The 1,072,374-nt window shown below is 41.5% G+C and overlaps 16 protein-coding genes, 2 long non-coding RNA genes, 6 other non-coding genes and 6 pseudogenes across 56 annotated transcripts; 12 read left to right on the plus strand and 18 right to left on the minus strand.

Moving 5' to 3' along the window:
* Positions 1-5,495: 5,495 nt before the first annotated feature.
* On the minus strand, positions 5,496-101,720 carry MYO18A (myosin XVIIIA). Of its 11 annotated transcripts, none has more exons than XM_068531802.1 (43): positions 101,619-101,720; positions 89,364-90,442; positions 56,745-57,422; positions 53,530-53,565; positions 51,330-51,417; positions 51,022-51,128; positions 50,731-50,907; positions 50,157-50,370; positions 49,744-49,886; positions 49,044-49,144; positions 48,121-48,184; positions 47,763-47,907; positions 45,326-45,502; positions 45,017-45,107; positions 44,566-44,758; positions 43,636-43,722; positions 41,081-41,222; positions 40,760-40,919; positions 40,361-40,547; positions 39,795-40,038; positions 37,022-37,131; positions 33,784-33,849; positions 30,593-30,721; positions 29,725-29,868; positions 29,246-29,335; positions 28,994-29,113; positions 28,684-28,795; positions 28,123-28,250; positions 27,643-27,797; positions 25,721-25,844; positions 25,432-25,632; positions 24,764-24,874; positions 24,187-24,291; positions 23,773-23,919; positions 23,296-23,409; positions 21,805-21,921; positions 21,533-21,616; positions 20,916-21,053; positions 18,644-18,829; positions 18,118-18,257; positions 17,296-17,340; positions 14,048-14,170; positions 5,496-6,911 (listed from the first exon to the last, which is right to left on the minus strand). In XM_068531802.1, exons 2-43 carry the CDS (start codon positions 90,360-90,362, stop codon positions 6,767-6,769), a joined length of 6,867 nt encoding a protein of 2,288 aa, XP_068387903.1. In that variant the 5' UTR covers positions 90,363-90,442; positions 101,619-101,720; the 3' UTR covers positions 5,496-6,766. The 11 variants fall into 11 exon arrangements, with proteins under 11 accessions (XP_068387903.1, XP_068387904.1, XP_068387909.1 ...); XM_068531803.1 differs by lacking the exon at positions 101,619-101,720 and adding an exon at positions 100,800-101,213; XM_068531806.1 differs by lacking the exon at positions 5,496-6,911 and adding an exon at positions 8,472-9,640.
* LOC137754964 (uncharacterized) lies at positions 9,818-13,902 on the minus strand. Its single transcript, XM_068530907.1, has 4 exons — positions 13,856-13,902; positions 13,255-13,308; positions 11,478-12,751; positions 9,818-9,886 (listed from the first exon to the last, which is right to left on the minus strand). The coding sequence occupies exons 1-3, from the start codon at positions 13,900-13,902 to the stop codon at positions 11,482-11,484; spliced, it is 1,371 nt and encodes a 456-aa protein (XP_068387008.1). The 3' UTR covers positions 9,818-9,886; positions 11,478-11,481.
* A 6,279-nt stretch (positions 101,721-107,999) lies between the features above and the next one.
* Positions 108,000-108,131, minus strand: LOC137755730 (small nucleolar RNA SNORA72). Its single transcript, XR_011072112.1, has one exon. It is a non-coding gene; the product is annotated as a small nucleolar RNA SNORA72 (small nucleolar RNA).
* Positions 108,132-139,492: 31,361 nt separating this feature from the next.
* CRYBA1 (crystallin beta A1) lies at positions 139,493-146,328 on the plus strand. The gene is made up of 6 exons (XM_068530896.1): positions 139,493-139,523; positions 141,288-141,352; positions 142,365-142,483; positions 143,747-143,888; positions 145,767-145,909; positions 146,181-146,328. Exons 1-6 carry the CDS (start codon positions 139,493-139,495, stop codon positions 146,326-146,328), a joined length of 648 nt encoding a protein of 215 aa, XP_068386997.1.
* An 8,629-nt stretch (positions 146,329-154,957) lies between these two features.
* NUFIP2 (nuclear FMR1 interacting protein 2) lies at positions 154,958-176,209 on the minus strand. The gene is made up of 4 exons (XM_068529471.1): positions 175,861-176,209; positions 169,195-170,919; positions 157,360-157,392; positions 154,958-155,586 (listed from the first exon to the last, which is right to left on the minus strand). The coding sequence occupies exons 1-4, from the start codon at positions 176,138-176,140 to the stop codon at positions 155,534-155,536; spliced, it is 2,091 nt and encodes a 696-aa protein (XP_068385572.1). The 5' UTR covers positions 176,141-176,209; the 3' UTR covers positions 154,958-155,533.
* LOC137754087 (uncharacterized) lies at positions 175,049-194,723 on the plus strand. 2 transcript variants are annotated; one of them, XR_011071723.1, is made up of 4 exons: positions 175,049-175,247; positions 176,977-177,058; positions 179,203-179,248; positions 194,456-194,723. It is a non-coding gene; the product is annotated as an uncharacterized lncRNA (long non-coding RNA). The 2 variants fall into 2 exon arrangements; XR_011071724.1 differs by lacking the exon at positions 179,203-179,248 and having other exon boundaries at positions 194,401-194,723.
* On the plus strand, positions 181,552-182,309 carry LOC137755307 (small ribosomal subunit protein eS1-like; annotated as a pseudogene).
* A 46,818-nt stretch (positions 194,724-241,541) lies between the features above and the next one.
* On the plus strand, positions 241,542-407,700 carry TAOK1 (TAO kinase 1). 4 transcript variants are annotated; one of them, XM_068531223.1, is made up of 21 exons: positions 241,542-242,187; positions 281,131-281,242; positions 301,452-301,673; positions 332,243-332,314; positions 334,814-334,915; positions 336,582-336,627; positions 337,174-337,270; positions 339,295-339,408; positions 342,054-342,145; positions 352,796-352,889; positions 354,445-354,526; positions 357,001-357,168; positions 358,974-359,177; positions 367,213-367,347; positions 371,798-372,034; positions 374,491-374,619; positions 378,415-378,618; positions 380,458-380,697; positions 383,564-383,776; positions 384,671-384,853; positions 393,854-403,213. In XM_068531223.1, exons 3-21 carry the CDS (start codon positions 301,542-301,544, stop codon positions 394,313-394,315), a joined length of 3,006 nt encoding a protein of 1,001 aa, XP_068387324.1. In that variant the 5' UTR covers positions 241,542-242,187; positions 281,131-281,242; positions 301,452-301,541; the 3' UTR covers positions 394,316-403,213. The 4 variants fall into 4 exon arrangements, with proteins under 4 accessions (XP_068387324.1, XP_068387326.1, XP_068387323.1 ...); XM_068531225.1 differs by lacking the exons at positions 281,131-281,242; positions 393,854-403,213 and adding an exon at positions 406,862-407,700; XM_068531222.1 differs by lacking the exon at positions 281,131-281,242.
* On the plus strand, positions 344,816-345,843 carry LOC137755280 (lysine-rich coiled-coil protein 1-like; annotated as a pseudogene).
* On the minus strand, positions 391,676-392,051 carry LOC137755125 (dynein light chain Tctex-type 1 pseudogene; annotated as a pseudogene).
* An 85-nt stretch (positions 407,701-407,785) lies between the features above and the next one.
* Positions 407,786-413,302, minus strand: ABHD15 (abhydrolase domain containing 15). The gene is made up of 2 exons (XM_068531227.1): positions 412,422-413,302; positions 407,786-410,380 (listed from the first exon to the last, which is right to left on the minus strand). Exons 1-2 carry the CDS (start codon positions 413,300-413,302, stop codon positions 409,855-409,857), a joined length of 1,407 nt encoding a protein of 468 aa, XP_068387328.1. The 3' UTR covers positions 407,786-409,854.
* A 2,014-nt stretch (positions 413,303-415,316) lies between these two features.
* Positions 415,317-419,248, plus strand: TP53I13 (tumor protein p53 inducible protein 13). Of its 2 annotated transcripts, XM_068530525.1 has the most exons (7): positions 415,317-415,478; positions 415,671-415,739; positions 415,974-416,015; positions 417,660-417,788; positions 417,925-418,125; positions 418,236-418,791; positions 418,878-419,248. In XM_068530525.1, exons 1-7 carry the CDS (start codon positions 415,407-415,409, stop codon positions 418,988-418,990), a joined length of 1,182 nt encoding a protein of 393 aa, XP_068386626.1. In that variant the 5' UTR covers positions 415,317-415,406; the 3' UTR covers positions 418,991-419,248. The 2 variants fall into 2 exon arrangements, with proteins under 2 accessions (XP_068386626.1, XP_068386627.1); XM_068530526.1 differs by lacking the exon at positions 417,925-418,125.
* A 410-nt stretch (positions 419,249-419,658) lies between these two features.
* GIT1 (GIT ArfGAP 1) lies at positions 419,659-435,069 on the minus strand. 5 transcript variants are annotated; one of them, XM_068529868.1, is made up of 23 exons: positions 434,886-434,906; positions 433,958-434,002; positions 432,756-432,903; positions 429,237-429,370; positions 428,665-428,777; positions 428,438-428,543; positions 427,689-427,906; positions 427,509-427,603; positions 427,130-427,172; positions 425,202-425,228; positions 424,963-425,011; positions 424,432-424,504; positions 423,755-423,852; positions 423,246-423,357; positions 422,984-423,117; positions 422,723-422,875; positions 422,381-422,611; positions 422,237-422,290; positions 421,961-422,047; positions 421,741-421,814; positions 421,452-421,634; positions 421,255-421,318; positions 419,659-421,065 (listed from the first exon to the last, which is right to left on the minus strand). In XM_068529868.1, the coding sequence occupies exons 3-23, from the start codon at positions 432,793-432,795 to the stop codon at positions 420,853-420,855; spliced, it is 2,301 nt and encodes a 766-aa protein (XP_068385969.1). In that variant the 5' UTR covers positions 432,796-432,903; positions 433,958-434,002; positions 434,886-434,906; the 3' UTR covers positions 419,659-420,852. The 5 variants fall into 5 exon arrangements, with proteins under 5 accessions (XP_068385969.1, XP_068385968.1, XP_068385972.1 ...); XM_068529867.1 differs by lacking the exon at positions 434,886-434,906 and having other exon boundaries at positions 433,958-434,277; XM_068529871.1 differs by lacking the exons at positions 432,756-432,903; positions 433,958-434,002 and having other exon boundaries at positions 434,886-435,069.
* A 3,920-nt stretch (positions 435,070-438,989) lies between these two features.
* On the plus strand, positions 438,990-455,865 carry ANKRD13B (ankyrin repeat domain 13B). 5 transcript variants are annotated; one of them, XM_068529493.1, is made up of 15 exons: positions 438,990-439,238; positions 449,077-449,212; positions 449,347-449,471; positions 449,559-449,604; positions 450,206-450,349; positions 450,439-450,628; positions 450,705-450,771; positions 451,849-451,930; positions 452,639-452,703; positions 452,922-453,052; positions 453,146-453,303; positions 453,428-453,580; positions 453,698-453,861; positions 453,940-454,016; positions 454,504-455,865. In XM_068529493.1, the coding sequence occupies exons 1-15, from the start codon at positions 439,125-439,127 to the stop codon at positions 454,739-454,741; spliced, it is 1,890 nt and encodes a 629-aa protein (XP_068385594.1). In that variant the 5' UTR covers positions 438,990-439,124; the 3' UTR covers positions 454,742-455,865. The 5 variants fall into 5 exon arrangements, with proteins under 5 accessions (XP_068385594.1, XP_068385593.1, XP_068385597.1 ...); XM_068529496.1 differs by lacking the exon at positions 438,990-439,238 and adding exons at positions 439,397-439,472; positions 441,191-441,251 and having other exon boundaries at positions 453,428-453,861; XM_068529494.1 differs by lacking the exon at positions 438,990-439,238 and adding exons at positions 439,400-439,597; positions 441,013-441,142 and having other exon boundaries at positions 453,428-453,861.
* On the minus strand, positions 439,182-445,178 carry LOC137754098 (uncharacterized). The gene is made up of 3 exons (XR_011071728.1): positions 445,047-445,178; positions 442,346-442,459; positions 439,182-440,628 (listed from the first exon to the last, which is right to left on the minus strand). It is a non-coding gene; the product is annotated as an uncharacterized lncRNA (long non-coding RNA).
* A 215-nt stretch (positions 455,866-456,080) lies between the features above and the next one.
* Positions 456,081-463,932, minus strand: CORO6 (coronin 6). 5 transcript variants are annotated; one of them, XM_068529500.1, is made up of 11 exons: positions 463,708-463,932; positions 462,283-462,537; positions 460,707-460,829; positions 460,140-460,269; positions 459,862-460,043; positions 458,611-458,730; positions 458,069-458,173; positions 457,835-457,980; positions 457,436-457,493; positions 457,107-457,337; positions 456,081-457,012 (listed from the first exon to the last, which is right to left on the minus strand). In XM_068529500.1, the coding sequence occupies exons 2-11, from the start codon at positions 462,478-462,480 to the stop codon at positions 456,890-456,892; spliced, it is 1,416 nt and encodes a 471-aa protein (XP_068385601.1). In that variant the 5' UTR covers positions 462,481-462,537; positions 463,708-463,932; the 3' UTR covers positions 456,081-456,889. The 5 variants fall into 5 exon arrangements, with proteins under 5 accessions (XP_068385601.1, XP_068385599.1, XP_068385600.1 ...); XM_068529498.1 differs by having other exon boundaries at positions 458,069-458,451; positions 458,589-458,730; XM_068529499.1 differs by lacking the exon at positions 463,708-463,932 and having other exon boundaries at positions 458,069-458,451; positions 459,862-459,955; positions 462,283-462,529.
* A 7,767-nt stretch (positions 463,933-471,699) lies between these two features.
* Positions 471,700-712,980, minus strand: SSH2 (slingshot protein phosphatase 2). 2 transcript variants are annotated; one of them, XM_068530612.1, is made up of 17 exons: positions 712,944-712,978; positions 712,714-712,816; positions 647,139-647,219; positions 610,746-610,789; positions 535,209-535,312; positions 529,689-529,753; positions 516,806-516,927; positions 512,276-512,344; positions 511,419-511,484; positions 507,905-508,099; positions 504,193-504,286; positions 503,930-504,058; positions 494,908-494,954; positions 490,070-490,216; positions 486,507-486,707; positions 476,944-477,778; positions 471,700-474,791 (listed from the first exon to the last, which is right to left on the minus strand). In XM_068530612.1, exons 2-17 carry the CDS (start codon positions 712,774-712,776, stop codon positions 472,704-472,706), a joined length of 4,350 nt encoding a protein of 1,449 aa, XP_068386713.1. In that variant the 5' UTR covers positions 712,777-712,816; positions 712,944-712,978; the 3' UTR covers positions 471,700-472,703. The 2 variants fall into 2 exon arrangements, with proteins under 2 accessions (XP_068386713.1, XP_068386714.1); XM_068530613.1 differs by lacking the exon at positions 647,139-647,219 and having other exon boundaries at positions 712,714-712,980.
* Positions 522,626-522,695, minus strand: LOC137755663 (small nucleolar RNA U2-30). The gene has a single exon (XR_011072056.1). It is a non-coding gene; the product is annotated as a small nucleolar RNA U2-30 (small nucleolar RNA).
* Positions 522,834-522,913, minus strand: LOC137755665 (small nucleolar RNA U2-19). Its single transcript, XR_011072058.1, has one exon. It is a non-coding gene; the product is annotated as a small nucleolar RNA U2-19 (small nucleolar RNA).
* On the plus strand, positions 563,467-564,109 carry LOC137754542 (large ribosomal subunit protein uL13 pseudogene; annotated as a pseudogene).
* On the minus strand, positions 577,937-597,997 carry LOC137754966 (RNA 3'-terminal phosphate cyclase-like protein pseudogene; annotated as a pseudogene).
* EFCAB5 (EF-hand calcium binding domain 5) lies at positions 712,028-837,905 on the plus strand. The gene is given in 25 exon segments (XM_068530614.1): positions 712,028-712,114; positions 727,614-727,707; positions 728,099-728,161; positions 729,140-729,224; positions 746,545-747,115; positions 757,492-757,648; positions 760,064-760,112; positions 764,453-764,520; positions 782,257-782,412; positions 800,942-801,041; positions 804,582-805,622; positions 807,017-807,094; positions 807,194-807,286; positions 809,148-809,362; positions 810,623-810,779; positions 813,410-813,699; positions 816,947-817,116; positions 817,873-818,101; positions 819,673-819,825; positions 821,855-821,958; positions 824,382-824,635; positions 825,917-826,200; positions 826,576-826,672; positions 837,723-837,880; positions 837,882-837,905. Coding segments are annotated over 25 exon segments (4,743 nt in total). The 5' UTR covers positions 712,028-712,061.
* LOC137754968 (elongation factor 1-alpha 1 pseudogene) lies at positions 720,442-725,397 on the plus strand (annotated as a pseudogene).
* Positions 837,906-844,709: 6,804 nt separating the features above from the next.
* NSRP1 (nuclear speckle splicing regulatory protein 1) lies at positions 844,710-904,764 on the plus strand. Of its 4 annotated transcripts, none has more exons than XM_068531281.1 (7): positions 844,710-844,753; positions 845,957-846,050; positions 888,404-888,460; positions 899,073-899,201; positions 900,115-900,322; positions 901,185-901,293; positions 903,248-904,764. In XM_068531281.1, the coding sequence occupies exons 1-7, from the start codon at positions 844,734-844,736 to the stop codon at positions 904,284-904,286; spliced, it is 1,656 nt and encodes a 551-aa protein (XP_068387382.1). In that variant the 5' UTR covers positions 844,710-844,733; the 3' UTR covers positions 904,287-904,764. The 4 variants fall into 4 exon arrangements, with proteins under 4 accessions (XP_068387382.1, XP_068387385.1, XP_068387384.1 ...); XM_068531283.1 differs by lacking the exon at positions 844,710-844,753 and adding an exon at positions 845,105-845,218; XM_068531282.1 differs by lacking the exon at positions 844,710-844,753 and adding an exon at positions 845,235-845,355.
* Positions 894,820-894,958, plus strand: LOC137755701 (U4 spliceosomal RNA). Its single transcript, XR_011072086.1, has one exon. It is a non-coding gene; the product is annotated as a U4 spliceosomal RNA (small nuclear RNA).
* A 14,320-nt stretch (positions 904,765-919,084) lies between the features above and the next one.
* SLC6A4 (solute carrier family 6 member 4) lies at positions 919,085-938,875 on the minus strand. Its single transcript, XM_068530573.1, has 13 exons — positions 938,536-938,875; positions 935,941-936,075; positions 935,284-935,503; positions 934,321-934,459; positions 933,643-933,777; positions 933,176-933,279; positions 931,941-932,068; positions 930,695-930,807; positions 929,909-930,040; positions 928,771-928,870; positions 927,212-927,312; positions 923,273-923,440; positions 919,085-919,175 (listed from the first exon to the last, which is right to left on the minus strand). The coding sequence occupies exons 1-13, from the start codon at positions 938,873-938,875 to the stop codon at positions 919,101-919,103; spliced, it is 1,890 nt and encodes a 629-aa protein (XP_068386674.1). The 3' UTR covers positions 919,085-919,100.
* A 25,758-nt stretch (positions 938,876-964,633) lies between these two features.
* On the minus strand, positions 964,634-1,006,774 carry BLMH (bleomycin hydrolase). 2 transcript variants are annotated; one of them, XM_068531123.1, is made up of 12 exons: positions 1,006,579-1,006,774; positions 1,006,085-1,006,282; positions 1,002,764-1,002,873; positions 1,001,786-1,001,927; positions 1,001,103-1,001,191; positions 999,708-999,800; positions 986,539-986,694; positions 985,493-985,651; positions 985,310-985,377; positions 983,392-983,509; positions 980,671-980,740; positions 964,634-965,601 (listed from the first exon to the last, which is right to left on the minus strand). In XM_068531123.1, the coding sequence occupies exons 1-12, from the start codon at positions 1,006,616-1,006,618 to the stop codon at positions 965,450-965,452; spliced, it is 1,395 nt and encodes a 464-aa protein (XP_068387224.1). In that variant the 5' UTR covers positions 1,006,619-1,006,774; the 3' UTR covers positions 964,634-965,449. The 2 variants fall into 2 exon arrangements, with proteins under 2 accessions (XP_068387224.1, XP_068387223.1); XM_068531122.1 differs by having other exon boundaries at positions 1,006,085-1,006,285; positions 1,006,579-1,006,757.
* Positions 1,006,775-1,025,334: 18,560 nt separating this feature from the next.
* Positions 1,025,335-1,037,382, minus strand: TMIGD1 (transmembrane and immunoglobulin domain containing 1). The gene is made up of 6 exons (XM_068531692.1): positions 1,037,285-1,037,382; positions 1,035,361-1,035,639; positions 1,031,556-1,031,834; positions 1,026,775-1,026,878; positions 1,025,915-1,025,955; positions 1,025,335-1,025,363 (listed from the first exon to the last, which is right to left on the minus strand). The coding sequence occupies exons 1-6, from the start codon at positions 1,037,364-1,037,366 to the stop codon at positions 1,025,360-1,025,362; spliced, it is 789 nt and encodes a 262-aa protein (XP_068387793.1). The 5' UTR covers positions 1,037,367-1,037,382; the 3' UTR covers positions 1,025,335-1,025,359.
* Positions 1,028,722-1,028,794, minus strand: TRNAG-GCC (transfer RNA glycine (anticodon GCC)). The gene has a single exon. It is a non-coding gene; the product is annotated as a tRNA-Gly (tRNA).
* Positions 1,037,383-1,056,047: 18,665 nt separating the features above from the next.
* LOC137755644 (small nucleolar RNA SNORA57) lies at positions 1,056,048-1,056,201 on the minus strand. The gene has a single exon (XR_011072039.1). It is a non-coding gene; the product is annotated as a small nucleolar RNA SNORA57 (small nucleolar RNA).
* Between the last annotated feature and the right edge of the window lie 16,173 nt (positions 1,056,202-1,072,374).

The following is a 1,072,374-nucleotide window of genomic DNA, read 5'->3' on the forward strand; positions in this document are numbered from 1 at the left end:
TTTCCCTGAGCAAGGGATCTAAGCAGTTTCTAAGCAGCTTTGCCACATGGTTTACCCCCCGCCCAGGGCTACTATTTCTATATATGCAATGCCGGGAAAGACGCTACTCTTATAGTCACACTAATATGACAATTTGGGGCCTTCTTTGGTGTTTGACACAGATACACATCTGTACTGACTTAAAAGAAAAATTGTATGAAAACTTTATTACAAGCACAGATACTTCATCTATAATCCCACATCCCCAAACAAAGCTATTTCTATTTTTCAGAAGTCTCATCTAACGTTTATCTATTTATCTGTTTTCACATGTACTTTTGTCATGTGTACATGTTCCCTTAAGAACCTATTCAAAGAGCTTAAGACTGCCTCACTTTCGAGCTGGTTCTCTAGGCTTATTTTGCCAGTGCCTGGGAGCGGAAGCTCCTTTTCTACTTTTAAATCCTGTCCAGTGGCTCAGTATGTGGTTCACTGGAAAGACCAGCCCCCACAGATGAGCTCCTGGACCCTCAAAAGCAGGCCATGGACCTGTGCTTCTAGTGCAGAACCTTCCAGGGCAGTGCCACTCACTAGGGTCAATCTCCCTTGCTCTCCAGAGGACACTATTCCCGTGGGGGCCAGAAGCAACCCTTAAGCAAGGGTGCCAACCTGTAACTGATGCCAGTCCCCAGGATTAAATATGAGCCATGAGGCCTATTTCATCACGTACAGTTTTATATTTGCCTCGTCATCAGTTGTTGACCTGTCTTTCAAAGAGGTAAAATTTCTGAATCTATTGGCTGTATTCCCGTACCAGGATTTTTTTTTTTTTTTTTAATTCTCCACTTTCAAATTCCCTAGTGTCCTCTCTTCCGCAAATCCATTTGCTTCTTTTTCTAATCTAGTCAGATCGTAGATGTGGCACAAAACATATAAAAATTTATTAAAATGTGGAAACTCTTTGACTCTTAAACCACCTCAAATATAATTTGCCTGGATGGTGTCAAAACTTAATAGCCTTTTTGAGGTTTTTTTTTTTTTTGCCAAACTGTCATAGCTGACTTTTGATATCTAAAGCAAATTCTATCCACGCATTTAAGTATTCCGCTGGGAGATTTATGTCACTGACTTCAGTTGCAAAGCACACATCCTTTTTGGAATCTCCCTCATGTGTATGACCCATCACTGGGGCTGACACTACAGAAGACTCAAGTTCTCTGTAAAATTCCTTCTAAATAAATCTAGCATCCTTGTTAACTCCAAAATGGCTATTGCTCTGGAAATCACTCCTCCCAGATCAAATCCCAGAGAATGGTCTGGATTGTTCCATTGTACTGTAATGAAATTAGATTGAGGTGAATAGAGCTTAAAATATGCATTTCAGGCCATGTGGAACTGTTATTCATATTGTTGGCACCGTGTTGTTGAAACACAAATGTGATCATGTATGGGAGATGGTCTGAGAATTGTTAAGGAGCAACAGAAGTATGAGGTTGACATTTCCCCCCCAAATTGTCAAGAAGTGCTTCCTTCCTAAGGGCAGGCCTTGGTGAATACCAGGCACACAGTGATTTGAGATGAGGATCATGACAGCAATTCTTGGCTTTCTCGCCTCCCCCTTCACCCTCTGACAAGGCCAGAGTAGCTCGGAGACGCCTGGCCAGTTGCTGGAACCAAGCTGAGGACCCTGCTAGGCCGGATGTCACCTCTCTGAGCCTGTTTCCTCACGGGGACAATGCCCCTTCACAGAGTCGTGATAAAGGTTAAATGAGATGTAGGCAAAGTGTATAAGCACTGGGGACATAGTAGGTGCTCACCATGGTTATATTGATTTTGTCCTCCTCATCCTCTGGGTCACTACTGACAGGCCAGGCAGGCCCCTCAGCCCCAGTCGCTACACAGCTTCAGCTCCTGCTGAGGACTTCCAGCAGCCCTTAAAAGGGCGGGGAACAGTATCGTCGGGTTGCTGCGCGAGGAGACCTGTCCTTATGCTTCTGGAATCCTTTAAGGGCAACGCCGACGGCCTCGGTCCTGTCACAGGCTCAAGGACCTTTTAAGGGGCATGGCTTCCGGGAAGCGCGCGGGGGCGGGTGGGGGACGGGGCGGGGAACCTCCAGACGGAGGCGGAGCCAGAGGTTCCATGCTCCGGAGGCCGAGGTCACGCAAATGAGATATGAATATGCTAATATGCCCGGGTTCCCAGTGAACCGGAGGGCGCTTGCCTGGACAGGCAGAACCAGCCAGGAAAAAGGAAAGGAAATGAAGAGGACGCGGAGGCGCACGGGGCTGCTGGACGGAACCAAGCCCAGACAGCCCTCGCGCTGGGAGAAGACGTCTGTCTTCTCCCGGCCCCACTTGCGCCACCCATCGGTCCCTCCGGCTCCTCACCAAGGGTGATGAAAAGGTGGGGGTGAGAGGTTCTGTTGGCAGCATTGAGGGGCTCTGTCCGAACCTAGGATCCAAAAGATTCTTGCCAGCAATTCCACCTTGTTTTACAGATGGGGAAACTGAGGCCCAAGAGGTCAAGGCTCTTCTCCAAGGTCTCAGTGCTAGCGGCAGAAGCGCTCAGTTTAGCAGGTTTTTATTCGTCTGGTTTTGTTTTGCTTCCACTAGGGTCGGGGGACACCACTCCGTAGGTGAAAGAAGCAGCAGCCCCAAACATGGGAGAACTTGGTACATTACCAAGCATGTCCTGGACTGCCCACCAGGCTGGAGGATTTAGAAAAGAAGACTTCCTGGGGAAAGATGAAAGGCGTTGGGGGTGGCAGCCAGTAGCAGTAGCAGGCAAGGACAAATGATCATAGACTGGTCTGGAATACGTTGCTATGTAAAAAGTGTCGCAGCTTCCCTGAGAACCAGCTCAGAGGAAATGAAAGGGGAACAGAAAGGATTAGGGTTAGATTTAAGGCAGCACTTTCTCCCAGGGGTGATAATGGGGCCCTTTCTTCAATGACCAAGGAAGGCTGTGGACTCATCCTGTCCCTCCCACTTCTGAGGCTTTGGGAATCCATCTCCCTCCAGCCCCACACGGGCCTGCTTGGAGGACAGGAGTGAATGATTGACTTTGAAAAGTCCCCATCACTCAGGTAGGAGATCCTTCGCCTGGATGGGTCTCCTGGGCTCTTTGCTGAGGGTGAGGACAGCAGACACGCTGGCTCCAGGGCCCTGGGTGGGGAGAAGCAGCAGTCATGGCATCTCTTGCAACACACTCCCTGCCAAATGGATTCAAATTGGCTTGGATATGAACATATGATTAAAGGAGAGGCGCGATTCATTTATCAGGAGAGATTAAAGAGCGGCATCTGCGCAGCCTAGCTAGGGGACGATTAAGGAGCAAATCACTAAGTGTCTGTGCCACCAGGCATGGGGGTGGGGCATGGGGGAAGGACAACTGGGATCATCTGCCAAGAGGACACAGGACAAAAGGAGGTAGTTCGGGAGTCACCATGTGCTGCTGTCGTCTCTGGGCACAGACTGGGCACCATGGGGAGCCTCACAGGGTCCCCCCCTCCCAATGCCTCTTATCCAGGATTCAGAGCAATCCTGAGGGTCTGAGATTAGAGAGGAAAATCTAGCGAGGCGGCTTTGAGCCTGGCACAGGGACAGATTTGCTGCCTGTTTTGTGGGAATCACTTACATTTTAGGTACCAGAGCGACCATGAGTGCACAGGTGAGGGCAGGAGCTTACAGGGCTCTGAAGGCATACCCCAAACGAAGATGGGCTCTGATGGCCTTGCAGGTCCCTGGACTTCCCTGAGGAGTTTGTGCAGAGGGAATTGCCTTCCTCCCAGCCTGGAGCCCAGAATGCTGGCCGAAGGCCTTTGCTGAAGCTTGGAGAAGTGTTGGTCATGTGAGGTGATGTCCAGCTTCCCCAGACAGCCTGTGGAGTTCCCTGCCACCACCTCTATTTCCCAGCCTCAGGGCCTTTGCTCAAGTTCTTCTTTCTTCCCAGCACACCTATCCCAGCAATATCTACCTGTGGAAGTGCTATCCTTTCTTCAAGCCCCAGCTCAAAATACCAGCTCCTTTTAGAAGCCTTCCCAGTCCCTCCCCACCCTCTCTCAGTGAGAGTGTCTCCCCTCATAACTTGCCCAAAGCAACTTCTTTGTCCTTTTATGTCTCATGTAATTATTTCCAAAGGGATCTGCCCTAGCCCTAACACATGACTCCCTGGAGGACAAACACTATGATGTACTCCTTTCTACTCGCCCAAAGCTTGCACATATTAGGAGGTTAGACACACATATTTTTTGTGTTTAACTCCTCCACTAGAATATCCGCTTCTTGAAGGAAGGGACCCCACCCATCCCCAGCACTTAGAACAGTGCCTAGACCATAGCGGGCAGTTATGAAATATTTGACTGTTGAGTGAATGAGCAGATGAATAATACATATTTTCTGACTTGAACAAAGCCCTCCGCCCCAGGGCAGGCTATTAGAGGTTGATGCTGGGACTTTCTATCAATAATTAACCAAAGGCCTGAGTCAGTGTGGGTGAGCAGAGTTGGGATCTTGTCTGTAGGTAGCAGGGACTTTTGTCACACCAGTTCCTGGGAGGAAAAAAGTGCACCGAGCTGTCTGAAAGCAGGAGAAAAAGATGTGAGTGACAGAACTGAACATGAGGAGCCAGCAGTTTTAAAAAAAAATGACTTCACTTTTACTACCTTCTCTATTCCACCTTGGGGGCAGTTTCTTTTGTTCAAGATGCAGCCACTTCACACTTCTCTCCCATTCATTTTGGGGATGACATTTCCCCCTCTTTCCCTTTCTTGCCCCTTTCTGGGTGGGTGACATCACCAGAGCGTCAGCATCAGGCCTGTCTGATACCCTTTCTTGCCTACCTGTCCAAACCAGAGGAGCCTGATCGACCAGCTGTAAATACTTCATGCACGCAGGGATTATAACTGGTCACATTACAGAAGGTAGAGGAGGAGGAGGGAGTCATTTGTTTCTTGCCCACTGCCTCTCAGCTGTCAGTGAGGGAACCACGTGTGGACTGGGGCATGAAGGCAGAGACTGAGCAGGGTGGAGAAGCCAGCACGCCCAGCCTATTCAAGTTGCCCTGTGGCCAATGGGGTTGGAGGCCAGAGAGAGTTCTGCCAAGTGTTGATCAGAAAGTCATCTTTGGGATGACTAAACTTAAAAAAAAAAAGAGAGAGAGAGAAGATAGGATCTCTGTAATTGGCAAGATTTAACAATCAGAGGGACCTCAACATTCCCAAGTGGAGGCCAGGGTAGGCCAAGGCCTGGACGGCTCTGCCAACCTGAATTACAATCCACGGGCTCTTAAAATAAAAGGTGGGGTTTGTGTCTTCCTTGACCAATCCTCTCATCCACTGCCTCCGCCTGCTCCAGATGACCTGCCAAGCTCTCTGAGCAGCACTGGTCTGATGCGGGAGCAGGTCAGGGATGAGGGTGATTCCCCCAGGTCCCCACCAGAGTCCTCACTCTGCTCCCCTGTGACCACCCTGGACTTTACCTGAGCCTGAAGGAACAGGCAGGAAAATTGGCAGAGCCAGGAGAAAAAGGACATTTATTTCCATACATCAAGTAAACAGGGGAAGAGAGCACAGCCCAATGAGTACAAACCAATTGCAGGAGAGAAGGGGAGACAGCAGATGGGAGCGGCACCAGGCACTGCCCTTGGGCCCCCGTCTGGTGGTGTTGGTGGGATGATCTTTAGGGTGGGAGCTGGGACTGTCAGTCTGCATGTTGTCATGTCTGGGATAAGTGCGTGTGGGCAGGGCGACTGGAAGAAGAAAAATGACTCAGGCTCAGGACACAGGGTGAGGATTCATTCGCATCTAATACACATCAGTACCGACCAAAGCTTCCATCTTCAGTTTTTCTGATCACAAGCCCTCAACCCAAGGCCTTCCCTCTCAAGCTGAGCTTGTGATCCAGGCAACTTGGACAGAGGGGGAGGGAGGCAGTGCTTGGATAAGCCCTGAACTGGCATTAGGTGGAATGGGTTTACTCTTCAATGGGTCATTGCACTTAACACACTGATGAGACAAAGAAGGGTAGGGGCTGGAAGTTCTGGCTGGTACAGATGCACCCCCGTCTGTGTAGGCCTGCTCAGCTCGAACCCAGAAGCACCTGAGAGCCCCTCCCCACACGGACTCTTAAGAACCTGGGCCCAGCTCTGCTCACGGGTCTCTCCAGCTGCACAGAGAAAGGACTGCTCTCGGAAGAGTAAAGATGAAGCTGAGGTTCCCCTAGTCATTCCCGGTGCGGGGAGGCGGCCGGCTGCCACCACAGCCCCCTCCCCCTCTCAGGGATGCAGCTGTGATGGAGAGGTTGGGTATTTAAATTAAAAAGTAATAAGACAGCAGGCACTGAGAAGAGAAAGCCCTCCCCCAAGTCATGGGGAAGGAATTGCTGTTCCCACCCCAAACCCCTCCCCATGGACCCAGCAACCCGAGAATGTCTCAGTAGGCAATCTGTCCACCGTCCCTGAGCAGGGGTGGGGGGGTGGGGGGCGGGGGGGGTAGGCTGAGATGGAGGTCAACTTGCTGGCTCTATGCAGTGCCAAGCCACCTGCCATCCACGGTGGCCCAAGGCAGGAGCAGAAAGTTCTCTTTTCAGAACTGCTCTTCCCTCCACCTCTTCCACGTGGAAACATCAGATACCCACTGCCTGGGAAGCCCCCTGACCGAAGAGGGTCGGGTGTTTCCCATGCAGATCAGCAGTCAGGTGGGGGAGACCCGTGCCCCGCCATTTCCTGGGAGAGGCGCCGTGGCAGCAGTAGGCTGTGGGTGGGAGGGGTGCACACCACTCCCCTGGGCTATGCGTTGGTCTCTGTCTGCTTGGCCTCTGTGTCGCTGTCACTCAGATAGTTGTGGGAGTATCGGGGCCTGGAGGTGCTGTCGAGAGGGTCGTGCTCATCATCTGACCGGTCAGGGGCAAGGGACTTCCAGTAGCTGGTGGGGCTGCAGGGAGAGAGGAATGAGGTCACAGAGGAAGGATGCTCTTTACGTCCAGCACCAAAGCCTTTGGTCCTGAGGAGGCCCCCCAAACCCTGCCACAGCATTCCCCCAAAGTCACAAATTGAGAAGTAGAAGACTTCCCTGGCTTCCCCAGAAGATACTCAGAGTAGTAAGAGAAAGGAGCACATCGTTTTGACTCTGAAACCTTTTACAACGCCAAGGAAAGCAATGCTGAAGAGCAGTGGGTCTCGAACTTGAATGTGCGTAAGAATTGGCTGCAAGATCCTGGGTTCTTCTCCTGAGAAGTTTTGATTTGCTAGCTCTTGGGTGGAACCCAGGAATTCTGCATTCTCAACTCCCTCCCCAGAAGATTCTGATACAGGCAGTCCATGGACTGCATTGACTTGGAGACTGCAGGTCTGGTGGTTACATGACTACAACCTGTCTTAGTAAAGTTCCTCCCAAAAAGATTCCTTCTAAGAAGGAGGGGCTTTCCCCATTGAATACTCCCAGATCATAACCCTTCTTCCTAATCAGGTTTTCCTAAGGCCGGTGAGAGTTTCTGCCCTTGACCATGATATCATCTACTCACAAGGAATAGAGACTCAGGATGTAGGAGCTGGTAAGACCTCTGTTTCAGGGTGGCATAGTCATCCCTTTCTTGGTACCATAATCCGACCCCAAGGCTTTCATCAGGCCATTGGGAGCCTCGCGCTCTCCCCTAACCAAGATATGAAGAAGCATTACTCTCTGGATGAAGCAGACTCATGGCGTTGAGCATGGCTGGGATCTCATTTCCACCTCTAGTCACCTTCTCTTTTCTTTCTTTTCCAAAGCCTTAGAGCAGCCTTCCCCTGCCCCTCCCACCTCCACTGCCTCTGCCAGTACAAGTGCACTGTAATTTCAGCAATGCTGGAGAAAATGCAGCCCAGGGTGGCTCCACCCCTACCAGTGCCCTGCACTCAATGGGCCCCTCCCTGCCCAGTGCTCTCAGGGACACAGCCCTGCTTCCAGATCCTAGAGAGCTTCCGCTAGGATAAACAGGAATCCTGTGATCCCACTGTCTACAATTCTGATTTAAGAATCTGAGGAAGGCCCTTGTTTACTAGCGCTTTCCAAGTTCTTCTATCTCCAAACCAAAAGAGGAGGACACAGCGTTCTGCAAGAAAGAACCACATGCTCAGCTTTTCCAACTGTGTTGAAGAAAGGATTTCATCACTGAATATTTCCTGTAATGTGAGACACTGTCTTAGGCACTCTGGATGTGCTATCTTATTCTTCACCACATGAAATGGCATGAGGAAGCTGGTTCAAAGAGACGAAGCACCTTGCCCAAGGTCACACAGCCAGTATGTAAATCTGAACCTGGGACCTTAGACCTCAAAGCCCTTTGATGACTCCACCTTGCTGCCAGACCCGGTGACCTGAGGAGAAAACCAGATGACACCTGCATTCTCCCCACTGGCCTGGGCGAGAGCCCAGGGGGTGTGTAAAGACAGGTCTTTTTTTCTCTCTCCCTGGGGAGATGGAAGAGCCTGACGGAAGAGCCTGTTCAATTATGCAAAACGGTTTAGGAATGGGGCAGTCTGGTTAATAGTTATCGTATTTCTCATGAACGAATTACCATTTTTAAAGGAATCAGAATAGCACAAAACACATTTAATACAAACTAGTCTGAACATAAATGAGTTTTACTTTGATGGGCCAAAGGCACTTAAGGACTCTGGGACGTCTCAGTGACAAAATTATAAAGCTCAACAATGACTGTGCAACATAGAAAAAACTGGGGTTATTTTAGCTTTTGGGTTCTTTGAATTCTGAATTAGCGGGAGCCTGATTTTATTTTCATTTTTTAGACAGAACTTCTGGGCACCCAACGCTAAGGTCTGCTGTTGGGCAAAGGAAGGAATGGCTTTGTGGAAAGACAGTGGGGTTATTTTGTGGGCAGAGGGGGGTGAGGTAGATGCCAGGGCTGGGACCCAGATGCAAATGGGGTGTTCCTTTCCATCCTCACACCTCTCCTCAGAGTGGAGCTGCAGACCCCACTTCCATATTTCTGTGCCTGCCAGGCAGACACCTGGATAAACGACAGCTGGGTTTCAACACTGTTCCATCCAGATGCTGGGTGCAGTGGTAGAGGCAGCCGGGAGGGCTAAATGCCAGGCCTCTCTCCCCTGCTCTGTGCAGCCACAAGACACCCCTGCTCCCACCCTGGGTGCTCTTTAGCCAGTTTCCTTTGTGGCTTCTACAGCCACAGCTGTCGGAGAGTCAGCAGCAGGCAGCTGGCTCCCTTCCCTGGGGCAAGAGTCAGGGCTGTAATTTGAACATTTTAACCACATTGTTTCAAAAGCTTTCCTCCTCACAAGCCAGTGTCTCCTGCTCAACGCTGTCACAAGCGATTTGGTGCATAAGCTAATTCCCACTGGGCGAGCAGCCCCCTGCCCTTGCCTTTGCTATGGATGCTTTCGTGTTCTGCATTCTTGCAGGTCCCCGTCACCAGGTGGGAAGCTAAACTGCCCCCAGTCTTGGCAGTTTATTCACCCAAAGCCAGTTCATGCTGAGTCCAACTAGGTCCTCCCTCCCCTGGACCTTCTCTGCCAGCTCTGTACTGGTTGGCTAGCTTCTGGCTTGGTGCCCACTCTGGCCGCGGTGAATCCAATCCTTGTTGGAGGTGGCGGTGTGCAGGGTTTCAGGACTACTGTTTTCCTGGTGGACAGGAACTGTGCTGGTGGCTGAGGGAAGAAACAGGCTTTATGTGTTTTTGCTCTTGCTGGGTCAAGGGTGATGATGGGCTGAGTCACTGGGGTCTGAAATCCACCAGTTGCTGGTCGGCGTGGGATGGCCTGCCTAGGCCCACGTCTCCCTCTTCAGATATTGGTACCGTGCTCAGAAGGGCCTGGCCCTCTCTGCTTTCCAAACCGCCTCCCATGGCCCATCAGCTGACTTCCCGTGCTAGGGGAGCAGGGCACTCAGCAGGGCTGCGGAAGGAAGGGCCGAGATGGTAGACACAATATTATGACCCCTGCCTTTTCTCACTGTGGTGCTGACAACAGCTCCCTAGTGCAATTGAGTGCTTCCTACTCTTCCCAGAGCATCCTGCAACCATCTGTCACATGGGGGGAATGACAGAGCAGGGGTAAGCCCAAGGGCTTGGTTTTGGAGCAGCTCAGGGCCCACAGAATCTGAGTTGGCCATGAGCCTGGTCTGGGTTCAAGTTCCACCTCCCCCATACCATCCCCCCAATCCCATCCCATCACCATCTCCAAATAGCTGCAGGTAACATTCACTTCCACGGGCTCCATTCCTTAAAACTGGTCCCTTTCGGTAGAACCCAGCCCAAGTCAGTGTGCTTGGGCAGCTGCTCCACTGCACAAGAGGCCCACTAGCATGCGACAGGTGTGTGTTAGTTCATGCATCTAGGAAACACTGCCCGTGCCCCAGGGGGCTGCGCTCTGGGGTCATACCTCCTGGGAAGCAGCAAGCTTGCCCTGGGAGGGTACCACGCCAAAAACAGCTTCACATAACCAGGGTGATCCAAATGTCACCGCCCACCAGGGAAACTGGCAACAATAGTATTCCAGTGAGTCAGTCTTCGCTTTTCTTCCGAGTGGGGGTGTGGGCATAAAGGGCCTAACAGCTAGATCTCCCTCCCACAGGGAGAAGGCTGGGGGAGGCAGGAGAGCCAGGAGGGGGCTGTCACTCAGCAGTTGCTAATTTCTATTCATTAAAACTTTACAAGATGAGCTAAGATGAGGTGACGCTCATGTGTGGGCTTCGGGTAGGAGGGGTGGGGAGAGAGTCAGGCATCTCCAGGTCTGCTGCAGGGTGCGGTGATGTGGGCGCTGCAGCCCTGTAAGCCTTGCAGTCTTAGGCTTGAGACGCATGCCAGAGAGGAGGGTGACACTGCAGGCGGGGGAGAGTTGAGCAAAAGGCCCCTTAATAGCTGACAGCCAGTGATGTACCAACCCATGCCTGGGGGTCAGCTAGAGCCCTTTCCTGGACCCAGCGTGTCAGGGTCATGGACAGAAGTTCCGTATGGGTGCTGCCAGATACATACAGGAAACATTTTGCCCATGTGCTCTGCCTTGGGTCGTATGGAGGAGTAGTTAAGGGCAAGCTGAATAGACTCCATTCAGATCCTGGCAACATCACGTACCAGCTATGTAACCTTGGCAAATAACTTAACCTCCCTGAACCTCAGCTTCTTGTTCTATAAAATGGGGCTAATCAGACATTTGTTATGGGGTTAGTGTGAGGATTAAGTGAATAAAATATGGCAAGGATCTGGCGGGGGGGTAGGGGGTGGTCCCTGGCCCAGGGTTAGGACTTGATAAGTGGGAGCTGTGACGGACATCACCAGTGAGTTCAGCTGATTGGGCTCAGGGCTCAGAATGACTAATCAGCTCAGCTGGCCCCCGCTCTCTGAGGTAGCCAGGAGGCTCTCCGAGGCCAGGCCTGCCCGCGAGGAATGCAGGAAGGGCCTGGGTGGTGGTGGGTGGGATGGGAGCACGTTAGTTCACACCAAGCGGCACACACCATGCTCTGCACTCCACGCCAAGTGTCACCTACTGCACTAGTCGCTCTCGGGGCGGTACAGGTACCGCATCATCAGGCTGTCCACCTCTTTCTTGCGCTTCCTCTCCTCCTTCCGAGACTGTCGGCGCGCCTGCCCAGCCTCCTTGTCCTCCGCAGCCGGGCCCTTCTTCACGCTCGAGCGGCTGTGGCTTGAGACGGTGGAGCCACTGGATGTCGACGAGGAGGACTCAGACTCCGTCTCTGTTCTCTTCCTTCTCGATCTGGACTTCTTCTTGCTTTTTCGAGAGCTCCCCTTCTTCCGCCGCCTGTGCTCCGAGGAATCTTCGGAGCTGGAGCTGGAGCTGCTCCTTCTCTTGCTCCGGCTCTTCCGGCTGCTGCGGGACCGAGAGACGTCCGCAGCAGAGGCTGAGCGGCGGATACTGGTGGCTCGCTCTGGGGGGTCCAGTTGGGCGCTCCGGGTACTTTGGATGCTCTTCCGGTCATCCTCCTCAGAGTCAGGCTCCAGGCTGCTCCGGTGGAACGGGACGGGTTTGTAGCTCAAGACCTCATTGATGGCAGCCTCCAGGTCTGGGTCTAGGTAGGAGTGACGGCTGATGGGGCGGATACTGGAGCCGAGAGACTCATCTGTGGCGGAGGCGGAGATGCGGGGCTGGGGTGGCACCGACAGACTGCGGGCCAGAGACGGGTAGCTATACTGTGAGTGGGCCTCACTCAAGGCCACACTGGCTCCATCGTCCCAATCATCCAGGCAGCTCCGGCCCAGGGACAGGCGGGAATCGGGGCTCTCCCGGCTGAGGGCTGAGGCCCGGCCCAAGGAAGGGCTGAGGGTCCTTGACAGGCTGTCGAGCCTCGAGGTGCTGCGGCGGGAACTGGGGGAGCCCGACAGCGAGAAGCTCATGGAGGAGCAGGCCCCATCCTCGCCGGAGCCACGCTGTGTGGCCGAGGAGGCCCGGCTGACGGGCGCAGAGACGGCCGAGGCCCGGTCAAAGTCTGAGCCCCACGGCTTCTCCAGCCCCCGGCTAGAGCAGCCCCCGACCCCGGAGAAGACGGAGCCACATTCCTCAGGCTCCTCGGACTTCCTGCCCAGGCCCAGCTCCTCCCTGGGGCCCCCGCGGGCCTTCCGGGGGGGCCTCTCAGGGGAGGCTGGCCGCTCGCTCAGGGTGGTGAAGAGCGAATCCTCATCCCCAGTGCCCCCGATGGAGTCCTTCAGGGTGAGCCGCTTCCGATAGCTCAGGGAGCTCAGCACGGAGGCCGGCCTCTCCTCCACCCCCTTGCCCTCCTTCCCCAGGGTGTTGAGGGCCGCTCTGCTGTGCGGGGGTGAGGCCGGGGAGGAGAGAGCCGGGAGTGGATTAGCAGCAGCAGAGAGAGAATGAGAGAGAGAAACAAGCATTAAACGTAGAGAATAAAGACACCGGGGGAGGGAGAAAGGAGGAGAACTCGGCAGCGGCCCTGGCAAAGTGGCAGTGAGAGCGTCGGAGGAAATGAAGCAAAATAATTTGCGTCAGTGAAAATAGCTTCATGGAGAATGTCATGTAAATTAGACTATTGTTCTATTTCATCACTTTTTCCCCTCGAAAACGTCTAGTTCAATTTATTTCATTGTCAACTACCTGGAGCCTGGTGCTGTGCCGTGGTGAATGACAGTGGGGCGGGGAAGGTGGCATTATCTGCAATAACAAAATGTTGTTTGGCCGAGTAAATTAAACCAATTAGAGGGGGCCGCTGGGTGCTTGCGGTGAGGGGCTGGACTTGGGAAGGGGCCTCAGGGGAGCTGGAGAAGGAGAGGGATGACTTTTTCTACCCAGCTCACCCAGCGCTCTCTGGGAGGAGGTGGACCGGCGTGCCCTGGGGGATCAGGATGGCTCTGAGTTGGGAGGGGGGAGTCAGCAGGGAAGTGGCCACAGGAGGGGTGGGAGCAGAGGACCCCGGCTGGCCCGTAGGTGAGGGATGGGAATTGGAGACCTGGATTTCAGGGGTAGCTGCCTGTGTGATCAGAAGACTGTGACTGGGCTGGAAAATAGGGGAGCAAGTTCCCCCAGTGGATGGGTGTTAGCAGAAAGCATGGTGGAGGGCGAGTGAAGAGACTAGAAGAAGAAGAGAATGGGCAGAGAAAGACAGAAATGTGTCTGTAGCTGTGACAGGCAAGTCAGGGGAATTGGGGCCTTTTCTGCTGCTATCCCTGCTAAGACCTCAGAGGTCCACAGCCGGCCCGGACTGGCCTTGTCCAGGGTGTGGGATCCAGAGTCCCCCTGTGTCCCATTTCAGTCTTGATTCCAAGGGCCCAAACCATCAGGTAGTTCGTTCAACATTTGTTGAATGAATAAGTGGGGATGAAGTTAAACCTACACCAAACCAAAGCCCTGAAGCCTGGTAGGAAAACATTACCTTGGAAAATTAAGGGTGCCGCAGACCTTGACAAAGAAGAAACCAGGCCTCCTGTGCTCATCCCATGTGCCATGGGCGGGCCTGGGCCCCTCACGCACATACCAGGCAAGAGAGAGACGCAGGTGGCGTGAGGCCCACCCTCTTTGGGATCAAGTGGCTGCTCATCCATTCCTGGGGCACGAGGTGACCTTTCCTCCCACCTAAGGCCACATGCTCACCTAGAACTCTTCAAGCTGCCATCATCGGAAGCCGCCTTGGAAGGCCCCTTGTTTTTGGACAACCATGACTTGACCCCGTCGACCCGGTCCTCCAGCTCTGAGTCCACATCTGAGTCCCCCTCACTGTGGGATGAGGAGCAGAAACGTAGGCAAGGCTGGGAAGAGGTGATCACCTGGTAGCCCAGGAGGCGGCACCAAAGTGGCAAAGCAGGTTTGTCTTGGGTGGGGGTGGGACGCAGGGCAGCATGCGCATCAGTGAGTCAGAGAGAACAAGAGAAGTTAGACAGATGAGCACACCATTCACAAGGACCCTGCCCCGCTCAGCAGGCCACATTGTGTGACAGCCATGAGAAGACCCTGAGGAGCACGGAGGCACCTCCACCCCACTTTCTGTGACAGGCTGCTGTTCAGCCAACCAATCCAGTGAGAACAGGGAGACTGTCCATTCATCAATTACAGCTAAATGGCTTTTGGTTAAAAAGAGGCGTCCTGGGCCCTTCAGCTCCTCCCTGAGGCCTATTCTGCTGTTCTTGTCTGCCTGCTCCCAAAAATGTGGCTACAGCTGCTGCCACTTTCCATGCCTTCACTGCAAGAGCTGGGCTGCTGGTGATGGAACAGAGAAGAGAAGGGCTTCGTTATGACTTCAAGTGAGCTTGAACCTGGAGTCTCCTGAGCTGACGCAGTGCCAACTTGGGCACTATAGGCCGTATCGCAGACCCATCCTGCGACTCCCCTTGGCCCTTAAGAAACAGAAAGGACAAGGAGGGGACCGCAGCATTTCCCGAGGGGTTCGTAACAGCTTCAAGATTCAAGCTGCACCTGGAGATCCAGTGGGGCCCAGAAATCCCAGGCAGGGGCTCTGTCTCTCCCAGTCTCCTCTTCCACCTTCAGGAAGCCTCCAGCTCTTGCTCCCCCAGGGCTTTTTTCTGGCCAAGCTGGCCTGAGCCCTCTCGACTTGCAAGAAAGCCCAAAGGAGTCAAATTCTGATGCTGGAATCACGGTGACCTCCTCACACAGCAGCAGGGGCTTGGAGATAGCTTCTGAGTGAGACTGCTTCTAGAATTCTGCAAAATGTCTGCTCACCACGTTCCCTGCCATGGATATGCTAGGATTTCTCCTTGATATAAATTTCCTTTCATCTGTGTCAACAGGAGCAGCCCCGTTCCTGAATTATGTTCTTGAATAAATAGCCACACAGGTGCGCACACGTGCGTGCGTGTGTGTATGCACACACACACACACAGAGAAGAAGCCACCAGACTCTGTTCTGGGGATTGTGAGACAGCATGACTCGTGGGGAGGGGAATAAAGAAGCATATTTTATGGGCTTCCGTCAAATACAGAATTATAACAAAGACCAGGCTGGCTGATGCCCCGGGTAAACAGGAGTTTAGCAGACAGCTCCGAAACCGCTAATGCAAGCCCTGTGCCCGTTCGAGCCTGGCAGATTTACTATGGTGCACGGGCCCTGTGGAACGCCAATACCACCTGACTTATACACCCGTGCAAAAAACCTCCTTCTCTAGCTTCTGAGCCTGTAATTTATCACCGCTGTTCATAACCATATTGATTACCATTAGAAAGGAGGTGCTGTATGCATCGCAAAATCTATGTCTACATGTTAAAAGCGTTTCTGTATAAATCTCCCTTAATACTGTGCTGTTTACTGCTTTCATTAGGGTTATGGCAACAACAACTGTATCTCTAAGTAAATCGAAACATTATTTTTCTGGCTGCCTTAGCACACTCGCTCAATAACTCGGAGCTGGGGCCCAGAGCTGCTGAGGAAAAGACCCCCTCTGCCGTCAGCAGGAACCTGGCTAGGACTGCAGGCCGTGTGCCTGCATGAGTGCACGCTGGTGTGTGTGTGCGCGTGTGCAGTAGTTTAGAATATGATCTGAAATGCGCATTTTATCAGTCCTCGAAGCTCCTCCAGCCCAAGGATGGCAGGGCTGGAACACACAGGGGACAGACAGTCATGGGCCCAGAATATGAATTTGCCTCCTGACATTCAGAGCAGCGAATGGGTTGAGAAGCTGGCCTGCCCGCCCTTGCCTTCCCTTTAGTTTCAAGCCTATAGAGGATGTTTGGATTCTTTTCCTTAAATAATCAGGCCTGTAAACAAACTCCAGGGGCAGGCAGGCTCGGGGGGCAGTTGAAATTTTAAATGGTCGGAATTAAACCTCGCGTCAAATACAATTTATGTCCAGGCTCATGTGCTATTAGTTAACTGGGAGCTGAATCGCGGGGGAACAAACAAACGGAGACAGAACGGCAGGGGATATTAATTGCGTGTGACAACCGGGCTCCAGCGGCCCTCTGTCACTGTTACACACTATTACATTTATCATTAGCTCTCACGGAGTCCTTTGCGCTGCCGCCAGCCCATCCTGGCCAGGGGAGGAGGCCTGCCAGGCAAGAGAGAGTGGGGGAGGAAACCCAAAGCGGCGCTAGAACAACAACCTCCAAAGACCAGCCCTGTCGGACCTGAAGGAGGATTGCCCCGATCTGCCTGAGGGCCCGCACATCTGCCCCAGCTGCCCAGCTCCCACCCAGAAAGAAGGAAACGGACAGGGGGTGGATTTACTGGGCTTCCCGCCACCTGACTGACGGCAGCACAAATGCCTGGGGCCTCCTTCTGCCCAAGGTGCCTGCGGAGAGTAAAGTAAACACATCTGGCTGTGTTCCCCTCCCCTGCCTGGATGCTTTCTCCCAACAAGTAACTGTTAGATGCCCCTCACCTTCTACCCTTGTCTGCCAAAAGAAGGTGGTGGACCTTTCAGAATGAAACATACCCACTTCTTTCAGGCAGCTCAGGCTCCAAAGGAGCCCAAGGACGGGGAGAAATCCAGCCCAAACAGACTTTTCCCTAGAGAAAGAGGCCGGGAAGCGGCTACACTTGGTTTCTGATGGGACAGAGGCTGAAGCTCAGGAAGGCAGGCTGTGGGTACCACCCAATGAGGTTGAGCTCTCCTTTCTGACGGAGCCCCCATCCTGCCGACCAAGGATGTGGGGGCCAGTGAACCTTCCAGGTGGAGCGCCCTTGTTGCCTGCGCTCTACAGGGCGCGGCCTGCCCCCTTGCCTCCCTTGGGACAGAGTGAGCTGTGTTAGCATGAGGGACTAGCTCAGAGGAGGAGAGGAGGCTGTGTGTCCACATGCGACATGCAGCAGGGCGGGAGCCCAGGGTTAGGGGGCGGTTAGACACCACGCGAGGAGAGGCAGAGAGCGCGTGCGCTCCAGTCCTCACGGTTTATTCTTTCTTTTCTGATACTTTGTCACCATGTCCTGCAAACTGGAAACAGAAAGAAAATGGTGGGCAAGGGGGCCGGAAGAACACAGAAAAGTCAACCAAGGTGGACCCCTCAGCCGAGGACCCCTCCTTCCTCAGCAAGACAAGGCTCTGGCTGGCTGAGACCAGGAGGTGGGACAGTGCTGTCCTCAGACGGAGGTCCAGGCCGCCTGGGGCACCATTCCCCTGCCCTAAAGGAGCAGGCTCCCCGGGCATCCCAGGAGCAGGATGCGGCCTCGGCCTTCAGGTGGGATGGGGGCAAGTCTGGGAGGGTCTGCTCAGGGCAGCCTTGGGAGCTTCTCCAGGGCCTGACCCCACCCCCACTGCCAGTCTGCCTGCCTCGTGACTTCCTCCTCAGCCTAAGACTACAAATCTCTCTCCTAAACCATTCCCTGGGTGGGTCTTATGTGAGAAAAACTCTGGCACGGTAACAAGGCACCAGGGCCCTTAAATCTCTGCTCTCCCCAGAGTGGGGCAGGCACCATCAGAAATGCAGCTAAACGGGGGAATAACTCATCTTGAATGGGCAGAGCTGGAGAGCCAGGTCCCTGGGAGGCCTGGGGAGAAGGACAGGGAGGAAGTGGGGAGGGTGTCTCACCCGGGCAGCAGCTGTCCGGCCCTCAGCTGCTGCAGGATGGGGTCCATGCTGGGGTCTGGCAATGAGGGGAGGGGGGCTGGAGGCTCAGTGGTGGGGAGACCCAGATTGCAGCTGTTCTACCTGGTCTGGAGGCAGTCAAGAGGGCCTCCGAGCCGGCCACGGTTGCCATAGAGGCCCCTCACCTGTTGATGAGGTCCTCGTTCTCATCACTCTCCATCTCGTCCTCAATGGCGGCCTGCAGGTCCCCGATGCGCTTGAACGCCAATTTCAGATCAGCCTGCAGGCTCTGGTTAGCAGCTTCCAGACTCTCCAGATCCATCTCCTAGGAGGGAGAGAGGGCAGTCCAGTCCACAGGAGGGCTAGTCTCTCACCCAGCTGCCCCAGAAAAGGCCGGCTTCCAGTCTCTCTGGGCCAGGCAGCAGCTACATGGGTGCTGCTGAGAACCTGCAGAGCTTTCTCTGCTCTGCTGTTGCTGGGCTGTTGAGGCCTGGCCTTGCCTGATGGAGACTCCGGTACCACCCTTGGCCCCTGGCCTGCCCTTAGGCTTTGTGGACTGTGTTCTTGACATGTTCTCTTCCCTCTAATTCTGGTTTAGAATTAAACCATGGTTTCTTTGCAGCCCACCTCCAGAAGCCCACGGGGGAGGTGTGTGCTTAGCAGCTTCTCAGAGGGCTGCCAGCCTCAGGCCTCGTGGGTAGGGGGCATTACCAGTTCATGCTTCTTGCGGCTCGCCTCGGCCTCCTTCCTGGCAAGCTCGCCCATCTCCTCCTTGGTGTCCCGGAGCTGCCGCTGCAGCCGCTTGTTCTGCTCCTTCTCCCGGTTCTCAGCCGCCGTGCGCTGATCCCGTTCCTCAGTCAGCTTCTCCATGTTCTCCTTGAGCCGGCCGGCCAGGCTCTGGACAGGGAGGTGGGAAGAGAGACCATCAGCCAGGCAGGGAGCGGGGTGTGGCAGAGCTCCAGAGTCAGGAGGCCTGGGTCCAGCTCCGGCTGCCCCGCTCACTGGCTAGGTGGGCAAGCAACGAAAGCCCTCGGAGGCGGCTTCCTTTGTCCTTCTGTAAAAAAGGGAGAATAACACCTATTCCCCAGGGGTCTTTTAAGGCCCGAATAAAGTAATGTATGTGAAGGGACTCTGGAAGATGAAAGGTGCTATCATCATCATTATCACCACCTAGGTCGGAGGAGAGCTCTGGCTAGAGTCTGGGCCTGTCCACACTGATGCCACGTGTGGGGCCTCCACGGGCAGCAGGGTTTCCCTCAGAGACCCTAAACCCAGAAGCTCCAAAAGCTAGGGCCTGTGCTCAGCAGTAAATGGCTTTACTGAGAATTCTGGATTAGGAGGAGACTAAACAGTCATCACATGCCAAACACAAAGCCATTCCTCTAAGCCTGATGAATCTCTCTTTCCCCAGAAACGCGAACACATTTTTCCCTTCTGCGCCATAGGACGCTGAGCAAAAAATGCCCTGGAGATTGGGGCAGAGTGTGAGGGAAGAACGCTGCTTCTGGTCCTAATCCTGGTTCTACCACTGACTGGCCGTGGGGTCGCCACTCTCAGCCCCCAGCCTCTATGTCTCTAAAATAAGGCTACATCTCTAAGGGCTGTATGTGTTTAACATTCTGTGCATCTAAACCACAGTACTGCCTTTCTGAGCAGAAGGGAAAATGAGAGAGTTGAGGAAAGGGACTGGGGCCCATGAGAAAAGGAGGCAAGTGCAGCAGGTCTGTCCTATTTTACATCCACCAGACCAATGGCCTCCTCTGTCCCTTGATAGCTTTGGGGCCTTAGGCAACCTACTTAACCCTTCCTGTGTGTAAAATGTGGATCAAAATATTGCCAAGGCAGAACACAGACTATTACTAAGTCTCCTTCACTCTCTCTAGCTCTCCGGAGGACTGTGACCCTGTCCTGGGAGGTCCAGCCATATTTTCTTTGAAGGTCTAGGGTACTAATGCCCTCCGATGCCCACTGCCAGCTCCATAGTCACCTACTTCCATCCCCACCCTCTTTCCTGCTCCACCGACTCAGGGGTTAATGCGGAGGTGGCAGAGGTGCTCCTCAGCGCCCACGCCATGAACATACTTCTCACGAAGGCCTGTCAGTGCTCAGACAGATGTCTACATGCTTGGGATGGAGGAGGAGGACTTAAAATACGGTGAGAGGGGTGTAAACCCGGAGAGATCATTCTGCTGGCCTCCTTCTTCCTACCTGCTCTGCTGGAGAGGGAGGGGCTGGAGCACGCTGGCTTCAGGAGAGTGGAACCGAAAGGATTAAATGTGGAGGTTGGAGATTACAGTTGGGAGGAAGGAGGGGTGGAAAGAGAAGATGGAGGTGAACAGAAAAAGGAGAAGGGTCGAAGGGAAGAGGGTGAAAAGTAGAGGGAGAGGACAAATGGGATGGGGAGAAAGGAAGAAATAGGTCAGGGTAAGAAAGGGAATGAGATTGGGGAGAAAATAAACAGAGGGAGAAGAAAAAATGGGGCAAAAATGGAGGAAAATGAAGAGGGAAAGAGAAAAAGCAGAGAATGCAAGCATGGGAAGAACTGAGGAAAAAAGGGAATAAAAAACGGGAAGGAGAGAAAGAGCGAGCGGTGAGATGAGAGGACGGACTCCAGCCCTTGCAGAAGTGGCGCCATCCGCTGCATATTTATGACCCTGCTGGAGAGCGAGTGAGGGGACCGGCGGGGGGAGTGCACGGTGGAGGAAAATATGAAGACGAAAAGCTAAGCTGCTCTGGTCCCTTGGCAGAAAGCAAGCACAGAGTCGGAATGTAAAGCAGGCAGGCTCCGCGGTGCGCAGAGAGCAGGCCTGGCGAGCGGGGGAGAAGGCACCCGCCCCGTCAGCTGGCCTGGCAGCTTGGCAGAGGCCTCCGTGGAGCAGGAGCGGCTGCGGGCCGGCCGGGCCCTGCTGAGCATGCGTGGCTCCAGCCGCTGGGGCCGCTCAGCCCTGCCTGCTGAGGACTGGACGGGGAAGTGTGCACCCACCTCCAGCCGCTTCACTTGGGTCCTTTCGAACTCCAGGCGTGTCTCCAGCTCCCGGATCTTAGCTTCCTGCCTGCTCACCAGGGACCTGTCCACCATGGACTGCTCCAGGAACTCCACTTGGCTCTGGAGGGCTTGTAGCTGGGGGGGGGGGGGGGGGGGGTTGGGGGGGGCAGGAAGGGAAGAAAGAACTGAGCCTGGAAAGGGAAGGGGCAGGTTCTCTCTCCCCCCCCACACCCCACACCCCACACCCCACCCCCACCCCCCAGCAAGATCACCATGGTGACTAGAAGGCTGAGGGAGGGAGGGATGCACAGGGAGGTGGAAGGATGGGGCCCTGAGCCAGGGGCATTCCCCACCTGGCACTGCGCGGGCACACATTTTGCCCTTTGGAGAGAAAAGAGAAAGCTAAGGACCAGAGAGGGCATAGAAATGCGAAATGAGGCAGCTGAAGCCAAAACGGCTGCTATGGTGACATGGCTCCAAGCCTAGGCCTCTGCACTTCCTGACGCTGACTGATGGCAGAGAGAAGCACGTGCTTGCCTGTGAGCTTGGGAGTTGGTCCCCACACACAGTGACCCTGGCACCCTCTTTCTACCAAGGGAGACCCTGGTCCCCACCTTCTCCTGTAGCTCTTGCTTCTCTTTGTTGGCTTCTTCTAGCTGAGCCTGGAGATCATTCATCTGAGCCAGATCCCGGGAGGCCTGGGAAAGGAGAGGGTGCTGAAGCAGGATCCCCCATGGGCACCAAATCCATCCCACCCCACCCCACACTGAGGCCAGAGCACACAGGCACCATGACCCCCCAAAGAAGCGGCTGTGCCAGGGACCTAGAGGAGGACCAGAGGACAGTGCTTCTGCAGGGTGTGGTGGGGCACTCCTGGGCAGGGTACCTGAGCCACGGCTGCCTTGTGCTTCTTCATCAGCTCATTCATGTCCTCCTGGTCCTCCTCCAGCCGGCTCTGGATCTCATTCTTCTCACGCTGAAGGCGGCTCAGCTGCTCCTCCAGCTGGACAGAGGCAAAGACAGATCAGAGAGCATCAGGCCTGGCCTGCCTGATGGCTCTCGGTGGAAAGACTGAACCTCCCTATGCCACCTCCAATGGGACGGGGTGATGATAGGGCCAGGCCCACCCGCTGGAGGAGGTTCCAGGACCAGTGATGCTCAGGGAACTGCCTGTCCTGCTGTGGGCCAGGGAGCTGAGGGAAAAGGGCTGTCTTTGCAGCTGAGGCAGACCCTGGGCTAAATGACAGCTGCTTTCTGACAGCTCTTTGGAGGCTAATGAGAAGGCAGAAAAGGTCTGTCCAGAACCAACGACCCATCATCCTAGCACTAGCGTTCAGGCCCTAACCTGTGCACACTCTGCCCCCTTCAGGCCCCAAGGAAGGACCCCTCAAATCTGTGAAACTCTCCTGGCATGTTTCTCCTGGGACTGCCTGCTCCCTGGCCATCCAGCGCCCACAGCCAAGTCCACTCCTTGGGGGGGAGGAGAAGAGACAGCCAACAGCAGCTTCAGGAAATGAATGAATCTATTAGCCTGTAATTCCAAACCAAAATGACTGCGTTGGCTCCTTCTCTGCCCCATCCATCTTGTTACCGGGACATGGGGAGCTGCGGAAGACTCCGCCAAGAAATTTATTAACTCGGATTTAAATAAAATGGTAATTTTATAACAGCCTTTTTTAACACAATTAAGGAATTTGAATTACTCACCTGAAAACCGCTGAGGAGCATAAATGTCACGGGGATAAATCAAGCCCAGGAGATTGGCATCTCTCAGCAGTCAGGTGACTAGCTGGGGGGCCAAGGGAGCCCAGAGCCAAGCCCAGCCTCCTCCCCTGCCCCATTCCCTGCCTGAGGAGGTACCGATGGCCGATGGCCGTATCCCAGTAATGAGTTTTCGGCCGATGGATGGGCCATGGGAGAGGTGGGGAATTAAAAGGGAGGCATTAAATAAGCGCTCTAATTAGCTGCCGCTTGGGCTTGGGCTCGTCAGTGGGCTGGCCAGGGGCAGGGGAGGGAAACGGAGCCATCCCATCTTCTTATCGGCGCTTCTGCTAATCTCTAGGTACCTGTTTACATCCCTCAGCCACATTAGCTGCCTATATTTATGGTGTTGGGGCCGGTGGCCAAGCTCCCACAGGCAGGTGGTTAAACAGGGAGATGGGCCCTTGCTGGCTCCCTCCTCCACCTCACCCCCTCCCAGGCCTCTGCTCTGAGTGGGGAGAGGCAGAGGAGGGGAGGCCTGCTCTCGCCGCAGAAAGCCCTGGCGTGAAGGGACCGGGCTGGGGAATGAGCCCTGTTTGGGGTAAAAGCAGCCACTGTCACAGCTCCATTCTCCCTCAGACCCCCGAGTCTGGCCCGGCACACCCCGCATCCTCACCGCCGTCTTGGCTTTGGCGATGTCGTCAATCTGCAGGTGCAGGTCTTCGATCTCCACCTCCATTGCTTTGCGCGCTTTCACGGCTGCTGCACAGGTGAACTCTGACTCCTCCAGCTGGACAGAGAGCCACCCCCGCCCCAGGGAGAGATGTCAGCCATTCCCTGGGGGCAGGAGGGCTGTGCAGGAGGCTCACAGGGGAGAGGGAACCCAGGAGCTCTCCTTCTCCTCTGTTTACTTCAGACCCCAGGGCTGTGATGTGTTGTGTGTGTACCGGCATCTCCTCCCGTGACAGGGGTGGTGGATGCTAAGCCAGTCCATACCATCCTGGGCTTGACAGTCATGCATATAGCATGCGCAGACCCTGGGGAGTCTGGCTTCTCCCCACTTCCCTGTCACCTCCCTTCCTGAGGATTCAAGAACCACTGACAGGGGCAGGAGGGAGAGAGAGAAAGCTGATGGCTTCCTGTCTGCAGATACCTGGTTCTTCAGCTGGGCGATCTCCCTCTTGCTGGGTGCGTTGTTCTTCAGGTGGTCCAGCATGATCTGAGCATCTGCCAGCAGGGCCTTGGTGCGCTTCAGGTCTTTCCGGAGCCGCTTCTCTGACTCAAAGTCTCGCTGGTTCACCTGGGTGGACACCAGAAGCTGGAGCTCTGGGCTCTGCCTCGGGGCCTCCTCCTGTCTTCCCCAAGCCCACTCCTCACCCTACCCTCACTCTCAGAGATGTCTAATGAGCAATGACAGAGGAAGTGCCAGGATTATGCCAGCTGGTGAGAAACCCCAGTGTGCAGTGGATGTGATCACCCATCCCACAGGTGATGACAGCGGGCCCTACGGAACCAGCACCCCTCCTGTTCCCAGCTCTCCCCGCGGCAGCCAGCAGTCTCCACTCACCTGGTCACTGAGCGTGGCCACCTTGTTCTCCAGCTCCCGCTTTTCCCGCAGCACCTTCTGCTTGTCCTCATACTCCTCCTCGAGCTGTATTTCCATTTGCTTTAACTGGGAACAGGGGCCCATTCGTCCCTTCAGTGTCTGGTGCCAGCCAGCCCCTTCCCTGCTGGATCCTCCCACCCCGGGAAAAGAGTGGGGCAGCGCTGAACATGGATGACCCCAGAGGGGCAGACCCTGAATTCAAAGTTCCTAGGGCTTCAAAGTAGCCTGGGAGGGAGAGGAGGGACGGCAGGCCATGCACAGGGGCCCAGGCCCGTGTGGGAGCCCTTGCTCCAGAGCCCTTGTGCCTGCTGCTTGGCACAGAAAGCAGGGGGCAGTAACTCCTCAAGGGCCTGAGCTTCTCTACAGACCCTGAGAACACACATCCCAGCCAATGCCAGGATTCTGAGCGGAGATTCCTGGTCCTGAATAGCAATGGAAAATAGTGTGGCTAAGGTAAAGAAACAGAAAAGCCCTTACTTCAAAGCAGTGATGGGGGAACCGGCATTTATATTGGACAGGTAAGTGCCCATTGCTTTACCTTTTTCTGACATGACTGCCGGGCCTCCTCCACCTCCTCATCCCGACTCTCCATCTCCTTGGAATGGGTCTGCCTCATCCGCTCCATCTCCATCTCGAGCCGCAGCTTGGCCTGGAGGTGGGTGGGAGTAGGGACTGGGTTTCTTTCCCAGCAGCACCCTGACCCCTCCCCACTGCACCCTGATGGGCTGCTCTCCCCAGGCTTGGGAGCAGGGAACGTCTCCCTTTGCTCCCACCTTGTTTCTATGGCAAGTGGCTTCTCCAGGGAAGCTGAACTCCTTTACTAGATGTCTGGCACAGGCCCAGAGAAGGCTGCTGAGGGTGGGGGCAGTCCTGTAGCTTTTCCACTTGGCCTCCAGGCTCTATCTAGCTCCCTGAATTGACATGGTAGCTCAGTGGCAGGCTGGATGGGCTCATGGCCTTCCTGCTGCCATGCACTCTGAGCCCCTCACCAGTGGATTTCAATTAAGATCTGTTCTTGTGGAAAGTACCATGAAAGCTTAATTATCTTAACACTGTGGTTGGCACAGAGCAGGTGCTCCCTCAATATTTTGTGAATAAGAGAAGGAATGATCGATTGAATTTGGGATCTTGTCCTCCTCTGGCCCACACCCAGAGGAGGTGTAGCTGTGGGGACGGCAGTGCCTTCCTCAGCCAAGCCCTCAGCACCTGCTCCAGCATCTGGATGGTCCCCGCCTGCTCATCCAGCTCCTCCTCCTGATCCTTGACCTTGGCCTCCAGGTCTCGGAGCTGTTTCTTGACCTTGGCCAAAGAGGCCTCATCCTTGGACTCTTGGGAAGAAATGTCCTGGAGCTCAGCCTCCAATGACACAACCTTCTGGGTGAATCCCGCAATGTCCATGTCTTTTTCCTGGAGCAAAAGAGAAGATGAGGCTGGCCCTGGGCTGGCCCGAGCCCGTGATGGGGTTGGGGTATGGATGATGGGAAGCCCCACGCACCTCCATTTGCTGCTTCAGGCTGAAAGCCTCGGCGAGGAGCATGTCCTTCTCCCGCTGCAGCTTCTCCCGCTGCAGCTTCTCCCGCTGGGCCTCCTCATGTGCCTGCGAGAGCTCACTGTCAAACCTGCGAGGGAGCGTGGCCATGGCGGCTCCATCAGATAAGGGAAGAGTCCAGGTCTCCAGCGCCCAGAGGCCGCCAGGAAGTGGTGCCACAGATATGGACAGGACCCAAGTCAGGGGGAATCATGCAGCCTGAACTTGGGGCCAGTAGTCAGGTGACATTCAGGGGTTACAGGTCAGGCCACCTAGGCCCTGCTGAGCAACCTGGTCTGGGATGGGGTGGGTAGGGAGTTCATCAAACAGGTCCAAAGAGCCTTTTCACCAGATGGGCCTCAGAGGGAACCACAGACTGCTTCCAGGGAAGAGGTGGACAGACTCTCCTCTGGCATTAAGTCTCGACCTTTTCCCTTTCAACAGATCAAAGAATGGAAAGAGGGACCAGGGCGAGGGCAGAGCGGGCATCAGAATGGGTAGAAATGGACGTCCTGCCTTGTCTAACTCACTTTCTACAGTTCAGTTTGGCAACTTTAGATGGAGCAGCTGGCTGCTGCCCCACCTCTGAGCACCAGGCCCTGGCCAGGCCCACCTGACCCAGCAGCACCCCTGTCACCCCCAGGACACCCCACACCAGGCTGGAGGTCCCAGTCCCACTGTGCCCAGCTGGCAGCGTGCTTCAACGGGCACACGGTCCACGGTCGGGGGCCTCTTTCTTCACTTCTCCACTTCCCAGCCTTCCATTTCCTGCCCAGTGACGCTACAGAAGGAGCAAATTGCTGAAACTCCTCTTACCACCTTCGCTGAAGAGCTAATTGGCTTCCTGTCGAAAATTGAACAGCTCATCCCCATCCCAGCTCCACATCAAAAAAAAAGTAAGAAAACTCCGGGCAGCTGAAACCTAATAAGGTGCCCAGCGGGGAGTGCAGCGAGACGGTAACTAGGCCGAGCTGGCACTGTCATGGGGGTGCTCTGAGCTGGGGCGGGGTGTCCCGCTAAGGGTGTCTGCCACTAGGTAAAAGGGAAGGTGGGGGTAAAGATGAGAACTAGGGAAGCAGAGAGTCACAGAGCTGGGAGGGAGAAATATAAGGCCTTCCTACCTCCCCTCACTCTCTGCAAAGCAGCAGCCCGGCAGGCCCGAGTGAGCCCAGGAGACCAAGGGTAACCCTGGGTCACTGAAAGGACTCAGCCCTGCCGTCCTCACCCCCAGGGGCGTGGATGTGGGGCTGCCCCTTCACAAAGGCGACTGGTGCCTCTGCTGAGAACCCGTCCCCTGCGGCGGGGAACTGGGTGCCGTTCCCACCCCCTGGGGTACCCTGCTGTTCCCAGGGTGTGTGGGTTCCTCCCTGTTACTAATAAAGGCATCCCATTCCCATCCCCAGCCAGGGAAATTAATTTAGATTGGATTTTCTCCTGTGAGGGCTACACCTCCCCCACTTTGTGGCATTACCATAACGAGATGGAAGTGGCACGATAGTTTAACGACATTAGTCGGGAGAGTGTGTTTGTGTAGCTGAGGCAAGGGAGAGATGGGGAGCCGGGCGAGGGCAAGAGGCAGGGCCGCCGTGGAGTGGTTCCTGCACGGGCCCTGGCTGACACCCATCCTTCCTGGCCCCAGGCAGGGTGACAGCACATACTGAGGGGAGCATGTCCGAGAGCGAAGGCCTGAGCAGGCCGTCGGTGGGGCTGTGGTCTGTGTGCTCCTTAGGAGTGAGACCCTGACTCACATTCCAGGATGAGTGACCATGCAGGCAAAGCCCCTGGCCAAATTCAGGCCCCCTCTTCTCTCCTCCCTGGAGGGAGGCAGGGAGCCCTGTCTCGGGCTGCTCTAGGAATTCCTCTGCGTCCAGGGCAGGGGACCCACCCACCTCCTCTGTTTCTTCTCCAGCTCGTGGTTGCGGACCTGCTGGCCCTCCAGGTGCAGCTTGGTGTCCTGCAGCTCAGCCGTCAGCCGCTGGCACTTCTTCTTGAGCTGCTGCAGGGCCCGCTGGCTCTCATCACTATCTGCCTGCAGGTCTCCAAGCTAGGGGGCGAGATGGGGTGCAGGGTCAGCAGCCATTGAGAGGCCCAGAAGTATTGGTCGAAGAGGTGAGGAGAAGGAAGTGGGTGAATGAGGGGGAGATGTGGGGATGAGGGATGAAGTCAGGGTCGTCCAGGGAACCACTCTTAACAATAGTTTGCCTTTGGTTGTCCCCTGAACCGAGAGGCGAACATGTCAACCCTTCCCTATTGCTCCCAGGGCCTGCCTGGCTCCGGCCATTCCCTGGGCCAACATGTGGCACCGAGCCCCTCGCAGCTTCTCCCCGCTCCTCCCAGGCACAGCCCGCCACTCCCTCCTCCAGACTCACCCGCCTCTCCAGCTGCCTCCTGTTCTGCTGCTCCACCTCCAGCTTGTCCTCAAACTCCTGCTGGAGCCGCTTCTTGGTGAAGTCCACCTCCCGCACCGCTCGCTCATACTTCAGGCGCCACTCGCCACCTGTGGGGTGGGGGCAGACGAGGGAGGACTGAGCTGCTGAGAGTCCCCAAGAAGGGGCCGAGGGGACGAAGGATGGGGCAGCAGGTGGAGTCAGCTGGAGCGACTCAGAAAGGTCCCTGGAACGGTGGCTTCCTCCCAAGGCAGAAGGAGCCACTAGCTGGGAGAAGCCTAGAGAGGGTGATGTGGCCATGTGCGCTGTCTTCTCCCCAGGGACCGCCAGACCGTGGTCCTCAGACATCATCATTATCATGGCTGTTAGACCGCCCTCCACGATAATCGCCTGCACTTACTGGCACCTCTACTTTCTCATCAATTTATTTCACGTAGCCTTAAAACAGCCCTACAGACAGGAGACAAGGGGTGTGGTTTCCTAGGGGTGGGCATCAGAGCTTGCCACTCAGGCCACTTCCAAGTCCTCCAGCCTCCGACCCACCTGTGTCATCATCATCCACTTCCCCGTTGATCTCAGCTGCCCGGATGAGACGGGCCTCCATCACCTCCATTTCCATCACCTCCATTTTCTTCTTCAGTGCATCATACTGGGTCTGCAGAAGAGGAGGTTATGAGGTATGCCGTACCACCCCCTCACTCAGTACCACCCACGCCCCTGAACCACCGAGACCACAGTCATAAGCTTACCCGGGGCAGACAGGGGTGCTGGGCTGGTGGCAGAGGTGCCGCCTATCATTGGGGGAGCAGTGGGCACTAGAGTGCGGCAGCCGCTAGCACGGTCCTGCCCTCACCTGCAGCTCCTTCATCTCCTTCTCAGCCCGGAGCCTCTCGGCGGTCTCCGCGTCCAGCAGCTGGGAGGCGGACTCTCCCGTGTTACGTTCATCCGTCAGCTCCGATGTCAGCTCCGAGATCTGGGGTTGGGGGAGGGAGTCGCCACCAGTTGAACTGCCTGCCTCACTCAGCTGGAACAGCAGTGGGGGGGGCGCCTGGGCTGGGCACCCTGCGGAGGTGGGCCGGTCTGTCTGGTGCTGGGAGGCACTCACCCGGGTCTCCAGCCGGTCACTGCTGAGCCGCAGCTCGTTCCGCTCCTTCTCCACCTTCTCAAGCTTGCTCCTCAGCTGCTGGATCTCTTCCTAGGGTGCAGTAAGGCGGGCAAAGTGAGCCAGAGGCACTGGGAGAGGTTGGGGCCCAGGAGCTGCACCCTTGGGGTGAATGAAGCTGGTGAAGCTCGGGCCGGGACACAAGGGAACTGGAAGCCACTGCCTCGCTGGGGCTCCATCCCTAGACCCTTCCCCATATGCTGAGGATGCTTGAGGTCTTATCCTAAGAGGATACCCAGGGGCTCAGCTAGCACCCCAGAGGGACACCTTCTGTTTGCTGGGCATAGTTCAAGGATACCAGCTCTCTGGACTAAACAAAGGAGCGCCTGGGAGCCCAAGACAAGCTGGCAAAACTCTTGCCCACGTGGATGAACTACAGCCCTTCCCTCCTGGCAGCGTGGCCTTCCCAGGCTGTTACGTACATCTTTGTTCCGGATCTGCTCCTCTGACAGCTGTACCTCAATGAGGGGTCGCACCGTGGTGAAGAGCTTCCACCAGGGCCAGTCCTTCACCCCTTTGTTCTTCTTGATGTTCTTCTGCACACAGCGAATGGCCAGGTCTTGGATCTAAGTTGGGGTGGGGCGTGGCACATAGCAGGCTCTCAGTCCTGAGCCCACCAGGACCCTCCCCACCACCAGCTCAGCTGCTGGGCTGCTCCTCTGGCCACCTGACCCCGAGTCAAACACTCCCTAAGCCACCCCTTGCCCCCAGCCTCCCTCCGTCCCTTAGAGAGTGGGCAGCAGACAGCCCGGCCCTGGGAGCACCGCACTGGGTGCTAACTGCTCCGCCATCATTAGGAATAATTTCGTCTGCTTTATTTGCTGCCTGATTATTTCCAGCACCCCGGCCTAGATGTGCTATAAAACCTAATCTTGCTGAAACGCAAGAGTCGGCGGTACTGGCTGTTTTATGGACTTGCTAATAAGAAAAGGAGTCGCTGACGCAGCTCCTTAATCTTCATGGAGCAGCCTATGATCCAGAGCCCACCTTTGCCCGGGCCCTGCTCCCCACCACCCTAGCCCTCGGACCAGGCCCCACAGCCCCATCGCTGGGTACACGAGCACTCTCGCTGGCACCGGGGAGCTGCCCATCCCCTGCCCTGGCCCAGGGCATGCTGCCCCTGGGACGTCCAGCCTCTTCTCCCCCAGATAATGATAACTCATAGCCCCGCAACCAGCCTTCTGGCCCGCATGTTCCCTCGAGTGTCCCTCCCCCCCCCGCCCCCCACCAGGAGTTCCGCTCCGCCCATCTAGGCTGAGGAGTGGGACGGGGATGTCCCTCGAGCAGCACCTTTTTCTTCTTGAAGTGCTGACGGGCCAGGTAGCCCCTGCAGGCTGCCTGGAACAGGGTCAGGTTCCTGCTGGTTTGTTCATCCCGCTGCTCCTCCAGCCGCGCCAGTGTGCCTGCCCGGAAGAACACCTGTGGAGAAGCGGGCCAGGTGAAGGTGGGAGCCTGGGCTGGGGGCAACCCGGCGGAGGAACAAGCAGCTGGCACAGAAAGCCAGCAGGCCCAGAGCGTGGCCCTTGGCCTGGGAAGAGCCTGAAAACCCCGGGGTCTACGAGGAGGGAGGAAGCAAGAGGCTGAGGGAGGAGGGCCAGGCTGGGGGCTGGGGAGGCTTTGGAAGGGGAGGAGCAAGGTGGGAAAGAGACGAAAGGAGAGGGAGGCCGGAGGGAAGGTATCTGGGACAAGAAGGACGTGAAGCGGCGGCCGGTCATATGGGGAGACGCCCCTCAGCAACACCTGTGGTGGCTTCTTCCCCCAGGGCTGCCAGCAGCACTGCCCACGCCCCTGTACCCACGGCCACTGCAGGCCCAACCACAGGCTCCAGCCGCCCTGGCCTCCAGCTGCCTGCGATCAGGCGGATGGTGGTGTATGTGTTTAAGAAGGAAAAGGCCCAGGATGCAGTGTGCAGAGAAGGGGGAGGCCGGGGAGCGGGCCCCTCCTCTGCATCCTCCCGGCTCCGTTTCATGTCGGACTGTCTCCTCTTTCATGTGCCAACACCCTGCCCCCACACGCAGGTTTCATCTCGTGAAAGAGCCAGTGGGGTGGGTGAGGGTTGGCCCAGGCGAGGGACCTGTCACATGGGTTTGGGGGCTGGGGGGCAGGCGTGAGAGGAACCAGCTGGATGTCCCCACATCCAGCCTTTCCTCTCACTCTTCGGTGCCCTGAGCTGGGACTGGGTAAAATGTTCTGTGCTAAGAGAAGAAGAGGGGGGAAACCGTCAGGTGAAAAAAAGACTCTAGTATCCTTGGAGAGGGCAAAGGCCAGCTAGGTATACATCACCTCCACCTTGCCCAGAAGACAGAAAATTCCCTTTTGTGGGGCAAAGAGAAGATGTGAACTCCATGGGAAACATTCAGAACCAATAGGCACGGTGTCCCCAGGCCTCCCTCCAGGGAAGAAGTGGGGAGAGAGCCCGCACTTTCTGCTGAGAAAGCTTTGCCTCTGGCAGGAACCTAGTCCCCCGAGGCTGGCCTGGGAGAAAGCCAGCTCAGTCCTCTGCAACACGCGGGGCTGAGCGCCTGGGATCTCACGTGGGTCTCGAGCCCTACCTGAGCCTCCGTTTCCCACGATGCGTGAGCCTGAGATTCCACAGGGGGTGTGAGAGACCCAAGTCCCCCGAGAGGGTGGGCCAACATGCTAGTGGTCAGTCTGACTAGGCAGAAGTGAGGTGTCAGGGAGGGGGATGGAAAAAGGCCTAGAAACACACTGAGAAGCGAAAGGATGGTCTAGAGTCTAGAGCAGTGAGCCTCAAACCTCTCTTAACCGCTGTACATTTGTGGGGTTGAGTCTTTTTGAGTATTAGGTGACATCTCAGGGCCATCTCTCCCCGTGAAACACACCTATCCATACACGTTTTACAAACAACATCAGGAGGCTCTCAGACACCCAAACTTCCTTGCCTGAACCCTCAGGGTCCTGTGGGCTCAGGTTGAGACCCCCTTTCCTCTGAAGCAATGGGACAAACACACAGGGAATCCTCACTCACCAGCCAGTACTAACCACAGCCCAGAAGCCCTGAAACTTCTCTCCCAAACCAGATGTCAGCAAACATCTGACTTTGCCCCTAATTCTGCTCTGAGCATGAGTGGGCCCTGGGGTTCTCCTGTTTCAGCCAGGCACCTGGGATGATGCAGAGAGTCGGAGATGGCAGCTGGGAAGAGGACCAGTCTGTACAGGCCTTCTTCTATCCAAGACATACCTTGGAGGAGGTGGCAGCCCCAAGGCCAGCCAGCAGCGGCACAGCCTGCCAGAGATCACAGGAGCCCACCCAGGGAGAGAGCAAGAAGAGGCTGCAGTGAAAAATCTGACTGCAGGCTTCCCAGGGAGGAAGCTCAGCTGGCTGCTCCTGAGCTTAGAGGCAGGTGGGGAGGAGGAGAGCAAGAAGATGAGCCAGACAACGGCAGAGACCAAAACCAGAAAGGTGACACGGAAAGAGGGTGGGACCACAGAAGGCACAGAGAACAAGGAAAGAAGCAGAAAATAACAGGATCTGAAAGCAAGGAATAGAGACCAGCAGGGACAGCCACGGCCAAAAGGAAAAGGAGAAACCAGGGGCAGCACAGACAAAGATAGAGGCAGGGGACAGGAAACGGATCCCCAGTGAGGGAGGGGGCAGAGGAACCAAAACCGTGACTCAGAACGCAAAGCAGGGAGAACAGAGCTGACAAGCAATACGCAAGACTTTTTTGCGAGCATCCCCTTCCACCTCATACTCCCACGAGTTCCTTCCCTCTCTGCTGACAGATAGACAGTCCAGAACCCTCCCGGCGGCTCCCAACTGCTCTCCGTCCCACCTTGGCCCTTGAAGCACAAACGTGGATGCCACCTGTCAAGCCTCCCAGTCTCGGGAGAGAGAGGTGCCCAGGCTCCCTGCCCCGTGGGAGGGACGCTCGGCTGGCCCTTTGGTGTGGAGCGATGCTGCAGACTGGCACCTGGGGCCGGGTGTGCCTGCCTTTTATGCACGACGTTCCATTCAGGTGAGGAATTCGGCCTGTGGACAGGTGGTGACGGCACAGCCTCACCAAGCCCTGCTTGCTCTCTGGGACCCTGGCAGCCCCAGATGACTCACCAAAGGAGGCTCTGCCTTCCTGCCTCTCCCGGCTCTCCCTTCTGTCTTCCCCATTCCCCACACCAGGACTCAGGCCAATTCAGGGCCACCTTCTGACCCACTCCCTCCTGACATCACAGAGGTGTTCCTCGCACTGAACAAGCCAGTTATTCAGAGGGAGGGAGAGTCAAGTTTGCTGCAGCTGGAGTATTTTACTTCCTGGCCCCCAGCCCTGAAGGGGGCAGCTTGAGAGGAACGGCAGCCCCAGAGTGGCTTGAGGGGAAGGGGGCTGGCGGGGGCAAGACCCAGCAGGGGCCCCAGGAGACTCCTGAAGTTGGACTGAGCAGGGAGCACAGGAGGGGAGGGGCAGCCATCTGGACAAGTGTGACCAGAGAGTGAGGGCGGCTGCCTTCCTGTAGGGACAACTCACCCGGCTCAGGCCCATGCAGCAGCTGCTCTGCTCCAGGTCCAATGACTCCAGCAGCTCCTCCACCGCCTACGGAGAGATGCCTCTGTCAGGGAGCCCACCCGGGGACTCCCCACCTCCACGCAGGGCTTCGCCCAGTCACTCAGCCCTTCCCGTCCTCCGTTCAGTCCGCTATTTATTCAGCAAGCACTTTCGGTGGCTTCCGCAGCGTCAGGCCCTGTGCTGGATTCCGGGAATATAAAGATGACTGCAAGAGGAACACGCTTTCTTGTTGGGGAGCGAGACAAGAAAATTGGTGAAGTACACAGAGGAGGAGGCATCTAAGCCAGACAAGGGAGCTGTGGAAGGCACCCGGAGGAGGTGTTGCTTGTGCCGTCTTTAGATACAAGTAAGAATTAGCCAAAGTAGGGGTGAGGGCATTTCAGGCAGAGGGACTAGCATGCGTAAAGGCCTGAAAGCATAAGACAGCAGGGAGCACCGAGGAAACTCCAAGTAGTTCAGTATAACTGGAGAGTGCGGCGGGCAGCAGTTAAGGGGCAAGTAGATAGGTGGGCAGGGGCCAAAGGACGTGAGCCTGTGTGCTCTGAGAGCCCCTGGAGGGTTCTCTCGGGGAGGGGCATGGTCAGATTTGCTCTTGATAGAAATCCCACCGGCACATGAAGGGAGGATGCATGGACCCCTTAGGCAGGAATCCGTAGGAGAGAAGGCTAGAGCCTGACCCAAAGGGAGGAGAGGAGGGGCAGATGCGAGAGACCTTAAGGAGATGAAGCCTTGCCCGATGTGGGCGAGGGTTAGATGAGAGGGAGGAAGCTAGGGACACATGGAGGTTTCTGACTTGTGTAGTAATTAGTTACTGGTGCCATTCTCCAAGGTAGGCAATACAAGAGAAAGAATAGGTTTGGGAGGAGATATAATCAGTTTGGTGTGAGCGTGCTGAGTTTGAGGTACTATAAAGGCGTACAGGTAGAGCAGCCCAGAAAGCAGCTAGATAGAAATGCACATCTGGAGTGGGAGAGAGGCCTGGGCTAGAGGCATTGATCTGGGAGTCATCAATATATATGCAGTAATTGAAGTGATGGGTGTGAATGAGGCTGCCCAGGAAGAGGGTGTAGAATAGAAAACAGATAACGGCCAAGGAGGGAGTCTTAAAGAAGAGAGAGACCTTTACTTCAGGGGCACGTGAAAGAAGGGAAGCTTAGAGGGACTGAGAAAGAGAGAGCAGAGAGACAAGGGGAAAACCAGGAGCGGCAGCAAAGAAGCTGAGCAGAGAATGTTTCAAAAAGAACAGAGCTGGCAACAGTCACATGTTGGCAAGAAGCACAGAAAAGTGCCCATTAGCTCTGGCAACATGGAGGGCGTGGGAGGACAAGACCAGTCCCAGGTGTAGGGGTGGCAAGCAGGCAGCTACTGGGGGAGGAATGAATGGCGGTGGAGCAGGCGCAGCAAGAGGAAACTAAGTGTCGACGGTGCAGGGCACGAGGGAGGGTTGATGGAAGGCTCCTTTCTGAACGTAACGTCTGTGGAACGTTTCTCCACTGAGAGAAGAGCCGGCGGCAGAGAAGGAGAGGCCGGAGGAACAGGAGAGAGAGAAGACGTATCGCTGATGGAGCAGGTCTCCAGAGAGGCCAAAGGGAATGGGTTCCGAAGCACAGGAAGAAGGGACTGGACGAGGGGAGGGAGGACACCTCTCCCACCCAGACAGGAGGGCTGGGGAAGAAGGAGGCACCTGGAGAGGAGTGTACAAAGGCAGGAGGAAGTTGGAGCCTCGATTTTATTAGCGTTTGGAGGCAAGGTCGACTGTTGGGAAGGTGCAGTAGGGGAGGATTTGAGGAGAAAGATGGAGAATGGAATAGCAGAGGAGGAGCTCGGAACAGGGGCCAGGTAAGGATGGAGCACATGGAAAATGGGGCCCAAGGGTCCAGTGAGCCTGGAGACCAGGAACCTATAGGAATTCAAGTCCCCGCAGTTGTATAAATTTCTCCCACAGCCCTTTGGGAGCCCCAAGCCGAGGAGAGCAGAGGCCCAAAGGCGGCCCTTCAGGGCTGGGATTGAGCAGGGAATGTGCTATGGGAGGCTCAGGAGAGCTGAGGGTGATGAAGGCCGAGTGACTGGAGGGCTGGACCACAGCGTCGAGACTGAGAGGAAAAGGAAGTGAAGTCAGAAGGGAATGGACAGAGCAGAGAAAATGGAGTGGGGTCCAGAAATGAGCGGTGTTGATGGAGTCATAGAGCGGGTGTCCTGAGAGGAAGAAAGGGGTCAGATACACAGGTAGGAGGCTGTGGTGAGAGATTTCAGGAGCAGAGAATTTCCAGGGATGATGAGGTGCTGGGTGTAGCCATGAGGGGGAGGCGGGAATGGAGGTCAAGGGTGAGAGAGAAGGGGGTGTGGGTGGGTCATCTATAGCCACACGAAGGTCACCCTGGACACTGGCAGGTCCCGGATGGAGAGGGTAGGGAGAAGGTCTTTGAGGCCTCCATCAGTGTGGGTCTGTGACTCGGGGGGCAGCAGGAGGCAGGCGGCTTCCTGCCCTGGTCTGCACAGCATTCTCTCTTTGAGGAGAGCCGTCCTAAGGCCTGAGATGCCTTCCGAGTCAGGCTGAGTGCCTGAGGCCAGAGCACGGTGCAGGAGGGTTCCTCGGCTCAAGGAGCCCTTTGGCTCTCTGAGGAGTTGCCTCTGGGGGTCAAGGTGACAGCCGAGAATGGCAGGGAGACATCCCTTCACACAGCCAGGAATTCACCAACCTGGCTGACAAGGGGCCTGCCCTGGGAGCCTTAGGCTCACCCTGGCACCAGGAAGGTGTTGCCACATCAATCTTCCTCCAAGGAGGGATGCCTGTCCCTCCCCTAGACAGCTTCCTGCTGAAGGAACTAGGCCCTGGTGTGGAGGTCAAGGCTGAGGGGCCCGGGTGCTACCAATGGGGCACCCAAAACACTAGTTCTAATCTGCCACCTGGGAGGCTCTTGGGTGATTGTCTGGCTCACCAGAGAGCAGACACCCTCAGCTCGGGCCTTTAAAGGGGGTGGCTCTTCTGTGATTCCTACAGTCCGTCTGTGCCCCGGGCTGCCTTCCCCCCACCGCCATAGCCTGGCTGCCATGTGTCCCTGGCCTGGCCCTGGTTGGCCCAAACCAGGCACCTGAGCCAGGGCCAGCCTGGCTCTCTCTAGGGGAGGAAGGGCGGCTGCCTGGAGGGGTCTGAGCAGAGGGAGGAGGGTCTGGCGGGGCCGTGGGGACCCAGACCTACCCGCTTTTCATCCACCACAATGTAGTTGCGCCCGTGTTTCTTGGTCAGGTGCGGGGCCAGGACGTCGAAGCGGCGGCGGAACTCAGAAAACACCATGTGGTCAGGGTAACCTAGGGAGAGGGCGGCCCAGAGCCAGGCCCGTCAGCCTCGCCTGCTCCCAGAGCCCCCAACAGCCACTGGTGCCCAGGCAGAGTCACCTGAAAGGGAAGAGACTGCGGGGGGAGGAGAGCCCGCGGTCGAGGTCACCCCGGGAAAGGAGAGTGGAGAGGAAGGAGGCAGGGGCGACGGATAGGAGGCGGGAGGACAACCGGGTTGCCCCATGCTGGGACGGCAGGGATTAAACAGGGAACAGGTTCTTTTAGAAGGAAGCAACTTCCTTGTCAGTGAGGATGCAAACGGGGGACGGCTGACCACCTGGAAGGAATGCTATGGAGATAAGAGCCTGGATGACCCCTAAGATGCTTTCTAGCCTCCAGGTCTATGACTCCGTGATAACCCAGAGAACGATGTCTTGAGGACTTAGTAAGAAAAAAAAAAAAAAAGAAAATAGGGCATCGGAGAATAGCAGAGAGGAGAAGTGCAAGGGCTTAGGGTTGGAATCCTGCCCTGGCTCTTGCTATCATGTGACCTTGGACCAGTCACTCAACCTCTCTGAGTCTCGGTTTCCTCATCTTTAAATGGGGGCCCTACCACTTACCCCGCATGGTAGTCATGGTGCTTAAATGAGAAAATGTGTAGAAAGCACAGCTTGGCTCACTTGGTGGGTGTTCAGAAAGGGCTCCCCTCCTGTCCCTTTCCTGACCTTGGGCCCTAGGCCAGGCGACCAAAAAGGCTTGTAGATTCCATTTCCCTAAAGAGTGTTACCTCTAACAGAGATTCCCTACTGTCTGGGCTTGAGGCTGGGGCAAGGTCAGAATTGTGGCCAGCGAGAGGTTACCCTGAGGCACCCCAAGGACACCAGAGCCCACGGCAGTGGACCAAGAGACCCACTCCTATAGAATCACAGAATTTCAAACCAAAAAGAGGTCTTAGACCGGATATAACTCAGCCTCCAGACGTGGAAACTGAGGCCTGAGAGGGGGAGTGACTGGCTTGCTCAGGGTCACAAAGGCTGCAGCTGGAGGCAGAGCTGGACTCCAAACCCAGGCTCCTGACAACCCGTCGGGGGCTCGCTCCACCTCAGCGGCCTAGCTGGCTCTGGGAAGCCTTCCAACTGCGAGATGGGGCTGATGCATGTGCCTGATGATTGAAACAGGAGGCAGGGGCCACTGAGGGGCCAAGACAAAGTGAGCTATTGATTGTATCTGAATTGCAATTAAATTGATGGGTCAGGATAGCAGGTCCAGATGCCTGGCATCTTAATTAATCATCAGCGCTATCGATGGTGGCTGGGGGCTGGGGGAGGAGAGGGGGTCTGCTGCTGGCCTCATCGATCTGCTTGTCTGAGTAAGCACATTGATTTTGGTTCGGAGCGGTAACAATCTGGTTTTGAAATAATAAACAGCAACTCCTTATCAAGACGTGGGGACAGATCGATGATTTATTTAGAGCAGGGCTGGGAGCCCGCTTCCTGGCTTTGGCTGCTAAGGAAAAGTGACGGTGCCCCTGTGGAATGCCTCAAGGGGACCTGGCTGTGGGTCGGTGGGAGCCTGCATGCTCTTCTAGCTAAGGGAGAAAAGGGCGGAAACCTGGCAATTCATAACTTTTCAGGCAAACGAAACCCTACTCAGAAACTGGTCTGGGGACTTCCCTGGTGGCGCAGTGGTTAAGAATCCGCCTGCCTGTGCAGGGGACATGGGTTTGAGCCCTGGTCTGGGAAAATCCCACATGCCGTGAAGCAACTAAGCCCGTGTGCCACAACTACTGAGCCCGCATTCCACAACTACTGAAGCCCACGTGCCTAGAGCCCGTGCTCCGCAACCAGAGAAACCACCGCAATGAGTAGCCCCCACTTGCTGCACTAGAGAAAGCCAGCACAGTAACAGAGACCCAACGCAACCAAATATAAATAAATAAATCTTAACAAAAAAAAGAAAGAAAGAAACTAGTCTGTTTAGGTCAAATCCTGCTCTGCCACTCATGCGCTTTGTGACCTTGGGCAAGCTACTTAACCTCTCTGAGCCTCAGTCACCTCATCTAGGGATGATACTAGTACCTACATCTCATGAAGTTGTTGGGAGGATTAAATGAGTTACTGTGTGGGACGAGTTTAGAATAGTGTCTGGTATACCGTAAATGCTCTAAGGATGTTAACTACTATTGTTATCGTCCTGTCTGGCCCCTCGTCCAGGTGGGTCCATAAAAAGGGTCTGTCTGAACTTTCTTGGGAATTTTAAGTTCTTCAGAAAGATTTAGTACTTCATTTCTCATTGGGGGGCTGGCCCACGCTTAGAGGCAGTTGCTCCACGAGGACACTGAGTCTGCTGCTGTGGGCAGAGCTGACCCGTCCAAACCAGGGAAGGCGGAAGGAGGGAGCTGTGGGAACAGGGCATGTGGGCTGGGGAGGGGAGGGGAGGGGATGAGGAGGGCTGGAATGTGGAAGGGAGAGGATGGTCAGCAGGCTGGCAAGAAAAAGAGAAAGGAACAGACTGGGCTGGAGAGATGCAAGGAGAGACCCCCAGAGGAGGCAGCAGCAGAGAAGAGAGATCTAGGGCCAGTCGGAGATGGGGGGGAGCAGCACCCCTCTAGCCCCACAGGCCCTGTTAGGGAGGTGGGGAGGGGCAGGGGCAGCTCTAGGAGGGAGAGGTAGGAGTTGAGAGGGAAGGGGCCCCACCTTGGCGGTACATGCGCATGGCATCAAGCAGGCGGGAGCCTCGAAGCTGGGCGCGGAGCAGGGGCGCATCCAGCTGCAGGAGCCCGGCCTCGCAGTGGTCTCCGGGGGGCAGGTCCAGCTCACTGCTGCAGCTGACTCTGCGGGAGTGGGCGGAACGGGGCTCCCCGGCCCAGCCCTCTGCCGCAGGCAGGAAGCAATGCACGAAATGCAGCTTTGACTTCTTGATGGTGTCAATGAGGGCGTCCTGCCAAAGGGGAAGGGACAGCCTTCAGTGGGCTCTGACAGCCCGAGCCAAGAGACCAGGGACTGGCGCCAGCATCTCCACTCTGTGCAGGATGGCAGGTGTCCCACCCCTGGCTGGGCAGGACGTGCTAAGCCTGGACAACCCTTCCCGTACTAGGCCTGGGTGGCCACTCACAGGGGGTAGCACTGCATGAGGACCCCACCAGCAGCAATCAAGGTGAGTGGGATGCTGAGTGGGCACTGGTGACCTGAGTGTGCCCAGAAGGCCCCGGCCACCTGCCAGCGGTCGGGAAGTGCCCCAGGGCCTGCACTGGCACACTCACCACCTGCAGCTTAATCTGGATGCACAGGGACTTCTTCTTGACAGCCGCCATCCCTGTGGTGAAGGTCTTCCGCATGCTGGTGGCCCGGCGCAGCGCCAACTGCGAGCCGCCCTCCAGGCCCGCAATGGAGCCTGACAGCACCGTGGCGCTGCCCGCCCGGCCCAGAAACAGGTTGCTGATGATTTTTCTGCCAGAGGAGGGGAGGAAAAGGAGGGAAAGAAGTCACATTCAGGCAGCAGTAGAGGCCGTTCCTTTTCCCAGCTCCTAGGTCACTGTGGTCAGGGGCCTGGGTTATCTGGGCTGGGGCTGCACGTCCCACACCCGACAGAGACACTACAGAGAAACCCTCAAACAGCAAGAAGAGAAAACCGGGATGGGTGGACGGAGTGGTGTTCTTACTTCTGGGAGTCCTGCAGGAGCCGGGGGGCGTTCTGGGTGGCCGGGTTCTGCTTGGTGTAGCTCAGCCAGCCGGCCGTGTTGTACTCCACCCAGTTGGTGCCATGGCTGTGGCCCAGGAGAAAATGGTGCGGTTTGCTGCTGCGCAGGAGGGGGCTTTGGCCTGAGGGCGGGGCAAGCAAGGTTCAGGTCATCAGGGCACAGGTCCCCCAAAAGCCCATGGACTCAGTGAGCCCCCCAGGCAGTGCCAACTGGACCCATATATACATAAATGGGTTCTCAGGAGAGGAAGCAGAGGAGCTGCCCTCCAGGGGTGCCACCTACCTTTTCGGTCACCTTCCTGGGGGCCATAGTAGGAGAAAAGGCGCTCCAGGAGGGCGTCCTCAGTGGCCCCTGGCACCAGCACCTCCTCTTCCAACAACCATAGCAGGCCCTTCGCCTCATCGGTGCGGGCCAGCGAGCGGACCTATGCAGAAGGAAAGAAATCCCGCAGTGTCACGTGGAGCTGTGTGAAGGGGGCTAGGACCTGTGGTCCCAACCGCACACTATAAACATGCTACACAGATACACACATTACAGCTCCTGCCACTCATGGCTGACATTCTGTGGAGCAGGTGGCCAGCAAGGAGAAAGAGGGGCCAAAAAGAGATCAGAGAGAGAAGCCCACGGCACAATATGATTCCTAGGACCTGTGTCCTAAGTCCCCAAAGACTGAAGGCTTCTTATTAATGCAAGCTCACATCCAGAGCCTCTCCTCCATCCTCAACCCCTTGGAGATCAGGGGGGCTTGGGTGAGCCCCACGTTGCCCTCACTCTCTGGGCATCACCTCCCACGCAGATTAAAGGAGATAAGGTCTTTAAGGCCCTGAGCACAGGGCATGGCCCAAAGGAAGCTGTCAATAAGAGACAGCTGTGATTAACCCCGGTTCCCCGCCCCGAGAGGGGAGAACCCAGAGAGGGGAGAACCCAGAGAGGGCTCAGAGCACTGCAGGTGGGGTCACTACAGGGTCATAAACTCAAGTGCCAAAAGCCTAAGACAGTTGACTTAACGGCTGTGGCAGCCAAAATGGGCAGAGCTGGGGTGACCCCAGCTAAAGGGAACAGCCACCACTCAGCAGCAGCCTACTGCCGTCCTGGAAGAACGTTGGCCTAGTGTTGGTAAATCCTCCAGTTTTTCAAGAGAAGGTGGAAATACTGAATTCTGATTTCTAATTCCCCATGCAAGCCAAACAACTAGGTGTGAAGGTGCCTTTTCTATGGAATTCCCAGGTCTTCCTTGGGCAAGGAGGACTCTGGCCTGGCCTCTAGGGACTGGGACAAATGAAGTAAGAGAAGTGCCCTTTTCCCTCTTTGACCCAAGCTGCCCAAGGGAGTCTGTGTGCTGACCAGGAGGACACAGAAGGTGGCCAAGGACCGATGGGCAACTAAGGCCCCCGAGCAGCTGGAGCTGTATGGCAGGAATGAGCAAGAAGCCACTGGAGGACTTCCCTGGTGGCGCAGTGGTTAAGAATCCGCCTGCCAATGCAGGGGACACCGGTTCGAGCCCTGGTCTGGGAAGATCCCACATGCTGTGGAGCATCTAAGCCCGTATGCCACAACTACTGAGCCTGCGCTCTAGAGCCCACAAGGCATAGCTACTGAAGCCCGCGTGCCTAGAACCTGAGCTCCGCAACAAGAGAAGCCACCACACGGAGAAGCCCGTGCTCCTCAACAAAGAGTAGCCCCCGCTCGCCACAACTAGAGAAAGTCCACGCGCAGCAGTGAAGACCCAACACGGCCAAAAATAAATAAATAAAATAAATTAAAAAGAAAAAAAAAGAAGAAGCCACTGGATGGTGAGTGGCAGGCTGGGCACTGAGGGGCCCCCATGCCCAGAGGTGCAGCTGCCCGATGCTGAGGCCCCTCAGAAAGGGGAGAGCAAAGGAGGGAAGGGATGGCCAAGCCCCATCCAAACACACTATCTGACCCACCGCTGTTCCTAAGCCAGCCGGGTCAACTTTCCCACACCTCCTGGGAATGGCAAAGGCTCTCGAGGGAGGCCTTGGCAGGGGCCTAGGTGTCAGGAAGAAAAGCCAGTTTCCCTGGGGAGATGTGGGACTTGGGCACTTTAAGCACTTGTCCCAGGGGGACACTCGCTCTCCCGGGGCCCCACCCCCTGGGCCAGGGCCTTCCCGCAGGGAGGAGGGAGAGAGAGAGGTGGGACTCAAAGCAGAGGAGGGAGATCAGCAACCTGGCAAAAATGCCAATTCTCCAATAAAGCGCCTTATGCAACTTCCCTAATTGAAGACAATCACCAAATGCCAAGTGCTCATCAGGCAGTCAGTCCCCCAGGCAGCAAGGTGCCCAAGACGCTTGCCCAAAGGGTGACAAAGCCCATCCCCAGGTTGAGGGGTGAGGACTCACACCCACACAGCCCCTCAGTGGGCATTTTATATCTGGGTACTGTTTCTGTGTTTGGGTGAATGCCACCTCCTCGCCCTGCTCTGCTAGGCTGCACCGGTCCTCTACTTGGGGACAATGGGAGGGGATGACTATGTCCTCTGGGTCCAGCCAGGCCCTCACCACTGAGGAGGTGGTAACAGGGCTCCTGGCAGACACACTTGAGGCACGGCTGGGACAGGGCCTGAGCTCAGACACCCATGGGTGGTGCTCCCCACTGCACCAGGGCAGAAGGAAGTGCCACCTTCCTGGCCAGACTGGCTGACAGCTGAGGGAAAGGGCGCACAGCTCGAAAGCGCTTGGTGTCTGGGCCTGACTGCTGGGCCCCCCAGCCCACAGTGCCCCCACCCAGCAGCAGCTCATATGGGGAGGGCTCTACCAAGGGAGAGGAATGGGAAGGGCAAGAAAAGGCCAGCCCAGGCCCTCCCTGGAATTCCTACCAGGGACTGATGGGAGGCCTGGTCCACGGCGGCCACAGAGTCATCCGTGGCTGGCTCCAAGTCGTCAAACGCCAGCTCGATGTTCTCCTAGGAGGGAAGGTGGGGAGGTAGTGAGCACAGGGCCGTGTGTGGGGTGCAGCCCTATGAGCAGGCCAGGTGGGGACGGTGGGGTCAGCAAGTCCAATGTCCCATCCGAGCAGGAGCTCCCCTCCAACAGCCCGACTGACAGATGCTCACCACCTCTCAAGGCACCACATTGTGTCTTTGGACAGCTAACCTTCTCCTAACCTCCTTTTACAGTGAGCTAAAGTCACGTACACACTCCTGTTACTCCCACCTGCTGTTTAGGCTACGTGGAGTAAGCCCACTCTCAATTTCACACACTCATCCTTGAAATACTTGAAGACAACTGTCATTTTCCTCCTGAATCTTCTCTCACCCAAGATAAATATTCTCCCCAGCTCGTTCAACTCACCTCCACATGAGGTAGGATTTCCAGATCCATCTGGGACATCCTTATATGGGGGCAGGGGGGTTAAATAATCAGTCACCATCCCAACAGCTCAGGAGACAGGGAAGGCCAGGTCCGACACACGTGAAGGCAGGAACTGCAAGGTGGCAGTTCACAGGGCCTAGGTGGGTGCCTTGAAGGCGGGCAAAGAGGGGCTCCCAGGGACCCTGAATGCATCTTCGGCTTCTTGGAGAGCAAACTCTCCATAAAGAAAGAATGTAGCCTGGGCAGGAAAAGCGTCCTGCTCCAGAGACCACAGGGGGACATAAATGTCACAGGGTAAAGGGCTGGGAAGGGAGCAGCCAGCAGGGAAGGGGGTACCTTGCTGCATCCACAGATGCCTCCCCCGCCACTGAGGGTGCCAAGGCCAGAAGGTGAGCCTCAGGGTGTTAGGCGGCAGGGGCAAGGTCAAGTGCTACCTCCTTGTATCTTTCCAACTCCTGCACAAAGGTGCGCTCATGGAACAGCCTCTGCAGCCGGTCCTGGGCGTAGTTGTGGCACAGCTCCTCAAAGGAGGCCCCGCGGGCCGACCCACCCTGCTCAGGGTTCTGGAAGCCGGGAGTGTCCACAATCATCATAGAGCAGAGCGAGTGCTGGCTGGACTTGAGAGCCCTTCACAGGGAGAGCCTGGGTCAGAGCTGCCCAGGGCAGTGCCCCCGGTGCCCAGGTAGCTCACCCCGCCCCCATCCCCATCCCCACCCAGGTGCCCAGGACCCGTGGGGAGGACTTGCCTCTCCTGCCTGCAGGGACAGTGAGCCCTCTGCTGGTGGAGGATGGCTCTGCCTCAGCAATCACACAAGCACAAAGGCATCAACCCCACCTTTGTCAAGGCAGCAAGATGAGAGCTCCTAGGCCCTGCCTGGCACTCACCTGTTCACCAGGGAGATGAGAAGCGTGAAGAGCTCGCTGTAGAGGCCGGACGCCATGCCCTCCAAGCACTCCAGTGCACTCAGTTTGGGGCCTGTGGGCAGGAGGGTCAGTTCTATCTCCAGGTCCCTGGGACTCCCCACCTGGGTGTGCTCCCTACCCACCCAGGCCAAGGCAGCATAGAGCCCTGGGGCTGGGCCTCTCCCCCTAATGGGAGCATCTATTCACCCCAGGAGTTTGCCCACCCCAGAGATGGCAACGAGCCCAGGAAGAGGCCTCCGATCACATCCAGCAGCCAAGGGGCTCAGGTACCTGTGCCGTCCCCCAGGCTGCTCTCCTCGGGGCCCTGGCGGAAGGAGGTGGAGCGCTGCAGGGTGCCGCCCTGGTGCTGGTGCTTGAAGATGGCCGAGGACAGCTCTTCCAGGTTGCAGCCCAGCAGGTACGCAGCCTTCTGGGCCCACTCGTGGCGGGCAAACTGCCTGCGCCCAGCTATGGAGTAGAAAAAAGGATCTGACATCGTGGGTCTTCCTCCCTAGACTGTTTGCTAACCACTGTGCCCTTCAGCTCCCTTGCTCCCATAGCACTAGGGAGCAGGCATCTTCCAGAGGGAAAAAAACGAGCCCTGATGACACCAGCAGGGCTTCAGGCAAAACAGGGAGAGCCAGCAGCTGCCAGTGCTTCCTGTGTCCCTTGGGGTTGGAGAGAATGAGCAGGTCCTAAAAGAGGAGGTAACTCCACACTGCGGCCACCAGAGGGCTCCCAATCAGCTGCAAAAACCCCTTTAGAGGGCTTGGCTCCAGGTGCCAACGTGGGGAAGGACAGAGCATGAGCCAGCCCACCTAGGATGAACACAAGTACTGCCTGTGCCTGGTGGGGAGTGTCAGGAGAGCACTGGTGTCTCCCCCTTCCTTGGACGCATTAGGACCCTCCCTAATGCGTCCGCCAGGGGAGACCGCAAACATCCACTGTGGCCCAACAGTGGAGAGGCGAGAAAAAACTGCTGGGGAGAGGGAACAGCCCACGCGGGCAGACGCGCCTCAGCCGACACGTGTCTAATCGCGGCAATTAGGGAAAGCTAACAAGAAACAAGGTTTTACCTTCGGCAGCTTCTGTAAGGCAAAGGACCAGCATGCAGCATGCAAAGAAAAACAGCATGTTAGCAAACAGTCATCAGCTGAGCCTGCCAGGCCCAGTGGAAGGGCCCCGGGGGGGGGGGGGGGGGGGCGGGGCTTTGGGAAGATGAGCAGGAGAGAAAACACAACCCCATTCAGACTCAGAAACACAAAAACACACACACACGCACGCGCACTCACAGCCTCAAAGGAGTATGTTTATGGATGTGATCACACTGACACACAAGGAAAGAGACCTGCAAAGACTTTCTATCACACACACATGTGCACACACCACCCCCCCCCAGAAAATACTGGAAGCTCTGAGGAGGTAACAGACACTGCTCAACAAGGTCCATGTACTGACGCACTCAGAGCTCTGCACCTGCAGTCAGCGCTGAGTAGGGTTACAGGAAACCTGCACTGTTACCTCCTTGGAGTGAAAGAACTTCCTCAAGACACAGCCACACAGCCACCCACCTGCCCACCTACAAGTGTGGAGACAACTTCTTTAACTCAGAGCCTGCTTCCTCTTTGGCAGGGATGTAACCTGCTGGGATCATAAGGAACCTAACACTCAGACGCATGTTCCTCCATGCACCCACCGACCCTCCCACCCACCAGCGCTTCCTCACTCCTGCTGACAGCCTGGGGCCCTTCACATCCCAGAGGAAGATGAAGCCAATGCCCAAGGTGCTGTTCAGAAGCAGCATCCTTTTCCCTAAACCGGAGGAGAAAAGGGTGAACAGGAGCTCAGAGCACCTGACCATCAATGTAATCCCAGAGGAAGGCAAAGGAGCTCTTCCAAGCCAGACCAAGCTCCAGCCCTTCACAAGACCCCAAGCACTGATGCTGAAGCTGCAGCTCATTCAATACCACGGTGCCTGCTGCCCCCTAGTGGCCTCTACCCTGACATGCAAGAGGAAGAGGCACCTACTACCAAACCAGTGGAGAGAAGGGAAGATTGAGGGGAAACTGGCCTTGGGAAGCCCCAGGAAGCAACACACCCTTCCCCACATAAGCCCCACGGAGGGCATCCTGAGAGATTCCAGGATCTGAATACAAAACAGGTAGAAGCAGCTATTCCTGGGACTCTGAGAAGCCCCACTGCCAGTAAGCACCCTCTCCACCCTCCACCCTGGGGCTTCTCCCAGGCCAGTGTCCTCTGCTATGATAGAACAAGCCCAGCCCCCAGAGAGAGCCCAGGGCAAGCACCAAGATGGGGCAAGGTGGCCCCTACACCCCAGGACGGGGTCAAGGTCAGTTACCCGCTTGCTCCTCGGGGGCCTCTGTCAGGAAGGGAACAAGAAGGAGAGTTATTCCAGGGGGACTGCTCTGAGTTAGAGCCCTTCTCTCTCCCCTCAGCCTCCAAACCCCCAAGCCCCCGGCCCTTCACAGTGCTCCCGGTCACTGCCACCTCAGTCCAGGCCTCTGGCCATCCTTGGCAGAGACGCTTCTCCGGGTGTTTGGAGACTTCTGCTCTGATGAAGGGGACGGGGAAGAGGCACAAGCCAAAGAGGGGTGTCTGATAACGGGTGAGTCTGTGCTGGGCCAGGACAAACTGGGAGTGGACAAACTGGGCCCCCACAAGCTCTCCCAGGTGACCAGCTAGGCTGTTGGGATCCACTGCAGGTTACCTTTGGTGGCGCCTGCAGCCCCCAGGTGGTAGATGGCAGCCAGGATGAGCCAGCAGGCTTTCTGTTCGTTGGGGGAGATGCCCAGCACCTTCATGGCCGTCTGGAGCTTGCTGAACTGCTGAGCCGCCTTCTGCTTCTCCTCAGGCTGCAGTGACAGATGGGCACACTGGCACCGGATCTCAGAGGGGCTGTCCCTCTGGTATCCCCCATGCTGCTGGACCATCAGGGCGGCCAAGCTAGAGTAGAGCCGTCCAGCCTGGGCTGGGCTCCTGCTATTCCCATGAGGCACTCCAGGCCATTCCAAGCTTCTCCGACCCCAAGGCCCAGGGCTGCCAACCCGTCCCCATAGGCCCCTCACCTTGGCCAGTGGTACAATCCCAAACACATTGTTCTCTGCCAAGTGGTTCAAGTGGAGCTCTGTCCTAGGGGTACAAACGAGGCATCAGCACAGTGCTTGGTCCCCACGCCAAGTCCATCTCCCTGCCAGGCTGGAGACAGAGACTCCGCTTCCAGACTCAGTTCTGTCTGCCCATCATGCCCTCCTGTCAGGCCAGCTGCTGTGGCCTTTCCTAATTGGCCTGGACACCAGGCCAGAGCACTGGCCTCCCTAGGACAGGTCACAGACAGGCCCTGGTGAGAGTGTCCAGACAGACCCCTGGAAGGGAGCAGGGAACCTGCCTGAAGGGTGAGTCCAGCCAGGACTGAGACCGTGCCCTCAGTGACAAGGAGAGCTCAAGACAATAGTGCCCTGGGCTGCTTGCTCAGCCTTATCATTTATCCTCTTCTCAGTGGACACAGACAGCAAGCCCGAAGGTCTAAAGGGAAGAGCCTGGCGGAGGAGCCAATGTGGATGCAGGGAGGCCAGCATGGAGGGCACTGGAAAAGGCTTGGGCTTTTGGCCCCTGTGTGGACTCAAACACCTGCTCAGCCCCATACTAGCTGTGTAACTGTGGGCAAGCCCCTGACCACCTGCATCTCTGTGTGCTTTCCTCTTCAGATCTGGCTTCCCAGGAGCACAGATCCTAGCTAGGCCCTGGGAACGCTGAAGGGTCAATGGTGCCCCTCACATATAGCCAGGTCCCCCATGCCCGGGGCCAGGGAGCTCCCGCCGGGCAGGGCCTATGGCTCATTCATCTCGCCATCCCCAGGGCCTAGCTCAGAGCCTAACACATGGCAGGCATGAAATAAACCGGCACGGGATGCAGTCAAGTGGCAAAGCCCAGGAGCTGTCAGTGGGTGGGAGCCCAGAGCACCCTCCTTGTTCCCTCTGTCCCATCTCACCTGAGGGTGCCATCCCCACAGGCCAGCAGGTAGTAGAAGATATTGAATGTGGCCTCACCGGCTGGGCGTCGTGCCACACGCAGCTTCTCCAGAAGCATCGTCTGTGGCACAGCATAGAGGGTATGTAGGCAAGGAGGCAGTGCCAGGTCAAGCTTCTCCCACCCACACCAGAAAGAACCAGGCCAGTGGGAGCGAGTGGCTGCATGTGATTTTCCAGGTGCTCAACCAGCGGCCAGATCACCTCATAGTCAAACCTGGGGCAGACACCAGAGACAGGGAAGAACACAGGCCCTGCCACCCTGCCCAGCCTCCAGGCACAGTCTTCTTGGGGAGCTGGACACTTTGTGGTGAGATACTTCATTAGAATGGAAGGGAATCAGCCTCGGCTGGGCCTTACTTTACTGACAGGCCAGCCCTGCCTGGGTGAATCAGCCTGAGAGAAACCCCTGAGCAGGGGCCAGGGCCCCAACTAGGGTGTGGGCAAACCCAAGATGGGCAGGAAGCTGAACCGTGCCCCATCCCGGGCAGGAGGCACGGGGGGCAGAATGTGGAGGCTCAGGGCAAAGTAGGCCAGCCCTGCCGGGCCCAGGGTCCATTTCGTTAGGGAAGAATCCCAGGAAAATCAGGTGCAGGAGAGAGTCTGATTTCTAGGGCATGAAATCAGGCAGCCAGTCTCTTACTACTCTGAGTGTCCCCTCACCTGAACGGAGGCTGAGGCCACCTGGCCGGCTTGGTCAAAGTCCAGGGAGAGGATCTGGGAGAAGCGGGTGGCGTTGCCGTTCATCGTGGTGGGGCTGTTCCCAAAGGCTTCCAGGAGGGTGTACAGAGCCTGCCACTTGTCCACTGCAGAAGACAGGCCCAGGACCCATCAGGAAAGCCACGGGCAGCTTGCCCCCAGCCACAGGCTCCAGAGGCCCAGGGAGAACGGGAGGCCCAGCCCATGGCTGCTCCTCCAGCACCCGAAGGCTCAGTTACTTAGACCAGACTGCTGAGGATCGAGGGGTTTTGTGGACACGGAGGGGCCAGGGAGAAGAAGAGCTGGCACCTCGGCGGGGCCTCCATCCCCACAACCCTCTCCAGCCCATTCTGTTTCCCCAGTTGCCCCTGCCTCACCAGAAAACACCTTATTCCCGCTGGTGCCTGCGATGGTGGCCAAATATTGCACCAGATGCTGGCAGCTGGTGGTCTTGCCACTGCCACTACTGCCCAGGAGGATGATGGACTGGTCCTGACGGCTCATCAGCATCGCCCTGTATGCGGTCTGGGCCACGGCATAGATGTGGGGGGCCATGTCCTCCCGCCGACACCCCTTGAACATGTGCATCACCTTGGGCGCAAGAGGGACGGAAGGAAGGGATAGGCGTTCTTAGCTGGCTCCACACAGACAGCCCTCACCCCCAAGGCCCATCTTTCTGGGTTTTTCACTCCAGGGGAGCCAGAAGGTTCTGAGGCTAAGGTCATGCATGGAAATGCAGATGCGAGCCAAGTCCTGGGCTCTGTGAGAGGTCGGGGGAGGGCCTTCTGTCCCCACCCCTTGAAATGACTCCTCTTCCCAAGGCCACTGTGAGAGTGGACAGGAGCCCCGTGGGATGCCAAGGGGAAGGGGTAGAGTCGGGGAAGGTGGGCAGGGGGTAGGGGATAGAGGGGGCGGTCTGTGGGGCCACATGGTAGCTGAGGGGGGCTGCACCTTCTCCGAGTACACAGCGGGGGCCCCCCGGGGGCTGAGGACCAGCAGGCTGGGGCCGGCGTACGTGTGCAGCAGGCTGGCACCATAGCGCTGGCGCAGCGTGTGCAGGACGCTGGACTCATTGAGGTACACCAGCGAGGCCAGATCCTCCAGACGGTCGCAGGAGGGAGCATTAGCCTGTGTGACAGGACAGGCAGGCGGGCACTGAGGAACAGATCCAGTCTGCTCTGCCAGCGGACAGCCTGCCCAGCCTGGCCCACCTCCTGTGCCCTCCACCAGCCTCCTGCAAACCTTCTCCACATCATCCTCGTCCACATCCAGGATGGCTCCATCATGGTCTAGCTTCACGCGCACCTTCCCCTCGGGCAAGCTGAGCTCCTCGGATTTGAGCTGAGTGGCTGCAGAGCAGGGACAGACAGACAGACATGGGCCCGGGAAGCCGTGGCAGCCCTCTTTGGGCCCTTCATGGTCCTGCCTTCTCCCCACTGTATCACCAGCCTCTCCTTGCTCACCACTCAGGCCTCTCCAGACCCAAAGGCCCACCCACCACCCAGCCGTGAAACCAGAGAGGCCCAGGCTCTGGGTCTCCCCAGACTCACCCAGTGAGAAGCCATCCTTATGGACCAGCCACACCTTCTCTGTCTCATACCAGGCTTCCTCAGCTGCGATCTGCTCTTCTGTCTTCACCTATCAGAGGGAGGGGAAGAATAAAGAGTCAGACCCTGTTCTGGAAAGCAGACAAGGACAGCACGAGAGAGGAGACATGTGAGGGGAAGGGCTTCCGGATGAGCCACTGGGCGAGGGGGACAGGTGGGCGGCAGACACAGAACGGGAGACATCAGAGATATCAAAGGAAGAAGGTGGGGAAGCCAGGAGCTGGTGGCGGTGGTCCTGAGGAGCCCTGAGGACAAGGACACAGAGCTAGGGACCCTGAGAGCCCTGAGGGTCTGGAAAGACGGACACATGGAGTATGTGCCTAGGAGACAGCAGATCCCAGGAGAGCAAATCACCAGCCACCCTCTTGCTCCCTCCCTGCGAAGACTGTAAGATCAGTATCCTGAGCCTCCAGCCCTCACCCTGGGCCACAGCTGCTGTGACCTTACAGGCCTGGCTTCTCCATTCATCCACCTAATAGGCCCTCCTTCACCAAGCTGGGAAAGGGCATTTCCTCAAGATCTGAGAATGTCTTCCAAGGACTTCAGTGCAAAATGATGGGTGAGTCCTAGCCTTGACCCTGGTCTTCCCTCCAGAGGATGCTCTCCTGGGCAGGGGCAGTGCCCAGATGCACGTGCTAGCCTCCCTGCTCCCCCTCCATGCCTCCTCAGAAGGAGCACAGACCCATGGGGACGTGCTAAGGCCATACAGGGGCATGAAGCAGCATGGCCAGGGATATGAGGCAGGGGCAGGGGTAGCAGTGCTCTGTCAAATACAGGAAGAGACTTGCATGCCACATGGATGGGCATGGGAATGGGTATAAAGGGGCTGGGAGCCCCCGGAAGCCCAGGTGGTCACCGATCAGGAAGGAGCATTCACGGGCAATGTCAGGGTGTAGGGCTGCCAAACTTGGCACCCCTAAGAGACCTGAGCTGGTCAGCAATGGTGCCTGGGGGAGCTGGGCAAACAGGAGCGGGGCCTGGCCCCCATGGCCCATCAGGCTCCTTTTGTCATGTGGGCAGCGGGGCAGCAGGGTGATCCAGTGACCTTTGGTGGGTGGATGGTCACTCCCCACATGAGCAGCCCCCAAGCTAGCCCTATCCCCCAACTCTCTGGGGATCCCCAGCTGCGAGGTACAGTTAGTCTCCTAGGGTCCCCCACCCTCATGAAACCGACCTGGGGCCAAGGCGTAGACACTGCTCTGTGATACTGACCCCGTGTGAGGGATTGGAAAGGACAAGAAACAATAATAACAAATACGTTATTTGTTACATTTCTTGGAGCTGAAAGAAAAAGATCTGGGTTCTACTCCCAGCTTGGATTCTGGCTTCAGATAACTCCCTCTCCCTCGCTGACAGCCCTTCTGGGCTATAGAGTCAGAAGGCTGGTTTATACAGCAGCCTCCAGACTTTGCATATCATGGGCCAGTGAAATTACCCCTCAAATAGGAGGATCACTATGGGGCTGTCAACGTTTTAAGTGAAGACATCCAAAAAAGGCTAGTTCTTTATATTTGAAAAAATTAACTTTATAATACAAAATTACTTTTTTTTTTTTTTTCAAATCATGAGACAGGTGAAACCTTTGTCTTGAATGGGCATGTTGTATGGGTCCAGGGTTTGGAGACTGATGAATAGGTGACATCAAAGGACCATGGCCTCCAGCTAGCTCCTTTAGAGCTAATCTGAAGACAGGTTCCCACATTGGCCAGCAGGGGGAGACAGAGGATGCGCATCTTCAGGCTTCAGAGTGGGGAGGGGCTGGGGTGGCGTTGGTGGGGTTCAGCCTTTCCAGCTTTCTCTACCCAGCGAGAGCAGAATTGAAACACCTAGAAACCAAAACTCTGGCCAGGCCCTTGGGCTTCCATGGCTAAGAACCATGCGCCACAGAGGCCAAACTGAGTGGCGACCCTCAGTCTAGACACTCCTCCAGGGCCTGACACAGAGCTGCTCCATGTCCAGCTCCCGGCACTGCCTCCCCCGGGGGTCCCCCCAGATACCACGTGAGGTGGGAGCCAGAAGGGGAAAGAGGCCTTACACTCCAGCACAAGGCCTGGGCACAGACGCCAGCCCACGTACAGGCCGGGGGTGGCGGGCGGTCACCAGAGGAGGCGGAGGGCTCCTGAGGTGGGCAGGAGTACCCTACCTGGCTGTGGGCAGGAGAGGCGGCCTCAGGGTCCAGCTACCAGCAGCAAGCAAAGGAGAGAGAGAAGAAGAGGGGTGAAGACAAGCAGACCGTTGGCATGTCCCCTTCAGCAAGCACCCCACGCCAAGTGGAGGGGAGAGGGGCTTAGCACCAGGAGGTGGACGGTGGGAGGGCTGGCCTGGCAGGTACATTGTACCTAGTCAAGGAGAGGCCAGGCCAGGAAGGAGAGGCCCTGCTTGGTGAAGAAACACTTGGTACCATCAGACTCCTCAGAGGAGATGCTCTGATAAGTCATTCCCTGCGGCAGGAGAGAGCCTCTCTGCCTCAGGCTACAGTCCCTCCTGGGCTGGCCATCCAGTCTATTCTGAATTAGCCTCCTCTTCTGTGTTGCCAGGCCAGACCACCTCACCGCACCCAGGGCCTGGGACCCCTGGGAGCCTCTGGCCTTATCTCCAGGGCATTTCCCAGCCTAGCTCCCCTGTAGCCATCAGACCCCAGTATAGGCTGCCCCTGGCCTCCAGACACACACCCAAGGGTGCCACTCCCCAGGCCAAGGGCGGCCCTTCAGAGCTGTCACCCCTGCCTAGCTCATCAAACAGGACCACCAGCAGCCCCAAGTCTAGGACCCCTTCCTCAGACTCCCACTGCACCCCTGTACCACTCCCACCCCATGGCAAGCAGAGGTAGCACCCATCCAGGTCCACCTGCCAACTGCCCAAGAACCAGGGGACTGTGGACAGAGCCGGTGGCCAGCCTCGACCTCCCCATCTCTGTCTGATTACTTAAAGGCCTTTCTGGAGAGGAAGGGGAGTCAGCCAGGCCTTGGACCTTGCCTGTTAGAAATGGGCAAGGAGTTAACAGGCTCCACCTGGGTCTGGAGAGCCAGGGCATCAAAAAAGGGGAGTGTCTGCTCCCTGCCTCGTACCCACCAGGCCCTGGCACCAAGACATGCCCGCCGGGGCAAGAGACTGGGGCCAGAGAAGGGGCTGGATCTCCAGCCAGAGGGGTCCCTCCCGCAGGTTCCCTGGAGGAACAGGCCTCACTGTACTCAGACCCTCCACAGTGCCCTTCTCTCATTTCTTCAAGTGGGAAGCCCATGTGAGGGCCCCCAGGCCTCCAGGGAGCCACACTTCCATTGTCAGGTGGGCCTACACACACAGACACACACAGTCTGGCCAGCAGCCCCAGCAAAGGGGAGACCAGGGACTGGGAACCACACGTGAGAGGCGGCATTACAGGAGCTGTGAAGATCCTCTCAAGCCGCTGGTGGGCCTCCTCTGCGGAGGTCAGCTGGACCTCGGGGGCAGCTCCTGCCTAAAGGTCAAACCACTATTAGTCCTGGCCTGGGGAATTGGGGGCACAGCACACCAAGCTTCTAGCTCAGGAAGCCACTGGGACCCCCGTTGGTAAGTGGAATAGGGTCAGGGAGGCAAGCCAGGCACCAATTTGAGTTTCTAAGCTCTCAGATGAGAATAAAAACAGGTTCCCGGGAGTTCTAGGGTTAATTCTTCCCACCACTTTAACCATTCCAGCACCAGGACGGCCCGCTCTCACACCTCACATGCATCCTCTGGCCCCTGCCCTGGGCCCAGGCGACAGGTGGCTGAACTCCAGGTTGGGGCCCATCTCAGCCCCAACTCCACCTGAGTGAGAGGCGGAGGGACAGGGAGCCAGAGGGAAGGCAGCCGGCCCAGGAACGGGCGCATGACGCTCTCTGGCTCCTTGGAGGTTCTTCTTAGGGGCTAGTGGTTCGCCTCACACCAAAACGCCCCTGCCAACTCCTGTGTGCCAGGAGGTCACTCCCCTGATGCAGAGTGGGCCAGGAGGGGTGAGGGAAGCTGCCGCCTGCTCTTTTCTGAGTTCTGCAAAGCCCGGGAAGAATGGAATGGGGAGCAAGGCAAGTCTGAGACCTCAGGAATCCTAGCAGGTAGCAGTCAGAGAGGAGGGCCTCTAGGGCCTGGGAGACAAGACAGGTCTTTAGGTGGTACCCTGCCCCACTTCCCCCTGACTGTCCCGTTTCAGCCAGAAGGAGCACACAAGAGCACAGAGAAGCAGTAGTGAAACTTGACGCATCGCTCCACCCACTCACCCACCCACCCAACTCCTGAGGCCCCAGAAGGGTCCACAAAATGGGAAAGCTTGAAGAGAAATGCCCCCCAACCCAAGGACCAGCCAAGCAGGCATCACCTTCCAAGGGAAAGGGCTGGACAGATCGTCCTTGGCCCTCCCCTGTGCCTCTCAGCCTCCTGTCCCACCCAGAGGGCACTTTGTGGACAGACAGGACCGCAGATACAAAGGGGACCCACTGTTCTCCTTTGCCACCCAGGCCCAGAGCTCCTCAAGAGTCCTGCTGCCAGAGGGACAGCTGGCCAGGCCTGAAGAAGTAGTGATGGCGATGATGGTATCAATAAGCGCTGTTATCAGCATCACTATGGATGCTACCATTTACGGAGCACCCATCACGCCAGCGATTAGGCTCAGGGCATTCATTCCCTGTATCCTTTCTAATCTTCACAGCAACCCTTCAGAGTAGGTATTATCCCTTATTTGCAATTCTAAAATCCAAAAAGCCCTCCAAAACAAAAGATTCTTCTTAACTGTTTTGGTGGCAAAACCTGACTGTTTAATCCCCCGCTGCAGCATGAACATTCATAATTTTCCTGTGGAAATATTAATGTGTTTGGTCACGAGTTGCTGCTCATTATGTACATTGTATGACAGTCTCAAATACAAAAATCACTAATTTCCAAAATACTTCTGGCCCAGGGGCTTCAGAGGAGGGATGGTAGACCTATGTGATCCCCACTCGACAGATGAAGGCTCAGAGATGCTGAGGCCCCACGGGAGTGAGTGGCTGGGGATGGGATGTGAGCACAGGCCACCTGACCCCAGAAATTCTGTCTTTCTACCCTCTCACTGATCTGCTAAGGCTCTGATCCTCGGCTTGGGATCTGGGGCCTCAAGCTGATACCATGTAGCTGGGGGCCAGGCCCCAACTCCCTCACAGGTGTGGAAGAGCAGCAGCATGCAGTTAACAGGTCCCCTGGGTTCTGGCATTCGGTGAAGGAAAGCCATGCAGCCCTGCCATCGGCACGTGGCCCGGGCCCAGCTTCGCAGTCATGCAGGGCTTGTGGAAGAGGCTTGGGAAAGCTGGCTGCCAGTCCTCAGGTGAGGGTGGTAAGGGAGGGTAAGAGGTTAGTGACACACTCAGGTACCTCCTGCTGCACGTCAGGGGCTGGTGACTTGTTCTGTCGCAATCCAGTGAGGTTCGACTTGAGGTTCGGGTCAGCGGAGCCCGGGTCCGCCAGCTCTTCCGGTTGGGCTGGGGAGCCTAGCTTCTCTGAGGAGTCCACTGTCTCCGGGGAGACTGGTTTCCCCAAGGAGCCTGGCTCCTGGCTGGAGGGCTTCTCCCCCTTCCCGGGAGGCTGCCTGCCACGCAGCCTGTGGTCCTTGCCCCTGCCCCGAGACATCAGGCTCTGCAGGCCCACGGAGAGCTCATCCTTGGCGGCCTCCTTCTCTGCTTCGGACTTAGGCCGAGCAGGGGGAGCAGGAGGGGGTGGCAGCTTGGGACCAGGGGCTGTCTTTTCTCCCTTCCTGCCTCGAGCTGGGTGCTCAGGAGATCTGACCGCTCTGCCCAGAGGCTCCTTGGCGCTCCCAGGCTCCTCAACAGGCAGCACCTTGCTCACCACCTTCCTCACTGCATTCGCCACCCTCTTCCGGGACAGGCCCTGGGCCTCCTCGCTGGGGCCTTCCACTGAGGCAGTCCTCGGGCCGTTCATGGTGAGTGTGGATGCAGGGCTCTTGGCTCTCTGGGGGGCCTCTGAGGGTACAGGGCTGGTGGAAGGCTGAGGACTCTTAGATGGGCCACTGCTGCCCTTTGAGCTGCCCTCTAGCTACAGTCACACAAATACAGGGAGACATTAGCATCAGCCCGTGTCCCTGCCCGCCCCACAAAGAGGAAGTAAGAGGTGTGACCTCACATCTAGTCGTGGAACAGACCTTCCATTCATCCAACAAACAACACAAGCTCCAGGAGGCCACCCCAGGAAGCCCTCTTTCCATCTTCCAGATAGAACAACTGCATCGAAGAGTTTGGCTTCTCTCTCCCATAAAGCACAGCAGGTCACCTGCCGTCTATCTCCAGGCTTAGCAAGGAGCTGTGAGAGGCCAGCACAGGGTGCCCAGAGGCCCATGAGTTACCCCAGAGTTACTGGCTTATGTCAGGACAGCAACTAAGCCTGGATCCCAGGAAGCCCGCTCCCTCACAGCCCAAACATGGCAGAGACGGAGCATGGCGAGGTCAAACACCAATTCCCACCATCAATCCTGGGCCTAACTCTGAGGCTTCCTGCCTTTGTGGTCCCTGGTCCTTCTATCACCCAACTTCCTCTGTAGTCAGACCCAGAGCCTGCCCATCCCAATGAAAACCGTAGTTAGGAAGTAATTCTTGGCCTGCAGACATGCCAAGCCTCCTCCCTCCCCACTCCTCTGGGTTGAGGCCACTGTCTACCCCTCACCCACACTCTCCAGAGCTGCAGAAACCCAGTGCTGGCCCAGGAAGCTTCACCTCAGCCTGCTTTCTGCCAGTCTCCCTGCAGTTTGCCTTGTGCAAACCTCTCAAGGGCTGGAGGCCTCCTAGCTCCCAGAGTGTGCACGTGGAATGACAGGAGGAAGAGGTGGCAGCTGCAGCACTCAAAGGGTTAAGCACTCAAGCGACCACAGCTCCACTCTGTCTAGGCTCAGCCAGCCTCTAGGCACCCAGGAGTCCACTGAAGATGCTGGCACACTCTGCCTGGTGGGGACTGTCTGCGGTCCCGAGGGACCGCCACTGGGCAGGCCAGGCTGGCTAATGGCAGGGCAGTTTCCTGCAAAGCCAAGCCACATCGCCTGGGAGAGCCAGGTCAACTTAGGGGCTCCTTGCTGGTCAGGCAGTGCCCTGCCACTAATGAGCTGTGCTTGAGTCCTCGTTCCCCAAACAGTGACCTTGGTTCTAGGGTGTACCTGGCTGCCATCTCTATTGAAATGCAGGAGGGCGCTCACAGAGTGGACAGACCTCTGGCTGCCGTGTGGACAGAGACCCACGTCCTGAGCAGAGCTGAGCCAAACGACCTCAGCCCAGGCCTCAGGTACAGGGTGGCCCTGCTGCAGGGGTGGGAAAGGGAGGCCTTGAAGGGGCCTCTTCCTCAACCTCTTGGGCCAAGAGTGTTCAGTGGCATGTCAGGGCCCTGCAGAGCTGCCGTGGCTCCAGCTGCTGGGCCTCACTCCCTGCCCCCCACTTCTGGCTTTCCTCCCATGCCTTCTAACTGAAGCTCATGATGACGATGACAATGACAATGATGATGATGATAGCAACTGTTAATACTTAAACGGAGCTTATTATGTGCCAGGCAGTCTTCTAAGCACTTTACACATAATTTCCCCCCCAAATCTGGCATTCTCCAAGGCCCCTCCCTCGCAAATCTCAAACATATGCCCTTGAAATCACCCTGACCTTACAGCACTGCTTACAGATCAGGTGGAAGCCATAACACCTGGCTAATCAAATCTCTACTCAAGAAAGGGGTGTGTGTGGGGGGCAGGGGGCAGGCACCATGTGGGGTAATGAAGTACAGATCTGTTTTGTGATCCAGCTCTGTTCCCGAGCCCTGGGCACTCCTGCCCCCTAGATCAACAGCAGCCCTCTCCTAACTACACGTCTCTGGACCTGGCTATTCTAGAACCATGTCCCCTCTCTTGCCTTAAAAGTGTCCAACTTTATTCAGGGTCTCTATCCCAAGGCAGAATGACTTGGTGGGGGGTAGTGGCACTGCACGGCTGGAGCCTGCCTCTAGGTCACCCGCACTGAGCAGCTGACAGGGTCTTGGGAAGAGACAGCAGCAGCTGCGGTGAAATCCCTCCCCGCCCTTGGCTTGTGCCACCCAGAGCAGGACGAAGAGGCCCAACAGCTGAGCTCTCATTTGCCTGCCTAAGCCTCTCCAGCCCCAAAGAGTTCAGGAAACCAGAACTATAGGTAGGAACTAAAGAGGGGGCTTAGGGAGAGGTCCCCAACATGCCTTGGCATTGTCGTCTCCTTCACACACACCAGGTTGGCATCACACATGCTGCACTTCCTGTCACTTTACTGGAATTCCCTCTAGCCACCCCACACGGGAAGGGGCACCCTGCCGTGCCTGCCTGCTACGTGGAACTGCCTCCCAGACTAGGCCTGGGCTTGTGGACACAACCCACCTGGACACACAACTCTCTCTCTCTCTCTCTCTCTCTCTCTCTCTCTCACACACACACACACACACACACACACACACACACACACACACACACACACACACGGGTCTAGGAGAAGCACTTACAGCCCCTCCCTCCTTGGCAGGAGGACCAGGCTTCAGCAGAGTTTTGTCCTCCTCTTTAACCTGAGGGAGCAGACAAAGAAGTCACTTTGCAGGTCAGAGGTCAGGGTGGGGAGACCCAGCACTAAAAGCACAGAAGGAAAACATCCAAGCAGTCGCTCTCTCTGAGAGGCAGAGCTCCTGAGTGCTTAGGAGTCCTGGGGCTATGGACTTGGGCAACAGATATCCTATCCTGGCGTCAAAATTGTCCAGTGACAACTTCAAGAATGAAGTCTCTGGGGGTGGTTAAAGCCAAGTACCCTTTGCCCTCAGTGACCAGCCACGTGACCCACCTAGGCTGCCTAAAGAGGTCCACCCATGAGAGCGACATCATGGCCTTGGTTACAGGGTGGAGAGAAAGATCCAGCTAATTCAACTCGGGCTAAACTACAAGAGCCATTCGCAGCTCAGACAGGAAGTGGTCTGAACAAGAGCCTCCCTGACCTAGGGACTGAGGAGGAGGGAATGACCCCAGCGTGGGGGGCCGGCTGGGCCAGCAGAGCTCAGTGTGGGGTAATAGGTGGCCCCTATCAGGATGGCTCAGGCTTGCTTCTAGGTCCGTATGATTTCCCCCAGCACAGAGCCTGCGTGCCTTCCCAACCAGACCGCTGAGCTCTGGCTGGAGGCAGGAAGTCGGGCAGAGGCGGGGATTCAGGAGGCCAGATATCTTCCCAACCTCAGACCCACAAAACTCTGCCAACCATGCAGCTGAGGGAGGCAACCCCAAGGTTCGGGGTGGGGCGTGGAGGAAGGAAAGATGCCTGGGCTCTGGGGTGTGTGCCCAGCCCAGGAGCTGGTTGGCCCAAGTCAGAAGGTAGGAGTAGAGTCAGGGGCAAAGGGCAGAGACCGTAATATATCTGGAAAAAGGACAGACAATATGGCCACTCTGATGGTTCTTTCAGCTCAGAGCCTGGCTCAGAACAGACCCAGAGGACCAGGCCTCAAGTCTGGGAGAGCCTTCTCCCCTCCCTCTCACCAGCATCTCTTCCTCCAAAAGCTCAGGCAGTCCTCATGGATTTCATTTCTCTTCTTTCCCCAGTCACTTAGGACTGTAGGAAAAAGACAGGTCTGCCACCAGCCCTACCCCATCCTCAGCATGACTCTTTCCCAGCACATGGGGCAGGAGCATGGGAAGGCGTCCTTGATTCCTAATGGAAAAGATCCTTAGAAACTCATCCAAAATCATTTTAATTATCCACCTGGGGGGACTCTCCATTTGCAACCAGGGTCCATGGCGGATTTTGAGCTCTAATTAGCAGTGCCTGGGGCACTGACCAGCATGATGGCTGCTGCAGTTTTAAAGCTAATAGCCCATAGAGCTTTTTACAATGGGCTCAAGCTTCAATGTTAGTACACAGTGCCACGGACAGAGGGAAAATGGTGATTATTCATCAGAGTGGACTCCATGACTTTAGAAATTAGTATTGGAGCAGAGAAAAGGAAGGGAGGGGCTGATGGAGAGGTAAGGAAGAGGAGTGGGAGAGTCTAGGTCTGCATCTGCTGCCCCTACAAATGCCCATCACTGCCCACTCCCCCTGCCCCATCACACCGTGCATTAGCTCCCAGACATACAGGTTAGAGGGACAGCAAGTGTTCACACCCAGACACGCTCATTACTGCACGCAGTGCTGTTAGCTCGGGCTCAGGGATGGCCCAGATTCCAAGTCCACTCCGTGTCCTTCAGCAGCTCCAAATCTGTCCTCCTTCCAGTGGCTCAAGCTTGGGACCTCAAGGGTCTTTCCCCAGTAGTGAGGCATTGAGGGAAACAGCGGCTGCCCCCTAAAATGTCTGGGACACTAGACCTAGCTCTGAGCTCAGCTCTGGATTTAGCCTGAGGCTGACTCACTGCCCCTCCCCCACCGAAGGCTTCTGTCTGTTGTAGGTCATTGCCCAGCTGGGGACTGTACACAGCACAAAGGCACGCCCAGGTCTGCAGCCTGAATCACCCTCTGGCCCCAGGTGGCCAACTGGCCTGGTTCCCCTCTCTTGGCTCCTCTCCCCCTACCCATCACAGCCCCCAGACTCGGGGAGACCCAGTTCTGAGGCCTCAGAGCCAAAGCCATTCCCAGCAGCCCCTGCATAGCAGCTCACATTCCCAGGGGTGAGTCAGAGCAGCAGCAGTGGGAAGGGTGTGAAGGGTTAACTTGGAGGGGCACCAGTGGGACAAAAGGCAGCTCAGCTCACCAGAGGTGGAGCTCAGGGGAGGAATGTGACTCAGCACAGGAGCCCATCCAGACAGAAGAGTGAGTTCATGGACCCCCCTGGTCATTCTCCTCGGCCCCCAAGTACACACACATGCCCCAACCCGTCTCTAGCTTCCAAAGCTCCCGTTCCCACAAGCCAGTCTCCTGCCTGCACACACCATGCCAAGCACATAAGAAAAGCATAAAGAGTTTTGAAATACAACTTTCCTTTTGCTCCCAGAAGGCGAACCTTGATGAAAAGGCCATGGTGCCGAAAGTAGCCTGCACTCTGGGCCAGAGAAGAAATGGGGGGCAGGGTCTCTCAGGGACTTGGAGTCTTCCTAAAGGCCAGGACCTGCCGGGACAAAGACTGTGGGCCACAGGGGAAAGGAGGGATGAAGTGGAGGGGGAAGGATTTCCAAAGCTCAAAAGGTCAGAGAAGCAGTAAGGAATAAAATACTAGAGAAAAGAGAAGGCAAGGTAGGGTACAGAACATCGACACAGCCCTTGGAAGCTGTGTGCCCTTGAATAAGCCACTTCACCTCTCTGGGCCTCTCTGTGGAATTAGGGGATGGACTAGTCCAGGAAATGGCTAAAGTCCTTTCCAGGTCTGGCACCCTAGGAGGCTGGGTGGGGAGAGGCATGCAAGCCCTTAATTCAGTGAACCAAAGCTGTGGGCCTGGGAGCCAGGAGGGGATTAAGGAAGCTGCTCTAGGACTCCTGTGGCTTTGCCTTTTACCTGCAACTCACCAGCACCTGCCAGGGGCAAGAGGCCTGGAGAACTGCACAGCTGCCCCGTCTGGCGGTTAGAAACTAGAGCGGGTCCTCTTGAAATTCAACAGGCAGAATTGGCCTCAGCTCAGGGAAAGGTTTCATCTCAAGAATCCGTTCAAGTCAGTGGAGTTAAAAAACTGGTTCATTCTTATTCTTACTTATCCTGAATTAATAGCGAAAAAACAGAGAATGTTTGTTTTCAGTGAATTACTTTAAATTTGCTTTGTTGATGTTTCTATCCTATTATCCAGTTCATGCTAGACTTTAAGTTTGTTTGTTTGTTTAATTAACTCATTCTTTCTTTGATGTCCTGCTCCAGTTCTCCTGTGTGTACAGAGAGGAGCCCATCAGCCTCAGGCTATAAGGACACCAGGTCATTTACACCTGGGCCTGTTCCTCTGCATCAGCTGTTCCTGATGAGCATTTCTCTGAACGCAAATGTGGGTTTTTCCCTGGAGGAAATTCTCTCTGTGGCTTCTGTGCAAAATTGCCTGGATCTTTCTCCTCTCTTCCTTATCACTAGATTTTAACTAAGATTTGCTTAGGATCAGGAATAACCTATCTTTATCCAATACAGAACAGGTAAGGAACACAGTCCCAAAGATGGTGGCCATATCTCTGGTACAGTCACCTCCAGAGCTGAGAACTTATGGTTCTGTGGAGCAAGGGTGCTTGGGAGCCAAAGCCTCTCTTCCCTGACCTGTTCCATCTCTGGAGAGTTCAGACATTTCCAGCAACATTAATTACTGAGTATGGAACACCTACAATGAGATGGGCCCCATAAAAATATTTAACACATATTTTCATATGAAAATCTTATGACAGCCTCATGACATGAGAATTATTATTATTTCCACTTTACTGATGAGGAGAAAGACTCAGAAAGAGATTAAGTCACAAAGCTGGTAAGTGATGGAGCTGGGATTTGAACCCAAGTGGCTCTGACTGCAAGCCTGTGCTGCTCCCTCGGAGGCCCACCTTTTCTGCTATGTTAGGCAGGGTCAGAGGGGCTGAGTCATCCTTAGTAGCCAACTCTGGTTAAGATCTGCGTCAGCGTTGAGGTTCAGGAGGTCTGGGTCCAACCACAGCATGGATTGATAGTGTGGAGCTTACTAGCATTCAACGTGCCCAAACTGAGTTTCTGGACTTGCAAAGGGACCACGACCCTGCCATTCTCTGAGGCTCTGACCACCTCCTCCCTCTCTGGCACTTGTGGCCTCTTCTCTTCGGGGAAGGGAAGAGAAACCAATGCTCACCAAACACTGTGGTATCTGGCACAGTGGTAGGCGCTTTACGCTGTCTCCTCCTCCAATCCTCACAAAAACCCACTTTCTAGGTAAGAAAACCGAGAAGGCGAGTACCTTGCTGAGGGCCCCCCAGCTGGTAAGTGGCAGCAGTGGGATTCACACCCAGGATGGATCTTGGGGGGCTGTTTGTGTGTCTACAACACTCCCCGGACTGTGATTTCCTCACAGGCAGGACTCTGTTTTACTCATCATACTGTGGGCACTAAATAAATGTTTGCTGCCTCACGGTCCTGCAATGGGGGTTCTCTGTACAAACCTCTTATTCCCATCTGGTCTCTTCTGTCAGCTGTAAACTATGGAGAATAAGACTTGTCGATCCTGATTCCCAGGGACATGGGGAAAACAAGGGAGGTATAATCTCTAAATTTAGCAACAATAAGTAGATAGTAAACCCAATTGCCATGGGGATGAAGGGAGGGCAGGACACTCTGAAATTGCTTAGTAGCTCTTCCTGGAGCCAACAATAGCCATGAAATGCATCATCCTCTGGCCTGGCTGTCCCATCTTCAGGAATGTATAAGCAACGAGCTGACTTAAAGAAAGGAAGAGAAAGAAAACCTCCACAGATCAATACAAAAATGCACTGTCTATAATAGCCCTAAATTGGAAATAATTAACTCCCTAGAGTTAGGGAGGGGTTAGGTAAACTATGTTACTTCAGTACAATACACTGTTGTGTTGCCATTTAAACTAACAAATATGTGGACAATGTAACCATATGGAAAACTCCTCCTAAAAGAACATCATTCAAAAAAAACTAGCACCTAAATAGAAAGCAAACAGTGATCGTAACAATGTTGTAAATTGTGCAAACTAGACACAATAGAGACATTTGGTATTGATTTTGTTATGTATTTGTTACTTAGTATTTATTTCTATTATAAAGATGGCTAAACAGTCAATAGAAAAGAAAAAGCAGAGGAGATAATAGCTAAAAGCATTTGTTCTCAAAGAGGAGAAATCCAAGAAATGTGCTGAGGGACCCATCTACCCTCAGCCCCAAAGGCTTCCAAGGCTCAGGGGGCTGGGTCAGGCTGGGTTTTACCCTCTGCATCATGAGCAGGGACCATCCACCCTTCACTTATCATCCTCTGTGCCCCTCACAGGAGGGTACAGGTGCACAAATGCCCCCAGGGGGATCGTTCCACCCACCAGGCACCCCTCAGGCATGGAGTGCTCAGCCTGGACAAATGTGTCGCGGACATCCATGCCAGATGTCCACCCACTGCAAGCCCCCGAGGGCAGTGGACACCCTGAGAAAGACTGCCTAGGGGAAGAGAAGATCCTGCTGCCTGTGGCCAAGGGAACGTGGCAGCTCTTCTCTCTACCAACTCGCACACACGCTCCGGGCTTCTCATGGCATCCTCCTCTCTCTCCTTTCCCATTCGAACACAGAGGGGAGCTCCCACTTGACCCTCTCCCTGCCAGTCCTAGCCTAGTACCGACTAATCTAAGGATATGGAGGAGGATGAAGGTGCAGGGAAGAAATAACAGTAAGAACAGTTAGCCTTTCTTGAGCATGTACTAAGTGCCAGGTACCGTGCTGAACGCTTTACATGCATTATCTCCTTTAATCCTCACAACATCCCTCTGAAGTAGATACTAGTATGATTCCTACTTTACAAATAAGCAAAAGGAGGCTTAGAAATGACCTGCCCAAGGTCTCATAGTAGCGAGTGGCTGATTGGGACTTATGCCCAGGTCTGTCCTCCAGCAAGAACCTCAGAGGCTCATGTTAGGGGATGGAAGGAAGCCCTGCCCCCACCTCCCTTGGTTCACCTGTGCCATTGTCCTTCCATGACATCACCTGCCAGAGCAACAGTTTGGGTAGAAAGCTGGGGTTTCCAGAGATGGCCTACCCCTCCACCCACCCATGACTGGAATAAGCTTTATACAGAGACGCTTGGGAGGAATGGGGGGCTCTGCAGGGACTGGCCTAAAGGCCATGCTGCCAGAGGAGAAAGGGGAGAAGAGCTTGGCAGGGACACCCTGGCCTCTTTGGTCCAGCCTCCAGCGAGAGCCCTCCCCCCACCCAGGGCGGAACAGAAAGTAGCCAAGCGCGCGGCCACTGTCGGCCAGGCCAGCCTGGAGGAAGCAGGTGCGCTGGGATGGCTTCCGGCTGCCACTGCAGTTGCAGAGGCCCGGGCTTCCTCCTCCAACGGCCAGACCTGCTGGAGGCCCCCCCTTCTCTGGGGATACTCACTGCCCCTCTGCAGGGCACTTTGCCAACTGCCTGGCCATCGGCGTGCATGGCCCCAAGTCTGTGACCTGATGCCGGGACCTGGAGGCCCAAGGTGGGGTGAGTTATAAGCTCTACCAGGAAGCACCCACTCTCAGGGTGAGAAGTCTCTCGAGCCCCACCCCCAGTCTGCCCACACATGTCGGCGCTGGTGCCAGTTTTGTGGCTGGAGCGGGGCAGTCCTTGGGCACAGGGAGATACAAATGCTCCTAGGCACATCTCAGGCTCCTGATACACCTCCGCACCAGGCCAGCCCATACTCTCTGCCAACTGCTGACACAACTGAAAACCTTACCCTTGGTGGCCGGGAGGGGCGGCGTGGGGGAACGGAACAGACTGGGAGGCCGCTGTGTCTCTCCTCACTTGCTTTTTTAAGGAACTTACTCCCCAAGATGCCATCTGTGGCCCTTCCGAGTGTCCGATCCACAGAAATGGAGGAGCCCACGCTGAGTCCACTCTCGGGGACAATGAAAGGCGGATCCCTGACAACTCCAAAAGCCACCCCTCTTAAGCCCCTCTCTCTTGTCCACCAGGGGGAAGAGGGGGTGGAGGGCCATGCTGGCAACGCAAAGAAGGGACAAGACCTCCAAAGTCATGAGTCAGGCCCAGGAAGCCCTGCCCCTCGCCTCTGAGAGGTAGAGGCTGCGGGGATGGATAATTCTCTCCCCACCAAGGCAGCCTCACGCCTCCCTCCCCACCTACTTCAGCCACCTCGAGGGAAATAACAAAAAGTCCCCTCCTTTCCTAAATGAGGAAACAGCATGAGGAGCCTGGGACATTTCCGGGGTGGGGGGTCAGAGGGACACTCACCCGCATAGCCTGGCCTGCAGCAGGCCAGAGCAAGGAGTCTCCTCTCCGATGCTGCTCTGTTAGCAGCTCAAAATAGCACTGGCAGCAGCCCCGCCCCTGTTCCCCTCCCTCTCTCCAGGCCCCTCCCGTCCAGAGCTGCCCAACCCTGGCCAGAGCCAGTGGGAGAGAGTGAGAGAGTGAGTGGCCTGGAGGACTGCGGGTACCAGGTATGCCGGGAGGAGAGGGTGATACAGCACGCGTGGAAGAGGAGAAGGAGGCTCCTGGAGTGAGGACGTGGGGTGGGGGGCAGGCAGTGTTGGAGGGTTAGGGGCAAGGGACGGGGAGGGTGAGACTTTCCGACTGACACACACCCAGGCTCCCGACAGCTGAGCTGATATGGCCCCTAAAAATAGCAGAGGAATTTGAGACCTGCAGCCCCCCAGCCCCACAGGCCAGGGTCAAGACAGGCACATGCGCGTTCACGTGTACACACACACACACACCAGCACGCATGAACACTCGATCACAGCACAGTGTTCCTGAGAACACACAAATCATAGGCTCACCCCAGCCATCTAATTACTGCGGCAGAGGCCAAGACAACCACTAACGTCACATCCAATACAACACACAGGGCCCACTGCCCACTGTGCGCAAACACAGCCATCCTGTAAAGTCCAGCAGGAGCAGAGACCCACACGATCAGTCTGAGGCCCACTGTGGCCGCCTCCCTGTAATAAATACACCGGGGACGTGCATAGGATCAATTCACGCTCTGCGTAGACATCCCTCTCCCACACACAGCCAGTGACTGCGAAGGCACAGAGGAGGGTGGGGTAGGTGGGGTAGGTGGGGCGTGGTGGGTGGGCCTCGGCCCTGCAGAGAGGAAATCTTGGGTGTCTGGCGGATGAGCGAGGGCTGCCAGTGAGAGGCCAGAGTTCCTCACGAAGAGAAACCTGGCCTGGCTCTTCAGTTAGCACCACAGGGTGCCCAGACCAGGGCTGGGGACACCATTGAGGCTGAAATGGGAGCTGGGCGCAGGTGGGAAGGAGCCAAAAGACAGGTCTTTTGAAGCTGTCTCAGAAGCTGTCAGCTCTGCAGCAAAAAAGGAAACAGTCGTTGCCTCCCTCTTCCTCTCCAGAAAGAAAAAGGGCGGGGGAGGGGGAGGGGGAGGGGAGGGTGGGGGTGCTGAGAAGCCAGAGCAGAGCTGTCTCCTAACCAGTGCCCAACAGGGTGTCTGGAGACCCCAGGCCTGTCACCCTGGCCGGTCCTGTGAGCCCAGTGGGTCCTGTAAACAGTATTACTTTCTCTGAGAAGAGGTTGCTAAGCACTGCCCAAGAGGACCAAAGCCCAGCTCCGGCTCCTACCTGCCACTCGCTGTACAAGCCGTTAGGACGCTGGGCTCGTGATTCTGCTTTCTAGGGAGTGGTGTGTCTTCCCGGGGAGATGGTCTGGCCCTTCGGGGGCACGTGCCATGTCACAGGTCTTCGTACCTCCAGTGCTTTCTTGACACAGTGGTGCCACTTGCCTCAGTGGCACACTGAAATCCCCAGTGGGACTTTAAAAATACTGATGCCTGGATCCCACCTCTTCCCCCTAGTTTCTGATTTAATTGGTCTGGGAGGGCGGCTCGGGCACTGGGAATTTTAAAAGCTCCCCCCGTGATTCTTACATACAGCCACAGCCGAGAGCTGCTGGACTGGAAGGTCAACATAAGGCCTAGTGCAGAGGTGCCCATTTGTTATATCAATGAGAGAGTCAGTGAATGAAGGAATGAATGACTTAGCTGTGTGACCATGGGCAGGTGACTTAGATTGCCCTCATCTGCAAAATGAGGATTATGCTGCACTGACTCTCTTAGCATGAAATTGGTGAAGTCTCAGTCAGTGAAAGGGCTTTGGTTTTCAAAATGTGGGCTCCAGACCAGCAGGACCAGCATCACCTAGGAACTTGTTAGAAATATAAATTCTAGGGCCCCACCCCAGACCTACTGAATCAGAAACCCAGCATTTATGTTTTTACCAGCCCTCTCTGGGTGATTCTGAGAACCACTGCTTTAAAGGAATTATTCACACTGTACTGTGGTTAAGTTAGTGAGGCCTCCAGAGCCAGACTGCCTGTTTCAATAGTGGCTCTTCCATGCAGTAAACTACACGACTTAACTCTGTGCTTCCATTTCTTCACCTATAAAATGGGGGAAATAATAGTGCCTACTACATAGGGTTATTGCAGGGATTAAATGAATTAGTACTTGCAAAGCCCTAAGAACAGGGTCCAGCCCATATGTTTTCAATAAGTTTTAACAATTATTATCTATCTGTGATCATTGGGGTGGGGGAGAGGCACCACAAGCAAAATTTTCAGGTGACTGAAGCCTACCCCCTTTAAGGGACAAAATACTTTCTATTTTAAGTAGGTTTCTGAATTCTATTACTATTTCCAATCATAAAAATAACAAACATTTTATAGACTCTCTAACTTTCTTTGGTAAAATACTCTGAACTCATCTCTAACATCTTAAACTCTGAGCTCCTGACTTACAGCCTGGCTTCTGCCCCACCAACACCCCAAACCACTCTCCAAGGGCACCAGCCCCGTCTCGGCACCGCAGTCAACCTGAAGCCTCGGGCTACCCCCATGTTAGGAAGGCCAGACGCCCTTTGTGTCTGTGTATCTGCGGTTTAGTTCTTTTGTCCCCTACCCCTGCCAGACCATCGGCTGTCACTCTGCCTGTCAGCATGCTTGTCTTGAGCAGTCTCACCTCCTTCTAATATGCTGTTTCTGCCAAAGGCTGTAAAGCCAGATAACCAAGCCTGATAGAAGAGTCCAGAGCAGAACAAATGGGATGTCAGCGAACACACAGCCTCCCCTGTGAGTGAAAGGCCTGGGTTTTCACACGCAGACTCAGTGTTCTCTACGTTGGCTGCTTGAGGGCCTTTGAGGCTCACCTGCCATTCGGCAGTGCCCTGGAAGATGACTTCTGGGTGACCGAGTGTCACTTCATCTGCACAGTCTTGTCTGACTTACTAGTAGTAACCGTGGGCCCGTCTGTTCCGAGTTTCTACTCAGACGACTAGATCCTGTCCATTCTGTCTCTGAGATGCTTGGTGTTACTGACGGAGACCATCTCAGGGCAGTTTCACTTCCCTTAGTGAAAAGGGAAACCTCTTCATTCAGAGGGGGAAACTGGGGCCCTGGCAACCCACTCAGCTTCACACATAATCACCATTAGTCCCTCTGCTGCTCAAAGCTCAGTGCTGTCTCAGGACCTGGTCCTTAAGCCTGCCCTATGGCTCTGGGGGCCACGCGGTCACTCCCACCGCCAGCTGGACCACCTCCAGGCACCTCAGCCTCCCTCTAAGGACAGCCACAATCTGGGCCCTCCTCAGCGCTTCACCCTCAACTTCCTCTCACCCTCGCCCTCTCCCCAGCACTCCAGGCTCTCACTCTCTCAGGTAGATCTTCCCACGGCTCCCTGCCCTCATCTCCCACAGAGCCTTTACTTATGAAAGCCTCTCCACCAGCCCCTCCACCTTCCCCATTTCTCAAAGTCCATCTTGAGTTCCACCTCCTTCATGAAGCCTTTCCCAAAACCCAAGACCTGCGCGGTAACAGAGTGCAAAGTCTGAATCCCAGCTCGGCCTCTTTCTTGCAGTCTGACCTAAGGGAAAGTTACTCGATTTTTTAGACTTTCCACTTTTTGCCTTATAATAGTACACTTACCTTATGGGGTTGTTGTGAGAATTAAAAAAAAAAAAAATAGTGGGACTTCCCTGGTGGCACAGTGGTTAAGAATCCACCTGCCAATGCAGGGGACACGGGTTTGAGCCCTGGTCCAGGAAGATCCCACATGCCACGGAGCAACTAAGCCCGTGTGCCACAACTACTGAGCCTGCACTCTAGAGCCTGAGAGCCACAACTACTGAGCCTGGGTGCCTAAAGCCTGTGCTCGGCGGCAAGAGAAGACACTGCAAAGAGAAGCCCGCGCACCGCCACGAAGAGTAGCCCCCACTCGCCGCAACTAGAGAAAGCCCAAGTGCAGCAACGAAGACCCAACACAACCAAAAATAAATAAATAAATAAATAAAATTTATTAAAAAAAAAAAAAGAAGTACATGGAAAGCACCTAGCATTAGGCCTAGCAAATTGTCGGTAGTGATTAAATTATTATTAAAAACCACAGTGTTCACTGTCTATACCTAAACATCAGCACATATACATGGTGGTTCTTGAGTATACTCAACACGGTGCTCTATTACATACCGGGGAGTCACATACCATGTGGGATTAGATTCTAAAGTCAGCAGGTAAGGCAAAAATAGAATATAGTCAAAATTACTCTTAAAAATCCCTAAACTTGCTCACAAAGTATAGTACACATGGGTTTGTATATACCATTCTATATATCTGAAAGCATAATGTATACAGTCATGTACAGCATTGAATAAAAGTATACAAAATACAATGGTTACAATTTCAGACTACAGTAATATATAGTTTCCTACACAACCACATACAGGTATCCTCCATTTTTTGAAGGTTTGTTTTATGCCACTTGGCTTTTACGAAAGGCATACATTAGTACCTGTTTCCGATAAGCAAAAGAAATCTGAAGAGGATTTTCGCTTTTACAAAAAAATGCTAAGAACAAAAATAGTGTCCAGTGTTTGTTTTGCAGCAAGCGTTATAGAGGCAGAACACAGGCCGGGTAGCACTGCCAAGCTCCTTCCCCAGGAACTACACTCAGCATCTCAGCATCAAACCGTCATAGCTTTGAAGTGAATCTGTATGTGTGCTTTATCTCGATTTTTAAAAATGCATCCATTAGCAAAATGTGCCTTAAGGTCATTGCTTCTTTACTTTACACCATTTCAGCTTCCAAAAGGTTTCATAGGAACGCTCTACTTTCGGATTGCGGGGGAGGGGAACTGTAATTGAATTTATTGAAGTTTAATGAGTATATGCCATGACTAAACTGATGTTTTGATGGTAACCTATTTGTGTCATGTGCTTAAGCCTTCTCCCCCTGGAGAACAGGGACGATTTCCTACTTCCTTTAGATACCATCCTACTCCCCAGAACCAGGCACATAGTAGGTGTTCAATAAATATCCATTGGATTTAACTAACTGATCTGAAAGGTACATGTGCAATTAGCCAGGCAGAAAAGAATGGGGAACAAAGGGATATCCAGATTGAGTAACAACTTCAACTACTCTGCTCTCCCACGTTGGTAGTGTTGGGTGAGTGAAAGGGCCTTGGCTCTGTTTCCGGCACTGGGTCAGGCAAAGTGGTTAAGCAGAGCTGGGAGCAGGCTAGACAGGAGGCTCTGAGGAGTAAGTCGTTTACTCTTGCAACTAATGATGATGTGTAATACCTCACGGTGAACACTGTGGGGAAGCACAATGCCTGTTTTGGGGTTTTTTGTTTTTTGTTTGTTTCATCCCCTTACCACTAGACTGTGAACTTCTTGAGGCTGGTTTAGAGGGAGGTAGTTTGTAAAACATTGAGACTGAGGTTCTAATTAGCATTTTAATGAAAGAATACTCCTCTGACCCCATTTGTCTTTCTAGTTCCCCTTTAAATCAAAACTCTTAAGGGGGGGGGGGGGCTATAAACACTGTCTCCATAAATGGATACTAATTATGTAGGGCTTGTGTTATGACTAATTTGCAATGTATAAAGTGTTACTAATAGAACTCTTTATTTAAGGAAGTTGGGGGAAGTCTTGTTTCCAGCACTATGCTCTCAGGGCTGGGGAGAGCCTGGAGCATTTATGCTTCCTGGAGACTCCCCACCACCAGACAGATGCATTCTTCGGGATGGTCAGTTCAAAGGTTTCTCAGCACCTGTGCCTTCCCTCTGTTGGCAATGATTATCCTTTATTACTTTTTTTTTTTTTTTGGTGTGTAAGAAATATCTTCTCTCCTATAAAATAACAGTGTGTGTCAGTAGACAGTGAATGGTACCCTTTGAGATACCAAGGGTTTTTTCTGAAATTTTACTGGGCATCAATAACCAGTGGATCCCAAAGGAAGGGGACAGACCCTCTTGAAGCCTAGGGGTGGCCGCAGGGAGGGGAAGGAGGTCTGAGAGGAAACCCTCCGAGACCAAAGGTGTACGCGCAGGGATGGACCCAGATGTCCCTGCCCAGGAGCTGCCTCGCTGGGTTGCGGCCGAGTCAGCCCCCGGCCCCGCCCCCAACCCCTGAGGCCTACGCTTCCTGGCCCCAACGGCCCCGCCGCCAGCGCAGGGGCGGAGTCGGGGGCGGGGCCCGGCTGGCACATGCGCCTGGAGGCCCGGTGTGCACCCGCCCTGTAGTGCCACTGGAGCCCGGCAGAGGGCGGCCGCCCCCTTCTCAAGGGCCAGCCGGCGCCCAGGCCGCGGGATCGCACCTCCTTGGGGTCGCCCTCCCGGCCCCGCCCCCAAGAGGCGCCCCCTGGGAGCTGGAGGCTGAGGGGGCAGAAGCGGCAAGATGGCCTCTCCCTTTACTCTGGAGGGATACGTCCAGAAGAGGCAAAGATGAGCTCGGCGCAGACTTTGCTTTCATCACTGCTCCATCCCCACAGCCCAAAACAGTCCCTATGTATAGCAGGCACTCAGTAAATGCTTATCGATGGAATAAAATGGATGAATGGATGACTGCATGAGTAAACAGAAGACTCCAGGGATGCCGTGAGCCTGTGTGGTGGGGAGAGGTCTGGGACAAGCAATCCAGGAGGGTCAGTGGGCTCGGAGTGGCCAGCCCCAGATCACTGCCCGAGAGGTGGTCACTGAGGCTTTGGGCTCCCCCAGCCCCTGCCTTGGCACACCCAAAGGTTTGCTCAGAGCCTGCTGACACCACACCATCTCGTGGGCACAGAGCCCAAGCAGGGAAGTCTGGGCTTGTCCTCTCTGAGAAGACCAGGAGACCATCCCCTCGAAGTCAGGTCCCGGCTGCCTGCGGGGACGGACCACCTGACTGGTGGCTCCAGTAGGCCTGCTGCTCCCTGAGGACTCTCAGCTGCTGGGGATTTCCTCATGGCCCCTGGGGACTTCCAAACTGCCTCTGCTTGCCAAGCTCCCACAAGGCCCAAAGCCAAGGGCCAACCTTGAGGATGGCTTTCCAACATCCTCCACCCTCCTGCCCCAAATCCCACCAAGACTTGGGGCACTTCTGAGTCTACTAAATGCACCACGCGTGATATTCCCATCCCCACCCCCTCTGGCAGACAGGAGAGAATAAGCATGATGAAGAATTGTTCTTCTCTTTTTCACATAAACGACAACTCTTCTCTGTTTCCAGAGGATAAAAAAAGGAAACCCAGTTTAAGGGTCAGCCACACCAATTTAAATAAAATATCAGTATGGCCTCCCGGGGTGTGAGTTCGAGGCTGTGCTATTTATTCTCAAAGTCAGAGACACTCCTTTAGATAAGCTTCAGTGTCCTCCAAACACTGGATATTCAATAAATGTTTGAGGATCTGTGTGTTCACCTCTGGAGGCCCCTGTTGGGCTTGTTTCTAGCACTCTTTGAAGTCAAAATAAAGCACAGACCCAATCTCCATAGAAGCAGGAAGGAAGAAGCAAAAGCTTCCACTTTTCCTACCAACCCCCCACCTCTGCATTAACAGCCCTGGCCAAATCCAATGGGGCATGTGAGCACCTGTGCATTACCAGGCTGGGCAGAAAACATGCCTGGCGAGGTGGGGAAGCACTGCCCCAGTAGTGGTGGCACACGGCCAGGGACCCGTTGGCCCTGGGGCATCAGGATTCCTGAGTTGGTGAAGTGTAGAAATTGCCCGAGAGGACAAGCCTTCCTTCCTGAGAGGAAGAGAAAACACCACCCTCCCAGCCTCACCAGGGGGACGGCAAGACGAGACAAGGTTCAAGAGCACCCCACCATTTCTTTCTCAATGAGCTGTCTAGAGCTGCACTGTTCAATACAGTAGCCACTAGCTAAGTGTGGCTATTTAAATTGAAACAAGGGAATGCTTCTGATTAAATTAAAAATGAAATAAAATTTAAAATTCAGTTCCTCAGTCACACTGGCCACATTTCAAGTACTTAATAGCCACGTATGGCTAATGGCTACCAAGTTGGAAAGCACAGACTATCGAACATGTATCACTTTGCAGAACTTTCTACTGGACAGGTCTGGTCCAGAGGATCCCACTTTCAGCTTGTCCTTGTCATCCTTGCCAAAGACTCCTTCGGGTGTTGTCCCTGACCACCTGCTGTTCTTTCCCACCCCTGCCCCAGAGTCTGCTTAGACTCCTGTCCCCATGTGCCATGCCTTGACCCCCAGGCCTCAGAAAGAAGTGGGGGAGGGGACGGTAGCCACAATGTAACCCCCAGCCTGGGAGCAGAAGCCAGATGCAGAAGGGCTGAAAAGGCAAGGCTGAATGGAAGCCAGCCCCCACCCCAAGGCATCCCAGGCCTGGGAGAAAGCCCCTCAGTGCACACAATCATTCCTTGTTTCTGCAGAGTCTCTGGACCATGCATGGGTAAGACATCTGGAATGTAGTGGCCTGAGGGCTTCCCCACATCACCCGCTGCTGGACTCATCTGATGTTAGTGCTCCCAGAAAGAGAAGTGCCAGCAGAACCCTGAACTTTGAAGAGCAAATAAGGCAATGAAGCCTTGTACTGAACAGAATGTTAGGAGTTCTGCCATAGGGTAGTGGGGACCATAACCGGACACCTCCCTGTGATGCCAGATGGATAAAGCAAATGAGGAAGAGGGGAAGGAGGACGTGGTGGAGAAAGGACTCCGGGGCATGCTCACCTTGCTAGAGAGGCTCAATCAAGCTCCTCCGGGAGGAAGGAGGGACCAGGGCACGGATCCAACTGCCATCACATTCTACCACCGGCACTTAATCTGACAGGTTTTGATACAGTAGCTAGAAAATCCAAGGTGGGAGCGTCTGGGCAAGCTCATATGTGTGAGGGAGGGAGCAGAGAACAGACCCGGGAACTGGCAGGTCAGGGCTGCCTCTCTGTTCTGTGCCTCGATTCTTGCTTAGCCCTAATCCACATGGGCTGTCAGAGGCAACACAGGTGCGAGGAAACACAGTAAGTTGTAAAGAGACCACAAAAAAGAGTTCGTTTGCTCAACTGGAAAACAAATAGGAAAGAAGTCTGGTTTTCAAAAGGTATTGGTATCAGCCAAGAATTTGACTGAAGGAAATCACAGGCAAAGTAGCACAGTTTTGAAAACTGGCATCAAACAGATTCGACTGGATGTCCAGGGCAAAGCAATCCCACTCTGAGGCTACCATGTGGCCCTGAGTAAGCTCGGGGACCAGTCTGGGCCTTATTTCCCTATCTCCACCTGGAAGGCGCTTTGGGCAAAAGCACCATCCTAAGGAGAAGAGTAAAGCCCACCCCACCCTCCATGAGCTGAGCTGAGTCGTTAACAGGCTGTGGCATTCCTGTGGGCAGATGACCCATCAAGCTCCCAGGCACCAAGTGCTTCTCAGCCATCAGAGACAGATCAGTGATGATGACAGTAACACTATTCTAAGTGATTTACATGTGTTGATTCATTAATCCTCAAAACAGCCTCACAAGGAAAGTACTAGTATTCTTATTTTACAGATGAGGAAAATGAGGCACAGAGAAATCAACCTGCCCACGGTCACCCAGCAAGGCAGCAGCAGAGCCAGGATTCAAACCCAGGCAGTCCGGCTCCAGAGTCTGTGCCATGCCCAGTACATACCAGTGGATCAACAACACATACACAATCATACACAGCTCCCGATTTGTGGGCCCTTCTGCCTATGCTGGCTTCCTCTTCCTTCTCCTCCCCCAAATGAGCTGAAAGTAGTTCGTACAGCCAAAACCAGCCTTCCCATCCAACTTCATATTTGCCAAGCATCTGGTTCTACAGCAACAATAAGAGCTGCAGTTTGGGGATTTTGAAGAGAATGGGTGGGGAGGGAAGATGGGGGACTCTTTATAGCAGGGGCTCCTCTTTCAGAGGCACAGAGAGAGACCTCAGAACCAGCGGTCTGGACTTCCCTGGTGGTCCCGTGGTCAAGACTCCGCGCTTCCAATGCAGGGGGCACGGATTTGATCCCTGGTCGGGGAAGTTCCACATGCTGCATGGCACGGCCCCCAAAAAAACCCACAAAAAAACCAGTGATCTAAGGAAGACACAGGGGCTGGGTGGGGAACCCAGGGTCCCGATAAAAAACAGGAAAGCTGTGCCTTCTTCTGCCCCAGAAACCAAGTCCTCTGGTTTGTGGCCAGCCTTCCTCTGCACAGAGAAGGTGAGGGCTGGTTAGAAGGGCTGGAAGCTAATGGCAGAAATGCTTTGGAAGGGTCTGGGTGAAAAGGACAACGCAGACTAAATTCTGCTGTGTGTGTGTGTGTGTACGTGTGCCAAGCCATTTCCAAGCTGGGTGTCCCGTCACAGAGCCTGGTTCTTCTCCCCAGGTCAGGGCCAAGAAATGATGGGTGGGGGCAGGAAACAATAAAGAAGCCCTGGGAGAGGAATGCAGACAGGCATCCGTGTGACTAGGCAGGGTGGTTCACCTCCCACGACGGAGGGTGAGGGCCTTTTACCAAGCAAGGTGTTCAGGCTGGTACCCCTCACCTTCTCCAAGCCTAGGCCTCATTCCCACCTGCCACCCCCAACCTCATCTAAACAAAAGACTCCTGTCATTGTCCAGAAATCCTGAAGCCAGAATCAGGATCACTGCAGGCTGCCAGAGAAATGGGGGCTCCTCCAGGCAAAGCCAAGTCCTAAGGGGAATAAGGATTTTGCTGGCCACTTGATTCCAGGCAGACAGCCCACAGCCGTACCCCCAGGTTTCTCAGGCGGTGCGCCCAGTTTCCTTCTCGCCTCTATTGATCTTGATGCATGGCCAAGTGAGTGGGGCCTCAGACTTACCCTGTGCCTGTGTCCTTTAGGTAACCTAGGCCGCCTGCAGAGGAGGATGCAAGGCTGTGCCAGGCCCAGCACAGGCTGGGTCCCCTGTGCCTGAAGTGCCAGGCACACAGGCTCTCACAGCCTGGACCGCTCCAGGTGAGACAGAAGATGCCAGCCCACCCAGGGAGGAAACCTTTCACTGCTCTGAAGCCGGTGCTTCTGCAGGTGGCTCCACAACCAAACCAGCCCACGGATGAGGGACCTGGGGGTGGGCAGGGACAGGATGCAGGCCGCCAGTGGGAACAAGGACATTGTATCAGACCCCTCCCCTCGCCTTGTCCCCGGAAGGCTCCACCGGACTCTCCAGACACTTTCCCCTTGATGGGATGGCACTGGGCATGAAACTGGGTGTCACAGAGTCATGACCGTCTCATGCTGCCTGACAGTGCCGTCACCGCTTGGCCTCCAGCCCACGCCACTCCGGGCTGAGATCTATCTTTTCGCAGATGTCTTCTGTTCTAGAGAAAGCACAGGCTCCCAGATCACAGTGATGACATCTTCAGCCTTTCTCTTCCACAGAACCAAGCCCTCAGGGTGACAGGGAGCAGGTGCTCCTCAAGGTTTCCTGACATCCTGCCTCGAGTGTGCCAAGGCTTGGGGGACACTGGCACCTGGTCCCTGCAGCCCAGAGCCACGCCCCTCCCCAGCCCACCCCACCTGCAGCCCTCTTCTGCCCAGAGCCGGGGCAGCCTCACAGTCCTGCTGCCAGAGAAGGGAGCCCAGAAAGTGCCCTGTGAGAACCCTCCCTCCCTGTGGGTACCCGCTTGTCCTAGGGCCCGGCAGTGAGAGAAGTTGGGCAGGGAGGGAGGAAGTGAGTCAGCTCCTTGCAGAAATGGGAATTGGAGGGAGGAGCCAGCAGAATGGAGCTCAGAGGGCAGAGGGCACAGGGGCTGGAAAGGTCACTAAGAGAGGGAACCAGGCCCTGGAGGTGCTGTGTGGCCCACAGAGTGGAGGACGGATACAGGTGACAAACTCAGCGATGCTACCTCCTGCCAAGGCTGGGTGGCCCCTACAGGCCCGAGAACCTGGGTCTGGCAGGCACAGCCCCACCTGAGGATGGAATCCGAGGCAGCACCCCTTCCTGACGCACTTACCGTCTGGAGGAAGTGAGGCCCTGTGGGATACGGCCAGCCACGTTCTCGCCTCACTGAGGTTGAGTCTCTGGTCCCCAAGGCCTCCCACTGCCTCTCCTGAGCCCCGCAGCTCCAGAAGCCCAGGCTCCCCCTGGCCTGGCCCAATGGGGAGACAGATGTTTGCATTTCCCAGAGAGGATGGGAACCGAGTCCAGGCCCCAAGAGCAGAGCAGCTGGGGCTGCCCCACATCTGCCCCCGCCCTCTCCGGCAGCCCCTGCCCCTGCGGGAGCTGTCCCCAGGCTCCAGCTGGAATCTGTCGCTCTGACTGGGAAAAATCCTTGCTGTGAAAATTCCCAGCCTGCCGACATTCCAGCACACAGGCAGCCCAGGGAAAGCAGAAGGAAAGAAGGCGCCCTGAGCCCTGTCAGGCCACATTCCACCCCCTCAGAGACCTGCAGCCAGTAAGACAGGCACGTTCCTCCAAGGTCCCCTGGGCCGGACACTGTGTGACCCCATGTGACCCTGAATCTGCTTCTCACCCATGCCTGGTGCCTTCTTTGGCAGGCTGTCCCAGGGACCCTCCTCCCCAGGCCCCTGCTCCTGGCTGTCTAGAGCCCATCTCCCCTCCACTCGTGTGAGGGATGCCGAGGGTCCAGGCACACAAGAAACAAAGTCCTAACACACTGCAGACAAGTCACCAAGGACAGTCAGTGGGGAGGGTTCTAGGAACCCAAACTGAGCTAAACAAGGGAACCCGGACACAGAGAATGGGAAACCAGTTCCTGACTAGAGAACCATCTTCTTTCCTTCAACAAATATCCACTGCTCTCAGGTGCTCCAGTACGGCAGAAATAAGAAGATAATGAATTAATTACAGTCTTGATGAAAGCTATAAAGGAGAAGGAGGAGGTGCAGACCTGACATGGTCTGAGAGGACCAGGGAAGGCTTCCCTCAGGAAACGATATTCAAACTGGGGCCCGTATGTATGAGGACATGAGAGTGGGCAGGGAAAAGCATGACAGACAAAAGGAACAGCAGAGACTTGATGGTAGAAGCCAGTGACAACTCTGCATTGCACACCCACCACCTGCCAGGCACTCTGCCAGGCCGGGCTCCTCACCCTCGTCCCACAGTGCCCACTAGGAGAGAACACATTCCCCCCTGTGCAACAGAAGAGGACATGTTCTTGGTCAGAGGGGACATTCCGGGGATCTTGCTACCCCAAATGCTACAGAGGTCAGTACCAGCATGTCAGTAAGGGCCAAAAAGGTGAGCGGGCAACGTGCCTGGCCTCCAGGATCTAGCAGGGGAGATGGACGAGGGGCAAAAGCACAACCCTCCCCCACCTCGGGGGACCACACCCGAAGGCTGACAAGACAGATTCCACTTGTCTTCCTGCGGCTTCCCTCAGCCGCCTTTCCAGTACCTCTCCCAGCTCCCACAAGATTACATCCCGCCTGCTGCCACTTGGGCTCACTTCCTCTGGCTAATCCTCTGGAGAGACTGAGAGCAACAGTCACACCCTTCTGCAGCATGCCATCCACAGAGTGCGAGTGGCCAGTCACTCCTGCTTCCCCTTTCCTTCTGGAGAAGAGGCTTCTAGTGACAGGGCAGCGGGAATCAGAAGGCCCAGGCCTGGGCTGGGCAGTGGACGTATAAGGATATCCAGAGACTGCCTTCCTCTGCCCTATATAGCTATCTATATGGATATATAGATATCTATCTCTCCTATCCATAGTGAAGGGCAGGAAGCTGATACCTTGAATTCAAATCCTGACCAGTCACTTAATAAACGTGAAACCGTAGGCAACTTAACCTTAACCTTAACCTCTCTGTAAACCAGTTTCCTCATCTGCCAAACAGAGATTATTATAATACCTACTTCAAAGGGTTGCTGGGAAAATTTAATGAGTTAATATGTGTGAAACATCTAGAACAGTGTCTAATGAAAGCAGAGTGAACGCTAGCCATGATCTTTGTTCTTGCTCCTATTTTTCATGCCCTTCCCTCAAGGCATTTCTGTTCGGCTGAATCTTTACCAGATCAATTAAATACCACTTAGGGAACACGTACACGCTATGCACTGTACTGGGTGCCATACAGAACACTGGGCAAACACCCCACGTTCTTCCCTGCCCCAGAGTTTGTGCAAAGTGGCCGGGCTGAGCCAGGCTGGGGCAGAAAGCCATGCCCTGATTCTGAGGAACATATGGCGGGAGATTAAGGGAGCCAGAGTGGTGACCCAGGCCTAAGGAAATAGTTTCCCAACCAAACTAGAGCCAACAACTGAAAAAATAAGCTTTGCTGACACTGTCCCCTGTATTTCACAGAACGGAAGCTGCTGCCAAGCACCACGCGGGACTCTAGGGTTGGCTGGGCCCCCCCCAAACTGCACAGCAAGAGGTGGGGGGCCATGAAGACTCCGTTCCTTGGCAGTGCCTGTCTGGCACGGTGGGCACCCACAGTGCTGCAGATGCCTGGGGCACATCCGTACCCGCTGCCCGGACGGACAAAGGAGGCGCCAGGCAGCCTGCCCAGGCAGCAGGGGAGCCCTCACCCCAACTGGTCACCGGTCCCCGCCCCACGATGCTGCTCTCCACCCCAGGCTCCAGTGAGGAGAATCCAGCAGCTTAGTGTAGCGGGGTGGCGGGAGCCCTGCTGGCAGGCAGAACGCGTGCTTGTGGTTTCTGGGAAATGCTGTAGAGATTTGCAGCATTTTTAAAATACTTGTGTTCCCACCCGCCACACACGCCCCCCTTCACCCCACTCCTCACCCACCCCCAGTCTGGGTGTTTGCATATCTGGTATTTTCCAGAACCACTTCAATGTAAATAAGAGAGATTAGAAGGGAGAGGAGGACAAGGTGGCCAGGGAGAGTCAGGATGGGCCAGAGGAGTTCTGGCCAGGGCTGGAAGGGGCCGGAGCAGGCTACCTCAATCAAGGCTCTGCCCTGCACCAGGACTCCAAGCTGTGCCTGCACAAACAACCGATGACCATGACATGTACCCACACCCAGTCCAGTGTGGCCTGGGCACTGTGCCCACCACCCACGGGCTGGGTGGCCAGGGCACTCTGGGACTGTAGTTCATCTAGCATCTCACTGGGAAAAAAGCAGAATGGTCCTCTGAAGACAAAAGGGAGACCTAGCAGAATAGAAGTGACCTAGTCTACCACACTATTCTGCTGGTCCCATGTACCCCACTAATCCAGGACAGACAACCCCCCAAAATGCTCCCAAAGACCTTTCACCCACCAGTTCTCACACCCTTGACACCTACCCACCCGCCTCTCATTACCAAAAGGACATAGTTTGGGTTCCACTCTGAGCCCCCAAACCAGGGCTCTCACATGGTGAGACTCTGATGCCAGAGGTGCCAGAAGCTTTGGCGCAAAATGAAGTAAAAAATTCCCGGAGTAACATTAGGAACAGAGAATTCTAGGACCCTGAACTCAGGCAGTACCCAACTTCTCCACCACCAGAAGCCGGTGGGAAGCCCACTGCCCAGAAGCTGGCCTGGCAAGGCCTGGAAGCAGCACAATTTCAAGTCTCCCCTTGGAATCTTGCAGGCCCCACTCCTGACAGCACCCAGGGACCCTGGGGACAAGGTAGGTGAGGCTCATACCGTTTCCGCCCAGGGGACTAGGGCCTTCCACTGCAGCAAGGGGGCCCCTGCCTTCTCCCAGATGCAGGCAACCCTGACCAGCCAGTCCCCTGCAAGGCCACCGATGACCATGCCTGCAGCCCTGAGAAGCCAGGCTCTAAAAAGCTGGAAAAAGAAAGAGAGCATCCAGCGTCCCATCTTTCCCGCCAGCTGGCTGTTTTTGACAGAGCTACAGAGAAAGAGTTTGGACAAAAGCGTTAGGCGTCCCGTTGGAAAGAAAACCTCACCAGGGGCAAGAATGGGAGAGCACTAGGACGGATTAATTAAAGAGGCTGCAAAATTACCTTTCTTGGATGGCATTAGAGACTGGGCAGAGGGAAGGGTACTAATCTTCCTAAGCACTTACTACCGGCTAAAGTCTATATAAGTGACATCATCTAATACACAAACATGTTTATCTTAAATAAAGGCCCACAAAGCATGGTATACAGAATAAAAAACAAGTCTCCCTTGAGCTCCAATCTTATTCTCTTTCTGAGAGAAAACTGTAGTTAGTTGGGTGTGCATCCTTCTCTGATTTAGTCCTCTCAATTCTGGGAGGATAGAATAGAGCCGGTTTATAGAGGTCACGGGTCACTTTGCCTCAGAGGCCTCTCCTAATGGCCACCCCTTTTCTCCCTAGCACAACTGGCCACTTCCTCCTTCTCACCCCATTGCATAGCTGTGCAGACCTCTGTGATAGCAGTTATGGTGCTTGGTTGCATTTCTTCACTTAGGTCTATGCTTCCTCAAAGAAAGATTATATTTTATTTATTTAATCCCCCTGTGCCTGGTACAGTGCCGGTTCTTAAGCACACTTCATTCAGTATTTAAGGGAGTGAGTAAACTGAGGCTCACAAAGTTTGGTAACTTTAGTAAAACTCAAACACAGGTCTTTCTGACTCCAAAGTCTACGCTCTTTACACTATAACATGCTCTCTTCCCAATTCTGGAGTGTGGATGTGGTTTAGATGGACACGACGACCTCTTAAGGAACCTGACAGCTCTATAGCCTTTGTTTGTTTGTTTGTTTATCTATCTATTTATTTATTTACGGCTGAGTTGGGTCTTTGTTGCTAGGCGCAGCCTTTCTCTAGTTGCGTCCAGTGGGGGCTTCTCTTGTTGCGGAGCACAGGCTCTAGGTGTGCGGGCTTCAGTAGTTGTGGCTCGCGGGCTCTAGAGCGCAGGCTCAGTAGTCGTGGCGCACGGGCTTAGTTGCTCCGCGGCATGTGGGATCTTCCCGGACCAGGGCTCGAAACCATGTCCCCTGAATTGGCAGGTGGATTCTTAACCACTGCGCCACCAGGGAAGCCCCCTATAGCCTTTGAGTACAAACCCCAAGGTCCAACAGAAGAAAGTGTACCACGGATCTCGGGCAAATGCCTGACAGCTCAGGAAACTAGCCTTGACTGGGAGGGAGTGGTAGGCCTTCCTTTAAACCCCCATCTCTCCCCTCCCACCACATCCTCAGAAGCTCAGGGGAGCAGTGCTTTCTAGGTACAGCTCCCATGCAGGCCAGCTCCTCTGGCTCTTGGTGGCAGAGGGACAACCACATCGGCCAGGGTTTAGCCAGCTGGGCTTTTCTGAGCTCAGCAGAAACATCTTACATTCCCAGACAACACATTTGTCCCCCGTGAAGGGCCCACTGAGGATACAAACAGAAGGGACCTCTCTCCCCTCTCCCAGGTCCTAGTCCCGGCCAGGCTTCTACCCCTTCTTAATGGTTATTGACTTTCCCACTCAGACTCATGGACCTGGAGGAAGGAATTCTGAACCAACTGGGGTTTTAAGATCCTCATCGTTACCAACACCTGCCTCAATCTCGCCAACTCAAGGAACTCTTTGCCTTTAGAAAACTTAAGGGTAATTGATCCCAAAACAGATGTCCCTAGAACATTTTCCCTGAGGAGCCAAGGAAAGAACGTAGCATCTTCTCCTAAACCTGGCAGTCACGCTTGACCCCTCTTCTCTTCCTTCTCCCACACCAACCAATCAACAAGACTACAATGCACCCCAATGTTCATAGCAGCACTATTTGCAATAGCCAAGACCTGGACAGATGAATGGATAAAGAAGATGTGGTATATATACACAATGGAATATTACTCAGCCATAAAAAAGAATGAAATAATGCCATTTGCAGCAACATGGATGGACCCAGAGATTATCATACTAAGTGAAGTAAGTCAGAGAAAGACAAATATCCTATGCTATCACTTATATGTGGAATATAAAAAAATGATACAAATGAACTTATTTACAGAACAGAAACTGGGACTTCCCTGGTGGCACAGTGGTTAAGAATCTGCCAATGCAGGGGACACGGGTTCGAGCCCTGGTCCGGGAAGATCCCACATGCCGCGGAGCAACTAAGCCGTGTACCACAACTACTGAGCCTGTGCTGTAGAGCCCGTGAGCCACAACTACAGAGCCCATGTGCCACAACTACTGAAGCCCGTGCGCCTAGAGCCCATGCTCCACAAGAGAAGCCACCTCAATGAGAAGCCGGCACACTGCAACGAAGAGTAGCCCCTGCTCGCCACAACTAGAGAAAGCCCGTGCGCAGCAACAAAGACCCAACACAGCCAAAAAGAAAAAATAATAATAATAATAAATAAATTAATTAATTTTTAAAAAAGAACAGAAATAGATTCACAGACATAGAAAACAAACTTATGGTTACCAAAGGAGAAAGGGAGGGAGAAGGATAAATTAGGAGTTTGGGATTAGCAGATACAAACTACTATATATAAAACAGATAAACAACAAGGTCCTACTATATAGCACAAGGAACTATATTCAATATCTTGTAATGAACTATAATGGAAAAGAATCTGAAAAAAAAATATATTTTATATACATATATAAATCTGAATCACTTTGCTGTACACCAGAAAGTAACACAACATTGTAAATCAACTATATTTTAATTAAAAAAAAACTGAAATAAAAAAGACAACAGTCGGGGCTTCCCTGGTGGCGCAGTGGTTGAGAATCTGCCTGCCAATGCAGGGGACACGGGTTCGAGCCCTGGTCTGGGAAGATCCCACATGCTGCGGAGCAACTGGGCCCGTGAGCCACAACTACTGAGCCTGCGCGTCTGGAGCTTGTGCTCCGCAACAAGAGAGGCCGCGACAGTGAGAGGCCCGCGCACCGCGATGAAGAGTGGCCCCCACTCGCCGCAACTAGAAAAAGCCCTCGCACAGAAACGAAGACCCAACACAGCCAAAAATAATAAATAAATAAATAAAAATTAAAAAAAAAAAAAAAAAGAAGACAACAGAGCCTACCTCAGTTGATCCCGTCTGATACATCTCTCCACCTCCACTGCTTCTACCCAAGTTCAGGCTTCCATCCATCCTACTGAGATTACAACAGCTCCCTCACTATTCTCCCCACAGCTATCCTTGCTACACCTGAAAGCATTCTCCATAAGCAGTCAGAGAGATTTTCGAAAACCTGTTCCCATCACTCCCTAATTAAATTGCTTCATTGCCCTTGGGTTAAAGTTCACATTCCCTAGCGTGACTCACAAGGGCCTTCATGACCTGCCCCTGCTTGCTTGCGTCTCCTGCTGCTTCTCTCAATAATGTCCCCACACTATCCCCCAGTCTTATTCCCCAGATGTGTCATTCTCTCCAACCTCTAGACCTTGACATGTGTCTTACAGGCTTCCTCTTCCTCCTCTTGCCTCCCTGACACTCATCTCCTACCCAGATGTCAGTCCTCCCTGACTCATTCCCAAGGCTGTACCAAAAGTCCCTCTTCTGTGCTCCCTAGGGCCGTGTCCTGGCCCCTGTCACTGAGCTTCTCAAATGGCATTGTCCTTGTCTGCCACTTGACCATCCCTCCCACCACACTATGAGTTCCTTGGGGCTGGGGTTATGTGCTGCTCACTGCTGGACCCCAGGACCTAGCACACAGAAAGTGCTCAACAAATGTTTGTTTAATAGATAGGTGAGCGGAAGAAAAGACGCAGAAGAGTTGCTTCTCTCAGGCCAGCTGAGTGGTTCCTATCAGGCCCCAAGTCTATCTTACTACCGTAGCTCACCCCTGCTCCCAGTGGAACCCTGTCTAGCAGCTACAGGGATACATGAAGAAGGTGTGAGCCAAGCATTCTGGACACACACCATATGAGAAGGAAACCCAAGGGGCTGTCTCTCCCTGGGGCCTTCTGAAAAGGCCATGGAAAAAGCCATGGGGCCTGGCCCCCATCTGTGTGCGGAAAGAGAACAGATGGCTAGCCAGCTCCCTCAGAGCTCCCTGGGGACAGGCAACGTGTGGACACAGTTGATGGATGGCCTGATGGGCAGGGTGGCCGCCAGGAGCTGTACCCGTGGGGCTGGAGTTGTCAGGGTACCCCACCCAGCAGCCTGGAGGAGGCGGGAAGACTCTTTTCTTGGCATGGAACTGGGATTAGAACTGCTGCCAAGAAAAGGAGCAGGAGTAGGAGTGGGAGGAAGAGGAGGAGATAGAGGATGAGAGCCGCAGAAGAGGCTGCAGCACTCCCACACCAGCTCCGGGGTCTGTCCCAAGAAGCTGGAATGCTGGGCTCACTCCACTCCCCTCTGCTGTAGCCTGAGTCCCCACCACCTACGCAGGTGGGAAAAGATACAGGGCTTCTCTTAACCTGTCGGAGGGCTCTAGGAGACTCATGAGGACGGGGCTTTCTACTACGTCCCCTGCCCGATCCCTCAGGTGGACGAAGACGTCCTCTGGGCACCAGCTGGGTTTGCCCCACAGGGACGAGAACAAGCCAGCATTTCAGGGATACCTGCTGTAATGTGGAATCCACCAGGGCCTCCAAAGCTAAGCCATCCACTTCCCCAGGGATGAGGTAGCAGCAGCTAGCTGGGAAGGGAGAGTGGCTGGGAAATATGAGATACCAGGCTGATCCCTGTGCTATAAAGACAAAACTAAACAGCATCTGAGATGCCAGGCCCAGGGCCCCACAGAGGCCTGTGCTGTGGTTCAACAGGGACCTGGCAACAATCCCCCAGGGGAGATTCATTCTTTAAGAAGAAGACAGTTCCATCTGTTAAAAGCAATGTTAGCCTGGTAGAAAGCAGACAGACATGGCAACATGGTATGATTTTTGGTTCTGAAATAAAGAATACTCCCTCTAAGTTGCAGTTCCCTGAGTTCAGTCTAGCCTGATGGCTAACACATAGTAGGTGCCTGATGTGTGTTTCCGGAATAAATGAGTCCAGGTCCTCCCCCGGATTCCACGACAGGCCCTCTTCCACTCACTACCCTTTCCTGACTAGCAAAGCTGCCTGACTCCACCAGCCCCAGGGTAAAGGAAGGTCGGGAACCCGACTCCAGTGCTTCCTGCCAGAGCCTAACCCTGCCGCTCCCAGGCCCCCCTGGCCCGAGATGCTGCCAGGCTGAACAGCCATCTGAGCTTCCACTTCCCCTCCCCAGGAGAAAGCTAGGACCAGGACTCTGTTTGCTTCCTTAGCATTTCCTCCCACTTCTGACTTTGACACATCTGGCCGGTCACTTAGTGCTGAAAGGTCCTGGCCAGGCTATGCAGTGGTCAGGCTGCAGGGACCAGATCCGAACGATCCTAAAACCCACAGCCAGGAGAAAGGGATGGCTAGAGGCCAACTCGTCCCTCCTGGACTGTCTCTAGGCAGAACATTCCAAACTGATATGTAGCCACCCTATCAAAAGTCCCCTGGGGTTAGAGATCTCCATCCCCTTAGAGACCTGCTCATACATCTAATCTCAATCTCTTCTGCTCCTATGTCACCCCTTTCCACTGCTGTTTTGTGTGGGCAGGATAAGAGCTGGGATCTCAGGGATAGTCAGGTCATACTATCTCTGTAGGCTTGATCCCTTTTGCCTTTCCAGGGCCGTGCTTTTTCTTCTTCCAAGAGATAATAAAGACTCTTGGAGCCCGAGTGATCTTTATAAATCAGATCCAGTCACTCCCCTGCTGAACACCCTACAATGGTCACTGGGATAAAATCTGAACTCCTACCATTATTTACAAGGTCTTCCATGATCTGGCCACTGATTATCTCTGCAACCTTACCTGGTATTCAGTTCCTCAGTCACTCAGGGGTAAAAGGAGGACTGAGGTCATCTCCCCAGGAGCTACCAAATGTGAGCCCCGATTTAAAATAATTTATCTTTTTTCACCTCCAATATCTAAATAATGGAAATCCTATATTTTAGTCCAGATACCAGTCTGGACTAGTAGTAGCCCAGAGTGTCTCTCATATCTGGAAGTGGCACATGTTAGCCCCCATGCCCCAATTGAGGGCTCAGGACATATTAGCCCACCAGGGTATCATAAAGCTTGTATCGCTGTGTATCACACCTTCTGAGGTCACTCCTCCCCACAGGCCAGGTAAGTTGTCCCGGAGCCCAAGGAGTGGCACAGCTTCACCAGTCACACACTCGCTAGGCTCTGACGGTAGCTCTTGGGTACCCCCATCATCCACCCAGGTATAGTCGCAGGAGATGCCAACATCCCCAGCTCCTGCTTACCCCCGCCGGCTGCCCAGGCAGACACTCACATGGGCTGGCTCCCTGCGGGGTCCCTCGCCGCTCCGCAGCCAGCTCCGACTCAGCTCGCTGAGCTCCGGGATGGGCTGCACCTTGAGCCGTACGCTGTCCCCAGACTGCCGGATCATCTCCACAATCTCATCCCTGGACTTGCTCTCCACGTTGTGCCCGTTAATCTCCACCAGACGATCACCTGGCACCAGCCCCAGGGCCAGGTCCTTGGTGCCTGCGCCGGGCTCAGCGAAGTGAACCACCCTCCGATAGACCTGACCCTCTGGGCCCCGATCCAGCATGGTTGTGCGTCGCAGGGAGAAGCCAAAGTCCCCCGTGGGCCGTCGCTGCAGTTCCAGTTCCCGGAGGGCAGGGGGTAGTGGGGGCACCACGGGGGGCAAGCGCAGGTCAGCCGGGAACCTTTTAGTCACCAGCTCAGGGGCTCGGGACCGAGGTCCTGGTCGAGGGATGCCTGGGCCGGGATGCTGCATCAGCTGTCCCTCTAGGGTCCTCACCTCCACCTGTGGAGACGGGGCGGCAGAGTGCTCTGAGGGGGTGGAGGTTTCTGAGGCGCTCTCATCCCGGCTGCGCTGGGAGAAGGAGAAGCGCTTGACAATCATCTGCGAGTTCTGCTTGGCCAGGGAGCCGAACTTGGCTGCCCGCTGCAGCACCGAGCCCCGTAAGCTGCCTTCCTCACCCTTGAGGTCATCGCTGGAGCTGGCTGTGCTCAGGTGGCCCGAGTCCAGGATGACACTGCCCCTGTTGCTGTCGGAGTCGATGTCAGTCAGGTGCAGGTCGGAGCCGCTGGCCACCTTGATGGGGATGGGGTTGGAGATTTCCAAGCGTGTCTTCGAGTCACGCTTGGAGGAGCGGTTCAGGTTGAAGAAGCCACGCCTCAGGCTCATCTCTTCCAGGCTCCGCAGCTCCGCTGCTGACATCCGCTCCTTCTTCTCCTTTTTCTCCTTCTTCTCCTTCCGCGTGCCATCCTTGTCCTTGTCTTTCTTCATTAGGTTAAACATGGTGGGGTGCTGTTTTTAGGGGTGGCACCCCCAGAGGATTACGGGTGCTCAGCACAGGGCCTTTGTGCCCCACCTTGCTGCTGCAAACAGAAACAGAGAGAAAGGTTATTTGAGCAGAGCCTCTTTCTGTGTCTCCAATCCCGACACGGCCAACTAATGACCACAGCTTTCCCTCACTGAGTGCCAGTTATGTGCCAGGTGTTCTGTTTTAAACAGTACTGTCTCAATTAAGGTAATCCTCACAACACTGCTACGGGTAGGTCTGTCATTATCCCCATTTTACAAATACGGAAACGAGGTTTAGATCAGTTTATAAAAGCCCAGACTCCAAAGTCTGTCGTTTCCTGTAATCCCTGAAAGACCCAGGCTTAGGTGTGCATGGTGGTGGCATCTGGGAGATCTAACCTCCTGGTTAGAGGATGCCATCAAGCCAATTTGGGACCTGACTTAAGATTCAAACGCAAGGGACTTCCCTGGTGGTCCAGTGGTTAAGAATCCACCTGCCAATGCAGGGGACACGGGTTCGAGCCCTGGTCTGGGAAGATCTCACATGCCGCGGAGCAACTAAGCCCGTGCGCCACAACGACTGAGCCTGCGCTCTAGAGCCCGCGAGCCACAACTACTGAAGCCCGCACGCCTAGAGCCCGTGCTCCACAAGAGAAGCCACCGCGCGAGCCGCAACAAAGGAGCCTGCCTGCCACAACTAAGACCAGGCGCAACCAAATAAGTAAATAAAAATATTAAAAAAAAAAAAAGAGAAGCCACCGCAATGAGAAGCCCACGCACCACAACGAAGAGTAGCCCGCGCTCACCGCAACTAGAGAAGAAAAGCCCGCGCACAGCAACGAAGACCCAACACAGCCAAAATTAAATAAATAAAATTTTTTTAAAAATTAAAAAAAATAGAATCCACCTTCTAATGCAGGGGACACGGGTTCTGTCGGTGAACTAAGATCACACGTGCTGCAGGGCAACTAAGCCCGTGTGCCGCAACTACTGAGCCCACATGACACAACTAAGACCCAACACAGCCAAAAATAAAATAGATAGATAAATAAATATTAAAAAAAAAAGATTCAAACACAAAGGAAAAAGGAAATGGACTCTGTGCACCATCACCTCCCCATAGCCAATGTCCATTAAGGCAATAGGCATCACATGCTACTGGGCTCTTTCCTAAACCTGCTATCCCTAGAGCAGCAGCCTTAGCCACTGCCTGACAGAAGATCTCAAAGAACCAACACTTATTTAATGACTGCCACTCGCCAGGCATAATGCCAGGCACTTTACACACACTATCTCATTTGAACCTCACAGCATCCCTGCAAGGTAGGTATCATTATCTCTACTTTACAAATGAGAAAACAGGGCTCAGAAAATTAAGTGTATGTTAGTTGTCACACAGCTAGTAGGCGGTGACCGCAGGATTCAACGGCAAATGTTGTTTTCTTTCTAGGGCCTGGGTGCCCAAAGTGAAGCAGGGAGGGAGGTAAGGGGAAGTTCCAGACTGAATAGAGGACAGACAGCTGCAAGGTGGGGGTGGGCGTGGGGTCTGCTGGATAAACAGGATCCTGAAAAACTCACATCCTTTTCCCCAGACCAACACCTAAATATAGCCTCAGGAAGAAAGTCGTGGCAGCCTGAGAGAAAACCCCAGCTCCAGGGCTTATGGCCTAGGGCGCCAACCTACTCCCACCCCTAGGCACACCCATCTGGGGACAGGATGGAGAAAAACCTGGTGGGGTGGAGTTGAGAGAGCCTTCCTTGTTCTAACCAGCAGGGAACAAGAAGGAGGCTGTACCACCTAATTAGAAATTAAATGTACTTTTTTCTTTCTCCATGAAGGCCTCCCGCTCTGAGTTCTAGACACAAGACCTACAAGCTTACCCCTTGCAGCAGCGAGCTCTTGCCAAGCCCTGGAGAGGCCTTTCCTCTCTGTGTACCCCACTGCCACAACCAAGCAGGGCCTTCCAGGCCCCCCAATTCTACTGAGAAGGACCCCCAACCCAGGTACAATGCCTAGGAAGGCATCAAGGCCAGAAGCGCCCAAGGGCCCCGGGGTACTGGCTAACTGCTTTCCCCCTGCCCAGCACCCTGACCCATGTGGCCCCTGAGAGATCAGAGTATCCTTTCTAGAGCAGCGCTGTCCACAAGAAATATAATTCAAGTCATATATGGAATTGTAAATTTTCTAGCAGCCATATTAAAAAAGGTAAAAAGAAACGGTTAAAATTAACTTTAACACTATATTTTACTGGGCTTCCCTGGTGGCGCAGTGGTTAAGAATCCGCCTGCCAATGCAGGGGACACGGGTTCAAGCCCTGGTCCGGGAAGATCCCACATGCCGCGGAGCAACTAAGCCCGTGCGCCGCAACTCCTGAGACTGTGCTCTAGAGCCCACGAGCCACAACTACTGAGCCCGCGTGCCACAACTACTGAAGCTCGTGTGCCTAGAGCCCGTGCTCCACAACGAGAGAAGCCACCGCAATGAGAAGCCCGTGCACCGCAACGAAGAGTAGCCCCCTCTCGCCACAACTAGAAAAAGCCCGCGCGCAGCAACGGAGACCCAATACAGCCAAAAATATATAAATAAAATAAATAAATTTATAAAAAAAGCAAAAACAAAAAGACAATATACTTTATTTAATGTAGATATCTAAAATATTGTCATCTCAACATGTAACCTATGTAAAAAATATTGAGATATTTTACATTCTCTTTTCCGTATTAAGTCTTCGAAATCCAGTGCACATTTAACACTTAGAGCACATCTCAATTCAGACAAAACACATTTCAAGTATTCAACAGCCTTGTGCTTGAGGCTATTGGATTGGGCGGTGCAGTTCTAGAGAACTCTTGAGTTATAGAGCATATCCAAAGAGGTGGGAGATCTGGCCCAGTCACTGGCTCCCTGTGGACCTAGCAGGCACCCCTCTCCCCCTCTGACCTCCGTTCCTACCTGGTAAAACAAAGTTCCCTCTGAACTCTTTAGTTCTTAATGTTCCAAGCACAGTACCTGGGAGCAGGAAGACAGGAAATCTAGGGCCCAAGAAGTGCAAAGCCAGGGACAGCCTCGGCTAGCTGAGCCTGGACTGATTCAGGATGAAGGAGTGCCCGGCAACAGGCATCCTCTCTTCAGGGCTCTACTTTAATATAGGGGGTCTCTCCCTCTCCTCCTGAACGCTGATGGGGGTATGGACAGACCTACCATATGCTAGGATGCAGGATCTTTGGTTGGTCACTGCTCACCTTACCTCTCACCCATCACTACCTGCACTCTCTTAAAAGGCTAGTTTAGAAGTTGGCTCCAGGGGGACATGTGAGGGAAATGAAGAAAGAAACCCACCTTGGGGACTTGGAGGGAACTAACCAATATCTCAGCCTCAGCCCAACCACAGAGAACCAGACCGCCTACAATGCTATCCCACCAAGACACCTTTTATGGTCTCCAATTCTCACTCTGCAATCCTTACCCAGTGCTGGCTCTTTGCTGGGGACTAGACATCTGAGCAGTATCAACGGAAAACAGCCCCCAGAATTCTAGAATCTTTGGGCTGTCTTGGCAAAAGCTTGTCCCTCACTGTCATTGCATCAGGCAGAAACAACAGACAGTCACAGCAGCAGCACAGGGGGATAGTGCTGGCAGGAAATGTTAGAAGATCTGGTATCTAGGCCTGGATCTGCCAACAAATCGCTAGGGGACCTTGAGCCTGTCACTTTGCTCAAGGTTGGACTCAATGATCTAGGTCTCTTCTAGCTATAAAATTCCAAATATTTCTCTTGTGGACATAGGTTATTTATTAACTTTCTGCCAAAGTCACCCCTCTCATCCAAACCCTGAGGCCTTTGGAGACTAGGTCCATTTCAGCCCTTCCCTCATCAGCCCTGTCCTGCCACTGTTATCTACACAGCTCACAAGGTACCCCTTCCCCACTGTTGTCCCTACAATTGCCAGGCCTGGCTGTGGCCTGGGTTCTCTCCTGTGCCACATGTCTAGAGCTACCTGCAAACTCCCCCTCTAGGGTCAGACCTGCAGTATAGCTGCAGCTGCTCCTATGCATCTCAGAGCCCAATTCGCCAGAGACCTGGGCTCTGTCAACTTCCTGTGGACCTTGGACTTTCCCGCATCTCCTGTCCTTAGGTCCAAAGTCTCCAGCAGCAATCACTACCTCCCCACTCCCATTCCAGGCTGCAGTTTCTACCTGCCTCTCCTTCGTCTCTTACCCCTCCACTGAAGGTAACCTTACAGTTTTTCTGACCTCCTTCTCTGCCTTTCACCCCTCACCCTACTCCAGGAGGCCTTTCCTAACTTTAAGTGGAGGGAAGGTCTGTGTGTAAATTAGGGTATGTACCTAAATCATCTTGACCCTACTATCCCCCAAATCAAAGCAAAGTACCACTGAATCAGTCAACTCAGCTGCTTTATTACTTTAAGACAGAAAGCATTTTGAGGGCAAGGACCTTTCAATTCAAGTATGCAACTATCAATTCATCAACAGGAGAAACAATTTACATATTCATATCATGGAATACTACTCAGCAATAAAAAGGAAACTACTACTGATACACACAATAGGGATGAATCTCAAAAACATCTGTTAAGTGACTGTAAAAGAAGACTTTGACATACTGGTATGGTACTTTTTATATGAATTTCTAGTATAGGCAAAAGTAACCCATGGTGAAAAAAAATCAACAGTGGTTACCTCTGGGAAGTGGGAGTGGGGATTACCTGAGAAAGGGCATGAGGGAACTTTCCGGGGTAATGTTCATGTTACATATCTTGATAAGGGTTTGGGTTGACAGATGTATACATTTTGTCAATTGTCATCAAATAGTGCACATAAGATTAGTGCATTTCATTGTATGAAATATTCACTCAAAAGAAGAAAAGAACAGTAAACAAATATCGAACTCTAGTTAATGATATGTATGCTAACGTATTGGGGGCAACGTATATTGGTGTCTGCAATTTACTCTGAGATGCATCAAAAATATAAGATGCCTTGAGGGTTGGATCAAGGGATAACGATGTGATAAACAAGGATAGTAAAGTGTTCACTGTACAGTCTAGGAGATGGGGTGTTCACTGTAAAACTCTAACTTTTCTAAATGTTTGCAGAGCCTTGTGATAAAATGTTGGGAAAAGTACGTATTTATCAAGCACCTACTAAATGCAGGGGATATAAAGATAAATAAAACCCATGAAAGAGTTTAGGCTTCAGATGTCAGGTAACAAAGCTGAAAACAAATTCGGGTTAAACAGCGATGCAATCTTGGGCAAGTCACTTAAGGCCTCTGTGCCTCTATTTTCCCATTTTTTTTAATGGAAATAATAGTACCTACCACATAAGGCATGGGAATTAAATGAGATATGTATATATGCCCTTCATATAATGCCTAGACCAGACTAAGTCCTCAAGAATGGAACCCAGTGGTAGCAAGGCACATTCATGCCATCTTAATGGGATGGTAGAGAGGATAATAAAGTACACAAATGACTATCAGCACACATATGACTAAAATAAGTCTAGACATACAATCTTAATGCTGGACAGAACCTTTGTATATGGAAAGTAAAGCCCAAAGAAGTGAAGGCAATCCAGTTAGCACACAGCCAAGCTGGATCACACTGGCTCGAGTCCAGAGGCCCCATATAACTACTGCCAAGATAAGGACAGGCAATTCATAGATGCAGAAATACAAATGGCCAACAAACATGAACAGGTATTCAGCCTGAGTAACAGTCACAGCTGTGTGAAATAAAACAGAGGTATACTGCGTTCACTTAGCAGTTTAGTAAAAACTACCACGCTAACATCAATCAATTAGAGGATGAGAAGCAGGGTGTCCCAAATGTGTTGCTGGGAATATAAGTTGATAAAAGGAGGGCAAGTGTGTGGTATCTATGAAAATATTTAAAGGTACATATTCTTTGACGGGGCCATTCCATTTATAGGACATCTATAGATATATTCACACAATAAACATAGCTAATCTTTGCAGCACAATAAACATGGCTAATCTTTGCTATTTCATAATAGCAAAATTCTGTCTCTATAAATGTTCATCACTAGGGGAGTGGCTAAATTATAGAACTTAGCAGTTATTTAAAAAAATGAGGTAGGGCTTCCCTGGTGGTGCAGTGGTTGAGAATCTGCCTGCTAATGCAGGGGACACGGGTTCGAGCCCTGGTCTGGGAAGATCCCACATGCCGCGGAGCAACTGGGCCCGTGAACCACAACTGCTGAGCCTGCGCGTCTGGAGCCTGTGCTCCGCAACAGGAGAGGCCACGATAGTGAGAGGCCCGCGCACCGCGATGAAGAGTGGCCCCCACTTGCCGCAGCTAGAGAAAGCCCTAGCACAGAAACGAAGACCCAACATAGCAATCAATCAATCAATCAATCAATAAATCTTTAAAAAAAAAAAAGAAAGAATGAGGTAGATTTGTGTATACTGACCTGGAAAGATTCTATACTATATTGTTAAGTGAAAAAAGAAAGTTGCCAGATAGTATACAATTTTTACTAAAATTTTTTAAACTACATATATGTGTACATATATATACATGCACATTATGTATAATATTTGCATATGCATAGAAAAATGTATGCTCTGGGGAAGAGACAAGGATTTTGGAAGGGTCAAAGCAGACTTGTGTTTTGTCTACATTTTAAAATTTATTGACAGTGAGAATATTTAGCTGGTAGGGGTGTGTGTGTGTGTACACTTAAGCCTGGGGGCTTTAGATAGTGGGATTATGTATAATTTTTCTTCTACTTTTCTTCATGCCCTTTATTTCCCACAGAAAGAAAATTTATATAAAATTCTATTTATATAACATATAAGTATTAAACTATAAATACATAATATATAAAATATTCATAACAAGCTTTTAAAAAATAGTCTGGAAAGATCCATTACACAAATATATCAGTGATTTTTCTCTGTGGAATAGTGGCAAAGAGGGGTAACACTTCAGCTTTCTACTTCGTAGACTTGCTACAGATAAAACCTTTTTTTAGCATGTTACTTTTGTGATTTTAAAGATCAAAGAAGAAAAAAGGAAGGTGTGACAAAGTAATAAGCAATCCCTTTGGCATTAAAGCTGTAAACGGGTTTGCAACGGCAAGTTCAAAGCTGGCCACCTCATGCTTTGAAAATGTTTCAGTGACTTGGGGGACTTGGTTAAAATAGATCTCACTAGTGTCTTGTGGCTTTAAGTGGGGACAGATTAAAATGGGTCACCCTGCAGCTGGCAAAGTAGAAACCCCAGGAAGTGGAAACTATAACGTTAGACTCCCAAGACAAGGGCGCCCAGACTTGGCTGCTGTGGGTGTATACTTAAAACGGCCAGTCCTCCCACCCTCGACCACACTCATAAATAAATACAAAGGAAATACTTTCCCAAGAGAGCCGGCCTCTCTCCCTTGGCCTCTGACCTCCCTGAGAGGCCGTTTCCTACCGCCCCGAGGCCTTGATGGGGCGCCCGCCCGGACCGAGGAATTGCACGAGTGGCCCAGGGGGGCTCGCCCGACCCGGGCAGCGCAGGGTGACGCCTGTCGCCGCCGCCGTGGAGCTTCTTGCCGGCGGTCCTGCTGAGCCCCGCCGCGGCCCATGACTCACTGCCAGGTCACATGGAGCTTCTCTGGCTCCAGGTGTGCTCACTCACTCCGTCTGCACGCTTCTCACATGACATCAGCCGGCCCGGCCGCCCGGCCGCCGGCTCCCTGCCCTGCCCGCCGCAGCGCCGGGAACCCTCGGCCCTCGGCACCTCCAGGCAGCCGGGCCGGCGCAGACACAGCCCCGCGGCGCCTCCGCTGCGATACCGTCTCCCCTGGAACGCAACAATCCCGCAGGCCCCGGGAGAAACGAGAGCGGGAGACGTGCCAGCAGCCCGGCCAGGTCCCCGGCGGCTCTTCCAGATGCACCTCCTTGGCCCCCCGCGGGGCCTGCCACAGCCCGCTGGGCGCTTAGCTCAGCTAACCCCAACACCCCACCTCCTGTGTGACCTTGAGCAAGTCCCGTCCTCTCTCTAGACCTCAGCTATTTCAACTCTAAAATCTCCATGGTCCTGAGACTTCAGACTTGGCCTTCGCTGAAGAGGTATTCTGCTCAACCACAAACTTGAGGTTCTAATCCCGCTCTCCCTCTGATTTGCTGTGTGACCTACAGCCCATTATCCAACATCTCTGAATACTAGAGAATAACAAAAATAATTCCTTGTAAGTGACTATAAAGTACCTGGCTGCGAGAAAGGGCCATGGGCCCTGTGAAATCATCAGTCCACAATTTAAACTGCTGCCTGACTGTAAACTATTTGAAATGTCAAGGGAATGTGGATAATTTACAAGTCACACAATTCCTACCTCAAGAGAAAGGGCAGGAAAGTGAGGGGCGGAGGGTGCGGGGGTTTCCAAGTCTGCTCCCCACCCTTGCCAATCCAGTTCCCACTACTGCACCACCCCACCCTCTAATTCAGGCTGCCTCAGAAAATTGTAATGGGGGGTGAGGTGCAGTGAGAAGATCTTAAAGAACCCCGGGGCCTGACCCAAAGCAGAACTTAAAAGCTCCATCAAGCCCCCAACCCAAGTCCTGGGGAAACCTGTTAATCATAGCACAGGGTGGGCTGGGCCCTCCCAACCCCTCAAACCTTTAAACTATATCAGGCCAGAGCCCCTCAGCTTCACCCACCACACCCAGGAGAGGCCTAGGACAAGGCCTGGGGCTCAGGGCCACCAACAGGACCCTGCTCACGTGGATGCTCTGGCTCCAGTCTGTGGTATCCACTCCAGGTGAGGGAGGTCTGGCTGGGGACAGACCTCTGGTTGAGAAGGAGTAAGAACAGCCCTGCTGCCCTGGAGACCTGTGACACAGCAAGTCTGGATCAAGCCTTCCTGAGTTCCAACAACTCCCTGCTCCACCCAAGAGGGTGGATTCTCCCTTTCACACAAGCCCCACTTCTGCCCCTCCCAGTCCACCTTCAGGTACCTGCCACTGGGGGACCCTGGAGTTTTCAGGCCCAGCTTCTGAAGACACATGCACCCCTCAATGAGCAGCCTCAAGCTAGGCCAGTGAAGCGGGCTCCAGGCAACAGGCTGGCTGTCCAGACTGCCAGGCAGTGAGGTTGAGGGACCAGGCAGGAGTCAGGAAGGGCACAATCCACCTGAAGGTTTCTGAGGAGAGCCTGGATCATGAGAGGAAGCCCTCGGGCACACACCCTGGCACCTGAGCCAGGCCAGGAGACAGGAGTAAACAAACTAGATATTCAGAGCTGCCAGGTGCCAGGTCATCAACTGTTCAAAGCTCAAAGCTCCCACAGGAAGTGACCATCAGCATTCTACCCCTTCCTCACCCACCCTCGACTCCCACCTGTGACACTTCTCATTCCCCTAACCCCCCAACACAATAGATTCCCCCATCATCTTCCTGGAATTGAGGCCCCATCTCCAATGTTCCCAACCCCAAATGTACAAGCACACCTCCACCCGAAGTTATATATAACCAGTCATGTCCAGCAACCAGGAGGATGTTTCCTGGAAAGTCCTCATCACAAAAGGACAGAGAGGAAGCTGGGGAGGTGGCAGGCCACTGACAAAGAGCCAGTGAGGTTTGTCCGGAAACCAGAGACCTCAAGAGAGCAACTTTCAATATCTCCAACTAGAAAGTAGCCCCTGAGTTAATAGGGTGGGGAACACGAGGCAAGGCCAACTCCATTGCCATGACAACAGGATACCAACCTGCCCAAGAAAAGGGCTCCAGACCTGGTAAGCACATGGAAAGGCAGCTTGAACCTCTAGGTTCAATGTCTTGCTAAGGTGTTCTTGCTCTTAATCACCTGGACAACCTTCCGTCCCTTCCAGCATGGCCGCAGTGCATACACACTCAGCACCGTTCGCTCTTCATAGGGGAATTTACTAGGCCTCCTCAGCCACAGACATGCTAGGCACTCCAAAAGACAAAACGAACCTACATAAATCATTGGCAAGGTGAAGAGGGGAGGGAATCCAATTCCATAATTTGGGGGGACCATCTGAGGGCAGGAAGGCCCTAGGCAGGAAAGCTCTTCCCAGGAAGCACCATCGCAGGCCTCCCTACACAAACACAAACCATAAGGACACTGCCAAACACATGCCCCATTGGCCAAGGGACCAGGCAAAAGGAGTACCACTTAAAAAACGAACTGGCAGCCTCCCCCATCCTCACCCTCCCCATCAGCTCATTCTGGCCGGCAGCCTTTCCAACTAATCAGCAGGACACACGTGCCTTGCAACAGGGTGACACCCCCATCCCCCACTGCACCCCTACCCCCAAACAAAGCTCCAGTGTGCGGTGTGTCCCTGCAGGCCTTATCTCAGCCAGGAACAGGACCCAGTCCTCACCAGGCTTGGTACCAGCGGCACCCCCAACAAGGGAGTGGGGGGCAGCGAACCTTACCATCTCCCCTTCCCATTGGCGAAGCAACTGGCATGACAGGTTCGCAGGGCGGGGCATGAGGGCAGTCTCTCCCAGAGGCCTGGGGCAGGCAGTCCAACCTTCCCACACGCACCCCACCCCTTGGCAGGGAGAGGTGAGGTGAGCAGCCATTCGCAGGGGACAGCTGGCACGCCCTAATCCCCAAAGCCTATCGTTCACCCACCCGCCCCCCGTCTTCTGTCCCAAGGGTAGGGGGCCCAGGGAAGCAGGGTCTCCATTGTTTTGCCAGCTGTCTGGCAGCTGCTCCTTTGAGAGGAGTCCGGTGTCGGCCTGGCAGTGAAAGGGTGAAGGCCGCTGGGAGGGATAAAGGGCTCGGTGGAGGTGCTCGCCTTCCCCGCTGCCTTCCTCAGAGCCTCGGTCCGTCAGTCTGTCTGGGGGGCCTGGGCCTGGCCTCGAGAAGCCCCCTAACCCCCGGGCTGCAGCCTCCACTCCGCAGCTCGGGGCCACCTGGGCTCCCCCGAGCCCCGAACCGCCCCCCGCCCCAAACTGGCCACCCTGTCCGGCCTCCCCGCGCCCCTCGAGATGGCAAAAGGGGCCGGAGCTCGCCCTCCCGCCCCCCTCCCGGTCGGCCCCGCGTCCCCGGCGCCGAGCTGCGCGGCACGGCTAGGGACCGGAGCCGGGAGTCCGGGCCGCCGCTTCCAGGGGACAGGGGAGGAGGAGGAGCCGGCGGGCCCCGCCGCCCGCCCGCCTTCCCGGCCCGAGCCCGCCCCGCCGCCCCCCCAACCCCCACCCCGGGCCCGGCCCGCTAACGAGCGGCCACCCCCGCCGCCCCGCACTCACCGGCCGCCGGAGCCCGCCCGGCAGGCAGCAGGATAGGAGACGCGGCATCCAGCGGCCCCGGCCCGGTCCGGGCAGGAGCGCAGCACGGCGCAGCGCAGCGCCGCCCCCCGCGGCCGCACGAGCCGAGCCGAAAGGGAGCCCCCTGCTGGCGGCTCCGGGGATAAACGGCCGGCCTTCCTGGCAGCGCCTGGGCGCTCCTCCAGAGCGGGCCAGGCGGGCACCGGGAGCTGCCCTGGAGGCCTCGGTCCGGGTCCGAGAGGCCCTGCCTGGAGGTCCTGTCCGCACTGGGCATTGGGGGCTGCTGAGCGTGCCCAGGGCAGGCCCCGGGGTCATGCTGAATGTATAGAACAGGCTCTGTCCGCGGCAGGCACTGGTGGACTCTGCTGGCTGTGTCCAAGAGGGTGCTGCCCAGGGCAGTGCTGTCCAGAGAGGACAACTGAGCCTCGCGGGCCACATCGTCCCAGGGTGGCTCTGCAGAGACAGACATAGGGTGCTGCTGGAGGATGCCAGATGGCCTAGTCCAAAGCAGGCACTGCCAGCCATGCCCAAGGTGGCACTGGAAGAATGTACTCCCCAAGGTGGACACAGCCTCCTGGTGGCTTGGCCTGAGAGAGCCCTGCATCAGGTGGAGCTGCCTAAGGGATGAGCCAAGGCCCAGGAGTCATACCCATAAGTGGCACTCACTCCCCAAAGGAGTCCAGCAATGCCAAGAATAAGAGCTTTCAGAAGCTCTTTGGAATGAGGTCTGCCCCTGGGTCCTCATGTCCTATCAATATCGGGTGAGCTGCTCTACCCATTGAGAAGGAATTTTAGACTTTCTGGAAGAGGCCAGAGACATTTAGAGACCAGACCTCCAAGATAGGTGCTATGCCTTGAGCTGAGAGAGAGAGGTGGGCATTTCTACGGGCAGTGTCCATACTGAAGGGAGGTACCCCAGAACGTGGAAGAAACTGAGTGGGGTGGTGCAGGAAAAAGGGTGTAGCAGACAAGGGCAGCTGCCTCCATAAACAGCCCAACCAGGAACTTCTGGTAGGGGTGGCCCAACCTGACAGACCAGGGAAGGTTCAAGCAAGGGGGCTCAGGAGCTAAGAGCTGAGTAAGAACTGAGAGATCCTGAGGAATAGACCAAACCCAGAATGTGCATTTTGGATAAAGGAATAGCATGTAACCCAAACTCAATGCAACACACTTTTACTGAGATCCTGCTAAGTGCCAAGTGCAGCACACTCTGAGGGACATAGAGCTATCAGACCTGGAGCCTCTCTCCAGGGAACTCACATGGTGAGGGTGGTGTCTGGTAGTGAACTTTGACTGCAGTGGGATTCACCACGCTGTCATCCCTTGGATGATGAGATGACGCTATAGTGGATGGCTTATTTGGCTGGAGGAATGAAAGAAAGCTGCTCTGAGGACATGACATTTGAGCGGAACCTTGGAAGCTAAGTAGGACAATGATGATCACTATTGCTTTCTGAGCAGCTACTGTGTGCTAGACACTGTCTCTATTCCTCACAACAAACGTATGAGGGAGACATTTTTTTTAAAGATTTTTTTGATGTGGACCATTTTTAAAGCCTTTATTGAATTTGTTACAATATTGCTTCTGTTTTATATTTTTTGGTTTTTTGGCCACGAGGCATGTAGGATCTTAGCCCCCCGACCATGGATCAAACCCACACCCCTGCATTGGAGGTGAAGTCTTAACCATTGGACCACCACTGAAGTCCCCGAGGGAGACATAATTTTTATAGATAGGGATTGAGTGCATGGACTCGGGAGCCAGGTTGCCTGGGTTCAAATTCCAGCTCGGTCAAGTCTAGCTGTGTTACTCTGGGTGACTTACAAAACCTCTCTGTGCCTCAGTTTCTTTATCTGAAAAAGTGGGCTAATAATGCCTGCCTCAAAGTTTATTTTGAAAATCAAATGAGTTTAGTGTTTTCAACAAATGTTGCTGGAACGGCTGGACATCCACAGGCAAAAAGAGAGAGTCTAAACACAGACCTTACACCCTTCACAAAAATTAAAATGACTCATAGACCTAAATGTAAAAGACAAATACACAAAACTGCTAGACGATACCATAGGAGGAAACCTAGATGACCTTGGCTACAGCAATGATTTTTTGCATACAACACCAAGGACGTTTATGAAAGAAAGAACTGGTAAGCTGGACTTCATTAAAATTAAAAACTTCTGCTCCATAAAAGACAATGTCAAGAGAACGAGACGACAGGCCACAGACTGGGAGAAAATATTTGCAAAAGACACGTCTAATAAAGAACTGTTATCCAAAATAAACAAAGAACTCTTAAAACGCATCAATAAGAAAACAAACAATCTGATTTAAAAATGGGCCAAAGACCTGAACAGTCACTTCACCAAAGAAGATATACAGATGGCAAATAAGCATTTGAAAAAATGCTCTACATCACGTGTCATAGAGAATTGCAAATTAAAACAACGAGGTAGTATTACACACCTAATAGAAAGGCCAAACTCCAGAACACTGACAACACCAAATGCTGGTGGGAATGTGGGGCAACAGGAACGCTCATTCGTTGCTGGTGGGAACGCACAATGGCACAGCCACTGTGGAAGACAGTTTGGCAGTTTTGGGTTTTTCTTTTAACTTGATTTATTTGTTTTTTATACAGCAGGTTCTTATTAGTTATCTGTGTTATACATATTAGTGTGTACATGTCAATCCCAATCTCCCAGTTCATCCCACCGCCACCCCACCCCCACCCCCGCTTTCCCCCCTTGGTGTCCATACGTTTGTTCTCTACATCTGTGTCTCACTCTCTGCCCTGCAAACCGGTTCATCTGTACCATTTTTCTAGATTCCACATACATGTGTTAATATACGATATTTGTTTTTCTCTTTCTGACTTACTTCACTCTGTATGACAGTCTCTAGGTCCATCCACATCTCTACAAATGACCCAATTTCGTTCCTTTTTAAGGCTGAGTAATATTCCATTGTATATATGTACCACAACTTCTTTATCCAGTCGTCTGCCGATGGGCATTTAGGTTGCTTCCATGTCCTGGCTATTGTAAATAGTGCTGCAATGAACATTGGGGTGCATGTGTCTTTTTGAATTATGGTTTTCTCTGGGTATATGCCCAGTAGTGGGATTGCTGGGTCATATGGTAGTTCTATTTCTAGTTTTTTAAGGAACCTCCATACTGTTTTCCATAGTGGCTGTATCAATTTACATTCCCACCAACAGTGCAAGAAGGGTTCCCTTTTCTCCACACCCTCTCCAGCATTTGTTGTTTGTGGATTTTCTGATGATGCAGTTTGGCAGTTTCTTATACAACTAAACACACTCTTCCCATATGACCCAGAAATTGTTCTCCTTGTTCTTTACCCAATGGAGTTGAAAACTTATATCCATACAAAAACCTGCACATGGTTATAATAGCTTTATTTATAATTGCTAAAACTTATAAGCAACCAAGATGTCCTTCAGTAGCTGAATGGTTAAACTGTGGTACATCCAGACAATGGATTATTATTCAGAAACCAGCTATCAAGCCATGAAAAGACATGGAGGAAACAAATGCTTATTACTAAGTGGAAGAAATCAATCTGACAAGGCTATATGATTCCAACTCTGTGACATCCTGGAAAAGGTAAAACTATGGAGACAATAAAAAGATCAGCTGTTGTCAGGATTGGGCTAAGGGAAGGATGAATAGGCAGAGCACAGAGGATTTTTAGGGCAGTGAAACTACTCTGTATGATACTACAATGATGGATGCATGTCGTTATACATTTATCCAAAACCACAGAACGTACAACACCAAGAGTGAACCCTAATGTAAACTGCAGACTTTGGGTGATGATGATATGTCAATGTAGGTTCATCAGGTGTAACAAATACACCACTTTGGTGTGGGATGTTCATAGTGGGGAAGGCTGGTGGTGGGGAGGGTGAAGAGGGTATGTGGAAACTCTGTACTTTTAGCTCAGTTTTGCTATGAACCTAATATTGCTTTAAAAAATAAAGTTTATTAACTTTTTAACAATTCAATGAGTTAATATGTAAAAAGAACAGTTCCCAGCATACAGTAAGCATTCTATAACTGTTAGCTTTGTTTTCATAACTTTCCCAACTCACAGCTATGGAAACACAGCCTGCAAGGGGCAGAGTGAGGATTCAAACTGAGGTCCCCAAGACTCAAAGCCCATGTTCTTTCCCCTGTACCATGGCAATGAATGAATAGACATATTAACATCTGTGTTATTTATGTGCGTCCACATCAGGGCACTCGGGGTAGCACACGGTGTTCCTAAGAGCTCCTCTAGCCTGAACCAGGAACCAATTTCAGAAACCCGGCAAGAATGAAACACCAGAGCAACGTCCACAGTGACTCTGGCTCATGGTCACTTGTTTTTTAATCTTTTCCTTCTCAAAGGTCAGAATAATCCCTGCCCTGGCTCTAAGTAAAAGTAAAAGTAAAGCCCCATCCACCCCTCAAAGAAAAACGTCACAGCAGTGTCCACATAAAATAGCCCAGATGACCACGGAAACGCCAGTTTTTCCAGAAAATTCCTAAGCTCCTAAAGCAATCTGACTCGAGTCAAGAAGCCCCTAAGGGAGAAACCTGGTAATAATAAATATCCCTTACAGCAATTGAGCCTTCACTATGGGTCAGCGTTAAGCTAACCCCTTGGCCGGCATTGTCCCATTTAGTCCTCATCCTCACCCTATTAGGGAGGTGATGTTCTTTTTTTTTTTAAATAAATTTATTTATTTATTTATTTATTTTTGGCTGTGTTGGGCCTTCGTTTCTGTGCGAGGGCTTTCTCCAGTTGCGGCGAGTGGGGGCCACTCTTCATCGCGGTGCACGGGCCACTCACTGTCGCGGCCTCTCCCGTTGCGGAGCACAGGCTCCAGACGCGCAGGCTCAGTAGTTGTGGCTCACGGGCTTAGTTGCTCCCTGGCATGTGGGATCTTCCCAGACCAGGGCTCGAACCCGTGTCCCCTGCATTGGCAGGCAGATTCTCAACCACTGCACCACCAGGGAAGCCCAGGAGGTGATGTTCTTATCCCCATTTTGCAGATTAGAAACCAGGCTGAGGAAGATGAAATAATTTGCCCAAGGCCACACGGCTAACAAATAGCAGAGCCCGGAATGCTTGCTCTGAGTCACTCTGCTGGGCTGTGTCCTGGGCAGAGTGGAAAGAGCATGGGCTTTGGGGCCACACGACTTGAGAGGACACGTGGTCTAGCAGCTGCTGGCAAGTTCCTTAGCCTCTCTAAGCCTCAATTGCCCCATCTATAAATTGGGGATAATAATGGTGCCTACCTCATAAGAGTGTGAGAGGATAAAACAAGCAAATTCATTTAAAGCAATTAGCCTAGTACTTGACAGGTAGTAAGTGGTTAATAAATGTTAGCCCTTATTAATCTCTCTGACTCTCCTTATCTGTAAAATGGAGGCTGATAATAATGTGTAAGTCATAGAGTTATTGTGAGGCTTAGAAGTAATGGCACAGGTAAAGCTTGATGATACTCGTCACACAGTAAGCTACCACAATATGACACTCCAGAAAGGATCTCAAATAAGCAAGCCAGTTTTTTGTAAAGCCCACGGAATTGCATATCTGTGTGATAGCAAGTGATGTTCAGGTGACAAGAGCACATGTTGAATATTGTTCCTCAAAATGCATTAGCCGAAGATCCTTTATTTCTTTACATAGACACTTGCAGTGTGGGTGCAGTGTGGGTGCAAGTTTCCCTCTCTAGGAAACCTGAAGCTAAATTCTTCGAAGAGAGTACCTGCCGAGTATCAGCCCAAAAAAAGGAGCATGTCTCTGAAATGACATAAAAAAGTTTAACTTGGGAAAGTTCAAACAGAGACAAAATAAATGAAATAATATAACAAACCCCTGAGTACGCATCACACAGCTTCAATCAACTCCTGGAAAACTTGTTTCAACTATACTCCCTCCTATAACTGTAACTTTAAAACAAATCCCAGATATCATATCACTTCATCTGAAAACATTTTGGTGTGTATGTCTAAAAGATAAGGATTATTTTTTAAACAACACCACATACCATTGTCACACCTGAAGTTTTTTAATAATAATTCCCTAATATCATCAAATCATAAATGTTCAAATTTCCAATTATCTCCATAAAGTTTTTTTTTTAATTGTTTGTTTGTTTGAATCAAGATTCACATGTTGCAGTTAGTTGACTTTTTTTTTTTACAATTCATTTAATGGCAACTGGTAATCATCAAATTAGCAAGGGTTATCTTCAAAAGTTATTACAATAGTTGTGCTATAATTTCTCGAGGTTGATCAGATACCTAGAGTCACAGACATTTCCCACATAAGATGCATTATATAAATCAGGCTTGATTTATCACCAGCATTTATAAAACCAGACCTAGGGAAAGAACTAGGTCTGGGGACACATGCATGGTCTTAGTGTAGCAAATTCTTAGCCTGCTCTGATTATTATAAAATCAAAATAGCAAGAATATTTGCAGGATGTGACTTTTAAGTATCTTTTAACCTACAGGTTTCTCTTCTATCTCTTCCTTTTTTCCCTCACAACTCATTTGTGGGAGAAACTAGGTCATTTATCCTACAGATTTTCCACAATCTGGACTTTGTTGATTGCATCCCCATGGGGTAGTTTAATATGATACTCTGGCCTCTGTATTTTCTATAAATTGGTAAATAGATCTAGAGGCTTGAGCAAATTTGAGTTTTATTTTGGGGGGAAGGATACTTCATAGGTGGCATGGTCTTCTTTCTTCAGGAGGCATCTAGTATCTTGTTGTCTCTAAAATGACACTTAAAAACATCAGAAATATATGATTATCTTTATTAGAAGTATAAGAATATGAAAAGAGCCCATCCAGCAACAGATGAATGAAAAAACAAAATGTAGCATTTATACAAAAGAATATTATTCAGCCATAAAAAGGAAGGAAACTCTGACACATGCTACAATGTGATTGAACCTTGAGGACATTACGCTAAGTGAAAGAAGCCGGTTACAGAAGGACAAATGCTGTATGATTCCAGTTACATGAGGTACCTAGAATATGCAAACTCATAGAGGCAGAAAGTAGAATAGAGATTACCAGCATCTAGGGGGAGGAGGAAATGGGGAGTTATTCTTTAATGGGTACAGAGTTTCTGTTGGGGATGATGAAAAAGTAATGGAAATGGATAGCAGTGATGGTTGTACAACATTGTGAATGTACTTAATGCCACTGAATTGTACACTTAATGGTTAAAATGGTAAAAATGGTAAATGTTATGTTATGCATATTTTACCACAATAAAAAAATATCTTTAAGAGCCTAGCTATTGGGAATTCCCTGGCAGTCCAGGGGTTAGGACTTGGTGCTTTCACTACTGGGGCCCAGGTTCAATCCCTGGTCAGGAAACTAAGATCCTGCAAGTCACACAGTGCAGCCAAAAAATAAAAAGTGCCCAGCTATTGCATAGAATATGGCCCCTCTTACAAAATTTTGATGGCTTCAGTTTATGTCGGTCTTTGTCTGAACCTGCAGCCTTACTCCTTCTGTACTGACCTGCACATAGTTGTGGGACTCCTTCCATGCTCCCAAGAATCTCACGGGCTCTGCCTGACTCTACAATGAGCCACAGTCGCAACAGCCTCAAGCCCAGCATCCTAGACTATAGACATACACAAGCAGAGCTGTGGAGGCAGCTGGAGCATGTGCTTCTGGAGATATAAGGCTTGAAGTTGAGCCTCTCTTTGCTACTTACTTGTCATGAGAGCTTAGTCAAATCACTTAACCTCTCAGTTTCCACTCTTATAAAATTAGGGCTATGAACTCCTACCTCACAGGGTTGTGTAAGGATGGAATGAGGTTACATAATGGTCAAGGGCTATACAAAGAGAGGGCTTCATGTTGCTATTATGCTTGGAGTGATTCAAAGAGGATCCAGCTAGGACATAGGTTTAACAGCTCATTGGGAAAATAATGTCTCCGGAAGTTAGTCACTTTGCAAGCTAAACTTTTCTTGACATCATTCTTGGTGAGGACAGCAGTAGAGTCACCACCTGTCAGTGCCAACACTGAGGGCATTCCCAGGATGTGGGATTTTCAGTGCTAAAACAGAAAGTTCCAAGCAAAATAGGACAAGTTGGTCACCCAAGCCATGACCTACCAATTGCTAATGCTAGGGACTGCCTCTCAGGCTTGCTGACTACTGCCTATTTGACCTGCCTTTTCTTCTCAGCTTGGCCCCTGGAACCTCTTCTTCTAAATCTCTTTGCTGGACCTATTTCCTCTGTTTGCCCTTCAGTGTTGGTGCTTCCTAGGATTTCTTCCTCCACCTTCTGCTCTTAGGATCCCACACCCCCTCCTTGGGAGATCTTGTAAAGCATCTGATAGTAAATATTTTAGGCTTTGCATGTGTCTCAACTGCTCATTTCTACGACTGTAGCACAAAAGCAGCCATAGATAATACACAAACGAATAAGCATGGCTGTGTTCCAATAAAAATTTATTTATAAAAACTGATGGTGGGGGCTTCCCTGGTGGCGCAGTAGTTAAGAATCCACCTGACAATGCAGGAGACACGGGTTCGAGCCCTGGTCTGGGAAGATCCCACATGCCGTGGAGCAACTAAGCCCATGCGCTACAACTACTGAGCCTGTGCTCTAGAGCCCACGAGCCACAACTACTGAGCCCATGCGCCGCAACTACTGAAGCCCATGCACCTAGAGCCCGTGCTCTGCAACAAGAGAAGCCACCGCAATGAGAAGCCCACGCACCGCAACGAAGAGTAACCCCAGCTCGCTGCAACTAGAGAAAGCCCGCGAGCAGCAACGAAGACCCAACACAGCCAAAAACAAATAAATAAAATAAATAAATTTATTAAAGAAAAAAAAAATATGGTGGGCCAGATTTGGCCCAGAGACTACAGTTTGCTGAACTCTGGCCTAAGGAATAGAATCCAAGCTTATTAGCATAACCCAAAATGCAATTGGTTCCCTGCTACTCAGGACCTAGACACCAATAGTCTGAGGCCCAAGGAGAATAGCTTCCACTGCAGCAAGCAGGACTCCAATTAGAAGTTGGAAAGAACTTTCTTAGCTGTTAAAGGATTGTTAAAATTGCCCCAAGTTGTAGAAGGAGACGGGAATGTCCATCTCCTCTGGTTTGCTGACATGCCTCAGGCGAAGCCCTTTCTGGCCACTCCTAATTCTGGTCTGAAGATATCAACACTAAATGAAATCAGCATAGATGAGTCGAGCCCCTATTCCATGCAAAGCACTAAGTTAAGAGTAGGACTGTGTGTCCTCTTCCTGCAAAGCTCAGCATCTCTGCCCCGCCTGCCTGCGACTGAGGTGCAAAGACCAGTCAGAGACACGTGCAAAGTTACACAGCAGGATGGATGTAAATAACTGCTGAAGGTCACAGTCAAGGGGAGTCACAACATGCATGATTAATTATCGAGTGGAATCGTCCTGGAGGTTCAGAGGAGGAACAGATCAGAGGAGGGGTCAAGGAAGGCTTCACAGAAAGAGGCTAGGATTTGAGCCTATAATAGTAGAATTTAGACGGTAACAGCACTGCTGAGGAACATTGTGCACCTGGCACTTCACAACAACCCCGTGAAGTGGGTATTATTAGTCTCTTTTTATACATAAGGAAACTGAGCCTCAAACCCCCAAGCAGTTTGGCCAAGGTCACACAGCCAGTGAGTGGCAGATCAGGATTTAAATCCAGTTAGTTTGGCCCTGAAGCCAACCAAGGCAGACCTCCCCAGGAGGGACTGTAGCAAAGGGTGGGAAGAAGCTGGTGAAGGTCCTACTGTGGCTGGAATGGGAAAGAGTGGTTAGCGAGGTCTGGAATGGCTCGTGGAAGATGCTGGATGCCAGGCTGAGGAGCTTCAAGTGGTTAATTCAAGTGGAGAGCTGAGCGAGAGGCAGGTGCAGGTTAGAAGGGAGGGAGGGGACAGCGCAGGCAGGAAGGTGCTGGCAGGTTCGGCAGTAGCAGTGCAGGCAAGTCCGAGCCAGGGAGGTGATATGGAGACTGGAAGGAGGGGACTGGGCAGGAGAGACTAGGACGGAGGATTTGTGTGGGGACTCTGCTACCAGCAGCCATAGGAGCAAGTGAGGGAGGAGCTGGCGATTGATTCCACAACTCTCCATGGGCCAGGCAGCAAGGCAAAAGCAGCCCTCCAGATAGCTAAAGTTCATACAATGGCTATGGGATAGGGAGGGTGGGAGGGAGACACAAGAGGGAGGGGATATGGGGATATATGTATACGTATAGCTGATTCACTTTGTTATACAGCAGAAACTAACACACCGTTGTAAAACGATTATACTCCAATAAAGATATTAAAAAAAGAAAAAAAGAAAAAGAAATACACACACACACAAAAATACAATGGCTTATGTTTATTGTGACCAGCTACTATTGGTGAGTACTTTACATATATAAACTCATCTTATCCTCACAACATTCTTAGGAGGTAGGGTTTATTATTATTCCCATTTTTTTCAGGTAAAGGAACTGAGGCACAGACAGGTTAAGCAACTTGTCCAAGGCTGTGCAGCTGCTAAATGGCAGAGCTGGGATTTGTTTTTAGTTTAGTTTGTTTTTTTTTTTTAATATTTATTTATTTATTTACTTAGGCTGCGCCAGGTCTTAGTTGTGGCATGTGGGATCTGGTTCCCCGACCAGGGATCGAACCCGGGCCCCCTGCATTGGGAGTGCAGAGTCTTACCCACTGAACCACCAGGGAAGTCCAGAGCTGGGATTTGAACCCAGACAGTCTGGTTCCAGAAGCCTTGCTCTTAATCACTTTGCTATCCTACATCTGTTGAGGTAATGCTTTCAAGAGGAAGCAGGATTCCCCAACCTCAAGGATAAAGCAGGAGAGTGATGGCGATGGCAGGGTTTTTTGCCGGGTGGCGTTGCCCAGTCAGACCTCAGGTCTCTGCTGCTACCTTGAGCCGGTTGCCTCTCACCATCAGGCAGGGAGCCTGAGGCGTGCTGCGCTGGGGCCTGCACTGACCCAGCCTACACCTCCAGGCAGAAGGGCACCTGGAGCCCAGGGCTGTCTCATCAGAATGGAGCAGGGGAGGATGGGCAGGCCACCCCATAAGTGGCAGCAGCTGGCACAGGCCACAGAGAGGGGCTGGCAGGCGAAGACCCTGCCCCAGTACTACAGCTCCACCAGGTTCAGCAGAAAGAATCCCACTCCCACCCCAAATATGAAATTCAGAAAGATCACCTTCTCTGTGGCCCTGGACACAAAGCAGTCAGTATTAGGGGGACAAGGATAAGAGTGGTAATGAAACAAGCATGGAACATCAAACTCAAACAGAGAGTATTGCCCCAGCAGGAAGGCCAACCCCATAAAGGCCCACAGTGCCACGTGGGCAAGGTTGATGGCCAAGACTCTGTGTGACCTCAGGCTGGGGTGCTGGGCTGCAGCCTCAAGGCATTTGAGGAGAATCCTCTCTTCCGCCAGGAGCTGTCCCTCTAGGAAGTGAGAAGACCCCAGGAACCCCAGTCTGGGTACCTGTGGACACAGAAATCACAAGCTTTAAGGAAGGAGTTGAGGTGGGGGAAGGAATAGAGAGGGAAGGGTAGGGGTGAATAAATATAAAGCCCCAGCAGCCAGATATTTGCATAACTATTTCTGGCCCACAGCAAGAACTCCAGTTCCATCTGTGCCTGATAATGCCACTTGCTGCCTGACAAGGACAAGGAGAACAAACTGGCAGAGAAAAGGACATTGAGGAAGAAAGGATGGAAGCAGCAACTCTCCAAGTTTCTCCCCAGCACAACCCCAAATTAACCAAGACAGTCTGCACACTTACACTGCAATTAGGCTTCCGCAGAAATGTCCCTCACTAATGGGCTTTTGAACCTTCCAACCGTCCTGGGCATTTTTTTTTTCAGACTTACATGGCACCAGGCATGTTTTTCTCAACATGCCACAGCAGACTATTCATAACTTAGATTGTTTCTCCTCCAGGTTCCGGGGTCACGTATAACTTTTTGTCACCATGCCAGGATTTGGAAGAGACAGGTCTTACAGCCCCCATTCTTGCCAGGTGGATCCTCTTTAAGGCCTCACATTGCAAAAATCTTATCTAACTTTACATGTCTGTAGCTTCTAATCCTAGGAATTACTGAAAACACTGCCAAGGCATAGTTTGGTGGGGGGGGGTATTGACACCCCTTATCACCATCAGCCCTCTCTTTCAGCCTCCCAAACGCGAGTACAATCTAAATAGAGCAGCAGCAGCATGCTTACTGTGCAAACTCAGGGGCAAGACAGGACCCCAGCCTTCACAGCTGACTTGATTGTCTTCCCTAGTCCCCTCCTAAACAGAATCCTGGAGCTGCCCCTGGAACCCCTCTCTATTCCCCTTAACTTTCAAAAAGACAAGTTGTCAACATGAGTGAATGAGGGTTGAAGTTTCTGGTTGCCAGGGCCTTAATACAATGGATGAGAACACAGTCTCTCAGGAGAACTTTGAAAATAGGGCAGAGATCTATCTGTGCAGGCCCAGGTTTCTCAATCTCAGCTTCAACCTTAGCACATTGACATTTTGGACCTGATAATTCTCCATTATAGAGGACTGTCGTGTGCATTGAGGGAGGTTTAGCAACATCTCTGGCCTCTATTCACTAGATGCCAGTAGCAACCCCCCTTCCACATCCAGTCATGACAATCAAAAATGTCTTCATTGCCAATGTCCCATGGGGAACAAAATTGAGAACCACTGGTCTAGGCTAAGCAAAGTGTTTTCCTGCTTGGAGGCAGAGGATGAAAAAGTTGACTTTTAGATTCTAAGATCCAAAAGGAAAAACTCCAAGAGGGGTAAACAAGATGCTGTGACAGGCTAGAAGTCAGGGAGTAGAGCAAAGGCCCCATATCATAGGAAATTGTGATGCCCCAGCCAGCCAGCCAAGGTCACGTAACAAGGACCCTGCAGAGTCAAGAGTAGTGAATCCCCAGGTTTTCAGCAGCTACAGGCCTTATCATGCAAATCAGTTCCACCTCCAGTGTGTCCAGCTCCTCCTCTGAACTCAGATCTTCGGGGGGTTGGGGGACACCGCTGGGTAGACTTCTCTGGGTCTTCCTTGGAGCCACACAGATCATAGAGGCCTGCAAGAAGAACCAAGGCCTGGAAGGATTTCCAGGTCCATATCTTAGAGTATCTCTGCCAGCCCCAAAGCCCTAGAACACAGGGCCAGAGAGGGGCACTGCTGGCAGGGTTCTTAAGCTCCTCTAGTTCCAAATCAGTAGTACAGATTCTTTCTTTTGCCTCAGGCCCCCATGTGGCCTGGCACAATACCGTTACTGATCTTTTCTGTATAGAAAACATTATTTTGTTCAACATGGATTTTTTTTTTTTTGCATCAATTTAAGTTTTTGAAAATATTCCAGTAAAATATTCTTTATCTTGATTAGTGAGGTTTTTAGCATTCCTTAAATTTTGTGCCTGAGGCTACTGCCTCCCTCACCTCATTCTCACCCCAGCCCTGCTCACTGGGTCCCCAACAGGACAGCCCATGAGGCTCATGTGAAGGCAGAGGTCACAAATGGAAGCCCACAGGCTGAATTCTGCACATAAATGTGTTTTGATTGGCTAGCACTGTGTTTTCAAAAATGTCTTGATTTGTAGCCAATTTTTTTTAAGTCAAGAGATTCACATAAAAATCCACATTTCTGGCTTCTTTTGAAACATTGGGTGATCTAGCAATACTACATACCATGGTCAATAGCTGGCGGGACCTGCTTAGTGGTTTTCTGTTTAGGGTAGGGGGTGCTGTCCAATTTCCCTCAGCCACACTCACCCAGCTTCTCCTACTTACAGGACCCATCTGATCTCCTGTGCAGTGGTATGCTGGAGCTGGCTGGTACCCGCTCACAAGAGTTGATCGTCAAATTTCTAGAGTCAGTTGTTGAGCCATTATAAAAAAATTAAATTATATAAACTTACAATTAAGTATATTAAATTGAAAACAAAACTCAACTTCCTAATTACTATTTTTACTATTATGTTTACTATTTTACTAATACATTTTACTATTATCTATGCTCTTGAGGTTATTTACATCTGTTGTGCCTATATGGTGGAAATATTATATACTGGTGTGTTACTGCATCTCTTCCCAACACTGTGTTCAGTTTTGTCACATTGGAAGCATGAAACTGGCCACAATAGGAGTATTTCCACCATGGAAATCGGCAAACACCACAAAACAGGGCTTGATTCATTGTGTTGCTGATTGTCTAAACTTAAGTTTTTTGGGTTTTCTTTTGGCCATGCCGCAAGGTATTGTGGGATCTTAGTTCCCCAACCAGGGATCGAACCCAGGCCCCCGGCAGTGAAAGCTCTGAGTCCTAACCACTGGACCGCCAGGAAATTCCCTAGACTTAAGATATTGATGGAGAAAATATTAATAACATCAATAAACTTAGTGTGTCACATCTGTAGCTGTTACATTATGATTAGCACAAAAATTTGAGGAACTAGTCTTTCAGTATTTGAAAACTACCATGCAATTCAGCAAGGAAGTTGCTCAGTCATTGACTAACAAGTGAAGTTCAGACAAAAAAAAACTTTATTGTTTCACTTTCATCTGATGCCTTAACTTCAACAAAAATATCAACTAACATTCACGTCAAAAGTACACCTGTTTATCAGTTGTAACCTAAGGCTGATTACTGATACAAGCGGCCCTCAAAAATCAATGAAAGCTAGGGAGGGTGGGAGGGAGGGAGATGCAAGAGGGAAGAGATATGGGAACATATGTATATGTATAACTGATTCACTTTGTTATAAAGCAGAAACTAACACACCATTGTAAAGCAATTATACTCCAATAAAGATGTTAAAAAAAAAATCAATGAAAGCATTTTGTGGGAAAGAATTGGCTAAATGGAATTGACCATAAAGAGTATTGTATATTTTGTTATTATTTCTAAATTGTGTGCTACACATTCTTTATACAAATAAAACATTTTAATAACCTTATGTGTTTGTACACATCTTTCCAGGGAGCCAGTTTTTAAATGTTTACCAGCATACCCCTGTTGGCATCTGTTTGCCACTCTTACTGTAAAGTTTCTGGGCTAAGAAGGCAGTTACTTTCTCTTCTGTTTCTCCCCAATTCTTTGTGCCACATGGTCCCAGGGTGGGCACCCAGGAGTTCCCCAACAGAAAATCTCTCAGAATCCACCTTCCTTCCAGGAACCACCTGCTTCATGCCAGCCTCCTCACATGTGCTCGTATCAAAGTCCTCCAACAGCTCATTGAGATGAACGCGATTATCCCTATTTCGCAGATGAGAAAACTGAATGGCAGAGCCAGGATTTCAATCTAGGTCTGCTGCCTCCAAAGCCTGTGCTCTTTGTACCATGCAGCCTCCCAAAGGAGAGAGAAACATGAGTTAGAGCAAGTAGGGCACAGGAGAAATACCTGTGTATCTCTCTGATCCCAGATTTTAAAAAATGCCATTGAACCTGTGCCATAGACAAGGGCTGCCCTGGAGACTTCTCCTCCTTCTATCAGCAAGATATTCGTTTAGTCAATTCTAAATCCTTATTATGGCTCTGGCTTCTGGAGACCCTTAGAGCCAGGCCCACAACTCTCTTACCTGGAAGGGAGTAGTTGTTGCTGAAAGGTGGAGGCTGAAAGAAATCTTCTGCCTGCTCCGGGATGCTGCAGACCAGGAAACATGCAGAACATGGGCTGTTTGTCCCCAAGCTGTGGGGGGCTTGCAGGAGGAAAACTCAGAAAAGGGTGCCACCAAAGCTGAGACCCACAGTGGGTGTTCTTCGTGTTCAGAATCCTACACACTCGGCACAACTGAAGCCACGAGTATCCCCCCACCCTCCAGCGTTCAGGACCAAGCTGTGGCCATGGCCTGCCGGGTTCAGGAAATTCCCTCCACAGGTATGGACACCCTGACGTAGTCACCCATGCAGAGGTGCAGGTGAGGCCCGGCTTGGAAACCACCTGGCTCCCAGGAGTGCTTGGCTGGCACTGACAGGAACGAATCAGGAGCTAGGGCTGTTCTGTTCCCAAGGTGGAAGTTCCTACCAGTGAAGCTCTTTTCTCCCAGCTTGGTGGAGGGGCCTGGGGAAGCTTGGGGATGATGTTTAGGAGTGCCTCCCCAGGAGAGAGCCCTCTTCCCCAGAAAGACTTCCCAGTTTGTCTGGCCTTCCTGATGTCTCTCGGCATCTGAGTCTGAAATCAGGGGCCCCAGGCTCTATCACTTCCTGTGTGACTTGGGGCAACTCACTCCACCTCTCTGGTCCTCATTTGTATAACAGAACCAACAAATATTGGATGGCCAGGGCCAGACTCAGGAACATCACATTCCTTACCTCATTCATATCTTTTCTCCGACCCTGTGAGGTTAAGATTAGGATCCCTACGTTGTAGCAGAGGAAACAGAAGACCAGAGACGTTAGGTAATTTAGCTGGGATCACTCAGCTAGAATTCAAACCCAGGTCTATGTGACTCCAACGCCACAGATTCCTGTCATAAACTATAAAGTACTTGACACAGCATAGCAGGAATGACTCTGTTCTCTACTGCAGGGTATAAGAAATAGATGTGAACTTTATATCTGTATTAAACCATAGAGTTTAGTTTAATCCCAGGCCATTTTAGGTTCCCCTCCCTCTGCACCAGGATTTTGTCAAGGTGTCCCAAGGCAAGTGTGCAAGCACTCAGCCCTCTATGTCATCTGCCTCTATGTCAACTGATCGGTAGAACCGGGCCATTGGCTGTCGCACACTGGGTTACTGCTGAGATGCCCTTTATTTCTTGTCTGCTGGCTTTCTTTGTTATGTCCATGCCAGGCTTGAGGGTCCAAGGTTCTTGGCAGCCAAGTTCCCATCTGCCCCACCTCCCCAGACCGCCATTTCCTTTTTGCCGCCCCCGGCTCCAGCCCCAGTACACCACAGGATCCCTCTTGCTAGGACTCATGGCCACCTACAGAGACAACCTTTCCCCTCTGTCTCTTCCCCCCTTAGCCTGGAGGAAGCTTCTCCAGTTTCTGAAAGGAGCCCCACTCCTCTCAAACACCCCATCCGGCTTTCACATATGATATTTTCCTCAAATATTCAGTCTCTACTCAGAGGTCTCTCTATTCCCCTGACGACTAGATTTCTGGAGAGGGAGGCCGGAAAGCAACTTTATTTCTGAGGCGTCATCCTCTGAGGCGATGAGCACAGAACGACCCAGCTCCTTGAAAAGCAGGAAGTGGTGGGGATGAGGTGTTAAAAATCCCAACAGGAAGGAGAAAAAATGGGTAAGATCTCAAAAAATTTTACATCCATAATTTTGTACAAACTTACTATTCTTTCTCCCAATTCCCCTTTCCTTGGGGGCAGAGATATAGCCTTTCAGGGCTTAGTACTAGTAGTAGCAGTAATAATAATAATAATAATAATAATAATAATAATAATAACTAATATATGTTGAGGCTTTTTTATGGGCCAGGCACTATGATAACTGCTATATCTATATTACACCATTTAATTCTCATAAAAATTCTGTGAGGCAGTTCTTATTATCCCCATTTTACACATGAGGAAACTGACCCTCTGAGAGCTCTGCCTCAAGATCTTACAACCTGTACGTGTGGAGCCCGGTTCTCACCCAGTTTTCCGACTCCAGAGACTGTGCAGCAACCACTGGGCCACACTGTCTAGATGCATCGTAAAGACTCAGTAGTTGGCTGACCAATATCACTCAGACTGCCCACTCACCAGCATCGAGAAATATTGTATACAAGCAAGTCAGGCACCTCCTCAGGTGAGGATGTAATGGAACTTTGGCGTGAACTGGTTTCACCTGCAGAAGCAGGAAGTTGGCTGGGAAGGAGGTTACTCCCAAGGACCAAAAGACCAGACTGTAAGTCCTCGGCTCACCTGGCAATGGGCTCCCCAGGCCAGACTCAGAAGCATTGCCTGGGGTTCCAGGCTGGACCCACCTCCAGCCTGTCTTCCCTCTTGTCTGGAGGATGCTGAGAAATCACTGCACTAATCCAGGGTCCCCTCATCCACCCAGAATGTGGGTACCAGAAGTGGTGTCAGATGAAGCAGGTGCCAGCAGTCTGGCCCTGGGAGGTGAGGGGTCAGGCTGGGACCAGAGCTGCATGTTCCAGGTCCAGCTGCTCCCTGGATACACACACACATACACACACACACACACACACACAGAGTGACAGACTGTTAATCTTACCCTAATATGAGATTCCTTTTCTTCTATAGTGATAGAACTTTTTATTCATAGCTAGGCAATATCTACCCAGAATAAAGACCTCATTTCCCAGCCTTCTTTTCAGGAAGGGTGGCCATATGACTATATTCTGGTCAATGGATGTCCATGGAAGTGTAAGTGCAACTTCCAGGCAGGGCTCAGCTGGGTGATTTTCTTGCCCCTTGTGCCACTGACTGAGGTCACCTGGTGGTATTCAGCCGGTGCATGGGTTGGCTTGGAATGTCCAAGTCAGCTTCACTCACATGTCTAGCATCTTGGCAGGGGCAGCTTTTGGTGAAAGGCTCAGCTGGGACAGTCAACTGGAGCACCCACGTGTGGTCTCTCGAGCATGATGGCCTCGCGAGAGTTGGACTTCTTACGTGGCAGCTCAGGGCTCCAAGAGAAAGCGTTCCAATGATCAAGACAGACACTCCATGGCCTTTCACTACCAAGCCTTGGAAGTCACTTGACATCACCTCTGCCTATGCTATTGGTCAAAGAAGTCACAAGCCCACCCAGAGTTGAGGAGGAGGGTCATAGACCTGCACTTCTCAATGGGAGGAGAGTCAAAGAATTTGCAACCTTGTTTTAAAAACACACCACCAGCCCTGGACCCTAGGTCTGGACTTGAAGTCAGAGAAAATAGAAACTTCTATCTTGTTTAAACCACTGTTATTTTGGCTCTCTCTCACTCACAGCTGAATCCAACCCCAACAGACACACATATATACACAGACATATTCACAATATGCACAAGACACGGAGGGTGGGGGTGTGGGCAGATACTGAAATCTCACAGGATTAGGAGTATTCATTTACTCACATTTAGTCATTCAACAAACCAAGCTCAGCAGCTGTCTTTCCCCAAAGCTCTTATCTCACTCCATACTTCCCCCGTCATAACACTTTCCATAACCCATTGTAATTACCCATTTATTTGTCCATATCATCCTTGCTCTGCTCATCTCTTGGACCATCTCTGTCTTGTTCATCATCATTCACTTTTCACCAAGCACAGAACCTCAGTAAATATTTTCACAGGTTCATATTTTACAAACAGACAGCAGGTGATGCTTTAGACTGCTGGGGTCTGGAGATCAAGTGGAGAGAAGTGACACTGGTTAGGAGTCTGCATGGTGCCTGGAAATGATGAGTTCCCGGACTGAAGCGTCAGCAGCTTCAGGGGGATGAAATGAAGAGAGAGCAGGAGGTGGGACTGCCAGACCTTGGTGATGATGGGTGAGGGAGAAGCAGGAGTCAAGAGTGGCACCCATGGGAGTTCCCTGGTGGCCTAGTGGTTAGAATTCCAGGCTTTCACTGCTGAGGGCCCGGGTTCAATCCCTGGTGGGGGAACTGAGATCCTGTAAGCCGTGGGGTGCAGCCAAAAAAAAAAAAAAAAAAAGAGTGGCATCCAGGTTTCTAATCTGAGTAATAGAATAATAAACAGTGGCATTGTTTGCTGAAAGAGAAAACAGGAAAGGGAGGTAGAAGACTCGGGGAAGGTAATGAACTCAGTTTGGGCTATCTGCATTTCAAATGCCTGGAGGCCATCCAGGCGGAGTCATGCAGGAGGCAGCTGGACACACAGAGTTGGACGAACCCGAAGACCAGTAAAGACATGAGCACACATTCAGAAACATTCCCACCTGTGTGCGTTCATTGTTCGTTTAGAAGTGTTGGAGGAAGCAGGGTCCAGAGCAAGGCCCTGGCATGGAAGTTGGTAGACTCACACGCCCGTCTCCAGTACGACCTGATGTGTCATCTTGAGAAGGGGCTCTGCCTTCCTGGCTCATAGTTTTCTGCTTTGTTGTAAAAATGAGAGGATTGTTTCTGACTTCTCTTTCCTTCTAGCTCTCCTGGGCCATGATTCTTAGTGAAATATTTGAAATATTTCAAGGTCTACGACTTGCAGGCTATCACGCTAGACACTGACCCCAGTCCTGCTTCTCACAAAAAAAAACAAATCGACAGCAACAACGAAAAGAAGGTCACCTTCAGGAGGAGGGTGCTAGGTGAATTGCATTGTAAGCTCCCCGACTCCTGCTGTTCTTCCTTCTAACCAATCCCTGCACCCAGTTCTCTGTCCACTCAGTACTCACACCTGAATCCCACCTTGGCCTTCAGGCTCCTCCAGCCATTCTTGGCCTAATCCTACCCCAACAGCTGTTTTCTTAAAGACCAACTAGGATTAAAAATTATCCTAATTCCTCACATTTGTGTCACACTTTATATTCCTACTTTCTCAGTATAACTGATATATTGCACAGGAGCTATGTGGTAGGCCATGTGCCAGGCTCTGAGGCTCCAGGATGAAGAAGACATGGGCTCTGCCCTCCTCACAAAAAGCAGGGAAGAGAATGAGCAATGTAATCTGATGTGATACAAACACACAGAGGCTGTAGGAACCACACAGGGGCGGTATAGGTGGTGTGTGTGTGTGTGTGTTTACGAGGATCCTCAAACTCTGAAATTTTCACAAAACATCAGCACTGGAAGGGATCTCACAGACCAGTTAGTACCACTTTCTAATTTTATTTGTGCAGAAACTGAGGCCCAGGGAAGTTAAGTGACTTGCCCAAGGACACACAGCTGGTGAGAGCAGCAAAGCCTACACTGGAAGCAGATATCCCAGACTTCTTCCAGGTCTCATCCACTGTGCTCTTGCCCCCTCACCGCACTCCCTCCTAATATCATTCAATAATAATGATATATTTTTTAATTAATTAATTAATTAATTAATTTTTCGCTTCATTGGGTCTTTGTCGCTGCACGCGGGCTTTCTTTTTTTTTTTTTAATTTATTTTATTTATTTTTGGCTGCATTGGGTCTTCGCTGCTGCGCGGGCTTTCTCTACTTGCAGCGAGCGGGGGCTACTCTTCGTTACTGTGCTCAGGCTTCTCACTGCGGTGGCTTCTCTGGTTGCGGAGCACGGGCTCTAGGCGCGCGGGCTTCAGTAGTTGTGGCACGTGGGCTCGGTAGTTGTGGCTCGCAGGTTCTAGAGCACAGGCTCAGTAGTTGTGGCACACGGGCTTAGTTGCTCCGCGGCATGTGGGATCTTCCCGGACCAGGGCTCGAACCCGTGTCCTCTGCATTGGCAGGCGGATTCTTAACCACTGAGCCACCAGGGAAGCCCCAGTAATGATATTTTAAGCTTTATAAGTGCTAAGACACTGCCGGGCACCATGCTAAGCTCTCTACATGAATTGTCTCATTTATTACTCACAGCAACTCTAAGAGTTAAGTCTGTTTTTATGATCCCCTTTTATGATAATATTGAGTCTCAGGTTAATTGACTTGCTCAAAGTCACCCAGTTAACACGTGAAAAAGTCAATATTTGAACACGGGTAGTCTGAACACAGAGCTATGTGCGTGAAAAAAAAAAAATCACCTGGTGACCTTGCTTAAGGTACAATTCCTAAGTTCTACCCCTGGAAAGTCTAATTCTATGGGTCTAGGGTGAATAAGCTGGAGCCTGCATTTTAGCCATGCACTCTAGGTGATTATGATTTGGTGGTCCTTGGACCACACCCGGAAAAACCCAATTCTCTTGTATCCGTTTTCTAAATTCAGAGTTTTCTGACACACCCCTCTCTTCCCCAGGGAACTGGCTTTGGGAGAATGAGGGTGCTCTAGGGACAGAAGTGTGCCCCCTGGTGGTCAAAGATTAGAGGCCAGGAGCCGTAGCCAAGGGGGGGCCCCGGTCAGCATCACAAATGTGGATTTTTCTACAGTTCTGTTCAGCCAGTGTTCCTGAGGTGCCACTATGTGCCAGCACTGAGCCAGTGTAACTCATGGTACACTTGACAGAAGTAAGATTTCTGGGAGCAGAATTCTTCATGGTGCGCTCACTTGTTTTCACCTGCCGATACAAAGGCATGGATTTCTAGCTGCAGCTGGGCAAATTTCATCTGCTCCAGGTAGTCCTATCTGACAGTATATGGCTCTGTATTTTAGGTCTTCAGGGAGGTGCAAAAGAGGTTTTTGAAAAAAGCTGAGCCCACACTCTGGTAGGAGGATGCAGGAGCATACTCGCCGTTCAGAGTGAAGAGGCCAGGCTTCGGAGTTAGGCTGCTGCAGCTCTGCTGCTTCAGGCTCTGGGGTCCTGGGACAGTTCTTTCATCTTCCTGAGTTGCAGCTGCCTCACCTAAAACATGAAGCAATAATAATGCCTACCTCACAGGGCTTCCTGGAACAGTGTCTGGCACATGGTAGAAGCTTGACAAACTCTAGTGTTTTTGATATACTTTGTAGTTATATATCATAAAGTATAAAAGAGATAAACCAGGGCTTCTGATATCAATCTTGATTTATTCTCCTTGAAAAGGAGCGGTAGCAATTCTCAATTCCATGTAATTGAGGGAAAAGATCTACTCTAGTGCCGAATCCTCTAATATGTGCCCACAGATGTGAAAACTGCTCCACACTGTTGGTGGGAGTGTAAATTAGTACAACAACGTTGGAAAATTGTTTGATGATGTCTGCTAAAACTGAGCGTGTGTATGACCCAGCAATTCCACACCTAGGTATCTTCCCAAAAGCAATGCTTACAGATCTTAACCAAAAACATATATAAGTATGTTCACAGCAATACTATTTATAATAGTCCCAAAGTGGGAACTACCCAAGTCTCCATCCATAGTACAAAGGATTTAAAAACTGGTATTTTCATAGAATAGAATACCATACAGCAATGAGAATGAACAAACTAGGCATAAACACAATGACATGGGAGAGTCTCACAGACATGATGTTGAAAAAAAGAAGCCAGACACTGAAGAAGAGGTACCGTACGGTTCCACGTATATAAAGTACAAAATGGGGAATTCCCTGGCGGTCCAGTGGTTAGGATTCAGCGCTTCCATAGCAGGGGGCACAGGTTTGATCCCTGGTCGGGGAACTAAGATCCCACAAGCCACACAGAGCAGCAAAAACAAACAAACAAACAAATAAATAATGTACAAAATGGTCAAAATGAATCTAATGCTGTTGGGAATTGGAATAGTAGTTACCTTTCAGAGCAGAGTGCTGTTGTGCCCGGATGGGGTGTGAGGAGGCTTCCGCAAGGCTGCCACTAGTTGATCTGTGTGGATGTTATACAAGTGTGTGCACTTTATAAAAACTCATCAGACTGTTCACTCATGATTTGTGCATTTTTCTATAAGTATGCTAGATTTCAATAAAAAGTTTATCTAATAAACTCTTGATAGGTCCCTCATGACCAGTCACAGAATATACTCAGACCTCACTTATCACAAGCAGAAGCCTAGAGTCCTAGAGGGTATCAGAATCAAGAATTTAATGCCCCTTTAAGAATGGGAGATGAGGCCTCAGGCCCCATGAGCTGGAACCAGGTTTCCTGCTCAGAGCCAAGAAAAAATAGGCTTTCTTATAGATAAAACAGGTTCTAGAAAAACTGCACCACTGGGCCATGGAACACAGCAAGAGAGCTTGGTAACTGCCTGGAGTCTGTAAGTGGAAAAATCAGACTCTGACACGGTACCAACCACAAAACTAGCACCTGGGCATATGCTAGATTTGCTGTTTGAGAGCCCCGGTTCCAAGAAATTAGCAAACATTGGTCTGGAAATAGTGAAACTCATAGAGTACTAGCATAGAGAAAGACAAACTAACTCCTACAGGAATCCTCCAAAACCTAGAGAATGAGAAAAGCGCTGATCCCTGAAGAAACAAATAAATACAGAAGAAAATATCATGTTAGAGAGATGGCAGATGTGATGATCGAGAAAATTTATACCCCTGGATTTACAGGTAAAAGAACAATCTGAAAAATGTTTCCATTCATGAAACATGAAAGCTAATTTAAAATAAATATCTCTAAAATGTCCAAATACATAAAGGGAGAAGTAAAATCCATATAAGTGAGATATTGTGGGGCAAAAGGTGGGTTTGAAAAAGACCAAATAGAAATTCTAGAAATAAGGGCTTCCCTGGTGGCTCAGTGGTTAAGAATCTGTCTGCCAATGCAGGGGACACGGGTTCGAGCCCTGGTCCGGGAAGATCCCACATGCCATGGAGCAACTAAGCCCGTGCACCACAACTACTGAGCCTGCGCTCCAGAGCCCACAAGCCACAACTACTGAGCCTGCGTGCCACAACTACTGAAGCCCGCGCGCCTAGAGCCTGTGCTCCACAACAAGAGAAGCCACCGCAATGAGAAGCCCGCGCACCACAACAAAGAGTAGCCCCCCCTCACCGCAACCAGAGAAAAGCCTGCATGCAGCAACGAAGACCCAACGCAGCCAAAAATAAAATAAATAAAATAAAATAAAATAAATTAATTAAAAAAAAGAAATTCTAGAAATAAAAAAACATGAGGACGTTTTGGTTTATTAAACAGAATTTAATAGAGAGATTAAACAGTTAACTAGATCCTGCTATAGAGTGAATTAGTGAATGGAAGACAAATATGGGGAAATCACTCAGGATGTGGTACAGAAAGATAAAGACATAGAAAATAAGAAAGAGGGGACTTCCCTGGTGATACAGTGGTTAAGAATCCATCTTGCAACACAGGGGACACCAGTTCCATCCCTGGTCGGGGAACTAAGATCCCACATGCCGCGGGGCAACTAAGCCCACGCACCACAACTAGAGAGCCTGCATGCCGCAACTACGGAGCCCACGTGCTCTGGAGCCTGTGCGCCGCAACTAGACAGAAGCCCGTGAGCCGCAACAAAAGATCCCTTGTGCTGCAACTAAGACCGGCCGCAGCCAAAAAATAAATAAATAAATATTTAAAAAAGAAAAGAAAGTAGGAAGGGAAGAAGGTAGTATACAGCCCTTCTTCAAAAAAAAAAAAAAAAGCAAAGAAGAAAGAATACAAGACATGGTGTATAGGACGAGAAGCTCCAAATAGGAGTTCAGAGGGGGCAAAATAACAATAGTGGAAAAGAGAGGAAGTATACAAACAGGTAAGAGTGGAGACATTTCCTGAACTGAAGATGTGAGTTTGCCAACTGAAGAAGCACAAAATATAATTTTTTTAAAAGTCCATATCTAACACCTCCTATGAAATTGCAGAGCATCAAAGATAAACAGAAAAATCTTAAATGCTACTAAAGAGAACAGATTACCTACATCAGAACAATAATCAAATGGATAGTGGATTTCCCATCATTGCTGAAGTTTCCAGAAGACAATGACATAATATTATTAAAGTGCTCGGGGGAAATAACTGTCAGTCAAGCATTTTATTCCCAGCTGTACTTACATATAAAGTAAGGGTGAAATAAGTTGTTTTCAGACATACAAAAATTAAGAAAGTTTATTACTTATAGAAATTTGCTGAAAGAACTATTAAATAATTACTTTAGTAACAAGGAAGAAAATGCAGAAGGAGTGAAACACCAGAAGGAATGATAAAGAGTTAATTGGTAAATCTAAATAAGCGTTTATCACTAAAAAAAAGTGAAATAAAGAACTAAATAGTAATATACAAGATGGGAATAGAAAGTTCAGAGTTAAGATTTTTATCTTATTCAGAAGGATAGAGAAACGACATAGTTAAGATTGTGTAATTATTAAAATAAAAGAAACAGAATGTACACTTTTCAAACCAGTGGAGGAAAAACAGATAATTTAAAAACTCAGTCAGAAGGCAGGAGTGAAGGGGGAAATGCACAGAAATCATGATAAAAAAAGACACAAATTAAGATTGTAAGTTGCAGTATATTCATAGTATGGAATATTATATAGTCCATAAAATGAGTGAACATGATCTACATGTATCAATATGGACAGATTTCAAAAATATAATGTTGAAGGAAGAAAGGGATTTTCAGAATTTATATGTGTTATGTACATTTATGTGTATACATTTTACATGTACATTATGTACTTTTTTTTACAAAACAAAAAATTACACATATATTTTTATAAACATGTACTAAGTTCAGAATAGTGGTTGCTTCTGAGGTGGGATTGAGGGGAATAAGACTGAGGGAAGTACAAAGGAATCTTCAATTTTATCTGTAACATTTATTTTTTTAAAAAGACCTGAAGTAGATATGACAAAATGTTCACTCTTGTTAATTCTAGCCAGTAAGGCACAAGTTTTGGATATTGAAGTCTACTGGGAAAGTTCTTCCTTACTCTTTAGGATGTCACAGGAAGCCACTCTCTCCTGATGGATGGGAAAAATGAAACACATGACCCCAATTGCTACTGGGAAACATCCAACAATCATGAAAGCAACCAGGCTTACGATGAAGCCAACACTGAAGTCAGTAGAATAAAGATGGAAAAAAAAACCCAGGTCATGGGCTTCCCTGGTGGTGCAGTGGTTAAGAATCCACCTGCCAATGCAGGAGACATGGGTTTGAGCCCTGGTCTGGGAAGATCCCACGTGCCGCGGAGCAACTAAGCCCAGGCACCACAACTACTGAGCCTGCGAGCCACAATCACTGAGCCTGCGTGCCACAGCTACTGAAGCCCGTGCGCCTAGAGCCCGTGCTCCGCAACAAGAGAAGCCACCGCAATGAAAAGCCCAAGCACCGCAACAAAGAGTAGCCCCCGCTTGCCACAACTAGAGAAAGCCTGCGCACAGCAACGAAGACCCAATGCAGCCAAAAATAAATAAATAAATACATTTTTTAAAAAAACAACCCAGGTCATTGAAACATCACTGGATCAACCAAACCTGCAGCTTACCTTATTGCATTATTATTATTTTTAAAAAATTTTATTTATTTATTTATTTATATTTATATTTTTGGCTGTGTTGGGTCTTCGCTGCTGTGAGCGGGCTTTCTCTAGTTGCGGTGAGCCGGGGCTACTCTTTGTTGTGGTGTGTGGGCTTCTCATTGCGGTGGCTTCTCTTGTTGAGGAGCACAGGCTTCAGTAGTTGTGGCACGCAGGCTCAGTAGTTGTGGCGCATGAGCTTAGTTGCTCCGCGGCATGTGGGATCTTCCCAGACCAGGGCTCGAACCCGTGTCCCCTACACTGGCTGGCAGATTTTTAACCACTGAGCCACTAGGGAAGTCCCCTTACTGCATTACTGTCTGTTAAATGAACTAAATAATTTTCTTAGTGTCTAAGCCAGTTTGCATTAGGTTTTCTGTTACTTGCAGCCAAGCTTATAATAACTGATAAATGGGGTTGCAGAACTGGGGACATATAGAACTATTAAGGAGGTAGAATTAGCAAGATTCAGCCAAAGGTTGGATAGGATGGTGAGAAAGAGAGAGGAGTCAAGATTGATCTCAGTTTCTGGCTTGGATAACTAGGCGGATGGTGACACCATCTCTGAGACAGCGAAAATCAGAGGAAGATCAGGTTGAGGGGTGGGAGTGACAGTGGAGATCATCTGAGCAGCTTGGCTCTGTTGGGTTTGAGGAGTCTGTTGGAAGCCATCTAACTGCAGATGTCCAGGAGGAAGCTGAATACTCAACACTGGAGTTGAAGAGTGAACAGTGTCTCCCCAAAATTCATGTCCACCTAGAACCTCAGAATGTGACCTTATTTGGGAATACAGTCATTGCAGATGAAATTAGGTGAACTTAGATGTGGTCATACTGGATTAGCGTGGACCCCAAATCCAATGATTGGTGTCATCGGAAATCCATGTGAAGACACAGAGAGACACATGGGGAGAACAGCATGTGAAGATGAAGGCAGAGACTGGAGTGATGCATCTACAAGCCAAGGAAGGCTGAGAATTGCCGGCAACTACTGGAAGTTACGAGAGGCGTGGGACAGTTTCTGTCGCAGAGCCGCCAGAAGGAACCAACTCTGCTGACACCATGATTAAAACTTCTGGCCTCTGGAACTGTGAGACAATAAATTTCTGTTGTTTTAAGCCAAGTTTGTGGTTATTTGTACAGTAGCCCTAGGAAACGAATACACAGAGAGATATCTGAATTTGAAATATAGCTCTGAGGGTTATCAGCATAAAGTGGTTGTTGAAGTCTTGGGAGTAGATGAGATTATCTAAGGAGAGTCTAGAATGAGAAGAAAAGGAGGCCAAGAACAGACTCAGGAAGACTGACCTAGAAGGAGCAGGAAGAGGAAAAGGAAGAGAGTGAGAAGACTGAGAAGCAGCAGAGAGCGATCGCTCAGATGGAGGTCAAGGGAAAAGAGTGTTTCTAAAGAAGGACATGTTCAATGAGTCAAATATTGCAGAGAGAGAGAAAAAAGGGTCCGTCGGATGTGGCAATATGGAAATCACTGGTCTCCCTTGCCAAAGCAGTTTTGGAAGAAAGGCAAGGACAGAAATAAGATTGCTGTTTTTGAAGACAGAGAGGGAGGTGAGGAGGTTGAAATAGTTACTTTTTTTTTAAGGCCTGTGGTTATGAAGGCAGAGAGAGAGTAGGTGACGTCCAGAAGGGGAAGCAGAGTGTTGGAGGGGGTAGGTTGGGGTTTTGTTTTCAGACGAGGGAGGCTTAAGCATGTTTATAGGCTGAGGAAAAAGAGTCAGTAGGAGGGAGGGTTAAAAATTACAGGAACATGACATGGAGACCAAAAAACAGAAACAAACTCCATCACTGATGAAACCAGCACACATATGTAACTTCCAATCAGATCTTTAAAACAAAAAGTGAACAGGAGCCTTGAAGGAGGTGGAGCGTAATTTGCCAGTCCCTGTGTTTGGGCTGTGCACAACGACACAAAGAGTGCAGTATGACTTCCAGGAGGGCAAATGGAACCAACCCAAGCAAAACACCTACAGTGACTGATTCTTAATAATTCCCAACCAAAAAAGCTGGCTGACCACCTTTTGTCATATAATGAAATCTACAGTTGACAGTGTTCACCCAGCCATCCAGACTTTCCAATCAGTTTTTCCCAGTGCACTTTTTCTTCAATAAGACAGGACATCCACAGATCATGACACATGTAGGAAAAGTCTCCAACATAAGATAATAGTAGTAATAAACAAACAGAAGTAAAGGAACCTGAAGAGAATAGAGATAATGTAGGGAGATGAAGAAACTTCAAAGAAGCAAAAATATCCACAGGGAGATAAAAGAAAATGCTGCATCTATGAAACAAGAATGGGATGCTTTAAAAATGAAACAATCAGAAAACAAAACTGGACTCTTGGACATTAACAATGTGATAGTTAAAATAACAAGTTTGGTAAAAAGTTTGTGGTAGACAGAATAATGGTCCTCCAAAGATACGTCCACATCCTAATCTCCACAGCTTGTGAAAATGATCTTACATGGCAAAGGGACTTTGCAGATATGATTAAGGAACTTGAGATGGGGGAGATTATGCTGGATTATCTGGGTATATAATCACAAGGGTCCTTTTGAGGGAGGCAGGCAGGAAGACCAGTGTCACACAGAGAGAGATTCGAAGATGCCATGCTGTTGGCTTGAAGGAAGGGGCCATCAGCCAAGAAATGCAGGCAACCAGCCTCTAGACGCTGGAAAAGGCAAAGAAAGAGATTCTCCCTGCGAGCCTCCAGAAGGAGTGCAGTTCTGCCTCCAGAACTGTAGGATCATACGTTTGTGTTGTTTAAGTCACTATGTTTGGGCTAGTAATTTGCTATAGCAGCAGTAGGACACTAATATAAGATTAAAAGCTAAGATCAAGGAAATCTCTTAGATGTCAGAACAAAAAGACAAAGAGACATAAAAATAGAATAGGAATATATAAAAAACTAGAGTATCAGTTCATGAGGTCCAACGTCCAACGAATAATAGCTGCAGAAAAAGAAATACATTAAACAGAGGTGAGAAAATGATCAAAGAAGTAATACAGGAACATTTCAGAGAATTGAAGGACCTATCTTTTCTGAAAGTTGAAAGAGTCTACTAAATGCCCACAGAAATAAAGGGAAAAAAAGATTTTACCAAGGCACAGCCTCAGGAAATTCAGATCACTGGGAATTAAAAAAAAAAAAAAACTTCTAGAAAGAATGAAAAAATGTCTCATACAAAGGATGAGGAATCAAAATGGCATTATACGTCTCAATAGCAACATTGCACGTAGAAGACAAAGGGGAACCACCCTTCCCAATTTGTAGGGTACTAGCGCTCTACACCCAGCCAAACCTTCAATCAAATGTGACCATACAAAAATACATTTTTAGATATTTTGACCTTAAAAATTTTATGTTCATGTGCCATTTCTCAGGACACGGTTAGAGAATGTGTTTTACTAACACAAGAGGGTAAACTATGAAAGAGGACACGGATTCAACCCTGGAGCACTGACTAGGGAGCTCCCAGGATGTCAGCCAAGAGAGGTCTCTGGGCAATACCTATGCAGTAGCATAGACAGAAACTTCTTCAGTCTGGAGCAGGAGAACAGAGGCTTCTAGATGGAAGTCTCCAAGGGGAAAAGATGCAGCCAATAGGAGGTTCTGATAGGTTGAGCATGTAGGACATTGTATTAAGAGGCATTTCATGAAGATGCAAGAAAACTGAACCTATGACAAAACTAGGGAATGTTTAACTCCAGGGAAAACAAAACACGGTTCAAGAAAAGAAATGTTATCATGCATTACTTGGTCCAGTAGTAAATGATATTTCCAAAGTCATAGAAACTAATTCACTGAATACGGATTTAAGCAAAATTTGTAATGGATCTATAGGACGGTGGGGAGGGGAAGAGAGCTAAAATCCTGTCTGCCAAGATAAGAAATCAGTATATAATGTCTAAAAATCAATGAATACCAAAGGAAAAGCTAAAAGAGTTGAAATGGTAACCTTTGAAAAGCAGGGCTCCTGGGTTTGTAAAAAATATTTATTGTACAGTTAATATATGACTTCTTCAGTTACATATACTTTTGTAATAAAATATAGACATTATTTTTTAAAATACTAGACAAGAGAGGGCTAATCGATTAAATAAAATTCCTAAGAAGACAGAATGGTATGTTATCCAGGACAAGAAGTGGTGAACATCTGGGACTGGAGGTGAAGAGGTCAGGGTGGGTGTGCAAATAGATAGTGCTGCAGGTACTGTAGGTTCCAGGGGCAGGAAGTTGGGGGAATCCATGCCTGATGAAACAGGATGTAAGTTCTCCTGCTGGGGGTAAAGGGAGCACAGGTGGGTGAGCAGTATGAAGAGAGCAGTGAAGTAACACACCCATGTTACAGGATGTGAACATGGACGTTTTGGCTGAGACATTAGATGTTAGAAACCAAAGTGAGGGGACTTCCCTGGCAGTCTAGTGGTTAGGACTTCACCTTCCAATGCAGGGGGTGCGGGTTCGATCCCTGGTTGGGGGGAGATAAGATCCCATATGCCTCACAGCCAAAAAACCAAAACATAAAACAGAAGCAATATTGTAACAAAATTCAATAAAGACTTTAAAAATGGTCCACCTTAAAAAAAAAAAATCTTAAAAAAAAAAAAGAAACCAAAGTGAGTTATGTGACAGAACACTATGCAGAAATTTCAAAGGAGGTGTTTGAGAACTGATTTGATGGCTCTTAACACTTCCTTCTGACACCGAGGTTGTACAGTTGGAGAGACTAGAGACAGACTATGGAGAGAGTTTTTTGAGAAGCTGTGCTGTGAACCCCATCATCCTTCAGGGAAGGAGTGAAAGAGCTTCACCTTAAGTGAAGGCTCCAGGGTCTCCACTTAGAAAGCCTGTTATGTGTCCCTGCAGTTAGAAATCTAAAGGTCAGAAGTTGAGCTGGGCAGTTGCTGAGGGATGAGGCAAAGCAGAGGAGGCTAAGTAAGAATCAGCCTACATTCTAGAATTTGCTGTGGTAAAGTACATGTAGTGTTTCCTGAGGCATGGCGTGGGTCATGCCTCAGAAGGAACTGGGATGGGGCTGGAGCAGATTTAGTCCAGCAGAACTCCTGGAGGATTGATGGGTCCTCAGCAGAGTAAAGCTAGACGTAGACCACCAGGGGCCTAGGGGCTGTAGAAGGAACAATAGCCAGAGTGGAGATGCACAGACCTGGGTCAAGGTTACTGCAGGTGGTGGTGGCGGCAGGGAGGAGGTGGGCGTCTCCCAAGAACCAGTAAGTGCCCACAAGACGGGCAGTTTTGAAGATTTGCTGGGCACAGAGTGTGAAGCCATCTTATCACAGGACCATCAAGTAAGGAATGTTCTGCTCTCCTTCTTCTCCTATTCCCTCCAATCCTAGAAGGATCAGAAACCAGTGAGTAAGCAGGAGAAAGAAAAAAGAGTGCCCTTAACCTGGGCTCAGGCTTTCTGCCTAACGCAGGTCCTATCTGGGGTAGCAAGGAGAAGACACCTTTGAATGGAGATTGACGTTTTGGTTACTATAGTGGATTGAACATTCTCACTTTAAATTGAGACTGTCTTTTATGATTTAAAGTACATCCAACTTTTTATTACCTAAAAATGGCCACAAAAAGTCTTGGGACTGCCCAAGTTTACATCCAGGTCAAGGGAAAGAAATTAGCCCCAATGGAAAAACATAATGAGGTAGAGGAGATGAAAATAAATGTGCTTTTATGGCTACTCTCTATGAGTCATGCTGTTCAAACAAATGAAGGGTAAGGGATTCCTATAAACAACATGGTAAAGAATATAGATTTTGGAACCAAAGAGAATCGAGTTTGAAATCTGATTCTGCCACTTCCCAGCATTGTGACCTTGGGCAAGTAACATAAGCTCTCTGAGTCTGATTTTTCTACTGTAAAATGGGGTTAACTAAGCATATCTTTCAGGGTTACTTGGGAGGATTAAATAAGATTAACATTTGGGAAAACACTTAAAAACATATAGATTCTCTCCCGTTCTCCACTCTATCAAAGGATGTTGTAGGGTGGCTGGTGGGACGGGGTATGCCAGGGAAGTGATCATGAGGATGGTGACTTTTTTACACTGTCTTCTCCAAAGGACAACAGAGAAGCAGATTGGCAGAGGGGTATCACCTCTGGATCCAGACAAAGGTGGACGGAGACCGGTGTCGGTAGATCAAAAGCAGGACACCCCGTTCAGTTTGAATTTCAGATAAACAACAAATAATTTTTTAGGATAAAAAATGTTTAGGACCTATTTATACTTCAAAATATTAATTGGTTATCTGGAATTCGAATTGACCTGGGTGTCCTATATTTTTATCTGCTAAATCTGGCCGCCCTAAATGAGACACAGAGTTGAACTACTTGGCTGTAGTTGAGAGAATGGGCTGAATGCCACCCAATAGGAAAGTCCCATCTTCGTTCCTATTTTTCTAATAGTTTCATGCGGTTCCAGTTGAGAGGAAATGACAACCTGCAGTATTGAGAAATTCAGTAAGACTGAATGGAATTGAGATGCCCTCCAGCTAGTTACACACAGAAGAAGCAGGCTAGGAGCCTGGGCCCTTAGGACAACAGCACTCCCCAGCAGGCAAGCGGGCATCCGTTTATGCCTGGAAGCAAAGGGATAGATGAACACAGAAAGAGCTCAGAAAGAACCAGAGGCTTGAGATGCCTCCCAAGTTCTCTCCTAGTGCTTGCGCCTTCTCAGGCCCAGCCAGGCCCTGGCTCTCCTACTTGTTTAAAGGTGTAGCAAGGACTAGGGCAAAAAAGGTTCCCCCGAAGCAGCCCCTCATGGGGGAGGTAAGTGCTGGCTGAACGCTGACTGGGCCCTTTGCTTTGTACTCATCCTGCTTATTCCCAAACAACAGAAGTGCTGCTCAGCCGCCTGGTCAGCCTCATTATGCTCTTGCCAAAAAGTGCTGAGTCCAGGGGCTGCCCTGGCCCCATGACCTCACCCCTCTCACCCTGGGCCTCATCCTGTGAGGCTCCCTGAGCCCAGAGACAAGGCCAGGGTGTCCAAGCCATCCATAAAGTTCTTCTGAGCATCTACCATGATCGGCATGTAGCCTTAGTGCTGGGGAACCCAAGGTTCAAATCGACCACATTACATTTGGGGATTGTCTCATTCTCCTCAACGTCTGTCATCACCTCCACATCTAAAAGCCCATCCCACTGGGTAGACAGTTGCCCCACCTGTTCATGTGATGAGTGTGTGGACTGAGAACAGACTTCGCAATCCCTGTCCCCCATAGATCAATGCCCTGCAGAAGATCAGACTGACAGAATGCGCTGTTAAAATGGAATAGAGAAAACTATTGGAAAAAAAAAAAAACAACGGAATGAATGTGGTCTTTTTGAAATTCAAAGACAATATTTCTTATCTGATAAATGTTTCTAAAACTTTGTTGCTTGTTCCCACTCATCTCTATGAGAATCTGGCACAAGATAGTATCTGACTTGGAACAAGCTATAATATAGTTACCATTTATTGATGGTACTGGGTCCCAAAGGCTGCCCTAAACACCTTCATTTCCCTTCATCTGAGAGCCGTGGGTCAGGTAGGTATTATCATCCGACTTTACGCCAGAGAGGCAGGGTTGCCAGGAGGAAAAACTCTGTGCTTTCGAATTAGAGAGACGTGCATTCAAGTCCCTGTTGGGTTCCCTGGCCCAGAACTTGGCCCCTCAGATGTTCAGTTAAGTCATTGGTAAAATGGGTATCATAATGATCTACTTCATGGGGTTGTTTTGAGAATAAAGGAGGTAGTGTCTGGTTCACAGTAAATGCTGTGTACACTGTAGTTATTGTTATTAAGGATGAAGAGGAGAGACCCAAACCCAGCTTGGGAGAAGGGAATACAAGCTGGTTGCTCTCTTGGTTCCCACTCCTGGAGTGGCTCTGCCCTGACTTTCCTGGAAAGGGACAGCAGAGGGAGTTGGAGCTCTGAGGCCATAACCATCATGGGGCAGGTGAAGCAGTAGTTCCAAACAATGTTAGGGGGGGAATCCTGTAGAACTTGGTTAAAAACCATATTGAGGGGACTTCCCTGGTGGTCCAGTGGCTAAGACACCACGCTCCCAATGCAAGGGGCCCGGGTTCGATCCCTGGTCGGGGAACTAGATCCCACATGCATGCCGCAACTAAGATGATCCCAGGGCTTCCCTGGTGGCGCAGTGGTTAAGAATCCGCCTGCCAATGCAGGGGACGCAGGTTGGAGCCCTGGTCCGGGAAGATCCCACATGCCACGGAGCAACTAAACCCGTGCGCCACAACTACTGAGCCTGTGCTCTAGAGCCCGAGAGCCACAACTACTAAGCCCGCGTGCCACAACTACTGAAGCCCAGGAGCCTAGAGCCCCTGCTCCGCAACAAGAGAAGCCACTGCAAGGAGAAGCCCGAGCACCACAACGAAGAGTAGCCCCCGCTCGCCACAACTAGAGAAAGCCCGCGTGTAGCAACGCAGACCCAAGGCAGCCAAAAATAAATAAATAAAAATAAATAAATTTATTTAAAAAAAAAGATCCCGCATGCCGCAACTAAAGGAGCCCACACGCGGCAACGATCCCATGTGCCGCAACTAAGACCCAGCACAGCCAAATAAATAAATAAATATTTTTAAAAAAACATATTGAGGTGCTATTTGGAAAGCATGATGGTAGCACTGGAGATTTGGTACTCCTTCTCTGGCTTCCTCGGACTTACGGTAATTGAGGAAAGAGGATAGAGGACAGGCTGGGGATGTTTATGAGCCCAGGAAAATTGGATGGATATTTGTAAATTGTTTGCACAGTGACCTTGATCTTCCCCCTTACAGTGGTTTTGTTCATGGGTTTGGGCTTTTCAATCAAACGTAAAAGCCCCACTTTTCTGCAAAAATTAAAAATTGGCTCAATCAGCCAGCATGGTTCTAACACTTCAGTAGTGTGAAAAGCTCCCAAATTGAGATGTTGAGCGTGTATGAAGCACAAACACAACACAAGCAGGTCGGTTGTGGCTAGGGTGGTGAGGACTACGTCAGTTTCACCTCTGCCCCCAGAGTCACAAAACCCCATCATTGGATGTCGTTCATTCATTCAAAACATATTTACTGAGCTAAGAGTTTTGCCCAGAGCCAAAGATATAACAATGAACAAAACTGAGCCCCGGCCATCATAGAGGATGGCATCTAGCAGAAGAAGCAGATAATTAAGCAATCAGTTTCTTTATCTTCAAAAATAACTTTGTTTTGATAGAAATATGTCCACATTGTTCAAAACTCAAAAAGTACAGAAAAATATACTACGAAAAGTTTTGTCCTATACCCGAACCCCAAGTGCTCAGTTTCCCTCCTTGGAGCCCAATATTTCTAGTTTCTAAAGTAATTTCTAAGTGTGATCCACGCAATCATCAGTAAGTACAGGGTGCCATGAGAGCACTTGGTGGGGGTACCTAAGCCAGTCCAGGGGTTAAGGAATGAATGAATGAACAAATGAACAAATAAGTGTTTTCCCAAGACCCCAGTTCTGAGGAGAAAGAAAAGGAAAGTTGAGGAAGAATCACCAGCATGGACAACTGGTGCCTTAAGCCCTTGCACAGCCACCAGCCGGCCACGATCCCCAAGGCAACTCTGTTCTCGCCAGCCATCGATCCAGACGCCATCAGTTAATCAAGCAGCAGAAACGTCCTAGGGTGGCACATCATGCTTATCATCAGACCAGTAGATTTGGAATGTTCTGCCTGACCTGCAAATACTTTTGTGTATACCAGAACTAGCCCCTGGATTTTTGGTTCTGAGAAAAGGGGGCTCAGACAAACCTGAGTTACAGGCCAGAGAGATTGGCAGAGGGATTGGGAGAACTTTACTAGGAAAAGTTTCTTCCTCTCTCCAAGCTGCTACGAGATTTTCTACAGGATCTGTCAACAGAAAGAGAGTAGGATAATATGTAATAATAAACCTACGATATGTCAGGCAGATAGTACCTCCTTTTTTGGGGTTGAGAGAAGCTGAATAACTTGCCCAGTCACCCACCCAGGGGGAGCTGGGATCTGAACTCACATCCGCCAGGCTCAGAGCCTCCCCACCCATGGCACCCTCCTCCTTCTCACAGTAGCTATGATGCTTGAACAACACATCCTCCCTTTCAGGGCTCCTGGGGAGGCCCCCAATTACCACACACTATTCTCACCAAGAGCCCTGAAATTCCAGGGAGAAATCATTTTACCTGTTAGGGTACCTTGGGCCTGTGAGACTGCTAAGGGCCTAAAACAATATATTTTTTAAAAACCTCAAAAGATTTATTGGCTCCAAATTTGAAAAAGAAAGCTGCAAAATTAAAATGAATATTTAATAACATAGCTACAGAGAGAGTCATGTCTACTAGCTGACCATAACTGAATTCAACTCTAACATAGTTATACATATAAATATGGTATAATAAAGATTTCCAAGCACACACTGAACCATTTTTTTAAAAACAGAGTTCAGAATTGTAATAATCCTTTGCATTTTTAAACAACAACAACCAAAATGTATATCCTGTATGAGAAGGGAGGTGCATTTTGATGTGTTTGTGACGACGTGGGGTCTTAGAAGGTCCTGGGGTGGCGAGAGGAAAGGAATCTGGAGAAGAGCAGGGGACAAGGACGCACGCAGAGACCTGTCCTCACCTCCCAGCTGCTCTGAGAGCAAGTCCACAGCAGCCAAGGCCTGCACAGCCAGCCTCGCCCACGGCAGCAGGGCCTCTCTGGATTTCTGTATCCCAGGTTTAAACAAAGCCCTGAGGGATGCCTGCCCAGCAGGCTGAGCCACCAAAGCTCTGGGATCACGGGGAACAAAAGCAGAGGGAAAGCAGAGTGCTGACAGGGCCGGAGGGCATCAGCCGCAGGGCTATAAAGAGCAGGGCCATAGAGGAAGTGGCACCAGATGGAGACCCAGACTGTGCAGCAGGAGCTGGGTGAGTAAGGCCCTGAGGGGCGCTCTGGTCCTTCCTTTCCTTCCCCTGCAGAGACATGCCCAGAAGGAGGACCCCATCTTCCTGCCTTGTGGTCAGAGCCTCTGAAGATGGCTGGAGAAGATTAGGGAACTCTGGGGGAGGTAGTCTTCTCTTGCCACCCCAAGAGGAGTCATTTACATGACAATAACCACTACCCTAGCAACCATGGCTGGGAGGGGGCATGGGGCCCCAAGAAATGACAGGCTCCTGGGGCATAGGGAGAAGGTAGGGGGGCAAGAGCTAGGAAATGCTTGTTCAGAGGTTCAGAATGGAAAGTTACGCCACAGAGTTTATATGCATCAGTCCCTGGGCCAATACCAGCCAGAGGGAAAAGCCATGAATGGCTGTTCTGAGTTAAGAAAACTGAAGTACACCTGCCTGTCTTCTTTCTTCCCTCCCTCCTTGCCCTCTCCCCGGTCCTTTCCTCCTTTACTCTTCCTATCATCTTTTCTATCTACCTCACCTCTATGAGCCTCCTCATCTGTAAAATGGGGATAATGATAGTGCTTCCCTCATAGGCTCATTGTGAAGATTAAATGCATTAATGCATGTAAAGCATATAGGACAGGGCCTGGCATAGGGTGGGCCATTGTTAAGTGTTAGCTTTTTTTTTTTAAAATAAATTTATTTATTTTATTTATTTATTTCTGGCTGTGTTGGGTCCTCGTTGCTGCACGTGGGCCCCCTCTAGTCGTGATGAGCGGGGGCCACTCTCCGCCGCAGTGCGCGGGCCTCTCACTGCAGCGGCCCCCCCCTGCTGCACAGCACGGGCTTCAGGCGCATGGGCTTCAGCAGTTGCAGCACGCGGGCTCAGTAGTTGTGACTCACGGGCTCCAGAGCACAGGCCCAGCAGCCGTGGTGCAACGGGCCCAGCCGCTCCGCGGCACGTGGGATCCTCCCGGACCAGGGCTCAAACCTGTGTCCCCTGCATTGGCAGGCAGACTCTCAACCACTGCGCCACCAGGGAAGCCCAAGTGTTAGCTATTATTATCATCCTCTTTTCTTCCTCACTTCCCTTCGATAAGTCTTTCAATGCCGCCTGTCCCCCTCCTCAAACACTCACCACCCCAACATGGGCTCAGCATGGTGCTACATCAGTCACTCTGGAGACCCAGGCCCTGCCATGGAGATGTTCACCCAGGACATATTCAATAGGAACACAGATCAGTACTGTGATGAGTGCTGGAAATGAGGAAAGAAAGCAAGTCACCATAGGCTGGGGAAAGCAGCAAAGTCTCAGGAGGCAAGACCAAGGCTGGGTAGGTCTAGAAGGCAGAGAAGTAGGGAGGGAACGGTGCATGGCTGTGCACAGCTGGTCAGTTTGAAGGCTGTGAGGAGCCAGGTGACAGTGAGACCACGCACTGGTAATATGAAGGGTCTGGACTCGATGGTTGCCAAGGGGTTTATATTGGGGTATGTAAGACTGAGGCGATGCTGCCACCGGCAACGGGTGCCTGGAGGCAGGCAAGAGGACGAGAGGCACGTTTATCAAGTGGTCATGGCATCTGTTCAGTGCTCCACCTGCGTTGTTGCTTCTAATCCTTACAATAACTCTGCGCATAGAAGTTTTACCGATGGAAAACAACTGAGGCTCAGCCAGTGAGAGGCAGAGCCAGCATCCCAACCAAAGTCTGTTTACTGGACTTCAAGCCTCTTTTACTTTCGCTTGTGCTCCTCTTCCCTCACCCCAGAGGCCATGTCATTGGTGTGTGTTCTGTCTTCCAGAATCCCTTCCAACCACCAAGATGGCTCAAACTAACCCCATGCCGGGGTCTGTGGGGCCATGGAAGGTAAGCCCATCCCCATCACATGGAAAATTGAGGACTCCATCAGGGCAGGGGGTATAATACCACCTCAGAGCAGGCCCCAGAGCTGTGCTTTTTCATGGGACAGTGACCGACCAATAAAACACCAGTTTGTAGGGGAAGGATTCACCCAAAATCCAGATGCTGTCTCAGGAAGGTTCTCTCAGGGTGCCCCATTTGGACAGAAGAAGGATGACCCCGGAAGCCCATGATGGGTGGGAAATGATACCTAGTTTTCTAGGTCAATTTTTCTCCACACTGCTAAAATCTTCTTAAAATAGAGCAGCCCTAGTGGATTATGACATGGAAAAACTGAGGGCCCAGAAATGAGGACAGATTTGCCACCAGATCCCAAATAAATGATTGGACTATGGTCTCCTGACTCCCAACGTGAGGTTGGTTGTAACCACTGCCTGAAGTGGCTGATCCTCAGCCAGTTTCCCTCAACACCCTTACCTTCCTCACTGGGTCAACTCTTGAGTCCTGTTCACAGCTTTGGGAGTTGTCCTCTAGCCAGGTTCAAGAGCCAAGTTCTAGTTCAAGGTATGAAAGGGGTTTATCACAACTCTCCCTTTACTCTTTAGGTTTCTATAGCAGGTGTGTCTGGAGAAGCTAAGAAATAATTCACAGGGAGCCCCTGGGTCTCCCAGATTCCTGGCTTCTGGGCCACACTTATGCAGGAAGCATGGTGGAGTAAGAGTCCACAAATCATTGGTATGTCCACTAGGCCAGCTATCATCCCTGGAGGACAATTCCTATCAGAAACCAATCCCCACGCCTCATCCCGACTGGGCATGTGAACACCGCCAACCAGTGCTATTAGCTCAAACCCCTTCTTAACCCAGTCTACACTAGAAGAGACCTCATCAGGCCTCCTGGGCTGCAGCTAGTGATGGAAAACATAGGGCCAGACACAGGTTAAGATGTTGGCCTGGGCCTCTCTTCTTCCTGATGTACCACTTTCTCGCTCTGTTTTCCCATTTTAATCCCATTTCAGATAACCATCTATGACCAGGAGAACTTCCAGGGCAAGAGAATGGAGTTCACCAGCTCCTGCCCAAATGTCTCTGAGCGCAGTTTTGACAATGTCCGGTCTCTCAAGGTGGAATGTGGCGCGTGAGTATAGACCTCCGCAGAACATCAGGCCCCTTATTTCTGGTCCCTTCAGACATGTGACTATAAAGCTGGAGACCAGGGAAGAAAGATGTTCCCCCAAACTCTAATCATTTCTGGGAGAGAAACCTCCATACTTAAGTAATCGCAAAAAAAAAAAAAAAGTCACTACATGTGTAATTTAGTAACTCAAAGCTGGAAGGAACATGAGGTTCTTAGTGGCTTGGTATTAGATCTGGGGGGGATTAAAGAAATATATACCATGGGGTGGGGCAGTGATGGTAATCAGTTCTGTGCTTCTGGAGCCCATAGGCTTCTGCCTGGGATTCCCTCAGAATAGCCACAAGCCCCTTGAGTTCTTCTTTCCTACAGAAAACAAGAGAGGAAACTATCAAGCTACAGCTTCACAGCTAACTCCCCTCCTTCATGTCCCAGAGCAGACAGTTAGCTAATTTCTCTATGTAAAAAGGAACTCAACTCCAGAGAGTCATATTAGTTCTTAGGTAGTCTTCCAGGAGTTTCTTGGTGGTGGTTAATCTCCTTGGCAAGGAAGACCCTCTCCTGTTTTGTCTTCTTACTCTTGGCAGGTTAGTTGAGGCCTTGATCATCAGCCTGAAAACACAAAGGCAAGGACTCTACTTTGGCCTAAGCAGAACTGGCCGTGCATGTAGATAGGCTTCCACAAGTTGCTCACCCCCAAAATTGAGCTCTTCAACCCTTAAAGTAAAATTCTTTAAGGCGTCATCAGTAACCGAGACCTGGTTGTGAAAAATCAATCTGAGGTGTTTTAATAAATAAGGTATAGGTATATATAGGTATGCAGAAGAACCCACAAAGTGACAAGGAAACAAGAGACTAGTCATTCATCAGCTGCCTGTTCATCCCTTTGCTTCCTTAGAAAGAAGTCAATAGGTTTGGCTGGAGCCAAAGCAATAGTCAGTCACTAGATCCTGAACCTGGAGCTCCAAGTAGAGAATAAGGTAACTTCGAAAGGAAATATAATTTTAGACTGACTTTGCCAATACTCATTACTCAGGCCAGTGAAGTACACCTCTTCAGTGGATAATCCCAAAACAAATATATTTACAAACCCACATAGTGAGGCTGCCAGCTCATTCTCCACCTCTCATGATAAAAGTATTACTTTGTATGGCTTTAATTGGATATTTTACCCCACTGTTAACATCTAAAACAAAAGATGCCTTCTCCATGAGGCCATGTAAGCCCTGAACACCATGAACAAACACCATTACTTATCTTCGGCAGCTGGATTGGTTATGAGCATACCAGCTTCTGCGGGCAACAGTTTGTCCTGGAGAGAGGAGAGTACCCTCGCTGGGATGCCTGGAGCGGGAGTAATGCCTACCACATTGAGCGCCTCATGTCCTTCCGCCCCATCTGTTCAGCTGTGAGTCCCTGAAATTTTCATTTCTGTGCATGTGGGGGATGGATAAGAGAGGGTGCATATGGACTGACATTTAGGTTATTTCCCATCAGTTATGCTGAAATGTGGCAGGAAGGATAAAAGTATAAAGAGAAAAGAAAAACACTGCTCCCTTAGTTTCTAAGTTTACCATTTGCTTTTTTTCTCTCCTAGATGGTATTTTTATTAAACTAAAAGTAAGGGCTGCTTATAGGTGGCAGGAAGCGGATACTCAGGAGCCCAGATCTTCAAAAGTGCAATAGGATAATTAGTGAGAGCACTTACCATGTAATAGAAGTAAACCCTGGGCCAGTTAAATTTCAATCTGTGTAGCATTTTACCTAGAAACAGGGAAATGCTGAAGTAACCCTTTAGTACAGTGGGATGACTGAAGAAGTAGGCAAGAGCTCCAGCACCTCTTATCTTTGATTCCTAACTTTCTTGTTCCTAACACTAAGCATTATTCAATCATGCATCAGAATGGGATGCTTTTAGTCTTTTGGAGAATTCAAGCAGAAGCAGGATGACCTTGAGGGGTGTGTTGAAAAATGATCCCTACACTGGGAGTAAGGCTAGGCTAAAACCTTTTCAAATGTTCATCTATATCATGTGATTTTCTCATGATTTTAGCTGTTAATGATCTCATCTTAGTTTAAAGTCCTACCAAAATTCAAGTAGTGGAAATGGTAAACTAAACAGCTCTAGAACTAAAAGGTATTTCCCTATCTGGATGTTTTCATCTCACTTTAACTCTGATTTTTTCCCTCTAATGTATTGATATAATTTACACATAGTAAAATGCACAAATCCTAAGTGTATATTCTTATGAGTTTTGAAAAACATGTATACCCCACATAACCAACACCCTAATCAGATAGAGAACAATTCCATTGCCCCATAAAATTACCTTGTGTCCCTTTCCAATCAATTGCTCCTTTCCACTTGCTATCACTAAGGCTAGTTTTGCCTGCTTCTGAACTTCATAAAGGTTAGTCTCTGCCTTCGTAACGCTTGTGTAGTCTTCATATCCCCTACTGGACTTTTACATTGTTTCCAATGCCATGCACACACACAAACACTTAGGCACACATGGACTTACTTTTCCTATCAATTTGTGGGATCTTTTCCACATTACAATTAATCCTTTGGTTGCCTATGTGTTTCAAATATTTTTCCTGCTGTCATAATTTTCTTTCATTGGTCTTTCGTTGTTCCAAAGTATATCAGTTATTTGTACATTTTAAATGTTATGGTATTGGGACTTCCCTGGTGGCGCAGTGGTTAAGAATCCGCCTGCCAATGCAGGGGACATGGGTTCGAGCCCTGGTCCGGGAAGACACCACATGCCGCGGAGCAACTAAGCCCGTGCGCCACTACTACTGAGCCTGCGCTCTACAGCCCGCAAGCCACAACTACTGAGCCCACGTGCCACAACTACTGAGCCCACGTGCCACACTACTGAAGCCCGCGTGCCTAGAGCCTGTGCTCCGCAACAAGAGAAGCCACTGCGATGAGAAGCCCGCGCACCGCAACGAAGGGTAGCCCCCACTCGCCGCAACTAGAGAAAGCCAGCGCGCCGCAACTAGAGAAAGCCAGCGCGCAGCAACGAAGAACCAACGCAGCCAAAAATAAATAAAGACCTTTAAAAAAAAAAAAACTTAAATGTTATTGTATTAAATTGGATTAAACAGGATTACCCAATTTTTAAAATCTCTGTATTGCCTGAAATATTTTTACAATTAACGATCATGTACTTCCTCCTGTAAACCAGGAGTTTTGAGTTTGATAAATGTGGTAAAGAATTACAATGACAGCCTTAACACTGGTACTAAACTTAAAAAAATTTTTTTTTCTGCATTACAGAATCATAAGGAGTCTAAGATTACCATCTTTGAGAAAGAAAACTTTATTGGACGCCAATGGGAAATCTGTGATGACTACCCCTCCTTGCAAGCCATGGGTTGGCCCAACAAGGAAGTTGGTTCCATGAAGATACAATGTGGAGCGTGAGTGCATCTCAGTTTTTCCTCCCCCAGACATTCCTCTATGGAAGAATTTAGGTTGACTACTCTCATACCTTTTTTCATAATCAAGGTTAATTTTCAGCTGGCTGTAGGTATCTGCTCACAAATGGTGCCTGGCGTATTTAGGATGGCTCTTGTTTTCTAAGCCTAAAAGCCTTCCATATCATTGTGTCGAGGAAAGAGGCTCAGGTTTGGGGGTCTTGACCAGGTTCCTAACTAGTTTTAATAATCCAATCTGCTTTGGCTTTTCTAGCTGGGTTTGCTACCAGTATCCTGGATACCGTGGTTATCAGTATATCTTGGAATGTGACCACCATGGAGGAGACTATAAACACTGGAGAGAGTGGGGTTCTCATGCCCAGACTTCCCAGATTCAATCAATTCGCCGTATCCAACAGTAGTGGATTAAAAGCTCCAAGTAACAATTTCCCAAGCATGAGACCTTGCTAAGCAATCTAGAATGAATTTTATGTTCTGCTCAGATATTGCTTCCAAATGTTAGCTGCTGAAATCCACAATAAATGTCATTAAAAAAACCCAACAACTTTGTAGACTGAATTAACTACCATGCTTTATAGAAATCACATTTACATGGCTGAGAATCTTAAAAGACAAGCTTCAATTAAACCCCAAGTTCCCTTTTGTGTCCTTGTAAGTCACTTACCTGGCCAAGGACAATGATTCCCTATTTCAAAGAACATGAAAGCATATAACCCAAATGTATCAGTGCATATAGTGACAGACACACTTTTGGTAAATGTTTTTTCATCTTTTCTAACCCTGACTCTAATGTTGATGTTAGCACTGCTTTTTTTCACTTGTGACAAATCAATGCTAAACAAACTTAGGAAGCTTCTCAAATATGCATTGCCATATTGCTTAATTGCTTAGCTCAATTTCGGTTTCTTATTTCAACTGGAAGAACATAAGGCTCAATGTCATGACAAAAGGCAGGATAGCTGCTCTCACAACCGATTTTTCCATACACATGCCAATTCTTAAGTACCTTAATAACCCGTATGATTAGGAAAAAAACCATGACCTATGACCATGCTATATTTAAGACTTAAATTATTTGTACATTTGACACTTTGAAAAAAATATTATCAATGTCACGATCTTAACTTAGTTCTCAGTAGTTTTTTTGAATTAAAGCACACAAAAGATGATAACACAAACACCTCAGAAACTTTAAAATTTTTTATTCAACAATGTACACTTATTGTCTCTTAATTTGATCTACAAATTTCTCAAGTTTTTTTTCTGATAAAATAAGTAAATCTGGGTATGGATGTAGAGTGTTTGTAATTTGTATTTTTAAAACACTGAACATGAAGTAAGACACCAATAAAGGAAGATCATCACGTAACTGACGCTTCCTCAGAATCCATGACATCAGAAAGAGCTATGGCAAATACCTAAGCATTTAGCAAAAGGGTAAATTTCTGGCCACTGTTCTTGTATCTAGAAAAGGCCTATCAATCTGACTGGGCAAAACAAACACTGAAAAAACATTTTTTAAATTGGGAGATGGAAGGGAAAAAATCCTCTAACCTAATTGTAGCCCATTAATTGTCCTTTCCCCCAGATTAAGAGGTAACTCAGCTCCTAAGTGCTGATGCACACAAGACACAGAAATTACTTTGCTCCTCCAATAACGTTCTAAGACTGAACATGTGAACTACTGACAGATGCTGAGGAGTAGCCATAGCCATCAAAGATGATGCTATACTCCTGCATTCATGCCTTTTAAGGCCATGCATTATGGGCCACCTTTCACATCTTGACTAGTAGACTTAGATTTTAACTGTCACTTTCAGTGAAGGTACAGAAGGGTTTTGCTGTGTTTTCAAAGACAACAACATACATTAAGAGCACACTTGATGATAGAGAAGTAATATTCTTCTATACATAGGAAAAAGCTATAAAACAGAAATATTTCTTTTATATCTAGGAGCAAGGGGAAAATACCATTAGTATTATCTCTACTGAAACATATTAGCCTCTTCTACAAAGGTCCGGAAGAGAATATAAAACAATCTTTTAGAAGATGATTTGACAAAACCTGGCCAGTAAATCTACACAACCTTTAAGTACACATACATGTGAAGTAAAGCTATTTAGTACATGCAGACTGCAGCAATTAAACCAAATCAGCTCAGTTTCTAACTTGTTCTAATCAGCTTGGGCAGTTTTAAAAAGATACACATCATCTTTAACCTGTGCTTTGATCTTTAAACAACTGAATGATTCTTATCTCAAGTCAGTCATTCATTCAGTAAACCAAATTATGTTAAAGCAAAGGTAAAAAGGCTATCCTACCTTTAAACCAGGTTTAGAGGTTTAACATAGAATTGTCACAGAACTCCATGTGGCAAAGGTCCTTCCTTCACTTCAGTTTCAATTACTTCCCATTTCTATTTGATCAAATAAATGAAAATTTCATTGAAGAGTATCCAAGTCTGTAAAGCTGATAAAACTGCCGTTTCAAAAAAAAGCCCTTTAGTAGACGTGAGTCAAGCTCTCATTTTAAACCTATGTTATTAAAATAGGTGCCAAGTTTCCTCTCTTCTAGTTCCACTGATGAGCTAGCCCAGAACTCTAACTTTGAGCCATGTTTCTAAACATGGTAAAGCTAAGAGCAGCAAAGTAATAAGGATAGGTCACTTTTGGTAATGACACACAAACTAAACTTTCAAAACATGTGCATAGCTTTATTCATCTACTTAGATCTAACCTTTTCATGGAGCTTCGGCAAAATTCGAGTGTGCAAAATGCATTTCTAAAACGTAATGCAAGCAAAGCTTTTCACATTTACACTGGCAGGAAATACAGAGAAACTAACAAGTCACAGTAGGGAGAGTTCAGATCTTTCTTTTTTTTTTTTTTTTTTTTTTTAATGACAGAATTGCACAGTTCATTATTTTGAGACAATTGTTGCAGACATAAATATTTAAAATTTTCTAAGCAAGGTGCTTTAACAATAAAAAATTTTAAAGTTGGAAAGAGCCAATAACTTGGATCATAGCTCACATAGAATTCCAAATGAAAGTGGACTCCATTATCTCCCTAGATTTTGCAAACAATGCTTTTTCTAACACTAAAGGAAACAGCAAGCTGAAACTTTTTTCAAAGCACACAAGAAATGGTGTCATCACATTACTTGAAGAAGGTGCTGAGCGGGGAGGGAAAGGAAGTGAAGAATCCTTTTACTATTTCCCACTACAGAACAGCCACTAACAGACTAAGGAAAAAAAAAAAAAAAGAAACAACCAAAAAAGTAAATCAAATCACTTCCCAGTTTATAAAATAGTTCCAGTTTGTGACGAGATCTGTAACTTTAAACAGAGAGCACCAGTTGGGCGATAGAATGAGCATTTCATACTGCATAAAAATTAGTGAGGTGGTAAGAACCATCAACTATCTCAGGCATTGTAACATGGCCTTTCCAATTTTTTTTTTTTAATATACATGCAAGGCACATTGATATAAAAATAGATCTCTGGCCAACAAATATATTAAATAAGCAAATTAAAATTTTGGCTTTGCAATATTGGCAACATCAAAATATAATCAGATAGCTTTGGACCACATCTCTCTCTCACATTCTTCCACCCCATTTGGTGTTTTTCCTCCATCATATTGGGTTCAATCTCCTTCAAGTTTGAGTATGTGCTTGAGAAATGACTTTTCCTCTTGTCAAGTAGCAAAAGTTTATCTTTCCTAAGTAAAAATACGCTAGAGAAGCAGAATAGTTGGTTTTGATTGATTTGATTAAACTAAATCGGACTGGCTTGGGGCAACATTATTTCTCCTCTGTATACAAACAAAAATAAGCTCCCAGTATATATAGTAGACAATTGTTTTCTTTCTAAAAGATCAGCAACAAACCAATGATACTACTTCCTTTAAGCCATTCTTCCCAACTCCTCTTTTTGAGGCAGAGGGAATAACAGAAGCAAAATTAAGATTTAAAAGATTTTCAGTAGTAGAAGACATTTTAAGGCCAAAATGTGTAATACTAACAGAATTTGTATTTTCCTAAGTTAACGTCCTTCATAGGCCAATACCATAAATAATTTGTACTGATCCCCTCCCAAAGAGAATTTTTAAATTCATTCACTTTTGTTAGTGGCTGTGCTACAGGAAATGTATCAAAGCAACCTATAAAGGTATGGTATATAGTAATGTAAAAAGTGCATCACATTCTTGATTTTTCAGTTTCTCATAGCAGCAGCAGGATTAATCCAAGACAGAAAATAGTTGTATTCTCATCCTAAAAATGCAACAATACCTAATGAAATGTATTCAATATCATGAAAGGATCCTCCTCCACGGAGGATAAAGGAAACAGACAAACAGGGGCAAACTAAAGGCATTCATTCATATTTACATATTAAACCACTTTTGTTAACACCAAATCTTTACACCTAGCAAAAGAAATATTTAAGAATAAAGCAGACATTACTAAAGCAGTATCCATTTTTGGAGCCTTTGTTTAGCACCTGAGGAGAAAAGGATTTATGGAAAGCTCTGCCAATTTACCTCAAGTTGGTTTTATTGGTCTACAGAGTAAAATTTTGATATGCAATCAAAGTGAAACTGAACCAGAAAATAAATGTCTGTAGCTATTTTAATAAGGCTGTAGAAAAGGGATACTGCAGTACTATAAAATGGCTTTAGAACTCTGGACATAAACAAAATCTTATGGATAAATAGGGAAGTCTGAATCAGCAGACCCACATGTGAGGATGGCTGTTCCATAGGTTTCTAGCCCATAACTGCTATTTGACACTCCCAGTAATGCAAAAGCAACATACCATTCATGCTTCACTGGGTGTTTTTACTGTGTAGACAACTATTTATTCGTAAGACCCTTCTTGAGTAGCTAAATGGTGTGAAATTTAATTTAAAACTCGGTAAATTTTGAGGGAAGTGAAATTTTGCTTTTGAGCGAAGCCAATGATTCATCATTCTTTAAACCAACCCAGGGTGGTCCTGGTTCTCACACATCTGAACAGATTGATGTATATGTAAAAAGAAACATTTTAAGATACTTAAAGCAGAAGCCCATCTTTCTCACTATAAAAGAATCCTGGTGCTCTGTCAATTAATTACAGTAATGAAAATAACATCAATATTAAGAACTAATGATAACCTAATGCATCTCTGCAAACATAAAGCAGCTATTATTCTTCTAGTCTTATCCTCTGCCCCTCCCCTTTAAACAAATATCACCATTTTTTGGGGAAAAAAGCTGAGCAAATTCTACCCTTTCTTTTAAAAATTCAACAGTAAAATTATGGGTAGGACCATTAAAAGACACTGCCTGATCAGAATCTACAACTGGTGCAGCATTAACAGACCTGATCGTAATATGTATTTGTCCCACTACAGTGTCTGTTTTACACAGTTAGCACAGGTATACAAGAGGGATCATGTGTTATTTGAGGATATGGCTCAGTGGCATAACTATTCTCATAATCCTTGGAAAGTGTGGACTTTTAATCTGTTTCTAGAACTTGAGGAAGAAAGCCTTGAAAGAATGACTTCGTCCTTATTTAGAGGAATTTAAAATCAAAGTCCTTTTCTAAATTTCCTTGACTGTGGCCATTTGGTACATGACATACAATTTCACTAAAAAAGTTTACAGCAAAAAATAAACTATTAGATGCCTCCAACTGGGTTAGCAACAAGCCAAACAACCAAGCACGCAACTACCACTGCTATGTAATGTTTTGTGAAAGAAACACATTTTGTACTGTGGACAACACTCATTGAGGTTTGTCATATTTTCCCTAGAAACTGTTATTTGAAAAAACAATGCAGCACTTTTTTCCCTTTATAAAGTTTTTGCAGATTCTGTGATGATTAGGGTAAGCAGATGATTAAGGAAAACAGCAAAATTCTAAACCTCTCCAGCCATTTACTTCAAGGAAAAACAAACTGCCATTAACAAATTCCTAGTTATTGTCTATCCCCTCCTAGAAAGTAGAGGAGGAGGAAGGGCTAACTACAGATGCTGTAAATACACTGTATGTGAAAGCTCATTATTACTGAAGTCAGAGGAAAGGCTATGGAATTAACTTCAGTTCAGCAAAGTGGGGTGAATGAAGAGAAAGATAAATACACCCTGTCTTTTGTGGGGAAGGGGAATTATTCAAGACATCTACAAGAGAGTGGTATGTGACACAGACACCTACAATCAAGACAGATTTAAAAAAGAAATCTTCACCCTTAATTAGTATCTTCATAGCTATTAAAAAAATAGGTCATGATTTCATTCTTGGTGCCATTTTGCAAATACTACCCTTTTAAGGATTAAAACCACCTGACTTTATTATTCTGTGTAATGAAAACAAATGGCACAAAATAAATACAAGTTCATTCTCTGAATGCTAATATAATGTCTTACACACATTCATTTACTAATTTTTAATATCTCCTTCTCTCTCACACACACAAGCACTCAACAAACACACACACAGACACACACCTTTTCAGTCTTTATAATGGAGGGATGTTAAAAACCCCCTCTAGACTGTATTTGGTTTATGCTACAGTACTAATACTCTGAGTTGAAGAAAAATTCTTTATACCGAACAATAACACATCACTGTTATTTAAATGTGCTAAATTAATCACAGCTGAAGCTTACACAAAATAATCAGAAAACATCAACTCTTAAGATTTTTTTTTTTTAATAAGTGCTCTGTAAGGAATTGTGTGAGGACCTAAGAAAGATTGCGACAAGTAGAGTTAAGTGTTACCAAACAGCACAAAGGAGACATGTCTCAAAGTCCTGCTTGTACCTAGGCAAGTAAGTCCATTAACCCAATGCCCCCAAAATACTGACAGTTAATATGATGGGGCACTAGGGTTCCAGAAGGTTAAGAGACATCCCTAACTCTATACCTCTAACCATATAATCAAGGAAATTTCAGTGGGGAAATCAAAGTGAAATGTTGCATTGTTTCATTTAGAAGTGAGACTCAAAAACCTTTGGACGAACACAGAGATGGGGTACATTCTCTTTTTGGCTTCTCTAAACATGGAGGCCTGAGGGATATGGAAGGGAAGTAGGAAAGCAATGACAACTTTCAAAAGATATTTTCAAGTAAGTGTTGCTTCTAAATTAAAAATTCAGATGCGGGCTGTTTTTTTGTTTCCTTTTAAAATATGTATTCATTCAACCTCTGTATATCACAAACCCAGAAAGTTTCTTGTGAGTTGTGACACAGAAGAGCTTTCAAATTCCAGGTAAGCAAAATGGATGTTTAAAAAAAGGAGGGTGACAAGGGGAGAGGGAGAGAATCTGGCCCTAAGGCGACAAGTGGTTACACAAGGCAATTGAACACACAGCAGAACTTTAAAACCTGTAAAACAAACTGGAGCCTTTTTTTTTTCCTTTAATCAACCTTGTATCTTTTTTTTTTTTAACCTTTTGAAAATTTTTATTAAAAAAAAAAAAACACAAAAACACAGACTTCTTTCACTTCAGTATGTGGTATGATGCATTTTCCAGTTTGTTCAATGCTTTAAAGCTCAAGGATGCCTCTACTTTCAATTGTACATGGGCCTGAAGCATCCTAGCTTTTGGCAAGCAGGCAGGAGACTCAACAAAAATCAAAATAGAACAAGGCAGACTAAATGCAGGGCACATCTGTAAACATATTATACATTTGAAAATTACAATATCTGTAAAAGTGATACAGTTTACAGGTGAAATGAAACTATCTGGAACTGGCCTACCACAAGTTTCTGAACCTGGACTGATACAATAAGTTATTATATATATATATTATGTATAAAAGTTTTGTTTACATCAAGTGGAATTGGCAATCCATGCTTATACTTTTAAAATCTAAGCAGGGCAGAAATCCAGACTATAAAGATATTTTCTCTACTCTATGCTGAGTCCAACAGCTTCTTTCACAAACTACTTGTTAAAAGCCTCAAATAATCAACAAAACAAGAAAACTCATCCATACTACGGTCGCTCAAAACTGGACATTTCTTAAGCAAAAGGGTTGAGCAAAAGTAGTTACTTTCTCCCCAAATACCCCTGGGGATCCAGTCTACTTTTATTAGAAGACTACATCTCTCTATATAAATGCCCTGCTATTTTAACCTGTATTTGACATACATGGATATACTAATTTCTGTGTGTGTGTGACGCAATGCTATGTCAGGCCAGAGAACTTGTTTTTATGCCACTAACACCACCCAATCTTAAATTGGACCCTTAGTTTCTGCACACACAAAAAAATTTATTTTAGCATGCTATATACAAGCTGCAGTGCAACAGGATGGTAATGTGATGATAAGACAGGGCTAATGCTCTTCTCTGCCCAAAAGAAAATTTCCAGAATTTCACATTATTTTCTTTAAAAAACCCATTTGCTCTAGTATTAAAATATATTTATTAAGATATAATTAGAAGCTAATAAGCTCAGAAGTATAGTCTGAATGGAAACACACCTTCTATAGGCAGGGTTTATTACCTCCTCACTGGCTAAAAACATGAAGTTTCATAGTTTTCATGGACTTTTTTCTTCCCCCTTGAGAAATTAAAATAGAATATACAGAAAGGTACAGAAGTTTCTCTTCAGATGTTTGATGAAAAACAAGAAAAACAGCACATTTAGTGTTAGTGACAGAGAGCAAGTCTGGAGCACCTACAGTTGAAAAGCAGAATATATTTTTGCTCCCACTTACACAATTACATTAAAATATGGGCACAGGAGTATTTTTCCATATTAAATATCTAAAGCCAATTGTTTGTTCTGTAACTTTTCTTTAAATGACACTCATGGATTCTTTACTTATTAAAGTCCAATATGTAACCAAAGCCAAGTGAACTATGTACCACCAACTATTCCAGAACTGTAGAACTTCAATGCCCTCCCCTATCCCCACCCCACAAAGAAATAAAAGGAAAGAAAGAAAATATTTCCCCAACAACCCACAGAGGCTGCTTAACTCCTGGCAAGACATGCAAATCATATTCGCTAAAAAAATACACCCCTGCAAACTTCAAGGCATTTTATCCAGCATTCTCGCAGGGCTCATAGTATAACCAAAAGATCAAGGGAGGAGTGGGGGAAAATGTTGAATCATTCTGGGTTCCCCGTGATTAGTGTATCACTTTAGTCACAGAACAAGATACAGAGATCTTTTAAGTGGATTTGCCTTTCCAGTGGGTCATTTGTTGCCCAAGTTGATGACAGCAGGAACTTTAGAACCACGCTTGTTAATAAGTCCATATTCATTAATCACTTGCATTCACACTTAAAAACGAAAACTAACAAAAGAAAAAAGAAAAAAAACTATTCAGTACCAGAGATTAAATAACCATGTGTAGTCTCTTGAAATAAATTTGATTCCTTAAGAAGTCTAATTACTTTCAGGTGCCTTTTTTTAAATAACTATATATATATATGTATGTATATATATATATATATATATATATTTGTATATATTATCCTGTGATTCTACTTATGGTTCCTCTGCTGCGTTGAAGATCTAGGAGCATAAAAGCCTTGTGTCCCCCATGAACGGTGGCTCTAATGCTGCAGAAAGGTTACAAGTAGGCAGTCTGGTCCTTCATTGATCTGGACTATCCATGGCTTCATTGTAAGTGATTATCCTTTTGGGATCTGGAGGGAAGTTTAAAAAATAAACACATAAATAAAAACAAGGTCTGAAATCCCCAAATGCCCATGTTCAAAAAACAAATCCCAAATAACCATCATCATGTAAACTCCTTTTATGAAAACACAATTTAAAGACCATTTCCTCTTTGTATCAACACATGTGTGATCCACTTTTTTTCACCCAAATAAATCCACCTCAATGGATTCCCAGCATAAAGGTCCTCGAGCCAGTGAGGGCCTCAACGCCTACAGGTTAAGAGGGTTGAGTTCAGTTAACCAGGACAATGTGCTTCTCCTGATTATAAAAGTAGCACATTTGAAAAAAGCAGACAAAGGTTAAGTCATCAATAATCCAATACTAAAGTAAACACTTATATTTATTTTCTTTTGTTCTTCTCAGCAAAATGAAGTCAAAATTTATTTAAGCAATGTGGATTGTCTATTAAGGAACTGTTCAAGAAACACCTAACACCAAAAACTTCAGGTTAAATTAAAGCAAAACTACAAGTTCAGTCCTAATTATGACTTATTTCTTCCCTCTAATTTCCCATAGCACCACCAGACTTTATTCTCAGCAACAGCAAAAACCTGTGGATATCCTAGGTTCAAGTATAAAACAGTCAGAATGTGCCTGGGCAAAGACTCCAGTGTTATTTTAAATTCCCATTATTTATCTGTATGCCCCCCTCTTCTGGAGAGCAATGTTTTTATTACATACTACGTCTATCTACCCTAAGAACTTTTTGAAGTACACATGCTTTAATAAAAATAAAACTTGTCAACCTAATAGAAAAGTATAAAGGCCTGAAAATAATATCGAAGAATTCAAGCTCACCTGAGGCTAAGAATCAATCTTAGTTCCGAAACAATATCCTTTCCAGAACTCCAAGGGACATCCATTAGCAGCTTGCCAGGAAGGCAATGCTCAATTCTTAATAGTTAATAACCATTTTAGAGTAAAAAACAGGTAGGTCTACTTCTGCAGGGTATATTTTCTAGTCCATGTTTTAAATTTGTGTTTGAATAGGAAGGTACACAGAAAGCAATTCAAAATAATTTAAGAGCTTGCTAGTTATTTTCAGGTCATGGCTGTGTTAGACAAAAAAGACCTGGCCTAAGAATAAGAGAGAGGATGGAAGAAGAAGCAATGCTGGAAAATCAGGGAATCTTACTTTCTAGTCCGGACACTTTCTAGTTTATATAGTAACCTCTCTGTGCCTCAGTTTCCTAATTTGTAGCAAGAAAACAGAATTTCTCATGCCTTCAAGTTCTGAAATTCTAGGACTTTCACATTCTTCTGAAATTCACTTATTTTAACTAGCAAGGTGGATGGCAAGTGGGATCCAGCCCTGTAAGTGGGCTTTACAGGGCTCTGAAAGCCAAAATCTATTAGTGACTGACTCTCCAAACCAATACTCACTTATTTCAGGTATCCCACAACTAACATATTTTATTGTATTTGGAAAGAAAGCACCCAATAATTAAGATAAGCAATTTTCAGTTTTTTGAAAATTCCAAATTATCCAGATGTGGATTATCCAGTCCCTCTGCCCTCCTGCTACTCACATCTTGTTTACGGTAGTGAAGGAAGCTAATCTGCTATTCTGTAGATTTCTAACCTTCTTTTCAGAGAATATACAGCCCAAATAAGGTTTTTAAAACAGCTAATATTTTTCTGAACTATGAATTTCAGTTCTTAGGCTACCCTTTGTCTATCACACAAATACAGATAAAGACTGGCCATAAGGACATTTTAGGTAACCTAACCATTCTTACCTTGTTTCTGCAAATTCCAAACAGATTCCATTTCTGCAAAGAAGAAAAAAAAGGATTACTTTTATACACCAAGTTTTGTAGAGCAAAGTTTAAAGCTATGCTTTTCACTTTAAACCTAAAAAACCTAGACGGACTATTGCTGGGCTGGAGGTAGGGCTGGGTTCTATGAAACCCAGACAAAATACTCATATTTTCCTTTAATTCTTCAGAGTGTCATTGAGATGGCCTTAAATGTTGATTACAGAAAATCAATTATTACCTGAAATCAAACTGCTAAGAGAACAATTCTGTCTGCACAAATAGTAAAGATATGCACATGCATGCTATAGAAAAGATGATTTTTTTTGTAATAGCTCATTGTTATTAAAAAACACCAAGTAGGGCTTCCCTGGTGGCGCAGTGGTTGAGAATCTGCCTGCCAACGCAGGGGACACAGGTTCGAGCCCTGGTCTGGGAAGATCCCACATGCCGCGGAGCAACTAGGCCCGTGAGCCACAACTACTGAGCCTGCGCATCTGGAGCCCGTGCTCCGCAACAAGAGAGGCCGCGATAGTGAGAGGCCCGCGCACCGCGATGAAGAGTGGCCCCCGCTCGCCACAACTAGAGAAAGCCCTCGTACAGAAACGAAGACCCAACACAGCCAAAAATAAATAAATAAATTAATTAAAAAAAAAAAAAAAAACCAAGTATTTTTTGTCAACCCATCATCCTTCAACAAGGTGCCGACGTCTTTTGAACGAAGCATTCATCAAATTTAATTAAGCTTGACACTTAAAATGCCTTATTAAAATTTTACTTAACTCTGTTATAGGTAAGTAGTTCCCTCCTACAAACCCAACCTACCCTTCTTAACCCATAAGGTCAAAATGTCAATCCATACCTATTTATTAATAACACACAACCCTTATCTGTTCCAATTCCATTCAAATGTGATTATTTACAATGTGCCTATTTTAGTATCTTAGAATAAGGGAAGTATGTACATGAACAAACTGTAGTGACATACAGAGAGAGGGCAAGAAAAACTCTACCTGGAAGCATAAGAAAAAGCTTCACAGAAGGGATATTTGAAGTCTTGAGGAATAAGACAGTAGACGACTATTACACCACAAGAACCTAAGAATTGTTCCTTGAAAGGAGATTAATGTAAACAAAAACTACTTAGTAATAGGAATGACCTATAACTAACACTGAGAATAAGTGCTCTTCCACGGCCCTATAACCACCATTTTGAAAAGACAAAAAGGCGATTTTTATTCTGTATAACTGGACTGTCTGTAATTGTATTCTGTAATTTATCAGCAACCAATTATAGTTAAGGAAAAATAAAACTGGAGCTCATTAAGATCAGATACATCTGAACATGGGTTATCGTTAAGCTACAACATAATAGCTCCCCAGGGCTAAAAGAAAGTTAAGTGTCTAGATCTAAAATTATTACTTTTTGTTTTATGTGAATGGATGGGGTCAGGGAATGGTAGAATCACATTCTCCCTGCCCCCACCCCATCAAACTCACCTCTAAAAAACCTGCTAAGATTTTTTGAAAATTTGTCAGAATTCGATGTTTGGAGTAATGGGTTAATTATTCAAAATGATCAAAGAATTATCCAGATAAAATCCCATTCAAGGTAACACAGCAATTCCCTGATTAAACAAAGACTGGGAATAATGCACTGGTTGCCACTTGGTCCAGGAGCTTAGATGGATGCTATGGCCTTTAAATTGCTGAGCAGATGCCCATCTAAAGATTGGCAGGAAAATTCCCGTCTCCTAGGAGGTCTAAGGAGAGAGAATTGCAACCAGTCTAATCTGGGAAAAAAAAGAAGATATATCAGGAAAGGAATTCTAGTCATGGCACTCATGTATCTATCACTTCAATACAATTTCTAATCCCATTAGTTTCAAACAATTAGGAGTAGCTGCAATAGTCATTAGAGCTGTTATCTACAAACTTCTGGATCTCAGAATGGCTTACTTGAAGAAGTCTAAAGATAAGCCTTTCCTTGGTTGATCTCACTACAGAAAAAATTAATCCGACCACCTTTCCCCCTTTTAAAGTACAGAAATCTCACATTTTGCAACAGATAAATTCCTGAGTTCTGTATACACAGATTACTTGATGCTCATTATTTAAAGTTTGCTTAATGCAAAGATAAATCTATATTTAGTTTTATGTTGAGAAAAGAAAAGAACAATAGAACTTTTCCTTGTTATAGCCCGCCTACGCTATAACATTTTCCTTTTTCTTCCTGGCCAAAACCTCAACCTGTCGCTGCCCCACCCTTTTTTTGGCAGGGGGAGGGCACTACATTCAAGAGTCACAGTAGCAGCACACTATTGTACTTTTAAAGCAGAGTAAACACACACATTTAGAATAAAGACAAAAATAACTATTTGCAAACATCCCATTTCTTCAGTGGACTGAAGACATTTCCTTAGCTTCAACTAGGACATTCAGCTTTACATTCTACTCTAATGATTTTAAATTATTTCTGGCAAGAAAATTTTATTACCCTCAAATACGGGCTCTGGAGTAGTGAATTTGACTATGACTTCTGAGGAGGGAAAAGGGATGCTGACCTAGCTAAAAAATTAGTCATGGGCCAGCCTAGCTTCCAGCCAGGAAATCAGCATTATCTGCAGTGTTGTACTGAGAAATGAACACAATTCCCCTTCCTGCTATTTAATATCAATTACTTCTATAACTAGCAGCAACTTGATTTCCTTGATTAGAATTTAATGTTTCCATGAAACTCCAAGTTAAGATGAAAAAGAAGGGGAAATAAATCAAATATTGTTTGCAGGATTATATGCCATGCTTCAACCACTCTAAAAAGACTAACAAGAAGCTAGTGACAGAGAATACATGGGAAAGAAGTGAATGACATTTTGCCCTCTTTTAGGTTACAAACGTTTGGATTCAGACGTTAAATATGAACTGAGTTTCTGTTTAACTTTATCACAAGAGAAGCTGAACAAGTATAAAGAAGCCTACAGAAGGCACCTTCAACTATACAGAATCATAACATAGCATAACATTAATCTTTTTACTTTTAACACTGCCCTCTTCTACACGCATGCACTCACACACACACACACGTCTAACTTCCCAGTTCTTTTAAAACAGGAATCACATCATCCAATTATGCAAACAGTTACTGAGAAACGGCCACAGGGCCAAACTTGGTAGGCAATTTTGTCACGATTCTATCATTTAGACCACCACCACCCAAATTTGAAATTTTACTGTATCAAAATTTTAAAAATTCAAATATTTAGTAATGCCACTCAAATGAAGAAAATGTAACATTCAATTTTCTAAAGCAGACTACCTTCTATGTAGTTCCCTATCTCAAGGCTTCCTGTAGTAAATGTCCAATTACCTACAAGTTCCAAGTGGATTAAAAAGCACTGCTTAGGGGATAGGGATATAGATGCAATAACAGAAAGAAATGCTCTGCCTCTGTGAGCTTAGTAGAGTAGGTAGTAGCTTTTCTAGGTAGAAGAAGCATCAGCACAAACAAAGCTTGATGGTTTTAAACAAGGTGTACTAATTTAAAGCAGTCAGCCAACTGGGTTCTACATACCACTTGTTTTTGCAAATAAAGTTTTACTGGAACAGAGCCACACCCACTGCTTTTGTGTACAAGGCTGAACCAAATAGCAGAGACTCTGGCTCACAAAGCCTAAAATATTTACTATCTGGTCCTTTATAAAACAAGTTTCCTGACCCAGGCTTTAGCAGTCACAGGTAATTTAGTAAGTCACTAAGAGGAAAAGATTTAGACAAAGAACAACACTATTCAGGGAACAAAGCTGAAAGTCACCAAGAAGGAAAGATTTAGACAAAGAAAAATGCCTTTTTGCTATTTTGGGGAAAGAGCACAAAGCATTCATAAAGAAAAGTTTATTATTTAATTACATCGGTGAAGGGAAGCTACTGAAGAAATATGAGGTTATTAACTAAATATTAGGAATGATTCCTCAAGGCAGCTGAAGAGAATGGATGAAATGACAATACAGAAAAAGAGCCCAGTAAATGTTACTGCAGAAGTAGAGAATTTAGGACAGTTGTATTAGAGATAGAAAAGAATGGAGATGTTAGAGAGGATCCATATAAACCTAACAACAAGGGTTGTATTGTATGTTAATCCACTGAGAGGTAAGGCAAGAAAGAAAGAGTAGGTTTTGGGAAAAAAATGAATTCAGTTTTACAAACACAGAATTGGAGTAATGTTGAATTGAATATACGTGGTCTGAACTCAGCATAAAAGCAGCTGAAGAAATCTTAAGCTTAATTCACAGCAATAGAATTAGATGAGATTACCCAAGAGTTCAAAAGCATGAAAAGGGGACTTCAGAAGGAGCACCAACATTTGAGAAAAAGAGAATGATACCAGGAAGGTTATATCAAACATACAGGAAGTAGGAAGAGTGGGTAGAGTTAAGGAAATGGAAACTAGAGAATGCAGGGAGGGAGTGTTCAACTACTGCAACTCTTACCCAAAATTAAGACATTTGTAACTTTCTAGTTACCTAGCCCCTTTTCTCTAGCCCAGTGCCACTGCCCTGGTTCAAGCAGTGGTATCCTATGCACATTTCTGAAGTTGTCTTTTAACTGCTCTCTTATGCAGTTAACTGAGCCTCACTTTCTATTTTCTACACCATGGTTATTATAATTCTCTTCCTTTAAAAATACAAATCTGAAAGTGACCACACTGCTCAAAACATTTCAATGGATTCCCACTTGCCTACATGGAGATTGGTTCTGTGTATGTTTCATATAAAATTTATTTCTAGGGCTTCATTGGTGACACAGTGGTTAAGAATCTGCCTGCCAATGCAGGGGACGCAGGTTCAAGCCCTGGTCCGGGAAGATCCCACATGCCACGGAGCAACTAAGCCCATGTGCCACAACTACTGACCCTGCGCTGTAGAGCCCGCGAGCCACAACTACTGAAGCCCGCGCGCCTAGAGCCCGTGCTCCGCAACAAGAGAAGCCACCGCAATGAGAAGCCCGCGCACCGTGACAAAGAGAAGCCCCTGCCTGCTCTCTGCAACTAGAGAAAGCCCGCGCACAGCAACAAAGACCCAACACAGCCAAAAATAAAAAATAAATGAAAAATAAATTTATTTCTAGCATTTGACACAGTGGCTGATACATTAATAAATAAATTCAATGACTAAGTTAAAGATTTAACTTGCATCATTCACCTTCCTTGAAACAAACTGAATAACTGGCAATCTTCAAACACTATTTCTCTTCCACCTAAAATATTCTGACTCTCCTTCTACAATAAATAAGCCAACGTTCACTTCTTTTTTGAATCCTAACTACCCTCATCCCCTAACCCCACCCACCCACCTTAGCGGTTTCTCTATATTCTAAATGCATTTTTCTATAGAGTAATCACACTAGTAATAAATTTCTTTCCATATGTTTCCCCATCAGACTGAGTTCCTTAATAACATGAACACTCTCTTTTCATCTGCTTATCACCACACACGGTGCTTGACATAATAAATAAATAACTACTGATTTGAACAGAATACTACTCATAGATCAGTCAAGGAAGTAATAATATAGAAAAGTAGTTTTAGGTAGACCCATTTGAAACTGCTATTATTCAACCTGTTTTGACCTACAAAAACAGCAATTTCATATGGTTCAACCAAATAGATTAATCTTCTAATTCTAAAATCCTTCAAAGAAAAAGACTGAAGAGGGTTAAAGCTAAGTAAAAGCTTAACTGCCTTTAAAATTGAAAGATACTACTGTCCCAGTTTAACAGAACATTTAAAAAAAAATCATTTAAAAACATTTAAACATTTTAAGAAGCACGTAATGGCTCCCCCCAAAAAGAAAATAAATCATATATAAGGCAAAGCAAGCTGATTCCCACAAATGAGAACCCCCAGATCAATTTATCAGTAATCATGCCTTCCAACCCCTTATTAAGACATTTTAGATCAAATTCTGTAAAATTCTGCAAGGGTGGTGGCATAAATTTAAATTCTGTTTTTTCTCTACTTCAGATTTACCTGTCTTTTGATGATTTCTGGCTATCCCAACACTGTGTTTTGCTATCCTGACTTCCTCCTTCTCAACCAGTCACTGTACCTACCTGCCTGTTATTCGTTTGCCTGTCAGAAATTTCTCCCCACCCTTTTCTTTTTCTTTTCATTTTGACTATACCCATAAAGAAATACTGTACATTTTCAAGTATAGTTGATTAAGGTAGTTGTTAAGCCACCACCTTTTCAGTAGATGCTTAATGAACTCTTCAGTGTATCAATCTCAATCCTACATTCCCAATTTGGAGCGACACCAACAGACAACAGAATTGTCTGGACAACCTCTAAATACACACAATAGAAACTTGGAGCACTTATTCTATTCCGGATTACTTTTAAAGGTAAAATATCAAATTCAAGTTGCTTAGAATGAAACTGCTACTACTATGACAGTAATAGACAATTTCTGCTTTTATAGCATGGGTGATTACTTCCCTCTCCCTCAGGACTTCAGCTAATGAAATCTAGGGGTTAAATTTTAGCTTCTATTAAATTCCTTACAAGTTACCTTCCAGATTAGTAGCAAAGTAATTACTGTACTCATAAAGCAGAATTAATGAGAAATCAAGTACCCGGTATGGCTGTTAAAATGGAAAGTCACTGGGAAAAAAGGATCTTACACAATTATTAAGAATTACTTGTCACATACATTCCTATATGTCCCATATTACAGAGAGGGGAAAAAAGGACTCTTCGCAAATATAGGATATTCAGCTAGGACTGAAACCAAACTCAAATCTGCAGGTACCTGTTAATAAGATTATTAAAAAGATAGCTTTGATGGCACAATTATGGAGCAAATGCAATACAGTGAAAAGGCTTATTAAGCACTGTGTTAACAGGAGAAAATTTAATATTCAGATCTTTTTGTGAACAAATGTATAAACTGTATGTATAGTTCCCATCAGTTTTATGGATCAATTTAATTAACCATAACTTGCCTCCTCAATATCCTGTTTCCCTTGGGAGATTGGGATTGACACATATACACTAATATGTATAAAATAATAAGAACCTGCTGTATAAAAAAATACATAAAATTAAAAAAAAAATCCTGTTTCCCATATCCTGCAGATGTAGAAATATTTATCAGTTCCCTCTTGCCCATACCCAATCTAAAAACTTTTAAAAAGTAAGTGTTTGTTCATTTTTGGTTAAATAATACATTCACATGACTGCAAATACAAAGGGGAAATCTTTGTTATTTCTCTGCCGGGACTATTCCAAGAGTCTGCCTGATCTTTTACTTCTAGTCACCAGAAAAATGGCTTCTAATCTACCCTACAAATTGGTGCCACATTAATCTACCTGAACACAGATCTACAAGTCAATTGTTTAATACCAACCCAGTTTTTACAGCAGTTGAGTACAATCTGGTAACACAAAACAAAGGCTGATATACTTATTTTATAAAATTAGAAAACCCAGGCTTAAAAATGATAAATGATTTGCCCAAGTACACAGGAATTAGGAATAGCATTAAAACCCCTGTCTTTTGTCAGTTTAAATTACTTCCATTCTACCAGCCTATCTCCCTGATATTCAGTGGCTCCCCCTGCCTCCAGATGGAAATTAAAAACCTCCATGATCTGGCAGCAATTTACCTTCCTTCTCTTTTATATCCCCTCACCACATCCAAAGTGGATATTTTCCTACTTTACTTGCTTTCCAACTTTTCTGTTCTTTATCTTTCTGTTCTCTGTATTTCCATTAAGTCAAAAATCTTACCCCCATCCATCAAAATCCAGTTTAAATGCCACTGCCTCCAGGAAAACATACCCTGCATTTACTCTTCCTACATTTACTCCATTAAGAAACTCTCTCTCTCCCAACTAAAATCTCTTATTTTTATCCTTCTTATGACATTTAAAATCCTTGCCTTAAAACTTGTGTATTGTTTTCCCCTCTACTGAAGTTCTTTAAAGGAAAAGACTCACCCTGTGAAAGCAAGTCTTCCACAACTAGGCCTATGGTAGGTACAACATTAAGAGGAAAACAAACGAATTATTGCACAACTCCTTAGTAGTACAGAAAACTGTGACAGAAAAGAAAAAAAAGAATTAAGCTGAGGAAAGTTCTCTATAGACCTAGAGTCCCAATCCTAGTCGGCAATTAGAACCACCCAGTGAGTTAAAATTTTTTTTCAATCCAGGACCCAACTTGAGTGGATCAAACCACTTATGCCAATAACCTGCCACCTGTGGAGGTAATACAGAAACAAATTTTTTAAATTTCATGCAATAGCCTAGAGCTGCCTCAGGAATATTTTATTATACTAGACAGCTTTCATTTTGACTCACCCCAACCATCAAAAATTAAATCTTACACTATTTATCTCCCCTGCATCTCTATGTGCTGGGTAAATTTTATCAAATCAAATTATTTAATGAATACTCCAAAACGTCAGCATTTTGAATGCTTAATATCCTTTAGTGCAGTATTAGCCAGGCAAGATAAATTAACTGGTTTAAATTAACACATTAACCACACAACTCACGCCAATCAATGTTACTTCTAGGCTTCAAATGACTTTAGACCATTTCAAAACTAAAGATATCACCTCAGAAAGTTAGGATCCAGTATTCTAAGCCTTTGACAACAAATCAAAGAGTTCCACTAACTAAGCATTCTGAGTAATTACTTTGAAGGTGGCAATGGTTATGTCTTGGGTGTGTGCATTAAAAGCCATCACTCTAACATACTCAAAGTATCAACGAGTAAAACGCTGATACTTGGAATTTGCTTTTAAAAACTCCTAAGAGTGTGAAGGTGGGTAGATGAAATAAGAATGACGATGTTTTCTAAATGTTCAAGCTGGATGATGGGCACATTGGGGTTCACTGTATTATTTGGCTCCATTTTAAAATATACATAAATATATTTATATACTTACATATACTTAAATTTTTCATAATCAATTAAAAAATTATCACTTTAAAGTTTTAATTCAAGTGTCACTTGAGATAAATAGGAAAAGAGGACCTACCTCTTAACTTAAACACTCGTACTGCTATGTCATGGTACAATATTCCCCCCAAAACCACAAAGATTAACAGTCTTATTTCTTAAGAAAAGTTAGTAGCATATTTATATCAAAAGCTATAAGAAAAATCCCAAGAACAAGAATTCCCATCAATTCCTTTTTTATGCCTCACTGTATCTTCATTTCACACCCCTCAACTAAACATTCAGATTTTTAAAATCTGCAGTAACTAATGTTTAAGACCACAGGTAATTAATATTTAATCTAAAAAATGTGCCATTCCTGTTGAACTGACATAACGCACCCTCCTACCTACTATTTCCAAATAAAGTTGCTGAAGGGCTTATTTTTGAAGTTAGGAAGTATGCACAGAACTTCCAATTCTAAGTCTAACTTCATTCAACTTACTTAGTAATAGGTTACTTTTGAACATTTAAAGATCATACTAAAGGATCAAGAAAATAATACAAGTGCTCTTTTAAAGGATAGTCCAATAAGCCCCACTGATTATTGCCTCTTTTAGAATTTTAGAAAACTTGAAAAAAGGGCAAGTCTTCGTTTAAGAAAAAGATCTTCATATCTTCAAAAGGTTGTGACCAAAACAAATTCAAATAAAAGAAAAATTAGTGACCTAATGGATTTGGTAGGAATTCAAAGAACCTGCCACTTTGGGACCTAACTGAACTGAATATTACCTGTTTGTTCTAGGGAGAAAAAAAAAAAAAATCAATACCAATTTCATCTCAATAATGTCCAATTACAAAACTCAAACTGATGCACTTTACTAAAGCAAATCTTTCAGTTACATCAGCAAAAGTAAGTACAACTGCATCCATGTAGGGGTATTTAGCTTATCTAAATACCATGGATTTCATATTTAGTTAGCCTATCTATAGGACAAGTGCATACACAGAATATCTAAGAATAAACAGGAGTTAATACTCCCATTTAAAAAGGCCTGCATTTCTCCATAGTAAACATCATACATAATACCAACAACCAAGCTCCCAATGGAACAACTTGTCCCAGAATTTTTCCAGGTTGTGGGAGAACATAACACAACCAGATTATCTTCTCAAGCTCACACAACCACCACCAGTATAAAATACTTTGGTAAAGATTTTCCAAGTACAGTGGTCTCTGGAGGGCAGATGGCACAGAAAATATCAAAAACACCCAACTCCCCTGGCAGAATTTAACTTATAATTAACCAATGTCTTAAGAAACTAAGTATTTCTTTTTTACCCTAACTTTCCTAAAAACATCCAGCTCTTGGTTAACGCATATTTACTTCTGAAGAGCAGTGCTGGAGAAAAGTGAAAACAGGTAATTTTATCTGCCAGGATTTCTACTCCTAAACTCCCAGAAGGCAACTCTACTATTTACTCCTATTTTTTAAAGGAAGAAAAATTTAAAAGGATATCTGTTTATTTTACTAAATGTCTTACAATCTGCAGCTAAAGAAAAGTATGGAGACTAGGTAATTTGCTTAGAAGTCACATAAATAGCTTTACTATTCATCTATGAGGCAGTGATTCTTCCAGGGAGAATATGGTAATTACTTTATCCCTATTATCTGATATGCTGTCTCTTCCCTGCAGTTGCAAATCATTGCCTAAATGAGCTACTGTTAAAAATGGGACTGTGCAGTATATATTAGGTGTGTGCATGCATGCATGGGGTATGGATTTCTGTTAGGGGAGGTGGGGGAGGTAGAGAAGGAAAACTGAAAACCGCTGTTCTCCAAAGCACAGAGGTACTTGTAACATCATTTGTAAACATCATTCATGAAACAAAAAACATTGTTTTAAGTGGGAGTTTGGGATTAGCATATGCAAACTGGTATAAATAGAATGGATAAACAACAAGGTCCTACTGTACAGCACAGGGAACTATACTCAATATCCTGTGATAAGCCACAATGGAAAAGAATATGAAAAAGAATGTATATATGTATAACTGAGTCACTTTGCTGTACAGCAGTAATTAACACAACACTGTAATTCAACTATACTTCAATAAAAAATAAATTTAAAAAAAAGGCTACAAAAATACCGCAGAAACAAACAAACCAAAAAAACATTGTTTTAAGGATTTAAATTAGTTATGCCAAATAGCAAATTTTTCCTTAAGACACAAATAAGCCATATCCTAAGAAAGTTATTAACATGGAGCTTGAAAGATATCTGGTTCTTTTTTAACATGGGCTTTGGGGCTGTGACAGGTGCAGACTCCCAAGAGCCTGGTCCCTACAATGATGATTGTACCTGCCATTGTAGTTTGATTATTTTCTAGTTACCTTTTAGCACCCGTTATTCCTTCTTATAAGAGAAAAAATTAGTTGACACTCCACCTTTGTGGACTCCTCCTCCAAAACACTGCTCCTACTCATTTTAAGCAAATTAGAACAAACAAGTGAGCTCACTAATAAAGAAGCATATGATATAAAAAGCAAAGGAGAGGCAACACCTGTTCAAAGAAAACATTTAATATTCCTTGAACAAAAGGCAGGAGGTCAACTATCCTTGTCTATATAAAAAGAAACGTTTTTAAGTTGGAAAAGTGAACATTCCTTCTAAACTTTAACCATACTGTTTTCAAAGACCCTGAATTAGAGTTTGATATCAGCTGCTTATCAACATTGTTATTCTCAACTAAGCTCTGGAATTCTTAAAGAATCTCATAGTAGCTTCCAAATTTCACTTAATACAACAGCCAATAAATGTATATTAAAATGACCAGTAAGAACCTTCATATAGGAAACAAATAAGTTACCTTTAGTGTGATATACAATAGCAGCCCTCAGGTCAAAAGAACCCCAGCTATCATTCCTTTCTAGGCCTCTCTGGTATCTCTGTTCTTTGGCGGAGCCTAACAAAGTGTTCGTAGGAGACGCCAGAGGATTTTGATTTTCTATCTCATAGTCCTTTGAGAGAAACACTAAAGCACCTTGACTACTGGTGTCTGCTTTTTGCAGGTCACCTATATGACTGGGTTCCAAGGATAAGGCTCCACTCTCACTAGTAGTCCCAGATTTTAGAATGCTACCCAGAACTTGAGGACTAGTCCGTTTTTCCAGCTCATAAGCCTTGGGAAACACAGGATGCTCAGTTCCCGAGGGGATTATTTCAGCACCCTGTGAAACCAAAGTGGCAGGATATTCCCCTTGAAATGTCACCTCCATCACTTTATGATCTGATGATTTCCCAATAACAGTCTCAGGGCCAGCACTGGGCTCATTGATAAATGATAAACCCCACTGATTCTGGAAGATATCCCCCAGGTTTTGCTGATCTGTCTGAGAGGGTAGATCCACTTGTGCTGTGCTCAACAGCACAGTTTGCATATTTGAAGGGTAGATAAAAAGGCTGGACTTAATTTGTTCAACAGCTGCTGAAGTCAGACTCATGTCTTGGAGAACTGAATCAGTCCCAGAAGAGATGGGTGTTAGAGTATTAGCAGCAGTAGTTAGCAGTGGCTGACCCCCAGGAGAATACACACTTGCATCAGTCCCTGCTAAAACTGGCCCATTAGAGAAGCTGGCCGAAGTAACAGATTTCAGCGCTGACATAGGGACCTGGGATAATCGACTTGAAGATTGGGTCTGAGTTTCCCCAGTAGATGACGAAGAGGATGAAGATGAAGATGGTGACACAGAAGAGTTCTGTACAGTTTTGTTGAGGTTTTCCTTAACTTTGCTTGCATAACTTATTTTAGGAACTATTTTAGCACTGCTATTGTCCACTGGAAAAACTGGGGGTGGTTTAAATAGGGTCCACGAGTCCTCTTTGGAGGCAACAGCAGAAGTATGCTTTCCTTTGGGCCGATCATCAAACTTTTTGCTGCTCACACCAGGCTTAATATCAGAGCTTTTCCTCAGCATATCACCCACAGCAGGTTTTCCTCGACTTGTTCCTCCAGGCCCAGTTTCATACTTCCAAATGGGCTTTGAACCATCTACTCGATTTCCCTTTTGTTCACTGTAGTCAGGCTTGAAAGTTTCAAGTCCCTGTTTTAAGGTTGGGACATTGGTCTCTTGTTGCATTATTTTGTCCTGCACTAAATTAAGGTTTTCACAACCCTTGGCACTATTGCGTCTAGCTTTCCTTTTTTTAGGAGTGGTATATCCGCTCTCAGATCCACTACCATCATTATCTGCTCCTTTGCCCATATAACCATTAGCAATATAGCCAGAATTATTTGTTACAACACCATTTGGAATTGCTACAGTATCAGTCTTGTCTACAGATTGGTTCTCTCCAGATTTATTTTCATAAGACTTCCCATTCTTTTTGTCCATACTGTTTTTCTGAATGAAATTCCTGGTTTTAATTCCTGCTTTCCCAAAGGTGATGGACTTTACAGTCTGCTTCAGATTAGTGTCTACAACTTGTTGGTTGCCATTGAGGACCCTGGAAATAGGGTTGGTGGCTTCATCAGAACCCAGGTTCTTTAAAGATATTTCTCTTTCTCCAGCATTACCATTTAGTTCACCATAGCCTAGGAAAAAAAAGGTTAAAAAATTACAATATGTACATAACACTTAACAACTATTCATTTACAACATACTAGACACTATACTATGACTTCAGCTTTATGTTATTATTTCATAACTCTATGAGAAAACACTTGTTAGTCCCATTTCACAGATTAGGAAGTTTACTAAGCAAGGGACAGAACTGACCTGGTATCAAACCAGAGTCCAAGGTCAGAAAGAAGATGACTTCTTAAGCATAATATCTCTCACCTAACAGGATCAACCTTCCCATCATTCTCACAAGGCTGTTATAAAATTTCCTTTATAGGGACTTCCCTGGTGGTCCAGGGGTTAAGACTCCATGCTCCCAATGCAAGGGGCCCAGTTCAATCCCTGGTGGGGGACCTAAGATCCCACATACCATAACTAAACCCTGCACGCTGCAATGAAGACCCAGCGCAGCCTAAATAAATAAATAAATAATTTAAATATACACAAATTAGTAAATAAAATTTTTTTACAGTTAAGAACAGAGCTACCTTCTGGGCAAAATCAAGTTATACTGACACAGTAAATCTAAGTATTACAACAAAATTAAAGATTCCACTTCCATGAAACCATAAATGGCTGGTGGTCACCACAAGCAGTTCCTATTGCATTGTCAAACAAAAATCTAACACTTGTGAACTTTTTCAAAAGTGGTCTTAAATTCATTGACACTTCCCAGACATTAAATCATACTGCTATTGTATGAAACCCAAACACCTATGTACTAACTCTTATAAGATATATTTTCTTCATTTTATATTTGGGTAAACAGACTCTCAGAGAAATTAAGTGACTTGCCCAAGTCACAAAGTGGAAGAACTGGAAAGCTGAACTCCAGTCTGTCTGGAACATGGTTTCCTATCACTATGTCATACTGCCTAACCAAACGATTCAGTAAGAAGATACTACAAAACTACAATGAAAGGTATCTAATTTAAAAAGTGTTATGGTATTCAAGTTTAATTTAAGAACTTCAGTCACCATAATCAGTTTATTACTATAGGTGATTCAGCCGGTCAACAACTTTTCTCACTTCCTTACTAGTAAAATAGCGGTACTAGTTATCTACCTTACTGTGAAATGTTCCCTAAAGCATCTTGAGGTCAAGTCATTTGAAACAGATACATGATAAAAGAGAAGGATGGGTACACACACACACTCACACTCATTTAAGGCAGCTTTTCAGGGGGTGGGGGGGAAATCCAATAGTATTTAGTATTCCAACAGGAATAAATAATAAATAATTTGTCACTCTCATTCATTCTCTTGGGCCTTTAGCCTGTCAAGGCTAAAAGGCACATGAGCTTGTATATTCTTGCTTTGAATTTTGTTTTAATTTCCAATATGGTAAATATCAATAGACATAATCCACATCAAAAGCTCTTTGTATACTTTAAGAGTATAAGGGACACTGAAATTTTTTCTAAGGCCTGAGAACCACTGTTTTAAAAGAACTTGATGTGGAACAGAACACACTGAGAAGATTAACAACACGGTTTACTATAATTTTAAGTCACTCCACATCAGAGAAATGAGCAAATTATATTAACTTTCAGGAAATAACTTAAGAAAACATACTTAAGGCATAATCATTCTTGAGATACAGTGGCACAGAACTTCTTCCATGAGAGAATATATTTTGTAAAAGTTCTTAACTTCTGTAGAGGTACATTTTATTTTTTGGTTGGCTAAAAAAGCTATGATAGCCAATCAAATCAAACTTTTGGTGGAAAAATTCTATGAAACAGCAGAGATCACTGCTTAGGATGTTTTCTAAAAGGTTCTTATTTTTCTCCAGAAAAGCAGAAATTTCGACAGAGACTCTCAACATTTTTAACAGATACAAGTTTACCGGTGCACAACTCTAGACCAATGAGAACTATATATACCATTTAACATACTAACAGGCTAAAACAAAGGCTTGTACCCTTGGGCCAATTAGTCATAACCTTTCAGATCTCAAACATAAGCAGTCTTAAACACAAAAATAAATAAATAATCCAAAGTCCAAACTAAGTTGGACCAAAGCCAAGACTTTAAAATTAACTAGAATAATTTTTCCTATTTAGTGGCTCTGATATCAGAAACCACCAATTTAAAAACCACCCAGAAGCCACTATACTTCCGCCCCCCAAGTTTTAACAACAAAAAATATTTCTCATTTAACCATATAAAAATTTTCCCATAGCAACTTTGTTGGTTGCAAAAAGTCTGCCGGAGAGACATTTTCTTTTAAAAATTTAGGTATTGAAAGAAAACGTAAACACTATAGAATTACTGAGAGAAATCAAAAGTCTCCAAGTGCTTTTATTATTTAGGGTTGCCATGCTAAAGCATCTAACCCTACTTCAAAAGAACTCAGCAGAACTGGAGTCCTGATAAATCCAGCTTTTGGATTAGTATCTGAAATTACCGAATGAATTTGCATTTGTCCCTCTCTTGCGCCCTCTTCTGGATAAAGAAAAACTGTTACTCTTTACAGGTTTATGGGTAATGGGCCATAAAAGCCCACCTCGACACGTTACAGACACATTGCAAAAATCCTCACAAGTTTTCTTAATAAATTAGCACTATGCATGCTGAAGCAACAGTGGCGTGACCGGGCCACACAAGAAAAGCTGCTCACCCCAAACTGTTTACATTCTCTCAGAACTGCTAAACTCGGTTTCCCCTATTTATTCCCTTTCAGGATAAGACAAACTATTATAATTTGAAGGATGCCACCTTGAATGGTTCAGGGGCTGCCCCCATAAGTAGAGAGGAGTCCTGCAGGAGTATATTAATACCTGACAGACAAAACCGAATTTTCCACTCTGAACTGTAATACTGCCTTATAGTCCAAGTAACCATAGTAGGATTTTTTCACCTGAAGTTGAAAAAAACCTAACGTTAAAAAGATCTAGTGTTACATAGTTTCTAACAGTTTTTAAACTGTTCCAAATCCTTAGGATTAAACACTCAACAAATTTAATGTTCATTTCTACTGCACACCATCAGTCCTTACCACCCCCCAAAATGGAACATCTGACATTCCAATTTCAGTCTTCAAGTACTATTAAATCTGCAATTGAAAAGCAGTTTTTCTCCAGCTCTCAGTAACTGCTTATATCAAATGTGACACGCAGGATTTAACATTCATTCTCCTACCGTTTCAATTTATAAAGAACCATTATTTTTTTTAATCTGCGTGGTTATAAACTTTTAACTTCATTTCTTTTCAAATGTTTTCTAAAATGATTTTTGCTCTCAATTTAACATTTGTTAAAAAGAAGAGTTTGGGGGTCCATATCGGTTTTAAAATCGGAAAACACCTTTCCTTTTTAACATGGAAAAAAAGTCTCGTCCTAGGCAAGATGGTAGTGCACCAACCTCATGGATGAGCCACCTCGGTTCACCCTTAAGGGCAAGAAAAAGGGGTCAAAAAAACGTCGCCCTCTCCACCATTCAATCAAACATTTTTCTAATCTCTCTCCTCAAAACCACTGCCCAAGCCTAGAAAATAAATGTTGGGGTGGTTGGAAAGAGATAGAACAAGCTTTTTTTTTTTTTTTTTTGTAAAAATGAGCTGCTAGAAGGAAAGGGCCCAAGTGAAAGCCTGAGAGGCGGAGTCGTGAGCGAACCTGGCAGGAGACGAGGTTCCTGTGGCAGAAAAACTCGTGACCGGGGAGCCTGGTTCCCGCTGGGTACCCCACCCGGTCTTCAGGCACCGCCTCTACCCAAAATGTATCCCTCCCGCCCCCCCCCCACAAGTCCTCCTGCCCCAGGAGCGCTCGCGGCCGCCGCCCGCGGCCTCCTTCTCCCTCGGCTCCGCTTCGAGGCCGGCTCCCCACCCCGACCGCCCGCGCCTCCCGCCGCACCCGGGAGCGGGAAACGCGGCCGCCAGCACGCGGGGCCCGGCGCAGGCCGCTCCCCTCGTGGCCGCTTCCCTCCCCCACCCCAACCGCCCCCGCCCCTCACCCCAGGGACCCGCCCGGGGCCGCGCGGCCGCCACCGGGTTACACAACCCGGCCGGCGACGGGGGGAGGGGCGGCCGCGGGCCGGGGGCGGCGGCGCCCCCGCAGTGCGGGAAACGAGGTGACGCCGGGGGTATCCCCAGCCACCCGGCTCGGCAGCGCCGTGCGCCCCTCGATACTCTTCCCCCTCCGCTCTTCAGTGGGCCGGAGTCGGTGACAGGAATCGGCTTCCAACATGGCGGACAGGAAGCGGCCCCGCGAGGAGGAGAGAACATTCCAGCCGCGCCGGCTCTGGGGGGAGCGGGCCCGGGGCGCCGGCCTCGGGAGGAGCCGCGGGGACAGACTGCGAGGTGCGGTGCCCGGAAGGGGCGTCTAGGGGTGGAAATGACCCGAGAGACGAGGGGTCCCAACCGCCCCCCCCCAGACGGGGAACCCCAAGGCCACAGGTGGGCTTGGGGTGGCGGGTGAGGGAGGACACTTCCTCAACTCTGCCCCCCTACCCTCTCATCGCCGTATGCAAAAGGGTCTCGCGACGCCACCCGAGTCGGAATTCGCTAGGCCTTCCTGAGTTTCACCCGAAGGACTTTCCTGGGGGGGCGAGGTTCACCCCCAACTCAGGGTCCCCAAATTAGGGTCCCTCCGGGGCCGCAAGAAGGTAAACGAGAAAGGAATATAAGGCTAGACTTCCAAGGCCGACCCTCCGGGTCTCCCTCCAGTCCGGGCCGGGAAGGTCACACTGGCCTGGTTGGGCCTCTCCCATGCTGAGGAGAAGAGGGCGCTGCAAACCCCGGGGCCCAGCCCGAGCTTTCGGAGAATGAAAGGGGTCTTCCCCAGACCCGCAGGACAGGGACACACACGCACACACATCCTGACCCCGTCCGCGCTTCCCCGATCCAGCCCCACCCCCATCTCCCCTACCCCCCACCTCCATCCCCCTTCCCCCACTCGTCCTCCCTCCCGGACCTGTTTTCTTCTTCGGCGTTTCCTGGTGCTGCTGGAGGGCGTGTTTCTGCTCATGTTTCAACGGCTTTGGCTGGGCCTTGGGGCTGCCCTCGGCTCCATGCTGCAGGTATTGGTGAGGCTGCTGGTGATGGTGGTGGTGATGGTGGTTGTGGCTGTGGTTGTAGAAATAATAATGGTGGTGGTGGTGCGACTGCTGCTGCTGTTGCTGCTGGGGGTGATGGTGCGGATGGTGGTGGTTGTGATGGTGCTGAGACTGTGGCTGGCTGGGCTTCTCCTCCATTGAAAGCGGCTGAGACTCCCTAGCTGAGGCTGCGGGCTGCTGCACCGTCAGGATCTGAGACTGCTTCTCAGGGCTCACTCAGTATATCTGAGCGCGTCTCGCAAGCGCACTGGTTAACCGAGCGATTCTGCGAGATTGGCAGCCGCACCCCAGCAATCAGCAGCCACGCTGCGCCTCTGGCCCCGCCCCTAGCCCAAATCCTCTTTCCTTCCCCTTAGCCACTGCCTGCTGGCCAACGCCACTTACCCTATGCAACCTCACAGGGCTGGGCCTTCAACGTCAGCACTATGGCTCTCTCTTCTGTCGCTTTCTCTCCTTCACCGTGCAGTCTGCGAACAGCACTTTCTACACTTCTCGCCCGCAAGCTAGCTCATGTTGAGGGCAGCAGATTCCACTGGCGGTTTCACTGGCTCTGGGAGCCATCTGTTGGTTTTGCATCTCCTAGAATCTATTGGCTTTTTTTTTTTTTTTTTTTCTAAATCCTTTTCCGGGTAACCAGAGGGGAAGCTCAATTCCCTTAACCCTGAGACCACTAAAGGGGCAATACAAAAAGAGGAAATAAATATTTTTAAAAATACAAGAGCTTCGCAATCCAGTAGATCATTTTGTATTCTGGATTCATTTTGCTTTGTATTCATATGCTAATCTCTTCCTTTCCACGAAGGGATTATAGGATTCCACAATGGGGTATCTGTGTAATTTTCTAAAAGGGCACAAAGGGTTTAAATCATTGTTTCTTTGTAGTTGGAGGCAAGGGAGAGTGGGAGGAATGAAAATCTAAAATCTACACTGAAGTAGGTTTTTTTGTTTTGTTTTGTTTTGTTTTAACTCTGCAGGTGAAGTCAACTGTGGAACTAAGAAGGGTTTTAGAATGTGAAGAGTTTCAAGAGAGAAAGAGGGTGAAAGAGCACTTTAAAAGTTAAGTTTAAAAAATTTTTTTGCATATATGGAAAATATTGGAATTTAAAGAAATACTCTGTTGCATTTTGTAACATTGATTTAACTTATCCTGCACTATCACATCACAGCCTGATTTTTAAATGTTTAGTCAGGACAGTGGTTACTCAGGAAGGAAGAAAACGGTTGTGACGGGGGCACAGGGGTGCACTCTGATAATATTTTATTTCTTGACCTAGTTGGTGATTACACATATGTTTGCTGTATAATTATTTCTTAAACTGAATATGTATGTATGTATAATACATTTTTCTCAATGTATGTTATACACTGGATTTTTGAAATTTTACCATAAAATACATAAGATTTACTATTTTACTCCTTTTTAAGTATGCAGTCCAGTGTCAGTAAGCATACTCACACTGTTATGCAACCATCACCACTGTCCATCTCCAGAACTTTCATCATCAGAAACTGAAACTCTGCACCCATTAAACAATAGCTCCCTGTTCCTTCCTCCCCCCATGCCCTGGTAACCGTTATTTTATTTCCTATCTCTATGATACCTCATATATATAAGTGGAATCATACAATATTTGTCCTTTTGTGTGTGGCTTATTTCACTTAGCGTAATATCTTCAAGGTTCATCCATGCTGTGGTATGTATCAATATCAGAATTTCCTTCCTTTTTAAGGCTGAATAATATTCCATTGTATGCATATGCCACATTTTGTTTTTCCATTCATTGAGCAATGGACATGTGGATTACTTCCTCAGTGTATATTTTACAATTTTTAAATGTGGCTTGAATTCCTATAGCAGGACAATGTTAAAGGAACAAGAAGCTTAAAAGAAAAAGTTTGTACTTTGAAATCAATGAATATCAGCACAAAAGCGTAATTAAAAGATAAAAGTCTTTTTCCAAGAGCAAATGTCACTGAATTCAGACAACCATGTCCAGACTTGACTTGTTCTTTATAGTGAGGATTTGCGTTGCCTTGCGGAATTTTAAAGAAAGACCCCTTTGGGTGGTGGGGGAGTAAATTTACCCCATTTTGAGAGCTAAAACCCTAATAATAACATGTTGTGACAAATAAGTCCTTGCTGTTGAATAGTATTGCACCACTTTCCCATCTATTAAAGAAATAAAAGTGTTTATGGAATTTAGGATTATGTTGATAGGGCTTTATATTCTTTTGCTGACTTGGATGTTTGGTTGAAAATCAAGAATCCCTGAGTCATAACTTCTCTTTCTACATTTTCCACATTATAGTTGCAGGCAAACCAAAAGCACTCACTCTGAGTTTCTGACTTTTCACACCTTGGCCTGCCTTAGTTACTTCACACACAGTCATATGAAGTTTAGGAAACTAAGCCTTGCTCTCAGATGCTCTAGTTACTATGAATGTCGCTGTAGTAGTATGTAGTAGTATGGAGAAAGACGTGATATAATGTAGGAAGAAAATGCAGACTATCAAATTCTATGTACAGTAGGATCATAACCTTATAAAAACATGAATCTTTATTTACTTATATATTTATTTTGGCCGCGCCGCGCGGCTTGTGGGAATAGCTATGGAAAGACAACAGTAGAATGTGTACCTTTTCTTCCTCCTGATTTTTCTCAAATAGTTTTATGTAAAACATATTTTGAGATTTGCCATGTATTTGAAAATAATAATGCCGTAATACCAACCCCCCTTGAAAAGAGAATAATTGGGGGACTTCCCTGGTGGTCCAGTGGCTAAGACTCTGTGCTCTCAATGCAGGGGCCCTGGGGTCGATCCCCGGTCAGGGAACTAGATTCCACATGCCACAACTAAGAGTTTGCGTGCCACAACTGAAGATCCCACGTGCCGCAGCTAAGACCCAGCGCAGCCAAATAAATAATTAAATTTAAAAAAAAGAGAATAATTGGGTCTACGTATTTCAAGCGTTTTTATATTTTAAATGAAGCCTGCATTAAGGAAAAAAACACAACAAGAAAATATAGCATAAGTCTGGAGAAATTATGGGTGCTATTTTTTTTCTTTTCTCTATTTTCCAAATGTTCTGTTATGTAGTTACTACTTTTCATAATAACATTATTTTTAAAAATTAAAATAATAAAAAATTGAATCTGCACAATCCTTAAAACTCATTTTACACCATATTTTACCTACAGTCAATGTACGAAGTTGTAATGGAGAGACAGGAGGTTCCCATATAAGGTAGGCTAATGTTTTAACTATCACTGTAATCCTAATACCTAATCTTTATGGAGCATTTATGATGTGTCAGGAACTGTACCAACTATTTTTTTTTAAATAAATTTATTTATTTATTTATATTTATTTTTGGCTGTGTTGGGTCTTCGTTTCTGTGCGAGGGCTTTCTCCAGTTGCGGTGAGCGGGGGCCACTCTTCATCGCGGTGCGCGGGCCTCTCACTGTCGTGGCCTCTCTTGTTGTGGAGCACAGGCTCCAGACGCGCAGGCTCAGTAGTTGTGGCTCACGGGCTTAGTTGCTCCGCGGCATGTGGGATCTTCCCAGACCAGGGCTCGAACCCGTGTCCCCTGCATTGGCAGGCAGATTCTTAACCACTGCACCACCAGGGAAGCCCTGTACTATTTTATCTTTGTTTTCATTTGCAATTCTTTGAGATAGATATTAAGCCCATTCTACAGATGAGGAATTTGAGACCTGAAGAAGTTAAGAAACTTGCTTATAATTTAAAAGCCACCAAGTTTATGGTGGGGCCTGAAGTAGATTCCAGGTCAGCTGGATAGAAAGAATTTCTAACACTGTCAAAGTATGATGTACATTTCTAAAATTTTAGTAAACCTCGAAAAAACATTCAAGCTGTATCATAACCACCATGAAGGTGGTATCTGGTTACCAACAGAGGCATACGTACTATGAAGCTAATGAAGATTCAGGGCCACTCAATGCACAGGCCCCTCCAAGCCCTGGAGGCCCTAGAAATGGTCTCTTGAAAGAGATAGATATTTTTTCATTGTTTTGTAAAAATTTTTTTAAAGTAACATATTTTTGTACTTTTTCCTTAATGAGGGCCTCCCTGCAAAACCTGGATTCACCCCTGTTAATAGTCATTTTTAAGTTATTTGGGAATCTGACTCAGAAGTGTTGTAACTTCAATAGGTACTTTAAAAGGTTCTGGTCATTTTATAACACGGAAAAATGTTATGCTATAACTCAAGGGCAAAAAGCAAAATAATAAACTATATGTATACATTATGATTGCATATTAAATATGAATTCAGGGATTGTGAGGGAACTTGAAAATGAAAGCAATAAAATCTTTTTATTCATTTGTTCATTCGCAAATATTTATTAGGTACTTTTTATGTACCAGGTCTTATGCTTTTTGTTATTTGGGGTTTTTTAAAAATCTGTTTCTCTTATTGATAGAGTTTTAGAACTTGGGTGGATACATTTGCAACACTGTCTTAATTATCAGATGAAAGTCACTTTTCACACACCTGTACTCTTACACTTTGTCTACTATGACAGCTTAAGAGATACAGAGATATTTAATTCTCTGGACCTCAGTTTTCTCCTCTCTAAAATATGGAGAATGGGCAAAGTAGCCTCCAAATTTCTTCCTACTCTGACATTCCTTAATCACTATCACTGCTCTTTCTTTCCATATTACTTCTTTATTTCATTATAATAGACTCTACAGCAGCAAAAGTGTAGCTGATAAAAATCTAGCTTTTCAACTGTAACAGTTGACTATAACTTTACAGATATTATAATCAGAAACAGAATTATGTAGTTTTATATAAATGGAAATTGGCTCTCTGATGATAGTTCCAGTTTCAAACGAGGCAAATCACTGGTAACATCCACTGTTTTATTTTGGCAGGGAAAGAATTTTATTCATGTATATTTCCTTTAGATCTTAATATTTTTGTCTTGAGACACTATCTTCAAAAAACTTTCAAAGGAATTGAACGGAGGTATGGGTAAATTAGGTTAGTCTTTTAATAATGAATATGACGTCTTTTCTAAATATGAAAGTTTTTTAAATGACATTTTTCTTTTATGAAAAGTATTATGGGAACAAGTTTGAGGGAGAAACTATAGCAGAGTGGTATGAGTATAAATTTTGTAGTCAGACAGAACTGGGATGGAATCTCTATTCTGAAACTGCTTAGCTTTGTGACCCTGTGTGAGCAAATTATTTAACCTCTCTAAGCCTTAGTTTACTTATCTGAAAAGTAGAAGTAATATTAGTGCCTAACTCACAAGGTATAGTGAAAGTCAAATTAGATAATGTAAATAAAGTTGTTGGGTATAGTGTTTATAACATTAGTAAGTGGCACTAGATATTAAATATTAGTGATACTAAATTATTAAATATTAATATATAAAGTTAAAATTTCAGATATGATATTTCATTAAGGAAACTGAGTTTCAGAAAAATCAATTAGCAAGTTAACCAAGAATTGAATATTTTCCCAATTTTTAAAAAAATAAGCAAATAGCCCTTTTGGCCCTCTGAGCAGCACCATGGCAGTGGGCAAGAACAAGTGCTTACGAAAAGTGGCAAAAAGGTTGCCAAGAAGAAAGCGGTTAATCCATTCTCTATGAAAGATTGGTATGATGTGAAAGTACCAGCTATGTTCAGTATATGGAACATTGGAAAAACACTAGTCAGGAAAACTCAAGGAATCAAAATTGCATCTGATGGCCTCAAGGGTCGTGTTTTTAAAGTGAGCCTTGCTGATCTGCAGAATAATGAAGTTGCATTTAGAAAATCCAAGCTAATTACTGAGGATGTTCAGGGCAAAAACTGCCTGACCAACTTCCATGGCATGGATCGCACCTGTGATAAACTGTGCTCCAGAATGGTCAAAAAATGGCAGGCCATGATCCAATCTCATGCTGATGTCAAGACTACCAATGGTTATTTGCTTCGTCTAATTCTGTGTTGATTTTACTAAAAAACACAATAGTCAGAAATCCAGAAGAAGATGATAGGAATCATGACCTGAGAGGTGCAGACAAATAACTTGAAAAAAATGGTCAATAAATTGATTCCAGACAGCACTGGGAAAGACATAGAAAAGGCTCTGCCAATCTTTTTATCCTCTCTCTGATGTCTTTGTTAGAAGAGTAAAAATCCTAAGAAGCAAAAATTTGAATTGGGTAAACTAATGGAGCTTCATTGTGAAGGTAGTAGTTTTGGAAAAGCTGCTGGGGATGAGTTGAATGCTAAAGTTGAATGAGCTTATGGATATGAGTCACCAGTCCAAGAATCTGTTTAAAATTCAGACATTTAATGGTGACAATAAAAAGTCTTATTTGTGATGTTTAAAAAAAATAGAATAGGCAACTGCTGTCAACTAAAATCAATAGTGCATTCAGTAGCAGTCCTCTCTGAGTTGCAGGTTCAAAGTTGACTTTCACTTTCTTCTTTTTTGCTTCTCTATTTTTTCGTTGTTGTACATTTAACATTTATTCCTTTTGTTTAAAAAAAGTATTTTTAAAAAATGAATGAATTCAACATCTAACTCTCCTGTGAACATTAGTCCAAAAAAAAAAAAAATGACCAACAGAATCAGTATGCCATTTTGGATTCCTTTCTGAGTCTCCAGTAGACAAAATGAATTTATGTATGAATGAATCAATAAATATTTAGTTGTCAGTGTGTATAATACTCAGTTTGTTGGAGTCCATAGTTAGATGCATCTAGATGTTAGATAAAATGTCACTCCCTGGGAATAAAACTAGTAAGACTCAACATAAACTGGATGAAATTAACCACTACTAGGGAATCTAGTCAGTGTGATTAGAATGCCTAAGAAGCTATTAAAATAAATAGTGTAACCATGGAAACTACTGTTGTAGTTTTTATTCAATTTTATTTCCCTCCTTATTGTCTTTTAGTGTTTTTAAATTAGTATTTCAAAAGTTATATGATTGCTGCTGTGTTAGTTATTATTGCTGTGTAACAATTTACCCCAAACCTTACTGCTTAAAACAACAAACATTTACTATCTCACAGCCTCTGAGGGTTAGGGATCCAGGTGCTGCATACCTGGGTGCCTCTGGCGAGCATCTGCTTCCAAGATCACTCATGTGGTTGATGGTGGGACTCAGTTGCTGGTGAGATGTTGGAGTGAAGACCTCAGTTCCTCATTGGTCATTAGCCAGAGGCCTCTCTATAGGGCAGCCCACAACATAGCAATTGTCTTTCCTCAGAGTGAGCAATAGAACAAGAGGGAGCTCTCAAGATGAAGCCACATCTTTTTGTAACCTGATCTCAGAAGTGAAATCCCATCGTTTCTGCTACATTCTATTTGTTAAAAGTGAATACACACCTACACACAAGGGGAGGAGATCACAGGAGGGTATGAATACTATACTTTCATTAAAGGGATCATTGAAGGTTATCTTAGAGCCTGCCTACTGCAGGTATAAAACCATTTATTAAACTTCTTCTACTTGCTCATATGCCATCACCTAGCTACATTCTGAATATAATCTCACATCATATATGACTTGTTTATAAGGAGAGTACACTAATCAACACACATAAGTTCCTCATCATTTATTAAATTAATAAGTATCTTTAAACACTTGAATTTTGTCACTTGCCAGCCTTGTGAGTTTGGCTAGTGTGATTCAGTCTTCCTAATGCTGATAAGTATATGAACCTAAGCTTGTGACCAGGCCCAGGATTGTAGTCCTGCCTTGAGAGGGCCCACCTGAACTACCACAAGGCCTCCTTATGCAATAGGAATGGCAATATAAAACACCTACGTGGCTAGTCAGGTTAACTTAACTTGTGTTAAGTTACTTGGCTGTAAGCAAACTTGGATGTAAGAAACATTTCTCCCAACACAGCATCAAATTCTACCGTGATAGCTCTATTAAAGCATATACCTATTTACCTCAAGAACTGGGTAACTTAACGTCTCAGTCTAATATCTACTTACAGCTTACAGAAAGATAATCTGATACACACTCTCAAAATCCTTAGTTACATCTTTTCACATAAGTTAATATTTACTCTTTTACTGTATAAGGTAATAGTCACAGGTTCCAGTGATTGGGATATGGACATATCTTTTTGAGGGCCATCATTCAGCCCACGACAGGGCCGTTGTCTGCAAAGAATTTTTAAATAATAGTAAAATTGGCTAAATGTCAGTCCACTTTTTATTATCACCCTATGCAGGCAATTTTAAACAAAGGCAATGATAAAATACTCCCCATGGGGGCAGACCACTTCCAACACCTTCCCCCGCTCTCAGTGTGCCCATACTGAATATTCCAATATGAGCTATTCAGCCTGGCTTAACTTTTCACAGTCAGATTCTGCAAAAAACAATTTGGTGTTTCATCAATAGCCAGCCACATCCCCTAATCTTGGTATGACTGACCCCTCATCCTTCAGGAATCAACTTAAATAAATGTCACTTACCCAAGGAAAATTTCCCTAAAGACCCTTTCTAGACCCAAAGTGCCATACCACCCCTCCCACTTATTTCCTGTATCTGTTTGTTTCTTTCATAGCACTTGCCACACTTTGCAGTTATTTTATTTGTAGGTTAATTTTTTCCCATCTCCTTTTCTTGTTTGTAAGGTGCAAGTCTTGTCTATCTTGTTCTCCGAGTTATCCCCAGAACCTAGCACAGGGCCTGGCACATGGTAGATGTTCAAAATACGTGTATTTTCATTGCATTCTCAGCTTGTGTGCTACCAGTAAAGCACATTGGCTCAACATTGAACAAACTTGTCTTTCTTCATCTTATGTCCATTACCCAAAAAGAAATAGCCACTTGTTGTTTAGGACTGGTGACATAGAGAACCATTTATCTCCATAATTCAGAAACAGCTGCAGTGTCATGGATCTTAGTAGAATTGTTTCTCCTGATCCAAACTCCAACTCGGACATGACCATGAATGTTTTATCCTGAAAATTCACAGAGATATCGTAAGACCTCATCACAAAATAAAATATAAGTATGGCATTAACATTGTGAAGGGGGACCTATACATTTTGCCAGGCATCACACTAGAAATGACACGAGTCTAGTCTGTACCTTAAACTTAGCAAGTTCCAAAGATAAATCATCAATTTCCTCTCCTAACCATATGCTCCTCTTAATTTCCTTCAGCATTTCTTTTAGTGGTACAACTATTCACCTGGCTAGTTCTCCATGCTCAGTCTTCAGCTCTCCTTTCTTCTCCCTTTACTCTGTCTTCCTAGGAGATCTCACCCATCTCCAAGTCTAAAATATTATCCCAGGACTTCCCTGGTGGCGCAGTGGTTGAGAATCCGCCTGCCAATGCAGGGGACATGGGTTCGATCCTTGGTCCGGGGAGATCCCACATGCCGCGGAGCAACTAAGCCCATGTGCCACAACTGCTGAGCCTGCACGCCTAGAGCCCATGCTCCGCAACGGGAGAGGCCCCTGCTCACTGCATCTGGAGAAGGCCGGCACACAGCAACAAAGACCCAACACAGCCAAAAATAAATAATTAGTAAATAAATAAATTTATAAAATAATAAATTAAATAAAATATTATCCCTACAGTGTTATTTCTAATATATGTCCCCAGTCCTCTCCTCTGAGCTCCAGACTCTCAGTTGCCTACTTGTTCTATCTTAGATACATCACAGGCATTTCAGATTTATCATACCCAAAAGCAAAACTGGTTTTTCTTCTAACCTCTTACTCTCTGATCTTCTCAGTCTGCAATGACACTACTATTCACCAGTGGCTTAATCCAGAAACCTGGGAGTCTTCTTGGACCCCTCGCTTTCTCTCATCCCCCACAATTATTTCATTCACAAGTCCTATCAGCTGTACCCACAAATATATGCAAATTGTGATGACTTCTTTACATCTCCACTACCTCCTAGTCTAAGCTATTGGTCTCTCTACTTTCATGGCATTCCTCTCCAAACTCATTTCATGTCACCCTCTCAACCATTGTGTTACAATCATTCACAGTATCTTTCAGTTCTCTGTACAAGTCGAGCCTTAGCACATTCTGTTTCTTCTGCTGTAATGCTTCTCCCCGGCTCTTTCCAAAGCAGGGTGCTTCTCATTTTAAAACTTAATGTGTCACTTCAAAGACTCTTTTCCTCCCTGCCCTATGTAGTAAGTAGATCTCTCCACTTCTACTCTTTTTTTTAAAGATCGAAGTATAGTTAATTTACAATGTTAGTTTCTGGTGTACAGAAAAAGTGATTCTTTTTCATATTCTTTTCCATTATGGTTTATTACAAGATATTGAATATAGTTCCCTGTGCTATACAATAGGGCCTTGTTGTTTATTTTGTATATAGTAGTTTGTATCTGCTAATCCTGAAGTCCTAATTTATCCCTTCCCCCCCTTTCCTCTTTGGTAACCATAAGTTTGTTTTCTAAGTCTGTAAGTCTGTTTCTGTTTTGTAAATAAGTTCATCTGTGTCATATTTTAGATTCCACATATAAGTGATGTCATAGGATATTTGTCTTTGTCTGACTCACTTCACTTAGTATGATAATCTCTAGGTCCATCCATGTTGCTGCAAATGACATTATTTCATTCTTTTTTATGACTAATATTCCATTGTATATATATGCCACTTCTTTATCCATTCATCTGTCGATGGACATTTAGGTTGCTTCTGTGTCTTGGCTATTGCAAATAGTGCTGCTATGAACACTGGGGTGCATGTATCTTGTTGAATTAGAGTTTTCTCCAGATATATGCCTACGAGTAGGATTGCAGGATCATATGGCAACTCTATTTTTAGTTTTTTAAGGAAACTCCATACTGTTTTCCGTAGTGGCTGCACCAATTTACATTCCATTTAGCAGTGTAGGAGGGTTCCCTTTTCTCCACACCCTCTCCAGCATTTATTTGTAGACTTCTTAATGATGGCCATTATGACTGGTACAAAGTGGTACCTCATTGTAGGTTTGATTTGCATTTCTCTAATAATTAGTGATGTTGAGCATCTTTCCATGTGACTATTGCCCATCTGTATGTCTTCTTTGGAGAAATGTCTATTTAAGTCTTCTGCCCATTTTTTGATTGGGTTGTTTGTTTGTTTTTGTTTTTTTATTGAGTCGCATGAGCTGTTTATATATTTTGGAAGTTATGCCCTTGTCGGTCACATCACTTGCAAATATTTTCTTCCAGTCCATAGGTTGTCTTTTCATTTTGTTTATGGTTTCCTTTGCTGTGCAAAAGCTTATAAGTTTGATTAGGTCCCATTTGTTTATTTTAACTTTTATTTCTATTGCCTTGGTAGACTGACCTAAGAAAACATTGGTACAATTAATGTCAGAGAATGGTTTGCCTATGTTCTCTTCTAGGAGTTTTTTGTTTGTTTGTTTGTTTGTGTTTTTTTAAAATAAATTTATTTATTTTTTATTTATTTATTTTTGGCTGCATTGGGTCTTCATTGCTGCGCGCGGGCTTTCTCTAGTTGCAGCGAGTGTGGGCTACTCTTCGTTGAGGTGTGGGGGGGTTCTCATTGCGGTGGCTTCTCTTGTTGCGGAGCTCAGGCTCTAGGCGCACAGGCTTCAGTAGTTGTAGCACGTGGGCTCAGTAGTTGTGACTCGTGGGCTCTGGAGCGCAGGCTCAGTAGTTGTGGCACATGGGCTTAGTTGCTCCGCAACATGTGGGATCTTCCTGGACCAGGGCTTGAACCCGTGTCCCCTGCATTGTCAGGCGGATTCTTAACCACTGCACCACCAGGGAAGCCCTCTTCTAGGAGTTTTATGGTGTCCTGTCCTATATTTAAGTCTTTAAGCCATTTTGAATTTATCTCTGTGTGTCATGTGAGGATGTGTTCCAATTTCATTGTTTTACATGCAGCTGTCCAGTTTTCCCAACACCACTTGCTGAAGAGACTGTCTTTTCTCCATTGTATATTCTTGTCTCCTTTGTCGAAGATTAATTGACTGTAGGTGTGTGGGTTTATTTCTGGGCTCTCTATTCTGTTCCATTGATCCATATGTCTGTTTTGTGCCAATACCACACTGCTTTGATTACTGTAGCTTTGTAGTATTGTCTGAAGTCTGGGAGAGTTATGCCTCCAGCTTTGTTCTTTTTCCTCAGGATTGCTTTGGCAATTGTGGGCCTTTTATGGTTCCATATAAATTTTAGGATTATTTATTCTAGTTCTGTAAAAAATGTCATGGGTAGTTTGATAGGGATGCATTAAATTTATAGATTGCTTTGGGTAGTATGGCCATTTAAACATATTAATTCTTCCAATCCAAGAGCATAAAATGTCTTTCCATTTCTCTGAATCATCTTCAGTCTTCTTTATCAATGTTTTATAGTTCTCAGCATATAAGCCTTTCACCTCTTTGGTCAGGTTTATTCCTAAGTTTTTTTTGTGTGTTTTTTTTTAATGCGATTTTAAAAGAGATTTTTTTTTTCTGATATTTCCTTCTTAGTATAAAGAAATGCAGCCAATTTCTGTATGTTAATCTTGTATCTTCCTACCTTGATGTATTTGTTTACCAGTTCTAGGAGTTTTTGTGTGGAGTCTTCAGGGTTTTCTATATATAGTATCATGTCATCTGCATATAATGACAATTTTACCTCTTCTCTTTCAATTTGGATACCTTTTATTTCTTTTTCTTGTCTGATTGCTGTGGCTAGGACTTCTAATACTATGTTGAATAGAAAAGGTGAGAGTGGGCATCCCTGTTCCAGATGTTAGTGGGAAAGCTTTCACCTTTCCGCTGTTGAGTATTATGTTGGCTGCAGGTTTGTCACAACATAGCTTTTATTATGTTGAGATATGTGCCCTCTATACCCACTTTGGTAAGAGTTTTTATCATGAATGGATGTTGAATTTTATCAAATGCTTTTTCTGCATCTGTTGAGATGATCATGTGGTTTTTGTCTTTTCTTTTGTTGATGTGGTGTATCACATTGATTGATTTGAGTATGTTGAACCATCCTTGTGATCCTGGGATGAATCCAACTTGATCGTGGTGTATGATCTTTTTTATGTGTTGTTGGATTCGGTTTGCTAATATTTTTTAAACTTATTTTTTATTGAAGTATAGTTGATTTACGTTATGTTAATTTCTGCTGTACAGCAAACTGACTCAGTTATACACATATATACATTCTTTTCCATTGTGATTTATCCCAGGATATTGAATATAGTTTCCTGTGCTATACAGTAGGACCTTGTTGTTTTTCCATTCTATATGTAATAGTTTGCATCTACTAACTCCTAACTTCCAGTCCATCCCTCCCCAAAACCCCCTTTACCTTGGTGGTTTGCTAATATTTTGTTGAGAATTTTTGCATCTATATTCATCAAAGATATTGGCCTGTAATTTTCTTTTTTGATAATTTCTTTGTCTGATTTTGGTATGAGGGTGATGGTGGCTTCATAGAATGACTTTGGGAGGGTACTCTCCTCTTCAATCTTTTGGAAGAGTTTAATAAGGACTGGTATAAGTTCTTCGTATGTTTGGCAGAATTCCCCAGTGAAGCCATCTGGTCTTGGACTTTTGTTTGCAGGGAGTTTTAAAATTACAGATTCTATTTCACTTCTAGTGACTGGTCTGTTCAAATTATCTATTTCTTCTTGATTCAGAAGAAATCTTGGTGGGCTGCAAGTTTCTAGAAACTTGTCCATTTCTTCTAGGTTGTCCAATTTGTTTTCATATAATTGATCATCTCCTCTCCTACTCTTATTTGCATTTATTGTATCCTACACATTTCCTTCATAGCACCTTATCCCAATTAATATATTTGATTAGTCTTCTCCACTAGATTTGAGGCTACATGAGGGCAGGAACTGTGTCTTGTTCACTAACGTATATCTAGCCCCTAGTGCAGTGTGTTGCCCATAAACACAGCAGGTGATTAATCAGTTGTTGACTAAATTAAGGTACCCTAATCTGTTTTGGTCTATGTGTTATAAGTATGATGCGTTAGTACTACGTTGCTCAAAAGGGAAAAATTCTTATTCCTCCATTTCATGTCCATTACTGAAAAAAAAGTCACTTGTCTGAGACCAGTGATATAGAGAGCTATTTATCTCCACAGTGCTGAAACAGCTGCAGTGTCATGGATCTTAATATAGACAATATTTTTTCCCACGATTAAGGAAATTTAATATTGAATCTTTTAGGAATTTCAAAAAGAAATTGAATCATAAAATACAGGAAAGATTAATAGTAGGAAGGGATAGAACCTGGAAAATTTGGCCCTGAGGCAGTAAGATATTTTCTTTAAGCTTCCGAAATAACCATACAGATGTTTCTTTTTTGCACACTTCCAAGTCATCTCACAAAGATAGACAACATCTGCTGCCTATGCTGGCCAGAAGTACAAAAGTTGTTTATTAAGGCATGATTCACCCACCCAGAGGCCTTCATTTCCATGAAGAGGAGAAGCAAACTAATTTCAGATAAGCCGGGCATAGTAATTTGACCTAACAGGAAAATGGGTCCACAGTTAACACACTCTTGCATCTTACACCACACGACATGTCCAAAGCAGTGTCGCTTCTTGGCTACACTTCAGAACTGCATTGCATACCTGGGCTTCCCAACAACCAGACCTCATTTGTTATGCCTCAAGCAGACACTCTTTAGGCTAGCTTGAAAGTGCTCAAAGCTATAATAGCATTCAAACAACAACAAAAAGTCCTCAGATTTCCTTAGTTTCTATCTTTGAACAGTTCAAAGAGGTTCCACATTTATTTTTTTCTGGTTCTTTCCCTGTCATGGTATGACGTAAGAAGATCTGAGATTAGAGAACCTGAAGTTCAAATAGTTTGTTCAAAGCCACAATGAAATTACATATCACAGTCAGACTCCATTCTCGCAACTCTCTCTAGACCATGTAGTTTCCCAAGGGGTTTGAGACCCTTTATGAAAAATTTCAAAACTACATATAATTATGAGTCTTGAGCATTTTTTCTAACCTTCTTAGATAGAGAAAAAAATATTACTTTGCCATTTTTAAATAAAAATGGCTTTGTGAGGACAGGCTTCTAAATTGCCTCATTCTAAATTCACATAGAAAAGATCAAAGGAATAAAAATAGAGGAAAAACCTTCCATATGCCAGAAACTTGGAGGGATGTCTTCTAGTTAAAATGTAAAAGGGCTCAGTTAGGAGGAAGGGTCAGTTCAATATTCCGCTTCTGTAAAATATATTATCACCCCAATAGAATTCCATGAGCATCCCCTTACTCAAGGTCGAAGGCTAGATGAAGGCAGACGGGGAGCTAGTCAGGGCACACACTCAGACCCACTTCAATCTCTGACAGAACCCTCTGCCATTCCTACTTAAATATTAACCAAAGCTGGACACATATAGACCTCTCTATGTGAAGATGAGCAAACGGAAAAAACCCATAGGACTATGAAAATATGCTGCAGCTCAAAGGATGAGGTTTCCTTTAAAAATCAGAACAAATGTGGGTGGTATAGAGAGCAGAGTCAGAAGATCCAATCAACAAAAATGTAAGCATTTATGTTCCCTAATGATGTATCCCCAGTACCTAAATTAGTGCCTAGCATAGAATAGTTGTTGAATAAATTGACTGAATACATTAGGGATCTCAGAAGGCGGAAACAGAATAGGAATAGAAACAATAATTAAATAATTTTCCTAATACTTAAGCCTGCTGGCAAAATGAATGAAAAGAAATCAACACCTAGACTAGCCAGGTGACATTTTTTAATATTTCTGGGATAAAGCAAAAAGCCTTCAAGAATCCAGGCAGGGGAGTGGGAGGGAACAGATTATCTCCAAAGGAACTAAACTCAAACTGGCCTCAGAATTCAGCACTCTACGACACAAGTCAGTAAGGTATATCCTGCAGAATTCTGAGAGTAAATGTTTATAATTTAAGAATTCTACACTCAGCAAAGTTGTCATGAAGTTGTGAAGGCCTCATAAATAAGTACTGAGATACAAAGGGCTCAAAAATGACACTACCCAGGTTATCTGCCCTGAAAGAAAAAACTTCTCAAACATGTACTGCTGAATGAGAAGTCAAGAATAGGGAAGAAGGGACTTCCCTGGCGGTCCAGTGGTTGAGACTCCATGCTTCCACTGTAGGGGGAGAGGGTTCGATTCCCTGGTCGGAGAACTAGGATCTTATATGCCGTGTGGCGCAGCCAAAAAAAAAGAGTGAGGAAGAAGAAAGTCAGATCATAAAAAATTTATGCATAAAAGAACTTAACTGTCTAAAATAACTCTCATAAGAGAAAATACATAATGTAGAAAAAGAAATTTATCTTTCCAAGAGGGATAATCAAGGTAGAAAAGGCCAAATTGCATGAACAAAAACCAAGCTGAGAGGATGTGGGGAGTGGGAGGTAAAGAATGAGGAGAAATAGTGTGCTACAGCAAAGGAAACCATAAACAAGACGAAGACAACCCTCAAAATGGGACAAAATATTTGCAAACGAATCAACGGACAGAGGATTAATCTCCAAAATATTCAAACAGCTCATGCAGCTCAACATCAAAAAAACAAACAACCCAGTCAGAAAATGGGTGGAAGACCTAAATAGACATTTCTCCAAAGAAGACATTCAGATGGCCAAGAGGCACATGAAAAGATGCTCAACATCACAATTATTAGAGAAATGCAAATCAAAACTACAGTGAGGTATCACCTCACACCAGTTAGAATGGGCATCATCAAAAAAATCTACAAACAATAAAGGCTGGAGAGGGTGTGGAGAGAAGGGAACCCTCTTACACTGTTGGTGGGAATGTAAATTGATACAGCCACTATGGAGAACAGTATGGAGGTTCCTTAAAAAACTAAAAATAGAATTACCATATGACCCAGCAATCCCACTACTGGGCATATACCCAGAGAAAACCATAATTCAAAAAGACACATGCACCCCAATATTCATTGCAGCACTATTTACAATAGCCAGGTCATGGAAGCAACCTAAATGCCCATCGACAGATGACTGGATAAAGAAGATGTGGTACATATATACAATGGAATATTACTCAGCCATAAAAAGGAACGAAATTGGGTCATTTACAGAGATGTGGATGGACCTAGAGACTGTCATACAGAATGAAGTAAGCCACAAAGAGAGAAAAACAAATATGGTATATTAACACATATATGTGGAATCTAGAAAAATGGTACAGATGAACCGGTTTGCAAGGCAGAAACAGAGACACAGATGTAGAGAACAAACAAATGGATACCAAGGGGGGAAGGGGAGGTGGGATGAATTGGGAGATTGGGATTGACATAATATGTATAAAATAGATAACTAATGAGAACCTGCTGTGTAGCACAGGGAACTCTACTTCACTTCGCTGTACAGTAGAAACTAACACAACATTATAAAACAGCTATACCCCAATTAAAAAAAAAAAAAGAAATAGTGTGCTAAACACACCATCTTGCACAAGAGAAATGAAGAGATATTATTTCATTGTGATATTGAAAATAAGGTGTTTTTCTTTAATCTAAAGGTGAACATTTTTAGAATAAAAACAGGATGTATACCTTCCAAAGCATGACACAGGATTTGAAAAGCAAAGAATACATAGTTCATATAGTAAGAGACAAGAAAAAGAGAACATCATTTCAGAATGTGAAAAGAATTAAGAAAATAAGATGACAGAAAGAGTCTGAAACATCAGAGCATCTAAGCAATCCATTCTTTACCAAAGCAGTGTGTGAGAAACAATATTTCATTCATTCATTGATTATTTCAATAATCTTATGGAATATCATAGAGCCATTAAAATTACATTAGTAGAGGATAGTGAAATATTATATAGACAATATAATAAAAAGTAAAAAAGCAGAATCAAAATTATCTTTATAGTAATTCCAATTTGATTTAAGACATGGAAATGTACTGGCAGTCATAATGGTTGAGATGATAGACTTTAGAATTGGATCTAGATTTGTGTCTCAGATCTACCATTTACTAATGACCTCAGGCAAACAAATGAATAATCTCAGCCTCAATTTGCTCATCTGTAAAGTGAGAATGATAGTATCTTCTTATAGAACTATTGAAAGGATTATAAGAGAAAAACTATATAAACAGGTAATCAACATATCTGGCATACCCAGTAAATGATAACTATTATATATGTGTGTATATTATTTATATATAATATATATGTGTATATACACATAGAATATATATTATACATACATATTACATATACATATTATATACACAAATATACATATGTAACATGTGTATATATGCATTGTGTATAATATATACAATATAGATGTGTGCCTACGCACACATGCACATAGAAATAGGGCCAAGAAAAACTATATGGAAGTTTTAACAACGGTTATCTCTAAAACTAACACAACTTTGTAAATCAACTGTACTTCAATTAAAAACAGCTATGGTGGGACTTCCCTGGTGGCGCAGTGGTTGAGAATCCGCTTGCCAATGCAGGGGACACAGGTTCGAGCTCCGGTCCGGGAAGATCCCACATGCCTCGGAGCAACTAAGCCCTTGCGCCACATCTACTGAGCCTGCGCTATGGAGCACGCGAGCCACAACTACTGAGCCCATGTGCCACAACTACTGAAGTCCGTGCACCTAGAGCCCATGCCCTGCAACAAGAGAAGCCACTGCAATGAGAAGCCCACGCATCGCAACGAAGAGTAGACCCCACTCACCGCAACTAGAGAAAGCCCGCGTGCAGCAATGAAGACCCAATGCAGCCAAAAATAAATAAATAAATAAATAAATTAATTAAAAAAAAAAACAACTATGGTTATCTCTAGGTGGTGGAATTTTGAGTGATTTTTTTTGTTTGTTTCTGTATACTTTTTGTTTCTCCCTCATGCTTTTCTGCATTTTCCAAAATTTCTACAAAGAATATGCTTGCTTTTACAATTATTAAAAAGATTAATTAAAATTAAAATACATAGTAAAATTTTGTAGGATAGCAATACAGATAGAAAAATATATTATAACTGTCCAAAAGCAATATCCATTCTTAGATACCTAAAAGGCACAAAATTATCTATAAATACAGCAGTGTCTTTCATATAGCTTGGGTTCAGTTTTAGCAAAACAAAACAAATGTCTTTTCCTCTGAGTGGTGAATGCCTTGGAGTTACTCCAGAATAATATTGAATTATTCACATTGAATGGTGAATGCCTGGAGTTACTCCAAAATAATATGAAATCAAACCTTATTTCAGTAATAACTTTTAAGCCTAAAATCCTACAAATTGAATCAGTCCTAGTACATGTATCTGTTCCAGAAACCAGTCTCCAAATTTAGAGTGTCTAGGTCTGGCACTAGGAGACTGGATGTTTTAGACAAATGCTCCTTGATGCTGAGGGTAGAGGTTGTGGGGAGTACAGGATGATGAAACCAAACACCAATCTTTTAAGTATTGTTAGTAACATCCATTTCCACCTCAGCTATCTTTTACCAGAGTAGTATGTGATAAACAACACTTCATTCATTCATTTATTCTTTCAGTTAATATTTATTTAGGAGTCTATTATGCATGCAGCACTGTGCTAGGCACTGGGTTTACAGTGGAGAACAAAACAGGTAAGGTTTCTGCTTGCATAGGGCTGAGAGCCGAGTGGACAAGATAGACAAATACATACACTAATAGATATGCAGTTGCAAATTGTGATGAGCGCTATGGAGGAAAGTTCAGAATGTTTTGAAAGAGAATTGGGGGAAGGGATATTTTAGGGTAGGAGAAGGGAGTGGTCAGACATGACCTCTCTGAGTAAGTGACATTTCAGTCAAAATATGAGTAAGAGTTAGGGGAAGAATGGTGAAGAGTATTCTAGGAAGGAAAAGTGGCATATGCAAATGCCATGAGGCAGAAAAAAGCTTGAAGCCTTAGGAGTAATTGCAAGACCAGTGCAATCTCCTATGGAAAGACATGTCTAGCTTCCACTTTTCCTCATCCCTGTGAGAACAGAGCACAATGCAATGAGACAATGCACAGGTGGCAGCAGCACAGGTCATAATCACATCTGTCACTTAGCTGTTTAACCTGATGTCTGGGCCTTTTTTCAGCATCTTTGAAATGAGAATTACGGAGTTCCTTCTTGAACCTCTTGTGAAATTTCATTATATTTCATCTGTAAAATACTTGCCCTTTTTATGATGTTACATAATCATATGTGTAATGTAATAATTGACAAAATGTGGCCTTTTTACTATTAAAATGCACATTCTGAGGAAAAAGAGTAGGAGCTACCCGCCGGTTTAGGAAAGTGAAAAGAGAGAACTATATTCACTCATTTGCAATTGTCATTTAATTCCAGAAGGCTAATTATGATCATGAGGTAGGTCATATATTTTTGTGAAAGTAAACTGTTATTTGCAAGAAAAATGGTCTATTTGAAGCTTTCTCGAGGGGAATCCAGTGACTTAGCCTCAGAGCTTCATTGTGAAGTCTCTAAATCTACATGTGTTTCACTCAAATATACTCCTGCTTTGAACCATGTGGTACTTAGATAAGTGTCAGAGTCAAACTGACAATAATACATCCAGAGTCTCACCCCCACCCCAACCCTGCACTGGTCCTAAGTCCCTTGTGCTGGGCACAATGCTGAACACTTGCATGCAATAGTTTTCAGTTAAGCCCTGCTATAACAACCCTATGAGACACAGTCAATTCTCATTATTTTTGGTAGTTACATTCTATAAAGTGGCCACAAGCACTGAATTAATGACTATCAAACCATTGCTCCTAAGGGAAACACAAGGTTAAGTTCCTACAAACCTCTGGTTATAATATTTTCATCAACTGATCAATACATAACCTTGTTTTATGTGTGTTTCTGTTTAAAGACACCATATTTATTATATATTGTCGATTCCTTAACGTTGAACTCATGGCCAACAGCCTTATAACTCATGCCTGAATGAAGCTTATCTAATGTTTATTTTCTCCATCTCTTCTTCATGGCAGCCTTCTTGCACCTAGGAACAATAGACAACACTTTAGCAGTAAGCTTGGGGGCCATATTAAGTAGTAAAATCACCAACAGAAAGTGCCAAAATGCACAAAACGTGGCATTAAATAGACCACTTTATATGGTTATGTCTACATGTGGTCCCCTGGAACTGCGGCAGCCATCTTGCAGCCATGAGGAGATAAGCCCGAGGACAAAAGCCAACACACTGAAGAGCAGAAAGTTAGGGAAAAAAACCCAAAACCCTACATCCTTGATAACGTTATTTGCTGCTAAATTAACCATCCTAGTAACTACTCTATCTCTTTCCTATTAGGTGAGATAATACATTTTCCTTATTTAAATAATTTGAGCTGGAGTTTTCTGTTACCTGTAATCAAAAGCAGCCTAATTGAGAAAGTCTGCCAAGAGAAATTTTTAGCTCACTGATTTTCTAAGACAGATCTAGTTCTCCTAAGAGAAATTGCCCTCTGCCTAGACAAACTAACATGTACCCTATTTCCACAAATTCGGATGGAATTTGAGCTCATGGAAGAAGATAGTGAACTGATCACTTATTTAGCTCACACATGAAGCTTAACATGATGTTTCTAGAAATTTAATGGTTTTTCTTTTTAATAATAAGACACTCACGTGAAAAATATTCCTCCAAAGGTCCCCCCTCACCCAGAAGACCTGCTTTCATATATCATTAATTAGAATTACATTACACGCTCATGCCTAAGCCATAATTGGCTTAGATCAATAAAAATTCACATCCTGGAGATAGGAAGGACCCAGATATCCATATCTTAATAAAACTGGGGTTCTGTTAGAAAGCAAGAATGGGAAAAGGGGACAACAGTTGGGTAGGCAACGAACAGGGTCTACCACACTGCTAAATAGCTATTATTTGATGTTATCATACCAATTGGCTAATACTAATATCCTATACCCATGATAGATGCCGTTGATAATGGAGCTCTGTAATGAGTCACTTCTTCAACATTATAGGTTTACTTTGCGGGGGGGGGGCAAGAATAATACAAATAACTCCTCCCCAACCCCAATCCATTTGGGTAAAATTGCCAACATGATGACCCATTATCCAGAAATACTTCAGAGTGTAGTTCCTACAAACATGGATATTTTCCTATGTGACCGCAATACAACCATCAAAACTGATATGTGGGGCTTCCCTGGTGGTGCAGTGGTTAAGAATCCACCTGCCAATGCAGGGGACATGGGTTCGAGCCCTGATCTGGGAAGATCCCACATGCTGCAGAGCAACTAAGCCCATGCAACACAACTACTGAGCCTGTGCTCTAGAACCCGTGAGCCACAATTACTGAAGTCTGTGTGCCTAGAGCCCGTGCTCCGCAACAAGAGAAGCCACCGCGATGAGAAGCCCACACGCCACAACTAGAGAAAGCCTGCGCACAGCAACGAAGACCCAAGGCAGTCAAAAAATAAATAAACTTATAAAAAAACTGATATGTGACCACCACCTAATACTCAGAATCTGTTCCATTTTCAGCCATTGTCCCAATAATGTCCTTTGTAGGTATACAATTCAATCCAAGATCTTATGTTGTGTAGTTGTGACCTTCAATCTGGAATAGTAGTTCCTCAATCTTTCCCTGACTTTCAATACCTTACACTTCTGAAGACTACAGACCAATTCTTTTGTAGAATATCCCTCAATTTGGGTTACTCTTATGTTTCCTAATGATTAGATTCAGGTAATGCATTTTTGGCAGAATTATCACAAAAGTGATACTGTGTTTTTCTCATTGCATCCTATCAGGTGGTACACAATTTCAGTTTGTCCCATTGCTGTTGCTGATAACTTTGATCACTTGGTTAATGTGATATTTGCCAGGTTTCTCCATTCCAAAGTTACTCTTTTTCACCGTGTAACTAAGTATTTTGTAAGGAGGTATTTTGAGACTATGTAAATATCCTGTTCCTCATCAAATTTTCACCCACTAACTTTAGTATCCACGATGTTTCTTGGTTTAATTAACTATTACTACAGGTTGCCAAATGGTGATTTTCTAATTCCAGTATTCTTTCTACATGTATTAGTGTTCAAGTGTAAAGAAGATCTTTCTAGTCTTCCCATTGGTTTTCATTTGTTTATTTATATCAATGTAGACTTATGCATTGCTGTTTATATAATCCATTACTATCATCATTTATTTTGATACCCAAATTGTCCCAGATTTAGCCCCCTTGAGGGTTCTGTATCCTTTTGATGTACCCTCATCATTCTTTGAACACTACCTTATTTTTTGTGTACAAAAAGATGTTCCAAGCTTATCTTGTGCTTTCCATATTCCAAATAGCTTGGAATAAGCTATTTCTCCCAGCATCCCTGATATCGTTTAACAGAGAGTACTATTTAGCAACCAAGATATGGGCACTTGTGTACTCATTGCTATTGGATTGTTGCTGCTCTAAGGCCCTCTAAGCTAATGGATATCTATATCTATATCTATATGTAAATATAAATATAAATTATGTACACATATGTTGTATACAATGTATAATATTGTGTACCTATATATGTATTATATGTATATGCATGTGTACATTTATATCTATATTTGTTTTTATGTCTCTCTCTGTATTTTAAACCATGAGTTCACACCGATAAGTTCAATTCTTTTTTTTTTTTTTTTTTTTTTAATCTATTTATGGCTGTGTTGGGTCTTCGTTTCGTGCGAGGGCTTTCTCTAGTTGCGGCAAGTGGGGGCCACTCTTCATCGCGGTGCGCGGGCCTTTCACTATCGCGGCCCCTCCCGTTGCAGGGCACAGGCTCCAGACGCGCAGGGTCAGCAGTTGTGGCTCACGGGCCCAGTTGCTCCGCGGCATGTGGGATCCTCCCAGACCAGGGCTCGAACCCGTGTCCCCTGCACTGGCAGGCAGACTCTCAACCACTGCGCCACCAGGGAAGCCCGGTAAGTTCAATTCTAATATAACATTAGAGGGCCTTTCTAGTTTTCTCCCCTTCCATATTTGTAATTCCCATAGTAAAATATCCTCAATATTTACTCATTGAGTCAATTCCCCCCATATTCTCCAAAGTGACTAATTGCCCAAATCCATGATGCCCCCTCCTCAGGCAAACATTCTCTTCTTCCCACTCATACATCAACAACCTGCACCCATTTGCCACTGCTCTTCATCCCCCTTCCTTGTGGACACCTATCTTGCTTGCCCCCCCCCCCATAATGGCTTTTGGATTGAATATTCAGAAGGAGAGGCTGTCAGAAGGGCAGGAAGGCAGGCAAGAAGGCAGTTGGGAAAGCAGGCAAGCCATATATCTACCTTTTAAGAGACAGTACTCTAACCCAAAGGAGAACTATAAGAGTGAGAAATGTTGGATGTTGGGTCAGGCCAGTGGAGATTATATTTTGGAGGAAGCAGACCTTCACTACGATCTTTAAATAATAGGGTAAATATCAATACTTAGAGTCTAATGTGAATTAGGATTTTTCCTTCTAAATATTTATGTTCATAATTTTTAAGTTAAAATAAATCACATCTCTTAAGTTAGAGCCTTGATACTCAAAGTATGATCCACAACCAGCTGCATCAGCATCTTCTGGGATCCTGTCAGAAATACAGAATCTCAGTCCCCACCCTAGATGTTCTGAATCAGAATCTGCATTTAACAAGATCCCCCAGGTGATTCATCTGTTCACTAAAGTTTAAAAAGCACCGAGTTTGAACATTCACCATTTGTTGGCAAAATCCATCCTGGTCTCACCTACAAAATATAAGTAGTAAAAATCCTTCTTAACTAACTCCAGAAGTTAAAGATAAATAAATATTTCATCTATCTATCTCACCTCACATGCTATTATTTATTATTTTTAATCCCTCACTTCCTTCTTCCCTTCCTATCTGCCTGTCTGCCTCCCTCCTCTTCTCCCTTCCTTCTCCTCTTTTTAAATGTCTAGTTCCCTTAAATAGGGTGTAAACACCTTTAGAATAGAAAACATTTGCCCTATAAGTCTACAGTTTAGTAGTCAAATACCGAAAAGTCTGGCTATCGATTTACAAACTAACTTCTAACGGAAATATATTCAAAGAGTACAATGAAATAAAACCCAGTTAGATTGCTCTGCTTTCAGAATTAGCTTCAAATCAGAGAACTAAATTATTTTTCCATTATTTTTCTTACTGCAAAAGTCAACATTTTAATTCTGGAATCAGGCAAACCTGGATTCAGATATCAGTCTGTGATTTGCTGGCTGCGTAACATTGAGCAAGTCTCTTAAACTCTCTGAACTTTTATTTCTATTTTTGGAGTGCGCAAACTCATGAGCTTTGGAATAAGAAAACCAAGCTTTGAATCTTGCTTCTTTCTCTTCTTTGATATGTATACTTAGGCAAGCTATTTAACATTCTTTATCCTCAGTAAAATAGAGACCCACTTCAGAGTTTTGTCCTGGGAAAATGCATTTCAAGGACTTAGCACAGTGCCTTGGCACATAGTAAGATGACCACTGAACAACATGGGGATTACGGGGACTGACCCTTCATGTAGTGGAAAATCCATGTATAATCTACAGTTGGTGCTCCCTATCCACAGTTCTGCATCCGGGGATTCAGTCAACTGCAGATCATATTGTGTAGTACGGTATTATTTACTATTGAAAAAAATCCATGTATGCGTGGACCTACACAGTTCAAACATGTGTTGTTCAAGGGTCAACTGTATGTTCAGTAATTGTTAAATCTGTGTTCTTTTCTCAATTTTGAAATAAGGATAATTATCTGCAACAAAGGTTGTAGTGAGAGCTTAGATGTGAAGAGTCTGTGGTACAAAGTAAGCACTCAGTAAATATTAGCTATGATTGGCTCATAGTGTTGCTGTGAGGATCCAGTGGGATAAGATAGTGTGATACTCATAATCATTATTGTTCCCTCCCAATAGGGAGTAATTCTGACTTTGAGTTTTAGGGAATTTTGACTATGTTGTCTGTAACCTGCAAGCTGTTTTAGGGTTTTTTTGTTTTTGTTTTTTTTTTTATTTATTTTTGGCTCCGTTGGGTCTTCGTTGCTGTGCACGGGCTTTCTCTAGTTGCGGCGAGTGGGGGCTTCTCATTGCGGTGACCTCTCTGGTTCCGGAGCACGGGCTCTAGGTGCCCCGGCTTCAGTAGTTGTGGCACTCGGGCTCAGCAGTTGTGGCACACGGGCTTAGTTGCTCCATGGCATGTGGGATCTTCCCGGACCAGGGCTCGAACCCGTGTCCCCTGCCTTGGCAGGTGGGTTCCCAACAACTGTGCCGCCAGGGAAGCCCCAGGGTTGTTTTTTTTAAGCCATTTTACTTAATCCCTATACTTATCACTTATGTATATGCTGAAATGCTACAGAAAGAAACAGCTGGGCATTTCCACTAGGATCTGGCTTGGTTATGCTCCTCTGATCCTAAGATCCTGCTCCTGAAATGGCCAGCACCATCCGGTTCTTCCCAGATGAGTGGCTGGATTTTGACTGCAAAAAAAAAAAGGAAAAGGAAAAGCAGGTGGAAAGAAATGTTCCAAAATCTTCTTTAAGATAAACGGCAAGGACTACATCTGCCTAGGAAATGACTTCTTTAAAGGCCATGCAAAGGATAAAAGGAGGAACAGAGGAAAGAGCAGCATCCAATTGCTATGGCAACTGGAATTTTGCAAATAAATACTTCAGCATAGCTTGTTTCTCAAACAAACTGACCTATTCTTTCCGTTATTTGGTTCCCCTCCTGTTTCCTTATTCTCCCTTCATTAGTGTACACTCGTTCCTATCATACCTTGGAATGAAAAGGTTAAGTATTCCTTTTTGAGACTTTTTACTCCCCCCCACCAAATAAAATCTGGTAACACCTTGTTTGTTCATACACTGAGATGGGAAGTGTCCATATTATACAGAAACTCTGTCCCTCCATGAGTGTCATCATGGAGGTATGGTAAGCCAGAAACTTCCCCCAAATCCTGACAGTCGAAACAATGAAGGTCTACTAATGACTTGTGAGTCACCAGATTTCTCTAAGCTTCCCTTTCCCAGTGTGCATGGGGGAAATGCTGCCCCAAATTATAGGAAATGTGGGCAAGATTTGGGTCATTTGTATTCATATTCAACTGACCCAGTTTGGACCCAGTCTCCCTTTCCAGCTTAAGCTGTCACTGGTCTCCCGTGCTTTAGCCAAACACATCTACGTGTTCCTGGCACACACACTTCTGTGCCTTGGCTCTTCCCATCTCTCTGCCTGGAATGCCCTTTCCCCTTCTCTCAATTTCCTCCTTCTATTTTATCAAACTCACGTCTCTCTTCCTATATGTCTCAAATCAAATAACACCTCTTCCACAAAGCCTTCTCTGATTTCCATAGCTAGTACATTTCTTGCTTTTCTTATTTGTGTTCCTTTCTGGTATTTGTAGTTGTTTGTGTACATCTTTCATCCACCTCACCTTCCCCCCAGAAGAGATTAAGCCCCTGAGAGCAGAGAACATATATTCTCTTTGATTCCCTATAGCATCCCAAACTATAAATGGCCTTTTTACTTACATGTATCCCTCCCAAAAAAACCCTTGACTTATAAGCTTTTTAAGACCAAGGGCCATGTCTCGTTCCCTATTACTTACCCAGTACCTAGCTCATTGCTTGGCACATAGCTGGTGCTCAAAAAAATAATGGTTGAAGTAATGAATAAAAGTAGACGCTTTTGGAAATGAATTAGATTAATTTGTAAAATAAAACTTTAAATAGTGGGGAAAGTATATTGAGTAGTTACATGTGCATGAAATTCATTCATTCAGTCAGCAGTGAATAAGGCAAATGAGGATCTTGACTTAATGAAGCTTATGTTTTAATGGGACATGCAGAGAATTAACACACAAGCAAACAAAAAGATAAATTCAGGGACTTCCCTGGCGGTCCAGTGGTTAGACTCCGCACTTCCACTGCAGGGGGCACGGGTTCGATCCCTGGTTGAGGACCTAAGATCCTGCATGCCGCATGGCACAGCCAAAAAAAAAGGTAAATTCAGGTTATGATAAGTGCTGTGAAGGAAATAAACAGGGCAATGAAATAGAGTCACTTTAAATAGGGTGTTATTTAAAGTGCTGTTTGTAGGGTTTCTCAACCTCTGCACTATTGTCATTTTGGAATGGATAATTCTTTCTTGCAGGGGGCTGTCCTGTGTATACTAGGTTGTTTAGTAGCATTTCTGGCCTCTATCCACTAGATGCCAGTAACAAACCCCTCCAGTTGTGATAATCAAAAATGTCTCTAAACATTGCCAGATCTCTGGGGGGCAAAATCACCCCCAGTTGACAACCACTGTATTAAAGTACTACCTCTTTGAACTTGTGACATGAGCTGAAACCTGAAAGACAAGACATAAATAAACCTTCAAAACTAGTGAAGTGTATTCCAGGTAGGAAAGTAGATTACAGAACACACACGCACACACACACACACACACACACACACACACACACACACACAAATAGACTATAGATATGAAGATTATTCATGTGGAGGGGAGTGATATATGATGTGATTGGAGAGGGAGGCAAGGGCCCAATCATATAGTTGCTTGAAGTCATATAAGGAAGCTCAGTTTTCATTTTAAAGCAATAGAGGCCATTAAGGATTTTAAGCTGAGATGTAGCATGATCTAATTTGTTTCTAAAGCTTGCTGTAAAGTGGCAAATGGATTGGGCAAGAGTTGAAGCAAGGAGACTAATGAGCAGACTATTGGAACAATCCAGGTGAAAGATGATGAGGCTTTAGTCTGGGGTAATAACGGTAATGAAGATACTGAACAGATTTATGATATCAAAGAAGTATAAGACAAATGCTATCACTTAAAACTAAATACTACCAGCTAGAGCAAGACAACCTATGGAGTGGTAATCTGGGCTCCTTGCTCCACCTCTCATAGTAATGGTTGGTCTATTGTCTCCATTTTCTCTGCAGATGAGTTTCTATACATCCACCAAACTTTAGCCCTCACATGGTTTTGATCTGCTGTGGCCTAGCCTCTACAGTACCTTTTCATTCAAGCACCTACCACCTGCTAATTGCCTTGGTCTCTCAGCTTCTCAATTCCAAATTCCTGAGAGAGGGAATCTGATTGGTCTAGTTTGCTTCAGGTTACCCTCTCTTCTAGGGGACATGGGAAGAACAAGTTCACTAAAGATGGGATTCAAGTGAGAAGACAATGATTGACACATCTACTGAAGATGGCAGGTTTGTTTTTTTTAACTCTGTGCTAATTTAAAAAAATTTTGTGTGTGTGCAGGTAAAATATACACAACACAAAATCTGCCATTTTAAGCATTTTATGTACAAAATTCAGTGGAATTAAGCACACTCACAATGTTGTAGAACCATCACCAATATCCATTTCCAGAACTTTTTCATCATCCCAAACTGAAACTCTGTACACCTTAAACAATAACTCCTTTCTCTGCTCCCCCTAGCATCTAAGAACCTCTGTTATATTTTCTGTCTCTGTGAATTTGCCTACCTTCGTTACCTCATGTAAGTGGAATCATACAGATTTGTCCTTTTGTGACTGGCTTATTTCATTTAGCATAAGGTCTTCAAGTTCATCTATGTTGCAGCATGTATCAGAATTTCATCCTTTTTTAAGGCTGAATAATATTCCACAGTATGTATATACCACATTTTGTTTATCCATTCATCTGTTAATGGAAATTTGGGTTGTTTCCACTATTTGGCTATTGTGAATAATGCTGCTATGAACATGGGTGTACAAATATCTGTTAGAGTCTTTGCTTTCAATACTTTTGGGTATACACCTAAAAGAGGAATTTTTTTCTTCTTGCTGGATCATATGATAATTAAGCTTAACTTTTTGAGGAACTGCCAAACTGTTTTCCACAGTGGCTACACCATTTTTAGTTCTCACCATCATTCAGCACTTCAGACCACTACAAATTCCAGGAGTCAACTCAGTCTATCAGATCACCAATGCAACAACCCAAAATAAATAAATATTTTTAAAAGTAAATAAATAAGTAAAATAAAAAGTGAGATACAGATAAGTCTTAAATAAGCATCGTTCAGCTGGGTAGTATAACATAATATGTCATTAAAGAGGTATATGCAGGGACTTCCCTGGGGGTTAAGACTTTGCCTTCCAATGCAGGGGGTGCAGGTTTGATCCCTGGTCAGGGAGCTAAGATCCCACATGCCTTGTGGCCAAAAAACCAAAACATAAAACAGAAACAATATTGTAACAAATTCAATAAAAACTTTAAAAATGGTCCACACCAAAAAAAAAAAGAAAGAAAATCTTAAAAAAAAAAAAGGTATATGCAAAGTGCTTTTGGAAGCACAGAGGATAGAGTAATGCTGGCAGAGCCAGAGAGGAAGTGACATTTGAGCTGTGTTAAAAGATGAAATGGAATTTTCCAGGCAAAGAAGAAAAAAACCAGTTATACCATGCATAAGTAAAGACATGGCATTTTCAGAATCTGTTATACAGTTAAACTTTCTCCTGTAGGTCTTAGAAGCAAACAGCAGAAAATTACTTTTTATTATTTGGGTCCATGGTTGATACCTGTGATGGTAACGTGGAAGATGGTTTGGAAGAGGGAGATTCTTAAATCCTGGAGATCTGCAATGATATTGTGGTTGCCTAGGCAAGAGGCACAAAGAATCTGTTGAGGTATGGAAGAAAACAAAGAGCTATGGGAGAAGTTGCCTATCGACTGAAGCAGTGAAAGAGGGGGAGTACTTGAAGATAACTTTCAAGTTTCTGGCTTCGGCAGCTGGGTGGATGGTACTGCCATTCTCCAAGCTAAAGAATGTAAGAGAAGCAAGTCTGTGAGCATGAAGAGAATACACCCATTTCTTTTTTTGTTAATAACCATTTATTTTATTTTTCTGCCTACATCTCTGGAAAAGAGGATTTCCCTGCAAGTATTACAGATAGTTTAAAAAACTGACTTTTATCTGTAACATAAAATTTTAATTTTGCTCCTCTTTTAAAAAATTTTAAACTGTTGCATGATATTCCACTGTATGGATGTAATAATTTCATGACTTATTTCAAGTTTGTTATTTATGGTTATCATACTATTGTTTATAGATAATTTTGAATTTTAAAAATTTATTGCTTTCCACATTTTCAGGAATAGGCAGGTACCATTAATACAGTTTTTAAAAAGTTAAAGAAAAAGCAATGATATTGGAGTTTTGAGTAAGGGTACTAGAATCATGTTGTCATTGAACGGAAAAAGGGAAGTCAGAAGGATGAACTTTTTCTTGGGACAGACTTGGGGGTGCTAAATGAGGAGCCAGTGTTTCTAGTCTGGAACAGGTTAAGACATAAGACTAGAATTAAGGAGAGAAATGAAATATGAAGATTTGGGGTCATTCACAGAGGGAGGGTTGAAATTGCACAAAGAAGAGAGGGTAGAGGGAAAGAAGAGAGGGTGAAGGAAAAGGAACTGAAAACACACACACACACACACACACACACACACACACACACACACACACACACACACACACACACACACCCCACACAGAAAACATGAGGGTTTGTTGCTAGATTGAGTTCATATTCTAGTTCCATAAATTACTATCTGTTCCAAAAATTACTAGCTAAGAGTCTTCTGGACAAATCACTTAATGTTTTTGAACCTCGATTCTCTCTTTAGTAAAATGGGTGTAAATAATACCACTTACCTAGAGTGCTGTAAAAATAGAGAAAAAATGTAGGAAAAGTATTTTATTAATTATTTTTGTTGTACAACAAACTATCCCAAAATTTAATTGTTGAAAACAACAGTAATTTGTTATTTCACAGTTTCTAGGGGTCAGAAATATGGAAGTGAGTTGCTTAGCTGGCTCAGGGTCTCTTATAAAGTTGAGATCATGATGTCAGTGAGGGCTGTGGTCCTCTGAAGGCTGTAGGATCTGCTTCCAAGAGGGCTCATTCGTATGGCTGATAGCAGAGGCCCTCAGTTCCCAGACACGTGAACTTCTCCACGGGGCTGTTGTGAGTGTGTGCCACTTCACAACGTGGCAGCTGCTTCTCCAGAATGAGTGATCAGAGAAAGCTGTGATGCCTTTTATGACCTATCTCCAAAGTCAAACACCATCACTTCTGTTGTAGTCCATTCATTAGAAGTGAGTCACTAAGTCCAGTCCACACTCAAGGAGAATGGGATTAAGCTCAATCTCTTGAAGAGAGGAGCGTCAAAGATTTTGTGGATATATTTTAAAACCACAACAAATACCTAGCACACTGTTACTTCTTTTTTTAAAAATAAATTTTATTTATTTATTTATTTTTGGCTGTGTTGGGTCTTCGTTGCTTTGAGCGGGCTTTCTCTAGTTGCGGCGAGTGGGGGCTACTCTTCCTTGTGGTGCGCGGGTTTCTCATTGTCGTGGCTTCTCTTGTTGTAGAGCACAGGCTCTAGGCACACGGGATTCAGTAGCTGTGGTGTGCGGGCTTCAGTACTTGTGGCTCACGGGCTCTAGAGCGCAGGCTTAGTAGTTGCGGTGCATGGGCTTAGTTGCTCCGCTGCATGTGGGATCTTCCTGGGCCAGGGATCGAATCCGTGTCCCCTGCATTGGCAGGCAGATTCTTAACCACTGCGCCACCAGGGAAGCCCGCTGTTACTTCTTGAGATTTGTTCCTGAACCCTCTTTTCCTCTCTATCAGTCTTGATTTTCTTACAAAACCCATCTTCCCTTAGCTTTCCCCTTCTTCATAAGTGACACTACCATTCACTCAGTTACGAGAAGCCTGAGTCATTCTTTTTTTTTTCTTTATTATTATTTTTATTAATTTTTGGCTGCGTCGGGTCTTAGTTGCAGCACTCGGGGTCTTCGTTGTGGTGCGCGGGCTTCTCTCTAGTTGTGGCGTGCGGGTTTTCTCTCTCTGGTTGTGGCACACGGGCTCCAGGGCGCTCAAGCCCAGTAGTTGGGGCATGCAGGCTTAGTTGCCCCACTGCATGTGGGATCTTAGTTCGCTGACCAGAGCTCGAACCCACGTCCCCTGCATTGGAAGGCAGATTCTTTACCACTGGAGCACCAGTGAAGTCCCCTGAGTCATTCTTTTTTTTTTTTTTTTTTTTTTGGCTGTGTTGGGTCTTCGTTTCTGTGCGAGGGCTTTCTCTAGTTGCGGCGAGCGGGGGCCACTCTTCATCGCAGTGCACGTGCCTCTCACTGTCGTGGCCTCTCTTGTTGCGGAGCACAGGCTCCAGACGCGCAGGCTCAGTAGTTGTGGCTCATGGCCCTAGTTGCTCCACGGCATGTAGGATCTTCCCAGACCACGGCTCGAACCCGTGTCTCCTGCATTGGCAGGCAGATTCTCAACCACTGTGCCACCAGGGAAGCCCCCCCTGAGTCATTCTTGACTCTTTTCTTTCTCTGACCTTGTATCTCCCAAGAAATCTATCTGCAGGTATTGTTGGTTCTACCTCTAAGATAATGAATATATGAAAGTTGGGGAATTGAGGTGGTAGGGACCCACTGGAGAGATGGGGAAGCAGAGGTTTGGTATGGTTCTCCTGCCTTCCTAAGGCAGCTTTTCAAGTGTACAGGTCTAAGTGTAAGTATGGAGGGTTGGTGAGATTGCTTCCTAGCATTCATAGCAGCCACCCCTTTTTTCCAGGTTTATTGAGATGTAACTGACATATAACATTGTGTAAGTTGATACATTGTGATGATTTGATACGGGTATGTTTTGCAAGATGTTTACCACAATAGGGTTAGTTAACACATCCTTCACTTCACATAATTACCATTTTGTTGTTGTTGTTACAGTGAGAACATGTAAGATTTACTCTCTCAGCCACATTCAAGTATACAATACAGTATTGTTAGACAGTACATGCTGTACGTTAGATCCCCAGAAATTATTCCTCTTATAACTGGAAGTTTGTACCCTTTGACCACCTTCACTCATTTCCCCCACCACCCAGCCCCTGGCAGCCACCAATCTACTCTCTATTTCTATGAGCTCAGCTTTTTTAGATTTCACATGTAAGTGAGATCATACAGTATTTGTCTCTCTGTCTGAACTTTTCACTTAGCATAATGCCCTCAAGGTCCATCTATGTTGTTGCAAATTGCAGCATTTTCTTCTCTTTCTATAGCTGAATAATATTCCATTTTGTGTGTCTGTGTGTATATATATATAAATATAATATATATTTATATATATATATATATAATATATATCACATTTTCTTTATCCATTCTTCCATCAGTGGATATTTAGGTTGTTTCCATGTCTTGGCTGTTGTGAATAATGCTGCAATGAACATGCGAGTGCAGATACAAGATAGTGATTTCGTTTCCTTTGGATGAATACCCAGAAGTGGGATTGCTGGATCATATGGTAGTTCTATTTTTAATTTTTTGAAGAACCTCCACACTATTTTATAGTGGCTGTACCAATTTACATTTCCACCAGTACTGCACTTGGGTTCCCTTTTCACCATATCTTTGCCAATACTTGTTATTTCTTTTCTTTTTGATAATAGTCATTGTAAGAGGTGTGAGGCGACATCTCATTGTGGTTTTGATTTGCATTTTTCTGATATTAGTGATGGTGAGCATTTTTTCCTGTATTTGTTAGCCATTTGTATGTCTTCTTTGGTAAAATATCTATTCATGTTCTCTGCCCATTTTTAAATTGGATCTTTTGGGTCTTTGCTACTGAGTTTTACATGTTCCTTATGTATTTTAAGTATTCAGTATTAACCCCTTATTTGATATATGGTTTGCAAATATTTTCTCCCGTTCTGTAAGTTGCCTCTTCATTTTGTTGATTGTTTCTTTGGCTGTGCAGAAGCTTTTTGTTTGATGTGGTCCCTCTACAAATATAGTGTCACTTGTTTATTTTTGCTTTTGTTGCTTGTGCTTTTGATGTCATATCCAAAAAATTATTACCAAGACCACCGTCAAGGACATTTTTCCCCATGTTTTCTTCTAGGAGTTTTAAGGTTTCAGGTCTTACATTTTAGTCTTTATTCTATGTCGAGTTAATTTTTGTGACTGGTGTGAGATAGGAGTCCAAATTCATTCTTTTGCATGTGAATATCCAGTTTTCTCAACACCATTTACTGAAGTGACTATCCTTTCCTCATTGAGTGTTTTTGGGTCCTTGTCAAATATTAGTTGACTGTACATGACAGCCACCTTTTATTAAACATTTACTTTGTACCTTGCACTACACTAAGTAATTTTCATGCATTATCTCATTTAATCATCACACCTCTCTAAGGAGTAGCTGTTACTATTGCTCACCTAACACGCTTACTTAAAAACTTACTTTTACTATTATCAAGATAATGCATGTTCACACATATATTTTTTTATTCTTCTGTTAAATTATCTTCTTAGGATAATTTTCAGAAGTGGAATTACTGGGTCAAAGAATATAAAACTTTTAAAGCCATCAATAACTTTTTTCTAGGCTCACTTGGAGGACTTGTTTGCTCCCTTTCTTCATAGTCAACTTTTCTATTAAAAAATAAAAGTGGGCTCCTTCCCTTCCTGATGACCTGCCCAGCCTAGAGCCTGACAGACAGTAGATCCTTAATAAATATTTACTTTATGACTACCAAATATATTTAGAGTATCTTATCTAAAAGCCCATCTAAGAAAAATGAGTAGGGACTTCCCTGATGGTCCAGTGGCTAAGACTCCGCACTCCCAATGCAGGGGGCCAGGGGTCGATCCCTGGTCAGGGAGCTAGATCCCACAAGCTGCAACTAAAGATCCCGCATGCCACAACTAAAGATCCTGCATGCCACAACAAAGATCCCGTAGGCGGCAACGAAGATCCCGCATGCCACAGCTAAGACCCAACACAGCCAAACAAATAAATAAATATTTTTTAAAAAAAGAAAGAAAGAAAAATGACTAGGTCTGTCTTTAATGAAAGTTCAAGGATGGGGCTTCAAGAAATTGCCTGATTTTAATTGAACTCATTTGTTCATTCATTCATTCATCTATAGTTTTTCTTCTTGCAAACAAGACCTTGGACTTCCCTGGTGGTCCAGTGGTTAGGACTCGGTACTTTCACTGCCATGACCCCAGGTTCAATCCCTGGTCGGGGAACTAAGATCCCGCAAGTTGCACAATACGGCAAAACAACAACAACAACAAAACCTTAAGGTGGCTTAGTAAGTTGCAAAAACAAATAGCAAGACAAAATTATTCCATATAAGAAAGGTAAAGCAAAGGGACTATAAGGGTAGGAAAATGGAGCCAAGAGTGAGGAAATCTCACAAAGTGCATACCATGAAGTTTTATATACACTTGCTAATAAGGGCAAAAAACAATTTTGATTTTAAGCTCCCTGGCAACCTGAAAAAAAGATGAGAATGTGATCAGTTGCAACAATATTTGCAGTGTTCATAGGCAAAAACAGTCTGGTTACTTAGGGAAATCACCACCTTTCCTGGAGATAAAACTTGACATAGCCCATTGACAGACGAATGGATAAAGAAGTTGTGGTACATATATAAAATGGAATATTACTCAACCATAAAAAGGAACGAAATTGGGTCATTTGTTGAGACATGGATGGATCTAGAGACTGTCATACAGAGTGAAGTAAGTCAGAAAGAGAAAAACAAATATCGTATATTAATGCATGTATGTGGAACCTAGAAAAATGGTACAGATGAACCAGTTTGCAGGGCAGAAGTTGAGACACAGATGTAGAGAACAAACATATGGACACCAAGGGGGGAAAGCCGCACGGGAGTGGGGATGGTGGTGTGCTGAATTGGGCGATTGGGATTGACATGTATACACTGATGTGTATAAAATTGATGACTAATAAGAACCTGCTGTATAAAAAAATAAATAAAATAAAATTCAAAAATTAAGAAAAAAAACTTGACATAAATTTCTGCTGTGCTTTCTCTGACTGCAAATCTTGTGAACAATGTCACCTCCAACAGCATCCTCCTTATAGTAAGCATGGAGATAAATTTTGAAGGGCTGTTTCTTATAGTGCCTATAATAAAGGCTGAGAACATTACAGCCATGTACAGTTCAGTAAAGGCAAAGGATGATGATGATGATGATGATGCCCAGAAGATAAGCAACTCTCCTGGTTTTATTGAATCTATGCTTCTTTTATTTAAGGGATCTCGTGTGAAAGTTCTTAATCTAAGGTTCATGGACAACATTTAGAGTATTTAAATTCTCTGAAATTGTATGCAAAACTATTGTGTCACTTTGAGGGATTATGACATGTCAAGGTAGATTTGGCAGTTGCAATAAATGTACCACTATGATGGGGAATGTTGACAATGGGGGAGGCTATGCATGTGTGGGGCATGGAGTATATGGGAAATCTCTGTATCTTACTCTCAATTTTGCTGTGAACCTAAAACTGCTCTTAAAAGGTAAAGTCTTAAGAAAAAAAATTATGTCCAGGAGTAAATGCATTTTCCTGGGAAAAAGTTTAGAGCAGTAGTTCTTAAGCTTAACTGCACATTAGAGTCACCTAGGGAGCTTTAAAACTAATGGCGGGAACTTTGGATATCCTGATTTGATTGATCTTGAGGAGCCTGCACATGGCTATGTTTTAAAAGCTCACCAGGTGATTCTAATGTGCAAGGTTGCTGTGAATACAGAACACCTAACGATTTTGTGAAAATGCAGATACTGATTCAGTATATCCGGGGTTAGGCCTGAACTTCTGCATTTCTTTTTTTTTGTTTTTAACTCATTTTATTGAAGTATAGTTGATTTACAATGATTCTGCATTTCTAAAAACTTCTACTGCTGCTGATCTTCAGAACATACTTTCGGTAGTAAGGCTCTAGAGCAGTAATATTCAAAGTGTGATCTGGGGATGCTTAAGGTGGAGAGAATGGCTTATTTGCATAACAAAACCAAGATATTATTTGCCTTTCTCACTACGTTGGCATTTGCACTAACGGTGCCAAAACAGTGGTGAGTAAAGCTGCTGGTGCCTTAGCACAGATCAAGGTGGGTAGCACCAACCGTACTAGTATTCATTGTATTCTTTACTTCCATCTGCTTGCAATTTTTTTAAAAAGTGCAGTTTTACTTAAGAATAAATGACGAAGCAGTAAAAATTATGAATTTTATTAAATCTTGACCCCTCGGTACATGTGTCTTTATTTTGTATGACAAAATGGGAAGTGTGCATGAAGCACTTTTGTGCTGCATGTGTAAGAAGGATCGATGGCTGTCTTGAGGAAAAACATTTATGTGATTCATTGAGTTGTGATCTGAGCTGGCTGCTTTTCTCATTGACTACCATTTTTCCTTGGAAGAATGACTAACAGACAAACTCTGGCTATTCAGACTTGTGAATTTGGCTGAAATTTTCTGAAAAATGAACAAAGTGAGCCTGCGTGTCAAGGAAAATAACTGACGGGATTCCTTGCCATTGATAAAATTTGAGTTTTCAAACAAAAATTAGGATTTTGGGAAACTTGTTTTTACCACCATGAGCTCAACAGCTTCCCAGTACTTTAAAGACTTTTCTGATGATGATAAATGTGTTTTTTAAAATATTGTACAATAAAATGTGTCAACAGTTGGAAGATCTGCATAGCTCAGTGAACCAATATTTTCAAATGACCAGTGCATATTAAGTCATACATGGTTAAAAGATCCAGTCAATGAGCAAGAAAGACCAATGGATTTTAATGAAACAGAGAACAAAAAGTTCATTGATATGGTTTCAGATTCTACACTGCAAGTAACCTTTAAGAAATGACTACTTGGGCTTCCCTGGTGGCGCAGTGGTTGAGAATCTGCCTGCCAATGCAGGGGACACGGGTTCGAGCCCTGGTCTGGGAGGATCCCACATGCCACGGAGCAGCTGGGCCCGTAAGCCACAATTACTGAGCCTGCGCGTCTGGAGCCTGTGCTCCGCAACAAGAGAGGCCGCGATAGTCAGAGGCCCGCGCACCACGATGAAGAGTGGCCCCCGCTTGCCACAACTAGAGAAAGCCCTTGCACAGAAACGAAGACCCAACACAGCCATTAAAAAAAAAGAAAAGAAAAGAAATGACTACTTGTTGAATTTCCATACAATATCAAAAAATAACCACAATTATCTGAAAAGGCTATTAAAGTAAGTCTCCTTTTTCCAGCTACATAGCTGTGTGAGGTCCAATATTCTTCATATACTTCACCTAAAACAATATATTGTAACAGACAATGTGCATGTATATATGGGAATCTAGCTAGAGAAGACATTAATGAAATTTGTAAAAATGTAAAACATTGACAGTCTTCTTATTACATTTTTTGGAAAATATAGGTACTTGTCATAAAAATATATTATTTATGTTAACATTTACTAATAAGTTTACATCTATTTTAAAATGAAATAATTATTTCTTTAATTTCTAATACAGTAATTATTGATAGATATAACCAACATAAACAAAAGCTCATTAATTTTTAGGACTTTTTGGTCTGAGAACTGCTGCTCTAGAACTTTCATTAAACTACAAAGAGGTCCAAGACCTCAAAATGGTTAAGAACTTCAGACTTTTAGAAAGGAATGGATGAACTGATTGCATATTCTCCACAAAGATTATTTTTCTCAGTTAAGATTTTTTTAAATAAATTTATTTATTATTGTATATTTTTGGTTGCATTGGATCTTCATTGCTGCGCACGGGCTTTCTCTAGTTGCAGTGAGTGGGGGCTACTCTTCGTTGCGGTGCGCGTGCTTCTCATTGCGGTGGCTTCTCTTGTTGCGGAGCACGGGCTCTAGGCACGCGGTCTTCAGTAGTTGTGGCACACAGGCTCAGTAGTTGTGGCGCACTAGCTTAGTTGCTCCGCGGCATGTGGGATCTTCCCAGACCAGGGCTCGAACCTGTGTCTCCTGCATTGGCAGGCGGATTCTTAACCACTGCACCACCAGGGAAGTCCCTCAGTTAAGCTATTGAAAAGTATGGAATGGCAGTGAGTTCTAGAATATTTTTCTGATAAGAAATTGGAGTACAACAGTTCTGAGCTGCCAGTTATCTACAGTCTTAATATTAACAGTTTGAAAACAACTCTTGAAGCTCAAATCCAATTCCATTTCCTAATATGATATACAAAAATCTTTATGAACCATGCTTTACAAGAATTAACCAATTTAATTCATGACAACCCTGGTAGGTACTCTTCTTTTTTTTTTTTTTTCCAATAAATTTATTTATTTATTTCTGGCTGCATTGGGTCTTCGTTGCTGGGTGCGGGTTTCTCATTGTGGTGGCCTCTCTTGTTGCGGAGCATGGGCTCTAGGGACGTGGGCTTCAGTAGTTGTGGGTCTCTGGCTTCAGTAGTTGTGCCTCACGGACTCTAGAGCACAGGCTCAGTAGTTGTGGCGCATGGGCTTAGTTGCTCTGCGGCATGTGGGATCTTCCCGGACCAGGGCTTGAACCCGTGTCCCCTGCATTGGCAGGCGGATTCTTAACCACTGCACCACCAGGGAAGCCTGGGAGGTACTCTTATTATGTCTGATTTGTACATTTTGTTGAATGAATGAATGAGTGACTACATGAGTAAATAAACTTAAATTTTTTACCTGTAAGCAAGTCTAATTTATTATAGTAAAGGGTTCTCAATAATGCTCTACTTATCCAATTAGTGATCACTTCTTATCTTTTTTTCCCTCTTTATTTGCCTATCTTCAGTTTTCATCTGTGTTTTTATTACCATCTGCTTCTTTGTTTTATCTCCTGAAAAGCCCCAGAGTTAATCCTTTTCCTTCTTGGGACTTGAGATCTCTTCCCGCTAAATCTCCATGCACCTTTTGAAAATAAATACAAATAACTCAGTCTCCATCATCTAGTCCCACCTGACTTACTGCACCGCAGTGCTCATGCTCCCTATATGGGCCATGTGCTCATCCTATCAGGCAGATCTCCTCACCATCTTCTGATAATGCTAATAATAACAAGAACTAACATTCACTGGGTAATTACTATGTGCTATGTGCTTTACTGAATGACCTTACTTAGTCTTCATTGGGTAGCTACAGTACTATTTTTATCATCCCTATTTTACAGATGAAAAAAATAGAAGTTTGCGGAGCTAAAATAACTTGTCCAAGTCTCATAGCTAGATAGTAATAGAGCCAGGATTTGATTTAAACCTTCCACCACCCCCCCACACAGGTCTACTGAGGTATAATTTACATATCATGAAATTAACCTATTGTAAATACACAATTCTATGATTTTTAGTAAATTTATAGAGTTGTATGACCACTGCCACAATCTGGTTTTGGAATATCTCCCTAACCCCAGGAAGCTCCCTTGCGGTCATTTGCAGTCAATTCCTGCTCCTACTCCTAGCTCCAGACAACTACTCATCAGCTGTCTCTATAGAGTTGCCCTTTGTGGAACACATGTAAATGGAATCCTACATTGCATTTAAGTGGAACATTTTGTGTCTGGCTTTTTTCACTTAGCATGATGTTTTTGAAGTTCATCCATGTTGCATAGTGTGTCAGTAGTTCATTCCTTCTTATTGCTGAACAATATCTGTTGGATGGATGGTTTATGATGGCTATCATAAACCATCACCGGCTGATGTACATTTAGGTGATTTCCACCTTGGGGCTATTATGAATAATGCCGTTATGACATTTACGTACAAATTTCTGAGTGGACACGTATATGGTCATTTCTTTTGGGTAGTTCTTCAGAATGAAATTTCTGACTCAGAGTAAGTTTATGTTGAACATTTTAAGAAACTCTCAAAATCTTCCAAAGTGGCTGTGTCATTTTATATTCCCACCAATGATGTATGAAGGTTCCAATTTCTCCATATCCTCATCAACACTTGGCATTGTCAGTCTTTTGGATTATAACCATCCTGGTGGATGTGAAGTGGCATCTCATTGTGGTTTTAATTGGCATTTCCTTAATGACTAATAATGTTGAGTATCTTTTCCTGCATTTGTTAGCCATTCATATATCTTCTTTGGTGAGAACCCATGACTACAAAGTTAATGCCTCCCAAATATGCCATACTCATTCTTGCCTCTCTGCTTTTGATAGTCTTCCTATAACCTAAAGCGCCCTGTTATTTTATGATCCCAAATTTACAATTTTTAAAAATCTAGTTCTAGATTTGCATCCCCTATAGGACTAATCCTGGCCCAACCTTTTATACATCCTATCTTCCATCCATTTTTTTTTTTTTTTTTTTTTAATTTAGGCTGTGCTGGGTCTTAGTTGCAGCACTCAGGATCTTCGTTGCAGCATGCAAGATCTTTAGTTGCAGCATGCGACCTCTTAGTTGTGGCAGGAGAACTCAGTTGTGGCATGTATGCGGGATCTAGTTCCCTGACCAGGGATCGAACCCAGGCTCCCTGCTTTGGGAGCGTGGAGTCTTACCCACTGGACCACCAGGGAAGTCCCTCCCATCATATTTTGCATACAGCGAAAATCCAAAAAATGTTTATTAAGTTTATGCATGGACTTTGCCCCAGTTAAAACATGTGAATTCTACTCAATTTCTGAGCAGAACAGATCCTCAACATATATTTCTTGAAAACTGATATGGAAGATACCAAGTCGAATAGAGCAAAATAAAGTTCATCATCTAGTTAATCATCTGGTACAAGGCCCAAATAATGCAAAAGTACATCTTCTGCAGTTGTGTCATCACTTCAGGCTTAAATGACACCCAAAAGCCTACTATCTATTTATGCATCAGTTTGTTTAACTATCATATATTGAGCACCTCCAATGTATCAGCAACTGTGTAATTGCCATTGTTAGACAGATACTAGAGATAAGTAAGATCCTTCTATTTGTTCATAGCAAGATGAAGGGAAGTGATAGGTAATCAAATAATTCTAATACAATGTTAAGTGTTATAATAAAGGTAGTTCCAATGTGGGACCACAGAGGAAAATGTGTCACAAAAGAGATGACTTTGATTTGGTTCTTTAAGAAAGAATATTAGCCAAGTGAAATGTGGGGCTTCCTGGTAGGAATCTGGCCCATCTCTGGGTTTTTCTCTCACCTCAAGGAAGTCAGACTGTCAAAAAACCATATCCAATTTTGGACTCAGTTAAATAATCAGGGCACAAAATTGTCCTGGATTGACCTGAGTTCCTAGGGATATTGGAATAATGTTAACAACAGCAATTCTCTTCACCTTTTCCCTCTCTGGACTCATTTCCGGGCATTATCCTCTGAGTTTTTAGGAAATGAACAGTCGTAGAAATTAACAAGGGTACAAGGGCATGAGTACTAGATAACAAATGAACCTCTAGAAGAAGGCCATCTTTAGCAATCTGATCTCTTCAGTCCTGGAGGATAGCCTAAGAGCTGGAGGCTCTGAATTGTAAATAAAGTTAATTGTTCCAAAGTGAAACCATTAGGTTTTTAGGTCCAAAAATTCTGCCCACTTGTGTTTGGTTTTAGCCCATACTGACTGTTATTTAAGCCTTTCTTGGAGGACTTAATCTGGAAAACAGAAGTGGATGATGGGACTTCCCTGGTGGCGCAGTGGTTAAGAATCCACCTGCCAATGCAGGGGACGCGGCTTCTAGCTCTGGTCTGGGAAGATCCCACAGGCCGCGGAGCAACTAAGCCCATGTGCCGCAACTACTGAGCCTGCACTCTAGAGCCCCAAAGCCACAACTACTGAAGTCCGCATGCCTAGCCTGTGCTCCGCAACAAAAGAAACCAGTGTTATGAGAAGCCCACGCACTGCAATGAAGAGTAGCCCCTGCTCTCTGCAACTAGAGAAAGCCTGCGCGCAACGAAGACCCAAAGGAGCCAAAAATAAATAATAAATAGATAAATTTATTTTTAAAAAAGTGGATGATGGCTAAGGAAACAAAGTAAACATAAATACTGAATAGTAATATTCGTCTTGGGAATTGTTATTCTGAGTAACTCTAAACAGGAAGCTGTTTCTCCAGCCATTAACCTGGTGTAAAGACATAATTTCAGTCCTGACTCTGAAACCTTGGTCAAACCACTTAAATCTCCTAAATCTTAATCTCTTTATCAGAAAAATAATCTGCCTTTCATTCTTTATTGAAAGTTAAAGGAAGTAAAGTATGTAACAACCCCTGGTTATCTGCTTGATGATGGTGATGATGTTGCTAATACTAATAGCAAACATTTATTGAGCATTTTCTATGTGCCAGGCAGCGTTCCAAAGTGCTTTTTATGATAATGATTGTGATTATTTTTTTTAAATTTTATTTATTTTTGGCTGTGTTGGGTGTTGGTTGCTGCATGCGGGCTTTCTCTAGTTGCAGCGAGAGGGGGCTATTCTTTGTGTGGTGCACGGGTTTCTCATTGTGGTGGCTTCTCTTGTTGCGGAGCATGAGCTCTAGGTGCCCAGGCTTCAGTAGTTGCAGCACGTGGGCCCTAGAGTGCACCAGCTTCAGTAGTTGAGGCGCATGGCCTCAGTAGTTGCCGTGCGTAGGCTCAGTAGATGTGGCACAAGGGCTTAGTTGCTCCACGGCATGTGGGGTCTTCCCAGACCAGGGATCTAACCCGTGTGCCCTGCATTGGCAGGAGGATTCTTAACCACTGCACCACCAGGGAAGTCCTGTGATTATTTGTTGAATCACTGCTCAGCAGTACATCTATATGAAAGACCAGTGGATTATCAATTTTCTTAGCCAGCTTGGACTGTTATAACAAGGTATGTATACTGGGTGGCTTAAACAACAGACATTGATTTCTCATAGTACTGGAGGCTGGGAAGTCCAAGATCAGGCTGTCAGCACGGTCACATTTGCAGTGAGGACTCTCTTCCTGGCTTGCAGATTACCGCCTTCTTGCTGTATTCTTACAGGGAGGTTAAGGGAAAAACTCTGGTCTCTTCTTCTTCTTATAAAGACACTAATCCCACCATGGGGGCCCCACCCGCACAACTTTCTCTAAACCTAATTACCTCCTAAAGGTCCCACTTCCAAATATCATCACATTGGAAGTTAGGGCTTCAACATATGAATTTTGAGGGGGATACAAACATTCAGTCCATAACACCATTCTAGGAGTTGGTTCTCCATCTTGACTGCACATTAATCATCTAGGGAGCTTTTAAAAAATATCATTGCCTATATGCTAGACCAATTAAGTCAGAATATCTGGAGGTAGGCCCAGTTCTTCATTATAGAATAAAGGAGAGTTAGAAAGAGGTAGCATTCACATTTTTCCTAAGTAATGAGTACCCAAATTCATAAAGCCCAAGGAGCCCTGATTCACCCAATTTTCACGTCATTCCTGGATTTCTTTGTTTTTCCATATAGGAAGAAAATCCAAAGAGATACTTCTTTGATTATTTCTGTGGCTTCTGAAGAAAACATGTATCTGAAGCATGGTTAACACAGCACTTACTTTTTCACAGAGTCCTATCAGGTCTCTTATTACTAGTTTCTGGGGCAAGCTTTGAATTTCTTGTAGAGATGTTCTGTTCCAGATTGATTGATTGATTGATTTACCGTGCGGCACACAGGCTTAGTTCCCCGACCAGAGATCAAACCCACACCTCCTGCAGTGGAAGCACAGAATCTTAACCACTGGACAGCCAGGGAAGTCCCTGGATTTATTAATTTGATTACTATATATTGACTGTATACCCAGAGCTGTGCTGGGTGGTGGGGATTTAAAGAAGAAAACAAATACTTTATTCCTAAAGAATTCACCCTCCAGGGTAAGAGACCCACACAAATAACACAGATAAAAAGTGGAAACTTTTATGTAAAAATATTGTGAAAGGTTTGAGAATGCTCATAAGGGAGCAGTTAATTATAGGCTATTAGGGAAAACTGGAGAGGGAGTATGCCATTAGCACTGGGCTTTAAGGACAAATGATAACAAAGGACGGGAGTGGGTAGAGAGGGTATTTCTGGCAGATAAATAATGTGAACAATGGGCTGAAATGTGATGGAATGTTGAGTGGTCCAGTGTCACTCAAATGTAGGGCATTTAAGGAAATTATAGAAAATGAGAATAGGATGGTAATTTCTGGTTAGATTTTAGAGGAGATAGAGATTAGAAGATGTAGTTTAAAGAGAATAGTAAAGCTTTGAAACAGCCATTTTACAGAATGAGAAAGGGAGTTCACTAGGAATGAAGGTAGCAGTTACCATTTCTGAGCACTTACTATGTGCCGGCAATCTGCTAAATGCAGGATATGCATTGATGAACTAGGTGGACATGGTCCCTGCCCTCATGGAGCCTCCAATCTAGGAGGGGGGGCAGAGAACCAATAGGTGTATTCTAAAAATATATAACATTATTGTTGAGATAAACCTTATGAAGAAACAAATGGTATCATGTAAAGGAATGGTTAGGGATGAAGGCCAGGTTGGAGAAGGGGAATAGCCTCGAACCAAGACTCAAAGGATAAGAAATAGAACATGACAAGAGCAGAAGGAAGAGAGCTTTTGCCAAAGCTTGTGTCAAGAGAGAGTTTTGCCTGTTCTAGGAATTGAAAGAAGGCCAGTGTGGCTGGAGCACAGCAGGAGAGAGTGGCATGAAGTTAGAATAGATAGCTGGGTAGAGGCCAAATCATTCAGGGTTTCTTCTAGGCCCTGGTAAGGAATTTGAATTATATTCTTAGAGCAATAGGAATTTGTAGACTAGTTTTAAGCAGGGGAATAACATGACTGGATTTGTGTTTCAACATTAGTTACTAAAAGGGGAGTGGATTGTGTCAGAGCAATCAGGAGGCCTCGAGAAATTTTTGGAGGACTAATGCTTCTGTCAAATGAAATCCTGAAGGAAATTAAGAGCACAGAGTGATTTGGTGAAGAAGTTGATGATGTAGGTTTAGGTTTTGTTGACTTTGGGGCGATATATATTAGTTATTTCTAGCATAGCTCCAAGTGGAACTGCGATAAGGAGATTTGTAGAGTCAGTATAGAGAATTCCACAGACTGTGGACAGCTAATGTAAGGATAAGAAGGGTCAGAGAGGTAATGCCTAGACTGCAGTACAGAGAAGCCAAGGTATTTTTTTGCCCAGAGCTACTTTTACAGGGCTGTCAAATACCTCACATTATCCTGTTGAAGATGTTCCACAAACTGGACTAGACCAGTAAGATCCAGGTTGTAGCACATCATGTAACCGAGCAGGACCCTACGGGACAGGGTCCTTCCCGGGACGGGCCTCTCCCCCATATCCTCTGCTTTAGCTCCTCTCTGAAGTACCTAGATAATAGTATCTGAGGTACATTTCCTGAGTTGTTTTACAGGTGTGAAAAACCCCCACCAAATGGAAGATGTTAACTATTTGATGACCATGAGCACATAGGCCCAGGCCTCCTGGAGCCTAAGGACTGATAATGTTAACACCTGTGACACCGCCCTGTTACCTCACCATCAACCAATCAGAGAATTGTGCATGAGCTGATCACATACCCCGTGACCTCCCTCCCTCACCTGTTTTTTAAAATTGCTTTGCCGAGGGACTTCCCTGGTGGTCCAGTGGCTGGGACTCCACACGCCCAGTGCAGGGGGCCTGGGTTCGATCCCTGATCAGGGAACTAGATCCCACATGGTGCAGCTAAAAGCCCCCCGTGCTGCAACTAACACACGGCGCAGCTAAATAAATAAATTAATATTTTTTTAAAAAATGCTTTGCCGAAACCCTTCTGGCAGCTCAGGGCTTTTTAGGGCATGAGCCACCCGTCTCCTTGCATGGCCCTGCAATAAACCTTTCTCTGCTTCAAACTCCGACGTTTCAGTTTGTTTGGCCTCACTGTGTGTCAGGCGCACAAACTTACGCTAACAATAGCAAGCAGTTAATTAATATTTATTGAATGAATAGGATTGATGTGGTAATTCTCTATCTAGCAAGGGTAGTTGAAGGTATAGGAGCGGATGAAACCACTGAGGGAGAAAAGAGAGAGAAGGAAAAGGGAACAGCCAAGAACAACTAAGTTCTGATTGGAATTGATCTGACATAAACTGAATGGTGTGACCACAAGAGAAATTTGAGTTAGACTCTGGAAGATCTTAAAGTTGATAATTTTAGTAAGAATGGGAGAATATCTGTTAAAGAAAGATGTTTAATTTCTATCTCTTACGCCCAAAGAGATTTTTAAGAATAGACAGCCTACTAGATAAGCAGGATCTCAAGCATTTGGGGACACGATTTCAATTAGGTTGGTGTTTTTTACATAGGTCTTGCCAGGACCAACTAGAAGTTTTTAAAACAATAGAATATTGAATAAAATGGCATTCAGTCATTGGGAAATTGTCTCTTGTACAAAATGGCTAAGTAGGGTCTCTATAAAGAACTGTAATTAAAGGGGAGTGAAAGCAAGTTCTTTGCTTACAGTTTCAGTGGGTTTAATTAAAATATATTTATGTGGATGAGCCAGCCCATTCCACATGTAATATGTATCTAAAGTATCTGGATTTAGAGTTCTAGGAAACAAACCCAAAGACACTAGAATAGACCAGTTGATTTTCTACTTTTCTATAGGAGAGTTACTATAACCTAATTATTAAAATTGAGGGCGTTAACATTAGACAGACCTGGTTTTGATTCTTACTCGGCCACTTCCTAGCCCTGTGACTTTATGCAAGTTACTCAGCCTCTCTAGGCCTAGTTTTCTCATCAGTGCTATATAGAAAATGAAAGAACCTACTTCAAAGCGTTATTGTGAAAATTAAATGAAAAAATTAAAGCATTTAACCCAGTGCCTTAAAGGCAATCCCTGACGTGTTCCATTACAGAAAAACATAATAGAAACAACATAATATCCAACACTTAATATATGCCAGCTACTGTGCTTAGGTACTTTAAATACCTTATCTCGTTTAATCCTTTGAGATAGGTACTATTTCTTATCTGCATTTCACTCATGAAGAAACTGAGGTTTGAGGAATTACAGGAATCATAGAGCTATACGAATACCTAGTTAGCTCAGTCACCCACAGGTGTGCACATGTAATTTAATGCAAACATATGCAAGGATATTTACATCCTCATTGTTGCCAGTCCCACATTTCCTGGCACTTCTGTCTGAAACTGGTGGTGCTGGAACAGCACAGTGGCATTAGTGGAAATGAGTGGAGGAGCACCTACTCAACCAGCATGAGTGTTTTCAGGAAAAAGGTGATGTAATATTGCAAAGAGCACAACTCTGTCTCTAACTTGCCTTAGGACCCTAAATAAGTCATTGAACTGACTCTATGGGCCTCAATTTCCTCATCTGTAAAATAAGGGACCTGGCTCAGTTCTAGAATCCTCCGAAGCTAAGCAACCCTCAAGCCTACCACCTTGTATAGGCAGTTCTATACAAACACTCTCGCCCCCATGGCAACGGCCACTCAGCTCTCAGCAGCACTGGTATGCGACTCTACTCTAGCCAGCAGTACTATTTCCATCTCAAATTCCTGGGTGAATAGAGGGCCTGAATGGGGGAGGGATCTGTTGGTCAGAAATCTTAAAGCCTCTGGCTTTAAAAGAAATTCTGGAATAAATTGCCTGTGGGTGGTGTGTATGTGCTAAATCAGAAAAACAGCATCAGTGTTTAATTCACAAAATCACCCTTTTAGCAGGTAGAGGAGCTGTCTTAGCTGAGATGAGACTTAAAGGGTCACATTGCCACTAAGTGCTGAGTCAATGAGTGGAGGAGACTGTGGCCCAAGTTCATTAGCGTTGGTGAGGATGCCAAAGGAACGTTGCCAGAGGGCATAAATCAATCCGGAGTTTTGAGAAGCGATTCCAGTATTTATTTCCAAGATGCATACACTTGGATGTGACTCTTTCATTATGATGGGCATTATCAGAATTCCATTTTAGAAGTGTGGGGACTCTGGGACAAAAGGACAAGGATTAAGGTTTGAGAGAAAGACAACAACTCTTTTCAAGGAAAGCAGGAGATATCTTTGACGAGGCTACCCTATATCTGCCCTACTCTCTGTTTTCAAGCCTTTGATAAGTTGTTTTCCAAGTCTGTTACTGGTAATGGTGATGATGGCGATGCTGAATTCATGGAAGGGTGGAGCTCCTGCTTTTTCCTCCTCCACATTGCTTCCTTAAGTTTGAGTCCTAGAGTAGAAGGGGGCACTGTTTTTTTATAACTCGGATGCAAATGAAACGGAGGCTCAATAAGATACCAAGTTTAAAGAATTGACTTTCTGAGAGGGAGTGGTTCCAGGAAAAATGCAATGCGCACTTCCCTAGGTCTCCACTTGAGGGCAGCAGTGCTAGCTTTTGCAGCCTCCTTAGGGCTGCCCACTGCCAGATCTGCATTGCAAGGGCACTGAAGAGAGGAAGAGTGTGGAGGTGGGGATGGGAGGTTGGGAACCAGGCTGGTGAGAGTTCTCAGAAGAGGGCTTTCTAAAACGGGAGACAGAGCTGTGTCCATGGAACTGGGGGAATCCTGGAATAAATGGATGGTCTTTGCTGAAGACGGAGCAACAGAACTTGCTCAGAGATACAGGAGCTGTGACATTCAGGGCAAATCAAAGCTGGCTGCTCCTTATAAACCTGTGGAGCTAGAACTTGCTAATTTTCCTCTTGCCACTAGAGGACAGAATATGAAAAGAAGATTTGAGCTTCATCACCCTTTCAAACTGGGTATACAGCCCTGGAGGAATTCTAAGTTTCAGAAAGGATAAATCTTGGTCTTGCTAACATGTATATCTGGTCAAACCATTTCCCTGATGACACGTTTTCAATGGCTCCCTAAAGTCTCCAGAGTAAAGTCTGAGCTGATGAGAATGGCATACAAAACTCTTTCCTAATTATCCTTGGTCTTCCTTCCTAACTTTATCGGTTAACTCGCTGTTCCCCACCTGAACATACACAACCTTAGAGGGAGTAGTGAGGTGGAAAGGGTGAGGGTGCTGGAGCCAATCACAAGCCAGTAAATCATCCCAGACCCTCTCTTTTCCATCACTCTCACATCCAACTCCACTAATTCCTGTCTATTCTATCCCAGATAAACTCTGTGAGGCAGGACCCCATCTGCCTTGTTCATCTTTATATCCTTGGTGCCTAGCACTCATAGTAGGAGCTTATTAAATATGTATTGATCAGAGTAATAAATGAATGAATACATCCATGTCACTGTTACCGTCTTGTCCAACTTACTACTATCTCTCACCTGGTCTGCAATAGGAACTCAAAGGGTCTCCCTGTGTCCCCCCTTTATTCCCTGTAACCCGTTTTATACTCTGCAACCAGAGCAATCTTTCTGAAATGCAAATTTACTTAAAATCCCTCCATGGCTTCCCCACTGCTCTTAAAATAAAGACAATAATCCTTAATATGGCCCATAAGGTAAGTATAATTTAGCAGTTTGGGCACTTGCTAGTTAAGTGATCATAAGAAAATTATTAAATCTCACTGAATCCTGGTTTCCTCATCTAAAAAATGTGAACAATAATTATTCTTACCTCATAGGGTTATTGGGAGGATTAAATAAGCCAATTCATATATATAAAATGCTTAGCATAGTGTTCAGTTCTGTGTTCAATAAATGGTAATTACAATTATTAGGTCCTGAGTGATGTAGTCCCTGCCTGTCTCTTATTATTCCCTCTCATTTCTGGCAGCCTCATTAAGCTACTTTCAGATCCTGGAATGTGCTATGCTCCTTTTTATTCCTATTCCTCTTTCTTCTTTTTTATTATTTTTAAAATATTTATTTATTTATTTATTTTGGCTGCGCTGGGTCTTAGTTGCCACACGCATGCGGGATCTAGTTCCCTGACCAGGGATCAAACCTGGGCCCCCTGCATTGGGAGCGTGGAGTCTTAACCACTGGACCACCAGGGAAGTGCCCCTATTCCTCTTTCTGGTCCCCGTGTAGAGTTTACTTCCTCTAAGAAGGCTTTCTTGACACTCCCTGTCTGGTTCAGGTGACCCTGCAATGGGTTCCCATAGCGCCCTATATACCATTTATCACGGCATTTGTTATCCACTCCTGGCACAGTGACTGACGTTTAGCAATGCCTCAGTAAATAAATGTCTTGAACCAACTCTACACCCACTGCACTTCTCTTTCCCATGCTCTTTGTTATGTTATTTCTTCTTTCTGTTCTAAACAGAACTTCATGACCGCTACATCCATATTTCCTTTCCAAGGGAAAATTCCCCACCTACAGCCACTGTTGAAGAGGCAGCCCTAGGTAGCCACAGTTCATGTAGAGTTCATGGAGGTACTTTTGCCTTAGCTGACTAGACCAGAATTGGCACCTGATGCAATGGTGGACAATCCAGAACCTGGCCAGCAACTTACAACATACCTGGCACCAAAAAAGGACTAGGTCAATCAGATTCTCCCTTACTCTCTAAAAATGAGTTAGAGAAAGGAGAGAATGTGGTTATTTTTTAAAGTAAATAAATAAATAAATAAATATATTTATTTATTTATTTTTGGCTGTGTGCGGGCTTTCTCTAGTTGCAGTGAGCGGGGGCTACTCTTTGTTTCAGTGTGCGGGCTTCTCATTACGGTGGCTTCTCTTGTTGAGGAGCACGGGCTCTAGGCGCGTGGGCTTCAGTAGTTGTGGCACCCGGGCTTCAGGAGTTGTGGCTCGTGGGCTCTGGAGCGCAGGCTCGGTAGTTGCGGCGCACGGGCTTAGTTGCTCCGTGGCATGTGGGATCTTCCCGGACCAGGGCTCGAACCCACGTCCCCTGCGTTGGCAGGCAGATTCTTAACCACTGCGCCACCAGGGAAGCCCAAGAATGTGGCTATTAATGACAGGAACAAGAGCTAAAATGACATATAAAGAAAAGTCATGAGGGCTTCCCTGGTGGCGCAGTGGTTAAGATCTGCCTGCCAACGCAGAGGACGTGGGTTCGAGCCCTGGTCCGGGAAGATCCCACATGCCGCGGAGCAACTAAGCCCGGGCGCCGCAACTACCGAGCCTGCGCTCCAGAGCCCGCGAGCCACAACTCCTGAAGCCCAACGCCTAGAGCCCATGCTCTGCAACAAGAGAAGCCGTGGCAATGAGAAGCCCTCGCACCACAACAAAGAGTAGCCACCGCTCACTGCAACTAGAGAAAGCCCGCGCACAGCAACAAATACCCAACACAGCCAAAAATAAATAAAATAAATAATAATAAAAATTTTTAAAAATTTATATTAAAAAAAGAAAAGCCATGAGATAAACTCAGAGTCATGAGGGTTCAAGGCAAGCTAGAGCTGTGAGGATATAGAAACTATAAATTAGAGAACATAAATACAAAGCGAAGAATAAGGAACCAGTTGGAAAAGAGGTCCTGCCTGGAGGATAGCTAAGTCGTGCTAATAGTCATTAGCATCCTTAGCATCAGGATGAAAATTCCTAAGATGCTGTCTCTTGCTCTTCTGGGCTGTTAGTTTTCCTGGGTTTCTTGTGACATATATCTTTAAAATAACATTATTGAGCTAAATGGGGTGAGTTGTCCTTTGCAACCCAGAGTGCCTAACTAATAAGCCATTTCTGTTTTAGGAAAACCCAGACAACCTTCAAGGCTGAATTTCTGGCCCTCTTGTCTCTTCTGTCTCTCCATTCAGAGAAGTACTTGTCACATTACCTGTAATTATTGGTTTTTCTATCTGTATCATATGGATATCAGCCTTTGAACTCTTTGAGGTCAGGGTAATTTGTCTGTGTTTCTCAGCAACATACTCTGTCCAGAGGCATACTTGATATATAAAACCAGGTACTGATCAAAGTACTTTACATATTTTAATTTATTTAATCCTCATGGAAGCCCTCTGAACAGGGTACTATTTTTTCTATAAATAATATTGAGGATTTATTTTTTATTTATTTATTTTTGGCTATGGTGTGTGGCATGCGGGATCTTAGCTCCTGACCAGGGATCAAACCCGTGCCCCCTGCAGTGGAAGCGTGGAGTCCTAACCACTGGACCACCAGGGAATTCCCAAGGATTTATTTTTTAAAACCACACTCTCAATCCTTTGCTTTAGCAAACCGTAGCCAGAACTTTAGCATATATTGGTAACTTTAGTTTCTCCTACTTTTTCTGACTGTCATTTGATAGAAGTTCTTTTTTAAAATAATCTTTATTGGAGTATAGTTGATTTACAATGTTGTGTTAGTTTCAGGTGTACAGCAAAGTGAATCAGTTATACATATACATATATCCACTCTTTTTTAGATTCTTTTCCCATATAGGCCATTACAGAGTATTGAGTAGAGTTCCCCGTGCTATACAGTAGGTCCTTATCGTTATCTATTTTATATATAGTAGTGTGTATATTGAACAGGGTACTATTATCTTCCCCATTTCACAGATGGGGAAAGTGAAGCACAGAGAAAGCCTTGCCAAAAGTGCAAAGTAAACAGTAGAGAAGGAATTCATACCAGGAATTTTGGCACCAGAGTCCTATGCAATATAGCTTTGAACTAAAGGGGAATGTGGGCATGGAAGAGTAGTTAAAAATGAATATCTGAACACTCTTCTACAGGGTACAAAGAACTTTCACATGTATTATATGAGGACATCAGAAGTCCCCTACCCTTTGTGGGAAACTAGCCAGCAGTCCTAGCCCTGAAATACCAAATGCCCAGATTCTTCCTACAGGCACAGAAAAAAAATGAAGTATAAGTAAAGGGCACATATGGATGTATTTTGTAAACTCCATGGACCTTTAGAGATGTTAATACTTGGTAGGTTGGTCAGATTTCTAGGCTAGTGTCTAAAGAAAGAATTGTACTAGAATATGGAAACCTTTCATTTGGGGCAAAACAGCCATTTTCTCAGCTATTCCAAGAACTGAGTCTGTCTATAAAACCTACAATTGAGAGTGTGTATTTGGTGTTGTGAGGAGGGTGGATAGAGTGGTGATTCCACATTAGGCTATTGTTTTTAAAGGAGTCTGAGTTTAGGGACTCTCTTGCATATTGGCAGCTTCAACCATTTCTTTTGAGTTACCATGACAACAGGAAGCCGAACTTCGGGGGCTATATATTGATGAGTGGTAAGGAGCCAATTGAAAGGAAAACTCTTTGAGGAGGCCTGGTGTTGTTTGGGGTGGTAGTGGAGTAGGGTGTGTATGTATTGGTATAGGGTAAATCCAGATGCCTCCTGGCGAGATACACAAGTAACTTCCTCCTAAATGCCTATATCTCAGAGATCTGAGTGAGTTACCAGGGGAGAGGTCTGACAGTAGCAACTGTTCAGCATGAGCATGTTCTTAAATAGTAATAGTGCTGTGTAAGAACAGGAAGAGTCTTTAGGTTCCCCAGAAAGTGAGGGAACGGCAGGAGATGCCTATACCTGAGTAAAATTTCCCCAGGAAGTGAGTGCGATTTGTGTTTGGGCTGAATTCCTGGTGACACAGCCATATGGCTTTTGCCGACTGCCATCCTCCAGAGAGTATATTCCTTTTGCAGAGCAGCTAAAATGTATAGAGAACTGTGCTTCCCTCACCGTCACCTTTACTCCCTCCCCCATCATCAGCAGGTACTCTTAAATGAAGATGCCCCTACCTATCCTTCCAGCCTGAATTCCTACTCAAGATGCAGGATCTGGATCTTTTCCCCAAGCCACTTTCCCACATCTCTGATTTTCTCCCAAGAGTAGGAGGCTCCAGGGGACCACAGCTGACTCTGCCAGGCACAGAGGGTTGAGTCATTCTGCAGGCGTCAGAGCTGTTAGCAACAGCTCTGCTGATCTGTATGCAGCTCCAACACCCTCTCCAGTTCAGAGTTTTGGAGCTGTCTTGTTCAAAAGTAAAGAACAGAACACAGATGGCTGGTAACAGGATCCCACAGGGGCCTCCTTTCCCACTGAGCCCATCCTGCTAATCCTTTTATAGGAGAAGAGGAAATAAATGGTGAATGAAGCAAAAAAGGAGTATCAGCTTTTGCTTGCTTCCTTGGGTCTTAGGATCTTGGATCTGAGAACAACCTTAACCTCCTGCTACCCATTACATTTCCCAGGCATTTTCCCTTCCTTGTCCTTCTTTCTTCTCATCTACTTCTTTTCCCTCCCAGTTCTCTATTCTCTGTAGCATCTTTGAATCTGATGGAGTATTTTGTTGAATGTCTTCTATTTAATCAGGCAATTGTAATCCATACATGTATAAGAAAATTAAATGCACTAGAAATGCATTTATCAGTTTTATCTCTTGGGAATCCCTTTAGTTTCTTCTACTGAGGCAGCATAATGCATTACAAAGAGAACAGGCTTTGGAGCCAGAAAGTGGGTTCTAAGCACTGTCCTAGGAAATAAATAAATACATTAAAAAAGTCTGCTCTGTCATTTACTAGCTGCGTCATCTTGGGCAATTTACCTAACCTCTCTGAGCTGCAGATATGGCATCTGAAGATGTGTATAATAGTATCTACTTTGCCAGTTGATTTATAGATTAAATTAGACAGAGGTAAAACATAGTATCTGGGACATAATAGATGTGCCCAGTAAATGTTAACTCTTTCCTCCGGTCTCCTGTTGCAATAAATACGAGGTCCCTGATTTTCAAGAATCTGAAGAAAATTTTTCCCATTGAGAAAGTTAGCATCCATGCTCAGGTGCTGCAACTGAAGAAAGAAAGGCGAATGGGAAGTGTGTGTGAGTGTTTTTGCGAGACTAGAGGACCAAGACTTTGTAAAAACTAGCATGTGAATACGCTAATGTTGCTTTCCCCCAATTTAAAGATTCTTGGTAAAGATTGCTGGTTTCCTCATGTTGCTGCTGCAGTGTGGTTGATATTAATTTATTTTCCTTGGAAGATAAGATGCTGGGTTGCTGATTAGGTAAGTTTTTATCCCTCTCTAAGCTTCACCAGAACAAAGGATCACTGCTCCTCTTCAGTTCAGGAAAGGAGGAGGATTGGTTGAAGTTTGTGTAAATTCCAGGGGAAAAGTTAAGTATGGTTTGGTATTATCCTTGGCACTGAGAATACCAGAAGTGTTTGTACAATCAGGTCAAATGCCACTGTTCAATTTATGTGATTACCAAAGACTCAGCTGATACAGGGCTGTGGTTTGACATGGTCCCTTTGTTCCCGATAATAAACATGTGTAATGTCAATTATACTAATGTGCTTTGCTCTATTTGAAACAAGAAGGCTGATGACGAGGCCAGGACACCGTACCTCATTCTCTCTGACGAGGCGCTCTCTGACAACACGTTTTTCCTGTCTCTCTTTGTAACTGGTAATTAGGTTCTCAGATGAGCTGTCAGGAATCTTGACAGGTTTCACAGGCAGTCACCATCTGACAGTTTACACCTGTGGGCTTTTTGCAGCTGGCATGTTCCCTCCCTGGAAAGCAAAGTTTCTCAAATCCTAAGCTCCTCCTATCATTCAAAGAGTCTGATGTGAGTGGAAGGCTAGCTCTCTCAGTGCATTATCCAATTCCAAAGCAGACTCTTGGGTCCCATGGTGGTGATGGGGGAAACCTCTGTATTCATGTATATCCTCAGCAGTAAGGGCATATGATTGGGCAAGAGAGTGGGAGTGGTCCAAGTCAGAGGCGGCATGGGAGTTTGGGAATTTGACATAGTCTATCAAAAAGAGAGGAAAAAAATCAGTTAATAAAGTTGCTTTTTCTTTTGTTCTTAAAAAGCTCAACCCCCCCCACCAAAAAAAAAAAAAAAAAAAAAAAAAGCTCAACCCCTGTACACCCAAACAATTGAAAGCAGGGACTCAGATATTTGTACACCATGTTCACAGCAGCATTATTCCCAATAGCCAAAAGGTGGAAACAACCCAAATGTCCATTGACAGATGAATGCCTAAACAAAATGTGATACATACATACATGGAATATTATTCAGCCTTAAAAAGGAATGAAATTCTGACACATGCTACAACATGAATGAAACTTGAAGACATTATGCTAAGTAAAATAAGACAGTCACAAAAAGACAAACACTATGTGATTCCACTTATATGAGGTACCTGGGGTCATCAGATTCAGTGGTAGAAAGTAGACTAGAGATTACCGGTGGTAGGAGCGGGGAGCAGGACGGTGGAGGTTGTTGTTTGATAGGTATAGAATACAGAATTTCAGTTTTTAAAAAAATTTTTTTCACTCTTTATTTTATATTGGAGTATAGCTGATCAGAGTTTCAGTTTTGGAAGACGAAAAAAATCCTGGAGATGGATAGTGGCGATGGTTGTACAACAACGTGAATGTACTTAGTGCCACTGAACTGTATATTTTCAAATGGTTAAAGTGGTAAATTTTGTTATGTATGTTTTACCACAGTCCCTTTTGGATTAGGGGACCTAGGTAGTCGATTAAAAGAAATCAGTTCTTCCCAGAAGCTCCTCAGATGGGCTCGCATTATTTACCTTGATCACAGCACTGGCCAGACTGTACCATCAAGCCTATTGTGCTGCTCATCTCTTGTTTTTGCTGCCTAGCATCCACCTCAATTGCTGGGAACAAGCCTGTCCTCTATTCATAGTCTATGTGGTTCTTGTGACGTTGCATTCCAGAGATGGAGCACGTTTATCAGGCCTAAGCCCCCATTGTGTGCAGTGTATGACATTCCCCAGTGTCTGGCTCAGGGATGGGCACATGATCCAGATAGAGCCAATGAGAGGCAACAAAACTTTCTCTGGCAATTTGGGGAAAGAAATTCTCTTATTTTTTTCCTGAAATTTGATGACAATAATGATAACAAAAATAATGAAATAGTTAACACTTATTAAGTGCTTATCCCGTGCCAGGGAGAGTTCTGAACACAATTTATTTTCTTTAGCCCTCACAATAACTATATGGGGTAAGTACAGTTATTATTCCACTTTTTCAAATGGTGGAACTGAGGCACAGAGTGTTTCGATTAACTTGTTGAAGTTCTCATAGCCGGTATGTGGTGAGGCCAGGTGTCAAACCAGCTCTCACTCTGAACCACTACAGTCTGTTACCTTGAAAGGATGTAAGGACTGGAATTGCTGATGTTTCTTGCTGGGAAGCCCCCAGACCAAAGATAACATGGTGGAAGTCCTAGAGATGAAACCAGAGCATTTAAGCCCTAAACTAACTCTGCCTGAAGCCAGCCCGAACTGTGGACTTTTTAGCTTGTATGAGCCAAAATATTCCCATTTTTTTCTTAAACTACTTTGGGTCTATGTCACTTACAGCCAAAGAGTCCTTAATGACTTAGGACTGTTTATTTGTTGGCCTTTTCCATCAGGCTGTGATCTCAAGAATAGGAATTGTATATTATTCATCTCTATATCCATAGAGCCTAGCATAATGCACATAACTGACATTCAATAATGCTTGCTATCTTTCAATTCATTATTCCATAAACACGTATTGTGGGTTGTCTATGTGTCAGAAATTGGGTTAGATGTGGGAGATGGAAGTAAAATGAGTGAATGAAGGCTGTTATCCTGGAGTATGTGGAAGGATAGCAACTATAAATGTTAATGTGATAGAGAAATCTAAGAAAAGATGCATATGTGTGCTAGAGTTCCCAGGAAGTTGCAGTCACCTTGGCACTATGTACCTGGATGCTGGGCATTTTCTGGGTTCCTGCACATGCCAGATACTTTCAGAATTGTCTAACGTTCTAAGAATGTCTGGGAAGGCACCTGCCTCCCAAACTGACGTACATACCAGATACATACATACCAGATACCTGGCCTTGTCATGTGAACCATGTGTTTTCCACTGTGCTTCTGTGTTGCTTGACTCTCAAAAGTGCATTCTGTAAAATAAGTGTGCCCTGCCCATTTCTCAGAGTTATGGTGAAGATCAAAAGAGGTCATAGATATGAAAGTTCTATTGTGTCCAGGCGATGGTTGCTTTCTTTTACCTGGCCACAGCAAGTGCCAATATACTGTACTCTAGCTAGCATCCCCACAAAACCATATCATTTGGCCTCGCCAGCAGTTCTATTCTTCTTGTAGTGAACATCTGTTGTTTTTGTCTGTCCAGAATTTCTCCCTCATCTTCTGGCAGAAAGTACCCTACATTCCTTTAAGGAATTTCCTCTCCATCACTCTGTGTAGTTTTGTGGAGCTGTTACTCTGAGCCTCTTGCCACAGAGTGGACACACAGTCCTAGCTAGGGCAATCAAAATGTCTCACCCCTTGGTGAAATGACTAGCCCAGAGAAGGGGATATAACACAGGGTCCAATTTGGGCCGCTCAAAGATGTTCCTTTGGATATTATATACTGTTAGGTGAGAGTGAGAAGCTTTCCTTTGCCTTTAGGGTCACTAAACTGGGATGAACTGTAAATCTGGACTTCTGTGGCCATTCCTCCCATTCCACTCTGCCCCCTGCCTCAGTCCAGCATCCATGCCTCTGCTACATGAATAAACTAGTAAGATGGAAGTTCATCTAATATGATCTATGTGAAGCCTGTTTGCACCTCTCATGGAAACACTGTCTCTGGTCCATATGCCCCAAATTCTGATCTGCTCGTCCTCACAAAGTCCCAAATGACTTCAATGTCTGCATTTACAATATTGTTATATTTTCGTGTTGAGAACATTTGTGAAGAGGAGAAATAAAGGATGAGTTTCATGATAACCATTTATATGGTACCATTTGATCACTAGACTAGACCTCTGTCCCCTGTTCGGGGGTTTTGGGCAACAGGTGAGAGAGAGCAGGTTATGCAGGAAAGGCCACATAGCAGGCGAGATTAAGTGGTTGTATAAACCTAAATTTTGGGACAGGGCTCCTGTCACTAGTGATCATAATACAGTGTCATATCAGCAAAGGAAGCATCTGGTTAAAACCAATATTAGAAATGCCCTTGATTTGTTTCCTGTGTATGGACAGTATTAGTGGCAGCATTCAGTGTTGGGGTATATTAAACTAGATGACAGCAGTGGGAAGCACCCGGACCCTCAGTTGCATTCCCCCCTCCAATAAAAACACAGTCAACCTTATAACAAAATCCAATCTATGGAGAAAAATAGCCAAGCAACTGGGAGCTGGGTATGGTGTGTGGAGAGACTGAAAACGGGAAACAAAATGAGGCAAACACCTGACAAAATTCTTTTAATTCCTGAAGCACTGGACTTTTCAGTTACAGGGTTTAATAAACTTCCTTTTTTTTTCCCCTGTAAGGTGATTTCAGTTGTCACTTTCAACCAAAGACTTCTTACCAGTATCATATTACTACCTAGCAAAGAGAAGGCTAAAGAGGAGGCCCAAAGACAATTCTAGGCCAATAAAATAACAACTTATTTTAAGTTTTGATTGCCAGCTGTTTGTTTCATATCCTACGTATCAGAACTCTGGTAGGAATTTGTGTTTTCAATTGTGGCAGATGTCAGCCAAAGACAAGGGCATGACAAAATCACCAATTGGTCCAGAAGATACATTCCAAAAACCTCTCAGTCCACAGACATGCTGCCCAACCCTTGCCACATTCACAGATGTCCCAGACAGTCGTGATGCACTGATCATGGGTGCCTGCCAGAGGGTAGTGTCAGAGCAGTGCGATGAATATTTACCTCCTGACACATGCACAATATCAGCTAACACTTTAAAACATTTCCCATGGGTTAGGCACTTTACATGGTATCTTATTTAAATCCTCACACAACCCTGTAAGGAAGGTAATGTTAACCCCATTTTACAGATAAGGAAAGCAACACCCAGCCTGGTTATGAAACTGGCACAAAGTAACATACTCACTGACAGGAGTAAGAGATGGAGGTGGGACTCCACAGTCAATGTTTTTAACTACGGCTCTACTACCTTCACATCCAACTGCCTGATATCTTCAGGGCTGGCTTTCTTTTAGACTCTGGTGCAGCTGCTTTAATTTATTCATGGCTTGCTGCAGATGCTTATCTGATAGATACCTGAGACCGAAAGGTTTCTAGGACAGGACTTTCTTGAACTGAATTGTATTCTACCATCCTTAGGGGACCTTGGCCCAGCATTTGTCTATTTCTGTGCGTTAAAACAGAATAATCTGCTGCCTCCACATGCAGGGCATTTTTAAATGTGGCATTTGTAAAAGGTTCACAAAATGAACCCGATTAATACGGGAATGAAGAGCTCAAGAACCAACTCTGTATATGATGAGTGTTACTTTGCAGCCTGTGAAACCATGCTTCTATCAGGCAGCCTTTTGTAGCCACGTCTGAATGAGGTATGACCACCAGACTTCAAGCTGTCAACAAATTCAACAAGTATTTGTTAAACTGAGTTGAACATGACTTGGTCTTTTAATGAGTGACAATACTGAACAGATAGTTTCATTAGCTAGATATCATATCAGTCAGTGTACCCACCACACATTGACAAGCTATCTTTTCTCACACAGATACATGTGCAACAACAAATACACTGACATTACATGGTCAGGCATCTCTTACACACTAGAAATGTGTACATGGCATCAAGCTGTCCTCGGTTGGTGGTACCAAGAGTATAATATGGTGGAAAGAGAGTATGCTTTGGATTCATTCACAACTGGGTTCAAATTCTAGCTCACCACTTACTTATTATTTTGATTTTGGGCAAGTAACATAAGCTCTCTAAACCCTGGTGTCCTTACCTATAAAATGGAGGTAATAATAATAGTACATCACAAGTTTGTTGTGAGGATTAAATGAGACAATGTTTGGAAAGAGCTTATTCTTGGTTTTGTCACTGCTTGGGTAACTTTTCTGTCAAGGTCAAATCATGGTTGGTACCCATTCATCTCCCACAGCTTTTTGACCCCAATTTATAGGCTCAAAAGAATACCTAGTTGAGATATGAGACGGCCTCTCAGGGAGGTGACACTTGAAGCATATTAGCAGTTAGCAGAAGAGTGAATAATATCAGGATGGTAGGAATATCCTAAGGCTAGAGAGGTATGCAGGGGTTTTGTTTGGATTTAACTTGGAAGCCTTTGGGGAGTCATGCAAGAGTTTTAAGCAGAGAAATGAGACATTCAGCTTTTAGAAATTGCATTTTAGGAAGAATAAAACCATTTAGCTCAGGACAGAGAATGGGGCATCCTGAGGGGTGGCAAGGAGAGTAGTTGGAAGGCAATTACAGTACCTCAGGTGAGAAACTGAGGTATGAACCACCACAGCAGAGGCAATGGGGATGAAGAACGAGACCAATCCAAGAAGTGTTCAGGAGTTAAATCCACAGAAAGCGCAATATCTGCAACCATTCTAAGCATTGACTTATTTCCCTACCATCGATGAGTGTAAATTTCTTTTTTTTGATAAATTCTAAAAATTAAATAACTGATATGTTTTGCAGTATCTACTAACAGTACTTTCCTGTTGAACAAATTTGACATTAGGATAAGCCCATGTGTAGGTGTGTGTGTGTGAAATTTGAAGAATTTGAGGAGGGAGGCCTATTTGCATCAGATCATAGGCACAGATCTGGAATAATAATAATAATAATGAGACAGCCAGAATCTCTTAAGATGCCCCATGTGCTGAGGAAACGGGGCGGGGGGAACTACAATTTGTGGTAGAGGTGGAGGTAAGTGTCAGAACGAGGTAGTGGCAGATACAAAATACTATAAAAACACCACACATACAACATCAAATCTTTAGATTTAACTACCAGTTTATAAGAAATATAATAATTGAAGCAAATGTGAAATGACATCATGAGGAGGCAACTGGCCAAGTCCAGAATATGGAAAATTCTTAGGATATATAATCTGATTTCTTCAACAAACTACATACAAAAAAGAAAGGAAAAAAGCAAGGAAGGAAGAAAAAAGGAAGGGGAACATGAAAAGGGACTTAAGAGACATATCTATCAATCAAATGCAAAGTGGAGAATTTGTTCAGACCCTGATTCAGATAAATGTGCTATGAAAAGATATTTTGGAAACTATTGGGAAAAACTGAACATGGATTGGGTATTAAATAATATTAAGGAAGTATTGTAAAGGTGTGATAATGAAATCACGGTTATGTTACAACAAAAGTATTTGTTAGAGATACGTATTAAAGTGCATATTTACAGGCGAAATGTTATGATGGTTTATTAGAGATTTACTTAAAAGTACATGGGGTGAGGGGAAAGGTTGTGGGAGAATAGGTGAAACAAGATTGATAAAGTGTGATAACAGCTGAAGCTGGATGATAGACACATGGTTTACTATTCTATCTGACTCCTTTTTTTGTATGTGTGAAATTTTCTATAAAAAAATTAAGAACAAATACTATGGTAAAGCATGAATCTCTTTCCATTCCCAAATATATGAAGTAACCAGAACATTCTTGCTGTAACACTTTCAGAAGATGGGATCAGGACTGGAGGGGCATCATTTAAGGAGTGGGTGGAGGAAGAGGGGCTTCAGGGACAGTAAGGTACAAGATAAACTGGTTTTGAGTGGTGCTGAAAAGCCAAAGAGGAACACAAGTTTCAAGATGGAAGGAGTATCAACTGTGTCAAGTATTGTAGATGTCAAGAAGGAAGGGATTAAAATGAATACTCCACTAGACATAACTAGGAGGACACTCTTGACCTTGGCGAGATCAAATTCTTAATTTTCTGTGGAGGTGGGATGATAGACAACTTTTCCAACACTTTGTCTGTGAAGGACAGGAGAGGTGAAGATCATAATTTTTCTTTTCCCCTCAGAGAAGGAGAAACTAGGGCTTGTTTTTTTAATTTTGTTTTTTTTGTTGTTGTTGTTTTTAATGCTGAGGGGAAGTTGCCATTTGAGAATGGTTGACGATATAGGTGAAAAGAGTAATGACTGACTGACTTGCAAAGCAAGGACCCTTACTAGGAGAGGGAACATTTAGAACAAATTACATGTACATCCGGCTGAAGCAGAGAACTTGTTTTTTCTGATAACAGCCAATGTACTCTCCTAGTTTACTGTAACTTCCAACAACTGTTCTGGTGTACATTTTCACTCACAAGTCCCACACAACAGATCTATTCATCTCAGTTTTATTGACTGAAGAACCAAGACTTTTTATGACTGCACCTTAGGCATACCTTTTGGTTCTTGAATAAAATTTCTCTCTTTGTGGCCCACTGAAGGGGTTTTCCCCTAAAAAAAAATGTTTTTCATTAAAAAAAATGAGAAGCACTACCTCTTCCTTTAGAACTCTTTAGTTTGTTTACTGCTCTTGTTACTCAACCTACTCAGTCCACAAAAACTTTTCAAGAATTTGTCCCTTTCCTACCATCGCTAACTATAGGCTGGTTTAGCTCGGTATTTCCAACTCTTGTTACCGTTCCAAAAATTATTATAAACGTTTAGAATCTGAAAAACTCAATTATATACTGATTACGCTGACCAGCTTACCTCTGAGTTCCACGGAGGGGTTGAAGTAAGGTGTGTAAGAAGGGGGCTATTCAACATGTCAGGGCAAGCTTCTCATTCGCAGGGTTATGGGGGGGGGGTACGGATATTTTGAGAGTGGGAAAAGCAAAGGAGGAGGAGAGCAGATAAGCTCTTCTTTCTTAGATTTCAGGGTGAAATGAATGCACCTGACGCCCACGTAGCAGAAGGGCTCCGCCAGGTGAGCGAGCCCGGGCGGGACAGAAAGAATGGAACTCTGGGCCACTAAGGAGACTCCGCCCAGTGTAAGCGCTCGCGCGCTCCCGTGAGGGCGTGCACGCGTACGCAGTCTTGTCTCGCGCAGGGTCGAGCCTGTCAGGCGGGAAATCTCGCGAGATTGGAGACGGGGATGACTGTCGGGAGGAGGGGAGTGGTGTCTGGGAAGGGGGGGGATCTGGGCAGCGGCCGGGCTCTGTGGCTTCAGGGCTCGGAGAGAGAGAGGGAGGGTGGCAAAGAGAGTGAGTCGGTGCCGCCGCCTGCCTAAGGAGAGAGGAGGGGTCCTGCTTGCCTGCGCCCTTCGCGGGCCGAGAGCGCGAGGCACCCGCGAACCTCTGAGGCTTCCAGCCCCTGGGGACCCCGCCCCGCCGGCCGGCCGGCCCGGGGCCTCTCTTCCCTTTGTGAGCGCCCCCTTCCCAGGGGTGGTGGTGGCTGAGGGCTGTGCGTGGGCCCGCCCGCCGAGGGGCGGCGGCGGGGGACCGAGAGGGCCTCGGCTGTGTGAGGACGGGAGGCGGCCGAGGCCCGGGCCGGTTCCCCGAGGCGGCGGCGGCGGCTCCCGGCACTTCCCCGCGCCATCTTAGCTGAGTCCAAGCGCTGAGGGCGCCTCCTCGACCCCGGTCGTCCCTTCGCCCCCCCCCCCCAACCCGCCGCCCCTTGTCGCAGAGCTTGGGCTGGGCGGCTTGCTGGGGCTCCGGGGGGGGGGGCGGCGGTCTGTCGCCTGGCCCCCTCCTCCTCCTCACTCCTCGCCCTCCAGTGTAGCGGCTACTCAAGCGCTGCAGGGGGCTGCAGCTGCCTACTCCGCCCCAGACCTGTCGGCGAAAGGGTAAGGGCACCTCTGCCTTGGGAAAGGGAGACATGGAGGGGGCGGGGAAATTCGGCCCACTTTGGCCGCTGCGCGGAAGAAGGGATGTGGGGGTGGGGTGGGGGAGGGAGACAAGGAGGGTCTGTGATTCTGTGGGTGGGGTGAAGAAGGTGGTGAGCTGGGCGCCCTCCCGTTTTGAGGGGCAAGAGCAATTACATTCCTCTTTCCTGAGGGTTACCGGAAGGGGTGGTAGAAGAGGATGTCTCGAGGAAGGTGTGGCCCTCCTAGGGAGACTGGGTTGATGTGCACCTCGATTTAAAGGCGCGAGGTCCCTTTCCTTTCTGATTCCTCTGCTCCTCCCTCTCCTTTGTAGTGTCTGTGAATTCTTGGGAAGGGAGACTGCTCTGGGTAGTCTACCGGGTGGATTCCCACCCTCCCTCCCCGCTCGGGAAATCTATACCCCTCTTCTCTAGGGGTGATGGAAGCGTTTCTCTCCCCCTACCCTTCCCCATCCTTTAGTCTACTGCAGTGCTGCAGAAGTCCAAGGCAGTTTCTTCATACACAGGCCTGTGTAGACACTGAAGGGAGGGGGAGCAAGAGAGGGAAGTAATGGCGCTTTCCTTAGAAAGGTTACCCCTTTTCCTTTGGTTTTAAATCGATAACTGTACTGGTTTAACACTCTTCCCCTGAGATCTGTCCCTGGGAAGTATGTCTGTTACTGTTGGTGGGATACGGCCTCTCAAGAGAGACCCTGCCATGTTAGAACAGTTTTGATGTCTCTTTTAAAAACAGTGGGTTGACTTTTTTTGTGTGTGAGCATATTGGGTTTTCATTAGGATTAAAATAAAATAATTTTGTACTCCCTCATTTCCCTCTTTTTTTTTCTTCCTATGACTTTTGTAGTTCTTGAAGAATTATTAAAGATTATTGTATACAGACAGGCTGTCTGATGGACATTCCTTCTCCCTGAGCTGTGAATTTTTAGGGTTAATATATTTTGTATACATTGAAATTGGAATTTTCCAAAAATGATTAGGTTACAAATCTTTCTGTTGCAAATGCCTTGTTTCTTAATGTAATAAAAATTAATAAAGGTTAATTTGCCTAATGATATTGTGATAGGATCTATATTCTGTAGTCAGTAAGTCGTGTTTCCACTTCTTTTGCTTCATGTCATATTTATTTAAAACAAATTATCTTATCTGGTTTACAGTAGTACTTGTTGGTTTTGTTTAGTAGAGTAGAAATAAATTTTAAAAAAATTAACATTCTGGAAGTGTGTTGCCAAGTTCTTGTGACCAAAGAGTAGTCTTGAAATCTACAGTTGATACTTTTTTCTTTTAAGTATTTAGAGTTACTGATGAAGTGATTTCAAAATGTTCCGTACATGAATATTCATATAATTAAATAACTTTTATACACAGTGATGAAGATGACTACAGAGATCATGTCTTGACATTTTACTAGCAAGTTGTATTTGGTGTTTAAGCTTTACTTAGTGGGTGACTTGTTTTTAAATACTTCCAAATGCCATCTGCATATTACATTGTCCATCAGAGCTTTTTTGGTGTGTTTGTTGCATTTTGAAACCTGTTTTTAAGACAGGTATTTAAAGATGTTAGTAGTAGTAGTGTTAAGCATTAATTTAGTTTCTGTCATGTTATTTCATGATTTTGATAGAGGGAGACACATTAATGGTATGTTAAATCAGTTTTTATTATTTTTCCTCAGCAAATGGAATTCTCCTTATTTTCTTTATTCTCTTTTGATTTTTATCTGAACTCATTTTAACTTAAACAGCACTTCTCATTTGAATCTTTATTTCATGGCACAAAGCTGCATGTTGTGGTGTGTGGTTTTCCCCTCTTTGGCAAATTGTGAGGTAAAATCTAATTCCTGTGTTATGGCTTGTTGATAATTAATTCATATATACTAGCATGTATAAACCCAAGCATACTGCTCAGTAAAAAGTGACTGTTTTTGTCTTGGAAAGGTGCAGGCAGAGGGGATTTATCAATAAGGGCTACAAAAATTAAGGATGTACACTGGATATAGGTAAACTACTTGCTATATATCAGCATGCTAGAACTAAGAGGTACTCTTTAGAACAACTATGAAGAAACCCTTTTCAATAGCTGGTGGGAATTCTGTTAAAGGTGGTAAAACTATGTTCATGACCAATTAGATAAATTCATTATTAAGGAAAAACTGTCTGCAGGTTATTGCAGGTGAGTTCTGATGCCACTGTCAGAAAGAGAAGCTAAGAGCTGTTAGTCTGAGTTAATTGATTCCAGATTATCTGGTACCTCTTGGGTTTCTAAATAGTTATCTACAAAATGGCAGTGTACATCACTTCCTGTTCTTTCACAACTGATTCTCTGAATTCCCTCTTAGTGACTTAATTTTTGGCATTCTGATATCTGATTTGTTAATTTGGTTATAATTCTCATGTTTTATAGATGGAAGAATTTCTAAGAATCAATTGGGTTTAAAGGCTTTGTATAGTCTGGGATTATCTTGACAGTAACTAAATTTCCTTCCAAATTAAAGGATAGTTTCTCAAACAGATTTAAACTGAGAGGTTTTAAAGAAATACAGCAATATACAGGACCAAAAGTATGAGTGAACTGAATAGAAAATAATTATTGTATTTTCTGTAATATATATTTTGGGAGAACTGTAGATGTGGCAGTTAACTGACCATGTTAATATAAAACACGTTTTCTTTATATCAAGGTATATACATGATATTTGGTCCCATGCTATGATGCCATCCCACTAGTAAGAAAGAAACTGATTACCTACAGAATACTAGGACTGAATACTCTTTAACTAACCATAAAAAGTGTAATTTATTTTAAGAATTTGCTGGTACTTAGTAGATAAGAATACTTAGTAAATCCAGAAGTTATCTAGGGGGCCAACTGTTGGCATTGAGATTAGATTTGAGATTAATCTGTTATTCGAATTACCTGGAAGTAAATTCTGTGTTTTTCATTTGACCGCTCTGTATATTAAAATCATTTTATTTCTCCTCTGTGTATCTTTTTGGTTATCAGTAGTCTGTTGTAATAATTGTACTCATACTGATTTAACCTTTTAGAAATTAGGAGCTTTTTTGTATGTATAAGTTAAGGGCTGCTGTTCAGTTCAGGATCATATATGAATGCATCTCTTCTAAAAAGTGTCAATTCTGTAGTTAAGTCTTGCATAGAATTGAGATTGTTCCATTAAACAGAGTGCCAGGGTATGTTCGTCTGCCTTTAGGTTTCTGTACTTGTTCATGGCTGGATTATTTTTTTATATTCTTCAAGATTTCAGATTCTAAAAATGTAAGTGTAAAAGATACAAACCTCTATTCATTCCATTATATTGGATTAAAATATTTTAATTTTAATGATAAAAATTGATATTTAATATCATTGAAGTGTTTCATACCTTCTTAAAAATGCACATGAATTTAAATGTTGTGTGGAGGGGCTAGAAACAGTTACTTTCAATTGGGATGTTCTTTCAACATTTGGTAACAATTATTTCTATATCAGTCTCTTCTGTTTGTGCTAGAAGCAGACTTTTGTTCGGAAATACAGTTTAAGGCTGCATTTTCCTACCTAGTGACAAAATTAAGCGGCCCATAAAAGGTGGAAAGGTTTTTCAATATAAAAAATTTACATGGCATGTAAATAAAGTTAATAAAAGTACAGGTTACTAGGTACTTTGCATAATTAATATATAGCCTGTTAAAAATGCCAGTAGCAGTGACCTTGTTATATAAGCATAACTACATTTAATTGGCCTCTAACTTATCTTTAAAGCTGAGAAGGGGCTGATTTTTCTTTTTGATAAAATTATTCAATATGATAGTGTTGTGCAGATTCAGAAGTAGATGAATTACTTCATTTAGAAAGACATGCAAAGTTTAGTTTCTGAGAAAAACATCAACAAATACTGGAATGGAACAAAATATTCGGATCTGCAGCCACCAGTAATACAACTGTCACTTAATATATCTTAATTTTACCATTTATTAGCTGTGTAACTTCTTTATGTAACATTTTTAAGCCTCACTTTCCCTGTCTATAAAATGAAAATAATGCCTACTTTATAAGGTTGCTAGGTTTAAATGGGATAATCCTTGTTAAGTACTTAACGTATTGCTTGATACATAGTAAGCACCCAGTAAGTTATTGGCTGTCACATATTATTAGCCACTTAATAAATGTTTACAAATGAAGATAATGAGTCTAATATTTAAGAATGAATTACATTCCATAATTTAGATTTGAAGTTGGATTTATACATTTGGAGCTCAACGTATATTTTTTAAAGAAATGGTTCGAATTTCTAACCAAGGGTAGCTTACAAACTTTTTTGTACCCGCAATGGACTACTATGTAGTTCTATGAGAGATTTTCTTTTTCCTTTGCTGGATGTAAAACCTGTCCTAAAGAACAAAATTTCCTTCCCCTTTGGTACTTCGTTTGTTTATTTAAGTCTTTTGGTATCATACTTCTACTTCCTGGAACTCTTTTCACGATCCCTGGCTTTGAGGGAATCCAAAGTACTCATGTTCTCCTAAGCCTTTTTTTTAGGTATGTTTTGTAGATATGTCTCATCTTGAAAGTGCTTTATATTCCACAATATATTAATTCAGCAAACGTTGTGATGATTATGTGCCAATAGGGTTTGGTCCCTGCCCTGGAGGAATTCTGTCTTCTCACTTTTTCCACTTCCTAAATAGTTTTCTCAAACTAGATATTCAGAGGAAAGCAAGGATCTTCCTGTGGTTGTCAGTTCCTCTAAGCCAGTGCTTTTCAAACTTTAGGTTGTGACCCATTAGTGACCTGTCAATTCAATTTACTGGGTCACAACACCAATTTTTTTAAATAAAAAATAATGGGGAATACTAGAGTGTGTTGTGTAAGTAAGGGTGAGCATTGTAATGGGAAACTTTCTTGGGCTTTATTTATATGTGTTCTGGGTACACAGATAAATTTTTTTGAAGTTTCTTTTTGAACTCATGCTTTTTACTTCTAACCGCATATTTCTGAAGTATGAATATGCTTGTTTTTTCTTTTTCTTTCAACAATTCTCCTTTCAGTCTCTCCTGATTCTAGTCTCTAGTCTATTTGTTAGTTATGTTGCACATATTTACCTTTCCTAGGTCTCAAAGCTTGTGGGGTACTGATAGGTCCTGGGCAGGATACCAGCAGTTTTGGGTATGATGATAACTTCTGAGGTTTTTATATTGGGGAGCATGTTATCACATGCTCTAATGCCACGTCTTATGTATGTGAGGGCAATTTCTCTTGAATTGCAGAATTTATTTTAAAATAAGAAAACTTTATTTGGAACATAATAAGAAAATATCTTTTATTTTTATTTGAGTCATATGTAGATTTAATTTTAAACTATTAATTGCAATATATATTTTAATAAGGTTTATTATGTGGCTTTTTAAATGTATTAAATAAGTATATTAAGTATATTTTAAAAATTTCAGTGTGCTTCAGTGCATTACATCTAATGATATCCTTATATTTTGGTTGATTTTTTTTTTTTTTTTTTTTTAAGAACAGAGTGAGGGAATGAGTCTCAGATGGTCTCTCTCAACTTATCAGGACCCATGCAGGCTTTTTTTTTTTTTTTTTTTTAGTGAGGGAGTATTATTATTATCATTATTATTTTAAATTTATTTATTTATTTATTTTTGGCTGTGTTGGGTCTTCGTTTCTGTGCGAGGGCTTTCTCTAGTTGTGGCAAGCGGGGGCCACTCTTCATCGAGGTGCGCTGGCCTCTCACTATCGCGGCCTCTCTTGTTGCGGAGCACAGGCTCCAGACGCACAGGCTCAGTAGTTGTGGCACACGGGCTTAGTTGCTCCGCAGCATGTGGGATCTTCCCAGACCAGGGCTCGAACCCGTGTCCCCTGCATTGGCAGGCAGATTCTCAACCACTGCGCCACCAGGGAAGCCCCATTGGTTGATGTTTTTAGTTCACTTATGGTGGTAGTTACGAGTCTCTAGTTTGTATTTTGGATTGATTTTTTCCAGTTTATTTCCACTGAAGCTGAGAAAGGTTTTAAAAAAAGTTGATGAACAGCATTACTAAACAAGGTCAAGGTTTTTCCTTTTTTACACTTGGGAATTTAGTGTCACTCAGAATTGGAAAAGCTTGTCTCTTTGCCAAAAGCATCCATATCTTTGATTGTAAAGACTAAAATTACTTATTAACCTATAATGGTACTTGCTAAGGAAACTTTACTCTTCACTGTTGCACTCTGTATAGTATGTGTTACAGTATTTAATATACTGCATTTAAGTAAGCTCATGCTGTGTAAATGGTAGGTGATGATTGTGATGTTTTTTATAGGGAACATCACATTATAGGAGTACAGTATTTCACTTGGTTTTGTTTCTTACAATTCAAGGGTTCTTGAGTCCTGGGGGCACAGTATGATGTGCTCACTTTCAGATCCTTTACTTTGACATATGTGCTTGTTAGTGATGATAATTTTTCCATTACCCAGAAAAGCACAAGTAATTTGAAAATACCGTAATGAAAAGATCCTTTTATCTTTAGATACAAAATATTTTTGTGTATTATGTGTGAAAGTTCAGTTCTATGAAATAATGCCATAAAACTTAAATCAAGAGTAAAAAGATTTTAAGGAAAAGATGTGAAAATTTTCTATTTAGGAAAGAAATGTTCTGTAGTAGAGAAACTTGAATGCTAGCAACAGAAAGTATAGAATTTGGATATTTCTTTCTTTCTTTTATGTGACATTTTGATTGAACTGATTATGCATATGCATACAAATGTATGGTAAATTGGTTGGAGAGGTCCACTACTCAAGAATAGCATGGTTTTAGGGGAAAACAAAAATATTGATACACGAATTTTGTTTTTGTAATATGTATTAGATAATTTGATAAATTAGAAGAATAAGTTTCACAAGAGAGTTTATTCCTGTAGTAAATGATGTTATACCAAAATCCTAAATAATGCAGTTACCAAATGAATTTTTTTCTTTCTCTGGTTGAATACATATGAAATAGGTGTTGTTTATTATTTAATAATCAAATAAATGATAAGGGTGGTGGGCTTTTTAAATTTTGTTTTTTGTTTTCTTTTTGCATTTAGTAGTTTCAGTATCAGAAGTGAATTAGATTTTGTGTCTTTAAGGAAGACCAAATGTGATTTTTTTGCAATTTTTTTTTCAGTCAACAAGAATGAACCTATGTCGGAAGTTAAATGTTTTGAGAACCTTAGATAGGAATCAAATAAAGAACTTTCATTTTTATTTATCAGATTTGAAATGTAGATGTATTAATAATATATCATTCTCTCAAAAATTTAAGTTGGAGACTTAGTCTCCTAACATTTACAGTCTGTCTACTCTAAACAACTAAGTTTAACAAGGCATCTGGTTAATTTAAGAGCCTTGTAAATACACATTTTCTTTCAACCTTCCTGGAGATGGCATGAAATATATTAGGGGAGGAATGGTGAAATAGATACAGTAAGCAAACATCGAAAATGCGTTTTATGATTATCTTTGAGGTGGTAAATCCAGTCATTAACAATATAATGGTTCTGCTTTTGAGGTACGAAATGTTTATTAAATAATATAAAAACTGTCTTAATTGTTTTTGACAATTAATATATTAAGATACACCACCATTCTGTTTTTTTCACATGAATTATATTGGATTAATATTAGGTGAAATGGTATCCCAAATTTTAGTATCTATTATTCTACTTTATCTCATTCAGGTGGCATTGTGATATGAGATTAAAACATTTTTTTTTTTTGAAAAAGTGTTCTTTGTTAAATCCTTTTGAAGCATAGTCATTAAGCTATTTGGTTTACTCATATTTGGTTTAAGCTTAATATAGAAATCAATTTCAGTTTAACACTTTGAGATACATAGGTTATAATTTATGACCTGTTGGTATGTACTATGAAAACACCAAATCAAAATAGTGATTGATGGAATCTGAATTTAAAGACTACCAGTTTAACCAGTATGCTACATAGCTTTAGTATCAAAATAAGATTCAGTAATAACACATGTACTTATCATGTATCTTTTGAGTGCTGCATTCTAGGCACTGTGCTTATCAAAATAGGTTCAGTGATGACACATCTATTTATTATACATTTTTGACTGCTATTTCCTAGATACTGTGCTGGGATACAGAAATGAGTACGATTTAATCTCCTGTTTTTTCAGTTTAGCAGGGATATGGACTTGCAAATAAATACATCATACAATAATGCAAAGCAAAATTTCTCAAACATGGCAGTACTGACATTTTAGGTAGGATAATTCATTGTTGTGCGGATTTGTGCTGTGTATTATAAGGTATTTTGAAGCATCCCTGGCCTTTACCCATTAGATGCCGGAAGCACTCCCTCTCCCCAGTTGTGACAATTAAAAATGTCTCCAGACATTGCCAAAAGTCCCCTGGGGAGTAAAATCACCTCTTATTGAGACTCACTGGTGTAGTGAATACTAAGGTACAAAGAGCTGTCATCAGACAAGTGAAGTAAAGTCAAGGGATGTTTAGGTGGAATGACCCCTAAGGGAGTGCAGTTTTATATGGGCCTTGAAGAAAAGTAGGAATGGAAAGGGAATTATATACCTGAGAGCATGAAAGATCAATGTCTAAGAATGTAATAAGTAATAGTTTGTGGCTATAGGCTATTTACGTGGTTTGGGATGGAAATTCAGTAAAATGAAGCTGAAAAACTACTTTGGGGCCATATCTTTTTTTTTTTAATTTAATTTTATTTATTTTTTTATACAGCAGATCCTTATTAGTCATCAGTTTTATACACATCAGTGTGTACATGTCAATCCCAATCGCCCAGTTCATCACCCCCCCACCGCTTTCCCCCCTTGGTGTCCATACGTACGTTCTCTACATCTGTGTCTCAATTTCTGCCCTGCAAACCGGTTCATCTGTACCATTTTCCTAGGTTCCACATATATGTGTTAATATACGATATTTTTCTCTTTCTGACTTATTTCACTCTGTATGACAGTCTCTAGATCCATCCACGTCTCTACAAATGACTCAATTTGGTTCTTCTTTATGGGTGAGTGATATTCCATTGTATATATGTACCACATCTTCTTTATCCATTCATCTGTCGATGGGCATTTAGGTTGCTTCCATGACCTGGCAGTTGTAAATAGTGCTGCAATGAACATTGGGGTGCATGTGTCTTTTTGAATTATAGTTTTCTCTGGCTATGTGCCCAAGAGTGGGATTGCTGGATCATATGGTAATTCAATTTTTAGTATTTTAAGGAACCTCCATACTGTTCTCCATAGTGACTGTATCAATTTACATTCCCACCAAAAGTGCGAGCGGTTTCCCTTTTCTCCACACCCTCTCCAGCATTTGTTGTTTGTAGATTTTCTGATGATGCCCATTCTAACTGGTGTGAGGTGATACCTCATTGTAGTTTTGATTTGCATTTCTCTAATAATTAGTGATGTTGAGCAGCTTTTCATGTGCTTCTTGGCCATCCGTATGTCGTCTTTGGAGAAATGTCTATTTAGGTCTTCTGCCCATTTTTGGATTGGGTTGTTTGTCTCTTTAATATTGAGCTGCATGAGCCGTTTATATATTTTGGAGATTAATCCTTTGTCCGTTGATTCGTTTGTAAACATTTTCTCCCATTCTGAGGGTTGTCTTTTCATCTTGTTTATGGTTTCCTTTGCTGTGCAAAAGCTTTTAAGTTTCATTAGGTCCCATTTGTTTACTTTTGTTTTTATTTCCATTACTCTAGGAGGTGGATCAAAAAAGATCTTGCTGTGATTTATGTCAAAGAGTGTTCTTCCTATGTTTTCCTCTAAGAGTTTTATAGTGTCCGGTCTTACATTTAGGTCTCTAATCCACTTTGAGTTTATTTTTGTGTATGGTGTTAGGGAGTGTTCTAATTTCATTCTTTTACATGTAGCTGTCCAGTTTTCCCAGCACCACTTATTGAAGAGGCTGTCTTTTCTCCATTGTATATCCTTGCCTCCTTTGTTATAGATTAGTTGACCATAGATGTGTGGGTTTATCTCTGGGCTTTGTGTCTTGTTCCATTGATCTATATTTCTGTTTTTGTGCCAGTACCGTATTGTCTTGATTACTGTAGCTTTGTAGTATAGTCTGAAGTTAAGGAGTCTGATTCCTCCAGCTCCGTTTTTTTCCCTCAAGACTGCTTTGGCTATTTGGTGTTTTTGTGTCTCCATACAAATTTTAAGATTTTTTGTTCTATTTCTGTAAAAAATGCCATTGGTAATTTGATAGGGATTGCATTGAATCTATAGGTTGCTTTGGGTAGTATAGTCATTTTCACAGTATTGATTCTTCCAATCCAAGGACATGGTATATCTCTCCATCTGTTGGTATCATCTTTAATTATTTTCATCAGTGTCTTATAGTTTTCTGCATACAGGTCTTTTGTCTCCCTAGGTAGGTTTGTTCCTAGGTATTTTATTCTTTTTGTTGAACTGGTAAATGGGAGTGTTTCCTTAATTTCTGTTTCAAATTTTTCATCATTAGTGTATAGGAATGCAGGAGATTTCTGTGCATTAGTTTTGTATCCTGCAACTTTACCAAATTCATTGATTAGCTCTAGTAGTTTTCTGGTAGCATCTTTAGGATTCTCTATGTATAGTATCATGTCATCTGCAAACAGTGAAAGTTTTACTTCTTCTTTTCCAATTTGTATTCCTTTTATTTCTTTTTCTTCTCTGATTGCCGTGGCTAGGACTTCCAAAACTATGTTGAATAATAGTGGTGAGAGTGGACATCCTTGTCTTGTTCCTGATCTTAGAGGAAATGCTTTCAGTTTTTCACCATTGAGAATGATGTTTGCTGTGGGTTTGTCGTATATGGCCTTTATTATGTTGAGGTAGGTTCCCTCTATGCCCACTTTCTGGAGAGTTTTTATCATAAATGGGTGTTGAATTTTGTCAAAAGCTTTTTCTGCATCTATTGAGATGATCATATGGTTTTTCTTCTTCAATTTGTTAATGTGGTGTATCACATTGATTGATTTGCATATATTGAAGAATCCTTGCATCCCTGGGGTAAATCCCACTTGATCATGGTGTATGATCCTTTTAATGTGTTGTTGGATTCTGTTTGCTAGTATTTTGTTGAGGATTTTTGCATCTATATTCATCAGTGTTATTGGTCTGTAATTTTCTTTTTTGGAGTATCTTTGTCTGGTTTTGGTATCAGGGTGATGTGGCCTCATAGAATGAGTTTGGTAGTGTTCCTCCCTCTGCAGTTTTTTGGAAGAGTTTGAGAAGGATGTGTTAGCTCTTCTCTAAATGTTTGATAGAATTCACCTGTGAAACCATCTGGTCCTGGACTTTGGTTTGTTGGAAGATTTTTTTTTAAATTAATTAATTATTTATTTATTTATTTTTGGCTGTGTTGTGTCCTCGTTTCTGTGCGAGGGCTTTCTCCAGTTGTGGCAAGCGGGGGCCACTCCTCATCGCAGTGCGCAGGCCTCTCACTATCGTGGCCTCCCCTGTTGCGGAGCACAGGCTCCAGACGCGCAGGCTCAGCAGTTGTGGCTCACAGGTGCAGCCACTCCGCGGCATGTGGGATCTTCCCGGACCAGGGCTCGAACCCGTGTCCCCTGAATCGGCAGGCAGACTCTCAACCACTGCGCCACCAGGGAAGCCCCTGTTGGAAGATTTTTAATCACAGTTTCAATTTCATTACTTGTGATTTGTCCATATTTTCTTTTTTTTTTAAATTTATTTTATTTATTTATTTATTTTTAAAACATCTTTATTGAAGTATAATTGCTTTACAATGGTGTGTTAGTTTCTGCTTTAAAACAAAGTGTATCAGTTATACATATACATATGTTCCCATATCTCTTCCCTCTTGCATCTCCCTCCCTGCCACCCTCCCTATCCCACCCCTCTAGGTGGTCACAAAGCACCGAGCTGATCTCCCTGTGCTATGCGGCTGCTTCCCACTAGCTATCTATTTTACATTTGGTAGTGTATATATGTCCATGACACTCTCTCACCCTGTCACATCTCACCCCTCCCCCTCCCCATATCCTCAAGTCCATTCTTTAGTAGGTCTGTGTCTTTATTCCCATCTTGCCACTAGGTTCTTCATGACCTTTTTTTTTTTCCTTAGATTCCATATGTATGTGTTAGCATACTGTATTTGTTTTTCTCTTTCTGACTTACTTCACTCTGTATGACAGACTCTAACTCCATCCACCTCATTACAAATACCTCCATTTCATTTCTTTTTATGGCTGAGTAATATTCCATTGTATATATGTGCCACATCTTCTTTATCCATTCATCCGATGATGGACACTTTGGTTGCTTCCATGTCCTGGCTATTGTAAATAGAGCTGCAATGAACATTTTGGTACATGACTCTTTTTGAATTATGGTTTTCTCAGGGTATATGCCCAGTAGTGGGATTGCTGGGTCGTATGGTAGTTCTATTTTTAGTTTTTTAAGGAACCTCCATACTGTTCTCCATAGTGGCTGTATCAATTTACATTCCCACCAACAGTGCAGGAGTGTTCCCTTTTCTCCACACCCTCTCCAGCATTTATTGTTTCTAGATTTTTTGATGATGGCCATTCTGACCGGTGTGAGATGATACCTCATTGTAGTTTTGATTTGCATTTCTCTAATGATTAAGGATGTTGAGCATTCTTTCATGTGTCTGTTGGCCATCTGATATCTTCTTTGGAGAAATGTCTATTTAGGTCTTCTGTCCATTTTTGGATTGGGTTGTTTGTTTTTTTTGTTATTGAGCTGCATGAGCTGCTGGTAAATCTTGGAGATTAATCCTTTGTCAGTTGCTTCATTTGCAAATATTTTCTCCCATTCTGAGGGTTGTCTTTTGGTCTTGTTTATGGTTTCCTTTGCTGTGCAAAAGCTTTTAAATTTCATTAGGTCCCATTTGTTTATTTGTGTTTTTATTTCCATTTCTCTAGGAGCTGGGTCAAATAATCCTTTTAATGTGCTGTTGGATTCTGTTTGCTGGTATTTTGTTGAGGATTTTTGCATCTATGTTCATCAGTGATATTGGCCTGTAGTTTTCTTTCTTTGTGACATCTTTGTCTGGTTTTGGTATCAGGGTGATGGTGGCCTTGTAGAATGAGTTGGGGAGTGCTCCTTCCTCTGCAATATTTTGGAAGAGTTTGAGAAGGATAGGTGTTAGCTCTTCTCTAAATGTTTGATAGAATTCGCCAGTGAAGCCATCTGGTCCTGGGCTTTTGTTTGTTGGAAGATTTTTAATCACAGTTTCAATTTCAGTGCTTGTGATTGGTCTGTTCATATTTTCTATTTCTTCCTGGTTCAGTCTTGGTAGGTTGTGCATTTCTAAGAATCTGTCCAATTCTTCCAAGTTGTCCATTTTATTGGCATAGAGTTGCTTGTAGTAATCTCTCATGATCGTTTGTATTTCTGCAGTGTCAGTGGTTACTTCTCCTTTTTCATTTCTAATTCTATTGATTTGAGTCTTCTCCCTTTTCCTCTTGATGAGTCTGGCTAATGGTTTATCAATTTTGTTTATCTTCTCGAAGAACCAGCTTTTAGTTTCATTGATTTTTGCTATTGTTTCCTTCATTTCTTTTTCATTTATTTCTGATCTGATCTTTATGATTTCTTTCCTTCTGCTAGCTTTGGGGTTATTTTGCTCTTCTTTCTCTAATTGCTTTAGGTGCAAGGTTAGGTTGTTTATTGGAGATGTTTCCTGTTTCTTGATGTAGGCTTGTATTGCTATAAACTTCCCTCTTAGAACTGCTTTTGCTGCATCCCATAGGTTTTGGGTCGTCGTGTCTCCATTGTCATTTGTTTCTAGGTATTTTTTGATTTCCCCTTTGATTTCTTCAGTGATCACTTCGTTATTCAGTAGTGTATTGTGTAGCCTCCATGTGTTTGCATTTTTTACAGATCTTTTCCTGTAATTGATATCTAGTCTCATAGCGTTGTGGTCAGAAAAGATACTTGATACGATTTCAATTTTCTTAAATTTACCAAGGCTTGATTTGTGACCCAAGATATGATCTATCCTGGAGAATGTTCCATGAGCACTTGAGAAAAATGTGTATTTTGTTGTTTTTGGGTGGAATGTCCTATAAATATCAATTAAGTCCATCTTGTTTAATGTATCATTTAAAGCTTGTGTTTCCTTATTTATTTTCATTTTGGATGATCTGTCCATTGGTGAAAGTGGGGTGTTAAAGTCCCCTACTATTATTGTGTTACTGTCGATTTCCCCTTTTATGGCTGTTAGTATTTGCCTTATGTATTGAGGTCCTCCTATGTTGGGTGCATAAATATTTACAATTGTTATACCTTCCTCTTGGATCGATGCCTTGATCGTTATATAGTGTCCTTCTTTGTCTCTTGTAATAGTCTTTATTTTAAAGTCTATTTTGTCTGATATGAGAATTGCTACTCCAGCTCTCTTTTGATTTCCATTTGCATGGAATATCTTTTTCCATCCCCTCACTTTCAGTTTGTATGTGTCTCTAGGTCTGAAGTGGGTCTCTTGTAGACAGCATTTATATGGGTCTTGTTTTTGTATCCATTCAGCCAGTCTATGTCTTTTGGTGGGAGCATTTAATCCATTTACATTTAAGGTAATTATCGATATGTATGTTCCTATTCCCATTTTCTTAAATGTTTTGGGTTTGTTATTGTAGGTGTTTTCCTTCTCTTGTGTTTCTTGCCTAGAGAAGTTCCTTTAGCATTTGTTATAAAGCTGGTTTGGTGGTGCTGAACTCTCTCAGCTTTTGCTTGTCTGTTAAGGTTTTAATTTCTCCATCAAATCTGAATGAGATCCTTGCTGGGTAGAGTAACCTTGGTTGTAGGTTTTTCTCCTTCATCACTTTAAGTATATCCTGCCACTCCCTTCTGGCTTGCAGAGTTTCTGCTGAAAGATCAGCTGTTAACCTTACGGGGATTCCCTTGTGTGTTATTTGTTGTTTTTCCCTTGCTGCTTTTAATATGTTTTCTTTATATTTAATTTTTGATAGTTTGATTAATATGTGTCTTGGCGTGTTTCTCCTTGGATTTATCCTGTATGGGACTCTCTGTGCTTCCAGGACTTGATTAACTATTTCCTTTCCCATATTAGGGAAGTTTTCAACTATAATCTCTTCAAATATTTTCTCAATCCCTTTCTTTTTCTCTTCTTCTTCTGGGACCCCTATAACTCGAATGTTGGTGCGTTTAATGTTGTCCCAGAGGTCTCTGAGACTGTCCTCAGTTCTTTTCATTCTTTTTTCTTTATTCTGCTCTGCAGTAGTTATTTCCACTATTTTATCTTCCAGGTCACTTATCCATTCTTCTGTCTCAGTTATTCTGCTATTGATCCCGTCTAGAGTATTTTTAATTTCATTTATTGTGTTTTTCATCGTTGCTTGGTTCCTCTTTAGTTCTTCTACGTCCTTGTTAAATGTTTCTTGCATTTTGTCTATTCTATTTCCAAGATTTTGGATCATCTTTACTATCATTATTCTGAATTCTTTTTCAGGTAGATTGCCTATTTCCTCTTCATTTGTTAGGTCTGGTGTGTTTTGACCCTGCTCCTTCACCTGCTGTGTGTTTTTTTGTCTTCTCATTTTGCTTATCTTACTGTGTTTGGGGTCTCCTTTTCACAGGCTGCAGGTTCGTAGTTCCCGTTGTTTTTGGTATCTGTCCCCAGTGGCTAAGGTTGGTTCAGTGGGTTGTGTAGGCTTCCTGGTTGAGGGGACTAGTGCCTGTGTTCTGGTGGGTGAGGTTGGATCTTGTCTTTCTGGTGGGCATGTCCACGTCTGGTGGTGTGTTCTGGGGTGTCTGTGGCCTTATTATGATTTTAGGCAGCCTCTCTGCTAATGGATGGGGCTGTGTTCCTGTCTTGCTAGTTGTTTGGCATAGGGTGTCCAGCACTGTAGCTTGCTGGTCGTTGAGTGAAGCTGGGTCTTGATGTTGAGATGGAGATCTCTGAGAGATTTTCACTGTTTGGTATTACGTGGAGCTGGGAGGTCTCTTGTGGACCAGTGTCCTGAAGTTGGCTCTCCCACCTCAGAGGCACAGCCCTGATGCCTGGCTGGAGCACCAAGAGCCTTTCATCCACACAGCTTTTGGGAGGTCTGATGTCTTCTGCCAGCGTTCAGTGGGTGTTCTGTAGGAGCAGTTCCATGTGTAGATGTATTTCTATTGTATCTGTGGGAAGGAAGGTGATCTCCGCGCCTTACTCTTCCGCCATCTTGCTCCTACTCTGTCCATATTTTCTATTTCTTCCTGGTTCAGTCTTGGAAGGTTATACCTTTCTAAGAATTCGTCCATTTCTTCCAGGTTGTCCATTTTATTGGCATAGAGTTGCTTGTTGTAGTGTCCTAGGATGCTTTGTATTTCTGTGGTGCCTGTTGTAACTTCTCCTTTTTCATTTCTAATTTTATTGATTTGAGTGTTCTCCCTCTTTTTCTTGATGAGTCTTGCTAATGGTTTATCAATTTTGTTTATCTTCTCAGAGAACCAGCTTTTAGTGTTATTGATCATTGCTATTGTTTTCTTTGTTTCTATTTCATTTATTTCTGCTCTGATCTTTATAATTTCTTTCCTTCTGCTAACTTTGGGTTTTGTTTGTTCTTCTTTCTCTAGTTCCTTTAGGTGTAAGGTTAGATTGTTTGAGATTTTTCTTGTTTCTTTAGGTAGGCTTGTATAGCTATAAACTTCCCTCTTAGAACTGCTTTTGCTGCATCCCTTAGGTTTTGGGTCATCGTGTTTTCATTGTCATTTGTCTCTAGGTATTTTTTGATTTCCTCTTTGATTTCTTCAGTGATCTCTTGGTTATTTAGTAATGTATTGTTTAGCGTCCATGTGTTTGTGTTTTTTACGTTTTTTTCCCTGTAATTCATTTCTAATCTCATAGCGTTGTGGTCAGAAAAGATGCTTGATATGATTTCAATTTTCTTAAATTTATTGTGGCTTGATTTGTGACCCAAGATGTGATCTATCCTGGAGAATGTTCCATGCGCACTTGAGAAGAATGTGTAATCTGCTGTTTCTGGATGGAATGTCCTATAAATATCAATTAAATCTATCTGGTCTATTGTGTCATTTAAAGCTTCTGTTTCCTTATTTATTTTCATTTTGGATGATCTGTCCATTGGTGTGAATGAGGTGTTAAAGTCCCCCACTATTGTTGTGTTACTGTCGATTTCCTCTTTTATAGCTGTTAGCAGTTGCCTTATGTATTGAGGTACTCCTATGTTGGGTGCATATATATTTATAATTGTTATATCTTCTTCTTGGATTGATCCCTTGATCATTATGTAGTGTCCTTCCTTTGTCTCTTGTAACATTCTTTATTTTAAAGTCTATTTTATCTGATATGAGTATTGCTAGTCCAGGTTTCTTTTGATTTCCATTTGCATGGAATATCTTTTTCCATCCCCTCCCTTTCAGTCTGTATGTGTCCCTAGGTCTGAAGTGGGTCTCTTGTAGACAGCATATAGATTGGTCTTGTTTTTGTATCCATTCAGCAAGCCTGTGTCTTTTGGTTGGAGCCTTTAATCCATTCACGTTTAAGGTAATTATCGATATGTATGTTCCTATGACCATTTTCTTAATTGTTTTAGGTTTGTTTTTGTAGGTCCTTTTCTTCTCTTGTGTTCCCCCTTAGAGAAGTTCCTTTAGCATTTGTTGTAGAGCTGGTTTGGTGGTGCTGAATTCCCTTAGCTTTTGCTTGTCTGTAAAGCTTTTGATTTCTCCATCGAATCTGAATGAGATCCTTGCCGGGTAGAGTAATCTTGGTTGTAGGTTCTTTCCTTTCATCACTTTAAGTATATCATGCCACTCCCTTCTGGCTTGTAGAGTTTCTGCTGAGAAATCAGCTGTTAACCTTATGGGAGTTCCCTTGTATGTTATTTGTCGTTTTTCCCTTGCTGCTTTCAATAATTTTTCTTTGTCTTTAATTTTTGCCAGTTTGATTACTGTGTGTCTCGGCGTGTTTCTCCTTGGGTTTATCTTGTATGGGACTCTCTGCGTTTCCTGGACTTGGGTGGCTATTTCCTTTCCCATGTTAGGGAAGTTTTCGACTATAATGTCTTCAAATATTTTCTCGGGTCCTTTCTCTCTCTCTTCTCCTTCTGGGACCCCTATAATGCAAATGTTGTTGCGTTTAATGTTGTTCCAGAGGTCTCTTAGGCTGTCTTCATTTCTTTTCATTCTTTTTTCTTTATTCTGTTCCGCAGCAGTGAATTCCACCGTTCTGTCTTCCAGGTCACTTATCTGTTCCTCTACCTCAGTTATTCTGCTATTGATTCCTTCTAGTGTAGTTTTCATTTCAGTTATTGTATTGTTCATCTCTGTTTGTTTGTTCTTTAATTCTTCTAGGTCTTTGTTAAACATACCTTGCATCTTCTCAATCTTTGTCTCCATTCTTTTTCCGAGGTCCTGGATCATCTTCACTATCATTATTCTGAATTCTTTTTCTGGAAGGTTGCCTATCTCCACTTCATTTAGTTGTTTTTCTGGGGTTTTATCTTGTTCCTTCATCTGGTACATAGCCCTCTGCCTTTTCATCTTGTCTGTCTTTCTGTGAATGTGGTTTTTGTTCCACAGGCTGCAGGATTGTAGTTCTTCTTGCTTCTGCTGTCTGCCCTCTAGGGGCCATGTCTTTTTAACTGTTTAATTGAGGCATAATTAATGCAGCAAAATGTATAAATATTAAGTGTAAGCTTGTTGAATTTTTGCAGCTGTATATACTCATGTAGCCACTGTGCACAACAACATATGGAACATTTCTAGCATCTCTTACATTTCTTGAAGGGCCATTTTTGCTGTGCTCCTATTTGATGTGAAAATCATATAAAAGCAGGGGTGTGGTATGATCAGATTTGTGTTTTAAAAAGATTACTCTGGAGTTGTGGAGAATAGATGGGCAAAAATTACACGTAGGGAGTTTGGTTATAAGGTTACTAGAGAAGTCTAAATAAGGAGTAGAGCTGACATGATGGATTTTAGAGAGACTAAGGTGGAAATATTGATGGAGTCAGGGGTTTACTAGAGGTAGGGGCCAGGATATGTTGAGAATGACTATTTTTCAAGAGAACAAGGAAAAGAATGATTTTGGCTTTGGTTGTGTTATCAGTCAGGAGAGACCAGGTTATCTAGTGGTAACAAGCAGTTCAAAGATTTCAGTGGCTTTTAACAGGACAGACATTTTTTGCTTGAATGATGGATGTATAGTGTGGGTTTGTGGGGGATTCTGTGTGTTCTCACTACGTAAGGTCTCAGACTGATGGAGGCTCCATCACATGGTTCCATGATCTCCGTGGCATTGGGAAGGAGATGGTTGCTAATAACTCATTGGCTCTTAAAGTGTCTACCTGGAAGAGGGTCATGTCGTTTTGGCTTATTGTTCATTGGCCAAAGCAAGTCATATGGTCTTAAGAGATTTCACAGAGAGGGTAAGAAAGTGCAGTATGTCCTGAAGGGGAGAACTGAAATACTTCAGCTATGGTAAATATATGTCGTTTTGATTTACAGCTTATTTAGTCATTTAAAAAGTGAATAATGTTGAAATTTATGGTAAGAATTTTAGTAGTAACAAGAACCACCATTTATCGAGCATTTACTGTGTGCCAGGTACTATTCAAGATATGTATTTTAAGATATATTTTTTATTTCAATTTTTTACAACATCCCTGGAAGGTAGATGGCAGTTGCATTTTATAGAGGGGAAACTGATGCTCATGAGGTTAAATAACTTAAGATCACATAGCCAGTAAGTGGTGGGACCGGGAGTGTATGTAAAGCCTGAGCTAGTTGTACTCTATTTGGTTGAGTAGAACCTTCTTGGCAGTAGGGTAGAGGGAGGGAAAAAAACCCAAAATCTCTTTGATTGAATAATCAATCAAATATTGTTAATTCAACTTATTGTTAATTAGGCTTAAATGAATTAACAGTGGTATTGTTCTTGTAAATAACATTTTTTCCTCCAAGATTTTTCTGAAATTTCACAAGTGTAGACTATTTAATTGCATTTTAAAGTTTCACAGATTAGAAGCTGCTGTTTGTTGTTCATTTATGCTGTTTATTTATTTATTTATTTATTTATTATTTTTATTTTTTATTTTTTTTATATTCTGTTTTTTACCGCCTTCTGTCTGATTTCTGCCTCTATCGCTCTATTTAACCTGTTCTCTAATTTTCTGAGTGTGAGAAACTTTCGTCAGTTCTTTGTACATGAAATTCTAGTGTATGTGATTTATCTCTCTATTACTCCCCTTTCTTAGTGAGAATTTCCTTTCATGTATGTGAATTGCTAGTCATGGGGATGTTGGTAATTAGAATAAGAGGGAGTCTGGCTGTTGGGAATAGAAAAGTCAAGTAGAAGGCTGAGTCAGGAGTAGGGATTTTTGTAAGAAAACCTTAGGAAAGATTAAAGGAAACAAGTAAATCTCATCTGTAAAACTCTCTTCTTACCTCCGTCGGAAGGAAAGGGCTTGTTTTTGAGAGGCTGACAGTACTTCGACGTGAAGTTAATGGGCAGAGCTAAAGCTCTCTGTAGTGGGCAAGGTCTGTGAAAAATAAGTTAGTCAAAACATTTCCATCATCCAGGCTGTCCTTGCATCCTGGGACCATGGTTGGCCTTTGGAAAATCAACTTTTGCCTTAAAAATCAAAAAGTCCTCAAATAATGGAAGAAAGTTAAATTATTTAGAATAAGTTATAAGAATACATGATGTAAAATTCAGAAGGTACAAAAAGATGGGACTTTCCTTGCTGTCCAGTGGTTAAGATTCTGAGGTTCCACTGCAGGGGGCGTGGGTTCCATCCCTGCTTGGGGAACTAAGATCCCACGTGCCACGAGTCGCGGCCAAAAAAAAAAAAGAGAAGAAAGAAAAATACATAGTTAGCAAATTAACTGTATGGTGTGCATAGCTAATATAGGATATATAAATGTTATTAGTATTCTCTTAGTCATTTAGTGTGTCCAAAAACATATGAAAAAAAGTTTCTAAGAGCATAAATCTACTTGTGACGTCAGTCCTCCTGACCCTGTTTTCTTTTTTAATATCTCAAGTGCCTAAAACATCAATTTGTTTATTAGGTAGATTTTCAGGGAGCAGGACTTTGACTCTCAGAGAGGGAGACTCTCTCTCTGTTTGCAAAACACTGTGTTAAGTGTTAGAAAAAAAAATGTTCATAAAAGACAGGTTTAGAATTCGCAAGAATAAATTCATGTGTGGTCCTTTATGCCCTCTGCTTCTTTGTAATACTTAACACTATTTATCATCTCCTTCCTTCTTAAAAATTTTATTTTACTCTTTCTTCTTTCTGACTGCCCCTAACTGTAGATGTCTCAGCACTTGATACTTTTGTTTATCTCTCTGGTCCTCTTTCTCTCTCTCCTCTTTCCAGTGCCTCTCCCATCCCCATCCTATATACCGAACTGCCTATCTGAGATGTCTTGTACTTCTTGGGTATCTATAGGCACATCAGATCCAACACATCTAAAATGAACTCATCTTTTTCATCCCCTTTCGCAAAAGGTTCCCCTTGTTTACCCACCTGTTTCAATGCTAATAACACTTTTTTTTAAAGTCAGCTTACTTTACCAAGGTATAATTTACTTGCAGTAAAATTCACACATTTTTAGCGTAGAGATCAGTGACTGTAACCATCAACCTAGTGAAGACGTAGAACATTATTATTTCATCTGAAAATTCCCTAGCAATCAGTCTCACTCCACTCTTATTCTTAGGCAGCCAGTGATGTGATTTCTGTTACTATGAATTAGATTTGTCTTTCCTAGAGTTTCGTAGAAATGGAATCACACAATATGTGTTTTTGTGCTTGGCTTCTTTCTCTTGGCGTAATGTCTGTGATATTTATCCATTTTGTTGCATGTATCAGCAGTTCATTTCTTCTGTTCCTTAGTAATATTCCTGAGTTTGGATATACCATAATTTATTAATTCACTTGTTGATTGATATTTGAATCTTTTCCAGTTTTTGACTTTTATGAGTAAAACTGCTATGAATATTTGTGTACAAGTCTTTTATGGACATTTATTTTTATTTCTGTTAATAACCTTTCTAAAGTCTTGCAGCTAGAAACTGGGATTGTTTTGATTCTTTTAATCTCTTTCCTCACCTATATTCATCCAACAGATTGTGAAGTCATGGGGTTTCTTCCTTTGAAATATGTTTAACCCTTTGTTCTCTTTTCCAGGGATCTTTAACAGTGTTGTGAGAAGCTTCTTTTTTTTTTTTTGAAGCCTTATTTTAGGAGTAAGGGATAGAAGGGTGATTATGCAGATGGAGTCCTTGCTGAGTGAGGTTTATAGTCAGGTGGAAATGCTGACTGAAATTGGTGAGAGGATGGTACTGACACTGAAGTTACAGGATGGGGAAAAGGGATGTGGCTGCTGAATGCTCTCCATCCCTGGTAAAGCACTGTTTTAGTCCCTGTTTTTGTTGGTAGGTTGAGATTGCCATTTTTTAGTTTGTTTCGATTTTTGTTTTGTTGTATATTCATGGGTATATATGTAGTGTGAGTGGTGAAAAAGAAAGGGTTTTTTCACGGATATTCTCATTATGTGACTACTTAACCCGGGCCTTGGCTTCATCATCGGTAAAATGGGGATAATAATAATACCTTTCACATAGCGTTGTTAAGAAGATTAGATGCATTATTATATGTAAAGCTCTTAGAACAGTACCTGGCATGTTGTATCCTATAAGTGTTAGCTAGTATGATTATCTTAATTCTAAGTTACTTAAAAGGCTGTCTTTTTCTCTCCCATTTCAGTTCCTCTTACATATTACTGTAAGATTTATCTCCTAACACACCACTCTTTGCCTACCTGTTCAAAGCTATAAAGCTGCTGTATTATTTGGCAACTATTTGTGTGTCCTTTTTTTCAATTGTGGTAAAATATACAAACAGTAAAGTGCACAAATTAAATTTTACAAATGTATCTACCACTCAGACTAAGCTATAAAATTTCTAACATTACAGAAGCTTCCCTCTTGTCTCTTTCCCTTCAGTAATCACTCCTCCCACATCTGTTTTGACTTCTTTATTGTAGATTATTTTTGCAAATATGTCCTTTTTAATTTTTCATTTATTTTTAAAAATGTTTATTTATTTGGCTGTGTCGGGTCTTAGTTGTGGCAGGTGGGATCTTTTGTCGTGGCGAGCAGGCTCTCTAGTTGTGGTGCGCGGACTCAGTAGTTGTGGTACGTGGGCTTAGTTGCCCCGTAGCATGTGGGATCTTAGTTCCCTGACCAGGGATCGAACTCGCATCCCCTGCATTGGAAGGCAGATTCTTAACCACTGGACCACCAGGGAAGTCTCTGTCCTTTTTTAAATTGAGGTATAATTGACGTACTAGTATCAGGTGTACAACATGATTTGATAGCTGTATGTATTGTGAAATCATCACTGCAATAACTCTAGTTAACAGTTGTCACCATACATAGTTACAGATCGTTTTTCTTGTAATGAAAACTTTTAACATCCACTCTCTTAGCAACTTTCAAGTATGCAGTACAGTATTATTAACTACAGTCACCCTGCTGTACATTACATACCTATGACATTTGTTTTATAACTGGAAGTTTGTACCTTTTGATCCACTTCACCCATTTTATCCACCTGCAGCCCCTGCCTCTCGCAACTGCCAATCTGTTAGAGCTCCCCGCTCCCACCCCGATTCCACATATAAGTGAGATCACATGGTATTTGTCTTTCTCTGTCTGACTTATTTCACTTAGGGTCCATCCCTGTTGTTGCAAATGGCAGGATTTTCTTCTCTTTTTATGGCTGAATAATACTCCATTTTATATATGTGTGTATGTGTGTATTGCACATTTTCTTCATCCATTCATTCATTGATGGACACTTAGGTTGTTTCCGTTATCTTGGCTATTGTAAATAATGTTGCAGTGAACATGGAGATGCATATATCTTTTAGTATTTTCATTTTCTTCAGATAAATACCCAGAAGTGGAATTGCTGGATCATATGGTAGTTCTATTTTTAATTTTTTAGAACCTCTGTACTGTTTTCCATAGGCTGCCTCAATTTACATTCCTACTAACAGTGTGCAAGGGTTCCCTTTTCTCCACATCCTTGCCAACACGTTTCATTTGGGTAATAGCCATTTTAACAGATGTGAGGTGATATTTCATTGTGGTTTTGATTTCCATTTCCCTGATGATTAGTGATGTTGAGCAGCTTTTAACCTGTTGGTTAAAGCAATTAACCAACAGGTTAAAAGCTGCTGCAACAGGTTAATTGAGCAATTAACCTGTTGGCCATCTGTATGTCTTCTTTGGAAATATGTCTATTCATATCCTCTGCCCATGTTTAAATTGGATTGTATGTTTTGTTTTTTTTTTCAGTTCACTCAGTCCCATGTAATTAATTTTTTTTCATCTTGATCTTTTGTTAGCACTTTTATGAGTTCATCAGTTTTTCATTAGAGTTCTGAAAATGCTTATTCATTCAGTTCAGCAGTACAGTTACCAGAAACCTGTACTTGTCAGAGTCTTTTCTATGAATTCCTTGAAGATGAACCCCTTTTGCTCTTGAGTTATATGAGTTTTTAAAAATATATTTTGGATATTAACCCCTTATCAGATATATGATTTGCAAAATTTTTTAATATAAATTTATTTATTTTATTTATTTATTTTTGGCTACTTTGGTTCTTTGTTGCTGTACACGGCTTTCTCTAGTTGCGGCGAGCCGGGGCTACTCTTCGTTGCGGTACGTGGGTTCTCATTGCGGTGGCTTCTCTTGTCGCGGAGCACGGGCTCCAGGTGCACGGGCTCAGTAGTTGTGGCTCGCGGGCTCTAGAGCACAGGCTCAGTAGTTGTGACGCACAGGCCCAGTTGCCCTCCGACATGTGGGATCCTCCCGGACCAGGGTTCGAACCCGTGTCCCCTGCACTGGCAGGCGGATTCTTAACCACTGCGCCACCAGGGAAGCCTGCAAATATTTTTGTCCTGTTCTGTAGGTTGTCTTTATTTTCTTGTTGGTGCAAATAATTGTTTAATTTTAAGCTTATCTGTGATTGGCCCATCCATATCTTTGCAGTCTTATTTCCCATTACTGCTCAGCACACAGATTTTATTACACCTGCTCTGCCTGTGTTCATGATGTCCCTTGAGTGCCCTTCTGATCACATCTGCCCTTTTCTCCCTGTCCATTCAAGTGTTCTTCCATGAAATTGTCCCCAGCTGTTCCAGCTTATACTGTCCTTGTTCTTTTTTTTTGTCCCCACCACACAGCATGTGGTATCTTAGTTTCTGGGTCAGGGATCAAACCTGTGCCCCCTGTGGTGGAAGTGCAGAATCCTAACCACTGGACTGCCAGGGAATTTTCCCTGTCCTTGTTTTTTGTTTTTTTTTAAGTTTTGCTGATTATATCTTTTTAAAAAAAAATATTTATTTATTGGCTGTGTTGGGTCTTTGTTTCTGTGCGAGGGCTTTCTCTAGTTGTGGCGAGTGGCAGCCACTCTTCATCGTAGTGCGCGGGCCTCTCACTGTCGCGGCCTCTCTTGTTGTGGAGCACAAGCTCCAGACGTGCAGGCTCAGTAGTTGTGGCTCACGGGCCCAGTTGCTCCGCGGCATGTGGGATCCTCCCAGACCAGGGCTCGAACCCGTGTCCCCTGCATTGGCAGGCAGATTCTCAACCACTGCGCCACCAGGGAAGCCCTGTCCTTGTTCTTATCTAAGTACCTTTTGGCTCATTATCAGTATCCCAGTTTAGTACTTAATGAGATATTCTCCTTTTTTGTAATTACTTAATTGTCTTAACTTTAGTGAGACAGTGGTTATTTTCTATTCCTCCCTTATGATGCCTAACATAGTATACATAGGACTAATTGTTGATGAGAATCTAATTGAATTTTTAAAGTTTAAGTTCTCCTAAGTGTTGGATAGCAACTAGCAGTCGTAGTAGACAGCTTGACAGTGAACTAGGACAACTATTTATAAAACTACGCAAAGTAAAAAGCACATCTTCATGAACCTATGTAGATCTTGAGGCTATTCCAGTGTATTAGACTGCAGTAGAATGTGAAATTTAGAACTGAAAGGATCATAGAAATAATCTAATTAGGTTATCCTTACCCCCTCCTTAATGCTGAACCCATGGAAATTGCCTTTGTGAGTTCAGTAGGTCTGTGAACTTCCTGAGATTGTATGTAATTTGCCATGTATATATGTGCACACGTGCATTTTTTTATGGTGATAATCTGTAGCTTAATTGGATTTTCACAGGTATCTGTGGCTCTAAAACTGTTAAATATCCTGTGATCTAGTCAAACTGTGACATTTCACAGATGAGACAACTGAGGCTCAGAGATAATTAAGACGTAAGAGGGGTGACGCTTACTCATATAGTCATTGTTATTCACAGTGATGATCCTGAGTCAACAGGAAAATATTAATTATGTTCAGTGTGCTTTTCTTTAAAAGAAGGGAAACAAGACTGTATGGAAGATTCTAATACAGTTAGGAAATATTTCTGCCCCAGATGGTTAAAACAGACTTTTAAAAAATTGAGATGAAATTCACATAACATTAAATTAATAATTTTCGAGCGAGCAATTAAGTGGCATTTAGTACACTCACAGTATTGTGCAGCTACCACCTCTTTCTGAGTTCCAGAGTATTTTACTTACCCCAGAAGCAAACCATTTACACATTAAGTAGTTGCTCCCTCTTCTCCCCTTTTCCTGCTCCTGATAACCACCAGTCTGTGTTCTGTCTCTGTAGATTTACCTATTCTCGGTATTTCATATAAATTGAATCATAGAACGTATGTATCTGACTTCTTTCACTAACATAATGTTTTGGAGGTTCATCCACATTTAGTACTTCATTCCTTTTTATGGGTGAGTAATATTCTGTTGTATACAGAATTGTATACACAATTTATCCTTTCATCTGTTAATGGACATTTGGGCTGTTTTTACGTTTTGGCTGTTGTGAATAGTGCTGCTGTGAACATGTGTATACGTGTACTTCTTTAAGTACCTGTTTTCAGTTCTCATGGGTATATACCTAGGAGTGAAATTGCTGGGTCATACAGTAATTCTCTGTTTAACTTTGAGGAACTGCAAACTGTTTTCCACAGTGGCTGAATGCACAGGGGTTCCACTTTCTCCACATCCATTCCAATAGTTGTTATTTTTCGTTAAAGTTTTTTTAATGATAAGCCATCCTCATGGGTATGAAATGCTACCTCTTTTGCTTTTGATTTCCATTTCCTTAGTGGCTAATGATGTTGAACATCTTTTCATTTGCTTATTGGCCTTTTGCATATCTTCTTTGGACAAATATAAAATAAACTTTTGATTCTCAAAGAAGAATATTTTAGTTACCAAGAAAAATTTTTGAAGATGTAAAATATTTGGTGTTACTGTATAATTAAGTGCCAAACTGGTACAAATACAACATACTATGGGTAATTAAAAGGAGATGTGGTGAGACTAGTTTAAACTTTGAGTTTAAAACCCCTTCTAACATTATGTACAATTATAAATTTTAATGCAGATAAAGTAATTTGGGGGCTTTTCTCACTTCAAATATTTGAATATTGTCCTCTGACTTGGCATTGAAAGATGTTCGCTTGATTTTGTGCATGAAAAAAAGCACAACATTTGAAGTTATGCATATCAAATTACTTGATTTCAGGTGACTAACATAAAAACATAATACATTGAATAGACAATAAAAATAAGCAGGTGAAAATAAAGGTAGGATACTAAGATAAGTGCTGTAGTAAAATACACTGAAAGTATCCATGATATTCACTATTTTTTTAGCTTTATTGAGGTGTAATTGATATATAAATAATTTCACATATTTAGTGTATACATTTTGATGAATTTGGACAAGCATACACCTGTGATACCGTCACCACAATCATAGTATCCATCACCTCCAAAAATTTCCTTATGTTCTTTTGTCGTGTTTTTTGTATGTTTAGTCAACTAAACTTCAGTTTAAAAAAAAAGCTGAAAAAAAACTATGTTGAGTAAAATGTTAAAAAATGATTCGAGATTTTAGTCTCCCTCTTTGGAATTAAATTCAGTACCTTGTTTGGTACTTTAGAGAGGCAGATTTGAACTCATTGATTTTCTAAAAGGGGCACGCTTCTTCAAAGTAGGGTGATCTTTTACTTGTCTTCTATTATTTAATAAATATTTGTTAAGTGAAATTTCAGTTGTTCGTATATTTGCCTTCCCACTTAATCATTTCTGAATTCCCACATCTAGGACAGGGCCTGGGACTTGGTAGCGGCCTAGTAAATATTGAATGAATTTGGTTTACTGGTTGGTTTTTTTTTAATTAAGTTATTTATTTATTTATTTTTGGCTGTGTTGGCTCTTTGTTGCTGCGTGTGGGGTTTCTCTAGTTGCAGCGAGTGGGAGCTGCTCTTCGTTGGGGTATGCGGGCTTCTCATTGTGGTGGCTTCTCTTGTTGTGGAGCGCAGGCTCTAGGTGTGCGGGCTTCAGTAGTTGTGGCAGGCGGGCTCAGTAGTTGTGGCTCGGCTCTAGAGCTCAGGCTTCAGTAGTTGTGGCTTGCGGGCTCAGTAGTTGTGGCACACGGGCTTAGTTGCTCCGTGGCATGTGGGATCTTCCCAGACCAGGGCTTGAACCCGTGTCCCCTGCATTGGCAGGAGGATGCTTAAGCACTGCACCACCAGGGAAGCCCTACTGGTTGGTTTTGATATTGTCTAGTTATGTCAAATGAAAGCAAGTTGGTTCAAGCTTGATAAATAAGAATGCTTTATCTACGTCAAGTTCCTCTTCCCACATGAATTATTGTATATATTTGGATATTGGTACTTGGAGGATTATTATACCTTACTGTTAATGATTTGCTAAGATAATTATATCTTTTAATGTATGGTCAAAACTGGCATTTCTCCCCCTAAAGTTTTACATATTTTAAAGGATATTTTGCCCCTCTTTTTTGGTAATCGTCCTTTTACTTAAAGAAGTATTAGAATAATTGCTTAGAATAAAATGCATCTCTCAATTTGCTAATATTCTGGCATACCATAAAAATTCATTAACTGCAAAGGAATAAGTATTGTGAAAATTTAATATTCCTTCCATAGGATTAATTATAAAAATCAAAGTAAATGCTGGAATATCATTTTGATACATAGCTATTGGGTAAGGGCTTGTAAGTTTGGTGATTTTACTAAAGAGTCAGGAATTCTTTTTTTTTTTTAATTTTTATTGGAATATAGTTGATTTACAATGTTGTGTTAGTTTCAGGTGTACAGCAGAGTGAATCAGTTATGCATATACATATATCCACTCTTCTTTAGATTCTTTTCCCATATAGGCCATTACAGAGTATTGAGTAGAGTTACCTTTGCTATAATAGGTCCTTATTAGTTATCTATTTTATATGTAGTAGTGTGTATATGTCAATCCCAATCTCCCAATTTATTCCCCCCCCCTCTTCCCCCCTGGTAACCATAAGTTTGTTTTCTACATCTGTGACTCTGTTTCTGTTTTGTAAATAAGTTCATTTGTACCATTTTTAGATTCCACATATAAGCGATATCATATGATATTTGTCTTTCTCTATCTGACTTATACTTCACTCAGTATGACAGTCTCTGGGTCCACCCATGTTGCTGCAAATGGCATTATTTTGTTCTTTGTTATGGCTGCGTAATATTCTGTTGTATATATGTACCACATCTTCTTTATCCACTGCTCTGTCGATGGACATTTAGGTTGCTTCCATGTCTTGGCTATTGTAAATAGTGCTGCAGTGAACATTGGAGTGCATGTATCTTTTCGAATTATGGTTTTCTCTGGATATATGCCCAGGAGTGGGATTGCTGGATCATATGGTAGTTTTGTATTTAGTTTTTTAAGGACCCTCCATACCGTTCTCCCTAATGGTTGTACCAATTTACATTCCCACCAACGGTGTAGGAGGGTTCCCTTTTCTCCACACCCTCTCCAGCATTTATTGTTTGTAGATATTTTGATGATGGCCAGGAATTTTTTATAATTTTTTTCTCAGTTTTATTGAGATATAATTGACATGTAATGTACTTTTAAAATTTTTATAATAATTTTTGGCTTACAGAAAAGTTACAAAGTTAGTAGAGTGTTCAGGTATGCCCTTCATCTAGCTTCCCCTAATCTTTCATAACTATAAAATAATTACCAAGACAAGGAAATCAACATTGTTATAATCCTGTGATCTTAACCTCAGCCCTCCTTTGAATTTTACATTTTTTCGCTAATAACCCTTTTCTGTTTCAGGACTTCACTCTACAGTTTGTTGTAAGTCCTTGTTCTCCTCCAGTCTGTTGGTGGAACCTGTCTTTCCTTGTCATTCATGACCTTGACACTTTTTTTTTAACCTTGCCATGTTTAATGAGTACTGGTCAGTTACTTTTAAAATGCCTCTCAATTTGGGCTTCTTTGGGGACTTCTCTGGTGGTCCTGTGGTTAAGACTCCATGCTTCCATTGCAGGGGGCACAGGTTTGATCCCTGGTCAGGGAACTAAGATCCCACATGCTGCGTGGCACGGCCAAAAAATTAAAAAAATAAAATAAAATACACACATTGAATTAAAATACGTTACAACACTAACAAAAATTTGGGGCTTCTTTGGTGTTTTCTCATGATTAGACTGAGGATATGTTTTTGCTAAGAATATTGCAGAGTGTACTGTGGCCTTCTCAGTGCATCATATCAGGGATATGATACATGATGTTGGTATGTTCTACTGTTGATGTTAACGTGGTTTTTTTGCTTAAGGTGGTATCTGTTGCATTTCTCTACTGTGATTTTCCCCTTTATAATTAATAAATATCCTGAGACTGTGTGTTTAATAGTACTTTTGTCAAAACTAAGAAAACTGACATGAAACAACAAGGTCTTACTGTATAGCGCAGGGAACTATATTCAATATCCTGTAATAAAACATAATGGGAAAGAATATGTATATATATGTATAACTGAATCACTTTGGTGTACACCGTGAAGTAACACAACATTGTAAATCAACTATACCTCAATTAAAAAAAAGAAAGAAAGAAAGAAACTGACATGAGTATATTACTTACTAACTCACAGACTTTATTTGGATTTCACCAGTTTTTCCATTAATGTTCTCTTTCTGTCAGTCTCCTCTGGAATATGATAGTTTCTCAGTCCTTTATGTCCTTCTTGTTTGGAAGAATGTCCGCCAGTCTAGGTTTGTCTGATGTTTTTCTCATGATTAGCCTGAAGTTATGGTTTTGGGGAAGAATACTGTAGAGGTGTAGCGCTTTTTTTTTTGGCCTTGCGTGGCATGTGGGATCTTATCGAACCGCACCCCGTGCAGTAGAGGCACGGAGTCTTAACCACTAGACCGCCAGGGATGTCCCTGTAGTGCCTTTCTTATCACGTCATATCACGAGGTACAAGGTAGCCACATGACAACACTGATGATGTTAGCCTTCCTCCCTTGGGTAATGTAGTGTTTGCCAGGTTTCACCACTGTAAAGTTACTAATTTTCCCTTTCCCTACTCTATTTTTGGGAAGTGAGTCACTAAGTCTAGCCCATCCCTTAAATGGGGAGGAGATTCATGTGATTTTGGTTTGCATTTCCTTGATGTCTCTTCATGTGCTTACGTGCCATCTATACTTTTCTTCAGCTAAGTGTCTGTTCAAATTATTTGCCCATCTCCATTTTAAAATTGGGCTGTTTGTTATTATTTAGTTATGATTGTTTGTTATTATTTAGTTATGAATTCTTTATTTATTTGTATATAAGCCTTTTATTAGGTAGATACATGTTTTGCCAGTATTATCTCTCAGTCTGTGGCTTGGTTTTTTGTTTTCTTAACAGTATCTTTTAAAGAGAAGAAGTTTTCAATTTTGATGAAGTCTACTTTATCAATTTCTTTTATGGGTTGTGCTTTTGATTTTATATCTAAGAAATTTTTCCATAAACTAAGGTCACAAAAATTTTTTTTTTCATGTATTTATTTTTGGCTGAGTTGGGTCTTTGTTGCTGCTCACAGGCTTTCTCTAGTTGCAGAGAGTAGGGGCTACTCTTCTCTTCGTTGCAGTGCGCGGGCTTCTCATTGTGTTGGCTTCTCTGTTCTCTTCTTGAGCACGGGCTTTAGGCGCGCGGGCTTCAGTAGTTGTGGCGCACGGGCTTCAGTAGTTGTGGGCGCACAGGCTTAGTTGCTCCGCGGCATGTGGGATCTTCCCAGACCAGGGCTTGAACCCGTATCTCCTGCATTGGCAGGTGGATTCTTAACCACTGCGCCACCAGGGAAACCCCTGTTATTACCTTCTTTATGCTTGTGTTTAATTTGCTCTTTTCTTGTTTGTTTCTTAAGTTGGAAGCTTACGTTACTGATTTCAAATCTTTCTTTTTTCCTCTTTTTTTTCTTTTATATTTTGGCTGTACTGCACAGCACGTGGGATCTTAGTTCCCTGACCAGGGATCAAACCCACATCCTCTGCATTGGCAGTGAGGGATCTTAACCACTGGACTGCCAGGGAAGTCCCCTCTTGTTTTCTAATGTAAGGATTTAATGTTATAAAATTTCCCTTTAAGTACTTCTTTGGCTGTGAACCACAGAGTTTGATATATCATGTTTTCACTTTTATTCAGTTCAGAATATTTTCTAATTTCCCTTGTGTCCTGCTCTTTGATCAATCGTGTCATTTAGAAATATGTTGTTTAATACACAAATATGCAGCAATGTTCCTAATTTAATTTTTAATTTAATTCTGTGTGGTCAGAGAACACACTTTGTATGAATTTAATTCTTTTATATTTACTGAAACTTGTTTTATGGCCCAGTGTATAGTCTAGATTGGTTAATGGTCCATAAAGCTTAAGAAGAATATGTATTCTGCATTTATTGATCGTGTGGTTTTTAAATGTGAATTAGGTCAAATTATTTTGAGTGTTAAGTTTCTGTACACCTGTTGCTTTTCTGTACTTGTTCTCTCAATTATAGAGAGGAATGTTGAAATGTCAACTATAATTATTCATTTCTCTATTTTTCTTTTCAGTTTTGCTTCATGTATTTTGAACCTCTGTTATTAGGTGCATACCCATTTAGGATTGTTGTATATCCTTGATGAATTGTCCTTTTCTCATTGTGAAATATCCCTTTTTTTCTTTGGTAACTTTCCTTTTCTGGAAGGTCCTTTGGTAATATGGCTACTCCAGCAGTCTTTAAACATTTTTTGAAAATTGTGTTAACATATGCATAACACAAAATGTACCATTTTAACCATTTTTAAGTGTACAATTCAGTAGCATTAAGTACACTCACAATGTTGTGCAACCATAGCCACTATTCGTATCCAGAACTTTATCATCCCAAACAGAAGCTATGTATCTATTAAAAAATAACTCCCATTCCCCCTCCCCCAGCCTCTGATAATCTCTATTCTACTTTTTGTCTCTATGAATTTGCGTATTCTAGGTACCTCATATAAATTGAATCACACAGTATTTGTCCTTTTGTGTTTGGCTTATTTCACTTAGCATAATGTTTTCATGGCTGATTCATGTTGTTGTATGTCTCAGAATTTCATTCCTTTTTAAAAGCCTGAATTATATTTCATTGTATGTATATATCACATGTTTATCTGTTCATCTGTTGATAGACATTTGGGTTGTTTCCACCTTTTGGCTATTGTGAATAATGCTGTTTTGAACATTGGTATGTGTATCTTTGAGTCCCTGCTTTCAGTTCTTTTGGGTGTATACCTAAGGCTACCCTGGTACTCTTAACAGTGTTTGCATAGTATGTCTTTTATTTTTTTTTAAAATAAATTTATTTATTTTTGGTTGCATGTGGGCTTTGTTGCTGTGCGCAGGCTTTCTCTAGTTGCGGCAAGCAGGGGCTCCTCTTCGTTGTGGTGCACGGGCTTCTCATTGTTGTGACTTCTCTTGTTGCGGAGCACGGGCTCTAGGTGCACAGGCTTCAGTAGTTGTGGCACGTGGGCTCTAGAGCTCAGGCCCAGTAGTTGTGGCACACGGGCTTAGTTGCTCTGCGGCATGTGGGGTCTTCCCGGACCAGGGCTCGAACCTGTGTCCCCTGCCTTGGCAGGCGGATTCTTAACCACTGCACCACCAGGGAAGCCCTGTGAGAGACACTTGTAGGTATGTAAGATTCAAAGATAAATAAGGTAGCTTCTTCCTTTAAGGAACTCACCTAGTGGTTAGGTGAGATAGATATGTAAACAAATAATTCAGTACAGTGAGATGATGTAAGTGCTAATTGAGTATAAGCAAATTTAATGAAAGTATCACACACAGAGAAAATCAATTAATTTTGCCTGGAAGAAGAACTGGGTTGGGAAAAGTTTCCCAGTGGAGATGACAACCAGAAATTGAAATGGAGAGGAGTTTGGCATGAAGTGTACTTAATAATTTTGAGCACTGTGTTTTCTGCACATATTTCATTTAACCCTCACAAAACCCCCATGACATAGGTATTATCATTTCCCCTATTTTAGAGATGGGAAAGCTGAGGTCAGAGAGATTAAGTTACTTGCCCAACAAGTTAACTGCTGACAGTAAGTATGTTGGCAGATCCAGTTTTAGGACTTAAATAATATGATTTCAGAACCTGTGTTTTTAGTCACTGTGTGTTCAGAGCTCTGTAGAAAGAGGAGCATAGTGATAAACTGAGAGGCTCATGTCGTCAGAGCACAGGAAGGAGATGAGGCTAAAGAGGTAGGTAGTGTCAGACCATTCAGTTTCTTGAATGTCATGGTAAGGATTTTTATTTGAACCAAAGTTAAGTGTAAAGGCATCGAGCACTTAAAGAGAGGGAATGGCATAATCAGATTTGCGTTCTGAAAGGTCATTCTGGTTGTAATAGACGAAATGAATTGGAGGGGGGCCGAGAGTGGATGCAGTGGCACTCTTTAGGAGTTTGTTATAAGTAGCCGGGTAAGGTAAAGTAATAGCCTGGAGAGAATAAGTAGGTGATTGTGGAGATGGAGGAAAGTGGACCGATTTAAGAAAGATATAAAAGGACAAAACTACAAGACATGGTGATGGATTGGGTTATGAGTGAAGGAAAGGGAAGTGTCAAAAAATAACTCTTAGGTTTCTGAATTGCCCAATTGGGTACATTAGATTGGTTCATTTTATTTTATATATGACACACAGAAAGAAGATTGGTTTGAGAGATTAGATTATGTTGAGTTAGAAGTGCCTTTGAGATATTCAAGTGGAGATGTCAAACACATGGTGTTAATAGTACCTTTGAACTTTCTATGTAGTAAATAAATAAGCTTGCCCATTCTTTTGTTCCTAATAACATAACTTTTTCAGGGCTTCATCACAGTTGTAATCTCTTGAGTTACTGGTAATAAAAAAGAAAGTAAATAGAGTTTGACTCTTAATCATTAGAGCTAATAAAAGAATGTGAAAAGATTCTGCAGTCTAGAAGGCCACAAGGCAAGTATATTAGGACAGTTCTCCTTTGGAGGATGACAGAACCAAGAATAAATCCTGGAGAAAGACTAGTGAAAAGAAGGCACAAAGGGCTAATCTCAGTCTAAAATAACAATTTAAAAGTAATCTGTTTTGAATATTGAAGTTAAATATTTCCTTCCTTTTGGTAACAAAGGAACTATTCCTGGCTTATCTAAACTACAATTACCCAAATTACTGTAGATCTGCAATGGGAATAGCTATGCTGGAAGGGAAGTGTTTTTTCTTTATTTCCCCATCACATTTGATGATGAGCTGATAAATCACCAGAGTTTTGCTTTATACATTTGGGCATATTGGGTATTTTAATTATTTTAAAATTTTCTTGAAAAACAGAAGAGGTCTGATTAATAGTTCTTAAATAAGTTAAAAACTATTCTCAAAAAAAAAACAAAACTATTCTCAAGTTATTAGATTTTTATTATTGAGCTTAGATCAGTGGTTCCTCTTTATCAGAAAATATATTGCCACTTTTGAAAGTGTTGTGATACTGAACTAACAAGACTAAGCTTTTGTTGCAGATTTTTAAACTTCTAGGTGTTGTAATACTGGCATTTGTGTTACTGATATTTTAAAGTTCTCTGGAAAAAAAGTAGTTTTAAAAGTAATTCATGTATAGGGACTTCCCTGGTGGCGCAGTGGTTAAGAATCCGCCTGCCAATGCAGGGGACATGGGTTTGAGCCCTGGTCTGGGAAGATCCCACATGCCGTGGAGCAACTAAGCCCGTGTGGCACAACTACTGAGCCTGCGCTCTAGAGCCCGCGAGCCACAACTACGGAAGCCCACGCGCCTAGAGCCCATGCTCCTCAACAAGAGAAGCCACTGCAATGAGAAGCCGGCACATCGCAATGAAGAGTGGCCCCCGCTCGCCACAGCTAGAGAAAGCCTGTGCACAGTAACAAAGACCCAACGCAGCCAAAAATAAATAAATAAATATATTTTTTTAAAAAGTAATTCATGTATAGATGTAGACCATTTGGAAGATAAAAACCTGATTTTTTACCACCTAGAAATATCACTGTGTATTTTTCCTTTACTATTGCTTCTCTGTATCTTTAATGTGTAGGCAGTATATAGAGTAGTAGTTAAGAATGGGGATTCTAGAATTAAACCTCCTGAGTTCAGATTTCTGTTCTACCACTTATTAGCTGTGTGATTTTAGCAAATCACTTAATTTCTCTGAATCTTGAGTTTCACATCTTTAATGTGGGAATAATAAAAGTAAACATTATTCTTTGCTTTGTGCCAGGTACTTTGCTAAGTATATTATATGTAAAATCTTAATTTTCATAACATCTCTACCTAGGAGCTACTTAGTGCCTTTAAGAGGATAAATTAAATAATGGATGTAATATACTTAGTATAGTGCTTAAGGCACAATAATAAACATTACTTATTTTTTTTCAAAATTGCATTTATACAATATAGTCAGCCTGTTATTAAAGCTTTTATTGTGGCAACATCTCCATGCCATTAATATTCTTGGAAAATGAAAAATTTTAAATGGCTTTAAAGAAGTTCATCAAATGGATTCATTTAGTCACCTCTCTAGTGATAGACCTTTAGATCATTAAATGGTGTTATGAACATATTTGTTATGATTATTTCTTTAATTCCCAGAGGTAGAATTGAGTCAAAGGGCAGGAATATTTTTAAGGTTCTTTTTGTGCGTGTGTGTGCTGTGTTGGGTCTTCGTTGCAGGTTCTTGATACCTTTTCCTGCATTGCTTTCCAGAAATGTGAATCAGTGTACGTTCTTATTTCTCATACATTCTTTTTTAAAATATTTATTTATTTATTTGGCTGTGCCAGGTCTTAGTTGTGGCACACGGGATCTTTATTGCAGCATGCAGGCTCTTTAGTTGTGGCATGCGGGATCTGGTTCCCTGACAAGGGATCAAACCTGGGCCCCCTGTATCGGGAGCGCAGAGTCTTAACCACTGGAGCACCAGGGAAGTCCCTATTATTATTGTCTGAGTAATTTTACTTCTTGTCTTTGTTTCCTCAGCTAAAAGTATAGGCTTTACTTCCATGTTTTCTTTCAGTTCCAAATTCTATTTCTGTAACCTTGGAGTAGGGTTAAGTTTTAAATTATTGTAGGTTGATTAATTTTTGTATCTTTGATGACATTTTAGCAGTCTTTGACATCTAATTAATTTCAGTAGTTTATCAGATTAATTATATGGAAAAGTAAAGAATGTTTATTTAGTTCATCTTAAAATGAAAAGAGACTGACCAACAAACTCCAAGTGTTGGTGAGGATGTTAACAACATATATTGCTGGTGGGAAATCAAAATGTTGTGGCCAGTTTGTACTCAGAAAGTTAAATGTGTGTTTACCAGCAATCCCTATCCTAGGAATTTACCTAAGATAAATGCAAACACATGTGCTAACAAAAGACACGTACAAATAATATTCACAACTGCTTTATTCATATTAGCCAAAAAATGGAAAAACTCAAGTGAACATCAACTGATGAATGGATAAACAAATTGTATTATATCCATACACTTGAATGCTACTCAGCAATAACGTCAATGAATCTGAAAGGCATTATACTAAATGAAAAAAGCCAGCCACCAAAGGCTGTATGATTCCATTTATAAGAAGTTCTAGAAAAGACAAAACTGTAGTGACAAAAATTGGATCAAGGGTATTGGGAACTTTTTGGGGGTGATGGAAATATTCTTGATTGTGGTGGTGATATCAAGACTGTATATACATGTATCAGAACTGTACCTTTAAAATGGGTGGATCTTACTGAACATAAATTATATGTCAGTGAACCCTATTAGAAGGTATTTAGAACAGTTATTTGGGTTAAGTAGCAAATTAATATTTATTGATATATCCCAGAGAACTATATAATTGGTATCTTATGATTAAGGAATTTGCAATATTATTAGAAAGAAAATACAGTTTACAGAGTCATTATATCTTAGAAAATAATACTGAACCTCAGATACAAATATGGTCAGTTCTGCTATAACACAACATGTGTGTTCCTAAAAAATCACCATGTTATGCTAAATTATGTAGTGAAAACTACGGGGCTTATGGGAAAAATGGGGCTAGGAGCACAACACTCAAAAACTTTAGTGTCACATAAAAAAAGATAGGAACCTAATAAAAACAGCATAGTTTTACACATATTAAATGATTAATAAATACATAAATATTACAATAAATACAGAACTTACTGAAAGAGACCTTAAGTTTGTTGTGGAAGTTGATTTAGTGGGAGTTATTGTGAAGTGACCAAAGACGGGTTATCTAAAATCGGATAGAAAATTTTAACACCAGATGTGGTTGGGTATGCATAATACATGCAGGGAACTGAGGTAGCTAATATATGTTTAAGGTGTGTGTGTATGTTTTGTGTATTCTTATATGGCTTGGTGTTTTAAAATGTAGGTTTTACTGTTTTTCAGGTATGATGAGACCAACAGTTCAGAAGATGACTGCATTGAAAAGATAGTTTGTTTCAGTTCCCGAGAGGAGGTGGGACACCAAGCCATCTAGGGCCACACAGGGAAGCACCAGGTTGGTCAGGAGGCAGAGGGAGCAGGAGGAAAATATGGCAAGAACCTTTATTGTGGTTTCTGTGGGAGGAAATGGGCGAGGCAGGTTAAGCAGTTTTAGGATTGGCTACTTTTAATAATTCAGTGGTCTCTGAGCTATAGGGGCTGTCCTAAGGGTCTGGTACCTGGCTCTGGAGTGATTAGGGCAGGGGAATATTGGCCTGGAGTGTAAGAGCTAGGTAAAGGAGGTAGTTGGAAGTATGGATTTTGGATTGATTGGTTTACATATGAAAGATATGATCTCAGGTTAGTTGTTTGCTGTCTCTAAGAATTGATTGGCCCTGAGAGGACCAGAACATTGAAAATACAGAAAATAAGAAAACACAGTTAATAGACTTGGTTCAGCTGGGTGCAGTTTGCTGCACTCATCTCGTGTTTCTCAGGGATGAAATTGCACATAAGTGAATGCATAATTCACATTGTACTACAGTTGTTTTCAAAATAAATGTTATAGCAGAACTGACTGTACAAAGTAGGATACAGTATTTGAGTCACTATTCCCTCCTTTGCAAAATTAATTATGCAAATTCTATTATATAGATTTTACATTAGTGTAATTCCTTGAGACATGACTGTATTTGTAAGCAAAACAATTTAATGGTAGATTTGATCTTGGGAAAGTAATCACGGATTTAAATTTAAATTTTAACTTAGAGAAAAATTTTGTCTTAGAGTACATGCTTAGTGTAATTCAAGCAATTAAGCTGGGTAATATGTAGGGGTGAGAGACAAGATGGTGGAGTAGAAGGACCTTGAGCTCACCTCCTCTCACGAGCACACCAAAATCACAACTAACTGCTGAACAAACCATCAATAAAAAAGACCGGAACCTACCAAAAAGGTATTCTACATCCAAAGACATTAAGAAGAAACCACAATGAGACAGCTGGTAGGAGGGGTGCACTTGCGATATAATCAAATCCCATACCACCTGATTGCGCGACCCACAAAATGGAGAATAATTATATTGCAGAAGTTCTCCCATAGGAGCGAGAGCTCTAAGCCTCACATCAGGCTCCCAATCCTAGGCGTCCAGCATCGGGAGGAGGAGCCCCCAGAGCGTTTGGCTTTGAAGGCCAGCAGGGCTTGATTACAGGAGCTCAGTAGGACTGGAGGAAACACAGACTCCACTCTTGGAGGGTGCACACCAGGACCCAGGGCAAAAGTAGTGACTTCCTAGGAGCCAGACCTACCAGCTGGTCTTGGAGGGTCTCCTGGGGAGGTAGGGGGTGGCTGTGTCTCTCCCTGGGACATGGACGCTGGTGGCAGAGATATCAGGTAGTGTTCATCTGTGAACTCTTGCTTGAGGCAGACATCTTGCTTGGGTCATTAGCACCAAGACCTGGCCCCATCCAGCAGCATGTAGGGTCCAGTGCCAGGATGCCTCAGGCCAAACAACCAACAGGGTGGGAACACAACCCCACCCTTCAGCAGACAGGCTGCCTGAAGACTTCCTGAGCCCACAGCCACCTCTAGACACGGGCCTTGACATGGCCCTGCCCACCAGAGGGCCTAGACCCAGCTCCACCCACCAATAGGCAGACACTGGCCCCTCCCACCAAGAAGTCTGCACAAGCTTCTAGACCAGCCTCACCCAATAGGGGGCAGACACCAGAAGTAAGATGGGTAATATGTAGGAAGCAGATAGATTTGAAGTTATTTTGAAATGTACATGGAAATAACTGTATATGCTTAATAAAATTATTTTTATTTGTAAAAAAAATGAATTATCTGCTTTTATAATTGGAATGAGTTTAAAAATAATCTACCCTTACCTAAACTTGCATAGAGTCTTAGAAATAAATGAAATGATAGGGTATTTAAATAGTCATTCAACAAACTGGTTTTTTTTTTTGATTGGCTGTGTGAAACTGTTAGGCTCTACGTATGCAGGAGCTCCAGAAACTTATGATACCGCCTCGGAATATAAGGCATGTAAACAACGACATTAAAAATATGTTTTAAAATAGAGATACAAAATGAAAATTTATATAGTAAAGAGAAAGGAATCACTGATTTCAAATTGAAGTTCTGAAGCTGTATTTGAAGTAGTAGGATAGGTTGGTTAAGAATGTAGACAGTATTTCAGGTGTCATGGAGGCTTTTGCTGGACATTGCTATGATTAAGGGATAGATACACTAAGAGAAAAGACTGGAAAGAAGGATTCGGCCAGATTGTGGAGTTCTTGAATGCTTTATATACTGTTTGAACTTTATTCTGTAAGTGTTATGGTATTATTTGAATTTAATAAAAAAGTGAGCAATAATTTTGTGACTTTTCTTAAGAATTTCCTGGGAATCCCCTGGTGGTCCAGTGGTTAGGAATCTGCACTTCCACTGCAAGGGGGCATGGGTTTGATCCCTGGTCAGGCAGCTAAGATCCCACATGCTGCCCAGCATGGCCAAAAAAAAGAATTTCCTGCCTTAGTTTGTGCTTATATATATTAATGAAAAAATTAGAGAAACAATAAGAAAGATGAATTGGAGAGAATGAAACTACAAACAGTCCAGATAGGAGGTATTGCATTAGTCTAGGTGAGATATGATTAAGGCCTGAACTAGGCCACCCACAGTGAATAGAGGAGATTCAAGTCTGTTGGGTTTACCAGTTTATTAGCTTGATGTTAGAGGAGAAAAAGAGGAAGGGAAAAAAATTAAAAGGTCACATCTAGTTTTTTGGGGTTTTTTTAAAACATCTTTATTGGAGTGTAATTGCTTTACAACGGTGCGCCAGTTTCTGCCTTACAACAAAGTGAATCAGCTGTACACATACACACATCCCCATATCTCCTCCCTCCTGCGTCTCCCTCCCACCCTCCCCATCCCACCCCTCTAGGTGGTCACAAAGCACCAAGCTGATCTCCCTGTGCCATGCGGCTGCCTCCCAGCAGCCATCCATTCTACATCTGGCAGTATACACAAGTCCACGCCACTCCTTCACTTCGTCTCAGCCCACCCCTCCCCCTCCCCATGTCCTCAAGTCCACTCACCACATCTGCATCTCTATTCCTGTCCTGCCCCTAGGTTCTTCATAACCATTTTTTTTTTTAGATTTCATATATATGTGTCAGCATATGGTACCTGTTCTTCTCCCTCTGACCCACTTCACTCCGTATGACAGACTCTAGGTCCATCCACCTCACTACAAACAACTCAATTTCATTTCTTTTTAGGTCACATCTAGTTTTCTGACCTCGGAGACACAAGGAATAGCCATGCCATTATCCTGGGTGGGAAATGCAGGATGGATTTGCTGAGTGGAATTGTGGGGTCATATGGTAATTCTGTTTGGCTTTTTGAACTGCCAAACTTTTCCACAGTGGCTGTACCATTTAGCATTCCTACCAGCAATGTGTGAAGGTTGCAATTTCTTCACATCCTCCACAACACCTGTTATTTTCTGCCTCTTTGATTATAGCCATTCTAGTGGGCGTGGTATGGTATCTCATTGTAGTTTTGATTTGTAATTAATAATGGTGTTGAGAAATTTTTTTTTAATTAATTAATTAATTTATTTATTATTTTTAGCTGTGTTGGGTCTTCGTTTCTGTGCAAGGGCTTTCTCTAGTTGCGGCGAGCAGGGGCCACTCTTCATTGCGGTGCACGGGCCTCTCACTATCGCGGCCTCTCTTGTTGCGGAGCACAGGCTCCAGACGCGCAGGCTCAGTAGTTGTGGCTCACGGGCCCAGTTGCTCTGTGGCATGTGGGATCTTCCCAGACCAGGGGTCGAACCTGTGTCCCCTGCATTGGCAGGCAGATTCTCAACCACTGTGCCACCAGGGAAGCCCCGAGAATTTTTTCATATGCTTATTGACCATTTGTGTATCTTCTTTGGAGAAATGTCTGTTCAAATTCTTTGCCCATTTTTAATTGGGTTATTTAATTGGATTAACCCAGTTAACAGTTCTTTTTAAAAATATTTATTTATTTATTTGGTTTCGCTGGGTCTTAGTTGTGGCATGCGGGTTCCTTAGTTGAGGCACACAGCCTCCTTAGTTGTGGCATGCAAACTCTTAGTTGCGACATGCACGTGGGATCTAGTTCCCTGACCAGGGATTGAACCCGGGCCCCTTGCATTGGGAGTGCGGAATCTTAACCACTGCACCACCAGCGAAGTCCCAGGAGTCCTTTATATGTTCTGGATACTAGACCCTTATCAAATATGTTGCTTGCAAATATTTTCCCCCATTCTGTGGGTTGTCTTTTTACCTTCTTGATAGGTGTCCATTGATGCACAAAAGTTTTTAAATTTTGATGAAGTCCATTTTATCTATTTTTTCTTTGTGTGTGCTTTTGGAATCATATCTGAAAAACTGTTGCCTAATCCAGGGTGTTTCAGGTTGTCACCCATGTTTCCTTCTAAGGGTTTTATCGTTTTAGCTTTTGCCTTTTTGGTCCATTTGGATTTAAATTTTATATATGGTGTGAAGAAGAGGTCCAAATTCATACTTTTTTGCATGTGGATATCCAGTTGTCTCACCAACTTTTGTTGAAAAGACTTCTTTTCCCACTGAATGGTCTTGACACCTTTGCTGAAAATCATTTGACCATATATGTATGGGTTTATTGTCCCATACATTTGACTGTAAATATGGATTCTCAGTTCTTTTCTGTTGGTATATATGCCTATCCTTATGCCAGTTCCACACTGTCTTGATTACTGTAGCTTTGTCGTGTGCTTTGAAATTGGGCAGGGCGAGTCTTCCAGTTTTGTTCTAAATTTTTAAAGATTGTTTTGGTTGCTCTGTGTTACTTGCAGTTACACATGAATATTAGAAAGAACTTGTTCATTTCTGCAAAATGACAGCTTGGAAACTGTTAGGGATTACTTTGAAGCTATATATTATTTTAGGTGGTATTACCATTTTATGTGTTCCAATCCATGAACACATGATGTTGTTCCATTTATTTAGGTCTTTAATTTCTTTTAACAATGTTTTGTCATTTTCTAAGTCTTGCACTTTGGTTAAATTTATTCCTAAGTACTTTTAAAATATATTATTATTAATATTTGTTTTATTTTAGTGACATTATAAATGGAATTGTTAAGTTCATTTTCAGAATATTCATTGCTAGTGTATAGAAGTACAACTGATATTTGTGTATTGATATATCCTGAAACTTTGCTGAACTCATTTATTCTGATAGTTTTTTGTGGATTCTTTAGGATTTTCTATGTATAAGATTATGTCATTTGTGAAAAGAGATAATTTTACTTCTTTTTCAGTCTAGATGCCATTTATTTCTTTTTCTTGTCAAGCCCTGACTTGAACTTCCCGTACAATGTTGAATAGAAGTATTGAGAGCCACATCCTTGTCTTGTTCCTGATTTTAGGGGGAAAGTTTTCAGTCTTTTACCATTAAGTATCATGATACCTGTGGGTTGAGGAAATTCCATTCTTTTCCTAGTTTGTTGAGTGTTTTTATCATGAAAGGGTGTTGGATTTTGTCAAATGCTTTTTCTGCTTCTGTTCAGATGATTGTTTTTTCTTTCATCTTATTAATATGGTATGTGACACTGATTTATTTTCATATGTTATACTACCCTGGCATTCCTAGAATAAATCTCATTTGCTCATGGTATATCTTGTTGAAAATTTTTGTATCTGTACTTATAAGGGATATTGGTCTGTAATTTTCTTTTATTGTGATGTCTTTTTAAAAAAAAAAAATTTATTTATTTATTTGGCTCTGCCAGGTCTTAGTTGCGAGTGGGATCTTTAGTTGCAGCATGTGGGATCTTTAGTTGAGGCATGTGGGATCTAGTTCCCTGACCAGGGATCAAACCTGGGTCCCCTGCATTGGGAGCACAGAGTCTTAGCTACTGGACCACCAGGGAAGTCCCTCCCTAATCCTAATTATAAAGATTTTAAGTGCTTATTACATGTAAGATATGAAAGGTGCACAAAAGTTTCACATGGTTAGGCTGATTGGAGTAACTAATAAGGTTGTGTAAGTAAGGACTTTTTTTTTTTAATAAATTTTTAAAATTTGTTTATTTTATTTATTTTTGGCTGCATCGGGTCTTAGTTGCCGCACGTGGGTTTTTTGTTTTTTTATTTTTTTTTGAGGCATTTGGGATATTTTGTTGCGGCACGCAGGCTCCTCTCTAGTTGTGGCATGGGGTTTTTTTCCTCTTCTCTAGTTGTTTTTTCTCTTCTCTTCTCTGTCGCAGGCTCCAGGGCGTGTGGGCTCTGTAGTTGGGGCGTGTGGGCTCCGGAGCACGTGGGCTCTGTAGTTTGCAGCATACGGGCTCTGGTTGAGGTGCGCAAGCTCAGTAGGTGTGGCGCTCAGGCTTAGTTGCCCGTGGCATGTGGAATCTTAGTTCCCTGACCAGGGATCGAACCCGCGTCCCCTGCATTGCAAGGCGGATTCTTTACCACTGGACCACCAGGGAAGTCCCCGTTAAGGGCTTTCTTGAAAAGAATATTACCTGTATCTCTCTTTAAAATTAAAAGAAAAATAATACATGCATTTGGGGAATAAAAACCTGAAAGGTAGAAAGGATTCATAGGAAAAAAAAGTCTCCTAAACACCCCTATTTCTGATGAATCCCTCCATAGATTACCTGTGTGTATACAGATATATTTTCTTATTTTTATATAAATGGTCACATATTACTTACACACCTATATCTTGTTTTGTAAAAAAAAATTGTATCTTCATATCTTTATCAATGCTTAAAATTAAACAATATTCATAATACTGCCCCATGCATTCTCTCCTACCCAACAACCAAGTAACTTCTTTAACAATATTGTTTTTGCTTTTCACCTTTCTCTTCATTTCAGTTTGAAGTAGTAACAGTGGTTCAGGTAATTGATTCTGTATTTCCCACCACTAATTTGCCCTGTGATTTTGAGAAAAGGCATGTGACCTTTTGAAACCAAATACTCTCTTAATTTCTTCCAACCCTAAACTTTTGTAATTATAATGTATAATATTTATAAGTAGGTTGAAGCACCAGGCAACAAATCAGTTCTGTGTCGATTAAGGCTGACGTGAGTTCCTGTAATGTCAAAGTTATCTTACTGATGACATTTTTCAGTTATTGGTAAAGTGATTTGTGTATATGTGTGTTTCTTTTGAGGGAAGACATAGTAGACAGTGTAATCTGTCTCTGCCGATTCTGTGTAAAGAGACAATTTTTCTTTCTCTAAAGTAATCGAACGTTTGACTAAGTTGGCTGGTTTCTAAGCCTGAACCCTCTGAGTAACATGTAGGGAAAAGGGCGTTATGGTATTGAATGAAGCAGTTGCTTAAGACCAACAATGTCCTTTTTGTGAAAATCTGAAGATTCTTAAAAGATGGAATACTATGACATCATCACCATTCCTCCAAGGAGCATTCCTCAAGTAATACTGAATATGCTGTGATTATCAGCACCCTTCCCCCATCTTCTTTCTGTGGCTTGACTGATGTTATTGTCAATTATTTGACTGTGGTTTGCAAATGTGGAGCTGTTACTTAATTCTGAAAATCCTATTTGGGTCTGAGATTTTAAAGTATATTGGGTTTTTATTCTAGTTTCATCAGCTTTCTTAGCAATCTTTGTTTTAGGATTGAATAAAATGGTATCACCTACAAAAATTGTGTATCTTTTACATTCAGCCCTCAGTAGCCTAATAAATGATATGCTTCTCTGGTCTGTTTTTGTGGAACCAGAAACAAATTAGATCGCATTTGCTGTTTATAGGATTGTTAATGTCTTTTACTGTTCTCTTTTAGTAGGAAGGATATGGTGAGTTACAATAATGATATTTTCCTCGAAGGACAGATTAGGTATCTTTAAAATGTAACCTAATAGCCTGTTTCTTGGGTTTTTTTTGAAGAAGATTGTATATGCAGTCTCATAGTACCTTTAAGAACTTTTTACAAATATTTATATCTTTTAAGCCTGATCTGTAGTTTATCAAGCTGTATTAGTCCTGTACTTTGGGTATTCATGTACCTAATATTCACCTTCAGCAGAAATTATGGAGTTTATGATTAGGGTTGCTGTGAAAGTTCCTCTGTGCTGTTTTCTTTTCCTAGTTTTTCATGACAGCTTTTAAAAATGGACAAGATTCAAATCAAGTACCTTTGTCAGTTTTACATTGATGACTCTATTGTAGCGATGTTCTGCATGGGTACAGGGCAACCAGGATGGTGCTGATTTTTATAGTAAAGTACTTTACTTTTGGAAATTTGAGGATGTATAGAAAAGAAGCAGTTATGCAATGGATACTATTAACTCTAGCTTAACAGTGTAATGATATATTTCAGGGATTTCTAACTTTATTGGCGTTCTCACTTTTTATACATTTTATGTTCATCTCTTCTGTCTTCTAACAATCCAAAGAACATGCACAAATGTTGTTGGATTTTTTAATCTTTTTTCCTGGTTGTAGAAATCAAACATATGATTATTGTTCAAAATTTGGAACGTAAGAAAGCTATAGACTTGTGAATGTTTTTCAAAATACCAGCCATAATTACGTAAAAATAATCCATATGATTTTGTTGTATCGCCCTCTTTGCAAAAACTACAGTTGAGTCTCAAACAACATGGACTTGAACTGCACGGGTCCACTTCTATGCAGATTTTTTTCAGTAAATACATGTATGTACTGTCAATGTATTTTCTCTTCCTCATGATTTTCTTAATAACATTTCCTTTTCTCTAGCTTACTTCATTGTAAGAATATAGTGTATAATATATACAACATACAAAGTATGTGTTAATTGACTTTATGTTATCAGTAAGGCTTCTGTTCAACAGTAGGCTATCAGTAGCTAAATTTTGGGGGAGTAAAATCAAACACAGATATAGAAAATTCACAAAACAAATGAATTTGTTTAATGAACTATTGTAAATGAAATCCCGTATCTAAGGCAAGAAATAGAACTTTGCCAGCCTTTCCAGAAGTTCCTCCATGTGTCTCTTCCCAATCACAACTCCCCCTTTCCCCTAAAGTAACCACTATCATGACTTTTATAGTGACAACATCTGGGAGTTTCTTTATAGTTTTATCATTCAAGTATGCATCTCTGTACTCCATTATTGAGTTTTGAGAGTTCTTTATATATTTATATATTTTATCTATTTTGAGATATGTGACTTGAAATAATGTTTCCCAGTCTTTGGCTTGACTTCATTCTTTTCTTTTAAAAGTGTCCTTTGCGAGAGTAAAAGTTTTTGATTTTGATGAAGTCCAAATGATCAGTTTTGACTTTTATAGATTATACTTTTGGTGTCAAATCTAAGAACTCTTTAACTAACCTAAGGTTACAAAGATTTTCTCCTGTGATTTCTTCTAAACGTTTTGTAGCGTTAACTTTTTGACATTGAGATAAATGAACCATGTTTGGACTTAATTTTTCTGTAAGGTGTGAGGTATGAGTCAGAGTTCATTTTTATACATAAGGATGTCCAGTTGCTATGACACCGTTTTTCAAAAAAGGTAATCTTTTTTCTCTGTTGTACCTTTGTCAAAAATCAGTTGACCAGGGACTTTCCTGGTGACGCAGTGGTTAAGCATCCGCCTGCCAGTGCAGGGGACGCGGGTTTGATCCCTGGTCTGGGAAGATCCCACATGCCACGGAGCAACTAAGCCCGTGTGCCACAACTATTGAGCCTGCGCGCTAGAGCCCGAGAGCCACAACTACTGAGCCCACACGCCGCAACTACTGAAGTCCGCACACCTAGAGCCCATGCTCCGCAACGAGAAGCCACCGCAGTGAGAAGCCCGTGCACCGCAAAAAAGAGTAGCCCCCGCTCGCCACAACTAGAGAGAAGCCCACATGCAGCAACGAAGACCCAACCCAGCCAAAAATAAATGAATAAATACATTAAAAAAAAATTGTCTTGACTGATTTGGATTCTTTGCCTTTTTTTTTTTTTTTGGCTCTGTTGTGTTTTAAATTTTATTTATTTATTTACGGCTGTGTTGGGTCTTCGTTTCTGTGCGAGGGCTTTCTCTAGTTGTGGCAAGCGGGGGCCTCTCACCATCGTGGCCTTTCCTGTTGCGGAGCACAGGCTCCAGACCTGCAGGCTCAGCAATTGTGACTCACGGGCCCAGTTGCTCCGCGGCATGTGGGATCTTCCTAGACCAGGGCTCAAACCTGTGTCCCCTGCATTAGCAGGCAGATTCTCAACCACTGTGCCACCAGGGAAGCCCGATTCTTTGCCTTTTTATGAACATTTTACAATCAGTTTTTTGATATGTACAAAAAAATTCTGTTGGATTTTGATTGAGATTGTTTTGAATCTATGAATCGTCGAATTTTTAAATCAGTTTGGGGAGGATTGACCTTATAACAATTTTGAATCATTCAGTTCATGAACGTGGTACATCTGTTTAGTCAACTTTGACTTATTTCATCAGGGTTTTATTGTTCTTACTATATAAATTCTACTCAAATATTTTAGACTTATATCTAAATATTCCATTTTCTTCCCTTGCTGTTTTGTATGTTCCTTGGGGTTTTTTTGTGTATACAATAATGTCTGCAACTAGAGATGGTTTTTTCCTTCCTTTCTGTTATGTATTCCTTTTCTTTCTTTTTCTTTACTTATAAAACTTCTAGTGTGATGTTGAATAGGAGTGATAATAGTGGAGATTCTTACCTTGCTTTCCCTATATCTTTAGGGGAAAACTTTCCATCTTTAATCATTAAGTATGGTGTTAGTTGCAGGTTTTTTGTAGATAGCATTAACCAGGTTAATGCTGTTCCCTTCTATCCCTAGTTTTTTGAGAGTATTTGCCATGAATGGATGTTGAATTTGTGAAATCCTTTTTCTGCCTCTGTTGATATGATCCTGTGTTTTTTCTTCTTTAGTCTGTTTAGAATGGGAGAATTATGTTAATTTTTGACTGCTGAATCAGCCTTGCATTTCTGGGATAAATGCTACTTAGTTGTGATGTAGTATCATTTTTATATATTTCTGGATTTGATTTGCTAATTTAAAAACATTTTTTATTGAAGTATAGTTGAATTAACAATGTTGTGTTAATTACTGCTGTACAGCAAAGTGACTCAGTTATACATATATATACATTCTTTTTCATATTCTTTTCCATTATGGTTTATCACAGGATATTGAATATAGTTCCCTGTGCTATACAGTAGGACCTTGTTGTTTATCCATTCTATATATATCAGTTTGCATATGCTAATCCCAAACTCCCAATGCAACCCTCTCCCACCCCCCTCCCCCTTGGCAACCACCAGTCTATTTTCTCTGTCCCTGATTCTGTTCCTTTTTCATAGATAGGTTCATTTGTGTCATCTTTTATTTTTTAGTTATTTTTTAAAAAAATATTTATTTATTTGGCTGCACCGGGTCTTAGTTGCAGTATGCAGAATCTTTGTTGTGGCATGCGGGATCTAGTTCCCTGACCAGGGATCAAACCCAGACCCCCTGTATTGGGAGCGCAGAGTCTAATAAACCACTGGACCACCAGGGAAGTCCCTGTGTCATCTTTTACTTTATTTTATTTATTTATTTATTTATTTATTTATTTATGTGTGTGTGTGTGTGTGTCGTCTTTTAGATTCCACATATAAATGATACCATATGGTATTTGTCTTTCTCTTTCTGACTTAACTTCGCTTAGTATGATAATCTCGAGTTGCATCCATGTTGCTGTGATTTGCTAATCTTTTGTTGAGGATTTTAGCTATTATCTTCATGAAGGATATTAGTCAGAAATTTTCCCTTTTTTTTTTTTCTAATGTTCTTGTCTGGTTTTGATAGGGTAATTGTGGCCTCATAAGATTAATTGGGAATGTTCTCTCTTATAATTTGAAGAGGTTATGTAGAATTGGTATTATTCTTTTAATGTTTGATAGAATTTGACAATGAAACTGTCTAGTTTCAATGGACTGGAGTTTTCTATGTGAAAATATTTGAATTTAACTTCTTTATATACATATGTCTCTTCTTACCTATTCTTGATTATTTCTTCTTGATTGAGTTTTGGTAGTTTATATCTGTCAAGTACTTAACTTCATCTATGTTATCAAATTTATCAGCTTAGAGCTGTTCATTGTATTTCCTTATCCCTTTTAATGTCATAGGGTCTGTGGTAATATTCCCCCCTTTGATTTCTGTTTTTGATAATTTGATTCTGTTCTTGTTTTCCTCGGTTAGTTGGGCAGAGGTTTCAGTGTTATTGATCCTGCTGTCCTGTCCCCCCGACCCACACACCAAAAACCAGCTTTTGGTTTTATAAATTTATTTATTTATTTTTGGCTGTGTTGGGTCTTCGTTTCTGTGCGAGGGCTTGCTTTAGTTGCGGCGAGCGGGGGCCACTCTTCATTGCGGTGCGTGGGCCTCTGACTATTGCGGCCTCTCTTGTTGCGGAGCACAGGCTCCAGATGTGCAGGCTCAGTAGTTGTGGCTCACGGGCCCAGTTGCTCCGCGGCATGTGGGATCTTCCGAGACCAGGGCTCGAACCTGTGTCCCCTGCATTGGCAGGCAGATTCTCAACCACTGCGCCACCAGGGAAGCCGCAGCTTTTGGTTTTATTGATTTTTCTCTATTGGCTTTTTGTTTTCTAATTTCATTGATTTCTACTCTCTTCTTTAGTGTTACTTCCTTTCATTTATTTTTGGTTTTATTTACTTTTCTCTTTCTAGATCCTTAAGATGGAGGCTTAGATTATTGGTTTGAGATCTGTCTTGTTTTTCCAATACAGAATCAGTGTTTCTATGTAAACACTGCATTAGCTGTATCCTACAAGTTTTATGTTGTATTTTTATTTTCACTCAACTCAATCTTTTCTAATTTTCCTTGAAACTTCTTTATTGAACCATGGGTTACTTGGAAAAAAAAAAAGTCTTTATGTGATAATTCCAACATGAGACATCTCAAAATAAATTTTTTTTTTAAGTTATCTTTCTGTTACTGATTTTAAGCTTAATTACACTATGGTCAGATTACTTATTTTATATGAATTGAAAATTTTCACACTTAAGATATGTTTTATGGCTCAGAATATGATCTCTCTGTGGGATTATCATATATGCACTTGAAAAGAATGTATATTCTGTCAGGTGTAGTATTCTGGAAATGTCATTAGGTCAGGTTGATTGATAGTGGTGTTCTACAGTGTTGTTCTGTGTGTTTTCAGACTACTTTTTCTTTAAATTTCTGAGAGGAGTGTTGGAGTCTCCCAGTATAATTATAGACTTGTCTTATTTCTCTTTTCAATTGTTTCAATTTTGCTTCATTTTATTTGAAGCTCTTTTGTCAGTCAGGTGAATACAAATTTAGGATTTGATAGTGGAATCCTATCATTATGTAATGTCCTTCCTTATCCCTTGGGATTTTCCTAGTTCTGAAGTCTGTTTTGTCTGATATTAATATAGCCACTCTAGATTTCTTTTATTTAATATTTTGCATTTCTTTTAGAGCAGATCTGCTGGGAACAGATTCTCTTAGTTTTCCCTTAGGTAAGAATCTCAATCTCTCTCTCTCTCTTTTTTGGCTTTCATTCCTAAAGAAGGTAGATAAAGGATTCTGTTCTGGGTTGGCAGTTCTTTCCTTTTATCACCTTTAAAAGCTATTATTCTACTTTCTGTGGACTTCATTGTTTTTTATGAAAATCTGTGGTCATTCAAATTTTTGTTTGTTTTTTAACATTTTGATTATGATGTGTCTAGGCCTGATTTTCTTTGAATTTTTCCTGTTTGGGGTTTACTGAGCTTCTTGAATCTCTAAATTTATATCTTTTGTCAAATCTGGGAAGTTTTCTGCCATTACCAAGAAAGTTTTTTTTCTCTGCCAGTTTATTTTTCCTCTCCTTATATGAATGCCAGTGATGTGAAACTTAGACAATTTGATATAGTCCTGTGAGCCACTAAGGCTCCATTCTGAATTTCATTCAGTCATTTTTTCTTTTCCTCAATTTAGATAATATCATTTGCTCTCTCTCCAAGTTTACTGACTCTTTCCTCTATCATCTATGTTCTGTGGTTGACCCCATGCAATGATTTTTTTTTAAAATTTCTGATACTGTATTTTTCAGTTCTGAATTTTCCATGAGGTTCTTTTTTTTATAGTTTCTCTTTCTCTGCTGAGAATTTGTCTTTTCAGTTGTTTCAAGAGTGTTAACCATCACCTCATTTATTATGATTATAATAGCCGCTTTAACGTCTTTATGTGGGGATTTCCCTGGTGGCGCAGTGGTTAAGAATCCGCCTGCCAATGCAGGGGATGTGGGTTCGAGCCCATGTCCGGGAAGATCCCACATGCTGCAGAGCAGCTAAGCCTATGCGCCACAACTACTGAGGCTGCGCTCTAGAGCCTGCCAGCCACAACTACTGAGCCTGCACACAACTACTGAAGCCCACGTGCCCTAAAGGCCATGCACCACAACTACTGAGCCCACATGCTACAACTACTGAAGCCCACATAGCCAGAGCCTGGGCTCCACAACAAGAGAAGCCACCAGAATGAGAAGCCCACGCACCGCAACAAAGAGTAACCCCCACTCGCTGCAACTAGAGAAAGCGCGAGCACAGCAACGAAGACCCAACGCAGCCAAAAAAAAAGTCTTTATGTGATAATTCCAACATGCGTCATCTCAGAATAAGCATCTGTTGCTCCTCTTTTCCCTTGATAATTTGTCACATTTTCCAGTTGTGTGTGTGTGTGTGTGTTTTGTGTGTTTGTTTTTGCATGTAGAGTAATTTTGGATTTTATCTTGGACATTTTGAGTATTGTCATTTCTGATCCTGTTACTATCCTCTGGAGAGTGTTGATTTGTTTGTTTGTTTTAGCAGACACCTACCAGTTTAGATGGCAAGTTGTCTCACTTTCTGTGGGTGGTGGCTCTAATATCAGTTCTGTTTACAAAGCCTTTGTTGTGCTCTTTGGATTTGCCCTGCATTGTGCCTCTCAGTGATAGTCTGGGACTTGGGCAGTGGTTTATATCATAGATTAGTTCTCTTTAGCGTAGCCTTTGCTGCACCTCTTTGAGTCTGTTTTACACAAACGTAAATCATTATTTGTATTGGTTTATACACAGAATTAGGGGATCTCTTTTCCAGCTCTCTCCTCTCCATGATTTCCCCCATACTCTTCAGTTTCCAGTGGCCTTTTTCCCAGTTCCAGAAAGACAGGTTTCTCTCAGAGCTTTTAGACCTCTGCATTGTACAGTTCCCCATAACTGGGGCTGCCCTTAAGTGAAGTGGGGAAAGAAGAGAGAGGAGGAAAAAAAATAATGGGAATTCTCCTAATACTTTTTGGATGACAGAGAGCCTGTTTTCCCAGTTTTTCTGGCCAGAGAGATTGGTTTTCTCATTGGGTTTTTCTATTGCTGGGGCAGTGCAATTCTATGGCTGAGGAGAGAAAAAAGAAAAGACCAAAAGAAGGCATTTCCCCCCACAATCTCCAGATCACAGGGTTCCCTTTTCCTGGTCCTTTGGACAGGGGGAGAATTTCTTTGTTTTCTTGTCAGCACACTGAACATAGTTTTGTAACTGAGGCCACACTCTTCTGTCAGAGACAGGAGATAAAGGAGGAAAATGGAATCAGAAAACTCATGGCCATACCCATTATTCTTCAAGTTTTGACTTCTCTCCCCAGTCATTTGTATTGCCTGTTTATGGCATGTTGATATATATCCTTTGGCCATTTATATTTTGGTGGATTAGGTATTTGCTCAGTGATTTGGATGATATCTCTATCTTTAAGGAATAATAATAACGCTTAATTTTGTGTGCTCCGGATGTTTCAGTTTTTGCGTTCAACTCAATTTTTTGATATACAGATTTTTTTAATGCATTAGTCTTTTGTAAGTTAAAGTACTAATAGCCTTTTGGATGTTCTCTCTAGTTGGAGTATGTATTCTTCTAGTCTAAAAAATATTCTATTTTATTTTTCTCAAATTTAAAATTTTTTTAAATTTTGAAAGTGGTTGCTATAAAAATTCAGGTAATATAGATGTCTAGGTTAACAAGTAATGCTCTTCACAGCCCTACTTTATCAGAGAAAATAATAACATTTTAATACACATCCTTCCATACCTTGTTTATAAATTTGCTATATATATATATATATATATCTTTTATATATATATAAATATGTATATATACACATATATTTATATATTTTTTATATACACATATATATACACATATATATATATATCTTTAAAATTAGTTAATTAATTTTTGGCTGTGCTGGGTCTTCGTTGCGGCACGCGGGCTTTTCTACTTGCGGTATGTGGGATTTTAGTTCCTGACCAAGGATCGCACCCGGGCCCTCGGCCTTGCGAGTGTGGAGTGTTAACCACTGGACCACCAGGGAAGTCCCTACATATATTTATCTTAGATTTTAAGACATTTATTTAATTTTTTAAAGTTATTACTTTAATTGAGGTATAATATACATAAAGGCATCTATTTTAATATAGTTGGAGTTTTGACAAGAGTAATTCACTGCTGCAGTCTAATAGAAGATTCTATTACCCCAGAAAGTCCTTGTGAGCCCTTTTGTGGTCAGTTCCCCTTTTCTTCCCCCAACTGGCCCCAAACAACCGTGACTCTGTTGCAATACTAGTTTTGCCTATTTGAGAATTTTTCAGGGGAATCATACAGTTTTTACTGTTTGGTTTCTGGCTTTTTTTGCTGGAGCATAATGCTTTTGAAATTCACCTGGGTTGCTGCATGGATCAGTAGTTTTATTCCTTTTTATTGCTGTGAAAAGAATTTCATTGTGTGAATATATCACAATTTTATTATACATATATTTGTTGATAGACGTTTGTATTATATGCAGTTTTGGGCTATTATGAATAAAGCTGCTGTGTATAAGTCTTTTTGTGTGCCTTTGTTTTCATTACTTTTGAGTAAGTGATAACTAGTTAAGGAACTGTTCCATCACATAATAAGTGTTTATTTAACTTGATAAGCATCTGTTAAACAGTTTTCCAGAATGGTTGTATCATTTCAAATTCCCATCCACAATGTAATGAGTTCCAGTTCTTCACTTTGTTTTTTTTGATCTTTTTATTTTTTTGGACATCTGCATGGCTTATGGGGTCTTAGTTCCCTGACCAGAGATTAAACCTGGGCCCCCTGCAGTTGGAAGCGAGGAGTCCTAAGCACTGGACTGCCAGGGGGTTCCCCTAGTTCCTCACTGTGTACATTTATCATTTCTTATATTTTGTATAAGTATTTTTGATATGGATTCTTTAAGTGGGATTTTTGTGTGAAATGGTAAGTGCATATTTGATTTTGCTAGATTTTTCTCCACAGGTTTTGTACTGTTTTTGCATTACCACTGCTACTATATGAGGGTGCATATTTCTCTTCCACCCCACCACCAGTGTGTGGTGAATTTTTGCCATTCTCATAGGTACAAAATGAAATCTTAGGATAGTTTTAATTTGTATTTCTTATACTTTGAGTGATGTTGAACGTATTTTCATAGATTTCATGGTTGTTTCTTTTGTTTCTTTCTTTTTTTTTTTTTTTTTCTTTTCTGTGAACTACCCATATCTCCTCCGGGTTGGTGGTGGTGATGGTGGTGTTTTCTTGGGGGGGTGTGTGTGTGTGCTGTTTTTAGAAACTACATATTAAGAATGTAAGAATGTCAGGTTATTGTCTTGTTTTTTTGAAATTCTTTACATATTAGGAATACTAACCCTTTGTAAACGTAAGTTTCAAACATTTTTTTTCCAAGTTTATCATTTGTCCTTTTTGTCTGGAGTGTCTTTTTCCATGGCCCCTCCTCCCAATTTTTTTTTTTTTTATCCTGTTAAATATATCAGTCTTTTTCCTTATTGTTTTGGATTTGGATCATAGTTAGGAAAGTTTCTTCATTCCCTGATTACAGAGGAACTTACATTTCCTACTAGTACTTATATAGTTTCATTTTTCTAATTTTTGCATTTCTGACCCATATGTAATTCTGATATTTAGTTTGAGGAACAGGTGTTATTTTATTTTTTTCCAAATAGCTATTGGGGTCTCCCAACAACACTTACTTTTATCAAATACTTTTTTTTCCTCATTGACTTGAGAGGTTTGTTTAAGCCATTTAGCAGTAATGGTTATATAAGGTATGTGATAGGGATATCATTATATAATTTTTATAATTTTTTTCCGAATGGGTTCTTAGTTTTCTTAACAAAATTTATTTCTTCTCCTTTAATTGTATGCTAAATTCCGAGATACACATACATGGGTTTGTTTCTGGACTCTTTTAGATTAATGATTTACTTGTCTTATTTTAACATTCTACTGATAGCAATAGATTTGTATTATCTTTTGGTATTTGGTACAGCAGATTTTCCAGTTCCTTCATTTCTTTTTTCTCTGATTTTCTGGAGGGTGCTGTCCTTATGAATTTACTCTGTTTCTCTACTATTAACTTTAATATTTCGTATATCATACTCTCATGTATACTATTTGGTAAATATTTGCGGAAGCAAAATCATTTTAAGGGGTGTTAAAGAAGAATTAAGTGTATTCTTTTAGTTCAACAAATATTTATGTAATATTAACTGTCGGAGGTATGGTGTAGGATGTAGACAGGTAATATAAAGATGAATGAGACACATTGTGCCTACCTGTCTAGTTAAAATTTTAAACATTACATTTAATCTAAATCTTGAAAGATTTTGAGTGGGAATTCGTTAGGCAGATAGGAATATGCAAATCCTGGAACTGGTTAGAGAATTTTAATGTAAAATAATTCTTGTAATAAAGGTACTATAACTTGATCATTCAGAGTTCTTAAATAAGTCTTAAGTAACACTGCAGGTTTTTAAAAAACAGGTGGGTTAATTGAATAATAATACTTTTTATGGAATTTAGTTCAATCTTCTATGATCACATATTCTTAGAACTATAATTGAAACAGTTTGCAGGGAACTTGGAGAGCAGGAAAATTGGTAAATGTATATGGGGCAGCCTAGAAAGTGTGTTAGAAATGAAATACAAATTAATAATTTAAATGTTTTTATTGCAGTGGAGTGTTAATTTAAGGAGGTACAAAAGACATGTAAATATGTTTTATGTAGTTACAAAGAAGTTTTCTACCAAGAATTAAAATTGGTTCAGCTGACTTCACTAAAAATGAGACCAGTAGTTACCTGCTTAAAAGTTGTGTGAAGTGGGGGAGAATTGACTAGAGTCTAGTGAAATCAATTAGGAGGCAAATGAAATACATTTTGGAGGGTTTTCTTTTTTTTTGATTGGTGAATTTATTTAGGTTAAAATAGCTGACATTTAATATAGTGCTTACTATGCCTGAGTACTAGTCTATGCTTGTATTTATTAACTCATTTAACCTTCAGAACCACTGTATTAGGTAGGATATTATTTTCGCTTTACAGATTAGGAAAATAAGGCTACTCAAGTTCACAGCTTATAAATAGTGTTGCCAGGATTCATATCCAGGTAGTAACATTCCAGAACCTAGGTTCTGAAGTTTCTCAGTAATGACAGCCATTTTTTAAATTGGGTATCTGATATAGAGGAACTGATAGCAGAACCACCAGGGAATTTATTGGTTATCTGTAATGTCTACTTATCTAATGAAGCAGATTTGATAAAGGCCATATTTTAATGTGAGTCAGGTTTACAGGGAAAGCAGTTGTCTTCATTAAATTCATTACTTTCTCCCACTGCATTTTTCTTTGGAATGTTTGTGTTAGAGTTGATTGAACACTGGCGTACGGTATCTGAAAGGAAAAGAAAGACAGCTAACTGAGTTAAATCCTTTGTGTATTTTCTTATATTTGAAAATCATTAATAGATGGAAATCTTCCTGTTGTTAGAAACCTATTACGGGTACATCTTAAATTGTCATGCATGTTTTTTTAATGGTCTGTGTGTTCTATTATCTTGTCTGCCAGTGGGCTCACTACCTCAGAATTAGATAAGGATTAGATAAGCCTTCCAAGATATAAAGATTTATTTAATATTTAAAAGTATATGTACGGTAAAACTTACCCTGTGTATAGTAGGACTCATTTTTTTAAGCACCACAGGTGATTGTGATGATGAGCCAGATTTAGGAACTACTGCACTAGTAGATCACACTTCCTTCTCAGTGAAATTCTAGGCCTGAGAGAATTTTATATATGCTATCAGAAAATGATCTTATACTAATTATTCTTAGCACCTTTTGGTTTTCCTGACTTTTTTCTTTTCTTATTTCTCTACAATAGTTTATGCCAGCGTGGCTTCATTCATACAGATGAACCAAGGATTGGGATAGCAATATAAAATTAGAATCAGACAGCTGATTGCCCAGCAGGATGCCATCAACTAACCGTGCGGGCAGCCTGAAGGACCCTGAAATTGCAGAGCTCTTCTTCAAAGAAGATCCAGAGAAGCTCTTCACAGATCTCAGAGAAATTGGCCATGGAAGCTTTGGAGCAGTGTATTTTGTAAGTGTTAAAGGCTTAATGTCAGTGACCAGGATTTACTCAAAATCCAGTCCTGGCAAAATGAAAAACAATAACATAAAGAGACAGACAGAGGCCATAGTCCATTTTATAGTCACTTGCATATGTGTGTGTGTGTGTGTATAATATGAAAATAGCTTTATTTATTGAGTTTCTTGGATTATTGAAAAAATGGAAACGAATATTATTTTGCTTTGACTTAGTGTTTAGAATTTTTAGCACACTGTTTTTAGGAGTCACATGACTTGCATTGCTATAGAATTAAATATTGCAGAACACTGACTTCTGTAAAGTTCCATACGGAGTGAGTTTTAGTTTTGTGGAAATCTAGGATTATTATTTGGCAGAAGGCTATGTACCAAAGTTTTTTTTTCTTGTGTGCGTATGTGTGTTTTTTTGGTTTGTTTTTTGTTTTTTTTAATTAATTAATTTATTTTTGGCTGTGTTGGGTCTTCGTTTCTGTGCGAGGGCTTTCTCTAGTTGCGGCAAGCGGGGGCCGCTCTTCATCGCAGTGCGCGGGCCTCTCACTATCGCGGCCTCTCTTGTTGCGGAGCACAGGCTCCAGACGCGCAGGCTCAGTAATTGTGGCTCATGGGCCTAGTTGCTCCGCGGCATGTGGGATCTTCCCAGACCAGGGCCCGAACCCGTGTCCCCTGCATTGGCAGGCAGATTCTCAACCGCTGTGCCACCAAGGAAGCCCCGTATGTGTGTATTTTGTACTTAAAAAAACCCAGAAAACACCAGATTTGCCATTTTAACCATTTTTAAGTGTACAATTTGTGGCATTAATTATACTCACAATGTTTACAACCATTATTACCACTATCTATTTTCAAAACTTTTTCATCACCCCAAACAGAAGCTCTGTATCTATTAGCAATAACTCCTCATTTCCCCCTCTACCCAGCCGGTGGTAACCTCTAATCTACCTTTTGTCTCTATGAATTTGCCTAGTCTAGATATTTCATATAAGTGGAATCATACAATATTTGTACTTTCATGTATAGCGAATTTCACTTAGCATAATGTGTAGCATAATCACTTGGTGGGTCTTTGATGTTGTAGCATGTATCAGTACTTCATTCCTTTTTATAGCTGAATAATATTCCATTGTTTGTATATACCATGGTTTGTTTATCCATTCATCTGTTGATGGGCACTCGATTGTGTCTACCTTTTGCCTATTGTGAATAAATGCTACAGTGAACATTGGTGTACAAGTATCTGTTTGAGTCCCTGTTTTCAAATTTTGGTATGTACCTAGAAGTGAAAATACTGAATTACATAGTAATTCTATGTTTAACTTTTTGAGGAACTGCCAAACTGCACCAGAGTGGCTGCTTCATTTCCATTCCCATCAGCAGTGTACCAGTGTTCCAATTACTCCATGTCCTTGCAAATGCCTATTATTGTCTGTTATTTTGATTTTAGCCATCCTACTAGGTCTGCAGTAGTATCTTGTAGTTTTGATTTGCATTTCCCTAATGACATATGTCGAGCATTTTTTCATGTGCCTATTGGCCATTTGTGTATCTTCTTTGGAGAAATGTCTGTTCAAGTCTTTTGCCCGTTTTAAAAGTTGGGTTTTTTGTCTCTTTGTTGTTGAGTCGTAAGGGTTCTTCATGTATTTTGAATATTAAATTATTGGATACATGATTTGAAAATATTTTCTCGCATTCCGTAGTTTATTTTTTCTCTTTCTTGATAATGTCATTTGATATACAAAAGTTTAAACTTTGAATGAAATCCAGTTTATCTATTTTTTCTTTCGTTGCTCATGCTTTTGCTATCATGTCTAAGAATTCATAGCCAAATCCAAGGTCATAAAGATTTACCCCTGTGTTTTCTTCTAAGAGTTTTATGGTCTTAACTCTTCTATTTAGGTAATTGATCCATTTTGAGTTAGTTTTTGTATATGTTGTGAGGTGGAGGTCCAACTTCATTTTTTGCATATGGAAATCCAGTTGTCCCAGTACTATCTGTTGAAGAGACTGTTGTTCCCCACTGAATTGTCTTGACATCCTTGTCAAATCACTTGGCCATATTGTATACATTTATTTCTGAACTCTCTGTTCTATTCCATTTGTCTTTATGCTAGTACCACACTAGCATACTAGCATTTTTTTTTTTTTTTTACTAGCATGTTTTGATTACTGTAGCTTTGTAGTGAGTTTGAGATCAGGAATAACTTTATTATTCTCTTTAAGGACAGTTTTGGCTATTTGGGACCCCTCCCAATTCCATATGAATTTAAAGACTAGCTTTTCCATTTCTGTGAAAAAGCCTGTTGGAATTTTGATAGGGATTGTTTAAATCTGTAGATCATGTTTGGTAGTATTGGCATCTTAACAATATTAAGTCTTACAATCCATGAACGCAGCATGTCTTTCTAAACATTTATTTAGGTCTTATTTAATTTTGTTTAGCAATGTTTTGTACTGTTCAATGAACCATGTTCTGATGAACCTACATTGACGTAGCATACTCATCATAGTTTATATCAGGGTTCATTCTTAGTCTTGTACATTCTTTGGGTTTGGACAAATGTATAATGACAAGTATCATTATAGTATCATATAGAGTATTTTCACTGCCCTGAAAAAAGCTCTGTGTGCAGGTTTTTGTGTAGACGTAAGTTTTCAATTCCTTTAAGCAAATACCAAGTGCTATTGCTGGATAAGTAAGAGTATGTTTAATTTTGTAAGAAACTGCCAAACTATGTTCTGAAGTGGCTGTTCCATTTTGCATTCCTACCAGCAGTGAATGAGAGTTCCTGTTGTTCCACATCCTCACCAACCTTTGGTGCTATCAGTGTTCCAGATTTTGGCCGTTCTAATTAGTGTGTAGCGTTATCTCATTGTTATTTCCATTTCCCTGATAATATATGATGTGGACCATCTTTACAAATGCTTATTTGCCACCTGTATATATTCTTTGATATATACAGATATATACCTGATATATAGACCTCTGTTAAGGTCTTCGGCTCAATTTTTTAATCAGGTTGTTTTCTCATTTAAGGGCTTTTCTTTTTTGGGAAATTTTTGATGACTTATTCAATCTCTTTACTAGTTATAGTAAGTAATAATAATAATAAATAATACTATTCAGGTTTTCTATTTTTTCATCCTTTAGTCTTGGTAGGTTTTGTTTTTAGGAATTTGCCCATTTTGTCTAATTTGTTTGCATAGTACTCTTATAATCCTTTTTATTTCTGTAGAATCAGTAGTAATGTTCCCACTTCCATTTCTAATTGTAGTAATTTGGGTCTTCTCTTTTTTCTTAATCTGTGTGGGTAAAGGTTTATCAATTTTGTTGATCTTTTTGAAGAACCAACTTTTGATTTCAATGATTGTCTCTGTTTTTTGATTCTTTCACTTATCTCTGCTTTAATCTTTATTATTTCCTTCCTTCTGCTAGCTTTGAGTTCAGTTTGTTTTTCTTTTTCTGGCTTTTAAGTTGTAAAGTTAGGTTGTTAATTTGAGATCTTTCTTGTTTTTTAATGTGTTTATATCTATAAATTTCCTCCTGAGCACTTCTTTCACTTGGTTCCATAAGTTTTGGTATGTTGTATTTTTGTATTAATTCAGCTCTCAGTATTTCTAATATGCCTTGTGACTTCTTCTTTGATACATTGGTTGTTTAAAAGTGTGCTGTTTAATTTTTACAATTTTGTGAATTTTCCGTTTTTCCATTTTCGTTATTGATTTCTGACTTTATCCCATTGAGGTCAGAGAAGATACTTTGTATGATATCTATCTTTTAAAATCTACTGAGACTTGATTTTTGGCATAACATATGGTCTGTCCTGAAAAATGTCCCATGTGCACTTGAGAAGACTGTGTATTCTATTGTTGTGTATAGAATGCATATTCTGTTAGATCTAGTTGGTTTATTGTGTTAAGTCCTCTATTTCCCTGCTTATCTTCTGTCTGGTTGTCCTCTCCTTTATTATGAGTGGGTTATTGAAGTCTCCAACTATTATTGTAGAACTGTATATACTTACTTATCTGTCCATAGGTGTGTAAATGTTTATAATTGTTATACCTTCTTGCTGTATTGAACCTTTATTAATAAATAATGTCCTTCTTTGTTTTTTATAACCTTTTTTGATTTAAAGTCTTTTGACTTACAAGTCTTTTTGTGGACCCAATCTTTCATTTCTTTTAAGTAAATACCTAAGATTTGTTGGAGTTGTTGGATCATAGGGCAGGTGTATGTTTAGTTCTATGCCAATTGCCAGACTTTTTCACTAAGTAGAAAGTTTACATTCCCATCTACAGTGTATGAGAATTCTTTTTGCTCCATATCCTTGCCAGCATTAGATATTGACAGTCATTTTAATTTGAGTTATTCTGGTGGGTGTGTAATTGTATTTCAGTTAGGTTTTAATGTACGTTTCCCTGCTGATTGATGATGTTGAACTCTTTTTCATAGACTTAATGATCATTCACGTATCTTTGGAAGTATCTGTTCAAATATTTTGCCCATTTTTTGAAAATTGGGCTTTCTTTTTAAATTGAGTTTGTAGAATTTCCAGGATACTTGGTCAATCAATATATGTTTTGTGAATATTTTCTTCTAGTATGTGCACTGGAAAATTATATATATTCTGCAGTTTATTGGGTGTGATTATCTATGTATGTCAAGTAGGTAACATTTGTTGGTTATATTCTTCAGATCTTTTGGGTCCTTTCTGATTTTACTAGTTTGTTTTTGGTCTGTGTGTTCTATCAGTATTTAAAAATCTCCACTGATAGTGGATTTATCTATTTTGCTTTTTAGCTGTATCTTGTTTTACTTTATACATTTCTGACCTATGTTACTGGGAATGTACAAATTTAGGATTATTGTATCTTGTTGAATTGTCCCATTATCATTAAAATTCCACTCTTTACCTTTCTTAGTATTTCTTGCTTTAAAATCTACTTTGATATTAATGATAGCTTTCTTTGGCTAATGCTTATGTAGTGTATTTCTTTTTCCTTTTCATTTATTATTTCTGGAACTTTATTCTAAAGTATTTCTCATCTTTGTTGTTTTTTCCTCCACGATTTTTTTTCCACTTTTATTGTGATATAATTGACATATAACATTGTGTAAGTTTAAGGTGTACAGCGTGTTGATTTGATACATTTATATATTGCAAAATGATTACTACTATATCATTAGCTAACACCTCCATCCCGTCACATAATTACCATTTCCTTTTTGTAGTGAGAACATTTATGATCTACTCTTTTAGCAGCTTTCATGTATATAATAAAGTATTATTAGTTGTAATCCCCATGTTGTACATTAGATTCCCAGAATTTGTTAATCTTATAACTTGTACCCTTTGATCATTATCGTCCCTACCCCCAACCCCTGGTAACCATCACTCTATTCTCTGTTTCTCTGAGTTCAGCTTTTTTAGATTCCACATATAAGTGATAATAAACAGTATTTGTCTTTCTCTGTCTTACTTATTTCACATAGCATGACGCCCTCACGTTTCATCCAGGTTGTTGCGAACAGCAGAATTTTCTTCTTTTTCATGGCTGAATAATATTCTGTTGTTTGTATGGGCACACACTGCATCTTCTTAATCCATTCCTCCTTTGATGGACACTTCAAGATATGGTTGTTTCCATGTCTTGACTATTGTGAATAATGCTGTAATGAACATGGAGGTGCAGATATCTCTTCAAATTGCAATTCCCATTCATTTGGGTATATATCCAGAAGTAGGATTGCTGGATCATATGGTAGTTCTATTTTTAATTTTTTGAGGAGCCTCCATACTGTTTTCCATAGTGGCCATACCAGTTTATGGCCACTGCACACTCTTGCCAACACTTGTTATCACTTGTCTTTTTCATAATAGCCATTCTGACAGGTGTAAGGTGACATATCATTGTGGTTTTGATTTGCATTTCCCTAATGATTAGTGATATTTTCATGTACCTGTTGACATACGTCTTCTTTGAAAAAATGTCTATTCAGGTCCTCTGCCTATATTTTAATTAGGTTCGTTTTTTGTTTTTGTTTGTTTTTTGCTATTGAGTTTTATGATTTCTGTATATATTTTGGATATTAACCCCTTATCAGATACATGATTTGCAGATATTTTCTCCCATTCCATAGATTACCCTTCCATTTTGTTGATTGTTTCTTTTGCTGTGCAGAAGCTTTTTAATTTGATGCAGTCCCACTTACTTAATTTTGCTTTTGTTGTTTTTGCTTTGGGTGTCATATCCAGAAAATTGCTGCCAAGACCAATGTCAAGGAGCTTTTTCTCTATCTCATCTTTGTTTTAATTGGAGTGTTTTGCCCATCTATATTTGATGCTATTACTAACATAGTTGGGCATAAGTCTTTTTTCCTATTTGATTTTTGTTTGTCCTATCTGTTCTTTCTTTATTCCTCATTCTTGCTATCTTTTGAATTAATCAAGTGTTTATTGTTCTTTTGTTTTAAAATATAGGTTTTAATTCAGGTATGGAAAGACCAAAGATCAGTTAACAACTGCCATTGAAAAGATAGTTTAGGGATTTCCCTGATGGTCCAGTGGTAAAGAATCCCCCTTTCAATGCAGGGGACAGGGGTTCGATCCCTAGTCAGGGAACTAAGATCCCACACGCCATGGGGCAACTAAGCCTGCGCACCACAACTAGAGGGAAGCCTGAGTGGTGCACAACTAAGACCCGATGTAGCCAAAAATAAATAAAATAATAAGTCTTTAAAAAAAAAAGAAAAGATAGTTTATTATACTCACAGATTCCAAGAGAAGAGGGCATGCCATGCCAGAGAGGGCCACTTGGGGAAACACTGGTATAAGTGAGAAAGCAAGGGAAAAAGCATGGGCAAGAGCCTTTATTGTGGTTTCTGTGGGAATAAACAAGTGAAGCAGGGTAAGCAAGTTTTGGATTAACTACTTTAATTTCAGCAGGCTGTGGGTAGAGGGGATGTCCCTAGTTGTCTGGTTCTCGGCCCTGTGGTGATTAGAATATGGTGTAGGGGCCCATAGTGTGAAGTCATTGGAGATACAGGCTTTGGATTTGTGGTTTGTATATGAAAGAAGTGCTTGTTTTTTCTCTCTAGGAATTAGCTAGCTCTGGGAGTGTAGTCTCTTCCTGTTAGCAAGGCCCTAGCTGTCAAAGCATCAGATTACAGCAATTTAGAAGATATGATTAATATATTTTTTTCTCACATTAATCTTTTGGTTATACAGTCCTTTATTATTAATTGTTACCCTAGAGATTGTACTATATATTCTTGACTTACTATAGTTAACTTAAATGAGCACTTTTACCACTTCTCAAACAATGTAAAAACTGTACAGTATTTCAGCTCTTTCTCCTGTGTTTTGTGAAGTTTTTCTCATATATTTTACTTCTAAAATGTCCATTTTGATTCCCTTTTTTTTTTTTTAATATTTTATTTATTTATTTGGCTGCTCTGGGTCTTAGTTGCAGTGTGTGGGATCTTCATTGAGGCATGAGGGATCTTTATTTATTTATTTTTTTAGTTGCAGCATGCGAGATCTTTTAGTTGTGGTGTGCAGGATCTTTTAGTTGTGGCATGCGGAATCTTTAGTCGCGGCATGTGGGATCTTTAGTTGTGGCATGCAAATTCTTAGTTGCAGCCTGTGGGATCTAGTTCCATGACCAGGGATCAAACCTAGGCCCCCTGCATTGGGAGCTTGGAGCCTTAGCCACTGGACCAACAGGGAAGTACCCCCCCTTTTTTTTTTAAGACTGTCAGTAACTCCAGTATTTGAGTCCCCATTGGGCCTATTTATATTTCCAGTTTTTTCCTTTTCAGTATTTGGTCTACTTTTTAGCATGCCTTACAATTTGTGATTGGTTACTCTTCTTTGTAGAGGAGAATTTGTAGATGTTTTGGATGGTTCTACTTTTCTTCAAAGACAGTTGTGGTTTCTTTTGGTAAGCTGATAGTATAGTGTTGAATCACCCTGAGGCTTGGTTTTAGGCTTTATTAGGGCTAGTTGATGTCAGTTTTGCCCTTATTACTAGGCCTTTGCCCTTACTCTTAAACCATGGCTCTTCTAGAATCCCAACTGACTGTCTAGGGTGTTTATCAAAGCTCAAGCAGGGCTTCCCTGGTGGCGCAGTGGTTAAGAATCCGCCTGCCACTGCAGGGGACATGGGTTTGAGCCCTGGGCTGGGAAGATCCCACATGCTGCAGAGCAACTAAGCCGGTGCACCACAACTACTGAGCCTGTGCTCTAGAGCCCGCGAGCCACAATTACTGAAGCCCACACGCCTAGAGCCCGTGCTCCACAAGAGAAGCCACTGCAATGAGAAGCCTGCACACTGCAACGAAGAGTAGCCCCCACTCGCTGCAACTAGAGAAAGCCCGTGCGCAGCAACGAAGACCCAACGCAGCCAAAATAAATTAAATAAATAAATAAATAAATTTATTAAAAAAAAAAAAAGCTCAAGCAGTTTGGTGGAGTTTGAATTCCAACCTCCTTCTCTCCAGCACTTTTTGTCTTCTGAAAGCTCTGCTTATCTCTTTAGTCTTCCAGCTGCTGTTTTCTTTTGGGTTTCTGGGAGTCTTAGGCAGTATATACTCAGTAGTTGACTGTTTACTTGAGGAGAATTCGCAGATTTTCGAGCTGCTTCTTTTCAGCTTCCTCTTCTGTGATTATGCCTTTTTTTCCAATATGTTAACCTTTAAAAACATTGAAATATTGTTGATTTACAATATTATGTTAGTTTCAGGTGTATAGCAGAGTGATTCAGTTATATATATTTCAGATTATTTTTCATTACAAGTTATTGTAAGATATTGAATATAGTTACTGTGCTATACAGTAAATCCTTGTTGCTTATCTATTTTAGGTATAGTAGTTGGTATGTATTAATCCCACACTCCTAATTTATCCCTTCCCCCCTCGCTTTCCCTTTTGGTAACCAAAAGTTTGTTTTCTATGTGAGTTTGTTTCTGTTTTGTATGTAGATTTATTTGTATTATTTTTTAGATTTCACGTATAAGTGATATCATATAATATTTATCTTTCTCTGTCTGACTTGACTTTGTATGCTATTTTCTACATCATTCATGCTGTTGCAAATGGCAATATTTCACTCTTTTTTGTGGCTGAGTAGTATTCCATCATGTATATACCACATCTTAAACCACGATTGTGCTTTTTAAGTTCCAGGTACTTTGGAAGCTCCTATCTCTGGCCTCTCTCCTCAGCCTAGCTTCCTCCTTGGACTCTTGTTTTCCTGTTATACCACAAGTTCAGGGATGAAGCTGGAGTAAATTTATTGCTCACATTGGATACTGTTCTTCTCTCAAGGCTTCTAGTCTTGAAAGCTTTGCCTACGTTTGTTGCTCTCCAGTAGTTTCATACAATTGTTTTACATACACTGACTGCTTTGATTCTTGTTTGGGCTTTTGGGACAGTCTAACAGAAACATGGCAAAAATTAGTGGTGAAATTTCCCTTGATTTATGTTTGATATTATTTGTACTTGCGTAGACTTTTCATATATCCTACTCTAAAGATATGTGTTTTTAGTTTTTTATTTTTATTTATTTATTTATTTATTTACTTATTTATTTATTTTTGGCTGCATTGGGTCTTCGTTGCTACGCACGGGCTTTCTCTAGTTGCGGTGAGCGGGAGCTACTCTTCGTTGCGATGCGTGGGCTTCTCATTGCAGTGGCTTCTCTTGTTGTGGAGCACAGGCTCTAGGTGCGCGGGCTTCCGTAGTTGTGACGTGTGGGCTCAGTAGTTGTGGCTTGTGGTCTCTAGAGTGCAGGCTCAGTAGTTGTGGTGCATGGGCTTAGTTGCTCCACGGCATGTGGGATCTTCCCAGACCAGGGCTCAAACCTGTGTCCCCTGCATTGGCAGGAGGATTCTTAACCACTGTGCCACCAGGGAAGCCCAAGATATGTGTTTTTGGAGCAATTGGTCTTTCATTGATATTGAAAAGTAGAGAATTTCAGTAGGTTTTCTGTCTTCTTCAGACCTGCCCATATGATCTATCCAGTGAGGAATGTTATTGTCCTTTTCCTTTCGTTAAAGGGACTGAATTAAATCACATATTAGCAAATTATCAATGATTTTAAAATTTTAAATAAAACTATAAAATTGCATTATCCAAAATCCAGAACTGAAGTGGGTGTGTTTTGAATTAAGGTTGTAATGAGAACTAAGGATGGGATCAGAGAAAGGTAAAAAGGAAAGACAAGCAAGGGCTCCTGAAGGGAGCCTCCTCCACTAAATACTAAAAAATGTAGGCTTTATTCTGAAGTCTTGAGGGAACACTGAAGTGCAACAGAAATATTATATTTCCATTTATGACATAGAAAGTTTATTTTTGTAGCAGTGTAGAAGAGAGATTGGCAAGTGTCAAAGATCAAAGAAGGGAGGCTGATTATGAAGATTTTATAATTGGAAAGAAATGCTGAGAGCTCAAACTAGATAGTGGCAGTGAATTTAAAGCTTAAATTGATAGAATCAAAAGAACTTGTTTTCTGACAAGATAAGAGGGTGGACACTGTGGTGCCTCACTCACGGAAGAGAATTATTTACTGGGGATGGGGTAGTGGTGGGCAGGGAGAGATTCTCTAGTGCTTGGACCTCCTTGTGCGGTATTTCTGGGTTTGTCCTACCCAGGCTGGATTATTTCAGAGAGCTTTGGTTGGGAGAGAAAGTCTCATAGTCCCAGAGTTAAGTATAGGAGGGGCAACAAAAGCTAATTGGTCTAAGCTAGATATCAGGAGCTGGCTTAGGAGAGACCTGGTGGTTAAACACAATGGGTGATCCTGGATTGGGAAAAAATTCCTATAAAGGACATTGAGATAATTGGTGAAATTTGAATATGGACTATATATGCACTGTATAATAGTATTATATCAATGCTAAATTTCCTATATTTGATCTATTGTTTTTCAAGAGAATGTTCTTGTTCTCAGGAAATATATGAAGTTCTTTGGAACCAACGGTAGGAATTTATCTCAAGTCCTATTCAATAATAAAAGAATGATAACGTAATGATAACAGTATATATTTTTAGATAAAGAGTTTCAAAGCAAATGTGGCAAAATGTTAACCAAGGATTTATCTATAGTAGGTGCCATGCTATATAGCTCATGGTCCAGCCTGTGAACTATTTTCATTTAACTTTCAAACTAAGAATGATTTTTACATTTGGAAAAACAAAAGGAAGAGTATGCAACAGAAAAAGAAGAAATGTATTTGGCCCACAAGGCCTAAAATGTTTAATATCTTGATCTCCACGCTCCCAACGCAGGGGGCCCGGGTTTGATCCCTGGTCAGGGAACTAGATCCCACATGCGTGCTGCAGCTAGGAAGTGTGCATGCCACAACTAAAAGATCCCACATGCTGCAACTAAGACATGGCGCAGCCCCCCCAAAAAATGTATATCTATATGTATATAAAGAAAAGAAACCTAGGTTCTGGTTAGGACCACTTGAGGAACCATTGCATGGAAGCTTAGAGGAGTCAGGGGCAACTGCTCAGAGCAGGTGTTTTCTGTTAATTGTCTTGATGTCTGGGAAACATGTACCATATAGATGAGCATAGTTTGACTGTAGCTCACAATTGACTAATTTTGCTGTCATTCTATTTCTAGGTCACTAACCTTCATATTTTGTAGTATTAGATAAACCCATGTGGCAGTGTGTGTATGTGTGTGTTGCATATGTGAGTGTGTACACTTAAAAGTGTGCTTCTGATTTTATGTGCTCTCTCGCCCCAGCCTCATGACAGGGCTAAATGTGCAGTGTCTTTCTATAGAGTATATACAGGAAGGACCTTCTCATCAAATTTTTTTAGGTGACTAAAAATAGTTCTTAAAATATAGGTCTGAATTTTCATCAATTGACAGTAGGGGTCACCTTAAATTTAAGAATACTTCAATTGAGCCAGGTATTCTGGCTGTCTTCAGACAAGCTAATCAAGGACTGGCATCATAATAAGTGTTTGAAACCAAACCAAAGAGTCAGATATCCATAAGGACCACTATCTCTAGATTGCCAGGAAGATAAACGTTCTCTTTTAGTTTCCAGTACCTTACATAGAACCAACATGATGTCTGTAGATGGGCCATAGAACACTGGCTTTGGAACCAAGCTTCCTAACAAATGTGGCAGACCATGTATGATCCCAGTGAAGTCATTTATTTACTTTGTAAAAGTTTTTTTCTTTATTTTAAAAACTGAGATGTAATATTTACCTCTTATTTCCTAGTGTAAGATTTTATTAATCTGTATTCTTTTAGGGGCTTGGCAAGCTTTATATTTTCAGTGGTACAGCAAATTGTTTAATGTTTTAAGAAAAAAGATATAAATATAAAAAAGAAGGGCTTCCTTGGTGGTGCAGTGGTTAAGAATCCGCCTGCCAATGCAGGAGACAGGGGTTCGAGACCTGGTCCAGGACGATCCCACATGCCGTGGAGCAACTAAGCCCGTGCGCCACAACTACGGAGCCTGTGCTCTAGAACCCATGAGCCACAACTACTGAAGCCCGTGCACCTAGAGCCTGTGCTCCACAACAAGGGAAGCCACAGCAATAAGCCTGTGCACCACAACGAAGAGTAACCCCTGCTTGCCACAACTAGAGAAAAGCCCGCGTGCAGCAACGAAGACCCAGTGCAGCCAAAAATAAATAAATAAATTTATTTTTAAGAAAAGAATTATAGAAAGACAGTTTACATATAATTAATTGATATGATGATTTCAGAACATTCTTATTAATTCATTAAAATAGCTCCCAAATGGATATTCACAGTTTCCTGGTCTGTAACAAAATGATTGGTTGTATATATTGTCTTTTTTTGCTCTTTACAGCATGAAGTTTGTCCTTAGGCCTGTAGCCAATTTTACCTTTATTCTTTTACTTTCAGATGGTGAGAAGAGATAACATGTAGTATTGTGCCCTTATTTAATTACTCATAGCTCATTTAATTCTGTTCTAAATAGTATTTTAATTTTTTTATTTTTTGAATTATAATGGACCTGCAATACTATGTTAGTTCCAAGTGCACAACATAGTGATTTGATATTTCTATATGTTACAAAATGGTTACCATGATATATCTAGTTACCATCTGTCACCATAGAAAGTTATTACAGTATCATTGCCTGTATTCTTCATGCTGTACATTTCATCCCTATGACTCACTTAGTTTCTAACTGAAAGTTTGTACCTCTTAATCTCCCTCACCTGTTTCACTCATTCCCTCACCCCCATCCCCTCTGGCAAACCACCTGTACCTTCCCTGTATCTATGAGTCTGTTTCCATTTTGTTTGTTTGTTTTGTTTTTTAGATTCCACATGCAAGTGAAATCATATATTTGTCTTTCTCTGTCTGACTTATTTTACTTAGCATAATATCCCCTGGGTCCATCCATGGTTTCACAAATGGCAAGATTTCACTCCTTTTTAATGGCTTAGTAATACTCCATTTTATTTATATACACACACACACACAGACACACACCATTATATATATGTGTGTATGTATATATGCAGCATGTCTTCTTTATCCATTGGACACTTAGGTTGCTTCCATATCTTGGCTATTGTAAATAAAACTGCAGTGAACATGGGGGTGCGTATAATCTTTTCAAATTAGTGTTTTTGTTTTCTGCGGAAAAATACACAGAAGTGGAATTGCCGTATTGTCTAGTAGTTCTATTTTTAATTTTTGAGGAAGCTCCATACTGTTTTCCATAGTGGCTGCACCAGTGTACATCCCCAGCAGTAGTGCACGAGGGTTCCCTTTTCTCTACATCCTCATCAACACTTGTTATTTGTTGTCTGTTTAATAGCCATTCTGACAGGTGTGAGGTGATATCTTACTGTGCTTTTGATTTGCATTTCCCTGATGTATCTGTTGGCCACCTTTATGACTTCTTTGGGAAAATTTCTATTCAGGCCCTCTACCCATTTTTTAATTGGGTTATTTGTTTTGATGTTGAGTTGTATGATTTCTTTGTATAATTTGAATATTAACCCCTTATCACATATATCATCTGCAAATATCTTCTCCCATTCAGTAGGCTGCCTTTTCATTTTGTTGACAGTTTCCTTCCCTGTGCAAAGCTTTTTAGTTTCATGTAGTCTCATTTGTTTATTTTTTGCTTTGTTTCCCTTGCCTGGGAAGACATATCTGAAAAAATATTCCTAAGACTGATTTCAAAGTGTGTACTACCTATGTTTTCTTCTAGGAGTTTTAATCCATTTTGAGTTTATTTTTGTATATGGTGTGAGAGAGTAGTCCAATTTGATTCTTCTGCATGTAGCTTTCTAGTTTTCCCAACACCATTTATTGAAGAGGCTGTCTTTTCCCCATTGTGTGTTCTTGCTTCCTTTGTCATGGATTAATTAACCATATAAATGTGGGTTAGTTCTGGGCTCTCTGTTCTCTCTTATTGATCTATGTGTCTGTCTTGTGCCAGTATCATAGTGTTTTGGTAACTGTAGCATTGTGGTATAGTTTGAAATCAGGGAGCATGATACCATCAGCTTTGTTCTTCTTTCTTAGTATTGTTTTAGCTATTTGGGGTTTTATGTTTCCTTACAAATTTTAGAATAATTTGTTCTAGTTCTGTGAAAAATGCCATTGGTATTTTGATAGGGATTGCATTGAATCTGTAGGTTGCCCTGAGTAGTATGGGCATTTTTAACAATACGAATTTCTCCAATCCATGAGTAAATACATCCTTCCATTTGCTTGTGTAATCTTCAATTTCTTTTATCAATGTCTTATAGTTTTCAGAGAACAAGTCTTTTACCTCCTTGGTTAGAATTATTCCTAGGTTTTTTTTTTTGATGTAATTGTAAATGGGATTGTTTTCTTAATTTCTTTCTTTTTTTGATAGTTGTTATTTGTATAGAAACTCAAGAGACTTCTGTACATTAATTTTGTATCCTGCAACTTTACTGAATTCACTGTTGAGTTCTAATAGCTTTTTGGTGGCATCCTTAGGATTTTTTTATATATAGTATCAGGCCATCTGCAAAAAGTGATAATTTTGCTTCCTCCTTTCCAATTTAGATGCCTTTTATTTCCTTTTCCTTCCTAATTGCTCTAGCTAGGACTTTCAGTACTATGTTGAATAAAAGTTACAAGAGTAGTCATCCTTGTCTTGTTCCTGATCTTAGAAGAAAGGCTTTCAGCTTTTCACCATTGTGTATAATGTTGGCTTCAGGTTTGTCATATATGCCCTTTAATATGTTAAGGTATATTCCCTCTATACCCACTTTGTTGAGAGTTTTTATCATAAATGGATGTTGATTTTTGTAAATCTTGCTGGCCTTGTAGAATAAGTTCAGAAGCATTTCTTCCTCTTCAGCTTTTTGGAATAGTTTGAGAAGGATAGGTGTTAACTCTTCTTTAAATGTTTGGTTGAATTCACCTGTGAAGCCATCTGGTCCTGGACTTTGTTTCTTGGGAGTTTTTTGATTACTGATACAGTTCATTACTGGTAATCGGTCTCTTCCTATTTTCTATTTCTTCCTGATTCATTCTTGGGAGATTGTATGTTTCTAGGAATTTATTTATTTCTTCTAGGTTGTCCATTTTATTGGTGTATAATTGTTCATAGTAATCTCATTTGTAATACATTTGTAGTCTGTGGTGTCAGTTGTAACTTCTCTCTCATTTCTGATTTTATTTATTTGGGCCCTCTCTTTTTTTCTTAATGAATCTGGCTAAAAGTTTATCAATTTTGTTTATCTTTTTGAAGAACCACCTCTTATTTTCATTGATTTTTTATGTTGTATTTTTAGCCTTTATTTATTTCTGCTCTGATCTTTATAATTTTTTCATTCTACTAACTTTGGATTTTGTTTGTTCTTCTTTTTCTAGTTCCTTTACATTTAAGGATAGGTTGTTTATTTGAGATTTTTCCTGTTTCTCGAGGTGGGCTTGTATTGCTATAAACTTCCCTCTTAGAACTGCTTTTGTTATGTCCCATAGCTTTTGGTTCATTGTATTTCCATTTTCATTCGTCTCCAGGTATTTTTTTATTTTTTCAGTAACCCACTGATTACTTAGTGTTTAATATCATATAGTTTAGCTTCCATGTGTTTGTGTTTTTGCAGTTTTTTTCCTGTAATTGATTTCTAGTCTGATACTGTTGTGGTTGGGAAAGATGCTTGATAATAATATAATAATAATATTTATATATGAATGATTATTTTATCTTACTTATTATTTTTTGGCTGCGTTGCATCTTCATTGCTGCATGCGGGCTTTCTCTCTAGTTTCAGCGAGTGGGGACTACTCTTCATTGTGGTGCGTGGGCTTCTCATTGCGGTGGCTTCTCTTGTTGCAGAGCACGGGCTCTAGGCGCGCGGGCTTCAGTAGTTGCAGCACGTGGGCTCAGTAGTTGCAGTGCGCAGGCTCTAGGGCACGTGGGCTTAGCAGTTGGGGCACACAGGCTTAGTTGCTCGGTTGCATGTGGGATCTTCCTGAACCGGGGATCGAACCCATGTCCCCTGCATTGGCAGGTAGATTCTTGACCACTGCACCACCAGGGAAGTCCCCTGAATGATTATTTTAAATTGATGATCTCTTAAGTTTGAATGCATTCTAACAACCCTGCATTTGTATTCCCCTCCTCCCCACATTCAGTGTTTTTGATATCATATTTTACATCCTTTTCTTTTTTGTATCCCTTAATTACTTATTGAGGATATAGATGATTTTACTACCTTTGTTTTTTAACCTTCCTACTAGCTTTTATAAGTAACTGATCTAGCTTTACAGTATGTTTGCCTTTACCAATGAGATTTTTACATTCATAATTTTTCTATTTATAGTTGTGGTCTTTTCCACTTAGAAAAGTCCCCATAACATTTCTTGTAAAGCCAGTTTAATGGTGCTCAACTCTTAGGTTTTGCTTGTCTCTAAAATGCTTTGTCTCTCTTTCAAATCTGAATTATATTCTTGCTGGATAGAGTATTCTTATTTGTAGGTTCTTTCCTTTTATTACTTTAAATATATGGTGCCACTCCGTTCTGCACTGCAAAATTTCTGCTGAAAAGTCAGCTGACAGTCTGGTAGGAGTTTGCTTGTACGGAGTTTGCTTATACATAGCTAGTTGCTTTTCCCTTGCTGCTTTTAAGATTCTCTGTTTACCTTTAATTTTTACCATTTTAATTAGAATGTGTCTTGGTGTGGACCGCTTTGTGTTTATTTTCTTTGGGACACTCTCTGCTTCCTGGACCTGCGTCTGTTCTCCAGGTTAGGGAGGTTTTCAGCTATTATGTCTTCATATATGTTCTCTGTCCCTTTCTCTCTCTCTTTTCCTTCTGGGACCCCTATAATACAAATGTTAGTAAGCTTGCTGTTACCCCAGAGGTCTCTTAAACTATCCCCCCCCCTTTTTTTTAATTCTTTTTTTCTGTTTAGCTTTGGTGATTTCCACTACTCTGTATTCCAGTTTGCTGATCCATTCCTCTGTATCATCTAATCTACTGTTGATTCCTTTTAGTCTATTTTTTATTTCAGTTATTGTATTCTTCAGCTAGGTTCTTTGTTATGTTTTCTAACTCTTTGTTAAACTTTTCACTGTGTTCATCCATTTTTCTCCCAAGTGTTGAGCATCTTTAAGATCATTACCTTGAACTCTTTATTGGGTAAATTGTCTACTTCCATTTCACTTAGTTCTTCTAGGGTTTTATCTTGTTCCTTCATGTGGACCATATTCCTTTGTTGCCTCATTTTGCCTCATTCACTGTGTTTATTTGTATGTATTAGGTAGGTTGATTATGTTTCCCAATCTTGGAGGAGTGCTTTATGTAGAAGATATCCTATTGGGCTCAGCAGTACACTCCCCTCTGGTCACCAGAGCTATATGATCTAGGGGTGCCCCCTATTTTGTCTGAGCAGACTCTTCTGTAGTGCTGGGGCCAACTACTATAGGTGCAGTGGTAGGCGGGGCTGATTTCCAGCCCAGTTGGTTGCCAGTCCTTGCCTTGTGTGGAAGCTGCCTGATGCTGGTGGGCCGGAGCTGGATCTTGGTACAGCTGGCTGTGCAGCCCTGGGAGTCCCGGGACTGGTGCTGGCTTGCTTGTTGGAGGTGTCCCAGGGCTGGTGCTGGTCTGTTGGTTGGCTGGCGGTGGGGGAACCAGGAGTAGAGCTGCCTGGCTGGTGTGTGGATAAGTCCTAGGCACTAATAAGCTGGAGGGAAGACTCCCAAAAGGTGCTTGTCAGCCCCAGTGTCTTTGTGGTAGACCAAGTTCCCAAAAATGGATGTTGAACCATTCTTGTGACCCTGGGATGAATCCAACTTGATCATGGTGTGTGGTCTTTTTTATGTGTTGTCGAATTTGGTTTGCTGAAATTTTGTTGAGAATGTTTGCATCTATGTTCATCGAAGATGTTAGCCTGTAATTTTCTTTTTTGGTAGTGTCTTTGTCTGGTTTTGGTATCAGGTTGATGGTGGCTTCACAGAATGACTATTAGAGTGTTCCCTCCTAATCAGTCTTTTGGAAGAGTTTGAGAAGGATTGGTATAACTTCTGCTTTGTATGTTTGGTAGAATTCCCCAGTGAAGACATCTGGTCCATGACTTCTGTTTGCAGGGAGATTTTTTTTTTTTTTTATGTTGCAGATTCTATTTCACTTCTAGTGAGCAGTCTATTCAAATTATCTGTTTCTTCTCGATTCAGTTTTGGTGTGCCATATGTTTCTAGAAACTTGTCCATTTCTTCCATGTTGTCCAATTTGTTGGCATATAATTGCTCATAATATTCTCTCTCTCTTTTTTTTTTTTTTTGTATTTCTGTGGTATCTGTTGTTATTTCTCCTCTCTCATTTCTTATTGTGTTTATTTGGGTCCTCTCACTTTTCTTCTTGGTGAACCTGGCCAGAAGTTTGTCGATTTTGATTACCCTTTTTAAAAAAACAGCTTTTGGTTTTATTGATTTTTTTTTCCTATACTTTAAAATCTGTATTTTATTTATTTTCTCTCTGATCTTTATTATTTCCTTCCTTCTTTAGGTGTTGTTTGTTCTTCTTTTTCTAATTCTTTTAGGTGGTAGATTAGGTTCTTTATTTGAGACTTTTCTTGTTTTTTTGAGGAAGGCCAGTATCGCCTTGAACTTCTCTTAGGACTGCTTTTGCTGCATCCCATAGATTTTGTATGGTTGTGTTTTCATTGTCATTTGTCTCAAGTCATTTTTTAATTTCCTCTTTGATTTCATCATTGACCCTTTGTTTTTTAGTAGCATGTTGCTTAGTCTGCATGTCAATCATTTTTTTCACATTTCTCTTTCTGTGGCTGATTTCGAGTTTCATTCTGTTGTGGTCAGAATAGATGCTTGAAATAATTTCTGTCCTCTTAAATTTGTTGAGGCTTGTCTTGTGTCCTTGTGTGTGGTCTGTCCTAGAAAATGTTCCATGTGAGCTTGAAAAGAATATGTATTCTGAGGTTTTTTGGATGTAATGTCCTGAAAATATCTATTAATTCTGTTTGTTCTGTTGTGTCATCCAGGATCTCTGTTGCCTTATTGATTCTGTCTGGAAGATATGTCCATTGATGTCAGTGGGGTGTTAAAGTCTCCTGCTATTATTGTATTCCAGTCAGTTTCTCCCTTTATGTCTGTATTTGTTTTATGTATTTAGGTGCTCCTATATTGGGTGCATATATGTTAACAAGTGTAATATACTCTCTCTGTATTGATATTTTTATCATTATATAGTGTCCTTCTTTATCTTTATGGCCTTTGTTTAAAGTCTGTTTTGTCTGATATGAGTATTGCTATCCGTGCTTTCTTATCATTTCCATTTGCATGAAATATCTTTTTCCATCCCCTCACTTTCTATTTTTTTTTCTTTTAAAGTTAGCCTTTATTTCTTAAGCTGGTGGTGGATACACTGGTATTCATTCTGTTGTTGTTGTTTTTTTGTTTTTTTTTGGCCACACAGCACGCGGGATCTTAGTTCCCCGACCAGGTATCGAACCCGTGCCCCCTGCAGTGGAAGCTCAGAGTCTTAACCACAGGACTGCCAGGGAAGTCCCCATCCCCTCACGTTCAATCTGTGTGTGTTCTTTGCTCTAAAGTAGGTCTCCTGTAGGCAGCATATTGTAGGCTCTTGTTTTATTATCCAATCTGCCCTATGTCTTTTGATTGGAGCATTTAATCCATTGATATTTAAGGTAATTATTGATAGATAGACATATTAATTGTCATTTTAAACCTTGTTTTCCAGTTGATTTTGTATTTCTTCTTTGTTTCTTTTTCTCTTTGTTTTTCCTTTTGTGGTTTGATGGTGTTCTTTTCTGTCATGCTTGAGTTCTCTTCTTTTTGGTGTTTGTGAATCTACTGTTTGTTTTTTATTTGTGCTTACCCTGTTTTTCAAGTATGTTAAGCCAATACTATATCTACTTGCTTTAGCTGGTAGCCATATAGGCTAAAACACGTTCTTAAAAAAAAAAATCTGCATTTTCTTCCTCCCCTCCCCCACATTTAATGATTTTGATGTCCTCTTTTACACCGTTGTTATCCTTTTGCTGTTCATTGTAGTTATCATCACTTTTACAAAACGGTTTTATTTTTTGTTTTTTTTAATCTATGTTTTGGTTTATTCAAATGAAATACTTTCCAATTGTGATTTTCTCTTTCCTATAGATTCTTCTTTTCTATTTAGAGAAGACCTTTCAATTTTTCTTTTAGGATAGGTTTAGTATTGCTGTATTCTTTTAGTTTTTGCTTGTCTGAGAAATTGTTGATTTCTCCTTCTATTCTAAATTATAATCTTGATGGGTAGAGTATCCTAGTTTGCAGGTTTTTCCCTTTCAGGGCTTTGAGTATTTCTTGCCTGTAGCTTTTCTGTAGAGACATCAGCTGATAGATATGGGGGTTCCCTTGTAGCTAACTCTTTGTTTTTCTTTTGCTGCCTTTAGAATCCTTTCTTTAACTTTTGCCATTTTAATTATAATATATCTTGGTGTAGGTCTTTTTGGGTTCATCTTGTTTTGGATCCTCTGTGCTTCCCGTACCTGGATATCTGTTTCTTACTTTAGGTTTGGGAAGTTTTCAGTCACAATTTCTTCAAGTACATTTTCGATCCCCATTTCTCTTTCTTCTCCTTCTGGGATCCCTATTATGTGTAGATTGGCTCACATTGTATTATCCCATAGGTCTAACATATTGCTTTCTTTTTTTTTTCATTTGTCTTCTGTCTGCTGTTCTGATTGGATGATTTCCATTATTCTATCTTCTAGATCACTTATTCATTCTTTTGATTGCTGTTCTTTGCCTTTAGCTCAGCTTTCATTTCAGCAAATGAGTTTTCTAATTTTAATTGGCTCCTCTTTATAGTTTCTAATTCCTTGTTACAGTGGTTGGCATTTTTATCAATAGCTTTCTTAATTCCTTCAGTATTTTTATTACTTCCTTTTTAAACTCAGGATCTCATAGACTGGAGAGGTCTGTTTTTGTTTTTGTTTTTTAATTTAATTAATTAATTAATTTACTTACTTATTTGGCTGTCTTGGGTCTTCTTTGCTGTGCGCGGGCTTTCTCTAGTTGTGGCGAGTGGGGGCTACTCTTCGTTGCAGTGCGCGGGCTTCTCATTGCGGTGCCTTCTCGTTGTGGAGCATGGGCTCTAGACGCGCGTGCTTCAGTAGTTGTGGCACGCAGGCTCAGTAGTTGTGGCTTGTGGGCTCTAGAGCGCAGGCTCAGTAGTTGTGGTGCACGGGCTTAGTTGCTCCGCGGCATGTGGGATCTTCCTGGACCAGGGCTTGAACCCATGTCCCCTGCATTGGCAGGCAGATTCTTAACCATTGTGCCACCAGGGAAGTCCTGAGAGGTCTGTTTTATTGCTTGTTCTTTCAGGAGATTTTTCTTGTTCTTTTAATTGGGAGTGGTTCCTCTGCTTCTTTATTTTACTTATATTTCTCTGACTCTGTGCATTTAGGAGAAACCCTTATCTACTGTGGTCTTGAAGGGCTGTTTTTATGTGGGAGCATCCTTGTGTAGCCTGTGTGAGTCTGATATTTTTGGTGCAAGGACTGTTTTTAATATGGATGCCTGCCATGTCTTTCTTCAGTGTGTGGTGGCTTTTTTCCTCTTGATAGGAGGTGTGATTGGTGTTGTGGTGAGCAGATAACCTGCACTGGATGTTGAGTGGGGCCGCCTGTTTGCTCTATAATTGTCACAGCCCTTTCGGGGGTAAGGTCTGCTCCCCAGTTGTTGTAGTAGAAGCCTCCAGATCGGTTTCTGAGCTGTGATGTGAGGTAGGTGGTACTGGAGCACCTCTGCTGGGAGAGGAGCCACTGAGTATTCCTCTACAGGAGCTGTCCACCAGGAAGTGCACTCTGTGGTGTTGCCTGTCACGCTATGTGCACTCACAAAGTACACTGTTGTTGGCACTACCTTCGGCCCTGCCTCAGTCAAGGGAATGCAGGCAGTCAGCCTGGATATCCCTCAGGCTCTGTGCTCACAAAGCCAATAGGGCAGATCTACTGAAGTCAGGCACCTGGACGTTCCACGGGGGCTACAGAATCAGCCCAGGTCCTGGCCCTGCCTCTGCATGCCTGTGCCCGCAAAGCCTGTAGCTGCTAACTAACGCCAGACCACCCCAGCCTTGGAAGCAACAGTAATCCACTGGGATGTCCCGCAGGCACAGAGCTTACAAAGCTGCCAGTAGCCGTGTAAATCCACCAGTCTCACAGCCCCTGAGGGTAGGCTCAGATTTCAGCCCCACTTCTGCATGTGGACAGCCCACCAGCACAGAGGTGGTAGAGGTGGAGCCACATTGACTGTGAGCTCAGGTGAGCTCTTGGAGAATGAGGCTGCTGTGATGGGGCCCCGCCCCTCCCTTTACATGTGTGTTTAACTATGTGGCTTCTGTTGTGGCCCCAGGCTCTATCCTGCGCACACCCCCGGTTGCAGCCCAGAGCACCCTCCAGCTCCTTCCGGCTATCTCCACACAGCCAACCCCAGCCCTTTCCCCAGGTCTGTCCACTGAAGCCCAAGTTGCAGCACTCAGCCCCTGCACGCACTAGCAGATGTGCATCTCGGTCTGGGAAGTGCAGCGAGGTGGCCAGGACCATCTGTGCTGGTTTCTCTCTGTTCTGCCTCCCGCAGTCTGGTTGCTGCACTCTCCTCTGAGCCTGTGAAGCTCCTTATCTGTCCCAGCTGATCTCCCAACCAGTGAAAGCGGTTCCCACACTGAGGGAACCTTCCTCTTTCATAGCTCCCTCCCAGGGGCACAGGTCCCATCCTGATTCCTTTTTTTTTTTTTCCTTCATTCTACTCTGTTACGTGGTGCTCTTGCAGCTTTAGTTGTATTAGATCTTCTGCTAGGGTTCAGTAGGTATTCTGTGAGAATTCTTCCACATGTAGATGTATTTTTGATGTATTTGTGGGAGGAGGTGTGCTCCACGTCCCTCTCTTCTGCCGTCTTTATCTTGAGAAGCAGTTTTCTTAATGTCCAAGAAAGAAGTTAGGAGTAAGGAAATGAGGAAGGCTAGAAATAACCCTGTTGTATGTTGGATTGGAATTGGAGGTATCAGTAGGAACTCCTCACACTCTCTCTCTCTCTCTCTCTCTCTCTCTCTCATGCACACACAGATATACACATATTTATAAAGGTTAAAAATTTCTTTTATTAAATGTAGAAGGACTAAGGGAAATAATTGTTGCAGCCAAGATCCATTAGTAGATGCTAAAATTAGTAGGTTAAAGTTTGAGATGAAACAGGATATATGCATAATCTCAAGTATAGCCCCAAAGGTATTTATTAATTAAAATGGAAAAATCAAGGCATATACCTGGCAGAGACTGCCTTAACCAAGTGATCAAGGTTAGTATCACCAGAAACGTCGACGTCATTTATCTCCTTTCTGACATGACACTAAGAAGGACACATCATTCCTGTGGCATTCTCATTTAAAAATCCATAAACAATATAATTATGAGGAAATATCAGGTAAACTCAAGGAACATTATACAAAATAACCTGTACTCTTCAAAAGTGTCAAAGACATGAAATACAAGGAAAGATTTAAGAACTTTTGCAAATTTGGAGGAAAGAAAGGCAACACGATAACCAAATATTTTTGCAATATAGGATCCCAGAATAGAGAAAGGTTATTAGTGGACTTCCCTGGTGACGCAGTGGTTAAGAATCTGCCTGCCAGTGCAGGGTACACGGGTTCAATCCCTGGTCCGGGAAGATTCCACATGCCGTGGAGCAACTAAGCCCATGCACCACAACTACTGAGCCTGCACGCCCTAGAGCCCGTGCGCCGCAACGACTGAGCCCACGCGCCGCAACTGCTGAAGCCCGTGCTCCACAACAAGAGAAGCCACCACAATGAGCAGCCCGCACACCGCAATGAAGGGTAGCCCCCACTCGCCACAACTAGAGAAAGCCCGTGCACAGCAATGAAGACCCAATGCAGAGAAAGAAAAACAAAAGTTATTAGTGAAAAAATTGGTGAAATTCAAATAAAGCCTATAGTTTAGTTAGTAGTTAATAATTTTACCAGTGTTAATTTCTTAGTTTTGATAATTTTATTATGCAAGATATTAACATTAGGCAAAAGCTGGGTGAAAGGTATATGGTAACTTTCTGTACTATATTTGCACCGTTCCCTAAGTCTAAAATAATTTCAAAGAAAAAAAATTTTTTTAACTCACTAGTAACCAGAAAGGGACTTTTTCCCAAAAAGTGGGGAGGATGTAAGTTTCCGTTGACTCTTTTTTGTTTTTTTTACTTCAGAAAAATAATATACACTTTAGAAATTAAAATTTCCAGGAAATAAAATTGGTAAAGGAATATGTTTTATTATTTTAAAAACTGTAACTTTAAGATTGAGCCAGTGATATACTATTCTGAAGTCATAAAACATCTCTAAGTATTCCTTTCTTAATCTATAGGGGAAAATGCCACTCATTTATTTCTTCTTTGTATAAAAATTGTTTTTTTTCCCCTCAAACAGCAAGTGTTATACAGATGTTTAATATTTTGGCAGTATTATGGGTTTAGTCTTTTTTTATGGGCACCTTAGGAATGAAACTACAATTTATTAATAAATTAATAAATTTAGTAATTTATTAATAATAAAATATTATTTCTCTTGAGAAAATATGGTTCAAATTCTTAACAATTTGAGCTTTTGGTTTATACCCCAATTATAAATTGGAGACAAAAATAATAAAAACTCCATCTATAATTTCACTACCCGCGGACAGCTACTGTTAACATTTAGGTATATAACTTGTAGAATTTTGTGTACACATGTGTATGTGTGTGTTTCATGTTGCTCACTTTTGTTTAATTTCTGGATTGGACACAAAATAGAGAAGAGGGACCCAGGATATAGATATTTTAGAAACAACCCTTTTTCTATTTTACAGTTTTGTCTGAGTTTATGCTTATACCTTTCCTCTCCAAATACACTAATATAGAGAAATATAGAAAAAGGAAAAATATACATAGAATCTTAGAAATGGGCTCAATAAAAGAACCCCATTGAGAAAATCCCTGAAAAATAGCCATTCAATATGCTGGTAGGATTTTTTTAAATTGATTTTATTTAGTTTAATTCATATATAATAAATATACAGATATTAAATATATAGTTTGATGAAATTAGATAAATTATACAACCAACAGTTCAACATATAAAATGGTGATAGTTGTAGGAATGGATATGAAGAGATAGAGGATGGAATGATTTTTGTTTGAATATACCTCTTTGGATAATAAATACTTTATATACTTAAAAATTAAAATTAATATGTATGGGGGGAGGGTTGTCACTGACATCAAAGGCAAACAGGAACAATGAACCCAACTGTATTTCAGACATAACTACATTGAGGGGAAAAATAGAACTAATATGAGTAACTTTTGTACATAGTATTTTAACTGTATACTCTCAGTCTGGTTGGGAGAGGGAAACTGTAGGCAAATCTTGAACCCTTCTTAATAGACTTGTTTCATATTTGTATGGGTGTGATGGATCTGAAACTATATGTTAAAGGATTGAGCGGGAATTCCTTGGTGGTCCAGTGGTTAGGACTGGGTGTTTTCACTGCCGTGGCTGGGGCTCAATCCCTGGTCGGGGAACTAAAATCCTGCAAGCCACGTGGTGTGGCCAAAAAAAAAAAAGAAGAAGGACTGAGTAATGAATAATGTTGATGATGTTTGGGGTCAGGATCCTAACTGTGAAAATATGGAAAGAAATACGGAAGTGGGAAAGGTAAGGAAGAACCCTGTGGGATTGATTGGATAGGAATTAACAGTGTTAATATGAAATAATTATATCTCATATATGTGTGTGTGCATCTCCTAGCTCCATCTGCTGCAAGATTGTATTTGTAATGACACCCAGTAGTAATGAGCACACTTAGCACTCAGATCTTGAATTTAATTCCTAACTAAAAGGAACAAGAACTTATTGGAGGGATGTCTCATTTTGTTGCGGGGGCAGGGAACATAAATGATAAGCCTTAGAAGACCTTGTGCCAGAAAGTTAAAAAGTGCTTTAAAGAAAGAAAAAAAAAAAATGGAGCCTGTCAAAAAGACATTGGAGCCAGCTTGGAGGGGCTCCCACTGGCCAAATCTGGAACAATTTGAACATCAGTATAAAGATAGTAATGGATTATAACCCATTTAATAAAATAGGACTTCATAATTTCCATGATAGATGATGGATGGATGGATGAAAAGGGGGGTCTTTTCCTTATAATAGAATGCCTGACTGATAAATGTGAAGGGAATGGTAGAGGCGGGGGGAGGAAATGAGCATTCTGTAATCATCATAGTGAAGATTGTTTTGGGCTATTATCTTCAATGTTTGCTAAATCTAAGGGAAAATTTTGATGAGCAGGATGTTTACGTGGTTTTAAAGTATCTCTCCACAGATCGCTTGTTAGATACAAGGTAGGAAACAGTAACTTTAATTATACACATTGGAAAAACACAGACAACACCTTTAGTGGGTGATGAAAATTGGTAACACCAATGAGGAGTGAACACATTGTATACCTCCAGATATGATACCCTGGGAAGGACACAATATCACTCTTATAATATTCTTGCCAGGGGTGTATAATCAGAATCTAATCTTGAAGAAATGTCAGACAAGCACAAATGTAGTTACATTCTCTAAAATACCACTGTGTATTCTTCAAAAATGTCAGTATCATGAAAGACAAAGAGGGGTTATGGAATTGTTCTAGATTAGAGGTGACTAAGTAAGCACAATATGTGTTCCTGAAGGGAGGGAAAAACATGTTTGTGAACATTAAATATTTTTACTTTTTGCTTTTTAAAAACATGAATAAGCAAAAGTCGTATCTCCTTTTAACTTGGTCATTTAATTTTAATCATCGTTACTAGTACATTTGGATTTTAATAGTCACGTTTTAGTTTAATTTAGTATTTTAAAATAATAGATTTGCAGATTTCACAGTTAGTACAGTGTTTTCCCCTATATTCTTCATCTAGTTCCCCTAATGTTAATATGTTACATAATCATGGTACATTTATCAAAACTAAGAAATCAACATTGATAGGATACTAGTAACTAAACTATGTACTATATTCTGTGTACTAAATTTTGCCAGTTTTTCCACTGTTTCTTCTCTGTTCTAGAATCTAATCCAGGATACTTCATTGCATTTAGTGTACCCACTTTTAAATTAAGCTTTGTCTTAGGCCAATTAAGAGTGTAGCTGTTTAATGCAAAACAGTGAAATTAGGTCCTTACCTCATACTATAGAAGAATTAACTCAAAATGGATCAAAACCTCAATGTCACAGTTAAAACTATAAAACTCTTAGAAGAAAACATAGGGGTAAATCTGCATGTCTTTAGTTTTGGCAGAGCATTCTCAGATGTGACACCAAAAGCATGAGCAATAAAAGAAAAAAATAAATTGACCTTAATCAAAAATAAAAACTTCTGTGCTTCAAAGTAGTGAAAAGACAACCTACAGAATAGGAGAAAAAAATTTGTAAATCATATATCTGATAAGGGACTTGTGCCTAGAATATGTAAAGAACTCTTATAACTCAATCAAAAGACAACCCAATTTAAAAATGGGCAAAGGATCTGAATTGACATTTCTCAAAGAAAGATGTACAAATGGCTAAGGAGCACATGAAAAGATTAAATCATTAGTCATGAATCTTGAAAAAAGCCAGTCACAAAAGACCACATATTACATAGTTCCATTTATATGAAATGTCCAGTATGGTCAAGTCTCTAGAGACACGGAAAAGTAGATTAGTTGTTGCTTAGGGCCGAATGGGTTTTTTTTTTTTAATGAAGAAAAGAATTTTATTGTAAAATACACATAAAATTTACCGTTTGACCATTTCTAAATGAACAATTTGGAGTTTCTTTTTGAGGTGATGAAAGTCCTAAAATTGACTGTAATGATGGTTGCATATATCTGTGAATGTTCGAAATGCCACTGAATTGTACACATTAAAATGGGTGAATTGTATGGCATGTAAATTATATCTCAGCTCTTATAAAAGAGCGCAGTATAGCTGTTTAGACATGATTAAAATAAAGAGGTTCATAGATAGATAAGCAGAGAACATTTTGGAAAAATAAATTTATATTCAAGCAGGACGTCTGTGGATAGATCCGCTTCACCCATTACAATAAGTGGTGCCAGTTTCCTAACCAGTACACTGGTAATTGAAATTGGAATGTGATTAAGTTTCCCAGGGCCCACTTAACTGTCTTTTTTTTTTTTCCCCAAGCCACTCTATTGAGATAAAATTTACATATGTGCTGTCTTTTTTAACAAGTTTTAAAGTATAAATTACATACCATAAGTTCACCAATTTTATGCCTACATTTCAATGATTGTCAGTAAATATAGAGTTTTGCAGCCATCACCATAATCTAATTTAGAACATTTTATCTTTGGGAACTCATTAAAAATCTGAATTGAAGATGAGTTCTTCCAACAGATGATTTGAGGTGGTTCTGACACTTTTAGTGAACCCATTTAAAATATTTTGCAGCTAGTCTCATGTGCCTTCTTAATATATAATCATTTTTTTAACACATGGAAGTTTGGCTTTTCTAGTTAACTGTTGTGGTTGTTACATTTTTATTACCTTTTTTCAGAATTACCTCAACAATGTTAAGTAATAATTGTGATAGCATTTTAGCAGTTTTAAGCCTGATTAGCAGTAGTTTACAATAGAGGTGATTTATCATGTTAAGGAATTACCTTTCTAATTTGTGTTTCCTAAGAGTTTGGCCTTCTTTGCAATTGAATACATTTAGAGTTGGGCACTTCTGCATTTTCAGGATTTATTGAGCATTTATAAGTATATATATGTGTGTGTGTGTGTGTGTGTTTATTTATTTGTTTGTTTGTTCCCCCTTTAACTTTTAAAAATTGTGGTAAATTATGAGATTTTTTTCTAGTATTAGAATCTTTTTCATTTCTGTAATTTTATCCAGATGAAAAATTATATATATTAGTGTATTTTATCCAAATTAAAAATTATTTTAATGCTCTATAATATTTTAAAATTTTTATTTAGAGTTTTCTTGTCTATATTTACAAGTGAAATTGATATCTAACTTGCTATTTTGTGCTGTTTGTGAGGTTTTAGTTATTGGGTTATACTGCCTTCTTAAAATTAATGGGCTAGCTTTCCTTTTTTTCCCCCCTTATATCCTGGAAAGTTCACCTGGTAAAACTATTTCCCACTGAAGAGTATTTTATATTTGTTTATTTGTTTGTTTAATATTTGTTTATTGGGCTGCATTGGGTTTTCGTGTGGCAAGTGAGATCTTTGTTGCTGTGTGTGGGATCTTCGTTACAGCATGTGGGATCTTTAGTTATGGCATGCAAGATCTTTAGTTGCAGCATGTGAACTCTTAGTTGCGGCATGTGGGATCTAGTTCCCTGACCAAGGATCAAACCCAGGCCCCCTGCACTGGGAGCTCGGAGCCACTGGACCACTGGGGAAGTCCCTACGTTTTGTTTTGTTTTTTTGCGGCTTGTGGAATCTTAGTTCCCTGACCAGGGATTGAACCCGTGCCCTCGGCAGTGAAAGCCGGGGTCCTCACCGCTGGACTGCCAGGGAATTGCCCACTCAAGAGTATTTTAAAGACAATTCATTGGTGTTCTTTTCAGTCTGCCACCATTGTTTGTTTTACTTACATTTTCTTCTTTAGATCAGTTTTAGTAATTTATTCCTTCCAGAAAATTGTCCATTTCATTGAGATTTCAAAATTGATTAGCATAGGCTTGTATATACTAGTCTTGTTTTGTCTCTCTGTTACAGTGCTATTCAAATTTCTGGTTTTTCCTCTTAACTAGATCTCTCAAAGATAAACCCTGCTTTATATTTCTTTCCAAAGTACCAGTTCCTGGATGATTTGATAAGTTTCACTATATGGTTATTGGGTTTTTTTTGTTTTTAATGTTCTTTAAAGGCAGTTTTGATGCTCCTTTTGACATGGTAGCTCATAAATGCTTTTATTCTCAAATAAATTATTGCCCAGATTTAATCTGTTAATTTTTACAATAGTTCTTTCTTTGTTTTTTTAGGCACGAGATGTGCGCACCAATGAAGTGGTGGCTATCAAGAAAATGTCTTATAGTGGAAAGCAGTCCACTGAGGTAGGTGAAATATTTATATTCTTCTTGACATGTTAGAAAAAGACATACTGTTTTTAATTGAGGGTAGCTGGGAATTTTTTCAAAAAAGTGTAGCATACCTAAAAGTATACGAATATTAAGAATATATCTCAGTGTATTTTCTTTCACAAACTGAGTGTACCCGTTTAACTTGTACCTAGAGCCATAAACAGCATATTACTGGCATTCCAAAAGCCCACCTGTCCCCCTGCTTTTAATTTTTTAACTGTGGTGTAATATATTACTTTATCTTTATCATAGAAGGCTTATCAGTTTCTAAAAGAGTAAACTAGAATAAGATGCATTTAACAGTAAATTATATTGGATGTAATTTTTTTAATGATTCAGACATTAAGGGCTGATTTAAGCAAACTTTAATCAGCAGACAATATATATCTAGTCTGAAAAATTTTTTTAAATACAATTATTGATACTACACTGAGTATACTTTAGTTCACTAATATTGTGAGTAGTTTTTTTTAGTATATTTATTTTGTTTAATTGCATAAATTTATTTTATGAAATATAGTCTACTGTTAAAAACTAGGATCTGTCAGTCTTTAATTTTTCAATGTAATTATTTTTAATTGTGGTAAAATACACATAACAAATTTACCATCATAACCATTTTCAAGTATGTACTTCAGTGGCTTTAAGGACATTCACATTGTTTTGCATCCATCACCACCATTCATCTCCAGAACTCTTTTCATCTTGAAAAACTGCAATTCTTTACCCATTAAACAATAACTCCCCACTCCCTCCTCCCCTCAGCCCTTGGATATCACTCCTCTATTTTCTGTCTTTATGAATTTGACTACTTTAAGTATCTCATGTAAGTGAAATCATGCAGTATTTGTCCTTTTGTGACTGGCTTATTTCACTTTACATAATGTCCTCAGAGTTCATCCATGTTGTGGTATGTGTCAGAATTTCCATCCTTTTTAAGGCTAATATTCCTCTGTGTGTGTGTGTGTGTGTGTAAAACACTACATTTTATTTATCCATCCATTCATCTGTCAGTGGATGCTTAGGTTCCTACTGTCTCTTGGTTATTGAGTCCTTAGTCTCAGTACTTTAGGTGTATGCCCAGAGTTGGAATTGCTGGATCAGTCTTTAATTTTTAAAGACTTTGGTTTTCTACTTTTTTGGAATCTCTTTATTTTATGATAAATCTTGTTTTTGTAACGATCATACTATGAATATGATAACACTGTTATGATTATATCACTGTTCCATCATTTTGATACCTAAAAAACTCAGTTTCTTACAGGATTACTCTCATTTATATTCTATTCTGTAGCACAACTTCAGAGCTAGCTTTCATAGGCAAACTTGTACTGTGTCTGTTCGATTAGTCACACCTAGAACAAAAAGTTTCATTTAGGGCATCATCTTTTCACAGCTAATATTAACGTCTTTCATGAAATTTTTTTACATTGAAAAATGCAGGGGGCCATGAAACATTTTCTGAGTTTAACATCTTATATCTTATACATTTTGTATAAAACACTGTGAACATATTTTGCTGTATTTTGTTGAGGGCTTGTGAAATAACATCGGTGATATATGGATCTTACATTCTAGTACAAAACATTTTTTAAAGTTTCCTATTATGCCAGTTTCCCTGCTTTTAGAAATATGGCCCAAGTCAGTGGTAAAGGTTGAAAAAACTAAAACAAGAACAAAAAATAGATTCCTCATTCTCACCCCACAGCTGCTAAGCCTCTAGAGTCTCTGGGTGTAGACACGGTAACCAGTATTTTTAGAGTTCTCTGGTTGCTTCTTAAGAGTAACTATGTTTAGGACATGGCCTAAGTGTCTAAGGTTGTCATGGAGTAGCTTATGGCTGAAGGTTTATCTGTATTTCCTGGTAGGTGTCATTGAGGAATGCTCTTAGTAAAATATGTAGGGAAATGTTTTCATACTGTTTTTTTTTTTCTGTGAACTTTCCCATATAATAACTAATTGTTCTCTAGCATTTTATTTTAGGAAGTGTGCACTTACGGGTTTAAATCTTCGTTTGAATTTAAAAAGCAAACAAAACCTTAACGTTTGGTAGAACACATAAGCCAAAAACACAATAGATGAACTTTATGGTATGTAAATTATACATCAAAAAGCTGCAAATAAGAAGGGAGGATGAACTTTTGAAGAAAAATCACTAAATATGGTATATAGTTTTCATCGGCATGTTTGGTGTGTGGTTGTAAAATTTTAATAAGACTCATTGATGATAAGTTTTACCAAACTAAAATTTGTCCTACCATGAATGAAATAATTTTATAAATTATGTAATTGAGTTATAAACTATATGAACATAACTTTTTAATTTATTATTTTGATATTTACATATTACAAATGAAGTTTAATGTTCTCAATAACCCTTCTTAATCTGATTACTTTTTTTCTTATATAACTTTCTCAGGAAAAGCACCTGTTCATAATTTTTTCCTTCATTCGTTTTTTTTCTCCCCATAGAAATGGCAGGATATTATTAAGGAAGTCAAGTTTCTACAAAGAATAAAACATCCCAACAGTATAGAATACAAAGGCTGCTATTTACGTGAGCACACAGCATGGGTAGGTATATGCTTCCCCCTTGCTGTAATTTTAGTTGGTTTCTGTTTAGAGTTAATTATTTCAAGAATGTCTCAAAATGGTTGTGTAATCCCATGCAGAAACGCCTTGAAATGTTAGTTCATTCTGAGAGGGAGAGCAGCTTTTCCTAGAACTCCTAGGCAGGAGAGGGAATGTATGTTTTGCGAGTTTACTGCAGAGATTTAGCTGACATTTATGTACATTTTTTGTACTCATTTTTTAAGGTAAATGGTGACTAGGGTTTGTTTTACTTCAAACACTCTCCTTGATCTCCTTGGTGAATTTATTTTATCTCAAGTAGAATCTTTTTAATAATATATTACATGGTACATGGTAAAATGTTCTCTGACATCTTTTAGTAGTATCATTCTTCAAATGGTTTATCAAACATTGTGAAAGCAATCCTGTTACTTGAGGATGAAATCTAGCCTATCTTTGACATAAACATATTGTAATCTATTTAACTACAAAGATCTTGGTGAAGTCCTGATGAGTCCTGGTGAAATTTGAACTGATTATGATTCCTTGGCTGAATAATACTAACGCTAGAGAATTGAGACACTTTGTTATAAGAAGTGGTGATTAATTTTGCCCCGTTGTTACCGCTGAGGTGACACGGTAGTAATACCGTAGCATTGTGGGCATAACTGTATCTTTTAAGAGAGAGGCTAAATTTTCTTTAAATGGGAATGATCCCTTATTTTGCATAATTAATAAGTCACAGCTAATTATCATTTTAGTATCCTAAACCTAGATTTGTAATGTTTGGTGCATTTTTATCCAGTTTAATTTTGGTGGTGATGGCGGTACTCCTAAATACAAGGCTGTGGTTAAAGAAAAAACAGTGACATTGGGGAGATTACCTCTCTGTCTCTCATGTTTCTCCATTTGTAAAATAAGGATAGTAATAGGGCCTACCTCATAAGGTGGTTGTGAGGATTAAATTAGGTTTTTTTTTTTTTAATATTTATTTATTTGGTGGCACTGGGTCTTAGTTTTGGCAGGTGGGCTCCTTAGTTGTGGCTCATGGGCTCCTCAGTTGTGGCTGGCAGGCTCCTTAGTTGTGGCATGCAAACTCTTAGCTGCTGCATGCATGTGGGATCTAGTTCCCTGACCAGGGATCGAACCCGGGCCCCCTGCATTGGGAGCGTGGAGTCCCAACCACTGCACCACCACTGCTAATTAAGGGAAGTCCCTTAATTAGCTTTAATATATATATAATATCTGGGACATAGAAGGTGCTCTGTGTTTGCTTTAACTGTAACCTAAGCTTTGTATATATAGTTCCAAAGGACAGTTTTTTGCTTCCTAGCAATTACTAAAGTATTGCTTTAGTACTATAGATTAATAGTAACAGAATATGTATATTCCTTTATAATTTTAGTAGTAGTTATATATGAAATACACATCTTATACAAATGATTATATGTTGGTATTGTAAAAGATTAATGTATCATTAGCTTATCTTTACATATGCAACTTAATAAATTACTAGATACATAAATACTCATTTTTTAAGGTAAATGGTGACTAGGGTTTGTTTTACTTCAAACTGTCTTCTTGATCTCCTTGATGAATTTATTTTATCTCAAGTAGAATCTTTTTAATAATATATTTTAATGCTTATATAATTTTTCTTCCCATGTAGCTTGTAATGGAATATTGTTTAGGATCTGCTTCAGATTTACTAGAAGGTAGGTTTCCTTTAATCATTAAGAAAAAATAGTATTAGCAAAATAAAATGAGTATTCAATAAGAGGTTTCTTAAATAACGTACAAATTTTCCAGAAAGAATAAAAATCGTAACCTTTCTATATTCTCTGCGTAGTATGCACTATCCTCATTAAATGTTACGTACTAGCATAAAAAAGGTGATTTTTCTCTCATTTTGACTTAAGTTTTTTTGGATTCTTTGTCATTCAGCTTAATCTGTTCCTTTTGTTCAGAATGAAGATATTAGAATAAAGGGAGAACTTTTATTACTTTTGTTTTTGTAATCACCAAATAATTGCTTAATGTTGTTAACTTAGAGGAAAATTGGCTGTGGACTATATACTTTAACAGCTAGGCACAACTGTATACTAGTTATAAAGTTCAATAGCATTATTTTATTATCTTTGGAAGGAAATCCCGTCTTGCTAAATGTTAGTTTTTAAAAATTGCCCTATATATTAGGTATGTATTTTTAAACAAAAATGTTCTTTATAATAAATATTTTCAAATAACTTTTTTATTTTAAGTTCACAAAAAGCCATTACAAGAAGTGGAAATAGCAGCAATTACACATGGTGCTCTCCAGGGATTAGCCTACTTACATTCTCATACCATGATCCATAGGTAAGCACTTTGAAAATTATTATATATTAACAAGCAAATGGCTTGTTACATTATTAACTTATTAACCCTGAAAGTTTTGTTGGTTATAGCCAAGTAAAACCATTTCTTATAAACTCAGGTTTTTTAGATTGTCCATGTTGAAAAGTACGTACTAGTACACTTGATCTCTTTGTTTAGGATAATTTTTATCTTTGTCTACACATGTTGCTGGATTTTCCGAAGTTCAGGCGTACCTCATTTTGTTATGCTTTGCTTTATTGCACTTCACAGATACCTCGTTTTTTACAAATTTAAGGTTTGTGGCAACCCTGTGTCAAGCAGGACTCTAGGTGCCGTTTTTCCAACAGCATTTGCTCACTTTGTGTTACTGTCACATTTTGGTAATTCTCACAGTATTTCAAACTTTTTCATCATTTTATTTGTTATGGTGATCTGTGATCATTGATCTTTGATGTTACCATTATGATTGTTTTGCCATTTATTAGCAGTAAAATATTTTAAAATTAAGGTATGTACATTTTTTTTTTAGAGATAATGCTACTGCACACTTAGTAGCCTACAGTATAGTGTAAACATAACTTTTATATGCACTGAGAAACCAAAAGATTCATATGACTTGCTTTATTGTGTATTCTGTTTGTTAGGGTAGTCTGGAATCAAACCTGTAGTATCTCTTAGGTATGCCTGTATGTGCACTTTACAGATTTGTGCACATTTAATTGAAATTAATTGTAGAATCATTTAATTTGGGGAATAGAAAAGACATTAGGGATTATATAGTCTTACTTTTTTCATTTTACCAGTGAAGAAACTGATGCCCCAATTTGTGACTAATTTCCCAAAGTTTACAAAGCCAGGTGCATTTAGACTAGAAGTAAACCTAGATCTTCTGTCTTCCTGGTAACTGATAATGCCAGATTTATTCCATTGATTCCATGATATGGATAAATAGAAGATAGTTAATACTTTTTACGCTCTGAGTATTAATCCTTGATGATCCTTGATAATGAAGAGTAAGATTAAGCCATTCTATAATGCATTTTTAGCATTGGTATTGGTTTTACCTGTTTTAGAAGGAAATTAGCATTTTTTTATTATATGTGTGAATCAGGCAATACATGTTAAACTATATAGTAGAGTCAATTGTGAGTTAATATGATTTTTTCTTTTTTAAGATGAGGATTGTAAGGTCCAAGAGAAATTTACATACTAGTAAGTAAGTGAATAGAAGATTTAGAATTATAACCTAAGGTCTTCGCACTGCACAGCTTGTGGGATCTTAGTTCCCTGACCAGGGATTGAACCCAGGCCCAAGGCAGTAAAAGCGCTGCCAGGGAATTCCCTAAAGTGCCTCTTCATTTTTAAAAAACAAATGGAAGGAAAACAGATTAATTTAGTGTTATGTCCATTACAATAGTAAGAATTGACAAGTGCTTGGCAACTTAGTTTTTCTGTTTTTGAAAGGTTAAGTGTACGTTATGGTGTCCGTTGGACATACAGTCCCATTTTATAAATATCCATAATTTTCTGGGATCATGGATATTACATTATCCATATGTTTGTTTTCATTTCATATCCTAAGGGTGGAAATGATATGAATAATCCTTTTTTAAAAATTGGGGGCATGAAATTCTTTTTTTTTTTTTTTACATTAAGTAGGTTACTCAGAAATCTTAAAATTGTGAAGGAGTGGTCCGCTATTTAAATTTAATTTTTAAAACCATTATTTGTACCAATAAACAGGACCTCAAATGTAGACTAATACACTTTAATTACCTGATTTTCTGTCTTGTTTTTACTGCTATTTTGCCTTCTCTTTTACAAAGTTGTTACTATATATGAATTCTGTATTTCTTGTATTCTAATTTGGATCTTAATTCTCATCCCAATTGAGAGATTATCCTAGGACTTAATTATTTTGATTTCTCCTTCTCTGTTTTACAAATTTTTATTTGATTTTTATCATTTTTTTACACAACCCAGTGAAGGAAAGAGAAGTAATTTTCTGTGTTCCTTAAACCCAGAGATATCAAAGCAGGAAATATCCTTCTGACAGAGCCAGGCCAGGTGAAACTTGCTGACTTTGGATCCGCTTCCATGGCATCTCCTGCCAATTCTTTTGTGGGAACGCCATATTGGTAAGAATTATCTTATCTGGATTTGATCTTCATAATTGATATTGTGTGTGGTTGTGTGTTTTTAAGATGTCTTTTTCCTGAAAATATAATGTTATTTTGGACATTTTAACTTTAAGCATTATAGTTAGTTTCAAATATAGATTGGGAGTGCTCCCCTTACACCCCCCATTTTTAAAATTTGTCCCCCCTACATTTTCCTTCCTATGATTATCTGCATCATATATTGGGTGTGGGAGTGGAAACATTCAATAAAAATTCAAGTGGGGAAAAGATAGAAATGCTAAGTGGAAATGTGTGTGTTTTCTTTAGATTTATATTTACTATATATCATTGATCTTCAGACTAGGAGTACCTAAAGACTGGTAGTGGACTTGGAGTTCTCTGGGGTTTTTTGTTTTTATTTGTTATTATGGAGAATTTCAAATATACATAACACTAGACAAAAGTATAATGAACCCTACATATCATTCATTCAGCCCAGCAACTTTATCCCCATGGGTAGTCCTGCCCTATGCACTCACCTCTCCCTTTCTTCCTCTCCCCTCAGTTATTTTGAAACATTCTGGACATCATCTAATTTTATCCATAAATAATTCGTTATTCATGTCAGCAAGTTTGAAGGGAATAATTTTCCAGATCTTCAACTTTCAAATGTATCCTCTTTCTCTGTGTATGCTGAGAGCTGTGTCTTAGGCCCACTACATCATCTTTCTCACCTGCCTTTCAAATCTCCCTTCTCCTGCCTCATAAAAGAAAGGCTTCTAACCCACCCTGAATATTACAGTGATGCATTGCTCTGGGGTGTAAAAGCCTCAAAGCAACACCAGAGGAACAATTTGAGAAGATGTAGCATCTGTCAGATATATTGAAGAGTCAGGACAAAACTCTTGGCAAGTCCTTGTACCTTTCCAGTCATCTCCCTTCCGTTCCTTTTACCGTTTGCTTTTTCTTTCTCCCCAGTTATCTTCCTTCTCTTCTTTTCTTCTAGTGTAGAATTCATAACTGACATGGTTGTTGTGGGGACACATTAACATGTTATTTGCGTTGAATTCAGACTTTTTTCTGGTAGAAGGTGATTTTGATTTGACTGATAAGACCATGAAGACTGATTTTGCTAACTAGATTATAGGGCAGTGTTTTTAATAAATTGAATGAACTAATTCTGCAACTCCAAGTTTTTAATATCTTTAAAGCACATACACAATATACGTACATACACTATGCATTATATCCTTTGCAACTATTAAATTTATAAAATTTACATATCAACTCAAAAGTGTGCAAGGGATACATAGTTTTTATAAATTCATTGAAGGTAAATAAATGAATTAAAAATTTGAAGACCACTGCTCTAGATGACCAAAAATTTCTATGTAAAACCCTAGTTTAGATAGAGTCCCCCCCATAAAAAAGGGTTCTGTGAGCGAATAATATTTCTCAGTGCTTCCCCTCTTTAGATATTAATGATGAATATTAGATACTAAAAAGGCCCTCGAAAGTTCTGCAATAAAAAAACAGATTACTTGCTTAACTTTTCTTAACTTGATAATTTCTCAAACTTCCTTCAGCATCTTAAAGAACACATTGACAATTGAAAGTTTATAATAAAGTAAACATATTGGTTAATTTGTATATAGTGTATTTGGAGCACAGGAACTAGGTTCATATTTATATGTCTTTACACAAATGCACGTGTGCACACACACACAAACACACACACAGGGATACCTGGTAATAATCTTATTGAAGCAGTCAGCAACTGTTCTAAGTACCTATCTGTGCTTAATACCAAATACATATGAAGTATAAGGTAAAGTATCATCAAGAACCACGGACTCTAGTTGAAGACATGAATTAGTGTTTCATTTTTTGTAGGCTTTTTTGGGGGGGTTTTGTTTTGTTTTTTGTGTTTTTTTGGCTGTGCTGAGTGGCATGTGGGATCTCCCCAACCAGGGATCAAACCTGCCACACCCCCTGCAATGAATGGAAGCGTGGAGTCTTAATCACTGGACTGCCAGGGAAGTCCTGCATTTCATTTTATCACCAAGACACCTGTTGTTGGTTGGTTATAAAGTTGATAATTTTGTGATTGTTTTAGTTGTGAGCTGCCCTAGCCACTTTTGTCATGGGACACTATTCTAATTTGAAAGAAAGACTGACAAGCTATGGTTATTCAGCGTTGGATATTGTGATAGGTACTTTCTGAAATAAATGGAGTGAGTTTGTCATTTCAAGGGAAACAACTGATGGTATTCAATGCCATTGGTAAAATTCCATCTTTCAAGCAAAAATTAGATGGGATCCTGAGACCAAAATGTTTGAGAATCACTGGCCTAAAGGCTATACAGTATTAGAATTTGCAGACTTGAACAGATGCAGAATACAGTCCTGCTCTAGGGCATCCTTCCTTTAGGATGCTGTTACATGATCATGACACATGGTGAGAATGAGTCACACTATATATGCAAAGGTAAATATTTACCTCACAACCTGTAATACATTTATTTCATATTATAAAAATTCTTAATGTCCAGATATAGTGCCTGGAATTCACACCAGGTGTTCTCCATATAGATAGTCATTACATTTTAAAAGAATAGCATACTTTTTTTTAACTTTAATTTAAATGACATTTTATTTTTTAGGATGGCCCCAGAAGTAATTTTAGCCATGGATGAAGGACAGTATGATGGAAAAGTAGATGTATGGTCTCTTGGTATAACGTGTATTGAACTAGGTAAGCATGTTCTTTATTACTATGTAGTAAATTTTGATCAAAGTTTTACCTCAATTTCTATACCAAATTACAGCTTTTTATTTTTTATGTTGGTTACTAAGGGGAGCAGTATGTTTATTACATAGTTTTCATTTTGGTTATCTGGTAATTTTTATATATATTAGCTTAGGTATGTTGTATTTGCTCTGTTATATTAGGTCTAAAATAATTTCCACTATAGTATTAATTAAGTTTGAGGTATCTGTGTCTTATTATTAATGAGTATTTGTTAAACACTTGGAATATATATGTGATTACTAGATTTACCATCTATAGATGGTCTCTAAAGCATTTATGAGTTACTTACCTTTACCTAGGATACTTATTACTTTGCGTTAGATTTGAGAATTAGCTGTCAGGCTGCATACATACTGTAGTAGTTTGATTTTATGCACACATTTTATTCTGTTGCCCATAAATGGAACTATGCTTAAAGCAGCGGACCACCATAACTTTACTAACATTCCCAATGTAAGTGAGCCAGGTGGGTAATTGAACTGTCACTGTAACTGAAGATGATGGCCATCTTCTTGCTCTTGATTCCGCAGGCTTCCCCCCACAAGCCCAATATCCTTTTCTTTTTTTCCTTCTTATAAGAACATTCCATTAAACTTTATTTAAAAATAAGAGTATTTAATTGAACCATTCTAGGAGTGACCAAGGATTGAAAACAACACATTAAAGTAAAAATCCATGTGTAATTTTGACAAATCATATTTATTTTAAAGTTTGATAACAGCAGTAAACAGAGATTTGGCGATTACCATAATGCCATTCTCCTCTGATCTCTTCATCTCAGTTTGAGGTTTGCAAAATGTTTCTTCCATTTGAAAGTATCTTTTAAGTGTCTTAAATTCTTTTTCTCTTGATTCTTCTTCCTACTGGTAGATCCTAATTACTTCCTTAAGAAACCTGGGTATAAATGTAAAAAAGCTGGTTAATATATTCTGCCCATGGGTTATTTTTACACTCTTATGCTGGCTGATGCATATATGTGCGCCTTGGTGATAGCGAAATTGCATTAATGGTCCTGTTAGATATCAATGATATATTTTAATGTTTATCTGATTAGAAAGTATTCATTGGCTAATTGTACTGCTCAGAAAGAAATCTCTCTAAACTCTGCAGTTTCTGTGAAATGGTCTCTTTTTTCCAGACTTTTCTAGCTTCTTTTTATTATAGTTCATAAGATAGAATTACTTCACAGTGAGAGTTTTTATGCTTATAATAAAGCAACTTCAGAAGATGTGACTGCCTTTGGATAATTTCAAATGGGTGAGATGTCTTAAAGAAATTCTTAGCGTTTTAGGCATACATTAGGCATCTTCAACTTTTATAAATAGTCTTTCATAATCACTTTTAAAATTTTTACTTACAAATGTTTTGAATTATGAAGTTGTTCTAAGTTCAGGAACTATATTTTAAGCCTGCTTTGGGTTCCAAGGGAAAGGTCTAGAGGAGCACAAACAAATAAAACTGTCTGCATTGGTAGAAATGTTCTGTGTCTGCATGCCTTTTGAGCACTTGAAATGTGGCTAATGTAACTGAGGAACTGAGCTTAAAATTGTATTTTTCTTTTAATATTTATTTATTTATTTGGTTGTGCTGGGTCTTAGTTGTGGCATGCAGGATCCTTGTTTCCGCGTGCGGGATCTTCGTTGCGGCACGCAGAATCTTTAGTTGTGGCATGCGGTATCTTTAGTTGTAGCATGCAGTATCTCTTAGTTCTGGCATGCGGAAACTAGTTCCCTGACCAGGGATCAAACCCTGGCCCCCTGCATTGGGAGCACCGAGTCTTAACCACTGGACCACCAGGGAAGTCCCTTAAAATTGTATTTCATTTAAATAAGTTTACATATAAATAGTCATATGTGGCTAGGGGGTACCCTGTTAGACAGTACAGGTCTATAGGCATGCAAATTAGATTTGTAGTCTTGGGAACTAAATCTGTTACATGCTTTTACTTTAAAATAGTTAAAGATAGTGAATTAAAGCAAACTATTTTCTCGTAGCTTGGTTATGTCTTATGACCAAGAAATCTTAAAGTGCAGGATTTTTCATAGGTGAGTTTATCTGTTTGATTACAGTTAATCTGATGGAAAAGATCCCTAGTTTGTTGTTTTCAGGAATGATTGTACAGTCGTGTTTATAAAAATAAATTTACCACTTTTTTCTGATTATAAAAGTATATATTGAGGATGTAAAATTTCAGAACTGTAAAAGGAGTAAAAGGAAAATAAATCAAAATAAATATAACTACAGTAATTTGTTAATGGATACACAGGATAGAAAGATGTAAATTGTGACATCAAAAACATAAATCAGTGGCGCACCTTGCAGCTATGGCGGCGGTGCGGTGGTGCTGTCCAGTCAGCCGCTGGTGGTGGTGGCGACTTCCTCTCAGGAAGTCCGGTCTCCGCCTCCTGCTCCCACCACGCTTGCTCAGTGGCGGCAGAGGCAGCGGTTGTCCCTGCCTCTCTGCCTCCTCCACCTCGGCCTATCCACCAGCTGGCGTTGGCGGGGAGGGGGACGGTAGTTGTAGACGGCCACCCCGGCCTCAGAGAAGATACCACATTGAGTGAGCAAAGAATGAACTTTTTACAGATACCTTTTGTAAAAGGCTTGTAAGGAATAGTGCCATAATTTGAATCACAATGGATTTCACATTATGAGGTGAATGGGAGTGAAGTATTGGACAAAAATAGATTTTTTAATCTCTGCATCATGGTTTTTAGCTCCTCAGTTGTTGCACAGTCTCACTGTTTGGGGAAAGTTCATGCTAAAAAACTGAAGCAATTAATGGGTGAATATGATCAAATTTCTCCACCAAGTTCTCAACCTGATAAGCAGAATCCCTTGTCAACCTAATGAAGGATTCAAAGAAGACATCTGACTCTTTTCAAGATGAACTTGAAGATTATATCAAAGTGCAGAAAACCAGAGGCTTAGAGCCAAAAACTTGTTTCAGAAAGATGAGAGAGGATTATTTGGAAACCTGTGGATACAAAGAAGAGGTTGATTCTAGACCCAGGTGTAGAATGTTTGATCAAAGACTCCCTTATGAACCCGTCCAGACCTACTGAAGACCATGCAATATTTCACAAGCAGTGGAGAAGCAGTTACCTCAGTGACTACCAGGTCATGACAGCAGGCTGAGACTGGACTCCCTGAACTACTGTCAATTCACCAGGGACTGTTTCTCAGGAAAACCAGTATCCCTGAACTTCAGTCAACAAGAGTAAAACTGTAGCTCATACAGTGTAAAATCTGGAGTTTACAGACACCTCTCCTCAGAAAACAGTACCAGTGCCCATCAAGCTAGTTATAAACAGATACATCAGAAGAGAAAAAGACACCCAGAGGAAGGCTGGGAAAAACCAGAGGAGGAGTGGCCCAAGCATAAGAGGAAGAAAGCTTATGAGGAAATAGATTTAGACAAACACAAGAGCATCCAAAGAAACAAAACAGAGGTGGAAACAGTCAGAGTCAGTACAGAAAAGCTTAAGAACCGAAAGGAGAAAAAAAGCTGAGGTGTAGCCTCTAAGAAAGAGGAACATAAGTGTAGAAAAGAGAAAAAGGAACAAGGGAAAGAAAGGACAGAAGAGGAGATGCTTTGGGACCAGTCTGTCCTTGGATTTTGAAGCTCTTGCATTGGTTCTCCTGAGGTTAAACTGAAAAAATAGTTAAGGAGCTTGGTTTTATGATGTCCATGTTCATATCGCTCTTTTCATGTGAACAGGTACAAAGGCTAAGTGAACAGAAGACATTTAGTGTGCTTGCTCTCCAAAATGGAAATTACTTTTCCTCTCTTCTAAAATCATCACTACATTTTTCTTATACATAATGTAATTTCCCTTAATGAGGGTGGCTCTGCTTTTATTCATCAAATTGCTGTGATGGTGGAAGTATTTTTCCCTTGGGAGGTCATTTATTTTAAATTGGAGGATTAATAGGCTTTATAGAATCTGTTTCTTGATTGGGTGTTAGTTTGGGGTGGGTGTTTTTATATTCATTAGTTTTCTCTGTGAAGCAGTTTAGATTGATTCTTTTTTTCCCTTCATTAGATCTAACTTGCAGTATATTTTCTAGATTGGAAAGTGGAAAATGACATACATTATAATAAGCTTAAGTTACATACAGTTTTAAACATTTCAAAAAGTCTTGATACAAAATCAGTTTATATTCTGGAAATGTTTATAATAAAGTTCTAATTTCTACCAAAAAAACCCATAAATCAAAACCAACAAACGAAAGATAAAACATGGGGGTGGGGAGTAAAAATGTAGAGCTTTTTTAAAACTTAAGTTGTTATCAACTTAAAATAGACTATTATAAATATGTTGTTTTATATATTTTGTAAGCTTCGTATCAATCACAAAGCAAAACCTATAGTAGATACACAAAAGATATAGAGAAAGGAATCCAAACGTAACACTAAAGATAGTCATCAATTCACAAAGTAAGAGAGTGAGAGAAGAAGAAAGGAACAAAGGAATTACAAAACAGCCAGAAACCGATTAACAAAATGGCAATGAGTACATATATTTATCAATAATTACTTTAATTGTAAGTGAACTGAATTCTCCAATCAAAAGAAATGGGATGACTAAATGGATAAAAAAACAAAACCCATGTGTATGTTGCCTACAAGAGAGTCACTTCAGATATAAGGACACATAGAGACTGAAAGTGAGGAATGGAAAAAGATATTCCATATAAATGGAAACCAAAAGAAAGCTAGGGTAGCTATAGTTTTATCAGACAAAATAGACTTTAAAACAAAGACTGTAATAAAAGACAAAGAAGGGCATTACATAATGATTAAAGAAGTCAGTTCAGCAAGAGGATATACCTTTTGTAAATATTTATGCACCCAACATAAGATCACCTAAATATATAAAACAATATAAACAGACCTAAAGGGAGAAATCGACAGCAATACAATTATAGTAGGGGACTTTAATACCCCGTGTTCATCAGTGACTAGATGACAGACAAAAAGTCAATATGCAACATTGGCCTTAAATGACACATTAAACCAAATGGACTTAACAGACACACACAGAACATTTCATCTCAAAGCAACAGAATACACATATTTCTTAAGTGCACAGGGAAGGTTCTCCAGGATAGATCTTCTGTTAGGCCACAAAACAAGTCTTAATAAATTTAAGAAGATTAAAATCACATCAAACTTCTTTCCCAACCACAATCGTATGAAACTTGAAATAAGAAGAAAACTGGAACATTCACAGATATATGGAGATTAAACAAAACAGTACTGAACACTCATGGGTCAAAGAAAAAATCAAAAAATATCTCAAGACAAATGAAAATACCTGGGACTTCCTTGGTGGTCCAGTGGTAAAGAATCCACTTTCCAGTGCAGGGGACGTGGGTAAGATCCCTGGGCAGGAAGATCCCACATGCTGCGGAGCAACTAAGCCCATGCGCCACAACTACTGAGCCTGTGTTCTAGAGCCCATGAGCCACAACTACTGAGCCCGCCTGCCACAACTGCTGAAGCCCGTGCGCCTAGAGCCTGTGCTCCGCAACAAGAGAAGCCACCGCAGTGAGAAGCCCGCACACCACAATGAAGAGTAGCCCCCGCTCGCCGCAACTAGAGAGAAAAGCCCACACGCAGCAATGAAGACCCAACGCAGCCAAAAAATTTAAAAAAAAAAATTTTTTTTTTAAATTATTAAAATCACATCAAACTTCCTTTCCAACCACAGTCGTATGAAACTTGAAATCAATTATAAGGAGAAAACTGGAATATTCACAGATATATGGAGAGTAAACAAGATGGTACTGAGCACTCAGTGGGTCAAAGAAGAAATCAAAAAATATCTCGACAAATGAAAATAGAAATACAACATACTAAAACATATGGGATGCAGCAGGGACTTCCCTGGTGGTCCAGTGGTGAAGAACCCTCCTTCCAGTTGCAGGGGATGCCAGTTAGATCCCTGGTCAGGGAACTAAGATTCCACATGCCTCAGGGCAACTAAGCCCTCACACCACAACTACTGAGCTCACGTGCCTCAATGAAAGAGCCCGTGTGCTGCAAACTACAGAGCCCACACGCTCTGGAGCCCACACACCACAACTAGAGAGAGAAAACCCGCACGCCACAACTAGAGAGAAGCCCGCACACCGCCGCAACTAGAGAGATGCCCGTGCGCTGCAACGAAGATCCCACATGCTGCAACTAAGACCTGATGCAGCCCCCCCCAAAAAAACTAAGGGACAATGGAAAATCAAAGTAATAAATGGGATTTCAAAAAAAAAACCCAAACAAACATGGGATGCAGCAAAAGCAGTTCTAGTTAGCTAATGAGAACCTGCTGTATAGCATAAGGAACTCTACTCAATAATCTGCAATGGCCTATATGGGAAAAGAATCTAAAAAAAAAAAAACGAGAGAGAGTGGATATACGTATATGTATAACAAATTCACTTTGCTCTACACTTCAAACTAACACAACATTGTAAATCAACTATACTCCAATAAAAATTTTTTTGAATGATAAAAAAAAGGCAGTTCTAAGAGGGAAGCTCATAGTGATAAATGCCTACTTTAAGAAACAAGAACAATCTCAAATAAACAACCTAACTTTACACCTCAAGGAATTAGTAAAAGAACAAGCTAAGCCCTAAGTTAGTAGAAGGAAGGAAATAAAGATTAGAGCAGAAATAAGTGAAATAGAGACTAAAAAGACAATAGAAAAGAACAGTGAAACTAAGAGCTGTGTTTTTTAAAAAGATAAACAAAATAGACAAATCTTTAGATAGACTTTTCATAAAAGAAAGAGAACTCAAATAAAATAAGAGATGAAGGAGACATTATCTCTGATAACACAGAAATACTAAAGAATCACAAGAAACTACTATGAACAGTAGTTATACATCAACAAATTGAGCAACCTAACAGAAATGGATAAATTCCTGGAAATATATACAACGTACCAAGACTGAATCATGAAGAAACAGAAAATCTAAACAGACTGATTACTAGTAAGGAGATTGAATCAGTAACCAAAAACCTCCCAACAAACAGAAGTCCAGGACCCAATGGCTTCACTGGTGAATTCTACCAAACATTTAAAGAAGAATTAATACCAGTCATTCTCAAACTCTTCCAAAAAACAGAAGAGGAGGAAACACTACCAAACTTATTTTACAAGGTCAGCATTACCCTGATACCAAAACCAGACAAGGACACTATAAGAAAAGAAAATTACAGGCCAATATTCCTGATGAACATAGATGCAAAAATCCTCAACAAAGTAGTAGCAAACAGTATTCAACAATACAGTAAAAGGATCATACACCATGATCAAGTGGTATTTATTCCAAGGATGCAAGGATGGTTCAAAATGCACAAATCAATCAGTGTGGTACATCACATTAACAAAATGAAGGATAAAAATCATATGATGATCTCAGTAGATGCAGAAAAAGCTTTTGACGGAATTCAGCATCCATTTATGATAAAAATTCTCAACAAAGTGGGTATAGAGGGAACATACCTCAACATAATAAAGACCATATATGGCAAGCTCAAAGCTGACATCATACTCAACAGTGAAAAGCTAAGATATTTTCCTCTGAGATCGGGAACAAGAAAAGGATGCCCACTCTTGCCACTTTTATTCAACATAGTATTGGAAATCCAGATAGGCAAGAAGAAGAAATAAAAGACATCCAAATCAGAAAGGAAGAAGTAAAACTGTCACTATTTGAAGATGACATGGTATTATATACAGAAAACCCTGAAGATTCCACCAGCAAACTGTTAGAACTAATAAACAAGTTCAGTCAAGTTGCAGGGTACAAAATCAGTATACAAAAATCAGTTGTATTTCTGTACACTAATAACAAACTATAAGAAAGAGAAATTAAGAGAACAACCCCATTTACAATCATATCAAAAAGAATAAAATACCTAAGAATAAATTTAACTGAGAAGGTTAAAGACCTGTAAACTGAAAACTATAAGACTTTGATGAGAGAAATTGAAAAGGACACAAATAAATGGGAAGATATTTCGTGCTCATGGATTAGAAGAATGAATATTGTTAAAATGTCCATATTATCCAATGCAATCTACAGATTCGGTGCCATCTCCATCAAAATTCCAATGACGTTTTTCACAGAAATAAAACGAACAGTCCTAAGCTTTGTATGGAACCACAGAAGACCCTGAATAGCAAAAGCAATCTTGGGAAAGAAGAAGAAAGCTGGAGGCATCATACTTCTGTTTTGAACTATATTAGAAAACTTTGGTAATCAAAACAGTATGATATTGGCATAAGACAAACACATAGATCAATGGAACAGGATAGAGAGCCCAGAAATAAACCCATGCATATATGGTTAATTAATTTACAGCAACAAGTCAAGTATAGACTATGGGGAAAGGACAGTGTCTTCAGTAAATGGTGTTGGGAAAACTGGAAAACCACATGCAAAGAGTGAAAATGGACCAGTATCAGGAATTCCCTGGTGGGTCCAGTGGTTAGGACTCGGCACTTTCACTGCCATGGCACGGGTTCAATTTCCTGGTCGGGGAAATAAGATCCTGCAAGCCGCATGGCATGGCCAAAAAAAGAAAAGAAAAGAAAATGGACCACTATCTTATATCATACACAAAAATCAGCTGGTTACATACAGGGGAAATTTATCAAATAAGAAAATATATTAAAGATAATGAGAGTGAGGTTTTTCATTGTCAGAGAGGGGTATTACAAATCATGGAAAGAGGATAAGCTGGAATAAATACTATGGTATTGGATTGGATTTGTGATATTATGGTGAACTCAGTTTTCAATAAACAAATATAGATGTTTAATGTGCATGTATGTGTTCCCTAACTCTATCCACTGAGAGGATCTAAGAACAGTGACACCTCAGTAGCAGTGAGTACATCTATTGCCATAGTTCCTTGGAGTAGGGAAAGTACAAGATGCTCCTGGAACATCTTAGTGTGCCAGAAAGCAAGGAAGGATCAAGGAGTGATGGGGCCATGTGAAAAAAATAGAAGCCATCATAAAAAGGTTCTTACTGCTCAAATGTGAGGCAGTTTGAACATCAAAATAAATGATAATAGCACGTTATAACTTATTAAATAAATAGAAATATACAAGTCCATACAATAAATTAAAGAATAAAATGAAAGTTTTATAAAAAACAGGATATTTATATAAGTACCTTCTCACAAAATACTTATTAATTACAAAGACAAAAAGAGAAACTACTGTGAAGAAGCCTGGTAGACACCACCGTAAGTGATCAAAGTGAACACCATCAATAATGGAACCATTTGTAATCATACATCATCTCATAGAATAAATTAGAAAAATATAACGTTTACTTCTGTGATATTCCTGCCAAAGTTGTATAACCCAAATTTAATTATTAGGACCAACCCAAATTGAGGGATATTCAAGAGTCTTTTATACTTCAAAATTATCAAGGTCATGACTTCAACTCACCTTAAGAGACTGGAAAAAGAAGAGGAAATTCAACCCAAAATAAGCAGAAGAAAGAGAATAAAATATCAAAGCAGAAATCAGTTAAATAGAAAGCAGAGAAGCAGTAGAGAAAATCAATGAAACCAAAAACTAGTTCTTTGAGAAAATTAATAAAATTGATAAACCGCTAGCCAAATTGATCAGGAAAAGAAGAGAGAAGACACAATATCAGGAATAAGAGGTGACATCACTACAGATTTTACAGGTATTAAAAAAATTATAGGGACTTCCCTGGTGGTCCAGTGGTAAAGAATCCGCCTTCCAGTGCAGGGGATGCGTGTTCGATGATCCCACATGCCGTGGGGGCAACTAAAACCCATGCGCGACAACTACTGAGCTCACACACCTCAATGAGAGAGGCCGCGTGCCACCAACTGCAGAGCCCCCGCACACCACAACTAGAGAGAGAAAACCCAAATGCCACAACTAGAGAGAAGCCTGCACACCACAACAAAGAGCCCGTGCCGCAATGAAAGATCCCTCACGCTTTAACGAAGACCCGCCCCCCACCCCGTGACGCAACTAAGACCCAACGCAGCCAAAAAATAAAGAAAAGAAAGGAGGGAGGGAGGAAGGGAGGGAAGGAGGAAGGAAGGAAGGAATGAATGAATGAATGAATGAATTATAAGGAAATACTATGAACAACTTTGTTAATAAATTTAACAAGTTAGATAAAATAGTTTCCTTGAAGGATGCAAATGACCAAAGGACACTTTTGCTACAGAGGACATTATTTGGACACTTGATTGAAACTTGAATGGGGTTTGAGGATTTAGATGATAGTCATGTATTAGTATTAATGGTCAGTTTAATGGATGTGTTATGGTTTTTTAGTATTATGAGAATATGTTTCAGGAAATATACACTGAAGTATTTAGGAATGGTGGGGCATCATGGCAGCAATTTACTGTACATTGACTCACTTGAAAAAGTTCTTTGAACTCTACTTGAAATTTTTTTTGCTAAGTTTAAAATTATTTAAAACAAAAACAAAAACAAAAAAACTTTAACAATAATTGTGTGTCCCTGTATAACAGGCACATATTTTAACAGGAAAGTTTTCTTTCTTTTACAGCGGAAAGGAAGCCTCCTTTATTTAATATGAATGCAATGAGTGCCTTATATCACATAGCCCAAAATGAATCCCCTACACTACAGTCTAATGAATGGTGAGTATTGCTAAGAGATATATTACTCGACATTGTATAAATTAAATGCTTTTTCATAATGTTATCAAAGTGATTTCATTTCAGTTAGGTAAAATGTATTACCTGCAAAGATATTAAAATAGGTTCTATCATGTTTATCCTTTATTATGTCTGCCTTCTTAGCATATATATAACTTAGTTCAGAAACAAAGGATAGATGATGCCACACAGAAGCAAAAAAGTATTTGCTTTTCACAAAAAAATTATATTTAGTTTTTTGAACTTTAGGAACATACATAACCCTGATTATATAATAAATAGCATGATTTAAACATAATATTTTATAACTAAAATATAGATTGCCACAACCTGTAGTGAAGTTCAGTTGGAGAATGGTTTATAATTTATATAGTATAAGACATAGGTAAAGTGGTTTGATTTATCAGAATTTCCAGATAATTCATAACTTTGGAATCATTCTAATTGTTATTATGACATTTGTTATTCAGACTGCTTAATGTTTTGTTTTCTTCTAGTGCTTCCTTGATGTGATAAAATTACATTCATTCATGTAAAAAAGTTTATGGAGAACTGATTGACAGTTTTAGAAAACCAGGATTTTTATCAGAGATAGAAGATTTTACGGGGAAATTAATTCCTCAGGTGTATCTAGCATTTGAAAAATTCCAGGGGTATATGTAGCATATTTAATAAATATTTTAAAAAAGGTAGATGCATAAGTTAGCAATACTTTATTTTTTAAGGATTAATTAACACACATTCATAGTTCTTAGTACTTTTATAGATATACATAGAAGGAATCTTTTGGCTCAGACTTTAGTATTATGGTACATATAAGTAATAAATATATTGAACACAGACTGTCTTCACACTGTGTTTGATATGTTGGGGATTCAAAAAAGAGTTCCTTTTTTGCTTATAAGGAACTTAAGGTCTTATTTGAATATTGAGACAAACATCGATGGAGAAATTATTACTGGCTTACTCATTGAACTCTCATCAGTAACACTATATAATAATAATGTGTTACAGACTTCTGATGTTTTTAAAAAATATCTCAATTGGTTTTCTGGATTTAATGGAAGTTTTATCCATTTGCTCTAGGACACCAAATACTTAGGTATACAAAATGCTCCCTTCAAAGCAAATGGAGTGATATTCTGAATCACGCTATACAGAAGATGATCCAAGGGGCAAAGAAGAAAGAAAGATGGCTTATAGAAAGGAAAAAAAAATAAAGTTATCTTAGATTTGAATGCCAAAAGGAAAATATTGGCTTTTCTAATTTTCCCTCAATATAGAATGAGTTATGGTATTTTAAATGTGGGAGCAGGATTTTAAAATAATCTGTGCAAATTTATCTTTGGAAAATGGTGAAGATTCATTGGTTGCTTTAGATAACTTTTCATAGATATATATGAAATGTAAATAGTATCTCCTTTTTTTATCATTTCTTTTCCATCCCCCCTCCTATCAATAGGCACATGCCTTGTTTTGTGGATGTGTTTTTAAAGGAAATAGCAATATGTTCACTTGATACTTTCCTTTACAATAGGTCTGATTATTTTCGCAACTTTGTAGATTCTTGCCTCCAGAAAATTCCTCAAGATCGCCCTACATCAGAGGAACTTTTAAAGGTCAGTTCAATTATACTGTTTTCTACCCCTAAGAAATTATTTAAGAATGTGTTTTATTTTTCTTCGATTCTGAATCAGTATTAAGTATTCTCTACTAGTTTTTAATTAAAATGCTAATTTTGTATACTGTTCTCTCTTGAGACTCTTCTTAGATCCTAAATTTTTTCATTTATTTTTTGAAAATTGATTAATTGCTTTTACTGTGTCTGGATAGTTATTTTGGATATAGTTAAATATCCAAAATAGTACCAAATGGCTAAATTTTTATATGTGCAATAATATATTCATGAGTTATAATTACAAATTTTAATTCATGTGGAACAATATCATATTTCAAAGTTGGTAAAGCATAGTTTAACTTTAGATCTAATTTTTATATCTACCATACTTTATGTATTTTCCTGTCCTGTATTAAAATAATATGAAAGAAAGAAATGACATGTAATATATTTACATAAATATTGTGGGAGAAAAGAGATTTTAAAAGAAACTGTTAAAATGGATATCATTTATCTTTTTTGGAAATACATTTTTCTAACTTAGCAATGAAAATATTTTTTAAATCATGTAAATTCTATTCAGTTTTCACTAACTTTCATTGCCTAATTTAAATAAATGATTGGTATATGCTTCCTGTTCTCAAAAATTTATTTATTTCATTTGGCAGTTGACTATCTTATTAATAGCAGTAATAGTATTGTTGAACTTAATATAATTCTTAAAACATCTACATAAAGCAATAGTAAGTAGATTTGATTCTCTTTGTGACCCTAAGAAATCTTGTTGATTTTTCACTCTAAAATTTAAGTAGCCTATTTTTATATGAATGTTTTAGAATTTCAAAGGGATTCAGTTTATTTTCACCAACGCACATCAATTAAAGATACAAAGAAATTGGAAGGATCTTATATATATTCGATAGTATTATTTGCAACTTCAACATGTAGAAGAGCAGTATAAAGTTTCAGTAATGCTTGGGGAATTTTAGGCAGTAAGCTCACTCATACTGTCAGAAATGAAAGCTTGAATAAATTGGTACTCACAATAGCAACAAAAGGTTTAGTAAAGCTAGGAATTATGTTAGTGAAAAATAAGCAAGATCTATATGTAGAAAACTGTCAAACTTAGAAATATTTCTAAGATATATTATTTTTGGGTAAGAAGACTGAATATTGTAAATAGTGGTACATACCAAACTAAGGCTCAGGAAAAAGGAAGAATGTGATTTGCTTCTTACACTTGTCTAATATAGGTGAAAGAAGCTCTTTGGGTATAAGACAACCCACCAGGCCTAGGTATTTGGTATTTGGTGATTAGGTCCCAAGTCTGTATATAGTATTCATTTACCTGGTCCGTAGTGTGTATTGACACAGCCTTACTGGAAACGATAGGAAATATCTATCAAGTGCTTCTTTCCCTTTGGCCTAATGACATTTCTTTCACAATCCATCATAAAGAAAAAAATTAATAGAAAAAAGGTTTTTTTTAATGTATGAAGCTATTTATCTCAGAATTAAAAGTTGGAAATAACTATCCAGAATTAAGGTAATGGTTAAATAATTTTGGCATAAAGATTTGATGAAATATTCTGTAGGCATCATGTTTATGAGTTTGAAATAACAATACTTATGATAGTGAAAGTAGAATCAAATATGATATAGTTAGGACTCTGCATAGAGAAGAAATAAATTTGGCTAACAAAGAACGTAAAAGTGTTACAAAAATTCAAGGGTATCTCATGAACTCAAGGACAGAAGGTATCTTTCTGCAATCTATATACTAACTGTATCTACAAAACAAAAGTCTATACATAGAAAATTTCTGAAAAGAAAGGTATCAAAATGTAGCAGTGATATTCTCAAGTTGGAATTGTTCTTTCTACTTTTATTTATTTGATAACGTTAAGCTTTATTAAACGTTAGTGGTAAAAATCACTAATAATATAATGGCTTTTAATCAACTGGTAGTGTTTTATGAAGAGTACTGTTTATGCAACATATAAAGAAACCCGTAATATCCGGGTTTATATTACGTAATTCACCATCAGTAAATGCATTTCTGTTGAAACCTAATAAAACTCAGAACTGACGTGCCTTTTCTGTGAAATCAACAGTTATAAGAATATGTAAACCTTTAGCCTTTGTTTAGGGCTCTAATTGGACTTACTTCTTAGTGTTTAATTAAACCCTTTTATCATTTCAACTCTGCATTTTCAGTTGACCAACAAAAGTATGATGTGCAAAGTTTTTATAAAATGTACAGGGGTAGTTCTGTAGGCAGAGAGTGAATATATGTAAATGACAATTTTGTAAGTATAAGATGTCAGAAATGTAATAGAATTCAATAGCTATAGATTTTATGCATTATCTATCATGATTATTCAGGATAGTATCTCTAGGGTCTAAGAAGGGGTACATTTGTACTAATTGAAAAATATACAGATTTCAACTTGACTTTTACATTCTCTTATCCAGCACATGTTTGTTCTTCGGGAGCGCCCTGAAACAGTGTTAATAGATCTTATTCAGAGGACAAAGGATGCAGTAAGGGAGCTGGACAATCTGCAGTATCGAAAGATGAAGAAACTCCTTTTCCAGGAGGCACATAATGGACCAGCAGTAGAAGCACAGGAAGAAGAAGAGGTAATAATTTAGAAATGATGCAAATATTGAGCTCTCTTCATTGGCTTCTTTACTTATGCAACTTGTCTTTTACATCACGAATCTCTTACATCAGTGGTTCTCAGGTTGTGTTTTCTTAACACTGGTCCCGTAAGATCCCAGGTGGGAAAAAAGGGTTTTGTGTTCTTTAAATCCAGTCCCTTCATAGTGCACATTGGCATACATAGTAAAGCTCTGAGAAGTCTTGTATTAAAGAAACCAGTTCAACTTTGTTTAATCTAGTCCCTCTCAAATTTCTTGGCCACTGAACTCTTTTTTTTGCCTGATTGTCCAATTGTGTGGGACATGCTTTTGAAAGTATTTGAAACTATAGACTCTGGAAGTTGACAGTACTCACTCACAAGTCATTAGAAAGTTACCAAGCATTCTTCCAGGGACACTTCTTTTCAGTTCTGCATACTTTCATTCCATCTACGCAGTTCTAAAATACTCATTTTACAAATGAGTAAAAGCAAGGGTCAGTGGTTAACTCACTGTACGTAGAGCCATATGGGTTCAAATTCAAATAGCTGTCACTCTTAAGGTCAAGTTCTTTCCCTGTTGCCTTTTAAGGAGAATGGAAATATAAATTTGCAATGGATATGTTACAGAACTTTCTCACATGGAAATATACATATAAAGCTATCTTTTTTACTGTAAATATTTTCAGTTTTCTTCTTTGCTTCTGTCAGAATTCCAGAGCTTTGATTTGTTTTTTCTGTTGTCCAGTGAGAGAGATCACTTTGCATTCTGAAACTAGGAGCAGCAGTTAGTTACTTTTCTTTTTAATAGTGCTACATAATTAATGAACTATAAAATGCAAGATTTTCTTAACCTACAGTTTTGGGTATTTTTGTTTTGTTTTTTAGTTCTTTTGATAGTCTTTCGAAAATTGTTTTGGGTTATTTTAGATATATGAAATAAAGTTGTGGTAAAGTAAAGTTGTGAAATTAATAAGATTCTAATGTAGTTTAATCTATAACAGCATCTCTGTTAGGCTAGAGATAAAAGAAAAGTTCCTCTATATATACCATGTGTCCATATTTATTAAATTCTGCATACCTTATAGAATTTTGGTATGGTAAGACTATTGTAATGTTGGTACCCAGATACCATGGCTTGCCTGGTTACTTCAGAAAAACATTCTTGTGATTGTGACTACATATATATGTAATACATAATTTTTAATTTACAGAAAAATAGGAATTAAATTATTTGGTGCTAGAAGGATAGGCTAGAGACTATATTTTAAGTAGAAAGAAAAATACACTTCAAAAGGCTTCAACAAAAAAATAACAACTAAAAGGAGTTGTTTCTAGGATTTTTTTTTTTAAAGGTTAGGGCTTGTTTTTTGTTTTTTGGAAGCACAGAGTCCTAACCACTGGACTGACATGGAATTCCCATGGTTAGGGCTTCTTTTAACCATGGGAATCATTGAGAAATGAGCAGAATCTCTGTATATACCCCATGAGATGTCTGGTAAAAATGGATTTCAAAAAGTGTCAAACAATTTAGAGAAAATGCTGTACTTTGGAAATAACCCAAAACTGGTAAACTGCCTTTTTCACACAGTTGGTTTGCTTTTTGTTATTTACCTGTTGGTCATTTTTATTTGTTTATTTTTCTATTAGCAGTTGGTTAACTTCCTGGTCTCACCAAATAAAGGGAATGTCTCATGATAGGCCTCTGACTTTCTAAAGACTGTGTGCCAAGCAGTGTGCTTGGTGCTTATATTCAAGAAATCGAAAGAGATACAGATATTTGAACCTAATGCTCTTTTTCCTTAGGAACAAGATCATGGTGTTGGACGGACAGGAACAGTGAATAGTGTTGGAAGTAATCAGTCTATTCCCAGTATGTCCATCAGTGCCAGTAGCCAAAGCAGTAGTGTTAACAGTCTTCCAGATGCCTCGGATGACAAGAGTGAGCTAGACATGATGGAGGGAGACCACACAGTGATGTCTAATAGTTCTGTCATCCATTTAAAACCTGTGAGTATTTGGATTTCAGTGAAAAAAAATTTCTACTTTGGTAAATAATTTTCTTCATCTGATTAGTTTAAGAGGAGATTTTTTTTTTTGAATTTTTGAATTTTATTTTATTTATTTTTTTATACAGCAGATTCTTATTAGTCATCAATTTTATACACATCAGTGTATACATGTCAATCCCAATCGCCCAGTTCAGCACACCACCATCCCCACCCCACCACGGCTTTCCCCCCCTTGGTGTCCATACGTTTGTTCTCTACATCTGTGTCTCAACTTCTGCCTTGCAAGCTGATTCATCTGTACCATTTTTCTAGGTTCCACATTCATGTGTTAATATACGATATTTGTTTTCCTCTTTCTGACTTACTTCACTCTGTATGACAGTCTCTAGATCCATCCACATCTCAACAGATGACCCAATTTCGTTCATTTTTATGGTTGAGTAATATCCCATTTTATATATGTACCACATCTTCTTTATCCATTCGTATGTTGATGTGCATTTAGGTTGCTTCCATGACCTGGCTATTGTAAATAGTGCTGCAATGAACATTGGGGTGCATGTATCTTTTTGAATTATGGTTTTCTCTGGGTATATGCCCAGTAGTGGGATTGCTGGATCATATAGTAATTCTATTTTTACTTTTTTAAGGAACCTGCATACCGTTCTCCATAGTGGCTGTATCAATTTACATTCCCACCAACAGTGCAAGAGGGTTCCTTTTTCTCCACACCCTCTCCAGCATTTGTTGTTTGTAGATTTTCTGATGATGCCCATTCTAACTGCTGTGAGGTGATACCTCATTGTAGTTTTGATTTGCATTTCTCTAATAATTAGTGATGTTGAGCAGCTTTTCATGTGCTTCTTGGCCATATCTGTATGTCTTCTTTGGAGAAATGTCTATTTAGATCTTCTGCCCATTTTTGGATTGGGTTGTTTGTTTCTTTAATATTGAGCTGCATGAGCTGTTTATATATTTTGGAGATTAATCCTTTGTCCATTGATTCGTTTGCAAATATTTTCTCCCATTCTGAGGGTTGTCTTTTCGTCTTGTTTATAGTTTCCTTTGCTGTGCAAAAGCTTTTAAGTTTCATTAGGTCCCATTTGTTTACTTTTGTTTTTATTTCCATTACTCTAGGAGGTGGATCAAAAAAGATCTTGCTGTGATTTATGTGAAAGAGTGTTCTTCCTATGTTTTCCTCTAAGAGTTTTATAGTGTCCGGTCTTACATTTAGGTCTCTAATCCACTTTGCGTTTATTTTTGTGTATGGTGTTAGGGAGTGTTCTAATTTCATTCTTTTACATGTAGCTGTCCACTTTTCCCAGCACCACTTATTGAAGAGACTGTCTTTTCTCCATTGTACATCCTTGCCTCCTTTGTCATAGATTAGTTGACCATAAGTGCATGGGTTTATCTCTGGGCTTTCTCTCTTGTTCCATTGATCTGTGTTTCTGTTTTTGTGCCAGTACCATATTGTCTTGATTACTGTAGCTTTGTAGTATAGTCTGAAGTCAGGGAGTCTGATTCCTCCCACTCCATTTTTTTCCCTCAAGACTGCTTTGGCTATTTGGGGTCTTTTGTGTCTCCATACAGATTTTAAGAGTTTTGGTTCTAGTTCCGTAAAAAATGCCATTGGTAATTTTATAGGGATTGCATTGAATCTGTAGATTGCTTTGGGTAGTATAGTCATGTTCACAATATTGATTCTTCCAATCCAAGAACATGGTATATCTCTCCATCTGTTGGTATCATCTTTAATTTCTTTCATCAGTGTCTTATAGTTTTCTGCATACAGGTCTTTTGTCTCCCTAGGTAGGTTTATTCCTAGATATTTTATTCTTTTTGTTGCAATGGTAAATGGGAGTGTTTCCTTAATTTCTCTTTCAGATTTTTCATCATTAGTGTATAGGAATGCAAGAGATTTCTGTGCATTAATTTTGTATCCTGCGACTTTACCAAATTCATTGATTAGCTCTAGTAGTTTTCTGGTGGCATCTTTAGGATTCTCTATGTAAAGTGTCATGTCATCTGCAAACAGTGACAGTTTTACTTCTTCTTTTCCAATTTGTATTCCTTTTATTTCTTTTTCTTCTCTGATTGCCGTGGCTAGGACTTCCAAAACTATGTTGAATAATAGTGGTGAGAGTGGACATCCTTGTCTTGTTCCTGATCTTAGAGGAAATGCTTTCAGTTTTTCACCATTGAGAATGATGTTTGCTGTGGGTTTGTCGTATATGGCCTTTATCATGTTGAGGTAGGTTCTCTCTATGCCCACTTCTTGGAGAGTTTTTATCATAAATGGGTGTTGAATATTGTCAAAAGCTTTTTCTGCATCAATTGAGATGATCATATGGTTTTTCTTCTTCAATTTGTTAACATGGTGTATCACATTGATTGATTTGCATATATTGAAGAATCCTTGCATCCCTGGGATAAATCCCACTTGATCATGGTATATGATCCTTTTAATGTGTTGTTGGATTCTGTTTGCTAGTATTTTGTTGAGGACTTCTGCATCTATATTCATCAGTGATATTGGTCTGTAATTTTCTTTTTTTGTAGTATCTTTGGTGTTGGTATCAGGGTGATGGTGGCCTCATAGAATGAGTTTGGTAGTGTTCCTCCCTCCGCAGTTTTTTGGAAGAGTTTGAGAAGGGTGGGTGTTAGCTCTTCTCTAAATGTTTGATAGAATTCACCTGTGAAGCCGTCTGGTCCTGGACTTTTGTTTGTTGGAAGATTTTTAATCACAGTTTCAATTTCATTACTTGTGATTGGTCTGTTCATAGTTTCTGTTTCTTCCTGGTTCAGTCTTGGAAGGTTATACCTTTCTAAGAATTTGTCCATTTCTTCCAGTTGTCCATTTTATTGGCATAAAGTTGCTTGTAGTAGTCTCTTAGGATGCTTTGTATTTCTGTGGTGTCTGTTGTAACTTCTCCTTTTTCATTTCTAATTTTATTGATTTGAGTCCTCTCCCTCTTTTTCTTGATGATTCTGGCTAATGGTTTATCAATTTTGTTTATCTTCTCAAAGAACCAGCTTTTAGTTTTATTGATCCTTGTTATTGTTTTGTTTCTATTTCATTTATTTCTTCTCTGATCTTTATGATTTCTTTCCTTCTGCTAACTTTGGGTTTTGTTTGTTCTTCTTTGTCTAGTTCCTTTAGGTGTAAGGTTAGATTGTTTATTTGAGATTTTTCTTGTTTCTTGAGGTAGGCTTGTATAGCTATAAACTTCCCTCTTAGAACTGCTTTTGCTGCATCCCATAGGTTTTGGATTGTCGTGTTTTCATTGTCATTTGTCTCTAAGTATTTTTTGATTTCCTCTTTGATTTCTTCAGTGATCTCTTGGTTATTTAGTAACGTATTGTTTAGCGTCCATGTGTTTGTGCTTTTTACGTTTTTTTCCCTGTAATTCATTTCTAATCTCATAGCGTTGTGGTCAGAAAAGATGCTTGATATGATTTCAATTTTCTTAAATTTATTGTGGCTTGATTTGTGACCCAAGATGTGATCTATCCTGGAGAATGTTCCGTGCGCACTTGAGAAGAACGTGTAATCTGCTGTTTCTGGATGGAATGTCCTATAAATATCAATTAACTCTATCTGGTCTATTGTGTCATTTAAAGCTTCTGTTTCCTTATTTATTTTCATTTTGGATGATCTGTCCATTGGTGTAAATGAGGTGTTAAAGTCCCCCACTATTGTTGTGTTACTGTCGATTTCCTCTTTTATAGCTGTTAGCAGTTGCCTTATGTATTGAGGTGCTCCTGTGTTGGGTGCATATATATTTATAATTGTTATATCTTCTTCTTGGATTGATCCCTGGATCATTATGTAGTGTCCTTCCTTGTCTCTTGTAACATTCTTTATTTTAAAGTCTATTTTATCTGATATGAGTATTGCTAGTCCAGCTTTCTTTTGATTTCCATTTGCATGGAATATCTTTTTCCATCCCCTCCCTTTCAGTCTGTATGTGTCCCTAGGTCTGAAGTGGGTCTCTTGTAGACAGCATATAGATTGGTCTTGTTTTTGTATCCATTCAGCAAGCCTGTGTCTTTTGGTTGGAGCCTTTAATCCATTCACGTTTAAGGTAATTATCGATATGTATGTTCCTATGACCATTTTCTTAATTGTTTTAGGTTTGTTTTTGTAGGTCCTTTTCTTCTCTTGTGTTCCCCCTTAGAGAAGTTCCTTTAGCATTTGTTGTAGAGCTGGTTTGGTGGTGCTGAATTCCCTTAGCTTTTGCTTGTCTGTAAAGCTTTTGATTTCTCCATCGAATCTGAATGAGATCCTTGCCGGGTAGAGTAATCTTGGTTGTAGGTTCTTTCCTTTCATCACTTTAAGTATATCATGCCACTCCCTTCTGGCCTGTAGAGTTTCTGCTGAGAAATCAGCTGTTAACCTTATGGGAGTTCCCTTGTATGTTATTTGTCGTTTTTCCCTTGCTGCTTTCAATAATTTTTCTTTGTCTTTAATTTTTGCCAGTTTGATTACTATGTGTCTCGGCGTGTTTCTCCTTGGGTTTATCCTGTATGGCACTCTCTGCACTTCCTGGACTTGGGTGGCTGGCTATTTCCTTTCCCATGTTAGGGAAGTTTTCGACTATAATGTCTTCAAATATTTCCTCGGGTCCTTTCTCTCTCTCTTCTCCTTCTGGGACCCCTATAATGCAAATGTTGTTGCGTTTAATGTTGTCCCAGAAGTCTCTTAGGCTGTCTTCATTTCTTTTCATTCTTTTTTCTATATTCTGTTCCGCAGCAGTGAATTCCACCGTTCTGTCTTCCAGTTCACTTATCTGTTCTTCTGCCTCAGTTATTCTGCTATTGATTCCTTCTAGTGTAGTTTTCATTTCAGTTATTGTATTGTTCATCTCTGTTTGTTTGTTCTTTAATTCTTCTAGGTCTTTGTTAAACATTTCTTGCATCTTCTCGATCTTTGCCTCCATTCTTTTTCTGAGGTCCTGGATCATCTTCACTATCATTATTCTGAATTCTTTTTCTGGAAAGTTGCCTATCTCCACTTCATTTAGTTGTTTTTCTGGGGTTTTATCTTGTTCCTTCATCTGGTACATAGCCCTCTGCCTTTTCATCTTGTCTATCTTTCTGTGAATGTGATTTTTGTTCCACAGGCTGCAGGATTGTAGTTCTGCTTGCTTCTGCTCTCTGCCCTCTGTTGGATGAGACTATCTAAGAGGCTTGTGCAAGTTTCCTGATGGGAGGGACTGGTGGTGGGTAGAGCTGACTGTTGCTGTGGTGGTCAGAGCTCAGTAAAACTTTTAATCCGCTTGACTGCTGATGGGTGGGGCTGGGTTCCCTCCCTGTTGGTTGTTTGGCCTGAGGCAACCCAACACTGGAGCCTACCTGGGCTTTTTGGTGGGGCTACTGGCGGACCTCTGGGAGGGCTCATGCCAAGGAGTACTTCCCAGAACTTCCGCTGCCAGTGTCCTTGTCCCCACAGTGAAACAGTGCCACCCCCCGCCTGTGCAGGAGACCCGCCAACACTAGCAGGTAGGTCTGGTTCAGTCTCCCCTGGGGTCACTTCTCCTTCCCCTGGGTCCCAATGCACACACTGCTTTGTGTGTGCCCTCCAAGAGTGGAGTCTCTGTTTCCCCCAGTCCTGTCGAAGTCCTGCAGTGAAATCCCACTAGCCTTCAAAGTCTGATTCTCTAGGAATTCCTCCTCCCGTTGCCGGACCCCCAGGTTGGGAACCTGACGTGGGGCTCAGAACCTTCACTCCAGTGGGTGGACTTCTGTGGTATAAGTGTTCTCCAGTCTGTGAGTCACCCACCCAGCAGTTATGGCATTTGATTTTACTGTGATTGCACCCCTCCTACCGTCTCACTGTGGCTTCTCCTTTGTCTTTGGATGTGAGGTATCTTTTTTTGGTGGGTTCCAGTGTCTTCCTGTCGATGATCGTCCAGCAGTTAGTTGTGATTCTGGTGTTCTTGCAAGAGGGAGGGAGAGCGCCTCCTTCTACTTCGCCATCTTGGTTCCTAATCCCCTTCGAGATTTTTTTTTTTTCTTTGCTGTTTCAGAAGTTTGGAACAATTTTAGGTAACTTATTTTAGAATGGCAATAGGCTTGTTAATTCCCAATGTAATGTCTGCATTTGGGAAACTAATGTTTTGAGAATACAAAAAATATTTTTAAAAATCTTAGAAGAAAAAATACAGGAATACTATATATAATGTATTATTTGCAGTTACTTAGATGGAAAATAAAGTATTTAAAAATAGTAGATAAAAAAAAATAGTAGGTTTACTCATGAAATTCATTATAATATAACGGTTACCTTTGAAGAGTGGGAGAATGGGGTAGGATGGGTGGAGACCAAAAGTGACTTTTGCATTATCCATAATGTTTACATCTTTAAGATAAAACTTAGTGTAATTATGGAAAAATATAAATTCTGGGTTTAGGAAATACCGGTGTTTAGTACTTTAGTCTTCATACTTTCGAATGCAAGATTTTAAATTTTCTTGAAAATATTTGAAGATCAGATAACTCCTTTTAGCAGTTAATAGGAATGCTTCCTTTTAAACTTCACAGCTTGCAGTGTTACCTAGAAAGTTACTAGGAATAATAGCTAAAAGGTGGAACCAATACAAGTGTTCCTCAACAGATAAATGGATAAAGAAAACCATGGTATATATATTTTTCAGCTGTAAAAAGGAATGAAATTCTGATACATGCTACAACATTAGTGAACCTTGAAAACATTATGCTAAATGATATACGTCAGATGTAAAAGGACAAATAATGTATAATTCCACTTATATGAACTATCTAGAATAGACAAATTCATAGAGACAGAAAGTGGATTAGAGGTTACCAGGGGCTGACTGGAGGATGAAATGGAGAATTTTTGCTAATGGATACAGAATTTCCATTTGGAGTGATGAAAAAGTTTGGGAAATAGTGGGGATGGTGGCACAGCATTGAAAATATAATTGACGCCACTGAATTGTATACGTAAAAATGGTTAAAATGGAAAAATTTATATTACAAATGTTTTAACACGCAGTTTTCAAGAATGATTTAGTTAAGTAGTAGTGTTATTTAGGGAAAAATCATGTTTAATTTTTATATTCTTAGGTAAGAGGATTAGCTGTAAAAAGAGTATTCCCACAATTAGTTGGTTGCTAGTTGACTTCCTCTTCAGTTAATGAACTAAGGTATATGTCAAGAAAGACATAAGTTCTCAAAATTTGTATAACTATTTTTTGTTTACTTGGACAAATGGCAGAAGTATTATAAAGATCTTTTATTTTTTTTTTTTTTTATTTATGTTCCTCTTTTACAAGTGAGACAAATTTTTTTTTTTTACCTTTTTTTTTAAAATTTATTTATTATTTATTTATTTATTTATTTTTGGCTGTGTTGGGTCTTCGTTTCTGTGCGAGGGCTTTCTCTAGTTGCGGCGAGCGGGGGCCACTCTTCATCGCGGTGCGTGGGCCTCTCACTGTCGTGGCCTCTCTTGTTGCGGAGCACAGGCTCCAGACGCGCAGGCTCAGTAGTTGTGGCTCACGGGCCCAGTTGCTCCACGGCATGTGGGATCTTCCCAGACCAGGGCTCGAACCCGTGTCCCCTGCATTGGCAGGCAGACTCCCAACCACTGCGCCACCAGGGAAGCCCATATAAAGATCTTTTTAAGCTGTATTATTACTTCTAAAACCCAAGAGCCTTAGAGTAATTAATTTTATTACTGCTGTTTAAAATACTGGCTGCATGCTTTATTATCTTTGTTTTTAAGTTATGTTAAAGCTTTTTAATTTTGCATTTAATGAATATTAATAACTCTAGCCATATACATTTCCTTATCCTGAATCTGTGTGCTATTTCATACACTGAGGAAATAATGTCTCCTGATTCAAATTGTGTTGAAAATAAAATGTCAGCATTCCCATGTTTTGTTTTTGCTTTTTAAAATTATGTCTTTGAGATTTATTGATCAAGTTGTGTTTAAACTTTAACTTTCTTGAAAGTTCACGTGAACTGTGTTCACCTCAGATAGTAATGTCTGTTTCTTTGCCTAGGAGGAAGAAAATTACAGAGAAGAGGGAGATCCTAGAACAAGGGCATCAGATCCACAATCTCCACCCCAAGTATCTCGTCATAAATCACACTACCGTAATCGAGAACACTTTGCTACTATACGGACGGCATCACTGGTATGTTCTACTGCAAATTAGAAATATATTTTTCATGTTGGACATTGGCACCTATCTATACTCAAGTATAATTATCTCTTTTTTTTTATTCAGGGTTTATTTTGCAAAACGTTTATTCAACATTTAACTACCTCTTATGAGAAAGATATTATACAAAGCACTCTGAGAGATGTGTACACAAATAAGTAATATATTAGAATATATTGAATTAGCTTAAGAGGGCTAAAAGGTACTAAATAGGAATTCAGATTACCTTTGAATCGGGGCATAAAGGGAGTATTTATAAAATAAATCATCTGAGCCTTTAATAATTAGTTGGTTTTAGGCACGGGGGAGAGGAAAAATGTAATTTCCACCTAAGAATTGACCAAAATGAGCGGGGGGGGGATGTTTGGGAAATAGCAAGTAATCCAATTTGATATACTCAAAATGTAGTTCTTCTGATTTCCCAAATAATAAAAATGGATTATTTGTTCATTACAAGGATGTTGTTATACTGGGGTACTCATAACCCTAATCAGTCAGATATGTAGAACCAAAACATGATAAAGAATACTTACTAGGGATAGAAAGAAAATACGTTAAGATATCAAAGGGAAAATAGGTTATTAGAAAATATGACAGAAAGAAAAAAATATATGGGAGTTACCTGAATTATCAACTACATAGCAGATCTTATAAATCCCATGCTGTGGCCCATGAATCTGAATGATGTCTAAGGTCAAGAACACCATCCCCTACCATAAGTCAAGTCATTCCTACTATTCTACAACATGTAAATAATTCTTTGAATGGAGCAAGTAGCAAACAATGATTGCTTAATTTTTTCATGACTATTTTAATAAATACCTGGACAGGGGCCAGCTTGTGGGAAAACATCTTTGTGACTGGGCACATATTAAGTGTTTCCCAAGCAAGCCTTCTGTCCCAAATTTTGGCTCCCTCAAATTAATTAAGGACACTATTTATTTATTTAGTCAGTTAATTAGTTAGTTAGTTAGTTAGTTGTGCTGCGCTGCATGGCTTGCGGGATGTTAATTCTCCAACCAGGAGTCCTAACCACTGGACCGCCAGGGAGTTCCATAAAGACAGTCTTAAAAAGTTATGGCTTTAGGGCTTCCCTGGTGGCGCAGTGGTTGAGAATCCGCCTGCCAAGGCAGGGGACACAGGTTCGAGCCCTGGTCCGGGAAGATCCCACATGCCGTGGAGCAACTAAGCCCTTGAGCCACAACTACTGAGCCTGTGCTCTAGAGCCCGTGAGCCACAACTACTGAGCCTGCATGCTGCAACTACTGAAGGCCGCGTGCTGCAACTACTGAAGCATGGGTGCCTAGAGCCCGTGCTCCGCAACAAGAGAAGCCACCGCAATGAGAAGCTCTCGTACCGCAACAAAGAGTAGCCCCGCACACCACAACTAGAGAAAGCCTGTATGCAGAAATGAAGACCCAACACAGCCAAAAATAAATAAATTAAATTTAAAAAAAAGTTTTAGAAAACTTAAGATCCATATTCTTAAACCTAGTAAGTCCATTTATTTCAAGTAAAACATTCAGAGAGTAGGTATATTTGTGTACAAAGATATGAGTAGCTATATTATTCAATATGATTACCACGTACCATAACTCAGTCTGACTTATGCCTTGGATTTTTTTCATACAATAAAATGCGTAGATCTTAGGTATTCAATTTGAAGTATTTTTAGTGGTACACATTATGTTAACCATCGACTAAAAAAAAAAAAAAAATTAAAATTTATTGTCGTTCCAGAAAGTTTCCTCATACCCCTCTTTAGTCAACTCTCCACTCTCATGACCACCACTTTCTGTTTCTTCACTGTTGTTAGTTCTGTTTTTGGATTTTATATCGGTGGAATCACACAGAATGTACTCTTTTGTGTCTGGCTTATTTTGCTCAGCTTAATGTTTTTGAGATTCATCTATATTGTGTTCATCAAAGTTCATTCTTTTTTATTACTGTAAATATATTTTCATTGTGTGAATATACCACAATATTTTAATCCATTCTTCTATTGAGGAACACTTGGTTTGATTCCTGTTTGGGGCTATTACACATAAGATTGTTATAAACATTCTTATACAAGCCTTTATGTGAACATTATGTGTTAATTTCTTTTTGGTAAATACCTAAGAGTAGAATTGCTGAGTCATGGGGTATATATATGTTTAACTTCCTCTGTCAGTTTTCCAAAATGGTTGTACCATTTCACATGCCTATCAGCAATGTGTATGAGTTCCAGTTGGTCTGTATCCTCTCCAACATTTGGTGTTGTCACTTTTTTTAGCCATTGTAGTGGGTGTGAAATGGAATCTCATAGTGGATTTTTTTGTTTGTTTTTTGCATTTTCCTGTGACTAAAGATGTCACCTTTTCATGTGCTTATTGTCTGTTCATATTTCTTCTTTAGTGAAGTGTCTCTTCAACTCTTTTGCCTGGTTTCTTATTCAGATGTTCACATTATAATATTGATTTTACGAGTTCTTTATATAGTCTGGTTACAAGTATTATATCTCATATATATCTTGCAAATGTTTTTTCTTCATCTGTGGTTTACCTAGTCTTTTTCTTACTGTTGTCTTGATGAGAGGTTAAAATTTTTTAGTTTTAAATTCCAATTTAAACAACCAAATTAAAACATAGGTAAAGGACTTGAATAAACATTTCTGCAAAGAATATATATCTTTTAAAAACAGAAGGCCTTCCCTGGTGGCACAGTGGTTAAGAATCCGCCTGCAAATGCAGGGGACATGGGTTCGAGCCCTGGTCCGGGGAGATCCCACATGCTGCGGAGCAACTAAGCCCGTGCGCCACAACTACTGAGCCTGTGCTCCAGAGCCCGTGAGCCATAACTACTGAGCCTGCGTGCCGCAACTACTTAAGCCCGCGTGCCTAGAGCCCATGCTCCGCAACAAGAGAAGCCACTGCAGTGAGAAGCCTGTGCACTGCAAGAAAGAGTAGCTCCCACTTGCTGCAACTAGAGAAAGCCTGCGTGCAGCAACGAAGACCCAACGCAGCCAAAAATAAATAAATAAATAAATTTTAAAAAATAACAATAATGCTGCAGTGAACAGGAAGGTACAGATATCTTTTAAAAAAAGGAAAAGAAAAGAAAAAACAAAATAACAAGTGTTGGAGGGAGTGCAGAGAAATTGGAACTCCTGTATATTGCTGGTAGGAATGTAAAGTGGTTCAGCTGCTGTGGAAAACAGTTGATGATGCCTCAAAAACGTAAACATAGATTTACCACATGACCCAGCTGTTCTACTACTAGGTATATACCCAAAAGAATTGAAAACAGTTACTCAAACAAGTACACTACACACATGTTCACAGCAGCACTATTCACAATACCCAAAAAGTGGAAACAACACAGATATTAATATTCACCAGTGGATGAATGTATAAACAAATTATGGTATATGCAAACAGTGGAATATTATTTAGCTATAAAAAGGAATGAAATACTGATACATGCTATACAACATGGATGAACCTTGCAAACATGCTAAATTAAAGAAGCCAGACACAAAAGGTCACATATTATATGACTCTATTTATATGAAATATCCAGAGTAGATAAATCCATAGAGACAGAAAACAGATTGGTGGTTACCAAAAGGGAAGAATGGGGAGCAGCTGCATAACAGGTACAGGGTTTTCTTCTGAGGTGGTAAAACTGTCTTTTAAGTAGATAGAGGTGGTGGTTGCCTAACATTGTGAATATACTAAATGCTGCTGGGTTGTTCACTTTAAAATGATTAATTTTATATTATGTGAATTTCACCTCAATTAAAAAATTCAGTTTATACATTTTTGTCTTTATAGTCAGTGCTTTTTGTGTCCTGCCCAAGAAATATTTGCCTGCGCTATGGTCATGAAGATATTTTGGTTTTCTTCCTACTTTATGATTCTGGATTTCGTGTTTATGTCAAATGATTCTCAAATTAATTTTTGTATATAGCGTGATACAGAAGTCAAGATTTTTGTTTTTACTTTTATATACAGAGAACCAGTTGCGTGAGCAGAATTTGATGATAACACATTTTTTCCTCTTTGAATTGACTTTTTGGTGGAAAATCAATTGACTAAATATATTTGGGTCTATTTCTAGATTTTATTCTGTTCCTTTGATCTATTCAGCCTATTCTTCCACCAGTTCCACATTGTTTGGATTACTGAAATGTGTGTCTTCCAACTTTTTTTCCCTCAAGATTGTTTTGGCTATTGTAGGTCCTTTACATTCCAATATAAACTTTAGAACCAGCGTGTCTATTTCTTTAGGAGACCACCTGGAAATTTAATTGGAAACTGCTCACTGGAATCTCTTACAGTGATTGTCTACTTGGCTAAATAGTAGAGTGGTCTAAAATGCTTCTGAAATAAAAATGTTTTGCTTAATTTTATTCTTTTCTCTCCATTGTTTGTGTGTCTAGGTTACAAGGCAAATGCAAGAACATGAGCAGGACTCTGAGCTTAGAGAACAAATGTCTGGCTACAAGAGAATGAGGCGGCAACATCAAAAGCAGCTGATGACTCTGGAAAATAAGTTAAAGGCTGAGATGGATGAACATCGCCTCAGATTAGACAAAGATCTTGAAACACAACGTAACAATTTTGCTGCAGAAATGGAGAAACTTATCAAGAAACATCAGGCTGCCATGGAAAAAGAGGTGGCTGATTCAGTATTACTAATTTATTTACTCTAGATTGTAACCATCTCAGAATTAACCAAGATGGCATTTTGATGTTAGGATATATCTTCCCCAGAACCAAGCAAATCAGATGGGGAAAGGAAGAAACATTTATATAACTTGTATAATATCAGGTACTGAGTCTGGGAACCAACAGATGTGGGATTATTTCCTGACACTGATAGTTTTATAGTATCACAGTGGGTAAATCATGCAACCATTCTAGGCCCTAGGTACCCTGATTATCTGAGGAGTTTGTTAATCACCTATCAATAGGTGATTTAGGTCTCGAAAAATCATTCATGATTCTCGTCTCTGTGATTTTTGGAGACCTATCTTAAATTTATAGCAGCATTTTAATATCAGAGAATAATTGAAGATTACAGAGAATGTTAGAGATAATAAAAGAGGTTCAGATTAAGATTTAGCCCATTTGTGGGTTTGGTTTTTTTTTTTAATATTTATTTATTTATTTATTTTTGGCTGCATTGGGTATTCATTGCTGTGCGCAGGCTTTCTCTAATTGCAGCGAGTGGGGGCTACTCTTTGTTGCAGTGCACGTGCTTCTCATTGCGGTGGCTTCTCTTGTTGCAGAGCACGGGCTCTAGGCATGCGGGTTTCAGTAATTGTGGCACACAGGCTCAGTAGTTGTGGCTCACAGGCTCTAGAGCTCAGGCTCAGTGGTTGTGGCACACAGGCTTCGTTGCTCTGCAGCATGTGGGATCTTCCCAGACCAGGGCTCGAACCCGTGTCCCCTGCATTGGCGGGCGGATTCTTAACCACTGCACCACTAGGGAAGTCCCAGCCCATTTGTTTTTTGTTTTTTTTAATTCATTTTTGGCTGTGTTGGGTCTTGGTTGCGGCATGTGGGATCTTCGTTGCAGCATGCGGGATCTTTCATTGTGGCGCCCGGGGTCTTCGTTGCGGCTCACAGGCTTCTCTCTAGTTGTGGCGCATGGGCTTCAGAGTGCGTGGGCTCTGTAGTTGTGGCACGTGGGCTCCAGAGCACATGGGCTCTGTAGTTTGCCATACGCAGGCTCTCTAGTGGAGGCGCGCGGGCTTAGTTGCCTTGCAGCATGTGGGATCTTAGTTCCCCAACCAGGGATTGAACCCGCGTCCCCTGCATTGGAAGGCCGATTCTTTTTTTCCTTTTTTTAAAATATATATATATATATATTTTTTAAATTAATTAATTAATTAATTAATTTTTATTTTTTGGCTGTGTTGGGTCTTCGTTTCTGTGCGAGAACTTTCTCTAGTTGTGGCGAGCGGGTGTGTGCGGGCCTCTCACTGTCATGGCCTCTCTTGTTGCAGAGCACAGGCTCCAGACATGCAGGCTCAGTACTTGTGGCTCACGGGCCCAGTTGCTCCGCGGCATGTGGGATCATCCCAGACCAGGGCTCGAACCCGTGTCCCCTGCATTGGCAGGCAGATTCTCAACCACTGCGCCACCAGGGAAGCCCCTCTTCTAATGTTTTTGATGTCCCATCAGTTAAATTTTATTTTGATAGTCACATTTGTCAGGTAAAATGTAAGGTTCTCTGTAAATTCACACAATATCTAGAAATGTGTCTGGCTTGTCCACATTGAGGCATTATTTATTATAGTTACCCTGTTCAGCCTTTCCCCCCAAAATAGAAGAACTACCCTCTCATAATAGAGAATTTGGGAAAATAATTTACAGAGTAAATAATTATTTGCTTTTGAAATAATTTGATGAAAGAATGTATAGATATTTAGAATCCTGTTGGGCATTGGATAGTATTTTTAATAACTCGGGAAGAGGTAGATACTAACATGTTTAGAAAAGCAAATCATGAAATAGGATGTGCAATATGATTACAGATTTATTTAAAATGTATGTATGCATAGAAGTAAATAGGAAGGGTGTGCACCAAAATGTTTATATTGGTTATCTCTGGGTGGTAAAATCATACAAGATTTTTTTGTGTTTTTCTGTATTGCCTAAATGATCTACAATGAATATGCATTGCCTATATAATCAGAAATAAAACAGTATGATATGTATCTAATATTTAACATTTTCATATTAATATATAAGTTAAAGGTCAGGGTTTAATTTGAAGAGGAGTATATTACATTATTTAATATACAAATCAATCTAGATAAAAGGTCATGACTTAATTATATTTGTGGATAAATATATATTTGTTTTATTTTCTTGGGGGAGGACATATTATTAAATTTTTAAAAAGGTGAAAACGTTTTGATTCTGTAAAAGATCAACATATTAAAGATGAGTTCCATTTTACTGGTTCTCTGAAATTCAAATAAGAAGATGTTATGTAATTGGTATTGGTAATGCTTATACTGATTTTATGTTCTTAAGGGGAAAAATATCCTTAGTGGTATATATTAAACTGTTGCTTTGAATCTACTTAACTAATTTGATCCATTTTTTAAATTTCCCATAGGCTAAAGTGATGGCCAATGAAGAGAAAAAATTTCAGCAACATATTCAGGCCCAACAGAAGAAAGAACTAAACAGCTTTTTGGAGTCCCAGAAAAGAGAATATAAACTTCGAAAAGAACAGCTTAAGGAGGTATCTATTTTATAAAAATTTTCAAGCCAGTTTTCTACTTATTGATCTTATCTATTGATGTTGATAGACTCATAGAACCATTAGGATAAATTCTTCTTTTGTTGTTTGTGGCCACTAAATGTTTACCAGTTTGAATGAAGGCATTGATTTTAATCAGTTACTCTTCAACAGAGATCTTCAATTGAGTAGGATCTAAAAAGAATCATCTCCTAAAAATATAAATTATTTTATTTATAATAGCTTTCATATGCACTTACTAAATAACTGACTCACTAGAAATAAAATACTTGAGCTGTGATCGACGTGGAAGCAACTTAAGGGCGGCTGGCCTGGGCTCAGGGCTAGAATCCCTGAGGACCCAGGAAAGGGCAAGGAGGCGGGTGGCAGGCTCCCCAAGGACGGGTCCGAAATCATCAGGCTCTAGATGGGTATTTGGCTTCAGGACATTTATTTCATGTCCCTCCGTAGAGGCCCTGGGGCCAGGTGTGGGGGCAGGAGATCAGGCAGGGGTAGCAATAAATAACACGGACAGACAGAGCTCCCCTCGAGACAGATGAGATTAAAGGAGGTTACAGGGGAGCCACAATGCAGAGGTGGGGCACTGGCAGGGTGGGGGCAGCTGGGAGGGAGGGGTAGGCCAGGCCCTCATTGTCACCTGCCGCATCCCTTTCCTGCCCCAGCCCCCACTACTTTGGGGAGGAAGGGAGCCCCCCCCCCCCCAAAAAATACTTGAGCTGTGAAAGGAAGCCACACATTTCTTTTTTTAAAAGTAGACCATACCAGGCTTCCCTGGTGGCGCATAGTTAAGAATACACCTGCCAGTGCAGGGGACACAGGTTCGAGCCTTACTCCGGGAAGATCCCACATGCCGTCAGCTAAGCCTGTGTGCCACAATTACTGAGCCTGCACTCTAGAGCCCGCGAGCCACAACTACTGAGCCTGTGCGCCGCAACTACTGAAGCCCACACGCCTAGAGCCCGTGCTCTGCAAGGAGAAGCCACCGCAATGAGAAACCCATGTACCGCAACAAAGAGTAGCCCCTGCTCGCTGCAACTAGAGAAAGCCTGTGCGCAGCAACGAAGACCCAACGCAGCCAAAAATAAATAAATAAATAAATAAATTTGTTAAAAAAAAAAAAAGTAGACCATACCTTCTTACTTTTGGCTCAGAAGATTACAATAATTTGTTCATAGAGTAAGGATAAGAGGCATATTTGCTCATCACATTTTCTTTAATAGCAAAGCATGCTGATTATTTATTTATGATTCCACGATTTCATATTTATTTGCTCTCCATGTGCTGCATTTTTGAACTTCTTTTAAAAGCAGATGTAGTCTGACTTTGAAGAACGCCTTGATTGTTCCAAGGCAGTTTCTGAAAGGGGTTAACTATTCAGGATAGTAGTCAGGAGAGAGAAATGATATGTCTCAATTTAGACCCCCTTTTACAGACTGATTGACTGAAATTTTTAGTCCATGTAATTAATTATTAGGGCACTGATAAATTAATTGGTCTTGATAAAATAATAGTAATCTCTTTGCTAGTAATGCTTTTGTTTGTGTAGGAATTTATAGTCATTTACTTAAATGTTATTATGGACATATTATTGGCACAAAATCTTGCTGTATATACCCTGCCAACTGAGCTTCATTGAAAAGATTTTTCTAACTCTAAAGGGTATAACCTGTAATATATTCCCGTGACTGTAATACAAAAGCCAAACTCTATATTGGCACATTGGGTTTGAAAAGACTGTAAATAGGTCCCCAAGTGTAAATAAATATCCAACAAAATGCAGTTTTACAGGTCCGTTTCCCAGTGAAATGAGATTTTAGCTTTATGGGTGCATTGCTTTAGGTAATCCTTTAGGCATATAACAGGTAGTCCAGCTAATAAATTCGTTTTCTTTTAGAAGCCAAATTAGTGTGTATTTATGTGTGTGAGTTCATTTAAAACAATGATTTTTAGCATAGAGGAAGGGATATACTAGACTCTTAGTGGAGAAGTTCCCTGGCAAAAGATTTTGAAAAATATACCCAGGTGATTATTTATGTGCCCTTTCTCTTCCCATAGTGTGTGTACACATATACCCTTAAGTTTAGAACTACTAAATTTTTTTAAATGTGTTTGTGTATCTTATGAACTAAAGTTATAAAGACTTGATCTCTTTCTTGAAAACCAGGGGAAGGACCATAAGGTTAGTAGTCTTTGAAAAATTATCTTATACCTAGGAAAGATGGCTTACTTATATACTGTGCAACATTGTTGCTTTTTAGGTTGAAGATATATTACTATTAATTATCATCCTAGAGTTTGCCTCATTGAGTGCACTGTCAGTGTTCTCATCTGGTCCAATATAAATGCATTTTCATTTAGGTAGTTTGTAAGATAATATATATATATTTTTTGAAGTATAGTTGATTTACAATGTTATGTTAATTTCTGCTGTACAGCAAAGTGACTCAGTTCTACATATGTATATTCTTTTTCATATTCTTTTCCATTATGGTTTATCATAAGATATTAAATATGGTTCCCTGTGGTATGCAGTAGGGCCTTGTTGTTTGTCCATCCTATATGTAATAGTTTGCATCTGCTAATCCCAAACTCCCAGTCATTCCCTCCCCACCGCCACCGGCAAGTCTGTTCTCTATACCTGTGAGTCTGTTTCTGTTCGTAGATATGTTCATTTGTGTCATATTTTAGATTCCATATATAAGTGATATCATATAGTATTTGTCTTTCTCTTTTTGACTTACTTTGCTTAGTATGATATCTCTGGGTCCATCCATGTTGCTGCAAAAGGCATTATTTCTTTCTTTTTTATGGATGAGTAGTATTCCATTGTATATATATACCACGTGTAAGGTAATATTTTATTTTCACTTTGATTATTTTTTTATTGGAGTATAATTGCTTTACAATGTTGTGTTAGTTTCTGCTGTACAATGAAGTGAATCAGTTATATGTATACCTACATCCCCTCCCTCTTGGAACTCCCTCCCACCCCCACCCCACCATCTCAGCACCCCCCATCTCCCCCATCTAGGTTTTCACAGAGCACTGAGCTGAGTTTCCTGTGCTTTATAGCATGTTCCCACTAGCTGTCTATTTTACGCATGGTAGTGTATATATGTCAATCCTAATATCCCAGTTCTTCCTACTCTCCCCTTCCCCCCCATCCTGTGTCCACAGGACTGTGGAAGGTAGTATTTTAAATGCTATAGAAAAGCACTGATTTTGATTTGTTTAGTTAAATACCATTCATAAAGAGGGTTTCTATTCTCCCATGGTTTTCTTGATTTTCCATTTAATTTCTAATTCTTTTATACTGAGTCTATCCATAATTTTGCCAAAAATTTAATATTTAGAATGTCAGAAACCAAGAAGTGACACATTAGATGTATTTTTGCCCTAATATTAATTCATATAAATGATTTTTACCTGAAAGCACTGCCTTATGTCTCTTCTTGGGAAGCACTTAAAGAATGATGTGTTTTACTTCATTTACCACTATTGTGTGCTTTTAAAGCTAGGAACCATCATAAATGTAGCTGTGTAAAGCTAAAAGGTATGCATGTTTTCTAGCATACGTTTCTCTTTTCCTGTCCTACTTCACCAGTTAACTCAAGAAAAGGAAAATATTACCTTCCTCCTTAAGGTCATTGCCCTGCCTTGAGCATTGGAAAGGACACAGATTAAGTACTTTTATTTAAATGTACCAAATACCAGATGATATATTCATGCAATTAATTTTTATGTATTTTGAACTGAGTTGTTTTTTTATGTTGCCAGGAGCTGAATGAAAATCAGAGCACCCCCAAAAAAGAAAAACAGGAGTGGCTTTCAAAGCAGAAGGAGAATATACAGCATTTCCAAGCAGAAGAAGAGGCTAATCTTCTACGGCGTCAGAGACAATACCTAGAGCTGGAATGCCGTCGCTTCAAGAGAAGAATGTTACTTGGGCGCCATAACTTAGAACAGGATCTTGTCAGGGAGGTACGTTTGAAACAAGAATATTTCCTGAAAGTATGTTTGTCACTTCCCAGACTCAGGGTCTTTGCACTTGTACCTCCCTCAGCCTGAATTCTTCTTCCCTAGATTATCTACATGGCTTGCTTCCTCCCTTCATGTCTCTCCTCAGATACCACCTCCTCAGAAATGCCTTCCCTAATGTTCAAATCCTTCTTCTTCTTTAAATGTTCTTCTCTCACTTCTCTCTCTTACACGTACACACTTTTTGGGGGGAAGTTTCTCGTCCTGCCTAGAATGGAAATTTTATGAAGTCACTGGTTTTGTTCAGGTCTTTATATCCCCCTAGTGTCTGGCCCATAGTAGGTATTCAATAAATATTTATTAAATACATATTAAATCTATGAATGAGAGGGGTGTTCATTTTTAAATACCATAAAATTATTGGATACTTTATACCTTTTGAACTGAAATGGGTGCCATGAAGTATGTGTTATCATTTAACACATTTTTTATAATCATGTAATTATTAATTGGGCAAATGTAGAAACTCTTATGCCAGTGAAAACAAATATTCTCACTATCAGTGATACCTGTGAGCGCAGATTAATTTATTTCCAAGAGTGGCTTAAAATAAACTTCAAGTATAGCATAATTGTTCAAATTCACTAATAATTAAAGAAATTCAAATTAAAACAGTTGCATCAATTAAATAAGAACAGTTTAAAAGACTAGCAACATTGAATCCTAGTAGTGGCATTGGGAAATGTGCAGTGTTGGTAAGAATATAAATTGATACTGATATATTGATAGATATGCTTTTATCTATCAAATCCACTTCTAGAACTCTATCCTAAAGAAATGATAACATGATTATATGATGCATCATGCATAAACATTTAATGAAAATTTCTTTATCAAGCAAAAAATGGAAAATTATGGTATTCCAAAGCAGAAGCTTACTATGAAACTTGAAAAAAAAAAAGATCCGTATATACTGATCTGATCTGGGTATATATCCATTATATTGTTAGGTGAAGAAAGCACATTACATGCCTACAATGTATGTTATTCAGTTTTTAAAACTGTATGTTTTTGTGTAATAGATGTTTCACGATAAGCATGGGGAAGGTTGGGAAGCATTTGCACCAAACTGTTGGCCTCTGGAGAAAGGGTTTGCAGGGGCAAAGGGGGTAGGTTTGACTTCTGTGTGTGTGTGTGTGTGTTACACTTGTTTTTAATCTAAAAAAAAAAAGAATTAGAACATTTATTGAGCAGCATGTGCGAGGTATTGTTCTGAGAACTTTCCATTTATGAACTCACTTCATCCTCACATTAAATCTGTGAAATAGCTATATTATTATCTTCATTTGAAAAGTGATGAAACTGAAGCACAGAGAGTTTAAACAATTAACCCAAGGACTTAGGGCTCATAGGTAGCAGAGGCAGATCCATGTTCTTATCCACTATACTGTGCTGGGTATACTGCCTATAATAGAATTGAATAGGATACTCTGAAGAAATTCAAAGAATGGCTTAGGAGTTCTCTTCAAATATAAAATTGGGAAACAATAAAGAAAGAAAAGAAAGAAGGAAGGACATTGAGCCTTACTGAGATAGATTTGATATGTCTTAAGCTTATTGCATAAAATAGTATTAATGAATAGTAAATGAATAGAATAAGGAAATTGGTGCTACTAATTGCCCATTTACTGCAGTAAAGGTCATAAAATCTAATATTTACTATGCAGTCATTATTGAATCTGAGGATTACATCTACTTCCTGGTTAATCTATTTCTTAGGACTTTTTTTCCTGGCATTGTACAGCAATAAATTATACCTTTGTCTTTTGTGTTATGGATTAGGAGTTAAATAAAAGACAGACTCAAAAGGACTTAGAGCACGCCATGCTGCTGCGACAGCATGAGTCCATGCAAGAACTGGAGTTCCGCCACCTCAACACAATTCAGAAGATGCGCTGTGAGTTGATCAGATTGCAGCATCAAACTGAGCTCACTAACCAGCTGGAATATAATAAACGAAGAGAACGAGAACTAAGGCGAAAGCATGTCATGGAGGTTCGACAACAGCCTAAGAGTCTGAAGGTACCTTTAGCCTAAGCTTCTTGACAAAGAGGAAGAGGGATAAAAGGCATCCATATAAGCAATAAAAGTCTAAGACAGAAGTCTGTCATAAAGAAATTGAATAAACTTTTTTCTTTTCATTTTAAGCATGTTTAATTAGTTTTAACATGGAGTGTCTGTAGCTACAGACTTTTGCTCATGTATTTCTCAGTAGAGTATGGAAAAAATTTTAACTGTGGGAAATGCATAAATAAGAATCAAAATTCTTATTTTAATGTACCCAAGTGTCCAATGCTGACATTACAGTCTACATGTCAACATGCTAACTAACCTGTTGGCTTCTCTTTATTGTTCCAAGTAATACAGTTTGGGAATCTTATTTGCTCTTAGTGTGATTTGTATCCAAAAAAGACAGTAAGTTCCTAGTCAGTACAGAAGCCAGTGAATGAAAAAAAATGCCTTTTTACCCCCTCTCCCTTCATCGTCTGTGCTTATCTTAAGAGGAATAGTGGAATCACCACAGTGTTACTCCCATTCTGCTTATTTTCTTTATGTGTTTGGTAGTGTAGGTGAGACCATGGCGTGGTAGTTGGGGTATGTATTTTATAATTAGCATGTCAGAGTGGAGCAAGTTGTTATATGCCCTCCCCCAAACAAATAAGGAAAGACAAGTGTTGGTGATATATATAATACCAAAGAACTTTAAGTCTTGTATTTTCTTTGCATAGAGGAATTCATTCACATGGTATGAAATTCAAAAGACACCAAAGTATTATAAAGGTAAAGGTTTCCATCTCTCTTTGTCCCTCTGGCCACCTTGTCCAGCCCCTGCCACCAAATTTAACCAGAGTTAACAATTCAAAGAAAATTTTCAATTTTATAACTTGTAATAAATATTTGAAAGAGCGTAATCATACGTATCTTAATAAAAACAAAAACCAGTCACGATATAGACTCATCAATAGTAGTACCTCAAATAATCTGTACATGATTTCTCATTTTAAACTTTTATTTACATCCAGTAAGGCCCAGGTCCCACAGTATTTTCTTTTAAAACCCTACCCCCTTATCTGAATAACTGTCCTGGAGTGAAGTGAAATTCATTCACAGGGGTAATCTGTGTCAAAATCTAGAAGCTACACCACACCCAATGGTATCTCTTGATTCCCACTCAACTCCATTCAAACAAGCTGTCTTTAGCAAAAGTATAGAAGCAAAGTTGTTTTTACCCTTTCCTTGTGAACCTGAGTAAAATTTCACTTTGTTTTCCGAACAGCTGATTAACATCATTTACAGAGTAACTTATGTTGACTACTCACATAATCTTCATTAGTCATTGCTTAGAAAATTGGAATTCATAATGATTTTTCAAATTTATTTTGTCTCTGTAGGGGAGAGGTATATACTCTTTCAGCTATAGAATAGATAATTTCCCACCAAAAGATTAGTTAAATAACATGTCTGTGAAATTAATGACTGTTTTAAAGTCAGCAGCACCCAGAGTAAACCAAACTGAAAGCTTGTTAGTTTTCTATCGTCATACCATAAATTTGATATGACTGCATTTCTGTAGGGCTTGGCATAGAGTTGTTTGATGTTTAACCATTCCTTTCTGTTTTTTGTTGTTGCCTTTTCAGTTTGAAAGCTTGTAAATACTAGTGTAATCTTCACAGATACTATACAAAAAGTGAGGCAAAAAATAATGTTTCACAATTATAGTCAGATTTAGAATAGAATTTCTCCTTCTGTTGACAGATGAGCTCAAGATTTTCCATAAAAGAGATTGTTCTGTTACTTTACTAGGGAAGAAAACCATCATGTTCCTCTTAGTTACGTATTTCTATTACTTACTCAATTTGAACAAAACTGACTTGATTTTAATACCAAGTTACCCCATTTTTATTTACCTAAGTAATGGTTGCCTCTTCCAACTTTTTCCAGGACTTTAAAGGGAGGTAGGGGGACTTCAGTTTTAGCACTTACGTAATTTGACTAGGATTTGGGGTGGGGGGTTTGGGGTACTGTGTCTATGGAATGGGTTGGATATACGCCTGCTCTGTTGTTTCTTCGTCTGGCATCCGGATGATGTTTTGTCAGTGTTAAATGAGTAGAAACAACTGTAACTTACATTCATCTTGCTTTCACTTGAGTCAGACATTGAGGGATATAGTTTATTCTTGGTACAAGTATTACAAGGAGCTTTTTTTTTTCCCTCATTAGGCTAGTGATGTGGAATGATTACAGTTTTCTTGGCACAATATTTTAAAAATAAAAACTTTCAAAAGAATAGAGACTGTTATACAGAGGTAGAAGAGAATGTCTAAATGTCATTGTCCCATTCCTGGCTAACTTGGAAGAATTTTGTTAACCAAGGACAGTATTTAAGAGTGGTGCCACTGGGACTTCCATGGCGGTCCAGTGGTTAAGACTTTGCCTTCCAATGCAGGGGGTGCAGGTTCAGACCCTGGTCGGGAGCTAAGATCCCACATGCCTCACAGCCAAAATACCAAAACATAAAACGGAAGCAATATTGTAACAAATTCAATAAAGACTTTAAAAATGGTCCACATCAAAAAAATCTATAAAAAAAAAACTTACTTGTAACTAAATGTACTAGTAAAATAATGAGTATTACCTTAAGTCCTATGAAAAAAGTAAGGTTTTTGATATTCTAATGTTTTAAATTAGAGCTTTTGTTACAAAAATCCATAGAACGTAATGGTTTGACCTAATAACCAAGTGGAAAAGTACTATACCTGCAACCTTATGGTCTGACCTTTTTGTTTTTCATCTCCTTGTCTCCTAGTAGCCTTTATTTTCATATAAGCATAAGGTATAACAAATGCCATATGTTAAAAATTATATACATCTTTTTTTTCCTTCCCAGTCTAAAGAACTCCAAATAAAAAAGCAGTTTCAGGACACCTGCAAAATCCAAACCAGACAGTACAAAGCATTAAGAAATCACCTACTGGAGACTACACCAAAGAGTGAGCACAAAGCTGTTCTGAAACGGCTCAAGGAGGAGCAGACCCGGAAGTTAGCCATCTTGGCTGAACAGTATGACCACAGCATTAATGAAATGCTGTCCACCCAAGCTGTGAGTTCGTTTTATTTAAGCAAAACAAATTCAGTGCCCCTTTCATCCCACCACCTGAATGAAATCCCAGCAATTAAAATACTGGTTGGAAGTGATAGCTCTCCTACAGCCTGAGAAATAGTGGTGGTTATCTATATTTTTCCTGTTCTCTGCATTGCTTGGAGGTAGGCATGATTTATATAGAATTCTCATCGATACATTTAGTCATGAGGTTCTAAATAGGCGCTCTGCCAGTGCCTCTCAGGCGTTCAGCACATATCCCAACGGTATAGGAGGATTAGAGCAGCAGCTTTGTTAAGCAGTGAGCAAAAAGTAGTACTGTATTGGGAATCCAAATGGTCACATTTTAGTGAAGGCAAATACAAAATATTTTCTATATAAGTTTTGCAAACTTTTTCTTAAAGGGCCAGCTAGTAAATATTTTAGGTTTTGTAGTCCGTGGTACAAAATTGAGGATAATTATGTGGGTACTTATATAGCCATTTAAAATGTAAAAGCCATTCTTAACTAGTGGACTATCAAATTAATTAATTAAAACAGGCAGCTGTCCACATTTGGTCTGGAGGCTATAGTTTGCTGGTCCCTGTTCTGTAGTTATTTCCATTGCAGAGAAGAGATTTAGAGTCTTACATCACCTAGTCAGATTCTAGATTTTTCTTAAGAAAAATATGATTATTCAGGCATCCTCCTAATAGATTATGATAGCTTTTATCTTCATATTACCATCACTGGTTATTGTGCCTTCCTTTTTCAGAGACGTTTACTCCAAGATACAAGAGAGAACAATTGTGTATCCTACAAAAGAGTTGTCTGTCTTTTCTCACACCTCCTTTCCATAGGTCATGGATAAATAGCTCACAGTAGGATATATCTGGGTTTTTCCCTCTCTTTCAGCTGCGTTTGGATGAAGCACAGGAAGCAGAGTGCCAGGTTTTAAAGATGCAGCTGCAGCAGGAACTGGAGCTGTTAAATGCATATCAGAGCAAAATCAAGATGCAAGCTGAGGCACAACATGATCGAGAGCTTCGGGAACTTGAACAGAGGGTCTCCCTCCGCAGGGCGCTCTTAGAACAAAAGGTATAGATAATAGAAGGAAGTTAATTGTGCTAGTATTTGCCTTCATCAGAAACATTTTATAAATACATTTTCATATTAACAGAGGTGGCGTTAGATTGTTGTCACCATACCATATTTCCTTAATTCTAGTTTTGGTAGGGTTTTTCTTTAAAATTATTATTTTAGTAATGAACCTTATAATTAATGAATTCTAAACATCAGAGGAATATAGTTAAGTAGTAATTGCTAGAGGAAGGATATGGTGTTATGTGAAGACAGTTGAATTGTGAGAGAGTAGCTCTGGCTCCATGTTCCTCACTTTTTTTGTGTACCTAGCTCTACCTAAAGAGATTGGAGAAAAACTTGGATAGTGAAGAAAAAGAACTTTAGTAATTGCCTGAGAGAGGCAGGGGCAAAAGATCTGGAATATATACTTTACTCTTCTGTCCTGGGCCTGGAACTATACAGATTGGTGGAAGAGTACTAGGGGACAGAAGGTAAAGCCAGTTCTACACAAGCTGAAAATGTTACTTCTAGATGTATCTTTTTTTCTTTCTTTCTCTCTTTTTTTCACTTATTCTTTGTCAGATATATTAGAGAATAGAACTAAAATCCCCAGATTCATTTCCTTTCCATCCCTTAAGGTATTATAGCTGTGTGTGTGTGTGTGTGTGTGTGTGTGTGTGTGTGTGTGTGTATTTTGGGGAAAGACTGATGGACAGAAGATTTTTAGATTTTGAAAGATAAAGAGGAAAGTTTTGCCATGAGAAGTAGTAGAATATAATTGTATCTAGGATTCAGAGCTATGTTCCAGAATTCCTGAGCCATAAGTTCCCAACAGGTGATAGTCTTAGCTCCATTGATCCTTTGTATGTTAGTACTTGGCTAACTTAATAAAAGTTGTCATGGTTTCTAGACCATTGCTCCATAGATTTTCCTCTGTTTCCTGCAGTTCTTGTGATAAAAATAGAATGCCTTATTAAATTAAAAAATACATTCTTAAAAAACCCACCTAAATAAGATGTTACTCTTTTTCTGGCATAGCTCTCATTACTGGCTTCTTCAAGAGGTACTTGCCTCTAAAAATTATCTCACTTACGTTTCTCATTCAAGATGGGAAAGATATAAACACATATAAATTTTGAGAAAAATCTAGTTTGTCCCTTGTACAGATTTCATAAATCTGTCTGATTCCAACTTGCGTATTAAAATTCAACCTAAAGTCTGTCTCTTATGCTTCAAAAAATTAACACTAAAATGAAAACTCCCTATAGTGTTGTGAGAGAAATATTAGTACTATTTACAGTCAGCCCTCTCATACCTGTGGGTTCTGCATCCGTGGATTCAACTAACCTCTGATTGAAAGTATTCGGGGGAAAGAAAATTCCAGAAAGTTCCAAAAAGCAAAACTGCCATTTGCCACACGCCCCCAGCAACTAGTTACAGAGCATTTACATTGTATAGAGTATTGTAAGTAATCTAGAGGTGATTTAAAGTATGAGAGTATCTGTGTGGCTTATATGCAAATACTACACTATTTTAGATAAGGGACTTGAGCATCCTCAGATTTTGGTATCTGAGGAACGGTCCTGGAACCCTTCCCCCAAGGATACTGGGATAGGACTGTGTATTTGTATTTTTAGCTCCACCTAGTGGTTCGGAGTTAGTGCTGATTAGTGTCTTAGGTACAATCTTATTTCACTATATGAACCAAGCCTGTATGTTCTACAGAGCCTAGTAAAATATGGGCATAAAACTGATACACATTGGTGAAGGTGCAGTGGCACTCTCATATATTGTTAATGCATTTTGCAAAGCAATTTGGAAGTGTATATATATATATATATTTAACATCTTTATTGGAGTATAATTGCTTTACAATGGTGTGTTAGTTTCTGCTTTATAACAAAGTGAATCAGTTATACATATACATATGTCCCCATATCTCTTCCCTCTGGAAGTATATATTGTACTTTGGAAATGTTAAGTGTTTGAGAATTTATTCTAAGGAAATCCAAATATAGGAAAAACAAGATGCTAAATATGGTAATTAGAGCATAGTTTATAATGGTTTAAAATACATAACCGTCTAAGATAGAGATATAATTAAGTAATTATGGCCAAGCCACTTAATAAAATCTTATTCAACCATTTAAATGATGGCTACAGAGACAGTATTAATATAGAAAAATGCTTATGATGTGTTGAATAAAATAAAGACCAATCACACTTAAAGTGAATTGAAGTAATGCTAGTAGTGGCTATATTAACATGATAGAATGGTTTGTTTTTCTGTTTTACTTTTTGGGGGGGACTATACCACGCGGCATGCAGGATCTTAGTTCCCTGACCAGGGACAAACCTGTGCCCCCTGCAGTGGAAGCACAGAGTCCTAACCAGTGAACCGCCAGGGAATTCCCTCTATTTTACTTTTTAAATGCGGTTTATGTTACTTTGATAAGGGAAAATACATAAGATTATTTGGTATGACAAATAATAAAGGAACAGTAGGGTGATGAATCTATAGTGCTTTGAGTTGCTACTAGGGCTAATATTTACATTTCAAGTGACGTGCATGTAAAGCAGTTTGGGGTCAGTTGGCAGCTACCAAACCCCAGGTATCCTCTCTACAGAAACTTTGAAAAATCTTAACTGCTGTATTTTCTGCACTTGGCACTTACTGGTTGTACAGATGAGAAACAGTAATCTGAGAATAAATAGAGGTGGAACCAGAGTGAATATTACTTGTTTCATGATGAATAGTTCTCTTTGAAGTTTGCATTAATCTCGAAATGAACCAAGAGTTGTTCCTGTAGGTTGAGGCACCAACAAAGTAAAAGTAAGCCTCACTTGACTCACATAAGGTCCTTTTATGACTTTTCTCATATTTCATTTACATTAATATTTTCAGCAAAATGACAACATAACTATAAATGTTAAATTCCCTATGAATTTTTAAAATTTTTTGTTTTTTATTGGCGCCTAGTTGATTCCGTGTGAATTTTATATGTGCATGAAAAGTGGCAGTATTTCCAAAAGTATAAATGTTTTCATTTTTTAGTTTTATCATTTCAATTAATTTTCTTTCAGTATTTCACTTAGTATCAACAAACATGGTTGGTAGTTTTTAAGTGAGAATTGACGACTGGAACATCTTACAGGATCTTTCTTTGTGGAACTGAAAATATTCACACAAAAATATCATTTGATTTCAAAGAAGATAGGTTGGGAGAGCCTCTCAAAAGTCTTAAGTATGGTAACTTTTATCTACCCAGTGAAACCACCTTTTTAATTTGCAGTAATAAATAACATGTTTTAAAAGAAATGGGGATTAATGTAACCTATCACAAATCTTAGGTTTTATTTTTGTTTAATTGAAAAATGTTCTGAGTTTCTTGAATGGCAAAACTAATGAGCAAACAAAATTGAAGCAATACTTACTGGATAAAAGGTTCATAAGCATTAATGTGTTTAATATTTTTATCATGAGTTTCCTTCAGATTATATGCAAGGAATTCAGATCAGTTACATGCTAAGTGCTTTCCCATCATTTATTAGATCCTTCAAATTAAAATAAGTGCTTTTAAGTAAATGGATTTAAAATTTTTTTACATATAAAATACTTTAAAATTTTGAAGTTCTCTGAATCCTTAGAGATAAATAAGTTTAATTCCAAAGAATTGGGTATTTTATATATAGATATTAAAAGAGTGGGAAAATTATTTTATAAATACACAATCATTTTTTAAAACCTGGCAAATATAGAGAAACAGAAATGTCCTTAATCCTTCCACTCAGAAGTCACCACAGTTAACAATTTGATGTCTTTCCCTCACAGGAAGCATTCATGTTTAATCTAAGTTCTCCTTCAATCTTCAAATGAATGGCCCTCTCTAAATCTTTGTAACACTAGTATTTAGAACTTTCGATAATTTTCACACTCTTCTCACTGGAGTCCATCTGGCCGATCTGTAATTCTCCGAACACTTCTTATTTTTACCATTTGTCCATGTCTTTGCACATGTTCTCTCTGCTGAAAATATTTTCCCCTCCGCTTGTCTTCCTGGTAAACTTGTATTCTTCCTTCAGAATCCAGTCTCTGCCACCTCCTCTAAGAAGACTTCTTTGCCCTAGTCTCCTTCTCCTGTAGCGTGAATCACTCCGTCCCTTAGTATTTCTGCTATACTTTATAAATCTATTATTACATCTTATCATATTCTATTGTAATTTTTAAAAAAATTTTTTTTTTAAACATCTTTATTGGAGTATAATTGCTTTACAATGGTGTGTTAGTTTCTGCTTTATAACAAAGTGTATCAGTTATACATATACATATGTTCCCATATCTCTTCCCTCTTGCATCTCCCTCCCTCCCACCCTCCCTATCCCACCCCTCTAGGTGGTCACAAAGCACGGAGCTGATCTCCCTGTGCTATGCGGCTGCTTCCCACTAGCTAGCTATTTTACATTTGGTAGTGTATATATGTCCATGACACTCTCTCACCCTGTCACATCTCACCCCTCCCCCTCCCCATATCCTCAAGTCCATTCTCTAGTAGGTCTGTGTCTTTATTCCCATCTTGCCACTAGGTTCTTCATGACCTTTTTTTTTTTTTTTTCCTTAGATTCCATATATATGTGTTAGCATACTGTATTTGTTTTTCTCTTTCTGACTTACTTCACTCTGTATGACAGACTCTAACTCCATCCACCTCATTACAAATACCTCCATTTCATTTCTTTTTATGGCTGAGTAATATTCCATTGTATATATGTGCCACATCTTCTTTATCCATTCATCCGATGATGGACACTTAGGTTGCTTCCATGTCCTGGCTATTGTAAATAGAGCTGCAATGAACATTTTGGTACATGACTCTTTTTGAATTATGGTTTTCTCAGGGTATATGCCCAGTAGTGGGATTGCTGGGTCATATGGTAGTTCTATTTTTAGTTTTTTAAGGAACCTCCATACTGTTCTCCATAGTGGCTGTATCAATTTACATTCCCACCAACAGTGCAAGAGTGTTCCCTTTTCTCCACACCCTCTCCAGCATTTATTGTTTCTAGATTTTTTGATGATGGCCATTCTGACCGGTGTGAGATGATACCTCATTGTAGTTTTGATTTGCATTTCTCTAATGATTAATGGTGTTGAGCATTCTTTCATGTGTCTGTTGGCCATCTGTATATCTTCTTTGGAGAAATGTCTATTTAGGTCTTCTGCCCATTTTTGGATTGGGTTGTTTGTTTTTTTGTTATTGAGCTGCATGAGCTGCTGGTAAATCTTGGAGATTAATCCTTTGTCAGTTGCTTCATTTGCAAATATTTTCTCCCATTCTGAGGGTTGTCTTTTGGTCTTGTTTATGGTTTCCTTTGCTGTGCAAAAGCTTTTAAGTTTCATTAGGTCCCATTTGTTTATTTGTGTTTTTATTTCCATTTCTCTAGGGGCTGGGTCAAAAAGGATCTTCCTGTGATTTATGTCATAGAGTGTTCTGCCTATGTTTTCCTCTAAGAGTTTGATAGTGTCTGGCCTTACACTTAGGTCTTTAATCCATTTTGAGTTTATTTTTGTGTATAGTGTCAGGGAGTGTTCTAATTTCATACTTTTACATGTACCTGTCCAATTTTCCCAGCACCACTTATTGAAGAGGCTGTCTTTTCTCCACTGTATATGCTTGCCTCCTTTATCGAAGATAAGGTGACCATATGTGTGTGGGTTTATCTCTGGGCTTTCTATCCTGTTCCATTGATCTATATTTCTGTTTTTGTGCCAGTACCTCTATTGTAATTTTTATTTGCATGTGTTTCCCATGCTAAACTGTGTTTTTTTTAAGGGCACTTAAAAATGACACATAGAAAGGAAACATTTATTGAGCTAGATTTCTACAGATAGCAATATATATATATATATGACTATTGGCTTAAGTTCTCAAATATCTTGAAACATGATTATTTAATGCTCCTTTACAAATTCTCTTTTTTCCTATCTTTTAAAAACTTTTTTTCATGGAAATTTTCAAACATATACAAAAGTAGGAAGAATTAGTACAATGAAATTCCAAGTACTCATCACCCAGCTTCTTATCTATTCCCCCCGCTACATACACACACACACACACACACACACACACACACTCTTGGGGGAAAGACTGGGATTTTTTTTTTTTTTTTAAATAAATTTATTTATTTATTTATTTATTTTTGGCTGTGTTGGGTCCTCGTTTCTGTGCAAGGGCTTTCTCCAGTTGCGGCGAGCGGGGGCCACTCTTCATCGCGGTGCGCGGGCCTCTCATTGTCGCGGCCTCTCCCGTTGCGGAGCACAGGCTCCAGACGCGCAGGCTCAGTAGTTGTGGCTCACAGGCCTAGCCGCTCTGCAGCATGTGGGATCTTCCCGGACCGGGGCACGAACCCGTGTCCCCTGCATTGGCAGGCGGATTCCCAACCACTGCGCCACCAGGGAAGCCCTATTTTTTTTTTTTTAATTGGAATAATGTATTATTCTAACAAAAGTACAAAGTATGGAAAATTAGTGTATTTCAGTCATTTCAGAGAGTAGAGAAAGTTTCACACTTAGCAGATTTCGGCTTTTAGCACCTTTGAAAAGAAACATTCAAAGTTAAGACAAGTGTCAGGACAGGCCCCTGACTACCTTCAGTGATGATTCCTCTGACTTAGGGTGTGCAGGTCACAGAACAGTGTGGTTATTTGTTTTTTTCTCTACATTTTGAGAGTGCCACAAAAACACACTTAAAGAGAGTGAGACAGGTGATCACTGACTAGACGGCTGGTGGTTAGAAGATGGTAGAGAAACGTTGGAACAAAAGGAGAAAATCACAGTCTGGATGAGATGGTCAAATGGACAGTCCGAAGGCGCTGACAATGTAGTACATGGTCTTGTTCTCCCATCGCACAGTGCAGCTCCCATCAGTAGAGCTGTCCCAGAAGCAGGAACTTGCCGTGTGTAATCCCACTCTGTTCTTCTGCATGATTACACGGGTCACAATGTATTTAAATGGTTTCCCCAGCTTGGTGAGTTGGCTTAGGGTTTGCTCCACTACATTTGTGGTCCACTGATTCACTTCGCTGTGCTGATAGGCATTGCCACCGATGGCTCTTTCTATGGCCTCTTTTACAATGTTGCTCACTTCATCAACAACAAAAGCAGTCTCTTTGGTAGCCTGGTAGTCTTCCATCTTTCCTTCGGCGCCTTGCCTCTGCCTCCTGTCTGGGATATTTTAAAGCAAATTCTAGCATAGCATCATTTCAATCCTAAATATAGATAAGGACATTTTTACTTTAATATAATCATAAGTCCATCATAATATTTAACAAAATTGGTAATAAAATTTAAGTATTACCTCATACTCAGTCCATGCCTAAATTTCTCCTTTTATCTCAGAAATGTCTTCTTTAAGTTGGCTTATTTGGATTGGGGCCCAAACAAGGTCCAGACATTGCTTTGGTTAATTGTCTTTTAAGTTAATTAGTCTATAATAGGCCCCTCTCCCCTACACTTTTTTTTTTCCCCCATTTGGATTGGATCATTTGTTCTGTAGGAATTCTCAAAATCTGGATTTGGCTGATTGTGTCCTCATGGTGTCATTTAATGTATTCTCTTTTTTACTTCATATTTCCTATATAAACTGGTAATTAGATACAGAGGCATGATTGTATTTAGTTTCAGTTTTTAATTTTTGCAAGGAATTTTCATGAGGGTTACTGTGTACTTCCTTTTGCATCACGTCAAGAGATACATAATGTCTAGCTGTCCCCCTTTTAAGTGATATGAATATTGATCAGTGGGGTTAGGCAATTATCAATTTGATCAGTCATAAAAAAGTTCTCCATCAACTTTTTTTTCATTGTCTCTTGACTTTATTACGAATTATTTTACATTTTAAAAAATATATGTATAGTCAACTACATTTATTTGTAATACCTTCCAGTTTTCCAGAACTGATTATGATGGCTACCCAACCACTAATTTCTAGGTATATAGAAACTAACTTTTTAATGAAAATTTTAGTTTTTGTTTGTTTGCTTTTCACTTAAGGCTTTGGTCTATCTGGAATGTGGTATAAGATGGGGTTCCATTTTTATTTCCTTCCAGGTGGTTGGCCAGTTGTGCCTGTGTCATTTGTTTAAGAATCCATCTTTTCCCCCATCTAATTAATTAATTAATTAATTAATTAATGCTTTTGTCCTGCTTTAAAAACCTACAAATTGAGATCTTTATTCTATTTCTATTTCACTAGTCTGTCCCTACACCAATACCACATTTATTTTATTTTTTAATCTTATTTATTTAATTATTTATTTAGTTTTTGCTGCGTTGGGTCTTCGTTGCTGTGTGCAGGCTTTCTCTAGTTGCGGCGAGCGGGGGCTACTCTTTGTTATGGTGCGTGGGCTTCTCATTACGGTGGCTTCTCTTGTTTTGGAGCACGGGCTCTAGGCGCGCAGGCTTCAGTAGTTGTGGCACGTGGGCTCAGTAGTTGTGGCTTTGGGGCTCTAGAGTGCAGGCTCAGCGGTTGTGGTGCACAGGCTTAGTTGCTCCGCGGCATGTGGGATCTTCCTGGACCAAGGATCAAACCCATGTCCCCCGCATTGGCAGGTGGATTCTTAACCACTGCACCACCAGGGAAGTCCCCCACATTTATTTTATTAGAGTGAGATTTTGGTGTGTCTGATGAAGCTAGTTTCCCTTCACCCACTTTTTTTTTTATTCAGTGTTTTACATAATGATTTAGTAGCCATTGATGATAATTGCCTTGATTTATTATTTTAGTAGAGGTTATTGCCTTTGCTTTTAAGAACTTGATTTTACACATTTTAGAAATATAAATTATGGATTATTTCTACAGTACATCTCTTTGATTTTTGAATGTACATCCATAAAATAGCCAGAGGGAACTTTGTTATGATTCACTTCAAAGCTGGGTAATTATCACTTCCTTAGTTTGTAGATTTTAAAAAATAAATCAGCTTTCTTTTTGCTTCTCTCCTCCTAACCCCCATCAGATTGAAGAAGAAATGTTGGCTTTGCAGAATGAACGCACAGAACGAATACGAAGCCTGCTGGAGCGTCAAGCCAGAGAAATTGAAGCCTTTGACTCTGAAAGCATGAGACTAGGTTTTAGTAACATGGTCCTTTCTAATCTCTCCCCTGAGGCATTCAGCCACAGCTACCCGGGAGCTTCTGGTTGGTCTCACAATCCTACTGGGGGTCCAGGACCTCACTGGGGTCATCCCATGGGTGGCCCACCACAGGCTTGGGGCCATCCAATGCAAGGTGGACCCCAGCCGTGGGGTCACCCCTCAGGGCCAATGCAAGGGGTACCTCGAGGTAGCAGTATGGGAGTCCGCAATAGCCCTCAGGCTCTAAGGCGGACAGCTTCTGGGGGACGGACGGAGCAGGGCATGAGCAGAAGCACGAGTGTCACTTCACAAATATCCAATGGGTCACACATGTCTTATACATAACTTAATAATTGAGAGTGGCAATTCCGCTGGAGCTGTCTGCCAAAAGAAACTGCCTACAGACATCGTCACAGCAGCCTCCTCACTTGGGTACTACAGTGTGGAAGCTGAGTGCATATGGTATATTTTATTCATTTTTGTAAAGCGTTCTGTTTTGTGTTTACTAATTGAGATGTCATAGTATTTGGCTGCCGGGTTTTGTTTTTTTGTTTTTGTTTTTTTACTTTTGGAGAAATTTTGAAAAGGGGAATTGATATGTATGTGTGTATACATATACACACACACACACGCATACATACACACACACACATATATATCTATATCTCAAGCATGTGGTTACAAGAAATTGGCTAGTTAGGGGGTATTTTCTGAACACTGCAAAAATAGAATGCAGCAATGTGTCTTGAGTCATCACTTTGGGGCAGTTATATCCTAAGAAGGTCGTGAAAAAATTTAAGCCTTTCTCCATACCCCAAATTCTTATAAGCCACTCACAGCAGGCAGCATATGCTGAAACAAGTTATTATGGAAACACATCTGTGTCCCCTCACCAGTGTATTTTCTTTATTAAATTGGTCTGACTTCTCAGCCTCATTTGGAGTGAAAAAGAACGTAGAAATCCATGAACACTAAAGGGTTCCATTGACTTTTTCAGAGAGTAGAAAACAATTTAGTTCTTTTTCTGAATGCTGCATAGATTTGTCAGTGATTTTTTTTTTTTTTTTTTGTCCATTCAATTGTGCCTTTTTTGTGGCATGGTGAGATGGAGGTGTAAGGAGATCACAAGTTGTGTGGGAATTGCATCAACGAACCTGTGAGCCTTTAAAGGGGAAGACCAGAAGGGTGAGAGAGGCCCCTGAAAGTTCATATGGTGGGTATGTTCAGCAGCATAGTGAGGAGATGAAGCCTCTGTATCCTGACGTTTTGTTGCTTATACTGTGATATCTTATCCTAGCTAAGCTCTATAACTCCCAAGACCCCAAACAGTACTTTTACTTTGTACAAAAACAAAGACACATAGCCAATACAAATCAAATGCCAGAGGGTTTTGAATGATGCCATATTTGCAAACTGCCATCTATTGGAATTCTCACCACACTACATAGACATAATTTGATTACCCCTTTTGGCTTATGGGATTTCCTGTTTACAAGTAGAATAGCCAATTATTTAAATGCTTAGTTGCCATAGTGAACCAGGAGTCACTGAGCCAATGACTTTACCAGCTGCTGACTAATGCTCATCACCACTGTAGATTTTGCTGCATGTGCAGGTCCTCTTTTTTTTTTTTTTTTTTTTAATTGCTGTTTTTGTTGCTGCAATACTTTACAAAATTCTAGTTCCTTGAGACTTAGTGACCATTTGGCATCATGTTAACATCACACAACAGGAAACACCACTTCCAGAAGTCTCTAGCCTCAGTGCTAAAGTACTACTGAAAAGGAACTAGCAAGTTTGGCAAATTAAAGAAAAAAAAAGTAAAGTAAGTTATAGTGGTCAGGGAATCTCTTGACAAACGCTAACTTTTTTTTTTTCCCACAGAGGGGCGTGTTTTGTTTTGTTCTGTTCTGTTCTGTTTAGTTTTGCAATGAAGGATCAACCCAATGCTGAAAGTTAGATGTTACTTGGTATTCCACTGCTAGTGTGAAAATTGAGTTGAAGGTGGGTAGGAAGCTGTGAGTATGACTTGAAGGAAAAACACTTTCTTTTCAGTGATAAATCAGAGTTTCTTACAAGTTGTCTTGACCCCTCCCTTGTCTTGAAGAACCCTTGCTGCTGACTCTGGATCCTGCTTTTCGTAATAGAGGACTCCAAGGTAGAATTTTCTGAGTCCCTCTCAATGATACTCTTCACCTAGACCAGGCTGATGACCAAGCAGTAATCTATAATTGTTGAAATATTGGCTTTCTCAACAAAATTTAAGTCTTCCCCAGGTATGTCAGTCTAATCTCCATGAATCCTCCCCTTTAGGAGTTTCTGGCATTCATTTAAAGGTAACTAGAAGAAAAATTAATATTTTACTGTAAATCTTTTAAAAACCAAGATCACAGTAGAATTCACACACAGTTTTAGGCAGTGTTTCAGGTAGCACTCCGGTACATTGTCCTCTTGGCCATGCTTGAGATCACCAGTTTTTAGGTGAACGTGACATGTACTTCTTGTCTGTCTTATGAAAGGAGCTTTTAATTTTCTATCATTTTGCGTTCACCTATTATACAGTATTTCAAACAAATTGAGATATTTACCTATTTGGAGGAAAATGATAGGAGAGAGCTTTAGAATTAATGTCCAAAAATATAATGAATTTGATACCTTTAAAAAAAATTCTTATTAGATCTGGCCCCTCTGTACTACTGGAGGGGTGGAATAGGAGTACAGCTCAGTTTTACATACAAAACTCTTTAAAATAAAAAATATTACCAATAATACATGTTAAAGTCCACTTGTGGACTTAAATTAGTCAGATTGAGTTATTGAGTTCATGCAGATCATATGTACTTGTAAAATTGTGATTGAATACTGACTCCAGATGTCTATCCAGTAGGTCTTTGTATCTGATTTAATTGTGTGGCAACCAGTTTTACATGTAGGTCATGACTATACCTGGATTATTCCATTAAGTTCATTTTAATTAAAATATATATAGTTTGCAAAAATGGTTCAACTTAATTGAGTTTTGTGTGTTTGCAAGATCTAACTTCTGAGGAATATCATACATGGTAGGAATTATCAAAGAGTAAAGCTTGTAGCAGGAAAATTTGAAAGGTTTTGAGAGATTCTGAAGAAAGAAGCAGGCACTTTGTGAATCAGTGTACAGACGTCAACATTTGATCAAATTACTACTACCTCTTCCCCATTGTTGGTGTTCACTTGATATATATGTGTTTAAGAAAATAAAAAGTATGCGATATTTGTCCAGCATATCAGAAAGTCATAAATGCTATGTCTGGTATCCAGAGCTTGGCAGTAAAAGTTTCTTGTGTTCACTGTCTCTCCCTTTTTTAAGTTAGCATTAGAAAAATGCAAAACCTCATACCTTGAAATATATTGTTCCTAATGGGGTTCCCTTCCTTTTGCACATATTTTTCCCCTTGTTAAAGTCAGCTCTAACCCCGAATTAAAGTATCTGAAAGTATTTTCATTATATAGATAAAGTTAGTTGGAAAATATGTTTTTATTAGTTTTATTGAGAGCTGCCATTCTTTTTAGTCATTTCTGTGCCTAGAGATGAGTAGTCCTGCATTTGAAGCCACACCCACAGATATAATATGCTTGGTACTCTAGGCCAAGGATTTATTATTGGTAAGTTGAACTTTTTAGCATAGTCATGATTTTCAGCTGCCAAGACATCAGGTAAACACCATTCAGTACACTAAAGAAACTGTCCTTGACTCTCTCCCACTCCCACCTATTTTTCCTCACCCCCTTTTCAAAAATTGAAAACGCTATGAGTGTCTTTTTCAGACCATAAGGCAGACTTTAGTAGCTTTCTACTTCTTTAACTAAATGTCTGGCATTTTAAACTTTTATAGAATACATTGTGTTGGACACTGGAATAATACTGTTTATTTTCACCTGTGAAAAATGACTTTATTGTACTTGAAACACCTCCTTTGCATTTCTCCATTTGTGCCATTCACTAGTGGAAATAAATTGTATTATACCATAATCTACTGGCTTTTAAAAACTGTGTTAAATATGCACATTTTTGGTATAGCTATTATCATTTGTATGTATATATTGTATATACATATGAGTGTCTATATGTGTGTATAGATTGATGAATATAATTCAAACTGTACATTTCCATCAGGGCACTTAAGGTTCTGTTATTTTGTTTCATTATTTTAGTCCTCAGTTAAGGCAAGAATGCATGTGTTTCTTAACAGTGCGTACTCTGGGTTGATATTTATGAGAAGGTGGTCATCAGATGCAATCTTTTCTATTTTAATCCCCTCTTAGCACTTGAGTGGGTGGAAAGAAAGTTAAGTAAAATGTGGAACCATAAGTTGCAATGCAGTAAAATAGTGCTGGGGAAGGAGCCAGTTAGTGTTTCTGTGAGTTTGTGTCGTGATGCAATGAAAGATAGGTGATGCAGAGAGAAATGAACCATGGAAACTAAAAACACTGGTGGTGATTCCTCTGCAAAGATAAAAAGAACCAATAAGTCACATAATCTTCATGTGCACTCCATACATATTTCTTAGTAGTGGTGCCATTGATCCTCTTACCCTTTTTACTCCATTAATAATAATAATTATAAATTTTGCTAAGGACCAAAACATCCAAGAAAGGAATTACTGCTAAAGCATCTAAGGTTCTCCTAAACTATAAAATCAACAGGAAATGGCCACTGGGAGAGAAGGATTTGGTATTGGCAGGGGATTTCTCCTTTTAGCTGCCTCTTCTTGCTTGCTAATAGTGAGTTCTTCATGCACCTTCCACCCCTTCGGAGGCACTACTTTTCAAGCACAGATTTGGCCTAACACTGCAACCCTTTCCTAAGAAGTTTATATGGCCCTGCGTTTTGTTCCATGCTCACAATGTGAAGTGTCTAGTGTATATTCCAGTCAGAAAATAATATATTTAAGGTGTATAAGTGTGAATCTCCTATAATGATGGAAGAGGAGGCTCTTATTTCTTAGAAAACTGCTTTCTCTAAGGAACAAATCTAAAACTTGGCCTGTCATCTTGGAGCTGCTTACCAAAATACAAATCCTTATTAAAGAGAAACAAATTCTCTGTTTTCCCTCATCTATCATGATAGTGCCCCCCAACCAGGTTGTAGCATTGCCTATTAAAAGGCAGTCACTTACTCTTAGTTGTTAAGAACTGGAAATTTTCCATCCTCAGATTCCTTAAAGGATGAAGAGTGTGCTGTACACTTAGCAGACTTGCCTCTTGTATGCAAGGACTACTGATTGAAGTCTATTTTGCTGTGTGTCTGGTTATGTTGTCTGCACTTTTATTAAATCACTACAATAAGTCTACATTGGAAGTGACTTAATTTGTAAAGAAGTTTTATTAAACACTGTCTAGAAAAAGAAAGTGAAGCTGAGAACTCTTCCTTTATTGTGCATTTATATTTTCTACTGAATTCTGGTAGCCCCCTCTAAAGTCACATTAACTAATTCTTCCCTTGTTTATATTCAGATTTCCAAAATTTCACTCATGCAAGGGAAGAGAATCTATTTGGCCTAATGGTAGTCTTCAGATCATAAGAAATATGTAAATTAGCATGCACCTTATCTGCCTGTTGTGGGTTTCTTAAACTTGCACTTCTCTCTCACCCACCCCAAAATAGATATCCTTTAAAGAAAAAGGCAGAGAATTAAAACTGGGGAGCCATTTACTATGTCACCATCACTGTTAACTGTTACCCAGCAATCAGAACTTTTTGAAGTTTCAGAGCTTGTGTGTGTGTATGTGTGTGTGTGTGTGTGTGTGTATCTGTTTGATTGTGTTGGGTTTGTTTTGTTTTTCAATGTACAAGAGAGTCTTCTTTAAATAGAGAAAAAGGTTAATCCTCTCTGAAACAGGATGCCCATTGGATATACTAATCTGGACATCTGTAGGTAGTTTGCCATGAAAAAGCAGAGAGAAGATGAGACTTGTGAATGAATGAAAAGGGTATCTTGATACCCCAGAATTCCCCCTAAATTACGGGTAATTCAACCTGCACAGTTTCCTTTTCACTCATAGTTTTTAGCAATTGTGAGTGAAGAAATCATGTAATTATCTGTAAATATGTAGCTAACAAATTGACCTAGTTTCTGTATTTTTTTGTTTTTGTACTAAAGTTTATAAGTCTGTGCCAGCTAGAGAGGAGTTGCTGTCGTTGCCAGTTGTGGTCCTAGCATCTAACCCTGAAACCATCCTAGGTGACATTTTTAGAATTAATGCTTCAGTGTTGTTAAACAGGGAGAAATTAAGCTCAACCATTGGTCAGGTTTAAAATCTTTTGAAGCAAAGTCATTTTATTTAATACAATGATTACATGTCCTCAATCATGAATGAGGTAGGGAACCTCCCTCCCCCAGTGGCCATGTTTACAGAAGTGTGTTTTGTCTATAAAGTGCAAGGGTTTTAATGTTTATGTAAATTATGCAGGTGATAACATTATGGCTTGGAATTGTTTATTGGGCTCTCTTGCTGAATTTTCAAATGAAATGAACTATGCTTATTACTGGCACATTGATCCCATTTCTGGAGCATTTTCCTATTTCCAGAATTACATGTATTCCTTTGTCATTATCCCTTGATATGCCTTGTAGCCTAAGGTATTAAAAGCTGGTAAACATAGATGAGGGAATTGCATTTTTTAAAATCCACGAACCTTCATTTGTATGCCTTCATTACTCATGTTTCTTTGGCAACTCTGAGGTCAGTGAAGTTTAGAAATGAGATACCAGTGTTAATGAAAAGTGTGTACTCTTTGCTTTTGCATGGCTTGGCTTAGCATCAAGGGTATATTTGGGCCACGTGAAAGCATGAAGACCAGTTGTATGGGAACAGGTTTCTCGTAGTGGCACATTTTGCTTTTTCTGAGCCCTCAAATACATTGCCTCAGCATGAACATTATTGTTTCTATAAATTACACATGGTCATGGAATGAATTATGTGATTTAAAAGGATGGAACTGCTTAATGTTTGCAGATTCCAGCTGGCCATGTGACTATTGGACACATATCAAACAAACCTGGGGGGAAATATTGGAACCCTTCTAACCCTTTTTTGGTCATAGACAAGTATATTTAGTTTATTAAGATGTTGGCTGCCCCTGGTATGTTGCCAGAAAGCTCTTTTTTGGTGCCCATTCCAAATGTGCTTTCTTGCATTTCATAATATCAAAGAAACCACCAACCCTTCTCCCCAACAGCATTTTATGTCAGACCTTTTATTCCACATTAAATGGGAGTTGTGCCTACTTAGAGTGCTCCTCCAATCAATTACATACACGTGTCCTAAAATAATCCAAGCAGGAGACACAGGTAGGAAAATTTTTTTTAGGAAGTCCACTTGAGGCCAGTAATCTATCTGACAAGGTATTTTACCACATTATCTTGCCACTTGATAAATGAGCCTATTAGGAATTGCAGGTGGTTTCATAGGACAAAATCCAAGTAGAGAGGGATATGTGGGGTTTCTATTAAGAGATAATTTTGTTATTGTTTTACCTCTCCTTTTATGATCCTTCTCTGCTGGGTTAGAATGGGTTAATTCTCCAAATTTATTTTGTTTTTTATCTTTTAGGGAAATTTTTACAAAAGTGATGGTCTGATGTAAATAACATTTTGAAGTATAGTGCACATAAGTTCCCGAGACTATTTCAACCTGATAATTTGTAAATGCTTTAGAGTTTTTTTCATTAACACTTGTGTTGCTAAATCCTATTTATGTAAGTCTGCTAAAAATTTTAACCCATTTAAAACTTAAACATTTAAATAATGGATGAGTTACTCTGAGCAATTTAGCTTTCAAAACCCCCTTGTTTTAGTATATGAAAAAGATAGCCTAATGCGCATTAATGAGGTTGGAGAGACTATGAGAAATATGTATAGTGTATATTTTAAAACAGCTTTGCTTGTATTGTGAAGATTTAAAAACAAACTTGAGATTTTTAACGTAACTATTAACACAGTTTTAACATAAGTTATCCCACTGGGTTTAAGAGCATCTTGAATGTATAATCCTTTTTGTAACCCAGGTTGGTTTCTGCTTTTACCAGTCATCCAAACATATTATTTATGATTTTAGTTTGATATACTCATTTACTTTTGTTTTCCTCAACCAGCATGATTTTTTTGCACATGTATTGTAGAAATTTTTAAAAAGAAAAATCAGTACATCATTTTCTCTGGATTTTCTTCACTTCTCTCTTCCTTTCTACTAACCCATTACCTTAAAGGCCATATCGCTCCATTTGCATTATTTGTGCAAATGCCAGGGTTGGTTTTTATTTTTATTTTTGCTATTTACCTAAAAAAAGAAAAATGCTTCAGTCAATTGCTTTTTTATTTAAAAAAAGAAAAAAGAAAAGAAAAAAAGCTGTAACCTTATCATTTCTGAGTAGACCATTGAGAGATGAATGCACACCTGTAATAGCCCAGGACCAGCTTTGGTGGCTAAAGGGAATATTTTAACTAAGCAAGAGGTTCTTTTCTAAAAGTAGTATATATTATTCACAATCTCTTTCAGTTATTCCCACAAGTCAGGGGTCCAGATAAAATGAGGGTTATCAGCTAACTGATATGTTATCATTGAGGTTCATCAATGAATTTGTACATTTCTAGTTCCCTTTGGTGAAGGGAAAAAAAAATGATGATTTTGCAAGACCTAGATTTTGGCTTGGTTTCTTGCCTCCTTTTTTGGCAGCCTTCATCTTCTCATCTCCTAAAGCCCTTGAGCCTGTAGGGTTTTCATGGTGGACAAAGGACCTGTGGTCTTTTAAAACTAGGACTGATTTTTTTGGCAAGAGATTATCATGTTGAAAGTGATGTTCTGCCACTTTACCGATGACTAATTTTAAATATACACAGTCCTCTTAATTTTCGGACCAAACAGACACCCACAGTGGAGGCTTATCAAGGGTTGCAATGGGGAAGAAGCCTCTCCCTCACTGTCAGCACCAGCTGGTAAAGGTGACTGTACAGATGTGCATTTTCCTTTTGGTAGAAATGGTCCGCAGCACTAATTGGTAAGGCTTATTGTACAGTATATTGTCAGTATTCTTCTGGTTCAACATACCTTATAGTTCATATATAACCTGTATTAATTGTATAGATTGTGCATTTAAAGCTGTTACCAAGTTGTCAGAACATAAGAGCGAAAACAAGGTCATATGTAATATTTTGTTTGTAAGTATCCTTTGTATCATAGCAAAGGAAATGTTTAAAAAAAATCAACTGTAATAAAGTAATTTTAGTACACAGAGTGTCTGCTCAGTTTTTTTAAGTAATTGTATTCCCATAAAGTATATTTCAGTTCAGTGACTATTTACTGGATAATTACTGAATCTCAGGCACTGTGCTGGATGTTGGGGGTTACAAAAATGAGTAAGATATGGGTAAGAATGAGCTCCCTAGTGTAGACTAAAACCCTCTAGACTAATTGCCTCGAATTCTGTGTGCCCAGTGAAGTGGCCTACTGTGCTGTGGATGTGCAATGATTCTACTTTAGGTTCTAATGGCTTGTTGCAGGTTCTTAAGTTTTATATAGGCATATGTTGTGGTCTGTGTAACTACAGTTCCTCCCAGACACATGGACACATAGATGTATGCAGTTCTTGGACCTTGTACAAAGCTTCACAAGGTGGTTTCGCCTGGGTTCGTCTTCCCAGATTTGAAAATCATCACATTTTAGCCCTGAATGGGGTAGAGTATCTAATCCAGTCCTGTTAAAATGACTTTGTCAGAAGGCTTAATTTGGAGGGAAGGAGTTTCTTGGGCTGGGGTTTATATGTTTTTTTCTATTAGAAAATAGTTTTAAGTGTGTCATTTTAAAAAGTATAGTTGAGATTACCTACTTTATTGAATAGAGGACTATCAGAAAAATGGCACTTTTAACTTTTTAACATAGCTTCTAAACTCCTAGAATGTTGATGCTGAGCTATTTTGAGATTAATTAGCATTTATGTAGTGTTTAATTTGCCTGGGTCAAACAACTACGTGGCAGAGCCAAGATTTGATTCCAGGTGTTCTATCTCCAGTATTTCCCAACATCCCACCTTGAATTTGGTTGAGCTAAAAGGGGGTTTAAAAAACAAGATTTCTTTCGGCTTTATCCCCACAATTGAGCTGTTCAAACTACAGTGGAAGGAGAGTTAGGTGCTTCTACCATGTCAGCAACCCAAAACAAATGCTGTCATTGACTAAACACTTCAAAGGTGCTCTGAGTTATGCTTAGGGTTTAAAGCCTATCCTACCTGACTATAAAAGAAGTTTTTTTTTTATAGAAGAAATTTTAACATAAATTTAAAAATCACCACAGTGGTTGGCTAGCTCCACAGCCCCAGGGTTATAAGTTAGTGCTATCAGTGATGCCAGCTGCCAAACCAGGGTTTTCCTATATATGTACTAGGCAATTAGTGACTTTAATTATACTTTCAGATACTTGTTCTTATTACGGATAAGAGGGAGACAAGGCTGCTGAGGGTGTCGTTTATTGCAGGCTATGTAGTAAACAACTTTAGGGGTGCCGTTTATAGATTCATGTTGGCTCCGCCACAAGAGTTGTGCAGCAGCTCTGAAGACAAATTCTTTCTCCTTTTGTTAACGTCCTTTACATTATGGAGTTCAAAATGAGCATAATTTACTGTCATCTCAGCCAGTGATTGACTAGGAAAAGGCAAAGTATGGCATAAAGACCAGTGGTTTGGGTTCTGGTCTTTAGCCCCATCACTACTAACTGAGATCTTAAAAGTCACATCCTTTCTGACCATCACTTACAAGAAACAGGAAAGCAGATGGTTTTTGGCTGGAACAAATGAACCAGTGTATAACCTATTAGCCGTAACCTGGTTATCAGAGAGAGAGAGAGCATGTGTGTGTGTGTGTTTGGGAAGAGGGTGGGGAGGGTTTGTCCTCAATTGGGCAAGCCAGCACCCAGTTTGTAAGCCTCAAAGGTGCTGCTCTTCCAGGCCCTTCCCAACTTTGCAGTGGAATTAATAACTGGAAAACCTTGGCCTTACAAGAATTAGAATATAGACTCTGATCTGAAAGCAGATGCCACCTCATTATAGAGGTCTTTGAGCTCTGGTTGAGGAATTAAATGGGCTTGAAGAATGGGATCCATCTGCTTTTACTATTTCATTATAGCCTAACAGACCTTAATTAAGGCCTATTCACAGTCTCAGTCTTTTCATATGGAACAACTCATAACTTGCCCAAAGTCATATGAGTCACAAATGAAGTAGAAACTAGAACCCACACCTCCTAACTATTTCAGTGCTCTATCCAACACACAAATTACTAATTGCCCACTGGAAAATATCTCTATGTAGGTACCACTGATGATCAGGGAATTTTGAGCCTGCTGGGAAATTATTAGCCCAGAGCAGGAGGCCTGGTTGTTGATTAAACAGAGGTTCTGCTGGTTAGTGTTAGGGGACACAAACCTAGATCTATAGAAGTGAAGCAACAACCAGCAAATGGAGAATGTGCAGTGAGGCTCCGTTAACTCCACAGGTAGGTAAGCACAGCTCAGTACATAGAGGACTTAAGAAGACAAACAGCACATTTGTTTGTGGAGATTTAAAAAAGAATGACATTCCATTGTTGCAGGGAGACTGCAATTTATTATTCAGAGGCAAACAAGCTGAGAGGATTTTTTCTTCAGTCTCACTAGTGATAGACACTAGAGCAAGATACCTTATTACACAGGAAGGCTGGAGGAGCCAGAGACATTTGTTTTTTAAGTGTTAATATCTTTTATTGTTTGTTTTAATGAAATTCTACCTTTCCTCTAAACTTTTAGCTCTTCCTGGATACTTCAGAGCATAATTATTAGATGTCTTAAAACATCCTCTGGTCACTTTGGTAGGGTTATTTTCATTAAAATCTTTATGTCATATCCCAACTCCCAGAATTTGGATCAGGTCTGTGATCTGATCCTCAAGCCCATAAACCAACCAGAAGTCGTTACAACTGAGCTCGTTAGCATTATTTCCAGTCACCAACTCTCGGATGAGAAGAGACCTTATATCTAATGTAGGCCACCCTTATTTCTCAGCACATGTCCCCTCCATGATACGTGCCTCGGAGCAGTCTAGCTTGTGTATACCACCAATGATGTGGGACCTGCTGCTTCCTAAGGCATTCATTCCATCCCTGGGCACTCAGACACTCCCTAGGTATAGCTTCTTAATCTTAACTCTACAAACTGTCATAACTAGTGAAAACAGTTTCTGATGCCATCTTTTGTGGCTTGGCTGTAGGATCATTGGTATCATTGAATCATTGGTATCATTGGCAAGTTCTGCCAATGTGGCCAAGTATATCTGCCTGTTTAATCAGGGAGGGAACTTTATACTAAAGTTCATTTCTGAAGGAAGAAACCATGGCATTACTAAGGGTGACTGACTGACAAAGGATCCTGCGGTCTGGGTGGAAGATGAGTACAGAGGAACTTCTGACTCTGGGGTGGTTTTGAGGTTATATATAAAGCTAAGATGACACTTCCTGTGTCAAGACCTCTTTTCTAACAGTACTCAAGTCTTAGCAAGGATATCTTCACTCAAAACAGAGATGACATCTCAAAATGAGGATTCGGTGCTATGTTTTTTTATTATTGTCATCTCTGGCCAAGCCACCTTGGAAACCTATGCATAAATACATAAAATACTAAATCTTTAAGAGAATTAAGTTATAGCTTAGCACAGTCTTTGGTATCAGAGGTCAGAACTTAGTAGGACTCAAGGAAACCTTGAGAAGCAGTTGTCTGCTTCCTGCATTCTGATCCAGTGGGTGGAGACAGATAACTCAGGTCTGAGATTATGCCTCCTTTATTGTAATTGGGTTGTGTTTTCTTTTCCCCCTTTACCATTTGAAGGTGTTTATAAATAATGAAGAGACCAAAAGGGAGGCAAGCAAGTGAATGAGACCTGAGAGGATTGCCAAAGACTTGCTACCTGGAAAACTCCCAACTCAGTGGTACTTCTTTGGGTTTTGTTTGTTTTGTTGTTTGTTTCTTGCTTCCCCAAACTCATAATTTGTCACTTTGGTTTTTTTAAAATTTTATTTATTTATTTTTGGCCGTGTTGGGTCTTCGTTTCTGTGCGAGGGCTTTCTCTAGTTGTGGCAAGCGGGGGCCACTCTTCATCGCGGTGCGCGGGCCTCTCACTACCGTGGCCTCTCTTGTTTCGGAGCACAGGCTCCAGACGCGCAGGCTCAGTAGTTGTGGCTCACAGGCCTAATTGCTCCGTGGCACGTGGGATCTTCCCAGACCAGGGCTCGAACCCATGTCCCCTGCATTAGCAGGCAGACTCCCAACCACTGCACCACCAGGGAAGCCCTGTCACTTTGTTTTTAGGGCCATGCATTCTCTCAGAATGTGTGCCTGGGGTTCCTCCATCTGGTTTCATTTAATTAGCTATTAACCAAAGCAGAGCCAATTTGGGTGATTCCTTCGTCGTTAGACTGAAGGACAGGGTCACCCAAACCTGCTTGAACAGGAACTACGCTTTCTTGGCAAAAATGGCTTGAAAAGCAGTGATGTCACCAAATGGTAATGAGAAGATGAGAGAGAGGTAGCTTCCTGAGAATGGCTATGAGTACCTCTGGCACAGGGGCATGGAGGAGAAATACTTTAGGGTTTAGGTCATTAGGGCTGTGGATCCAAGGGGATCCAAGGGACAAGGGCTGTTCTGCTGTTCACAGAGCTTTAAGACTATAACTGGAAAAAAAAAAAAAAAGTATATATATATATATATATATATATATATATATCCTCCCCCACCCCACCCCACAAGCCGGCTTTCCTGTAAAAAAGGAACCATGATTTCTCCAAAACCTATTATCTTAACCAGAGTCCCGTGGTATCTGGGCTAGAGAAACAATCTGGATTTTAGCCCTTAGGGGCCCTTTAATCCTGGGGAGTGAGGGTGGGGGGTGGTTAAAAACCACTGGACTGCTCCCCATTTTGCAGTGAGTTCTGAATGATTATAGGGTCCTGCATATGGGACTGCAAGACCTAATAAACTGAAATCCCCACTGTACCAGATGCTGGGGGAGGGGGCTGGCCAGATGTCAGTAATTCTTCTTTGCCAAGCCTTATACCAAGGTGTTAACCAGAAGTACAACAGCTTCTTTAGGGTTCACTTCCTTATTATCTCTCCTGCTCAGAAATGGTGAGAGAATGTTAGATGAGGAACACAGAGGAGGAGGAACAAGAAGTGGGGAAGGAGGGAGGGAAATTTTTCATGACAGGATAATGTGACTTAGACAATTGAATGTTGTCTGCATTTCAGTTTAGATTCTTGGATAGTTCAGAGTTTCTTCTTATTTGATCCAGAGGAACAAGGATGGGCTAAAATTATCCAAACCTAAAATCATGGCCCCAGAAATTCCTCATACCAAGCCTTAGGATATGGCTTTTGGTAAACATCTCTCCTTCTTCAAATTGCTTTGCTATTTGTGAGGCCAGTATGGAGCTTCCTGTCAAAACAGGTGCCTTCTTTCTTGATGACCAATTAAAACTTCAGGGCAAAGCTTTTCTGGGAGGAACTGGATGTCCTATTGTATTGCTTAATGGCCTAATCCAAACCAAGGTGTGGGTCAATCTGTACAATGCCTTATTTTACTCTGATCTTAAGCATTAGTCCTCATAAAACCAAAGAGCCTATCAGTCACTGAGTGGTCAGATCCAGGAGGAAGCTTTTCCTGCATCTACATGGATGGCCTTTTGAATAACTGAGCAGAAAAAGCATGGTAATGTGAAATATTCATAAATCACTGAGTCAGCTCTAGCCAATCTCCTGGAAATTTTGTTTGCTTTCTCTGGTCCCAGATGTCCCTCCAGGGTCTGGAGAGGGAAAGGCTAGTAGTAGTGTCAGAAAAGAGGGCAACTAACCAAAAAAACACCTAAGATATGAGGTTTATACTTTTACCACTTAGAGAAAGCCCACATCTCAGGAGAAAAACACCTCTCGCTAGAACTCTCTGGAGTAATCCCCCGAAATGGTACTGGAGGGAGCAGCTAGAATGTCTGAGAGCCTGGCTCCTTGAGCCATGGCCAAGCAGACCCTGCGAGGATTTCCTCTTCCTAAAATCATCCTTGGGATCTCTCTAGTGAGTCTTGAGGTCCTAGGCTGAAGCCCCAGATCAGCCCCACTCCCAGTCAGGACTTGCAGAACTCAACCAAAAGACTGGCCCTTGGTGTTCCAGACGCAGGCGTTCACGCTTTCTAGCTGGTTGCCCTCCCCAACCCAGTCTCAGCACAGCACTTACTGCCTATGGGCCTATCTCACACTCAACGCAAGACGCGTTGGCTCTGTGAGCCGCTTCCACGTCTGCCACCACGTGAAGTCAGCAGAGCGCCACAGCCGCAGAAAAAAACGAGGGAAGTGGCATCGAGACACAAACATCCTGTCCTCCCTACATCAAGTGGCTCCAGCTTGAGAACCAGCGTCACAGAGCTGATTATTTATGTGGCACGGACCTGCCCAATGGCTCACAAAACTCATCTCCTCTGTATCTTTGCTGTGAGCGAGCATTTTCTCTTGAGTCCAGGGACATACATGGAGATATTCTTTGGCTTATGAAGTCGGTGACAGGGGACAGTGACGGGGAATGCCCAGCTGCTGAACAAGGATGAGTTGGCATCTGTAGAGCAGGGCCTGGGCAGGAGTTCTGCTCAGCGGCAAATGAACGCTAGCTTGCTGGAAGTTCCATCTCTTTCCACAGACCAGTTTAAGAGAGAAGGGGCTGAATCAGGGGCAAAGAGCTGAAGCTGCCTGCCCCATTCAGTCCTCACTGCCTTTTCAGGACTCAGCCGTGCCCAGCTCTGTTCTTCCTCGCAGGGCTGGCGGGTTCTTGGGTCAGGTCTCACCTTGTATACGATCTCTTCCAGCTAAAGATCTCTTCCAGGTTGGAAGAGGGAGAGACCTCCCGCTTTGGCAGGGTTCCCCAGCGACGCCGGCCCCCTAGGAATGAAGCTCGGCGCCTGCTCAGCCCTTTCATCCTCTCTTCCGTTCGGAAGAACTCAGTCAAGGCCCGGAAGTACTCCAAGATGACCTCGTGGCTCCAGGCTGGCAAGGGCTCCTGGCGCAGGAAGCCACAGTGGCCTCCGTGACGGCTGAGCAGGAGGAAGAAGTAGGGGTTGCTGTGAAAGAGTTCAGTTGGCAGAAAGTGGTTTGGGGGCCCGCACACAGGATCATCAGCACTACAGATGCATAGCACAGGTACGGCTGCCTCATCCACATCCCGGAGGGGGTCGTTGTGGTCCCAGTAGGTGTCCCAGCTGATGGGGAAGCTCTTGGTGTGGCAGAAGAGGGTCTCTTCAAACTCTCGCAGGGAGCGGCTCCTGAAAAGTTTTCCAGTATCCACTGTGTCCTCCAGGGCTGTGGCATACCTGGCAGAAAGAAGTTGAACGGGGAAGGAAGGAAAGAGAGGAAAGAACTGGAAAATAAATTGACAGCAGAAGTTACAGAGTGGCAGCCCACAGGCCAGATTCTGACCACAGAGGCTTTCTTTGGCCATATAATATATTTAAAAACTTCCATGTCATTGCCATCATTTAAAATCAGGAGATTTCACATAAAATGCAGCTATCTGGCTTCTCGAGGGAAATGGGGAGATCTGGCGACATGGGCTGGCATGGCAACAATCAGGGTATTTCCTCCCTCCTTCCTGTGTTACAGTTTCTACCAGGACAGTCATTCATGGCATTACCTCCCCAGCCCCGGGGCAGCATTTGACTTTACAGCTGCTGAGTTATTGCAACAGCTCTCCTCCAGACCTCATCTTCTGACCCTCTGTAGGGAACCTGCTATGAACTGTCACCTCCTGAACCTCTCTTGGAAGAACTCAGTGGCTTAGACTATCCAAACCAGCAAGTGACAGCCCCCAACATTAACATTTTACTTTAAGTTGTATTAGTTTGTTTGCTTTTTTAAAAGATAATATGCTATCCAGCTGATGACAAATGAGTGTGTCCTTGATCAGTGGGGCAGGTATTCCTAGAGAGGGCTGAGTGGCGGAGGAAGTGACTGGGAGTGTAATTAATTGGGTGAGGTCCCAAATGGGAGCCTGAGAGCAACTGCTCTGGGAAAGAGGGACATCTTTGCTGTTTCCACCTCCCTGGAGAGGGCCTGGCACCCTGACCAGGAGGCCAGGATGGGCAGCTCAGTCCTTTATTTGGGTTAGTTCAGTCTTAGCCAGCTGAATTTGGATAGGTGTTTCCTGCAAACATTCAAAGAGGCTTGCCCCAAGTTGGCAATCCCAAAATTCCATTGGCAGGGCAGTTCCTAAAGGCCCAGGTTTCCTCTCCACTTCCCTTACCTTATCCTCCAGCTGGTGCCCAGGGTCAGCACTGAGGGTGGTCATTTGGGGATGGAAACTGGCAGTTAAGCCATGTGAGAGTACCTTGCCCCTGGACTGTTCCAGCGGCTCTGGGTTGCCATGGTAGCACATGGGCTGTTGCTGAGCTCAGGGTTGACCTTCTTAGAACAGGAGGCAAAATAGGGCAAGGAAAGAAAGAGAAATCACAATTGTCACCATGTATTGGTGCCAGGCCCCTTACTTTCGTTATCTTATTTCATGCTTATAACCACCTTGGGAAGTGGTTATTATAAACTCCATTTAACTGAAGAGGGATGTGAGGCTCAAAGGGGTTAGCTAACTTGCTGGAAATTCAGGATTTGAACCCAAGCGGGTCTGACCCCACATCCCAGGTCTTTCTGCCACACCACACTGCTGCCATCATGTCTTTGACCTCGTTCTTCCATCTCCTAGGAAAACAACAGTGTAAGCAGAGGCCTGGTTATTTGCTGTGGGAATGTCACTCAGGCCTTCTCAGTGGAAAATTCTCCCCTGTCACCCTGGTGGTAGATTCTTTTCTTTTTGGAGATTAAAAAAAAATGTTTAAATACTCTTAAAATTTTTGCATTAAATATTGAGTATATACCTGGGAATATGCAAAACATCTGTCAGGTCTAAAGAATTTTAATAAATCAAATACCACCAAATTTCTGCTTCCTGTCACCTCCAGGCTCAGAGGAAACATTCTGGACAGATAACCAGTCACAATTGCTTCCAGAGCCCTCTTTGCTGATTTGACAAGTTATGGACTAAGCGATGTACGTGTCAGGTGCTGCCTCTTGCGGCGGGTGGGGCAGGTGCTCAGGTTGCTAGGACACGGTGGGGCCGAGGTGAGGCCAGGGGGCCCCGGGTCAGGAGTCCCTGCTCTAGCTAATGATGCTGAGTCCGTCTGTGGCTTTTAAACCTGCTTCCCTGATTCTGTCCAGACTAGAGGGTTTGGACGCTTCAGGAAGTATGTGAGGAGAACTTTGCCCAAATTGCTCTAAACCTGTTTGATTCAAAACCAGACAGAGCCGTTTCTCAGCCCCAAACCTCTATTCCCCCATTGCTCATCTGCAGCCTCTGTTACCCACCTGCTGAGGGCGATCTTCTGGTGGAGCAGAAAGCCCCGCTCGTAGGGCCAGGGCAGGCCGGCCTCAAACCACTCGCGGCAGCATAGCACCGGCGAGATGCAGGCTGCACCGGTCATGTAGCTGGAGGAGCCACACTCGCCCAGGTAGGACAGCAGCAGCGCCGAGCCCGAGCCCTCGCTCACCGCGAACAGCGGGGCTGCGGGGTGTCGGAAGCGGATGTAAGTGATGGCCTCTTTGAGATCAGACGGGTCCCCGAAAGGCTGCAGCCGGGGGCTGACCAGTGGGCAGCCGTGGTGGCCGCGACGGTGGAAGATGACCGGGTAGTAGCCGCGCTCCAGGGCCAGCAAGCAGAGGCCGAGCACGTTGCGGGTGAGGCGTCCCCAGGCATTGGGGATCACCAGCAGCACCGCCGGGAGGCCTCCGGCATTGGTGACCCGGCGGCCCCGGGCGCAAGGTCCCACGACCCAGTCCAGGGCCACCAGCCCGTCGTCCGCCAACTGCAGGTACTCCCGGGCCAGATCGGACCCCGGCCCCACCGGCAGCACGAAATGGCAGAGGGTCTGCAGGTGGGGCCCGGAGAGCCAGGAGCGCGGGCCCGGCTCCAGCGCTGTCGAGCGTCGCAAGGCGCGCAGCAGGCACTGGGCCAGCGCCGACGGCTTACAGATGAGCCTGCACCCGCCGGGCAGAGGCTCACGCCCGTCGCTGAACTGGTCCGCGGGGCCTGCGCCGTCCACCTCCTCCTCGTGGTCTTGGCCCTGCGCCCCCGGCAGGGTCCTCGCTCCGACGGCGCGCCTCCCGGGGCGCCGCAGCAGCGCGGCGAGCAGGCCAAGCAGGGCGAACGCGGCCAGGAGCAGGGCGAGGGCGGCGCCCCACGGCGGCATGGCGAGGCCGGAGAGCCCCCGGCGGGCAGCAGCGGCGGGGACGTCCCCTTGGCGAGCTCCCCGCTCTGGCCGCGGCTCCGCCGGGCCGCGGCGGCTGCCCAGGGCCCTCCCGCGGGGAGGGAGGGGGTGCACTCCGGATTGGCCGCGGCCCCGCAGAGGCAGCCAGTTCGGTCCAGGCTCCCCTCACCCGCCCCCTACTCCCGCCCACGGCCCTTTGTACAGTGATTGCGACAAGCAGTAGCACGAGGTGAAAGGGGCGGAGGCCACGGGGAGGGAGCGAGGACGCGCCGGCGAGGCGGAAGGGAGTGGGGAGGGCAGTAAGCCGAGGAGTGGGGTGTGGGGGGCGGAGAAGTGGGGAGACTTGGAGACCGAGGCTTGGGGGACGGGGATGAGTCTCAGAATCTTCTGCCCCCCGCCCCTCCGTCCCGCGTGGTGTGTAGGGTGTGCAGCTACCTGGGAGACCTGCGTCGCTGCGCCCTCAGGGGCCGCTGTTGAGAAGTAGCAAAAGGGAGAAGTGAATAAACTGCAGCTCCCGGCGCGGGCTCCTGGGCTTCCGCGGGGTGGCTGCAGTGCAGCCGGAGCCACCACCCGCACCTCCGTCGCCGGGCTCGGCTGTGCTCTCTGACCTCGGTGTTTGTCTCGGCCCCGCGGGCACCCGCAACTGCGCAATAACCCGGCCGGGCGGGGGTCCGGCTCAGGGCCAGCGAGGGCCAGGGCCGGCGTCGTGTCCCGACCGCGGGTTAGCAGCGGGAGGCTGGAGTGCCGGGGAATGCTCGTTCCCTTGCCTGCATTAGTGCGCTGTGCCGATCCGCCCGGGAGCGTGGGGCTCCCCTGGAACCTGGCTTCAGGTAGAGGAAATCCTCAACACCGCTCCCCAGGAAGGACTTCCCAAAAGAAACAGCCCCAAACCTCCGAGAATAAGCTGGAGGAAAAGACGCACTCAGGTGCCCTTGGAGGGGGATGCCTATCACCCCGCGACCCGGCCGTGGCAGGGGATAGATGGCAGTCCCTTCATCAGCTCAATAACTGGCAATTACCGGGGAATGGGGAAGGGTAAGAAATACCCCTTGCAAGTCACAGCTATGTGGGAGACGGTCTTGCTCTATTTCAAAGTTTTGGGCTGGGCATTTCAACTCTCACCCTCCACCCACTTTCCCGTCTTTCCTCAAAATCCTGAGCCGGGCCAAGGAGAAGGGCACCGGGGAGAGGGCGGCAGAGCGGGCACCCGCTGCAGGTGACGTCTGGCCAGCGCTCCCTGCTGGGGGCGAGGCCTGTGACTCCACCTCACGGTGACCAAAGTCTCCTTGGGCATCTGCTGGTCCCCGCTGGGCTAATTACGAAAGCGGAGGAGGACGTGGGCAAGAAAGCAGCCCCCAGCCCGGCTCCAACTTCCTGGGACTTCTGGGTCTGGGGAACGTGGAGGCCTGAGACCCTCGGAGACTCCTCCGGGTTCGGGCGCTATTTGCGAGGGCAAGAGTGGGATGGCATGAAGGTGTAGCTCTAGAGTGGGGACCCTCTTCCTTCTGCAGCTCGGACTTCAGGCTTCTGTCCCTCTTCTAGATGCAGGTCACACTGATAAGTCTGAAGCGGGTTTGCCGAAGGAGCGGACCCGTCTCCCCTCCTGGGCCACCCAGTTCACAGTGGAATACCAATTCCCGCCCTCCTCCCCGCTCCAAGATTCCACCCAGGAGCTGCAGCTGCGACCGGCAGGCCGCGGAGACCCGCTGAGACGAGTGCCCGGGCGAAGGAGGTGGTCCCGCTTGCCTCGCAGTGCGGCGCGCAGGAGACCGGCTTCCGAACTTTTCCGCCTTGGGGTTGAGGACGCTTGCGCGCACTGTCCCGGGCTGTGGGCGGGCACTGGGGCGGGGCGGGGACCCGGCGAGAGTGGGCCGGAGCTGCGGGGGCGGGGCGGGGCGAGGCGAGGGGAGGCGAGGGGCGCGCGAGCCTGGGGAGTCGCGGCGCGCGGTCTGGGGTCGGGGCGGGACGGCGCGCGCGAGCCCGGGGTCTACGTGGGCACGCGGGCGGCGTGGGTGCGCGGGGGCAGGGCCAGGCGGCGCGCGCTCCCTGGCTTGCTGGGCTGCGGGCAGTGCTGGGGCGGGCCGGGATGGCGCCTCCTCCGCCTCCGCCCCAACTGTTGCTCCTGGCGGCCCTGGCGGGGCTCCTGGGTCCCAGTGAGGTAAGGCGACCCGCTCCCGAGAAGCCTTCGGCCCGGGATCTCAAAGCGCTTTGCCAAAAGTTCGTGCTGGAAGGAGTGGCGCGCGGAGAGGAGACTAGGAGTTCTCCCCTTGGAGGGCTGGGCCTGGGAGGGAGAGGGCAGAGCCCGCGCCGAGGCCAAACGCCCCAGCTCTTCTGCGCCTTGAACCCACAGGTGGTGGCTGAGCCGGCTGAGGAGGCGGGAGCCCGTTGTCCCGAGGGCCTGTGGCCTCTGCCCCCACAGGTGGGTGCCTGGAGGGCGGTGGGAGAGAGGAGTGTGAAGGGGCAGCCCAGTCCCGCCCTGGCCTCGCGGCACCCTCCACAGCCACCCTCTGAGCACCTCTGCCGGTTCCTCCGGCCCTCAAGTCACCAACGTCTCCATTCCAACGTAACGTCACGGGCCTGCTGTCCTCTCTCCACCCCCCACCCCCCCAGAGTCCCCCGGGGGCTCTAAGCTCTCTTCTCTCCCCCTGTATAGGTGTCGCCAAGAGTGACCTACACACGGGTGAGTCCACGGCAGGTAAGTACAAGCAGGAGGCATCCTCAGTGTCTGCACTGTAAACAGCGAGCTCCTCGCAGGCTTTCTCCACCTTTTCTGCTCACCAGCTCCATTCTTTATCACTCCCCCCAGTAAGAGGCAACGTTCTTAGTCCCCGGACAGTGAGCCACAGGCCTTGGTCCTCTGCAGTGCTTGTCAGGAATCCTGTTGAGTAGCTGGCTGTGTGGGCAGGAGGCTGCAAGGGAAACTCTGAGGGTAGTAGGAAAAAACAACCTGTGCTCCAGCTCTGCTGTGTGACTTTGGAAGTCTCCTGACTTCTCTGGGCCTCATTTTTCTGTAAGAGAGGTTATTAGTAACGTCCCTCCCCATGAGGAGTTAACAAATAGTGTGGGACAGCACTTTGGAAAATAGGAAGCTGTAAGGAGTGTGTGTACCTCAGGTTACCAACCAAACTGTGGGTTCACCTTGTGTGGCTGCCTATTTTCATTGCCAGTGGTTGGATAGCTTCTCTGTCCCTCTGGTTTTCCTTCTGAAATATCTTTTTTTTTGATCCTTGTAATAGCTCCAGGCCAAAAGAGCTCATGCCACCTACCTGATTCCTTTTCCCAAACAACCCTTTCATTCCACTGTTCAGAAACCAGTGGCTCCTTATTTCTCACCTTATCATGGCCATACTCCCCTGTCTAGTTTTTCAGGCTCTACCTCGTTAAGTGAACCTCGTCCAACCTCCCCACATCTTTGGTTCCTCTCGTCTTGTTGGTCTGCTCACCACACGTATGAGTTCGAGGCTTATTCACACCGCTGTACTTTTTCACCTGCTTATTCCCCTCAACACCTGGCGTATCCTAACTTGAAGGGGGCAGCTCCCTGCCCTCCTGCCATCCATCCCCATCCATCTTCAAAGCCCAGCATAGGAGTCAGCTCTCTCTTGAGACCTTGCCTGATCATATCAGCCCTTATTTATTCATCACCTTCTCCAAATTTGTGTAATGCTTATAATCTATCTCTTGTAATTTAACAACTAATCACTTTGAGTTTTCTTAGTTTGCTCTTTCATTTGCGTTAGTTCTGTTCCCCTGAGTTTCCTTTGCATTCCCTGCAAGCGGAGTCCAGGAGTTCTCTTTTGGCATCTCCTACAGCATCTGGCACAAGTGCTGAGCGTCAGGTCAGCTCAATCAAAGAATAATTAATAATTGATGAAGTGTTTCCATCCTGAGATTGTGCACCTGCTGCCTTTGTGCCCTGTATTTGGATGTGTTGGGGAGATGAGATTGAATATATAGATGGGTCAATACATAGAAGAGCTGGTCTCTATTTGGGGAGTGCTTACAGTCTAGACTGGGAAACTGTAGAGCCACCGTGGCAGGTCTAGAGAAATATAGCTAAAGAGTGTGGTCTGGGTCTGGCAGGGTTAACCACGCATGCTGTCACAGAAGTTGTGAGCTTTGAGGGGTGGCAGTGCGTGGAGAGGAGGGATGAAAGTAATGCTCAGAGGCAAGAGGGGGTGCACGCCAGTATCTAGGGCCCTTTGTCCTTTCCTGAGCCCTGAAGGTGGAAGGGTCATCTGGCCATCCTGGGAGTCCCTTTAAGTTGGCTCCCCGGGATGGGAGAACTTGGGATTCTTAGGGAGGGACTTGGCTTGATGTCTCCATGCCTTTCCTCCAGGCTGAGGATGTCAGCTTCCTCTACCATCCCTGTGCCCACCCCTGGCTGAAGCTCCAGCTTGCCTTCCTGGCCCACATTTGCGTGGCCCAGCCCTTACTGGCCCCTGACTCCAGCCTCACCCAGGATCGGGTAAGTGGTTGCTGAAAGGTGGTTGTCTGGCACTGGCAGAGGCTGCAGCCCCACGTGCAGGGCAAGGGGAATTCAGGGCCTCCTCTTGCTTGCTCCCCATCTTTGTCTTAGCTCTAACAGTTACCTCCTTTCATAGCCCCTGGTACTGGCAGCATGGGGGGTGGCACTGGAGATGGCATGGGTAGAGCCAGCCTGGGCTGCCCACTGGCTGAAGAGGAGGAGGCGGCGGAAGCAAAAGAAGGAGAAAGCATGGTTTCGCTCTGACAGTTTTTCTGGGCCCTATCCCTTGGTGCCAGCACCGGGCAGAGGGAGGCTGTGCCGGAGAGGGTGCGTGCAGGTGAGGGGTGCTGGCCGGGCTTGATGGTCTTTGGGTTGGTGGCCCAGGGTGGTGGTGTCATTGGGTAATCTGGGCAGGGAAAGGGTGACTGCTGTCTCTTCTCCTCTTAGGCCCCGGCTTTGGCCTTTACGCTGCGGAGCTGGAGGCCCCCAGGCGTAGAGGTGGCATCTAGAGGGCCTACGCAGCTCTTTCCTAGTGGTGCCAAGAGGCGTGGACTGCGGGCTGCCCTTGGTCTCCAGCCCAGCCCCTCAGCCCTGAGGTTCCGCTCTGTTTCCCCACGGAGCATGGAGGCCAAGCAGCGTATGTTGGGACCCCAGGGTGCAAGGGATAATGCCCCATCTGTGCCCACCGGCCCACTGCTGCGTGGGGGGCCTGGAAGCAATGTCAGTTCCAGGCTAGAGGCTCAGGTGCCCAAAGGGCAAAGCAGCCCAGGGGTCTGTGCCTGTCCAAGTCAGGCTTCCCCGGCCGCTCGGGCAGCAGCGCCTCCGCGGGCAGCCCGGGGCCCCACCCCGCGCACGGAGGAGGCCGCCTGGGCTGCCATGGCCCTGACCTTTCTGTTGGTGCTGCTCACCCTGGCCACGCTCTGCACGCGGCTGCACCGAAACTTCAGGCGTGGGGAGAGCATCTACTGGGAGCCCACAGTGGACAGCCAGGACACAGTGGCTGGTGAGAAGTTCCCCTCCTCACCTGCCCCGCCCCGCTCCCCTCCCCATGGCTTCCCTGCCCTTGACTGCTCCCCACCCTGCCCATAGCGGTGCTGAAGCGGAGGCTGCTGATGCCCCCTCGCCGGGTCAAGCGCTCCCGCCGGAGACCCCTCCTCCCACCCACGCCGGACAGCGGCCCGGATGGGGACAGCTCCGAGTGACCTGCCCCAGGCCTGCCACTGTGGCAGGTCTGGCTCCTCCTCCCGCCGGGAGGCTGCGACCTCCGCCACGTGGACCGCGCGCAGGGCCGCCCCCTGGTGGCCAGATGGCGCAGTCCTGCCTAAGCGCTGCAAGAGGGCTGGTCCTTAGTGTGTGGTTTGCTGGGAGGGATGGGGAGGGGGAGAGGGAGGAGAGAAAAAAGAGCTGTCTCAGCCTCCGTTGCAAAAACTCCGTTTTTCTTATTAAATTATTTTAGTAGAGCCTGGAGTTAAGCTTGTGCATCTGCCACACAGACAGACTCCCACCCAGGGCACTGTCCTAGGCCATTTAGGTCGCGTCTGAGGTAGGGGGTTTACAGTATCAAGTTGGGCACGCGCTGGCCTGTCTCCTCTTGCCCACCTGGCCTCAGACACTGGGGTTTAGTAGCGTGACAGACCCCTCCCACCACCAGGGGTGAGCAGGTGGTGGGGATGGTGGTGGTATTTACTGAAACATTGTTATTTCCAGGACTCCTCTAAGAGATGACAGGGGCTTCCCTTCCCTCAAGTACAGGGGCTGGAAGAGTCGTGGTCTTCACTTGCTTCCTACTTTTGACAGGTTGGTCTTTCTCCGTTTCAGGTCTGCCACCTCCCCAATCCCTCCCACAGTTCCCTAAGCATCAGAAAGGGCACATGGTCACTTATTTATTTTTGATACAAATGTACATGACACACATCTTGACAGTCAGCCCACCACCACCACACAGGTAGAGCCTGGCCCCCGGGACAGAGGTGGGACGGGGAGAGGAGCTGGTGGGCGCTGCCATCTGCCTCTCAGCCTTCCCAGGCTGCAGCCCAGGCTCCAGGGACCCAGACACCGCAGGCACTGGCTTCTCAGAGGTTACAGGGAGGGGGCTCTCAGCTGAGTCAGGGACCCCGGGGAGCCAGCCCCAGGCTCAGGTGCTCAGTTCTCTGCCCCAGCCAGCACAATCCCCCTCCACAAGGGAGGGGAAGAGAGATGGAGCCAAGTGGTTTTCCTTTTACGTTCATAGAGAAAGGGTATGAGTGGGGGGAACAATGAGGGGAGGCAGAGGGCAGGACCCCAGCTGGTTACCCCGGCAGTCCCTGGCCCCAGGATGGGGGAGAGGGGCCAATGCCCAACACGGGTCCCACTGCTCTGGTCCCCTCACCCCTCACAAAACTCCCGATGGGCCAGGCCTCCGGAACGGCACTGCCGCCCCGCACACTCACACGCAGGCACGCAGGGACACTCAGTTACCACAACGTTAAAATTAAGGGGTGGGAGAGAGGAGAGAGAGAGAAAAAAGACTTTTCCAGTGTTTGCTGCTGGGGACCCCAGGAACACAGGTTGGGGCCTGTGCCCTAGGCTGGGGCCGTTTGGCATTGAAGGAGAGCAGCAGGGGGCTGGTGGCTACAGGGTGGGGACATCCACAGGTATTATGTACAAGGGGGGATGCCCCCGCTCAGCCCCCAATAGGGCTGGACTGGCTCATGGGGGTGGGGTGCATGTAAGGGAACCACCCCATTTGGAGTGTCCCCACCCGACCCTTTGCTGAGGGGTGCCCCAGAGGGCAAGGGGCTGGGAGTGACACCTTGCAGGCCCCGGCACACTAGAGGGGGAGGGGATGCTATGTACAGGGAGAGGTGCATGGAATGTAGGGGACAGAAGGTCCTGCCACCTCATCTCCCCATCCTTGGGGGCTCAAGGGGGATGGGCACCAGGGCACCTGGCTGCCAGGTGAGAGTGGCAGCACTAAGGGCACTTGTGCCAGCGGCTCTGTTGGGGTGGGGATTAGTGTCTGGAGTGGCCCAGCTCCCATGGCCAGTGAGGTCCCAGGATGCGGGTGAGGGTGCAGGGAGAGTGGTCACTGCTTCTTCTCTCGGGTGGTGATGGTGACCAGCTGCTTGGCAGCCTTGGCGATGTCGTAGGCGCACTGGATCACCTGCTGAGTCAGCAGCTGGAAGTCCACAGGGGCGCCAGGCTCCGGGGGCACTGTCTTCCGGCACTCGCTCTGCAGCCGGTAGGCGCTGGCGTTGAGCAACCGCAGGGAGCTGCGCACTGGCTCCAGGGCTGGCCTCTGAAGGGAGGGAGGGAAGGCGGAGGTAGTTAGTTGGGCCTTGGATTTCAAACCACGAGCTATGATATGGCCCAGTGTGTCCATGTCTCCACTCAGGCAGTCGTCAGATTCTCTACACCTGCCCCGCCCTGAGGCCCTGCCCCACCCTGAGGCGCCGACCAGTCCTGCTCCCCTCTCTGGCCCCTGTACCTTTGGGAAGAGAGAGGCCATCTCAGTCACAGCCAAATGGATCTTTTCTGAGCAGGGCACAAAGCTATGGGGAGAAGGGAGGGTAAATTAGGAGGAGGGCTCTCAGGGAAGGTTCCCAGGGACAGTGGAACACTGGTCCCTCTCTTGCCATCTGCAACACCCCAGAAGCCCATACGAGCCTCTGCCCACCTCCATACCTGTCATGCTTGAATTCCTGGGCAGCCCGCAATAATTCCTGAATGTTCTTGGTGACCTGCTCCGTCTTTAGGATGACATCCTCTGTGCTGGGAAGCCCAGGGTCGAGGTCTCCATCCAGGCTTTCCAACTCTGGGTGGAAGTCCTCTTCCTTGCCCAGCTCTAGAAACCTCTTCCCTTCCAGGCTGGGGTTAGAGAGGAGAGAGGGAGGCATTCCAACCGTAAGGCCGCTTGCCTACACCCTGACAGACGCTCAGGGGCCACTCACCCCCCCTCCCCCAGGGGCCTCACCCCAGCAGCGGGTCCCCACTTTGCGTGTTCTCATAGTCACTGTCTGCGCCGCTGCCATGGCGGGAAAGCTTGCTCTGGAGGGGTACAGGGAAGGGGTGGCAGGTAAGGTGCACGTTCACAGACACCGCACCCGCTCCCCCCCCCACCCCCGCCCCGCCCATCACCTCCCAAGCACACATCTCATTCAGCCCATCCCTCGGGCCCTGGGGATGCACATTACCGTGTGGCGGCTTCCTTCCTGGGAGCACGACAGCAGTGGGGAGGAGGGAGTGAAGGGCACAGCTGAGGCCGACACCCCCTTCCGGACCTGAAACCCAGGCGGGGCTGGAGTCAGTCTCCTCCTCCCCACCACCCACCTTGTGGCTTCCCTGCAGTGAGGCTGGGACCGTGTGTGTCTAGCCATCCCTGTGCCCAGCGTCCAGCATAGAGCCTGGCACCCGCTGGGGCTCACAACCTATTTGTGGGAACGGACCCACCTCCCCCAGGCCCTGCTTACCCGGTAAAGGCCAGCAGGGACGTGCACTGAATAGATGGCGTCATCCTCCAGCTCCTGGGGGTGGCACAGTGGGCGTCATGGAGGGCCTTGCAGTGGTCCCAACCCTGTCTCCACCCCCCACCCCGAGGCCCGTAGGCAGCTCACGGTGCTGTGGAAAGGCTGGAGCCGGGTGGTGAGTTCATCCCCAGGTGGGCCTCCAAAGGGCTTCAGGGCAGAGCCCGGTTCATACATGGAGAAGGCCTGGCGGTCCCTGCGGTGGGTGCTCCCGCCAGGCCCCATGGGCGCGTGCTCCGCTCGTTCGCTGGGGAGTGGGGCTGTGGGCACTGGCCCCGGCGGCTGCCGGATCTGCAAGTTCTCGGCCTGCAGCTTGTGGATCTGAGAGTGAGAGTGGCGTCAAGACACTCCGGAGGGTCCAGGCAGCACCACCACCTCCAGGAGGGGGTAACTCCTCCCCGCACTGGGGCCCTGGCAGGCCCCCATCCTCACCTCCCGCTGCAGCCTCCGGAGCTCATCACTCAAGCTGCTGTTGACTTTCATGAGCTGCTGCACCTTTGCCTCGGAGGCGGCCAGGGCCTTCTTGAGCTCTAGGTACTCCTGCAGTGTCACGGCCCCGTCCGACAGGTCTGAGGAGTCCATGCTCTGCAGAAGGAGACGTGAGACAGTCAGCCCCCTTGTCCCCGAGGCCCCGAGCTACGAGAGGATGGAGCAGGGCCTTGGTGGAGGCGTGGGGAGGGGCAGCGCTCAGACCCGAGCACGGTTGTTCCGGGTGGCACCGGCGCTGCGCAGGGGTTCCTGGTCTGTGTCCTCGTCCGAGGCCACGCTGTCGTAGTCGTGCTGGTCGTCCAGGTCACTCTGGCTCCGCACAGACAGCTCGAGGTTGTCTGAGGGCACAGGCCTGTCACTCAGGGCTCACACGGCCCATCTATCATGCCACCCCCTGAAGGGAGCCATGAGAGAGAATATCCTGGAACAGTGCCCACCACCACGCCCCCATCCACACCCTTCCCACCTGTGGGGCTGCTCAGGCTCTTGCCCTGCTGTCTCCGCTTGGCCTCACTGAGAATGTCGATGATCAAGGTGGCAAACTCTCGGGCATTAAAGCGGGCCAACTTCTGTCGCCCCTGGGAGGCAGAAAGGGCCGGGCTGGCGTGAGAAGGCCCTTACGGCTGACACACGGGGATGGGGACAAAGCAGCCAGGCTGTCCCGACAGTTGACTTAACCACAGCTAAAACGTGCCAGCCCAGCTGGCCGGGCCAGGGCAGGGGGTGGGGAATGACACAGATTTGGGGTGCCTAGGGGAGCTCTCAGGAAGAGGCTGGAACCCCCCCAGGGGCTGCTCACTAAGTGCTCCAAAAAGCAGCCTCCTCCCCTCGATCCCAGAGCCAGCGGGGCCAGGAGTGGGGAAGGCTCGGCCCGGACAGCAGCCTGCCAGGAAGGGCAGGACCCACGGAGCTGGTGACCCCAGGAGGGGAGCTCATCGCCCCAGGCCCCCCCCCACCCCCGTCCAGCCCACTCACCTGATTCCGCGTGGCTGAGTATTCAGGGTTAACGGGCAGGAAGGGTACGGCACTGCGCTCCGTCACCAGGGTGCTGTGGTTTTGGGTAGCCAGCCACACTGGGGGGGAGGGGCAGGAAGCGGATGGTCCGCGAGGACCAGGCCCACGGGGTGGAGGTGGGAAAGCAAGGAGCACAGCCTTCCAAGCTCCTCCCCATGCCCACCGAGTGTTGGTGTTCAAGAAAGGGGTGGTCTTTGGACAGGGGAAGTAAGGCTGGGTCAGAGCGAGGCCGGGCGAGGCTGGTTGGGGACTAACAAACAGAAAGAGGCGACTCCCTCCCGCCAGCCCCAACCGGGAGTTTGGGCTGGAATCTGGCTGTGGCCAGGAAGAAGGGAGGTAGGGGGCGGAGTGGGGCTGGGGAGAGAGCCAAAGTGGGAGGCAGCCAGAGCAGAGGAACCCCAGTCCAGGGGGCTGGGAGGAGGAGCAGGCTGGCGGCCTCCAGCTCAGCGTGCTCTGCCTGCCTGGCTGGGCTCACAGCTGGCCAGGGCTTACGTGCAGGCCTGCCGAGCAGACCAGCCCCCGGTACCTCTTCCTAGTCCCAGTAAAAGGACCCCAGAGCCACACCAGGTCCCAGCCCCTCCCCAGCAGGCAGGTGCTCTGTTCCCTCCGCCCAAGGCTTTGATGCCCTCCCGGCTCACCAGCGTCGTTTTCTCTTCGATCCACCTCGTCATACACGTCCATGGCAAGTTCCTCAAAAAGCCGGTTGCTGAGCTGGAGGCGGAGACGGGGACCCAGGTTTTGTCATATCAACTGGCCCCCCAGTGCTAACCAAGCCAGCTCACCGGGATCTTATAAGATGTCGAAAACGACTTGTGTGTCCCCTGTGCCACCCAGCCCTCCCCCCAGTCTCAGAACTGGCAACTGGGGTAGGGGTCTGTCTGCCAAGCTCCGAGGTGGGAGAGGCAGAGGGAGACCAGAGCAGACTGGTTAGTGCCCAGGTAGCTAGAGATGCGCCACGCGCCCTGGGAGCCTTAGGAGGGCAGAGCCAGGGTCAAAGGCGAGGGGTGTGGAGGTGGAGGACAGGTGACTGAGGAGACTAGAGTGAGGGGCAGGTCCAAGACTTGGAAAAGGGCACCAGGTCAGAGAAAGGGGGCGCCATCGCAGGGACGGAGGCGGGTCAGAGATGGAGGGCAGCTCCAAGCCTTAGGGGCCTGTCTGAGTAGACTCACCGCCTGCAGCTTCTTCTTGGCAGCTTTGGCCAACTCGGACAGGTCTAGGCTGTGGACGATGGAGGGAGAGGGGAATGGGGAAGAGGGGAGAGGCCAGACATGAGCGGTGGCCAGGCCCCTGCCAGTGACCTCCCAAACATGCAGGGATCCCAGGGAGACGACACCCCAGGTGCTGCACACCAAGTGCCTCCCTGCCCCACCCAACCTCCAGAGCCTGTTCCCGAGCAGGCACCATATACCTCTGAGACATGCACTTTTGCCGCGATCTAAGTCCAGAGGAAGGCAGCAGAGGGAAGAACAGGACAGAGGCAGCAATTACCCAGGAGCAGGGCAGCAAACACCTTCCCACGTCAAGCTCAGACCCATCTCCGTGCACATGCCAGACCCAAAGTGTACCAAACCCAACTCATCTTCCCCCCAGCCCGCTCCTCGGCCGGCTCGCTCCTCCTCTCAGTGACCCACTTGCCCAGCACCAGCGGCAGCTCCTGGGAGTCACCTGCAACCTCCCTCACCCTCAAGCCCTAGCCAGGCTTTCCCCAGGTTCTGCCATTCCATCCTCCTGCCTGGTCTTTTGCAACATTTCTTCATCCATCTTCCCGCTTCCAGTCTTGCCCCTGCAACCCTTTATTCACCCAGAAGCCAAAGTATTCTTGACACATCTGGCTGCGCTACCCCTGGCCTTAGGAACTTTTCAATAGTAACAGGTTATGTATGGAACACTTCAACAAAAAGCTCACTTAAAAATATGCTAGGGAATTCCCTGGCGGTCCAGTGGTTAGGACTCGGTGCTTTCACTGCCGGGGGCCCAGGTTGGGGAACTAAAATCCCGCAAGCCACGCGGTGAGGCCAAAAAAATAAATAAACGAAATAAAAACGCTAAATGCTTTGCATGCACTCTCTTATCTAATCCTCTCAGAAGCCCAGAAAGATAGGTACAGTCACCCTTATTTCCAGGAGCAGTAACTAAGGCTCAGAGAGGTTAAGGAGCCTGCCTGAAGCCACACAGCCAGTAAGTGGCAGAGCAGACTCCACACATCCGTGTTGGAACCTCTCTGCTCTTGGGGTGGTCTCAGCTCTTGTCGGGGCTCAGGACCAGCCACTCTCTTGCCCCGTCTCTCTTCCAGTCTTGCTCCTGGGATTCCCTGCCTCTCACATGCTTCAGCTACACAGTCTGCCTGCAGTTCCTGGCGCAGCATTTCTGACGTCTATGCCTTTGCCTCTCTTGCTGCACTCCCCACAACGGACGACAACTGACTAGGGTGCCTCCCCTCTTGGCTGTGACCTCCTTAAGGGTAGGGATCACGCCTGAGTTACCTCTGGGTCCAGTGCCAAGAACAGCTGGCACTGGGAAGGTGGTCAGTTAACATTTCATTGAGAACACGTTTACAATACACACGCAAGCAGGCAGACACACCAGGCAAAATCAGACCAGAAAAGTAGCGGGGAGTCTTGGGGTCTCAGAAGAGAGAAGATCTGGGCGTTCAGGGATCCGAGGTGCCCAGGTCTGACCATCCCCATCTGGCCACACTGGCTTCTAGAGAGGGAGGGAGCCTCCTCTCCAGATCCAGGCCAGCAGGCACAGCTTGGCCATCGCAGGCAGCCACCAGGTGGCGCTAGCATCCATCTTGTGAGCTGGGTGAGCGTCCCCAACCCAGCCTGGGCTCCTGGGGCCTCTTGGATAAGAGGCAGAAACACCTCTACTGGCCTTGGGCCCGCAGCCCCCGCCCAATTTCTGAGCACACCACAGAGGCCTGGCAGAATCCCAAAGTTAGTCAAACTCCTGGGGCCCACCACCTTTTCACTGAAGAGCAAAAATTTGTCTAAAGATTTTACAGTTGGGGTCAGTGCCACTGGGAACAGAACTCAGTGATCCGCTGCTCCTAGGGGGGCCGTTTCTTGTACTCAAACCCCACGTGCTTGACAGCCATGGGGGTTAGGCTGTGCTGGCTGTGTGCTGAGTCAACATTTCTTACCTGCCTTGGGGCCCAGCATTAGGGAGTGAGGACTGGACTGCGATATGCTTGTGCCTCCAGCCCCCGAAGGGGAGTGGGGGCGGGGGTCCCAGGCCCCTAAAGCTGAAGAGTTCGGGGGTGGGGGCAGCTCTGGGGGTCAGGCACCCACAGGGCATCCAGCCACCTCTAGGAAGGGGCATCAGGTGGGCACTCACCTGTCTGCCATCTGTGGGATGATGTAATGCCCATTCCTGTGATCTGAATAAAAATAAAAATGCCAAGTCACTGGTGCTGGGTGGCCTTAGCAGCTGGGAGCCCACCTCACTGCCATGAGCAGGGCTTGGCACCCAGAAATGACAGGGGAAGGGAGGAGGGCAGGCCACCCCCAAGAGCCCTGGGAACTGGCTGGAAGTTACGCCCACCCCCACTCCCTACCCCAACACGCTGCAGCCCAGAGCCTGCAGCAATTTCACAGGAGCCAGTTGCCTAGCAACGTTGTTCCCCAGCCGGCTTTGTCACCATGGCACCTGCTGCTGGGGTGTGTCTGGGTCCCACCTGCCTGGCCCAGCCAAGCCCGCCCCACACTCTGCTCACCCGGCTTGCGTCCACAGAGATAGAAGGCCAACCGGTCAGTGAGCTCATACTGGCACTCGACTAGCCTTTCCGCCAGCTCATGGTGCCCCGCCTGCCTGTGGGGAGGGGGCATGGCTCAGCCCTACAGCCGCAGCCCGCTCCCCACACCCACCCGAGCCTCACCCTTCAGCAGACCCTCACCTGGCATAGTCAATGGGTGTGCGGCCGTTAACATCAGGGGAGCCAGGGTCAGCCCCGTACACTACGAGAAGCTCGGCCTGCAGCGTCTGCCCTGCCTTGGCAGCCACATGCAGCGGTGTGGTGCCCTTCTCTGGGTGGAAGAAGTTGGCCTGGGCACCCAGGGACAGCAGGCGCAGACACGTCTCCAGGTTTCCCGTCCGCACGCTCGAGTGGAGTTGCTGTGAGGAGCAGAGTGTGCCACAAACGGGTGTGTGGGGGGGCCCCTCCCACCTCCAGCGGCACCTAGTCCAGGCCTGCCTGGGACTCCTACAAGCTCCAAGGGGCCCAGCTGAAGTTAGGTTGTTGGTGGGGCAGAGGGCTTCCCACTAGGAGTTCATGCCCATTAATCACAGCTGCAGTCAGTCACCACCTACCACGTGCAGCGTGCTCTGCTTATAACAGCTGTTAACTCTGTGGTAGATGCTATTTCTTTCCCATTTTACAGATGAGGAAACCAAGGCTCTGGGAGGCTCAGAAACTGCCCAGAGTTTTCTGCCTTTCGGGTGGCAGCTGAAGAATTTTAGCCTCGTGTGTCCACTTGGGAGCAGAGGGGCCTTATTCACAAGTGGCCTGACCACGCAATCTCGTCCCTCCACCGTGCCCACCATGCTTGCCTGACCTGGCTGCCTTGGGGGCCTAGGGCTCAGTGGTGATGGCACTGTGGGTGAGGAGAGGAGAGGCCCAGCCCTCCGCTGTGGGGCCCCACAAACCTTGCTGAGGTCCTTGGCGGTGACTCCGTCGTCGTCCCGGCAGGGCAGCTTGTGCACAAAAGCCAGCATCTGGTACTTGGCTCTGATGAACTCTGACTTGATGGGGCTACATGGAGCACACAGGAGGAAATGGGGAGCAGAGCGGGGGAGGCCAGTCGCCCAGCCACCTCCCAGGCTCCTGCCCCTGAGCGCACAACCTCAGCCACCAGCCCTCGAGCCCGACTCACTGGACTTTGTCTTGGGGGTTGGCTTTGCGCCGGCCGCTCTGCACCTGCGCGGGGTCCAGCAGGGAATGCTCCCAGATGGAATTGGCCCCGTTGCTGGCGAGTGTGTGCACCATCTGTAAGGAAGAAGTGCCAGAGTGAGAATGCCCACTGCGTGCTGGGGAACACCTCCGAGCACCAGGCTGGACACAGTACTAACAGGCCTACTGTGTGCCCGGCACCGCTGCACCCCTACCCAGTCAGGCCATCCCAGCCAAGGATGTGGGTCCTGCTTAGCACTTAGGGTGACATGGTGGGCACACCAAGGCTCTAGATGTTAAGCTCAACACTGTGTGGCCAAGCTACTAGGTGGCAGAGCTGGGGTGAGAGCCCAGGTCTGTGTGACTCCCGTCCTGGAAGCTTCCTCTCCGCGTGGGCCGGCGCCCGGGTGGAGAGGGTCAGGATTGGGTTCCGCCCTGGGTGGGTGCTGCCCCCGGAAGCTGCGGGATCCAGACAGCTGTGTATGTGGGTGCGGGGGGAAACGTGCTGGCGCTCAGCACACGCCGCGGGGAAGAACTGCCCGGCACAGCCCTTACCTGCAGCAGAGTGGGGGGCCAGGCGCTGTGGCGAAGGTGCTTGACGATGGAGATGTGGCGTCCCAGGCTCCGGTGCACGCTGCAGCACTCGTCACACACCAGCACACCCCTGCTGATGGAGGCCCAGCCGGGGTCTGCCGGGGTGGGGGGAAGGGTCAGCCACAGCCAGACACCGGCGAGGCCTCCTGAACACGGCCCTGGGCCCGCACTACGCTTAGAACTCCACGCACATTTGCTCACTCAGTCCCCCAAGGCTCTGGGAGCTGGACCAGCGATGAGGACGCTGAGCTCTGGAGGTGGGAGGGACTCCCATCAGAGCCAAGCCCTTTCCTACATGTCTTTGCCCCTCTGGGGAGGTGTGGTCCCCAGGGCCTACTCGGCGGGCACAGCTTCCCGTCCTGCAGCCACTGCGACCAGTTCCACAGCCTTTCCCCAGGGAACAAGGTTGAGACCCTAGCCCTGCCCCAGGGAGGCAGGAGTCCCCAAGGACTGCATGCCACACATCTCTAGGCACTCCTGTGTCCGGGTCAGTGCCACATTTCTCCTACACTCAGGCTTCTTTTAGAACCAATGGCTCACCTGCCTGACCCATCACACCCCTCTGGGGGCTCCCGCCTCTGTCCTCATCCTGGCAGGTAAGAGCCCTTTTCATGACCGAGTCTCCTGACACCACCAGTGATGGGGTGAGCTGGAGCCCCTCTTAAGGGAGATGGAGGGAGCAAAGGAACTAACACTGACTGAGTACCCACTGTGTACCAGTTGGGTGCCATAAGTATGGTACCTCTAATGACTGTCAGGCAAGGTGGGAAATGCTACCCCTGCTTTACCAGTGAGGAAGCAGTGTCTCAGAGAGGTTAAGGTGCTTACTCAAAGCCACACAGCTAATGAGTGGGACTGCTGGGATGTAAACCCAGGCATTTAGACGCCAGAGACCATGCCATGTCCACACCAGCTGCTGTCGCAGCCCCAAGTGGGCGAGGGCCACGGGAGCCACTCTCCACTCCTTGGGGAGAAGTGAACTTTAGAAGCAAGAAGGGGGACCAGAGCAGGATGGGAACTCCTGGGGTCCTTCTCCAGGGCAGGGGAGATGCCACCCATCCCAGGCCCCTTGGGAGAGGGGGAGGAGACAGCTGCGTACAGCTCAGGCTGCAGAAAGGTCACGGGGGAGAAAGCAGCCATTGTGTGCCACTGGAGAGTGGGGGCAGGGAGCCTCTCTCGCAGGACACTGGGCTCTGCCCAGGCCCCCGGCCTGTCTCAGGAAGCCCTGTCCTGGCGGGGGGTGAGGGGGTGGGGACTGGCTCCCTGCCTCGCCCCTAGTGCTCACGTTGTCCAGAGTGGCCCCCTCTAGGGGAGGGGACAGGCTTGGGGTAATGAGAGCCTCTCCAACCAGAAGGCAATTCTCAGACCCTTCCCTGCAAGGACTTCTGCCAGTGTTCGCCAGAGAATTGTGAGGAAACCAAGTCAGGATACAGCCTGAGCTCTGCCGTGGTGAGTGTCCCCTCCATGGCATGGAAACAGGAAGTGAAAGGGGGAGGGCTCAGTTCTTTGGGTCTGGACTTCTTTAGGGATCCCCCCAAAACAGGGCAGAGGGATGCAGGAGGTACCCGCCATACACCTTCCTCGGAGGCTGAGGGGCCCACGAGGAAGGGACCTGCCATCTGTGCCAAGAGGGGGAGCCCTAGAGCAAACTTTAGTGTTGGCTTTACCCAAACGGTGAGGCGCCCCCCCAGGCATGGAAAGCTCCTTCCCCCCCACTCCCAAACACCACTGGGTCAGGGGTCTGCCTGCCAGCTACCTCCGCCAGCCCAGGCAGGAAGCTGGAAATGACGCAGCCTAAATTCCTCTTGTTGAAATGGTGGGGTTTCCTGTCAGTAGGGAGCCGCCCAGGCCAGGATCATAAATGGGCAGCTCTAAGGCCTCCACCCCAAGCCCATGGCCCTACTGGAGAAGCCAGACCTGGGAAGGCTGGCCAGATATCCAGGGCCAGACCAGACATGGTGAGCCCCTGAATGAGGCAGTGACCAGGATCTGGGAAAAGGGGTCCAAGGCTCTGCTCGGCACTCTCCCAGCCTGGGGGAGGGGTTCTCCCTCTCTTCCACGGTGACCTGAAATAGGAAGGGTGGGCAGGGGACACTGTCCTGGTCTGGGGCACACTGGTGCCAGCTCAGTTCTGGATGACACAGATGGGTCACCTTACTACCTACTCCCTATGCCCAAGGGGCCTGGGCCTACCCAAGCAGGAGCCCCCAAGGCCCACCTAGGCCAGTTCCTAAGCCAAAGGGCTAGGAAGGGTTTCTGAAAGTCAAATGGCTACTGTAATTTAAGGTTAAGGGACCCCTGCCCCCAAAAAGGCTTCCAGGACCAAACTCAGGGCAGAAGGGATAGGGGGCATAAGGGTTAGGGGATGTGGTCTCCTCCTCAGTATCCTGCCAACCTTCCCCCTGGGCTTCTGCCTCAGTTGTGGGGCAGGGGGCGTCTGGTATGTGTGAGCAAGTGGCAGGAGGGGTCCTGGGATAATGTTAACCAGCACCAACCCCATGGAGACCTCTGTTAAGGTGAATACATGTCACTAACCAAGGCCACTGGTGACCTCTAGGGCCCGGAGCCAGCCTCTTCTGATCTAGGGACCAGATCCTCACTAGACAAGAGGGAGAAGCCCACCATCTTGAAAGCAGGCAAGAGTAATCCATGGGGATAGAGGTCAGAACGGCGGTTGCCTTTGGGGGGCGTTGACACAAGAAAGCCCTATAGAGTAATAGGAATGCTCTACCTCTTGATCGGAGTTGTGGTTACACAAGTATATACACAAGTAAAAACTTATCAGGCTGAACAATAAGGAAGAGGCACTTTGCTGTACATGAGTTATACCTCAGTAAAAGAAGAAGCCCATCACTCACCCTGCCCCACAATCTATATTATGAAGACAAATGAGCCTGCAGGTTCCCAAATGTCCCTAGCTGGTGGCCAGCCTTGCTCACTCAAGGTGCCTGTAGGATGGGCATCTTGAGGTCTTCATGCCTGTGCCTGGGGCTGCCAAAGCGGGAAGGCTGCCTGAAGGCCTGTGGCGTGAGGAGCAGGCCCTTGAGAGAGAAGCCAGGACTGTGTGGCAGGGTGAGTGGAGAGGCAGGAAACACATTCTCCAGGGTTCCCCGACCCCTGGCCCTCTCCTGGATTCCCAAGGCAGGCAGGGACACAGACGGTGCCTAATGAGGTGGCACCAGCTGCCAGAGCAGCCATGCTATGCCCAGCCGTCTCACAGCATACTCACACTTGTCCCGTGTGCCCAGGCCTGCGACCAGAGGGAGGACAGGGCCCTTTGGGGTCAGGCTGCATCTTACCTTTCACCTCCATGACCCTGCAAATTAACCAACCACAAAAAGGCCACGACCCCACTCCTAGGGCTGGGACTGCAGGGCTCCTATCACAGTGAGAAGCCTACGACTTTGGGTAGGAAGCACACACCAAGGAGGTGGCTCTGGGCCTGGGCTCCAAACTGCTGGTTTCCCTCAAGCCTCTTACCTGGGCTGCTACAGGTCCCAGACCGAAAATGCCACTCCATGCATCATAGGGTCGGGGTGTGGGGTAGCCCCAAAGAGTCAGCTGGGGTCCTGAGAAGCATCCAGACACTTGAAGAATGCCTGCGATGTGCCAGACACCGTGCTAGGTGCTGGGGTGGGGGGATGAGCAAGACTTCATCAGCACCCCACACACCTCACCATCCTGACCTCACCACCTGCCTCTTCCTGATCTGTATTCTGGATCAGGGGAAAAGGAGATTCCAGGGGGGCACAAATGGCTCTGTGGGATGAGGACTGGGGGTAGGAGCTGGGCACCCCAACACAACAGATACACGCCACTCCTGCCCATGCCCACTGGACGTCCAGAGGCTTCCAGCCAAACAATCAAATGCAGCAGAGAAAGGACAACTGCCTTGCTAATGCTGCCCAGCGTCCCCCTGGCCCAGAATCAGGACCACAGACTTGGAGATGGAACAGTCCTCAAAAACCATTTCTACTCCAACTTCTTTGCCTCAGAGTTGAGGAAACTGAGACCCAGAGTGAGGAAAGTCTTGCCATGAGTCACAGAGTAAGCTGGAAACAAAGACAACACCAAAATCCAGGCTTCCCTGATAAAGTGTCTGCTAAGCAACCCCCTCCCAGTCCTACTTGCCCTCCCCGCACTGCTACATCTGCCCAGCAGAGGTGCAGAACAGCCTTGGACAGACATACAGAAGGCAAGCTCTCCTCCTAGCCCTTCCATCCCCAGACCTGCCTGCAGCTGGGGTAAAGAGAGAGTTTCTAACTAATCAGGGGTAAGGACACCCCTTCTCTCCTCCCCTCGCCCGCCCCCATAAGTTTCTTCAAGGCCCTCTAGACCATGACATGCCGTGAGAGGAGGCCTCAGGGTCAAAACCACCCAGACCACCGTGCCTCTGCCAGGCACCCACAGTTCCCTGTTGGGGTCCTGGTCCTGTCCAAAGGGTGGCTGGAAGTTACGGGCCCACAAAACAGCACCCCACACTCTCACACTTATTTTGTGCCCAGAGGTTCACAGACAACCCCACCCTCCCCCGAGGTCTCCCAGGGAGATGGCGCCTTTTCTAAAAAGAAGACGGTCAAGGGCCAGGGCTTTCCTTTCCCCAGGCCAGCTGCTGAGCCCCATCACTGGCAGTGTCCTCCCGCATCAGAAGGGAGCAGCCTCTCTGGGTCACTGATCCTCACTTCCTCAGTAGGTCAGGGGGGGTTCACATCAGCCGGGACCTGACTCTGCTGGGAAGGAGAAGGGAAACACCATGGTAAATACAGCCAGGAGGTAGGCCAGGAAGCCAGGTGGATCCCACGAATCTAGGCACCCCTCGGCACTGCTCCCTACCCATTTCTGGCCAGACTGGGCTAGGGGATGGGGAGGGGTCTGTGCCCAGGCTGGGGTAACGCCAAGCCCACCTTCCAAGTAGGCCTTACTGGAACCCAGTAAAAGCTGTCTCGTTGCTCCCAGTCACCAGGCCTGGGGACGCCTCAAGGGAAGATGCCCAGGCTCGCGGTGGCCCTGAACACCAGGCCCTGCGAGGAGCCTTGGGAACCCGGGGCAGGGAGTCCTAGGAGTAGCCACCCCCTCATCTGATCCCGAGGAAACAGTACCCAGGCCCCCCTGGCCCATCTGCCCAGCTCCCTGCCCCTTGCCCTCCGCCACCCCAGCGGGTGCGCAGACCATGCGAGCAGCAGGTGCAAGACGCGGGGGTGGCACTGAGATGACACAAAACCACACTCGCCCCCACCTCCTAAACCCGGCCGGCCTCTGCCACAGCCCTCCTGCCACCCCAGGCTGGCGCTTCCGTTTGGATACTGAGATGGAAGCGGGGGCAGCCAGCTGCCCTCCTCCCTCATACTGAGGGGGTGGGAGGCGGCGCTGGGAATGTCCTTCCTCGCCGGTCCACGGACGCGAGGAAACAGCGGCCCCCCAGGCGTCCCTCCCGCCAAGGACGCGGCTCCGCAGTGGCCCGGGCGGGGGCCGAGACCGGAGGCCGGAGGCCGCAGCCCCCGGCCCGGCCCCGCCCCGCCCTCCGGCCCCGCAAGGCGCTCCCGCCAGGCCCCGGCGCCCGCCCGGCGGCGCCTCGGTGAGCGGTCCCGCCCCCGACCCGGACCCGCTTACCCGGGGCGCTGCAGTCCGCACACACCTCCGCTCGCGGCCCCTTCCGGGACATCCTCAGCGGCGACGCGGCCGCAGCCCTCTGGGCCAGCGTGGGGGGCGCGGGCGGCGGGCCCGGGCGGCGACGGCCCCTGCAGCCCGGCCCAGCTCCGGCAAGGCCTCGGCTAGGCTCCGCGAGCCCGGCCAACCGTCCGCCCCTGGGGCTGGCCCGGAACCCGCCGTGCCCGCCCGCCCGCTCGCCCTCGGGCGCCCTCCGCCCCGCGCCGCCCCACCGCCGCTCGCCGCTCGCTCTCTCCGCCCCCTGCGCGGCTCCCGGCCGCTCCTGCAGGAAGCAGCGCAGGCCCGGCCCACCGGGGGAGGGGCAGACTGCACACCCGCCCCGCCGCCAGGCCCTGCCTGCCGCGCCTCCCGGAGAAAGGAAGCCGAGAGCGCGGGCGGGAAGGGGCGGGGGCGTTTAAAGGGGCCACGGCCGCCGCCAGGCCAGAGCCGGCAGTGCCTCCTACGGCCCAGGCCTCGGCTCCGGTGTACCCCTGTCCCCAGACGGTGTGAGTTTGCCTCACAGCCCCATCCCCTTAATTTCCGGGGACAGTGAACCCTGGGGATCAGAGAAGAGAGTAAGGAGCTGGAGGCCCGGGCTCCCCTTCCTCATCAAGGGGCTGTGGTTCAGGGTACCCGCTGTGGTTCAGGGTACCTGTCTGTTTGGGGTGAGTTGTGCATCCTGGTCCCCCATGAGTCCGCCTCTGTGTGTCCAGGTGTATGTGTGGTCACACTCTTGCTGACTGCGCACACCGCCAGCAATATGGGCGCCCAGGTATGCAGTGTATCCCCTGACACCGGGCTAAAAAGACATCTATTCCTCCTCCATGCTTTCATCCAGAGAGGAAAGAATCTGGGCAATTTTTTTTGAAGACCTCCTGAGGAGTGACCACTGTGCCTGTGTGCAGTAATATCCACTTCGCATCGGTCTTGTATATGTCAACGGTGTTTCTAAGCCACCAGGGGTGTGTGTGTGTCCAGGGCGTGCATATAACATATAGGGACCTTTTTTGTGGTGGCCTTTCTTCCTGGACTTCACACTGAGACTCACTGGAGGTGGGGGGGGGGGTGGACAGGGAGAGAAGGCGCAGGCCGCACGTGGGTGCACCCCTGGACTGAGCATGCTCCCCCATACACGTGTGCCCCACGTGCACCCAACCCCCATCCCTGCAGCAGCAAAAGGCCTGAACTCTGTTTGTGGGGAGAGGGCAGGGGTGCCCAGGCCCAGGCCCAAGGGCCAGGTCAGTGGTGACACGATTAAGGGACGGTTCCCCAGATTAGGGGAGGGTTCCCCAGCGGCATGTAGTCCTGCTGTGTAACAAGGGAGCAGGAGGGGAGTCCTTGGGCAGAGGTGCGGGAGTTGGTTGATTTTATCCCAGCGGTTCCAGAGCAGCAGTGACTTGTGGGTGGCAGGCTGCTTCCCTGGGGGAGACAAGTAATGTTCATGAGTCACACCACCCGAAATATATGCAAAGCTGCCTCCATCGCCTTTCGTTGCAGCCCAGATTGACAAGTTTGTTTGAGATTGCGATCCACGAGGTATATTTATAATCACACCTTAAAAAAAAATCTTGCAGGCATCCCCTCCCCCCATAGCCAGCAGCTCATCTGGCAGGGTTTCTGCGAGCAAAGATACCTCGCGGGGGGGGGGGGGGGGGCGGGGGGAGGGAGGACACCACCTGCCGCCCTGTGCTGCACTCCACCGAGGAGCCTGTCCGTGGGCTTCGTGGCCCCATCCCTGGCGATGGGAGGAGCGGCCTGGCCGCTCTTACCGGGCGCATAGCCCACGAACTGTGGCCGCCCGTTCACCCCCGATCGACCCCCAGCTATGGAATTTCATTTATTAGAAGTCGAGGCGGCTGCTGGCAGCCCCATTGCTTGGCTGTCTTTGTTTCTCTGCTGTGTGGGCGCGTCTCGAGCACGTGGCAGCTGGAGCGCGCAGGCCGGAGGAAAAGCGACCTGGGTTTAGAGTCCAGGGCCGCTTGGCAAAAAGAGAAACTCCGGCTGCCCAGAGGATAGGCCCCCCCCCAGTCCAGGCTGAGCTCCCCGCCTCCTTAAGCTCCAAGCCTTTTCAGGGGAGGAAGGTTAAGTCACCCCGTTCCCCCCACCCCGCTAGCCCCATCTCCTGGTTGGCCCTGGGACTACCTGGGAGTGGCCGAAGCACGGATCCACTCTCCAAACTTTGTTCCCGAAGCCCCCAGCCCCGCCACAGACGAGCTTCTGGGCCTGGGGCTAGGGATAAAAGGGTTTCAGAATTTCCCTTTGGAGACTTCGCCACCTCAGGAAGCAGGACAGTTAAAGAGGAATCGCAAAAAGACTCTAAAAACCATTTAATGAGGAAATGTACAGGCATTCTCCCGGCCACTCCTAGCCGTCCCTTCCCCGCTCCAGCCCCCTCCCCAACTCTGGCAGCAGCCACGACACTCTGCTGACCCCTCGTGGTGGAGGTGGGCAGCGGTCTCCGGCTGCGGGAGACGCCAGCTGGATCCTCCCAGCCTAGAGAAAGGGGCGAGGCGGTCCACTCCTCCCTCATCCTTTCCCGCCGGGGCCTGGCACTGCAGGGTGTGGAGGAGGTAGGACAGAAGACCACACAAAGAAACCTGGGAGAGGCTCGGAGAGTTTGCAAGCTTTTGCTAGCACCTCCCACAAAAATGCTTCCTGGATTGTTCTAAGTAGGGCTGGTATGGAATCCCTTATTCCTGTCTTGTTATGAGGTGGGCTCAAGAAGGCACTGTGCCTGGTCCCCCCACCTGTCCCAGTCCGCCTGGTTGGGGGAGGGATGCGCCATTTCCAGGGCAGTCACTATCCTTAGCTCACCCGAGGAGGTAGTATTTAGTGTCACATTTTAGAGGTGAGTGGTCCGAGAAACCAGAAAATGTAAGCAATCTGCTTAAGGTCAGGCAGATAGTAAGGAGGAATTCACTCAGGTTCTCTCAGACACCCCAGTCCCTATCCACTCCAGGTCCTACCAGCCCTTGCAATAGGCTGCCCCAGAGGGCAATTCCACTTTTATCGCGGCATCTGCAGGCACCCTTCTGGAAAGACCTCTCTGCCCTGGGGTTATTCAGGAAGGAGTTAGTCTCTGGAATCAGTCACTTCCTCTCCAGAGGGGACCACATGGGGTGGAGGTGGGGAGCTGCCACCTGCTGCTGTCTCTGCCCAGCCTCACTCTGGTCCTTGCAGAGGACAGCGTATGGCGGGAGGGGTCTGCTCTCCCAGCCTTAATAGACATTCTCTTTCTAACGTCAAATGTGGAAGATGGAGTTTAATTTTAAAAGAAGGCAGGGAAGACTCCTACGCAGTATTTCAGGTGCCAGATTCCTGGTTGCTCCAGTGACCCTTGGCACTAACGCCCCGCACCTTTCTCAGGATTCCTCCCATCAGTCACTCTTCTTGGAATCTGGATCCTGCTCACGTTCCACGAGGACCCAAACTCAATCCTGAAGGCCACACCTTCCCGCGACCCCTAAGGCTTGAGCAAGGCCTGTAACCCCCTCCTTCCCCAGCAAAAGGCAAAATGCCAGCGGGTGGCGGTGCGCCCCAGTCCAACTGGCGTCAGGACACTGCCTCCGTTCCAGCCAGGCCTGACTCCCTCCCCACTCTCTCAATGAATCAGGGGGCCACTGCGGGACCCTCTCCGGCCACTCGCCACCCCCAGTTCCACGAGGCGGACTACAAGCCCCATGATGCCGCGGGGCCGAGTTATAACAAGCACTGCCCAGGGCACCCACGTCCCCCTCCTCTCTCCCCCGCATCCCTGCATCCCTAGCCGACCGCTCGGGCTGAGGGCCGGGCTATGCAGCTGCGGGCGCGCGTCCCTGCGGCGGCGGCGTCCCTGGGGCCCTCGCCCCGTGCGCCCCCACGCCTGCTGCGGGCGCCTGCCCCCTCGGCCGATCAGCGTCTTTGTACGCGGGGGTGTGGGAGGCGAGGCGCGAGTCCGCGCCGCGCCGCCGAGTGCCCGCGCCCTCTCCGGGCGGGTGGGGGCCTTTCCGCGCCGCCCGCCGCCTCGCGAGGACGCCCGCGGCCCGCGCCGCCCGCACCGTTCCGGGCGCGCCACCCCCGCCCGCCGGCGCCGCTAGCACATGCCCGAGCCGCAGCCCTGCAAGCAGGCAGCGCTGGCCCCCCGCCCCGCGGCTCCGGGCCCTGGCTCTGGCGCGGTCCCTCCTCCCGGGCCGGGCGCCGCGGCCCCGGCATGAGGAGCGGGCGATGATCCCCGCCAACGCCTCCGCCAGGAAGGGGCCCGAGGGCAAGTACCCGCTGCACTACCTCGTGTGGCACAACCGCCACCGCGAGCTGGAGAAGGAGGTCCGCGCCGGCCAGGTAAGAGCGCCGTCGGGGCGCCGCGAGGACCCCATGGCCGGGCACGCCCGCCCGGCTTGGGGAGGGGGCGCGGCGCGGGCTGTCCCGCCCCCCTGGCGAGTTTGCAGCGCTTCTTTGTTCGCAGCCGCCGCTTTTGTGCTGTTGACCCGGAGAGGGTGATGGGAGCGGCCCCCGCCCGCTTCCCTCCGGCCCGGACTGGCGGCCCACACGTGCTCCGGACCCTCCCAGATTGGGGTAGGGGACGCCGTGCCCCTCCTCCGCCGGGGCAGTGAGGGCTGCGGGGAGGGGCTGCCGGCTCCATCTGTGTTCCACGCGGTAGGAGAGTCCGCCCCACTCAGCTCGGCAGCAACACCTCCCGCGTGAGTGTGCGGAGGTGGGCAAGGCCTGCGTAGGGAGGGGGTCACGGGTCAAGGATCAAAGAGGCTGTGACACTCCCAGACATTCCAGCCCCACCCAGTGCCCTCTACCCTCACGATGAGCGCTTATCTGTTTGCTCAGACTGGGCAGAGCCCCTGGATCCCTCAGACCCGGCTCAGGAATGGGGAGTAAAGAGGGAGACCCTCTTGGGTTTAGCCCTGAAGGGCCTTGTCCAGGTGCTGAAAGGCGCTCTCCTGCCCTCTGGTGCTGGGGCCTGGCTTCTAGGCGCTGAAGAAGCGAGGGGCCCTTTGGCCCCTGGCAGGATTTGAGGTTTTGCACACAGAGCAGGCTACCAGGTTCCTCTAGTCATTGAGAATGGGTGGGTCAGCCAGCTTTGGCTGGGCGGTGGCCTCCAAGAAGATAAGGTAAGGGATGGGGTCTCCTGGCCGTTCTTTAGGACCAAGGCAGACAGGCAGGCAGGCACAGGTCACAGGTAGTTCCCAACTCTGCCCTTGGCCTTCAGGCATAGGTAGGCACACATGGCATGGACGACTAACCCTCCAGGGTGGGGAGGCAGGAGCGAGAGCTGGGCCCAGCCTGCCCTGGTTTGTCTCCAGTTGAGGCCTGCAGACTTGGCCTAGATCTGAGATCCTGGGGCCATGGGCTGGGAGTGGTTTGCTAAGGCGTTGCCCCTTTGGGAATATGCCTTTTGAGGGCCACTTCCTGAGGCACAGGAAGTTCAGTTTGAGGAGCTGTCTGCTTCCAAGGGAAGAATGAGGTGGAGAGCAGGACATCCCCAGATGGTGAGCGAAGTGAGGGTCAGAGTGTGTCTCTGAATTCCACCACTGAGCCCTCGGACCAGTGCAGCACCCAGCTCTGCATAGCAGTCCCAGGAAGTGTTGGGGTGACCTGAGCCTCCATCTCTGGTTGGGGTGTCCACTTCCATTCTACCTCTGCTTCCACAAGGATGCTCCAGGTTGCTCCTCAGACCACATCTCTGTTTATCCATCATAAAGGAAGTGGTTTGCAGCCACTGGTAAAGGAAGCAAGGTCAGAGTGGTGGATCCTGCGGGACAAAGATGAACAAACCAGACACAGCCCATGCCCTCCAGGAAACCCCGTTCTGGTGAAGCAAGTGTGAACAGGGAAGTACAGTGTGATGTGCAGGGTAAAACAGTGCTAAAACAGTCCAGCCTCTTCTGGCTCTTCTCTGCTTTCCTCCCCTAGAGGGCAAGAGAAGACAAGCCTCTGATAGAGGTTACAGCTGGAGGGATTTAAGTATGATCTTAGAGGAACTTCCCAATGGGATGGTTGATGGTTGGTCAAAGAATTGTTAGGCAGAAGGCTAGTGGTTGAATGTCCGGAACACCTCAATCACACTCCCTTGCCCAAGGGGTGGGTGGTCCTTTTCTTGCAGAGATTGGAGAGAGGCAGAATGCCTTAGAAGAAAAGGCTTTTTCACCCAGTCCTGTCTGATTGACAGTCCTCAGGTCAGCAGTCATCTTCCTGGGGTGAGGCTGGATGGGGAGCACTGGAACCCGCTGCAGGTAGGGGTGGTTTGGACCACTGAGTGTGTTCCTCTTTGCTCCCCTCAGGCTGCCACAGAAACCAGGGACCAGGTTCACCCCATCCCCACCCACTCATCCCCTCACCCTGGTGAGTTTTTGTCTTCCTGAAACGGATACTGCCTGCCCTGATCCAGGCCAGGGGGAATATAGGGCATTGGTTGAGATTAAACCCTTCTTCAGCCCTAAAGGAATCAGGGGTGCCAAGAAGGGGAATGCCAGTCAGTCTGGGTGGGAGAGCCCCCTGGCTGTATTTCGACTCCAGGACTGACCCAGAGTGATGCTTGCATCCAGATGTGCACTGCTCAGTCCCCAGGGCCTCAGACTCCCAGGGAGAACTGAGGATGCCCACCCCAGCCATTTCCTGCAGGTGATGGGTCTGGGGGCAGCCACTTAACATCATAATGAAACACTGTAGACCCCAGGCATCTCATCTGGGGGTCCCTGATCTCTGGTCCTTCTGGCACCCACTGTCACAGAAAACAGCTGGGTTTTCCTCAAACACACAGCAGCTGGGTTTCCCTGGTCTTCACTTGTCATAGCTGCCTCTTCTTCACTCCAAGAAAGCCCTGCAGAAGCCCTCCCGTGGGCAGGCTTGGCAATGCTGGCCAAGGAGGAGGGGGATGGCACGGCAGGCTTCTGAGCAGGTTCATGGGGTCTGGAAGCAGGGAGTGGTGGGGAGATGGGAGGTGCTCAGCGGGTGTTTTTTGGTGAAGGGAAGGGTCCATGATCACCCCTAGCCAATACCCAGCAATACAATGGTTGCTGGGTGCCCTGCTTCCTGCCACACACCTGCTCTACCAGTTTGGGAGGGGGCAGGGGGTTGTAGGGTAGGGGATGTGCCAGTTCCCCCTTGGCCGGCACGAGGCCTGAGGTCCAGACAGCTGGGCATGGCCTTGGTTCTGGAGTCACGCGTCCCTGGTGTTCCCTGGGGGTGGGAGGTGGAGGTTAGACTGAATAGCTCCCTGTGGGAGGGCCAAGGAGAGCAGGATTCTTCCCAGGCAACAGGCACTCTGGAGGGGGCTGGACTGTGGTCCTAGAGAAACATTTTCTTTCTTCCGGCGGCTGCCTCCACCATGGTCCTCCTTCCTGCTTTCCCCGGTTCATCCTTCTGACCTAGAGGCAGGTGAGATGGGATCGTGGGGCCCCTGGATACTCAGACAGAGGCTGCCTCACCCAAAGTACCTGTTGTGTCCAGGAGCACCTGTGATCCCTTCTCCTCGCAAAGTAGGCAGTCCTGGGTATGGGCTGTCACCACAGCTGATGAGTTGGGAAGCTCAGGAGAGGGAGCCACAAACCCTAGAAACCAAAAATCAATGTGTCTGGGATGAGGGGGAGGGGCTGTGTGGGGCAGGATAGAGGGGGGTGGGTGGAGGGCGTGGGTGGAGGGGTGGGTGGCGGGGGTGGGTGGAGAGGTGGGCGGAGGGGTGGGCGGAGGGGGCAGGGTGGAGGGGTGGATGGAGGAGTGGGCGGAGGGGGTGGGTGGAGGGGCTGGGTGGAGGGGGAGTCAGCAGGTGCCACCCCCACTGGCCCAACTTCACTTGGGGAAGCATCTTGCCTCCCTCCCCCCGTTGAGTGAGCTCAGGCCTGCCTGGTGGGAGAGCAGAGGAGCAGTGGCCATACCAGACTCTGGCTGTCTTCCCTGGGGCTGGGGGATGGAGCGGGGCAAGGAAAGGAGACGCAGGCTGAGCAGGCAAGGGGCCCCAGGCTCTGGGCCCCTCACCTTACTTCTCCAGCACCTGTGTTTAGTCTATAGATTTGGTATGTTCTTATAAGATTTCACCTAACAAAAGGACTCTGCTAATGCTAAACAACTTTGAAAAATACCCTGCTAGTGCATGTGGGTTCAAGGAGTGTGCATGTGCAAATGTGCTGGCAAATACGTGTGTTACATGAGTAGAGGCCTGCAGGCCGGAGGGCAGCTGGGCACACATGTGCTTGTACACTTAGGGGTGCACATGTACAATGAGTGTGGATGCAGGAGTAAGAGTGTGTGTCCTTATGGTACCTGTACGAGTGTGTGTGTGTGCGTGTGCGTGTGTGTGTGTGCAGGCAGGTGCCTGAGTGGAAGCAGGGAGACTCTGCCCAGGGAGCCCCAGCTCCTAAGCTCGAAAGACCCCTGCTTTTGGCTCCAGCTGAGGCCAGCGGGGGTGCAGAGTTTCCGTTCTCTTGGTGGGGAGGGCTGGCTACTGGGTTTCATTGGAAACCTTTCCATTCCAGCAATTAAATAGCAGCAGGCCTTTGCCGAGGAAATTAATGAATTCTCCCACCTGGGCCCCCGGCAAGGTGCCTCTTCCCCTGCAGGCCCAGCTTTGGACGGGTGAGGGGTAACTTCGTTGGGGCTCGGCTGACAGTATGCAGGCCTGATGTTGGCCCTGGAAGACAGCGGTGCCTTGGGGACCCTGGGGAGGGCTGTCGGGAGAGCTCCTGTGGAGTGGGGGTAGGGAGGGCACCCCTGCCTGGCAGGCAGTGCCAGCCTCTCTGTGGAGCCTGGAGCGGAGGCACCTGAGGGGGAAGGAGGCAGGCGGCATCTGGAGCCCGGGGACCGGGCCCTGCTGGCTCCCTGGGGCCTTGTTAGCAGCAGCAGCATCTGGGGCGGGGCCGGTGGGAGGCGTGGGTGGCTGGGCTGCGGCCCCATGGGAAGGCCTCCTCCTGACACCCCCCATGACCCAGCCAGCTCAGGGTCTATGGATCCTGCATCACTCCCACCCCAGGACTCAGGACCCCACCCAGGTCGGACCCTGAGGGGCCCAGCTCAACCCGTAAGAGGCTCCCCTCCCCTCTGGGGAGCTCATGTAGAGGAGCAGCAGGGGGGCCGCTCACAGGGGCCAGGCACAGTTTGGGTTTTTTTTTGAGGCTCCCAGTATATTTAAAAATGAAGAAATGCCAACAAGGGTTATAAAAATTATATAAATAATCTGAATTATTTTAAATGTTTCATTTTTGACAAAGGAGTTCCCACTCATGTTTAAAATATTTAACTGTTGCTAGAAGGTAGCAGTCCTCACTACTTCCCCACTCCTCTCAGAGGCAACCACTTTGAACTCTTTAGGCTGTTCTGGTATTTGCCTCCATAATTATAAGCAATATACCTCTACAAGTATTTACTGGTTAATCAATTTTACACTTCACTGCCTTGCCTTCCTTCCCCATGTCCCTTAAAAAGTCATCTATGCATTTGTTTAATAAACATTTATTAAGCACCAGTTATGTGCCAGATGCTGTCGAGAGACTGGGGATGTAGCACTGAACAAGACAGACGGTCCCTTTGTGGGGCTTACAGTCTAGGAGAGGGAGACAATGAAAAAATAAATAAGCAGTTTAATGTTGGGAGAGAACTAGAGCAGGATAAGGGACAATAGATAGATAAATAGCAACCGACATTTGAGATGGGTTGTCAGGACCAGCCTTTCTAAGGAGGTGACATTTGAGCAGTGGCCTGAATGAAGTGAGAGAAGCAGCTTTGTGGCTACTGGTACCCAGGAGAAGATGGTTCCGGAGAAGGCTGATATGCAGGAGTGGAGCTTGGAGAGATGGGAGAGCATGTGAGTTCAAAGAGACGTCCAGGATTCTTTTCTCAACTGGATGGGAAGCCATGGAGAGATTTTGAGCTAAGGGGCGTCAGGACCTGAGGAATATTTCACAGGATGACAGCACCTATGATGGGCCCTGTGAAGAATAGACCTAAGGAACCAAGAGAAGAGTGGGCGGAATTAGGTGACAGATGGGGTGGCCACGACCAGGAGGGTAGCCTGAAGGTGGTGAAAACTAAGATGACTTTGGATCTATTTTGAAGGTAGAGCCTGTAAGGTCAAATTTTACTGATGGATTAGATATGGAAGGTGAGAGAAAAAGAAGAGATAAAAACAGTCCCAATGTTTCTTACCTGGAAAGGGAGTGAACTGAGGTGCTGTTTACTGTGATGGGAGAACTGGGGCAGGTGAAGCTGTCCAGGTATGGCTGGCATAAAGAAAGCAAGGGAAAGAAGTCACAGGTCAGAACGTCCCATTTTGTTTCATGAATTCAATTTCCTTTTCATATTTTTCTCAGGGTGTAAATTACTGTTCCCCCCGCCAAATTTTTTTTTCATCTGTTTCCTGCATTGACAGTTGTTTCCTCTGGGTTTTTAGCATCTATTTGCATGTTTTGGTATCTTTCATGTTGGCAGCTTTCCTCAAGTGTCCACTCACCCTCGGCTCTTGGGGCATATTTAAGGATGGGGGTGTGGAGCTTATTAACGAACGGGTGCTGCTCTAAGATGACTGGCCTGCTTATTGTTGGGGTCCCCAAATTTCTGTACCCAGAGGTCTGTGGTGCCTCTAGTTTCTGCAAGAAGGAATTCTCCAGTCTCCTGCTAGGGGTAGGATGGGGCAGTGTTATGTGCAGTCTGGCTGCCAGTGGTTCAGGACTTGAGGCAGGGAAGGGACTGGGCTTTCACTGTTCACCAGTTTTCAGTCCCATGACCTCATCCTCAGACCAATGTCCGAGTTCAGTGCATCTGAAGCTCAATTTCTATCAAGAATAAACCCCTGGCATCCTGTGGAGAGGAAGGGGGGCATCTCCCAGCTTTACAAGATTGGGGAGGGGGTTCTGAATTTTAACCAGACCCCCCTGTATTCAGTCCTGAGCCTTTCTCCCACCTCTGCTGTTCCCACTGCCTGCATGTTCTGCACCTGTCAAGGGTGCTAAGGGGGGAATCCAGCTTGCTAATCACTGGGGTTTCCCTCTGTGAATGCTTGGGTTCTAGTACCTTCTGTTCCCTTAAGTCAATTGTGATGCCCCAGCCACTTTCTTGTGGGTTTTAAATATTTTATTGGCATTCTTATACTTACTCACACATTTACTTTTCTTTCTTTTTTTAATGTGGTTGTGCCGGGTCTTAGTTGTGGCAGGTGGCGGGTTCCTCAGTTGCAGCATGAGAACTCTTAGTTGCGGCATGCATGTGGGATCTAGCTCCCTGACCAGGGATCGAAGCTGGGCCCCCTGCATTGGGAGCGCAGAGTCTTAATCACTGCGCCACGAGGGAAGTCCATCACACATTTACCTTTTGAGGGAATCTTCATTCCTTTGTATAGATCTAAGTTTCCATCTGGTATCATTTTCCTTCCACTTGAATAACTTCATTTAACATTTCTTGCATGTCTTCTGGTGATAAATTCTCTTAGCTCTTGTTTGTCCATAAAAGTCTTTATTCCCCCATTTCATTTTTGAAGTATATTTTTCACAGGATATAGAATTCTAGGTTGACAATTTTTCCCCCAGCACTTCAAAGATTTCATTCTGTTGTCTTCTAGCTTGCATAGTTACCGATGAAAAGTATGTAGTATTTCCTATATTTGTCCTTACATACATAGCGTGTCTCAATTCTCAAAATGCTTTCCACAACACTGTAAATCAACTATACTCCAATAAAAAAAATTTTTAAATGCTTTTAAGATTTTCTTTTTATCATTAGTTTTCAGCATTTGATTATGATGGGCCTTGGCCTAGGTTTTTTGGTGTTTTTCTTCCTTGGGATTCATTGAGTTCCTTGGTTCTGTGGATTTATCATTGTATTAGTTTCCGCAACAAATTACCACAGACTGGGTGGGTTAAAACAACAAAAATTTATTCTCTCATCATTTTAGAAGTCCAGGTTCAAGGTATCAGCTCCACTCCTTCCAAAGTCTCTAGGGGAGAATCCTTCCTTGTCTCTTCAAGCTTCTGGCGGCTCCAAGCATTCCTTGGCTTGTGGTTGCATAACTTCAGTCTCTGCCTGCATCTTCACATGGAACTTCTCTGTGTGTGTGTTTTATAAACTGGATTTAGGGCCTACCTGGATAATTCAGGCCGATCTCATTTTAAGATCCTTAACTTAATTATATCTGCAAAGACCCTTTTTCCAAATAAGGTCACATTCACAGGTTCTGGCAGTTAGGATGTAGACATATATTTTGTGGGGGCACCACCATTCAACTTACTACAGTAGTTTTTTTTAAACCAAATTTGGAAATTTTTTGGCTATTTCTTTAAATTTGTCTTATTCTTCCACTTCCTTATCCTATCCTGTGGGACTGCAATTATACATATGTTAGAATGCCTTAGAGTGTCTCACAGATTGCTGAGGCTGTTTGAATGTTTTTCGATACTTTTTTTCTCTTCTGTTCTTCAGTTTGTACAGTTCTGTTGCTGTATCTTTAAATTCACTGATTTTCTTTTTATTCTGTAGTGTCTAGTCTACTGTTAATTCTATCCAGTGAAAATTTCATTTCAGGTATTGTACTTTTTATCTCCCATTTGTTTCCCTGTGAATGTTGTGTTTTTCTTTAAACTTTTGAGCCATTCACCTTTATTGTTTCTGAATATGTTTCTATTAAATGATTTTTCTCCTGATTATGGGTTTTATATTTTCCTACTTCTATGCATGTCTAGTCATTTTTAACTGGATGTTGGACATTGTAAATGTTGTGATGTTAAGCATCGGGATATTGTTGTCTTCCTTTAGAGAGTGTTAGACTTTGTTCTGGCAGCCTAAGTTAAGTTACTTGCAAATCAGTTTGATCCTTTTGAGCTTATTTTTCATCTTTATTAGATTAGGTCTGGGTGAGCCTTTTCTCTTGGGATAGGATTCCTACTCCTAAGATATAACCCTTCTTGGGTCTCTTGAATACCCTGGGTAATCAACAAGAACTCTCTACTCTAGCAGGTTGGAGCTTGAATGTCTCCCTGCCATGGGTGAGCTCTGAGAATTTACCAGCCTATTGTTCCTTTTCTGCCTGGTTTTGTTGAGTTTCACTCTACACATGTGAAGTTTAGTATTCAGCAAAGACTCAAAGGGGACTATATGCAGATTTCTGGAGTTTTGTTTTTTTTTTTTTTTTACATAGCTCACTTCTTCCTGGAACTCTGCCCTGCAACTTCTAGCTACCTCAGCCTCCCTGAACTCCTATCTCTGTCTCCTTAACTCCTCAGCAAGACTACCATGCTCTGCTGGGGATTCCCCTACCTGAATTGCTGTCTGGAATATTCCTCTAAGTAGAAACTTAGGCAATCATAGAGCCCACCTTGTTTGTTTCTCTTACTTCAGGGATCACAGTCCTGGACTAATTGTTGCCTAATGTCTGAAAACAATTATTTCATATATTTTGAAGCAATAGTTTTCTCTGTTTGGTGGGAGGGTAATTTCAGTTATCGCATCATATTGGAGTAGAAGCCTTTTCCTGGCATTTTAATCAAGTTTTGGGGAGGAGAAAAGGAGTTACATACACGTGGTCAGTTCACATATTTAAGCAGAAGTCCTAGTCTCCTGAAATATATCTAAATATTTATGTTTAACAAACATATGCTTTTATCACGCAACAAAAATCTCATGTCATATAATCGTGTTATTCACAAAATAATAAGAGTATTTATAAAAAATGTTAATACATAGTGTCCCATAGGCACAGGACATGGGTTTGAAGTTGTACCATGAACATATTCTTTCATTCTTATCAAGGTATTACTGCAACTGTTTGCTAAACCTCTCAGGGATAATGTCAATGATCTAAATTGGTGGCCCTTCCTGAAGGTGTGGTCTTGGACCCCTAGGATAGGTCCTGTCTCAGGTGCCCTCCCTGGCCAAGAGTCTTTCTAGACCACACTTCGGCCCCAGGCTTACTCTTCACAGGCAGACCACTGGGCCTTGGAAGAGTGAACCCAGTCAGGGCACCTAGGTGGACAGGAAAGGAAGTCCTTCCCTTTCTCAGAGTTACTTCCTGCCCTCTCCTGCAAGCCCCTTTCCCCTCACCTGACCCCAGCTCATTGTGTCTATTTTTTCCATTGCCTTCTGAGATGGGCAAGACAGGACAGCTAGGTGGTTGCTGCCTGCCTAGAGGCTGTCAGGCTTAGATGGGCTACCTCAGAAGTGACCAGGGCGACCTCTTCACCTCTTCCAGGTGGACATCGAGCAGCTGGATCCCCGTGGGCGGACTCCCCTGCACTTGGCCACCACCCTGGGGCACCTCGAGTGTGCCCGCGTGCTCCTGGCACACGGCGCAGATGTGGGCAGGGAGAATCGCAGCGGCTGGACAGGTGGGCACCCCTACTCACCCCTACCCCACAGCCTGGGTCTCCCGGCATCATATCCTCACCTCTGATTGGCTGAAGGGAGCCCTAGGCAGGATCCTGCCCTGTGACATTGCCTCTTGCCCACACCCCGCCCCCAGTGCTTCAGGAAGCTGTGAGTACCCGGGACCTGGAGCTGGTGCAGCTGGTGCTGCGGTACCGGGACTACCAGCGGGTGGTGAAGCGGCTGGCAGGCATCCCTGTGCTCCTGGAGAAGCTGCGCAAGGTGAGGGCCAGCCTCTCAGCTTCCCCACCACGGTTTTTGAACGCTATCTCTAGCACAGGCTTAGCCACTCTCCTCTTCATCCTCCAGGCCCAGGACTTCTACGTGGAGATGAAATGGGAGTTCACTAGCTGGGGTAAGAGGGGCTGACGGGGGCCTCTCTGGGCACTCTCCCACCTCAGGGCTTCTGCACTTGCTGCTTCCCTGCCTAGAGCACTCTTCCCATCACTCTCCCATGGCTCCTTCTCACCTCTTAGCTCTCAGCTCATTGCTACCTCTTCCTGAGGCCTTTCCACAATGCCTCGATTGATTCCATTATTATTTCCTTCACTTTGTAATGACTGGCTCATTTGTTTGTTACCTGTCACCCCTTACTAGAAGGTGAGCTCCAAGAGGGCAGGGGTCCCGTCTTGTTCAATGTTGTATCCCCAGTGCCTGGCACATAGTAGGTGTTTAATAAATATTTGTTGGAAGACTAGATGAAAGGTTGAGTGAGTGAATTAAATGGTGGATACTAGGGACTTGGTGGTGGCTGAGTCATGCCTGTCCCCAGCCTCAGGTTGTTCATTTCTGAGTGACTGTGGTCTACATTTGTGGGGGGGAACTGGAGCAGGGGCTGCTCTCCCACCGGTTCCCTTACCCTTTCCCAGCCACACTCCTGACCCCCATGCTCTGAGGTGGCTGAGGGTGGTGGGCCAGACAAACTGAAGCCACCTCTGACCTTCTCTTCAACCTAGTGCCCCTGGTGTCCAAGATCTGCCCCAGTGACACCTACAAAGTGTGGAAGAGTGGGCAGAACCTTCGGGTAGACACCACACTTCTGGGCTTTGACCACATGACGTGGCAGCGAGGGAACCGCAGCTTTGTCTTCAGGGGCCAAGGTCAGGCAGGCGGGAGATGGGGCAGGGTGGAGAGGCTGGGGACAGCCCCCTGAGACCCCTGACCCCCTGTGCTATTCTGCGGCTGGCAGACACGAGCGCCGTGGTCATGGAGATTGACCACGACCGCCGGGTGGTGTACACAGAGACCCTGGCTCTGGCCGGGCAGGACCGTGAGCTACTGCTGGCTGCTGCCCAGCCCACCGAGGAGCAGGTGCTGAGCCGGCTCACCGCACCCGTCGTCACCACGCAGCTCGACACCAAGAACATCTCCTTTGAGAGGTAAGTGGGAATGACATTGGAAGCCTGGAGCCAGCCTGGTGGACGCCCCCTCACCTAGACCACTCTGCTTCCCTAGGAACAAGACCGGCATCCTGGGCTGGCGCAGCGAGAAGACCGAGATGGTGAATGGGTATGAAGCCAAGGTGAGGTCATAGCTCCCGGGTGCCAGACCCACCACACTCTTGCCTACAGCGAGCTGGGCAGGGGTTTCCTGACCATGCTTTCTCAGCCTTGGAGGTGCAGAGGCAATGCAGCGTGGAGGGAAGGTCATGAGACTAAGAGGCAACCGATGAGAATGGCCAGCATTTATTGAGCACCTAATATTATGTTCATGTTCAAGGCTCTGTTCTGACATTTTAAATGTATGTACTTGTGTGTATGTATGTGTGTCTATGTACACATGCACACACGTCTATATATTTATGTGTGTATGTCTCACACACACACACTCATTTAATCCTCACGACAACCCTTTCGGGTAGATGCTATTATTATTCCCATTTTACAGATGTTTATGGAGCCCTTTCCACAGTTTCCCGTTTAATCTTCACAACAACTCTATGAAGTAGGGTACTGGCCCATTTTATGATGAGGAAGCAGGGGCTTGGAGTGACTAAGTGGCCAGTACAAGGTTGCCCAGAGCCAAGCTTCAGACCCAGCTGGCTGACTCCAAAGCCAGGCCTTTACCCCTAAGAAGACTGTTGTGGGGGACCCCCAGCAGTCACTCTGGGACCCCCATATCACCCATGTGGGGCCATGTGGTGAAGAGTCTAACCAATGCAAGTTTCTGTGTCGTCGTTGTTTCCTCCTGGAAGCCTTCCCTGGTTCATAGGCTGGGTTATGGCCTCTGTTTTTGGTTCCCACAGCCCTGTGCTCTCCCCATTAGAGCATGTATCACGCTGTGTTATTACTGTCCATTTTCTTCTTGATTGTGAGCCTCAAGAGGGCAAGGATCGTGTCTGGCCATGCTTGTTCACCGCTGTATCCCTGATGGCTGCCTCAGTGCCTGGCTTATAAAGGCTCCTCACAAAAATGTTTGTTGAATGAATAAGAGAACTGAATGAATAACTTCATATAATTACTTGCCCAAAGGCCTGGAGATTGCAACTGACAGCACCCCCCTCCCCTGACCGTTCCTTGTAGGAAGTGTTCATAACGCCCTTAGGGGCAGGGTAGGGGTACCAAAGCTGTCTGTGAGTCCTTTCCTCATCTGTCCCCAGGTATATGGGGCATCCAATGTGGAGCTCATCACCCGGACACGGACAGAGCATCTTTCAGAACAGCACAAGGGCAAGGTCAAAGGTAATGAGGCAGGGGTGGATGGGGGTGGGGGGAGGAAACATCCCCACTCAAGCGCCTCCATCAGTATTTCCTCTGACATCCTAGCAAGAGCCAGGATAGTTTATTCAGGCAAATAGGTTTCAATTCAAGTGCCAAATCCTAGTGATTGGTAGTGGTTGCCTAGAGTGCTGTTAAGATTCTAAGGCAACATTTGGGCTCAACGGGCTCAACTGATTACTAATATCTGCATTGGATTTGGGGGCAGGGGGGAATGTCATGTACGCTGTTTGTTGGCCATTCTAGTCTAGTGGGACATACCCTAGGCAGAAGGACAGGGGCCCTGCCACTGATTCTCTGTGCCCACTGATACTACAACTGACTCTCTGGGCACCAGTTAGTCTGTCTGAAGTGGATAGACATAATTCCCACCTCACAAGAGAACAAAATGAAGTTAATATGGAAGCACCTGAAGGAAAACATACACATGCATACCCCAAAACACTTTTGGAAGTTTCTCCTGAGCCCCAGGCCTACTTTTATTCCAGCTGTGCTTATGGTGGTCCTGCCCCTGCCCCTTGGAGTCCTCAGTCACCTTCAGGTGAAGGTGCCTGGGTGTGTGGTGTGGGTGAGCAATCCTCCCTCCCCCCAGGGACCAGCCTCCTCCCTGGGTCTTGGGTGCTGTCACTTCTGAGGACTGCAGTGTCCTCTGAAATGCCATATTTCTTGCAGGCTGTAAGACACCTCTGCAGTCCTTCCTGGGAATTGCTGAGCAGCATGGGGGCCCCCAAAATGGGGTGAGTGTGTGCGAGGGGTACCCCTCTGTGGAAGGGTGTGGATGGGGATCAGGAGGAGGTCTGGGAGGCACCCTGTGGGGACTTCCTTTCTTTCCACAATGCCCAAGGCCCTGTCAGCTCCAATGGCGGGGGGACAGATCCGGGGCTTGTAATACCAAGTGGCTGGCCTGGCCTCAGGGACTGAGAAGGGCTCATAAGCCCCTCCCTGTGTGGTACAGACCCTGATCACTCAGACTCTGAGCCAAGCCAACCCCACTGCCATCACCGCAGAAGAGTACTTCAATCCCAACTTTGAGCTTGGCAACCGTGACATGGGCCGACCCATGGAACTGACCACCAAGACACAGAAGTGAGGCCCCATGGTGGTGCTGGGGAAGGGTGGGCAGGGCTGGGAGGCCATGGCTTCTACAATGTCCCTCACCCCTTGGGATCTGGGGCGCAGGTTCAAGGCCAAGCTGTGGCTGTGTGAGGAGCATCCCCTGTCCCTGTGTGAGCAGGTGGCCCCCATCATTGACCTCATGGCCGTCAGCAATGCACTTTTCGCCAAGCTCCGGGATTTCATTACCCTGCGCCTGCCTCCGGGATTCCCTGTCAAGATTGGTGAGGCTCCACCCCCATTTCCCTTGAGCAGCTATTGGGAGGATGGGGCTTAGAGGAGGTAAAGAGTGGGTACCTAAGGTGTGAGGGAGTGGGTGGTGGCGCCTGATGGTTTCTGCATCCTCAGAAATCCCGATTTTCCACATCCTCAATGCCCGCATCACCTTCGGGAACCTCAATGGCTGCGATGAGCCGGTGCCGTTGGTGCGAGGCAGCCCCAGCAGCGAGACCCCTTCCCCAGGCAGTGACTCCTCCAGTGTCAGCAGCTCCAGTTCCACGAGTGAGACCCTGTCCTGCCCTGAGCCCGCCCTCACTTCCCCTCCCCACCGAGCACTTCCCCGGGAGTGGCCGGGAGGGGAGGTCTGGTCCACTCTGACCCACAGCCCGGCGCCCCCAGCCTCGTGCCGCGGCTGCGAGATCTCCCCCACGTTGTTCGAGGCCCCACGCGGCTACAGCGTGCTGGGCGGCCAGCGAGAGGCCACCACCCGCGACGACGATGACGACCTGCTGCAGTTCGCCATCCAGCAGAGCCTGCTTGAGGCGGGCAGTGAGTATGACCAGGTGCGTCCCCGCGGCCGCACGGGGCCACTGGACTGCGGTGCCGCCACAGCTAACTGGCTCACCCCCGCCTCCGCCCAGGTCACCATCTGGGAGGCGCTAACGAACAGCAAACCGGGCACTCACCCCATGTCCTACGAGGGTCGCCGACAGGACAGGTCAGTGCCCGCCCGTCCTGAGAGGGTTTGGAGACGCCTATTCCCCCACCTCCCATACACGTGCACAGAGAACACCAGGGCCCTGTCACGGTGCATATGGACACTGCTGCATGAGCAACCCCTCTTGGCCCAGAGGAACCGTGGTACCGTCATCAGGGACCCTACTGGTTTCAAGATGGCGTCTACCACCCACCACCCGTTCCTGACTCAGGGGTGGGTGAGCAGTACTCCAAACGCGGCCTTAGAGCCTTCACAGACCCTCAGCAGACAGAATGTCGGGGCTGGGGTTCTAGAAGACTGGGAGGATGAGCTTCGTAGTAGCTGGAATCAGCTCCTACCGGGTGGGAGGGAGCCAGGGAGGTGATGCGGGACTCATCGCCTCCACTGGAGGGTGTTGAGGCCTGCGCTGTCCCGGGGCCTCCACACCGTCTCCACCCTGCACACGGGCAGATGCCCGGAGCCCTCGACGTATCTTACCTGCCTCCAGGAGCGCTCCGCCCACGCCGCAGCGCCAGTCCACAACCCCTGCGGGCCTGGCGTCGGTCCCCAGCCCTCGGCCCAGCCCGCGCCCAGGCCAAGGCGGCCACGTGTTCCGGAGCTACGATGAGCAGCTGCGGCTGGCCATGGAGCTGTCTGCGCAGGAGCAGGAGGAGCGGCGGCGGCGCGCGCGCCAGGAAGAGGAGGAGCTGGAGCGCATCCTGCGGCTCTCTCTGACTGAGCAGTAGCGCCCTCTGCCGGGCCCCTTGGCCACTCCCCGCGGGACCCGCCCCGGAGCGAGAGTCGCCCGTCCTGCGCGCTCGCCTAGCTGAGTCTGGAGACCCGAACCGCCGCCTCAGGGGCGTAGCAGTGCACCCGGCACCAGATGGGGAGGGGTTCGTCCCAGCCGTGGGGTACCTTCCTGGAGGCAGCTGGCACGGCCCGGCTCCCCTGCTTTGCTGTATCCTGACCCCACCCCACTCCCCTGGGCTCTGACCGGTCCAAGGGCGGAGCCAGGCCGTTTGAGGGGGAGACGGTCCTTAGAGGAGCACTGTCCCCATCCCTTGCTCCTTCTGGCCAGTCCTCCTTTCTGCTCACTGACCGCACTCCAGGACACTGCCCGTGAAGCCTTTGCATCTCCGCTCTTCACCCCTGGGGGGCAGCTGAGCTCCCCACGTGCTGTGTGGCTGCTTCGTCTTAGACACAAACCAGCACGTCAAGGGCCCAGCTCCTCCCCCACCCCGGCATTTCAGCGTCAAGTGCACTTAGCGGGGTGCCCGGCTCCCCCAGCCCCCACACCCCTCCCGGGTCTCAGGGTGGTCCCAGCTTCTCTTCGGGTGACCAGAGGTTGGAGTCCCCATCCCCAAGGCACGTTTTTGTGATCAGGGAGGGTGCCCAAGGTGGCCCCAGGTCTGGGCAAGGCCTGGCTCCCTCGTGGTGTCTTGGCGAATGGGGGGGCACAGTGGGCGTGGGGCAAACACCAGACTGGACACAGGGGTCGCCCAGGGCCCTGGCACCACCATCCATCCCTTCCCACCAGCTGCTGCTAGCCCTCTGTGGTTGTGCATCCTACTTTCCCCCCACCCAGGGGCTGACTCCGAAACCCTTCATCCAATGGTGCTAACCCCCGGCTCTCCCCTGCCCCACCCCACCACCCAGAGAAGCACAGACCCCGCCAGGGGCAGGGGCCCACTGCACACCCTTGTCTGGGTTCTCTCGGACTGGCCTTCCTGGCTCAGCCAGTGAGGCTCAGAAGGGACACGAAAGCGATGGAAGAAAACAACAAAGGGAAGCTGTTCCTCTCACCCTCTTCCCTGATGCCAGGGGCACCAGACTGATTCTGAGGCACAAATAAAAGAGGCTTCAAACCCAAGGCTTTTCCTACCTGCCTTTACTGGGGAAGAACGCCCATCTGCGGGTTGAGGGTTCCTTCTGAACCTGCGTGGGGAGGGCTCTGAAGTAAGAGGATGTCTGGTGGGTCCTGAGCCGAGCGTTGCATTTGTCAGGGCCCCCAGGAGTCTGGTGGTGGCACTTAACAGAGGCTGGGAGGTCTAGCATCCCCACCCATGCAGGAGGCACAGACTGAGCACTTGGTAAAATGTTTCATTCAGTACGTCTTGTTTTCCTCCTAGAGTCAAGGCCACAGCAGAGGGCTGGGGGCAGTGTGTGTGTGTGAGTGTGTGTGTGAGTGTGTGTGTGTGTGTGTCTGGGAGAGGGGAGGTGTGAACCTGCTTCCTCATGCCAGTTCTCTGGTTGGTTCTCCTGCGGGAGTGCCGCGAGGAAGCCGTCCTCTCCCCTGCAGATGGAGAGAAGGAAGAGAGCCCTCTGCCATAGACTGCTGGGTGTAGCCCGTGGGTCCGGCTGTACAGCCAACGTTTGTGTATGTCCGTAGAACTGGGGTGACGCCCGTTCAGTTTACCACTCAGGGTGGTGGAGTCAAGTGAGCTGATTAGAGGGAGAAGCGTTGTAATTTTCCCCAGCCAGTCTGGGGAGACCCGTCGAATCGCTACCCCTTTGAGGTGAAGCCCAAGCTCCCCAACATCCCCAAGCATTGCGCTAATACTAAGCACTTTCCCTGCCCTGGCCGGGAAGGGAGACAAAGGGGACACTGCCTGCCGTGCAGCACCACTGTTGAGGCCCCCGTCACCCTGGGCCTTCCAAGGCCAGCTCCTGCTGAGTCCTGTACGAGGCACACAGCCCGGCAGGCGCCAGACGGACGCGAGTGTCCGCAGCGCTTCATTTGTCCAGGACTCCCGCGAGGGGCGGAGTTCCCTCCCCAGTCCCGGCCCAGGCCCAGAGAGGCGGGGTCCGGAGGACCCGAAGCCGGGGCGGCGCTGGAGTGCTTGCGCTCCGCCCCACTTTGCCCTCCCGGCTTGGAGCTTCCCCGGCGCACTGCGCTAGTCCGTGCCGTCCACCAGCTCGCACAGCATGTTCTCCAAAGACGTGATGCGCTGCTCCTGGGCCTGCACCTGCTCGCGCAGGGCCTTGATCTCCTCCAGCAGCGTCTCCAGGGTGTGCTGCTGTTGGACGCAGAGGACGGAAGAGGCGGCGTTGGGTGGCGGGCGGCAGGGGGATGTGAAGATTGGGCTTGGGTGGAGCAGGGCGGGACCTTACCGACAAGGGGGCGTCGCTGGCTGACTGGCTGCGGCGGGGGCCGGGGGGCGGGCGCACGTCCAGGATGTTGCGCTTGGTGACCCGCAGCTCGCGGTGCTTGGGGGGCATGTAACCGTCCCTCAACGAGATGAGCACGGGTTCGGCGTCCTGGCCGGATAGCCATTCATCCGCTTCTAGGGCGGGTTCGGGGCCCGGCGTATCTGGGTAAAGGTCGTCTTGGAACAGGTCTGACTGCAGGGGTAGGGGGACACGAGAACGAGCAGGGTGCCAGGCCTGCTCCGCTCCTTTCCGCCTCGGAGCCCTGCCCAACCCCTCTCCCGGCCACTCACCTTGCGGGGCACAGTCATGATGATGGGTTCACACTTTCTTTCGTGCAACTTGTAGAACCTATAAGGGAGCGGGGATCGGCACCCGCTCAGGCTCCCACTCCCTTAACTTTTGCCCGGGACCAAGGGGTTAGAGGCCAACACTTGCTGAGCGCCTACCATGCATTGCACTTTAAACACCCTCTGATGGGGTGTTTATCATCATTAAGAGATGAAGAAACTTAAGTTCAGAGAATGTCAAGCCTGTAGCGTTGGGGCTGGCACTGGAAACAAGCCCGTATGACACCCCCCACCCCTGAAAACCCACTATTTTCCAGAGACTACACTATTGGGGAAGCCCCCGTGTCTTCCCGGATGGGACGTGGGAACAGGCAGGTGAGCGGGAAGGGCAAGGCTGCTGACCGTGCAATCTCGCACTTGCTGACATCCAGTCCCCGCTTGGGCATGAACCCCATGCCCCTCTGCGGCTCCTTGCTGCTGAACGTGTTCAGGTAATGCACGAAAGGTGGCTCCTCGGTAATCTCAAAGTACCGAATGCTGCTGTCGCCCTGCAAAACCAGTCGGTTCGGAGATATGCTGGGCGGGCCCCCGATATCTCGGTCCAGCCCCCTCTTCTCCCCTCCCGGCCGCGAGCACCTTGCCACACAGGTAGACGATGCTGGAGTCGGGATCGTAGAAGGGCAGTAGGACCCCGTTGCTTGTGTCCATCTCCTGCAGTGCCACTGGCTCCTCGAAGTTGTTCTGCCCGAGCACAGGAGGCGTGACCAGCCCTGTCCCGCCCGCCGTGCCACTATGGATGCCCTGAAGCTCCTTTACGCTTCGTGCCCTCCCCAAAGCCCACGCATTCCCAAGGCAACTCTGGTGAAGAGAGCTGCAGACTCCACCCCTGGACACCACTCTCGGTCCCCCGCACCTATACCCCCTGCGCCGCCGCATGCAGTCACCGCAAACCACCCCCAGGGACTCGGCATCACCAGGCGGGGGCGCCAGCGTGGGCTTCTTCAGGCGACGCAGCAAAACTGGGCAGAGGGGTGGGTGTGAGGATGGCAGGCGCTGCAAAGAGGGCAGCAGCCTCCAGCCCTGTCCAGGTGGGCATGCCCTGCGGGTGGGGGGCGCCTGGCCCCTCTCCCGTGATGCCAGTCCCCGGGGCACACACCCCAAGCGTCCAGCTGCGTTACCGGGTCCCACAGGCCCAGCTCTCGCTGGCTCATGCGGGTGAAGCCCGTGGTGAAGATATGACCCTGGCGCGTGAAGATGGCCCGCATGGGCCTCATTCCCTCGTGGGCCGCAAACCTCTCCTGGGGGGAGGGGGAGACAGGGAGAGGCGTCACCCAGCTGCCTGCCCTGAGGAGCCTGGAGGGGCGGGCAACCAACTTGCTGACTTGGGTGTGGGGGGCGGAGACAAAAGGGGTCCTAAATATTCAGTTTCCTGGGGTCTCCTGGCTGGCCCCAGGCCTGGAGAGCGCGGGGCGCGTGCCTCTCTCTGCAGATTCTGAGCCCTTAAGCGCCCTCAGAGCAGGGGATGCCTGCGGGCTTCCCAGGGGAGCAGAGAGGCGCTTCCCAGACGGGAGCTCCCCGCTCCGCTTCAGCTATCTTGGGCGCGGGCCACGGTCTGGGAGAGCGCTCCCGGCTGACCCAGCGAAGGAGCGAGCGCGTGCGCCCGGCGCGGCCTGGCCTACCGGGTCCCAGAGCGCGAGTTGCCGCTCACTCATCCTGCTGAAGCCGGTGCTGAGTAGCTTCCCGTCTGCGGTGAAGACGGCCCGCAGCGGGCGGGCGCCCTCGTGAGGCCGGGCTCGCTCCTGCTCGCGGGGTTAGTGGGTTAGAGTGCCCGCCGCCCCGCCCCGCTCCCGCCGCGCTCGCCGCGCGCACTCCGCGCAGACGTGCACGTGCCCCGCGCATCCAGCGCCCCGCCTTAGGTTGAGGCTGGTGAGGCAGGTGCCGCCGCCCTCCCAGGGCACCCAGCTGGGACAAACAACGCGCGAGGGTTGCCTCCAGTCCCCCGCCCAGCGGGTCAGCTAGGTTGGAAAGGGGCCTGCCCGCGAGCCAGTGTCAGGCTCAGGCGCCGGAAGATGGCGCTGGGTGCCGGCTGGGAGGAGAGGGGTCCGGGGGCGCAGGTTCGGTTCATGCAGGTCTGGTGGGAGGGTAGAGTTTGCAGCTTCTCCCCTCCTCAGTCACAAATCGAGCAGCCCTCCTCTGAGCTTCTGAGATGCAGGGGAGGGGAGGGAACAGGAGCGGGGCTGAGAATTGCGGGCTGGGGGCTTACTTAGGGCAGGGGCTGTGGTTGCAGACACGGCGGGGCAGGGCTGGTGTCTGGGATTGAGGTGGAGGAGGTGAGAGCTGGGATGAGGGGCTCAGGGGGTTGTGGGTACAGAGGCCTGACAGCTGCTTCCTGGGGTAGGGGTTGGGACGTGGCTAGGCTAGGCACTCACCGCCACCACCTGGCCCTTGCGGGGGTCGATGATGCGCAGGGTCTTGTCCTTGCAGGTGGTGGCTAGCAGCCTCCCGTTGCTGTTCCAGCACACGCTGTGGATGACGTCCGGGTGTATGTCGTCTAGACTCAGAAGCACCTCCCCAGTGCCCACGTTCCAGATGATGATCACATTGTCACCACCTGCCCAGAATGGCCAGGCACCGTCACCTGGCCCTGCCTTTGCCACTCCCCACACCCCCCAATCTATGGTAGGGACCCCTCCCTAGGCCCCCAGACCTGCACTGAGCAGGACGTTCCGGGCAGTGGGGTGCCAGGAGAGGATGCCCACACGTTTGGAGTGGCCCTCGAGTGTGAGGATGGGTTCTGTAATGTTGCGCATAGGGGTATAGTCTGGAATCTGCCACACCTAGATAGAAGGAAAAGGCATAGGGTAGGTGGGATGAGGAGCCCACTTTGTCACTCTGCTCTTCCCTTACTTCCCCCACCCCCCTTCCCCAGGGTCAAGTGCAGGACAAGATGTGATGGTACCCACATGGGGCAGAAGCAGCTGGGAGCCAGGAGGTGGCACTGTCAGCTTTCCAGAGACCTCCCTACTCACACGAGCAGGGAGACTTCAGAGCACTGCCCCCCCTGCTCTTCAGGCCCCAAGGTAGCCATGGCTAAAATTAGTCCTAAGCAGTTCATCCTGGGAGGGGGTGGGCATGTAGCTAAAAATAGCCTGGGAGCTGGACAGGGCAGGGCCCTGGAACTCAGCACCTCCCTCACCACCTTCCACAGCACAGGTGAGGCAGCCCTCCCTGCTTCCCCTGCCCAACAGCCCAGCAGCATCCACCTGGCTCCTACCATGATGGTGGTGTCGTCTGAGGCACTGGCGATGACGTTGTCATTGTGTGGGCACCAGTCGATGTCCAGCACAGGGGCAGTGTGTCCAGTGACCAGTGGGTAGTTCTTATCCACTCGACCTGTCTGCAGGGGTCAGAGAGGGAGATGTGGGGCCACTGTCCTGTGTGTTTTCAGGGGGTGGGGAGTGGATCTGTTTACAGCTCAATTCTCTATTATCTGTTTTCTCTTTGCAGAACCCACCTCCTTTCTGCTCTTCCAACCCCATCCGGCCTACTTCCTCTACTTCACGGAAGACAGAGTTGAAGTCATTTAATATCAAGGAATCAGACACAGAGAGGTAAGATAACTTAACCAAGGACACACAGCAAGATACTGGTAGAGCCAAGACTTGACTTCTTAGTCCAGTGCTCTTCTAAAAACATCTGCTTGGAGGAGACTGTTCTTGGGCCTGTTCCCCCAACTGAAATGTCTATGGGAAGCCCCTGGTGGAATAGGTCTAGGTAAGGTAAGATGCAATGCAGTGCTTGACAGCCCTTTCCTAGCCACAGTTGGCAGATCTCCCCCTTGTCAATGGCTTTACCTTGGAACCATAAGCAGCAGGCATTCCTTGTGCCTGCCATCTCCCAACCTGAGCTGGGGCCCATCTATTTTTAATCTTTATGGTATGTTTGTGGGGGCTCTGAGGCCTTTGCAGGGGCTGGCATCAACCCAGACCAGGCGGTAGGGGAGAGGGGTGGCTGTGTGGCATTGGAATGGCACTTGTACTGGGGGAGGAGGTGGCTCCAGCTGAAATTTGAGCCCAGGGGATGATGTCCTTGGATGGTGTCTGCATTGTCCTGGAGTGAGTCACTGGCTATTGCCAGGCCTCATCCTGACCTTGCCACCTGTGGGGCCTCCCCTAACAAGGTGTAGGAGCCGGAATCCAGGTCAAGGTCATGCCTTGGAGTGGCCATCCTGTGGGTAGAGATTGCTGAGGGGCTTGAGGCTACTCACTAAAGGTGTTGGTCATTGCCTGGCCCCCATCCCTGGAGTAGAGGGGGCTCTGGCCTTATATGTCATGTCCCCCGGCCCTTTGCTCTCATTCTACCTCACTGCAAGATCCAGAATGGGGGAGGTGGCCAAGAACTCTTTGGATAGAGCCTGACCCTGTCTTCAGTGTGCTGCTCCGGGGTGTGTTTTAATCCAAGGGTCACCCTGGGCTGCGTACAAAGATCCTGACACCAAAAACATAAGGGGTGTGGCATCAGGAGAGATAGGAACAGAATCTGGCCAGGTTCTGTCTCCACTGCTTCCCAGCTATCCATCACCCGCTCCTGGTCCCTGCTGGCAACAGGGTGCTGCATGGAGAAGGGATGGGCTGTGAGTAGGTGGGGGCCGATGTGATCCTGCTGTTCTAGGAGGGGTGACAGAGCCTCCCAATTGGTCCCTGAGTGATTGGGGAACAGGGAGCAGTCAGTCCACATAGACTGCCCTCCTGACTGAGGAATGGAACTAGGTGAGAACACAGGCTGCTATCAGGAGTCCCCAGGAGTCACAGACAGTGTCCTCCACCTGCTTCCTTCCCCTCATCCCTCACCTTGGCCAGAGGCAGCACGATGAAGGCACCTCCACCTCCAGCTTCCACAATAATGGCCAGGAATTTGGGGTTGACGGCACAGAAGGAGCTGTCCCATGTGACCTTGGACACACGGATGTCCTCGTAGGCCTGGTCAGCCTTTGCCGCCTGTCCAAACACATGGCGGAACTTGCTCTGCCGAACCACGCGCCGGCTCATAGCTGGGGGCAGAGATGGAGGATCTCGGTGCCCAAATTTTGGTCCTTAGTCCCGTAGCTGTGGGAGGGAGGGAGGAAGAGTTGGGGGAGTGGCAAGTGAGAAGGGTTATCTAACCAAAAGTCAGCTATAAATTAATATAGAGTCTGGTCCTAGAAGCAGGGAGTTTTCTTCAAGGTGATGTATGGGAAAGTTCTTTGCTTAGTTCGAGGGGCTAGGATTTGGGGCCTGAATTCTCCTTAGAGAGCCAGGCTTGGGGGACAGTGGAGCCTGACTGGGCCTGAAAGCTTCCTGGAAGTTGAAGTGGTTTTGGAAGGAGCCTCAATGCCAGGCTGCCCTCCCGCTGCCAGCCTTGGATGAGCATCTCTTCACGGAAGTGGTTTATCTCCCAGAGGCACCTCGTCCAGAATCAGAGGCTTTGGCTTAAGGCCATTTGTGGGGCTAGGACTGCAGCCCCTCAAGATCCTAAACTCAGCGTCTGTGGCATAGTTTAGGTGGATGGGGTTTTGCCTTTTTCTAAAAATTTGCCAAGGAGAAGTTCCTCCTGTTAGCTCACCTGAGTTCTTCCTGCTACTGTTTTCATCAGTTTCCTCCCATGCTGTTGGCGGGGGGGTGGGGTACGGGGGGACACAGTGTAAGGTGGATCTCTCTTCCTCCCACTTCTCTCTGCACTGGCTTCTCTAAGAGGCCCTCACCACTGTGTTCTGGCTTTTGCCGGCCATACTTCAGCCCCACTTCTCCTCTGGGTCCTCTCTCCTACTAAATTCTCTTGGGGGTGGGGTCCTCGACCCCCCTCCTCCCGGCTCAGAGCCAGATTATCAGGAGTGGAGTGGGGAGGGCGAGGTGCCTTTTCTCCCGCTTGGGGCTTGCGCTAAGCTCTTCCCCAGGGGACACACCGAGCTCTGCCAAAGCCCCAGCGACTGACTCCAGCCCCTCCCCAGCCCCGGGCATCCCTGTGCCCTTCAAGACGCTTCTGCGGCTCCCGGCCTGAGGCCCAGCCTCCCCGCACCCTTCTCCGGCCTCCTGCCCCGGCACTGCGTTCTTGCGAGACGAGGTGTCTGCGCCCTGCGGGCGGGCGGGCCGCTGTTCGGCCAAATATAGACACCAAGTCCGCCCCGCCCGGGACCGAATTTGGCGGCGGGTGGGGGGGGAGGGGGAGCAGACTTCTGTCCCCTCCAGACACCCCGCCCGCTTCATTGGCTGCGGTGGCGGCGGTGGGGGGGTGGGTACCTGGTCCTGAGCCGGCGGAGGGGCGCTCACGCTGCGACTTCTCTGCGGAGGGGGTTGGGGCTGCGCTGGGGACCAAGGGAGGCGTCAGGGCACCGGAACTGCCTCTCCGGGTGTCCGCGGCGTCTGGGGCCCGGGCGTTCGGCTGCGCGCTCCGGCCGCTGCCTGCGACTCTCGGGGCCGGGCGTCGCTGCAGTCCCAGCTGCCGCTGCCATCAACCTGCGGAGGCGGGCCTAGGGCAGGGGCGGGGTCACAGAGGCCCCGCCCTCTCCAGCGGCGGGAAAGTCGAGCGCTGCAGACTCTGCGCGGCCAGTCCGCGGGCCTTCGAGAAGCGTCAAAAGTAATGTTGCGTGTGTGCGCCGGAAGTGCGCGCTCCTCCGCGCTCCGCGCCTAGCGGGTGGGCTGAGGAGGCCCAGGTTCCCGGACCCAGAGCTGGGCGCTGAGAGAGGGAGCCTACGAGGGGGCGCTCTCCCCTCAGAGCCGGCTGCCGAGCAAGATCAGATGCCTTCACGCTGCATTCCTGCTGCAATCACACTCCCAATTTAGACCATACCGGCGGGCCGGGGCTGTGGGACTGCACGTCCAGACACCCCTGAGTACAGGTCCCGGAAGATGCTCTGGGGGCCCTTGGATGAGGGCCTAGGCTGGCCCAGGGCAGCTGTGAGGGTACCCGACAGGGGCCTGTGAATGTTACTGTTATTAATAGCAATAGCGACCACTGTCACTGTACTAGGCACTTCACGCCGTTAGAGAGGATTCCACCGAACAGGGCACAAAGCAGCCTAAAAACCGGTGGTAAGGGTGTGGGAGAAAAAAAAGTGAACACCAGGTTCAAGGTAAAGTGGCTGGCACGGGTCTTTTATTTTTTTTTAAATAAATTTATTATTTATTTTATTATTATTTTTGGCTACGTTGGGTCTTCGTTGGGTGGGCTTTCTCTAGTGGACGCGAGGCATGTGGCATCTTCCCGGACCGGGGCTCAAACCCATGTCCCCTGCATTGGCAGGTGGATTCTTAACCACTGCACCACCAGGGAAGCCCTGGCCCAGGTCTTTTAGACACTCAGCCTGACTCCTAAAGTCTTGAGGGCCTTGTTTGAATTGGTGCCCGACTGTGTTCCAGGGAAGCCCCTGCCCCCTCCCACTCCCTTCAAGACCCGCGGATCTGAGTATTGACCGGGGTTAAGGAGGAGATAAAAAGAAACCTGATCAAAATGCAGCCAGTGAAGAACAACTAGTCCCTGTAGCTGCTGTCTTTCCAGTGTTCACCCACTGCCTGGATTTCTTCCTTTGGATCATAAGGCCCTGGAGAGAAGCAGGGGACCGGTTATTACTTCTCACTCTCCAGGACACACCTGGAAATCAATGGAACACAGCCTTCCAGAGGGTAAAGATTAGCATTGGGGGTAAAGGGAGGGAAGGTGGTGGGAACCTCAAAGGCCCTCACCAGGCTTGTTTCTCAGGAAGAGTCCAAGTATTCAGTGGCTTGTGGGGATCAGAACCAGAAACTGTTACAGGTGCCCCAGAAATAATTATGGCATTGGTGGGGGGGGGGCATGAGGGTAGATGAGGAATCTCCCTTTTACCTGAAGATTCCAGGCACATGATTAGGAGGAAAAGATCTGAGTGACTCAGTAGCTCCTTAATAACAATAGCTAGACACTGTACTAAGGGCTTTACACATATTAATTCCATTCTGAAAATAGTCTTCTGAGATGGGTACTATTATTACCCCTATTTTACAGGTGAGGAAACTGAGGCACAAAAAGGTTAAATAGCTTTTGCATCACTCAACTGGTAGGTAGTACAGCTGAGATTCTTACCCAAGAGGTCTGGTGTCTTGTGTCCAGCTTTTCAGCACCATGCCTTTTTGTCTCTCCCTGAAGGCCACCTTATCTCACAAGTGCTGATATTGAGAGATACGCTTGTGGCACAGAGGAAAGGATGCCTATACTAATTACAAAACTGGAGTTTCAGCCGTTGCTCAGTCACCCTATTTTTTCAGCTCTTTGGGCTGTAAACTGAAAAGGGCTGGGTCAGGTGCTTTTCAACTCTGCACCACTTGTTGGCAGAGAAGGGATTTGACATGCTGTCTCCTACCCTGAAACGGCATTTTTTCTTCTCCCATCTCCTTTTCTCCTCTTTAAAGAGAGCCGGGTACTCCATTCTAGAGGTAAGGGTCTGGGACTAGGAAGCAGGAATCCTTTCTTTCCCTCCCTCCCTCCTTCCCTCCCTCCTTCCCTCCCTTCCTTCCTTCCTTCCTTCCGTCCATGTTTGGCTGTGTTGGGTCTTTGTTGCTGCACGTGTGTGGTGCGTGGGCTTCTCATTGCGGTGGCTTCTCTTGTTGCAGAGCACGGGCTCTAGGCATGCGGGCTTCAATAGTTGTGGCTCGCGGGCTCTAGAGCGCAGGCTCAGTAGTTGTGGCGCATGGGCTTAGTTGTTCCGCGGTATGTGGGATCTTCCCGGACCAGGGCTCGAACCCGTGTCCCCTGCATTGGCAGGTGGTTTCTTAACCACTGCGCCACCAGGGAAGCCCAGAAACAGAAATCCTTCAATCCATTCTGCCTTCAGTTCCATCACCTGGCTGTGTGTGGGGGGGTTGCTCTCCAGGTACAAGAGCAGGAACTTACAGGTGTTGTTTAGAGCTGGCATGGCTCAGCCCTGCCCTCTAGGCTTCTTCTGGCTGCCAAGGCCTGGCAGAGCTGGGGGTAGGTGGAGCCAAGGCACAAAGAACCAATCAGTGGAAGAAGCTACTTGGACTTGGTGCTTTCCCTTGCTGTTATCCATTTGAACTGTTAATCTGAATAGCAATCCATAAAAGAAAGGCATAGACTTCAACTTTCATAAAGCCATTTTCTGGAAGAGGTGGCCTGGCAACTTAGACATGATTTGGTCCATTTGCTTTGGCTAGAAAGCCATGACTGATCAGGGTCAGGGACTCCAGGCACCCCTAGAATATTTTGTGAAATGACCTTGCCTTCACCATCGTGCACTCTGGCACTCCAGCCAGAGACCAGTGGTGTGCCCATCTCATTTGATATGGACGATTCAGACTGAAGCAGGCTGACTTAATTTTAGTTCAAGGCAGTGTTTTCTCTGGAAACTGAGCTTTCCCTAGATAGTAGGGCTGCTTTATATGTGATGAATGGCACCACTAAATATCTCATGATGGCTCTGTGGAGGGGTGGGAGAAGTGGAGACCCCCCCCCCAGCCTGTTTTTGCTTGTTTTTGGTTTTGGCCATGCCTCAGGGCTTGCGGGATCTTAGTTCCCTGACCAGGGATTGAACCCCTGCCCTCGGCAGTGAAAGCACGGAGTCCTAACCACTGGACCGCCAGGGAATCCGCACCGCCCCCTCGCGCCCGTTTTAGGGAACTGCTCTTTGGCCCCATCTCTCTTCCTCTACCACTGACATCAAGTGCTTCTCTTCTCTTCTAATGATGGGAGAGGGTTAAATCTTTTACTTCTTTGCAAAGTCATGTCCTGTTTCTAGAAACCTTTCAGTGAGCTGAGGTGCCCTGTGCCGAAAGCTTGTGAACTCTATCTTGCTAATGTCCAGAGAAGTCACCTACCCAAGAAATCCAGTCTCTGCTGGGGCACGTCACGGCAGCTGTCCCAGAACACTTTGTACCACAGATGGCGGCGGAATTTTGGTCTCTTTGCTTATTCATTCTCCTAACATTCAGGTGGTGGCTTTGGCAAGAGCCTCTTTGACCAGGCAAGTTCCCAGCGTGGTCACTTGATTGGAGCCACACTGTCTGAAATAATCTTTAGTGATCTCATTTTCCATCCAGTCTTTATTTTGTGAGAGGTAGAAAGTTATATTTTTTCCCAGAGCTCAGCTCTCTCATAAGGGAGGGAGATCAATCAATGAGAATTGCATCATGTTTACCATCAGTGTTCTCTTCCAATCCCTCCACCTTCTCAGCAACCCCCTTTTGTTGCAGTTGATCAAGTACACGTTTCATCTTCAAAATAAAAATTTATTCAATCTGTAACAAGAACATTGAATCTGCACATTTGCGCACAAGTTCACATTTAAAAACAGCGGAGCACATCAGTAATAAAAAAAACCTATGATACAAGTGGAACATCCCAACCACCAGGAAGATTAAGGAAGGAGATGAGACCACTCTTTATATTCTGCTTCAAATGCCTCAAAAAGGTCCCAGAGATTCCAGGGAGCACCTGCTTTAATAAAATGTGAGCATAAAAGTTTGGGGTGGCCTGGGGCAAAGGTAACAGTCAGTGGGAGAGTCTTTTGGACTTGTTTTCTACATTTAGAACAAGTCCTACAAAATTAAAGTAGAAAGAAAGAAAGAAAAGGCACCTTAAGCTATGCCAAGCAAACCAAATTCCAATAAAACATAAAAACCAAACAGTTCCCTGTGGATTTACTGATTGGGAAACATTTCAGGGCCAGCTACCCAGCTTCCAGACTGGGTCATCAGCTTGAGTTAAGCCCTGGGTATTAGCTCTCCATGTGTGCATAGGATGCTGCCACCAGTGTTGCTGTGAGGACACAGATGGCAGCACTAGTCATACACCCCTTGGGACATCTTCAAGCCGATGAGGGATGATTCCAGTTTAGAAATCCTGTCCCAGATCTCTGGGGCACTGAGAAAATGAGGCTGGTTCTCTTTTCATAGCAGGAGCCAGGTGCAGGCACCCTCCACTTCCAGGCCAGAAAAGTACAGAAGCACCTTGCAATAGCTCTCCATGGCATCAAGGGACCCCAAGCCCTGGAGAAGGGTTAGGAGTGTGCAGCTTCCTGCTTTGGTGGCAGGAGGCTTTTTCCTGATATAGCCGTCGGATGAGTCGCGGCAGCAAATACATTTATGCCTAATACATACCTTAATCTTTTAGTTTGGAAGGGAAAACAAATCCAAGATGTTTTTAAGTTGGATTGGTGCTGAAATAGCTAAAATTTCATCTCATCTACCATCAAAAAGCAAAACAAAATTAGACAAAAACGACACTAGCCATTCACCATTACAACCATCACTATAAGACACACCATCACTGAGGAAATTATGAATATTTCCATACAGAGTGTTGGATGGGAGCGCAAGACACAGATGGAAGTCAGCTCCAGGTTTTCCCCACTTACCCATGAGGGCTGACCATAAGGCTGACCTTGCTCAGTGTGAGGACTCACAGGATGGCCAGGGCTGGGTGCCTGGAGAAGGAGGAATCTGAGTGGCCATCAAGATGATGCACGTTTTAATATTCACAATGTAAACAAAATATCCACAAACAGTTCAAAAAAGCCAAAGAATGGCTTTATTTAAAAAATTTTAAATGCCCTTGAAAGAGACCATTTTTGCATAACGCTTTCTTAAAAAAAAAAAAAAAAAAAAAAGAGAGAGAGAGAGAGAAACAATTCCCACAAAAACATCTTTACCAAACATGGCTAGATCACTTCAGAACTGAAATCCTCAGATGGACCAAATGAAGATTTCTGTGAGCTGCTATGTCTCAGAAGCTTCAGATCTATCCAAGAGCATCTGTCTGGGGCCCTTTAGCAGGAGGGGACCTCAGAGCCTGGGCTGTCATCCTCAGGCTGTCCTTGGGGCTCTTGGTAGTTCCCAAAATGAGAAAGAGGAAATACCAGTTGGGATAAAGGTACAGAACCAGGAAAATGCTAGATAAAGAGCCTGAAGAGGCTGAGATGTTAGGAATGATCCTAAACATTTGGAATCTGAAAGGCAACCAAAATGAGGAGAGATGAGTATTACTACACTACGGTACTGTGTATCTGCTATAGTACAAACTACTCCTAAGTGTTTCTAAAATCAAAAAAGGGGTTTCTCTCCTTCCTACTGACCAGGTAACCATCCAGATTACAGCTCAAAATCTGTGTGCTCCTGGGGCTTTTACCCCATGCACCACAGTGTTACTTTTTACACACACACACACACACACACACACACACACGTACACCCCTCTAGAATAATTTTGAGTCAGACTATGGTGGTTTTCAAAATAAAGAGAGGCACTGAGCGAGAGGTCCAAACTTTTCCTACTCATCTCTGTCAATCTACCAGACCTGCTGTTTCGGGTCTGGCTTTTCCATGAACAGGAAAGGGAAATAGGCCACCTGAGATTATCCGTTTGAAGAGAATAAAGTTTAGAAAGTTCTTGATAGGCCATCATGTACTTCCCCTGGACAGTGCTCAGCTACATAAATAGCACAAAAACACTCAGTTTTGGGAGTCTGAGGGCTGGCAAAACCCTATGGCATGGTTGAATTACAGACCTTGTATAGAGAATGTTTATTTAGGCAGGTAAATTAAATGATAAAAAGTATAATTATTAAAAAAAAAAAAAAGGCAGAGCAAGACCTCCTCTACTCTTTAAAAAAAAAAAAGGTTTTGTTTTTCTTCACAGCGTTTGAGGTTCCCCCACTCCCAATCTTTGTTGTTCTTTAATGCAGTGAGAGTGAGCATTAAACACAGTGGCCGGGAGAAGAGAGAACAGTGCAATACTGTCGACCCTGTGTGTACTTCTTAATATGAGGGATGTCACCATCTCAAGGGATTAACTGAGTGGACACTACTCTCTTAACCTCCATGCAAAGCCTCCTCTTCCCACCCCTGCCCAGTTTCCTGTCCTTTCGCCAACATATTGGTGATGGAACTGCCTCAACAAGAAAGGGCAGTTTAGATGGATGAGCCCTGGAAATTCATAACCCTGTCCTGCAAGCCTCCTCACACTGGAACGTGCCACCTAGTAAAACATTTTACAACACATTAGATATCCTGGAGTCACAAAGCTGTGTGGATGACACATTTGAACATTTAAGGAAACTATTTAGGGACAGCACAGGCACATATCATTACTACACCATAAAAACACTTAGAGCAGGAGGTTTCTGTCCAATCTGCCTCCTGGTAGTGATGTCAGACCCAACTACGGCCTCCACCCGGCAACTGGATTCACAGCTCCTCTTGAACACCTACGAGTGGCCTCAGTCCACCTTTGGGTCACGGTACCACCTGTCCTCATCGAACTCTGGCCTCTGACATCACCTTGACAGTCTGTGCATCTGTTTTTTCCTCTCAGTGCTGTGATGAACCCAAAACCTGAATCTTAGGTCTGTGCTCGGTCAACCTCTCAGCAATGTGGACAACCACCAAAGCAAACAGGAAGCAAATCTGCAAACCTCTTCAGTTTTGATGAGCTGCAGTGGGTGTTCCATTCCAAGCTAAATATGTTTTCTGTAAGAAGCTGAAACAGGCTTGTTTACGGCAGGTGCTCCTGTGTCACGGACCCTCCACAACAGCAGCAAAGCAACAGCATCCTAAACGCGGTCATTAAGGGTGCCTGCCCTTGGCCGAGGCCTCCCTGCAGCCCTTCAGCCTAATCCATTAGGAGCTTCCACCCTGGGCAGCAGTAACACTCACATATACTCCCTGGCTCTGGTTCAGCTAGTGGCAAACAACATTCTGGGATTTCAGTCTCAAAGAGAAATCAGCCTTCAGTCAAACTGTGATCTAATGGGAGCCTTTAGGGGTTTCTCTGAGGAGGAAGTTACTAACGCATAATTTGGCAGGAGCTGGTGATTAGAAGTCTCCATTCAAAAAAAAACCACCATCAATATATGCTCTGCAGATTCCTACCAACACCCATCAGTCTTATTTCTGTGGTGTCGTATGTTTTCCAGTTGCAGCTTTACTATTTCTTAAAATGGATAAATCAAAAAGACCCTACAACGTACAACATTAACAACAAAACAATGTAAGAAAGTGACAACATTATGTACATAAGTACTGTGTATAAACTAGAGAAATGACAAATCTTCCAGGAAAAGGAAAAAAAAAAAAACTTATGTCAAGTGTTAACAGTGATAATATTAAAAAGAAAACATTGCATTCAATGGAGGTTATACATATGTAATGTAACAATTCAAATACCTACAAAATTAAAAAAAATAGGCAGCACTGGGAGAAACAGCATGAGGGAGGAAAATAAATTGGAAAAAATATGGCCATTAAACTTAGAAGGCCCACAGAATTATTCAAGTAACGAAAGGGTTAAAACCCTACATATGTATTCATTTTACAAGAACACACTGACTTTTAATTGCTGTTTTTCAAACTTGTCCCTATTGTGTTTTAGTTGGGAGAATGCTGCAGGGCACATTTCCAGGGCATGGGGGGGTGGGGTAGGATGACCACCTGTGTGGAGCCCATCCACCTGGTAGATATTGGGCGGTGGTGGCCTCTCCACCCCCAATTTCACCTCCTCCTCTTCTGCTTTCCTCTAGAGAGGACCTCTTGGATTTCCTTTGGAGTTCATTTTAAATTTAATAAAATTATTTGCTTGGGGTAAAAAAGTATTTGCTTGATAAGTTTACAAAGCCAGCCATTATCATGCCTTTTTGTAATGATACACTCTGGAGACCAGGAGAAATGAATTCTGGAAGACCCTCTTTGAAAGCAAAGCAGAACCTGCCCATTTCGGGAACTCCAAGGGGCTGGGGCTGGGGCTGGGGCTGGGGCTGGGGACCAAGTCTGAGAGCATGCTGACGTTGGGCTGCCCCCTTCAGTGAATCCAATGCATCAGGTCTGGAGACCTAACCATCATCACACAGGCCTGGGGCAGCATTTCCAATTTCCAGCTTCAACCCCACCTTCCCCATCTGCTTCCTTCCTCAATCAAGCAAGCATGCCTTCCCTCAGGGGGCAAAATGAGGAGCAGGTGGCAGTAGATTGAAAAACAGCAACTTGCCTTTGATAAAGGTGTTCTTTGAAAATGAGTATTTTTTGAGGTTTGCATTTTCCAAAAATAAAAAATGATAAAATGGTCTTGCCGTCCAAATCAAACTCTCTCTCTCTCTCACACACACAGAGGAAATAAACCAAACCCTGCATGCGCCAGGAACAGTAAAATGACCAAAATATTATAAAATTAACCAATAAAGTGCATGTTCCTTACATATTACACCTGCCCCTTTCACAAACATTTCTTTCAGAAAGTCACATGTATAGGCTCAGAATCACATGGTATTATAGAAGGGGTTGGTTGTCCGTTTTTTATCATTTGCTTTTTTCAGTCTCCTTAGGGGGTGAGTTCTGCCATGCTGCTGACGGGGCACTACAGCCAGCCCTGGAGCTGGGCCTGCACCCTGCAGTCCCTGGGTCTGTACCAAAGGAAGGCCTCCTTCAGAACTAGTCAATTCAGGGCCTGCCCTGGGGAGCAAACACTGCTGACTGGAACCAAATTCTTTGGCATACTGTACAAGGGGCCTCTGCACTGGCTTGCTCTGTGCGATACACTCTGTTGTTTTGAGTTGCTCTATGAAATACTTGGTGGGCTCTAGGTTCTGGGGAGCATCTGGGTTTTCTGGGGGCTCCTGGGCCTCCACTCCCGAGCCCGTTCTGATGAAGGGCTGAAGCAGTTTGAGATGAGGGGACTCAGAGCAGACAGGCCCCCTCTCCGGTAAACAGTCTTTACAGAGGTCCAAGTAACCTAACTTGGCGAGGGAAGCTGAACGCCTCATTTGCGATGGTTTGGGGAGCCCTACCTGAGAAATCGCTTGGGACTCGATTTCTTTAGCGTGCTCCTTCACCCCACTGGGGCTATGACTGAGACCCTTTATACCGTCACTACTAGAGCTGTGTGGGAGCTGACAGGCTACAGGTGATGGGTCCAGTTTTTCTTGTTGCTCCCCAACACTGTCACCGAGTTTGCTAATTAAACACAGGTCTTCGCTACTTAACTGGGAGCCCTGATATGGCACTTCACTGCCCCTGGAGAGGGGGCCCTCCTGACTTTCTTCCCAGCTGCCCTTCTCTGCAGAGGGCTCATTGTCTGTGGTGCTGCTTTGCCCTGTGAAGCCTTCCAGGTGAACCACCGTCTGGGGATGCAGGTAAGCCAAGCTGGCACCAAGTACGCGGGTTGAGTGACGGACAAAAGGCGCTGCTGTCTCCAGGGCAGCTGCTGGGCTGTTGCCCCAGTCTTCAGGGCTGCTCAGGGTGGGGGCTGGGTGGGCGGGCCTGCCGTGCTCATGCTCGGGAGAGGAAGAATGAGGCAGAGGTAGCGCTCTGTGGTGCAGAGAAGCCTGGTCGGGGCTCAGTGTCCGGTTCAGATTTTCATCCAGTGCACAGAGGACAGTGATGGACTCCTCCACTTTCACTTTCCTCAGTCCTTGCTCCCCACTCTTTTCACTGGTGGCTGTTTCCCCCTCTGGCCCGTGATCGGGTGTCGTGACTGTGTGGGTGTATTCAATGATTTCTATCTTCTTGGGAAGAGGCAGAGGGACTGCTGGTGTCTCAGGTCCCTGGCATGAGACCGAAGTCCTCTGCTCCTTCAGGACTCCTTCCTGCTGTGTTCTGGGACCTGACCCTGGGCACTTCTGAGGAGCTGGCAACGGGTGAGACTCCAGCAGCTCGGGTGCTGGAACGACGGCATGCTGCTCAGAATGGGGTAGGGAGCCAGCCTCAGACCCACTGCATTTCCCTTTGCCCTTGCTCATCTCTGGTTCCTTGGGGACAAATGAATGTTCTAGGGTGGCTTCATCACTCTTCCCTTTTGGTGCTAGATCTGCCACAGAAGAAGAATCATTCTTGGAATTCTTACGAGTGGACGACGAGGTACAAGCAGCGGCAGCACCGTGGTGCTCTTGCTCCTGCCGCAAGCGCTCCTCAAACTCCAAGGTGGCTCGCCTCACGGACCCGGGGTACCACTTGGCACCCGGGGGCATCCCTGGGCCCCAGAGCTCTTGTTCCCCCTCAGCTGGTTCCTCTTCTTCCAACTCTGTGGTGGATGAGTGTGCCACTGGGCACCCTTCTGGCTCCCACTTCCCTGAGTCTTTGGCTAGTTCAGGCTGGGCTGTGCAGGAACCTTCACTCTGCTCCAGATTTCCAGGTTTGTTCTCTGTGGCTTGGACCCTCTCAAGGGGCAGCTCATGGACGATGTGCTTCTTTGGTGTATGGCATGGAATGGATAGGATGTCGCCTTTCACTTGAATCTGTCCAACTCCTTGACTGATGGATTCAATCTCAGTGACGATTTCTTTGACTGAAATTGCATTTTCTGAGTGAGACTGCATGAAGATGTCTGGGCTGACCAGTTCTGAGATTGCCTAAGAAGAGAAAACAGTGAGATGGTTATGGCAAACTGTAATCTAATTGAAAATGCCAGAGTTTTTGCTTACTAATCCTCTGATCCAGGAGAACCTTCTGGCTCTCTGAGGGCACAAATCATGGAGTGCCTGGGACCGTCCTCTGCCTGGGGTTGTATTCTGTTTTTGTTGTACAAGAAAAAACCAGATTCATCAAAGGCAGAGATACAAAATTAGTCATAGGTTGTGTCACTGTCTACTAAACTTTTGTTCTGTTGACTCAGATAGGATTCTAATGCAGTATCTTGCTCCAAAAGTAAACAGCAAGTAGCCTTGGAGGCTCCTATAATCCTTATTTTCCTAAGACCATGAGCCTTCAGGATTTAGGCCATACTGGGGTAAATGAAACCTTTCCTCTCTAGCCTATCCCCTTCCAGTTTGATCCTAACTTGGTTCAAGGGGAGGAGTTCCATTGAAGGGCTCAGTGGCCACCTTAAATATGCCCAGTGTTAGAGGAAGCTGGATGTCTGATTTGGAGCCTCACTGCTCTCTTCTGTCCTTTGTCTTGACAGCTTTTGTCCACATCCTCCCACTGCTCCTCCCAGCAGCCGCATCCCAGCACATGGGGGCACTCTATATCTGACTGCACAGTTCCTATGTTTCACATGGCTTCTTCCTTGGCTTATGCAGCCACGTGCCTGAGCAAACTTAGAAACTGCGAATCTGACATTTTAGTGTTCCACCAGTTACGTATTCCCAGATGGATTTAGAACAAGGCCAAAGAAAACTGGCCAATGCAAAATCAAGTCCTACTGTAAAAAAGTAAGAATTTCAAAATTTAGAAATGGTCCTTGGACATCTCTTAAAGCAACATCATTATGACCATCAATCTACTTTGTTAACATTTTTATAAACCTTCAAGGTACAGTATTTCCCTAGGAATTGTTCTTGTCTTTCTCCTTCAAAAAGAGTCAGAGCTAGTACAAACTAACAAGATCAGTTATGCCTTTGGGAGAAATCTGCTGGGACATCAGGCAGAGGCAAACTTGCCAAGGCTGGGAGAGAAGCCACAGCGGGCCCAGTGTGTGCATAGGCTGTGGAGAGAGTGCTCATATGACCAGAACTTTGCAGAAAAGCTATTTCTGTCAGAGCCACTACATCCATTAGTCCAAAGGAGAGCTCAGGCATTCTGATTTTCCCGGTAGAAACGAAATAGAGGCATAGCTTTTGGGGAGAGAAGACAGAAGCAGAGGCAACAACTGCCCTGGGGTAGTTAAGAAGAGAGAGAACAGATGAGGAGTGAACGAGGTGGTAAATATAAGTAGACAGCAATCAGGAGATGTCAAGAATCTAGTCAGCTCCACTGAAATCGTGAAATGACTTCATTTATGTTAGAGTAAATCTGTCCCCACTTGCTTCCCAATTACTGTATTATACTGACATAAGATACCACTGTTTTTAAGATGCAACCCAATTTCAAAAGTCAAAATGAGAATAAGTGTGAGTCTTAGAGTTGATGATATATAGTAATTCTTTCCCTGGTCTGAGATGGCTCATGAGAACTCATGCCACTGAGACGAATCTTGGGATTCTGTCTGCTCTCAAATCATTTCCCCAAACCATCCCTCAATTCTTGAATACCACAGCGTCTGCAATGAGGAACCATTCAGAGACATTATTAATAGCAAGAACTCAGCATGGGAATCAGTTGCCTTACTCCAACAACTATTAACACACGTCTAGTCTTTGAATTTTCTGAGGCAGAAAGAATTTCCCAAACAAATCCATCCTCTCAGAGAGACACACGTCTCACTCAGGTAACAGATCAGTCCCTGGCACCTCACTGTTGGTGAGATTTGATCTGAACTGTGGAGGTCCAGAGGGGACCCTCTCCTTGGTCAGGCAGGACATTTGTTTTGGCTAATCCCTTCTTCCCTCATCCCCTCTCAGAAGTGCTTCCAATGACACCAAAAGCCTGGAAAGATAAATTCCTTGAAAGGCAACTGATTTAGAAAAATATTTAAACCCTAAATTTTCACGCCAGACTGTCTCTCTCACATCGCCTTCCTAAATCTTTAGCAACATCAAAAATAGAGTGAACATAGCAGAGTCCCAAATATTTTGTCATTAAAGAGAACTTCATTAGGCATAGAACTATAAAGACAGTTTTTACCTTTGACTGTTCCTCATCTATTGAAGATTCTTCAGATGCATGGGGAGTATTACTCAGAGAGCTGCTTCTCTGGTCATCAGCTGTCGCTTCGGAAGGGGCTACTTCGACCACTGACAGTCGACAGCTCTCGCTCCTTCCTCCACCCAGTTCCTCCATCCTTGAGTGAGAAAAAGATCGGGACCGGGTTTCTTGGGAAAGCTCTACAAACTTTTCTAGCGCGCTAAAAAAGTCAATGCGATCTGTACTGAAATCTGAGACTTCAGCCTGGCAACTGGGTTGGGGGCTCGGTGAGTCAGCATCAGGGGACATGGGGAGATCTTTCAGGCGGGATGTCAATTCTTCCATGGGCAGTAAGTGGACGTTCATGTCTGCTTTCAGTGCGTCTGTCTCCAAATCTTCCACTGTTAAGTCTGGGAACTTGTTGGCCATTTCTGGGTCCTGTCCAGGTTGTATTAAGGCTTTGGATGCATGGCAGTTGTCAAGAGGGAATTTTGATTCATTGAGACAACACCCTGATGAGCATCCATTGATGTCATTTAGGTTTAATTCATCTTCAATCTGTCCGGCATGAAATTCCCTAGAAGTAAACTCCAAGCAGATCATTCTTTCTTTGGTACACAGGCCTTTCTGATTTTCATCCTGTGGGACGACATGTTCCACGAAGACGGGAGGTATGGGTGGGTGACCCTCCATGGTCTTCACCTCGGCAATCTGGTCTGCTGAGGTGGTGATCTCCTTCTTGTTGAGTTCTAGTCCTGCTTTGCAGATGGGTTCGTGGTGGTCCGAGAGGTCACTATCTGAATGAGATCGCCAGAGCTTGTTATGCCGCTGTTTGCTGTGGAGGACATACACAGGAAATGCCTTACTCTGGTTTGTGAAAACAATCAATACCCTCCCAGGAAACCGCTCCCAGATAAACTTAAATCTTAACCTGCAAGATGCTTTGTTAATGCCCAATGGAAGTAGGTAATCAACAGTTGAAAAGAGGCTCAATTTCACTAATAGCAAACAACAAAAACAAAGCAAAATAACAACAAAAACAAATGAATATGAGATCTGATTTTTTTACTATCAGACTTATAAGAGCTAAGATAGTTGTTAACAGCCAGTGTTGATGATGGTTTGGTCAAACTAGCCCTGTCATAACACACAGTTGATAGGAGTGTGAACTGTAGAATTTTAAAGAATGAAATCCGGCAATAGCTCTCGAAATCTAACCCTTTAAACAGCAACTCTCCCTTTAAAATTTTCACTTGGAGAAATACTACTACATAAGTGCACAAAGCTATACATATAAGGATGTTTACTGTAATACTGCAACACCAAAAAAAATTTATTTAAATTAGAGTCCATACACTTATATGAGGCTATTAAAAACCGTCAAGGGGACTTCCCTGGTGATCCAGCGGGTAAGACTCCACACTCCCAATGCAGGCGGCCTGGGTTCGATCCCTGGTCGGGGAATTAGATCCCACATGCCGCAACTAAGAGTGTCCTCATGCCGCAGCTAAAAGATCCCGTGTGCCACAACTAAGACCCAGTGCAGACAAAATAAATAAATAAATATTTTTTAAAAAGTTAAAAAAAAAAACCAGTCAAGTATTTTAGTGGAATGATGTTCAAGGTACACTATTAAGTGAAAAGCATGTTGAACACACTTGGAATAGTCAGTTCCCATACTAGAACAAGTATAGGAAAATATCTAGAGGAACATCACCAAACTGGTAACAGTGTTTCTTTCAAGGAAGGCAGGGCTTTTACTTTTGGGGAGGGCTTTACATTCTACACTCTGTAGTATGTCTATAATTTTTGAATTAAAAAAATGAGCTTGATTAATATTAACTGGGGGAAAAAAAAAACAAAACAGCATCCAAGTAATACAAAGAGAAATAATCAATTGGAGCCCATTATAAGTTCTCATAATTGGGATAAAGAGCTGATATAGGATTAATCACTGATGTGGAAGTGTGAGGAGCGTGGTAATCTTTCTTGAATTAGAAAGCAAGGATGAGGGAGTTCCCTGGCGTTCCAGTGGTTAGGGCTTAGTGCTTTCACTGCCATGGCCCCGGGTTTAATCCCTGGTTTGGGAACTAAGATCCTGCAAGACATGCAGCGCAGCCAAAAAAAAAGAGAAAGCAAAGATGAGGCTAGTAAATCTGGAGAAAAAGGTTGGTAACAGAACGGAAGAGGATAAGCGTAAAGTACAGGCCCTTTCATAAGGATCTGTGGATAAAAAGCATCAAGCTAAAGTGACCCCTGGAAAAGCAGGTGGGCCAAAAAGACTATATGCACACATCCATCCTTTGGCTGATTTTATGGAGAGAAGGTCTGATGAGATCTCATTTCAAACCACACTCTAACAAGGAAGCACAGTTCTCAAAGCTCCAATGAAAAAGAGAAAGGTGGCCCTGTGGCTGGGCAGGATCACCTGCCCAGGGAACAGGTCGCTAAATGTGGCATTTGGGGGTATGGTTTCCATGACTTACAAGCTGATGAAGAGCTACCTCGCCGCAGGGTGGAATGGAAACAGCCCAGAACAACTTACCCTGGGCTCAGGGCCATACCTGCCTTGGCTGCCTGTGAATCTCTGCCGAGTCACATGCCTGCACTAATGTGAACCCCTGTTTGTGCTCAACTCTGCACCTGCTCTCAGCTCCTCTGCCTGCCTGCTGCTTGGGTGGGGCTCTCTCTGACTCAGGCCCGCCCAGCAGAAGGGGGCTTTTCTGGGTAGGGCGCAGGTCAATTTGTTTATGAAGACAAGCTATAATCAAGTAGCTGGGTGTAAGGTGGGGTTTTCCCCCTTTCCAAGCTGCACGAGCTCCAGCCACCCCTAGGAGGAGACAACGTATCACACACCCCAAATGAGTGAGTGGCTGTGGGGAGGGGCAAGCTGACTGGTGGGATAGGTGGGCCCGAACTGTACTTTGTGACCAACGGGTGCCAATGTGCTCCCCTTAAAGCTTCTTCTTTTTTGTCTAGACACTCTGTTTCCTGACCTAAATAGGACTGTGTTCTCCAATTTCTATCCCTCACCTATCATGAGGAGGTTCAAACCTGCACCAAGTCCTCTCAGCCACCACCCACCAAGGCAGGACAAGTCCTGTGATGCAAATCACTGGGAAGATATCTCAGGGAGTAGCTGTTCTCACCCTAATAGTAAAGAACAGCTTATCTCATCAGACAACAGGCAGACGGGAAATTTTCAGGATCCCGAGAACCCTCCAAAGTATGTTTTTAAAAAACTGCCTGTAAATCACTAATAAATTGAGAGGGAACGAGAGACTGATGTTACGCTAATAGGCACCAACAGTGCCAGTCTCAGGGAAAGTAGCTGACATCATAGCTGCTTTACCCAGCAGGGATTTCCTTCTCTTCTTGGGGAAGATATTCATCAGAAAATATTGGGTCAGGGCTCTGTAATTAAACTGACACCTCTTGTAAAGGAGAAAGAAAAATCCCAATCCAAAAATAAGTCTGATTCTGCTTCCTTTTTCATTTTTGCAGTAAAACCTGCAGGGAGAGTGGTAGGCGGCTCTCTGCCATAGTCGTGATACTCATTACCACAGCATGTGAAGCACTGCTATTCCATGTGGCCCTTCCTGATTCCCCCTTCTCCCAGTGCAGGCGTTAGTAACCAATCACCTGAATTTTGTGCTTATCATTCCCTCCCTTTTCCTTATTGTGTCATCGCATGTTTTGTTCTAACAATATATAGCTTAGTTTGCATGTTTTGAATTTTACATAAATGAAATCATACTGTATGTATTCTTGTACAACTTTTTATGCCTAACATGTTTTAAGACTCATCGATGTGTGTAGCTGTAATTTCATAAGAGTGTAGTGAATATGCCACAATTTATCATTCATCCGCCCTGTTGATAAGCAGTTTTAGCTATTACGAACAACACTGCCATGGACATTCTTGTGCCTGGTGCACACTTTGGTTTCACAAAGGTGTTAAATATAGGAGAGGGAAAAAGGTGGGTCACAAGGCATATGTGCATCGTTAGTTTTACTTGGTAACACCAAACTGTCTCCCAATGAAGCCTTTTCTCAAGCCAGTTTATTCTAATGCTCCGTCACTGGTAGGAATAGGTGTAAGACATTAGATCATATTTGTTGTTTTAAACTGTTTATGTTTATATTCAGCTGACTCCCCCGACCTATTCCAGGTAGGCAGCCAGTGCCAAAAAGAACTTCAGAGTTGGTTTGTGGCCTGGATGATGCAACCAAGTCTCAGGTTCTTGTCTCCCTTGAGTGGCCTCTGACCTGAATTTGGATTCACATAAACACACTGACACACATGAGATGACTGGGCCATTCTGGGTAAGAATTTGGCCTTTTACTTAGTAAATGAGCAAGAAGGAAAGCTAAATGACAGGATGCATATGATGTCCCATTCTCTTGCCTCCACTTTCTTTCTTATTGTTCTATGTTTGGTAAAGTACCAACTCTGAGAAAATTACTTAGAGGAAAATACTGCTAAAAATGGAGTATCAGTTGTAGTAAAATCAGACTATTTATGGTTACTTCTTAGGGCATTAGGCAGCCTGTAGAGAAGAGGAGAAGGAAGAGAAGAAGCATCAACAATTGAGCATTTTCTGCGCTGTGCATGGTCCTAAATACTTTAAGATTATTTCACTGAAAAGCTGTTAAGAAAATCCTTTAAACCTTACTTGTGATTGGCTGTCACCTGACCAGGAATCCATGGCCTCTCATTCTCGGGTTCCCTCCTGCTGCTGGCTGACCATTGTGTACCAGCTAACTAGACTTCAATGTCTTCACCAGCAAAGCCAGGGTGAAAGACAGCTCTGTCTCCTCTGGCCCTGGTGACAGGGACATTCAAAGAATCAAAACTAACATCTATGAGGACATGTGTCATGAACTCTCCCTGGCCACCACCCAGTTTTTCTTCCTTGCCCCTTATATACTGGAACCTAATATCTCAGACACATGGTCCAGCTCGCAGATGCACGAAATCTGAACTTGTCTAATGGAACATAAATCTGCCAGATATCTAAATGATCCAACTCCAGAATAACAAACAGGGTTGCTGGTAGTTTAATGGAGGGTTTCAACACACACACACACACACACACACACACACCTCCTCCTGCCCTCACTCCCATCCCCCAGCTATAAAAACAGAAAAAATAAAATTAGATATGAACAGTATCAGTGCCTTTATGATACCCTCACTTTTAGGTCTAAAGGAGACTATTAAATATTAGCCTCCCTCAGGCTTAAAGACCTACTAAAAGATGCAAAAAGTCCCTTGTATTTCAGAGGGGCTGTCACTGTTTGGTCCACCCTCTCACATTCTGATTAAGAGACTGTAACCAATTCATAAATCACTACAGGGACCTAGAATCACTTTGTTAAACTTCTCTTCTACCAAGAGGTCAAAGTACCAAGCTAATACCCTCAAACAGAGGGCTGCCACCTCAAGTTAAGCACCCAGTGCCACTCTGGACAACCAACGGTGCTTGACAATGCCAGGATCAGAGCTCTATCTCTTTGGGAAAACCACCATGTGCTTTCTGGGAGAAGATATGAAATACAAGGTATCTAAGCACCTGAAGAGGAAATGGAATTTCTTTGCAAATACAATGAGTGGGATTTTCCCAAGGACTTTCCTCTCTTGGTGACTTAAGCTGCAAGGCTTGACAGAGCTTCAGACCGTCACAGGAATCTGGGGCTTCTCATTCTTTGCTCTTCTAAGCAGACAGACCCTGGAGCAATACTCTAGGGCTGGCAAGAGTCTGCGAGGCCCAATCTACTCGGCAGTCAGTCTGGCAGGTAGCCTACACGTGCTGTTTCTTGACAACACATCATAGATTGCAGACCCTAACAGCTATATACCCAAGAGGCACTCCCACTCTTTTTCCTTACTGGCAGAGGCCTGATTTGGTTTGACTGTTCACTGCCCCCCAGTTTCAGGGAATGTGGCACTTCCCTAGCACCAGAGAGTGAATGTGAATTTGTTTTAACCAGTCCAGGAAATTCTATTCTCCTACCCAGTGATTAGTTTTAAGAATATGACCCAGTCCTGGTCAGTGGTCCTGTGGGGGTGGGGTGGGTGGGTGGCAGTCTATTGGGGAGCTTCTGGGAAAAGTCTTCTCCTCTAATTGAAATGCCCATCCTTTCAGCCAGATGCTGTGGAATTTACATGTAGATGTCTAGAAATGTGGCAGATATCTGGCAATCATGAGGCAAATTCAAGGACCAAGCTATTAACTAAGGAAGGGAGAACAGAAAGTAGAGCAGGAAGATGAGAGCACCAAAGTCCCTGATTACATCCCCGAGCCCATTACAGTCTACTTTGGTGCTTCTTGCTATAAAAGAAGGTAAATGGTCCAACTTTTTAACTACCTATAGCTGGGTGCTGGCTCCTGCAGATCCACTCTTCAGCCTTTCTGCCCCGCCCTCTGCCCTGGAGACTGACGTATGAACCACCTCCACTGGTCCCCTTGTCTTCGGACTTCCACAGGGTTTGGCTAATGGGGAGCCCCAGCAGGAGACTGGAGGGAGGAGAGTGAAGGCAGCCCTCTAGTCCTGTAGCTCCTTCCCCACAGGGCCACTCTGGCTGGCTGTGTCCCCTGACTGAAGGCTACTGCTCCTCTCTGAAGGTGCCTTTTCTCCAGGAGTCTCCTTCCAGGTTGTAGTAACTGCGCCATCCCTCTCTGGGCCCAGGAGCTATTACCAAACAGCTCTGCTGATATAAGTTCCTTGATTCCACTACAGTCCTACACCTTTGTGAACAGTCCCTTTATAAAGTCTTCCCCATATAATCTGAGTGTGCTGCTTCTTGCTGAAATCCCAGTTGATGAAGATATTCTATTACTCGCAGCTGAAAGCAGCCTAAGTGACACCCCCAGCACTAGATTTTAGTTTTTAAAATTCAGGAAACATCACAATACAGAAAATTCCAGGACACTTCCCTTCCAGTTTCTAACACAGTTAGTGTGTCTGTTGGTGGCGGGAGGCAGTGGCTGGAGGAACAGAATGGCACATGCATGTGTGTTCTCTGGGTAGCCTTGCAGGAGGGGCTTGATGAGAACCATATCTGAATAACCCTTAAGAGTACATAATATATATTATACACACTTTTATTTACAATAACCCTGTGAGCTAGGTCTCCTGATTTTCATTTTATAGATGGGGTCAGGTGAGGATCAGAACTGTAAATTAACTTCTCAAAGTTGCAGCAAGGGGGTGAACCAGGAACGGAAACCACATCTACTGACTCAAATTCTGTGGTTTTCTCACTCCCCAGGGCTTGCCCCTCCCTCCGTGAATCAAGACCAGGAAGGCAGGATGGAACCAAAAGGGAAAGGGAAGAGGCAGGGTGACTTGTGGGTTTATGTTGCCCTTCTTATCCTCATCTAAGATTTTTCTGAAATACCTTTAACATCTAAGAAAAACTACATACGCTAAAAGAAAAAACAAAAAAAAAAACACCCCAACCCAACAGATTGCCTGGGATTCCAGAATAAATACTGAAATTGGCAGGACACACAGTATCCTTCCTCTCAACGGGTCACGTGAGGACACTGCCTAATATCCGTCATGTGTGTGTCTGGGAATATACAGTATTTGTGTCTCATCCAACCCTCAGATGCCTCTTTCTTGTGCCAAAAAGAACTGCTCTGTCCTACCTTCTGATGTAATCTAAAAATGTCATCAAAATCTGGCCCCAAAGACCTATAAATTCTTTTTAAGTGGAGGAGACTTCAGTATCCTCCCAGCCTCCTAAGAGAATGGCTCAGATGAAATCATGCCAAGTACTGAGTAAATGGGAGGGGTTTTTTAGTGGAAACCGTAATGCTATGCTGTGTGGCCACATTTTCACAATACTTCGGCGGTGGGAGGGTGGTCCCTTTGCCTGGTTAGGCTGGAAGGCTATTTACCATTTTGTTCAGGGGAAACACAGCCCAGATTCAAGAGTCGAGACCAAGTCATGAGACTCACTGGAGTCAAACTCTGGCATCAGCCCCGACTGCTTCTAGGCAGCAGTGCCTTCACCCTAACAAAACCACCTAGAATGTGCCTACATGGAAAAACAAAGCAAAATATAGCACTCCACGGAACTACAGCATGTGGCATCTCAGGAAGTTGATCCTTGAATTCAGTTTACTAAGAGAGTAAACTGAATCTTTTTCCTGAGATCAGCTGAAGGTGGCTTTCACCACCAAAGGGGTAATAAAAATAATGTAGTGAAATTACTCATTTTATAACCAATTACCAAATTATTGTTGAAACAGCCAGTTCTTATTGATACAGGAAGACGTTCAAGACCTAGTACTGGGTAGACAGAGAAAGACAAATACTGTACGGTATCTCTTATACATGGAACCTAAAAATGCCAAACTCGGAGAAACAGAGTAGAGTGGTGGTTACCAGGGGGTGGGTGGGGTTGTTGAGGGAAATGGGGAGATGTTGGTAAAAGGGTACAAATTTCCAGTTATGAGATTATAAAGTTCTGGGGATTTAATGTACAGCATGGCAATTATAGCTAATAATACTGAATCATATACTTGAATGTTGCTAAGAGAGATCTTAAATAGTCTTACCACAAAAAAGAAACGGCAGTTATGTCAGGGGATGGGGGTGTCAGCTAATGCTACAGTGTTAATCAGTTTGCAATATGTAAATGTATGAAATCAATACATTGGACACCTTAAACTTATGCAATGTTGTGCATCAACTGTATCTCAGTAAAGCTAGGGGAAAAAAAGGAACAGTGGCAGTTAAGTGCAGTGTAAGTGCTCAATAAACGCTGCTACAGTTAAAAAAAAAAAAAAAAAAAAAAAGACCTAATACTGGGTGAAGAAGTAAGGCTGAAGAACAGGTTTTGTGGGAAAAAAAAAAAAAAAAATCCATCAATATATGTGATAAGAGTAAGACCTGGAGAAATAGGTAAGATAATGTTAACTGCTGTCTGTGGTTATTGAGTTTCTAAATGATTTCTCCCCCTTTGTAATTTTCTGCATTTCTGCAAAACATATATATATATAAAATCAGATGAAAAGATCTTAAAAAAGAAAACAAGAGAGCTATTTCTGGGAAGCCCCTTCATACGTCAAATGGGTTATATATATCCCAATTCTACAGATTTGTCACATGACCAGAATTACTGTTGAAGGTTCAGTGAAACCAAGCACTGAAAAAAAAAAAAAAAAAAGGGCCAAAAAATTTCTAAGAATTTCAGCTAGCACTACCCTGGGAGCAACCAGTACCCATTTTGATAAGGCAGCTGCATCTGGCCTTAGAAGATGTTGAGAAGTATTTATTAAAATCTGCACCTAATTGAGATCTGAAATAAGGGAACAGTATTTCCACCCTTTAGTTTAATGTCTTTAGTTTAGATTAAATGCCTAATCTTCCATACTAATCTTAAATACTGGTACTTAATTTTAAAAAACTAGATGGATAGAGGTTTCAATTTCCAAATCCTATCACACACTTAAATTAGGTGAGAACTAGCTGCAGAGAAGGACATTTCACTGTGCCCAGGGGAGCATAAAGGAGGGAAAATCTGAGAAAGTCAATGAAGGACTCACCTTGCCAGCAAGATCCCCTGGTACTCTTCCAGCTGTCTCATGAAGCTGGGGTTGGGCTTGGTCACTGTTCGTCTTTCCTTCACGTAGTCATAGGCTCGGTCCAGATTCCAGCCATACTCCTTCATCGCATAGGCAATCACAGTGGAGGCTGAGCGACTCACCCCCATTTTGCAGTGCACAAGGCATTTAGATCCGTGTTTCCTAGTTTGGGGGATTGAGGTAAGGAGGAAAACACAATAGTGAGTACACTTTAAAAGCTAGGTTCTGAATGTGTCCACGTCTCCTGTCTGGCCTTTCCATTTTCTTGCTTTGCAATTCACCCCACCTTAGTGCACTTGTGTGCACCTCTAATCAAATGTGTGGGGCAATTCTGGTGCACTCAAACGATATTCAGTGTTAATATTAAGCCTCTCTAGTTCATTCAGCAAACATTTATCAGGCATTTACCATGTTTAAGATAATGTGCAAGGTCTGGGATGCAAAAATAAGTAACAGTTTTTCCCTAAAGGGTAGGACTCATTGGGAGAAGTAGACAATTAAAATTCAAAATGGTAATTGCAATGACAGTTGGTCACAGAGCACAGAAGGAAAATTTTCTATTTAGAGACTGGACCCCATTTTGTGTGTGGCTGGAGGCCAGTCCTCTCAGCCCCAGGGGCATGTTGACGGCTGGCATGCTATTGAATTACAGGTGTGGCAGTGATTCATCTAATTTACCCAAATGTTGTGAGTTGCTTCCAGTTCCAGTTCCAGTAAGAGTTCTGTCCCGGGAGGAAAGCACAAACCAAATGAAACTAACTCTCCTCTTTACTCAGATGTAGCCCTGGATATTACTTTTTACAACACCACCACCCGTGTTCTGTCTAGGGACTGGCTATATAACCCGTGGAGCTGGATGGGACCATGTGATGCACCACATGGCTTTCTCAGCAAGGAGGGTGGAATGAATAACTAGCTGTTTTTGTGTTTTTTTACGGGGTGGAAGAAAGAGAAAACAAAGTCACCATAAAGTGACACAAACAAACAAACAAACAAACAAAACTCCTCAGTCTTATGCCAGAGCTCATTACCTTGGATCTGAGCATTACTCAGCTATGCTAATTCTGCTAATAACACAGTGTCTGGCCCAGAGTAAGCCTTCAAATATTTGCTAAATGTATGAACAAACTTATGGATCTCCTGATTAGATCTGTCAGTTGTAAGTAGGAACAACATTTTAAAATCTGGAAAAAAGAACAGTTACTCTTATCACTAGTGTACGTGGGCTGGAATCCTTCCCAAGTGGTTATTCCAATAAATTAAAAAATGTACATGTCAGCCTAACAGGGGAAATCTATTCATCCACTCACTCACTGTATTACAGGAGACAAGCTTCCTTCCAGAAGCTTATAATCCTTCTGCTGGAGACAGACACACATAAATGAGTTAAGCACCAATGCAAGGAGGCATAAGGTTAAGTGCCAAAATGAGAGGGCCAGCCAGATAAGCTATGGGAATGGAGAGAATGGTCTGGAATAACTGAAACAGTCTGAAAAGAAAGGTAAAATTTTAGTGTCCTATGGTTGGTGTGCATTATGTGTCTCTGTATGCTAAGGTGATCCCAAATGACTAGGACATGTTTGTTTTGCTTATGGCACCACAGAGTTTTCACTTAGACTACAGTTGGCAAGCCAAGTCACAATGACTCAGATGGAAGTTCAGACATGTGCTCTATATTCTACCATCAAGCTCTGACAACTTTAATACATCGAATTTCAGGTCTATGCCTGCAGGCACGGAAGGTGCTCAAACTTGGACAATCTTAAGAAAAATACAATTATGAAATCCACTCCTATGAAAACATTTCTTCATTTTGAACTGGGCTTTTTCAGTGGATGGCTTCTAACTCAGGTAATGAAGGATCTGCAGTTAGTTCTCACCTAGCCCAATTTCACCTTTCAGGTTCAGTGCCCACCCCACCCCCTCACTTCAAGTGCTAGATTGTCCAGATTAAGCCCAGCATCACATTAGGAATCCTAAACTCACCCACGTGTAGGTAGAGTGGCCCTGAAAGTGTGGAGTCCTAACCACTGGACCGCCAGGGCCCTGATTAGGGTGAAACACATGAGATGCCCAGGGTGCCACTTAAGGGGAGGCACTCACTCTGAGACGCTGACCTATACCTGCAGGACATGGAGAGCGCGTGCCTCTCAGTAAACGTAATGTGGGTGCCTCACATATCTCCCTCTAACCCCAGCCCTGCTGAAATCAAGTCTTTCTCTTCACTAGGACTGGGGCCTCGCCTTGATCTCTAGCCTCTTTGGCTGTAACCCTGACAACTTGCCTAGTCTTTTCCAGTCCCCTTTCCTTAAGGAACTAGACTATTCCCATATATCTGATGGACTGAAATGAGACATGATCTTAGGTTCAAGTCCTGTCTCAACCACTAGTTAGTTAATATCTCTGAACCTCATCTCTGCAGTCTGTCCTCTTCTGTACAGAAGGAAGACAGCATATGCCTCTCTGGGTTTTGGAACGTAGAGGAGAGAATATGTGTAAAGTACATGGCACATAGGAAGCATGCCATGAGTGGCAGAAGCTTCAGCAGTATAAAACAGTCTTTCAGGTACTGGTTAGAGACTGAGAGAATGGGCTCAGAGCTGGAGTATGGGGATTCAGGACACCTAAGAGGAAGCATTTCCTGACCATTAAGGTCCTTAAGTGAGGTGTGGTATCATTCTTGAAGGAGGACTTTAAAAACAGAAGTGGGAATTCCCTGGCGGTCCAGTGGTTAGGACTCCACGCTTTCACTGCTGAGGGCCTGGGTCTTTTCTCTCTCATCTGCCAGGGAGGATCTGAGTGTCACCCCACCTGCGGAGGGAATGTGGCCAACATGCTTAATGATGGTTTTTTCTATTGAAGGGATAAATAGGACTGGCAAAGAAATCCCCAGGGACTTAAAAAAAAATCAGTGTTGATATATTAATACTAATACTAAACACTAAATTAATACTATGGAATTGTTTCACTAAAAGGACCAATTAATTTAAGGAAGACAACAACAGAAGGGCCAGAGAAAAATTTCACTATTTAGAGTATCATAAAAGTAAAGTAAAAGAATGGGAAAAGATTTCCAAAGCCTACTGTTTCTCTCCTTGTCTCCAGAGAGCAGGATGAAGTGTTCCACCTGTCTGGAATAATTTCTATTCTATAACTTCCAAGTGTCCCCATTGGTAACTTAAGAATTCTTCCTTCTCTCATTCAGAATTTCTTCTCTATTTCAGAATTTCTTCCTTCTCTCATTTCTATTTCTTTCACTGCAGCTTGAGTTTATTTTCTCTAATTTTGTGCTCAACGGAAATAGCCAACATGAGATCATCTTCCAGGGGCTTCATGTACTTAAAGCAAAAGTATTAAGTCACTAGTCATCTTTTTCCTAGTATTAAGAGATCTCAGTCTCCTTTTTTTTCTTTACTTCCTTTCCTCTGAGTATCATCAGTAAGTTATCTACAGCTTTCAGACCCCAACCATGTGTGGTGCACAAGGAAGAGGGGTCAGAACGTGTGTGTGGGACCATTACTCACTTTGCTTTAGAGATGAATTTGTAAGTGTCATTCCAGTAAGCCAGGAGATCCGTTGCCTCTTCATCATATACCCGAATGTTGTGATACTCAAAGACTCCTGGGAAGAAGTTATCTATCTCTCGAGTGACATTCAAGATATATCGCACCCTGTGAGGAAACCAACGGAGAATATGAGCCCTGCTACTCAGGCGAAATCCAATTCCCAGCACTGTTTTTCTTATTTAAAACTTGCTTACTCCTGGGCTTCCCTGGTGGCGCAGTGGTTAAGAACCCACCTGCCAATGCAGGGGACACGGGTTCGAGCCCTGGTCTGGGAAGGTCCCGCATGCCGCGAAGCAAATAAGCTCATGCGCCACAACTACTGAGCCTGCGCTCTAGAGCCCACAAGCCACAACTACTGAGCCCGAGTGCCGCAACTACTGAAGCCCACACGCCTAGAGCCCGTGCTCCACAACAAGAGAAGCCACCACAATGAGAAGCCCACGCACCGCAACCAAGAGTAGCCCCCGCTCACCGCAACTAGAGAAAGCCTGTGCACAGCAACGAAGACCCAACGCAGCCAAAAATAAAAATAAATAAAAAACAAACTTGTTTATTCCTGAGGCTGAAATTAAATACTAAAATATTGAAGAAAGCTAAAAAAAAAAAAAAAAAACCCTAAGAGGCTATCCTTATTTAATACAGAAATTGTATAACAGGGTCCTGGGCATACCTGGGTACCAGGGAGTTACTGAGAGAAAAGCTGTCTACCAAGTTCAACATCTATATTCCATTTTCAGTTTGTGTTTAGTTATACAATCTCATCTTTCAGAGTCTTTTGAAAATATGCCTTGCATTTTACTCCAAAGAATCAACTTGAGGCCCATGATCTGACAATTTCTCTGCAGTCACTAAAATTACCAGCAACAAAATTTATTTTTTGGAAGTCATCTGTATTAAATCAGACTATTAACGTGTACCTTAAGAAAACAAAAATAGAAGGAAACATTCCCTCCTATCTTTCTAAATGCCAGGTTGTCAGGTTTTGCTCTATTACTCTCCTTAAACTACATGAAGGCAAGTGAGGCCAGGCTGGGAGGGTCAGAGGAAAGTTGGACTCAAAGCTCTCTTAACTCTCTAGGCTGCATTCCTGGCTGCTATGGCAGCAGATGTGTCTGAGAGTTCTCCCAGGCTTGCAGAAAATGGTTTCTGTATCAAAAATTTCTTTTGCTATCTCTCTCACTGTGCAATCTCAATAAATGCTTCGGTTTAATCTGCCAAAGGATTATCTTTTCTCAGTGCTGTGTGGACTTAGACATCACTGTTGTCAACTCCAACAACACAGCGCAGACTCACTCATTTCCCTCTGTAGAAGCTGCTTCCTTCTCAGAAGCACACGTGGGGTTCTACAAACCCAATCACTGAAGTCAGAGAAATGACTACAAAAAGGGAGAGCCAAGCTAACCAATTCTGTGGTTAAGGTCAAGCAACCAAAATTTTTCTGGGACACGGTTTGAATCTGTTTTAACTTAGCATCAAAGTCCATTACTAGAAAGGATTTTTTCTTTTTAATTTAAAAAGCAAGCTGGGCTTCCCTGGTGGTCCAGTGGTTAAGACTCGGCACTTCCACTGCAGGGGGTGAGGGTTCGACTCCCTGGTCGGGGAACTAGGATCCCACATGCCATGCGGTGCGGCCAAAAAAAAAAAAAAAAAAATTAAGAAAAAGCAAGCAACATGCACCTGTGGAAAACACTCCAGCAGTTCCCCAAAAGGTTACCACCATATGACCCCGTAAGTCCTCTCCTAGGCATAAACTGAAGAGAAAATGACAACACATGTCCACCCAAAGATTCACACATGAATGGTCGTAAGAGTATTCATAATAGCCAAAAAGTGGAAACAACCCAAAGGCCCATCAAATGATGAATGGGCAAATAAAATGTGATGTGTATATATATCTCCATATAATGGAATATTACTTGGCAATAAAAAAGGAATGAAGTACTAATACATAGTACAACATTGATAAACCTTGAAAATACAATGTTAAGTGAAATAAACCATGCTTAAAAGACTACATATTGTATAATTTCATATAAATGAAATGTCCAGAATAGGCAAATCTATAGAGACAGAAAGTAGGCTAGTAGTTTCTAGGAGCTGAAGGGAGGAAGGGAAATGGGGGTGACTGCTAAAGGGTACAGGCTTTCCTTTTGGGTTGGAAAAAAATGTTCTGAATTGATTGTTGCACAGCTCTGTGAATATACTAAAAACCACTGAAGTACACATTTTAAAAGGGTGAACGATATATGTGAATTATATCTCAAAACTGTCAGAAAAAAAGGCAAGCACACTTCCCTCTTATTTCATTTAAAATAAAAATGAACAACCTTCCCATCCCCAATCCCATACTTCAGTAATGGATTATAGCAGGACAGGGTTTCCCAATCTTTTTCATTACAGAAGTCTAGTCAGCCACTACCAATTGGAAATGGCACTCCCTGCAACTTCTTTGTCATTCTTACACTTCATTGTAAGCTATTCCTTACAATGCTTTGTAAGGAATAGCATTTTACTTGGAGTTCTAAAGTCAGTGGATTGGGAGAAAATGGCCTTATTGTCAAAATTACACTTGAAAAATCCCTTAAATCATCCACAGGGGGCAATACACATGTTTTGTGTACAGATCCCTGAACTATAATTCTTGATCCATTGAAGTTTTTTTTTTTTAATAAATTTATTTAATTTGTATTTATTTATTTTTGGCTGTGTTGGGTCTTCGTTGCTGCGCACGGGCTTTCTCTAGTTGTGGGGAGCGGGGGATACTCTTCGTTGCGGTGCAAGGATGTCTCATTGCAGTGGCTTCTCGTTGCGGAGCATGGGCTCTAGGCGCGAGGGTTTCAGTAGTTGTGGCACGCGGGTTCAGCAGTTGTGGCTTGTGGGCTCTAGAGCGCAGGCTCAGTAGTTGTGGTGCACGGGCTTAGTTTAGTTGCTCCACAGCAGGTGGGATCTTCCCGGACCAGGGCTCGAACCCGTGTCCCCTGCACTGGCAGGTGGATTCTTAACCACTGTGCCACCTGGGAAATCCTTCATCCATTAAAGTTTAAGCACCAGTGAATTTAAGAAATAAGATCTAAGTAGATGTCTGAGCATCTAACCATTCTTGTCTTTTTTCTGTGTTCTATAATTTAGCATTGTAAGTAGTAAATGAGATAAATAGGTCTCATCTCCAGCTGGGGATATAAGTCAAAAGTCAAAGTGAATATATGCATGAAGTGATTCTAATGCATTTGGCAGGCAGTGCTCTATCAAATCTCAGATTTCATATTAAACACTGTATCAGGTGCTAGTTTCCTGCAGGTCACATTCTGTCAATTTTTCTATCATTCCTTCACATTTACCAGGCACCCTTTTGATATAAGGCTCTGAGCTAGGTATGTGTCACACAAAACTAAGATATGGTCTCTGCTTTCAAGAACTTCTGATTCAATCCTTATCAACTTAAATTTTCCAAGTTCTATTTATTTTCATACCTTAATATTAAGTAACCAGATTTCCACCCCCCCCCCCCAACAAGAACTCTTTGTATAATCACTTGGCTTCCTTTCTTCTGAGGGAAAAGTAGGAAGTATGCATCTAATCATGTTAAAGATAACCAGAAGGCTGACTTGTAGCTGAGAAAACAGGCAGCCAGCAACCAGTCAGGGAGTCATCACTATCTCTTGAGTCTCAGTAGGTCTTATCTCTGTCCAAAATGAAGAGTTAGAATGGCCAATTTCCATACATGATTTTCTCTTCTCTTACTGGAATGATCTGACCTCCTAAGGCCGAGTTCAATGAAAGATTTAGGCATTAGCTAAGAAGTGAAAAGGGAAGAATGGCAGCTTTTTGCTTGCTGAATGTTCACTGTGGTCTCAGTTGCTTCAATCAAACTCATAACCATGCCGCTTAGGAACACATTTCTTACTACAAGGTCAGTCTTCTTGTTCAATTTTACACTGTCTCTTTTATATTTATAACCTACTTAGTCTTCGTGCACCTTACTATAAAAGGATAGGAACTGAGTCTTATTTTTCTTTGGATCCCTAGCATCTAGCACTGTGCTTGGCCTACAGAAGTTGCTCAATAAATGTTTAATAAAGACCTGTGAACCCAGCATATGCAGTTCTGTGTACTCTTACATAAAAATAGGAACCAAGGTCTAGAGAGACAGTAAAAAGATCAGTGGTTGCCAGGGGGTGGGGGTGGGGAATAAAGGGACAGAGCACAGAGGATTTTTAGGGCACTGAAAATACTCTGTATGAGGCCATCGTGATGGACACATGGTCATTATACATTTGTCCAAAGCCATAGAACGTACAGCACTGAGAGTGAACTGTAACATGAACTATGGACTTCAGATGATTACGAGGTGTCAATGTCAGTTCATCAGTTGTAAAAAATGTACCTCTCCGGTGGGGATGTTGAGAATGGGGGAGACTATGCATGTGTGGGGCAGGGAGTATATGGGAACTCTCTGTACCTTCCCCTCAATTTTGCTGTGAACCTTAAACTGCTCTTAAAAAAAAAAAAAAAAAGGGAGTCAATAACTAGATTTGGTTTTAAACAGCATGAAAGGCTTGCACATTTGTTTTTGAAAGCCTTTCCACTGAAACAGTTGATCTTTCTTCGGAGGTGGGGGGATGAAACAGTGGGAGAATAGCCATTTTAATTTTTATTAAACTACACCCAGTAAGAATCGACTGGAAGCAACTCTTAAGCTTAAAGTTACTCACTGACACCTCTCTGACGGGAAAATGTAAAGATAAAACAGTGATTTCTGCGACATGGGGGTGTCAGCAATTGCTCTGTGTGCTTACCCTCGGTTCTGTAAATCCTCTAAGTTAGAGGCATTCCATTCCGAGCCCTGTGGAACCAAAAAGACAAGGTTAGAGAGTATTAGCCAGTGAACCAAATGCAATACTTGAAAAGGAGCCCTGTGAGGGAAGAAACAGAGTTTCTAAAAAGAAGGCCAATAACATCTACCAAGTTTCCTCTCTATGTGCCAGGTACTTTATATGCTACCATATTCAGTTTCCACAAATGATAGAGTAAGAAAGTTACCTTCATTTTTTAGAGATATGAAAACCAGCCCTTATAGAATTCAGATAATATTTGCTCAAGATCACATTGCTGGAAAGGTTTCTTTGACCACTCTCCAATCTAAGTTAAATGTCGTCTGTCACTCTTGTTTATAGTAGTCTATTTTATCAGTAGCATGCATCACTATTTTTACTTGTATATTTATCTATGTGCTTATTTACTACCTTTCTCCTCCACTATAATACAAGCTTCTTGAGGGCAGCAACCAGGTCTCTTGTTCTCTATGGAAACTCCTGCACAGTGCCTGGCACCTGGCAGGTATTCTTAAATGAACAGAGTGGCATTATTATGAATTAAAACTGGATTTCATTTTAAAACCCACACTTTTTCTAGTGCATTATGTTGCATCTAAGAAGTTGGGATGGTACGGTGTGTGTGTATGTCTGTAGGGGGAGAGAGTGAAATAGTCAAACAAATGAGGGAAACATGATGTGCAAAATTTAAAGGAAAATGTTTCTATAGATTATCTGCAAGATACATCAATTGTTAATATTTTGCCATATTTGCTTTCTTGCTCTCCTTCCCTTTCTTTCGATATACATCATATTTTTTTTTTATCTGAACCATTTAAGTAACTTGAGAATCATGACACTTCAGTACTTGATCATGTATCATTTAAGAACAAGAATATTCTCCTATATAATTCCATTTTTGCAACCAAAAAAGATAACATTAATACAATAATAATCTAATACATCACCTATATGTGAATTTTAAAAATTGCCCTCAAAATGTCCTTTATATTCATTCAATCAAGAATCATACTGTGCATTTAGTTGCCATGTCTTTAATCTAGAACAGTCCACCCCTGTGCCTTTACTTATTTTGTCTTTCATGATATTGACATTTTTGTAGACTGCAGGTCTGTAATACTGGAGAGCTCCCCACAACCTGGATTTATCTGATTATTTCCTGATGATTAGATTCAGGTCAAACATTCCTGGCAAGAATATGACAAGGGAGGGCTTCCCTGGCAGCGCAGTGCTTAAGAATCCGCCTGCCAACGCAGGGGACACGGGTTCAAGCCCTGGTCTGGGAAGATCCCACATGCCGCGGAGCAACTAAGTCTGTGTGCCACAACTACTGAGCCTGTGCTCTAGAGCCTGCGTGCCACGACTGCTGAAGCCCATGTGCCCTAGAGCCCACGCTCTGTAACAAGAGAAGCCACTACAATGAGAAGCCCGTGCACCACAACGAAGAGTAGCCCCCGCTCACCGCAACTAGAAAAAGCCCGCGCACAGCAACGAAGACCCAACACAGCCAAAAATAAATAAATAAAATAAATAAATTTATATAAAAAAAGAATATTACAAGGGAGATATTGTGTACTTCGTACGGCATCAAATCATGAGGCACATAATGTCAGTTTGTCCCATTATTTGTCAGACTGAGTTTGAATTCTTGGTAGATACCTTTGTGTCTGCCACATCCCTCTATTGTAAAGGTTCCTTTGAAATTAATTAGTAGTCTATAGTAATCTTTGAAGCCGTGTGAAAGCCAAAATAATCTTTTTGCCCTATGATTTCAGCATCAATTGCCGATCTTGCCCAAATGAATTATTCTACTGGAGGTTACAAAACGGTAATTTTCTAATTCCATCATTCCTTCTGCAAGTTAGCTGGCATTCTCCTGTAAAAGAGTCTCACCTAATCAATCATCACACCCTTTACTGAAGTGTCACTATGGACTCTTGAATTCTTTTTGTATTTAGAATGTTATAATCCATTACCATCTTTTTTTTTTTGGACATGCAGATTGTCCGGAATTTGGCCAGTAGGAATTTCTTCAAACAGGTTCCTTTTGATATAATTCCATTAGTCTTTGAGCACATCCATGCTTTGTGGTACAAAACGTTGTTCCGGATTCACTTTGTGAGTACAATCAGCCAGTTCCGCAAGAAGCCCTGGTTTCTTTTAGTGAAGAATGATATTTTGTAACCAAGATCTGGGCATTAATTAGGTATGCTCCTAACTACTGGGTGTCATTGTTTCTAAAACTTTTCAGTGGTCAGATCTAGGAAATATTTCTGAAAAAATACTGAGTTTACATTGGTACCTTCAACTGAAATTAATTCAACACCACAAGGTTCTTCCTTTCTTTCTTGCCTCTCCCACACTGTTTATATCTCCTTACTCCACGGTGAGAACTTTGGTTCCCAACAACTCATTTACTCTACTTACAAAATAGTTTTAACATTATTACACCAATACCAAAACCAATAACAAAAATATTAAGTTCAAATTTTCTTTGCATTTCTTTTTTTTTCCTTATTATATCCCACTAAGGGGTACAATTGGAGTATTATGCTTAAGTTATTTGAATTAATTTCTTTCTGTGAGGTTATCAATTTGATATATATTTGGGTTCATTTGCTCCTGTTTATATTCAATTTTAGAGTGTGTTTTTTCTTCCATGTTTTCCATTTGTTTGAATATACAAGACTTTTATAATATTGAAAGTCAAAAGTTTATTAAAAAGTAAACTTGAAGCCTCACTCCCACCCCCATCTCCTCAATCCCCATGGGTAACCATTTTTTATTAGTTTGTGGCTTATTCTACCTATGTTGTATTTTGAAAAAAAATAAGCAAATATATACTTACCACTCTGACTTACACAAAAGTACTTTACTACATATGCTTTTTTTGTTCTTTGCTTTCTTCACTTTACAATACACCCTCAGACCCACTCCACATCACAGTGCCACTTTCCCCATAGCCTTGCCAACAAAATGTGTGGTTAAGCTTTTGAATCTTTTCCAAACTGATAGGCATGAAATGTTATCTCAGTGTAATTTTAATTTGCATTTCTGTTAAGCGTAAAAGTGAGCAACTCTTCAATGCTTCAGGTCCATTTTCTGTCTTTGAGCTATCTGTTCATGTCTTTTGAAAAGGCAAACATATAAAAGTAAGAATTTATCTATTTCAGAATAATGCATTAAGCAGAATTTAGCTTTAGAAGACTCAGGTTCAAGTCCCAACTCCCCCTCTGACTGGGGGACCTTGGGCAAACTGCTTAACCTCTCTGTCTTCACTTTCCTTATCTGTAAAATGAAACACTCCTCCCACCCTAGTCCTAGGAATCTAATGGATAGGTTCCCCTCAAACTACAAATATAATGTTTCTCCCCATTCCTTTCGCCATGTAAGAATACAAAGAGAAGTCTGTGACCTGGAAGAGGGCCCTCACCCGACCATGCAGGCACACTGGTCTCAAGACTTCCAGCCTCTCCAGAACTGTAATAAGTTTCTATTGTTTATAAGCCAACATCTCCCACCCACCCCTCACATTTCTTTCATATTAAAATGGAAAACCCTCTCTCCATCCTAAATCCTCCTCTGGACACTGTCCTTTTCCTTTTCCTTTCATGGCCAAGATTCATAGAAATACAATCTAATACTCACTTTCTAAAATTCCTCATTTCCCATGTATCTCAACCCACAACACTGTGGTTTCTGCCCTCATCACTCTTGCTAATGACCTCTTCTAATTGTCTAATCCAGAGGTCACCTTTGTAACCTTATTCCACTGGCCTTCTATGAGTATCTATCTTGATATGGTCATCACTCCCTCCTTATGGAATTAGATCAGACTGCACAAATATCTAGCCTCATGCCAGGCACAACAAAGAGGATCAACAAATGCTTGTTGAATAAATCATCAAATGAGATAAGTAAATGAAGCACTCTGAAAATTGTCAAGTGTTATGTAAGCACTATCTTCGTATTACAAGTGATCTGTAATTTGGCCATCGAACTAGGAGATCTCAAGGATGCTGTGCTGAACTACATTTAGGAAAATAGTCAGTAAGTGATGGATGACTGATCTTTTCTACAGACCAGGGGTCACCTGACTTGCTTTAAAAAAAATATAAGAGGTTCTGAAGACTGTGCTCAAACTTAGAAAACTGGCTCCCGTACCAAAGAAAGAGGTAAGAATTATTACAAAAAAAAAAAAAGGACTTTCAAGGAGACAGAAGCCAAGCAATAAGGGCTGAGTGGCTAAATTGGAGCCAGGGAAATGTGACCACCTCACTCCTTAATTTAGAAATCTAAATCCTCTGCGGAATTCTGTACATCTAGATGGAAATAACCCTGATGTGATGGTAAAAGTCCACGGTTTTCATCTACCTGTCCAGAGAAACTTCAAACTGACAATCTGAAATGACACATATCCAGAAACAAAGTAAATTAAACGCATCAGCTACTGACTCAGTGAAGCCCATATAAAGTGACTTGGGCTCTGCTTAGGGCTGTTTCAGGTTCAGCCTGAAAGAACTGGAATCAACATGGTGTAATTACTTTTCTGTTCTCAAGACAAATGCCATGCATATTAGCCCCCTTGGGGTCCTCAACAGACTCAATCTCTTTTTTTTTTTCCTCCGTGCTTCTCAGGCAGTGACATAATTCCATGGGGGTTTTTGGTAAGTTCTATGTAATTATGCAAAGCATATTTTAATTGTATGGATGTATAAAATGAAATCTTGAAACTATACTGTAATACATTTTTAAAAAAATTTATTTATCTTTGGCTGCGATGGGTCTTTGTTGCTGCGCACGGGCTTTCTCTAGTTGCGGTGAGTGGGGGCTACTCTTCGTTGCAGTGGGCAGGCTTCTCATTGCAGTGGCTTCTCTTGTTGAGGCACGGGCTCTAGGCACGTGGGCTTCAGTAGTTGTGGCGCGCAGGCTCAGTAGTTGTGGTGCACCGGTTTAGTTGCTCCGCAGCATGTGGGATCTTCCCGGACCAGGGATCGAACCCATGTCCCCTGCACTGGCAGGCAGATTCCTAACCACTGCGCCACCAGGGAAGTCCCGCTCCTACAGTTTTTAAATAAGTTCACTTCCACCTTTCACTCTGGCTCACCTACACTGTACTCTGGCCCAAAGACTGAAGTGACTGATTTCTTTTAAAATGTTATCCTTAGTACGTGCACCCCAGTGTTCACTGCAGCACTGTTTACAATAGCCAAGACATGGAAGCAACCTAAATGTCCATTGACAGAGGAATGGATAAAGAAGATGTGGTTCATATATACAATGGAATATTATTCAGCCATTAAAAGGATGAAATAATGCCATTTGCAGCAACATGGATGGACCCAGAGATTGTCACACTGAGTGAAGTAAGTCAGAAAGAGAAAGAGAAATATATGATATCCCTTATATGCAGAATCTAAAAAGAAATGATACAAATGAACTCATTTACAAAACAGAAACAGACTCATAGACTTAGAGAACGAACTTATGGTTACCAGGGGGGAAGGGTGCGGGGAAAGGATAGTTAGGGAGTTTGGGATCAACATGTATGCACTGCTGTATTTAAGGTGGATACCCAACAAGGACCTACTGTATAGCACAGGGGCCTAACTCTGCTCAAAGTTATGTAGGAGTCTGGGGGGGAATGGATACATGTATATGTATGGCTGAGTTGCTTTGCTGTGCACCTGAAACTATCACAACATTGTTAATCGGCTATACTCCACCCCCACCTCCCAAAAAAAAGGGAAGAATTCTGTAAGTTCCAAATTGGGATGAAAACTAAAATTGCCTGAAGTAAAAAAAAAAAAAAAAGTTATCCTTAGGAAAGAACCTTGTTGGGGTCCAAAAGTTCCAAGCAAAATAGAAGAGGAGAGCACATTTATGGCAAAGAAGGACGACTGTACTGGGGGTTCTGCCAAGATCATACAACTCGACATAATCTTCAAGGATTGGTATCCCTGTCCAAATCTTTATCATACCATACCTACAGCCTCAATGCTGTGAGTCACTTCACTGTGGCAGCCAGGCACAGGATCGATAACTTTTTCTTCTAAAAAGTTTATGCTACACATCTCCAGTTGAGGGGCAAAAATCATGAATATGAGACTTAATTTTTCTTTGAAACCAAAACTCTATTTTAAAAGGATTTGTAATGTCAAATCTTGAAAAAGATAACAATCAGCAGTAAAATTCTGACTTCTTTCTCATTCACAAACATTACTGGTTGCCTGTCCAATATTACTGTGTTTCCCTAGTTTAACTAAGAATGCTGCCTGCCTTTCTGCAAAGGCTCTCTGTTCACATCTAGCATTTTCTCAGCCAAACCGGACAGCCTCCAGGAGAGCTGCTGATACGAGATTTGGTTGGCAAAGGCTTCCAGCTCAGAGAAGTAGTACACTCTTAAGGGTGTGGAAGAACTGCTTTTTCTGGAAATACCCTGGCTTCCAACCAATCAATCCTGGCTTCTGGCTGCAGACTTTCTTTAAACTATGCTCTATACTTTTCTTCTCCATATCAGCTGGACACCTTTCCAAATAAACATCTCTGTGCAGTGCACTACTAAGCCGAGCATTCTTCCAAAGGGAGGGGAGAAATCCTGCTGCATCCCTTCACACAATCTGCTTGCGCTCCAGGCATGGCAGCTACGCACAGATGAAATGACTTTGCAGAAAATTAACAACACCACTTACAGTTTGGATAAAACCTCTTTTTCTGTGTCAACTGCTGGGAAAGCCAGCAGAGCACAGACTCACTGGAGAAGAGATAGGGGTCTGGACACAGGATATGGTGGTATAAACAAAGGGAAGAAGCCATCACAGAAGAAATACAATAAGATGTTTAGACAACCTGTTCATGTACTTATTTTGTTGGATAAGAGTTAAATTTCAGGATTCTCCAGTTTGAAAGTTTTTTCCCAAATGAGAAAAATATTCACAATGCAAAGAACATGTCCATTCTCGAGAAAACAGAATTATATCTGAAGCTGAATACATTTTCCTTTTTTCAAAAATATGTATATAGATACATATTAAAAAAGTAAAAAAGAACTAGAAGGCAATATTATATAATGAAAGATAATAGTGCTTATCTCTCTTGGTGTTGATTAAATGTCATTTATTGTCTTCTGAAGTTGTCTAAATTTTCTATAACGAACATGAATTATTTTTGTAATAAGAGAAAAACCCAAGACAGAAGACTACACCAATAATCATGAAATAATAGGATGAATTTAGTGATACAAATACTCAAATGCATTTCTAGTTGATTAGTGACTAATTTGGGGAGAACTGGATTGTTCTTTCTGCTCAGAGTACTATTAAAATTTATATGTCCTAAAATAGTACCATTTGAGGAAGCGGTAAGGAGAAGGTAGTTCTTGAGCGGGTGGCATGAGAGACACAGGGAAGCATGTCTGAAATTAAACAGTTAGATAGTGACTGAACTTGATATTCGTCATGTCTACGTCCTTTGAGGTATTAAGATCTAAGCTCAATGGGAAAGCAACTTGCAAGTTTATAGCTTTGGTCACTTTCAAACGAGTTATTTTTGGCTACAGGCACTTGCCCTTCATAAAAATTAGTCCTGTTACATGGAGACAGTTGGGGGCAGGGTCCATTTGAATGAGTGACTCATAAGTTTTCTATGCACAACACAAAAATTATTTCCAAGGATACAAGAGCAGGGAATATGTGAACGCTCATGGAATTACACACAAAAGACAACAAAGCCAGGTGCTATACAAATGGAAAGGTCAATGACAGTTTTGCCATATGATCTACATCGAGAAATGGCAACACACATTGGTCAAGTTAAAGTAAAGAAAAGAAGCTCCCCTCCCAGCTCACAGCTTTTCATGAGTAATTTCATAGCTAAACACCACCATGAATCACTTGACAAGCATACATACTCCAAAGTGTCAACAAGTTAATTCAGGGCACAAGCCTTCAATGGCATGAAGTCTGACTGCTTGGTGAAATAAACTCTTATATTCAGGGTGAGATGATGCAGTTTAGTCAGTTCCTGTGCATATTTATTCCTCTTCTCTCCTGTTTCCCAGCTTTTAATCACTTCACAAATGTCCTTACCAGAGAAAGGAAGTGAAATTCAAACCAATCGATTTAGTTCCTTGTTAGCATTTTTAGTCAAAGTATGTGGGAATTGGAAATAAAAGTGAGGTTTTGGTGTTCCCCACTGACTTCAATTATCCTTGTTATCCTTGTTCCCACTACCATGTACAGATGAAAACTAGAGCTCTTTAACATTTGGGAGATAAATAGGTCTTAGGATTTTATAAGCTTTCCTAATCCATCTGTCAGAGAGATCTCCTTGGGCTAATTACAAGCCACTGAATGTTCAGGTACCATGAAGAACAATTTTAAGTCACTGAAGATTTGGTAATCAAAAAGTAATTGAGGGACTAAAAATGTAGCTACAAGGTTCCAAATGTCTTAAAAGTCCAATAGTCTTTGTTATAAGTAGTTTTCTGCTCTGTTCAGATATATCAGATCTTAGACCCATTTGGCAGATTTAAAAGAGTGGCCTCAAAAAGGATCATTCTTTTTGGATACACTGTATAAAACTACTGTGGACTGGTCTGCTTTGTGGCTCTATTATATAGGACAGATGAGATCTTTAACAACCCATGGGTAAGAAAGGCCTGATCTGTAGCATTTGCCAGTTTCCTCGGTGTAAATTTTCCCACCATAGTCAATTGATGTCACTGAGGAATTGGGAAGAGATGAGCAGAAGCACACCATTATATAACATTTCCACCATACAACAGATGTAAATAACCTTAACAGCACAGATAATAGTAAAATGTAGTAAAATATAGGAAGTGATGAGTTTTGAGTATTTATGACCTTTGTTTTTAATGTAAGTTACATTTTTTCTAAATATGATAAAATTTGATAATCGCCCCCGCCCCCATGAGTTGGTATGGACTAGCCCCAGCACACCCCTTTAAAGTGGCCCTAAGACTTACCAAGAACACGTGCTCAAATATCTGTGTAGGGCTATCCATCTGACCAAGGATCACTATCATTTCATTATCTATAAATTCCTTGAATTCTCGCAAGTTGCACACCATTTGCATTTCCAATTCAGTTCGTATCTGAAACAGAGATGACATTTTGTACTAATCTCTGAAAAGTCCCTCTGGACTTTCAATCACTCACCATTTCTAGCCCCACTCCTATTATTATTCTACCTCTAGCCTTGGAACAATGGGGACTCAAGGTCTCTTACCTCTTTGGATGTGATATTCTCCAAATCCTTCTGCATCATAATCTCCCTTAATTTGGTTTTAATTAGCCTTTCTGTTCGCTCACGTTCAGTTGGTCTGAGAAGAGAGAGATGGTGATTTTTCTTAGGCAGGAATTTGACCAAGTTAATGAATGTGCCATCTGATTATGTTTCCAAACTGGCAGGCCTTCCCTTTGTTACCCTTAAATTTATATTCTGGAGGCATGGGAGAAAGAAAATTATACTTTAAAAAGCTTCTTTTCAGAATGTACAGAATATAAATATGTATAAATTATTACTTGAAGAGATTGTACATGTCTAAAAGCCCATAAATATATTCACATATACAGATCCAAGAAGGAGTACAAGACAAATAGGCTATACTGAGTGTAATACTTTAATGGAGGACCATTTCCCATCAAGTACCCCTGAGTACCACTTGCTGAGCTAGAATACCAAGCTGGGAAGACCAGTGGTGTGACCTACTATGGAACTGGGTCTTCTGTAGCTTAAAAATGCCACCCAATGCTGACCATTTGTTGCTACAGTTCTAGAAAAATGCGAAAGAGAGAAGAGTGATTTCTGCCTTCTTCAATGAAGCAAATTCTCTTCCAAAATGGATTTTAAGGATTAGCTACCTGGAGTACTCCATCCAAAATGTTTTCTTTTTCACAAAAGCTCTCACCAAAATCTCTGTGAAATTATTATCCCCATTTTACAGATAAAGGAAATAAACAGCTAAAAGGTTAAATGACATGCCAACCGTCACTTTCACTGGCAGGAGACCCAGAACTCTCCGTCCAGCCTAACACTCTACCTGCAAGATTATGTTGCTTCCCTTAGTCTTCTGACTCTCTTAAAAACAAAAATTTCCCTTGGAACTTTACTATGAAATCAAACTAGGAAGCTGATTCTCCAATTACTGGAAAGATACTGGTTCAACATAACTAGATGCTTCTCTCTAAAAGCACTATTTCATATTATGCAGAATTTGAGTGAGGCTAACAGAGAGCACTTTCTGTCTCATCTTTCCCTCCTACCTACTTGAGAGAGGTATCTGCCCTGTACACTTCCTTATTTGGAGATGGAAATGGACTAAGCCTTCAGGCATCCTGCCTGCCCTTGCTGCCTACGGCCTTATCACTGGCTGCAAAAATAGCTTCTGTGTAATCTCCAAAGATGGATGCTCTGACCCCACAACCTTGGGGCTCCCCACCACTTGGACTCTTAGTTTCTCACGAACCCTGCAGAGTATAGCTAACGCCTCTGCCAATTCCCTGTCAATCGGCCAAAGCATCCCTGTCTTGACTAGGATTAACATTCTTAACCATGCTCCCCACCATTTTTCCTAGACATAGCTAATGGTAGAAAGTTATACATTTCAGTCTTGTACTAAAAATAAATATTGGTAAAAAACAAATTTTAGCACCTGTGTGCATCGGTTCGATTCCCTAGTTCAGCAGACTTTCTCCCAATCTTTCACACTTGTTGGGCCAGAGTGGTTTGGGAGCAGACATACCTGGGTTTTAATCCCAGCCCTGCTACTTACTAGTGGTATGACCTTGAACAAATACCTTCCCTTTGCTGAACCTCTGTTTCCTTTTCTATAAAATGCAAACAGTAATACTATCTGCCTCATGAGGTTTTTATGAGAATTAAATGAGATACCATGTATGAAGCGCCTGGCATAACATCTGACGTACACTGGAGGCACCATACACCTATGTTCCCTGCTCTACCTTCCTTGGATTTCAAAATATAAACTTTATTCACAGTAGAGCACTTAAGTCCATTTTGGCATACATTCTCCTCTGTATCCTCAGCATTATTTTTTAGGCTTTTCTAGTCAACTTAGGGAAGAAGAGGGAATGGAAAAGCCATTACAACACAAACATACTTTCTCCCTTGATTTCACTAGAGAAAAATCTGGAAAATACATATATACACAAAGAAAATAAAAATCACTGAAAATCCCCGTCACTATTAATACTCTCACCTACAACTCTCAGTCTCTTTTTCTATAGACAGATAGACATTTGTTTATTAAATATATCTTAAATTGTGGTTATATTGTACCTAGTAAGAATTAACATTTAATGAGCCTTTACCATGTGCCAGGGACTACATTTTACATTATTATTATTATTATTTTTGCTCAGGGATAGAGAGAGATTATGGTCAATTTCATTTTCTTTCCTTTTTGTGCTGTAATTTCCAAATCTTCTCTAATAAAATCAGGAAAAATGAAAAGTCTGATTCAAAATGTCCATTTATGAACCAGATGAGACATCCATTTCTCCAATACCCATCAACCAGTCATAAAGCATGAAATCAATAACACTGCCCACGATTCTGAAAGCCATACATACTATCCTTATCTTTTTAGTTACTGTGGAATCTTATTTATTTATTTGTTTATTTATTTATTTATGGCTGCGCTGGGTCTTCGTTGCTGCGTGTGGGCTTTCTCTAGTTGCGTGATTGGGGGCTACTCTTCGTTGCAGTGTGCGGGCTTCTCATTGCGATGGCTTTTCACGGGCTCTAGGCGCGCAGGCTTCAGTAGTTGTGGCTCACGGGCTCTAGAGCGCAGGCTCAGTAGTTGTGGCGAATGGGCCTAGCTGCTCCATGGCACGTGGGATCTTCCCGGACCAGGGCTTGAACCCGCGTCCCCTGCACTGGCAGGCATATTCCGAACCGCTGCGCCACCAGGGAAGCCCCAGTTACTGTGCAATCTTGAAAGGACTAAAGCTACCAGTACTAACTGGTCCTTGTACCAATAATACCCTATACAAAAAAGCTTTCACTGTTTTTTTTTGACTGTTCCATTCACACAATTCTTGGAAATTTCACCTTTTCTAGTAAAAAGCATTTATTATCTAAATTAAGCCTTTAAAAAAAGAATCATGAATTGTTTTGGTATCACTTTAGGAATCTGAAGGTGAAGGTTTGTAGGACCATTTAGCAAGTAGCTACTCTTCTTTCCCAGATGTAGAACACCTTGGAAGTGCAGAAAGATCAATTCAGAGCAAAATAAACATCCTGATTAATTTCCAAAGCAGGAACTAAGTGTGAAAAAATTTCCAAAATAGTCACATAAGTTTCAACACATAGACCTAAAAAGGAAATAAACATCAGCTCCACCTTAGGCTATCCAATTTGCAGTACAGCAGGGAGATTTAATAAAAATGTTACAGACCTAACAAGGCAAATGTGGGGCTGAGTAAGACAGAAATTACAATATATATTTTAAAAAATTTGAACAGAAATCAGTTAAAAATTAGCATAACAACGTAGGTATTCTAAATTGACTGGAAACATCTTGTTTTCTTAAGTATTAGCAACATCCCTCTAAAAGCTTCTCTATGTCATTAATTTGCTTAGGAAATGCTTCTTTTAAGATAATGGAAAGTCGGACTTCAGCCTAACTCCTTTAAACTCAAATTTCAAATTAGTGGAATCTGAATTAATGGGGTTTTAAGGTATTGCAGTTCTTAACTATGGAGACTCCACTGTGCCCAGGAGTGAAACTCTTCAGGCCTTTGCACACAACAGAAAGGACAGGTTTCTTTGCGTGGCAGATGTGTAGTGCAGACAATGACTAATATCAGTGGTAAGGTTAATTCCCTAAGAGGAGAGATTAGGGAGGAACATGCTGGTTCTGACCCCCGAGAACACAACAGAGAGGACTTCCATGATCCTCAGCAAGATGACTTACATGTCTGTGAAAAGAGCTGGAGAGTCAGGCCGGTGGGACTGCACATCCTGCATAGCATTCCATTCATTGACTGAGGATTGATCTGAGTTGATATGGCTCTCATAATAACTCACCCAGGTGAGAAACAGGCTGCCAGGGTAGTAGTTATGCATTCTGGCGACTTCACAAGCCTTGTGTAGACTCTGTAATGCAGACCTGAAAGATATGCTGGGAAATGAGCACTGGAGAACTGTGGGGATACCAAAAGGCCATGTGCTCCCCAAATTCTTCCAATTTTTAAATCCTATAGAGTTGGGCCTCTGGAGAATCTATTCCTTGGAATTCAAGATTCTCTGATTCTGATCATACTACATTATCTCTTCATAGCAATCAACTAGACATTTCTTGCTGAAAGATATGATGCATTATTAAGGCAGGGGTTAGAGGGGAGCAGGAGAACTGACAAGCTACCAGTGAAAAACAGGTCTGAGTACCTATGGAGCTCACAATCCTGTAGTTGGAACCACGCTGTGGCTACTGTCACTAGAGAACTAAAGATCTACTTCATTTACTACACAAACATTTGTTTCTCTTGGCACAGAGTCACGTCAGAGCATGTATTCCCTATGACTCTTAGAGGTTCCACAACGATCACATAGACAGATGTTCCTAAGCCTTGAGGACAAGTCCTTTAATGTCCAGGGTGTACTGATCTAATGACATCTGTCATTCTTGCTACCTTAGTCTCCTAGTCTTTTTAAACCATTTATTCATACACTTGAGCTACTTTCTAAGAACAGCTCTGGTTATACTGAGACTAATTAAATCTCTGACTCTGAACTCAGGAACTCAAGAAGGGTAAACAAAACTGAAAAGTACCTTTTTGGTTATATACTTGGGAAAACTAAAGCCAGAAATGCCAGGGAGAGTTATACAAAAACAGGCATCTTTCTATGTTTTTGTTTACTGATTTGTCTCAAGTGCCTAAAAGAATGCCTTCTTTAAAAAAAAAAAAAAAAAAAGAATGCCTTCTAGTTCAAAGTTGGAGCACAGTTAAAATCTGTTGAATGAAATGTCTTATTAGCTATAAACTAATGTCTCTCTCCTAAGGGAAAAGGATAGTATGCGAGAACTCTGTGGCCAATCTATTCCCATCTTTTTCTTAAAAATACCTTTTTATTGTTTTTTTTCTTTCATAACAAATGTGATCATGCTCATTTTAGAAAATTTAGGGACCTCAGGTAAACGGCAGAAATATCCTATAATCTGACTGCCCAGAAATAACCACTGTTGGTCTCTGCAGAGATCTAAAATAAAGATGGTCATATTCTGCATACCATTTAACTTGTTCTTTTACTATACACCTTGTCATCAACATCTTTCCAGGTCAATAAATATTCTTCAACTAGATAATTTTTAATGGTTGCATAATATTTAGAAACATGGATGTACCATAATTTAACTGATTCCTATTATTTTAGCCATTTAAATTGCTTTCCATTTTACTATTAGAACACTGACAAACATTCTTATAGTTAAAAATTTGCACACACCCTTGATTATTACCTTAGGATAAATTCTTAGAAGCAGAATTACTATGTCCAAGGGTATACAAAATGATACAGAAAGCTGGCAAATCATTCTCCAGAAAGGTTGTTCCAGTTTATTTTCCCACAAGTAAGTCTATGACAATGCTGTTCCTTGAGTCCTTGTCAACCCCGTATAACGTAAATTAAAAAATAAAATCATGACCAATTTCATGAGAAAAACATGCCAGTCCATTTTTAGTAGGGAAACAGATTTTCCCGTAAGAACAAAGTTGCAGAATCTTTTAAAATGCCTCCTTTTACTTAAAGTAAGCCAAATTCTCAGAATTCTCCGCAAATTTCAGTTTCTTACACAGATTCAAAGGTGAAAGCCAGCTTAATGCAATGTACAGGATATTCGATGCATGTTTTCTTCATCCAGGAAACACATGCTTCAAAAGCATATGCCACAAGTGTCTGGTGCAAGTGTCCTAAAACACACTCAAGGCATAACCAGCTCATACTTCAGCTGCATACAAGAGAGCGAGGCTGCAGTAACTACTTTCCTGTGAAGGAAGCACCTGGTCTAAATGCTGCTTTGATCCATACATCATCTTTTTCTTTTCTTTTTTTTTTTTTTGTGTGACTTTCAGTTCACTACTCCTCATGTGGTACACCAAAAAAAGTTTATTCTGCAATAAGCCAACAGAGCTAGGACTAGTCAGTCTACTTTAGAACATCAAAGCTTGAATTACTTGAATCCTTAAGAATTAAGACTGCTTTGTACTCCTCCCCAAAATATAACTGAAAACAGTGCATTTATGGGACTTATGGGTTTTACCTGGTATAGGTCAGTTGCTTTTAATGGACCCTTAGTCAAAAGCGGTCATAAGTTTTCTATGAGAAATTTATCTGTGAAATATGCCCTAAATCTAAAAATTGGTCTAAACACATAACCTGAAACTCTGTCCTACCTCAATTACTGCATGAAATAAGATTTAATTGTTCAGTTGACTCTCTTTTAGGACCGCACCCACTTCAAGCCTATCAATCCTGTTATTCAGGGGTAAGTTATCTCCCTGGAGTCTTTTTCAGGCTCCTTTATTTCTTGTTTGGCTTGCATTTTGCCCATTCTACTCCTCATGGGGACTTCCACTATAGAATATGCAACTGAATGAGGAACTGAAATTCAAATCGCTGACTGGGGGATGACTCTGAATCTTAAGAGTCACATCATTCCCTGCTTATACTGGATCATTTTTCTAGATAATCTAGAACAAGAGAATAAGAATCTATTCTGTCTAAATGTAAGAGATACTCTTAGGCCAGTTATATAACCTCTCCAAACTTTGGTTTTCTCACCCATAAGAAGGAGCTAATAATACTATTTTAGGGAGTTGGTGTGATGATTAGATGTATTCCATGTAAAGCACTAGGCTCAATGTCTGACATATATAGTAAGTAACCCAAAAGTGTCAGTACACCAGTTGATGGTTATTAACAACTACAATGTTTTTTCTAGGCTTTATTTGCATTATATAAATAGTCTCACAAACAGTTGCCAGCAATTAGATGGAAACGTATCGATGTATAATATAACTCCATCAGTGCTATCCCTGATTACCTGAAGAAAGGGGAAGTTAATGCATAGTCGTGAATGTTCTAGACTCGGCTCTACACTGCTGCTAACTTAGTCAATGTGTCCCTATAAAACTCAGTTCCAACTGGCTATTTGATCCATTAAGTGTCTTCCAGAGTCTAAGAGCACCTCTGAGTTTCACTTGTTCACCAACGCTGAAGGCCTTCCATTGTGATAATTTGAAAACTGAACTTCTAAGTCATCTTTAACTATGATGGCCACACAGACAGATCACACAAAATCCTATACACACAAACAGATGACAGAGCATTCTCATAAAGAACTGTATCATTTCAAATACTACTTCTCACAAAATATTGTTCCAATAACGTTAAAAAAACTTTCACAGAGATATTAAAAGTCCTCTTACCACATTGCCTGCACAGACACAGGTTTGAATATGTGAACTCTGTTATCTGTTGATACGCTGAACCCACTAAGGAAAACAAAATGAGACAAAAATCCATAAATGAGAGTAGGTTATTTCAGCTGTGAGTTTTCAAGGCTGTTTCCCAGGCTAGCAATTGCTGGCTCAGTAGAAGGTATCATCAGGCACTTTTGTGTAGAAGTTAACTGGAGTATGGGACTTGACTGAAAAGCTTCAATGAATTGTCTGATTTTATCTACCAAGCAAAATGAATGGACTCCCACATTGGAGTCAGGGAATTACATACTGCTTCCCAGCTGTAGCTATGGACAAACTGTTCTGCTGTATGTTTCTATTTGGAAGTCTTGTGGGTTCTTAGCAAACCTGACCCTGGTTTTATAAACTGGAGCAAACATCTTGCGTCTCTTGAGGACACATTCTAAAAACACCAGTAGGTGGGGGTGGGGGGGGTCACTGGAAAGAACTGGCACAGGAATGGGTTATACTGTAGGCTGACAGCTGGCAGAGGCAGCAAGAGGTTATTTGAAACAGAACATATCATCCTCTGGGAGAGCACTGCAACAGTCCCACATGCTCAGATTAAAGAGTGAGCCAACAAACTAGTTCTTCTTTGTTTGGATTCTTACCATAGTTGGTCTAGAGGAGTAGAAGTGAGAGGCTCTGGCAAGTTGTAATTTTACTCTACTTTACAAAACAGGAGTTTAAAAGGACTCACTGAGCTGCTGACATGACAGTTCAGTTGGGCACAATGGGCCTCCCATTCAGCTGAATGAATGGGCACTAAGATGGAACCCCACCCCTTGGCTTTCTGTAGGAGAATAAAAAGGGAAAGCTCTTACCCATCACCGTCCAAATGAATTAGGGTGTCACTCCAGAGAGGCAGGACTAAGCCCATGGTACAAGTGCTACTGCAAGACAAGAAATAGTCCATAAGTTACTTCCTGTTACTTTAGGAAGCAGCTGTTTATTAACTCTTTCACTACAAAGGATAAGTCCCTAAGCTCTAAATTCTGACATAAGTGCAGAAATTTCTATCATATTACTAGTAACCCAACATATGTGCCCAGGAGCTGTTTTAAACAGGTGTTAGTTAGGTCTCTATGTATTAAACATAGAGAACTTATTGACTGAGCTTCCTTTACTGCTGTCTTGCACATGGCCACTGTCTAAAAAAGTCCAGGTGATTGCTGACTTGCGATTGGCAGGTTTCAGCCCAAGTTCACAGCACCCAATTCAACTCAGAATTATTTCTAATGCCAAGAACTATTGCTAGTTACTGAAGACCTCTGAATATGTGATTTGCTCAATTCTAATCCTGAGGTTTACATAGATTTATTAAATAAGAACATACTCAATAGTCTAAAAGGGAAAAGTAATTGTTAATGGCTTGTAATCAAGTCAGAGAGACAAAACAGACACATTACAACTTAAATAAATAAAACAGTGCTTGGTGGCTGTGCACTGAAACAGCACTGCTGAAATGCAGAGTGAAGCGGAATGTCAACAACCAAAAAAAGGGTAGCTCTAGTATGGTATGTTAAAATATTATTTAAATCACACCCTATCCCAGGGAGGAAACTAGCTTTAAGTTAATGGAACAGGTTGGGATGGGAAGCCATGGACTCCCAATTGTGTCTCTATCACACCACTTCTCTGGACAACTATAATGTACCTTAGAACTCTGCCACTTTCTCTCCTTAAGGCTGCCATAAACCATTTTCCCCTCCATCCAGTCTCCCAAAGGCTCCTACACCCTCTCCCTTCCAATATACCTAGAAAAGCAGCATGGTATAGTAGAAAGAACACCAGATGTAGGAGGTGGAAGAGTGAAATATGGTTAAGAGCATAGGCTCTGGAGTCAGAGGGGCTTTGGAATCTGGATTCTGCATTAACTGTATAATTTTAGGCAAATTATTTAATTGCGTTGTACTCCAGTTTCCTCATCTGTAAAACTGGGATAAAACCACTTTCTTTATTGGGCTGTTTTGAAGGTTAAATTAGATAACACACCAAAAAAAAATGTGTACAACAGTGCCTAAAACACAATAACAACTACCACTTATTGAGCAGTTATACTATATCAAAAGATCTGGATTCGATCTCCTTCAGTATTTCAATTCCTTTTGACAAGTTATTTAACCTCTCACAGCCTTAATTTCTTCATCTTAAAATATAGGTAATGAAACCTAAGCTTCACAGGGTTATCATAAAAATTTAAAATATTTAAAGTAAAACAATACATATGAATGTATTGTCATGTAAAACAAATGTTGAATATGAATCTGTGGTGGGTGCTCTAACACAATGGAAAGTGATTTTGGCAGGGCAGGGTGGGGGACATTATTAAAAACAACATGGGGAATACTGAACTCCCACTGCTGCTGGAGTCACTGCAGGGCTAACAAAGGCCATTCCCTAGCTGGGCTGTATCTAAGGCTCTGCACTGCACTTGCTGGCCTGTGTTACTCACAACTCCACTAGTGATTCCAGAGTTCAGGAGATTCAAATCAAGATTGCCAACAGCTTAGGCACATTGTAACCTTGGGCCTGAACTCCTGAACAGCTATCAAGCCAGGCCCTGGAGGGAGGAAGGCTGCTCCACCACTGTTTTTGTTGACTAGATGAGGTGAGTACAAGGAAAACCTGTTCTGAAAATGGCTTCCCAAGGTTGAGCGAGTTATTTTTAGAGTAGTTTTTTTTTTTTTCCTTAAGTGAATGCTTACCTAGGTCCTAGCAGCAAGTATAATTTGAGTATAAACATGAAGGATTTATAGCTTAGTGACAAATCGAGAAATTAAGTAACTACAGAAGATACCAAAGGTCCAAAAGAGTGTGATCTATGAGCTTGTGACCAGACACCAGTTAACCTTTAGACAAGTGACAATGATATGCAGGAACCAAACATCACATTTTCTGCTGGTATTCAGGTCAGAATGCTTTTTTACATTAAGAAGTAGCTTTTTCACATGACAGGAAAGAGGCCTGAATTAGGCACACCTAGTATTTTTATCTAGTTTATCTTGAGTCCCATGAAATTTTCTCCATTAAAGTATAGTTATTTATTTTAATAGATACTCATTCCATTAAAAAATTATTTATTGAGTGCCGCTGTGTACCAGACATTTCAAGGTGTTGGGGGTATGAAGAAAAATTATAAAATAATACCATAAAACTCTATTACTTTATAACTTGAAATATATACCAAATGCAATTTGGAAACCAAGGTTATAGTTTTTATTTTAAAATTTATTACTTAAAATATAACACAATACTCAAAGAACTTACAAATAGGCTAAATAAACTGGCTGTAATAATATATCTTGAGAATTACTTGGGATGAGCATGTCATAAACAATCTGGGTTCCACTTTGGTTTAATACTGTTTTGAAACACTAACTTTTTATATTCTCAGATACAAAATGATACAGATTCCTTCAAACAGCAACTGAGATAGAAATGACACTAGATTACTTGAGCAACAGTATTCTGAAGTGGGCAGCAATTTTCTTACTGTCCAAGCTCATTCAGACAGAGGGTGTAGGGGAATTCATAATATCAAATTTACCAAGTAGAATGAAAACTAGTTTCTATAGCTCTTCTTATCACATTTTATCTTCCATAAACGAAAATTTTCTGTTAGTCAGATACGATTCAGGCAGGACTATTACCAAAGACAGATGCAGTTTACCGAGGATAACTTACTGGGCACCCACATTAATAAGCATTCTTTATGATTTCTGGGAACGTTTAGGACAAAGGGAAAGAGATATAAGATTAGACATCTGATTTCCCACACTCTGGGTCAGGAGAATCTGAAGTTGTTGCCTTCTCTCTCTAGGGTAAGACTCAAATGACATTTCCATGCAGCTCCAGTTCCTGTTTTATGGGCTTTCCAAAGGAGTAGTCAGGGAGAACCAAACAAAGGAAATAAGATGGAGAGCAGCACTTGTCCACCTGATCCTTCTGCAATGATGGAAATGTTCTGTAAGTGTACTGCCCAACAGGGAAGCCACAAGCCACATGTAGCTAGAGTACTTGAAATGTGGCTAGCTGTGGCTGAGGAACTGAAATTTTAATTTTATTTAATTTTAATTTATTTAAATAGTTACAATGTGATTAGTGGCTATTATACTGGACAGCACAGACCTAGAGACATAAAAACCCAAATCAGAGGTCTTAAAGTACTAATGAATGTAGGCAAGGTAGGTATTCTTACAGGATAAATGCTTATTGAAAGATCTGTGTTGCTTAGCTAACACCAGAGGTTAAAATCATGCAGGAGAAAAAGCTTCCTAAATGTGGTTTACAAGCCTGTGTAATTTCAGAGCGTACAATTAAAGGCTGTAAGTGGTATACAAGGTAACAACTCTGGCCTTGTGATCCTGGTGAACCCACATATCATTTTCAGGTTGACTGCTATGTACAAGCTCAGGTAAACACTAGTTTGGGAATCTTTCTGGTGACAATGTGATTTTTTTTTCCTTCCAACATCAGGACAATGAGAATCACTCTTAGTCTCCTCTTCTCTTTGTGGCTAAATTCTCCCAGGCCTGGGTCACACCCCTAGCTACTCCACCATCGCATTCTAGTCCTGAACCAGGAAGTCAATGCTTTGAGATATCTGGCAGGATTTCCTGAGGCTTATTATCTACAGTGCAAAGGTCTGCTTAGCAGCCACATTCCACAGTCTTCCCAAGGTTTCTCCAGAAAAAATGGGAAAATAAAATGGAAAGCAACAAACCTTAGTGGCACAAAAAAGCCAGGTGATACATGGTATCTTTAATCTTAGGATGTATAGTGCTGCTAAAGCCAAAGGTAAATGATTATAAAAGGTTCTGTTTTGAGTTTAAACAATCATCCCCCCTGCCTTTTTTTAACTCAGAAGAAGAAAAAAGCAAGTGTAACATTTGACAAAAGCAAGGTGCAAGGCCATGGATATAAGAGACTGGAATTAAAGTGGGCTCTCTTTGAACCCAGAACCCACTGGTACACTATCACAAAGGGTGTGTGCCCCAGAACCACCAAATGAATCGTTACTGCTTAAAATAAAGTGGGCTGCAAAGAAAAGCCAGTTTTTTTCCCCTCTTGGAGATAGAAATTTAAACCATTTGCTTTATATCATTACCACCTAAAGATGAGAGGAAGAAGGTAAGGAATAGTGGTAAATTAGGAACACACAACCAAAGACATTCACTAAACATTTTTGTCTCTCAAGATTGTGTGACTAAGATACTTTTGATGTTCTCTAGTTTTACGCACCGAACTTTTAGATTAGAACTGCATAAGATGTTTTTGTGATAACTCAAAAGGTAACTGGAGTGGGTTGTTTAAAAAGAGGTTTTCTCATTCTCCCCTCTGTGGTACCATACCTGTCATTAGAGGAGAAATCCATTCCTAGGACGATGCTTTCTTCAGTGTCTTGTCTACCATTAGTTGAAACCACTACCATATAGCGTGTTCGATTCTGGTAAGTACTTTCTAGTCTTACAGCCTGGAGGTTAATAGACAATAAAGAAATTAAGAAATTTAGAAGATCAGTTTTAGATCATTCAACCCTTTTTACATCACCATTTTAAAGCATACTCAAGGAGAGAGAAGAGCCAGTAATTAGGAGACCTAAATTCAAATCCCAGTTCATGTATTAACTATGAAAACTTCAGTAAGTTAATTGGAGGGAAATATAATAATACCTATTCCATTGGGTTGTAAGAATCATATGAAATAATGCATGTAAAGTACAGTGCTTGGCATATACTAAATGCTCAATAAATGTTTGCTATTAGGATAATTTATAACAATAACGATTAACGGGGCATGTTCTAATGATCTAAGAGTGGAATGTGAGGTATACAAATGTGAGCACCTGACTCACAGATCCATGTCCCACAAACAATTATAATAGGAAGCAAAGTTTAATATCTAAGAGGAATATGCTCTATTGCATTCTTACAGATTATACACTACAAGATTTTCTTCTTTAGTTTCAAATATCAGAAGTTTATATTAGTTTTGTCAAAACTATGATATTTTAAAAGGTCCTTCCGAAAATTCAAATATGCACATGGTCTTAGATGATATTAAGGATTTACTGTTAGTGTGATAATGGCATTGTGGTTATGCCTTTTTCTTAAATATCTGGAGTGAGATGACATGAAGCCCAAGTTTTACTTTAAAATCTTCCAACAATGGGAAGCAACAAGATATTCTTCAGTAGGTGAATGGATAAACTGTGGTATATCCAGATAATGGACTAAAAAGAAATGAGCTATCAAGCCATGAAAAGACATGGAGGAATCTTACAGGCATATTACTAAGTGAAAGAAGCCAATGTGAAGAGGCTAGATAGATAGTATGATTCCAACTCTATGACATTCTGGAAAAGGCAAAACTATGGAGTCAATAAAAAGATCAGTAGTTGCCAGGGGTAAGGGGAGCACCAAGGATTTTTAAGGCAGTGAAATTACTCTGTATGATACTCAAGTGGTAGATAACGTGTCATTACACATTTGTCAAAACCCATAAAATGTACAGCACCCAAGAGTGAACCCTAATGTAACTATGGACTTTGAGTAATAATGATGTGTCAACGTAGGTCCATCAGTTGTGACAAATGTTCAGCTCTTGTGGGAGATCGTGATAATGGGGGAGGCTATGCTTGAGTGGGAATAGAGGGTACGTGGCAAGTCTCTGTACCTTCTGCTCAATTTTACTGTGAACATAAAACTGTTCTAAAAAATGCAGTCTATTAAAAAAATTTGCTAAGAGGGTAGATCTTCTATTAAGTTCACCATCATTGTCATCATCATACGGAGGGAGGGAGGGTTGGAGGAAACTTTTAGAGGTGATGAATATGTCTATGACATAGACTGTGGTAACGGTTTCACAGGTACATACTTATCTCCAAACTCATCAAGTTGTATATATTAAATATGTACAACTTTTTGTATGTCAATCGTACCTCAATAAAGTGGTTTTAAAAAGGTTCCATCAAAGAAAGAATAAAAGGGGGAGATAAATGAAAGAAATCTGGCAAAATGTTGATGGTTATTAAAGTTGGGTAACGGGTTCATGCAGACATATTTTCTACTTTATATGTTTGGGAATTTTCTTAATAAAAAGGCTCAGAAAGATACTTTATAAACCTTAAAAATAAAGTAAAATGGCTACTAGTCAACATTCATTCAATTATTTACTCTGTATCTACAGTGTATATCATCAGAGCAGCCACGAGGATTCAATGGTGGAAGAGAGAGATATGGTTCCTGCCCTCATAGACTGTACAGTCTAGACTACTCTTCTTTTTTTCTGTTAATAAAAAGCCAGGAAGATGTGCACTGGAGGCAGTATCCTCTGTATAACATACTCTCCCACCCCCATTCCTTATCTCAGAAGAGAAACCGTTCCAATCCTATCACCTGGCTCAAGAAATTTGTCACAAATTTGATAGAAATTTCTATTTGGAATTCTTTCAGCGCTACTCTTCTTGGAGTCTCCTCCTTCGTTCTGTCACTATTCCAAAAGTGGCCAGGCAAAGAAAAAAAAGAGACATCAAATGACCCACTTAGAAAGGCAGAGGTGAGTCTCTCCTGGCTATCTTTTCACCTCTATTCTGATACTCCTAGGAAAAGCTACTTGTAAGCACAAACACCTGAAGTAACTACATTAAGCTTGTCTCTAATAAAGAGCTGATACACCAAGAATGTAATTCCCACCATACTAACTCCATGTACCAGGTAGAGAGCTGTATTGCTGACTTTTATGTTCCATGAAATAACAGAACATTTCAAACCAAATTCACTTGTGAGAAGCTAAGAGGAACTAATATTTAAACTGACGAAGGTCTAGCCTTATTTGCCTGGGACCAAGTGAGCATTATACACATAGAGCTATGAATAGTAGTAAATGCACATGAGGAGGACTGACAGGCAGCACAGACTCTATGATTCTAGAAACATTCCACAAAATATTAAACTAACCAAAAACCTGGTACAGGTAAACTAGAATTTCTTATAAACAAGATCTCAGATATTATTACATATCTAAACCTGGGCTTGCTTTGGCAAGCTCTGATCTAACTGTTCAGTTTCCTGAATATGTATGTTAGAGGCCTTTTATCCTGTCAAAGCTCTGAGAATTTCTGGAAAGGCTTACATGCAAATGGCATGGAAACAACTGAACTATGCTTCTGATCATTTATCTATAACTTCTACGCCAACTAGTGGGGACTGATTGGCTAAGTTGAAGCTGATAAAGGTAAAAACAAAAACAAACAAAAGAACTCCATAAATATTACCTATTATGCAAGCTACCAGGCCAAGTTAGCAGGTGGGTAGCAAGTTTCTTTGTGATATTCAAATAAAACATTAGTTGTTTCTCTTTTAAAAGTGAGGTGTGTATCTGTTTGTTTATCTATGAATCTATTTAAAATATAAAGAGCATTTCAAATGTTTGGCCCTCTCTTGCTTAATCGAATCAGAACAGAAGATCCTAAACCTAATGGGAAAGGCCCCAGTCATCTCACACTGATTTAGGCTTGAGTAACTGGCACATCACAGATTCATTCCATTTTAAGCTTCTTAGATGGAAGAATAGCACTTAGAGGTCTTGGGATTTGATCATGGACCTCTAGATAGCACCTGCAGTTATTACTAAACTTTTACTAAACGGAAGTGGAGCTTTAATCAGGGGGTGAGAAGCCATGACATTAACTTAACACCTACATCCTAATTAGAAGGACAAGATCAAATTTTTTTTTAAAATTTATTTATTTTATTTATTTATTTTTGGCTGCGTTGGGTCTTCGTTGCTGCGCACGGGCTTTCTCTAGTTGCAGTGAGCGGGGGCTACTCTTTGTTGCTGTGCATGGGCTTCTTATTGCAGTGGCTTTTCTTGTTGTGGAGCATGGACTCTAGGCACACGGGCTTCAGTAGTTGTGGCACGTGGGCTTAGCTGCTCCATGGCATGTGGGATCTTCCCGGACCAGGACTTGAACCCGTGTCCCCTGCATCGGGAGGCGGATTATTAACCACTGTGCCACCAGGGAAGCCCAAAATCAAATTTTTTATAAAAAATTTTTTTTGCAATGCCAGGGGACAGACCTGAGGCTTCGAAATTCCCTTTAAGCTTCAAGATTCTAGATTAAGGAAATAAATAAAAATTTAAGAGCCACAGCATAGAGAAAAAACTAATACCCACCCTGGTTTGAGGTCTATTTCACTCCTGTGTTGGGGAGATTGACAAAATCTAATAATCTAATTTGATTCATTAAGTCAATCAGAGAAATATAGTTTAAAATGGCAGTTTGCACATACTAGCCTAATATTAATTAGAATTGGCAGGAATTCCAATGTTTCCTCAGTTTCCAGAACTCACATGGCATAGATGACAAATAAGGCAACAATTCAGATGCATTTGATTAAAGTTCTCATTGAAAAGGATACTACTGAAGTTTACTCTAATCCCCCAAATAAAATAACATTTTGGATTTTTTTTAAATGTCTTTATTGGAGTATAATTGCTTTACAATGGTGTGTTAGTTTCTGCTTTATAACAAAGTGAATCAGCTATACATAAACATATATCTCCATATCTCCTCAACATTTTGGATTTAAAAAAAATATTTTTCTTATCTATCTATCTATCTATCTATCTATCTATCTATCTATCTATGGCTGCGTTGGGTCTTCGTTGCTGCTCGCGGGCTTTCCCTAGTTGTGGCGGGCGGGGGCTACTCTTCGTTGTGGTGCACGGGCTCCTCATTGTGGTGGCTTCTCTTGTTGTGGAGCACGGGCTCAGTAGTTGTGGCTCGCGGGCTCTAGAGTGCAGGCTCAGTAGTTGTGGCACACGGGCTTAGTTGCTCCATGGCATGTGGGATCTTCCCAGACCAGGGCTCGAACCTGTGTCTCCTGTATTGTCAGGTAGATTCTTAACCACTGTGCCACCAGGGAAGTCCCAACGTTTTGGATTTTAAAACGTGGCAGCAATAGCAACTGAGAAAATTATTCCAAGAAAGTCCATTTATTGCTAAATTTGGAATAGTACAAGTTTCAGGAGAACTGGATCCAGCAATCCTAGGTCTGAGAAGTCATCTCATTTTCTTTTTTTTTTTTTTTTATAAATTTATTTATTTATGTATTTATTTTTGGCTGTGTTGGGTCTTCGTTTCTGTGCGAGGGCTTTCTCTAGTTGCGGCGAGCGGGGGCCACTCTTCATCGTGGTGCGTGGGCCTCTCACTGTCGCGGCCTCTCTTTGCGGAGCACAGGCTCCAGACGCGCAGGCTCAGTAGTTGTGGCTCACGGGCCCAGTTGCTCCGCGGCATGTGGGATCTTCCCAGACCAGGGCTTGAACCCGTGTCCCCTGCATTGGCAGGCAGATTCTCAACCACTGCGCCACCAGGGAAGCCCCATCTCATTTTCAAAGCTCATCTTACCAAAGAATGTTAAAACTTCCCTTGTTTAAATGCTTAATCTGATTATAAGCAGTTCACAAACCAATACAACAACTTCTGCTCAGCATCACCCAGCATCAGGAAATACTCCTCCTTAAGTTTACATTGCACCTTTGTCTTTAATCTATTTCCAACAAGAATCTTACATCATGCCCCTACATGCAATGTTTATCCTGAGGGAAGCCACATTATAAAGTCCCAACGTTAGACAGGCAGCTCACGCAATCCATCAAGAAAGAAAGGTTTCAAAAGTATGCAAATATTAAATTCTAGCCAAAAGAACAAAGTTAATACCTAAAATTAAAATAGACTTCAGATGTGACACTAATGAACTAAAGAACACTGTCTTCAAAAGAAACAGAGCTTGAGTGAGTCTCTGGATTTTATTATTTTTTAAAATCTCTATGAAATTCTTAAAAAAAAGACCCTATGGGAGGACTTCCCTGGAGGTCCAGGGGTTAAGACTCTGCCCTTCCAATGCAGAGGGCGCGGGTCGGGGAACTAAGATCCCTCATGCCGCAGGGTGCGGCCAAAAAAAAAAAAAACCCTGCAAACCCAATGACTTATATCTGTGCAGGCATTAAAAACAGATTTATTTACTGACATGGAAAGATACCCACAGCAAAGTCTGACAAAAGCAGGTTATAAAACAACATTTAGATTTTCACCTGTTTGTTAAAAAAAAAAAAAAGATAAAAAAGGCACTCTGTCATGACACATACTTTTTTTCTTCTTTCATTTCTGAGCTCAGATCAAGTACAGAAACCTTAATTGTTATAAAGGTCAGTAGTAAAATCTTTTCATCATGGCTCAGAACTGATTAGCCTTTCATACACACACTGCCCCTCCCCCCAATCTCATTCAACCACTGACAAGTCTTCAGTGATCCACTGTCACCTTATAAGTACATAAGCCCGTACTTATGTTTTAAATTACTTTATACTTTTGCTTCTCAGTACTACAGAGATCATGCATTAGGTAGACTGCAAGGTTTTCTGATGCTCAGATTTGGCTGTTTTCATCACTGACCCAGTTCAGTAAGAGCAGATCGCAGAGAATCAGACACATACTCTTACACGTACACTTAAGACTAGAAGGATACTCATCCAAAGAGTAAGAATGGTTTTCTTGGAGTATAGGATACAAAGTGATTTTTACTTTGCCTTTATGCCTTTCTGTACTGTCTGATTAAAAAAAAAAAAAAATTAACCCCTTTTTCTTTTTGGAAAAAAAAAACAAAACCAAAAAACTCAGTTTCTTAAATTCTCCTGCAAATTACTCAAAAACAACTCCTAGTACCTTGTCAGCACCTCACTGCTAGTTAAAAACACTAGCTGAAGTTACTTTAAATGTTAGGAAAGCTCTTAATTTCCCAGTCTTTTTTTTTTTTTTTTAATTAAATGGGTCTTTGATAATGTGCAAGAGTACTGTAAAACCACTGCCTTCATTTTTTCAGCTATGGTTTTCCTAAGTACTAAAGTTAACACTTAAGATTGTATTTACAATGCAGAGCTTCCTTGGAGGAAAAATTAGTTTAGTCCTATTTTCAATGCTAAAGCAAAATGTGGGATTTAGTGCCTTTATTTGTTGTTGGGTTATTAAAAAAAATAAAAGCAGGAATTTCAGTTAACTATCAAACTTTTAACCTTATGCACAATCCCCAGAATGAGGGTTTCAGCATTTCAAATTTAACTCAAAACAAAAGGCTTTGCTTTGAGTCTACAAATGCTCCTTTCAGTTAGAAAAGTGCTAATTTGTCCAAAGTCACACAATGTATTCACTCATTTTCTTGAAGATGACTCACTCAATAATCTGAAACATAATGACTATGTGTTTGTAACAATTCAAAACAACTGCTGTAAAATGGCTTGTTGCTTGAACTCTGAATTAATTCAAAGGCGTCAGTTACATTTTTTGAATTTATATTTTATAAATGTAAAGGAGCTGAAGCTGCATACTTTAGCAGGAAGGAAAAAATTTAATTGCCAATTCTGCCTTTGTAACTGCTCCCTTATGCTTTCGCAAGTCTCTTGTGGTTGAAATTATTTTAACATTCAGAGGTGCAATCCAAACTCTGGAATTTTATTAATGAGAAAGAGATAAATTGAGTGATAGACCTCAGCTTTAGCTCTACCAAAGCACATAATTTTTGGAAACTAGCCACAAATTTCTATCTCTATTTCTAATATATGCAAGTGACCATTATTATGGGTTTTAGCGGGGTTGTTCTCAAAGCGTGACTCCTGGACCAGCACCATCAGCATCACTTGAAAACTTGTTAAAAATGTAAATTATCACTGCCTCCCGCTCCCCAAATCAAACTCTTCAGGTGGAGTCCAGCAAATGTCAGTTTAACAAAGCTCTGGAGGTGATTCTGATGTACTCTAAAGTTTGAGCATCACTGCTTTAAAATACTAATGCTGTAAGAACTGGACCCCACTTTTTTCACTTAAAAAGAAGTGTTTAAGATAGAAGTATATCAAGAAATATAGACAAGATTTATGTAAGTATAATGCTACATTAGGATTAGGATATAAAATAATTATGGAGGGATTTCTTATTTCAATTCCTTTAAATTTCAAAGTGAGTTTCTCAACAAAAATTAGTGGCCATGTCAAGAAGGCTACAGAGGCAGCATTCAGGAGAAAAAATGACAGACTCTAAACACAGAATGATCAGTGTAATTACCATACAGTTCAGAGGGCTGATCATCAACTTTCCAAAATCATTCATGTATTCTACTCATTATCTCTCTTCCCAGACACAAAGCAGAGATCAGCTATTTGGATTTCCACAGATACATTAAGTTCAATTTCCAAGTTATCACCTTAGCCCAGAAGGGCTCGTCACCATGCACCTGGATTACTGCAATAACTACCCAGCAGGCTTCCTGATTTAAGTTGGCTGCCTCCTCCCCTCTATTCTGTATTAGCTTCTGAGGAATCTTTCCTAAATACTGTAGCTGTCAAGTGCTCATGGAACATTCTCCAGGATAGATCATATCTTGAGTCAAAATCAAGCCCTGGTAAATTTAAGAAAATTGAAATCGTATCAAGTATCTTTCCCGACCACAACACTATGAGACTAGATATCAATTACAGGAAAAAATCTGTAAAAAATACGAACACATGGAGGCTAAACAATACACTACTAAATAACCAAGAGATCACTGAAGAAATCAAAGAGGAAATCAAAAAATACCTAGAAACAAATGACAATGAAAACATGACGACCCAAAACCTATGGGATGCAGCAAAAGCAGTTCTAAGCGGGACGTTTATAGCAATACAATCCTACCTCAAGAAAGAAGAAACATCTCAAATAAAAAACCTAACCTTACACCTAAAGCAATTAGAGAAAGAAGAACAAAAAACCCCCAAAGTTAGCAGAAGGAAAGAAATCATAAAGATCAGATCAGAAATAAACGAAAAAGAAATGAAGGAAACGATAGCCAAGATCAATAAAACTAAAAGCTGGTTCTTTGAGAAGATAAACAAAATTGATAAACCATTAGCCAGACTCATCAAGAAAAAAAGGGAGAAGACTCAAATCAATAGAATTAGAAATGAAAAAGGAGAAGTAACAACTGACACTGCAGAAATACAAAGGATCATGAGAGATTACCACAAGCAACTCTATGCCAATAAAATGGACAAATTCTTAGAAAAGCACAACCTTCCAAGACTGAACCAGGAAGAAATAGAAAATATAAACAGACCAATCATAAGCACTGAAATTGAAATTATGAGAAAAATCTTCTAACAAACAAAAGCCCAGGACCAGATGGCTTCACAGGCAAATTCTACCAAAAATTTAGAGAAGAGCTAACACCTATCCTTCTCAAACTCTTCCAAAATATAACAGAGGGAGGAACACTCCTAAACTCATTCTACGAGGCCACTATCACCCTGATACCAAAACCAGACAAAGATGTCACAAAAAAAGAAAACTACAGGCCAACATCACTGATGAACATAGATGCAAAAATCCTCAACAAAATACTAGCAAACAGAATCTAGCAGCACATTAAAAGGATCATACACCATGATCAACTGGGGTTTATCCCAGGAACGCAAGGATTCTTCAATATAGGCAAATCAATCAATGTGATACACCATATTAACAAATTGAAGGAGAAAAACCATATGATCATCTCAATAGATGCAGAAAAAGCTTTCGACAAAATTCAACACCGATTTATGATAAAAGCCCTGCAGAAAGTAGGCATAGAGGGAACTTACCTCAACATAATAAAGGCCACATATGACAAACCCACAGTCAACATTGTTCTCCATGGTGAAAAACTGAAACCATTTCCACTAAGATCAGGAACAAGACAAGGTTGCCCACTCGCACCACTATTATGCAACATAGTTTTGGAAGTTTTAGCCACAGCAATCAGAGAAGAAAAAGACATAAAAGGAATCCAAATCAGAAAAGAAGAAGTAAAACTGTCACTGTTTGCAGATGACATGATACTATACATAGAGAATCCTAAAGATGCTACCAGAAAACTACTAGAGCTAATCAGTGAATTTGGTAAAGAAACAGGATACAAAATTAATGCACAGAAATCTCTTGCATTCCTATTCACTTATGATGAAAAATCTGAAAGAGAAATTAAGGAAACACTCCCATTTACCACTGCAACAAAAAGAATAAAATACCTAGGAATAAACCTACCTAAAGAGACAAAAGACCTGTATGCAGGAAACTATAAGACACTGATGAAAGAAATTAAAGATGATACTAACAGATGGAGAGATATACCATGTTTTTGGATTGGAAGAATCAACATTGTGAAAATGACTCTACTACCCAAAGCAATCTACAGATTCATTGCAATCCCTATCAAACTACCAATGGCATTTTTCACAGAACTAGAACAAAAAATTCCACAATTTGTATGGAAACACAAAAGACCCTGAATAGCCAAAGCAATCTTGATAAAGAAAAACGGAGCTGGAGGAATCAGGCTCCCTGACCTCAGACTATACTACAAAGCTACAGTAATCAAGACAGTATGGTACTGGCACAAAAACAGAAATATAGATCAATGGAACAGGATAGAAAGCCCAGAGATAACCCACGCACATATGGTCACCTTATCTTTGATAAAGGAGGCAAGAGAATACAATGGAGAAAAGACAGCCTCTTCAATAAGTGGTGCTGGGAAAACTGGACAGCTACATGTAAAAGAATGAAATTAGAACACTCCCTAACACTGTACACAAAAATAAACTCAAAATGGATTAGAGACCTAAATGTAAGGCCAGACACTATAAAACTCTTAGAGGAAAACACAGGCAGAACACTCTGTGACATAAATCACAGCAAGATCCTTTTTGACCTGCCTCCTAGAGAAATGGAAAGAAAAACAAAATTAAACAAATGGGACCTAATGAAACTTAAAAGCTTTTGCACAGCAAAGGAAACCATCAACAAGACGAAAAGACAACCCTCAGAATGGGAGAAAATATTTGCAAACGAAGCAACTGACAAAGGATTAATCCAAAATATACAAGCAGCTCACACAGCTCAATATCACAAAAACAAACAACCCAATCCAAAAATGGGCAGAAGACCTAAATAGACATTTCTCCAAAGAAGATATACAGATTGCCAACAAACACATGAAAGGATGCTCAACATCACTAATCATTAGAGAAATATGCAAATCAAAACTACAATGAGGTATCACCTCACACCAGTCAGAATGGCCATCATTAAAAAATCTACAAACAATAAATGCTGGAGAGGGTGTGGAGAAAAGGGAACCCTCTTGCACTGTTGGTGGGAATGTAAATTGATACAGCCACTATGGAGAACAGCATGGAGGTTCCTTAAAAAACTAAAAATAGAACTACCATACCACCCAGCAATCCCACTACTGGGCATATACCCTGAGAAAATCATAATTCAAAAAGAGTCATGTACCACAATGTTCACTGCAGCTCTATTTACAATAGCCAGGACATGAAAGCAACCTAAGTGTCCATCGACAGATGAATGGATAAAGAAAATGTGGCACATATATACAATGGAATATGAGCCATAAAAAGAAACGAAATTGAGTTATTTGTAGTGAGGTGGATGGACCTAGAGTCTGTCATACAGAGTGAAGTAAGTCAGAAAGAGAAAAACAAATACCATATGCTAACACGTATATATGGAATCTAAAAAAAAAAAAAAATGGTTCTGAAGAACCTAGGGGCAGGACAGGAATAAAGACGCAGACGTAGAGAATGGACCTGAGGACACGGGGAGGGGGAAGGGTAAGCTGGGACGAAGTGAGAGAGTGGCATGGTCATATATACACTACCAAATGTAAAATAGATAGCTAGTGGAAAGCAGCCACATAGCACAGGGAGATCAGCTCGATGTTTTGCGTCCACCTAGAGGGGTGGGATAGGGAGGGTGGGAGGGAGACGCAAGAGGGAGGAGATATGGGGATATATGTATATATATAGCTGATTCACTTCGTTATACAGCAGAAACTAACACACCATTGTAAAGCAATTATACTCCAATACAGATGTTTAAAAAAAAAAAATACTGTAGCTGTCCCATGTAACTTCTTGGCTCAAAAACCTCTAATGCTTCACTACAGATTACTGAAGAGGTAGAGGTACTAAAGGTATTAAATATTAGGGGGTCAGGTAGGGAATGTAAATGAGTGGAGTAGTCCACGTGAAGATTAAATGGGTAGAAATACTTTTCACTTTCCACAAAGAATCATACTCATCCCATTTTTACTTTCCTACTTTTATTAGATGTTTTCCTATAAGGCAACAGTGAAGGAATGATGACAAATGGTGACACTTGGCTTTAGTGTGCAGGAGACAACAGAATACGTACAAATTACAGTAAATTAAGAACCCAGGCCACACTTATGCCCTCCCCCTACCAAGTCTAGCCAAGTTTTGCCATGTAAGAATAAGGTCCCAGTGTTGCCAGAATTCTTGATTTTTGAAGAAAAGCCCCAAGTCTGGATTTCTATGTGAAATCATCCAGCTTTAAAATTCTGGCTCAGATTCAAAACAACGACAACAGCAACAAAAACGACTGTGTGTTCCAAACAAAACATATCTCTGGCCTGTGGACTGCCAGATTGAGACCTCTAGTTTGGAGCATTAAGTCCCTATTTGCCTGCCTTGTCTTTTGGTATCTTAACTTCCCTGTATTAACAACAGTCCCCATACTTAGGCAGCATTTTATACTCTTTGATATGCTTTAGTGTCCGTTTGATTCTCTCAACTGCGAGAGGTAGGAAAGAGATAAGGAAGCAGGCACAGACAGACAAAGTGATTTGTCCAACATCACATGGTTGTCTCTAAGCCCAGGTCTCCTGACTCTGAGACCACCATAAACCTTTGGCCACTTTACTCTCTCCCTGTCCCTCTTATGTGTGCTTTTGCTTCAGTCATGCCCTCATCTAGAATGACTGTCTTCTTTCCTTCTGCCAATCTCATCATCTTTCAAGACCCAGCTTAAGCTCTACTGTCTATATAAAACCTTCCTCAACTAGGTTAAGTGGCCCAGTTTCTTTTTTCTGAATTTTAATTGGTGTTATGGTCAGTAACTTACAAACTGGTGCTCATCAAGTCTTGAACCAAATTATTTCACATCATTTCAGATTAACTCATATCCCCAGTTACATTCTAAGCTCTTTGATGATGGGGACATGCCATTCTTCTTTTCTATTCCACACAGTTTTTATGCTGGGACATAAAAATGACTGTTTAATGTTTGCTATCTTAGACAGTCTTTTGAGGAAGAAAGTTATAATAATACCTCTAACTTACCAGCCTGATGTTGTCTTCTGGGCGGAGTAATATGAACATTGCTTGGAGATGCTGTTGGAGATCACCTGGTGAAATTTACGAAACAAAGGATAATTATTCTCCATCATAATGTTAACAGAGAGGATTCCTTCTACCCTAATAACTTGTGTAAAAGAAAGTTCTGGTTCACTGAGGGATTCTAATTAGACACAGAAATTGAGTGAGTGTCTTAATATGAATGGTAGACTGGGTCTCTATACATTCACTTTTAAGTCTACACTACATTAAAATTTGCTTCGTGTTTGTCCTATGAAAGCTGCACTTGAAACCAGTCAGTTTTGTACCATGATTGATGTTGATGAGAGCGATGGTGCAATGTGTTGGGCAGAGAAAGCACTGGCTGTGCTTTCAGGCCCACTGAAGGTGGAATCAAGGGAATCTTGAAATTGGGATGTATGGTATACAGTGTTAGAATTATCTCTAACTTTTAAAAAGCTAACCATTTTGCCATTCTTATCTCTGTAATTGTGATATTCAGTTGCACTTAATCTAAGAAGAATTTTAGATTCCCCCCTAGAATAATGTCAACAGTTAAAAATGATTTCCACATCAGTAGCTGATATTAAAAAGACACTTTACTTATTAAATACTGCAGATCTCAAGGGATATATATTCTAGTGAACATATTATTAGGTGCTTTAAAATGGTCAATCAGGGACTTCCCTGGTGGCGCAGTGGTTAAGAATCAGCCTGCCAATGCAGGGGACACGGGGTCGAGCCCTGGCCCGGGAAGATCCCACATGCCGCGGAGCAACAAAGCCCGTGCACCACAACTACTGAAGCCCGCACACCTAGAGCCCGTGCTCCACAACAAGAGAAGCCACTGCAATGAGAAGCCCTCGAACCACAACGAAGAGCAGTGCCTGCTCGCCGCCAACTAGAGAAAGCCCACGCGCAGCAACAAGGACCCAACACAGCCAAAAATAAAATAAATAAATAAATAAATAATGGCCAATCATTATTTCAATCCTCACTTGCTTTTATACATTCTATAAAACTAAGTTAAATTTCTTTGTATTAAACTATTATAGATTTCCTCAATTTCCCTGTTCTGTACTAGAAAATCGGAAGCTTTGGCTAGTAGATAATTAGATAATGTGCTGTCATAAACGATAACAATCAGAGAACAAAAAAACTTCATTCCTGCCCAACCCTTTTTCAAGAGTCTAAAGTGAGTAATGTAGCTGCATAATCATGGATGCCACCGTAACCTGTTCTCACATTGGTCTTGGAATCTACATACATGATTTTCATCCACGTAACTTCACAGCTGTTAATGACGAGATGAAATGCTGATATGTTCAAGAAGTAGAGAGAGACAGGAAGAAAAAAAAAGTAGGTTGGCAAACAAGTGTGTTTGTCCCTGTGGCTTGTGGGATCTTAGTTCTTTGACCAGGGATTGAATCCGGGGCCCCTGGCAGTGAAAGTGTGGAGTCCTAACCTTAAAGAATAGTTTTCTTGCCTTTTTCTCCCCCTCATTTTACTGCTGGCTTCTGACCAATTCCATTATTGCAGAATCTTTCAACTTTCAAAATTAAGAGTCATTATGTTTGGCCATTCTACTATACTTCAAACCCAGAGACAGAATCTAAGTCTCATGTGCAAGAACCAGTGTGGGTTCACAGTACAAATCCAAGAGAAATGAAAACATATGTCCACACAAAAAACCTGTACACAAATGTTCATAGCAGCATTATTCATATTAGCCCCCAAATGGAAAACACTCAATCGTCTATTAACTGATGAATGGATAAATAAAATGTGGTATATCCATACACTGGAATATTATTCAATCATAAAAAGGAATAAAGTACTGTTACATACTATAACATGGGTGAGCCTTGAAAGGGGCCATGTCTCAAGTGAAAGGTGCCTGTCTCAAAAGATTGTTTATATGGTTCCACTTACATGGAACACCCAGAATAGGCAAATCTATAGAGACAGAAAGTAGATTAGTGATTGTTTAGGGCTAGGAGGGAGGGTGGGGGATACAGGGAGTGACTGCTAATGGGTACTGGGTTGCTTTTTGGGGTGATGAAAATGTTCTAAAATTAGATTGCGGTGATGGCTACACAACTCTGTGAATATACTAAAAAAAAAAATCACTGACTGTACACTTTAAATGGGTAAATTGGGTGAATAATATGGTATTTATGTCTCAATAAAGCTGTTAAAAATAAAAGAATCAGCGTGGGGAGACAAAGTGTTAGGTTTAAACAATGAAGAATGACTACAGTTACAATTGAGGTAAGCAGCTCAGGCTTTTAAAAAATTAAGTTTCCTTTTGTTCTGTCAGGACAAATAACCTGAAGAAAGAATTTTCAGGATGGAGAACTTCTAGAGGAGAAACATTTCTGGGCAAACAGCAGCCCTAAGACTCCACTCCAAGCACTACTGGCCCAAAGATCTAGCTGGACCTTCTTAGAAGGTCCGACAAAAGTCAGGGAGCCCTACCCCTACAGTAGGGCTTCTTACGTGAGCTGGGTATGTGGAAGCTCAGGTTTGCTAGTGGTGAAAAGTACTGCCATGAGGTATTTCCTCTTGGGAAACTGTCCTTCACAGAGACTAATAGAGGCAATATACCCGTACCATTAAGATCCTTTTCCTACATTTTGTTTTCATAGACTTCACTGCTGGTAGCCAAGTTTTAGACTTCAGTTTGATTTTAAAGACTTTTGGTTGTTTCTCTTTAAACTGTTAGCAGACATTCACTTATAATATCACTTTTTGGTTACAAAAAAGTACTTGGATATTTTTAATGAAGCCCAGATAAAATTCTAACTCATTCGTTCAAGAAATATGCATAAGAAAGTACAATTAGACAGAGTAAGCCCTTGATCTGCTCGCAATTCTGCCATCATCTTTCAGTTACTGCGGGCTCAGCCAAGGGAGCTCCAGCTTAAGTGAAGGTCTGGCTCTGTGAGCTGCATTTATACTCACACTGCCTCATCTGCTCTGGTCTGGATCACAAGTAAAGTCCATTCATCTTGTGTTAAATCTGCTTTGCTTTTTGGTATGGAGAAAGCTAAGTGAACAAGGTCAAGTAGAAACCTGGGTGGCAGCTGAGTGTGGAAGTCTGACCAAAGAAAAAGACCAACCAGGTCCAGGAGCTTTAAAAGCCACTGACCCCACTTACTATTACATGCCACAGAGCAATTTGCCTAACATCTTAGTCAGACAAGCTGGATTTAAACCAATATTTTGTCTTCTTTTTACTGTGATAAATATCCACACCAAACAGAAACACAAAGCTCAGCTGGGTCTACTTCCTCTGTGCATTCAAGTTTTGGTGGGGGTGGGGAGGAGTTTCCCCCTTGACCCTGGTGGTTGGCATTGAAGAGGAAGGGTTTTAGAAAATGCAGTACAAAGTTAATTTTCCAAAGAGTTTTTTCACCTGCCCCTTTTAAAAATTTTCCATGGCTGGAGAGTTTTGGTAGGAGGAAAATACTGTCCAATGAGATGGATTATAATTCTGAGCTGCTACATTTGGAACTAGATGAAGGTCCAAACAAGAAGCAGGGCAGCCACTAAAATAGCTAAGATTACCTGCACTGGAGTTAAACCCACTACTGGCTCAATGGGACCCAGTACTTCTGGCTTTCACCTCTGACCTACACACTCAAGGTTTACAGTCTTCTTTGTTCTCTTCTTAGTAATTCCAATTTCTTCCACTCCTGGACATCACACGTCATCAAAATGGCACATTTTGGACAATAAGCAAACACTCTTTGTATAGCACTGATTGGGATTTCTCTAATTGGTGTCCTCAGGACAACTGACTTTTTTTTTTTCCCCCCAAAATGACACAAGTTAGGCTTGCTGTTAGAAGAGAGGCATAAGGCTGATTATCTTCCTTTAAACTGTGGATATCCTATACCTGGAGACCTCTTTCTCTAGACAAACTTTCTTCGATTCTTTCTTAACCTCATCACCACAATGCACCTGACTTTAGAGAAGTCTAACATATGGAAATATTAAATGCGTACACTACTGTTAGTGGGTGTGATACAGTGATTTATAATAAAAAATATATATATTTGGTCTTTGTCCAGTTCCTGGCACAGAGCTCTTAAAAATCATTGGAATTTCTTTCTTTCTTTCTTTTTTTTTTTTTTTTAACATCTTTATTGGAGTATAGTTGCTTTACAGTGGTCATTGGAATTTCTTAAGTGATGTGGAGCAAAGAAGGTGTCTTTTGTTCTATTAATGACTTGACTCTATGAAAGCACCTAGGGATGGGGGCTGGTTGCCAGGGGAACCAACCATGTGATTAGAGGGTTGGAACTTCCTTATCTGCGCAGGGGAGAGGGGCTGGAAGTTCAATGGATCACCAATAGCCAACAATTGAATTAATCATGCCAGTGTAATGAACCCTCCACAAAAACCCAAAAGGGCAGGGCTCAGAGTGCTTCCAGATTGGTGAACGCATGGAGATTTGGGGAGGGCATACACTCAGAGAGGGCACAGAATCTCCGTGCCCCTTCCCACATACCTTGCCCTACGCATCTCTTCCATCTGGCTGTTCCTGAGTTATATCCTTTTATAATAAGCCAGTAATCCAATAAGTAAAATGTTTCTCTGAGTTCTGTGAGCTGCTCTAGCAAATTAAACAAACCCAAGGAAGGGGTCATTGGAACTTCCAATCTACAGACAACCCGGACTTGTGACTGGCACCTGAAGTGGGGGGTAAGGGGGGCAGCCTTATACAGCTGAGCCCTTAACCTGTGGAATCTGACACTATCTCCAGGGAGATAGTGTCAGAATTCAGTTGAATTGCAGGACACCCAGCTGGTGTCTGAGAATTGCTTGGATGTGCGGGGAAACAAGCCTCACATTGGTACTGGGTGCAGAATATTAGTGGGTTATTTCAAAATCAGAGTATTACACTTATCCCTAAGTGAACATTTATTTGATGATTCCTTGTTTCTGTAAAAGTCCTCTGAATTAAATTTCCAGTCTTTTTAGCGTGAACACAATCAAGAAGTAGACTCTGGTATTTAAGAACTGGTATTTTAATATGTGATATGATAACTCTTGTTAACACAATAGTGCTACTGAATTTATTTATATTAGTAATATACCATATTAGTCTCCTCATAACATCACTAGAGAGCAGACAGGAAAAAAAAAGTCATCTTTGGTTAATTTATTTTGCATAGAGTGTGAAGAAACATCTGAACATCTTTTAGCTGATTACCAAAACCTTAATCAAGATGTCACATAAGACTTCATTAGCGTATTTTTGTACCTGATTATTTTTGCAACAAGAACTTATGGAACATCTACTTCGTGTATAAGGTATTCTGCTAAGTGCCAGAAATATGGTCTATGAGAGCGAAAGAAAAGTGATTACAGCATAGTACAATGCTTTCTTTCACTATCACAGAACTGTTGAAGAAATGGCGATGAGGTAGTCAGTCTTTTAGAACAAGACAAAAGGCAAAGAAACCAAGAAAAGGAATGGCATATGTGGAGCTTTACCTGCATGCTTATTGCGTCTGTGGCTGATTCTTGGTGTGGATGAGCCATTTCCCCGTGGTAGAAAAAGGGCAGCACCTTTGACAGTTAGAAAGCTCTCGCTGATGCTACAAGGAAAAAGTAAAAATAAATAAATAAATAAACAAGTAATTTAAGGAAGAAAATCAAAGAGTAAGATGAAGACCGACTTTGGGATTATTTTCTCTTCCCTTTTCTAAAGTTCCAACCTCATGGGATGAAGTAAAAATAAAATCAAAAGAGCCTCCGATAAACAACAAGGTCCTACTGTATAGCACAGGGAACTATATTCAATATCCTGTAATAAACCATGACGGAAAAGAATATGAAAACGAATATGTATGTATGTGTGTATATATATATATATATATACACACACACACATATATATATATATGTATAACTGAATCACTTTCCTGTACAACAGAAACTAACACAACATTGTAAATCGACTATACTTCAATTAAAAAAGAAAAAGAGAGACTCTGGTTACTTACACAGTCTTGTCTACTATAATTTTTCTGAAACAAAACTTACAATATTCTATATACATTACACGGTAGCAGTTAAGAGTGAAGGCTTTGGAAATATAAGGGTAAAGGCTCTGGAACCAGACTGCCTGGGTTTGAATCCTAGCTCTACTAATTCTTACTTGAGTGACTTTTAGGGGGCCTAAGTTTCTTTATCTATAAAACAGGGATTAATAAATAAATTGAGGTTGTTGTGAGGAATCAATAAGAATAAGAAGCTTCTTAGAGTGGTGCCCTTAATAAATATTAGTTTAACAACTAACAGAGCTAACAGATCTATGGTTATCAATAACTAATAGATCTATGGTTATCAATAACTAATAGATCTATGGTTGTCAATAACTAATAGATCTGTGGTTGTCAATAATGGTGTTTCAACAGCATTCTAATCAGACGTGAAATACGTTACGATACTTAGCTACTAATAATAGATCCAAAGTTTGCATAACAGACTTATATTTAAAATATACACACATCACACTAAAGTGTTACTCAAAATTTTACTTTCACAAACTTCCATTTCCATATGCATTGAAAAGGAGTAGTGCACAGGAAGTATGGTCAACCCATGGAGTTTGCCCTCCATGTTAACATCCTTCATGTGAATAATAGCTCAACAGAGGTGGGGAACTACTGCTCAGGATAGAAGCTATTCAAAATACAATTACTAGTGGATATCCACAGAAAACAGAAATTGTATCTAAATTATTTCATATCAACAGACTAAGCCTTTCAATGTTATCTACAGAATCCGAAAAGGATAGAACTTCTAAATCATTAATGGCAAAGTTTAGAAACACATAATGAAGGATTCCAAGATTGCTTGCGAGTACGCCATTCAGTGTTAGCTAATGTATTGTAAATTACACTGTGCTGCCTACTCAACATTTCCACTTGGAAAACTAACTGGCATTTCAAATTTACACTGCCAAAACTAATCTCTTGAGTCCCCTGCAAACCTGATCCCTAGCTTCATCCACCCAAGTTGTTTGGTACAAACATATAACAGTCATCCTTGGTTTCTCTATTTCCAACAATATATATCTAATCCATTCAGCAAGACCTATGAGATTTACTTTCAAATACATCTTGAATCTGCCCATGTAGCTCCATTACTACTCTGACAATGGTCCAGGGTACCACTGTTTTTCACTTAGACTACCGTTAAAAAGTTTTCTTTTAAGTGTTTTATTACAGAAAATTTCAGACATATACAAAAAAGTAGAGGTAATAATACATGAGCCCCCCACGTTCTCATACATTTCAGCTTCAATTCACGGGCAATTCTGCTTTTTCTATATCTTTACCTCTTTCTCCCTGTCCCTGAAGTGAAACTAACCCCAGACATTATATCAGCAAAAAGCCTCTAAACTGGTCTGTCTGCAAGTATTTCTGTATCACTACTATCAAACAGCAACTATTGCTATTATTATAACAGTTGCTATTACCAAACAGCAACCAGAGTGCTTTAAAATATACAGATAAATATCATATAATGTCACTTTCCTGCTTAAAACCCACCAACAGCCTCCCTTTTTATGTATAAATAAAACCTGAAGTCCTTAGCTGGGACCTCAAGGCCCTGTAACAGCTGATAAGAAGTTATTTCTCTGGTCTTATACCATCTCCCCTTTTGTTTACTATGATCTGGTTGCACTAGCCTTCTTTCTGTTTCTTCTATATTTCAGGCCCCTTCTCAGGGCCTTTGCGCTCTTTGTTTTCTACTTGGGACACTTTTCTCCTGGCCTGTCACTATTTAAGTCACAGCTCCAATATCATCACCTCTCCCCCCATCCCAATCATACTCTATCCTGTTGTCCTGTTTTGTTTCCTTCAGGATATTTATCATAAGCTAAAATTATATTTATTCACTTGTATACTTGATTGTGGTCATCTCCCTATGATAGAATATAAGCTCCATGAAGAATAAGACTTTATTTTGCTCAGCACTGTTGTATCTTCAACACTGGAAATAGTGCCAAGCACATATTAGGTGCTTGACAGATATTTGATGGATAAATGAATTCATCCCAGGGGTTTTTTCCCCCCATACTCTTTTATCTGACCTATCCCTGAAACAGGAATTGTAATTTAGGACAAGAAAATAGAAATTCTGTAATCTCACAGGCAAAAAGTAATGATTACAGAATTCAATATATGTGGCAGATTACTGGGCTGTAAAATACAAATGTTTGATGATAAATTAATCGATTAAATGAAATTAAATCATCTCTGTAACAGTTGTCAGTCCTTGATTCAATTTTATCGTTTAATCATGTGGCATGAAGCTGATATACCTTTAAGGTAACTTGCCAAATAGACTGGAACATGTCTAATAAAAACAAACACAAAACTCCACAGAGGCCGCTTTAAAATTCTGCGTGCTGGTTGCCTTTGTTTTGTTTTGTTTTGTTTTCATCTTTAAATAAAGCATTGCACTCTTGTGGTCTGTTGCACAAGTCTTGTCTCTTGTTACATTCGTGGTATGCACATGTCACCCTGCTGTGGGTCACTCTGTTTCACTCACATTACGGGAACAACCTAAAACAAAATGTCTGAGCGACAGGATGAGTGGGGTACACCACAGACAGGAAATGACATTCACACTTCTGCCAACACAGCAACTGTCTGTCTTACTAAATGAAAATATTTTAAAAATAAAGGCTAAATAGTCTACCTATCAGCAGGCAAGTTACAGCTATGTGCACTTTGGTTTCCAGTACACAAAGTGGTCTCTACATCTACTAAAGGATATTTGTCGAGAGCTTATTTCAGTCATTCTTTTTGTGAGACAAAAGTAGTTTCTCTTTGACAAACACACCAACTTCCTGGTTTTGAGAGTTCTGGAATATTGTTCTTAGATACATTTGTTGCTTATGCTTTAAAGCATATTTCTTAAGTGTGTTCTTTAAAATGTATGTAGTGCTTTCACAAGGGGAGGACTGGGGTGGAGGACAAGGGCCCTTGGTTAACTCAAAGCTACCTGGAAAATTTCTGATTATAAAAGAAAAACCAGGAGTCAAAGTCATAATTGGTATAAGGGAAAAGATGCCATTCCATTTGAGTAATTTATACAAATCTCAATAAACTTTTCTGATACAACAAAATGCACAGCAGGTCCAGCTGGGCCAGGAGACTGCCCTAGTAGGTGCGATCTAGGCCCCCAGAGAGTCATGGCAGACACACTCTGGATGGTACGATCAATCCTCTTTATTCTGTGGTCCCAGATTATGACTCCCCAGTTATCACAAAAGTGGCATAAACTGTTGATCACAAGGGGACCAGGAATGAAAGTGTAGCTGATTACAAAAAACCCTTTTCATCACTGAAAAAAAGTCAAAGTTCTATAAATGCTATCAAAGATGGGATGGCAACATGGTGGCATGGAAGTGAAAAAATAAAATTCGAAACCACCAGAGTTTAGGAGGATCAATTTCAACTTGAAAATTAAATGCTTTATTTGCATATGAAGAAAATAATATGTATATTTAATCACATGTACTTCAGTGTAAGGTAAAGGCTTAGTATATCTTGCTAGAATAGTGAGAGACATTTATGTAAATATTTGTCTTTCTGAAGCATCTGGCTAAAGATTCAATCAACACAGAGTTGGTCTCTAATTTAAAATCTAGAAAGGCAGATGAAAACTTTTACATGTTTTCTGAACTGACCAGTTATCTAGAGCCTGGCCCAGGAAAAGGAATGTTCCAGTAAATTCTATGGAGCCATCTGTATGTGATTACAGATGTCCAAGTTAAACACAAACCTCAAAGGACTTAAGAACCCCCATATTAAGGAAAACACAAGATAAAGAACATTCTCCAAATCTAAAGACGGAGAGTAATTAGCTGCTTGATGAGAAAATGACAAGGATCATCTTTCTAACACAGTGACAGTGACATTCTCCAGTTTTTTTCAGAATACGTCTGAAGAACATCTACTCTTCTCTTGCCGTAAGATCACTTGCTCAACAAATGGAAAGTCATCCCTAGTTTGATGCATGAACTGAGCTAATAACAGCTAACTTGAGTAGATGCCAACTGTATGCCAGGCACTGAGCTAAGCACTTTACATTATTTCATTTAACCTTCACAACAATCCTATGAAGTAGGTACTATTTTTTACCCCCAGTTTACACATAAGAGACTGAGGGGCTCAGAGATGGTAAATTATCTGCCCAAGATCATATAGCTAGCTAGCAATCCTCTGAGCAAGGATTCAAACCAAGTTCTGACTTGAAAGCCCATGCTCTGAATCACTCTCTTATTATGCTGTTCTAGTTCTATGATATAGTTTATGTAAGATGAAACGCAATGTCTTCCCTACAGAACTTTTCAACAGCACAGAGTTTAAAAGTAGATACAGAAGTGAAAGAAAAGGACTGAAATCCATTCAGATCTCAACTCTTCTCATTCCTTTTTTGTTCCCCCTATCAAGGCCATGAACAGAAGACTTTACTGAGGGGAACGAAGAACATCTGGCTGAGAGATGAATCCAGATGGGCTGGACAGTAGAGAAAAGAACTGGGAATGATAGTAGCATTTTAGTCTCAAAAATAGAGGAAAGAGTACTGTGTTTTAAATAATTTGGGGAAGCACTCTGTGCCAATCCCTCCCAATCAAAAAGCACTTTGCAAAGCATGAAATTTGTTAACTGGCAGTTTCTTCTCAGGCAAAGTGTAGAGGAAAAGATCAACTAAGTGAAGAAAATACTTAACTGTTCTGAGGTTAGAATAACCTTTGAGGAATGTGGCCAGGGTGGTCATCCATGACCAGCAGGAAGGCCAAGGAAGCAAAACAAAGCAATGACACACCTGGCCAAACTGCTACATGTTAGTTTGACAGACATTCTTCTGCTTTACATGTAACACACGAGATGAAATGAATCATTCACTATGGGAAATCAAGTTTCATAAAGTGGGTGTAATGCTTTTACTTTAACATTAAAATGAAGAAAGTAGATTTTCATGTTTATAATGTTTCTAATGCCAAACTCTTGAGTTTGTTTGGCATTTCTGCTTGAAGCCAAAATTCATAGGTAAATTATTGTGTAATGTTGATGGCACAAAATGTAACTGCACAAGGTAAGCTAGTTAGCATTTATGTAAAATTCAAATACACATAATCTGAACTGTTATATTTTTATCTTGAAGAATATTCAGTTATGGGAAACTTGCAAATACATTCCACTCTCCTAACAACACTCTCCCTTTCCTGATAAGCTTTCTCTGCTTATTTAGTTGTTTAATTTCAGATTCAAGGTACTAGGGCAGCTCTGTCAATCTCATTAGGTGGAAAGGAATTCATGTCCCCACTCAGTGTGACCACGTCCCACAGAAAGGTAAGTTCATAATAAAAAGTTTCAAATATCAGACCAGAGGCCAAAGGACTACAGAGCTATCAATACTAGTACCTACTGAAAAAGTTTGGCTAAATCCAAAAAACAGGAAGGACAAAGTCACTGTGCCTTGACGGATGAAACATGGCTACAAAAGTCAAAAGCACACTTCAGGTAGTGAGAAAAGTTTGATTCTGTAAACCTAAAGAAATTTAGGTTACAACGGGAGAAAATCCAAACCCAAACATTGTATGCACTATTCTCTGTAATTAAACAATCCCCAACCCCATCTCCAACATGCAGGCCATACGTTCAAGTGACAGTGTTGGAATGGCAATGGATACCTGGAACCCTCTCTGCACCCAGGACATAAACTCCCAGATACATGCCTATGAATGCAGGCAGCGGGATTTTTTCTCTATCAGCAGACAAGCAGAGGCTGGGGTACATTAGTAAACCAGTTATTGGCAAAGTGGATAAGAGCTTAAGGCAGTTCTTATTCATTAACTACACCCAACAGACCATTTTAGTTCCAGCTAATCTTCCTCTTAAACTCTGTTGCACAATGCCCAGCACAACTACCTTCAGATGCAGCTATTTCCCCCCCTTTCCTACTTTTCTACAATCTAAGAAGAAAAAAAAAAGGTCTGTCTGTTCAAGGCTGAGGGACAAATTCCATCAGGACTAATCTTCCCGGTCCTTTCCCTACAGACCATAAATTGTAGGGGAAAAAACCCCGGAATATTCCTTTTGAATGTTCATTTACTGATAAGATCTTGTAACTATCCCATTTTTGCCTCAAACATGTGCATCTTAGAAATGTCCAGATAGAAACACAATCTAGGATCAATAATTTTACCACTGGCCATACAATTCAACCTTCCAATTTCTATAGATGGGGGCACATCTGAGTTGACATTTGTGGTTTCTGGCTGTCCAGCAATAGAGCTCTCCTTTCTAATTTCACCCTAGTCTCCTTTTGGGGAATCCCCCAAATGTGCCTGGTCATGGTGACCCTCCAGCTCTGGAACTGCAAGGGGCCTTGCAGGAAGCTGGCATGTGGTTTAGGCCTGGCCAGTTGGAAACTCTCTCCTGAATCTCAGGCAAGTGACCCAAGTGAGTAGGGAGAATGGGGGATGGTCACATTCACAGTGGGGAGAGTAGCAAGGTATAGAACAGTCTACTCCTGCTCCTGGGCTTTCCCTGAATGCCCTTTGCTCCTGCCTGTTCTCTAAGTTTGGTCTTCTAGTCTCCCATCCATTAGGTAAGCTCTGACATCCTTCTAAGAAATATTTTGCTTAAGATTGTTAAAATTCATTTCTGAGCTTGCAACAAAGAATCTGATACATCAACTGAAGTTCAGAGATGTGAATGACTTGCCCCAAGTCACACAGCTAGATAGCAGTGGAGCATAGACTAAGGTCCATGTCATCTGAAACCCAGGGCGGCTCTTTAACCCTTTATCTTAAGTTAGCGGTTACCATAACAGGACATATTTGCTGACTTAATAATTTGAAGCAATCAGAAGTTAAAAACACATCTGGTCAGTTCATCTAAAGAGAACAAAGGCAGGATTTCATGGCAAAGCCTGGTGTGATATTTGTTCTATTTTTCATGGTATCCTGAAAACAAAGTTCAGGTCTAGATAGGGAAATATTTAGACATACTCCCATGAGGCAAATACTTTCATGCTGTTTCTTAAAGTTGCTTCTTTTTTCTTTTTCCTTTAGTATGTTTGTTGGATATTAAACATTGCTTTAAAGAAAAATCAAAAACTAGATGCCAAAAACAAGAAGCAAGGAAGACCATGAGGCCTATGCAGGAGGGCAAGAAAGCCTACATGGGAAAAGAAGTGGATGCCTGACCAGCCCTTGGTTCCTCTGCAGTCTTCTCTCAGACCAAAGGTGCTTCTTTCTAGATGTTGTCTGGTCACATACACAGTTGACCTCCTGTCAGGGATTTAAAGTGTTTAGATTTTGGTTTGGAGTTTTGAAGTACTACCAAATAATGAAAGGTCAGAGCTGGAGGGCCCTCAGAGAGGGTCTAGGTCATGGCTCCAACTGGTAGTAGGCGGGCCTAATTCAGCACATTTTGTGAGACCAGCACAGATGTAAAATCATTTTAATTTTTGAATACCTTCGAGAAGAGCAGCCACTCTCTCCAGCTCCTCCAGGCGGCCACCACCCCTGGAATTACACTGAGCAGTCTGGCCCCCAAACACTTCTGAGTTTGAGCTAAGATTCGGAGACCAGAATTCCTCATGACACTACTGCCACCTTCTAATCTCTGTCCCTTTGCAGCCACTCTACCAAGTCTCAGCCTCATCTCCAACAGCGATCTGCCAATATTCCACCCACCCCTCCTCAGAGAAATAAAAACAAATATTCCCCCCTCCCCCCCACTTACCACCACCAAAAAAAAAAAAACCCCTAGGTGCCTACAAAAGGAGTTGGTTTCAGGCACTTCCTAACACAACTGACCCTAGTCCTCCTGATGACTGACAGTGCTGGGGAGTTTTGTTTTCAAGAAGGTCCTCCTCCAAGGAGGGGAGAAACTACCTCAGCTCAAAGGAGCCCATTTCCTTTACAGGCTGAATTAATAAAGCTTCTCAGTCCTGTGGCCCAAAACTCTAGACTTAAATACTTTTCTTTCAAAAAGGTAAAGCCTAAAAGCTGTCTGAACCAAAGACTAAATGACCTAAACAGTTCTTTCTCAGTATTTAAAATGCTGGATGTACTGATCACCAAGAGACATGACCAACATTACTTAGCACCAAATTTTAAATAGTTGGTGGGATTAAATAAAAAACAAAAGGAGATTAACTAAGAAAAACTGTTCAGCATTTGAAATATTATTTCATTTGCATGATTCAACAAATGCCTTTCCAGGTATTTTAAACACACCTGCAGAAGGAATGTAAGTCGGGCTTTTAAGCACTTGGCCAAAACATCAACCCCTGCTTTCAGACCATTTCTCTTTCACCTTTACACAAAGCCTCTTGTGAGGCTCAGGGCACCTTCTATTCTTTGTTGCTGTCACCTTCTGACATCCTTGTCACTAGTTTTAATTTACTCCTTATTTTGCTCAATCTTCTCTCTTTTCACCCTGATTCCTACTACAATCTTAACAGATTCCATCGTTCATAGAGATGAACGTCCAACAGCTTGTTCCCAAATTTCTTGTCCTCTTGATTTTCAAACACCTTCACCTGGACTCCATTTAGACTTCTAATTCCCAGAGTCCCTTTCGAAGGCATCAGATTTTGATGGACTTGATTTCAGAAGCCAAACCCCCACTTTCTGACTACCTCCCCCTCTCTTGTGACCTTCATGTGTTCACTCTCTCTTCAACCTGGTTGAGACTCCAGCCCCTTTATTTCTCAATTTTTTTTTTTAAGCTGAAATCTTGAGTGTTACATCTATTTTTTTTTTTTAAACTTTGGGTTGGTTTGTTTGTTTGTTTGTTTGTTTATTTATTTATTTATTTATTTATTTATTTATGGCTGTGTTGGGTCTTCGTTTCTGTGCGAGGGCTTTCTCTAGTTGCGGCAAGTGGGGGCCACTCTTCATCGCGGTGCGCGGGCCTCTCATTATCGCGGCCTCTCTTTTTGCGGAGCACGGGCTCCAGACGCGCAGGCTCAGTAATTGTGGCTCACGGGACTAGTTGCTCCGCGGCATGTGGGATCTTCCCAGACCAGGGCTCGAACCCGTGTCCCCTGCATTGGCAGGCAGATTCTCAACCACTGCGCCACCAGGGAAGCCCGATTTCTCAATTTTTTCCCAAGCCATCTACCTCTTTTTGGCTTTTCTTCCTTCCCTAACCAACCTAGTCCCATGTCCTATTTCCTAACTGGTTTCCCTGCAATCTGTTCTCTTTGTTTCTGAATTCCCTTCATAATACTTACTACAGCTTAAAATTATAGTATTTTTTGATGACTTATTTATAATTTTCTGTATGAGCAGCAAGCTCCTTGAGCGGGAACAACTGCCTCGTTTAATGTTATCTCTCTAACATCTAGCATAGTACCTGACACTAAGTGCATGTGCAATAAATATATATTGAATAAACGAAAGGCAGCCCAATGTTTAAGGAGATTATGAAACCATGCCTCTGGATGCTGGCGCACATCCATGGTCTCAGTGACAGAGATGTCAGAGATGACAGCAACAACACTGAGTTGACTCAGCTGGGCAGTTAACACCTCCAGACAGCCCCCCACCATTTCCATCCCTACCTGCTCCAAACCCTCCTCGCTCTCAAGTCCCATCACAACTCCTGTTTCCTTCACCTCTCCACTTAACCTGGTCTTCTACACCATCAAGAAATGGAGGCTAGCTGGTGTGATTTCTCCCAATTATTGATACTTTCCCTCACCTGCGGACTTATCGCCTTTCTCCAATCTGAGAGAATGATGCATCCAGCTGTCAAAAGTCAACCCTTTCACCTGTGTCCTTGACCCCATTCCCTTGTATCCTAGTTTTACCAATTAGTCACCCCTCTCTCTAGTGACCGCTTCTCCTCAGCCCAGAAACATGCTCAACTCTGTTCTTTCACATCCTTAAAACAAAACCCTTACTTGATCTTGTGTCCCCTTCTAAGTTCTCTTCTTTATTACAGCAAGTCTATACTTGCTGTCTCCATTTTCTTCCCTTGCCAGTCATTTTCTTCTGCTGCCATCTTGCTTCTGTCCCACCTCTGAAACTCCTCCCTATCCTAAGTTTGCCAGGGATTTCCCAAGTGACAGATCCGAAGGACAAAGATCCTTCAGTCTTAGCTTGACACCAATTTCTGTTTTTCATTTAGCACCTGGAGCCTTGATGGGCACTAGCAAATCCCTTTCTCCTTTTTGAGAATCTCTCCTCTTAGCGTCTAAGACACTGAATCCACTTGGTACTTCTCTAAGCATCCCAGCTCGAGATCCTCTGCCAGATACCCTACCCTACCCTGTTCACTGCTCTTACACCAGACAGATTGTCTGACCTTCACAGTGCTCTGAAACTCATTTACAACTAATTGTACTTAAAAATCAGAATTTCCAGCTTCTCTTGAAAGATGAGAAAATCTGAACACATATGCCCACACTCACGCCTAGCAAAAACTGGCCAGAGCGGCACAGTGGCTGCCCCTTTAGATATCACATGATGGTAAGTGCTACAGAGAAAAACACAGCAGAGTAACAGTGAGCGCTGCTGTATGTATTTGTGTTATAAGGTATGCCCAGGGATATATGTGGAACCTAGAAAAATGGTACAGATGAACCAGTTTGCAGGGCAGAAATTGAGACACAGATGTAGAGAACAAACGTATGGACACCAAGGGGGGAAAGCGGCTGGGGGGTGGGGGTGGTGGTGTGATGAATTGGGCGATTGGGATTGACGTGTATACACTGATGTGTATAAAATTGATGACTAATAAGAACCTGCTGTATAAAAAAATAAATAAAATTAAAAAAAAAAAAGTAGGCCCAGGGAAAGTCTCTCTGATGACGTTTGAGCAGAGATCTGTAGGAAGTAAGGGAGGGAGCTGTGTGGCTGTTTGGGAAAAGAACATTAAAAGTAGAGGGAGCAGCAAATGCAAAGGCTCTGAAGTGTACTTGGCTGGTGTGGGAAATAGCAAGGAGGTCAACAGCACTGAAGTGTAGTGAGCCAAAGACGTGTGGTAGAAGATAAAATCAAAGAGATAGGGAAGGGCAAGTGGCACAGGTCTCAGTATCTCCACTTCATTTGTAATCTGGCTTCCAAGGCACTGTAGTTGAGATTTTCTTTGGTTAGTCAAATCCAATGGGCATTTTTCAGACCTAATCTTTCTTGACCATTTGATATCGTTGATGACCTTGTAATATTCTCACTTTCTTTGTATTCCTCCTATGCTTCTGTTCCTTCACATTTTCATTTGTGGGCTCCTATTCTTTTGCCAACCTCTTAAATATGTTGTCTTCTATCATTTCCTTGTCATTCTTCTTCTTGCTCTATATATACTCTTTTGGATGCCCTCATCCACTTTCATGGCCACCCTGTCCTATAAAGGATAAAGGATGACTCCTGACTAGTTATCTACTGATAGATAACAAATTACCCTAAAACTTGGAAGCCTAAAGCAACAAAATCATTTATTATCTCATACAGTTTCTGTGGGTTAAGAGTCCAGGAGCAGGCCAGCTGGTGGTTCCGGTTCAGGGTCTCTTATGAGAATGAAGTAATCTAAAGCCTAGACTGGGGCTGGGAAGATCTGCTTTGCTTCCAAGATTGCTCCCTTACATGGCTATTGATAGGAGGCCTCAGTTCTCTGCCATGCAATGGTCTGCTTGACTAACCTTATGACATGGCAGCTGTCTTTCCCCTGAGTAAGTGATCCCAGGGGGAACAAGGCAGAAGTGTGGTATTTCATGACTTAACCTTGGAAGTGACACACCATAATTTCTGCAATATCCTATTAGTTACATAGGTCAGCCCTATTTAATGCAGGAGGGAACTACACAGGGATGTAAATAGTGGGAGGCAAGAATCATTGGGAAAAAAAAAAAAAAAAAGAATCATTGGGAACGATCATTGAGGCCTGACTGTCTCGCCTCCCAAATTGGTTCTCTAGCTCAGATTTATCACCAAAGCCCCAGACCTGTACAGTCAGCTGTCTACTGAATAGCTATTGTTTGTTGATAATAATGGCAACAACTCTGCCATTAATTTCACAAACTTTTTTTGTGAAAACCTGGAATCGGGTACTATGGCATGTCCATCAAAACGTTCTCTCCGGGAGTTGCGTGATGGTGGTGGAAGTGGTTAGGTGCTGGCTCTGAGCACTATGAAGTAAACTTAAAGATGCTGTAACTATCATTTACTGAGTACCCACCCTGTGTCAGGCACAGTGCCTGGTGCTTTACAATCACTCTCTCGCAACAACTCCGTGAACGGAAGTTATTCTTCCCATTTCACAGATGAAGAAACAAAGGTTTTGAGGGTAACTTCCCTAAGCTTACCAATTACACAATCAGCATGACAAAGCAGGGATCAAATTTTGGCCTATTTCCAAATTATGCTGTTTTGTTTTGTGCTTTGAAACTCCACTCCATGGCTTTAGTAGTCTTGAGTTCTTTGCCTGTTTTGTACAATGCAGTCTCACTGTAGCCTACCTACTAGAGTACCGATAGGGTTCTAAGAAAGAATTCTCAAATCATCAGAAAACCAAGGTTTTATGTTTTGGTTTTGGTTTTAAATTGAGTTAGTTCAGTACTACTTTACCGCAGTCTTACAAGTAATTCTCAAAATTCACTGGCCACAAAAATTTAACCCAGTCTGTAGAACATTAGTCTATCAATTTTCCTTGCCTAACCAGTTCTTCTATAGTTGTTCTCTACCTTACTAGGCTAAGAAAATGAAATAATTTGCCAACAGGCACTCTTAAAAGTCTCTCAAAGATACTAATTCTCGAACTATCAAACCAAGGGGAATAGAGAAAGGCATGGCAAAGTATGTTGACTCTTTTTTAAATCTACTCGCTGGTCTTCTTTACTATCCACTGCACTGTCTGACTTTTTAAAAGTCCTTGGGCGGGCTTCCCTGGTGGCGCAGTGGTTGAGAATCTGCCTGCCAATGCAGGGGACACGGGTTCGAGCCCTGGTCTGGGAAGATCCCACATGCCGCGGAGCAACTAGGCCCGTGAGCCACAACTACTGAGCCTGCGCGTCTGGAGCCTGTGCTTCGCAACAAGAGAGGCCGCGATAGTGAGAGGCCAGCGCACCGCGATGAAGAGTGGCCCCCACCTGCCGCAACTAGAGAAAGCCCTCGCACAGAAACGAAGACCCAACACAGCCAAAAATAAATAAATAAATAAATAAATAAATAAAACAAAAAAACACACACATGATGTTAAAAAAAAAAAAAAAAAAGTCCTTGGGCAAAATCCTTATATTTGTAACTGTCTTAATGCACATTACAGATCCTCTCAGCCGCACACTGATGCACAATGAAATCTAGGAAGAACACTGTTGCCAGTGCTTAGGTTCTGACACTTAAAAAAGCAGTTAACTTTTGTAAAATAGTAATACTAGCGATGATGATGATGATGATGATGATGATGATGATGAAGGAGCAAGAGGAGGAAGAGGATGAGAAGGAAGAGAAAAAAACAAACAGCAAAAGGCAAAGTTCAAAGGACAATTTAAGGAGCTGTCAAAGAAAAGGGAAAAGAGAAAAGCAAACGGCAGTCAGTCTCTGGTCTTAATCAGCTCACATTTTTTAATCGACCTGATGTTCCTTGTTTCCTACTGTCTTCCCCCTTACAGAATCATCACAGAATTGTACCACCAATACAGATGAAAAAGTTACTCCACTTTTCCTTGCAAATTTAATTTATTGAGCTTTCCTGATGCCTGATTTAATGTTTAGTAGTTAATTTTTCAAATTCACTAAATTCACATTTTTAGATAAACTTATGCAGAAGCAATGACCCACAGCACTTTCTTCCCTATTTTCCAGATAGTATTCATAAGAAATCAGAGGGCTAGGGACAAAGAGATCACACAGTAGTATTTTGCAATACTCTAGTGTGCAATATGAAGCAATGAGAATTCCAAACATTTTAGTTAGGATTTGGAAAAAGAGGAAAATATTAAAATCAAAATGATTCAAGAGTAAATAAAAATTTTCCTATGTGTTTAAATGTGGTGGAGGGAAAAATGGTAAATCATCACATATTTGCTCCAGTGTAGGAACAATCTTACAACTTCCACCTAAATGTTTTTAGGTACTGGTTGAGCTAGGTCCTAAAACTACTCCAAGTGGAAACTCAGGACACAGGAAAACATAAGAAACAAAAGGAAATGATTTTTAACTGCCAAAGGCAGATTTTTTTGCACAATGATTGGAAGGAAAGTTGCAACCCTGAGGAGGATCTTTTACCTTCTCACATGGCAATAGACAGATAGCAAGGCTGTATGTAAGTCTTGCAGACTTCCTTAGTCATCAGGGGACCCTACACACTATAGAGGTCTACCCTTTAAATACCTAAGCACAGGGGACCACAGGAAGTCTAAAAGGAAGGTGGCTGAAGGTATTCTTAAAAGTGCATATTTTTTTTCTTTTTGGAGAGCTGTGTGAGTTGAAATGTTTATTTATATTTATGATAAATACTGATATATGGACTAATCTGTTTCTTCTATTTACTTAGCTTTTACTTTTCTTGTATATTTCCTTTCCTCTCATCTATCAGGGTAAAGAATATATATTCTAGTTCCATTTTTACATGCTTATCAACATTTTAATAAATATATTTAATGCAGCAAATCAATATTTCTAGTTTGTAGATATGTTTCTTCCTAAATGAGGCTTCCCTGGGAAGGCAATGTGCCTTGAAAGTCAACATAATTTAAAACACCAGTTTTTAAACGTTAAGAAAATTAAAAATCCTGCACATATATGTGTCTTACTTTTAAAAATAAAGGTTGGATCTCAGCCATACTCTAAACACTAGAATACTTGGATCTAGGAAAGGAAAATAAGAGAAAGGGGACTCACTGACAAAATGCTGATAAGCTGCAATGACCTTTCAGTAACTCAAGACCAAAAACCAAAAGATGATGCCAGGATCAGGGGGAAAAAAAGGGAAGTGGCTGAATGACAAAGTATCTGAAATTCGGCTTAAGAAAAAGGACATAACCAGGCAAAAAGCTATGCATGTAAAGAATAGGAAGGTAATATGGCAGGAGTGGAAATGGCTATTAGTAAGGATGGAGGCATTGTGGGTGATTTTTTTCTCTTTTTGCAAATTTCTTTTTAATGATGGTTATACTGTGTTTTCAATTTTAAAAAAGAACCCAAAAAAGGGGGGGGGGGAGCAGTACAGGAAAACACACCGTGGGAACAGAGTCATGCACACAGATGTTTTGCGTAAGCTGCATTTTCAGAGACATCTGCCTTTGTACAAGACTTGAGAAAGTAAAGCTGTCGTCAACAAGTTCTCTGAAGTGACGGGTGGGGCCTGAGAGAAAGTGAGCTGTGAAGAAACCAACAATTAGTACCCTTAGGGCTGAGAAACCCACAGTTTCTTAGATGAAGTTCCTCATTTATGAGCCACCTCTCTGCCCAAAATGCTTTGCCATCAGCAATGTCTGCTACTCAAACAAGGAGGACTCAAGCTGCCCATATGTCTCCACTCAAGTGATTGAGGTTCTTTGTCAGCAGCACCACTCAGCTCTTTGCAGAGAGAGGCTATCTCTCTGTGGTAGAAGAGATAGGGCACAACCTACTGTATAAAAATCTGAGTGGGAAGCAAGCTTCCCTACTCCTCCCTTCTTGCTTCAATTCCAAATAAAAATGTTTATCATGTACAGAAAAATTCATGTAAAAGCAAAGATAATACACTTGTTCCACCACCTTGCTTTGCTGTATGTTAAACTTTACTTCTGTTTAATGAGATGAATATTCCTAGGTCTGTATTGTTTGCTTTTTTGTGTGTGAGGCACTGAAAGGAGAGTCTGTTGACACTGCTTTATATAGTGCCCGCTCTAACACCATGTACAGAGTATTTAATAAATGTGATCTGAAAATGACAACAGAAACAATGCTGAAGACTCAAGCACATTTCGAAGGATAATAAAGTATGAAAGTCACTCACTGTAAAACCTCTTCTCTGGTGTGTACATAGGGTGTGTGAGCCCTGAGGTCTGCAACACACATCACAGGGAGAGCCTGCCTTACTTGTTCTTTGCAGCCTTCAATCATGCCTGATGCAAGTGGGGAACTTCTATTCACAGAAGAACTTTCAACTTACTTGCAAAGTTCTTACAAAGTTTTTATTTGTTATCCTTTCTTGAACTTCCCTTTTCTGAGAAGTTGGGTGTGCTGTGTGGGTTACTGTCCTACATCTGCCTTCTGAGTGAGTTTACTACAAAAGATTTTAGAGACTTCTTGTTCAAGCATAGTAGCCTCTTCTAGGTCCTATATGAGTTCCCCTTACTGCTAACTTGACAATGGAGCTGATAATCTGTATTTATATAAATTTGTTTGGCTAAAGCTACCCAAACTGCTAATATAATCTTTTTTAAAAAATATTTATTTATTTATTTATTTATTTAGGCTGTGCCGGGTCTTAGTTGCGGCATGTAGGCTTCTTAGTTGCAGCGTGCGGACTCTTAGTTGCGGCATGCACGCAGGATCTAGTTCCTCGACCAGGGATGGAACCTGGGCCCCCTGCATTCGAGAGTGTGGAGTCTTCCTCACTGGACCACCAGGGAAGCCCCTATAATCTTACTATATGGTGAAAGAGTTAAGAGGGAGGGTCAAAGTAAACATGGACAGAGGTAAGCAGGTCATAGATCTGAAGGGTCTTATATTACTTGCCAAAGAATTTGGACTTTACCCTGAGGATAACAGAGATCCATAGTTTCCATTTCTAGAAAGCTTCCCCTAACTACAGTATGGAGAACGGATTGGAAGGGATTGAGACTTAGAAATAGGGAGACAGATGTTACTTTAGTGTTTCAGGCAAGAAGGAGAGAAGGGTAGTCTGATCTGAGCTAATGGGAATGAAGAGAAGATGGATATCTTGGGGATATTAGTCTAGTTTACTTTCTGGTACCGATGGAAAATTTACTCTGTAAAGAAATTCAAATTCTAAGAAAAAATCTGAGAGAGAAAGCTTTGATATGTGTCAATTCCTTGCAATCAAAGAATGTCTTTTTCTTTGCACCTCCTGACTCTTCAGACAGATCTTTTCCTTTAACAAATCCCAATGCTTTACAGACTCTCACGCGAGAGGGTCAAAAAAGAAGTCTTATTGACATGGACATTAACTTTCATACCACCTGCTTCTGTCCAAACTTTTCTCAAAATAGGTTTTTTTCACCACCTCAACTTTCTCTTAAGTTTTACTTTACTAATCCTCAGATTTGGAGATCAAATTTGCCTTAACCTATCTGCCAGCTGACAGCCAATCATCCTGCACAAGCCAGGGAAACTTACAGGCAATTCTTCCTCACGTCACTTTGTTATCACACATGTCTAAATCATTTCCTGCCAGGCACCAAACTTCCAGCATCAAGGAAGAACAGCTGAAGAGAATACTTTTACACAAAGGACTTCCCTCCTTCCTAATCCCCTACTCAACGGATATGACAGTATACAGATGATACAGTCAGGGCTCAACTTAAATGGAAGATAGTGCAGCTAAGTTGTGAAACCACCATTTTAAACCAATCGTAAAGAAAGCAAGGTTAATTGTCTGCACATAATAACAAGCAAAAAATGAACCAGAAACCTGAGGCCAACTTCAATCAAAAGAAGGCAAGTGAATTTTACAAATTTATCTGTATTACATTAGAATAGGACATCAGTGAAGAACTGCTGAGCTGGTAATGCTAATCTCTTTGGCTCTCAGCTAAATTAAGTCACCCATTATTAAAGACTATCTATGAGAAGGCAGTTCTCATAGATAATTAATTTCCCCAACTCTAAAATCTGTAGTTGTGTAAAACATAGCTCTGGAGAACTTAGAAAGAATTTATATTAAACATTAACCACAGGATATCCAGAGGAAAGGACCGGAATAAACCTGGGGAATATACTTAAATCACAGTAAAGTTGCCATGTTATAAAAGCCAACTAACTTTGCTTCTTATTTCTCTTCTGTTAAGTGGGATCATAACACTAAATAAGATGTTAGAGTGAAAGATGATTAAAAATGTGATGAGGTGGCTGTATCAAACCTTTCTTCGTTGTCTTGGGGAAGACAGTAGGGGCACACCTGGCCAGGACTCAGCTGACCAGGGGTTTTTTTTTAATAAATTTATTTATTGATTTATTTATTTTTGGGTGTGTTGGGTCTTCGTTTCAGTGCGAGGGCTTTCTCTAGTTGCGGCGAGCGGGGGCCACTCTTCATCGTGGTGCGCAGGCCTCTCACTGTCGTGGCCTCTCTTGTTGCGGAGCACAGGCTCCAGAAGTGCAGGCTCAGTAGTTGTGGCTCACGGGCCTAGTTGCTCTGCGGCATGTGGGATCTTTCCGGACCAGGGCTCGAACCCGTGTCCCCTGCATTGGCAGGCAGATTCTCAACCACTGCGCCACCAGGGAAGCCCGACCAGGGTTTTCTAATCTCACTTTACATATGGTTTGGTGCCTTTGAGTCAGTTTTAGCACTTTAGGCAGATTCTCTATTTACAAACAGAAGGTTAGTATCTCACCTGCTGCAGGGAAACATGTAAAGGTAGAGAGGAAAAAGCATGGAACTGACAGTCAGGTGACCTAGAGTTCTTGCTCTGTCACCAATGAATTGTATAATATGGCCTGAGACAATCGGACCTCAATTTCCTCATTCAGCATTATAAACTCTTAAGTTTGTGATTTTTAGGAGATTACCACTAGGAACCTTAAAATTATTCCATTAGTTCAAGATGAGATCACCATATTCCTATAGTATTAAACAGTCAAAAATACCAACTAGGTTTTTCACAGCAGAAGAGGTAACTCTCAAAGAATGCCCCTAAAGGGTTATGTCACAATGGGCTGGATGCCTCTGCAAATGTGATGTTAAATCCTATAGGTTTCTGCTCAGTAACCAAATGGTTAATCTGTCCACTGGATTCCTGATTCCACTGGAAAATTTTTCTGCAAATGGAATCCCATCCCTCCCCCACTCCAGTGTTGATCAATTAAAAAAGAAAAGGATGAAACGGCTGCTTGAGTCGTTTTACACTCATAAAAGAGGGTACAAGTTGCCTGCCTGAGCTAAAAAGGTGGTGTACTGGAGTCACCCGAATTGGCCATATTACTGATTCACTTGGTCCTCTAGAAAGCCATTCTACCTCTGAGTTTCTCCATTTGTAAAACAGGATTAGTTCTATCTATCCTGTCTCACATGCTTAGGGATAAAATATCCTTTCTTCTTAGTTGACAAAAGTTTGTGCAAGCTTTCTAAAAAGTATCAAGTACCAGAATTATATAAATACAAGTTATTATCCTAAAGTACATGAAGCTTAGGCTTTACCTTTTAAATTCTGAATAAATGTCAACTGTTGGTCAATGAAATAGAAAAAGAAACCACCCCCAGGCATATTTTTTAAAAAATAAATTTAATTAATTAATTTATTTATTTATTATATTTTTGACTGCGTTGGGTCTTCGTTGCTGTGTGCGGGCTTGCTCTGGTTGCGGTGAGTGGGGGCTACTCTTTGTTGTGGTGCGCGGGCTTCTCACTGCGGTGGCTTCTCTTGTTGCGGAGCACCAGCTCTAGGCTTGTGGGCTTCAGTAGTTGCAGCACGCAGGCTCAGTAGTTGTGGATCGCAGGCTCTAGAGCACAGGCTCAGTAGTTGTGGCACATGGGCTTAGTTGTTCCGCGGCATGTGGGATCTTCTCGGACCAGGGCTTGAACCCGCGTCCCCTGCGTTGGCAGGCGGATTCTTAACCACTGCGCCACCAAGAAGTCCCATGGGCATGTTTTCATATGGAATGAACTCCTGGCTTCTTTCTGAAGTGATTCACTTTAGCTTTTAAAACTATTTTTTGGTTTAGCGCATAAAACCTTTTAACCCAAGGAGCAGCTGGAAAAAAGCATCTCTACATATAAGCAGGACTAAAATAGTGTCCTTATTTCTTTAAATATAATTGTAACACTAGTAATGAAGACCAGCTAAGGTCATTCTACTGTCTTTTTCCACATTAGCCAAGTCCACACCTCGCTATATTTAGACAAGGTATGCATACCCCACTAAAGATAGGAGACTCAGTCCTAGGCTTAGGGTCAGAACGGCGGGGTTATTACCTCAGCTGAGGGGGAAAGACACTAAGAAAGAAAACCTATATTGATGCATTCCTTGGCAACCAATAGAACAACCAATGCTCAATTTTATCTCACTGTGAACAGATGTATAATCTCTAGTATGCATAGAACAATCTCTACCATACATAACTCCAGCACAGTCATGACTAAAGCAAAGCAGTGAATATCATTTAGATAACTCGCTCGCCAGGATTGCTCACCATGCCTTAGCCAAAGAGCTGCCTAGGTCAACAGGGTAAAATATTCAGCCGTTTGATCTCTTGGGAACTGGAACAAATGGGTTTTCAACTCGGGAATCCCCACTATGTCAAAAACACCAGGGTCTGACTGGTAGAGTCCTCTAGCAGTGTCCAGCTGACAGCCTCTTGGATCCATCATCCAGCAAAGGAAGAACCAAATGGGGACAAGATTGACTTATGTATTTTAAAAAGCTTATGGAACATGGATTTTATAATAAAGACTGTGTTGAACTGAGTCAGGGACATGGCAATGCAGGTAATGGAGGAATCTGCTTGGGTGGATATATTCTGTAACGGGCCCCTAAACCTGGGGTCAAAAGAAAAAGTCTGAGGAAAATATCGTAAAGAAAAACACAATTGCCCTCAAGAGAAAGCTAAGAAAACCCCAATAACAATCAGATGTTTTTGGTACCTCCCCAACTGTGAGGTGAAAAAAATTAAATACATTTAAAGAATTCAGTAAACATACTTCTGAAACATAAGTATAACAAATAGAAATCTGTTTCTCTTCATTCAAAGGAAACTGCACATTGCAATTATGAACATTTCCACTGCAGGAAAGATAAGCAGATGTTGGATGTTTTCCCAAAGTTTTTTCAGTGTCACTGAAGAGGCATTTTTTTCAGATTAATGGTTAATGCTAAAAAGGCAACATTTTGAATGTTGTTTTTTCTCTTCCTATATATTTTAACATTTCTACAGTGACATATTTAACAGTCAGCAAAGAGAAAACAACTACACATACAGCTTACACAGTACTTGTATATTCATTTTCCAATATTTACTTCTAAACTAAAAGCAACATAGAAAAATATTTTAAATAGTGTGAATTCTGAAAAAAACTCCATTCTCTGTTTCCTCTGCATTAAAATCCTACTTAATGAAAAATAACTACATCTAAATATTCTCAATTGACACTGAAAAACTGAATCCTCTTGTAGGACAAAATTCTAGGATGTAAATAAATAAGCTTTTTTAAAGGGTGTTTAATTTCTAAGAGAGATAAACTGGTCTGAGTTTTCTCACGGCTTTATATGCAAAACGCAGATTTTTTTTTTTTTGCCAAATATGCACTGGATTAAGGCCTAAATAAATGAATTATGTGAGATGGCAAGAAAGCAAAAATGGCACATAAAACTTAATTGCTCACACTTCTAAAAATTTGTAACTATACGCTGTAGGCTGCAGAAACTGGTCTTGAATAGCAAAGCATGGTTTAATGGGTTGGAGAATACTTTGACTCTCAGTGCACAACACATTAAATAGCACACTCATTCCACTAAATATCTAAGCCCAGGGCAGTCGTCCCCAAACTTCTCAACAAGCTCTTTATAATTTAATAAGAATCTGGCTTAAATGTATTTAGAAATTCTCCTAATTCTTCTCACGACTTTTACTTCAAATAACAACTTTAAGTTATTTCTGCCTTCCTGGATATAGTTCAAAGCACCAGAAATACTTTACCCCAATACTGCTTGTCTTTTCACTCACCACACAGGTTGTGACTATTTGCTGAGGAACACAAACATTCAGGCTTTACAGTAATATTCCAAGTCTTCTTTAGCAAAGCAAATACCATTCTTGGAATATCTACTCCAAGGTTATTAGAGAGAGAGAGGACTCAAAAGGCTGCATAATCCTTCTCAATAGAGAGAAAATGGTAGTTCAAAATCTTTCATTGTGGGGAAATCATGAGTGATTGCTTAAAAATGGATAAATGAGTCTCACTGGGAAGGTCAAACAGCTTAAAAACACCTTACTTAATTTCTAAGTCAAATGCCTAAAATAGTCTATTCCAGGTTCTTAATTTGGGGTGAGGGGAAGGGCATTACATTCCTTTGAGAATTTGATGAAAGTTATGGCTTTTTCCTGCAGAAAAATAAATGTACTAATAATATATACACCCACCTTTGCATATCATTTCATTGTATTCATGAACATAGTTTAAAACTCTGGATTAAAGGAACCTTGTAGTTGCCCTCAGGAGACTATGAGCAACTGGGAATTAACAGTCCTCCGACCCCCTCCCCCCCACCTCATCTTTTAGCAGACAACAACTCAGCTTTAACAAGAGGCAAACACTGAATGATTGGTGCTTGGATTTAACTTTGAAACCAGAGGAACAGATAAGGCCTGGGGCTTTCTAAGGGTCTTCTATTAATACTTTGGACTCTTGCCATTCTAAAGCACGCAAAAGGCAAATCCTATGAAAAGGCCCCCTTACCTGCCCCATAACGCTGCCTCCTCTCCTCATTTCTGGAAATCCCTCTATAATAAACTTGCTTATATCACAAAGATTCCCAAGCATTAGGTGAAAGTTCACTTACTGAAGCCCTGCAGTACAAGATATAACAGAATTTCAGTACAATAAAGGATTTTGGACAAGATTTTGAAATTCATTAAAGTCAAATCTGACCAGCAAATGAGGCTTTACATTTCCTAAACCTGCTGGATACTCCAGAATTTTTTAATAGCTACCCAGAGCATGCCATTTCAGGTAGCATGCCATTACTGTACTTATATTCTAACAGTGTGAAAAATCCAAGATCGCCAATACATTAAACACTGCTTTATGTGGTAGTGATTTAGCATGAAGGAAATGACTAGATTTAGAGCTTTTTTGAGCTTATGATTTTATAATCCATGCTACATGGGAGAGGAGATTAAATGCAAGGTATAAGTGTTACTGTAAAGGCTAATGTTTATGTAAGTTAACAATCCTTATCTATTTTTTTAAAAAAATTAATTTATTTTTGTCTGCATTGGGTCTTTGTTGCTGCGCGCAGGGCTTTCTCTAGTTGTGGCGAGCGGGGGCTACTCTTTGTTGCGGGGCGCGGGCTTCTCATGGCAGTGGCTTCTTTTGTTGTGGAGCACGGGCTCTAGGCGCGTGGGCTTCAGTAGTTGCGGCACTCGGGCTCAGTAGCTGTGGTGCATGGGCTTAGTTGCTCCGCGGCATGCGGGATCTTCCCAGACCAGGGCTCGAACCCGTGCCCCCTGCATCGGCAGGCGGATTCTTAACCACTGCGCCACCAGGGAAGCCCCAACAATCCTTATCTACTGTTATTATGTCCGTAAATGCAGTGGCCTCATATTGTTTAGATTATTTGTCATACCTAAAAAATTGATTTATACATTTATACCAAATGTCTATACTTCAGTTTGTGGCTCAAAAAATTTATCAGTTTCCTGACCATTTTCTCTAAAATAGCACTCCTTCTCCCAGGTTACTTTCCATCTTTTTTGTCCTGCTTTATTTTTTCTTTATAGCCATACCACCAGCTGATTATTTACAATAGTTTATTTACATTCTGGAATGTAAGTTCTAAGAGCTGAGAGTTGGTCTTTTTGGATCATTGCCACTGCCTAGAACATTGTAGGTGATCAATACATGAATGAACAGGTATTTACTAAGTGGAGATACAAAATTAATTGGAGGCAAATACAGCATAGTAAAAAAGCATGAGATATAAAGAGGACTTGGATTTTAGTCACCGCTCTTACATTTATTAATTATATAACCTGAATAAGTCATTTAATCTCTTTGAACGTCAATCTCTTTCCTTTAAAATGATGCTAAAATATTACTACAAAGGGTTATTTGCAAGGGTTATAGGAAATAACAGAAGTAAAAACTTGTTGCAAATATTAATGATTCTATCCCAGCAGTTATTCTTGGAAAATTGGCAGAAAATTCTGTAAAACAGATCAATCTTAAGAAAGCAAGTTATTCTGTCACCTAATCTTCGGCCTTGCAGAACTGTAGAGGCAGAATGAAGTAGTGAGAAAGCACAGCATTGCAAGGGATGGACTTGAACCTCACTTACCAGCTGGCTGACCTTGAGAAAAATCTCTTAACCTCTCTGAGGCTTACTTTTCTTTTGTATAAAATGTGGGGGGAAATGCTACCTCAGAAGTGTAATTGTTTGAACTAAATGTTACGTTAATTGTGAAAGCACTTTTTAAACTTTGACACAGAATATGTATTTTTAGTTAAATCAATTAATTACCTTCCCTTAAAGAAAATCCTAACCTTGTTTGTTCCACCAGCCAAATGGAAGGAAATATTATTCCAGAATGTGCTCACATGAACTATGGGCAGAAGTATACATACTCCCAATTCTTGCTGCAAGTTCTCCAACTTTGGTGACAGGATGGAACAGAACATGAAAAGACAGAAAAGGAAGATACAGAATGGAAAGAGAAAACAGAGGTTCAAATAGACACAAATAAGTAGCAAAGAACAAGCAGCAAGCAGAATAAGTAGCAAAGTTCTGATCAACATTGAGTATATCTGATTTCTGTTTTTCTTTTTTTAAGTTTTTGATGTGGACCATTTTTAAAGTCTTTATTGAATATGTTACAATATTGCTTCTGTTTTATGTTCTGGTTTTTTTTTTGGCCAAGAGGCATGTGGGATCTTAGCGCCCAGACCAGGGATCGAACCCGTACCCCCTGGATTGGAAGGGGAAATCTTAGCCACTGGACCGCCAGGGAAGTCCCGAGTCTATATTTAATTTCATATCCCAAGGTCAGGGCCCACTTCATGGACGTGCGATCTGTGCAGCTGCACAAGGTCGGTGCTTGAAAGGGGCTTGCATTTGATTCAATGCTCTGCTGTTGCTGTCTTGAAATTCCTAATGCTTTTCAAACAGGGGGGCCCACATTTTCATTAGGTACTGGGCCCTGCAAATTATGTAGCTAGTCCTGCTTGCAATCTTTCCACTAGGCTAGAGGACAGGATAATAGCTCACAATCTTAATGACTGCATACAAGGACCACTACTAACTTAAAGGACAATCACTAACAAGTAGACTTTTAATCAGGTTGGTGATCACATATTTGTAGTACCTAAATTCTGAAGTTAACAAAATACTTAGTAAAAGCCAATTTAATTAAAAAGCAGTAGACCAAATTAGAAATGCAAATATTATTTGCCTTTCCCATTTTTGTGGTCTATCACGTCCTAATAAAAGGCCAAACGGTGATGTCAGCAAATGAAGTACCTGAATCTAACCTAACTGACGTTTCATTCTGAAACCCAACAAAAGACCCCAGTGATTATGGATTACCTTCAGTTTTTGATTTAGTATCTGCTACCTTACAGTACGCAGAGCAGAGTGACAGTGCCACAGAAATCATCTCTGAAGTGAAAGCCCTAACACAATCCAGTTCAATTAAAGCACACCCTTTAAATAATGTTTTGTTTCTTTCCTGCTCCTGTGGACTGAGAGACAGCTGGTGGCTTTTTCTTCTGAAAGGCTGAAGCTGATGAACTGAACACTTCCCGTGCAGCAAATTCAATTTTTGATGCCTGCAGGCCAAAAAGATACTTTTCCCCCTTAAAGGCAGACTCACCCCACATTGGTCCATTTTGACCTTTGGACTCCGTATCAGTCACCTTCAGTCTCCGACAGTAGTTGGACTGGCCAACCCACAGAGGTCCACTCTCCAGAGAACAAAGGCTTGCTATGTAAAAGAGATGAGCTGTGGGAAGAGATACCATCTGTAGAGAAGGTGCTGAACTCATCCTCTGTGTTTCAGCAGCATGTCCAGGACTGCTGCCACTACAAAAAAGTGAAACTTCACCCCAAAACTTTCTCCGCCTGTGATTTAAACACACACCTTCATTAAGGAAGGAGCTCGGTTTCAGACAGAGGCAGGCAACCAATACTACTGAATCCAGCATGCAAATGTGGCCTGCATTCTAACATTCCTTTCTCCTTCCCATCTTTTTTCTTTAAGTCTGCCAGAAGCCCCTCTGAGTACTATTTAGATCTGCAGGGACATTCAAAGTAAGACTCTTTAAGAGCTTTAAGAAATACATACACTCTTGGGCTTCCCTGGTGGCGCAATGGTTAAGAGTCCGCCTGCCAATGCAGGGGACACGGGTTTGAGCCTGGTCTGGGAAGATCTCAAGTGCTGCGGAGCAACTAAGCCTGTGAGCCACAACTACTGAGCCTACACGCCACAACTGCTGAAGCCCGTGAGACACAACAAGAGCCTGTGCTCCACAACAAGACAAGCCACCACAATGAGAAGCCCGCACACGGCAACCAAGAGTAGCCCCTGCTCTCCACAGCTAGAGAAAGCCCGCACACAGCAACAAAGACCCAACGCAGCCAAAAATAAAATAAATAAATAAATTTATTAAAAAAAAGAGAAATACATACACTCTTCTCCTTTCTCCTATATTCAATATTCAAATGGCCTCAAAGATGAAAACTGTTTTTCAAGATTTTAAACGGCTTGTTCCCTAAAAAGTTCACCTCCTCAACTTTGAGAAATATACCCACTGCTTCCTATAAACAAGATGAGGAAATTCTAACTTTGTAAGTATAGTTACAAGCATTAACAAACTAATGTATATGATCATCGTTTAAAATTTCAGTATCCTTAATAAGATAGAACTTTGAGAAATCTCAGTGATGCTTAACACTTCCTAAACAGAAAACAATGAAATGTTCAAGGTTAATTTGCTTCAGGACCCTAGGTAAGTGTCAGTTATCTTTTGGCTCAGAAATCTCTAAGTCAAAAATGGTGATGATTTTAGAATAAAATAAAAACATGGGGAGCAAACCTAAATTCACAAACACTACAGATATATTCAACACCATCTCGGGATAATTAATTTCTTCATCTTATCAATGCACTATTATTTCATCTTTCCATAAGTTCTACTCAAACAGCTTACAAATTTTCCATCAGTGCTTGGGTATGAAAGCAATTCCTGATAGGAAAGACAAATAAGGATCAACTTTTCTGGGTCTCCAACTGGTTCAGATGAATTGAAGGATAAAATTGTATCTACCTTGATTTTATTTTTTATTATTTTATCAGCACTATGAAAATGAATTACTAAAATTGTTGGTGGGAGTGTAGACTGGTACAACATTTCTGGTGAGCAAACTGGCAATCTATATCAAAAACTCTAGAAATATGTATACCCTTTGGTCTAGCAATCCCAGAAATGAGTTTTAGGGTATTTCCTTCAGGGACATGTGTAAAGATTTAGGCACAAGGATGTTCATTCAGTGAGGCTTTGTTTATAACTGCAAAAAACTGAGCACAATCAAAATGTGCAGCAACAGGGCAGACAGAATTCAGTTCTATGGAAAACAAACAACTCTCAAAAAGGATATGAAAGAAACTCATTTGAGGACAATGACAGGATGTTCCCAATATGCTAAGTGAAAAAAAAAAAAGAAAAACAGAGTACAAAGCAAACGATAGAGGACAATCCCATTTTTAAAAGTATATACATACATAAAATAAATAAATAAGTAAATAAATAAAAGTATACACATACAGAGAAATGCCTGGATGGTACTAACAGTAAATATATTTGGGAGATAAGAATAAGGATAGCTTTCCCAGGCGGCTGCCGAAGATGGCGGAGGGACAGGTCCTGGTTCTCGATGGCCGAGGCCATCTCCGGGGCCGCCTGGCGGCCATCGTGGCTAAGCAGGTGCTTCTGGGTCGAAAGGTGGTGGTTGTGCGTTGTGAGGGCATCAATATTTCTGGCAATTTCTATAGAAACAAGTTGAAGTACCTGGCATTCCTCCGCAAGCGGATGAACACCAACCCCTCCCGTGGCCCCTACCACTTCCGAGCCCCCAGCCGCATCTTCTGGCGGACAGTGTGAGGCATGCTGCCCCACAAGACCAAGCGAGGCCAGGCCGCTCTGGACCGCCTCAAGGTGTTTGATGGGATCCCGCCACCCTATGACAAGAAAAAGCGGATGGTGGTTCCTGCTGCCCTCAAGGTTGTGCGTCTGAAGCCTACACGGAAGTTTGCCTACCTAGGGCGCCTGGCTCATGCGGTTGGCTGGAAGTACCAGGCAGTAACGGCTACACTGGAGGAGAAGAGAAAGGAGAAGGCCAAGATCCACTACCGCAAAAAGCAGCAGCTCATGAGGCTACGGAAGCAGGCCGAAAAGAACATAGAGAAGAAAATTGACCGATTCACAGAGGTCCTCAAGACCCATGGATTCTTAGCCTGAGCCCAATAAAATTGACCGTTTCTTCTTCATGCTTGGCCTGGCCTGCCCTTCCTCCATCGCCACCCTAGGATGTGGGGGACCCCCAGGGGCTGCCATCCAGGTGCCACAGGCAGCCTGGGACTTAGAAGACTGGGTATAGCGAAGGGGCCTTAGCCACTGCTGTTTAAGAAAGGCTTTTTTAAAAGCATAGACAGTTGTAAGGGCTGTGCAGACAGAATTTGCCTGTGACCTATTCATTCATGAGAGTTTTAGGACATGGACAGTTTGAACAACCCGTGCTGTTGCAATACTGGCAAAAGTGAGCTGGAAGACCTAATTGGAAGGGCCACTCACGTCGCCTACGGGGAGTCTAAGCTTCCCACATGGTCAGGTACTATACTCTGCAGCTGTTAGGATGTGAGAGAATGCTTGGGCAGCACGAGTCTGGGGTTTTAAAAGGTGTTTATGGAAGGGAAGTACGGCCCAAGGGGTCACAGGCATTGCCCTTGTGTCTTCCCTATATTTTGTGATCCAAAACTAATAAATTATTTTTAAAGAAAAAAAAAAAAAAGAATAAGGATAATGCTTTTGGGGGAGAGGAGGAATGCCTCAGTGTTTTCTGTTTTTTCTATAATAAACATGCATTATCTGCAATATTACAAAATAACCAATACTTTTTGCTTTGTTGATTTTAAGTACCAGTAAGACCAGTTCCATTAAAAAAAAAAAAAAATCACTCACCCAGGACACGTTCACTTTTAAGCTGAGTGGGTGGTAAAGAATGAGATATTATCAACTTTACTGTGTATAAGGTAGACAGGCTTTTTAAAGCAAAAGAGATTCTCCATTTGAAAAATTTCCTCAAATGGATTTGTAAGACTGCCATAAAGAGGAGCACTGATATTCCATATTTTTTGGTTGATTTTGATTTTAGTTGAGGAAGAGACTAGATGTTATCATTTCTTTAAAAAGCATAATAAACATTCTTACGACACTATCATTTTCTGACAAACGGGGCATATGGCCTTGCTGAGAACTTCTCCAAGTGTGTAAAATGGCAAGAAAGAATTCTAGCAGTGTGAGCATAGCGGCAGACTACCAAGATAACTGAGACTGACCACAGGCGAGACACAAAAGTGAACAGGCCCCAACTCATGAATAGCCAGGACTAAGGTAGGTTCTCAATGGATATACTCAAGTATATTTCCAAGGAGGTAAGTAATAAAGTATGATTAAAATAACAATGGCTTTCAATCTTTAAGTTAGAGAGATGATAACTAGCCAGTCTACAATCTTTAGTTTTTCTTTAACTCTGAAAAAAAATTACACTGGGTTTAAATTCATTTAGTTAGAATCACTAAATGGAAATAAATACAGTCTCAGTTTGGCATTTCTCTCAGTGCAGGAGAGTATAATAAGGCACAATCTGCTAAATTTTTAGTAGCTGCAGTAACTCTTCTTTGAATCAATATTGTTAAGCTATCATTTGGGCATTTATATAGTTCTTGGTCTTTATTGATATATAATTATAGGCTTACTTACATATGTGTAAAAGATCCCCCTGTCCACTAGGATGGTTTCCATGTCTACTTAAACTAAGGAGCTGTACATTGGTTATACAACTCTAAATAAGACGAGCCATTAATTGACAACCAGGCCATTAAACTGGTAGCCAAGCCGTTAAGAACAAAATCAGCACACCCTTCCCCTTACAGCTCACTCCACTGGAAATATTACAAGCCCTCTGTGCCATGGGAACCACCGTGCCTACCACACGGTGCTGATGTAACAATATCTAGAGCTATGCACCTGGAGAAAGCAGGGAATGAGGTTTTGCTTTGGATTACTTGAATGTTTCTTTCTTTCCTCCCTCCTTCCCTCCTTCCTTTCTTTCTTTTAACCATAAAGCCACTAGCAGATAGTTTAATGATTTCTGTTCTTATGCTGCCTATGGGGATTTCACACTGCGCTACCAACCACTGGTACTAATTCAACAACAGCCTTGTAAAATTGGCAGCCTTCCTAAATAAGCTATGTAAAGCCTGCAAATGCTGGTTACTGTGCTGTGTAGTCAGTGGGTACTCGATAAAAACGCGATTAAAATTCTGCCCACATGATATATCCCAAATATGCTCATACCTATTTTCTAAAGAACATTATCAGTCTATACAAAAGTATTTCTGGATTCTCCTTCTTACCACAAATGATTAATAGCAGTCATTCACTGAAAACTATCTGTAATATGGCCATGACATCTGCCATATTAGTCTTCCTTTTCTCTCACCACTCAAGTACCCTTTACCTCTGCTTATACAGATCAAGACATTTAAGAGGACCAGAAATAAAGGTCAGCATTCCAGCTCAAATCCTACCATAAAGGCTCATTCACAATAACTTTTTGTCCTCTGAATACCTAAAGCACCAACTGCACCATTCGTCTGCCACTTAGCATGTGCTAAATTGTGTTCTTATTTATCCTTTTATTGATCTGTCTTATATCTCTCAACAGACTGAGCATTCTGACTGCAAGAACCATGTCTTGTATTTCTTTGTAACTCCCATGACAATTATGCATATGATGGAATTTTTACCACCAGGCTGGCATACCACTCTAATTCTTTCTCCTATACTTTGGCTCATGTCAAAAGGGCAAAAATATTAGCTACCATTTACTGAGTGCTTACTATTTGCAGTACTTTATAAATATTACATTTAATTAACTTAAATGAACTACATTAATATTAATAGACACTATAAGTTCCATTTTATTGATAAGGAAACCAAGGCTCATGGTGGTTTTATGATATGTTGAACATACTGAAGGTCAAACAGCTTACAGGTGGTGAAACTGATTGGAACTCAGGTCTGTGTCATTCCAAACACCAGACTATTACTATCAGCCACAAGAACAACTGACAAGTAAGATAATGAATATGTGACCCAAGACACCTTTTAAGAATTTCTAAATAGAGTATTTAATGAATGGGATACTTTAAGAATTGAGTGTGAGATTTTACTGGGGAGGAATGAGCATGACAGGTGTGGGGTTGATAGAATGATCTATACCAAATCTGGTCAAAGGGACGTCCAAAAAGTTGAGCTTCACACACCGTCTAAATCTATTTCATTCCCCTCCTAGGAAGAAAAATTTACACTGAGAATTCACATTCTCCCATAGATGTCCCAACTTCTCAAACTAAATTTCCCCCCCAAAATAAAGATGATAAAATAATAGGAAGTTAAAATTTTTTGGTGTTCATGAGAATTGGGTATATTTTAGGAGAAACACAGTAATTTAAAGGTACCTGGGACAGAGGAGAGTCCCAAAGAAATGACATCTCTCTTAAGAGCTCTCTGTTATAAGTGATACTTACTTAAAATCAGTGAAGAAAAATCATAAATACTCTCATTCAATTTATTCCTTATGAAGATCAACTGGCTTTTATTACACAAAATTCAAAGAACAACAGAGATGAGATGCACAGATAAGATGCTAAGCTCATAAACCTGATCAGCCTTTTGTTGAGGTACTAAGCTCATAAACCTGATCAGCCTTTTGTTGAGGTACTGAAGGCTTCTTGGGTGGTAAACAGGCCTGCCTATCTGTGGCATGAAGTTTTAAGAATACAGACACCACAGAAGACAAGCGATATGAAGTCCACAATTAGAATTCTCAGGGCTTGAAATGTCTTGTTACGGATCATGAATATCCACATGAATCTTTGTCAATAAACATTAAGTACAAATGACAAAAGTAACATAATCGTTAACTGAAAATTTTATTGTTCTTTCTTATTAACTATCTCATTTGATCTCCACAGTCCCCTGAAATGAGGCAGATATTATTCCCCCCAAAACATAGCAACAATTTGAACCATTTAGCTCATCATCAAAAAAAAAAAAAAAAAAAAAAAAAAAAATCAAATAATTCTATGTCTTCTACATCTGGAAAACTGAACTTACAATTTTAAAAAAACCCACTCTAGTACAGGCTAACACTGAAGTTTCTCTTTATTTGAGAGGAATACAAGCCTCTGGATTCTGTGGCTTTAACAGACATATAACTAATGCCAAATCCCTCAGGTTACTAAAAGAAGGGTCACACCCCTCTAAAAACAGATTAATGCAAAAAACAAGAGTTGCCCAATTTGCACAACCTGCAAAAAGGAAGTGAGCCCAAATGTGCCCTTTGGTGTGCAGTACTAGCAATCTATTTATAAATCATCTGCTGCATCCTTTCCAAATCACAGGAACACCTAAAAAGGCCTTGATGTTTTTAGCACATTTCTTCAAGTTAAATCTAATTATGTTAGTGGAAGCAACATCCTGTATAATTCTAACAATGCAAAGCTAACTCTAACTCTATCTGAAAGTAGTTAAGATACTGATTATTATTATTTTTTTGCTTTCACCTTAGAAATTCAGAAACATTATGTGATAGCATCTACACCACTGTTCTTTAGCCCCAAGGCAATTTTGCACATGGTAACTGAGAAGATTCACATTTACTGGAGAAACCCAAGAAGAGAGGGAGCAAGAGGATCTGTAGTTTAGCCCCTCCATTACTCCAAGGTCCAACAGCTCTTGGAGCCAGAGAATGACAACATCCTTAATTATTTGGCTTTGGGCAGTGGTTTCTCAGTGTAAGTCTAAAGAAATTGCCCAATTTCAGGAGTGATTACAGGTGAGCACACAATCCGAAGAACAGTAATTTAGAAAAAAAAATTCAATCAGATTTATCAAAGAAATCTTGCCTTGAGTGCAACACAACCTCGCCATTCCTGTTCATCTTCATTATGCAGAGTTACTCTTCAGTTAACTGGTTTCCAGTAAGGCCAAATTTGAGAGCTTTTTTCCTCTCTGTTCCAAGCCAATTACTGCTCTACTGACTTCAAAGCAGCACAAGTGCGGATAAAGCCACACAAAGTTATCACTGCTAATGAAAACACAAATGTACCTTTTACTCTGACAATTAACTTCTCCTTCATATTTGAAGGCCATAACACCTAGAAGATTAATTCACTTGATGTAAACTTATTTGAGCACCTTTTAAATAACATTCTACCTTTTAAGGCTATATTACCTATTCAAGGATCAGAAACAAGCACAAAAACAGTACTGATTTAAAATCAAAGAGACATCTCATGCCTTTTAGAAATATTATTATTAGTCTCTTTACCCACCAACGAGAGAAAAAAAGCTCTTAAATCATAAATGAATGCCCGGCTTCAATCACTGAATTATCAATTATTATAATTATGTTCATCCATTTCTGCAGAGGACAAATCTAGATTTTAAAAGTATCATGGACGATAAACACACTTATTCAATAGAACAAGGAAATTTAAGAATTTGAAAGGCAAAACAATTTCATAAAATTATAACATTTGGAGTAGGACTTCTTGGTTCTAGGCTTTTAAAGTACAGTATTTCTGCTAAAGAACTGTTTTAGAGCTAGAAAAAGATGGAAGACTACACCTAAATCATTCAACAAATCATATGTAAGCTGGACAAAGAGAGCACCAAAGATTCAACAAATATTTGAATGAAAAAATCTTAAAATATTAGTAAAACAATTCCAGCAATATGTTAACAAATAATGCAAACAGCGTGAAAGGACAATTCAACTTTTGCAACTCAGCGTGTCACTGCATTCCCAGGAAAGGGGGGAAATATTATTCTTCCAACAGATGTCCAAAAAACACATAATAAAATTCAATAACTATATCTAATTTAAAAATATTTGAAATTAGGAATAGTAGGAAATATCTTCAACTTGGTAAGTGATCTATGCTGGAACCTACAGCACACAATACATCTATTTAGAAAACGTAAGAAGCATCCCTTTTACAATGGAAAACAAGATAAGACCACTAGCATGGCTCCTCTTTAACACTACACTAAAGCCTAAGGCAAAGCGATGAAGAGTTACACTTAGAGAAAACCCATTTACAGATGATATAATCATCCACCCAGAGAAGTCAAGAAAATCAACTAAAATATCTATTAGATATTAGGACCAAGAGTTTAGCAAGGTGGTCTGATACAAAAGCAAATACTATAAAAAGCAGTTTTACTACACACCTACAGGGACTAATTAGAAAACATCATGGGAAAGAAGAGCTCATTCACAAGAGCAACAAAAACTTTATAAAACACCCATGAATATACCTAATAAGAAATGTGTAACTACTGTATGAGGAAAAGTGTAAAATTTAAATGAAGGACATTTTAAAAACAGTGGATAAACAGACACACATACCGCATTCCTCATCGAGTAGGCTCATTTTATAAAGCTGTTAATTCTTCCTAAACCTAGTTCAGTACAATTTAAATCAAAATCCCAATAGGGTTTTTAAAAGTAGAAATTGACCATCTGTTTCTGAGACTTACCTGGAAAATAAGCAAGAGTAGCTAAGATATTTAAAAAACACATACACTGAGGTAGGCCTTGTGATACAAGATATCAAAATGTCCACTAAATCTACATTAAGTAAAAATGTGGTATTGGTGTATGAAAGAAAACATGTCAATAGGACTTAATATATAATACGAATAGCATTTCAAATCAGTGAAGTGAGAATGAGCTAAATAAATGGCATTGGAATAAATGACTGTCCATTTGGAAAAAAGGTGAAGTTAAAGCTCGACCTCACACAATAAATACAGGCATACCTTGTTTTGTTGTGCTTCTCTTTATTGCGCTTCACAGATACTGCATATTTTTTTTTAAGGTTTTTTTAAGGTTTGTGGCAACCCTGAGTAGAGCAAGTCTACTGGTGCCATTTTTTCAACAGCATTTGCTCACTTCATGTCTCTGTGTCACCTTTTGGTATTTCTCGCAATATTTCAAACCCTCCACCACCAAAAAGATCAAGACTTGCTGAAGGCTCAGATGAGGGTTAGCATTTTTTAGCAATAAAGCATTTTAAAATTAAGGTAAGCAGATTGTTTTTTTTTAGACATAATGCTACTGCACACTTTACAGACTACAGTGTAAACATAACTTTTTTTTTTTTTTAATTATTGAATCCATTTTTTTTTTTTTTCAATCTACTTTATTTATTTATTTATTTATTTTTTTGGCTGTGTTGGGTCTTCGGTTCGTGCGAGGGCTTTCTCCAGTTACGGCAAGCGGGGGCCACTCTTCATCGCGGTGCGCGGACCTTTCACCATCGCGGCCCCTCCCGTTGCGGGGCACAGGCTCCAGACGCGCAGGCTCAGCAGCCGTGGCTCACGGGCCCAGCCGCTCCGCGGCACGCGGGATCCCCCCAGACCAGGGCTCGAACCCGTGTCCCCTGCACTAGCAGGCAGACTCCCAACCACTGCGCCACCAGGGAAGCCCTAAACATAACTTTTATATGCATGGGGAAAGCAAAAAATTCGTGTAACTCATTTTATTGTCACATTCACTTTATTGTGGTAGTCTGGAACTGAACCCGCATTATCTCCAAGGTATGTCTGTGAAGATAAATTACAGTTTTAAAGAGTGAAATATTTTTAAAGTGTAGACATACTAGAAAAATACAAAAGAGTATTTATAATCCTGGGAGTGGGTGGGAAGGGGTTTTTAAAAGCCAGATGCAAAACTGAAATCGTAAGAGAAAATACTGACAGATTTTACTACATAAAAATTAAAAACTTTTGGGACTTCCCTGGTGGCACAGTGGTTAAGAATCCGCCTGCCAATGCAGGGGACACAGGTTCAAGCCCTGGTCCGGGAAGTTCCCACATGCTGCGGAGCAACTAAGCCCGTGTGCCACAACTACTGAGCCTGTGCTCTAGAGCCCGCGAGCCACAACTACTGAAGCCCTCATGCCTAGAGCCCATGCTCCACAATAAGAGAAGCCACCGCAATGGGAAGCCCGCGCACGGCAACGAAGAGTAGGCCCCCGCTCACCACAACTAGAGAAAGCCCGTGCGCAGAAATGAAGATCCAACACAGCCAATAAATTAAAAAAAGAAAAAAAATTAAAAACTTTTATACAAGATGCAAAATTAAAAGACAAGCAATAGGCTGGGCAAAGTATTTTTTAAATATATTCAGAATATACAGAGTACTACATGAAAATGAAAAAAACTACCAATAGAAAAATGGTTAAAGTACAAACATGCAAATTACAGAAGAAAAATGAGCAAGACCAATAAAAATACAAAAGGATCCTAAAGTTCTTCAGTAGTAAGGGAAGTGCAAACAGAGGAGTGTTTAAGAGCAGGGGTCCTGGAGTGAGACTGTCTGTGTTTGCACCCTGGCTGTATTACCTTAGACAAATTACTTAACATCTCTGTGCCTCTCATGTGTAAGTGAGGATACACCTAAATCAAAGCTGTTAAGAACAGAGAATGAGATAATATGCACAGTACTCAAAACAATGCCTGGCACACAGTAAGAGCTCAGTAAAAAATTAACAGCTATCTAATATCACTAATATTACCAGGGTTGGTGAAGATACCTATGTAAGTATATAAGTAAGATATACTCTTACTTATAGCTGGTAAGAACAAATTGGCAAAGCAAATTGCAAAGCATTTTGGCAGCATGTATCGAAATTTTAACAGGTACATACCATCAGACGCAGAAATTCCACTGCCAGAATTTTATCTAAAGAAATGTTCCCACATATATACAAAGCATCAGGACTTTGAGTGCAGCATCGTTAAGAGCTCTAGATTTGGAGACAGGAAATGCTGGTTCTAGTTTCAGTTCTACCAATAGCAAATCATGTAATCCCTGTGGCAATCACTTCACCATTTTGATTTTTTAGTTTATTTACTCTGCCAAATGTGAATAATGACTTGCCCAATCTGCCTCACAGGAATACTTTAAGGTAGTGGTTTCCAAACTGTGGTCCCTGGATCAGCGTCATCAGCATCCTCTAGGAACTTGTTAGAAATTTAAATTCTCTAGTCTCACCCCAGACCTACAGAATCAGAAACTCTGGGGGTGTAGGCAGCAGTCTGTGTTTCAATAAGCCATCTAGGTGATCCTGATGCAAGCTTAAGTTCAGAGATGAGCACATGTGAAATCACTTGCATAACTATACAGCAGAACTGAGAGAGCATTCGTACTACCACTAATAAACACAAAAAATAAAGCACCTTTCAATTTCATGAAAAGGTACATTTTGGATAATCATCTCAATATGCTCCTCTGTTGCTGAGCTTGAGCTTCAGAAAGCACTGATGTGAAGCTAGGAAGTCAAACTCATATATGTAACTAAGTAAATAAATACAAGTATTTTGGGTCAAGGATAAAAAGCTCAAGGTAACCTCATTAACAAATCAAGCACTGTCTCAAGCTTCTAAGTTCCAAGACTTTTTTTTTTTTTTTTTTAAGTTCCAAGACTTTTGATCAGCGGTTTTCATAATGGGAACACTGCTTTAATGATAGCCTTTGCCAGCATTTTATCTACTAATTCTTGATCCTCCCCTGAACTTTTCAGGACACAAAAATAATCACCTATTTGTCGATAAGCTATTTGTTTGGCATATAACAATAACATTAGAAAAGCCTTGGCCCCTTGCTTAGCAACTTCACTTCTCAGAGATTGAAGGCTGGCTCTCTAAAAATAACATAGGTTTAAAAAAAATAACATAGGCTCCCATATTTTCAGAAGTTCAGATTTTTGTTTTATTTAAAAGCATGTGTAGATTCTTAAAGGGTATGGAACTTTTCATGATCATTTGAGCAGTCTGATCCAAGACTCTTGAAGTTTGGTCAGATGATGCTCGGGTTGCGCACATGTATTTTTCTAGTAGGATTAACACTTATGACAGTAACTATTCTTTGTTTCTGGAGTTAATTCAATCACTTCTTAATGTTCTTCTCTGAATACATAAGAAATAACACTATATTTGGTGAGTTTTACACAATGGTAAGGGGAGACCTTAATCTAATAATGATGATATAATTCCCAATAAAATACAGTAATACCCAAGCTATTCTCTAATTTCACCTATATGTATATACACACAGTTAAAAGTCAAGAAATTCGAAAGAGCCTGTGAAATCACCAAAATAGGTATCCAAAGGCCCTACTCTAAAGGTCATTAACTTTCTCCATAGGGAAGCCCCTAAGATCTCACTGTGGTCTTTTTACTCTGACACAGTTCTCATGGGATTTGTTACATGGTTTACTTGGTTTCTAAACCCAGAGCAAATCTGAGGCAGCAAATGAGAAAAGGAAAAAAAGCTCTTATGAGTGGGTCCTCAGCAATGACAAGAGAACCACTGGGCTAAGAGTACTCAGGTGTCAAGGTACCCCTTCCCCCAAACATACACTTAAAATTCAGTCTTCACTTAAGGACCTTAAATCTTAATCTTAGTTGCTCCCATTCATCACTGCTATTTACATATCTGGCACCACAGGGAAATGCTCACACCAGTTAAGTTTTTACTGTATCAGGCCTTAGAAACAATACTTCCCTTTAGGAAGGAGATTTTTTTAAAAAATATTTATTTATTTGTTTATTTGGCTGTGCCGGGTCTTAGTTGCGGCACGCAGGATCTTTTAGTTGGGGCATGCAGGATCTAGCTCTCTGACCAGGGATGGAACCTGGGCCCCCTCCATTGGGAGCATGGAGTCTCAACCACTGGACCACCAGTGAAGTCCCAGGAAGGAGATTCTTAATCTTTTATAAGATCACATTACTTTGAGAATATGATTTTAAAAAATATATTTACCCAACATTGTCATATGATCTCAAGGAGTTCATTAAGCTTCTAAGGCCAATTCATGGCTTCAGTTAACCATAGACCCCAAATTAAGAACTTCTGCATTAGGTGCCAAAAATGTGTGTAAGTTAACAAAATTTAGGGTTTTATTCAGAATGATCTTTAAAGATTTTTTTTCTTTTTTTGGCTGTGTTGGGTCTTTGCTGCTGTGCGCGGGCTTTCTCTAGTTGTGGCGAGCGGGGGCTACTCTTCGCTGGGGTGCACAGGCTTCTCACTGCGGTGGCTTCTCTTGTCGCGGAGCACGGGCTCTAGGGGCACGGGCTTCAGTAGTTGTGGCTCGCGGGCTCTAGAGCGCAGGCTCAGTAGTTGTGAAGCACAGACTTAGTTGCTCTGCGGCATGTGGGACCTTCCCGGACCAGGGCTTGAACCCGTGTCCCCTGCATTGGCAGGCGGATTCTTAACCACTGTGCCACTAGGGAAGCCCCTAAAGATTTTTAAATGATGATGAACTGGGCAACACTATAAATGTAAAATAAAAATAATGGCTAAAGCAATACTAATAAATACACTTTAGAAGAAGTGAATATTAGCAAAACTCTCTTAAGAAAAAAAAAAGTGGTAAAAGAGAGACAAAAAGGAAAAGAGAAATATTCGGCAAATTCTTTAAAAGACTGTCTACCTTAGCAGCAAAACTCTTCGTGTAGCAAATGTTTTCACTACTAAGTTGAAGATGTCAGCACATAAAGATAACTCCTAAGACGTGAGTCTCAAAAGTGACCTTGCAACTACTAAGACAGAAGATCATTTTTCTAGTGGTTAAGAGCACTGGCCTAGGAAACATCTGGATTCTAAGGACAGTTTTGTCATTTATGAGCTATATGGTCTTGAGTAATTACTTAACTTCTCTAAGCCTTAGCTACATTATCTGTAAACAGAATAAATTAGTTCATAGGGTGGCTGTGATGATTAAATGAGATAACAATACACATTAAACTTAGCACAGTGGCAAGTGGTCGATAAATGGCAGCTATTAGTTTTTGTTTAATTTCAATTAACCCATTTTCCTGGGCAGGGGTTTACAGTTTGTAAATTGTTACCACACATATAATCGTTTACGATCCTCTGGGGTAGGAACCACCATATCCTCATTTTACAGTTTAAGAAATTGAACTCAAATGACTTACCCAAAGTCACTAATTAGTAGGAAAAGAAATCTGTACTTGCTTGACCATACTAGGAAGCAAGATTCAAAACTCCTTTCCCCCACAAAGCTTAGAAGCTCTGCCTTTTAAGTTTTGTTTAACCTTTTTCTTAAACTGTAATTAAATATATATAAAATTTGCCATTTAACCATTTTTAAGTGTACAGTTCAGTGCCAATAAATACATTCACATTGTTGTGCAACCATCACCACCATCCATCCCCATAACTTTTTCTTCATCCTCAAATGAAATTCTGTACCTATTAAACACAAACATCTCATTCCCCTCCTCCAACCCCTAGCAACCAGACTACTCTAAGGTCCCTCACATAAGTGGAATTATAACAATATTTGTACTTTGTCACTGGCTTATTTCACCTAGCATGATGTCTTCAAAGTTCATCCATGTTGTAGCATATATCAGAATTTCCTTCCTTTTTAAGGTAATGGACACGTGGGTTGCTTCCATTACCTTTTTAAAAATATTGTTAACACTTATTTTGAGATTGGTTATCCACTTTCAGATTATTCACTCCAATTGTCCTTTTTTTTTTAAAAAAAAGGGAAAATACAAGTAAACAGTTGACTTAATTCTTTAGAGTTTATAATACAGAACAGTAAAACCACGATACTGCGGGGGGACATTGCTTTTTCGGTGCGCCACCATGAATCAACACAAAGGAAAAAACTTGAAATGCAAATTTGATTTGGTAAGAGAGCAAAACAGTTAGTTAAAATAATAAATTAGCTTTAAGATTATCTATAAATCACTTTACATGCTATTCTTGGGACCTTTAATAAGGGATAATGGAAAGTTTTCTATTGTTGGACATGAAACTAAAAAGTTCTTTAGGGTTGACCTGGGAGGGAAAGAGAGAGAAGTTGCTCAAGTGCCAGGAGTCTGGGAAAACCTCAGTAGATGACTCTCCTTGAAGCTACTCCGAATGAGTGCTAATACACTACAAAGACCAAACTGCTGCTATCTAAAAGTAACCCTAAATCACTCAACTAGTTTAAGGATGCAACTTGAATAGATGGGAGTTCCTCTACTTCGCCCTTTTTAACTGTGAGATGAGAGTTCCTCTACTTCGCCCTAACTGTGAGATGAGATTAACCACAAGCTTGAGCACACAGTTCTCAGAAATAGCTAAACCACAATGGAAGGGAGGAACAACTCTAGAGACTTTGAAAACAGTTAAGATTCAAAGATGCAAATGAATCGTGCACTTTGGCGATTGAAGGTGTGCATACAGGCTTGGGTTGTTAGCACGTACTACTACAGGCGGAGACAAAAAGAAAAAGAGCCAAACTACTAAAATCCAGTTTTATGAAATAATTTCAGACTACAGCCAGCGGGTGTTAAGAATGAACTGCCTTTCTTCGTGTGCACGGCTTGTAACAGAAACCTATGGTCACAAGCAAACTTATATGAAACAAGAAAACAAAACAACAAACACGGTAGCTTGAGCACCAGCAGGACCCGCAAGGGAGTGCTAGCTTTTCCGGCCGGCGGTTCAGAGCTACTGACCGCCCTTCAGCCCAAGTCTCCCGAAAGCCATACGGCTGTCACTCAGTCATCACAGACAATTTCCCTGGGGCGACCTCACTTTGAGATTCTCTCAAAGTTTACCAGAAATTCTCGCAAAGGATTCTTCTGTCCGCCTCCCCACCCCCAGGACACTTTCTCCCTCCAAGAATTACCCTTCCCCTCCACCCCACTATGCCCCCAGACGCCCCGAGACCTGCAAGCAAGCAGGATGCGATTTCACCCTTGCTTGCTCCCAACTGCCGGGGGAAAGCGGCTGCTGAAAAGCAAACTTTCCGAGCGTTCACAGAGGGTGGGAGGGCGCGCGGCGCACTCACAGCTGGTTGATGGCGTTCTGCGAGATGACCGCGTTGGCAGAGAAGTAGGGGATCATGTCGGGGCCACTGAGGCTCCAGGTGCAGGCGGGGGGCGCCTTCCTCTCGCGGGCCAACGTGCTCAGGGTCATGGGGCCGGCTCAAGGCGCACAGCTCCGCATCCCGGCCCCCGCCCGGCTCCGGCACGAGGCGCTCGCTTTGGGCTCCGCCGGACTGGAGGCGCGGACAGCGCGGACTCCCGGCGGCAGAAGTGGGCCCGCCGGGTCGCGCGGAAGCAGCTGCCGTAGCCCTGGGGCTCGGCTGTGGAGTCCCGGCGGCCGGGCGCCTCCAGCAGCCCGCCCCAACTCGCGTCCGGGGCGGGGCGGGGCGGGGCGGGGCGGGGCGGGGCGGGGCTGAGCGCGCCGAGGGGAGGGTCCTGAGACCAGAGAGGGTCGGCCCCGCGGGCGCCCCGCCCCGGAGCTCTTAGCACCCGCCGGATCCGCTGTCGGCGTCGGAGCCTGGGGAACAGGGGTCGGCCCCAAGCCACCTCGGCTTGGGTGAAGGAGTGAAGGGAGCCGGGGGGTAGGCCAGAATGGCTCGCATTTCATTGGAATGTTTCAACAGAAAGGTCCTGCCTCTTAATCGGCTTTATGCATGAACCTCAAACAAACCCCATTTTTCAAATGACCTTAAAACTTTAAAAGGCTGTACACTCGCAAATGCAATAAATGTTTATCAACGGCTTCCTATGTGCTACGGGCTAGGAAAATGCTGAGATAAACTGGATTTTTTTTTTTTATAGTTGAAGTTGTGGTGGGGAAAAAAGGTCTATCTACACTGTCGATAACATCTGCTAACGCTTGTAAATAAATTTACTAACCATCCTCCAAACCAAGGATTCCCAGCCTTAACTGCACATATGAATCCACCTGTGGAGATTTTAAAAAATCCCAATGCCCGGTTGCACCCTAGACAAATCAAATCGGAATCTCTTAAGGCTGGGATCTAGAAGTCAGTATTTTTCAAAGCTCCCCTGGTAATCCCATTGCGCAGCCTGGTTGAGAACTACTGTGCCAAATGATCTAGAGAGGAAGGCGGGCTAGAGATTATATCCTCACTGTACCGATGTGGAAACACTGAGGGTCTAGCCAGATGATCTTATTTGTAAGTGACTTAGATAGGAACTTAGATAGGAACTCCCGTTTTATAACTCCTGATCTAGGGCTTTCCCCACCAAACCCTATTCCCTGATGCTTTATGATTTTCCTTAACAACTCGCTGAGCAGTGCCTTTCACCTGAACAGGGACCAGCTCTGTAAAAAGAGAATCTCTTTTCTCTCTCACCTACACACTATGCTATGTGTAGTGGCTTACAAAAGGGACTGGCCCCCTGCAGGCACTCAGTAGAAGTTAGCTTCCTGGGTTTCCCTGGTGGTGCAGTGGTTAAGAATCTGCCTGCCAATGCAGGGGACACGGGTTCGAGCCCTGGTCCGGAAAGATTGCACATTCCGCGGAGCAGCGAAGTCCGTGCGCCCCAACTATTGAACCTGCGCTCTAGAGCCCGCGAGCCACAACTACTGAGCCTACGTGCTACAACTACTGAAGCCCACGTGCCTAGGGCCTGTGCTCCACAAGAGAAGCCCCCGTAATGAGAAGCCCGCGCACCGCAACGAAGAATAGCCCCGGCTCTCTGCAACTAGAGAAAGCCCGTGCGCAGCAACGAAGACCCAATGCAGCCAAAAATAAATAAATTAATTAAAAAAAAAAGTTAGCTCCCTTATCTCTTGTCCTTACTGTCTCATCAGAACAAGTATTTTTGGGCATCAGTATTTTTAGCTTTTATGAATACTTGACTAAAATATACATCGATATAAGTTGCTTTAGGAATTCCAGAGCCAAAAATTAATAATTTAAAAAAAAGCGACTTCACCATCATAAGAGATCATGAGAAAAAATTATAAGAGAAATTAGAATTATAAAAGAGACTATAATTAGGAAGACCTCACTTTACTACTCAGCATATGCTAGAATCAAAAAGAAATAAGTCTTTGTTTTATATAAAATTTCAAACTTCTTTTCCTATTGGGAAGTTTGGCAATTTTCAAAATACTAGTAATGAAATAATCTAAACTATAAATTCTATGTCTACAACCAGAGTCCCTCTTTTGTTAGTTGATCCTTCCATAAAACAAAGTTGTTGCCAAGGCACTGAGGGACTGGAAATATTGCAAACTCATGCCAGAAATAGATATCTAAATTAGGAAGGAACTAGTTGGCAAGTGAAGAGTTAATGAAAGGTCTGGACTTCGGAGTCCAGTGCATCATCATCTTCATCCATCTCTAGGAAGGAAAAATTTTGAAAGATTTATTCAGGCTATGTCAGCAGGCACCCAAATGGCAGTGTAAGAAAAAATCTGCTGATACACCCCAAAATAAATTGCTTTAAATATCTGGCAAACTTGCCAGTTTGAAACTTCTTCCAGGCTGTAATTTATTACAGCCTCCTGCAGTGATTTAAAAAAAAAAAACAAAAAACAAAAAAAACATAGCAGGCTGTTTGGAACAGCACTGTTAAGGTGAGTCCAGTTCCTTTCATGACACAGCAGTGATAGGATTTTATTGAAGTCAACACATAAATGACGCCGTTTAGGAAAAGATGATGTCATGGTAATCATTTGTATCTGCCGGAAAAAGAACTCAGCAGGAAATGTATCTTACTCAATGCAACACTTAATATCTCTGGCATTTAAAAACGATAGAGATAAAGATTTCATAAATATGTATACTTGTCTTTTATAAATAGGTTCCTATAGTGACACCCCATAAGTGCATAGTCCTTTGTTTCTCCTCAAAAGACTTCTGTCAGTGCCCATTCAACAAAAGAAGGAGACTATTTTAACACCCCCATCGAGGCCTTTTCAAAAGCTTTTCAAAGTTAAATTCTCATTTTGAACTGTAATATAGAAAATTGGGAAAGTGCTAGAACATGCCTCTTGGTTTTTAAGGAAAAAAAAAAAATCATCTCTGCAGACTGAGGTACCTTTAAGGAAATAGTTCTTTCTACTACTGTTTCAAAAAGTTAAACAAATTCCGTTTCTTTTCACAATCTGCAGAGTGTCAAAATGTCAATCAATTTAGTTTCAGCTCAATTTAATCCTTTACTCTCCAGTGTCAGGAAACAAGGCTCTAGGGAGCAAGTTCTCTGTACCCAAGCATCTAGGAATTCAAAAATGATTCCAAATTAAATTGAGCAGCATGAAATAAACTAAGCTAGTTTTCTACTCCACATGAAGTCAGAAGGGGCTGTCTCTAAAAAAAAAATCTGCACAAAGGCCCTGAAGAAAAATCGCTGCATTTCTTTATACTGTTGCTTGAATTCAGTAGATTTGAAATGAATTTTGTCATGTCATTTGCTGACTATTTCAAGGGTCAGAAATATGAATATTCTAAAATGTTAATTTGGCTCTTGACAGCATTAGCTATGACCAAATTAAAATTTTTGTAGAGTCATATATTAATAGCATTAAAAAAATTTTAAAGTAATAGATGTCTCTTGTATCTATAAGATACTTCCATTACTATGTTTCCATGTGTCCCTCCATAAGGTATAAACACTGTAAAACTGTATAAAACCAGAGACTTGCATACTGACCTAACTGTACTCCAGGACAGGTCCAAAGGTGAAATGTGAAGGATGTGAACATGCTTTTGTTGCTGTAACAAAATTTCAACATGGGTGGATCACTTGAACCGACAATAGCTAAGGAGCTAAAAGGTGACAATGTTATAGTATCAAAAACTGCGGGCTAGAAACCAGAGGACCTAAATTTAGTTCTAACACAGTCATTTAATAATCTAAGATTTTGGCCAAGTCACTTAACTTCATCTGTAAAATGGGATAATAAAACCCTAAGGAAATATCCCAAGATCTGTTTTTGGGAGAGTCGGGAACCTTAGGAAAGAAATTTCATCCAATCTGGAGATCCTGAAAAATGGATTTAATCCACTTAATGCAGTCATTTAGTTCAAAGCAGTACAGCCCAACAGTTAAAAACTCTGGCTGGACTTCCCCGGTGGCACAGTGGTTAAGAATCCGCCTGCCAATGCAGGGGACACGGATTCGATCTCTGGTCCGGGAAGATCCCACATGTTGTGGAGCAACTAAGCCCAAGCGCCACAACTACTGAACCTGCGCAGGCTCTAGAGCCCATGAGCCACAACTACTGAAGCCCGTGCGCCTATAGAGCCCATACTCCGCAACAAGAGAAGCCACCACAGTGAGAAGCCTGCACACCTCAAAGAAGAGTAGCCCCTGCTCACTGGAGCTACAGAAAGCCTGCACGCAGCAACAAAGAGCCAACACAGCCAAAAATAAATATAAATAAATACATTTATTAAAAAAAGAACTTTAAAAATAATTTTTTTTAAAGTTTATAAAAAAAACCCAACAAACTCTGGCCTTGGAATTAATCGGCTGAGTTTGAATACTAGTGCCACCATTAGCTATGAACTTTAAATAGCTACTTAACCTAGGGCTCAATATTAGTACCTAATTTATGAAGTTATTGGGAGGATTAATTAAATTAACACATATAAAGCACTGAAAAGAGTGCCTGGCACAAAAATCTACTTTTTGGCCTTAATGGCTCTGTAAGCTTAAGAGAGCTAAGGGAAAGGTTGAGGAGATTGCCCTTCAGGAATAAAATCAGAGAGTTGGAGCGTTCAATGAAGAATCTTAGATCAGAGTGCAGGACTATAATACATCTTTACATTTTTATTAAAATGTTTCTGCTTTTCTAACTCTTCCATGTATCTTATCCTTTGAGTGTTTCTCTGAGGTAAAAGACCTATGTGCTTTTCTTTAGGTTGTTCAGAAAGCGTGTGTGTGCGTGTGTTGGGGGAGCAAGGGGACTCTGAAGTCAGTCTGGCAACCTTCAGGTAAAGTCCACTGTGCATTTTAGTTTATTCACCGAGAAAATGAAAATGTTGGACTAGAGATAATCCTCTATGCTCTTTTCCACCAACCTGAAAAACAGCTAAAGTGGGCAACATTAAAATGGCAATGAATCTGATATCAGAAAGTTCTAGACTCTAGCTACTTTGTCCACAGGCAGAACTTACTGTTCCAGCCCTGGTTCTTTTAATCTTAAAGTGGGATGGTAATGCTTACCTCCCAGGTTTACTAAGATACACAGACACAAGTGTTTGTAAACAGGACAGCACTAAATTTTTGTATTATTACCGTCCATAAATTGGCCAATCAGCTTCCAATAACCGAAAGCATTGTATTTGTTTGTATTTGGGATGAGAAGTTAATCAATGAATGAAAATTAAAATACAAATAAACTTCCCCTATATACCACCATTTCATTCAGGAAGTCTTTACTATTATTGTTTACCAGGCAGTTAATTATATATTGCCATCTTGTAGTAACATGAGATCTGCAGTGCTTACTGGGATTTTGCTTTCTTTTTTTTTAAGCTTTGAAATAATAGTATTAACTTATATAACTTTATTTTTAAAATACCTGGTCATAAGAAAGAATGATTATACCAATCTGAAGACCTATTTGTATTTTTATGTTTTCTCTAAGGGGCTTGATCTAGAGAAATAAATAGTAAATTAATCTCCTGAGGGTCAAAAGGGAGAAAACCAACACTTTAAAGAGTTACAAAGCAAAAAGCCTGTTACCTAGAGTAGCACAACAGTCTGTCTCCTGTTAATCTGTAAAATGCTAGGATAAAACTCTCAAGATAATACCCCTAATTTTCAAACTTGTTGCCCACACAGTACCTAGAGGTATCTCGCTACACTTAGTCAAAGGCACTCTTCATTCAATACAATACACTAAACTCTGTAAACAAAGGCTCTTAAAAGCTATCAAGTTTTGCAATCACCATGAGGCTAATAGTTTTATTTAAAAGAATATCTGACAATAGTTTTAAACACTGGATTAAACAATGTCACTGAGCCCTTCCAATCCTTTCTATGGAACTTTCCACCGTAAGAGCAATGGGGAATACCGAAAAGATCTGCCTATCAACTCCATGAGAGGCAGATCTAAGGCACTCATCCCCCATAGTCTTAACCATATGCTCTAGTAGGAAGACATGCTGAAATGCTGCTTTCTTCAGGTTACAAAAGCCTCACACTCTATTGTTTAGTAAAAATAATAGGCATTTATAGATCACTTTTCACATCCAACACACCTTACAAAACATTTAACCATTTAATCCTCACAATCTCTTTAAACATTAAAAAAAATTTTTTAAACACATGCTCAAAAACATTTTTTTTTAGTATTCAGAAGGATACAGTAAAAGTCACTCTTCTCATCCCCATCATCCTACTCCCAGGGATGACTGTTAATACTTCCAGAAATTTTCCTTGCGTAAGCAAACATTAATATATTGTAGCTGCTCTTTAAGAAACACACATGCATACAAGCCATAATTATATTATGCATATTATTCTGCTTTGTGCTCCCCACACACTTATCACTATATCTTGGACACTTTTCCATGTTTATAAAGATATACCTCATTCTTTTAAAGGAGTGCATAGTATTCTATTTTACAATTATATATAATTTATTTAAATAGTCCTCTACTGATGAACATTTAAATTGTTTCCAGTCTTTACTATTATATACAGTATCACTATGAACATGCTTTCACACAATCTTTGGGCATTCATGTGGATATATTTGTTGGATGGATACCTAGAGGTGGAATTGGCAGTTAGTTAAAATATTTTAAACATCTTAGGAATCGGCAGACATTATCAAATTGCCTTCCTAAAGGGTTTAGTTTTCTGTTTTCCACTGGAATCTTTGTGTCTCCTCCCACACTGTGATCTATTAAATTAACTCAGGGCCCAAGATTCTCTTCTACACATCTTTTACATACTGCATTAAAAAAAAATATATATATATATATACCAATATATGTATATATACGTACATATGCGTACGTATATGTGTATAATATTAGAAAAGTAAAACATGCTTAAGGAAACTAGAGAAATATACTAAATTATAAAGAAAAATATGAAGAACTATATTATAGACAATTAATTTAAAAGAATTACTTAGACTGTAAAAAATATAGTACAAAAACTATTTTGAAGATAATTTTTAATTCAGAAGATGTTTTAAGATCTTGTTTGATGCTAATGATGTAGAAGACATTATAGGTGAATGAGCCAAATGTGGCCTAATACTATCAATGTCCTGAAATGGGGTGAGACAGAGACAGAAAAATGGGAAATAAATTTGGGAGTAACATAATACGGAATCTAGAGGAGCTGAGAAGGTCTTGAAAGTAAAAACAATAACTGATATTTATTGAGCTGACACTCACTGTGTACCAGATCCTCTATTAAGAGTTTACATGCAGTATCTCAATTCTCACAAACAACCCTATGATTCTATTATTATCTTTACGAGGCTCAGAGAGGTTAAATGATTTGCCTGAGGTAATACAGTAGTATTTCAAACTCAGCCAGTTATTCTGGCTCCAGAACCTGTTTTGTTAATCAGTCTTCTACATTGTCTGCATGATTATGTAGGTTCACTACCGAACACGTTAAGTCTGAAGAGGTCTACTGCCAACAGGAAGAACTCCTGCGGACCTTAAATACCTACCTTCCTGCACCTGGTGTTTTTTCCTCTACTTGATCCTAGCTATAGCTAGCAGGTCCTGACAATAATAGGGACCTAACCCAGTGCTAAATATAGCAGTAAGATGATCTTCTGGCTGTTGTATACCATCCTCTTGCTACCAGATCCCTCAGAACTCTGTATTTCAAACTCCTATTCATCCCAAGACATTTTTCAAAGCACTTATATCTAAACATTTTTTTGTTTCCCTAGTTTTTTTTTACACAGCATCTTACATGAAGGAGGCATTTAATGTATTTGTGGATAATCATGGGATCATCATCTCATTTGATGTTTTAAATAAACCTACTAGCTGGGCAGGTATTATCATTCCTTGCTACAGTTAAGGAAAAGATGAACCAGACTAATGTCTAGGTGATAAGAAGCCTAGACTCTAGGCTAAGGTGTGTCCAATTCATCCAGTCTCAGATCCATTTACCTAAGCTGAGATGTGTCCAATTCAATCTGCCAACATACTATTGACAGATTAACTGAATACAACTGGACTAATCCTGAACACCTTAAGGCCAGGCACTTTAGATACTGATTATCAAAATGAGTTAAACCCTTTTATAATAATTCCCTACTTAAAACCCCCAAATAGTTCCTTGTTCCCTTTCAGATCAAGTCCAAGCTCTTCTTCTGGCCTTCAGATCCTCCATAATTTATTTATTTATTCCTTTAATTTATTTTTGTCTGCGTTGGGTCTTTGTTACCGTGTGCGGGCTTTCTCTAGCTGTGGCGAGTGGGGGCTACTCTTCATTGCGGTGCGCGGGCTTCTCATTGCTGTGGCTTCTCTTGTTGCGAAGCATGGGCTCTAGGCGCACTGGCTTCAGTAGTTGTGGCATGTGGGCTCAGTAGTTGTGGCACACGGGCTTAGTTGCTCCGCGGCATGTGGGATCTTCCCAGACCAGGGCTCGAACCCGTGTCCCCTGCATTGGCAGGTGGATTCTTAACCACTGCACCACCGGGGAAGTCCCAGATCCTCCATAATTTAAATCCTACTGTAATCCAGCCATTATGGCATATTATTCTCAACTCCATCTCTTCGCCAACACAATCAGTGTAACTATTTTTTACCCATTCTCCCAAAACAAATCCTTGCCATAATTAGGTGGTTTCTATCCTGTCCTCCTATATCTGAGTCTCCCTCTCCTCTCTGTTCAAATTATTCCTTCTCTGAGACCATTTTTATACAGGTTATCCATGTATAACATATTTTCAAGGCCTGGTTCAATTCTCAGCTCTTTCATTAATTAAAAACTCTACAGTGTTTTCACATACATCCTCACTTGATTCTTACTGAAATCCTGTGTATAGGTAAATAGAGCTAGCTGGGATTATCAGCTTCATTTTATTGGTGTGGAAATTGAGGCTCAAAAATTAAGGGACCTGCCCAAGTTTACATAGCAAGTGTCAGAGATAGGATTTGAACTGAGGCCTTCTGATTAAGTCCAATGATCAATTCCTGGTTTATAGTATGCTATGACTCTTTTCTAATGCCTTTAGAATTTATTTATTAAAAAAAAAAATAAATTTATTTATTTATTTATTTTTGGCTGCGTGTTGGGTCTTCGTTGCTGCGTGCGGGCTTTCTCCGGTTGCGGTGATTAGGGGCTACTGTTCGTTGCGGTGCGTGGGCTTCTCATTGTGGTGGCTTCTCTTGCTGTGGAGCACGGGCTCTACGCATGTGGTCTTCAGTAGTTGTGGCTCGCAGGCTCTACAGTGCAGGCTCAGTAGTTGTGGCGCACGGGCTTAGCTGATCCGCGGCATGTGGGATCTTCCTGGACCAGGGCTCGAACCCGTGTCCCCTGCATTGGCAGGCGGATTCTTAACCACTGTGTCACCAGGGAAGTCCCTCCTTTAGCATTATAATCTGTATTGTTATTCAAGGTCTTATTCTTTATTTTATGTCACATATGCCACATAATTTATCTCTCTGCTGAAGCAAATCACGTACAGTAACTCTCTTTTGTGGACTTCATAGAGCCTAGCACAGTGCTGGGCAAGTCATAAGCATTAAATATATTCTGGTTGGTTGATCCTTTACCCCACACCCCACTATATTCTGCTTAGGGCTCTAGATAAATATTCCCTGAAGGAATCAATATGTTAATGACAGAGGGTCTCTCTCCCTGGGAGCTCCTGATACGGGGAGAAATCCCTAGGACTCCTTTTCATTGCCTCATCTTTCTGCTGCCTCTTGCTCTTTGGGTAGATGCCTCCTTCATACAGAGAATACAGCAGAGGGCCTGGAACACAATCCAGTATGTAAGGGTTTTATTTTTATTTTCAAGCCTGCTCTAGACTTTCAGGAGCCAAAAGTTCAAATCGCAGCAGGATTGATTCAGCCCTTTCACAAGCAGTTTAGTACTATGCAGTTTGTTTAGACTGATCAAGTTTCCAGGCCCTGGCTGAGCAGCATCATTATCTCTCCAAGCTTTCATGTATCAGCTTCCCTGGCCATATTTCACTTTCCATGTCTTTCTTCTCTGAAATCAGGTGAACAGGCAAAATTACACAGTTATACACAATTTTGTACTTTTCAACAACCTTCAAATATCTTCAAGGAATTTAAATATAATACAGGAAGTTTTTGGGTTTTTTTTTTTTCTGTTCCCTGCCTCAGTTAGGCAAAAATCAAGAAGGATGCAAAAGTTATACTCCTCAATTCTCAGTAGAAAGGGGGTACTCTGTATCATTCTTCAGCTAGTACATCAACTAACTGAGAAGAGATATGGTATTGCTCGATTCTATTCAATCCACCTCAGCTGGAAGGCCAACTGGACAATGGATCTTAAGTGAAATGAAAAATACTTTGCCAGGGGAAAAGAAGACTAGGTAGCAACTCTTTCTCTTAATGTTTAATTGTGAAATATTTCAAACATACAGCAAAGAACAGAGAGGATAACACACAGCCAGATACTCAGTAGACAGCAGGATCACGTTCTAACATTTTACTCTTCAGATTTTAAAACATTACAGTTGAAGCCCCCTGTGAACTTCTCTATGAGCACCTTCCCCTTCCTCTATGCACGTAACTACTCTCCTGAATTTGGTGTTCATCCTTCCATTCATGTGTTTATATTATGCATGTGGAATATTTTTCTTTAATATAAAACTGATTCAGAAAATTACAGCTTATAAGCATTGAACTTTCAAAAAATTTTTTCTTAAGGTTGCTATATAAAATACACATAAGAGAGTAAATAAAAACGTTTTCCTGCTTAAAAACTTCTAGTCCAGGGATGGATAGATGAGTAGATATATGATAAAGCCAATATAGCAAAACGTTAATTGTGAATCTAGGGGGTATGTGTATTTGAGTGTTTACTGTATACTTCTTTCAACTTGCTTGCATGTTTACATTTTTTTTTCCCCTTTAATTTTATTTATTTATTTATTTATTTTTGGCTGTGTTGGGTCTTCATTGCTGTGTGCGGGCTTTCTCTAGTTGCAGCGAGCGGGGGCTACTCTTCGTTGCCGTGTGCGGGCTTCTCATTGCTGTGGCTTCTCTTGTTGCGGAGCATGGGCTCTAGGAGTGTGGGCTTCAGTAGTTGTGGCACACGGGCTCTAGAGTGCAGGCTCAGTAGTTGTGGCGCACTGGCTTAGTTGCTCCACGGCATGTGGGATCTTCCTGGACCAGGGCTCGAACCCATGTCTCCTGCACTGGCAGGTGGATTCTTAACCAAGCCACCAGGGAAGCGCTACATATCTTTTTAATAATAAAATATTAGGAAACCCCCCCCCAAAATCTCTAGTTCATATTTTGTCTAAAAATCTCAGTGAGGAAGGACATCAACTGGTTTCAGATGCTTAAGGATCTAGTATACTTACAGAAAACAATAATTAGGCTTGATAGTCTAATTACTGTTTAAGCTCTTACTTTATGGTATGTAACAAACAAAAAGAGAAAAGACCAGTTCCTCTAAGATTTATCTTCACAGAGCCACATCTTGTAAAGCAGCAACTTCAGCTTTGACCTTTCCATCCTTTTCTGGAGAGTTCATAAAATGATTTGTTTGTAATCCCTTTCTCACCATGATTTAAGCCCCCAAATGGAAAACTGTTTATGGTTGATAAGCACACCTAATAAAATGAGTGTATTAAAAAATCAGAAGAGCAATACTTTTAAATGTTTTTAAAAGATTTTTATAGTCCTTCTCACAAACCTTCTAAATGAACTTATCTCAGGAAAATGCTCTGCTACAAGTTGATCTTGAGAAGAACTAGTACAAAAGACATTCACTACTGGTAAAATAAATACCACTGTGATATAATATTACACAATAGTACTTTGCCTACTGTTTGAGGTATTTTCATATTTGTATATTATTTTTGCCTGACAATAAGCACACTAATTTTTTTTTTAAGGAAGAGGAAACGGAGTCTCAAAGAATGAATCTACTTGTGTCAAGTCATGCAACCAATACAAACATAGGCCTCCTAGCTTCAATACCAGTGCTCTTTTCATATAACTGAGAACAATGAACTAAAAATCTTTTTGTTTTAGTGGCATTTAAAAAATGACATTACCAGAAATTATACTATTTATCATTTGTTTGTAAAGTACTTTACCTTAAGTGGCCTAATTTAATAGTAATTACTCTTTGGGGTCGATATTTTCATAATTTTATAGGTAAAGTAACATATTCAGAGGAAACTAAGCTTAATGAAGACTGTTTTAATTACAGCATACTGCTTTCCAAAAGGAAGGTTCTTCAAGGAAAAGGATTATGTTGGGTTAAAAACAGCAATTCCATTTTGGGCAATGTGAGATATTGTTGCATCAACACAATTCTTAACAAAAAATTTTTAAGAAAAATTGTGTACTTATTAAAATTAAATTTAATTAACATTTTAAATTAAAATTTAAAATATGTACAAGCTGACTTTTGAAAACTGAGCAAATAAAAAGATATGATACATGATTGTCAAAAATAAAGTCAGTGAAATTTCCTGATTGCTGAACACTACTTATAATTATAGTCCTTTTTATATTATAGAAAATAAATTTTGGGCTTTGTGTGTGAGCCTAGTGACAGATTTAGCTAACGATGAATGAATTACAGTTAAAGAGTTATTTTCTTTTTATAATATTACCAGGTGTAATTTATTCTAGATATTACTGGAACAGAAGTGGATGATTAAATATGATGTTACAGTTAATTAAACGGAAATAAAAACATAACCCCCCACCCCGCCCCACTCTGAAACTCTTACAGCTGAATGTAATCCAAAGTGGCACCTAAATACACATTTAAAGGTTAATTCTTTCATGGGCTTACCTGGCGGCGCAGTGGTTGAGAATCTGCCTGCCAATGCAGAGGACACGGGTTCGAGCCCTGGTCTGGGAAGATCCACATGTCGTGGAGCAACTAAGCCTGTGTGCCACAGCTACTGAGCCTGCGCTCTAGAGCCTGCAAGCCACAACTACTGAAGCCCACATGCCACAACTACTGAAGCCCGCACGCCTAGAGCCCGTGCTCTGCAACAAGAGAAGTCATCACAATGAGAAGCCCGCATACCAGAACAAAGAGTAGCCCCCACTAGCTGCAACTAGAGAAAGCCCGCGTGCAGCAACGAAGACACACAGCGAAAAATAAATAAATAAAATAAATCTATAAAAAAAAAGTTAATCCTTTCAAGAAGAAATTTCGTCACTTAAAAAAAAGAAAAGCAGGCTTCCCTGGTGGCGCAGTGGTTGAGAATCTGCCTGCTAATGCAGGGAACACGGGTTCGAGCCCTGGTCTGGGAAGATCTCACATGCCGCGGAGCAACTAGGCCCGTGAGCCACAATTACTGAGCCTGCGCGTCTGGAGCTTGTGCTCCGCAACAAGAGAGGCCGCGATAGTGAGAGGCCCGCGCACCGCGATGAAGAGTGGCCCCCGCTCGCCGCAACTACAGAGAGCCCTCGCACAGAAACGAAGACCCAACACAGACAAAAATAAATAAATAAATAAATAAAGAAAAGCACACAAATACCTGTCTTTGTGGGCTATAAGTGTTCTTTGTAAAGATATAATCCCTGTTTAAAGGCATCTTAATTCTGCACAGCCACCCCATCTCCAAAGACCAATATTGATATAGGACTATATAGAGTGATACAGCTTGAATGATGGATGTATTCCATCAAACATTAAGTTCACATCTCTGAAGGGAGTTCAAATTTTGCTCTGCATCAAAAAAACCCCATAAGGGGTAGCCATGTTTTCCCCTAAGAACCCTGTTTTTTACAAAATCTCAAGGGAAAGAGAGCTTTAGTCAGTCAAACTGAAGCATTAACTATGAAAAAATTTCTGCTTACTCTTTTACATGGGCATAGTAAGTACTGGAATGATAAGTACTAAGAATCTAGGGAAAATTCTGTGATAATAAAAAAAGGAACCCTAGGAAGCAGAATATTAAATTTCTTATGCTGAACCTTGAAAATAGGGCTTTTACAGTCCTAAATGTTAATTTATGTTTGGACATATACGATACTTATTGTTTATATTTTACAGATGGGTAAACAGAGGCATACCAAAACAGTGAATGCCAATCTTGTCAGGTACCATGTTAGTGTGAGATATTCAAAGAAGTATGAGAATATATAATTATATACTAAACAGCTCCCTGTAAAGCAGGGGAGACAGATGAGATTTGTGAAAAAAGTGGCCCTCAGTCCACCAAACTACCCAATGCTCCTCCCTGAATGGCATGTTTTTTACAGGTTTGCATTTGCAGATGTTGTTCACTTAACTTGAAAAACCTATTCCTCCCCTCCTCTCATCACTACCCAAAGCTGTCTGGTTAATGCTTTTATTCAAGATGCCTTCTGTAAAGGTTATAGTGGGTTATAAATGTTCTTAGTAATAGTAAATAATTTATTGAGCATTTACTGTGTGCTAAGCATCATGCCAAACTATGTAAATGAATGATATCTCATTTCATCATCACGGCAATTTTATGAGAACTGCTAACCAGCGTTCACTTTTAAGGAATATCCTGGAGTAACTGAGAGTCTCCATTCTCTCTGTAAAGCATCCTACCATAGTAGCAGAGATGCTCCTGCCTAATAGGTTACTCCTCTCTAGTATGCCTGTTCACTTCTGCTTTTACAAGTTGGATGCTCGTCAAGAATATTTGTATTTGTTTTAAGAACTGTTGGTTCCGATGTAAAGAATGGACTTGAGGACACGGGAAGGGAGAAGGGTAAGCTAGGACAAAGTGAGAGAGTGGCATGGACATATATATACTACCAAATGTAAAATAGATAGCTAGTGGGAAGCAGCCACATAGCACAGGAAGATCAGCTCGTGCTTTGTGACCACCTAGAGGGGTGGGATAGGGAGGGTGGGAGGGAGACGCAAGAGGGAGGAGATATGGGGATATATGTATATGTATAGCTGATTCACTTTGTTATAAAGCAGAAACTAACACACCATTGTAAAGCAATTATACTCCAATAAAGATGTTAAAAAAAGAAAAAGAAAAGAGATGAACAGGGTAAGAATTGCTGGTGAAACCAACTGGGATACTATGGGCAGAGTGTATAAGGAGAACCAGCAAAGAATGATGATAAGAAAGCCAAAGGAGGTGAGAACTGCAGAGAAGAATGGTCAATAGTGTCATTTAAGATGGGGATCAAAAATTATTCACTGGCAATCTTAACAAGAACAGCAGTTTGAGTAGTGGAGGGAAAAAAAAGTCAGATTTCATGGGTTAAACAGTGAATGTGAGTTGACAAAGGAGGCAGTAAATACAGACTGTCCTTTCAAGAAATCAAAATAAACTTGTAGTTTGAGGTGAAAACAAGGTTATGGGATGGTATTTTAAAATTATATTTTAATTTCTTTTAGTCTGATAAAGACCTGACCGTGTTTGTAAGATGAGGGAAACAAGCCAACAGAGAGAGGTAAAACATTGTACTTAACCCTATGACAAATTAAAACATTAAATAATAGTCACAATAAATCTTGATAAAGGATACAATATTTAAAGAGTCTAAACTCCATGAAACAGGAATATTTTTACCAAAGGTATAGATGACAATAAGACCATTAGAATGCTTTGCAGATTAAAAACCTTCCAAAAATGTGTTCACATACTTGAACCTTAAAGATCCGTATCAAGTTGGCTCAGAAGTCATTTTCCAGAAATTTCTAGAATGGCAGAGAAATGTAATTGTGTGTGTGTGTGTGTGTGTGTGTGTGTGTGTGTGTGTGTGTGTGTGTTAAGGGTAATTTAATTTCTCATTCTCGACATATGCTTGACATCTAAAGAGATCTGCATAGGCTTATTTTCTGCTACATGGCATTAAGAGTTTAAAATACCCCCAAATAAATTACAGTATGTAAAAAATAAACAAAAGCCTAGAGTGAGGAGAGATTAGGGGGTAATTCAGTTAATGAGCTTTACGTGGTGGAATCTGGTATTCTAAAAATTGAGCTCCTGCATAGTTACCTTATCGCACACAGTTAAGGGACTTGGAATTTCATATGTAACTTCTGGCCAGCAGGTTATTTTTTTAAAAATAAGAACCATTTCTTCTTTTCAATCACAGGTAAAATCTCCAACTTAAAAATAGTAACACACGTGAACTTCTTATTGGCATCATATTTTTCATGTAATTATTTGTAATCTTCCCAAATATGCCTTTCCTATATTCTACATGGCCTGTATTTTCCTGTCCCAGAGGGTATCAATTATAAATATTTTATGTGGCTAAAGACGCAGCAGCAACGTATGTGTGTGTGTGTGTGTGAGAGAGTGTGTATGTAACGTATATATGTTATAGCTCATCCTTTTAACAGAAAGCTTAGAGTTTGGTAAAATTAAGTCATTTGGTATTCTGTAGAATTCACATACCAATCTACCTAAGACAATCACCATTTAACTCAGTTGAACACTAAAAGTGATTTCATTGATTACATGTTCCAGCTGTTAAGAGGAATAGTTTTGCAAAACAAAACAAACAAAAAAACACTGGCCTGCCAGTTATATTTAAATTTAATTGAAAACCTTAATGTAGCAACTGCCTTTTTTTTTTTTTTTAAGGGGGGATGAAGAACTAGGCTATAGTGATTCTGAAGGTTTCTGAAATACTGTAAAGATTTACTTGTTTATTATGGACATAAAATTATGATCCTACTTTTAGAAGAGCTCAGTTTATAATAATAAAAAGGAATATTAGTAATAATAATAATAATAGTTACCACTTGTTGAGTGCCTATTATTGTGATAGGCACTTAACCTTTATATCTCAAATCCTTGTTTCTGTTATAGAGTTGAGGAAATGGGCTCAAAGAGCCTAAGTATCTTTTCCCAAAGCCTGAAAATGGGTGGAAAGTATGGTTCTTTATTCATTCCTTCTACAGAAAACTAATGAGTACCATCTATGTGCCAGAATTTAAGGATACAATCATGAACAAGATATTGTCTTTGCTCTCACTCAGTTTAAGTGGCAAGAACAGACAACAAGTAATGTGTAACAACAGTGTTGGAAGTGCTGTGAAAGGGAAGCAGAGAGTTCCGTTAGAGCATGAGGTGAGAATTTTTCCACTGAAGAGTAAGGATTATTATAAGCAAAGGTGGCTCATAACCAATTATGTGTTTTAAATAGTTTCTAAATTTCCTGACCTTTTGTTTGGTGTATTGGCAGAACAGCTGTTTTAGGGTTGGTTTAGGTAATCCATAACAGGTCCTTTCTTCTTCCTCCAAATGGGTCCTTGGCTTGGGGAAATTCTCAGTGAATAATTAATACCAGAATAGTCTGCCAGTTATGTTTATTAATACAATTTTTTTGCCTCAGGATGGTGGAATAGCAGTGAGTCAGAGAAGCAGATGAGTCTGTGCTCAATAAATATTCATTGATGAATGAAGCAAGATGATCAGTACCTTTAAACAAGGTTTTACAAATAGCATCCAATGGCTGTGACTTTAGGTAATCATCCAGGTTGAATCAGATTTGACTTACTGACTCAGAGATGGGAAGCTCCCATTTCTAATTCAATACTAGGCTTGTACTAAATAAGAACTTTATTGGTATATGAAGTGTGACAATTTCACTTCTTGCTTTTCCTCAGTAAATGATCTTAATATTATATGATGTAAACGGTGTCAGCCATAGTACAGAGTTAGAGAAATTAGGCTGTGAGTTTGTGAAATTAAAATGGAACAGAAATAAGAAAATACTAGTGAAAGTACATCACTTTATATCTTGCCTTAATACTTGGTGCTTGATATTCATTTAAGCTTTCCTATAAACAATTCTATTTGCATTTTCAACAATCCTATAGGATAGATGGGCAGATGCTATCCTCATTTTACAGATAGACAGGAAGGCTCAAACAGAAGTGAATTGTTATCCATAGAAATATTATTATAATGATGATAGAAAAAATAATGTAGTCCAATTCTCTGCCATTACACAGGTATAATAAAAAATGTTTGATGCTTATAATTTATATACATTTATATATATTTCCTTTTAGATTACAGTTTGAAAAACAGATGCTGCGCTGGGGTAAGTTTTCACTTTTACTTGGGAAATCTTTTGTTTTTCAGAAATCTTGTTCTCTAATCACCTGATGAAAATATAGCAAGCATTTTGAACTATCTTTTCTAAAGACTAATAGTCTACAAATAATACTAATATTCAACACATCAGTTCTAATAAACGTTTTACTCATCATCTTCTGAGATAATTAAATATGAATGTTGAAGTGATATGGAATTTGATGATGGCGGCAATTTGAGAGTTCATTTGAGTTATAATAGGAAATCTTTCTGTAGTGTTTATTTCCTTTAAAATACGTTTAACACAAACACATACAGGTGATACATAAATACATATATATAATTTTTCTTACTCTGAAATATGTACTTGTGTGTGTGTATACCCTGTGTGTGTACAAACACATACATATGTATATGTAGATATACTTCAGGGTAAGAAAAATCATGAATTTCAGGAGTTCCTACAGTTCATACTGTTTAAACCCATAAGCACAAGAATATCAGAAGGAGAGAAGAAAATAAAAACTTGCCCTTATACTGAACTCAGCAGTTCTGATATTAAGTGTTCAGAATAAACCTTTCCTAATAGCCTCTTATCCTTTCATCCAAAACAAATAACTTGTAGTGAACAAGAAAGGAAGTATATTAACTTTATTAATTTTTTAAAGTTTCCTGAAAATTTTCTGGAGGAAGGTAGATTCTGATTTTGGGAACTGCAGTGGGAGTGTAGAGAAGTAGGGAAAAGGATGAGCAAATCTTTGATTCTTTTTTGTAGGCTACTTTTTAAAAAAATGAAATTAATTACACCTTTTATTCATTTGGGAAAATCATTTTTGGAGAAGGTACCAGCACTACAGAAAGTTAATCATCCAGCCATGAATTACTTTTAAAGCCAGAAGATGGATTTTTTTATCAAGCTTCCCTAGCTTCAACTCATATATTTATCATTCATTTGCTCAGTAATTTAACAATTAGGTAATGCATGCCTACTGGTTGCCAGGGCTCGGCCTGGATCTTGGGAATGTAAAACCAAGGCATGCATGGGAGCCGACGGCATATGAGGGGAGACAAACAAGAGTGTGAAAAATGATGAAGTCCTTCCTTAGAGAAAATTACTATGAACTTTTCAATGTTAATTTTATTCACCAAATTAATATACAACAGACTTGCAAAACTCAACACAGTTTTAAAGTAGGATTAACAGCAAGTACACTTTTTCATGAGTGAGTGAAACTATTTTCTTTTTTTTTTGGATATATAGTTGTCTTTTATTTGTATGTTCTGATTCGTTGTTGTTGTTGATGATGAAAAGAAAAGAAAAGCCTTAATATAGTAGCTCTCCTGTCCTGGATGTATGCATTCAAACTCATTCCCTGGGTTTCCTTGGCTGCACTGTTTTTTCTGTAGGTAGGGCCTTATCCTGAGATAATACCACTTGATGGTCTTGCTGAATTAGTAAAGCCAATGCCAAAACAAGTCATCAATACTTTATCTCTGCCCTTGAGTTCTTCACAACATGGCTTTATTTTAAAATTTTAAACATAATCTGGAAAAAACTCTTCAAATGCCTCAAAAACTATGGTAAGGGGAAGACAGCAGGGCTAGCAGGACTTTGGAGCACGAGCAGCCTCTAGGATCAGGCTATAGTTAGTAGAATCTACACATTTGCCTGTTTAGACTCCTTCCAGCAGCAGCTTGGTTGGCATAGTTTCTGCCAAGATCCACTGGAGCACTGCTGCCCCTGGCCCTGAGGGTTGAAGGCCAGTTCAGCACTCAGGAAGGTTCTTTTGGTGGTCTTGGCAAAAAGTGATAGCCCCAAGCCCAGAGCCTTCCCAGGGTTGGCCCCTTTCACATGGTCTGCATAAATAAAGAAAGAAAATGTTGAAGGTGCTCCCTCAAGTGCCACAATTTGGTTAGTCATTGAAGGTTATACATCTATGGAGTAGCCCTCTAATACTTTTGATTTATCTAGGATCTGTGAGCTGAATAGGTCTCAAGACCTTCCTTATAAGACATGAGAAAAATACTTCGCCACCTCTAGGAGGCATCCCCATTGCATAGTCTTTAGTTCAAAGGATTCACTCATCAATCTCAAACTGTTTCCACACAGGGCTGTGGTCATAAAGAGCCAAGCAAAGAAGGCTTTGGAGGTAACAGCCTCTACTGCGATGGGCACTGTAGTTGTGTTCTATTAACTCACCATAAAAAGGCCTAGTTGATAATAAAAGGGCACACTAATTTGGTTTACTTCCATTGGAAAACTAATAATTGTTTTGTCCAGCAGCCCTATGACATTGGCTTCAAAATCTCTGAGGCCTGGGTTGGGGTCTTTGGCCTGGGTTTTTTGGACCTTGATGGGATGGACAGACTGATGCAAGAAGTTGCAACACACATAGCTGAAAATGTACATCTGGATTGTCATGTGGGTGCCATGGAGGTATTGTACCCACATACAGAGCACTGGAGACGATGGTAGTACCTGTGGCTTTCTCTCTCTCTTGCAGCTCACTGACAATGTCTTTTGAAAAGGATAAACTTAAAAAAGAATATTTGCATAGCACTTTGCGATTACTGAAAGTAGACGTTTTCTTTTAACTCAAAAAGGTACAGAAACATATTGGATTGTGGTTAAAATTAAAAATTCATTGCTATTATCAGTTATTTAATTGTTAGATCTTATAACTTACAGCACTATCTAGTTCTTATAGGGAGATGTCTCCTTGGTTTTAGTAGTTAATACATAAATAATTGTTAATTACTGAGAACTTATTTTGCTCGAGGCATAATTTTACATTTTTAACCTTCCTGTTTGAAGACTCAAGCTTTACCTATAAAATGTTGTTGTATATTTGTCAATTATTCCTTAATACATTTTTTAAAGTATCAATTTTATTTAAGGACAACCTAGGAATTTGTCCATTTCATCTAGATTATCCAATCTGTTGGTGTACAATTGTTCATAGTACACTTTTATAATCCTTTTTATTTCTGTAGAATCAGTAGTAATGTCCCCACCTTTATTGCTGATTTTAGTAAATTTTTTAAATAATTTAATTAAATTAATTAATTTATTTTTGGCTGCGCTGGGTCTTTGTCGCTGCACACAGGCTTTCTCTAGTTGCAGTGAGCGGGGGCTACTCTTTGTTGCAGTGAGCAGGCTTCTCATTGTGGTGGCTTCTCTTGTTGCAGAGCACAGGCTCTAGGTGCATGGGCTTCAGTAGTTGTGGCATGTGGGCTCAGTAGTTGTGGCGCACGGGCTTAGTTGCTCCGCGGCATGTGGGATCTTTCCAGACCAGGGCTCGAACCTGTGTCCCCTGCATTGGCAGGTGGATTCTTAACCACTGCACCACCAGGGAAGCCCCAGTAAGTTTTTTTTTAATTTTATTTTTTGGTCGCGTGGCATGTGGGATCTTAGTTCCCTGACCAGGGATAGAACCCGCGTCCCCTGCATTGGAAGCGTGGAGTCTTAACCTCTGCACTGCCAGGGAAGTCCTGATTTTAGTAATTTTAGTCTTCTCTCACTTATTCTTAGTCCATCTAGCACCAGAATTTGTCAGTTTTGTTGATCTTTTTGAAGAACGAACTTTCTGTTTCATCGATTATCTCTACTGATTTTCTAGTCTCTACTTCATTTATCTCTGCTCTAATCTTTATTATTTCCTTCGTTCTGTTAGCTTTGGGTTTGGTTTGTTCTTCTTTTCCTAGTTCCTTCAGGTGTAAGGTTGGTTTGTTGATTTGAGATCCTTCTTACTTTTCAATGTAAAAATTTTTAGCTATAAATTTCCCCCTTAGCACTGCTCTTGCTGTGTGTGTCCTGTAAATTTTGGTATGCTGTGTTGTTTTCATTTGACTCTTAAGTATTTTCTAATTTCCCTTGTAATTTCTTCTTTGATGCACTGGTTGTTTAAAAGTGTATTGTTTAATTTCCATAATTTTCCTGTTTTCCTTTTGTTACTGATTTCTAACTGCATTCCATTGTGATCTTAGAAGACACTCTGTATGAGATCTATCTTTTAAAATCTATTGAGACTTAATCTGCGGCCTAACATATGGTCCATCTTGGAAAATGTCCCATGTGCACTTGAGAAGAATGTGTATTCTACTGTTGTTGGGTAGTGTTCTGTATATGTCTGTTAGATCTAGTTGGTTTATTGTGTTAAGCCTTCTATTTCCTTACTTATCTTTTGTCTGATTGTTCTATACATTATTTTCAGTGTGGTAATGAAGTCTCCAACTATTATTATAGAACTGTCTATTTCTCCCTTCAATTCTGTTTTTGCTTCATACATTTTGATGGTTTGTCATTAAGTGCATAAATGTTTATAAGTGTTATATTCTCTTGCTGCACCAAATCTTTTGTTAATACAGAACATCCCTCTTTGTCTCTTGTAACCTTTTTGATTTGAAGTCTACTTTATCTGATAATTAGTACAGTCACCCCTGCTCTCTTCTGGTTACTATTTGCATAGAATATCTTTTTCCATCCTTTTACTTTCAACCTGATTGTGTCTTTGGATCTCAAGTGAGTCTCTTGTTGTTGGGTCATGTATTTTTTATCCCTTATGCCAATCTCTGTCTTTTGTTTGAAGAGTTTCATGGACTCATTTACACTTAAAGTAATTACTGATAAGAAAGGACTTGCTTCTCTCATTGTGCTATTTATTTTACACATGCCTTAAAGCTTTTTTTGTCCCTTATTTCCCCGTATTACTGTCTTCTTTTGTGTTTTGTTGAGTTTTTGTAGTGAAATGTTTAAATTCCTTTCTCATTTCCTTTTGTGTATGTTCTATAGCTAATTTCTTTGTGGTTATCATAGGATTACACTTAACAACCTAAAGTTTTAACACTCTGAATTCAACTTATACCAGCTTAGCTTCAATAACATACAAAAACTCTGTTCCTTTACAGCTCTGTCTCCACTCCTTTCAGTTTCTGATGTCACAACAGCATTATTCATGGTGTCCCAAAACATAAACTAATAATTCTTTTAAATGCATTAGTCTCTTAAATTATGTATAAAACAAGATTTGGAGTTATAAACCAGAGTTACAGAAACACTAGCTTTTACACTAATCATTGGGGGTTTTTTAGTTTAAATGTATTAGTCTCTTAAATCACGCAGAAAATAAAAAGTGCAGTTACAAACCAAGGATACAATAATGCTAGCTTTTATAATTGCTCATGTATTTACCTTTACTGAAATCTTTATATCTCCATATGGCTTTGAGTTACTATCTGACGTCCTTTCATTTTACCTTACAGGAAGCCCTTGGGCATTTCCTGTAGGGCAGGTCTAGTGGTCATAAACTCCCTCAGCTTTTATTTATTTGGAATATCTTAACTTCTCTTTCTCTTTTGAAGGGCAGTTTTGCCAGATATAGGATTCTTGGTTGACCGTTTTCTTCTTTTAGAACTTTGAATATATTGGCCCATTGTCTTTTGGCCTCCAAAGTTTCTGATAAGAAAACTTCTGGCCTCCAGATTTCTGATGAGAAATCTGCTGATATTCTTCTTGGGGATCCCTTGTATGTGATGAAGCACTTCTTTCTTGATGCTTTCAAGATTCTTTCTGTGTCTTTGTCTTTTGAAAGTTTTATTATAATGTGTCTCAGTGTGGGTCTCTTTGAGTTCATCTTACTTGGAGTTTGTTGAGCTTCTTGGATATTTATACTGTGTCTTTCAACAAATTTGGGAAGGTTTTTGTTGTTGTTGTTGTTGATTTTTGGCTGTGCCACGTGGCTTGCAGGATCTCAGTTCCCGAACCAGGGATTGAACCTGGGCCACCGCAGTGAGAGCCTGGAATCCTAACCACTAGGCCACCAGGGAACACCCACATTTGGGAAGTTTTTAGCCATTATTTCTTTAAATATTTGCTCTGGCTCTTTCTCTCTCATCCTTCCGGGTCTCCCATGATATGTATGTTGGTCCTCTTGATGATGTCCCATAAGTCCCTTAAGTTCTGCTTGCTTTTATTCAGTCCTTTTTCTTTCTATTCCTCAGACTTGATAAGTTCCATTGTCCTATCTTCAAGTTTGATGATCTTTTCTCTTGCCTGCTCAAATCTGCCTCTGAATCCATCCAGCGAATTTTTAATTTTACTGTAATTTTCAGCTCCAGAAGCTCTTTTTTGGTTTCTTTTTAGATTTTTCTACCTCCTTATTGACATTTCCATTTTGTTCAGACATCATTTTCATAACTTCCTCCACATTTTCCTTTAGTTCTTTGAACATCTTTAAGATGGTTGTTTTAAAGTCTTTGTATAGTATATCTGCCATTAGGTCTTTTTCAGGGACAGTTTCTGTTATTTTTTTCTTTTGAATGGGTCATACTTTACTGTTTTTTGTATGCCTTGTGATTTTTTTGTTGAACACTGGACATTTGAATCTAATAATGTGGTAACTTTGGAAATCAGATTCTCCACCTTCCCCAGGGTTTACTATTTTTTTGTTATTGTTTTTGTTTTTTTGATTGCTGTAGGCCATCTCTGTGCCAAGGATCAGTCTGAGATGTAAGCTTAAGGTCTTCTCAGGTCTTTTCTGAACCCTTCCCTAGGTATATGTGGACACATTCTAATTTTCCCCCTATATAAGCTGTTTTTGAAGTCCTCTCTTTAATGTCTGACTCCCAAAAGGTGGAAAGGCAAAAAGTGAAGGGGGAGAAAAAAAGGGTGCTAGCCCTTTAAATCCCTGGATGTCACTTCAGCATGAGGGAGAGGGGCTTGCAACCAAGGGGGGAGATGCAGCAACACTGGCTGCCTGCCCCTTTGTCTGCACCTCTATGATCATAAGTGGCACTCAGTTATCAGATCACAGATCCCTGATATCTGGAGGACAGGGTCTTTTTTGCCCACCCCATCTTATATGAGCCGTGTGCAAGCTACACCAGGAACATGTGCACAGCTGCCTACCATGTGGCTGAGGGGGAGGGATGGATAGCTACTAAGAGCTAAAAGCTGAAATTGACCACAATTTACCCTCCAGTTCTTCCCCTAGTAGTTGCAGGCCTTCAACAGACTCCAGAGTTCCAAAATAGTTACGTCAGACAGATTCTGCCAGTGCAATTTGTTGTCGAGATGGAGAGCCAGATTCCTGGTGCTTCCTACTCCACTATCTTCCCAGAATCTTCTCCCAGCAGTAATAGGTATTTGACACTTTATTAGTCTCTGGAGTTTTATACTATAAGAAAACAACTTTTCAAAAACTTACTTTGGCAAAGTCAAGAATTGAGGGGAAATTGTTTTCTCTTTTTTTTTTTTTTTTTTTTTTTTTTAATACCCTGAAGAATAACATCTGGGGGGGAAAAAGTAAAATTATTAAAAGAAAAAAACCAAGTAAAATTATTTACCTAGCTTTAAAAGATATACCTAATTTCATTATGGCTGCAATAATTAGTTTGCTTTTCAAGTCAGATTTAAGAGAAATGCCTATCGTAGCTACCAGAAGCAGAACATGTCAGATAAATATAAAATAGAATCTGTGAATACATTCTTCAGAAACACAGAGTACTTCAGGGAAGTGAAAATTCTTACTCTTGTTGAGTGGCTAGGAAAAGAACCTTTCAAAGTGTGCACTTACCAATTTAAAGGGGCTACTCCATACAGTGGCAGAACTCAAGAAGAGGAGAGGATAGCTTACTACATCCCCTGGTGGCCACATCAAAATATTTATAAACAGCTGAAAGTTCTCTGGATCAGAATAGTAACCCATATGGTGGGAGGTGGAGATTCAGACTTCAGGAGGGCCAAAAGCAAAAGATGAGGAGCTTCACTATCATCAGTTAGAGACGGTTTTTAAATACATGGAAAGCTCTACTTTTGTAAATCAATCAATCACATACACACACATATTCTGCTATAAGTTCAATAAAAGCCTTCTCCATGAAATATTAATATCATCATTCTGTTTCTTAAAATAGAAAAGTGAGGTGAGGCGGGCATCTTACTATCAGATGGCTCAGAAAAAAAAGTTCCTTGTACTGTATCAGCAATTTTTCTATGAGACTCCTTCAAAATTAAAAAATATACATATGAGGATAAATTATCAGTTCATTTTTACAGCAGACTTTTCCTCTTTACCACTTTTTTTAAATTTTAAGTAGGATACTCTTATTCTCTAGGTTAACAAATTCTTTAACTAGAACATATACTCAGGTAGAAGTACATCTGTTTTCCTTCCACAGCCTAAAGATGGGCAATGTAGTATTTACTGTCATTATGATATTTTAATCCATACAAAAATTATTTCACTAAATAGGCTGAAATTAAATGAAGTCATATCTGAAAACTAAAAAAATAAACAGAGCAAATGCAAGAGAAAGAGAACTTCACAAGGTACCAAATAGAGATCTGGAAGAAAGAGTTGGCCACAAAATGAATGCATTAGTAACACAGTACCATTGTGAAATTATATCTTACACAAAGATATGCCCTGATTCCATGTTTTCTTTCAGCCGTCTTCAAGCTGTTTCCACTTGACTACTGCCCTGTTGCTTCACATGTTCAAAGGTGAACTCTTCATATGTGTTCACAGAAGTTCTCTTTTTCAACTATATCATTTCTAGTAAAGATATCAACCAATATTCTATTCTCTTTCATTCATTCATTCATTCAACAAGCATTTACTGAGTGGCAACTACAGGCTAATTGCTGTGGATACTGAGATAAAAGACACAGTCCCTGTCCTCATGCTGCTGTCAGTTGGAAGTGATTGCCCACCTCTAGCCATTTGCCTGCAACAGCTTCCTGCGTCATTTTCCTGCCTCCTCTCATACTGCATAACACTGCCAGACTCTTTTCTGGCATTCATGCCATTCTTCTAGACAAAGATCTATCAAATCAAAACTCCTCTGCTCTTACGATATAGACATTTGTCTTCTTATTGTCCCTGGAACACATTAGCACCTACTTCCAGACTTCTGGGGATATCCTCCCACTCTCCCCATCCTCCTATATTTGGAATGCTCTTCTTCTGTTCTCCTATCTAATCCCATTCGTTCAAGACCCAACTCTTCCCAGGATATTTTCTGATACTCCTCTGGCCCACACTGCTTGCTCTCTCTCTTCCCCACCTGCAACAAAACTTTCATTGTTAGGTTTGAAGTACTTAAGAGAAAATAACACGCTTTCAAAGGTGCAGAACTTTTTCAGTAGATGGTAAGTAATTCTTTATGTCTATGAAAAACTGAAGAGGAAGAAATTACGTTTAAAAACAGGAGAGGTTTAGGGCTAAACATGAAAAATAACTACACATTCAGAGTAACTAAAAATAGTAACAAATATTATACATGTTGCTTGAGTTGAGGGGAGAAAACATAAAAACCGTCCTGAGTGGCTTAAACATTCATTTGCCTAAAAAAAGTAGTACGGGGGGTGGGTGGGATTTCTTTGAGATGTTTGAAACTATATTATTGTACAATACTATAAATTGCTGACCCAAAAGACAATTTCCTAAAGGTTATTCCTTTTCTCTTTACTTTATACAATTCTTAGCTTAGAGTTGATATATACAGAAATGGGAGAATTCTACTATAATTAAAATATTTTCCAAGTTTAGATCTAAGGTACTTTGTTTCCTTCCACAACTAGTCACCTTAAAAAAGATGTCTTGGGATTTCAAGATTTATTTCAATGGCATCTTTCTTTTGCTCACTTTTATTTATTATCTTGCAATTTTATTAGGTTGACTCATATGAGATAGCCATTTATAAATCAAAATGGTTGAATATTGGTGTGTTATATGGTTTCGTTTTATAGTTACCTTCCTGGCTGTTCCCAAGTCAGCAAAGTGGGTTATGACACAAGAAGACGAAAAGCTATCAGTTCATAAATATGCAAAAGAAAAGACTGGAGGGACTTCCCTGGTGGCACAGTGGTTAAGAATCCGCCTGCCAATGTAGGGGACATGGGTTCAAGCCCTGGTCCAGGAAGATCCCACATGCCACGGAGCAACTAAGCCTGTGAGCCACAACTACTGAGCCTGTGCTCTAGAGCCCGTGAGCCACAACTACTGAGGCCACGTGCCACAACTACTGAAGCCCACACGCCTAGAGCCCATACTCTGCAACAAGAGAAGCCACCGCAATGAGAAGCCCGCGCACCGCAACGAAGAGTAGCCCCCACTCGCTACAACTAGAGAAAGCCTGTGCGCAGCAACTAAGACCCAACGCAGCCAATAATAAATAAATAAATTTATAAAGAAAAAAAAAGGACAAGACTGGAACTGAATTTCATCCATTTATATTTTTATCAAAAAGGTAATAATACACAACCTGATTTTTAGCTCTACAATTATTATTATTTTTTTATGCTTATCTCCTGGGAACGACAAAGCAGCACCAGAATTAGATATCATAAAAAGGAGCTGGTGTGACATGAGTAGATCATTTGTTTTTTAATTATAGTAAAATACATATAACATAAAATTTGCCCTCTTAAGTAACTATTTTTAAGTGTACAAGGCATGAAGTAATTCACACTGTTGTTTGTTGTTCAACTATCACTACCATCCATCTCTAGAACTTTTTTCTCTTCCAAAAATGAAATTCTGTACCCATTAAATAACTCCCTATCCATCCTCCCCTATCTCCTGGCAACCAACATTCTACTTCCCATCTCTGAGAATCTGACTACAGTAGGTACCTCATATAAGTGGAATCATACAATATGTATCCTTCTGGGACTGCCCTTTTTCACTTAGCATAATGTCCTCAAGGTTCATCATAAATTGCAGGATTTCCTACTTTTTTAAGCCTGAATAATATTCCATTATACGTATATATTACATTTTGTTTATCCATTTATCTGTCTATGGATACTTGGGTTACTTCTCCCCTTTGGCTAATAATGTTGCTATGAACATGGGTGCACAAATTTCTCAAGACCCTGCTTTTAGTTATTTTGAGTATATACTCAGAAAGGGAATTGCTGGATCATATGGTAATTTCTAATTTTTTCCCACACATTAACATTTATTAAACATTTTGAGTACTATACACAATAGAAATATTGGTTAGTTATTTCTTTATTAATCAACATTTGGGATGTTTCCAAGTTTAGAAAAAATGTTGCAACAAATACTCTTGGGTCCATCTCTTTGTTCTGGATTAACTTCTAAAAGTGGAAGTTCTGGGTCCAAATCCAGAATATTTTGAATTTTAATTGATACTGCTAACTTACACTCTAAAAAGGTTGTACCAATTTATAAGGCAGAAAATGCTATTTTTTTGGATACTAATAATCTAAATCTTTGCTAACACAATGGTTAAAACGTGTTTTAATTTTCACTTTTTAATTCTGTGAAGTTTAGTTTCTAACTTACTAATTTTGGTTTCTAGCAATAGTCACACTCAATTCATTACCTCTTTGAATTCTTAATTTTAGCGTGCTTGTTACTAGATTACTCTTTTTTTTTTGTAAAGAGCAGCCAATTCTTCCATCATTGTAACATCCCATGGAATCTCACTGAAGATCAGAAACAGAAAATGAGACAGAATGAAGGGAGGCTGTGAACATGAACATTCTCCAAGAAAAGGCAAGAGTACCCCAAAAAGATTCAGAGATCGTCAAGGCTGCTACTCCCACCACACGCCGAGAGTGCGAGGGCTGACAGGCAAGGCTGCCTCCACGTCTGTTTCAAAGGTGCCAGGTAGGTGGGCCCTTGCAGAACACTGCATGGGTGGTACTCCAAGGGAGCCAGAAGTGCAGGGCTGCTCAGGTGATCCCTGGAGATGACACCACTACTCCAGTGAGTCCTGAAGGCAGGACTACTTCCCCACTGGGTGTAGAAGGCACAGTATCAAACCAAAGAGGATTATTCTTGAGCCTTAAGATCTAATGGGATTTGTCTCACTAAGTTTTGGCCTTACTTGGGCCCTGTCATCTTTTCTTTCCTTTCTATTTCTCCCTTTTGGAATGGGAATGTCTAGCCTATGCCTGTCCTACCATTGTATTTTAAAGTGTATAATTAATCTGATTCCACAGGTTCATAGCTGGAGAGGAATTTTACCTCAAGTCTCACCCATATCTTATTTAGATGATATTTAGATAAGACTTTGGACTTTAGAGTCGACGCTAGAATGAGTTAAGACCTTTGGGGCTGTTGGGATGTGATGAATATATTTTGTATGTGAGAAGGAGATGAATTTTGGGGGGCATGAGTGGAATGTTATGGACTAAATGTTTATGTGCCCCCCAAATCTGTATGCTGAAGCCAACCTCCAATGTGATGATATTTGGAGATGGGAGTCTTTGGGAGGAAATTAGGGTTAGATGATGTCATGAGGGTGTGGCCAACATGATAGGATTAGTGTACATTCAGGAAGAGGAAGAGAGCAGAGCACCCTCTCTCTTACAGCCATGTGAGGACTCAGCAAGAAAGCAGCTGTCTACAAGCCAGGAAGAGGGTTCTCATCAGGAAGCAAATCTGCCAGCACATTGATCTTGGACTACTAGCTTCCAGAACCGTGAGAAACAAATGTCTGAAATTTAAGCCACTCAATCTATGGTATTTTGTTATAGGAGCCCAAGCTGACTAAGACAGGTTGTTTGTTTTTTTCTTGCTGAGTTGTAAAAGAGTTCTTTTTATATTCTGGATATTAATCCCTTATTAGCTACATGATTTGCAAATATCTTCTCCCATTCTGTGGGTTGCCTTTTCACTCTTTTGTTGTGTTCTTTGATGCACAGAAGTTTTACATTTTGATGCAGTCTAATTTATCTATTTTTGTTATTGTTTTTGCCTGTGAACACTGGTTTTTAAAGGCAGCATAGTTTGAGCTAATTATACTAAAAGATTACTTTTAACTTATGACTTTCCCAATAAATGATATTTGGTTAAAATAAGAGATTAATGCAACATCTTTTTTTATTACCTGGAATTGGTATTAGTTTCAATGATATACTGTTTTTATGGTTCTTAATGGCTTGACAATTCAGTGCTGTGAATAAGAAAATAGACTTGCATTGCCTCATCATTATGTAATTTGGAGGGACAATTATCCCAGTAGATGCATAAAGAAATTAACCCAGAGATCTTTAAATCTGGCCTAATAGAAAATTTAAGAATCCTTTGGAATCCTTTTTCATTCTAATGGGAATAAGGTTATGATGTCTCTGGTAAACAATGAGCTAAAATTTCTTCTAGGTTTCTGTCCCTTAGTCCTATGCAAAAGAAAGACACTTCACTGTCAGATCTTCCCTAAGAGACAGTGAGAAATTAAGCTTTAAGCCTAAATTTTTGTGATAAGGCAGGAAAAATATTGCCAATAACCTCAGTTACTGATGAAAAGGAACTATTTTTATATTAAGTTGTGGTTTACACAAGTGAGGTATATATACATCAACAAATACACGATAATTTATCATTAAGGAAGCACGCCCTTTAGCCAGCTTCTCTACAATGAACACGTTTATTGTATCCGTTCTAAGTATCATCTAGAATAGCTCTTGTGATTGAGTTCAGAGGACACAAATTTGGTAGCATTTAAATGACCATCTAGAACTTACCAGGACTATTTCTTGTGGGAGGGAGTTGATTAAAAAAAAACATTTTATTTCACAGACATTTAAACAAATATTTTTAAAAGGCACTTATTTCTTACAAAAGATGTACCCTATTGTGTCACAGTATATTAATGTTTATAACAGGAAAGTTGAATTCCATGCAATCTTGAGAAATTAAAATACCATATAATATAGTTTGTTGCATACAACATTGACATTGTTATTATAGACTTTCGAAGTTTTAAGGATTTCAGTGAATTCTGAACTATTGAATCTTTAATACTACCATAAAACATTTTAAAGAAGATAACAGAAATGTTATTATATATGTCCTAGATGTCTCTCATAATTTTTTTCTTTTAATGGCAGCAGGTATTGGTATCCTTATAACATGCCCACTATTCCATGAGAGGGAGAAAAAAAGTTTCATTGTATTTTAAAAGATTGGGTAAGTTACTTAGTATATTCTTTGTATTGAGGAAGTGAAATATTAACCAATCTGTAAAAATTGCCAAAACCTATCAAAATGAATGACAAAAATAAGTATAAAACCGAAGGCTGAAATGTTCCTTAGTTGACATTTTCCTAAAAGGTAAGGAAAATTTGCTTTTTTATTACCCAAGACAGTTCTAGAGACTTGGGTCTAAAGCTGGGCCAATACTGGCCTTTCTGCATTAAAAAAAGAGAAATCTACCACTTAATTAAAGTAATTAGTTACTTTATTTATTGAGGTATAACTGACGTACAACATTATCTTAGTTTCAGATGCACAACATAATGCAGTCTACCATTTAAAATCTTTCTGAGTCAGTAACTGGATTCTTAATTTTTTTCTTTTTTTTTGGCTGCGTTGGGTCTTCATTGTTGGGCATGGGCTTTCTCTAGTTGTGGTGAGCGGGGGCTACTCCTTGTTGCAGTGCGCGGGCTTCCCATTGTGGTGCATTCTCTTGCTGCAGAGCACCGGCTCTAGGCACGTGGGCTTCAGTAGTTGCAGCACGCGGCTCACAGGCTCTAGAGCGCAGGCTCAGTAGTTGTGGTGCATGGGCTTAGTTGCTCCATGGCATGTGGGATCTTCCCGGACCAGGGCTCAAACCCATGTCCCCTGCATTGGCAGGCAGATTCTCAACCACTGTGCCACCAGGGAAGTCCCAGTAACTGGATTCTTAAAGTAATTCCATTTTGAGAGACCAACTAAGCATCTTGGAAAACGAGGATAAACTAATCTGACAAGACTGAAAAAGAATTAGAGAAAACACACTAACTACAGAAATACTATAGGATGTAATGAACAAACATACCTCCTGGGCTGTGATCGGCATTCCTCCTCCCCACTGTCTGCCTCCTGTATAGACAGGAAAATGAGAAAAAAATAACTTAAAACCTGAGGTCTCGTATCATAATACCAACAATGTAATTTTACTAAGCTTTACATGTAGGAATATCTCATTGATGCTGTGTACTTAAACTAAATTCTCTCCATAAAAAGTGACTTCAACCAACCCAGGGAGTTGATATATATCAACATAATTTATTCCTGGAGGAAACTTTCACAATAGTCTACAAATTTTTTTTAATAACAAAGTGCTCATAATTAAAAGAATTACCTCTGAAAACCAAATGAAGATGCTATGTTACTGTTATGTTACTTAAAATTAAAACGAGTGGGTATTCTGACTTTCACCAACAAATCTCATCAAGATGATCTATTAATGATTCTGATCCCCAAAGAACAACCTAAACAATGAACACCATTTTGCAAAGTGCTCATGATCACATCACCATCACCTTAACGGCTACTACTTATTGAGTATTTATAACATGCCAGGTGCCTTGCTCAACACTTTAAGTACATTGTCCAACTTATTCCTTATAAACTCAGAAGGCTGACGGTACCCTAGTCTCACTGATTCTGACACATACACATAAATTGGGATAAATTTACAATCAATGTGACTAAAAAGCACTGAATCATAGTTTAATTGCAATATTTATTTTTTTTTAGTGGCACATAAAATAACTGAGGGTGTTATACTTATGGCAATTTAGGCTCAATGAAATATGAATATTTTACAGAAACTGAAATTCACAGAAAGGAAAGAAGTTAAGTTGCTAAAGGAAACTCATGTAGTAAAGCTAGAATTAAAACTGATAAAATACTGTCTCCCAACACATTGAAAAAGCATATCATTCACCCCTCCCTAACCTAGGTTAGGAATTATTATATGTTAAGATACTATACAGATCTTCATGGAGACACGAATAGCAACATGAAGGAAAAGTGAGAAAAGATGAGAGAATTAATGATGTTGAGGTGCTAACTTTTTCTTTAAGTTTGCTCTCTGACATTTTATATTTGCACTCTGGTCACTTTTGCCCCATTTGGCAAACACAAAAATAGGAGGAGAAAAACAATCTCAAACAATACGTGTACTGTCTGCCGATAAGTCACCTACTTTTTTGAGTTTATGGAACCATCCCCATTCACCTCTACATCATTCTACCTCCATTCCTGGGCAGCCACGGCCAGCTCTATAACTTTTATTCCCATTTTATTTTCATTATTGATTTCAGGTATGCCCATTATCTTGCACAAAGGGAAGAAGATAGCAAAGATCCTACCCTCAGAGGGAGGACAGGGGAGCTGTCATGGTATATTACACTCTGCCGACAGGGGAAGTTTTAGGTTCAGAAGTATGCCCTTTAGGAAGTGAAAAGAATGGTGCTAAAATGAAAAGAACCGATCGTCTCTAGAGTCAATAGTCAGAACTTGGAAAGTTTGCAAGAATGAAAATGAGAAGACTCATAAGCAAAGATAAATGTTAGATTTTGGAGCCCAAGGGAACTGTAATAAATAGAAATGATTTCCTGGAATCTCATTTAACAAATAATGCTTCATTATTGTTATCAGCGGTTAATAGATCTCTACTTCTGATGTATTCTTCTCATTTTTTAATTGTATGAAAAATTATATGACAATAGATATATTTAAAATATATGTAAATTATGAGGCACAATAATAAAATGAATACCTGTGAACAACATTCTACTTAAAAGCTAGAATAGTACCAATATCTTTGCATTTACCTGTGTGCTTATTTCCTATCTCCCATTCTTATCCTTCTCCCAAGATGTGAGTAGTATCTTGAATTTTTTAAAAATATTTATTTATTTATTTATTTGGCTGCACTGGGTCTTAGTTGTTGCACGTGGGATCTTCGTTGCCCCGTGCGGGATCTTATGTTGCGGCATGCAGGATCTTTAGTTGTGGCATGCGGGATCTAGTTCCCTGACCAGGGATTGAACCCGGGCCCCCTGCATTGGGAGCGCAGAGTCTTAACCACTGGACCACCAGGGAAGTCCCACTATCTTGAATTTTAAGTTTATAATTTTCTTGCTTTCATTCTACTATAAAAAATTTCATACATACAGAAAAGTTGAAACATCTTATAGTGAACCTGTGTATCCACCGTCTGGATTCTACCAGTAACATTTTTTATATTTGCGTTATCACTTCTCTATTCATCTTTCTGCCTCACTGATCAATCCATCTTATTCTTCTGTTGCATTTCAAAGTAGTTTACAGTGTACTTGCCCTTAAGTGCACATAATTAGAATTCGGTATTACAGTTCTTTTTTTTCTTTTAAGGTAAAATGTATATACAATGAAATAAATGCACAAATCTTAAGTGCACCATTCAATGAGTTTTGACAAATGTATGTATCTGTGTAACTCAAACTTTTATCAAGAAATGCAACATTTCTATCAGCTCAGAAATTTCTCTCATTTAACACCTGGCACCACCCACAACCTAGAGGCAGCCACTGTTCTTACTTTTCTTCCACCACAAGTCTTTTCCATCAAAAATTAGTATATAGCATATGACTCCATTTAAATGGTTTCCCTGTTCACATAAATAGAATCATATAGTATGTACTCTTTTGTGTGTGGCTTCTTTCACTCAGCATAATGTTTTTGAGATTCATCTATGTTATTGTATGTAAAAGGAGTTCATTTCTTTTTATCCCTGAGGATTCCATTGTATGAATATACCACAGTTTGTTTATTCATCTCCTATTGATATATATACCCAGGATGTTTGAGTTTTTGTCTATTATGAATAAAACTTTTACATGAGCATTCTTTGCCATTTTTTTGGTGGACATGTGCTTTTGGTTTTTTTTAGGTCATGGAACACATGCATGTGTAATTTTAGAGAAAATTACCAGGGCTTCCAAAGTGCTTATACCACTTTACACGCTTATCAACAATGTGTGAGAGTTGTAATTGAAGTCTAATTGGAAATTTTTTTCTCCTATAGTTATTGTTTTCTATGTCTTCAGAAACCTTTGCCTACCCTTTAGTCACAAAGATACTCTATAATATTTTCTTATTAAAACCTTTATGGTTTTATGTATAAGGTCTATGATCTATCCTGAATAAATATTTGTATGTGGTGTGAGATGGGGTGGAGGCTCTTTTTTTTTTCCCCTATCAATTTCGAGTTTTCAAGCACATTTATTGAAAAGACTTTCCTTTCTCCATTGGATAACTTGGCTCCTTGTAAAAAATCAAATGACAGTGTAAGTGAGGTCTACTTCTGGGTTCTTTATTCTGTTCCATTGGTCTACTTGTCATTCTTTATGCCAGTACTATATCTTTATTACTATAGCTCATAGTAAGTTTTGAAGGAAATATAAATCCTTTAACTTGATTCTTATTTTTCAGGATACCTTTATCTTCTAGTAAGACATTTTATGTTGAAATCTACTTTATCTAATATTAACATAGCTACTCCAGACTTACGCTCACTGTTTGCAAGGTATATTTTTCAATCTCTTTATAATTTACAGAATGTCTTTTATAGACAGAATGTAGTTGGATCTTGCTTTATTTTACCCATTGTGACAATCTTTGCCTTTTAACTGTAGTGGTTAGTCCATTAACATTTTTTTTAAACATCTTTATTGGAGTATAATTGCTTTACAATGGTGTGTTAGTTTCTGCTTTATAACAAAGTGAATCAGTTATACATATTCATATGTTCCCATATCTCTCCCCTCTTGCATCTCCCTCCCTCCCACCCTCCCTATCCCACCCCTCTAGGTGGTCACAAAGCACCGAGCTGATCTCCCTGTGCTATGCGGTTGCTTCCCACTAGCTATCTATTTTACGTTTGGTAGTGTATATATGTCCATGCCACTCTCTCACTTTGTCTCCATTAACATTTAATGTAATTACTGATATAGTTAGTAACATGGTAGAACCAAATCCATTTATTTTCTGTTTGTCCCCTATACCTTTATACCTCTGTTTCTCCTTTTCTGCCTTATTTTGTATTATTTGAATATTTTTTAGAATTTCATTTTAATTTACATATTGGTTCTTTGCATTATTTTTTATTCCACTATTAAAAAAATTCCATGATGTCTATATTGTTAAACAATATATTATTTAGTTTTGATTGTCTGAGGGCTTTAAAAATTGTATTACACTTATGCAGTCTTCCCAATATGTTTATTATTTTTTTATTTTTAAATTTTTTTTCACACACACACACTGTATTTTATTTTTACACCAATATGTTTTTTAAAAACTAAATATTATGTTAATAAGATTCATCCACTTATTACCTATAGCTACAGTTCATTCATTTTTTTGCTGGGGTAAAAGACTGCATTATAGGAATATATCAAAGTTTACCCATTCTAGTCAGATAGATTGGACTGTTCCAGTTTTTGGTGACATCAACCATGCTGCTATAACTTCCTTGCAATGTCTTTTGGTCTACATGCACAAGAGTGTCAATGGGATATACGTACACCTAGGAGTAGAAATGCAGAGTCACAGAATAACTAAAGGTACAAGTTTACCAGGTAGTGCCAAATTATTTCCTAAAGTAGTTGCGCCTATCTATACTCTCACCAGGAAGGAGTGAGAGTTTCAGTTGTTCTAAATCCTAGCCAACACTTAAAATCATCAGATGTTTTCTTTTTCTTTTTTGCCAATCTAGTGTTGTATGTATCTCACCATGGTCTTAATTTGCTGTGCCTTGACTGCTACTAAGGTTGAGTACCCTTTTAGATGTTTATGGGCTATTACTAACTTAATATCCTTTCCCTCATACATAAAATGAGCTGACCAAAAGGGATAATTCAAATTATTTTCAGCTTTTTTGGTAGATTTTGCTACCTATGAGAATTGTGATGAGAAATAAAAAGCAAAAATACCCTTGATGTTTCCTTAGAGGCCACAAACAGCTAAAAACAGTTACATCTACAGAGGTGAACTAACATCTATTTAACACTACTATGGGCCAGGTACTTTATATGTTATTTTATTTAACGTGCACTACAACCCTGTGCAGCTTGCTAAAGGTCACAATGCCAATAAATGCCACGTGGAGTCACGATTTGAACTCAGGTCTACATTTCTGCTATAACCAGCTGCCTCTTAACCAAGAATCTGCATTTGGTACCTATACCCCAGGACAGTGGTTAGGAAGGGAACTGCAGAAAAAAGCATAACTTTTCTCATGGCTTATAATAAAGTAATATCCTTTGTCACCTTTCTTCTATGACTTCTACACTTTAAAATAGTGCCAAAGGAGTGGAAATTCCTTTGGCACACAAAAAAAGCAAGTCAGAGAAGTGTTTCTAACACAAGCACATTTATAATCTACTTAATACCCCAAATGACTTTTTTCTTTCTTTCTTAGATTAACATTACAATAGTCAGGCCAATGAATGATTTGCTTCCCTTTCATCTTACTTGGAAAAAGAGACTTAAAAAACAAAAACAAAAACAAAAAAAACTCAGTATGTCAAGGCATTGTAGGCCTAAGGTAAAGTGGATTTTTTTTTTAATGAAGAAAGTGTTGATTATGCTTATTTCAATGGAATTCACTGCCCAAAACGCAAAGATACAACATTGCTTATTCAGCAAGATTAATTACCAGATAATACAGTTATCTTGAATAATGGCATTTAAATGGTAGCTAAAGGGAGAATGCTTACCATTCTATTGTAAGAAGTGCATACACCAGACCATATATAACCACCTACCTTGTCAAGTAACTTCACATATTGTTAGTTAAAAAAAAAAGAAAAAAAGAAAAAAGAAAAAAGAAATGCAAGTAATCAACATGCTCAGAACATTAGAAATCACAAGGAGAAAAGTGTAGAGATAAACATTAGTTTCTTCTTAGTAAATAGAATAATTTCTGATGTATAAGGAAAACTAATTAAATGATTAAATACATGTTTGTTGACTTTTTAAAAATATTCCAGAGTCCTATCGTTAAGTAGTTTTTATTTAAAGAATATAATTTCTTCTTGATGTTCTTAAGAAAAATTTGACCTGTAAACAATATAGTGTGAGATTCTGAATGTGCATTTAATTTTAGGATATTCAGAAAACACTGACTCAAAAAGACACGTGCACCCCAATGTTCATAGCAGCATTATTTACAATAGTCAAGATATGGAAGCAACCTAAGTGTCTATCAACAGATGAATGGATAAAGAAGATGTGGCATATATATATACATACATACATATATATATAATGGAATATTACTCAGCCATAAAAAAGAATGAAATTCTGCCATTTGCAACAACATGGATGTACCTAGAGGGTATTATGCTCAGTGAAATAAGTTACAGAAAGACAAATGTTCTATGTCATCACTTATATGTGGAATCTAAAAAATAAAATAAACAAATGTTTGTAACAAAACAGAAACACACTCATAGATATAGAGAACAAACTGGTGGTTACCAGTGGAGGTGGGGGAAGGGGGTGGGTAAGATAGGGGTATGGGATTGAGAGATACAAACTACTATGTATAATAAGTAAAAAGGATATATTATACAGCACAGGGAAATATAGCCATTATTTTGTAATAACTTTAAATGAAGTATAATCTATAAAAATATTGAATCACTAATGTGGTACACCTGAAACTAATATAATATTGTAAATCAACTATACTTCAATTAAAAAATAAAATACATAATTTTAGGGTATTTGGGAACCATTAAGTATGAATTGAAAAATTAATGTATTCTTATTAATCTACTTAATACCTGAGCATAAAAGTAGGTAACTAAGTAAAAGATGTTTGGAAAAAACATACGCATCCAAGTCATATTTGCTGAGAAGTAGGCTGGAAGTGCTGCCAGCCTTGAAAAACACCAGGCTAGGCAGGTGTTAAGCAATAATTTCCCAAGCTTTATTGTTGCAAGATTCTTTACACTTTCCATACACTCCAATCCAAGTGGACTCATTCATCAGTTTTCAAAAGCACCTATTAACTTCCTTTGTCTGTGCTGTTTCATCATCCTGGAAGGCCCCTCTCCCCTCTCCTATATCCTTCCCTAGCATTCAAAGCTGGTTTCAAAAGCCAGTAGTTCATGGTATTTCTTCTATCACTTTACTGATAGGCTGTCTGCCTCCCTCCAAACCTGACGGTCACTGTGCATGTTTCCTGTGGCACTACCGAGATCTGTTTCTGGGTTCTTGTTTTACGTTCCATTATCAGACTGTAATCTGCCTTATTTTCCCTTTGCATCTCACTCTGTGTTTAGCACAATGCCCTATGTGCAGATGGAACTCGATAAAGAGTTGAATGAATGCGTGATTAGAGCAGTGAACTAAAACCACGTGAACACTTGGAGCTAATTGGCTGTGCATTCTCAGCTAGTGAGGACTATGCCAGTTATGTTTTCTCCTTAGCCGGTTAAAAGAATAGTTTTTGTTGCTCAGGAGTTAGCCTGTGACGAAGATCTGGAAGTAATAGCTTAGGTTTTCCCTTTGGTTAAACAGACAGAATCATTCACTTGCTCTCATTTATATATTCTTTCACTCATTCAACACTAATTGACTACCTATTATGTGTTAGGTACTAGGCACCAGGAATTAAAATTAAGCAAAACTGCCCTTATCCTTGGATAGTTCACATTGTATTAGGGGAGACAGTTCCATAATATAATGATATGTCATTTGGCTTACAGCAGAGGATATTCAAAATGCTATAGAAACAACAGAGGAGGAAATGACTAACTGTGGGGCTTGGATATGCTTCACAGAAGTTAATTTTCAGGCTGGGCTTGAATTAGTGGGTTTGTGTTGGATGGAAAATAGGAGGAAACAGTATTTCAGGCAGAAGGGTTGGCAAAAGGAACAGAAAGAGGAGTAAGAGTCTGGACATTTAGGGAATGGTGAGCAGCTGTGAATTGCTGGAGCAAAGGTACGGGTATTGCGGGTTAAGGCTATCAAGTAATATTGATGTTATGAGTCCATAAAGGTAGGAATACTAAGATAACAGTCCTATGATCACAAAAAGTGGTTGTGGATTATCCATTAACTGGACTTCAGATTATCCATCAGTCACTTCTGCCCCTGGGAGAAAATTAATACTGAGAGGTGTCTGTCAGATAGGATAAAGTAACCTGGTAGTCTTCCTAAGAATGGACGTGAGCTTCGAAATCAGAAAAGCCCTGCTTCTGGCTTTTGGAAGAAGCAAACGTGAAGAACACAGGCTTGAGGAGGAAGTAAAGGAACCATTTTGCCACTTGGTTACTGGTAAGAGAAGGCTTAGATTCTCTCTCCTAGAAACAAGAGACAAAGACGATGGGGATGGAACCAGCAGTTTGGGTTATCCATTGCTTAATAACAAACTACTAATTTATTATGTTGCATGAGTTCATGGGTCAGAAATTCAAGCAGTACTTAGCTAGGCAATTCTTCTGCTCCACATGGCATTGCTAAAGGTCAGTCAGTGTTACTCAGGTGGTATTTAGCTAGAAGATGGGCTAGTAGTCAGGGTCCAGGCAGCTTGACTCACACGTCTGACATCTTAGCCTGGAAAACTGGAAAGCTGGGCTCAACTGGAAAGTCAACTAGAACGTCTATGGATTGGGCCTTCTCAAAGTCCATTGTGGCCTCAGGGTTGGTCTTTTCGCATGGGGGCTTAGAACTCCAAAAGGCTAGGCTCAGAGCTGGCACAGTGTCACTTCTGCCATGCTCTGTTGGTGTATTAAAGAAGTCTAGCCCAGATTCAAGGGGAGGGGAATTAGACACTATCTCTCAGTGGGAGAAATAGCAAAGAATCTGCAGCCATCTTTAATCAACTCTACCAATTCTGGTGACCAGCTATTAAGTATGTAGGCAAAATGAACAGGACAGGAAAAAGGCTGTTAAAGATAGTTAATGAAGTAGAACTTCTAAAGACTAGGGCCATAGAGATATCCAGGAGAGTAAAGAATAAAGAAGATGATTCTTATGTCAGTACAAGATGCACTGAAGGCCATAGGGATACTTTTATAGGCTGGTGCCTATAATGAAGTGTCCTCCCATTTGGAAGGCTGAAGATCAGAAAGGACCTGCAAGTGTGGTCACACACACACTCTACTGTCCAGGACCAGAATGAATAACCTGGGCACTCACATCTGAGAAGCTGGTCTGTAAGAAGGTCAGACACCATCAAATCAGCAGTCCCAATATAATTTGACTTTGGTTTAAAGTCTAGCTTAAATTGAGGTGTATAGTACTTGCTGGTATTAGGAACCAAAACAGAGAGTCAATCTAGTCATATTTTAGAGAGATATAACATGCATTAAAGTAAAATAAGGAAGCCAGAATACAGTGCAATACTTATTACCGACATCAAAGCCACACCATGCTCTCATGACAGGGTTTAAGAAGCCCTAAATAAACTTTCTTGCCCATGATTTCAAGCAATAGACAACTTCTGTGAGACACCTACTATTTGTCAAGTGTTTCCTTTGAATTCCTTTCAAATACAAATATGTATGAAACACAGTTGGAATGGTTAATGAGGTACTTCCTCAGTGATGAGAAAACCAGCTTGATCAGAATGTGACTTCAATAACTGTTTCCGAAGAACACCAAGTCTTTGGTCAACAGCTAGTTTAAGGGGTATCACAGTCCAGTCACTGCCCACTAGAAAACCTGAGCTCTGGGTGTAGAGCTGTTATTGGATGCCTTTTGTTTACAATCCTTATTCCACTTAAACATTTTATTTAATATATGTGACTTAACCTACCCACTTGCCATAATTAGAGAGTTGTTGGACTGTCTTTTCTATCACAGAGATCCAACTCCTTGAGGCTACTTGGTTTTAAAAAGCAACGAGTCTGAATCTGTCACATCCGACAAGCATGCAATATGGAAACTTCATAGGTCACTCACTGGTTCTTAACTCTGGCTCCATTCAAAACCTTTTTAATAACAAAAATCTCCAGGCCTCATGCCTACAGGCTTTTACTCTTTAGCTCTGAGGTGAAGCCAGTGGTGTGCTAGAGCCAATTGCTAGATTTTTAGGGATCTTACGAGACTCACATTGGTAGCCTGAAATTGGCCATGCTAGGAGTATTTACCAGGGAAATCAGCAAATGCTACAAAGCAGCCCTTACCCAGAAAACAGGGTTTTGAACATTTACCAGCACACCATGAGGTGTGGGGCGCAAGGATCTGCACATTTTAAAAGCTCCTGATAACTGACAAGCAGTTAAGATTGAAAACATTTGTCTTAAAGGTCTGGAAAAACATCAAAAAGCTCAGAGTACACAGAGCTACTCCTCCTCCAGATAACTGTGCTAGGTGCCAGGGAGATCAGTGACGATGGGAACTCAGCTCTCCAGAAAGATCTTACGTCTCCCTCCCTAGACAGTAAGCTCTGTAAGAGCAGGACTATGTTTGTATAGTGGCAGTCATACAGAAGATGCTCAGTAGATATTAGATGAATTAATAAGTATTGCCCAAGGTATGGTAACCAGTAAGTGGCAAAATTAGGAATACACCTTAGGTTAACTCAGTATATCATGTGCCTCATCTCCATTCAATTATTGGTCAAATCCTTGGTTTGTCAATCCAAAATGAGTGCTTAAACATGGGGTAGAGAGCAAGCAGCATCCATCATAAGATAACAAGACTCTGCCTGTGTGCCACTCCATAATTTAAAGTCTTTTCATGACTATTATCTCATTTGAGGCAACCTAGGATAAATGCAGCACAGGTATGATTAATACTTATTTTTCAGCTGAAGAAACTGCCTCATGAAAGTGAGATAATTTGCTCAAAGTAACCTAAGAGTAAGGAGCAGTCAGGATTCTGTCTGGGAAGGGTGAATATACCTTCTCCTGGAATAAACTGCTCCTCTTGCTTAAAGGAATACTCCAGGTACACCAATAGGGGCCTAAGACCTTGTCTTTATCTCCCTGTCCAGATTCTGTTTCCTTCTATTAAAGTGAAATTCCACATCCCACTCTCTCAAGACCTCACACTTGGTCCATTTCCTTCATGGTAGCCTGAGGCCTCAATATGGACATATGGTCTTATGTTCAGCCAGGACATGGTGGTACAACTGTACTAATTGTTTACACACTGAAATAGTGAATGGTAAATAGTGGTTGCCTAGAGCCCCTCTGAATGTTTCACGATCCAGCAACAATCAGGTTAATGCCTGGCAGAGTAGAGGACCTCCAGGTCTTACTCCTGCCTATTCTGATTGGTTGATAGCTGTGCCATATTGCTAAATATCCTGAATATCACCTCTACCTATGGCAACATCTTTACTGTTCTCTAACCCTTGGTTTAAAATTCTTGACTCTGATCTTAGCTTCACCTTGGAGATACTGCCTCTATAATCTGTTCTCTTGTTTGTGTGTCCTGCTAGCTACACCCCACTTGCTTAGCTTGGCTTCTGGTTTTATTACTGGTCCTCTGCTATACACGATTAGCATTCCTCCACAAGGAATTATAAACTATAAAAAGCATTGATAACACCTGCGAGAGGCTAAGTAAAATCCACGTATGAAGACTCTTTTAATATTAAATCTTTGAATTGTTTATGGATATAAAGAATTAGACTATGATCAACCAAAGTTTAAGTTGAAACATTATTCAGAAATAAGGTCAAAGAACACATGCAGAAGGGTAATGAAGCAACACTGATTACTTACCAAATATTACTAAACTAACAGCATGATTATTTTCAAATTTCCAGTCATTTTCAAACTAAGGAGTTGATAAATACCGTCACTGGTTCTGACCAAAAAGAAAATAGAATATTTAAAACAGATGTACTGCTGTCAGTTTTGATTAGGGGGAAATGCATTGCTATTTTGTTAATATTTATATTTAAATCTAGACAATTAGCTTTTCAGCCATCAACAGGGGAAAAGATAGAGGCAGGATGCTCAATATCTTTGAATGGCAAATAAATAATCAACATATTCATTTAGAGCTGCTAGAGTCCATCAGAGACACAAAGAAATACGAGATAGTACTATGCTCAAGGAGCTTATCTGCCTGAAGAGATAAGGCTGTTATATTTGAAAAGTTGATCCAACAAATACAGTGTAAATTTATGGCACAGGAAGTATATTGCATAGGAGTTCAGAAGTGAGAACACTGTGGCTACAGTGTTCACAGGAACAAGAGAGCTTTGAATCCAGTCGTGAAGGAACAGGAAGATCTGAAGAGGCACAGAGGCTGACAGAGCATTTGAGACATGAACAAAAAGGAAAGGACAGTGGGAATATGTCTGACACACTGGGGTGGTGGTGAACTGACCAGTTGAGTTGAAACCCAGGGCTTGCCTTGAGGTAAGCTGCAAAGATAAGTTGCAGAGGGCAGGGGTCTAGACCTGATCCTAGGGGGAAGCCAGGGAGGGGATTTATCAGAATCTTAGAAAGTAGAATAAAATTATAAATATGTTGCTTTGGTGGTAATAAAAAATTCTTTAAGGAAACAGAGGCTAAAATTTGGAAAGCCAATTGAGAAAACTTAGGTATTTTTCCTAAAGCCGGGAGACACTGGTTAATTTAACCACATATCTCCACTAGAGGGCAGACAAGTCAAAGGTTACACTGTGATGGAACTGGAGAAACAGTGCATCCACAGAAAACTAACACTAAGAGTAAACACCATACATTGTTGCTTAAAGACCATTTTCAGTGCCTTCAACCCTGGAAAGAGCCTTTAGCTAGCAGATAAATCTTTCACAGGTTAGCTTTATGTGGTATAAAATGTGTCTTAATTGCAAAATAGACTGGTGGAAAAGTTATACTTTGGGAATCTGGCTTGGCTGACAGACACATGTGCTTATACATGACAAGCATACCTTGGAATGCCAACAGCAGCACTCATCACTGGCTAATTTACCTCAATCTTCCCCACCCATCTCAGGCACATCCTAACCACCGCTCAAGACACAGCCTAACAATGTGTATACCACCTGGACCATGATTTCAATCTGGGTTCTCCTTTTGGTCAACTGGGGAGATGCTTGGTCCTAAGGACTCATAACCCTTTAAAGTCAGAGTAAGGTGAAGTCACCAGACAGAGGTTCTTCTATGTGCATTTGTCTTAGTAGGCTGAGGAGCTGTCACATAGGGGTGTTGGCGGGAGTCCCTCAGGTCTCACTAACTGGGACACAGCATCAATATTAACATCTAAATAAAAGGACTGAGAATTCCATCACACATTTAGATGCTAAAATAGATCTGCAAAGTACTATAAACACTTTTTCTGTTTTTCTCTCTTACAAAATGTCTCTCATTAAAGGTGCAAGGGCAATTTTCTATTTAGTAGGTTGACTTTCTGCCATTAGCTGTAAGTAGTTTTGACCAATGCTGACCAGTGCTCATATCACAAGAATTTTCTTTTCCCTTGGAAAATGACAATTTAGTTTCAGATATCAGGTACTTAAACTGCAGGTGAATTTTGCTATTCTAAAATTCTTACAGTATTTCCAACCAGCTAGGCCATCTTATCTCTTAAACTTTGCCATATTCTTCTCTCTGCCTGGTACACTTCATTCCCGTCTTTGCTTGCCTACTTCTTCTACTCATCCTTCAGATTGTAGCTTAGGTGTCCCTTTCTCCTGAGGCTTTCCCTGATGCCTCTAGACTGAGGCATATTCCGACAGTATCAATTTTACTTGATGCAAAGTAATATTTTTATAGTAACAGAGATACAGATACATAAAAATGTGCATGAAATTTAAAGTAAATCATAAGAACTCAAATACATTTCAGCCTTGTAATAAGCTCCTTTAAACTTTATATATCCACACTGCCAGGGGTTCCGCATTCACACTGTTCTGCTGTTAGAGCAATTTCTGGTGGAAAGGTTTGAGGAGCCCTGCAGAGGACTGCTGTGTGTAACTCTGAAGTTAAGCTTGTGCCTAATATTGAAAAATTAAGATAGAATTTAAATTTGGGGGGGGGTATGGTAGTTAATAAATACGAAGAGAAGATCGGGTGCTTATGACTCCTTGGTCTAATCCCTAAGACTACAGGCATGTCATTAACTTTATTTGGCTTCCATAAACAAAAGACAAAAAAAACAAAAGTTCAGAAAAAGCTGATTCAGCACTTAAACAAACAAACAAACAAACCCAAAGCCTCCAAACTTACTTGAAGTGAAACATAGGTATTGAAATGAAGGAAAAAATATGAAGTTATAAATCAGAGTACGATCTAATTCCTAATATAGGTTAGGCCTAGCTAGTGACCCTTGCTAACACACTGAACATCATAAAAAAACCAATTACTAAGTCTTCCACAGTTAAAACACTCCTTGCTTTTCTTTATTAATGGAAATAAATGACAGAGAAAAAAGTAATTGGCAACTTAATGCAGGAAGATTTTAATTACACTCACAGTCACCATTAACCTTGACAACCCACCAACTAACGTGTAACAAGACAGCACCTCCCCCACTAATATTAGTCTAACTAAAACTTCATGAATACCTTCATGAGAAAGGTAAAATCTTATGAGAAGCACGCAATCATCTGAATTTCCCTCCAACAGTTGAAAATCAGCATCATGTGTTGTCAATTTATAGACTATCTAACCCACCTCAGAAGCTTCTCAGTTACTGCCTCTTTTAAGTATCTTTTATTTTTCTTTAACTACATCCACATGTCTCCTTTTCTCCTGCAACCTCACTTTTACTTCCCTAAGGCTCCTTCCTATCTACTATTCCCTTTCATTTTGCACAAACCTCAAGTTCTCTCATTGGTCTTCTTTTTACTTTTATATCTTGAGATAAGAAAATATTTATGCTCTAAACTTTGGGAAAATACTGATGCATTTCCCCCTGCCACCCTCTCACCGATTAACAGTCTAAGACAGAAGAAACTGTTATAACCAACTTTTCAATGCAATACTTTTCTTCTGCCATCCTCAGGGAGTTCAGAATACAACTCACCAGTGATGCTTAAGGTCATTAGAATCTGACAAGTAACTACAGGAAGCCTATAATGATATAGTCAGATTATTTTGCTAATTATCCTATGTTATCTATTAGTAATGTACTCTTCGATCTAGATTTTCCCCCCAAAACTGAATAGAACTAGGGAAGGGAGAAAAAAAGGTAACCAATAAAAGGCAAGATGAGTATACAGTACCTGACAGGAAGCCCCCTCCCTATTTATAGATTCTAACATAAATAAGCTTAACTATGAAAGTATCTATCCTCATTTTCATTGGTTAAATATTTCTTCTTGAGAAACTAGTACAGACCGGATAGGGAGTTAGCTGAATGTGTAAATTCAAAGAACCAATAAAAGGCACCAATAATTCCATAAAAATGCAATTCCTGTAAGCAAAGGTAAGTATAAAAAGGCATTCCACAGACAATATCCTGGTCAGTAAATACCTCTGAGCAACTACCAGGAAATATTTATTACTTGCCTAATTTCCTAGAACCATAACTTTCCTGATAAACAATGTCTTGAACACCCCATGAAAAGAATAACCAAGGCTACTAAGTGTTGGTAAAATGAAACATTACACACTGCTATTTCATATAACTTGAACAGAGTCAACTGAAACTACAGAATAAAATAGTAGCTATAAAGTGTGCTGTAGATTTAAAAAAAAAAACCTCTCAACCTAATAAAGTGAATTGAGATGGCAAACAAAATGCTTTCATGTCATGTTTTCAGTTTGATAAAGGAAGCAATCAAACAATCACATAAGCATAACTAAAACTGCAACTACCAATAGCTGGGAGATAAAATAGTACCACCGGTATTTACCACACATACACACTGACAGCGTGCCCCAGGTCCCAGAAATTATGCTGTCTGCAGTAAAAATCCTAACTCCCTTCTAGAAGTTATTCCTCAAAGTTCCTTTCATTCCTCATCACTGGTTTACTGAATAAAACAAATTTAAATAAAACATTTCTACTGATTTTCTGATATAAGGCTGCCCTGGAGACTACCTCAACCAGAGGCCATTAATGTAGACTTTAGATTTCAAATTATAAGGAAGCCTATTGGAAAACTAGTAAAAATAAATAAATAAATAAAAATTAAAATTAAAAAAGGTTTTAATTCTTATGCAATTCAGTTTAGATTAAACTCAGCCCCTTGCCACCTCTCTCTTCCCAGGGGTCCTTGGACTGTGCAGCAATTTTTGCCTTTGTTACTTAGGGGAACCATCAACCATGAGAACTCCGGCACTTTCACTTTTCTCTTCTTCTGTACCACCTACAAGCATCTGAAAGAGTCCATTCAGAATTCCAAACCATTTCAAATTATTCTTTGCACCATGTCCCACGGAAATGCCTCAGTCAAAAACATATTACGCTTTGACTCTCTTTCATCAAAGACTTGGTTCCTGCTTCTTAGGAGGAAAAATCACGAAAAATCCTGAAGTCTCTGATCTTCCTCAACTGGGTATGCGCTCTCCTTTCCTAAAAGTCCTGTTCTTTCTTCTCGTATTTCTCTTCTTCCTTGAATTATAATTACATGTAATCACATCTTATCCTGATTTATTAAGAGTAAAGCACCTAATAGATACTCTAAAAATATTTATTGAATGAGTGAGTCATTGGAACAAATAAATTATAAAAAAAAAGTTTCTAGGTAAGGAAAGGAAAAATGAGTAAACTGGTCTTCAAAATAATGAAAAACCATGGAGGCGGAAAATTGTGATCCACTATATAGAAAAAAAGAATTGGAAAAACAAAAACTAACCAGTCAACCACGCCAATAAAAACCAAAAGAATATCTAAATGTGTTATACCTAATAAGCCTTGGAATTCATGATGATAAGAGACTGGAAACAAGAGCTAAATAATAATCTGGGTCAAATTTGTAGCTAAGGGCAAAGGCCACACTTAATATAATCACAGAACCAGAATCACCGAGGCCCTCTTAAAAAACGCTGCCACCTCGCTGTACACTAGCCTAATCGTTCAGCATCTCCAGTGATGTGCGATCTACCAGCTCAGTCACCTGAGACTGGCAACTAGTTAACATAAAGTGCTGCACTTCCTCAATCTCATTGAATTCAGCAAATTTTAAGTGGTATATATTTCTAGATATGAAAGCTTTTGTTAAAATGATGTCATATAATCATTGAAGAAAAACTTCGTATGAGCCAGGTACTCTTTTACTTTCCTCTCTACTGATCCTGGTTTCTTCCAATCCTCATTACCATAAAAGCACATTTTAATGTACAATGTATAGCTCTTGGCTTTGCGAAAATCAACCTGGCTCTAATTCTGACTGACGATCACAGTGGGATCTAGGTTGGCCATGCTTACCACTAATAAAATGGGCTAATCTTGAATAGCTAATCACATTTGCAAAGTGATTGCAATCATATTGTGCTGTTATGTTGGTATTAATGGTGAGCTGAAATTTCTGCTTACAGAATCAAAGAGTTTGGGACATGAGTAAGCTTGATCTTTTTCTCTCAAAGGACTATTTCTATCAGGCTTCCTCTGAGACTTTTAAAAAGTGCCATAGAACCATTGTGAAAAAATTAAATACTTTAGTTCTCCTCCACTGAAAACTAAAATGAAAAATATTTTCTATACAGATGAAATGCAGATTATAATTAATAAAATTTATGCATTATAAAAAATAAGCTGACTTGGGAAGGTGAAGTTGCTTTAATCAAACATACAGGTCTTTAGGACATTTCGTGTGATATATTAAAATAAGCAATAGTTTCATATTTTAAAACGGGGCATTAGGAATGTTAACTTCATGACATTTTCATTAAAAAATGAAAAGAGGTGCATTTTGAACACATATGATTACAAAATCACAGTAGAGTTTCCAGAGCAGTCTAAGCAGGTACTTTCCTCACCTTACTAAGAATCTGACACCTTGCATTGGGCCAATGACTCTCTGTATATGCCTTCCTCACATTCCTCAGGCTCTACCACCCCCATACTGGGCCGCCCCTCTGGCTTCCCACAGCGACTCCCTGCTTACCATACACACAGGCTCAAACAACCAGCTCCAGGGCACCTCCCTCATGTTGATGCCCCCTCACCTCGCTTGGGCTCCAATATCCCACCCACACTGGGCCTCAGTGCCCACCTGAAGATACCTACCATGCTTAGTCCTATCTAATGGCTATTGGATTGAATTGTTAGAGAAGGAGAAGAAGGGTGTTTTACCTTTCAGTGCTTCAGTTATAAATACAAATAAAGACAACCACATTTATCTAACACATATTTATTCAACTTCAACTATATACATATGAGGCACTATAATAGGTCCAGTGGGACTATGTAGCCCTCCAAGAGCTTCTCTTCTCTCTGAGGAACCCACAATATCTCTACTTATTACTCAGGATGTTTTCCAATCTCAAGTAATAGAAAAAAAAATCCATCAAAAAGTGGCTTAAGGGACTTCCCTGGTGGCACAGTGGTTAAGAATCCGCCTGCCAATGGAGGGGACATGGGTTCGAGCTCTGGTCCGGGAAGATCCCGCATGCCGTGGAGCAACAAAGCCTGTGCGCCACAACTACTGAGCCCGAGTGCCACAACTACTGAAGCCTGTGTGCCTAGAGCCCGTGCTCTGCAACAAGAGAAGCCACCGCAATAAGAAGAAGCCCGTGCACCACAACGAAGAGTAGCCCCCGCTCTCCACAGCTAGAGAAAGCCCTCGCGCAGCAACGAAGACCCAACACAGCCAAAAAAAAAAAAAAAAAAAAGGCTTAAACAATACAGAAAAGTATCATCTTAATTAATTCAGTAGTTGAACTTTATCAAGAATGAAATTTTCCTTATCTTTCTGCTCTGCCGTCCTGATTGTTCCAGCACTGCTCTTAGGATAATATGGTCCCAAGATTACTGCCACATTCAAGGTCCATCACATACATACCCAACATCAGTCAGCTGAAGAAAACAGCTCTTCCCCTGTGTCTCTTAAGTACAAGGAAAACTGTCCCAGTAGCTTCCTCCCCAACCTCCCCCGACATCTTCTCTCATCTGAACTGGATACATGCTCATTCTTAAGCCAACCTCCAGCAGGGGGATGGTACCCTCTGATTGGCTGTTACATGAAACAACAAATAACCTTTATTTCTCTATTTAAGCCAGTTTCTGTTACTCTCAACCAAGATTCCTGACAAATATATTATCAACCACATTCTCCCATGTGCACCAAGGAGAGGTAAGAGAAGAAAAAAATTTTATTTCCATTTTATTTATTTATTTGTTTCCAATTTTTAATTTCTACTTTACAGGTAGAAAAATTAAAGCACCGACAGGTTAAAATGATAGATCACTATCGTGCTTTGCCCATGAGAATATGTTGCCCCTCATGTAAGCTGGAAAAGTCCAGCACAGATATTGAAGATTACAATAATTTACACACACAAATATATTTTTAAAGCAAAATGTTCCCTAAAATTTCAGTGAAAAAAATTTTACATATCTGCCTTTGAAGTCCAGGACAGTGGAGGGAGGAGAAGACAGGATGTTTTGAACAAATGCCATAGCCTCAAAGAGACACGGTTAAAGAGGGTGTTCAGGTCCACAGAGCTCATTGCTGCCTGTATCACACACTCATTTTGCAGAGTGCAGGCACCTTCCTTATGGTTATCTGCCAAAGGCTCTATTAATTTCAATGCTTCCATACTGATACTACATGGCTGCAAATCAGGCTTTTGTTCAATCTGTCCTTAAACCATTTCCTCCTACCTGTCTGCTTTCTCTATTTTCAGATAGCAAGGCCTGGTTACGGAGATGCTATCCTTGCCCTGGCCACGTAAGAGAAATTCTCATGGGTAAGGCTAGAGTGTTTACATAGTGTCTGAGTTTTAAACACCCGTCATTATAGACTTTGTCCTGCCACATCATATGAAACAAGGCAACTATAATTTGGTCAGAGGTCACAGCCCTAAAAGCAGATTTAGTTCCTGTGTGGTAAACCAAGAAGCACTGCTGTTTGCTTCTAGCCTTGCAGCTTAATACTTAACTGCAGTAACTATGCATACTAAATATTTTAATAATCTCATTCTGCGGACATTAGTATTTCTAGATGGCATATTAAAAGAGTTTTTCACTTGAATTATTTAGAAAATTTTAATATATACAAATATATTCCAAACAAGTATCATTTAGATGGGCTACAATAACCTACAGCATTGAAATCTTAGTGGCTTAAAATAGTAAGTTTCTCATTTATGCTATATGTCTGTCTTAGGTTGCTGGAGATTCTGCTCCATGTTACCCTCTCTCATCTGGAACATGACTAGTCACTATGGCAGGGAGAACTGAATATAATGAGTCATGCATCAGCCCTTCAGACTTAAAGGCATCCATCCATCTGGAAGAGACAAAAGTCACATATTTCATTTGCCAAAGCAGTCACATGATCATGCCCAACTCCCAAGGAATTGTAATCCTACCATTATCTGGAATAAGGAGGACCAGAAATATTGGCAAACACAAATGACTACTACAGTAAGGATTAGGATACCGTATTATACAAGAAGCAATGTGAGTTAAGAAAAACACAAAAGGTAGTGGTTCATGTAACTGGTAAATCCAAGAGGGATTAAAAAAATGCAATGATGTTATTAGGTCTCTACTTTCTCCTCTCTCTTTGGACTCTGCTTGCTTCCTATTCTTAGGCAGACTATCTCAAGGTGGTAGTTAGATGACCACCAACCACACCAAGCATATATCATCCTCTTAATCAGAGAGTCCAGAAAAAAGAGCTTAAACTTTTTACTCCAAGCATCCATATCTCTCTCAGCATGACCCTGACTGGTCCAGCTTGGGTCATGTGCTACCCTGGATCAATCATGGTATCCAAGGAAAAGGGATACTTTGACCAGCCTGACATGGGTCTATGGGCATATGACCATCCCAGTGGTAGAAAAGCAGGGCCAAGTGATTGTCAGCCCCACCAGAATCACATGGAATAGAGCAGATAAGCTCCCAAAATGAAAGAAGACCATACCAAAAATGTAGCAGCTATCTACCCAGAGAACTCTGTTATTTCATTTCCTACCTCATTCCCCTCAACTCTGATGACATGCGTGAGATTAAATTCTACAAACATAAACTCATGTGGTCTTGGTTCACATAGTACAAATTGTTGGTGATGTTAAGCCAGATCAGCTGTAAAAACACATTAGGGAACATATATAGGTAAATCCTGGGACAAAATTTCTTCATTTTGCATAAAGTTCCTCCAAGTACAAACCCAAGCAATTAACAAGGAAATTTCATCTTACAGAACCAATGCAAGGGATGACTATTGAGAAACCCAAATGAATGATAACATGACAACACGATTACTAGGCTTACAAGTAAGAGGGTCAAAGAGTGACTTCCCAAGATCAGCGACAACACGTAGTCAGCTAGATTTGAACCTAGCACTTCCCTTGGCGGAGGCAGAAGGTGAAATGGTAACAGGCATCAAACTACAAGCTTTACAGGGCAGTGCTTTCTGGTTTTGTTCACAGATGTACCTTAAGCAACTAGAATAGTGTATACTACATGCTAAGTGGTTGATGAAGAGGAGCAAGGATTAAGTTCCTTTTCCTATTTTAAATAATAGTCAACACATAAAATAAACTTGGTTTTCCTACATTGTCAGTCCTCTAAAATTTCAGTAAACAAATTTCTAGAGGAATAAAATATTCAGTTCCCAGGAAGTTCCAGGTAACACACACTATGACTTGGTACACTCCTCAATATAGCTTCTTGAAGCTGGGCAGGAAAAACACAAAACAATGAAAGAAAAAGAAAAACAGAATGAATGAGTACATTAAAAAACCAACATTGCTATAGCGTCTATATGTGAACATTTTTTTACATCAACATAAGCCCACACCACTTTAGGTTTTAGCAGTATGCTACATAACACATTAGTTAATCATTTAAAAGAAGGTAGTTACATATGGTAGAACCTCTGTTTATCTTCCTGCAACAGCTAGGGAAAGCCCTATTTTTGGCCAAGTCCTTCCTTACCCAACACTCTCTCCGCTGCCAGAACAATTTAGCTAATACTTTTGGGTCTTCCATTAGAGCACTGAGTGACAGAAAAGGCAGCTCTGCAGGTGGAGACATCATGTTAGACAAGAGAAAGAACAAAACACAAAGCTCACTTTTATTTTAAAAATGGAATTATCCACCATCTGTGAACCATCTCACCACAGGAAATCTCTGACAAATCCACTAAGTAAACTTGATTGCAGGGAACTCTCATTGACTACATAAGAAACTTTTAATTTTTCCCTTGGTAGCACTTGGCAGCAAAACTCCCTTTAAAATTCTGCCCTCTTATATTCTCAAGACAGAAGACAAATTTAAACACAAAAGACTTTCCAGGAAGTCTGAATCCACTGTAAACTTTTAGAATAGATTCCCACCTACCCAAACTCCCCAGGACTCTTACATAAAAATGGCATGCTTTAGCCCCTCTCCCTAGTTCCACAAAACAAATCAAAGGCAGAAATGTATAATTTTAGAGAACAGGCTAACAATAACAAAAGTCAGGCAGTGAGAATTTCTATAAGCATGTGATGTGGCAAACTTTAAAGCAGAAGAAAAAACACATTTTCTGTGTACTAATTTCTTAGAAAACATTAAATTGGAAGATCCCAGTTTCCAGGCCTAGAATTACATCTCACTGAATGAAGAAATCAGTGGCATTTAAACCTTTTGTGAGGCTGGAACAATCTATTTTGGAAAAGTAGTTTTAGAGTAGACATTATTAACATTTCAAATACTGTCAACAATTAACCTTGATCAACCTGAAGCTTTGCTCAGCAGTATAATTACAGACATTAGTTATCTAGTATTGCGGGAAACAAAGAGATACAGCCGTTTCCAAGCAACGACTACATTCTATTGATTTCCTGCAAGTGTTGGAAGCCTCTCAAACGCCAGCTTCAAAGCAAAACCATAGCTAGGGTTAAAGCAAGCTACCATTCCTCAGCTTTCATTTCCATCTCCAAGTGACATTTGTGAAATTAAACCTTATACATGATGTTTCTCTACCAGCTGACTAGGCTAGATTCCTACAGTCCAGTGGTGGTGGCTAGACAAGCCCACACATGACCTCTGGATGGAAAGCTACTCCATGGACCACCAAGAATGGGTGGTTCTCAGAGCAGCAGCTAAACCCTTCATGAGATTATTAGACTGTAACAGTGGCTAACATTTATTAGAGGCTTACAATGTGCCAGGCCTTAATCTAAGTGTTTTGCAGATATTATCTCATTCAATTTTCACAATACCCCATGAGGCAGATATACTATTTATTATCTCCATTCTTTGGATGAAGAAATTGAGACTTAGAGAAGGAAAGTAACTTATCCAGGGTCACACACTCTTCACCACCATACTGCCTTTCTGTCAACTTCCCTCTTATTAACAGCGCCATTGCCCAACGAATGAGTTAACCAAATCAAATCACAAAAAAACAATGCCCCAACTGTCTATGGCATGCATGCATGCATGCATGCATAAATAAATAAATAAAATAATTAATTAATTGGAAGCCCATTCTTCATAGTAAAGCCAGGTAGACCTTTTTAAACGGTACCCTATTCATGCCCCCAGCTGAAAACTCTTCAATGGCTTTTTCTTGTCTGAGGAATACAGACTAAGATTCTTAAATTAGTTTACAAGACTCTGTACCATCTAGCCTGTGCTGACCTCGCCAGCATCATCTTGTGTTATTTCCTCCCTTATTTTCTATGTTCCAACCTCATTGACCTTTTTTTGGTTCCTTGAATAAGTTTCCTGACGTCTAAGTATTTTCTTCCCCATTCTGTCCACCCAACTTTTCTCTGGTTGACTCTGACTCATCTTTCAGAGCACAACTCAAAACACCAGTTCTCCAAGGAAGCCCTCCCTTGACCACTAACCTTAAGCAGGTCAGGTCCCGGCTTGCCATATTCTCACAGTATGGTGTGCTTTCCTCTTTTCAGAATCTATCACAATCAAAATTTTAAAATTCACTAGCTAAATTAGCTGTTTAATGCCACCTTTCTCTACGAGAATGTAAATTTCCAAGGGAGGAGCCACGTTTGCTGTATGTACCACTATATATCCCCAACAACCATCACAGTGTCTAGCACATCAGATGTACTCTGTACATATTTGTTGAAAGAATAACTAAGTGAAAGGTAACCATACACACAAAACATGGAAACTAAGGTCATGCCCTTAAGGCATAGGGGCCAGGCAGGGAAGTGTCACGATAGCCAGTGAAGGAAATACCAAGGCCAGTTCTGCTGTGCTTTTGGTGGTTTAAATAGCTCAGGATAGTGCAAAATAGTTCAAAATGGAGGCACGGTACCAGATCAGTGGAAACCAAGAATGGGGAAGAAAATGAAGCAGTAGTGCTTATGACTTAATGAGAGATGGAGCTGATCACAAGAACTGGGCCTAACTTTGCATGGTAGAATTTAAATTATTAGGACATAGCACCATCACATGGATTAATATTCCAGTGGATTTTAATTTGTATTTACTTGTTATATGTAGCTCATAACAGGAAGGACCATAAATTCTAAGGGCTAGAATTGCTTAATACAGTACTGGCTGCTCTGTAGCTCACCTTTAAGGCATCTATCTAAAAATGGCTCCAGTGAGGGTCTGCTATGTTAAAGAAGCTCCTTGAGGAGGAAAAAAGCAGTTAAGTAACAAAAAATTTAGAATTTTTGTTTACACACACACCCTCCCCCCAAAGACCACTGAACACTTCTACAGATATGAGCTATACACTAATCAGTTCCTGAGTTCGGGACATATTTTGGATATTAACCCCTAATTGGACATATCATTTGCAAATATCTTCTCCCATTCAGTAGGCGGCCTTTTCATTTTGTTGATGATTTCCTTCGCTGTGCAAAAGCTTTTTAGTTTGATGTGGTCCCATTTGTTTAATTTTGGTTTTGTTGCCCAGGCCTGAGCAGACAGATCCAAAAATATATTGCTAAGACCAATGTCAAAGAGCATATTGCCTATGTTTTCTTCTAGGAGTTTCATGGTTTCAGGTCTTACATTTAAGTCTTTAATCTATTTTGAGTTTATTTTTATATATGGTGTAAGAAAATGGTCTAGTTTCATTATTTTACATGTAGCTGTCTAGTGCTCCCAACACCACTTATTGAAGACATTGTTTTTCCCTATTGTATATTCTTGCCTCCTTTGTCATAGGTTAATTGACCATGTGCATCGGTTTATTTCTGGGCTCTCTATTCTGTTCCCTTGATCTATGTGTCTGTTTTTTTTGTGTGCCAGTATGATATTGTTTTGATTACTATAGCTTTGTAGTATAGTTTGAAGTCAGGGTGCATGATACCTCCAGCTTTGTTCTTCTTTCTTAAGATTGCCTTGGCTATTTGGGGTTTTTTTGTAGTTCCATACTAATTTTAGGATTATTTGTTCCAGTTCTGTGAAAAATGCCATGGTATTTGGATAGGGATTGCATTGAATCTGAAAGTTTGCCATTTGTGAAAACGTGGATGGACCTAGAGGGTATTGTGCTAATAATAAGTGAAATAAGTCAGACAGAGAAAGACAAATACCATGTGATTTCACTTATATATGGACTCTGAAAAACAAAGCACATGAACAAATATAACAAAACAGAAACAGACTCATAGATATAGAGAACAAACTAGTGGTTGCCAGAGGGGAGGAGAGTTAGGAGAGGGGTGGAATAGGTGAAGAGGATTAAAAGGTACAAACTACCGGTTATAAAATAAGTCATGGGGATATAATGTACAGCACAGGGAATACAGTCAGTATAACTTTGTATAGTGCAGAATGTAAAAAATATTGAATCACTATGTTGTACACCTCACACTAATATTCTATGTCAATATACTCCAATAAAAATTTTTTTTAATTTAAAAAAGGACAATATGATATATATTAAATAATAAGTCTCTACCTTACATCTGCTTCCCAGCCAACAAGTTCTTCTCCTTAAAGGGAATTGCTCTTTTTAATTTTTATGTATATTACCAGACACAATCTAAGTGTATTTAAGGATCTAAACATATTCTTTTCCATCTACTATTTTGTTTTTGGGTTTTTTGTTTGTTTTACACAAATGATACACACAATGCTTTGCATCTTGGTGGTGTTGTCTTTTCACAATAGGAGATAATTTCATATTGGTTCATACGGAAACCCTTTGATGGATATCTAGGATATTTCTAATTTTTTCTATTATAAATGATGTTGCAATGAATATCTCTGAATATATGAATTTTTACACATATAGGAATATTTCTGGAGGATAAGTTTCTACTAGTGAAATTTCTGGAGCAAATGTTATGGGCATTCAGAATTTTGACAGATATTTCTAAATTGTCCTCAGTAGCGGTTATTCTAATTTACACCCCACCAAAAATAAATAGCAAAGCTGCTTCCCCTGTGATCCTGCCAACACAATGCAATTATCAAACTTTTTTGATCTTTGCCAATTTTAGAGGTAAAAAATGGTATTGGTTATGAGAACTACTGAATATCTTTTCATATGTTGAAGAGCCATTTATATATCTTTTTCTGTGAAAGTCTGTTAATTTCTTTTGCACATCGTTCTATTATGTTTCTGAGCTTTAAAAAAAATTATAGAACACATTATGTATTTTAGAAATTAGATCTTTGTCATGTGTTGAAAATCTTTCTCCCAACATGTTGTTTGTCTTTGACTTTGTTTACAGGATCTTTAATGTAGAATTTTTGACGTTATGTATTTGAATTCATTAATGTTTTCTTTTATGATTTCTGAGTTTCGTGTCATATTTTTAATAAAGGCTTTCCTGCTCCAAGATTATAAAAAAAGTTTCTCCTGTATGTTCTAACTTGTAATATCAATTTTTTTAAATTTAATTCTCTGATCTATCTGTTATTTATTTTGTCATAAGAGTGAGGTAGAGATGCAACTTAATTTTTCCATTTATTTACTTTTTCACTTAACATTTCATATATAATTTCTCATAGAACTATATATCAATAGTTTTCATGTTTTTCATTTTAATGGCTTCATTGAGTTAATATTACCATGGTTTACTTAACCATCTCCTCTCTCCTATTACTAAACATATTCACTAATATGTTAGTACATATACTTTTCTTTTTAAATAATTTCCTCAGAGGAAATTTTCAAGAATCAGATTTCTGGGTCAAAGACTTTGAATGCTGTTATAACTTTTGACTAAACTGTCAAGATTGCAAGGATCTAGTCAATTTATAATCTTCACCAATACAATCATCAAGTAAGATGTATATATGAATATCACACACAAATCTTTTCCAAGCAGAAATTTACACTAGGCACTCTTTACATCTAAACAGTTAGGCTTATAATCCAGAATCTAACAACTTGCATCACACTTCTACAGACTCTGACCAGCCTAAGAATCGTTGTTATTGGGACTTCCCTGGTGGCACAGTGGTTAAGAATCCGCCTGCTAATGCAGGGGACATGGGTTTGAGCCCTGGTCCGGGAAGATCCCACATGCCGCAGAGCAACTAAGCCCTTGTGCCACAACTACTGAGCCCGCATGCTGCAACTACTGAAGCCTGCATGCCTAGAGCCCGTGCTCCGCAACAAGAGAAGCCACCGCAACGAGAAGCCTGTGCACCGCAACGAAGAGTGGCCCCCGCTCACCGCAACTAGAGAAAGCCCGCGCACAGCAACAAAGACCAACGCAGCCAAAAATTAAAAAAAAAAAAAAATAGTCTTCTTTGGAGAAACATCTATTCAGATCCTTTGCCCATTAAAAAAAAAAATTAAAAAAAAAGAATTGTTGTTATTTCCTGGGAGGAAAAAGAGCAAGTGAACAAATTCTTCTGGAGCAAAGGGCAATGCAGAGGCCTCTGTTGGAAAACCCTAAGACAGTAACTTGGCAAATCAAGCATTGCAATAGAGTCAGAAGAAGACTGCAGCATTTAAATTCAAGACTGTATTTCACTGTTCCTCTCTGTCCTTTCCCTTCCCAAGAGCAGTTTCCCTTCCTCCTACATTCTTTCCAAGCACCTTGAGGTTCTAGGTACCATCTAACACTTCTTAGTCAGCATCTTCCATGAGCAGTCTTCTGCTTGGTTCCTAGATCAGGGCCTTCAAATTAAGTTCAAGTAAGGACAGGAAATAGGATGTTGATCCAAAGTGGAACATCCACCCCAGCCCATGCGTGTGAAGAGGGCATTTCCTCATGCAAATGTACCTAGTGCATTTACAGCAGAGATTTTCAGCTTCTTTGTGTCTATCAATTGCTGAAATTCATATACTATTGGCCACCCTGTTTGCTCCCCCTTCTCTATGCTGCCTCCTAGGGCTCTTTTTAAAGAAGCATTGTAGGAAGCAAGTTTCTTTCTAAAAAATTATCTTATTGTTATAATTTCTTTCTTTATGATGCCCTTCTGGAAATCTGGTACAGTGTCACGGTATGAATGCTGGTCAGACCAGAGAGGAGAGTCACAAACCTGGGGTAGATTCCAAGAACATGTCTAACAGGCAGCATGCATGGTGAGTAGAGCTTTAGGAATCAGAGTGGAATTTCACCACTTACTAGATGTGATGCTAAGCAAACTCCTTAACTGTCTTGAACTAAAATATCACCATGTTAGAGAGGCTCTTCTTGATTATCCTTTTTCTAAATGGCAATTCTGCCTTGTTATTCTTTATTATTATTTCTCCATTTGTATTTTTCATAGCACTATCACATTTTGTAACTGAATTCTTATTTGTTTTTTATTATGTGTCTTCCCCAATGGACTGTAAGTTCCACAAGTACAGGGTCTGACTTGTTCATCACTGAATACTCATTTTCCAGCACGGTGACTGCCAGAGAGTAGACTCAAGTAATTGTAGAAGAAATGAGCTCAGTTTTCTTATCTCTAAAACACGGATAAATAACACTACTCACATCAGAGATGTAATATGAGATAATGAATGTAAAAACATTTAGGATAGAGCCAGGCACATGGTTAGTGCTCAACAAATGTTAGCCATTATTTCATTTATAGTTCTCAGAAAGTCACGGCCTTTGAAATTGTAACTCAACTTTCTTAATTGTAAAGTGAAAGGAAGAATTACTACCCCTTCCCTACCGCCAAAGCACACTGTGAGATTACAAAAACATAAACAAAAGGCATTAGGAGGAACTCAGAAAACAGGATCCATTGAGATTAAGAATTTGTCAAGTTTACAACTCTCCCATGACATCTGTCTTAATCAGGGCCATCCACTGCTCTCTCCAAGGTTAGCAGTTCTTGCCTAATAGCTCTGAAATCACGACTTCACCAGGACTTCACCCCCAGCACTGAGAAAACAGATTACCTGGGAGAGCAAACTAGGGTTGAGAAAGACTGCTTGAGCACAGAAGTGGCAGCACTCTAGAAATTCATAGAAAGAATGGAGAATCAATCCTTCTATAAAATACCCCAGTGATATATCCAATTTCCAGTGATAAATACGATCTTACCTCCTGAAACATGAAACTTGATTGCTATTAAGCTACCTCCTCCTTTTCTACACTTCTAACAACAATGTGTCTCTACAATATTCCAAATTCAGTCTTCAAAGGCCCCCAAATCTGTAATCTTATAATTCCTCTCTAGGGAACTTCTATGAACCACTATTCTTAACTCTGGCTGCACGAAGAAACACCTATGGAGCTTTGTAAAGAATAAAAATGTTGAGCTCATCCAAGACCCACTGAATTAGGAACTTCCTAAAGTGAGATTTGAGTGTCTATATTTTTGAAAAGCTCCACAGATTATTCTGCTGCAAAGCCAGAGCTTGAGACCCACTATTCCATTTGCTCCTGATCTCCTCGCATGAGAATAACAATATTCTATTCAAGGGTAAAGGCAATCCAGCATAAGGTTAAGGGCTCAAGCAGGGAGTGTCAGGCAGACTTGGCTCTCAATGTCAGCACTGTCACATACGTTAGGCAAGTCTCTGTTTCCTCAGCTTTAAATGGGAAATACTAAAAGTACTTAACCTCAAAGACTTGGATTTAAGACTAAATTGTATGAAAATCACTTAACACATCTGGCAAATAGTAAGTGCTCAATAAATTATCTTGCTAACCTTCCAAAGGGTAAATTATTTCCAAACTATAATCTTTAAAAAAAAGTCTGTACTATTTTATTAATGAAAAACCTACAAGTCCTGCCATCTCCTGTTTTGCTTGTTCTCCTAAACCAAAATAAGGGGAAAATATACCTGAGCAGGCCTGACCTCAGATCATGGAAGCAGAATAACTCAGCTAGTTAGAGCTTTTATTTGGTTGATTTTATAAATTAGGCCAAGTTCTTGGTTTCTGCCTGCAATTGTTTAACTGCTACATTCTGTATGTTCTTGTGCTAGATGTCTCAAAAATATGTCTCTGGTCAAAAGGAACAGAAATCAGACCAATACAAATCCAGCACAGGAAAGCAATTTGTGCAGGAAGCATCATTTTCAGATTCCTTTGGCCAAGGCATGACACTACGTGCAACTTGTAATCATTGTGCTAGGTGCTGTGGCAAATATAAAGATGCATATGAAGACGTTTCTGACCTTTCAGTAATCACTTTATGAATTTAAATAACATATTTTAGAAGTTGTCACAAGTTAGTCATGCCACAGGCCAAATCAAGGGTGGTGAGGAAAAGGAAAGACAGTCAGGATGCCCACTTTTTCCTCCTCCTTCCCTCCAGAGCTAGACTATGAACTAAATTGTGCCCACGGACCACAGTGGCGTTGTCCTGACTCTGCTGAAGACATGATGACATCAGGGAATCCTATATCTGCCTCTGCTCTCAGCACAGGTAATGTGCCAGACCCATAAATTATCTCATTTAATTCTAACAACTCTATGAGACAGGTCCTATTGTTACCCCTGTTTTACAGATGGGGGAAGTAAGGCTTAGAGAAGTGGAGTCACACAGCCAGTGTGACTTACTATGAGCTGGGACTTTGACTCAGGCTGTCAAAACCTTGAACCTGAGCTCTTTAAATATTACATGATGCTGACTCCTGATTCTGGAGGTCAGAGAGGTCATCTAAAGGGCATAGCCTCATGCCCACATCAAAATCATATGGTCAAGAAGTCAGGAGAGTAGTTATCTCTGGGGGGTGATAGCCAGAGGGTGAGTAGTGATTGGAAGGAAGCAAGGAGGGGGCGTTGGAGGAAGGGGGAACTGGTGGAGGGGAGTAGTAATATTCCATTTCTTGATCTAGGTCCAGGTTACAGAGTTTCTTGATGTGTGTTTGTGAAAACTTCAGTTTGTGAAAATTTACGATATAAATAAAAGTGCAAAATAAGTGCACTTTTCTGTATGTATATTTTATTTTAATAAAGTTATAATACACAAAGTATAAAAGTGCTCTTTGATTCTTTTCTATGCCAGCTCCTAGCTGTGTTGACACAGGAAGTGTAAGTCTTAATAACCTCATGGAAAACTTTACCCTTCATTGACACAGGTTTACTGAGGATTTGACTGACCTAATTTCAGTATCTTGCTCCTCTTTTAACAGAAGCCTAGCCAAGGAATTTCACTGAATAAAAGTTAATTGCATTGTACCTGAGGTAGTAAATGCATACAGTCAACTCATTATTCTAATCAATCTCATATTTTATTCTCTCTTCATGTATGTAAACAGATGTTACAAATGTTGCAGATTGGAGCTCTGATTTGGAGGCAAAAAAAAATTAGCATAGCTGGAGTTAAAACAGTGGTTCTGAACCCTTGATTCACATTAGAATAATCCTGGGAGCATTTAAAAAATACTAATACCTGGGTCCCACTCACAGAGATCCTGGTTTAACTGGACTGAGGTGAGACCCTGTTATTAAATTATTTTAAAAGGTCACCAGGTGATTCTAACGTGCAGCCATGATGAGAGCCACTGAGTTAAATTATAAAGCTAATTTTTAAAGTAGACTTTGTACCCAAGATTACTACAAACCTCATTTCTCTTCAAATAAATCACTTAAGAGGGTAAGACTTTAAAAAAAGAAAAGTTGAAAACTGTTTCTCATTTGTTATTCTAGGATAAAATAGTCGAGCTATGCTTTATTCTGGAACGAAGAAAAATAATTTTAACATCATAGGAGGCTTTCTACCAGTGTTATCATTTGGATCAGACTCCCTCCAAAGGAAAAAATAGGAATACTGTTCATGGTAAAACTATGTTTCTGCCACTAGCAACACTTTTAACCTCTTTTCCGACCAGGTGCCCTAATCAGCAATCTCTTTACTATGCAGCAGAGGTGAGGCAGAAACAATTCAAATCATCCTGAACTCTGGTTGGACAGCTGTTCGCTGTTGGCTAAATGGCCATTTGAAACTCGTAATAAAACCCACATCTCCTTAGCAACGAATTTTCCTTTTTAAATTCTTTTTACATTTGTGTTCATTGGCTAGTGAAATGGTGTCTCTGCAAGTGAGTCTGAAAAAAGAAATAAAAAACACAGTACAGAGAGCTGAAAGGGAGAGAGAGCTGAAAGGAAGAGGGTAAATACAAATCATCAGAAATGACCAGATGCACATGCTCGTTGGCCCACATACCATCACCACCTTCCATCCAACCAGTTGGTTATCATTGTATCTGTAGGTTCATCCACAAGCATCTTGCTTGTGCTTACAATCTAGAGATTTACAAAAGTAGATTTCCTGACAATAGCGGTTCTCCCCTTCTAAGTGTAGTTTTACTTTCTAAGCCAACAAATCATTCATTGTTTTGATCATTCCATACACCATATTCTAAAACTTAAAACACACAAGAAGAACAGGATGCTTCCAAAGAATCCTGAAGATTAAAGCTCCTTCTATCTTCAATCCATAGGTTGGCGACTATTTTGAACCAGGGCTTATCTTAATGCTAATAACTTAAAAATTCTTAAATCCTTCGCCTTGAACTTAGTATTAGCCACGTCATACAGTCTCTCTCTCCCAAAGCCATTCTCCTACCCCACTACACATGAAAACCCCCGCTGAAGTTGCCATCTATTCTGAGACACCTGTCCTGCCCTACAAGAGAATGCAAACCTAAAGTTTAAAAATGTAAAGTATTCTAAACCAAATAGTTTTTACATTTTAGATTTTCCTTTCTTTTCATCTGCCTTCTCCACATTCAGTTCTAGAGGGTAGCTTTCCTTTTTTTTTTCTTTTTTTAATAACAGAAGGCTAATACCTCTCCCTTTCACTGGGCTATTCAAACATGAAATCTGTTTTGATTGCACAGAGGGAAAATGCATTCCCTACAAGGATATAATATCCAAGCAAAGGAGCGAAATAGACCATAAAAATGATATGACCACCTATATCCATCCTTCTTCCTGCTTGGTAGGGTAGGGGTGGGGTCAGAAGAGGAGAGAAAGGAGAGAAAGAATTAAGTTGTATTCTTAGGAGACAACGTAACACAACAAGCATTTTCCTGACCTACAGGTTAGGGAAGAAATAACCCTACAATGGTAATGAATCCGGTTGTTTCTAGCTGAACCCCACAATCACCATAATGGGAATCCCAGCTCAGGCAGAGCTCTTCCTCCTTTAAGGCAGGATAGCAGTAGGTATGGGGATGGGAAATTTGAAGAGAACCCTCAGGAGTCTCAGTAGCTGCTGCAGCCACTAGTAACGGAACCTGCTCTAGTCACTGCCTACATTCTTTCTTATCTGGAGCCAAAGTGAAACTCCTGCGCTAGGGCCAGTGTCTTCTTCCTCTGTGACCTCTTCCAGTCACACGGTCACCCTGCTCTAGGGCAGGCAGTCCCTCTTCCCATTATGGAGACCTCCAACAACCCTGTGCATAGCAGAGGGAGCAAATAGCTTCTTCTGCTTCTACCCTTTATCTGGTTCCCTAGAGGCTGAGTGGGACTAGAGAAGGGGCAGAGGTCTCTCTACATTCCTCGCCTCTCTTCCAGGAAAGCCCCAGGAGATGTAAGGCAGCCAGCCCTCTTCCAGAGAGAGCCATCCCTTCTTTGCCTCCAGCCAAATTTCTTTCCACTCACCCACAGATTTCTTCTCTTCTCCCCATGTACTGCATTTCCGTGAATATCCATAAAACTAATCTGTTGAAGAGTAGATTATACATTCTCCTAGAGTAATTTTAATTTCAGCTTTATTGGGGTAAAACTGACAAGTAAAATTGTAAGATATTTAAAGTGTACATCATGGCGATTTGATATATGAATACATTGTGAAATGATTCCCCCAACTGGTTAACTAACACGTCAGTCACCTCATATATTTATCTTTTTTTTTTTTTTGGTGAGAACATTTAAGTTCTGCTCTTTTAGCAATTTCAATTATAAAATACAATGTTAACTACAGTCGCCATGTTTTACATTAGAGCCTCAGACCTTATTTACCTTATAGCTGGATGTTTGCTCTTAGGGTAGATTTGATATTTTGGGCCTAACTCCCACCGCCTTGGGCCTGGTAATTTGTACATGAGAGTCAATCAATGCTTGGTGAATGAATGAGTGCGTGCATAAGTGAAGGAATGAATATAGCTAACCAAAGTTCACATTTCTGTTATTCCAAGGTTTATTGAAAAAGTTCTTTATCTTCTACTCTTCATTACGACAGTTAACTTCTATCTCAAATAGTTATCAAGATCCCGTACCGCTTCCTTTGAAAAAAATTCGAAGTGGGCATTTCAGTCAGTTTGCTCTGCAAAAAATTTTGTTTTCAAGTTTAAGCCTTCAAATTGGGAAGGAGCTTTTCAATCTCCTTTGATGTTGGGGTGGGAATGGGAAGGTGAGAAAAGAAAAAAAAAAGTGTGGAAAACACTTCTTGAGCACACAAAACAGGAGGAAGATCCAGTACCTTTATAGGTAAAGCCAGCCAAATACACGTAACCACTTTTGCCTCTTGAAGAAGAAAAGACAACAAACCTGACTTAAATGAATGAAAGTTCTGGCAATAAAATCAAGCAATCCTGAGTAATCTGCAAATATATATACCCATCTAATTTTTTCTAAGAGAGAAAACTATTAAAACTAGAGTCTTTTCCTCACATGTCCAACTTCATAAAAATATTCTTTATGTGGACTGCCATGCACTGACCTCTGTAAGACAAAATCAGCCAAAACAATAAGCCAGTCCAAGTCTAGAAGACTCCACTGCAGACTGAACAGGATAAATCTTGTAAGGCACTATATATAAGGAGACTGGTACACATTCCATCACTGAAGATGCTGCCTGCTGATAATGAGCTCACTGATGGCTGTCAGCTGAGATCTGATGTCATGCTGCCTGCTGATAATGAGCTCACTGATGGCTGTCAGCTGAGACCTGATGTCAGCGCTGCCCCTGATTATCACACAACGTTGGGCAAAGAATATAGCATTTCCACCCTCAGTCTGTCATCTGAAAAATGTTGATAATAAATGAGTGTTCATATGAATTCATCAGTTAATGTTTTCAAGTACTAGGGAAGTGAGCACCACTCCAGCTATTAGTGAGTCACAATAACTGACTTCATGCCATTTCAGACTCTTCGTCAATGCTGAATGAAGTGCAACCAGATAAATCAACGTAACGGTTGAATGAGGTCTTAAAATAGTGATCACCTTCACTGTGCCATGAAGGTGAAGTAAAGACAGTTTAAAAGCAGGCAGTACTATGGTGATATACTTGAGAGGCACAGCTTCATTCAAGAGAGAGTTTCCATTGATGAAACTTCAGCGATATTTATAGAATACCTACTATGCACAATAAGCATTCTGGAATAGACAGAACTCAGATTTTATCATCAAGGTTTGTAGAACTTAGTTTTAGCCATGGCTAGCAAAGGCGGTTATCCTATTGGAAGCGATACGTAGTTAATTTAAGTCATTCTCTAACTTCAGCCTGATTCTGTGGGTAATTTGCAATAATTAAGCAACTCTGCTGGGGGTCAGATGAGATCAATACAATTTATAACACCTCATGAAATGTAGTGAGATAGTTCTACATTTGAGATGATCTGGCTGACTCTCTAGTCTAGGATTTATAACATTTCTTTGGCTTAACATTATCAACAGCCAGGATATGTTAGGTCTTTGTATGTGGGGAATAAAGGTCCAGTGGCAGCACCAATACCAAGCAGCTGTCACAGGCAAAAGACCATAAAAAAAAAATGTGAAAAACGCACAAAAACAATCATATTCCTTAGTGAAGGAGACTCAAGGTTTCAGGGTGCAACATTTATCTACTTTGAGAGATATGCTTTGAATGGAGATTATTACGCATACAAATATACCATACTATTTATACATACACTCATTCCAAGTCACTTATTTGCCTTCCCAGGCTATTTGGCTGAGTGAGGCCAAATAGATAAAATAATAGGCATTATCTCAGATGCATTTAAGAGCCAAATTTACTCAAAAAGTTCTCACTTGAATCACCAAAGGCTGTATAAAGACAAATACCTACGTACATTGGAATCACTAAAGATTTCTGATTCTTCACGTTCACAGCAAAGTAACGCTGCGGATTCACTGTCTTCCAAATGAGAGCTCTGTAATACAAACAAGATCATTTCAGAGATCCAGATAACGGGGCCATAAGCATAAGGGAAAAGGCCAGCAGAAATCACTGTGTCAGTGTTAGCCCATAGGTGAGAAGGTGCAATTCTGATTAGTAACGGCTGTTTTGAAGAGAATAAAGCCAACAAGGTGATTGGTTAGGAAAATTGAGGAATATTTGAGTAGCAGAAGCATTTTTCGTGGTTTCCAATTTGGGCAATGGGATGTCCTTTTTCTGTAAAGATGGTGCTACTAAACCTTCAGAGTATGTACTCTGCACTTTTTCCAGAATGGGGTAGGTTTGTGTTCACTTACCCTCATATTCAAAGGTCTGTATTTGATGACTGTTTGGAGACAGGCTTTAGAATGTAACATAACACATGATTAAGGGATCTAACTACCAGCCTGGCCTCATTAGCCCTCTGCTAACAAATGTTTATAAGAAGAGCCAAAAAACATGCCCTACCCAAGTCCTACTGACAGATGCCAGAAAACAATTTAAAACATTTCTTCCACTCTCCAATCTCTTTTTCAAAATCTGTCTAGAAGACAGACAAGAAAAATGAGACAAAGGAGTGAAACAATGAGCTGGTAACACAAGAGTATTTTTCCCTTATGACTAACAGCAACACAAAAAAGAGAAGAGAAAAAGCTCCAACTCTGACCCATTAAGTTCCTTCAAATGTTTGCTGTTTGGGTAACAGCTGCTGGAAACTGAGTTATTCCTACATAGAGATATATAAACTTATGCCATCAAAACTTCACACTACCATATGATCCACCAAACCCACTTCTGGGTATAAATCCAAAGGAATTGAAATCAGGATCTCGAAGAGACATCTGCACTCCCATGTGCACTGCAGCATTATTCACAATAACCAAGATATGGAAACAACCCAAATGTCTATTGACAGACAGATGGGTAAAGAAAATGTGGTATATACCTACAATGGGATATTATTCAGCCTTAAAAAAGGAGGAAATCCTGCCATATGTGACAACATGGATGAGCCTGGAGGACATTATGATCAGTGAAATATGCCAGTCACAGAAGGACAAATATGCATTATTCCACTTATTTGAGGTATCTAAAATAATCCAACTCACAGTAGCACAGAGTAGAATGGTGGTTGCCAGGGGTTTGAGGGGAAGGAGGAAAAGGGGAGTTGTTTAAAGGGTATAAAGTTTCAGTTATGTAAATGATTACGTTTTAGAGATCTGCTGTACAACATGGGGCCTACTGTTAACAATACTGTGCGTTAAAATTTTTTGTTAAGAGGGTAGATCTCATGTTAAATGTTCTTACCGCAAAACAAACAACCACAACAAAACCCCTAAGGGGCACAAGGAAACTTTTGGAGGTAATAGATATGTTTATTACCTTGATTTTAATGATGGTTTCATGGGTGTACGCATTTGTCCAAACTCATCAAACTGTATACATTAACTACGTCAAGTTTTTGTTTATCAATTACATCTCAATAAAGCTATTAAACAAAAAACTTCTCACTACCGGTGGCTGAAACTTAATCATATACAACTACTTTATGGTTAGCATGGTTGACTCATATTTTGTATTTTCAAAACTGAGACTGTGTTTCAACTCACAGAATACCTGCAGAGACTGAGTTTTAGAGTGCAAATAAACAAAGTAAAGTTCAGAGTTCCTACTTCTCCTAACTGCCTTCTCGTGGTTAACTTCCTTCTTACTTTTTTCCTACCCTGATCCTTTGCCTACTTTTGGTTTTTGTCCTTACAACCAGGTCTCATATTCCATTTCTCCTCCCTCTTCCTCTTTCAGAAAATAAACAGAAACAACTAAATATTTAAAATCATTTTTAGGTCCTGCAAATGCAAAGTCTCTTTATTCCTTACTCCCTTGCATTTTGGAGGAGGAAAAAATAAGAATATTTACACTCCTTTGTCTTTTCAAAAAGAAAAAAATCAGTCTGCAAAATACGTGAATACTTCTAATATTAGAAAAGCTAAAGGCTTAATAAATAACAAACAAAATACCTGAAGGAATAAGGTAGAGATCAAAGCTGCTTTCAGTTCTCCCAAATTCCCATATCACAACAAAATGATAACATAGATAATATTAAGCATATCAAAAATGGCTTGTCACTGTCAAGGTGTACATAAACTGAAAAAAGTACACATTAATTAATCCAAATTATACTAATTAAGATTTTTAAGTTTTCATTCTTGTATATACTTCAGCATGTTTACATGAGCTCTTTCAAAATGACCTTTCAAGAAAGAGGTTCTTTTATATAAAATGGAATATTACTCGGCCATAAAAAAGAATGAAATTCTGCCATTTGCAACAACATGGATAGACATGGAGTGTATTATGCTTAGTAAAATAAGTCAGACAGAGAAAGACAAATATGGTATGTAATCACTTATATGTGGAGTCTAAAAAATAAAACAAATGTATATAACAAAACAGAAACAGACTCACAGATATAGAAAACAAACTAGTAGATACCAGTGGAGGAAGGGAAGGAGGAGGAGCAAGATAGGGGTATGGGATTAAGAGATACAAACTACTATGTATAAAGTAGATAAGCAACAAGGATGTACTGTGCAACACAGGGAAATTATAGCCATTATTTTGTAATAACTTTAAAGGGAGTATAATCTATAAAAATACTGAATCACTATGCTGTACATCTGAAGCTAATATAATATTGTAAATCAACTATATTTCAATTAAAAAAAGAGGTCCTATAATGACACTTGCATTCCTAAAGTTATTTTAAGACTTTACTGCATACTTATTAATTGAAATTCAATTCATTAAGATACAAGGTATCAATTTAAGTGTGCTGGTAGCATTAAAAATAAATTGGTTCGTGGAACGAGTACTTACTTGCAACCAACGTATTTAATTCTAAATTAAATCCTAAGAATCCTAAAGGAAGACAATATTTCTATTTCTTTCCTCTGCTTTCTGAGGTACTTGGTAATTCCAATTCCTGAGTTGTTTCTGGGTTCTGCAGATTGAACTGTCTTGCTTATGACTATTCATAGAAGGAACTTTCACATACTGAGTTATGGGGAAGTCATTCTAGCTTGTACATGATTTAACTTGAATTTTATGCTAATTTTATAAGCCTTTTCTGGCCTATCAAACATACATTGTACATCTGCTTTAATCACTTAAAAAAAAGGTGCATTTACCAGAAGTAAGGAATGTCCATGTTAAAAATAAAGATTAAATGCCTCCCTTCCTGGGACGCCAATGCTGGTACTCCTTCGATGATAAAAGTTCCTTCCCAGGTGCCAAGGCCATATTGATTTGCTGTGTACATGCTGATCTGGTTTTTTTTTTTAAACCTTGAAGAAATGTATCTCTGACTTGTCTGATGTTCTTTGTTCTGACAAGATATAAAACTGTGCTAAAAACCATGCTCCTCCAGAGCAGTTCTTCAGGGTTATCTGAGAGGCTGTCTCTTGGGCTATAGTCCTCAGTTTGGTTCACATAAAACTCTTTTTTATTCCTATTACAGACTGTTTATTGATTATTTTCGTTGACATTATAAAGGATTTATTCTGAGAATGAATGCTTAGGAACTCTATTAATATAATTTAGCATGTAATTAAGAAAAAAATAAATGATTATCTAATAGATAGTAAAAGATACTGATAAAATTAACAGTCATTTTTAGTTTCAAACATTTTTAGTAAGCTAGGAACAAAAGATGTTTCCTTAAACTCACTCCCTAGGTGAGTTTAGTTTATATCTAGTACTTCTCAGGTTGGTAGGCCCTTGCCTCAACCTGGTCTTGCCTGAATTTCATGTTGTACAAAATCCTCCAGTGTTTCTTCTAACATGAGGACAGTGATCATGCCTAGTTTGTAGTGCAGATATCAATTCTTTTCCCTTCTTTCTCTTCCTTTTTTTTCCCTCCCTCCTTCCTTCCTTCCTTTTTATTATTATTATTTATTTATTTATTTTTAAACCCCACATTTGTTTATTTATTTATTTTTGGCTGTGTTGGGTCTTCCTTTCTGTGCGAGGGCTTTCTCTAGTTGCGGCGAGCGGGGGCCACTCTTCATCGCGGTGCGCGGGCCTCTCACTATCGTGGCCTCTCTTGTTTCGGAGCACAGGCTCCAGACGCGCAGGCTCAGTAGTTGTGGCTCACGGGCCCAGTTGCTCCACGGCATGTGGGATCTTCCCAGACCAGGGCTCGAACCCGTGGTCCCTGCATTAGCAGGCAGATTCTCAACCACTGCGCCACCAGGGAAGCCCCTTCCTTCCTTTTTAAATAACCCTTTGACCATTTTTAGTACGAATTTTTAAGACAATAAAGTCAAACTAATATTCTTGCACTGGAAGTACCAAGCCCAAATCTTAACTAAATTAAATTGAGTTCATATCCTGGTTCTGCCACTTACTAGTCATGTGGTGTTGAACACATTACTTAATCTCTCTGAGCTCAATTTCCTCATCCATAAAAATGGGCACAACAATAGCATCTATCTAATAGGGTCACTGGAAAAATTGTATGAGAGATCATCTAAGAAAAACACTTAGCATAACTTAGCTACTCATGTTGGTAATACTATAATAGTAATATTACTATAATAATAATCTCCTCCCTAAATGTAAAAGACTTACACATTTGGGCTAAATTCTCTTTCAAAGAAAATTTTGCCATCTAGGGAAATTTTGCTTCTATAATAGAAAATTATAAGTGTTTCACTTCTAAATCTAGACAATTTTGTATTCCCTACATAACCCTAAAGTATTGAGCTCACAATGAGTTATTCATTACCATTTATTGTATCCCTACTGTGTACTAAGCACTTCACTTGGTCCTGGATTAGCTATAGTAAAACTCCAAACAAAAAGGGAAAGATAACTGAACAGGTTCCAAAAAGACTTTTTCGTTTTTATGGAGATGCAAAAACCACAAAGATAAGAATATGGCTCTGTGGAAATATGCCCCTTTGGTCAAGTATCATTTGGAGAAAAACAGGGGCTAAGATTGTTGGTTAGGAAAACACATCCGTATATAACAAGAAGTTTCAATCCAGAACAGCTTCTGAGCAACAATTATAGTAATAAAATGTTGCAATCTTTATATGGAACTTATGACGTAAAGCCTCATGTACTACGGAGGATGTTTTGAAGAGTGTTAAAATCTAACTTGTGCAGTTACCTAACAATCTGCAAGCAGAAGTCTTAAAAAATAATCCCAAAAGAATCAAAACCTATTCCTACTGTTGTCTCTTTTATTCTATTTTTGTTACAGGTTATGTGATTTGAAGAAGTAGAAAACATTAACTATTATTACATTTCTATCTTTCCTTTTTTCCTGCATCTTTTCTCCCCCGAACTCTTTTAGGGGTTCTAATTAAGTGAAGAGATCGCAGTTGTTCCTTCTTTTCTCTTTTTTTTGGCTGCGTTGGGTCTTCGTTGCTGCGCGAGGGCTTTCTCTAGTTGTGGAGAGCAGGGGCTACTCTTCATTGTGGTGCACGGGCTTCTCATTGCGGTGCCTTCTCTTGTTGCGGAGCATGGGCTCTAGGCGCACAGGTTTCAGTAGTTGCAGCACGTGGGCTCAGTAGTTGTGGCTCATGGGCTCTAGAGTGCAGGCTCAGTAGTTGCGGCACGGCTTAGTTGCTCCGCAGCATGTGGGATCTTCCCGGACCAGGGCTCAAACCCATGTCCCCTGCAACGGCAGGCGGATTCTTAACCACTGCGCCACCAGGGAAGTCCCTGCAGTTGTTCTTAAAGAACTAGAGACTCTGAAAATATACTTTGGACATCAAACAATAAAATACATGTGTACCCTAAAGCCTGATGACCACTTTGGGACTAAGAGCTTTTAACCTTTAAAGGTCAAGACAAGAAGTAGGTCTTATTTATCCTGACACTTACGTGTAACTGGATTGAACAAAGCAATTTCATAGCCTAAGGATGACCCAGCTGAGAAAACTCTCTCTGCAGTCCCTAACCCCAAGTTACACATTTAAAACCATTCTTTCTTTTCTTTCTTTTTAAAAAATTACATTCCCATGACTTATCTATTTTAGAAGTTTGCACCTTTTGACTCCCTCACCCATTCTGCCCACTCTCTGCCTCCGGCAACTACCAACCTGTTGTCTGTATCTGCGAACTTAGTAAAAAACATTATTTCAATATGTACGTGGTAAACAAGATTCAGAAGGTGTCAGAGAGTATTTATTTTCCTCCCATCACTGTCCCCCACACCTCCTAGTTCTCTACAACCCCATTCCCAGAAGTAGTCACTATGCTAGTTTCTTGGGATATCTTTTCAGAGATATACTGTACACATACAAGCATTACATGTGTATATATCCTTTCTCTAAAATATACAATGGAAACACACTGCACCTATTTTTCTGTTGCTGCCTTTATAACGAATCTTTGTTTAAAATTTTTAAAATTGTGGTAAAATAACATAAAATTTACCATCTTAAACATTTTCAAGTGTAGAGTTCATTAGTGTTAAGCATATTCACGTTGTTGTTCAACCAATCTCTGGAACTTTTTCATCTTGCAAAACTAAAACTCTACACCCATTAAAAAAAAATTCTTCATTTCCTTAGAAGAAGTAAAACTGTCACTGTTTGCAGATGACATGATACTATACATAGAGAATCCTAAAGATGCCACCAGAAAACTACTAGAGCTAATCAATGCATATGGTAAAGTTGCAGGATACAAAATTAATGCACAGAAATCTCTTGCATTCCTATACACTAATGATGAAAAATCTGAAAGAGAAATTAAGGAAACACTCCCATTTACCATTACAACAAAAAGAATAAAATACCTAGGAATAAACCTACCTAGGGAGACAAAAGACCTATATGCAGAAAACTATAAGACACTGTTGAAAGAAATTAAAGATGATACCAACAGATGGAGAGATATACCATGTTCTTGGATTGGAAGAATCAATATTGTGAAAATGACTCTACTACCCAAAGCAATCTACAGATTCAATGCAATCCCTATCAAATTACCAATGGCATTTTTTACAGAACTAGAACAAAAAATCGTAAAATTTGTATGGAGACACAAAAGACCCCGAATAGCCAAAGCAGTCTTGAGGGAAAAAAACAGAGCTGGAGGAATCAGACGCCTTGACTTCAGACTATACTACAAAGCTACAGTAATCAAGACAATATGGTACTGGCACAAAAACAGAAACATAGATCAATGGAACAGGATAGAAAGCCCAGAGATAAACCCACGCACCTATGGTCAACTAATCTATGACAAAAGAGGCAAGGATATACAATGGAGAAAAGACAGTCTTCTCTTCAATAAGTGGTGCTGGGAAAACTGGACAGCTACATGTAAAAGAATGAAATTAGAACACTCACTAACACTATACACAAAAATAAACTCAAAATGGATTAGAGACCTAAATGTAACACTGGACACTATAAAAGTCTTAGAGGAAAACATAGGAAGAACACTCTTTGACATAAATCACAGCAAGATCTTTTTTGATGCACCTCCTAGAGTAATGGAAATGAAAACAAAAATAAACAAATGGGACCTAATGAAACTTCAAAGCTTTTGCAAAGCAAAGGAAACTACAAACAAGATAAAAAGACAACCCTCAGAATGGGAGAAAATATTTGCAAACGAATCAACGGACAAAGGATTAATCTCCAAAATATATAAACAGTTCATGCAGCTCAATATTAAAAACACAAACAACCCAATTAAAAAATGGGCAGAAGACTAAATAGACATTTCTCCAAAGAGGACATACAGATGGCCAAGAAGCACATGAAAAGCTGCTCAACATCACTAATTATTAGAGAAATGCAAAGCAAAACTACAATGAGGTATCACCTCACACCAGTTAGAATGGGCATCATCAGAAAATCTACAAACAACAAATGCTGGAGAGGGTGTGGAGAAAAGGGAACCCTCTTGCACTGTTGGTGGGAATGTAAATTGATACAGCCACTATGGAGAACAGCATGGAGGTTCCCTAAAAAACTAAAAATAGAATTACCATATGACCCAGCAATCCCACTACTGGGCATATACCCTGAGAAAACCATAATTCAAAAAGACACATGCACCCCAATGTTCATTGCAGCACTATTTACAACAGCCAGGTCATGGAAGCAACCTAAATGTCCATTGACAGACAAATGGATAAAGAAGATGTGGTACATATATACAACGGAATATTACCCAGCCATAAAAAGGAACGAAACTGGGTCATTTGTAGAGACATGGATGAATCTAGAGACTGTCATACAGAGTGAAGTAAGTCAGAAAGAGAAAAACAAATATCGCATATTAACGCATATATGTGGAACCTAGAAAAACGGTACAGATGAACCGGTTTGCAGGGCAGAAATTGAGACACAGATGTAGAGAACAAATGTATGGACACCAAGGGGGAAAGTGGCGGGGGCGGGTGGTGGTGGTGGGATGAGTTGGGAGACTGGGATTGACATGTATACACTGGTATGTATAAAATGGATGACTAATAAGAACCTGCTGTATAAAAAAATAAAATTAAGTTAAAAAAATAAATAAAATTAAATTTAAAAAAAATTAACAACAACAACAAAATTCTTCATTTCTCCTTCATTAGCCCCTGGTAACCATTATTCTACTTTGTTTCTATGAGTTTGATAACTCTAGATGCCTCATATAAGTATATAAGTAGAATCATATAGTATTTGTCTTTTTGTGACTGGCTTATTTCACTTAGCATAATGTCCTCAATGGTCATACACGTTGTAGCATGTATCAGAATTTCCTTCCCATTTATTTATTTATTTATTTATGGCTGTGTTGGGTCTTTGTTGCTGCGTGCAGGCTTTCTCTAGTTGCGGCAAGCAGGGGCTACTCTTTGTTGTGGTGCACAGGCTTCTCACTGTGGTGGCTTCTCTTGTTGCAGAGCACAGGCTCTAGGCACGTGGGCTTCTGTAGTTGCGGTGCGTGGGCTCAGTAGTTGTGGTGTGTGGGCTCTAGGGCACATGGGCTTCAGCAGTCGTGGCTCGTGGGTTCTAAAGTGCAGGCTCAGTAGTTGTGGCACACGGGCTTAGTTGCTCCACGGCATGTGGGATCTTCCCGGACCAGGGATCAAACCCATGTCCCCTGCACTGGCAGGCGGATTCTTAACCACCGAGCCACCAGGGAAGTCCTTCCTTCCCTTTTAAGGCTGAATAATATTCCACTGTATGTATATACTGCATTTTGTTTATCCACTCATCCATCGATGGACATTTACTTCATGATTTTTGATCACTGCATGATATCCCATTGTATACATTTTCCACAATACAGTTCATCAGTCTCCTATTGGTAGATTCAGGTTACTTGTATTTGTTTTCTCATTTGCTATATCGAATTATCACAAACTTGATGGCTTAAACAACATAAATTTATTATCTTACAGTTCTGGAGGTCAGGAGTCCTAAAATCAAAGTGGTGGCAGACCCATGTTCCTTCTGGAGGCTCTAGCGGAGTATTATGGGTTGAACTGTGGTCCCCCCCAAACCCCAAATTTATATGTTTAAGTCCTAATCCCTAGTATCTCATAATGTGACTACATCTGGAGATGAGGTAATTAAATTAAAATGAAGTTATTAGGGTGGGACTTCATCCAGTACGACTGGTATCCTTATAAGAGAAGATCAGGACACAGATACACACAGAGGAAAGATCATGTGAAGACATAGGGAGAAGACAGACATCTACAAGCTAAGGAGAGAGGTCTCAGAAAAAAATCAACCCTGCCAACACCTTGATCTCTGACTTCCAGCCTCCAGAACTGTGAGAAAATAAATTTCTGTTGTTTAGGCCACCAGTCTACAGTACTTGTTATGGCAGCCCTAGCAAACTAATACAGAGAGAATCCATTTCCTTGCCTCTTCCAGCATCTAGAGGCCACCTGAATTTCTTGGCTTGTGACCCCCTTCCTCCATCTTTAAAGTTAGCAAAAGTGGGTTGAGTCGTTCTCTTATCAGTCCGACCTCTTCTCTGTCTCCGTCTTTGACTTTTAAAGATCCTTATAATGACACTGTCCCCTACTCAGATAATCCAGGATAATCTGCCTATTTTAAAGTCATCTGATTAACAACCTGAATTCCATCCAACCTTAATTTCCCCTTTACCATGTAACATAATATCTTCACAGGTTCACAGATGAGGACTCTATTGGGGGAGCCATTATTCTTCTGCCTACCACAGAATCTTCTTTTCTGCAAGTTTTACTGGGGAAAACAATTGTGTTTTAGAACCCAATATTCACACCAGTACAGTGGGAAGCACAAAATTAAGGGACCAAGCAACGCTAGAGCTATATATTTTACACTTAAAGAGGATCCTAAAAACTTAGTAGCAACAGCAGGATGTTTGAAATAGCTTTTTCCAGATGATGAATTGGATTTGATCCAACCACAGTATTTTACACAGGCCTCTTTATAATCAATGGTACAGATCTGCAAGATAACTGGTTAGTATTAAGGATATAATCTATGGCCAGTAATAATTAGACTGGGTCAACTTGACAGATTAAATCAGAACGAATTGGTGATTCCTTCTTCTAAGCATCCATAGTTCCCTGCACATATATTTTCTAATGCTTACCTCACACTGCCGTAATTATTTCTATATATATTGTTTCTCTCTCTAGATGGTGAGCTTCTCAAGTTGTATCTCTAGAGTCTGGCACAGAGTAAGCATTCAGTATATGTTCAATGAATGAGTAAGTGACAGCATTAGTTGTTACAATTCTTCCTTGTTGCCAATAACAATAACACAAATTAAGATGAGTTATAATCTTTGTGTATAGTTTTGGTTAAGAGACCAAGAGTCTTCACTACGCTAAACACATGATGTTTGTCCATTAATTAGTCATAGTAGCAACAGCTCCTATTGAAGAGCCAATTGTTACATGAGACACTGCCTCCCCTGGGCTCCAAGTCAACATGGAGGCTTTAAGCCAAAAGAGCATCTTCAATTTCTCAGAGCTACTTAGCAGCTTGGCTTGTCAGTGGCTGAGACTGTCCAGGTATTCATGCCACAGGACTCCCTGACTCTGGCTTGCAGTTAGTCCATTGCATCTGCAAAGGTACTGCTGCTCTCTACACTCTGTATGTAATTCACAGCTCTTTTATGGTAAGCATCACAGGCTTGTTCCTCTACTCACTTCTCCTTTCAGAAGGAATATAATCTCTCAATCTAAATTTTAGCAATCCTTCAAAGCACCGCTCAAATCCCAGAATTTCAGGAAGCTTCAAAATGATGACTTCAGCCTCACTGGCCTTGGCAGGGGTTAGCCATCAACAGCCTGCTTTCATATGGCCAGCAAGCTAAGAATGGTTTTCACACTTTTAAATGGTTGTTTTGTTTCGTTTTCTAAAGAAAAGGCAAAGAAGAATATGCAACACAGACCATTTAAAGCTGGCAGAGCCTAAAATATTTACTGTCAGGCTTTTTTTTTTTTTTTTTTAAATTTATTTATTTATGGCTGTGTTGGGTCTTCGTTTCTGTGCGAGGGCTTTCTCTAGTTGTGGCAAGCGGGGGCCACTCTTCATCGCGGTGCACGGGCCTCTCACTATCGCGGCCTCTCTTGTTGCGGAGCACAGGCTCCAGACGCGCAGGCTCAGTAATTATGGCTCACGGGCCCAGTTGCTCCGCGGCACGTGGGATCTTCCCAGACCAGGGCTCGAACCCGTGTCCCCTGCATTGGCAGGCAGACTCTCAACCACTGCGCCACCAGGGAAGCCCCTGTCAGGCTTTTAACAGAAAAAGTTTGTCAATCCCTGGCCTAGAGCACACAATTCAACTCAGGCTAATGAGAATACTGCCTAGAACTGTCTCTAATCGTTGTACGGATCATAGTTTTATCTCCCTGCGGTTTTATTGAGATATAACTGACATATAACATTGTATTAGTTTAAGGTATACAACATAATGATTTGACGTATGGATATTTTATAGATTTAGAGGTTTTGCTTTTAATTCTTTGAATATTCACTTGTGATAGTATTTCAGATCCTAAACAAATGCCACATTACTTGTACCAGCAAATTCACACCCTCACACAGAGATAATCTGAAAATATTTTTTAAAAAGCCCACCAAATCCCATGATCTCCATGAGGTTTGGTTTCTTTTCTCTTCTCTTTTTCTGATATAACCATCTGTCCTACAAGGGCATGTTTCTGAAATAGGAGAAAAATTCCTATTTTGGAAGAAGCAGTGATTCTCAAAGTACGGGGCCCAGACCACCAGCCGCGGCCTCACTTATGAACTGGTTAGAAATGCAAATTCTTAGGCTCCATTCTAGATCTATCAAATTAGGAAATCTGGGGTTAGGGCCTAGAAATGTATTTTTAACAAGCCCTCCAAGTGATTCTGATGTACATTAAATATATTAACTATAAGTTAAAGTTTGAGAGCCACTGGACTAAAGTATTTGCATCTGTAGATAGCACATATATCACTGCTTTAGAACCAGAATGATGGAATCGTATCACTCCAAAACTAACTCCTGATAGCAAAACCAACAAAAGGAAAGTAGTGAGTAATGAAAAGTGGCCAGTGAGATATAAAAGCAGTTATTCATATGCACAGGTTATTCAACTTACATAAAGGGGCACCACCTGTATTTAATGAATGCGTATATAAGGTAACTAAGCTAGGTACCATGATGGATTCTGAAAAGTAATCATCCACAGAAGTAAGAACAAATTAATAAACGAGTAATAAGTCCATAAACACAGAGAAAAGCAAAGAAGCTGGTGGTAGATGCTCAACCTTCGCTGAAAGCCCACAGAAAGAATGAGAGTAAAATAGCTGCTGCATGGACTTCCCTGGTGGCACAGTGGTTAAGAATCCGCCTGCCAATGCAGGGGACACGGGTTCGAGCCCTGGTCCAGGAAGATCGCACATGCCCCAGAGCGACTAAGCCCGTGAGCCACAACTACTGAGCCTGAGCTCTAGAGCCCGTGAGCCATAACTACTGAGCCCACATGCCACAACTACTGAAGCCTGTGTGCCTAGAGCCCATGCTCCACAAGAGAAGCCCCCGCAATGAGAAGCCTGCGCACTGCAACGCAGAGTAGCCCCTGCTCGCCACAACTAGAGAAAGCCCATGCACAGCAACAAAGACCCAACACAGCCAAAAATAAATAAATTAATTAATTAATTAATTTTAAAAAATAGCTGCTGCAACTCAGAACCTCAAGATCTGGAATCTCAAGATACAAAAGAAAACAGAAAACTTTTGGATTTATGTCTCTAGTTGATAATTAAGTGGCTCAAAATTGATATGTAATCTACAGAGAGACGGGTTTGTCTCAATTTAGGCAAACCAAATATTCTATTATTTTCCATTTTCGGTTAGGCTTCTGCTATTAACTAGTTAGCTGCTTACTTCCCTCCTGTTCTGTGTAGGAGTTAAAAAAAAAAAAAAACAATTCTGTCAACTTCATGAGCTGAGAGCAAGCTAGCAAAACAAGGAGGTACAGAAAGCTTAACTATACATCTGCTGAAAGCATACAATTCTTGTTGACCCCATTTATTTGTAAATCATTCTACATATTGTCTTATGGCCTTTAACGCCTTAGAATTCTAATTCTTTATTTCCCGCCTCAGACCAATGTATGAGAGCTATCTGTGGTTTAAACACAACCATTAATCACCCCCAACTCCCCCCTCCCACACACACACAAACACAAACACCTTTAAAACTTTTTTGTGTAGCTTGATTTGGAACCTGGGCTATGAAAGTGAATTAGGTTTTAGAGATGCTAATGTGTATGCCGTGTAATATGACCACTGCATGCTTCTGTAGAGTGTGCAGAGAGGTGAAGCTCTTTATTCCTTTGGGGAACACAGGTTTGAAGAGCAAAGAGAAGGCTATTTTAGAGAAAGTAGGAGAATTCAGGAAACAAGAGGAATCTGAAGAAGACACTGAGTAAGAAAGGAGAGAAAAGCCTCCCTTGGACAATTGTCTGGGGATGTGTGCCAGGAAAGAAAGATTGCTGTTACTGAGATAGAATCATGAGACATTACCAAGTCAGGTTTCAGACGATTGAGAAAAGAACAGTTTTTTACTGAGAACCGAGGATTAGGCCTATTTTCCAGTAAGTAAAGAGCTTGATTCCTTCTGCAATAAATAAGAGAACTAAAAGATTTAGCTCTAGTCCTGGAGGAGGAATCTAGGCTGATCAGCAAGGAAGGCTAGAGATACCTAAAATTAAAAACTAACAGGCTGAACTGGGAGTAAAGTGAGTGATGGTTTTGTATTTGTAATTAATTTCCTATATAAATTCTGACCACAAGATCTCTTCACATGGCAGAAAGGTCATTTTTGCATTTCAATTGATAAACTGGACTATGATGAGAGAAGCTGCCCAGAAGGAGCTGAAAGGTTGTAAACCTCAGGTTATAATCTTTCAAAGAAATTCTCTCTGGAGAAATAGTTACACCAACAGTTCAAACTATCCAAGGGGAACCTCACTTGAATACCATTCCAGAGCTCTCCTTTCCTGATCCAAACGCTCAACATGCGCTAAAAAAAATCACATTCAGCTTTGGGTATGGCAGAGGTAGGGCCTACCCCTCAAGATCCTTGAATTCATAAAGCTATTTAAAGGTGAGAGAAGCCCAATTACAAAATCTGTCCTAGTCTTTTTCTCCTTAGTCACCTATATTTCAGAGGCTGACACCATAGTGAGATTGCCAAGCTCCTTGGGGAAAACTCACGCAGGTCAGAGACAAAGTGATCACATAAAATTCAGTTTCCACCAGAGAATTCCGAGAAGGATCCCTATCAAATACTGGTCATGGGCCTGTGAAATCCTCCCCACTCCCCTCAGTGAGGAGAAAAAAAGACGGACTTTTCAGCCTCTCTCATCCTGCATCATAAAAAGTAATCTGGAAAAGTGGGACTTTGGACTTTGTGGAGGGCTAATAGCGCAGAGCTGACTACAAGTTGAGCAACGTAAGGAAACGAGCAAAGAGATGAGAGTGGAAGTGTCTCAAGAGATTCCAGACATAAAACAGCAATGTCCCAGAGTGAGAGGAGCAAGAGAACCTGGAGAGAAGAACCCATAAAAGAGGGCACTTCTCTAAGTTTAGTTTCCACTTTAGGAAAAGGATTTTAGAGATCAATTCAGAAATTGCTTCAAGGGCCAGAGATTCCAGGGCGATGGTCAATACCAAGGGGGTCTTATCTCCTAAACCACAATTGGAAGACATCATAAGAGCCATTGTGAGAAACTCCCAAAAGCTGAAGTGATCTATGGGCTCCAGCAACAAAGCAGTGTCTCCTACAACCAAGAATGCTGGTTGCCCCAAATCCAAGCCAACCATGCTTTAAAGAGGAGATTGCTGGCGAGTCAAAGCTCAAATTTGAGGTAGGGCTCCAGTACCAGTCACAGGGCTGTCCCCTTGCAGTGCTCCTTAATTCAGTTGGGTTGGCTTCTAAGGTCTCAGAGTCCCATCTCCAGAGTATTTCCAATGGGGCCATGGCAGCTTTCCAGGTGCTGTGGGTCCTTATGGAGGCCAAAGGGAAACACCTTGGGTCCCTAAGCTTCAGGCCAAAGGGAAGAGCCAGGACAAGGATTTTGCACCAACTGACAGAAGCAAGGATACTAGACTAGAGACTCAAAGGAGGAGAATATCAAGGACGAATGCAGGATTGGAGAACTCACAAGGGAAGAGTTACCCTGCCTAGGCCAGGGCGTTAGAGACCCTTGTGAACAAGACCCGCTGATTACTGCCACAGAAGGAAGTTCCTCTGAAAAGAAACTTGCAGAAAAGGATGACTTGTTTTTGAGAGTGGCTTTTTCTCAAGAACAGAGGCAAAGTGCAGGAAGATCCTGTGTAGAAATCAAAGTCCATGTCAATCTTTGCACAGAGCCCAGGGCCAGCTGAAACCAGAGCTCTTTACATGAGCAGCAGGGATAGATACTAAAGCACAGGAATTTATGATAGCCACTATCCTGATCCTAGAGAAAAACTGGAGCTTATGCATGGACTTCTTGTATGGGACATCAGTCAGCACAAGGAAGAACTCCAGACCCATGCAGGGACCCTGAGCAAAGCAAAGTGAAGAGTGCCATGTCTCACAGACATCAGTCAGGTTCTGACAGCCAGAGTTGTCTGAGCCTGGTCAGGATTGTCAGAAATAGGGATATTCCAGCAGAAAATCCCCTCCCAGGAGGATAACTTCTCTGAAGGAAAATGTTCATTCCACGTAGAGAAAGATCTTAGTTCTCATGTTAACATATCCTCTAAAGATGATGGTCTCTGTTTCTCATAACCAAGGAATTTCTTTCTAAATACACTAGTTTCTTCTAACTGGAGAAACAAAACAAAACAAACAAAAACCTAAGAAGCCTTAGACTTGGGAACTGTCCTAAGCCCATTTTGTTCTTCTCACTATTCCCACTGTCTAGATGGAGAACAAATATTTGTATGAGAACACTGGTATTCTTGGTTGGTATTTAAACCACGTGCATCTTAGAAAATTATTGTTTAAAATACAATAATTTACTATCACCCCTTTGCCATAATAAAATAATTCCATTAGAAAGGGGACCAGCCCATCAGGAAATGCAATGGAAACTTACACCCTCCAGAAACTTTAAATCTGGACCACATTTTCTGTAAGTCCTCAAATCAATGTTAATTAGCTCATGTGGATTTGTCAAAGGAAGGTGGTTAGAAAGATTCAAAGTAAAAAAGCACCCTGCTATAGTGTTACACTCCCATTGGGAGTTAAAAAACAAAAATCTCCACTACCAAAAACTCAACTTTTAGGTCCATTTTGAGTAGAAATCAGACTAAAAAATGTCACAGAATAAAACTTCCTCTGATTAAAAGTCTCTAATTTCAAATTTCTGAAGCAACATCCTTTCTTCCCTAATCCTCAAATAACTGCAAACTGAGATAAATAGATAGACCCCTCTCATGTTCTGAAGTTCTGAATTGTCTGCTTAAAAGATAAGAAACAGTTTTATATTTTGATAAAAAGGTCACTTGTGGTTAGGGTCTATAAAACTCCCTTCTCTGAGGACTGTTCATAATTTACATCCAGCCAAGTAATACCACTCAGGATACCCAGTTTCCTCAATTCCAAACAATCAATGAAGAAAGAAACTTTTTAATTTTCTTACTGAAACAGCTTTTCAGGTTTCTGTGTATGTTTTAGCATTAGAGTTTGAGTGACAAATTTCCTTAGCTAGTTATTTCCCACTTATTCCTAAATCTATAATGGGTCTCATAATTTTGTGAACAAGTAGAGAAGCATTGTCATTTCCAGCACTACAGAATCTTACAAAGGAAGTAAGCACTTGCTTTGAAATTTTGTAAGTTTTGGTGTGTTTAGGGGGAAAGTATAGTTATACTTACTGTCCCACTTGACCAAAGGGCAGCTGGGAATCTCAAGAAGCAAACACTATATTCATGTTCTCCCAGCAAGCCCCTTGGCAACAAACCACAGTCTGTAAGTCTTCCCAAAACACAGTAATAAACCAGCTTCTATTCATTTTTTTTCAAACTGCAGGCTGAGAGACCCATGAGCAGCTTATGAAATCAATTTAGTGGTTTGTAGCAACATACTTTTTTTTTTTTAAACTAACTAGAATAGAAAATATCAGAGTACACTGCATGAAGGAAAAGGAAGAACTGTTTCATGAGACTTGTTTTAGATATGTATACAAGAACACCTACACAAGCATACCAGGTCATAATGTAAAATGTATTTATTACTGTGAATCTCAGTCATAAGAATTTGAAAGCTACTCCTTTCCAGGGGTCCCCAACCCCCAGGCTGTGGTAGCGTCCTCGGCCTGTTAGGAACCCGCCGCACAGCAGGAGGTGAGCCGCGGGGCGAGCAAGAGAAGCTTTATCTGCTGCTCCCCATTACCACCTGAACCAGCCCCCCACACCCCATCCGTGGAAAAACTGTCTTCCACGAAACTCGTCCCTGGTGCCAAAAAGATGGGGGACTGCTGCTCTATAGACTATAAGTTTCATGAGGAAAAAGATCAAGTGTACCTAATTCATTCATTCTATATACCCAGCAGCTACACATAATACCTGGCATTTATAATAAGCACTCAATAAATATTTGTTGGCTGACTATTCAATATGCATTCTTACATTATTAACACTGTGGTCCATAAATCAAAATTTGGACTGAATCTAAGTAGTTAGACAATAGCTTTTATGAGACACTAAGAAAATAACATTTGATTAGTAAATTTAACAATTTCTCCCTTGCTTGCCCTCTGATTGATGTGCTAAACAAATGGTAGATCCCAGCAGGAAATGAGAGAAGGCAAGGTCTTGGGAACTGACAAACTAAATGATTACCCTTAGGATATATCAGACCAGCATGGTTTATGATCTTCCTATATACATATTCTCACATAATATGCACAAACCTGTAGAGCGAGAAAAACACAGAATTTAGAATTAGACATAATGACAACTAATGACTAAATGACCTTGGGCAAATTGTTTTAACTTCTCTGAGCCTAATTTCCTCAACTGGGAAAGCAAGTTGTGACAACTATACATGGTTACCAAAACATAGGTGTAACTTCTACAAGAACATATAGGAGAAAATCTTTGCAGCACTGGGTTAGGCAAAGATTTCTTAACTACACAAAAAGCACTAACCGTAAAAGAAAAAGTTTGTAAAACCTTATGCTCTTTGAAAGACACACTTAAGAAAACAAAAAGTAATCTACAGTCTGGGGAGAAATATATGCGAAATATGTCTGACAAAGTGCTTGTAAACACAATATATAAAGACAAATATCTTAATAAAAAATAGGCAAAATATTTGAACAGACCCTTCACCAAGAAAAGATACAGACTGCAAATAAGCACATGAAAAGATGCCAGCCATGTGTCCCATTTATTGACGGGAAAATAAAGAAATAGATAAAGTACAGATCATGATACGTAACATTAAAGACTGAAAAGAATCCTTTCTGAATTTTTGCCCAGATTATAAGCTACTAATATAGTTTATATTACTATATTGAGGGCAAGGACAATGTCTTCAAAGACTAGGAACTCAATAAATGTTTATACCTAGTGTATTGTGAATGAGTTTAAAACCATGATGCTATTTAAAATGTCGATCATTAATTTTTTTTAAACTGCAAAGCAGTATTTAGGATGGTAGCAAGTTGAATAAGTGAACTTTCTTAGAATTATGTAATTGCCTTGAACTATCTGTGGTAATAAGGAAGTAATTTAAAGTGCTGAATTAGAGTTTTTGGCCACCACTGAAAAGTAATCATTACTGAAAGTAATCATTTAGTATTTTCATTGCCTTTTTTACTTACATAAAGAAAAATATTTCAAAGCGATCTCATTTAGTGATACAGATCAGAATCTCTGGTCAGTTAACTATGACCTCTGTTTCTTTCCAGGTTTGGTTTTTAAGGTTGAACCCTTGGGTCACATTCTAGCTTTATACCTGTTGAAAATAAAACTATACCTTCCCTTTGGCCCAGCAACATGATTTCTAGAAATTTATTATAATTATGTGAAATGACATTTTTCTAATGTTATTCATTGCAGCATTTATTATAAAAACAAAAGCCTGGAGACTGGAAATTAAAGTACATCTATGCAATGGAATCCCATCTAGAAATAATAAAAACAAGGGAGCTTTTTATGTACTAATATGGAGTATTTCTAAGCTAGACTAAGTGAAAAAAAGCAAGGTACAGAATATTGTAGATGGTATGGTACCATTAGTATAAAAAAGGGGAAAGGCACGCGCGCACACACACACACTTGCTTGTCTACACATAGAGTACTTCTAGAGACACAGAAAATTAATAACACTAGTTGTATGTTAAGAAGAGGAGTGAATGGCTGGGGGACAGAAGTAGGAAGACTCTTCACTATATACCATTTCATAACTTCTTGAATTCTGAATCTTGTGAATACATTATCTAGTTTAAAAAATTAAATTAAAAAGTAAACTTAAAAATCAAATAATAATAATGAAAGAATTTACTTAGTCTTTCAGCAGTAAGCAAGTCCAAGAAAAAAAAAACAGATTTGACTAAACTCTGACATTTGAATGAAGATACTGACAAGTGTCACAGAGGCACCCATCTGGGCCTGTGTGAGTTCTTCTGGAGACCTGAAATACTGATACAATAAACCCAAAACCTGTACGTGGCATCATTCAGACACTGATTCGTCAAATTCCTACTGGAATTACCACTCCTTCATCATCCATTTGATTAAAAAAATAGTTTTAAAGTTTCTTTTCATCACCTGTAATTTTTACCTCAATACAATATGAAGAAGCAGGCTTTCTTACAATGGATATAAGACAAATGAAGTCTGGGTATCTTCAAAGGTCAAAATAGAATCTTTCATGGGTGAACTCTAATTGTACACAGAGTCTTCTAAATATGACAACATCATAGGGTGGCAACTAAAGGAGTATCAAGACTTTCTGAAGTTGTGAGATTCCCTTAAGCATTTCTAAAACTTCTCACATGAGAAGGAAGGGAAGTAATATATGGAATTTTAGGAATGAAACTCTGGCTAACAAGGTTATGGGGCATCTGAGAAGTCACGGGATAGGTCTGAATTTCTCAGAGGGGAGGCTGCATTTTTTTTTTTAATTTCCATCATCTGCTATTAAAATTAGTTCTGCACAAATGTTTGCAGATGCAGAGCAGCTGGCAGTCTTGCTGCATTTTGCTCATTGGTAGATCATAAGCAAGTCAATGAAGAAGGGCTGTTGAATTTTCCATCTGTGTTCCAGTGTTTTCAGAGAACTGTCAAATTTATGTTCTGGGACACTGGATTCACAATGTTAATATCCTATTGAACACTGGCTAGAGCTTGAAAGTTTACATCTAGTCTCTGAAGATAATAAGATTTGAAAATATACTCTCTTGCAGCCATTTGTAAGCAAATCCTTTTTATACCCATGTGGAATAAACGTATATTATCCTATCTACATAAGTGCTTTCTGATGCATTTGATTTTTAAAAAAAAATCAGAACATAAACATGTCCTACTTCATTAGTTAATCAAAAATGCAAAATAAAACAAGATACAATTTTCATCCTTCAGACTGGCAAAGATAAGAGACTATAAATGTTTCCAAAGCTATTAAGGAAAAGAGAAAGAGGAAATCTCACATGCCAATGGCTGTGAGTATAAAATAGTAAAATTTTTCTGAAAAGTAATCTGATATTGTATCAAAAAAATCTTGAAGATGTTCATTATCTTCGACTGAGGAAATTCCAGAATTTATCTTAAAGAAATAATCTGAGATGTATATAAAGATTTACGTAAAAAAATAAAAAATAAAAAATTTAAAAAACAAAGTCACAGATGTAGAAAACAATCTTATGGTTACTGGGGGGAAGCGGGGGAGGGATAAATTGGGAGATTGGGATTGACATATACACACTACTATATATAAAATAGATAAGTAATAAGGACCTACTGTATAGCACAGGGAACTCTACTCAATACTCTGTAATGACATATATGGGAAAAGAATCTAAAAAAGAGTGGATATACGTACATGTATAACTGATTCACTTCGCTATAAAGCAGAAAGTAACACAACATTGTAAATCAACTATACTCCAATAAAAAATTTTTTTAAAAGATTTATGCACAAAACATTCCCCATAGAATTATACACATTGCAACTCAAATATCCAACAACAGGTAAATAGTTAAATTATAGCACATTGAAATGAATACCTTAGTAAAACATAGGGAGACTCTTATTTCAGCCAAATCTTTTAATAAGTCTGATTCATTTTTTAAAAACAGAAAAACAGTGATGAAAAGCAGTGGTCCATTAGACATGCTTGCTTTCTGGTTTTCAAAGTGATAGAAGGATAAAACAATTTCTTTTGAATTATGTACATGTTTGTTTTAGACTCATTCCGGCTCTGATTCTAGAAAACTGAGAGTTTAGAGATTTACGTTTGTTTTAGCATCTCACAAAAGGAATTGGTGACTATTAGTACCCACTGGACATAACGGCACAGTACAACATTAGCATGAAGACTTGGCTCCCATCCAAGAAACAATACAATAGCAACAATAAAAATCAGTGTGTATTCCTATGCCTAGAGCCTACATTAAAAAAAGAAAAGCCAAAGCTCCCTCCCCCAGCAAAAAAGTTTAATAATATTTACATAAGGTTAGGTGGGTATAGGAACAACTAGAGATAGTGCTCTCTTAACATGGTGATATGGAGCACAGAAGGAGGGCCCCTGCCTACTTCTCTAGTTTTTTTTATTCTGTCTCACGGCACGTTGATCTAGAAACACTGGCCTTCCTTCAAATTCTCAAATATGCCAAACTCTCTCCACCTCAGGGCCTTTGAACACGCTATTCTCTTTGCTTACACTACTCTTTTCCTTATTTTCTTATGGCGGGCCCCTCCTCACTAAGTATGACTTCTTCAGGGAGGCCTTTCCTAATCTCCAATTTAAGCACTGCTCCCTGTTGTTTCAGTCAGAGAACCATCACAATTTTTAATTACAAATTTGTGTACATGCTTAATTCTATCTTCACTACTATATAGAATAAGCTTCATGAGAGAAGGAACTATGTCTGCTTTATTCATCAATGTATACATAATTGCCTAGAACAGTATGTGCTTATTGCCTAGCACAGTATGTGACACATAGTAGTGTTCAATATATATTTTTAGAATTAATAAATCAATGAATGAAGATGTTTTAAAAGCAATTGGAGAAATGTATGAAAACAATGAGAAGATCAAGAGAATCTGGGTGGCAAATACTACCATACTACCTGTTTGGTAGTATGGCAGTATTTAAAATTTCTTCCAGATTTCTACCATAGTAGATATTCCATATTAAATAATGCATTACTAGTCATAAGTATCAGTGAAGGCATATGGAAAATATGAGATAAAAATCTAGCCATATCCTATTACATACATTACACTATGATTGTAACTAGTAAACTCTAATGGTGCAGTATGATACTCATGATCTCAAATTATTAATTATCTACATAATTAAGAATAGGCATAAGCTACATAAATTATGAATAGGCAGAAAAATAAGCTCAAAGCAGCAAGTGAACAACTGAAAAAGTCTGGTTCAAGACTCGTTGATTTTCTGATGTGAATCATAGGAAATCTTTAAAAACATAGCATTTGGTGTTCTTATTTTTCATAATTATACAAATTGGTGACTAAATTACATTAATTTCCTCTAAATCTCATGCCTGTACATTTTATTTTTTAAAATGTGTCCAGGAGTATATCATTTTAAAATTCCATGGTGAAAAGTCTAAGAACTAAAATATGATGACCATATTTTCCAAACAAAAAATCAGAATGTATGTTGACAAATATTTTAAAACAAGAGTATCAAAAATCTTAAGTATCATCATCTCCATATTACAGATAAGAGTACAGGGACTCAGTCAAGTAATTTATCCAAGATGAAAATAAGAGATAGAATCAGTATTCAAACTAGGTTTTTCTTACTCAGAGGCTCATGCTATTTCCACTTTGCTACAATGCTTTCTGCTGTTCATTTTTTCATTCACTCCAATATTAATTGAGTATCTACTAGATGTTACTGTGATTAAGTAGATATAAGAAAGGAAACTATAACTTATCCTTAAAGCTCGAGAATATTTCCAGAATCAAAATAAACCTAACGTGGGGCGGGGGGGGCGGGGGGAGGGAAGGACGGAGGGGGAGAGAGGGAGGTTCCTTGAAACAAAGAGGGATCAACTGTGTCTTTTTCTTTGTTAGATCTGCTCAAACAGCATGTGACATCCATTTGAGGCCTCTGGCCCATCAGAAAGTCATCAAAACAAGATGCATTGTTTCCAAGTCCCAGCCAAGGCTCATGAAAATTAAGCTGGTAAAAGCAATGCCATAAATATAATGTTGGAATTCTAAATTTTGACACCTAAAGATGTAAGAGAATTAGAATGTTAGAAAGACTAAAGCTGTTTTTAAAAACTTAATGTTATAAAATAATTTGTTAAGAATCAAATAAAAAAATAAAATGCAAACCAAGTACAAGGCCACACTTAACATAGTTATGCACATGCTGCTAGGAAAAAAAAGACTTCTAGGGCTTTCCTGGTGGCACAGTGGTTAAGAATCTGCCTGCCAATGCAGGGGACACGGGTTCGATCCCTGGTCCGGGAAGATCCCACATGCCGCAGAGCAACTAAGCCCGTGTGCCACAACTACTGAGCCTGCACTCTAACGCCCGCACGCCACAACTACTGAAGCCCGCGCGCCTAGAGCCCGTGCTCCACAACGGGAGAAGCCACCGCAATGAGAGGCTTGCGCACCGCAACGAAGAGTAGCCCCCGCTCGCTGCAACTAGAGAAAGCCCACGCCCAGCAACGAAGACCCAACACAGCCAAAAATAAATAAATTAAATAAATTTTTTAAAAAAAGTCTTCTAGTCATTCATTCATTCATCTATCTGTCCATTATCCATCTCACCAGCTGGCCATCAAACATCATTGAGTGCCTATTACATGGGACACTCTGCTGAATGGTACATAAGGATGAATCAAATGTGGATTGCACTCTTAAGTAGTCTTCAGTACTAGAAGGAAAAAATAATTACAAGGTAGAAAGGAAAGCTTACTTTCTGCTCAAGCATTAGGGAGGGCTTTGTAGAGGAGGGGTGTTTAAACTGGACCTTGACACACAGAAAAGATGTGGACATATGGAAACGTGAGGAGAGTGTACTTGTGTATTCTGACTGGGTGGAGGCAGCAGGTTGAATACCGTAAGGAGGTTAAATGGAATCCAGGCTTCACCCTGGAGTCCATGATTTTGCTATTAACTCAGCCCACTTAGCTCATAATGTTGAGATACTTCCCACTTCTAAACTATAAAATGGAGCTAATACTACCCTCCTCCTTGCCTGGGATTTTGTGAGGAGTAATTAATACTTACAAAGGAGTAATATTCTCAGAGGAAGTTTCTTTTCCTGAATTTTAAAAGACAGAAAATCATTTTACACATTACATTTTCTTTCCTGGTTTCTCCTTAATACGTTTTACATCAGCCATAGTTAGTTTCTTGAGCCAAGCCGACCTAATAAATAAACCTAAGATAATTCCGCAAAGTATCACAGAATTGTTTGGCTTCCTTGGATCTGTGTCTTAACCCTTATTAGGCTAACAACAGAAGTAAGACACAGCAACTGCCTAGGAGGGGTAATAGTGAGATAGAAAATACACTCAGGTGAATTAGTTTGCTGCCATCAGAATATAAGCGTCTTAACATAAAAGAAAGTAATTCTCAGAAACTGGAAGGGTTGTTACAGATGGATTTAGTTCAACTTACACAGATGAGGGAGCTAAAGCTGAGGGAGATCTAATGACCTGCCCAAGATTGTTCAGCTAGTTAATGGCAGACCTAGGACTTCCATTTCTGGTCCAGCATTCTTTCCTTTAAACCAGAGGTTGAAAACCAGGACTTGCAGGAAGAATCCTGCCTACAGAATTGTTCAGTATAGCCCCCATGGTATTTTTTTTATTAATCTGAATTTTTAAACAAGAGACACACAGAGATTTGTTACAGACTCCATCTATTCCCTAAGTCTTAGATAGTCCCAATTCACATATTCATGCTACCTGCCTGGCTCCGGTAGAATGAATTCTGACCAATTTTCTCTGTGCTGCCTTCTCTAACAGTACACACTGAATTTAATCAAGGAAGTTATTTCCCTACCATCCCAAATCTCAAATGCCAAGTTTTTTTTCTTTTCCCTAGTAATATTACCTCATACTTGAACAATACTTTGATATAAATTATATTCTTTGTGTAGGACATTTTATGAAAACACAGAGATAAGTGATATGCTCAAGGTTACAAAGCTAACTAGTGACAGAGCTAGGGCTAGACCCGAGGATTCAGTTCAGAGGTCTCTTTTTTTTTTCCTTCCAGTTTTATTCACATATACATACAGCACTGTATAAGTTTAAGGTGTACAGCATGATGATTTGACTTACATACATCATGAAACAGTTTCACAATAAGTTCAGTAAACATCCACCATCTCATATAGATACAAAATTAAGGAAATAGAAAAAGAAATTTTTGTGTGATGAGAACTCCTAGGCTTTACTCTCTTAACAACTTTCATATGTAACATACAGCAGTGTTAATTATATTTATCATGTTGTACATTACATCCCTAGTACTTATTTAACTTGTAACTGGAAGTTTGTGGTACCTTTTGACTGCTTTCATCCAATTCCCCTTCTCCCCACTCTCCGCCTCTGGTAACCACAAATCTTACCTCTTTTCCTGTGAGTTTGTTTGTATGTTTTTGAAGTAGAGTTGATCTACGACACTATGTTAGTTCCTGTTATACAAGATAGTGACTTTTTTCTATACATTTCAAAATGATCACCATGTTGAGTCTATGCTATGTCACCATACAAAGATATTACTTAGTTATTGACTATATTCCCCACACTGTACATTTCATACCTGTGACTCATTTATTTTGCAACTGGAAGTTTGCACCTCTTAATCTCCCTCACCTATTCCTCACCTATTTCTTTCTTCCCCCATCCCCCTCTCCTCTGGTAACAACCTTTTTGTTCTCTGTATCTATAACTGTTTTGTTATGTTTGTTCATTTGTTTGTTTTTTAGATTCCACATGTAAGTGAAACCATACAGTATTTGTCTTTCTGTCTGACTTATTTCACTTAGCATAATACTCTCTAGGTCCACCCATGTTGTAGCAAATGGCAAGATTTCATTATTTTTTATGGTTGAGAAATATTCCATTGTATATATATTCCACATCTTCTTTATCCATTCATCTATTGATGGGTTGCTTCCGTATCTTGGCTACTGTAAATAATGCTGCAATGAACACGGTGGTGCATGTATCTTTTTTTTTTTTTTTTTTTTTACATGTATCTTTTTGAATTAGTGTTTTTGTTTTCTTCGGATAAATACCCAGGAGTGGAATTGCTGGATCCTATGGTAGTTCTATTTTTAATTTTCTGAGGAATCTTCATACTGTTTTCCACAGTGGCTGCACCAATTTACATTCCCACCGACAATGCACAAGGGTTCCCTTTTCTCCACAGCCTTGCCAACACCTGTTAGGTGTTGTCTTTTTGATAACAGCCATTCTGACAGGTGTGAGGTGATATCTCATTGTGATTTTGATTTGCATTTCCTTGATGATTAGTAATGTTGAGCATCTTTTCATGTGCCTGTTGGACATCTGTATGTCTTCTTCGGAAAAATGTCTATTCAGATCTGTCCATTTTTTTTAATCCAGTTGTTTGGGTTTTTTGACATTGAGTTGTATGAGCTCTTGTATATTTTAGATATTAACCCCTTATCAGATATATCATTTGCAAATATCTTCTCCCATTCAGTAGGTGGCCTTTTTATTTTGTTGATAGCTTCCTTCACTGTGCAAAAGCTTTTTAGTTTGATGTAGTCCCATTTGTTTATTTTTGCTTTGTTTTCCCCTTCCCGAGGAGACATATCCAAAAAAAAATATTACCAAGACCAATGTCAAAGAGAGTACGCCTATGTTTTCTTCTCGAAGTTTTATGGTTTCAGGTCCTATATTTAAATCTTTAATCCATTTTGAATTTATTTTTGTGCATGGTATGAGTAGTCCAGTTTGATTATTTTGCACGTAGCTGTTTTTTCCCAACACCATTTATTGAAAAGGCTGTCTTCTCCCCATTGTATATTCTTGTCTCCTTTGTTGTAGATTAATTGCCCGTGTAAGTGTGGGTTCATTTCTGGGCTCGCTATTCTGTTCCATTGATCTGTGTCTGTTTTTGATTACTGTAGCTGTATAGTATAGTTTTAAATCAGGGAGCATGATACTTCCAGGTTTGTTCTTCTTTCTCAAGATTGTTTTGGTTATTCCTGGTCTGTGTCTTCATACAGATTTTATAATTATTTGTTCTAGATCTGTTAAAAATGCCCACTGGTATTTTGATAGGGATTGCACTAAATCTGTAGATCACCTTGAATAGTATGGTAGTAAGATATACTGTGTTCATGAATTGGAAGAATTAATATTGTTTAAATGGCCATACTGCCCCAGGCAATGTACAGGTTCAACACAATCCCTATCAAAGTACCAATGGCATTTTTCACAGAACTAGAACAAATAATTCTAAAATTTGTATGGAAACACAGAAGGGGTCTTTTTATTAAGCCTTGAGCCCACAGGACCAAACAGCATATCCCACAACAATTCATCTATAGCTCAATTCCTTCTTTTCACAAAAATATTTATATGAAACTATAAGTGAACATATTGCACTCGAGTATATTTCACACTAGGTATAGGGGGTCTAAAAAATAGAGTAGTATCTATGTGCCTATTTTATATTCCAGGTTGTGATTAATGTCTTCAAATACAAATGTATAAACAATTATCACAAATGGAATGTAAGATGAACAAAGTGTTTAATGGCTAAAGATTTTTAAAAAACCAAAAAAACCCTAAAGACTAGAAACCAGAATTTAATAATACACTGCCAACATCTACACATATGTGAAGTGCTGAAGATATCCCAAACTTTAGCTACAGTAGCTATAAGTTTGTCAACTGGCCACCAAAAAATAGTAGGATGGTTTTTAAATGAAAAACAGAAATAAAATCCTTATATTAAATGGAATTAGGGAATTGTAAACCATCTGTAGCAGCCACTTTCCCAATTTTTTGTTAATAACAAAATAATTATGTAAAGTACACCTGGGAGATGAAATTAGAACTTGAAAATTCCCTAAAAACTATAAAATGAACTCAAACTTTTAAAGGCTTCAAGGAGAAAAAAAACATTAAACATATCCATTGAGAAACAGACTGCAAAATTGGCTCCTTAAGATGTATAGGAAGTAGTTTGGTTATCGAATTCAATGGCTAGAGGATTCTGGGACATACAATAGGTTGGTACACAGCTATCAACTTTGTCACCTGAATAGCTATACAATGACAAGTTTCTTAACTTTTCCTAAAATGAGAATATAATTTTTAATTTTTGGAAACTGATGTTTGGGGCACACTCACTGTCGTTACTGGTAGAAGTGCAAACTAATATACTTTTCTGGAAAGTAATGTGGCACACTTACCAAAATTCTTTTTTTTTTTTAATAAATTTATTTATTTATCCATTATTTATTTTTGGCTGTGTTGGGTCTTTGTTGCTGTGTGCGGGCTTTCTCTAGTTGCGGCGAGCGGGGGCTACTCTTGGTTGCAGCGCGTGGGCTTCTCATTGCAGTGGCTTCTCTTGTTGCGGAGCATGGGCTCCAGGCGCGCGGGCTTCAGTAGTTGCAGCACGCGGGCTCAGCAGTTGTGGCTCGCGGGCTCTAGAGTGCAGGCGCAGTAGTTGTGGCGCACGGGCCTAGCTGCTCCACGGCATGTGGGATCCTCCCGGACCAGGGCGCAAACCCGTGTCCCCTGCATTGGCAGGCGGATTCTCAACCACTGTGCCACCAGGGAAATCCCACCAAAATTCTTTAAAAAGTTCTTTGCCTTTTTTCTAGTAAATCTATCTTGCCATGCCATTTTTCTTTCCTCCTACTATCATCACCATCAAATGAATACAACAAATTTGAATCATCAAGGATTTATAACTGCCCTTAAGATGCTAGAGACTGAACAAGCCAGGACTTTTTCCCCCCTCATAATATACTCAATGTAGCATTCTATTCTCACATAGAACTTTACAATACTTGCTTTTTAATAAACATTCTTCAAGCTGGAAGTCTACCAAGTTATCATTAATGACAATTTTTTTCTTAATGGCCAAATTAAATTCTTTTTTCTAGTGACAAGTTGAATTCTTGTATAACAAAAGACACCTATTAAAAACAGTTTGGTATTAATTTTTAGAGTTAGTAAGTTCAAGGAATGTAAACCCTGAATGATGAGTACCTTTTATATTTTAGGCTATAGGCCTGTAATTCAAACATTCTCCAAATCCTATATGAGTTGCCATTTTTTTGGGTGTCCAGTATGTGTTGAATGACTGTGAAAAGAAAGGAAGAATATAAAAAGAAAGAGAATACACATTTTCCTACCACGTTTCAGAAAGGTTTTTGCTAATCTGTACAGAAGTCAAGGCAACAGATTAGTATTAACCTAATTATATATGACATACTATATTATCTAAATATTGGTTATTTGTAGGAATTTTTATCTATGTACAGACAGATTGATAAAACCACAAATTGGATATATTTTAAGTTCTAATGGGAGTAAAAGAATGAGAAATGTCATCCTATATAGTAAGATTCAACCGTAAGAGGAAATAGATATTTAAATCACAGAAGATGAGGTAGCTCTTTTCCTGGTCCAGACTAACTCCTTATTCAGGGTTCTGGACGCCCCACCTTCCCCTGAAACTTGGACCCCATCAATTATCCCCTCCCTCACTTTCATCTTCTATATCTTCCCCTGCTCGCAACACTTTGGCTCATTTCCCTCAACATATAAACATTTTCAAGTCTATCTCATACTTTAAAAACAAAAACAAGACGTATCTTCATCTGATCCTATCATTCTTTTTCTCCTTGCATTCACAGCAGCACTTCTGGAAAGGAGTATTTTATATGCACTGTTTCCACTTGATCCATTTCCTCTTCTACCTACTACAATCAGGTTTCTCTGTCCCACCTCTCCACTGAAACTACTCTAGCCAAAGTCATTGGCGGTCTCCAGTCAGAGCACTTTTCTTGGTCTTATTGGATTTCTCAGCTGCCTTTGACAGAATTGGACCATTCACTCCTTCCTAAAACTCTCTTTTGGCATCTGTGATACCACTCTCTACTGGTCTTCCGCAAACTGCTTTCCAGTTGTTCCTTCTCAGTCTCTGTCAGATATTTATTTTCTACTTTTACCCCTTAAACATGAGGGCTCCCGAGATTCTACCCTTGGCATCTATCTCCATAGGCATTCCTTCAGTGATCTCATCTCTGAGTTTCAACAAAAGCCTACAAACTAATTACTTCCAAATTTTCATTGCCAGTCCTCTTGGATATCCTACTGCCTAATGGGAACATATCTGCTTAGATGTTCTACAGGATTACACACTCAACATGTCTACAACTGAACTCATCTTCTTCCCACAGAAGTTTTGCTTCTTGTACCTTTGTTAATGGAATCCGTCACCTACTCAGCCCAACCAAGCTGAAAATCTTCAAGAGTCAACTTAGGCTTCTTTTTCTGCCTCACCTCTCACAATCCATCATCAAGCCCCTACACCACTTGACTTTTTATATTTTTCTCTAATCTGTCTCATCCTTTCCATCCCAACCACAATTGCCTTAGTTTGGGCCCTTGTGTTTAGTTCTACGACTTGGCTACTGCAACGATCTACTCTAAGTCGCAGTTCTGACTTTGCTTCTGTGAATAAAGCCCTTTATGTTCTTCATTGCCAAAAGCAGCGTTTCCTGTGTCAGAGTTACCGAAGGATGCTTATAAAAATGCATATTCCTAGGCCAATCTGCAATTTTACATGCTTCCCAAGTGACTGTGATACAATCTAAAGCTTGAGAAATAAAGGCTAAAGTTTAAGTCCAAAATTCTTACCAAGGCACACAAGGTCCTGTAGGACTTGGCTCTTGTCTACTTAGCTCTCTAAGCTAGCATCTCCCTCTCTCTCCCATCAAGTGCTTTATTTTCTAGAATATTGAAATTTTCTGCACTTACCTCCATGTCTTTGGCTTCCATGCCTTTGTTGTTCTTCCCCTTTCTTCATCAAGCCTTACTCAACCTTTATGGAATTATGAAAGAAGGTCCACCACGAAACTGCCTTTATTCTACCAAGCTGACACTTAGCTCCCAAATCCTATTAACCAAAGACTGAGTTTTGCTGCCATGGTATCACAGAAAGATATCTGGTCTTTGTCCCTGGTTCCAGGCACAGAGCCTAAAACCCTTGTGATTTCCTGAGTGGCAAGGGCGATGGGAGCATCTTTTGTTCTAATGAGGTGACTCTTACTGGGCCTCTAAATAGCTTCAGGATGGGAACTAGTGGCGAGAAAGACCAAGCCTTAATTAGAAGCTTGGAAATTTCAGCCCTACCCCCGAAACACTAGGAAGAGGAGAGGGGATGGAGACTGAGTTAATCATCAATAGCCAATGATTTCATCAATCATGCTTAGGTGATGAAATCTCCATAAAAACCCCCTAAACGACAGGGTTCAGAGAGCTTTCAGGTTGGTGAACACATCAAGGTGCTGGGAGGGTGAAACACCTGGAGAGGTCATGGAAGCTCCATGCCCCTTCCCCCACAGCTTGCCCTATGCATCTCTTCCTTTTGCCTATTTCTGAGTTGTATCCTTTACAATAAACCGGTAACAGCAAGTAAGGTGCTTTCCTGAGTTCTATGAGTCATTCTAGCAAATTACTGAACCTGAGGAGAGGGGTTGTGGGAATCCCTGACTTTGTAGCCAAGTTGGACAGAAGTGTGACTAATCTGGGGACCTGATACTTGAGACTGGTGTCTGAAGTAAGGACAGTCCTGTGGGACTAAGCCCTTAAACTTCTGGAGTCTGATGCTAACCCTGGGTAGTTAGTGTCAGAATTGAATTGACACCTAGCTAGTGTCCTCAGAGAATCAGAAAGTTGGTTGGTGTCAGGAGGAAAAACAATTCTCACTTGTCTTTAGAAGCACATGCATTCTCTGAAGGAGATGGAACTTATGATTAAGAAAATAAGTAAAATTATTATCATTCTCCATCTTTAAGAATCTACTGCAAAAAAAAAAAAGGCATCTCACACTCTAATACAACCATAAACAACGAAGGAAGACTCTCTGGGAATTTCCAGTGACCACATTTTCAAAAACAATCCATGAAGTACCCCCACTTGACCTGTTAAAATTGCTGATAGGAAACTGGAATTCATTAAGAGGAAATGTAACAATGTCTTTCAAAGTACTGAAGTGGATTAAGTCTAATTCTACAGCTTCCTGAAGAAGAAAGCCCATGTTTATATATGGGTTACTACCACCCTCCAAACTTAAACTCACATCAGTAAATGTTAGACTTGATTAAGAGTAATTTTCACAAAAACTTAAATATCATGATTCAACTGAATTTTTAGAAGAGGTTTCAACCTTCATCAGAGGGCCTCTTTGTTTTCTCTTTAGAAAATTGCTTCTGTTATAAAAATGTGTTGTTCACTGTGAAAGAAAAACATTAAAAATATAAAAGCATATAGAATACATCAAGTATTAAAAACTACCCACGATTCTACCATCCAGAGAGGTTCAATGTTTTTATGTACTACCTTCTAGTTACACACATATAAAAGTATTTTATTGGGGACTTCCCTGGTGGTCCAGTGGTTAAGAATCCGACTTCCAGACAACAGAAGCAAGAAAAACTACAATCCTGCAGCCTGTGGACCAAAAACCACACTTACAGAAAGATAGACAAGATGAAAAGGCAGAGGGCTATGTACCAGATGAAGGAACAAGAAAAAACCCCAGAAAAACAACTAAATGAAGTGGAGATAGGCAACCTTCCAGAAAAAGAATTCAGAATAATGATAGTGAAGATGATCCAGGACCTCGGAATAAGAATGGAGGCAAAGATTGAGAAGATGCAAGAAATGATTAACAAAGACCTAGAAGAATTAAAGAACAAACAAACAGAGATGACCAATACAATAACTGAAATGAAAACTACACTAGAAGGAATCCATAGCAGAATAACTGAGGCAGAAGAACGGATAAGTGACCTGGAAGACAGAATGGTGGAATTCACTGCTGGGGAACAGACTAAAGAAAAAAGAATGAAAAGAAATGAAGACAGCCTAAGAGACCTCTGGGACAACATTAAACGCAACAACATTCGCATTATAGGGGTCCCAGAAGGAGAAGAGAGAGAGAAAGGACCCGAGAAAATATTTGAAGAGATTATAGTCGAAAACTTCCCTAACATGGGAAAGGAAATAGCCACCCAAGTCCAGGAAGCGCAGAGAGTCCCATACAGAATAAACCCAAGGAGAAACACGCCGAGACACATAGTAATCAAAGTGGCAAAAATTAAAGACAAAGAAAAATTATTGAAAGCAGCAAGGGAAAAACGACAAATAACATACAAGGGAACTCCCATAAGGTTAACAGCTGATTTCTCAGCAGAAACTCTGCAAGCCAGAAGGGAGTGGCATGATATACTTAAAGTGATGAAAGGGAAGAACCTACAACCAAGATTACTCTACCCGGCAAGGATCTCATTTAGATTTGATGGAGAAATCAAAAGCTTTACAGACAAGCAAAAGCTAAGAGAATTCAGCACCACCAAACCAGCTCTACAACAAATGCTAGAAGAACTTCTCTAAGTGGGAAACACAAGAGAAGAAAAGGACCTACAAAAACAAACGCAAAACAATTAAGAAAATGGTCATAGGAACATACATATCGATAATTACCTTAAACGTGAATGGATTAAATGCCCCAACCAAAAGACATAGACTGGCTGAATGGATACAAAAACAAGACCCATATATATGCTGTCTACAAGAGACCCACTTCAGACCTAGGGACACATACAGACTGAAAGTGAGGGGATGGAAAAAGATATTCCATGCAAATGGAAATCAAAAGAAAGCTGGAGTAGCTATACTCATATCAGATAAAATAGACTTTAAAATAAAGAATGTTACAAGAGACAAGGAAGGACACTACATAATGATCCAGGGATCAATCCAAGAAGAAGATATAACAATTATAAATATATATGCACCCAACATAGGAGCACCTCAATACATAAGGCAACTGCTAACAGCTATAAAAGAGGAAATCGACAGTAACACAATAATAGTGGGGGACTTTAACACTTCACTTACACCAATGGACAGATCATCCAAAATGAAAATAAATAAGGAAACAGAAGCTTTAAATGACACAATAGACCAGACAGATTTAATTGATATATATAGGACATTCCATCCAAAAACAGCAGATTACACGTTCTTCTCAAGTGCGCACGGAACATTCTCCAGGATAGATCACATCTTGGGTCACAAATCAAGCCTCAGTAAATTTAAGAAAATTGAAATCATATCAAGCATCTTTTCTGACCACAACGCTATGAGATTAGAAATGAATTACAGGGAAAAAAACGTAAAAAAGACAAACACATGGAGGCTAAACAATACGTTACTAAATAACCAAGAGATCACTGAAGAAATCAAAGAGGAAATAAAAAAATACCTAGAGACAAATGACAATGAAAACACGACGACCCAAAACCTATGGGATGCAGCAAAAGCGGTTCTAAGAGGGAAGTTTACAGCTATACAAGCCTACCTAAAGAAACAAGAAAAATCTCAAGTAAACAATCTAACCTTACACCTAAAGAAACTAGAGAAAGAAGAACAAACAAACCCCAAAGTTAGCAGAAGGAAAGAAATCATAAAGATCAGAGCAGAAATAAATGAAATAGAAACAAAGAAAACAATAGCAAAGATCAATAAAACTAAAAGTTGGTTCTTTGAGAAGATAAACAAAATTGATAAGCCATTAGCCAGACTCATCAAGAAAAAGAGGGAGAGGACTCAAATCAATAAAATCAGAAATGAAAAAGGAGAAGTTACAACAGACACCGCAGAAATACAAAGCATCCTAAGAGACTACTACAAGCAACTTTATGCCAATAAAATGGACAACCTGGAAGAAATGGACAAATTCTTAGAAAGGTATAACCTTCCAAGACTGAATCAGGAAGAAACGGAAAATATGAACAGACCAATCACAAGTAATGAAATTGAAACTGTGATTAAAAATCTTCCAACAAACAAAAGTCCAGGACCAGATGGCTTCACAGGTGAATTCTATCAAACATTTAGAGAAGAGCTAACACCCATCCTTCTCAAACTCTTCCAAAAAATTGCAGAGGAAGGAACACTCCCAAACTCATTCTATGAGGCCACCATCACCCTGATACCAAAACCAGACAAAGACACTACAAAAAAAGAAAATTACAGACCAATATCACTGATGAATATAGATGCAAAAATCCTCAACAAAATACTAGCAAACAGAATCCAACAACACATTAAAAGGATCATACACCACGATCAAGTGGGATTTATCCCAGGGATGCAAGGATTCTTCAATATACGCAAATCAATCAATGTGATACACCATATTAACAAATTGAAGAATAAAAACCATATGATCATCTCAATAGATGCAGAAAAAGCTTTTGACAAAATTCAACACCCATTTCTGATAAAAACTCTCCAGAAAGTGGGCATAGAGGGAACTTACCTCAACATAATAAAGGCCATATATGACAAACCCACAGCAAACATCATTCTCAATGGTGAAAAACTGAAAGCATTTCCTCTAAGATCAGGAACGAGACAAGGATGTCCACTCTCACCACTATTATTCAACATAGTTCTGGAAGTCCTAGCCACGGCAATCAGAGAAGAAAAAGAAATAAAAGGAATACTAATTGGAAAAGAAGAAGTAAAACTGTCACTGTTTGCAGATGACATGATACTATACATACAGAATCCTAAAACTGCCACCAGAAAACTGCTAGAGCTAATTAATGAATATGGTAAAGTTGCAGGATACAAAATTAATGCACAGAAATCTCTTGCATTCCTATACACTAATGATGAAAAATCTGAAAGAGAAATTATGGAAACACTCCCATTTACCATTGCAACAAAAAGAATAAAATACTTAGGAATAAACCTACCTAGGGAGACAAAAGACCTGTATGCAGAAAACTATAAGACACTGATGAAAGAAATTAAAGATGATACCAACAGATGGAGAGATATACCATGTTCTTGGATTGGAAGAATCAACATTGTGAAAATGAGTATACTACCCAAAGCAATCTACAGATTCAATGCAATCCCTATCAAATTACCAATGGCATTTTTTACGGAGCTAGAACAAATCATCTTAAAATTTGTATGGAGACACAAAAGACCCCGAATAGCCAAAGCAGTCTTGAGGCAAAAAAATGGAGCTGGAGGAATCAGACTCCCTGACTTCAGACTCTACTACAAAGCTACAGTAATCAAGACAATATGGTACTGGCACAAAAACAGAAACATAGATCAATGGAACAAGATAGAAAGCCCAGAGATTAACCCACGCACCTATGGTCAACTAATCTATGACAAAGGAGGCAAAGATATACAATGGAGAAAAGACAGTCTCTTCAATAAGTGGTGCTGGGAAAACTGGACAGCTACATGTAAAAGAATGAAATTAGAATACTCCCTAACACCATACACAAAAATAAACTCAAAATGGATCAGGTTTCCTTTTATATCCTTCAGTAGGGTTCATACAGGTCTTACAGATTTCTTGTCAAAATGCTGCCATGCACAGTGGGCACTCTATAAGTGGTAGCTACTATTATTACTAAGGGTTTATTGGTTACAGTATACTAAAAATAACCAAGGAAACATATTCTAGAAACCACTGTCAGTTTCCCAGGACAAAACTAAATCTGGATCCTAAATTATTCTTCAACCCCCATCTCCCTTCCTATTCTTACCTCTATTCATACCAAAAGGTCCATTTTTAAGAATTATTTTAAAAACAAGTTTTTAAAAATCTAATTTTAGTCAGTAATATATTAACTCATTAGAGAATATATTTAAGCCTTGAACAGTCTCTGGGCAGATCCTTAATAGAACACTAAGACCAACTAAAAATACATATCCAAAACATAGCATGTAAATCACATTTCCTGTGCAGGAACAGAGGTTTCTACTCCAAGGATCCACAGGTCAGTTAACAGAATTATCTCTCAGCCTGTTCTGCACGCCTGCCAATAATTACCATAAAACGCAAGGAACAAAACCCAATTAAAGTACTCGTTCAAATTATATTTCATGGTTCCAAAGACACTTTACCAAGAGTATATAGTATCTTTGAATGCTAAAACTGAACAGGACCTTAGAACTTCAACTCTTATTTCTTACATGAGAAAACTAGGGTCAGACAGATGAAGAGACTGGCTAGGGTCGCAGAGTTAAATGGTAGCAAAGTCAGATGAATGGCTCTCCTACCACACCAATGTTACTTCTTCCAGGTCATGCAGCTTGTGTTACTTTGGGGCCACCTGTTTTATTTATTTTATTTAATAAAGTTATTTATTTATTTTTGGCTGCGTTGGGTCTTCATTGCTGCACACAGGCTTTTTCTAGTTGTGGCGAGCGGGGGCTACTCTTCGTTGTGGTGCAGTGGCTTCTCTTGTTGCAGAGCACGAGCTCTAGGTGCATGGTCTTCAGTAGTTGTGGCTGGCGGGCTCTAGAGCGCAGGCTCAGTAGTAGTTGTGGTGCACGGTCTTAGCTGCTCCGCGGCATTAGGATCTTCCTGGACCAGGGCTCGAACCCCTGTCCCCTGCATTGGCAGGCAGATTCTTAACCACTGTGCCACCATGGAAGTCCCGGGGACACCTGTTTTATTTGATAATATTCCTATGGATGATATTTTGGTAACAATATAATACCCAGGATTAGTAATTAATTAATGTTATAAAAGCAAACTGTTACCATAGAATACATTTAATAGCATAAAAAAATGTCTTGGAGCACATGTGGGGATCTTTTACATTTAGGATATTATCATTATGGAACTGTTTAATGAGGATTAATGGAGGATAAGATTGAGTTTTAGAAGGAAAAAAAAAAACCCAGTAAATCCCAGGGCACTTCAGGTGTATTTCCTAGATCCTCTTTCCTAGACCCACCAAAAATGACATATGGAATTCAAGATTAGAGTTTAAGACAGGAAGGATAAAGCAGGCCAATCTTCGGCAGGAGCTGTTAAGACAGTGGGATCTGAAGTCAGACTACCTGGATTCTAATCCTGTTCTACCCCTTATCTGTTCCTCAATTTTCTCATCTGTTAAATGGAGATGATAAGAGCACCTATCCTCAGAAGGTTGCTGGGATCATACCTACAAAGAGCTCAGAACAGTGCCTGGCAGAGAGTAAATGCTCAGGAAATGTTAGTTATTCTTATTTCTGTCTCTTTGGAGAGAAGAAACTTTCTGGACATCACAGAACAGGGAATAGACCTATTTTTAAATGGTCTTCTGCACTGGAACTTAGGGGATGCTATTGCTAAATATTAATTTTAGGAAAGAAAGAAAGAATTTTCAGCTTTGTAACTTTTAAAAAATTTATTTATTTATTTATTTGCTGCACTGGGTCTTCGTTGCTGCGCGCGGGCTTTCTCCAGTTGCGGTGAGCGGGGGCTACCCTTCGTTGCGGTGTGCAGGCTTCTCATTGCAGTGGCTTCTCTTGTTGCGTAGCACCGGCTCTAGGCGTGCAGGCTTCAGTAGTTGTGGCACGTGGGCTCAGTAGTTGTGGCACACGGGCTTAGTTGCTCCACGGCATGTGGGATCTTCCCAGGCAGGGGCTTGAACCCATGTCCCCTGCATTGGCAGGTGGATTCTTAACCACTGCGCCACCAGGGAAGTCCAATATAGTGGAATATTATCCTGCTCTAAAAAAGAGTGAAATACTGATACAGGCCACAATATGGATGAAGCTTGAAAATATTATGGTAAGTGAAAGAAGCCAGTCACAAAAGACAACATATTGTATGATTCCATACATATTAAAGTCCAGAATAGGGAAATCTATAGACAGAAAGTTGATTACTGATTGCTTAGGGTCCAGGGGAAATAGGATGGTGATAACCAAAGGGTAAGAGGTTTCTTTCTGAGGTGATAAAAATGTTTAAAAAATTGACTGTGGTGATAGGTACACAAATCAGTGACTATACCAAAAACCACTGAATACTTTAAATATGTTAACTGAATAGTATGAATTCTATGTCAATAAAGCTGTTAAAAAATAATAAGTCTGAAAAACATTTTGAAAGATCATCCCGGGAATTCCCTGGTGGTCCAGTGGTTAGGACCTCGCACTTTCACTGCCGAGGGCCCATGTTTGATCCCTGGTCGGGGAACTAAGATCCCACAAGCCGTGTGGCCAAAACAATAAAATAAAGTATAATAATAATAATAAAATGGATACCTTAAAAAAATATATATATCATCCCATGAAAAGCACCTGGACGCATACTCATCTGATTTAGGTTCTAACCATGGATATTTTTGCCAACACTCAGTGGAAGAACCAGGATAGGTCAGACTTAATCACAGGCTGGATCCCCTGCACCAGTAGTTTTCATATGTTTAGTGCCTAGCAGAATCACCCAAGAGCCTGTTAACAATACACAGTCCTGAACTCCATCAAGAGAGATTTGGTAGGACAGAGATGAGGCCCATGAATCTGCTTTGCTATGTACCCACATGTGTCTAGTGCAGATGGATAGCAAACACATTTAATACAAACACTTCCCTGTACTATGCTATCTGGATGAAACCCATCAGATTTAATCTACATTTCTAAACAAATTCTAAAATGCTGAACATATACCCTAGTTAACAGAAAAAGGGGAAAAAATAGCCTCCAAACTTTTGAAAAGCAGTCCAGAGGTAACTGCATAATTTCCAGATTTCTCATTTGAACAAAAGGGCTAGCTAGCTCTAGAGAAAGAATCATAAATAGCCATAAAAGCACAGAGCAGGACTACATCCTTATATAATGACCCACTTAAATCAAAAGGCCTCAGTATAGACCACACCACAAATACCTGGTACTACTAACTGGAGAATATTTACTCTTGCACATTTTAATGGTTATAGTTCAGAACCTTATGTCCTGTCATCCCATTACTTTACTACACTCTAGTTAAAATCCATCTTTAAACTGAAGAGATTTTGTATGAACAATATATAGTTTTTTAAAATGAAGGAATGGCTTTTGGAATTTAAAAAAGTAGAGAAATGAAGTACTAGTAGACATTTTCAATAGAAAATATATATAAATTAAAAACTTCTAGAAGTTCCTTACTTGGTATTTCATCTGGAAAATGTAGAAATTCCAAAGCAACTCCCTTCCACCACCTCACCTAAAATAAGGGGGATTCTAAGTACAGAAGAGACGCGTCCCAAAGCTTATGAACTCCATCCCTTGGGGGTGGGGCGCAACATGCTTTCTAGACCTTCAGTTTATTTACTCTTGCTTCCTATTCAAACCTGAACAGCTTATTTCCTGGTTTTCTAGTTGGAAGCAGATATGAAGCAGCAAATTAGAAGTAAAGAACTACTAGAAGACACTATGACAGTAGAAAGTGACAGCCAACTCTGTGACAATAAGAAGACTCAGCAAGACTATAAAAAGTAGACACTGAAATACAACCTTACTTGGAAAAGAAGCTGCTAAGGACATTACTGTATTAGAGCTCAGTGTAAAACTTCCCATTCCTCCAAAGCTAATCTCTCCATCTTCTGGAAACTTCTCTTCCCATGTCCTCCAGAATCTTGCTCCATGAATCATCCTCTCTTCCTTACCATATATTGACCCTCTTCTTGCCAAAGGACTCCTTCCCTTCATAAGAAAAGCATACTCAAGTCTCTTCCAAATAACACAAAAGAGCCCTTCTTTCACCCACACTCTCTTCTAGTTACTTTCTTCTTTCCTTCAGAGGCAAGGTTTTGGTAAGAACAGCCTCTACTTGCTACCTCCCCTTCCTCACCACTCATTTATCTTCTAGACAGCTGCAACACAACTGTCTTCTGACCACTTACTCCACGGTACCTGCTGCTCTCACATAGGTCACTGGTGCCCTCCTAATTGCCAAAGTCAACGGACTTTCTACTCTTGGCTCCGTTGAGCAATCTGAGACATCTGATCCAACAGTGACCAGTTCCTTCCTGAAACTCCCTCTTTGCTTAGAGTCTGTGATGCCACACTCAGTTGGATTCTTCAGTTCTGGGATGTCAATGGAATGTACACAAAAAAGCGGGAGAAGGGTTCATGATCAAACAGATTTGGGAAATATGGTATTAAGTTAAACAGGTTTCTCTACTACAGGATTTCTCATATTTCTCAGGATTTCTCACATCAATACTGACGTGCATTGTGACTCTACAAGATGGGGTCAGCATTTGTAGAGTCAAACTTACATCCCAAACTTACTTGATTCAGGAACCCCCCTCCCTTTTAAAGAACTATCTCATATGACAAATGGAGGAACATGTTTTGGGTAACATTGCTCTTGATGTTCTTTTTCAGTCTTATCTGCAGGATCTTCTTCCTCCACTAGCCTCTCAAATGTCTAAGCTTCTCAAAAGTTCACTTTTAGTGCTTCACTCATCTCATGCCTTAGTCCTCCACTTATCTCACCTTATACATTCACCGTAAGTGACCTCATTTACCCTCATGGTTTCAACCCAACTCTAAAGTCAACAAGTGACTCTGACACTTACTAACTTGTGCAACCACGGATCTTGGTTTCATAATCTATAAAATGGGAATAATGATAACTAATTCATAAGGACTAAATGCATGATGTATATAAAGTATTTACCACAGTGTATTCACACATTTACACCTTTAAGCAGAAGCTCAGTAAACGGTCACAATCATTTTCTCTGTCTCCAGCCTAGATCTTCTTGCTGAGCAGCAGATGGATTTATCCAACTTGGGACTTTCCCTTAGTTGTTTCATATATACCTTAAACTCAAGATACTCACCTCCCACCCTACCATCTAAACTGACCCCTGCACACCCTAGCTGGGTGAACAGCACTACTCTCTCCACCCAGCTGCCCAAACCTGAAACGCTGAAGCCATACTCTAGACTCTTCCTTTTCAATTACCATCCTTCCCTCTGCCTACCAATTTAGTAACTAAGTAGACTTGGCTTCCCTCCAATACATTTTCTGATGGCTAACTTTCAAAAGCACGAAATCTGATCACATCACTCCTCCTCTTAAAATTCTTCAATATTTCCTCATGGTTTTCAGGATAAAATTCAACCTGCTAATGTATTACAGAAGCCTCTTCATAATATGTCCTCTTTAGTTTCATCTCTCTCCATGCCCCATCCTGACATACACTCCCCACTCCAAACAAATCAAATCATGTGTATTTCTACAAATGATCATACTGTCATGTCTTTGCACATTCTATCTTGTCCATAAAGTCAATTCAACCCTACTCCTACCCACTTTATTGATGGTTAATTCCAAATGGTCTTTTTCATGAGTTTGTTATCTCATTCTTATCCTTTAAATTTTCTCTGTAACAAATGTAAAACACAGCCTATAAATTTAAATATTCATCCTCAACCTATTTAATGTTATGAAATACAAGCAATCCATCCAATATGCTTAGGTAAAATTATCAGCCCCAGAATTGTCTTATTTTAGTAATGAGGAAATCTGTAATTAAATGAGATCAACATTCCTTCACTGACATATATTTATTACATATTTATTACATTCCGACACTAAGAGGGTTACAAAAAAGAGCAAGAAAAGTGCCTGACCTCAGTCTAATGAGAGAGGCTGACCCTTAAACAAATAACCCCAATATAATGCTATAAATATATGTAGATGTATAAAATTTCTAAAAGAAAACAAAGGAAGAAATGACTAACTTATGTGAGGTGATTTCAAAAGAATATTAATGGGAACAAATTCCAAATAAAATATTTTCCCCCTCAGTAAACACTAACCCAATAAATATCAAGATAAATTCCAGTTCTATCATAGAGTGGCCATATGTCCCAGTTCGCACTTCCTAGTTAACATCTGCCACACAGTGAAATGACCACTAGCACCCCTTTCATTCCCATTATCATCCTGGTTTGGAATAAATTATAAGGTCACTTTATCTATCATTCATTTCCTGTTCCCCTAAAACCAATCTCAATAATCTGGTTTTTTTGCTCTGAAGTTTATTTCTGTCATTTAACATCTTTAACATTTTGAGGGGGGAAAAAAAGTATCTAATTTTAACTACTCTGTCTCTGAGATGGATCAGCTCAAAATATTCTTCAGTTTTACTACCTCTTTCTCCCTCTCTCCCCCTCACATTTGCTGTGAAAGGAGACTGTCTTCTTTAGCCTTAGGTGGGGAGAGGCATCTAGGAGAGGTAGGAAACAATGGACAAACTCTATGTTAAATTTACACGTTGAATACTTTTTGAGAATATCTCTTAAGGTAAAAATAGAGAATTCAATTTAAGCCTCCAAAAAAATAAACTAATGAAAGTTTATTTTTTAACCAACACAATGAGTGTTCTTTTTAAATGGTCATCTTAAGAGGTTCTATGATATCCCACTATTGGAAATATTTTTGGAATATCTGCTTGGAAACTGTGTTTAAGCCAGTTCATGACTCACAAAAATTTATCTCACTAACTTATAGACAGGCCTATCTTCATTTCCTTTCTTTTACTAAAATTATTAATTTTGTAAGTAGGGCTTTAGAGTCCACTTCTCTGCTATGCATCTCCCTGCCAAATCCCTTGAACAGTCTTTGGATGTGCCATCTGCCCCAGGGTTATGTACCAACTCTTGCCCCACAACTTTGAAGGCAGGGACTGATTATTTTAAACATTCTTACACCCTTAGGGCCTGAAATATGAAAGACACTCAACTAAGCTGTTTTAGATTGGTTAATTAATATTCATCAGATATGGATACAAGTTATTTTTGGCTATTTCCAAGAATCAAATTCACCTTCAAAGGAAGATTTGCTACCTTTGGAGGTACTTAAAAGAACTGAAGGCAATGCCAAAAAAGGAGCTCCAAAGATACTAAGCAAAGTTGCATCATTTGCACAAGTACATTGTCCATTTCCCTTGGGGACTAGACAACAGTCTTTTGAATGTATAAGCTCTTTCATGTTTTTTAAAAGAATTAATCTTATTACTCAAATCCTGGAACTCCTTAACTGAAATCTTCCAAATAAATAAAGAAAAAACTTAAAGTCCAGAGCCAAATTGGCTACTCTTCATCAACATCTGCCTTAAACATTTTCTTGCTTTTAAAAACTCTCTAATTCTCTCCAAGATAAGACTAGCAATCAGAGTCAAAGTGCATCAACCCTGCCAAAACCTTAATTACGTTTCAATCCGTTCCCTAAGTTTTTCATCAAGAGTTTCTCCAAACCTCTCTTAGCTTTAGAATATTTATTATTAAAAACTATACTCTTCCTTATTGTAAAAATAACTTACGTTTCAATACAACTTCTCTTATAGGAAATTTAAAACATCTCCAAATCTCTGTACGTAGGAAAAGAAATGTCTAAGTATCTTTCCAGTTATCCATACTTCTCCCCCTTTTACTAGCAAACAGTATTTCCCGGTATCATGGCAATACCTGCACAGCTGTAAAGATACAAAAATCAAGTCTCCATTAGACCTAGTTCCATAACTACAGTAAGATTAAAAAAGAAAAGAAAAGAAACACCATAAAATAAGACTCAGTAGCTGAATTTAATTAACTCTAAATGGATAAATCATCCGATCGAAAATGAATGGGTCTCAAAGGACATTAGGAGAAAAATAATCACGGATAAGAGACTGTTATATATCTGAAGTCTTAAAAGTATAAGCTAATTATAACTCATATATTGTAAATGCCACACAAATTCCCATGGTCATATAGCAGTGATATTTAATGATTCTTACTATTAAACTTCTGGAACCAGGTACCTACCTGTACACAGATTCCTGAGAATTCCCCATATGAGTTAAATTCTATGGGAAAATTGTCAGTATCTGTTATTACTAGTTCTCATATTGAGTAAAGAAACACCCACCCCATTACTAACATACTACATCACTACATGAGTCACTTTAAAACAAGATTTTCCTCCTTCGTTTAAAAACAAGACAACTCTATACCAAGCAACGAGTGATAAGGTACAAATTTAGACAACTTTACTTCCAGTAGAATATACCTGACAGCACTTGAACAAAAGCATATTATTGATCTTAGAGTTTTACTTTCTATCACTGTTATTCTTACTTTTAAATTCTGGATCCTCAAGAAAAACATTCAGAGGTTGCATCCTTGCCCATAGTAACCTGCAAAATAAGTACTTCCTCTGAGAAAAGGGGGGTCTATTTGTCTTCCTACATGGCAATTTCTTAAGATATATTTATGCCTTACTCTTTATGCGATTAATTATATTTGAAGCACCACAATCTGACCCAAGCAACTGAAGTCCCAAAGTATTTTAAGCAACAACTGCACGTTATTCAGAAAGTAAGTGTACAAAGATTATGGTATCATTATATATACAATAAGCACTTTTTGTCAGTGGTATAAGATCTTGTCAGACATATGTGTCAATGCTGTCATACAGATCACCTATAACTGTTTAGGGTTCAGTGTAGCTTTACTTGAATACGATTAACATCCTTGATGACTGACTTCCCAGATGAATTTTATCATTAGGGCTTCCTGACATCTTGCATTCCACTTAATATCACTTTGTCTTTTAAAAACCTTTACATCATAAATTTAAAAGCAAGCAAAAAATTTTTTGCATTAAAAAAATCAAAATATTCTTCTGTGTAAATGACATACATCCAACTTAAACAACAAAAAAGAAAAAATTAGCATATTTTGGGGGATCATGTTAATTTTGGCTTATAAATTTGGAGGCAGTAATGTTAGAGTTTTCCCTTGAAATACAATTCATAACCCTCATCTTAACCCCTAAAATAGTGACATTATTCCCTTGGCTACACTCATCTGTCATAAATTTTGGCTGGTGTGGCAGGAAAAAAGAATCATCACTGGTCCATGTTGCACATAGGAGTCAAGCTAAGCCCTGGACAACTTCAATTTCTTCATCCTAAAACAGCACATGTTATACCTATGCTAACAGCAATAGCTACCATTTATTGAAGGCTTAAAAGGGACAGGTTCTATGCTAAGCATCTCACAAATAATAACTCTCAAGTTGCATCAAATATGCATTTAATTTATGCTAATTTGATTACATGTGCTCATAAGAGAATAAATATGAATGAAAATATAAGTTATGTTATAGCTCACATGACTTTACATGCCATTACATTCAACAAGTTCATGCAGGGGCTTCTCTGGTGGCCCAGTGGTTGAGAATCTGCCTGCCAATGCAGGGGACACGGGTTAGATCCCTCGTCCGGGAAGATCCCACATGCCGCGGAGCAACGAAGCCCGAGTGCCACGACTACTGAGCCTGCGCTCTAGAGCCCGAGAGCCACAACTACTGAGCCCACGTGTCACAACTACTGAAGCCCATGTGCCTAGAGCACGCGCACCGCAACAAGAGAAGCCACTGCAATGAGAAGCCCGTGCACCACAAAGAAGAGTAGACCCCGCTTGCCGCAACTAGAGAAAGCCCATGCGCTGCAACGAAGACCCAACGCAGCCATAAATAAATTAATTAATTAACTTTTTAAAAAAAGTGCATGCAACAAAATGAGCATGAGATGGGAGAAACTGTGTCCCCTCAGACAGTCTCAGTTACAGAGTTGTATGCCCAAACCATGAATATTGTTCTTTATGTGTGATTTAAGAGATTTTTTTCAAGGGTAATTTTAACTATAATTTGATTTTTTCCTATATGTTAACTTTCAAACCTGGCTAAGGTGGGACTTCACTGTATCTCATTTGGTCTTCATAAAGAATCTGTGAAATAAGTACAAATATTAACCTCATTTTACAGAAGAATTAACAAGAAGAGAGATTGTGCAACTTGCTTGGCAGAGATAGGATCCAACTTAGGTCTTTCTGATTCCACAGCCTCTGCACTTAACCACTATGCTATACTGCAATATTATATGCCCATTTTCCAGATGAAGAATGAGAGGCACAGAAAGTTTAAGCAAACTTGTCCAATATTACACTGTTAACAAGTCTTTATAACAGGACTTAAACGCAAGCTTTCTTTTTTTTAAAAATAAATTTATTTATTTATTTATTTATTTTTGGCTGCTTTGGGTCTCTGTTGCTGGGCGTGGGCTTTCTCTAGTTGCGGCAAGCGGGGTCTACTCTTGGTTGTGGTGCGCGGGCTTCTCATTGCGGTGGCTTCTCTTGTTGCAGAGCATGGGCTCTAGGCACACGGGCTTCAGTAGTTGTGGCACATGGGCTCAGTAGTTGTGGCTCTCGGGCTCTAGAGTGCAGGCTCAGTAGTTGTGGCACTCAGGCTTAGCTGCTCTGGGGCATGTGGGATCTTCCCGGACCAGGGCTCCAACCCATGTCCCCTGCATTGGCAGGCGGATTCTTAACCACTGCGCCACCAGGGAAGCCCCAAATGCAAGCTTTCTAATTTCAACATTCCTTCTGCATTATGAAAAGATATCTCTTTTCGACTAGGTTACCCTGGAAACCTAATAAAATAACTAACTGATAGAAGCCATAACAAGCAGTAGAGTACTAAACTAGGGCGGAGGGGGGGTACTGTGATAATGTGTCCACAAACTAGTGGCCCACAAGACAAATCTGTGCCACGGATGTGTTCTGTTTAGCTCTCAAGATACATTTCTTTAAACTTCATTAGTTGTTATGATAGATAAAGTTTGACAACAGACATTCCAAACATATTTCTCCCTTGTTGCCACTCAATGATTAAGATGGAAAGTCATATAACTGCACTTCCCAGGCTCTCTTGCAGCTAGAGATAACCATGTAACCTAAGTTCTGGCCAGAGACTTAAAGAGAAGTTGGCTAGGAATGGGGTTGGTTTCCAGGAAAACTTTTGCTTTCCTAATTAAAAGTAAAGCTAATTGCTGGCACTGTACCTTTCACCCCTTCTTGCATCAAACATGGATGTACTGCCTGGGGCTACAACAGACATCTTTTATGTGGAGACAAGTATAAAAATGGGAATCCAACATACTATCAATGGTAGAACATAAAGACATAAAGAGCTTGGATCCTTATGATATTGTTAAGCTGCTGAATGAGTTAGTCCTGAACTATATATCTTTGGATTTCCTGCTAGACAAGCCAAAAATATTCTTATGTTTTAAACGGTCTTTTGTTACTTGTAGCCAAAAAATCATTCCCAGACAATTCAGTTGCCAACATTTAAGAATCAAGAGATTTCACGTAACAGTCTGCATTACTAGTGTTTCTTGAAATAGAAGACTTTTCCCACAACACTGGGTCTGCACTCTCACTTGGTCACAACTGGCAGCCCCTGACAATACAGCTTAAAGTCTCCAACTTACCACAAGCCCCATTTGGCTAATTTCATTAATTTTGGTCACCTGCATAATCCCACCGCCACATTTAAATGTGTGACCTTCTGTATTATACCTCTCAGTAGGTCTAGCCTAGAACCCAGGAGCCTACTTGAATGCCTAGCATTGCAGAAAACCTCCAATCAATTCCTAATAAAGATGTAGTACAGAGCTTTTACTATAGCAAAAACTCTTCTGAAACTGCCCAAAAGATGAGTTATTCTGAACTTTATCACTAGAACCAAACTAGAAACTATTTAACAGGAGTTAGAATAGTCAATTTTCTAGTTCTGGAACTCTGTGAAACCCTAGGAAGCAATATTTATGAATAAACCCCAAGATTTCAACAGTCATCAAAGGTCCAAGAAACCTGCTGGATTTGTTTCATAGAAGTAGCAAGGAAATATAAAAATCAATGCATCCAAATTCCCCAAACAAGAGACTGGGTTGTGATTCAGTAATCTTAACAATAAGGTGAGCTTGCACCACCACTGTACATTACTGGTAAAAGGTTTAGGGTTCTGATGTCCAAAACTATTAAGTCAGAATTTTACAAAAACTCAAATGTCACAGGTGAGGGATGATGTTGGGGGACATTTCAAAAAGGCTGTCATTTAGGATAGCTAAATAATGGAGACTTTCACTAGAAGCAGTTTCGAGAAATGACACACATCTCAACTGTCAGAAGACTATTCCTTGTCAATTCTTTGGACAAATAATATAAATGAATGGCTGAATTATTTTAAATACCACTCATGTGTGCTCACTGAGCATTAAATTTTGGACTCATATGCTTAGTGCAAAAGGTCACTGCATCTTTATCTAAAAAGAATTTTAACAGCTTTAAGGGTAGCTGTAGATAACCACAAACTACAGTTTTCACTATCTTCAAGTGCACTTCATTACATATCACTTCATTACCATTACAAGGATGGTTTTGCTAATTTCAATCCAGGGTGTACAACTTCTCATAAAGTGACCCATGTGAAAGTAATACATATTTGACACAATTCAGTAAAGACCCAAATATATCACCTATAATAAATTCGCTTTGGAAGCCAAGCTTCCAAATCATATAATCATATTAATCTTTAAAAATTAAATACTATTATGTAATAATGTGCAAAAAGCAAAGAATTAAATCTACTTAACATTAGTAATCACTAGCAGCTACCGAACACTCACTATGCTATAGTCCTAGACATTGTGTTAAGCTTTCATTTAGTTATTTCATGAAAGCCAACAAAAATCCTATAATATAAGGAAACTGAAGCTTAGAAAGGTTATTTTCCCAAGGTCTACACCTAGTAAGTGGGAGAGCTGGGATTTTAACTCCAGAATCTGGCTCTAGAACTTAAAGTCAATTTAACCACTATGCTACAATACAGCCTACTTCCTTAAGAACAAGAATTTAAGACAGAAAATCATTATTAAGTTAGCCAGAGAGGGAAACTGTCCTTTGGGGTCTGGATTTGGCAGGGAAGAAAAGTATACTCAGGGCCAGTGTACAGAATACTTTTCTTCTGAGGAATATAATCAAGAAAGTTTTAGCAGCATTAAAAAAAATTCATTATTTCAATATCACTGTCACATTGGCTACTGATCTTGAAGAATTCTGCTCTCAATTTCCAGAATGGTATTTTAGAAAGTCAATAATAAATCCAGTGAAGTAGGCAAAAAGGAAATGAGAAAAGAGAACTTCCTAATTTTAGGGAGGGGGTCAAGAGATAATTATCTTATAAGGTATTTTCTAAACTATTGACCCATACAGTTTCAAATAACACTTTTGTATATTCGAATATCTTCCAAAGGCAACTGTCCATTTCAATAATTTCTTTCCTTGTCTTTGAATTAGGACCACATGTGATCCCATTCTACACTATAAGGTTTCACTTTGGAGTCCACACAACTATTGCAGAAAAGTTATTTCTAATTAGAGAATCACTATCACAGTTATTTCAGAAATGTGAGACACAAATAGAATACAAAATTTAAAAGTACAAAATCAAATGGGAGATTTCAGCACATAAGAAGAAAGAATAAAACCCAGAACCTCAATCATCCAATTTTCTAGATCACACGTTCAAGATAAGGCAATTTGTTTTAAAAGAGTACACTGTACTAGAAGCTTAAATGATATAAAGTCTTATGCACAGTAGGAACTTAATAAATGTTTGCAAGTGAATGCCATTCAATAAAGTGAAAAAAAAATCTATGGGAAAAAACAAAACAAAACAAAAACATAAGCCTGGGACCTGTTAAAACACTATCTTCCTCTAAGTGCCATGACTCACCTGAAAAGACAACTGGAAACAAACCAACCACTAATTTGGTGAGCAATACCTCTCTTTCTAACTTTCCATGTACTAGCACTCTAAACAAGCTCATGAAACAGAGAGGTTCAAATCAGCCTTGGGCCTTTAAACTTTTTCACTTTGCGCCACAACTAGTCTTCTATAAGACAATTTTAAGAACACAAGAAGACTTCTCATGGTTTTGTTTAATAAAATTTTCTTTTTTTTTTTTTTTAAACTTTGGGTTTATTCATTTTATTTATTTATTTATGGCTGTGTTGGGTCTTCGTTTCTGCGTGAGGGCTTTCTCTAGTTGCGGCAAGTGGGGGCCACTCTTCATCGCGGTGCGCGGGCCTCTCATTATCGCGGCCTCTCTTGTTGCGGAGCACAGGCTCCAGACGCACAGGCTCAGTAATTGTGGCTCACGAGCCTAGTTGCTCCGCGGCATGTGGGATCTTCCCAGGCCAGGGCTCGAACCCGTGTCCCCTGCACTGGCAGGCAGATTCTCAACCACTGCATCACCAGGGAAGCCCCAAATTTTCTTTTTTTAATCTTATAGATTAAAATCCTACAAAAAATGGTGCTTAAATGGAAATCTCCTAAGCATATTTTCTTTCTCCTAAGAGCCCTATATTTAATTTTCAAGATTCTATATCCCTCAAGAATGTTTTGTAGGCAAGTGGAGGAGTTCCTGGATTTTTCAGCCACACCTTGCCTAACCAGACTTCCTTTACAGCCAGCACAACTTCCTTTGAAGTTTAATTGGAAACCACAGAATCAGCATAAAAATGCTGAGTTGAGAAAGCTGAAGCTTGTATAGACAGATCAAAAAGGCAAATCAAAATATTGTGCTTATAGAAATCTTAATGCAATTTTTTTCAGTACTCTAAGAAGAAATAGGTTGTCTCTATTTTCTGACAGGTTCAATAATAAAAACTGTAATCAAAGTGCAACCAAAGTCTGAACCAAAGCTCTCTTGTTATATCATATGTGAGTTCATCCAGTTGCTTTAGAAATGCATCTTCAAAAAGCTGCATTCAATTTCTACTGTCAACTGCTTGGTATAGCTAGATTAGACAGATCATTCTTTTCACCTATTGTTTCCTTATACAAAGATATATTTAAACCCATAAATACATTCAGTGTCCTCAGAGTCTCCATATTTAAAAAATATCTGGGCTTCCCTGGTGGCGCAGTGGTTGAGAGTCTGCCTGCCAATGCAGGGGACGCGGGTTCGAGCCCTGGTCTGGGAGGATCCCACATGCCGCGGAGCGACTGGGCCCGTGAGCCACAATTGCTGAGCCTGCGCATCTGGAGCCTGTGCTCCGCAGCAAGAGAGGCCGCGATAGTGAGAGGCCCGCGCACCGCGATGAAGAATGGCCCCCACTTGCCGCAACTGGAGAAAGCCCTCACACAGAAACGAAGACCCAACACAGCCATAAATAAATAAATAAAATATTTAAAAAAAAAAAAATCTATTTACAATAGCCAGGACATGGAAGCAAGCTAAGTGTCCATCAACAGATGAATGGATAAAGAAGATGTGGCACATATATACAATGGAATATTACTCAGCCATAAAAAGAAATGAAATTGAGTTATTTATAGTGAGGTGGATGGACCTAGGGTCTGTCATACAGAGTGAAGTAAGTCAGAAAGAGAAAAACAAATACCGTATGCTAACACATATATATGGAATCTAAAAAATAACAACAAAAAATGGTCATGAAGAACCTAGGGTCAAGACGGGAATAAAGACGCAGACCTACTAGAGAATGGACTTGAGGAAACGGGGAGGGGGAAGGGTAAGCTGTGACAAAGTGAGAGAGTGGCATGGACATATATACACTACCAAATGTAAAATAGATAGCTAGCGGGAAGCAGCCGCATAGCACAGGGAGATCAGCTTGGTGTTTTGTGACCACCTAGAGGGGCGGGATAGGGAGGGTGGGAGAGAGGGAGACGCAAGAGGGAGGAGATACGGGGATATATGTATATGCATAACTGATTCACTTTGTTATAAAGCAGAAACTAACACACCATTGTAAAGCAATTATACTCCCATAAAGATGTTAAAAAAAAATCTGTCAATTTCTGTTCTATTTTGCTACATGATTCATAACCTCGATCATTAAAAACACCAACATAGGGGCTTCCCTGGTGGCGCAGTGGTTGAGAATCTGCCTGCCAATGCAGGGGACACGGGTTCGAGCCCTGGTCTGGGAAGATCCCACATGCCGCGGAGCAACTAGGCTCGTGAGCCACAATTACTGAGCCTGCGCGTCTGGAGCCTGTGCTCCGCAACAAGAGAGGCCGCGATAGTGAGAGGCCTGCGCACCGCGATGAAGAGTGGCCCCCACTTGCCGCAACTAGAGAAAGCCCTCGCACAGAAACGAAGACCCAACACAGCCATAAATAAATAAATAAATTAATTTAAAAAAAAACAACAAAAAAACACCAACATATTCAGTCTACGATACAAACTAAGGTGACCACTTACAGTGGCTACCATATAGCCAAACATTCAACAGATTAATATGCTGCTGGACTTGCCTGGTAGCACAGTGGTTAAGAATCCGCCTGCCAATGCAGGGGACACGGGTTTGAGCCCTGGTCTGGGAAGATCCCACATGCCGCGGAGCAACTAAGCCCGTGCGCCACAACTACTAAGCCTGTGCTCTAGAGCCTGCGAGCCACAACTACTGAGCCTGTGTGCCACAACTACTGAATCCCGCACACCTAGAGCGCGTGCTCCGCAACGAGAAGCCACCGCAATGAGAAGCCCGCGCACCACAACGAAGAGTAGCCCCGCTCACTGCTACTAGAGAAAGCCCGCACGCAGCAACGTAGACCCAGTGCAGCCAAAAATAAAATGAATAAATTTTTTTTAAAAATGCTGCTAAGCATGGCCTAGAAAACTGATAAGCTCTCAAGTGAAAAATTTTTTTAAAGATTACAGTTACATTATTATTCTGTATGGTGCTCCAGGGTCATTACAAAATCAAACACAACATACTTTGTCATGGAGATTGGCATCTAGAGCTGAGATTCCCCAATTTTTAAAATATAGCTATTATTGAGTTAAAAAAATACAAAAGAAAGAAAAAAGGTAAAGAGAAACTAACCCTTGAAATAGGCTATTCATTTGAATTATACCGCCATAAAACAAATATCCTCCCCACCAAATCTGTGTTATAACGAAAAATTGCTTAATAACCAAATAGCAACTCTAAATCACCATCATTATAAAAATGACTAATACTTCATGAGCGCATGCTTATTTGGTGCCAGGCATGATGCTAAGGCATTCTCTCATTTAATGCTTATTTCTGTGAAAGAAGTACTATTATTACCCCTATTTTACAGATGGGCAAATTGAAGCATAGAACAGTTAAGTGAGTTGTCTAAGTCTAGTAAGTTGTAAAGGCAGGGTTCAGATTCAGGCAGGCTGTTTCCAGACCTTACACTCTTTACCACTATGCTAGACTGCTTCATGTTGCTACAGGCATTTCTGAAGGCCTAAGAAGAGAAATGAAAATACTTTTAGGGATTCCCCACTCCCATGTGATTTATATTAGAATCACTGGCAAATACTATTTTTATTCTAAACCACAATCACTTTCTTAAACCCCAAAGAATCAATGAGCTTCCCTAATAGACTAAGATAATGTGTTATGAGTTGCTAACCTGTGGTTTACTTTAATTCCTGCCTGAGACGCACTAAATATCATTAATGTGAAAAAAGGGCTCTCCCAAATTGTTGCTCTTTTTATAAAACTGTTTGAAGCAACAACTGGAAAATCATTGCTCTAATAATTAACTTGCACAGAAATGTCTTCCCTTAAAGTTCAGTAAATATAATTTCATACATTCACCTATATGAAGCAGTAAAAAAGAGGTTGTCGTTGTTTTTCTTTAAGTGGGGGAAGGTATAGAGGTGGGAGAGGAAGAACAGGCAAGGGGCAAGGTAATACCTACAAACACACATTTTTCAAAGATAGAAGCTTCAGTATCTGGCTACCATGCCTTAGACAACAATATCTTACAATAATCACCCTGTAGAGAAAACTGGCTTCTAATTGTGAATGGAACTGAAAGAGATTAATATTTAGAAATAATAAACATATCTTTCATTTTCTTAGCTGCAAAAATCTTTTGCTCCTCCAACTTTTCCAGTTGATCTGTTAAACATTTCCTGTCCAGCATGCCCTACAGAATTGGTATCTTCTTCCCATGTTCACACTTGGTTTGTGCCTCTCCTATTGCCCTCACCATACTAGGGTTTGTTTTGTTTTGTTTTAATTCATGCTTAGCTTATAGCTGCCTTCCCCTACTAGACTTTTAAATTCTAAGGCAAGGATAATGCCTTATATCATCCCATAGTGCTTGAGAAGGTTCTCAACAAACTTCTGCTGAACTGAGTTTATCAAGTACCAAGGCATAAGCAGCAAAATGACTCAAATTGCAGTGACTTAAACTAAAGGAGGACAAACAGGAAGCAAAATGGTCCAAAAAAGAAAAAAAGAAGAAGAAATCAAACAGCACCTAGACACTGAGACTAATTCTAACACCTAGAAGGTAATTTAGTCTAGTAGTTGGTCTCTGAGTGTGACAACCAAAGTTTAAGTCCCGGCTCTGCCACTCCTAGTTGGGAGAGTCTAGACACCTCTCCGAAAAATCAGTTTCTTCATCTGTAAAATGGGAACAATTATAGTACTTCTTCAAATCATTGTTGTGATGCCTGTTAATGCTGAATCCAGTGTCTACAGCACAGCAAACACTTGAAAAATGGTAGCTATGCAGTTATACTTTAAGGTTTCTTGCTCATATCACAAATTTCAACAAATTCACTTTAAAGGAAAGCCAAAGTAAGGGCACATGTGTTACAGTTCAAAAGAAGTTATCTTTGCTTCTCCAGCCCCATTTTCTGCACTTTATACAGCATCAACACTGTACTGCTTGTGGTTTTCAGCACACACGTGCCATTTCTGGCCCTGTGCCTTAAGTTCATGCTTAGAAATGCCTGCCTCCCTCCTGCTACTCACCCTCTAATTGCTGGTCAACTCCACTCACTCGTTAAGGCTCAACTCAGAAGTCCTTGCTGGCCTTCTTTCTCTTCCTCAAGGCTTATACATCAATTGTAATTACTACACTGTAATATAATTACTTATTTAATACCAATCTTTCTACTATACTCTAAGCTTCCTGAGGCCAGGGACTAACTGGCTGCTGGGTCCCCAATCCTGGCATGAATAAGTAAAGAAATAGATACCTTCAGAATCAAGTATAGCACAGGATACAAAAAAGGTACTAAATTACTTCAAAAAAAAAAAAAAAATCAAACAGCTCCAAAAAATCTAGGCTGCAACACAGTACATTACTTCTGCCCATTTCTTTCTAAGCATATCCTCTCCCACCAAGTAAGTGAAATTATTTCACTTTCAGAAAATCAAGGGAACCATGGGACTTTCATTACATTTTGGAGCCAAGATCACCTCACCTGACTTTCTCTTGACAAACAGGAAAATGAGGGGCACTGTGAACAGCAGCTATACTGCTCAGCTGCACAGGAAAATGCAGGGCAGTTTGTAAATGTATCTGAAAAAGACAGTGCTGAGAACCAGAGTAAGAGAATGGATGGCATTACCTGCACAAAACAGCACTCAGTACCTATTTGCTGATTAACAAGATTCCTTAGGTCTCACCTCCCATGTACACCTGACCTCTGGCATATTTCAAATTGGGTAGAGTCGTATCAATAATCAAACTGCTTGGTTTTTTTTTTTTTTTGAAATAGTTTCCCTACTACAGCTAGGTTTCTTGAATGAATGAACAAATAAATGAAACACATGGACATGAGAATGCCTACTATGGGCTAGGCACTGTGTAGCCAACACGACAGCAGGCATTTAATGGAAAAATTGCAAAGCTCTAAGCTGCTGGAACCTGGAACGATATGCAACGGTGATACACAGGAAGGCAGTGTGGGCTCTGCATGGTGCCTTTTTCAGACAGGGCATAATCTAGAATCTGCTCCCACTCACTAAAGCCAGATAGAAAGGACAAGAGACTTGAAGACACATTTTAAGTACCAAAGAACTGCTCTTCCTCTGGACTTTCCAGACACCAGTCAAATTTTAAAATCTAAGCTAGTTTAAGTTTATTTTCTGTCCACACAACTTTTTTTTAAATATTTATTTATTTATTTTTGGCTGCGTTGGGTCTTCGTTGCTGCGCACGGGCTTTCTCTAGTTGCAGCGAGCGGGGCTTACTCTTCATTGCAGTACGTGGGCTTCTCACTGCGGTGGCTTCTCTTGTTGCAGAGCACGGGCTCTAGGTGCACAGGCTTCAGTAGTTGTGGCTCGCGGGCTCTAGAGTGCAGGCTCAGTAGTTACGGCGCATGGGCTTAGTTGCTCCACAGCACGCGGGATCTTCCCGGACCAGGGATCGAACCCGCGTCCCCTGTGCTGGCAGGTGTACTCCTAACCACTGCGCCACCAGGGAAGTCACTGTGCGCACAATTTAATGAATACTAAATAATACGTGCTAACCTAACTAAACTCCTGTGGGAAGAGCAATGGAACTTCACTGGAACACACTCTAGCTTATACCCTAATGTAGTATTTCCCAGAGGTGGAATTAGAAAAAAGGAGTGATTGTTTCATAAAATGAACTGGGACAAGTTAACTATTTGGAACAAAATTAATTTAATATTTACCTCACACCATGCAGTAAAATTAAGTATAAAAATAATCTATAAAACAACTTAAGAAAATATCAGTGAATATTTCTCTACTCTATTGATGGAAAATTGAACTAAGTAGAAAAACAATGGAAACACACACACACACAGACTCTGAAATGACAGCATTAAAATTTTTTAATGTCTGTACATCAAAATGAATAAAAAACAAATAAAACAGAATGGCAAATGAAAACCAAGGCAAAATGTGCAACATAACAGAAAAAGGTTAATATTATAAGTATATAAAGAATATTTACAAATCAATATGGCAAAAATAACTCCACGATGAAAGCTGGGCTCATCACATGAATGACTTGAAAAACAGGGACTATAAAATAAACAACGGTAAGTATTTGAAAAATGTTTAACCTCTGACTTAAAAAAAAAAAGGCAACTCAAAACAATAATAAAATACTAGTGTTGAAGAGAGTTCTGGGGTCAGACACCAGACCTATAATCTTGGGCAATTCATTTTACTTCCTTGAGCCTCAATTTTCTTTGTAAATTAGAGATAATAATAACTAAACCACAGGAGTGATGTAAAAATTAAACAATATAATGCACGTAAGGTACTTAGCACAGTGTTTGGCACACAGTAAATGTTCAGTAAACAAGAGCTCTTATCATGATAAAGAAAACAAATGATGACAATATTCAGGGCTGATGAGGGTACAATGAAGCAGACATTTTTATACACAGCTCGTCAACAAAATTTGATTCAACTTTTATGGAGGACAATTTAGCAATATTTATCAAAAGTCTTAAGGGTAGGGACTTCCCTGGTGGAGCAGGGGTTAAGAATCTGCCTGTCAATGCAGGGGACACGGGTTCGAGCCCTGGTCCGGGAAGATCCCACACGCCGCGGAGCAACTAAGCCCATGTGCCACAACTACTGAGCCTGCGCTCTAAAGCCTGTGAGCCACAACTACTGAGCCCGTGCGCCACAACTACTGAAGCCCAGGTGCTCTAGGGCCCATGCTCCGCAACAGAGAAGCCACCGCAATGAGAAGCCCACAACAAAAAGTGGCCCCCACTCGCCCCAACTAGAGAAAGCCCACGCACAGCAACGAAGACCCAATGCAGCCAATAAATAAATAAATAAAAATTTTTAAAAAGTCTTAAGGGTGGTCATATTCTTTGGGCTTCTAGAAACAAATCAGTCTTTAAAAACAATGGAAGAACTCAAAATGGAAAAAATTGCTAAATACGACTATATCCATCGATCCATCCATTGATCCACAGTCCAATATTTTTGACCCTGGTGATACAAAAATATGTAAGTAGACCCAGTCCTTGGCTTAAAGGTTAGTTGGGGAGATAAGCAATCAAACAGTCAAGTACAATAAAGAGATAAGAGCCACGACGGATAAGTATAGGGTGCTATGTTGTGCACAGAAGGAGCACCTACCATAGTCTGGGAGTGGAGTCAGGGAAGCTTCCCAGAAGAAGTGACATTTAAGCTGAGACCTGAAGGATGAGCAGGAATTAGTCAGGTAAAGAGATGAAGGGAAGGTGTTCCAGGTAAAGGGAACAGCATGTGCAAAAGCCTAGAGATCAAAGGGAGCATGGCATGTCAGCGTGACTGAGCAGTGTGCAAGGCAGGGACTTGGGAAGAAACAAGGCTGAAGAGGTAAGCAAAGCTGCCTTAGTAAAAGTCTTGCTAGCAAAACTCTGGAGTGTAGACTTTATTCTAACGGTAATACAAACAATTAAAAAGCAAACAGTTTTAATAAATAAAGGGGTAATATTCATAACGTATCAAGAGAATACACAGATTGAAAAGAATAAATAGCTCATAAAATAGAAATACAGGATTATAGTGAAGGTTGAACAACTCTGTAAGTTTATAAAAAACACTGAATTGCACACTTATTAAAACAGGTTTATTTTAGGGCCTGTAGTCTATACTTCAATAAAATTATCTTTTTAAAAAGTTAACAAAAATGCCTAATAAACATCTAAAAAATATTCAACTTGTCTAATAATAAAATACATATCAAGCCAACTAGGTACTACTGTTTATCTTCAAAAATTACCAATGATTAACAATAAAATGAGAATAAGGCTAAGTGTTAATAAGGCTAAGAGAATTGAGCATTCTTACACTATGTTGGTTGGAATAAATGTTAACTGCGAACAACTGTCCTAGGAAGTATAACTATGTAACAGGAAACTTAAAATTGTATATACTCTATGATCCAGTAATTGTATTTCTTGAAATCTTAATAAATGTTCCAAAATGCAGTCAAATATTTATGCACAATGATGGTCACTGCAATGTAATTTATAATAGAAAAAAAAGTTAGAAAAAACCCGAGATATTCACCAATAATGGAATGGTTAGAATGAGTTATAACTACTCAACGCAGCCATTTAAGTGATTTGGCAATACATCTATGATATATATAAAACTTTTTAAAAAAGCATACAAAATTATACATACAGCAGCATTTCAGCTATGTAAAAATACAAGCTCAGATGTATGGCACATATCTTTTATTCTCTTTTCTGTGCTTTTCCATATTTTCCAAATTTCCTACAACTGGCATGTATTATTTCTACAGTTCAAGAAAGTTTCTAAAGCAGTCTTCAAAAAAATTAAAAAGCATCACTTTTAAGTATATACCTTATATAAATCAATTTCATATTTGCTATGGCTTTATTTTCTCTGCCTAGGGAGAGAGGTGTGGTCATATTTGAATATATATAATTCAATAATATCTATTTATCCTACATCCCCATTCGTTTATATATAAATTATATATATATATGAATTGCCCAATTAATTAAAATGTGCATCTTAAACATCAAGACTTTGGTGAAACTTGGATGGATCTCTATCTGAAAATACACTTCACTCAATTCCGACTGCTTAAACCAAGACAAAACAAGATTAAGCCTTCTTATGATGATTTGGGGTCATCACTATAACCACATAATAGTTGCTCTGAAGGAGTATTGGGTTTTAGAGGGGTATTTGTCCTTACATTAAGTAGTCCCTAACTGCTAAATTTTTTCCTTGGGTCAGCTATTTATAGGTTTTCTTCCTCCTCCCTTGCTGTAAAACCATTCAACTACTATTTCCCAGAACTTTAAGGAGCCTGCCTTTAGTAGCACCTGCCCCTTTCCATTCCTATTTTGCTGCTGGTAATCTTCTAAGAGTATGGAAACTAAATATTCAAGTTTATAAGATTTCTATGTAAACCAAGAGATAATAGGCTTCAAATAAGGGTACCACCGAAAAATGATTTGTACAAGACTTGGATGATTCTGTTCTAGACAGTTAAGACAGAAAGTCAAAACAGACAATATATAAACGAACTCAAAAGACAGTGTGAGTTCTTGATTGCATCTCAAGTCTTGATTCCTTTTCTCTATTGGCAGTCAAGTTCTCAGGATCAGAAACTAATATGCTGTCTCTCTTATCACTCCGTGGACCAGGAGCCAAGGAACTTAGTTCTACTGCAGGATCTTATACCAACCAGTTTTGCAATCTTCAGCAAGCCTTTTAACCTTGGTATTTGTCCTGCGTAACTTATGAGGCTATTCTAGAATTAAATTAGACCATGAACACAAAACACTCTGAAAAGCATAAAGCACTTTTACAAAAGTAAAAGATTTTTATGGTATTTCACTGTATTTATATAACCCTGGATCAATATAGGTATCCATTCAGAAAATTCATACCAGAAAGACAGAAGGTAAGAGATAATTCCTAAATTGCCCCCAATTAGTTAGAAACATCTAGAACAATATATTCCAAGAGTTGGCATCTCTGATTCCTCCTCCCCTATATCCAATCAATCCCAGGTCCTTTGCATCTTCTCCACAATCCCTTGCATCTGTCCTTTTCCTTCCCTTCTTTCACATTCCCAGTTCATGCCTTTATTATGTCACACCTGGGCTACTGTAACAGCCTCTAACCTGCTCCACTCATGCCCTCTCTCCCTCTCAACTCCCTCTGGCCCACAGCTGCTAGATCAGTTTTCTTAAAACACCACTGTGATCATATCCGCTCAAAAACCTCTGAGGACTCTCCATTACCTTCTCTATCAAGTTCAAATTCCTAAGCTCAGCAGTCCCTTTGCAGCCCTAGCTGCCTCCCCACCTTTATCTATGACTACTCTTCGAAACAAATCCTTCCTCAAACTGGTCTATTTAAGTCCTTCAGATATGCCTTGTACGTTCCTGTCTCTAAGTCTTGGCGTATATAGCTTCTTTCCACCTGGAATACTCTCTACTTCCCAGCTTCTATCTCAGCCTATCCGTCAACCTATCCTTCAAGGCCTAGTTCAAGAGCCACCTAACTATGTATACTTCTCTTTGATTACCAGGAAGGAAAAAGATGGAAGATTTTAAAGTTAGACACATCTGTGTTTCAATTACATCTTCAACAGCTGAGTGTCACTGGGTACATTCCTTAATAGCTCTTTGCCTCAGTTTCATCAGTAAGATGGGGATAATAGCAATTTCCCTTGGGCATACTGTGAGGAGTAAATAAGTTAATCCATGTAAGGCACTTACATGTTACATATTGTTATTACTACTACTGCCATTAGTGAATTTATCTTAATTTGAATTCAGACAATACTTATGGCCATTTACAAACTGGCTATTCATGTACATACAGTAGCATTCCCCTCACTCTCCTTTTCTACTCTCTCACGTTTGTTCCTCCTCTAGTCCCTGTCCCTTCCCTCACCCCCTCCCTCCCAAGATTATTGACCCTGATAGATAGGGTCAATATCTTATACATCTTGGTACTATAATAGTCATTCACACCCAGTAGATGATCAATAGATTTGTTTAATCTCTAATGAAAGAACACTGAAGAGCTGACGGTATTAAAATGTCTTACCTCCTACAGTGAAAAAGCGTAACAGAATGCTTAAAATGATTAATTAAAAAACCCTAAATTTCCAGCCTCACAAAATTAAATCTCTCCTTTCATGGTTCTGTAGATTCTTTCTGCTCTCTTTTAAAACAAACAACTCAACTTATTCATGCAGCAAGAGATGCAACAGCAAATATATTCAAGTCGGACAGCAGTCAAATACTGGAACACAAGGACCATGAGACAACTCAGCTGAAAAAGCTCTGGATAAAGTGGAATAGGAAAACAATTTAAAGGGAAAGGTAACTGGGTCATAGTCATGCTAACAATGCTGACTGTTACACACACACACACACACACACACACACGTCCCAGGATTCCTTTGCTCCCCAGGCCACATATAAACTGAAATACCCAGGTTACTACAGCAAGTAGATGTAGAAATACCAGTCATTTAGCTCAACAACTGAGCTTATCACATGATCAATTTAATTACCTATGTCAAAAGTGCCTATTAACATACCTCCAGATTCTAAAATAACCAAGTGTTGGCTAATTAAGTCACATCAAGTAGATATGGTACTACTAATCATTCACCTCAAGAAAATTAGTATGATAACGTGATACACATATATTATTATTACAGCATAAACTGCTTCCAACAATGCCCAGGGAAAATCATGTCAATATAATACTGGTTCCTGGTTTGCTGACATGACTCAATTAACCTTCAGTTGCTTTCTCAGCCAAAATCTGGCGTGGTAACCACTTTCTTCCAAAGGTTTACTGGTGGGGTGAATTAAGATGGTCTGATGGTATGTTAGTGACTTTCCAAAAACTAGCATAAAATACCACATATAAGAATAAAGTATATTAAATTTCCACCCCTATGATACTTGTCTTCAGAGGACCCTTAAATATTTCACTAACTTTCAAGTACAGTTATTCTCAACTCACATAATCTTCAGAGTTGGAAACAGCCTTTTTACCACCTCCTAGGCAAAAGACCCTTCGGCCTTTGCTTGAACCTTTCAGCAATGGGCACTCACTATTTTGCAAGGCAGTCCACCCCACTGTTACAAAATTCCTCCTTAGAATGATTGGAAATCTGCCTCCCTGAACTTCTATCCAAGGATCCTAGCTAGTTCTGCTCTCTGGAAACAACACAAGGTAAGGTAACATTTGAAGTATAATCACTTCTAGAATTAGGATACAGCTGCCAATTTGGTCACACAAAGTGCAAAAGCTAGCTCAGGAAAAAAGAAACCACCACTCTACACAACAAAATTTTGAAATTCAGGAAACTATGCTGAAATTACAAACCAGCACATTTTCAAGATGTCAACACTCACACACACCTCAGTTAACATATACATATGAAGAGTAACCCGAATTTTTACAGTGGAAGGTAGTACAGCGTTTACTGAATACGTTTTTGCAAGTTGAAACCACTACATCCACCAACACAGTTTTTTAAATTACTGTTCTGAAGGAAGTTCAAAATGGTTTTTCCAATTTCTCATATATTCATTCCACTTATTCCCTCTAAAACATCTAGTTTTTTTAAAAAGATCCCATTTCCCCCCACTGGTACAATATTTTATTTAAAAAAATAAATATTTTCAGGAAAAAAAAAAAGCCTAAAAGAATGGAGCGTAAAGGAGTGGGGGTGGGGCGAAGGCAAAGAAGGGCCCAGCAGGAAAAGGCTGGTTACTGGGTATTTTCCTTCTGGAAGCACGCTTCACTGGCACAGGCATCTGAAGTAACGAGCCATACAAACACGACCCAAGAACAAGAACGATCATGAGCAATGAGTGTAAGGCATAAATGTCTGTAAGATGTAAATGAATTGGCACTGGTCATCAAGCAGCGCCAGATGCTTCGGGACCTCGCAGAGGTAAGAGATCCAAAGAGCAGAGACCACGGCCACCCTTTGGGGGAGGGGAGGAGGGGAGAAACCAAGGAGTAACTACCGTTCAGCCCTCCAATGAAGCCCAACGGACAGGGCACAAAAAGACAGCGAGTGACCAGGGTGAAGAAAGACACCCGGAGAAGGGCGTGCAGTGTGCGAATACGGAACGGGTCCCTGAAGTGGGTGCGGGTAAGGGGATGTGGGTGTGTGTATGGGGCAACGCAGGAGTCCCAGGGTCCTCTCCCTGCAGCAGAGCAACAGAGGGTAAAGGAAGGGGGAGGGTGAAAAGCAAGAATGACTCATTCCCGAAAGGAAGTGCTCAAGCCAGAGGAAGGCATGCCACAGGGGGGGTCGGGGCGAGGACTGTGAGGCGCTAGGTGCTCAGAGTGATGGGGGCACAAATCAACGTTCTGTAGTTCCTGCAGCTCGTCTTTAAGATGGGGGGGTGGGGGGTTCGCGGCAGCCGAGTGCCCAGGCCTGGGAAGAGGCGCGGCGCGTGCGCAGTGGCGCTCGGCGGGACCCGCTGAGGCAAAGCGGAGCCGCAGTGACAGAAGCGAGCAGAGCGGCTGCCGGGAAAGACTCACCGAGGCGCAGGGGCTGGAGGTAGTGCTGGGGGTAGGCGACCGCTGGACCGTGACCAAAGCCATCTAGGCGCTGCTGGGCTGTTCCGGGCAGGGCATTCTTGTCCTGAGTGTGGGGGGCGGGAGGGTGACGGAGCCGGGATGAGGCAAGGGGTGTGGGGTGGGGATGAGGGGGGCGGGGATGAGGATGAGGAGGAGGAGACCGCGCGAACGGCAGCAGGCTCCGCACCCACCACCGGACTCTCGCAGACTGACGCGCTGAACTGGCGGCGGGCGGGCGGGCGGGCGAGCGATTCGGCAGCTGCGGGGCACAATGAGCGCTTCCAGTGCGCAGGCGCCACCTGTCAGCAACCGCCTCTCCCCTCGGCGCGCGCCGCCGCCTGGCCGTAACCCTTGAGTTGCCGGAAGCCGGCCGGGTGCGTGCGCCAAGGGCCGCCGCCCCCTCCCGCGTTTTCTCCTTGGCTCTGGAATCACGCAGTTTGGCTGCGCCGGGGGCTGTGGAGTGGGTTGGGGGGCGGGGTCTCGGAGCTGAGGGTCGCTGGAGCCCCCACTCCTGAGGGACGACCATTTTCTGAGGTGGGGCGCTCAGCTTAACCCACCTTCGTGAGAAGAAACTGAGGTAAGAGTCCTGAGGCAAACGTTTCCGGTTGGAAAAGGGCGCCTCGGGGTTTCAAACGCTTTCTCTGAGCGTGGGTGGGGCTTACTGGGCTAGAGACCCTCCCTTTGACCCGGCTCTTTGGGAGGCTTTTTCTGAGCTTTACCACCCTTCCGTCTCCGAGTCTATGTTTTAGGATGAGACTTTTTGAAAGTAAGAAAGATTTGTAATTTTATACCCCGGGAGTCTTTATGGTACCCTCGTGCTTCCTCTATTATCCTGGCCCCTGCCTTAGGACTCATTCATTATTCGTGAGGTGCAGAGAGGCCGAGCGAGCCTGGGAGGCCGAGAAAGCTGGGCTCACGGAGTTGGAAGGGTCCAACCTGCTATTTACCTCCCACTTGCTTCCTGCTGGCAAGAAGTTCTCTTGGCTAAACAGGATTTGCTCCTAGGGCTTTCCTCTCCTTCGTCTTTAGATTTCATTATTTCATAGACATATGCGGAATGCTGATTAAATATTTTAAAGAAATCGTTTTCTAAAAGGTAAATCGTCAGCTGAACATAAGCCAAGAATGTAATGAAAAATCAAGATTGAAGGTGGGGGGGAATCGCACTATGCAAATGCCACTGATTGATTACACAGGGCAAGAAAGTTGACAAAGCTGTTTCTCAATTTGAGTGAATGTGCTGGTAAATACTACCATACATATCAAAGCTGTAAAACACACACATTCAGGAGTTTGCAGTTATTAACCCACCGCCTTATCACTCAAACTCTCTTGGATCTTATTGCTTCTTTTAAACTGACAGAGCTGTCGTGAGCTCTTTCTGGCCGCTTTATGGTTAAGTGCCACTAGAGCCCTCTGTGCTGAGCCTTTGTTCTCTCCTTGGGGCCCTGTGGTTGAAATAATTAGCAGGGAGGTTCCATCAAGAATCAGACACTGAGGGTCCCTGTACTGTACAGTCCTATGTAGAATGTACTGCAGAGAAGCCAGCTGGTAGGCTTTTGCCCCCTGGTGGTGGTCAAGAGTGCCTGCGAGACAAAATTAAACAAAGATGTATGGTTCACAGATGAAACAATCTGACTGTGTTTTTCCCAGAGCTACTTAGTAAACAGGAAAAGAGAAGACAAAGTTCAGAAGTAAGAACTTTGAACCAAAGCTTAGGAGATCAAACAGGAAGCTATATGCGTAGGCAAGAATTATACATAGCTGAATGAAGGCAAATAAATGAAACGTGATTTATAAACCAAAGTATCATTCTAGAAAAAAGTATTATTCAAATCAATAGGTCTTAGTAATGTATTTATATGTTAATTTTCTTACTGACGCAGGGACAGCAACACTGATTATCTACTTTAATGTAGCAACATAATCTTAAATTCTTTTGGAAGATGATAATCTTACAGTGTAAGATAATCCTACAGTGGGAAAGAGCACTACCCTAGGAGTCAGAGACCTGGCTTCTAGTTCCAGCTCTGTAAAACCTTGAGCAAATGGCTTAAACTTTTTGAGCTTTAATTTCTTCATTTCTGCAACGGAGCTCTAACTCACAGGATTCCTGTGATCAAATGAGAAAAAATGTAAAGTGCAATATAAACTGTAAAGCCCCATATGTAATGAAGATAATTTTATTATTCTCATAAGTTTGTTCCAAGTTCAGTGAGCTCTTGCTGAGTGTATCCTATGTGTAGAAAATAGCATCAAGCAGAAAGGTAATAAAAAAGAATGAAAAATACATGATTCCATGCCTTTTCTTAACAGTAGGAGAAGTAGATTAGTGGTCAAGACATGTCTCATTTGTATGTAGGTATAGAACATCATTATTCATCACATCTGAGGTGATAAAATCCTGGTCAAAATTGGGATTGTAAGGTACCCAAATTCACATAAGGCTTGTAACAGAAAGTTAATTTATTTACAGGAGAAATATCTCTTCCTGGCATATACCTTTTAAGGAAACTAAGATTTGGAAATTGTTGGTGCATGTTCATTGATTTATTCACAATTAATTGAGAAAATACCGAGGGTGTATTATACACTAGTCACTGTTTTAAAAACAAAAGTCTATCTACCCCTCATAGCTTGTTAGCAGGAAAAAGCTCATCAAATAATTACAGTAAGGTTTAGTGGTACTGTTGCTTCAGTCGCCTCTGCTAGGCCCCAGAAGTACACACACACACACACACACACACACACACACACACACATATGAGAAGTCTAGATATGTACAAAGTGCTTTAGAAACACAGAGAAGGTCTGGGCAAATAAATGTACGCTTTATGATATTGGATTTCAGGCTTTGCCTACAGATCCCAGTATAGCCATGTTGTGAACTGATCTGGATCACATGTGAGCATTTGCAGTCTATGCTCTCTGCGCCATTTATACCCATTCTTTCCTGGGCTCCACCCTGCTTCCTACTTGGTCTTCTGGTGATCTGAGGGAAGAGGTGTCATAATAGGCTAGCTGAATACGAGAAGAGAGAGGCCAAGAGCAGGATTCCCAAAGAGAAAAGTTCTCCTAGCTCTATTTAGAGCACATTTCTTCTTCCCACCTGTGTTAATGGAGGCCTCCTTGTGCCATTGGAGTTCATTTAACCCTTAACTTGTATTATCACTTCTTCAAGGTGAAATTATAAGGGAGCTTTTGAAATTTCTGAGATCAGCTGGTTCTTAAGCTTTGAGAACCTGATGAAAACTGTTGGCCATCTCTCCAGAAAGATACATTTACATATTTCACACACACACTGAAATCCATTAAGGGGCCCCAGGTTAAGAATCCTGGTTTAAAGGTTAAAGCAGTGCTTCTCAACCTTTTTTCATATCATGACATCCATAGAAATGATATTGTTCAGCACACTGGGATAAATTAGAGGGGATTTGGAGGCAACAATATGGGGCTTGGTGAAAAAACTTATTTTCTTTTTATAATTATAATGAGAAAAATAACAAACATATTTAAGGCTGATATTAAATATTGAATTTGTATAAGCTTCCAAATAAAGCCTCTCAAAAATTTAATGAAAAACCCGAGATTGCCTCTATAAATATGACATTTCCTATGTAGGGTTTTATGACCGAAATGACTGCATGTAATTTCTGAACAAGACAGTTTAACAGTGATCAATTAGTAGTCATTATTGATGAGAATTTAGTTCATACAAGTAGATGATAAATTTAAAATAATTTTCACAACTATTCAAAATTTGCAGGTATAAATTATGTGTGACTCCAGTAGCTCTTACTTTTTTCCCACTTGAAAATGTAATGTGGTAATATGATAGCATGACTGGATTTAGAATCCACTCAAACTTTTTCATATTAAGTATATTTTACAAAGTAATGACAAAACTCCAATTTGCAGGGTAGGACTGTGTTACGAGAGCAATAATTCTGCAGCTAACTTGGATGTAACTAAAAGGGCACATCAGCCATAAACAAAGGGAAGAATTCAATATATATGAAGAGAGATTAGGGGCTGAGTCCATGAGGAGTATCTGGCAGACTTTCCTGGCCACACCTTAGGCTCTGAGTCCTGCTCCTTGAGTGCCTGGAGCATGCACTCCTCCAGCAGCTCCAAGGTTCAATGTTTATGATAAGCAGCAATACACACCGCAACTGGCCTCTGAAAGTGATGTCTTGGAGATAGAACATTCCTTGGCTTTGCTTCTTTATTAGAGGATACTTGCTTTAATAAACCAAGTCCTCCATTGTGCTTGCCTCCTGTGGGACCGTGGGGCACACTAGGATGGATCATCAGACTCTGATTCTTTGGGTTACTCTTTGAGAATCCTTAAGTCAAACTGCTTCTGGCCAGGGGTGAATTATATAGAGGCACCAACCACCATAGTCCTTTCAGGCCACTCCTAGGGCTGAATAGATAACTATCTTGCAGTACGTCTGTAACTCATTAATCACAGACCAGATGAAGTGTGTCATTTAACAGACTGTATAGCTAAGCTTGTTAAAATGGGGGGGTGGGGTGGGGTGGAAATCATTCTTAATAATCCAACCCCTTACATTTGAAATGACTAGTTACAAATAATAAAACAAGTAGAAATATATAGAGATAGAATATAAAATAGCTAAGAGTGAGTGGAGTATGATTGAGTCATGTATTGCCTCTACCTGGTTGTAATTTTTCTTGAATTTTAATAATCTTATACTAACTTTATTGATAGTCAGTGTCCAGATAGGAGATAAAATTCACACCAGTTATTTGAACAGATAATTTAACAAGAATTGTTAACTAGGTATGAAGTTAAGTAGGTGACTGAAAAACTGAAAAGAGAAGTCTAACGTGTGACAGAGGTAGCAACTGTTATTACCTGTAGGGCTGAAAAACAACCTAAACAAAGGAACTAAAGGGAAAAAATTACAGACTTGGAGGAGTGACCCCACAGAGCTGAAACTCAGGTCTCTGAGAAGAAGACACTGCCTGGCTGCCGTTGGTGTCTCTGAGCTTAGATGGGGGGCTCCATGGGACCCAAGCAGTCTGGGGCCCAGACCTCTGCAGCAGGAACACTGGCTGGCTGATGTCAATGAAAACTACAAAACTGTAGAAAAACTGCAAACTGGATTCAGCTGCTGCTGCCAGGTTAAAGAAGCATAGCTGGAGTGAAGCACACTGGAACCAGAACACCACAGGAAGCAGTCATGAGGTAGACAGGAAGGAACAAGTCTCTTGTCCTTCCTCAGCCTTGTGGTCTCCATCTGATGCCCCCAATTAGCAGAGCTTAACAGAGCCAGCTGGCAAGGCAAAGAAATGTGGTTTTCATACTCCAGCTCCAGCATGGAAGAAAAGTACAAAAGGGTGAATTTGGAGCTGAGAAAATAATTTAATAACTGGCACTTGGCTGATGTAGAAATTGATACCAGAAGTGGAATTTATCTTCCATCCTCTGGTTTTGCATATATTTCATGAAGACAGTTAAAGACCTCACTCCTTTTGCTCCCCGGATCCAATCAGCATAATGTCATCAATGTACTGGACCAACTTCATGCTGATTGGAAGGTGAAGATGCTCAATATCTCTGTGGACTATGTTATGGCAGAGAGCAGGAAAATTGGTGTAGCCATGGGGCAAGACTGTGAAGTTAGATTGTTGACCCTGCCAAGTAAAAGCAAATTGCTTCTGGTGTTTCTTGCCAATTTGTATGGAGAAATAAGCATTTGTTGGATCACTAGCTGCATACCAAGTGGCAGGGGCTGTGTTGATTTGCTCCAGTAAAGTTACTACATATGGAAGAGCAGCTGCAATTGGAGGCATCACCTTATTAAATTTATAATCACCCACACTCATTCTCCAAGATCCATCTGCCTTCTTCACAGGCCTAACAGGTAAATTAAATTGGCGTGAGATAGATTTCATCACTCCTGCTTCTTTTAAATCTTTATTGGTGTCACTAATCTATGTAATCCCCCATTCTGCCATCCCAAGGAAGCAATAATTTTTGTTTACTCTTCTGGTGTATGGGGGAGGTGGGAGGGGGGTTCCCAAGGGCTTCAGCTTGGCTCTTCATTGTCCTTATTCCAGGATCAAAGAACCAATATGGAAATTCTGCCAGTTACCAGGTATCTATTCTAATTATACATCCAGGAGCTGGTGAAATCACCGCAGAGTGGTTCTATGGGCCTACTCTGCCCACTGTGATTCAAACTTGAGTTAAGGGGATTTCCTTGGTGGCGCAGTGGTTAAGAATCTGCCTGCCAATGCAGGGGACATGGGTTCGATCCCTGGTCCAGGAAGATCCCACATGCCGGGGAGCATCTCAGCCCGTGCACCACAACTACTGAAGCCGGCGCACCTAGAGTCCGTGCTCCGCAACGAGAAGCCTGCGCACCGCAGGGAAGAGTAGCCCCCGCTCACAACTAGAGAAAACCTGTGCGCAGCAACGAAGACCCAATGCAGCCAAAAATAAATAAATAAATTTATTTTAAAAAGCAAAACACAAACCAGTTAAGACTCCATCTCTCACCTGTCCAATACAGGCCCCACTTAAACTGGTGGAATGCATTTGGGTCCCCAGAAATTAACACCAATTAATGCCAATGTTTAGAAGTCCCTGAAATACCTAATATTAATTTTTTTCCTCATTACACAGTCATTGTAGGAAATGGCCTAAAGTCTCTGTGGAGAAGACTTGGAGGAAGATTTTCAGTATACGCTATGGCAGTGCAGCAGAATCCTTCTTTAAGGGGATCCAGCCTGTCCTTTCAATTAAGAGGCTCAGCTCTGGAAACTGGGTGAGAGAGGTCAGAACTCTCCACTATGGTGACTAAAGTCATATTTTTGGCTACCATATATAGATTTTTAAATATTATGTGTAGATGATCAGTACTTTATTAGGCTGCCCATCTATTTTAATCCTAGGACCACCATAATCATTTAGCTGAATGTCAAAAAAAATCTGATTACCACTGTATCTCTACTTCTCTTTATGGTAAATGTGCCCGCCTTGTCTTCGGTGGATAAACACTGACATCTGGCTTCTGCTGCCTGAAATGGGTCATGCCATCATGCCTTGCCTACAGAAGAAAGCCAACATAGAGCTTTTCAAGGATATAAGTACTCCCACTCACTAATGTATTTTTCAGTGCTTTAGTAAATGGACACCCCCCAAGTTCTCTTGGAGAATATACTTGTGGGGAGTGGATATGCAAGTCAATATGTGATAAATCTACTCCAACATTCCCATATCCCTAAGACTTTGGATTCCTCTTACATTATCCAGGGAAGTTCCAGTATCTCCACTTAATTAAACATAGGCCACTATGGAGTCCAAGTTTCAGTGAACTTACCAAGTAAATAGTGTCACTTCCAGCTGTAGGTGCTAATACATTAAATCCTTAATTTCTGATACAGGTACCCATATCGATAAATTCCAGCCAACCCAGTATTATATTTTGTGCTCCTTCCTTTAACTCCCTTATAATATACTCATGTATGTTCCCTGGGCTTCTGCCACTAAACAAGAAAATAATGAAAATATTTTGCCATAAAATCTATTCCCACTTGGTTAGACTTTGTATTTGCCCTGCTGGAGCATTTTAAGATCTGATTTTAGCTTTTTTCGCAATGGGTTTGCCACCAGGACACAGGTGTCATGAAAACCACCGCTAAATCTAAGCCACAATGGGAAAGGAGAAGCCTCACATCAACATCACTGTGGACATGTAGATCTGGGCAAGTCTACCACTACTGGCCATCTGATCTATAAATGTGGTGGGATTGGCAAAAGAACCATCAAAAAGTTCAAGAAGGAGGCTGCTGAGATGGGAAAGAGCTCCTTCAAGTATGCCTGGATCTTGGACAAACTGAAAGCTGAATGTGAGTATGCTATCACCATTGATATCTCCCTGTGGAAATTCGAGACCAGCAAGTACTATGTGACCATAATTGATGCCCCAGGACACAGAGACTTTATCAAAAACGTGATTACAGGCGCATCTCAGGCTGATTGTGCTGTTCTGATTGATGCTGCTGGCACTGGTGAATTTGAAGCCAGTATCTCCACGAATGGGCAGACCCGTGAGTATGCTCTTCTGGCTTATACTCTGGGTGTGAAAGAACTAATTGCTGGCATTAACAAAATGGATTCCACTGAGCCACCCTGCAGCCAGAAGAGCTGAGAGGAAATTGTTAAGGAAGTCAGCATCTACATTCAGAAAGTTGGCTACAACCCTGACGCAGTAGCACTTGTGCCAGTTTCTGGGTGGAATGGTGGCACCATGCTGGAGCCAAGTGCTAACCTGCTTTGGTTCAAGGGATAGAAAGTCACCCATAAAAATGACAATGCCAGTGGAACCATGCTGCTTGAAGCTCTGGATTGCATCCTGCCACCAGCATGTCCGACTGACAGGCCCTTGCATGTGCCCCTCCAGTATGTCTACAAAATTGGTGGTATTGGTATTGTCACTGTGGGTTGAGTGGAGACTGGTGTTCTCAAACCGGGCATGGTGGTCACCTTTGCTCCGGTCAACGTTAAAACTGAAGTGAAATCTATTGAAATGCACCATGAAGCTTTGAGTGAAGCCCTTCCTGGGGTCAATATGGGCTTCAGTGTCAAGAACGTGTCTGTCAAAGATGTTCGTCGTGGCAGTGTGGCTGGTGACAGCAAAAATGACCCACCGATGGAAGCAGTGGGCTTCACAGCTCAGGTGATTATCTTGAACCAACCAGGCCTTATCAGTGTTGAATATGCACCTGTGCTGGATTGTCACACAGCTCACATTGCAAGTTTGCTGAGCTGAAGAAGATAGATCATCGTTCCGGGAAAAAGCTGGAAGATGGCCCCAAATTCTTGAAATCCGGTGATGCTGCCATCATTGATATAGTTCCTGGCAAGCCCACGTGTGTTGAGAGCTTCTCTGACTATCCTCCTCTGGGTCATTTTGCTATTTGCGACATGAGACAGACGATTGCTGTGGGTGTCATCAAAGTAGTGGACAAAAAAAAAAAAAGTGGGCAAGAAGGCAGCTACAGCTGGCAAGGTTATCAAGTCTGCCCCGGAAAGCTCAGAAGGCTACATGAATGTTATCCCCAGTACTTGCCACCCCAGTCTTAATCAGTGGTGGAAGAACGGTCTCAGGACTGTTCGCTTCAGTTGGCCATTTAATAGTAAAAGACTGCATCACAAAACCTTCAGAAGGAAAGGAGAATATTTCGTCCACCATTTGTTTTATGTGTGGCAGTTTTTCCTTTATTTTATTTTATTTTTTATTTTTTAATTTTTATTGGAGTATAGTTGATTTACAATGTTGTGTTAGTTTCAGGTGTACAGCACAGTGAATCAGTTATACATATACCTATATCCACTCTTTTTTTTTTAGATTCTTTTCCCATGTAGGCCATTACAGAGTACTGAGTAGAGTTCTCTGTGCTGTACAGCCGGTTCTTGTTAGTTATCAATTTTATATATAGTGGTGTGTATATGTCAATCCCAATCTCCCAATTTATCCCTCCCCACCCCCATTCCCTGGTAACCATAAATTTGTTTTCTACATCTGTGACTCTACTTCTGTTTTGTAAACAAGTTCATTTGTACCCTTTTTTTTAGATTCCACATATAAGTGATATCATATGATATTTGTCTTTCTGTGTCTGACTTACTTCACTTAGTATGACAATCTCTAGGTCCATCCATGTTGCTGCAAATGGCATTACTTTGTTCTTTTTTATAGCTGAGTAATATTCCATTGTATATATGTACTACATCTTCTTTATCCATTCCTCTGTTGATGGACATTTAGTTGCTTCCACATCCTGGCTATCGTAAATAGTGCTGCAATGAACATTGGGGTGCATGTATCTTTTTGAATTATTATTTTCTCCAGGTGGTATATACCCAGGAGTGGGATTGCTGGGTTATGTGGTATGTGTGGCAATTTTAAGTTAGCTTTTAAAATCAGTACTTTTTTATGGAAACAATTTGACCAAAAATCTGTCACAGAATTTTGAGACCCATTGAAACAAAGTTTAATGAGAAAATAAAAAGACCTGATTTGAGTTTCAAATCTACTATAAGTAAGAGGTGGTTGTGGTGAGTCTTGAGGAAAATGGGCATCCTCTTGCAAGGCAGTTGCCCAAATGAGATTATTACAAAATTTTCAATTAAGAGGATAGTCTTCACAAATACAAGAGGACAAACTGCTTTCACTGTCAAAAAAGGCTCAAAGTGACTCAGAAGTTTGAGATTATCAGTCTCCTAGTCCAACTAAATGTCCCCATTCCAAATTTCAGGGTACTCCTTCCCAATCAATGCCCCAATTTTGAGATGAATAACTTGGCTGGAATTTGAATTCAATTAATATTGTAATTCTGCAACCCATAATTCTTGATTAATTGACTCTTTTATCATTAAATGATGACTTCCTTTGTCTCTTATTATAGTTTTATGGCTTAAAGTCTATTTTGTCTGATGTAAGTATAGCTATCTCTGCTCTCTTTCGGTTTTCGCTTGCCTGGAATATCTTTTTCCATCGCTTCACTTTGAGCCTATGTGTATCCTTAAAGCTGATGTGAGTCTCTTATAAGCAGCATATAGTTGGGTCTTGGTTTTTTATCCATCCAGCCACTCTATGCATTTAGATGGAGAATTTAATCCATTTTATTGATAGGTGAGGACTTTTATTAATCAACATTTAATTAAATGTCATCTTATTGTTTTCTGGCTGTTTTGTAATTCCTTTGTTTCTTTCTTCCTGTCTTGCTGCCTTCCTTTGTGAATTGATGATTTTCTGCAGTGGTATGCTTTGATTCCATTCTCTTTATCTTTTGTGCATCTACTATAGGTTATTGCTTTGTGGTTACCATGAGGCTTACATAAAACACCTTATAGATACAATGGTTTATTTTAAACTGATGACAACTTAGCTTCGATCACATACAAAAACTCTACCTTTTTATATCCTCCCCCCATCTTATATTTTTGATGCCACAGTTTACATCTTTTTATATTGGATATCCAATAACAAATTAGTGTTTGTAAAGCTATAGTTATTTTTAATACTTGTGTCCTTTAACTTTTATTCTAGAGGTAAGTGATTAACACACCACCATATTACAGTATTGGAATATTCTGAATTTGACTGTATAGTTATCCTTACCAGTGTGTTTTCATATTACTAATTAGTGTCCTTTCATTTCAGCTTGAAGAACACCTTTTAGCATTTCTTGGAAGACAGTTCTGGCGGGAGTGAGCTCCCCTCAGCTTTTATTGGTCTGGGAAAGATTTTCTCTCTCTTTCATTTCTTTTTATTTATTTATTTAAATTTTTAAAAGATTTTTTTGATGTGGACCACTTTTTTTAAAGTCTTTATTGAATTTGTTACAATATTCCTTCTGTTTTATGTTTTGGTTTTTTGGTCACGGGACATGTGGGATCTTAGCTCCCCGACCAGGGATCGAACCCCCATCCCCTGCATTGGAAGGCAAAGTCCTAACCACTGGACCGCCAGGGAAGTCCCTCTCTCTTTCATTTCTGAGGATAACTTTGCCAGATAGAATATTCTTGGTTGACAGGTTTTTGGGGGGTTTTTTTCCTTTCAGCACTTTGAATATGTCATCCTACTCTCTCCTGGCCTCCTCTGATAGTCTTATGGGGTTCCTTTGTAAGTGGCAAAGTTCTTTTCTATTGCTTCTTTCAAGATTTTCTCTTTGTCTTTGATTTTTACAGTTTTATTACAGTGTGTCTTGGAGAAGATCTCTTTGAGTTGAATTTGTTTGCAGACCTATGAGCTTCATGAACTTGGATGTCCAAATCTCTCTTCAGATTTGTGAAGTTCTCAGACATTATTTGGGGGGGGGGGCTGTTAAGGATTCTACATATTAATTTGTGGGGGCATGGTGGAGGTTGCACATACAAACATTTAGTATATAATAAGAAGAAAGTTAATGGACCAGGAAGGAGACTTGAAGATGGAAATACGAGATTTTCTAATCACTTGGAGAAGTTGAGACAACAGCAGTTAATTGGAGAGGTCAAACTTACACCACTGTATTTTTATGGCAGGCTGGTGGTATAGGTCAGACATTATTTTTCAAAAAGTTTTCTGCCCCTTTCTCCCCTTCCTTAGACTCTCATATTGTATAAATTGTTTCTCTTAATGGTGTCCTATAAGTCCCATAGGCTTTCTTCATTCCCCTTCATTTTTTTCTTTTGTTCTCCACCAGCTGAATATTTTCAAATGATGTGTTTGAGTTTACCAATTCTTTCTTCTGCTTCGTTTAGTCTTGTATTGAATCTCTCTATTGAATTATTCATTTCAGTCATTGTATTCTTCAGCTCCAAAATTTCTGTTTGGTTCTCTTTTTTTGTTTTCTCTTTGTGGAACTTATCATTTCATTCTTGTATCGTTTCCCTTATTTCATTAAATTGTTTACCTGTGTTCTCTTGTAGCTCTCTGAGCATCTTTAGAACAATTATTTTGAATTCTTTGTCAAGCAATTTGTGAATCTCCACTTCCCATTACTGGAAGTTTACTGTGTTCCTTTGGTAGTGTCATGTTTCTCCGATGTTTTGTGATCCCTGTAGTTTTTGTAGGTGTCTGTGCATTTGAAGAAGCAGTTACCTCTTTCAGACTTTATTGACTGACTTTGGTATGGAAAGACTTTCATCTGCGGGCAGGCACGTGCTGGAACATGCTGTGACCCTAGGTCTAGTGGTGCAGGGTGCAAAGTGTGAGGGCATGTAACATCTCTGAATGAGGGGGAGGGACGTGATGTCTTGTCGGCTCAGCAGCTGGGGTCCATGACGTCAACAACTGCATAATCTTTGGTGAGAGCTATAGGCAGTCCACAGTGGCTTCAAGGGCTGTTGGAGTCTTTAACAGTACCTCCAGTCCAGTGGTTAGGGATCGGGCCAGGCAGTGGTGGTGTCTGGAGCCAGTGGTATGCACAGGCTTGGCTGCAGGGCTAGTTGTGGGGGCTGGCTGCAGGGGCACAGTGGCAGGGGCTGGGGCCAACTGGGGGTGCACAAGCAGCTGCAGTGGCCCTGGCTGTCAGTGTGTCCTTGAGTGACAGTGGGGCTAGCTGAAGGCACATGCTGGGCAGTGGTGGCCAGTGACAGGAGTTGAGGCTGGTGTCTTGCAGGTACACAACTGTAGGGTTAACTGCAGGTGAGCAGAGCCATGCAAGCCAGTGACAGGTGTCCGCATTGAATCCAGGCCCTCCAGCAGCTATGGGGGGCCTTGGCTGTTGGTGTACACTTGTGGGGCCATAGGGGCTTGCTGTGGGCATGTGCACGGCTGTAGCGGCTGGCAGTCGGAGTCAGGCCAGCAGTGTGCAGGTGCACAGCTGCAGGAGTCTCCTGCCATTCTCAACAGTTATCAGTATCTTTCACTAGCTCTTCTTTCTTAGCCCTACTTTCAAGTGTTCATCAACAAGGGTTTATTTTCAGCCTTTTTTTTTCTTCTCTTAGCTATTTTTGGGTGAGCCCCACTAGCATCCTCCTACAAATGTATCTTTCTATCAATACCCAGGGGTTCAAGACTCACAAGAAATCCAGGTAAATGACATTTCTTATCCTCTATGAGTTTGAGAAATCAGAATGATGTATGATTTCTCTCATACTGGGAAACTCCTTCCTCAAGGATAATTGGCTACTGTTTCACATATGACTGACAGTCTTACTAATCAAGATGCTATTGGGATTTCCCTGGTGGTCCAGTGGCTAAGACTCCACGCTCCCAATGCAGGGGGCCTGGGTTCGATCCCTGGTCAGGGAACTAGATCCTGCATGCCTGCCCCAAATAAGATTCCGCGGGCCGCACCGAAGATACCACGTGCCGCCGCAAAGATCCCATGTGCCGCAACTGAGACCCAGCACAGCCTAAATAAATAAATAAAAATAAATCTAAAAGAAATGGGAGGAAGCTTTTTAGCAATTTCAGGAGATGGACACCAGAAGCAAAAAAAGCAGTCTGTGAAAATGTACAATTAAGACCTATCAAAGAAATCTATTGTATATTATTTATTATTTATGAATTGCTTCAAAAAGGCTTTGAGGCAGCCATTTTTGTGTTGGAAGCTGTTGTCTGCAAAGGCAGTACTTTTGGTTTATTCAAGCAGAACATATGTTGATAAAAAGAAAAGTGAATACTCTAGCACATTATAAATAATACCATTTCAAATTAGGAAGTCCCTAGTTTGTAACTGCCCTAGTGGCAGAGGCCATGTATATAAAATGCATTACTTTTTACATAGCACCTAGCTTAAATATACACAAAGTCTTAAATATACACAAAGTCTTAAATGATTTTTGACACAACAGTGATTTTGATCATCTGTGACTGAATCTATAGTCATTTGCAATTGAAGTAGGGGATGTGGTAATTATCCATTTTTATTCCTTAGCATGAATAAATAAACCAGATAAATCTCATTCCTCTCAGAACTCCCCCCTCCAAAAATACTTTTTAGCAAGGTGATTATTCTAATGTCTGTCTTTCTCACATGAATTAGGTAGCAATCAAAGTTTCATTTCACCTCACTTTGTAATTTCAAAAACTAATGAGGATGATGATAATGTTTTAAAAATTCAGTTGCATTACTGTTGCTGTTTTTTTAAATGCTAATGGTGATGATTACTGTGGTGACTTTTCCTGTCTCCCTGAACCCTAGCCTAGCACTAATCGAGCTTTGATCAGTAACCACAGTAATAACAGTAGTACAGTTTGAAAAGTTTAGCAGTTGAGAACTTATTATCATTCAGTAGAATGGTGGGATGAGGTGGGGGGTGCAGATTTTGATCTTCCAGAGTATTTCTGTTTGTTAATATTTTCTTTCTCTCTTTTTGTTATTAATAGTGGTCTGGTAATACTTTTCCTTACCATTTGGTGGTATCTTTTAATGGTCCAGATGAGTGAGTCGACATCTCAAGAGGAACCCAAACCTGCTCAGGTACCTGGTCTTCATAGGTTTCTAACCATTTAGCCATGAGAGGATTTGAGATTCAACATTTTTGGGAAAATTGAGATGCAATATCATATTCTATCATTGAATTATTTCTCTTTTTAGTTGAATTTTTCTGCATCAAGTTTTGACAAAAATGAGGTCAACTAATAGTTGAGTCACAGTGGCCTGCTTCCAGTTGCTTTGTATTCTTTATACCTAACAAGTCTGTTACTGTTTGAGTTTGCTAATACAGCTACTTTATGTGATTTTATTTGGTTGATGTTTACTCATTATGTGATTTTTTTTACATAAAAAGCTTGCTACACTAGACTATAAAATGTCAGTTTTATTTCCGGCTCCTGTTGGGTACCACTTACTAACACTATTTCCACTTCAGGAAAATGGAAAAGAAGACAAAGAAAGGAACCAGGAAGCAACTGAAGTAAAAGAGCCTATTAAGGTAGAGTTTTCATGAGTAATCAGATGTTAATGCTTGAGAGTAAACTGGAGAAATTAATTTTCTTACAAAGAAAAAAAAGGAAAAGATGTGGGTATTCAAAAAGATAAAATGGCAAATGGGAAAAAACAAACCCTTGTTGATCACTAAGCTGACTCATTTGAGTCAGTTGCAGAAAACTTCCATTGACAGGTAAGTTATTTGTGAAGAGCTATTATGAATTATAAGTAAATAAAGTTTACTTTCTAAAATCAGAACTGTTACCCTGAGTACAATAACCACCAGTTTTTAGGGGAACTTCACTATCATTCTGAAAATGTAATCTCCATGTTAATCATTTAAGTAATTTTGTGTTTAAATAAATAGAAGACTTCAATGAGGAAAAATATTTTATAGAAAAGGGGAGGCAAGTGAAAATAGTTATATGGATTCACCATTAAGTTGACTAATGTGAGTCTTAAAGTATTCTATTATCATCCTTTTAAAAGTACATCAACATGAGTACAAAAAGGTATTTTGTCACCATTTATTCATAAAACTAACCTTTACTTTCTTTAGTTAAGGTGAAAATGTTTTTCTTTCCACCACAAATGTGGAAGGTGATTCTAATAGTAAAAGAAAACAGCAGCAATTTCAAATGTCCGATTTCACTGTGTTGTGGTCTCAAATTATGTTTCTAGAAAGTATTATATAATTCAAGGATTAATGTACATCTGGAATAATATTCTTAGCATATTACTTTCTTAGCAATAGGAAGATGTGATGACATTCTGAGCCAATGCACTTTATCTTGTAAATGCAGTAAATAGACCGTGATTACTGCTTTGCTTCTAATATATAGCATTAAATCCTAGCAAAATTAGGGAGGAATGTTTGGTGATTTTTAAAAGGGATTTATGTGCATTCTTTAATTGGGAGAGTTGATGCAACTTTGATGAAAAGCATTTCACTTTTTAATTGGTATTTCTTTTCTCCTTTCAGAGTTCACGGAGTATACCAGACAGTTCGGCATTAGGCACCTGCAGCAATGTGGCAGGAACAGCAGCAAATAAAGTCAAATCCCAAGGTAGAGAACTAGGCTTTCTGCTACACAATAGAATGTAAAACTATTACTAAATTTTAGTTGGGGATGGATTCCTCAAGATTTTGCCTTTTAAAGATATAATCCCAGGGATATTTTAAATGCAGTTTGGGAAATAGTTTAAAATGTATTCCCGTCATCTTCTATTGATACTTTGAGGCAAGTTTATAACTATTCATCTTGTACTTAAAGAGAAAATTTAGCTAAGAGAGCTGACTGACACATGGCAGACAACCCATTAATACAAAAATAAAATGAAGAACCCTAGTGATTCAACCTGCCTGTTGTTTTTCTATTTCTTCTTTTTACCTCTGTACTTGACAACACATTTATTCTATTTGACTTCCAGCCCAATCCTTAACCCAAATCCCACATAATTATGCAGGTTGAAAATTTATATGATCAAAAGGCAACAAATAACTGGGCAAGACATTCATGCCTTTCACTACGGTTCTTCTAATTTTAGATACTTAGTGAAATCCTGTATGACAGAAAATTTTCACAATATTTAAAATTTAACAATTTCAACTTATATTTTAGTTAATTGAAATTCTTTTCAATTTAGTTTACAACTATTGAGTGTTTAGTATATGCTGGGCTGAACTATAATAATTTTTTTTTAATAAATTTATTTATTTTATTTATTTATTTTTGGCTGCGTTAGGTCTTCATCGCTGCGCGCGGGCTTTCTCTAGTTGCGGTGAGCGGGGGCTACTCTTTGTTGCGGCAGGTGGGCTTTTCATTGCGGTGGCTTCTCTTGTTGCAGGGCACGGGCTCTAGGCGCGTGGGCTTCAGTAGTTGTGGCACGTGGGCTCAGTAGTTGTGGCTCGCGGGCTCCAGAGCGTAGGCTCAGTAGTTGTGGCGCACGGGCTTAGTTGCTCCGCCGCATGTGGGATCTTCCCGGACCAGGGCTCGAGCCCATGTCCTCTGCATTGGCAGGCGGATTCTTAGCCACTGCACCACTAGGGAAGTCCCAATAATAATTTTTAAAGCATTTTCTAAACTATAAATTGCTAGTTATAACTTGTAGTTGCTTACTTTTCTCCAAAGTGTTTCTCTGTCTTTTAAACTAATTATAAGTGTTATTTACTATTCCTTCTTATTAGTAAATACTATATAATACATACACATTAAGAACCAAACTTTTCAGCATTTATTTTGCCTTTATTATAAACTTAGTACTGTTTTCACAGCTTCACTAACTTCTAAAAAGTTTCTTGGCAAGTCCCTCCCTACCTGCCCCCTACCACCAGTTTCTTTTTCTTTTTTTTTTTTTTGCATTGTCAACATTTTTTTTTTTTTGTTTACATCTTTCTTGGAGTATAATTGCTTTACAATGTTGTGTTAGTTTCTGCTGTATAACAAAGTGAATCAGCTATATATATGCATATATCCCCATATCCCCTCCCTCTTGAACCTCCCTCCCACCCTCCCTATCCCATCCCTCTAGGTGGTCACAAAACACCGAGCTGATCTCCCTGTCCTATGCAGCTGCTTCCTACTAGCTATCTGGTTTACATTTGGTAGTGTATATATGTCATTGCTACTCTCTCACTTCGTCCCAGCTTCCCCTCCCTGCCCCGTGTCCTCAAGTCCATTCTCTACGTCTGCGTCTTTATTCCTGTCCTGCCACTAGGTTCATCAGAACCATTTTTTTTTAGATTCTATATATGTGTGTTAGCATATGGTATTTGTTTTTCTCTTTCTGACTTACTTCACTCTGTATGACAGACTCTAGGTCCATCCACCTCACTACAAATAACTCAATTTCGTTTCTTTTTATAGCTGAGTATTCCACTGTGTATACCACCAGTTTCTTGATTTTACTTCCTCCTCACTCCCACCCTTCACCATCACCCCATAAATACACTTTGCCTTTACCATACTCACTTGGGCCAGGTTTATGGATGAACTCTTGTGTTTTAAACATGCCAAACAGAATCGCGATCTAGGTAATTTGCTGTAAATTTAATTAGGTGTTCACTTTCATCAGTTTATGGCCAAATTTGCACCTACAAATCTTCACACATATATTCCAACATGTAATTTATTGCCTCTCTAGAAAACATATCGATCAAGAGTTTATGGTCTTGGGGCTTCCCTGGTGGCACAGTGGTTGGGAGTCTGCCTGCCAATGCAGGGGACACGGGTTGGAGCCCTGGTCTGGGAGGATCCCACATGCCGCGGAGCGGCTAAGCCCATGAGCCACAGCTACTGAGCCTGCGCGTCTGGAGCCTGTGCTCCGCCACAAGAGAAGCCGCGACAGTGAGAGGCCCACGCACCGCGATGAAGAGTGGCCCCCGCTCGCCGCAGCTGGAGAGGACCTTCGCACAGAAACGAAGACCCAACACAGCCAAAAATAAATAAATTTAAAAAAAAGAGTTTATGGTCTTTTCTGTTCTTGTACTTTCAATTTGTTATCACTTTTCAATGTATGGTAGAGGGAAATGTGTTTTGTTTGTTTAAGTCTATTCATCCCAGTTTATGATATATACTGAAAACATTGCAGTTGCTTGTTGCGATATCAAATGCAATGCAATGTACTTATTTATTCAGTGATCAGTCACTGTTAATCCTAACATTTCTAAATCTCCCTTTGTAAATACGTGTGTGTGTTTGTGTGTGTGTGTGTGTGTAAGAAGTGGGAAGAGGAACTGTTATTTTAGTCTCAACATGTCAAAGGATGTGTCGTTATCCTTGTTATATACTTGTCAAAATTAAAAGGATGTTATCTTGCCAGGCAGCTCCCAGAATACACTCAAATACATATCTTTGCATAGAAAATATTGTGGTTAAATGTACCATGTGAATTCCTCATTTGTTTCCCTGGTTATTGTATTTTTTAGGATATGAGCTTAACTTGTGTTTTGAGAAATCTTATTTCTTTTTTATTAATTTGCTCAGTTTTATTCTTATTACACAGCCCTAAGTTTAAAAACGTTTTGTAGGAAAATGCCTTTTCCTATAGCTATTGAATTTTAATTACAATAGTGTTTAATAGTGCTTCTTTTCCTCCTCCTTTCATAGTAGTTATTCTACATTATGTACAAATGGTAAGAAATTCTGGCAAGACCAAGACAGCTGAGTTTCAGACAGGACCTGTGTTTAAAGGGAACATCACACATCTGTTAAGTAGCCCTGCTGCGTCAATTTTCACCAGTTTAATCAGCAGCCAGTCCCTGTAATGTTATATGCCTTCTGTGAAGAAAGAGTCTGTTAAAGCTTATTATAATGTGGGTTATAATTCATTCCTATTTATGTCCTTAAATAGGGTTGTACTGAGGCCGTGCCCAGCAGTGGGCCATGCACTAAGTGCAGGAAATGATAAAAGTCACTTATAAGATTGGACCTTTCAAAATATGAATAAGGAATTCTTTTGTGTTCCTACTTATTTAGTTGAAAGCATTTGTGCCCATAGTGCCTGAATAGGACTTTGTATGTTAGAAGGTGGATTGATACAGGGGTGAAGGTGTGCATATTGGGAAAGAATGTGAAAGGCTCTTAATTCCGCAAGAGTTTAGGAAGACAATCCTGAAAAAGAATTTCAGTGCTTAGCATAGTGCCTGGCACTATGACATCAATAATTATTTATTGAGTGAATATGTAAATGAATCTATCTATCTGTAAAAGGTTTAGGAATGTCCAAGCATAGACCTGCTAAAAAACCCAGTACCTATGTGAAATTATGTTCAATTAAACCTCTTAATTTTCCCTTGGGGCAGTGCTGTAATTTATGAATTCAGAGATCACCCAATCAAAAGACAGCTACAGATAGGCTTGTTCAGAATTCTGATGTATTGACCCTGCTATTGCTGTGCCTCCTTTTCTTTTCTTGGTTTTATGGCTCTAAGACAGAAGTGTTTGACCAGAGCTGTAACCAAACACATATCTACTTCCATTCTGCATATCGGTGGGGACAATGCAAGCACGAGGATTATTGCCTAGCAACCTATAATAGCCAAGCACACTAGAGGAGCACTAGCAGGCTGCAGCAAAGATAAGACAATGCCCTAGTTCATGTGTGAGTTTACTAATGAGCCATGCAGATGGCTAGATATTAAGTTGCTATAAATCTGTAGCACTCCCCTTAAAGCAGGAGGAGAATATCTGCCTTGGGTTATGCTGGAGAGGTTAAAAGCAAAGAGAGTACATTAGAACCTGCAGACTTAAACAAAAAAAATTGGTCTCTATCACACGTATTTAAAATAGAAGTAAAAGTATTGTATATTAATGAGCATTGTGACAAAACAGAATGGAAACACTACCCGCCCACCCCGCAAAAAAAGAGGTTAACTTGTTTACAAATCCAACTGAGAGGTAAGGGAGAGCATTATACTACCCTCCTCATTTCCCCCATATATGAATAAGCCAAGGAGGAAATCAAAACTTGGGAGGGATGTTCATAAATACTATCCACTATTGGACTTAAGACATTCTTTAAATGAAATATTGGCTTTTCAAGTGCTTTTAAAAATAAACCACTTAATTTTTTTCCTGGTTAGAAAGATGGATACTATGTAGGTAGAATTTTTTTTTAACATCTTTATTAGAGTATAATTGCTTTACAATGGTGTGTTAGTTTCTGCTTTATAACAAAGTGAATCAGTTATACATATTCATATGTTCCCATATCTCTCCCCTCTTGCATCTCCCTCCCTCCCACCCTCCCTATCCCACCCCCTCTAGGTGGTCACAAAGCACCGAGCTGATCTCCCTGTGCTATGCGGCTGCTTCCCACTAGCTATCTGTTTTACATTTGGTAGTGTATATATGTCCATACCACTTTGTCACTTTGTCTCAGCTTACCCTTCCCCCTCCCCATATCCTCAAGTCCGTTCTCTAGTAGGTCTGCATCTTTATTCCCGTCTTGCCCCTAGGTTCTTCTGACCATTTTCTTTCTTTCTTTCTTTTTTTTTTAGATTCCATATATATATATGTGTTACCATACGGTATTTGTTTTTCTCTTTCTGACTTACTTCACTCTGTATGACAGTCTCTAGGTCCATCCACCTCACTACAAATAACTCAGTTTTGTGCCTTTTTATGGCTGAGAAATATTCCATTGTATATATGTGCCACATCTTCTTTATCCATTCATCTTTGATGGACACTTAGGTTGCTTCCATGTCCTGGCTATTGTAAATAGAGCTGCAATGAACATTTTGGTACATGACTCTTTTTGAATTATGGTTTTCTCAGGGTATATGCCCAGTAGTGGGATTGCTGGGTTGTATGGTAGTTCTATTTTTAGTTTTTTAAGGAACCTCCACACTGTTCTCCATAGTGGCTGTATCAATTTACATTCCCACCGACAGTGCAAGAGGGTTCTCTTTTCTCCACACCCTCTCCAGCATTTATTGTTTGTAGATTTTTTGATCATGGCCATGCTGACCAGTGTGAGATGATATCTCATTGTAATTTTGATTTTCATTTCTCTAATGATTAATGATGTTGAGCATTCTTTCATGTGTTTGTTGGCAATTGTATATCTTCTTTGGAGAAATGTCTATTTAGGTCTTCTGCCCATTTTTGGATTGGGTTGTTTGTTTTTTTGATATTGAGCTGCATGAGTTGCTTATATGTTTTGGAGATTAATCCTTTGTCAGTTGCTTTATTTGTAAATATTTTCTCCCATTCTGAGGGTTGTCTTTTCGTCTTGTTTATGGTTTCCTTTGCTGTGCAAAAGCTTTTAAGTTTCATTAGGTCCCACTTGTTTATTTCTGTTTTTATCTCCATTTCTTTAGGAGGTGGGTCAGAAAGGATCTTGCTGTGATTTATGTCATAGAGTGTTCTGCCTATGTTTTCCTCTAAGAGTTTGATGGTGTCTGGCCTTACATTGAAGTCTTTAATCCATTTTGAGTTTATTTTTGTATATGGTGTTAAGGAGTGTTCTAATTTCATTCTTTTACATGTAGCTGTCCAGTTTTCTCAGCACCACTTATTGAAGAGGCTGTCTTTTCTCCACTGTATATTCTTGCCTCCTTTATCAAAGATAAGGTGACCATAGGTGCGTGGGTTTATCTCTGGGCTTTCTATCCTATTCCATTGATCTATATTTCTGTTTTTGTGCCAGTACCATACTGTCTTGATTACTGTAGCTTTGTAGTATAGTCTGAAGTCAGGGAGCCTGATTCCTCCAGCTCCATTTTTCTTTCACAAGATTGCTTTGGCTATTCGGAGTCTTTTGTGTTTCCATACAAATTGTGAATTTTTTTGTTCTAGTTCTGTGAAAAATGCCAGTGTAGTTTGATAGGGATTGCATTGAATCTGTAGATTGCTTTGGGTAGTAGAGTCATTTTCACAATGTTGATTCTTCCAATCCAAGAACATGGTATGTCTCTCCATCTATTTGTATCATCTTTAATTTCTTTCATCAGTGTCTTATAATTTTCTGCATACAGGTCTTTTGTCTCCTTAGGTAGGTTTATTCCTAGATATTTTATTCTTTTTGTTGCAATGGTAAATGGGAGTGTTTTCTTAATTTCACTTTCAGATTTTTCATCTTTAGTGTATAAGAATGCAAGAGATTTCTGTGCATTAATTTTGTATCCTGCTACTTTACCACATTCATTGATTAGGTCTAGTAGTTTTCTGTTCGCATCTTTAGGATTCTCTATGTATGGTATCATGTCATCTGCAAACAGTGACAGCTTTACTTCTTCTTTTCCGATTTGGATTCCTTTTATTTCTTTTTCTTCTCTGATTGCTGCGGCTAAAACTTCCAAAGCTATGTTGAATAATAGTGGTGAGAGTGGGCAACCTTGTCTTGTTCCTGATATTAGTGGAAATGGTTTCAGTTTTTCACCATTGAGGATGATGTTGGCTGTGGGTTTGTCATATATGGCCTTTATTATGTTGAGGAAAGGTCCATCTATGCCTACTTTCTGGAGGGTTTTTATCATAAATGGGTGTTGAATTTTCTCAAAAGCTTTCTCTGCATCTATTGAGATGATCATATGGTTTTTCTCCTTCAATTTGTTAATATGGTGTATCACATTGATTGATTTGCGTATATTGAAGAATCCTTGCATTCCTGGGATAAACCCCATTTGATCATAATGTATGATCCTTTTAATGTGCTGTTGGATTCTGTTTGCTAGTATTTTGTTGAGGATTTTTGCATCTATGTTCATCAGTGATATTGGCCTGTAGTTTTCTTTCTTTGTGACATCTTTGTCTGGTTTTGGTATCAGAGTGATGTTGGCCTCATAGAATGAGTTTGGGAGTGTTCCTCCCTCTGCTATATTTTGGAAGAGTTTGAGAAGGATAGGTGTTAACTCTTCTCTAAATGTTTGATAGACTTCTCCTGTGAAGCCATCTGGTCCTGGGCTTTTGTTTGTTGGAAGATTTTTAATCACAGTTTCAATTTCAGTGCTTGTGATTGGTCTGTTCATATTTTCTATTTCTTGCTGGTTCAGTCTCAGAAGGTTGTGCATTTCTAAGAATGTGTCCATTTCTTCCAGGTTGTCCATTTTATTGTCATAGAGTTGCTTGTAGTAATCTCTCATGATCCTTTGTATTTCTGCAGTGTCAGTTGTTACTTCTCCTTTTTCATTTCTAATTCTGTTGATTTGAATCTTCTCCCTTTTTTTCTTGATGAGTCTGGCTAATGGTTTATCAATTTTGTTTATCTTCTCAAAGAACCAGCTTTTAGTTTTATTGATCTTTGCTATCATTTTCTTTATTTCTTTTTCATTTATTTCTGATCTGATCTTTATGATTTCTTTCCTTCTGCTAACTTTGGGATTTTTTTGTTCTTCTTTCTCTAATTGCTTTAGGTGTAGGGTTAGGTTGTTTATTTGAGATGTTTCTTGTTTCTTAAGGTAGGCTTGTATAGCTAAAAACTTCCATCTTAGAACTGCTTTTGCTGCATCCCATAGGTTTTGGGTCATCATGTTTTCATTGTCATTTGTTTCTAGGTATTTTTTGATTTCCTCTTTGATTTCTTCACTGATGTCTTGGTTATTAAATAGTGTATTGTTTAGCCTCCATGTGTTTGTATTTATTACAGATTTTTTTCCTGTAATTGATATCTAGTCTCATAGTATTGTGGTCGGAAAAGATACTTGATATGATTTCAATTTTCTTAAATTTACCAAGGCTTGATTTGTGACCCAAGATATGATCTATCCTGGAGAATGTTCCATGAGCACTTGAGAAGAATGTGTATTCTGTTGTTTTTGGATGGAATGTCCTGTAAATATCAATTAAGTCCATCTTGTTTAATGTATCATTTAAAGCTTGTGTTTCCTTATTTATTTTCATTTTGGATGATCTGTCCATTGGTGAAAGTGGGGTGTTAAAGTCCCCTACTATTATTGTGTTACTGTCGATTTCCCCTTTTATGGCTGTTAGTATTTGCCTTATGTATTGAGGTGCTCCTATGTTGGGTGCCTAAATATTTACAATTGTTATATCTTCTTCTTGGATTGATCCCTTGATCATGATGTAGTGTCCTTCCTTGTCTCTTGTAATAGTCTTTGTTTTAAAGTCTATTTTGTCTGATATGAGAATTGCCACTCCGGCTTTCTTTTGATTTCCATTTGCATGGAATATCTTTTTCCATCCCCTCACTTTCAGTCTGTATGTGTCCCTAGGTCTGAAGTGGGTCTCTTGTAGACAGCATATATACAGGTCTTGTTTTTGTATCCATTCAGCCAGTCTATGTCTTTTGGTTGGAGCATTTAATCCATTTACATTTAAGGTAATTATCGATATGTATGTTCCTATTACCATTTTCTTAATTGTTTTGGGTTTATTATTGTAGGTCTTTTCCTTCTCTTGTGTTTCCTGCCTAGAGAAGTTCCTTTAGCATTTGTTGTAAAGCTGGTTTGATGGTGCTGAATTCTCTTAGCTTTTGCTTGTCTGTAAAAGCTTTTAATATCTCCGTCAAATCTGAATGAGATCCTTGCTGGGTAGAGTAATCTTGGTTGTAGGTGTTTCCCTTTCATCACTTTAAATATGTCCTGCCATTCCCTTCTGGCTTTCAGAGTTTGTGCTGAAAGATCAGCTGTTAACCTTATGGGGATTCCCTTGTATGTTATTTGTTGCTTTTCCCTTGCTGCTTTTAATATTTGTTCTTTGTATTTAATTTTCGATAGATTGATTAATATGTGTCTTGGCATGTTTCTCCTTGGATTTATCCTGCGTGAGACTCTCTGTGCTTCCTGGACTTGATTAACTATTTCCTTTCCCATATTAGGGAAGTTTTCAACTATAATCTCTTCAAATATTTTCTCAGTCCCTTTCTTTTTCTCTTCTTCTTCTGGGACCCCTATAATTCGAATGTTGGTGCGTTTAATGTTGTCCCAGAGGTCTCTGAGACTGTCCTCTATTCTTTTCATTCTTTTTTCTTTATTCTGCTCTGCACTGGTTATTTCCACTATTTTATCTTCCAGGTCACTTATCCGTTCTTCTGCCTCAGTTATTCTGCTATTGATCCCTTCTAGAGAATTTTAAATTTCAGTTATTGTGTTGTTCATCTGTGTTTGTTTGCTCTTTAGTTCTTCTAGGTCCTTGTTAAACGTTCCTTGTATTTTCTCCATTCTATTTCCAAGATTTTGGATCATCTTTTTTTTTTTTTTTTTTTTTAATTTTTATTTATTTATTTATATATGGCTGTGCTGGGTCTTCGTTTCTGTGCGAGGGCTTTCTCTAGTTGTGGCGAGCGGGGGCCACTCCTCGTCGCGGTGTGCGGGCCTCTCACTGTCGCGGCCTCTCGTTGCGGAGCACAGGCTCCAGACGCGCAGGCTCAGTAATTGTGGCTCACGGGCCTAGCTGCTCCGCGGCATGTGGGATCCTCCCAAGCCAGGGCTCGAACCCGTGTCCCCTGCATTGGCAGGCAGATTCTCAACCACTGCGCCACCAGGGAAGCCCTGGATCATCTTTACTATCATTATTCTGAATTCTTTTTCAGGTAGACTGCCTATTTCCTCTTCATTTGTTAGGTCTGGTGGATTTTTGCCTTACTCCTTCATCTGCTGTGTGTTTCTCAGTCTTCTCATTTTGCTTAACTTACTATGTTTGGGGTCTCCTTTTTGCAGGCTGCAGGTTCGTAGTTTCCACTGTTTTTGTTGTCTGTCCCCAGTGGCTAAGGTTGGTTCAGTGGGTTGTGTAGGCTTCCTGGTGGAGGGGACTAGTGCCTGTGTTCTGGTGGATGAGACTGGATCTTGTCTTTCTGGTGGGCAAGTCCACATCTGGTGGTGTGTTTTGGGGTGTCTGTGGCCTTATTATGATTTTAGGCAGCCTCTCTGCTAATGGGTGGGGTTGTGTTCCTGTCTTGCTAGTTGTTTGGCATAGGGTGTCCTGCACTGTAGCCTGCTGGTCATTGAGTGAAGCTGGGTCTTGGCGTTGAGATGGAGATCTCTGGGAGATTTTTGCCATTTGATATTACGTGGAGCTGGGAGGTCTCTTGTGGACCAGTGTCCTGAACTTGGCTCTCCCACCTCAGTGGCACAACCCTGACGCCTGGCTGGAGCACCAAGAGCCTGTGCTCCACACGGCTCAGAATAAAAGGGAGAAAAAAAAGAAAGAAAGAAAGAAGAAGATAAAATAAAATAAAGTAAAATAAAATAAAGTTATTAAAATAAAAAATAAAAAATAAGTATTAAGAAAAGAAATTTTTTTAAGTAATAAAAAAAAAAAAAACGGACAGACAGAACCCTAGGACAAATGGTAAAAGCAAAGCTATACAGACAAAATCACACACAGACGCATACACATACACACTCACAAAAAGAGAAAAAGGGGAAAAAATATATATATCGTTGCTCCCAAAGTCCACCTCCTCAATTTGGGATGATTCGTTGTCTATTCAGGTATTCCACAGATGCAGGGTACATCAAGTTGATTGTGGAGATTTAATCCGCTGCTCCTGAGGCTGCTGGGAGAGATTTCCCTTTCTCTTCTTTGTTCGCACAGCTCCCGGGGTTCAGCTTTGGATTTGGACCCACCTCTGCGTGTAGGTTGCCTGAGGTCGTCTGTTCTCCGCTCAGACAGGACGGGGTTAAAGGAGCAGCTGCTTCGGGGGCTCTGGCTCGCTCCAGCCGGGGGGAGGGAGGGGTACGGATGTGGGGCGAGCCTGCGGCGGCAGAGGCCAGCGTGACGTTGCAGCAGCCTGAGGTGTGCCATGTGTTCTCCCGGGGAAGTTGTCCCTGGATCACGGGACCCTGGCAGTGGCGGGCTGCACAGGCTCCCGGGAGGGGCGGTGTGGATAGTGACCTGTTCTTGCACACAGGCTTCTTGGTGGCTGCAGCAGCAGCCTTAGCGTCCCATGCCCGTCTCTGGGGTCCGCGCCGATAGCCGCGGCTCACGCCCGTCTCTGGAGCTCCTTTAAGCGGCGCTCTGAATCCCCTCTCCTCGTGCACCAGGAAACAAAGAGGCAAGAAAAAGTCTCTTGTCTCTTCGGCAGCTCCAGACTTTTTCCTGGACTCCCTCCCGGCTAGCTGTGGCGCACTAGCCCCCTTCAGGCTGTGTTCACGCAGCCAACCCCAGTCCTCTCCCTGCGATCCAACCGAAGCCCGAGCCTCAGCTCCCAGCCCCCGCCTCAGCTCCCAGTCCCCGCCCGCCCCGGCAGGTGAGCAAACAAGCCTCTCGGGCTGGTGAGTGCTGGTCGGCACCGATCCTCCATGCGGGAATCTCTCCGCTTTGCCCTCCGCACCCCTGTGGCTGCGCTCTCCTCCGTGGCTCCGAAGCTCCCCCGCTCCTCCACTCGCAGTCTCTGCCCACGAAGGGCCTTCCTAGCGTGTGGAAACCTTTCCTCCTTCACAGCTCCCTCCCACTGGTGCAGGTCCTGTCCGTATTCTTAGTCTGTTTTTTCTTTTTTCTTTTACCCTACCCAGGTACGTGGGGAGTTTCTTGCCTTTTGGGAGGTCTGAGGTCTTCTGCCAGCGTTCAGTAGGTGTTCTGTAGGAGTTGTTCCACATGTAGATGTATTTCTGATGTATTTGGGGGAGGAAGGTGATCCCCGCATCTTACTCTTCCGCCATCTTGAAGCTCCACCTGTAGGTAGAATTTAAAAGTATTCTTCAGAGTACTCTCAAAGCTAAGAAAGAAATTTTAATAAATAAAAAGAATTTTAAAATATTTATGGATAGCCTCCCCCAAAATGAGAATGAATAAATACATTGCAATGCAGTCATATAATGAAATATTATGAAGCAGTGAAAAACGAACACACTGGAGCTGCAGTTATCAATATAGATGAATTTCATAAACGTAATATTAAGTATTTAAAAGGTCACAGAATACACATGATATGAAATCATTTTTATAGAAATTAAAAACAAGAACAATATTATATTGCTTATATATAATATATACAAATGCAGAAAAATGATAAACGTGAAATTCCGAATAGTGTTTCTATCAAAGTAGGGGTATTTGAGAGGCTTTAATATACAGGTAATTTTTTTCTTAAGCTAAGAGTAGCTATATGGCTACGTATATCATCATTATACTTACAGGTCTTAAATATTTCATAATTAAAATTTAAAAAAACACTGCTCTAAGTTGTGGAGGTTCTGGTCTCTTACCCTTTTATTGCACTAGTACTATTTATTGAGAGTTATTAATGATTGAAGCATGGCTCAATAACTGCTTTCTGGTTATGTTAAAAACAATGAGTATGGGGACTTCCCTGGCCGCCCAGTGGTTAGGACTTCGCCTTCCAATGCAGAGGTAAGTTCCCAAATGCCTCGTGGCCAAAAAACCAAAACGTAAAACAGAAGCAGTATTGTAACAAATTCAATAAAGACTTTAAAAGTGGTCCACATTAAAAAAAAAATCTTTAAAAAAATAATGAGTATCAAAATAATTTCCATATCTATTTCTTCTTTTCTCCTGAATCCACGAAGTAATAGAGGCAAAGAACTTTAACAGTGTATGGCCCTAATCCTATTGTGGTTCAGTTGGACATTAATATTTTTTCAGTGGAGAGAAGCAAATTGACTAGTAGATAATATTTGAAAGACCTGGAACTACTTCATCTCCATGGCCATACCAGAAAAAACCTTAAGATTCTTACTAAGTTTTTCATTCCAATCACCTCAGCAATCGTGGCTGTAGAAAAAAACATCTGAGAGCTTATTGTTCAGAGCCTGAACTAGCTAGGTCCTGGGAACCTAATTATATTTCTATTATATGTTAACAACAAACAATTAGAAAATGAAAATTTTAAAATACAGTTTTAATGGCATAAAAAGCACTAAATATCTCAAAATAAATCTAACCAAAAATGAACAAAACCTGTACACTGAAACTATAAAACATTGTTAAAAGAAATTAAAGAAGACCTAAATAAATGAAAAAATATACCTTATTCATGAATTAGAAGACTTAATATTGTTAAGAAAGTAGTGCTCCCTCGACTGACCTCTAGATGCAGTGTAATTCTAGCAAAAATTTGTGCAGGGTTCTGTATATGTGTCTGTGTGTATATAAAATAATTTGATTCTAAAATTTATGTAGAAATGCAAAAGACCCAGAAAAGCCAAGGAAATCTTGAAGAACAACAAAGCTGGGGGATTTATATTACTAAATATCAACATTTATAATTAGGTTACAGAAATTAGGACGGTAGGACATTGACATAAGGATAGACAAATAAGCCAATGAAATAGAGTCCAGTTGAAAGTCCTGTATTGAAAACAGGAGGTGTTTTCAGTAATGATGCCAAAATGGAAAATATGTATTTTTGAGTCCTACCTCACCCCACACATGCAAATAAATTCTACATGTATTGTAGATATAAATGTGAGTGATAAAACAGTAAGTAATTTTAGAAGATAACAGGAGAATATTGTCATGATTTGCTAATATTCTGTTGAAGATTTACATCTATATTCATAAGGAATAGTAGTCTGAAATTTTCTTTTCATGTGGTGTCCTTATCTGGCTTTGGTATCATATCTATGCTGGCCTCATAGAATGAGTTAGAAACTGTTATGTCCTCTTCAATTTGGGGGGAGGAGTGTTGTAAGGATAGGTTTTAATTCTTTAAATGTTTGATTAAATTCACTGGTGAAGCCATCTGGTCCAGGACTTTTCTTTCTTGTGAGGGTTTTGGTTACTAATTTAATCTCTTTACTTGTTATGGGTCTGTTAAGATTTTCTATTTCTTTTTGAGTCAGTTTAGATACTTTTTATGTATTTTTTGTCCATTTATTCTAGGTTATCCTTTTTATCTCTGTGAGATTGGTGGTAATGTTCCCACTTTCATTTCCTATATTAGTTTTTTTGTGTCTTCACTCTTTTTCTCTTTGCCAGTCTAGCAATTTGTCAATTATGTTGATCTTTTCAAATAACCAACTTTTGGTTTCATTGATTTTCTCTGCTGTTTTTATAGTCTCTATTTTGTTTATCTCCACTCTAATCTTTATTATTTCCTTCCTTCTGTTAGTTTTAGGTTGATTTTACTCTTCTTTTTCTAGTCCTTGAGGTGTAAACTTAGATTATTGATTTGAGATTTTTCTTCTTTTTTAATGTAGTCACTTAACAGCCATAAATTTCCCTCTGAGCATTGCTTTCACTGCATCCCATAAGTTTTGGTATAGTGTGTTTCCATTTTCATTCATCTCGAAGTATGTTCTAATTTCCCTTGTGATTTCTTCTTTAACCCATTGGTTGATTAAAAGTGTGTTTTTTAATCCCACAGATTTCTCCTATATCTTCAAAGAAGACACTTTGTATGATATTTATAATTTTAAATCTATTAGAATTTGTTTTGTGGCCTAACATATAGTCTATCCTGGAGGATGTCCCATGTGCACTTGAGCAGAATGTGTATTCTACTGTTGTTGGGTGGAATATTCAGTATACATCTGTTAGAGCTGGATTTTTGTTTATGGCATGAAGTATGGGTCCAACTTCATTTTTTTGCACATGAATACCCATTTTTTGCAGCACCATTTGCTGAAGAGATAATTTTCTCCCCATTGAATGATCATGGCACCCTTGGCAAAAGTCAATTGGTCATATATTTATGGGTATATTTCTGCTCCAGGCTCATCTTGAATATTTCTTGCCCCAGTCCTAGAATCAGCCATTCTTTCAATGAGTCCTGATTTTTTTAAATTGGAGAATGATATTAGAAACCAAGGTCTGGGGACTTCCCTGGTGGCACAGTGGTTAAGAATCCGCCTGCCAATGAAGGGGGCACAGGTTCGAGCCCTGGTTCGGGAAGATCCCACATGCCGTGGAGCAACTAAGCCGGAGCGCCACAACTACTGAGCCTGCACTTTAGAGCCCATGCTCCGCAACAAGAGAAGCCACCGCAATGAGAAGCCTGCGCACCGCAACGAAGAGCAGCCCCTGCTTGCCGCAAATAGGGAAAGCCTGCATGCAGCAACGAAGACCCAATGCAACCAAAAATAAATAAATAAGTAAATTAAAAATTTCAATCCTATTAAAAAAAAAGAAAGAAGCCAAGATCTGAGCACTAGGTTTCCAAGCTCTTGTAATTTTTAAAAATAATATAACTATATTTTTAATTTCCTCTAATTTCTCTGCTGTGAGGATATTAATTACAGCTCTTTTAGAACTCCTTATATTTGTTCTATTAATGGTGCTTCCTTGGATAGTATTAATCTTTGCATTTGTTTAGTCATGGAGATAGTTTTCGTTAAATATTTGGTGATCCTTACGTGTGTGCTTACATTTGCATTTGGGAATCCCTGTTTGCTTTTCTCTGGATGACGTTTCTGTTTTCTGTAGCCTGCTGCCAGTGATTGTGGAGGAGGGGTAAGATATGCAGATTGTGGAGGAGGGGTAAGATGTGCAGACAATGAAGTCTGTCAGCAATTCATTTTCTCTGTGTGTGGAGGCATTATCCTGCCTCTCTTGCCCGAATCCCCTTGTCCCAGTTCAAGGGTGAATGCCTCTGGTGCCTGATGATTAGCTCAAATGGGGATGAAGATACACAAAAAGGTCAGTCATTCTCCTGCTATCCATATCTACATCCTTTAAACTTAGGGTGCCTCAGAGCTACTCCCAAATTTCACAGTCATCTTCTGGATCTTTTTAGTCTTATAGTTTCTTTAATCAATCTAATCCCATCGACCTTACATTTTTCAGAGACCCTCAAAGTTTCTGAAGGCCCTCTTCATAACTGATTGTTAGCATTCTTTTTTTTTTTTTTTTTTGGCTGTGCCGCCTTAGTAGTGGCATCCAGGATCTTCATTGAGACATGAGGACTCTTAGTTGTGGCATGCATGTGGGATCTAGTTGCCCAACCAGGAATCAAACCCAGGCCCCTTGCATTGGGAGCGCAGAGTCTTACCCACTGGACCACCAGAGAAGTCCTTTTTTTAAAATTAATTTTTATTGGAGTATAATTGCCTTACAATGTTATGTTAGTTTCTACTGGTTGTTAGCATTCTTATGTTTATATTAAAACACACACACACACAAACACACACACACCCTTTTCTATCATTTCTAGAGATTTTGGTAGGGAGGGCATGTAGGTCCTGACCTCAGTCCACTATCTTGGTCTAAAATCTCCAACATGGAAGAAGTTGGAAATATGAGAGTGGGAAGAAATATATTTATTGGGTTGGCCAAAAGGTTCATTTGGGTTTTTCTGTAACACCTTATGGAAAACCCCGAGCGAACTTTTTGGCCAACCCAATACACGTACATGTCTGGTAGACTCTCTTCACTGCCTACTCAGCAGACATTTTCCCACCTTTTGTCTGCCAATGGAACTTCAATTTTGTAGCAGATGGAAATCACTTGATATCAGAGAATTTGGTCTAAACCCTGACCAAATTTGGTCTAAACCCTGACCAAGGAATAAATTATGATTGATCAAAACTATTCTCAATAACCCTTTTACCTTTACCAGCTGTTGGCCTAGGGTGGGCATGTAACCTAATTAGGGCCAATGAAATGTAAAGGAAAGTCTTAGAGTGAGGAGTCTGGGATCTTCTCTTCTTGAATAATAAAACAGCACCTCAAGAAGAGAAAGCTCCTTCATTCTCAATCCTTTTCTCCTGTAAAGAAGTGATGCCTGGAGCTGCAATAGCTATCTTGTGATCCTGAGATACAAGCACAAAAAATGAATAAAGAACAATAGAAACATGCTAGGTACTTAATAAAAACACTGAGCTGTTGAATGGCTTCTGATTAAGAAAACAGTAAATGTCCTTATGGTTAAAGTCACTGCTGTCTGATTTTCTGTTACTTTTAGCTGTGTTTGAATATACCATGTAAATGGATGTAAAATAATTTTCTAATAATATTCTAAAGTAACATAGATTAAAATCTACTTCTAATATTTCTTACATTTCAATTTTTGTCCCCTCAGAATTAAACCTGGAGGAGCAGCCAAAAATCTCAACTTGTTCAATAAAGGACTCTAGAATCTCAAAGAATACTGTATTCAGAAAACCTGCAAAAGTGATTTTCAATTTAGATCAAACTACACAGAGTTTGAAGCTAGAACAGTCATGGAAGAAAAATCTTTTTGAAAGACTGCAGGCAAGAGCCCAGACAATGCAGCAGAAAATCATAGATAAGGAAAATCTGAAGAAGGAACTAGAAAAAAAGGCTGAAGAAAAACTCCCCAGGGATAATTTGGCCAAAGAGTGGTTTAATACTGAAAACATGACACTGAACACTCGTGCATATTTGCTCGACAAACTTCTACCCACCTTAGTTCCTGGAATGGAAAAAATGTTAATGCAAGTGGAAAAGAAGAAGCTTTTGGCAGAAGTTGATATTCCAACCAAGTTTGATCCAATTAACTATTTGGGGGAATACTTAATGAGAAACAGCCCTAATTATATCAAAGACTCAGGAATGTCTGGTTATCAGAGGGTGATGAGAAATATCACAGAAGACCTGAAGATACACGTTCCGAACACTACTTACAACAGGTACAGTTTGTTGTATTTTCAGTTGATGATCTAGCTCCTTATGTTGAAAAGCAAGTAGAACAGTAACATAATCATACAAATAGGACTTAAAGTAATTTTATAGTTCTTCAAAAAGTATTTACTGAGCTACTACTATGTGCTTCACTATTTATGAGGCACTGTGAAGACTAACAAGGTATATTAAGTAAGTTCCTTGTACTCATGAATTTAGTTATCTCACTAGGATCCCAAGTGTATATTTATTTGTTTATTATTTGTCTTCTTGCATTGGAAAGTAAGCTATATGAGAGGAAGGACTTTTTAAAATTTAACTTTTCAGATAGGTAATATGTTCACCTGGTTCAAAAGCTGAAACGTATAAAGTGTTATACGGTGAAAACTTTCTCTCCCATTCTTATCCTCCATCCACGCAGTGCTCCACCTCTGCTATAAATAGCTACTGTTCTTAGTTTTCAGTGGATCTTTCCGAAATTTCTTAGTGCATACATAAGCAAATGCAAATATACATTCTTAATTTTCTTCCTTTTATCCAAAGGATGTGAATAAGTTACAAATATTTTCCTCTGTTTTTCACCTGTCATTTATCTTGTGTCATGTAGAGGATTTTTTATTTCTATGTGGTCAGATTTATTTACTTTTATTTTATGGCTTCTGGGCTTTGAGTCATTGTTACATTTCATTTCAAGATGTTAAAAGAATTGTCCCATGTTTTCTTCTGGAATTATTTTAATTTTAATTTGAAGTATTGATCCATTTAGAATTTATCCTAGTGTAAGATTTAAAATATGTATCCAACTTATTCCTTTTCCAAATGGCTACATAGTTAGCCCAATAACAATTACTGAATAGTCTATATTTGTTCTTCTTTTCTAATCATTACTGTCTATTCTTGTGTGTTTACTTTTCAATATGAGCTTTAGGATTGATTCATCTACCTGAAAAAAAAAGGGGGGGGGAGAGAGAACACCAAAAGAAACGTTATAGGAATTTTTATTGAAATAAGATTAAATTTATTCATTATCTTAGGGAGAATCAACATCCTTAATAATGACAAGTGTTTCTATATGAGAATGCTTATCTTTCCATTTGCTCATCTTATTCTGTATTAGTCAATGTTGTCTTAAAGTTGTTAGGAATATCATGAAAGAGTTAAAGTATTTAAAGATGCTTTCTTTGCTGAGATTATCAGAATTAGGGTTTCATCTTCCTCTGGCAAAAATCCAAGATCCATATGTCAACACGACAGTTTCAGGCATTTGTAGAATATTCAGAAATCCTAGGGATGCTTTACAGCAGCACAATGTCTATTAACTTAAAGCTTGGATACCCAGCAATCTTAGCAAAAACAGTCCTGCTTTTAAATTCTCTGAACTATATCATTGTTTGTGTTGTTCTCAATCCATTAGAGAGCTTTGGAGAAGTCCGTTCATTTTAGGAATGAGAGCTTTCCTTACTTATGCTCAAGAAAAAGGACACATAATATTTTTGTTTGGTTTGTCAAGACTTTATCTTCTGGTGATAATGTTAAAGTGTCTGTTTGACTCAACCTGATCTGAAAATTTTTCATCTGCCTACTTCCCTGGACAAAAAGGGATTCATCTTTGTTTGGTGTCTAAGTACGATAGATAGAGAAGACACTCCTTACTGATTTGGAACAATTTATATAGTGGTAGCCACTTACCTAAAAAATAAAATATCACCGCTATTTGTAAGTTTTACATATGCAGTATACTTTTATTGCTTTCCCTCAGGGTTCCTGTAAGACAGGTATAGAATTGAAGTGGACTATAATTCTTACATGTAAATTTGCAAAACTGATAAGGAGGGTAGGTTTGTGTCATTTTGTTTTTCTTCATATTTTCTTTTCTTTTAGCATCTTTTCCCTCTGATTCTTGATCCCTCCAATTCTTGAGAATGCATATTCTATGTCACTACTGCCTTATTGTGAATTGATAATGTAAAATATTTGCTCTTAAAATAAGATTACAAACTTTTGATAGCTTGATTATGGTGATGGTTACACATATTTATACATGTGTTGAAATTTATACAACTATGCACCAAAAAAGGTTAATTTTACTGTATATATATTTTTTAAATTAAACATTAAAAAGGAAGTATAGAGAAAGATTATTAATGTTAGAATTTCACACTACTGCAGAGAAGTACACTATTGCACACTATTTTCTATCATATTGCACACTATATTGCATGCCATTTTCTATCATATCTATATTTCCAACACTGAGCGAAGTATTTGGCATGAATTGGGCCTCAATAAATATTTGTTAGATGAATGAATTAATAACTTAAATTTATTGAGGAGTCTTCACAGTCAATCAGTATTTATGGCATAATTACTCAGTGCTTAATGTTGAGCCATACGAAAAAAAAAATACAAAATTTGGTTCTTGTCATGAGGAGCTTATACACTCTAGTTGAGGAAATATGACTAAAACATAGCTAAATTTATCAAAATAGTTGTCCACATAGCACTTTCCCTACTTCCTACACTTTTATCAACCTGTTCCATCTGGTCTTTGTTCCAGGCTCTCTTCAATAAATGTCACTTACCAATATGACAACATTTTCTCTGCTTCTAGGCCCAGTGGAAAGTTTGCAGTCCTCATCTTACTTGACCTCTTAGCAGTGTTCAATTATGTTGGCCATTTCCTCCTTGAAATACTGTTTCCCTTCCTTCCATGATATCATTTTTTACTAGTTTTCCCTCTACCTCTGTTTAATCCTTCTCAGTATCCTTTGCTGGTTCATTCTTTGCTACCTGATCTTCAAATATTAAGGTTCCTTAAGGCATAGTTCTCCTATCACTCCATAATCCATCCCTGAGTGCCCTCATTACAACACATGTAACTATCTATTCAGTATCTGCACTTGGATGTTTCCCGAGCATCTCAGTTTCAACAAGTCATTGTCTTAATTGATCATCCATCCAGATTTTTAAGCCAAAACCAGAGGGATTAACCTTGACACTTTCTGCTTCCTCATTGATCACTTCCAGTCAATCATTAAGTCCTGCTGATTTTACCTCCTTCTTTCAAATCTATTCATTTCTGACCCTCCCCACTGCTGTCACCCTAGTCTAAGCTACCATCATCTGTCACCTGCAATATTGCAATAGTCTCCTAATTGTTATGTTTACATCCATTTTGCCCTCTTCCACTCTATCGTTTACCTGTTATCTGAAGATTTTTTTAAAGTTTAACGTTTTCACATTTTTCTCCAGTGTGAAACCTTTCACTGTTATCCCTTTATTCTTAGGATAAAAACCAAAATCCTTAACTAGGCCTATACAAACTTTCTTGTATGACCTGGTCTCTGACTTTCTTTCTAGCCCGGGCTCCCACCTCTCTCATTCTCACACTCTATACCCAAGGCATATAGGATTTCTTTCAGTTCTTCAAACATACTATGCTTCTTTCCACTTCAGGATCTTTTCACATGTCATTACTTCTTCCCCTTCCTTTTTTTTTTTTTTTTTTTTAAACATCTTTATTGAAGTATAATTGCTTCACAATGGTGTGTTAGTTTCTGCTTTATAACAAAGTGAATCAGCTACACATATACACACGTTCCCATATCTCCTCCCTCCTGCATCTCCCTCCCTCCCACCCTCCCCATCCCACCGCCCAAGGCGGTCACAAAGCACTGAGCTGATCTCCCTGTGCTATGCGGCTGCTTCCCACTAGCTATCTATTTTACATTTGGTAGTGTATATATGTCCATGACACTCTCTCACCCTGTCACATCTCACCCCTCCCCCTCCCCATATCCTCAAGTCCATTCTTTAGTAGGTCTGTGTCTTTATTCCCGTCTTGCCACTAGGTTCATGACCTTTTTTTTTTTTTTTCCTTAGATTCCATATATATGTGTTAGCATACTGTATTTGTTTTTCTCTTTCTGACTTACTTCACTCTGTATGACAGACTCTAACTCCATCCACCTCATTACAAATACCTCCATTTCATTTCTTTTTATGGCTGAGTAATATTCCATTGTATATATGTGCCACATCTTCTTTATCCATTCATCCGATGATGGACACTTTGGTTGCTTCCATGTCCTGGCTATTGTAAATAGAGCTGCAATGAACATTTTGGTACATGACTCTTTTTGAATTATGGTTTTCTCAGGGTATATGCCCAGTAGTGGGATTGCTGGGTCGTATGGTAGTTCTATTTTTAGTTTTTTAAGGAACCTCCATACTGTTCTCCATAGTGGCTGTATCAATTTACATTCCCACCAACAGTGCAAGAGTGTTCCCTTTTCTCCACACCCTCTCCAGCATTTATTGTTTCTAGATTATTTGATGATGGCCATTCTGACCGGTGTGAGATGATACCTCATTGTAGTTTTGATTTGCATTTCTCTAATGATTAATGGTGTTGAGCATTCTTTCATGTGTCTGTTGGCCATCTGTATATCTTCTTTGGAGAAATGTCTATTTAGGTCTTCTGCCCATTTTTGGATTGGGTTGTTTGTTTTTTTGTTATTGAGCTGCATGAGCTGCTTGTAAATCTTGGAGATTAATCCTTTGTCAGTTGCTTCATTTGCAAATATTTTCTCCCATTCTGAGGGTTGTCTTTTCGTCTTGTTTATGGTTTCCTTTGCTGTGCAAAAGCTTTTAAGTTTCATTAGGTCCCATTTGTTTATTTGTGTTCTTATTTCCATTTCTCTAGGAGCTGGGTCAAAAAGGATCTTGCTGTGATTTATATCATAGAGTGTTCTGCCTATGTTTTCCTCTAAGAGTTTGATAGTGTCTGGCTTTACACTTAGGTTTTTAATCCATTTTGAGTTTATTTTTGTGTATGGTGTCAGGGAGTGTTCTAATTTCATACTTTTACATGTACCTGTCCAATTTTCCCAGCACCACTTATTGAAGAGGCTGTCTTTTCTCCACTGTATATGCTTGCCTCCTTTATCGAAGATAAGGTGACCATATGTGCGTGGGTTTATCTCTGGGCTTTCTATCCTGTTCCATTGATCTATATTTCTGTTTTTGTGCCAGTACCAAACTGTCTTGATTACTGTAGCTTTGTAATATAGTCTGAAGTCAGGGAGCCTGATTCCTCCAGCTCCATTTTTCGTTCTCAAGATTGCTTTGGCTATTCGGGGTCTTTTGTGTCTCCATACAAATTGTGAAATTTTTTGTTCTAGTTCTGTGAAAAATGCCTGTGGTAGTTTGATAGGGAGGGATTGCATTGAATCTGTAGATTGCTTTGGGTAGTAGAGTCATTTTCACAATGTTGATTCTTCCAATCCAAGAACATGGTATATCTCTCCATCTATTTGTATCATCTTTAATTTCTTTCATCAGTGTCCTATAATTTTCTGCATACAGGTCTTTTGTCTCCTTAGGTAGGTTTATTCCTAGATATTTTATTCTTTTTGTTGCAATGGTAAACGGGAGTGTTTTCTTAATTTCACTTTCAGATTTTTCATCATTAGTATATAGGAATGCAAGAGATTTCTGTGCATTAATTTTGAATCCTGCTACTTTACCAAATTCATTGATTAGCTCTAGTAGTTTTCTGGTGGCAGTTTTAGGATTCTCTATGTATAGTATCATGTCATCTGCAAACAGTGACAGCTTTACTTCTTCTTTTCCGATTTGGATTCCTTTTATTTCTTTTTCTTCTCTGATTGCTGTGGCTAACACTTCCAAAGCTATGTTGAATAATAGTGGTGAGAGTGGGCAACCTTGTCTTGTTCCTGATCTTAGTGGAAATGGTTTCAGTTTTTCACCATTGAGGACAATGTTGGCTGTGGGTTTGTCATATATGGCCTTTATTATGTTGAGGAAAGTTCCCTCTATGCCTACTTTCTGCAGGGCTTTTATCATAAATGGGTGTTGAATTTTGTCGAAAGCTTTCTCTGCATCTATTGAGATGATCATATGGTTTTTCTCCTTCAATTTGTTAATATGATGTATCACGTTGATTGATTTGCGTATATTGAAGAATCCTTGCATTCCTGGAATAAACCCCACTTGATCATGATGTATAATCCTCTTAATGTGCTGTTGGATTCTGTTTGCTAGTATTTTGTTGAGGATTTTTGCATCTATGTTCATCAGTGATATTGGCCTGTAGTTTTCTTTCTTTGTGACATCTTTGTCTGGTTTTGGTATCAGGGTGATGGTGGCCTCGTAGAATGAGTTGGGGAGTGTTCCTCTCTCTGCAATATTTTGGAAGAGTTTGAGAAGGATAGGTGTTAGCTCTTCTCTAAATGTTTGATAGAATTCGCCTGTGAAGCCATCTGGTCCTGGACTTTTGTTTGTTGGAAGATTTTTAATCACAGTTTCAATTTCAGTGCTTGTGATTGGTCTGTTCCCCTTCCTCTTTATCTTATCCTACCAGTCCTTCAGAGTTCAGCTCAAATACCACTTCGTCATGAATTTGGGTTGGGATCTTCCCTTATAGGCTCTCTCATTGCATCCTGTGTTTCTTCTTCATTGCACTTATCACAATTGTAATGGTTGCTTCTCCTGCTGTAATGTGAGCAGGAACTACATCTGTCATATTCACCATTGAATCCCCAGCATTTAACACTGTGTCGTGTAAGTAATGCTCAATAAATATTTGTTAAATAAATTAGCTGACATATTCTAATCTGGCTTAGAATGATGAAAGTTTTCTTGTTTTTTTTTTTTAGATACATAAGATTATTTTGAGATATGTCTTAATTTGGAGTAATTGAGTATTTAATTTTGAAATCTCTATGATTAATCATCTGTACTTGAGTAGGAGGCTATAATAAATGTTCTTCATCATTTTATAAAATTCCAAATAAGCCTAATTATTTAGCTGTTCAAGTATCATGGATTAACCAGTAACTTAGATTTTTCTTAAGTCATTGAACCTTACGTCAGGAACTTCATTTCATAATAAGCTGTATATTGAATAAACAGAAGAAAATGGGTTAAGTACAATAATTAAGTAGACACATATCATATACGTATTTTTATAGGAATACTCATCACAGGAATAATATGGACATGCTCCAAGAATGGCAAGAAGTCCAATTTAGCTTTGTGAAACTAAGACCATCAGAGCTTAAAAACAAACAAACAAACAAAAGCTGAGTTTATTAACTTGCCAGGCAAAGGAATCTACACCAGTGAAGAATTCACTGACTAGTTTGCTGAGGGGGAAAATTCTGGAGTTTTTAAGTGTTAGGAAGGGAGCTTTATAGTGGTTATACTTATAACAACTGAAGACGATCACACTGTATATAGGACAGAGTGAGTCCATAGGTTTGTACATGGTTGATTAAAACAAGTTCTATTGTTTAGCAGTCGAGAAAAAGTCTTCCCTTAGGTCTAGTAATGGTCTGGTGTACTGGGGTCACTCAAAGTTCATGGTCCATTACCCACTTAAGCTGGTTAGAACCAGTTTTTATGAAATACAACATTCAGTTTTGATATAATCTAGGCAAATACTCTGAGTGGAAGATTTTCCTAACACAGCTTGGATGGATGGATAGGATTTGGATTGTCACAATTACGGTAAAGAAGCATTTTTACTTCTATTCTTTAATCAGTTAGATTTACACTGCACTTTTCTTTAAAAGAGCTCAAAACACTTGTTAAGATGGCAAAACTGTTTTGTTAGTTAGCTTTTGCTGCATAACAAAATACCTCAAAACTCAGTGGCTTAAATAAACAATCATTTATTTACTCATGATTTTGGACTGAGCTCATGGCTCATCTCTGATCAACATGGTATCAGTCGGACTCACTCATACATTGCGGTAAAATGGCAATGATAGTCTTAGTCATTTGTCTGTTAGTTGACTGACTGTTGGTAAAAGCAATGGAGGTAACTGGATCATCATCCAGCAGGCTAGCCAAGGCTTATTTCCAAGGTGGTGGTAGAGGTGCTCTTAAGTTCAATAAAAAAGAGCAAACCCCAATGTTTAAGCACTTTTTCTTCCAGTTTTATTGTGATATAATTTATAGCACTTTTCAACTTTCTGCTTCCATCATGTTTGCTAATGACCCATCGGCCAAAGCAAGCCACATGGCCACAGACAGACACAAGAGATGCAGAAATAGACTCCAGCTCATAATGGGAAAAGCTGCAAAGTTACACTGCATACAAACAGACATGCATACAGGAAAGGGAAGAATCTGTGATAATTTTTGCATTTTACCACACTGCAGGTTTTTTTTCTTTCCGGTCTCCTTAAATGTGGATTTATACTTAGAATCTGCTTACAGATTATGGCTACCCTACACTACCCAAAGTTATGAGTTTTGGATGCTATGGAATTCTGTTGATTAATTTAGATATCCTCTTGAGATAATGCAGACCACAAAAGAGAAATTTTATTCAGTCCCTCAATGAGTTACCTAGTAAATTAAAAATCCGTCTGGGTTATATTTGGAGTCTCATGTGCAGTAGCCCTGAAGCACAAAACTAAGTTTTGTTTCTCAATGTGGGCATTAATAAGAGGGAGGAAATGATGTCTGAACTGAGACCTAAAGGACGTGGAGGATCTAGTCAAACAAAGAGAGGGAGGAAGGCTTTTCAGGCAGATGGAAATAGGACAGAAACTCAATTTTGTTAATCTGTGTTGATTAATACACATGAGAATCTGGAGACACCAAGTACTTATTACACAATATCACTTACTTATCTGTTCTGCAGTGGACCCTAAGCTTTATAATGGCAGAATCCATAGTAGGTGCTCCATAAATGTTTGTGTAATGAGTGAATAAGTAACTGACTTAGTGAGTGAGTGTGAATGAGTGAATAATGAGAAAAAGCTAGAAGAAGGACGCAGACACAGAACAGAGAATCATGCAGAAAAGACAGAAGTTGAGGAGAGTGCTGTATAGAGACAGGGGAAAGGGGAGAGGAGGATAGAGAGAGAGGGAGAGAGGGAGAAAGATAAAGCAGCAGGGGGAGAAAGTAGGGGAAGAGCAGAAGAAGACCCAGCCAAGAATAGACTGGGGTTTCTGAGATAAGTGGTGGAGGGTTGGCTAGTTAGTAGTCGCATTAGAGGAACTTAGCACATCCTTTAAAATGCTAATTAATCTTACAGCAGTTCAGAAACAAGCCCTTCTGCACTATTTAACAACTTGCCTATTTTTGTTTTCAAACTTCAAAGTTTATTTTTGAAGGCTTCTTTTCTTAGAGAATTTTGAAGGCCTTATATGGGCATAAAGTAATGATTTAGATTTTAGTTGTTTCTTTTGGATTATTGTAGTTCTCCAGTTTACCAGTTCTTACTGAGAATTCTTTTGCATTTCCAAATCTGTCAGATTGCCCTAGTCTCTCTTCTTTGAAAGATGAAGACCTGACTCAAGCATTACTTGAAAATTGTATTTGAAACCAGCAGCTATTTTTATTATTCTGAACCATTTTGGTGTTTCAATGAAAACCAGTTTGGGGTTTTTTGTTTTTTTTTTTTTAAGATTTATTTATTGATTAGCTGATTGATTGCTATGTTGGGTCTTCGTTTCTGTGCTAGGGCTTTCTCCAGTTGCGGCAAGCGGGGGCCACTCTTCATCGCGGTGCGCGGGCCTCTCACTATCGCGGCCTCTCTTGTTGCGGAGCACAGGCTCCAGACGCGCAGGCTCAGTAGTTGTGGCTCATGGGCCTAGTTGCTCCGCGGCATGTGGGATCTTCCCAGACCAGGGCTCGAACCCGTGTCCCCTGCATTAGCAGGCAGATTCTCAACCACTGCGCCACCAAGGAAGCCCCAGTTTGGGGGTTTTGAAGTCCTAGTAGGAATGACTAAAATCACATTCTTCCCCCATTTTCAACCTGGGTGATGCAACTCTGTCTGAGTACAAGTTAACTATTATGCTCAGGGGCTGTCAAAAGTATTTGACTCTGGCCGGATAAAAGAAATTGGCAATAAATTTTCCTAGGCAGAAATCAGAAGTTTGGTCCAAGGCATCAGAATTACCTGAGATGCTTGTTATAAATGCAGTTTCCAGGCTTTCACCCTAGACTTGGAATCAGAGTCCTTCCAAGATGATTTATGTGTCCAGGGAAAAAAGAGGCCCACCACTTTGAGGCTTTAGTGCGTTCAACCTTGCTTTTATATGTGGCAGCTTCTAGAGCTATTCTTAGTGCTTCTTAAGTACAGTATTTAGTTGAGTAAAATAAGGCCTACCTCTATAAAAAGTCAAATAATAGTAGAAGGCAGCTTATCATTAATGCCAAATTCAGTATGTGCTGGGGGAAGGAGGGATCCCTACAGGCTTGAATGAAGGAAAATTTCATGGAAAAAGACAGATCCAAAGTTCAAATGAGGCTCTGAACTCCTGTATTCTGCCATTTGAGCAATCTGAGTCAAATCCAGTGGTCTCAACTCAACATTTCTTCTGTTTCTACATCCTTCAGAGTATCCAAGATGAAGGAGAATATTAAACAGAAACGAGAACAAAGAGAATGCATGAACAAAGTTAAAGCCAAGGTGGCCAACACATGGAAACAGGCTCTGCAGGAACAGTTCAATGAGTGGATTCTAGACCCCAAAGGAATGATTCCTATGATAGTGGTAAGGAAGAGGGTATCTGTGAAGGGTAGGTGGAATGGGTGATAAGAGGGTGATTGCTAGATACTGAGCAGAGTGATAGAAGCCTCCCTCTAAATTTTTGGTCCTGCTGATGTAAGTCTAGCCCATGAAAGTCAATTTCTCCAATTTTCTCTTGAACATTAAAAAGAAAATTCTAGGTAGATTTCCAAAATACTGACTCTGGCTGAATTTCACAAACACTTCATTACAGACAGACATAGCTTTTGTTTGTTTTTCGTATGTGTGTGACTAATTACTTCTGTGGACTAAAAGACCATATCCTTTTTTGGGGGGGAGGCCGTGCCACGTGGCTTGTGGGATTTTAGTTCCCTGACCAAGGATCAAACCCAGGCCCTCGGCAGTGAGAGCGCAGAGTCCTAACCACCAGACCGCCAAGGAATTCCCTAAAAGACCATGTCTTTAGCTCTGAAAAATAACTGTACTCTAAGAGTTATATATGTTCTCTTAGGTGTATATAGATGTGAGAATAATTATTGGTTAGATACAATACCAAGCATATTTCCAGTTGCTAAAAATAGACCAAGGAAGACAAGCCACAGACTGGAAGAAAATATTTGCAAAAGACATATCTGATAAAGGACAATAATATACAAATAACTCTTAAAATCAACAATAGGAAAACAAATAACAGATTTTAGAATGGGCAAAAGACCTGAACAGACACTTCACCAAAGATATACAGGTGACAAATAAGCATATGAAAAGGTGTTCCACATATGTCATCAGGGAAATGCAAATTAGAACAGCAATGAGATACCACTACACACCTATCAGAATGGCCAAAGTCCAGAACATTGACAACACTAAATGCTAGCAAAGATGTGCAGCAACAGAAACTCTCATTCATTGTTGGTAAAATACAAAAAGGTATGGTCACTTTGGAATACAGTTTGGCAGTCTCTTATAAAACTAAACATACTCTTACCATACAATCAAGCCATGGTAGATGGTCCTTTGTATTTACCCAAAGGAGTTGAAAATTTATGTCCACACGAAAGCCTACACATGGATGTTTACAGTATAATTAACAATTAACAAAACTTGGAAGCAACCAAGATGTCCTTCAGTGGGTGAATAATAAATAAATGTGGTACATCCAGATAGTGGAATATTATTCTGTGCTAAAAAGAAATGAGCTATCAAGCCATGAAAAGACATGGAAGAACCTTAAATGAATATAACTAAGTGAAAGAAGCCAATCTGAAAAGGCTATATACTGTATGATTCTAACTCTATGACTTTCCAGAAAAGGTAAAATTATGGAGACGGTAAAAAGATCATTGGTTTCCAGAAGTGAGGAGGGGAAATAAGGATGAATAGGCAGAGCACAGAGGAGTTTTAGGGTGGTGAAGCAATTCTGTACAATACCATAATGACGGATACATATCATATAATTTTCAAAACCCATAGAATGTATAACACTAATGTAAACTATGGACTTTGGGTTATGAGTTTCCAATGTAGGTTCATTGATGGTAACAAATGTACCATTGTGATGGGGGATGTTGGTAGTGGAGGAAAGGTATGTATGTGGTGGTGGGGGGCAGGGAGTCTATGGAAACTCTCTGTACTTTCTGGTCAATTTTGCTGTGAACCTAAAACTGCCCTGAAAAATAAAGTCTTACTTTTAAAAAATGGACAAAGGAACTTCCCTGGTGGCACAGTGGTTAAGAATCCGCCTGCCAGTGCAGGGGACGTTGGTTCGAGCCCTGGTCCAGGAAGATCCCACATGCTGCGGAGCAACTAAGCCCGTGCGCCACAGCTACTGAGCCTGCGCTCTAGACCCCGTGAGCCACAACTGCTGAGCCCACATGCCACAACTACTGAAGCTCTTGCACCTAGAGCCCGTGCTCCACAACAAGAGAAGCCACCGCAATGAGAAGCCTGCGCACCACAACGAAGACGCAATGCAGCCAAAAATAAATAAATAAATTTTAAAAATAAAAATAATAAAATCATAAATAAAAATTAAAAATGGACCAAGAAGAGCTCCGAAATTTTGTTTTCAGTCATTGAAGAATGAGGAATTATAGAGGACTCTTTGGATTGCCAAGCTGGTTGCCAAAGTTGCCTTAGCTCCATCATGCCCAATGTCTGAGTGTTGTTAGAAATTTCCCTGGAGGGGGCAAATGGGATCTGCTCAGCATCCTAGTTCTCACACAAAAAGGTTGAAAATCAGTGAGGAAATATATGCAAAAGCATTTTATATACTTTGAAATCTGCTATAAACTAAATGTTAATTATTGCTATTTCTGTCCCTGGATTAGAAGAATTACCTAGGACTTAAATTAAAAGACTACAGATGGCTTTTAGTCTAAAATACTTAATATATACTAATTGAAAAGTAGTATATGGTTTCTTTTCTTTGATTTGCAGATTCAGAATGTTCTTCATGAATTTTTTCAAAATCCAGATTTCCAGCTTGGTAAGCCTGCCTGTTACTGCAGTGTTTATATTTCTCTCTCTCCTGTTTTTTTGAGGGTGGGGGGATGCTGAATAAAGATGAAGAGTCATGTAGTCAAGCTCTTTTGCTCTTTTCAGTTGGAGAATGTAGAAAAGCAGAGATGCAATCAGTGATTTTTAATTCTTTTAGTTGAGTGCCCCATTTTATTACAACTATTTTGTAATAACCCTTTATTATCCTATCAAATTCCTAGAAAATATTGCTTACATACACAGAATTTTAAAAGAAAGATATAATGTCATAACTGTGATATGAAGGAGAAATACAAGTAAAGACATAAGAAAATTAAATGTGCTGTATTTCAATATATAAATGCTTAGTTACAACTTCGCTAAAAGACATATGGAATAGTCAGACATTTGTACCTATTTATAATGAATGTTTAGACATAAGAAAAGTAAAATTATACCCAATCAGTCATACTCTTTGTATTTGGCATTTTGAAATAAGAGCAAAATGAATGGATTTTTATATACATGTAGAATCCCCATGAACAGGAAAGCTACAAATGCAGACTAACACAGGTATGTTATATTGGAGTTCAGATACAATTTATGATATTACCTTCAATTATATAATTTTGTAAAATGGTGAACAACTCTTGGCAAAGTTCCAAAATGAAGCAAAGTACAATTCTCTTTCAAATTTTCATAGCAGTTACGTTCTTGGAAAATTCAACAGCAAAAATATGTCTGTGTTTATATGTAAAACAGAATTATTAGATTCCAGACTCAAAATTATTCTAAGCAAATTCTTCACCTACTTGAATGTCTGGCAGGAGGGGGAAAGTCTTTATTGTGGAGGAATTGCAGGAGTTCTGCCCCTACCCCCACTCCCCATCATCAGAGCAACAAAAACTCATCTATGAATTTCCACCATGTTCACTGAGGGGAGAAAGAGACAGTACCATACTTATGGAGAACCACAGGTTTTGTTGATTTTGTTTTCAGAAAAGTTTCTTTACAGGAGATTAAGCAAAAAAATCTGACTTGTTGAATAAAGAACTAGAGTTTAGGTTCTGAGATTTACATAATTCATATCCAATTGATTTTTTAAATTGATTTTTTGACCACTTTATTACAATAAGGATAGATTGTCTGAAATCTGTTCTCACCTTTTTTTTTTAAGATTTTTTTTGATGTGGACCATTTTTAAAGTCTTTATTGAATTTGTTACAATATTGCTTCTGCTTTATGTTTTGGTTTTTTGGCCACGAGGCATGTGGGATCTTAGCTCCCCAATCAGGGATTGAACCCGCACCCCTTACATTGGAAGGCGAAGTCTTAACCACTGGACAGCCAGGGAAGTCCCTCACTTTTAAAAATAAAATATGCTTCCTATGTTCCCAATCACTGGTCCCCAAACGTGATTTAGGCCTTGCTGATAACCTTTTCTCCTTCTACCTGTTCACAGCTTATCTAAAAACTATAATTCTTCACAGCACAGCCTTAACTCCTCTTTCAGAAAATCTTTGCAATAACTTCTATTATTCATTTAGTTTTTGTTGTAGGTACAGAAAGAATGAGTTAAGAGAGCTCTATTTGAGACTGTGATAAAATTAGAGAAATTCCAGACCACTTTAGTTGACAGTGATTGCTTCTCCTCTCACCTCCTATACCATATAGTATTTATTTTCTGTACCATTTATTCATTCAGTATTTATTGAGCACTCAGTTCCGGATACTGTGATGGGGTAGAGGATGCAAAGAGGACTAAGACATGTATCCTGACCTTAAGTTGCTCAAAGTGCAGCTAAGGGAGAGACGCATACATTTAATAACAACGGTTACTGGTAGAAAACAGTCTGGATTGCGTAATCTTCTGGAGCTTGGGGGAAAGTCTGGGATGGGGATAAGAGCATCTCATGTGTAAACTTATACTAAAGTTTATACAGTCCTCTTATGACAATAACTGGTATCTCATAATAAATCATTAACAAAAATTAGGAGTTTGACTAAAGAATCTTTTTAAGGAGGCAAGGATATACAATGGAGAAAAGACAGTCTCTTCAATAAGTGTTGCTGGGAAAACTGGACAGCTACATGTAAAAGAATGAAATTAGAACACTCCCTAACACCATACACAAAATTAAACTCAAAATGGATTCGAGACCTAAATGTAAGACCAGACGCTATAAAACTCTTAGAGGAAAACATAGGAAGAACACTCTTTGACATAAATCACAGCAAGATCTTTTTTGATCCACCTCCTAGAGTAATGGAAATAAAAACAAGAGTAAACAAAAATAATGGGGGCTTCCCCAGTGGTGCAGTGGTTGAGAATCCGCCTGCCAATGCAGGGGACACGGGTTTGATCCCTGGTCTGGGAAGATCCCACATGCCGCGGAGCAACTAAGCTCGTGTGCCACAACTACTGAGCCTGTGCTCTAGAGCCCGTGAGCCACAACTACTGAGCCCTCGTGCCGCAACTACTGAAGCCCGCGCACCTAGAGCCCGTGCTCCACAATGAGAGAAGCCACTGCAATGAGAAATCTGCGCACCGCAATGAAGAGTAGCCCCCGCTCGCCGCAACTAGAGAAAGCCCGCGCACAGCAACGAAGACCCAATGCAGCCAAAAATAAATAAATAAATAAATAAAATTTTAAAAAATAAATAAAATAAACAAATGGGACCTAATTAAACTTAAAAGCTTTTGCAAAGCAAAGGAAACTACAAACCAGACGAAAAGACAACCCTCAGAATGGGAGAAAATATTTGCCAACGAATCAACGGACAAAGGATTAATCTCCAAAATATATAAACAGCTCATGCAGCTCAATATTAAAAAAACCAACCCAATGCAAAAATGGGCAGAAGACCTAAATAGACATTCCTCTAAAGAAGATATACAGACTGCCAACAAACACATGAAAGAATGCTCAACGTCACTAATCATTAGAGAAATGCAAATCAAAACTGCAATGAGGTATCACCTCACACCAGTTAGAATGGGCATCATCAGAAAATCTACAAACAAATGCTGGAGAGGGTGTGGAGAAAAGGGAACCCTCTTGCACTTTTGGTGGGAATGTAAATTGATACAGCCACTATGGAGTATCCTTAAAAAACAGTATGCAGGTTCCTTAAAAAACTAAAAATAGAATTACCATATGACCCAGCAATCCCACTACTGGGCATATACCCAGAGAAATCATAATTCAAAAAGACACATGGACCCCACTGTTCATTGCAGCACTATTTACAATAGCCAGGACATGGAAGCAACCTAAATGCTCACCGACGGATAAATGGATAAAGAAGATGTGGTACATATATACAATGGAATATTACTCAGCCATAAAAAGGAACGAAATTGGGTCATTTGTAGAGACGTGGATGAATCTAGAGACTGTCATACAGAGTGAAGTAAGTCAGAAGGAGAAAAACACATATTGTATATTAACACATATATGTGGAACCTAGAAAAATGGTACAGATGAACCGGTTTGCAGGGCAGAAATTGCAACACAGATGTAGAGAACAAACGTATGGACTCCAAGGGGGGAAGTGGCGGGGGTTGGGGTGGTGGTGTGATGAACTGGGAGATTGGGATTGACATGTATACACTAGTATGTATAAAATGGATAACTAATAAGAACCTGCTGTATAAAAAAATAAATAAAATAAAATTCAAAAATTCAAAAAAAAAATGTTTTTATGTACCAGCCCATAATAGGCAGGAAGAGTTACTCTTAGAAGTAGGAGAGGAAACCAGTGTATTAATTCTTTTATCATGAGCTTTCATACAATTTATGTGTCCTGGTAAGGTCAATAAGGATCATGTAATTGTCATAATCAAATGGAGGTTTAAAAAAGTCTTTATTTCAAGTTTTGCTGTTTATATTTTTGTATTATTTGAGTCTTTTACCAAAAGAATATATTCATATATTATTTATTTAATTTTTAAAATATTAAAGACAAAATTAAGTATTTAAAAGGAAAGTTTGTGGAAGTGTTGTGTTTTAGGACCTTCTAGCATAAATACTAGCATAAACCAACACAGATATTTTTGCAGTCTTTTATACTATTGATGTGCCTATTTATTTCTGCTTTATCTTGACATGGTCATTAAAAATGTAGGCATGTTCTTTTTAGTGTTGGAGTTGCTTAGTTAAATAGAAGCCAGGAAAAATAATAATTTTGTAGTAATTGTAATGTTACCCAACTATATATCATTTACTCTATTATAAATATTGATGGACATTAAGAATTTTATGTTCTTTTGGAGTACTATAATATGAATATAAAATATGAATGTATCACAACCAAACTATCAAATAACCTTTGTTCCATAATTAAAAGCATGCTGCCAACAATTGGATATTGCTGACTCAATGGAACCAAGACTGAACAAAATGGAATTTATAGAAGTAAGTTACATTATTCATTATTTAAATCAAATTATTTTGCCAGTTTCAGTTGTCTTTTGGTGGATGTCACACATACATTTACTTAAATTAAATGAAAGCATAAAAACTTATTTTATCGATTGTAAGATGTACACTTCAAAATATTTTAACCCCTCTGAAATTAGGTTACATCTTATAATCAAAGGCATGTTGCAACTTCTTTCAGTCAGTGGTACTCATGATGTGTGTGAAAAACTTCCACTGACACCTTCAGGTAGGGCCAAGAAAAACCAGCTTCTTATATTCAGTGAAATCTGGTTCTACAAATAATAATGAGGTTTCAAACTTACAAAGCATTTCTTATGGGCCAGGTGCTGTCCAAAGCTATCCATATATTAACTCAGGTAATCTCAGCAATCCTTATTCCTACTTTTATAGATGAAGACACTGAGGTACAGAAAAGGTAAGTAACTTGTACACGGTCTCACAATTAGTGGAGCTAGGGAAATTTGTATTCAGGCAGTTTGGCTTAGAAGTCTACATAAAATTACACCTGAGAAAGTATGATTCTACTGTAGTGGAATAAGCAAAAGAAGCAATTTAATAGTACCAGGGTCCTAAGTCTTCTATAGCCTGCTTTTATATTTTTTCATGTCTCTCCTCTAATTCCCTTTGTTTTTCTCTGAGTCCCAGAGTCAAGGTAACTTTCTCCTCCTCTCTTATACCCTGGCTCTATGGAAGGTGTGACTATGCACTATATACAATTTCAAGGTTCTGTATGAAGGATTTCTGGAATCCTTGAAATAATTATCATACAGATAAGTATTTGTCAATCCTGTCTCAATTATGTTCTGTTTTCTTATATTCTGTATTTGTCTATTTGGCATCCATTAGTCACAGGGCCAAACTAATGGCCAAAGTTGTTTATATGTCCTCTGTGGTCCAGAGCACATACTCTGAACCACCTCCTTATTTAAATCTCACTCACCAAACCAATATTTCCCCTGCACTAAATCAACCCAGGGCCAGATACCAGATAACTAGGGACTGCCCCTGTACCCCAAGGCCTGCTGAGATTATTCAAACTAGCCAATCCTAAACTGTTTACTCTGCCCTGCCTTGCCTTTCCTGAGGAAACTCCAATAACGGCTCTGGCCCAGGCTTTCCACTTACTCCTGCTTCTGCCTCCAGACCCAAACCTGGTGCTCCCTCTGTGGCTTTGCATGGCATGACATGCTCCCTTCTCTTGGAAACTGTAAATAATAAAAAAAAATCTTCTGTCAGTGACATTAGCTTCCCCATGCCAACAGTCAGCCATCTCCATAAATTATTGGATTGGCCAAAAAGTTCTTTCAAGTTTTTCCATAACCCAAATGAACTTTTTGGCCAACCCAATAAAATCTTGTGAGTGCAAATGAGAAAAGTTACTCAAAGAAAAATATGCAGAAGAATAAACTATAGTATTAAAATGGTTTAGAAAAAGTCAAGGCTTTATCACTTTAATGTAGTAATAAATGTAACTTAATTTTCTTTGCAAGACGCTGATTCTAGATGCTACTTGCCTTTTTGTCTTATACTAGTTTCCCTAAAATAGGACGATTTAGAAAATTTTCTTATTTTTTAAAATATAAAAGTAATACTATATGAATTTTATGATATGTGAATTATATCTCAGTAAGAAAGTAATATTCAGTTTAGAAAATTAAAAATAAAAAGTATAAAGAAGAAAAAAATTTTAATCCATAATTCATTTTAATGGAAACATTATAATTATTATAATTTATTTAATCATTTATTTATTGTTGGACATTTCTCATTATTCACTATAAATATGATAGGATTAATATCTGCATATAAACTTTTGTTTACAGCTTGATGTGGACTGAATTATGCCCCCTGCAAATTCACATGTTGAATTCGTAACCTTCCCAATGTGATTTTTTTGTAGGAGATAGGGCTAACAGAGGTAATTAAGGTTAAATGAAGTCATAAAGGTGGAGTTCAAATCCGATAGGATTGATGACCTTACAAGAAGAGAAAGAGAGAGACCTCTCTCTCTTTCTACATGCATGCACTAAGGAAAGGACTTGTGAAGACACAGCAAGAAGGCAGCCATTTGAAACCCAAGAAGAGAGCCTTCACCAGACACCAACCCTGTTGGCACCTGATTTTGGACTTATCAGCCTGCAGAACTGTGAGTAAATAAATTTCTGCTGTTTAAGCCACCCAGTCTATGGTATTTTTGTCATGGCAGCCCGAGCTAAGACACAGTAATTTCCTTAGAATAGGTTCCCAGAAAGAATTACTAGGTCAAAGAATAAACATTGGAAGGATTTGGGTATCTATTGTCCAATTGCGCTTTTGATTATACTGATCTGTTCTCCCATTAGCAATATGTGAGAGCTTTCAAAGCACCCTATTCTCACCAATAGTGGGCATTATTGCGTATAAGAAACCTCTGCAATTTAATGGCATTTTGTTTTTTAACTTTTATCTTTTTGATTACTAATGAGGTTAAACATTTTTCTGTGCAATTAAAATTTTTTTCTTCTGTGAATTATCTGTTCACATCCTTTGCCCATCTTACCTATTGATGTTTATTTTTTCTTGTGGAATTGTAAATGCTCTTTATGTACTAAAGACATTACCATTTATGACTGTAAATTACATGTATTTTTCAAGTTTTTCCAATTGTTTAAAAAATTTTAATGTGTTTTCTAACTTCCAAAAATGTTTTTTTTTTAATAAATAAATCTATTGATTTTTTGAGGTCTTTTCCATTGCTCCTGTGCTTAGAGGTTTCTCTCCTTCCCATGATCAGCTAAATATTCACCCATTTTTTCTAGCTCTTTTTGCTCTGTAAAATTAATTTGAAAATTATTTTGGTAAATAATGAAGTGAGAGTCTGACTTCATTTTCCCATAAAATGACTAGCCAAACATACCTATCACTCTACTTATTACATAAACCTTTCTTTTACAAGTAGCTGATTTTCCAAATGAAATTTCTTCTACATCATTACCTTCCTTCTTTCCAATGGAAAAAAGTAGAGTATTTTACAAAATTTGAATGACTGAAATTTTTTTTTAATGGCTTTATTGAGTTATGATTTACATACCCCCAAATTCACTTAATTTTAAGTTTACAATTTTATGATTTTTTTTTAAACATCTTTATTGAAGTATAATTGCTTTACAATGGTGTGTTCGTTTCTGCTTTATAACAAAGTGAATCAGTTATACATATACATATGTTCCCATATCTCTTCCCTCTTGCATCTCCCTCCCTCCCACCCCTCTAGGTGGTCACAAAGCACCGAGCTGATCTCCCTGTGCTATGCGGTTGCTTCCCACTAGCTATCTATTTTACATTTGGTAGTGTATATATGTCCATGACACTCTCTCACCCTGTCACATCTCACCCCTCCCCCTCCCCATATCCTCAAGTCCATTCTCTAGTAGGTCTGTGTCTTTATTCCCGTCTTGCCACTAGGTTCTTCATGGCCTTTTTTTTTTTTTTCCTTAGATTCCATATATATGTGTTAGCATACTGTATTTGTTTTTCTCTTTCTGACTTACTTCACTCTGTATGACAGACTCTAACTCCATCCACCTCATTACAAATACCTCCATTTCATTTCTTTTTATGGCTGAGTAATATTCCATTGTATATATGTGCCACATCTTCTTTATCCATTCATCCGATGATGGACACTTAGGTTGCTTCCATGTCCTGGCTATTGTAAATAGAGCTGCAATGAACATTTTGGTACATGATTCTGAAATTTTTTAGTGCCCATGTAAATGCAGTTTTGCCAGAAAGAAGAGGATTCTCTATGACCAACATGGACCATTTTCCTGTTGGTATCAGATAAATCAAAATCAGATGGATGGAAAAGAGGCTTTCTTTTTACTTTAACAAATTCAGTTGCAAAAACAGATCACAATTTTCAGTAAAAATATTTTCAATTTTTCCCATATAAATTAGAAGTGGTGAGAAAATTTTAGTTCCATGTTGTCTCTTGTTACCTTGCCTGCTATTGACAAAGCTGTCACCCTTTCATTGTCTTTTCACATTTCTTGGGAAAGCCAATTTAATTTGCCAGACTGAAATGAAAAGATAAATCATGGTACGACTTCTTATCCTTGTTCGATTGAGAATAAATTTATTCCAGAGACCTTGTTTTAACCGTAAATTGCCAAAATAACATCACCAAAGTAAATATTTTTAATTAAGAGAACTATTATTAGAGTAATATAAAAATGAACTACAAGTTCTTCCCAATTTCAGAGAGAGAAGTCTTCTCTAGCAATGTCATGTTAAAATATAACTTCTCCCATTCTTCTACGTGATTGGAGACCTCTTTTTAAAAAATCCAAACCATTGTTATTTCCCCAATTCTAAGATGAACAGTTTTCTTTTTGCACTTCTGAAAGCAAGATGCATCTTACAGGTGATGGATATGTCTATGATCTTGGTGATGATGATTTCACGGGTATATACTTATTCCCAAACTCATTGAATTGTATATATTAAATATGTACAGCTTTTTACATGTTAATCATACCTCAGTAAAGTGATTTTTTTTAAAAAAGATGCATCTTACAGTCAATGTGTACATTAGTGAAATAATATTTTTTCCTCTCTTCTCCAACCCCTAAAATCTGGGGTTTTTTTCCAAAATCTGTTCTTAAATCAATAGTCTCTTATGATTGGTGGTTTTCGATAATTGAAAAAAAATGCTATATGCACTTTATAAGCAAATCACCTAATATAAGATGACAAGAAAGATGAAATTAAGAGAATTTTTAAAGGAATATCAAATTAATGAAAATAAGCAATCAAATAAAACTGAGCAAATTTCAAGATTAAAAATCATTTCATGGAACCAAGAATTTTTTATATTTGCAAATGTTAAAATTTTATATTTGTAAAATTTAAAGTTAATAAAGGGGCTTCCCTGGTGGCGCAGTGGTTGAGAATCCGCCTGCCAGTGCAGAGAATACGGGTACGATCCCTGGTCTGGGAAGATCCCACATGCCGCGGAGCAACTAAGCCCGTGCGCCACAACTACTGAGCCTGTGCTCTAGAGCCCGTGAGCCACACCTACTGAGCCCACATGCTGCAACTACTGAAGCCCACGCACCTAGAGCCCATGCTCTGCAGCAAGAGAAGCCACCGCAATGAGAAGCCCGCGCACTGCAATGAAGAGTAGCCCCCGCTTGCCGCAATTAGAGAAAGCCCGCGCGCAGCAACGAAGACCCAACACAGCCAAAATAAATAAATTAAATAAATTAATTAATTTTTAAAAAAAGTTAATAAAAACAGTTGGATACTCTTAAGGTTTATGGGTTTCAGAACATTTTAATAGAATATATAAAAGAAACATACATTACAACAATACATGAATAAAAATTCACAATAATTGTGGAGATATTAAAACTTTTTTTGGAAATACCTTTATTGAGATAATACATATACTATATTTATTTCCTATGGCTGCTATAAAAAATTATTACAAATCTGGTGGCTTAAAAAACAAAAGCAAAAATTTGTTCTCTCACAGCTCTGGAGGCCAGAAACCCAAAATCGTTATCACTGAGCCAAAATTAAGGTGTCAGCAGGGCTGCACTCACTCTGGAGGGTCTAATGGAGAATTTCCTTTTCCAGCTTATGGTAGCTCCTTGCATTTCTTGACTTGTGGCTACATCACCAGTCTCTGCCTCTGTGGTCACATTGCCTTTTCCTCTTCTGTCTGAAAAATCTCCCTCTTATAAGCATACATGTGATTGCATTTAGAGCCCATCCAAATAATCCAGGATAATCTCCTCATCCCAAATATCTTAACTTAATCAGGGCCACAAAGACTTTTTTCCCATATAAGGTAATATTTACAGGTTCCAGGGATTGGGACCTGATTTCTTTAAGGGCCGTTATTCAGCCTCCTACACATACCTTATAATTCACTTATTTAAAGTATATAATTTAATGGTTGTTAGTACTTTTACAGAGTTGTAACCATTAAAACAATCCATTTTAGAACATCTTCATCACCCCAAAAAGAAACCCCATACCCATTAAGCTAGTCATTTTCCATTTCCCTCTAAACCTCCAGCCCTAGGCAACCACTGATCTCTTTTCTGTCTCTTACAGCTTTGCCTATTCTGGAAATTTCACATGAGTGGATTCATGTGATATGTGGTGTTTTGTTACCGGTTTCTTTCACTAAGCATAATATTGTGAAGTTGTAACATGTTTCAATACTTCATTTCCTTTTATTGCTGAATAATATTCCTTTATATGGACATACCACATTTTATTTATCCATCCATCAGTTGAGCTGTTTTCACTTTTTGATTATTGTATAATAAATAACTGCTACAAACATTTGTGTATATGTTTTTGTGTGAACATGTGTCTCAGTTCCCTTAGGTATACTGTATACCTAGGAGTGGAATTGCTGGTTCATATGATAACTCTATGTTTACCCTTTTAAGGAACTGCCAGACTGCTTTCCACAGTGGCTGCACCATTTTACATTCCCACAGTGAATAAGGGTTCTAGTTGCTCCACATCCTTGTCAACACTGGTTACTCTCTGTTTTTTGGTTTTGTTTCATTGTTTTGTTTTTTTAATTATAGCCATCCTTGTGGGCCTGAAGTGGTAGCTCACTGCGGTTTTGAAATGGATTTCTCTGATGGCTAAAATGATACCGAGCATCTTTTCATGTGCTTATGGGCCACTTGCATATCTTTTTGGAGAAACGTCTACTTACATCCTTTGACCATTTTTTAATTGGGTTATTTGTCTTTTTATTATTGGGTTATAAGAGTTCTTTATTCTAGATACAATCCCTGGTCAAATCTATATTCACAAATATTTTCTCCTATTTTGTGGGTTATTTTTCATTTTCTCGATGATGTCCTTCAAAGCAGAAAAGTTTTTTTTGTTGTTGGTGTTGTTTTTAACTTGGCTTGCAGGATACTAGTTCCCTGACCAGGGATCAAACCCGCCCCCTTGGCAGTGAAAGGGCGGAGTCCTCACCACTGGACGGCCAGGGAATTCCCCAAAGTTTTAGTTTTGATGAAGTCCAATTTGTCAGTTTTTTGTTGTTGTTTTTGCTTTTGCTTTTCGTGTCATATCCAAGAAACTGTTGCTTAATTCAGTGTCATAAAGATAAGCTCCTAAGTTTTAGAGTTTTAACTCTTACATATATGTCTATTTAAATATCTGATCCTTTGAGTTCATTTTTGTATGTGGCATGAAGTAGCAAAACTTTTTTTGAAGTATTTGATAAGTCAAAAAGGCAAAAAATAAATAAGGATATAAAGAACCTATTATATTATCAATAAGACATTATATAAGTACGTATAGAACTTCAATCCCTATAGTGACCGTGATCCAGTTTTCATGGAATATTGATCAAAATTTATCATAAATAGACCACCAAGAGAACTTTATATAAGTTTCAAAAACTAGAAATGTGACATGTTATATTCTCTTATCGTTACGTAATAAAACTGGAAAATAAACAAATTTTAAAATTATGTAAGCCCAATTATTTGAAAATTTAAAAATTATTTAGTAATTCTTAGGTCAAAATCTTACATCTGACTTTATGGAATGCTACTAAATGTTTACTCAGATGAGAAATTGTAGTCTTTTTTAAAAAATTTTTTTATTTTTATGGCTGCGTCAGGTCTTAGTTGTGGCACATGGGATCTTCGGTGAAGCATGCGGGATCTGTCGTTGCGGCAGGCGGGCTCTTCGTTGCGGTGTGTGGTCTTCTCTCTAGTTGTGGCGTGAGGGTTTTCTCTTCTCTAGTTGTGGTGCGTGGACACCAGAGCACATGGGCTGTGTAGTTTGTGGCACGTGGGCTCTCTAGTTGAGCCGCACGAGTTCAGTAGTTGTGGCGTGCAGGCTTAGTTGCCCTGCAGCGTGTGGGATCTTAGTTCCCCGACCAGGGATCAAACCCACGTCCCCTGCATTGGAAGGCGGATTCTTTACCACTGGACCGCCAGGGAAGTCCCCCAAAATCGTAGTCTTAAAAAATGCAGTGGGGTGAAGAATTTTAAAAACACAGATAAATATAAAAATAGAATAACAATGTATATATTCCCATAACCTAGGATTAATTCTTGTTAACACCATGGAATATTTTTCTAAGGAAAAATTATTTGGCTTTGTAAAAATTATCATGACCAAAATAAGAATTCAGACAACTCATAAAAGTACAAAGATGGGGATTTAAAAATTATCATAAGTTTCTTACCCAGAAATAACCATTGTTACCCTTAGGTGAACATCATTTAAAACAGCTTTATATTTTATGTCTCAGTAGGTAGAGGAATATATAGCAACGTAGATGATCATAAATTCTGTTAAAATTTTTAATTACTTTAAATAAAAAATTTTAATTGTACTTAATTCCAACAGAAGAAAGAGAAACTGAAGTAAAAGTAAGGGAATTATTGAAATTGAACATATCTTCACAAAAATTATTCTAAAATCATTCCAAGAAAAGATAATATGATAAAAATCAAAAAAGCTTGCAGTCATTTTTTTAAAATCACATATTTCAATTATAGAAATAACAGTTGACACCCCACTATAAAAGATGAAGTTGTTTAATATTTCCTCATGTGTTCCTATCTTTTTTCTTGTTATGTCTCCCAAGTTTAGTTATTTTATAATTTTTATTTTATCCAGATTTATATCATTTACTTTCTCTTCTATAACTATAGTTCCCATAATTGATTAATCTTAGTCTAATATTCAACTGGATTTGAGGTTCACTTCCTGTTCTTTTACAGTGGCTTTGCTATTCCTGAGTTACTTATTTTGCTTCATCTCTTAATTAGCTAAATTTATTGTAAAGTTTTTTCAGGAAGGTCTCAAGGGTGCTATATTTTCTGACTTCTTTTATGTTGAAAATGCCTGCATATTGCCTCTAAAGCTATATGTTGGATGGGTATACTGTATTTGGGTCACATTTTCTTTTCACTTCAAAACATTATGGACATTGCTCAATTATTTTCTGGTATTGAATGTTGTGAACTCTGTCAGTTTTACTTTTCTCCCTTCATTCGTTTTAATTAATTCAACAAATATGTACATATACCTAATACATATATACATACACACATATCGTATATGAATACATATATGTATATATCCATATATGATATTTATCTATTTGTGTGCATATGTATATATGTGAGTAAATCCATACAATTAAAGGAGAAAGTGGGTAAGGGTGATATATATACATACTTAATACAAACTCATTAGCATTCTACATAATACCTTTGTAGATGTATATATATATATATATATATATATATATGTATGTATGTGTGTATATATATGTGTATATAAATAAATTTTTGTTTTAATGGGTGGTTTGGGCTATTAATAATTGTTTTTCTGACATTTCCCAACTTCTCTTCCTGAAATGCAAACAGCATATCTTCAGGTACTTTCATTAGAGCGAAGAGCTGTTATGTCAACAGAAACCAAGAAAGTATTTCTTGTATAGAAATATTTATAGAAAATGTTTAATGATCTGATCAATAAATCATTGAGACATGACATCTGACATAGAAGTAGTGTTGAGAACACTTGCATTTTTTTATATTTATTTTTTATGAGGTAACATTGGTTTATAAGGTTCATGTGTACAGCACAGATGGAATACTTGCTTCTAAAGAGATGTGCTTTACGGTTATTTTGTCATCACTCCCTGAAACTGGAAGAAAATCAAATTATAAATGTTGGGTTTAAAGTCAAGCTATTACACACAGGTGCCACTCAGTGGAGATACTATGCCATGCAGTTGCCCTCTAATTGTTTTAATGAGCAGTGTAATTAGCATTCAGGTTGGAGCATGTTTGGAGAAAGTGGAGTCACTGAGTAATAATTAATATAGAGAAAAAGACAAATGGAGAGATTGAATGGTCACAGATGCTTCCACATGCACATCATTTTCCTAGCATGTCTGTTTTTTGGTGGTTAAATGAATAGATGATGATCTTTTTGTTGACTTTTACCTCTCTCTCTTTTCATCTGTTTTATTGCAGTAAATGAAGATCTAGAGTAACTATTTTAGAATATTTACTTCTAGTCTCTTAGTCATTAAGTATATACTGACTGTTTATTCTCTGTGCTAGGAAAGATGTCAAAATTAGAGTTGTACTTCTTACCCTTAAGGACCAAATAATGCATTACTGCATTTCTGTATGGGAGTATGCCTATGGCTATATGCAGGCATTTATGTCCGTGTGTGTGTGTGTGTGTGTGTGTGTGTGTGTGTGTGTGTGTGTAGATGCATGCAAACATACACTGGATAAAACCAGAGTAGGATACAGGGAATGGAAGGATCAAAATATAAGCAAATTAAGGACAGACACCACAAAAAGACAATTAGAAAGCAATGAACAGGTGCAAAACATTATGAATTATATTATTATATTATTATATTGCTGAGGGATGCATAGTAAAAGAAAAATGAGACTTCAGTGGACCAGGTTTGATGTAGGAAACTCATCTGGTGTTCATGAGTGTTAAATTTCTTCCACTTGCCATGTATCTCCACCTTGTATCTCCTTACTTTATGTTTAATGCTCTTAAACATTAAGAACAATGCTTTAAACATTTATATATTGACAGGAACAATTTTAAATGTAAAATGTGCTAGTTTATTTGAGATTGTTTTGTTTTGATTATAAGCTAAATATTTAGACATATAAGAAATATGTTTTGGGAGAGTGTCAGGCTTGTTTTAAATTCTCAGAACACTCTGGTTCCCAAAAGACAACTCCTTCTAGGAGACAAAACTTACCATTTGTATCATTTTAATGCTGGGGCTGAGTTGTTCAAGTAGATATTGTGTTCTCTATACAAGTTTGAAAAGGAACACAAGTCTTAACCCTTAGATTTCAGTGGGCTCCCATTAGCAAAACTAATTGCATTGTCTTGTGTTCAGGCTAGGAGTAAGCAGGTGCTGATAGGCAGCTCCTTCCTGAAGTTCCCAGATTTCAATCTTACAGAAGATCTACCCTTTCATTTCCCTATCTGAGTGGTTAATTTGTTTATCAACAGAAGAAAACCATTTCAAGTATATTTGCTTTATCTGAACATCACTAATGTGTTTATAGAAAATGTAGTTAACTTTTTAGGTAGGAGGGTTCTTTTTTAATTTCCTAGACTTTTTGAACTCCATGAATTCCCTTTGTTTTGGTAAAGAATTTCCTAATAATCTGTTTTAAGAGAAGTCTGAAAGATAAGTATGTCTAAATTTTTCTTGGTACATTTTAAGGCAACGATTACCTTGAGCTGTCAAAAAGTGCCCATAATTTTTTTTGATAGTAGTCCCACAAATGGCTGTATGCCCCTCTCCAAAAAAAGTTTCTGTAGGTTGATTGGTTGTTTGGAACTTGAAACCCATTTTCCAAATAGAAGTAATATTTTATATAGTGGCCAGGGTCCTTGTTTTCAAAGTTCCTGAAATGGAGTTCTTAATAATCATTAAGTAACTATTTCTGTGGCGGAAAGTGCTACCTGAAGAAGAGGGCATCACCATGCACTACCAGGGAAAGGAACTTCCTTATTTCTAATCCATTGGTGATGACTATATACAAGACCTTTAGTATGACAAGGTTCATGGAGTAAAGGGTAAGGATGGCCTCAGGTAGAAGAGAGCCTCCGAAGACCCCACAGTGAGGAGCTGAAGGAGGCTGTCCTCTCATCAATGCAGATCATCCTTTCCCACCTCTGGGGTCCAGAGATTGACACACTTCTATTTCTACTGATACTAGCAATCGGCCCTTGACTGATGGATGTTCTTTCCCTGATGCAGTTTCACAGTTAGTCCCCTAAACCAGGGGTCCCCAACCCCCAGGCCACACAGCAGGAGGTGAGCAGCCAGCGAGCCAGGGAAGCTTCATCGGCCGCTCCACATCGCTTGTATTACTCCCTGAACCAACCTCCCCCCAACCCCCCCGCCGTGGAAAAATGGTCTTCCACAAAACCGGTCCCTGGTGCCAAAAAGATTGGGGACCGCTGCAACTGTTGCCTCAAAGTAATACTAAGTATAGATTTCTCAGACAAGAGTGAATCCTTTTAAAGAACTATTCTGTAGGGGTATGTGGCCTACTTATCAGTTCTGCTCACTCTAGGCACCAGAATCTTGACTCAGATTGTCATTTGTGTTCACCATTCCCAGTTATTTGTAACAAACGTTTAGGTGTTCTTTATCTTGTAATTATCTAAATACAACAGAAGGATCAAGAATGGGTGAATGCATACCACAGAATAATAACTCTCTATATAGTTTGCTTTATGTTTGTCCCAGTGGATTGGAGATGGAAAGATGCCACAGACACAACAGCTGCAAAGTTTCGTTTACAGATACTTACAGAGAAAGTTTGTTATATAAAGCAGGATACAACACAGCATGCTTCCAGAGGATCCCTAGAGTTCCCCGCAGGGATTAGACTATTGGCATGAATCAGAGTAGAGGGTTTCAAACCATCCTGGTTTGCCTGGGACTGAGGGGTTTCTCAGTATATGGGACTTTCAGTGCTAAACCAGGAAAGATCCAGGCAAAGTGAGGCAGTTGGTCACCCTAATTGAGGAGTTTGCTTTTCTTTGTCCTTATCTCCCACCTGATCATTGTGGAAACTCTGGCCACATATCTACCTGCTCACCAAGGACAAGTGAAAACAACCCAACACCTTCCTGTTTACTGTGGACCTGGCTAAGGTTGAGGGTCAGTTTCCCAGCAGCATCCTTCAGTAGACATAGGCTTCAAGCTATCTGAGGTCTACACCTGAAGTATAAAATGGGCTTAAGAATAATTATATTCAAAACTGCAATTTACTATACAGTGGGATTCAGATGTTAAGTTTTGATTCTGCCACACTGAGGAACCAGTGTATCCCTTGGCCAGGTGTAAATAAGGGCCAGGCCTCTGCCTAGACTCTTTTTTGGGATTCTTTGTTCTTGCTCCAAAGTGGTCTGCTTTGAGATGGTCACTTCCTTATGCTCAGTTGTTTTATATCAATCAGACAGTCTGAGGCCTTCAAACTGACACAGCTCAAAGTTTAAACTTTAAATAGAGAGGCTTCATCAGCTGTACCCAAAGATTGTACTTTAACATATTCTACTAAGTCCAGGCTGTGCATTTTCCTTGAAATGGTATGCATCTGAGTGGCTTTCTATTCTCTCTAGTTCAACTGTATTTTGTAATTTTTGTTTGTTTTGTTTTGCTCATTTTGTTTTCCATGTGCTTTGAGCTATGGCAGAGAAGGACAGAAGATGGAAGAATGATGGCTCTGGGGGAGGTAGAGGCAGCAATATGTTGTGAAACTACCTGAGGAGACCTTAGGAGGAAACAAGGGAATTTTAAGCCAGGGAAATGGGAGAGCCTATGGTAAACTATCCTCCAAGTTGGTGTATGTCTTCCCAGGTCGTCTTCAACTGTAAGAAACAAGGAACTGTCTGATCAGCAATTCCTTATTGTTTGTATTAGTTTGCTAGGGCTGCCATAACAAAGTACCATAGACTGGGTGACTTAAACATCAGAAATTTAATTTCTCAGTTCTGGAAGCTAGAAGTCCAAGACAAGAAATTGGCAGGGTTGGTTTCTTCTGAGGGTCTCTCTCTCCTTGGCTTGTAGATGGCCATCTTCTCCTTGTACCTTCACGTGGTCTTCCCCTCTGTAAATGCCTGTGTACAAATTTCCTCTTTTCTAAAAAAATTTTTTTTGGCTGCACCATGGGGCATGCAGGATCTTAGTTCCCCGACCAGGGATTGAAACTGTGCCCCCAGCAGTGGAAGCACGGAGTCTTAAACAGTGGGCTTCCCTCCAGGGAAGTCCCAAAATTTCCTCTTTTTTAAAGGGTGCTAGTCAGATGAAGGCCCACCCTAGTCACCTCATTTTAATTTAATTACCTCTTTAAAGACCCTATCTCAACATATGGTCACATTCTGAGGTACTGGGGGTTAGGCCTTCAACACATGAATTTTGGGGGCACACCACTCAACCCATAACATTGCCTAAGCCACCTTCCACCAGTATGGGTTAGACTGTGTGTTTCAGTCTGTCACTTTTAGTATTATTGGATATTAAATGAGGCCTTTGTTCAATTCATTTGTTAAGCAAAGTTTTTAAAGATCAGAACATTTTGCTGCTTTGTTGAATATATAATTAGCATTAATTGTTTTTAAAAGTTCCCTGTCTGAGACTGGAAAGCTAATTTTCTGCCAAATGCTATATGAACATGTCACTTCTTCAATGATAGATAGCAAATATAATATGTGTATTTCAATATTCTATAGTTCTTGCTTGCAGACATTTCTGAAAACGTTATTTACTACCAAGGCTTCCAAACACAATTTGGAAGTTAATACCTAACATAGATAGTTTCCAAACATAGTTTTCTTCCTACTGCTCTCAGATCACCCACTTCATCAATCTTCCAGTATGTCTATAATTAAATAAGTGTGAATCCCAAGGCTGTAGAATCTAACAGTAGCTACCAACCTGTTAAGTGTGACATTTACTGCATTCTCAACATTTTGATTTTCCTGTCAGAAAGGAAAATCCTAGAATTCATTACGTTGGGATCCAGCACACACAGACAACTTGATTAAGTACAGTTCAAATGTTTAACAGCTCACAAAGTGATTAAACTGAAGGATATTAGTAGCTAATCATATTCTTAAATTCATCTAAGCAATTATTTCAGGACTTATGGATATTAATTGACTCATTCCTTGGGAGGATGTGAAAACACAAAAGCTACCATATGTTTTCATTTTTTCTGTTTTTACAAGAGATACTGGCAAACTGCTATAATTGTTCTATTTGGAATTTGATTTGTAGTTCAGTTGGCATCTGGTTTTCTTTCATGTCATATAGCCCATGCTTACAGAACATGCTCACTCAGAAAAGCCATAGGCTGTAAACCTAGAATGTTAAATGTCTCTTGGAGAAACAGTTAAACTAATTCTTTTTTTTTTTTTTTAAAGACAGCTTTCCATCTTTATTATTATTATTATTATTATTACTTTTTAATCTTATGGCTGTGTTGGGTCTTCGTTTCTGTGCGAGGGCCTTCTCTAGTTGTGGCAAGCGGGGCCCACTCTTCATCGCGGTGCGCGGGCCTCTCACTATCGCGGCCTCTCCTGTTGCGGAGCACAGGCTCCAGACACGCAGGCTCAGTAATTGTGGCTCACGGGCCTAGTCGCTCCGCGGCATGTGGGATCTTCCCAGACCAGGGCTCGAACCCGTGTCCCCTGCATTGGCAGGCAGATTCTTAACCGCTGCGCCACCAGGGAAGCCCCTTAAACTAATTCTTGATTTAATAGCATTCCCACAGCCAGAAAATTCATATGGCTTTGAGGTCAATTCCCAAAAGCTTAATACAAAACAAGATGAATCTTTTCATGAATCAGTAATTTTTATTTCAGCATTAGAGCACTGAGCCACAATATTGCCAGAAAATGTCAATTATTCGGTAATTCTACCTTATCAGTAATTTAGAAAAGTACCTACTATTCAAGCAAAAAGTCATTAAGGATTGAACAATAGGATCTTAGAATACTGGTATAATTAGGACCAGTTGCCTTAGACCATCTAATTCAAACTTAAGTGAGTTTGAGCATAAGAATCACCCAGAGGGCTTCTAAAAACAGATTCTAGGTCTCACTCCAGAGTTTCTGATTCAGTAGGTTTGGAGTAGGGTCCCCAAATTTGCATTTCTAACAAGCTCTCAAGGGACCACACTTTGAGAACCACTGATCTCATTGAGTTTTTCCTTCTAAAATACGTATGTCAGCTGAGAGGACTTTTATAAAGAAAACCTTCTTGATCAATTTCTTACCTAGCTCAAAAGGAGACAAGAGCGATGGCTGCAGAGAACTTATTGCGTGAAATACCTATACTCTGTACATATACAGGGTCCTCTCCATGACCCAGTGAGATAGCGACTGTGGTAGCTATTAGGGAACAAATTAAGGAACTGAGAAGTCCAGCGACTCATCCAAGGTTACTCAGCCAGTAAATATGAGAACTGGGATTTGACCCCAGACAAAATGTGAGGTATTAACTGTATACTATTCTGCTTCCCAAGTAACAGAAAAGAACTTAATTGTGCTCATTAATCCATCAAGAATAATGACAATTAGGTGGTTTAGGCAGTTAAGGAAATGAAATATTTAGAAAAGCTCCTTTGCTGTGCTTTAAATTTTCCTCTTTTGATCTCTAAGCCAGTTGAATGATGGTTTATCATTCATTAGCATGGATTCAAGCCTAATATAGCTCTTACATAATACATCCTAAATTTGCCTATATGATATTAATGAGGAAGTGAAATATCGACTATAACCTTCATTTCAAAGATTATGTCAATGAAATATGCCAACAAAATGTTCCATTTCAAACAAACTGTATTAGTTGTTATTCTTTAATTGTAAGAAACAGAAACCAACCTGAGCTAACATAGCTGAAAATGCAATGTGCAGAAACCAAAGGCAGGAATTTGTTCTGGCTTCAGAAGAGACTAGAATAGGGAGTTGGAGAACATCAAGACTCTTTTCTCTCTGCTTTTTGTTTCATCTGTCTCTGTGTACAGACTATTCTGCATCCTTAGTTCACATGGAGAAATCTGGCCTCCCAACAAATCTTAAGTTTACATTCACAGGTCCAGCCCCTCTCAGAGATCAGTTGGCCATTCCCCAGTCCTAATTCTCAATTCGCAGTATAGAGAATCTGAATGAGTTTGTTTAGGATAAGTATCCTCCCATGGCCCAATCATTTCTAGCTATGGAAGCAGGGTCATTCAGTACAAATTTGACTGCCACTGTGCTTGGGGCAGAGGAAGAAATCATTGACTTGTGAGGTAGGCTAACACTTGAAGAGGAGTCCACTCAGAAACTCTTCCAGTGGTTGATACACTGCTCTCTATCACAAGATACTTACAGTCAGATGTAGATCAAGATTGTAATGTTCCTGACCTATCAAATTAGCAGAAATGTGGAAAGCAATACACACTGATGATGAGGCTGAAGAGAAACAGCCACTCATACATTAGTGGTGGGAGTGCACAAGGGTACAAGCCTGATGTCAAAACCTACCAAAAATACAGATGCGTTTACCTTCTAAGCAAGCAATCGCACTTCTGGTAATCTATTCAACAGGGCTCAAGAGGAATAGCCCAAGAGCATAGGTGTTTTCAGATTCTAGACTTTCAAAAGATAAATCAAATCATGGACAAAGGATACTTTATTGCAAAACCAAAAGATTAAAAACCACCCACTCTCCCATCCCTTTACTCCAATAATTAAATGTAGCCAGTCTTGGAAAACACATGCTCTTATATCCCCTACATCAAAAGAAAAACTACATTCAATTTTTAGAGCTATTCATTTATAGGCCACATTTTATGACTGCTGCTATTTCATACTGTGAGGTTAAAACTGCTCCCATATAAAACTGATGTGATCTAGAGGGAAATTGTTCCAAAAATATCTAGTCCCGCTTGTATATGGTGTTGGGGACTGTATTGATCACCTCTCTCTGCAGCATAGCCTTGTATAATAACACTAACATGAAAATACTTTATCTAAGTGACAAGCAAATGATATGGAAAAAATTGCAGTCAATAATTTCATGCACATCAACTGAATCCTTGGAAAAAATCCAAGTAAAGAACACGGTTTTAAATCAATCATTTATCCTCTTTTTCTCCACAGTTCATCTCTTCTCACATTGCAGGCTTTAAAAGTGAAATGTTTGAGGAGCTCCTTAAGCACCTTTGCCACTGTGCAGATGAATTCAGGGAGGTTATAAAAACTGACATGCGGAGACAGATGTTTGCTGAACTATTCTTGCATTGTGACTGTGGGAAGGTAAGGTAAGACCCTTAAAGCAGTGCTTCTCAAACTATTTGTTATGAAGGACCCGTTTTTAGGTTGTTGTTGGTGGTGGTGATGTTTTTAATATCCAACCTGTTGTGGACTGCTAATGAAAATGGATTACTAGGAGGGAAAAAGGACATACAAAATACAATTCACGTTTTATTATCAGATTCAAATCTGATTTATTATCACTTTCTCAAGCTGCTATATCATTCTAGATGCTATTCTCAATTTCTACCTTTCTCATCACAGATTACCTCTCGAGTGGCACTGTATTTCATGATTTATAACTTGTCCCTAAGTTTCTTTCCCAATCTTAAGAATGGGTTGCTTAGAATTGTTTTTGCTTACTCTCTTTGCTGGTGGCTTCCTATAGAAAAGAGCTGCTGGGAATAGAAAGCCTACCACATTTTATTCTGCTTCTTAAAAACAAGAAACATTTATATCAAAAAGTATTTCTAGAAATAGGATTTGGGAAGGCACTAGTGTGCCAGGATACCAAATGGATTTGCAAAAATAGATACAAACTTTACTGAAATATATTTGTTTATGAACCTTATATTTATTTGTTTGTATCCCCATGTTCCTGAAAAGATTTAAGGAAGCTTATAAGAATAGATAAAATGCAACAAAATAACATAGATTAAAAGTAGGACGAAAGAAGAAAAAAATAAGAGGCAGGATACTAAGTGAAACTGGGAACAAAGCCCAAAATGCATACCAGAATGACCTAAATATTTGCTCTGGTTGTCTACAGGTCTGAATCTAATCTTCCTAGTAGTGAATGTGAAAGGGAAACATGACGAAACACACTACTGACAATGCTTTTAAGATAAATATAAACTGGAGCTAAGAAGAAGTGCAGAAATTTGGGATAAAAAGTATAGTCAGGAGTTTCTTCTGAAAGTACCCATTAAAGGGGCCCTATGTGATGAAGTGAACATCTTTATGCTGGACTTATAATAAGTGAAAAAATGACTTTATTAGAACAGTTTCTTTTTTTTTAATAATATATTTATTTATTTATGGCTGCGTTGGGTGTTCGTTGTTGCGTGCGGGCTTTCTCTAGTTGCAGTGAGTGGGGGCTACTCTTCGTTGCAGTGTGTAGGCTTCTCATTGCGGTGGCTTGTTGTGGAGCACGGGCTCTAGGCACATGGGCTTCAGTAGCTGTGGCACGAGGGCTCAGTAGTTGTGGCTTGCGGCTCTAGAGCGCAGGCTCAGTAGTTGTGGCACACAGGCTTAGTTGCTCCGCGGCATGTGGTATCTTCCCAGACCAGGGCTCGAACCTGTGTCCCCTGCATTGGCAGGTGGATTCTTAACCACTGCACCACCAGGGAAGCCTGGAAGTTTCTTAAAACCACCTTACATGTAGGTAAATGATACCACACCTGACTGCAATTCAGAAAAAGCAGTTCTTAAAGGAGCCAATGCATTACAGTCTAGGTTCTCAGATACCTGCTAATTTGGCTTAAGTCAGGAATATATTTTATAAAATCTGAAATGTCTATGTGTCTTTCAGGCAATCCTTGAAAATTGTTTCTTTTAACAGAGCTAATAATAAATATTGGGTAACATGGGTCAAGATTTTACTCCCTGACAAATGCCTGGAGAACAACTATCCTCTGTTGGCCAATTTAGTACCAACTCATGTGTAGTACAAAACATTACCTCACATAGTGGGATATCCCACACAGTGGGATAATATTTAGAAAAATAACTCAGGTTTGCTTATGCTTTTTGCTTTTCTTCCCATCATTCAAACAGTAGTTATGTGCTGATCTTCGAAGGAAGGTAGATACAGTCTAGAGTAAAGAAGTTAATTGAGTTTCTGAATGTTTTCAATGAGGAGCTGAGACAAGAGTTCAAAATCCTCTACTTTCAATTGAAAATTCTGGGATCTTGAGAAAGAATGGAGAATCATAGAGTGAAGAATAATGCAAAATATGACATCAAAGCACTTCTTCTGTCAGTGGGAAGTTGTGACCAGCTGATGGGAGAAGGAGGTTGGAGGGGATGTGACTACTGCTTAGGGGTTGCCTGGATCCCTAAGTCAGAGTTAATATCTGATATTACACTCTTATACCCCAACCAGGGTTGTATGTTGAAGGCAACACTGTAGACACTTAGAAATTCCAAGTAGGTTGAGGAGAAATTTAAGAACACCAGGGCTTATGCATCATTTCCTGGGTGTAGCTCAGAGACTACAAGCTTCATTGAGAAGTCCTGAATGCAACATAGCACTAAAGAGGAAGGTTAGCCACTGCAGAAGGAGGGGTCTAGGTGGATGAGCCTGAGGGTAGTCCCACTCCTGTGGCTAGAGGAAAGATAATGAGTGTTCCTAAATACCTGTGTGTAAAGGGGGTGGGTGTGCAGAGAAGATGACGGTAAAAGTTCTGGAAGTACCCCCAGGAAGTGTCCAACACTTGAAGTTGGGACAAGGAGAACCATGGGCATTAACAAAAAACACCAAAAAAAAAAAGGCCCACTTCCAAATGATTCAGTGGGATGAACTCCATATGGTCAGAATCAACAAGTACTACTGGCACTGAACTAATTGCCCCTTTATTTGATGGTAGGACACTATGTAAGCCCCCAAAGAAAAATGGGCAAAGGATATGAACATAGAATATGTAGAATCACTGCATACTCAACAGATGAGCAAAAACATTTTAAAATGACAATACTGAAAAATAAATAAATAAAACAAAATGATAATACCTATTGCTGGTAGGGATAGAGGAAAAGTATTTTCTCAAACATTCCTGGTGAAAATTTAATAGTATAGTATCTTTGTAAAGCAATCTGGATATACCTATTTAAATAAAAAATACACACATCCTTCAACCAAGTGATCCCATTCCTGAAATTTTTATCCCAAAGAAATAAAAGCACCAGTAGATAGAAAATGCATGTACAAGGATGATTCCTGTGGCACTGTTTACACATGAAAAAGAGAGATAGAGAGGGAGAGATAAAGGGAATGTTTATCTGTAGGGAAATGTTTTTTTTTTTTTTTTTTTTTTTTTAAACGTTTCTTTAATTAATTAATTAATTTATATTTATTTTTGGCTGTGTTGGGTCTTCGTTTCTGTGCGAGGGCTTTCTCCAGTTGCGGCGAGCGGGGGCCACTCTTCATCGCGGTGCGCGGGCCTCTCTCTGTCGCGGCCTCTCTTGTTGTGGAGCACAGGCTCCAGACGCGCAGGCTCAGTAGTTGTGGCTCACGGGCTTAGTTGCTCCGCGGCATGTGGGATCTTCCCAGACCAGGGCTCGAACCCGCGTCCCCTGCATTGGCAGGCAGACTCCCAACCACTGCGCCACCAGGGAAGCCCGGGAAATGTTTTTTAAATGATGGTACATCTACATCTTGGAATATCATGCAGCCTTTATACAAATTGAATAGATCTACACCAGCTGACTTGGAGGATTTTTATACATTATTAATGAGTGAAAAAAGTAAAAGATGGAGAAATGTTTGTAATAAAATCCCATTTTTGTAAAGCAAACAAGGACATAAACCATATGGGTACATATACATAGGTACACATGTTTGTATATCTATAGCTACCTGAGCCTAGAGAAATGTTTATAACAAGACATGTAGTTAACTGGAATGAGGCTCAGGATCCACCATTCAGAGTGGTCCTTAAAGGCAGAAAGTCTCCTCTGAGATATTTATTAAGTTGAAGTTTTCAGAATTAGGTACAGCATTAGAAAAAAAAAGCAATAGTTCTTAGTCAGAGGATGCTATTAAAAATATATATTGGGGCTTCCCTGGTAGCACAGTGGTTAAGAATCTGCCTGCCAATGCAGGGGACACGGGTTTGAGCCCTGGTCTGGGAAGATCCCACATGCTGCAGAGCAACTAAGCCCCATGTGCCACAACTACTGAGCCTGTGCTCCAGAGCCCGTGAGCCACAACTACTGAAACTAGTGAGCCACAACTACTGAAGTCCACGCACCTAGAGCCCGTGCTCCGCAACAAGAGAAGCCACCGCAATGAGAAGCCCGCGCGCAGCAATTAAGACCCAATGCAGCCAAAAATAGATAAATTAATTAATTTTAAAAATACATATATATATTTTATATATATATATATATATATATACATATATATATATATATGTATATATATATGGAGCCATGCTTTGTTGAGTGAGGAGCAATGATCTTTTAAGTGTTAACCAGGATCTTGAATCCACAGTGCCATCCACTAGCTTCTTGTTTCAACCAGCCATGTTCCAAATTGAACCCCGAGAGATAAAAAATATATATATATGTGAAATTAAGACTTTACTACATAAGATTAGCATGAAATTAGACACTGAAGAAGAAAATATTAGTAAACATAAGGACATAGCAATAGAAACTATCCAAACCGAAGCAGAAAGAGAGAGAAAAAGAAAATGCCTGAGTGGTTATAAAAGACTTTTCTCCTCATTTAAAATGTTATTTAAATGATCATTTACTCTTTGAAGCAAAACTAATAATGTATTGTGAAGTTTATAATATATGTAGAAGTGAAATGTATGACAACAATAGCAAAAATAATGGATGGGAGAAAATAGAAATAAGTTTCTTACATTAGGCATAAAGTATATAATATTATTTGAAAGTAGACTGTGATAAGATAAAGATGCATAATGTTAAATTTTATAGCAATTACTAGAAAAAAGAGAGGCATAGCTATTAAACCAGTTGAGGCAATAACGTGGAATATTAAAATATAATCAAAAGAAGGCAGGAACGGGACTTCCCTGGTGGTGCAGTGGTTAAGAATTTGCCTGCCAATGCAGGGGACACGGGTTCGAGCCCTGGTCCGGGAAGATCCCACATGCCATGGAGCAACTAAGCCTGTGTGCCACAACTATTGAGCCTGAAAGCCAAAATTACAGAGGCTGCGTGCCACAACTACTAAAGCCCGCACGCCTAGAGCCCCTGCTCCGCCACCGCAACAAGAAGCCCGCGCACCACAGCAAAGAGTAGCCCCCGCTCTCCTCAACTAGAGAAAGCCCACGCGCAGCAACGAAGACCCAACACAGCCAAAAATAAATAAATAAATAAATTTATTTTTAAAAAAAGCAGTAAAAGAAGCAAAAAAGGAGAGAAAGAGGAAGAGGAAGAAGGAGAAGGAGGGGGAGGAGGAGGAGAAGAAGAGGGGGAAGGGGAAGGAGAAGAAGAAGGAGAAGGAGAAGAAGAAGAAGAAGAAGAAAGAAGGAAGAAGAAATGGGACAAAAACAAACGAAAACCCAGGTAGCAAGATGGTCTATTTAAAGCTAACCATAGTGATAATTATTTAAATGAATATGGGCTAAACACTTCAGTCTAAAGACAGAGATTGTCAGGCTGGATAAGACCAATATAAAGATACAAATAGTTTAAAAGTAAAGGTATGGAAAAAGATATATCTTTTGGCTACATTAGTATAAGACAAAGGAGCCTTCAGAACAGGAGTATTACCAAGGATTAAGAGGGCTATAGTATAATGATAAAGGGGTCAATTTGATAAGAAGACATAATAATTCTAATTGTCTATACACCTAATAGAGTTTCAAAGTACATGAAGCAAAAAATGACAGAACTGCAATTATAATTGGAGAATTAAACACTACTTTCTTAGCAGTTGATAGAACAAGTAGAAAATCAGCGAGGATATAAAATACTTCAAAAATGCTGTCAACCAACTTGACTTTGAGTGTTATAGAACATTTCAACTCAACAACTGCAGAAAAACATACTTTTCAATTGCACTTGAAACATTCACAAAGATGATCACATGCTATACCATGAAACAGATCTCGATAAATTTAAAAGAATTGAAATCACACTGTGTACGCTCTTTGACTACAGCAGAATTAAGTTAGAAATCAATAACAGAAAGATAGTTGGAAAATCCCCAAATATTTAGAAACACTTCTAAATAACCCATGAGGAAAAAAAATCACAAGAGAAATTAGGAAATATTTGAAACTGATAACTAAAACACAATGTAATAAAATTAGAGAAATGCCACTAAAGAAGTGCTTAGAAATTTATAGCTTTGAGTGCTTATATAAGAAAATAAGATCAGTCTAAAATAAACAAATGGGACCTAATTAAACTTAAAGCTTTTGCACAGCAAAGGAAACCATAAACAAGACAAAAAGACAACCCTCAGAATGTGAGAAAATATTTGCAAACGAAGCAACAGACAAAGAATTAATCTCCAAACAGTTCATGCAGCTCAATATCAAAAAAACAACAACCCAGGGCTTCCGTGGTGGCACAGTGGTTGAGAATCTGCCTGCCAATGAAGGGGACATGGGTTCAAGCCCTGGTCCGGGAAGATCCCACATGCCACGGAGCAACTAGGCCCGTGAGCCACAATTACTGAGCCTGCACATCTGGAGCCTGTTCTCCACAACAAGAGAGGCTGCGATAGTGAGAGGCCCGCGCACCGCGATGAAGAGTGGCCCCCGCTTGCCACAACTAGAGAAAGCCCTCGCACAGAAACGAAGACCCAACACAACCAAAAATAAATAAATAAATAATTTTTAAAAAACAAAAACAACAACCCAATCAAAAAGTGGGCGGAAGGGACTTCCCTGGTGGCACAGTGGTTAAGAATCCACCTGCCAGTGAGAGGACAGGGGTTCAACCCCTGGTCCGAGAAGATCCCACATGCCTCGGAGCAACTAAGCCAGTGTGCAACAGCTACTGAGCCTGTGCTCTAGAGCCCGCGAGCCACAACTACTGAGCCCATGTGCCATAACTACTGAAGCCCACGCACCTAGAGCCCATGCTCTGCAACAAGAGAAGCCACTGCAATGAGAAGCCCACGCACCGTGTGGAAGAGTAGCCCCCATTGCCCCAAAGAGAGAAAGCCCGCACGCAGCAACGAAGACCCAACACAGCCAAAAATAAATAAATAAATAAATAAATGGGCGGAAGACCTAAATAGACATTTCTCCAAAGAAGACATACACATGGCCAAGAGGCATATGAAAAGATGCTCAACATCACTAATTATTAGAGATTTGCAAATCAAAACTACAATGAGGTATCACCTCACACCGGTCAGAATGGCCATCATCAAAAGATCTACAAACAGGGTTTCCCTGGTGGCACAGTGGTTAAGAATCCACCTGCCAATGCAGGGGACACAGGTTTGAGCCCTGGTCTAGGAAGATCCCACATGCCGCAGAGCAACTAAGCCCATGCGCCCCAGCTACTGAGCCTGCACTCTAGAGCCCATGAGCCACAACTACTGAGTGCACACACCACGACTACTGAAGCCCACGCGCCTAGAGCCTGTGCTCCACAACAAGAGAAGCCACCGCAATGAGAAGCCTGCGCACCACAACAAAGAGTAGCCCCCCCTCGCCACAACTAGAGAAAGCCGGCACGCAGCAGTGAAGACTCAATGCAGCCAAATAAATAAATAAATAAAAATAAAATAAATTAAAAATAATCTACAAACAATAAATGCTGGAGAGGGAGTGAAGAAAAGGGAACCCGCTTACACTGTTGGTGGGAATGTAAATTGATACAGCCACTATGGAGAACAGTATGGAGGTTCCTTAAAAAACTAAAAATAGAACTACCATATGACCCAGCAATCCCACTACTGGGCATATACCCTGAGAAAACCATAATTCAAAAAAGACACATGTACCCCATTGTTCATTGCAGCACTATTTACAATAGACAGGTCATGGAAACACCTAAATGTCCATCAGCAGAGGAATGTATAAAGAAGATGTGGTACATATATACAATGGAATATTACTCACCCATAAAAAGGAATGAAATTGGGTCATTTATAGATGGACCTAGAGTCTTTCATACAGAGTGAAGTATGTCAGAAAGAGAAAAACAAATATCGTATATTAATACATATATGTGGAACCTAGAAAAATAGTACAGATGAACCTATTTCCAGGGCAGCAATAGAGACGCAGATGTAGAGAATGGACATGTAGACACAGTCAGGGAGGGGAGGGTGCAATGAACTTGGAGATTAGATTTGACATAAATACACTACCATGTGTAAAATAGATAGCTAGTGGGAACCTGTGGTATAGCACAGGGAGCTCAGCTCGGTGCTCTGTGATGACCTAGATGGGTGGAGTGGGTGGGGGTGGGAGGTCCAAGAGAGAGGGGATATATGTATACATAAAGCTGATTCACTTCCTTGTACAGCAGAAACTAACGCAACATTGTAAAGCAATTATACTCCAATTAAAAAAAAAATTAAAAAAACAAGAGCAGTCTAAAATCAGTGATCCATCTTATAAAGCTAGACAAAGAAAAGCAAAACCAAATAAATGCAAAGTAAATAAAAAGGAAGAAATGATAAAGAAATCGGCAAAAATCAATGAAATAAAAAACAAAATACAATTGTGAAAATCAAAACAAAAGCTGGCTCTTTGAAAAGATTAATATAATTGATAAACCTCTAGGTAGAGTGATCAAAGAAAAAAGAGAAGAAGCAAATTACTGATATCAGGAAAGAAAGAGCACTACAGAGCCCACAGACATTAAAAAGACAAGGGGGGGGGGACTTTCCTGGCAGTCCAGTGGTTAAGATTCCACCCTTCCAGGACTTCCCTGGTGGTCCAATGGTAAAGAATCCGCCTTCCAATGCAGGGGATGCGGGTTCAATCCCTGGTATTCGGGGAGCTGGGATCCCACATACCGCGGGGCAAGTAAGCCCGCGCCACAACTACTGAGCTTGCGTGCCTCAACGAGAGAGCCCATGTGCTGCAAACTACAGAGCCCACGCGCTCTGGAGTCCGTGCACCACAACTAGGGAGAGAAAACCTGCACGCCACAATTAGAAGACCCTGCGCCACAACTAGAGAGAAGCCCGCATGCGGCAAAGATCCCGCGTGCCTCAACTAAGACTGGACGCAGCCAACAAAAAAAGGAAGGAAAGGAGGGAGGGAGAAAGGAAGGAAGGAAGGAAGGCAGGGAGGGAGGGAGGGAGGGAGGAAGGAAGGAAGGAAGGCAGGAAGGAAGGAAGGAAGGAAGGAAGGAAGAAAATAAATAAGAAGACTCCGCCCTTCCACTGCAGGAGGTATGGATTCAATCCCTGGTCGGAGAACTAATATCTCTCATGCTGTGTGGCATGGCCCAAAAATATTTTTAAAAAAAAAGTTTTTTTAATAAAATAAAAAATAAAAAGACAATGAGGGAACATTATGAACAACTTTATGCCAATGAATTTGCCACTTAGATTGAGTGGACAAATTCTCTGAAAGACACAAATTACCAAGTCTGACTTGAAAGGAAATTGAAAACCTAGATACTCTCATATATATAAAGAAATTAATGTCATTAAAAACCTTTCCACAAACAAAGCTCCAGGCCAAGATGGCTTTACTGCTGAATCCTAGCAAACATTTAAGGAAGGAATAATTCCAGACCCACACAAAGTCTTCCAGAAAATAGAAGCGAGAACATTTTCCAACTCATTTTATGTGACCATCATTATACTGATATAAAAGCCAGACGAAACTATCTCAAGAAAAAAAAAAAAAAACCTGTAGGCTAATATCTTCCATGAACCAGATACAAAAATCTTTAAGTTAATTTTAGCAAATTAGTTCAGCAATATATTAAAAAGGTAATATATTAAGATCAAGTGGAGTGTAATCCAGGGATGTAAGATTGGTTTAATATTCAAAATTCCATCAAGGCAATTAACCATATTAAGAAACTAAAAAAAGAAAAACTATATAGCCATCTGACAAAATTCAACACACATTCATGATTTTTTTTAAAAACCTCTCATCAAACTAGAAATAAAATTTTTTTCAAAATGATAAGGAGCATCTATGGAAAGCCTACAGTTATACTTAATGGTGAAAAAATTAATGATTTCTTCCTTATATCAGGGACAAGGCAAGGATGTCCACCCTCACCCCTTTTATTTAACATTGTAGTGGAGGTACTAGCCAGTGAAATAGGCATGAAAAGAAAAAGAAATCCTCTTTATTCAAGATTACATGATCTTCTATGTAGAAAATCCTAAGGAATATAAAAATTGAATTCACTAGAACATATACATGAATTTAGTAAGGCTTCAGGACGTAAGGTCAATACATACAGATCAATTGTATGTCTATATACTAGCAATGAGCAATTGGAAAATGAAAATTTTAAATGCCTAAATCACATACATGAAATACAGATAAATTAAACAAAGTATATACAATACCCATAGATTGAAAACTACCAAACATTACTGAGAGAAATAAAAAACCTAATTCATTGAAGAGACCAGTCCTCATTTCTCTCAGAGACCATACTCATGAATCAAAAGACTCACTATGTTTAGTCAGTTCCCAAATTGATCTATAAATTCAGCACAATTCCGATCCAAATCCTAGTAAGCTTAATTATAGAAATTGACAAGACTAATTTTAAAACGTTCATGAATTTCAAAGGATGCAGAGTAGCCAAAATAATTTTGAAAAAGAACAAAGTTGGAAAATTTACACTAGCTGATTTAAGGATTTAATATATATCTACAGAAATCAAAACAGCATGGTATTGGCGTGAGAATAGACAAATAGATCAGTGGAACCAAATAGTAAGAAATGTAACCACATGTACATGGTCAGTTGATTTTCAACAGAGGTTCCTAGGACAATCTTTTCAACACATGGTGCTGGAAAAACTGGCTACCGACTTTGGGGTGGGGGGGGGCGAGTTGTACTCCAAGCTTTACCTCACACCAAACATAAAAATAAGCTTGAAATTGCCTTTAGACCTAAATGTTTAAGGTAAAATCACAAACTTCCAGAAGAGAACCTTAAAGGAATATTTGATAAAATGGACTTCACCAAATTTAAAATTCTGTTCTCTGAAAGACACTATTGAGGAAATGAAAAGACAGCTATAGACTGGGATAAAATATTTGCAATAGATTTAATGACAAAAGTTGTGTGCCCAGAGTGTATAGAGGACTCCTACAACTTAAGGAAACAATCTAATCAAAATGCCATGGATTTTTTTTTTTTTAACTTTCAGGAAAGAAGATATATGTATGTCCAGTAAGCACATGCAGATATGTTCAATGTCAATAGTCATAGAGAAATGCAAATTAAAACCACTATGAGATAAAAATTACACCCACTAGAGTAGCTAAAATTAAAAAGCCTGACAATACCAAGTGTTGGTAAAGATGTAGAGCAACCAGAATTCTCATACATTGCTGATAGAAATGGAACAACCACTTTGGAAAACAGTTTGGTGGTTTCTTTCTTTTTTTTTTTTTTTGGCCACACCACACAGCTTCCAGGATTTTAGTTCCCCGACGAGGGATTGAACCCGTGCCCTGGGCAGTGAAAGCACGGAGTCCTAACCATTGGACCGCCAGGGAATTCCCAGTTTGGTGGTTTCTTAAAAAGTTAAACATATACTTACCAAATGACCCATCAACCGGCAATTCCACTCTGAGATATTTACCTAGGAGAAATAAAATGGAATGAGAGAAATCTGAACATATGTATACCCGAAGACTTATATTTAATGTTCTTAACAGCCTCATTCGTAACAGCTCGAAACTGGAGACAACCCAGATGTCCATAACTTGTGGATAAACACACGGTAGTATAGCCACACAATGGAATTACTACTCATCAATGAAAGAGAATGAACTACTGATATTTACAATAACGTTGAGGAATTTTAAAAATATTATGCTAAGTGAAAGAAGGCAGTCACAGAAGAGAACACACTACATGATTTAATTATATGAAAATCTAAAACACAGAAAACTAATCTACAACAGTAGAAAGCAGATTGGTAGTTTTCTGGGGCCATGAGTAGAGGGGACTGATTGCAAAGTGGCACAAGAGAACTTTTGGTTTCATGAAAATGTTCTTCTCTTCATTGTGGTGGTAGTTACTTGGGTATATACACTATCAAAACTCATTAAACTGTACACTGTTTTTAAAGATTTTTTTGACGTGGACCGTTTTAAAAGTCTTTATTGAATGTGTTACATTATTGCTTCTGTTCTATATTTTGGTTTTTTGGCCGTGAGGCATGTGGGACCTTGCTCCCCGACCAGGGATCCAACCTGCATCCCCTGCATTGGAAGGCGAAGTCTTAACCACTGGACCGCCAGGGAAGTCCCTGAACTGTACACTTTAAATTGATGCATTTTCCTGGATGTAAATTATGCTTCATTGAAATTGACCAAAAAATCCAAAAAATGTTCATAATAGTCAAAAACTAAAAACAATACAAATGTACATCAACAATAAAATGATTAAATAAATTTTCATATATATATTCATACAGTAGAATATTGTGTAGCAATGAAACAAGAATTACAGTCAAATGAAACATGAATAACATTCACAGATAAAATGTTGAGCAAAGAAAGACACAAAAGGTCATATATAACTCCGATTATATGAAATTCAATAACAGATAAACTAATCTATAGTGATAAATATCAGAATAATAACTACCTTTGGGGGAATTATTGACTAACAGAAACCATGAAGGAGCCTTCTGGTGATGATAAAAATGTTCTATATCTTTATCTGAGTAATGTTTACACAGTAGATAGGTAAACATTTATTGTGCTAAACACTTAAGATGTATACCCTTTATTGCATACTTACTATTCCTCAATGAAAAAAATTTTAAATGATCACTTATGGTTGCTTGAGATGAAGTTCCTTGGGCTTTAAGAGACCAAGTGGCTGCTGCATTTTATCATAATTGTAATAGTGCTGACTACAAGGGCTGTCGGTGGTTGAGCTTCATCTCACTGCATTGGAGAGGTTATAGAAAGTAAAAGACAAGCTCAGGGCTTTAAATGCTCAGCTCAAGTTGCAGTCACAGAACCAGAAAATGTCCATGATGACTCTAAAGGAATCTCTATTTCTTGTAGCTTCAGAGCAGATATAGATTAAAAAAAAATCAGCCCCCAAGTTTAATGGGACAGAATGAAAACATAAGCCAAATTCATAAGTCTCTCGTGTGGAAGTCAGCACATTGCTTCGAAAATAGAGGGATCCTGAGACTTGGAATGGTTACATTTGGATGGAAGCTGAGACTTGTGCCACGAACCTCCCTAAAGACTCCCTTGGCAGCAAAAGCAATCCCTTCTCTCCTTTTTTTGAGGATATAAGCTTTTCTTTCCTTACAGAACCTATAACTTCACTTGGGGCAATTAGCTATTTTCCTTAAGGCCCACCTGTGTATCATCCATTGCCTTTAGACCCAAAAGTCAGATCTCAGCATGCCTCACGAGGACTAGTCAAATCTGTAGAGAAAGGTGATTGTTAGTATTCCAGGAGAATAGCAAGTTTTTGCTAATTCATAGCAGCAGAAACTTGGGGAACATGTGTGGGAATTGATTATAAAAAAATTTTTTTTGGCCACGTCACGTGGCATGTGGGATCTTGGTTCCCAACCAGGGATCAAACCCGTGCCCCCTGCAGTGGAAGGTAAAGTCCTAACCACTGGACCGCCAGAGAATTCCTGATTATAAAACTTTTAGACTTAGGAGGATGGATATAACTTTGGATTAGCCCAGATTTATCAATATCATTATACTTAGAAGATTTGCTAAGCAGTAATATTTTTAGTATCTTGGAAATGGTTTTAACAGTTTTCTTGGTAGATTAACTATAACCTTGACTCAAATACAGCCTACATTCAATGAGATTGAGATGCCAGAGCCTTCATGGCATGCTATAAAGGAATAAATCCAAAGGCTTGTAAAATTGACGAAGTTGATTTCTTATAGGTAACCTACCCATATTCACCTTCATCCTATTCCCCAAGAGTGCCCAGATGACAATCCCTGAGAAATCCATTAATGACGGGAGCACTAACATCCCTAAAAAGCTCTTTGGTAGCTGTCCTCTGTAGGTTGGGAATGATGGTAGGAGTTAGTGGCATTGAAGTGAGCTTTCTGATTTCAAGGAACTGATGGGATTCCTAGAAGACAAGTGGCATTTAACTGCCAGAGATAGAGTCTACTGGTCAAAGTTAATATCATAGATAAATGGTATTTTGACTTAATGTCCAAGGTTAAAGGCCATATTATAATAGGCCTTATTTGTCTAGGACTCATACTGTGGGTTTTTACCTAGTTCCTGAACGTATGATTGGAATTACCACAATGAACAGCAGAAATTAAAGTGGCCATATGAATGTTTTGACTCATAGATTTTCTGTAGTGATCATGATTTTCTTAGGAATTACATAGGTAGGATATCTACTAAATTATTACTAGAACTATTTACAGAAAAGCTCTAACTATGGGGCCAGAAACATGAGCTGAGACACCACAATGGAGAGTTTTGTCTTCTTATCCAGTTCCCAGACAAGCAGTTGATACACCCAGAAGGCTTTGGTTGAAGTGGAGGCTGGCTCTCTTGAGGAAGAATTCTACATGACTGCTACAAGCATATATTGTAGATTTTACTTCAAGCCTTCCTCAAAGGACATGTAGCCCTTTACTAGGGTGAATATGCATTGGAAAAAGGGAAATATCCCACCAGACTTTCAGAGATTACCAGACTCCAAGTTAACACTAATCCGTGGTATCCCAAAGTACCCCAGTGGACCATTGGTTAAAGTTAGGGCTTATGGATGTCAGGTGATAAATGCTGTTTTGGTCCAAGGTTATATCATAGACCCAGTTAATCTGCGGGACCTAGCTATATTTATTTCTGGTTCTTGAATGTACAACTGGAATAGACATGTAGAGCAACTAGCAGAATTCTTACAAATTAGGGGCTGAAGGCTATCATGGTGAACTTTCTCTGCCTGCCAAAATGGTAAAAAACAAACGGATAACAAAAACAAATTAAAAAAGAAACACAATTCCACAGAGATTAGATATGAAAATATATTCGTGATATGAAGGATTCAGAAAATAACATTCTTATTACATTCTTATCTAGTTCTTCTGTTTTGCCTATGCAGAAGGTAGGTAGATCTTGAAGAATATTTGTAGATTACACTAACACCATTTGCAGCTGCTATTCAAGATGTGGAACCTTTTTTTTTTAACATCTTTATTGGAGTATAATTGCTTTACAATGGTGTGTTAGTTTCTGCTTTATAACAAAGTGAATCAGTTATACATATACATATGTTCCCATATCTCTTCCCTCTTGCATCTCCCTCCCTCCCGCCCTCCCTATCCCACACCTCTAGGTGGTCGGTCACAAAGCACAGAGCTGATCTCCCTGTGCTATGCGGTTGCTTCCCACTAGCTATCTATTTTATATTTGGTAGTGTATATATGTCCATGCCACTCTCTCTGTCACATCTTACCCTTCCCCCTCCCCATATCCTCAAGTCCATCCTCTAGTAGGTCTGTGTCTTTATTCCCGTCTTGCCACTAGGTTCTTCATGACCTTTTTTTTTTTTCCCTTAGATTCCATGTATATGTGTGCTAACACATATACATGGAATCCAAGATGTGGAACATTTATTGGACCAAATTGACACAGATCCATCATTCACGACAACTGATCTGGCAACTACTATTTTCTCTAGAGCAGTTTGCAAGGACCAACAAAAGAAGCTTGATTTCACCTATTAGGAACAGCAGTATCCTTTCACTGCCTTGGCATAGGGCTAAGGCAGCTCTTTTTCTTTCTATCATAATTTAGTATGCAGAGACATTGATTGTGTTGACATAACATAGAACATCATACAGGTTCACCACCTTGATGATTTCCACTGTGGTGATTGGGCTGGATGAGCTGGAAGAAGCATTAGATGCCTTGGTAAGCTCCATGTGTGTCAGAGGGTGGAAGATAAACACTATAAAAATTCAGTGTTTTCTATGTTGGTAAAATTTTTAGCTTCCAGTAGTTGGAAGCATGACAGGATATCTGTTTCAAGTATGAGGCAAATTGCCATATCGTGTGCCACCTACCACTAAGAAAGAAGCATAATGCTTATTGGACCTTTTTACATTTTAGGAACAACCTTTACCACATTTGTATCAATCTGTGCTGCTCTTTTGTGTTAACTGAGCCATCAGCTGGCAAAGGGGGTCCCAGAGCAAGAAAAGGTCTTGTAGGCTTTCTACGCTGCATTACAAAGCCTCTTCTTTATCTTGTGCCTTATCGCCTAGAAGATCCTACAGTATTTGAAATGAACAGGGCAAATTAGAACGCTATCGCAAGTTGCAATAGTAGAATCACAATGTAGATCCCTCAAGTTTTGGAGCAAAACCATGCCTTCTACTAAAGTTAACTATTCTCCTTTGAGAAACAGCTCATGTGTATGTTTATACTGTGATAATTCATAAAACCATGCACTTATTATTTGTGTACTTTTCTGTATGTTATTTTTCAAAGCTTTAGTTTTTAAAAATTGTATGGAAAAATGAAGGTCCAAATATAGCAAAAACAGTTCTAAAAAGAAGAACAAGTTGGGGAGAATTTTCCTGATTTACAAAAATAAAGTTATATTAACAGAATATTGAACCTGGCATCAGACCCATGAGAATGTGGGAATTTGGTGTATAACATGGATGTAAACTAGTGGGAAGGGACTAATCAATAAATGATATTGGGATGATTGGCTTCCATATTGGAAAAAAAATAAAATTAGATTTCAGTCTCCTTAATGAGGAAAAATAAGTTCCATCTGATCAGAGACCTAGATGTGGAAAACAAAATTTTTAAAGTTTTAGAAGCAGATATAGAGCATGCCTTTTTTTTTTTTTTTAGAATTATTCTTTTTTTTTTTATAACATTGGCAATGTTTTTATTTATTTATTTATTTATTTATTTATTTATGGCTGTGTTGGGTCTTCATTTTTGTGCGAGGGCTTTCTCTACTTGCGGCAAGTGGGGGCCGCTCTTCATCGCGGTGCGCGGGCCTCTCACCATCGCGGCCTCTCTTGTTGGGGAGCACAGGCTCCAGACACGCAGGCTCAGTAATTGTGGCTCACGGGCCTAGTTGCTCCGTGGCACGTGGGATCTTCCCAGACCAGAGCTCGAACCCGTGTCCCCTGCATTGGCAGGCAGATTCTCAACCACTGCGCCACCAGGGAAGCCCTAGAGCATGCCTTTTGACCTCAGTATAGGTAATACTTCCTAAAGAATACAGCAAGTAAGCACAAACCATAGAGGAAATGATTGATGCATTTGACTACTTCAAAATTTAGAACATTGATATGGCTAAACTCACCAAAAGTTAAGTTAATAAGAGATTAACTGATAACTGATAAGAGATAAACTGAGAAAGACTATTTGCTATATAGATAACAGAATAATCATTATCAAAAATTTATAAGTTAATAAGAAACAGACTACTCATACCAACTGAAAAAATGGGAAAGGACAAGAAAAAGCCATTCACTGGGGGGCTTCCCTGGCGGTCCAGTGGTTAAGACTTCCCCTTCCAATGCAGGAGGTGCGGGTTCAATCACTGGTCAGGGAGCTAAGATCCCACATGCCTCGTGGCCAAAAAAACAAAACATAAAACAGAAGCAAGACTGTAACAAAATCAATAAAGACTTTAAAAATGGTCCACATCAAAAAAATCTTAAAATAAAAAAAGCCATTCATTGGTCAGGAAACCCAAGTACATAATAAACATATGAAAATATAATATATTTAATCTCACTAATAATCAGGGAAATGCAAATTAAAATAATTAGATACCATTTTTTATCCATCAGATTATAAACTCTAACAATATCAACTATTGGCATGGATATGGAGAAATTATATCCTCATTCAGTGCTGGTGAGAATGTAAATTGGTATAGGTGTTTTGTAGAGCTATTTGGCAATAACTACTAAAGTTGAAAATGCACATTATACACAATCTGTTAATTACACTTCTGTTTATTTACCCTAAGGAAATGTTTACATATGTATACAAAGAGATGTATATAAGCATATCCACTGCAACATTATTTTGGTATCAAAATACTGGAAATAATCTAAATGCTCATCCATAGAGGGGTGTTTTTAAAAATTAAGATGTTTTCATATTATAGAATACCATACATCAATTAAAGAAATAAAATATATTTCCTTAAATACATGAATCAGATCTCAATGTTGAGTAACTAAAAGCAAGGGAACGTGTTATTATATCAGTATTTAAAGTACATACATAAAATGTTAACAAACATAATTTCTGAGTGTTGGGAACACAAGTGTTAGTTTTATCATTTTCTATATTTTTCTCTAATTGAAATTTTTCCTAAAATAAAAACAATGCAAAAAAAGAACAAGTAGGGAGCAATTAATTGTTCCGAATGTCATACTCAGGTCAGATTAGATAAGAACTGAACATCATGTATTGGTTTTAGCAATTAAGTAACAACAAATATTTATGCAGCTACTAAGTGTCACAGAAAGGAGAAGTAGAGTATAAGCTTAAAGGCAAGATATAACTTTCCTGATTTTGACTCTGCAGCTTTTACTTACGTGATTACGGTGCTGGTGGTAATGATAAAATCTTCAGTATTCCATCTACATAAAAATTTCAAATCTCCTGTAACAACTAATTGCCAACTTTCTGCTTAGGTAGGGTTTTTGGATCGGCAGAGGACATTGGCTTTACTGGAAACATTCTATGACCAAAGTTCAAAAGTGCTCAGAGGTTTACTCCGAAACCCAAGACAATGTAAGTGCCACTCAGAGGGAGCATGCTCAAGCTGGAGTGATGCAGTACACCGAAATGATAATACAAGGTCATTCTATCCCCATGGAATCCCTTCATATAACATCTCCCTTAGATCATGATAGCTCTGTCGAGTTGTTCATTCCACACAAAATTCAGTCTTCATCACAACTAGATGTATTTTTCACTATGGTGTAATACTAAAAGTTGTTAAGTCAGAACTCAGCTAGAATTCAATTTTAAATTCATTCAAATGAAGGGGTGCTTTAGTGACAATCTGAATGTTTTGGAAATTAAGTTGGTAGTGGTAATTCCAGTTTTAATGTCCAACTTAGAATTCTAAAGTTTCTAAGAAAAATGTTTCCTTCTCCCAAGCATTTTTTATTGAAATATAGTTGATGTACAATATTATGTTAGTTTCAAATGTACTACCTAATGATTTGACATTTTCATGTATTGGGAAATAATCACCGTGATGAGTCTAGTAACAATCTATCCCCCTACAAACTTATCACAATATGATTGACTGTATTCCTTATGCTGTATATTACATCCCTGTGACTTATTTATTATATAACTGGAGGTTTGTACCTTTTAATTCGCTTCACCTGTTTCACCCACACCTCAAACCCTTCTGGCAACCACCCATTTGTTCTCTGGGTCATATGGCAGTTCTACTTTTAATTTTTTGAGGAATCTCCATACTGTTTTCCATAGTGGCTGCATCAATTTACAATACCACCAACAGTGCACAAGGGTTCCCTTTTCTCCATATCTTTGCCAGCACTTATTATTTGTTGTCTTTTTGATGATAGCCATTCTGACAGGTGTGAGGTGGTATCTCATTGTGGTTTTGATTTGCATTTCCCTGATGATTAGTGTGATGTTGAGCATCTTTCATGTATCTGTAGGCCATCTGTACATCTTCTCTGGGAAAAAAGTCTATTCGGGTCCTCTGTCCATTTTTTAATCAGGTTGTTTTTTTGATGTTGGTTTGTATGTCTTCTTCGTTTTGGATATTAACCCTTTAGCAGATATATCATTTATAAATATCTTCCCCCATTCATTAGGCTGTCTTTTTGTTTTGTTGATAGTTTCCTTTGCTGTGCCAAAGCTTTTTAGTTTGATGCTGTTCCATTTGTTTATTTTTGCTTTCGTTTCCCTTGCCTAAGGAGACATATCCAAAAACACATCACTAAGGCAGATGTCAAAGAGCCTACTGCCAATGTTTTCTTCTAGGAGTTTAATGGATTCAGGTCTTACATTTAAGTCTTTAATCCATTTTGATTTTATTTTTGTACATGGTGTGAGAAAGTAATTCAGCTTGATTCTTTTGCATGTAGCTGTCCAGTTTTCCCAACACCATTTATTGAAGAGACTGTCTTTCCCCATTGTATACTCTTGCCTTCTTTGTTGTAGATTAATTGACAATATAAGTGTGGGTTCATTTCTGGTCTCTCCATTCTGTTCCATTGATCTACATGCCAGTTTTGTGCCAGTACCATACTGTTTTGATTACCATAGCTTTTGTTTGTTTGTTTGTTTGTTTGGGTTTTTTCTTTTCTTGGCCACACTGCATGACTTGTGGGATCTTAGCTCCCTGCCCAGGGATTGAACCCGTGCCCTTGGCAGTGAAAGTGCAAAGTCCTAACCACCAAGCCTCAGGGAATTCCCTATAATATATTTTGAAAGCAGGGTGTGCGATAGCTCCAGCTTCTTCTTTCTCAAGATTGTTTTGGCTATTCAGGGTCTTTTGTGTTTCTATAAAAATTTCAGAATTATTTGTCCTAGTTCTGTGAAAAATGCCATTGGTGTTTTGATAGAGATTGCACTGAATCTGTAGATTGCCTTGGGTAATATAGTCATTTTAACAATATTGATTCTTTTAGTCCATGAGCACAGTGTATCTTTCCATTTGTGTCATCTTCAATTTCTTTCATCAATGTCTTATAGTTTCCAGGTACCAGTCTTTAAGGGCCCTGCTGCCCTTCAAAGCCAGATGTTCTGGGACAGGACCTCCAGTCTAGGATCCTGATGTGGGAGTTAGACCCCTTGCTCCTTGCAGAGAACCTCTGAAATTGTAATTATCCTCTTGTTTGTGGGTCACCTACCCAGGGGTGTGGGTCTTGATTATACCACATCTCTGCCCCTCCTGCCTGTCTCATAGTGGTTCCTTCTTTATGTCTTTAGTTGCAGAAAATCTTTTCTGCTTTCGTGGATAGTTGCTCTGTAAATAGTTGTAATTTTGGTGTGCCCAAGGAAGGAGGTGACCTCGTGGTCTTCCTAATCTGGCCTCTTGGCCACACCTCTCTCTCTCAAGCACTTTTACTTGTACACCTCTACTGTACTTATACAGTAAAATATCTTTTTTATATTACTCCCAAAACAAAAGGATTGTGGGTTATATTTTTATTTTTTAAAGAGAAGGTCTTTGAATGGATGAGTTTTCCAAAGAAAGTGAATATTTTACTTGTGTGAAAATTTATTACTTGGATACTTAAATATCTATGGATAGTGTACATAGAGTATCCTGAAAATTGTGGGAATCGCAGTTTTAGAACTTAAATACTAACTGTTTTGGGAGGAAGGGGTACAGTCTTGTGGCATGAGTCCCATTTTCTGTAGTCCTGGATATCAAGGTTGTTTTGTTGTTGTTGTTTTTTAACAGTGGGATTCTCATGAGTGCTATCCAATCTTTCCCTAGAATTCTGAACCAGGTGTCCACATAAGTTGTGGAGAAAAAGAATTGAGGAATGAAGAAGAAAGAGAGGGAAGAGGGAAGGGAGAGAAAATGAATATTGGAAAAATATAGCTCAGTGAAAGATTATCACAGAGCTTTGCTTTTATTTTGGTATTGCAGATACTGAAAAGGTATATGAGGTGAAAGACATTTGTCGCTTTCCTCAGCCCTATGCTATGCTTATTGTGGGAGGACCAAGAGTAGAGGATAAATTCTATTTGCCTTGCAAGTCTAAGCAACTCTCCTAGTAGCAAAAGAAGAATCATGTTCATTTCCAAAACCATACCTTTTAGGAAGGGATTATTTCTAATTTACAGTAGTGAGCATCTTTTATGTTCCTTTAGATACCTTTTTGTTTTTTATTGAGTTGCTGGGAAAGGTAACTGATATTTATTTAAAGCAATAGGTCTATGTTACAGTCACTGTGCTGATTGCTTTTTTTTAATTTTTATTTTATAATAGAGTATAGTTGATTTACAATGTTGTGTTAGTTTCAGGTGTACAGCAAAGTGATTCAGTTATACATATACATACATACATTCTTTTTCGGATTCTTTTCCCATGTAGATTTTTTTTTAATTGGAGTATAATTGCTTTACAATGTTGTATTAGCTTCTGCTGCGCAATGAAGGGAATCAGCTATATGTATACATATATCCCCTCCCTCTTGGTCCTCCCTCACACCCCTCCCATCCCACCCATCTAGGTCATCACAGCCCACTGCTCTTTTACATTAATTTACTAGCTCTGATTCTACACTATAAGATCAATTGTTTAGGTAAATGTTTTGTTTTCTGTGTTAGGGCCGTTTGTTGAATTTGGAGAGATAGACTTGCCTGAGTTCTGGGGAGACATGGATAATCAGAAGCACATTTATGAAGACTTTGACAAAGTACTCTTAGAGATGAATACATTACTTTCTGAAAAACATGCTAGCAAGAGCCAAAGTAAATTATTAGCAAATCCAGAAGGTCAACATAAACATGATAAACATAGAAAATCAACACTACCACAAAGCCCACCAGAACAGCAGAGAGGGACAACTGCAAACCAAGAACCAAACAGAATTTCAACCAACGAACAAGAACAAGACAAAGAGTCAACTAGAGAACAAGAACTGAACAAAGAATCAGTAGCAAAACGAGGAACCTACACAGGGTCAACTCCAGAACAAGGATCAAGTAGAGAATTAATAATAGAACAAAGACCACATAATGAGTCAATAACAGAACAAGGAGTACCACCAGGAATCCACACTGAACCAGCTGCAGAGCAAGGACTTTACAGAGAATCAGTAACGGCACAAGGACAACATGAAGAGTCAACAACAGGACAAGGATCACACAGAGGGTCACCTGAGGAACAGGGACCACATAGAGAGTCAGTATTAGAACAGGGACCACACAGAGGGTCAATTGCAGAACAGGAATCACACAGAGAGTCACTCTTAGATCAGGGACACCCCAGAGGGTCAACTGCAGAACAGGAAGCACGCAGAGAATCCCTATTAGATCAAGGACGACCCAGAGGGTCAGTTGCAGAACAAGGAGCACGCAGAGAGTCAGTAGTAGAACAAGGACCACACAGAGGGTCAACTGCAGAACAACAACCACCCACAGAGACAATTCCAGAAAAACAAGAGGATATAGACTCAACTTCACAATCAAGAAAAGGTAGTATCTTAAGAGAAAGTGAAAAATCTAGGGAGGCTGTTTCCTTTGAGTACACTGAAATCCCTCCACAGGAAGAAAGGACTCAGGGGCAAATCTGTGACGAGCAACTATTCATGAGTCCTGAACTGCAAGAGAAAATGTCGGTATCAAGCAGAAAAGGTCATCTTTCAGGTAGTAATATAGTTCTTCTACATCAGCTCCTTGTTTTGTAGAGTGTTTTTTAAAGTCCTTTCAGGAAATATTCATTTCAGTTAGGATCTCTTCCTGACATATAAGGTCATGCAATCTTCAGATATATTTTGCTACTGAACATGAGTCTAGACCTTGAGTAATCAATTACATGCAAACCAGAAAGTCTCTATTATCAATTTACCTAGAATTCCTTTTACACTAGAAGCCCATTTGTAAGGAAGAAATCTGGTAATATTACATGTAGAAATTTTCATTGGACCTCTGAAAAGGCAGTAGAAACCCTTTTATTTTAAATGTGGTGTCTGATATCAGAATAAAAGAAATAAATTTCTTTTATTTCAAACTTTAAAAGTATCTCACTTTTTTCAGTTGTATATAAGAGTTTCTGGAGGTCATATTTAAGACTGAAAGCACCCCGCATTTCAAATATTTATTCTGAAGAAGACTTTTCCTCTGAATTGCCTATGCCAATTTACGCTCTTTTTGTTGAAGAATTCTAATCTTTTAGAGAACCAATCTCAAAGCCACTTAAGACCTCAGTTAAGCATAATTTTTTAATTCTATAGTTCTACAGTCCCAAAGAAAATTCTTATTTAAAACTCCTAAGAGATGGGTAACCTATGTTCTAGATTTTACACTAACATTAACTAATTTTAAATCTTTCATTTTTTTCAGCATTATATTTATTTCTCCATGAAACAAGGCTACTAATTTCTGGCTCTCCCTGCATAGTAGGGATACAGCTTAAAAAGTTAGTGAAGTTACTATTCAGTCAGATGTATTATTAGTGAGGACTTAATTTTGACTATCTGCAACAGTGATCCAAAATAACAGTGTCTAAAAAAACAAACAAAAGCAAAACAAAATAACAATGTCTAAACAAGACAGGAGTTTCTTTGTTTCTCATGTAAAAGTCAAAATTTATATGACAGCTCAGCCCCATGAAATCAGCAGAGGCTCAGGCTCTTTCTGTCTTGTGTCTCCTCCAACCACATGGCCCAGGATAGCTCACCACCATGTCCACATTCTGACCACCAGGTGAGGAGAAAGGATAGGTATTACATCATTTCCCGTCACAGTTCATTGGTCGGAATTTAGGCATATAGTGACACCTAGCTGCCAGAGAGGCTAGGAAATACAGCCCTTAATTTGCATGGCCAAATTTGGGTACAACAAATAGCCTTTGTCACAGAGCTGCTCCCAGCAACTAAAGTTATTAAGTGATACCATTATGATATAGCATATATAGGAAAGAACCTGAAAGAAAGTTTTTGTGTTCTATATGCAAGGCGTTTCTCTCATTTATTAACTTTAGAATATATAATAGAATATATAATGTCCAATTCATAGGCATTTTCTTTTGTACCTTTTAGAAACTGAAAAGAAGGAAGTTCAGAAAGACAAATCCTGTGAACCCAAGTCCCAAAAAATAGAAGGAAAATCATGGTCAGGTAACTCCTCATTTAATCCTCCTTTCATTCATACTCTAGAGCAAAACCATTATGTAAGTGAAGTTACGCTGGCTATATTATGGAACGTGTATTTTATAGGTGAACTTTTGACTTGTAACTGGAACACGAAGTATGCCAAATGTGAAGAGGAGGAACAGGCAAACTTAATCTATGGTAACTCCAGGTTCACAGGTACATGTTAACAACAAAACCAGGAAAAATAGATGGCACTCTAATTGATGAACTTAATTTACTGTGGTACACGATGATAAGGACTGGACTTAGCCAAGGCACAATGACAGAGTGATACTTGCATTATTGTGTCCCTGAGCTGATGGATCTAAACATATTCAAGATGACTGTTTTGGGTGGTAGTGTACATGCAGTGCTATTGATGAATGCTCTTTAAAACATATGCATTAATACAGTTGTCCCTCAGTATCTGCAGGGGATTGTTCCACGGAAACCACCCCCCAAAGTTCCCCCCATGAATACCAATATTCAGGGATGCTAAAGTCCCTTATGTAAAATGGAATAGTATTTGCATATAACCAGTGCACATCTTCCCATATACCTTAAATCATCTCTAGATTACGTTTAATACCTAATACAATGTAAACGCTATGTAAATAGTTGTAAATACAATGTGAATGCTATGTAAATGGTTGCCAGCACGTTGCAAATTCAAGTTTTGCTTTTTTGGAACTTTCTGGAAATTTTTTTTCTGAATATTTTTGATCCACAGTTGAATCCACAGATGCAGAACCTGCGGCTACAGAGAGCCAACCGTATACAATTTTTTTTCTTTTTACTGTTAAATGGCCCTGAAACCACTTTGAAGCTATCATCAAGGTATACAAAGGGAATCAGATGTTAGATATTAGAAAAATAGAAATCATTCCAGCTATTCCTTTCCCTGGTAGTTCCACATCCAAATATGTGAGGCAGGTGAGGATCTGTCTTGTTTTTGAAGACTTAACAAAGGAAGATCTACTCAACAGAGACAATAAAGAATAGATATCAGCTCTCAGTAAACCATGTCTTTAACAACAATTATTCCAACAAGTACTATTTTATCATTTTATCTTTCATCAACAAGTAGTAGAACTTATAAGATCAAGATATTTTCTACTATCTGTAATCTTTTTCTCATTTAAGCATGGATCAAATGACAAATTTCTATCCTCCAGATATTTGGTGAAATTGCATGGCATTGAGTAAGCTCTTGTTGCCTGCTAATTCATGTTCCTTTTCTCCTGGTCTTACTTCTTTATCTCAGTTTTGCTTTACCATTTTAACAGTTGTGTGGGTGATCCTTTTTAAGTCACATCAAATCTCATATGGAAAGCATAAGGGCATGAACGATTGAATTAGTTAATAAATCAAACAAATCACTGGGCTTTTTTATGAAATATGCTTCATGTTATAACACTGAGCTTCAAGATAAATATATTAGCCAAGACTCTTGGGGGGAGAGGTGGTATTTACAAACTTATTTAACTAGTGAGTCCAGACTGCAGCTGGCTTCAGGCACAACTGAATCCAAGAGCTCAATAATAGCAGCAGGACAGTGTCTCTTTGCCTCTCAGCCCTGTTCTTCTCTGTGTAACTTTCAGTTTCAGTTTTCTCTGTATTGTGGCAAAGATGTCCATGAGAGCATCTCTAAGCCTACATCCTACTAGTTCAGGAATCAGAGTACAAGAAGAGTGATTCTCCCCCAGTAGTTGCCCCAAGAGTTCTGGGGCTAATTCTCATTGGCCTATAGTGGATTCCATTGCTGTCATATGTGAATCATTGGCCAGACCTGTATCACATGGCCATCCTTGAAGCAAGGGTGGAGGAAGCTCAGAACTACCTGATACATCTAAACTGACAATGGGGGAGAGATGTTTTCCTAAATCAAAAAAGGAGGGTGCTGAACTCATGAAGGGAGCATGAATTCCTGACAGGAGAAAAAGGAGCAGATGTCCATTACAATAAGTACTTGTATATTTTCCAGAACTTTGATAAAATTGTTCACTTCACTGTTTGATGTATGTTTCTTCCTTGATAGACCTACACTCGATTATCAGAAATATTCAGTCTTACAAGGAAATAAAAGGTAGGAGTGCCTTCAATGGAGTTTCCTTCAATCTGCTCCAGTTTGTGCAACTCCTGGAGACATTTGTTGGTGAAGATGCCCCCTTGAGTGTCAGCGAAGCCCTCACCTCCTTTTTTAAGAAGGGCTTTGTTGAAACAAAAGAAGAGAAAATGCGTGGCTTAGAAGAGGTGAGTAATATTATTTATCAATAAAACAAGTGAGGTCACTATTATAAATAAATCTATCAATCTCAGTTGCTCCTAGTCTAGCTCTTCTTAAGTAACTTACAACCAAACCTATCACTTTAGTTCAACGAGCATGGCCATTAAATACTTCATTTTAATGTCAAATATTCTAAGATCACACTCCAGAGAACTCATTCCCCTAATAAGAACATGATTGCTGATGGCAGGTGATGGTTTATTTTACAGCTGTGTTTTTGCTCCTCTGAAGCTGGAAGAGCAGATTCCGAGGAGCAGAAATGTGTGTATGCAAAGATGTGTGTGTGTGTACGTGTGTGTGTGTGTGTGCGTGTGTGTGTGTGCACTGTCTGCTGTGTGAGTGCATTTGCAAATGCACATACATAGGGGTACAATTGTGGCTTGAATATATATTTTTATTCATGTGCACCAAGGTAGTACATATTTCTTAAGAAATTACTACTTAGGTGATAAATGCAAACACATTAGCTGATATAAACAACTTAGGTACTCTTATATGAAATACATAAATCAGGTTCACCAGGCATATTCAGTAAACTTATCAGTCTTATGAGTCTTCTCAACCTAATCTAGAGTTGATATTCCTTTTGCCTCCTCAACTGCTATTCCCCCCATTTAATCAAATGGTATATGTTCACTTTCTTTTAGCAACGAAATTAAATTACTATCTAGTTGACATAATCTAGTAAAAAAGTCTAAATGGTAAATAAAATTAATATCAAGTTAGGTCAATGTTAAATATAAAAAGAATTTTTGAACACAGTCATTTTTTTGTTGTTTGAACACTGCCATCCAACCCCCTTTACTACAAAACATATTCCATCAAGAAGCCAGGCAGAGCACCCCATGTTTTATCACATTCTTGAACAACTAGTAAGGGAGTGGAAAGGAATGAATCAAAGATTCTCAAGGAGTGAGTCCCCTTCCTAAATTAATGTGTTTTAGTTCAATGCAGAGAATGCCTGCTTTTTGGCTTAGAGGTGAAACAAAGAAATGATATTTAGAGAATTAAAATTAAATGCTTCATTTAAAAAAATTTTTTTAATTAAAAAATTATTTTAAATAATAAAAAATTAAATGCTTCATTTTACCATTCATATTTATGCTTAGTCCCAAAGTAAAGCTGTTTCTATAAAAAATGCTGCACTTTGGGGGGAATAAGCATAAGATGCCAGCTAGCACAATACGGTGTATCTTCTGTGCTTTGTTATCCTGTTTGTATCCTAGGCTAGACAAAATGCTTCCCAAGTCCAACGGGGACTTCTCCTAAATGCCCTCTTTCAGAAGTGGGACTGTGATGGCTCAGGCTTCCTGGATCTGAATGAAGTTGATGAACTCTTGTACACATACAAGGAGGGAATGGAAAAGGAATCTATGAAGAAAGGTAAAAATGTAATTTTCTTAAGTTGTGGTAACAACTTGGCTTCAAGTTTCCCGGTATTATGGCATATATACAGTTAAAACACTGGTTGGTCTAAAACCATGAGATACCACTTCACACTTACTAGTGTGGCTATAATTTTTTTTGAGCTTTATTGAGATATAATTGACATGTAACATTGTGTAAGTTTAAGATGTACAATGTATTGATTTGATGCACATATATTATGAAATGATTACCACAGTAGCTTAGTTAATACTTCCATCACCTCACACAATACCATTTCTTTTTTTGTGATGAGAACATTTAAGATCTACTCCCTTAGAAACTTTCAAGTATACAATACAGTATTAACTATAATCACCATGCTGTACATTAGAATCCCAGAACTTTTGTTATAATGAAAGTTTGTACACTTTGACCACCATCTCCCCATTTCCCCCACCCCCAGCCCCTGGCAACTACCATTCTACACTCTGTTTCTGTGAGTTTGGCTTTTTTAGATTCCACATATAAGTGAGATCATACAGTATTTGTCTTTGTCTGACTTATTTCTCTTAGCATAAAGCCCTCAAGGTCCATCCATGTTGTTGCAAATGACAGGATTTCCTTCTTTCTCATGGCTCAGTAATGTTCCATGGTGTATGTGTCATTCACATATATACATACATATATATATAATTCATATGTCATATATATATATATACACACACACACACACACACACACCATGATTCTTTATCCATTAATTCGTTGACAGACACTTAGGTTGTTTCCATATCTTGGCTATTGTGAATAATTCTGCAATGAACATGAGATGCAGATATCTCTTCGAGATAGTGATTTTATTTCCTTCAGATATATATCCAGAAGTAGAATTCCTGGATCATTTGGTAGTTCTATTTTTAATTTCTTGAGGAACCTCCACACTGTTTTCCACAGTAACTATACCAATTTACATTCCCACCAACAGTCCACAAGGGTTCCCTTTTCTTCACATCCTTACCAACACTTGTTATCTCTTGTCTTTTTGATGACAGTCATTCTAACAAGTGTGATGTGATATCTCATTGTGGTTTTGATTTGCATTTCCCTGATGATTAATGATGTTTGAGCATCTTTTCATGCACCTTTGGTCATTTGCATGTCTTCTTTGGAAAAGTATCTATTCAGTTCCTCTGCCCATTTTTCAATCAGATTTTTTGTTTCTATTGAGTTGTATGAGTTCCTTATGTATTTTGGATATTAACCCCTTATCAGATATATGATTTGCAAATATTTTCTCCCATACTGTAGGTGTTCATTTTGTTGCTACTTTTGCTGTGCAGAAGGTTTTTAGTTTGATGTAGCCCCGCTAATTTATTTTTGCTTTTGTTGCTCATGTAGTATGACTATAATTTTTAAAATGGAAAATAACAGTGTTTGCAGGGATATGGAGAAATTGGAACCCTTGTGCATTGCTGGTGGGAATATAGAAAATGTCAGAGCAATCAGGAGTTGAACTGTTGTAGAGTGCTTTGTCCAAGACTTTAACTGTACATAGTTAGATTCCTTCTGTGTACCTGGCTACCCATGCTCTTGGGGTTAAAAGAATCCAAACCACTCCACAGTTCTGCCTATTTTCCCTTCTTGTTTTATCTTTCTGCTTCTACAAGGTCTGATTCACCTCTCAAGTCTGAATGGCTTGCAAGTTTCCCCTGAAGTTACTTAACTTCTTATTCTCCTTAATGACTTTTTCTTCTCCTATATTATATTTTTCTCTTCTGATCAATTCTTCTCAATCAAAAGCTACTAAAAATCTTATTCTAATGTAATAAGTTCTCTCCTTCATTTGCTTAGATCCCAGTATAAATGATTTTGCTCTTCACTGGATTTAAGGATTTATCTGATTACTTTGGCATAACAGATTTCAAATTCTTAAAGTATGTAGTACATGAGGGAAAGAGCAATCAGAGTTAGTTAAGGTCTTCAACCCTTTCAGAAATGAACGTAACCAATACGTTGATCTTCAAAGGTACCTAAGTTTATCAACTGTCATGTGTTCTTCATTAACTATGTCTTCTGCAAACTGTACATTATACTACACTACTTGCCTTAGACTGCCTCCGAAGACAATTTACTTAATGAAGTTTCAAAAGGCATAATGAGGTGGTTTCCACTTACAAGATGGGAAAACTTCATAACAGAGAACTATATTCCACAGAGGAAAAGATACTACACAATGGTCAGGAGAGCTGGGTTCCAATACTGGATCTTTCACTAAATGGTCACATGACCATGGGCAAGTTACTGAACCTCTATAGAGTCAGGTGTCCACATGGGTAAAATGAAGGAGTTGGACACGATAGATTCTAGAATTTAAGGGACCTGAGGATGATGTTATAAGGTTTCACCTGGCTGAGTGGTAGAATTAAAACAAAACAATAACAGATGACATAAGAGTCATCTTGAGTTCAGTATAGGAAGTCACTGTAAGATGTTCCATTGGGCTTGAGGTGCCTTTGATATGCCTGGTTTTCCATGGGAAGCAGTTGTCAGAGGCTTCAATTTGCTGTAAGAGAGGAGAATGAAAATTTCCCCCACAGATGAATGAACTTTTGATTAGTTCTTGGTTTTGTATTTATGTCTTTTAGCTAAACTACACATCCAATTTCCAAAGCCACACCCTGGTCACGAAGTGAGGTTGTCTTCCAAACAGTTTCAGAAATACATAGAATTGGTTGTATCTGAACTGAGGGGCAATGAAGATCAAGTTCTGGAAAGCGTTGTGGAGTTTCTGATGAATACTTTAGAAAGGAGCCATGTTGAGAGTCTGAGAAATTGTGCCAGACAAAAGTGGCTGCACCAAATCCAACGTGCTGCAGAGACAAGTGGAGTATCCTTGGAGCCAGTGTACGCGGAGACCTTTAAGGCCCTCACCCAGGTGTGTTTTCTAAAATGATGTATAAGAGAAAAAATTTCCTTACAGCAGGTGATGTACAATGGTTACAAAGGAGGAACACACTAAATTCTCTTGAGAAATTGCTGCTATAGATGTTTTATTCATTCCAATACTTTACAATGACCCAAGGCCTAGTAAAGATGCAACTGGAATGATTGCAAGTTGGCAAGCAGAGAGGAAAGGTATAAGAAATAAAATTATGTCTTGGGATTCCTAATTTCATTGTGCCAAAAGTCAGATAAGCCTAGAACAGACAATAAAGTGACATTAAAAAATAACCGCTAAAAGGAGATTTAAAAAAAAAAAATAACCATGAGGAATGTTCATTGCAGCACTATTTACAATAGCCAGGACATGGAAGCAACCTAAGTGTCCATCGACAGATGAATGGATAAAGAAGATGTGGCACATATATGCAATGGAATATTACTCAGCCACAAAAAGTAACGAAATTGAGTTACTTGTAGTGAGGTGGATGGACCTAGAGTCTGTCATACAGAGTGAAGTAAGTCAGAAAGAGAAAAACAAATACCGTATGCTAACACATATATATAGAATCTAAAAAAAAAAAAAGGTTCTGATGAATCTAGGGCCAGGACAGGAATAAACACGCAGACATAGAGAATGGACTTGAGGACACGGGGAGGGGGAAGAGTAAGCTGGGACAAAGTAAGAGAGTAGCATTGACATATATACACTACCAAATGTAAAATAGATAGCTAGTGGGAAGCAGCTGCATAGCACAGGGAGATCAACTCGATGCTTTGTGACCACCTAGAGGGGTGGGATAGGGAGGGTGGGAGGGAGACGCAAGAGGGAGGGGATATGGGGATATATGTATACATATAGCTGATTCACTTTGCTATACAGCAGAAACTAACACAGCATTGTAAAGCAATTACACTCCAAGAAAGATGTTAAAAAAAAAAAAATAACCGTGAGGAGATGTACATGCAGTTCAAGCTACATTTCCCTTGCATGATGTTTCGGGAGTCATTTTTTTTTTTTTTTAAGGAATTCCTTTATTGTTTTTATTATTTATTTATTTATTTATTTTTAGCTGTGTTGGGTCTTCGTTTCTGTGCAAGGGCTTTCTCTAGTTGCGGCAAGCGGGGGCCACTCTTCCTCGCGGTGCGCGGGCCTCTCACTATCACGGCCTCTCTTGTTGCGGAGCACAGGCTCCAGACGCGCAGGCTCAGTAGTTGTGGCTGACGGGCCCAGTTGCTCCGCGGCATGTGGGATCTTCCTAGACCAGGGCTCGAACCCGCGTCCCCTGCATTGGCAGGCAGACTCTCAACCACTGCACCACCAGGGAAGCCTCCTGGGAGTCAGTTTTAAAAGGAACTATTTAAATCATAGAATCCAACATGACACTATATTTCATAGCACTGCCTAGAAACAATCTGAGACTATTACAGAATCCTGTCACTTAAAATACATGACCTGGATGGACCACTGTCCACAGCTCTGCTGCCACCTCAGACACTCCCTGCTTGCTGCTCTTTCCAGGCAGAAACAGCATGGCTGTCTTCTACATATATCACAGCTTCCATTGATCCAGGGAAACTATGTCGTTCATCTCAGCTAAATAGCAGCACTTGATTATGGGAATCATCTCCTGAATGGCTGAATTTTCCAATGTAGTTGGAAATGATGTGACCAGCAACAGGAGACCAATCAAGAAAAAGAGGTATTGCTCCAACTTGCTTCAGAGATCTGCAGTACCCTAAGATACATCTTTTTTTTTTTTAATTATTTTATTTATTTATTTATTTATTTTTTTAATAATTTGAACAGAATGCAGAATTTTTTTTTTTAAACTTTTGGGTTTATTTATTTATTTATGGCTGTGTTGGGTCTTCGTTTCTGTGCGAGGGCTTTCTCTAGTTGCGGCAAGTGGGTGCCACTCTTCATCGCGGTGCGCGGGCCTCTCATTATCACGGCCTCTCTTGTTGCAGAGCTCAGGCTCCAGACGCGCAGGCTCAGTAATTGTGGCTCACGGGCCTAGTTGCTCTGCGGCATGTGGGATCTTCCCAGACCAGGGCTCGAACCCGTGTCCCCTGCATTGGCATGCAGATTCTCAACCACTGCGCCACCAGGGAAGCCCATTTTATTTATTTTTGACTGCGTTGGGTCTCATTGCTGTGTGTGGGCTTTCTCTAGTTGTGGCGAGCGGGGTTTACTCTGTTGTGGTGCGCGGGCTTCTCATTGCGGTGGCTTCTCTTGTTGCAGAGCATGGGCTCTAGGCGCAGGGGCTTCAGTAGTTGTGGCACATGGGCTCAGTAGTTGTGGCTCGCAGGCTCTAGAGCGCAGGCTCAGTAGTTGTGGCGCACCGGCTTAGTTGCTCTGTGGCATGTGGGATCTTCCCAGACCAGGGCTTGAACCCATGTCCCCTGCATTGGCAGGCAGATTCTTAACCACTGCGCCACCAGGGAAGCCCACCCTGAGATACATCTTAATACATCTTAATACATCTTTGTTAGTTAGCCTATTGATCTTCTATGTAGAAAAGGAGGAATCAAGGCAGAAGGGAAAAGAAAAGCACAAAGAGCAAACCCAAGTACATAGAAAGAGGAGACAAATATCAGAGAAAGTGTCTCTCATGTCCCCAATTTATGGGCATATTTAATATATGTGTTAACATATAATATTGTTATAATATTTTAGGTACAGAGAATTCTCAGTTATTTTAATTAGAAATAGTAGTTGAGTAAAGTCTGCAATCTGCATCCCCAAGTAATCCTTTCCTGAAATGATGTAAATCAAACGTCATAGCCAAACAATGTTAAGAATTTCTTGAGAGCATTTTTTCCCATATTCACATCATAGTAGATGGTTAAGAAATATGAATGAAATGAAGTCATCTTCTTGCCCCAGCTCTCTAAAATAAGTACTTTTAACTGAAGCCCATACAACATGAGTATGGTTCAAAGGGATCCAAGTTTTAAACCTCTAAATTTAAGTAGACCTGGCAGATTTTTTTTTTTAAAGTAAACTAGTCTGATTGACATTGTGTAAATCTATTCCAGTCAGTAAAACTCAGGTTTCAGGAACACCTGTGGTGTCAGCTTTTTCCCCACTGCCTATGAATGGTAATATCTGCATCATTTATTCAGGAAAATTAAATTATTGGGTTCAGATACACAAACTGGCTAATGAAGGGAGACATGATTAAGAGAATAGCTCTTTGGCTATTGGCAAATAAATGGTCAGAAACATTTTGCCGTAGGATGCTGAAGCCCATGGAAATAAGAAGATCAGTGCTCACATTTCCCTATTAGAAGAAAACCTACTACTGCCTGATAGAGGGAATGTTCTGTTGAGGAATATAGCTTGTACTTTAGACGATGCTCCATTTGTACTGAACAGAGTGCTCTACAGGGACATGAAGGGGATCAGGTAAGAATATCTTGAAGAGGTTGGTTTCACCCTTCTAAAAAAAATAATTCCTTTTGTGAAGTAAACTAGCATTGAAATCCTAGTTAGCTGCCCAAGAGAGAAGTGCCTCAGATCACCAAACTTTCTAGAGCAGGAGGTGACATGTTTCCAGTCTTGGATGATTTCACCTGGTCGTTTCTAGAGTTCACTCTTAGGCATTACTTTTCCATGTAGGGACTCTGCTTCACAGTTGCAGTTGAATTATTTCTGCCTACTCTGTAAGTTATGTCTCCTGCATCCTTTTTATATATGTTTTCTCTGTTATGATCGAAGCTTTTTTTTTTTTTTTTTTTGCCTGTCATAGTGTAAGCACTCTATGTCAACTTTTATTGATATTATTTTCCTTTGTAGCAGTCTTTCCCCAACAACATTTAGAGTCCCACATCAAATGCAGCTGGATATTGCAACCATTATAACAATGTAATCACTATTAATTCCTTGCCCTTTCCATCGTGTCCCCCTAATCTGACTGTATCTGGCTCATCCATCCTCATTTTTTTCCGAGCAACATCTTTCTTCTTCTATATACACACCATTAAGCTTATTTTTTAAATCTTTCTCTCAAGTCAGACTCTCCTAACTGGCAATTTTATCTGAGTCCACTTCTCTGATATATAATACTAAGGATAATGAATGGTTGGATCTAGTTTCCTGCATGGTTTAATCTAAAGCCCCCTCCTGTTGCCTTTCTCCCATCCTCATATTCCTATTTCTCAGCTTTACAGTAGTGGATGAAGGGAAGCCAGTACATGTCCCCCAAGTTCAGAACCATGGGAACATCTTCTTCTGGAACCATTCCCGCAAGAAGAACGATCAAAATGGGTCATTCCTGGCTCTGCCTCTTCAGGATGCATATATGAGGATCTTTGGGGTCTTGGCTGTTGACACCTTAAGAGATCCCCAGAAAATAAACATCTTCCTACCCCATGAGATCAAATTCTATCAGGTAAGGCACAGAAAAATTCTTCAAGATCTATGGTAGGGTGGCCTCTCCTTCTATACTTTTTAAAAAGCGAAACCTGAAACCAGATGAGAGTGAAGCTATGTATATAGATAGTGTCATCATACTTGTATCAGTTTTTGGAGAGGCTCCCCATTACGCATGGAAGGACTCAGCCTCAGTTGCCCATCTATGTCTCAGCCTGTCTGGGAAGATTGTTAATATGTGTCTGATTGCATTAATCATAGGAACAGCATTTTCTGCTATAGAACTGAAATCCAGCTATTAGACTACTAACTAAAACCCAAAACGTAGGAATGAACTTTTAGAAGGGACACATTAATGTTTTATTAATAGTGGTACCTTGAAATCCTTTGCTCTTTCCACAAGTGGTTCTAAATATGATATGCCTTCCCATAGTTCTTATTTCAGTGTTATAATTTTTGAGGATAAAGAATGAAGGAAAAGCCTAAATGTTTCTCGAGTATTCGTGTTTTCATATTAGATCTCAAAAAGGAGATGCACTTTTAAGACTATAAAATAACTGGACCACTTCTACAAGCACTTAAATTTAATTTTATGAATAGAAATTTCAGTGAAGGAAGATTGAAAACCTTTATGGAGGCAATGGACTGGGACATAGCAGCAATCAGGAAGTTGCTATCATTTGTTCCCCTGTATGCTCTTCATGTTTATTTACCATTATTTAAATTTTTCTCCTCTCATTTACTGGATGTACAACTGAGGAAAGTGGTAGAATCTTTTTCCCTGGAGATCTTTTTTAATAATAAGGTTCATTCTCATCAGACGTAAGAATCATGTGAAGATATTAAGAAGCAAAATGGAAGAGTATGGAGTTATCAGTAGGTGAACTATATATGGTCTTATTAGAGAATATGTCAAAGTGAATTCCAAATTGACTCTCTAGCCCTTGGAGGTAAAGGCTCCTGGGTTACCCTTAGATGCCTTGGGTCCTAATATAAAATGCAGATATTTTTGAAGAATTTTTGGTTCCTAGAGTTTCTTGACAAGAAGACCACAGATGGGTTCTAAGGACTTCCCGTCCCTTCTCTGTGGAACAGGCTCTCTTTATGTATCTAAGAAGATGGTGTACTCTAGCGTGTTACAGGCCTTGGAACCCAGCACACCTGTACTGCTTGCTGATCTGATGACAGTAGCCTTGTAAAGATGCAGACATTAATATTGCATCAGATCAGGGCAGCTCTTACCCACCTGTCCAAGGTTGGCATCAGTTCTTGGCTTTTAAACCTTTTTTTCTGATTTCAAAGTTTATCTTGTTCTTCTGACACTATTTTCTGATAGCACATATCACAGATTTCACTGGATGATTGTCAGGAAACACAGTAAGTTTGGTTGATCTTATGGTAGATCTCTCCTTACTTTTGATTTCATTGTGATCCTTTTTTCACAGTAGAATCTGGAACACTGCCTTTTGAGAACTGATGAATAATTTGTAGGAAGTAGATTATCAATTAAAAAGATAATCCAATTGATGCATTACTAATTATTTTGGTGTTTTAAATAGAAAAGGCAATTTAAATTTTCTGTCTCTACAGGGAGTTGCCAATGTTTTTAGTACTGCCTATCACTACGTCCACAGCCGAGAGCACATCCTGCATATCGTGATCACTGGCATCAGCTGGCTCTACAACATCACATCCAGCATCACTGCCATCACTACATACTTCATTGAGCCTAGCCCAGCGAAGGTAGGCAAGGCTGGGCAGTGTTAGACCTCCCCAGGTTAACAGAGTTTCTAGATACTATTGTCTTGCTCGTATTTTAAAGCATATTCAGTTAGCTATTACGCTATGACCCCAACTCAAGATCCTTGGTTGTGAGTGGCAGAAATCCATCAAACTGCCTTAGGCAAAGGGGGGGGGGGATTGATTAACTCAGGTAACCAAATGAAGAAAGGGCAGGAGTCAGGCTGGCTTTCGGGGTGACCATCTGGACTCTCTCATGTTATTTCTCTTCCCAGTTCTCATGTTTGTTTCCCTCTGCACTTTGGCTTTGCCCTTCTGGCTAAAGACAGGATTTTTTCTACAGGGCAAGCCTGATGCTTAGTAACTAAAAAAGAATTTTGCTTTCCTGTTCTAATTTGGAAAAACCCAAGAAAGAAAACTCGTTTTGATCCTGAGATATGCCCCTCCTGGCCAGGGTGGGAAATTTACAGTAACTGGCAGACCCCACCAGAATCATATGGGTGAACTGGGAAGGGATGAGGCACCCCTGTTTTGGAAGGACACCTTATATCACACCAATCAAAAAAAGAAAAAAAAAGGCTCCCTATCTACAATGTGATGAGTTTTTGATGAATGTTTGCTTTGCTTCTTTACACTTAATGTTAATGTTAGGATTTTTCATGTGATAAGAATGGATGGAAAGGGGTCTTCCTTTCAAGAAGGCTAAACTATTCTGCATGGTGCCTGATCAGGTGGTGGCAACACCTTGATTGTCTTCCAGTCCTTTACCTGGCCATCCCACAGGTGCCTCTCCCCTTCCTTTTTTGGCTTCTTGTCCTTCCTTCCCTCCAGGTCCCCGCTTCCCTCCTTCAGTGGCTGGATCAAGCTGATGAGGCCTTGGCTAAAGAGGGCAGAATCACAGAGCTCTCTGATGGGGTGACCAGGCCAAGGAGGTGGAGAATGCCTAGTTGTGGGTGCTGCTCCTGGGGTGGGGTGGGGGTGGGAGCCTTCAAGTGCCTTCTGAACTGGGGCAGACCACCTGGTGTGTATGTGTTGGGCGGGCGGCGGTGAGAACCTCTCGGTATAGGGGGCAGACCACCAGGTCCCATAGTCCACAGACACAGTGGGGCCATAGTGTGTGGGGTCTGGGGAGCATTCCACTTGGCCAGCGTCTAAGCACTTTGTTGGAGCCCTCAGAGAAATAGCACCTAGGGCCCATGAAGAAGGTTAACATCGCCTATAGCAGTCAGCAAGAAGCGCGGCTGAAGGGGCGTGTAGTTTCAGAATTGTAATGCTGTGGACAAGACCACAAGGGTCACTATCCATCTGACCCAAGGTCATCTTATGGAGGTGGAGACCATCTCCTGACGGGGAGAGGAGGACCACTCAGCAGCCAGGGTCTGGGTGGGGTCACAGCCACGTAGAGACCAGTACAGCCTGTCCAAGCCTGAATTGCACACTTATGAATGGGTAAAATGATAATATTATGCTGTGTATATTTTACCAAAACAACCCAAAACAAAACAAAAACCGTGAGACTGGATGGGATGACCAATAGAATGAGTGAGGATAGGAAAAAAAAATTCTGAGACCCAAACCTTGAGGCCCAAGTGTTTGGCATCATTGTGGCTCAAAATTATATTGACCTTGACCTATAATTTGAAAAACATTTTATATTACCTAAGCTTTTCTAATTTTTTTTCTATTTATTTGTCCCCAAAAGTCTTAATGAGAGTATGAAGTCTAGGGAACTTCCCTGGTGGCCCAGTGGTTAAGAATCTGCCTTCCAATGCAGGGGACAGGAGTTTGATCCCTGGTCGGGGTACTAAGATCCCACATGCCTCGGGGCAACTAAGCTGGTGCACCGGTTACTGACCCCACGGGCCACAACTAGAGAGAAGCCGGCGCACCACAACGAAGAGCTCGCACGCCACCCATGCACCACAACTAAGACCCTGACGCAGCCAAAAACAAATAAATAAATATTTTTTTAAAAAGAGAGTATGAAGTCTAAGTACTCCTCTCTCTAATGATATCTCTGCCTCTTTTCAAGGATTCGGACTATGTTTTACGAAATATGATGGTCACAGGGCACCTGGGTCTAACAGAAGTCCACAGGAATCCCCCTATCATCTTTAGGAAGACTTGCATCTTCAGGTATGAGACATACCTCATGGTCTGTTTTGTTTGACTGCCAGCTTCTGCCTCTTATTAATATACACTGGCTCTCATTCTGATTGGGTTTTAAAGAAAAATTACTGCAGACTTTGTCTGCCTGGGTCCTTTCCCCCTCAAGTCCTTTTTAAAACAGATTTCAATTTAGTGTTTTATTTTCTATAATTGTCCTGTAAACATGGAATTAACAAAAACCCACCATGGTTATGAAAAATACACCCACATCACTTAATCAGAGCTCATCCTCTTAATGTTAGCTAGCCTGTGGACTTGTATTTTTTATTTAAAGAAGACAGTCTGGGGCAAAGATGGGGAGGAGGCAAAGAATGTTGCCTTTAATAAGCCCCCAGTTCTAGATAACCTTGAATGCCTCTCACCTGTGGAACGCAAAGGCTATTAAACTGTGGACAGATGCAAAACAGATCTTAACTAGAATACATCTTTTGCAAAAGGGGACCACTGCTTCTTAGAGGGTCAGCATAGTTGAATAGGCGGTAACCTATCTCAGACTAGTGGGCTAATTTGACATTTAAGTACCTATGTTAATTCAATTTTAGTTTGGCCTCATACCAGAATGTTCATTCAGTTTTAAGCTCTTTTCCATATAGTTATTCCTTGTGCTGGTCAAGAGTTTTACAGGAGTCCTTGTAACACCCAGACTTATAACCTCGGATTCCTGTGTGTAACTTAGAGCAGGTGCTTTTTGAGGAACTCTGTTGACCAAGAAAGCTTAGCATGATGCATCATTACTATGGTTATCATAAAGACACAAAGTGATGGGGGCTTCCCTGGTGGCGCAGTGGTTGAGAATCTGCCTGCCAATGCAGGGGACACGGGTTTGAGCCCTGGCCTGGGAAGATCCCACATGTCGCGGAGCGACTAGGCCCGTGAGCCACAATTGCTGAGTCTGCGCGTCTGGAGCCTGTGCTCCGCAACAAGAGAGGCCATGATAGTGAGAGGCCCGCGCACCACGATGAAGAGTGGCCCCCACTTGCCGCAACTGGAGAAAGCCCTCGCACAGAAACGAAGACCCAACACAGCCATAAATAAATAAATAAATAAAATTAAAAAAAAAAAAAAAAAAGAAAGACACAAAGTGATGGCTCAGCTGCAGCAAGGGGTAGGAATAGCAAAAGAAGGACCTAACCTTCCCTATCATCATAGGATTGATGTTATGAACTATGTGTGCTTTTTTTTTTTTTGGCCATGCCCTGCGGCATATGGGATCTTAGTTCCCCGACCCGGGATCTAACCCCTGTCCCCTGCAGTGGAAGCACAGGAGTCCTAACCACTGGACCACGAGGGAATTCCCTAAACGTGCTTTTTGAGGCTATGCAAAGCACCAACATTTTTACAAATACCTCAAAGGAATGACATCTCAGTATCATGTAAGGACTTCCCTGATGGTCCAGTGGTTAAGACTCTGCGCTTCCACTGCAGGGGGCGGGGGTTTGATCCCTGGTTAAGGAAGTTCCGCATGCCAAAAAAAAAAAAAAAGATACACTCAATATCATGTAGATGGGGAAAGAGGGAAAGAGATAAAAAGAGATGCCTCACTAGAGAAAAAAGGAGCCACTACATTTCTATGAAAACCGCAGGTCCCTCACTGAAGCAGGTGCCCTGCCCAGATCCCTATGTACCTTCTGCCAGGGGCCAGGTCCTACTGCTAATGACTCACACTGTAACTTTCTCTGGAGGAGTGCCCTTGAGCAATGGGAACCTCTCACCAGGAGGTGCCTAAGAGTTCTGTAAACACCCTCTCCACACACAACCCAAGCAGCTTAGAGCTCTAATGACTGACAAAAGGCCTCTCCTCTGCCTCAAGGTGGAGCAGAGTCTGGGCACAATTTGCCTTCCATAGCTCCCCTTGGGATCAGACTGGGGCTAGAGTTCACCTGAAATCACATTCTTGCTTAGCTCCTCCCCTTGCCTATCCTGCTTTTCTCAGACCCTTACAGGTTTCTCCTGAGAGCACTCCCTCAATAAATCATTTGCACAGAGCATCCCTTTCTCAGGCTCTGCTTCTAGGACACCTGACCTAACACGCTCATTGTTCCTTCAGGCATTCAACCAATACTCATTGGACAATATTTAAACAAAAAACAAATACCCTCAGATAAGGATAAGTATATAGTAAAAACAATAAGGCAGAGTATTAGGGTGGAGCGAGACTCAGGTGCAGCTATTTTAGGTTGTGGGGTCTGGGAGGGCTTCTCTGTGAGGAGCTGAGGGAGAGACCCCTGTGAACTCAAGGGGTGGAGTGGTCCAGGCAGACGAAACAGCAACAAGGGCTGGTGTGGTTGGAGTGTAGTAGGCACAAGAGAAGATGATTCAGTATGTTTGGGTGGAATGTTACAAACAGGCTGTTGTTTTATATTGTTATGCTTATTTGGTTTTGGTTTCAGAGATTTCCTCTTTAAGTGTACAGACAGTTCAGAAGTTGTTTTGGCCTCTGTCTGTGGAGAAAACCACATAGTAGTTCCACTTCGTGAGAGAACAGGAGAAGCTTTGGGAGTTCTCGATGTTAACATTGGCAGGAGTAAGATGTTGTTGTATCGAGAATTTAAAGATCTACAGAAAATGACGAAGGTGATCCAAGTTGCCTGCAATGAAATACTGGGCGAATTATCTGGAGAAATAAAGAAAAACTATATCTTAGGTATTGTGCATGTGGCGACCATCTGAATTCATGGATTTAAAAAGTTTTGGGGAAATCACAGACAATGCAATGTAGGATGCATTTTCTAAAATGAACTGTTGCAATATATAGATCTTTCCACATGGAAGGATTTCCTTCTTGCAGTCTTGGGCTGATGCATATGGGCTATAAATTATAGCAAAGGGTAAGGAATCACGTTTTCTTGGCTAGAGTCATGGTTTTAGAACTGGAAGGACTCATAAAGGCAATATACAAGTAGCATTTATTGGGTTGGCCATAAAGGTCGTTTGGGTTTTTCTGTAACATCTTACGGAAAAACCCGAATGACCCTTTTGGCCAGCCCAATATTAAATGTCACATCATGTGTCAAGCACTTTAAATATGTTATTTCAATTAGTCCTTACCATAACTCTATGAGGTGAATGGTGATTATTTCATTTTACAGATGAGGAAAGTAAAGTTCAGAGAAACAACTTGCACCAAATCACATAGTTAACAAGTGGTGAAGTCTGGATTTGCACCCCAGTTTGGGTGCTCTTTTCACTACATTACACAGCACTAACTCATCGGAACATCTCATTTTACAGATAAAGAAGCTAAGGCCCATCAAAATAAAAGTCCAATAGCAAGCTAGTGCACAGCCAAGAACAGGCCCCTGTCCTTACGTTTCCACATCCACTAGGCTACCTTAGCACAAAATCAGTTTGGGCAGAAAGGAGGGAAGAAGGAAGCATGGAAACCTTTGGCTGCCTAGAATGGAATGACCAGAATTAGTAGAGTAACACTCTGGTGGGGTAAAGCTGAAAGGTTTCTAGCCACTACACAGTGTGGGAGAAGAAGAAAAAAGAAAAGAAAATTCATGTTTTTTGAGCATCCACTATGTGTAAGACCTGGGGCTAAGCACTTTTACATATACCATCTCCTGTAATTCCCACAGCTCAACAGGGAAGTAGGGATCAGCTCTATTCTCACAGAAAATGAAAAGGAGGCTCAGAGAGACAGCAGAACCAATAAGGGGGAAAGTAGGTATTCAAACCAAGATCTAACTCCAAAAAAGTTTTCACATTTCCTCAAAGCCTCTTCCTGTGAACTTCACCAGGTGTAATTCCATTTTTGCCTTTTGATTTCGTGACTAGAGAAACTGATTGTTTAAAACCATAGGATATGATCTTCTTTTTCCTGAAGACAAAAAAAAAAGTTTTACTATATTATGTTCAGAATCCTATTAAAAAGTAGTGTGTGTACTGAACAACAATGTGGGATGTCACTCTATTATTCCAGAAATTGAAAATGTGGGAGAAGTCCAGCGGGCAGGCATTCTCTTCTTCCGAGTCATGCTGAAGGAGCTACAACAGTGCCTCCGGCTACTTACCTCCATGGACTTTGTGTCACTGTTGCTCTATGATTATGATCCTCTGGCAGAGCCGAAATCACCAGACAGCCAGTCCCAGGAGTTGGAAGCCAACATAAAACTAGTACAAGACATCCTAAAAGGGATTATCTTGTTCTTTCATCCAGAATTGGAATTATCAAGTGACTTAGGAAATTGGGATCAGTGTAAACTGGTAAGTTTTTTTTTTAAGTACACTTTATTGAAAAATATCCTACACAAGTTTAGATATACAAATCATAATTGCACAAATCCTAAGTATACAAAGGCAAGAATTTTTACACAATGAACATTTGTAACAGGCACCTAGATCAAGAAACAGAACATTAGTGGCATCCCCAAAGCCTTCCTTTGTACCCTCTCCCATCACCAGCTTCTCACACACACACACACGCACACTCACCTCGGGGTAACCAGAATCCTGACTTCTAACACCATAGACTGGTTTGCCTGTTTTAAAGTGTATGTAAATGGAATTATGTAAACTGATGAATTGGGCACTCTACTTCCACTTGTTGATGATTCCATAACTTTTGTTCTTTGTTCACAGTACGTTAACCAATACTTAGTCGAGCATATTTGTGACTTTGATCCAACTGCTAGGAAACTGAAGGTTAATTTAAAGCTCATTGATGAATATATCAGAGGTAAATTTCCACTTAATTATGGTCTAAATCTATACCAACAGCAACAAAACACAGTTGCAATCCAGAGACTTTTATTAGAATAAAGCAAGTGGCTCATACATTCAATTTTTAGAGGAAAATAGTTCTGATTATAGTCTTCTAAAAGGAGGGGCATTATCTATAATCTACTGCAATCCCCAAAGTGACTGTCTATGCCACACATATGAGAATTCAGAAGCACCTCTGTCTCCCACTTATTGACTACATGTTCATAATTCGCTAAAAAACAAAAGCAAATAGGGGCTGCAGTGAGACTAGGAGACAAGTATGTTAAGCAAAAAGGCAGCTGTTATCTTTAGTTTCCATGAAGAACCGAAGAAAATAATAGATCATGAGTCTTTATAGACAAGTAATGGAGACTTTTTGGAGGAGGAGCATCAGCAGGAATCAAAGCAGTGAGGCTCCCAGGTTGGAAAAGGTGATGAGCTCTTTGACCACAGAGAACTGGTCACATATAAGGGTAAATATACATATACAAGCACACATTTCTCTATGTGTGTATATTACCCCACCAGAGACCTGAGGCCAGTTTTGTTTTGTTTTTTGCTGCTTGGCTTGTGGGATCTTAGTTCCCCGACCAGGGATCGAACCTAGGCCCTCGGCAGTGGAAGCACAGAGTCCTAACCACTGGATGGCCAGGGAATCCCCCTGAGGCCGTTTATATGAATGGAACAGTAGAGAGTGAACTTAAAAATTTGGCTCTTTTTTTTTTTTAACTCATTTAAAAAACTAATCATTAATTGGAAAAATGGCTCTGTAGAAATCTCTTCACTAAGCCTATCCATCTCTCCCCCATTCTCTTTGGAGACTCTGGACCAAGTCACAAGGGTTTCTGGACTTCTGTGACACCTATAGTAGGCAGAGAGGCTTGGAATCAGACTCCTAGGACAAGAGAAAGGAAAAGGCAACTCAGAGGAAGACAGCCACACTCTTCAGGCTGTCTGTGGCAGTGGAAGCACGTAGCACAGTGGAAGCACAAAGCAGTGAGCGAGGACGGGTGGATGAGAGAGAGAGATCTTCTGGCTTAGGAAGGAGAGATACTCCCAGAAGTTCGGGAGTGCTAGACACGAGATCCACATAAAAGTTAACATGAATTCATGTGGACCGAGAGTGGTGTGAGTAAAGATTAGAATTCCTGTTTGGAAGGTCTTCTGTGTGCCCTCAGGGCCATGAACTGATTCACAGAACCTCTGCATTCACAGGTGTTGCAGTTATCACTTCTAAGGTGCTGTTTAAGGAAAACAGTAACGGCGGCAAGAACAAAAACAAATACGTGTTCACTATATATTTGTATCACTGTACTTGGTCTATACTTGTTCACTGTTCACTGAGGACTTAAAACTCTAGAAGAAATGTTTTCTATGTCAGTGCCTAGTTGCTGCTCTTCCCTTTGGAGTAGATTTAGTCCCTGCCATGGGCCTGGCACTGCCCCATGTGTGACCCATTTGTCTAATTGATATTCTCCCTGAGTCCCTACTCCACTTTGGTCCCCATCCAACCTGCCAGCCCCTTGGCCTAGAGCCAGACCCTGCTGCCACTTGTGTCCCTTCAGGCTGATGCTCCCCTTCTTGGGCAAGGACTCAGGTACCCCCCAGTGTCCAGTCCCTCTGTCAGATAGGAGCTAGGGATGAGGAACGGGCCCCTCCCCTCTCCACCTTGAAGGCATGTTCAGGAATTGGCTCTCAGCCCTTAATAAAGGCATCGTCCATGGCATTGTACCAATGTTTCAAGGGAGTTTCTTCAGGCTCACCTCTGATTTGCCTATCAGAACTACCTCCTGTTGTCATACATAGCTCTTTTGTTTCAGGAAAACATGCAAATTTCTGTTTCCTTTGCTTGCCCCCACTTCGGACTGTGCTAGCTGATTCCTAAGCAGTCTTGATCTCCAATGCTCCCCACCACTTTCTTTTCCAACAGTGTCCTCAGGTGCCAGGAATTCCAACTGCAGTTAACAGAGCTGGATTCAGCCAGAAGCTAATATCCCCTAGGCTCCCCTACCACGACCACCAAACCTTTAGCATTACCACAGTCTCTGAAGCAATCAAGAAAGTTCATAGACCACCCAGGTACCAACCCTCTCTCCTTCAGATGCAATTGTATCAGGAAATTCTAAGCTCCTCATTTGGGGAAAGGAAAGAGAACTCTTGGGGCACCTTTCTGCTTGTGCCAGAAAAAGAGGAGTCTTCTGGCAGGGCACTCTGCTGCCCAAGTTTATCTGAGCCTTCTTCTAGAAGTAAGTAAGGCCCCTACTCAATGACTCCACCCAGCATGAAATGCCACCATACCTATAGGTTCTGCCCAGGATGGGGAGGGACTTTTGGCATAGCTCCTAACTCACCAAACCTTCCAAACTGATGATTTTGCCAAGAAGACAGAGTCAGGGCTGGTGATGTGCCCACACTTTTTTAGGGCTTCTGCTTCCAACTCTCACTCCACTTCATCCTAGCTCTAGCGAGATCATACAGTATTTGCCTTTGTCTGACTCATTTCACTTAGCCTAATGCCCTGAAGTTTCATCCATGTTGTTGCAAATGGCAGGATTTCCTTATTTTTTATGACTGAACAATATTCCACTATATGTATATATCACATTTTCATTATTCATTCATCTGTCAGTGAACACCTAGGTTGTTCCCACGTCTTGGTTATTGTAAGTAACACTGCAGTGAACGTGAGGGGTGCAGATATCTCTTCAAGATAGTGATTTCATTTCCTTCAGATATATACCCAAAAATGGAATTGCTGGATCATATGGTAGTTCTATTTATAATGTTTTGAGAAAACTTCATATTGTTTTCCATAGTGACTGCACCAATTTACATTCCTACCAACTGTGCATAAGGGTTCTCTTTTCTCCACATCCTGGCCAGCACTTGTTATTTCTTGGGGTTTTTTTGTTTGTTTGTTTTTCGTTTTGGTAATAGCCATTCTAACAGTTGTGTTGTGATATCTCATCGTGGTTTTGATTTGCATTTCTAGAAAGGGTTATTTTATATTCTGGTGGAATTCCAGGCAGCTGTGTCCCACCTTTATATTGAGACAGTCATCTTTGAAGGAGCGCTAGGCAGCTTTGCTCAGCAGGCTTGGCTTCCCAAGACTATGCCATTGCATGTGAATGTTGCTGACATACTTCCCTGTGGGGGACCCACTGACTCCAGTGACCACTCCTGGACAGCTGTGCATAGTGCATCAAAAGCCTGCTACCCTCTGTTACTCTGCCTAAAGTACTCACGTAGTTAGCCTTCTCTACCTGAAGACCCATGACCTGACCACCTTGTAATGAATCTGTTCTCCTCACTCCATTTTGTACCTCTGATGCCCGCCTCCTGGCTTTTCTGTCCCATGTCCCCTTCCCAGTGGGTTTGGACAGACGTTTTCTACCAGGAAATGTTCTCAGACCTAGAGGTAAGAAGGGCTATCTCCCATTCCAAGTGTGACCAGAATCACTTTGCTGTCTAGAAACTGTGTTTCTGCAAGTAGCCATACTTCCGCCCCACACCTAAATCCAAGCGTCTATAGGTTCACAGACACTGGTCTCAGCAGGAGTTCCCCAGGCCCTCCACTTTTCCTGCGAGAGCCCCAGGGCTCCTCTTCCAAAGCAGCCACAGCCTCAGTGCTATCACCATCTATAAAGAAACTCACCAGCTTCCTCCATAAAATACCACCATGATCCTCCAAGAATGACAATGGAGGGAGATGCTCTACCATCAGGGGGCAGGACTGCTGGACTCACAGCCCTGATTAACTTCTGTCCTCAAGATTCACCTTTCCCCGGGAGATCTTTCCCTAATTGCTATTGCCACCACCGTGGTGGCTCTACTGCGTGCTGTTCTCCATCCCTCTCCATTCCCGAAGTGGGGCAAGACTCTCTCCTTCACCTCCCACTGCACAGCTAAAGATCAGACAGGATTCTGCCAACCATCCAGAAGTAGCAAATACGAATACAGCACTGAACTGAATCTGCAAATGTGCCAGGTTCTTTTAAATGAGTCAGAACGAAATGGACAAGAAACCAAGAAAATTGTTTTGTCCTATTAATTTGGCTTGAATTTGGTTACAGTTCCCTACCACCTTTTCAAACCTAGTATTCTTGGATAGTGGTCTCTTCCAAGACTTGTTCCTACTTGTCGGAAAAGAGCTGCTATCACAGTTAGATCTGGGTTTAAGAGGGAGTCTAGAGTGTGATATTTATGAGTTGCTCACGAATTTCAGGCTCTAGAGGTAGAAACATCCATTCCGTTCTAGAATAGATTCCCTTGTCCTGAAAAGAACCTCTTGAAGGGCCCTTTTAGTTAAGATATGAGACAAGTACTCACACACTGTTCAGGAACTATTTTGGAATTTGGTAAAGACCTGGGGCCTAGATGCTTGCCCATTTCCCATGCATTTCCCTTCCAGTTTCAAGTCATCTGGGGGAAAAAGAAAGAGAAAAATTAAATTAGCTATTTTCTTTCGTTCCTTATCACTCCTTTTGATTTTAAATTTTGAAGTTTTCCAATAGTAGTTATTGAATTATGTGAAAAATGGTTTTATTTGTCAGGGTAACATCCCATTGCTTTGATATCTGATAAAGGCTGTTGAAAATCAGTTTAATGAGAACATTTTTCTATTTAAGGCAAACATATTTTTCAAGTTCCTTTGTCACTCATTTTTTTCATTTCAGTGGATGTTAAAACAATCTTTTATCCCAAAAGGATTATAAAAATTATATCATACTTTTTATTAAAGTACTTTAAAAGGTCAAATAGAACTAAAAGCCTTCTAACAAAGAAGTCACTAGCCCATCCCTTTCCTCTCTTTTCCCCAGTTCCTCTCACCATGCAATTCTTTTTGACTCTTTTGACTGCTTCTTCTGTTGTTTTCAAATTTTCTATATTTCTAATATTATGCACTATTGCTATCTTTTGAGTCATTAATTTAAGCCTTGTCAAATGATTTTCTTCTTATAGATGAAAGTTTAGTTCTGTTATACCACAATTTTCTTACCCTGCCCTCTCAATGAAATTGTATTGCAATTTGGAGTTAAATCAAAATGCAATGTTTACATGATTTTGCCTATTCAGATATCCACAGCTGAGCATTGTAGCATATTTTGATCATTCCTTTTTCACTTTTTGTTTTTCCTGAAGTAAATAATTGCCCTTTATTTTTTAAATTGCTTAGTTTTCTTTGTACTTCATAATTATTCTCACCCCTTCCATTTGTCTCTCCATATTTTTAATTTCCCAAAAAGTCAGTTTTACCAGGTAATTTTTGTTGGTTTCAATTTCTTTTTTTCGTGAAGCCATCCTTTCTAGAGATCTTAATTTTCTTTGAATCTGGGGCCTTCCCCCACCCCAGATCTGCTCCTTAGCTGCCTTCCTGAAATTCATTTTGCTGCCGTCAGAGGCATTTACTTTGCCATTCTCTTGGTTCATTCTTCCTCGATCTACTCCCATGTTTTGAGGTAGCATATCTCTAGTAGTTTCCTGAGCACTAGTGCATGAATGGTAAATTTTTTGAGACTTTTCATGTCTGAAGATGTTTTTATTCAACTGTCACATTTGATTTGCAGTTTGCTAAGAAGTGTAATTTTAAAGACATTGCCCCATTGTCTTTTTTTTTTTTTTTTTTTTAGCTGCGTTGGGTCTTCGTTGCTGCGCGCGGGCTTTCTCTAGTTGCAGTGAGCAGGGGCTACTCTTCATTGCAGTGCATGGGCTTCTCACTGCGGTGGCTTCTCTTGTCACGGAGCATGGGCTCTAGGCACGCGGGCTTGAGTAGTTGTGGCACGCGGGCTCAGTAGTTGTGGTGTACAGGTTTAGTTGCTCCGAGGCATGTGGCATCTTCCCGGACCAGGGCTCGAACCCATGTCCCCTGCAATGGCCAGCAGATTCTTAACCACTGTGCCACCAGAGAAGTCCCCCATTGTCTTTTTTTAGAAATTGAGATATAATTCACATACCACAGATTTCACTCTTTTAAAGTATACCATTTAGTGGTTTTTAGTATGTTCACCAGGTTGTGCAATCATCACCACTATCTAATTTTAGAACATTTTCATCACTTTAGAAAGAAACCTGGTACCCATTAGCAGTCACTCTCCTTTGCCCCTCCCCACCCCAGCCCTTGGCAACCACTAATCTACTTTCAGTCTCTATAGATTTGCCTATTCTGGACATTTCATATAAATGGAATCATACAATAGGTGGCTTTTGTATGTGGCTTCTTTCACTTAGCATAATGTTTCAAGGTTCATCTATGTCCAAGCATGTACCAGTACTTCATTACTTTCTTATAGCTGAATAATAGTCTATTATAAGGATATACCACATTTTATTTATCCATTTATCAGTCGATGGCCATGTGGGTTGTTTCTACTTTTTGGCTATTATAAATAATACTGCTATGAGTATTTGTTTACAAGTTTTTGTGTGAGTATATGTTTTCAGTTCTCTTGATACATAACTAGGAGTGGAATTGCTGGGTCATATGGAAACTCTGTGGTTAACTTCTTGAGGAAATGGCTCCATTGTTAGAAGAAACTTGGAAACTTCCAAGCTTGCTGTTGAAAAGAAGTCTGAAGCCTTTCTGATTCTGCGCATGTAACTTTCTGATTCTGTGCATGTTTTGTTTTGTTTCTCTCCAGAAGCTATAGAATTACTCCTTTATCTCCAAGACTGTGAAATTTCATAATGCTATGTCTTGATGTGGGTCTGTTTTCATCCATTGATCTGAGCACTCACTGGGCCTTTTCAATTGTGAAACACAGGTCCTTAAGTCCTGATGATTTCCTTCATGGCATCAAGGCTGCTACTTATGGCTGTGCAGTCTGTGCACTGCACAAATGTGCCCTGCTGAGGATGGTGGGGGCTGAAATCTAACCAGAATTCCATTCACTAAACTGTGTGCTTCAGCTTAAGGCTACATCTGCTTGGAGGAGGGGTATCTCTTTCCTCACACCTTTTTCTTTCTTTTTTTTTTTTTAACTTTTAATTTTATATTGGAGTATAGCCGATTAACAGTGTTGTGATAGTTTCAGGTGCACAGCAAGGCGACTCAACCATACATATACATGTATCCATTCTCCCCCAGACTCTCCCCCATCCAGGCTGCCACATAACATTGAGCAGAGTTCCCTGTGCTATACAGTAGATCATACACCTTTTTCTGCTCAGCAAGCCGTGTGCTTATAGAGTATATTCATCCATGGTAGGTGTCTTTTTCTTATTTACACAAAAATGACCTAGAGGTTAGTGGAGGCCCTACCCTCCCTTTTCTGTGTTCCCTCTTTGGAACTCCTCCTATTATTCAGACATGGGATCTCCTAGATTCAGCCTCAAAAATCCCTGTATTTTCTGTCCTATTTTCCATCTTTTTGTCTTTTTGTTTAACTTTCTGAGACATTCTCTCAACTTTTAATCCTATTGAATTTTTGTTTCTGTGCATTTTAATGTTTGAGAGCTTTTGTTGCTCTTGTTCTCTAAATATTTGCTTTCTACAACATCTTGTTCATATTTCATGAATGCAATGTCTTATCTCACTGAGAGTATTAATGGTAAGTATTTTTTGAAGTTTTCTTCTCCCTGTTGTTTCTCATCTTTCTGGTTTAGCATTTTGGTCTCTGTATCTCATCTTCTCTACGTCACGCCACTGGGCAACCTTCCCTCCCCAACCCTAGAAATTTATTCCTCAGAGAGGGTAACCTAGAAGGTCTCTGGACTGGGGGACATCAGACACAACTGAGAGGGAGAGTACCAGAGTGAAAACAGGGAGAGTATGAGTGTGTTTACTGAACGCAAAGACCCCTGTAGGCTTCCCACACTAAGCTCCAAACAAAAAGGAGCGAACAACTGATACCTGTGCCATTGGAATACAAGAAAAATATTGTTCAACTTTTATTTGTAATGGTTTAATCACATCAACAGCGAGCTTCTATTTTTTGTTTAAAAGTGTTTTAAAATAATTTAATTTAAATAAACAGTAAAGGGACTTCCCTGGTGGTGCAGTGGTTAAGAATCCACCTGCCAATTCAGGGGACACGGGTTTGAGCCCTGGTCCGGGAAGATCCCACAGGCTGCAGAGCAACAAAGCCCGTGCGCCACAACGACTGAGCCTGTGCTGTAGAGCTCGCAAGCCACAACTACTGAGCCCACGTGCCACAACTACTGAAGCCCACGCGCCTAGAGCCCGTGCTCTGCAACAAGAGAAGCCACTGCAGTGAGAAACCCGCGCACCGCAACGAAGAGTAGTCCCCGCTCGCCACAACTAGAGAAAGCCCGCATGCAGCAACAAAGACCCAATGCAACCAAAAATTTTAAAAAAAGATACACTGCTTGCTGATCTTGGGTTAGTTTTTAGTTGAAGCAGTTACACTTTAACTTTTGGACTTGAAGCTTAAGAACTTCATTCTTTTTTGCTTCGCACGTCTTTCTAATTGTCTATCATTCCCAAAGGATTTACCTTAATCCAGTGTTAAAGCAGAGATCCATAAATGGATTTTTAATTATAAATATCCTATAATACCCCAGTGTTTTCAGCAGAATGAATTCCCTATGTAATTAAAAGTTTGATTAAGCTAGACCCTACAAAAATACCATAAAATATTTCTGAATTAATAGGTTCATAAACAGAGATTCAAAGTTTGACCCAGCAAGTTTTTAAACTCAGATATATTCAAATAATTTACTATATCCTTTACAAAGGAAGAATTGCTAAATCTATGCGCATTGGAGCTCTGCTGAACTGCAGCGATCTAGCGTCTATCCACCACAAGAGGGCAGTAACACTCAACCGTTGTTACTGGGAACCCAGCCGACCGATGGAGGCTTCATTAGAGAAATCATTAGAGCCAGTTGTTAAGGCATCAATCTCTCATTGAAACGGGGCAGGGAAACAGGAACCTCCACCCAGACAGGTTCGGAGCTTCTGTCCTCGGTAATAGTAAAACAGGAAATAAGCAACAGGGGCTTGTGAAAGGGAGCGACCTCGCTCCCCATCCTCATATCCTTGAATCACCATGGAGATGGCTGATTAGCTTAATAATGGCTGCAGATAGGGGTCTGATCATTTGGATGTCGGATAAGAAACACCGGCAGGCGTCAATGCAACAGGGCTGTTAATGGGGATCTGGAAAAGGCAGAATAAAGGCTGTGGGGAGTAGCAGAGCTGTTATATCTCAGAAAATTAGTTAGGACTGGTTTTAGGAGTGTTCTAGAGTGAACTTTTATTTAATTTAGATTCATAACATTGGAACATTATGATAATCAAAGTAATCTTTGCAGCCTATAGCATTAACTTTTAAAGCTTCCAGGAAGCTAATTAATACAAAAAAGGATCAATTATAACAAATGCATCTCAATATTTTAAGTATGCATGTTATTGGTCTAGTATTACCCATAATGTGATATGAATCAGGTATTTTTAATGTGCTCTCATGACCAGCATCTGTTTTAATTTTTATTCATAATTGTCACTAATGTTACTGAAAAGACTTAGTATTTGAAAAGCCTAACTTAATTATTCCACAATTTAATGTTGTTTCAATCAACATTTATTAAACACCTACAACTGAGAGAAGACAGTACCTCTGTGTGTGTGCGTGTGTGTGTTAAAACAGAATTTTAGAAAATTGTACCCACGTGTTTTAAAGTGAGCTTCAAATAAAAATGAGACGAGTATGTTTTCCATATTTTATGTGCCTTTCCTGTCCCACATTGTACCTTTTGTGGTAGTGATGCCTTCAAAACTATAGAAAGTCTAAGCCAAATTCAGGGAAATTTGTTCCTTCATGTTGATAGAAGATAGGGAAACAATATATGTTCTGTTTTGTCATCCTAATAGATATCCATAAGCGACATAATTGTCAGTGTTGTTAATGAGCTACTGTATAGAAGACAACATTTAAAACCTCTTATTCAATTATAAGTATCACTTAATAGTTTGATTCAACTCAAATCAGCAAACATTTATTGGGTTAGGAACTGTATTAGACACTAGAAGTAACAAAAATGAGTAAAACATAGACCTGAGGGTAGAAGGCACCTGAAAGAAGGAAGGTAATTAACATTTTTTTGAGCAACTACTCTGTGACAGAGTTTTGCATATCTTTTCTCATTAATCCTCATAGCAATTCTGAGTTATCTCTGTTTTTTGGAAGAAGAAACAGGCTCAGAGCAATTAAGTGACTTTTTTCAAGGTCACAAAACTAGTTGGGGTACAGCCAAGATTAGAACTCAGATCCTTTCAACTTTAAAGTATATTCTCTTTCCATTGGACCATTCTATCTGAATATTAGTCACTGACTGATTCCTGGGAAAAAGTAACTTTTACGAATGGCAGCTTAATAGTTAGCAGTCTAACAAATGAAATGTTTTGGTGTGCAGTGATTTTATGTTTAAAAATAGTTTTTAATTAGGAAATATTTCAAACACAGAAGTTAGAGACTAACACCTGTGTAGTCATTATGGAGCCATATTCTATATCCAACCTTAACATTATGCGTGGTTGAGTCAGACTTTCTTAAAGAAAGAAAACATTATAGGAACAGTTGAGACTTTGTATACCCCTCCCTGACCCCATTCTCTTCTCTTCCTCCCTAGAGCTAATATTATTATGAATTTGGTGTTTATCAGTTTCATCATGATTTCTTACTTTTACTACATGCCTATGAATCCATAAACAATATAATATTATTTTTCAGGTTTTAAAATTGTTTTTAACTATATCCAAAAGAACATACTATTCTACAACTTATTGTTCTCAACAGTATGTTTTTGAGATTTATCCACAATGATATATGTAGCTCTAGTTCTTTAATTGTTAAATGCTGTGTAGTATTCCATTATATGAATATAAGGAAATTTATTTATCCATTTTCCTGTAATTACATATTTAAACAAGATTCTGCTATGGTTTTGACTCAAAATATATCTAATGAACTTTTGTCATAATTTATATTTTATATTTTAGTATTAAAATATATTTTAGTAATAAAAGTACAAAACTATTCACACTTTTTTTTTTCTTGGTGCAGATCATTCTCGAATTGAAGTATGGAAATTTGGTAATACTGCTATCGAATACTTATACCACTGGGCACACATCTGTTCAGCTCTTATGAAGCTGAACAAAAAAATAAATAGTGCCATTTCACCCCCATTGCCATCCAAGACTAACTCCTATGTGTATGCAAAAATGCCAGGGGGAAGCTTGCTAGGGAAATGCTAATGGAATTGCTACTGTATTCAGGGTATTTTTGTCATGTTCAGTTTTGTTAACTATAAAATATTTTCATTTGGAGAGGAGTGCCACATAAACATATTCTTCTCCTAGACATTTATCTCAGCGCTTTATAAAACCAAAAGTGCTACCTAAGGAGAAATTTGATCTAAAAAATATCCAGTTAAGGTAGCTATAACCAAATGTATGTTATAGAATATATTTTAAAGTTTCCTTTTAGTTTTAGCATTGTATCTGGCATGGGACTATTATGGTTCATTGGGCAGAGTTATTTTAATTTTTTTAAGGTACAAGTGAAGAAAGACTGAGGATTTAGAAAAACTGGCAGTTTTTACATCAAAAGAGCACCAAGTAATAAAGATTTTAAGAGATGGACTGGGAATTGTTTTTTTAATTTTTGAAAGACTTATATGAGCACCACTTCCTCCCCATCCCCATCTCCACCCCCCACCCCTACTTACCTTAACAACTTAAAAGTTATTTCAATGAATAGAAATTCTGGGAAAATGTTTGTCCATGACTTACGGAAAAAAGAAAACACTTTTTTTAAATAACAAAATCCTCTCTAGTTCAAGAACTGCAAAAAGAATTTATATTTATTTAAAGCTTCTTACTACAGCAAACTTTACTGCTCTTTTGTGAGATTTCATCTTTGCAATAAGATATCTGATGACAGAGTCCATTTTTAATAAAATTTTGGGAAATTAAACTTCATTTTCTTTATTTGGTTGACAAAATGTGATGTGTTCCAAACATCTTATATTTTGAGATTGGAGGTCCCTTTTTAACCTTTTCTGATAAGATGGCAGTGTTATTACCAGTCCTCATCTCTTGGATGATCGCATGCCCAGTTTTAACCTAAAAGCCTGTTTCATATTTGGAAGTGGTCTTTTCAGGGCATTTGCAGCAACATTTCTAGGAACAATGTTCTTGAAGATATTAAACTGATAGCCACATATCGTGATGGCTTCAGATCAAGCTTATAAAGAGTCCACTGTGAATACAAATGGCATTTTAGGCAGCAAGGAGGGGAAATTTTTGCAGACTGCCACCTGTTTAACCATTATCATGGGAGTTAACTAAATGGCATCCAGGTTAATGATAAATTATCACACACTTGCATGCCATTTTAACTTTTTTGAAGTATCAGCATTTTCACATACTAGCTCATTTGATCCTCCTCATAACGTGTAAGGTGGCAGTCTCGATATTACGATACTATGCCCATTTTATAACCAAGGAAATAGGCTCAAAGAGTGAGTTATTTAGGTCACAATAGCTAGTAAGAGGCACCCACACGTCCTAATTTCTGTTTTATTGCTCTTGCCAGCATTCCAGACATCTCACCAACACTTTCCAGACTTTACTAGGCTAAAGACTATGCTATTAGTCTTTTGGAAACTACTTTAAAATTAAGCAACCAACAGGGTTGAATTTATCTAACTATCGTTCAAGTAAAATCCTATCCCTTAACACCAGGAGTTTACTCTTTTAGTGAAGAGGATGTTATGTATACTTGACAAAAATTTAGATGTAGGTTTATATTTAAACCTATTTATTTGACTCAATAGATTTATTGATTTATTTGTATTTACATATACTTCAGAAGCTTAGACTTGATTAATTGGATTTTTTATTAGCTCTTTCTCCATAGTTTATAGGTAACAATGACACTGCATGGTGTAGACCATCCAGACCACTTTCCTTTATAATTATAGCTGTCCATGGTCCAGAAACAACGTAAGATTTCAAGACAATGATATTGGAATCTCAGAAAAGCTCCTATTGGCTCTTTTAACAGCTTTATTGAAATATAACACATATACAATTCACATACTTAATGAAAATGCTTTTTAGTATATTCACAAAATTGTGCAACCATTTACAACAATCAATTTCAGAACATTTTCATCACCCCCATAAAAACTCCATACCTATTAGCAATCACTCCCCATTTTTCCCCACCCCAGCCCTAGGGAACTACTAACCTTGCTTTCTCTATGGGTTTGCCTGTTCTGGATATTTTATATAAAAGGAATCATACATTATGTGGTCTTTTGTGACTGACTTCCCATTCCTGCATAATCTAAATGTGATCAGGCAACCAGCTGCCCTTAACTTCCACAGACATCCCCAATCTACGGACTCAGAAGACCCTCTGCAGGTAATTTAGGGAATTTTCATTCCTCTTCTGTAAGGTTTTATGCAATGCCACTCCCACCTAACCCCACCCTACATCCTCAACTCTATGTTCCTACTCTCCCTTCCATGACCTTATTATAAAGACTTCTCAGCAGGCAAGATCAATTAATTAAATATTGCCTATGTCTTTCTCTGTAGGCATTGTAATTCCTCTTGGTGGGTGTTCCATCTCCTAGTCATTAACCATATTTTACCTCTCCTCAACCTACTGCCTGAGCTTAAAGGCAATGGGAGAATACAGAAGCTTGCATTATATAGGATATCGAGCTGGATGACTTTGTGTAACTAATTCCCCATCCAGTCTCCATAAGTAAGAGGCAGACAGCCCAGGCAGGAGGCTTTATTTTTACCCTTTATCTATTCTTTTTATTTTAAGCAAAGTAACACATGCTCATAGTTTAAAGAGTCCTTCTGTCATACAAGGTCTATCAAGACCAGAGCATTTCCCAGCTCAACCTCACCCCTATTTTCCTTGTTTCTGAGTCACCTACTTTCAGTTCTTTTATCACAGGAGTTAATAAACAGCCTACAAGCTAAATCTGGCTAGTTGCCTGTCATGATAAAGTTTTATTGGAAAAGCCATGCCCATATTGTCTATGACTGCTTTCATACCACTGGGCAGAGCTGAGTAGCTGCCACAGAGACTTATGACCCATAAAGCCTAAATATTTACTATCTAACCCTTTGCTTAAAAAGTTTGCCAACCCCTATTCTGGCTGTAGTTTTGACATGTGCCTCCATATTGCAAAATAACACGCTGTGTGGCTACTTTTTTTGTTTTTTCCTGAATTAGGCAATATTTATTAACCTCCCAGTATGCAATACAAAGATTTAGCTCCTTCCCCAGTGTGTGCATCCACACACACACAAACACATACAATTTCCCACTCCTTCCTTCTTCCCAATATAATTACATAGTAATTTAGATCAGAATAGCTGGATATTCAGTGTTTGCATTATCATGATCATGTATGCTATTTAGGGCTTAGCTATTTAGTAAGTTACAATTATTTTCCTTTCCTGAACATCTTTTTGCTTTCCCTGGCGTTCATGTCAAAAGAAAACTTTTGGAGTGGCTGGAGTGACTATAAAGATATCAGACAAAGTAGATTTCAGAGCAAAGAATATTACTGTGATAAAGAAGGTCATTCCATAATGAAAAAAGGGTCAATTAATTAAGAAGACACAAAAATCTTAAATAGTTACACACCTAACAACATAGTTCCAAAATACACACAGCAAAAACTAATAGGACTGCAGGTCCATAGAGAACAGAAGTAGATTACTGGTTGCCTACTGTTGCGGGGGCGGTAAATGGGAGTGACTAATGGGTACATGGTTTTTTTTCTGGGTATTGAAAGTATCCTAAAATTGCTTGTGATGATGGTAGCACAACTCTCTGAATATATTAAAAACCATTGAATTGTACGGTTTTGTTTTGTTTTAATTTTTTTTTTTGGCTGCATGGCATGGCGTACAGGATCTTAGTTCCGGTACCAGGTATTGAACCCATGCCCCCTGCAGTGGAAGCGTGGAGTCTTAACCACTGGACCGCCAGGGAAGTCCTGAATTGTATGCTTTAAACGGGTGAATTGCATCGTATGTGAATAATGTCTCAATAAAGCTGTTTAAAAAAAAGATGTTTATACTAAATAGAAATCTGGTTCTACACAAAGATATGGAGACACTGGAAATGGTAAATATGTGAATAAACATAATATTTTTCTTTTCTTTTTACATTGACCTATTTATTATATAAGGGATATGATAAAGTATACATATAAACAACCAGATAGAGATACATAGGTAAGGTCAGGAAGGGCGCTTCTGTCCTCATGAAGTTGGGGTGTACCACCCTCTGGGCAGGTGGATATGTTCACCAACCTGGAAGCTCTTAGAATTCCATACTTTTGGGTTGTTTATGGAGGCTTCATTATGTAGGCATGATGGATCATTAATCTGGTTTAAAACCTCTCTCTTCTTCCCGGAGGTTGGGAGGTGGGGTAGAAAGCTCCAAGCTTCTAATTATAGTGTGGTCTCTCTGGTGACTAGCCCCCATGCTGATGCTATCCAGAAGCCCACCAAGAGTTACCTCATTGGAACAAAATAACCCCTATCACCCAGGGAACCAGGAACTAGGGTCAAAGACCAAGTGTCAAAACAACAGTTGCTCTTAGTGCTCTAATTACTCAGGAAATCACAAAGGTTAGGAGCTCTGTACCGGGAATCTGGGGCAGAAACCAATATATGTGTCTATATATGTATATATATTTTTTCCCTCTTATTTCACTGTGCCCCGAGCAGATTTCATATTTGGCTTCTATCTAGCCTTACCCTAATCACTTTGGGGGGAAAAAAGACATTCAGCATATTCCTATATGAAAAGCTATATAATTCCTTTAATAATATATCTCAGCATTAATTCATTTAGAAGAGTGGATCTCAAAATGTGGTCTGTGGACTCCCAAGGTCCCTAAAACACTTTTGGGATTTTCCAGGTCAAAACTATATTTCTAACAATATTATGACATCATTTGCCTTTTTCACTCATCCTCACACCAGTGTGCAGTTGAACTTTCCAGAGGCTTCATGATGTGTGATGATGTCATCGTTCTGACAGCTAGTAGAACGTGTGCCTGTGGATTCTTTTGCGTTTTCTTTCAACTTTATTTCTTCCAGTTTTATTAAGATATAATTAACATACAGCACTGTATAAGTTTATGGTGTACAGCATAATAATTTGACTTACATACATCATGAAATGATTACAGTAAATTTAGTGACCATCCATCATTTCATATAGATACAAAAGAAAAAGAAAAAATATTTTTCCTTGTGATGAGAACTCTTAGGATTTACCCTCTTAACAACTTTCATATATAACATACAGCAATGTCAACTTTATTAGTCATGTTGTACATTACATCCTAATACTTTATCTTATAACTGGAAGTTTGTACCCTTTGACCATCCAATTCCTCCTCCCACTACCCCACCCCTTCCTGCTAAAAAGAAAAAAAAAAAAAAGAAATCTGGATCTTCACAAAGATACGCAGCCACGGGAAATGGTAAATATGTGGATAAACATAACATTTTTCTTATTTAAAAATATTTTTAAAAGATAATTGACTGTTTAAAGCAAAAATGATAATTTATTGTGCATTTATAACATAGGTAGAAGTAAAATGTGTGACAAATATAGCACAAAGTCTCAGAGAGGGAAAATGGAACTATACTTTTATAAAGTTTTTATACTATACAGAAAGTGCTTTATTCTTACTTTAAGGTAGACTGTGATAAGTTAAAGATGTGTACCAGAAACCCTAAAGCAAAACCTTAAAAAAAAAAAAAAGTATGGCCAATAAGCCAACAAAGAAGTTGAAGCATAAAAATCTGAAGCAGAGTCATAAAAATTTATTGATTAATTCAAAAGGGCAGGGGAAGGTGGAGGGGGGAGTACAAAGAACAGATAGGAAAAAGAGAAAACAAATTGCAACTATACTAATAACTGCTTTAATGAAAATGTTCTAAATACCCACGTTAAAAGGAAGAAATTGCCAGACTGGATAAAAAAGCAAGACCCAACTATATGCTATCAACAAGAGAACCACTTTAAATATAAAGACACAAACTAATTAAAATAGGTTAAAAGTAAAAGGATGGGAAAAGATACACTATGCTAACAATGCTGGTTATATTAATATCAGATAAAGTAGATAAAAATAAATAAAAAAATAAAGAGGATCATTTCTTAATGGTATAGGGGTCAATGTAAGAGGACATAACAATCCTACATGTTTATATATCTAATAACAAAACTTCAAAACACATGAAACAAAACATGACAGGAGTAAAAAGAGAAATACACAAATCCACAATTACAGCTGGAGATTTTAACACTCTTCTGTCGGTAATTCGAAAGATCTCTTTGCTGTTACTAGTTTGGAAGGGGCCGAGAATGAGTGGGTCCACAGGTGAAATGTGACTAGCATTTTTTAAAAAGTATCATATATAATTTTACTTCCTATACCCAGTGGTACCACGGTATTTTATTAATCATTTCTGTCCTATAATGAGATACTTAGCGTATAGATTTTCATCTTCTGCCAAATTACCCTGAGCCAGGTATATTCACACTGAGTACCTCGGGGGTGGTGGTGGGGAGAAATCGATAGCCTAGGGCAGTGGTTTTCAAACTTGAGTATCAGAATTACCTGGAGGGCTCGTTAATATTCAGATTTCTGGGCCCCGTCCCAGAGTTTCTGATTCCGTAGATGTGGAACAGAGCCGGAAAGTTTGCATTTCTAACAAATTCCCGGGTGATGCCAATTCTGCTGGTCCCAGGACCACTCTCTGCGAACCTCTGGCCTAAAATTTTGCCATTCCTTTCTTCCCACTGATTTCGAGGCAGTCTGTCGGTTTTCAAAACAACGCCCAAAGCCAAACATCAGACTCCCAGCAGTGCGGAAGCAACACAAAACGCGAACCCAGCCGGTAGGCGGGTTCTAGGCCGCCCAAACCCGCGCGAGAGCTCACGTTCGACGTCGGCGTCTGCGTCAGCGTCACGTCGGCGTCGGCCACGTTCAGCGGAGACGGGAGCAAGATGGCGATTCCGGGCAGGCAGTGAGTGACCTGGGAGTTAGGGTTAGGCTGGGGAGCGAGACACCACGGCGACTGTGTCTTTGGCCGAGCAGTAGAAGTGCGCTGGAAGTGAAGGGGCTGTGTCGTCAGGGATAGAGATGGGGGAAAGCGAGAAATCCTGAGGAACATATATTCCCATCCCCCCCCACATTTTGCAGGATGGAAGCCCGAAGTTTGAGGGAGAAACTTGTGAGGAAATAAAGGAAGTTAGGCTGAGGGGCAGAGAGCGAGACTTTTCTATTTTCCAAAAGCTCGGTCTGAGGCCCCTCAGTCTTGCTTCCTACCCCGCGCTTGAGTTTCTCCCCGGTTGGATGCTTTCAGGGGCATTGAGAAGAGAGACAATTCCTGGCTTTCTTAGAGGGCCTTGTTCTACTTGGCAGGTCAAGTTCTGATTACCGCCCTCCCTTCTCGGTTTAGGAACGTTGTGCTGAGAAGTCACAGAAAAGGGTAGGCATATAGGGAATTGGGGTATACGTTGCCACAAAAGAGACAAATGTTATATGTTCTTGGAAGTTTTATCTTTGATGTATAATCCTCGCTTGTGATGCGGCTTCCCGTGATTTCTGCGTCTTAAAGGCCAAAACGTGAGAAACTAAATGAGTTGGATCTGATGGGATGGTTCTTTCAGGTGCTCCAAGACAAAGCAAGTGTGCTTAATAAAGTGTAATGGCAATTTGCCCCGTGGCTACTTGGGTTTCTCAGTTAATGTAATCTTTTAAAAAATTTTCATGGGTGCCATTAACCTTTATCCAATAACTTCTTTAAAATTGTGTACCCAATAGGAGAAAAAAAAGTATTTTCTTGACTCTTGTTAGATCACAACGATAATTTAGAGCGTTTTTATTTTTAGTGGACATCAACTGAGCTTTCCACTAACATGTTCTTTTTAAAACCTTGCTATCATTTCACCATCTAAAACATTTCTGAACTCTTCATTCACTTCCCTTCTTTGATTAAAATGGTATTTTGATTTTGGCCCACAAATAATCACTTAGAGTAATAATTATAAAATCTTAGCGCATATTAGAACTTTTAGATAGTTGAAAATCAGAACCAGTGTTATATGTTCATAGGTTATATGACATGTTTTGACTTGGTAGCTTCGTCTGGAAGAGGTAGTGGATGTATTATTGTTTAACATTTAGATATAATGGTGTAATTTCTATTTCAAAAAAAAATATGCAGGTATGGGCTTACTTTGCCAAAGAAAGCACAGCAGTTGCACCCTGTTTTGCAAAAACCTTCAGTGTTTGGGAATGATTCTGATGATGATGATGAGGTAAGGGAAACTATGTTTTTCTACTGCATTGTTGGACATTTTTTTTTTTAATTGAACTTGTGAATTTTATGTCTTTGCTTGCTTTAGATATTTGTTAATACAGTGTATCTGTAGCATTATAATTTACAGAATTATCAAAAAGAATAAAGAAGAAAGCTCTACTTTTTTTTTTTTTTGTAGGTGATACATGGATAATCTAAGATTTTTTTTCCCAAGGTTATGAACTTCAGTTATTTTTAAGCAGTTATACAGAGTAATTTCAGACAATAATACTGATATATAACAAAACTGTTGCTGTAAAGATCCCTGGAAATAAGCTATTAAGATGTCACCAGTTTCCTAGAAATTCTTATTAGTAAAGTAGTTTCTTATGAGACTACTTTTGTGGTTACTCAGTGTCTGCTAAGTGTAATTATTCAGTTGTAATATGGTAGTGTATAAAGTTAGCATTGATGATAATGACATCTAATATGAACATTTTATGTTTTAGCAGCCAAAACAGTGTTTTCCTATGAATCCCCAGTTTACAGCAGTTTATAAAACCCCCAAGTGTGTGCTTATTTAATACTTCAGTCATCTTCTGTATTTCTAAAAGATTTTTGTATCAATTTCGTACTTCCTTTGCTCTGGCAGAAAAAATCACTTCTCTTTCAGTTTTTACTAATTGTATAATAGCATAGTTAGGTAATTGAACATATTTGATCCTTTGCTTCTTTTCTTCTGTTGAAGAAATAGACTCTAGATGGCTTACTTTTTAAAAAGTTGATAATTTACATATAATTTGAATATAAAACTCATGGATTTTAAGTGTACAGGTTGGTGACTTTTGACAAATACATACGCCCCAGTCAAGATGTATTGTAGAATATTTCTTTCTTCCCTGAAAGTTCTTTCACACCCCTTTGCAGTTAGTTTGCTTCCCCACATTATGCCCCAGACAACTATCTCATTGTGGTTTTGATTTGCATTTTACTTATGACCAAAGATATTGGCCATTTATGTATCATCTTTAGAGAAATGTCTGTTCATATCATTTGCCTAGTTTTTAATTGGGTTGTCATTTTGTTATGAGTTGTAAGATTCCTTTATATATTCTAGATACAAGTCACTTATTAGATGTAATTTGTAAATATTTTCTCCCATTCTGTGAATTATCTTTTCACTTTCTTGATAATGTCCTTTGAAGTACAAAAGTTCAATTTTGAGAAAGTCCAATATATTTTTTTTCTTAGGTTGCTACTGCTTTGGTGTCATACCTAAGAAACCAGGGGACTTAATCCAGGGTCATAAAGATTTACGCATATGTTTTCTTCTAAGAATTTTGTAGTTTTAGTTCTAAAATTACATCTATGATCCATTTTGAGTTAATTTTTGTCTACGGCTATGAGATGGGGGTTCAGTTTCACTCTTTGCATGTGGATGGATATCCAGTTGTCCCAACACCATTTGTTGAAGGCTCTTCCCCGTTGAATTGACACTACCCTTGTGGTTTGTTTTAATATACAAATAATTTTTTAAAATCACTGTAGACACAACAGAAAAATATGACATGGTTATCTTGTAGTTTCACATAAATCATCCTGGCATACCCATGTAATGCAAAGCAACATATACTCCAGTTTGAGAAGGATGGGTTTATACAAGTGATCTAGAAAGTTTACTGCTGTGATTGCTGTTTCTTTTCCATTGTGAAATGAGGCTAGTGGAAGCTGGACGGTGGGTACACTAGAGTCAGAAAAGAAAGGCCTAGGGCCATTTTGCTCTTCCCTCCCTCCCTCCCACCCTCCTTCCTTTTACATAGAGAGACTTTAATGCAGATAATTGGTTACATGGGTGATGGAAGACTTGAGAAGCTACAAGAGATGGTGAAGCAACCCAAAGATTAGCAGTAGTAAAAGGCAAGAAGTGATAAATGGAGGAATACAGGTAGGAGTTGGGCCTGGAGGCCAGGGGCTAGGGTTACTTGGTGGGAACTGGACTTTTCCAAAAGGAGTTGAAGCCACTGGGAGATTCAGTCTTAGGTAGAGAGAAAGGCAGGGAGAAATACCTCGTCTTCTCCCTTTCTCCTACCCTCCAATATGCTGTTTTTGTATTCTATTGTTAGAACCCAGCCAGAAGCCAACTGACAGGGAGCTGCAGTTTAGTTCTTAATGAGCAGAGAATATAAAACCGGTCTTGTTTTTTGGGGGGGGATTTAAGCACTGGGTTGGCCCAAAAGTTCCGAACAAACTTTTTGGCCAACCCAATATTTATTGTGAGGGAAAACCGGTCTTTAGAATAATTTCCTTACCTATAAAACATCAGTCTGGTGAATTCCAGCTTATCCTTGTATATTATTTAAATGTTTGTGAGCTTTGAATATAAAACTCTTCTTTTTTAAAAATTTATTTTATTGAAATATAGTTAATTTACAATGTTGTGTTAATTTCTGCTGTACAGCAAAGTGACTCAGTTTATATATATATATATATATATATATACACACACACACATTCTTTTTCATATTCTTTTCCATTATGGCTTATCACAGGATATTGAATATAGTTTCCTGTGCTATACAGTAGGACCTTGTTGTTTATCCATTCTATATATCATAGTTTGCATTTGCTAATCCCAAACTCCCAATCCATTCCTCTCCCACCCGCCTCCCCCTTGATAACCACAAGTCTCTTCTCTATGTCAGTGAATCTAAAACTCTCTTTAAAAATTAATCAGTTAAGAAACAGTAAAATTATTGGTGTTTTGGAAAATACAGAGAAAGATATTTTATGTTTCCCCTCCTGAGGAGGGCATTTGATAAACCTGGCGAGGAGCTTCTGAAGCAAATCCAACTATTCTTATTTTCAGGAATTCAGCAGAAGCAACTAAGAGCCCAAATTTAAGATCAGACTTTTATTCCAGTGGTCAAGCAGAGGGAGCCCTAGCAAATGAATTCTGTTTCAATGTGTGTTTTTATCCAGAGTTAGTTTAAAAATGGGAGAAAGTGGTAGTCCAGCACTTTAAATTATTATTTAAATAGTCCCTCTTTTTGAAATTATCAGAACTAAATAGAAACAATTATCATTTTGTTCAGAGGTAGAAGAGATGAAGAATTTTTACCCCATATGAGTAAGGTTTATATTATATCCAAATGCTGCTGTCTGATAATAAGTGTTTGAGTGGTTTTGCTAAGATAGTAGTGTGTTTGTTTCATTTTTGTCCAGTCCCTCCTCTCTTTCCAGTCCCATTGCCACCACCTTCATTACTTCTGTCATGGATTATTATAGCTTTGTAACAATTTCCTTATCACCTCTCTGTCCTCAAATTCATTTCAAATACTGCTGATAGATTGATCTTCCTAAAGCACTGTTCTAATCACTGTTAACTTCCTTACTCTTTTTTTTTTTTTTTTTTTACTTCCTTACTCTTGAACCTAATTGTATTTAAAATCTAAACTGCTCATTCTGACATTGAAAGCCTTCCCTATGCTTTGGCTTCAAAGGACTTATTAGCATTTTCTCCTAACTGTGCTTCTCCATGCAAAGTACACTGTTAATGTTTGTTTTCTTTCACAACTCTACTTTTCTTCACACTGGAAGTCTCTCCATCCTATATGTCCAAATTATAGCCATCCTTTAAAACCCAGTGCAAAAGTTGCTTCCTTCAAGATTTTCCCCACTGGAAAGACTCTTTCTTTTTCTGACACTCTTTACCTTTCTTAGAGCACTTAGCTTTTTATACCTTGTATTATAAGTTATTTGCATACAAGTCTTTCACTGTACTAGAGTATGAGCTCCATGAGTTAGGATCCGAATGTTTGTGCTGGCTTCCAAGAATGAGTAAAATCATTTACTCAGATGTTTTAGCTATCTATATTGTAAAGAGCCAGATAGTAGACGTTTTAGGCTTTGCAAGCTAAGTAGTCAACTTTGATCTCCTAGTGTGAAAGCAGCCATTAGATAATATGTAAATGAATGAGCATGACTAATAAATGTGTTCTAATAAAGCTTTATTTACAAAAGTGGGGATGGCTGAGATTTGGCTGTAACTTGCTGACCCATGATGTATACAATTATCCAAAGTACGTGTGACAACCAGTATTTCACAAGTGTTATAAAGTGGCTAGTGACTAAAATAGATGTTGCATGACAAACATGGAACTTCCTTTTAGATATTTCTCCGTGGTAAATGCTTGCTCATTTTGCAGAACATAATGAATTTTTCTTTTAGTCTTGGCAATTGAAATGCTCATTTCTAGATAATAATAATCTTGTGAGATCCAGTTTTGTAGTATAATTCATATGCCATGAAGAGGTACGATCCATACGACCTGAGAATTGTCGCTGTTGGATAAAGATGCAAAACTTCTTGATCTCTTTAAAAGAGAATATTAAGTTAAAATAGATAGCTTAAGTTCATTAATTTAGTTTTTTGTGTATATATCAAATATGTTAGATAAATGATGGATGATGATAATTGCACTTTGAGTACTCAGAAGCCATGGTATAGTTCTTTTATAGGTTAAGCTTTCATCTTCATAAACTATAGAACAGTTACAAAAACTATAAGAAAAACATTAAAACCCCAGCAGAAAACTAAGGAAAACACATAGAGAAATATAGAAGAAATGGAAATATCTAATAAACATTAAAAATATGTAATCTTAGTATATCTAAGAAATGTAAATTAGGGCAACAGTAAGCTGCCATTTTTTTTTACTATGTTAAAAAATACTTTAAAAAATGATAATGGCAAGGTTTTGGTGAAATGGGAAATTCTGAAATTCAAAATTTTGTTCTTGTAAATCATTGCCCCTTTTTGGAAGGCAGTTTTGCAATTCGTATCAATCCTTTAAGAATCAAGTATATTTAACCCACTGTATCAATCAGAAGACAGAGGCTGTGCCAGAATTTTCCCTTCTAAAATTCTCTCCTGAGGAAGTTGTCAGAAGTTTGCATTCCAGATTTATAGGTATTCAGAAGTCTTTATTTCAGGGTTGTTTATGATAGTAAAAACTTAGAACCAGTCCAACTTTCAACAGTGAAAGCATGGCTAAGTAAAGTGAGGTGCAGTGTATATTACAGAATTGTTATAAAATAAAATGAAAGGAAAAAAGAGTAAAGAGAGCATTTCAGAATATTAATGGTAGTTGTCTTTGGTGGACTTATGAGTGGTTATTTTGTTTTTTATGCTTTTCTGTATTTTCTAAATTTTCCACAATAGTTTTTATAATTGAAAAATAATTTTTAAGAAAAATTTACGGTGAACTTTAAGAATTTCCTGTAAGATACTTAGCTTTCAAATCATATTAAAATATAAAAGGAAATAACACATTTAATCTGATAGAAGTCATAATGAGAGAGAGTACTGGAACTATTTAAAAGCATGAAAGAAGATGAAATAAGCAGAGTACAAAATTGAATATGTATATATGGTTGTACAAAACTATATGGATATATAAGTGGAAAATAAAAGAATTGGTTTGGGTTTTTTTTGGTGACAGTATGAGCTTTTTTCTTTTTTTCAAAATTGTATTTGTTTCATTGTTATAATTTTTGAAGAACAGAAGGAAGTCAGTGCTTTAAAAAATACATGACTGTAATTGTATATCCCCCAAATTAGAAACATTTGCAAATTACCGGATTTCATGGTATATTTTCATTGCTTTTACTATTTCTTTTTTTTTTTTAAATTTATTGAAGTATAGTTGATTTACAGTGTTGTGTTAATTTCTTCTGTACAGCAAAGTGGCTCAGTTACACACATATATATATTCTTTTTCGTATTCTTTTTCATTGGTTTGTCACAGGATTGAATATAGTTTCCTGTGCCCTACAGAAGGACCTTGTTGTTTATCCATCCTATATATAATAGTTTTCCTCTGCTAATCCGAACTCCCATTCCTTCCCTCCCCCCCCCACCCCCCAGCAACCACAAGTCTGTTCTCTATATCTGTGAGTCTGTTTTTGTTTTTGTTTTTGTTTTAAAATATTTATTATTTATTTAATTATTTGGCTGTGCCGGGTCTTAGTTGCAGCAAGTGGGATCTTCATTTCTGTATACGGGATGTTTAGTTGCAGCATGTGTGATCTAGTTCCCTGACCAGGGATTGAACCCGGGCCCCCTGCATTGGGAGTGCGGAGTCTTAACCACTGGACCAGCAGGGAAGTTCCTGTTTTTGTTTTGTAGATACGTTGATTTGTATCGTATTTTAGATTCCACATATAAGTGATATCATATGGTATTTGTCTTTCTCTTTCTGACTTACTTTGCTTAGTATGATAATCTCTAGGTCTATCTGTGTTGCTGCAAATGGCATTATTTCATTCTTTTTTATGGCTGAGTAATATTCCATTTTATATATGTACCACATCTTCTTTTTTTTTTTTTTAAAGATTTATTGATTGATTGATTGATTACTATGTTGGGTCTTCGTTTCTGTGCTAGGGCTCCCTGTAGTTGCGGCAAGCGGGGGCCACTCTTCATCGCGGTGTGCAGGCCTCTCACTATCGCGGCCTCCCCCGCTGCGGAGCACAGGCTCCAGATGCGCAGGCTCAGCAGTTGTGGCCCACGGGCCCAGTTGCTCCGCGGCATGTGGGATCTTCCCAGACCAGGGCATGAACCCGTGTCCCCTGCATTAGCAGGCAGACTCCCAACCACTGCGCCACCAGGGAAGCCCAGTACCACATCTTCTTTATCCATTCACCTGTTGATGGACATTTGGCTGTTTGTGAATAGTGCTGCTATGAACATAGGGGTGCATGTATCTTTTCTAATTATAGTATTGTCCAGATATATATGCCCAGGAGTGGGATTGCTGGATCATATGGTAGTTCTATTTTTAGTTTTCTGAGGGACTTCCGTACTGTTTTCCATAGTGGCTGTACCAACTTACATTCCCACCAACAGAGTAGGAGGGTCCCCTTTTCTCCATAGCCTCTCCAGCACTTGTTATTTGTAGATTTTTTAATGATGGCCATTCTGACTGGTATGAAGTGGTACCTCATTGTAGTTTTGATTTGCATTTCTCTAATAATTAGTGATGTTGAGCACCTTTTCATGTGCCTAGGGCCATCTTTAAGTCTCCTTCGGAGAAATGTCTATTTAGGTCTTCTGCTGATTTTTCAGTTGGGTTGTTTGTTTTGTTGTTGTTGTTGAGTTGTATGAGCTGTTTATATATTTTGGAGATTAAGCCCTTGTTGGTTGCATCATTTGCAAATGTTTTCTCCCATTCTGTAGGTTGTCTTTTCGTTTTGCTTATGGTTTCCTTTGCTGTGCAAAAGCTTGTAAGTTTGATTAGGTCCCATTTGTTTATTTTTGTTTTTATTTCTATTGCCTTGGGAGACTGACCTAAGAAAACATTGGTATGATTTATGTCAGAGAATGTTTTGCTTATGATTTCTTCTAGGAGCTTTATGGTGTCATATCTTGTGTTGAAGTCTTTAAGCCATTTCGAGTTTATTTTTGTGCATGGTGTGAGGGTGTGTTCTAACTTCATTGATTTACATGCAGCTGTCCAACTTTCCCAGCACCGTTTACTGAAGAGACTGTCTTTTTCCCATTTTATATTCTTGCCTCCTTTGTTGAAGATTAATTGACTGTAGGTGTGTGCATTTATTTCTGAGCTCTCTATTCTGTTCCGTTGATCCATGTGTCTGTGTTTGTGCCAATAACACACTGTTTTGATCACTGTAGCTTTGTAGTATTGTTTGCAGTCTGGGAGGGTTATTCCTATTTCTTAATCTTTCACCACTTTAACTCCAGTCTTTTATCTTTTATTTATTTATTTATTTATAGAAGCAGTTAGGTCTTTAATTTTTTTTTAATTTATTTTTTGGCTGAGTTGGGTCTTCGTTGCTGCATGTGGGCTTCCTCTAGTTGCGGCGAGCAGGGGCTACTCTTGGTTGCGGTGCGTGGGCTTCTCATTGCAGTGGCTTCTCTTGTGGCAGAGCATGGGCTCTAGGCGCATGGGCTTCAGTAGTTGTGGCACGTGGGCTCAGTAGTTGTGGCTCGCGGGCTCTAGAGTGCAGGCTCAGTAGTTGTGGTTCACGGGCTTATGGGCTTAGTTGCTCCACAGCATGTGGGATCTTCTGGACCAGGGCTCAAACCTGTGTCCCCTGCATTGGCAGGTGGATTCTTAACGACTGCACCACCAGGGAAGTCCCAACTCCAGTCTTTTAAAAACACTTTCTTGGGACTTCCCTGGTAGTCCAGTGGTTAAGACTCCATGCTCCCAATGCAAGGTGTGTGTGTTCGATCCCTGGTTGGGGAACTAAGATCCCACATGCTGCGTGGCCAATAAATAAATAGTTCCCCCAGCTAAAAAAAAATAAAAACACTTTCTTGAATAACTGAAGTAGTCTTCATAAGTCTGTTTTTCCTACAATGAATCTTTTTTTCATTGGAAGCCTGTTTGGCTTGCTAATGGTAAGAAAAAGTTAAAAATTTTAATCTCTCTGAACATTATAGTACATCTGAATCAAGGAAGTGTTTCAGTTGCAGTTTTTCATCAGTTATCAGTCTCATAATTTCCTGTTTCTCTGGAGATAGTCTGGTATAGTTTGAATAAAATGACAGTTTTATATAGACATGACAAAGCATATTATTTGTGAAAATGGCAGGAATTTGGGTTATTTTAATGATGGCTAAGAATTTTTTACGCTTTTATCATATGCTACTAAACTGAATTCCTAGAGATTCATGATACTGAATATATCTAATAGCAGTATAAGCAGTGAGAGATTTTAAGTAATTGTGTAGCTTTGCTAAAAATTCATCCCTTAACCTGCTATCCGTGAGTGAAATGGATATGTAAGAAAATGCAAGAAGAGAGCAAAGGACAACATTAAATGATAGAATTTTGTGAGGAGTGGGAGCGACAGCAAGAGGATTCTGTTCTTCTTATGCCAGTAGGATAAGAGCGTTACTGAAGTGGCTGAGATCATCCAGATTATGAAGATGAGATGAAGTAGGAATTTTTGTTCTTTTTCTAGGAAAGAAATGGTGGTATTAATCATGTGCCCTCATAGATGTAAAGTTGCTTTGTGAATCTCTGGTTAAATCTGTTTAGCCAGATTTACTTATGTTGGCACATGGGTGAATTATTTTTTAAAAATCTCCTTTGTCTGAGATATAATGCACATTGTTGTATTTTCAACTCCTGAGGTTTTTTTTTTGTAAATTCTTTTTATTGGTATTCTCAATTTGGTGAGATATTCTCATACTTTTCTTTAGTTTTTTAGACAGTTTCCTTTAGTTCATTGAATGTGTTTATTCCGTGTGTGGACCGTACTTTCTTGTTTCTTTGTATGTCTCATAAATTGGGGTTGAAAACTGAACATTTAAAATAATAGAAATGGCAACTGTGGAAATCAGAGCTTCCCCTCTTCCCAAGGTTGGTTGTTTTTGCTGGGGTTTTTTGGTTGTTGTTTTTTGCTTAGTGACTTTTCTGAGCTAATTGTTTTTGTTTTGGGTTTTGGTTTTTTTGGATACACCACGTGGCTTGTGGGATCTTAGTTCCTGGACCAGGGATTGAATCTGGGCCCACGGCAGTGAAAGTGCCAAGTCTCAACCACTGGACTGCCAGGGAATTCCCTGAAGTAATTCTTAAAGTCTGTATTCATTGTTGTGTGTGGCCACTGAAGTCTGCTTGGTTAGCTTAGTGGTCAGCTAATGAGCTGACAGAGACTTCCTTAAACACCTGTAACTAATAAGTCACAAATCTGCCAAGGGACTCTGTGTGCATGTTGGGGTATGCCTTCAACATATAGCCAGGCATTTTACAACTTTGCCTTATCCTTCACTTCTTGCTTGTGCAGAGCCCGATGTCAGTCCTCAAGATCTGTCTTGAGAGTTTAGGACCTGCTTAGGTCTTTCCTGATCATGCTCAAAGGTCTGTGTATGCATGTGATCTTCATGATCCCTCGGAATATTTTGGAGATTTCAAGCCCATATGGACATTCTGTTCCTCTGCTTTTCTTCTTTTTAAGCTTTTTGGTTAACGGGTTGTTTTCCCCAACTGTTAAAACTGTTACCCACTGCCTCAGGCCACCCTGAGGTTCAACAGTTGTCTTTGATTGTTTTTGACAGATACCCCAAGGGAAAAGGCTGTTTTACATCAGCAACTCTGTTAAGTCAGGTAAAGACAGCCTTGTGAGTGGTGTCTTCCAGGGAACAACCAGACAGGTCCAGTAATTCTCTGGGATGAGGTTTTCAAGGAACCTCATCTGCCCTTTGCAATGGCTGCCAGACTGCTGATTTTTCTACTGTACTATGATTGTGGTCTCTTGTTTTTAGGCTACCATGGCACTAGGGAGGGGATGATGGAAATAGGGCAAGTTAAAACACCACAAAGTTCTTACCAAGATTCAGTTGTTCTTGAATAAATGCTCCCTGGGCTACTGTAAGCCTTTGGTTAATTTCCAGAGTTCTAAAAAAGCTGATTCTGACCTTTTTTGCCAGTATTTTTATGCTGTTTTGGAGAAGAGGATTTCTGTTAGGTCCATGCCACCATTTTCAGGGACATCCCAGGTTGTCTTTTGGGCCTCTCCAATACATTTTTGCACACTTTTGACAAAGTCGTCTTACTTGTTTTAAAATCGCTGTTGACTTCCCATTGCTCTTAAAGACCAAAATCTTCATTTTTGATCTGCAAAGTCATTCATTGTCTTGCTGTTCTGTTCAGCCTGTTCTCTACTGTAGTGCTCTATCTTATTCTTTAAAATTGCCTTAAGTCATTTAAGTGTGTTTTAGTGTCACCTTCAGTTTCATAATAAAACTAGGGATTTTGATTGGAATTGCATTGAATTTATAGATTAGTTTAGAAGAGAATTGATATTTTAATATTTCACTCTTTTCATATATAAAGATAGCATATTTCTTAATTTGTTCAGGTGTTTTATATGTCCTTTAGTACAGTTTTATCGTTTCTTCCATGAGGGTCACACCCACCTTTTGTTTGATTTATTTCTAGGTACCTTGTAGCCCTTGTTATCGTATAAGGGGATTTTTTTCTAATTTATTATTACTAGTATGTGTAAAAGCTTCTGATTTTTTGTTATTGTTGATTTAATTCTAGTACCTATATAGTTCTAATAGTTTACCTGATGATTCTTTTGAATTTCCTTTGTAGACATAGTGTCTGTAAATAAGGATAATTTTGTCTCTTTTCAATTCTTTTACCTCATATTTCTTATTTTTTGGTGTGATTATGAGTGTGTCTTATTATGTTGTCTGAAAACTACAATATAGAGAGAGGGGCAGTGATAGAAACTTTGTTACATTCCTGACTTTAATGGAAATTGCTTATAAAATTTCTCAAGTGTGATGTTCGCTTTACATTTTAGCTACTATTTCTAGTTTACTACGAATTTTTATCATAAATGGTTTTTTTTTTATTTCTATTTATTTATTTATTTATATTTATTTTTGACTGTGTTGGGTCTTCGTTTCTGTGCGAGGGCTTTCTCCAGTTGTGGCGAGCGGGGGCCACTCTTCATCGCGGTGCGCAGGCCTCTCACCGTCGCGGCCTCTCTTGTTGCGGGGCACAGGCTCCAGACATGCAGGCTCAGTAGTTGTGGTTCACGGGCTTAGTCGCTCCACGGCATGTGGGATCTTCCCAGACCAGGGCTTGAACCCGTGTCCCCTGCATTAGCAGGCAGATTCTCAACCACTGCGCCACCAGGGAAGCCCCATAAATTTTAATTTTTTAGCATCAATGTGAGTTTACGTTAATTTTTTGAAGTTAAATCATTTTTGTATTCCTGTATTTTGTATTCCTTGTTTTTTTATTTAATTTAATTCAGTGCACTCTACTAGTCCTTTTACCGGTGCTTTCCATTTCTGAGGTCTTCAGCTTAATTTCATTGTCCCATAGTGTTTCAACATGTGCTTATAGGGGCATTGTTTCCTAAATTCTTAATTGTTAAGGGATGATTGATTTCCTGTTGCTTTTGTCACGTAAATAATCTATCTGAATGGTTGTAGAATTTCTAGAATAACAATTTATTTCAAAACTTTGTAGACTGTAGTTATTTTCCCTGGCACTGAGTATTTTTATAAGGAAGTAAAATACTGTAGTTATTTTATCCCACTTTTGATGACTTACTTTTTTATTGGCTTGGACAGCTGGTAAGTATTTTCTTTATATCCTTTAAGTTCAGTGTGTTTTGGTGCAAATCATTTTGAATTACTTGTTCTGGAATACATTGTTGTTTTTTACCTAAATATTTAACTATTCCTTCATTTCATAGAAATTTATCATCATCATGTCAATACTTTTTCTGATTCATTTGCTTTTTATCTTTTATCTTTTTGGAGGATCATCTTTGTCTTCCATATCATCATGCGTTCATTAGTTCATTCAACTATTTAGTGATTCCCTGCTCTGTGCCAGTGAAACAAAACAAAGCCACTGCCTTTCTGGAGCTTACATTCTAGTGGGAGGAGGAGAGGTGATAAATAGTTAACCTAACAGATTAGTAAATTACATGTTAATTTAGAAGATGACAAGGACCAAGCAAAAGTAGAGTCGGGTAAGATGAGAGAGTTAAACAGATATTTGGAGGAATTACTCAATCTTTGTCTTTTTCTCTGCATCAAAGATGATCATCTTAAACCTTTGTCAGTATTTCAGTTACATCTTTTCTGTTTTTTTGCTGTTTCTAATTTATTTATTGGCTCTAGTGGTGTTGTTTTAGTCCTTGGTGTATTTTCTTAGTTCTTCAGTCTCCCTTTCCATCCCTTTTATTGTTCTATTATGTGATCATTAACTTCTTTGATTTAATTCATGGTCTTATTTTGAAAGAGTTTGACCAGGAAGAGAGGAGACGGAGTTGATAGAAGGAATAATGGTAGAGTTGGTGGAAATTTCCTTTTTGTTTTTGTTTTCTAAGGATGAAGATGTTTTGTACATGTTTAAAATGGAAGAAGCTGAAGGAAAAGGGGAGATTTTATGCTAAGGAATCTGAGGCGTCAAGAAGTTAATTAATCTATATCACACACAGAGTACTTAGGTAATAGAGCTAGTTTTTGACCCCAGAAGATCTGCCTGTTACCAGAGTCCATGCTTTTAAACATGATAATGTACTGCCTCTGAGAGGCAGTTTGTTTGTAATGGAGTTTTAAAAGTTTGAGAGAGCAATGGAAAAAGGGTTAGTTGAGGAATTGGGCAGAGCTAGAGACTTCAGAGTCAACTTGTTTACTAGTTGGAAAAGGAACACAAGCTTATGTTGAGATGTAGTTTTTATCATGTGAAATTACACAACTCTGCCTTCCAGTGATTTAGGAATGTTTTGAGGAGATGGGTCTATTAATTTTCAACAAAATGGATATCTAGTTGTTCAGGTTTTTTTTTGAACAGTCTTATTCCAGGGGTTTTCGGCACTTCAAGAGAGGCATTAAGAAACTTATGGAGTGGCTTTTACTTATCACAGTTATTGAGAGAGAGTATATTGACAACAATTTGATGTGGGCCAGGAATTGTAAATATTCTTCCTCTCATTACCCCCATTCATATAGGTGAAATCCCTCTGAACATGTGTACAGATGAAAAGCTATAATTTTATGAGCCTTGGACCTGAGTTCTTTTTACACATAAACACAACATATGTTTTGCACATTTTTTTTTTTTTTGGTTGGGGGGTGGGGGTTGACCCTCACTGCGCAGTATGTGGGATCATAGTTCCCTAATCAGGGATTGAACCCGCACCCCCTGCATTGGAAGCACAGAGTCTTAACCACTGGACCGCCAGGGAAGTCCCTGCACATTCTGTTTTTATTAAATAAAAGTTTTGTTTTGTTTTGTTTTGTTTGTTTTGGCTGCACCACACAGCTTGTGGGATCCTAATTCCCTGACCAGGGATTGAACCTGGGCCCCCTGCAGTGGAAGCACGGAGTCCTAACCACTGGGCCACCAGGGAATTCCCAAAAATAAAATAAAACTTTAAATACTTTTAAAAAGTATTATTTTTATGTGGCTAAATTTTCCCCTATATTTGACTGTCTTATAGATTAAGTGAAGATTGTATCCTATTCTGTTTAGAACTTTACCAAGAGTTCGCCATTTAAGAAAATCAGGTCACTGTCCCCAGTGTCACTTGTGGTATTTGAGTCACCAGTTCTACAGTCAGCATTTGTATCTGTAGCATTCATTAATGGTGATTACAGTGATTCTGCCTGTTAGAAGCATTTGACAACTTACTGTCTTCTAATGTGGTTATGCATTTATATATTGAAATACAGTATATATTATTCTCCTATAAATTAATTTCCCTTTATTTTTTTACTTCTGTAAGGATGTATGTGTGTATCCAAAACTGGGTTAGAAAGAAGAAATGGGTGTGTGTATGTATAGCTTTTAAGAATTGTGTGTAGACGTTTATATTATCTATTCATTTTCTTTCAGTATGGATAAGGAGTGTTTACAAAGACTTCCTATAAAAGAGGGGTATTGAGTATGATAGGATGAGAACTACCATTATGTGCCTTCCCCGCTGATATAAAATGATTCATTTATTATGTATTAAATTCCCATAAATATGCAGGTCTCTTTCCCTGGACTGTTTATTCTGTTCCATTGATTTCTTTCTCTAATCCTGCTCCAATGCCATTTTATTTCAATTACTCTAGCATCATAATCTGTTTTGATAAATACAGTGGGACAAAGAATAAAAAAACTAATATTTATTGAGAACGTGCTATATGTTAAGTACTGCTCTAAGTGTTTAATATGAATTAGCTCATGTAAACATCACAATAATATTAAATATTACTGTATTTTATCAAATGTAAGGTACTTTGATATTGATGCTTTCTTGATGTTACCAGAAAGTGACACTGGAAAGTGTTCATATACTATTGATGCATTATTATTGCTTTCTGGGTGACAGCTGTTCTTTCAAGAAGTCATCAATTTCTGAGAGGTTAAAGTGAAAAATTTGTTTTAGAATCAGTGAAATAGGTTGTCATTATCTTCATTTCACAGTTGAAGAAACAAGCAGAGTTTGCCTAAGATGACGTAGTTAATTGGCTTCATAGCTCATATGCTTTGTTGGGATCTTTTAAATTTATTGTTACATTTATTACATATTCTAAGCATTTACTGCTGATATATAGCAATAGTTATTTTTGCTCTAGGTTCATGGTAAATACCTTTTTTCAAATTAAAGGAGTTGCCCTTTGTTGTAGATTTATCATCCCCAAGTCTTACTTACAATTATTGGGCAACCCTCTCTACTGGGTCTATCTCTACAGAGTCCTCCCATCAGATGCCTCTCCCTTTGGGAGAGTATACTTCCTGCCCCTTGATACTAGGCTTATTCATGAGACTTGTTTCGAGGAGTGTGGAATGTGAATGGAAGTGATAAGCTATATCCTGATTTAGCCATTGCTTTTTTTTCCCCTTTGCCATATGAACAGCATGTTGCAGATAGGTAGTATGAGCAAGAAATAAACCTTGTGTTGTAAGCCATGAGATTTTCATGTTTCTTAATGCAGGATAAATTAGTGAAAGTTGGTCAGTAACTCTGGATTGCCAGAAATTTTTATTAGGCATTTCCTTCTCCCCATAGCTCCTGGAAACCACCATTGCACTTTTATGAATTTGACTACTCTTCTTACCACATATAAGTGGAATCATACAGTATTTGTCTTCTTGTGACCAGCTTATTTCACTTAGCATAATGTCCTCAAGGTTCATCCATGCTGTAGCACGTCAGAATTTCCTTCCTTTTTAAGGCTGCATAACATTCCATTGTATGTATATAACACATTTTGCTTATCCATTCATCTGTCATGGACACTTGGGTTTTTTCCAGCTTTTGACTATTGTGAGTAATGCCACTATGACATTTGTGTACAAGTATCTTTTGACTCCCTGCTTTCACTTCTTTTGAGTATATACCCAAGCAGGACTGTTGGATCATATGGTAATTCTGTGTTTTTGAAGAACCACCATATTGTTTTCCACAGTGGCTGTACCATTTTACATTTCTGCCAGCAGTGAACAGTGGTTCCAGTTTCTCCACATCCTTTCCAATCCTTTCAATAGTTATTGACTATTTTTTTGATAATAGCTATTCTCATGGTAGTAAAGTAATATCTCATTGTGTTTTTGATTGCATTTCCCTGATAATGGATGTTGTTGAGCATCTTTTCATATGCTTATTGGTCATTTGTAGATCTATTTTAGAGAAATGTCTGTTCAAGTTCTTTGCCCATTATTAAATTGGGTAGTTCGGGGTTTTTTTTTTGTTGTTAAGTTGTAGGAGTTTATTCTGGTTATCAATCCCTTATCAGATATATGACTTGTGAATATTTTCTTCTATTCCATGGGTTGCTTTCTCACTCTGTTGATAGTGTCCTTTGATACACAAAAATTTTAAATTTTGTTGAAGCCCAGTTTATCACATTTTCTTTTGTTGTCTGTGCTTTTGGTGTCATATCCAGTAAATCATTGCCAAATCCAGTGTCATGAAGCTTTTCCCCTGTTTTCTTCCAAGAGTCTCAACTCTTAGGTACAGGTCTTTGATACATTTTTAGTTAATTTTTGTGTATGTTATAAGGTAAGTATTTGCTCTTAAGTCACACTGACCTAGTTTTCTTGTTCTGTTCTTACCTGGTGTTGGTGTAGCTTTCCATCTTTTTTTTCTTTTCTAGAGCAGTGGCTCTCCAGTTGTAATATAGAGGCCCCTAGATGTCCTCAAGATCCTTTCATGAGGTCTGCAAAGTCAAAACTATTTTCATCATAATACTAAGACGTTGTTTGCCTTTTTTACTCTCATTTTCTTACAAATGTACAGTGGAGTTTCCTAGATACTCCAGTACATGTGAATTGCAACAAATTGAACACAGAGCAGTATGAGAAAACCCAACAGTCTTCTGCTAAATAGACTTGCAAAAATATAGAACACCGCCACTCTTCTTACTAAATTTTTTTGGTAAAGTACAGTTTTTTTTCATAAGACTGTGGTTAGTATGAAATGAGTTTATTGCTGTTTTTCAATGAAATAAGTATTTAAAATTTTCTGTTTTACTTTCTAATGTGGTAAATATTGATAGGTATAACTCATATAAACAGAAGCTCTTTGGGTCCTAAATAATTTTGAGTGTAAAAGTTTCCTGAGACCAAAACATCTTAGAGCCTCTGCTTTAGAACATTTAACAGAGAAAATATGTTCCTTTAAAATATTCTAAAATGCACAGTGATATTTTGCATTTGGTCATTGACTATTTCAATTTCTTCCTTTTTTAAATCTGTTCCAATTTCTACATTTTCAGCTAATTTTGGTTATTTGTATTTTCCTAAGTAGTCATTCATTTTTCTAGGGATTCAAATTATATTTGTAGAGCATTTTAATAATAGTTAAAATGCTTTCTAAAAATCTCTTCTGCATTTGTAATTATGTCTCTTTTTTTTCCCTGATGTTGTTTGCTATTTTCTCTCCTTTTTTTCTTGATCATACCTGGCAAAAGTTTACCTATTATATTACCTTTTCAAAGCATTAGCTTTTTGATTATTGGTCATCCAACTATCTTTTAGTTTTCTATTTTATTACTTTGTTCTCTGTTATTTCCATATAATCTTTCTTTGTTCTTAGTCTGTTCTCTCTTATATTCTTCAGTTGAACATCTTTTTTGTTTCCTAAGAAATTTATTAATGACTGTAAATTTTTCCATAGTCCTGCTTTGCATGCCATAGGCTTTGTTATTTGCCTACCTCATTGTATATTTTTTAAAAAGTAGTTCATAATTTTTGTTTTGATTCTCTTTTTTTAATGAAAGAATCATTTAGAATTGTGCTTTTAATTTCCAGGTGTCTGGTCTTTCCTTCCCATTTGCTATTATTAATCCTAGTGCATTTTGCCTGTGAGCATGGTCCATGTGACTTCTGCTTTTTGTAATTTCTTGACATTTTCTTAGTGGCTCAATGCAGATTTTGTGACTGATCCATGTATATTTGAAGTGAAAATTTTTTCTGTTTTCTTTAAAGTACTACATATACTTGTACTATAATAAACATTTATGTACATATATATGAATATATATTCATGTTTGTATGTATATTTGTGCATTCATTTATTTAATAGACACAAGCAAGTTGGCTGTCTGTCATGACAGTCTTTAAAATTTTTTAAATGTGACTACCTTTAGGTGGGGCTTGTACTCTTTGGTTAGCTGTAGTTTTTACCAGTCGCTGTTGATTACTGTAGGCTGCATCTCTCTGGCCCAGGAATGAGTTTACATTCTCTGTCCAAACTTAAATGAATTGTTCAAGTCTATACCCTTTCTCACTTGGTATCTATTCGATTTTTCTCTGAGTATGGTATGGTAGTTTTCCCCTATGGTTACAGTTTGTTGATTTCTCTTTTTAAATAAATTTTATTTTTATATGTTTGGAACTATGTTAATTATGTAAAGATTCATTAATATCTCCATGGGTTGTTCCGTTTTTGCCTTGATTTAAGATTTCTTTAAATTAATTTTGCTGGGTTTTTTTTAGCGTGTTCATGCTATGTCTCTCTTCATCTCTTTATTTTCAGCTTTATTGAATTCATCCATTCGTTACCTTTTTTTGTATCTCTTGGATATAGCTGTGTTTTGTTCTTGTAAACAGGTGATTATGATGTTTGGACTTATTCCTGTCATTTTATATCTCTTGTTTACCATGCTTTCTTATTAATCTTATATATTTCTTGTTTTTTCTTCTGTTTGTTGGATTAAGTTTTTGTTGCTGTGGTGATGGTGGTTGTTCCATTTTACCCTTCTCTTTGGGAGCTTTACATTCTGTTATTTTAATGTTTACCCTTAAAATTTCAGCACAATAACTAAACTTAAATTATTCTAATGGTGTTTAGAACAGAATATTCACATCCTCTCTTGGACAAGTCAAGAACCTTAGCAATTTGTTTTTAATTTATTTAATTTATTTTATTTTTGGCTGCATTGGGTCTTCGTTGCTGTGCACAGGCTTTCTCTAGTTGCGGCAAGTGGGGGCTACTCTTCGTTGCGGTGCGCGGGCTTCTCATTGCGGTGGCTTCTGTTGTTGGGGAGCATGGGCTCTAGGCACACGGGCTTCAGTAGTTGTGGCACATGGGCTCAGTAGTTGTGGCTCTCGGGCTCTAGAGCTCAGGCTCAGTAGTTGTGGCACACGGGCTTAGTGCTCCACGGCATGTGGGATCCTCTCAGACCAGGGATCGAATCCATGTCCCCTGCATTGGCAGGCGGATTCTTAACCACTGTGCCACCGGGGAAGTCCGAGCGGGGGCTACTCTTCATTGCGGTGCACTGGCTTTTCACTGCGGTGGCTTCTCTTGTTGCGGAGCATGGGCTCTAGGCACGCGGGCTTCAGTAGTTGTGGCATGCAGGCTCAGTAGTTGTGGCACGCAGGCTCTAGAGCACAGGCTCAGTAGTTGTGGTGCATGGTCTTAGTTGGTCCGCAGCATGTGGGGTCTTCCCAGACCAGGGCTCGAACCTGTGTCCCCTGCATTGGCAGGCAGATTCTTAACCACTGTGCCACCAGGGAAGCCCAGCAATTTTTTACTTCCTTCCATTTTTCTCTTTTTTCCTCTTTCTCTGTTACCTTAATGCTGATTACATTTGAGATTTTAGTTGCATGTATTTTTTTAACAGTACATGCATTGTTGATTTCTGCATCCTGCTTCTTTGTTTGTACTTCCATTAGTATTTTCTCAAGTAATTCTTTTAGAGAGTATCTGTGGGTGATAATCTTTGAATCCTTGCAGATCTCCAGATGTCTTTATTTTGCCTTCACTCTTGAAAGATAGTTTGGCTGCATACAGAAGTCCAAGTTCAAAATTACTTTCCTTCAGAACTTTAAAATAACACTTTGTTTTCCTTTTATATCCACTATTTCCAAATGGAGGCACCTGATGTCAGTCTGATTCTTTGTAAGTAATTTTCACTCCCAGCTTCCTTCTTAGGTGTTAGGATTCTTCTCTTTATCCTTGGTATTATAAAAATTTCACCAGGCTAACTCAAGCTCCTACGTTCACTATTCTCAATTAAGGGCAGAAGTGAATCTTTTTATTTACCTTTTCCAAGAAAGGCAGCATGTAAGGATCACCTGCATTGCTGCTTCTAATGCAAAAACCCCAGTTAATTTATCTTTGTCTTCTTCTGCTCTTTGTATCCCTTACCTCAGAACATGTAGTGCCCTTGGAACCATTCCCATCTTTTCTAGCATTCAGCCTCTGGGCAGTTTGGTTTCTAGTCTTCTATCTTCCTCAAGTTTCCAGTCTATTGAAAGCACCCTTTCTTGTTTTCCAGCATAATTATGGATTTCTTTTCTGTCATTCTAAGGGTTTGGAAGAGGAGGAGGCTGCAGCGTGTATTTTTTTTTTTTTTAACGTCTTTATTGGAGCGCAGCATGTATTAATTTGCCAACTTAAACCAGAAACTTTGCATTGCTTTCCTAGCTCTGAGATCTTGAGCAGATTGTTTAATCTTTTTAGTTTTAGTTCCACATTAAAGAAAATCTCTATAATATCTAAACGTTTATTTTAAGGATTAGAGGTACCTTAAGTGCCTAGTACAGTGCGTGGCACAGAATAGAAGTATAATAAATGGTAGCTATATTGCTACAATAAAAATGATATCTTCTTTGTGTAGAATAACTGTCATCATTAATCATTAGTCATCTGAAAGTTACTTGTGCTGTCTCCATTGCACTTTGTATTAGACTGTATTTGGTAGCCTGGCTTTTTTGTGACTTTTTAATAGAATCTTGATCTTCATTTTGGGCTGTGGCCATTAGCTAAGAACCATTATATTAGAAAAATTTTCTATGAAGAAGGCAGTAATAACCATAATTATATTTTTGCATTATTATTGTTTTATTTGGTTTCTGTACAATCTCATTGCACCCTTTTTAGTCATCATTTTTAACTGACAATTTCTAATTAGATGATGGTAAAAGCCTTACTTCTAAATTTGCTGTTAAATAACAAAATTAGCTTTCTGTTTTCTAAAACCATACACATCTTTCTCATACACTGACAGGCTTTGATATTGCCTAGTCTAGCTTCACCATAAAAAACGTTAAAAAAAGTTTTTCCTTTATTTTCATGTTGTGTTTCAGTGTGTGTAGTCAGACAGAAAGCAATAATCCCCCATCTCATTCTTGGATTTATCAAAAGCTGAAAATAAAATAGATCAGATCACTTTCTGAAACAAAATTACTTTATTAGTTTAGTAATAATTTGAGGTTACTTTAAAGATAAGAAGCAGCATTTGGGAGGAGATTCATTTCCTGCCTTTGGGCTTTATCTGTAAGAACTACATCTTCAATGTCAAGAGATTGTGTATTTATAACTGAACTCTAATAAAGTCTGTACTGGGGTTTACTGCACACCTGACTTGGTCATTATGATTATATATTAGGTGCCAAACTGTTGCTTGTCTTTTGAAAAAAATACATTACCAAATGTATTTCATTAAAATTTGGCCTGTGGGGAGGATTACAAGACCATCAACTATTGATTATAAGCGTGCTGGTTATTACCAACATGGTTAATGATGTTCCTTTGGGAAATAAGTGGAATAAAATGTAGTTTTCCTTTTATTGGTGAATTAAGCAATAATTGGAAGAGGTGTTACTATAATAAATGTTTTTACTAAATCTTATAAATGTTTTTCTACCACTCTTTTTGACTGTGCAACATAAGATATCAAGAATCATGTTCTGAGTCTTTTTTTTTCCTGTAATCCTTATCTGTCACTATATGTGGATATTAAAGAACTGTGTTCTTTTCCTTATGAGCAGTCCAAAATTACGCTCTTTTTTACACAACTTTTATGCTTCTCCCACTTTGCTGTGTCTTGTCATCACAGAGAAATTGTCACATGAAACAGATAAGATTGTTATTTCAGAACAGCATCCTTCATGACATATTCATCTTTGTGTTGTTGGTGCACGTGTGTGTATGTCTTTCTGGAACTGTGACATCTCTCACAAGGAAAGAACTGTTAAGCATGTAGTAATGTGCTTTTTTTTAAACAATCAGAGAATTGTTAGTCATACTTCTCATTTCAAGGCACACTCACATTATCAGCCTGCACAAGACTCTTATTTTATCAGTTTTCCTCTTCATCCTCTCTCCCATTCCCTTTTAAACATACTGTGATATGTTTGATATATATGCTTGAATATGTGTGTATGCTTTTGTATTGTGTTGTTTTGAGTGTGTATTTTTTTTTTTGGCCACGCCCTCAGTTCACTGACCAGGGATTTAATCCGCGCCATGACAGTGAAAGCCCAGAATCCTAACCACTAGACCACCAGGGAGCTCCCGAGTGTGTATATTTTATATATATATGAACTTCACTGTATTACAGATCTCATTTTTTTCAATTAATACTGCATTATATTGTATATACCTAGTTGATTCTAACTATAGCATATTACATGCACCATATTTTATCCCATTCCCCCAGAGATAAACATTTAAGTTATCCTCAGTTCCCTATCACAGCACTATAAAAAACATTCTTGTACATGTCCCAGTAAAAGCCAAATAGAAACCAAAGGGTTTCTTTGGATTTCTGGATCAGAGAGTATATAGATACATTATTTCACTAAGTACTGGCAAATTGCTTTCTGGAATGACTATACCAATTTGCATTCCATTGGTGGTCTCTATTTCTTCATCTTGTTAACACTTAATAGTTTTTCCCATTCTTCATTGTTTTACTTTGCACTTCATTGATTGTTAATTACTAGGCATTTCTTCTTTCTTTTCTGTAAATTTCTCATTCATATCCACTACCCTCCTTTCTATTGTATTTCCTATCTTTCTTCAAGATATGTAATTTGGATAGTAATCCGTTGTTGGTTTTAGACATTGAAAATCTCGCAAAATCTCTCAGTCTGTTACTTTTTTTGTGGTCCCTATGGTGAGGGTTGCTAATAATACACATAAATCTATCCTTCCCTAATGCAGTGACAGAGTTTAAGCTGGGCACATAGCTGCTCAGTTAGGGGTTGTGTTTTCTACTTTATCATTAGCTAATTGAGACCACATGACTAATTTTGCCAATCAAACATGGACAAAAGTATTATGTGCACTCTTACCTCAATGTGGACTTCTTTTCTACCTTGTCGTAAGTTGGAATATGGATAGGTTTATTATTTCAGGCCATGACCCAACTTTCTCTATACCCTTGTGATAGCTGGAAAGAGCTTGGGTTTCTGAATGACCATATGGAACAGAGAGCTGTCTTGCCAAACTGAACTGTCCCCTTGGTGGAACAATAATCTAGAGAGAAACTTAATTAGCAGTATTTGAGAGCTAATTTGTTATTGTAACTTAAAGTTGACTATAATATAGTGTCCTTTATAGAGCATAAATTCTCTCTCTTTAATATAGTCAAATTAATTATTCCTATATGGTTTGTGCTTAAGAGGTCTTGTTTAACAAGCTCTTCACCACCCTGAGGCTAGGCTACCAAGATATTCTCCTATCTTTTAGATATATAATACTTTTTATATATAGGTCTTTAATCCATCTTGAATTCACTCTTTATATATGTTGTGAGGTAGGGATCCAACATTATTTTTCTTAAAATGGACCAGTTCTCTCAGTACCATCTATAGACAGTGTGTGCTTTACCTCCTGATTTGTGGGTCATCTTTATCATGTCAAGTTCCCATATATTCATGAATCTGCTGCTTATCTCTCATTTTATTACAGTTTTTTTTTAATTATTATGGCTTAGTAGTAAATCTTACTATCTAGTAAGCTGAGTCCTTTATTTTACACCTGTCTTACAAACTTGATTAAACTGTTTTTAGACAGTTTAGAATTTGTAAAATTCCTTAAAAATTAAAACTCCAATTTGTATTGGAATTGCCTTGGATTTATAGTTTAGTCTTTAGGAACTACCCATAAATGTGTACTTCTCCATTCATTTAGACTTTTTAATGAAGTAATTTTTTATCTCATTAATGTTCTGTACCTTATCTTCAGGTTTATTCCTAGATACTTCATAGTTTTTATAGCTATTGTGAATGGTACCTTATTTTCAAGTATATTTTCCAGTTGACTGTTCCGGTGTAGAGCAATGCTGTTGATTTTGTAAATTGATTTTGTATCTGGCAGTCTTTCTAAACTCATTTACTGTAATAATTTGTCTATACCGTCTGCTTTATCTCTTCTAATCCTTATGCTTTTTTCCCCTCTGTTTTATTATATTAGCCAAGTCTTCCAGTAGTATGTTAGACTACCTCAATGGGCATTCTTTCTTGTTTGTATTTTAAATGAAATACTTCTGACTGTTCCTGAGTAAAGTTTTATTTGAACACAGCCTTGCCATTTACTTATTTGTTGTCTGTGACTGCTTCTGTGAAACAGTCAAACAAAACTGTTTGCATGTTGCAAACAGTTGCAACAGAGGCCACATTGCCACAAGTCTAAAATATTCACCATCTGGGCCTTAAAGAGAAAATTTGCTGACTCCTACTCTAGATCTGTGCTAACATGGTAGCCACTAGTCATAGAAACTTTTAATTTTAAACTTAAATAAAATTTAAGTTTAAAATTCTGTCACTCTAGTTACATTCCACATGCACAATAGCCACATGTGACTAGTAGGTACCATATTGGGCAACAAGTATAGAACATTTGAGTTATTTCAGAAAGTTCTGTTGTATAGAGCTGCTCTAGATTTTTAGTTCTGGATCATTTTGGTTATCTTTTTGCTCATTTTTAAAGGTAATATTAAGTTTTACTTAATCTCACAATATCATTCTTATTGGCAATAGTTCCTTTAATGCGTATTTTCAGAGAGAGCCTTTATGTGGCAAATCTTCTGAGACTTTGTGTGCTTAAAATATCTTTGCTTTTGATGCTAGTTTATCTGGATATAAACTTTTTGGTTTGAAGTTTTTTCCATCAACACTTTAAAATTACTCCACCCAGTAATTTTAAGAATTACTTATTCTTAAATCTTGTGTGGCTGATGAGGTGTCTGAGGTCATTCTGATCTTATTCCTTTATAGGTGATCTATTCTTTCTTGTTAGAAGCTTTTAGAATTTTCCTTTGTCTTTGATTGTCTTAAATTTCATTATAATGTATCAAGGTGTTGTGTATGTATATGTGTTTTATTTATTTTCTGTTCTCTTTGGCATTCACAATCTGTTCAGTTTGACTTTTTTTTCTTTAATTCTTGAAAAGCCTCAGTCATTCAGATGTTTCTTTCAATCTGTTTAGTTTATATGTCTTCTTTGTCTTTACTTTTTATGAATGTTGATACTTCTATCTCTCATATCTCTGTATCTTTTTAAAAAAATCTCCTTATCCCTTCTTCATATGTTCCAGGAGCATTTCTCAGCCTAATAATTCTAGCTCACTAAAACATTTTAGAGCCATATCTTTTAATCCATTCACCCATCTCTTAATATTTTTATTTTAACTGTATTTTCTATATACATTATTTCAAATTGTTTCTTTTTAAAAACTGTTATTCTGCTTCATGTTGCCAGTGTTCTCTCTCTTATTTCTGAGGATATGTATTATGGTCATTTAAAATTTATATTCTGTCTGGTTCATTAATCTGGTTCTTTTTAATGTATATCATTCAGTTCTTTTGTCCTTTTTTTAATCTTCAGAAAGATTTTTATAATCCTTATACTTCTCCAATGCTGGATTATTATTTTTCTTTCATGAACATATTTTCCATTGGGATTATCAGCCACATTAATTTTGATGGTAATATGTTTGGGAGGAATGGTAAGGTCCGGAGAAAGGAAGAAGAACCTCAGGACAGAGAGCCTATGATGTTAATCCTAGGCTTCCCTTTGCTGTATCCACCAAGTAACCATATCTCTCAGGGCACTTCCCAGTAACTACATCAGAGTTGCTCTTTATTTGAGAACAGACTCCCATGGAAGTTTAAAGATTGGGGTGCTGCTCTGACATTACCTCAGAACAGTTGCTTTTTTTGCCTCTGGGGAGACAAAGAACATTTCTGAAAAGCTTTCCATCATCCAACCCCTAAGTTGTATGCCCTATCCTCTTTAACTGTGGTTTGCTACTCTGCCCTCCCTCTGTCCAGACAAGTCAGCTTTTTTTTCCCCAGGCATTTTTTCCCCCACAGCTTTTATATTTTTTCTCGTGTCCAACCTCTCTCACCTGTAGAACATCTTCAGAGAAAGAGAGCCTGTCTTAATTTCTTACCAAGAATTGAAAGCTGAGTATGACTAATTCTAAAAATTTTATATATGTGGCTTTTGATTTCATGAGTGTTTATTTTTTTACTAGTTTTGTATTTAGGGATCACATATTCTGTTGGCAGTGGTAAAGAACATAGGGAGGGTCTGTGCAATGGAAGGAGACTGGTTTAGGAATATTATTAAGTGGTAATTCAGAAAGTAGATAATGGAGATTTCAATAAAAATAATATGTATATATTTTAATGGTTTTCTTGTTCAACACTTTTAACCATCATTATTTGAGCATCTGATGTGTAGAAAATACTGAACTCCTGTTAGTAAATAAAAGGCTGAACAGGACAATCTCTGCTCTCAAGGAGCTTTTTATTGTACATTATGAAAGTGAATTTATAGACAATTCAAGTTAAAACTAAAATATCTTCACTTCTGGGAGAATTTAAAATTTCAGAAACTATTAAGGGTGTTTTGTTAGAATTAGGGCCATTTCTCATTGAGCCACCAGGAATAAAAGCCAAATGGAGCATCCAGCCTTACTTTGAGAAGAATTTTGTGTGAGCTCCTATTCTCGTGCATAGCTTTGCTTCTTTTGTTTATTCTGCAGTGTACTTGACTCTGACCACTCTCTAGCTTCACCTGTTTTTGCTGCCTGCTTTCTGTTCTTAAAGTCAGCCTTAAACCATAGTTTGTTTATGCATTCCAGGAATGATTTGCTTTATATACTTGGACTGTGCTCTTTAGTTTGTCTGTGTCAGTCTGTTCATCTGTTGCATCATAATTTGCCTTTGCTACCAGATTCCTGCCTCTGAATTTTCTCTGCACCTGTCCTCATATGTACTTGGCTTGGCATATTTTGATTCTTGGCTTTGGTTTCTAAATATGCCCTTACTTCTCTTCTTCCTGAGGTTAATTCATTGAGGCTTCTTTGCATCTGGTTTTGTAAAACACCTGTCAACCCTGTCACTGGTTCAAATCATCTCTTCCTCCTCCCCAGTATATGAGTTGTGATAACCACAGCTCATTTTATTTTAAAATTATTGTTATTATATCATTTTTTCTATTTAAAATTACCCGCCAGAGGTAAATAGTCCACAGTTTTCAGCATATGGCCTGACATTATTTTACTTTAAAAAAATACCTTTATTGAGGAATAATTGACATATACATGCACTTATTTAAAGTATACAATTTGCTAAGTTTTGACCTAAGTTTATACCTTGAAACTCCTCTGCAACAAAGACAGTGAGCATCTATCGCACTCAAAAGTTTCCCCATGCCTCTTTGTAATTTCTCCTTTCTGCCCCTTCTCACACACACCAACCCCCAGGCAGCTACTGATCTGCTTTGTATCACTATAGTTTCCATTTTGTAAAATTTATGTAAATGGAATCATGCACTGTGTACTTTGGATGGGGGTGAGGGGTGTCTGGCTTCTTTCAGCATAACTGTTTTGAGATTAACTCACATTGTGTTTCAGTAGTCTGTTCCTTTTTTCTTGCTGAGTAGTATTCCTTTGTATGAATATACTACAACTTGTTTGTTTATTCACTGTTGATCATTTGGATTGTTTCCAGTTTTTGGCTATTACAGGTAAAATGGCTATGAACATTTGTGTACAAGTCTGTATAGAGTTATGCTTTCATTTCTCTTGGGTAAAACCTAGGCATGAAATGGTCACATGGTAGGTGTAACTTTTTAAGAAACTGCTAAATTCTGGGGACTTCCCTGGCAGTCCAGTGGTTAAGAGGTTGTGCTTCCACTGTGGGGGGGCACGGGTTCGATCCCTGGTAGGGGAACTAAGATCCCACATGCTGTGCAGCGTGGCCAAAAAAAAAAAAAGAAAAAAGAAATTGCTAAATTCTTTTCCAAAGTTGTTGTACCATTTTACATTTCCACTATTGGTATATGAGAATTATAATTGTTCTGCCTCCTTTGTACAGACATACTGTTGTTTTACCTTTGAGTAAAATTTTATTCTCTTCTTAATGTTTTGCAGCTTGTGTTTGCATTTAAATGTTTAATAACACCTGGAGTGTATTTTGATGTTTGTTATAAGGAATGAGGTGTGAGGAAGGTATCAGTTTTAATTGTTTTTTTTTGTTGTTGTTGTTTTTTTCAAAAGGCTGGATAGTTGTCTCCACACCATTTATTAAATAGTCTATCATTTTCCCACTGATTTGAAATTTGCTTTCTTAAGGAATTGTTTCAAATGAATGCACTTTTAGGTTCTTTGCCTGTTCAGAACCTTATATGTTTAGATATTAGAGAAAAATGTAGAACAAACCAGAAAATTCTCCATTTATGATGCAATAAGGTATTTTTAAGGAGGTAAAATTATGAGGATCGCGTCCTTTATGTGCGATGTGAGTTGTCAACGGGCAAACTATTATAATAATACTTCAAAAAATACAATTCATATCTTTTGGATAGGGAATATAATTTTTTGTTTAATTTTAAACCATTTTAAAAACAGCTCTGGATGAAATGATCTTTCTGTAGCATACGTATCATTCCACTTCTCATCACTATTTCTGCAGTCTCCTAGCTTAGAAACTTTAATACCATGTTTGATTCCATTTTCTACATTCCTTCTATCTGTTTCCAAGTTCTTTTTCTTTTAGAATATTGCCTAGATTTACCCTTTCTGTCCATTCCCACCTACTGTAGTCTTGTAAACCCTGTGCCCTGAGTCTCCTTATTAACCATATGGCATTGATTCCAGATCATTTTTCTAAATTACTTTTTCATTAGCTTAAAAAAAACTCTAATAATTCTTTTTTGTCTTTGTATCACTTTCAGAGTTCCAGCTGTTTTCATAACATGGTCTTAGTCCAACTTTAGTTCTTAACACCCAAATAGAAGTCATTTGCTATAATCATATTGATTTCTGCATCCTTGGGTTTTTTTGTTTTGTTTTGTTTTGTTTTTTGGCATGCCACCCATCTTGCAGGATCTTAGTTCCCTGACCAGAGTTTGAACCTGGGCCCAGGCAGTGGAAGCTCAGAGTCCTAATGACTGGACCACCAGGGAATTCCTGATCTCTACATTCTTTATTGCCGTGTTTATGTCATTGTATTTCCTATTGGGGTTTCCTCTATATAATACAATCTATTTATTTATTTATTTGTTTGTTTGGCTGCATTGAGTCTTAGTTGCAGCACGCAGGATCTTTGTTGTGGCATGCGGCATCTTTCATTGTGGCTCGCGGGCTCTCTAGTTGTGATGCACAGGCTCTAGAGCGCACGGGCTTAGTTGCTGTATGGCATGTGGAATCTTAGTTCCCCAACCAGGGATCGAACCCGCGTCCCCTGCATTGGAAGGCGGATTCTCAACCACTGGACCACCAGGGAAGTCCCCACAATCTTTTTTCACTGTTATCCATCTTTCTAAATTTGGCCTCATCCTTCTTCCTCCATAGATGATTCTTTGATTCTCTCAGACCATGATTTTCCTTTCCCTGAACTCTAATACTTAGAGTTTGTTTCTTCACTCACTGTTCCATCCTTGCCTTCCTCCTTGGACATATCTGGTATGTTCTTGCCTATTCTCTGTGCCTGAAAAGCTCTTCTCCAGATCTCACTGTGACTTGTTTTCTCATCTTTTACTGGTCTTGGTTCAAATGGTATGTTCTCATTGAGACCTTCCTCGAAGATCCTATTTCAGATTCAGTCCACTCCTGCCTCTACTCTTCTTTGATTTATTTTTCTGCATAGAACGCAACATATCTGACATAAATTTTGTCTGTCTGTTTATTGTCTGTTCCCTTATAAGCTCATTGAGGGCAGGGGTTTTTGTTTATAATTTTTCCTCCAACACCTTAAATAGTGCCTTGCACATTGCATATGCTCCATAAATATTTAAATGAATGAATAAGTGCCATTAGGTTGGTATTGATTGCTCTTTAGTTGTATAAAAGTATTAGTTGTTTAATTGTTTCCTTAACTAAACGGTCAGTTCTTTAAAAGGTAGAGTATATTCTCAACTCTTTCTTGGTGTTGGGCATAGAGTGACCTAACCAACATTAAATACTAACTGGCTGAAAGTGTGGAATTAGAAATTTTGACCACACAAAGGCAGATGGCACTTCCTATTCTGCAAAACTGGTCAAGATACTAAGCATAATTAACTTTCAGTTCTGAGTAGGCTCTTAAAGATGCTTTTGTTAATTAATAAATTAGAATAACTTCTGTTTACTTAATAAATCAGAATAACTTCTTGTTATATAAAAATACGTAGTCATTATAGACCAATTAGAAAATACAGAAAAGTACGACAGAAAAATTAAAAGTACTGTTAATCCCATCACTCAGAAGTAACCACTGTACACGTTTGGACAGCAGCTCCATAATATTTTATAGTATATTTGGACCATAATTTATTCAGCTGTTTTCTTATTGTTGGACATTTCAATTTTTTTTTTTAATACTCTGGTGCTTTTATTTCAATGACATATTTCCATTATGACACTTCTTGGTTGAAGAATATGTATATATATTTTAAATACTAAATAGATGTGCAGTATCATTTTAGATGGTCATATCACATTCCGTTATATGAATAAACCATAATTTAACCATTCTGTTGTTGAATCTTAGAGTGGTTACCAGCTTTTTGATTTTACAAATTCCATTATCCCGCAAGGCATTCTTGTACACATTTGAGATTATTTCCTAGGGATGAATTCTTGAAGTAGAATTGCTGGATCAGAGGCTGAGCAAATTTTTAAAGCTTGTAATATCACACATAGAAAATGTGATAATAGTGGAAAATACAACCATAAATTGAACACTTACTTATTTATCAAATACTTATGTGCCGGTCATGTTGCCAGTTTGTGAAGTTACAGAAGTGTTTAAAGATGGACAATGTCCCTGTCCTTATGAAACTTTTAGTCAATAGGGGGTACAGCTAAGTAAAATGACAACTTCAATATAGAATGATAAGTAAAATGAGAAAATATAGATGTACCTAGGAGGGTACAAATATCTAACACATTCTTTGAGTCAGGGAAGATTTCCTGAAGGAGGCCAAGACTAGAAGGATAAGTCACTTATCCAAGCAGAGGGAGTTAGATACACAAAGTCCTGAAGTTGAAAGAGGACATGGTGTGTTCAAGAGAATGAAAGTAGCTAATTAAGAATGGATCATAAACACTGTAGTGTATACAGAAGTCTAAATAGAATGTTGTATTTACATATACAATACATGTATAATGTTATAAACCAGTGTTACCTCAATTAAAAAAAAAAGAATGGAGCATAAAAAGAGAGGAACTAATAACAAATGAGCTTGAGGGAGTTTAAAGCAAGGCCAGGATCAACTAGGTCAGATACTTCTGAGAGGTCAAATAAGATAAATATCAAAACTATGGATTAGGTTTAACAACAAAGGTTTTAGAACGATTTCAGTGGAGTGGTAGGGACAGAGGCCAGGTTGCGCTGGGGTTGAGGAATGTATGTGGATAGACGCAACAAGGGTAGACCACTTTGGCTCTTATGGGATGCCAGTATTCTTACAGTGGCTATAGGGACAGTGGGGTCAGGGGGAAGGGAATCTTTGTTTTCATATAGGAGAGATTTGAGCATGGGTCCTGACACACAAGGTTTTTAGGTTTTGTGAGAGGGAGTTATAGGAGTTCCTATATGATGTTTCTCTTCAAAGATGCCAATATCATAGGTGTCATTTAAAAAGGGAAAACACAAGCCATAGGGGAAAGATATTTGCAACCATAAAAATAAGAAAAGATTATTGTCCAGAGTATACCAAGAACTCCAACAAATCATTAAGAAAACAAGAGAACCCAAATAGAAAAATGTACAAAAGACATGAATATGACTAAAAAATATATGAAAAATATATAAATTGTATGAATATATAATTCAGCCTCAATAATAAGGGAAATGCAAAACAAAATCATTTTATGCCCATAAAATTGCCTAGAGAATAAAATGTTCCACAATATAAAATGTTCACAAGGATAGAGTAGTGGGAATTTATACACGGTAGGTGGGAGTGTGAACTGGTTAGACTACTTTGGAGAATAATTTGTCAGTATTTAGTGACGTTGAAGATATATCTCCTACAGTGTAGCAGTTCTCCTAAATGGTTACACATGTGTATCAGGACACATGCACAACAATGTTCATAGCTTCTTTGTTTGCAAAAACAAAAACAAAGGAAATGCAAATAAATGTTCATCAGCAGAGGAATGGATACAAGTTCAGTTTCTGTAAAGTAAAACATCATTTGGAGAGGTATACTGTAGAAGGATGTAAGATACTCCTTCATTCTACTAGAGACTCTGGCTGGGGCTGACGTAAAGACAGATGAGCAGGAGAAAAGCATATGAAGTTCTTTTACACATATATGGGAGCCCTCACAAGAAAAAATGAAAACCCAAAGAAGTGAGTAGGCCTAAGTGCTTATATAGTAGGTTAACAAAGAGTAGCAATTGTGGAAAAGTAAAATTTGGGGGAGACTAAAGAAAGATAGAGTTATTCTAACAATGTCTGTTTGTATAGATTTCTCCTGGCTTTGACTCCCCATCTCTGGTGATAAGAATTTTTCTAACTCCTAGTACAGGGAAGGCACCTTTCACATGGGAATTTTATCTCCTGCTTTTAGGAAGAAAAAGGAAGGTCAGAGTGTCCTTGCATCTGCTGATTTTCAGGTGTCTTTAACTTAAAATAATCAATATGCCAAAGCAGCATATTTTGGGGTAGCATGTCCTGAGCCCCTTCAATATCTATGTAGCAAAACTATTAAAAAAAAAAATCAAGGCGACTGTAAACAAAATTCAGGGTGGAAAGGGTAGGAGATGGGATTAGGGAAGGATATATAGGGACTTCAGGTGTACTGATAATGTTCTGTTTGTTAGGCTGGATAATGAATTCATAGGTGTTATTTTTTGTACTTTTTTGTGCAAAATAATTTTTCATAATAGTTTTGAAAGGTGGCAGTAATCTTAGGTAATGTGTGTACAGGGAGTTGACAAAGACTAGGAGGTTTAAAAAGAGAGGAGGCCTGGATATAGCTGGTAGAGAAAGAAGATAGACTTGACTAATGAAAAAGAAGAATTGGTAGGTAGCATTAGGGCCCAATTACAATTAGAAACTAAGAAATTACATTTTACGGAAGTGCTTGGCAGGCATAATATAGACAGCAGATGGTTGGATTGATTCAGGACTTGGGTTTGTCAATTGAGTAACAGAAGATAGACAGTATAGCAAAGGAGTTAAGATTGTTGGCAAGAGTAGTTGAAGATTTACTACTATAAAGATTCTAATAGAAAATAGAAGAATCAAGGGATTAAGGGCATCCATAGGATAAAAGAAAGGATACGGTGGAAATAAATGATCAAGAGAGCTACTGTATTTCATTGAATCGAAAACATTGTAGGTTGCACTGTTATTTTATGTACCACTAAGAAAAAAAGAACACTGTCGATTAAATATGACAGTCTTTCCTGTCACTTAGAATTTTAATTATATATTTAGTACACGATACAATATTGAAAGGCTTCTTTTAGTCTAAATTAGATACAAATTTTTTAATTTAGGTTACTCTTATACATACATAAAACAAAATATAAGCGAAATTAATTGGTTAAGGAATTCTTAAAACTTTTTCATATATAGTATTTTTTGGACTCACTTTTTCACTCAGACAATGTTTTTCCACACTATATCATTCTCTCTGACATCAAACTTGACGTTTATAAGGAGGGTGTTTGGAGGTGGTGAAATAGGCATGTTAAGTAATAATCCCAAGTGGGAGACAAAAGTAAATTATCTCCACAAAATTGCATAATTTTAAGAAATGCTACATCAGCATTCAATGATGCTCATTCTACAAGTTTTGGTGCTGATACTTTTAATATTCACACATGCAAGCAGTAGTATCAACTAAAGTATTAAGAATACCTCTGGTTTGACAGTAATTCAGTGATGCCACTGATTGTAAGGTGTATTCGGATTTCAGCAATGTTAAAATGTGAAATAATGCACATCTTATGTTCAGTGGAATATAGTTAGAAGAGTAGTGGTGGTTATCAGGTGGGTTGCACAAGTTTATAGTTTCAGAGCTGGGGCAGTTGCAGGTAGTAACAAGAGTGACCGTGAGAGGGTGGCTGAAGTAGAGAGGAAACAGTCATTAAACTACAGTCAGACAGATATGATATGACTAAAAGGGAGACTTAAAAACCTTTAAAACATAAGTGGGGATGAGGAAAACAAGGTTAGTGTTTGTTGTATGCATTATCTGGGATGATGATGGCATGCCAGGGTAATGGCACGATGTAAAGTTAGAGAGGAAGACTGAGCTCAAGATGTCAGAGATAGTAAGTAATAAAGGGTTCATGAATTGAGAGAAGAGAGGGGTAAGGGTAACATAGTCATATATCATATAGCATGAGCTTCAAAGGAACAGGGATTTTTACCTACGGTGTATGAGACTAGAATCAGGAGGAGACACAGCCTCCTAATCTGAAGTACAGGGTATATGAGCCATGAGCAGCCTCAAATGAAAGATGTCTTTAGGGAAAAGCCAGTTTTTAGTCGAAGTGAAAGAGAAGTTCATCAGAGAGGATGAGGATATGGGGAGGTTTGAGTCAAGGTAAAATACGCAAGAAGCAGTGTGGCCATAGTATGAGAGGGAATGATTATCTGGTGGCTTCTTGAGTAGTGAACAAGGACTAGTATGCATGTAGCCTTAAAGTTTCCCCATACCATTAAGTGTTGCTGAAAACAGATTTTCAATTGGCTACAAAACTTTCTGTTGAGGAGTATACACTTATTTAACCAATCTTACTTTGTTCAAAGTTTTTCACTAATGTGACTAGATATCCCATTATATAACACAGTGAATATTATAGTACCTAAATCTTTTTGTGCATCTTTTTTTTATGTCCTTAGAATAAACTGTAAGTGGAATTACTGGATCAAAAGAAATGGATATTTTTCAGGCTCTCTTGATACATTTTGCTAAATTGAAACTATTTCACATTTTCACAATGCAGGAGTATATCTTTGTTCATTACCTTGCCAGTATTGGATGATATCATTTAAAAAATCTTTACCAATTTGATAAGTGATTAAAGTTAGTATTTTCATTTTCATCTTTTTAGTTATTGGTAAGATTGAACTTTTTTTAAAAAATTAATTTATTATTTATTTATTATTTATTTTTGGCTGTGTTGGGTCTTCGTTTCTGTGCAAGGGCTTTCTCGAGTCGCGGCAAGTGGGGGCCACTCTTCATCGCGATGCGCGGGCCTCTCACTATCGCGGCCTCTCTTGTTGTGGAGCACAGGCTCCAGACGCGCAGGCTCAGTAGTTGTGGCTCACGGGCCCAGTTGCTCCGCGGCGTGTGGGATCTTCCCAGACCAGGGCTCGAACCTGTGTCCCCTGCATTGGCAGGCAGATTCTCAACCACTGCGCCACCAGGGAAGCCCTGAACATTTTTTCATATAGTTAATGGTCATTTATATTTTCTTATTTCGAAATTTTCTGTTCAGAGCCACATCTTTTTCTGTCTGAGTTTATATAATAAAAATTTTCTGTATTTTTCACAACTCTTAAACAGGCTTTGTACTTAAAAGAGTCATGTGAATGTGGACAAATAAAGCCCATAATACAGATTACTGAGTTGTAAGACCTTTAATAAATGATCTGTTGCTAGGTTTAAAGAAAAAGAACAGGAATTTTTCATTTCTAAGTTCTAAGAGCACAACAGAAGATTGTAGCCATAAGCCATTTAAGGAAGGATTGATTTTTTTAATAAATAAATAAATTAATTATTTTTATTCTTTTTGGCTGTGTTGGGTCTTCGTTGCTATGCACGGGCTTTCTCTAGTTGCGGTGAGGGGGGGCTACTCTTCGTTGTGGTGCGCGGGCTTCTGTCGTGGCTTCTCTTGTTGCGGATCATGGGCTCTAGGTGCGCAGGCTTCAGTAGTTGTGGCACGTGGGCTCAGTAGTTGTGGCTTGCGGGCTCTAGAGCTCAGGCTCAGTAGTTGTGGCATATGGGCTTAGTTGCTCCGCAGCATGTGGTATCTTCCCGGGAGAGGGCACAAACCTGTGTCCCTTGCATTGGCAGGCAGATTCTTAATTACTGCGCCACCAAGGAAGCCCAAGGAAGGATTGATTCTTGAACTGTTTTTTCTTTAACTGAGATCAGTTTTGGATAAGTAGATAGGTAAACCTCTCTTTTCAGAAAGAAGCCCATAGGTAATTTTTTTCCCTTTGTGGTTTATTAGTTATGGAATAACAGATTAGTTTCTGTAAAAAAAAAAAAATCAACCCTTTTCTGAATTTTCATTTAATTAAAAAGAATTTATGACTGGAGAAAGATAATTTAATAATATAAATAATGGTCCAGTATCTGTAATTTTTCCCCAGTGTCATTAAACTATATTTTGTGTATTGATGAAGGAGTTCCAGTAATACATACAGAGCCATTTCTCTTCTGATTGTTACCACAGCCCAGGAGGCAACCCAGTAGTGGTGGAAGAAAGGTGCTGCACAACCATGTGCTTTCTCTTCCATTTATCTGAGCTAACCGGAAAGATTTTTAAAACAGTCTCCCTTTTAGTCATGTCATATCTGACTGCAATTTAATGAAACAAAACACTAGTAAATAGTTTTTATTCTCTACAAGAACAATGGAGGTAATAAAGACTAAGAAAATCCAGTTGCAGTGTTCTCCTTAATTCTGCAGTCATGGAGCTTATACTTGATGATCGCATCTTTACCCTTTATAATAGTGTGTGTGCGTGTGTGTGTGTGTAGAGAGAGAAAGAATTGTTGTATATATAAAATGGGCCAGGTTTTTATATTCTTTTTCTTCATGTTCATTTCTTATTTGGAATTAAAGCTAATGTAAGTGTACCAACTCTTAGATTAGACATAAAAAATTAAGATGTTGACCAAATATGGCTCCTCCTCCACTTTTAGTGCTATACACATACTGGGTTCTCTGAACATGTTTGTTCAATTAAGTTCAAACATTTTCAGGGAGCTACTACAGGTTTTTTAAAGGGTATTTCCCTGAGATTTTTGGTAGAGAACCTAAACATTTTGAAACACCAGTGTAATACAGTAGTTTTTGTGCTTTTAGGACAGTCAAAATGTTTACATTTCAGGACTTCTCTGGTGGTCCAGTGGTTAAGACTCCGTACTTCCACTGCAGGGGACGCAGGCTAAGATCCCGCATGCTGTGTGTGACTCCCCCTCAAAAAAAAGTTTGTATTTGACCCAATTTATAAATTGAATTTTTTTAAAATTTAAGATAAAGCCCCTTTGTCTTCCTAAATTTAAAACTGATGATAATTTGTGGTTTTATTAGAAGGCACCATTAATGAATACTCTTATTGCTCTGTGAAGTCTTCAGACATAGAATTAAGATAATTGCCTACCTGCTAATTTGGAAACTAATCAGTTAATGACAGTATTGTGGTTTGGTCATATTCAGCCTCCATCATCAGTTTGTTTTTTGTTTTTTTAAAAAATATTTATTTATTTATCTTTGGCTGCATTGGGTCTTCGTTACTGTGCGTGGGCTTTCTCCATTTGCGGCAAGCAGGGGCTGCTCTTCGTTGCGGTGGCTTCTCTTGTTGCGGAGCACGGGCTCTAGGCGTGCGGGCTTCAGTAGTTGTGGCACGTGGGCTCAGTAGCTGCAGCTCGCGGGCTCTAGAGCACAGGCTCAGTAGTTGTGGCACACAGGCTTAGTTGCTCCGCAGCATGTGGGATCTTCCCGGATCAGGGATCAAACCCGTGTCCCCTGCATTGGCAGGTGGATTCTTAACCACTGCGCCCCCAGGGAAGCCCCCATCATCAGTTTCTAACAGCTATATTTCCTTAGGTCACTTGCAGGCTAGAATATTTTGTGGCAAGAACTGAAGTGTTTTGTAATATCTGTACTAAGCAAAATACATTCCTTTAAAATAATGCTGAGTGAAAAAAGCTAGTCTCAAAATGATTCCATTTATTTAACATGTTACATTCTTGAAGTAACATAATTATAGAGATAGAGAACAGATTAGTGGTTGCCAGTGATTAAGGATGGGGGTGGGGAGGGGAGAAATGATTCCATTTATTTAACATGTTACATTCTTGAAGTAACATAATTATAGAGATAGAGAACAGATTAGTGGTTGCCAGTGATTAAGGATGGGGGTGGGGAGGGGAGAAATGATTCCATTTATTTAACATGTTACATTCTTGAAGTAACATAATTATAGAGATAGAGAACAGATTAGTGGTTGCCAGTGATTAAGGATGGGGGTGGGGAGGGGAGGAGAGGTGGGTATGGCTATAAAAGGGTAGCACTAAGGAATATTGTGGTGATGTTACAGTTAAGTATCTTGATTGTGGTGACAGTTACACGAAACTATCTATACATGTCATAAAATAGCATAGAGCTATACACATACACAGATTTTGCATGTAAAACTGGTGAAATCTGAATAAGCTTTGTGGTTTATACCAAAGTCTGTTTCCTGGTGTTGGTATTTTACTCGTTATGCAAAATGCTCACATTGTGGGGGGTGCCGGGTGAAGGACCTTCTTGTACATTTCTTTGCAACTTCCAGTGAATTTATAATTACTTCAAAATAAAGTTTAAAAAAATATACTTCTTTAACAAGAACTCCCACCCCAAACCGGGCAGTTATTAAAGGAGGATGTCCATTCATTTGGTCATTCCGTACTATCACCTCCCATCATCCAATGATTATTACAGCAGCACAACAGAGGACTCTCTCAAAAAGAAGAGTTCTTTCTAATCTCATGCTTTGGGGCAATGTATTTTCATTTATAGTTGCTTGTAAAACCACTCTTAGTTCTAGAAAACCCATTTCTAGCTCTGCCATAGCTCCCATAGCTAGTAAAGGATTCAAATGTTTGCATCCTCTATTTTCCTGTGTTTTGGTGTACTCAGTATGAAACCTTAAGGAATCTTAACACACAAAAGAAAACATGTACAGCCTTTTAAATATTCAACAGGATAGACTCTTCTATTTCAGTAGATGCAAATTGAATCATATTGTCCAACTTCAAGTAAGCCAATCTTATGTTTATTAAACACACTGATAAATATACTATAAAGTGGAACATAGTGTACATGCTTTTCTGGTGAACACTTTGGTTTAACTGTAATACTCCAAGGGAAAAAAACTTATAACTACTGTTTTCACATAATTTTAATTTGTTTAAATATAAACATTTCTTCAGCCCAAAATGTTCTTAAATACGAGCATAGTAATAATAATGGTAGTAATGATAGCTAACCTTTACTGAGCACTTGCATAAGCCACATACTTGTCAAGTACTTTTTACATGTTATCTCATTTAATCCTCAAAACAACCTAGTGAGATAGGTACTATTATATAGATGAGTAACATATCTGAAATAATACAGCTAGTAAGAGAGAGGGCATAGTTTGAAAGTCAGTCATATTCCTGAGCCTACACTTTTGACCGTTATTCTGTACTTCCCCCTTATGCCATGCAGTATAGGAACTCTAAAGTTAGAGGCTGACATGTTGGCAGTTATTACATATTTTAGTTTTGTTTTATTCGTAGGGCACATGTATGAAATCTGTTTCTTGCTGAGTTCAATAAGGTGAAACCTTCCCTGACTTATGCAGGACAACCTGCTTTTCTCATTTTTTTCTTCTCTTGCATATCCTTTTTCATGGAAACCAGACTAAATTAAAAGTTGTCTTAACATTTGTATTGCCATTTTAATTTAAGGATATCTCTTAAAACTTAGAAAGACTTGACCTTTAAAATATAAAATCTTATTGCTCTTGTGTTTAATTTTACCAGTTATTTTGTCTCCAGTATGAATCTAGACTACAGTTTCTTATGTTTGTTATGTAGAAGATAAAGATTAAAATGTCATTTAATACATTTACTGATTTTTATATAGGATCACTATTACTGAAGCAGAAGTTTTATTGCTACTATTTTCATTTTTAGTTTTTTGTGTATATGTATTTAAACAGGTTGTTGACATTTTAGCCATCACCACTAATAATCATTGTTAGAGTTCCTTTAGCTAGAAAACTGAGACATGAACTTCAAAAGGAAACAGTCCTCCCTGAGTTTTTCAGCGTAGGTTCAGAATTACCTCTTTATCCACTGATGCTCTTGGAATTCCAGGGATATAAGTTGGTGGATAGGATCTGTAAAATTACTCTCTCCATATGTTATCAACCCCGTAAGTAATAACAAGTGATGTTTTTCAAAGGTCAGACTTCGTCCTTCTAAACAGCTATAAGCATGAAAACAAAGTCTCTTGAGATATTTCAAAGTATATATACTTTACATTGGCAGGCCCTTCCCAGTCTGCTTATTCTACGTTATATAAAAGTCTAAAAAGTCATAGACTTGTGTTTTGTTTTTTCAAGTTCAGTAGTTCAGGTTGAAGCAACCAGTTTGAAAGTAACAGCCTGTGAACTGTGACTGACTGGAGGAGAGGTGGGAAAAAGTAATAAAAATAAGTAAAAGTCCAGCATTTGGGGATTTACTCTTTTAGTCAATCCTGAGGACATTACTGACTCAATGATCAAGAAAAATATATTTAGTATACACTAATTAGAAAGACTGAGACATAAAAATGCATTGGAGGGAATTCGCTGGTGGTCCAGTGGTTAGGACTTGGTGCTTCCACTGGTGGGGCCCGAGCTTGATCCCTGCTCGGGGAACTAAAATCCCACAAGCCGTGAAAAAACAAACAAACAAACAAACAAAATGCATTAGAATTTCATGAGATATACTTACTAGAATATTTAATATTTTCATGTTTAAAATTTATATTCTAATGAGTGAAAAATGTGTCATATTACATAACAGGGACATTTGAATTAAATGAGTAATACATGTAATACACAAGTAATAAACTTAGCATAATAGCACCTGGCTCTATAGATGTTAGCTACTATTATTATTTTTGTTATCAACATCTCTTCCTCTAGTTGGAGTCAATTTACTGTCACCTAAAGTAAAACTTAGTCTCTGCCTGTACACTTCTTTTAATTTATTAAGTAAGTATTCTGTTATTATTGTCTGGCTTTTGTGTGTTAACTTTATTCATCTGCATGGTCATAGAAAACTAGAAATAGGTTTATTTTGTTCTGTTTGTTGCCATGGAAAACAAAGGATGCACCAGTTGATACTATACAGCTGGAAATAGCAAATGTCAATAGGCTAGAGAACTATAATTCATTAGTAGTCTTTTTTTTTAAGGTATAATTTACACACCATAAAATGCACCCCTTTAGTGTGTACATTTCATTGTTGGTTAGTATATTTACAAGGCCTTATACTTTTAAGGGAACAGTTTTTCCTAAGTATTCTAATTATATTTCTTTTCTTAGCTGCAAGTCTTTACTTTTGCCCATGTGGTTACTACTTTCTGTACTCTTCTTGTCTTCTCTGAAATTCCTTTTGATTGAGGTCTAATGTCATATCTCTTTTGGAAAGCCTTTCTTGATTCCTTATACATTTAGTCTCCTGCTCTGTTCTCCTGCAGCCCTTTTTTTATCCCTTTGTTATATTGCCTATCACATTTATATTGTGATTATCTCTTTTAGTTATTTGTCTTCCCTTTCAGACCATTTATCTCTCAAGCACAGAGACTGTTCTTGTTTTTCTGCTGTCTTCAGGAGCTAGAACAATGCCTGTTATGGTATGCTTCTCAGTACATATTTATTGAATGATAATAACGACAGATAGTCCTGGCTGTCCCTGAGCCTTCAGCATGTACTAAGAGTTTGATATACTATATTCAGTGGTGAATATTAAAATAATGTGCTTTTTGTTGCTGGGAATCATACCATTTTAGTATTGGAAGGGACCAATTTTCCCACACTCAACACGTGCACACTCACATATGTACACAAAGCAAATGAAATCCATAGAAGTTTAACAACTTAGTGGTGAAGCTGGAACTGAAAACCCATGTTACCTCATCTTGTCCTGTACCATTTTATTTTCTCTTACACCCTGATGATTTATAATGAAGATTCATTCATTTCCTAAAGTTTAGGGTGAAGACCTTGAAAATGTTAATTTAATTCATAATATTATCTTTCTATTTTTAACCATAAGTAAGGGACTCGTTGCCAACCAGAATACTGGAAAAGAAGTTGTAAATTGGTTGAAGCAGTGACAGCATTTTCCTGTTTTATAGACCTCCGTGAGTGAAAGCCTTCAGAGAGAAGCTGCTAAGAAGCAAGCAATGAAACAGGTAAGGTAGAAGAGTGAATTAAATGCATCTGGTGAAGTAAGTAGTTCAGCTCACATTTTAAAGTATCAGTTTTGGTGTCTAGGTACCTGAGACTAAAAAGAGTAAGGGTGTATAAGGAAAAATTTTATCTTGACACTTGTTTTCTGAAAATGTATAAGATGTTTCTTGATTTACATAGATTTCAGATTTCTTGTATAAATTTTAAAGGAGCAAAACACAGTGAAGAATTAGCTCCTTATTGCTGTGTTGTAGATTAAACCCATTTCTGCTTTCAGATGACTTAGTCTGACGATGGATTACATGGTTTAATAATTCCTGCTAATGAGCTTACTTGCTAAAAAAAAAAAACAAAAGATCAACCAAAATGATTTTTTTAAAAAATAAATTTGTTTATTTATTTAGTTAGTTATTTTTTGGCTGCGTTGGGTCTTTGTGTACGGGCTTTCTCTGGTTGTGGCAAGCGGGGGCTACTCTTCGTTGTGGTGCGCAGGCTTCTCATTGTGGTGGCTTCTCTTGTTGTGGAGCACGGGCTCTAGGCATGTGGGCTTCAGTAGTTGTGGCACATGGGCTCAGTAGTTATGACTTGTGGGCTCTAGAGTGCAGGCTCAGTAGCTGTGGCACACAGGCTTAGTTGCTCCACGGCATGTGGGATCTTCCCTGGCCAGGGCTCGAACCCATGTCCCCTGCCTTGGCAGGCAGATTCTCAACCACTGCGCCACCAGGGAAGCCCCAACCAAAATGATTTTACAGTTTTATAATTACTTCAAACTCATCTAGTAAGGAAGGGGAATATCAGGTGATTTTCGGTAGACTTGCTAGCACCTTATATTTATGTATACTGTATAGTATTTCCAAGTACTTTTATACATACATTATCTTTTTAAAATTCTCACAAACCTGCCCATGGTCCTGATAAAGAAGTTTAAAACTTCAAAAGGATGTTACCCCTCATGATCACGCAGCTCATTACAGAACTAGGCCTGGAGGTTTAGTAATTTTTCTCCTACTCTACCAGTGTATTTTAGATTTAGCTGCAGTAGAAAATAATGAAATTAAACAGTGGCAAAGTACCTTTCTTTTCAATTTTAATTCCTTTTCCTCCACATTTTCTTTAATTTTTGGCACCTGTTTTTCCCTTGTGTATCTAGAATCCTGCATAAGGATAAATTTGTTAAGCACTTTCTATGAGCCAGACATTATGGCAACTCCTTTCTAAGAGTTATCTTTAATTCTTACAGCAGTCCTATTTTAGGATAATTGCTCTTATAATCTCTATTTTGTAGTTGAGGAAATGAAGGCAAAAAAGATTTATGTGACTTTGATGAGATCTCATAGTTAGTAAATGGTCAAGTTGTGTTCAAACCCAGGCAGTGAAATTGCAGAGCCCAAGCTTTTAGCCACTGTGTTTTACTGCCTCCTTGGGGAATGGGCACAGAATTATGTTTTTAGTTACTTTAAGATAATATCTTAGTGTCATATGAGATATAACATGTAACTTAGCAGCCTCAAAATGATTTAATATACACATAACATTAAAAACTTTGATTCTTTAGCATAAGTGTTGGAGTGCTTTGAATTAGAATTTTAGAGAGACCATCAAGTTCAGTTTCTTCACTATATGGATGAGAGAATTAGTTCTAGAGAGTCTGGTGACTTCTCCAAGTCATGTAGGTATCTTGTTTTCTAGTGTTCTTTTCACATTTTTTGCTGCCCTTTTTTTTTTTTTAATTAATTAATTAATTTGATTGACCCGGCTCCTTAGTTGCAACATGCATGTGGGATCTAGCTCCCTGACCAGGGATCGAACCAGGGCCACCCCCTGCACTGGGAGCGTGGAGTCCCAACCACTGTGCCACCAGGGAAGTCCCTGTGTTGCCTTTTCTTATTCACTTAAAGCATAAGTCCCAAATCTAATTTTATTCTTAACTCTGGCTTGTTCAAATCCACTTTTTCTGATAGTGGGACTTTTTCATAATTTGCCTGGAAATTGGGGATGCTGCTACAGCTCTTCTACCTCTCACCTGCCTGCTGCTGCTATACTACCTTTCACCTTATTTTCCCCACTAGAATGATTCAACTCTTGTCTTCTGCTTTAATCTCAAACTAACTTTTATCATGAAGAATACCACCTTGATTGCATTTACTAAGTCTAAGAGAAAATACTCTTAGAAATGGGGTACTTTATCTGTTAGACCTTTCTTCTTTTCTTTTCTTTCCTTTTTTAAATTTTTTTAAATTTTTTATTTATTTATTTTTGGCTGCGTTGGGTCTCCGCTGCTGTGCACAGGCTTTCTCCAGCTGCAGTGAACGAGGGCACCCCCCACCGCAATGCGCAGGCCTCTCACTGCAGTAGCCTCTCCCGTCGTGGAGCACAGGCTCCGGGCACGTGGGCCTCAGTAGCCGTGACACACCTCAGTAGCAGTTGTGGCGCACAGGCTCAGTAGTTGTGGCGCATGGGCTTAGTTGCTCCGCGGCATGTGGGATCCTCCTGGACCAGGGCTCGAACCCATGTCCCCTGCATCAGCAGGCGGACTCCCAACCACTGTGCCACCAGGGAAGTCCTTCTTTTCTTTTCTCTCTTTTTTTTTTCTTTTGTTTTCTTTTCTCCCCTTCCCTTCTCTCCCCTCTTCTCCTCTCCCATCAGTTTTTTTATCTGGCCATCAGGTGCACAGAACTGATGTTGTCAACGTTATTATCTTATTCCCTATTTCACTGGAAAAACTTTTAATATGTCATCATTAAAATAATACTTCCTGTAGGTCTTTGGTAGATACCTGTTTTCAAGCTAAGGAAGTTCTTTTCTGGTCTTGGTTTGAGGTTTTGTTTGTTGTTGTGTTTTATTTTTTGAAAGTCATGAGTGAACTATATTCATTCCAGTAAAGATCAATTTAACTTTAGAAAATCAGTAATGATCACTTCACGTAAATGATATAAACACAACATAGGTATAGAGTATTCTTTTTATGTTCCATTGCATTTGGTTTACTAAAATTTCATTAAGGATATTTGTTTTAAGTGTTAAGGAGTTTTTTTTTTTTTTTAATCATCGGTGAGATTGGCCTGTGATTTTCCTTTTCTTCCACTGTAATTATCCAGATTGAAAAAGATATAAAAGTCTGACAGTCCCAAGTTTTAGTGGGATAAGTTTGTTTCTACTTCATTACTTTCTGTCCTGACAAATTAGTGTTTTCTACATTCTGCTTTCTTTGGGTTTATTTTGTTATTTTTCTTACTTTTGAAATGAGTGCATAGCTGTTTTCAAAAGCCCTTTCTCTTTTCTAATGCGTTTAAAGCTATACATTTTCCTCTAAGCACTGGTATAGCTGTGCTTATCTCACAAAGTTTTGGTAAGTAGTACTTCTTATTCAGTTCAAAATATTTTCTAATTTCTGTTATGATTTCTTCTTTGATCTGTGGGTTATTTAGAACTTAATTTTTAAACATATAGGGGTTTTTTGTTTCCTTTTTGTTATTGATTTTTAACATGATTTCTTTGTGTTCCAGGATGATGCATTGTATTGTTTCATGTCTTTAAAAAATGTGTTGAGATTAACTGTGTGGTCCAGTAGTTTTGAATAAATATTCCTTTGATGCTTGAAAAAATATTCTAAATGGTTTTTTTTGGCCAGTTGTGTGAATCCATATATATTCATACTAATTTTTTTGGTCTCTTAATTACTGAGAGGCATATGTTAAAATCCCCTATTATAGTTTTGGACTTGTCTGTTTTTCCTTAGATTTCTGTTCAGTTTTTACTTTATATATTTTGGGACTTAGGTTAATTAACAGTACCCTATATCTACACACATGCCCTCTTGCCGCTCTCCAAATATACAAAAAAGCAAGTTATCAATTTAAAACAATTTAGTGTCCTGTTTCCCTTGCTTTTTGTTGGTGTGATGGTGATGATTTCTTGGATTCCATGTTTTCCTCGTCTGAGTTTTCCAGGTTGGTTTTGGGGAAGGAGTAGCAGTGCTGATTCACCATGTAGGCAGGAGAATCATTGTTGCTCTGAGGTTAAAGTAAATGTTGAAATGTTTAAAAAAATAATTATTTTTTAATATCTTAAGCAATATTCCAGAAAAGAAGTTTTTAATTTGGCATGTACATCATTCCAGTCTAATTGTTGACATGTAAAAACCTGAGAATATCAGGTCAGTTCTTTGAATAATTTATACTATCACCCTATCACTTAAAAGGATCACTTTTATGTTCCACATTGCATTAGGCAATGTACCAATTAAAGAAGAAGTTAAAATGTGTACTCTCTGTACCTCAGGAACTTACTAGTTGGGACAAGAGGCCAAGATTTGTGAAATAATTAGAAAGTAATAACATCAGGAGTATTCTTAGGAACTATATATTGCAGTACAGAATGTGCCATCAGACTTCAAAAGAAAGACCTCATTGTGGGTAAAAGCCCTCAGAGATGGCCTCGTTTAAGAGGTAGGGGGTGAGCTGGCCTGAAACTCTAGATAAGATTTTGATGGCCTGAAAGCAGGAGGAGGAACATTAAAGTATTTCCCCAGAGAGGACCTACAAACAGCCAGAAGACAAATTAGCAAGATGGCAATAAGTACATACATATCAATAATTACTTTAAAGGTAAATGGACCAAATTCTCCAATCAAAAGACGTAGAATGGCTGAATGGGTAAAAAAACAAGACTCATCTATATACTGTATACAAGAGACTTACCTCAGATGTAGGGACACACACAGACTGAAAGTGAAGGGATGGAAAAAGATATTTCATGCAAATGGAAACTAAAAGAAAGGTGGGGATAGTAATATCAGACAAAATATACTTTAAAACAGAGACTTTAATAAAAGACAAAGATGGGCATTACATAATGATATAGGGATCAGTCCAACAAAAGATATAACACTTGTAAATTTTTGTGCACCCAACATAGGAGCACCTAAATATATAAAGCAAACATTAACAGACCTAAAGGGAGAAATTGACAGCAATACAATAATAGCAGGGGACTTTAGTACCCCACTTATATCAATGGGTAGATCATCCAGACAGAAAATCAATAAGGAAACATTGGCCTTAAATGACACATTAGACTGGATGGACTTAATAGGTACAGAATATTCCATCCAAAAGCAACAGAATACACATTCTTCCCAAGTGCTCATGGACCATTCTCTAGGATAGAACATATGCTAGGCCACAACACAAGTCTTAATCAATTTAAAAAGATTGAAATCATATCAAGCATCATTCCAACCACAGTGGTATGAAACTAGAAATTACAAGGAGAAAACTGGAAAAAAAATCACAAATATGTGGAGGTTAAACAACATGCTACTGAGCAACCAATAGGGCAATGAAGATATCAAAGGAGAAATAAAAAATACCTTGAGACAAAAGACAGTGGAAATACAGCATATCAAAATCTGTGGGATACAGCAAAAACAGTTCTAAGACGGGTGTTTAAAGCAATACAGGCCTGCCTCAAGAAACAAAAATCTGACATCTGAAAGAACTAGAAAAGAACAAATGAAGCCCAAAGTTAGCGGAAGGAAGGCAATAGTAAAAATTAGAGCAGAAATAGGCACTAAGGGACTTTCCTGGTGGTGCAGTGGTTAAGAATCCACCTGCCAATGCAGGGGACACAGGTTCGAGCCCTGGTCCAGGAAGATCCCACATGCTGCGGAGCAACTGAGCCCATGCGCCACAACTCCTGACCCTGCGCTCTAGAGCCCGTGAGCCACAACTACTGAAGCCCGCGTGCCTAGAGCCCATGCTCTGCAACAAGAGAAGCCACCGCAATGAGAAGCCCACGCACCGCAACGAAGAGTAGCCCCCGCTCACCGCAACTAGAGAAAGCCTACGTGCAGCAATGAAGACCCAACACAGCCAAAAATAAATAAATAAATAAATAATAAAAATTTACTAAAAAAAAAAAGAAGTAGGCACTAAAAAGACAATAGAAAAGATCAGTGAACTGAAGAGCTGGTTCTTTGAAGAGATAAAATTGACAGACCTTTAGTTAGGCTCACTAAGAAAAAGGGCTCAAATAAATAAAATCAGAAATGAAAGAGGAGAAATTACAACTGATACCAAAGAAATACAGAGGATCGTAAGAGAAAATGAATAATTATATGCCTACAAATTGGACAACCTAGAAGAAATGGATAGATTCCTAGAAACATACAATCTTCCAAGACTGAATCATGGGAAAATAGAAAATCTGAATAGACTGATTACTAGTAAGGAGTTCAACCAGTAATCAACTCCCAACAAACAAAAGTCCAGGACCAGGCTTCACTGGTGAATTCTACCAAATATTTAAAGAAGATTTAATACCAATCCTTCTCAAACTCTTCTAGAAAACAGAAGAGGGGGGCCTTGTACAGTGGCAGTGTCACAGCCAATGAGGTTTATCCGAGGTGTGATTATTGCTAATTGAAAACTTTTCCCCATACCTTTCCATGACGACTTGAAATATTGTCGGCACTGGCAATTTTTGAGTCTCTGCAGAGACTGCATAATAAAATTTTTAAAAAAAGAAAGAGGAGGGAACTCTTCCAAACTTATTTTATGGAGCAGCATTATTCTGATACCAAAACCAGTCAAGGACCCCACAAGAAAAGAAAATTATGGACCAATATCCCTGATAAAACATAGATGCAAAAATCCTCAACAGAACATTAGCAAACTAAATTCAATAATACATTAAAAGGAGCATATGTCATAATCAAGTGGGATTTATTCCAGGGATATCAGGATAGTTTAACACCCACAAATCAATGTAATACACCACATTAATAAAATGAAGGACAGAAATCAATGATTATCTCAATAGATGCAGAAAAAGCATTTGTTGAAATGCAACATTACATTTATGATGAAAACTCTCAACAAAGTGGATATGCATGGAGCATACCTCAACATAGTAAAGTCCATATATGACAAGCCAACCACTAGCATCATACTTAATGGTGAAAAGCTGAAACCTTTTCCCTTAAAATCAGGAAGAAGACAAGGATGCCCACTCTTGCCACTTCTATTCAACATAGTATTGGAAGTCCTAGCCACAGCAGTTAGGCAAGAAAAAGAAATAAAAGTCATCCAAATTGGAAAGGAAGAAGTAAAACTATTAATATTTGCAAATTACATGATTTTATATATGGAAAACTATAAAGACTCTGCCAAAAAAAACTGTTAGAATTAATAAATGAGTTCAGTAAAGTTGCAGGATACAAAATTAATATACAGAAATCTGTTGTTTTTATATACTATCAATGAACTATCAAAAATAAAAATTATGAAAACAATCTCATTTACAGTTGCATCAAAGAGAATAAAATTCTAGGAATAAATTTAGCCAAGGAAGTGAAAGACCTGTACATGGCAAACCATAAAACATTGATGAAAGAAATTGAAGAAGACAAAAATAAATGGAAAGATTCCATGCTCATGAATTGGAAGACTTAATTTTGATTAAATGTTCATATTACCCAAAGCAGTGTACAGATTTAGTGCATTCCCTTTCAAAATTCCAAGGGCATTTTTCATAGAAATGGAACAATCCATCCTAAAATTTGTGTGGAACCATGAAGATTTCGACTAGCCAAAGCAATCTGGAGAAAGAACAGCAAAACAAGAGGTGTCACACTCCCTGATTTCAAACTATATTGCAAAGCTATAGTAATCAAAACAATATGGTATTGGCATAAAAACAGACACATAGGTCATGGGACAGAATAGAGAGCCCATAAATAAACCCATGCATATATATAGTCAATCAATTTATGATAAAGGAGGGAAGAATGTACAATGGGGAAAGGACAGTCTCTTCAACACATAGTATTGGGAACACTGGACAGCCACATGTGACAGAATGAAACTGGACCACTAGTGTACAGCATGCACAAAAATTAACTCAAAATTGATTAAAGACTTGAACGTAAGACCTGAAACCATAAAACTTCCAGAAGAAAACATAGGTGGTAAGTTTCTTGACATCATTCTTGGTGATATTTTTTTGATCTGACTCCAAAGGCAATGAGCACAAAAGCAAAAATAAACAAATGGAACTACGTCAAACTAAAAAGCTCTGCACAGTGAAGGAAACCATCAACAAAATAAAAAGGCATCCTACTGAACATGAGAAGATGCTTGCAAGTCATATATCTGATAAAGGGTTGATATCCAAAGTACATAAAGAACTCATACAGCTCAAAAACAAAAAACAATCCAATTAAAAATGGGCAGATACATGTATAGCTGATAAACTTTGCTGTATAGCAGAAACTAACGCAAGTGTAAATCAACTATACTCCAATAAAAATTAATTTAAGAAAAAAAATTGGGCAGAGGATCTAAGTAGACATTTTTCCAGAGAAGACATACAGATGGCCAACAAGCGCTTGAAAAGATGTTCAACAGCACTAATCATCAGGGAAATAATAATCAAAACCACAGTGAGATATCACATCACACCTGTCAGAATGACTTACCAAAAAGACAACATATAACAGGTGTTGGCAAAGATGTGGAGAAAAGGGAACCCTCATGCACTGTTGGTGGGAATGTAAATTGGTACAGCCAGTTTGGAAGATGGTGTCGAGGGTCCTCAAAAATTAAAAATAGAGCTACCATATGATCCAGCAATTCCACCTCTGTATTTATCCAAAGAAAATGAAAATATTAATTCAAAAAGATACATGCACCCCTGCGTTCATTGCAGCATTATTTATAATGGCCAGGATATGGTAACAACCTAAGGGTCCATTGACGGGTGAATGGATAAAGTATTCCATGCTACACAAATGGAATATTACTCAGCCATTAAAAAAAAAAGAAATCTTGCCATTTGCAACAACATGGATGGACCTTGAGGATGTCGTGCTAATAAGTGAAATAAGTCAGAGAAAGACAAATACCATATGATTTCACTTATATGTGGACTCTAAAAAACAAAATGATCAAACAAAACAAAACTCAGAGAGAAAAGATTTATGGTTGCCAGAGGGGAGGGGGATGGGGGGGTTGGTGAAATCAATGAAGGGGATCAAGAAATACAAAATTCGGGGCTTCCCTGGTGGCGCAGTGGTTGGGAGTCCGCCTGCCAATGCAGGGGACATGGGTTCGAGCCCTGGTCCAGGAAGATCCCACATGCCACAGAGCAACTAAGCCCATGCATCACAACTACTGGGCTTGTGCTCTGGAGCCTGCGAGCCACGACTGCTGAGGCCCACGCACCTGGAGCCCATGCTCCACAACGGGAGAAGCCACCGCAGTGAGAAGCCTGTGCACTGCAGCGGGGAGTGGCCCCCACTTGCTGCAACTAGAGAAAGCCTGTGCAGCAACAAGGACCCAACGCAGCCAAAAATAAATAAGATAAATAAATGTATTAAAAAAAGAGAAAAAAATACAAAATTCAAGTTATAAAGTAAATAAGTCATGGCGATGTAATGTACAGCATGGTGACTATAGTCAGTAATATTGTATGCAGATTTGAAAATTGCTAAGGAAGTAAATCTTAGAAGTTTTTATCACGAGGGGAAAATTTTTGGTAACTTTGTATAGTGACAGATGGTAACTAGAGTTACTGTGGTGATCATTTCACAATGTATACAAATGTCAAATCATAATGTAAGTTATACTTCAATGAAAATAAATATTTCCTTATAATTATTATTATTATTAATTTGTTTTTTGGCTGCGTTGGGTCTTCTTCATTCCTGTGCACGGGCTTTCTCTAGTTGCGGCAAGTGGGGGCTACTCTTTGTTGCAATGCATAGGCTTCTCACTGTGGTGGCTTCTCTTGTTGCAGAGCACGGGCTCTAGGCGTGGGCTTCAGTAGTAGCAGCACGCGGGCTCCGTAGTTGTGGCACGTGAGCCCTAGAGTGTGCGGGCTTCAGTAGTTGAGGCACGTGGGCTCAGTAGTTGTGGCGCGTGGGCTCTAGGGCGTGTGGACTTCAGTAGTTGTGGTGCACAGGCTCTAGAGCGCAGGCTCAGTAGTTGTGGAACATGGGCTTAGTTGCTCCGTGGCATGTGGGATCTTCCTGGACCAGGGATTGAACCTGTGTCCCCTGCATTGGCAGGCGGATTCTTAACCACTGTGCCAGTAGGGAAGTCCCTATTAAAATATTTTTATGAAAAACATATCACAGACAAATTTTTTTTTAACTACCTGTATTGTAATTTCTGTAGTGAATATACTGCTTATTTTAAATTCTGAAGGTGACATCTCTAAAAATAAAGTATTTTTCAATTACCAAAAAAAAAAAAGGTATTTCCTACCATTTGAAACTTGAACATTTTATTTGGTAACACAAGTAAAAATGATAGGAAAGTTTAATATGTAATATAGGCATCTCAAAATTAAGGTTAGGTGTTTCTAAGTCATACCCTGGTCCTTTTGTAGATAATTCTGTTTATGTACAAGTGAATAGATAATAATGTTTACTGAACACTTAACTCTCTGTCAGGTTCTGTTCTAAGTGCTTTAAGTTTAAAATGTGATTGATACAATTTTTATGATATATTTCTGATTTATGATCCTGTCTCAAAAGAATTACTTAGACTTTTTGTAGTTATCTATTAGTTGGCTCATATTTTTGAAACATGTTCAATGTTTTCTTTAAAGACCAAACTGGAAATCCAGAAGGCCCTTGCAGAAGATTCTACTGTATATGAATATGACAGTATTTATGATGAAATGCAGAAAAAAAAGGAAGAAAGTAATCCAAAATTGCTTTTGGGAAAAGACCGAAAGGTTTGTAGCTGAAAATACAAAGTTTCTTTGACCTTGACCTGCATTTTGTATCTTACGCTTATTTCAACATGAGAATGATCTGAGAAACAGCTTTTAGGTATTTGAAGTGTGAAGAGCCCCTAGTTCCAGATAGTATGGATTTGGTTGAGAACCTAGGAAACTATATATTTAGTATCCTAACAGGAGCAAGAGAATTACCTAACAATTTTATAAATTTTGTTTTTTTGCTTTAAAACTTTTGCAGATTATTTTTTGAAAGTTTTTCCTAAGGAAGTCTTTGTACTGCTTCTTCTCCTGTTCATGTTTGGTGTCTTATAATTTTTTATTGCTTCCTAGCTGGTAACTGAATCATCTGCGTGTAACATGGTCGTATTTTTAGTTTGAAAAAACAAGTTAGGGTGTGGAGATTGAATGAAATAAGTTCAAATTTTCTATCACTCTTATTCTTTCACAAAGCACAGACTGGTATTTAAGGATCTTTACATCTTACAGTATCTACAGATAAAGTGGTGCTGTAAAATGATATTAAAGCTGCTATTTTAAATGATTGTATTTCAACTGATGTGAAAAATTAGTCAGAAGCCTTCCTATTCACGTATCTGTTGAAGAAGTAAGACAATACCATTTTGTAAAAAGGGAGAGGAAAAACAGTGGGAAAATGACCTATTTAGTTTGAAATTTTTAAAAAATGCCATTTTGAATAATTTTTTGTTTTTATACTTAAATTTCTATTGAAAAGAATTTTATTATCTTGCTAGTAAATTTATATTGAATTTTGAGAAGTTGACAGTCCTATTTATTTGGATTTCTATCTTAATGAATTTCTATAGTAATAAATTCATGATAAAAATAGAATATTAGCAGTTAATTATCTTTGACTCTTTCCTAAATAATCTTACTTTTTTCCCCCTAGCCCAAGTACATTCACAACTTACTAAAAGCAGTTGAGATTAGAAAAAAGGAACAGGAAAAAAGAATGGAAAAGAAAATACAAAGAGAACGAGAAATGGAAAAGGGAGAATTTGATGATAAAGAGGCATTTGTAACATCTGCTTATAAGAAAAAACTGCAAGAGAGAGCTGAAGAGGAAGAAAGAGAAAAGAGGGCTGCTGCGCTTGAAGGTGAAATGGAAGAGGGAGAGGAGTAGAAGGAAACAAACAGGAGAGTTCTGCCCTGTGGTTAGCCACTTGCTCGTCACTGAACTTTTAGATTATTAATGTTGTCATAATTTATGTATATGAATACAGGGTACAAGATATATGATGTTATGTATATTATAAAACAGGAGATTTTAACTAAAAACACAGTTGCACTCTTAGTAACTATTACTTCTACTGAACTTTTCAATTACATCTCACTTTGTTGCTTAAAACTATGATTATCACAAGTCATTGCCTTAGAAAATGATTTCAAATGTAAAAACATCGATTACAAGGCATGGAAAGCATGACATTTGTCAAAAGCAGTATAAACTGAGATTGAAATCCTAGTTATATTTCCTGGGATGAGAAAACTAGAGTAACATTGCCCAAGGAGCATTAACTGGGCATTTACAAAAAGAATAACATTAATTCAAGAAAGAACAAAGATGTGCAGAGGCCAAAGAATACCTTAGTGCTTTACTTCATTGCTTTCTACTCCTGGTCGTTTCTCAAGGTCTAAGTAAAATGTGTACTTACAAATAGCTTAATTGGCAAATGCTTATCAACTTTAAGTGGAAGAAAACCAAATGTATAAGGCTTGGTCTAAGCATGTACTATGTGTTCATCTAGAGCACCACTCAGGACCAGATAGTAAATAGACAGAGCTACATTCCAATAAAAATCTATTTACAAAAACAGGCAGCAGGCCGAATTTGGCCTGAAGGCTATATAGATCTAGAGACTAGTTCATACACTGTGTTACATACTCTATGCCTGTGAAACTGAACTGCATTTTGCCTTTTTGAATATATTATTCTCACTTTTGCTTTCATTCTCTTAGCATGTTTGGATGTAACCAAGCAGAGCGATCTCAGTGGATTTTATAGGCACCTATTAAATCAAGCAGTTGGTGAGGAGGAAGTACCTACATGCAGCTTTCGTGAAGCCAGGTGAGATGTGGCATATGGAATATGTAGAAGAAAGATACTGTTCATGATTTGTGATTGTGGGATCATTTTAACTCTCTGGAAGTAGAGGATTGCAGTATTGCATATTGTGTTGTTAGCCCAACCTGTCCTAATTGAATGAATAACTAGGGATTTACAGTTTTTTAATTAAAAAACGTTTAGTTCAAGTTTATTTTTATTTTATAGTAATTCTACACGCAAGTTCAGATAGTATATAAAAAGAGAAGTGTATATATATATATTTTTAACATGTTTATTGGAGTATAATTGCTTTACAATGGTGTGTTAGTTTCTGCTTTATAACAAAGTGAATCAGCTATACATATACATATATCCCCATATCTCCTCCCAAAAAGAGAAGTATATTTTTTTCATAAATAGGACCTAGCCTCCATAAAACATAAGATTCACATAATCAAGGGCTTAGAAGTGCATATCCAATATGTAGCCACTAGTTACCTGTAGCTGTTTAAATTTAAATTATATTAAATCTAAAATTTTGGTCACAACAGTCACATTCCAAGTACTCCATTGCCACATTTGGCTAGTGGGTACCATATTGGACAGCACAGATATATAGACATTACTATTTCTGTAGACACTTTTTTTTTCTGGCCATGCTGCACAGCCTGTGGGATCTTAGTTCCCCAACCAGGGATTGAACCTGGGCCCCAGCAGTGAAAGCGCTGAGTCCTAACCACTGGACCGTCAGGGAATTCCCCATTTCTGTAGACATTTCTATTAATACTGGTCTAGAAAGTAAGGATTGGAGGATTTTTGAATAAAATTATAAAATATTATAGGGATGGTGAAATGATTATGGTGTAAGTATATAGCTGAAGGTAAAATTTGTCTTAAACTTGTATCTAAGGAAATCATTTTTTGGAATAGAAACATTCAGATAAGAGGGTCTGAGTCTTTGTTGCTAGGGAAGGAGGAGATGCAGGAGAATGGAATTAAGGATGAAGAGAAGGGATTACACCCCAACTACTAGGTTTTGATTGTAAAATTGGTGAGAATTGTGAGTCTCAGAAAGCATATTTGAAGACTGAAATTTTTGAATGAAAAATTAGAGTTTCATCTGGAATGTTGTGAGGCCAGCTGTGAAACTAACTCCATAATGTCATAGAGTAGTTGCAATTCCCAGAGTCTAATAATAGAATTCCTAACTATTAGTGAGTCCTTTAGCCAAGACACTTTTGCCAGCAATTGCTAGAGAACCATAGTTGTTGCTTTGTTTGGTGAGTAAGTGATTAGTGAGAATAAATGTGTAATGTAAATAAATTAACCATGCTTATTGGCTGGGAAAATGTAGGTGATGTAAACAGTGTTAATGTAACTGATCGTAATAGCTGGATTGATTCACATATTTCCATTTTGTTGTAAAAGATGCCAAGGGGTAGAGCAGGATGCTGGTGCCTTTTCAGTCATGAGAGGGATAATTTAGTGATATTTAGAATTAGGTTTTGTCACCATTTTGCTGTGAAAAAATTTATCTTCATCTTCTTCCAGGACTATTTTTAAATATTTTTAAAAATAAAATAAAAATCCAACAAAACCACAACTTGAACCTTATGTTGTAAACTAGTACTTATATTCAGAATATATCTTTTCCCAATTATTCTTTGTCTGTACTTGGCAAAAATGAAGACCTTGCACAGACCCCTGCCTGAAGGTTCTAGTGGTCCATACAGAAGGGCTGATTTTTACTTTTTCATTTCTACCAATATTGAAAATATTCGGAATGGTTAGAAAATACTAGTTTGCAGATGTTTACAAGGTAAATAGACAGCAGCACCTTTTCGAATTTGGGATAATCAGAAGGTTTATATAGTGTAGGTGTATTGACTTAAGTACTGATGAACTTTATATGAACACTTCATTTATTTACTATAATTGATAATGTATCATTTTCTGTTACATTATTTTTCTTAAGGTCTGGGATAAAAGAAGAGAAATCAAAGGGATATTCTGATGAAGTAAGTTCAGAAAACAGAACACCTCATGAGAACTGCATTCGCCAAACTGTTGTGAAAGTAGAGGAAAACCCAGATGCAGACAGTGACTTGGATGCTAAGATCAGTGAGGATGATGAAATGGAAGATGATAATAAAGTGAACTGCAGAAGGGAAAAGGGCACAGAGACCTTAAAAAGTGACTCCAGGCATCACAGGAGTCATACCCACTCACGGTCATCTAGTGAAGAAAGAGAGCATGGTACCAAATACCACACAAAAAGTTCCAAGTCAAGAGGACATGAGAAAAGAGAAGATCAGCACCAAGAGAGACAATCCAGGGAGGACAACTATTACGCTGACCGTGATTACCACAAAGAAAAGAAGGATTCCCATAGGCACAGAGAGGCCAGTTACAGAGATTCACACTGGAAGAGGCATGAACAAGAAGATAGACTGAGGGGAAGAGACCAGAGAGAAAGAAATGATAGGGAATGGAAAAGGGAGAAAGACAGGGAGAAATACCCGTCAAGAGAGCAAGAAAGAGACAGACAACGAAATGATTATGACCGACACATTGAGAAAGGAGGAGAGAAGGAAGAGAAAAGCAAAGAAAAGGAAGAGCATATGAAAGCAAGGAAAGAAAGATATGAAAACAGTGATAAATACAGAGATAGAGAAAAACGAGAAGTAAGTGTTCAATCTTCAGAAAGAAATCAAGAAAGGGCAAAGGATAGGTTCCTTAACCAGGAAAGAGCCAATAAAATGAGAAACATGGAAAAGGACAAAGAAAGAAACCCAGAGAAACCCTCTAGTTCTGACACATCACTGGGAGCAAAACACAGAATCACAGAGGAATGCCAAGGGACTGGCAAAGAGCAAGAGAGGCCACACGAGACAGTGAACAAGTTTGCAAAGAGGAGCAACGAAGAAACTGTAATGTCAGCGAGAGACAGATACTTGGCCCGGCAAATGGCACGGGTTAATGCAAAGACATACATTGAGAAAGATGATGATTGATAACTGCCCCAATAGGAAGACCTGTGGAAGCACAGAAAATTATAATTCCTGGAAAATGTTGAGTGAACACATAAAGGAGTGTGTTAACAGTGGTTGGGAGGGTATTTTAAAATATATTTTCAAAATTCATTTTTGGTTTAGATTTAAGTCAGAAGTCAATCCTTTTATCTTGAATGTTTAACTAAATATATAATATTTACTTATCAATACCACATTCTTGGTTGTATTCAAGCAACCTAAAGAGAGTGCTGAATCCCTGTAGGTACTTAATGAGGAAAATTGGCTCCACTATAACCATTAAAAAATAATTTAAATAACTCTTCTATGTTGCTTTTGTTGCAGGAGCTGTTTGTTTTATAAATGTCATGTTTCAGATTAAAATATGTGGATATGAACAGAGAATATTGTTTTACTTTATGTTCTAAAATTTGTATTAAAGTGTAAAATACAGATCACACATCTTGTCTAAGCTTTTTAGCCCACAACATACTCACTTAAATGAAAATAAAAATAGTGATATATTTGTATGTTTAATTGATGCTTATATTTTATTTTAAAAATAATGTCATTCATGTCATGCCGTAATTTCTCTTTTTTTTAATTAAAAATCACTTTAATTCTGGAACCCTAGCAAGTTAGTAAATTGGTTATGTGTATAAATCAGTTTTAGCTGAGGGTGAAAAGATGGAGATACTCAGCCTAAAGAAATTACCTAAAGATCCAGGTGGCCTATTTATGAACATGTCTTGTTTAATATACTCTAAAAAATATAGTACATCTTATTAGAGTTTCTATTTATATATCAAAATAAAACTAAAATTTCTGTATTCTTTGAAACTTAACCATTTGAAGTTATAAACTGTAAATAATTTATTCATGTGAAAAGGATGAATCATACAGAGAAAACAGTTCTCTTAACAGTCTTCCCATTAAGAAAGTGCTATTTTTATCTCATACTTCATGAAGAGTTACCACATTGTCTTATTTTAGAAGGATAAACATAGTTTAGTAAGAATATTGTCTTTAAGGAAATATATATAAAAGATCAAATTTAGCATTCATAAATCATTTTGTTATACTTTTTAAACCAGAAAGGAAAAGTAGCAAGAAAGCTAATGCCTGTATCTCTTGACTGACACATTAAATATCGGTTACACCCTAATACTTTAAAATATATCAGTGACAGTGACAAACACTTCAAAAGCACTGACTTTGTGTACACAGAGGGGTGTAGTATAATGTAACTGTGAAAGAGTTAGGGTGAGATCATGGAAGACCATGAGTGACAGGCTAAAAATCTTCAACTTTGGTAGAGAATTGGATTCCTTTGTTAGGGTTGTCGTACTAAAGCCATAAACTGGGAAGATTTCATTTGACTATAGTATGCAAGATAAAGCCTAGGAGAAAGAGACTGGAGGTGGAGAGTTCTGATAAGAAACTGTTGATTTCCCTCTCCCGGTAATTCAGAGACTTAAAGCAGCATGGAAGGTTTAGATAGGAAAAGTTACATATTTAAAAAACAAAATTATTTAAGTGTAATTGATTTACATTATTGTGTTTCAGGTATATAGCATAGTGATTCAGTTTTTCTTTTTTTAGATTCTATTATAGGTTATTAGAAGATACTGAATATAATTCCCTGTGCTATATAGTAAAGCCTTGTTGCTTATTTATTTTATGTACAGCAGTTTGTATCTGTTAATCCCATACTCTTGTCCCTCCTTTCCTCCCTCTCCCCTTTGGAAAACATAAGCTTGTTTTCCAGGTCTGTGAGTCTTTCTGTTTTGTATGTAGATTAATTTGAATTATTTTTTAGAGTCTACATATAAGTGATACAGTATTTGTCTTTCTCTGACTTCACTAAGCATGTTCTTTTCTTGGTCCACCCATGTTGCTGCAAATGGCAATATTTTATTCTTTTTTATGGCTGAGTAATATTCCACTGTGTATATATACCACATCTTCTTAAGCCAGCCTGTTGATGGGCACTTGAGTTGTTTCCATGTCTTGGCTATTGTAAATAGTGTTATGAACATTGGGGTGCATGTATCGTTTCCAAGTAGAGTTTTCGTTTTTTTCTGGATATATACCCAGGAGTGGGATTGCTGGATCATGTGATAGCTCTGTTACATAATGCTTTTATTAACCAAGTTTGACATAACTCAGGGAGAAACTGCAAATTAAGGGTTTCTTCTCTCTCCTTCCCCAGATGTAGAGATGTTTTTGCCTCTCTGGCATTCACTCCCCCATTTCTGAGAATAGTGCCTTGATTTTCACTTGGGAAAGTACCCTTCACTACTCTTAGTCCAGTGTTTCAAATGGGGCTGAAAGAGCTCCAGGAAGGTATGTGATTCAAGATAGGCCAATTCTGAGACTTGTCATAACTTAAAGTGATGTTTTCCAGTAGAATTCTGGACTGTGAAGATGAAGTAATTCCAGAGTTACATGGGAAAATGAGTGCCTGACTGCCTGACAGAATAAAGCCCACACAAAAGAGAACAGAAATGAGAGGTGAGAAGGACAAAGACCTGATGATTGCTTTTGAAGCTTTGGCTCTAGTAGATCATATTTCAATATTTAAACCAGTATTTTTCTCTTGGGCCAATTGGATTTAGATTTCTACCAAAAAAGCCCTATTTGACACAAAAAGGTTCCACCTCTGATAAGTCTGTGCCAAAAATCGCCAGAATATTCTTAGTAAGCTTTTAAAAATTGTAGTATAACAAACATAAAGAAAAGTACATATATCATGAGTACATAGTTTGATGGATTTACACAGTGAACATACCCAATTCAAAAAGAGACCATTACCTGCCCCACAGAAGCTCCCCTCAAACCATTTCCCAGCCTACTCCCTGCCTTTACTTTTAACACCATAGATTAATTTTGCTTGTTTTCTTGATTGTGTAATATTTATCCATCTACTGTTGATGGCCATTGAGTTATTTCCATTTGGGGGTTATTATGAATAATGCTTCTAGGAACATTCTTACATTTGTCTTCTAGTATGTACATATATATATTTTGATTGGGTAGGTCCTAGGAATGGAATTGCTGATCCATAGGGTAAGTATATGTTCATAATAATAGGTAATGTCAGTTTTCCAAAATAAACTCCAATGTATGAGAGTTACAGTTGCTTCACATTCTTGCTTACACTTGTAATTGTTTAACCTTTGTCTTTTTGTCTTTTAATTTGAGCCGTTCTGGTGGGTGTGATGGTATCTCATGGTTTTATTTTGTGGTTCCCTGATGACTTTCATATTTATTAGCATTTTGATATCTCATTTTTGAAGAATCTGTTTCTTTTGCCTATTGTTTTTAAATTTTATTTATTTATTTTTGGCTGCGCTGGGTCTTTGTTGCTGCGTGTAGGCTTTCTCTAGCTGCGGCGAGCGGGGGCTACTCTTCGTTGTGGTGCACAGGCTTCTCATTGCAGTGGCTTCTCGTTGCAGAGCGTGGGCTCTATGCGTGGGCTTCAGTAGTTGTGGCATGAGGGATCTAGAGCGCAGGCTCAGTAGTTGTGGCGCACGGACTTAGTTGCTCTGCGGCCTGTGGGATCTTCCCGGACCAGGGCTTGAACCCGTGTCCCCTGCATTGGCAGGCGGATTCTTAACCACTGTGCCACCAGGGAAGTCCTGCCTATTTTTGTTTTGAAGTGGGTGAGTAGGACTATCTGCCTTTTTCTTCATGACCTGTACTGATTCTCTATATGGATAGGAGTTGTCTTTGCAAGTAACTTCTACCTCAGTATGGCTTGCCTTTTCACTCTCTCATAAGGTATTTTTAGCGAACAGAAATCTTTAACTTTGATAAAGTTCACCTTAATCAAAAGTTAAATTTAAAATTCAGTTCCTTAGTTGCACTAGACATATTTGAAGTGCTCAATAACCGTATGAAGCTAGGAGCTGCCATAGAGGGAAATGAAGCTTTATAGAACATTTCTGTCATTGCAGAAGGTTCTGGACAGCACTCTTCTAGAAGCATTATTGTCTACTTTTCACATTTAGATCTACCATGCACCTGCAATGAATTTTTGTGTGTGGTATAATATAGAGATTAAGATTTTTTTCCATATGGATATGAGGTAGACTCAGCAGTGAATAAAAATTTGTTCAAATTAGTACTACAATGAATACCATTATACATCCACCAGGAATGGCAAAAACGTGTAGAGACTTACAATACCAAGTGTTGGTGAGATATGGAGCAAAAAGTAAGTCATATGCTACTAGTGGCAGATAAACTGGTAGGATCTTTTTGGAAAACAATTTGGCTTTACCTAGTAACACTGATGCTGCACATTTGTCTTACACAGATGCATCAGGAATATTCATAATAGTGTTTCCATCAAACTGGAAATAATCTAAATGTCCATCAGTAGTAAATTAATCTAGTGTGTATATATGCACAATACAGTGAAATGAATATACTAGAGGTATAACTAGGATGAATTTCAGTGTTGTAAGAAACAAAAAGTAATTTATATAGTTTTTATAAAACAGGCAAAACTGTATAGAGACACATGGGTAGGTGGTAAAACTAAAGAAAAACAAGGAAATAATTACAAAAGTCAAGATACCATTTGTGATATGGGAGCGTACACATGGGTTCTAGATGCTGGAAATAGTTTTTTGACCTGGGTGGTAGTTACTTGGCTATTCACTCTATCAATTGTAAATATGTTTTATATATTATTCTGTATGCATAAGATATCTCACAGTAAACATTTTTGTAATTTAAGATTTTTAATATATGAATGGAGGAATGTTGGCCATGCTGGTTAATCTTAGTCATTTCTATAGGAAGAATATGTAGATGTTGATTAGTCAAATGGCTTATGCACAGGGCAGCAGTTCTTTGATAACGAATTATTGGGACCAGTATAAATAAGGGGTTCATTATATTTGTTGCTAGATACGTGTTCTTTTAAATATATGAGGTCTAAAATAATGTACTTAAAAGAAATTTTCTGAATAGGTAAACAGCTGTTCCTGTGATTCAGTGTCTTTAGTTTTCCTTCTCCCTCCCCTTGTTTACTCCTGTTCCAATCGTACCAGTTACGCAGTGCTGTTTCAAGGTAACCGTGCCTTCTCACATACTAATCGCTTTGCCTGGAAAGCCATGTTTTTGCCTAACTCCTTATTTTTAAAACTGAAGTGTGATTGCCTCCAGAAAACCTCTTACAATACCTTTCTTTGTTTCAGCCACACCTCTGTTTCCTTTTAATTCTGTGGGTAATACTATCACAGCATTATGGTATAATGATTGTATGTTAGTTGTTTGAAGGCAAAGATCTGATCTCAACTTTGTATGCCCAGTACCTACTATAATAGCTGGCATGAGTGAACATTTAGAAGAGTTTTTACTTCATTGTTTTAACTTCATTTACTTTAATATCTGTTAAGTATTTCTTAAAATTAGAATTTTAAAACAAGAATGAACTTGGAAATCATCTATAACTCCTCGAATTTAAAATGTTTTTAAGATGGTATGACATCAGGTTTAATAGCTGAGACTTGGAAATCTTGGGTCCACCACTTGCTGCATAATCTTGGACAAATTATCTAAGTTCTCTGAACTTTATTTTTTCCTTATTTGTAATATGAGGATAATAAAAGGGTCTCTTTCATAAGACTGATATGAGGATTGCTTGAAACAATGTATGTAATGCTGTGCCTGATGTTAGCACACAGTAAGTACTAGTGTGTATATATATCATATGTATATATATTGTGTGTATATATGTATATTATTACCCATGAGGAGATGGGGCCAGTAAAGTTGAGTGACTTAAATAAGGTTCCTTAGCTTGGTAGTGGATGAGAAAGGACTTGAGCTTGTCTTCTCAATCCTGTCTGGTTGCTCTTAACACAGGTGCAGAAAAGTTTTTTTGCTTTTGGTAAAATGTATGACATGAGCCATACTTACTATGGAGGGAAACTAGGCCAGACAAATGACATGAAGTTTGCATTATTTTCATGTATTCAGCAAATTGGGGGCTATGTACCATATGTGCTAGATTCTTCTTAATTGTGTTAAGAAGACAAAGCCTTAAGAATCAAAGGAATACTAAGCAGGAAAGGTTTTGGAAAAAGAGTTTAGAGATACACTGTAATACTGAAGTTTCTGTCTTGGAAGATGCTTTGTCCAAGCTTTGCCCATCCCCCTATACTGCTAATCCCATTCCTCTCTCCGCCCCTTGAGAAAAGACTATGGCTTTCTTAGGCTATAATTGTAAAAATTAATGAATGTAAACCGGTCCTCTTCCTTTTTCACCATCCCTTCCCTAACAATTCAGTCCAAAAGCCATTAAGTGGGGCTGAGCAAGGTAAAGCTATCATGACCCAGAGCTGGGTGTCACTAAAACACAGTGAAGAGCATCGTGAAGGAGCAGCCCAAATGAATGTGAGGGGTAATCCATGCAGAAAGGAGGTCCATTCAGGATATCTGAGCCCAAGTGGTGGAGGGGGGGGCATCTGTGCAGTGGGTGGTGATGGTGACTGCCCAACAAGGGATGTCAGCTTGAGCAGGGTGAGAAGGGCGTTTGTACAGGGACAGTCCCAGCATGAGGTGTCAGAACCTGAATGGGGTTTTAAAGGGCTATGTAGATGGCAGTGACAGCAGCAATGGAATATTGCTTACCTTCAGGGATATTGATCAAAAGTAAATATATTTGTTATAATGGGAGCCAGGTTTCTCACTGCCCTAGAAGGGGTTATAAACATGAAGAGAGAAAATTAGAATGAACTTTGTAATGTTGGTTTGGAACTGGAGTTACTGGTATAAACTCACATAGCTTTCAAGATAGAGAAATAATAATAGATGAAAATGTGTGTTTTTGTGCACACATGTGAGAAGACGGGATCAGTGACACTCCAATGAGCATACTTGGCACCTAGATCTTGGGTTCTAAATATATTCTTCACTAAAAGAAACCAGGACTTCCTGGAGAAATGGCTGTGGCAGAGAAAGTACAAGATGATACTGTAACATCTTACTCCAGAAGGTAAGGAAGTGAGTGTTCCAGGAATGATGGGGACATGTCAAAGGATACCGGAGCCAGCTTGAAAGGATTCTCACTGGCTAAATATGGAACCATTTGAGCATCAAAATTAATAATAATTGATTATAATCCATTGAATAAAATAAGAATCCATAAAAAATGAAAGTTAGATGAGGAACTGTATTCGCACAGTCTCAGAGTAAACCCCCTACAAAATATTAATTACAAAAACAAAAGAAACTTTACTTGGTAGAAAGTCTGGCAGATACCACCTTAATGAAGTGATTGAAGTTAATATCACCAGTATGGGGACAAAAATTGAATCATACTCGATGTGATAGAATGTGCTGAGAACACAACATTCCTGTGATATTTCTGCCAAAAATGTATATTAGCTTGAATCTAATCATGAGTCAATTATCAAATCAAATTGAGAGAAATTCTACAGAATAACTAGCTTGTAATATTCGAAAGTGTCAAGTTCATGAAGCAAGGAAAGTCTGGAAAACTGTTGCAGACTGAGGGAGACAAAAGAGACATGAACGTGTGGTTCTAGACTGGATCCTTTTGGTAAAAGGACATCATTGAATGGTGTCTGAGATTAGATGGCAGTAATGTATCAATGCTACTTTCCTGATTTTGATGGTCCTATTGTGGTTATGTAGGAGAATGTCCTTGTTTGTTGGAAACACATCCTTCATGATTTTCCTTTTTGAATTTAGCATCTCTGTTTTGGCTTCTATGGATGATGTTTTTAGTTAAGACATTTTTTTAATGGATTTACAGTGTTGTGTTTCTGCTGTACAGCAAAGTGACTCAGTTATATATACATTCTTTTTTTAAATTTATTTATTTTTGGCTGTGTTGGGTCTTCACTGCTGCATGCGGGCTTTCTCTAGTTGCGGCGGGTGGGGGATACTCTTCGTTGCCATGTGCGGGCTTCTCATTCGGTGGCTTCTCCTGTTGCGGAGCATGGGCTCTAGGCTTGTGGGCTTCAGTAGTTGTGGCTCATGGGCTTTAGAGCGCAGGCTCAGTAGTTGTGGCACACTGGCTTATTTGTTCCGCAGCATGTGAGATCTTCCCAGACCAGGGCTCGAACCCGTGTCCCCTGCATTGGCAGGCAGATTCTTAACCACTGCACCACCAGGGAAGTCCCTACATTATTTTTTTTTAATATTCTTTTCCATTATGGTTTATCCCAGGAGATTGGATATCGTTCCCTGTGCTATACAGTAGGACCTTGCTGTTTGTCCATTCTGAATGGAATAGTTTGCATCTACTAACCCCAAACTCCCAGTCCATCCTTCCCCCTCTCCCCTTCCCCTTGGCAACCACAAGTCTGTTCTCTATGTCTGTGAGTCTGTTTCTGTTTTGTAGATAGGTTCGTTTGTGTCATATTTTAGATTCCACATGTAAGTGATATCATATGGTATTTGTCTTTCTGACTTATTTCACTTAGTATGATAATCTCTGGTTGCATCCGTGTTGCTGCAAATGGCATTCTTTTTTATGGCTTAGTACTATTCCATTATATATATGTACCACATCTTCTTTATCCATTCATCTGTTGATGGACATTTGGCTACTTGTGAATAGTGCCGCTATGAACATAAGGGTGCATGTATCTTTTCTAATTATAGTTTTGTCCAGATATGTATGCCCAGGAGTGGGATTGCTGGATCATATGGAGTGGGATTGCTGGATCATATGGTAGTTCTATTTTTAGTTTTCTGAGGAACCTCCATACTATTTTCCATAGTGGCTGCACCAACTTACATTCCCATCAACAGAGTAGGAGGGTTCCCTTTTCTCTACACCCTCTCCAGCATTTGTTATTTGTAGACTTTTTAATGATGGCCATTCTGACCGGTGTGAAGTGGTACCTCATTGTAGTTTTGATTTGCATTTCTCTAATAATTAGTGATGTTGAGCACCTTTTCACGTGCCTAGGGCCTTCTGTAAGTCTTCTTCGGAGAAATGTCTATTTAGGTCTTCTGCCAATTTTTCAATTGGGTTGTTCGTTTGTTGTTGAGTTGTATGAGCTGTTTATATATTTCGGAGATTAAGCCCTTGTCAGTTGCATCATTTGCAAATGTTTTCTCCCATTCTGTAGGTTGTCTTTTCATTTTGTTTATGGTTTCCTTTGCTGTGCAAAAGCTTGTAAGTTTGATTAGGTCCCATTTGTTTATTTTTGTTTTTATTTCTATTGCCTTGGGAGACTGACCTAAGAAAACATTGGCATGATTTATGTCATAGAATGTTTTGCCTATGCTCTCTTTAAGAGTTTTATATGGGTGATGATTTTAAAGAAAGACATGCAAGTAATGTTTGGCCTGCAATCAGAAAACCTAGGTATAAGGCCTGTTCTAGAACTTTCCAGCTGTGTGAACCTGGGCAAATCAGCTGACCTCTCTGAGCCTCAGGCTCCTTATCTGCAGGATGGGGGAAGTAACACCTGTCAGCCATGTCACCCAGAGTTCTGATGATCCAATGAGATGATCTCTGTGAAAGCACATTATAAACTGAAGCTCTGCACAAATTGCAAAAATTGTAATAATTTATTTAGCTTTACTGAAATTTAATATCTCTAACTCTAGGTACTTTTGATGCTAAGTATTTGCAAATCACATGCAGTGATTTTATATTTATTTATTTGGTTGCGTCTGGTCTTAGTTGTGGCAGGTGGGCTCCTTTTTTGCAGCAGGCAGGCTCCTTAGTTGTGGCTCGCCGGTGCCTTAGTTGTGACATGGAACTCTTAGTTGTGGCATGCATGTGGGATCTAGTTCCCAGACCAGGGATCGAACCCAGGCCCCCTGCATTGGGAGCATGGAGTCTTAACCACTGTGCCACCAGGGAAGTCCCACATGCAGTGATGTTTTGGGGGATGTGTAAATATTTTGACAATATACAGTTAAGATTTTTCTTTTAACCTTAAGAGTTTGGAAAGGTTTTTTTGGTTTTATTCTGTTTTGTTTTTTAATGAGACAGAATCTATTCATCATGATGTTAAGAGTTATTACAGTAATAGTTCACAACAAAAGGCATTTACTGATATCTTAAAATATAGTTTGGAACATTTATGACTAAACTGCATAAATGTATATACATGGGCATTTCATGCATCTTAAAGAGGGGACTCCTATTTTGTATAAATAAAACAGGTTTTAATTCTGTCACTAAAATTTAAAAATAAACATGTTTCATGTAAAAAATAATGTTTCATGGAAAATTTCATATTACCACTGTTGACAGGTGAATAGTGGAAGAAATTTATTTATTCTTAGCTCTAAATAATGTGGAAGAAGAAAGGAAAGATGAGGAAAAAGAAATACCATTTATATAATTCAACTAACTATATAATCCACACTTTGAAGCACCTCATTGATATGTTCAACACACAAAGTATCCTGAAAATGTTTTTTGTAAATCAAATCATATTTGAAATGCCACTGGAGAAATAACTGCAAATTCTTATGTAAAGTCCCTAATTTTATCCTTTAAACTTTGCATTTTTCATGTATCAAGTTTTAAGATAAGGTACACTTATCATATTAGAGTTTGAGTAAGAATCAAATAGGTTTTTTTTTAAAAAAACAGCAAATGTTCTTATTTATTTATGGAAATTTAGGTATTTTAGCATAGAGATGGGCTAGCTGCTCCTTCCTAAATATTTGTTGTTTGGACTGTCAGTGTTTACAAATTGTTAGAAATAAATTATCTACTATAATTGTAGTCTTCAGTTGTAGAACTGAAGGACTGAAATCATCTTTTCTCTCTCCTAAATGATAAGGTTCTTCTTAGTTCAGCAGACGTAAAACTTTCTTCTGATGACATGCTCCACCAATGCACACTGGTTCCAAATTAGATTTGGCCAAAGAAATAATCTCTTTTTGATAGCTTAAGGGAAAAACTTGCATAGGTGGTAGAGCAATTTGGTGTGAATTTTATGATGTGTTGGTAAGAGAAATACAACGTGAAATTCCAATTGAAATATACTGTGAATTATTTCCAAAAAATAAAGACTTCTCCTGAAAAGATGATTTGTTTTGAAACACCTAATGTAGAAACAGTACTGAATGGATTCCAACTGTATGTAACAAAAGGAAAGACATATTTAAGATTCCATCTTTTCCATTGTGGTAAATGCCTACTAAACAATTGAGAGGGGCATTATTTCATTCTAGGAGAGGAAATAAAACTTAAGCTCACCTTCCTTTAGAAAATTCCAGATCCCAAGAAAAGTAGAGAAATTAGCTAGGTTTGTTTCTGCCTCTAAATGTAGTTATCTGAACTTTAAAATATTGTTCTATCATTGAAATTTAGAGACAGTTAAGCAATGAGGGGAAAAGGTGATACTATAAAAAGTAAGAAAAAAAGATTTAGAGCTTTTAAAATAGTCCTTCCATGGAACTGAACGTGACAAATTTTAATAAATATCACTGACTTATCTCTGATATTGAAGAAAAGAATTCAGAATGTTTCAAGTGGACCAGGAAAGCTTTCCACAGTGTAAGAATATTCCCTGTCTTAAAGGGTTTTTTTCCATATTTGGATTTATAAATTTCAATCTCTAACATACTTCTCAAGCAAGCATTTTCTAAGTTCCCCTTCCTAATTTAGAGCCTTTTGTGTAATAATGATGACTTTAAAGTATACAACTTCTTCCACTTAGCATAGGACTATTTTGCTTTTATTGCTTTATGGGGATGACAGGTTGTAGTATAGTCTCTCTGAGGAATCTACTATTTCACTTCCCCACCCATCTCTGACAATAAAAGAAAAAAGGGAGGGTAGAAAATGCCTTCTGAATACTGCCTTATTTAATGATATCTTAAGCACCAGGTGTTGATTTATGAGCAAAGAAACATGCTATGAAAGGAACCAGGTGTGGATTGTACCACTGGGTAGCTAAGCATTGTCTAAAATGCGTAAGAACAGCACAGTTAAGCCACTGCATTCCATGGTTTTAAGCTTTGCTTGACAGTGACCTCCAAATCAGTTATACAACAGATACAATGTATCAGGTCAGCCTTTCCTAATTATCAAAAGAATATGGTTCTAATTCTAGGAGAATAATCTCCCTTTTAAGGGGTCAGGGTGGGGTGGGTGAGTTAAATGGAAGTTCATGCTTACACTTAAATATTGAGATTGGTGGCACCAAATTAACAAGTTTCGTAAAAAGCAGGGACAGTGAGAGAGTGACTCATCTCAAGAATAACTTTTTGCCTTAATTTGAGATTTATTATTTGATTTGATTGTCATTGTTTGATTTTGGAGCTAATACATTGACTTTGGGTTTGTTGGGGGTCTTTGCATCCATCTCTACATGGGGCAGCCAGGGCAATGAATTTAGGTTACAAGTCATATGCATTCCACACAACAAATGGAATAAGTTTTAAATGGGTTGCAAGTTTTTTGGAATAAAGATGAATTCTTCGGACTCCATAACATGTCAACATATAGGAACAACCTCAATCAACTGAACTGCCTCCATGCCTTTGCTTGTGTCTTGCCTATTTCTCAGGTATTTCTCACTAATAAAATCACAGAAAAAAAATTAACTTCAGTACTTAAATAACTTTACAATTCAGTCCATTTTTATTTTTTACTTTTATGTAAATGCTACATTAGACGTAAAAGGTCTTTAAAAGATTAAAGTCCATTTACCAACTCAAGTTTTCCTTAAAAAAAAAAAAAATCCACGGTAGTATTGATAAATAGGGGTCAAGTAAATGCAAACTATGCTGAGGAGAGATTTTGGATTTTTTCTGTCTAGTGACATTTGAAAACTTTTCAAAACACCTGTATAACACCTGGCTTGACAAAACTTTGTTTGAAAAAGTGCTTTTTAAAAAATGGTATCTTTGGAAAATGCATAAGTGTGTGTGGGATGGGGAGAATACATATCTGAATATATTTATAAAGCAAGTTCTTAAATTTGCAAAGCTATTTACCACCGAATACGCTGCCACTTACATAACTTCTCTCCTTTCAGCATGCTAGAAAGCAAAGAGAATGGACATGAGGTAGCAGGAAGGAATGAAAGAGTGAAGATAATGAAGGTAGGTCAGTTAAGAGTCATTTTTAAATCCCCCTCTCTTTTCCTCTAATATTTTGGGAAACTTCTCGGCAGCTAACGTCTATGAGGAAAATATTCTGCTGGGAAAAGCAAAGAATCAGAAATAGAAGAATGTAGGGGGAATACAGGAAGATGGCCAGGGAATAGTGTTGGGGAAAGGAAGCCAAGGGAGGAAGCTCTATAATTAGATTAAACTAGGCCTCTGCTATATGGATCTTCTTTCTATAAGGTTGTTAGGATTAAGTTAGATTTATACAGAGGACTGATGTGATATGGGGCCAGATCATTGAGTCCTTTTATCATTGACTAGGCTTTACTCCCTTTAAGATTTTGGTAAGGAAATCTCACACTACAAGGTAAAATTTGCTTCTCTACCTATGCATCTGAGAGTCCCAAGCCACTGAAGGTCAAATACACTTGATCTGTATTAAGGGTTTTATGTGGCGTGTAAGGTTATTCACTTAACTGACCCTTTTCCAATCAGGCTTACTTAGACTCAGTCTTGAATATTATCTGGAGGGCTCACTATCCTGGTAGCCAACCAGGAAGGGTCAAGGGGTTGGGAGGAGGTGCATTTAAGGCTAACCCAGACTCTCCAATTACTTTTGGGTTGAGGATGACCTTGGTTTAGGTCAGGGTACCAGATCTCTACACCCTGTGAAAATTTGATTTATCCACTCTTCACAAAGCCAAGTAACCTTAATGGTTAAACGGAGTCATTTGAAGTAGACAGAGCTTAAACCAGATAGTCAGCTGAACACTGAAGATGCATTTATCAATATTCATCTTCAAAGTAGTTCATAGCCAAGCCACAGTGACTAATGAAATAGGCCAGATTTGCCTGTGGAACATTATCCTGAATGTTTAGCAGAGAGAGACAGGAAGATGGCAGTGAAGTGCAGGAAATACTAAAGCATGGCCCATAAAGGAAGATGTATGGGCTAAAGTAGTGTCATTGGAAAAGGAGCAGGTGGCAGAGCATGTTGTAGTAATTATACCCTTCAAATAATAACATACATACAAATTTCAGTAGGTGGAATTTGTTAATGTAAGAAAAACTAGAGGAAATTCATATAGTTTGTAACGGGCCCAAAGTATTAGAATAGAGATAGGGATACACTGGAACAACAGTATACACAGACACACGTGCTCACACGTACACATTATTTTTCAGCTTAGCTTCTTACATCTTCCTCTCCTGACTCCAGAGCAGCACACAGGTTACAGGGTTCTAGTAGATTCCAGCTATAGAATTCTATGCTACTCAGGAAATATATGGCTAGCAAGACAGTATCCCTGTTTTCTCCTAAATGGTTTATGCATTCATGAACAGTGAAACCTTTGGAAGCAAACGATGTTAGATACTGATGATCGTAACAAGGAATGATACAGGAGACTTTCACAGACTTGATCCTAAACCTAATCCTAACTGACGATATGGTGGTTTTCATCACCTCCATACACACCCTCACACATCCAAAGCAGTCCACTTCAGCTGCATCACAGAGTCTAACATGATAACATGTCTGGGAGATTTCACACAAAGAAGTGGCTAGAGGCCATAAGAGTCTGGGCACCATAGTCTTTTGGGACTGTGTCTCTATGAAGAAGGCCCTTCCATCGGCAGGCTTAGCCGGCAACTCATTGACTTAGAGGGAGAAGGCAAGGTGTGACTTGTCAGAACTGGAGGAAGAGCTTGTTGGGAAGCCATTTTCCTTTTATTGATGTTTTACACAGCATTCAAGTGGATATCCCCACAGGGAATTTCTGTCGGTGTTTCTGGAGTGATACCTTTAATAAGACGCTGTTAGGAAGAAAACATGATGTTACAAATATTCTTATAATTTAACAGTTTAAAATTTTTTTCAATATTAATATTAAAACAAAGGTAAAGTAGCATTTAAATGGCGTTTAATAGTAAATTGGAAGAGTCTTACTGACTTTCCTTAAGAAAGGAATCCGCAATTTATTCTCAAATATGGGTAAAAATGGCATATTCAGGAACTATATAAGCATCTGTAAACTAATTAAGAAAGTCAGCATAACACTAATGGGAGAAATGATGGACCTTCAATAGCACCTCTGCTGGCCTGTAACATGCCTTTGATGGCCTGGGAAAGGGCATCCTTTTCTCTTGTCAGAGGAGGCTTCATGTGGCCCACAGGGCTTGGGGAGCAGAATGAGCTCTGGATTCTGGCTCCCCCCACCTCAGCCATGCTCCTTGTGCCCGCATACATGCTACAGGCACAGTGCACAGTGCCATCAGCCACTGTAACAGCCAGGATGTTACTGATTTAATGAATTTACCTGTAAAGGAGCACTGGTTAGTTCATACAAGGGTGCAAATTATTACATAATTAAATTTTAAAAGATGTGCCCATTTAAATCATCATTCCTAAAGCAATCTCATGTTGACGTAGAACTTAGCACAGGGAAAAGGCTGAGAATTTTTACTTTAGAAACAGCTGAGGTACACAGAAGCTTTGGGACAGATCTGAAGTATGCTTGGGCTTGGGTATGAAATATACAGCCTGCCTTGCAAAACTTAGCATCAGTGACATGAAGCAGCTCAGGGATGTGGGGAGCACTGCAGAAGTTTAGAAAAAAATCTTTGTTAAGTAAGGAAGTTGCTCAGTAAAATCTTTGATGCCAAAAGTCTGTACATATGGTGAGCAAGGCAAAATTGGATCTGAAAAGCATATTTTGATTTATTGATTTTAGGTGAAGCTCTGCTACTTATCCTTTTTATTTTGGATTGAAAAAGTATGTAGTCCCCTTCAGTCATTTTTATTTCCTGGTTCTGGGGGTTGATTCTTCTTTAGGGAGCAGGGCCTGTGGAATTTTAAAAGTTCCCATTCTCATAGGTAATGAAGTTCACAAAATTGTACATGTTGTGTTCCTAACGACCCTAATATTCAAGAACTAAAATCTCACACTGGAAATCCATTTGAAAACAAGTTGCTGCAGTGCTCATCAACTACCTGGACATGTCAAGTCATAGAAAGCAAAATTTCACAAACCATCCTTTCCCATAGATGAATCTGTAACCCATAACTGCTTAAGGAGAATTAGGCCTTGCTAATTGGGAACTGGACACATCACTCTAACTAGTCTTCAGTGGAGCTCTGCTGTGCAGAGAGAGAAGAGCAGTCAGATGTAGGGTAGAGGCAAGACCCACAGTGAACAACACTGTAAAGTAGAACATTTGGCTTTTGTGCCCTAGCCCCCACCTGCCCATTCTCCTGCCCTTCTGGCTGCTGATCTCCCAAAATGCCAGGTCCACCTTCGCCTTCCATATTTCAGCAGCATTCCAGTTGCCACATTACTATTGCTCTCAAAATTTGCCAGTCCCTGGTCTTCTGCAAGGCAGTCATCTAAGCAATGGCTCACTGTTGCCATCTTCATGAATGCTTACTTATTAGGGACCGTCTTCCCAGTGTCTTTGTGCAGATTACTAGGGGCTTCTGGGGGCAGTGACCTAATCCAGTTGATGACTCCAACCTCGAGACTTCCAGGTTGCAGATGCACATGATAGCCTCCAAATCACAGGTGAGCAAGTGGTGGCTCACTCCACAGACTGTAGCCTTGTATAGGGCTAGGGCCGAGAAGAGTTAAGAATTTTACTTTTTTTTTTTCTTTTTAACCATACCAAAATTTTATATGAGTTCTCCCTCCCTCATAGATAGAATGTTACAGACCATCAAGTCTGGTATTCACAAAAAAATTTTAGTCCCTTGGGGTGCTTGGCAAAAACATGGCATGCTTTATTCTTCTCAGAAATTAAGCATGCACATAGGCATGTTAAGGCTTTTGAGAAATCCTGTAGTAAAGAGACCTATTTACCTTGCCTTAATCCAGCATTCTCCAAAATTATTTGACCACGTAACCTTTTTTCCCCAGCAGTAACACTTATTGATATCCCATGGAACTACTATTACTCCTTAAAACATACTTTGGAAATGTTAATCCAATTCAGTGAGCACATTTTAAAGATGAAGAGACTAAGGCCCAGAGCAGGTAAATGACTTGCCATAGTCGTTTCCCTCCTAGGCCCCCTTGACAAGCTATATCATGATGCTTCCTGGTAACCCACTGTTTCCCATCTGGTGGCCTATGACAAACATGGCCCTGCAATCGGCCTTACCTCTACTACTAATGGACCTGAGCTCTGTTAATTATACACCTTTGGGTAGCATTTCCTTGTGGCCAACGGGGAATTTGCAAGAAAGATGATCAAGACTTGAGGTACAGTCTGTGACCAAAGAATACTGAAATTTATTAACCTAACTAGAGTTCCCACCCCCGACCTTGGCCTCTGGGTTTGAGTCAGCTGGGCCAGTGGACTGTCATGACTGCCATAAAGGACAACCTGAAGGAGCAAGTACAATGACTCTGGTCTGAGCGAGTATTTCAGGCAACACCAGAGTCCAAGCCCCTTTGGGAGGAATGAGGTTGTGATAGGACTGTTTTGGGTGTAGGAAATTAGTAACTCCTTGCAGAGTTACTAATTCTGTTCACCTAGAATTCAGTCTTTCTGTTTGGAAAAAGAAGCAATCTCAGTTCTTAGAAAAGAGATGATGTTTAATGGCCTCATGTTCTCTTGCTTCATGTTTCTTGTGAAATGTTTTAGGAAGATGAGTGTGATGATCTGATATTTAAGTTTTGCTTCTAAGAGCCCATAGACTAGCCCACCTATGCTCTCACGTCATTATAGAGCACAGTCCCTCTAGCTTTCCCCCAAATACCACTCTTCACCTTTGAGCTTGTCTCCTACAAAAGCACCCACCCACAGACTTATAAATGGCCACTCCTTCAGGCTCTACTGCCACAGTAACCTTACTATGGCAAGAAACACAACCAAACAAGTAACGACCCAAGCATTTTCAATTCTGGTAACACTGCTGGGAATCCTGGCAGCCTAAACACTAACTCTGGCAGTACAGGATGAAAAGTGGCAACTCATCTCTCCCTAACCTCTAGAGCCAATTTCTACATTAGCAAACTATTAGTACCCTGAGGACACAAAAGAGAAGCTGCACCTAAACATGAAAGAGCATTGCACCTAAACATGAAAGAGCATTGGACCAAAAACCAGAAGACTTGGATTCTGAGCCTCCCTGTACTGTGTATCCCTGGACAAGTCACTGAAATAAGGAAACTATGAGCAGCATTATTCCCAGACTCAGTATCTTTGTTTGCTAATGATACCTGCCCATCCACCTCACAAAGTATTTTGATAACAAGATAAAATAGTCTACATGAAGATGCTTTAAAATATATACAATCTTATACAAGTTGTAAGATTCTGTTATTGAAATTTTTACAGCACATTATTCATTTACTGACATGAATCTTGCTAAAATGGCAACTTTTTTTTTCACTCCAGTGACTTGAACTAAAACTACGATATTGTTGCAACACCCTTATTTAGTGATGATTTTCAAAACAGTCCTCGTCACACTGCTGTTAGAAAATGACCACAGACATTTTCCATCATAATCTCCACTTAAACCAAGTGGATTTAATTTAAATCCACTTAAATCAAATTTGCGTTATTGCTCCAGACACCGCTGATCTGATGTCCATGCCCAATGCCATGCAGGAGGCAAAGCAGTTTTCTGATACGTTCAGAATGCTATACACCAAGCTGTGTGCTATGGTGCATCCAAGTGGCCAGCTCACTCTTTCACCTTTGTACTTGAGGCTTATGGGAGATGCCTTAAGGTGACAGTGGCAGCTATTAGAGGCTACACGATGGTATAGTTATATAATTATATAAGACTAAGAGCCTCCTGGTGAATTCTTGTGGTGGACTTATATCCTTTGAATAGAGCATAAGAAGAGAACCCTTTTCTCCCCAAACAGTTACCGATCTGAACACACACACACACTAGCACATACCTCCTTAAGTGTCCCTGGAGTGATGATCAGCCGATAAGTTATGTACATCGGGATGCAGATGAAAGATGAGGTTCCTATGCAGTAACCCAGAATGATGCTCCACTGAGGATAATTATACTGAAAAAGTCGTAGCTGTGGTGGGCTCGTCAAAAAACTGCAAATGATGAACTAAAACAGAAATTCCAAGGAACATTAAAAAATCTTCACGATATCCACACAGAGACAGTCCGGATACCACAAACACTGAACACTAAAGCTAAGACACTTTCAGGAAATTGCCTAAGTGTTATATATCCTAGATTGGAACTCTGACACAAAGAAGTCGCTAATTTCTGTGCCTCAGCTGCCAACAATGAAGCCGTTAGGGGCTTATCTTGATTTTCCTCCCTACCCCCCACCTCAGCCCCTACAGTGGGGATGCCAAGGCCTCAGAAGGTTATTTAGGGGGGTTACAGCGCCCCTTTCAGGGCAAAGGAGAAGAGACTGGCATCCATCAGGAGTGGTTCAGGCCCCGATTTGTGAGACAGTGGAGGAATAAACTGGGAGACCTCTCCACAGCTCCTGCCAGTCCTAGGGCTTCATATTTCTTTCTGCTTTGTTTTCATTTCCTCCTGCGTTTCTCTGCGGTGATTGTTTTTGGTAAGATGGAAGGCACCTAGGTCCAGGAGACATAATAAGGTTCTCAAGACCTGGAGAAGACTCAGGGTCCTAGGTAAGTTCTCCTTCTCCCCCCTTTCCTTGCATTAACCCCAGGCTAAGAACTGGGATTTCAACAAGGATGGCTCTGCCGTGAGGCATCTTGACAATAAATGACTGCCTGCCACAGGCCCTTGTAATGAAAGGAATAATGGAAGGAAAAAGCAGCTCAGTACACTTTTTACGTGAAAATTCAGTGAAGATTCCGACCAAGAAAAATTCCATGGTGTGCTCCCAACACTCGGTTTATGAGTTTTCTTATTTCAGTTTGGTTTCCAGAGACAGCGTAAATACCAGTTTTTGCCTAGTAACCGCTGTGCTGAAATCGTTATTGCTCTTGATTTAATTTTATCTTATTATTTCATAGTCATAAAGAAGACAGTAATGTAAATTATTTGTGGGCTTAAACATCTATTTATATCTTTTTTTTCTTTCTCTTCAGATAATAAAATGGAAAATTGTTAAACACACATTCATCTTCAGAACAGTGTTATCCTAAGTCCAGGAGGAAGCTTTCAAAACAGGAGCCCAGCCAATCGCAAACCTTTCTCTGGACAGACTCTCCTCAGCCCCAGACCCGGCTACTAAGAAAGGTAATTTTGAAACAGGGAAAGGTGGGGTCTGGTTAGGAGCCATCCCTGCTGTAACTCGTCTCATCTTGATGTCAGGTGTGTGAAACCTAATGCAGTTCAGGGAGGTCTCAAGCTCTCACTGTGACCACTAAGTATTGCTCCAGACACCCCCTCGCACATCCCCACTTCCTCTTGCTCATATACGATATTTTTCTTCTTTATAACTTGGCTTCAGTGAAAAAGAATATTTTTAGTAAGCTACTCGTTGTTTACCTAAAGCACCTTTAAAAAGCCCAGCCCAGAGCAGGGGATCTGTTAAGTAAACCCAGAAGTGGAAGACAGATTTGCCTCCTCTTAATTGGGCCCTGGAGCACTTGCCTTTAGAGGAAGTGAGTAGAGTGAACATCACAGGAATTATGTCATGTCCCTGAACCCAGATCTGTACCTGGGTTTTGCTGGGCACGGAAACTCATTGGCTGTACACCAAGAGTTCACCCAGTTTGCCAGACAACCACAGAAATGAAACTACTAAAAGCCTGGGGCCAGGACTAGGGTAAGGCATATGAGACACTCACCTTGGGCACAACATTTAAGAGGATGTCAAAATTTCAGTAATCAAGAAATAATAATAATATAATATTTTAGTGCAATACTTTAAAAAGACAAGCTCTGACAGGACCAGATTAGGGCAAGGTGAGTGAAGTGAGACATGCAAGTATATGGTTGGATCCTGTGTTTATTTAAAACGTTGGTATTTTGTTCATCAGGGATTTTTTTTTTTTTGCATTAATTTTGATTTTTAAAAACTACTGCATAAAAATAGTATTTATCGGGACTTCCCTGGTAGTCCAGTGGTTAAGACTCCATGCCTCCACTGCAGGGAGCAAGGGTTCGATCCCTGGTCAGGGAACTAAGACCCCACAAGCTGCACGATGCAGCCAAAAAAAAAAAAAAAAAAAAGTAGTATTTATCTTGACTACTGAGTTTTTTTGGCATCCCCGGAAATTTTACGTCCAGGATGAGTGTCTTGCTTGCCCTTCCTGAGTCTCAGCCCTGAACATCATTCCCTCCCTGTGTGGAGAATATGAAAGTAGACAAACAAACAAACATGGCTTCTTCCCTCAGGGAACTAATCCAATATCTCTCCTTCCTTTGAAAAACAAATGAAAAGATTTAAGTAGATTATCAAGAAGCACTGGTAACAATATAATAACCCATTTATGTCAGGACTTCTGCTTCTAGTAATGGCAGACTAGTGATCCAGACCAACCCTCTCACTGAAAACAACTAAAATTTCTGGATTTAAAAATACATTGTTTTAAATTTACCAAAAAGCAACAGTGAGCTGACAAGGTAATAAGGAACTACCAGGCCGAGATGTAGAGGAACACTGGAGCGCACAGCACACACCAGAGCCCCCAGGCCCTGAGAGTATCTGCTGCTTGGGGCAAAGGTTGGCTTTGGTTCTGGAAACCTCCAGGGTCCAGGGGAATGGAAGTCAAGGAGGGATTCTGGGGTAGAGAGAGACACGTGCAGCATTATGGAGGCAAGAATGAGCACACTGTCCATCTTATAGGTTAACATCGAGATATGCAGGTACAGAAAAGCACAAAAAATAAAGAACTACCCCCAGAAAGTCAAAATAGAATGCAAAAAGGGTTGTTTTGAAAGAAGGGGAAGGCACAGCTGCATACATGTCGTAAGATGAAATGGATGGTCCAGATATCCTAATAAGCTGGAGCTGGACTGAAGGAACAGTCTCTGGCTCTAAAAGATCAAAAAGCTCCCCCCACCCCAAATCAAGTTACAGATAAATGAAAGAACTGAGAGTAATCCCTGCTGATGTGCACAGAGTCACTTTACCCCAGGCTACCTCACAGTGCACTTGGGATGTTAGCAGGGTGCTTATCCATCTTTGGGCAAACATCTCCTTCAGACGGGTACCAGGAGGGACGTAGGGGCACACGCAGCAAGGATGGAGTCAGCACTGAACACGTCCTGGCAAACAGGCAACCCTTGGAGCTGAGCTCTCTCATTCTACAATGAATGGATTCTAACTTTTGACTCAGATCTACACCTGAGAAACCTGGTGGGGGGTGGGGGTGGTCTTTAAGAAAATGAATACAGAATTACTAGGACCCTTGTTAGGTCCTTCATGAGCAGCACAGTAAATACTTCCCCGGCCTTGAACAGTTCTTGTCATGTGACCTTGGACCCTAAGCCTCAATTTCTCTGAAACTGTGAAATGGGGAACTAGAACTCTACTTCATAGAATTGTTGTGAGAGTTGAAACAGCAATGGGTGTTAAGTTTAGCGTAAAGTCTGGCCTGGCACTTACTGCTCAATGAACGTTATGTGTCATTATCACGGAGCAGGGGAGGGATGAAATAATGTGACAGAAACCAGAAGAGTGGTTAACTATGGGGGCACAGTGACTGGGAGGGGGCACAAGAGGGGCTTGTGAAGTACTGGTCATGTGTTTGTTTCTTGGTATGGTTTTAGCTACAAAATGGTGCTCAATTTATAGAATTTCACTGAGATGTACACTTATGATTTGCACACTTTTCTGTATATATATGTTACACTTCGATAAAATTTATTTTTTTATGAGTGTTTGTTTGAGGGTGAATCTTTCTCCAGGGCAAGAAGGAGAAGGGAAATGACAACTCACCAGGAGAAACAGAGGGCTGATGGCCACCCAGCAGATCCTCCAAAACCATCCAGGGCTGAAGCCAAGCATTTCCTTCACATCACTGCAGAACTGATTGATGCCTAAAATCATCCGAAAGAGAACGAGACTGACTGACTGAGAGAGGAACTAGACTGTCCTCCTATCCCTTGACTCTCAGAGAGAGTAGCAGCTCTGGAGTTTCTCCAAAGGAGGGGCTCGGGGGCACCAATCTGGTCTGAAAGTGAGATGGGGGACTTGTCACAAAAATGCACGTTACAGTAAGCAAAGCTCTTTCTACACAGAGTGGGAGGATTGGTGGACATCTGGGGAGGGACCTAAAGCCCCCTCTTGGTGCCCACACTGCCTTTCTAGGGTTTCAGCATATATCTGATTTTATCGTTACTGTAGAAAAGGAAGTGGAATTTTGTCTAAAAATGGTGAACTCACTTAACAGAGACTGACTCTGACCATATGCTGGAAACTTTCAAGAGAAAATTTTAACCACACTATTGCTCATTCATATGTCAGATCAAGATCAAGGTTCTTCTCTACAAAGTAACTGGCATGGAAGTGAGGACTCGGGGGAGAAATCGACAAGGGGAAGGAAGGGTGCTCTGCAGTTGCTTCCCTGAAAGTGCCCAGCAGGTCTGTAACATCACACACCTTGAACTTGGTCCTCCGAAGTGCTGAGGAGGTGGGGAGGACTTCTTTCAAAAAAAAAAAAAAGGGCTCACATGCAACTCAAAATGTGGGCCCCCCCTTCTTTATATTATGTGCAATGACACACATGTTAAAGCTGTTCTGCTATCATAGAAACTAGGAAAATATTTTCAGAATGAAATCATCACGTCTTGATTTTAAAGATGAAGAAAGGCATCTCTGAACTTGGTTTTCTTCATTTCCATTGCCTGTGCCCTCCTCATCCTCGCCCAGGGGCTCTTGGGATCCCTGCCCATGAACCTGTGTCAGCTCTCTCTCTCCGCTCCTGGTGGTTTCACCCTTATCAGATTCCATCCCACGATCAGGGGGGCGGGGCGGGGTGGTGCGGTGTAAATTGGAGGCTTTACCAAGACAGATAATCCAAAGAAACAGGAACATTCTTGCCTCTTCCCTAGAAGATAAGCTCCTAAACTCTGTCTCAGGGCTCTGGAGGGAGTGCTCGTTTGTGAAATTTAAAGTGGGACCACTCTATGTAACAGCAGAATATTGTACACTCTGCAAATGCATTCACTGTGCACTAGTTCTTTGTTGTCTGTCCAATTCTTAGAGCCTGTCGGGATCTTAAGCAACCACTGTGGATGAGCTATAGGGAACCACTTCAGCCTGTCTCCACTGGGTAAACATATAAACTCAGAAGAAAAAAACGTCCTCCCAGGAGTGCCGGCAATCTGTTGCATAGAGTGTGGAGGAAGTGATGACCTGTTTTTGAAGAAGGGATGCAGGAGGTGACGTCTTGTACACCGGCCTGCTTTTCCCTGACGACGTCAGCCCTTCTGTATTCTGGTGGCTACGTGGGCTGGTGTAGGAAGGATCGTGGCTAGTGGAAGGGAGCATCTTACCATAGAACCAACACACAGCAATTGCTTCTATCAGGGCAACAGTGAGCACTGCGGGTCCCGTGGCAAACTCCTCCAGCAGCTTCACCACGTAGGCCCCTCCCTGGAAATGAGACCACAAACCTGGTTAAAGGCCCTCTGAGGCACTGCCTCCTCTTTACGACAGGAGCAAAAAGAACTTCTTAACTTCGGATAATTCTGGAAAATTCTCACCTTGGATCTAACATAAGTGTCCCAGAGCCTACTTCTTGGACTGGCCTTGGCAGGTGGGCAAGATTTCATCCCATCAGACACACCTCTTCCCGCCCTACAGGTCACTCTCGTCTTGTTTCCACTCCCCACTAAGCTTTAAGAGACAAACTCAAAAGCGCCTCTGGATCTGTTTTCAACTTTCTTCAATTTACTGAATACCTACTGTGTATTCTACCCCAGAAAATCTACAATACCAGACACACCGGGCCCAGTGGTCATGGTTTTGCCTCTGTCCTAACTCACAAATCCCTTGGGTCCTACTCAGGGCCCCACAACCCTGCTGAAGCTCCAGAGCCATTGGGGTCACGGCTTGAAGATGTTTATCTACAAAATCTGCCTTGAGTCAGAAGGATACACACCTACGATGCCTATGGGTACTATCTGATGCCTGATTTACAGTTTGACAGTATTTGCCTTAGCTACCCCCCCAAAAAAAAAAATCATATCACTGGAGAAGGTCTAACTTCTTTACCATTACAAATTCTCTGGAGGAGACGAAGTGACATTACAAACGTGAGATGCCAGCCTCCAGATGTTCAGCATATCAGGACATCAGGGCACTATTCCTATGAAGGCAGCCCTAAGGACTGGAAATAGACTGAAAAGGCACATCTTAGTTTTCCTCCAGATAGTCTGTCAAGCCTTAAATCTAGTTGGATTTGCTGTAAAATGCTGAGCCTCCAGATACCACGCCCAGATTCTTCAGACAGATGCCACTAGAAACAACTTTTCTTCTTCTCCTTGATGACTAACTTTTTAACAGCAGTGACAACTTCTCTCCCTTTGGCCCCAAAGCCAGGGCACCATGTAGGATGGAAAGGAACAGCTTCTTGTAACATTCTGTTGCCCTAGGGGAGGCTGACTCTAAGTTTAGGGTTGTGGTACTCACGAAAGTCAGGGTGATCAGGGATCCAAAGAAGCAGGTAATGACCACGCTGAGCACAAACCACTCCCGGCGCTTGGACCAGATGTGTGGAAACTCATCCAGCACGGCTGTGATCACCCCCTCCAAGCCTGCAAACTGAGAGGGGCACACAAATGGTCACTGTGTAGACTTTGGGACAAATCTGCTACCTCTAGGACAGTGAACAGAAGGGAGGGGTTAGATTGCCAAGTGACCTGTCAAGCTGATCGTGACCAGTTCCCCCTACTCACCGGCCCTCACTGGAAACATATCTCCGTTTTACCCCGTCATTTAGAACCCATTCCTAAGGACATCAAGGAAAGAAAGTATAGCACATGGACAGGACTTCTTTACATGAGGTCTCTCGGGGAGACTTTGGTTGCACCAGAAATGCCAACTCAAAGCTGAGACTCATTCCACACTAATGATATGAATGCTGGGCTGCAGGGCACTGAGACACAAGTGTGACCTTGCCCTGGCCTTCAGGTGCTGCCAGTCTGGTCAAGGGACAGTGCACAGTCAGTGCACAACAGTTCACATATGCTGAGCTCTTGGCCTGTGCCTGGCACTTTACCCTCATCCCATTAATGCCTCTAATGTACTAGAGGGCAGTAAGCACCCAAGTGAACAGGGGCTGAGGGAGCACCAAGAGGGTGCAGCCAACATGGCCTGGGGTGGCCAGGATGGGAAGGAATGGGTAGCTTCCTTCCCCTCCTCCTCCCCCCCTTCTCCCTCCTCCCGAGAGCCGGATTTCCCTCCCCATTCACTTACCGTGCTGTCCAAGCCCAGTGTGATTAACATCAGGAAGAAGATGATGGCAAAGAACGTGGATGCCGGCATGTTGGCTATGGCTTCCGCATATGTGATGAAGAGCAGGCTGGGGCCTGAGACAGAGCGGGAAAGAGGAGGAGGTGGTCGCTGAGGCCTGCCCTACAAAGATGTCTCAGGAGAAACTTGGCCACACCAACAATTACAATTCCTGTCACAAAACCTTACATGTGAATCAGGGTTGGACATGTACCAAATGCTTCCTCACACCCCACACCATCCTACCTGGACATCCTGGGAGGCAGGAAGGGAACAGTATCCACCTTGAAGAGTGTGCGCCCTCAACCAACATGGAGAAACGAAACAAACCTGAGACCTCAAGACTAGCAAAGCTGAGCACAGGAATTAGAGTGTCCACTATATAATAATTCAGTGTTTTGTTTTTTTTTTTTCAACATGAGGATTGATACATCTCTGAAGTCTCACAGCATTTAGCTCTCTCTTTAGCTCCGGAACAGTAGGAAATGTTATACTGATTTCAGAAGAATCATAGCGGCCTCGGAATAAAGACCTCCAGCTATTTTGAAGTCCTTTTTGATAGTATGAGGGACATGTCTTCAACCTCTCATGGACTAGATAGGCCGCCCTTAGTTTGGGGCATGGAGTTCATCAGAGCACCGTGTCAGGCTAAAGACAGATGTATGTTTGCAAGAAAGCCCTGGGACTCCATCCACAAGATCCCATAACCTCTTCTTCAACGTCTGTCACTCTTTTTCCATGAAACCTTACAGTACAGTAGAGTGCTATATCATCTACATCTAGTTTTTCTGCAAAGGATTAGTAATCATTTGCTTACTAGACTTGGACCCATCACAGGACCCAAACACACTTTTTTTGTTCTGTTTTGTTTTTTTTAAATAGGAATTGCTATCTATCTATCTATTTATTTATTTAGGCTGTGTTGGGTCGTCGTTGCTGTGAGCGGACTTTCTCTAGTTGCAGCGAGCAGGCTTCTCGTTGCAGTGGCTTCTCTTGCTGCGGAGCACGGGCTCTAGGCCAGCGGACTTCCAGCCCCATTACCACCATGGAAAGGGTTGAAATTTCCAAGGCAGTAAGTTTCTCTAAAACCTTTGAGAATTTTAAGAGGAACATTTAGAAATAATGCAAAAGTTAGATATTTGTAAAGATCCAAAGAGCAGCAAAGCAATTCATTGGGAGCCAGGAACCCAAACAAAACCCGAGGTCCTACCTGCATCTTTGGCCACCTCAGACACATCCTCGTTCCTCATCTCAGCCATATACCCCAGCACTGTGAAGATGACAAATCCTGAAACGAAGCTCGTCACGCAATTCACCACACTGGTCACCAAGGCGTCTCTGGAGCAGAAAACCCAAGGGGCCTGAAACATTTCCAAGTCAGGAATCTAAGGAGCATCTGTCTCCAGCTGTGACAAGGGTGAGTGGGCTGAGCTCACAGGGACTTCAAGCCTGTCCGGGTGTCTCCTCCCCTCCTCCCAGGGCCCAGCCTCTCAGACGGGTTGCATTACCTTGAAGCACAAGCTGCTGTTATCACCACGCATGGCATGGGGAGAACAGCAGTCAGGGGTGGTTTTAAGAGATGATTTTGTTGTAAACCAGCACAGCACAGACCTCTGGATTTCAAACAAGGCTTGCTCTGAAGCAGGGCCTGAGTTGCAGCGGGGGCCAGGAGGAGGCCTTGGCCTTACATTTGTGAAGATCGCAGATTTAGACTTTTGACATTATGTGTAAATGAGGTTATAAGAGTGCCACAAAGATCCTGACACTTTTAAAAGAGGACCTCATCATACAACTTTAGGCTGGTGTCCCAATGCAAGGCCACATTGCTTAGGGTGCATGTAAATTCCTTTTTTTTTTTTAAAGTTAATTCTATAATTATCTTACGAATAGCACAGTCAGGCTGCTGGACATTGCCATCTGTGATAGAATATTAAGACAAAGTTAACTCTAAAGATGAGGAGTGATATTTAAATCATAATTGGCGCCATGCTCCCTGTTTTGTCACATTTCTGAAATGAGATTTTGACATAAAAATTATGGCATTCTATGTTGGTCAAAGTAGTTCAATCATTACTCTTTTTGTTTATATATACATAAATAAATTATCACAATTTTTGTTGTTAAATACATTAACAGGTCAAATCTAAACATTGAATGTATGTTGTGATTTTTGTAAACCTGCTTTGGAATTTCTTAATTTTTCCTGACATATAGAGAATCTCACAAAACGGAAGTGGCCTTGAGCCTCTCTCAACCCGAGTGGCCTGGGTGAGGCTATGGTCTGGGTGAGTGGTCAGGCACCTGTGGCACCCCTGAGGGTCAGAGTGTCAACGTGGCCTAAGCCTGGCCAGGTTTGAGGCCATCGGTTTGATTGCTTTCCTCCAGACCAGCTGACTTACACTCACTCCACTTTCAAGCTTTGCTTGGGGGGCCCCAGATACTCACTGGTAACAGTTGTTGTTGAATTTGTTGTAGCTCGCAAAAGCCAGCAGGACCCCAAAGCCAGGACCGAGAGAGAAGAAGATCTGGGCGGCCGCATCCACCCACACCTGCAACACAGCAGAGGTAAGGGCCAGGGCTGAGACCCAGGCCGTCGCTGAGCACCAGTGGGGCCAGCGCCCTCATGCCTCCATGTGGCTACATGCAGAGGCAAAAAACAGGCTTCTCAGGGCTCCTTCCAGGGCTGGCCACATACCAAGTGCAAACAAATGTGAGTTCTCTTCCTATCACTTAGACATAAACCAACGCAGTGGCCCCAACTGTACTTTTCATGCTTGTATTTCTGGTTTAAAGCATCACTGCAGACTTGCCGCTGAACCCAAATTCCAGTTGTTCCTACTGTCCTATTCGGAGGACTAGCTTCAGTTAGTAAAAAGACAGACAGGTGCACACTGCTTTCCTCATTATCTTACCCCTGTCTCCAGGAGTTTCTGCCAGTTGGGTTTCAAATAGAAGAGAACTCCCCTCCAGGCTCCGGGGAGGGTGGCCCCCCTCACCAGCAGGATCGAAAGGATGATGTAAGGGAAGGTGGCTGTTACCCAAACCACCTGTAAGGAAGGAAACATAGGTTATCACCACATGAATGCTGGTGTCTTATTCTTGAAAACCTCCAAGAAAGAAGATCCACCTCTTTTTTTTCTGTAATTTTAGGAGGCAGGGTGGCAGAAAGATCACAGCCTTTAAAATCATACAGGGATCTGATTCCCTGCTTGCTGGTACTAACTACCTCTAAACCCACTCCCCATCTGTAAGATGGGGAAAATACCTAGCAGGAGACAAAGTAGCCAGTGTATACAAAACACTGTACATGGTCCATGATGGGTTTTCAGTAAATTATTGCCACTATTATTAGTTATGACACTACCAGCATGTTAAAGGAATTTTTTAAAAATCATATAATGGTTCTTGGGATTGACCCATTTCTAGAATTTTCTAACCGATTTGGTGACGAGAGACTGAAAATCATGGAATATGTTTGGTGTAAAGGAAAACATGTCCCCCTGTCTCTGGCTATCCAGGCCACTGAATTCTGAGTTAGATCCTCCAGGGCCCCTTGGTAGGCCTGGATCAGCAGCCAGAGTCCTCCTCACCTTGCCAGATGTTTTGACACCTTTCCAGATGCTAAAGTAGATAATAGTGAAGATCAGCATGATGCAGAGGGCAAGCTGCCAGCTGATGCCCCCCAGGTCCTGGAGCCCCTTTGACCGGTGGATCTGCAGGACGTGGCGCCTGAGTGAATGAGAAAGAAGGGCCGGTGACGTGGTCTGAACAGTTACCTGAGCATACTGTGTGTGATACCTCTGGGAGGATGCCAAGAGAAAAAACGGACACAGCACTGCAAGGATCAAGTGGTCAGCAAGCCTCGGGAAGAGCTGGGAGGGGCTCTGCCCATCCTGAAGGAGAGAACAGGGCAGTCAAGCCAACCAACCCTGGGAAGAGCGCTCAGCCCAAAAGCAGACTTCCAGGTCTCCTTCCTAGGCTGGGATCCAACGAATGACTAACATGACTGGCTTCTGGGTGCATGAGGATTTGTATGTGTGGGCAGTGGGTCCCTTCCCCACCCCAAAACAGCTCCCTTTGGGCTGCTATTGCCTGAAATTGCAGCATTAAAGGAAACTACCTACTCCAGGCATCTTCTTCCAAAGGGTAGATCCCACGTATTAAGTGAATACATGAAACCAGAAAACTCTTTGCGTAGTTTCAAACTATTGAAGTAGTGGGAGGCTTTGCTTACATGACAGCTGGCTGTAAGGAGGGCCCAGGAAGAAAGGCAGTTTTGATGCAGGGGAATAATTTTGGAATGTGAAGGTAGGGACTGGCCTGGGCACAACAGAAAAGAGGGGGACGGCGCAGAGGCCCAGACTGTGGAGCACTCAAGGTAGTCTCCCAACTCCCTCACTCACGTTTACTCCCCCTCCCCGATAGCTTCATCTCTCAGAAATCCATCAGCCAAGAGGTGAAGAGCCCCTGGCTCCCACCTCCCTCCTAAGAAGCCAAAGCCCAGGGGTGTGGCCTGCCCCGAATAGGCCACCCCCTCACTTACATGCACTTACGTATAAAATTCTTCTGCAGGGGATGTTGAATGGAGTGTCCAGGTGATGTTGTCCTCGGAGAAGTAGTTAGTGCAGTTGCCAGTGTTCCAGGAGTTCTTACAGCTGGTCCAGGGCAGCTGGGCCGCAAAAGAGGAGATGAGGTAGTAGAGCGCCCAGGCCATGATGGTGTTGTAGTAGGAGGCGATGTAAAAGGCAATGATGCAGATGGCGTAACCGATCCCTGGGAGAGAGAGGGTGAGGGAGGCCAAGTTTCAAGGGCAGCCCAGCAGTTAAGCAGGGCATCGGAGGCACTGCAGCCCAGGTGAGGGGTAAAGGTGGGGCTGCCATTCATTTCATCCTCCAAAGACTCCAGGAGACAGTGGAAAAGTGGCAGTATGGTAGATTCCTTATTTGTATTTGCAAGGTTACATGTTTTAGAAAATGTGTACATGTGCTATTAATGCTTTTTCTATTTAGTTTACTTTTAATTGCCATTTATTCTATTTTGCTTTTAACAATCTCATACTGCTTGAGCAGTCAAAACCTTAATTACTCAAGTTATCTCCCAGGGATACCTAAGGCCTAACTGATTCCAGAAGAAGGTCCCCAGCTCGACCCATTGATAGAAATCATCACTTCCTTGGAGGACCCACTCACCCACCCAAGCCTTTCCGTTACCTTTGAAAATTGGGCAGATTTTCCTCCATATCGAAATGCATCCATTTCGGTGGTACTGGCCCAGCGCGAGCTCCATGTAGAAGAGCGGGATCCCCCCGAAAACGGCCATGATAGTGTAGGGTAGGAGGAATGCCCCTGAGGCAGATGAAAGACAGTTTCACTCCCTGCCCACATCTGACCCAGGACAGCCCAACTGATCTGGACACACAGAGCCATCTGATGCTCCAGAGTCATGAAGCCACCCTGTCCTGAGTGACCTCACACGGTGCTCCCCTGGTCTTAGTCCTTTGCCAAAAGTAGTAGTAGACAGAGCTCCACAGTGAAGTGAGGTTTGGGAGGAGGCAGAGAGTACGTGGAAAGGAAACTGGGTCTGGGAGTCAACAGAAGAGGCCCTAGGACCAGTTCCACTTCTAACTGCCTGGAGGACCCTTCTCTCTGGGCCTCTTTTTCTTCCACTAGAAACTGACGGGGTTGAGGAGAACTGAGGTTCCCAGACCCAGCCACTCATCATAATCACTGGTAAGCTTAAAAACACACACCCACCCTGACCTCCTGAAGCAGAAGCTTCAGGTATGAGTATAACAAAGATTATTTTAAACTCTCCAGGTGATTCTGATGCAACCAGTACATGGACCAGCATTTGGGACCCTTGGAACAGATCTCCTGTGACAACCTGTACAACAGCTGCAATAGTCTGTTGACTACTGCAAATCACTGAATTAGTATCTTTGTTCATCTGTATCCCTGGCTCTAGACACTTGACTACTGATGTTTGGTTATATTTCCATAACTCCACGGAGCCAGAATGCTCCCTCCTGAGCCAGATTTGCAGGTATGGCTGAAATTTGCAGGTAGTTTGCTACAGAATGAGAAAGTGCAGAACTGCTGCATCACTGGAGATGCTGGTGTCTCCTGGCTCTTGTGGCTGAGGCAGAATTTGGGTACACCATGCTGGGGATTGCTCACCTGCAGCCTGAGTTTCAGCCCAAAGGGTGAGCCGGCTGTGATTTTTCCCTGACAACTTTCCCTCCCATAAAGTGTTCTGAACCTAGAAATCTGAAATCTGTGCAACTCAGAAAGGTTTCATCTAACTTACAATCACACTGGGTAAATCTGGCTTGAGAATAATAACCATGTTGTGTTCTCATGATGACATTTGTCCAAAGGGTTTGCTTGACTGGCTTTACAGTAGGGAATGAGTGTAGGGGAAACATCACCGGTGACCCGACCCCTTATATAATGCTCAGGCTACAGGCGGGTCCTCCCAAGCTGGAGATAAGATGATTCCAACTTCTGCTCCTCCCAGGCCAGGAGCGCTGGGCTTCCCAGCACTCCCTCCACCCCCCACCCTCTTGGAATAGCCTTTGCAGCTGAATGGACCCAGGTCCTTAAAAGATGCAGCAAATCCAGGCAACTCTGTGTCAGGTCATGGAGGAAATGAGGGGGACACAAACGAATTATCCCTCAAACCTCATTTTAGTTGCCCTCCTAAATCTGTTGCCAGAGCTCCTGTCAAAATAAATGACTGGGACTCCCCTGGTGGCGCAGTGGTTAAGACTCCAAGCTCCCAATGCAGGGGGTGCAGATTCGATCCCTGGTCAGGGAACTAGATCCCACATGCATGCCGCAACTAAGGAACCTGTGAGCCACAACTAAGGAGCCCATGAGCTGCAACTAAGGAGCCCACATGCCGCAACTAAGATCTGGTGCACCCAAATAAATTTTATAAATAAATAAATAAACAAACAAACAGATTTGACTCCCACTTCTGGTCCTTTTCCTATTCTGATAGCAAGTCCACTGTCAAAACAGAGGCCCCATACCTACCCACTCCTCCACCCTGCTCTGCTCTCTGGGGCTCCCATATCTATGCCTACAATCAGCTACTATTTTTGATAATCTGCAAATAAACTGCTCTGTAGGCATTAGGGATAGGAGGAGGAATAAGAAATCGTCTCTGGCCTCAAGAATCTAACACTCTTGTAGGAGCTATAAGGCATATCCATATATGGTTTGGGGCTGGCATTAACGTGGCTGGGTTCAGCTATGGATCACGCCCAGATTGTAACTTAAGACTGTGGACTTGAGCTGACGCCCTCTCTGCCCTCACACAGGTCCAAAGACCCAGCAGGGTCTGGGAACGTGGAGCCACTTCCCAATTCTTCCTTCCACAGATCTAAGCTCTCTGGACTCTTCTGAGCAGAACCAGCCGGCAGGACTGAAAGAACTCAGCATAGTGCTGATGCTCATTCCCCCACGTCTCACTTGGAGGAGAGCAGGGCTTGTATAATGCAGGGATGAGAAGGGGGCTCTTCCACAGATGAAGCATTAATGATGCTGAAAATCTGGTGAGGTCAGGTTCAGGAGAGCTTTCATTCAACTTCATGACCCAGAGAGCCGCAGACATGCTGACTTAAAGTTTTGGCTTACTGGAGATTTGTCTTTTAGACTAGTTTGAAAGTCTAAGCAACCATGTTCCCAGATGCATTATCAGTTAAACAAGACAGAAAAGACATGATTTATCCTCTGGCCTCCCAAGAGGATCTACAGACCACCCCTGGGTCACAGCCTCTGCTTGCAGCCCATGATACTGACCCCCTCCATTCTGGTAACAGATGTAGGGAAAGCGCCAGACATTGCCCAGGTCCACAGCGTAGCCGATGACGGAGAGGAGGAAATCCATCTTCTTGCCCCAGGTCTCCCGTTCCCCTGGATGAACCTCAGCCACTAGGGCGGTGGTGGCAGCCGGGATGGAATGCTGAGTGTCGTCTCCTGCACCGGGGCTTGGAACCGCTGAGTACCCATTCGAGATTTGGCCGGACTCTGCCTTATCCCCAGGGGCAGGGACACCCTTCTGTAGAACACCATTTCCTTGACAATCTTCTCCATCCTTATATGCTGATAGCTCCTGGGAATTTAAGGGTGTGGTCTCCATCCTACTGGCTAGTAGATGATGCTGACGTCCATGTGCCGAGGACCGATCTGAATCCTTGGTGCTCGGATCTATGAGTCTCCTCAGCACTTGATATCAGTGGGGTTGAGAGCTCTGTTGGAAAGGCACACAGAGAAAGGAAAACAGAATTAGGCATTTTACTTGTCTTTGGTAACTCATCATACATCTTGAATTACATTAGTTAATGGGATTATGAAGGCATCTGTTAAATGTGAGACACCCTGTTTGCTATATGAGAGTCAATAAAATCAACTATGGCCGCAAAAAAAAAAAAAAAAAAAAAAAATCAACTACAGCCACTCGCCTTCTGAGACGGATCGCATTCTGCCTGTGGAATGTGTATCTCTCTCAGTAAACCTGCTTTCACTTTACTATGGCTTGCTCTTGAATTCTTTCCCGCATGAAGCCAAGGACCCTCACTTGGTGGCCTGTCCCAGGAACTCATCCGAGACCTGGGACGTGACCATCCTTCCACGATCCATTTTCTGTAAACTCTTTACAAAGGATATTAATAAATCTGCTTCTTGCCTATCAAAAAAAGTTTTAAAGTAAAATCAACTACATTTTTCATCCTATGCAAGGTATCAAATCACAACCAAGTAATTGAAAAGGGAAAAACAAAACAACAGGACAACAAAAATAGCAAATAACCAAGGTTTTGCCTAGGCTCTATTAAGAGCAAAGTATTGACCTCAATTTGAGGGACTGGAATCCCACCCTGGAGTTTACCAGTGACTCAGAAGAACAAAGCTTCACTTCAACAGTTTTGCAGAGCACTTACTTTGTCTTGGATGCTGTGCTGGGAAAAGAGTAACAAAGAAGCAGTTTCTGGCTGCAAAAAGATAAGGACAGTCCTCTCCATCATTTAAACTGAACACTCAAAGTATATTTTATATAAACTATAGGTGTGACTTAAAAAGGAAGAGAGCATAGGAAAGAGATGAAGAGGCCACCCTTTGTGAGGCACCCCTAGCTCCTTAGCTGTAGACTTTTTCACTCTTCCTGGAGCCCAGCTCTGAGAAACCTTTGGGCAGATTCTAGCTGCCTCCAGCTGTGTCCAGTCCGTCTGTGCCTTGCCTTTCTGCATTCCCATCATGCCTCTGCAAGTCCCACTGAGCCTTAAATGTCACTGCTGCTCACCATTCATTCTTCTTGCCACTCCCCAGCAACTCCTGAGGCTAATCCACTTGTGTTCTGCAACAGTGGGCAGGCAGGGTCACCTCTCATCCACGCTGGAAGAGCCAGAGAGAAGAGCGTGGAGGTTACACATACCAGTGTGACTGGTGTCTCTGTCCCCACATGCCTCAGGGCTGCCGTGCCTTCATGTCACTGCTGTGGGCCAGGGTACAGGGAAGTCAGCTCAGCTCCCTGAGATGTCAAACATGGGGTAGAAATCCGAGCCCTTTCGGAATTTAAACCTATGGCCTGTTATAAAGTAGTAAGGAGCCAGGACCTTCCAGCTAACTTCATTCTTCTGGGCTTGAACTGTGTTTCTGCTTAGCTCAAATCACATTATACCTTTCTAGGAAAAGATGTCCAGGGATACTGCTACTGCTATTCATAACTGCAAAGATCTGATACTAATCCTCCAAATCCAACAGTAGGAGGCTGGCTAGGAACTGGTAGCTCATAAAAAATGTGAGTGTATGTCTCCTACCCTGGTGGGGCTTTCGATGACTACAACTTAACTATCCACGTGTGGAAATGTGGGGACAAAAATGTAGTGAGTGAAAAATTAGAACACAAAGTATGTAGATTCACACTGATGACTATGCACATAAATATTGGCAAGGATCAGAAATGAACACAGGGGATACAACTAATTAGAGTTTCATGTTTACTGGGTAGTTTCTTTCTGTAAAGTAGAAAATAAACATTTTAAAGGGATTGATTGATGCCAAAAATATCACAGCAACAAGAGAGAAACCATCTCTATGTAGCGAGGGTGTGTGTGTGCGTGTGTTAACGGGGTAGGGTAGGTGTCCTGGGTTCCACCCTATCTAACTGGCCCCCGCCCCCGACCCTATCCCGGGTTCAAGGAGGCAAACATGACCCATAGAAGGATATGAATTTCTGACAGAGTGATCTAGATAAAAACCTGTTCTGCTTATCTTTATGCTGCTGTCCAGCCTTCCCTGCCCCCACCCGTTCCCTGAGACCTCAACTAGACTTGACGGACTTCTTAAATAACCACACATCCTCTCATCCACCATAAGGTACCATTTACTAGGCTAAGGGATTTTTATTTTAAGGTGTTTCTGTTTTTGTTTTTGAGAGAGATGAGTTGTCAATATATTTAAATACACAGCTAAATTAAACCTGAACTTGGCAGTCTCTGGTTGTGTTGTTTGAAGAAGGCCTCTGTACTTCCCTCCAGCCTATATCAATGGCATGTTTTCCACATTAAACAGTGAAGAACTTGCAGACCACATGGCAGAAATAGAGCTTTACCACGTGCGGATGGTCAGACGGCACCCAGCTGACAGACCCTGCCTGTGACCGAGGGCCCCCTTCCCTGGTCTTTCTTTTTCCACCTTCAAAATTTTACCCAAAATTTTCTGTAGGAACATCTTCCCATCTTTAATACTGCAGCTTTCCTCTCATTTAAATTGAAGCTCAAAGAGCAACTGTATCACCCACCCTTTCTCTGGCATGTCCACCACAGTCTCTAGAAGGGAAACATCACCCATCTCTGAAGAATACATTGGCGGGGGAATAAACGTTTAGCCATACAGTGGCTCCGTCACCCTCCTGCTGCAAGAGTCGTGTGAATTTTTCTAGATTTCATTTACTTCCTCCCTTGGGGCACTCTGCAGGAAGTTGGAAAATGTGTGTGGGCTGGTGAACTTTGGTTGGGCAATGTATGTTCTTCAGGGTTCTCAGAGGTTCAGCTCCCAAGGTATTTGATCTTGATTTCTTGGCAATTGTTATAAGCAACTCCTAGAAGAATAATACACCAGACTATTTTTGCTGAGCATTACAAAAGGTCTTGTTTCCTAAAATATCCCTCAGCATTAAAAAAAAAAAAAAAAAAAAAAATTCATCAACAGCTGAAATAGCCCAAGTCATAAGAAAACCTGTTCAGAGGGTCCTTTAGCCCAATCATGACTTCAGGTTGCCTCTCCCCTGAGGCTGGTCTCTCTCCATCCAGCTGTGCTTTCTGGGTATCTCTTATTGGGCTCCTGCCCCAATCATAGAACCCGGGGTACAAATAGATAAGTTACAGCCACATGAAGCCACCGAACAGGCAGGAGATGCACGTCTCCTTTTCTTCAAATCACTCCTCTGCCTATTAGAAGAAAGCTCCTCCCAAAGACTAATCTGTCATCCAGGAGCAGATGGCCGGGCCTGGGTTCCCTTCTGCCTGCAGGATGCTGCCTGTGGATCCAGACTCCTTTCCCATTTTCCTGATTCTACAGAGCACTGACCAGCTTTTCCTACTGAGACCAGCAGATAGCAATAGTTGAGAGCAAGCTGGCCCAGGAATATAGAAGGAAGAGATGTTAAGAAGGTTGCTTTCTAAGAATGTTGTCTTGAAAGCTTTCTTTTTTAAAAGGTATTTTTATCCTGCTGGGTAGAGAGACTGCAAATGAGTCCAGTATTACAGCTGTGTCCTCTTCCATGCAGACTTGAGTTTCTCCGTGGCCAGAAACAGCCCCAGAAGCCTTCCTGTGCACCTTGAATGTATGCCATTTTCCTGGGCTGAGCAGGTGACCAGCTGTGGCTGGGGCCATGCACGTCACCCAGCTCCATGGTAGGATGACAGCTTGACACGCAGGAGCCTCATCCCCCAGGGGTCCGCACACGAGGGGCCGAGCAGTGATGCACTTGACAGAATGCTCGTATTAGTCCAGGGAGTGGGCTAATTCACTCCATCTCCCCCCCACCCCCCAGTAAAAAGGATTGTTTCTACTTAAACTTCTCCTGATCAAATCTCCATTCCTCTTTCCACAAACTTGGTCTCTGTAGCCACGGGAACCAGTATCTGAACAAGCATGTAATTACAGTGATTAGTCATGAAACCACCCAGCCCTTTGGAAATGCCCGTGACCCTCTTGTCTGTTTGATGCCTCAGCACATCCTAAGCAGAAACACTATAGACATTTTGTACTTTGACTTCATGTGTCCATATCAAAGTGAGTTCATTTCTCAGGACACTCAATTTTCATTTTCAAAAAAACCCCCACAGAAACCAAAAAAGAAAACCCCCCCAAAACCAACATGAATTATGGGTTTACCACTGAGATAAGATTAATTATAGGTCATATACCCAAGTGGTAATTGGCACTCTCTATTCAGAGGGAGTCTAAAGTTCCCAAGACACCAAGGATGATAGGAGTTACAGAGTCCTGGTGCCTGTAATGCAGTAAACACTGAACCTGGCCCTCTGCCACGGATTGGCACTAATTCAGCAGACACATACTGTCTGCCTACTATGTGCTAGGCTCTTGCAGACAAGGCAGGCTCAGTCCTGCCTTCATGAAGTTTATGGTACAAGGCCAAAATATGACTGGGAGGAAAACACCAGCATGCAGAACAAGGGAGAGGCTGGTGCTGCTTCCAAGTGCTGCCACACAACCTGTTGTAAACCAAGATTCCCGCTGACTTGACGCAGCATGTTCAGATACCTTGCATTTTTAGCTTCCAAGTTGCCCTTGGGTTTTAAAGGTCTTCCTTTTGTTGCTATTGCACAGCTTCTGTCACAGGACCCTGGATTTTCGCTGCTTCTGGCTCATGTCTTCACAGTGCAAAAATGGTGGCTTGTATTTGTACCTGTTGAAGGGACCGTTGAGTTCTCTGAGGGTCATAAGCCATGGGACTCCTACTCGCCTTTCAAACAAAATAGAGACTTCATGATCTGAACAGAGAGAGTAGAGAAAATCTCCTTGTTTTTTGGACGTAAGGGACAGAAATGAACTCCACTATCACAGCCATCTCCTTATCCAAAGAGTGCCTTGTATGAGACAGTTTAATTTTTTGGAGAGGAATTAAATAGGCTATAATCCTCAGGGCCATTTGGGCCAGTTACCATGAGAAAGGAAAAAGGTCTCCATCCAGAACTTTCCCTGGAGGAGGATAGCTTCGAGCTTCTCACCACACAGGGTGTAAAATTTAGAGGATTAGCCATTTGTGCTGGGGTTGAGATCACTCCAGAGGCTGGGCAAAAGTACAATGGATTATTTATTTTGACTTTAATAAAAAGAAGTGGATCTGGCATAGATAGGCATAAATAGCCCTGCTGTAGTGAACATGAACAGGAAAACCTAGACTAACTACCTTCCTGAGGCATCATTTTTAACAGTCCTTGTGTGTCCACAATCCGTGGCTCTCCTGTTGCACAGATCTGCACAGGAACCCCAGACCCATCACTTACTGGCTGTGTGACTTTGGGCAGGTTGCTTAACCTCTCTGAGCTTCCCTTTCCCCATGTGTGACAGCAGACCCTTAAAATTCCTGCTTCCTAAAGGTTGTTGTGGAAATTAAATAAACATATGACAAACACTTAACTCATTGTCTAGCACATGGAAAGCATCAATAAATGACAGTGCGTTGATGGCCACTAAGCCACCACATATATGCAACCCATTCTGCTTTTCTACTCCTCACCCCAGTCCGAGAAACTGGGGCCCACAAGGCTAAGTGATTCGTAGCCCACAGCACAAGTGGGCCACTTGAGCCAGAAGCTACAGCCTCCATCCCCTTCCATGGGCCCTCACTGGTTCTTGCTTGTTCCTCTCAATCAGTGGCTTGGAGTCACTGGGAAACTTGTAAACAGCAGATTCCTGGGCTGCTCTCTCGGAGATGCTAATAAAGAGATCCATGTGGGTGCTGCATTGTTAACAAGTACCCCAGGTTACTAGGGGCAGGTGGGCCACTGAGCATGCCCAGTACATCTCCACCCTGCCCCTTCTCTCCCTCTAATCATCCTGCATCCTCCAGGCATGGCTTAAGTTTCTATCCACCCCCGCCATGTAGCTTTCTCTCACCACCCCAGCCCAAGATGATCTCTCTCTACTCATTTGTCATTCCTCACTGATTTTCAAGTATCATTAGTTATCCTTTTATGTCTAGTTGATTTGCATCCCCCTGGAAGCAGGGGCCATGGCTCATACATTCTGTACTCAAATACTTGCTGACCGGTGTGTGCACTGCACAGCTCCCAGCACAGAGGGTCTATTTCAGGTTTCCTGGGCACGGGACCCAGGGAACCACAGCTGCCATGCTGGCAGGTGTAAGCCTCAGGTGAGGCTCTACTCTTTCTTCCCGGGGTCCCAATCTCAGGGGGCTGCCCCTCCTCCCTCCTCACCCATTAGGAAGATCTGCTGTGCATCTCGGGGGCCGAGGGAGGACTGTCACAACAGTAATTTTAATGAACTCTGGATTGGAAAAGACTGACATGTCTAGGATTAAAGTAGAGCCCAGGTTGTGCTTTTAGACTTTGAAACAAGTACCAGCAGGCATGCCTGTCAAAGGTCTGTGTTCCAAACATTCATTTGTGAGTTGTTTGTTTGGAACTTGCAATATATTTTCTACCTACAGAAAGAAATGTTGTAAATGGTGGTTAACTTCCTAACCTAGTTTACAAAATCCTAGTTTAACCTTAAAATACAAAAACACCTAACATGCAAGCTGTAGAACACAGCATTGTTAAGTACTACAAAAGGCGGTGGGAGGTGACAATTAAACTGATTAGAAGTTGTTTATTTTAACATTCTTCCTGGTTCCTGAGGAAAACTAAATTTAAGGAGAGAAGGATAAGGAGGTAGAGAGGCTTGTGTATAGAATCTGTGGAGGTGCCTTTAGAAGTTGAGGACACAGATCCCTTATTACATTTAACTACACAATTTACAACTTTTTGCAGAAAACAAAACTGCCTTCACTCTGTTTCAACATGGACAAGGCCAGGAAATAGGCTTGGGAAACTCGAACAGGTGATGTGTTAGATTAGGCAGAATGAGGAGTACCGGGCTTCCTGGTGGTGCAGTGGTTAAGAATCTGCCTGCCAATGCAGGGGACAAGGGTTTGAAACCTGGTCTGGGAAGATACCACATGCCGTGGAGCAACTAAGTCCGTGCGCCACAACTACTGAGCCTGCGCTCTAGAGCCGCGAGCCACAACTACTGAGCCCATGTGCCACAACTACTGAAGCCCGTGTGCCTAGAGCCTCTGCTCTGCAACAGGAGACGCCACCGCAATGAGAAGCCCGTGCACCGCAACGAAGAGTAGAGTTGCCCCTGCTCCCCACAACTAGAGAAAGCCTGCACAGCAACGAAGACCCAACGCAGCCAAAAAATAAATTAAGAAAAAAAATCATTAAAAAAAAGTTAGTTTCCTTTAAAAAAAGAAAGAAAAAAAAGAACGAGGAGTATCACTTACACCTTCTAAATACTCTTTTATTGTTATAATGCAATTTATGCAATAAATAGAAATCAAGATTTAAAAAAACATGGGAGCATTTCTAAACACAGATTTTTCTTTTCCTTAACACAGGTATATTACTAAGACTACTTCTGTGTGAAACAGACATGATTAGACCCACAACGGAAGCCAAGAGAGGGAGAGACGGGAGAGAGAGAAAACCAGCCCCAGGGAAAGGGTGTTATGAAATGAGGGCAGATTTACCAGTGGCAGCTGGTGGAAGAGAGAAGGGGAGGAGAAAGGGATGAAAAGGGGAGGAGAAAGGGACTCGAAGTGGAATTAGATACAATGTGAGTGAAGAGGAAAGGAAGGGGGAACCAGGCCCATTTCTCTGGGTGGGGCAGGGAGGGGGAGAACTAAATGAGGGGAGAGGTGGGGTCCAGCAGCGGAGTAGGGCGGGGGATGGGGGCCACCTCTGCAGCCACAAGCTGTTTGTGACTTGGGTAACGTTGCTCAAAGGTGCCTATGCTCTTAGGTCAAGTTCTGAAATGTGCTTTACAATGTGTCACACCCACATGGTTCGGGAACATTCATGAAAAATCAGTTCATCATTACACAGAATTGATCTAGTTCTCAGATGCACTGACATGAGGGCACGAGGTAACTTCCCATCCCTAGGATCTGATGGTCTCAAAACGTAACCCTCTGAGCTAAAACGGACATCACTGAGATAGTGAGGGAAATCTGAATATGGGCTGTATATTTTATAAAATATTTTATCAATGTTAAGTTTTCCAAATGTGATAATTATGGGGCTCTGGTCATGTAGGAGGATGTCCCTGTTCTTAGGAGACACGAGCTAAAGTATCCAGGGGTGAAGTATTTGGATATCTGCAAATTCTCACAGGTTCAACAACAAAATTATATATATGCACATATATATAGTATCATTATTACATTAGTTATATCATATTATACATAATGTATCAAGTTATAGATATGTTAACATGTGTAAAAATTAGATATGTGTCTAATTAGAGAGAAAGCTCAGGCCCAAATGTGGCAAAATGTTAACAACTGGTGAAGCTTCGCTGGGCCACTTCGCCAACTTTTCAGTTGAAATATTTCAAAATTAAAAACTGGGGGGAGATGGGATCGGGCGCGTTCAGGGTGGTATGGTCGAGGGGTGGGATAGGGAGGGTGGGAGGGAGATGCAAGAGGGAAGGGATATGGGGTTATATGTATATATATAGCGATTCACATTGTTATACAGCAGAAACTAATACAACACTGTAAAGCAATTATACTCCAATAAAGATGTTATAAAAAAAAACAAAAACTTATGATTACCAGGGGGTAAAGGAGGGAGGGATAAATTGGGAGATTGGGATTGACATATACACACTACTATATATAAAAGAGATAACTAATAAGGACCTAAGGTAGAGCACAGGGAACTCTACTCAATACTCTGTAATGGCCTACATGGGAAAAGAATCTAAAAACAAAAGACTGGATATATGTGTATGTATAACTAACTCACTTTGCTGTACACCTGAAACTAACACAACATTGTAAGTCAACTATACTCCAATAAAAAATTTTTTTAAATCATAAAATAAAAATTGGGGGGAGAAAAATAATTCTAGCCCTTGGATGAGCTGGGAAACCTCTCCAGTCAGTCAAACCTCCCTGCTGCCTGGAATAGCATATCTCCTCTCTCCCCGTCTCTTCCCTCCCCTTTCCTTCCTGCCCCAGCTCCTCTCCTCTGAAACAAGGAAAAGAGCCAGCTAATTTAGCGTTTAAAACAACACACCCAGCGGAGAGAAAAAAAACAGATGCGCAGGAGACTCAAGTTCGAGGCCTGGCCTGGAACTCGGGGCCGTGGGGGAACTTCAACAAGCCACGGAGGACTCGGAGCAGCTCCCCAGAGAGGCCCCTTCCAGCTCTGCCCTTCCCTAATTCTAGGGAATCCCTTAGTTAGAGGGAAAAAAATCAGTTTATCTTATTTTCGTGCAGCAGCTCCATAGCAAAGGAAATACCATCTTCTTTTTCCTTGAATATGCCCCGAAAGACCACACGATAACACGAGAAGGCAAAGGCCCGCTGACTGGCTCCCTCTCACTGAGCCCACCTACCAGGCTCCGGCTCTGGATTCGCCCAGGGCACACAGGTGGCTCTCCCACATCTGCCACCGGCCTCGTCACAGCCCCTACCTCTTCTTTCCTACCTCAAATAATGACACGAAGAACTGGACCTCAGGATTCCAGGAGACCTTCCCCATGCCACTTGCCAGTGCCTGGGGACCCTGGCAGTCGAGCTGGCCCTGGGACACCACCTCCGTGTCTCCAGGTCACTGGGGTTCATCCCTCACTCTGCAGTCCAGGAGTTTTGGGGGTTAATGGAGAGCTATCCTGTCCTGGCTTTTAGAAAGCCTAGGGCTTACATACCCACTATCAAGTGCCCTTGGTCCCGGGCTGGGGTGGCAGCAAGGGAGCTGCTGCCAGGTTCCAGGGGAGCCAAAGGAAAGAGCAAAATAAGGCAGCCGGACTTCCTCTGCTCGCACAGGCCTTATCTCCACTTGTTTCGTCACCCCATTAGACACCCGGCTGGGAAAACACGTGGTTTACAAAAATGTTGATGTTCAGTAAGTGAGCCTTCATCTTCCCAGGTGCTGACAGCTGACAAAGGTCAGGCAGCAGGAAGTGCCCCCTGCACAGAGCCTTTACTCAGAGATCATTTCTGCATGTGGACCCACGTCAGTTCGCTGATTCAGTTCTACTGACAGGTAGAGCTGTCAGTTCGTCAGCTCTACCTAGAAATGGGGGGCTGTGCTGGCCGACGTTGGGCCTCGTGCCCACCCTAGAAAAGCAGGTCACCCTCTGACCAGGGTAAGTCATTTATGCCAGGGTTCTTTAAAATGCTACGTTTCATCTGTTTTCCACCTGGGTCTATTTTCCATCTTTCCCTCCTAGAAAGATGGCAGTTCCCTTTCCTTAGGGTGCTATTTGGCCCGGTTAAGCCCAGAAATGGGATTCCCCACAGGAGCAGGTGAGTCGGCATCACTTGCCTGAGGAACGGAGAAACGGGACGCTTTATCAGACCTTTGACTCCACTCCCAAGCCTGTCCCGTGGAACAACACCAACCTCAGTGGAGTGCAGCCCACTGGCAACAGCTCAGTGACTGCAAAGAAAACCAGCCCAGCCCAAATCTCTACAGTCTGGGGGCTGCTTCTCCTGCCCCACACCCCGGGCAGTTTGCAAAGGGGATTCGAGGAGTCTAGGAACTCAGGCTCCTGTCAGCTGGACAGGGTTGAGATGCAGGACTTCACTTGTGCATGTCAGTGCGCAAAGCCTCTGCCTTAGAGGGAAAGCCGGGGGTCCCCAGAGGACCCTAATCTGACGGAAACATCTGGGTAGAGAGTCCTGGCCCCCAGGCATTTTGCACCATCATTTCAACTCGTGTTTGCTTAAAGCAGAGAGGCTAGGCTCACAGTCACAGAGTGAGTGGAGGGGACGCGGACATCATGTTAGGCAGGGCCCCCCACCCCTCGCTTAGAGCTGAGGACCTCGAGACCCAGAGGAGCTGATCTGTGACGGGGAATAATTAAGGTCTGAGGTACCTTCTTAAACTGACAGAAACATGACTGCATAATTTTCCCTCTGGCCATCCAGGCATCTTTATTTAAAAAGTCAAGTCATGACCATATCCTGTTGATTCATTAAGCCAAATTAAAATAAAACTTCTTCAGGCAACCCTGCCTTTGTTCTCCCAAATTATACCATTCGAGGAGTATGAAGGAGAAGAACTGCCATTTACTGGCTTAATGTCTGGAATTACCTGCATTTCTCTTTGGAGGGGGACACATCCAGGATGTTTCTGCAAGCCTGCCATAAGAGACAACCCCCTCCAGCCAAGCACCCCATTCCACGGTCACCTCACCCATTTGTGACTCTTTGACATGCCTCTCCGAGTTTCATCAAAATGCTCAGACAACTCTAAGAATTCCCCAAAGAGGAATTTCTGAGGTTTTGCTGATTCCATTAAAACTGCAATGTTATCCCGTCCCCACCGCCCACCCCTAGTATAAATATTTTTAAGCAAGGAGACTAAAAGAGATGGGTTTGAATATCTGTGCTGGTGTCACATCTCTGAAATGTCCTAGATGGATCACCCGAGTGTTGAGGGGACTTCTGATTAATTGTGAAGCAGTTGCAACCTGCTCTTACTCAGGTTCAGTGAAAAAAAAGGAGAACCCGTGCCCAAAACAGCTTGCACAAACCCCATAAGAACCTGCATCTCATCCACGCTGGAAGCGGCCACCCCAACCTGAGTCTGCGGTAGGAAAATCTGAACCTTTGAGCACCAGTGGCTTCACACAAAAGCAAGCAACGGGACAGAGTCAAAGCTGTGTGTTTCCCTCCACTCCCAAAACCCAAACAGCCATGTGCCATGGCGCCCTCCACTTCATTAAACACAAATCCCAATGTTGCTTTCTTAGACAATTTTCCTATGTAACTGAAGGCAAAACACATTAAATATTTGATCTTGTCTTACTCTGATGAGAGCTAGCAGGCTCATAAATAATCCATTGACCTGGTTCATTTTTCTGGACAAAATTGATCATAAAAATACATACACACAAGCCTTTGTAATGTCTGACTCTTAGAAATTCCACCCCTCTGAAATTCTTTAGAACCCCAACTGAAAAAGAAATTCATTATGCAGAAGACCCAAAAAGGAATGTGCTTCTTAGTGTTCTTTAGCTCCAGAGAGCCTTTTCAAAAGCAAATTTGAATCTACACATTTTTCAAGCAACTGATGCTTACACACTGCAACCACGTAAAACAGCTCGCTGGAGTTTTGGGTTTCACATAAATTCTGAATGACTGAGCATGCATCGGCTCTGCCAGGGAAAGCTACCCAAGCGCACGGAGACTCGTCCCACTTAGGTGTCATTCAGAGATTTCTCTAGGTATTTGGGCATTTGCGTCCACCAGGACTCTCCCCCCAGAGACGCCTGCACACAGCCCCCTGCACGCGATGGCCGTCAGTGAAGAGCAAACAGAAGCCATGGGCTGAAAGTAAAGCAACTTTTCCTCCCGACCGCAGGACCGTCCTGAAGGGCTTTCCTGGGCTACTGGGCCACCCGAAGCCGGGCAGCCGGGGACGAAGGAGCGCTCCAAGCCGGTCGCCCGATTCCGCGCGCGCCCACCCTGCCCAGAGCCCCCGCGCCGGTGCCCGGAGAGGCCGGGCGGGATGAAGTTCGGGAGAGAAGTGGGCATTAGAAGCCGTAAGGAAAGCGGACCCACCTGCTGGGAGTTCGCGGAGGCCGGTCCGGGGCTTCCGAGGCGGGCGACCCTCGCGCCCTCGAGGCACCGGGGCGCCGCTGCCTGTGCCGGCGCCGGCGCCCGCGCGGCCGTATTTGTACTCTCGGCCCCTCACATGGTCTGATCTCTAGATATCCGCCGCCAAAGAGCTCTTAAAGAATTTGTGCGTCACTTTTGAGCCGCAGAAACTTTACGTTTCCCCGCGGCTGCGGCTCTGCGTTCCTCCTGGGGAGGGGGAAGGATGGGGGATGGGGGTGTGGGCGCGCTCACCGGGGAGGGGCCGCTGGGGGTGGGAGTGGAGGGGGAGCCGGGGCCCGGGGAGGGGAAGGACCCCTTCGCCCCAACACACACTGACACACACACACACACACACGCACACACACGCACACACACGCACTCACACACTCGCTCCCCGGAAGGGGCAGCGCCCTGGGAAGAGAGGGAGCCGGGGGCGGTGAGGGGCGGGCAGCAGGCCGAGAGGAGCTAAGAATCCTGACCCTCGTGCTCGTTAAGCTTGCGGGGGAGGAGCTGCTCCACAATCCACAGGTGTAGTTCCTCCCCCAGCAAATTGCTCCCAAAATTTTATCTAGTTTTCGGCTCAATGTCACTTTCTCAGAAGGATCTCTCTTGACCACTGACACCCGGCCCCCCATCACCCTCACCCCGCATCCTGCCCTATTTTCCTTCCTGGGACTTAGCCCCCGGCTCTCCGTCCGGCTCTACCGCTGGGAGGTGAGCTCAGCCAGAAGGGACCTTGTTTAATTCCTCGCCCTCCCCGGTGCCTCCAATAAAGCCCAGCCTAATGGCTCACAGTAAATACTTGCAGAAGGAATGAATGAATGAAGTATTCTTTCCCGTTTTGTTAACCAGCTACAGTTAAAAGCAGTATCAAAACAGTGGGTGGTGATCTGGAAAACGTAGTATATGCCTGTGGTGCTGCGCGAGTGGGTGAATTGTTAACAATATTTTAATTATCTGAAGAGGGTCAACAGGAGCCTATTGTGTTGAACCATGTGAATACATTGCTTCGATAATTTTTTTAAAATTAAGTTTAAAAGTGAACTTAATGTTATTATATTTTCAGTAAAATTATTTTTTACATTTGAAAAGAACAGATGCAGTACTTGCTCTGGGATGTCCCTGAAGCTGAGATGGGAGGGTGAGGGCTGACCCACCTACTTCTCCCTAGAGGAGGGCAGGGTCCCAGCCAAGTAGAAGGCAGAACAGAAACAACAATTGCAAGTTTGCAGCCCCCTGTACTTGGACGGAACGGAACCCAGAAAGCTGAGCTGGCAGCCAGCTGAGTTGAGCTGTAGTCTGCAGGGACTGAGTTGGAACGACTCCGTTCCCGGGCGTGGGCGGTGCCCCAACCTGGGAGGAATCAGTTTGAGGTTTTGGCGCCACCTAGATGTCAGGGTGGCGATTGCAAGGAAAGCGGGACGGGCTTCAGAGAGCGCCGGGCTGCTCTGGTGAGCTGGCTGGCGATTCCCGGTCAATCTTGCGCATTTCATCCCGTGGCCAAATCCCGGGGTGACAGGGTCCACATTAGGCAGCGCCTCCCTTCAGATGAACACAATGTGTGAGCACTGTGTGAACAGGGACTACACAAGTGTAAGGTGTGGTTCTGAGGAGGGGACTGGGGGCAGTGGGTGACTCCAGCCCTTGGCTAAGGCTCTTGTCTCTCCACCCAGTCTGTCCTCCACATTGGGTCAACGTGACTTTTTTTTTTTAATTTTTTTTTTTTGATGTGGACCATTTTTAAAGTCTTTATTGAATTTGTTACAATACTGCTTCTGTTTTATGTTTTGGTTTTTCGGCCATGCAGCATGTGGGATCTTAGCTCCCCGACCAGGGATCGAACCCGCACCCCCTGCAGCGGAAGGCGAAGCCTTAACCACTGGACCGCCAGGGAAGTCCCCTCAACATGACTTTTTAACACCATTCCAGAGTCTCATGAACCTGTTGAACACTCCTGGCCTTCTTTCGAGGACCTAATACCCATTCCTGCCCAGCCACCCCGGCCCCTCTCAGAACTGCTGTTTTGGGGGGGGGGTGCTGGCCTAGAGAGTGGGACTCCCGCGGACCTGGGTTAAATCCCAGCTCTGCCCCTGTGCTGTCCGTGGGGGTTTGTTCCCACACAAGGTGAATCCCTTCATCTCAGCCGGTGCAGCCTTCAGCTCCTTCGTGTGTAAAACAGGGATCACAAGGATGGCGGGCACCGCCCAGCTGCAGGGACGGAAGGGGCTGGTGTGTGCAGTAACCTCAGGGCCCTCTCCACCCGAGGGAGACCCCACCCACCCTCCCTCCTCGGCCTTGGGCCGCCCCAGGCCAGTCTTCTCCCCACTCGCTCCCTGGCTGAGGGGTGCTATCAGAAAAAGACATGGGGCTTACCCAGACTGGACCTTTCCCTGTTGCTCACCGCCTCCCTGGCGCAGTCCACACAGATCTATTGCACACGGTCCATCCTCTCTACACACGTGCTTTCGCTTCTTCTCGTCCCTGTGGGTGTCATCCCACAGAGACCAGTTGGCCTCAGCTGCCCGCCTTCCCCTCAACAAATCCAGCCTCTCTCCTCCCAAAGCGAAGTCTTCCCTGTCTTGCTTCCCATGCTCGTTGCCACATCTGCCCTGTCTTTCTCCAGCATCCGGACTCCCTCCCTGGTGGAGCTCCTTAGTTCCGGCACCTGGTCCCACTGCCGGGGGGTGGAGGCTGCCTCGACCGCCCTTCCTCGCCTCCCGATCGGGGTGAGTGGACAGACATCATCCACCGCCCAAGAGAGGGCAGCCCTGTACCCTTCCCAGCTGTCCGCCTCCATCAAAGCTCCTTCACGACTGAGCACCTGCTCCACGGCAGGTCCCGAGGAGGACACACCCTCTGCCCTTGGGGGTCAGGGAGAAGGGCTGTGCTGAGCATGGAAGGCACTTGGGAGCCCTGAGCGGGAGAGGCGTTGACGAAAGCAATGTTCCCGGGGAGGATTGACATGGCCTAGAGGAAGCAGACGGGTTCCTTAGACCGTGAGTGCAGGTGTGAAGCAGGTGTGAGGCAGGCAGGCCCCAGCACACACAGGGAAGAGACGGGAGTCAGACACCGAAGCAGAACCTGTGGGGCTCGGCGGCTGGTGTCTGGGGAAAACGGTGCATCTGTCAATGATGCCGTGAACCTGGGCGATCATGGTTCAGCAGTACTTTCTCTTTGTTCCACTAGCTCTAGATCAGAAATAGCGGGGCCTCCGGTCTGCTATGAGGCTGCAGAATAAACACAGTCTCGCTTTGACAGGTAAAGAGCACGTTTAAGTATTTCCATCCTCTCCCCAGCTCTCTCTCCCTCACCACACACAGACACCGCCACCAAGGAGACCCACTTCCTGCGCGTCTCAAGGCCCAGCAACTGTTCCCCTGTGGAGCCAGGCTGGGACACACGGTGTAAATCACAATAATGGAAGACAAGGCCCACCCACCCCTTCTTGTGGGCTCTTTCTCAGTACTCCAGTCTTTAGAGTGTCTCACAGGACCCCCTTGTTTCTCCTGGGACGTGGCATAGTTTTGGTGATGGGGTCCACGGTCAACCATGCGAGGGGTACAGCACCTCCAGGGCAGGATTCGCTGCCACTGTGAACCCTGGGCCCATGCCCACAGAGATCTACGTAGGAGCCCCCCGTGGGAGGCTGTCTCTGATCCAGATGAAGCAAGGCCAAGGGGAGGAGATGAAAAGCCCTTTCAGGAGTGCCAGGAACATGACATGCAGGGGGTGTGGGAGAGGAATTGCCCCGAGGAAGGCAGAAAACATTTGGAAGTAGATGACTTGTGTCTTTGGTCACCTTTTCCTGGCCCCCTGTCTCCCATTCCTTATGAGCCTACTGCCTTTGCTAAACAAACCCTGTTCCCCCAGATTTTACAGGTATTGTGACTTCCCCATGCTCTTTCTATGATATTTTTGAACTCAGGTTTTTGGTTTTTACTTCCTTGCTACAGGATTCCCTCCCCTGACTCTAAACACCTTAGCTAGGGCCACATTCTGGAGGGCAGCTGTTTTTACCTTCCACCTTGGCTGAGAAGTCGCAGCTGGGAGAAGCACAGAGTACCAGGGCGGGACCCCAGCCCTGTGCACGCACAGACCCGTGAGAGCCCTCAGATGTCTCCTAAATGCCCACCTCCTCCGCCAGGCTCTGAGTTCCCAAGGGAAGGGGCTCTGCCTCTCTCCACGTCTCAACACCCAGCACTGTGTCTGCACACAGCAGGCCCCATAAACAAGAACTGGCAATGAACAACTAGGAAAATGTCTTTCACTCTTAGCAGACTTAAAGTGTCCTAAGAACCAGTGCCCTTGGGACTGGTGAGTAAACCGTGGCATATCTGACAATGGAGAAACAGCCAGCAGTGAAAGGAGTGAGGCGGTTTTCTCTGCGTATTGAAATCGCTTTAAGTATGTAGAAGAAACTGGGACTCACAAGTGCCTTGGAGGGAAGGGACATTAAAAGTAGAAGGGAACCCTGCTTTTTCACTGTATTCCTTTCTGTACTACTTAATTATTTGCCATGTGTAGGTAATATTTTTATAAAACCTTTTCAGAAAAGCAACATTTTAAAACATTTATAAAAGTTTAAAGAAAAAAAAAAGGAAGGAAGGAAGAAAGAAAGAAAAAAGAGAGGGGAAAGAAAGAACACAGGAAGATGTTGTAAGGGCCCCAAGCTTGTGGCAAAGCAAGGGAAAAGCCTGGAAGATTCTCAGCTCCACTTCACGCAGTGCACACGTTTCCTTCCTAAACGGGGCCAAATTACTCAGGACCACTGTAATTTTCTTTTGTTCCCTTAGGAAGGAGGCAAATATTTTCTCTAATTTTCTAACAAGGATGCTGTGAGCCAAGAGGTGACATCCAGGGCTTTGCTCAGGATCCGATCAAGAGGGACAGGGCTATTTTTAGAACCCAAGTCCTCTGCTTCCAGCCCCTGAAGTCATTCCTCTCCCCTCCGCCCCACTCCCCGCTTTCTTGGCCTGCTCAAGATTACAAAACACTCACCCTCTCTTTAGCTCTTCTCCTCCAGGAACTTCAAGATAACTTGGGCCTCTGCATACAGGGAGATTTTCCCTTAGTCTCTTCTTGGAAAACTGATCACCCTCATCCTTGATGTCTGTGGTCACTGTGGTCAGAAGTTAGTTTAAAACCGGTCAGCTTTTCTTTTCCTTCTCCAACTTCAAGCCCTTTCCTAACTATTATGATATTTACTGGAAAACTTCAGACAAGTCATCTACTTTTGCAACCGGCTCGTGTATATACATCTTATTTTCCCAACTACATGGCACGTTTCTGGAGAGCAGGGAATTGCTTTAAGCCCCAGAGGGCCTCACACAACGGACACACTGGAGAAGCTCTGTGAGAACTGGTTATTACCAACGGCTCCCACTCACTGAGCCTCTATCTCCCAGGCACATTATCTGCAGCCTCTTTTGTTCTTTTCCTACCACATATGGGTAATATGCAGTCTTTTCAACCCTTTGGCTATATTTTCCTGTAAGTGTTATTTAAAATATAGTTCTCCTTTTCAAGCTGTGACTTTTCCTATTTAATACATTTCAAAATGCTTTTCAATAAAGATGGTATGGAGACTGAGGCTCAGAGAGGTTTGGTGACTTGTCCCTGCTTACACGGCTCCAAGCAGCTCAGCCAAGCCGTCTGCCTGAGTCCAAAGTTGCTGGGATTCTCACTCTGCTGGGCTGATTTGAAGCAAGAAACGTGCAAGCAGTGAAAAAAGTGGAGTAAACTTTTGAGGGTTTCCCCCTCTCTTCTACTCCCCTTACGCCAGTCACCAGGAAAGCTAGACCTTTCTGTTAAGCACTGAAATATGAAGATCCACGGGGGCTTTGTTCTCATTCTAATTGTCCCTACTCAGCAAGTTATCGGGAAGCCCACTTCGGATCTATGTATAAACTTTTTTTTTTTTTTCCTTTGGCTGCATTGGGTCTTCGTTGCTGCACGAGGGCTTTTCTCTAGTTGCGGTGAGCGGGGGCTACTCTTCGTTGCGGTGCGCAGGCTTCTCACTGCGGTGGCTTCTCTTGCTGCAGAGCACGAGCTCTAGGCACGCGGGCTTCAGTAGTTGTGGCACATGGTCTCAGTAGTTGTGGCTCGCGGGCTGTAGAGCGCAGGCTCAGTAGTTGTGGCGCACAGGCTTAGTTGCTCCGCGGCATGTGGGATCTTCCCGGACCAGGGCTCGAACCCGTGTCCCCTGCGTTGGCAGGCAGATTCTTAACCACTGCACCACCAGGGAAGTCCCTATGTGTAAACTTTTAATTGAGTATAGCTGTCAGAATTTAGGGCATTTTCAATCAGTCAGCCAACCGTATTTACCATGAACCGGGCTTGTGAAGGCAGTGGCAAGCAAGACAAAGGCCCTACCCTTGGGGAGCTGACAGGGAGTATCATCGACTTTGGGGAAAATGGAAGTAAACATATAAATAAACAAGAATTTCAGAAAGTGCTAGAAGTGAAGGAAATAGATCCCACTTACGGTATAGAGAAAGACAGGTATGGAGGTGGTAGACGCAGTGGGGAGGGGGCAGCTGGCTACTTAGATAAGGTGACCAGGATGGCCTTGACCTTCGAGCCATGACCTGAACCATAAGAGGCCAGTCTTTAGGCTGAGGGAGGAGCTTTAGGAAGAGGGAACAGTTAGGAGGTGGGAAGGAGTTTGGTGTGTCTGAGGGACAAAGCGGGCGGAGGGCGGTTGGTTGGAACAGAAGGGAAGGGAGGCAGCTGAGTCTGGAGAGGCGGGTCAGGGCCACAGGGGAGGAGGCTGTGCGCTCCTGTCACTGAATGTGTTCAAGGAGAATTTAAAGGGTTCCTTATCCATCTTGGGGCAGTGTGGACGAGATAACCTATAAGGGCCCTCCCAGGCGAGAGCACACTCTGGTACTTTCCACCGTGTACCTACCTTGCCTCAGCTGCTCCATTCTTCTGCAAAGCAGATAATTTTAAAAAATAAAACAAAAAACTGTCTTAGGATAGCCTGAGAGATGGTTCCAGAGCCCATTCCATCCACTTCAAGAGGAGCTACTAGAGTTTTTCTACAGGAGTAAGCAAGAGAGAGAGAGCAGGGAGCATTCAAACCGTACCAAGAAAGACGAGTGCAGGAGCTTCCCTGGTGGTGCAGTGGTTGAGAATCTGCCTGCCAATGCAGGGGACACGGGTTCGAGCCCTGGTCTGGGAAGATCCCACATGCCGCGGAGCAACTGGGCCCGTGAGCCACAATTACTGAGCCTGCGCATCTGGAGCCTGTGCTCCACAACAAGAGAGGCCGCGATAGTGAGAGGCCCATGCACCGCGATGAAGAGTGGCCCCCACTTGCCGCAACTAGAGAAAGCCCTCGCACAGAAACGAAGACCCAACACAGCCATAAATAAATAAATAAATAAATAAAAATTAAAAAAAAAAAAAAAAAGAAAGACGAGTGCATAAGGGCTTCCCATCTTCACACAATCCTGTTCCCAAGTAACTGCAGCTTCTATGAATCAGACATTCCCTCCCTCTCTTCTTTTCCCTTTGTGGTAATGTGTAAAGGGCTTGGATTTTGAAAAGGAAAACAAAGCAAAACAAAACAACTCTGGCCAACTGATTCCTAGTTTTCAATCAAATTGTGTCACAGACCCCAAGGAAGAATAGTCATCTTCATGAGAAGCAAGACTGGTTCTGAACAAGTTGTCCTAACTATGGGAATGCTCATCTGATATTACTTAAAAGGAAAAATCCAACTTAACCAATGACTATGGCGTAGTCAGCAACAAGGCTCACCCATGCCACACGGCCGGAGAAATGGGAATTAAAGTGCAAGTGCCCTGGCACTGCCAACAGCAAATAAGAATTCAGCTACTCTTTGATGACAAGCCAGAGCACATAGATGGATCCAGAACCACATCCTGGAGAAATGTCTCATTATCAGGTCCTGGCTTCTTGGATGTGTAGGGTCAGCATGACTCTACATGTCTCAAGAGGAATCCTGGGGCTGGCAAGGAACTTCCAGAGGTGAGAGTGTCATTCAAAGAGTTACAGGGGAAGACAATTCATACCTTCTCCTTTCCGAGCTCACCCAAAAGTTAGAAAGTTCTTCCAATTCAGATGTCTGGCTAAAACTCTGGCCCATTTCCTTTAATCTTCAGCAGAGAAGACATACCCGCCATTCTTTGTTTCTCTACATAGGATCCTAATTTTACTTGGAAAATAGCTTTTATTAAATATTTGGTTATGAAGATTATCTTTTTTATATATTGTTGGATTTGGTTAGTAATATTTGATTAGGAATTTTGCATCTGTTTATGGGGGAGATTTGCATGTATTTTTTTCTTTTACTATCTTTGTCAGGGTTATGGCAGCCTCATAAAATAATTCTTTATGCCATAAAATAGTTCTTTACATCTTTCCTCTTAATCTAATCAAGATTCCCCAGAGAACGCTTCCAATCTCCTGCGCACTAGGGTCCTGGGAGCCTAGTGTGACTGAGGACACAGAACCCCTTAAGGTACTTTCATCCTCAACTCAGTTTCTGACCTCTCGGCCATAAACTATGTTTCTCTATGGAGAATAAATCTTCAATTGGCTGCTGCTGAGAGGGGGAGGGGCAGTCACCTAGCTACCCAAAGCAGGGAGGGAATCTAACAGACATTCAGTAACCCTCTTTTTACTCCCAATTCCCAGAGTAATGCTCTCTGGTGCTACCATATCTGAGCTTTGGGGGGATTATGCAATTATAGATTGGTTTGCTTATCACTAGCTGTCTCCACCACTGGCTCAGGATTCAACTTTTTCAGTTCCGCTAAATCTTTCAATGTCTCAATCTGCTCTTCAGTTTGTTTCTTCTTTCCCTTCTTCCTGGGGTTTGGGGATTTATGTCTTCCAAACAAATCCTTTTACTGTCACTTTTGACAACATTAAGGGTATCTTCTATTTTTCAAATATCTGCAGTATAATAGTATGCTCCTTTCAATTCCTTTTGTGTCTGTGTATGTACTTTTTTGGGATCAGTCTTGCCAAATATGTTAATTTGCTTAATTTTTTTTTTAAGAGAACTACTTCTAATATAAAATGGGAAAAAGACAGTCTCTTCAGCAAGTGGTGCTGGGAAAGTTGGACAGCTGCATGTAAATCAATGAAGTTAGAACACACCCTCAAACGATGCACAAAAATGAACTCAAAATGGCTTAAAGACTTAACCATAAGACATGACGCCATTAAACTCCTAGAAGAGAGCATAGGCAAAACATTCTCTGACATAAATCGTACCAGTGTTTTAAGTCAGTTTCCCAAGGCAATAGAAATAAAAACAAAAATAAACAAATGGGACCTAATCAAGCTTACAAGCTTTTGCACAGCAAAGGAAACCATAAACAAAATGAAAAGACAACCTACAGAATGGGAGAAAACATTTGCAAATGATGCAACCGACAAGGGCTTAATCTCCGAAATATATAAACAGCTCATACAACTCAACAACAACAACAAAACAACCCAATTGAAAAATGGGCAGAAGACCTAAATAGACGTTTCTCTGAAGAAGACATACACATGGCCCTAGGCACATGAAAAGGTGCTCAACATCACTAATTATTAGAGAAATGAAAATCAAAACTACAATGAGGTACCACTTCACACCGGTCAGAATGGCCATCATTAAAAAGTCTACATATAACGAATGCTGGAGAGGGTGTAGAGAAAAGGGAGCCCTCCTACACTGTTGGTGGAAATGTAAGTTGGTGCAGCCACTATGGACACCAGTATGGAGGTTCCTCAGAAAACTGAAAATAGAACTACCATATGCTCCAGCAATCCCACTCCTGGGCATATACCCGGACAAAACTATATTCAAAAAGATACATGCACCCCTGTGTTCATAGCAGCACTATTCACAATAGCCAAGACATGGAAACAACCTAAATGTCCAACAGATGAATGAATAAAGAAGATGTGGTACATACATACAATGGCATAGTACTCAGCCATAAAAAAGAATGAAATAATGCCATTTGTAGCAACATGGATGCACCTAGAGATTATCATACTAAGTGAAATAAGTCAGAAAGAGAAAGACAAATACCATATGATATCACTTATATGTGGAATCTAAAATATGGCACAAATGAACCTATCTACAAAACAAAAACAGACTCACATAGAGAACAGACTTGTGGTTGCCAAGGGGGAGGGGAGAGGGGGAGGGATGGACTGGGAGTTCAGGGTTAGTAGATGCAAACTATTACATTTAGAATGGACAAAGAGCAACGTCCTACTGTATAGCATAGGGAACTATATCCAATCTCCTGCGATAAACCATAATGGAAAAGAATATTAAAAAAGAATGTATATATACATATAACTGAGTCACTTTGCTGTATGGCAGAAATCAGCACAACATTGTAAATCAACTATACTTCAATAAAAAAATAAAATGAAAAAAAGAAAGCCAAAAAATAAAAAGAACCACTTATGGGAATGTTGATCCTATGTTTAATTTCTGCACATATCTTTCCTATTTCCTTCTACTTTCTTCAGGTTTTTTTGTACTTCTGATTTCTTGAAATAGATGGTAAACTCAATTTTTAGCCTTCCTTACATTCTAATAAACTTTTAACTCTATAAAATCTAAGTACTATTTTATCTGTATCTCATTTTGATATGTATTTTTATTATTGTTCAGGTTAAATTTCATTTTAATTAGTTATTAGTTATCATTTTTTAGTTTTTTTTAAAAAATTAATTAATTTATTTATTTTTGCTGTGTTGGGTCTTCGTTTCTGTGCGAGGGCTTTCTCCAGTTGTGGTGAGCCGGGGCCACTCTTCATCGCGGTGCACGGGCCTCACTGTTGCGGCCTCTCTTGTTGCAGAGCACAGGCTCCAGACGTGCAGGCTCAGTAGTTGTGGCTCACGGACCCAGTTGCTCCGCGGCATGTGGGATCTTCCCAGACCAGGGCTCAAACCCGTGTCCCCTGCATTGGCAGGCAGATTCTCAACCACTGCACCACCAGGGAAGCCCTTTTCTTTAGTTTTTATAGCTTTATTAGTTATCTTTTAATTTTTGGTTTCTAACTTGATTGCATTGTGGTTTGAGTGTGGCCTGCATGGTAACAATCCATTGAAATTTGTTGAGATTGACTCTATTGCCCAGCATCTGCTCAATTTTTGCAGAAGTTCCATGTGTGCTCAAAACAGAATTAGTAAGGACTTCTCTCGTGGTCCAGTGGTTAAGACTCTGTGCTTCCACTGCAGGGCGGCATGGGTTCAATCCCTGGTCCGGGGATGAATGAGAGATCCCACATGCCATGTGGCATGGCCAAAAAAATAAAAAAAAAGAATTAGCAGTTGTTAGATGCGGTAGGATGCTAGATGTCTATTGTATCAAACTTATTAAATGCTTAAATCTTCACCTGATTTTTTTGGTTGCTTGATCAATAATTGAGAAGTGTTAAAATCTTCCATTATGATATTGGGTTATTTGTTTTTCCATGTAGCCATCAGTTTCTGTTTTATATATTTTGAGGTTATTAGGTGAATACTAATTTAGAATCCTTCAATTTTTCTGGAGAATCAAGTGAGCATATAATTATGTACTGATTCTATCCTTAGTAATGCTTTTTGTTTTAAAGCCTATTTCCAGAGCCACTGTGCTGTACAATTCCAGGGAGGCTGTGAAAAACATATCCCAGAATTAGTCTGAGTGGCCATAATTTTACTGGTTATTAAGATAGCTATACCAAATTTATTTTGGTTAGTACCTGCCTGATATATCTCTTCTATCCTTTTTTATCCTAGGTACTGATATCTCTTATAATCAACTTATGGCTGAATTTCTTTTAAAAATCCCATGTGACAATGTCTTTTTTCTGAAACATTTAACCCACTTATAGACATTGTAATTATCGACACATTTAGATTTCTATCTTATTGGGATATGGTATTTGTCCTGTGTTTTCTTTTCTTTCCCCCATCTTGTTTTATTTTAAAGTTAATCAATATACTTATCTTCTTCCTCAATGACATGAGGACTTCAGAGTATGTTTATTTTATTCCAATCATCTCCCTTATTATCTATTTTCATGTATTTTGGTTTTATCTTTTTTGAACCCTGTAAGACTGACTACCCACAGTCACTTCTTGTTTAGATGGTGCACGTGTTTATCACTTTGATTCTACATTCTTTTGTTGAATTTCAGACCTTCTATATTAGATCACTATTGTTCTGCTTGGGCAACAGTTTTTGACTGAAAATGTCTTATTTCACCCTTGTTTCCCCCCTCCCCACCCTTGTTCTTGAAAGACAGTTTCACTCAGTATAGAATTCTAGGTTCATGGTTAATTTCTAATTGTACTTTGAAGGTACCTTTCACTGTCTGCTGTCATACATAGTTGCTGATGAGAAGTTAGCTGTCAATCTAACTGTCTTTTCTTTGGAGGCAATCTGTATTTTCTTCCTGGATGCTTTTAAGATCTGTTCTGGGGTTTCATCATGATATGTCTAGAAATGGATTTATCCTGCTTGGAACAGGATTATTAGAATATTGTAAACACTGATTAATGCTTGAGCCTTTAACTAATGTTATCTTGGAAAGTGCTATGACAAACTATATTCCATGCTAGAACTGAGAAGGTTCTTGGAGAGCCCGAAAGGTAGGGACTCAGGCACTGATGGAAATGTTGATTAGGGTGCTGTATTTATTTGCTTTCAATGAAAGAAGGGCCCAGTCTTAGTAAAATACATACTCTTCAGCCCATTCTAAGGCTGGACCTAGCAGAGCCTTACTTCCCACCCTTGTAGAGACCCTGGATCTTGGTGAAAGAATGGTTAAGTGGCAGGGGCACAAGCCCTCCTAAATATGGTGCCTGGAAGCCCTCTGCAGAAGCCAGTGAAGATCAGCACAGGCTGGAAAGGATCATACATCCCATAGAGAAGCTAAAGCAGGGCAGCCCTGAACCATCTTGCTGTTTCTTCACTGTCAAGAACACAAGTCACCTGGTTGCTTTCCTTCGTAGCTAAACAAACACACACTTCTTAGATCAAATAAGCCAACATACTCTCATTTAGCAAAGTGTTTTATTCAAAAGCGTCTCAGCACCATCTAGTTGTCAGAAAGAATGGATGTCCCCTTTTTATGCCCACCCAACTCCCAAACCCAGAGGCAGAAGTTAAACCATTTGGCGAGAGCTCCCTCTAATGATTATAATTCAGATCACGATAAGGTTTTGGTTGTTCTCGCACCTACTTTCTCCAACCCTCTACTTAACCATGACTCAAGTAGAGCTGTGTTCCCCCACAGTTCAGAACAACAGGAAGGAATCATGTCAGTTTTGATCAACCTCCCAATCCTGGGCTATTAGAGGCACATGAAATTACCTTGAAAAATCCGAATTCAGTGACTGCCACCTAGGAGGGACAGTGTGACTGTCAGGCAGCATGCAGCTTTGAGAGCTCGAGTATCAGGGCGCCCTCCCCCCGCTCTACTCTAGGAACAAGGAGCACTAAGTCCGCTTTCTCTCCACACACCTCAACTGCTCATCCTCTCCTGCCTCATAAAACAGACACTGAACCAGACTGGTGAGACAGACTGAAGACAAACAATTACATCTGATTAAAATGCTAAGAGATCCTGAGCTGCTGGAGATGAGGAGAGTCGATAGTATGAGCTGATCTTTCCCTTTTTTTTCTTTAGAGAGTATTTTGTTTCAGCATAAAGCACACTTTCCCAAAGAGGTTCCTGGAGGAGAAATCCAAGAGTCTGACTGTGTCCCGTGGGAACACACAGTCATCTCTGTAACTCTGGCTTCAGTCCCTGGATCTGTCCTTTGCAGCTACTTCAGGTCCCACGGGAGGAGGAAAAGCTGGAGGCAACGTCACTCGGCCAAAGCACCCATGGGGTCCCAGGCTGGCAGGACAATGGGCTCCTGCTCCAGCACAGCCAGCACCCCTTCAGAGATGTGCTTCCTGTCTACCACCACTTCGTAGACGTATTCAGAGAACCACTCATCCGTCATGCACAGGTAGCCTGGAGGAAAGAAAAGAAGCCTCATGAGTCCGGAGGGTGAGGGGCAAACAGCAGAAGCCTTACTGGCACTCTAAGAAAGTCTCTTACAAAACTAACATTTGTACATGTTTTTCAGCTTTCCCATCTATAACCTCACTGAATCTGATTAAGTCTTATTAGCAACCCTGTGAAGCAGACAGGACAGGATGGCTATATTTTTACCAATTAGAAAACTGGGGCTCAGAGTAACTAAGTGATGTACCCAGGTCAGAAGTTCAGGGCTGGGCCTTGGACCTAAGGCTGCTACCAGATCCTGCTATTCCACTGCCCAGGCTGCCTTCCTGAAGGTGAGTCAATGACCCTAAAGGTAGGTGGAAATGTTTCTTGCTCATACAGCCATACATACATAGGGGGTTAATCTCTAGGGTGAGAAGGGCACGCATACCAGTTCGATTCTTACCCTACCCATCTTCTCAGCATCCGTGGCTGCTGTCTCTCCTTCCTCTCTACCATAAATTCCTACAACAATCAGCTAAGCCATTAGGGGAGTCCTGATGGGGCCTGATCATCATTCCCAGGTAGCCACTTATTTCCAGATGATACTGGGTGAGTCGCTGCTTTCTTAGGAGGAAATCTGTGGTGAGGATCAGGCAGAACTGAAGACGAGACAGTTGCTCAACGTATATTCCTCACAAAGGCCCTGGGATTTATGGATCTCTCCAGTGGCAGGACTGTAGAGGGGCTCAGCTGTACTAACACCCCAGGCTGAGAGCTTAGCTGAGAAAAAGTGTGGCGTCATCAGGTACCTATCCTAGACACCTGCCTCTTCCCCCCAGGGAGATTGTATCTCAGGCTCCACTAGGACAACACAAATTCCTCTTCAGGATCACACGGCCAACAAACTGAAACAGGGGGGAAAATGCTTCACCTGAGCCACTGCTAATACAAAGAGCAAAATTAAAGCAAGAGATGAAAGAGTGTGTATTTAAAACAAGGATGGGCCACGGAAAGAGCACAGAGGACAAAACTGTGTACCTACACAGGGGTACTGTGTGCACCTACACACGCAAGGACTCACAGGAACTAGCAATCTTCCTCTTCATCATCATCATCATCGTATCATATCTGGCACCTGCTGTATACTAGACACTTGAGCAATTTTTCTCTGAAAGTGTCTGTGCAAATCTAGGTCTATGCTATATCATTTCCCACTACACAGGACCAAGAGGAAGGGAGAGGAGGTAAGTATTTCTCCTAAGGTGATCTTCTAGTACGTTGGTTCTCAAAATTCCTGGCCCCAGGATCAAGACTGTACACTTAAAACCACTGAGGACCTTAACAAGTTGTTTATGTGGGTTATACTTACTGATATTTACCGTAGTAAAAATTAAAACAGAAAGTTAAAAATATTGGTGCATTTAAAAATAAGAATTAAGAAACGTGAATATTAGTAATATATTTTTAGGAAAAATAATTATATATTTCAAAACAAAATAAATTTTAGTTAGGAAAGTGGCATTACTTTACAATTCAGAAGATAGCTGAATTCTTGTACCTGCTTCTGTGTGCAATCTGTTGTTTTGGATGAAGTAGATGAAGCAAATCTGGCCTCACACAGATACGTTGTCGGAGAAGGAAGACCTTGTAGATGCCCTAAAAGGATCCCAGGGACCTGGCAGGGGTCCTCAGACCACACTCTGAGAACTGCTGCTCTAAAAGCAAGACTGATTTAAATAATTAAAAGGCATCATGATGGTTAAGTCTAATTTTGTAAGCTAAATGGTGTGACAGAGGACATTATTTAACTTGAAAACACAGCTGCTCTGGGGAGCTCATCTACGCCCAATTCTGCTCCTGCGGCAGCAGTCAGACAGCTCGTCCTGATGCGGCACCGCATGTTTACCCTCACCAGAAAATGTCCGGGCAAGTGTGTGAGGGCTCTCATCCCCTCACGATCCAGTGTTCCTTTCTCAACAGGAGATTGAGGGAAGAAGAACACAGACAAACGCTGTAGCCCGTGCCATTCCAAAGTCCCTGGCCCCTACCATCACCTACATTACTGCCACTAAGTTCTAGCAGCCAAAGCTTGGTCGGCCGAAGGGCCAACCAGTACCATTCCTTGCTGCAAGAAATGTAAGTAAGTGCTTCCTGAGAAAGTCAGCATCTGCCTTGTCTAAGAGTTCTCGTGGGCAGGAGACCAGGCTACTAAACGCTACACCATTTGAGACATTAGGCATCCTTCCCCTCACCCTAATGCACGCTGAATAAATCCTTAGAGGAGCTCGGGGCAGTGAGGCAGGTGAAGGATAGAGGCAGATTCGTGTAATAAAGTTCTGTATCCTTATGACAATACTATCATCACACAATCAAATGAGTCTTCAAAGAATGCCCAGAGAAAATGGACAATAAGTACATCTACACCATCTTGTTCCAAAAGCAGGAGATAAGAGTAAGTCCTTACAAATTAAAACTCCTATCAATTGCAATCCACCCTTTCAGTGTCCCTGCCAAGAGGGCCTGCCTTGATTAGTCTCTCTCTTCAGGATATGAGTTCTTTGGGGGCCCACAGAAACCGCACAGTCTAGGTGGCTGCCGAGTACCTGTGCCCTGCGTAGGTAATGAACTTGTGGCCGCTGTAACTGTTGATACTGCGTGTCTTGGAGTTTGAATGAGAAGATTAGGATCAGTGTGTCTAAAACCCAAGTGAGGGCTGTGCAGAGGAGCAGTAAGGCAGGATGAAAGAGGCCATTTTGATTTGAGGAGAGTTGCAGCTTCTAGCCCTTATGTACTCTGGCCATTAGAAACTGGTGTTCCTCAAAGGAAAAAGGAAAAAAGAAAAAAAAAGGAAAACAAAAAATCTGCTCCAAGGATCTCGAGGTTCAGGGAACAAGGCATTCAGGGAAACAGATAAATGGATAAAGAAAGTCAGCTTTAGGAACTAAATTAAATTTTGTTCAAACTTTAATGTCTTGTTTACATGCTATGAGGAAGAAATAAAATAAGTGAACAGTCCCTCAAAGACACTGGCAATGTGTCTGTATTTGTTAAGAGAAAGGGCAGTATCGGCCTGTAAGGGGAAAAAGTGTCTGTGGATACAGCTCTAGGCCGGTTAGGCCAAATTCACTCAGACACAGAAGAGTTTCGGATGGGTTCGTTTAAGGGAAAGAAGAACTTTACCCTAAGAAAACAGTTTTCTGAAATCCTGCTAAAGATCTAAGTTTTAAACCTCTCAAACTAAATTAAAGTGATAAATATATTATCGTTTACGAATTAGATATATTTTTTGCTTTGTTCTATGAAGTATTTCACCTCACTAACAAACTATTTGTGGTTAAAAAAATATATATATATATATATATATTTTTTTTTTGCTATTTTAAAAAAAGGTATGACAAAATCAAGTTATCAGCTCTGCTGTGATGGATCTGTCTGGCAGCACAGACCTAAGGAAGCCAGACGACTGAAGCCTCATTAAGTCACTGCCAATCTTTCACCTGATGCTGATAACTCAAGGCTGAAGAAAGGCTCCCAGAAAGGAAAGCAAAGGCTTTACTGACACTTGTCTTGTATTTCAAACTTCCTAATAAATAGTGAGAAACCACTTCACCCAACATTAATCAGTCATTTAAGATGAAGTTGCAAAGGCTACATAGTAACATGTATATAAAACATGGGTATAAAAACAAGTATATAAAAATGGCATATCCTATATAACTATGTTAAAAATTCAGATACACAGGGGGAGAAAACATGAAAAAAAAAAAAGCAAAATGATAATTTTATATCACTGGGTAGGTGATTTTCCCTTCAAAATTCTGAAATGTTATATTGCTTTTTGATTCCTTAAAGATTACCCATATAATTAATGCCCATTATAAAAAATTCTGGAAACACAGGAGGAGGAAGATGAGAAAAAAGAAGGAAGAGGGGCAGAAGGAAGAGGTGGATGGTAAGAAGATGAATATAAATTTTAAAACTGCCTACAACCCCACCACCTTGGGATAAGCCCTATTCAGATTTATCATCCTCTGATAAAAGTTTCTACATATACTCTGTACATTTAATAAAAATGAGACATCATCGTGCTCTATTACTAGAGTACCACACATGCTGTTTTCCAATATTGCTCTTTTCACATTGATAAAAAAAGACACCTATCTACATCTTAATTTTTAAGCTGAATTTGTATGAATAAAACCAAAATGTACTTAATCAATCCCCTACTGTTGGAATCTGGATTGTTTTTTTAGGCTTAGAAACAACACTGCTATAAACATTTTTGTAATTAAACCTTTGTGTACATCCTTAATTATCTATCTAATTTCCTGATATCCTCATCAATACTTGGTATATATAATTACAACTTTCTTTTTGGGTCCAATTTGAACTTTTGCCTGTGTGTGCTTGCTATTCACAGTTTTCTTTTATAAAGAGTCTGTTTCGGACCTCTGCCTAATTTTAACTGGTATGTTTGTCATTTTCACAGTGATCAGTAATAGTGCTCTCTATATTAATATATTATAATGATTGCAAACTTTTTTTTCCTATTATGCAATTTGCCTTCTAATTTAGTTGATGTGTTTTCTAGTATACTAAAATTTTTTTTATTTTATGAAGTCAAATTTATCAATCTTTTCCTTTATGACTTCTAACTTTTTTGTTATGCTTACAAACATTTTCCTGCTACTATATTAAAAAAATAAATAAATAAGAGAGAAAAGTAGGGTTAGTGGTAAGAAAACATAAGAAACACAATCTCAGTGAAAAATCCACCACTCAGTAAGGCCTCGGCACAGTCTAGTCCCCAGCTATGAACATACACAATTTTAACAGGTAAGTAAGTAGTGACAATCTGTCAACCACTTCTGTTGGTTACCCACTGTGTAAAGCATGCCTTACATTTGTACAGAGTATGCTGCAAATGTACAAAAAGACACAATCCCTATGGAATGGAATTTGGCAACCTAGAAAAAATTCAAATGCATTTACCCTCTTCACTAAGCAATGCCATTTCTGGAACTTCATCCTACAGACAAAACAGTACTTACATGCAGACAATACATGTTTATTCAGGCACAATAATAGTTAATATTTATTCAGCTCTTACTATTGTCAGGCACTGTTCTAATCATTGTATGATATTAACTCACTGCAATATAGTTTGTAATAGCAAAAGCCTGGAAATGACCCAAGTTCCATTAGTAAGGGAACTGGCTAAATAAAGTATGGTACATCCAGACAATGGAAGATAATGAAGCTGTACTGATGTGAAAACGTACTGACAGGCCTCAAAGACATGCTGTTAAGTGAAGTGAGAGCAAGATGCAGAGTGGGGCATAAGGTATGCTACCTTTGCTGCACTAAAATACACTGGAAGGATACAACAGAAATGGGACACTGAAAGAAGGGGAGGTGAAAGGAGTAGAGAGTGACAGAGATGGAAACAAGATTCCCCTTTATATACTTTTTTGTATTTTGATTTTGGAACAATGTAATTTTATTATTTATTAAAAGAATTATACCTTAGAAAGCAAAATAAAACAAAACACACACAGGGATCTGTAGGGAGCTTAGACTTCAAAATGCAATTTTACATCCACTATCCTTGTTTTGATTTTAATCCTCACAGCAACACTACGAGGCAGGCGGGGTTGGTATGAGCTGTTTAAAGTCACATAGCCAGTAAGTAAGTAAAGCCCAAACTCAAATCCAGGTCTTAACTTCAAATTCGGTCTTTTCCATGGGGCTCAGCTTCCGCACTCAGGGGGCAAAGAGAGTGGCAGGCAGTTATGACCTTGGTCAACAGGTAACTGCTTTATCTAGCTCCTCATCTAGGCACTGTCTAGAACCGGGTTCCTTCCGCTCACACACCCCACATCCAGAGCCATGAGCCCAGGTTTTGCAGGGTCCATTTATGAGGTATTTTGTATCTTTAAATCAAAGAGATGTCATGTGTTCTAAGTGCATTTATTTAGAAGGCTGGAGAACAGGATGGGCTGGACGTTTTTCAAAAAGAAACAAACCCACTACTTATGAGACAGATATCTGGACACTGATCTGAGGAGAAGCTTCTTTTTCCTCCAGAGTAAAACACAAACGTCTGGTCTGTGGTTCAGGTTCCTGAACCTTTTGCTGATAAGAGAAGGGATACTCTTACAGCTGGATATTACCTGTAGCCTCTTTCAGAAACAAAGGCTACAGAAGATTGTGTTTCCCTGGTAAGAAGGCAGAGTGGAAAATGTGGTTGGGAAAGAGGGTTGTTTTGGTTTGTGGGTTGCATTTTTTTAAAACCATCAAACCACAACAAAGTTCAGTCTGCAGAAGTGCACACTTCCTGAGGAAGTCCCTCTGCTAAGGAGTCCAGAAGAAGCCTGTCCACCTCTGGGCTGAGGAGAGAAGGCAGCACACCAACCAGTCTGATTTTTTTGTTTCCCTGGATGGTAAGCATGATCCGGGCAAGTCCAAGATCACACAAAATCCTGCCAGGATCTCTGATGTTGGACAGGAGGAGGAAACACAACTTTAGGTGTCATCCAAGGGTTTGTTTCCTCACCGAAACTCAATGACTTCTCTCTAACCGCAAACATCATTACTCCTATTTGTTTCAGGCAAAGCCTGCTTTCTGATCATTCCTCAAAAGCTCCACTGATGGCAGGCCACATTATTTCTTGGCCCCAGGCCTCGGACTGGCCTGAAGCATGCTTCACAGGTCAAGAGCTACACTTCTCAGCTCCCCTTTTCTTGGCCTTCCACTTCGCTTCCCAAAAGAGCCACAACCCTAACGTCTTTCCTAAAACTCTGCTCACCTTTTTTTTTTTTTTTTTAAATATTATCGTGTTGTTTTTTTTTTTAAAGACAGTGAATAGAGAGAAAGTCTTTATTTATTTATTTATGGCTGTGTTGGGTCTTCGTTTCTGTGCGAGGGCTTTCTCTATTTGTGGCAAGTGGGGGCCACTCTTCATCGCGGTGCGCGGGCCTCTCACTATCGCGGCCTCTCTTGTTGCGGAGCACAGGCTCCAGACGCGCAGGCTCAGTAATTGTGGCTCACGGGCCCAGTTGCTCCGCGGCATGTGGGATCTTCCCAGACCAGGGCTCGAACCCACGTCCCCTGCATTGGCAGGCAGATTCTCAACCACTGCGCCACCAGGGAAGCCCTCTGCTCACCTTTGAAGAATCACTAAGGAGCCTTCCCTGTTCCAATCACTCACCATCTCTCTTGTAGTTTACCCCCTTTATTATTTTGCACTTATAATTATAAAAGCAGTTTTTTTGGTTGTTTTTTTTTAAAGGGTCTTTAAAAAAAATATTTATTTATTTATTTATTTATTTTTGGTAAAGCAATTTGTTTTTATAATAAATTGCTCTTATAATAAATTGTGAACACCATACAGAACAAGATTTACAGCCTCAATGGTCCCAGCTCAATTCCTGGCCTCCCCACTCCCTGTACCTAGCATTTGAAAGAATCAAGTACAAAATGTTCCTGATGTGGCATTAATAGCACAGTTGGGCTTCTACCCTCACCCCTCCTAAAGTTTCCAAAACCTGCCTTAAAGTCCAATCCCGAAGCCTCTCCCACTGACTCATTTTCTGGCTGCCCTGCTGCAGCACTATTTACCACCAAGTTCTCCCTGACATCACCTAGTTCCATGACTTCTCCCTAACCCCTCACCCATTTCAATAACTTCAGCTTCAATGTCTTTCTATTGTCTCCCCACTGAGGGGGCTCTGCCCGGTTCCTCCACTTCTGCTGTCATCTGCCTTCCTGGAGAAATCATCCCTTCTCCTGCTTTTCTTGGTCTACTTATCCTATATCTTACAGTCTGAGGAGCACACCATGAATGCCACTTTTGTCCCATCACAGCCCTCTTCAAATCCCCTTCCATGTCCCAGGTGAATAAGTATAAATTCCTCTGAGGGTCAGAGACATTCGTTCCACCATGGTCTGCGCCCGGTTCCCTGCATCCCATCAATAAGTGTGAGGTGATGCTATTGCTAATGGGTTTTTCTGGGCACTAGGTTTATTCGCCTCCACTGCTTTCCTTCATGCAACTAAGCCCACATGACGAGTCATCCATCCAGTAAACTGGTATGTAGTCCAGGGGTCACACGAGGGTCTTGAATTCTTAGAGACCTGACGCTAGAACCATGGGCAAGTTAAGACAGCCCTCTCCCAGAAGGAAGGATTAAGGAGCCTTATGTTCTCGCTCTCCTGCTCTCACCTGTCTACAGATAACATTAACAACAGTAACGACAATAGCTAATATTTTCATGCACTTCTCATATGCCTGGCACAGTTCTCACAACAACCCTATGAGGTAGGTACAATTATTAACCCCATTTTACAGATCAGAAAACTAAGGCTTATAAAGGTTAAATACCATGACCAAGGCTACACAGCCAATAGGAGGGACTGCCAGGATGTGTTCCCAGGCATCTGGTGCCAGGTTCTGTGCTTAACCTCTATCCTCCTCAAAGCAACGCAAACACACCTGGGACACAATCTGGTGAAAATGACAGATCCTCTCTAGAGGAGAAAGCAAATACACACACACAAATCTATATTAAATGTGAAGAGATTTCTCCCTGAAACCAATGCCTGCTTGCAGGTTAGGAGGAGCCTCTGTTCCATAGTTTGTCCCCCTCTCACAAATGGTAGCCCTCTGCTAGTCACACACTTTGATAAGGAAGCAACGGTCAGTCTTCCTCTGTTCCACTCACATGAACTATTTTTTAGCTTGAGTCATGCAGGCTCATTGGTTAATGAAGATGGAGGATGAGGAGTCCCTCTGAAAGAACTCAGATACCCGAATTTGATAGTAGCAGTGCTTTTCCCAAGCCTGGAGAGACATGAAAACCCTGAGGTGACAAAACAAATTTGTATCTTGCTCTTTTACAGGAAATCAGAAGCATCCACTTTTAGCTCATATAATTTTCTCTTATTTCTGCAAGTTCAGCTCAATATTGTCTATAATTTATATTATCTGTGCTAGAAATCCACTAAATCTCAAACTGATCTGCAAGTAACTGGTTATCTTTCATAGGTAATATACATTTTCAGGGAAGCTGCCTGTGTCACATTAAGAAATCTGAATTCCAATTCTCTCTCTGACACTGTGCAACCTGAACAAGTCAAAACCTCTCAGCATGTTTTCATTTTTTCACATCAAACATGGGTGTTCAGGGCTTCCCTGGTGGCGCAGTGGTTGAGAGTCTGCCTGCTAATGCAGGGGACACGGGTTCGAGCCCTGGTCTGGGAGGATCCCACATGCCACGGAGCAGCTGGGCCCGTGAGCCACAATTACTGAGCCTGCGCGTCTGGAGCCTGTGCCCCGCAACGGGAGGGGCCGCGATAGTGAAAGGCCCGCGCACCGCGATGAAGAGCGGTCCCCGCACCGTGAAGAAGAGTGGCCCCCGCTTGCCGCAACTAGAGAAAGCCCTCGCACGAACCGAAGACCCAACACAGCCAAAAAAAAAATAAAAATAAATAAATAAATAAAGTAGCTAAATGCAAAAAGAAAAAAAAAAAAAAAAAACATGGGTGTTCATATCCTGAGTTACTCTACATGATGCCGTGGGGGAAAAAAATACAAATACATTAGCAAATGTTGAATTCTTATGAAGCAAGATGTTATGAACTCTATGTCCTGAGTACCTCTGACAGAAATATAGAATATTCATTGAACTTTTTAGAGTTATATAACAGTATACAGTTTGATGCCTATATATAAGCTATAGGACCTCATAAGGAAGTAGTCATTATCCGTTGTTACTGATAGAGAAATGTGAAACCATAAGGAGACAAATTACTGCCCAGGATCTATAATCAAGGAAGTAGTAACGGTCTCTCTTGGTTCCACCATATAACATTATATGAAGGATATGATGAATTTTGTGCCTAGCTTTGGACATACTGTTTCCAAAATCACATGGTGAGGCAATTTAAAGGCTATACTTTTGGTTTTTAGAAAGCAGCAGAAGTCCAGATGTAATGTGAATCAGCCACATAAATTTCTTTCCAGATTAATCTCTAACATGCCAAAGCCTCTTTAACTGAAATCATCAAGAGACTCCCCTTTATGAGGAAGTCTGGAAATTTTACTAAAATGAAATCAGGAACAGAAAGGCTTATTTGTAAGGAAAGATGAAGAATGCGAGTTAAAAACAACTTCAAAGTTGAAGTTGACAGGCACAAAAGCAATTTGAAAAATGAAAACTAATCTTGGTTCAAAATGAAAATGTAGAGAAACAAATTTTTAAAAGATAAAGATTTTCCTTCAATGACCATTGCAGAGTTAGAAAATAATATTCCTCCTAACCTTACTAAAAAGTTGTATTATTTAGCATATTAAGAAACTAGACTACAAGCATTAAGAACTATGTTATGATAATTCTACCTTCAGAGCTCTGATGTATCAGACTTTAGAACTGGAATATCATCTCATGACTAAGTGAACCAATCATAAAAAGAAGTTCCATGGTAAGACTGGTTCATTAGGGAGACCATCCAAGAGTTTAATTTACTGAGTATCAACACTTTTGTTATATGCATGGCAGAATGCTGATCACTATTGAAGCTGGGTTATGGGCACATGGGGACTTCTTAATACTATTCTGTTTATATATGCTTGAAATTGTCCATGATAAAAAGTTAAAAAAAAAACAGAAACAAAAACAAAGACCATGCTATAAAGCGGCATGGACAAAATAATCCTGGGAAATTTTTGGTGGTTACATACAGTTTTTCACTTGCCCAACTCACAATGTGCTAACTCTGGACACAAACCACTCACGAGCTGCTCCATCCTCCCCTCCTTATTCAGATTCCCAGACATAAACAGTGCTCCAAGAGCCCTTTCTCCTGACAGCAGACATTTACTCGTCTCCAGATACTTTATACAAGGTTTTATGTCCCCGTAGCCACTAGTTTCTGGTCACCAAGATCATAAATTGATCTGGTATGTCCATGAGTAGACTAGATGTTACTAGAACAGAGAAGCTTGGAGGAAGCACAGTTTAGTGGTTAAGAAAACAGGCTCTAATGTCAGACTGAATTATAATTCTGGCTCTACCACTTTTTAGTGAGATGACCTGTAGGTCACTTTGGCTTAAAGATTATGCTCTTCTCAGACGAATTTCTGACCAAGAGTAAGAAGCACCAAAGGTTATCACCCCTATTTTAAATTCTTAAACATTTTATAAACTACTTGATTCTAACAAGCCTATCAGCTTTTCAAAATGAAAGACAATGTAACAAGTCCCAAGGTCTGTTCCCTCATTCAACTATGAAATCCATTTCTAATATGATCCATAAACACACAGTGAAGTACTTCAAGAAGCAGGGGAGAAAAGAAAGCCACGTTGGTTGTACACCATCTTAGATATGTATCCAATTTTCAGTCCATCTGACTAAGAATACCAGAATTCTAGAATACCTCACCAATATGAAGTAACCCAATGGCTTCAATAAGATAAGAATTAATTTCTCCCTTTATGTGTCTCCCTTTATGTGTCTAATATTTGTCCCCTTTGGGAAACAGTCAGGTTATATGATTTAATTAGTAGTCTCATGACCAATGGGAAAGACCAAAGCCAGAACTGGGCAGAGGGAAAAGGCAGCCTGCCCAGGTATCTCTGCTCTGTTCACCTCCAGCTTGTAGTATTATCAACATTGCTTTTTGAGAAACCATCAATCTTAACAAGCAGAAACCCCATAGAGAACAGTAACAAACTGTTAACAATGTTATCTACAGAAACAAAATCCTAGCAATGCTGTTTAAGGTTGTCCTGTCTCCTGAAAGAGCACAAAAGAGGTTCTGTCTCACACATGGCAGCCAATGCCCGCCAGGATGACAGACGGGAGGGCCCTGCTGGGGTAAACACACATCGCCAGCATAATAGCACACTACGTATTCTCCTAAGGTCAGGCCAAGTGTGCCAATTAAATTAGATCATGTTTTCTTTCCTTCCTTCCTGTTAAGTCAGAAAGAACATTACCAAGAAACACATGAGAATAATTTATTTTGGCTTTGAATGAACTATTCGCTACCCCCACTCAGTTCAATTTATCTTTTGGCTCTCTACTGAAATGCTTTACTCTGTATAATCTCAGGCATTTCAGTTATTCGAGAACAACAAAAAAGTTAGTTTAGTCTTAACTAGACAGCTGCAGGTTTCGCTAGGAAGGATTATAGGCAGACCACAGGGATCAAGACCCCAGCTCTTGGGACGAAGTGAGAGAGTGGCATGGACATCTATACACTACCAAATGCAAAACAGCTAGCTAGTGGGAAGCAGCCGCATAGCACAGGGAGATCAGCTCAGGGCTTTGTGACCACCTAGAGGGGTGGGATAAGGAGGGTGGGAGGGAGACACAAGAGGGAGGAGATATGGGGATATATGTATATGTACAGCTGATTCACTTTGTTATAAAGCAGAAACTAACACACCATTGTAAAGCAATGATACTCCAATAAAGATGTTAAAAAAAAAAAAAAAAACCAAGAAGGGAGTATCACTGTCATTAAAGTAAATTTTAAGAAGTAAAATGGTGATATAATGCAAATGTAAAATAAACACGTGTTCAAGATTTTATTCAACTCACTACAAGAGTGAACCAGTAAGATAACACAATCAGTTCAAAGAGCCAAAGGACATTTGAAAATGTGTGTGTGTGATATAATTATGTGTGCTTTATAACATAAATTATAAAATTCATATAATTCTGTAAATAATTAAATGTTAGACTTCTGGGTTGGAAGCAAAACTGGTTAATGTGTTACAGTACAATAAGCTATAACCTTTGAACTTAACAAAAAAAAAAAGACCCCAGCTCTCTCAACATAATAATAGAATGAGTAAGTCAGCAGAAGCAAAACTTTTATTGAGTTAGGAGTAAAGAGGTACAGTTGAATGGAAAAAAATAAATTAGCAAAGTGGCCTAGAATCCTCTTTAAGAGTAGGTATTTAGGTTCAAAGTAAGAAAGACAATAACTCACACTACACAGAACACAGAGCTTTTGCCTGACTTTACAAGTGTTTATCCTCTCTTAAATGGGTATCACTACTATCTACAAACTCAGTGACTGTTATAGATAGAAAAATATCTCAGAAACAAGCCAAGGGGTCCAGGCTGGTCTAAACAAACCATAAATTTAGTCCTTTTCCTAGACACTAATCTTTACAATAAACAAACCATTTACAGGGACCAAATAAGACCAAAAATGAAACAGAAGCTACAGAGTTTCATCTGAAACAATAGCTTATGTTTTAAAATGTTACAAATACCAAATCCTTCCAATTCAAGACAAGCTTTTCCTTTGCATCCACTTCTTAACCACCATCAACTTAAGGGATATAACTGAATTCTGAGTTGTTTGTTTTTAACCTTTTTGCTAGTTTCCTTATACCCACCTCTACCTGATCCCAATGTTTTTGTGTCTTAAAATGAATTTATCTTATAAGAAATCACCAATTAAAAAATATGTTGCACTTTAATTCATAATAGTTAATTTAGCAAGTGCCCCATAATCACAGAACAATAACAGAAATCACAGATGGGGGACATGCAACTACCTGATGATGAGCAGATACGTACCAACAGCACTGATATTCGTTTACATATAATCACTGAGCTGCTGAGTTTCACAGCAGTTCCCAGGGATAGTTAGCCAAAATCCACCAATGATCATTTCATGGGGAGATGAAAAGACTTGGAATGACACATTAAATGGCCTCTAGGTGTTGGCCATCACCTACTACTAGCCTGTGCCACTCAACTGCAGCATACTCAAGTCTTGTCAAGGCTCTTCTAAGACAGTAGTTTTCAAATATAAACGACTGAAGCCCCATCTGCTCACTTCCAAACCTCCACCTTTTACCCTTGGAAATCTTAGAGCTCTAAAGAACTTAGCTGGAAAATCACTTAAACAAAGAGGGAAGCAACAGGTAAAGAGTTGCTGAGATCGCTATTTTCTTTTTCTTTTTTTTTCTTTCATTTCGTTTTACTTTTTTTAAAGAAAATTTCTGGCTGATTGCTGCTTGGGTGAGATAGCTGAAGTTTGATTCCAAGTGTCTGGGTAATCTCACTGGATTCCCTACCTATTTCCTTCCAGTCTTCTAACTAGTCTAGAGAGCTGCGGTTAATGTGTCCTTCCTAGCCAGAATCTACTGGCTAAAAGTAAGAAATATGGACTCTGGGAAACAGCTGCTACAAGATGTGACCAGCACATAACACACATGCAAATACATGCTGACATGCATAATATTCTCTGGTAGTTGCCACTTTTTGGTCTGAAACTCTAAAAATTAAAGCATAACAACACCTTAAAAGGCTTTTATCTACTAAATCTACTATGAAAAACAGTCTTAAGAAATATGGTCTCTAAGATTTGCAAGAATATACCCTAAACAGTTAATCAATGGTGATCGCTGGGTAGCAGGATTATTAGAGATTTTTTCCCCCTCTTTTGGCTTATCTGTAGTTTTTATTTTTCTACAATTCATATATTACCTGTGGTTTTTCTTTAAGCCTAATTACTATAATTTACTTATGACTTCTGCCTGCGTTTTGATTGTCAGAATAAAACCGTCTAAATGGTAACCATGGCATTCTTTTCCTCTTTAGACTTCACAACTTCTCATGAGTCTCCAATACATGCCTAAAGTTTCTTGCCAATCCCATTCTCCCACTAGAAAGCTTCTGATTTTCTAGAGAGTTAGTGCAGTAAACGAAAATGCACCAAACTCCATACACCAAGTGTCCTGGCAAAGGGCAAACTTCTTACAGGCCAAGTGATTCTGGTACAAAGAGGTCTACTAGGGTCAGCACGGTTTGGAACAAATGCCAGCACATACTGATCTCAGAGCCAACCAGGGAGTTCAGGCCTACCATGCTGGTCGTAGGGATCCTGGGGGCAAACTAGATCCTCAGATTTTTCTCCAGAATAGTCTAGCTAATAATCTAGCTAATGGGACCAATTACTGAAAAATAAAAATGATCCACACTAGGGCAGCTTTTTCTTCCCATTAGGAGGCAGAGAGTAGAGCAGACCTAGTCACTCTGAGTTCGTATTACCAGATTAAGCTTACCTTTGTGGCCGTGGTCCTCACCCCACGAATTTTCCACTCTCCATTTCACGAAAGCACCCTCCTGATCATCCTGCAAAAGAGTGGATGACAGTGTGTAGTCTGAAACTAGATCTGTCCTGATGAGGTGTCATGTAATTTCAGCTCTTATTCAGCCACTCAGAAGAAAGAGCCTTCGCTATACAGCAATGATATACATGACCAGGGCCGTATATCTTCCACTATAACCAAAGGGATACTCTAATAGAAGTGGAGTTTGAATCTCTTGGGGTGAAAATGCAATAAACCCAGCAAAGCGATAAATACTATTTTCTCCTTTACATTCTATTGTATACAGAAAATAAGCACATTAAAATGCCTCTTGGCTAAGAAAAACAAAATATTAAATTACTGAAAGCAGTGAACACCATCTGAAGCCAGAGACTCTTGCTTTTAATTAGTCAGCATTCATTGCAAAGGTACCCCACTGTATTTATTTTAGAAATGATTCTAAGACCTAGTCAAGAGTTTAAAAAAGAAAACAAACACATTCTCATCAATACAGCCTACTTTTCTTTCTTAGGGGAACCGAGTAATGACACTCTCCAATGTGTTCTTTTATTGATTCAGTTACACAAATATTGAATTTAATACAATAGAGATTGAATGGCAAACCAAACACTATTTTCACAAAACAAAACCCAGGCAGTTCCGTTCTCCTTCTGTCTTCATTAATAAAATAAGCTCAATTTTCATCTTCTTAAAGGGACAACGATACTCATCCTGATAACCTTCATTTATAGTCTTTCTTACAGTGACGCAGAGAGGGATATGAAGGCTGCACTTGGGAAAAGACTGTTCTCTCTCATGTTTACCCAGGGCATTAGCTGATGTCAAAACAACTTAAATCTCTGTAGCATGAGAAGAGAGCTGGCTCCTGAATTATCTCCTAATGATTTCATCTGTCAACTCCCACCTGCATAAAACTGCATGAGTCTCATCTACATGGGATTTGATTTTACTCCTGACAGTTTTCTTGAATCTCAGTAATATTCAGTCTCAGAAATAGCCAACAATCAAACCCACAAGTTTCAAACACCCTTATCTGTACTACCTACCCCTTAATCTTAGCCCCAGGTACCTTTAAAACCACATCAATAAACTATACATTCTGGGGCTAGCTTATTAAATGTTTTGGTTTTTTACTCCCTGCATTATAGTCCATCTTTACTTTCCTTTTAAATATAACTGTTAGAATCTATATCACCTAAAGTCATTTATTATAGTAAGTTTGAAAATGTCTCCTCTTCTTTCCTTTGCCAATGAATTTCTGCATGACCTAGATCAAGCCATGTCATCTACAAATATAGAATAATATCTGGACCTCCCTCAGAGGGATTCCAAGAAACCAGAAACAAGAAAGAATATCCCAGAATACTTACTAGCATTTATCTCTGCATTATCATTCAAATTCAGTGCAAACTAGTTTTGTAGTGGTCAAAAACTCAAAGTGGAAGGAAGAGAAAAATCTCAATATAAAATTCCAGTTATGATAGTATCGATTCTGCTTTATAATATTTACAGGTAATGTAGCTCCATTTCCCAGAGGGGAAAAAAAAAGCATATTAATAAACCATGCCAGTGAAAGAATGGAAGTTCCAGAGAAAACGACATGGAGTATGTATGACTTTTATTTCTGAAAAACAGGAATACTCTATAATAGAGATGGAAAATGATAAAACCCAAAACTCTCTTGGAAATTACAAGGTTTTTAGTTTGTTTTCCTTTTTAATAATCCTCTGAATAGTTTAAAAGTTTAACTTGAAGGAGCTTTAGTAATAAATCCACTGAATTTTACAATATAGGAGGTCTAAACATAAATATGAACAACTTAATATTTTATTCTAAGTATTTTAGTAGTATTTTATTCTAGTTTATTTACTATAGAATTTTATTTCATTACTTACAGTATTTTACGAGAAGTTCCTTCTAATATTTTGCTTCTAAGGTCAAGGTAGTTATTCTGTGACTTTCTTTCCAATTAGGCTAGGAAAAGAACACTTTTGCTTACAGTGGTAAAGAACTAAAGTATTCTGAAGTCTTCTCTTCTTTATGACCCCTGAGCACAGGAGTAAATATCTATTCTACAGCCTAGAAATAAGGAGGCTTATTTGTGAAATAAAACTGCAATTGTTGTTTCCAACACTGTGTCTTAGAAACAGTGATATTACTAGTCAGAGTATTTCATAGGAAATTCAACATACTTTTTACATTCAATTTCCTGAAGCTCTGCATAAATCCAGTAATGGGCATGGAGTCTACAAATTATTGTTATTGACATTTTACTGCAGAAGAATCTGAATGACAAATGAAAGGAAGGTGAGTCTGAACATAAGTCATCAAGATACGAACACTTTCAGGGCACATTTTAGTTCCTTATTAAACTGAAGTTATCCTCTCCCAAGTTCCCTTGCTGACCTCTTTTCACACCAAGAATTTCCAAAGTTACAGAAAAGCAGTTACTTCCTTACTCCCTGCTGACACAAATTCTGCTCCTCATGGAAAGTTTCTATTTTTATTACTTCTGAGCATCCAGCCAAACCCCAAGTGAGGCAGGTACAATGTCTTGCTAACTTTTAACAGAAATCATATACACTATGGAGAAGCTCTGCTGGATTAAATGGTCTGCAGGAGCATGTAGATCCATCTATGCAAACACTGGAGTGGGCACGCTGAGGGTCATACCTTTTCTGAGACAGCAGTGAAGGTCATGGCGTGGGTCATAAGTGACTCACCAAAAGTCAGCCTCTCAGCTTTATTCATGTTCTTCATGGAGACACCAAACACTAACTCATGGTCATAGCTGTAAAAGAGAACAATAGCACAGAATATAGAGAGTACAATCATGGGGGATAATTGGCTTCTGGGTGTAAAAGGATCATAGAAGAACCTGAAGGGGCTTTGCAGCTCCAGATATATCTGGGCTGTAGCTCTTTAGAGAACGTGGTACGTGCAAAATTTAGTCTCTCAATGGGATTCCATTCTCTCTGTGTCACGAGAGTACTCAGAAAAATACGAAGTTATTAAACATGAATTCCCCAAATCAAAAAGCTGACAAGATAAGCTTGCACTGTCATTTTGGCAAGAAAACTTAAAAGTTTCTGAAGTAATTTCTTTCAAAAATGGTCTCTTTTGAGCCGGCAGAAACACTCAGTTTCTGAATTCATTTAGACCACTGCTAACTGTGAAATTTAAATAAATAGTGTCAAAATATTGGAGAATATTTTCAAAGTTTAAAAAACTTCATGAATTCTTTTAGCAGATTTCCTTTCTCCTGTTGTTAACTGTCAAGATATTTACTCAATTTCCTACAAGCAATAATTACTTACAAGTAATGCTAAAGTGATATATTTTAAGTCAAGGAATTTGAATGATTCAGTTCACAAATGAATCTTCATTGTCATAAACAACCAGGAGGAATGCTTTAAAGTGTGTATGCATATTAGTCCTAGTTGTCATAAAGACAAAATACATAAGGTATCAAAGTAATAGAAGTAGTTAAGAAGGCTCAAATAGCAAACAAGAGATCTGGAAAACCTTTCATTATATCCCCAAACGCACTGAGCAGATTTACACAGTAATCAATTACTATTATTTTTATAACTTTCGTAATCCAACTTTCTTTTTTTTTTTGGCTGCGTTGGGTTTTCATTGCTGCGTGCAGGCTTTGTCTAGTTGTGGCGAGCTGGGGGCTACTCTTCATTGTGGTGCGCGGGCTTTTCATTGCAGTGGCTTCTCTTGTTGCGGAGCACGGGCTCTAGGCACGTGGGCTTCAGCAGTTGTGGTGCACGGGCTTAGCTGCTCTGTGGCATGTGGGATCTTCCCGGACCAGGGATCGAACCTGTGTACCTGGCATTGGCAGGCAGATTCTTAACCACTGTGCCACTAGGGAAGTCCCAGTAATCCAACTTTTAAGTTGCCTTTTTAAAAAAAAAAATTTATTTATTTATTTGGCTGCACCGGGTCTTAGTTGCGGCACACAGGATCTTCATTGCCGCATGCAGGATCTTTAGTTGCAGCATGTGGGATCTTTTAGTTGCATCATGTGAACTCTTAGCTGCAGCATGTGGGATCTAGTTCCCTGACCAGGGATTGAACCCGGGCCCCCTGCATTGGGAGCGTGGAGTCTTAGCCACTGGACCACCCATGGAAGTCCCTTAAGTTGTCTTTTAAAAAGTAATTATCGTACAAAAAAAAAGACAAGAAGTATGTGGTATCTTTGATAAATACTTGGTATCAAATACTTGGCATCACATTGATTATATCTTTTACAATACTACTTTGAGTGTTACATTGTTTTTTTTTTTTTTAAATCAAAAAAAATTTTTTTTAAGTGTCTTTCTCATGTAGGATGACTTTTTAGGAACGTCCAACAATTTCAACTCAGATATGAAGTATGATCTTGACTTCCCAGGTTAGAGCATATAAATATGTGGAGTTTCTGCTACGAATCCTCAAATTCTACAAAATAGAAAGAAAGAGACCCACCCTCAGGCCAGCCTTAATCTCTGAGTGAACCTGAGCTGAGTCACTTCGTACCAAGAGTGCACTCCAACAGTCACAACCCACAAATGATTTTCTATTTTAAATTTCTTGCACTCACACATTCATGTCACTGAGGCCCAACTTGCCATTGAAGTGCTTTCCAACATCACAGCCAAACCATACAGCCTAGAAATAGAGGGAAGAAGATGAAAGAAGTCAACATAAGTTCTTCCTATTACACCAAAGAAGTGGGAAGAAAAGGTTTTAACCCCTATGCAGAAGACAAAGAAACAATACCAACCTCTCCATCTTTGATGGAGGCAGCAACCACCTTTTTCAGTAAGTCAATGGGCTGGTTGTTATATAGAGTTTTCCTCCCTCCAACCATGTTGCTTAAGTAGTCCACCGTGTAAAGTCTGCTGTACTTATGGTGGGGCCGAGGGTCATTCACTAAACAAATCTATTGAGATCAAGAACATGTTGATTAGAACATAAAACCAGGAGTGTCAAGCAAGATACAGACCTCTCCTTTAAGTTCATATATTTGTATCAAGCTTAGCACCTCTGCCTACAAGAACAAGCATTACACATTGTTAAATAGCTGAGAAACAAAAGGTGGCCAAGGTCATGTGAGAGAGGCCCCTGTATATCCTAATTAGTATAAGGGACACATTTGGGAGTTGCATCAACCTGTTTTTCCTACTGGCGGGAATCACCCCAAAACTAATTCTGCAGAATTGTGTGCACTGAGTATGGCAAGATGGCGATTCACGAGTCCATCACTACAAGACCTCTGCTCTCAAGTTACCAGAAAGGCTCAACATCTGGCAGTACCACAACTGAGTTGGGACTCCATCATAAAAAACGCCATGTGCTTTTAAGATGGTCAAGATGCCAATGAAGAAGGGGCGCTAGTCATCTTGCTAGGCAGGTGGAGAAGCCCTGAAGTGAGCAGGAAAAACTAGGATGGGACACTGCTCCCTTCCGCAAGAGAGTCCCAAGAGGGGCCCACAGTAGAGTGATGCTCTGAACCCATGGTTAAGAAACACCCAATATACTTTCATTGTCTTCGCACCTGAGAATGACTCAGGGCCCAAATCAGGGGAGCATATGGGAATTAAACTGACTGCTGGCCCATAGTTAGAAAAGTCTCTGAAGAGGAGCGCTGGGGATCCTAATATGACCAACTGAATTGGTACATAAAATACCTCAGAGGAAGGAGGAAAAATTTTGTTTAGTGTCTAGTTTGATGAGCATGCATGGTAACCCAGGAATCGTGTATTCTTTCTTGTAGTCAACAGGCATTTGAAAGTAAACAGCCAGTGGCTGCCAGTGCCAGTCTCCAACCTTATCTTCCATATTGAAGAGTGGCTTGACATGTTCCTTGTAAAACTTCAAGGGTGTTATGGGGCCAATCTTCTGATAGTTTTTATCTTTGTCTCGATACTCCCAGGTAAACGTCTCTGGTGGATTACCCAAACAGATACACACCACTCTGAAAATCTGGAAAAAAGGAGGACAGATAAGCGATGGCTAGGGGGAAGCAGTATTTTTTACCTCTTCATTTTCTTCTAGCTTGGGAAACACAAGGAATCAGTGGCTAAATTCAAGCCAGAAATTTCACAGGAAATCTAATATTGCTCCCAAAATTGGAAGGTTGATGTCCAGGATTTGATATCAGCCAACTTCTGAGTTCTTAAATAAACACTGTGAACAATACAATTCTGAAATGTTAATATTTAGTGCTTAGTATTTGCCCTGCAAGTTAAACTTCCTTAGCCAAGAAATCACTCACCACTGATACACAACAAGACCTGGGTTGCTGCTCTGCTGATTATATTTCAAGTGACAAATAATTACATACATTTTATAAATGGATTTCCTTCCCTTTATGCTTCTAGTTTTGGCTTTGATTGTGACAGGGGTCTCTACTCACAGAAAAGTAATTAACTTTTTGGTGGAGCTTAGATGACAATGTCTATTAAAATTATTATTAGAACAAGACTAAATTTAGTAGTAAGGTACCATTTTTTGGGTTGTGAGACCTTAACATACTTTCCAATGATGTCATAAAACCTTCAATTAGCACTATTACAATCCAAGGATATTTCAATATTTTATATTATTTTCATCTTATAGAAAGACAAAAATAGAAGTATAGAGACATACCTTCCTCTTCTGTATCAAATTTGTTTTATCTTTTAAAAAATACACACTACAATCCGCTTCTTCTTTCTCCACCCCAGGCACCACCCTAATCCAATCTTATTACCTGTATTATTTGCTCCATACATTTGTATTGATATACTCCAATACAGTCAAAAGAAATGGACCCTGTATTTATTAAGTGTGACTATTTTGTGCTAGATACTATATATCTGCTAGGTTAACTTAATTCTCACAGAACTCTCTCAAGGCATAATTTCCCCTCCTTTTTCTTTTTTTCCCCCCAAAGAGATTGAGACTCAAAGAAAATAAGTAACCTACTTAAGATCACATAGCTAGTAACTGGCAGAACCATGGTCTAAACTGATGTCACACACTGTCCAAAAAAGAAAAAAAAAAGTATTGCTCCATTGGTACAGGGTTTAAAACAAAAAAGGGAACATTTATTGACTGTTTTCCGTGCTGTACTACAATCTTTAAATATCATCTCTCTCAATCCTCTCAAAAAAAATGGTAGGTATTATTCACATTTTACAGATAAGGAAACCAAGGTTCAGGGAAATAAATAGCTTGACTGAAGTCTTAAAGCCAATAAATCACAAAATTAGGATTTGAACCCAGGTCTGACCTCAGCACTATTTCTATAACACCATGAATTAAGCATTTATCATTTACTGTAACTTTCTGGGTTTCCTATAACCTGTCTCTTACAAAAGGTCATAAACTTCTCAAGGATAAGGACCAGGTCATGGATATTTTGTATCTCCTATAGCATCTAGCACTATATCTGACCTAGATATGATAACTACTGTGAACACTGTTCCACTCTCCACCACAGGATGAATAATTTCAGAAGTACCACCCTTTCTTCAAGTCACTTCCTTGTTGAAGATTCAATAATGCTTTCCTATTACCTCCCATAACAAATCTAAACTCCATGACCTGATCTATTTGTCTTCTTTTTTTACTTCGGCATAACATACATTCAAAAGGTATGCAAAGTGCACTAATCTTACATATACAGCTCGGTTCAATTTTTTACATAGGTATACACCCATGTAACCACCATTCAAATAAATATACAGAATATTTCCAGGGTTCCAAAGGTTCCCTAGCTCCCTTCCAGTCAATAACCACCCCTTCCCCAAGGTAAGCATCATTTTGACTTATATAACCACTGATTAGTTTTGCCTGTTCTTTAATTTCATATAAATGGAATCACACAGCATATACTCTGCTGTGTAGGGCAACCTTTGTTGACATAATGCCTGTAAGATTCACTCATGGTGCTGCGGGTATCACCAACTTGTCTTTACTGCTGTGTAAATATATTATAATTTATTCACTCGTGTTGGTGGACATGTGAGCTGTTTTCAGTGTAGGGTTATTTATAAAGCAGCTAAGAATATTTTTATCCAGACCGTTTTCCAGGGGCTTGAAGGAATTTACATACTCTCCAGCAAAGGAAGAGAGTTCCAGTTGTTCTAACAATACATTCTTGCCAAACCTGGCACTGTATTTTTAATTTTAGCCATTTCGGTGGGTAAGTAATGGTATCCCCAATGTGGTTTTAGCTTGCATTTCTCTGATGAACACGGCTGGATTTTAAAGGCTCTCTGTAACTTCACCCAACCTTATTTCCCATCATGGAGCCTGCTCACCCGTCAGGCCTGTCTCTGTCTCTCCTTACTGTCCACTCAACGCACTCAGCTCGTTGTCACCTTCATAACTTTACTGTCTCTTCTGTTCCTCAAAACCCAATCCTACTCCCATGCTATAAAACTCAGTGCAGGGAATTCCCTGGCGGTTCAGTGGTTAAGACTCCACACTTTCACTGCCGAGGGCCCAAGTTCAATCCCTGGTCAGAGGACTAAGACCCCGCAAGCCATGTGGCACAGCCAAAAAACTAAAATTTAAAAAAAAAAATCCAAAACTCAGTGCAGGATGACCCTTTTCCAGAAAGTTTTCACTAATTAAATTTTTATGTCAGAAGTATTCAGAGAAGGGAGAAGTTAGTGTGAGCTAGAAAAATTAACATTTGATTCCATAGTGTCAGTTACGTTTCTCTACTGTCTCCCCTGCTAGACTTAATCTACCAGGGACAGAAACTAGACCTTAGACGTATCCCAACAAACACTAGAAGAACCCCATTAAAAACAGTTTTCTTAAATTGAAAGTTCTTCTCCAGTGACTGGTGTAGAACTTAAATTTAGGAGTTCAAACTGGGCAGACCCTAAATGCAGAACAAAAGGGAAGGCTTAGAGAATAAAACAAAGCTATAGCCTGTAAGAAATAAACCTTTCCTTCCCCTCCTCTCCTTGGACCCCAACTCTGGAGAACTCTGTTGTCCTTAACCTGATAGACCCCACCCTCTTCCCTCACTTTACCCTCCACTCCCTTCAGAAATGTCGGCTCCTGCCTCTGCTCTAGAAAGAATCACCAGAGAATGATCTATGACAGCCTGATTTCTTAATACGCCCAACCCCACCACTTCCAGCCAGAAAGACCACTTAAGGAGCTTAGTTTTTGATACTCCTTAGCTGTACATTAGTAGTTGTTTTGAGCAGCCAGGACTTCTCCAGACTGACCTTTAGGTAAATTCATTAGATACCCCAGTCCCTATCTGGCTTTAGGGAACACACGTCCAAGATCCCCCAATTCTAAGTCGGCATCCATATGTCATCATCAGCCGCTGAAATTGTTTTTATTTCTTTTCATCATCTCCAGTGCATTCATTCTAGGCCTCAAAAAGCCCTGAGACAGACTGGAACCTGATACCAAGGCTCAAACTTATTCTCTGAACCAAAGCTAGAAAACTAGACATAGGCCTGCCTATGACATTAGGCCTATAATTAAGGATAAAAAGACTCTTAATTCATGTGTTATTTTGGAAGACAGAGCCTGACTCTACCATCTTAACAGAAACAGATTAACCTACAGATGAAGTTATGTTTGCCTTTCATTTTATGTTTTGTTTCCCAAGAGAGAATCTTCCTTTACTAGGATTTACTTTGTGTTTTACGAGCCTGAACAGCTGCTCCTTAAACCACCTCTCCTTTAATGTTGTATCATTCTCAGGTTGGTTTCTAGTACAGAAAAGCAGCAGCAGGGCATCACATCAGCAACTGTAATTGAGCTAATCTAGCCATGGATTAATGAGCTATGTTTGGGATTCATAAGGACCAGAGAGTCATTTTGTATTTGCTCAGCACCAAGGCCACAAATGGCACCTTTCATCATGAGGACACTGCCACTGGTAACTAAAGACAATGACAATGAAAGTATATAATCAGAACATGTTTAAATAAGGAAGGTTTTATAGACTTAAATGATGTGTATTTTTAACTAGTAATCGTTGTCACATGTGTATGAACATTTTATATGGGGTCATTCTGATTAATTCTCAGTCATCCAAGGGTGGTTTATCCAGTTCAGTTAGGCTCTGGCCAAAAAAAATGAGGCTAGGGCTAGGCCTAATGAAGATTTAAGACAACTAAGTGAATTTCTGTTTACTTTTAAACACATTCTAAATATAAATGAGTGTTTTACACTATAATTTACATATACCTCATTATGCATTTGACTCCCTATCTAAAGTAAAAAGTGTTAAATCATTCCTTCCTTCTCCCCAAAAATGCATTAAAGGAAACCTACATTTTAGTTATCTAAATGAATTCTATGATTAATCTTTTTGGAATACAAATACTTATGCCCTACTGCATATGATTTATAAATCTAAATTTTTATCAAAGATACACATAAGGCATGAATGAGGATAAGGGTGACATCTCTTTCTCTTGGATTTTAGTAAAACTGTAATTTGAGACATGTTGCTTTGTTTACTATGACTATAATTATCCAAAGCCATTCAGATTCAAGTCAGTTTATAACACTTTGGAAGGAATATTTGGCTGCAAGTCAACTAACAATAGTTAAACAAGCTCTAATTTTTTAAAACTCTCCAAAGTATAGTCTCCAGGGCCCCTGACACTACATTTCTTGATAAGAGACTCTGCTGTTCTGAAATAATATTCCCGGTTCCCAAAGTATAAAGCTGGCAGTGAGCTGTGGATATCTGAGTCGGCTCTCTGGTGAGCAACTTGGGAGTGTCACCTGCTTCTCACAAGATGCACTTGGTATTCAGGACAAAAAAAGATACTGGACACTGAACACAAGTCATTATGCAGCACTGAATACTGGTGAATAACAGAACCAGGAAAGGGAACGGAAAAAAGAAAAAGGACACAGAAAGCATGAAATACAGGACATAGGGAAAGAATGTGGGGACCCCAATTTAAAGACAAATGATGTGGGATGGAGTCAATTCCTATACCCATGGCTAAACTGGGAGACAGACATCAAGTGAGAGGAGGAAGGCAGGATGCAATAGTTGAGCGTCAGTCACGAATACTTAGAAGGGTGAGAGTTGAAAGCCAGCTACAGGCAGACGCAGAATGGAGGAAACTGTAATAATTAGAAATGTTAGAATGGGAAGGTAGCAATGGTAACAACCAAGCTACTTGTAATGGAGCAAAACTGGTAAAGCTAAAAGATTTCAGTGCTTGGAACCACTGCAGAAGTGACAGAATATTAGAATCTTCATTTGTATTTGCAATACTGTATTGCCTAGTAAAGTTTAAACCACTGTAGAAATATTACTTACTTCTATTGTTATAAAAAGGCAAAGCTACAGCGCCACTAAGAAATCACCTACTCTGACTTTTTAGTTTCACTGATGGAGAAATTAGGCTCATAGGTAAAATGACCTATTGATCACAGAGTAGAATGACCGCAAGGACACAACAGTGGTCAAAGAATATAGCTGAACTTTGAAGAAAGTTCAGTGCTAAGGGTAAATGAACCAGTTACAAGAGGGAAGGAGTAGAGACCTTAGTGACTGCTGATAACGCAGAGAAAGGAGAGAGAAGACAGCTCTCTACTGCTTTCTGGTGGGGAATGAAAGAAAGGCAAGGATCTGTTTTAAAAACAAAAATCTTACCTGTGCCTGCAAAAGCAGGCAGAGAAGGAGATACTTTCTGGGGGCACCAAATATATTTTCAGGCAGGGAAAGACATAAAAAGGTACACTTAAAGGGCATGTGCCCTTCTGTGATGCTAAGGGAAATGAGGTCATACAGATGATAACTAAGAGTCAAATGATCATCTTGAGACTCCTTCTAGAGTGGTGGTTGAATCAAAGAAATAGAAATTTGGACTCTCCAGTCCCACCCAGACCTACTGAATCAATCTGCACTTTAACAAGATCCCCAGGGGATTTGACTGTACATTAAAGTTTGAAAGCACTACATTAGAGCACATTTATTCTTTCTCTCCTCCAAAACCTTGCTTCTTCAATTATTGCTTCTCTCATTCGCATCTGCTATCCCTTACCACACACAGGTTTCCTCATCACTGCCGAAAAGCCCTCTCCCCTACTTGTAACCCCTCCCACTTCAGATACCATACATCACTCCAATTCTTCCCTCTTCCTTGTCCTCCACATCAGCAAGTCCTGACAGCTTCACTTCCAAGATACACCCCCAAATGTATTCATTTCTCTTAACCCTCACTCTCATCAATCTGGTCGGAACCACTATGATATCTCATCTACACAACCACAAGAGCCTCCTAACTGGTCTCCCTACTTCCTCTCCCACTGTTTTACCATCCATTCTCAAAACAGCCAGAGTGGCATATTTTTAAAACAAAAATTAAACCATGTCACTCCTCAGCTTAAATTCCCCGGTGCCTAGCTCACTTAGAATAAAATGCAATATCCTTACCATGGCTCACAGGCGCTATATTAGCCGGTTCTCATTTCCTCTGAGATCTATTCCAGCCATTCCCACTCTCTTTCCAAGCTCGAGTCACACTGCCTTCTTTCTGTTCCTCAAAAATACCAAGCTTCCTCCTGTCTTAGGGCTTTTGCACCCACTGTCTCCTCAGCCTGCTATGCTCTATGTCCAGATCTCTGAATGGATGGATTCTTCCTGCTATTCATATCTCAGCTCATATTTGACCTCAGAAAGGCCTTTTTTTTTTTTTTTGGCTGTGCCACAGCTTGCAGGATCTTAGTTCCCTGACCAGAGATTGAACCCCAGGGCCACAGCTGTAAAAGCCAAGCCCTAACACTGGACTGCCAGGGAACTCCCTGGAAAGGCCTTTCTTAACCACCCTATCAATCACCGCATTCTATGTTCCTCAGAGTACATATCACATCAGATTGTTTATTTACTTGTGTATCGTCTGTCTCCCTCCACTAGTATGTAAAATCCATGTGAGCAGGGACCAGGTCTGTTTCAGTCATCACTGCACCCACAGTGCTTAGAACATGCTTAATATTTAGTAGTATTCAATAAATACTTATGGAATAAATGCGTATCAACTTCTCTCCTCTGCACTGCCGAGCTTCTTGAAACTCCCTTTCTCTCCGTGCCATGGTCTGACTCCTCTCCACCTAGCTCCTTCCCTTCTCCATTCCACACACCCCTACTCAGGAATCGGCAGCCTTTCCTCAGTCCTCAGAGTCTCTGGCCTGTCTGCAGCATCTGACACTGATGATCAGCACCTACGTCACACAGTTCTGGCACTCACTTTTATAGAAATAGAAGTTTTATGGAAACAGATTATTTTCCAGAATTCTTTACTCAGACCTATTCTATCCTTCCATTCTCCCTCAGGAATTCCAATAATTTGCAAGGCTTCAGCCACCTGTACTAGCATCACTATCACTTTTCTAGATCATTCTCTTTCCTGAACTTTGGAATGATTTCCATATGCTTGAAACCTATTTCCAACTGGACAGTGCCTTGGGACTAGGCACTCTGAAGTCAATATTTCTCCTCTTCACGGTGGCCTCTGAAAAGAGCTTCTCTTACTGACGTGTGTGACCCATAGCAGCATTCTCCCAGTTGCCAGGCTTAAAACCTTAAAGTTATTTGTAATGATGAATCCTTGGCAGATAAGTAGCCAAGTGCTACAGATTTTTCCTCTGAGATATCTCACATTTCTCTCATTTCCATTTCTATCATCACTATCCTCGTTCAGGCCAAATTAGTACCACCTGGACTGCTGCAGCTTCTAACTGGTCTTCCTACCTCTCTTCCTTCCAGTTTCACCTATTTAACTAAATCTCCTGAAGTGCAGCTTTACTTCAAAAGGGAAATGCAATTTGTGAACATAATCTATTTCCTTCAAGAACCTCAAGGGAAAGGTTAGTCCCCTCTTCAGTGTCAGAAATGTCCTCTACGACTATCAAAATAATAATTCCTTTCCTCTTCCAGAATCCAAAAGAGAAGACCATATTAGAAAATGTTACTTCTTAGCAGCAGTGGCTCTTAAATGAGAATCACCTGAGAAGCTTTTAATGGTATAGATGCCACAACTCGACAAATGCCAAAACAAAATTCACCACGAAAACAATAAGAGAACAATGAGATGGGGCTAACTCTACAAACACTAAAACACTATAAATAGCTTCAGTAACTAAAATACAGAGTTACTGGCAGATGAATAAACACACTAAAAGAACAGAATTGCATGCCTGGAGATTTTAGAACTGATAGATGGCATCTCAAATTAAGGGGTAGGGAGAGGATGGACTATTTGAAAAGATGTGGGTCAACTGGGCAGCCTTGAGAGGAAAAAAGTTAGATCCATATCTCATACCCTATGCCAGGATAAATTCTAAATGGATCAGAGATTCAAACACAAAAACCAAAACTCTGTAAGTACTGGAAGAAAAATGGAAGAATTCTTTTATAATTCGAGAAAAGCTTTTCTAATTAAAAACCACAAAAAATTTCAAATTTGACTATATATAAGTAAAAAATTCTGCATAGCAAAAAAAAAAGCATGTCACAGATAAGCAACAAACTAAGAAAAAAATTTTGCATCTCATATCACAATGGGCTAATTTCTGTAACATGTAAGGAATACCTAGAAATTGATAAAAGACCAAGGAAAAAAACAAGGAAAGGATAAGAATAGACAGTTCACAGAAAAGATGCTTAGCCCCACTCAAAGTAAGAAAATATAAATTAAAACTACAATGAGATAGTTTAACTATCAGACTGTTTACCTGTCAACTGTGTACCTTATCAGATCGGTAAGGATCCGATTGTTTGATAAATGCACTGCCTTGATAAATCTAAAGGGAAACAGGTTCTGTCAGATATTGCTGATGAGAGCGTAAATTGATAGACCCTCCAAAGAGGTTAATTTGGCATTATATATCAAAGTTACAAATGTATATTCTCCCTGACTCAAAAATCCTATTTCTATTATGTTTTTTTAAAAAAAAAATCTCTGGAAGGATGACTAACAGCTAAAACTAATAACAAAAACTAATAAAACTAATTTGGGGGTACATGGTAATTGGAAGGATGGAGAATAGGGTGAGAAGACTTCTCACTGTATATCTTCTTCTATTTTTGATATTTATGCTAAGTGAAATGTCAGACAGAAAAATACTGTATGATATCACTTACATGTGGAATCTAAAAGATACAACAAACTAGTGAATATAACAAAAAAGAAACAGACTCACAGATACAGAGAACAAACAAGTGGTTACCAGTGTGGAGGGGGAGGGGCAATATAGGGACAGGGGAGTGGGAGGTACAAACTAATGGGTATAAGACAAGCTCAAGGATGTATTGTACAACATGGGGGATATAGCCAATATCTTATAATAACTGTAAATGGAAAGTAACCTTTAAAAATTGTATTAGAAGAAACTATAGGCTTTAGAGAAAGACAAAGAAAATGAAAAAACCAAGTTATAAAACAGTGTATAGGATCCCTTTTTAAAGCTATTTTTATATGATCTTAAATGAAAAAAATATGGAAGAAAATGCACCAGAGTGTTAGCAGTGATAACCTTTGGCTCACAAGGACTTTCTATGTCATCCTTCCCTGTGTTAGTTAGTACGTAATTTCTTATATTTATAAAGTTTAAAAGCACAAGCATTATTCATGCTCCTGGTGTAACACTCAAAAGCCTCTAATGTGCAACAGGGTAGAATGATTAGCAAATGTAATTCAAATATGTTCTATGTTTCAAACTAAGAAGTTAATTGTTCAGTTGAAAAAATAAAATAAATGGGTATACCTCCCAAAGAAAGATAACTAGGCCCTAATCTCAAGGAAAATGACCTTGACCTTAGGTCTGAAGCAAGCCTAAGCCCATATATTGTTTTTAAGACCTGAGAGCCACTGCTATAGAATTTCCTGAGTAAATCATAATGACACCCTGTCTCTTCCTATGGCACTGATAAATATTGTTTCTGGTCTTTGTTTTATGTTTTGTTTTTTAACAGACAGAGTTTTGGTAGAGAATACATTTAATAATCCTAAGGGAATCTGGAGGCTAAAAGAGAGTAGACACACTAAGAAAACACTACAACAGAAGTGACTACACGGTTCCAGATCTGCCTTGTCTGTCATCACAACAAACAACCTGCCTTTCTCTTCTCTTAGAAAGAATGCCTTTAGCATAAATACATTTCATTCAAAGCTATCTGAGCTTCATGGCTGATAAGTCATCATTTTGATGTGCCTACAAGGCTAGGCAAAACATAGGTACTAATTTGTGGCTTTAAAACCACAGCTAGACTCTTCATTACATAAGAGTCAGGTTAAATAAAGAGTTATCTAGGGGATTGTAAAAATCTAAAGACCTATACCACACAGAATTCTGTAGTCAACAGCTTACCTAGAATCATTAAGTAAACAACCCTATTTATAAAACATCCATACTCAGGACTTGGTAAGGTGGTGTTGTACTATTTTTCCAAGGTTAGGAACAGGAGAGAAAAGATATGTGAAATATACCTGCCCTAATTCTTTTTTTTTTGTCTTTTGGCCGCACCACACCACATGTGGGATCCTAGTTCCCCAACAAGGGATCGAACCCGTGCCCCCTGCACTGGAAGCACAGAGTCTTAACCACTGGACCGCCAGGGAAGTGAACCTGCCCTAATTCTTATCAGCTAATCCCAGAGTCAAAACATGGATTTTAGACATATCATTTAAAAGATCATTAAAGCAAACATCTTAAGCCAACAGAATGCTTGTGATTTGCAGTAAGTATTATCTGAGCCCATAACTCTTTATAGAACCTTCATCCTTACTACACCCCACCATCTTACTAAAATCATAAATAAAGGCAAATTATGCAGGAGATATGGCCTCAACAGGAGAGATCATTCCAAGGAGGAAGGGAAGAAAACTAACATTTATTGGACCACTGCTATGTACCAGGCACTATGCCTTATACTCTTATACTTAATTCCTTATTTGATCCCCACAAAAATCCAATGAGAAATATATTTTAAACCCCAAACGGAATCTCAGACAGGTTAAGTATTTTATCCAAGATCACAGAGCTGTTAAGTGATAGAGCCGGAACTGAAACCCATGTCCTACTCCAAAACCTATTTTCTTCTACTACAATCAGATACCTCTCTTAACAAAGAACACTTAAGGAGTAAAGAAAGAGGTAAATATGAGATAATTTAAATGTATCTAGCAAAATGAAACCTCTGTGTTCATCCACTGAACAATATTTAAGAAATGAATATTGTATCAAGCTAGACATGTTACACTTGAACAAACTGAGACTTCAGAGCTTCAGGAACCTGTCTCAGGTCACATGGCTGTTAAATGAGAAGATTAGATAGCCTGACTCCAGAGACAATGCTCTCGACTACACTATGCTGCCTCTCTAAAATTCAAAGGAAAACACGAGTAAAGCATTAAAGTTGTGCACTGCAGTGAAAAAATTTAGGCCATCTTAATTCCATACAAACAGTCTTGAAAGGACTGTTAGTTGAGTGATTCCTAGTAATGGGCCCACTAGATGAAAAAGGGAAATGTTTGTACTTTTCTCCAAGTGATTTCACAGTTTTATACATATTCATCTGGATTATGAATAGTATTTAGTAATAAAGATTTTTAACTGCCTTGATAATAAATATTACTGCCTTATATTTAATGCTTTTTAAGTTTTCCAAAATGTTTTCACATACATTATTTTAACTGTTATAACCAACGATAGCTTCTCATCTTTATTCCTACAGAATAAAACCAAAAGACCTGGCATCTACCTAAGATCCCTCACAGCTCTGCCTTTCTAGCTTAATTTACTACCAAACACAATCACAAAATGTTACGTTTCAGCTACCCTGTTCTCTGAAGATTCCACCTTTGTTCATGCCACTGTACATGCGATTCCTGTTGTCTGGAATGGTTTTCCCAGTTACCCATCTGGTACATCTTTACTGCTCTTTCAAGAGCTGGTTCCAATATCTTCCCCATGAAACCTTCAGTTCACTGAATTAGTCACTCCCTCCTCTATGACCAGACCACCAAATCCTTTATAACACATCTCTAGCATAGGATTTATCATAATTATTCATGTGTTTCTTTTACCAAGAGATTGAGCTCCTTGAAAATAGAGACCATGTCTTTCTCATCTTTGTATTCCCAGTGGCAAACTCATAGCACGTATTCAATATTTATGAAATGAATAAAAGAGTGAATTATAGAATAATAAATTGGGAAATAGAAGATATAAGTACAAGTCCCATACTAAACTGCAAAGTTTATACCTCAGCCTTTTCAGCTGTAAAATAAGTAATTTTCTTTTATTTTTTAAAGATTCTATACTTTAATTTATTTTTTATTTATTTATTTTTGGCTGCATTGGGTCTTCGTTGCTGCACGCGAGCTTTCTCTAGTTGGGGCAAGCCGGGGCTACTCTCTGTTGCAGTGCATGGGCTTCTCGTTGCGGTGGCTTCTCTTGTTGCGGAGCATGGGCTCTAGGCACGTGGGCTTCAGTAGTTGTGGCATGCGGGCTCAGTAGTTGTGGCTCGCAGGCTCTAGAGCATAGGCTCAGTAGTTGTGGCACACGGGCTTAGCTGCTCCGCGGCATGTGGGATCTTCCTGGACTAGGGCTCAAACCCGTGTCCCCTGCATTGGCAGGCAGATTCTTAACCACTGTGCCACCAGGGAAGCCTTTTTTAAAAAAAAATATTTATTTATTTATTTATTTTGGCTGCACCAGGTCTTAGTTGTGGCATACAGGATATCTAGTTGTGGCATGCAGACTACTTAGTTGCGGCATGCATCTGGGATCTAGTTCCCTGACCAGGGCTTGAACCCAGGTCCCCTACATTGGGAGCTCAGGGTCTTACCCACTGGACCACCAGGGCAAGTCCCTAAAATAAGTAATTTTCAATTCAATTCAACATTAACTACAATCACCACGTTTCCCAATCAATGTAACAGATAGGAATATTCTGAGAGTTCTTTAGAAGGGTCACAAAAATTCCAAATAATTGTTATTACCTCCTCCATCATGGCATCCTGTGTGGCTGAGATTTCTCCTTTGGTTGCGCCGCTGTGTACCAGGTTCCTTAGTCGTAGACAGAATTCTCTCATCTATGACAGAAACTTATTCAGTTACCCAAATTCAGCTATAAATGAGCCTAACAGCCAGTGCTAGCTCTAATTTGAAGTATAACTCAGAGAAGACCCCGGGCAAAGTTCATAAAAGCAAATGCATTTTTCCCCAACCAGTCCACTTAAGCACAGAGCTAAAAACGCTCTCCATAAGGAGAAAAGACATGGATCATTCCCCAAAAATACTAGATGGAACTGCTCCTGCTCTGCAACTGATGGGACCCTCTGTGATACATGTCTGGGGATGGGGAAAACATGTAATTCCATAATGCCATCACCCTCGGAAAAAGCAAGAGACAAGCTGATTATGCCACTAAGTCACTCTAATAGATTTTAATTTACAATTTTACTGGTTGTCCATTCCTTCTCTGTAAAATCACTATGAACATGGCTATGCCAACCCCCAATATACTTTTCATTTTTGTTTTCAATTTTGAGAGATGCCAAAGATAAAGGTGAGTCATAAACCTAACCACTGTGCTAAAGAGAATCTTGCTCCCACCTGAAATGGAATCCAGTGCTATACTATTAATGACCTTTTAGCCTGTGGATAATATTCCCCAGTTTCCTGGGTGGAAAATAACCTACTTCTAATATTGAGGAAACACATTTACAGTTTATTTTAAAATGCAGTCTTTCTCCCAGGGATGACAAATCCAATTTTAGCCTCATAGATCAAGACAGCAGATTCTGGCAACTCCCAGTTCTTAAAAAAGACGTCTGGCTGGCAGAGCAGCATCCCTGTAGGATTCACAATCCTCCTTGGGAAAATGGGTTATGTAGAGAAGAGAGGATGATTCATTAAGACAACTGAGGCAATAAAAAGCAGTTCAGTGACTACATCAAATGTTAAGTGAATGGATAAACTACACTGATATAGTTTGGAGAAGCCGCAGAGCTCTGCATACTCTTTGAGGAAGTCTTCCAAAGAGTTCTTTTTGGTTTTACTAAAACATAATGCTGCCCCAGTCCACCTCCACTAGAGCCAAGTTAGCATGCTGGTGGCTGAGAATGGGACTTTCTTTCCTCAGGACCCATAAAAAAATATTAACATCAACGGAAAGAAAAGTGGGAGATTTTTAAAGAGAAGGAAAAAAAACCCCCTAATCGCAATTATTTTTAAAGTTAATATGAGGCTACATTGCCTTGGATAGACACTGAGTAGCTATCTTTTACACAGACTGTGTATACTGAAATGCCCAGGAATGTCCCTGGAAAATCAGTTAGGAGTTTTAAGGTAAGTATACGACATACAATCCCACCCTGCTCCGTATGCTGTACCTTGTGATTCAGAATATCATTCATCCTTTTGGTTGCCTCTGTTGTATAAGATTCAGGGAAGCACTTCTTAGGGATAACACCATATTTTTCTAAAAGAAAACAAATTTTAATGTTCAATAAAGTAAACGTATACTCCAGTGTCAGGAACCCTGGCAAAAATAGCTATTGCTTTTAAAAATAGGCCATATTTTGCTAGTCTAACTCAGAAAACTTAATGACCTTACAATATTATTAAACAGGTCATTTAATCTGCCTATTTATCCATCTATCTTGAATTAATTCTGTTCTTTTTAATCTAACACACTTTGTAAAGTATTCAGCATGATGAAGTTTCTCCAAAAGACAATTTTTTGAATGAGGACATTTTCAAACAGCTGCAGTTTCAATGCGTTTCTTGATTACATCAATGGATAAGAGATAAACCTTTTCATAGAAAGTTAGTTCTACTTAATACAACCTTTTCTCCTCTAACTCAACCTTCACAGTACCTATCTCCTTACCTCTAATTTAAGAAAGGTACTTAATAGGTAAGAGTGTGAGATAAAGGTTCCTGGAGCTAGCTGTATACCCCTCTGGGGACCAATTCTACTCTGTACTTAACCACCAAAGAAATGGCCTATGCCTAACTACAGAGCCTTGCTTGATCATGCTGGGTTTCAGTTTCAGTAGAGGAAGGCTCTTACCAACAATATTGACAAGCATATCCCATTGTCCTCCATCATTTGCAGGATTCGTAAGCAAATACTGCACCAGCCTACCATCCTCAGGCTCCTTTTTCTGGGCTGTGTCCACAAAAGCATTTAAGAAGAAATAACAGCGTTCGACCTAGAGTAAGAGAAATTAAATAAAATTAAAGGAGAAGAGAGCTAATATCTTTATTGGCATTATCAACAGAATATGAGTCCTGGAACTACTGCAGACCCAACAGAGTAGGTATTTTTAAACTAAAGTTGGTAATTACATAGCAGTATCTCTGGGGCTTCCCTGGGGGGTCCAGTGGTTAAGACTCCGCACTTCCACTGCAGGGAGCACGGGTTCGATCCCTGGTCGGGGAACTAAGATACCACATGTCACGTGGTGTGGGGAAAAAAAAAAAAAAAAAAAGCAGTATCTGGCTTCATGAGAATGTCTGAAGTGTTTTCCTTTATCTGTGTGTACACATAGTTTATCCAAAACAAGGCACTGCTTTATTCTGAAACAGAAAAATCTGATATTTAGAGCCTTCAATCAATAAAGATCTAATGGACACATATAACACACACTTTAAAGATAAAAAACTGGAATAAAATTATTTACTCTTTTTCAGACAAGTATTACCTGGAGAAAGGGAATTAGGTCCTAGAAATACAAATAATCTACATAAAGATGCTAAAAGGGGAAATCACTGAAAACGAAATAAAAAATTTTAAATAAGAAAGAAACAAGGAAGTAGTAAGGTGAGTCATCAGACTTATTATTTCATTGCAAAAAGTAGCCACCTACCAACCAAAAGTAGTTCTGCCTTTGAAAAGAGTCAACTTTTGATTCTTTGGAAATCAGAATAAATGCTGTCCCATCTATAATGGAAGGCAGACTATAACTAGAAAAGCAAGAAACGAAGAGATAGTCCCTACCAAGGTTGATACTGAAACAAAAAGAGTATTTCAAGATCAGTCCCATACCTTGTCCCAGAAAAAGAGGTAAGATTGACTAAATTCAAATTCTTCAATATTTAATTTTCTCATGAACGGAAGTCTCATAACATTCAGACAAGAAAAGATCCAGCATCGCCCTGAAAAAAGAAAGCAAATCAAGAAATTATGATGAATGTTTACATAGATTACATTGTTCCAACTGTATTTCCCAACAGTGAGTCCACGACAAGATCTTGGACAATTTAAGACCAAATCAGAAAGAGCAGAAAGATACAAAAACAAAAACAAGAAAGGTAGTACTTACTATCTGCAATATATATGCAAAGGTTTATATCCTTAACATATAAAAAAAATCTCTTTACGTATCACATAAAGAATCAATTATAAATCACCTAAGAAAATTACATTAGAAAAAGAAATACTGATAGAGAAACATGAGCAAAGATCATGAACAGCTAATTTAATAGTCAAAAAAGATACAAATAGCAAGAAACGTTTTTTTAAAGTTCATCATAAGACACCTGTTAAATGGAGAAACATTATTTTTCAATTAATAATGCCCAATATTGGCAAGGAAGTGGGGAAACAGCATTATTATACACCCTGGATAGGAATCTAAACAGGTAAAAAAATATCTGAAGGCAATCTGGCAATATATGGCAAAACCTTTAAAAATTCTCTACCCTTTAATGTGGAATATATAGTATATGCTTCAATATAAGATGACTCTAACATAAGTCAATCCCCATGCCCCCAACGAGAATTTTTTTTTAAGTTATTTAGTTAACTGGATTATATAAACACTTAAAAAATAGATGAAATAGTAACTGTCTGCCTATAATATTTAATTTAGTAGCTTTAATATTTAGATATTTAAAATCATATTAATATAACAAATTGATGTAGAAGCATTGTTTTTTCCACTTTCACATGTCATTTTCACACTGATCCACACTTTTCACGTGCATCTTGGCATCAGTGCCTTTACCATTATTAGATCCACTCTTTCAAACAGAACACATCATCTTTCTTCCATCTACTGTGTCTGAGTCACAGCAATGCTTTGAATCCATGCATAATGCTGTCCCTAAAAAATGTTATGCCACCACTCAACCATATAATCATATTTGTCATTTGTCCTGTAAGTGGATAATCACAAACTCCACAATGTCACCATCTTCTGTACTTCTGTACTTCATCTTAAGTGATCTTTAGAGGTCTATTTACAAGGATATCCAACATCTCCACGTGAGGTCATGTCCTAGAAAAATACTGCATTCAAATTTTCTGCTTTTTAAAAAAACTGATTCAATCAAATGATCTCCATAAGCATCCCAAACTAGCATGGATCAAGGTCATTTCAGAGTAATTAATGTCTTTGCCAAAATGTACTTTACTTCAAATTAAATTAACTGAGAATGCTCATTATCAAAGTCTTCGTAAAGCCTCACACATAGGGTAACTCTTTTCTAAGGAAGATTCAGAGGGGAAAAACCTTGACTTTTATCTGGGCATAACTTTTTTACTAATATGAAAATACGTTCACAATATATTGGTAAGTGAAAAAGGTAGGTAGGTTACCTAACAATATGTAAGGTATCACCCATATTAAACACACACACACAGAATAAAGACCTGACAGAATACTTACTCATCGGTATTTTGCAAATATTCTACATTGAACAACAGTAATCTTACAAGAAGAAAAAATAATTAAAAATAAGTAACTACACAGTGTTTTTCAAAAGTCACTAATGGGGCTTCCCTGGTGGCACAGTGGTTAAGAATCCACCTGCCAATGCAGGGGACACGAGTTCGAGCCCTGGTCCAGGAAGATCCCAAATGCCTCGGGGCAACTAAGCCCGTGCACCACAACTACTGAGCCTGCGCTCTACAGCCTGCGAGTCACAACTACTGAGCCCGAGTACCACAACTACAGAAGCCCGCACGCATAGAGTCCGTGCTCCGCAACAAGAGAAGCCACCGCAATGAGAAGCCTGCGCACCGCAATGAAGAGTAGCCCCCATTCACCTCAACTAGAGAACAGCCCGCGCACAGCAATGAAGACCCAACGCAGCCAAAAATAAATAAAATAAATAAAAATTTTAAAAAAAGTCACTAATGACTTAGTATAGCTCATCTTTACCTTGGTTTTATCTGTATGCCACCTCTCTCATATGCACACTATTATTTTCTAGTGAGGAAATCTGGATGAACTGTTAATGTGAAAACTGCAGCAAAATAACCTACATAGCTCATGTGCTATTTGTACCTTTTGCAAATAAAAGTGACACTACAGGATATATAAGACATGACCTGTTCCAGATGAACATTTCCAGGCTTTTCCCTAAAAGGGCACTGCAATCTAAACCATGTAGGACCACTAATAACATTACTAACTGGATCATTTGTAGCGTGACAGGCCACACCACCCCAAGCACTTGCTACTGTGGCAAAACATTAATTATTGCAAGATCATAATTTTTTCTTAAAATTTACAAATGAACTTTACTGAGGTATAATTTACATACAATAAAATACATCCATGTTATAAATGTACACTTTGAGTTCTGACTGGCTTTAAGCAAGCACTGATCTGCTTTCTGCCAAAATAAATAGACTGGGAGTAGTTTTAAAATGGATAGACTTTAAAAAGTCCTTTTAATACAATTCTGCCACGTGAATGTCCTTATTTAGATTCCTGGATAACCCATCTTTCACTGTAGCTGTTTTTCTGTTTTCTAGTGGTGCTAGATAGCAGATAGCAAAGCAAGAGCTCTTGACCAGCAAGGCATGAGAAATGAGTATTTTTCTGTATTACAAACTAGTCTACTGGTGGTAACTTAGCCCATTAGCACATGTGTTCAAATTGCAACCAAAAGGTACACTTAAAAATAACATTTGATGACATTTTGATGCAATTACATTGTGTCTTTTCCATCCCATACATTTGTACATGGCCTTCAGGGCAACGTGGAGGTGTCCTCTAGGGCATGAACCTTTTTACATGATCTGTTTCGTACCAAGAATATATATCTCCAAGACATGGGGCTGCAGTCACATAACTTCAGGACAGAATATCGTGAATTACATTCAAACAGATGACCATGGGTTAGTCAGTCACTTTAGTGCTCAAATCAAATATACTAACGAACCACAGAGCACCAAAACAAGTCACAAAGTAACCTTCTTGGACCTGCCTGTACTTGGCGCCTGTTCTCTCAAAATTTACCACAACTTCTTTCTATCCAAACGTCTTCTCCCCTAAGGCCATTCTTAGGTAAGACACCACAATGCGACGCTGTCAAGAAAGTCGATGGAAGTGTGCAAGAAGTTTGAAGACCTCACCTGAGCTCTTCTGGCTGGTGACGGGCTTGCCTTCAGGATGCACGGCGTGCTGGAACACATGCTGAACACCCTGGACCGTGGCCCTCTTCAGACAGATGTCCAGGACGTCGTGGGTGGTGCCGACATTCTGGGCCAGTACGAACTGAGGATCGGAATTCAGTTTCTGAAGCAGAGCAGCTACCTTCTCCGAATTCAGTCCTGCTAAAAGACCAAACAGGATTGATTATAACATCAAAAAGAGGCTGAGAAGGGCTGATCCGGGACTCCCACACTCGGGCTCTAACTTGGTAAGAGCATCCCGAGGTGACCATGGCAGCGGAGAAGCCCTTCACCGGCGTCCTCGCCCACGATGCTGCCTCCCTCCGGGCCGCTCCAGCCCACCCAGAAAGCTCCACCCTCACCATCGCCCCGGGTCCCGGCCCCGGCCCTTCCCCGCCGCCGGGCCTCCGGGGCGCAGCTGAGTCCCCAGAGGCCACCCGCGCCCTCCGGCTTACCCTTGGCGGGGAAGAGCGGCGCCTCACCCGCGTCGTTCATGGCGCCCACGCTGCCCGGCGGGGGAACGGTAGTTTCGGGGTCCTCAGGCAAGACCCGGGGCTGCACAGCCGTTCGCTGCCTAAGCTGCCCGACCTGTCTCTCGCACCCCGACCGCCGGAAAAAGGAAGCCGGCTCAGCGGGGGCGGAGGACTGAGAGAAACGGGGTCCGCGGAGGGACAAAACTCCCCACACGCGTTGCTGAGTCAGCGCCATCGGGGCTGGCCCCGCCCGTGGGAGGGCCGAGGGGGCGGGTCGCTGACGCGCTGCAGCCGCCCGCGCCCCCGCCCCGGGCGGGTCCCCCTGGGCTCAGGCCCACGCTCTCCATCCGCGCTGCCCGGCGTCCGCCCACGCGGCGCCGGCGTCTACAGCCAGCCGTGATTACGCTTCCTGACCACCGGGGCGCCCTCCTGGGATAAGGTCAGCCCAGAGCGTGGAACTCGAGGGGTTCCATGCTGGGCCCGGAGACCGAATACCCTAGCATTGTGAAATTGGCCCCATGAAGCCTTTTCAGAGGCCAAAAGGGGGCTCCAAGGCGGTAGGACGGGCTCAGGGACCGCATAATTAAGCACTGGGCTTAGGATGGGTTGCCTCGTTTCATAAATGAACCCAGAGGCTCTTCCAATAGGCATCCTTCGCTGACCAGTCACTGCACTTTCAATGGCAGTGTTTTTGTGTTGAGGGGAAATTGGAGTCAAGCTCTTTCCTACCCACTCAGTTGCTACCAGGGTTCTACAAACATACAATTGCTGGGACTTCCCTGGTGGCGCAGTGGTTAAGAATCTGCCTGCCCACGCAGGAGACATAGGTTCGATCCCTGGTCCGGGAAGATCCCACATGACGCGGAGCAACTAAGCCCATGCGAACCGCAAGTACTGAGCCCGCATGCTGCAACTACTGAAGCCTGCGTACCTAGAGCCCGTGGTCCACAACAAGAGAAGCCACCACAATGAGAAGCCCACGCACTGTGTGGAAGAGTAGCCCCCACTCGCGACAACTAGGGAAAGCCTGCGCGCAGCCAAAAAACCCAAAGCAGCCAAAAAAAAACCAACAACATAAAAAACATACAATTGCTCATTTCGAGGAAACTACCCATTCTGGGCTTCATGGAGTCAGTGAGTATCTCCTACCTAGCTAAGGAAAGTGACAGAAGTCAGTCTGATGCATCGATACTGCTTGTCCAGCCCTCTACAAAACCTTCAAATGAGCGGGCCCTCCTCCCCAGGCTTTCAGGATAACTGAGAGGTTTAACAAGGTTTTGAGATAGTGAAGCCTTTTTATGTTGTTTTTCGTGCTCTAAAATCTCAAACCTTAGTGAGATATTGGGATGGGACCCAAAGGTGATGAAACAAATCCAGATAGATCTGTCTACCACTGAAAAGCCTGACTCTGCTACTCAGAGCAGTGAGAGTCTTCTGTGGAAACTAGCATCTAGGTCCTAGATTGAAAATAATCTCTGATTCTAAGGAACTCTAATATCTGGGGAAAAACCATACTCAGACACCAATCAGTCATTTGAGAAATCACAGTCTCTGTGTCCCTAGAGAGACCTAGCCAAAGTTTGGGGATATGACATAGCAACTGTCTCCAACAGGGCCCATCAGCTGTCCCATTCTGAGATTCTTCTGATGTCTGAAGAAAAGGAACAGGTTGAAAATTATGCTGAAAGAAATCATTGGTCCTTTCACAAAATGATGTTCAAGCATCCTGCCCAATTCAACTCAAAAAATTTTATTCAATATCTACCATGTACAGTCACTGGACAAACTGCTGATGATATGGAGACCAACAAGCTTAAACTTGCCCTTAAGAAACACACAATGTAGTGAAAAAGATGCAAAATAACTTTTGGAGAATCTGTATTAACATAACAATAGAGATGTAAAAGCAGTGAGGAAGGAGCTGTTAATTGGACCAGTGGTGCCTGAAAAAAAGGGTCACAGTGAGCATAGTCTTAAAGAGTGGATGATGGGGTTTCACAAGGCAAAACACAGAGGAAGGGCATGCAAGGCACCAGCAAAGGCACTGGGGCATTAAAGCATGTGGCAAAATTATGTTCAAGAAACTGTGCATCATAGTCTGATGTGGTTAAGATCAGGGAAGGTGTTAAGATCAGGGTTAAAGTGTAGGACTGGAAAGGTAGATTTGGGCCAGAATATGAAGGCTTTTGTATGCCATGCCTGAGTATCTGGACTTTATTTTATGGTTAACTAGAAGCCAACGTAGGTTTTTGAACAAAGGAACAATATGCTCATTTCTATGTAAAGAAAGAAATGTAAGAGCAGTGGGGAGAGTGATTTGGAGGGGAGAGATTCTGGACCTAGGGAAACTAGTTAGAAGGCTAATCCAGCAGTGCACTTGGGGGATGATAGAAGCTTTAAACTGTGGAAAAGGAGGAAGCACAGATAATCTGGAAGTTTTCACTTGATGAGTGAATGCATGGTGGTGTCATTAACTTAGAGAAGGAATACAGAAAAATGGATATGTTTGGGAATATGCAAGTGAGTGGATAATGAAATTAGTTTGGGCCTTGGCAAGTTTGGGATGCCCAGAGGACACCCAGGAAAAGAAGTCTAGGAGGATGATTAAAAGATGTCTAGAATTACATAGGTCTTCAAACCATGAAAGTCAACAAGGTTGCACAGGGAAAGAGAATAAAGCAAAAAAAGATGAGCACCAAGAATTGTACCCTGGGCAGCTGCATGCTGTTGTGCAGGGTGTTAAGGGTACCAGGCTGAGTGGGGTGAATGGGACCTGAAGCCACACGCCCTGGCCCAGGGCTGTGCCCAATCAGATTATGGTGCACCTTTTAATGTTTGTTACAAGGATGCCATAAGTGGGTACCATTAACTCTGGAAATAGTGACATTAAAGAATGGGTGAAGACAGAGAAGCCAGCAGTGAATCACAGAAAGAGCAGTGAGAGAGGGAGAGGACCCATAGAGTTATGCCCTGGAATCCCAGGAAGGCAAGGAGAAGATGGTGAATAGGCCTGAAAGCTCCAGAAAAGTTTAGTATCTACATCAGAGGCGACCTTAGAGAGGACCGCTTCAGTGAATGTTGGGGTGGGCAGAAGCCACCACATTGCAGTAAGTTGAGAGGGAAGGAAATACCAGGGAAGGTCTTTTGGGAGAAAAGGAAAACTAATGTCTACCTGGAGGGTGAAAGGCAGGAACCAGTACAGATGAGAAATTAAATATGTGGCAGAGAAGGTACAATTACTAGAATATAAGCACTGGAAAAGAGGAGGGATGGAATCACTGGAGAAGGTGGAAGGGCCAGTTTTACAGCTACTGCTACCCTTTTCATGCCAATGACTACATTTCCCCACCCCATGCCCAGAAGTTCCTATCATCATCACTTTGCCAGGTCTCCTGCTCTGCCCTCATTGCCAGGGTGTCACCCTTAGTATCAGTTTCCCACCCAGCAACTCACACCCATACACTCAGCCCCTGTTTGGGCACGGAGAAGAAGAGCAGAGGAAAGCTGGTTTTCCAATGGGTCTGCCCCAGATGACTGAGCCAGGAAGACGTTTCCCTAAGAGTAGGATTGTTCAGAACTACCCTCTAACTCCATCCGGAAAAGATACTGTTGAGCCCTGTGACATCTCATGGAACAAAGCTACAAGAAGCAGAATTCTAGCGTGAATCCACAATTTTAGAAAAGAAAATCCATATAAATTCAGTGAGTGGCATCACCTGCCGTTGCAGATATGCCTTCTGCCTATTGCTTCTATGGGGCTTCCCTAGATAAACAGATCCAGTGTCAAGGCAAATTAAAAAATAATACTAAAAATATGTAGAGAACTCCTAAGCATCAGTAGGAAAAAGACAAAAAAACCCAATAAAAAATGGAAAAAAGACCTAAACAGGCATTTCACACAAAAGGAAGAATGAATGGCAACAGTAATGTTGGAAATGCACAATAAAATTTTAATAAGATGCCACGTTATCTCTTGATAGGCAAAAATTTTAAAGGCAGGTATTAAAAAGTAATATTGGCAATTCTTACATACTGCTTGAGGAGATATAAATAATATTACCAAGTTGGAAAACATTTGTCAATATTTGTAAAGTTGAAGATGCAAGTACCCTATAGCCCAGAAACTTTATTCCTGGGTTTGTATTCGAAAACTACACTGTCCAGTATGGTAGCCACTAGCCACTTGTGGCTATTTAAATTTATTCATTAAGATTAAAGTTAAAAATCTACTTTCTCAATAGTAGTAGTCACATTCCAAGTGCTCAGGCTACTATATTGGAGAGCATAGATACAGAACTCTTTCATCATCACAGTAAGTTCCATTGGACAGCCCTGCCCTGGAGAAATTCTTGCATATGTGCCCTAGGCGTCACAGTCATGACTGTTTATGTGAGCATTGCTGGTGATTGCATAGAACCTGGAAAAAACCCAATAGTTCATCAACAAGAGTCTGTGTGAATTGTGAATTGTGACATATTCATACACTGGACTATTACAGAGAAGATGAAAATCAACGTGGGTGAATTTCAGAAACATAATGTTGAGTGCACAGAGCAAATTGCAAAGCAAATGACACAACCACTTTTTAAAAGTTCAACAAGAAACAAAATTACATAATGTATTGTTTAGACATACAGACATACATGGTAAAAGAATTTGTTTTTAAAACAAGGGAATATACAAGCAGCTCATGCAGCTCAATATCAAAAAAACAAACAACCCAATCCAAAAATGGGCAGAAGACCTAAATAGATATTTCTCTAAAGAAACTATACAGACTGCCAACAAACACATGAAAGGAGGCTCAACATCACTAATCATTAGAGAAATGCACATCAAAACTATAATGAGGGCTTCCCTGGTGGCGCAGTGGTTGAGAATCTGCCTGCCAATGCAGGGGACACGGGTTCGAGCCCTGGTCTGGGAAGATCCCACATGCCGCGGAGCGACTAGGCCCGTGAGCCACAATTGCTGAGCCTGCGCGTCTGGAGCCTGTGCTCCGCAACGAGAGAGCCCGCGATAGTGAGAGGCCCGCGCACCGCGATGAAGAGTGGCCCCCGCTTGCCGCAACTAGAGAAAGCCCTCGCACAGAAACGAAGACCCAACACAGCCATAAATAAATAAATAAATAAATTAAAAAAAAAAAAAAACTACAATGAGGTATCACCTCACACCGGTCAGAATGGCCATCATCAAAAAATCTACAAACAATAAATGATGGAGAGGGTGTGAAGAAAAGGGAACCCTCTTGCACTGTTGGTGGGAGTGTAAGTTGATACAGCCACTATGGAGAACAGTATGGAGGTTAAAAAACTAAAAATAGGGCTTCCCTGGTGGCGCAGTGGTTGGGAGTCTGCCTGCCAATGCGGGGGACACGGGTTCGAGCCCTGGTCTGGGAGGATCCCACATGCCGCGGAGCGACTGGGCCCGTGAGCCACAACTACTGAGCCTGCGCGTCTGGAGCGTGTGCTCTGCAACAAGAGAGGCCGCGATAGTGAGAGGCCCGCGCACCGCGATGAAGAGTGGCCCCAGCTTGCCGCAACTAGAGAGAGCCCTTGCAGAGAAACGAAGACCCAACACAGCCATAAATAAATAAATAAATAAATAAATAAAATTTTAAAAAAAACAAAAAACAAAAAACTAAAAATAGAACTACCATATGACTCAGCAATCCCACTACTGGGCATATACCCTGAGAAAACCATAATTCAAAAAGAGTCATGTACCACAATGTTCATTGCAGCTCTATTTACAATAGCCAGGACCTGGAAGCAACCTAAAGTGTCCATCGACAGACGAATGGATAAAGAAGATGTGGCACATATATACAATGGAATATTACTCAGCCATAAAAAGAAACGAAATTGAGTTATTTGTAGTGAGGTGGATGGACCTAGAGTCTGTCATACAGAGTGAAGTAAGTCAGAAAGAGAAAAACAAATACCGTATGCTAACACAGATGTATGGAATCTAAAAAAAAAGTTCTGAAGAACCTAAGGGCAGGAAAGGAATAAAGATGCAGATGTAGAGAATGGACTTGAGGACACGAGGAGGGGGAAGGGTAAGCTGGGAAGAAGTGAGAGAGTGGCATGGACATATATACACTATCAAATGTAAAATAGATAGCTAGTGGGAAGCAGCTGCATAGCACAGGGAGATCAGCTCGGAGCTTTGTGACCACCTAGAGGGGTGGGATAGGGAGGGTGGGAGGGAGATGCAGAGAGAGGAGATATGGGGATATACGTATATGTATAGCTGATTCACTTTGTTATACAGCAGCAACTAACACAACAATGTAAAGCAATTATAATCCAATGAAGATGTTAAAAAAAGAAAACAAGGGAATATTAAACATCAAATTTAAGGTAGTGTTTGCCTTTGGGAAAGAGACACAGCCAGCTTCAAAGGTATTGGCAATATTGTGTTTCGTAAACTGGTGGTGGGTACATGGGTTTCATCTTATTTGTTACACCTGATTTCATACGTTATCTATATTTTTGTATATATGAAATATTTCTTCTTAAAAAGGTCACTCTAGCTGCAGTGTAAATGAGAGACTGAAGGGAGATGGGAATGTAGGCCGGAGACCTGTTAGGAGACTATAATTGTCCAGGCAAAAGGTGACTGGTGACTGAGATCAAGAGGGCAGCAGTGGAGATGAAAGGAAGTGGATGAAAATGGGATATGTTTTGGAGGTGAATCACCCTAACCCCAATCCTAACCCTAACCATTATGCTCTGGTAGAGGCTTGCATGGTGTACATGAAAGAAGCATGAAAGAAGGATATGTAAGTCAGACTGGGAGCTTTAGGGAGAGCTCCTTGGAAGAGAGGAGAGATGATTTCAATTTGGAACAATTAGGGGTTTGTTAAATGATAATGATTGAGGAAAGGCATTCTATTTGGAGGTAATGGCTTTTAAGAAGAATTTAAGGCAGCGAGTCTCTGTCTGGAAACTGTAGACACTGAGCATAGTTGGAACTAAAGAGCGAGAAGGCAGGGGCCAAACGCGGAGAGCCAATTGTGCCCATTGGGGGTTAAAACCGTATTCTGGAAGATGCAGGGAAATTGCCCCTGTTTTTCTTTCCTTTTGCCAGATCCTTGTGAACAACAACAAAATAAGAAACTGATATAACACTGTGAAGATCTAGCCATAAGGAGGCCCTAGCTGGGCTACTCTGAAAATGCTTCTCTTTGAACTAATCATTTTTAGAAAATGATCACCTGTGATCACCAAAACCTAAATTGTAGAATCACAGAAAGATTGAGATGAGTATGAAAGGAAAAGAAAGGCACGTGGAAGAGAAAATGATAGAGATGAAAAAGGAGAAATTGGACTTGAGAGAAAATAATAAACATCATTGGAGACTATAGATCCTGGTTTCCTTTTAGGAATGCTGTTAGAATGGTTTTCCTTAATGGTGCAATGAACAAAACCAGAGCTTTCTTTATTTCTTCTTTTGTTCATGAACTACATTCTTTGCTATCTTAAGCAAATATTTAAGTGTAATAATTATGACATTCTTGTACTCTTTTCAGAGGTGCTTCTTGAGACAAAGTATAAAAATCTGAGAAATAAAGTTAACACGAAGGAGGTGGTGACTCAAATCCACCTTTCCTAATGCACATTCTTTATATTTTCTCATCAGATTCCCATTTGTGCATCTCATTTTATTTTTCTTTCATTTAATTTTCTTTCTTCCTTGTTCCAAGAATAATTCACCAGATAAAAGTAAAACTGGGGCTTCCCTGGTGGCGTAGTGGTTGAGAATCTGCCTGCCAATGCAGGGGACACGGGTTCGAGCCCTGGTCTGGGAAGATCCCACATGCCGCGGAGCGACTGGGCCCGTGTGCCACAACTGCTGAGCCAGCGCGTCTGGAGCCTGTGCTCCGCAACAAGAGAGGCCGCGATAGTGAGACGCCCGCGCACCGCGATGAAGAGCGGCCCCCGCTTGCCACAACTAGAGAAAGCCCTCGCACAGAAACGAAGACCCAACACAGCCATAAATAAATAAATAAATAAATAAATAAAATTTTTTAAAAAATAAAAAAAAAGTAAAACTGAACACATTCACAGGGCAAATGAAAAACTAAAAAAAGATAATATGCATCTCACCCTGAAAGTAGATGAAAAACTTGTCCTCTCTTTTTAGGACTAAAAAAAGAAAAGAATATGTTCCTTAAAAGCTCTCTGTTAGAAAGCCTGGTTTCTTCTGTTAAATAAGAAAAGCAATGTGGAGTTAAGAGGCCAAGGTTTGAAGTTCATTAGACATTGTTTTTAATTCCCAACTCCTGTTTATAGATGTAAAAAATCATTTAATCTGAGGCTCAGTTTCCTCTTCTGAAAAGTGGGATAGTAGCTATAATAGCTAAAATTCAGTGAGTGCTTAGTGAGTCTTACAGTGTACATGTCTCATCTCATTTAATCCTCATAGTAACCATAAGTCAGGAGGTCGATTCTATTTCTATCCTCATTTTATAGATGAGGGAATGCAGGAACAGAGAGGTTAGGTAACTTGCCTATCACCACACAGCTAGTAAAGTGGTAGAGCTTGGATATATACCTAGGTAGTCTGATTCCAGAGACTAAGAGTTCAGGCTCCCTAAGCCTAAGGATCAAAAGATACAATGTAAGTGAAAGAATTTTGAAACAAGTATTTGAGACATGTCAGTTTAAATAATAAACTTGCAGATTTATAAATTGCTGAGCGTTGTGTGTCATTTTTCAATTTGCAATGAAGTAACCATTGTGGATATTCCATTTGTGGATGGTTTAGTTTTATGGGTGCTTTTACTCTAGGCTTTGACAAATGGAACATAATCAGGAAGTTTTTCTTGGGCCCATACATATGCAGCTGTTAAGTTTTCGCATTGGCCCATTTTAATTGGTCTAATATAGGTAGAAAATCATGATGACCACTCATCATGACAAACAAGGATCAATGATAGAAGCCTTAATAGCTTAATAGATGCTTAATAGCATTGTAGAATCATAAAACACATTATGCCTACATTTAGAGTGATTGAAAGAGGTTGTGCAGAAATCTTAAGCAGAAATATGAAATTGTTAATAAATCGTTAAATATTTTCTTAAAAACAAATATGATCCACATGTCAAATTGGGGCAAAGTCCTTTAGACTGGTGATTTCCAAGTGAGCCAAGTTTGTTATTAAACACTTTTATGAGTACCATAACTATAAAATTCAGGAATTCAAGGCTATGATTCTTTATCGACAGCAAAGTCTATATCCTCTTTAGTGCAATGTTTTAAATGATGCCCTTGAGCTGCCTATAAACTGCCTACAAATGACAGCTGGAGTGAAAAATGACCTGTTTTGGAATGAGAATCTGTTGCAAGAGGAACATACAGTTTGCAGAACGACACACAAGGAGGTAGTAAGACTTCCTAAGTTTTGTTACCATTAAATTTTTTTTTTTTAATGTCAGTCATATAATATGAGGGCTCGCAGGATCTTAGAGATTGTCTTTTGGTATAGTCCCTTAGTTCAGAGTCTCTGAAAGATTATGTGACACCCTTGAGCTGAGCAGCTCATTAGCGGCTGAGCCAGGAGGAGAGGCCTGTTTTTCTGTTCGTACATGTGGTAGCTTCATGTACATCTGGTAGCTGAAACTTTTCCATGAGCAATGTTGAATATATGCAGCAGAGTTGCGTTACAGTTATAGGAATCCAGCTACTCCCTTTGACCCGGGTCATGTTCAGTGATACAAGTGGGTTGCAGCTTACTCAGAGAGAAAGTTCCAAAGTCAGGTAAAAATAGACTATAGTCAACACTATCCTTGGAAATTCTTTGGGAAAGTATCACTTCAGAGACCCAAACACCTCCTCTTAATAAGCACTGGAGGGCAGGTTTCTATTCCAGTATGGGGAGAGATTGCTGTTTCTTCAGTTGAGAACCAAATGAAGTAGTTGGCAAATCTGTGAGCACTAGATTCATCCTCAGCACATGAGATGCTCACACTTTGAGAGCCAGGAGGGAACTAACTGGGACTGGCCAGGGGAGCTGATTCTCCTCCTCATCTCATGCTCACTTCAGGGCACATGTTCTTTCAGCTGAATGGCAGGTCTCATTGCAGGCACTTTTAAGTTGTTCTTCTTGTCTGTCTGTCTCTCTCTCTCTCTGCACCCCTCCTTTTTTACCCATCCTCTTTTTCCTCCCTATCTCCTAAATCTAATTTCGATTTGAATTCAAATGTTAAATGTGTCGCTTATAGGGATTAAATGAGTTTATATATGTTTGTTCCTGCCATGTAGGAAGTACTATATAAGTTAGTTATTAATGTAAGAGGCAATTTTGTATAATGGTTAAAGACCCAGGAGCCATACAACCTTGGTCTAAATTCTTATTCAGCCACTAACAAGCTGTGTGACCCAGGACGTGTGACTTAAATTCTCTGTGCCTCAGTTTTCCTCCCCTGTAAAATGGATGTGATAAAAAATAGGACCCTTCTTATGTGATTGTTATAAAGATTAAGTAAGTTATATATAAGGTGCTTAGCATAGTACAATATAAGGTAAGTGCTTATCGGAGTATAACTATTGCTATGTGATGTCACTATACTTCAGGTAACTCAGAGAACTCAATTTTGAGAAGTTCTAAAAATTACGTGTGTTAGTTTAATTTCTCATCTCCTATCTCAATTCTTACTGGCATACAGTGATTACCCAAAAGGCAAAAGGGCTGAATGATTATCCTGTACAAAACTGAGAGCAATTATAGTACACACCTACAGCCAAAAGTCAGGTGATGGGAAGAGTGACTCTTCATACAAGCTGTGTGACCTTGGACAGATCACTTAACCTTTCTGAACTTTGGTATCTCCAGTTGTACATCATAAATAATGACATCACTACCTGTCTCAGAGAGTGCCTGTGAGGATCAAACAAGACATGTGTAAAATGTTTTATAAACTATAAGGTAACATGAAAATGTAAGAGATTGCTGTTAATACCTATAATTTTTTTTTTAAAGGATATTTATTTTACTTTTTTTTTTAAAGGAATTCCTTTATTTTTTTTATTTATTTATTTATTTATTTATTTATTTATTTATTTATTTCTGGCTGTGCTGGGTCCTCGTCTCTGTGCGAGGGCTTTCTCCAGCTGCGGCAAGTGGGGGCCACTCTTCACCGCGGTGTGCCGGCCCCTCATTATTGCAGCCTCTCTTGTCACGGAGCACAGGCTCCAGACGCGCAGGCTCAGCAGTTGAGGCCCACGGGCCCAGTTGCTCCGCGGCACGTGGGATCCTCCCAGACCAGGGCCCGAACCCGTGTCCCCTGCATTGGCAGGCAGACTCTCAACCACTGCGCCACCAGGGAAGCCCAATACCTATAATTTAAACAGAGGCTGACACTATTGTTACTACCAAGATTGCCCAAAGAAATAAAGACAAATAATTCATGAGTTTCCACAGCAACACTTTAGGAATCTGTTGGCAGGAACACCAGATCTCCAATTTTTTCTTAATATGTACACAATCCTCTGAGAGTGCAGGTTTTTGGGAATTCACAGTAGTGTCCTTCATGTTTTCCAGTATTACATACACAAAAACTACCCATGATGTTTGCTATACAACAACCTTGATGTTGCAGAGATAGGCTCTTGAAAAAAGATTATATGAGTGTTAAGGAATTTGTCATTAACTTATAGATTTTATTTTCTATAGTTGCTGGCATGAGATTAAGTATAATTTGTCTTTTTTAATAAAATGAAACAAATGAATTAATTTTTTTCTAGCTGCTCTACTGCTGCCCTATTTCCTTAAAGATGTGTTGTCAATAGATGTAAGTCTACTCAAAGGGAAAGTTATGATTTTACTGCAGGTTATTCAGCATTTTATATGTCCCTGGTGGGAGGGATGGGGATTATTATGAACTTGCCCTTGAAATTAAGCATTATTTCATTAAACTAGATTAAACTTTCCCCTGAATTCTTATTATAATGAAAGTTTTGTGAGTATTTGAATTATGCCAATGAAAATACCTGCGTTAGTCAGGATAGGCTAAGTTATGCTGCAGTAACAAATTAACCCTAAAGAATAGTGGTTTAACACAAGGGTCTATTTCTCACTTACATGTGAGTAGGTAGCTCTGTTCCACAACGTTATTCAGAATCCCAGACTAACAGATGTTCTCCCCAATTGCCATGTCAGAGGAAGAAAGAAGTGAAAGAATATGCATCCATTCTGCTTTGCTTTGTCTGAAAGTGACACCATTAATTCTATCCATAGCCCGTTGACTAGAACTAGTCACATGGTCTAGTTAATGGCAAGCGAGCAGGGAAATGTGAAGAGCACCAGGATATTCAGTGAATGATGAATATCTCTGCTACAACCCCCAAACTCCTAAAGCAGTAAGATGTTCTCAATCGCTTTCTGGTAGCTTTATCCTAATCCTTAGGCTCCAAGATAGTGCAGTGTAGAGAAAGGAGCATGGACTGTGGGGTCAAACTGCCTTGGGTTCAAATCCCAACTACACCTCCTGCTAGTTGTGTGAGTTTGAGCAGGTTATTTTGTTTCTCTAATCCTCAGTTTCCTCATCTGTAAAATGAGGATTCCAACACCTACCTGTTAGGGTTGTTGCAACAACAGGAAATTATGAGAGAGGTGGTTTGTCTTTATTATTCAACTTTTGCCCCTTCTGTGATAGCTTCTCTCCTACTCTAGTCCCCAGGCTTTGGATCAGCTTGGTATGAATTCCAGCTTAGTCACTCTCTATAACTTAGTTAAGCATTCTGAGCCCAAGTGTCCTCGTCATCAAAGTTGGGACAATCATGACTACTTTATAGGGTCATTCACAGGATCAAGTAATGCAGGTAAAGTCCTCAGCACAGCTCAGGCATACTTTGTTTTATTGCACTTCGCTTTATTGAGCGTCACAGATATTGCGATTTTTACAAATTGAAGGTTTGTGGCAACCCTGCATCGAGCAAGTCTATTGGTGCCATTTTCCCAACAGCATTTGCATACTTTGTGTCTCTGTGTCACATTTTGGTAATTCTCACAATATTTCAAACTTTTTCATTATTATTATATTTGTTATGGTGATCTGTTATCAGTGATCTTTGATGTTACTTTTGTAATTGTTTTGGGGTGCCACAAACTGTGCCCATATGAGACAGCAAACAATCGATAAGTGTTGAGTGTGTCCTGACTGCTCCATCGACCAGCTGTTCCCCTGTTTCTCTCTCTCCTCAGGCGTTCCTATTCCCCGAGACACAACAGTATTGAAATTAGGCCAATTAATAACCCTACAGTGGCCTCGAAGTATTCGAATGAAGGGAGAGGCGCATGTCTCTTATTTTAAGTTTAACGAGGAAGGCATGTCAAAAGCCAAGATAGGCTGGAAGCTAGCCCTCTTGTGCCAAACAACCAAGCTGTGAGTGCAAAGGAAAAGTTCTTGAAGGAAGTGAAAAGTTCTACTCCAGTGAACACACATATAATAAGAAAGCAAAACAGCCTTATTACTGATAATGGAGAAAGTTTGAGTGGTCTGGATATAAGCTCAAACCAGCCACGACATTCCCTTAAGTCAAAGCCTAATCCAGAGCAAGGCCCTAACTCTCTTCAATTCTATGAAGCCTGAGAGAGGTGAGGAAGCTGCAGAAGAAAAGTTTGAAGCTAGCAGAGGTTGGTTCATGAGGTTTAAGGAAAGAAGCCATCTCCGTAACATCAAAGTGCAAGGTGAAGCAGCAAGTGCCGATATAGAAGTTGCAGCAAGTTATCCAGGAGATCCAGCTAAGATAATTAATGAAGGGGGCTACACTAAACAATAGATTTTCAATGTTGACAAAACAGTCTTATATTGGAAGGAGATGCCATAGCCAGAGAACAGAAGTCAATGCCTGGCTTCAAAGCTTCAAAGGACAGGCTGACTCTCTTGTTAGGGGCCAATGCAGCTGATGACTTTAAGCTGAAGCCATATGCTCTCTTACCATTCCAAAAATCCTAGGGCCCTTAAGAATTATGCTAAATCATAATCTAAACATAAACTTTAGTTAAAAAAAAAAAAATATATATATATATAAATCAGTAGAATACCATATTACAAATGCCCAGAAATACAGAATAAAGATCAGAAACTGCTTGGAAATATTTCTAACACTTTTGGGGATTATACTCATAATCTAATGAAGATTATGAACTAGCACAATCATTACTGGGGCCAACATTTCAAAATTCGCCTGTCAAAGCTAGCACCAGGAGAGTATTATACACATAGAATTGAGAAACAGATAATCTTTACTTCAGAATATCACAGTCCTACAGAGTATTGCTCTCATTATTTAGCTAGTATAAGGGTCAATCTGTCTCACTGAGGCATGTATCTATCTTTGCGCCATTAACATCTTATCTGAAATGCTTTCCAGTTTTTTGGTACCTGTTGAAAACCTGTGCTCTATAAATGGAACAACAAAGCCTGGATGACAGCACATCTGTTTACAACATAGTTTACTGAGTATTCGAAGCCCACTGTTGGGATCTATGGCTCAGAAAAAAAGATTCCTTTCAAAATATTGACAATGCTCATTGACAATGCACCTGGTCACCAAGAGCTCTAATGGAGATATACAATGAGATTAATGTTGTTTTCATGCCTGCTAACACAACATCCACTCTGCAGCCCATGGATCAAGGAGTAATTTCAACTTTCAAACCTTATTATTTAAGAAATACATTTCATAAGGCTATAGCTGCCATCGATAGTAATTCCTCTGATGGATCTGGGCAAAGTCAATTGAAAACCTTCTGGAAAGTAGTCACCATTCTAGATGCCTCTAAGAGCATTCATGATTCATGGGAAGAGGTCAAAATATCAACATTAACGGGAATTTGGAAGAAGTTGATTCCAACCCTCATGGATGACTGAGGGGATCAAGACTTCAGTGGACAAAGTAACTGCAGATGTGGTGGAAATAGCAAGAGAACTAGAATTAGAAGTGGAGCCTGAAGATGTGATGAATTGCTGCGATCTCATGATAAAACTTTCATGGGTGAGGAGTTGCTTCTCATGGATGAGCAAAGAAAGTGGTTTCTTGAGATGGAATCTACTCCTGGTGAAGATGCTGGGAAGATTGTTGAAATGACAAGAAAGGATTTAGAACATTACATAAACTTAGTTGATAAAGCAGCAGCAGGGTTTGAGAGGATTGACTCCAATTTTGAAAGAAGTTCTACTACAGGTAAAATGCTATCAAACGGCATTGCCTGCTACAGAGAAGTCATCCGTGAAAGGAAGAATCAATTGATGTGGCACATTTCATTGTTCATTACTGCCTTATTTTAAGAAATGGCTACAGCCACTCCAAACTTTCAGCAGCAACCATCTTGATCAGTCAGCAGCCAAGGACATTGAGGCAGAACCCTTCACCAGCAAAATGATTACATACAACTCACTGAAGCCTCAGATGATGGTTAGCATTTTTCAGCAATAAAGTTTTGTTTTTTTTTCTCTGCTGCGCCCCGCAGCATGTGGGAATCTTATTTCCCCCGACCAGGGATCGAACGCGCACCCACTGCATTGGCAGCCCGGAGTCGTAACCACTGGACTGCCAGGGAAGTCCCGGCAGTAAAGTATATTTAAATTAAGGTATGTACATCGTTTTTAGACATAATGCTATTGCACATTTAATAGACTACAGTGAAGTGTAAACCTAACTTTTATATGCACCGGGAAACCAAAAAAATTTGTTACCCACTTTTTTGAGATGTTTGCTTTATTGCAATGTATCCGCAATATCTCTGAGGTATTCCTGCAGAACTAACTGTCCTCTGATTTGGTTCATCATGATCATGCTTGAGCTTTGGGAGATAGTAGGCTATGAGTGAAAATTACAAGAGCTGTTTCACAAAAATCTCCATGAAACAATGAAAGCCCAAGTCAACACCAGGTTGTAACTTACCTAACAGAGAATGACACATATTGGGGTGAGAAGATTCTTCTACTCCTAGATGTACAAGATTTTTTTTAAGTTTTTTTAAATTAGGAGAACTACACATAAAAATCCAGATTTCTGACTTCTCTGACAGAATCAGAAGATCTGTCCCCAGTGGTAACTATTAGCTCCCTTTTAGACATAGATATGCTATTTGCCACAGTCCCCACCACTCCCTATTGTTGTACATCTAGCCTGCTTCACTCATTGATCTGCTTGACCCCTGTAAGAATTTGACTTTATGACCCCTGGCTAATAGGTTCAGGAAAGTAGTCATGACCATGGTGATGACAGGCGTAAAGTTGGTGAACTATTTGGTAATAGTTGTAAGCTATTTTCAATGATTCAAAAAGCCTGATTGCAATGATTATATGGCTAACCTCTAAAAAACTGCACAGGTTAACTATAGTACGAGATTTATTTTCTTTTAAATGGAATTATGTCAAGTGGGTAATTGTATTGTCATAAAAGAAACTTAGACTGACAAGTAGGTATCATTGATAAATGTTTTTCAAATTGGGAAAACAGATGACTCTTATTTAATAAATAAAATTTGTTTGATAGACCAGTTCTTTCAAAATATGGGGCCCAAGAAGGAGAAAAATAATACTTATGAAAGTTGTCCTTATTGATAGGAAGGTTGAGAAGGGAGCAACTGGATTTTTCTGTCACTTCTCCACTGGTATTTGTAGTCCAAAGGGTCAAAACCAGATGAGGGTATGTTGGAATTCCACGTACCTCACAGTAGGTAGAGAAAACATTGGGGAAAGGTTATGGGGTTTCTTTATTTTTAAAATTTTATTATTTTTTATTTGAAGTATAGTTGATTTACATATGGGGTTTCTTTTGAGTCCTGGAACTTCACATCTTTCTAAGACAGGCTCTAGGCTAACTTCTAATTTTAAATAATAGACATAGTTTAAGTACAGACTCTGTTTCAAAACTCTAAGGCAAAATGAGAGGCAATGACTATTTGTAATATGGCTGTGCTCTGTTAAAACTAGTTCAGGTTGCTTCTCTGTGCTAACGTACAAGGTCATTGTATTTAACAAGGGTGAAGAAACTCTTTCCTGATGACCTGTAATTCTCAAGGATATTTATGTGTCCTTGAACAAAGATGGTTCATAACTCTGCTAGGTGGGGCAAAGGTATTACATTTTCAGTCTTTCTTGCCAACTCCTTTAGACAATTAACTGAACTATGTGGGGATCTTCTGAGGATCACAGAATTTTCACGCTAAAATGAAAATGAATCTTAATCCTCCTCTTAATCCAACCTCCTTATTTTCCAAAGGCCCAAGAGGGGGAAAAGCGCTTGCCCAAGGTAACACAGCCAAGACTGGAACTCAGATCTCCTGATTCCAAGTCCAATGAAATATGTTAAGTTTTTCTGTTTCCTCTTCCACTTTAAACTATCCCACCCCACCATTTTTTAATTTCTCGTTTCCAGGGTTCCACTTAATTGTCTAACCTTTCAGATTTTCACAATCCTCCTACCTTATCCTTACAGCATTTTCACAGGGCTTCCAAATTCTAATTTGAGAAACCCTGAATGAGGGACATGATCTGAAGGCTTCCCCACAAAACCTACTAGGGCCTCCAAGAAGACAGAGAAATCTGTGAACCACAGTTTTTAATGGTCTCTCTCCATTTCATGCTGACGTTTCCAAGGAAGCAAAGAGGAGCCTAACAGGAGGATGTGTCTGTCCTTCTTAGAAACAAAAGACTGTTAAGATTTAATACATTCTGCTCATTTCTTCTCTTTGCTTCTACGGCAATAAAGGGATTTTAACCACCTGTCTGACAGCAGCTCTCTCTCTTTCTCTTTCGCTGTGGCACATTTAGCTCCTGCAACACTAGACAAAAAAATTTTTTCTAAGATACAGTGAGAGCACAGCAGAGACAATCAAGGGTGCTTCTGGCCAAGGCTGCCTCTCCCTATAACCCAACCCAGTTGTGTGGGAAACTGAAGCAGAGACTCTTACAGGGAAAAATATGAAGAAAGAATGGAAGTGGGGAAAGTCAGAGATAAATAATAAGAGAGCTGCAATTTTAAAGTGAGGTATATGAGAAGAGTACAGGCTGATTCATATTATCGCTGGATCTATGCAAATGGTATGCAAAAAGAACAAAGGATACTAGGAAACAAACATGGTATCCCCTGTCCCCTGACGTTTTCATCTTCATCACCACACAAAACTCACAAAGTTTGTGACTGTCAACCACAATAAGATGAGAAAAATAAGGACATATGTTGTTTTTTATAATACTGAATTTTTTCCATTTAAAGGAATACCTTATATTCTGAGATTATATCCTTCCTTTTTCAGTCCTAGAACATTTCTTTTTTGAAATGACAGTGAAGGTAGATATAATTGATATTACTTATGTGTTTCCTTGGCAACTTTAGAAATTGATCCCTCTATGTTGCCCCATCCCCCAGTTTTTTTTTGGTAGTGTACTGATTTGTGAAACCCAAATGTCTGTTAATCTCCTACCTAGAAGAATACACACTAAATGTGAATGGTTACCAATCTTTTCAGGACAAATTTCAATTAATTAACATATCCTTCAAGGAGAAGACTTTAAAAATCTTATCTTTCAATCTTTACAGCTTTCTTCCTGAAAGTGTTCTTGCAAGTATATTAAATTAGTCATAACAACTGCTGCTAAGTGCTTAATGAAACACTTCATAACCTCTGACAATTTGACAGGAATGAATTTAATAATAGCAATAAATACAGATGGGACTACATAAATCAAGGAGGTCCTGATGCAAAACTCTTGCTGTATTAGATGTCATCTTGGCTTTTTCATCTGAAATGAATCAAGAAATTAATTATAATGGTGATCACAACACTAAGAAAAAAAATCGAAACAAAATTCATACTCTTGGAAAGAATGCCTCTGTTCTTTTTAGCCACTGCCCACTTCAGGTATGCTGGAGCCAACAGTCTGAAGCAAGCTCCAAAGAGAAGGTGGTATTTAGAATGAGGAATGTGGCTTCTGACCTGGTTGTGAAGGAGAATGCAGCAGTGGCTTCCCCCAGGGTAAGCTCTCTCAGACATTTACATTGTGTGGCAATAAAAGGCAGTTGCACAAGCATTAGCCTGAAATTGCTTAAAGAAAGAGTAGGCTCAAGACCAAAGGTGTTATCAGTTCTAGGCAACCTTCCAACCTAGCCTCACCTGTCTTCCTCTAAAGTGGAGGCAGATTCTCCTCCACCCTCCATTCTCCTCTGAACCACTTCACCTTCTAGCACCTTCCATCTCAGGAGGAGTTTGCCCAGGATGGGCTTTATGATGCACACCACTGACTGCTACCCATCTGCTTATGGAAGATCATTAACCCCAGCCCAGAGTACTTACAGAGCTGTTCTGCTTTGAAGATCTTTATCCTTTATGCAGAGCTAAAAGCAAACATGACAAGGGCAATGAATTTGCCTGTTTTGCTAAGGCCCATGGATAAACATTTTGAATGCATCAAGGTGGCTCAAGGGACAGGAAACCCACATGTCTGTTAATCGTCTATGTAGAAAAATACATACCAATACAGAGGTGGCTGGGAATACAGCCACCTCTGCACTGGTCTAGGTCTTATTTCTTTGACCACATTAATCATTTTTATTTAACCTAAGAAAATGTAATTCCACACTGGCCTTTCCTTAGAGGCTTTCTGCCACGTTTGCCTGCCTTTGGCACTGGATTAACTGGTGGAGTCAAATGCATAGCATTAACCTATGCATGCAGGTCCTCTGCATCACGCTAACCAACAAGGTTAACCATTCAGCAATTCAAACTCCAGCCCACCACAGCCAGGGCATGTGGCTGTACTCAAGAGGTGAGCAGTAAGTGCCATCTTTTTCACACAGATCTCTGAATCCAGAGCAGATGTGCCTCTATATTTATTTATTTATTTATTGTACCAAAGGAACCATAGCAACAATAAAGAGAAATTTAAAAGGAAGAAAAAATCAGCACCTACTTCTAACACCACAGCTATTTTCATTCAGGTCTTGTCCATATGAACTTCTATTCTTCTACTCTATTCTTCGTAAAGCTGTACTCATAATAGATGTACAATTTGTATTCCCTTGAGCAACTTCCATTTTAGATCTCATGGTAGAGAGACCAGATTGTTCAAGTATGTTTCCTAATTCTATAGTCACTTATATAGCCAGTTCTCTGCCTTTATTTAGATGACTTTTTAGCTTAGAATACTTAGATACCTTCATTATTCTTTTTCTTCTGGCAATCAGTCCGAATAACATGGTCAGAAAGACCACAATACATGCAGCAATAATGGGTTCTATTGGTACAGATGAAGCTTTATCTGTTGGAAGCGTAAAACACAGGAAACGAGAAAGTTAACATTTATATGCTTCTAATTTATGTACTTCTAGTATGTCCCAGCCACGGTGCCTTGCACTTAACATTTTTCCTCTTAATTAAAATTCTCCAAACAATCCTGAAGAGTATTATTATCATTTTTTTTTATAGGCGAGGAACCAGGGGCTTTGAGTTTACTTGTCCAAAGTCACAGAACTAGTAACTAGCAGAGACAGGCTTTGAATCCATTCCTTCTTGGAAGGATAATTTACTGTAATATGAATAACTCCCCAAAGTCAGATCATTTTGTGCTTGATCCATAATTTTTGCCATGCAGAAGGCAGAAGTAGGCTGAAATCAATGTTTTTTCCTGCCATTCGAAAAGCCTGAAAGATGTTGGGAGGTATCCTCGAGGGAGAAAGAGAGGGAGGAAGGTTTTAAGAGCAAGAAGAGAAAAGGTGAGGAAGCTGCTGGACTAAGGAGAGAGGAACAGTGGGACCCTTGTAGCTGTGCTGTGATAGTGCCCCAAGTAGGTGACAAGACATTATACAGGGTGGCTGCATAGTGCCCCTAGGAAAGTAGAATGCTAAGCATCAGCCTTCCCAACCCTGGCAAAGATTTTCATCTTTCTCTAAATGATATGGAAGAACAGAGAGTCTACTTCTAACTTGGGCTAGGAAGACACCAGCCACCTAGAAGTGAAAGCCCATTCCCTTGTTTTATGAACACCAGGTAAGCTCAGAGCCATTTTGTACTACAGGTGCAGTCCCTGTGCTTGTAAGCTTTCCAAGAGCCTATGAAAATATTTGAGACCGGAAAAAAAAAAGTATTGGCTCCAAAATATGAAAATAAAGTGGCAAAGGTAATCAAAATTCATAAATGTTTAAGCATCTATAAAATGTAACTTTGTGTCGACTATCACCCAACTGTTAAATAATAATAATAACATTTAAAACTTAAGAACCAAATTAATAACTTATTTATAGAAAAATTCAAAATGTATGCAAGTTTTAAATACCCTTTCAAATTTTTACAGCCAAAAAGTATCCTCAATACTTCATTTTAATATATTTTATATGGGGTGAAACTTACAAAAGTAATAGTGCTAAGGTCAACAAAGGTATTTAAATGACTCTGTCTAAGCTCCTGGATTCTGATGCCACCCTAGGAGGGAAAGGGGCTCCAATCATGGCTAATATAAAATTTTTGGAATTTATAGGAAATAAAGAGTGTGCTATTTATTGTATAATTGAGTTTGTAGAGTGAATGAAATCAATAGATTTTTGCTAAATGACTACTGTGTGTTAGGTGCTGTTCTTAGCCCTGAAAAAATAGGACAGGCATGGAAGGCTCCTGTCTCTGAGGAGCTCATATTCTAGTGGGAGAGACTGACATTAAAAAAAAAAACTACTGCAGATTGAGATAGTGTTGTAAAGGACAAAGTGTTATGAGATAGTATATGAAAGGTGAAAGGAAGAGAGAAGGGGAAGAGAAGACTTTTGATTAATCTAATTTCAAAGCCCAAGCCCTATATGCCTCAAGATTATGAAATGGGGTTTATCCCTCCATAATTGTATGAGACACTAACTGTTTACCTTTTAACTGTTTTCTTCTCCATTATGTGTCCAGCTCAGGATAATTTTAGGGAGTAGATTAAGCATCCTTTACTTTTGCTCTCTTTTGGCTGTTGCTAAAAATTATTTTCATGAGGGTATGGGTGGCACCAACCCTCTGGAGAAGCTCTGCTCAATGGGATTTCTTTTTTTTTTTTTAATATTTATTTATTTGGCTGCACTGGGTCTTAGTTGCGGCATGCGGGATCTTTAGTTGCAGCATGTGGGATCTAGTTCCCTGACCAGGGATTGAACCCGGGCACCCTGCATTGGCAGTGCAGAGTCTTAGCCACTGGACCACCAGGGAAGTCCCTGGGACTTCTTGTAAACCCTGACTCTGTAATAACCAGCCCTGGGACACACCAAAGGGCCTCTTACTGGGGACCCCATGAACTTACAGTGCCAAGGAAAGATGTCAAAATGAAGAAGAGGCAAAGGTGGTACAGTTGGGGGAAAAAGTCAGAACTCAGTCATAGATCAGAATATTTTTGCCAAGCTGAATAAAATGAAGCCACACGTGACAGCTTTCACTCCATAAACAAACTGAAATAAACTGCCTGACCCGCTGGCTCACTTTGGATTCCAAGTTTCTGTTGCAAGTGAGTTTGGAAAGTGTAACTGCATCTCTTCCTTTTACTCTCTTATTTATAACCAGATCTGGTATTTCCCCCCAACCCATCCCAGCCCATATTCATTATGGTAAAATAATCTTAACACGTGGCTAAAATCTTGTGCTCAAGAAAAGATCCGTGTTGTCATTTCTCACTTTGCACGGCCTCATTTAGAAACTACCCCACTGAGCCGTGAAGCTGGGAGAGCTCATGGCAAACCTGGCATTTAGCCTGAGCACCAGCATCGGAGTGCTTATGCTCCTAAGGCAGCCAATAGCCAGGCAAGTAATAACGCAGGAAGAAATGAGAAAAACCAGTTGGTTTGGAAGAGCTCAACCCAAAACAGGATTCTGCCCACCTGAAAGCTAATTTGCCAAGCTGGCATCCTGCTTGCCACACAAGCTGTATGTTGTTTTTTTTAAAATGTTATTTATTTATTTATTTTTGGTTGTATTGGGTCTTCGTTTCTGTGCGAGGGCTTTCTCTAGTTGTGGCAAGCGGGGACCACTCTTCATCGCAGTGCGCGGGCCTCTCACTATCGCAGCCTCTCTTGTTGCGGAGCACAGGATCCAGACGCGCAGGCTCAGTAGTTGTGGCTCACGGGCCCAGTTGCTCCGCGGCATGTGGGATCTTCCCAGACCAGGGCTGGATCCTGTGTCCCCTGCATTGGCAGGCAGATTCTCAACCACTGCGCCACCGGGGAAGCCCAAGCTGTATGCTTAATGTGACATAGAGCAATTATGATTCTTTCTTAACCAAGAGTTTGTGGGTTTGGTTTTTAAAGCAAGTAGCCCCTGGGCATACTGTCACTGTTCTGCAAGACAAATTACTGAACGCACCAGTAATCACAGTGATGGGCATTCAACTGGCAGCCCTTCCTACCCACCAGCCACTCTATTGATACAGTAATAAGAAGCCCTATGGTCATATGTCCAATGCTTCTTGCTGGGGTTCAGTTGGCTTCCTGAGGACTGGCAAGAAAGGCAATGAGTGGCACAGAGAGGCCAATGACAAAGTGAATGATGTTCTAACAAGATATAGGAGCCTCAGCTTGTTTGGCTGCTTCTAGCATTCTGGCCCCAGACCAGGAAATGTGTGCGTGAGCATTATCTACATCTGCCACTCCAGGTATCTCGCCTTCCTCTTTCTATATGAGTGAGAAATAAGAGGAGGGAAAGACACTTGGAGCTTCTTTTGTTCCTTGTTATCGCAGAGATCATAAACCTGGGTAGAAGAAGCATGAAGCCAAGAGAAAGAAGCTGTTTCCCCCATTCTCCCCCACTCCCTTTTCTGATTAGCCTATAGGTTACAACTTCAGAGTTAGGGGTGATTTTATAGATCTATTTTCTTATCTAGTCAGTATATTTTTCCTCTATGTGTTTATGACTTCTCTTCTCTTTGTCACTAAGCTGTTAACTCAAAAGTCCTGTTCCAGATTTCCCTGGTGGCGCAGTGGTTAAGAATCCGTCTGCCCATGCAGGGAACATGGGTTTCAACCCCAGTCCGGGAAGATCCCACATGCCGCGGAGCAACTAAGCCCGTGCGCCACGACTACTGAGCCTGCGCGCCACAACTACTGAGTCCGCGTGCCACAACTGCTGAAGCCTGCACGCCTAGGGCCCTTGCTCCGCAACAAGAGAAGCCACCGCAACGAGAAGCCCACGCACCGCAACGAAGAGTAGCCCCCGCTCGCCGCAACTAGAGAAAGCCCGTGCGCAGCAATGAAGACCCAACACAGCCAAATAAAAAAAAAAAAGTCCAGTTCCTACAAACCTTGTTGCCCAGGAAAATTCATGGAAATACTCCTCCATAAAAGCCAACCAGAACTGTCTTCTACTACTTGATTCTAGAAAAGGACCTTTGCTCAAAAAGCAGTATCCTATATGGAATGGGAATAATCCCCCTAAAAGAAATAACTAGAATTCCTTGGATCGAGATAATTCTCCAAAGAAAATCCTAGCTACTAATCATAATTGTCATCATCATTCGTTGTCACAAAAAATATTTACTGAGCATCTCTCTGAGTTTTGTACTATGCTAGATATTACTTAAAAAGAGAGTTACCTTTGTGGATGGACCTCAAAAGTATTAAGCTCTCTGTCGATTTGACAGAGAAAGACAAATACTGTATGTTATCAATTATATGTGCAAAAAAAAAATAAATGAATGTATAAAACAAAACAGAAACAGACTCACAGATATAGAAAACAAACTAGTGGATACCAGTGAGGAGAGGGAAGGAGGGAAGGGCAAGATAGGGCTATAGGATTATGAGACACAAACTCTGTGTATAAGCAACAAGGATATATTGTACAACACAGGGAAATATAGCCATTGTTTTGCAATAATGTGAAAGGGAGTATAATCTATAAAAATATTAAATCACTATGCTGTACACCTGAAACTAACATAATATGGTAAATCAACTATATTTCAGTAAATAAACAAGAGAGTTACCTTTCACAATAAGGTGAAAGTCCTTGGTCTTCGTTTCCATAAGTGAATTTGCAATACAGCTGTAGGTTCCGTTGTCAGATTTCTTGACTTTGGTGATTGACAGTTGAAGATACTCACTTGTCTGTTGGAGTTGGTGATGGTTTTTCTCTAAATTCAAGACGCCACTGTTTTTGTACCACATCATTTGAGCCTGGGGGTTGGATTTCACATTGCAAACCAACTTCACATCACTGCCTTCCTCAGCTGTTTGGAAGTCGTTGCCACTTAGGAGAGGAGGAACTGCAAGATGCAAGCATTTAAGTCTAATTAGCAGATAAGCAATAGTTTATTGCCAGTGTTCAACATGTCCCTTCAGTCTATCTCATGTAGTCTTTCATTTATTTGACAAAAATTTATTGAGTACCTACTGTATGACAAGCACTGGGCTAGGAGCCAGGGATACAATGGTAAATAACATACACCCATTTTCAAACTTAATAGCACTTTTAATGTGGTGGGGAAGACAAACCATGAAACAAATGTATATAATAATGAATCTGTATTAAGTAGACAATTTGTAACACATGGAAGAATACCCATACTTGCCCTGGCCAGAGATTTACCAATGCATATTTGCATTTCCTCAATGATCTTCTAGAAATAATGTCCTTCTCTCAGAAGGCACTCCAATCGTGGCAACTCTGGCATCCATGGAAGAAGAGCATAACCTCGAGTCCCTCTCAACCTTCTGTGTGAGCAACTTCTTATTCCCTTTGTGATAAGGACATCTGTAGACCCATAGATTGTCAAACACATTTATCTTCACCAAATAATTCCAACCCTTACTACCACCAGGGCTTTCCAACATCTAGGGGGAGAAATGGTTGAGCTGACTCTCTCCTCTTCTCCATGCTCCTTGCATTTTTTTGGCCAAGGTACAGAAGAGTAATAAAATGCATGAAAAGTGGGCAGTAGGAAAGAGATAGATGCAGAGAAGGAGGGAAAAAAGGAGCTTGTATAATCTGCACACTGAATAATTAGACCCTGAGTAGGCTGTGCTATTAATAGCTCTCTCAGAAGAATGACATTTTAGTGCTCTTTGGAATGTGTTTGAATTCTGTATCCATGTCCAACAAGAATGTTATATGGTATTCAGATAGTTGTTCCTTTTTATTTAACTATTTAAAATTAATTTTTAAGCATATCGGCTCTATATGAGCATTCCCTTTTAAAAGTATCAGTACATTTCAGATAAAGTTAAGGTCCTCCTTGACTCCATCCTGGTCACTTCCTGACTCCCCAGAGACACCCAGTGCTATGAGTTTGATGTAAATACTTGCAGATCTTCTTTTTTTTAATAGTATTTTAAAAATACATATGATATACCCATAGGAAATATATTGTATTGTTCTAGGAGGGTGAGAAGTGTTTACATAAAAGACTTCACTCTCTCACAATTGCATGCTTTGAGATATATTCATGTTGAACCACAGAATTCCAGCTCATTGCTTTTAGAGTGCTATAGTATAATATCTGACTCTTTAATTATTTTATTTTGATGGGCATCAGGTTATTTTCATTTTAAAATGCTAAACAGTGCTTCAGTAAACATCCTTGTAAAAAAAAAGAATGGGCTCAGGACAAAACCCTGTGTAGTGGCTATAATCTAAAGACTAAAAGCAAAAGCAAGGAGAAAAATGTGACCAAATATTCAGCAAATATTTGAATAAAATCTGAAAGGAAAAGTCAAAAAAAAATCCTTGTATATGTCTCTTTATGCATATGTGCATATATTTCTCTAAGGTTAACATCTCAAAGCAGAAACGCTGGGTCATAGGGTAGGTGCACTTTAAATTTTGATAGATATTGCAAAAGAGGTGGTCTCAATTTATACTTTCAGCAACAACGTATAAAAGAAGTTTCTGGGGCTTCCCCGGTGGCGCAGTGGTTGAGAATCCGCCTGCCAATGCAGGGGACACGGGTTCGATCCCTGGTCCGGGAAGATGCCGCGGAGCAAGTAAGCCCGTGCGCCACGACTACTGAGCCTGCGCTCTAGAGCCTGCAAGCCACAACTACTGAGTCCGTGTGCCACAACTACTGAAGCCTGCACGCCTAGGGCCCTTGCTCCGCAACAAGAGAAGCCACTGCAATGAGAAGCCCACGCACCGCAACGAAGAGTAGCCCCCGCTCGCCGCAACTAGAGAAAGCCCGTGCACAGCAACGAAGACCCAACACAGCCAAAAAAATAAATTAAAAAAAAAAAAAAAAAAGTTTCTGCACACCCTCCTCCAAATAGTGTATTATCAAGCTTCCATTGAGTTCTTGGTCTGCAATTTATAACAATAATCCATAATACTTCTCAAGATTGTACATGATATTCTTGTCACTTTATGACCTTATCTTGATTTATTGATTGATGAGTTTGTGTCAGTTATTGTCACTGTGAATCACTGACCAATTGGTTTTTTTTCTATATATGTGCAACGATGATAATATTAAATGTAGAATCAGGCTGGAAAACTGAAAATCATTTTTTTAAGCCACTGAATCATATTATCGGCATTTCTCCTGTGTCTCTCTTAAGAAGGTACAATGGAAAGAGCACTAGATTAGGAGCCTGGGGATTTGTGTTCTGTTCTCAGCTCCAGATGTGATAATTAGGGCCTTCATTCTGGGCCTCAGTTTCCTCGTCTGTCATTTTATAAGGATTACAAAAGCTCCAAGGTATGCTGATAGTCTTGGATTCTAACAAAGTTGCCAAGAGATAGCTTGTTAAAAATCACATTTTATCAATTCATAGGAAATAAAAAACAAAGCTCTTTTGCCCAGAAACATGTAAATGATTCACTCTGGAAGCTCAAGCTGCAGGATGCTGGCAGATTCCAGCACTGGATTCCTTGACATTTTTCCCACCCTTTTATCTCAAGAACAATGGCATCAATTTTTCACAGAAAAGTTTGCTGAGCTCATGGGATCAAATGGCTTTGACATTTTATTACTAGGTTCCAAGTCCAGAGCTCTTTCTACCAGACCACACCATATTATCACCCTTACTCACATCACCCCTCGCCACACTACCCACACCCCCCTCATGTAGAACCAGTTTTCCACCCAAACCATCTACATGATCACCTCCATAAACTCATTCAAAGGATGACAACCTCAGATAGTTCCACCAATGGGTTACCAGTACCTGGAACCCAAATATCAAAGAGCTTCACCTTTGAGGGTTTAAGGTGATGTTAAAAGATTCCCAATGAATATCTTTCTAAGTAGAACACAAAAGCTAGAAAAACTTGGTAAGAAAGAAAAGATTGGTAATTTTAAATACACAAACATTTAAAATTTCAATATGGCAAAAAAAAGAACTATTTTAGAATGTCAAAAATAAATAGACGAAATACTTATCATTCAAAATGACAAAAGGCTAATTTCCTTAATGTACAAAGCACTTATACAAATCAATAAGAAAAAGGCAAATAACCCAATAGAAAAATGGGTAAAGGACATGAGCAAGCATTTTGCAGACAAGAACCATGAAAAGCTAATGCATTTACGAAAAGGTGAACACCCTCATTCCTGATTTAGAAAATGAAAATAAAATTTCAAGTCAGGCTGGCAGATTCTTAGAGCTTGAGGATACTCAGGCTCATGAGGGTGTGGGAAACAGGCACCCTCATGCGTTGTTGTGGGATCATAAATAGGGCAATTGGGCAGTATCAAGCAAATGTTAAAATACACATACTCTTTAGACCCAGAGTTCATCTACCACGTAGTGTAGTACAGACAACACAGACTAACTAGCAGTTTCTTTCCCCTCACTCACAAGTGACATTCAGCACCACTGAGATGGACGTCGACTGATTCCTTCTCAGCTTGCAGGTAAAGGTGATACCGTTGTCATTTTCACTGATGGAAGTGACACAGACAGAGCTTGAGTTGATTTTGTTTCCAGATTTCAAATCCACTCTCCCATCTTCGCGGTACCAGAGAAGTTCTTCTTCTCTGGTATGGTTTTGAACAGCACAGTTCAGAGATTCTTCGAGGCCAGACTCAGTGTCCAGAATATAGTTTTCAGTTTTACCATTCACAGTTAAAACAGAACCTGGGAGTGCAGGAAGAAACTATTAAGATAGAGTGAACAATCTAAATGACCAGAACAATCTAATTAGACCATAATTAGAGAATTGGTTAAATATATTACATCAGTACAATGAAATGCTCTGCAATGATTAAAAATAGTCATATTGAGCTATGTGATTTTACAAGGAAAAGATCGAAAAGGATTATTAATTTAAAAAAGGAAAAGGTTAAAAAATGATGGTTACCAAATTTTGCTGCACATTGGAATCATCTGGGGATCTTCAAAAACGTACTGATGCCTGGCTCCCACCCCCAGACGTTCTGACTAATTAATATTAGTGTAACCTGGGCACTGGGGTTTTAAAGAAGCTCCCAGGCGATTCTAGTATGCAGAGAAGTTTGAGAACCACTGGGTTAGAAAACAATATGTATGGAATTACCCCATTTATACACACACACACACACGCATATACATATATATATATGTATACATATATATGTATGGACAAATCTTGGGAAAATCCTATCTATATATTGACTAGGATTGATAAAAAATAGAGAAAATGGTGGAGAAATAGTTACCAGATCTAAATTGTTTATTTCAAGTGCTTGGAAATAGCATAGTAAGGGGATGGGAGTGGGGAAATACAAAGGAGAAAGAAAGAGCAAAATGGAAAAATATTTAAGACATAATATTAGGTGAATAGGCAGAATGTAAAGTACATCTCTAACAATTCCTATAAATATATCAAAATTGAATATGCATATGGGCAAAAGCTAATTTGAAAACATTTTTGATTAGATGATGGGATTATAGACAAATTTGGTTTTGTATATCTGATGTTTCACTATTATACTGACAGTGTAGTAAAATAAGATGTTTAAACATCTGTGGTTTGTGTGGTAAAGTTGTTGTTGTGGGGTGGATGATCAGGATATATAGCAGTTAATTTTTACCTCTGATTTTTAGAAATCCATTGTAACATACCAAAATTTCAGTTTGTACTTTCCTCATTTAGAAGCAAGTAACAAAGCTAAAAAATGACTTTAGCTGCCACAAACTGGCCCCCTATATATCATTTGTTAATATAGTCTGTAAATGCATTAACTTTTCCTTTAAAAAGCATGAACTACTGGTGATTGCTGCCTAGCATTTTTTTTAAAACCTGGAAGAATATACATCAAAACGTTGAGTGGTTATCTCTTGATGATGGGATTTGGGGGGATTTTTACTTTTCTTTATTCTTTTATATATTTCCTAACTTATATTACAATGACTGCTTATCACTTTTTAAATCAAGAAGGAAAAAGGTATTTCCAGGTTGGGGTGGGGAGCAAACGCAGAAAAGATTTTCGTGTATGTTGTATGCTCAAATAAAGAGCAGAGGTTTATTTTAGATATGATTAGTAATGAAATACATTAAAATGTAGGAAAATTCTGGCTGTGGCTCTGGAGAGAATAAAATACTTCACCCTGTCTTATAATATTAGAACCATAAAAATATTTTTCCACTTAATTTTTCAGTATTTTATCTGACTTCTGTACTCTGAACCATACCAACTGTATAATCATTCCAGTTTGGATTTTGTAATTTCCCAAAGCCCCCAATCATTTTATAATCTGAAATTTTCTTTATTTAAAAAGAGGCCCAAAAGTATTAACTTACTTGTCATCTCATGTGGCAGAAATAAAATCGCTAAGAGAAGAAATCTGTACATTTGCATTAGGTTGCTGGTCTTCCATGCCATGTTTAATGAATTTAAGTCTGATCTGCTGGGGAAAAAGAGCGCATTTGATTCTGCACTTTGGTCTACACTGAGCTTATGAACCTTCCTCTTGTCTATTATATACTTAAAATAAAGTCCCAGATGAGTCATCCCAGTTATAATGGTACTATTTCTAGTTTTTAATTAAACAATCTTGTCTGACTACTAAGTTCAAAGTACTTCTAGTATTAGGGGTTTTTTAAAAGACAGCAAAACACGAAACCACAAGGAAATAGGCCATAAAATAGAGGGCAGCTACAGAGCAGCCCCCGGGAAGGTGAAACCAGTCTTCCCCAGAGACATTGATAGAATGTCATTTTAACAGTAGGAAAAGTGAAATTTCCTTTCTGCTCAGGTAGCCTCTGCTGAACAAAGTAATTCTTGTCTTGAAAGCCTCTCTTGGGTCATTTTTCATAAAGTTGCTCTCTGTTAATAGAGGGTTTTTGAAACTGTTCCAAATCCCATAGATTCAAATGGTTTGCACCTTAGAAAAGACTCAATTCGAACGTGGCCTCTAGTTTTGTTTTTTTCTTAAGATTTATTTATTATTTATTTATTTTTGGCTGTGTCGGGTCTTAGTTGCAGCGCATGGGATCTTTGTTGTGGTGCGTGGGCTTCTCTCTAGTTGTGGCGCGCAGGCTTAGTTGCCCCGCGACATGTGGGATCTTAGTTCCCTGACCAAGGACTGAACCCACGTTCCCTGCGTTGTAAGGCAGATTCTTTACCACTGGACCACCAGTGAAGTCCCAGCCTCAAGCTTTAAACCACATTAATCTCTGCTTTCCCCCTGCCCTCTACTCCCTCATAACACTCTTCCCCCTTGACCCAGTATGGGTTAAAAAGAATAAGTAACAAAGGCCTCTTTTCTCCCTTCTTCTGCGCTTTTCCTGCTGCCATCTCTCTCCCAAAGATATTCCCTGCTTCCATCAGGGAGAAACATGTATTTATTACTTCCTTTCAGGAGTTATCACTATAAATACAGTAGAAACACATATGGAATGTTTTCTAAGCAACAGGCAGTGTGCTAAACCCTTTACATACATTATTTCGATCTCAGTTAAGCCCCTAACAAGCTTCTTGAGGTCATTTGTAAAGGTTTTGAGAGATTATATAATTTGACCAAATGTCAAATTACATAATCTGTAAATGTCAGGGTGACGATTCTAACCCAGGACTCCTAAAACAACGTTCTTCACCATGCTGCTGCCTAGGTGAATATTATCTTCCTTAAAGAAACTGCTGTTAATCCCTTCCCATCCCTGTCCAATCCAAAGACCTCAGCAACTTGGAGTTTTGTCCTCTTAACACAAATATTAATCTTCAAGAGCTGGAACATACCTATGACTTTTGGGGGTTGGCTCTGCTCCTCCCCATCCCAGGCCTGTCCTGCCAGGAGCAAGTTTCATTCCTGCCAGGCTCACTCTTTCTGGCTGGCAAGTCTTCATCAATCTTTCAGTAAGATGCTATTAGAAATAATATTGATTCTTTTATAATTTAAAAATTTTGTCAATAAGATTTCCAATACAGCACTGTTAACAGTGATGATTTCAGAATTTGGTCATTAATAGAGTTTTCTCAAGCACTATCCACTGTAGGTGCTTAGTAAACAGTGAGAGTGTGGCCTTCTTAGCAGACCTCACCCTACCCTATTAAGGAGGATGATTGCTGTCTCCCTTTCTCTTCCACCTCATTAAGACAACAACTTTTCAAAATGAATTTCTCTCACTTGACTTGTTTTTAATTTTCATGACTCCCTACTTTCTATACAAGACAAAGTCTTACCACTTACCCACTGAGCTCTGAAAGCTGACTTCTGTGGCCAATCGTTCCTCCGTCTGGGAATCCTGAATCCTTTTCCTTTTACCATCTTTATAATACTTGAATTTGAACACTTTATGACAGTAGGGTCAAGTAAATAAGATACATTGGGTTCAAAGTCTGTTTCTCTTTGTGGATTCTTAGAGAAGACAGTAATTGGGAAAGGCATCTTCCTAAGATCCAAGTTTTTCTGTGTACTTAAGTTATTGGGTGGGGCCAGGTATTACTAACAAGGATGTAATCCTTCCAAGAAAGCCTGACCTTGTGCAAAAATTGTAGCACATCTCACTGGGAGTTGTCATGCTCAAGTTAGATGGCTGTGCTTGATAATTTGACAGCCTGAGAATTGTGATAGGGCAAGTCTGAGGGGAGTCTGATTTTCACAGCAGCTGAAACACTGGAAGATTCCACACAACTTAAATAATGCTGGAAAAATATTACTTACCACTGGCAACCCAAGCATAGTATATAAGCTGTGCTAAGACAGGCATGGCAGGGGAAAGTTTATCCCTTTGAGGCTCTCAACTGACTGGGAATCCTTGCTTTACACTTTCAAGAATTAGCAATTTGAAGAAAACATTTTTAATTTTTTATTATTTATTTATTTTTTATACAGCAGTTTCTTATTAGTCATCAATTTTATACACATCAGTGTACACATGCCAATCCCAATCTCCCAATTCATCACCCCCGCAACCCCCGTGGCTTTCCCCCCTTGGTGTCCATACGTTTGTTCTCTACATCTGTGCATCAATTTCTGCCCTGCAAACTGGTTCATCTGTACCATTTTTCTAAGTTCCACATATATGTGTTAATATACGATATTTGTTTTTCTCTTTCAGACTTACTTCACTCTGTATGACAGTCTCTAGATCCATCCACGTCTCAACAAATGACTCAATTTCCCTCCTTTTTATGGCTGAGTAATATTCCATTGTATATATGTACCACATCTTCTTTATCCATTCGGCTGTCGATGGGCATTTAGGTTGCTTCCATGACCTGGCTATTGTAAATAGTGCTGCAATGAACATTGGGGTGCATGTGTCTTTTTGAATTGTGGTTTTCTCTGGGTATATGCCCAGTAGTGGGATTGCTGGGTTATATGATAATTCTATTTTTAGTTTTTTAAGGAACCTCCATACTGTTCTCCATAGTGGCTGTATCAGTTTACATTCCCACCAACAGTTCAAGAGGGTTCCCTTTTCTCCACACCCTCTCCAGCATTTGTTGTTTGTAGATTTTCTGATGAAGCTCATTCTAACTGGTGTGAGGTGATACCTCATTGTACTTTTCATTTGCATTTCTCTTATAATTAGTGATGTTGAGCAGCTTTTCATGTGCTTCTTGGCCATCTGTATGTCTTCTTTGGAGAAATGTCTATTTAGGTCTTCTGCCCATTTTTTGATTGGGTTGTTTGTTTTTTTAATATTGAGCTGCATGAGCTGTTTATATATTTTGGAGATTAATCCTTTGTCCGTTGATTTGTTTGCAAATATTTTCTCCCATTGTGAGGGTTGTCTTCTCATCTTGTTTATGGTTTCCTTTGCTGTGCAAATGCTTTTAAGTTTAATTAGGTCCCATTTGTTTATTTTTGTTTTTATTTCCATTACTCTAGGAGGTGGATCAAAAAAGAGCTTGCTGTGATTTATGTCAAAGAGTGTTCTTCCTATGTTTTCCTCTAAGAGTTCTATAGTGTCCGGTCTTACATTTAGGTCTCTAATCCACTTTGAGTTTATGGTGTTAGGGAGTGTTCTAATTTCATTCTTTTACATGTAGCTGTCCAGTTTTCCCAGCACCAATTATTGAAGACACTGTCTTTTCTCCATTGTATATCTTTGCCTCCTTTGTCATAGATTAGTTGACCATAGGTGTGTGGATTTACCTCTGGGCTTTCTATCTTGTTCCATTGATCTATGTTTCTGCTTTTGTGCCAGTACCATATTGTCTTGATTACTGTGGCTTTGTAGTATAGTCTGAAGTCAAGGAGTCTGATTCCTCCAGCTCCATTTTTATCCCTCAAGACTGCTTTGGTTATTTGGGGTTTTTTGTGTCTCCATACAAATTTTAAGATTTTTTGTTCTAGTTCTGTAAAAAATGCCATTGGTAATTTGATAGGGATTGCATTGAATCTGTAGATTGCTTTGGGTAGTATAGCCATTTTCACAATATTGATTCTTCCAATCCAAGAACATGGTATATCTCTCCATCTGTTGGTATCATCTTTAATTTCTTTCATCAGTGTCTTATAGTTTTCTGCATACAGGTCTTTTGTCTTAAGTAGGTTAATCCTAGGTATTTTATTCTTTTTGTTGCAATGGCAAATGGGAGTGTTTCCTTAATTTCTTCTTCAGATTTTTCATCATTAGTGTATAGGAACGCAAGAGATTTCTGTGCATTAATTTTGTATCCTGCAACTTTACCAAATTCATTGATTAGCTCTAGTAGTTTTTCTGGTGGCATCTTTAGGATTCTCTATGTATAGTATCATGTCATCTGCAAACAGTGACAGTTTTACTTCTTCTTTTCCAATTTGTATTCCTTTTATTTCTTTTTCTTCTCTGATTGCCGTGGCTAGAACTTCCAAAACTATGTTGAATAATGAAGATAGCATTTTTAATTGGTTAAAAATACATATGTTTATGATATCACTTATATATGGAATCTAAAATATGACACAAATGAACTTATCTACGAAACAGAAACAAACTCACAGAGATAGAGAAGAGACTGTGGTTGCCAAGCGGGAGGAGAGAGGCAGAGGGATGGACTGGGAGTTTGGGGTTAGTAGATGTAATTATATATAGAATGGATAAACAACACAGTCATACTGTATAGCACAGGGAACTATGTACAATATCCTGTGATAAACCATAATGGAAAAGAATATGAAAAAGAATGTATATATATGTATAACTGAATCACTTTGCTGTATAGCAGAAATTAACACATTGTAAGTCAACTACACTTCGATAAAAGAAATTTTTAAAAATATATGTTTATGGTGTTGTTGCAACATGAATTTTATCTGTCAAGTACTATTGTTCCCATTCATACAAGAGTAGAATAAAAAATATTTATGGTCATCTGTACATTTTAATACGTTGGTTAAGAACACCAGAGATCTGCTGCTTGCTAGCTGTATGACTTCATAAAGTTATTTTACTTCTAGGGGCCTTAGGTTCTTCATCAATACAATGGGAATAATAATAGTGCCCTCCCTACAAGGTCACTTGAGGATTAAATGAAATAAAGCATGTGAAGCAGCCACACAGTAAGCTCTTATTAAGCAGTAGCTATTATTATTATTAATATAGGCTGGGCAGGGCATAATAAATAAACACAGCCTCACTATAGCATTGTTCCAGTAAGAATCATAACTAAGAGCATTTCCTGTTGACTGGGTTGCAAGCACCATCTAAGCAAGTTTTGAGTTTGCTTCTGTATGGATCTAAGGGCACTGTGTTTTGCTATCATTTAAAAATTTTTTACATTTATTTATTTATTTTATTTATTTATTTTTGGCTGTGTTGGGTCTTCGTTGCTGCGCGCGGGCTTTCTCTAGTTGTAGCGAGCGGGGGCTACTCTTCGTTGCGCTGCGTGGGCTTCTCATTGCGGTGGCTTCTCTTGTTGTGGAGCACGGTCTCTAGACACGCAGGCTTCAGTAGTTGTGGCACACGGGCTCAGTAGTTGTGGCTCGCGGGCTCTAGAGCGCAGGCTCAGTAGTTGTGACGCACGGGCTTAGTTGCTCCGCGGCATGTGGGATCTTCCCGGACCAGGGCTCGAACCCGTGTCCCCTGCATTGGCAGGCAGATTCTTAACCACTGTGCCACCAGGGAAGCCCTTGCTCTCATTTTAAAATGAACTTAGCAGAGGATTGATGTCTTGGTTCTGGGTCCCTCCAAAGCAGACCTGAAGATAAAACTTTGCACGCAAGTAGTTTATTTAAAGGTGATCTCAGGAAGCACAGTAAGGAAGTGAGATAGGGAAGGAAGGAAAGCTAATAAAGGATGTGTTAATGAACAGGTTACTATGGGCGACTGTTGCTGTGGACCCTTTGACAAGCTCTGTGGAACACACCTCAGAATCAACTCATGCGGGGGAAGGAAGCTTGAGTATCTATCTACCAACTTCCCTCCATCATTGGGTAAGGGACACTCTTGGGGTGTTGACTCCCCAGCACTTCCAGCCCACCCTGTGAAGGCAGAGTGCACTCTCTTGGTCTGGCTGTGAATGTCCAGGCAGACACTCAGGAAGTCATTGGCTATACAGGAATTGTTTGCGGGTGACCTCTAGGCAGGCCAAGGGGGTGTGAGTAGGGCACCAACATCAACTTCTACAAGTGGGTGTTAGGTGGTTAGGAAATAACGGTTAATTACTCTTAGGTGTGATAATGGTATTGTTGCTATATAGGAGAATGCCCTCATTCTTAAGAGATGCCTGCTGAAATATTTAAGTGTCACAATGATTGCAACTAACTTTCAAATGATTCAGCAAAAATAAATAAACACACTCACAAAGCAAATACAGCAAAATGTTAACATTTACTGAATCTAGAGTCTAGGTAGTGATCTATAGATATTCATTGCACTATTCTTTCAACTCTTCTGTATGTTTGACATTTTCATAAACAAAATGTTGAGGGAAAGTATTTAGTATTTATTGAGTGTCTGCTATGTGCTGAGTACTCTAAGCAATGGGATTGCCAGTCCCATCCAAACCAAGATGGTATCTTTGTCATGAATTAGTAAGACTTGGCTTTTCAAGTCACTCTCCTGCCATCTGTGGAGAACTGTTTTAATAACTATACAATGGATGATGTCTATAAAACGAATGATGCTCCCTTAACTCCACAACATTAGGTTGGTACCCTGGGGGATACAAAGATGAGCAAAACAAAGCTCCCGGTCTTCAAGCGTCTTACATTCTAGAGGGGTAACAATGTTTAGGAGCCGGTTAGAGTGCATTTTCAGATTAAAAAATGTTATCATGGCGCCCCTTCTGGAGAGTCAAAGAAGTGACGTGATTTGTCCAAGACCATATAAATTGTCCCTGGAACATTCCTCTTTCCTAGGACCGACAGAGAGAGGAAACCATTTCGCCATAAGTAGTTAAGCCCAGTAGTTAACCATTAAGCCTAAGTAGTTTGGCTGGTTGGAGTATTAAGAGTCCAACACTCCACGTCCTCCACAAGTGGCTCAGGCCCAGAGGGAGAGAAGACAGGCAGCCTCAAATGTAGAAATTCCTGGGAGTAGAAACAGTCTGCTTCACATCAGGCCCATGTACTTCTGGGCAGAGGAGGGGGTCCAAGAACTGGCAGCCATGGCCATCTGATTTAAGTGAGCCCAAGAAGCACCTGGGGAGTCTCTGGGCACCTTTCCTCCATCAGGAATCTCATCTTTAGCAAACTCCCAGGTGACTGACGTGGTGGTTCAGGAGTCTCATTTTGAGAACCGTGGACTATGGGACTAAGTATTGATGAGGGTGATGAAGGTAGAAGCCCCTCAGCTCAGGGTAAGTGCCTAGCACAGTGCCTAGTGCATGGTGGGTACTCAAGAAACAGTAGTGAAAGGAAGGAAGGAGGGAAGGAAGGAAGGAAAAAAGGAAGGGAGGGAGGGGGGGAAAGATGGGGAGGATGGCTACTCGGAGGTAAATTGGGTGCTCTGCCCCGGAAGAGAATGTGTACCCAGGGCTGCCCCGTGGGAAAATGACTCTGCTGGTGCACAGACCTCACAGTACTTCCTGCTGTGTGAGAATAAAGAACAGGGAGGGAAACACAACCAGGAGGAAAGACCCGATGGGCAGCACAGCTGACTGCTGACAAGTGCCATCCCCGAAGGCCTTTGAGCTGCAGCCTTCACATCTGCTGTCACCAAGCTTGATGTGACAGAGGCAGCAGCTCAGCAAATGGGTGGAGGGTCACAGGCCATCAGGGTCATCTGGCCAGGTCACTGGAAATACAACTGAGGGTTTTAATGTAAAAGAAAAATTAGAAATCTGGTAGTCACAGCCTTGCAAAGACAGAGTGGTTCTTTGACAATGCAGGGACCCAGTGTGGTGCCTTTCCATCTAGAATTCGACACAGTATCAACTAAACTGCTTAAAATTGGTCATGGAACTTCAGAATTTCCAGCCTGTAAACAGTAATTAATGATCCTCTAACTTCCCATCCTCCATTAGGATTCCTTCATCCCCAAAAATCCTAGACCTTAAATCAAGATCTGAAAGGCCACCTGTCTAGGGTTGCCAGATTTAGCAAATAAAAATACAAGACACCCTTTAACTGTGAATTTCAGATAAGTAACACATAATTTTTTAGTATAACTATGTCCTGTGCGCCTACTATCTGTTAATTTATGACAAAGCCAATATTTGGAATATACTTATACTAAAAAAAACCTATATTTATGTGAAATTCAGATTTAACTAGGTGTTCTGTCTTTTATCTGGCAACTCTACTTCTGTCTAATCCTCCTGTTTTTTAATAGGTAAGGAAGTGAAGTTCAGAGACGTAAAGCGACTTGTTCAAAGTGACACAGGGTTAGAACCCATTCAGGATTCCTCGCTGCCACACTGTAACCTTTTCCAAATGCCTTACTTCAGAGTTTCTTAACTTGGCTTCTTGAACCACTAGGGATGAATTTTAGAGTGTCAGTAAAATCCCTGAATTTTAGGCAAAAACATGTGTGCGTGTGCGAGCACGTGTGGGTATTTTTCTGGGGAGGTCGTCTCTGTTTTTTCAATTAGCTTCTCAAGAGTCAAGATTTTAATAAAATATTAAAATATACTCTTTCAGGGACTTCCCTGCTTCCCTGGACATCCCTGGCGCAGTGCTTAAGAATCCACCTGCCATTGCAGGGGATATGGGTTTGATCCCTGGTCGGGGAAGCCCACATGCCACGGAGCAACTAAGCCCGCGAGCCACAACTGCTGAGCCTGTGTGCTGCAACTTCTGAAGTCCACGCGCCTAGAGCCTGTGCTCCGCTGCAAGAGAAGCCACCGCAATGAGAAGCCCTTGCAGTGCAACGAAGAGCAGCCCCCGCTCGGCGCAACTAGAAAGCCCGCGTGCAGCAACAAAGACCCAACGAAGCCAAAAAACTTTTTAAAAATAAAATAAAAAAATAAAACATACTCTTTCACAGTACTACGTTCTGCTTTCAAAATGCAGAACATCTATTACTTTGGGCTGAAATCACATTTCTGCTTCCTCTATGTCCCTTCATTCCCTGGCACAGCACTGGGTCCAATCATGCTAAGAGATGAGTAGATTTTGAGTGCAAGTATACGGAAAAACATCCACTACATCTTCTACATGCCATGCAGTGGAAGCCATCTTACCCTCTACAACCTACCTATATCAAAATGCAAAATTCCTCTTATCTATCCTATATTTTCCTTCCTCCACTTCTTAGACTGGCAACCCAGAGCTGACAGGTCAGAACACCTTTCAGAGGATAGGTAGGAGAAGGTTGCAGTGATGTGACCTCTGAGATTGACCACTAGAGGTCCCTTCTTATCCACAGTGATTCTGAAGTTAGACTTTGCTGGGGGTTAGAGAAGATATTTCCTTGGACAAATGGGGCAGATCTCTGCCTGTTACAGGCATAACTGGCGTATTCTGTATCAAGCAGTGGGGAAGTAGCCATGTGATACAGCAGGAATGATGCAGAATGAAATGGCTTCCTAAGAAGAAACTGGATAATGTCTTCCAGTGTCAGGCTCGAAGGCAGAGTTTTAAACAGAAGCAGGGGTCTGGAGCTTCCTCCTCAAACAAAAGGAAAAAAAGATGCAGGACATTCCACCACTCACCAATACCTGGCAAACATCCAATTTCCTTCTGAGTGTAGTCTGGCTCCAGGGGCATATTTACTGGAAGCTAATGATGCTTCTGCTGGAGACCCTCATTTGCACAGGCTCATTCTAAAGGCCCTGACCTCAGTAGCTTTATATTTGTAATTATATTTGTAATTCTTTTCCTTAAAGAAGACCCCTGAGTATATAAACATTAGGCCCCGTAGGGCTTGGATCTAGCCCTGTCTGGCTCCAGGATACAGGATTTCAGGGAGGAAGGAGGTGGGGGAGAGTTTCAAAGTCCCTGGAGACTAACCAGAGTTTTCTGTGGGATGAGGAAGAGATTCATACATGTGCCAATGAACCAGACAGCAACTTAATTTCCAAAGAATTGTAACTGTGAGGGCACCAGAAGTGAGGGGGCTCCCTCTTGCCTGCTCAGAGCTTTCCTTGACCCGTAGAAGTTTGCCAAATCTTTAGGTGAACTAACAAGCCTGTAGCATCCTGTTGGCTGCTTTCTGAATAAACAAATGGTCTTGCCAACCATTGTGTAGATTTCGGAGGAAAAAACCAACCAAACAAAACTCTGGTTCCAGGATTCCTGTGAGCCGGGATAAGCCATGAAGTTTACAAAGGATTAAATAATCAACCAGGGTTGAATGAACAATTCTGTTTGGGACTTATGGATTGGATTTTGGAATAAAAGTTGAAGCAATATCCACAAATTTAGAAGCAGATGAGTGTAAGGAGTTGTTTCTGTTTCTGAAAGAGAATGGTGCTGGAAACCTGCAGCCAGCAACGTGGTGGAACTGCTAGTACCGACTAGTAAGAGCTGCCTCTGCGCTTTTCTTCTCAACTCTGCATTCAGTGACTTAACTTTGTACGTTGAAATTGGCCTCATTGGGAGCATTTACACCATTGAAATTGGCAACCGTTACAAATCAGGGCTCTCCTCTCCAGGACGGGCTGTTAGACCTTTACCAGCACATTGCTGCCTGCACCCCACCCCCAACCTACTCTCCCCCTCCTGCCCCACCCCACCCACTGACACATCACAGAACCTGCAGGCACATCCCCCTGCGTATTTGTATATGTGCAGACACACAGAGGATCATATATGTACACTTTCCCCTTTACGGCCAGCTTGGATGTCAGCAATCCTCCTTGCTCTGTCGTGCCGACATCTTTAGTGTTTTTCTACTAATTACATCCTGATCTCACACAGTGATCTCTCTCTCTCTCTCTCTCTCATTCACAATTGTTCTCTCCCTTACATCATGAGGCCCTCAGTGCCTCAGGGATTAAAGTAGCCAATTGTGAGAGTTCTGAGGCAATAATACTGTTCAGGATAGTGGATTTACCTTAGCTATCTATAAGTGAGCAGTAAACATGACACGAATATCTGCACAGTATCATCCAAATGGAAACCATGTTAATACTTGGTCAGTGTTCTTTCACAATGCTCAGTTTTCACCAGTGTACATCCCGTTCTTGTAGCACTCAGAGAAATTTGAGATGAGCAGCTTTGTGTCAGATGGACAGAAGCAGGCAAAGAAAAGTCATGTGACTTGCTCAGGCCAGTCAAACCCAAGAATGGATGTCACTTCTCAGCCTGAAGACCTCGAGCTACAAAATATTACATTGGAGGCAGAGGGGAGGGACTGACATTTTTATGCCTACTTTATGCCAGGTACTCCTGTAATAAATAGTCATTATTCCCAATTTCCGGACAAAAGAACAGAGGCCTAGGGGATTTAATCTATTCAAGGATATATAGCTAGTAGGTAGTAGAATATTTTGTTGATAATTTAAAATTTTTTATATCTAAGAAAGTGTGTGTATATACATATCCTAAATCCACTCCCCAAAGGAACTCTTTTCAGACTTTTACTGTTTCTTCTGGTAGTCATCTTAATGTCTCCATCTTTAACCAATAGGCTTATTAGTAGAATAATGAGTACAGTGGCTTTTTTTAGTTCAGTATTTTATGTTTGTATCCTTGATACCTAGAACAGTGCCTGGCACATCATAAACATGTGTTGAAAAAATATCATTATTTCTTTTTTAAAATTCTTTTCCGCTTCAGTTTATTATAAGATATTGAATATAGTACCCTGTGCTATATGGTAGGATCTTATTGTTTGTCTATTTTATACACAGTAGCTTGCATCTGCCAATCCCAAACTCCTAATTTATCCCACCTCCCCCCCCTTTCCCCTTTGGTAACCATAAGTTACTTTTCTATGTCTGTGAGTCTGTTTCTGTTTTGTAAATAAGTTCATTTGTATCATATGTTAGATTCCACATATAAGTGATATCATATGATATTTGTCTTTCTCTATTTGACTTACTTCACTTAGTATGATTATGTCTAGGTCCATCCATGTTGCTGCAAATGGCACTATTTCATTCTTTTTTATGGCTGAGTAATATTCCACTATATATATATATACACACACACCATATATAGATATATATACTGTATATATATATACCATATATATATATACATATATATGCACACACACATATATATACCACATCTTCTTTATCCATTCATCTGTCAATGGACATCTATGTCGCTTCCATGTCTTGGCTATTGTAAAGAGTGCTGCTGTAAACACTAGGCTGCATGTATCTTTTTAAATTAGAGTTTTCTCTGGATATAAGCCCAGGAGTGGGATTCCAGGATCATATGATAACTCGATTTTTAGTTTTTTAAGGAACCTTCATACTGCTTTCCATAGTGACCACACCAATTTTCATTTCCACTAACAGTGCAGGAATATCATTTCTTGATTTATCAATTGACCTCCTGCTGTGAGAGAAAAGGCTCTAGTGCACTAACAGCATCTCCCTTTCATCTCCCAAACTGCTTCCCGGTAAGGTTTTATCAATACTTTTAGTTCTTCAGCTGGTCATCTTGCAACTCTAAGTAATAGATGTACTCCTTCATTTCTTGTTCCACAACTACAGATAGTATCTTTGGACTCCAGTGTGAGAGTCTTGATCTCAGCGCAGGTGTGCCTGACTTGAGGACCCAAACACTTTGTATTCCACACTGAGCCTCCCACACTGACCCCTTCTGGACCAGTGAAGGTCCCTTTGCCTGATTTTGGGAAATGTATTTTAAAATAATTGGCGCTGGTAATGGATTTTGAACAAGAGGCATTCTTGGGCCAGTGTATACCAAGATAGAACAGTCTGAAGATAATGGAGTAAGTTTATCAAACTAAAGTTAAATTTAGTCCAGAAGCATTCAGAAAAATGTGCATGGTCCAGAATTTTGACAGTAGGTTATAAATTTGCTGAAACTCTCCTGTTCCTTAAGGTGAATTCCTGCTCTTTCCACAAGGCTGGACTTGCATTTTACAATAGGAATACTTTGAGCCTAAGCAACTGGTGGATACCTTGGATTCTCCACTGCTCTCATCGGCACAAAATGCCCCAGAAACATCCCCTGTGTGTGCCCTGAGACAAGTTATTTCTTGGTATGCCGTGAAAAGGAGAGTGGGAGCTGAGCATAGCCCTGGCATAAGCCTGGGTGTGGGTTTCACTAGAGAAGGTCATTGATACCGTAGAGCAGAGGCCGTGAAAGGAAAACAGACATGGCCTTTGTTTCCCAGGGCCCTCTGGCTGGCATCGCAAACACTGTGCACGTTGGTGCTTGATATGGGTTTTTTGTTTGTGTCTATTCCCTGCCTACTTTCAGAAGACAGCTTTGCTTATCTTTTATCTGTACTTCCTTGTCCCTGGCAACTCCCACCCCTTGTTCTTAAAGGTACCTGCTGGCTCTGCATATCTGAGTTAGACAGGGACTTGACCTACAGATCGTAAACCTGTCAGGCCTTTGGACTTAGGCAGCACCCATGGCAGATGGCAGGAGAGCTCAGGGTCCCACAGCCTCCTGCTAGTCCTGCTACCTGAAGAGAACCCCAAGGACTAGCCCCTGCCCTGATGTAGCCCCACCCCTGCGGTTCAACAGGTACATCCAGCTCACTGTAGATTGCCCCATAATCTGGATACAGCCAGTCAGCCCATCCTAGGTCCTCACCCGTTACCAGTGGGAACCTGGCAACGTTTGCTATAACTTTTTGCCCTATACTTAGAAACAATACCTGCCCACTAGAAGAGAAGTAGGAAGTAGTGGGGCAGCTCAGGTCATAGCAAGACTAGGTGTGAATTGCATACATTTAGGATCTGCACTGGGACAAAGCCACATCTGTAGTTAGGATTAGATTCAGTTAGGAGTAACAGAAAAATCAAGAAATGGCTCAAACAAAAATGCAACTTTATTTCTCTTTCACATATAAGAAATCCAAAGATAGTCATCCCAGGATTGATGTGATCTGCCAGAGTGTCCTTCTTTCATGTTGTTTCATCCTGCATACCTTCTACTCCCAAGGTTAACTCGATATGACTGCTAGAGTTTCAGTCATTACATGCATATTCTAGCTAACATAAAGGAAAAAGGCTATAGAAGGGTATACTGCTTTCCTGTAGGGCCACTTCCTCAAAATTGCTCACACTGGGCTTCCCTGGTGGCGCAGTGGTTGAGAATCTGCCTGCCAGTGCAGGGGACACGGGTTCGAGCCCTGGTCTGGGAGGATCCCACATGCCGCGGAGCAACTAGGCCCGTGAGCCACAACTACTGAGCCTGCGCGTCTGGAGCCTGTGCTCTGCAACAAGAGAGGCCGCGATAGTGAGAGGCCCGCGCACCGCGATGAAGAGTAGCCCCCGCTTGCCGCAACTGGAGAAATCCCTCGCACAGAAACGAAGACCCAACACAGCCATAAATAAATAAATAAATAAATCTTTAAAAAAAAAAAAATTGCTCACACCATCTACTTATATTGCTTATACCAACTATGCTTATATTTCATTGGCCAGAACACAGTCACATGACCACATCTGACTGCAAGAAAACTGACCATTGTTGTCCTTTCTCCTGGCAGCCATGTGCCCAGCTAATAATTGAGATTTTGTTACTAAGGACAAAGAGGAAAATGGAGATTGGAGGATGACCAACAGTCACTCATCCCTGGTAAAGCAGATCAATAAAAGACTCACTGCCCTAATTCAAGCCACTCTTATTTGGGTTGAATGGCCGAAACAAAAAATGCCTAAAGTTTGAAAGCCTACTCCCAATCCATAACGATGGAGAATCCTCTCAGGTCAAACCCACTCTATTGTTGTTTCAGTCAGGTCAGACCAACTCTATCTGAGGAACTAGGATGAATCCATTTCTCAATGTATCCCAGCTGAAATGGCATGCTAACTGAAGACAACCTTTATCCCTGCCATGGGAAGGAAGAACAATAGGTTTAGACCTCTCCCACCAAACAGCCACGCCAGCTGAAGGGGGCGGGGGAATACCCACCAGCTCTATAATACACGTGTACCCACAGACACTGGACTTCTAAATGAGGTTTTGATTTAGACCTTACACCCATCTTCAGCAACTGACATGGCTGGTCAAGTTTTGGCCTCCTGGATCACAGAACACTGAGAATTCAGCCCATGCCAAATGGAGGAGTAGAGAGCTTCACTGACCAAGACCTGGTGAATTGTGTGACACCTGGTCCAAGTAAAACCACACCCACGAAGTATATGGATACTGTGGCAGGCAGCCTCTGAGAGGGCCCTCATGATCCCTACCTCCTGGTCTCCATACCTGTGTGTAATCTCCTCTCCTTATGCATGGGCAGGACCTACTGACTCATTTCTAACAAATAGATTAGGGCAGAAGGGATGGATGTCACTTCTGAGATTAGGTTACAAAAAGACTGTGGCTTCCGTCTTGCTGGCCTTCTCTTACTCTCTTACTTACTCTGAGGGAAGCCAGCTGCCATGTTGTGAGATGGCCTCGGGGTGGGTGGAGGGGCACGTGGCTGTGGACGAACTGCCATCTCCAGCCAACAGCCAGGGATGACTGAGTCCTGCCAACAGCCGCCCAAGTGAGCTTGGACATGGATCCTTCTCCAGTCGAGCCTTGAGACAACTGCAGCTCCAGCCAATAGCTTGACCACTGCCTTGCGACGAACCCTGAGCCAGAGGCACCCAGCTAACCTGCACCCAGATTCTTGCCCCACAGAAACTGTGAGATCATAAATGTTTGTTGTTTTATACTGCTGAGTTTGGGGATAAGTTGTTATGTAGCAATAAATAATTAATTCAGCTTGTTTATATCTTCTTAAGAAATTCTGCTGGTTTATTTTCAACTTAAAACTTGTTGCTATATCCATCTTGAAGTGACAGGTTCAGGCCATGCAAGACTGTGAACACAGAGCCGAGATAATCTACTTGAAAATAGAGAAATGTCTCTGCAGGCATTATGAGTGTCACAAAAAAATACCAAAAATCCCTTCCTTTATTTAAAAAAATGTGTGGGAGTGACTTTCTTCAGCAGACAACATGTCTCCACTTAGAAAATCAGTATCTTGTTTCTTCTCACTAAAAAGACATTCACTCAGTGGTTGTGACCTGAGCATATTTGCGATCTTCACTCTTTCCTTCATCCTTGATTCAAGGTCAGGGTGCATGTTGTCTGCTAATCATTCTCTAGGAATGAAGCAGAAGATTGGCATTCAAGTGCAACCTTTCTTTGCTAAACATATGGCCAGGTTTCCATCAGTACCGACTCCAACATATATTTTCTCAGAAAATAATTTTTGTAGATGAAAAATTTCTTCTCCCATAGCATGCATCTGTAGTGATAAATAGAATTAAATGTCATAGAGCATTTTCCCCTCATATATGTAGCACACGTATGTCAAGGGCTGATTTGTACATAGCATATCAGCCATTTCCTTCCTATGCAATGGGAAATAGCTTACAGGATGCACACATGATAGTAATCGCTCTTTCACATTGTATGCCATTGAATTTTTGCAATTGCAATTTTTGCAATTTATAAAGATAAAGGACTTTTGTTCACTATCTCTTCAAGCATAAAATGTGTCATTAGCTTTGTAATTGGATTTATACCTATTTGGCAATAGAATGATTTACAGCCTTATTTTGCTGAAGAAGGGTAGATTTCATTACTATAGCAATGATGTTGCTATAGTTTTGATATTTTCTGTCTGCCTTTAGAAACAAAATTCTTCAATTTGGAAAGTATTGTTTTGTTCTTTTTTTTTTTTTAAACGAAGATGCTTCACGCTCCTCTTTCTTTTTTTTCTTTCTTTTTAATTAATTAATTAACTTATTTATTTTTGGCTGTGTTGGGTCTTCGTTTCTGTGCGAGGGCTTTCTCTCGTTGCGGCAAGCGGGGGCCGCTCTTCATCGCGGTGCGCGGGCTTCTCACTGTCGCGGCCTCTCTTGTTGCGGAGCACAGGCTCCAGACGCGCAGGCTCAGTAGTTGTGGCTCACGGGCCTAGTTGCTCCGCGGCATGTGGGATCTTCCCAGACCAGGGCTCGAACCCGTGTCCCCTGCACTGGCAGGCAGACCCTCAACCACTGCGCCACCAGGGAAGCCCTATTGTTGTGTTCTTATTCTAGAAAAATATTATTTCTTTACTAGGCAGGTCACTTTTGTTTGAAAATTACAATAAAAAATCAAGGGTAGCTTTATGCTCATATATGAACAAGTTCATAATAAATAATACACTGAGGAATAGAGATGAATAACTTGCTAGCCCAGTAATATCCAATTTTCAGATACTCATCATCCCTTTTACTATTTGCACTGTTATCTTTTGCTTACTTGTGCAATTTAATCGTATTTTCAGATGCTTATTCTATAACACACAGAATCATACTCTATATTTTCACTAGAGTCCTGTTCACTATTTGACTTTATAATGCTACTCTGATTTATGGTATCACATTACCATATTAATGATTTGTTTAAAAAAACTTTAATAATAGGTTTATTGATATATAGTTCACATAAAATTTGCCCTTTTAAAGTGTGCAATTCAGTGGTTTTCAGAATATTCATAGTGTTGTGCAACCACCACTATCTAATTTTAGGATATTTTCATCACTCCAAAAAAAACCCTGTGCCTCTTAGTAGTCACTGCCTATTTCCCCCTTCCCTCCAGTCCCTGAAAACCACTAATCTACATTCTGTCTCTATGGATTTGCTTATTCTGGACATTTCTTATAAATGTAATCACACAATATGTGGTCTTTTATGTCTGACCTCTTTTACTTAGCATGATGGTTTCAAAATTCATCTGTGGTGTAGCATGTAACAGGACTTCATTTCTTTTGATGGTCAAATATTATTCCATTGTATGGATATACCACATTTTGCTTATTCATTCATCAGTTCATGCACAATTAGATTGTTTCCACTTTTTAGCTATTGTGGATAATGCTTCTATGAATATTCACGTACAGGTTTTTGTGTGGACTATGTTTCCATTTCTCTTGGGTATATACCGAGGAGGGGAATTGCTGGGTCATATGGTAACTCTATGTTTAACACTTTGAGGAACTTTCAAAGTGACTGCATCATTTTATGAACCCACCAGCCACGTATGAGTGTTGCAATGTTTTGATATACTTGTCATCGTTTGTTATTGTCTGTCTTTTCTATTTTAGTCATCCTAGGAGGTGTAAAGTGGCATCTCATTGTGGGTTTTCGGTGATGGCTTTATTAAGATATAATTCACCTGCATACAATTCACCCATTTAAAGTGTACAATTCCATGGGTTTTAGTACATTCACAGTTGTGCAACCATCACTACAATCAGTTTTGGAACATTTTCATCATCTCCAAAAGAAACTCGGTACCTTTTAGCAATTTCATTGTGGTTTTCATTTGCATTGCCCTAATGAGTAATAATACTGAGCATATTTTCATGTTCTTATTGGCCATTTGCACTTGTTCTTTGAAAAAATGTCTATTCAAGTCTTTTGCCAAATTTTCACTGAGTTATTTTTCTTCTTATTTTTGAGTTGTTAGATTCTTTATATATCCTAAATACAAATCCCTTATCAGATATATGATTTGCAAATACTTTGTGGGTTGTCTTTTCACTTTCTTTTTTATTCATTTATTTTTATGTATTTATTTATATTTTTTCTGTTTCTTTTTTCCCCCGTGTCCTGGCTCTTGAGGATAGAACCGGCAGACTAGAAGCCGCCGGTACCGAAGACATGATGCCAAGGGGGCCAGAGCCTTACCTCTTTCCCTCTACTCCCTGCATTACGGGGACCAGGACCGCAAGCCCCATCCCTGCCAAGAAATGAAGGGTGCCTTTTCACTTTCTTGATACTGTCCTTTGAAGCACAAATTTTAAAAATTTTGAATAAGTCTAATTAACCTATTTTTTTCTTGTGTCATAGGAATGCAAGAGATTTCTGTGCACTAATTTTGTATCCTGCTACTTTACCAAATTCATTGATTAGCTCTAGTAGTTTTCTGGTGGCATCTTTAGGATTCTCTATGTATAGTATCATGTCATCTGCAAACAGTGACAGTTTTACTTCTTCTTTTCCAATTTGTATTCCTTTTATTTCTTTTTCTTCTCTGACTGCCGTGGCTAGGACTTCCAAAACTATGTTGAATAATAGTGGTGAGAGGGGACATCCTTGTCTTTTTCCTGATCTTAGGGGAAATGCTTTCAGTTTTTCACCATTGAGAATGATGTTTGCTGTGGGTTTGTCATATATGGCCTTTATTATGTTGAGGTAGGTTCCCTCTATGCCCACTTTCTGGAGAGTTTTTATCATAAATGGGTGTTGAATTTTGTCAAAAGCTTTTTCTGCATCTATTGAGATGATCACATGGTTTTTCTTCTTCAGTTTGTTAATATGGTGTGTCACACTGATTGATTTGTGTATATTGAAGAATCCTTGCATCCCTGGGATAAATCCCACTTGATCATGGTGTATGATCCTTTTAATGTGTTGTTGGATTCTGTTTGCTAGTATTTTGTGGAGGATTTTTGCATCTATATTCATCAGTGATATTGGTCTGTAATTTTCTTTTTTTGTAGTATCTTTGTCTGGTTTTGATATCAAGGTGATGGTGGCCTCATAGAATGAGTTTGGGAGTGTTCCTTCCTCTGCAATTGTTTGGAAGAGTTTGAGAAGGATGCGTGTTAGCTCTTCTCTAAATGTTTGATAGAATTCACCTGTGAAGCCAGCTGGTCCTGGACTTTTGTTTGTTGGAAGATTTTTAATCACAGTTTCATTTTCATTACTTGTGATTGGTTTGTTCACATTTTCTATTTCTTCCTGGTTCAGTCTTGGAAGGTTATACCTCTCTAAGAATTTGTCCGTTTCTTCCAGGTTGTCCATTTCATTGGCATAGAGTTGCTTGTAGTAGTCTCTTAGGATGCTTTGTATTTCTGCAGTGTCTGTTGTAACTTCTTTTTCATTTCTAATTTTATTGAATTGAGTCCTCTCCCTCTTTTTCTTGATGAGTCTGACTAATGGTTTATCAATTTTGTTTATCTTCTCAAAGAACCAGCTTTTAGTTTTATTGATCTTTGCTATTGTTTTCTTTGTTTCTATTTCATTTATTTCTGCTCTGATCTTTATGATTTCTTTCCTTCTGCTAACTTTGGGTTTTGTTTGTTCTTTCTCTAGTTCCTTTAGGTGTAAGGTTAGATTGTTTATTTGAGATTTTTCTTGTTTCTTGAGTTAGGCTTGTATAGCTATAAACTTCCCTCTTAGAACTGCTTTTGCTGCATCCGATAGGTTTTGGATCGTCGTGTTTTCATTGTCATTTGTCTCTAGGTATTTTTTGATTTCCTCTTTGATTTCTTCAGTGATCTCTTGGTTTTTTAGTAATGTATTGTTTAGCCTCCATGTGTTTGTGTTTTTTATGTTTTTTTCCCTGTAATTGATTTCTAATCTCATAACGTTGTGGTCAGAAAAGATGCTTGATATGATTTCAATTTTCTTAAATTTACTGAGGCTTGATTTGTGACCCAAGATGTGATCTACCTTGGAGAATTTTCTGTGCGCACTTGAGAAGAAAGTGTAATCTGTGGTTTTTGGATGGAATGTCTTATAAATATCAATTAAATCTATCTGGTCTATTGTGTCATTTAAAGCTTGTGTTTCCTTATTAATATACTGTTTGGATGATCTGTCCATTGGTGTAAGTGAGATATTAAAATCCCCCACTATTATTGTGTTCCTGTCGATTTCCTCTTTTATAGCTGTTAGCAGTTGCCTTATGTATTGAGGTGCTCCTATGTTGGGTGCATATATACTTATAATTGTTATATCTTCTTCTTGGATTGATCCTTTGATCATTATGTAGTGTCCTTCCTTGTCTCTTGTAACGTTCTTTATTTTAAAGTCTATTTTTTTCTGATATGAGTATTGCTACTCCAGCTTCCTTTGATTTCCATTTGCATGGAATATCTTTTTCCATCCCCTCACTTTCAGCCTGTATGTGTCCCTAGGTCTGAAGTGGGTCTCTTGTAGACAGCATATATATGGGTCTTGTTTTTGTATCCATTCAGTGAGCCTGTGTCTTTTGGTTGGAGCCTTTAATCCTTCACGTTTAAGGTAATTGTCGATATGTATGTTCCTATGACCATTTTCTTAATTGTTTTGGGTTTGGTTTTGTAGGTCCTTTTCTTCTCTTGTGTTTCCCACTTAGAGAAGTTCCTTTAGCATTTGTTGTAGAGCTGGTTTGGTGGTGCTGAATTCTCTTAGCTTTTGCTTGTCTGTAAAGCTTTTGATTTCTCCATCGAATCTGAATGAGATCCTTGCCAGGTAGAGTAATCTTGGTTGTAGATTCTTCCCTTTCATCACTTTAAGTATATCATGCCACTCCCTCTGGCTTGTAGAGTTTCTGCTGAGGAATCAGCTGTTAACCTTATGGGTGTTCCCTTGTATGTTATTTGTCATTTTTCCCTTGCTGCTTTCAATAATTTTTCTTTGTCTTTAATTTTTGCCAATTTGATTACTATGTGTCTTGGCGTGTTTCTCCTTAGGTTTATCCTGTATGGGACTCTCTGTGATTCCTGGACTTGGGTGGCTATTTCCTTTCCCATGTTAGGGAAGTTTTTTACTATAATCTCTCCAAATATTTTCTCGGGTCCTTTCCCTCTTCTCCTCCTGGGACCCCTATAATGTGAATGTTGTTACATTTAATGTTGTCTCAGAGGTCTCTTAGGCTGTCTTCATTTCTTTTTATTCTTTTTTCTTTATTCTGTTCCGCAGCAGTGAATTCCACCATTCTGTCTTCCAGGTCACTAATCTGTTCTTCTGCCTCAGTTATTCTGCTATTGATTCCTTCTAGTGTATTTTTCATTTCAGTTATTGTATTGTTCATCTCTGTTTGTTTGTTCTTTAATTCTTCTAGATCTTTATTGAACATTTCTTGCATCCTTTCGATCTTTGCCTCCATTCTTTTTCCGAGGTCCTGGATCATCTGCACTATCATTATTCTGAATTCTTTTTCTGGAAGGTTGCCTATCTCCACTTCATTTAGTTGTTTTTCTGGGTTTTATCTTGTTCCTTCATCTGGTACATAGCCCTCTGCCTTTTCATCTTGTCTATCTTTCTGTGAATGTGGTTTTTGTTCCACAGGCTGCAGGATTGTAGTTCTTGCTTCTGCTGTCTGCCCTTTGGTGGATGAGACTATCTAAGAAGCTTGTGCAAGTTTCCTGATGGGTGGGGCTGGTGGTGGGTAGAGCTGGCTGTTGCTCTGGTGGGCAGAGTTCAGTAAAACTTTAATCCACTTGTCTGCTGATGGGTGGGGCTGGGTTCCCTCCCTGTTGGTTGTTTGGCCTGAGGTGGCCCAACACTGGAGCCTACCCGGGCTCTTTGGTGGGGCTAATGGCAGACTCTGGGAGGGCTCATGCCAAGGAGTACTTCCCAGTTCTTCTGCTGCCAGTGTCCTTTCCTCACCGTGAGACAGAGCCATGCCCTGCCTCTGCAGGAGACCCTCCAACATTAGCAGGTAGGTCTGGTTCAGTCTCCTGTGGGGTCACTGCTCCTTCCCCTGGGTCCCGATGTGCACAGTACTTTGTGTGTGCCCTCCAAGAGTGGAGTCTCTGTTTCCCCCAGTCCTGTTGAAGTTCTGCAGTCACATCCCGCTAGACTTCAAAGTCTGATTCTCTAGGAATTCCTCCTCCGGTGGCCGGACCCCCAGGTTCAGAAGCCTTACATGGGGCTCAGAACCTTCACTCCAATGGGTGGACTTCTGTGGTGTAAGTGTTCTCCAGTTTGTGAGTCACCCACTCAGCAGTTATGGGATGTGATTTTATTGTGATTGTGCCCCTCCTACCATCTCATTGTGGCTTCTCCTTTGTCTTTGGATGTGGGGTATCTTTTTTGGTGAGTTCCAGTGTCTTCCTGTTGATGATTGTTCAGCAGTTAGTTGTGATTCTGGTGTTCTCGCAAGACGGAGTGAGAGCACGTCCTTCTACTCCGCCATCTTGAACCAATCTACTACTAATCCTTTTTTAAATTTTGGAAATATGGTGCACTGTGATTTGAGGTATTTGAGGTAGCTTTGGGCAAACTAATAGAAATTATGGAGAGACAGTGCTTGGAGCACTCCTCCACACCAAACCATCCTTTAGCATACGTAATTCAGACATACCTAGGTTCAAATCCTGGCTGAGCCACTTAGTTTAGCCATGGGGCTTAGGAAAATGGCTTCGTTTTTCTAAGCCTCAGTTTCTTTGTCTAGAAATTGAAGGCATAACAGTACCTTCTTTACAGGGCCACTGTAAGAGTTAAAGGGACAATGAACATAAGGAGAATAAGACAGTGTTTGGGACATAGTAAGCATGAACAATGGGTGGCTATTGTTCGTATTTCTCTGTCACTCTATTCCTTGGCAACCAGATCCTTTTCCTTGGACTCAACCACAGTCTCTGTTTTTCACTCTAGCTTTTGAACCATTTCTGGCTCCCAGTCTTTTTTCATATTTCAACCCCCAACCAGTGCCAGTGTTTCTGAACTTGAGTATCTGATCCACTCAGAAGCAACACTGCCTCATATTGAACTTGGGATTGGCCATGATATTGGCTGAAAGCTGTCTGACTTAGCAATGCCTCTCCACCCCTGTTACAATTAGCCATGACAAGTTGGCATGAGACAGGGCAGAACAATGAAGTGCTATAAGCACAGGCTCTGGAGTTAAACTGCCTAGACTCCAACCCACCCACCTCTACCATTTACTAGTCAGTGACTTTGGGGAAGTTGTATAATCTCTGTGTCTCAGTTTTATCTTCTGTAAAATGGGGATAATAATATTATTTTAGAGATTACGAGGATTACATAAATGTATGTTAAGCACGCAGAACAATACTAGGCAAGGAGTAAGCTCTGTAGTATTTGCTATTATTGTTGTTGTTATTACTTTATCTATTTACCTATCTGTCTATCTATCTATCATCTATTTATTTTAAATCCGGGACTCAAACACAAGCATTGACGAATAAGGACACAAGGCGAGAAAACCATAACTGGCAACTAAGTTGCTAAGGTCAGACTGTGCCCAGTAGAAAGACTGGCTCAGGCCAAACAGTGCGTTGCTGACGTTGACCTCCTGGCAGGAGAGGGACAGGGTCAGAGCAATGTTTTACTACAGTGGCCTCCAAAGGGGGTACCTGTGCTCTTTCCTGAGTGTACATTAGATGCTGCCTTAGGATACAGAAAAAATATTACAATTTCTATTTATTTTTCTTTAAAAAAATTAAACTTTACTGATATCTAATGTATCGATTCATGCTGGTAGCCACACTTGTCTGTACACAAGTTGTGTCATAATGGTAAGAGAAATCTCCTGCGAGGAATTTGTGTGCTCTAGGGTGTCATTGTTAAGAGCATTTTCATAAAAACAAAAACAAACCCCTGAAATTTTTAAGTGGTAGAACCTTTATAATATTATAATGAGATGGGGAGCAACAGTAAAAATCAATTGAATCAAACAGGTTCACGGGTCACTTGAGGGTAAAGGAGTTAAAAGAATTGTCAATTTAAAGATGAATTACTTATTCTCTTACAAAAAGACTGGTGTTCCAAAATTCCGGACCCTTTCTGTTATGACAAGTGACTTTCAATACTGTGCTACCTAGCAGATATTCAAATAATAAATACATTTATTTAACCAGTACCTTTAAGGAAAAGATGGTGTTAACAATGAATGAAAAAGTAACTGCTTTTGCAAATAAACACTTTTTATTGAGAGAGCATTTTACTTGAAATGCTTGGAAATGTTTCCATTATTATTTTATTCCTGAAATTAATACAACTGTATCATTGCCTATGAAAAATTTATATTTGCATGCTTAAAAAAATTTGGAAACAATCTTCTAACCTATTAATATTCCAGATATAGACTTAAAATATCTTTCAATGAGCTTGCAAGAATAACTCTTTGATGGTACTTTCCTCGTGGTGCAGTGGTTAAGAATCCGCCTGCCAATGCAGGGGACACCGGTTGGAGTCCTGGTCCGGGGAGATCCCACATGCTGCGGAGCAACAAAGCCCATGCACCACAATTACTGAGCCTGCGCTCTAGAACCGCGAGCCACAACTACTGAAGCCCACGCACCTAGAGCCCATGCTCCGCAACAAGGGAAGCCACCACGAGAAGCCCATGCACCGCAACAAAGAGTAGCCCCTGCTCGCTGCAACTAGAGAAAGCCCGCACGCAGCAACGAAGACCCAGTGCAGCCATAAATAAATAAATAAAAGATTAATTGTAAAAAAAAAAACTTTGCATAATTGGTGGATGAAAATGAATAATAGGATTCAGTAATGCATTTTTGGTGCATTTGGTACTATGTAACTTTGTGAATATCTTCTTCGGCTATGATGACAATTAAAACCTATTTTCAAAAGACAGTGAAGTTAGAAACATACTTGTGAATCTCTGCATCACAAATTATTAACCAATAATTTAAAAACACAGTGACATTTATTCAATTTTAGGGAGAACAAAAATGATTTTGTACCTTTAAGAAAGCAAATAAAACTTTAAAGTAGTCATTTCCTCTCTATTTCCTTTTACTTTCTATTTTTCTGTACATTTTACAAACTACATGTATGTTTAGTCATATGTGTACATTAGTTAGAAATAAATAAATATAGTAGGAATTCATGCTCAAGCATTTTTATTGGTAGAGTGTGCTTTCAGAAGGTTTTGAAGACCACTGCTTAGAAAGACAGGTCTGAACCTGTGTATGAGATAAAAGTAGAGACAGGGCAGAAGGATGACAGGACAGGAGATTAATCAAGCCCTTGAACAATGCAACATTCCAGGTCAGGGCAGAGGCTAAATTAGAGTGGTGACATTTTGAATGGAAAGGAACAGATTCAAGAAAATGAGGGAATGAGGGGAGTTCCCTGGTGGTCCAGTGGGTTAGACTCTGCGCTCCCAATACAGGGGGCCTGGGTTTGATCCCTTGTCGGGGAATTAGATCCCACGTGCATGCCGCAACTAAAAGAGTTCTCATGCTGCAACTAAAGATCCCTCATGCCTCAACTAAATATGCTGCAACAAAGATCCCACGTGCCTCAGCTGAGACCCAGCACAGCCAAAATAAATAAGTAAGTATTTTAAAAAAAGAAAAAGAAAATGAGGGAATGAAAAGACAGGAGCAATAAGTTTTGACGACTAATGGTACATAGAAAGCAAGGGAGAGGGAGGTGTCAGTGAATAAACTGGGAGGAAGAAAAAGTTCTTGGGAGTAAAACAATGGATTTCCCTTTAAATATGTTGAACTTGAGTGCCTTTTGGAACATCAACTGAAAGGATCTAAGGAACAGTTGAAAAAAGACCGGGTGACAGTGACTAAAAATGACTTTTTAGAGAAGTTTTACAGTCCATATGTTTTACAATTCTGACATATATTGCTGTAAAGATAATATGCATTTGTGGGAACCAACAGATGTGACTTCTTAAAATATGAATACCCTTTAGAGGCACACACATCTCTTTTTTTCCTTCAGGACTTCCCACTATAGCAGAAGATGGGAGAGAGAGAGAGGATTAATGTGGAAACACTGCTTTGGGAAACTCTGGTTCCAAACGCACTGTACCATTTAGCAGTGAGGCAACTCTGGAGATTTATTTAACTCTTCTGAGGCTTGATCTCTTTATTGAATGATGGTCTAATAATATTTGTTTTGTATAGTTATTTTGAGCATCGAATGAGTTAACACGTGTAAAGTGCTTATGTCTTTGCCTTGTACAGTTTTGAAGCATTATTTAATGTTAACTAAAAATTAGTTCTAAGTATTGCTTGGTCACTGTAGTTCTTGGAAAACAAACTGACTACTGTGTTATCTTTTATCTCAGCCTACTACATCATTATCACGCATTCACATGCTGATCAAACCTAGACCTTGTGGTATGTCTGTTCCTAAATAAACATTATTTTCTCCCCTTCAATATTGCTGTAAACAGTGGCACACATGTAGCATATGTTTGATTTTTTTTACTGTTTCGTAAGAAAAGTACATACATGCTCAAATGTGTACACACACACTCAAACACGCACTAAAGGTCATTCACAAAGTTTTTAGTATCTGAGACCTGAACTGAGAAAGAACAGTAAAATTCCCATATTTGGATCACATTTGCAACAATAATTATGATCCTTATGTTCTGGACTAAATGTTCGTGTCCTCCCAAAATTCATATGTTGAAATCCTAACCCTCAATATGATGGTATTAGGAGGTGGAGTCTTTGGGAGGTGATTAGGTCATGAGAGTGGAGCCCTCATGAATGGGATTAGTGCCCATACAAAAGAGACTCCAGAGAGTTCTCTTGCCCCTTTGGCCATGTGAAGATACAGTGAGAAGATGGCCATCTATGAACCAGGAAGTGAGCCCTCACCAAACACTAAATCTGCTGGTGCCTTGATCTTGGATGTCCCAGCCTCTAGAACTGTGAGAAACAATTTTCTGTTGTTTATGAGCTACCCAGTCTATGTTATTTTGTTGTAGAAACCTGAGCTAAGACACTTTACAACTACATAGAATTTTGCAGTTATAGAAATGATATACATTGATAAGTGACAAGAGAAATCCACTATATAAATATATTTGGTGTCCCTGAGGTAGAGAGCACAGCAAATGGAGAATAAAAGTATTCAAAGAGAAAAGTATACTTTCCTGAAATGAAGAACAGAATCCACAAATTTAAAGGATACACTGTGTTGTCGGAAAAATTAACACAGAAGCATAGAAATATGACATGGCCACATGAAATGACTAAACTCATGAATTAAATGAATAATCCTATGTATATCTAGGCAAAAAAACACAAGCCACTTGTAATAGGAAGAGGTAAATCTGGGTTCACACTTACAGCAATGATCCTCACTAGAAGATGATAGAGCAATGTTTACAAAGTCCTAAGGAGAAATGAGGTGACCCAAGAATTTTATACCCAGTCAAATTTCTGTGTATGAAGGAAACCAACAAATAGTCTCAAATATGCTACAGCTTGGGTCAGGTAAGTCACATACAAATACTTTTTGAAAAAGTTGGGGACTTCCCTGGTGGTGCAGTGGTTAAGAATCTGCCTGCCCATGCAGGGGACACAGGTTTGAACCCTGGTCCGGGAAGATCCCACATGCCGCGGAGCAGCTAAGCCCTTGCGCCACAACTACTGAGCCTGCGCTCTAGAGCCCGCGAGCCACAACTACTAAGCCCGCGTGCCACAACTACCGAAGCCCACGGGCCTAGAGCCTGTGCTCCGCAACAAGAGAAGCCACCGCAATGAGAAGCCCGCGCACCGCAACGAAGAGTAGCCCCTGCTCGCCGCAACTAGAGAAAGCCCGCGTGCAGCAACGAAAACCCAATGCAGCCAAAAACAAATTAAAAAAAAAAAAAAAAAGCTACCTGATGATAAAATCCAGCCAACTAAGACATTTCAGAACGGAAAACTAGGGAATGGGGAAAATAGGATATAACAAGACTTGTCGTGAAGTCGAATCTATGTAAATCTAGAAATAAGTCAAAACAATTACAGATCTTGCAAAATATGACTTACATGTTTGAACAAGGAAGATAAGCTGGCAAGCAAAGTGAGGAGGACATCCATGCAATGGTGCAACCCAGTATGGGGTGTCAGAGCCTGAGTGGAGCAAAGAGAGCATCCCCTCAGGGGGGCAACTCAGCACAGGGTGGGTGTCCGAAACTGAGTAGGGTGCCTGTGGTGGAATGCAAGGAGCTGGAGCCTGTGCAAGGTGAGAATGGTGTCCTCATGGAGCGGTGGTGATGGTGGTGACTCAGAGCAGGGTTTAGAGTCTGAGCCAGTTGAGGAAAATGTCCGTGCATAGGGGTGACCTGGTGAGGGTATCAGAGCCCAAGCAGGGTGGAGGGGAGCAGTCCTATGGGTGCACAAACTGGCATAGGGTTTGAGAGCTTGAGCAGGATGAAAGGGAATCCCCACTGGAGGGACATAAAAAAGTTTTTGTTCTTATTTATGATTTTTCTGAAAGTATGTTATTTTTTAAAATGTGTCTTAACACATCAGATTTTTTTTCTGATATTGCAGCTACTTACCTGGGAGGAAACAACATACAAAATATATTTAAAGTCTTATTTGTTGTACTATATGTCTACAAATGCTGGGATTATCATATTAAATCACACGACACCGATTCCTTTCAACTGTATCTTGCTTTCATAATACATAAATCATTCTGGGTGTATCACTAAGAATTTTGTTGTGCTAATTTAATAGAATACTTTAATGCTACTTAAAGAATGTGAAGTCAGTAGAATGCATATAGACCCTGAAAATTCCTGGACCACCTCACTTTGCAATGCCTGTTCACCTCTTTCCTAAACGGGCACATGAAACTTAGTCAGTGTTCAGGCACCCAGAATTTTCTGGGACGCCACTCACTGCAAAGGTTGAACCTTGGAACCAGCTCTGAATTTCCTTGTGGTTTCACACTTACTGCATTTTCTTCTCACCTTGCCACTACCCACGCAGACTCAGCCTTCCTGGCTGTGTCAACTTTGGGTTGCTTCACTTCCTGGCTTCTGTGAAGCTGCAGCTGCAAGAGCTTTTGCACGCTAAGCAGGCGCCCTATATAAGGCACACAAATTAGAACATAGATGCAGGAAAGTCACAAGTGTGCTTTCTCAGGGTGTCAGGGTGAGAAGAACATTGTGTCCCCAGCCCTCACTGTCATCCTCTGGTGAAGCGGTCTCTCTGATCTTCAGTCTTTCAGAAGCTGTCTCTGGGATATTTTTGTGTGATAGTCTCTACACGTGAATGAAAACACGGTTTCAGGACACCAGAAATGTCATATTGGGTCAAATAATGGTTCGGTGGGCTCCGGCTTTTTATCACTGCTTTTGGTGCCATCAGCCCCCACTTTGTAGTAACTAGTGGTAGCAGTTCCAAACTCTGGTCTCCAAACAGCTGCTGATATGGGAATTTTTTTTTAAAAAATTAATCTATAATGAAATAAGAAGAGTAAGAATAACATGGGAGAACATGTCCAAAATCATTTTGGGGTAAAGAACTGTTCTTTATCGTGAGACTATGTCCTTCTTCCATTTTTTTTACCTTCAAAAATATCCCTCCTTTTGTGAAATGCAGGTAATAGTAGATGGCGGGTTGTTTGTTGTTTTTTTTGTGTCTTACCTGGCAAAATAAAAAGGAGACAATCATAGTCCCTGTACAACTTTTTTCAATACTCTTTTTTAAAAAAATTGTGCTGACAGGGAGATCAGCTTGGTGCTTTGTGACCACCTAGAGGGGTGGGATAGGGACGGTGGGAGGGAGATGCAAGAGGGAGGGGATATGGGGATATATGTATACATATAGCTGATTCACTTTTTTATACAGCAGAAACTAACACAACATTGTAAAGCAATTATACTCCAATAAAGATGTTAAAAAGAATTGTGCTGAGATACACATAACTTAAAATTTACCATAATTTTACTGAATAATTTTTAAGTATACAGTGCAGTGGTATCAAGTACATTCACAATGTTGTGCAACCTTCACCAACATCCATCTCCAGAACTCTTTCCATCTTGCAAAAAGGAAACTCTGTACCCATTAAACAATAACTCCCATTCCCTCCTCCCCTTCCCAGCCCCTGGCTACCATCATTTACTTTCTGCCTCTATGAATCTGACTATTCTAGGTACTTTATGTAAGTGAAATTATACAGTATTTTTCTTTTTTGTGACTGGCTCCTCTCACTTAGCATAATGTCCTCAAGGTTCATCCATGGTGTAGAGTGTGTCAGAATTTCCTTCCTTTTTTCTCTTTTTTTAAATAAATTTATTTATTTATTTTTGGCTGCGTTGGGTCGTCATTGATGTGCACATGCTTTTTCTACTTGCGGAGAGTGGGGGCTACTCTTCGTTGCGGTGCGCAGGCTGCTCACTGCGGTGGCTTCTCTTGTTGCAGAGCACGGGCTCTAGGCACACGGGCTTCAGTAGTTGTGGCACGCAGGTTCAGTAGTTGTGGCTCATGGGTTCTAGAGCGCAGGCTCAGTAGTTGTGGCACACGGGCTTAGTTGCTCCGTGGCATGTGGCATCTTCCCAGACCAGGGAAGATGGTGTCCCCTGCATTGGCAGGTGGATTCTTAACCACTGCGCCACCAGGGCAGCCCAGAATTTCCTTCCTTTTGATAGCTGAATAATGTTCCATTGTATGCATACACCACTTTTGTTTATCCATTCTTCTGTCAATGGGAACTTGTATTGCTTCCACCTTTTGGCTATCATAAATAATGCTGCTATGAACATGGGTGTACAAATGTTCTTTTTTACTGAGGTATAATTTACATAAAATGCACAGACTTTAATGAACTGTTTGATGAGCTTTGACAAATATATAGATCAATGTAACTGCCACCCTATAGAACATTTCTACGACCTCAGAAATTTCCCTTGTGCCTATTTCAGTCAATGTCTCCTCCCAAACAAACTTCTCCTCCCACTCTCCTGATTTTTATCACCATAATTGATTAGTTTTGCCTGTTACTAGAACTTAATAAAAATGGAATCATACACTATGTACTCTTGTGTCTGGCATTTTTTGCTCAATATAAGGTTTTTGAGATTCAGCCACATTATTGTAATTCATTACCCTTAATTGCTAAGTGTTATGCCATTTTATAAATATATACAATTTGTTTATCCATTCTCATTTGAGTTGCTTCCAGTTTGGAGCTATCATGAATAAAGCTGCTAAGAACATTCTTGTACATCTTTCTGTGGACATATATTTTCATTTCTCTTGGGTAAAGACCTAGAAGTGGAATCTCTCTCATAGGAAAGGTGTATGTGTAACTTTATTGGAAAATGACAAAAAGTTGTTTTATTTTATGTTTATCATCTTACCCCTTGTCCTCAGCAATGTCTGAGAGTCCCAGCTTTTCCACATTTTCGCCATTTGGTATTGTCAATTTAAAAAATTTTAACCATTCTAGTTGATGTATGGTAGTACCTGTGCAACTTTTAATAAATTCCTCAGGCAATTAATTTCCTTCAGGAATATTGCCAGATGGCTTTGCTAGGATAGGATTCTTTGGATAAAAGTTAAAGAAACACAACCTAAACTAGTCTAAGTGGAAACAGAATGAATTGCCTCTTGCCACCAAACCATGGAGGTCAGAGGTGGAACTGCCCTTCAGATCACTCTCCCGTGTGTCCTCTCCTCTCTACCTCTCTTTGCATGTTGGCTTCATTCTCCAAATTCCATTGTCCCCATGAAATTGGAGCTTTGTCTTCAAGCAAGTCTAAGCTTTCATCCACATAGCCTTCCAACTGAACAGAGAAGAAATCACCTTTCCCTCTGTTGCAGTTAGAGAACTCTGATTATCCTGGCTTGGGATTCATGCCATCCCTGAAACCAATCATTCTTCGAATCACTGACAACCACAAGTCAGAGATACAGCCTAGACACTTCTTCATTTTTTTCTTGGCCATGCTGCACGGCTTGTGGGATCTTATTTCTCCCACCAGGGATTGATCTTATTTTCCCAACCCAGGCCCTGGACAGTGTGAGCACAGAGTCCCAACCACAGGACTGCCAGGGAATTCCCCCAGACACTTCTTTTCAAAAAAAATTTTTTTATTGAGTATAGGTGATTTACAATGTTGTATTGGTTTCTGGAGTACAGCAAAGTGATTCAGTTATATATATATATATCTATATATATATATATATCTATATATATATAGATATATATACACACACACACATATATACATACTCTTTTTCATATTCTTTTCCATTATGGTTTCTTACAGGATATTGAGTATAGTTCCCTGTGCTATACAGTAGGACCTTGTTGTTTATGTATTTTATATACAGTAGTTTGTGTCTGGTAATCCCAAACTCCCAGTTTATCCCTCCCCCACCCCTTTTCCCCTTTGGTAACCATAAATTTGTTTTCTATGTCTGTGAGTCTGTTTCTGTTTTGTAAATAAGTTCATTTGCATCATATTTTAGATTCCACATGTAAGTGATGTTATATGATGTTTCTCTTTCTCTTTCTAACTTACTTCACTTAGTATGATAATCTCTAGGTCCATCATGTTGCTGCAAATGGCATTAGTTCATTCCTTTTTATGGCTGAGTAGTATTCCATTGTATATATGTACCACATCTTCTTTATCCATTTGTCTGTCGATGGACATTTATGTTGCTTCCATGTTTTGGCTGTTGTAAGTAATGCTGATACGAACAGTGCAGTGCATGTACCTTTTTTTTTTTTTGCATGTATATTTTTTGAATTAGAGTTTTCCCTGGATATATGCACAAGAGTGTAGTCTAGACACTTCTAATCTCACTTAATTTGTTGCACATCTCTCAGCTATGGGTATACTAACCATCCATGAACCAATTCCATTTAGGTTCTGGCTTGTATGGCCTCTCAGGTGAACTTAGGAACTGGAAGAGAAGTGCCACGTAAGCAACATTCTGTTGGGCCCAGTAGCCAAAATCCCATCTAGGCTTCCTAGCAGGCCTGCCATACCTTGCTAACATGTTGACATTCTCTCTTTCATATTCTCCTTTGATTATTTAATCTTGCCTTTAGAACCCAACTCTACACAGTAAATCATTGGCTTTTAACTCCTCTTCCACTGTCCAGCTTTTTTTTTTAAATAAATAAATTTATTTATTTATTTATGGCTGCACTGGGTCTTTGTTGCTGTACATGGGCTTTCTCTAGTTGCGGCGAGCTGGGGCTACTCTTCATTGTGGTGCGTGGGCTTCTCATTGTGGTGGCTTTTCTTGTTGTGGAGCACGGGCTCCAGGCGCGTGGGCTTCAGTAGTTGTGGCACTTGGGCTCAGTAGTTGTGGCTCGCGGGCTCTAGAGCGCAGTCTCAGTAATTGTGGTGCGTGGGCTTAGTTGCTCCGCGGCATGTGGGATCTTCCCGGACCGGGGATTGAACTCGTGTCCCCTGCATTGGCAGGCAGATTCCACTGCACCACCAGGGGAGTCCCCAGCTTATAACTTTGGAAACTTTCTTTCTTTACAGTTCTCAGGTTCCAAGCCTCATTATTTTAGCTATTGGAAGCCATCTCAGGAACTCTCTTTTCCTCCCTGGTCTTGACCCATACCTATACTGCTCTTCTGTGGACCTGCCATTCTTCAAGTCCTGCCTGGTTTAACATTATTCCCAGACTTTAGCCACTGGATTCCAATGGTCCCTGAGGTCGGTTATAAGAAGTGATCTCTAATTCTAGTGTTCAAGGATATGATGGACAAGGCCACTTTTGCTGAAGACATAGCTTTATGATTTGGGTCATATAACCTCCCAATTTTTATATGTTTAGATAGTGTTAAAAGTATGAAATGATTTAGTTTATCATTAAGATGGAAGTCATTTCATCCCTCTGATATCTTGGTGTTCCTCCTCTCAAAACCTTCGGCACATCTTGAAGCACAACTACTAAAAGTTCATTCAGTGTCCTGATGTGAGAGCCCAAATGATTTTGTGGGATTTTTGTCATCAAGAAAGCTGGCCCTTTTTCCAGCATATTAATTCCTCCCCTTGTTGCCATCCTATTCTCCTTCCACTCATTAACAACCATGGTGGTTACCAGAAATTGGGAAAGAGGAGAGCAGCCATTGTAGCCAGAAAGGCAAGCACCATCCTCCCTCTTGAGAGCTTTTTAAGGGCTGGGAAAAGACCCATAGCTAGGTTACCCCTTAAGGCACCGGCAAAGCAGGAACATCAAAATGAGAGAAACATTCATCTTTAATGTAATCTGAACTTTCTAATCCTCAAATCTAGAAGGAAGCTATTTTGATTCTAGAATATATATAAGGTTTGTGTCATTTTGAAAAATAAAATTTTAATTTGAGTTTTATTTTGGGAATGGGATACCATAATTCTTTAGTTCTTAAGGCGCTGAGGCTCTTCTTAATCTGCCCTAAATTGTGTTTTCCTTACTTCTATGTCCAGAGCCTTGTACTGGATCTGGCACAGAGACTGTG

The sequence above is a fragment of the Eschrichtius robustus genome, chromosome 20, assembly GCF_028021215.1.
Source record: "Eschrichtius robustus isolate mEscRob2 chromosome 20, mEscRob2.pri, whole genome shotgun sequence".
Taxonomy (NCBI): Eukaryota; Metazoa; Chordata; class Mammalia; order Artiodactyla; family Eschrichtiidae; genus Eschrichtius; species Eschrichtius robustus.

What these genes read in the sequence shown, in the direction of transcription:
- LOC137754964 (XM_068530907.1), bottom strand. Translation starts at nt 13,902, where the DNA reads ATGGCACATGGGATGAGCACAGGAGGCCTGGTTTCTTCTTTGTCAAG. An exon ending in CTGGTTTCTTCTTTGTCAAG is followed by an intron (nt 13,309 to 13,855) that starts GTCTGCGGCACC and finishes CTCCCAACTCAG; the next exon opens with AGCCATCCTGATCCCCCAGG. An exon ending in CTCCTCCCAGAGAGCGCTGG is followed by an intron (nt 12,752 to 13,254) that starts GTGAGCTGGGTA and finishes ACCCCCGCACAG; the next exon opens with CAGAGCGGCCCTCAACACCC.
- MYO18A (XM_068531802.1), bottom strand. Translation starts at nt 90,362, where the DNA reads ATGTTTAACCTAATGAAGAAAGACAAGGACAAGGATGGCACGCGGAAG. An exon ending in CATGCGCATGTACCGCCAAG is followed by an intron (nt 37,132 to 39,794) that starts GTGGGGCCCCTT and finishes CCCTCTCCCTAG; the next exon opens with GTTACCCTGACCACATGGTG. An exon ending in CTGGAGAAGAAACAGAGGAG is followed by an intron (nt 25,845 to 27,642) that starts GTGGGTGGGTCC and finishes GCTCCCTCGCAG; the next exon opens with GTTTGACAGTGAGCTCTCGC.
- CRYBA1 (XM_068530896.1), top strand. Translation starts at nt 139,493, where the DNA reads ATGGAGACCCAGACTGTGCAGCAGGAGCTGG. An exon ending in GACTGTGCAGCAGGAGCTGG is followed by an intron (nt 139,524 to 141,287) that starts GTGAGTAAGGCC and finishes TCTGTCTTCCAG; the next exon opens with AATCCCTTCCAACCACCAAG. An exon ending in CTCAAGGTGGAATGTGGCGC is followed by an intron (nt 142,484 to 143,746) that starts GTGAGTATAGAC and finishes TATCTTCGGCAG; the next exon opens with CTGGATTGGTTATGAGCATA.
- NUFIP2 (XM_068529471.1), bottom strand. Translation starts at nt 176,140, where the DNA reads ATGGAGGAGAAGCCCAGCCAGCCACAGTCTCAGCACCATCACAACCAC. An exon ending in AACGCCGAAGAAGAAAACAG is followed by an intron (nt 170,920 to 175,860) that starts GTCCGGGAGGGA and finishes TTTTTTTCCTAG; the next exon opens with GCTATGGTGAACTAAATGGT. An exon ending in TATTGTATATCACACTAAAG is followed by an intron (nt 157,393 to 169,194) that starts GTAACTTATTTG and finishes TCTTCTTTGCAG; the next exon opens with AAATGGAATCTGTTTGGAAT.
- TAOK1 (XM_068531223.1), top strand. Translation starts at nt 301,542, where the DNA reads ATGCCATCAACTAACCGTGCGGGCAGCCTGAAGGACCCTGAAATTGCA. An exon ending in TGCTTCAGATTTACTAGAAG is followed by an intron (nt 336,628 to 337,173) that starts GTAGGTTTCCTT and finishes TTTTATTTTAAG; the next exon opens with TTCACAAAAAGCCATTACAA. An exon ending in AGGCTGCCATGGAAAAAGAG is followed by an intron (nt 372,035 to 374,490) that starts GTGGCTGATTCA and finishes AATTTCCCATAG; the next exon opens with GCTAAAGTGATGGCCAATGA.
- ABHD15 (XM_068531227.1), bottom strand. Translation starts at nt 413,302, where the DNA reads ATGCCGCCGTGGGGCGCCGCCCTCGCCCTGCTCCTGGCCGCGTTCGCC. An exon ending in CAGAAGATCGCCCTCAGCAG is followed by an intron (nt 410,381 to 412,421) that starts GTGGGTAACAGA and finishes TCTTTCTGCCAG; the next exon opens with GTATGCCACAGCCCTGGAGG.
- TP53I13 (XM_068530525.1), top strand. Translation starts at nt 415,407, where the DNA reads ATGGCGCCTCCTCCGCCTCCGCCCCAACTGTTGCTCCTGGCGGCCCTG. An exon ending in GGCTCCTGGGTCCCAGTGAG is followed by an intron (nt 415,479 to 415,670) that starts GTAAGGCGACCC and finishes TTGAACCCACAG; the next exon opens with GTGGTGGCTGAGCCGGCTGA. An exon ending in CACGGGTGAGTCCACGGCAG is followed by an intron (nt 416,016 to 417,659) that starts GTAAGTACAAGC and finishes CCTTTCCTCCAG; the next exon opens with GCTGAGGATGTCAGCTTCCT.
- GIT1 (XM_068529871.1), bottom strand. Translation starts at nt 434,937, where the DNA reads ATGTCCCGGAAGGGGCCGCGAGCGGAGGTGTGTGCGGACTGCAGCGCC. An exon ending in AACCCCCAAGACAAAGTCCA is followed by an intron (nt 428,544 to 428,664) that starts GTGAGTCGGGCT and finishes TGCTCCATGTAG; the next exon opens with CCCCATCAAGTCAGAGTTCA. An exon ending in TCCAGCCTTTCCACAGCACC is followed by an intron (nt 422,291 to 422,380) that starts GTGAGCTGCCTA and finishes TGCCACCCCCAG; the next exon opens with GAGCTGGAGGATGACGCCAT.
- ANKRD13B (XM_068529492.1), top strand. Translation starts at nt 439,125, where the DNA reads ATGATCCCCGCCAACGCCTCCGCCAGGAAGGGGCCCGAGGGCAAGTAC. An exon ending in AAGAACATCTCCTTTGAGAG is followed by an intron (nt 450,629 to 450,704) that starts GTAAGTGGGAAT and finishes CTGCTTCCCTAG; the next exon opens with GAACAAGACCGGCATCCTGG. An exon ending in CTGACCACCAAGACACAGAA is followed by an intron (nt 453,053 to 453,145) that starts GTGAGGCCCCAT and finishes TCTGGGGCGCAG; the next exon opens with GTTCAAGGCCAAGCTGTGGC.
- CORO6 (XM_068529497.1), bottom strand. Translation starts at nt 462,443, where the DNA reads ATGTGTTTGGACAGGCGGCAAAGGCTGACCAGGCCTACGAGGACATCC. An exon ending in TCGTCTACCTGTGTGGCAAG is followed by an intron (nt 457,981 to 458,068) that starts GTGCTCGCGGCC and finishes CTGGTTTTGCAG; the next exon opens with GGCGACAGCAGCATTCGGTA. An exon ending in TCATGACTGTGCCCCGCAAG is followed by an intron (nt 457,338 to 457,435) that starts GTGAGTGGCCGG and finishes CTACCCCTGCAG; the next exon opens with TCAGACCTGTTCCAAGACGA.
- SSH2 (XM_068530612.1), bottom strand. Translation starts at nt 712,776, where the DNA reads ATGGCTTTGGTCACGGTCCAGCGGTCGCCTACCCCCAGCACTACCTCC. An exon ending in CAGACGCAATAAGCATGCAG is followed by an intron (nt 529,754 to 535,208) that starts GTAAAGCTCCAC and finishes AAATTTCACCAG; the next exon opens with GTGATCTCCAACAGCATCTC. An exon ending in CCAGCTCTTTTCACAGACAT is followed by an intron (nt 504,287 to 507,904) that starts GTAAGTCATCTT and finishes CTCTCTTCTCAG; the next exon opens with ACCAACTGAACGTGAGCGAA.
- NSRP1 (XM_068531281.1), top strand. Translation starts at nt 844,734, where the DNA reads ATGGCGATTCCGGGCAGGCA. An exon ending in ATTCTGATGATGATGATGAG is followed by an intron (nt 846,051 to 888,403) that starts GTAAGGGAAACT and finishes CCTGTTTTATAG; the next exon opens with ACCTCCGTGAGTGAAAGCCT. An exon ending in TGCAGCTTTCGTGAAGCCAG is followed by an intron (nt 901,294 to 903,247) that starts GTGAGATGTGGC and finishes ATTTTTCTTAAG; the next exon opens with GTCTGGGATAAAAGAAGAGA.
- SLC6A4 (XM_068530573.1), bottom strand. Translation starts at nt 938,875, where the DNA reads ATGGAGACCACACCCTTAAATTCCCAGGAGCTATCAGCATATAAGGAT. An exon ending in AATCTGCCCAATTTTCAAAG is followed by an intron (nt 935,504 to 935,940) that starts GTAACGGAAAGG and finishes TCTCTCTCCCAG; the next exon opens with GGATCGGTTACGCCATCTGC. An exon ending in AGAAACTCCTGGAGACAGGG is followed by an intron (nt 933,280 to 933,642) that starts GTAAGATAATGA and finishes GCTGTGTTGCAG; the next exon opens with GTGTGGGTGGATGCGGCCGC.
- BLMH (XM_068531122.1), bottom strand. Translation starts at nt 1,006,618, where the DNA reads ATGAACGACGCGGGTGAGGCGCCGCTCTTCCCCGCCAAGG. An exon ending in TCTTCAATATGGAAGATAAG is followed by an intron (nt 985,652 to 986,538) that starts GTTGGAGACTGG and finishes TGATCTCAATAG; the next exon opens with ATTTGTTTAGTGAATGACCC. An exon ending in TGAGGACCACGGCCACAAAG is followed by an intron (nt 965,602 to 980,670) that starts GTAAGCTTAATC and finishes TCTTTCCTCCAG; the next exon opens with GCTACCTGTGCATGACGGAT.
- TMIGD1 (XM_068531692.1), bottom strand. Translation starts at nt 1,037,366, where the DNA reads ATGGCATGGAAGACCAGCAACCTAATGCAAATGTACAGATTTCTTCTC. An exon ending in TCTGCCACATGAGATGACAA is followed by an intron (nt 1,035,640 to 1,037,284) that starts GTAAGTTAATAC and finishes CTGCACTCCCAG; the next exon opens with GTTCTGTTTTAACTGTGAAT. An exon ending in CTTTCACCTTATTGTGAAAG is followed by an intron (nt 1,026,879 to 1,031,555) that starts GTAACTCTCTTG and finishes CGCTTCCAACAG; the next exon opens with ATAAAGCTTCATCTGTACCA.